Below are 870,958 nucleotides of genomic sequence, written 5' to 3' on the forward strand. Positions count from 1 at the left end.
ATTTATAGGTTATGAATATGGCCAAAAACTAAAAACCAATTGGTTGGCTATGGTATGGCTACGGTATCTATATTTTAGTATATATAATTTTAGATATTATAGAGACTAAATTGATGAGTGACCATTTATCTGCTGTGCAGAATAAATTAAGTGTAGATAAAAAGTAAATGAAACAAGAAAGCAAGCCATACATACGACCACTTGTACACAGGTTTTCACTAAAAAATAATCTCAACACAAAAAACTATAGATATATATTGACTTCAGTGCATAAAATGTAATCCTATAAAAGCTGTTCAATAAGTTCTGCATATGAGTCCTGTCGACACACGACATCCGTTTCTGCAATTGTTGGTTATCGATTTTGGAATATTTAAATCCACAACGAAAATGCATCATTGAACGCATTCAGCAAACAAAACTTTTGATCCACCGTTGAGTGAGATATTTCTGAATGCTCCGCTGACTATTCTTGACCGGTTTGGGTTTTATATAAAACTAGCAGACCCGGCAGACGTTGTTCTGCCCTAAATTTGGCCTATCTGCCCTACCCCTCTACACTTTTTCCTAATCTTTTTATTCACTCCTCCCTCCGTCATTTCCATCTTCGTCTCATTCTATCTCTTTTTCAGTCTCCTTCTCTCTTTTCTCTTCTCTCAAGGTTTTCTCCTTCTTCTTCATCTCTTATTTCCAGTCCCAGAGGGTGGTATGTATTTTGTTCCAGTCCCATTCCGAGTCTCAGTCCCAGTCCCACCCCGAGTCTCAGTCTCAGTTCCAGTCCTAGTCCTAATCCCAGTCCCAGTCCGCCTCTGGTATACTTCCCGGAAAAAAGCATCGTAAATACTAATATCGGCAAATTTATATATGAAATTTCAGGCAAATCGAATAGGACGTATGTAAATAGGTATGTGGCTATTATTAATTCTTGTTTTTATTTCGGCTTCGCATGCATATTTATCATGCCTTGTTGATGCGACTAAATCGAATATCACAATGAACTTCAGAGCTCTCAGCAACAGCTTTCATTTGATATCCATAATACACACACATTCTAGCGGTATGCGGGTCCATGTTTTGGCCTATATTTCGAGACCCTAGTCACTCAGCGGTGTAAAACTTACTCTGTATTATAGCACACATCAACAGCATCAATTTGATACCCATAATATAAAAAAACATTCTAGGTGTATCCGGGTCCATGTTTTGGCCTATATCTCGAGACCCTAGTCACCCAGCGGTGTAAAACTTACTCTGTATTATAGCACACATCAACAGCATCAATTTGATACCCATAATATAAAAACACATTCTAGGTGTATCCGGGTCCACGTTTTGGGCTATATCTCGAGACCCTAGCCTCCCAGTTGTATGAAAATTATCCTGTACTATAGCACTCACCAACAGCTTTCATTAGATATCCATATTGTATAAACACATTCTAGGGGTAACCGGGTCCACGATTTGGGCTATATCTCGAGACCCTAGCTTCCCAGTTGTATGAAAATTATCCTGTACTATATCACTCATCAACAGCTTTCATTTGATATCCATATTGTATAAACACATTCTAGGGGTATCCGGGTCCACGTTTTGGCCTATATCTCGAGACCCTAGCTTCCCAGTTGTATGAAAATTATCCTGTACTATAGCACTCATCAACAGCTTTCATTTGATATCCATATTGTATAAACACATTCTAGGGGTAACCGGGTCCACGTTTTGGGCTATATCTCGAGACCCTAGCTTCCCAGATGTATGAAAATTATCCTGTACTATAGCACTCATCAACAGCTTTCATTTGATATCCATATTGTATAAACACATTCTAGGGGTAACCGGGTCCACGTTTTGGGCTATATCTCGAGACCCTAGCTTCCCAGTTGTATGAAAATTATCCTGTACTATAGCACTAATCAACAGCTTTCATTTGATATCCATATTGTATAAACACATTCTAGGGGTAACCGGGTCCACGTTTTGGGCTATATCTCGAGACACTAGCTTCCCAGTTGTATGGAAATTATCCTGTACTATAGCACTCATCAACAGCTTTCATTTGATGTCCATATTGTATAAACACATTCTAGGGGAACCCGGGTCCACGTTTTGATCTCAAGACCCTAGGCACGTAGCGAAAAAAAGTTAGACGTTGGCCGATTCTCAGACCTACCCAATATGCTCACAAAATTTCATGAGAATCGGTTCAGCCGTTTCGGAGGAGTTCAGCCTCTAAAACCGTGACAGAAGAATTTTATATATTAATTATACACCATACATTTTTTTCGCTTTTCATCTTATGACGATGGTAAACCGTCAAAGCGAAGCAACGCTTTATATAAATCCGGCTGAAGAATTAGTAAAGCGAACGGGAAATTGGTTTGTAAATATGTATATTGGTATATCTAGTAGTAGAGTCTACTAAGTAGAAAAATGGAAGCATTAAAATACTTTGTACGTATGTAGATATTAACAAATTGGAATGTTTTGTAACGACTTATTTCATTTTATCAGCAACTTTATCTTAGTCTGATCTTGACTTTTGAGCAGCACGCATAATATAAAACAGTAAGCTCAAACTTGTTAAGTAAGTTGTTCGTTAGAAACTGTGTGAAGAAGTTCTACTTCAGATTTCTTTCCAAAAATTTTCTTTACACTTGACATTCTTCTGCACGGCGAATTGGGTTTAATTCGCTTTGCCATCACCTTGTATAGACTCGCCTTATCTAAATGAAGTGTTCCTTTTTAAAAATCTTGCATAAAAGATTGGACGAGGTCCTCTGCCAATTTCGATTTCATTTTCAGGCACATTTTTTGTTATACGAATAATCTGGTTGCCGAATTTTGTGATAATAACTTAAACGGCTCTTGATTTATGACCAATATTTGTGAAATTGATTTTTTATATGTAGCCGGTATCACGCCCTTCCCAAATTTGTATATGAAATTAGTAGGTGCCAAGGCGAATCTATACCAGGTGGTGGCAAAGCGAATTCAACCAATTCGCCGTGCAGAAGAATGTCAAGTCAAAAGAAAATTTTCATTGATTTCGATTAACTGACATATTATTGTACACTGCGTTCAAGGCGAATCCATACCAGGTGCTGGCAAAGCGAATTCAACCAATTCGCCGTGCAGAAGAACGTCAATTCAAAACAAACTTTTCATAGATTTTGATTAACTGGCATATGGTTGTACAAGGCGTTGTATGGAAAGTTATCAGGGTCTACCACGTTATACCCAAAATCAAAATCCCAAAATCAAAATCCACAAAACAAAATCTCCAAATCAAAATCCCCAAAATCAAAATCCCCAAACTCATAATCCCCTACACAAAATCCCCATTTTATGTGCGAAATAAATTCAAATTAGTTTTAAAATCGCCGCGACCAAAAAAGGCTAATAATCCATACCAACTTTTTGCATAAGCGGCCTTCGGCCGCGCTTATAACAAATAACCCTGGGCTACGCCATGCCAAGTCCGGGTGTGTGGTATAACCGTGGCTGCCGCCACGGTGATGTCCTTCTGCATAGTACACGCTTCTGTTAGCTTGTTCGAATTAGAGGGACTAGCAGTCCTATATATGGATAAGTAAAAATATGTATTGCCAAACGTGAATATATAGTTATACAAACCTAAATATGAATGAAAGAGGAAAGACATATTGCTATTTTTTACACGGTCATGATTTATCATAGCACTGGGATTTTGTGTTTGGGGATTTTTATTTTGGGGATTTTGGTTTTGGGGATTTTGAATTTGGGGATTATGTGTTTGGGTATTTTTTTCTTAGGGGATTTTGTGTTTGAGTATTTTTTTTTTTTTGGGGGATTTCGTGGCACTCCCAAATTGTCAAGAAGAAGCAATCAGTTGTTGGGATAACAACACCTGGTACTGAATTCGCCTTGGTAGGTGCATTATTTATGTACAAGGCGAATTCATTACAGGTGGTGTTATCCCATCAGCTGATTGCTTCTTCTTGATAATTTTCCATACAGCGCCTTGTACTACAACATGTCAGTTAATCGAAATCAATGAAAATTTTCTTTTGACTTGACATTCTTCCGTACGGCGAATTGTTTGAATTCGCTTTGCCACCACCTAGTATAGATTCGCCTTGATTTATGTATATAAAAAGCAAGGCGAATCTATACCAAGGCGAATTCATTAAATGTGTTGTTATCCCAACAGCTGATTGCTTCTTCTTGATAATTTTCCATACAAAGCCTTGTACAGCAATATGTCAGTTATCCGATAACATCACCTGGTACTGAATTCGCCTTAATAAAAAGTGTACGTGGTTAGCCTCCGATTTTGCTAATTTTAAATAGCGATAGGAGAAGAGTGGCAAAGAACCTACATACGAAATTCCATTAAGATACCTTAAAACTTACTCAAGATATCGTTTTTATGGACAGAAATAGCTTAGTGAATGAAGTTGGCGCTTAACCGCGTAAGCGATTTTGACCGTTTCGTTACAAGTCACGCCAGCTATCCCTGTTTCGCAATAACTGACGCCAAATGACAGCACCAAAGGAGGTTGTTGTTGTTTTAGCAGTGCTTCGCCCCATCCAATAGGTGTGTCCGATCACAAATTGTTATTCAAGGAGGTCGAGTCTTCCTCTACCTGCCTCTACCAACTCAGTGGAGGTCATCTGCTTCCAAACTGCGGTGTCGACTAAGCACTTTCTTGGCCGGGGCGTCTTCGTAAATTCGCATAACATGACCAAGCCAGCGAAGCCTTTGGGTATACATACATACGTGCATGGAATTTTTCTTCAACATTAAAAAATTATATTTTTGTTGATAACTAAAATGCAGATGAATACCTCAATCGACGTTTCCGCTGCGAAAGCGGACCATGCTGGTCGCTAGACACGTCTGATCCAAATACCAAATAATTAGTTTGCAAAAGTCCGCCTATAAAATGTAAAGCTTATGTGAAGAGGATCACAGAAAATATTTTTATTTTTTATCCATGCAAATATAGCCGAAATTCTTTTAAAATGTAATTTAGTTATTTGAAATCCGATTTTTCAAATGTACATATGTATTTTTATTTTAATGTTGAGAAGCTAGAGTTCCTTCTAATGTCCTTTTCAGCTCTGCAGTTGTTTTAATATAACCGTAGCACGATATCTCTCTCAGGCGAAACAATGCAATAAAGCGCTCTATGTAAATCCGGCATAAGCAAACTACTGTTTTTTCCAGAACCCCTCAACATATGTAGTTAGCTTCAAGTTTAGAGGCAGACTTTGCGCCTTTTTTGCGTTCTAGTCTAGTGGCCACTCGTAAAAAATAGTATGCGAATTGTTCTAAATTATGAGGTATTTAAAAGCGACATCTGTGACTGAAAATTTATTGAATTGTGTATTGAATTTAATTTGCGACCAACGGTAATACGAACTAATTGCACTTTACTGGAAACCACCTTGACATCTGTTCAAACCAATATACGAACCCAACCATTGCCACTTTTCAAATGATTTTTTCAACAAGCAGTTTCTTTAAGCGTGAGTTTGTAAATTTATTAACAAAAATTAAAAAAAAAATCTATTGTAATATTTAAAAGCAGCAATAAATTGGTAAAGCTATTTACAAAATTATACAGTTACAATTAGGTAGATATGCATTAGGGTGGAGTGATACCCTATGGATTTTTTTTTTTGTAATGGCCTAGCAATGAAAAGTTGTCTTTATAAGAGTTAACCAAAACCACCAAATATTATTTTCGTAGGATGGCGTTTTGAGGTGCCCCCAGCCACAAGAAGTTGAGCAAAATAATCGCGATTTTACAAAGCTCATTATTTACATATTTATTTTATTTCTTTTTTAATATAATAGAATAACTTTAGTAAAATTATATATTATAACTAAAAACGACAAATCTTAAATGGTGTTTTACAGTTTTATGATAATAGTATGTTTCTAATCAAGTGTATAAGTAAGAGTTTTACAGGCACACAGTAGGCCATGCAAATCAGTAGACTTTGAAATCAATGAGCACAATAACAACAAGCGAAAGTAAATCAAAGACAAAAAAAAAATTGTACCTACCGTCTTTTTCAAAGCTTAGTTGCGTTGGGGCACCTCTAAACATACGATAAGTGAAATAAAAATTTTCAACCTTATTTCTGGTATAGAAAGGCAACTTTCTGGAGGTCAGCCAAAAGCGATTTCGAAAAAAAAAATCACTCCACCCTAATATGCATATCGTGGAATTATTGTCAAATACTTGTAAAATATTTATTAAATATTAACGATTCATGAAAAAGTGAATACACGATCAAAATTATAAATATATTACGAATCATTAATAAAGTTACATATGCATATGTATGTGTGCATGACCATACTTATGTATGTAAGCCAAGATATACAACAAACAACGTAATTTACAAGAGACGAACTTTAAGAAATTTAAAAATAAAAATTATATTATAAAAAAGAGCTAAATGATAGTAGTTATTGATTTAAATGGCATTATTACCATATTATTATGAAAATAAAAATAAAATAATATAAGCAGAAGTGAATAAAATGAAATTACTTTAAGTAGAAATTAAAACAAATAACAGAAAGTACTTTGAAACAGCACAAGAATATATGTTGACCTTATAGAAAGGTCGTTACTTTTTGTTAAAAAGACATATCTCAACGAAGTCGTTCATAAAGTTTCATCTCGGGAGGCTGTGTTAAAAAGTTGTAATTGAAATTAAAAAAATTTTAACAGAAAAAAGAGATATGAATTAAACTTAGTATAATTTTTTTCCCACAATTCGTTAACGACTTAAAATGCTAAACTGAATCTATATTGTGGTTTACCAATTTATGTCTTTTGAGAACAGGAAATAAATTAAGTTAAATTCGAAGCTGTTTTAATAAAAAAAAAAATATTTTTTTCGTTTACAACATTTTTAACAAATAGGTCTCCTGAGAAACGACTGTATCAGATAAGGCCTTATTAACAAAACTTTTAAGTTATAACCCTTCTATTAAGATAGACCGACGTATATAGATAAATAATAACCTACAGATGATTGACGACGTAAATAGTTAAAAATGAAGCCGTTACTTTCTACAGACAATGTTACCAAGCAAATCCAATTCATAAAAAAAATAGTATCTAAAATTTAAAAAATTATACAATTTCGAAATAATCAACACAAATTACACAATTCTAAAATTTTGAAAACATACAAACACCGAAATGTTGAAAACTATGCAAATTGTAGGAAATAAATAAATAAAAAGAATCATGTAATAAAAAGCAGTTGACACATTTATTTGAGATTTTCCGAAAATACGGGAATAAAAATTTATCGAAAAAAAAACTAAATAATTAGGAGGAAAGTTGAAACAACGCGACACCAAGACGTACAATGCAACAGTTATTTCGATTATGCCTTGTAAAACCTTCAAAGCCTTTTCTCACGGTAGTGTCATTCGAACTCGCACTCCTGCGATGATCGATCTGTTCACAAATACTACGCTTAGCTCGGCTGATGCGGGAAAAATTTTCGGATCTGTGGAGTTCATTGGGACAGGCATTTTTCACAGTCACCCTTATCGCGAAGTTCAGGCGGAAAAGTGTTCGCCTTCACTTCTTTTGTTCGGGTGAACTTTTTCCGCCTATCGGCAATTTCGGGCGAACAAAAGTTCACTTCGAAACAGCCGTTGTTGTTGTTGTTGTTGTTGTAGCGATTAGGTTACTCCCCGAAGGCTTTGGGGAGTGTTATCGATGTGATGGTCCTTTGTCGGATACAGATCCGATACGCTCCGGTAACACAGTACCATTAAGGTGCTGGCCCGACCATCTCGGGAACGATTTATATGGCCACATTGAACCTTCAGGCCATCCCTCCCTCTCTACCCCCAAGTTCCCTGAGGAGCTTGGGGTCGCCAGAGCCTCGTCTGTTAGTGAAACGGGATTCGCCGCTCGAAGGTGAGGTTGACAATTGGGTTGGAGAAACTAAATATTGCGCTACACAACCCCTTGAATCCCCTTCGAAACAGCTGATGCTCTATTGTGAATTAGCAGTGAACAAATAATTTACTTACAATTGTGTAAATTTTGTAACAAAGTATATATTTCCTTAAAATACAACAAAAAAAGAAATAAAAAATTTATAAAATAATGTTTAGTATTGCAATTAGGTTGGTATTGATTGACCGCGAGGAGAATATAAATGTGAAAGCGATTCGGAACAATAAAGGGACGGTTCTAACCCTTTGGAGCTAATTGATTCACTGTAAGCTAAAAATTACTATTGTCAGCACTTTTGAATAACAAGTTAATTTTTATTCAATTAGCTTTCGCCAATATTACAGGCTAAACAAGCCGGCATTCTAATATTGGCTAGATATTCTTACCAACTCCTTGCCACCATTGAAGCAAAAATTTGGAGTTCCACCAATTGTAAAGTTGAGTACATGTGTTCGTTTTTTCGCATAGGGAAAAGGCGTTGGAAAGGACGAAATGTGTATTAGTCAATCTTGTTCCAGTGAGGTGTTAAACATTTTAAAACCGTCGCTTTGTCCACAATGTATAACTTGGCCGACTGACACGTGGTCATAAAAAATAGAATTTACATACTTAGGAATACAGGAATTACAGCTTCCGATTGTGCATTATTTATTGATGTATTTCTAATAACAAAAGTACATATAATCATAAGAGTATCAAATTTCAAAACTAAAAATTACTTAACGTTTTTTTTCCTCTCGTTCGCCTGTAAAATATAAGTGAACAAATTTGGGCTTCCCCGCTGTTCATTTCGCCCGAACAAAGAGTTGCCAATAAGGTGAAATCTTTTTCGAACACGAAAAATTTTTTCGCAATCCTCTGCGATAGGGTGAACAAAAACTGTGAACATTTTCGGGTGAAAACAAAACTCGCGATAAGGGTTAGTATATTCTTAGCCCCTAAGCCCTATTCGTCAACGGCTCGACTATAGCTGTACCAATTAGCACGCCTTCTCAGTTAGAACATTCCAATTATTTATCAGAAAAAATCGTATATGTATGTGCATTCATATGTAAGTATGTATTTTAAAGCAATATAAAAAACAACTCAAAGTGCAACAATGGTGACTTAAAGCGATATAAATGCCAGAAAAAACGTCTGGTTGTGAATCTATAGTTGCGTATAAATAGTTAAAATTTAGTAGTTAGTTAAGTTTCAACGGTAGTTCCTACTTAATTTTGACTATGAACACGCCCCATAATCTTTGGATGCAAAACAATCATTTTAAAAATTATCAATAATTTAGGTTGTAAAATAAATGTATTACATAGATAACTATGTAAATGAAGTAATCATTTACTGAAGTCGTATCCCTCTTGATTTTTGTGGAACACTGTCTTCATAAAATGCTGACCTATCTCACGTGTTGATCGTCTCAAACTGCTACGTAATGTAGGCTTGTTGCGTTCGCCATCTGTGCGCGGCAATAATTCCGCCTTTAATTTCATTGTACGTTCACTGGTATCAATTATGGAAACTTCAGTTTTGGACAACGGTGGTTGTAGTGACGTCGGTCGCACTGTTTTAGTTGGCCCTTTGCGACGTAAGCTATTACGTATTATTTTGTATGCGCTATTTAGTTGTTTTTCCTTTTCCTCGATACCCTCTTTTTCTGTCAAAAGGTTCTCATTTGTGTCAACATCTTGTTTAACTGCATCATTTCCATCATGTTTGTTAAGATGTATGAGTTTGCGTATGGATTTACGTATAATACTTCGTACATTAAGCAACTTTTTATGTTGGTTTGACTCGGATTCGACGGAAGCAGTTGAGTTTAGCGATTCCTTACTTCCTGTTGATTTTGGCGCCTGCGCTACAGAACGCTGATATCCACGCACGAAAGGTGCTGGCACGTTGAAATTCAACTCATCTTCATCAGAGTCAGAAGCATAAACCACATCTTCGTTTGCGGAATCGGGAAGTACTTCAAGTTGCTTACAGGCAGATGATATATTTGCTTTTCCTTCCGATTTAAAATGTTGCGCTGTGGCAGTACATGTCGGCGTTGTAGTTATTTGCCGTACTTCTTCAGTACTTTCATTTTCCTTTTCTTCATCTTCTTCAGCTATTTCCTCTAAACGTTGTGTAAAAGTAACTCTTTGCTCTACATCTACTTGCACCGTCAACTCAGCTGTTTTTACTTCCAATGCGTCTGCACCATGGTTCTTGCGCATTTTTGCTTCATTGATGCTGTTTTCCAATTCCAATTGATAGCGATCTAATTCTCTCCCTATGTCCATGCTGCTTTCTTCGCTAGCTGAATCTAATGAGCGTTTGGCTACAGCTAGCACGGGCGAAAAAACTAGTTTATCTGCTAAAAGCTTGCTTGGGGTCAATTGCTCAAGTTGTATATTTGAAAAATCTATGCGACAGCCCAAAGTTGGTTTAAAAGGCAACGCAATTCGCAAAGCAGTGTGATTCGCGCTCGACTCTTCATCTAAAGCAGGGTTTGCAAGACCCGCGCTTGGCGCAGTTACAGGTATACTAGCGCAACGTTGTATCTCAAAAGGATTAAGAGTGGCGCTACCATCTTGTGTACGCAGATTCAAAGCTGCATTTACGAAACAGTTTCTTTGAGGTGAATTCATTTGCTTAACAGGTAGCGCACGCACAACCTAAAAAGGAAAGGCCTTATTAAATAACTTAAGATAATAGCACATCTCCATCACCTCATAGGGATTAAATTGCTTTTCCGGTAACTCCAAATTCAGCGCTGGATTTTCAAAGCATGCCTCATTCAGTTCTGTTTCACGTTTCTTTTTCTTTGGTGGCTTACGCACCACCTCATATGGATTCTTGTTTGGTGTGTTTTTATTGTTAGCTTTTTCAATTGGTTCTTCTTGTGTAACTCCTGCATTTCTAACTATATCCGCAATTGATTTAACTTCCAGACATGGATTTTGTACATAATTATTAGTTATCGTTGCAGATATACGTCTGCGCGCTGTAGCTTTTTTGGGTGTTGAGCTAAAGGCAGCATTTGTAAAACCAGTTTTCGTCTCCGAGTTATGATCTACTTCGGTCTGCTCAAGATATCCTTCAGATTTTCTCTTCCGCTTCAGCGTAGGCACTGCTTCGCCAATCGCGGCTATCTCATTAACTTTGCTTGATTGGGGCATGTTTTTGTAGCTTATATTCGTAACAGGAATTAGAATTGTTAATAAAAATGAACTTCACTTAATTTAGCCATTTTGAATACAAAGCAGCTGCCGCCAAACAATGGGAATGTTCTTTCGCCTTTTCTGATTTGCCATACAAAACACACCAGTTAGAGCGACCTCGGGCTATTACTCGAGACAGGTTTTACATTTTCGGTCGTACTGTACCAGTCATTGTGAATAAATGTTGGGAACCATGGCGGAACCATACGAACGGAAATCAGCTGATTAGTACTATTTTACGATTTGACACTACAACTTCCGGCGCAGAACCATTTTGACATTAGCAGAAACGAGAAAATATAGACATTGCATAGACGAAAAATAGTGAGGCAAGCTTCACAAAATTCTAGTAGGTCACATTCACCACTTACCACAGCAGAATTTGTTAAACTACCACTGTCTGTATTTGTTATTTAACAATTATTTGTACACTTTTTATACAGCTAATGTGTTCAGAATTCACATTTTTACTCTCTAAAACTCCAATCAGTGTATTTCTGTGCTTAAATTATGCTAAAAATCGTGTTAAAATTTGTGGTGTGGTGGAAGTGACCTACTAGAATTTTGTTACGCTCCGCTGCTTTCCACCGAAGTTCGCGCATGCAATATCTTTATATTCCAAAATTTTTGACATTAGTCAGGGCTGTCATGGAATCCAATTGTTGTCGGAATCGGATTTAAAAACGATAAAATAATTACTTTGGTGTCATGAAATCCAATGTTATCGGTTTAATGTTCGAATTGGAATTAGTGTCGGTTTTAGGTCACAGAATCCGATAATATCGGTTTTGCTATCGGAAACAATCCAATCAGTTAAATGCTGTTGGATTTAGACTTTTCATAGTTGTATTTCTCTTGCAGTTGACTATTTTCTAAAAATGTAAGTAAATAAAAGTTTATTTTATAAAAATAAATGTAAATTTACATATATTTTCATTTTTAATAGGGGAAAACATAAAAATTCAATGCAAAACAGTATTTTGTCTGAATCTGTGGAGAAACATCCAGATATTCCGAAGGGCTTCACGAAGCCCATCATCTAAAATCGTTGACACCGTGCTTCTACCTACACTCATGCTAGAATCCTTGCTAACTGATCTTTGATATGGTCCTTCAACTAAAAATCGTAACGTAGCTGCTAGTTGCAGCACTGGCAGAACTTTCGAGCGAGTTACGCATCCTTCAATGGTGCACAATACCATTCGGAAAGCCTCTTTGCTTATGCGATAGTATGCAGTGTAACTGCAAATACACTATACATATCTAGAAACCCACATTAAGAAACAGTTTTAATTATTCTGTCTCTGGAAACTCAAATGGATTGCTGCGATCTCTCCAAAATTTTCCTTTTGACCTTCTAGCAACTTTGTTCTTCCAATAATATAAATGCTACAACTGCTGATGCCATTTTGATGTCAATCAATTTGTTTATTGCTGTTTAAATGCACAAAACTACTATTTTTTTAAATTTTGCCAAAAAAATTAACATCAAAATTGCCGGTGCACCGCAAAACAGCTGATTCGAACATCGGTTTTATTTACATTCGAAAAGAGCAAAACCAATACGGTTTTATGACACCAATTTAAAGCTGGAGACATTGGTGCTTTATCGGTAACCGTATCGGTAACCTTTTAACAGCTGATTCGACCAACCTTATGAGAATCAATGCAATCAATTATTGGTGCCGCTAAGGTCGTAACCGTATCGTAGCCAACCAATTGGGTTTTGGTTTACCGTCGTAACGATAAACAGCTGATTACGTTAGGGATACGGATACAGCGATACGACATACGGCACCAATGACTCCGGCTTAAATCAATATTTTTTTGTAATTCCGACAAAACGCAAAACCGACTTGGATTCCATGACAGCCCTGAGTGCATCGAATTACAAGAACAAAATACTTAAAGTTTTTGTGCTTGGATGTCATTTCCGCCTTGATTCCGTCCACGATAAAAACACCTGTAATGGACACTATGAATTCCTATAAATTCAAAAAGGTCATGGATATCAGGATCACAACTATAGTAAACAATGATCACAACGTTATTGTTTCTTTTGCATGTTAAATTTTTACTGTGATGTGGATCAGTATTCATTCAAACTCATATATATTTAAAAAATTTAACTTCCAACATTTGATAGGAAATTTATACAAAAAATTATGAATCCATTTTACTTGAAACAAAAATGAACATTTATTGTAATATACTCGAACTAATAGGTACTATATGCGAAAACATATGTATGTATGTATAAAAGTATTGAAAATATTCAACTTACAAACTATCGAACCACCAAGTAATAAGTAACGAAATAACAAGTAAGAACTTACCGGAAACCCCAAAAATTTTGAACATTTACGAACACCGAACACTGGGATTTCGGAAGAGGATGATGTCCCGGTAGTAATGGGGTGCCCGATAGTACATTAATAGCTTAATTGGCACACAATGTTTTTCCACATTTTTAGGCAATACATTTCACATTTGTTTATCACTTTTAATCAGTGCTTTTGGCAACGTAAAACAATAATAATGGCCAGCCATTGGTATTGGATTCTTGCCAATCCATTTATTTTGACCCTCATTGTATACTGAAACACAATTTGTGCAGTCGTTTGTATAGCCACCAATAGCCCATAATTGGTTGTCGATAGAAATGCAACCAAACCCCCAACGCCCAATTTTCAATGAGCGTCTCTGAAAAATAAATTGTATTAAAATATTAGTTAAACCTTTTTAAATTACAAAAATTAAGTATTTCACCAAACCTTTATCCATTTATTATTTCGTGGATCAGAACAACGTTCCAGTGTTGGGGAGATTTCCATTTGATTACAACCACCTATAACATATATTTGTTCATTGTGTACAGTTGCCTAAAATGGAATTAGTGCATTGATGAATTGGCCGAGAAAAAAGATATATTGTTAAAAAATTGTTATCTGCACTTACACTAGGAGAGCTATGTACTTCATTCATATCTATGCATTGAGTCCAGCAATTCATTGAAGGATCATAACATTCAACAGAATTTAAATCACGTTCATTGCATCCGCCCATTACAAAAATTTTCCCATTGAGTACAACAGCACATGCGTTGTAACGCGCCGTGATCATGCCTTTCATTTGTCGCCATCCTTTGGAAGCGGAATACCTTAAAGCAGGAGTTTTGAGAATGATTAGAGCCGCAATTTTTTTTATCATTTGGAGGGTAAGTAAGACAGATACTGACGGAGGTAGATTGATAAAGGACGACGGAGTGCGAGAGGTGAAATTAGAGGGACGGGAAACAGGAGAAAAATAGAGATGGAGAGTGATGAAGGCGGGAATGGCAGTAAGGGAGGGATATTAACATATATACTTACACTTCCACTGATTGCAAAATTTGGTTCTGTGTTCCTCCCCATCCACCAATTACATAAATTTTGTCATTTAATGTTACAACACAATGCAAATATCGAGAATGTTTCAATGAAGGTAATTCTTTAAATCTTTTAGTTTCAAAATTCCAACAGCTAACTTCGTTAATTGTTTTATTATTTCGAAGACCGCCAATGAAAATTAAGTTGTTGTTATTATAAACTACACGAAATTCTGAGACATCATTATCTAATGGTACATCCACACATGTCAGCCATAAATCTTCAGTTTTGTTGTATTGAAAGATGGTTTTTGACTCTCCGCCCTGTAATTTTTGAGACATAATAAATCAGTTTTGGACTTCTGACAAAGTCATTCTGAACGATATTAGTTCGCTGATATGACAGCCTTTGAAAGAAAAAAACTGAATCTATTCAAAGAATTCACAATTCAAGAATTCACCCTAACTCAGCAAACAATATAAAAAGCCTTTTTTCTCAAGATCCTCAGCTCGGCCGTCGATAAGGAAAGTATTAAATTAAGATTCAAGAATGTACATTTACCTTTATACTTAAAGCAAGAAATGAATTTTCTTCCGAATTCACGCTATTATTGTTAGTGTCATTATAACAAGAATGTATCCTCGTTCCTCCGTTGATTAGACCCGAATGTTGTACCGATCTAGAAATCACATCCGGTCCCCTACGTGGCGTTATGTATTTTATTGATAGACTAGAACGAGCCCATGGGTGATTGATCCATGTTAACGCTTCCATTGCCAAAATTTGACAACCCGGTAAACGTTGGATGTACCCCAATATGAAATTGGTATCAAATTGCGTTAGTCGCAGACACGAGATTAAGTTGGGTAGTTGTTGCTCACGCGCACAAGCATCGTGCTCATACCAACGCTTAACAGCATCAAAAACATCTTGCTCAGTTGGCGCATTCAAAACATCACTCTTTAAAAACTTTCGCAGTTTGATAGCTTCAAAATTTAAAAAAACCTCGTTTTGGGTTATCTAAAAAGTTAATGAATATTTATATTGTTGTGAATCTTATCTAGTTTACTATATGTACTTTTTACTATTCTACAAAAAGAAAAAAAGAACAAAAACTTACCCACATAAAATTGCAAACTTCATATTCCAAAATTTTCTCCCTTATTATCTCACATTGAATCTCGCTTTCCAGAGCATGTACTTGCCGTAGCGGCTGCTCTTTTATATGGTCCATTAAGAAGTCAACGCAATTAGTTACAACGTCCTCCAGTTGCAGGAACCATGCTGCCTTCAACATTCGGTCTACGTTGTTCATGGTTATGTGCGTTTTTCCGGTATAGCAAAAGGTGATTAACCGTCCAAAAGTATGGCCATCGATGTCGAAAATTTCTATGAGGGGACAGGTGTTTACGTTGCTTCTAAACACTTCCTTGAAATTTGGACTTGCCGCTGATAAAATCAAGCGATGCGCCGTAACCCTGCGTAAATTGACAATCAAGTGTATGTTAATCTACAGGATCGTGGTAACAACTTACGAAACTGTTGGATTTGTTAACTTAAAAGTAACATCTATTAAATGCTGCTGGTCGAAGTGTTCGTATATTTGTAACAAGAGCTTGGTCATATAATAATTCACTTCAGGATTTCCATTGGCTGAATGTAGATATAAATTACATATTGCCGCCATTGTCTCTTAGGTGCAGAAAATGTGATGGAGTCAACTAGTTTTAATACGGCACAAATTACCAATCTGATTGTTTATTTATTAACTGCAACACTGAACTTGCACAATTTGATAGAAGTTTTAATTCCACCGGTTTTGTATATTTGTCTTATCGTAAATGTATTGTTATTGCCGTTGTAACGGCAAAATTGGTGAGCAACAGGCGCGACATACAATGATGACATGATACGAAACATTCATTCTCTCTCTATTCGTTTCCAGGAATGGGTCTTAAAGTTCATTCAATTGTAAACATTGGTTCATTCGATTGTAAACAAAATTCATTCGTTTCCAAGAATGGGTCTTGAAGATCAGAGTTGCGTAAACCGCGCAAAAAAAAAATCCAAGAAAATCGGTGCGTTTTCATTATTTTTCATTTCAAGTGTATTCAACTACATAAGCGGATCAAAAATTTGTAAAAAAGGTACAAGAAATAACAAAATTAAATGAGCTATTATATTAACGCACGAAAAGAGATAAGTACATTTTATCTTAAAAAAATAAAATAAATGTAAGGCGCGATAACCTCCGAAGAGATCTAAGGCCGAGCTTCTCTTCCAATTTGCGTCGTGCTCCTCTTGATTTTTCCCTACAAATTGGCCGGACGGGACCTACATGTTTTATGCCGACTCCGAACGGCATCTGCAAGGCAGATGAGTTTTCACTGAGAGCTTTTCATGGCAGAAATACAATCGGAGCGCTTGCCAGACACTGCCGAGGGGCGACCCCGCTTAGAAAAATTTTCTTCTAATTGAAAAATCTTATTTCTAAAATTTTGATGTTGCTTTGCCCGGGAGTTGAACCCAGGGCATACGGTGTGATAGGCGGAGCACGCTACCATCACACCACGGTGGCCTTAGCTATCAAAAAATTAAATTTCACGTGTTGTCACGGAAAAATTTTTAACGGGTAAAATAAGCTTTTTTTTGTATTTGTGATCCTGAAAAAAATCCGAGTTTTTTGATATCCCATTTGACAATCTTGAGTAAGTTTTCGGTGAAAATCATAAATTAAACCTTTACCATGTAAAATACCTCAAAGTTATTCCGAAATGCCCAAATTTGATTTTGAGGATGATGGCATCTATGGTCAATGTTATAAAAAATGCACATTTTCGCGCGCTCTCAGAGAGCGAGAAGTTTCATATCATGTCATCATTGGCGACATATCTACCAAAATAATCAATGATGACATGATACGAAACATTCATTCTCTCTCAATTCGTTTCCAGGAATGGGTCTTAAAGTTCATTCAATTGTAAACATTGGTTCATTCGATTGTAAACAAACTTCATTCGTTTCCAAGAATGGGTCTTGAAGATCAGAGTTGCGTAAACCGCGCAAAAAAAATTCCAAGAAAATCGGTGAGTCTTCATTATTTTTCATTTCAAGTGTATTCAACTACATAAGCGGATCAAAAATTTGTAAAAAAGGTACAAGAAATAACAAAATTAAATGAGCTGTTATATTAACGCACGAAAAGAGATAAGTACATTTTATCTTAGCTATGAAAAAATTAAATTTCACGTGTTGTCACGGAAAAATTTTTAACGGGTAAAATAAGCTTTTTTTGTATTTGTGATCCTGAAAAAATTCGAGTTTTTTGATATCCCATTTGACAATCTTGAGTAAGTTTTCGGTGAAAATCATAAATTAAGCCTTTACCATGTAAAATACCCCAAAGTTATTCCGAAATACCCAAATTTGATTTTGAGGATGATGGCATCTATGGTCAATGTTATAAAAAATGCACATTTTCACGCGCTCTCAGAGAGCGAGAAGTTTCATATCATGTCATCATTGAAAATAATGTAAATTTAAAAGCTCGAACACATGCGATCACTGATGACATGATACGAAACTTTTATTCTCTCTCAATTCGTTACCAGGAATGGGTCTTGAAGTTCATTCGATTGTAAACAAAAGTTCGTTCGTTTCCAAGAATGGGTCTTGAACATCAGATGGCTATAGAGTTGCCGAAACTACCCAAAAAAAAACTCCAAGAAATCCGTTCGGTTTCATTATTTTCAAAAAATCAGCAAGTAAGGTGATAAAAACTTATTAAAATTTATAAAAAAGGCAAAGTTTTGTAGAAATATTTTATGATAGATAAGTGAAAAAATATGAAATAATATATTTCGATTGCGTTGCTTTGCTTTGTTGCGCTTGCACCGCCATAAGATAACAATGAAGGGCTAGCCCCTTTTTCACTTTGATGCGACCAAAATATTTATTTACATACATATGTATATCCACATACAATAAAAAACGCAAAAAATTTATAAGAAATTACGAAATTAGATCACTTGGTGAAGTATCTGCGTTGTCGTCCGCAAAAGGCTGTTAATTATACATGTTGCGTTAACCTATACGTATACCTACAATTTATCTCAGCTGTCAAAAGTGGAATGTTGCAACGCTCCACAAAAACCTGGCCTTTATGCATCCATTTACATCAATGCGAAGACTAAGAAGCTGACTTTTTCTCCAATCGAAAGCTGTTATCAAAACCCGTTTCGTGTGCAGCCCTTCGATGAAAGGTGTTGTCACTGATAAATTTTCCACGGGTGAAAAATAGTTATTTTTTCTTCGGATTTGTAATCCTGACAAAAATTTTAGTTTTTTGATATCCCATTTGACAATCTTGAGTAAGTTTTCAGTGAAAATTATAAATTAAACCTTTACCATGTAAAATACCCCAAAGTTATTCTGAAATGCCCAAATTTAATTTTGAGTATGATGGTATCTATGGCCAATATTATAAAAAATGCACATTTTCACGTGCTCTCAGAGAGCGAGAAGTTTCATATCATGTCATCTGTGCATACGATGTTTGATGACGCATCGACCATTGTACAGGTCATAGCGGAATGATACAAGGTGGCAGCATGGTGACATACCTACAAACATAAATAAAAATTCCATGTACTTTGTTTTTGTAAATTCGATGGACAAATGTCAAAATCGTACTGCACCGGAAGTTGATGTAATGGTTGATGTCTCAAATCAAATAAAAAAAGTTTATAATCAGCTGTTCCATGCTGCCACCTTGTATCGTTGCGCCATGGTACAGGTTTACAAGTATGATATGTATGAGAGGGAAACAATTTCTTTCCCTTTCTAACACACGGCAGTTTGACACTTCGGTCAGTGTCAAACTAGCGTGAAACCCAGTGGAACCTGCGTGGAACATGAGTTTTGACACTGAACGAAGTGTCAAAATTACCGGGGTTGCTTCGTCGAAAGCGACACAGGGAAGCAAGAAAGGGATCGGAATATCAGATATGGGTTGCTGTGATGGTAAATTTTTTTGAACGAATTTAGTAGGAAATTTTAAGTGCACCCATATGGGTCCTTTAGAAAATTATAAAAGGGTCTTCAATTGGGGTATCTGAGGACGCGTAGTTATTTCAGAATTAAGAATACAAACACGTGAGTTAAGTTTTTCTACCCGTTCAAAAGTTCTCCGCGAAAAACAGTTTGAAACCGAGGTCGACTGCAATAATCCGTCCAAAAAAGCGGAAAGAAAAATGAATAGACACGTTTTGTCCTGTTGTCAATAGTCCGAAGAGAAAAAGTATTCGAATTATTGGAAACGAGGCCAAAACGGGTCAATTAATAACTCCCCCGACGGTTTTGGTCGTGTTTTAGCAATCGTACCCGGTAATAAAGTATCACAATTTGTTAATTAAAATTGTCCAAAATATATGGTTATTAAAGAGAGATGTAATTAAGTGCTCGTTTGAAAGTAAATAAGTATATTTCTTTGTAATATAAGAAAAAAAATTTTAAGCAGTTTTCGATAGCAGCTACTAAACTTTTTTTTGCCCTAAGAAGTACAACAGTGCCAAATAGCATCAACAAAAAAAAAAAACCAACAAGAACAAGCATTTTATCAGGTGAGCGTGGCTGTGTATGTGCGTGCTGCTACATATCCTACTTGTAGACCTGTACAATGGCATCGACCACTCAAACAAAATAAAGTAATCAAAATGAAATAGGATTTTTATTTAGTTGCAGCTTTTTTGACAGATAGCTCATGGAAAATTATGTCAAAAAGCTGCAACTAATTTTAAAACCTATTTTATTTTGACTACGACTATGCGGCCATGTGTTTGTTTGCAAGCGCATCCCATAGATTAGATTGATACGAACATTGTGAATGATGACAAAGTGTGTTATCTTATCTGTCAACTGCCTGACAGGCTGTTCAATATGGCTACTTTTCATCCATGCTTTATTTTCCGGCTGCAATACTTGAATTAAATTTCGGAATTTTTGTAAATTACAACCATGACGGAACGATACAAGGTGGCAGCATGGTGACATACCTACAAACATAAATAAAAATGCCATGTATTTTGTTTTTGTAAATTCGATGGACAAATGTCAAAATCGTACTACGCCGAAAGTTGATGTATCAAACCAAATAAAAAAAGGGTATGATCAGCTGTCCCATGCTGCCACCTCCAGCAGTTTTTCGATCAGCTGTTTTTCTGTTTGTAAATTGCTGTTGGCAAAAATTTTACCAACATGAAATTGCAGCTCTCAGCAAAATGAAATGTCACTTTACTGTTGTTGTTGTTGTTGTAGCGATTAGGTTACTCCCCGAAGGCTTTGGGAAGTGTTATCGATGTGATGGTCCTTTGTCGGATACAGATCCGATACGCTCCGTTAACACAGCACCATTAAGGTGCTGGCCCGACCATCTCGGGAACGATTTATATGGCCACATTGAACCTTCAGGCCATCCCTCCCTCCCCACCCCCAAGTTCCATGAGGAGCTTGGGGTCGCCAGAGCCTCGTCTGTTAGTGAGACGGGATTCGCCGCTCGAAGGTGAGGTTGACAATTGGGTTGGAGAAGCTATATATTGCGCTACACAACCCCTTGAATCCCATGTCACTTTACTCTCTCTATTTCTTAATTTTTTGTTGGATTGGCGGGTGCGCGAACAGAAAAACCTGCAAAATTTGCAAAGTAGCAGAAAACTTGAGTAGCCCAACGAAGCTATTATTAGGGGAAAAAGTCGATTAGTCAAATCATATCCATAGTGTTCCTATACAAGTGTGTCAACTAAGTGATAAACGTCAAAACTACAAACATCCTCGCTCACCTGATGCAAATCTCAGGTCTAGAGTTGCATTTTTGGACATAAGAGTAGTTCAAGCTGAGTTGCATTTGATAGTTTAATAAATCTTTGTAGTATTTACAGATGAAATAGTTGCATATATTTCCGCAGAAATAAGAATACTAGAAGACTTATAGACTGCAACAATGCGGAAAGATACGGAAAGCAAAATTTATTTAAATTAGAGTCAAAAAATAAAGCGTCACACGTGTAACATGGAAAAATTTCACTTCTAAGGCTGTTTACACAAATGCATAAGGGCAAATATATATAAACGCTTTGGTCGCTACAAAGCAAAGATATCGTAGGGCGTTTCATTGTTTTTCGTATGCCGTTTTCAAAGCGTAGGCACTCAACCAAAGCATTTATGTAAATTTTTCGATACTTCGCCCTACAGATTAATTAATGAATGCAACACAACCAAAGCGGCTGTGTAAATCCGCCTTACAAGCCAACCTAATAAAACCGCACTGCGTTTTTTTAACGCACGCAAACAACCGGCGTTTTTTGCCCTAACCCAAATAAGCATGCGTTGCGACAATGTAAGACATGTGTGCAAACGTCAAATCTAAATGTCACACAGAACAAAAATTGGAAATCGAGTTAGGTTTTCACGCAGCAACTTCAATTTTCGTTGCTCTCATATAAGTTGTATGTGCATGAGACATTTTTGACAGAAAATGACTTGCGTGCGTTTATATTAGGTTCGCTTGTTAATTTTTATAGCTGTGAAAGTCTCCTGCAAATAAAATTGTGCTGTGAGTGCAAACAAATCAAACTTCTATATGACACTACTTTATTCTCTATGTATTTTTCTTGTATTTTCTCTTATCTTTTTTGTCGAGGGAGCCAATAAGGTTTATTGGTAATGGTGTAAGTGTGTGAACTATATTCAAAAAACCAACGAAATACAAGAAAAATGCAACGTAGTTCATTAAAAACAAACAAGACAGTTTGTATTTCGATAGAGTTTTTTGACATTAGGCCGTTTTTTCTTTATTTTTTCTGACAAATGAAAAGTTTGTTTTTAGTTTCAAAATTTTGTGCATAAAAACACAACTAAATTCAAAGTGTAAATTGTGTGTGCAAATGAGTTTTCAATAAGTGTACATTTTTCAGTTTTTCAAAGTTAAGGAATTGACCTCCAGAATCTTCTGTTACACAAATATAGTGAACTTGGGTACAGAAATTCAAATTAAAAAGTTTTTCACAATAATTTGAAAAACCCTACGTTTTCTCTGCTTTTTACACTTAAAGGAGTAACCCTCCGTAATAAATTGAACTTTTAATGAAATTCAATAACTCTGAACTGAACACTTTTCGCCATGATATAAAATTAAAATGCTGTGGAAGAGGAGCAACACTTTTGTGACTACATAAACCCTGTTTCAATCTTTTAGGTCTCTGCACAGAACCCTAATTGACCGTTTTCAACCGAAACAACAATGGCAACCCAGATTTTCCCGTTATGCTCACTTAAGCGAGTGCCTGTCAGAAAGAAGTCAACACACTTGTGCTTGTACACTATGATCATATCAATCAAACTGTCAAATCATATTAAAGAAGTATCAATGAGCTGATTTCCAGCCGTCACCTGTCCTGGTTCCGGCATGCCACTGTGAACACAACCTTGTGCCAGAAAATAGTTTAAAGGGCTCAATACTGATACTTAGCATAGACTTGACTTGAGAACTGTCACTTACAGTTCTGTTAAATGAACATTCCATGTTAAGGCTTGGTTTCCTCTGAAAGCGGTGCCGCTTTATTACGACCGCTAAAGAACGCCCGGTATACTCACCGTTTTCAGCGGCGACGCTTTGTTGGAAACTATGAACACTTAATGAACACTTACGACAGAGGACCACAAAATTTTATTATAAATTTTGCCCTTTTTTCAGTTTATCCTTTTACTTTTTAACTGCACATACAAAAATAAAACATGTCCAAAAAAATTTAAATTCAAAAATATTGTTTATTTTATAAATATTTGACAAAATGTTTACCGCTTTGACAATAGCGGTGGCAAAAAAAGGTGATGAACTAGTTTCTACCGTCATGAAAGCCGTAATATTTTATGCCCTGCCGCTATATTACGTTACGGCCAACTTCACCGTCTTCTTAGTTTACACATAATTACTTTTACACTGCAACATTTTTCACAGCATACTCTACCGCTATGTAACGGCCGCTTAATAGCGGCACCGCTTTCGAGGAAACCAAGCCTTTACTGATTACTCAAAACTTAGCAACACTTGACTTAGAAGTCTGTTGAATTTTGATTTCCTATGTAAGTTCTAAGTGCCGTTTACATTTTGAGGTGCCATTTATTTGTTTCCCTTTCATTTTGACATTTTCTCATACAAATTGACATATATTGATTATGATGCCAGATTGTATGCGCTAAGTGGAGTATAATCGTGGCTAAGTTGCCAAGTTTACGCCAAGTCAAGTCAAGCCTATGCTAAGTATCAGTAATGGGCCCTTAAGATTTCAAAGCTGTCAAAGTCAGCTGTTTTTGGTTTTCTTCTTGTGTTTCATAACTTAACAGGACTTGAGCTCTTTTCACTGAATTTATTACATTTTTACAAGAAAAGCCATGGCTTTACATAAATTCCTGCAACCTACATCATTATTATCGCAAATTGTGCGTTCCTATGGTAAGCACAATAAAAAGTATTTATACAAGGAAGGCAAGAAATATGGCAAGATCATATACTACCCAATGTAAGTAGCTGATATATCCAACTTGTGCTTAACATTTACAATTCATTTTTTTTTTTGTTTTTATAAGGACCCCTGATCATGAAGATCCTCCATTTGAACCAGCTAAACTCTTTCGTGTACAGCGTATTAAACCAGTCAAAGGTAATCCATATTGGGAGAAACGTATACTAAAAGATCTCGGACTTGATGGTAAACAAAGCGATTTCACCGTGGTAAAAAATATACCCGACGTGAACGCATTGCTGTGGAAAGTAAAACATCTTATTAAAGTTACCCCCGTTACATTCCCATATGGTGAGCCTACAGCAAATGATGTTAAGCACACAATACTCAAGGAGAATGGTGAATGCATTGTGACTAAAGAAATAGGACCTGTCGAGCAGCGTTTGGAAGCGACTGAGGCATTTGAGACAGATCCAAAACGTTTGGATACCGAATTGTTAAAACGTGATTCACGTAAGAAATGGTTGAATCCGTGGTAGTCAAAGACTGTTGTATAGTAAATGCAGACATTTTCGCATACATTTATTATAAAAAAACAACATTAAATATGACTTTTTAATTCGCTTTGAACCTATGCGGAAATCGCGGTATGCACAGAAAATCTGCTCCAAACATATTTAACCTTCTGATATCGAGTTCGAGTTATTCCAAACCTCTGTCGCCACTTTCTTTTCGATCGTTTTACAGCCGGATGTGGCGAAAAGTCCATGTGTGCGATCAAACGTAATCACATCTTGCAGCAGTGACCTAAGTTAAACAATGTCATAAAATAATTACCGAACAAATATTAAAAAAAAAAATAACATACTCTATCGCATTTTTTTGTGGTCTGCGATCCCATTTTGCGTACTCTGTCTCTATGCACTTATGCACATGTGCCTTCTCAAGCGGCAAGAATGGTATATAATGATCGATTACATGTTGTTCTATCAAACTAGCTTTCTTTAAACCACCATCCAGATTGTATGACGCCTTTTCCAAAATCTGCTCAAATGCACTTAATTTAATGTTTTCGCGCAATTCACCACTTTTTAGCATTTTAGCCAATTGATCTGATATTTGCACACCTGCCGTATTTGAAATAAAAATAAATATCGCTTTTGTACCATCCAAGTTATTAGGCAGCGAATTATAATCTACTAAGGATGCTAACGATTCAAAAACACCCTGCGGCATTTTGTCCACTTCATCGAATATAAATAACGAACGTGCACAATCGGTTATGCCATTCACAACATCATCACGTATAAATCTCTAAATAAAGTTATTTATAACTGGTTTTTGCGTTTTATAATTATTTATATTCGCTTACATTATATTCTGCTACATTTTGGCTCAATGAAAAATGCAATCTTCCCATATATTTATGTACAAATCGACTTTTAACACCCTTTTCATATAATGATTCGGCAATCATATCAGCAACATAGTTTTTGCCGGTACCCGGAGTCCCATGAAAGCTCATCACCAATGGTTTGCGCGATTTACTATGCCTGTGGAAATGGGCCTCCAAAGCAGATATTAACTGCTGTATGACAATATGTTGTCCATAAAGATTTTTCTGTAATAGTCCTTTCAACTCTGAATAAGAATAGAAAAAATTAAAGTAAGTTGGATGTACACGGCGGTTGCATTTATTAACTTGCTTGTAATATCTGCTGGAATAGAGCGATCATTGCAGCATTCTGTCATACGACAGTAAGTTTGTTCCTTAAAAAAACCGAAACCCGTATATGCGCCGGCAAGTGCACCGGCACCAACAGCCAATGATATTGGATCAATCAAACAATTGACTGTTTGTAAATTGAACAACGAAATACAGACCGCCCCAAAAATTGTCCATGAGTTTAACATAGTTATTAGTATTTTTACTACGTGTAATTCCCGTAAATAGCAAGGAATTAAAAGAATAGCCGAATGTCAGTTAAGCGAAATGTACATTCCTAACCGGAAATTCACCACTTTTTACCATGAGCAAACACCCAATAGAGATCGCGTCTTATTGAACACGGCCCACCCTTTTGATGGGAATTTCGCATCGGAAGATTGTTGTGGTAGGCAATTGCAAATGCCTGCTTTACGTTGCGTTGCTACCATGGTATAATTATAGAGGGTTTTCCACTTTTGACGTTTGTAAAGGGGAATTTGAGTGGACTGCATACAGAACAAAGAAGGGGAAAATACAGTTTTCAAAATAATTGAATAAAAAAATTAAAAGATATTAACGAAAAACCGAAAAATTATCCTGAGTTCCTGCGAAACTGAGGGGGGTATAGTATTTTTGCCCGCAAAACCTTTCCGCGTTGGCGACCTTCGGCCGACACCTGTTCTAGACTTTTACCTCCGCATTCAAAATAGAAACAAGGTCTGTGTCAAACGGAAGGCATTGTGAATGATGACTTAAGCTGGAGACATTGGTGCTTTATCGGTAACCGTATCGGTAACCTTTTAACAGCTGATTCGACCAACCTTATGAGAATCAATGCAATCGATTATTGGTGCCGCTAAGGTCGTAACCGTATCGTAGCCACCCATTTGGTTTTTGGTTTACCGTCGTAACGATAAACAGCTGATTACGTTAGGGAGACGACTACAGCGATACGACATACGGCACCAATGACTCCCGCTTAATACGCCAATTACAAGGCTCAAGTATCCTTCTGCCAATTACCAATTTGCACAAGGATTTGCCCGGTGTGTGCAATGGTTGCGCTATTTGCGCAGAGAACTGTGCTAAAATCAAAACGATTTTGATATTTACGCATGTCTGCAAATATTGCACATGCATTTTTCTTCGTGTGTGGTGAATCTTACACAGTTTACCTGTGGTTTCCTGATAATATAACATCAGTAATTATTGCTTAAAAATTGTTACGGTCTGCTGCTACGGTCTACGGCCATGATCCCCTTGGGAGCGTGTTCACGCGAACACACCTAGCGATGTGGTGAAAGTGGCGATAAAAAAATATCGAAAACCGGAAAAAGACAGACCGGCCATCACTACGAAAAATTTTTTCTCTTTTAGCACGAGGTTCCAGCAGCGTAAAGCTCGAGTAAGTCATCCTGATAAGAATTTAAACCCAATGGGTAGAACTTGAACATTTTCCAAAGTTCTATGAAATAATTCCTTACTGGTGCAAGGAAGATTGGAAGAGCAAAAGAAAATATACACAAATACATACTGCGAAGGCTGATGCACAATAAAAGCGGGAACTATTTTGTGGAATTGCTGCTATGTATTGAAAGGTTTAATTAATTCAACTACGCCAATAATTACTTATAAAAGTTATGGTGATCAACGCCAATCAACTAAACCTTAAAACTGCATGTGTTACATATGCACATATTTGTTGAACGTAGAATTAGTCATAAACCAACAATACGGAATCGCGTTAACCCATTAAACGCGAAAGCTAAATAGCAAAGTTAGAACAACCAAATTTTTTGTGGTTACTACAAGGACTGATATGTACCCAAAACTGCAACTAAAAGTTTCAACCTCTATCCTGATGAGTCTGAACGACCCGTGACATATATGTAACACTCGCGTGTTTCTATTATGTAATAAAATTTTTCATGCTAACATGAAAATTAACATTTTTGAGATTCCGGACGTCTAAATCCCCATGGACCTCGGACTTCTCCGTAAGTGCGACAAAAGTGATTAGCAATACTTCTTCTAAACTGTAGTTGGGTTAACCCTTGTCCGCCTCTTCTATGTAGGAGCCAAGCATTTTGAATGGATACATCAACCAACCATGTAAAAATTGAAAACCACCACTTTTTTCCTCTAGCTCCGATCCGGTAAGCGTTGACGTTTTGGTCCATGCGGTCCGTGCCACCCATATTCTTATTGTACATTACAACAGCATTTGGAATTTGAACCTGAACCTTTGAATGTTCAGCTCTAGAGTAGCTTATAGCTTTCCCGACTGGCTCCTTTCCAAATAAAGTTGATGCGATGGAAACTGCTGCATTGTCTACCCATTTTGTGACTATAATACCACACTCAGAAATCCGAGAACTAGCAATATAACCGCGTTCCATTTTCTTCAACTTATCCTTCAGTGGCAAAGGACAAGAGTTTGGTATATAATTTTGACGAATGGTTCCAGTTCCTTCATATCCATATTTTTTTAGTCCAAGTAAAACAGGTATTGAAGTGAAGAGATTATCAAAAAAGAATCGAAAGGGAAGTGGCTTCCACGTTTCATCAAATTCATCAATCATTGAAAATAAAGGAGCAGCGTTCTTTCCATAGCCTGCAGCGTATTCCTCGTTTGTTCTAGGGTTTTTCCCCTGATACATCTCAAAGTTTAGCAGATAGCCGGAAGGCGTATTTAGGCACCACATTTTATATCCAAATCTCAATGGTTTGCCTCTAATAAATTGTTTACAACCATGCCTGCCGTAGTATTCCACTATTGATTCATCGTAGGACAAATTCTGTTCTGGATGAAAGTTTTTTGCGAACTTCACCTTCAGAGCATCCGTTATGGGTCTCAATTTCCATATTTTGTCTGATAAATCTATCTTTTCTGGGTCAATAAAGTGCAAGTTTATGAAAATCACTCGAAAACGATCACGTCTCATCGAGTCGATAATAACACCATTTTGAATATCTTTGTCAACGCTCCAATATGCTTCTTTGTTTGGAGAATAGGTATATCCACTTATTATCATAATTCTCAAAAAGACCTTCATTTCTCTCACTGTAATATTTGGGTTCCCATTATTATTTAGGACTGAATACCTGTTTGACTCGTCACATAGCATTTGCAATAAATCGTCATCAAAAAACTTTTGGAACTGCTCGCATGGCTCTAAGTTGGGGCAGTCACTGTAATTACCGTTAGGAAAAATTGGAACTCTATGTTGGGTGTTATCGTCGACCCATGAAAAGGATGGCTTAGTTCTCTTCGCCTTACTATGTGGTTGCGTTGAAGCTGCCTTGCGACGACGATTATTGGCTTTTGAGCTGACAGCGATGTACTCGGCTTTTCGGGTGCTTTCTCAGAAGAAAATGATTCTTCCAAAAGGTTTACTTCTAAATCCGACAGAGAATGATTCAAGTAGTCTAAAATTTCAGTATCTATATTGAAGTCGGGGTTCTCTTCGACGTCGGTCTTTTTTCTTATTACTACTTCACTCTCCTCTACAAGCTGTGTATGCGGCAAGTTTTCTAAACTTCCCCCGTCTTCATCACTTGAATCTTCACCTGAAAGAGCGCCCGCATCAGGTGCCTCGATATAAATAGCTTTCACTTCATCTTCTTCATTGTTATTGAATTCCTCCAAAACGGCGCAAATATCCTCGACAGATAGTTTTTCCCTGGTAACCAACAAATATTATACTTTTACATTGACCGCACAAATCTTTATATAAATGTTTATACATAAAGCGAACCCGCGAGCGTGTCATATATGTCACGCTTACAAGAAACGAAAAAAAAACTTATAAGTACAGTTATTTTCATATCTTTTTTTATACGAACACATGCATTCATAAAATTATTAAAATATGTAGAACAAAGCTTTCACATAATGTCTTGCACTTTGCTAAAATTACTACTTACCGATAGCGTGTTCCCATTTGGATAGTTTTTTTACGTATGTGAAATTTGCATCGTCTTCAACGCCCTATTGCTTTTGTTATACTCTTCTGTTTAGCTAAACTGTAGTGCACTCTCACTCTTTGCTATATTTACTGCGATTCTTATTTAAAAGTTTGAAACATTTAAAATTGCAATTTTGAAAAATCGTATATAAATATAGTGCTTTAAACGTTACATATATGTAACACTAGCGTTTAATGAGTTAAACAATTGTCGCGGCGCCCTGCTGTTCTAGCAAGTTGGGTGGATCATCATCAATAATATATCAATTGCAACCAAGTGGCGTAGCACGGGCATAAACAAGAAATAACAGCAGCGTCTTGTTCCTCGTCCTCCCAACGCTTGCGACGACGTGTACGAGATTCAACGCCCTGCCACCATCGTACTTGTATACGCAAAGTGGCTAAAATTCCAAATCCCAGCGCTAAAAATCTTATAATAATCACAAAATTTGGTACTTGCATGATTGGATTAGTACCAAAATTACAACCAAGACTCCAACATCTGAAACATCAGCTGGAGGCGCAGCAAAAGAAGCAAACATCAAGGTATAAATTTAGATGTAATTACCCTACAAAAAATTCTGGTCACGAAACTTACCCACGCCCATGCAAACATGACTAAGAACATAACATATGATGTATAGTACCTAGTCCAACGGCGTGGAATGACTAGAGCATTTTTTGCAGGGTAGTTAAAGGAACTTCCAAGTGGTACTTGGAGGGTTTTATATAGCCCGGTGAACCATTCGACAGGGATCGATGTTTTTGTCCAAATTACGACATTTTTACTTTCGAATTAGCAACCTAAAAGATAAAAAGGTAGATTAACGTTTTATAGAAGAAAAGTCACACATAAATGACTGCCCGGTGAACCATTCGACAGGGATCGATGTTTTTGTCCAAATTACGACATTTTTACTTTCGAATTAGCAACCTAAAAGATAAAAAGGTAGATTAACGTTTTATAGAAGAAAAGTCACACATAAATGACTGCCACTATGTAACTTTAGCTTGTAATATCTATCTAAGCAAAAGAATTACCACATGAACACTCATGTTTGCAACTTAACAAGATATTAAAGAATGTAACCACAGTTTAATATATTTACACATTTTAAAGGTTTGTGCACAAATAAACAGGCAGTTTGTCTCAACCAGGTCAAGCAGCACCTACCTGTTAGAACGCTAACCCTAATTTCAACATACGCCGTTTATTTGTGAATGCATCTTAGACACATTATTTTGAACAAAACTCTTTAGATGTAATTAAAATTGTATTCAGCAATTCCCGAGCATAATTCCATATATCTAATACCTACCTAAGCACTAGATTTAAAAAAAAAAAAAAAAAAAAAATTTTAAAAAGGCATACCCTTTTCTTTATCATTTTAAGAATACATTTTGGCGCTTTAAAACGTTTGAAGTTAGCTCACGCAATCACGTGAAACGTTTTAGCGATTCATTTTGGAGCTCACCCATGAAATGTTAAAAAAAAAAGGAAATTTTATGCACGAATCGGCTAGAAGATTTAAACTTTCTTTTCTTATATCATTCAAGTACAATATATATATATATATATATATATATATCTACACATATGAATTGCTATTGCTAGCAATATTGTTCGAACCACCAGAAGAAGGTAATATAGGTGCATATAATGCATAGCGCTACATAAAATTTATCTTTATTGCTTTTGTAACAAATTTTCTCAGTACATATTACATATTGTTATTATCATTATAATATGCGCGTTATACCAAATTGATATTTAGTTACACTCAAAAAATTAAGTTTTACCACAAAGCATATCATAAGTGATTATTGTAACAACGTACTAATGTAAGGGCAAAATGAGTTAGGGCCTAAACCATGTAACACTAAAATAGTATGTGCATAGATCAAGTATGTATGTATGTACCTTATATACACTCGCAACCAACAACACCAACACAATCACCAACCGCCCACGTTAATAACCAAAACTAGCTAGAACTTTATAGATATTTTCTTTATAATGAATTGTGAATAAATATTGTAATTAAAATGGGAATGTTGACTACCCTATTCTTTTAGAAGGCACTTAGGGCATACAGGTAAGGGGCCACCGAATTATAGGTGCGTCGGTGGCCATGGTTTTTTTTTTTTTTTTTATAAATGCACCGGGCGTCGCAACAACACCCGCGGCGCCCCCAAGTTATATTCGGCCTTTTGTTTATTTTCCTTTTGGGTCTTTTATTTTCAGCAGTTTTTTTTGAATTTGATTTTCAGCGTTAGTAACCGGCCATGTCCGGTTCGGTAGTTTTTTTAGCGTCAATTTCTTTTTTTGCGGTTATTTTTTTTTGAATTTTTAAATCTTTGAATGTTTAACGGTCTGTCCGTGGCATCCGGTTCTACCGGATGCTGTTTTAAATTGAATTTATAAGCGTTTTGAGTCGGGGTCTGCGCTTTTTGGACAGCTAGTTTTGATAGGCATGATAGGAATTTTTTTCTGTTTATGGCGCAGGAACAGTAAGGTTGGCAAGGACCCGCCCCAGCCGACAATGACTAGCCACTGTGCACCAACACATCATGCCGACCGCCTTCCTTACTGCTTCCATAGTAAATGCGTTACCATAACAGATGGCGCCCAACGTGGTTCCTGAGGCGCTGGGTGCGAGGGTCACTCCAGGTCAACTTGTGAAGTTGACCATCCCACCAGTCCGGGGTGAGCAGCCGCAGGAGCAGCCACCTGCGTTGCGGTGGGATGGTTCGACGGATCAGGGTGTCCGGAGTGATCATCGTCTCCGGTAGCTGAGGGATCCACGCGACTTAACGTCAGTTATCGGGATTTTTGTATTCACCCGTTGAGGCAGTGCTGCACGCACTTTATTTTTTTGTAAGTGGGTTTTTTTTTATTTTTCCCGGAATGTTGTCCGTTAGTCGGCTTAGCTAATATATATGTCCGCTAATTGGGTTTCAATTTTTTTTTTGTAATGTTAAATTTTTTTTTGCCGAATTTGTTTTGTTTTGTGTTGTCTGGAGTGTGTGTAGGTCTTGATAGGACCCCAGCTCATCCCACGTCTCAGGTGGCAACACATAGTGCCACCTGGATTGTGACGGGTTGAGCTGGGATTCAGAGTGGCACTCCTTCCTGTCCCACCAGACTGGGGGAGCGGTTCCGAAACCGCTCCACCCATTGCGGCGGAGGCAGGAGGGGTGTCCAGCGAGAATGGACGGAAGGCCTCAACACCCCCAACCAGTCCCAGGGGCAAGCCCCTGGAGACTGCACCTGCGTTGCGGCTGGGCGTGTTGAGACCAACCCGTGTGTGCCTGGAGTGACCCTAATGGCCCCAACCAGTCTCGGAGGGGGCCTTAAGACCCCCTCGCACTGCGGTTGGGAGCACTAGGGACAAGTATGAATGAGCTTATGTAATTTTTTTTTGTTTTTTTTGCCTGTAGCCCGAGTGCCTTCGGGAAGGGAATGTCAGCATTCCCATTGATTGCACGACACATTTAAATTGCTTAATCGCTTCTGTTTTTTTCAGCTTTTGAAAGTTTTATTTATTTTTTTTGCGTATAAATTTATATACAAAACCTTTTTGTTTGAATTCCTAACTGCCTTACGTGGCAAAAGTTTTTTTTGACCTATCAGTGACCATTTTTTTTTAATATGTCGCGCGACCAGTCGTTCGAACCGGGCCGGAATACCCCGTTTGGGAGTGCAGGGAATTACCGGGGAAACCAGAAACGGGGTAATAAAAATAGAGGGGCTTTCTCTCAGGCCAGGCGTCCCTTGGTGGTGCACACCCCAGTAGGCGGACAATATGGAGACCCCGCGTTAATAAACATGGGCTCGGACCTGAATGACCCTCTCGAGAAACTGGACGGACCTATAAGCACCAGTCACGTGAACGCGCACGATCTCTCGGGGCTAGTGGCCAATGTGGCGACCTACGCACCCGAAGGAGCTGGTGCTTTACCACCAAATCAGGAAATGGGAAATTTTGGAGACGCTACAAGTGATCGGACGAATACCTTAGGAATGCAGGACGAAGCCATTCGTGGAGGCTCGTGGGTGGACGTGCTACACCAACTGTTCCAGGCTTCGCAGGAGGAAATGCGGAGAGAGATGGGCTCAATTAGAGCCAATATGGCCCAGCTCAACGCCGCTCTCAAATCCACGCAGCAAGCGAATCAGCAAAATAGGAACGCAAGTAGGATGGACCGTAACCCATTTCCAACGGGAGTACCACCAATGTACCCGACTCCAAGCAGCATAGCAGTAAAACCGCAGGAGTGGAAAATCGCATTCGATGGCACTGGGAGCGTAGCCGATTTCCTTTTCAAACTGAACACCTTGTGTGAGCGCACACAATGCCCTGACGAACAGATAATGGCTAGTTTCCACTTGTTCCTTTCCGGGCGGGCCGAAGAATGGTACTGGCTGTTCACAAAACAAAACCCTAATGCGACATATGCCTTTTTGTGCTACTCATTGAAAAGAGAGTTTGGCACTTTGAAGACTGACCACGAGATCATGATGGAGATCTCCATGCGGAAGCAAAAAGCAAGTGAGTGTTATGACGTGTTTCACGCTGACATAATCTCCTTGAACGCGCGCTTAAGGGAGCCAATGTCGGAGCTTTTACTGATTGACATAATAAAAAGAAACGTCAACAGTAGCCTTAAGCTGATGCTTTTCAACGCAGATGTAAGGAACCTTCATGATTTACGGGATGTAGCACGCAGAGGTGAACAAGTGCTGAAAGAAAGCAAGCTGTTGGGAGCTACTTACCCAGGACGGCATGTAAGCGAAGCACGCGTGACAACCCCGGACATGAGGACGGAAAACGAGGACGGCGAGATGGATCCGCAGATAGAGGCGCTGGAATATCGACGCAGCAGAAGACCGGACTACTCGGGAATCCAATGCTGGAATTGCCAGGGAATGGGGCACTCCTATATATATTGTGAGGAACCCATAAAAAATCCTTTTTGTTTTAAATGTTGGTACAAGGGTGTATTCACTCCTAAATGCCCTAAGGACCATCGCAGGCAGGGAAACCAGTACCCGAGCGAGAAGGCGGGGGAACCTCGTTCGGCTTCATAGCTCCCACATCAGCCAGTGCTCGAGGCGTCGTCCCGTGCGCTGAACCAGAGGGTGAATCTCTGCATGGAGGTGGTGAGCTTCCGAGGTGCAGTAGTACCCTGGCAGAAGAGCCCTCAAACGTGATAATAACCTTCCCTGACAGTACTGACAATTCGAATAGTTCTGAATCCGAGAGTCAAACGTCCTCATCCGCGATGAGCGAGCCCATTAGAATTCTGCGACACCAGCATAGGGATGTCGCTTGCCAAACGCAACTTTCGCCAAACCTAGAAGAAAGGGAACATAGGTATAAACAAATAAGACATACCATTTTTGAACAATATCCGGTATCGGACAATATTTTGAAGTGTAGGAAGAGATACCACAGGAGAGTACAGGAGCGTAGACTGCACAAGCCACCACGTTAACGCTTACCGAGGATGAAAGGCCTTTAGTAAAGGCTAGAATTAAGGATAGTTTCCTTGTAGGGCTGTTGGACTCGGGAGCCAACGTCTCCATCTTAGGGAAAAACGGAGTAGAATTCCTAGAGGATAACGGCTTTGAATATCAGCCCTTACATGCGTTCGTATATACCGCGGGCGGCAACAAGCAAAAAATTTTTGGCTCAGTATCTCTACCGGTCACCTTTAAAAATATCGCAAAGGTTATTCGTTTTTACCTTGTCCCCTCACTTCTCCAAGAAGCATACTTCGGGGTAGATTTTTGGAGAGCATTTGCGTTAGCTCCCGAAATATCCCCAAGCGTAGAGTGTTTAGAGGTTAGACTTGAGAAGGAAGAAGAACTTAACCTGCACGAATTGTCACCAGAACGAAAATCAGAGTTGCAAAAGGTCATCGAGACGTTCCCTTCGTACGAGAAGTTAGGCCTAGGACAAACCAAATTAGTGGAGCATCACATCGACACCGGTGATGCTGTACCTATAAAAAGCAAACATTTCCCTCTTTCGCCACCGAGGCAAGCCGAAGCTTTTAGAGAACTAGACAGGTTACTCGAATTAGGAGGTATAGAAGAATCCAACTCCCCGTGGTGCAGTCCTGTAGTACTGGTCCGGAAACCAGGTAAAGTTAGGCTGTGCATAGATTCCAGGAAGGTCAACGCGGTTACTAAGAAAGACTCGTACCCCCTGCCTCATATCAACGGCTTATTGAGCAGACTGAAGGATACGCATTTTATTAGTGGCATTGATCTGAAGGACGCGTTCTTCCAGATCAAATTGACAGAGTCCTCTAAGGAAAAAACAGCATTCGCAGTTCCGGGGAGGCCTCTGTACGACTTCAAAGTAATGCCATTTGGTCTGTGCAATGGACCGCAGACTATGAGTAGGCTGATGGACAAGGCAATCCCTTCGCGCCTGCGAGAGAACGTCTTTGTCTACCTGGACGATCTGATGGTATGTAGCACTAATTTTGAGGATCACCTGAAATTGCTAGCGGAAGTGGCCCAATGTTTGAGAAACGCAGGGCTGACAATAAACGTGGATAAAAGTAAATTTTGTCAGAAGGAAATACGCTACTTAGGATACTTGATAGGCAGCGGGTGTCTGAAAGTGGATCCGGGAAAAGTAGAAGCAATGCAAAACTTCCCGATCCCTAAATCCCCTCGGCAAGTGCGTAGGTTTGTGGGCATGGCAAATTGGTACCGAGCGTTTATTACCAATATTGCTGACTTGGCAGGTCCCTTGACCGACTGTCTTCGTAAGTCAGCAGGCCCGTTCAAGCTTACCTCTGAAGCTATAGAGGCCTTCGAAAAGCTAAAAGTAGCTTTGAGTTCCGCCCCTGTTTTGGCCTAACCAGACTTTTCAAGGGAATTCGTAATACAATGTGACGCTTCCAAAGTAGGTGTTGGCGGAGTGTTGTTCCAGGTCGATGATGAGGGCGCTGAGCATCCAATCGCATTCGTGTCGAAAAAGCTGAATAATGCTCAACGCAATTATACAGTAACCGAGCTGGAATGTCTTGCAGCCATAATCAGCGTGAAGCGTTTCCGACCCTATGTCGAAGGATTACCTTTTCGGATTATTACGGACCACTCCAGTCTCAAGTGGTTGATGACACAGAAAGACTTAAGCGGGAGGTTAGCGAGATGGTCACTCTTATTGCAAAGATACGACTTTAGAATGGAACATCGTAAGGGCACCCTGAATGTAGTACCAGACGCACTGTCGCGTTTTGATGCTGACGAGTTAACTTTCACTAACACACCCGGAGAAATAGATTTAGTCTCTCCCGAATTTAGCAGCAACGAGTATTTAGACTTAATTCGGACCGTCACCGAAAACGAGGAATCACTTCCGGATTTACGAGTTGTGGACGGTGTAATTTTCAAAAGAGTTAAGTTTCGTAAGGGGATGGAAGGGGAAGAAGACTCGTTGTGGCGTTTATGGTTGCCAAAAGGGTTGACTGAGGAAGCAGTGAGATTAGCACATGACGCCGGAGTTACCATGGCGGATGGCAGAAAACCTTAGAACGTGTTAGGCAGAAGTACTTCTGGCCGCAGCAGGCTAAGGACGTCAGGGACTACGTTCAGCGTTGTGACACCTGCAAAACGGTAAAACCCACCAATCAGCAGTCGAGACCACCTATAGGGAGTACCTTTGAATCCGAAAGGCCATTTCAGCGGTTATATTGCGACTTTCTAGGGCCGTATCCGAGATCTAAGCGGCGAAATCAATTTCTGTTCATAGTACTAGACCATTTTTCAAAATACGTTTGGCTAAAGCCCATGCAGAGAGCCACCACTGTTAACGTTATAAATTACTTCGCTTCAGAAATTTTTCCAGCTGTAGGGGTCCCTGAGTTTATTCACAGTGACAATGGTAAACAGTTTATCTCGAAGGAAATGAACCAATTTTTAGTAAATTACGGGGTGACGCACGTGAGGACGGGGCTATATTCTCCCCAAGCGAACGAATCCGAACGCGTCAACAGAGAAATTGTTTCTAAGATTAGGATTTTCCTGAAAGATAAACCTGACCATACCGATTGGGATAAGCATATACCCGAGATTTTATCAGTTTTGAGAAGTGATTTTCATCGGCGATTCAGTGTTCTCCATACTTTGCATTATATGGCCAAAACATGGTCCAGCATGCCTCAACGTACAACATTTTAGGGAAACTCGGCAGCCTTCGGGAAGACCAAGTTACGGTAGTAAGCCGAGCTGACAAGTTGACTAATATTCTCGAGCAGATCCGTAGAAATTTAGATCAGGCCAAGGATAGGGGAGTAACCACCTATAACAAGCGCTCTAGACAGGTCAACTACAAGGAAGGTCAGGAAGTTTTCCGAAAAAACTTTGCCTCAAGTAACTTCAAACAGGGCATTAACGCCAAATTCCTACCCAAATACCTGAAATGTCGCGTGCTTCGAAAGATAGGCAATGCATTGTATGATCTGGAGGACCTAAACGGGAAATTGATAGGTCGCTTCCATGCTTCGGATATTCGTCCGCAATGAACCAACAAGGGCGTTTCTTTTGCCAATTTACAATTTGATTTTTTTTATATACCCACCAATTGGACTTTTTTTGTCTGGGCGTTTTGGCGGTCGGGGACATCTCGCCCAGTATTCTCCCCGAGCAATGACCTCATAGGTTGTTCACACGCGTACTCACCGAGGACCGTGAACACCCTGGCAGTCCACACTTAGGTCGGACTAGCCTTTCGGAGTTTTGATGAGTTCTCCAGATCAAAATGTCTACACTTTTTTTGTTTTGCATTCCTGTGGGGGCGATAGCCACTAGAAATCATCTTTCGGAGTTTTGACGAGTTCTCCATAACAAATGTCTAATTGCCGCAAAGCCCTTATAACTAGGAAACAGAAATTATTCCCAACTTGACTTAATTTTTTTTTGATAGAATTATGTTGCCCGGCTAGCTTCGTAGTAGGACTTTGAGACTCTTATCTCAGGGGTGAGTCGTGCCCCACGTTGCTTGTCGTCGAAGATTCCTGGCAGTAGCTTCCCACAGATGATCCGGTTTCCTGTTCGCTTCATCGTCAGGTCTTCAAAGCGAAGCAGGTTTGTTACGGTCTGCTGCTACGGTCTACGGCCATGATCCCCTTGGGAGCGTGTTCACGCGAACACACCTAGCGATGTGGTGAAAGTGGCGATGAAAAAATATCGAAAACCGGAAAAAGACACACCGGCCATCACTACGAAAAATTTTTTCTCTTTTAGCACGAGGTTCCAGCAGCGTAAAGCTCGAGTAAGTCATCCTGATAAGAATTTAAACCCAATGGGTAGAACTTGAACATTTTCCAAAGTTCTATGAAATAATCCCTTACTGGTGCAAGGAAGATTGGAAGAGCAAAAGAAAATATACACAAATACATACTGCGAAGGCTGATGCACAATAAAAGCGGGAACTATTTTGTGGAATTGCTGCTATGTATTGAAAGGTTTAATTAATTCAACTACGCCAATAATTACTTATAAAAGTTATGGTGATCAACGCCAATCAACTAAACCTTAAAACTGCATGTGTTACATATGCACATATTTGTTGAACGTAGAATTAGTCATAAACCAACAATACGGAATCGCGTTAAACAATTGTCGCGGCGCCCTGCTGTTCTAGCAAGTTGGGTGGATCATCATCAATAATATATCAATTGCAACCAAGTGGCGTAGCACGGGCATAAACAAGAAATAACAGCAGCGTCTTGTTCCTCGTCCTCCCAACGCTTGCGACGACGTGTACGAGATTCAACGCCCTGCCACCATCGTACTTGTATACGCAAAGTGGCTAAAATTCCAAATCCCAGCGCTAAAAATCTTATAATAATCACAAAATTTGGTACTTGCATGATTGGATTAGTACCACAATTACAACCAAGACTCCAACATCTGAAACATCAGCTGGAGGCGCAGCAAAAGAAGCAAACATCAAGGTATAAATTTAGATGTAATTACCCTACAAAAAATTCTGGTCACGAAACTTACCCACGCCCATGCAAACATGACTAAGAACATAACATATGATGTATAGTAACTAGTCCAACGGCGTGGAATGACTAGAGCATTTTTTGCAGGGTAGTTAAAGGAACTTCCAAGTGGTACTTGCCCGGTGAACCATTCGACAGGGATCGATGTTTTTGTCCAAATTACGACATTTTTACTTTCGAATTAATAAAAAAAAAAAAAAAAAAAAAAGATAAAAAGGTAGATTAACGTTTTATAGAAGAAAAGTCACACATAAATGACTGCCACTATGTAACTTTAGCTTGTAATATCTATCTAACCAAAAGAATTACCACATGAACACTCATGTTTGCAACTTAACAAGATATTAAAGAATGTAACCACAGTTTAATATATTTACACATTTTAAAGGTTTGTGCACAAATAAACAGGCAGTTTGTCTCAGCCAGGTCAAGCAGCACCTACCTGTTAGAACGCTAACCCTAATTCCAACATACGCCGTTTATTTGTGAATGCATCTTAGACACATTATTTTGAACAAAACTCTTTAGATGTAACTAAAATAGAAAAAAAAAAGGAAATTTTATGCACGAATCGGCTAGAAGATTTAAACTTTCTTTTCTTATATCATTCAAGTACAATATATATATATATATATATATATATATATATATATATATATATATATATATCTACACATATGAATTACTATTGCTAGCAATATTGTTCGAACCACCAGAAGAAGGTAATATAGGTGCATATAATGCATAGCGCTACATAAAATTTATCTTTATTGCTTTTGTAACAAATTTTCTCAGTACATATTACATATTATTATTATCATTATAATATGCGCGTTATACCAAATTGATATTTAGTTACACTCAAAAAATTAAGTTTTACCACAAAGCATATCATAAGTGATTATTGTAACAACGTACTAATGTGAGGGCAAAATGAGTCGGTTGCCATGGTTATTTGAGGGTGGGATAAATGCACCGGGCGTCGCAACAACACCCGCGGCGCCCCCAAGTTATATTCGGCCTTTTGTTTATTTTCCTTTTGGTTCTTTTATTTTCAGCAGTTTTTTTTGAATTTGATTTTCAGCGTTAGTAACCGGCCATGTCCGGTTCGGTAGTTTTTTTAGCGTCAATTTCTTTTTTTGCGGTTATTTTTTTTTGAATTTTTAAATCTTTGAATGTTTAACGGTCTGTCCGTGGCATCCGGTTCGACCGGATGCTGTTTTAAATTGAATTTATAAACGTTTTGAGTCGGGGTCTGCGCTTTTTGGACAGCTAGTTTTGATCGGCATGATAGGAATTTTTTTCTGTTTATGGCGCAGGAACAGTAAGGTTGGCAAGGACCCGCCCCAGCCGACAATGACTAGCCACTGTGCACCAACACATCATGCCGACCGCCTTCCTTACTGCTTCCATAGTAAATGCGTTACCATAACAAAATGTTAATATCGAAGGCGTAAGGACCATATCTAGCTTGTGACAGGAATTCACACAAATTCAATAATACATAATAATTTTTTGTACAATTAGAAGACATGTTTCATTTGTTGCGCTAGTTGAAAAATGAATATTGCGCAGTGCTGCAATGAGTTGAGCTGTTCTTGCAACTAAAATATAAAAATTATAAATACAATGGAAAATAAACGCTTCTGGTGCGAGTTTTTCGACTTATACTGTGAATTACCAGCACTGTGGGAAATAAATAGTGTTTTTTTTATACAATTAGTGCCTTTTTTATACAATTAAAACACATGTTTCATTTGTTGCGCTACAATAAAAATGAATATTGCGCAGTGTTTTTGAGCCGTGTATGTCAAAAATTTTATTTGCACAAATTCCGTCGTTTTATATTTGCGCATGGCTTTTGTGTCATGTATGGGCCGTCTAAGCTGGATACATTGGTGCTTTATCGGTAACCGTATCGGTAACCTTAGCTGATTCGACCAACCTTATGAGAATCAATGCAATCGATTATTGGTGCCGCTAAGGTCGTAACCGTATCGTAGCCAACCAATTGGGTTTTGGTTTACCGTCGTAACGATAAACAGCTGATTACGTTAGGGATACGGATACAGCGATACGACATACGGCACCAATGACTCCAGCTTTAAGTGTGATATCTTATCTGTCAACTGCCTGACAGGATGTTCAATATGGCTACTTTTTAGCGTTTTGACAGGGTGTTCAATATGGCGGCGCCTATCTTCAAAGGGTGATAGAAAGGGATACAGAGTGAGACAGCGATAGGCAATTACAAATCAGGTGATCCAATCACTTTGGAATTTTTACGTCTATGCAGAAGATATCACACTTAGTTATCATTCACAATGACGGAAGGAACGAACAATGGTGAGAACTTTATAATTCTACTTTAAAGGGAATTATAATAACATCATGTAGACAACCTTAAAGAGCCAATTAAGCTTCCTTAACCCTAACGCCATAGTCGTAACCTTACCCATATCCATAACCATCTCCAATGTGATCGATTTATGGTGCCTTAACCTAAAAATCCTGAAAATTTCATAAAAATGAAGAAAACGTAAAAAAATACAAACATATTTCACAAAAAATAAGTCTCTTAGTCATAACCATGGCGGAACGATACAAGGTGGCAGCATGGGACAGCTGATTATAAACTTTTTTATTTGATTTGATACATCAACTTCCGGCGCAGTGCGATTTTGACATTTGTCCATCGAATTTACAAAAACAAGAGACATGGCATTTTTATTTATGTTTGTAGGCATGTCACCATGCTGCTACCTTGTATCGTTCCGCAATGGTCATAACGTATCCAAAACAATGAATAAAATCTACAAAAAGTTATTAAATTCACCAACTCCAATATTTTTAAGTTATGGATATGGGGAGAAACAAAAAACCAATTGGTTGGCTATGGTATGGTTATGGCTTTAGCGTTATGGTATGGCACCATTAAGCTGGAGACATTGGTGCTTTATCGGTAACCGTATCGGTAACCTTTTAACAGCTGATTCGACCAACCTTATGAGAATCAATGCAATCGATTATTGGTGCCGCTAAGGTCGTAACCGTATCGTAGCCAACCAATTGGGTTTTGGTTTACCGTCGTAACCATAAACAGCTGATTACGTTAGGGATACGACTACAGCGATACGACAAACGTCACCAATGACTCCAGCTTTAATCGATTACATTGATTTCCATAAGGTAGGTTCGATCAGCTGTTTTATCTGGTTATGGATAAGTCACCATTAATTGACCCTTTAATCGATTACATTGATAGATAGATAGATAGATAGATTGATATTTATTATTAATATGTTTACATATTTTTTGATTTCACAATAAATTTTAAATATCACAAATTCATTTTCAATTCACAGACGTGTATGATATATATATATATATTAAGTAATAAAAAGTAAAAAGTAATAAAAAGTATTTTAGCCTTGAATAAGATCTATACATAGCCGTTTAAAATTCATAACATTATTCTCTCCTTTGATATAATCAGGTAACGAGTTAAATATGTTAAGGTCCTTATATAATAATGTGTTTTAGGCTGCAGTAGTCCGCTGTAATCCTAGTCGAAAGTCATTCGCATTCCGCACAGCATATTGGTGTGTATCTCTAACATACTGAATGCAACTTGTTAAATACATCGGCGCACTGTTCTGTTTAATTTTAAAAATCATTATTAGTGTATTAAGCATCAGTTTTTGCTCAATATTTAGCCATTTCAATGTTTCAAGCATGTGACTTATTGGGCTGTATTTGTGGCATTTTATTATTGATCTCATACATTTGTTTTGTAATTTCTGTATTCTTCCTATTTGTGATTGGTTACAAGATGTGTACAGAATTGTGGAACAGTATTCAAAATGTGGCTTTATGATTGTATTGTATATTTTCATTGCTGTTAAAGTGTCTAATTTATTTCGTATTCTTCTAAAGAAGTAAATCTTTTTTGCAGCTTTTTTACACAAATAGTCCACGTGATTGTTAAATTTGAGCTCATTGTCTATTATTACACCTAAGTATTTCATATTGGTTACTTGCTCAATACTAGTATTATTTATCACTAAATTTATTTCGCTATTTGTATTCATCACCATTACTTTTGTTTTCTGTTCATTCAATTTGAGCCTATTCATTTTAAGCCATTTCCTAATTTCATCTATATCACATTCTAACTTTCGTTTACATTCTTCCACTGTTTCTGCTTCTGTATATACCAATGTATCGTCTGCATACATTACCAATTTGGATTTTGATATCACTTTTTCTATATCATTTATGTAAATTATAAACAGAATTGCTCCCAGAGATCCTTGGGGCACCCCTGTATTCACATATGAAAAACTTGATTTTGTGGATTTTATTTTTGTTTGCTGTCTACGATTTGTAAGGTAGTCCCTAAACCAAAGTAGCTCTTTTCCTCTTATTCCATACATATACAGCTTTTTTATTAGAATACCTCTGTCTATTGTTTCAAATGCTCTTTTAAAATCAAGAAATAGAGCTGCTATTATTGTTTTTCGTGGACGCTTCTTCCGCTCACTTACGACGAAGTTTATTGCACTTTCACATGAATGATTCTTACGAAATCCGGACTGGTTTAGAGACAGTATATTATTAGTTTCTAGGTACGTTTGTAGTTGATTTTTCACAACACTTTCCATTATTTTTTCAAATATCTTAAGAGTATTTATTGGACGAAACTCTTCACATTTTTTTTTTGTTTTAGCGTTTTTTTCAACTGGCACTACCAATGAGTCCTTCCATTCATTTGGGAATACTCCGCTCATTAATGAATGATTTATTAACTTTGTTAAGAAAGGCCCAAGTACATTCCAGTTGTCCAAAATGATCTTTGGGCTCACATTATTCCAATCCTTTTTGTTCTTAAGTTTTTTACAAATTGCCTTTAGTTCGCAAATTTGTATTTCTTTAAAATGAAAGGTTTCAGGACAATGATCAATATTGTTAATATATATTTCTTTATCAATTGAATTATCTATTAATTCTATGCTCTCAATGAAGTATTTATTGAGCTTATCAGCTATTTCATTTTCATCACTTATTTCTTCGTTTTTATAAAATATAAGGCTTATTTCGTTTAAATCTTTGCTAAGTATTAAATTTTTAAGTATTCTCCACATTTCTTTTTGATTTGTTGCGCTATTGATTTTTAGCTTAAAGTATTTATTTTTTGCCTTTATTATCTCTTGTTTGTATTGATTTCCATAAGGTAGGTTCGATCAGCTGTTTTATCTGGTTATGGTTTTATGGGTATTTCCCCATTAACTGGCCCTTAAGGTAAGGTTATCCAAAACTGTCTATAATCTGAATTTATCATTTATTTTGTTATGTAATGCAACCCTGGGTATAATAGAATTTTTTAAATAACTCACCACTTCTCTGACATTACAATTGACAATCGGTATAAAATATAAATATTCACAGGCTTCTCGCAAATTTATAGTTTTTTGTATTAAAAACCAAAGAATTTAATTCAACTGCTAAGCATGGCACATGAGGTAAAGTTAGAAGCTCTGTACGACGACTCTATAGTCAAAATTCTGAAGGGTACTAAGAATGGCGATTCTGAGACAACCAAGGGCGCTATCACAAAAATCTTGTCACAAATAAAGCGATACCAAGAACGTATTCGCAAACACATAGATGATAATTATGTTGATTTCATGCCCAATCAAACAACCGCCGATTCCTATCTCGACGAAGGTGAACAGTTGGTACGTGAAGCTGAGAACTTATTACAAACGGTAGCGAGTGATGCAGCAGCCGCATTACGCCAAGCCAATTCAGAACTAGTAGCATGCATAGATGAACTTAACGAAATGTCGCTGGGATTGCGTGTATCCTATCGTATACTCAAAATCGATGACCTTTTTCAGTGTGTCGAAGAAGCAAATTCCAATAAGGAATATTTAGTTGTGCTCGATCATTTGAGTAAGTTGAAAACGTTGATTTCCTGTGACGCAGGAACGGATTCGGATCGTGTGTTTCAAAAATGTGATTGTTATGATGCAATTAAAGTAAAATATCATATACAAGCTAATATATTACAACAAAATTTACAACAACGTTTCGAGTTACTTGTGCAATTTACAGAGAAACCATTCTCGCATTCAAAATGTGTCACGTTGCAAGTATCCAAGGATGTTAATCAGCTGCAAGACACTGTAATGGCGCTATTTCAGGTAAGTGTATTATTTGTATATATTTAGGTTTAAAATAAATTTTAAGACCAACAAAAAAAGAGCACTAGCTGCTATGGCTATCAGCTTGTTCAGGTAAGTGTAATTTTTCTTCTGCAAAGGTTTTTTTGTATCAAGGGAACTTGTTAAAATTTGAGTTTTTTTAGGCACGCTACAATCCCATTAAGTTGTGTAGCTTCCTATTGGGAAACTGTTTTGAACCTATTATTTTGAAACCTGTTTCACTCGATTACAATGAGGATAATCCGGATCATGTGCAGCTTACGCTTTCCTACTCCTTAAAAGAAATGAGTAAAAGTCTACGTCCTTCATATAAACAAGTTTTCGAAAATATTAAGTTGCTTTTGCATTGTTTGGCCAACATAAACGTTTCAGTATCGAATGAGCAACAAGTCTTCTCCATTATAGGCGATCATATAAAACAGCGTCTGCTGTATTTACTTGTGGAGGAGTGTCTTATGCATTCAATACCTAAAAACATGAATGAATATGAGGAATCCACGTTGGTAGAAGATGTAATACAATTCGAGCATTTTTTAGCCGATGTCTTTTTGATTAATACCGACACTGATCATGCCTTAAGCGACTTTGCAGAGAAATTCGAAACATATTTTCGAGAACAGTTTAGCAATAAGCTTTTGGAGAGTGCAACAGATATAATGCATAAAGATTTGCAAGATATGACATTGATAGCTGAAAAGAACTCTGCGGAGGATGTGGCGAAAAATCCGTTTCTTTTTCCCTGTTGCATGGTGTCGAAAAGCACATTGGTAATTACATATTTTTGCAATAAACACATGTACCTTTTTAAAGTTGGTGTGTGTTTAGGAACTGATAAAGCTTATGGAACGCATATTACGCCAGGTAGATGAAGCAGAGGACGCTAGCCTGTTAAATGTGATTAGCGTTATTATCAATTCATATGTGGGTGAAGTGCCGAAATTGCATGAAAAATTATTGGAGAATATACCACAGCAGTCAGCGCTATTCTATAATAACTGTCAATTCCTAGCTCATTGGGTCACCACCAATTCGGAAAAGAACATACCCACATATCCTGCGCTGGTGAAGATTTTGCATATGACTGGCAGCAAACATTTAAATGTACAAATTACTTATCAGCAAAAGATTATAATGGGCATTCTTAATGATTTTGGTAATATTCCACATGTATTATGAAAGGATATTGCATTTTTCATGTTTTAAATTGGTTCTCCTTCTTTCCTAGATATTTCCGATGCACATACTGTTGGTACAGCGCCTTTGAAGCTGTTGCGGCAATGTCTGCGTCAATTCGATTTGTTAAAGAATGTGTGGCATAACGTATTACCTGAAGGCGTATATAATAAAATATTCTACGATATTTTAAATGACTTTTGTAAAGAAATTATAAGGCGTATACAAGCAATGGAAGATATTTCAGCTACTGTGGCAAATGAGTTGAGCGAATTGATTGGCGTTATATTGGAGAAAGTACCGGCGTTATTTAAGGTACATACATAATTGCTAATAATTCAGAACCATATATTTAAATTCTTTCTTTTCTACACACTTACAGACCAAACATGAAGTAATACACATAAAATCTTGGTTGAAACTTGAGCAATTGAAAATGATATTAAACGCTTCACTGCAAGAAATTACCGAGCAGTGGTGTGAGGGTGCTGGTATATTAACTGCCAATTATAAGGCTGAAGAAATCAAGCACCTGATACGTGCACTTTTCCAAAACACAGATCGGCGTGCTAAGGCATTAGCTAAAATTGTTTAAGGTCTTCATTCTCTACGGCGAACGATATTCCAGGCGAACGAATCGCCTACCAGAGATTTTGAGTAGCAATGGTATTCTGTATAATTTTTCGTTCGGCCCTTCATTTCTTACGTTATGTTAAACTGGAAGGTGAAATCAAATGTCAGATGATATGTTGCTATTGTTTAACATAATGTAAATATACTAGCCACTTGTCTCTAAGGCGAAACGAATGACCGTTTCATAATGGAGAATGAGGATCTAAAATTCGTTTTTATTTTTAGTATTTCTACATGCGTGAATAGATTATGGCGAGAACTTGTATGCTCTATTAATAACCTACAATGAACTAATAATGAATGAGTTTACCTACTACATACAAGCCTTTAAGTCACCACTACTGATACTTAGCATAGACTTGACTTGACTTGGCGTTAACTTGGCAGCTTAGCCACGATTATACTCCACTTGGCGCATACAACCTGGCATCATAATCAGCGTTGAAATTTATTTTTAAATAAATGTCAATTTGTATTACAAAATGTCAAAATGAAATGGAAACGAACAAATGGCATCTCAAAATGTAAACGTCACATAGAAAATCAAAATTCAACATACTTCTAAAGGCTCCATTACTGATACTTAGCATAGACTTGACTTGACTTGGCGTAAACTTGGCAACTTAGACACGATTATACTCCACTTGGCGCATAAAATCTGGCATCATAATCAGCGTTGAAATTTATTTTTAAATGTCAATTTGTATGACAAAATGTCAAAATGAAATGGAAGCAAACAAATGGCATCTCAAAATGTAAACGTCACTTAGAACTTACATAGAAAATCAAAATCCAACAGACTTCTAAGTCAAGTTAAGTTTTGAGTAATCAGTAACATGCAATGTTCATTTAACAGAACTGTAAGTGACAGTTCGCAAGCCAAGTCAAGTCTATGCTAAGTATCAGTAATGGAGCCTTAAGTCAAGTTAAGTGTTGCTATGTTTTGAGTAATCAGTAACATTCAATGTTCATTTAACAGAACTGTAAGTGACAGTTCTCAAGCCAAGTCAAGTCTATGCTAAAGCCGTGGTTACTCACGAACGTACGTAGAAAAAACGTGTCAGCTGACACGACCTATCTTATGAGTGTGCAATGTAAACGAAAACTCACCGACATGCAACGCCCGTACGTACGTAGCCCGGAACGTAGAAATCAAAACAATTTTGATTTTTTTCCGTAAGAACGTGTCAGCTGATCGCTCTCTCACTAGACAGAGTTGCCCAGTAAACTTTTGTGCGCTAATTTTTGACCGTTTGCAGTCTTATACAAAAACACCTAATTAAAGTTTGAAAAATTGTGAAAATAATTCGAAATAATTATGTAAAAGTGCAGATTAGAAATATGTAATCTATTTATATATAATTAATATTAATTCCAGCCTTTTACAACATCAAAAATTAAATTGGAAAAAGTTGATGTTTCCATAAACATGCATGCAAAATTGTCAATGGCAATAGTGCTTATCTGTAAACAATACACACACAAATATGTTATGTACATGTACACAGACGCACACAATGATTCCTACGTGCTTGAGAGTTCGGTCAAACGTGCTTCATACGACAAACGGCCGTACGTACGGCACACGTCGGTGGGTAATTGCCGGATAAGTATCAGTAATGGGCCCTTTAGCACCTACATGTTACCAATTATAAATTTACGCATTCCGTTCTAGTCGTTCAGTCAGAGTGGTCGTGCGGGTCATCCTCGGCTCAACTGTAATTTGTCGGGCTTTTTTAGTTGAGCCGAAAATTTTAATGGCCTCAAGGTAGGCTTTGTGCTTCCTTCTGGCTTTTCGGCAGAGTTGGGAGATGCAGTGCTTCACTGATCTGGTGTCAGATAGTGGTGGAAAGTGAAAGCATATTGAAAAATTGGAAATGACAACCTGGCGTGGGCCACATAATACCAACTCGATTTACGTATAACTGTCGTAACGGGAAAATGCTTAACACATGGCAACAGGCCATATACTGGAAATTAAGGAAATTCTCGGAATTATAACGGAACAAATTACGGATTAATAATTTTATGCTGAATAAGCAGCTCGTTTTAAAAGCTATGCAATACTGTGCATATCTATGAACATTAAATTGCATTTTTGATTGCAAAAATTTTAAAATCACTTTCTGTGAACATTAATAAATTAATTGACAAATTGAATATAACCTGGCGTAGTGCCATCTAAATACCAATCTCAATTGAATTTGAAAACAATTACAAAAATTGCCATCCATTCGCAAGCTGCTACACGTGGTTCTGGCCTCTTTGAAATTACATCTCAAAAAAAAAAAAAATATATATATATAACACTAAATACGAAGACTATTTGAATATAACCTGGCGTGGTGCCATTTAAATACCATTTTACAAATCACGGATAGTCAAATACTAATAGCAAGCTGCTACACATGGTTCTGGCCGAATTGGTATTACCATTGTGTACTGGTGGAGCTCAACGTGCGTCTATACAACATTGGAAATTTAATCCATTAATTAAACAACATATAATATTGATAATAACCTGGAATATGGGACTTTTAATATAGTCCCCTCCATTAAACCAAATTTCAAAAAAAAAAAAAAATTATAAATTTATCACTTTTATTAGGCGCTGCATTCGACAATAGCTTGTCCCAACATGGGCTGTAATTGCTCGCGTAAAAGACTGTGATCACGGCCATGCGTAACTATTAGTATCTTTTGTGCCTCTTTCAAGCTGCGCACAGCTTCGCTTGATTGACGTTTGTACAATTGAATTTTACCAATTTTGAAATAGAGTAAACCCAACAATGGATGCCATTCGCCATAGTATTTCCTATGAATTTTATAGTTTACTTAAAAATATAAGATTTAGTAGTTTCGACATTTTGTAAACGTACCTAAATCCTGGCACTAATTCCTTGCCATACTCTAATGCTTCTTCCCATTTAGATACATCGATAGCTGCATCAAATGCGGCATCTAAAGTTTTTATACGCCAAATATTTAGAGGATGTATAAAACCATTTTGTTTGGACAGGCAGATTTTGCACACATCTAAATCTAAAAATATAATTAAAAGTAAAAATATTGTTTTTTTATTTATTTCATAATTCCTTACAAGCCACTTCCTTCATATTCTCCAAATGCGTTTTTGTTATTGTCATTGCCTCATTATAACCATTACGTTGCTTCGGACTAATTCCAACATCACAACGTGGACAATTAATGAGATTTATATCTAAAAATTCATGACATTTTTCATTGCTACAAGCTGCGGCAAGCATTTCATGCGTCTCTTGCACATCTGTGCATTTCGGACATATGCAAAGGAAATAGTAATTTGATTGAAGTTCGGCGCGTCGTTGTGCGGGTGTATTTAGCAACTCTATGTAGCTAATAAATATCTAATAGGGAGAAAGTGCATGAATTAGAAAAAATAAATAAATAAAATAAAAACAGACATGAATGCAATGTAAGGATATTTCTTTAACTTACCTTAGACCAATCCAAGTACTCGATATCTTCAATCGCATGTATGTGAAGTGTAGTACCTTCGAAGGTAGCAACCGCATTTGGTTTGCAGCTATGATCTGTTACTGAGACACCCAAGTAAATGGCAGTGGCTATAGAATTCATTTCTGGGTCGAGTATGCTGAAGCCGTTTGTGATTAACTGAAAGGGGAAAAAGCAATGTAATTCAAACTTTTTGGCAAAAATACAACCATTTCTTTTAAGTGTTATTGAAAGATTTTGTACAATGTTTGTACAGTTTATTAGTGGATGAATACCCCTTTATTATTTAAAACATTTATATTTGAAACGGTAAACAGGAAAGCATGAGGAAATTTGAAAATCTTGACGTTTTTACGTTAAATATTTTTTTTTTTAAAATTAAAAAACAAAAAAAAAAAAAAAATAAGCGAAAGCATCAGGCGCCGTTATCGGCGCAAATTTTATCTATAAATAAGATTGCAAGCACGCAAGCAATGTTGATGGCTGCTTCTACCGGTAAATAAAGTTTAAGTTTAGTTCAAAGTGGATGCCATCTAGAATTGTTTGGCCAAACGCCAGGAAATTGCGAATTCATTGAGGCAGTCACTTCTCATATATAGCTATGTAAAACAGGTGGCGCACTGCTACAACAACAACAACAACAAAAACAAGTGGCACGTGCTGGCTATCATCGGCCATAAATAAAACTAGAAACTAATTATAGGCACCTAAGCTATTTTAAAACAAATAGTTTCTTACCCTACCATAGATGCTTGTCAACTCGGTGAAATTTGGCACAATAACGCTATCCCCCATCATATCCTTCAATACCACGTATAAAGACTCCAAGTGTTCCAAGCGGCGCACGTCATTTTTAATCTCTGCATAATCTGTTGGCGAAAAAGAAAAGTATTTGTTATACTCAAAAAAAAAAAAGATAGCATTAAAGACAACCCTACTCACGCGACATGAGATCACGAAAGCGTCGCGAACATGTCTGTGTATAATAGCCACGCACCAAATCACCGCCCTTATCTAAGTGAATGATTACTTTACATAGCATTCGTGCAGCATCTGGCACAATACGTGGATAAATTCGCTTTAGGAATGGGCATTCAGTTTTATGAACGTTCCAGCTTTTCATTTGGCAATCACGACTACAATAGTACACATACTGACAATTGGAACATTTTAGCACTTTTCCCCTGCAATGCAAAAATAAAATACATTTAGTGTTTGTTTTTGCTGGTTCTTTACTTCAGCATTTCATCACTCACTTTTGCAGACAGTTGTCGCAACGTTCCTTACGGTACTTGGATTGTAATACAAATGCGAATGGTTCTTCTGTTAGTATGCGATCGCCCCTTTTTATAGCTTTGTCACTACGTGTTGTTTTTGCCGATTTCATTTGGTGTTAGTCGACTGATTATCGCACTTCTTATCACAACGGATAAGCGTTGTTATCGCTGGCGGTTGCCCCAACAGTCGTGCGCTACGGAAAGCTGCCAAGAGCTCCTCAAATTCTCTTATGCGTAGAAATGTATAGTTCTTAGCATACAGCAAGTCCTTGAACGTCTGAGGAAAATGTTTATGAAATAAATATTTTTTTGGTAATAGTCTAGTTGAGGGGTCGACTGCTAATACACTACCATAAATATCGAGAGAGGTGTCAAACGACGCGTCTTGATATCAGTATTAATAATCCGAAGGTGGCTACCGCCACGGTGATGCACAAATTTTTTTGTGGGTACTAACATAACAACAACCACATTGAAATCGCCAACTTCAACTGCAAATATCTCCGGACAGATAAAATTTTTCTTTTCCGCCTTCGGATTTTCGAGATTAATACGCGTCTTTTGACACCTCACTCGATATTTTTGATAGCGTATTAGCAGTCGACCCCTCAACTAGACTATTACCATTTTTTTTTATATTAAATACCATTTTACGCACCGATCATTGCGAGTGACTCGTATGTTTGTTCTTTTTTATACTGCTCTAACTTGGTGAGAATTGAATTGGATGTCGGGTATATAATTTCACTCTATGGTAATAGTAATCCCAAAACTCCTGCGGCCTGATGATAAAACCACTAATTTTTAATGGGCTCGTCTGCAGTGAATATTCGTTTGCTTATTCTTCCAACGCACCAGCCTATTACATAGTACAGGTTAAACTTTACAATGACCTATTATTCTATTTTTGTATTTACCAGTCAAATTTAATATGAAATATATGTAAATAAAAATTAAAAATATAAACGGTGCTATTTTGGTGACACCTAATAAAGTTCGTGGCAAACTTGCCATAGCCATAACGCCTTAATCAGAACCATAGGGCGCTTAATAATAATATTTACATGAGGACCTATATCAGTTTCAAATTTGCATGTGGTCGAATCTATTATAAAAGAAAACCTCTAGTCGTTTGATTTATAATTTTTCTATGCACACACCAACATCTGTGCAAAAAGGTGCTCCGCGCAGAAATTATTTCGGTTAAAGGGTCTGGCAAAGTTGACATAGTCATAACCATATTTTTACTTGTCCATATCAATTGGCATCAGTTATTGGTGCCTTAACCAAAAAATCGTAAAATTTCCATAAAAATTACTGAAAACGTATCCAAAACAATAAATAAAATCTTCAAAAAGTTAATAAATTCTCCAACTCAAATATTTTTAGGTTATGCATATGGTGAAAACCCAAAAACCAATTGGTTGGCTATGGTATGGTTATGGCTAGCACGTTATGGTATGGCACCATTGAATAATTACATTGATTTCCATAAGGTTTGTGGGTAAGACAAGAGTGATAACTTCTGCATAAACGTCAACGGCGGCCACCGTGGTGTGATGGAAGCGTGCTCCGCCAACCACACCGTATGCCCTGGGTTCAACCCCCCGGCAAAGCAACATCAAAATTTTAGAAATAAGGTTTTTCAATTAGAAGAACATTTTTCTAAGCGGGGTCACCCTCGGCAGTGTCTGGCAAGCGCTCCGAGTGTATTTCTGCCATGAAAACCTCTCAGTAAAAACTCATCTACCTTGCAGATGCCGTTCGGAGTCGGCATAAAACATGTAGGTCCCGTCCGGCCAATTTGTAGGGAAAATCAAGAGCAAGACGCAAATTGGAAGAGAAGCTCGGCCTTAGATTTCCTCGGAGGTTATCGCGCCTTACATTTAATTTTTTAAACGTCAAAATCACAAATAGAATGGATCACCTGACTTTTTATTGACTATCACTATCTCATTCTCGCTCTATCAACCACTGAAGAAGCCGGTCCTATGTGCCGCCATATTGAACACGTTGTCGAAACGCTTAAAAGTAGCCATATTGAACATCCTGTTCTGTCCAGTTGACGGATAACATATTACACTTGTTTTAACCACAATGACGCTAAGTTTAAAAGGCCCTTGAGTACTTGCCATATCCATATAGAGAAGCTGATGCAACCAACCTTATGGAAATCAATGTAATTGGTGAATTGAGCCATACCATAGCGCCCTGGCTCAACCATACCATAGCCATATCCATATATGTCTGAGTTAGCGAATTTATTAGCTTCTTTGAATATTTTTGTTTTGTTTTGGACAAGTTTTGACTAAATTTTGCCTTTCCTTTTTTTATGTAAAATCATAAAATAAGAAAAAATGTGGTTAAGAATAGAGAAATATGACTATGTCAATTTGACACAATTTGATTGCATGATCCATTCAGTTTTTTTGCGGAGAAGTACGCGACCGCGTCTCTGATTTTTGATCGGTTAAATCATTGTACAGGTTTACAAGTATGATATGTATGAGAGGGAAACAATTTCTTTCCCTTTCTAACACACGGCAGTTTGACACTTCGGTCAGTGTCAAACTAGCGTGGAACCCAGTGGAACCTGCGTGGAACATGAGTTTTGACACTGAACGAAGTGTCAAAATTACCGGGGTTGCTTCGTCGAAAGCGACACAGGGAAGCAAAAAAGGGATTGGAATATCAGATATGGGTTGCTGTGATGGTAAATTTTTTGAACGAATTTAGTAGAAAATTCTAAGCGCACCCATATGGGTCCTTCAGAAAATTATAAAAAAGTCTTCAATTGGGGTATCTGAAGACGCGTAGTTATTTCAGTATTAAGAATACAAACACGTGAGTTAAGTTTTTCTACCCGTTCAAAAGTTCTCCGCGAAAAACAGTTTGAAACCGAGGTCGACTGCAATAACCCGTCCAAAAAAGCGGAAAGAAAAATGAATAGACGCATTTTGTCCTGTTGTCAATAGTCCGAAGAGAAAAAGTATTCGAATTATTGGAAGCGAGGCCAAAACGCGTCTATTAATACCTCCCCCGACGGTTTTGGTCGTGTTTTAGCATTCGTCCCCGGTAATAAAGTATCACAATTTGTTAATTAAAATTGTCCAAAATATATGGTTATTAAAGAGAGATGTAATTAAGAGCTCGTTTGAAAGTAAATAAGTATATTTCTTTGTAATATAAGAAAAAAAATTTTAAGCAGTTTTCGATAGCAGCTACTAAACTTTTTTTGGTCCTAAGAAGTACAACAGTGCCAAATAGCATCCACAAAAAAAACGAACAAGAACAAGCATTTTATCAGGTGAGCGTGGCTGTGTATGTGCGTGCTGCTACATATCCTACTTGTAGACCTGTACAATGGGTTAAATGTCGTTTTTCAGTTTCTGTGTAAATATATTGTGATAGAAGAATTTTCGAATTGCGGCATTAACGTTTACGCGCTTGGACGCTTTACCGTGCCACAAATAAAAGCGAAGAACGGCACATGGCTTTCAATTGTTATGTTATAGTGGTGTGAAAGCGTCATAGCCAGAGGTGGACGTGAGCTTAGCACCTTCTAAGCGATCATATTTGTATACGATGAGCGAAAGCACAATGGCTACTTCGTCAAAATCGACGACAGCTGTTTTAGTTTGATTTTGATGGTCGTACAAAAAGGAGTGTCGCACGCGCGCTTAAAGCTGGAGACATTGGTGCTTTATCGGTAACCGTATCGGTAACCTTATAACAGCTGATTCGACCAACATTATGAGAATCAATGCAATCGATTATTGGTGCCGCTAAGGTCGTAACCGTATCGTAGCCAACCAATTGGGGTTTGGTTTACTGTCGTAACGATAAACAGCTGATTACGATAGGGATACGGATACAGCGATACGCCATACGGCACCAGTAACTGCAGCTTTAAACAGAGTACCAAAGAATTCGTGTGGCACGTGCTCACTGTTTAAGCATTGAAATCAAACTCAAAAAATATTTGATGGTGCCATGCAGTGTTGCCAGGTTAGCCTTTTCGAGGCTAGATTTAGCCTTTTTTTGCTTTTAGCCTCGAAATTTTGGGTTCAGCTTCGTGACTTTTTTCTAGCCTTTTTTACTCCGAATGTATTTTTAAAAATTTCTAAAATAAAATAATTTCAATAGTTCCTGTGAACACCTAATACCTAATAATATGAGTTCTCTACAAAAGATTAATTCTTTTTCTGCTGAAAATTCGTTGAAAATTTCAAAGCCAGATGTATTTTCTTACTTTGAAAAAGAGAAGTATAGTTATTCTTCAAGTCAAAAAGCATTAATAGACCTGCAGTGGCGAAAACTTATAACTATACAATGGAAAAATGTACACTACACCATGGAATTTTGGTCGGAAGTCCGAGAACATAAAAATGCACTAAACGAACCTCCTTTTTTAGAACTTGTGGAATTAGTATTTAGTTTTCTAGTATTACCACTCAGTAACGCGGAAGTTGAAAGAATTTTTAGTGGCATGAAAAGTCTGAAAACTAAATTAAGGAACAAACTAAAAATTAAAATGCTTAATGCGCTGCTTAATATTAGATGCTCGTTGAAACGCTTATCTAAATGTTGTAGTGACTTTGAAATTACCTATGATCTCATATCTATGGTAAATAGCCAAACTTTATACCCAGACTTAAGCTCTTCTGATTCTTCAGACGGGGAATATTTTATATAAATAATTAGTTTGTAATATATTTTTTATGTATATACACATATGCAGTCATTTAAAGTAATTCCATGTGCTAGTCAAGGAAAATGTGCCTGATATGTTTTGAAACAGGAAGTTATGCTTAAGTTTTTATTTACAAATGTGTAAACTAAAATATAAAAAAAATTTTATGAATTAACCAAAAAATTTCTGGCCTTTTTTTAGCTTCCTTTTTTACTAAATTTAGCCTTTTCTAACCTTTTTTTTTTGCCAATCTAGCTTCTTTTTTTGCATCACCTGGCAACACTGGTGCCATGGTGGAACGACGCAAGGTGGCAGCATGGAACAGCTGATTATAAACTTTTTTTATTTGATTTGATACATCAACTTCCGTCGCAGTACAATTTGACACATTGTGAATGATGACAAAGTGTGATCTCTTCTGCATAAACGTCAAAATTCCAAAGTGATTGGATCACCTGATTCGTATTTGACTATCGCTGTCTCATTCTGTATCTCTTTCTATCACCCGCTGAAGATAGGCGCCGCCATATTGAACAGCCTGTCAAAACGCTGAAAAGTAGCCACAGCCTGTCAGGCAGTTGACAGATAAGAGATCACACTTTGTCATCATTCACAATGTTTTGACATTTGTCCATCGAATTTACAAAAATAAAGTACATGGGATTTTTGTTTATGTTTGTAGGTATGTCACCATGCTGCCACCTTATTTCGTTCTGCCATGGATGGTGCTTTTGTGCTCGCTACGCATTCAAGTTTACTAACACACTCATAATTTGGTAACCGTAGTAGTGGTATCATAACACAAATCACACCACAAGATTGCGCATTGCGCATGTAAACAAGAGATCAGCTGTTTTTTGTGGGCAATTTCTACGCCTTTTTCTTTAGCTCTTGTTTTTCTCTCTCTTTCTTTCATACGTTCAAGCAGTCAAGTGTGTCGTAGATGCGCAGAACGAAGCAATTTTGAACTCGTGAATGCGCAATCTTCTGCGTGTGATTTGTAGTATTAGCTGTGTTTTTTTCAAGTCTATATACGTTTACGCTTAAACTTTATATGGACTGCTAAGCGACAAACTTTAAATACACCTCTGAAATTGCTACGAATAAAATTAGTACTACAAAATTTCAATACGCATTATACTCAAATGTAACTGAAATATGTGTCCATTGTCACGTACACCTATTAGAAGGTGAATCCGCCCCTTTGCGCAATCAAGGTGGAATGTCCCCCAGCTAGCTCAGGGCGAGAGGTCGGGGCCCTTAACCCTTGTCCACCTTGATGCGGGGCGGATATCACAATCATCATCATACTTACGTCCGTGCACAACCCTATTGTAAGGTTCGCGTCTCTTAAGCAGATGACGACTTCTTGCAACATCCGAAGATGTGAGTCAAAGTCAGGGGCGATGATCAGTAAGTCATCCAAATAGATAAAAACATTTGACATTAGTATTTGTGGAATGAAACGGTCTATTATGTAGCGGCATGTAGTGCCAGCCAACTAAAAACTAAAAATAAAACTAAAAACTAAAATAGCTGGCATCACCCCCACATGCAACCATGCATGTATGCACTTGGTGTTACTGGGTGAGAGAGTCGAATGACGGAGAGAATTCTGATTGGCTGAATCTTCCGTTACTCGACTCTATCACGCCACTGCATCATGCGATTTTACCGCTATGCACTTTTGGCATAGCGGCAGGGCCGCTTTGAAGCGTCAGCATTTTTTCTACAGTTTTGAGTTTGAATTGAGCCGGCCGCCGCGCTACACGCGCAATCGGAAAATATTAAAACAAAAACTGGAAAAATTGTAACCAAAGTTAAAGACTAGAAAAAGGACTAAGTTTAAATCAAAAAAAGTGTAAAACATTTTTATTGTACAAATATAAACTAAAAATAATTCAATATGTGAACTAAAACATATACAAAAGTTTATAGTACAAACAGGAAACCGAAAAATGAAATTTAAAATAAAAACTAATAAAATCAAAAAGGGAAAAATAGTTTCTTCCAGTAAGTGCGTGTGTGAGCGTGGGGTTGTATGCGAAAACAAGTGGCAGCAAAGCGCCACTTTACATGGCGACCGTGACACTTTTCGTTCGTGCGCTAAAAATTATAAAAAGTTAGTGCAAGTTCTTCTTTATTAGAAATACAGTGTAAGCAAGTCTAGAGCAGCAGTGGTGACTGCAAATTATTCCATCGCACCGGAAAATGCACTAGAAGAATTGGAACAATTAGTCGGTGTGCCACGTGCTAATTTCTTACTTACGATTAAAACATTTTCATACATTTTGCGGCTTACAACAACATTTGTTATAAAGCCGACGCTTTCGCATTATGAATTGCGTGAAAAACTAAAATTACAAATGGTGCAAAAATCGACCCTATTGTTAAATTATGGGCCCATCAAACTACGCCCATTACAAATAAATTAGCCTGCGAACAATAAGAACCAAAAAAAATACATCATGTGAAATGCAAATTAAATGTTGAAATATCATCGCACTGTGAACAGCGTGAACACCAGCGTTAGCTATGTTAGAATTAGAAACAAGTACGGGTGAAGATAAGAAGTGGGAGATGAGCCACGAGGAAGTCGAGACCAAACCTATCAACGACCAAATTTATACCAACACAACGGGCGACGTGAAGTCAATTTAAAATATATCTTATCGTAAGCGGAAATCTTGCTAAAACAAAGATTTTTATAAAAATATTTTTTCTATGCTTTTAAAACTATAAATCTTTTATTTCCAATCAATTAATAACACTCTTTTCCACACAAACGCTTATGAAAATAATTTAAAGTTGATAAATAGTCAATTAATATTAATATAATAGTAATACAATATTTATCGTTTATCTCTGCAAGTTTTCTTGAAGTCGTTTGAAGAGTTTGTGATAAATAGAAACTTTTTATAAAAGAAAATGTTTATATTTTCAATAATATTATGTATTGTAATATATTTACATTTGAAGTAATTCAGAATTTCATGCACACATTAAACGAAGAAGGCTTAATAAAATAAAATTGTTTACATACAGCCATTCCCTCTCATAAATAAACGTTTATGAAATAATTTGGAATTTTTTTTTGGAACTTTCCAAGTTGTAAAATATGGACAAATATTTTCGTGTTTTTGTCCGCAAGCGTACATAATGCGTTTGGATGAAAAATTTCAAATATTACAAATTTGAAATATAAAACTTATCGCTTCTTAAATCTTAATAAATCGTTTTAAGCATCTTTTAAACATTTTTGAAGTAATGCCTTGTTGCAAATACACCTAACAAAAAAATGTATACACATTAGGGCAGTTCAGAGTTTTGTGCATTAGATATTGAGGAAAAAATGTTTCTTCGTCATTTGAAAATATTGTTTTTTTTGATTTTGTTATGCATTGACAATGAGGAAAAAATTAACTTCGGGTTTTAATGTCGCGTATTAGCCTTGACGTATCAAATGCATAGCAGTATACATTTTTCGCGTTTTGGTGTAAACGTACTACACCAGTTTGTAAACACTATGACCACTTCCACAAAATCCTGAGCTCCCCTATTTTTTTTAAATATGAATGCCATAAAATGAAATTTTTGCCTTCGTATATGTACATAAACCACATGAATTTAATATGGAAAAAATTAAAATATTTTCATCAACCACAACTTAAACAAAGCGTTTCGTTTGCTGTAGATATTATATATATACATGTTCTCGTGAAACGGTTTGGAAGCTTTATTAATAGCGGTGCGTCCGCAATATAATAGAAGATTTTTTTTTGATAGAAAGCGGTGAGTCCGTGATACAATATACGTCATACTTTCAATATAAAGCGATGTGGTCGTAAACATCGCCGTATATTCGAACAAAAAAAATAAAATTTTGGTTAGGCTTGTGGAAACAAGTACGGTTTTTCTATATTTTTTTTCCAATAGTCCGAAAAAAAAATATACTAGCCTGTTTCGGTTTTTCACAAAATAAATAAAACCGGAACACGCTTGCCTATTTCCTTTTGCAAAGCCCATTCTGGGGGGCGAGAAACCACAGACCAAGTGTCCTTTTTAGGACAGCCTGTCCATTGGTTAGCTAGCGGGGCTAACCTAGTGGGGGACAGTCGGTAAGTCCGACTAAGTTCGGCACGGAAGGGGGGTAGGCATTTCTCTAGCCTATAATTTAGAGAAAATCCGCAGACCGGATGTTCCTTTGTTTTCAAAAAAAAAACAAATTATATAATTTTCTTAACCAGACTTACCATTTTATAAAACTCATACCAAACGCGACAAATATTAACCGGATTTTCAAATAATATTTACAAAATATTTACCTGATTTACAAAATTTTTTCTCTTAAAATAATTTTCAATAAAATTACCCTGTTTCAAACACATGTCCGATTCTGAGGGCAATTCCAGCGATAAATCAAGCCCTAAAGGAAGGTGTTCACTAGCTCGTCAAGAAGATTTTTTAGGATTTAATGACTCAGATATCGCAGAAAATAATACTTCAAATTTTCAGTCAGTAACTAATATTATAAACACTCAGCCTTCAGCAAATTCGTCTAATAATTCAGACAACCTACTAACTAGCACTTCCAATTTTCAGTCAGGAACTGACTTTTCCAATTCTCACTCTACTTCAAATTCTTCTAATTTGCCTTCAACAAATAATTCTTCAGATTTACAATCGAATAACAATATTTCAATCATGGCAACCTCAGAACAGAAAAAGGTGTTCATTACCAGTTGCGCCTCAATTATTAGGGACAACTACAGCGGCGATCCACTGGCATTAGAATCTTTTATCGACAAAATAAAATTAATTGAAATCTTCTCAGATGAAAATTTAAATAGTAATTTTATTGCATTTTTGAAATCCAAACTTGAGGGAAAAGCACGCGAAGCATTACCAACCGTAATAAATTCAGTCGATGACATAAAGACTGCCTTGAGAAATAGAATAAAACCCGACAACTCGAAAGTTGTTTCTGGTAAAATCGCGTCTTTACATGTCATCAATAATAATTACTCAGACTTTGCTAAGCGCGTTGAAGAACTATCCGACGCATTGGAACGTTCTTTGATTATTGAAGGTATGACACAAGCCAAGGCACATGAAATGGCCGTAGAGCAAACAGTGAATGTGTGCAGGTTGAACACTCGTTCAGAATTGGTCAAATCCATCCTGGCTTCAACTACCTTCAGTGATTCAAAAGACGTAGTTGCAAAAATGATAGTCGAACGTAATAATGAGGTAAAAGAAAGACAAGTACTAGCATTCCGTACTCGTGGTAATTGGCAAAATAGTTTTCGAGGAAATTATAGAGGTAATAATTTCAATAATAGGTACAACAATCCAAACGCAAGATTCAACAATAACAATAGAAATAATTACAACAATAATAATTACGGGTACACTAATTCTAATAGAGGTAATAATGACAGATATAGCACTAATAGAAACAATCAGCCTGGTTGTAGTAACAATAATGCTAATAATAATAGACGTTCAAATTCGCGAAGTAATGCCAATGTACGCGCTTTAAACGTGAACGACCCTCAGGAGCGAACACTGGGGGATCGGGATCACGATTTAGACAATTAAACGAATCTTCTTCAAAAATATTAAAATCCATCTACTGCTTGAACCTTAATTATTCAGATTTTATTGAACTTCAATGTAGCGATTCCTACAAACCATGTACTTTTCTAATAGATTCACAAGCAGATATTTCTTTAATCAAAATTTCAAGTTTATATCAAAATTGTAACTTTAATACTAACGAAATAACAAACATAACAGGCGTAACGCCTGAAACAATTTCAACTTTAGGAACCTTAAAAACCAAATTAATTGCATATAAGTTTTTAATACCGCATACTTTACATGTAGTTAACGACGATTTCAATATACCTTCAGACGGAATACTCGGCAAAGACTTTTTAAAATTGAATAAATGCATTATTAATTACGCGAGCGATAGCATAACTATTAATACCGGATTAGATAACGCAAATATACCAATTTTACACGGCACAAGTACCGATTCTTTAGTTATTCCTCCGAGATGTGAAGTTTATCGGTTATTTAAATTACCAAAATGCGATAATCCTGTTTTTGTAGACTCGCAAGAAATCTGTAATGGTGTTTTTACGGCAAAGTGCATTGTTGACACAAATAATCCAGTTATAAAAATTTTAAATATTACTGACGAAGTAAAACATGTCAACAATTGCAATATCGTAACGGAAGATATCACCAACTACAATGTCTGCAAAATCAATGAAACTTCAAAAGATCAAAAACGCTTAGAGGAATTAACGAAAATTTTGAAAAATCAAATGCCGGGTTATGCTCAAAAACAATTACTAGATTTATGCTTAAAATATGCCGATGTATTCGCTTTAAAAACGGATCGTATGACTTTAAATAACTTTTACGAACAAAAGCTACGTTTAACTGATAAAAATCCAGTCTATATAAAAAATTATCGTTTACCATATACACAACGTGAAGAAATTAATAAACAAGTCGAAAATTTAATGCGAAATGATTTAATAGAACCCAGCTTTTCTAATTATAACAGCCCTTTAATTTTGGTGCCGAAAAAGGATCCTACAGGCCAAAAGTCTTACCGTATGTGCGTTGATTTCAGAGCAGTCAACAAAAAGCTTATCGCAGACAAATTTCCGTTGGCACGCGTAGACGACATACTCGACAATCTTGGCAGAGCCAAATATTTTTCGACTTTAGATCTTTTTTCTGGTTTTCACCGCATTGCACAATCCAAATGGCATTGTAACAAATTGGTAGAGTGGACGTCCAGGCACGGTAAACGCGGTATAAGGTTTACTAGCTTCGTCTAGCTCGATTTGCCAATTTCTTGTGACAAAGATGCATACTATATGAAATATATTTTGCTTCACATTAAGATTTTACACATTCTCTACGACCCCTCCTTGGTCATCAAAATTCATCCAAACGTTTATATGCTCAATCGGAGCCGTCTTCAAACTTAAGAAAAAACAAACACCCTAATGCCTACCTATAAGTTTGTTGCAGGGCTTATTGGCCACTGCACGATACAACAACAAAAAACGTATTTTCCTGCAATTACCTGTTTGGACTAATTTCTGAGTGCCCTTTCGGTGCCGCTTAGATTTGGGACGGTTCAACTTGACATAAAAATTGAATTCATACATACATACAAATACATATAAAAATACAAAAGTCGCCTATTCTGTATAAAAAGAATGTTATGCTTCCGCTATTCCCGCTCTCCAAATTATTCGTGCGCACTGCGGTACCTTTTTTTTTTTGGAGGCAAAATATTTAAACAAGAAAATCAGCTCTTTGCTCACTTTTCGCGCACAGAGACAAGTTGCAGTGCGCGGTCTGCTGTGTAAATATAAAGTAATATGTCAAACCGTAGCCCCTGTGCGCGAAAAGTGAGCAAAGAGCTGATTTTCTTGTTTAAATATTTTGCCTCCAAAAAATATAATTGAAAGGCCAAAGGCCACACAAAAAAAAACACAATTCGGTCGTCAAATTAACAGGAAAAAGCTGCATATGGATGTGGAATAACATTTTTATTTGCGACATGGTCACCTTTGATGACCGAAAGCTTCTTCAGCGCCAGGGAACCTATTTGTACCAGCCTCGTATACCGGTTTTATTATACCAGTCACGTTATAGCAGACACCTCATATAATTTCCTTCCCATAACCTATGATCCGAGTCCAACAGAAGAGACCTCAACCACCAAAAAAAAAAAAAGGTACCGCAGTGCGCACGAATAATTTGGAGAGCGGGAAGAGCGGAAGCATAACATTCTTTTTATACAGAATAGGCGATTACTTTTGTATTTTTATATGTATTTGTATGTATGTATGAATTCAATTTTTATGTCAAGTTGAGCCGTCCCAAATCTAAGCGGCACCGAAAGGGCACTCAGAAATTAGTCCAAATGGGTAATTGCAGGAAAATACGTTTTTTGTTGTTGTATCGTGCAGTGGCCAATAAGCCCTGCAACAAACCCGTGAATATCCTTGAGAGCGCTCTTATAGGTAGGCATTAGGTTGTTTGTTTTTTCTTAAGTTTGAAGGCGGCTCCGATTGAGCATATAAACGTTTGGATGAATTTTGATGATCAAGGAGGGGTCGTAGAGAATGTGTAAAATCTTAATGTGACGCAAAATATATTTCATATAGTATGCATCTTTGTCACACCATGTTTCACCCTCTGCACTAATTCGATGTATTCTATGCGCGTCTACTATTTATCACAACTGACTCAGTTATATGTTATACACAGAAATACAACAGAGGGTTGTGTCTCCGCTTTTCGGTACACCCTGTGCTGTAGCTAGTTGGCGCTGGATGGGTCTCCTAAGCATTATCTAAGCGAGGATAGGCGTTTTTTTCACGCGCAAACGAAACGTATACGGTAAAAAACAACACGGCTAATAATAGCTTAGATAATGCTTATACCTATATGACACTACTTTATCTTTTTGTATTTTTTCCTGTATTTTGTGCGAAAGAAATGGAACATAAAATTTTGGTGTAGGTGGAAACGGGCAAGCTATGTAAGAAAAAACTATCGAAATACAAAGAAAATACAATCTAGGCTGTTAAAAACAAACTAACCAGTTTGTATTTCGATAGGTTTTTTCAGGGATGCACCTTAACGTTAAGCTAATCGTTTATTAAAAAATTTCCATCGTTTCCGTTGAAACACTTCGAAATATTATCGATAAAGAAATTATCAAGATAAATTGTATCTCGTTTTTAACCGAAACGAAAATCTTTCGTTAGCGTTAAAAACATTAACAAAAACGTAATACTTTGTGTTTGAATTGTGCTGGCAATGCTATAGCCATGGTGAAGCCGTAAGGTGGTAACAGCGAGCGGACATACACACACAAACTCCATGTACCTAATTTGTTTGTGTAATTCGTTGGTGGTAATGTCAAAAATACTCTGAGAAATGTTCGTACTGTCAAAATTCATGAGAAAAGTGGCAATCAGCTTGGCTTATGCTTTCACCTTTAATGACTCCGCCATCAATCAGCTTTGCCAGCATAGTTTGAAATTAAAAATCAACATAAACGATTTGATTTCGTTTTGATATGGCAGAAAACGAAGCAAAATCATTTCGTTAATTTGACGTTCTTAACGTTAATAAACGAAACGAAATGACTTTGTTTCGTTTATTAACGTTAATTATCGTAACGAAATGATATCGGTTCGTTGGTTAAGCATGCCTGGGTTTTTTTAACATTCGGCCGTTTTTTCTTTATATTTTGTGACACTTGGATATTTTTGTTCATTTTTTTTCTGACAGTACATTTTATTTTGATAATTTAAAACTAAATAAATAAAAAATAATGGAGTTGGAAATTTTAAATATTGCAACAAATTGTTTGTTGCAGGCTTCCGCTCTTACCATAAGAGGGAAACAGAAACTAAAGAAAAAGAAATACGCCGCACAATGGCTTTTAAAAAGAGAAACAGAGGGTAAGCCCTAAACTTATTAATTAATAACGTAGTTTGCAAGAATACAAAGAAGAAATATACAATATACATGGATGTGGTAGCCTCTGTGGTGGTGACGGTAATGGGCGTGCTTTTGTTTATGTGTCCGTCTATTTGTAGGACTTATAGCCTTGTCTATTGAATGATGCACTATGAATTACCGGCAGAAAGCGCTAGCGCATTTCATCGAGAGTTTGATCGCCAAATGCGATGGAAATTTCAGCATTGTATTTTTTCCAGCTAGGCAAAGATTTGACGGTTGACCAGAATTAACCGACACCAGCAAAGAGGCTACAGTTCTTAATATGGGTAGTAGTGCAGTTTACGGTACCCACCCTAAAGTTGGGCCAAGATTTTCGAGTGAGGTATCAAAAGACGCGTATTCACGTCTCTTTTGGCCCAAATTTCGATGGGCACCGTAAACTGCACTACTACCCATATTAAGAACTGTAGCCTCTTTGCTGGTGTCGGTTAATTCTGGTCAACCGTCAAATCTTTGCCTAGCTGGAAAAAATACAATGCTGAAATTTCCATCGCATTTGGCGATCAAACTCTCGACGAAATGCGCTAGCGCTTTCTGCCGGTAATTCATAGTGCATCATTCAATAGACAAGGCTATAAGTCCTACAAATAGACGGACACATAAACAAAAGCACGCCCATTACCGTCACCACCACAGAGGCTACCACATCCATGTATATTGTATATTTCTTCTTTGTATTCTTGCAAACTACGTTATTAATTAATAAGTTTAGGGCTTACCCTCTGTTTCTCTTTTTAAAAGCCATTGTGCGGCGTATTTCTTTTTCTTTAGTTTCTGTTTCCCTCTTATGGTAAGAGCGGAAGCCTGCAACAAACAATTTGTTGCAATATTTAAAATTTCCAACTCCATTATTTTTTATTTATTTAGTTTTAAATTATCAAAATAAAATGTACTGTCAGAAAAAAAATGAACGAAAATATCCAAGTGTCACAAAATATAAATTTCGATGGGCACCGTAAACTGCACTATTACCTTAATATGTTCTTCCCATTTGGCAAGTTTGTGTTCATTTACCACTCGCGTAATATCCAACTCAAGATTCCTGACATGAGGGATTCTAGGGTTGAGTTGCCTCGCCAAGTCACGTTCTTTTTACTAGGGTTGCAGTTTCGCGCGCTCACCTTGCCGGACATCCATCGGAATGGGGAGAGCAGCAAAGAATTGTAAACTACAATACCCTAAATAGGAATTTACTTGCATTATATTTATACTTTATTTTCGTCGTAGGATTTAGCTGTAAGCTATTTAGGGAAATTCAGTGCGAAGACAGCAAGCTATATCGAAACATCTTACGAATTACTCCTGCTCAGTTCGAGATGCTGCTGGAAAAAGTGCGTCCCTACATCACGAAAAAGATACAAAAATGAGAAGCTGTATTGGGCCAGGAGAACGATTACAATTGACCCTGCGCTATTTGGCCACTGGTAACTAACAGACATAGCATAAAAACTACTAAAAACCAGCACTTCATTTGGGTTTTTATGATGATAATGTGGACTACTTGGGGTCTTTGGCGACGGATTGAGGTTTTACTGGGGGAAGCAAGTCTTATATTTCTGGAATTAACAAATATTATTTCGGGATCAATCTGCGACCACTTTTGCGGATCACTTCGAAATAACGACTTTTTGGGTGTAGTTTTTGGGATAAAATCTTAACTAATTTGGTATTTGTTTTGAGATCTTTTCCGAATATAACCAATTTTGATAGAAATAATTGATCGGTTTCGATGTAAGCCGCCGTGGTGTTGGTGTGATGGTAGCGTGCTCTGCCTATGTATGTAGGATAAAACCCCAAACGAAATGGCGCTTTCAGTTTAAGGTGTCATTTTTACGCAACCAATTGTTCGTTCAGAAGCAGTGTGTGTGATTTCCCCTTGAAATGTTGTACAACTTTTTACCATCGTAGGTGAAAGCCAAATGTCTCTTCAATTGCCATTCCGCATTCAGCAATCGACAATTTCAAAAATTTTAAAGGAATCTATTCCTGCCCTATATTTAGCTTTAAACGAGGAGTATTTAAAATTTCCAGCAACGGAAGAGGACTGGCTGAATATTGCGAAGGATTTTTATGAAATGTGGGGATTTCCGAATTGCATCGGTGCTTTAGGTGGTAAATTAAAATATATTTATTATTAAAGAGTTCAATTACAAGCTATAATGACACTTTTCAGGGAAGCATTGTAAGATACTGCCGATGAGGAAAAGTGGATCTACATATTTTAATTATAAAGGATATCATTCATTTGTGTTGATGGCAGTCGCAGATGCCAATTACCGTTTTATTTATGCAGATGTAGGTGTTAACGGAAGAGTAGGAGACGCCGGAATTTGGCTAAAATCGGAATTGAAATACGCTATAGAAAGAAATGAAGTTAAAATACCTCCTCCAAGTTTTCTTCCGTTATCATAAACTTTATCACCGTATGTACTATTAGCCGATGACGTATTTGCTCTCAAGGAGTATTTGATGAAGCCTTACTCTCATCTGAGACTTACAGATTCCGAAATTAAATATAATTACATGGTTTCGAGAAACAGGCGTGTTGTCGAAAACACTTTTGGAATTCTGACAAATCGTTTCCGTGCTCCAGCTGCAGCCGTTCAAGTAGTGCTCGCTTGCATATGTGTGCATAATCTTTTACGAACCCAAAATATGCACACAAAAAGTAGTTTTGACGTGATTTCGGATGCTGAAATTGACCAAATAATAGGAAGCAATTATACGTCAACTTCAAGCGAAAGAAATATGCCAAAGAGGGGTGCAGATGAAATGAGGCGAAATTTTGAAAACTATTTCGCAGCGTTAAATTAATTATGGTCCCACCCATGCAAGCTTGTTGCACGGGTGCATAAAGGGACAACGTTCTACTATAATACTTCTATATTGATACATCTTGTATAGAAAGAAATAAAAATAAAGATAAATAATCTAATCTAATCTAATATCTAATATATATTATAAATGGGAAAGTTTGGATGTTAAGATGTTTGGATGTTTAGATGTTTGGATATTTGGATGTTTGTCCAGACGTTTGTCTTTGTGACTCAATAACGCAAGAACGGCTGGACCGATTTGGATGAAATTTTGCACACATATAGCCAATAGTCTAGAAGGATCTACTAGCTATATATTTTTTAAAAGGGGCGTGGTCCCCGCCCCCTAGGAACAGTTATAATTTAATTATTATATTTTTTCGTCTTTGCGACTGAATCACGCCAGAATGGCTACACGGATTTTGATGAAATTTGGGACACAGACAGTAGTCTACTAGCAAAATTTTTTTCGAACATGTAAAGAGGGGTAGGGGTCCCACGACCCTTCGAGAAATTATTTTTCATAATTTTTACACATTATAACTTTACGTATACTGGCCTTCACCAATATCACAGACTCAAGGGGTCAAATAAGTCGAGGGCTTACAAAGTAAGCAGTGACACCCTCCGCCCGCCCCCCTTTATCTCCCCCTCTGGTGTAAAATCCATAAATTGTTATAACTCAATCTAAATTTTCTCCTAAATCAAGAGTTTTTGGTATCTGGTACATACAGAACGAGATCTAGACAATTTTGGAGGAACGATCAGTGGTCCTCTCCTCTACTCCCGCCATCCGCCCTCCATCAATTGTTTTTATTAGCACGCTTTTATTAGCTTTACCTGTATGTTTCTATCTAACTTTTTATTCGCTCCAATGCGCCTGCTGCCTTATTAACATGGTTTTATAATTAGCTTCACCTTAGTTGTAATCCCGTAAGGGTCATATCGAGACCCTTCCGGGATCATTTCTGGATGGTTTTCGGGATCGGTCCGGGATTACGCCGGGGTAATTTCGGGACTTTTTCGGGACTATTTCGGGATCATTTTGGGACCCTTCCGGGATCATTTCTGTATAGTTTACGGGATCCGTTCGGGATCCCGTCGGGGTTATTTTGGAACATTTTCGGGACTATTCCGGAATCATTTCGGGACTATTTCGCGATCATTTGGGGACCCTTCCGGCATCATTTCTGGATGGTTTTCGGGATCCGTGCGGGATCTCGTCGGGGTCATATGGGGACTGTTTCGGGATCATTTGAGGGCTCTTCCGGCATCATTTCTGGATGGTTTTCGGGATCCGTCCGGGATATCGTCGGGGTCATTTGGGGACTTTTTCGGGATCATTTGGGGGCTCTTCCGGCATCATTTCTGGATGGTTTTCGGGATCCGTCCGGGATCTCGTCGGGGTCATTTGGGGACTTTTTCGGGATCATTTTGGGGCTCATCCGGCATCATTTCTGGATGGTTTTCGGGATCCGTCCGGGATCCCGTCGGGGTCATTTCGGGACTTTTTCGCGACTAATACGGGATCATTTGGGAACCCTTTCGGCATCATTTCTGGATGGTTTTGGGATCCGTCCGGGATCCCGCCGGGTCATTTCGGGACTTTTTCGCGACTAATACGGGATCATTTGGGAACCCTTTCGGCATCATTTCTGGATGGTTTTCGGTATCCGTCCGGGATCCCATTAGGGTAATTTCGGGACTATTAGGGGATCATTTGGGAACCTTTCCGGCATCATTTCTGGATAATTTTCGAGATCTGTCCGGGATGCCGACGAGGTCATTTCGGGACTATTTCGGGATCATTTGGGATACCTACCGGCATCATTTCTGGATGGTTTTTGGGATTCGTCCGGGATCCCGTCGTGGTCCTTTCGGGCCTTTTTTCGACTAATACGGGATCATTTGCGGACCCTTTCGGCATCATTTCTGGATAGTTGTCGGGATCCCATCACGGTCATTTCGGGACTATTAGGGGATCATTTGAGGACCTTTCCGGCATCATTTCTGTATTGTTTTCGGAATCCTTTCGGGATCCCGTCAGGGTCATTTTGGGACTTTTTTGGGGCTAATACGGGATCATTTGGGGATCCTCTAGGGGTCGTTTCGTGACTTTTTCTGTTTTATTTCGGGATCATTTGGGGACCCTTCCGGCATAATTTCTTGATGGTTTGCCGGATCCATCAGGGTCATTTCGGGACCATTTTGGGATCATTTGGGGACCCTTCCGAGATCATTTCTGGATCCGTCCGGGATGCCGTAGGAGCCATTTCGGGATTTTTTGTTACTTTTCCGGGATAGTTTTTGGACCCTTCCGGGATCATTTCTGGATCTGTGCGGGATCCCATCTGGGTCATTTCCGGACTATTTCGGGATCATTTTGGGATCCTTCCGGAATCATTTCTGTATGGTTTTCGCGATCCGTCGTTGATTCCCTCGGAGCCATTTCGGAACCTTTTCTGGAGTATGTCGGGGTCATTTGGGGACTTTTTCGGGATCATTTGGGGCTATTCCGGCATCATTTCTGGATGGTTTTCGGGATCCGTGCGGGATCTCGTCGGGGTCATTTGGGGACTTTTTCGGGATCATTTGGGGGCTCTTCCGGCATCATTTCTGGATGGTTTTCGGGATCCGTCCGGGATATCGTCGGGGTCATTTGGGGACTTTTTCGGGATCATTTGGGGGCTCTTCCGGCATCATTTCTGGATGGTTTTCGGGATCCGTCCGGGATCCCATCAGGGTAATTTCGGGACTATTAGGGGATCATTTGTGGACCTTTCCGGCATCATTTCTGGATAATTTTCGGTATCCGTCCGGGATGCCGACGAGGTCATTTCGGGATTATTTCGGGATCATTTGGGATACCTACCGGCATCATTTCTGGATGGTTTTTGGGATTCGTCCGGGATCCCGTCGGGGTCATTTCGGGATCTGTCCGGGATGCCGTCAGGGTCATTTTGGGACTATTAGGTGATCATTTGAGGACCTTTTCGGCATCACTTCTGGATGGTTTTCGGTATCCGCTCAGGATACCGTCGGAATTATTGCGGGACTTTTTCGGGATCATTTGGTGTCCCTTCCGGCATCATTTCTGGCTGGTTTTTGGGATTCGTCCGGCATCCCGTCGGGTTCATTTCGGGACTTTTTCTCGACTAATACGGGATCATTTGCGGGCCCTTTCGGCATCATTTCTAGATAGTTGTCGGGATCCGTTCGGGATCCCGTCAGGGTTTTTCGGAACTATTAGGTGATCATTTGAGGACATTTCCGGCATCATTTCTGGATAGTTTTCGGGATCCTTTCGGGGTCCAGTCAGGGTCATTTCGGGACTTTTTCGGGATCATTTAGAGATGGCTTTCAGGATTCGTCCGGGAACCCGTCAGGGTAATTTCTGAACTTTTCCGAGACTATTTCGGGATAATTTTGGGACCTTCCCAAGATCATTTCTGGATGGATTTTGGGATCAGTCCGGGATGCCGTCAGGGTCATTTTGGTATTAGGTGATCATTTGAGGACCTTTCCGGCATCACTTCTGGATGGTTATCGGTATCCGATCAGGATCCCCTCGGAATCATTGCGGGACTTTTTCGGGATCATTTGGGGTCCCTCCCGAGATCATTTCTGGATGGATTTCGGGATCTGTCCGGGATCCCGTCAGGGTCATTTAGGGGTGCGTTCGAGATCCCGTCAGGGTCATTTCGGGACTGCTTCGAGAATATATCGGGATCATTTCTGGATGGTTTATGGGATCCGTCCATGACCCCTTAAGGGTCATTTCGGGACTATTAGGTGATCATTTGAGGACCTTTCCGGCGTCACTTCTGGATGATTTTCGGTATCCGTTCGGGATCCCGTCGGAATCAATGCGGGACTTTTACGGAATCATTTGGGATTCCTTCCGGCATCATTTCTGGATGGTTTTCGGGATTTGTCCGGGATCCCGTCGGGGTTATTTCGGGACCTTTTCGGGGCTAATACGGGATCATTTGGGGATCCTCTAGGGGTCGTTTCGTGACTTTTTCTGTATTATTTCGGGATCATTTTGGGACCCTTCCGGCATAATTTCTTGATGGTTTGCCGGATCCATCAGGGTCATTTCGGGACCATTTTGGGATCATTTGGGGACCCTTCCGAGATCATTTCTGGATCCGTCCGGCATGCCGTAGGAGCCATTTTGGGATTTTTTGTTACTTTTCCGGGATAGTTTTTGCACCCTTCCGGGATCATTTCTGGATCTGTGCGGGATCCCATCTGGGTCAATTCCGGACAATTTCGGGATCATTTTGGAATCCTTCCGGAATCATTTCTGTATGGTTTTCGCGATCCATTGTGGATCCCCTCGGAGCCATTTCGGAACTTTTTCTGGAGTTAGTCGGGATTATATAGGGACCCTTCCTGGATATTTTCTGGATGGTTTTTGAGATCCGCCCGGGAGCCCGTCAGGGTCATTTCGGAACCTTTTCGGGATCATTTTGGAATACCTTCAGGGATCATTTCTGTGTGGTTCTCTACATACGTCTAGAATCGTGTCGCTCTCATTTCGGGTTTTTTTGGGACTATTCGGGGAACTTTTGGAGACTCTTTCGGGGCATTTCTGGATGGTTTTCGGGATCCGTCCGCGATAGCGTTGGGGTCATTTCGTAGCTTTTTCTGGATAATTTCGGGATCATTTGGGATCCTATCAGGTTATCAGCTCATTTAGTTCTTTTTTTTACTCAATTACAAAAATAAAATGCATTAGACAGAAAACAAAATTTTAAACAGATAATAAGCAGGCTAACGCGAATAGCCCATATATTTAAAATTTTCCTTGCGGACGGGGCCGCGGGTAAAGGCTAGTATATATTATAAACGGGAAAGTTTGGATGTTAAGATGTTTGGATGTTTGGATGTTTGTCCAGACGTTTGTCTTTGTGACTCAATAACGCAAGAACGGCTGGACCGATTTGGATGAAATTTTGCACACATATAGCCAATAGTCTAGAAGGATCTACTAGCTATATTTTTTTGAAAAGGGGGGAGGTCCCCGCCCCCTAGGAACAGTTAAAATTTAACTATTGTATTTTTTCGTCTTTGTGACTGAATCACGCCAGAACGGCTACACGGATTTTGATGAAATTTGGTACACAGACAACAGTCTACAAGCGAAATTTTTTTCGAGCATGGAAAGGGGGGTGGGGATGCCACGACCCCTTCAAACAATTACTTTTTAATAATTTTTACACATTATAATTTTACCTTTACTGACCTTCACCAATATTACAACTCAATAGGTCAAATAAGTCGGGGGCTTACAAAATGAGCAGTGACACCCTCCGTGCCCCCCTCCCCCCTTCTCCCAACCCCTGGTGTAAAATCTATAATTTGTTATAACTCAATATAAATTTTCTCCAAAATCAATAGTTTTTGGTATCTGGCGCATACAGATCGAGATCTAAACAATTTTGGAAAAACGATCAGTGGTCCTCTCCTTCTCCTCCCGCCATCCGCCCTCCTTCAATTGTTTTTATTAGCACGCTTTTATTAGCCTCTATGTTTCTATGTAACTCTTCATTCGCTCCAACACACCTGCTTCCTTATTAACATGGTTTTATAATTAGCTTCACCTTATTTGTAATCCCGTTAGGGTCATATCGAAAGCCTTCCGGGATCATTTCTGGATGGTTTTCGGGATCCGTCCGGGATCCCGCCGCGGTAATTTCGGGACTTTTTCGGGGTCATTTTGGGTCCCTTAAGTAATCATTTACGAGATCATTTGGGGACCCTTTCGGCATCATTTCTGGATGGTTTTCTGGATCCGTCCGGGATCCCGACGGGATCATTTCGGGATTATTTCGGGATCGTTTGGGGTCCCTTCCACCATCATTTCTGGATGGTTTTCGAGATCCGTCCGGGATCCCTTCGGGGTCATTTCGGGACTTTTTCTCGACTAATACGAGATCATTTGGGGACCCTTTCGGCATCATTTCTGGATGGTTTTCTGGATCCGTCCGGGATGCCGACGGGATCATTTCGGTATTATTTCGGGATCGTTTGGGGTCCCTTCCACCATCATTTCTGGATGGTTTTCGAGATCCGTCCGGGATCCCTTCGGGGTCATTTCGGGACTTTTTCTCGACTAATACGGGATCATTTGGGGACCCTTTCGGCATCATTTCTGAATGGTTTTCGGGATCCGTCCGGGATCCCGTCGGGGCCATTTCGGGATCATTTGGGGTCCCTTCCACCATCATTTCTGGATGGTTTTCGGGATCCGTCCGGGATCCCTTCGGGGTCATTTCGGGACTTTTTCTCGACTAATACGGGATCATTTGAGGACATTTCCGGCATCATTTCTGGATAGTTTTCTGGATCCGTCCGGGATCCCGCCGGGGTCATTTCGGGACTTTTTCGGGATCATTTGGGGTCCCTTCCACCATCATTTCTGGATGGTTTTCGAGATCCGTCCGGGATCCCTTCGGGGTCATTTCGGGACTTTTTCTCGACTAATACGGGATCATTTGGGGCCCTTTCGGCATCATTTCTGGATGGTTTTCGGGATCCGTCCGGGATCCCGTCAGGGTCATTTCGGTAATATTAGGAGATCATTTGAGGGCATTTCCGGCATCATTTCTGGGTAGTTTTCTGGATCCGTCCGGGATCCCGACGGGGTCATTTCGGGATTATTTCGGGATCGTTTGGGGTACCTTCCGGCATCATTTCTGGATTGTTTTCGGTATCCGTCGGGGATCCCGTCGGGGTCATTTCGGGACTTTTTCGGGATCATTTGGGGTCCCTTCCACCATCATTCTTTTGGGATCCTTTCAGCATCATTTCTGGATGGTTTTCGGGATCCGTCCGAGATCCCGTCGGGGTCATTTCAGGACTTTTTCGGACTCATTTGGAGTACCTTTCTTCATCATTTCTATATGGTTTTGGGGATCCGTGGGATAATTTCCGGCATCATTTCTGGACATTCTCGGGATCCGTCCGGGATATCGTCGGTGTCATTTCGGGACTATTCCGGGATCATTTTGGGTACCTTCCGGCATCATTTCTAGATGGTTTTCGGGATTGTTTCGGGTTCATTTGGGGTACCTTCCGGTATTATTTCTGGATGGTTTTCGGAATCCGTCCGGGATCCCGTGGGGGTAATTTCGGGACTTTCTCGACTAATACGGGATCATTTGGGGACCTTTCCGACATCATTTCTGGATAGTTTTCTGGATCCGTCCGGGATCCCGACGGGGTCATTTCTGGACTTTTTCGGGATCGTTTGGGGTACATACCGTCATCATTTCTGGATGGTTTTCGGTATCCGTCCGGGATCCCGTCGGGATCATTTCGGGACTTTTTTGGGATCATTTGGGATCCTTTCAACATCATTTCTGGATGGTTTTCGGGATCCGTCCGGGATCCCGTCAGGGTAATTTCGGGAATATTAGGGGATCATTTGAGCACCTTTCCGGCATCATTTCTGGCTGGTTTTCGGGATGCGTCGGGGATCCCGTCAGGGTCATTTCGGGACTATTAGGTGATCATTTGAGGACCTTTCCGACATCATTTCTGGATGGTTTTCTGTATCCGTTCGTCATCCCGACGGGGTCATTTCGGGATCATTTGGGGTGCCTTCCGGCATCATATCTTGATGTCAGGGTCATTTCGGGACTATTAGGCGGATCATTTGGGGACCTTTCCGGCATCATTTCTGGATAGTTTTCGGGATCTGTACGGGAACCCATAGGGGTAATTTCGGGATCATTTTGGGTATTTTCCGGCATCAATTCTAGATGGTTTTCGGGATCCGTCCGGGATTCCGTCGGGGTCATTTCGGGACTTTTTCGGGGCTATTTTGGGATCATTTGTGGACCTTTCCGACATCATTTTTTGATAGTTTTCGGGATCCCTCCGGGATCACGACGGGGTAATTTCGGGACTTTTTCGGGGCTATTTCTGGATCATCTGGGGTATTTTCCGGCATCATTCCTAGATGGTTTTCGGGATCCGTCCGGGATTCCGTCGGGGTCATTTCGGGAGTTTTTCTCGACTTATACGGGATCATTTGGGGACCCTTTCGGCATCATTTCTGAATGATTTCGGGATCCGCCCGGGATCTCGTCAGGGACGTTCCGGGACTATTAGGGGATCGTTTAGGGACCTTTCCGGCATCATTTCTGAATAGTTTTCGGGATCCCGTCGGGGACATTTCACGACTTTTTCGGGATCATTTGGGGTACCTTCTGGCATCATTTCTGGGTTGTTTTCGGGATTCCTCCGGGATCCCGTCGGGGTCATTTCGGGACTATTAGGCGATCATTTGGGGACCTTTCTGGCATCATTTCTGGATAGTTTTTGGGATCCCGTCGGGGTCATTTCGGGACTATTTCGGATCATTTCGGGACCCTTTCGGCATCATTTCTGGATGGTTTTCGGGATCCGTCCGGGATCCCATCAGGGTAATTTCGGGACTATTAGGGGATAATTTGGGGACCTTTCTGGAATCATTTCTGGATAGTTTTTGGGATCCCGTCGGGGTCATTTCGGGACTATTTCGGATCATTTGGGGACCCTTTCGGCATCATTTCTGGATGGTTTTCGGGATCCGTACGGGATCCCGTCAGGGTCATTTCGGGATTGTTAGGGGGATTATTTGAGGACCTTTCCGGCATCATTTCTGGATAGTTTTCGGGATCTATACGGGAACCCATTGGAGCAATTTCGGAACTTTTTCGGGACTATTTCGGGATCATTTGGGAACCTTTTAGGGGCCATTTCATGACTTTTTCTGTATTATTTCGGGATCATTTGGGGACCCTTCCGGCATCATTTCTTGATGGTTTGCCGGGTCCATCAGGGTCATTTCGGGACCATTTTGGGATCATTTGGGGACCCTTCCGAGGTCATTTCTGTAGGAGTCAGTTCGAGATATTTTTGTAACTTTTTCGGGATAGTTTTGGGACCCCTCCGGGATCATTTGTGTATGGTTTTCGCGATCCGTCGTGGATCCCCTCGGGGTCATTTCGGAAATTTTTCTGGACTATGTCAAGATAATTTGGGAACCCTTCCTGGATATTTTCTGGATGGTTTTTGAGATCCGTACGGGAGCCCGTCAGGGTCATTTCGGAACTTTTCCGGGACTATTTCGGGACCATTTTTGTACCCTTCAGGGATCATTTCTGTGTGGTTCTCTGGATAAGCCTAGAATTGTATCATCGTCATTCCGGGGTTTTTGGGACTATTCCGGGAACTTTTGGAGACCCTTCCGGGGCATTTCTGGACGGTTTTCGGGATCCGTCCGCGATATCGTCGAGGTCATTTCGTGGCTTTTTCTGGATAACTTCGGGATCATTCGGGGATCCTATCAGGTTATCAGCACATTATTTTATTTGCAAATAAAATGCATTAGACAGACAAATTTTTTTAAACAGATAACTTGATAAGCAGGCTAACGTGAATAGCCCATATATTTCATTTTCTCCTTGCGGACGGGTAAAGGCTAGTATATATTATAAATGGCAAAGTTTGGATGTTTAGATGTTTAGATGTTTGGATGTTTGTATGTCCAGACGTTTGTCTTTGTGCCTCAATCACGTAAGAACGGCTGGACGGATTTGGCTGAAATTTGGCACAAATATAGCCAATAGTCTAGAAGTATCTACTAGCTATATATTTTTAAAAAGAGGGGGGTCCCCGCCCCCTAGGTACAGTTAAATTTTAACTATTATATTTTTTCATCTTTGTGACTGAATTACGCCAGAACGACTACACGGATTTTGATGAAATTTGGGACACAGACAACAGTCTACTAGTGAAATTTTTTTCGAACATGGAAATTGGGTGGGGGTCCCACGACCCCTTCGAAAAATTACTTTTTAATAATTTTTACACATTATGACTTCACCTTTACTGACCACCAATATTACAAACTCAATAGGTCAAATAAGTCGAGGGCTTACAAAGTGAGCAGTGACACCCTCCATCTTCGCACCCCCTTTCCCCTCACCCCCTCTGGAGCAAAATCTATAAATTGTTATAACTCAATATAAATGTTCTAAATCAATAGTTTTTGGTATCTGGCTCATACAGATCAGAACTAAACAATTTTGGAAAAACGATCGGTGGTGCTCTCCGTCTCCTCCCGCCATCCACCCTCCTTCAATTGTTTTTATTAGCACGCTTTTATAAGCTTTACCTGTATGTTTCTTTGTAACTTTTCATCGCTCCAATGCGCCTGCTGCCTTATTAACATGGTTTTATAATTAGCTTCACCTTATTTGTAATCCCGTTAGGGTCATACCGAGACCATTCCGGGATCATTTCTGGATGGTTTTCGGAATCCGTGCGGGATCCCGTCAAGGTCATTTTGGGACTATTACGGGATCATTTGAGGACCTATCCGGTATCATTTCTGGATAGTTTTCGGGATCCGTCCGGGATCATTTCGGGACTATTTCGCGATCATTTGGGGACCCTTCCAGCATCATTTCTGGATGGTTTTCGGAATCCGTGCGGGATCCCGTCAAGGCCATTTTGGGACTATTACGGGATCATTTGAGGACCTATCCGGCATCATTTCTGGAGGGTTTTCCGGATTCGAAAAAAAACAACTTAAATTGTATTTATTGACATGGTATATTTATATATTACAACTAAATTTGAATTATTGTACACTGTGCCAAACCATGCTTCAAGTACAGTAAAGCAGAATAATCAATTTAGATGCACACTACTAAAAAAAGAAGAATATATATATATTGCGGTTTGAAAGAGCTTTTGCTATCGTGGAAGCATCCAAAAACTACTCTAATTATATTTTCAGTAGCAAACTAATATGAAAAATTGTATATGTACATAGTTAAAGTTCATACTGTGCTAAATAAAAAGGTAAACGCGCAAATAGTATATACTAGTCGCATTGGCCGTTCCGATTAAGCTGCTCCATTTGCAAATTTATCAAAATATTATGATTATCTTTTCTAGCTGATAGCTGAAGATTAACATCGAGTTTAGATATTTTGTCAGCAATGTAGGTGGCAAAACTGTTCGCTTTTTCATTTTTGGATGCAGCACAATAAGCATTAGTTAAATTTTGGGATGCTGTGATTAAAGCAGAAGCGTTGTCATTTGCATCATTTTCTTTTTTAGTACGTAGTTTTTTTAAAACATGGCCCAACTTATTTGATTATTTTTCTACAAATTGAACACTATCTTCATTGGTACATAATGGTGAAAGGACTACATCGGAAACTATTTTAGAACTATTTGCATCGGTAGCGCCGATGGCTTCTAATGGCTGGCTAGCAGAGTTGAACTGTTCCGCGTCGATATCTTCATCTAAGAATTCAATGCAGTCGTCGAGATCATCTTTGTTTTCTTGTCTGAGAACCTAAAAAATATTTAAAATTATTTATATGCAAGACGCGATATGATAGTTAAAGTTATAAATCATCATCTGCTCTATTGTTGTTGTAGCAGAGCTTCGCCCCACCCAATAGGTGCGACCAATCACAAATTGTCATCAATGTCCTCTAACGGGGGTCGAAAAAAACATGCTGTGTTAACAGAGGACCATAATGAGAGGGGGTTTAAAGGCGTTGGTTTCTCATTGTAATTGAAAAGAAGGTTGGTGTGATGTGTCGCCTTACTGTGTGGATGATGTTACAGTAATATAAGATATCCCATGACAGTTCTGAGAGCGGCGTTTCGACAGACCTGCAGTTTCCTCTGGTGTATTTTTCTTCTAAGCTCGGTAACCATATCGGAGACGCGAAGCAAACAAGAAGGGGGTTAGAGGGCTAAGAATATAGGCGCGGCAGGTATGCCTGTTGTAAGAGGCGACTAAACACCCAAATGGCGACATTATATGATTCCCGAGAACATTTTTGTTCATTTCACGGCCGAGCTCATCACGATAAGGGCCAGGACCCTCATATATGGAATCTCAACCGAGGTTAAGGAAGGCATTAAAAAGGCCAAGCCACCAAGTCAATAATCCCAGATGGTATAGCCATGACGACACCTTGGCGATGAGGGAGTAAACTACACGTTTTCAATTTGTCACTGAAGTCCTACCCCATTCCAATAGGCAACGATAATTCCGCTACCAAAGTGCGCAAAACCAGCTAGCGAAGGTGGTTTCGACCGATATCACTCCGGAAACCGGAGCGAATATTTGGTTAGCCAACCATCAGCATCGCCCTGGGTTCAGGCATCGGGCAAAAGAACATCAAAATGTAAGAAACAAGTTCTTCCAGATCGAAGAAAGTTTTTCTAAGAGGGGTCGTACCGGTAGTGATTTAGGCGCAGACTACGGGACGCCCTTGGGCGTGAACAGTAAGGAGCCACAAAAGATTTATAAAAGTTACAAGGACGTCTGGTTTTGGGGTCCAGCCCAGAACAACATTTCCGATGCAACCATCCCTTGCACGTGACACACTGACAAGAGTGTGACCGTCCTAAAAAGATTATTTTCCCGCAACAAATTAAATGGGGTTACACTAAAATGACAGCCCCTGGTCGGGAAAAATCCCGAGCCGCTCCGGTGCATAGAACCGGCTGCCTTGGGAAGCTCCGCTCTGAAATATGGCTCTGGTGGATTTGAAGATATGGGCGATTGTAGATTTACCAGAAGACATTACTATTATTTTGTATGCTCCATTGTGCTTTTTGAATGCCTTCATGAGGATATCAAAAAGCCGAACAGCGGTTACTTACTCCCATGTACGAGATTTAGTCGTCTCTTGTGACAGGCTCTACCGCGGGGAGGAAACTCATATGGATCGGATCTACATTGGGCTCTACTCTACTCTACTCAAACTTCTATACAACAATAGAGAAAAGAAAAATGCATTACCTCCAAAATTCTTTTATTGAAATTATTCACCGACGGTGTATGCTAGCTTACGACGACCAGGAATTTCAAGGAACCATAAAATTTCCAGGGACTCCTCTCATCAACGCTTGCTCCACTTCGTCTTGCATTCTCTATCCGCTGCTTCTCTGTACTAAAGTACGATTTTAAATTGCACCACTTATGCGTAAATTCATCTGAATATCGGGGAAGTAAATACATTATACAGTGGACTAAACCATATCTTATCAAATATTAATCTTATGTATTCCTCGATATTAAAATTGATCTTGAAACCTAACCGTATTTCCTTCACCAGCTCAATCCAAAATTGTTGCTTTTTGTATTTCAGTTTATATGCAGGAAGCGTGTGGTTCCAAATAAATTCCGCGTTTTGAACTTTATTAATAATATGGTAGACGTAATTGTCTTCCCATCTTAATTTCATTTTTCCTGTTTTTAAATTGTATTTCAAATTATTTTTCCTCTTTGTAATAATTATTTTTTCAATTTGAGTTTCGTTCAGTTTACAATTAAACGTCAACCCAGTTAATTTTGAGCGCATATTTGTCGCTCTTCAGCTTACTGCCGAATTGTTATTGTATTTTGACTTTCGATAGGTTAAAGTTAGTTTTTCAAACAAAAAATACAAGAAAACAAAGTAGTGTCATATATGCTTTAGGAGACCCATCTAGCGGTAGTGGTTAAATAACTAACATAAAAGCACAGGGTGTACCGAAAAGCGGAGACACAACCCTCTGATGGCCATAGGGTATAACATATAGCTGAATCAGTTGCGATGAATTGTGGACACACATAGAATGCATAGAATTAGTGTAGAGGGTGAGACATAAACACATATTTCAGTTACATCTGAGTATAATGCGTATTGAAATTTAGTAGGACAAATTTTATGTGCAGCATTTTCGGAGGTGTATTTAAAGCATTGTAAATTTTACCAAGTAGCGCAACTAACAGCTGATCGCTCAAAATTTGCACACACACACAAACATCACTAATGGCCATATTACGGAAATCTTAGGGAAATTGAAGTTAAATTTTTAAACAGACATAAAATGTTATAATTTTGGACTATATAGCATCCAGGACACCTTAATTGCAGTAATTGAAAGAAAATGTTTGCTTATACTCAAGTATTTAATTATTTTTTCTAAATTTATCTTTAATATTGATGCAATGATTGATCCAATGCAACTCTGGTCTTCCTACTGTTCTTCATTCCACTCCATTCGAGTGCCTATTTTCACGGCCTGCGAGTGCCTTCCACTCTATTCGCAACATAACCTCGAATTAAGCTGCCAAACTATATAGTAAACAATGATTTAAAGTTTGTCGCTTAGCAGTCCATATAAAGTTTAAGCGTAAACGTATATAGAAGTAAAAAAAGCACGGCTATTATGTACTGGTGCCCACCGCTTACCAGCGCGACGAAAGTGTTTGTGTAAATCTGCTTTAAGAAGCGTTGCTTGACAAGGCTATTAGAAATGCACTCCTGGGTTTGCTGTCCGTCAGGTTCATTCGTGTTGAAAGGTTCATTTTGCTTTGTGGTGTAATTTTGACAACATTTCGTTGCACTGCAAGCAAGTAAACTTTTTCGTAATTTTTTTAATTACTTTTAGGATAATTAATTGCATTACAAAATTAAATGCCTTGGAACTGAAACAAACGATTCAGTAACTGCAACAATTCTTTAACGTTCCACGCGGCCACTGCAAAGTGCGTTCAACAATTTTAAATAGTACCAGGCTGTGGGTCAAGAAAGAACAAGCAGACTGGAATAAGTTTGCACAAATTGTGATACAGGCAACGTGTTCAAACATGAATAATACCCAGAAAGCTTCATGTTCACATAACCGAACTTCCGCTCAAGGCGCCAGTAATAATGTATCTACAGCGGACCCGCCAATACTGAACCCGGAAGAGGCGGAAGCCGATCGCAAACATATGCAAAAAATTGTAGCAGCCTTACGCTATTATCAGTGAGTAGTTTTTGTATGGTTCTTTTAGTTTATAAGCTGTTTTGGCAAATGGATTGTTTGTTTATGAAGGCAACAATGGATATCTTATGTTATAGGATAGTTAGATTTAACATAATGGGGGTATTTGAAGCAAGAACATCCATTTAATTTTGAGGTTATATACATGTGTAATGGAAGCTTGCATCGCAAACTTTATTTTTTTGATAATATCATGGACAACTCATATCTCATATAAAAATGAACTGAAAGCCCGGAGGAAAATATAGCCTTTATCAATAACAATCAATTCATATTTTTATGCACTGTTCTAAAGGCGGCGCGATTGTTTTGCAGAAAAAAGCATGTGGGCGAAAAAACAGCGTAAGCACTAGTTTGGACAGTATTCACACTCTGACCATTATGTACATTATTCGCAATGACTGACAAATGCTGATAAGCTTTTGTTTACTATGCAGGTTTTTTTTTATTGATTTCATTAAATACTGTAGTCGGTCTATAGTAGATTAACACTTTAATTTTTTCGTATGAAATACAACATATTTTCGTTATTCGCGTGGAAAACTATCGCCCTCGTAATTTGTAAGGAAGACTGGCGCAGGTCGTTATGTTGCTAGTTTTCCGCACCAACAAGCGAAATTTCCTGGTCTTTAACATGTGTGGGAGTCTAACATGTGCTAGTTTTTATGGGAGCGACGGTATATTGGTTCATTTACCTATTATACATATGTACTCATAATATGACTTAATTCCTTTTTTTTTAGAAAATATTGTTTTGCGCGCGTTAATCAAACTGAAATCTACCTCAATAGTCTTCCTAAACGTCATCAGGACATGTTGGTTGAATATCGTAATCATTTACGTGTTATTAGAGACTGCATTCATGAGAATCAAGCCGTTATCAAAAAAATGTTGCGGGACAATGTTGGATTTATGGATATTGGTGGATCTGAGCAGAAAGATAAAGATGGTTATAATACAAAAATAGACCAACAAGACTTGGAGCATGTAAGATAAAATTTTTGTATATGCTCTTGTTATGTATTAAAATTGTATGCTTAAAATTATGGGTTTTATCTCGGTAGTTTTAAACTATTAATTTTCTATATGTATGTACATATATGCAAAAATTAATGTATTGCTAAAACATTAACAGCAATTTAAAAAATTGCAACAATAGAAAATTATACAACAAACACTTACTTGCCACAGGCAACAGAGCAAGCTGATGTTGAACCTTTTAAAATTTTAAAGGCCCAATCGACATTAAAATTAATAGCTCGTGATTGGAGTACATCATGCGCAGAGGAGCGTGAGCAGTCATACAAACCGATCATCGACGCAGTTGAAGAATTTTTCAAGCCTGATGATTAGTAAGCCGATAAGCCATCTAAAATTTTAATACTTGAAGAAGGCAGTTGTATTTTCTTTATTTTTAGTGCCCTCAATGAGGTGAAAATACTTGTACCGGGCGCTGGGCTTGGCCGTCTGACCTATGAACTTGCTTGCCGTGGCTATGAATGTGAAGGAAATGAATTTTCATATTTTATGCTAATTGCATCACATTTTGTTTTAAATTTGTAAGCTAAAAGTCATTTTCTTACAATGAGCTCATATTACATAGTATGTTTCTAGATGCACTGAAGAAAACAAGTATACGCTTTATCCATGGGTTCATCAAAATGTAAATAATTTACGTATGTCACACCAGGTGGCACCCATACGATTTCCAGATATTTGTCCAGCGAAAAATCCACCTAAAGGCAATATAATGATAGCAGCTGGTGACTTTTTGGAGGTAAAGTAAAGTAAACTTAAAAACATTAACTAATAAATTAATTACAACAAATAAGGATCCATACGATGTGTACTAACAAAAGTGCATATTGTCGCGGGCTCTTAAAAGAAAAAATCAAAAATCCGTTTCACTAACAGACGAGGCTCTGGCGACCCCAAGCTCCTCATGGAACTTGAGGGTGGGGAGGAGGGATGGCCTGAAGGTTTAATGTGGCCATATAAATCGTTCCCGAGATGGTCGGGCCAGCACCTTAATGGTGCTGTGTTACCGGAGCGTATCGGATCTGTATCCGACAAAGGACCATCACATCGATAACACTCCCGAAAGCCTTCGGGGAGTAACCTAATCGCTACAACAACAACAACAACAGTGATTGTTTAAAAGGGCAATTCAATAATATTTGGCCATGGGTCAGCCGCATTCCCATCACCAACAAAAAACGAAAACACGTTCTTCTCTATTCTTAGGTTTGCGGCGTAAATTAAAGTAATTTGAAATCATAGAAGCAAATGTCGTTTTTCGTTATGCTATGGTTTTTGTTTAATTGTACTAAACCATTAATTGAGCTAAGGTTTGTTAGTCCTTTTGTAAGCATTCATGTTTTTTGTTGTTTTACAATTCTATTATGTTTTTAATGAGTATTTTTCGCATTTACATATATTTTACTTCTAGGTCTATACAGCACCAAATGTATACGACTGTGTCGCGACAAGCTTCTTTATCGACTGCGCTAATAATATTGTGGACTTTATTGAAACTATTTATAGGTATGTCCGGTTTACATACATATGTATAAGAAATTCATATTTTAAAAGAAAGCTTTTATAAAATTATCCCTTTGTTAATTTGCTTACACGAGGAATTTCGAAAGTGCTTTTAATATATAAAAATATTTCTATTTTAGAATACTGAAACCAGGCGGTATTTGGGTGAATTTGGGTCCACTGCTATATCACTTTAGTGATATACATGGTGAGAATAGTATCGAGCCAACTTATGAAAATTTAGAGCTTATTATCAGAATGGTGGGGTTCGAAGTGTTGCGCAGTCAAACAGGCATACGAACAAAGTACGCACAGAATCCACAATCCATGCTGAAAAGTGAATACGAAAGTTTGTTTTGGATTTGTCGTAAACCAACAAATGCTGTAGATGGTATTGCAGATTCTTCGCAATACGATGATGATAATGTGGAAGACGTTCAAAACACTGGTGCTAATGGTGTCGGCATCAGCAATAATCACTGTGCGGGACGTTATAACAACGGTTATAGAAATGCCTACCAGCATCAATAGTAACGGTGGTGGTAATGCAGCGAAATAGGTTAAGATGACGACATAGAAATATACACGGCAGTATATTCACTTGCTTAACAATAAGTTATTAGTGTTATTTTGCTATTATATGTAGGTTTTGAATATACAAACAACCATAATACATTTTCATTAAGTCATATTTTACTTCTAAGTTTTTAATTTAATTTTTTTGTTAATAAGCAAATACTGAATATCTGCATAATAGCTACATACAAAATTTATAGACAAACAAATGTTCTCTTACTAGACGTAGGAGTTGTATGAATTTTTAAATGTAAGGTACTTGAAACCACAGTATCCGTGAAACTGAATTCTCGAAAAAAATATTTATTTTAAACAAATTAATAGTAATAAAAAACCTTCACACTAATGCACTTCATAGTTACAGATATGTATCCATAGGGTTTCTGAGATATCGATAGGACGGTATATAATTCGATGCTAAATTGAATAAAAAGCATGCTGAACCTAAGACTTTATGTCAAATAATGAAATGCAAATGTTAGCTGTGCAGAGTGGAAGGACTGCCATTTCTGGGTGAATTTTAAGTTCCGAAATACTATTTCCAAAATACTATTTATGTGTGTTTATGATAAATTTGACTGGATAATGTTTTATTTTACTTTAGTTTTTTATTTCTTTTGCATATAACAACCATTAATAGTGTGTTAGAAATAATATAGGTGTAGTGCAGTTAAAATACAAAGCAAACTGTTTTTTAATTTAAAACAAAAATGAATTAATTGTTGAACATATTCGACCTAATAAATGATGAAGTTCAAAATCAAAAGTGCTTGCTTCGATTTAATTTCCTATTCTATTTATGCGTTACAATTCGAATTCAAGAACTGCACAAACAATTGTGGCACCTTATCCAAGCTACTGGTGGTCGCATGATGTAATTTGCTATAATTTAAGAACTGTCTACGTAAACGATTTAATTGAATGGCATTTATAGCTGCAGGAACTTCCACTTTAACTTGACTACCCTTCACCGGCACCGGTCCTGTATTACCAATTTTGCGTGCAGCTAAAACATCCGCTGTAATGTCTTGCGTTAGTTTGTCCAAATCAAAAAGGTAATTTGCTGAGCTCAATGGTGGCTAAAATTAAGTTGCGGAGAACAATCTATTACTTCTCTGATTTGTATCGCATGTCAAACTTACATTTTGTGTGCTTTGATTTGGAGGCAATGGTTTCGATTCATACAACGCGCTATAGATTGCCCCAAAATCAAGAGTATCATCAGGGAATACAACAAAAAGGGGGCTATCCCAACGACAATTACCATGTGGCTCTTCGAAGCGCATACATAGGGCATCAAAGATTTCGCGTGAGTATGGTACATTTGAATTATCTACAAATTGATCATCAGCGCTATCACCACATTTCACTAGATCATCATCGGTGCGTTGCTGATTGAAGTCCCAGGCGCGCGTTGGCTGTATACCGCAGAAAAGTGTGCATTGCGTGCTGCGAGCAGCTTTTGTTGCACAAAATAATTCATACCGATAACCTGTAATTCGAGAGATGTTTAAGCGATTCGTTAACATCGAAATTATTTGTTACCTTTAATATAATTACCCGCATCCACAATGACTACATCCTCTTTGTTAAGCAATCGCAATGCTTCGGATTTGATATCGCTACGCACTTGTTTTTCCTTTTGTGAGTCTGCAAAGTATTCATTTTTCGCAAAACCTGCATTGGCTGTTGATAAATTTTCCGAGATCACATGTACCTTCTTTCCTTTCTCGATAAAGTGGTGTTGCAGGGATTTAGCGCGTGTTGTTTTACCGCTTGCTGGCAAACCCGAGATTACTATCATTGGCATTTTTTGTAAGTTCTTATTGTTGGCTATGTTTGGTAAATGAATTCCACTAGATTTTACTCGTATTTACTCAATTTAAATCTACTAAATATTAAATACAAGGGTTCCTAGAGCTGGATTTCACCATAGAAATGTTGAATGACAACATGGGCATCATAGCGGAACGATACAAGGTGGCAGCATGGTGACATACCTACAAACATAAATAAAAATTCCATGTACTTTGTTTTTGTAAATTCGATGGACAAATGTCAAAATCGTACTGCGCCGGAAGTTGATACATCAAATCAAATAAAAAAGTTTATAATCAGCTGTTCCATGCTGCCACCTTGTATCGTTGCGCCATGATGGGCATGGTGAAAATGGTAAACAGCTGTTAACTAAGCAGAGGTTTTTTGTAGGAAGGGTCTCTCATCTGCTAAAAGACCCGAACATAAGATTTTAGATTCAGAATCCCTCGTTGACAGCTGAGTACATGCATCCTTTTCCAAAGAGCCTATTTGTCGCCGCCCTTACAAACACATGCAATTTACTTATCCGTTGGCGCACGATGCTGCATCTAACATATTATGTGTTCGGGATTAAAGCGAAACCCTTTATTTTTTCGGCATTTTGGTGGGTCCCTTTTATATATTTTAGACGAACGCCTCTGAATGACAATTCGTTTAATTGCTGTGATATTAGAACTGCAAATTTGCGATTTTTTGATATTACCTAAAACACAACCAATTTCCGACCATGTCCGATGGGAAGCGTCGACGTTTTCGGAAACCTAAGGTAAGTATTATTGAAATATACCAATGTTTCAACTAAAGTTCTGTATATATCCAGCAACCCGAAGACAAACGACCCATAATACTTGCGAAACGCAACGTGGAAGAGGATGTTCCTGCTCAACGTCGTTATGCGGATGCTGAAGTGCAACCTAAAATATTACTAAAATCACGCGCCGACCACAACAGAGATGATGCCGAGGTGGCGGAGGCGTCTGCAGGTGCTGCTGCAATGCCCCTAAAAACCATAATTGTAACACGCAGTGAACCGACACAAAGTCCATCATTAAGTGTTGTTAGTCCTAGTACGATAAAAGAGCAGCCGCAGCAGCTATCGAATAACGTATTGAATGATGCCGCAACAAACGTACACATAATTGAACCTTTGATACAAATGACACGTCCTGCAACAGTTATCTCATCGACCGGCGTAATAAATGCTGGCACACGCAAATTACTTTTAAAAGGTAATAGTGATTTCTTGGTAGTTGGCGTAATTGGTATGCAGGGTGTAGGTAAATCAACCATTATGAATCTACTTGCCAATGATGATATAGCCTATGATTATTACGCAAAGCTATTTGTAGAAGAAGATAGTTTTTTTCCAACAAAATTGAAACCCCATAAATGTTCGGCGCGTTCACGCACGGAATCCACGCACATGTTCATTACAAGTGATCGTTTGATATTGCTAGATAGTCCTCCGGTTATGTGCAATTCTTATCGCAAAGACATGACCACAAATGAACTGGACGATTTACGTCAAATCATTAGTTTCCTTACGGTCTGTCACCTGCTGATTGTGGTGCAGGATGATTACTTCAATATGAATTTCATACGTTTGCTACAATTCGCCGAACTTATGAAGCCCTCCCATGAAAATAAACCATTCGTTAGTGATTACTTTCCCAATGTGCTGTTTGTAAAGAATCGCGCTAAGCGTCAGGACTTTGTGCCAAGTCAAAAGGAGCGCATGTGTCGTATGATGCGTGCGCTCTTCAAAGATTCGCAGCTACGAATTTTTGTAGGGCAAACAGCGGAGCATCAAAAGCAAAAGAGAACACGCGTCCCTGAAACGGAGCGACAAGTTAATACATTCTTGCTTCCAGAAGTTGATGGTATGTAAATACTTATATAAAACAAAAGTACCTTTATTCCAATTCCCTTCCTTATTCTAGCTAATCACGAAACCTCCACCTTTCACAAACCACTGCACGAAATCATTGAAGATTTTCGTTCACTTGTTTTCATGACACCACGGAATGAAATGTATGCGGGGACAAGCGAATTGACTGAAGCAATATGGTTTGAATTGCTCACTAAGGTGACGCAGGATACACAACAATTCTTCAGTACATACGAGGAAATACAACGCAAACATTTAGAAGTGGGAAATATGCAGATAAGTTGTCAAAGTGGTAATACGAAAGATACGGTTGAGAACTGGCGTGAATAAAAATTATAGCCATGCAAGAGGTAGCTGGAGCTACGAGGCTTATTTGAAATATATATGTAAATTAAAAAAATATATATCTAAATAAATTTAGAAATTAAACCAACTTTTTTATTGCCTTTATTTTTTAAAAAGTTCTTAGAAGATCTTTCTGCAGCAGGGCTGTTTTTCATCCTTCCACTTTGGGAGGTAGTGAGAACCTTGTTTTTCCCTATCTTATAATCCGCGATTTGCGGGGTCTTCTTTCTTGTGGATAAGTTAGAGAACACTTCAATCTCGAAGCATGGGTCCGCCCGACCACATTTTGCCTAGGATTTGGTGCATAATCCTGACCAACTCTTCGCCTTGTTTGTTTTAGCCGATATATTGCCGTTTTCACGTAACCATAGTTGGGAACGTTTATTCCGTAATCAGGGATTTGGGTATCAGTTTCGTTGTTGTTGTATTCCCCAGCGGGTTAGGGGGTTAGAATATACCCGCGGTAGGTATGCCTGTCGTAAGAGGCGACTAAAATACTAGATTCAAGGAGCTGTGTAGCGCAACCCTTCAGGTTGCCAGCGCAATATATAGCTTCTCGAAACCCAATTGTCAACTTCACCTATCCGCGGTGAATCCTGTTTCACTAACAGACGAGGCTCTGGCGACCCCAAGCTCCTCATGGAACTTGGGGGTGGGGAGGGAGGGATGGCCTGAATGTTTAATGTGGCCATATAAATCGTTCCCGAAATGGTCGGGCTAGCATCTTAATGGTGCTGTGTTACCGGAGCGTACCGGATATGTATACAGCAAAGGACCATCACATCGATAACACTCCCCAAAGCCTTCGGGGAGTAACCTTATCGCTACAACAACAACAGTTTCGTCATCTTGTTATCTATCAAACAGTTAACCCTAAGTATTTTAAGCACACCCTGAACATCGATTACAGGTCGGTGTTATCATTCCTGGAATTATTTGTTATTGTTGTAGCGATAAGAACGGGTACGTTGCTGTAACAAGCCGCATTAAAGTACTAACCCGATCATCTCGGGAACGATTTGGTATGACCACATGAAACCTTCTAGGCCATCCCGCCCTCCTAACCCCTAGATCCATGAGGTCGCAAGAGCCTCGGCTGTTAAAAAAACAGGATTCGCCACGGGTGGGTGAGGTTGACAATTGGGTTGGAGAAGCTATATATTGCGCTGGCAACTCCTTGAGGTGGTCGCGCTACATAGCCCCTTGAATTAATTCGGTATTTTAGTCGCCTCTTACGACAGGCATACCTACCGTGGGTATACTCTTAAGCCCCCTAACACGCTGGGGCGCTTCCCAAGGCCGTCGGTTCTATGTACCGGTGCGACTCGGGATTTTTCCCGACCAAGGACTGCCATGTCAGTGTAATCCCATTTAATTTTTTGCGTCCCTCCCACACATTGTCATCCTCCCAGCAGCTCCTTGCAGCGGGACTGCTCCATATTCTCTTGCTCCGGGAAGGTATCGAACCCAATCCGGGTCCGTCTCCTGACCCCGGTCCTGAGAAATGGGTTTGCTGCATCTGCCGGAAAATAATCTTTTTAGGACGGTCATACTCTTGTCAGTGTGTCTCGTGTAAGGGATGGTTACATCGGACAGGTTGTTCTGGGCTAGACCCCAAAACCAGGCGTCCACGTAACTTCTATAAATCTTTTGTGGCTCCTTGCTGTTCACGTCCTAGGACATCCCGTAGTCTGCACCTTAGCGCCCCCACACTACCCTCAAGCAGTCCCGCTGCTCAGCAAGCCAGAACAAGTACCCGCTGCTGCTCGTGCCCCACGGCGCCACCAACTCCCACGACCGCTCCCACTCATACCTACAATCTTCGTAGTAAAGTCGGTAGAAATACCGAGCATCAGCCCCTGCCCCGTCTTCTCCTCCCCTCTTTTTCGGCCTCCTTTTGCACCGTTTGCCAGCACAGAATATATATCTTTGCGACATCCGCCAAATGCAGCTCCTGCCTTGGACGGTGCCACTTTCCTAGATGTTCTGGTTTCCGCGACGGCAACCCCCCGGCGGGTTTCATTGCGCCATGTTGCCAGGCCGCAAACCCAAATACACCGGGTACCTCAATGCTTACCCAAGGACGTCCAGTCCCAGGGCCACAACAGCAATTGCGTCATAGCCTCTCACAACTCAGACGTAGTCACCCGTCACTTACTCATAGAGTGACGACGTCTCCCCCGGTGCACTTCAGAATTCTGCAGTTAAACTGTAATGGATTAACTGGGAATATCACGAAGATAGTCGATGCGGCACAACATCCGCATCGCTGAGATTCAAGAGACTAAACTCACAGCAAGATCTGCTCTGTAGACCTGTTCTGGGTATAATGTCCACAGAAAAGATCGCGAGAGCGGAAAAGGAGGCGGCCTCGCGTTTATCATACACCACCCTTTGCAATATCATATATTTCGTCCCGACATCGGCCGCAGGGACAGTGTCTTAGAACGTCAAAGCTTATCTGTCCGGTAAGGCTATGCAAACCTAGAAATCATCAATATCTACATTCCTCTTGCCACCTGTTGCCCCAGTGGATACCGCCCTAATATCAGCGCCTTACTCACTGGCAATAATCGCATTATCTTAGGCGATTTCAATGCCCATCACCGATCTATGGCATTCAGACTTGCAGGCAGAAAGTAGAGGTGAGATGTTGGCGGATCAAATAGAAGAAACGACGTTCTGCACAATAAACGGAGACGTCCCCACACGTATGGTAGGAAGCTGTCACAGTTGGCCGGATATATCAATCGTGAGGCAGCCGATATTAACATTGGCATTTGACCACCTGCCTATACTTATTTCGCTCGAGCGTACCGCCGACTTCATTGTCACAGAAAAACCCACTTTCATAAACTTTAAAAAAGGAAAGTGGGACGAATACAAATCCTTTACAGACAACCACTTTGCCGCCCTCCCTATCCCGACTGATGCTCACCAAGGGGAGCGTGCTTTCCGCAAGGTCATTGAATCCGCCTCGGCGCGCTTCATTCCCGCCGGTAGAATTCCCGAAATTCGGCCTCACTTTCCGGCGGAGGACGCAAATTTAGCGAGAGAACGTGACCTTATAAGACAGCTCGATCCCGCGACCCCCAAATAAGGGATATAAACGGGCGAAATGGGAGGAGCACCTAAGCGGTTGTAACCGAATCCGCCTAAGCACAATGACAAAATCTCTATCGCCTTTGGGGATAAAGTGCTGTCGGCTGCGATAAAATACGCGAGCGCTTTCTGCCGACAATATATAATACATTCTACGGTCGACAAAGATAGACGGAGGGCCAACAGACACGCACATAAACATAAATTCAGCGCGTCTCCAATTACCATCACCGCCAAAGAGGTTGAGGATGCCATCGGTCATGCTAAACCATCCAAAGCCGTGGGCCCAGACGGCATAGCCATGCCGATGCTTAAAACCCTAGGGAAAGAGGGTTTCAAATATTTAGCACCTGTCTCCACCTTTGTCATTCCCGAAAAATGGAAAATGGCCAAACCAGCTAACATAGGAGCGTCATATCGCCCGATATCTCTCCTATCGCCAGTAGCCAAGACGCTTGAAGCCATTTTGCTCCCCTACTTCAAAGCAAATTTGCAACTACCCTCTCATCAGCATGGCTTTAGAAAATGCCATTAGCGGTTTAAATCAAAATCAAATCAAAACCCCCACCATAGAACAGTACTCGTTGCGCTAGACCTATCAAAAGGCTTTGATACCTACAACCATGGCACGTTACTGCAAGACTTGGAAGGGTCTACCCTTCCCCCATGTCTTAAAAGATGGACCGCAAATTATCTGGGTGGTCGGCAGGCATCGGTACAATTTAGAAAAGCAACATAAAAACCAAGAAGAATTAAACAATGGGTGCCACAGGGTGGTGTCCTATCCCCACTTTTGTTTAACTTCTACATATCAAAGCAACCTTGACCACCAGAAGGAGTTACTATCGTTGCCTACGCCGATGACTGCACAATAATGCCCACAGGCCCAGGCCCACAGATCGATGAGCTTTGCAACAGAATAAACGGCTACCTTACTGATCTCTCTAGTTTTTTCGCCTCGCGAAACCATTTTGAACATCCACGTTGTTGTTGTTGTTGTAGCGATAAGGTTGCTCTCCGAAGGCTTTGGGGAGTGTTATCGATGTAATGGTCCTTTGCCGGATACAGATCCGGTACGCTCCGGTACCACAGCACCATTAAGGTGCTAGCCCGACCATCTCGGGAACGATTTATGTGGCCACATTAAACCTTCAGGCCATCCCTCCCTCCCCGCCCGCAAGTTCCATGAGGAGCTTGGGGTCGCCAGACCCTCATCTGTTAGTGAAACAGGATTCGCCGCGGATAGGTGAGGTTGACAATTGGGTTTGGAGAAGCTATATATTGCGCTGGCAACCTGAAGGGTGGCGCTACACAGCCCCTTGAATCTGATATTTTAGTCGCATCTTACGACAGGCATACCTACCGCGGCTATATTCTGACCACCTAACCCGCTGGGGTGAACATCCACGTCGTGCACTACGCTACCGACTGTCCTACACCCCAAAATCTTGGGTGTGACGTTTGATCAGGATCTACATTTTGGCGAGCATTCAACCGCAATTGTACCGAAAATCAAGAGCCGTAATAAAATCCTCAAATCTCTTGCTGGCAGTACTTGGGGAAAAGACAAAGGAACGGTCATTACCACTTACAAAGCAATTGGCCAGCCGATTCCATGCTACGCGTCCCCTATATGGTTGCCAAGCCTAAAAACTACTCACTGGAAGAAGCTACAGGCCTGCCAAAATACTGCTCTCAGAACCGCTACAGGCTGTCTTCTTATGTCTCCAGAACACCATCTACATAATGAGGCGAGAATACTCCCCATCAGGGAGAGAAATGAGAGGCTTACCAAACAGTTCCTGTTGAATACCCAGAAACCTGGGCATTCCAACAGCCATCTGATTGATGAGCCGACACCGCCGAGGGGATTAAGGAGTCTACTCCGTAAGCATTATGAGGAAATACGGCCCCTCAGAACTCAGCCGTATGAAGCCAAAAAACACAAGCAGGTCCTCAGTGAACTCCACAAACAGGCGTCGGACCTTTATGCCAGGAATTGTCTGGTGAATCCAGTACTCAAAGAACAGTACCCAAAACTTGCGGAAGAGGAGCGCACACTCCCCAGGGCAACGCTAGTCACTCTAGCTCAACTTCGATCTGGATACTGTAACAGGTTAAACTCTTACCTATCCAGAATCAACCCCGACATAGAAAATGTATGCCCTGCTTGCAATGTGTCCCCACATGACACCAACCATCGCTTTAATTGTAATGTGGAACCAACGCCTCTAACACCCCTCTCATCAATGTCCACCCCTGTTGAAACAGCAAGTTTCTTTGGACTCACGTTAGAGGATATTGATGACAATTTGTGATTGGTCACACCTATTGGATGGGGCGAAGCACTGCTACAACAACAACAACAACACAGGATATGCATTGCGTATGGCGGAGTTGGTTCTGGATAAGTAAGAGTTTAACCTACTACAGTAGGTACCCTCCTCAAGGGTGTTTTTTCCGCATCCATATTGGAGACGTGTAGCACACGCACGGCTAGCCAATATTGCCAACATTTGCCACCTCCACGTCGTAAATAAGGTTGCCGAAGAAGTTACGCGAGTGTGTTATGAATGGCGGTAATGTAAGCCTTACCTTCACGATAACATCAACCTGCTGGGCAGATGCCTTCTCCTGAAAGAGTCCGAATTTCTAAGTTTGCTCGTAAGCAGAAAAAAAATCTCATCCGAAGGTTGTTATTTAGCTTCCTTATTTAGTACCTGCTGGATAAAACCAGAATACGTACGTTTGTATTTTAGTCGAATGTGACATTTTGTGAACTGCAATAATTAACTTGACTGTTCCCAGTTCCCAGCTCTGAACTGAACAAAAGTTTGTTAATCTCAAAATAAAGCATTTCGACCACCGGACAAAATCGGTAGGTTCTAGTACTGAAATCTCGAACAAATTTGCTTTGTTCTGAAATATCTGTTATACAAACATAGGTTTACAAGTTTTTTGGAAAACTTGGCAAAAGTCCGAGAATCTTTCATCAAACCCATGGACCTAGTATGTACTTTTGTTACTGCGACGATAGGGTTTGGTAACCCCTATATAACTCGCTGTTATTAAGAAAAATTCTCCGATTGAAAAAGCAGAAATCGATGCTAACCGCTCTCACCTAAGCTAAACTTTATTCGGGCTCCCAGTCAAAGCCTTATACAACTGGTAGGTCGTCGGCCGAAAACTTAGAACTTATTTGAAGCTTTGAACAAAATTTATGCACTATCTCGTATGTATCTATGTATGTCAGTGCTACTTCGGAAAAGTGACCGTTTGTTGGGTGAGACCTGCAACCTGATAATTTCCCCATACCCTTTAATCAGTGTTAAATTTTAGAATACACTTCAACTTTCATGTCAACTATTTTATTCGATTTGTAAATCGTTAAACAAATATTGTTAAATGCATTCCCAACTTTTACTTATAAACTGTCTGCAGAAGTGGTCGTCGTCGCAGTTCGATTGGTTTGTAGGCATGTTGATACACGCTCGCCAAACGCCAATGCTCTGGATAACCGCCCTCCCCAGCGCCACCACCAAAACTTCGAAAAGGCGGCACCAACGTGTCGATGTCGTAACTTCGTTTAGCATAAGGATCGCGCTGTCGTGGTACGACTAAAACTCGACTAGCATTGTGACCCTCCAAGCTACAGCCGCTATCCGTACTAATAAAATGGCCAGCTGCATCATATTTTGGTATACCTACACGAAATGGTGGCGGTCTGCAGACAGCGCGCGGTGGTGCAGCATGAAAGCAATCCGGCACCGGTGGCTCTGGCGCAACTTTTTGACATAAGCGCGAACGAGCGCGCCTAAAGAAATTAGCCGCACCGCCATGCGCTTTAGATCGTCGACAGCCACGTTCGGGTACGAGTGCTTCACATGAGCCAGTTATCCCAACGCCACCACTACCGCCTAGATATTTCTGCCTTAAAGCGCGGTAGCCTTCATCAGCCAATATGTTCGGCGACGATTGATATTGTTTACATAAACGATTTGAAGGCATTCCACAATCGCGCGTCATGCTGCGTGCACGTGTCGGCGCAACGCAATCATCTGTGCTGCACAGACAGTCAGTATCACGACCAATTTGTTGGCCACCAAAATCTGTTTTTCGCCGCATTATATCCTTGTCGAAGAAGTCCGTTTCGCCAAGCGTGTTATTAAATACGCCTGTTGAGCGGCCAAGATCTTTGGGCGCCTCGTCGCGTGGCGATTTCACGTAGTTAAAAACAGCTGGGCCGGCAGTATCATCTGAGCCATCAATGTGAGGGGGCGGTTGAGGCTCCTCTGCTGGATTTGAGGGCCTATAATCCCAGCATATTGCTAAATCCATTGCTGTCATTGGTTTTTGTGGCTGTGCGGAGGTGATGGCGCGCGATAAATCACCGTTATAAGGTTTAGGCACGACGCCGCATGTGCGCGGTCTGAAGACCTTCATTTTTGTGCAATGCGTAGGACCAGCGTTGTGTGTTTTGATGCCAACACCTGTAGCGAAAGGTGCGATGTCAAGTGCGAGTCCGGGGTGCTCGCCTATTATTTGACGCTTACGAAACGCAGCGTCCACCACACAATCGGGCAAGGGTTGATGATCAAGATTGTCATGGTGCATGCGTTTAGCCAATTCGAAGTTTGCATAAGCTGGTATAATGGGTGAAGGAGAGCGTTCATTTGGTTTCGCAGTGATGGACCGCAGCGGCATATTTTGTTCTGGCTTCTGTGGTGTAGGCGAGTCGGGATTTTGATATCCAAATTTCTGTTTAAAATATTCCAAACTTGGTCCAACAGAATCGGTAAGCGCAGCTGTTTGTGGTAGTAAAGATGTTTCTGTTTGCACTGGTGGCATTGAAGTAGTTTGAGATATGGATGGCCCAGTTGGTAGTTCTATACGCGTCTCTGGTGACGTGCGAGGCGATGAGACGCGCTCCAAAGGCAGTGGTATAGGACGCGTGAGCGTAATGTCCGGCTTATCGGACTTGTTAAGTTTGCAGAGATGATCGCCTAGATAAAGTTTGTCTAACGGGAGTTCGGGCTCAATGTTATTATCGCGTTCGTGTTTTTGTTGCAGCAACTGTGCGCGTGACGAATGTTGCGTTTCGTAGGGTGTGAAATCTCCGGGGACATACTCTAAATCGAAATACTTAAAAGAAAAAAAAAAACAAGAAAAATTAAAATGAGTTTTTATTACAATTTAAGTGCATTTCAGAAAAAATGTATATACTATAAAAAATATTAAAAAAAAACAACGAAAATATTGTGGTGCAGTTATGGTTATGCTGGTATGGCTACGATTTCTGACGGTGCTGTAGTAGGATTTTTTCCAACGGTTTTCTTCTTGTTCTTATTCTTTTTATCGGTTTTTTGCTAATCGGAAAATAATAAATGGTTAAATAAAAAGGAAGGAACAAACTCAAAAAAGCAAAACAAAAAGAAACAAGAATTAAGCTCACCTTTTTATCGAGGCCCTTGGCACACTGTCCAGTATCTTGTTCACCTGGTAAGAATATGCGTCTAACCGTTTCGCATTTGTCATCACATTTCGGTGGCTCATCCTTTTTTCCACAAACACTCTTTTTATGGAGAAAGTTGCGCCATTTATATTTTCGTATTAGACACTCATTGTACTCGTCGGCGAATTTGCGAGTTATTTTACGGGGCAGTTCATAGGTACTGCGAAAGTAACCCCAAGGGTTTTTATCTTTTCTGAAAAGTATAGGAAAAATTATTGAAAATTGGAAATAAAGCAATTTTTCTTGGATAAAACTGCTTAAGTGAAGATCTTTAGGATGAATAGGATGGATCAATGACTATGTAATATGAAAAATGTGTGTCAGGCCATTGGCTGAAGTCATTTCGCATCCGAAAAATTTAATTTAGCCACGACAACTTGATCGAAGAAAGCGATAATTTCTAAATGATACGCCCCGATATTTGAAAAACATCAACACCTCCGAAGACATTACTTTTTGACAAAGGAATAAGTAGCAAGTGTTACTTAAATATTCCATCTCGTATAGTTAATAGTCCGAATTTTTCGAACTCTCAAAAGTAGCCCTCAAGGTAGCGCAAAGGGTAGCGATGGGCATACAACGTCTCACACTTCTCACTTTAAATGTCCCCCTGCGCGTTAGGGTGCATAGAATATACCCGCGGCAGGTATGCCTGTCGTAAGAGGCAAGCAATTTATAGCTTCTTCAACCCAATTGTCCACCTCACTTACCATGGCGAATCCTGCTTCTTTAAGAGCCGGGGCTCTGGCGACCCCATCCCAGATCCATTCCTCATGGATCTAGGGGGTTGGAGGGCGGTATGGGCTAGAAGGTTTCATGTGATCATACTAAATCGTTACCGAGTTGGTCGGACTAGTACCTTAAAGGTGTTTTTACCAGAAAGTACCGGATCTGCATCCGGCAAAAGACCATTAACATCGATAACATTCCCCAAAACCTTATTATCACAACAATAACAACTATAAATGGCCGACTAAAACTTCGTTGGGAAGCCAACAAAAACTAGCATATTTCTAATTCCATACGCGAAATATATTACTTTTCGACGCAAGCAAGCATTTCAAACGTGTTAGTCTTCCTGCAAATCTCTCCTCGAGATAATCTGAGAACAGGAGGATATCCAATCTGGCATGGGTACTTTTAGGGAATCGATTAGATTTTTAGAGCCTAGAAACATTATTCGAAGACATATTGAATCCGGTCCTACAAAATTCCAGAAACTAGACTAAATATTAAATCGCATACTTTTTATTCGAAATGACGGCAGTTCTAGGTGTCTTAAACTTACCGTTCAACACTATCCAGCAAATGTCCTTTATTGTTAGCAATTATCTTAGAAGGCTCTTTGTGACTACGTGGATGTGGTGGATACCACTTTGGCAGCTCCCAATTACATAACCGTTTTGCGCTGTACGCTTTTTCGAACTGGAAAAACAACAAAAATGTCGTGAATTTCTATGAGTTAACACACAGGTCGACGTTCAGAAAACCAAAGTTTTTCAATCAATTATACTACAACAGAGATAACTTTACCGGAAAGAAAAAAATTTTGTTTTTTTGTTCATCAGATTTTTATCGGTAGCACGATGCCGACAAGTTATTATTTTATTGTCGGCCTTTTATCGATAGCGAATTATTACCGTCGTTTTATTGGGGTTTCATCTGCTTGTTATCGTCAGTTTACAGATTTATTATCGATTTTCTAGTGAAGTTTTATCGGTATCTGTTCATATCCTATGAGTCGTCTTTAATAAATCGATTATACGCCGATAAGACATCGAAAACATTTCGATATCAAATCTATACATTTTTGATAAAAAATAAGTAACTTTCCCAAAAAATTTGAAAAAAGTCGCTTAAATGCGGAAAACAAAAAAAAGTCGATAATACGCCGATAACAAATTGGTAACACCCCGACAAAGAGTGGATAAATATTCGATAGCTTATCGAAAATAAATCGATATGGAACGGATAACTCATCGATTAAAAGTCAGTACCTTATTGATAACCTTTCCTTCCCTTTCCTCTCTTTTCCATCACTTTCCTTATCTTTCCTTTCCATTCCTTTTCTTTCTCTTGCTTGCCTTTGCCTTGCCTTGATCTGTTGTCCGATTTCACCTCTTACACTTTTCGTTTACATTTGGGATTGCTCCAAATATGTTTATAAATAAAAACCACTAGGAAGGTTAGGTTAGGTTGAACTGGCCGGTCCATGAGGACCTCACATAGACTGATTGAGTCCGTAGTGTTACCAGAAGTTTGTTTTAATGACCAAACTGAAAAACCCTATCAAAAACCAGGACCTATGTTATAAAATAACTCCGTTCTCTTGGCAAATACTAGAAGCTTCCTAGGACTTAAGCCACTTGATGCTTCTAGATCTGACAGCTGTATCACTCCTAATAGCTGGAGTCTTAGTCTGGCAAGTACATGGCACGAGCACAGAACGTGCTCGATCGTTTCATCCTCCAGCCCGCACTTCCTACATCGACTATCACTGACCAATCCTAATTTAAAGGCATGTGACGCCAGAAGGCAGTGTCCAGTCAGAATACCCGCCATGAGTCTACAATCCTCTCTTTTTAATGATAGAAGCAACTTTGTTAGTCTAAGGTTGTAAGACCTACACATAAACTTCGACACTTTACAGCACCGCGCTTGAACCCACGTCTTTCCCGCTTGGTCGATCATGTGCACCACTAGGAAATAAATCATACAAATTTTTCACCATACTGATATTAATCCTAAACAACCTGTTTTTTTCAACTTAAATATTTCATATCTAACATTAATTCGTTAATTTATATATTTTTAAGCCTTTAAATACCTACGCACACAAAATATGTACAAATAAAATTATTCGTGTTTACTATACCGACAAACATACATACATTTGGGCGTTTTGTTACATTTTTCCAAACATTTGATGCCAACCCCCAACACTAAAAAACCATTTTAATCTTATGTATGTATGTATGTGCAAAAAAGGCGATTGAAAAAGTTAATGCATATGTTTCATGAAGACCGTATGCTGAAACAGCAGACAATACCCAGCAAAATTAGAACCTTATATAAGACTTTTGTCATATGGTCAAAAGGCTTATGGCAGCAGGCTTTAATTCTATAACGAATATAAGTTGTATGGCGTATTCCTTGTAATACTTCTTATTTTTCTGCACTTATGCCATCAGGCATAAGGTTTATCTAAAAGATAACGCTATGTATAAGGCTTATAACCCACATAAAATAAGGATTACACAAGGAACTATTGCAAGCCATTAGGTAGAATATAACAACCTTGTTATAAGGCTTATGAACCAAATAAAATAAGGCTTTATATAAGGATAAATGAGGCTCACTTCGGGTGTTATAATAAGATAATACATTGCGTACAATAACGATTATAAGGCTTGTGAACCAGGTAGAATAGGGAATAGTATGCTATTATTCAACCTAATTATATGTAGGTATTATTGCACATATAAAACCAAGACTGCATAGGACTTATAATAAGACAGCATCTAACTTTGAATTCCTTTTTTCATCTTTATAATCACCTATTTCAACATATTATTTAAGTATAAATTGGTAATATATCATCGAAAATTCATTTTCAGTTCCTACGTTGAAGTTACGAGACAAGTAACATTAAAACCCCATTTCCTGCATTCCAGAAGTCATTTGGAGTCGGTATTAAATACCTAGCTCCCGCCAGTGTGTATATATAAAAACCGGAAATGGATTGCCTCAGACAACGAGAAATAAAAAATCGTTTCAAACGATAAAAAGTAGACTAGAAACTAATTTTATCGGCGTTCCAATTTTTCAATTAAAAAGAAAATCCAGTTTCCTTGAAAATATTACGAAAATTGATCGACTAGAGTTAGGTTTTATGTAGTATGTATCCCGTTTAAGCTTAGGCAATGTTTAATTTTTATTATAGTCATCTGAGTAGAGCTCAAAGAGTATAACGGTACCCCGTAACGGCAAAAACTAATCGAGATAGATATAGACTTCTATATACATATCAAAATTATCTGGACGAAAAAAGAAATTCATCTAGCCATGTCCGTCCATCCGTTTGTCCGTAAACTCGATAACTTGAGTAAATTTTGAGGTATCTTAATGAAATTTGGTATGTAAGTTCCTGGGCACTCATCTCAGATCGTTATTTAAAATGAACGAAATCGAACTATAACCACGCCCACTTTTTCGATACCGAAAATTTCGAAAAACCGAAAAAGTGCTATAATTCATTACCAAAGACGGATAAAGCGATGAAACTTGGTAGGTGGGTTGACCTTATGATGCAGAATAGAAAATTAATAAAATTTTGGACAATGGCCGTGGCACCGCCCACTTTTAAAAGAATGTAATTTAAAAGTTTTGCAAGCTATAATTTGACAGCTGAGTATGTAATGTTCGGTTCGGTTACACCCGAACTTAGCCTTCCTTACTTGTTTGTATTTACTATATTCTAAGGCTTAGCTGTCAGAAGTGAAACCAATGTTCCTTATTGCTTACAAGGTGCTTATGCCAGTTTTTGCTGGGTACACTTTACGACTTTCGCCTTTATAAAAATGATAGCGGTGATGATCAGCGTTACAGTAATATAGGGTTGATGGGCGTGAGTTGCAATTACATGGTGTAATTTTTATATGACATATGTATACAACGATTAAGGAGTTTTGTTTCTAATACCGTTATAATCCTTGTTTACTTTTCTAAAAAACCTGAGGAGCTTAAACATTTATAAACATATTTTAGCAAGTGAAAAGGGAAAATCTAAAGCAAAATACAGTTAATCGGATGTCATTTATTATTGGTTGAGTCCAATTTTGTTTAGCCACCGTCGCGGTATCGCGTTCTGATAAAACTGTAAATGCTGTAGCACCTATATACGCTACATATTTTCTAGTCTCACCTCTTCAGACGGTAATAAATGGTAATCCTGATTGGAGAAGTTCAAGGGGTATCGCTCGGAAGTAAGGATGGCTCTACGGAGACTCCAAAAATTCAAATTGATTTATTTTTACTTTTAATACCCAAAACCGCATATAAATAAGGCGCAGGTCAAAGCTCCAAGCTCAGACCGAAATGTATATATGTATATATGGTATCACCAAGTGTAGTATTATCGATTTTCGAATTTCCGAATTTGACATTTATTTTCATGTATTTTATTTGTGAGAGCCGCTATTCGGATTGGGATATACAATTTTCTAACAAAATTAGGGAGGCTCGAAATTAATTTTAGACCTATGGTCCCATGGACAATATTACTCAGTATGACCAATAGATTCAGAAACTAGATGTGCCTTTTCAACAATAAATTATGGTGCGATTTGCTTGAAATTCGGTGCAGGGTACTTCTTTGACCAAGCAAATATTAAGAGGAAAGAAAGTGGTAGTAGACAATGGAGAAAAAGTGGAGGAAGTGCGAGGGCATAAATGAAAGTAGAGGAAGCAAGAGAAGGAAAGACGACGAAGAAAAATAAAGGGAGGTTGAGGCAAGGACATGGGAGTATAAGTAAGAGTAAGTTTATCCGCAAGCCGTAATGGATCCTTTCCTACACATAAGCTTGGACAGCCACCTGTAAAATTCACTGAGCAATTTCTAACGAGAAGAACCACCCTACCATGATAGGGAAACTCCTCCATAAAACGGTACGCATCTAGGGACACTCCTCAAGGAGGTGTGTTATACCCTATGCTGTGGAACCTTTCAGTGAACAGCTTATTATATAAGTTAGAAAGCACTGATTGCCAAATTATCACTTACGCCACTGGCATAGCTCTAACTCCAACAGGAAATCATCTTCAGATTCTAGGTGAACCATCCCTGATCGCGTCAATGCTCGTAGGAGACTTGTCCCCCGTGCAAGAAGCCGCAAAGTAATTCCTACTAGAACTGAAAGGTTATATTCACCAAGCACTAAAAAAGAACTATCTTTCAAGCCACTGCAATTAAATGGGATAAGGCTCGAACTTTCACCGCAAGTTAAATCCTTCGAAAATATTTTATACAGTAAATTGAACTAGCGCAAACACGCCGAGGACAGATGCACAAAGACCATAACTGCACTCTACTCCTCTAAAACAGTCATGGGCAAAATATACGGTTTAAACCCATACTCGCTCGAACAGAAATCAAAAGAGACGAGGCAAGGGACAGACTGCGCAATAAAAAAATTTGTTGATAAGGGTATTAGGGATGGATCAACTGAAAACATCCCTGCAACCTCTGTGCTCCGATATAGTGGGTTAACGAGACTATACTTTGTGAAACACATCAATTCTTCATTAGTCCTGGAATATGTAAAGAAATGCATCAACGGGAAAGTTCGCGTTTCCATCCTGCCATCGGGTAACAAAGTAGTTGGAAGCTTGTAAGCAAGGTGGATACTGCTCGTTATTCGAGGGTGACATAATGACCACAGGCTTACTATCAAAAATGCACTCAGGCAAATTTACTGTTCAATAATTATTTCCTGTTGATACTTTCCATTACTGACCGCTAAAGCCGTGAGAAAATATTATAGTTTCGCTAAAACATTTTCATATTAAATATGCAAATGTAGGCAAGTTGACGAATTGTTAATATGCTACTACTGATAACTAATATGAAAATATACGCATTGGGAATTATCGGCAGTCGTCGTACCATGGACGGCACTTGGCACTTGTCAGCACCAGCAATGATTGAGCACTAACGCAACACGCGTATAGGCGGCCGAGTAGCTTGAGACAAGCGGTGAATGCCATGAAACCACAAGCAACGCCACGTGTAGGCCAAAGTTTAGATACCTCTCAAAATAATTTGAAAGTAACGATACTTGCACATTTCACACAGTGTTATTATAATTAAATTTTACACGGTAATTACATCGGCTTAGCCAGCAACAACAAAAACAGTTAAAGCATAGAGCACGTGCAGAGGCAAAGTGTAAAGATTGCTAAATTTGCGTGGTAGATTATTGTGTTGCGCTAATCTGCGTAAAATTGTTAAAAGAAGATTTTTGTCATAGTGCTTATAGGACAATTTATTTGATATCTAATTTTTATTTGGCACATTTTAACTTTCCGCATTCTTTTAGAAGTGTTATTGGTTCAAGTGTGAAATACAAATTGATTTTAAACTCAATTAGCAAATGCAACAAAAGAAAGGACATGTTATAGCGGGAAATAATTCTTGTAGTGGAAGAGGAGCACTATAGCAACAGTAACTTACTTACGTGAATAGATCATATGTATGCAAGCACAGTGGTGAAAAGCGATGAAAGTTACGAAAGTTCAGAAGTGGGATATGATAAATATTAGAAAATTCAGACGAGTGATATTAGGGCTAAGTCATAGTCACAATATAAGGTTAAAAGTAGTGTGTAATAGGTTACGTTGAATGTGTTCATAGTGTTACCAGAATTTGTTTGACGACCAAACGTAAGAACCCCAATAAGATGTCACGACTTATGTTATAGAATAACTCCATCCACTTGAAGTTTTTTAGGACCTAGCTTAATTCCTATTTCGATATCTGGCAACTCCGCCGCCCCTTATAGCTGGACTCTTAACCTAGCGAGCGCAGGACACTAACACAGAATGTGGTCGTGTGTAATACAATGTTGTGAAAATGAATTTACGATTTGCAGCACTTTTCAAGCACAATTTTTTTTTACTTTTAGACTTCCACAAAAAAGTTTAAACTTTTGAGGTTTGTTTTAAACCCAGAAGTGTATAAAAGTTTCTGTTTTTAGATTTATTGTTCCATTAAGTATACATTTAAACCAAATAAAATCAGGGTAGTTAATTGAGAGGTTTTAAATGTAGGTTAACAAAATTGAGATAAAGTGACAAATATTTTTCCTATTGGGAACCAAATTTCAAGATTTTCGGGAATAAGTAACTTACTAAGTTTTAAGGGTAGTGGTGTCGAAAACATTACTGAAAATAAAAAAATTTAATAAGAGAACTAATAGCTTAAGCGTAATTTTCTTAACCTATCTAACCATTTCTGTATCAATACTGGAAATTCTTTTACCACTATATGCAGAAATCTTTTCCCTTTCTATCAGCATGAAAAAGTAGTTTTATGGAAAGTGGAGTTAGCAGCTTTTACCGCACCGTCGACGATAAATGTGTAGAGCTCATTACATTTGGCAAAATTTCTTTTGTACAGAAGGCGCTATACTTAATCGGTTTTCTTTAATTTGAAAGATGTTGAATAAAATACACTAAAAAACTAAGCAAGGAGATGTCGCACCCGTTACATTACATTACAACTCTTCAATAAATGCAAGCCCCATTTTGCATAATAAAACGGCTATGCCACGAAACAGAGCTGCTAACCCCTAAACACTTAAATCACTTTTGTTTTTGTTTTGCCCTGCAAAATAGGCGCAAATACAAATTCACACTTTGAATATAAAAAAAAATTATAGCACTCCCATATGCCCTCACATATAAATTCGATTCATATGAAAGTGTCTGAATTTCATATGAATGTGCAAAGAAAAAGCACTTCATATGAAGCCAAGGCACTTCGGTATGATATTGAAATTTACACTAACAAATTGACACCAAGAAATTTTTCGAAAAATATTGTAGCACTGAGAAAAGTTTTAATTTAAAATCTATTCATCAAAATTCTTTAAAGATTTGAAATAAATTTTTTTTTTATTTAAAAAAATATAATTTTTTATACAAATTTTTTAACAGCTCTGCTACGAAAGGATGTTTAATTTGTAAATAGCATATTTGATGGTATAGCAAATTTTATAGTTTCAGATTTGGTTTTAAGCCATGGTGCAATGTGCAGAGAGGGTAAGCGTTCGGTGATGATTTTTTTACACATACCCGAGGGTGTCATTTATCACGTTTTATGCGTGGATTATGTAGTCAAGAAGCTACAAGCTGGCTGGTGGCATTGTAACTTGAAAACGTTGACAAAATACGGTAGGGTGCCACACCCCTCAATAGCATCATCACACGTCAAACAAGAATTGAAAAAAAAAGTTCAATATACAATAGTGAAATATAAAGGAACAATGTGTGCAAACATAAGTAGACAGATAGAAACCGGATGAGCATGTAGTTTTGAACAAGTGGACAAGCACACACTATCAATGGGTCAAATTTTAAGGAAGAATCGAATGTTTTATCAATAAATGCAGATATTCGCTGCTATACTGCAAAGAGCAAAGCAATTTCATATCAATCTGTTCTATAATAGGTATGCCCTTTTTTGTTTTATTATTACGTTTTTTCATTTATTTTTTTATTTTTGTTATAACTCACAACTCAGAGGCACGCAGCCACACCGTTTATACTTACTAAAATACCCAACAATCTGAATTGATAAAAACAAACAGATGTCCAATCAATTGTAAGTAAATTAGTGTAATGTTCAATCAATTAAATGACACCGCCACTGTAGATATCGGTATCGCAGCCCCAGTACTTTCTTTTAAGTAACGTTCATCCGTGGTAAATCGTTATCGCTAGAACGTTTGAATTAGCACTGAATTTCTGCACATCCATTCTATAGCAGATTCATAAATTAACTTACTTAAAGAGGGGAAAAGGGAAAGTTGTGTATTAAAATATTTGATGAGTCCAATTAATGTGTAAATGTTTATGTTCAGCAGTTATTTCAGATCCCTACATATGCAAACGTACAGCGTTGTTAAGCAAATTCGTTACTATGTACGGATATATTTTGTTATTATTTTTTATGCTAAAGTAAATCAGAGAAGACAAAAATGCTAAACAGGGGCCATATACCGTAAATTAAAAATCATAATGCAAATCAGATGAATTTTCACTGAGCTTTTCATGGCAGAAATAAACTCGGAGTAATTGCCAAACCATTACCAAGGGCTATCCCGCTTAGAAAACCTTTTTTCTTACTGAAAAAACTTGTTTCTAAAATTTTGATGGTGCTTTGCCATAGACTTGAACTCAGGACCTTCGGTGTGATAGGCCAAGCAAGCTACCACCACACCAAGGCGGCAGCCATTATAAGTACATAAATGTCTTTGAATCTGATTTTTACAATTAAGTTCTAGAAAAACCAACATTAACCCTGTATTCTTTTAAGCTATTTATAGAACTGTCAGTTAGCCTACTTTTGTCAACATATCAGTTATATGATTATGTTGATCAAAAAGTGGTGAAGCAGGCGATTTTGGCATAGCAAATTTCAAAAGAAAAATATGTACTCAATTAAATGCATCTAAATATTAGTTGATTGTAAACAAATTTTAACTTAAACTTAGATTTTCAGTAAACATTTATGTAAACGGACAAACCGAGTCTATTAAATACATCAGAGAGAGTAAAGAGCTCTTATACAAAAGCTTGTGATAGTTTAAAAAGAAAAATATCGCTACAAATTTGTATAAGGTTGAGCACTTAAACTGAATCGTCCAAAGCATCACGTTTCTGGGCCGAAGCGTTTTCATCTATTCGCATAAAAGCTAAGCCAACGAAACTGCTGGATTTAAAATAGCTGAGCTACAGCACAATGCTAAATATTTTTTCAAACTTCTCGGTGGCATAAATCTTTTGGAAATGTTTTTTTTAGACGACTGCCAGGTTTAAATCTAAGATTCCGCGCCGTATACCGGTCTCTCTTTTGACCTGAAGATATTGGTAAAAAAAAGCGTGCAAGTAAGTTTCATTCAAAAAATCATATCGCGGAAACTAACAACGCAAGGGTGTCACTCTAATATGTATTCGTAAAAATTTTCTTCGATCTTTTGATTCATTCGATGGATTTAAATTCCCTTAGTGTGACCAATTGGCGCCAGTTAGCAGAGCAAAGAAGCGACTAGCGCGCCTTGTTGGACGGCCATAACCGTTCAAACGGTTCAGGGCCAATTAAGTAGGTAAGGTGGTTTTAAATGTAATCCAATGTGCTATATAATCCAAAGTTGCCTGTGTGGCACGTGAGAAAAGTAGGGACTTTCTCATTTCCGTAGCTGTGGATATTCGCGATGACCACAAAAGGCTTAAAAATTGTTACCCTCTTTTAACATTTTTACCAAAACTTGTAAAATTTTTGGAAATTCCGCTTATTTGCAACCTTCTACTAACATTCGAATCACTTAACTGTTGGATAAATAACTCCACTATTCAATAATGGAAAATGGCCTTTATTAAAGTGCTTCACAATAACACTTCTACTTCTCAACAGATAGCGTGCTTAAATCAAACTGATTCGCCGTGGCTCAGCTGGCGCTGCTTTTATACTCTTTGGTTTCCTCGTTGAAATATTTTTAGGCGTTTCTATTTCTAGAATTTGTTACTTGTTTACCAGCTATAAAATTACTAGCTATAACTACAGGTGCACGTTATTATAGCTTCTCGCATAGCCCATGCGCGTGTATATGTGAGTGATACTTCCACAGATGTTTGCCTACTTTTGGGAGCATCTCAGATAAGATATATGCATGTGTTTGTGAGTCTCTCTCCGCTGCGTGTACGTACATATGTGTAGACATAATGATTGATTCGTTTATGTAGATATAAGTGACTGCCTGCTTTATTGTTGTTCATTTACTTAGCATCAGACTAGTGATGTGAGTATCACTTAGTATTTTACTAGAAGACACCACTTTTCAGACATGCCATTCATATATTTCAATATCTGGTAGGCGATCAAAGTAACAACGATTCAACAAAGAGGAGTTATGTAGTTCATACATGGCGTATACGTAATAAATAAAAATCGAATGTTTGATTTTGATAAGGTATTCGTATATTCGTCGATCAACGATTATTCGAATAACTATTCGATTAGTGATTCTATTTTACTTACAAAAATCTTAAGTCGAATAATCGAACACTCGTTTGATCGATACATTAATAATAATCACATATTAGAAGGGTCTATAGTTTACTGCGAAATCCTACCGGTAAAACAACAAAGCAGCTCGAGTTTTGCCCGCTTTTTCAGTAATATGCTAAGCATTATTACTGCACTAGTTGTAGAATATTTCCCTATTTCGGAAAATTTTTGGCTATCGCCCTATTTGTGTATTTTTTTCAGAGGCGCCCTATCTCAGAATTAGGTTCAAGAACGCCCCTTCTCAAAATTTGTTCCATAAACACTCCAACTCCACTGTCGGCATTTTGTATCCGGATATTGCCTTGCCGTGATTGTAATTGACCGAGATTTGGTCGCTTTTTGATTATGGGACTATGTAATACGCTCTATAAATGACACTTTTTCCTATATCCGGATTTTCAGTACGGGTCATTTGCAGTTTAAGCCGAATTCAGTTTAGCCTTTGACTCATGCGCTACTTTTTACTGTTCCTCATAGTTTAAGCGACCAAAGTTGCATATTTCAACTATATTCAAAGTTAACAGTAGTTTAAACTCGCACTGAAACCTCGGGTCATAATGACCAGTTTTGTACGTGCATTAGGTAGCTACAAAATACAATTTCTGTATAGGTTCTACCCGGCCATGACTCTTGAAAATCTATATTTGTACCGTTCCAAACAGCGTACATCCTTTGTACTCTTCTATTTACTTCTCCTGGTGATTTCATCATGGGTATCGGGCTAAATAACCTTTTTTAATATCATTCACATACACACAAGCAACATTACTCTTTCATCCTCCTAAAAACCTTAACTCCTATTTGTATACCTTCCCTTGTCCTTGCTTTATTCAATAACTCCAAATTAACGGCGACCAAAATACCAGTATTTCACTTAAATTATAATTTTACCTAATTTCAGCACTTTATCTAAAAATACCTGATTAGCACTAAAATGATACGCCATTACAAGAGTCGTGCACACCGCAAAAGGTGGTTAACGAAATTTTTTACTAAAACTTTGATTTGCTACTGCTTTTTTTTTTATTAAATATCAAATTTTTATGACAAAAAGATCTTTCGCTATCATTTTTTAGATTATTTATTTGTAGGGTTGCTAAAAAATGTCTTTACACTAACCCAAATTTTTGTTGCTTATAAGTCTTTAGTTTTTTAGCGACTAAATATGTATGTATGTATTTAATGAAAAAACAACTAGGAATACCAGGACAACGTTAAGTGAGAAGGATGAGCAGAAACTTGTAAGTTGTCATGGCTCAATGGGCAAACGCGGTTTAAACTTATTTGCTGGAATATGTAAAGGAGGTCGTTCATAGTTGGCTGAAAAGTCGGAATTACATTGCAAGCAAAGTCAGCACAGTTTTAAACTTCGTGCAGTTGCTACGACAATTGAAAGCATAGTTAAAGGGTGCATGCCGTAGTGTACGATGTTCTTGGGTGCGATGTTTTGCAGCACGGTGCTGTGACCTTCATAGAGTACAGTTGTTGAGTCCAGAACATCTACAGAGACAGGGGTCGTCCGAGACAGGAACTTAATTGAGCAGTTGTCGCAAACGTAATTATTATGTACTGGCAAGCGGTGCACAGGGTGACAGAGGCTAGGAGTGTTTTCCCCAGACCTACAGGCGTGCTTGTGCCGAAAAGCGGTCGGGAAGACGGGGGCAGGGGCTGGTGCTCGACGCTGCTCCGAGATAAACTTTGTACATAGTAGCGATGAGGCGCGGCAGTATGAGCTGGAGACAGGGTTGGGCGCGAGCAACAGCGGGTTCTAGTTGTGGCTTGCTAAGCATAAGTGCTGCTAGAAAGTAGTGCGGGGGAAGGGAGGACGATAAGGCGCAAACTAAGGGAACCCTTAGCGCTGGAATAACAAGGTGCTACAAAAGTTTTATAGAAATTACCGTGTCGACGAATGCTTAGCATAACATCCTTTACATTTGACACACTAACAGGAGTGTGACTGTCCTAATACATTTATTTTCGGTTGAATTGTTTTAACGAATCATATTCACATTAGAGAAGAAAATAAACAATAATTTTAGAGTTGCACTCTACGCGAGTAGAATCCTGTTACAAATATGAATGTATCATACTAATATTTAGCAGGCGAGGCTCTGGCGACCCCAAGTTCCTCATGGAACTACGAGTGGGGTAGGATGGGCTGAATGGTTTAATGTGATCATATAAATCGTTCCCGAGATGGTAGGGCTAGAACCTTAATGGTGCTTTGTTATCGGAACATACCGGTATCCGGCAAAGGACCATCAACATCGATAACACTCCTCAAAACCTTCGGGAGTGTCTTTGTCGTTAATACAACAACATGTGCCTAACAAAACACCTTGTATACGCAATTCAAAATAGGCATACAAGGAAATAAATAAAATGTATATACGTACAATGTAATACTAAAATTATCCGTTTATATAACTTAGATATGCTCCAAAAAGAATTCCGCTCTTCCCCAACGAACGCTAACCGATGTGTGATTTCTTTTATGTCCTAAGTTGCCTGAATAATTGTTTGTATCAATGTACCTAGTTGTATATTCAATTGGTATGTTTTTGGATTCGTGGTAGACAAGTCGCAGGTGGCCAATGGTTGCAAATGTACGAGATAAATACAATTTTGTGAAGCAGCAGATGAGACTGTTGGCGCAAAACATCATAGTGTGTTTATCCTACATTAGAACGTATCATTCCGCGTTATAGAATACATATTTTTTGAAGATTTCAAAAGTGGAAAAACAAATTTAAAATATCATAATTTCGTATTTTTTTGTTGCAAAGTTATGGACCTAGCTGATCAGCTTCAGTTTTTACGCAAGCTTTTCTTAACCCGACATTCACATTAACAACAACAGTAGAGCTACGATTTCCGAATTCGTTTAAGAAAACATGTCTCGCGAGATTTTCGAAACACTCGTAAGACCCGCGAGCTTCTCCACATTCAATTTAATCTAGCAGTATTATACAAAACCTACAATCTCTTTTGGAACACAAATGAAAGTTTCCACAAGTAAAACACAACGGAGTGCATAAATACTGCCAATACAGCGAAAAAATCCAATGTCGAGAAACTGGCGAGATGGATATGGCGTAAAACCAATTGGTTGGCTAGGGCGTTATGGTATTGCACCATTGACCTGTTACTTTGATTTCCATAAGGTAGATATTACCGTCTGAAGGGGTGAGACTGGAAAAATCAGTTATTTGATTTCTGAGAACCACCCTAATTGTACTGCTGTTGCGTGGTAGTAGCGTGTCTCGCCTACCACAACGAAGGCCGTAGGTTGAAGTTCCGGCAACATCAAAAATTAAACAAAAAAAGTGTTTTCAATTAAAAACAAATCGCGCCAAGTTTTATTTTTATTTTTTTTTTATATGTATGACTTAAGTTAAAAATTAAAAATAAAGTATGTAGTATCACATTGCAGCTTAAATTATTGTAATAATATGTAAGGATTCCCATAAAGCACAAATGCTCAGCTAAAACCACAAAATTTACTATGGGGTTTCCAGCACATGATTCAAATATGCTATATAACATATGGCTAGCTTGAGTATTTCGATTTTCGACAATTTCTTATCCGGTGGCAAAGTGGGCAAAAGCTTACGCAACTCAGCGAAACTCACGTTGAATGCCTCGACACGTATACGTTCGCGTGTAGCATGAGCTGTACGATACTTTAGTGTTGCACGTCGACGGCGACGACGTTCTTCACGCGACAAACCCACCAATTCGGAAGGATCTAAGTGCGCTATAGGTGTGGTACGACGTCGTGGAGCTGGTGTGGGTGGTGGTGGCGGTGACGTCTGAGGCATGGTCTCACAGGCCATGCGTGCTTGAAAACGTCGATCAATATCCAATACGTAATCATGATTCTCTGCGCTGCCATTGAGGTCGTGCAGATAATAGCGTCCCAAGGAGATGCTCTGTGCCGGTACCATATGTGTCATATCGTAAACCATGGCGATGAATATGGTATATATGTGTATGGTTGCTGAAAGAAAACAAAAGAAAAATAAATATTAAAAAATATGTTTTCACAAAATCGTCCCACAAATTTTTAAAGTTTTTTAAACCAAATTGTCACGCCCCTTTAATTTGTGGTTAAGCAACATGTGCCAGGACGCCCATTACAAGGACGTATATTTTATTATACGTGAACGCATGCCGTTAGCGACGAATGCATTATTTATGCGGCTGTGAATTTGCTTCTCTACAAGTATTTTGGCTTAAGGGGTTACTCCTTACCCCCTTTACTATTTACAATATTTTATTTGTTTGTTTCATATTTGTACGCCTTGGCGTGCGTCAATACGCCACCCCTTTCATTTGTGCTCGCTGGTTAAGTACTCTCTAACTAACCACATTATATTTGTTATTGTTATTATTTTCACAAATTTTATTATTATCAGCACATATTTTAACACCTAGTCAAATAGTAGAGCAAAATCATAGGGTGATGGTGTTTGTGTGATGGGGCTTAAAGCAATTGTTAGTATTTTTTTGCGAAACACGTTTCTCAATTTGCAATAAAAATTTAATATTTATTAAATCCCTAAGAAGGCACAATTCAGAAGTGGAATACGAAAGGCATATGAGTTGCAACATATCGGAAGTCGTGGAAGCCCATCATAAGCAAATGTTGGGCAGTTCAAGTTTGCTGTTCACTTGATATACGTCGTGGAAAACTGTGAAGATATGTGCCAGGTACATTGCAACAAAAAAAAAAATATAGTAAGGACGGGGCTGTCTTCGAATAATAGGCTCTTTATGAAGTGCAATTTATATAGAAATTTTCGATAAATATCAAACAAATCACACAAAGTTTCACGTTTCTTGTTGTCTTCATGAGATAGCTATACCATTGATCTCTTATCTGAACAATAATTTGTATGGGATGCATACTATGTATAAGCATTTGGTGAAATTTGAAACTTCTAGCTGTTGAAATCTGGTAGAAATTACATAAAAATCTCGGTTGTATGGGGGGTATATATATGCTATAGTGGTCCGATACGGTCGGTTCCGACAAATTTCTAACCGTAGACAAAAATATACTCGATGACCAAATTTCATAAAGATATCTCAAAAAATTGAGGGACTAGTTTGCGTTCAAACGGACCGGCAAATATACGGACATGGCTAAATCATTTCAGACCGTCATCCGGATCTTTCGGTATATTTATTGTTGGGTCTATCTCTTCTCCTTTAAAGACTTACGATTTTGAGACTCGCGATAAACTTAAAATACAATTTCATTTCATTACGAAAGGTATAGAAAATATGAAAAGTTGAACATTTGCAATTATGTTGCATTAATGTTCGAAACAAATTTTTTAAATCACAATAACTCTACAACGGTCGATCGAGTTAATAACATATTCGACTCGGTGGAATTCAATTATTTAGATAAATTTTATTTATTTTAACCTAAAAACCTGATCTATTGGCATATAAAATCAGAAAAAATGTCATTCGCGGACTTGGGCACCTTTGATATGGATCGACAAATATGGTATCTTAAGGCCCGAGGAAATTAATCCTGCACAATCGATATGATAGAATGCAGAACGGTTTGTTCAATATGCATTGAACGACTCGCTGTAAGATGATGAAGGCGGTATCTTCATATTATGCAATTCGGAGCGTATGATAATTATCATTATCGTGTTGCTTAATGTATGGAAACAATTTTTTAGCACTTTTTATTTATTCTTATTTACTAGAGGAAAAGAAACGACAATGCCTTCTTTACCTACATAGAATATGGAGCACAAGTAAAAGCACCTTCGGTTTGCTATATTTTAATTTGAATTCATTGAACAATTTTGTGAAACAGCGACGGCTGTTCTGCTTACACCTTGTAAACCTCTTCAGCTTCTTGGCAACTTCCAGTGGTGTATGCGAGAAAAAAGTAGAAATAAAATGAGGTCCCTATTACATTTTGGCTACGAGTACTTTCCTCATAGTTTAAAATGTCACTAAAAGTTCTCTCAATGTTTTCCACTTTGACTTTTAACCCTTTTACTACCGTACTACAAGGGGGTGTAAGGGTAAGTGGGTAAACTTGGCAAAAATAAAAATAAAATCCTTAGAAAACAAATTGTATCTTGGGATTATATCTACTACTGGCTTTCTTACTAGCCGTTGCTTGGCACTTATTGGATCATCAGTATCATTTATTCAAATATAAAAACTGTTGTCACATTTTTGCACACCGACGGTATAATATGCTCTATTTTTTTAGCGTAAACCATGCCGATGGGATCAATTATCCCGATTAAAAAAAAAAAACTCACATATAACATATTTGCTGCTTACTCACTTGCGGCCGCCGAGATGTGATAGTAGCGTGCTCCACCTACCACACCGAAGATTCTGGGTTCACGCCCCAGGCAAAGCAACATCAAAATTTTAGGTTTTTCAAATAGAGAAAATTTTTTTTTTAACCGAGGTCTCCCCTTGGCATGTTTGGCAAGCAATCCGAGTGTATTTCTGCTATAAAAAGATTTCAGTGAAAATTCATCTGCCTTGCGGATGCCGTTCAGAGTCGGCATAGGTCCCGTCTCGCCAATTTATAGGAAAAATTAAAAGGAGCACGAACGCAAATTGGAAGAGAAGCTCGGCTTAAAATCTCTTCGGACGTTATCGCGCCTCACATTTATTTATTTATCACTCGAATCTTAACTAAGACTCTTACATATATGTATGTATGTTTACACAAAAGAGCTTTTAGGTCTACAAAAGTCTATTTTCACGCATAAATGAAGGCCATTTTCAATAACACGGCCACAATACATAATAGTAGTTGCAAAAAAATAACTGTAAAAATGTTTAGATTCGTTGGACAAACCTCAAAGAGTTGATAGTGAACATTATATATCTATAATTACCAATAGGACACTTGGTTATTTAAATAGGACATACATATATTGCATTTTTGCCAATTTTTTTAAATTCCTATTGGTATGCATGGTCCCCATGGTAGTGAACGGGTTAAAATATAATTTCACCAGCTTTCTTAGCTTAAACGATCAAATTGTCAATATTAATATTTTACTTTTACTTTAAAATATGTCTAAATGCGGACAAGAAATTGGGATTTTTTTTAAGTTGATTTTACTGCCGAAGTCATGGAGTTGCCCACAACGGACAAATCGGCAGAACTAAACTCAGCCTTTAATAATTTTTTTTTAGTTTGGGATTATTATTTGCGCTAATATAAAAAACTATTTGCACTCTTTGTTATTACCTTTAATACTTTAATTGAATTATTTGTATTACGTTTTATATGTATGTATGTATTTAAGTATATATATTTTATTCACTGCACGCGCGTCCTCACTTTTCCATCTGTGTTAGCCGTTATCGTGTCTGAGTCAAAATTTAATCATCCATGACAGTGCAGCATCCTTTTATAGAATACTGCGAACTGCCCTCCTTAAACGGAGTTGGCTGTTGTTGGTGAATTGAAAGGAAAATGGGGTGTATTTTGTTTATGTACCTTTTTCAAACAACCAATAGGAAAAGCGCTATGTACTATACAACAACAATTGCAAAGAGATTCTGAGGTTTAGAAAGGAATTAAATTACATTGGAAAGAGAGATATTATAAAATGGCGGAAATAGTATTACCCAAATAAATATATTATAATTTATTGATTTTTCATTTTGAAGTATAACATACCTATTTATATGAAAATATAATACGTACTTAGTTCATTGGCGCGCCGGCCTCCGTGGTGTGGAAGTAGCGAGCCTACTACATAAAATGTTCTGGGTTCAAGTTCCCAAAAAAGCAACTGAAAAAACGTTAGAAGAGTTTTTTTTTTAAACGGGGTCGCAGTTGTTCGGCAATCACTCCGAGTGTATTTCTGCCATGAAAAGCTTCGAAAGCGAAAATTCATCTGCGTTGCAGACGCCATTCGGGATCGGCATAAAACATGCACATAAGCCCCGTCCCGCATATTTGTAGGAAAAATTAAAAAGCAGCACAACGCAAATTGGGAAAGAAGTTCGAACCGGGCCTATTAGATGAATTGCAGACAGAGGATGATATATTCGGCTGTTTTTCAACGGAGTCTTCCCCATACCGGACTGCCTCGGGAAGTAAAAATGGCCCTACCACGGTAAGAGGTGCTGATGTGGCGGACGGTTTCTTCACCATATTTAATATTAGACCGATGAGCCCGCTTTTTCGCGAAGGTTGCAGTACGACCAAGTTGAACAACGCAAGATAATAATAAGGAGGCGAAAGGGAGAACTGCGTCGCAAGCCAAAGAAGACTAAAGCGATATAAGCGATGCTGCGTGCTTGGGTACCGAAGGTAGTGAAGAAGCTCTATGAAGAAGGGGGAGAAGAGGGAGTAAGAAAGCTCTCTCGCAGCACCGTGCTAAGCGTATTTGAACGGTTGGGAGCAGTGTTCGACCCAACAGACCCGGAGAGTGAGTACTTGGAATGGGCCCGTGGGGCGGTAGAAGTAGATCGAAGGCAGTTCAAGAGTTTAGCTGCGAGAAACCCTCGGCACTGCAACCGGTACGAGGAGGAGTAAGCTTCGAGCGGCAGAATTAAAAAGTAACGTTCGTCTGAAGACCACAAGCCTGTTTTCAAGCGGCACAAAGAAGCCAGCGCTGCGGGGTAGGCCAGCCACGTAGACAAGACAAGTGGGTCTTAAACAGATGAACCCAAATAGCGAGGTACCAACTACCTCGAAAGCTGCACGTCAAAGAGAGAATGTGCAAGAAGGAGGCAAGGCAAATTGAGGTAACACTTAGACTTTGACTGTTTCCGAGAGGATGATTTGCTATTGTATTAACGATAAAGACACTCGCCGAAGCTCTTGGGGAGTGTTGATGATTTTTTGCTGGATATAAATCCGGTACGTTCAGGTAACACGCACCATTAAGGTATATCAACATTCAAGTTGATATTTTAAAAAACTTTTAGTTTTGTTTGTAATATAAAATTTATTTTTGTATTTTTGAGTTTAGATATTTTCAAACTAATTAGAATTTTCTTTTTTTTGAAGTTATTCAAAATTTTAAGTTAACACGAAAACTCAATTAAAATTATTTTAAAAATTAAAGTAAAGAGTACAAAGTAGTTAACACTATATTTACTCCCCCTCCAAGAAAATTTGAAACAAACAAATTATTAATTAATATTAAATGTAACCTTTTTTTGTTGCTTAATGTATTTGTATTTAAATTAGTGTTAATAAGTATGTTTGCTGGTTTAAGTAAATCAATTGAAATATTTTTAATAGTATTATTGTATTGAATTGTAAATGTTTTATGTTTCTTAGATATAACTTTAAAAGGTCCTTCATAAGGTGATTCTAAATTAGATTTACGAAGAACTTTAACAAAAACATACTCACAATTTTCTAATTGTTTAGGAACGAAAACATTTTCTTTGTTATGATGAAAAACTTTAGAACGAACAAGTGAAAAATATTCTCTTATTTTATGAAGAGCGTCATTAGAAAAATCATGTTCTTTATTACTATTTGAAATAATTAATTCACCAGGTATTCTAAGTGTTTGGCCATAAACAAGTTCAGCAGATGAACATTTTAAATCTTCTTTAATAGAAGTTCGTAAACCAAGTAGAATGAATGGTAAAATGTCAGACCAATGAACCGAGTCGTTTGATGCTATAATTGCTGCTTTTAAAGTTCGATGAAATCTCTCTATCATGCCATTTGCTTGGGGATGGTAAGGAGATGTATGAATTTTATGAGAACCTAAAAGTTTAGTTAATTCTGTAAAAAACTTTGAGGTGAATTGTGAACCTTGATCTACTGTAATATTTAATGGTATACCAAATCGTGGTATATAATTTTGAATAAAAGTTTTTACTATAGTATTTGTTGAAATATCTTTAAGCGGATAAGCTTCAGGCCAACGTGAAAATCTGTCAATAATTGTTAAAATATAACAATTTCCATTTGAAACTGGAAGAGGTCCAACAATATCCATATGAATATGTTCAAAACGGCCTGATGGTATTTGAATTTTTTGGATAGGAGATTTAGTATGTCTTGAAATTTTGGATTTTTGACAATTGATGCAAGATGAAGTCCAATCGTTAATCTCTTTACGCATGTTAGGCCAATAATATTTATTTTGAATTAATTTTCTAGTTGTTCTTATACTTGGATGAGATAATGAGTGAATTTTGTCAAATATAATTCTTCTCATAGAATGTGGAACATAAGGTCGAAAAGGTTGTAGAGAAACATCACACCATATGTTTAAATTAATAATTGGAATATGAATTTCTTTTAAATTATTTTTAGAATTTGGATCAGAAATGGTTTTTTGTAAAAATGTATCAGTTTGCTGTTCTTTATATAAAGTTTCTAAATTTATATCTTGAGTAGAAATTGCATTTATTTCTGGAATACGGGAAAGTGTGTCGGCAACTATGTTGTCTTTTCCGCGTATATATTGAATATCATTTGTAAATTGAGCAATATATTCAAGATGACGTAGTTGACGAGGAGATCTATCTACTTTAGAATTTAGAACATGAATTAAAGGTTTATGATCAGTATAAATAGTAAAAGTTCTACCTTCAAGAAAATGTTTAAAATGTTTAATTGAATTATAAATTGCCAAAAGTTCACGATCAAATGTTGAATATTTAGTTTCTGTTGTAGTTAATTTTCTTGAAAAATAAGCTAAGGGTTCTAGTATATTATTGCTAGTTTGTTGAAGAACTGCTCCAATAGCAACATTTGATGCATCTACTGCTAATGATAAAGTACCATTTTTGTCGAAATGTGTAAGTAAAGTATTTTTAGCAAAAAGTTTTTTAACATTTTCGAAAGCTGTTGTGGTTTCATTTGTCCAATTTAATTGTTTGAGTTTGTTTTTAATTGCATGTGTTAACATTTCATGCAGAGGACTAAGTTCTGTTGCTAAAATTTTAATATATCTGTGATAGTAATTTATCATACCTAAAAATTTTTGTAATTTATTTATAGAAATTGGTTTTTCAAAATTTGTTATGATTTCAATTCTATCTAAAGATGGTTTAATACCTTCGCCTGAAATTTCGTAACTTAAAAAATTTAATTTATTTACACCGAGAGTACATTTTGAAGGTTTGATATTTAAATTATATTCTTCAAATCTTTTGAAAACTGATTTTAAATGATTTATATGTTGATCTTCATTATCACTGGCAATAAGAATGTCATCAATGTATGTAAATACAAAATCGAAATCAGAAAATACTTCATTAATAAAGCGTTGGAAAGTTTGAGCACTGTTTCGTAAACCGAAAGGCATTCTTACGAATTCAAACATTCCAAAAGGGGTAGTTATTGCAGTTTTATGAATGTCTTCTTCTGCCATTGGAATTTGGTGGTAGGCACGCACAAGATCAATTTTGGAAAAAAATTGTTTGTTTTTTAAATCAATTGTTAAATCGTGAATATGTGGTAAAGGATACCGATCTGGTGTAGTAATAAAATTAAGTCTTCGATAGTCTCCGCAAGGTCTCCAATCATTTGGTTCTTTTTTAGGAACGAGATGAAGTGGAGATGCAATAGGAGAATTTGAGGGTCTGCATATACCAGTTTTAACTAAAAATTCAAATTCAGTTTTAGCAATTTTAAGTTTGATTGGATCAAGACGTCTGGGTTTCGAAAATGGTAAAATACCTTTTGTTTCTATCCTGTGAACCGTATGGTGTTTAACTTTTTTAGTATAATCTGGTTCACAGGTAATAGACGGAAATTCATTAAGTAATTTTGAAAACTTATTTTCGACAATAGGAATTTTGAGTGAGAAAATATCAGAAAATCCAGAAGATCCAGCAACTTTAATTTTTGTAGTAGAATCCATTATTTCTTTATTTTTAATATTGACAATAATTCCGAATTTTTCTAAAAAGTTTGCTCCTAAAATTGGTGTATCAATGTTCGCAATAATGAATGGAAATTCAAAATCTCTTCTTAAACCTAAATCAATTTTAAGTAGTTTTGTACCAAAAGTTTCAATTGAAGAACCGTTTGCTGCGGTCAAAGTAAGATCCGAATTTCTTTTATAAATTTTAAATTTAGAAAAAGGAATAACTGATACAACTGCGCCGGTATCGATAAGAAAATTAAGTTTATTGAATTTATCAAATATGAATAGGCGACGAGTAGGTTTAATAATAGTTCCATTATCCGTCACCGTCATAATGGATCGTTTCAGTTTAAATTTTGTTCGGAATTTGAATTGTGATTTTGATTAAAATTGCATGGGGGTATACATTTAAGAGCGTTATTCTTAAATTTTTTGTGATACCAACAAATATTTGTTTGTGAAGTAAAATTACGATTGTTTGAAAAATTTCTTGATTTTGAAAAATTTCGAGATTTAAATCTATTTCTATCTTTAGATCTTGAACGGATTTGTAATTGATTAATATCATTAGAAATTTTATTTAAATTTTGAAAAATAGCCGTGGTTAATTCAGTTAAATTTTTAACGCATTGTTCTAAAATATTATTATTTATACTTGAGACTACAGGAGATTTGGAAGAATGACGTTTGTTGATTAAATCAAAAAGTTTGTCAGCTAAAATAATTACTTCATTTTTTTTTTAATTGTTACTAGAAGTTAAATGGATTTGTATTTCTTGTGGCAATTTACGAATCCATAATTTGAAAAGTAATTCTTGACTTACAATGGAGTCAGTACCTATAAGTGATTTCATAAATCTGAATAATTCAGATGGTGAACGATCACCAAGTTCAGTTTTTGAAAATAATTGTTCTAATCGTTTTTCTTCGCTAAGAGAAAATCTTTCACATATAATTTTTTTGATTGTATCATATTTATTAAAAAGAGGAGGAGGGTTAATAACATCTAAAATTTTAGATATAGTATCTCGTTGAAGAGTAATTAGAACATTTTGAAATTTTAAATTGTCATCATTGATATTGTTAATTTCAAATTGTCCTTCAACAAGCAAAAACCAGGCATCAGGACAATCTTGCCAAAATTGTGGTAATTTAATAGATTTAGTAGAAGGAAAATTTGTAAAGTTATCTTGTGTTGAAGTATTTTGTGTTGTATTAGAGATGTTGTTTTGTGTTGTATTAATGTTAGAATTTTGAGTTGTATTGTGAGTCATGATGTTATTTGTATGGTTGATATTTTGATTTTCTGCATTTGTAAATTTACGAGTTCGTATTGGTGAACGTAGAACCATATGAAAAGAAATTTAAATGAAAAATTTGAAAATAAGAAAATATTTAAGAATTTTTTGGAAAGGGAGTTAACAATTTAAATACAATATTTAATTTTATATAAAAAATAAATAAATTTAAATAACTTATATTAAAATTTTTAAGATATAAAAATAATCTTAAAATAAATTTGAAATTTAAAAGGTTTAAAATTTTAATTTAAATTATAATTGAAAAATTTTAAATTTAATATTAGAATAAAAATTGTACTTACATAAAATTAAATTTAATAAAAAAATATTAAAATTAATAAGTAGTTGATTGATGATTGGCAATGGCATTTACGTTATTCGAGAAATTTTGATTGTTGATAAATATTTTCGTTTTGATTGTAGTTGGAAGTCTGGCCAGTCTGGTGATTAGAAGGTCTATTGAGTTATGTATATCGATTTCTCTGATGAGCAAATAGCTTTCATACATGTAGAATGCACAAATTGTAAAAAATTTCATTACTTTAACATTTTTTTGCTTTCGCAAATCGCAGATCAGTTCGTGCACTTAAAAATGTTGTATGTACATAAATAACTGGTTGTTTGGTTACAAAGCAATTTTGTGTATTGCATAAAATGTTCTAGTTTACGAGTTACACTGGATTGTTTTCATTTTTCTTCATATATTTTTAAGTTGCGTTAAACAATTCATGATAACTTGAACCACACGATATCAACATTCAAGTTGATATTTTAAAAAACTTTTAGTTTTGTTTGTAATATAAAATTTATTTTTGTATTTTTGAGTTTAGATATTTTCAAACTAATTAGAATTTTCTTTTTTTGAAGTTATTCAAAATTTTAAGTTAACACGAAAACTCAATTAAAATTATTTTAAAAATTAAAGTAAAGAGTACAAAGTAGTTAACACTATATAAGGTACTAGCCCCACCATCTGGGGAACAATTTATATGACCACATTAAACCTTCTACGCCATCCCAACCTTTGATTCGGCGGGGTTGTTAAATGGTTTAAAGATGATAGCGTGCGACAACTTCGCGAGCTGGCGGTGGCTATAAAAGTTGTGCCAAAACTCCAAAGGCACGAACACGCGAATTTAGGTGGTGGATAGAGCGCAGATCCCCACGAGGTCCTGACGGACCCATCAGTTCAACATAACCTAACATAGAAAAAATCTCTAGAATAAAAACAAATCTCTAAAATTAGTTTTTCTGTTGTTGTTGTAGCGATAAGGTTGCTTCCCGAAGGCTTTGGGGAGTGTTATCGATGTGATGGTCCTTTGCCGGATACAAATCCGGTACGCTCCGGTACCATAGCACCATTAAGGTGCTAGCCCGACCATCTCGGGAACGATTTATGTGGCCACATTAAACCTTCAGGCCATTCCCTCCCTCCCTACCCCCAAGTTCCATGAGGAGCTTGGGGTCGCCAGAGCCTAGTCTGTTAGTGAAACAGGATTCGCCGCGGGTAGGTGAGGTTGACAATTGGGTTTGGAGAAGCTATATATTGCGCTGGCAACCTGAAAGGTTGCGCTACACAGCCCCTTGAATCTGGTATTTTAGTCGCCTCTTACGACAGGCATACCTACCGCGGGTATATTCTGATCCCCTAACCCGCTGGGGAGTTTTTCTCAGGATCTTCGGTATGATTGAAGCAACTCCGTAGCACCATCATCATAAAGAGAAATACGATTATCGTTAGTTATTAGAGCATTTGCGCCTTGGCAACCACGCTACTGTTGGCAGCCATAATTTCGAAATAGTAAAAGATTTCGTTTATTTGGGAACCAGCATTAACACAAACAACAACATCAGCTCTGAAATCCAGCGAAGAATCACTCTTGCCAATAAATGCTCCTTTAAGCAAGGTAGGCAATTGAAAAGTAAAGTCTTCTCTCGGTAAACGAAAATCAAGTCACTTATCGTACCCGTCCTGCTTTATGGTGGAGCATGGACCATGACAACATCAGATGAAGCGGCTCTGGGAGTGTTCGAGAGAAAAGTTCATTGTGGATAAGTACAGTATGGAAAATTCTTCGAAAATTTTACGAACCTTTACGCGACGGCGGGTAACGAAGAAGATTTAATGATGAGCTGTACGAACTTTACGCAGACAGCAACGTAGTCCAGCGAATTAAAACACAGCGGCTACGCTATGGTATGCAAATGAAATATGACGCTCCGGCTAAGAATGTATTTTTATCGGAACCCGCCTACGGAAGCAGAAGAAGGAGGGAGACACCCACTCCGCTGACAGGACCAGGTGCGACTCGATTTCAATTCTCTTGCTGTGACCAGTTGGTGCTAGTTAGCAGAATGAAAAAGCGACTGGCACGTGTTGCGTTTGTTGTTGTAGCAGTGCTTCGCCCCATCGAAAAGGTGGAACCGATCACAAATTGTCATCAATATCCTCTAACGGGAATGCAAGGAAATTTTCTGTTCCAACAGGGTGGACCATAATGAGAGGGGTTAGAGGCGTTGGTTCCACAATAAAATTGAAGAGATGGTTGGTGTCATGTGGGGACACATTGCAAGCGGGGCATACATTTTGTATGTGGGGGTTGATTCTGGATATGTAAGAGTTTAACCTGTTACAGTATCCAGAACGAAGTTGAGCCAGAGTGACTCGCGTTTCCCTGGGGAATATGCGTTCCTCTTCCGCAAGTTTTGGGTACTGTTCCCTAAGTACTGGATTCACCGGGAAATTCCCGGCATAAAGATCCGACGCCTGTTTGTGGAGTTCACCAAGGACTTGCTTGTGTTTGTTTGCTTCATACGGCTGAGTTCTCAGGTGCCGTATTTCCTCAAAATGCTTACGGAGATGACTCCTTAAATCCCTAGGCGGTGTTGGCTCATCAATCAGATGTCTGTTGGGATGCCCAGGTTTCTGGGTATTCAACAGAAACTGTTTGGTTAGCATCTCATTTCTCTCCCTGATGGGGAGTATTCTCGCCTCATTATGTAGATGGTGTTCTGGGGACATAAGAAGACAGTCCGTGGCGGTTCTGAGCGCAGTATTTTGGCAGCCCTGTAGCTTCTTCCAGTGGGAAGCTGTTAGGCTTGGTGACCATATAGGGGACGCGTAGCACGCAAACGGCTGTCCAATTGCTTTGTATGTGGTAATGAGCGTTTCTTTTTCTTTTCCCCAAGTACTGCCAGCAAGGGATTTGGAGATTTTATTACGGCTCTGGATTTTTGGAATAATTGCGGCTACGTGCTCACCAAAATGTAGATCCTGATCAAACGTCACACCCAAGATTTTGGGGTGTAGGACAGTCGGTAGCGTAGTGCCATCGACGTGGATGTTCAAAATGGTCGACATTTGGGACGTCCATGTTGTAAATAAGGTCGCGGAGGATTTAGTCGGTGATAATGCCAGGTTTCGCAAGGCGAAAAAACTGGAGAGATCATGGAGGTAGCCGTTTATTCTGTTGCAAAGCTCATCGATCCCTGTGCCTGGGCCTGTGGCCATTATTGTGCAGTCATCGGCGTAGGAAACGATAGTAACTCCTTCTGGTGGCGAAGGTAGCTTTGATATGTAGAAGTTAAACCAAAGTGGGAATAGGACACCACGCTGTGGCATCCCTTGTTTAATTCTTCTTGGTTTTGATGTTGCGTTTCTAAATTGCACCGATGCCTGCAGACCACCCAGGTAATTTGCGGTCCACCTTTTAAGACTTGGGGGTAAGGGTAGACCCTTCCAGGTCTTGCAGTAACGTGCTATGGTTGACCGTATCAAAAGCTTTTGATAGGTCTAGCGCAACGAGTACTGTTCTATGGTGGGGCTTCTGATGTAAACCACATTTTATCTGGGTGCTAATGGCATTTAGCGCGCTGGTGGTGCTATGGAGTTTTCTGAAGCCATGCTGATGACAGGCTAGCTGCAAATTTGCTTTGAAGTAGGGGAGCAAAATGGCTTCAAGCGTCTTGGCTGCTGGCGATAGGAGAGATATCGGGCGATATGACCCTCCTATGTTAGCTGGTTTCCCAGGTTTTAGTAGCGGGACCACTTTGGCCATTTTCCATTTTTCGGGAATGACAAAGGTGGAAAGAGACAGGTTGAAGACATGCGCTAAATATTTGAAACCCTCTTTCCCTAAGCTTTTAAGCATCGGCATGCCAATGCCGTCTGGGCCCACTGCTTTGGATGGTTTAGCATGACCGATGGCATCCTCAACCTCTTTGGCGGTGATGGTAATTGGCGACGCGCTGAATTTATGTTTATGTGCGTCTATCTTTGTCGACCGTAGAATGCATTATATATTGTCGGCAAAAAGCGCATTTTTTCCAATCCGACAGCACTTTATCGCCAAAGGCGATCGAAACTTTGTCATTGTGCCTAGACGAATTCGATAGGGACTTTACGGTGGACCAAAGCTTACCCATACCCACAACTACTTAGATGCTCCTCCAATTTCGCCCGCTTGTGTTCATCCACAAGCAATCTGATGCGTTGGTTTATATCCCTTATTTGGGGGTCGCCGGGATCGAGCTGTTGTTGTTCTTGTTGTTGTAGCGATAAGGAGACTCCCCGAAGGCCTTGAGGAGTGTTATCGAGTTGATGGTCCTTTCCCGGGTGCATATCCGGTACGTTCCGGTACCAAGCCCGACTATATCGGGAACGATTTGTTATGACCACATGCGACCTTCTAGGCCACCCCCCCCCCTCCCACTCCCTAGATCCGTGAGGAGTTCGGGGTCGCCAGAGCCTCGGCTGTTAACGAATTTCGGGAATTCTTCCGGCGGGAATAAAGCGAGCCGAGACGGATTCAAGGACCTTGCGGAAAGCACGCTCCTCTTGGCGAGCATCAGTCGGGATAGGGAGGGCAGCAAAGCAGCTGTCTGTAAAGGGTTTGTACTCCTCCCACTTTCCTTTTTTAAAGTTTATGAAAGTGCGTTTTTCGGTGACGATGAAGTCGGCTACGCTCGGTACGCTCGAGCGAAATAAGTATTGGCAGGTGGGCGGATGCCAGTGTTACCATCGGCTGCCAGTTGACGCAGTTTACGAGTCCTGCGCTGATGATTGAATTATCTGGCGAACTGTGACAGCTTCCCAACATACGAGTGGGGATGTCTCCGTTTATTGTGCAGAACGTCGTTTCTTCTATTTGGTCCGCTAACATCTCGCACCTGCTATCCGCCTGCAAGTTTGAATGCCATAGATCGTGATGGGCATTGAAATTACCTAAGATAATGCTGTTATCGCCAGTAAGGCGCTGATATTAGGGTGGTATCCACTGGGGCAACAGGTGGCAGGACAGATAAGCCGTGATGTTCTAAGACACTGTCCCTGCGGCCGATGTCGGGATCAAATATATATTGCACTGAGTAGTGTATGATAAACACGAGACCGCCTCCATTTCCGCTCTCGTGATCTTTTCTGTGGACATTATAGCTCAGAACAGGCAGATATCTTGCTGTGAGTTTAGTCTCTTGAATTGCAGCGATGCGGATGTTGTGCCGCTTCATAAAATCGACTATCTTCGTGATCTTCCCAGTTAATCCATTACAGTTTAACTGCAGAATTCTGAAGTGCAGCGAGGGTGAGTTGTGAGAGGCTAGCACGCAAAAGCTGTTGTGGCCCTGGGACTGGACGCCCCTGGGTAAGCATTGGGGTCCCCGGTGTATTTGGGTTTGCGGCCTAGCAACATGGCGCAATGAAGCCCTTAAGGGGGTTGCCGTCGCGGAGACCAGAACCTCTAGGAAAGTGGCACCGTGCAAGGCAGGAGCTGCATTGGGCGGATGACGCAAACATATATATTCTGTGCTGGCAAATGGCGGTAGGGACTAAGAGTCTGTTTCCCTTACCTACACGATTGCTGCCGGAAAAGAGGGGGAAGAAGTCTACTACGGATATAGTAGTTGAGTGGGAGCGGCCTCAGGCGCTAGCCTGAGGCGTAGACTACAGGACGCCCTTGGGCGTGAACAGCAAGGAGCTACAGAAGATTTATAAAAATTACGAGGACATCTGGTTTTGGGATCTAGCCCAGAGCAACTTGTCCGGTGCAACCATCCCTTGAATGTGACACACTGACAAAAGTATGACCGTCCTAAAGATTCTTTCCGGCAAACGCAGCAAAACAATTTCTAAAGACCGGGGTCAGGAGACGGAGGGAGGATGACAATTTGTGGGAGGGACGCAACAAATTAAATGAGGGTACAGCGAAATGACAGTCCTTGGTCGGGAAAAACCCCCGAGTCGCTCCTGGGAAGCGGCGACTGGCACGTCTTTTTGAACGGCCATAACCGTTTAAACGGTTAAGCTCCCTTTAAGTAAGTAATTAGAGCTACCGGAATCAACAAACATATGCAATCTACTTAAATGTGGAACGAGGAAGTAGTCTCTACAGATTATATATGTAATAGTTATTATACAGAATTTTTATTTATACTCTGGCCATTTTTTTAATAAATAAGCGAACTTCTGTTAGTCCCTTCGTATATCCGCTTGCTCTAAGTTAAAAAAAAAACGTTTTTTGTGGCCACTGTTGATCGGCTCACTCCCATCAAAAACGAATTTAATTAAGTTTGTTCGTTGCAAGCGATTTCCACTTAATAGAGATAGGTAATACTAGGAATGCAGTCTTTTGGAGCATATAGTAGACGTTAGTCAAAATTATTTCGCTACGTATACACATAGCACGTATTCAGTTTTATAAATTCTGGTTAATACATATTTTTGGATTATTTAATTATTCATTATCCCTTTTCAAATTTGCTTTACATGTAATTCAGACACGAAAATTTAAATATATATGTAGGGAAACGTGTTTTTCTTCTTTTTTCTTGTAAAATATAAAATTACATTAATATTAATGCTGTTGTTGCTCTCTTGTTACTTTTCCATCTCTTGACACTAAAGATCAGTTTTGCTGCGGCTTAGACCATTCCACATTCAAAATCAAGTGATCGTAACCGTGTCCGTTCAGAATTTCTATAGCAGCAGCGGCATCCTTACGTTGTTTAAAGTGTACATACGCGAACCCTTTGCAGAGTCCAGTATTCTTATCACGCGCCAAGTACATTTTGCTATGCTGACCTATTTTCTTTACCAATTCATCCAGATCCGCCTCTGTCATAGATTCAGACAAATTCGATATACGTATGGCAGCTGTATCATCACGTCCACGCATACCCATACCACCTTTTTGGCTGTCCTTCAGGAATGGTGGCACATACTTGCCCGATTTGGGTGCTTCAACAACCGCTGTAGCTGCTGCAGCTGCCTTCTTCTCCATTAAATTTGTATCCATAGCTGTGCCCTTATAAGGGCAATTAACCGACCAATGCTCACCATTACAAATACGACATTTGGCGATATTCTTTGAGGGATCGAGTAATGGATCGTTAGCTTTCTCCTCTTCTTTGGAATTAAGGAATTGCATAAATATTTCTTCTGATACCATAGTTGTCTGTGAATTTGGACCAGGCTTGTCGTTCTTTGAATCGCCAAATTTGGCCCATGTGCGGCGTTTGGCCACGGTTTTGGGCACTACTTGCTTACTGATTTTGTAGGTGCGCACAACTTTTACTTTTTTATCGTCTTTATTATATTTATATTCCGTAACATACTTATAGCCATTATCTATAGTCTCAGTAGTTGGTGGCAAACCACCATAATCGAGTTCCACTTCATCGGCCCATGAAGACTTTATTGTGTCAACACCAGGCATCTGGAAAATAATAGTTTGAACTAGTGATTCATGCGTTAAACACAATATAAGCAATAATAATACCTTTAAGCTTATATTTTAGCAGAAAATCGAAAGAATACACACGCCACGAGTTGATATAGCAAATTTTGTGAAATGTCAACAGGGAATGTCAAAAGTTGGGAAGCGTACGGAAATGAAAGAGGTATTAAAATTTCACCATACAGTGAATCAGAGAAAACTACATTGAATTAAGGCCAATTAATGGTGTCTTATATCCATATAAACATAACCAGATAAAAGCTGATCGAACCTACCTTATGGAAATCAATGTAATCGATTAAAGGGCGAATTAATGGTGACTTATAATCATTTTTCATTTCATTTCATTTATTTATTACGGCAAAAAAGCCTAATTCATAAATTAAATTATATTACAATTTACTATCTTATTGCTAAGGTTTTACAATATTCATAAAGTTTTGCTTTAAAAGCTACGATTTCATTACAACTTTTTATATCTATAGGCAGTTCATTGAAAATTTTTAGACCTTTATAAAAAATATTTTGCTGATCTATTTCAGTTCTGAATAAAGGCAGTTTGAAATTGTGTTTATTCCTTGTATTAATGTTATGTGTTTGCTTAACTAATACTACGTTTTTACTTAGATATTCAGGTACATTTTCACTTTTAATATTAAATAAAAACTTCATAGCGTGAAAAAAAATCTTTTGCTTGACACTTAACCAGTTCAAACTTCTCAGCATATCAGCCGTACGAGTATCTCTAGGTTTTTTAAGAATAAATCTCATACATCTGTTTTGCATCTTTTGAAGTTTATCTATTTCTTTGTCTGACACAATGAATAGAATAGATGGGCAGTTTACAAAGTGCGGTCCTATAATGGACTTATATATAATTAATTTGTACTTTTTTTGAATATATTTGGATGTTCTCTGCATAACCCCAATTTTTTTTCGCAACTTTCTGGACTGTGTAGTTTATATGTTCTTCAAACTTGAGTTTGTTATCAATTATAATTCCCAAATATTTTATACTGTCAACTTTTTGTATGCTTTCATCATTTATTTTTAAACCAATTATATCCTCATTAACGTTCCTCCTTGTTATTATCATAAATTTCGTTTTATTTATATTAAGTTTCAGTCTATTTCCGCACAACCATTTATACAGGTTATTCAGTTCATGTTGTATTTTAGAAAGTGCAGAATTAATATTATTCTCACTAATCATTATTAATGCATCATCAGCGAATAGTTTAATTTCACAACCTTCAATAGCGTTAACTATATCATTAATATAAATTAAGAACAGTATCGGTGCCAAAACTGAGCCTTGTGGTAACCCTATGGGTACTTCCAATTCATCAGACATCACGGTATTTATAGCCGTTTTCTGTCTCCTCTGCTTCAAATAGCTGCTAAACCAGTCAAGTTCTATACCAGTTATACCAATACGTTGCATTTTTTTTTTATTAAGATCTCCCTATCCACTGTTTCAAAAGCTCGTTTGAGGTCTAGGAAGACTGAAACAACCACTTTTTTATTATTTAACTCTTCTTTCCAGTCATGTATCACCAAATTAAGAGCTGTCTCACATGAATGTTTCTTTCTAAAGCTTGACTGTTGGTGGGCTAGTATATTATTATCTTCAAGGTATTTCGTTAACTGGTTCTATAAAGCCATAACCAGATAACACAGCTGATCGAACCTACCTTAAGCTGCAGACATTGGTGCTTTATCGGTAACCGTATCGGTAACCTTATAACAGCTGATTCGACCAACCTTATGAGAATCAATGCAATCGATTATTGGTGCCGCTAAGGTCGTAACCGTATCGTAGCCAACCAATTGGTTTTTGGTTTACCGTCGTAACGATAAACAGCTGATTACGTTAGGGATACGACTACAGCGATACGACAAACGGCACCAATGACTACAGCTTTAAGGAAATTAATGTAAGCGAGTTAGCGTTATGGTATGGCATCATTAATCGATTACATTGATTTCCATAAGGTAGGTTCGATCAGCTGTTTTATCTGGTTATGGCTGTAGGGTTATATTTATATTCAACTTTAAATGTACCTACTTTAAATAAATTGAATTTTTGGGTCTTGTTAATTTTTTATATTTAAATTTTGAAGTGATTGTTTCAAAAATTTTCATTCTGATAATTGCTAGCATACATTTAGGAGTGATTATAATAAAGGTATTTTATAAAAATAAAACCGTGTGTGGATAATTTAATAGTGGTATATTTATCGGCTACCACATTGGCGATCCAGCCAGTCACAACAGTCGTGAATCGTGGAAATAACTTAATTTATTCGAAGAAAATGCGTGATTGAAAAATTATATAATCTACTAATTATTTAAATAATTAGATAATAGTTAAATAAACAAGAAAGTTGTTTGGTGTGTGTGTGCTAAATTATCATATGGAGTAGCACTGCAGTTGAGCAACAAATCACAAGATAATAAGATACCATCAGTATCCATTGATTCACCAGCTGGATTAGATAGTTTACTTAACATTCTAAAGCCGTATACGTAACCGATCGAATGTGATTTGAATCAACTACTACATTGAGAATTTGGAGCGTCAAAATTCGTTCCATCCAGTATTTTTGAATTATTTCAAAACAACATTATATCATCGTACCTTGAATACTATATTAAGTGCAAAACAAAATAATGGTTTAAATGAAGTATTGCAAATTATTGAGGAATTAAAGTCAGAGAATAAGACGGAGTTGGCAGATTTATTTGACAGTTAGTTCGATCCAAGAAAAACGACTATTAAACTAAAACGTGACATCAACAAATTCCACTGCGCGATTATCAACAACCAACACAATAAAAAGTACTCAAGTGGCGCCAACACGTTATCATCGCACCAACTTCAAACAATTGCTACCGTACATCATCATCGTTCAGAGGCAGAGATTTCAAACGTTAAAATACAACAAAAGCAATATCGAATAACTTAAAGGAGCAGCAGCAGCAACTACAACAACTACAATAGAAAGCCGGAACACACAACAACAACAAATGTAATAGAAACAACAGCTTGCCCGTGAGTACAGAGAACGTGTGGGAAGGCTCTTAGGAAATTTGTTACGAAGTTTTGGGTCTTCTGGACAAACACCTTATTTCAAAATCAGTAAAAATATACAATTGCGACAACTATCAACAACAAATAAAGGAATTTGGTGAGTTGTATCTAACATTTAGTTTATTTAAATTTATATTATTTATATGTATATGTATATGTATATGTATCAAAATAGATTAAACATTTTTGTTTTGTAAACGCTCCTTTCCGGACATTTTTTATTTCTTCCTATAATATAATTTTTGTAATTATTTTTATTAACAATGTTTCATTTACAATTCTTGATTTTATTCAAAATCTTCCTGAAGATGACAAATTTTCTGCATTAAAGAAAATTTTAATTGAACGGCATTCATTAAGTGAGAATGCCAAGTTAGATCGAGTGTTATCCGATTCAGAAACGGGAGATCGTAAACCTTCTGAATTTTATCGGTCTCTAGTGCTACTCTCTGGAAACAATTTTAGCAAGGAAATTCTTAAAAAGCTTTGGATAAGGAAGTTGCCAAAAAATTTAAGTATTATCCTTGCTAGTTCGAATTCGACTGAAATAAGTGAATTAGTTAAATTAGCCGATAATATTTTGGAAGCTTATAATAAAAATGAAATAGCTTCAGTTAGTAATTTTACAAATTCTAAAAGCGAAAATACAATTATTTCAAATTTAGTTCAAACAACTAACATTATTTGCAAAAATTTTGAAAAATTATCATTAGGGATTAGTGAAATTAAAAATCGATGAGTCAAAATTATTCAAGGTCCCGATCTTTTAGTAGGAATCGCTTTAGAAGTCCCTCTAGATATAGATCAAAGTCTCGTGACAACCCAAATTGGCTCTGTAGGTATCATTATAAGTTTGGCAATCAGGCTTTGAAGTGCGAACAACCATGTGCTTTTAAAAATAAGTCATCCGTTGTTGCGGCGGCAAACAACGGAAATTTAGACACCTTTACACGTCGCTTATTTATTTTTGATAAAACAAACAAATTGAATTTTTTAATAGATAGTGGAGCAGAGATTTCAGTGCTTCCGGTTTCAAAATCTTCATGTTCCAAAAAGTCATCAGATATTATTTTAACGGCAGCTAACGGTTCAACGATTTCGACATACGGTAAAAAACTTTTAAATATAAATTTAGGACTGCGTCGCGAATTTCCGTTCACGTTTTTAATAGCAGATATAGCTAAACGAATTATCGGTGCTGATTTTCTGTGTAAATATGGTCTCTTAATTGATGTTAAACGCAAGTGCTTAGTAGATCCGGTAACAAGTCTTTCAGTTAACACAATTTCATGTGTTTGTAATGTTTCGCTACCAAAAGTTTTCGCTGTTGATAACAAATTTACAAAGTTATTGAAAGAATTTCCTTCTTTATTTTCTGAACCAGATTATTCACAACCATTTAGACATACAACAGTTCACAGACTTGTCACTGAAGGAAATTTGCCATTTTCTAAACCAAGGCGTTTAGACCCTATTAAATTCAAAGTAGCTAAAACTGAATTCGATTTTTTAGTAAAGACAGGGATATGTAGGCCTTCTAATTCAGCGGTAGCATCTCCTTTGCATCTTGTACCCAAGAAGGAGTTAAATGACTGGGGTCCTTGTGGAGATTTTAGAAGATTAAACGTTGTAACAGTCCCTGATCTTTTTCCTTTGCCCCATGTTCATGACTTCAACATGAATCTCAGAAATAAGAAAGTATTTTCGAAGCTAGATTTGGTAAGAGCTTACCACCAAATTTCAATGGCAGAAGAGGATATCTATAAAACTGCAATTACTACGCCTTTTGGCATGTTTGAATTTGTACGAATGCCTTTCGGGCTTAGAAACTCCGCACAAACTTTTCAACGGTTTATTAATGAAGTAGTTAATGATTTAGACTTTGTTTTTACATATATTGATGATCTCTTAGTGGCAAGCGAAAATGAGGAACAACATTTCAAAGATTTTCGCGTACTATTTCAGCGCCTCACGGAGTACGGTTTAAATATAAAACCAAGTAAATGTACTTTTGGCGTAACAAATGTTGACTTTTTAGGACATAATATTTCTGAAACGGGAATTAGGCCCTCGGAAGAAAAAGTTTTAGCCATTCGAAATTTTGATCGTCCAAAATCTATTAAGCAGGCACAAAAATTTATTGGTATGGTTAATTATTACCATCGATATATACCAAAATTAGCAGAGTTTACGACAGTTATCTATGATTTAATTAATAGAACAAATAAGAAACGAGACAAGATTTTAATTTGGGACGATACATCTAATAAAGCTTTCGAATGCATTAAAGAAAAGTTTGCATCTGCGATATTGTTAAATCATTTTAACAAAGATGCAAAACTTTCTTTAAATGTAGATGCATCCAATACGGCAATAGGTGGTGTCATACATCAAACGTTTAATAATAAATCAGAACCACTTGCATTCTTTTCAAAGAAATTGTCTCCATCCGAAATTAAATATAGTGCATTTGATAGGGAACTGTTAGCTATTTATTTGAACATTAAACATTCTCGTTACCTTCTAGAAGGACGTCAATTTACAGTTTTCACAGATCACAAGCCTCTAGTATTTGCTTTAAATTCAAAAACAGAACGCAATCCAAGACAAACTAGGCATATGGAATTCATTGCACAGTTTGCGAATGACATTAGGTATATTAAAGGACAGGAAAATGTTGTAGCTGATACATTATCTCGTGCGTTTGAAGAAGAAGCGATTAATAATTCGGACATTAATTTAAAAATTTTACAAAGTGAACAACAACAAGATAGTGAATTAGGCAAACTTACCTCAGAACAAACATTTTTAAATTTGAAACTAATAAAAATTCCTGTTCTTAACTTTAATATATGGTGCGAAGTGTCAGGAGAAAATCCTAGACCATTCATTCCAAACAATTTAAGAAAAATAATATTTGATATGTTAAATGGGATTTCATATCCTGGTAGTAGGGCTACACGTCGTTTGATAGTTAAGAAATATTTTTGGCCAAAAATGAATAAAGACATCAATACTTGGTCCAAAGAATGTATAAGTTGTCAAAAATCGAAAGTACATCGTCATACAAAATCTCCAGTTGTGAAAATTCCAATTCCAAAAGCTAGATTTGAACACATTCACTTAGATATTGTCGGACCCTTGCCTGTTTCAAAGGGATATAGTTACATATTAACTATAATTGTTAGATTTACACGTTGGCCAGAGGCATTCGCGCTAAGAGATATTTCTGCAGTTACGGTTGTAAATAAATTTTTTAAGGAATATATTTCACGTTTTGGGGTTCCATTGAAAATAACAACGGATCAGGGATCTGAGTTTACTTCAAACTTGTTTTCAGAATTAATGAAACTTCTTGGAAGTCATCAAATAACGACTTCTTCCTATCATCCCCAAGCTAATGGAATGATAGAACGTTTCCATAGACAGCTTAAATCTTCAATAATGGCTAGAAATGGGTCCAGAGATTGGTATGAAGAGTTACCAATAGTGCTTATGGGTTTGCGATCGATTTTTAAGGAAGATATTCCGGCAACACCAGCTGAAATGGTTTATGACCAAAATTTAAGATTACCTGGTGAATTATTTGTTTCAACTACAGAGAATGTTACTTCAGCGGATGTTTTAAGTAGTTTGCGTGAACATTTTAAAAAATTTTAAATCAAATTTGGAACATCATCAAAATTCTAACGGTATTTTTGTTCCAAAAGATTTAAAAGATTGTCATTTTGTTTTTGTACGTGTAATAAACAAACATTCCTTGCAGCATCCGTATGAAGGTCCTTATAGAGTTGTTGAAAAAGATATTAAAAACTTTAAAATTGAGATAAATAATGAAATTAAATCTATTCCTATTGATCGTTTAAAACCAGCAATGATTGATAAAATACAGATCCCTAACACAAAAACAAAAAAGAAAGTTACTTTTAATTTATTTAACGTTAAATCTCCGGAAGGGGGAGTATTGTAGGGTTACATTTATATTCAACTTTAAATGTACCTACTTTAAATAAATTGAATTTTTGGCTCTTGTTAATTTTTTATATTTCAATTTTGAAGTGATTGTTTCAAAAATTTTCATTCTGATATAAATTTTTAAAACGAATTGTTAGCATACATTTAGGAGTGATTATAATAAAGGTATTTTATAAAAATAAAACAGTGTGTGTATAATTTAATAGTGGTATATTTATCGGCTACCACAATGGCTTTATGGTTATAAGTCACCATTAATTCGCCCTTAATGGTGCCATACCATAACGCTAACGCCATAACCATACCATAGACAACCAATTGGTTTTTGGTTTCTCGCCATATGCATAACCTAAAAATATTTAAGTTGGTGAATTTAATAACTTTTTGTAGATTTTATTCATTGTTTTGGATACGTTATGACTAAGAGCCTTATTTTTTGGTTAAGGCACCATTAATCGATCACATTGGGGATGGTTATGGATATGGGTATGGTTACGACTATGGCGTTAGGGTTAGGGAAGTTTAATCAGCCCTTTAAGAGTCAAATAATTGTTGTTGTTGTAGCGATAAGGCCTTTGCCGGATACAATCCGGTACGCTCCGCTAACACAGCTCCATTAAGGTGCTAGCCCGACCATCTCGGGACCGATTTATATGGCCACATTAAACCTTCAGGCCATCCCTCCCTCCCCATCCCCAAGTTCCATGAGGAGCTTGGGGTCGCCAGAGCCTCGTCTGTTAGTGAAACGGGATTCGCCGCTCGAAGGTGAGGTTGACAATTGGGTTTGGAGAAGCTATATATTGCACTGGCACCGTGAAAGGGTTGCGCTACACAACCCCTTTAATCTAGTATTTTAGTCGCCCCTTACGACAGGCATACCTACCGCAGGTATATTCTAACCCCCTAACCCGCTGGGGTGGTGACTTTTAACCATAAAACCATAACCAGAAAAAACAGCTGATCGAACCTACCTTATGGAAATCAATGTCATCGCTTAATGGTGCCATACCATAACGCTAAAGCCATAACCATAACATAGCCAACCAATTGGTTTTTGGTTTTCTCGCCATATCCATTACCTAAAAATATTTGAGTTGGTGAATGTAACAATTTTTTGCAGATTTTATTCATTGTTTTGGATACGGTATGACTAAGAGTCTTATTTTTTGTGGAATATGTCTGTAATTTTTTGCGTTTCCTTCATTATTTTTATGAAGTTTTCACGATTTTTAGGTTAAGGCACCATTTATCGATCACATTGGATAATGTTATGGATATGGGTATGGTTACGACTATGGCGTTAGGGTTAAGGAAGTTTAATTGGACCATTAGGCAGGATCTATATAAAGCACTTGCCTAGTCGCTTCGCTTTGGTTGCGCCGTAAGTTAACATCTCAACTTTAAGCCTCGCTTTAGATTCCATAAACTTTGAGCAGCAAAAAAAATCTGCGGCCATACATTAAACCAAGTTGAATTGATGACGGAATTTAATATCGGTGAGTGAATGACGACGTTGCCATTATGGTCGAGGTGTCATATAATTAACAAGGAGACCGAGTACCTTTTCAAATTCTCCAAAAATTCGAAATCAAATGTACGTTACCCAACAATTAAAATACCTTTCCCAACAAACGTTTAAAACTTCCCTCCATTGTGGGGAAAACCCACAATGGACTTTTTTTAAATGTTCCCTCGCCGAAGAAACAACCTAATTGTGAACAAAAGAAGAAGAAGCAGCGGTCAACTAAATTTAGTGTAATCAATGTTTCCAAAATAAATTTAACTATTAAAAAATAAACAAACATTGTAAATCTTATAGTAAACCATGGAACCAAGTCTGCCACAAAATGTCTGCCAATAACAATACGCCCACATCATCCAACAGTGCGTCATCCATCTCACCAAACGCCACATCAGCCGGCTTAGAGGATATACAATACCTACTCTACCTGGAGTCTTTGCGCCGCTTCCGTGACGATGAAACAAACATCAAACGCCAAGTAGAGGAAAAATATCGCCAATATTTAGAAGCCAAAGAAGATTATATACAATTGTATGGAAAATATGTAAAACTAACCACCTTAGCTGCAACGCGTATAGCCTTATTAACAACAAGTCACTTGCCCAACAGCGAACTGGTGGCTGCAGCCGATAAAGAAATCAGCGCTATTTCAAATAAACTATCTAGCGGCGTTATAATAGAAAATGTAACTCAAACAGCGGTTGATGATTGCAAAACGAAAGTGGCAGCGTGTGAGGCGCATGAAAAGCTAAAACAGTTGCGACACGAGTTGACAGAAAGCAAATCTACTGTGCGCGCAGTGCAAGCAGCTACCGAAACTATAGAAAGTACTATTGAGTCTGCAACTTTGCAGAGCTTAGATTTCTTTGTAGATGAAGTTGGTCAACGAGATTAAAATAAAACACATACTTGTTCAATGTTTTAAAGACCAGTAAACGCATTACTAGCTGTGCTTTATTAGTTGCATGCTGAGGTGATTGATTGGCTTGATTGTTGGAAAAGATGGTATATTTAACCGACACATATTCAATCATGAACTCTAGCATTTTCAGCAATGAAACGGAAAAGAGAATAAATAATGGAAAATCATCATCATATACATATATACGTTTGGTACATATTAAGGCTATTAAAGCTCAAGGTTGGGCGTTTGATATTTCTAGGTACTGTTTTGTTTCGTATAATGTATGTTAGTGTGTGTCTTAATTTATGTCTCTAAAAATATTATTAATTAAATTGTAACTTAAAAATGTAATAAGCTTAAGATTTACCACTTGGAGCGCTTAGACCAATCTTTAGGCGTCCAATGTAGACATTTAGAATCAATACGTATTTTACGTTTATCCATTGCCTTCTTATGTTGATCTATAATATCGCGACTGATACAAACTATATATTGTCCTTTGTAATAGTTAATAAGATTGAGATTTTGTAATGTGGATATAACATCTTCTTTTTTGATAGAAGTGCATTCGCAAATATCGCTATAAAAAAGAAGATATATAAAATAAGATTCTTACCAACAGAGAGCATTTCAAATTATTTAATTACTTGATAGTTATCGTCGGCTTTTCACCATCACTAGTTGGTTTTTGGCTTATAAAAATTTCCAAAATCGTTTGCGCCCAATAAGATCGATACGAGAGTAGACCCAAATCGGACAAAGGTTTCTCTGGCGAACCAGTTTTACCTTCAAATTTCGATAGTTCGTAACTAAATTCAATTAGTAGCTTTCCGTAACCTTTACGTTGATAAGGTGGCATCGTTAGAATACAAGCAACATTGTAATCTTCAGTGCTTTCTTTTTCCTTTGAAAAATATCCAACTATATGAAAACCGCGGGAATCAAATTCTGTCATAACATAGAATAGAAAAGGATCTGTGTCATAATAGAGTGTTTTATGATCCAAAAACAGTTTAGCCAACAGACATAAGTTTTGCGCATAAACTTTATTTTTGCGTCCATCAATTTCGAAAAACGAAATTGTGTGCTTACGATAGATCTCATTGCCGGGCGGATGACGCAAATTACATTTTGCTAAATGGCGCTCAAGACATTTGCGACTTTTGCGATATTTAAGGCAGAATTCGCAGATATAAATGCAGGGCATTTGACAGAGTTCCTGTCGTAGGAAAACGTGTTAGTATAATTTTCAAAAACACAAAAAATAATAAACTACATGTGGATATGGTGAGAAATACCACGGTTTAATGCGATGCTTGCCCAACTCTATCATTTCTACATTTTTCATGCGTGTCACTACATCATCCTGATGTATAACCATGCTGCCGGATTGACGTGGTGTTGCATTTTTACCATCTTGTGATGCCTCTTCAACTACAGTCACTGACGCTGGCGTTATGGGTAGTATGACTGGTGTGGGCATTGGTGTTGGTGTTATCAAAGGTGGTAGTATTTCTGGTATTAAAACAACAGGTGGCGCAGGTACGCTAGTTAGCTAGAGTTTAAAATAAAAATTTGTTTTCAAAGACATGTAATATTTGTAAAAATAAAATGAGCAGACCTTTCGCTTGCGATTAATCTTCTTTTGCAGCGCTGCCGCCAACACCGCATTACCATTAACCATTTCACTAGCAACAGTCGGTTGTGGTGACGTAGGTCTAGATACGCTACCGGGCAGTGATGAATGATGTTTCTTGGGTGTGGTTACACCTGTGCTGGCGCCTGTTTGTGTGGCATCGCGGCGCGGAAATTGTACTTTGCGGGTGTCCAAGTCCTCCTCGGTGACCCATTCGTCCAAGCGTTTGTTAACTGCAAAAATATGTTCTGCTGTACTGTTTTCATATACAAATAATAGCTATATATAATTACAATCCACATAGTGCACATAAAACTGCCTTTTCCCTTCAAGGTCCTTAATGCTAACAACTTCAGCGAGCGGCCAATCTTCGGTTTTATGCATACGCACCGGTAATCGGCAACCTTCGGTAAGTGAACCCTAAAAATAAAATAAAAATTATTTGAAAATGTTTTAAAAACATTCTAAAAATTTGCATTTATATCTTTTTTCAGATTAATTTGATTACAAATGGCCACTTTGCGAACGCACCCACAATCTATGCATTGCAAAAGTATTGTTTGTTCTTCATGTTTCCCACTTACCGTTGATTCGCATATCGATGAAACATCTTCATCGAATTCTAATTTTTGCGTTATTTTCATATTTATGGCATAAAAATTGAAGTTTTCAAAATTATTTGGCACAAATTGTATACAAATCTTGAGATTGATTGCTTCTTCTTTTGACAGCATTCACAATAGTGAAAACAGCTGTGAGTTTGTTTCACCTCAACACACCCAATTTCCAGAGAATCTGTCAAAACTTACCTATGTAGCTTTTACTTAAGAAGTCATGGGGATTCAAGGGCCTATTAAACATAACTCTTCAAGTGGTTACCAGTGCAATTCACGGATTCTTCTTCGTCTTTTATCGACAAAGAGAACCCACGAAGGTTTTGGAAAGTGCTATTGATGTTAAAGGTTCTTGGCAGAATACAGATCCGAAGTAGAAATTTTCTCACCAATGTAAACTGGTAAAAGTCTAGAAACTACGCGTCTTGACATCAGCATTAAGGGCAAATTAATGGTGACATAACCGTAAAACCATAACCAGATAAAACCGCTGATCGAATTTACCTTATGGAAATCAATGTAATCGATTAAAGGTGCCATACCATAACGCTAACGCCATAACCATACCATAGCCAACCAATTGGTTTTTAGTTTCTCGCCATATCAATAACCTAAAAATTATTGAGTTGGTGAATTTAATAACTTTTTGTAGATTTTCTTCATTGTTTTTGATACGCTATGACTAAGAGACTTATTGTTTGTGGAATATGTTTGTAATTTTTTGCGTTTTCTTCATTTTTATAAAATTTTCACGATTTTTAGGTTAAGGCACCAATAACTGATGCCAATTTGATATGCATAAGTAAAAATTTGGTTACGACTATGGCGTTAGGGTTAAGGAAGTTTAATTGGCCCTTTAATCCGAAGACGGAAAATAAAAATTTCAGCCCATTTAAATGGATAAATACTCAAGATTGACAAAGGCCATTATGAAAAGCGCTGAATTCATCATCTTTTTATAAACCATCTGGTATTACAGAACAAAACAGATGATCACGTCAATTCCAACACGTGTTTACATTTTTCATTCAACGGCAGCAATTTTTGGTGTTCGCGATTTTCCGAAAAATAAACTTTGTTTTTGCTCAAAAAATGGGACGCAACAGAAAATCGAATCCATTCGCTGCCAAAAAGCGTCAAAAGCGGGAGAATGTAAGTATATGCAGTTAACTTTTTCACCAATTTCAATTCTAACAACGTCAAATAGCAAGGCATCGATACACGACCTGTGCGCCAGCAGCCGTACGAAGATATAAAGCGAGAAAATGAAGCGTTTATCAAATACTACCAACTCCAAAATATTTGCCCTAATGAAGGTGAATGGGAACAATTTCTGGCGAAACTACGCGAAAACTTACCTGTTACATTCCGTGTAACCGGCTTTCGTGGCGAAGCAAATGCGTTGCTCGACATAATGAAACGGGAATTATTTACGGATTATGTTGATAGTGTCGCTGAATTGCATGGCGTGTCGAAAGATGTGGTCGAACGCCCACAACAACTTCCTTGGTATCCCGATGGTTTGGCTTATCAATTACAACTAACCCGTAAAGACATACGACGTTCGGAGCCACTATTCCGTTTGCACAATTTCCTTATAACTGAAACTAATGCGGGTAGTATAAGTCGCCAGGAGGCTGTATCGATGATACCGCCACTCGTATTGGATGTAAAACCTACTGACAAAGTGTTGGATATGTGTGCAGCGCCGGGTTCGAAAACAGCACAATTGATTGAAGCGCTGCACAGTTCGCCAGATAAGCATAAAATACCGCCAGGATTTGTTGTGGCCAATGATGTGGATAATAATCGTTGTTATATGTTGGTGCACCAAGCGAAAAGGCTAAATTCGCCATGCTTTGTGGTGACCAATCATGATAGTAGCTTCTTTCCGAATTTGTTGGTGAGTGTGGTATTGATTAGTATTGTAAAAGCTATTATAATGTCACTTATGTTGCAGCAAACGGAAGCAGATGGTAGCAAATCTATACTGAAGTTTGATAAAATACTATGCGATGTTCCCTGCTCCGGCGATGGTACATTGCGTAAGAATCCAGATATATGGATGAAATGGAATTTGGCACAAGCCTATGGTCTTCATGGGTGAATAGTTTAAAATGTATATTTACTTGTCTTGACATTAATAATCGTGTTTTACTTTAAAGCATTCAGTATCGCATTACACGTCGTGGTGCTGAAATGTTAAGCGTCGGCGGTCGCTTAGTCTATTCCACTTGCTCGCTCAATCCAATCGAGAATGAGGCTGTGCTACAACGTATAATTGCTGATGCCGATGGTGCTTTGGAAATTGTAGATGCTAAGCATTTAGTACCAGGTTTAAAATTCAATCCTGGTATGACCAGTTGGAAGTTAGCTACAAAAGAAGTTGATCAAATATTCACCAGCTTCGAAGATGTGCCTGAAAAATATCATACACTTATAAGACCCAGTATGTTTCCCTTGCCTAAGGAGCAAATTGCAACAATTGGTTTGGAAAAATGGTACTCAATCCACTAATTTCTTTAATCTTCAATTACTATATAAATTATATCCTCACAGTATGCGCGTACTACCACATTTACAAGATTCAGGTGCCTTTTTTGTCGCTGTCCTAGAAAAGCGTCGTCAGCTGCCATTTGAGAAGAACGATCCGTCAGCGCTACTCGAAAAACCCAAACCTGAAGTAAAATTAGATGAAAACGGTCAACCAGTAGAAGAAAAAAATGTGCCATGGGGACCACAACGTAAACGCCGTCGTCTTCATGGCTACAAAGAGGACCCTTATGTGTTCTTTGAAGAAGAAGACGCAGATTGGGACGAAATAAAATCATTCTTAGCTCTCGATGACACACTCAATAAGCGCTGTTTGCTCACACGTTGCATCACAGATAAGAAAAAGAATATATATTACTGTTCTGAGCCCATACGCGATATGGTGATGCTCAATGAGGATAACATTAAGATTATAAATACAGGTGTGAAAACATTTGTGCGTTGTGAAAATCGCCATACAACGCATCCATTTCGTTTGGCACAGGAAGGCTTGCAGACAACAAATGCTTTTATGGGTGCTACAAGGCGTATTGAAATCTCTAAAGAAGATCTAATTTTATTGCTCAATTGCACAGATCCAACAAAGCCGCCGTCCACGTTACAGCTGGCAGCGGAAACACAAGAGCGCTGCAAAGAATTGGGTATGTATAACGAAGTTATTAATAGTAATTTTATAAAAATATTTTGCATAAATTTAAAGGTGTTGGTAGCTGCATTTTAAAATATCAAGATACTTCTCTCACACTGTTTCTGGTTGGGTGGCGTGGTTCATCAAGTCTCCGCGCATATGTGGATTCAAATGAAACCGTGCACGTTTTAAGACTGCTGGGCGCGGATATAAGCAAGTTTGGTATGCCGAGGCCTTTCCTTGCTATGAATATTATTGTACTGAAATATTACTAATCTTGTTTACTATCTATAGAAGTCAACAAATATGAAAAGGCTAAGGAAGCTGCGGCTGCAGCTGCAGCTGCGGTGGAAGCGGCTACTGCAGTCGCTAAAGAGAAGGCTGCGAACGAGAATCCTGATGAAATTGCTGCGGAAGGGCAGATTGAGAAAGTAAACCAGGACGAGGTGGCTGTGGATGAGCAGAGCGAGAAAGTAAACAATGACCAGGTAGCCCCCGTTGCCGAGTAACTTAGTTAGCTAGTGTATTAACTCAATTTTTATTGTATTATTGTTAAGTTTTAGTTCTAATACATTTCTATTGAAATTCAATATACTTTCATACGTGTATGAATCAGTTAAAATTCTCCAAGATCTCTCTGATAAGCCAACATGCCCTTAAGAAATTTATTTGCTAGTTTTATCAGTGCTGCAATTATACAATGAAATAGTCGTAAATAAAAAATTTTGACGATAAGATGCTATATGCAAACAGCCTACAGAAGAGCAGAAAAGTGTAAAGGGAAGGAACAAAGGAAGCTAATGACCGGAGATTTTCCACTGCACTCATTCACCCACTAATGATGTGATAAGTGTCAGATAACAACAATGGCAATGTGGCTGCAAAATTTTTTATTTTATTCAATTTGTTGCAACTTCCTAATAGGTGAGACTTCTGGAGAGGTAATCAACTTGTATTGCAAGTACAACCGCAACTAGTATATATTTTGTTCTTTCCATCCATCGACGCAGCCCACACCGCCTAGTGCTGACTACTAATTTGGCGCGGTCGTCGAATTCCCAGCGCGAACAACAGCCTCATCCTCGTCTTCAATAGAAGATCGCATACGAAAATTTTGACAACTACTAGATGATGCCGTCATACGACCAGATATTGTCGTATTCCCCGAAGAAGTACTCAACGACCGTCAACAGCCAATTGTTCTACCTTCGCCGTATACGGCTGTAGTTCTGTACGGTGTCGATAGCGATCGACATGATTTCATTATTAGTGATATATCTTGTTATGCACGCTCCCTCAGCGTGTATGCACTAATCAATGTAATGGGGGTGCAGAACTGCACACAATATCATGGTATTGTGGAAATACGTGCCAAATGTGCAGTTTACAATACGAATGTGGTGTTTGATCGTGGCGGTGTATTGATCTCACGTTATCGTAAATACAATTTAATTGGAGATGAATGGTTGTATCTGAATTATACTGCGCAACCGGAGGAGAAGGCTGTTTTTCGAACAGATTTCAATGTTACTTTCGGACATTTCACACTCATGGATTTGTTGTATGCATGCCCGGGTGAGTTCTAAAAATGGTGTTGATGGTAGAGACCACTAAGAGGTCTGTAATGTGTCCCATCCTTTCCTTTCCTTCCATCTTCCTTTCCTTCCATCTTCCTTTCCTTCCATCTTCCTTTCCTTTGTTGTTGTTGTTGTTGTAGCAATGCTTCGCCCCACCTAATAGCTGCGACCGATCACAAATTGTCATCAATATCCTCTGACGGGAGTCTAAGGAAACTTGCTGTTTCAGCAGGGGTGGACCATAATGAAAGGGGTGTTAGAGGCGTTGGTTCCACATTACAATTAAAGAGATGGTTGGTGTCATGTGGGGACACATTGCAAGCGGGGCATACATTTTGTATGTCGGGGTTGAGTCTGGATATGTAAGAGTTTAACCTGTTACAGTATCCAGAACGAAGTTGAGCCAGAGTGACTCGCGTTTCCCTGGGGAGTATGCGTTCCTCTTCCGCAAGTTTTGGGTGCTGTTCCCTGAGTACTGGATTCACCGGGCAATTCCTGGTATAAAGGTCCGACGCCTGTTTGTGGAGTTCACCAAGGACCTGCTTGTGTTTTTTTGCTTCATACGGCTGAGTTCTCAGGTGCCGCATTTCCTCAAAATGCTTACGGAGATGGCTCCTTAAGTCCCTAGGCGGTGCTGGCTCATGTTGTTGTTGTTGTTGTAGCGATAAGGTTGCTCCCCGAAGGCTTTGGGGAGTGTTATCGATGTGATGGTCCTTTGCCGGATAAAGATCCGGTACGCTCCGGTACCACAGCACCATTAGGGTGCTAGCCCGACCATCTCGGGAACGATTTATGTGGCCACATTAAACCTTCAGGCCATTCCCCCCTCCCCACCCTCAAGTTCCATGAGGAGCTTGTGGTCGTCAGAGCCTCGTCTGTTAGTGAAACAGGATTCGCCGCGGATAGGTGAGGTTGACAATTGGGTTCGAAGAAGCTATATATTTCGCTGGCAACCTGAAGGGTTGCGTTACACAACCCCTTGAATCTGGTATTTTAGTCGCCTCTTACGACAGGCATACCTACCGCGGGTATATTCTGATCCCCTAACCCGCTGGGGGAACCTAATGTGTATATTCGTGTAAAATTGTCATATTTGCTCGATTATCATCACACTTCAATATACATATATAACTCTTTTGCTCATATTCGTTTTAATTGATGAAACGTTGCAATAAATTCTTATTGCATTGTGCGAGCTTCTTTGATATCTCTTATGCTCTTCGGAATGAACGAAATAGACAACAAGCGAAAAGTATAGTCAGTAGTTGAATGCCCGCCACGCCGAGTACCACGCTTGCTAGGCGAACTGTTTTGGAATCAATCAGTGTGAGTAGTTTATTTAGACAGCCTTCTGCAACCCCAGCGGGTTAGGGGATCAGAATATACCCGCGGTAGGTATGCCTGTCGTAAGAGGCGACTAAAATACCAGCTCCTCATGGAACTTGGAGGTAGGGAGGGAGGGAATGGCCTGAAGGTTTAATGTGGCCACATAAATCGTTCCCGAGATGGTCGGGCTAGCACCTTAATGGTGCTATGGCACCGGAGCGTACCGGATTTGTATCCGGCAAAGGACCATCACATCGATAACACTCCCCAAAGCCTTCGGGGAGCAACCTTATCGCTACAACAACAACAACAACAACAGCCTTCTGCGTGGGAATGAATAACAGTACATTCCTGAGCCTCATTTAAATTGATCACAGCGCAGCATGCAGGTGGTAAGGTGGCATTATGAAATACTGTTTCCCAGTCTTTTGGTCCAAACGTACCGCAACAATCCATCTCACTGGCTCTTCAATCAGATGTCTGTTGGGATACCCAGGTTTCTGGGTATTCAACAGGAACTGTTTGGTTAGCATCTCATTTCTCTCTCTGATGGGGAGTATTCTCGCCTCATTATGTAGATGGTGTTCTGGGGACATAAGAAGACAGCCCGTGGCGGTTCTGAGCGCAGTATTTTGGCAGGCCTGTAGCTTCTTCCAGTGGATAGTTTTTAGGCTTGGCGACCATATAGGGGACGCGTAGCACGCAAACGGCTGGCCAATTGCTTTGTATGTGGTAATGAGCGTTTCTTTGCCTTTTCCCCAAATACTGCCAGCAAGGGATTTGAGGATTTTATTACGGCTCTGGATTTTCGGAACAATTGCGGCTGCGTGCTCACCAAAATGTAGATCCTGATCAAACGTCACACCCAAGATTTTGGGGTGTAGGACAGTCGGTAGCGTAGTGCCATCGACGTGGATGTTCAAAATGGTCTACATTTGGGACGTTCAGGTTGTAAATAGGGTCGCGGATGATTTAGTCGCTGATAATGCCAGGTTTCGCGTGGCGAAAAAACTGGAGAGATCAGGGAGGTAGCCGTTTATTTTGTTGCAAAGCTCATCGATCTTTGGGCCCGGGCCTGTGGCCATTATTGTGCAGTCATCGGCGTAAGAAACGATAGTAACTCCTTCTGGTGGCGAAGGAAGTTTTGATATGTAAAAAATAAACAAAAGTGGGGATAGGACACCGCCAGAGCCTCGGCTGTTAACGAATTTCGGGAATTCTTCCGGCGGGAATAAAACGAGCCGAGGCGGATTCAATGACCTTGCGGAAAGCACGCTCCCCTTGGCGGGCATCAGTTGGGATAGGGAGGGCAGCAAAGCGGCTGTCTGTGAAGGATTTGTATTCGTCCCACTTTCCTTTTTTAAAGTTAATGAAAGTGCGTTTTTCTGCTACGATGAAGTCGGCGGGACGCTCGAGCGAAATAAGTATAGGCAGGTGGCCGGATGCCAATGTTACCATCGGCTGCCAGTTGACGCAGTTTACGAGTTCTGCGCTCCCAATTGAAATATCCGGCGAACTGTGACAGTTTCCTACCATTCGTGTGAGGGCGTCTCCGTTTATAGTGCAGAACGTCGTTTCTTCTATTTGATCCGCTAACGTCTCACCCCTACTGTCCACCCGCAAGTTTGAATTCCATAGATCGTGATGGGCATTGAAATCGCCTAAGATAATGCGATTGTTTCCAGTGATTACGACGCTGATATCAGGGCGGTATCCACTGGGGCAACAGGTGACAGGAGGGATGTAGATGTTGATGATTTCTAGATTTGCATCGCCTGACCCGACAGATAATCCTTGACGTTCTAAGACACAGTCCCTGCGGTCGATGTCGGGATCAAATATTGCACAGTGTGGTGTATGATAAACGCGAGGCCGCCTCCGTTTCCGCTCTCGCGACCTTTTCTGTGGACATTATACCCAGAACAGGTCTGCAATGCAGATCTTGCTGTGGGTTTAGTCTCTTGAATCGCAGCAATGCGAATGTTGTGCCGCTTCATGAAGTCGACTATCTCCGTGATCTTCCCAGTTAATCAATTACAGTTTAACTGCAGAATTCTGAAGTGCATAGGGGAGACGTCGTCACTCTGGGAGTAAGTGATGGGTGACAACGCCTGGGTTGTGGAAGGCCAGAACGCGATTGCTGTTGAGGCCCTTGGACTAGACGTCCTTGGGTAGGCATTGGGGTACCCGGTGTATTTGGGTATGCGGCCTGGCAACATGGCGCAATGAAACCCGTCGGGGAATTGCCGTCGCGGAGACCAGAACATCTAGGAAAGTGGCACTGTCAGGCAGGAGCTGCATTGGGCGGATGTCGCAACCGTATATATTCTGTGCTGGCGAACGGTGCAAAGGGAGGTAGGGACTAAGTCTGTTTCCCTGACCTACACAATTGCTGCCGGAAAAGAGGGGGGAAGAAGACGGTGGCAGGGGCTGATGCTCGGCATTGCTCCCGACTCTACTACGGAGATTATAGGTATGAGTGGGAGCAGCCGTGTGAGTTGGTGGCGCCGTGGGGCGCGTGCAACAGCGGGTACTTGTTGTGGCTTGCTGAGCAGCGGGGCTGCTGGAAGATAGCGGGGGGGGGGGGGGGGGGCGCTGAGGCGCAGACTACGGGACGTCCTAGGACGTGAACAGCAAAGAGCCACAAAAGATTTATAAAAGTTACGTGGACGTCTGGTTTTGGGGTCTAACCCAGAACAACCTGTCCGATGCAACCATCCCTTACACGAGACACACTGACAAGAGTATGACCGTCCTAAAAAGATTCTTTTCCGGCAGATGCAGGAAAACCATTGCTCAGGACCGGGGTCAGGAGACGGACCCGGATTGGGTTCGATACCTTCCCGGAGCAAGAGAATATGGAGCAGTCCCGCTGCAAGGAGCTGCTGGGAGGATTACAATTTATGGGAGGGACGCAACAAATTAAATGGGGTTAAACTGAAATGGCAGACCTTGGTCGGGAAAAATCCCGAGTCGCTCCGGTACATAGAACCGACGGCCTTGGGAAGTGAAAGACTTACTTTGGTTTAGTATCCTTGAAACCTTTCCCCAGAACATTCAAGTCCCAAAACGTGGTAAGGAGGGTTATATCTTTTTAATGACAACATAGCTCCTAATTCTTCCAAAAGGACAAACTTTCATAGCTTTGGATGGAATCCCGAAAAATATTAGGCGTAATTTTCTCCAATGTATATCTTATTTCTTCTCCTAACAGCAACACAATTACATCAATCCTGGGCTTATGCCAACAATGTCAACCTGGTAGTGGCGGGCACGAATGATCCACGGAATGGACGCAGTGGCACTGGCATTTATGCTGGTATGTATGGTATGCTCGTGGGCTCAGTGACCAGCAACGAACGACAAAGTAAATTACATTTTAGTGTGGTACCCAAACATGCCGTAAGCAATAAAAAAGCGCTGAAAACCTTTAAGCTAAGTGAAACCAGTCGCACAGATCTGGGAAAGCTCTACCAAAGATAGCCAAAATCAGCACCTTACTCGATCGCTTCACCGGTGTTCATCTTACGCGTGAAAATGACATTGACTTATATGTGACAGTACTCTTGTGTAACAATGTCCGTACAAGTCACACACTACAGCAACAACTTTGTCACGAAGATTTATGCTGCGATTTTTATATTGAACGTAGCTGCTTTTCGTGGTCTAGGCGCTTTTCTCAATACAGAACCTGAAGCGATTGGTGTTTGTGCAATCTTCGCTTGTATTGGCGATCATCTTTATACCTGCGGCAGGATATATGAAGAATCCGTGAAGGTGGTGCCGCGTTATAGCTTCGATTTTGTGAGTATAAGCGGAAATTTTACGAATCGTAATGCCAGTTTGAATAGCAGGCGAAGGAGTATAGGTGAGTGATGCAAGGTCGGAGGATGTTATTGGCCTCTTGTATTTAACCTCATTATTTTTTGCAGCAACTTCGTCTTGGCTAAACTCAGTTTGGTTCAACCCCACGCGGATCTCCTAACCTTTGGGATTTATAGCAATTATTTCTTGCAGGACACTGTTTATGATCATCACAAAGACTCAGCTGGATGCTTACGCCTCACGCTTAGGTTAGTTTTAATTCCTTTTCTATTTAACTTCTTAGAAACGCATGCTACATATATTAGATAAAGTTATATCAGATCTGTTTAGAACATTTTCAAATTGATGCTGGGAATAACTGAGTGATATCTGTTGACTCCGTTTTCAAAAGAATTTCAGAACATCCCCTCGATACTTCTACCGAGATAATCCCGTTCAAAGATTTCAGAAACTTTGTTGGGGGATTTGCCTAGTTTGTGTCGTGTAGTTTTAGGTAGCCTCTGAAAACCTGTAGGTGTTGCATCGGATTGTGCACCATGCTTATTGGTGCATTGTTAAGCCGCACCCCATGGATATCCGATAAACAGTGCCTTCGTTCAATCGCCTTAGTAAACCCTGAAGGCTCCTCTGAACGCTTGGCGCCAACTACTGACCAGAAAACCTTCGACACCTGGAGCAAAGTGCTCGCTTAGTTTCCCGAGGGCCATCTGTCCTGAAACAGATAGCAAGAGAGTGCTAGCTGATAGCCGCGTCCAGTTCGCAAGTGCTCACTCGGGCCGAAAATTTGCCAACGTTTATTTTTTAATCAAAAAATGCAACCGCGAGGGAGATAAAAAGATTTCTGGCAGCCGTCGACCTGACTCTTGCTGCGCATTAATTGTCGCTTGGCTATTTGAGTAAATATGAAATTTTGTAACTATTGAAACCCTGTCTAACATCCCCCAATTATAGCAACCTTAACGTCTCGTAGAGACTTTGCCTCTTTTGAGAAAGCCTGAGTTATTTTGTAAACTTGTCTCCTATTATCATGAAGCTCGAAGTTTACACAGACTCCCCATTGATTACATTTTTCAATAATCGTATCATTTTCTGCCAATGGAAATCTTAGGCAGCTTGCTTTTTTATGTCTACGCATTAATTTCCTGGAGAATAACTTTTCATTTTAATTCCTACCCAAATAAATATTGCACGTGTTGTGGAAAATATTCCTATCCCTACTTTCCAATAAATCCCTCAGTTTAAAATATCATTCAGCGAATCTCAGTGCACTCGTGAATCTACTACAAACCTTCTTGATGTTTGTAGTTGATACTCTAAGAGATAGCGCGATGAAACCCGTCGGGGGGTTGCCGTCGCGGAGACCAGAACATCTAGGAAAGTGGCACCACCCAAGGCAGGAGCTGCATTGGGCGGATGTCGCAAACATATATATTCTGTGCTGGCAGACGGTGCAAACGGAGCTAGGGACTAAGAGTCTGTTTTCCTGACCTACACGATTGCTGCCGGAAAAGAGGGGGGGAGAAGACGGGGCAGGGGCTGATGCTCAGCATTGCTATCGACTCTACTACGAAGGTAGTAGTTATGAGTGGTAGCAGCTGTTTGAGTTGTTGGCGCCGTGGGGCGCGATCAGCAGCGGGTACTTATTGTGGCTTGCTGAGCAGCGCGGCTGCTGGAAGGTAGTGGGGGGCGCTTAGGCGTAGACTACGGGACGCCCTTGGGCGTGAACAGCAAGGAGCCACAAAATATTTATAAAAGTTACGTGGACGTCGGGTTTTGGGATCAAGCCCAGAACAACCTGTCCGATGCAACTATCCCTTACACGAGACATACTGAACAGAGTATGACCGTCCTAAAAAGATTCTTTTCCGGCAGATGCAGCAAAACCATTTCTCAGGACCGGGGTTAGGAGACGGACCCGGATTGGATTCAATGCCTTCCCGGAGTAAGAGAATATGGAGCAATCCTGCTGCAAGGAGCTGCTGGGAGGATGACAATTTGTGGGAGGGACGCAACAAATTAAATGGGGTTACACTGAAATGACAGTCCTTGGTCGGGGAAAATCCCGAGTCGCTCCGGTAGATAGAACCGACTGCCTTGGGAAGAGATAGCTCCTATGTCATTATGTGAAGCTAGACTATAGTCACCTTTTCTAGCACGGGTCTACCGAAAGGCTAAAGAATCACCTCAAAATTTAGAATGGGAGGTTTTTCAGCATACATCGGGCGACCCTATTTTAACAGATCCGACTTTTAAGCGACTAGAGTGGAGAACGAATATTTCCAAGTATGTTGGTTTTACGAGTAACTCGGGTTTTACTCAAGCAATGGTTCTCATGCCTGATTTTAAAATTTTTATCCGGAGCTTCTCGTATTGAACCTAATCTCCGTACTATCTGTTGTATCTTTTGTTCGAAGAACTTGGTGACAGATGAATAGGAATGGGGAGAAGACGTTGCAGATAGTCCCCTTTGCCCAGATGAGTACACGTGTAGAAATTCAAATATTTGACCTTATCATCCATAAACCCAATATCTTTCAGATTTTAAGTATCATTCGAGCTTTGTTATGCACATCAGAGACCTATTTTCTCGGTACGCAAAGATGTCATCCCAACTCAAGCCATTTCTGGTATACATATTAGACTGGGTCGATTTATTAACCGATATCGCGCCATCGATTTTTCGATAGGATTTGGGCTCAGGAAAAAAAAGTTCCACTACGAATACACAAAAAAATAATTTTCGAGCCTGCGAAATTTCATTTTTTTTTACTTTTTTCGACTTTGATTTTTAAGGTTTTTTTCATGAGCTACTAAAAAAAAATTTCATTTGATTGTAAAATTTTCATGTATACCCTGTTCAATTAGAAGAAAATTTTTCTAAGCGGGGTCGCCCCTCGGCAGTGTTTGGCAAGCGCTCCGGGTGTATTTCTGCCATGAAAAGCTCTCAGTGAAAACTCATCTGCCTTGCAGATGCCGTTCGGAGTCGGCATAAAACATGTAGGTCCCGTCCGGCCAATTTGTAGGGAAAAATCAAGAGGAGCACGACGCAAATTGGAAGAGAAGCTCGGCCTTAGATCTCTTCGGAGGTTATCGCGCCTTACATTTATTTTTATTTTTTTTTTTTTTATACCCTGTCCGACCCAAAAATGTCCGCTAAAAACGTTTGCGATAACAGTTTTTTGAAAAAATATTTTTGGATCGGACAGGGTATACATATGAAATTTTTTTTAGTAGGTCATGAAAAAAACCTTAAAAATCAAATTCGAAAAAAAGTAAAAAAAAAAAAATTCGCAGGCTCGAAAAATATTTTTTTGGGTATGCGTAGTAGAACTTTTTTTCCTGAGCCCAAATCCTATCGAAAAATAGATGGCGCGATATCGGTTAACTTTCGTCCATACAAATCGACCCACCCTAATACATATGCCTACGAACCGAACAAGCGAACGCAATATGGTAGGTCCGGCTATGTCAAGAATCTGCCTCCATTCTGCCCTCCTTAATATTCCCTGATTATATTTAATACCAAGGGCTTGGTGTGGTGTAATTTTTTCCTCTGTCAATGCCATTCAGATTTGCAAAAAAATTAAAATAATTGAATGCAAAAATCTTGATTGCAAAATAATATTGGATCTCCCATTTCCAGTTCAATTAGAAAATATTCTAGGCAATTTGAAATTGTTATTCAATTCCAAATCGGGTTTTTACGCAATTACAAAATTGCTTCCCTTTTCATATCAATAAATATCCAGCTCATAACTTTTTTAATTGCCAAAACTTTGGCCTTGAAATGATATCGAGCTGTGAAACTAAACAAAATATTAGTTAGTTAAGGCTAACTACTCAAATCTCTACAAATAGACATACATACAAACATAATCGTACATACTATTCGCAGCGGCTGTGTTTTGCAATTTCCGTTTAGGAATCAGTAGAGAAAAAGAATGAAAAATAAATTTAGAAGCATATTCAGAAAAAATAGCCCACTCAGAAAGTATTCTCTGTGGAGAGAAAATTAACACTAGTCCCATAAAAGCGCGGAAGTAATGGGTAGAGTTCGGATTTAATGAATGATTAAAACAAGACTTTCAAGGTTTCATAGTGGATAAGTGGTAGACTGATACAAAAATCCAACAATTCTTGGACTCAGGTTGGTGTGGTCTGAAAGAAGCTCTATCTGGCTGAACCGACATCTGTAACTTATTTCAAAGACCTTTTAAGTGGTATTAAAAATTAATACATGGCGCGATTTATCTCCTAGGAGATTTAGGACGATCTTCTCTTTCAATTTATATAGTGCTGTGCGGTGAGTCGGTCCCTATATGTTTTAAGCCGACTCCGAACGATAGTTGCAAGCACTGTTTAGTGCTTTGTTGATGTTGCTTTGCATTAGAGTTGAGGACAGGACTTTCAGTAAGGTAGGCTGAGCCCGCTATCACTACACATATAGCTTATACTTGATCCAGAATTTAAGAAAACATGAAACTTTTCCAGAGAAGTTTTTTGTGATCAAGTGAAAAGTCATGTAAGGATAGCATAGTGGATAAGGTGCGGCCCAGAATTAGCATGGACCACATCCAAATTTCTCAGTGAAACACTTAATCCCATATTAGACTGTTATTGAAATAAATCCACTTAAATCCAGGACAAGGGAAAAATCCCCCCCAGGAGGTTAGGGGGCTTAGAATATACCCGCGGCAAGTATGCCTGTCGTAAGAGGCGACTAAAATACCAAATTGATTCAAGGGGTTGTGTAGCACCTTTTCAAGGTGTTGCCAGCGCGAAATATGACTTCTCCAACCCGATTTTCAACCTCACCTACCAAAGATCCGGTAACTTTAACAGCCGAGGCTCTGGCGACCGCAAGTTCCTCATGGATCTAGGGGGTGGGAGGGCGGTATGGCATTGAAGGTTTCACTTGTTCATACTAAATCGTTCCCGAGATGGACTGGTGCCTTAATGGTGCTTGTTACCGTAACGTACCGGATCAGCAAAGGACCATCAACATCGATAACACTCCCCAAAAAGTGCAAAGTGGTCCCTTTCACATGGTAGGTATCACTATCAAATATTAAACTCAAAGGAGTTTCATAATAGACACTGGCTGGTGCAAATCTTTAGCTTAAGCTAAGCTTGTCGTACCTTCTGAAGATTTATACAAGGTCTGAATTTCGGTAAATCTGCTTATTTTATCTTTACTATATAGTTAATCCGTTCTTTGAGCGTGACGTCATCTAACCTTACACAAACTCTTTGTTCAGTTTTCTCTCTATCTCTCTCGGTACCGTTATTCATAAATAGTGTACCTATGTGCGTTTCATTATCTCGACCTATGACATTCATCAGTTCTCTCTTGCGATTATATTTAAATACTCAAAATTTGATAATGTGGTGTAGTTATATGGAAAGATCTTAAAAAGTATGTACGCTGTCAGCTGTCAGATCTTTGTATTTTCCTACCAGAAACTTCAGTTTTGACCGACTTTGGTAAATAACTTTTTTAAGTGTCAGAAAAATAACATTAATGGCGTTTTCTTTTGTGGGAATAATCTCACCCTGTATGTTCTTTCCAGGTCTCGCGTAAGTTTGTGTGTTCCTTTTATAAAATATTTTCCACTATATAAGACACGAGGTAGAATTTCCTACAAATTCAACCATTTTTCAAAGCGCCAGGTGACCTAGTTCAAAAGTTAGAATTTGAAAGTGCAACGTGAGGCTAACATATATTCCAGAAAATATAACGCGTTAATATTTAAATGTGCTAAGCTTCATTTCAAAAAAGATCTTGGCATCTTATGAGAATTCGAAAAATAATCACCATCTTAAAGTTTTATTAGAAAAAAATTGAATAGGGTTTGAAAAAAAGATACCGTAACGAATTTTAAGAATTCCTGATTATTCTGCACCGTCTGTTATAGTTCGAATCGTTGAACTGTCGAATAAATATTTCACAATTTAATTACTCACGTGCTAAAAGAGTGTTAAAATCAAACTGGCTCATGATTCCTCAGCTTGCGCTGCTTTTATACTCTCCGTTGCCTCGTTCGCCCATTTCTCCTAAGGTCTAGACTTTTCACGAGCGGCCTTCTCGAACAGCTGTTTATTTATTTCTCATTTCTGTATCTAATATTCACGTTTGTCTTCTAGTTACATGCGTGTATATGTGTGAGTAATAACTTCTGCTCTTAGCTGCTGACTACATGTATGTACGTGAAATTTTCTCTTCGCTGCTAACATGTTTGTGTGGCTGCTTGCTTTGTTGTTTACATGTACATATGTGCGGCTGGTTGCTTTACTGTGCTTTTATTGAGTATCAGCATTGTGGTGTTTTGAAATGCTAGTATTCGCCACAATACCATTTGGTATTGAGACCTTAGTTCTATAGGCTATAGGAGAAGTGTCGCTTTGATGGGACAACCCTTATATTAGTTTTTAGAAGGATCTCTCAACATTGTTTTTTTTAGCTCTCTGAGCCTATCGCTAAAGACTTTCATAGCTGCTTCTAGGAAAAAAAGTTAAAAGGGCCAAGAAATGCAATTATACCTCAATTTCACTAAAAGCGCAGCACATATAGCACAGTAATAACTAGTGCACTTTCCTGCCGGGTAGCCATATTTTGAATTGTTTCTGGGAGTTATAGAGGAAGAAAGTGCATGGCACAATTTCCGTCTGTGTGCGTTGTAGGTGAAAGAAGTGTAAAAAAAGTATTTAATTGCCTAATATGGACATTTTTTTTGCAATATTATTAATACAGAGATGGTTCGTTAAAGGAACCTAGGTCAGTTACGATAATTGGGTAAACTGAAAAAATGTTTGGTATCAAGATGTATTTGTATATTTGTCAATTTAATGAAATATTTAACTAACTAATTTTGTATAAAACCAACCAATAATATTGTGGTGAGTAGTTAGATAGCAGCGTATGAGTAACTTCGTCGTTGCGTAACACCAAAACCCGTAGTAAAAATGGGCAGGTCGGACTATGGTAGCGTGTTTACGCCATTTCATTCATATTATTAGGTCCGGTCTTCAGTGCGAGTTTAAACTCCAGTTAAAGTTGACTAGAGTTTAAGCCTGCCAATTCGACCGCTTAAGATGGGAAGAGCATTAATATTTTATGTTAGCGAACAAAGTGGCAAGGCTAAACTCTAGTCAAGTACAAGTAACAAAGGCGATTTTTGGTGTTTTAAATATTATTAGTTTTCCTGAAGTTTCACCTGACACAATGTTAACACAAAATCCGGTGAATGTTGGCTGTCCCGTACAAACGCTTGGTTCGCCTTTTGTTTGAACATTTAGGTTAGGTTGGGTTAAAGTTCAGTATACTTTCCCCATAAAATAAAAAAAAAATAACTGTTAATATGAAAGGGATTTCTATTCATTTGAAATAACCAACGTAAACTGTTAAATTAACGGTGTTTATTGTCGAAATGACACTGACAGTGAAATCTACTGAAATAACAGATATTTCTGTTTTTTCTAGATTAATAGCGTAAACTTTTACATCAACAGAATTTTCTGTTCATACCTATGACATTAATACCTGTGGAAAAAATGAAAGCCGGATAAATATATTTTTAAACTCACGTAGTTTTTTTATTTGTATGAATTACACATAAGTACATTTCATTTCTAATGATATTATTGCTATATTTAGTAATATTAATTAAAATAATAATAAATTAAATCTGAATTCAAATAAACAAAACTTGTTCCGAATCACCATCGAAAATATGTTGCCATATATATACGTAAATATGTGAATACATAAATACGCATGCTTGCTACATATATATGTGTATATATGCTACATACATATTCACACACGCGTTAGTACATGCTCTAGCGAAAATGAGAGCATGTACCCCTTGTTAAACCACATTGGCGTCGGTTTCAAGAACTTTATTTCAACTTTACTATTAAACAGTATACACTTTATTACTTTGTTGTATTAAACACACTTTCACCAAATTTTATTTTTTATAATTTCTTTAATTTATAGTTTTGAACTTCGCCGCGCGTCACTTTACTGCTTATTCTCAATTTCTTCTCTCGCATGTAGAGTTGCCACACGTGATTTTTTCGAACAAAACTTGTAGTATAAATGTTTGACATAACATTTTAAATAGAGAACTTGTAAGCTATCGAAAAGTAAAGAATGAAATCGCTGGAAGGTAATTCACCACTGGAGTAACTTTACATGTAATTCGGGAAGTTTAATTCCCGTAACACTTTATTTTGAAACGATTCCAAAATAACTCAAACTTTTATGCTGTCGGAAACATGAACATTAAAAAAGGATGTTTTTTATTATCTTATTAGATTCGTTCGCGTGAGTGAAAATTCGTAAAAACTTGAACAAAATGTTACTAATTTTGGAAAAATCCTGTTCGTTCAAACAAAACTTTTACAACAAGAGGGCGAAATTTTGCATTTCGCTTGGGGGAGAAGTTGCAAAATTCTACCCGATAAATAGGTGTCCCGGTATCGCACAATTTTTTGCAGTGTTATGCACATTAAATTCAAAAAAGGGTTTTTTTGTTTTGTATTGATAACTGAAAAACTAGTTTTTTGTTGTTTTCCCGATTTGTGTGTTTTTTCGACTTGGTGGTGTTCTTATTTTGGTGTTTTTTTTTTAACAAGTGGCACCATCGTCATAAGTACAAAGTAGAGATCAGAGTGAGCGTAAAATTCTCTTTGAAATTTGCTCATGCATTGACTGTTGTTCGCTGTTGAAATGACTGATCAGTTGTGTTAACAGAAAAATCAGTTAGATTGATTAGGAATCTGTAAATTTTACAGAATTTTGGTAACTTAAGAGCGACAATTTCTCTTCTGTTGAAATGACTAAACTAATTTGTTCGCTTGACAAAGAACTCGGTCGAATTAACCATAATTCGATCAATTTCACCGAATCGCCGTTAAGTCAACAACAGAACATATTTGTTGATTTTACTAGCACCATTTCTTTCAGTGTATTTGCGGATTCTAGCTCTGCAATGTGCCCAAGGAAGTGTGTGTGGAGAAATTGGTACCTCGTTTTCGAAAGGGCGGGACAATGGCATAGATAATACCCTACGCTTTCTATCTCTTCCTCGTCCCTGCTGCTGCGGCAGAAGTCATTTACTTGCACATTTACTATACAATATTAATGTACTAAATACTTTGCTTTATAAAGGTTTGGATTGTCTTTAGTTTAAAAATCTATACGATTTGTTCCGTCTAAGCCGTGGAATGCTCCTTATGGGTATAGCAGACATGGGCAAACTAATATAAGGGGGGGGGGGGGGGGGGCTAATGAGAGTAGTTATATCGTTGATGATTTGTTATTTATATAACCAATCGCTTCTAAAGCAATCCAACTAGTATCAGAGAAGACAGTACTGGGGCTTACCGGATTTTTGCCCGTCAAAATTCGACGCTGCCTGGTAATACCCGCCCCAATCTTTGAGCCTAAAAAACTGGCAGGCCAACAGAAGACCGCTTAAGAGGCGTAGTAGTTCGGATAAAGCTGAAAGAAAGGACATAGAGAGATGAGTGTACTCACAGACGGTAACCGACGGTATAGGCACAGACAACATACCGACGATTGATTGGTTGAGCCAAAAGCGGTTGAACGGTAAGAAATAAGCGATTGATTTATCGGTGCAACCTTTTAGCCAGCAGTTCGTGTTTTTTCGTAGCATTACCAACAAATCGGGTCGAGAAGGCTTGCACTAAAATGACGAAGACTTAATAACGAGCTGAGTAGACCCTTTAAGTGTGATTGCTTAACGCTGCCCGCCACTGCCCACGTAGTTGAATGCTATCACTGTAGCTGCCAAAATGTGAGGCTGTGGCATAGATATCTGCATAGTTCCATCAGGGGGGAAAGAGAGTTAGGTAATTCGAAAATTTACCAATAGCCCTATCCGAGCTAAGCGTAGTATCGTTGTTGTTGTTGGTGTTGTTGTTGTAGCGATAAGGACACTCGCCAAAGGCCTTGAGGAGTGTTATCGATGTCGATTATCGGATGCAGATCCGGTACGTTTCGGTAACAAGCACCATTAAGGTACTAGCCCGACCATCTCTGGAACGATTTGGTATGACCACATGAAACCTTCTAGGCCATAACTCTCTCCCACCCCCTAGATCCATGAGGAACTTGGCGTCGCCAGTGCCTCGGTTGTTAAAGAAACAGGATTCGCCACGGGTAGTTGAGGCTGACAATTGGGTTGGAGAAGCTATATTTTGCGCTGGCAACACCTTTAAAGGGTTGCGCTACACAACCCCCTGAATCAATTTGGTATTTTAGTCGCCTCTTACGACAGGCATACCTGCCGCGTATCAATGCAATGAGTCTTCTGCTATTTTCTACTGACACCAGTCCTTGTCGATATGAATTCACCTTTTGCAAACACCATGGATACACATTACTGAACCTCAGGTTCCACGTGACTTAGCTCTGCTATTTTCTATATTGGGCCGAAAATATTGTTTTTTATCCATGCTGGTGGAAGAACATTTTTTAAAAAAGTTCGTAAGAGAACTTTGGTTTTTATTCAGGAATACAAGGAGGGCTCTGTAATTTTTTCTTGCAGAAGAAGTAATGTAAATTAGATATTTTTCGGCCTTTATTATATAGTATTCTGACCAATACTTTTCCATTATATTTTTTGTGAATTTGTGAAACAATCTTAAAATATTAAAAATTTATTAGAGCTCCCAACAAAAATATTGCTATTATATTTACGCCAGCGTATAATGATGCCCCTGAATTTGTTTGATCGTCTTTTGGTGCGGACTGATCTGTTTGTGTGGACTGATCTGTCTGCGATCGTTGCCAAACTGGATCAAAATTATGTTTACTCACTCGCTCTGTATAGTAATTACCCCATATGGCAAATGTCAACAAATCCTCTTTCGGAGATGTTAGGTTAATGGTGATACTGGTGGCGTCGGAGCTACAAAAAAAACATGTTTGTCAGTACTTTTGTAATTTAAAAAAAAATATCTTTATTACCTCTCCACCTCCTGCCAATCAAGCATATGCAGCGGCAATGGCATAAGTGCACCATCTACGGTCAACGGCATAATAAGACGACGTGGCGCGTGCGCAAATGAGCCACTCACCTTCAACGAACTGAAGTAGAATTTATTGCCAACGGCGTCATTTTCCGGAAATATATAGCCACAACTGTATAATTCTTCATTGGTACATGCAAACACAGCGCACACCTTCAAATCAGCAAAATCAACACGTTGGTGTGTAGCATGTGAGCCACTAAAAGCGCCAAGTCGATAGCGATAGTCCATGAAATTTGACGAGCCTGCGATCGGAACGCGTGTAGCCTCAAACTGACAACAGAACTCATTATCGTAACAAACTGTTTCTTTAACGTTTTTAAAATCAGCGGGCAACAGCTGCGTCTTAAATATATCCACATTGTAGTCACGCAACAAATCGAATTTGGTTAGACGTGGCGTGCGAATTTGTGGCTTAAATGCGGGTGCGTCTACTGGTGGCACACGATATTTATCACGCTGAGAGCGTTTAGGCACTGTAGCGGTGAGCACTCTTGTAGTTGGTTCCTCATACATAGCCGCTGTTAAACGTCCCATACGACCAGCATAGATGCCAGAACCACCATTTTGTCCACTAGGTTTACTAGCGTCGGCGCCAAGCAAGTTGACATCATTAGCAAATGCCCAACCCTCTTGAAGTGGTACAGCCATGAGGAATGGTAACTCAGAAAACCAATAAGTTGGAAATATAATTTCGGTAACACCGTGTTCTTTAACTAAAACCTGTGCTGGATCCCAGTACAGCATATCAAAACATATAAAATGTCCGAAAGTAACACCAAAGTCAGTGGTGAATATGGCCTTTTCTGGCTGTGGCATAACTTTCTCAGAATACCATTCATACTTGTAGAGATGTGACTTGCGATAACGTGATATCACACGTCCTTGGCGATCGAACACCACATTTGTGTTGTATGAATTCAAACCGCTGGGATCACAAGTTCCCACTTTTGAAGTGTCGTTAGCGCAAAATACTTTCTCCATTAAATTCATAACTACATAAACTTGACGCGAACGCACAGCGCAAGATATCTCTGTAAGAAATAAATCATAATCGGGTATTTCGCAAGGTGAGATCTTCAGCGACGGATCAGGCACAAAAGTACGCGCCTCTACGTTATTCAAAACATATTCGGGAAAAACGAGTATGTCTAGATCGCGTGTAGCATTCGACTCGATGATTGCCTTCATGCGCGGTAGAGCATCTTCGACTCTGGCATAACCTTGGCCCTCGCCTGGTATAAACTCAACAACGCCTGCTTTATATGTGGGATCGCTTGGCAGAGAGAGCTGTGTACGAAATGGGCAATAAATATTAAATTATAAGTTTGATAACGCCAAACAGCAGTGAATTTAAAAATTTTGTTTTCCATACCTGCCAAGCTAGCTGTGGTCCCACTGTGACAACAAAGAAAATCAATTTACTCCAGATGTTCTGCATCGCTCACGTGTAACTTGCCTTCTCCTTGAATGGCAAGTGGTCTTTTGAATTTAAATAGAAGTTCTGGAAATTGTACGATTTCCATAATCTTATCATATAGACCATTTCGTGATTATTGCCAAATTATTTTATCACCTCTTTTAGTTAAGTATACGAGTATTTAATGGCAATTATACGAGCACGCACTGAGTAAATCTAATTGTATGTTCTAACTGATTGACTACATACGTAATCGATTTCGATAAGACTCGTTAATATCTTTGTTATTGACATAATAAGGTTTCGGAGATATCGATCCAAATTTGCGCGCGTGTTACCTTAGATGAGGAGCACAGCGAGACATTCCTCCTACTCGAAAATATACTACAAGCAGGTGACCTTCATTTAGGTTCGCAGCAAGTCGGGAAAAACAATTGATACGATGGGCAAGGTGTAGTCACTTCGAAGAAGAAGAATGTGCTAAACAGGGTGAGGCTGTTTACGATCGCGCGATATTAGTTACGAAGAGCAGTTACTGTCAACATTACATGTGGGTTTACACAAATAATGTTTTATTCTTCACAATTTTGTCAATTTTGTAACCCATTACATTTATATATTTATTTTAAAACTAATTATTATTTATTTGAATGTTGTAAAAAGCATATCACATTTTTAATATTTCATATTTTTAAATTCTCAAATTTTAAATTTACGACGGCTGTTTTTAGAAACTACTACGTTAATTTAATAGTTTTTTCCTGAGCGTGTTGCTTTTATATCTAAATGCACAGTGTTTCTATGCTCAGTGTTATCCGTTCCTACATTCGGCCGTCCTGACGTTTCATTCGTCCCGAACGATGGTCCCCATGGCTTCATAAATTCTGCCACCGTCGATGTACACCCTGGACCCTCATTCTCACCTATTTTTTCTACTTCATAACGGTCGTGAGGAAGTTTTTTTTATTATTTTGTATGGACCTAAATACTTCACCTTAAGTTTGAGGCCACTGCCAAATTGAGTGCGTTTAATAGCAACTAAGTCATCTATTTTATAATTTAACGCTGATTTACGTTTCGTATTAAAGCATTTGCGGGTTTCTTGCTGAATTTTCAGTATGTTTTCTTAACCTTTATTTCGAATTTCGTTACGTTCAGAATCTATATCTTTCATACTTGCGTCTTGCATAAACTCGTTAAGGTCAGGTAGGTCCTTTAAACGCATATCACATCCCGTTAAAATTTTAAAAGGCGAGTACTTGGTACTTCTTGCCGGAATACTATTTATAAATTGCTGGACTTGATCTACATGCCTGTACCACTGTCCCGGATGTTCCTGACTTAGTTTTGCCAACATAGGCACAACTACACGGTGCATCCTCTCGACTTGCCCATTTCCTCGGGGCATACCTGTAGTTATAGTATAATGTTGTATACCCTCTTCTTCGCAATAATCCTTGAACAAATTAGATGTGAAAGCAGAACCCTTATCCGAAACTATTCTTTTCGGATTTCCAAAAATACTAGCCCCTTTTTCATTTTTTCTACCACCGCAGAAGCTCCGGTATCTTTCGTTGGATATAACCAAACGAACTTTGTGAACCCGTCTACTACAACAAAAATATAATTGTATTGCTTATTCGTGGTTGTCATGGGACCTACGTGATCGACATGTAAGGTAGACAACGGTTCAGTGTCTTTGTCGATTGGTGACAAAAGACCTTCCTTTTTACCCGCCTTTGCATTAACCACGATGCATTCAATACAACTGGATTCACCTCTCGCTACTTTTGAGGACACTTTCGGTATGAAATATGACTTTTCAATAATCTCTTGTGTCCTACGTGCTGAAAAATGGCCCTGCCTATGAGCTAATTTCATAATTTCTTCCTCCATTTGCTCCGGTACAACAATAAGTTCTCTTGTTGGATCCTTGTAAAGGACACCGCGAAATGTGTAAAAGTCATCATACGTATCCTTTCTAAAATCTTTAAAACCGCCTTCGTCCAACTGTCCTCTTCTTGCGCTTTTATCAACCTATGATGCAATGTATCTTCAACAAGCAAACAATGAACCCGACTGAGCGCATCTACGTGCCTCATTTGAGACCCTGATCGATGCTCGATTTGATGATCAAACTCTTGTAGGAACATCGCCCACCTTGCTACTCTAGAAGCAATATCGTCTTTACGCATAGTCATTGCGAATGCGTTACAATCAGTCACGATTTTGAATTTACAACCTAGCAAATACACTCTCCACTTTTTTAGTGCCTCAACTATAGCTAAAACCTCGAGCTCATACGAACAATGCTTTTGTTCTGCAGGACTTGTCTTTCCACTTTAGTACTGGACTGGGTGAAAGTTTTGGTCCTCAGACCACTTTTGCAGCATCACTGCTCTGTAGCTAAATTTTGACGCGTCCGTATGTACCTCTGTTTCTGCATTCGGATTGAATAGTCTAAGTACAGGCTTTTTTGTTAATGCCTCCTTAAGTTGCTGAAAGGCTGCTAGTTGCTCATCACCGATTTTAAAAACTGCATCTTTTCTTAGTAAATCTGACAACGGTTTTGCCAATAACGCATAATTTTGAACGAATCGCCTAAAATAAGACGTTAACCCTAAGAACCGCTGAATCGCTTTTCTGTCCCTTGGCATTGGATATTTTTTTATTGCTTTTGTCTTCTCTTCCGATGGTTGAATTGTGCCATTTTTTATGACATATCCTAAAAAATCGACACTCCTTTGCAAAAACTTACATTTTTTCCATTTAAACTGTATGCCATGTTTCTCACCAACGTTCAAAACTCTTTTCAATTTTTCTATCCCTTCCTCTTCACTATTCGAAGGAATAACTAAGTCATCCATATAAATTGCCACTGTACCGTCTCTGATAAGGTCCCTGAAAATCACTGCAATGAACCTACAAAATGCAGCAGGGGAGTTCTTTATGCCGAAAGGCGCGTACAAAATTCATACTGACCAGCATGTGTAACAAAAGCCGTGAACTTTATTGAATCCTTATGCATCGGCACATGAAAGAAGCCGTCCTTCAGATCTAAAGCCGAAAATAACTTTGCCCCTGCAATCTATCGATAACATCATCCATTAACGTCATTGGGAAGTTGTCTTTAACAATTTTTAGATTAAGCTTACGGTAATCGCAACACAAGCGCTTGCTTCCATCCTTCTTGCTTACTAAAACTATGGGAGACGCATAACATGATGAACTTGGTTGTATAATGCCTTCGTCTAACCATTCTGAAACTTGGGAACAAGTGCAGTATACGGACAATGCTGATATAAAAAAACGAAAAATTGAGATCGATAGGTATTAATAAAAGAAACATAACGGTATATTTTTTTTTGTTGGGCAAACAACAACAACAAAAGCTATTAAAAGTCAAAGTTCATAATAAGCTTTTTTTTTAATCTAAATTACTTCTAAAGTATTGAACCGATTTTCAAAGTTTTTACATCGTTGGATATGTATTTCCAATACCTTTCATTTGATGTATATCTTAAGTATATAACTGCAAAGAATTTCCTGAAATAATATAATTTTTTAAAAAACATATCAAAATTTTTAAAAACTTAATTTTTTTTTAAATTTAATTGCTGTATTAAATATATGAAAATATAGTTTGGTAGATGGGAAATAGTTTAAGTTTTCATTTAAAATTATATATAATATCCTTAGTCCCATCAATGCAATACCAACTGTCCTGTTCCTGGTATACCAAAACTTAATTTTGGGCAAATTAACAGTAATTCTGCGCAGAACACCTGGTATTTGTTTCCTTTATGTGCAGAATACCTGTCTGAGTTGGCGGCCTTCGGCCGCGCTTATTTAAATAACCCTGGGCTGCGCCATGCCAAGTCGGGTGGTTGCCTGAACCGTGGCAACATGCCACGGTACGCCCTCTTTTGCGCGTTTTTAGGTACAGCCTAACAAAATTACAACAACCATGTTTTGAAAATGGCAATAAGGCCATACTGGCTTTATTTCAATATACATACACATACAGACATATGTACAAATATATATGCGTAATTTACTTAGTAAATATAACACTTTTAAACATCGAATTTTTTAAGTATTTTACGGGATAGGAATACAAACAGCATATCAAATGTAAGGTAATTTTACTACCTATACAATGAAAAAAAATTTTGAAAATCGCTTCTATACTTAAAGAGAAATTTATATTTAAAAAAATTCTTCATATGAACTTTGACCCTTAATAACTCCTGTTATTGTCATTTGCCCACAAACAAAATTGTGTAGTTATACTCACCTTGACCATGTCTATCAATCCTCATACTTCATTTTTTGATTTTGGAATTGTCCGTATACTGCACTTAAGCCGAAACTTGTTTATCAACTATGCGTTGGCTATCATAAGAAATTCTTCTAGGTCGATGATAAACTGGTATGTCATCACTTACAATAATTTTCGTTTCAATTGGGCTTTTTATATTTTGCTGTGGGTTGTATTTATCAATTAAATCTTTAACGACGCACGAATGATTTTCCTTCAAATGACTTAGATTTACAGACTCATGCGCTAAGTCCTCCATTTGAACTTGAGAACAAACACATTCAAATTCACTAAACAAATCATGGTATATATATTTTTCATTCGCCAGGATTCCGTCGGTGGTGACTTCCTTGCACTGTTTTCCCCTAAATTAACATTCGCATCGCTTTTTAAAAACAATTCTACTCCCTTCTGGCTTACTTTCATATCTACGTGCTCTAGTATTGTGTTGCCTAGGATAACCTTATAGTCGATTGTACCTTCATTCACGATGTAAAATTTCATAGGTAGCTCCATCTTATCAATCCTAACTTTCACCATTACAAACCCTATTGTTGTTACTTCGCTATAACATAAACCACGGAGAATAATTTTTTCTTCTTGCACACTTTCTTTGAAATTTATCTTTTTTAAAACATCATCCCTCAATAAGCACAAACTAGATCCCGTATCTACTAAACTGTTAAACTCAAAATTTTTAATAAATATCTTCTTAAATTTAAGGACGCTACTTCCGCTCATCATGTTACTCTGCTCCTGCTTTGACTTTACTTCCTTCTTGCATTCAAATAATCGATGACCCATCGCATTGTATTTAAAACACTTATACTGCCGACTTGTACATTCTTTGGCTAAATGAGTATTCAACCCACACTTAAAACAATTTCTTACGTTTTTATTTGAAACGAATCGCTCGTCTTCTTCTTGTTTTCCACCCACTTGATTATTTTGTTTGTTGGAACTGCCCGTGAAACCGGGTGTTCCCCTTATTTTCTCATACACTTTAATTTGATTTTTAAGCTCACCAATAGATTTCGACTGATAAAGCGCAACTTTATTTAATTTCGAGTCTGGTATGCCCTCGATAAAGTAATCGATGATACTTTCGTCATCAAGACTTATTGGTTTAGCAATTTCCATCAATATATATAAGTACTCTCGCAAAGTTTCGGCAAATTTCTTTTTCCTATTCCTCAACTTTTTGTGAACATCTGATGCACAAACTTGCACTCCAAACTCATCAAAGATTCCCAATCTACCAAACCTCTTTCACTCCTTATAAATAATTTTGCAGCACCTTTTAGCAACTGCTTGCACAACGGCGGAAGCATTTTCCTCAAATTCTTGTATCCACTGTCTAATATCAACTGTATCTGTGCCACTGAATCTGGATAAACTTTCCTCAATGTCTTTAAAAGTGAATACCGATCTTCTTGGGTTGGGGCGACCGCCGACAGGGACATCATACATATATGGATCCGTTTGAGACTATATCATAATCATTGTCATCATTATTATTAATACGGTAATGTAGCATTAGTCTGTCTTGCAAAGCCCTTTTAACTCCTGTCGTTTCTAAGTTAAGCTCCCTAAGTGCATTTCTTAGTGACTCGCAATTCATAGCTAATATGGTATCTTGGTCCATTTTAGATATGTATTATTAAAGCAAAAACTGAATTGAATATATATAACTATCTTATACGTAATAATGTGTTAGTAGTACGTATATAATAAAATAATGTTTTCATTTACTTTTATTTTCAATTAATTTGTACGTTTCCTGCATACATACATATGCTTAAATGTCAAAATTTCAATGTCTCCTTTCCAAAATCTTTCACAAATTGTTATTTCAAAAATTATTTCGCATTTATATTTGTATAATCATTTGAACATATGTACATATGCACAAATTTAGATACATAGATTTTCTCTTTCAATCGTTCTTTTACAAATTTCTCAAAAATTTTTTTTTTGTGCTTTAATTTTTGACAGATTCTAAATGTCACGAAAAAGAAAAAAATTATGGAAACTTTGAACATATTTTAAATTTAAAATTTGACATTCAGCAAATTTTATGATAAATTTAAATTTTCCTTTCTATGAAATTTTGACAAATATTTTGTTTGCTTATTTACCTAACTTCTTTCACAAATCTTTTTAATTTGGTTTTTTTTATATATTTTAAAGATACGTAACTGGCATTTGTTTCGCTTCAAATTTCAATTCGTATTCCCTTCAGCTTTGCAGATGCTTATGGTTTGTTCTCTTTATCACGCTTGACGGCGGTTTTTTCTTCTTTATTTATTAGCTCTTGACTCCTTTGATGTTTAGCAATTTTTATTTTAACTAGTTTTCTTCTTACCTCCGTTGTTGCTTCTTAGGTTATCTTTTGATTTTGTTTGAACTTCTTCTTTACATCTTTTATTTTGTTATACTTTCATTTTGACATCATTCTTCTTTTTCTTCTCGTTTCTGTTCTTTCTTTTTGCTACTAGCTTTTCCTACATACATGGAACGTACATGCCACTCGCTTTCGTTTAACGACGAAAATTATAAGTGCAGATGACTTCGTGCTCACGATGTAGCTTCGTTTCGTTTTCAACATACATACATGGAACAAATTACGTTGATGCGTATATGCATATGTACACATGTATTTTCGCTTTGTCGAGTCTACTTAGTTTGCATGGACACTTTGAACACTTACAAAGCCTGCTTTGGTACACCAAAAAAATTGTGGTACCACTAAAAGTACATACATTTTTTTTTTTTTTTGCAGTTTTTACAACTTTTCAGAAGTTTTGAAAATTTTTCACATAAACTTTTTCACCACTCTTTATTTGTTTTCAACACATGCAAATTTTACTAATTTTTTAGTTCTTCCTTTGGGAATATTTGCTTGACGGCAGTCTAATCCCGGTTGAGCCCTCAATTTATTTGTGGGTTTACACAAATAATGTTTTATTCTTCACAACTTTGTCAATTTTGTAACACATTGCATTTATATACATATTTATTTTAAAACTAATTATTATTTATTTGAATGCTGTAAAAAGCATATTATATTTTTAATATTTAATATTTTTAAATTCTCATATTTTAAATTTACATTTTCAAGTTCACGAGAAGACGACGACTGTTTTTAGAAACTACTACGTTAATTTAATAGTTTTTTCCTGAGCGTGTTGCTTTTCTATCTAAATGCACAGTGTTTCTATCTCAGTGTTAACCGTTCCTACATATGTACATAGTGAGGAATGTGGAAAAACGTGCTACCATCTGACTATGACGAAGTAGGAAGAAATAGCATCGTGCTGAATTGGCCGCTGCGTTGAAAGATACCCTCATCATCCTTTCTTAGTGAAAGCAAACACCAATTGGGAGCCTGAAGGAAGACCAAGTCGTCCCCTACAAACTTTTGGCAACTCAGTGCAGGTACCACCTTCCATTGCTGCCATACCGTGCTGTAGATAGGCATACGTTTTTGGGCAGAGCGTCGTTATCCACTCATATAACATGAGCTAGACAACCAATCCTTTGGGCCTTTATGTTCTAAACGATGATCATATCTGCGTAAAACTTACAAAGAGGGGTCCTTACACATTTCGGAAAATTTTCCTCTTTTTATTTATTTGAAAGGCCATATCGTCGTCTTTCCACACCATTAATAAAACTGAGAGGAGTTTTGGTTCGTCTAGGGTGGTATTGAAATGTTAATTGCCTGCAAATTTGGAAGTAGGTTTTGTTGGCGTTGATGAGTCAGTCTCTGATTATCAAAAGAAGGCGTACGTTACGAGTTACAACAAAAATTAGGAGATTAGGTGAGGGAGAAAAATCGGTTAGAGAGGAAAAAAGAAGGGAAGAGGTGAGGGGGAAAATACGTGGAGTCTTGGGCGGGGAGGGAAAGAAAAGAGAGCAGGTGAGCGAAGAGAATCGAATGGATTTCGCTAAAGTATCTCAAACTCTATGTCATAAACCCATACTCTATATTGGAGAGGTCAAAGAACAAGTTTTTTATTGAATCCCAGTCCATATACAACATTGAAGTAACTTAGCTGTTTAAATACCATTCTATAAAGACTTGCAAGAAATGATGTTGAAGTCATTTTTTAGCGAGTATAATGAAAAATAAAAAAAAATACGTAAGCAAGATGGCCGGAAAACGCAGTTTTCAAAATTATGTCAACGGGAATTGATAAACGAATGTATTTTTATATGAAGATGTCCATATGTATATTAGGGTAGTCACTACTGATAGTTCCCATACGGAAACATTTTTTTTTTGTTATCACCAGTGTTCCTTGTTTTGTTCCACTCTTTATTCCGGACTGTTTACAATTTAGGACGTAAAAGAACACACCTTTTTGTTAAGCTTTTGTAAAATATTCTGTTCACTTAGGAAAATCATTGTTCGCCCGTTCTCTTAAATACTTTGTTATGATTTTCATGCAATCAAAAAGCATTTACATAATCAGCTGAGACTTAATGAATGTAACCAGCAACAAAATGGCGCACACTTTATTCCCACCAGCTGTAAATGCAGCAGCGGAACTCATTACTTTTTTAGGTGGCACAGGTTTGGGTGGTTGCCAGACTGGATCAAAATTATGTTTGCTCACTTTCTCAGTATAATAGTTGCCCCAAATGCCAAAGGTCAACAAGTCCTCTTTCGGATGCGTGAGGGTGATGGTTATGCTAGTAGAGTTTTTGCTAAGAAAAAAAAAAAAAACTGTGTGATTACGTTTTTTGAATAAAATAAATATAGTTTTAATACCTCTCCACCTCTTGCCAATCATACATATGCACCGGCACCGGCATTAGCGCACCATCTACGCTAGATGGCATAATGAGACGACGTGGCGCTTGAACAAACGAGCCGCTCACCTTTAACGAGCTAAAATAGTATTTATTGCCGACGGACACATTCTGCGGAAAGATGTGCCCACAACTATAGAGCTGATCATTGGTGCATGCAAAGAGAGCGCACACTTTTAAATCGGCATAGTCAACGCGCTGATGTGTGGCATGAGAGCCACTAAAAGCACTAATCCTATAACGATAGGCCGTATAAGCCGAAGACCACCATGCAATTGGAGTGCGTGCAGCCTCAAACTGACAACAGAATTGACTATCATAACAAACTGTTTCTTTAACGCTGGTGAAATCAGCTGGCAACAGCTGTGTCTTGAATATGTCCACATTGTAGTCACGTAGTAGATCGAATTTAGTAAAACGTGGTGTGCTAATTTGCGGTACAAATGCCGGCATGATAACGTTTGGCATCTGCTGAATGTTATGTTGCGCGCGTTTAGGCACTTTAGCGGTGAGCACTTTTGTAGTTGGTTCCTCATAGATAGCTGCTGTCAAACGTCCCATACGACCAGCATAGATGCCAGAACCACCATTACGTCCACTAGGCTTACTAGCGTCGGCGGCAAGCAAGTTTACATCGTTTGCAAATGCCCAACCTTCTTGCAGCTGCACGGACACAAGGAATGGCAACTCGGAAAACCAATAAGTTGGATATATAATATCGGTTAAACCGCGTTTTTTAATCAAAACCTCTGCTGGGTTCCAATAAAGCATATCGAAGCAAATAAAATGGCCGAAAGTAACACCAAAATCGGTGGTAAATATAGCAAGTTCAGACTCTGGTAGCACTGTTGTGCTATACCATTCATACTTGTAGAGATGTGACTTGCGATAACGTGATATCACACGTCCCTGCCGATCAAATACCACATTTGTGTTGTACGTATTTAAACCACTAGGATCACAGCGTCCCACAATCGTAGTATCGTTAGCACAAAAGACTTTCTCATTTAAATTTATAACGACATAAACTTTACGCGAACGCACTGCACAGGATAACTTGGTAAGAAATAAATCATAATCGGGTACTTCACAAGGTGCGATCTTCAGTGCTGGATCAGGCACAAAGGTGCGAAATTCTTCGTCAGTCAAAACATATTCAGGAAAGACGAGTATGTCTAGATTGCGCGTGACATCCGACTCGATGATTTCTATCATGCGTGGTAAAGCGTGACTTGTTTTGCGTTTGCCTTTGCCTTCACCTGGTATAAACTCAACAACGCCTGCATTGTAGGTGGGATCACTTGGTAGAGATATCTGTGAAAATAAAGAACAAATTTCAAACTTTAGGCCACGTTAGCGCTAGATTTTTTGATACCTGCCAAGTACGCTGTGCCTCCACCACAAGCGCCAAAAAAATCAAAATCTTCTGTAAGTTCGACATGGCACGCGACGTAATTGCGAATCCGCCGAGTTTTAAATAACTTCTGTACAAGGGCTCCAAAGTGGGCTATCTTTTAAGCGAAAGCATAATAACTTTATCAGATAATTAGATTGTGTAAGCTTTATTAGCTATCTATTTTATCATCTTTTTATCTAACTAGTTTTACAGATTACCCTATAACCTTGTCAATTATGGTTATAGGGTAATCTGATGTTCATTGTTTGTGCTGAATAGATATTTTAAGTGCCTGATAGTAATACGTGTATGTATACAGGGTGCGCCGGTAGTAAAGAGAACCATGATACTCAACTCAAATAACTTGAGTGTTATATTTAGCACTTCAGAGTTCTGAAATTTTATGCAGCCGTAGATTGCATAGGTCTTAGACATCAATTGAAATTATCTCCCAAACTCTCAAGAAGATGATCTTAGGTTTTTAAACTCAAATGTTGAATTTTAGGCACCTGTTGTGAGAAGCTTTTGTTAAATTGCTTTTTCTATGTATATACGATTTTCATCTGTTGTGCTGAACAGATATTGGTTTTAGGAAGGTGCTAGCATTTAAATCACTGTCAATTAAGCAGCAAATCATTCTCAGTCCTACCAGACATATTTCAGAACGTGCTACAGGAGCTACAGAGGTGTGGGTCCAAACAAATTACTATAGAGCAGGGATAGGCGGACAGCAGATGAAGCGGCTTTGGGAGTGTTCGAGAGAAAAATTCTTCGAAAGATTTATGGACCTCTACGCGTTGGCGATGGCGAGTACCGAAGAAGATTTAATGATGAGCTGTACGAGCTATACGCAGACATCAACATAGTCCAGCGAATTAAAACGCAGCGGCTGCGCTGGCTAGGCCATGTTATGCGAATGAAAGATGATGCTCCGGCCAAGAAAGTGTTTCTATCGGAACCCGCCTATGGAAGCAGAGGTAGAGGGCGGCCCCCACTCCGTTGGAAGGACCAGGTGGAAAACGATTTAAACTCCCTTGGTGTGACCAATTGGCGCCGGTTGGCGGAGCGAAGGAGCGACTGGCGCGCCTTGTTGGACGGCCATAACCGTTCAGACGGTTAAGCGCCAATTAAGTAAGTAAGTAAGGGCTAGGCGGAGTCGCGTGTATGGGCCATTTCGCGACTTTTTTGCACTCGCACTATCACATTCCCGCCCGAAGCTGCTCAGCCCTGCTCTTAAGATATATGAAATAAATTAAGAATACGATAATCGATAATCGGAGTGCAAACAGAGTAAAGAGATTTAAGATATAGAGAAACTCATCAAACGAGTGAAGGATAGACTGAGTTGCAAAGGAGCAGAGTGAGAAATAAATGGAAAGAGAGGCCTAAGGATGGAGACAGAGTTAGATAGAAACTCAGTGACAGACATAGAGAGAGAGTAAGTTAGAGTAGAAAAAGTGAACGTGAGCAAGAGTGAGACATACAGAGTGCTAGTCTTGAAAGCATACAGTTTTGGATATGTATTATTGCGCCAAACAGTATTGACTAGAGTCTAGCCACTAGAGTATTTAACTCCCTTATCATAGGAAAGGGGTCGGGCAGCAATATCATTGAGAGGGCTTAAGTAATAAAGAAGAGCAGACACCGTTATTCAGATCTAGACAAAGACATTTAAAACGCATTGTTAAAATATCACTGCTACGCACTTGTGAGAATCCTAACATTTGTCAGATTAAATAAGGGTATCGATTGCGGGTCAAGTGATCACAACAAAGGAAGAGCATGCACAGTTATGACACAGTTGTATCCTTCTATACTGGGATGTGGCCATGAAAGAGCTTAATAGAGAATTCTAACTAGTAGCTGCCGAGTGGTTCTTCACGCAGATGACCGCCAATCCCAGATGTTTTCAAGCCCTGCCGCTTGCCTCAGGCTGCTGTCGATCGGAGAACTACCTTAAAACCGCTGTATTGTAAGGGCGGTGTTGTTAGGACACCGTACATCTTCGTATAATAAAGGAATGCATGTAGATACTGTGTTGAGCTTACCAGATGCAGTAAGGCTTAGTTAAGTCTGGTGATGGGTGTTATAATGGAAAATTTTTCAGTGACAGTCTATTGCGAGCATCTCAATATACTCGAAAATCCATTATGGTTGAAGTGCATGGAACATGACGAGGTAGCATCATCGAATCCCTTACTGCATAAGTGTTCAGTTTATTTAAGCAAGAAGCGAACGTGTTCGGATTTATTAATGCAAGTTTTTGTATGTGGCATATGAATATGCACTTTCATGGTGTCCAAGGGATCTTCTCCTAGGCGGGGTAGCTGTTATTTTACATTTACTAAAATATCCTACTTGGCGGTCTGCCGTCCTTGTACATATGTCTGCCGTTATTATCCCGATTCCAGCGGTTGCTACGCTCCTACTTGAAAGAAATTTCGTAATCGAGCAATTTTTATGATTAGCTAGAGGGTGTTTAAGGTTGTGTTAATATTTCATATTTAGTCAAACTCCACTCTTCACTTCATTGTTTGACCTATGCGTGTGCTCTCCTTGTATTTGATTGCACATGCCAACATATATACATATTTAAATAAATAATAGCAAACGTAACATTCAAACAGACATTACCGCTAAAAATTCAATTCATTAGCTCACCTTGCCTTATATCAATGACAAGCAACAGGGCCAACAAAAAAGTAATGAAAAGGTTTCCAGAGCACAAATTTCCCACAGTACCGTTATATATATTTGCGTTTTTTGTAGAGTATGAGAGAAAATTTATAAAGGAAGAAACAGCAGTTCACATAAAAACAGGGTTTAAGGGGAACGACATGAAAAGTGCCTAAAAGTATATCCTGATTTAAAATAAATTTACATACCTATTTTGTTTAATCAACCCTGTCATTCCCATCTAGTAGGGATATTTGCTCTGCGCTCTTTCGAAGCTCCACTTATTCCCGCTCTCTCATTGCTGCTTTTGTAGACTTTCCAATGGCTAGCAGTGGCAGTATGAGTAGCTTTGTGAACGTAGTAAGCAGTTTGTTTGGTTGGTGAGTAACTTAGCCGTTTTAACGGGCGTCAGCGTCACTTGATGACTGCTTGTTGCGCTGACCAGGTCGTATTACAGTTATTATGGCTGGTGTATTTCGAAAGCCAACAATACTTATTTAATTTTTTTGTATTCCCAGTTCTGGTTGTTAGAATGTAGGTTAAATAAGTAAGATATTTCCAACAGGCTACTTACAGTAAACTCACATACAAATGTAATCCTGTAAATGGCTGTCTCACATAGACTAAGGCATTTATATATCCTCATATTTGTTTGCTTGCATGTCATTCGATTTTATGCATTATCACATCCTGCTACAAATATTTTCGTTGTCAATTTTCTGCCTGTTTGTGCTTTGTACGTTTTTGCTACTTATTTACATGGCATATTTTCAGGCGTAATTGTTGCATTTGCTATGTTTCCTTCATCGGCTCCTGTTTGAGTTGGCTCGTTTAGGCTACCAAGCATTTATGCTTATTTATTGCTGTAGTTTCTTGGTTATTGGTTTGCTTTTTGCTTCAGCAGCAAGGTGTTGCTTTGTTGTCATAGCTAGCCACCGGCGTCGCATCCATCGCACCAGGTTTACAGTGCCTTGTACTAACTAGGCTATTATTAGTAGTACGCCTTCTTAGGCACGTGCTTTTTATTAAAGCTTTGAATTGTAAATAATAATACTCGATAAATAGCGTGGAAATTTATTACTTAAATATTATTATTATTTAGTATTATATAAGGCAGCAAATGTAGAGGCGCTGGAATTCCGTTTGAGTTGAGCTATCAAGCAGTTATTGATTAAGCACGCAATCTGGCGGGCAATAGTAGAGTTTCATTTGAGCTATCAATGAGTTTGGTTGTTAAGCAAGTTAGTTGCAAAGTATAAGTGTTATTGTGAAGTACATTAATAAAGGCCATTTTTCCATCCTTCTTCTTTACAAGTACTACCGGTGAGCTCCAGGGACTAGCTGATGGTTCGATGACGCCGCTGTCGCCCATTTCTTGTATAATTTGACTCACAACTTCCCGCTTCGCCAGTGGAACACTACGTGGAGCTTGACGTATCGGTCTCGCGTCTCCAATGTCAATTTGATGTTTCACAACTTTGGTGCGGCCTGGTTTGGAACCATCCTGGTCAAATATGTTTGCGTACTTTAGGAGCAGTTGCTTTGCCTTACTCTGATAATCTTCCTCTAGCCCCTTCGTCCATACCTTGATGTCATTTGAAAGATCAGTATTACTAGATGAAACGTGTTCCTGGAGCTGTTCACAGTTAATAATTACTTCAGCCTCTTGGCATCTTCCCAAAATAGCTCCTTTGGTCAATTTGAGTGTTGACTTGAACTCATTGAGTACTCTTACCGGAATATGTCCATCTTGTTTTGTCATAGCCAGGGTTTTTCCTACAAGTATGTTCAGTGCTGATTTATTTGTTGCTTCGACAACCCACAATTTGTTTGTTCCACAATCTCCATCAACCTTTGCCCAGATGACTGCTTCTGATTTTGGTGGTATTTGCTGACTTTCTTCCACCAGCACTCGTTTACTGCTGTAGCCTCTCTCGTAGCCGAAATTAAGTGGCACATCCATGTTCTTATATCGCACCGTCTTGCTTTGCATATCGATTTTGATGCATTGGTTGATTAAGAAGTCCACTCCAATTATGATTTCATCAACAATACCCGCCACTATAAAATTGTGTAGTACCGTGACGTTCCCAATTGCTACTTCACATTCTACTTCCCCAATTACCTGGGTGTGCTCTCCCGTGGCTGTACGTAATCTTGCTCCAAGCAATGGTCTTATCTTCTTGTTGACTAAATCTGATCGAATGATGGAATGGGATGCACCCGTATCTACAGTCAGTAACCGTTCCTTTCCATCCACATGTCCTCCGACAGTAAGATTGCTTGACCTTCTTCCAATTTCCGAGATAGAGATTATGGAGCATTCAATTGAGGAAGCCAGCTGTCGCCCCTTGCGGCTGACTCTCTTTAGTTTAACGATTGAGTGGACTTGGAGATTTGCTCATCTCCTTCAGCTCTGCGTTTACGACCACCCACATTGTTGGAACTGTTAGGGTTGGTGTTGCAATGTCGTGCAATATGACCTGGGTTTCCGCTCTTGATACATTTAATAACTCCGGCATTTTTCTGTTGTGATCCTTTCAGTGCTTCAAAAATTGTGTCTACCCAATCTGGTCTTTCCACTTCCACACGATGAGCTTTGTATGCTGGTTTACTCAATAGTGAGGCAGTTTCATGGGTCAGTGCATGTGATACCGTCTCTGCAAATGTTGCCTTTGGGTTTGCGTATGTGGCTCGCTTCGTTTCGACGTCCCGTATGCCATTTATAAAGCTCTGAATTTTTACTCTTTCGGTGTATTCCACGGGTGCATCGGCATTCGCCAAATGTGCAAGCCTTTCGACATCTGATGCGAACTCCTGCAAATTCTCATTTGCTTTTTGGTAGCGGTTTTGCAACTCAATTTGGAATATCTGTTTTCTATGCTCGCTTCCATAATGTCGTTCTACAGCAGCCATCAATGCTTCATAACTGTTCCGTTCGTACTCTGGAATCGTCTGTAAGATTTCGGCAGCTGGTCCTTTCAATGCTACGAAGAATGCAGCAACTTTATCTTCAGCATTCCAGTTGTTCACTGTTGCGGTCTTCTCAAATTGTAGCTTAAAGACCTGGAAAGGAACAGAACCGTCAAAGGATGGTGTTTTTACCTTGGGATTACTCGCTGAAACTGCTGGACGATTTAGTTGTAACTGCTCGATACGTCCTCTCAAAGCATCCACCTCGGCCTCGATTTTATCCTGTCGACCACTGAAGCCTTCATGAAACTGGGTTAGTTTTTCTTCCATATGCGCTTCCAGTTTAGATGATATACGGACTACCTGCTCTTCTAGTTGTGTGGAGATCTGAGATGATATCTGTGCTAAAATTTGTGCCGACATTTCTGAAATACGCGTTTCTTGTGCTTCAATCTTCGATGTTGTTTCTGACGACATTTCTGCAATATGTGTCTTCTGTTCTTCCAATTGTGATGACATGTTGGTAGATATTTGTGATGACATTTCGGACATTTGTGCCGATATTGCAGCCAATATCATGTTCAGGTCTGTGTTCGCCATTGTCTGCGGTGTTTCATTTTTATCTTCAATTTTTGTTGTTGTCTCGTCCTCATCAGGATAAAAGACATACTCGTCCACATCAATTCCTTCTGCTTCCATTGCCTCTCGTAGCTGTGCCTGAAGTTCGAGTTTAACGCCGCTTGTATTCAATCCACGGCTCTCCAACTCCTTCTTTAGTTGCTGGATCTTCAATTCACTGAACTTTGCCATGTTCTTGTTGTCCTCTGGAATTTATTCAACAATCCCACTTCTGACACCAATTGTAACGAATTTACTTGCAAATCCTCTTATTTGCCCTTCTTCTAAGTTCGAATCACTAAACTGTTGAATAAATAACTCCAATATTGAATAATGGAAAAGTGGTCTTTATTAAAGTACTTCACAATAACACTTATACTTTGCAACTAGCTTGCTTAACAACCAAACTCATTGATAGCTCAAATGAAACTCTACTATTGCCCGCCAGATTGCGTGCTTAAACTGCTTGATAGCTCAACTCAAACTGAATTCTAGCGCCTCTACATTTGCTGCCTTTTATACTCTCTGATTTCAACGTTCGCATCTTCTAGGCGCTTCCAGAATCTACTAGTTGCCACCAGCTCTCAAACTTCTTAGCTGTAACTACAATTGCACGATTTTATAGCTTTTTTCATTGCATACTTTCAGGAGTATCTCAGATATATGCATGTGTTTGTGCATTGACTCTCCGCTGCTCGTATACGTACATGGTACATATATGTAGACGCAATTATTGTTTCGTTTATGTAGATACATAATGATTGATCTATGGATGTGCATGATATCACTGTTTAGCATCGGCTTAGAGATAGCAGCACCCCTTAGTTTTGCTAATATTCGTAACAATATATTTTTTATCTTAAGATTTTAAGTACTAAAATTTAGTACACAACTGTTCACTATTTTAGGTGAACCATACTGTATACAATATGGAACTTTTAGTGAGTTGTACTAAGAAATTAAGGTTTATTACTAAACTTAGATACTGTTTAAAATTGGAGTTTTAGTACTAAAATTTAACTTTGCATCAAAGTTGGTGTGCCTATGTTTCAGCAAAATGTTAATAAAAATTTGCAACACTTTTGTACCAAACAAAATAGCTTATGCAATCACCACATTTTAGTACTAAACTCAGACTCAATAAATTAGAGTCTTGTTTTACCGTTATTGAATCGTATATTTTAAGTAAAATTTTAGATAACTATAAAATCAGCTTTTGTTTTTGAAATTTAAAGCAAAATAAGTTTTCCATTGCTTTTGAAAACCGGTGATAAAATTTAGGACTAATTTCTGGCCACCGTGGTGTGATGGTAGCGTGCTCCGCCTACCACGCCGCATGCCCTGGGTTCACACCCCAGGCAAAGCAACATCAAAATTTTAGAAATAAGGTTTTTCAATTAGAAGAAAATTTTTCTAAGCGGGGTCGCCCCTCGGCAGTGTTTGGCAAGCGCTCCGGGTGTATTTCTGCCATGAAAAGGTCTCAGTGAAAACTCATCTGCCTTACAGATGCCGTTCGGAGTAGGCATAAAACATGTAGGTCCCGTCCGGCCAATTTGTAGGGAAAATCAAGAGGAGCACGACGCAAATTGGAAGAGAAGCTCGGCCTTAGATCTCTTCGGAGGTTATCGCGCCTTACATTTATTTTTTTTTTTTAATTTCTGAAGGTTTTCAAATTTGTTTAAATGTTAAAGAAATACTTGACTTTTATTATTGAACTATTTTAGTTCAAACAGAAATTGAAACTAAAAATCAAAAGAAAATTTGGAGGTTTTTTGCCTCTTCTACTAAATTTAGTACTAAAATGTGAACTTTATAGAACATATTATGAAACCATCAATTTTTTTGACGAAACTTAGTACAGTCATTAATTTTTCTTATATTTGGCATATTGAATTGTATCTTGTAAGTATATAAGTCTGTGATATGTGTACTAAGATTTACTATCAGAGTAGTACGTAGTCAATGATTGGTACTAAACCTTAGTTCAAAGAATTTAAGATCATTTTAGCTTTTAGTATAATGCACTAAAGTGTAGGTCTAAAATTTAGTACTTAATTTTTCACCAAGTAAGATTTTTTGGAATTTGTTATGATTGATTGAGCAAGCTGACCAAATTCAATCTATCTTTATTGACAGGTTCAAATACTAAGCAAACTCCAGCCCACTGTACATAAATATGCACTTTTATAACACGATATCCTTTTTATCGAACTTGTAACCATTTTTTCTTATACTCTTTGTGCTAATTTTGCTGCGTTTGTTTTACGCTTGTTCCTCATACGCTGGCTTCGCACAAGTTGCTTGCTACGTGTCACATCCGAAATGATGCTTTGATCTCCGGCTGTTGTGGCATGGCCTCTTTACGTGTGTATTTAGTATCGAATGTTAGACTCTTCAGTTGATCAACAACCAGTTAAACAGTCAAGTGTTTGAGGTCAATTTGTGGGGGCGAATGTTTGTGTAGTAGGGACTAAAAATGTCGTTCTTTTTTAGTAGCATAGAGTCGCAGACTGACTTACATGTGCTCTTATGCATCTTTTCAACTGAAAATACGATACTTCAGCACCTGCTTATTGGCCATTATGAAAGTAATATTGCGCAATGAAAGTCAGATTGTGTAGCAATCATCATTATGTAGACCTCTTTCCCAGTGCAGTGATACATAACGTTCATAGAGCCGTTTTGGCAGACTTTCATTTTTATTTAAGCACACACTTTTCTCTTTTTTTCCACTTTTCAAATCTACCCACCCTCTCTAGTGGTTCCACCTCATCGCTTCATCAGTGCTACATAAACATCATTGTTTATTACCCCACTTAACACCTGAGCTTGATTTCATTTCAAATTTGCTATCTTCGTTGTATTGTTATCTTTTTATTATTGGTACAACATTTTATTTTAGTATTGTTTGTTGCTAACAAATTCACTGTCGAATACTTTCCATGCGATTAAACACAATTTTGCTTATCAGCATAGAGTGAGTGCTTTATAAGTAACTATGATGCGATTGCTTGAAGTGGAAAAATCAGTTGGATGCCTACTACTTAAAGCGAAAGTGAATAGCCATGTTTAGCAAAGGTTAATTTATTGCCATAGACTCTTCCATTCGCGAGACAATTACAATCAAATTTTTTTTTCTGGCCACCCTGTAAGAAGCGTCTTGGCATTTGGAATGGAGGAGTATTAAAGTCCTACTTTGCCTATTCAAAAAAAAAAGTATTGGTGAATCACACTAAAGGTGGGACTAAAAATGCTAAAGATAGGACTAACAAGTAAGGAAGGCTAAGTTCGGGTGTAACCGAACATCAATCACATCATCTCAGCTGAGAGCTTTGGAGACAAAATAAGGGAAATACACCATGTAAGAAAATGAACCTAGGGTAACCCTGGAATGTGTTTTAATGACATGGGTATCAAATGGAAGGTGGTTATTGAGTATTTTAAAACGGAGTGATCCTTAGTTCTATAGGTGGACGCCTTTTCGAGATAACGCCATAAAGGTGGACCAGGGGTGACTCTATAATGTGTTTGTACGATATTGGTATCAAATTAAAGGTATTAATGAGGGTTTTAAAAGGGAGTGGCCCTGAGTTGTATATGTGAAGGCGTTTTCGAGATATCGACCAAAATGTGGACCAGGGTCACCCAGAACATCATCTGTCGGGTACCGCTAATTTATTTATATATGTAATACCACGAACAGTATTCCTACCAATATTCCAAGGGCTTTTGATTTCGCCCTGCAGAACTTTTTCATTTTCTTCTACTTAATATGGAAGGTGTCACACCCGTTTTAGAAATTTTTTTTCTAAAGTTATCTTTTGCGTCAGTGAACCAATCCAATTACCATGTTTCATCCCTTTTTTCGTATATGGTATAGAATGATGGCATTTTTTTAATTTTTCGTAATTTTCGATATCGAAAAAGTGGTCACAGTCTGATTTCGGCCATTTTTTATACCAAGATAAAGTGAGTTCAGGTAAGTACGTGAACTAAGTTTAGTAAAGGTATATGGATTTTTGTTCAAGTTATCCTGTTAACGGCCGAGCGGAAGGACAGACGGTCGAATGTGGCTTTAACCGATTTCGCCTCTTTTCACAGAAATCAGTTATCGTCATAGAAGCGACAAGGATTGGTAAATTTTTGTTCGACTTATGGCATTAAAAGTATTCTAGACAAGTTAAATGAAAAAGGGCGGAGCCACGCCCATTTTTAAATTTTCTTTTATTTTTGTATTTTTTTTGCACCATATCATTACTGGAGTTGAATGTTGACATAATTTACTTATATACTGTAAAGATATTCAATTTTTTGTTAAAATTTGACTAAAAAAATTTTTTTTTTAAAGTGGGCGTGTTCTTTTCCGATTTTGCTAATTTTTATTTGGCACATATACAGTAATAGTAGTAACGTTTCTGCGAAATTTCATTATGATATCTTCAACGACTGCCGAATTACAGCTAGCAAAACTTTTAAATTACCTTCTTTTAAAAGTGGGCGGTGCCACGCCCATTGTCCAAAATTTTACTAATTTTCTATTCTGCGTCCTAAGGTTAACCCAACTACCAAGTTGCATCGCTTTATCCGTCTCTGGTAATGAATTATCGAATTTTTTCCGTTTTTCGAAATTTCCGATATCGTTCATTTTAAATAGCGATCTGAGATGAGTGCCCAGGAACCTGCATACATAATTTCATCAAGATACCTCAAAATTCACTCAAGTTATCGTGTTAACGGACAGACGGACGGACGGACATGGCGTAATCAAATTTTTTTTCGATACTGATTATTTTGATATACGGAAGTCTATATCTATCTCGATTCCTTTATGTACAACCAACCGTTATCCAATCAAAGTTAATATCATCTGTGTTCAAAGCACGCTGAGTATAAAAATGTGTAAAGCTCTACTTGTAAGTTCCCCGAAAAGGAATTTAGAGCTAACTCTCTTACATTTTTTTACTCACTAAAATTTGTGCCTAAGTTTTAGATAGAAAAAAGTTAGTTAAAAAGAAAGGACTGCAAGCTCATGATGAGTGTTTTGACTGGACATTGCTTTCTGTCGCATGCTTTTAAATTATACCTCGTCTGTGATAGCAAGTGTAGGAAGTGCAGGTTAGGGAAGGAAACGATCGAGCTACAGCTAAGACTCCAGCTATTAGGAGTGGCACATCTATATGATCAAGACGCAGCAAGTCGCTTATAAGATTTGCCAAGAGAATGAAGTTATTTTATAGCATAGGTCCTGGTTTCAGGACTCATTCAGTCTATGTGAGCTTCTCACAGACCGGCCAGTTCAAGCTAACCTAATATATGCAACTAAATTAGATAAAACAAAGCAATTTATTTTACAAAGGTTTAAATTAGATATTTTTAGTACCAACTTTTCAACCACTTTCGCCTCGTCCAAAACCATTGCAAAGTTGAATTTTTCATTACTTTTTTTCAAGCCCTGAAGTCTTTCAGTAAACATTTTTACAAAGATTTTTAGTACTAAAATCGTGGAAATCATATAACTGAAAACTATATTTTCCACACTTTGGAGCAAAAAATGCCCTAAATTTATTTCTGTACACATTTTCGGAAAAATATTTAGTACTAAAAATTTTCTAACTTCTTAAAAGCAAGTTTCCCTTGAATTTTTTTCTTTTTTTAAATTGTTCTAAGCTTTTTGTAACCAATTCGGTAGTAACTTGTTAATATGTAAAGTAAAAATTGTGATACGACTGGTATGAACGAATCTTTTTTAGTATAAACTTTTTTAAAATATGTACTTAAACAGTTATCACGTTCGCCAAAACTATGTTTTACATATTTGCATCGCAAATATTGTCAAAGTGAAATTTGTAATTATAGATTCACCTGTTTAAGTAGAAAACTGTCGATAACTTGTTGCTACCAAAACCAACGAAAACTCGTTAAGGGCTTATCACGTGGTCCAAAACTTAATATTATTTAGTTTTAACAGCGAAATTGTTCAATATCATTATCAGTTGAATTTAGTGAGCTCTTTTGTACTAAACTTTGGAATAGCATTAAAAGTATAAATTTTCATGATTTCATAATAAAACTCTCCGTAAATTTTTAGTACTAAAAGCCCCAAAAATTCGAAAACCTGTCCATAATTTTTATAAGTTTTTGCTACAAACTTAAAAAAATCAAAGGTGTACTTATATCAAGTTCCTTTGTTTGTTTGCATGTTTGAGGATCTGTTGAAACAATTAGCAGGAACAATTTTTTAAAATGTACTAAAACTGTCTCACATACAAAAAAAGTGTGCACATTACATTTGATATCAAATAGTTTTTCCAGTTTCGAAAATAGTTTTGCCAAACTTATTACACACTTAAAATGCTAGTACTAAAAAGTGTACTAAAAAATTTGGGGAAAAATTAAATACTGGTAATTTTAGTTTTGCCATGAGTCAATTCATCAGACACTTTAAATTTTAGTACTACAAAGTGCATTAAAAATGTGTAAGAAAATGCTATGCTGCAAGTGTTACTAAAATGGGATAATACTTTACTGAAAATAGCAGCGCAATGCAAAAATAGTACTACACATACTGCGCTCTAGAATTTCTTGCACAATTCACTTTAGAAACATAATGAAAGAACTGGTGAGCAAATTCTGCTCACTACTAAATAATATGTATTAAATATTTAAAATTTTTTTCTACACATTCAATTTTATTGTTTTTAAGGTTGTACTAAAAAGAGAAACAATTCGTATTGTATTTCTGATTCTTACAATCATTAATTAATCATTTGGGATATTCACCTGACCCGCTGCTTATCTGCTTATTTAAGACAGTTTACTAAAAAAAAACGGAGTGAAGACAAATAATCTTTGATTAAAAAGTTGATAACAAGCTGACGTGAGTAGCCCAATTGTTTCATATATTTCATATAAAAAGTGTGCAAACAAAAAAATTGACTAAAAATGCATTAATTAAAATTTGAGTTTCATTCATACAAATTAATTTTTTTTTGTATTATAAAATTTACAATATTCCCAACTAGTTAGCAAAAGCAACAAATTTTTCATTTGGCTGCAATTCTTCTAAAAATGAAGAAAAAGTATAAATGCCATTCATTCATTTCGCATTCAAAACATTTCCATTTATAACGTGTAAATATTTGCTAGCAATTCAAAATGTGTTTTTATCACACAATTAATTGCCAAAAAGTCATTTTTCAAATTGCTAATCTCAATGTAAATACAATTTCTAGCCGACGGCAAATTTGCTTTTTTTGTACTTGCAATCTTTGTTTGCATAATTTGATTGCGCGTAAGACCCACAGCTAATGGCCATAAAATCCAATATTTCGTTAAATTGTGCGTTTCGTATTTAAACGTACTATATTTTTTGTTATCTGCAAGTATTGTTAACACATATAAGTGTAGGCTTGATATCTGAATGTAGGCATGTATTTACATTGTACATATGTCTATATAAACTTTATGTGGCATAACTCACTCATATCACCAGGCGACAGTTTTATGATCCAGAAACAAGTGTCATTGTTTTATTGCTGGCGGTCTTAATGGTATAGGTTAATTCTTTATGCATGTAACATGTATATGGGGTATTCCATCCCATTTCGACCAATTTTGAACCCGACCCCTTTAGAATTGGCTGAAAGTTTTTCTTCTTTTTCTAGCTTACGAAAGACGTTTTTCAGTATTTTTTAAAATTTTTTCAACCAACTCAAAAAAAGTTATGAATTTTAAAAAAAACACCGTTTTTTGTTTTCAAAATGCTATAACTTTTTCAAAAATTGACCGTTTGGGATCTTTTTTTTTTTAAATTTGTTTTTAAATGATGATTGCAGAATTGATTGAAGTTTTTTATGAGAAAAAAAATGGCGAAATTCGAAAAATCTCGAAAAACTGAAAAATTAAAAAAAAAGAACTTTCAAAATGTTTTTGTATTTTTTCCGAAAAGTAAATTTAAAAACAAATTAAAAAAAAAAAAGATTCCAAACGGTCAATTTTTGAAAAAAGTTATAGCATTTTGAAAACAAAAACGGTGTTGTTTTAAAAATACATAACTTTTTTTGAATTGGATGAAAAAATTTGAAAAAATTCTGAAAAACGTCTTTCGTAAGCTAGAAAAAGAAGAAAAACTTTCCGCCAATTCCAAAGGGGTCGGGTTCAAAATTTGTCGAAATGGGATGGAATACCCCATATATAAATATATTCATGTATTAGTAAATATATCTATGTAGGGTTTTATGGTGACATATGATGCGCTGTTTTAGATATGTACATACATTTGTAACAATTTTATTTTTAGTGTTTGATTTGTTTAGATTTTCGGTGTATATTTGTGTTATCTCCAAAAAATTGAAAGAGATTGATGGCAGCCTAAAGCTCTCCATTTTGGTTTAGTTTAGGACAACATACAGTTTTGGCTAAAAGTGATTCCTTCGAAAGCAAGCATGTATTGCTTTCAACAGCAGATTATCATATTGGAATAGTTATTTATATGTATACGAAAGGCCGGTAATAAAAAGTTTATTTTTTTATGAGCGAACTTATAAAAATATTGCGGTAAAAAAATAAAACGGCAGTAAAAGCTGAACTTATCATTTTTCCCTTAAAACATGACGTAATCGTTTTTTTCCATAACAGACATACCGCGGATCATTCAAATCGAAATAAATTCAGAATCAATCGGTACTATTTTAGGTAACGTTTCGGTAAAAGCATCAAACCATTTCGAGACAGTTTCGCAACAATTTTGTGTTAGTTAAAGCATCCTTTCGGCTACACTTCGGCAATATTTTTGGAATCATTTCGAAACTGTTTCAAGATCATAAAATTGTCCAAAAACTATCTTGAAATGATTTCCAATTGGTCCCAAAATAGTCCCGAAATTATGCTGAAGTGATGTTGCAACTATGCCGAAATTGTTTCGAAATACTCTTGAAATGGTCTAAATTTTAGGCAGAAAAAAATGAGTCATAAATTTAGTTGTTGAAAGTTTTAGTGAACTTTTAGTACAAATTAAAATTTCAGCATGCCTGCATCTGTATTAGCATAGCTTTGTGGTAACCTTTTAGCTTTAAAAAGGTTGAGTACTAAAATTAACTAAAGTATAAAATATTTTAAAATCATCATTTGATACTTGGATTAGCATAAAAGGTTGAGTACTAAAATTAACTTAAGTACAAAATATTTTAAAATCCTCATTTGATACTTGGATTAGCATAAATGATGATGATATATTATCAACTTTGTGCTAAAATTTTGTACTCAAATATCAATCGACCTCATATTAAACTGCTACAAATTTTAAAACACAGTAGTACTAAAAAAAGTTATTTTCCTAGTTCTAATCCGTTTGTTATTGATTACTAACATTAAAAGCATACCGATACAACAACTCACAAACCCAATTTGGCTTGTTTGATTTTTAGGGTTTTGATTTTCTCAAGCGATTTGCTTTTTTGATTTATTTCCATAGCATTCTTTAGTTTTGCTATGCAATGCTTTTTGCTCTACTATTATACAATGGCTTTATTATTGTCGATTTATTGTACGTAAAATTGTGTATGATTCTTAAAACGCCCGGCCAAGTAGTTGGCTTTTGATTTATTTCGGATTATTTGTATGTCGTTATAAAAAAAGGGCGAAAGGAGGCAGGAATGAGAGAATAAGAAAAAGAAGAACGAACAAGAAGAAAGCAAACAAGAACAAGTAGGAATGCTTGTGAAAATGAAGAAAAATGATTGGTAGGCGCAAATGGAATGGCATGGCTAGAAGCACGGATGGGAAAAAGGAGTGCAGGGATAAGAAAACCAACCAGTTGTAAAATATGAGGCTGCTAAGTAAACTTGCGGTTATAGTATGCTATTATCGTATGTGTAAAAATATGAGTTCATACCCTGTAAAAAATGCGATTAGTCTAGGAAGAATCCGGGATTAGTCGCAAATGAGTATGCGACCAATGCCAGGTTTGATCTCTTTGTATGAGTTCAACTGTTCCGTTTTGTTTCAACATGTCCTATGAAGAGACTAATTGTACCCATTTATACCCGAAAAGGATCGATAGGACCAATCTTCTATGTACCCATATGGAAACATATGAATACTAGTACCTTTTCGGTTCAAGAAGGGCTCAAAGACACCAAATCTACTTGATGTAAGTTGTTCGCCGGCTTTTCAAAAGGGAATAAAAAATATTCTTAGAAAATTAAACCCTAATTCCGGCGTAGTCGTTAAGTCCTAGTAATTTAGGTTTGGTATAGGGCTCCGCATTTTCTTAAATAATTCGACTCAATCACCTGTAATCTTTTTTATTTTACGCACTTCGTTGCCGTTTTTTACTTCCTTTATATTAGGTCGGTTGAATGTTTGTCCGCTTTTCATACAAATCCTGCAATCAATTTTTAAGTAACTTCTCATTGACCTACAAACGTGAAACTTTACACATACGTTAGAACACCGTGACAATGCAACAAAAGGAAAAAAATCTGTTAGGTGGTGCACGGATCGAAATAATTAGAGGAGAATTTGAAAATTTTCAAACCAATTTTTAAGTAACTCCTCGATGAGCTAGAGACTTGAAATGTCAAATTCAGAGGTCGATAACAGCCGATGACATGGAACAAAAAGATGCTCTAGGGGGTGCACGGGTTGAGATATTTAGAAAAATCGTACGAAACGGAGAGAATTTTGGGATTGATTGTTATGTAAGTTCTCATTGAGCTACAACTGTAAAACTTTACATATAGGATAAGACGCGGAGAAAATTTAAGAGAAGAAGAAAAAAATTCCGTTAAGTGGCGCACGGATCGAAATATTTAGATAAGAATTTGGAAATCTGGTGTTTTGAGATAGATTTTAAAGTAACTTCTCATTGAGCTACAAACATGAAACCTCAGAGACAGGTTAAGACACCGTGACAAAGGAACAAAAGCAGAAAATAAAGTTCGTTAGGTGGCGCACGGATCGAAAAAATTAGATAATAATTTGGAAATTTGAAACCGGGTTTTAAGTAACTTCTCGATGAGCTAGAGGCTAAAAATTTAGAGCTTAATTCAGAGGTCGATGACAGCTGATGACACAATACAAAAAGTTTCGTTAGGAGGGCGCACGGACTGAGATATTTAGAAAAATCAAACGGAACGGAGGGAATTTTGGGATTGAATTTTATGTAAGTTCTCATTGAGCTACAACTGTAAAACTTCACTGAGGGGTTAAGACACCGAGAAAATGTAACAAATGTGTGACAAAAATCAGCTTTTCGACATATATATATATATATGCCTCCCCACAAATCGACCCGGCCTAATATATATTCAGAATTCGTTTTAGAGGTATGGTTCCTTCGGCAAAGTTTCTTATTTTGATCCCTAGAATATGATTTTCACAGAGCAATGTGCGATTTTCTTGCCTCCCCACAAATCGACCCGGCCTAATATATATATATATATATATAATACTAAGTTAAATTCATTTTTTCATTTACATATGTTCTGACTAAATAAATTTCTAAAGAGAAAAATAAAGTCCAAAAAGAAAGAACATGGGATTTTTCAAAATTTGCCCCTACGACCCAAAGGGGGGGACATCAGAATTCGTTTTAGAGGTATGGTTCCTTCGGTAAAGTTTCTTATTTTGATCCCTAGAATATGATTTTCACAGAGCAATGTGCGATTTTCTTGCCTCCCCACAAAATATATATATATATATATTAGGCCGGGTCGATTTGTGGGGAGGCAAGAAAATCGCACATTGCTCTGTGAAAATCATATTCTAGGGATCAAAATAAGAAACTTTACCGAAGGAACCATACCTCTAAAACGAATTCTGATGTCCCCCCTTTGGGTCGTAGGGGCAAATTTTGAAAAATCCCATGTTCTTTCTTTTTGGACTTTATTTTTCTCTTTAGAAATTTATTTAGTCAGAACATATGTAAATGAAAAAATGAATTTAACTTGGTAATAGAAAAGAAATTAAAAAAAATTATTAGAAATTAGCGTTTTTACAACCGCCTTTTAAAACCAAGGCATCACTGTGATGCATTTGCATGTCGTAAACATAGTTGTGTGGGTTTTTTAATCAACCGTTTTAAAAAATGAAGGTATCACTGTGGCACAATTGCAGATCGTAAAATTGCTTGTGTTGTTTTTTTTAAGCCACCACAAGACACAGCAGGTAGAATTTAAATTGCCCCGACCCAAAAGTTCGACCCAAAGGAGGGGGGGGGGGACATCAGAATTCGTTTTAGAGGTATGGTTCCTTCGACAAAGTTTCTTATTTTGATCCTTAGAATACGATTTTCACAGAGCAATGAGCGATTTTTAAATCGACCCGCCCTAATATATATATAAAAATATTTACGAGAAGTAAAAATATAAAGGTGTAGTGCAATTGATTGACTAATAATATCTCCTTTCCTACCAACTTTCCAATCCAAGTAATGTGCGCTCCACTTTTATATTTTTACTCGTCATAAATATTTTTGCAATTTCTATGTCAAAATTTAAAAATCAAAGTTTAGCAAGAATATGTCTTTATATAAGGAGACATTTTGATTTTTGTCCATTTATATAAAGGAAGCGTTTAAATTTTTTTATTTTATTTTAATTTTAATATTTGTTAAAATGGGCGACATAGATTTCAAACTGACTAATCCCAACTGTACCCGAAAGGGGAGCAATTATGCCCAAATGTAGACAAAAGAGATCAATCGGAGACCAATCTCTTTAGGGATTAATCGCACGATTTTTTGCAGGGTATAGTTTCATGGGTATGTGCGTGTGTGTGAGAATTTTTGTGGCAATGTAAACGTACAACAAATTTAATCCCGCTAAGCTGCTTTTTCGTGTTTTGTTATATTTTATATCTTTTTTTCCACACCATATTCAAGCGGGACCGACGTTTTGTAGCTTAAGGTAAAAACCAGTTTACTTCATAGACTTAGGTACGTGGGTATGTTCATTAAGGCGGAGCGAATTAGATTCATTTTTAGCACTTTCAAGCGGACTTATTGGACCAATATAGAAACTGTTTTAGAAGTTATATAGGTAGGAACTTTCATAGAGGTAAGAAAGTATAATTTTTTAATAGTTTGGAAACTTTTCTAATAGACTTGATAATAAGTAAAAACTTGCATATCAATAAAAGCCTACATTGAAAAACTCTCATTCAAATAAAAGCTTTCATAAGCACAAACTTTCATTTCATTGGAAACTTTCATATAAATAGAAACTTTCAGATTAGTAAAAATTCCATTTAAGTACTGCTTTAGTACTGACTTTTAATATAATGAGGAGCTTCCAAGAAAGTTTCATATAAATATGAGCTTTCATATAAATATGAACTTTTTTATATAAAGCAACAACGTTCATAAAAGGAGAAGCTTTCATATTACAAAAAGAGTTGATTTTCAATCAAGCGTCTCAAGTTTTTTTGGTTTGGTTTGGTTTTGAAAGGAGCAAATGTCTTATATACTCTTCGAGGTTTATTAAATTTCACTACGAGGCCTTCCGAGTATAGGACTCCTTTTCTCTTTTGAAGGGCTACCTACTTGAATCTTATTTTCCACGGCCCGCACAATTCTTCGTACCTTGGAACTCATTTAGTATTACCTCGGCTACGGTTGCTCGCTACGTGAGAAAGAGTCCTCGCGCTCATGATAATATGATAGACAAACATTTTGCTTGTTTGGTGTGAAGTATATGGCTCACATATCTGCTGGCCGTTTCCCATCTGCCACTTCGGCAGGTCATGTGCCGCCAAATGTCTTCTTCGCTTTGGTCCAGAAAAAGGTGTGGCGCGTATTCGTTTATATGCTCGCAATATTAGCGGTTTGGGTTTCCTTCCTTCTATAAAGATATTTCGTAAATAACTGTGTGCGGTAAAAAATTGGTTGTGGTAGAAGTGTTTGGTTGCTTCAACCATTGGATGAGGTTGGAAATTATTTCCATTATCCACTTTTCTGCAATACTGCTACTCCACTCTTGGCTCCAGCGTCGATCACTTCTCGCGTCTGCTCCGATGCTGTTTATTCTTTTTGTTTTTTTTTTAGCCAAAAGATATTATGGTATGGATCGCGCAATAGCTAGAACAGCTTTCGCGAAGACCGTGTGGTAAATTGAAGCGGCTCACAGTTCGCATTTGAGTTAGACTAAGATGAACTCTGCGCTGTGGCGGTGTTTCATTGAATCCGACCAATCCGCGGCTGAGACATAAGCAACTAAGTTGCGTATGTCTTTGTACCGCCTGCTTTTGCCATTTACTTACTGGGATTCGCTATAGGGTGGGCAGCCTTTCACGAACTCCTCGAATGTGCGTTGTGAAAGGTGAGCTTATTGTCTAGCTTATGAGGTGGGTTTGGTCAAAGGCTGAGGTATGCTCAAGTCAATCCAGAGTCGGATGGAGGTCCCACTTCCCCCACCTAAATAAATACACAGTAAATTAGTGTTTTTATTTCGAACACATACACACACGCGGCTCTCAGGCTAAAATATCCACAACCTTGAATCCAGGAGAGAGAGAGAGAGAGATGTTCACTAGGTAGTGTCGCTGACAATATAGTGTAACCCAAGGACGACGGCTCTCCACAGATAGAGGGAGATAGAGTGCTAGCTAAGCGGTGGCTGAGATGGTGAAGACGACGGTGGCTCTCGCTAAGGGGTGCTAACGGCGGTAGTAATGACGGCGGTAGTTAGGATCACGCCCGAAGAGAGATTACTGGGTGACGGGTGCTCTCACCAAATAGCTATGATGACGGTGGTGGCTAGACTTCGGGATGGGATGTCCAAGGATCGGGATGGCGATGATGTTGTACCTACGGCGAAGTGTGTCTATATTAGTATGAGGCTAACTAACTACAATATATTGGCTCAGGTATTCGGCTAGGGTAGTAGGGGAGTTTGTCCCGCCGCAGGCGTTGGGAAGTGTTCCCCTCTTACCTGAGCCGTATATCCGTGCATTACCCTTCCTCTGAGTAATAGGGGGGGGGGGGGGGGGTGAGTCCCGTCTTACTCAAAGGAGATGATAGCAAAATATTAGGGTTGCCCAATAGGCCGGGGGGGAAGTACCATCGGCAGAACCGACCTTGTAACTTTACCCCCCTCGACCCAAAGGGAGTCCCTACAATGTATTTATATTGGCTCGAGCAGTCTACTAGAGTAGTGGGGAAATCCGCCCCGCCAATGGCGTTGGGACGGGTTTCCTTCCTACCCGAGAAGGCTGCTCGTGCATTACCTTTCCGATGAGTAATAAGGGGTGTGAATCCCGTCTTACTCACCGGAAATGTGGGTAAACCTGCGGGGTGTCCGATAAGCAGGGGGGGCGTACCATCGGTGGAACCGACCTTGTAACGCACCCTTCTAACCCAAAGGGCACCCCTTGTCGACCGCCAGTGGCGGCCGACACGCACTTCACTTACCTACGGCGAAGTGTGCCTGGTGTATTCCGGCCAATCATCTTATTCATAGGTAACTATGAACACGTTGGGAATTATGCTCGCATTGTCGCGCACAGCGCGCCACGAATGAAAATTCCCAAGCATTGTGCGTTCACCATCGCTGGCTTGCTTTGTGCTTGCGCGATGGTTGCTGGGCCGGTATGTATGTATATATGTATGTCGGTACATACACTACTAGGGGTGGGCAGTAACTGGAAAATATGATGTTAGGGGTGGGCGCTAAATAGAAAATAGATATTGTGGCGTAGCATTTGCTACGTTACAGTCCCCCTCCTACTTCGGCGGACGAAAGGTTGTGGTATTCTAGGGTTTTTGCGCGGAGGCCTGAACTACCATGGGCAGAGCCCAGGTTTGTTTTATCATCGGTTGAATCCGATGGCTCGGCCGACATGTGTGTATATGTGTTCGTTGATGTTTTTTATTATTATGATTGATTTTTTTTTTTTTTTCTTCTTTTTTTTCAACAATAATGTGTACATTTCATTTGTGTTTAAATTTACATTGCAAGTACGAAATTAATTTTAAATTTACATTTCAAGATTAAGGTATATACATATGTACATTTTTGTATTACATTTTAAATTTACATTTCAAAATTAAGGTATTTACATATGTACATTTTTATATTACATTTTAAATTTACATTTCAAAATTAAGGTATTTACATTTCATGTATAGAAAACTTATCAAACTAGGTCGGATCTTGCTTCTCCTCAGCCAGCGAATCGTACCATCTTGGAGTGTTCTTTCAGCTTGATTATGGCGTGATCTTCGTCCACCCTACGCGCCGTGTTACACCCTTTTGCGATTTAGCCATAGTCCGGGCAAAGAAGTCTGGGCGTGGTTTCTATTAATAGTATCGTGTGACTCTCGGTTTGATGCATACGGTATAGTGTCACCAGCGGTTGGTTTGTCGCATACGATGGCGTTTAGATGGCCGGCTATTAATGGCGGGTTCCAGAATATCTTAGCGTCCAGTATTCGTGGCTTATTTGCGGGCCACGGTACTGCGTCGAATGGAGGCGGTTCTTCGGGCATGGCATATTTTGATCGTGCTTCTCTCGGCCCAACGAAGTTGCGGTTAAAATTTATTTCGGCGGTTGATTTGTGTTGGGTCGTATTTATGGCGAACGCTTTTTCTGGTAATTCCCGTTGCCAGTTCCGATGGTCTTGTTTCGTACGTTGTGCCACCCTTGTTTTGATAACGCGATTAACGCGTTCAGTAGGATTTTTGTGGGGGGCACACGGTTTGGTAAATCGGTGGGTGATGTTATGATCCTTCAGGATCATTGCCGGAGCGTTCGTGACGAGTTGCTCACCATTGTTGCTGAGGAGGATGGCCGGGTAATAACTTTGTTTTAGTGTTGTGTTGTGTATGTGTTCTGCGGCAGTGTTTGGCCCTTTTAGGTGTGTGGGTGCTTTTTGATGAGTTTCTATGAGCTCTAGGTGGTCTCTCTTTCGCTCTTCGTCGAGGTGTTCCGCTTCTCTTATGTAATGCAGGGTTACGGGTGCGTTTGCTTTGGTTGCACCGGCTGTGGTAAGGGGCTTTCCATCCAGTGAGACGGTAACGTTGCGCTTTGCCAAAAAGTCCATACCCAGGATAACACTCTCGGCCAAATTAGGGATAACAGACACCAACGTACTGGCTGTTTGATCATTGTATTTGACCTTGACCGGGTAGCAGTGGGTGCTCGCAATGCACGATTGGTCGGCGAGTTGCACGTTGCGACGATTGGATAACGGTGGAATCTTTCGTCGTTCCAGATGCCTTCTTACGGCTTCGTTGATGTATGTCACGGTGGCCCCCGTGTCGATCAGGGCGCGGCACATCAATCCTTCGATGGACACCTGTATGTAAAAACGTCCGTCGTTCCCCTTCCCTTTGGCTACGGATGATAATAGCGCGGGTGTTATCGGATTATTTCGGTTCATTCCGTAGCATGCACAATCCCTGGAGAGCGTTCCGTCTCTGCCGCATCTAGAACAAAAAAGTCGTCTTTTGTTGTTGCAATGGGAGCGGCGGTGGCCGCGTTTCTTGCATCGCCAGCAGGTGTTTCTTGCATCGTAACTGTCAGTGAGTGTCGATAGGGAGTTTGTTATTTGATCATTCTGCTCCTCCAGCTCCTCGATTATTACTGTGCTTAAGCTATGTGCTAACAGTCGGCTCTGTTTGGCTTCTTCGCTTCGCAGCAGTTCGTACTCGTCGGTGAGCTCCATAAGCTGCTCTATCGTTTGGAACTCGCCCCGCTTCACAAAAAGTCGATACTCCACCCGTAGTCCGTCATATATGCGTTCTAGATGATCTTCTTTGCACAAAGTCGGGTGGCGGCGAATCATCGTCTGGAGGGCGAGGATATAGTCCTTGGCATTTTCTCTGCTCGTCTGTTTTCTTTGGCGGATAGTGTCCTCTAGCTGGCTAATGTGTCGCATCGGCAGAAAGAATTTTCCGGCTTCGGAGCGGAAGTCCGCCCATGTGTGTAGTTGTTGTTTTCGCAGGCGGAACCATTGAAGGGCTTTGCCACGCAGTATCTCTGGAAGGGTTGGGAGGAGTTGATCTGGCTTAATCAGATAGCATTCTGCCAGTTCCTCAATCCTTTCCAGGAAGTCGTATAATGTGTCGCCTCCAGCGTAATGTACATCCCAGCGGCGGACTGTATTCATGACCTCCGTGTTACTTATGCCGCTCTGCTCGCGCTGGGGGGATATTGTTTTGATTGTGACGGCCGGCGTGGTGTTTTGCGTAGATGTGACTGGCCGGGCCTCTTCGGCGGCGATCTCCATCTCTACCTCTTTCAAAAGATTTTCTGTTGACTTACGCTTTCGTTGGTCTCGGACGTATGCGCTGAGTGTGCTGCGCAATTCGGCGACGGTATGTCCTTCGGCGTAGATTCGGTAGCGTTTGCATTCTTCGATTAGCCTCTCCTTCTTCAGCAGGTAAATCCAGCTTAGAGAGTCGACGTTGAGCGTAGTGGTGGTGGTTTCGCTTATTTTTGTGTCAATTGTTGGTTGTGTGTTCGGTGAACCCGTTCCTACAGTGTTGGTGTTCTCGTTGGTTTTGGCACAGTCGCCTGAGGAGACGGGTCCCTGCTCGGGCGCCATTTATGAGGTGGGTTTGGTCAAAGGCTGAGGTATGCTCAAGTCAATCCAGAGTCGGATGGAGGTCCCACTTCCCCCACCTAAATAAATACACAGTAAATTAGTGTTTTTATTTCGAACACATACACACACGCGGCTCTCAGGCTAAAATATCCACAACCTTGAATCCAGGAGAGAGAGAGAGAGAGATGTTCACTAGGTAGTGTCGCTGACAATATAGTGTAACCCAAGGACGACGGCTCTCCACAGATAGAGGGAGATAGAGTGCTAGCTAAGCGGTGGCTGAGATGGTGAAGACGACGGTGGCTCTCGCTAAGGGGTGCTAACGGCGGTAGTAATGACGGCGGTAGTTAGGATCACGCCCGAAGAGAGATTACTGGGTGACGGTGGCTCTCACCAAATAGCTATGATGACGGTGGTGGCTAGACTTCGGGATGGGATGTCCAAGGATCGGGATGGCGATGATGTTGTACCTACGGCGAAGTGTGTCTATATTAGTATGAGGCTAACTAACTACAATATATTGGCTCGGGTATTCGGCTAGGGTAGTAGGGGAGTTTGTCCCGCCGCAGGCGTTGGGAAGTGTTCCCCTCTTACCTGAGCCGTATATCCGTGCATTACCCTTCCTCTGAGTAATAGGGGGGGTGAGCCCCGTCTTACTCAAAGGAGATGATAGCAAAATATTAGGGTTGCCCAATAGGCCGGGGGGAAGTACCATCGGCAGAACCGACCTTGTAACTTTACCCCCCTCGACCCAAAGGGAGTCCCTACAATGTATTTATATTGGCTCGAGCAGTCTACTAGAGTAGTGGGGAAATCCGCCCCGCCAATGGCGTTGGGACGGGTTTCCTTCCTACCCGAGAAGGCTGCTCGTGCATTACCTTTCCGATGAGTAATAAGGGGTGTGAATCCCGTCTTACTCACCGGAAATGTGGGTAAACCTGCGGGGTGTCCGATAAGCAGGGGGGGCGTACCATCGGTGGAACCGACCTTGTAACGCACCCTTCTAACCCAAAGGGCACCCCTTGTCGACCGCCAGTGGCGGCCGACACGCACTTCACTTACCTACGGCGAAGTGTGCCTGGTGTATTCCGGCCAATCATCTTATTCATAGGTAACTATGAACACGTTGGGAATTATGCTCGCATTGTCGCGCACAGCGCGCCACGAATGAAAATTCCCAAGCATTGTGCGTTCACCATCGCTGGCTTGCTTTGTGCTTGCGCGATGGTTGCTGGGCCGGTATGTATGTATATATGTATGTCGGTACATACACTACTAGGGGTGGGCAGTAACTGGAAAATATGATGTTAGGGGTGAGCGCTAAATAGAAAATAGATATTGTGGCGTAGCATTTGCTACGTTACAAGCTTCAATGTAGATATTTCGTTCATGTCCATGTTTCTAGTTGCTTGTGACCCACCATTATATTGGCGAGCCGCAACTTCGTGAGAAAACGACCAATCCATTTTTTCCGTTGCCAGCTGAAGATCGTTCTTTGTCAGTTAAATATTTGCACTGCGCATGACCTGCATTGCTGTCAGCTCATGGCTTTGTGGCTTTGTCCAACTCATTTGGCCCAGTCATTGGTGAAACCGACGAGAAGCTTTCTGACATAACAAACTGCAGAAGACTAACGTTAGTTATATTCTAGAGATTGAGTCTAACACCGAACCGTCGGCTAGTCCGCCCGTATGTTGACCTCCAAATGGCAGTGTCGATTGAAATACTTATGTGACTAAGGCGTCTTCGTCCATTTGTATAACATGAACTAGCCACCAAGTAGCGCCAGCCTTTGATCTTTAACTCGCTGCACTTGCATCATCGCTTCGGAAAGCTTATGCAGCTTATCTTTATATCTTCTTCGATACTTGCCGTCGACATCAAGGACAGGGCCATGAATCTTGCGGATAACTTTTTTCTCTCGAACACTACAAGAGCAATCTCATTCTCTCCTTCCATCGTCCATGGCTCAGAGCCAAGCATAAGGACAGCCATAGTGAGCGACTTGTAATGTGGAATTTTTTGTGCGTCGAAAGATAATCTGTCGAAGTGAAAAGATTCGCCAAGCTATGAAGATTTCTTACTCGGCCCATCCTAATGCCACTATCATATGATTGTATACCTACGTGAGAAATCGCGTATGTATGAGTCAAGGAAACAAGTCTGATGTAGAAGATCCATGCAAGGTTTGGGGAAGGTATGTATGTAAACATACGCGATTATTGATAAATGCTTACTAATGTGTAAACATATACCAAAATTCATATCTACACATTTTTTGATTTATTTCAGTTTTTTTTGGTTTCAGCTTTTCTAGGTTTAAAATTTACTTCATGGAACTTTTCTTTTCCAACCGTGGTTTTGCTTTTGTGGTTACATAAGATCCTTGAAGTTTTTGTGAAGTATTTGTTTTTTTTTTTTTTGCAATAAGTTATTTACCATATTATTATGCGTTTATTATATATGCGCTTACATACTTACACAAACGTATATTTCGTTATTTAACAGACATTGAATGAGCTTCTCCAAATTTATTTTACGGTAGAAGCAGATGAAAAGCAAGAAAATGTAGAAACATAATTCAACTCATTTTCAAGCTTTTCTATCTTGCGTTTATGTTACTACATTCGTACAAGGTTACATATACATGTGTATACATGTGTGTATGTATGTACGCCTGCTAGCAAAAAAAAAATAATTCCCATCGTAGTCAATAACTCACAGTCAAGGTCGTTTGAAGTTCCTGTTCCTTACTCTTCGCTGTTGTTGTTGTTGTTGTTTGCTTCAACGATCTTTCTCATTTTAAGCTCAAATTGAAAATAACAATATTTTTCATCTTTGACTGATGAAGCAGTAATACGCATTAGTTAAATATAAATATTTTACAGCACTAATATAATGGTTTCAATACTGAGCTTAAAAGACGAGGCTGGGGCGTATACGTAATATTTAGGTACATATATGAATATGTAAGCTGCTTGTGTTTTGAGCAATAAATTGTTAAAGGTGATTAATATGTGAAGAGGAAATAAATATTGTAACGAAATTTAGGGAATTACTGATTACTATGCACCTGCTAACGTTCGTATCGCTGAACTGCTGAATAAATAACTCAAATATTCAGTATTGCAAAATGATCTTTACTTAGACTACTTTGGGAGTAGTACTTCACAATTACACTTCACTAATAGCGTGTTTTAATCAATCTGATTAGTTTTTCCTCAGCTTGCGCTACTCTTATACTCTCTGTTGCCTCGTTCGCATATTTCTTTTAAGCTTTACACTTTTCACGAACATGCCTTCTGGAACAGTTGTATCTCATACTTGATTATTTAGCTATATGCGTGTGTATGTGTCAGTACAACTTCTGCTCTTAGCTGATAACTACATATGTGTTTGTGAAATAATTTCTTTGCTTCAAGCTGCTGCTGATGTGTGTGGAATATTCTTCGTTGCCTTGTACATAAGTGTGGCTCCTTGCTATAATATGTACATGTACACAAGTGTGGCTGCTTGCTTTTTTGTTGTTGTTGTGATCATTTACTAACAGCATAGTGATGCTAATATTCGCCACAATATAGTTGGTTCTGTGTATAAGAAATATTACAGTTTTCCCGACACTAAAAGTAATCGCTTTTTAATTAGAAAAAGAAAGAAAAAAAAAACAGCAAACAATAAACGAAAAACATAGCACACTACAACAAAATTAGAACTTTCTCTTGCAGCATAGTAATCATGGTATTTTCCAGAAAACCTATTTCGTGCAGATCATTTTTGCTGAACATACTTATAGTACATCGCGCCTGAGTTTTTTTATTTGCATCTAATGATCAAGGGATCAGAAGGGGCCTTTGGTACAAAATCTGGAAGAGTTAAGACTTTGGTGTTCTAGAAAATATTGCTTGCCGCATAAAGCTTAACAGATCATACTAACACTTCAATTCTCCGCCATTAGTGCTTCATAGTTTTTTTTTTACCACAGAAGTGAAAACGCCGAGTGAGCTTTTAGCAACATGTTGCGTCAACACGTAGCAAATTTCTTGATGGGTTTGTTGGTGTTATTATTTCTGTTAACTATAGTGAGGACAGCACTTTCGATCAAATTCGAGGGAAAACAGATAAAACTCCCACTCCCAGTTACCAGACCTAAATTACATCGTATCTAATCTGATGTAAGCTTAAGGTCTTCAGGTACGCTATAGGAGGGTATTTCGCATCACACAATAGTGGATGGGAAATCAAATCAGCTGCTAGACTATGATAACTGAATAGCATACCCCATTTATAGGTGATTGGATATTTGGGGTATACGGTAAACGTTTGAAAATTTGTTGGAATTAAAAACCTTCTTTCAATATTCCTTGATCTGGCCAGAGTAAACGTGAAATGTATGCACAAGTACTTCTGCGACTGATAGCTCATTCTGAGGCTTCAAATGAGCCTAAGGATGACTCGCTGCCTTGAAATAAGTTGTCCCAAAATCAAACCGGAAACTGATTACCGAACTGAACCAATTGAAGCGAACACACGGAAAAGTCCACTTTAGCATTTATCAATTTCATGAAGTTCCAACAGTGAATAACTGCCCATAGTTAGAAAGCTGGTGTGTATGCAAGGGTTGAGAGCATTTCCCCTAATAGTGAGTGACTGCGTCTTTCCCGCCCTCCTCGCCGCAGCTGCTGCAAATACTCTTAAAAGGGCAAACGACCCGTTTCTCCTACCATCGAAATTCAGCCACGTTTGCTTGATTATCTTGCAGTGTCCGAGCAGTACCAGTTTGAGAGCGCTGTCTCCTGGAATTTGTGTGTATAATGTATCTCCTGGAATTTGTGTGTATAAAACGCAGGAAATTTCGTCCTTTCTGTGCACCCCGTCAACCCTCCAATCCCCTCTAGAAGGGAACTTTACTTTATGACTCTTGTAAAAACTTCGGGATGGCGTGTGATAGTCTCATGACAGAGCCTCACCGCAAATTTGCCTTTCTTCTACTGCGACTACACTGCCTCCAGTTCCAACATTCACACACACGAAATCTTACTGCCGAACAAGTTGCAGTTGTAATCGTCCAGTGATAGCTCTTTTAAGAATACATATGTGACCCCGTTTATGAAAAGGTGGCGTATGACTCAAACCATTTTTTCCACTTTTTTTCTGGTTTCGATAGTTTTTGAGACCCTCTTTCACATGGTGAAAACTAGAAAGTTCTAACTTGCTTAGAAGTGTACTAAACATGTAGAGAAAGAAGAGCACAAATGAAAGACGATGAAGTCTTTGGTGATATTTGATGCCACTTTGATGGCTGGTGAAGCATCCTCAGATTTTGTTGATAGCATTTTTTTCGATGGCAATGGAGCCAAAATATCGGTCAGAAACTGGTTTGTGCTTTGCCTTTTGGGCATGACTGTTCATAATGCCAAAGAAGAACTACTAAGAAACTGCAGAAATGCAGTGTTTATATTTAACAGCTGTTTCTCGCAATTTCTTTTTTGAGTCATAAGCCACCTTTTCACAGACCAGGTCACACATAGTGCGTCAGTTGGAAACCAACTTAGTGCTGCTGTTACCACTCCAGAGACTGCTCGCTGTATTAAATTCATATTTTTAATATTATACTGTTTGTCCAGGGCCGGTCACCATACCACAACGCCATATGTTAGTATGGGTCTGACGACGGCCGTATATAGCCGCATGATGAGTTTTGGTCTTTAACCACAGCTTCTGCTGGCGATTTTTTTTCACGTGTAGAGGGCTATGTAATCCTCAGCATTTTTGCTCTACGGATGAGTTCAGTATATTTCCAATAGAAACAATTACATAGACTATATTTCTTTATATATTGTTAATGCTCAGCAGATCTTCCAACTGCCTTCTGGAGTTTCCGAGCAAATATATAAAAACAATACAGATATGAGTATTTTTTAGTATAGCAAAAACAAGAAATAATGATGCATGCATACCGAAATTTGTTTTGAATTTAATCTAATTCTAATTCCATTCTATTTTGTAGTTTCGTAATTCGCCTACGTTTCAAGTCAGCGCCACATAACCCACTTTCTTCAAAGATAACTTGCAAATGCTTTTTCCAGATGAGAGAATTCACAATTTAACAAAAATATGTAAGTACGAATAACAACAAAGCTATCTACTCAGCACTTTTGTTTTTTTTTACCAGAAGTAAGCCAAATAATATGCTTTTATTTTATCTTATCGTTATCCCCCACATGTACATATGTACAAACATATGTAGACTGATTTTAATATTTCCATGTCCCTTATTTGCCGATTATGCGGATTATCTTATTTCAGCAACTTCTTAGCCTTTTATGCTTAACAAATGCAATATTAACATACATACATACATATTTATACATAAGTGCGTCTACATACAACAAAATTTTTCAGGAAAGTACCTCAAATTAAGTACATATATGTACATATTTATATACATAAATAAATTTACACGCTCATTCATAAATATTTTTGTGGGTTCGTCCTTTATCTGTGAATATATCAACTTTGAGCTAATTTGTCATAAGCAATATCCTTTTGTACGCATTGTGTATGTATCAGACGCTGTGAAAAAGTATATACATACATTAGACTGGGTCGTTTTATTAACCGATATCGCGCCATCGATTTTTCGATAGGATTTGGGCTTAGAAAAAAAAGTTCCACTACGCAACCCAAAAAAATAATTTTCGAGCCTGCGAACTTTCATTTTTTTTACTTTTTTCGACTTTGATTTTTAAGGGTTTTTTCATGACCTACTAAGAAAATTTTCATTTGATTGTAAAATGTTCATGTATAGCCTGTCCGACCAAAAAATGTCTGCTAAAACCCTTGTTGGTAACAGGTTTTTGAAAAAAAAAAAAAAAAAAAAAAATTTTTATATTGTGACAAATATTAGGAACACTAAAGGGTACTATCATCTCAAAGCACCCCAGCGGGTTAGGGGATCAGAATATACCCGCGGTAGGTATGCCTGTCGTAAGAGGCGACTAAAATACCAGATTCAAGGGGCTGTGTAGCGCAACCTTTCAGGTTGCCAGCGCAATATATAGCTTCTCCAAACCCAATTTTCAACCTCACCTATCCGCGGCGAATCCTGTTTCACTAACAGACGAGGCTCTGGCGACCCCAAGCTCCTCATGGAACTTGGGGGTAGGGAGGGAGGGCCTGAAGGTTTAATGTGGCCACATAAATCGTTCCCGAGATGGTCGGGCTAGCACCTTAATGGTGCTATGGTACCGGAGCGTACCGGATTTGTATCCGGCAAAGGACCATCACATCGATAACACTCCCCAAAGCCTTCGGGGAGCAACCCTATCGCTACAACAACAACAACAACAACAACATCATCTCTAAGCCGATATTGAGCAGTGAATTGTATGCACATAACCAAATTAATCATTATGTCTACACATATGTCCATACAAGCAGCGGTGAGCAACGCACAAACACATGCATATATCTGAGATACTCCCAAAAGTATGCATTCATTTGTGCAAGTATCGCTCACATATACACGCGCATGTGGTGGATGTGAGAGAAGCTATAAAATCGTGAATCTGTAGTTATAGCTGACAAATTTATAGCTGATAACTAACTAGTAAATTCTGGAAATAGAAGCGCCTAGAAATGTGTCGGCGAGGAAACCGGACAGTATAAAAGCGGCAACAGTTGAGGCACGACAAGTCAGTTTGATTTAAGCACGCTATCTATCGAGCAATAGAAGTGTTATTTTGAAAGTAGTCTAATAAAGACCATATTGCATTATCGAATATTGGAAATATTTATTCAACAGTTTAGTGATTCGAACGTTAGCAGAAGGTTGCAAATAAGCGGAATTGCAGTAAATTCGTTACAATATGTATACTCTGTCCGACCCAAAAATGTCCGCTAAAAACATTGTCTATAACAGTTTTTTGAAAGAAAAAAATATATATTTTCGGACACGGTTATATATGAAATTTTTTTTAATAGGTCATGAACAAAATCTTAAAAATCAAAGTCTAAAAAATGAAATTTCGCAGGCTCGAAAATTATTTGTTTGGGTATGCCTAGTGGAACTTTGTTTTCCTGAGCGCAAATCCTATCGAAAAATCGATGGCGCGATATCGGTTAACTTTCGTCAATACAAATCGACCCACCCTAACATACATACTTATAATAACAGTAAATAACATACCTCTATACGTATGTATAAGTACACATATGTGCGCTTGTGTGTGTGGGCGCTTTGCATGTTTTTAGGCTTATTAAAAGTATAAAATTTTTTACCGTAATTTGCGGTTCACTGACTTTCTCTTATGTATGTATATAATTTTTGTATGAAATTTCAAAAGTTGACAAATTTATATTCAACCACGCATTTTACCATTAAATTTTATGTTGCGTATACGACATGGCATACTACAGGGGAACTTTGTTAGAGAACATGATGCCATACAATTTACCGGTGGATGTTATTTTTTTTTTTTTTTCCAAATTTTGTTTTATCACAGGCAGACGATGTCGATATGCTTGTGTGAGCATCCTTTTTCAGCGCTCACAGAACCTGGTGAAAATTCCAGGCTGGAAAAAAATACAAATACTTTTGAAGCAGATATTCTACCACGTTAAATATATGTACCTCGGAAATCTTTAGTTTTAGAAAAAAAAAAAAAAAAATTTGGCGGCTACTCGCTCGTATAAAACGATTTTATAGCGGCTTTTCATATTTTAAATTATTAAAATAAAAAAAAAAAATAAAAAAAGTTTAATTAATATAGTAATTAATTATCAAAATATTTTTAAAACATAAGTTTTCATAACGTTTTAAACATGTTAACTGTTCAATTTTATTAGTTACGAGATTATGCCCGTGGGTTTTACCCCACGTTTCTACAAAAATATGCAGGCTACGCGTTATTGGCCATGGGTGAAACATGAGTTGGTAAGATTGACTTCTGCTACAGCTAATGACTTTTGTTGTATGATACCTTCATATTTGTAACAGGACTTCCCTCGCGTAGGTTAGGTTGACAATTGGGTGGCAGAAGCTCTGAAGCTCTACAGGTTTGTATTGCACTTATCAATCCCTTAAATCCCAGCTAATGACCGTCCTTGAGCTTCATTGATAGGGATAGGAAATTTGAGGCATTTAAAATTTAAAACACATATCTATCGATATCAATGGAATCCTTGGTTTTAATCTTTTTTTTTTCGAAATTTTCCGATAAAATGAATTGCTTCGATGACATTCGTAAAAGTTTTGTGATGAAAAGCCTTGTCCCACTACATTAGCGTGGATAACCCAAATAACGAATAATATATGTATATGTATAATAAATATTATGGGCATTTTTTTAAGGATCAGTCGATGAGGAGGAATTCCTGATGGATCAAAAGAGTTAAGAAACTCAACCGGATATGCACAGCTTGGGATTCTTCCAAGACTGTAGAGTGTGATAAGTTGTCTCGGTTCTAGTGATATTAACATACTCATTTTAAGATACCAAAAATGCTCTTTCTCGAAGCCATTTATAGTTTGTAAAGATAGATTCAATATTTGGAAAAAACATTAGCTATTAACGGCGGCCACCGTGGTGTGATGGTAGCGTGCTCCGCCTATCACACCGTATGCCCTGGGTTCGCACCCCGGGCAAAGCAACATCAAAATTTTGGAAATAAGGCTTTTCAATTAGAAGAACATTTTTCTAAGCGGGGTCGCCCCTCGGCAGTGTTTGGCAAGCGCTCCGGGTGTATTTCTGCCATGAAAAGCTCTCAGTGAAAACTCATCTGCCTTGCAGATGCCGTTCGGAGTCGGCATAAAACATGTAGGAAAATCAAGAGGAGCACGACGCAAATTGGAAGAGAAGCGCGGCCTTAGATCTCTTCGGAGGTTATCGCGTCTTACATAAATTTTTTTTTTTATTAAAGCTTCAGGTGATGTCATAATTTCGCAAAAACTTGCCGGAAAATAAATCAAATCTGATAGTAAAGAAATAGGAATTTTGCCATAATCAATTTCAAGCAGTTGTTTAGCAAAAGCTGCTGCTGAAGTGTTTCCGCCAAAATGCGCTCTCATATTTCTAAAGAGAGTAAATCTTTGTACGTCGCTGCATGAAAAAGCACGCATTAACTTCATCTGCGGCTGTTCCAGCAAGTAAAAGGAAAGCATCACCCTTTTGATGATCATTACACCTCAAATCCTTAAGGGTTCGCCCTAAAAATTGCAGCGACTGTTTATGAGTCATGGTGCACACATCCCGCACACTCACCGTCTGCTTGTGTTGCACATCGGCCTATCAGATGTTTGCGGACAGTGGTAATTTAAATGCGGAGTGAGCAGTACGTCCACCACCCAAAGGATACCCGCGTTATCTGAGGAAGCAACTGCCATAGTGATTTCTCTTTTTTGTTCTTACATCAATTAATATCAAATTTAGCAGAAATGTTTTTTTCCGGTTCCTCCAGGCGTATCCAACAATACCAACCCTAAAGGTAACAAACCCCAAAAGAATACTAACTCTGCAATAAAATTTTACACGTTGAAATAACCAAAGTTTTTACGGCAGCCATAGTTCTGAAAAATCCCATTTGCTTTGTTTTTTTTTTTCAATTCCATATATTAATGGTGCTGTTAGGACTTAACATCATATAATTCCTTACCAATTTTCATTATTCTACCGCTACTAAATCCAGAGATATGCAGTATGAAATGGGAGGTGCCACGCCCCTTCTTACTCACATCTTACTTTCTTGGTGGTGTTAGGGATTGATCTCATATAACTCTTTACTGAATTTCAATGTTCTTGCATGTATACTTCCAGAGTTATGCTGCATCAAATATTCCATTTGTATGGTAGGTGCCACGCCCTTTTTTATATTGAAGTTATGTTTAGCCTATGACCATCCTTGGAAGGTTTCTAGTGGGTGATTCCCGATTTATACCTACGTAAAAACATACATTATTTTGAATTTTATATATATATAGAGAGAAGATGTAGACAGACCGAAGTTAACAAACAACTTTAACGACGGCATATTACTAAACGTACAAAAGGAATAAGAGCCAAACTCTACTCTGTAGTCAAACTTTAGCTGTTAAAATAACCTATGTTTGTACGGCAGCCATAGTTATGAAAAATCCCATTTGTAGGGAAGGTGCCACGCCCCCTTTTCCCCAATTCCACATTTTACTGGAGGTGTTAGAACTTAACGTCATATAGCTCCTTACCAATTTTCATTATCCTACCATTACTACATCTAGAGATATGCAGTATGATATATTCCATTTGTATGGGAGGTGCCACGCCCCCTTATCCCTCACCGCACATTTTCTTGGAGGTGTTAAGGATTGACTTCATATAACTCCTTACTGAATTTCAATGTTCTGGCATGAATACCTTCAGAGTTATGCAGTATCAAAGAATCTATTTGTATGGCAGGTGGCACGCCCCTTTTATAAATCGACATTATTTTTAGCCTATGACCATCCCTGGAAGGTTTCAAGTGGGTTTTTCAAATTTGGTTGTGATTGGTCTATCCGTTTAGGACGCAACCCGATCTATACCTACATACATAATTTGAATTTTATATATGTATATAGATTAAAGCTTTTAGTACTAAACTGTCGAAATATTTTTAGTACTAAAATTTTCGGCTTTTTTCTTTTTTAGATACAGTCAAAGGCGATGTGCCATGAGCGTAACCGTTTTCAGTGCTCAAATTTCATGTCGAAAATCCAGTGTGAAAACGCACTCTGGAAAAAAATAGAAATATTTTTGCAGCAAAAGTACTACCACGCCAAATATCGCCACGTATCTCGATAGCTTTATAGTACTTACAGTTTAAATTTATAGCACTAAACTATCAAAATATTTTTAGTACAAACATTTTAATATTTTTTTCGGCCAAAACTTTTCGTGAGCACTTTTAACTGTTTTCCATTTTATTGTTGTATTAAATCTTTTAACACTAAACTTTCGAAAGATATTAAGTACTATAATTTTCAAAGTCTTTTAAGTCTAAAGTGTGAGCTCCTTAATTTTCCCTTCAAAGGTTATCGCGCCTTACATTTATTTTATTTCTTAATTTTCACCATTAAATTTATAGTACTAAGTTATAAAAAAAATTTTATCAAAATTTTCATAACTTCTTAGACCACAAACAATCTGAGCCCTTTGATCTGTTTTCCATTTTACTATATTTAAACTTAAACTTATACTTAAGTTTTAATATATGGATATATTTATTTGAATGCTTATAACTTTTGTATTTGTTCATCGATTTTGTTGAATGAAAGCTTGTTTTTTTTTTTTTTAATACAACAGAGCTTTTTTACAAAAAAAAATTTAAAAAATCCGTAATGATTGTTCGTTATCTTTGAATCTGCAGGGTCTCGCAAAAAGTGTTGTATGCACAGTTTCTGGCAAATTTTATTACCTTTTAAAAGCTTAAACCCGTTTTGGAATTGCTCAATTCGTTCTTGAGATATATATGATTAAGTGGACCCAATTATTTTTTTTTGTTAAAACGTTTGATTTTACATAGGAATTTCATAATGGCGTCTCTGGTGCATTTTGGCTGTAAACCAGTGTAGTCTGTGTTACAAACGAAATTTTCCAATATTTTTTTGGCAAATCAGTTTCATTGGACTCTTTGGTTCTCAACTTACTAAAAATGTTTAGCATTGGCATTTTCAAGAAACTCCTAGTGAGTGCCCTTTCGTGTAAAACGATATCGTAGCGGCTTTTTAAAATTTAATTTATTTAAATGTATAAGTACTAAAATATAAAATTTTGTTTAGTACTAAAATTTTCATAAATTTTTAAGCCAACGATTTTCGTTAATCTTTTCACCGACTCATGCAACAATTTAATTTAATTCAATTAGTAGTACTAAATTAAAAAAAATTTTTAGTACACCATTTTTCATAACTCTGGGGGCCAAAACTTTGTGTGAACTCTTCAACTGTTTTTCATTTTATTAGCTATTGAATATTTAAGTACTAAACTTTCTGAAGATTTTTAGTACAAAAATTTGCATTTATTTTATTCTTAAATGTATGCAACTAATTTATGTAACTGTAAAGTCATCCCTTCGAAAATAATTTGAACGAAAAAATGTCAAAGTACTAAGTATTAGAAAAAAGTTAAACACAACTAGTTACAAGCATATAAGCGGATTTCACGCAATAAGAACTCATATTTAGTTCTACCAACGTTGATTTCTTTGAACCTCTAAGTACTAAATCAAAATTTTAGCACTAAAATTATCCTACCTTTTTTAAGTTTTTTTTACGTAAATTACTGACACTGTAATTTTAAAGTTTCATAAATATCCACAGTCTTTATACATTTTTAGTACTACCTTGATATTCTTACATTGAGTTGTCGTACTCCATGGCAGCGTTGTGCTAGTTAAGAGTAAGGCGCGTTTAATGTTTCAGTTCAAAAGAGATTTTTGGGTATTATACTTAAAAGTTTTTTGAATATGTACTAAAAATTATGTACTTCATATTTCCGATTTAAGCAGATCTCCTTTATGAAAGAGTTATTTTTGCTAGAAAGTTTGAGTACTAAAAGTTCAATAGAACATAACTCCGTACTAAATATTTTATTACCTTCTTACAAACTTCAACTACTACTATGTGTGGGAAGAATTGTATACTAAAATGTAGTAAAAATTATGTACTAAATCCTTTTTACCAAATCATCATTGTTAATTTTTGAAAAATCTAGAAAGGATATCTTGTAAAGAAAATCAAAATATTCTTGAGTTTTTTCTAAAGTTTTGGGTAGTTGTAACATATATGTATAAGCAGGTGAAGGGAAGTTTTATGTCACACAAGAATTTTTTATTTATGTGGGCGACTTGGATAGCAGCCATTCTTCCTACCTGTCTAACTCTTTTATCACAAATCGAAAATATTGAAAATATTTTCTAAATAACGCAGCCACTCACCGCTTACAACCTCACATACTTACATTTTACGTTTTCACTCACATCTTCATTGTTTTATCTAAGGAGAACGACCGTCCACACTATGACTCTTACAATTGCTACCGACCTTTGCGTTTGTAGCTAAGACCTCGCTTGACTGGCGCACAAAAGCTAAACCTTTCACACAAACTGACAGCTCGGTTAGTACAAAACCTACATAATTTCAAGAACACATATTCCAACCTTGCTGTTGTACCTTCATAACGCAGCCGCCGATATTTTGTTAGAGCCTTCAAAAATTGCGACTATCAAATTTGCTGGCATACGCCGCTGACCTTGAGCTGTCGCTCTTTGAACAAACGTGAACACGTGAAGCACAATTTACAAATAAATACTTTCCACCTGTATTGAGGTATTGTTGCATTGAAATATTTTTATATTGATGCTTTGCTTTTGTTATTGTTGTTGTTATGTGGCTTTCAAAATGAGTGCTTGCGGTAGCGACATGAAGAAGAAGAAGGGCTTTTTGTGTGCATTGAAAGGGAATACAATCTGAGTTAGCATAAAGTGAAAGTTGAAAAGCGATATTTTTTTTCAAAAGCTTGTGGGAATAATAAATTTTAGATTGTGGGAAATTCTGCGCTGAAGTAAAACAAATAAAAAAGTATTCAACATTCTTTAAGTTAACAATAGTTAATGGCTTGGATAAGGAATATTTCAGACACAGCTGCCAATGTTTTAAAAAAGATTTTTTTTTTCAAACGGAGTTGTGGTCGCTGGCAAACCCCCCACATATTTCTGCAATAAAAAGCTGCTTTTCGCAAATATATCTGCCCAAGTAGATGCCATTCGGAGTCGGTATGAAAGTTGTTGGTTACCCAAATTTAAGGAAATTGATTGTACAAAGACCCCAAAGCTTAGCTGTTGCTTCTGATATAGTTCTCCCCTCAACTTGCAAATCGGTGAGCGAAGTGAAACTGGACGCGAATTTTACAATGTAGCGTGTTAGTATGGAGGCGGTGGTGTCCAGCGAAAAGGACAGTGACAAACGGAAAGTCCTCTTGGATAAGGCAGCAGAGTTAGTAGCATTTAGGCTAACCTGATGTCTAGTTAAGGGATGTTGCATGTGTATTTCGCCTATTATGGAATGTACGCTGCAGAAAAAATGGGAGACAGCCACGCAAAGCCCACGTTTCGCACAATAGGTTATCGACTACCTCCGACCTGGTGCTAATCGGATGCAGAGTAGCACATTTGGTAGCCACTCTTGTATCAACAGCATTTATGTCCGAGCTATATGTTTTTTAAATTAAGCAATCAAAAGCAAGGAATGTTTAAGAACTACCTACGATTGAACCAGTTAAGATCGGGTTAAAGAAGAGGTTAAAAGCATTCCCAATAATGAATGTGTCAGTAGAAAGCACGCGAGTGCCGTCTCTTAATGCGATAGTGCTGTGCAAGTTTGGAGCGAGGACGATTCGCTCTAGGATAGGTAAAACATCGCAAACCCTACTACATAGTGTCCGATTATGGAAGCATAGAAGTTCAGCGTGAGGGCCAGACCAGTTTCTTAAAGGGTGGTGGTATTGGCAAGAAGCATCTCCTGCAGTCCCCTGCAAAACCAGAGGTAATTAGCAATTTTTGTATCACCCGCTGGGATTACAGGGCCCAGCTCTACTGATGCCGCTATGCTGCTAGTACGCTCTCCGTCGCTTCACGCATAATAGTGTTGTGAGTCCGACCACTGCTACGTAGCTGCACTGTACCCACGGCACCATAGGGATGGTGCACGATGGACCTCTCACCTGTTTCTGAAATGCCTCATAAAGCGCAGTGACAAATTGGTGACTGATTTGCCGATATGATACTCTCAATGATATTTTCAACTTTGATCGATGTGATTCGATCCATACGTTAAAGGAATCAATCAAATCGGTCCTGTCGGGTTACTGTCCGAAGTTGTTAGTACTGGAGGGACTCGTATTCATTTCTGGAAAGAGCTCAAACTCTTAGATAATGCATCCGTCTGTAGGGTTTACCATTGCGTTACAATAACAAAAAAAAAAAAAAAAAAAACAAAAACCACTGTTAGCTCCTATTAAGTTGCTCTCATTTTCCGCCGTAATCAACTACCGTTCAATTCCTTCGGATGAAACTGTTACAGCCCTATCGAACGTGTCGCACATTCTCATCAGATTTTTTCTCGGGCACAGCGAGTTTCGATAATGTTCATCGCTGGACCGGGTACTGAAACCGGAATTGAATATGGATCCAATCAGGGGCTGAAACTGTTATTCCTTTTATAATATAATTCCTTGCAAAACTATTAATTTTGAACTTTAAAAACATTTTTACCTAGGACAATTTTTTGACCAGGACTTTTATGACTCCGAAAAAAAAAATAATTATTTTCCGTCCCTGGATCCGATACTAAAAACAAAAACGAAGCTGACGTTAAAGCCGAAATTGTACGAGAAAATTTGAACTGACATTTTATCGGATCGTACATCGGAACTGAAGCCGAAGTTAAAACAAGAACTGTGAACCGACTGTGTAACCGTAGCCAATATTCGCAACTGTAAGCGAAAGCGGAACTGAAAACTGAACGTTGAATAGGAACTGGAAAACGGAAACGGAAAACAAAAATAAAATCGTCATGCGACCATAGCCGAAACTAAAAGTTCGAACTGACATTTAACGCGAAACCAAGATCGCAGCTAGAACAGGAAGCGGAACCAGAACCGAAGCCTCAGCTGACGTAGAACCCCTAACCAAAACATAATCTGGCACAAACCGTAATCGAACCGAAACCAGAACTGATAATAAATCGTTACCTTAACTGGACCCGGAATCGGCAACCGAAATCGTAACGGGACCGGAGCTTAATACTAAAACTAAACTAAAATTGAAACAAGAAATGAAGTTCATGTTCAAACTCGAACCGGAGCAGCAATCAGATCTGGAAACTAAGCCGAAGGTGAAACTGAAATAGAATCTAAAACCAAAATTAATTAAAACTGCAATCGATATGTACGTCATATCATTATTATAATACCAAATGACCACATGATGAAATCTCATTTAAATAATTCGACTAAAATTCTGAAATCTCACCAACATTTGAACATTATTTACAAATTCAGCTAATATAAATCACAGAAAAACAATTCGTCGTGCAGCGTTGATTTTCTGCTACATTTACGCTTCTCTTGCATCTTTGATGAAATAATTCGTCTTTGTGCCTCAGGAAATTTCCACCACACAAATACTTATTCACCACCCAATTTGCGTGCTTTTAGTAATATCCAAACTTTTTACTGCTTTGTTATTTCTTTCCGCAAGTGTTTGATTTTCGGAAACATTTACCTTTTTTCTTCTCTCTCGCTCATACTGCTTTTCTTGTAAGCGATGTGTAATCTCCCTCTTACCTTGTGGCAGGCCCACCTATGACCGACAGACCATCAATTGCTAATGGCATTTATTTGTTTTCAAGTCGCTGCTTTTGTTATTATACTCAGTTGAGCAGAGCTCACAGAGTATATTAAGTTTGATTGGATAACGGTTGGTTGTACATATATAAAGGAATCGAGATAGATATATACTTCCATATATCAAAATAATCAGGATCGAAAAAAAATTTGATTGAGCCATGTCCGTCCGTCCGTCCGTCCGTCCGTCCGTTAACACGATAACTTGAGTAAATTTTGAGGTATCTTGATGAAATTTGGTATGTTGGTTCCTGAGCACTCATCTCAGATCGCTATTTAAAATGAACGATATCGGACCATAACCACGCCCACTTTTTCGATATCGAAAATTTCGAAAAACCGAAAAAGTGCGATAATTCATTACAAAAGACAGATAAAGCGACGAAACTTGGTAGATGAGTTGAACTTATGACGCAAAATAGAAAATTAGTAAAATTTTGGACAATGGGCGTGGCACCTCCCACTTTTAAAAGAAGGTAATTTAAAATTTTGCAAGCTGTAATTTGGCAGTCGTTGAAGATATCATGATGAAATTTGGCAGGAACGTTACTCCTATTACTATATGTCCGCTTAATAAAAATTAGCAAAATCGGAGAAGAACCACGCCCACATTTAAAAAAAAAAATTTTTTAAAGTAAAATTTTAACAAAAAATTTAATATCTTTACAGTATATAAGTAAATTATGTCAACATTCAACTCCAGTAATGATGTGGTGCAACAAAATACAAAAATAAAAGAAAATTTCAAAATGGGCGTGGCTCCGCCCTTTTTCATTTAAAATAAATAAAAATAAAAAACCCCTAAAATCTTGGCAGGTATTACATATATAAATAAATTAGCGGTATCCAACAGATGATGTTCTGGGTCACGCTGGTCCACATTTTGGTCGATATCTGGCAAACGCCTTCACATATACAACTACCACCACTCCCTTTTAAAACTCTCATTAATGCCTTTAATTTGATACCCATATCGTACAAACAAAGTCTAGAGTCACCCCTGGTCCACCTTTATGGCGATATCTCGAAAAGGCGAACACCTATAGAACGAAGGCCCACTCCCTTTTAAAAATACTCATTAACACCTTTAATTTGATACCCATATCGCACAAACAAAGTCTAGAGTCACCCCTGGTCCACCTTTATTGCGATACCTCGAAAAGGCGTCCACCTATAGAACTAAGGCCCACTTCCTTTTAAAATACTCATTAACTCCTTTCGCTTGATACCCATATTGCACAAACGAATTCTAGAGTCACCCCTGGCCCACCTTTATGGCGATATCTCGAAACGGCGTCCACCTATGGAACTAAGGATTACTCCCTTTTAAAAAACTCATTAACAACTTTCTTTTGATACCCATATTGTACAAACAAATTCTAGGGTCACCCCTGCTCCACCTTTATGGCGATATCTCGAAACGGCGTCCACCTATGGAACTAAGGATTACTTCCTTTTAAAATACTCACTAACACCTTTCTTTTGATACCCATATTGTACAAACAAATTTTAGGGTCACCCCTGGTCCACCTTTATGGCGATATCTCGAAAATGCGACCACCTATACAACAAACACCACTCCCTTTTAAAACCCTCATTAATACCTTTTATTTGATACCCATATCGTACAAACACATTCTAGACTCACCCCTGGTCCACCTTTGTGGCGATATTTCGAAACGGCGTCCACCTATAGAACTAAGGCCCACTCCCTTTTAAAATACTCATTAACACCTTTCCTTTGATACCCATATTGTACAAACAAATTCTAGGGTCACCCCTGGTCCACCTTTATGGCGATATCTCGAAACGGCGTCCACCTATGGAACTAAGGATTACTCCCTTTTAAAATACTCATTAACACCTTTCATTTGATACCCATATCGTACAAACGCAATCTAGAGTCACCCCTGGTCCACCTTTATGGCGATATCTCGAAAAGGCGACCACCTATACAACAACCACCACTCCCTTTTAAAACCCTCATTAATACCTTTAATTTGATACCCATATCGTACAAACACATTCTAGAGTCACCCCTGGTCCACGCGATATTTCGAAGCAGCATCCACCTATAGAACTAAGGCCCACTCCCTTTTAAAATACTCATTAACACCATTCGTTTGATGCCCATATTGTACAAACAAATTCTAGGGTCACCCCTGGTCCACCTTTATGGCGATATCTCGAAACGGCGTCCATCTATGGAACTAAGTATTACTCCCTTTTAAAATACTCATTAACACCTTTCATTTGATACCCATATCGTACAAACGCAATCTAGAGTCACCCCTGGTCCACCTTTATGGCGATATCTCGAAAAGGCGACCACCTATACAACAACCACCACTCCCTTTTAAAACCCTCATTAATACCTTTAATTTGATACCCATATCGTACAAACACATTCTAGAGTCACCCCTGGTCCACGCGATATTTCGAAGCAGCATCCACCTATAGAACTAAGGCCCACTCCCTTTTAAAATACTCATTAACACCTTTCCTTTGATACCCATATTGTACAAACAAATTCTAGGGTCACCCCTGGTCCACCTTTATGGCGATATCTCGAAACGGCGTCCACCTATGGAACTAAGGATTACTCCCTTTTAAAATACTCATTAACACCTTTCATTTGATACCCATATCGTACAAACGCAATCTAGAGTCACCCCTGGTCCACCTTTATGGCGATATCTCGAAAAGGCGACCACCTATACAACAACCACCACTCCCTTTTAAAACCCTCATTAATACCTTTAATTTGATACCCATATCGTACAAACACATTCTAGAGTCACCCCTGGTCCACGCGATATTTCGAAGCAGCATCCACCTATAGAACTAAGGCCCACTCCCTTTTAAAATACTCATTAACACCATTCGTTTGATGCCCATATTGTACAAACAAATTCTAGGGTCACCCCTGGTCCACCTTTATGGCGATATCTCGAAACGGCGTCCATCTATGGAACTAAGTATTACTCCCTTTTAAAATACTCATTAACACCTTTCATTTGATACCCATATCGTACAAACGCAATCTAGAGTCACCCCTGGTCCACCTTTATGGCGATATCTCGAAAAGGCGACCACCTATACAACAACCACCACTCCCTTTTAAAACCCTCATTAATACCTTTAATTTGATACCCATATCGTACAAACACATTCTAGAGTCACCCCTGGTCCACGCGATATTTCGAAGCAGCATCCACCTATAGAACTAAGGCCCACTCCCTTTTAAAATACTCATTAACACCTTTCCTTTGATACCCATATTGTACAAACAAATTCTAGGGTCACCCCTGGTCCACCTTTATGGCGATATCTCGAAACGGCGTCCACCTATGGAACTAAGGATTACTCCCTTTTAAAATACTCATTAACACCTTTCATTTGATACCCATATCGTACAAACGCAATCTAGAGTCACCCCTGGTCCACCTTTATGGCGATATCTCGAAAAGGCGACCACCTATACAACAACCACCACTCCCTTTTAAAACCCTCATTAATACCTTTAATTTGATACCCATATCGTACAAACACATTCTAGAGTCACCCCTGGTCCACGCGATATTTCGAAGCAGCATCCACCTATAGAACTAAGGCCCACTCCCTTTTAAAATACTCATTAACACCATTCGTTTGATGCCCATATTGTACAAACAAATTCTAGGGTCACCCCTGGTCCACCTTTATGGCGATATCTCGAAGCGGCGTCCATCTATGGAACTAAGTATTACTCCCTTTTAAAATACTCATTAACACCTTTCATTTGATACCCATATCGTACAAACGCAATCTAGAGTCACCCCTGGTCCACCTTTATGGCGATATCTCGAAAAGGCGACCACCTATACAACAACCACCACTCCCTTTTAAAACCCTCATTAATACCTTTAATTTGATACCCATATCGTACAAACACATTCTAGAGTCACCCCTGGTCCACGCGATATTTCGAAGCAGCATCCACCTATAGAACTAAGGCCCACTCCCTTTTAAAATACTCATTAACACCTTTCCTTTGATACCCATATTGTACAAACAAATTCTAGGGTCACCCCTGGTCCACCTTTATGGCGATATCTCGAAACGGCGTCCACCTATGGAACTAAGGATTACTCCCTTTTAAAATACTCATTAACACCTTTCATTTGATACCCATATCGTACAAACGCAATCTAGAGTCACCCCTGGTCCACCTTTATGGCGATATCTCGAAAAGGCGACCACCTATACAACAACCACCACTCCCTTTTAAAACCCTCATTAATACCTTTAATTTGATACCCATATCGTACAAACACATTCTAGAGTCACCCCTGGTCCACGCGATATTTCGAAGCAGCATCCACCTATAGAACTAAGGCCCACTCCCTTTTAAAATACTCATTAACACCTTTCCTTTGATACCCATATTGTACAAACAAATTCTAGGGTCACCCCTGGTCCACCTTTATGGCGATATCTCGAAACGGCGTCCACCTATGGAACTAAGGATTACTCCCTTTTAAAATACTCATTAACACCTTTCATTTGATACCCATATCGTACAAACGCAATCTAGAGTCACCCCTGGTCCACCTTTATGGCGATATCTCGAAAAGGCGACCACCTATACAACAACCACCACTCCCTTTTAAAACCCTCATTAATACCTTTAATTTGATACCCATATCGTACCAACACATTCTAGAGTCACCCCTGGTCCACTTTTATGGCGATATTTCGAAGCAGCATCCACCTATAGAACTAAGGCCCACTCCCTTTTAAAATACTCATTAACACCATTCGTTTGATGCCCATATTGTACAAACAAATTCTAGGGTCACCCCTGGTCCACCTTTATGGCGATATCTCGAAACGGCGTCCATCTATGGAACTAAGTATTACTCCCTTTTAAAATACTCATTAACACCTTTCATTTGATACCCATATCGTACAAACGCAATCTAGAGTCACCCCTGGTCCACCTTTATGGCGATATCTCGAAAAGGCGACCACCTATGGAACTAAGGATTACTCCCTTTTAAAATACTCATTAACTCCTTTCGTTTGATACCCATATTGCACAAACGAATTCTAGAGTCACCCCTGGCCCACCTTTATGGCGATATCTCGAAACGGCGACCACCTATAAAACGAAGGCCCACTCCCTTTTAAAAATACTCATTAACACCTTTCATTTGATACCCATATCGTACAAACAAAGTCTATAGTCACCCCTGGTCCATCTTTGCGGCGATATCTCGAAAAGGCGTCCATATATAGTACTTAGGTCCACGCCCTTTTAAAATACTCATTAATACCTTTCATTTGATACCCATATCGTACAAACGCATTCTAGAGTCAACCCTGATCCACCTTTATGGCTATATCCCTAAATGGCGTCCACCTATAGAACTATGGCCCACTCCCTCATAAAATACTCTTTAATGCCTTTCATTTGATACACATGTCATACAAACACATTCCAGGGTTTCCCTCGGTTCATTTTCCTACATGGTTATTTTCCCTTATGTTGTCACCATAGCTCTCAACTGAGTATATAATGTTCGGTTACACCCGAACTTAACCTTCCTTACTTGTTTTTCTTGTAGCTTTGGCTGTTGTTTTTATTGTAATCCTAACGTATTGTTTTCCTCTTCAAAGTTGTACGAATTCCGCTAATTAATGACTCTTTGGTGAAAATGGTGTACAAACCCAAAACCGGTGGATGGAGTGAAGAACCAGTGGAAGTAAATTTTAATTTGAACGCTTGCATGTTTGAACGAATTTGCACAAAAGTCTCTTTGAACTTTGTCCCAACGGAAGTTGATAGAAGATAAAGGATTGATTTTGACTAAATGGGCTTGTTTGGTTTAAATGGATTCCAGATTAGATAGGAGTGCATACGCAAGTCTTAATATTTCACGGTTTTCAGCATCCGGGGTAGGGGTAATAGAAAAACAGTCAAGCGTAGCTTGAGTATATATTACAGAGGCGGCAAAGCTTTGGGCAAGTAGGTGAGTAGAGTTTCCTGACAAGGCGAGCGAAATTTACCTTCAAAGCGATCATACCATACAAATGGTATTAATCTATATATCTAGAGCCTTTCGGTATCTGTTGGTCTGTAAATCGCCTTAAAAGCAAAAACAGTAATCACTGTTTCCTCAAGGTATCGCCAATAAACGCTGAGATCACTGAGAAAGGGTATCTAGTGATTTTCTTTTCAACGTTAATGAGACCCGGAGAAATTTTAGGAGAGAGAGGAATATAGAAGTTTGCCTATCACTGCCAGGAGATGACGCCATTTTGAAACCAGATTTCTGTCACTCGGAGTGTTTGCCAAATCACTGTCGAGGGGCGACACCGTTGAGAAAAACTTTTTTTGTTTTGATGTTGCTTTCTCCGGGACTTGAACCCAGAATTTTTGTTGTGGGTGTGCTACCACCACACCAATCGAGAGAGAACTAGCGATGCTATTTCATTTAGTTATGAATGAGATGAGCGGGAAATGACTACTTTTCAGATTAAAGGCAAGAGAAGAATCCATTAATGTCGGTGCAAAGCTACAGTTGGTTGGTATCCAGAAATACTGGTAGAGTTGTGTGTTGGTGAATAAGATGATGGGTCGCGAATGACGAACAGTTGTTTGGCAGGTGCTGAAAGTTGAATGCTGGATGGTCAGCCGGCGAATGGTTGAACAATGAGTGTAGAATCGGTGCTACGGTGACTAATAGATTTAGAACGGCTAAACTGTTGAACGATGAACCGGTCGCTGCTTGTTGATTACTAGTTTAGTATGAAAGGTAAATGGCAACCCATGCTTTTTGAAATTGCGAGCAGTTGTTAAATGCCTGATGAGTCAATGTCCAAATAACCGGTGAGTCAGTGACCAATGAGTTGATATTCAATAAGCGATGTATAGAATAAGAACCGCGGCCCTGAATACACCCAAAGCAGTTTATATCCGAAGACAAAAATCTACCTCTATTCGGTACACAATTTTCGATATTTTTGTTGAGTGCAGATATTTATACTTAAATACAAATTGAAATAAACTTATTGAGAAGTTGACGCATTCGCGGTTGGCGATTGTGCACGAATGCAAAGCTTGCAAAAAATGATTCCGTTGTCCCTGTGTCTTTCATTTCCTAGCTGATTTCTCTCACAGTGGCAGCGTGTGTATTGAGGAAGTGTAGCCCGAGGGTTGTGGATATTTGTGATGCGCCTGAAAGCCGAATTGCATAATTTAATGGAGGAGTGTCATTAAACTATATAATGGGAACGAGCCTTTCCACCAGCATCTTTCAAAATACATAGTTCCATAGAACAAAAAGGAAGCGGACAAGGTCACTGTTGTAACGAAAAAAATGCTCCTCAGACGATTTTAGGAGCACTGTTTAAGTGCTAGTTTTTGTGAAAAGGAGTATCCTCAGTTGACTGAAAATCACAACAAGCTCTTATATGCTGCTTTTACTTCGAAAATCGTCAAGAGTATCGTATTTTAGACGGTAAACCCAAGCCTACCTTTAGAAAAAGAGAGAACAACACAACTTAAATAAAGGCGCTAGGTCAGCGTATTTAGTCTTTCCAGCGGCAAATCGGAAAAGTTGGGTTTGATGGTGCATGAGGACAAAACGAAGTATATGCTGTGATCGAGAAAAGAGTTCTGCGCATTTGCGCCTTGGCAACCCCGCTACTGTTGGCAGCCATAATTTCGAAATAGTGAAAGATTTAATTTATTTGGGCACCAGCATTAACACAAACAACAACGTCAGCTTTGACATCCAGCGAAGAATCACTCTTGCCAATATATGCTACTTTGAACTATAGGCAATTAAATATCAAAGTCCTCTCTAGGAAAACGAAAATCATGCTCTACATGTGACTTATCGTATCCGCTCTACTATAGTGCAGAAGCATGGCCCATGACAACATCAAATGAAGCGGCTTTGGGTGTGTTCGAGAGAAAAGTTCTTCGAACGATTTACGGATCTCTACGCGTTGGCCATGGTGAGTACCGAAGAAGATTTAATGATGAGCTGTACGAGCTTCACGTAGAAAACAACATAGTCCAGCGAATTAAAACGCAGCGGCTACGCTGGCTAGGCTATGTTATGCGAATAAAGGATGACGTTCCGGTTAGGAAAATACTTTTATCGGAACCCGCCTATAGCAGCAGAGGAAGCCACTCCGCTGGAAGGACCAGGTGGAAAACGATTTAAACTCCCTTGGTGTGACTAATTGGCGCTGGTTGGCAGAGCGAAGAAGCGACTGGTACGCCTCGTTGGACGGCCATAACCGTTTAAACGGCTAAGCGCCAATTAAGTAAGTGAAGAAGATAACTTACTAACAGTACTGAAAATAAAACTCGTGGATGTGTTGCCAAGTCCATGCCACACACCAACTGCTTTATCTGTTATTACTTAGTTATAAATAAATAAAACGAACCGAAATTAATTAAATGAGTCAAAAACAATTAGTCATCAAATAAATTATGAATATACATGAAATTGAAGTGGCAAACTATTGGCGAATAATTAAACAGTGACTGATTGGGACTTGAAGATGTAATTGTGAATGAAATACAGTTAGAATTGAAGAGCAAAGCAAATAACAGTTAAGAGCTGCATTCAGGTAGCTACCAAACATTTATTTTCGCATTGGATGAGCTTGAAGGATACCAGAAAATGTTTGATAAAAAGCGTTGTTGTTGGTAAAATATTGAAATTATATGGAATTCAATTAAGTTAAAATTCATTTGAGAAAGCATATTCAATTCAGCGGAAGTTGAGCTGTCTAACTTTAAGCTTAATTTTGTCTAGAAAAGGCATTTAATACTTCAGACGCGTAGGGTTTGAGTTTAACCATTTAAGTTCATGAATTTCCACAATGTAAAGATACCCTGCGTTTCCAGCCATATGAGCCATGAATGAAACATCTCAAACACAAATAAGTTTTTTGCCTTTTTCGAAATCCCTCAGCTTCGACTTCCTCGGTTTTATATAACAATTTTATTGGTCTGCATCTGCTTCACAACAAATTGATGAATCGTAGACAAATCGATAAAATGCCGGCAACATATTGCTGATTGGAAATCGATAGCTTTTGGATAACAAATCGATAATTTTTTGGAGTACAAATAACTTACTTTTCGATGGAAAATTTTTAACACTCCGTTAAAAGTATGATAACTTCTCGACACACCCGTATGAAAAACACTACGATATCAAATCGATAATTTATTGATTGCAAATCGATAAATTTCATGTCGATTATTTTTTAAAAAGAAATTGCAACATTTCTAATAACAAATCGATAACTTTTCGATACAAATTGGTGACATATTTTGTTTTGTTTTTTACGATTGGGTAAGAGCTGGAACTATTTCGGAACGATTTTCTGTCATTTCTTGTCAATTTTGGTTTGAATACAAATCGGTTTCGGTTTTGTGCGATTTCAGTGTAAAATTTTGATAGCAAATCGAAATATACTTGATAAAAAATTTATGAGTTTATGATACATTTTCGATAAGAGATCGCTTAGCTTTCTATTGCAGATACATAATTTTATGACACCATATTGAAAACTTTTCGATGACAAATCGAGAACATTTTTATCACAAAATGGTAACATTCCAAGAAAATCTATTGCTTTTTGATAACAAATATGTGATAACAAATTGATAAATACATTATACATGATACATTTTTGTTAAAAAATCGATAACTTTCAATCACACGCCGGTCATATATAGATAATTTTCCGATACTAACTTTTCGAAAAGAAATCATAATCGAAAACTTATCGATAGTAAATCGATATCTTTTCGATAACTCGACTATAAAAAATATATAACTCAACGCAAATTTTTGTTATTGAAAGCAAATTTATAACACTTCGATAACAAGTCGATAACTCGTCGTTAACAGATCATTAACTTACCACTCCTTGCTCCGCCTTGCCTTAGTTTGCTTATAAGAACACTACCATGTACATTGTTTTCAAATTATGCTACAGTGTATGGACTACACTTACGCTTACATTCTTTTTTCCCCCGTGGTTTGATTTGCCTAAAATTCGGTATATACAAGGTAGCCCTTTGCCTAGATTACTATTTACGACCTTTTTCGATGAAACGGACCAGCGACCGACTGGGAATGGGACTGGGACTGATACTGGGACTGGGATTGGAATTAGGACTGGGCCTGGGACTAGGACTGGGATTAGTACTGGAACTGGGACTGAGTAAGAGGTAAAAACTTCTTAAAACTTATGCAGATAGACCAAAATTAGGACAATAGCAAACGCCTGCCGGGTCTGCTAGTATGAATATAAGACTACAAACTAGTTGAACTATACGAAAAACTGTTACAGAGCTAAATAGTTTACACCTTGCTGGTTTGCTTGTGTGGCATGTAGATAATTTATTGAGGATTGCACTGCGACCATTGGTCTGTTGTGCCCTCATCTCCTTCACACAGACCTCATCCAAGCCGATTTCCTTGGTGAACCCTAGCAGTTCTTTTGGCTTGAGGCATTTTATGTATGCTCTGACCATGGTGAGCCCATAAATTTAGACCTGTGTCTTGAGATTGCGCCGCATTCCAAGCGCATGCGGTCCGCTGTCTCCGCTGATCGACCACAAAATCGGCATGTGTTATTCGATAGTATGTCCAGTTTCTTCATTTTGCTGTTCAGTCTACAATGTCTTGTAAGAATAGTTGTTAGGATTCTTAGGTTATCTTTCGAAAGGCCTATTATTGCTCTATAGCGATTTGTGCTATATCCTCCTAAAAGTAACTTGGATTGTTTCAAACCTGGCGTATTGCACCAGTGTTCTCTTCTCATTTGCCTCTCTTCTACTAATAATTAGGGGGCAAATTTCCTGTGGGCCAACTGGCTGGAACGGCTCGGGACCGATGGGTCGTGCAGTTGCAGCTGCCTCTCTGGCCAGGTTGTCTGCCTGCCCATTACCCTCTACTTCACTGAGACCTGGGCCCCAGGCCAACAAATCTACGTTGTGTGCTCCTATTTGATTCAGTTTTTCTTGAGTGCGACTTGACTGTCACTGAGTATGGAAATTGTTTCACTGGAGTATCCGTGTGGCATGTATGAATGTATGGAAATTTATTAAACACAACAAACACATTGTTTGTTACTTTCATTGACTTACATAGTGTAGTAAATTAATTTGATTTATTTTCTCGTTTATTATTTAACAGTATCTGTTGTTTTACAGATGAATTGGTACAACAAAGTTTGCTCGATAATAAATTAATTTAATGAAGATTCCGAAAATTAAACATGTGCTGACATACATACATACAAGTTTATTTACATGATTACATTCATAGATTAATAAATGTTCATGAATAGATAGGGGGTGGGGGGGAGTATTGCTTATATAGTTCTGATCATTAAAGAGTATTGACGGTTTACGGATTTTCTCTGTACTAAACTGTTCCTGACCAATTTAAGTAAAAGTTTGCCTACTATCAAAAGACATCTTCGTTGTAAGATTGTATGTATAGCAAGTACAGCATTCTAAAAAAAATTCAATAATTTTATCTAACTTATTTCCTTTACCCTTGGAAGTGTGAAGAATTGTTTGGATTCTAACTGAAAATTGTTCACATAATTGCAATTCCATAAAAATGATTCTCAAGCATTGATTTTAATAGCAACCACAATCACTGCTGCAATTCAAATCTGCTATACTTGAAACTGTAGAAACAACAAAAAAAAAAACTCTTCAAGATTAAAGCGTCCTTGCAAAGCTTTTAAGGGCAAAAAAAAAAAGTTTAATTATAAGCAGTAGTTCCGTGTAATGCTGCTTGGCGTTATGTCATTGCGCTGATACTGAGGGGGACCCCTGTTTATGGTACTTAGTGTATCGCAAAACAGAGGTTAGGTTAGGTTAAAGCGGCAACCCCCAGCAATGTGAGGGACGCACTTAGGCCGGCTGGTCCATTGTGATAGCACTGTGTGGGCTATAGCCCTTCCTCCTTTAGATGTGTAAGAATTTGAACCAATTTTTCCTTCTGATGTAGTGTAGAATACTTTCGATTTCCGCAGACCAAGTTCTGCTAAGCAGTCGATGAAATACTTATTCAGACATTCGATACGTATTCTGACCAGAGCAGGGCACCTACAAAGGAAGTGCTCGACACCTTCTATCTCCACTTCATCCCTGCAGCTCCAACAAAAATCGTGGGTTGGAATTTCCATGCGTTCGCCGTGTATTCCCATCAGGCAGTGGCCCGTTAGTATCCCGATCAGTGGACCCAAGGAGAGACGGTTGAGGTTAATGAGGAACCTAATTCGATTCTCATTTCCGCTAGACCAGGTTTATTTGGACACCACCCATGTGGGTTTCAGCGTCCATATGGAATTTTCCTTCTCCGTGAAAAATGATCTGAGCCAGTATTTGTACGTAGCAAGAGGGAGAGCAATGTCCTTCAGCTGGCTGAGTTCTGCCTGTTCAGTAGCCTTCCTCGCTAGTTCATCGGCAGCACAGTTCCCGCTATGACCTGGGACCCATACAACAGCTGTCCCGCACCACGATACAAGTTTGTTTAGGGTTTTTCTGCATTATATTGCTAATTTTGACGAAGTGTTCTTGCCTTGGAGGGTTTTTACTGTCGCAAAACAGAACAAAAGAAATAGCATGTACTTACGTATATTTTTTTCTTGATAGCTAATCACGATAGAGGAATGTACAATTGTAGATGGAATGGGTCAAGCTATTAGTGGTATAACCAAATTAGCACCAAGTCGGGACCTTTTTACCCATTCAATAGTTATACGTAAAACCCTGTGCTTCTGTATCGGCAACTAAGTATTACCAGACGGGTGAAAGAGGAAGGCTTCGAGTTTGGATTTTTAAGTCTGGCATGAATATGCGCCTTCGAATACCCCGCACATCCATTGAATTGCATTAGAAAGAATTCTAAATACGCAAACGCATTACTCAGCTTAGACGGACGATCCCTAATGCACTTTCGTTCACCCATTGCTTTTACACCGACCACGATATAAGCGCAACACAGCTCGCGCTAGTATCGCAACAACAGCAGAAGCAGACTTAGACGCAGATATAATTCTATGAGTGAAATCACCGTGAAAGCAACGCCCCGACATCGCTGCTCATAAGTAAATCACCAATGCAAAAATATTTATGAAAAATTTAGTTTAAGCTAAAAGCGTTAGTGCATGGGGATAGACAAAAAATGTATAGAATAAAATGAGAAGATGTGCAAAAACTAATCCCAAAAATATACTTACATACCACTGAAATATTATAAACGATCAGATTCTGGTTTCCGTTAGCGGCGCCGTTGGAAACACGACCGATGAACTTAAACGCAGAATATATGCTAGGAACAAGATAAATTCAACTTGCGTGGGCTGGTAGCTTGAGATGGTAGCCTCCTGGAAAAACGCTTGCAAATTGTAACAAAAAACTCGATGACAGACATAAAGGCTTAAGAACGGGGCAAGCAAGTGTAAAAACGAAAACAGCGACCAGATAACCCATGTCCATAGGGTGCTTAGATTATGGATGGAACACTTTTCTGAGCTCCTAAATGTAGAAATCAAGGAAAGATGTTGGACTCGAGCCCGCAATCGATGATGAGGGAATAAATGTTTCCCAACCAACTATGAGAAATAAGAACAGCAATAACCCGACTAAGAAATAAAAAGACCGCACGTGCTGATGGATTGCCTGCTATTTAAATACATCGGCGAGGATTTGGTAAGGCGCATGCATAAGCTTTTTTGCAAAATATGGTTGAATGAGTGCATACTCGGCTGATTGGATCTTATCAGCGCTGTTTTAGACCAAGTAAATCTACAATTTTAACTATGCGCCAAAACTTGAAAAAAAAAACGCCCTTAAAAAGAATTGACACATATCACCTCTTCGTCAATTTTAAAGCTGCCTTCCACAGTACGTGTCGGCAGGCATCGGTGCAATTTAGAAACGAAACATCAAAACCAAGGAGAATTAAACAAGGGGTGCCACAGGGTGGTGTCTTATCCCAACTTTTGTTTAATTTCTACATATCTAAGCTACCTTCACCACCGGAAGGAGTCACAATCGTTTCCTACGCCGATGACTGCACAATAATGGCCACAGGCCCAGGCCCAGGCCCAAAGATCGATGCGCTATGCAATAAAATAAACGGCTACCTCCCTGATATCTCCAGTTTTTTCGACTCGCGAAACCTGGCATTATCACCGACTAAATCTTCCGCGACCTTATTTACAACATGGACGTCCCAAATGTCGACCATATTGAACATCCACGTCGATGGCACTACGCTACCGACTGTCCTACACCCTAAAATCTTGGGTGTGACGTTTGATCAGGATCTACATTTTGGTGAGCACGTAGCCGCAATCGTTCCGAGAATTCAGAGCCGTAACAAAATCCTCAAATCCCTCGCTGGCAGTACCTGGGGAAAATATAGAGAAACGCTCATGACTACACACAAAGCAATTAGCCAGCCGATTACGTGCTACGCGTCACCCATATGGTCGCCAAGCCTAAAAATTACCCACTGGAAGAAACTACCGGCCTGCCAAAATACTGCTCTCAGAATCGCCACGGTCTGTCTTCTTATGTCCCCAGAACACCATCTGCATAATGAGGCGAGAATACTCCCCATCAGGGAGAGAAATGAGATGCTGACCAAACAGTTCCTGTTGAATACCCAGAAACCTGGGCATCCCAACAGACATCTTATTGATGAACCAGCACCGCCTAGGGGCTTAAGGAGTCATCTCCGTAAGCATTTTGAGGAAATACGGCACCTGAGAACCCAGCCATATGAAGCGAAAAAACACAAGCAGGTCCTTGGTGAACTCCACAAACAGGCGTCGGACCTTTATGCCGGGAATTGCCCGGTGAATCCAGTACTTAAAGAAAATTATCCAAAACTCGCGGAAGAGGAACGCATACTCCCTAGGGAAACGCGTGTCACTGTTGCTCAACTTCGTTCTGGATACTGTAACAGGTTAAACTCTTACCTATCCAGAATCAACCCCCGACATACAAAATGTATGCCCCGCTTGCAATGTGTACCCACATGACACCAACCATCTCTTTAATTGTAATGTGGAACCAACGCCTCTAACACCCCTTTCCTTATGGTCCACCCCTGTTGAAACGGCAAGTTTCCTTGGACTCCCGTTAGAGGATATTGATGACAATTTGTGATCGGTCGCGGCTATTATGTGGGGCGAGCATTGCTACAACAACAACAACAGTACGAAAAGGAGCTGCCTATAAATGCTATGCTCAGATTTGGTTTTCCCGCAAAATGACGTTAAGCAACACCATTCGCTTCCCACGCCAGCCGGTTATACGCTTCCCACGGCAGTCGCTTCTATGTACGGCAGTGACTCGGAATTTTTTTCCCGACCAAGGGCTGTCATTTCAGTGTAACACTGTTAACACAACAACATCAACTCACTCAGAATTGGGAAGGACTTATCCAAGCCATTTGAAACTAAACCAGGTTTCAGACAGCGTGACCTCCTATCGTGCGATTACTGCAATTGATGCTGGAGAAAATTATACTAGCTGCAGAACTTTACTACTCTGGAACAGTATTTTATAAGAGCATGCAACTACTGTCGCATGCTGACGAATCTCATATACTCGGCCTGAACAACCGCGTGCCGTAAGTACTCCTAACTGGAAAAGAAGGGGAAAAGATGTTGCTGAATGAGGGCAAAACAAAGTATCTGCTGTCATCAATCAAAGAGTCAGTGCATTTGCGTCGTGGCAACCCCATCACTGGTGGCAGTCATAATTTCGAAATAGTAAAGGATTTCGTTTGGGAACCACCATTAACACAAACAACCACGTCGGTCTAAAAATTCAGCGAAGAATCACTCTTGCCAAAAAATTGCTGCTTTGCACTGAGTAGGCAATTGACTAGTGAGGCTCTCCCGCGGCAAACGAAGATCATGCCCTCTACAAGTCACTTATCGTACCCGGTGCAGACGCATGGACCATGACAACATCAGATGAGGCGGCTCTAGATTCGATTCATATTTATGGACCTCTTCGTGCCGGCGAGGGCGAATAGCGAAGAAGATTGAATGATAAGTGCTACTGGCTGGCTAGGTCATGTTATACGAAAGATTATACTCCGGCCAAAAAAGTGTTCTTGTCGGAACCCACACACGGAATCAAAAGGTAGATGGCGCCCCACTCTTTTAGAAGGACAAGGTTGAAAACGATTTAAGTTCCCTTAGTGTAGCCTATTGCCGCCAGTTTGCGAAACGAAGAAGCGATAGACGCGTATTGTTGGACGACCATAACCGTTTAAACGGTAAAAGGCCAATTAAGTAAGTAAGTAATTGATACGGACATTAATCGATATTTATCGACTATTATCGATTAACATATTTGTACTACTTGACCTGGCCAACTACGCGCAATACATATTCTACGTCAAAGTAATACAAAAAAGTAATGCAAAACTTTTAAATTACCTTCTTTTAAAAGTGGGCGGTGCCAAGCCCATTGGCCAAAATTTTACTAATTTTTTAAAGTCGTATAGGTTATAGTCCGATTTCGTTCATTTTAAGTAGCGATCTGAGATGAGTGCCCAGGAACTTACATACCAAATTTCATTAAGATACCTCAAAGTTTACTGAAGTTATCGTGTTTACGGACAGACGGACGGACATGGCTGAATGAATTTTCGCCCAGATCATTTTGATATATCGAAGTCTATATCTGTCTCGATTAGTTTATGCCGTTACGGATTACCGTTATGCGAACAAAGTTAATATACTCTGTGAGCTCTGCTCAGCTGAGTATAAAAAGTGCACGCAAATTTATAGATGGACACTTAACATAAACATACATACGCCCAGATATACATATGTATGTAAATATGTAAGTGTATACACTAACATTTTTATAGCACACAACGGCATGCAATTAAAAACTTCAACTCAAGGGCGCCACCAATAACCAACAAGCACTGCACTGTACATCGTCAATGGCGGCAGATAGTGCAGTAGTTAACGTGTATATGAATGTGTGTGTGGGTATATAGTATAGGGATGAACAGGAATGTTAGCGTTAGCGGCGCCACACAATGTCAGCGCTCCGTCAATGCCAATGCTGCCCAAAAGGCAGCGAGCATGAATGCCAAAATTGATGAAGCGTTCATTCGGTAGCTGACTGCGATTTTTTTTCCTATCTGCGAGTTTGTGGTGCTTACGCGGCACAGTGGTCGGTCTTATATGGAGTTGGTGGCCAAAAATACTTCCAATAGAGATAACAACGTGAAACTTTGGTCACGGTTTTACAAATATGTGATAATTATTTTTTCATAAAATGAGTGCGGGTGATATCTTCATATCGACCCAAACCAACCACTTTCACCGCATGCATACAAAAAGTAAGTAGATGTGGGGGAAAAGTGGTAAGATGTGTCCATCGCAAATACAATGTTTAATAGGATTAAAAAAAGATATTAAAGGTATTAAAAGATCTTGCATACATAGCAATGACAAAACAACAAACACACACAAAAGTTTACATTTGCATATCGTCGACTGGATAAAATAATGTCGTATGTTACATGTGAGCACATATAACATACGACAATAATTTATCAGGGTGACGCTATCAGAAACTGTCGCAAAACATAGTTAGTGGCAGAAAGTGGCAGCTGATATTAACACTTTAGCATCTTAAACTTTGACTAATAATAAGAGATAAGTCCCAACGTGAGGATCGGCGAGGAACCCAACTAAACCTTTAGCTGAAATTTTAATATTTGTGCAAATAAACACTAATAAAGGCAGTGGTGGAATTTTAAATAACAAAAAAAAAAAAACACAACTAGGTAAAGACCCTAGAATTATTTCAAAATGAATTAACTACCTTTGTCTTCAAAATTCCAGTTTACTTATTTCAATACAATCTTGTTTTATGTATTTTTAAAAAGCTTAAACTTGCACTTTATTTTTAACTTGGTCACACTGCAAAAACCAACTAATACCATAACCTCACTTTTGAAGCTATTCTTAAAGAGTACAATTCAAATACAACAAAAAGAAATATACCTTTTAAAGGGCTGTTCTAATAAGAGATACTAACGACACATTTGGTGACAAACTTTTCACTTTGTTTTTTTGTTTTTGGGCTATGAAACCGACCACTGTGCACGGGGGCGTATACGTAACCGAGCGACGTGCTTTGATGTTAATGGTGAAAGTGAAAAAAAAAAAATAATAAAAAATAGCACAAAAACACAGGTTGACTTAGTGCGGTGTGATAGAGTAAATAAAAGAGTAAGGAGATAATAGGTAAATGAAAGGCGCAGAAGCGTGAAGATGCAGTAGTGAAACTTTGTGTAGCGTAAAGATAAAGTGACGAATAAAAAAATTTTAAAATTACTTAAAAACTAAAAGGTCAAGAAATGAAATTTTAAGCAGTATAATATTTAGCTGGTTTACTAAATACCTGCGAAGTATATGTCAGAAGTTGTCAGAAGTTCGTGGGTCGGTCTGTCCTTCAGATGTACATATACTTGTATGATAATCAGTCTGTTAAATAACTCTGGATTGTATATAAGACCTTTATTTGCGGATTGGGATAAAAAATTATTTTCGCGTTAGGCTGCAAGGATTACAAAAAAATCCGTCTGCATATTTGTACACTATCATCATCTCTCATATAGCTTCGGATATGTTGTCGTATATGGCTGTCAGCATCTTAATCCATTTGAAAACGTTTGATGGGTTCAATGCTTCGAGAGGAAAATTTGCTGGGATATTGTACACCCCTTTTTTCGCGCTACAATTCCCGATGATTGAGAGCTACAATTCACGATGTGCGAACAGTAGCAATACCGACCACCAGTCGCTACCACGCCTCCTGACCCACACACCTTATATGTATTTTCGCGACGTCATTTTCCTAGAAGCTCTAGGTGTAGCTCCGAAGACTTTCTAACGGATGTTTCTGTCGCGCTATGCTGCCGAGCTACACCAAAGAAACACCTTGAAACGTTAGGGAGTGACAATTCGGCCAAAGATGCCAACCTCGAAATCATAAGCAGTCTATGTGGATTTCATTGCGTAACTCATGGTTGAAAATCATACAATCCTCGGCGCATCCACATAATTAAAATTTTACAAGGACCCTGGATAAAATTTTTAAAATGTAGATTAAATTTTAGCAGACGTTTGTGTTCACAACATTGATTTCAATAGTCTTCGTTAAATCAAAATGATATTTTAGAATGAATGTCGACAGATTTTAAGTTGAAAGATGTTAACTGCTGTTTTCCGTCCTTATGATATAAGAGTTCATTATGGATGACCGCGTAGCTTCAGACTAGTTCGACTGTCCATTACATTAGGGTAGTAGCACACACGGTCATTAGTTCGACTGTCTTGGGAAAGCTTTTGATTCACCACTTTGAGTGTTCTTGCGTAGGACAAAGCCTCACCTGATAAATATATGTGCCTACGTACTCACATTTGTTAAAGGAGCCGTAACGTGTAGGTGATATTTAAACTTAGTTGATAGGCTCTAATCAATGTGATTCACTCCAAGGGACTAGTTTTGGATAGGGCCGTCAACCTTAGGAAATGTTAAACCGGGAGATTTGGGTGATGAAGTGTGAAAATTAAAATGAACATTTCAGACGCTTTGCATAGTTTCGCAAATAAACAACAGATGTTTGAATGTAAGCCCAAGTGATTTTTCAAACCCTTCTCATACGTACATATATCCTCAACTTAAGTATGAGGTAAGAATTATTTCAAAGGAGTGTTTATGCCCCTAGAACCTACTAAAGGATTTTGCATCACTGATCTCGCTCATTCTTTCAGCCAATCGCAATATACAATTTTTTTTTAAATCGGCACATTTTTTGGGTAATTTGCTTTATTGTAACAACTTGAGGACAATTTGAAAACATGTTCACCGTGGTCATTTTATTTGAATTCATTGTTTATTATTAATTTTATGAAAAAAAAATATGCAAAGTGAGCATATAAATTTATTATATAACTTTTCTTTTGGGGTTTTGTTTTAATAACTTGGTAAATTGGGCGATGCAAAGTCCGTGTTAAGCTGACATCGAAAACGCCTGTTTTTTTAAATAACTTTCATAAGTTAGAAAGTTAGAAAGAGTTAAATTTCGCAATTAGTTTCTTATAACTGGCAGTGATGCGCATCCGTTGATACCACTTTCGACCATATCCGACCAATTTTCGACATGAATAATAAATGGCCTAAACAGCCTTAAACGAGAAAATATAGTAACGCGCTGGACGCCGTCGGCGGCGTATATCTCTACTTCAGATGTACACATACTTGTATGATAATCAGTCTGTTAAATAATTCTGAATTGTATATGAAACCTTTATTTGCGGATTGAGATGAAAAATAATTTTCACTTTAGGCTGCAAGGATTACAAAAAAGGCCATCTGCATATTTGTACACCATCATCATCTCATATAGTTTCGAATATGCTGTCGTCTAAGGTGGTCAGCATCTTAATCCTTTTGAGGACTTTTGATGGGATCAATGCTGTGAGAGGAAAATTTGCTTGGATGTGGCACAAGTTCTCTTTACTAATTCTACGCTTAAAAGGTCTCCCTCAGATGAGTTTGGATGATGAGAACTTCACCTTTCTTTACCATATGGTTGTTGCTCCTTTTAATGTAACCAAAAACTAAATTAATTGAATCCGTATAATGTAGCGAAAATTCCATATGATGACCTAGCTGTTTTTGTTGTTGTATTAACGATAAAGACACTTCCCGAAGGTTTGGGGAGCGTTATCGATGTTGATGTTCCTTTGACGGATATATATCCGGTACGTTTCGGCAACAAGCATCATTAAGGTACAAGCCCGATCATCTTGAGAACGATATAATATGACCACGTTAAACCTGCTAGGCCATCCCGCTCCCGATTAGGGCTCATACTGCAGCTGCAATCCCAGCTGTAAATATTCTAAAGAGAAAACCCGTATATCAATCATATTGGAGCTACGATACCAGCTTGGATTGTCGCGAGAGAAATGAGAGCATAGAACAAGCATAGGCGTGAGAGGTAATGGCTCAGCAGCTTTGACATTTGGTTTGACGCTTCATTATGGTGTAACCACAATGCTGATTTTGTGACGGCTAATATTTTCATATCTTCACAATATGTCATAAACCTGTTGAGAATCAAGAGTGTATGCCGTGGGGAATGAAATAAGCTATAGAAAAATGTTCAAGAATAATATTGCATGTGTATTTTCTACTTGAAATAGTTAACTATTCAAAGCATAATTTCAGGCATTTGATGACAGTTTGACAGCAAGTGGCCATTCATCACCTTTAAAGCTACCCATAAGACTTATCTCTTAAATTAAAGCATAAAACCTGACTTAAATTTCAACCATACATTTGCAGCCGCATAATACATCTTCTTTTTCGACTTTAGTCGCACTGTGTGTCATATTCCGGTGTTGTAAATGCCCTCAATTTACTCTTTAATATAAAGCACGTGCTCAGCTGCGGTAGAGACTTGAAGTGGCGTCGTCTGTTTGTAGCGGCAAAATTAAATTTATTATGGCTAAGAAATTGAATTAATAGCACACTGGAAGGCAATAAAGCCAATGCAATGGATAGCGGTTGGTCATTGTTGAGATGGCTATGGCAGTGATGGCTATTGTAAAGCTTGCTGCTGAAAATTAAGGTGAATAAACTATACAAAAATATATATAGGAGATGGGTTTATGGAGGATGGAAAAAATTAGATACGCTGTGAGATATCAAAGCCTTAGCTTTGAAGTTTTGACAGAACGCTTTTGGTAGGGTAAACCATGACCCATTCAAGCACTTCAAACCAGCTATCGTGAGAACACCTTAAGCCTCTAATGATGCCTGCTTGATTTCGAGAATGCCAGGTCTAATGACATAAGAATACAACTATTAGTCTGAGATTAAGTGAAGAATGTGTTCCGACAGGCAGTGATAATGGAACCGGTAAGGCCTATAACTATTGAGCTCTATTGTATTGCATAATTTTAACCTTGTTTGCTGCTTTAGGGTTAAGTAAGTATGTACATTAAGCTGGGTCGATTTATTAACCTATTTCGGCCCATCGATTTTTCGATAGGTTTTGGGCTCAGGAAAAAAAAGTTCCACTAAGCATACACAAAAAAATAATTTTCGAGCCTGCAAAATTTGAGTTTTTTGACTTTTTTTGTCTTTGATTTTTAAGGTTTTTTTCATGACCTACTTAAAAAATTTTCATTTGATTTAAAAATTTTCATGCATACCCCGTCCAACTCAAAATTGTCCGCTAAAAACTTTGGCGATAACAGTTTTTTGAAAAAAAAAATATTTTTTGGGTTTTGAGGAGTGTTTTGGTGAAAAAATTTATTTTTCGCCATTTTTTTTAAGGGTTTCTTCAGAAACGTGCAAAAGTGTTGTCGATGAAAACAAATTTGTCTCATAGTTCCTATCCCACTTAAAATTGTGCGATAAAAACGTTGGCATTAACAGTTTAAAAAAAATTTTTTTTTCGGTTTGTGGGACTTGTTTTGGTCGAAATCGATTTTTTTCATTTTCAATGCTCCAAATGGGACGAGCTGAGTTGATTTAGCCCTGTCCGTCTGTCCGTTTGTTTGAACGCAAATTAGTCCCTCAATTTTTGAGATATCTTGATGAAATTTGCTAAGCAGGCATATTTTGAGAAGGTTTTGACATTTGTCGGAATCGACCAGATCGGACCACTATAGCATATACCTCCCATACAACCGATTGTTCAGTAAGAGGGTTTTCGCCATTTCTGCCCCATTTCTGCCTCATTTTAACAGCTAGCGACATCAAATTTTACCACAAGCTTACGTATTGGGCATAGATGGTTGTCTTAAAAAATCGTCTAAATCGGACTAAAAATCGATTTCGACAAAAATGATGAAAATCCTCTTACCTGAACAGTCGGTTGTATGGGATATATATTATAAATATGTCCGATCTTAAAAAAAAAAATGGCGGCAAAATATATTTTTTCACCAAAACACTCCTCAAAACCCAAAAAATATTTTTTTTTTTTCAAAAAACTGTTATCGCCAAAGTTTTTAGCGGACAATTTTGAGTGGGACAGGGTATACATGAAAATTTTAAAATCAAATGAAAATTGTTTAAGTACGTCATGAAAAAAACCTTGAAAATCAAAAAAAAGTCAAAAAACTCAAATTTTGCAGGCTCGAAAATTATTTTTTTGGGTATGCTTAGTGGAACTTTTTTTCCTGAGCCCAAAACCTATCGAAACATCGATGGCGCGATATGGGTTAACTTTCGTCCATGCAAATCAACACAGCTTAATGTACATACATATATATTTGCTCGTATGCAAGTATATATCTATGTACTTAGTTCTCATCTAATAAATTTTATTGTGTCGCATGCTAGTTTTGTTGTTGTTGGCTTCAAAACACAGCTGCCATTTGTCACACTGTTGGGTTTAACAAGCTGTTAAGATAAATTGCATATTAAAAGTGTACAACAAGTGCTAAACTAATATCTGCAAATAGATGAGTGTATGTGTGACACATTACTAATGCATATACACACATTTATATGGTCACATAAATATTCATATTAGTACTAAATCAAATGTCATGTTGTGGGCGAGCGACTTGTATTAGTAATTTAACCCATGTCACCTGTTCGTGTGAGTATTTGTATGTCTTCTATGTGTGTGTGTGTGTGTGTGTGTGCGTGCGTGTGCAAAACAGGCTAACTTACCAAGCAGCGTAATTTCAAGTACTTCGCGTTTCATAACTTATTTATCTAATTGCATGGTTAAGGTTTCATTTAATTTAAAATAAGTGTTAATGTGAAAAGTTTTACTTTTTTCATAGCATAGAATGCTTTTAGGCGCTCGTTGGTTTCAGATTTTTGAGTTGTTGGGTAGTTATTCAATTTTCATCACTAAATATATACCATCTTTCACATCTTCAGCGCCTTTACATTGAGTACCTACCGTTCGCTTTTCTACATCAATTTGGATTATTTCGTGAGGTTAAGCTTTGGAAGAGACTTATCGTTAAAAGGTGGTTCTTCAACATTCATCTCTGTATTCAACGGAGGATCAGCTCTAGAGTCCTGAATACGCGCAATCAACGAGATCACAACATTGCATCCGACCATCATCTTATGGCGGTCGATAAGTATCCGTACATGCTGTCTGAAATCCAAACAGTGATTGTCGAACTGACTTAGGTTAGGTTAGTTTGAAAGGTACTGAAAAGTTGAATCCAGCCCGTGATTTAGGCTTAAGTTGATGCCCGAGCATCGAACCACTTTTGTAGAGTCAATAAATTTAGCTATCGCCCTTATTTCGAACTTGGAAACATCCGCAGTATCCATGAAAAATGGTTGACCGATAGCAATACTCTACTTAGTACCAGACAGTGGAACAGAAAATGCTGCACGCTTTCATCTTACTCAATATTCGTTGCCCGTCCGTTCTAACCGTTACCAGGTACGAAAGCCCTGATCTATTCAGGGTCAACAGACAAACAGTGCGTCCCTTATCATAGCATGGCCAAACCAACCTTGATAACTCGCATGTAGGAAGCACTGATCAGAGCATAGTTGCTCTACTTTAAAGAGGCCATAGCTATACTTATCGAATCATTTTCGGAAAGGATGTGGGCGGTCGTATCCCTTCTAGGCAGCTCATCAGTTTTACAGTTGCATTCAAATTCCCCGTATCAGAGTAATTATATAAGGCTGATTATAAAGTTCTGGGCCATCTAATTAAGATATTTGTGGCGTTCAGTGATCGACTTTGTGTTTTCGACACATAAGTCCAAGACCTTTAGCGCAGCCTGACTGTTCGAGACCCTTTTCCTGTATCTTAATGCAGGTGCCAAATGACTTACAGCACCGAATACTGGCTACCAAATAAAAAGTGGTGTAGGTTGAGTGTAGTGTTGAGTTCCTCCGTAGGAGTAGAGACAAGAGCGCCGTGAGTGCAGAGCTCCGAGCTCCTCTGCACTTTATATAAGCGTTTAAAGTTCGTGGCTTTTGATGGCAGACCGGTAAATGGTTTAGCGATCGAATACTTAAGAAATGTGAGATTACCTTCGCATAAACCAACTTCCTAACGTGCAGTGAAAGAATAATTTGTCCGAAGCGCATGCGAAACAAAGAATCTCTCAATTAAGCTCTGAAATCAGGGCGGAAGTATAGATTGAGACACAACTACAGAGCATCGAGTACTTGATGCTTTCAAAAATCACCGTGTCTAGCAATTAAAGTGGCTATTAAAAGAATTCTTATGCGCCTTTAAAGCCTAAATTCCAACAGTGACCGTCAAACTGTTAATAAATATCGTAAAATGGCAGATGTGGCTCTCGGCCTCTGTATACTTAAAATTATCTAAAAATATGTAACTCAATGAATGCACCGATAGACGGGCAAGCGATCGATTGGTAGTTAAACGAATAATCTGATATTTAAACACTGGCTGTCAAATTGTGTTGAATGTGTAAAAAATATACATAACAATTGACTGGAGCACATACGAAGATACGCTGGTGGCAAGACTATGACTCAGGTGGGCATTAGAACAAATAAATTTTGAATGAGGATTGATATATGAACGAAAGGACAGAGTTTGAGAAGGTTGGACGTGCTGTCGATTAGACAGAGGGTTAAGGATCTATGTAGGGGTTAGACGCACGACAAAATTATAGACGCAATATCGAGTGCTACATCATTACAAGCCACACTCTATCACAGGTGCACTGGCTATTAAAAGTTTTCCGACTCACCGCGCCAACAGAACTTCAAACATTGACTATAAAACTGTCTATGAATATCTCACAATAAATGTTTTAGATATCAGTCTATAGATTAATGGTTGTTTAAAAAAATATATACGTGCACTTCAATTAAATGATATTTTAGATTAGATATTACGATAACTTGATAAGATTGAACAGCAAACAACTGGCGTGCAAATTAGGTTTCCTAGATTTTCTAATCACGATAAAAGCGAGTCGCACACGCTGAGTAGCGGTCGTTTGGCTTTGGCGTGCATTCCGAGTGTTTGAAAGGGGTGACAAGATCTTGAAGGGGACCACGTATGGTACGCTGTACGTGTGATAAGGACGATCTTTGGCACGCACGGTTTTAACTTGCAAAGCGCGAAAGGAGTTGAGATTCTTCAATACAGCAGGCCTACGATAGCAGAAGAACCAATGTTTATAAAAAAAAAAAAAAAAACCCGGCCATACTTTCTATAAAAAAAAAAACTTCTATATTTGCAAGAAGAACAAAACCTACAAAAATGCTGCAAATTTTACCTAAAAACTCAAAGGTGCTGAGCTACTTTCTTTTATCTTTTTTGCTATTTTTGGATTCGACAAATCACGTAAGTCGCTTATCGCTCAGATTTCCGCGTACCTTATCGTATTCAAGCAGCTAACGATCTTGCCGAGTCATAAGGTAATAAATATTTTTTTTATCATTGTTTAGAGTGCTCTAGAATTGCGATCGATTGCTAATACTGCCACCTCTTACTATACCGCCGGTGTTGTAGAGTTCCGTCCAGCTACGAATGTCTCTAACCTTTTAGAGGAAAACTTAGCCGCTTACCTAGACATAATAGCGTCCGTAGAGGCTGCAAATACAGACATAATCGTATTTCCCGAGAGTACTTTAAACAGTAAGCCCACGTCAACATTTGTGCCTAATCCAAGTACGTCTGATAGTGATCCTGAATTGGTACCCTGTTTGCTTGGTAATACCAGCATTTATGCAGAGTTTCTAGTACAAATTTCATGCAGTGCACGTCAATCACGTAAATATTTGGTAATCAATTTAACGGAGCGTGAGCATTGTACTGAAACTTCGGAAGACCCTCGCCCATGCGCTAGTGATGGCCTGAACATCTACAACACCAATGTCGTGTTTGATCGTGAGGGTCGCGTGATATCGCGTTATCGTAAATGGAATTTGTTTAGTGAACCTAAGAATACTACAAACTCTGTGGAGTTGGCATTTTTCGATACAGATTTTGGTGTGCGTTTTGGACATTTCATATGCTTTGATATACTCTTTTATGAGCCCGGACAGCTGTTGGTTAATTTGGGCATTACGGATTTCGTGTTTCCCACAATGTGGTTTTCACAGCTGCCCTTCCTGACAAGTGAGTAAAATGAAGGTGGGGTGATATTGAAGGAATATGAGACGTGTGGTATTATGAGCCTCAGTTTATTAGCTCCTAGATCTTTAGGTGAAATTTATATAGGAACTTAGATCCGCTTCAACTATAACATCAGTATCTTTCCTTTGGCGAGATTTCTGCTTCGAAGAAGCTGACACCGTAGTCTGCAAGCTTGAATCAGCAGATCACATTTGAGGTTCGCGCGTTTTTTTTTAAAAGATTAGGCATTTTCCTATATTCCAACTCGCGAAAAATAAAAATGAAACTCAGCAAGGATCGCGGCGTCTTTAGTAGGTTAGATATCGCTCTCGCGGTAGTGCGCCAGTACCAGAAGATGCTCGTATCGGAGCTAAGTGGATTCATGACCGGCAAAGGACTATACATATCCGCAATACTCCACCAAAACTTCTGGAATTTTTTTGCGGTTACAACAACAACAACCAGATAACTCAGTGGCTCTGCGCTCAATTATGTCCTCGGAGAAAATTTTCGTCAGTGGCTAGTGAGTGCTTCAGCGGTTTTCATCTTGACAAAACGGAAATGTGCATGTGCATATAAAAAGCCCTTTCCTTCTGTCTGGAATACTAGGAGCTGAAAAGTTTAGCTGAATTCCTACTTCGTGCAATATAGAGCTCTGAAGCAAAAGAGACGAGGACGCTGATCCTCTTAATTGTCTGACTAGGAGGGTTCTTCACAGATTAGCTTACCAATTTAAAAATCCATACAAATGATAATGCTGGTACTTTTTCTCGTTTGGTCCCTCATTCACCATCTAGAGCCTTCTGAATAAGAACATCCGTGCGCCAAGTAGATCTAGGTACGGAAAAGCTTCTGAGATATGCTTCGAAACGCAAACATCTACCGATCATCCATGGCATCGTCGGTCGCGAAATGTCTAAGGACACATTCATATAAGAGCTTTCCGCCTTCTTACTGAACTTGAGTCGAGTTCGATATTAGAAGTTTAGGAGATTGACCGTTCTTCAAGGGAGAAGTTCGCAAGCGGAACTAATGAGTTACGACATAGTGGAAGGAATTACTTTGAGATCATGGACCTCCGTTGATTGGAATGTTAAGGGAACATTTGTATAAATTAAGTTTTCTTGAGCCATCACGAGCAACTTTTTTCAGGTGTCCAATTTCAGCAGTCTTGGTCATACGCAAATGATGTAAATTTTCTTGCCGCTGGCGCTAGTCAACCAGCTGTTGGTTCAACAGGTACTGCCATATTCGCCGGCCGCAAAGGTGCGCTGATCTCAGTAATGAATAAAGGTGAAGGCGAGAGACGTCTCTATGTAGCAAAAGTGCTTAAAAAGAAGCAAAGACAACAGAGTGTACAAGCGTTACAACTTCAGCGATCAAGCTTCGCTGCCACATCAAGACAATCACGCATAAGTGAAGAAGACATTCGTCTAAAACGTGACTATTTGGAGCTGTATGAGAGCGAAGTACTAGATCTGTCCAATGCGCCTGTCCCACTAAAGCGTGACCTCTGCTATAAGACATTCTGTTGCCACTTTGAACTGCAATGGCATCCGTTGTTCAACTCGAGTACGATGAGTGATTATTATGCATACCGTTTGGGTGCTTATGAGGGCATTCGCAAGGAGGAGGGTGCTGATGGCACAAATGCATTGCGTAATTGTGCTGTCTTTGCATGTGTTGGTGCTGATATAGCAGATTGTGGTAAGACCCTTCCGGCAGTGATAGTACAACAGCAATACGCTTTTGACCGCATTATGATTGAGGCCGACTTCGAGATGAACTCTCCAGCGCTTGTCATGCCAAATAGTTTGCGCGATGATCTTCTACCTCTGAATGTGAATGAGTTTGTATGGGAGGAGTCCAAAAGCGCTGAGTGAGTATATGCGTGTAGCAGCTACTTCCATCGAATATAACTTTTTTCTATCTCCTTCAAGCGGCGCACTTCACGTTCGTTATACTTTAGATACTGCAACGCCGAACCTCTTGACTTTCGCTATCTATGGTAACTATTTTGATGGCACTGCTTTTATTGGAAACACTACGAGTGACTTGCATAAAGGAAATGGTGGAACAACTTTACTGCAGCCGATTTTGTTGGCTTGGGGATTGGTTGGATTACTTATGTTAATATGCAAACAGCTAAACGAAATAAAGATCATATTACAGTTAATATAGGTGAAAGTAGGCCCATTGAGTTTTAGTTCAAAATTGATGTGATCGAATGCCAGCTCTTGAAGATCATTTTGTCAAGCCACGCGACTAAGTTCAACTGTGTGAACCGCGCTTGTGGTTGTCTTGAACTTCTTTAATATTAATAAGTACCATCTGGGTGCCTGGACATCTGTATATAGATAGCTGTAGGGAATACGGAGTACCCCTGGCCATCTATGGTCTGTGCGTCTACAGATGGGTATCGAGTCAACTAAGCAAACGATGGGCGGACACTACCTTTTGCAGGACGGCGAGATTCGGAAGTGGATAGTAAGCGATATGCTGGGTTATGCTGATTAGGATTTTTTACTGTTCAACAGGAGTTAACGGGGTACGTCTCAACAATACCGGCAAGCCCCGCTTGCTGCGGCTGCATGGTGGTATAACCAAGGCACTTCATGCTATACTTTCCAGCTTCTTACAGTGCAAGGCGAAATTATTTCAGTATTGGCACGCTAGGATCACCGAAAGACTTGGTATGTACGTTCCTGGGCACTCATATCAGATCGCTATTTAAAATGAACGAAATCGCACTATAACCACGCCCACTTTTTCGATATCGAAATTTTCGAAAAACCGAAAAATTCATTACCAAAGACGGATAAAGCGATGAAACTTGGTAGGTGACGCAGAATAGAAAATTAGTAAAATTTTGGACAATGGGCGTGGCACCGCCCACTTTTAAAAGAAGGTAATTTAAAATTTTTGCAAGCTGTAATTTGGCAGTCGAGTATGTAATGTTCGGTTACACCCGAACTTAGCCTTCCTTAATTGTTTCCTCTACGTGTCTCACAAAACTTCTATATTTGAACAATTGATTCACATTCAGGCTGAAACCAAGCGAAATGGCTACAAAGTTGTATATTCTCAAGAAAATAAGTTTAAGCAAAAAAATGGAAAAACTTCAAAGGACATAAACAATTGCTCATGCCCTCCTCTTCTTCTTCTTTGTCCTTATTCTCGTGTGTAGGTACGCAAAAGCATATAAGCGAATGGTGTCAAGCGGAAAATAAGCAAACGTACATTTATTCAACTTTTAACAATGTCACAATGATAAGAGAAATTTAAAACTACATACATAGGTATGTAAATATGTTTGTAGATATCCGACTAAGATAAGTCAACATAAAAAAATAGGTAACTAAATGTCGTCAACCCGCGCACGTTGCTCTCCCGACATCGCTTAGTAAGAGTGATGAATGCAGTTCAATGAAAAGTTTTTTATGTATTTGCTCTACATATTTTGACATATCTAACATTATTGTATATGCATGCCAGTGTGCGTGTGTGTGTTTGTTGGTAAATGTTTATATGTGTTTGTATGATGTGTACGCGCAAACTGTTGCTCCACTTGTTGTCTCTATTGTGCCAAAACACAACTGCACACTAATACATATATGCCAGGTAGATTTGATTGTGTGTTTGCGTACAGTTCAAGGAAATACTTTTTGGAGCTAGAAGTGAGAGAGAGAGAGAAAGAGAACGTATAGGAAAAGCGCCAGGAATGAGAGCATTAAAGTGCGTTACTTCCAGTGGTGCTCTAAAGGTGTATGGCGAAAAGAGTGTGAGAGAGCAAATCGCATGAGGAAGAGCGCATTAATTTTAGATGCCTCAAATAATTGTAGAGTTCGTATGTTATAACTGAAACAACAACACGTAAAAACATTGAAATTAATATTTAATTTAAAAAACACGGAGAAATTGTTAAGCACCCTTAAGCCCCCATTACTGATACTTAGCATAGACTTGACTTGGCGTAAACTTGACAACTTAGCCACGATTATACTCCACTTGGCGCATAAAATCTGGCATCATATCCACGTTGAAATTTATTTTTAAATAAATGTCAATTCGTATGACAAAATGTCAAAATGAAATGGAAACAAACAAATGGCATCTCAAAATGTAAACGTCACTTAGAACTTACATAGAAAATCAAAATTCAACAGACTTCTAAGTCAAGTTAAGTTTTGAGTAATCAGTAACATGCAATGTTCATTTAACAGAACTGTAAGTGACAGTTCGCAAGCCAAGTCAAGTCTATGCTAAGTATCAGTAATGGAGCCTTTAGAATTCCAAAGCAGCGGAGTCTGTGTATTGAAGTTATGTCATAAAATATTAAAGCGCGTAAAGGAAATTAAAGAAACGCTTTAAGAAAATTTATGGAATTTGAGAATAGATCGCATGGGCTCTTTAAATCCTTCATAGCACAACAAGCTATAGCAGTATGAATTTAGAAAAAGCTCGTTACGTGAAAGCGTCCTTTAGAACCAGCCTGTTGCTGTTTTTGCAGCGATAAGCACACTCTCCGAAGGTTTTGAGGAATATTATCGATGTTGATAGGCCTTTGTCGGATGCATATCTGGTACGTTCCGGTAACAAGCACCATTAAGGTACTAGTCCGACCAACTCGGAAACGATTTAGTATGATAACATGAAACCTTCCGCGCCATACCGCTTTCCCATTCATATATGATGAGCTTGGGGTCGACAAAGCTTCTGTTAAAAAAAAACAGGATGCGCTACGCGTAGATGAGGTTGGCAATTGGCTTGGAAAAGCTATAAATTGCGCTGGCAACCCCTTAAAAGTGTTGCAATACACCACCCCTTGAATCAATTTGGTATTTTAGTCGCCTCTTAAAACATGCATACCTGTCGCGGGTATATTCTAAGCCCCCTAACTAGCTGGGGGAGTAGAATCTACTTCGCATAGTAAACTAAACCGGAGAAGACATGCCAAGAGCAGGCCTCAAAAGTCTATAGCTGCTAAATATTTTGGGGTTTCGTTAGATCCATCCTATTTCACGGTATTAAGATATGGTACTTTCTGTAGAATGTGTAGAGTACAGCGGTCTGCTACAATACCAACAACGCACAGACACTTCCCCTTTAACCAAACACTAAATTAATTGGGTCTGTTTTGTTGATATCCCCTAAATTTAAAGTTAGTGTATATTGCAAAAATTGTCTGTCACACCTTGCAAAATATAGTTAGGGGCAAACTGGATTCAGCGGGTGCCATCTTCAAGGTAATTTTTGCTCAGATCAGCTTATGTCCATAGCTTTGCATTTACTGGTGCATAACAGGATCTGATATGTACATACGTATCTAACGTGAGGGTAACTGCTTTGGGATTATTTTTGTGTGTTCGGAGGCTTGTGTGGTAGGCTTAGGTATGCTCAACTTTCCATATGTATTTTTAATCCCAAATTGTAGGGAATATTTTTAGGCTTGTTCAACAGAACTTGATCAGTTGCACTGGATTTTATAAAACTGCGTTATTAGCGATGCTTCCGCTGTTCGCTATTATATCAATTTTATTTACATGTATTTGACTAGCATGCCAGGTTCATATTGCTTTACACAACTTTTCTTTTTGTTGTTAATATTAGAGAAAAACTACAAAATTTTATTCTCTTCAAGAATTTTCGAGAAAATTTTTTTAAGAAACAAGCTGAATGTTTTTTAAAAATATTTCTGCTTCAATTGTTTTTGAACATGTTTTTAACTTAACACTACCAAATTTATTTAAATTTACTGAAACATTTTGACAGAATATTGTAAATACAAATGTAAAAAATTCATACTGAAATTTTTTTTATGAAAATTTTAATGAACAACTTTCTTTGCAATTTTATTCCCTTAAAATTAGTTCTCAACTGAACTCTTCCGAATTTGTGAAAATATTGTAATAAAATTTATTGATAAGTATAAATGTTGAAAATTCTTCGTGAATTTTTTTCTAAAACAATTTCTATTTCGTTAACTTTGAAATGTATAAAAATCTTAACATAATTTGAAATGACAAACTAAAATTTTTTTCTAATTAATTGTAAGAAAAAGTAATTTTGTTAAAGAAAAAATTTTAAGATCGCAGGTTCGAATCGAGCTCAAGGCCTAACAATAATTTTTTATCATTATTATTGTTATGATACATTTTTTCTTAATTGAAAAAATTTTTAAATTGGAACAGAGGAAAGAAAAAATTTAGACAACTGCCAAAGCTCATTGTATAGATCCATTTCGGGAACTGCTGAATTCCTTCATCGGCAACGTTTAGGCGCCGCTGCTATAACCATTCAGCCATCACAGCGGTTTTTTGTTTGTCTTCATTAATCCTACTTCTATTCTGGTTCGTGCCAATTGATATTCACAACACTGCGACAGCTGTTGCAGAATGGATGTGAAAATTGGACTTGTTTGATGGCAATGCTGCCAGCTTTGGCAGTTGTCTAAATTTTTTCTTTCTTCTATTCAAATTTAAAAATTTTTTCAATTAAGCAAAAATTTATCATAACAATAATAATGATACAAAATTATTGTTAGGCCTTGAGCTCGATTCGAACCCGCGATCTTACAAATCAGTAGGCCGATATAACAACAAAAATTGAAAAAATTTAAAAAAATATTGCCTACCTTGTTTATACCCTTCGCACTTGTTCCACCAGACATTTTTTAGAAGCACTTTAACACTTTAGCAGGTTGTGGGTTATGGTAATTTTGTATTTCAATTGTTTGATAATATTTGGTACTTTTTCAATTTCCTTCAGGTAGATATTATCTGTTTATCTTTTTTCTTTCTTCTATTCAAATTTAAAAATTTTTTCAATTAAGCAAAAATTTATCATAACAATAATAATGATACAAAATTATTGTTAGGCCTTGAGCTCGATTCGAACCCGCGATCTTACAAATCAGTAGGCCGATATAACAACAAAAATTGAAAAAATTTAAAAAAATATTGCCTACCTTGTTTATACCCTTCGCACTTGTTCCACCTGACATTTTTTAGAAGCACTTTAACACTTTAGCAGGTTGTGGGTTATGGTAATTTTGTATTTCAATTGTTTGATAATATTTGGTACTTTTTCAATTTCCTTCAGGTAGATATTATCTGTTTATCTTTTTTCTTTCTAATATATTAACCACTATCACTTGCATAATTTTTATTTCAGTGCTTTAAAAATTTTGTGCTTAAGATTTTTTTTTTTTGCATTTTCATATGTTTATGTATTGAAAATTACTATTAGTAATATTTGCTTAAATTTTTTTAACATAAACATTTCTTATTATTTATTAACTTTGTTTTTTCAGAAAACCTTGTCGAAATTACAAATTCGCCACTTAGTTCGCGTAAATTTTTCACTCAGAAAAATTAAATATTTTTTTTTCGCAAAAATTTTGTTTCTTTGCTTGGCTATTCATACACCTTCAATTTATTGCAATTGAAAATATTTATTTTATTTAATAATTTGGGAAAAATTTAAACAACGTGACATCAGGACGGACAAGGCGACAGCTGTTTCGATTATACCTTGTAAATCTCTTCAAAGCCTTTTCTCCCGGGAGTGGGAGTCGAACCCGCACCCCTACGATAGTTGAAATGGTTATAAACGCATTCAGCTATGTCATGCCTTAGTTGTTGTAAAGTTTTTCCCAATTGCCTTCTTTTTGCATATTTTAATCTTTTACGCATTGCATACTTCGTATGCAATTATGTGTTAAAGCTATGCTTGGTACGGCGGTTTTTCAAAGAAACTTTGGTTTTGTTGCTGTTTCCCGGGAGAAAAGGCTTTGAAGAGATTTACAAGGTATAATCGAGACAGCTGTTGCCTTGTCCGTCCTGATGTCACGTTGTTTAAATTTTTCCCAAATTATTAAAGAAAATATTTATTGTTTTTGAATTTTTGTATTTTTTTTAAAATAAATTTTTGGATATATTTTCAGCAAATACACACTCATATAATTATGCACCGCTTTTTCTCACACTTTCACACACTTGTCCATAAATCTATAACGCCTGGCCTCTACCTGCTCATGACCAGTAGAACTCTACCAAAACTTAGGGGTTGTCGTAAGATCAGCTTATTTACCCGCATTCGATCTTGGTACTATGAAGACGTCTTCTCGATATAATGGATCATCTCAGGGTAATTTCGATTTCTAAACTCGCCCATTTGGGGCCGCTTGTCTAATGTGATCTCTTGAAGCAGCCTATGTAGTAATAAAAAAGTAAAATATATTATATACGAGAACACGCTAATGGGACTTCAGAAAGTGATAGTTCGATAGGATTAGGAATACATGCCTACCTTTAGCTCAGGACTAAGTAGTGAAAATTCCCGGAGACAGATTCGTCTAGAGACTTTACTCCCAGCAATTCTCATGCTAGAACAAAAATTTAAAATCTTTGCAGGAGAATTTAAAGTTTACTCTTTACTGTGGCAAAAATTTAGGCTCCCTAAAATATCAAAGCAAAGTCAACAGTTTTACCTTATACGGATCTTTTCCACAGAGAGTGGTGCTAAGTACGATGGATCATACATCTCCATTCCCTCCTGATGGTTAATTAAAATACTCGTTCCTTGAAGCACTTATTGAGATTCAAAGTAGTCTGATTAAAGATACAAGATTTTGTACAAAAGCTATGACTGAGGAGAAAACGGCTGGAAAAAGAAAAACCAAATTTTCATTAAAAAAAAATATCAGACTCCTTTTCTGCTTTCTGATTTAAATAATTAAAACTCCCATCCAAAAACGGAGAGTTCGTTCACGATTCTCAGCACAAATTTACACACATCCACACATACACACTCATCTTAAGATCCCGCCAATGGTATAACAGATAATCATTCTACCGAAAAAGTGCATGAATGAAATTTTCGTACGTGGAGACTTTTCATACGAGCGGCCACCTGCAATTGGAGACTTTCAGGTGCAAAAAATACAATATAAAGGAACAACAAAAAATTTCCCTTCAATGAATAAGCGCAACAGAGCACACACCATGGCGGAACGATACAAGGTGGCAGCTTTTTTTATTTGATTCAATACATCAAATTCCGGCGCAGTACCATTTTGACAGTTGTCCATCGAATTTACAAAAACAAAGTACATTCAATTTTTATTTATGTTTGTATGTATGTCACGATGCTGCCACCTTGTATCGTTCCGCCATGGCACACACGCAACCTTTTCCAGTTTGACACACTGATGGCCGATTCAAAACAATGTGTTTCTGGCACGATACGAGTCACCAGCTGCTTTATTATGCCGAGTTAAACGGACAGTCGACAATTAGACGGCGGGCAATAAGACGCCAAAGTATGCGTGCTTCGGTTTGTGTACGAATCGGAAGAGTATGCCAGTTCGTTACAAATTGACTGGCTGGCTGTTTGAATGTATAGCTGTGTGTTTTAACAGGGAAATTTTTTGGAATTTTCCCTAGCATTTTGGCAAATGCCATTGAGCAAGAGCTCTCCAACTGACTGAATTGCTAAGACTAGTAGGCTTTCAGCCTCCGAGCGGACAGCAACACGAATTTCCTCCCTACGTAGGGATGCGCGCGTGCGGTGAACTTTTTTTTCTTAAGTGGTGTTTAAATATATATGTATTTGTGTGTGTGTAAATGTATACATATATACAAAGGTATAGGCACTTATATACTAAATAAATATGTATGTGATGTTAATGTGTAAAAAGGCGTTAAAAGGTTTATGGACAAGTGTGTGAAAGCGTGAGAAAAAGAGCGGTGGATAATTATATGAGTGTGTGTATTTTGCTGAAAAAATATACAAAAATTAATTTAAAAAAAAAATACAAAAATTCAAAAACAATAAATATTTTAAAGTGCAATAAATTGCAAGTGCACGAATAGCCAAGCAAATAAACAAACATTTTGCAAAAAAAAAAAATATTTAATTTTTGCTGAGTGAAAAATTTACGTGAATTAAATGGAGAGTTTGTAATTCTGACAAGGTTTTCTGAAAAAAAAGTTAATAAATAATAAAAAATGTTTATGTTAAAAAAATTAAAGCAAAAATTGCTAATAGTAATTTTAATACATAAACAAATGAAAATGCAAAAAAAATCTTAAGCACAAAATTTTTAACGCACTGAAATAAAAATTATGCAAGTGATAGTGGTTAATAAATTAGAAAGAAAAAAGATAAACAGATAATATTTACCTTAATGAAATTGAGAAAGTACCAAGTATTATCAAAGAATTTAAATGCAATTGAAAAATATGATAACTTACCATAACCCAGCAACCTGCTAAAGTGTTAAAGTGCTTCTAAAAAATTTCAGGTGGAACAAGTGCGAAGGATATAAAAAAGGTAGGCAATATTTTTTATAACTTTTTCTTTAACAAAATTTCTTTTTCTAATAATTAACTAAAACACATTTTAAAGTAAACGAAATAGAAATTGTTTTTGAAAAAAATTAAAGAAGAATTTTCAAAATTTATGCTTCAATAAATTTTATTACAATCTTTCCATGAAATTAATACAAATTTGGAAGAGTTCAGTTGAGATCTTATTTTAAGGGAATAAAATGACAAAAAAAAGTTTTTCTTTAAAATTTTCATGAAACAAAATTTCTATAATTTTTTTTTTCGTTTTATATGTATTTGGAAAAATTTTGTCACAATTTTTCAGAAAATTATTATACATTCGGACGTGTTAAGTTGCAAACTTGCTTTAAGGGAATAAAATTACAAAGCAAGTTTTTCAATAAAATTTTCACAAAAAAAATTCTGTATACATTTCTCTTTATTTCTGTCGAAATCTTTCACAAAATTGTAATAAATTTGGTAGTGTTAAGTTGAAAACATATTTTAAGGGATTAAAATTGCAAAGAAAGTTGTTCAATCAAATTTTCACAATCAAAAATTCTCTATAAATTTCTGATTATTTCTGTCAAAATGTTTCAGAAAATTATAATAAATTTTGAAGTGTTAAGTTGAAAACTTGTTTTAAGGGAATAAAATTGCAAAGAAAGTTTTTTCAATAAATTTTTATAGAAAAAAAATCAGTATACATTTGTTACATTTGTATTTACAATAGTTCTATCAAAATGTTTAAGCAAATTTAAGTAAATTTGGAAGCGTTAAGTTAGAAACATGTTGGAAAAAAATTGAAGTAGAAATATTTTTTAAAAACATTCAGCTTGTTTTGTTAAAAAAATTTTCTCAAAAATTCTTGAAGAGAATAAAATTTTGTTGTTTTTCTCTAATATCAGCAACAAAAAGAAAAATTGTGTAAAGCAATATGAACGTGGTCCGCTAGTCAAATACATGTAAATAATTTTGATATAATAGTGAACAGCGGAAGCATCGCTAATAACGCAGTGCTATGAAATCCAATGTCACTGATGAAGTTCTGTTGAACAAGCCTAAAAATATTCCCCACCGATCAACTCAAAAATTGTAATGTTCAGAAAATGCTGCCTCTTCCTAATGCGTTTTTTATTTTTTTTTACGAAATATTTTCTCGCTGATAAGTGAAAGTCTTCGGTAGGGATTGAATTGGGAAGTCCGGAAGTACTCATAACTTCAAAATTTGATATTCTCGAGTTCACTGCCTATTGATTTAGCTGTGAGATATAGTATATATATAAGACATTGTGTTTAAAAGGAATAGAGAAAAACTACGAGGTATGCAGCGTTGCATTCGAACGGCTGAGTGGATAAAGATATCTGCCATAATACCAGTAAGGAATGCAGTTGAACTCGCATTCAAAACTCAGCACCCGAAAAGCGAGCTAATGAAGAAGTAAAATTCAGAAACACGTCCTTGTAAGCATCGCCGTGTGAATATTTTCTAATTTTTCTAATTTTTTCTATAATATCAATAACAAGAAAAAACGAATAGAAAAAAAAAAATAAAAACAAGTAAGAACGGGAGACTTCATACCTTTCATGAATGGGGCTGAACAATAATCTTATCCCGTTCGTAATCTCCGAATAATCGGATGTATAATATAAGAAATATATAGTGAACAGATCTATATACCTAAACGATTTTTAAGATAAATATAAAATAAAAAACAGGTACGTACTTTGTGTGAGGATGCAATGCTTCACGTTTTTTGTGGTCTGCATGTAAAAACTATGACTACGAATCACGTATTTCAAAAATATATGACGTAAACGTAACTATTTGATGAAATTTGATGAATATTGAAGCTTCTAGCCGTAAAAAGGGGCTGTTAAAATGGGGCCGAAATCGCAAAAATATATATATATATATACACAGCCCTATTCTTGAATCCATCGTAGAAAATCTACGAATACAACCCTCCGCTACGAATACGAAGAATTTGCTATCACTGAACTCATGTGAAACCGAAAAAAGTGCTGCCAACATATAATGTCAAATTTTGGTTATTCGAAGTCAGCTGAGCGATTGTAAATAAAAAATTTCGATTTCAATTTTAGTTTAAAATTGCATTATATCATTTAAAAAAAATTTTAGTGCTTAAAATGGATTCTATATCATTTGCAGCTTTGTTAGAAGAAAATGAGCAAGAAAGGCGTGATTTAAAAATTGCGAGGAGTCTTGAAATTAGAAGAGGCTATGTATGTGAAAGGATCCGTGTTTTAATGAACTTATAAAGGTTTTAAAAAATTGTGTTTTATAAAAACTTTCCGCGTAAACAAGGCTGCGTTTACCTACGTGCTCGGTGTTATAAATGAAGGAAGTACACCGTTCGGTGGGTCATGTTCAATGAGTCCTATAATTCGCTTAGCATCGGTAAAACTTTTTTTTTTGCGGAAGGTAGCTATCAGCACGGAGCTGGAAAAGATTTTGACTTTCCGATGTGTCAGACCACATTTTCCAAAGTTTTGAAAGATGCCTTACTAATTTTCCAAACGCGGCTATGTCCACAATTGATATACTTAGATATGACCAACGAAGAGAAACGTAGCGTAAAAAGGGAGTTCTACGAAAAATATAGGTTTCAGGGTGTAATCATGTTTTATAGTTTTTGCAATAATTGTCATTATTATAAGACCCTTAAAAATTAAAATAAATATTTTAGTAATTTAATTTTAATTTAATTCTTTTAAGCCTTCTTCCAAATCTGTGAAGCTAAGTTGCCGATATGCATACGTATTACAAAAGCATTACTTTTTTCAAGATAGTTGCATCTTTTGTTGGTGGCGCAATACTATTTCCAATGTTTTCCCAAAATTTGTTAACCTCCTCCGTTGGGCACTTTGTAAAGCCTAGCGCCATTTCAGGGTGCTGCTGCAATAGGTCAAGTAAGCAGGAACATTGTTGGCGAGTTGTGACAATTTTTGACCTATTATAACAATAGATTGTAACTAAATTAGTATACATATCACTTTTAATAATATACTTATATTTTATTTGTTTAATATCCCTTTTTATTCTGAATTTTTAATGATTTTACTTTTTCCCGCAAACTGATACGCGTCGTAGAAAATTTGTACGAAACTCTACGATTTCACAGTTTGAGTGTGTTCAGTGAAGGCTTTCTACGAATTTCGAAATTACGATGGATTCAGTAAACGTACTTTCGTAGAATTTACGAAAATCGAGTATACGATGGATTCAAGAATAGGGCTGACTATATATATACTATATATACCATCATATATATATTATATATATCACCGATCTCTATGATTTTTTGACACAACAATATATACTATATACGTAAGCAATCGGTGAAATTTGAAGCTTATAGCTGTTAGAATGGGGTAGAAATTGCGAAAAGTTTCTTATCTGAACAATCGGTTGTATGAGATATATACTATATATAAAACCGATCGCTATGATTTTTTCGGACAACAATATATGCTTTATACGTAAGCATTCGGTGAAATTTGATCCTTCTAGCTGTTAAAATGGGGCTAAAATTGCGAATATATATATATACTATATATTATACTATACATACCACCATATATATACTATATATACCACCGATCTTTATGATTTTTTCAGACAACAATGTATGCTATATGCGTAAGCATTCGTTGAAATTTGAAGCTTCTAGCTCTTAAAATAGGGCAGTAATTACGAAAAGTTTTTTATCTGAACAATCGGTTGTGGGGGATATATACTATATATACGACCGATCTCATCAATTTTTTCAGGCAACAATATGTACAATATACGAAATTATATGGTGAAGTTTGAAGCTTCAATCTGTTAAATTGAGTAAGGTATGACAAAAATCCTCTTTTTTCTGAAAAATCGGTTGTATGCAGGATATATGATATAGTGGTCCGAGCCGGCCGGTTCCGACAAATGTCCAATCGGACACCCAAATACACCCGCTCACCAAATTTTATCAAGATATCTCAAAAATTGAGGGACTAGTTTGCATACAAACAGACAGACGGACATGGCTAAATCAACTCAGCTCTTCATCCTGATTATTTCGGTATACTTAATTGTGGGTCTATCTATTTTCCTTTAAGGACTTACAATTTTGGGTTTCGTGACGAAATTAATATACCATTTCATTTTCATGAAAGGTATAAAAAAAAAGAAAAATTGGAAAAAAATTGTTTGGTGCGGAACTGGAAATAGTTTTTGGTAGACAACATTTAACATTATTCCTGACGAACACGCAATTCCTCTACTTAGAATAGCGAAGTACAAAATATATTTTTTGTATTCTTTTTATATTAAAAAATTTAGGTTTGGATGTGCAAAAAAATACATATCGATATTTTTTCATGAAATTATGATAAGTTTGGAAGCGCAAAAATAAAATCAAATAAAAAGTTTATATAAAGAAAATTAAAAAAAAAAATTTGATAAAGAAATTCAAAATCGTTTTTCGAGAATTCTCGACAGAGAAATGAATTGAAGAAGAATATTGAAAGCATTAAATGGAGTTCTTTTTTAGTTTTTGAAGTTGGTACTTCCAAACCAATCCAAGGAATTATGTTAAAATTCAAAAATTTTTAAACCATTTTGCTAGTAATAAACAGCTTTTTTATAAAAAATTTGAAAACAACTTGAATTTGCTGTTTTTCGAAAATGAAAAAAAAGTCAAAGAAACAAGAAAAAGTTGAAAGGAAATAATCCAGGCACGAAATTTTATTTTTACAGAAAATTTTGAAACACACTCATATTAGCTTCACTTGAATATTTGTATGTGTTTATACCAAAAAAAAAAAAAAATAATTACGTATACACACCGGTGTTGCAAATATATTTGCGTGTAATGTAAGATAAACAATTAAAAGAAATGTAATGCGCGATAGCCTTCGAAGAAATTTTAGGCCGATTTTCTCTTCTGACTTGCGTCGTGCTCCTTTTAATTCTTCGGGAGCACATGTTTTATACTGCCTCCGAACGGCTTTTTAAGTGCAGTTCATTCTTATAAAAATTCATAAAAAAAATTACAATTCTATGTTAAAAGCAGGGCTATTCAAAATTTTTTATATTGAAGTGCAAATCACAATGCACATAATTTTATGTACACTGAATTAAAAAAAAATTTATTTTAAAAGTTTAAAGAATTTTGATGGTCCCCTTAATAAATAAATTTTGAATTAAAATTTTTCTCAGTGCTACAATATTTTTGAAAAATTTGTGTTGTCAATTTGTTAGTGTAAATTTGAATATCATACTGAAGTGCCTTGGCTTCATATGGACGTGTTTTTCACTTTGCACTTTCATATGAAATTCAGGCACTTTCATGTGAACCGAATTTATATGTGAGGGGATATGGGAGTGCTATGAAATTTGTTTTTTTATATTCAAAGTGTGAATTTGTAACTATGCCTATTATTCAGTGCAAAACAAAAGTGCTATAGCTGTATAGGGGTTGAGCAGCTCTGATTAAAGGCTTAGTGCCTTCTGTTTAAAACTTTTGATCTTGAAGATAAAACTTGAATATTTATACAAATTTTAAAACAGAAAGTTTTTTTTTTTTTCAAATCAAGGAAGCCTTTGTTCCAAAACTGCCGGCCTAAGTCAATTAAAACAAAAACTGTATAAAACATTTGACCCAAAACCGTACTACACACAAAAAAATAAAGTGCAGTGTTAACAATTTTCGAAGTAATATCAAAACTAATTTAACGTACTTTCAAATTTAGCACCAAAATAGTGCAATGTGAAAAAGTTTTTGTACAGTATTACACTATTCGGAGTGACACAAACACTAGTTTTCGAGTCAAAGCTGTTGCCGTTGTATTAAGTAATGGCAGATGTGAGCAGCAAGCCGCAGTGATGTGGTGGCAGCGTAACCCGGCTTTCACACCGAGCGTACTGGATTCAAGTCCCAGCAACATGCAACTTTTTTTATTATTATTATAATTTCAATTCTCTTTTAGAATATATTTTTCGACACTTTTGGTGGATGAAATTCACGTTATTTTGGTTTTAATATAGAACAATACCACAAAAATCGGCTTTGACAATAAAATTTTGCTGTGTGAATACTTTTTAGATCAATGAGTAAAATAGATGGAAAAAATAATTCCAGGAGATAGAGGCTTCAAGCTTGTTACGTTGAAGTAGAACCGTAGATAAAGCAAGAATGGGTTGAGAATTCCACTTTAAATTTTATCAGATATTGTTAGTTTCGTTGAAATTTCCCCAGACTCACCGTAACTATTTGGTAAAGTTCTTGTTTGTCCTTAATAAAGGACGATAACTCTAAAAATTCGTACAATTCTCCGATATCAATCATGAAATGCTCCATATTTTACTCAATTTAGTAGCACTACTCTTGAGAGGGACGGGACGTACATGTATTATGGCGACTCCGAATGGCAGACGCAAGGCAGCTGAATTTTCACTGAGAAGCCTGTCATGGCAGACAATTTTTTACATTGAAGTGTAAAACACAATACATATACAAAATTATATATACACTGAAACTTTTTTAAAAAATATTTTAAATATTAAAAGAATGTTGATGGTCCACTTAATGAATAAATTTTGAATTTAATTATTTCTCAGTGCTACAATATTTTTGAAAAAATTTTTGTTGTCAATTTGATAGTGTAAATTTGAATATCATACCGAAGTCCTTCATATGAAAGTGTTTTTTCTTTGCACTTTCATATGAAATTCAGGCACTTTCATATGAATCGAATTTATATGTGAGGGCATATGGGAGTGCTATGAAAATTTATTTTTATTTGCAAAGTGTGAATTTGCATTTATGCCTATTCTTCAGTGCAAAACAAAAACATAAGTGCTATAAGTGTATAGAGGTTTAGCAGCTGTACTCAAAATACACACGACAGTTCTGTCATAGAGCAGGTTTTTTTCGTCTAGTAAAACACCACTGGGCATGCACATTCGCAAATACATATCCTCAAATATGCTTATATATGTATGTCCATAGAACCCTTTTCAAACCAATTACATTTTATGCCAGCAGCTGATATTAAATAACATTCATTTCCGCAGCTGAGAATCTCAAGTGTGTGACGCGCCCTCATTTGCCTTTAGACACTCTAATTACAGTGAAATTGCTATGAGTGAAGAAAGGAATAGCAAAGTACATACGCAGAAGTGAAATAAGCTTGAAAAGCAGTCGGACTTTATTAAGGTCGTGAACCTAGAATGGAAAAAAAGCAAGATGTGAAACTTGAGATAGAAAAATGGTGATAAAATGCAAGGAATTAAAGCAGCATTGAAATTTAAATGAAATTTAGTGAACACAGATGTGCTGGAAATTGCTTAACGATATATGAACATGAAAGAACGCTGTTAAAATATTAGAAAAAAAATTATAAAACGTTGTTATTAGAAAAGTTGCTAGGACTACGTTTATGAAAAGAGTTCACGAGTCAGTGAACAATTTTTTTCTTAAACAGCATTACTCAATCTTGAGATATTAATTTAAATTTTTAGTATTATTTCAAGCATTACTCGATTTTATTTTTTTGCTATTTTTTCGTGAATATGTAGAATATGTAGTCACCTTGCTGATTTTTTAAAATATTGTGACGAATATTAGCAACGCTAAGGGATACTATCATCTCTAAGCCAATACTAAGCAGTGATTTATATGCACATCAAAAAATAAATCATTATGTCTATACAAGCAGCGGAGAGCTCAAACACCTGCATATATCTGAGATACTCCCAAAAGTAGGCAATCATCGGTGGAAGTATCACTCACATATACACGCGCATATGAGAAGCTATAACGTGTATCTGTAGTTATGTTATAGCTGGTAAACAAGTAGCAAATTCTAGAAATAGAAACGCCTAGAAATATGTCAACGAGGAAACCAAAAAGTATAAAAGCAGCACCAGCTGAGGCACGACGAATCAGTTTGATTTAAGCACGCTATCTGTTGACCAATAGAAGTGTTATTGTGAAGTACTTTAATAAAGGCCATTTTGCATTATTGAATAGTGAAGTTATTTATTCAACAGTTTAGTGATTCGACCGTTAGTAGAAGGTTGCAAATAAACGGAATTGCACTAAATTCGTTACAATATTAAGGTCCCAGTGTTACTTATCGTTAAAGTTGCTCCGTAGATTATCTTTTTGTAAATAGCTTATGCGTACCTCAAATATATGTGCGAAATCGGAGTCCAAAGAAAAGTGTTTTAAAAAATATCAATCTTAGTGCCACCTATCGGCAATATTTTTTATATGAATACGCATTAAAGCGAGCATATGCTCAGATTCGAGTTTCTAAATTGCTGTGCTTGTTTTTTCTACACAAACAAAATACCCACATTTTACTCAGAAACTCGAGTCTAAGCTAGTGATAAAACTTATAAAAAAAGTATCCATATCAGTACTCATTAAAAATCCTCGGATGAAAGTATCGATGCTGGTACTCAAACTTCATATAAAATATCGAGTATACTCGATCCAAGTGGTACTTTGGAATTTGTACCAAAAGTGAAGACACTTTTTTTTTAATATATGTTCACCTAAGCTTGGTAATTGCGCTTATGATTGTCACGTAACTTGAACCGGGGTTTTGGTTTCTAGAGTCAGCACACTACACTCTACACCATGTACATCTTGGTCTCATTGAGTCTTAAGTAAAATTTGGAAATAAAGGATACCCTTATATACATACATATGCATATATATATATATATATATATGCAACAGATTTTTTAAGGAATACATTCCATATTGCATAATTATTGCTTTGATTGCAGCCCCAGCAGATTGCAATACTTTTTTGTTAGTCCAGAATAATGAATACAATATTGTAGTCATTATTCTCTTTTGCATTCCGAACTAATTCATTGGACTTCAATACCCGCAGGAATGCATTCCGCAATCCTTTGTATTCCTTTTGCTTGTCACTATTTACTTGCGGTATGGCTTTGAATTTTGTTATTCCATAAGAGGAATGCTTTAAATTGCTATTATTCCACATGAGGATTGCAAAAAAGAATAATTAGTGTGGACTAACAAAAAGCAATAATAAATAAAAAAATGTATACATTATTACCAAAAGACGAATAAAGGCTGCATCCCAAAGTGTTAGTCCAAGAATGGGAATGCATGGATTGCATTCCGAGGTCATTGCATTCCTTACAACTCTATATCAAAAATTGTTTCTAAAAATGAGAAAAATAGTATTTAAATAAGGAAAAATGGTAGATTATATTTCGCCATAGAAATCCTTCCTTGAAAATCAAAACTATTTTTTCCTTGGTTATAGAAATAATCTTCTTTAAAATGGAAAAAATTGTAAACAAAATTTTATTTATTAAATTGTGTAACTATCCCGGCCGTGGATTTCTGCACCTTTTTCAGTCTTAGTTTAGCAGATGAACTCGGGAAAGTTACAATCGAAGTTCAGAATTTTCAATTTAAGTTTAGAAAATTGCAATTGAAGTTCAGAAATTTCAATTGAAATTCAGAAAAATACAAGTTAGGTTCAGAAAATTACGATGGACGTTTAGAAAATTACAAGTGAAACTCAAAAAATTATAATTTAAAATCTACTGAACATTCTAAACTTGTAATTTTCTGAGCTTCAATTGAACTTTATGAACTAAAACTGAAAAAGGTGTAGTCGAGATCCTCAAATTCACAGTCAAGTAAACTCATACATGTAAATATTGTGTGAAATATTTAATCAAATATTCTTGATTGAAAAAGTTTTAGAAAAAATTTCCTTCAAATGAATGAAATGTTTTATACAAAAATAAGAAATTCTAACTAATTAAACTCAAATTCTGCTCAATTCAAAGACAATGTTTTAGGATATGTTTTCGTCATTTTGGTAAGTGTTTTTTTCTGAATATATGGGCAAATCCCAAAAACTTTTATTTTTTGGATACTCGGGCTTTACACACGGGCAAAACACTTAAGGCCAGAAAAAAGTACAAGGACATTAAGTTTGACCTTTTGGCTCTCCGATCTGATGATTTTAAAAATCAAGAAAGTTGATAGTAAGTTTTTGCAGAACACCGAAACGTAAAAAAACGTAGACTTTTACACTTTTTCAAGCGATACCCTTGATTTTTTTTTGAAAAAATATATAATTTAATAAAATTTTGAGGCATCGCTGAAACGCTATGGAATTTAAACTCAATGTTGTTTTTGAGACGGAGATTCTAAAAGTATGACCAAAATTAATGTGCCCCTCCAATACTCAAAACTATCATCAATCAAAGTAGCGATACTTTTTTTTTGTCATTTTCAATATTGACAGTTTTTTTGCTTATAGCTTTTTGAGGCAACAGTGTATTGAAATTTAGATTATACACGATAATAGCCTATCAGGGACTAAAAATACTTGGGGCTTCAAATTCGATGTGCCCCTTTCAGTTTTGAAGGTAGAGGCAGAAAAGTGGAAGCACTTGGTTGCGTACGTTTTTTTCAGGAGCATGTTTTTTGTGGGCACAGCTACAATTTTACTTTCATCACTTCATACCCGTTTGTTAATTTTTTCTCTACACCACAGTGGTATACCATCAATTGCCTCATCTTGGAATATTCACGCAAGGACAGTTATTGATGTTTGTACATGGGGCAAATATACGAAATTTCCGACAAAAATTGGCAATCGTGAAAAAATGTAGAAAAAATGTTTAATTTTTTTAAACCAGGTTTTATTTAAAAGTAAATGAAAAGAAACACAAATTTGGTACAAAAATTTAACAAAAAAAATTTTTTTTCTATACTTTTTGACGATTGCCAATTTCTGGCGAAAATTTGGTATATTTGCCCCATGTACAAACATCAATAGCTTTCCTTGCGTGAATATTCCAAGATGAGACAATTAATGGGATACCACTGTGGTGTAGAGAAAAAATTAACAAACGGGTATGAAATATTTGTCGGTTACCCGGTTTCATATTTATGCCGATATCTCTAAAACCGGGTTTAGTGTATCAACAAAATTTTACCTAAATATAACCCACATAGCTATGTACATCCTGATAAAATTCAACACAATCGGTTAAGAAGTGTTTAAATAAGTAAACAACTTTAAGATTTTCTGGGTTTATATTTTTATCAATATCTCCAAACGCGGATCCCGGGTGTTAAAACTTTTTTACCTAAACATACTTCGTTCATATATCTATATGTTTTTAAAGTTTCAAAAGAATCGGTAGAAAGGTGTTAAAATAAATGTGTTGCAAAGTTTGCAGTAAAAAATATTTGGCGGTTATTCGGTTTCATATTTTAACCGATATGTACAAAACCGGGTCTCGTGTATCAAAAAAATGTTACATTCTAACAGCTGCATGTATCTCCGTATTTTGTTAAAATTTCGATATAATCGGTACAGAAGTGTTGAAAAAAATTTAACATTGCGACCTCAATTTATATATATTTTGCTCGATCTTTTGACTATATCTTTTTGCGGCATTATGTAAGACGAGTAACGGCGATGCACTATAGCTCCAATTTACCCCTCAATGTTCCTAACAAAAAGATATTTGCGTGATACCATATTTCAAAAAAAAATGTTTTTCTCCAAAAAAACTAAAGTTTGGCGGATTTCCCCATATATGCAAATATAAATAAAACAACCATGCCATTTTCGTGTTCCAATGTATTTCAATACGCATGGATTTTACTATAATTCGATGAACTTTGTTTACTTTTGCATTTTCAATAAATAAAACTGACTTTCGGCATTGCTAAGAAATCAACACAAAAAGTAGACAACACAAGTTTGGCTTCATATGTATGTATATAGCACCTATCATTGCGAGTTCATGATCTTTAAATACAAGTATATGAGTGTGCGTGTGTAGATATTATTTCGTGGTTGAGTTTATAGTAAAACAGTGCCATTATTTGTAATTACATGTATTTGACTATATTTACACGTATATATGAATGTGTATACCACTGACTTTTGTTTAGTTATTCACCATATAGACTAGGGAAATTTTTTGAATTTATTTATACAAAATACTATTGGAATTTATATGCAGTCGGTGAGCGAATCCAAAGGAATATAAAATAGCGAACTAGACTGACTGATATTGCGGGAGGTACCTGGAACCCGAGGTTGGGTTGGAGTGGCAGATCATAAGAGAGCCTTCTTTGACGTCCAAACGAATAAAGACATTTAAGTATAAGTATATTATATGGGATTGCCCCCACTTTCACTTTGGGACTTTGCTATTGTAACTGCTTTCAGTAAATTTTTCGGCGAGAGCAAACCATATTTATTTTCTTCTTAGTCCTTGTACTTTTTCCATATGAACTTGGTTTTTGTAAAGCATCTGACGCGTATTCCATAACTAACTCAAGGCAAAGCTTTTAAAAATCCAGAAGCAAAAAATCTTACACCAAGGCAATAAAAGATTACAACTAAAATTTTATAGTTGTTGTTGCTGTTGATGGGTTCCCAAAACTCTTTAAACCCTTTATAAATCTCAGGGCCATCAGATTATACTTTTTGTCCGATAAACAAAATATGATACACAGATTAAAAATGAATTAACACCAAGCGGGGATTACCTTATCTCCAGAGCTGGCTGGTAATTGCTTTTCTGGCAAATCTACGCCAAGTTGTGGAGTTTTAACATCAAGGACTTAGTGGCCTTTATAAGGTCTTCAAAATGATTCAAGGAGGGGTAATGGTACCTTTCCATGGTATCCCAAAGGGCCTCCTGACACGGTCTTATATGTGCCTAAGCAGCCACTTAAACCTAACATAACCTACTTTTAGTAAGAGTGTAATGTGTGAATGTGATGAGATTCTTTTTAAGTCTTGGCTGAAATATTTTTTCATGGAGTCAACCGGCACTGCGATATAGTGCGAGAACCGCACGGTCTATTGGCTTAGAAATCTTTTAGGCACTGATCTGCACAAAAAAACGTACTTATGACTCCGTTTGCTGGAAATTTAATAAGCAGGTAGCTGCTTATTTGTTCTGAGGGAGAACACAGAGAAAAGGTGACGTGGGAGGTCAAATTTTCTTTATAGTTTCTTCGGAAGGTCAACATCTGCTGCGACTTTCAGTGTGTACTTAAGAATGAATCGATTAGTCAGAAAATGAAATTTGCAAGAATTGCTTTAATATATTGAAAATGAAATTCAATATGTTTTTACTTCTTCTTTCATATCAAATATTATTAATAAATAGCAGAAACATCCAATACATAGGTCTATATATTTATTTATGACCATACGCGTGTATATCTTGCAAATAGATATATGTTAACGAACTGTTTATGTTTAAGACAATAACAACAAGAACAACAGCAGCAAATATACAATGCAATATATATCAATGGGCAAACAGCTACCTGAAAGAAAAAAAATAATAATAGAACAAAATAATATCCCAAAAACCATGCGAAAGCAAAAACAATCAACTACAAAAACGCATAAATGAAAAATAAAACAAAAAATAAATAAACAAAAGAAGTAAATCAAAGAGAAAGCAGGAAGAACTACTGTACAAAAGAAAAAGCAAAAAAAAAGAAAAAGAAAAAAAATACAACCTGAGTATCTCCAGCTAGCTGGCAGGTGCCAGAGTAGTTTATAGTTTCAGGCAGACGCTGAAAATTTTATAAGGAAACACGCTTTTGCATAAACAAATATTTCTACGCCAGTGTGTGTGAGTTTAGGTATGTAAAAATTTACTTGAAGCACGGACAATTGCTCACGGGCTGAATATGGTAAATTGTTAAATTCATGAGTTGAAGAACGTAAACACAAAAAACATATTTAGTTACATATGTTTATGAAGTAAACTTGCTGTTAGTTACATAGTCTTTTATGCAGCTGTAGGCTTAGAGGTTGGTGATTTATGAAAAATAAAATGTTTGACTAAGTACTTCTTGAAAGCTCTGAGAGAAATTGTTTAAAATTCTTAAGAAACTCATGCATTTTTTTATATGCATATTTATGGATTTTTCGAACAGTTATAAGCGTTCCATTTATGGTAAAAATAAGTTTCTATATGCAGTCTGCTAGTTCACTAATTATAGCAGTTTCATTTAAGTCTAATGGTTTCGCGTTCTTGTCAACCATACAAAAACCACTTTTAAATAAAAAAAAAAAAATTATTCCATTTTTATACAAATACATTGATTATATATAATATTTCAATCACGCTAAAATGTTTGCTAAAAAATGCTTTTTTATACAGTATTTAGGCCAATTTTGTTAGCTTTCATACAATTGTTTTTCTTAACAAGAGCCTCTAGTCAAATTCATGCTACATTCGGCAAATAAATTTGCGTTTTACCAGTTTATACCAGATTTTCCCAACGTGTTTACCATATAAACATTATTCCTAAATAAACATTTCTAGGCGTGACTAGTTTTGTTTTGGCTTTAAGAAGGTTTCAACATTATTTAAATTGTTGTTACATTTTAATATTTTTTATACCAGATTAGGCCAGTTTTTCAACTAACCAGAACAACTATATATCTTCTTAATATATAAAAAACACGTGTCACAAGTTTGAGGCCAATGGACTCCTAAACTACTGAACCGAATTTGATTTGCACCTCGTGTGTAGTTTGATCTAACTTGAAATATAGGATAGGTTATATCTCAGTTTATAGTCCCAATATTATTTTATTGCAATTTTTTTAATTTTTTTATACGTAATATTAAAATGTTACGTATACGCAGTGGCACTCATATTTTCAGGTGGTGCGGATATACTTCCGTGTAATTCCTTGGTGTTTAATTAAACAACCTGCTTATCAATAAAAAATATTATAGCGAATAATATCAAGTATAGCACATCACCAGGCCCGTCGAGAGGGGGGGGGGTTTCTGAGGGGCGCCGCGATTTAGAGGTACTATGAAATTTTTTGTTAATACAGGAGAGTCTTTAGTTGTTCCATGTGCAGTTTGCCGAATTTCAAAAGCAACGAAAACCTGCATTTCGTTTTAATATTATCGTGAAGTGTGAAAAATAAAAATATATATATATAAAAAGAAAGACTAAAATGTGTGTTAGTTGGTCGCCGGTGTTTGAAGAGATGCGTCGGTCGATTTTGTTCAAACTTTCACACAAGTTACGTAAACCTCACGCGGTGGTTACTACAGGTACAGGGTCTCGAGATATAGGCCAAAACGTGGGCCAGTGAATGCCTAGACAGTGTTTATGCAATATGGATATCAAATGAAAGCTGTTGATGAGTGCTTTGGTACAGAGTAATATATTATCCAGAGACGGACTGGGACTGGGATTAGGACTAGGACTGGGACTGAGACTCGGAGTGGGACTGGGACTGGGACTGGAATAAAATACATACCACCCTCTGGGATAGGCAATAATGGATGCAGAAGAATGAGAAGGAATTGAGAGAAGAGAAAAGAGAGAAGGAGATTGAGAAAGAGATGAGACGAAGATGGAGATAGATGAAGCGAAAAAGACGGAGGGAGGATTGAATAAAAGAATTAGAAAAAAGTGAAGAGGGGGGGAGGGCAGAGTCAGACGGAAAAAGCTTATTAAAATGTATGCAGATAGGCCAAATTTAGGGCAGGACAACGTCTGCCGGGTCTTCTAGTTTAACTATAAATATTTAATAATTTGGGAAAAATTTAAACAACGTGACATCAGGACGGACAAGGCGACAGCTGTTTCGATTATAAATCTCTTCAAAGCCTTTCTCCCGGAAGTGGGAGTCGAACCCGCACTCCTACGATAGTTGAAATGGTTATAAACGCATTCAGCTACGTCATGCCTTAGTTGTTGTAAAGTTTTTCCCAATTGCCTTCTTTTTGCATATTTTAATCTTTTACACATTGCATACTTCGTATGCAATTATGTCTTAAAGCTATGCTTGGTACGGCGGTTTTCAAAGAAACTTTGGTTTTGTTGCTGTTTTTGTTCTATTTATAGAACTACAACGAATTAACCAATTTTGTCTGTTTGTATGATTTAATCGGGGATTGCCCGTATTGCTTTTTTTAAATGTATGAAAACATTTATTTGAAGCAATTTTTTAATTTTATAATTTATTTTATAATTTGGGAAAAATAAAATAGTTTTTTGCCGTTTCCAAAAATTGTATATTTTTATATAAGTCTTTAGACCAGTTTTTATAACACCCAAAAAAGTTATATTTCAATTAAAACTAAGACCAGTTTTTATGCTACCGCAAAATGCTGTATTTTAAACATAACTTTGACCTAAGGCCAGTTTCATATTGCCCAAGAATATATATTTCAATTATAAGTAATAAATTAGACCAGTTTTCCAACTACCCAACATAATTTCATTAAATTATTTACAATTATTTGTAATTTAGAACAGTTTTCAATTTCTTAAAAATATGTGCCCTAACTAAAATTTAGACTTTAGACCAGTTTTCAATTTATCAAAAAAGGGCTTTAACTAAAATTTAGACTTTATACCAGTTTTCCAACTACCCCGAAACATATGTTTTACTAACAATTTAAGAATAATTTCTCGGCTTTATCCCATTTCATTCTATTAAAATACTCTACTTAGCGCAAATACCTTTTTACAAGATTTGTATCCCTCGCTGCAAGCACTCTAACACTCCAAATAAATGTTTGATGCAAACAATTCATATCAAATAAAGAATTTCATTGAGTTGAGTGCTTTCTTAGTGTCATTTGCAGAATTGCATTGTGTGTGTGCGAGCTGGTATTGCTTCTAAATAAAGATAACGAAATCCATCAACAACTAAATTTGTTGTCATATGCTGTAAAGTTTTGTTGGCATTGTTACTAGATGAAAAAAAAAAAAAATAAAATTGATAACAATATTTATATATATATATTTATATTTATATATATTTTCAAAAAGTTTTAAAGGGAGCTTTTTTGAATAAAGAATAAAATAAAAGCAATAAAATAAATAAAAAATAAATGTAAGGCGCGATAACCTCCGAAGAGATCTAAGGCCGAGCTTCTCTTCCAATTTGCGTCGTGTTGCTTTTAATTTTTCCTACAAATTGGCGGGACGGCACCTACTTGTTTTATGCCGACTCCGAACGGCATCTGCAAGGCAGATGAGTTTTCACTGAGAGCTTTTCATGGCAGAAATACACCCGGAGCGCTTGCCAAATACTGCCGGGGGCGATCCCGCTCAAAAAAATTTTCTTCTAATTGAAAAACCTTATTTCTAAAATTTTTTAATGTTGCTTTGCCCGGGGTGTGAACCCAGGGCATACGGTGTGGTAGGCGGAGCACGCCACTATCACACCACGGTGACCGCCACCAATATATAAAATGAATTAATCGAACGTAAACAACGGCTCTACCCCGTCGATAATATTGTATGCAGCACCATTATGGCACGGATCTAAAACGGTCCATCAAAAAGATATACTAGCAGCCTACCGTATTACTGCTATACGAATAGCATGTGCTTATCGAACGGTGTCCGACAACGCGATCCATGTTTTATCCAGGAAAATCCCAGTAGATCTACTCGCAGGTGAAATGGCCGATCTGTATGGTAATGGAATCAGCCGACCTTCTGAAGATGCTAAGAAAGGCGCAAGGTCGCGAACAATAGTTAGGTGGCAAAAACGGTGGGAAGAATCGAGAAAAGGGCGCTGGACCTTCATGCTAGTTACAAATATAACGGAATGGTACGAGCGAAAACATGGCGAACTAAATTACCATTTCACACAGTTACTGAGCGGACACGGCGGTTTCACGGAATATCTACATAAGCGTGGCATAGAGTAGGATCCTTTCTGTCCACATTGACCCGCCGAATTGGAAAGTAGTGGCGACTAAATCGCCTTCCCCCTCCCCCCGTGGCGTTATGACTAATGGCGGTTCCACGGGGTGTGGACACATGAACAGGATTAGCCTAGTTTCATTGGGCCACTTGAGTGAAGTGCGCTACCCCAACGTCCAATAAAAATATGGTTAGGGCTAATGTTATGGTTATAGTAAAGGTTATGGCAATAGTTAAAAATATAATAATGGTTAAAAATATGGTTATGATTTTGGTTGGTTAATGGTTATAGTGAAAGTTATGGTTATGAATATGGTTAAGGTTATGGTAATGTTTATGGTTAAAGTTATGGTTATAGTAATGGTTATGGTCATGGTCGTGGTTCAGGAATAGGGCGTTTATGAGACAACTTTTCAGAAAGGTCGTTTTTCAAAAAAAAATTGATATAGCGCATTTACGAACTGCCAACCGAGATAAGTTGATATTCCACTCACCGATTCTGGGTTCCAGCAACATATAAATTTTTTTTTTACTTTGCTTTTCGCTTTAGCTTTTTCAGTCTACCCCATGTTACAATTGTTTTTGCTTTATAGCAGAGCAAAACTATGGTAAATCGAATTTTTTGCAATGTGTGAACTGTGAGCAGCATGCCGTTAGCCGTGGTAACATATTCACATATATACACATGGAAACAAATCATAGTTGGGCATAATGCAATGATCTTTGATTTGAATGAAACTAAAAAGTTTTTAGAACATCAAAAGAGATTGACGCGAATTATATTTAAAAACTAAACGTGTCACTTCACGTTTAGCATTGCTTGTAACTAGTATTTCCTTGTTCGCCTTTAACCATATATGAGCATAAGGCACTAAAGTTTAGAATAAAGCGCACTCTCTCACCCCTAATTTTTCATTGATTTTTTATTCGTCCAGATTAAAGTACGATGAAGAAAAATAGGGAAAAAAGTAACAAAAAATAACTCGTGTACTGAATTTTCTGGACGAAAAGTTTCAGCAAAAAAAAGAAAAACAAATTATATTCCCCAGAATATGGAAAATAGAATTGATTTTTTGCAATTTAAACTTTTTTAAAGATAAATTTCGCTGTTTTCTGTAAAATTTTGAACGCTTTGAAAAGAAAAAAAAAAAAAAAATGCTGTTGCTGTAAATCTTTAAACTTTTGTAGGCTGCCTGTATCACTACTATGGGAAATGTTGAGTGTTTGTGAAATGTCTATGGCACAAACATTTTTATGCAGTATGCCCAACTAAGACACAAATAAGCATTGTCTAAATCTTGGCAACATTTCAATATGCAATATAAATTTTTATTTCATTTTTATTTACAAAACCAATAAAGGCAGATATTCAAATTTTTTATACACAATTTTTTTTGGATGTTTATTTTTTTTTATTTTCGGCATTACTTTTACTTTTTGCTATGGAACGCGTTTCCAGCAAGTTCAATACACATCGATTACATTAGGAGACGGTGGCATACAACAATTGCTAACAATGCACGCACACAGACATACACATACATATATATACATACATATAAAAAAGAACATGGATATATGTTATCGTACGCGCTGACAGCATTTTTGTTGCCACTTGTTGTTGCCTTTATGTTGTTCTTATTGCTCATACCATCATGTCAGCGCGTTCGCTCGTATTTTTTCCGGCGGCAGTCAAATGGAAACAACTCAATCGCGCACAAACGACTTGATGAAATTAAAGTGAGCGTACATACATACATACAGCTTTTCTTGTATATACATACATAGATGTTTACTGTTTGCTGGAACTTTGTTTTACCGTTGTTTTTTTTTTTTTTTTTTTTTTGAACAAGCAGTCTACAATGTGGTAGCGGAGCGCAAAATAAATAAATGATATAAACAAGAAATGAGTTGAAAGTATAAAAAAACATTAAAATCTTCAAAAGTAGACATACAAAAAATAAAATTTAAAGAAAGGAAATCCTTGCGAAAAGCAGTAAATATGCTGCTGTTGTTGACTGGAGTTGCCTGCCAGCCACATTGTTGCTTTCATTTTATATATTTGGTTATTCGTTTTCTTCATTTACGGATTTTTTTTTTAGTGCGCTTGACAGTTCAACAAACAGTATCATTGAAGCGCATCAGCAAATATTCCTAAGGCTATTTTATCCTCAACTTTGCAATGGTAAGAATTTTCATGTGAGGAGTTAATTCGATTTTATTTTTTTGCTTTTATAAAGTATTATGCTGTGATGTGGTAGCGTGAAAACGCTTAAAAAAGGAAAACAGTATGAGGAAATTAATGTCTTATTAATATGTTTAATATTAGCAACTGCTATATACCTAAGGGACTGATACAAATTGTAAACATCAGAATTGCAATCAAAACTTATGGCGATCATTTATTAATTAAAAAGAAATTTTAATACACATGAGTTTGAGTTACTAGATAACTGATCTAAAATGTGGTATAAACTTATTTCAAGACCTTTCGCTCTAATAGTTAATGAATTTTTATGTTTAGGACTTACGAATTCTATGACAAAGTAATCATGTACATTTTTGTAAGCATAAAACTGGCATAATGAATGAAAATTGTGTAAAAATGTAAACACTATCGTAGAAGTGTGTCTTTATCAAAACAATGTTTAAAATTAGTATGCCATTCCATTTTGGAGCTTCTTTAAACCGGTTGAAAATTGTTTTCTGCCGTAAATGGGGTTTTTATGATAGAGCCTTTGTAAAGATGGTATAATAAACCTTATCTATACACAAATCAAAAAAACTTAGAAATTAATATAAATTAATAAAATTTTTGTTAAAACTATGAAACTGTATTAAAAGTGCATGTAAATCATACCAGCGCGTAACTGTAAAATGTGTTTAAACTTAAAGTACTTATTTCACGTAGTAATAAAAAATCGGTCTAAATAATAAATTGATCAAGTATGATCTTGTTTCAAAGCTTTATGGAGACTAGGAAAGGTAATTTAACATGTCAGCAATAATATAACACACAAATCCTAAAAATATACACCACGAAACTGGTATAAAATGGTAAAACTTTCATCAAAGCGTTGATGATGTCAGCCAATTGTGTATTTTATACCACTACGTTAAAATGTATACACACCACTCAATTTTTGAGGATTTTCAGAACTTGTGTAAGATTTGAGTATACTGGTATCAAAAATTAAGTCACAAAGTATCGTTAAAGGTAAATAAAGAATGTGCGAGAAAAGTTTCCAATGTATTAAAATACCAAATGGCTTTCCAAAGACTGGTCGAAAAGTGATATAGTAGTATAAATTGGAAAATAGACAATACCCATATAAGGGTTGTGACAGATTTCACTTACTTTAAAGAAGCACGTTCCAAAACTTGGTTAAACTTTATTTAATGGAATTAATTTAGCTCATTAATGCCAAAACACAGATTTCTTAACATAAAAGCTTTCAAAAAACTAGCGTGTAGTCTGAATTTACAAATTTTAAAAATTTGACACAAAAATGGCAAAAATATCAGGAAAATGCTTTTAAAATATTTGACAAAATTTGGTTGAGAATAGGTACAGCTTTAGTACTTGGAGAAAAATGCATAGATCTGAAAAAAAAATTTAGTAAAAAACGCAAAAAAGATTTTTAATGAATTTTGAGTGCAAGTAAGCTTTTGGTTGAAATGTTCCCCCACATTATTTATTTAGTAAAAATGTTAAAAAAAAACATATTCAAAAAGATTCCAATGTTAAATCATTTTGATTAAACTGGTCGAAAAAAAGTATAAAACTATTTAATGGAAAAAGCTATCGAACCTGTGGGAAGTAAATATAAAAGCAAATTTCGAATGATTCGAAGTCAAAACAAAAAAAAAAAAAAAACTTGTAAAAAAATTGATATTATTTGAGGGAAAAATAATATTACGAAAACCTCGCCATATATTTAATTAATGGTTGTAGAAATTGTAATAATAGTATTAAAAATATATGGCTTGAAACTTATTTCAGCCACTGATTGAAGGCTGGTATGAAAAACTAAAAACTAAAAAATGTTCAAGAACTTAAAAAAAAACAAGCGACAAAAGGATTCATATGGACTTTAAAATACAAAATAGCTCTCAAAAAAATAGTAGAAAATTGGTATAAAACTATTTATCGGAAAATGCACGAAAAATACATGAAAACAAATTTCGAATGATTTTAAGTCCAAATAACTTTTATCATTCGGGTAAAAAACTGATATAATTAAAAAAATTATAACATTCTAGAAACCTTACAAAATATTAATGCATAGTTGAAGAATTTGTAATTATAATACCTTAAAGACATGGTTTGAATTTTATTTAGTTTATGCCCCTATTACGGTATACAACTCAATTTAGTTTGGTTGTAATTAAAACAACTCAACTTTCAGACAACTCAACTCCTGTTTGGAATTACGAACTACAACTTATTTCAGTTGAAGTTGAATTGGTGTTGCCAACCTCAGAAAGTGATGATTTGACAGATTAATGAACAGCTGATCAATTTGTGGCGGAAATTTAAGCATTTGCAAAAGCGATTTTGTTATTACAAGATATTATATGATATGAAATCTATTTTATAATGGCAAAAATGTTGGTGATTGACATGTCGAGAATACGGAAAACATTCTCGTGATCATTCCAATCCCTTGGAACTACCTAGCACCAAGTAAGAAAATGTTTAAGTGACAAATGATGAGTTTCAAATGAAGTTATTTTGCAGACTTGAAAGGAAGCATTTTGGTCATTACTAAACAAAATTAAGGACCATTTCCGCAAACGCTTTCGATGGAAGGCTGTACCCCTATTTTGAAATTATGCGCCACACTCAGATTCCTTGTTGATGGCAGCTATCAAAAATGCTGTCGAAATGATTTTGGTGTTGGACTGGTTTTAGATATTATTGAGGAGCATATTTGTGCGAAGTGAATTAAAACCCAAACAGCAAAAGTTGTATTTTACTCTAAAACAGGATTCCCAGTAGTGATTAGTATCAATGGGACTGACGTTCGCACAATTTCACCTATTTTGTTTGCATCTGCGGCCAGCCTCGTCCAACTTCGGAATATCGCTCCATAAAGTCAAAAAGTTATTCAATGTTATCCTTCGTTTAAACGTTTTTTTTTTTCTATATATGTGTACAAAATTGTTGATTATTGTTTGATTAAAAAAGGTTTAACTACCGGGTTTAAATGTTTTTCTTTTTTTGTAACGTTTTATTAGCCCGTGTACCATCTAACTCTTATCAAAAGTGGTATCAAAAGACGCGTTTCGATCTCCGTTTTTAGGATTCGAAAGCGGAAATAAAAAATTTACAATTTTTGTTGTTATATCGGCCTACTGATTTTAAGATCGCGGGTTCGAATCGAGCTCAAGGCCTAACAATAATTTTTTATCATTATTATTGTTATGATAATTTTTTTCTTAATTGAAAAAAATTTTAAATTAGAATAGAAGACAAACAAAAAACCGTTGTGATGGCTGAATGGTTATAGCAGCGGCGCCTAAACGTTGCCGATGAAGGAATTCAGCAGTTCCCGAAATGGATCTATACAACGAGCTTTGGCAGTTGTCTAAATTTTTTCTTTCTTCTATTCTAATTTAAAAAAATTTTTTCAATTAAGAAAAAAATTATCATAACAATAATAATGATAAAAAATTATTGTTAGGCCTTGAGCTCGATTCGAACCCGCGATCTTAAAATCAGTAGGCCGATATAACAACAAAAATTGTTAATACATCCCAGAGCACGGGGAAAAAGTGTCAATAAAATATGACACTATGGCGGCATTGCCATAAAACAAGTCCAATTTTCACATCTATTCTGCAACAGATGTCGCAGTGTTGTGAATATCAATTGGCACGAACCAGAATAGAAGTAGGATTAATGAAGACAAACAAAAAACCGCTGTGATGGCTGAATGGTTATAGCAGCGGCGCCTAAACGTTGCCGATGAAGGAATTCAGCAGTTCCCGAAATGGATCTATACAACGAGCTTTGGCAGTTGTCTAAATTTTTTCTTTCTTCTATTCTAATTTAAAAAAATTTTTTCAATTAAGAAAAAAATTATCATAACAATAATAATGATAAAAAATTATTGTTAGGCCTTGAGCTCGATTCGAACCCGCGATCTTAAAATCAGTAGGCCGATATAACAACAAAAATTGTTAATACATCCCAGAGCACGGGGAAAAAGTGTCAATAAAATATGACACTATGGCGGCATTGCCATAAAACAAGTCCAATTTTCACATCTATTCTGCAACAGATGTCGCAGTGTTGTGAATATCAATTGGCACGAACCAGAATAGAAGTAGGATTAATGAAGACAAACAAAAAACCGCTGTGATGGCTGAATGGTTATAGCAGCGGCGCCTAAACGTTGCCGATGAAGGAATTCAGCAGTTCCCGAAATGGATCTATACAACGAGCTTTGGCAGTTGTCTAAATTTTTTCTTTCTTCTATTCTAATTTAAAAAAATTTTTTCAATTAAGAAAAAAATTATCATAACAATAATAATGATAAAAAATTATTGTTAGGCCTTGAGCTCGATTCGAACCCGCGTTCTTAAAATCAGTAGGCCGATATAACAACAAAAATTGTTAATACATCCCAGAGCACGGGGAAAAAGTGTCAATAAAATATGACACTATGGCGGCATTGCCATAAAACAAGTTCAATTTTCACATCTATTCTGCAACAGATGTCGCAGTGTTGTGAATATCAATTGGCACGAACCAGAATAGAAGTAGGATTAATGAAGACAAACAAAAAACCGCTGTGATGGCTGAATGGTTATAGCAGCGGCGCCTAAACGTTGCCGATGAAGGAATTCAGCAGTTCCCGAAATGGATCTATACAACGAGCTTTGGCAGTTGTCTAAAATTTTTTCTTTCTTCTATTCTAATTTAAAAATTTTTTCAATTAAGAAAAAAATTATCATAACAATAATAATGATAAAAAATTATTGTTAGGCCTTGAGCTCGATTCGAACCCGCGATCTAAAAAATTTACAAATACCCATAAAATGGCCAAAGAGGGTCCGAAATATGAGGCTCCATCCATAGTTTTTTTTGCACAGAACATCTTTCTGCGTTGGAGGCCTTTGGCCGCGATTTGTAAAAATAACCCTGGGTGGGTCCAACGCCTTTCTGCATTAGTGTGTACAAAAAGTCTGGCAAAATACAACCACGTGAAAATTTGAACCGAGATGATATGACGCAAATAAAATTTTTAATTTTTGTTTTCGGATTTTTAAATCGGAGGTCGAAACGTGTCTTTTGATACCAACTTTGAAAATTTTTGTTAAAAATTAGGTGGTGAACCGTCTTCGAAAACGTAAAATTTTTTCAAAACAACTGAAAAATTGTATGAGACTAGTAATCAGTTGTAAGATTTTGACGTCTTTGACAACTACACCAACACAAGGTTGTAGACGGTAATGCCACAAAAAGTTGTTAGACTAGACAACTCAACCGACATTTTTTTTGACAAGTTGAGTCGTAATCTGTAATACCAAATTGCGAAATTTCAACCCAACCAGAGTTGAGTTGTAAACGGTAATAGGGGCATTATTGATTGAATGTGGTATAAAGACTGGTATAAACTTTCTTTTATACCCAAATGGGTTTCAAGAAATTGGTAAAAAATAGTGGTACAAAATTAATTATTTAAAATTGCGTATAATGTTAAGTCTAAATAACTTTTAACATACTGGTATAGTAACAGGTAAAATTTTATGGAAAAAATAATAGTTTTCATACTCGTACAACGCAAATTATTAAATCCACAGTTAAAGAAATTGTAGTTATATTACTTTAAATACATCGTTAAAAACCTTTTTGAGTCACTAATTAATTAGTAATTATAATTAAAGGCTGGCGTACAAAAAATGGTATAAACTTGCTTTTATACTTGAAAAACCTAACAAGAAAGCTGAGCGGGAACTTACATTTTGTTGGCTTTAAAAAAAATTTTATTAGCTGGAAAATATTTTTTATATCATAGGTTGAGTGCTTTTGCGGTAACAACAACAACAGCAACAGCCGAGGTCAACAGTTCTTAAAATCATTCGAAAATCGCTTTTCTTAAAATGTGGCATATTTACTTTTATTATATTTTCGTATAATTTTTCCAAGAAAATCCATGCATATCCGACCTACTACTGTCAACACATTCTACTTATTTAATTGACAGCTGCATATAAACTGTGCGGACGAGCGCATTATTTACCCGTCGATATTTAACAAAAACCAAATGTACTTTACTTAAATATTTATGTACACACATTAATACATTCATATATTTGCGTACTGATTTTTAACAACATAAATATTTAAGGCACACAGATCACTTATATAAATGTTCAGTGTTAAATAAGCAAGCGGTATTAAATAGGTTACATTGAAAAAAAAAATATAAATAAATAATTGATAGCATGCCATTGCGTATACGCAACCAACGTTGGCCAAAGGGCAATATTGTGTATGCCATTTCTATGAATTTCATTTCCTGCTGCCTTATTATCTTAATTAATGTACACAATTTTAATTACTATGTATTTTGCATACAAGTTTTAACAATAATCATAATGTTGAGTTGACAGCAACAACAACAAAAGCAATAACAAGCAGCTTTGACTCTGCAATCATTGCAATACAAATACAATAAAAATATATTTATTATATGTCAGCACATGCTCATAATAATTATGTATTTATATAAATTAAATTTCAATTTACGCTCTTTGCTGCTATAAGCTGTGCTGTTGATGTGTGTGTGCAGAAGTTTTTTAAAATGCCATTTCATTTAGCTACCATAAATTATACTCAATACATATTTGTATTCACAGTTATTGTAAGCAAATATTGCTGTGTTTTATTATGCTTTCCATGTGTATTTTACAAGAGCCATAATTATGAGCTCATTTGTTGCATTCGTCATTATTTAAAATATTTTGGTTTTCATGACTTTATGCGTATTTAAATTTATGTGTTTTTACGTGTACTTGGTGAAGTCATTAAAATTTTAAATACATAAATATTAAAATTAGATTTTAATATCTAATGAGTAGAGAAAGTACTTACGTGAAAATAGCAGTCTTGCCTTTTAATTTTTTGCCTTAAATAAATTTATACCAGTTTTTATACGAGTGTGAAATCGAGCCCGAAGTGCAAAATTGCTAATTTTGTTAAAAATTCGTGGAAATTACGCTTTTTAACCATTTGTAAAAGGCTAATACAGCTTGACAAATTTAGACCAGTTTGAAAAAATGCTTTAAAATGGTTTTACTGCCACTTAAATTGATTTCAAGTAAAAATGTGCATATAAAAATGCATGTATGTTAATAGTGATAATTGCGCACTCATTTGTTAAATTCCTCATTATTTAAAACATTTGGATTTTAAAATTGTATGTTTATTTAAATATGTGGGCTTCCAAGTGCACTTGCTACAGTCGTTAAAATTTGAAATGCATAATATTCAACAGATATTTAGTTATTTTTCAATATTTCATGAGCAATGAAAGTATTATGACTAAAAATGGCTTTCGAATTTTTCATCTGATTGCTTGAATAATTTTATACAAATTTTAAGACAGCGCGCAAACGTCCTCAAAATATAAAAGTTGAATACAATTTTGTTATTTCTATTGAGTTGTAATGGAAATCAGGCACTTGAGCTAGTTTTGAAATTGTTTTCATAGCTTTTCTATTTTAGACCAGTTTGATACCAAATTTTAGATTGCATAACGCCAACCCTGGTTTGTCTCCCAATCAAATTTGATACGAGATGCCGGAAAATCATTCCAATATACATGAATTATCCACCCGGTTAGAAAAACAAGACAAAAAGTAGTACATACAAAGTTTTACTACTTAGAAAATTTATAGTGCGCCATTTAAAAAAGACCTCTTTGAATTCCAAAATAGTGTGCAAAACTTAAAAATTTCAAAACTTGTACAAATTTTGTGGATTTGTCGTACAAAGGTATAGGAGTGAGTATAAAATATTGGCTTGGAGAGTATTATCCTTTCTTAAACTTCTAAAGTAAAAAAAAAAATGGTATAAAAATTGGTGGAAAATATGTATGGAATTTAATTGCTGTTTGTTTTGCGTCCATCAAATAAATAACAGCTTATTCTAACTGTTGAGCTGTTTTATACAAACTGGTATAAAACCTGGTGTGATAATTTTTCTTATTTAAACTAATTGTGCAAGTGCTAATTTGAATTGCGCCTTATAAACAGTATAAACCAATAAGAATATGCTTAGTTTTTTATTTAAATTGTATAAATTACAAAATACTGGTATAAATTTGCTATGCATTATTTGTAAGAAATACATACATATCTCTTTAATTAAAACGTAAATTGCTCCCGTATAAGCAATTGACAGCTTAAAATATATGGTATAAAAACTGGTATCAATGTTTTAAAAATACGTTGCTGCGATCATTACTAAATATTTAAAAGAAATTCATATCTGTACAACTAAAAAGGGAATTGGTCATATACAAACAAAAAATGGTACAAAAAGTAGTGTACACTTTTTTGGAAAAAAATTTGCAGCAACCTGATCGATTCAAATATTAAAACGAAAATTGGTACAAAACTGTTTTGTAAGTGTACAGCTGTCTGTTTTGTGCCCACAAAAAACGGCCTTTTCTAGCTTTTGCGTTCTTTGATAAAAGCTGGTATAAAACCTGGTAACGTAGTTTTTCTTACCTAGAGTAAATTAGCAATTACTGATTTGTAATTGGTTCTTTCATCTCAATAAGAACTTTAACCGTTTTATTAAAATTGTAAAATTTTCAACAGAAACTGGTATAAATTAGTTTTAAAATATGTTTTAGAAATCGATATCTATGGAAGTAAAAAATAAGTTGCTTTTAAGTTGCTTCCAAAAATTTGGCATAAGAAGTGGTATAAAATTGTTGTAAAAACATATTACTGCAAATTCAAAGACTAAAGAGAAATTACGTAATTTCCAACTTTTTCCCGCTGCAAAAATTTGCTGTAAAGTTTTTTATAATTAGAAGTTTGAAAACAGACATAAAGCTAGTTTCGATATTCATTTAAAATGGATATTGGTATAATTTATACACAGCTTAAAAGTTGCATGAAAGCTTAAAATCATGAAAAAACTTGGAATAAAAGCGGATTACACTTTTTTTTTTAACACAGTTGGTATTAAACTAATTGTCCCTTTACTTTAAGCTCCACTTTAATTTGAAAAATTTGTTATAAAACTGGTATGCACAAAATTAATTTGAAAACAAATCGCTGCCAATTTGCAGTCAAAGTTATAAGCTTCGAAAAAATTGGTATAAACACCAGTATAAAATAAACTTAAAAAATTTGGCACAAGAACTGGTATCTTCAAAATAAATATGAAAATAGCTCACTGTCAATTCACAGCCAAGGTAATTAGCTGCGAAAAAATCTGGTATAAAGTAACTTGATGTAAAACTGGTATAAAATAAACTCGAAAAATTTTGTATAAGAACTGGTAACTACATAATTAATATGAAAACAAATATGTTATTAGCTTCGGAAAAATTTGGTATAAAAATTGGTATAAAAGTTAAATAAAATAGCAAAAGTATTTTACTTCGCGGTATTTAACGCGGGCTTTTAAATACTAACAAACATCTATAATACGTACGTATGTACTTATGAATGTATGTGGAAATATTTTAAGAGCAATTTCAGTTTACATTTCACTGTCAAAAACAAAAAAGAATTTACTAAAAAATGTTGAAGTAATTAAATCACTTCCTCTACAGCAGCATATGGTTTCCGAAATAAGTACCATATGCAAATTTTTCAATGGTAGAAGCCAAAAGATTGGCATATAAAATAATCAAATTCCTAGCACACAAGAAATATAAAACTATCAGTTGAATTAAAAAAAATTTTTTTATTTAAAACCGTAATGGAGAAGAAAACCAAAATGAAATTTAAAGTAGACAACTAATTGAAAGCAGCAAATTTAAATTGATTTGATTTCTTTATACAAACTTTCGTCTTTGGCTCTTTCCAAATTGGTAAAACGTATCAATTGGTATAATTTAAACAATAACAACGAACGTTGTAATAAAAACAACAATAATACATGCAAAAATTGTGAAATTGAATTTGAAAGTAGACCAATGTGCGGGAAGCTGATGGGGATGTAAGAAAATTGCATGCAAACACCAAACAATATACAATATGTAAACATTGGGTAAAGAGAGGGAGAGAGAGTGCGGCATCTGGGAGGGTATGTGAGGAATATGGCACACAAAACCAATTGTTTGCCAATTCCAAAATATTTTGTATGCTTTTAATTTTTCTTCGCCATGCATCGACCCGCAGTCACATTCCATCGACTCCAAGTGAATGCAGACAGACGTACTACTTTCATATTGTAAGGGAAGTTAGTGGGGGTGAGTGCTATTACTCTATACTGGCATACCGTTGAAATGAATGAATTGTAACTTCGTTTGCAAATTCAATTTCCGAATTATTTCATTTGAATAATTTTTATTTGGGATTTTTTTGTATTTGGTTACTAACAAATTTTGGAAAATTTGCAACAAATTGTATCAAGGCAATTTCGTTGTTACTATTGGCTGTTGTTGTCTGTCTTTATTCAAAATAAACTGTGGTATCACCTCGAAATGGATAAGTTAAAGATAGGAAATAGAAAAAATAAATAATGCAACTGATGTAATACCTTTTCGGTGCCCTTCAAGTGCTAAGAAAAGTTGGTAGTACAGTGATTTGTAGGATTTGGGTTAAGAAAAACCAGTACAGGGACACTTGCTTTCCCCTCATGATCTCAACTTGGCGAGATCTGAAGCGAGTCGTCATTTTAAGTTTAAGACCTATCTTACTGGGTTTGGTAGACTAAGGTTTGTTTCTTAGTTTATGTGGATCTAGATCAAGGATCTGCATTCCATAACACAATTGCGGTGCCATTGCGTGTGCAAAAGGGCAATCACTTTCAATTTTTAAAGATCCATGATCTAGATATTCTCGGAACTTTTTTGTTCTTTCAAACATAAGCGATCACTCCTAATTTTTACAATCGATCTGTGAGATGAGAACCACGACTTTATTAAAGGCTGTAAAACCTCTTTTTTCATATTCCGAATATAATTAGCTAATCTGGCATAAGTCAACCAAAATATGTTCAAGAAATTCTTAGGAGTATGTTAGTGAGTTTGGATGGGAGCAATGCATTACAGCCATGTTGTCATGGGCATCTTTAGCAACTAAGCTAGTGAGGACTGAAACGTCTTCATCAGAAAACTTAGGATTGATGTAGGCCGTGCCTAGAAGTATGCAACCTTTTTTTTATTAATTTCTTGTCCAAGTCCAACACTAAGCAACTTAAATCACGCTAGGGAGTACGGGCTTAGACGTATTCTTTAAGAATGAGTAGGCGTGCCTAAAAGAATGCTATTTTTTTTAAATAAAGTTTTTATCCAAGTCCATAGCTCATCACCAAAAAACTGTAGAATGATGAAAGTTGTGCCTAAAACTATGCAGCCTTTTGTTAAATATCTATCATAGAGTATGCCAGACTCTGGAGGGACGTTATTATTTTTCTAGGTCGTAATGCACTCTTACCTGCAATGAGCCCCAATTTAATTGGATCTCTTGCTATGAGCTGCTTGTGGAGGTTTTCATAAGGTCAGTATCTTTTAGGGAATTTTTTTCAGATCGTCATGGTTAAGAAATTTTCGGGAAAGCGAAGAAAATCAACCGAACAAACTGCTTATTGCATAAAAAAATAGAGATATGTGACAAATGAAGGAGCTTAAAACAAAGAAGGTAAATTACTTTGACAAACTGGGTATCACCTCGGTTTTATCGATGTCTTATGAGTATCTGCACAAAAAAAAACGATTTCCCCAAAAACGAATAAATGTGACACTATGTCGAAAGAACTATGGATTACACCACCACGCCTCACAAGAACGGAAACCAGGTCCAAAAAAAAAAAAAAAAATTACGTGTCTTCTTAGCTGCTGAGGGCTTTAAGGCATTTATTTATTATTTAGCTATTTTCGATGTAATTTTGTAACACTGCAGTAAGTAACTACCTAGTTTTCTGTCTGCACGACATAATTAAGATTCATTTTGAGATAATCCTTGTTGTTGGATAAGGTTTCTCCTCGAAGGCTTTGGGAGTGTTATCGATGTGATTATCCTTTGCCGGATACAGATCCGGTACGCTCCGGTAACACAGCACCATTAAGGTGCTAGCCCGACCATCTCGGGAACGATTTATTTGGCCACATTAAACCTTCAGGCCATCCCTCCCTCCCCATCCCCTAGTTACATGTGGAGCTTGGGGTCGCCAGAGCCTCGTCTGTTAGTGAAACAGGATTCGCCACGGATAGGTGAGGTTGACAATTGGGTTTGGAGAAGCTATATATTGCGCTGGAAACTTGAAAGGGTTGCGCTGCACAGCCCCTTGAAGCTGGTATTATAGTCGCCTCTTACGACAGGCATACCTACCATGGGTATATTCTGACCCCTTAACCCGCTGGGGGAATGAGATAATCCTCTTCTAAGTCCTTCTCTTTCAGAAACATCTAGTACATAGATCCTATCCGTTAATTATTGACATAGGTTTCCCATAATATCATGATCTAATTAGGATCCGTTCGCATATCATAAATTTGTATCAATTAAGGAGCAACGGGTGTGTTACTACCCTGCAGCTGAATATAGCATGTTTTTAGGCACAAGCGAAATTAGTTTTGAAATTTTTTGAGTACAGCTTTGAAATAGATAATTCAAAATTCTATCTCAGATCCAAGCCTACATTTTTTAATAACTCTTTATAAGATGAAAAAGAAGGCGATTATTATCATGAATTTACACATCACGACTGGGGCGTATAAGTAACATTTTTTTGTGACAAAGTATTGGATATGGGACCGTTTTTGTTGCATACTTTCGGGCAGAAGCATGTTTGTTGGTATCAAAATTTTAAAACTTGAGCATTATTTGATTTTGACAATATAATTGAATGACGCGACATTTCAAAGCAAACTTTTAGGCGCCAGCAAAACCTATATTAGCTTATATAACGCTTAGGAGACCCATCTAGCGGCAGTGGTTAAACAACTAGCTACAGCACAGGGTGTACCGAAAAGCGGAGACACAACCCTCTGTTCTATTTCTATGTATAACATATAGCTGAATCAGTTGTGATAAATAGTGGACGCGCATAGAATACATAGAATTAGTGCATAGGGTGAAACATAGACACATAGACACATATTTCTGTTACATCTGACTATAATGCGTATTGAAATTTAGTAGTACTAATTTTATGCGTAGCAATTTCAGAGGTGTATTTAAAGTTTGTCGCTTAGCAGTCCATATAAAGTTTAAGCGTAAACGTATATAGATGTGAAAAAAAACAGCTAATAACAAGCTTTATCGGCCTACTTAGCGTCACAACGAGGTTTTAGTTAATCAAATATTTTCTTTGGCAAATTTTATTACTTCACCAATGAATTGCCTAGAATGTTGGTATCACCACTTTTTTGCTCAGCTAATCTCGCGTGTTTGGAAATTTTAATTTCCTTTCAGACTAGCGCTTATTAAATTTTTGCGAAAAAGATTTCTTCTTTTTGTGATAAAAAGGTCAAACAACAAAATTTCAAACATCAAACTAAAATTTTGCAAAGTTAATAAATTATTCAAACTCGCGCGATATGCCAAAAAAATAAACAAATGTATAACATGAACCCGCACAAGGTCGATTAACGCGCGCAGCTTAGGTTAAGGAGGAGCCTAAGACAAGGTCAGGCTGAAAGAAGACATAAATACATATTTAAATAGCTATAGATTTGAGCATGGGAAATGAGAAAATTGAGAGCGACAGGCAGGTGCCAAATGCTCGTAAAGAATAATGCGAAGCCAAAGCGAAGTGGCGGTGGCAAATTCAATGGCACACGGCGGTGAAAGTTTTACTACAAAACCAAGATAAAAATATTAACAAAAAAGTTCAAGAAATATTTTGTGTAGCTAAATTTAATACAAACATTCACCCACAACTCACCTTCAACTGCGCGCCCCAAAGGTCAGCAAGTAAAATAGACAAAAAAAGGATTGCAAGAAACAGTCTTGACCTCAAGCAAAGTAAACTTAATAAATGCGAAATCATAAATTCGTAGCCAAAAATTGATTTGACCGACGACAAAATTATGTGTCAGTATTGTTTTGTGTACTTTTATTGAAATTCATTTGATATTTTGTATGATCCAAATGCAATAAAGAATTTATTAAGCACTAAATATCAACGAACGGATGATGTCTGGGAGTCTGTAGGATAATAAAGCTTTTTATAATTGCTTTTACTTAGTTCGGCAATGTCAAGGGTTCATAGACACTGTGTCTGCAATAAATGATGCTGAGTGGCAGCTACTTATAAGGGTTTGCTAAATGATTGACGAGTTATATTAGTTTGAACTGAATTTTTCCAAAGTGATAGCAGTTTGTATAGTAAAGTTGAAATGGACGAAGCTTGCGCAGTTTTCTTCCAGTAACTTTAGTGCTTTATACAAGAAATGCTTCCACTTTCAACAGAAAGACACTCTTTTCTATGACTGTACATCAAACAGTTTCACAAGCGCTGTTAAAATTCAAAAAAGAGAAAGACCGATAAGAATTACTTGCACCTCAGTAGTATAATGTACCTCTTCCTCTCACATTGAGCCCCCACGGCAACTTGCACTGTAGAATTACTCCTAAACTTTCTAGTGAACAGGACCAAATCTATCTTCTCCTCCATGGCGGTCAACCGAACGTCAGTTGCCCAGCAATGTACATATAATTTTTGGCAGGTATTTGCCGCACAGAAACATTATCCGTGTTTGCCGTTAGACTAATGAGTTCCGCGTTGAATAGACTGAGCAGTTGATTGATGACCAGCATCCACAGTAAGCTTTGCAGCTAAATCTATTCGCTGTTTTCGTGGCCGATCTAACTCGTCAAGGTGGGTTGTGCTTCAATTGAATTAAGATCATGGTGTTTTGGTTGTTGTTGTAGCGATGAGTATACTCTTCGAAGATTTTGGGGAGTGTTATCAATATTTATGGGAACGATTTAAAATTAGTACCTTGCAAATTTTAGTTCCATTAGTAATTTGGGTCACCAAAGCCTTGCCTGCTAAATATGTGTATGAAATTTGATTGCAAAATGTCAAGTGCCCTCTTAGTATATGGGGCGAACCTGCTATGCTTCCAACTTTAAAAAACTCCGCAATTTGTTGTGCTTCCTTGGGGTCGGTTCCAAAGTTCTACATGGCAATAGCAGCAACTAAAGCGAGGGTGAAAGCGTTAAAAAGTTCGTAGCCACTGTAGCTCCTAATGAGTGGGAGGAGAAGAGAATCAAATACATATATAAGGCTACAGGCCATCTATAGTGACGGAAGTTTAAAGCACGCGCAGCTTTTCTAAAACTCCATGCATAAGTTTTTGGACCTGTATACTTCCTATCTGATTTTCACATTTACATGCAACAGGGGGGTTTATTGTGGTCATATTAATCGTTCTGGAGATGGTCGGTCATTGTTGCTTGTTATCGGAGCGGATCTATATCCGGCAAAGGACCATCAACATCGATAACACTTCTAGAGCAGCCTTCGGTGAGCTTTTTATCGTTAATACAGCAACAACAACAACATTGCAAAAAGTTTGAAAGTCTTGCATGCCAAAACTGAGTTATAAAACTCAAAAATCTTTCTCGCATACTTTTTGTTACTACATTTTAATCACTTTTCATTTCTTTTTACTAATTAAAATGCAACTCTGTGACATTTTGACTTGCCGCATTTCCACTTGATTTGCATATTACAACTAACTTTTAAGTTGCATTTGCTCTACTTAAGTTTCATTAAGTACTCATATGTGTAAAACGGATGGATACAATGTCTATGTGTGAGTTGAGTTAGATGTACAATGACGACTTTGGCTCAGGCACAGAAGATGAATTTTCAATAAGTCGGTTTTTATTTTTGTATGACAGTGAAAAATTTAAGGTGAAAAAATTCGCTTTGAAAGTACAATCTAGTTCCTAGGTTCCTTTAGTGTAGAGTGGAAATGAAATGAGATGAAGTTCTTGCTAAGTCCATGGAAGTGAAGGTCGGCTTAGAATAACAAAAAATCCTGCATTCAAAAAAATTGCCAACAAGAATTCTGGATGGACCTCCAATACGTTTACTGAGTACCATTCAAAGAGCATTGCAATGCTTCGTTCTCTTAAGCCTTTCATAGCTTTAAAATGTATTGAGGATATTCTCTTTCATATTAACTGTATCTGGTTAACCAAGCATACCTCAGTGTGATTCAACTTTTTATATTGCCAATCCAGCACCAATCAAGACAAAAAACTCACACAGCAGAAAATCTAAAATTGGGTTAGAGTACAACCAATCCCTGGAAATAATCGGGATAGAGCGTAGTACACATTTATACTGGGTACCAGAACATACAGGAATGAAAAATTTAATGTGCTCGCTAAAAGGGCGCAATCTTCGTAGAAGGCGAGAGTTGCACTTGATCAAGCAAGAAGGTCACGGCCCTACACGCTAGGCTAAGACTTCAGCTACCAGGAGTGATACAGTATCACATCTTGAAGCCACAAATGGCATAGGTTCTAGAATGTTTCTAGTACTTGCCAAGAAGACGAAGCTATTTATAACATAGTTCCTGGTTTTTGATTTTGTTTTTCAGTTTGGTTGTTGAACAAACTTTTGTGTAAGACTTTGGACCTTTCCAGTCTATGTAAAGTTCCCACAGACTGCCGAATCTTCCAAATTTTTTAAAAGTTTCACACAGACTTCCTGTGACCCCTTCCTCTTTAACTACAAACAAAATATAGCCCAGGCTAGCTAGCCTATGAACTGTACAGAGTCCAATTTATGAAAAATATTATGGTTACTCTCTTATGAGAAAAAGTTCTGCTTTGTTGTACTTTGATATTAACGAGCTTGGTTTACTATCGGTTCGCAGTTCAAATGTCCGTAATCGGGCGCTTTGTGCAAGTCCTGTTTTTTCGAGGAATCTTTTTCCTGATTTTATTTGGCGAGCAACACCGTCGTATTACTAATAGGATTGATAAGCGCAACTCACAGCTTCCGCAATGAAAATGTCAACCTCAAGGCTCTGGCGACCACAATTTCCTTATTGAACTAGGGGTGGGGGAGAGAGGGCGATATGGCCTGGCAGGTCCAATGCGGTCATAATAAATGGTTCCCGAGAAGGTCGGGCTTGTACCTTGATGGTGCTTGTTACCGGAACGTAAGTCCCTTACCGCTACAACAACAACAACGATAACACTAATATGATAACAACAGGACAACGCCTCCGTCCATCCGATACTTTACACCTTGACCTTGAGCTTATAAATAAAACAAGAAAGGCGTAAGTTGCTTCCATATAACAAAGGGAAACTTACCAAGCTACAAACTTGTAGCAAATAATTTTTATTTCCACATATATACACACAATTAGCTATCGATTTTCGATATAAATGATTCATTTGAATCAGCTGTCATCGCCTGCCATAAGATGTGCGCTTTCATTGTTTCCTGGGTTAAATTCGTTAAAGCAAATATTTTCACATAATTTATCTTAATCAATCAAAGTCATGCGCTTATCTTATAGATTAGATAAACAAACGAAAGAAATTAATTTTTCAGCGCAAAATGTTGCGAGCGTGTGAAGAGTGAATTGGCGCATAAAATATGAAAATTGTTGAGCAAAATAATTATAGGCCAAAAGTAAATTAATATTGTTTAAGGGGAATAAAATGATGAATGGAAAATCCAGTGCTTCAATAATGTAAACAGATTAGCATGGTTTTTATAAATCAATTAAAGGATTTTTCTGGTCTCACGCCTTCAAATGGCAATATCTAGACCAAAAATATTATATATCAATTTTGGACCAAATTGAAGACGATTAAGGGTTGTCAAACAGCAGTGAAAGTTAGAATTGCTCTCTAGAGACCCAAATGATTAAAATAAAATTTATCATTTCATAATTTTTGATATCCAAATTTTGGTACCGTTTGGAAACGGTTAAGGCGTGTTGTGCAGCGGTCTAAGTAAAGATATCCCTATGAACACTCAATTTATTAAATTTTGAGCTTTAACTACTGGGACTAAAGGTACATATATGCCAGGGGCGTAGCCAGAAAATTGCCTTGGGGGGGGGGGGGGGGGGGGGGGTTAAAATTTTTTTTTTCAGTTAAATAAATAAAAAAAAATATGTTGTCTTTAGCTTTAACATTAAAGTACGCGTATTTAGAATATGATATGAAAAAGGTTACATTCAGGTCATTCTCCCGGTAGCTAAAAATAGAAGTGCTAGTAGTCCATCTGATTTTCGTCCCATAAGCATCCTTCCCGCTCTATCGAAGACCCTTGAGTCCCTGTTATCTGAACAAATCCACTCGCATATAACTGTATACAAATTGCTTTCACCGATGCAGTCGGGTTTTAGATCTAAGCACAGCTGCGCCACAGCTGTTATAAAAATTCTGGATGACATACGTCTATCCTATGACAAAAATCAATTAACATTGTTGTGTATGCTCGATTTTTCAAAGGCATTTGAATCAGTTAGCCATAGTTTGCTATGTATGAAGCTGAAAGCCTACTTCGGATTTAGTGACTCTGCGGTAAAATTAATGATGAGCTACTTGGGGGGGTAGAGCGCAGCGTGTTAAGGTTGGATCGGAAATATCTGACACTCGCTGGTGTACCCCAATGTTCTATATTGGGACCGCTATTATTTTGTCTATTTATAAATGACATCTTCAGCTCCAGCCAGCATGCGCAGATACATGCCTACGCAGATGATATTCAGATCTATATGTCAGCGATGCAGGGGCAAGCCTCTGAACTTTGTGCCAAGTTTAACAGTGACCTGTCATCCTTATCCCATTGAGCATCTACGAATCTCCTTGCCCTTAACAGTGCCAAATCGTATGTACTTCCCATTTCAAAAAAGCATATTAACTTTCAGGATCTACCAAATCTTTACATTAATGTTAACTGTCTGAAATATGTTTCTAAAGCGACGAATCTGAGCTTCGTCATAAATTCTAATCTGTCCTGTGTTGATCACGTTAATTCTATCACCAGTAAAGTTTACTATACCCTACGAAACTTAAGAGTATCGGCGGCCTTTACCCCGCTAGAAATAAGGAGAGAGCTGGCTATACAATTAATATTGCCAAGTATTTGTTATGCGGAATGTGTATACAGCAAACCAGATTCCAATTCTGCACACAAAATTGATGTAGCCTTCAATCATGTAACGCGATATGTTTTTGGCTTAGCAAGATTTGACCATGTATCTGAATGGAGGACTCGTTTGTTGGGTTGTGAGGTCTCTGATTACCTTAGAGCGAGGAACTGCATTTTCGTTTATCGTATTATGGCAGATAGAGTGCCCAGTTACTTATATAACAAGTTGACTCTCTCGCAGTCTGCTCGCATATGTGACATAATTTTACCAAACTACAACTATTTGAACTCTGCAAGGCTATTCTTTGTCAATGCTATCCGCATATGTAACTCCATCCCGAACTCAATACGCAATAGCTTAAGTAAAGGCAACTTTAAGAATGTTATATATTCGTTCTTTCGTCAATGAATGTCTTGATTTGAAACTGAGTTTACCTACATATCTTCTAGTCAATTATTATTATTATTATCTTAAGTATTCTGGTACCCAACTAGCAATTCTGTTTCCGAAAATGGCTTACTGTATATTTAGATATAACCGATTTTAATACTGAGTTCGTTTTTATTTTCCTAATTGTTTTTCGTAAGCGTTCGTAAGCGTTGGGAGCGAATATTTGCTAACGTTAAACTTTTCTAATTTATTTAATAATTTGGGAAAAATTTAAACAACGTGACATCAGGACGGACAAGGCGACAGCAAATTATTAAATAAATTATAAAATTAAAAAAATTGCTTCAAATAAATGTTTTCGTACATTTAAAAAAGCAATATGGGCAATCCCCGATTATTAAAATCGTTAAACTTTTTTTTTTTCTTTCTTTATGAATTGTAGTGAGCATATTCTGTTATGAATCTGTTTTGGTTTCCATCATATTTTATTTTATATACCTTAAATATGTTAGGTTAATGTGTTAAATTTAAAACTTGAATGTTTTATTATTATCCTGTTATTTAATGTCTGTTGTACTATAAAAGATCATACATGATCTTGTACTAATATATATTCCTTTTAATAAATGAAATGAAATGAAAACCTCAAGCGCATGCGTCGGCTTTTCTTTGCCATTTCATCTAAAACTTCATCAACGGTAACAATTTGATCACGGTGGATGCTTAGTGATGCACAGCCATTCAATCGATTTTCACTCATCGTGTTTCTTAAATAGTTTTTAATCAGCCTAAGAGTTGAAAAAGATCTCTCGTTGTTGTTGTTGTTGTAGCGATAAGGTTGCTCCCCGAAGGCTTTGGGGAGTGTTATCGATGCGATGGTCCTTTGCCGGATACAGATCCGGTACGCTCCGGTACCACATCACCATTAAGGTGCTAGCCCGACCATCTCGGGAACGATTTATGTGGCCACATTAAACCTTCAGGCCATCCCCTCCCTCCCCACCCCCAACTTCCATGAGGAGATTGGGGTCGCCAGAGCCTCGTCTGTTAGTGAAACAGGATTCGCCGCGGATAGGTGAGGTTGACAATTGGGTTTGGAGAAGCTATATATTGCGCTGGCAACCTGAAGGGTGGCGCTACACACCCCTTGAATCTGGTATTTTAGTCGCCTCTTACGACAGGCATACCTACCGCGGGTATATTCTTACCCCCTTACCCGCTGGGGGTAAAATCTCATATTCGTTGCCGTTTTTACTGGAAGCGTACACAAGATTTTCAACAACATGTGAACATTGGGAAAAGCCACAGAATCGCATTCCTGTAATATTACTCACAAATAAATTGATGAAAAAAACCGAAGTACCTCCTTCACGAATAAGTAGTATTCATGCTTTTTGAGCCTATGCATGAGATCTAACGTATACGTATATGAAATTCAAAAGAAAGAAACTGATTGAATAGAAAAAAATGGACCCAAAGAATAACACGGCAATAAGCCGAATAAGAAAAATTATGATTTTAAGTGATCAGGAGTTCAGGAATGAAAACAAGTTGAAAATAAAAAATATTCTATACAAAAACGGGTACCCTAATGCAGTCACTGAGAAGCTAATAACTACAACAATTAACAATACTGAACATTCAAATATTAACACACAAAACAATAATGTACGGGATAACATAATATACACAGGAATTACATATATATCAGGCTTAACGGACAACAAAAGTTTGAGAAATATCATAAACAACAACAACGTAAGATTTGCGCACAGACCACACTGCACTCTAAATAAAATTTTTACACGAACAAAAGACACAATCGAAAAGGAGCAACAACATAATGTGATATACGAAATCAAATGCAAGGGGAAAGCTGGCGAAGACTGCAACAAAATTTATATAGGGACAACAAAAAGATCATTAGGAATACGAATAAGCGAACACAAAGCAGACGCAAGAAACAAAAAGACTTCTACGGCACTTTCGCAACACCTATCAATAAACAATCACTGAGAAAGAAGAACAAAAACAAGGCTAACACTAAAGGGCTTGCGAATACAACAAAGAATAAAAGACTGTGCGAACTTCAAAGAGGACGTAGACAATATCAACTGTGCTTACTTCACAGCAATCAAAAAGCACACAGTGTGATGAGATATGAGCAACGAAAATGATGCAGCGCGAATATATGTACATATATAGTTTTGAAAAATTTTTTTTAATTTAATTGAATGTAATGTAAGTGAAATTCTCAATGTTGTGTAAAATGTTTCTTTTGCAAATAATTGTTTTAGGTTATTAATAAAAACAGATCTCCCTGAGGAAGGTACAAAATGTACCGAAACGCGTAGGAGGATAAAGGAAAACTCAGTTTTTCGCTTAAAAACCACCGGCCTAATAGTTCTTATATAAAATAACCCAAACATAATAAACATTGGCCCATCAAACAACTGAATAAGAAAAAGATTTTATTTAAAAAAGTCATATCTACACGGAAAAAACACTAATGTGTTTTTTACATTTTAAAATGTGAAAAACACATTATTTTTTCATTTATCAAATAATTTGAATTTCACATTTTTGAAATGTGTTTTTGACATGAAAAAAAAATGTAGATATTACATTATAATAATGTGTTTTCCACATGGAAAATAATGTAAAATTTGCATTATATTTCAAAATAGGAAAAGTGTACTTCAAAAAAATGCTGTAAATTTAACATTATTTAAATGTTAAAAATATTTGCCTTTTCATGCCGATGAATGTAATCGCTGTTGATGCAAACGAGCAAACGCCTGAATTGATAATATACACGCATGCAATAAGTTGGTTGATTTTAAATCAATGTCGATTATGTTCGTTTATGCAAGTTGGATCATTGAACACGATCATGTTGCCGAATGTAATCGAACGCTGTTGTGTTCGATTTATGCTGTTCTTTGATATGTATGTAGATGGTTGTTAGGCAAATTTACAAGGAAACTTCTTTATGAAATTATAGTTAAAAGTTAACATGTACATTTGTATATTTATTAAATTGCAGAATTATTATGAAACAGAATATGATTAAAATATACAAGTGTTCACTTCGTACATACATATGCTTGCATACTAAAAATATAATATCACCAACAAAGTAAATGCGTAGCAGACTTATAAAGAAATGTATTAACATAGACATAAAAACATCAAATATTTGAATTGTATCGACCTAAAAAATCAAATGATCCTGTGGCAGGGGGGGTTAAACCCCCAAAACCCCCCGTCGCTACGCCCCTGATATATGCAATACCGCCATCTGTAGTGCTACTTATTTTGGGTATTAGAAATTGTTTTAATTTTTCGAGTTTCCATAGAAAAATCTTAGCTTTGATTCTTGCGCGAGAGACGCTCTAACCTTTGCCAATCGAGACTAGTGATAGAACTTTTAAAAAATGTATCCATATCGGCACTCTTTTAAAACACTCGAATCAAAGTATCGCTGCTAGTACTCATATTCAATAAAAGGTATAGAGTATACGCGTTACAAGTGAGTACTTCGGACCTTTTATAGCAAAAGTGAAGAAAATTTGTATTTTTTTTAAATGAGATCGTATATTTTAAATAGAGTAGTAAACAAGTGAGGCAGTTTAAGTTTGTGCGAAACCAAACATTATATACCCAGCTGTGAGCCTGTACATAGAGTGCTCCAGGCGAAAAACCTCCAAAACTAATCAAAGTTATTGAAAATGTGGCCATTTTAAGGTGCATCAACAAAAAAAGGCTTACATGATACTTTTAACATTTTTTTTTCAAACTTGTGATTTGTGCTTTAACTTGTACCCCATCAACACTTGGTTAAGTATCGATACTTTACTCAGTACTTGGTAAATCAAAGCGTACAAATGCATCCTCATCATTGTCCTTAATTGGCGCTTAACCGCCTAAGCGATCTCAGCCGTTTGTAAAAAGTAACGCCGGCTATACATGTGTTTCGATAATTGATTGCATCTCTCAACTCAGTGGCGGTCTTCCTCCCCTTTCTCTGCTTCCAAACTACGGTGTCGACTGAAATACTTTCTTGGCCAGAGCGTCTTAGTTCATTCACATAACATGACCCAGCCAACGAAGCCTCTGATTCTTATGAGCTTTACTATCTTTATATTTGCGTACAGCTCATCAGTATAACTCCCGCGATACTCGCCGTTGGCATCACGGACATGACCATAAATCTTCCAAATAACTTTTCTCTCAAACAAGAAACCATTTAATTTTTTCTCGACACCTTCCATGATTCCCAGCTCTACATCAAGAAAGGTTTGATGAGCGACTTGTAAAGCGTGATTTTTGTTCATCAACAGGGGACTTTACTTTTAAATTGCCTGCTCAGTCCAAAGAAGCACTTATTAGTAAGAGTGCTTCCGCGTGTGATTTCTAAGCTGACATTGTTTTTTCTGTTAATGCAGATTCCCAAATAGACGAAATCGCTCACAGTATCGAATTTATATCCGACAGTATCGAATTTAACGACATGCCTGGCAAGGTGCGAATGTCTTGAATCTCTTTTCTATGACAGCATTTTCATCGAATACAGAGAAGGCAGAGCTCACAATACGTTTGGTAAGGCCAACAACATAAAAACCATCGTGGTACGCCAGTAATTGTATGCTCTTATAATAGACTGCGCCATCACGGTTTAGTTCTGCGGCTAGAATTATCTTCTCTAGCATTACGTGAAAGAAATCGCATGAAATGGAGTCGCCTTGCCTGAAGCTTCTATCTACTATCGAGCCTCTTTTGGTTTCGAATAGCTCGGAGGGTTTCAAGGGGTTGATCAGCGCAATACAAAGCTTTATAGCTTAAAAGCTTCCGCAACCCAATTGTCAACCTCACCTACGCGAGGGCAATCCTGTTACAAACATGAATGTATCATACACATATTTAGCAGGCGAGGCTTCCAAGATGGTCGGACTAGTACTTTAATAGTGCTTTGTTACCGGAACGTACCGGATCTATATCCGGAAAAGGACCATCAACATCGATAACACTCCCCAAAACCTGTGGGGAGTGTCTTTGGCGTTAATACAACAACAACAGGTTCTTCCCAATCCTTACGGAGCTGATGGTGTTGCTCAACGTTATTTGGCAGAGAAGTTCAGACTTAGCAGCATACAAACAAGATGGTGAGTGTCGATTCTCTAACGTCAGTCTTTTCCAGAATCTGGCGCATCGTTAAAGATCTAGTCGATAGTAGATTTAGCAGGCCTGAAGGCGCTTTGATAAGGTCCAAACAGTTTGTTGATTAAAGGCTTCAATGTTTGGCACAGCACACTAGATAGAACCTTATACGCGATATTAGTCGCCTTTCATGTAGCTTGGGCAGAACACACTTAAATTCCAGTCTGAAGGCATGCGCTTATCCGACCAAATTTTGCATAAGAGTTGATGCACGCTGTTGCAGTTGTAGCGATAAGGACACCCCCCGAGGGCCTTGGGGAGTGTTATCGATGGTCATTTGCCGTACGCAGATCCGGTACATTCCGGTAAGTAGCACCATTAAGGCATCAGCCCGACCATCTCGGGAACAATTGTGTATGATGAAATTAAACCTTCAAGGCCATACCGCCCTCCCACCCCTAGATTCGTGAGGAACTTGGGGTCGCCAGAGCCTCGGCTGTTAAAGTAACAGAATTCGCCACGGGTAAGTGAGGTTGACAGTTGGGTTAGAAAAGCTATATATTGCGCCAGTAACACCTTGAAAGGATTGCGCTACACAACCTCTTGAATCAATTTGGTATTTTAGTCGCCTCTTACGACAGGCATACCTACCGCGGATATATTCTAAGGCTCGGTGAAGGGCGGGGGAGGGGGGGGGGGGGGTGATGAACGCTCTCTACCAACTCTTCGCCTCCGTGTTTGAACAGCTCGGCGAGTATTCTGTCATTACCTGGCGCCTTGTTATATTTTAGCCAATATCCTGGCTATCCCATTTTCACTTCGTCTTAGTTGCGTGCCGGAACGCGTTTTCCATCATCACAGATTAGAGTATCGGGTTCGTCTTCTCCCTCGCTTGCTAGCAATTTGTAAAAGTGCTCTCTCCACAACTTAAGTAGACCTTGTACATCAGTTGCTATGTCACCATTATCATTCCTGCAGCAATCTGTACCGCTCTTGAAGCCTTCCGTCATCCGCCAAATTTTCTGGTAGAATATACTTGTGTATTTTTGGGAAAAATTATCGATACTATTCACTCAGTACTTATATCGTTCTATCACTAATCGGGACCAAAATTTGTAAGTGATATGTTTGGCCCTAATATTACCGCTTGAAGAGTTGAAGACCGGCATAAATCGTTTGTTTGATTTATAAGGACCACCCTAATATAGTTGCTTGCTTTAAAAAGTGGTACTTCCGACAAGTTTTCATACATTTTTTTGCATACTGCATAAAAATTAATTATTCCTACATAAATAATATTTTTTTTTTTACTTTTTTATTAACAAATTCTTCTCATACATCAAAGTGAAAAACATGCGGCATGGCGTGTCCACAATTTTTATGTAAACTTATGTAAAAATTTAATTAAAATGCAAATCATTTGGTACTCATCAAATTAAGTATCGTGACAATTACGCTATTAAATCAAAAATTCATATGAAAAATGTTTTTTTTTGTTTGAGTGTTGACAAAATAGTTCACAAAATTGCTGGCTTGTGGCAAGTAATGGTGAATTCCTAGGAGGGCGTTGTCCGTAGGCATGACGCATAAAAAACTTTAAATTGACAAAATTTAGTCGCATGTCAACATCTGGCGGGCGGCGCTTTACTAAGTCATTTATTTGAGCGACCGCTTGCTATTCACGCTATTCACGCCATAAACTTTTGTGGGCATAATATGCATTTGGTTGGCTTCTTATTTGGTTTTTTTTTTTTGTTTTTTTTTTTTTTTTTACTTATTTTTACTTGGCACGATTTTATTTTTGAAGCGAAAGTTTTGCATGTTTAGCGCTCATTTGGAAAACTGTCAAAAAGAACGTGATATTTTAATTTGCACGATTATGATTGACGGCATAAAGTGACTACAAAAGATTGCGCACGATTAAAAATTAAGTTGAATTTAATGAAAATTAATTGAATTTAATGACAAATATATCTTTCGCGTGTGAGATTTCAATTCTTCTTAAAAGCCTTGGCATAGTTGACGTCCTCCATATCCATTTAAACAGCTGATCCAACCAAGCTTATGGAAATCAATGTAATTGGTCAATGGTGCCATACTATAACACCCTAGCCATAACCATACCATAGCAAACCAATTGGTTTTTGGGTTTTCGCCATATCCATAACCTAACAAGTAAGGAAGGTTAAGTTCGGGTGTAACCGAACATTACATACTCAGTTGAGAGCTATGGTGACAACATAAGGGAAAATAACCATGTAGGAAAATGAACCGAGGGAAACCCTGGAATGTGTTTGTATGACATGTGTATCAAATGAAAGGCATTAAAGAGTATTTTATGAGGGAGTGGGCCATAGTTCTATAGGTGGACGCCATTTAGGGATATAGCCATAAAGGTGGATCAGGGTTGACTCTAGAATGCGTTTGTACGATATGGGTATCAAATGAAAGGTATTAATGAGTATTTTAAAAGGGCGTGGACCTAAGTTCGAGATATCGCCGCAAAGATGGACCAGGGGTGACTATAGACTTTGTTTGTACGATATGGGTATCAAATGAAAGGTGTTAATGAGTATTTTTAAAAGGGAGTGGGCCTTCGTTTTATAGGTGGTCGCCGTTTCGAGATATCGCCATAAAGGTGGGCCAGGGGTGACTCTAGAATTCGTTTGTGCAATATGGGTATCAAACGAAAGGAGTTAATGAGTATTTTAAGAGGGAGTGGGCCTTAGTTCTATAGGTGGACGCATTTTCGAGGTATCGCAATAAAGGTGGACCAGGGGTGACTCTAGACTTTGTTTGTACGATATGGGTATCAAATGAAAGGTGTTAATTATTATTTTAAAAGGGCGTGGGGCTTAGTTCTATAGGTGGACCCCTTTTCGAGATATCGCCATAAAGGCGGACCAGGGGTGACTCTAGAATTCGTTTGTGCAATATGGGTATCAAACGAAAGGAGTTAATGAGTATTTTTAAAAGGGAGTGGGCCTTCGTTCTATAGGTGTTCGCCTTTTCGAAATATCGCCATAAAGGTGGACCAGGGGTGACTCTAGAATGAGTTTGTACGATATGGGTATCAAATTAAAGGTATTAATGAGAGTTTTAAAAGGGAGTGGTGGTAGTTGTATATGTGAAGGCGTTTTCCAGATATCGACCAAAATGTGGACCAGGGTGACCCAGAACATCATCTGTTGGATACCGCTAATTTATTTATATATGTAATACCTGCCAAGATTTTAAGGGTTTTTTATTTCGCCCTGCAGAACTTTTTCGTTTTATTCTACTTAATATGGTAGGTGTCACAACCATTTTACAAAGTTTTTTCTAAAGTTATATTTCGCGTCAATAAAACAATCCAATTACCTTATCATATTTCATCCCTTTTTTCGTATTTGGTATAGAATTATGGCATTTTTTTCATTTTTCGTAATTTTCGATATGGAAAAAGTGGGCGTGGTCATAGTCGGATTTCGTTCATTTTTCATACCAAGATAAAGTGAGTTCAAGTAAGCACGTGAACTAAGTTCATTAAAGATATGTCGATTTTTGCTCAAGTTATCGTGTTAAAGGCCAAGTGGAAGGACAGACGGACGACTGTGTATAAAAACTGGGCGTGGCATCAACCGATTTTGCCCATTTTCACAGAAAACAGTTAACGTCATAAAATCTATGCCCCTACCAAATTTCAAAAGGATTGGTTAATTTTTGTTCGACTTATGGCGTTAAAAGTAACCTAGATAAATTAAATGAAAAAGGGCGGAGCCACGCCCATTTTTAAATTTTCTTTTATTTTTGTATTTTGTTGCACCATATCATTACTGGAGTTGAATCTTGACATAATTTACTTATATACTGTAAAGATATAAAATTTTTTGTTAAAATTTTACTTTTAAAAAGTTTTTTTTTTAAAGTGGGCGTGGTCCTTCTCCGATTTTGCTACTTTTTATTAAGCGTACATATAGTAATAAGAGTAACGTTCCTGCCAAATTTCATCATGATATCTTCAACGACTGCCAAATTACAGCTTGCAAAATTTTTAAATTACCTTCTTTTAAAAGTGGGCGGTGCCACGCCCATTGTCCAAAATTTTACTAATTTTCTATTTTGCGTCATAAGTTTAACTCATCTACCAAGTTTCGTCGCTTTATTGGTCTTTTGTAATGAATTATCGCACTTTTTCGGTTTTTCAAAATTTTCGATATCGAAAAAGTGGGCGTGGTTATAGTCCGATATCGTTAATTTTAAATAGCGATCTGAGATGAGTGCTCAGGAACCTACATACCAAATTTCATCAAGATACCTCAAAATTTACTCAAGTTATCGTGTTAACGGACGGACGGACGGACGGACGGACGGACATGGCTCAATCAAATTTTTTTTCGATCCTGATTATTTTGATATATGGAAGTCTATATCTATCTCGATTCCTTTATATATGTACAACCAACCGTTATCCAATCAAACTTAATATACTCTGTGAGCTCTGCTCAACTGAGTATAAAAATATTTGAGTTGGTGAATCTATTAATTTTTGTATATATTTTTTTTATTGTTTTGAATACGTTTTGACTAAGAGACTTATTATTTGTGGAATATGTTTGTAATTTTTGGCGTTTTCATCATTTTTATGAGAATTTCACGATTTTTAGGTTAAGGCGCCAATAACTGATGCCAATTGATATGGATCAATAAAAATATGGTTATGACTATGTCAACTTTGCCAGGCCCTTAAGTTATGGTGGAATAACCAGGGGCCAAATGGTAACATCCGTGATCGTATTACACGTCACGTAAAAACATGATTTTCGGATTATAACATACGTGACGAGTGACTGAACGTACACGTTACGTTCCACTTTCATTGGAACACAAACTGGCAATTGTATACACACAAATTTCATTGAAAAAAAAAAAAAAAAAATTGTTAAAATAGCTCTAGGCCACACATATATATATGTGACCCGGTCTATGAAAAGGTGGCTTATGACTCAAAAAAGAAATTGCGAGAAACAGCTGTTAAAGATAAACAAAACATTTCTTCAGTTTCTTAGTAGTTTTTCTTTTGCATTATGAACAGTGATATTTTGGCTCCATTGCCATCGAAAAAAATGCTATCAAAAAAATCTGAGGATGCATCACCAGCCACCAAAGTGGCATCGAAGGAACCAAAGACTTCATCGTCTTTCATTTGTGCTCTTCTTTCTCTACATTTTTAGTACACTTCTAAGCAAGTTAGGACTTTCTAGTTTTCACCACGTGAAAGAGCGTCTCAAAAACTATCGAAACCAGAAAAAAAGTGGAAAATTTTTTTTTAGTCATAAGCCACCTTTTCATAGACCGGGTCACATATATCATAATTTCAAAAACCGATCAAAATCATTTGCATATACAATATTTATTGTTGTCGATATTTCGACCTCAGTTTGAAGTAATCTTCAGGAACATATGATTGTTGCTTATGACTTCAAACTGAGATCGAAATATCGACAACAATAAATATTGTATGTATATGCAAACTCGGTTTTTGAAATTTTGATATATATGTATATCCGGTAATAACTACAAAATAAATAATTCTTAAAATAGATGCATAAATAAAATATAATAAACAAATTTCAAACTCTTTTATAATTAACAAAGGTCGAATTCAAACAAGCTTAATCCAAGCCAAAAGGAAATATTGGCGGAATTCATGGTGAGACACCCGCTTTGGTATCGGCTTGCTTCAAATTTAACTTCTCTAGAAAATAACTAAAATACTCTTAAGTTGTTAAGCGTAATCTCCTCAAGAAACTGCAATAATTTTTTTGTTACAACGAAATAATACATAAATGATATGCTTGCGCTTTGTTCGATGATTCCAAATAAAAATAAAATTTCAAATAAAATATTTTTATTACAAAACAAGGAAAAAAGGGTAAGTAATGTTTTCAGAAAATGAAAGCAGCAACCCTCATCATGCGCTCTCAGTAATCATAGGAAACAGGCTTCTGTCATTAACGGTTTAAGCGCTACTTGGGTTAGTGGGTTTATCGATATCTACTTTCAATATGGTGTATATCTCTTGAACCAAGCTAAATCACAACGCTTTTGGTTTTGGAATATATAGGTACTCGCTTGTAGTTTAATTTACAATTAGATATAAACTTTCACCATTAACTCTTCAAGGCGAAAATGGAATTTATCGGCACACAAATGACCGAGCACCTAAAACTCTTGAACCAACCAAGATTTAAAATTTGTTTTCCTATTTTACAGCTAACTAGTTGTAGATTTAGACACAATTTGATTTAAGGTTGCATCGTTAATGACTCGAGAGATGGGCAGTAATAATCGAAATCCGATTAATGTACTTGGCGCCTTAACCGTTAACGATAGAACCTTGAATAATATTTTTTCTCAAACTGCAAGTGAGTAGCTATATAATGCAACAAAAAACATTTTGAAATGTTACTCTGTTCAAGAGATATGCACAATAATCGGCCTGTCGACAACTACTAACGACCAAACCGATTATTGTGTATATCTCTTGAACCAAGCCAAATAACAAAAGTTTTTGTTTTTGCAGTATGTAGGTATAGCCCTGCAGTTTAATTTACTATTTGATAAAAAGCTCCATCATTAACCCTTCAAGGCGAAAAATAGAATTTATCGGTACACAACTGTCCCAGCACCTAAATCGGCCCATATCTCTTGAACCAAGCAAGATTTAACATTATTTTTTGCCTTACATAGGTACATATTCGTAGATTTATCTTCGACTTGAAATAAAGTTCCATCGTTAACCCTTCAAGGCGAAAATTGGAATTTATTGGTACACAAATGACCCAAAACCTACATCGGCCTATGTCTCTTGAACCAAGGCAGATTTTCTAAATTCTCGTTTTGCATTATATAGCCACTTACTGGTGGATTAATTCAGAATTTGATTCGAGGTTCTATCATTACCGGTTCAAATTTTATTACCGATTGATCGGTCAGTGCTGACTACCAACAGCTTTGTGTGTATATCTCCGGAACCAAGTAAAAATTCAAAAATTTTTTTTTTATTCATTATATAGCTCCTCATTTGTAGGTTAAGAAAAAATATGACTCATGGCTCCATCATTAACGTTAAAGGCACTAAGTGCATTAATCGGGTAGTTCTGCGCGCCTGGTATTTTTTACTATTTGTGAACGCGGTAGATGCAAAAAACGAGAATGGAAAAAAATGAGCCACCAGGGATGAGTTGTGTGATGATTTTTGACGCCGCTATGGTAGAGTTGGTAAATATACTTACCAGAGATTCTTAGTTCGATTTCCAGGTACGGAGGATTTAAAAAACCACAGAGTTGGAAAAAACTAGACATTATGAAGGATACTCTCTTCCAGTAGTGCAATATATTTATCGTGATCACCTATAGGTTTTAAGCCAACGGATATGATGGCTTAACTGGAGTGTGTCTGGATACTGCTTGGGGCTACGGATATGTACTCACGCCCATGCCTTACGATTCCATAACACCATTGCATTTACTGAGAAGTTTTTTAAGGTTATGGGGGGGCATTTGTTGCAGACAATAGAAATGAACTTGCAGAAAAGTTGAACGATTTTCTCTTGGAGAGTATGTGACAGTCTACCTCCCTCAGGCATTTTTAATTCTCAAGACCAAGAACTACTTATGTTGTATTTCATTGGAGTTTACACAGAAGCTTAAAGGGCACAATCCTAAAAACATACTCACCACATTTCTTGATCTTTTCATGAAAAATACAAGGCCATTTCATATTTAATTAATTCAAAGGAATAGCTTTTAATTTTTCAATCTACAGTATTTATGTATTGTTTTAATGTTAAATTTACAAGATCATAATAGATTCTAAAATTTGTTCAAAATAAATGATTTCAAGCACATTTTATTTGCCTTCTTTTATCAATGTAATTTTTATGTTCGGTTGACGTGATTGAGGTACAAAAACAATGTCGAGCTGCGACTTTAACTTGAATGCACCATTGTTGTCTCTCAGTACCAAAATTCCTGTTCTGCGCCGCATGTGACTTTCATGATATGCAAACCCTTTGAAGTTTGATATATAAGGATGCGATCACTGAGGTAGCTTCTAATGACGGGCTGTGCGTAGCATAGTATTTGAAATCGCTGCTCTAAAGCGACCAGCATGTCTGCCCATCTCGCTCTGTTGGAAGCATTTCTAACGTCTTAGGTTGAAAGGAGCCCAAATCGTTTGGATTTGGTATTACTAGGCTGTGCTATTTCCACGCTTCTAAGGCGGCCTTCAATTGCGCCTCAATTGCATTTTTCGGTCCTGAAGTCATGCTGCCTGGATGACAGTCCTCATGCTGTTCTATAGTATTTGCGATAAGTGGTTTTAGGAGCCTTTCAAAAAGTCTTTCGGCCGTGTTAAGCGTGTATTACGGCCGGTATTCTGATTGCGAGCTTGGATCTCATTTGCCTTTACCAATAAATACAAGCTGCTGCCTTTTCCATGTTTCGGGGAGCAATAAAGACATGCATTAAACATATTTACCAGCATAGCTTCTGGGCGCATTCTTGCGATTACTTCATTGGCTTCTATTAGAATGCCATCTGGTACTGGGATCTTGTTATTTTTCAAGCTTCTTACTGCAAAGTGGTAGCTCCGTTGATGTAAATGGCGGAGGCTCTTCTCCTATTTTGTGGAAGGGAAAACGTTCGTTTACGTTTTTTGTACATTTCAGCTGTATTCAGCTCTATCGATGCATTTTTCTATCTTTTTGCTGAGCATTTAGGATGTCCTTACTAAGATCAGTACAGCTGGTTTTAGATGAGTTGTTCGATCGGGCATGGATTCATATTCTTTCTAATGCACGGATGTATGTGTTTTGGTTTAATTGATTGTTAACGCAGAATGTAACTTGAAACGCGCCTCTTCCAAATAAGTGAGCATTGGTCTTATCTGAAATAAAAATTGGAGATGTTGAGTAATACTTCGAACCAATTAATAATAAAGAAAATAAGTTGAAACTACTATGATATTTACGAGAAATAAGTGAAAACTTAATATTAATAAAATGAAGCTACCAAATTATGATTATTCTCACAAAAACGTATGAGCTAACATATGGATTTAAGGGGTTGTGTAGCGCAATTCAAAGATTTTCTAACCTAGCTGTCAACCTAACCTAGCCGTGGTGAATTCTGTTAAATTTCGGAGACGAGGCTCTGTCGACCCCAAGTGCTTAAAGGAAGGAGGTGGATGATCATATTTTGGCGAACATTAGCATCACTATGCTGTTAGTAAATAATCACAACAACAAGAACAGCAAGCAGCACCACTTATGAACATGTACACATTAAAGAAAGCAGCCACACTTATGTACAAGGCAACGAAGAATATTCCACACACAAAACCAGCAGCTTGAAGCAAAGAGATTATTTCACATGCACATAATAGTCATCAGCTAAGAGCAGAAATTGTTGCTCACACATATGTATACATGCATATAGCTACATAATTAACCAAGTATGAAATACAACTTTTCTAGAAGGCATGTGCGTGAAACATCTAGACCTAAGTAGAAATAGGCGAATGAGGTAACCGCGAGCATAAAAGCAGCGCAAGCTGAGGAATCAGTTTGATGTAAACACGGCATTAGTTGTGTAGAGAAGTATAATTGTAATACAAATAAAGACCAATTTGCAATACTGAATATTGAAGTTATTTATTTGATAGTTCAGCGATTCGAACGTAAGCAAAAGGTGCATAATATCAGGAATTTCCCAAAACTCGTTACAATATCAAATCGTTCCTACGCCATATTGGTGATATTTCAAGGAAAACCTCGGACAAGTGTTCGACAAAGGATCAGCAACATCGACAAAATTCTGCAACATCGACAAATTTCAGCAAAACCTTCGGGCACTCACCTTGTCGCTACAAGCATTATATAGCATTTTGTCAGCTTACTTATTTCCCAATTGCCTGCCAAAGAATACTGCATCTATAAAACACAAACATCTCTATAGCTCTGTGTATGTATACAAATATTTATCTTTCAACATTTTATTTGTAACTTTTTGTTTATTGAGTGCGATTAAAACGGATTTATTGACTCATTCTGTTCCATTTGGGCTTCACAATTAGTCGCATTTGGTCAGTATCATATTTATAAACATACACACACAAATACATATGCAAATAAAGTTTACTTATACAAAAAAAGTGTAAATATTTCGCTTTAGTTTAGTGTAATATGTGTATTTTTGGAAATTGCAATTGTTTATAATTCGATTGTCGAAAATTCCATTGTTCAGCCCACACAATTTCAATGCCAGTCAATGAAATGAAATGAGTGGAGGAAATAGTTGTGTTCATCTACAGGCAAATTTCTTGAGTGCTGCTTTTAGTGATAGATGTTGAGAGAGAAAGAGCAAGCGCTTTTTAGTACAGACCTTTGTTTCTTTCAATAAAGTATTAATTTTAATTCAAGCTTATTATTGTCATTAATTCTGGTATTTATTTCACAGCTTCCATATATGTGCTTAATAAATCTATAGTCCATGAGCTGTCAGCATACGGTAGCGTGTGTATATTTGGTATGACTTATGAGTCATATGCTCAAAAATCATAGGCTAAGATAGTCACGTCTCAGGAAGGTCAGACTATAATGTCTTGAGCGTCAAGAGAAGATAATACTGTGATTCAAAGAGCCCACCCGTACTTACAGCACAAGATAATAATAATATATATTTTATTATTGTTTTTGTTATTATTGTGTACGTTGTATCATTTACTTAAAGCTCTCGTGCTTATCTGTCGCATTATATCTCAAGCGCTCCTTAAATCGTGTCAGCTAAGAAGGCAAGAAAAATGCTGCTTGCCTATGAAGTAAACCAATAAGAAGAGGAAGATAATGTATAACAAGAAAGAGGAAATGCGAAAATTTCTAAATGTGCCATGGTTGCCGTTTACCAATTATTTGATTCCTCAAATTTCTTCAATTTATGCGGTCACAATATATATAAAGATATACAGCGCTCATATCACCATATCACGTGCTATTTATATTCTCAAACTAGCTTAGCAGCTCTTATACAAAAGGAAAATGGATGAAATCAGAAAAAAAGAATTGTTCAGAAGAGTTCGCTGCATTGATAAATATATGATATGCGAAGTAATATCATGTCATATGTTAAATAATATCATATCATATGATAATTACTGAGTGATATTAATAATTTTGATAAAACGATTTCATTCAGATTAATATGGTACGAAATATAAATGTATATTGATAAAGTTTACCTTATCCTTCGTTTTATGGTTGAAATCAATATAAATGAGATCATTGTTATCAAAGTTATTCGGTGTATATTTCTTATCATATGATGTGATATTACTTAAACTAGAAACGATATTATTTAGCATATCATATGATATTAGTCAATGCACCGAACTCTACTGAGCAGTTTTATTCTGATTTCATCTATTTAAACTTTAATTGCTAAGCTGGTTTGAGTTTATAAATATCATATCACATGAGCAGTGAATGACAAACATAACATCATTCGCGCTGTATAGCTATATATAATAGCACCGCATTAATTGGAGGAATTTGAGCAATGAACTTTCTTAGAAAATGAGCAAATCACTTTCATGTTCCAATATGGAATGATGCGCTCTTAGGACCAGACTTTTATACATATTAATTAACGCATACATTTCATCACCTCTCCATTTGCGTGTATGAAAGCGGTCTGCCGGCAGTGGACCAATTTTTGGTGCATTTTCACTGTCCAGAATTTAGGTATCGGGTTCACCACGTTCCTCAGTATTTAGAGAGAACGTGAACTAGTATCACATTAACGCATAAATATTGCTGTTGGAACTCGCCCTCTCTTGAAATTTTCCGCTGTCCTCAAAGTTATATGATGACATCATCGTTAATGATTACTATCAAAAAATCTTTCAACGGGATATGATGTAATCTGAAGTGATCATATTTTAAGGATACTTTTTGTAATACGTGATCATCAAATATCAAGTGAATTTTGAGTAAAGTATTATTTATAATACGGGATCTTATATGCTGCGATTGAAATTTTTTGTTTGACTTTGTCAAATATAGGGTATAAATTGAGATACTTAGACATAATAGAGTTTAATTTGACTTATTTTGTTTTGTTGATTTTCCGGTGGGGTGGATAAATGATGTATATTGGAACGGCTTTCCGTCGTCCCTTGTCAAATTTTTTTTAGAGACAAACCGATTTCGATTTTGTGCCATCATCAGTGTCGATGTCGTTTTAATTTGAAACCTTTCACCATATGGCGATTTAACCGTATATGTCGTACAATCATTTAATGTAATCAAAGTTTTAGTAAAATACTTTTAAGAATAGAAGTGGCTATTCGTCCGGAAAATAAATTGAAGAAAACACAGCAAAAAAAAAAAGATTAAAAAAGTTGCGGAAAATTTTTGTACGGGCTTTTTCGGACGAATGTAATACACAGTCATCACATGATGTTATATGTTCTGATATGATTTTATTTGGTATGATGTGATTTATAGTTTATAAAATGATCTGGTATTTATCAATACGGGCTGCGATTTTTGTTCCAGACTTTAGCTGACTTGGTATGTTTTGATGCGATCTGTGGTCACATTGAATACGTGATATCATTACAAAGACTTTATTTCATGTGATACCATTGATACTTGGGATGTGATATCTTACATGAAACTTTGGTTAGTTTAAAATTGTCTTTTAACAGCGAGATGAAAGGAAATGCACAACCAACCGATCATTTTATATCGCAAAATGTAGTTTATATTGCAAAATGTCATACCACATCGTATTTATGTTGCACAATGTGATATCACATCGTACATGATCTAATGTGATATCACATCATACATGATTCAATTTTATGAAGTTTTTGATTTAGTAATATGATTTGTGTCTTGTTTTAATAAAATCTTATTAAATATGGCGGCCACCGCGGTGTGATGGTAGCGTGCTCCCCCTACCACACCGAATGCACTGGGTTCACACCCCAGGCAAAGCAACATCAAAATTTTAGAAATAATGTTTTTCAATTAGAACAACATTTTTCTAAGCGTGGTCGCCCCTCGGCAGTGTTTGGCAGGCACTCCGAGTGTATTTTTGCCATGAAAAGCTCTCAGTGAAAAGTCATCCGCCTCGCAGATGCCGTTCTGAGTAGGCATAAAACAAGTAAGCCCCGTCCCGCCAATTTATTTATTTATTTATTTATTTATTTATTCAGTCTATGAAGATACAGGTCTTACAGACTGCCAATAATGGTAGATACAAAAAATATTAACACAAAGATAACAAAATATACATGTAAATATATAGTTTACAATAAATAATAAGTTCTTATAACAAACAATTTAAAAACAATTAAATAGCTGACTTTAAAATATTTATAAAAGCGTCCCTACACATAGAAAAATCAAGCTCAATAGAAGATGAAATCTTATTGAATTCGTTCAGGGCACGTGCAATTGGCGCATTCCTTCCATAATTGGTTCTAATATTGATACCATAAAACGGGCAAACATTACGAAGATCCCTCCTTGGAACATTAAAATTAATTTCCACAAGAAGGTCAGCGCAGTCTACATCTCCGTGGATAATGCCAAACAAGAAAGTCAAGGAGAGAATAGATCTCCTGGCTTCCAGGGATTTAAGATTCAAAAGAAGTAAACGAGCAGTATATGGAGGAAGAGGGTATGTAAACCTTAATGACCGTAACGCATACTTAAGAAAAACTTTCTGAACTCGCTCAAGCCTGTTGATTGAGAATTCTTGGAAAGGTCTCCAAATGATGGTAGCATACTCAAGATGAGAACGCACGAATGAGGAGTAGAGTACTTTTAAAGTATACGGGTCAGAAAACTCCGAACTATTACGCCGAATGAAGCCTAGCATAGCATAGGCCTTGGCAACGATGCAATCAATATGGTTCACGAACATAAATTTTGTATCAAATACAACCCCAAGATCTTTGATTTTTTCAACAGTCTGCAACGTACTGTTAGCGATACTAAACGAACTGTTGAGATTTGAACGAGATTTTGAGTAGGTTACGTGGAAGCATTTATTTATATTTAATGAAAGATGAGATCTAATGCACCATGAGTAAAGTTTATCAATATCAGCTTGAAGATTAATCATATCGTTTGCGGAATTTACAACAGAGTAAACTTTGAGATCATCGGCGTACAACAGAAATCTAGCATAGGAGAAGCATGAGCTAATGTCATTGATGAATAAGATAAAAAGCAATGGTCCCAAAATACTACCCTGCGGGACGCCCGATGTCGCCAAAAAGGGATCTGATGATACCCCATCAATAGAGACGGCACACCATCTATTACTTAGATATGATTTTAGCCACTGCAAAAAGGTTGAATGAAAGCCAAGGCAGTACAGTTTGTGAATTAGAACATCATGCGATACCTTATCAAAAGCTTTGGAAAAGTCGGTATAAATACAGTCGACCTGAAGACCAGATGAAAAGGCAGAGATACAATATTCACTGAACTCCACAAGATTGGAAACGGTAGAGCGACCAGAAACAAACCCATGCTGTCTCGGACAGATCAAGTGCTTCACTGAAAAATAAATCTTTTCCTTGACAACGCACTCAAATAGCTTAGAAACGGTGGAAAGCTTTGAAATTGGCCTGTAATTGCAGACATCAGTCTTACTGCCAGATTTATAAATAGGAGTTATCGAGGCGAATTTCCAAGCATCAATAAACTCACCAAAGCTAAGTGATAAATTGAACATGATCTCTAACGGGACAACTAGGGAAGTGCATCCTTTTAGCAAGGCAGCCGAGAGACCATCAATGTCAGCTTTAGTAGAGTTGCTCAGTTTCGAGATGCCACTGAAGATATCTTCAGATGAAATTGACATTGAACCAAAATTTAGGGATGAATAAATTTCAGACGAGAAGTCAGACGAGGGACTAGCATCATTATCAACAAAATTAGAACTAAAAAAATCAGCAAACGCGTTAGCCACATTGTGGGGAGTGTTAGCAGGTCTGTCATTGTAGAAGACGGTGGCAGGCACCGAGGAGCGAGATTTCTTCGACTTAACGTAATTCCAGAATGCTTTCGGGTTAGACTTTATATTCGTCTCAAAGCTTGTAATGTAGTTTCTGTAAAGAAACTTCTCTAGACAGTTGAAATCCTTCACATAATGTTTATATTTGGTAAGAAATAACGGGGTTTTGGTTCTTTTAAACTTTTTGAAGAACTTGTTTCTTAAATTCTTCAACTTTTTTAACCTTGTTGTGTACCATGGTAACCTATATGGTTTCCTTTTCGCAACTGGTACATGCCTCGTACACAGATCAAAGAGAGTCAACTTAAATATTTCAAAGCAATGACCAACATCAGAGATGGAAAGCAAATTGGCCCAGTCTATTTCAGCTAGATCCTGATCGAGTCTAGAAAAATCACACTTCGAAAAGTTAAATGAAAAATCATTAATTAAAGAGCGAGCTCCAAACTCATAAAATTCGAGTTTAAGAATTAGAGCAGAATGGTGCATATCCGTCGGAGCGAATGGCACATGGCACTCAGAAAGATTAGAATTTATGTCATTACTAATAAAAATTAGATCTAATATTCTATCGAGCCTGTTTTTGAAACTATTGATTTGATGCAAATTTAGACTTAAGATATTATCTATAACGTATGACTCAAAAGACTTAGTAATATTATTAGGTAATAGGCCTGACGCAGAGTAACTATGAGACCAAGAAATATCACAAAGGTTAAAATCCCCTAAAACACATAAGTGATTATCTCCTAATTTACTTAAAACTAGGGACGATATATTGTTAACATGAGCTTTGTAAATTTCTTCCAAGCTGTTCGGCGGTATGTATGATGCAACCAGATATAGAGATCCAGACTGTGGAGAACCACGGACATTGACGCAGATCTGGTCAAGGATGGTATCAGAATTATCTAACATAATAAGGGAGGCATTATACTTGCGTTGGACAGCAATTAGTACGCCACCCCCTCTTGAACGCCCAGTTTTAGTACAATCCCTGTCCTTACGAAAAACGACGAATAGCTTGGGATCGAAGAACTCAGCGTCGAAGAAATCCGAAGTAAGCCAGGATTCAACAATGACAAAAATATCGTACTCCAATTGGCAACTAAATGCTCTCAAAATGTGCGATTTAGTCCTGATACCAGAAGCATTTTGGAAATACACTTTAAGCTGTTTGTTAATTATGTTCTCATTGCTGCTGGAAGCTAGGTGAACTGGAGTTGCTTTTCCACTTGAGGAAAAAAACGGAAAGGGCGAACATTCACACCAGCAGGCCACAAGTCTGGCGATACAATTTTCTCATAAACAGCATTAGTAACGCCAAGCTTAAAGTTGACTTTGGTTATTGAGTCAACAGGTGTATCTTTCTTAACGAGCCCTTTGCATGAAAAATTAGATCGATCAGCCTTCAGATGCCTTACCAGGTAGCTAATAATATCATTAGAAGAAACTGACGGCTGAAATGACGATAGGTGAAGCCAAATCATTCCAACGACTCCCAACTCATTATTAGCATTAGAGCCAACGAAATTTGGCATACGACGCTTGAAAACTTCAGTGCTATCTTTCAGCGCAGAAGGGGATAAAGATGCAGGCGTGGAAATAGATGTAGGTGCAGAAGTTGTAATCGAACCGACAGTGCTAGGCTGCTTACGACGTTTGTATGTTTGTTTGGTATTAACATTGATTTTATTACCAGCGCCATCCATACAGATAACATTAGAGTTATTAGCCTGTGATTTAAGAACCGAAGCAAACGATCTACCACTATTAGCAGAATTATTAACAGAGTTATTCTCATACGTTTGAGACACAGCTGTGGTGGTAGCATTGTTAATAGCTATTGGTACTGAAGAATTATTTTTGTTGTTTTCAATGTTCATAGCACTATTTTTAACAGTAGAACAAGCATCAACATTGGTAGCCATAGCACACGTATTAGCAACTGCTGTATGTTTAGAAGCAGCAGGCAAAGCAGAAAGAATAACTACTTTTTCACTTGTCGTGTGTGACGATGAGGAAGTACCATTAGAATGTGCAGCACCAATTATACCCACATTCGAACGAACATTGGAAACAGCAGCAATGCATGACTCAGAGGAAGAGCGAGAGCGACAGGTAGCCAGCGGCAAGTTACAGAGCGCATTCTGCATAGAGCTTAACTTTACTTGCAGGTCGCTGACTTGTCGACGTAAACGATTACCTTCGTCTATTGATGTATTAAGCAGACGTAAAATCTTCTCCTCATTGCCTTTTAGCACAGCAATATCACACACTAACGACTTCAATGTTTTTTCTATATTGCACAAATTATCGCGATTGTTTTTGTTTTGCATATCTTCATTGAGCGAACCAGCAGGCAGCAAGGGCAGGTCATTTACAATACACGATGACGCTTTGTTAGATGATGATTTAAGAGAGGCGGGCGGCGATCGAATCGACCCACGACGCTCACACGCACAAGCTTTACAGTAAAAAGCACTATTAGACTCTCTTAAAAAGTCTAAGTCAGTCTCCAAAACACCCACACAGGGAAGATGAAAAAGTACCGAACACTTAGCACATTGAACCTTAGGTTGAGTGCGCTCAACTCTAAGACCACAAATACAAGGCATTGGAGTAAAACAAGCAACAAAAGCGATTAACTATGCCACAGTACATATAACAACAAATGCAATTAATTATGTCACGGTACATATAGCAATACAAAATCGTTGCAGAGCGATTAAAAAACACGTCCGGTCAGTACGACTGTTCGTATTAGACAAAAATGTAGGAAAAATTAAAAAGGAGCACGCCGCAAATTGGAAGAGAAGCTCGGCCTAAAATCTCTTCGGAGGTTATCGCGACTTACATTTATTTACTTATTAAATGTGATATTTATTATGGTTATAAACATACTTTTGAGTGCTGGCCCATTAAAGAAAAAATAATAAAAAAAAATTTGTTTGTGTGTAATTCAATCTCGTACCATATTTTTGAGGTGTGACCTTCGTCAAGTTATTTTGAACAATTGCCTAATAAGTAAGCTTATCGCGGTACTTATTGAAGAAATTTTTTTTTTTACTTTTCCCTTTTAAAACTTCATATTTCAAACTATTCCACCTTTAAGAAATGTTTTATTCCGTAGAAAACAAAAAAATGTACCATATTTGGTAAAAGTGTACCGATGCGGCAGCAGTGACCTTCACAGCGATATGCTACGATATTGACTGTCCGGACGATGTTCTTGCGTCTGCTTGTTTGTTTGCTTGTAGTTATTGTTGTTTGTGGTTAACTATTACCAGGGCAACTTACAAGCTCACGAGCTCTTCACTACAGCTTGTCTAGCAGATAAATCGCCTGATTATTTCCAACGGAAATCGACTAACAAATAAACGCGGAATATATACATAATAAACCTTTGCACATACATACTTACTTATATTTATAAACGCCACTATCGTCTACCAACAGGTTTTAACTTTGTTTTTAGCTTCTGAATTTATTCGTTGACAAGAGCTCAGTGTCTTAACTCGAATTGTGTACGACGACTTCATGTTAAGTTATCTTGTCTGTTGTGTCTGTTTCCATTTAATGAGACAATAATGTGCAACGAATAGAAAGAAAAAACAAAAATAACAAAAAAAAAAAAGGACGTCAGTTGAGAGCAATGAAAACAAAAAGAGCAACAGTGACATTTCTGTAGACATTGATGTCGACTAAATTGTGGCCAATGCCCAAAAAGCAAATGTCATCACGGAAATGGGGTAATGCGCTAATGAAAATAAATTCGTTAAGTGAACTGTGCCGGGCGACATTGAAATATGTTGTATAGTGAATAAGGCGACAGATATAAGGAAAATAAACCACGTGAAATGAAGGAAGGACATTTATTAGGTGCTCGACCGTAATTTTTCAACTCAATTTGAACAAACTATAAGTTGCAGTTATTTTTGAGATCACAGCAGGATGGAGATATTAAGGAGAATTTTTTCTGGTTCAACTAGAAAGTTTTAAGGAGACGTGCCAAAGTGCAAGTTCTTAGCTGGACGTTAAACCGGCTTCTTTCGGCACTAAGACCTTACACTGGAGCGAAGCATAGCTTTTTCTTCCCAATAGCAACGCCGTCTTCTTATTTCAAATAATTTTGCTGAAATACCGACATAAATTCATTCACACTAGCGCTTAAGGCACGAACACATAAGGTTTTAGATACAGCATCGTGCGTACAAACACATGCAATCGACTGCACGAAAGTGCATTAAAAATTTAATGTATTCGGGCTTTTATGCACAAACTATCAATGTCGCCCAAAAAAAAATTGCTACCTACGATAAATCCACCTTAGCACGCTTAGTAGCTATAAGTAGATTCACAATCGAAATGAATGAGCATTTAAACTTAAAAGTATTCACAATAGTATTTTAGTGCAAACGGTTTACGGAGAGATAAATAAAATGAAGTCATTTCATACTTGCAGATCTAGTTACTTAAGAATTGTGCAAAATTTAGTAGACTGTTCACCATTTTGATGCAATAAGCAATTATTCACAATAAAATCCCAAAGGATATTATTGTTTTCTTTGCGCCAAATATTTGCTTCACCTAACAGAATTTAATCTACGTGCTTGAAAAGGATATTGTGAATCACTTAAACACAACTTTAGGTAACAAATTTAAATCAGAAAAATATTCACAATAACACACCAGCATGAAACATCACTGGTATTTCAAACAATGACGCCCTTTTCTGAAGCAGCAAACAGTTTTTTGAAAGCTGATATTTTTTTACAAATTTATTCCAAATACAAGAAAAATATAAAACAAAATTAAGGCATAGTTCATAATAGTTCAAATGCCGAATTCATTCGGCTTAAGAATTTCATTCACAATAATAGTAATTCATCTTATGTGTTGCTTTATAATCATAAGAAAATATGAATTAGTTTAAAATAGTACTTTTTTAATAGTAATTTTCGGTATTTAATTAATTAAAAGCAAAAAAGTGTTTGGGAATTTATTCAATGAGTTAGACTTAAGAATTTCATTCACAATGGTAATTTTACTTAAGGTGTTGTTTTAGAATAATAAACCAGTATGTATTAATTCACAATAGTACTTTTCTAATACATATTTTCGGTATTTAAATAAGAATTTCATTCAAAATAGTTACTTAATTTATTTATTTATTTATATTATTTATTGCTTCAAATTAACTTTCGTGATTAAAAAAAGATGATTTTGTTTATACATAAGCCCAATTTACTAAACAAACCAAAGTCATAAACTCATTCACAATAGTAGCTGTAAAATAAAAATTAGTTCAATATTGTAAAATAAGAGTGATGCGTTCTGAAAAATTTATATTAAAGGACCATTTGGAACTAAAAATATATTCACAATGAACTTGTTGTTTTTTTAATAATTTTAAATCAGTTCACAGTAAAAGATTAAGAAATTATTTTTTTCTTGCAGGAGCCTAATCAAAATAATCAACTGATTCAATTATAAGGTAAGTTCAAAATTAAGGCACATTTTTTTACTAACTTTATGTTTATATTAAATTTAATTTTTGTATTTTTTTAAGAAAATACAAGTTTTGATGCATTTACTGATAAGAGCACCGTAAATATATGCTTAAAAAACATTTAACACAAAAATGAATTAAAGAAAAAGATAACAGGTTTTTTCATAGTAGATTTGATTCTAAAGCTTAAAGAGTTTATAGGTAAAGCGAAACAATATGTCAGATGAACAGCAACAGGCGTTAAGGAGCAGTAAAAAATTTGAACGCACGCGGCGATGGAACAGATAGTCTGAGCACAGCGTTTCCAGAGGAAGTAGTCTTAAGAAAAATTTTCTTTGTTCTCATAAATCTAAACTTTTTTCTAAAAAATATGTTTATTGACGACGATCATGCAGTACCACCTTTTGTTGTTGATACCTAATAAGTTGAATCCTTTTTCGAACCCCTAATGAATATAGCGCCCAACTTGGGGCGCACAATAATAGTCACCATAGAAACTCACCTTGTAGTTCACCACTCAAGTTGAAAATGCAATAGGGAGATTGTGAGGAATACAAAGAAAATTCACTGAATTTGAGGAACGAAGATAATAAAGTGGTTCTTGTGGCATACATTTCACTGAAGTGAGTGGAAAGCCACTTTGCAATGATGGTGTATGTACCTTCAGTGATTTGTATATAAAATAGCATCAAATTAGAATCCTTAAAAACAACAAGTCGCCTTGGTAGTGGAGAGTAAGGAGAAGAAAAACTATGGAGTTTAGGACTGGACATGACGGTGGTGACACGGTATGATTCAAAAACCGAATGGCGAATTTTTGAAAATTGAAGAGATCTTCATTTAAAGATTCGTTATGATAAGCAGGCAAAAAAATCTACATTTCAAAGATAAATGTTTTTTATGGCAACGCTAAGTAATACAGAAGAAAAAACCGAATGGCAGTGAGCAATATGCACCACTGCTCTCTCCTCCTGCAACATTTGCTCTTGCTGCCAATTTACGCCACAAATCCCGGGCACATTTTTGTCGAGTGGTAAATTACTAAAATTTTTCAGTAAAGCAGCATATCGAGCAAAAAATAAAGATTTAAACAGCAGTGGAGTGGCAAGTAAAAATATTTGAAAATGAGGTGAACGAAAGAAAGCATGGCGTTGGTGGTTGGGGTTGTGTAGAGTGCGTAAGCAAAATGAGAGACGTATTGAGTGGAGTAAAATGGCACGGCTACAACATGATGAATCGTCGGTTACAAAAGATATATAGCAAATATATTTATTATGTAGCTAAAGGCTAAAAGGAGAATGGGTGGAAGTGAAAGCAAAATTACAGTATGAAGTGATGAAGTGAGCAGTGAGGGTGAAAAGCGCAGAGAAGTGAAAAATCAGAAATAAAAATGATAGTTCAAGGTAAAAGGGAATAAACAAAAATAGCTGAGTCAAAGTGTAAAAGTGTATGAAAAATAAAAGGGAAACGTTCGTACGCATACAAAAAAATGGTAAACTCATTTTTTGTGGTTTAAATTGGATACAAATAATGCTGCTGGAGTTGTTGCAGCTGCTTCAAATTGGAGTCATAAAATTCGAACTGGTTTAAAGCATAACGAGAGCAGAACTTATACGAAGCGTCTTTATGATTCATAAAAAAGTTTTAAGTTTATTACTTGGCAAGCAAACGCTGAGTTTTTAATGTGAGAGCTTAAATGAATTCCATGAATTTGATTTTCGCTGTGAGGTTTTATGGTAACGAGATAAGTCATTAGTTAATATGCGATGAAAATGAACACATAGTCTTGGAATAGATGAGTACCGAATCTGCATTTCCGTAGCAACATACTTGGCAAGGGCTAGAAGTATATCATTTAAGCGCTGACTTCAAAATAGTTAATATTTTTTGGGAATCTATACTTGAGATTAGAAAATTCGCCCCCGCGGGTTAGGAGGATTAGAATATACCCGCGGCAGGTATGCCAGTCGCTAGAGGCGTTTAAAATACCAAATTGATTCAAGGAGTTGTGTAGCGCAACCCTTTCAAGGGATTGACAGCGCACTGTATAGCTTCTCCAACCCAACTGTACCTCACCTACCCGTGGCCAATCCTTTCTTTAACAGCCGAGGCTCTGGCGACCCCAAATTCCTCATGGATCTTGGGGTGGGCGGGCGTTATGGCCTAGAAGGTTTCATGTGGTCATACCAAATTGTTCCCGAGATGGTCGGGCTAGCACCTTAATGATGCTTGTTACCGGAACGTACCGGATCTGCATCGGGCAAAGTACCTTAAACATCGATAACACTCCCAAGGCCCTTGGGGGGGGCAAAGTTTTTGTTGTTTTCATGTTATGTATAATAAAAACTTTTGGACAATTTCCATCCTTGGATTCAGATCTGTGGGTCCTACAAAAAGTATTTTAATGCTTTGCTGTGACAGGATATAACCCCGAAGCCCTTGGTGGTGTAGTAAGCCAGCACACTACCTCCCTATTCCTATAGGAGATGAACAAAGAGGGTGGACTTTTAACAGATCTGTTTCGAAAAGTATAAGCTCACCTGCAGATGCCAACACAGTTACATAGGACAAAGAGGACAGCAAATAAGAACAAGGTTCAGATAACACATAAGAGATTACAACAAAAAAAAAAACAGGGAATCCAAAAACTATCCCAGAATCCAACTTTGCGAATCAAATCGACGAAAATGAATGTTCCCCAGCAAACATCAATAAAACATTCACGGTCCTTCACATACAAGCAAAAGGCCGACGTCTCGAAAACATGGAAGTCTACAAACAGAAAACATTACGGTAGTACAATAAACGAACAGGTAAACACAATTTCTGACACAATATTTCAGCCTATAAAACTTGTTAACAAGAAACAAAGTAATCACACAGGTACAACAGACAAACACACAACAACAAATAAATGCACCAAAGCAACAAAACCACAAAGAAGGTCAAACGACTAGAATTACTGACTTTTACCTACCTCAGTCAGTTACAAAAATCGATCAATAAAAACAACCCTCCGTTCTATATCCATCAAAGGTATATTTGCTTAACTAGAAAAAAGTTCTCTAGAGAAACCTATTCGGTCTTTACTTGCATATCATGTAAGTGCAGGTACTGTTATTCAGCAAAGCCAGCAGCGAATTTTTACCATTCTCCTTATACACACACACTAGGCAAAAAAATGTATCTTTTGCTTACGAAGCTCTTCTGGCGTTGTGCATTACTATTCTCGAAGAATAATTTAGCAATCTTTGAGTTCCATCTTTCAGCAGGAAATATAACGGCAGTTATCCCTCACTTACATTTGTGTCTACGAGGGCCAAATCTGGTCCAAAATTGTGGGAAATGCTGGTTTAAACTAGAATTTTTTCATGTAAACAGATTAATAATTGGAAATTTCTCTAATAATGTCTTTTGGGTAAGTCGAAAGAGTCCCTACTCTGAGATTTAATTATGACATGTGGCCCTGTGATGTTTAGTTCGAGTTCATATCTTAACTATTATCCATCTATTGAGAAAAAAATCCCAAATGTGGAAATTTACAAATTTTTAAATTCGGTGTATGTTTTTCTTTAAATTGTAACTCAGGCTAACATGGCTGCTTCTTAAGTTTCTATGGACTTGTTTGCCAATTTCCCAAAATCAAGGAAATTTTTAAGTTAAAAAGAAGTTTTATTTAAATTTTTCCGCAACTTTTCGATAAGAAATTGATATTTTTTTAATCACCCCTATTCTGCATTTCGATTACGTTCCCGTTCTACGCTCCGCTTTAATCGAAGTTGGGTATTCTGCATTACGACGGAAACGTAACGAGAAGAGGAAGAGCAAATGATTTTTCGAAATCAGCTGTTTGTACGGAATGTGTGAACATTGGAACAAAATAAATTAAAGACAATTTGTAAAAAACACTGAAAAACTATATTTTATTATCCACGCCCTTTTGTACAAAAAAAGCAATAGAATATATTGCCGCAGTGTTATACTTTTTTGAGTGAAGTGCTTTCATAATTATAAGTGTGTTTTGTCGTTCTTTTGGCCAGTTCCCTGCCGTGGCCACCAAGTTTTGTTAAAACGGATTCCTGCACGAATATAGTTGACATTTTCTGAATTTTATGGATGCTAATTTCATTGCGCTGGCCTAAAATACTTTATCAAGATTTATTTATTCTTTCCGAAAGGATTGTTTACGTTTTCGCTTCACTTTCCTCTACTCCGGCAGCTTGCTTTAGCATATAACTGAACCCAACGAACATGCACAAATTATAGCTGTCTATTATAATGAAATCAATAGCCGCGGCATTATTTGTGGAGTTGGAGAGCAACGCATACGAAAATGGCCAGGCGAGAATGGAAAGGCAAATATAGCAAGATTTGTGTAATCCATTTGAGATGAGTGACGAATTGTAAGAAATTGAACTTATTTTCTTATTTAGGTTCAAAAAAAACTTTCGACTTAATAAGGATGCTTTCAAGTATGTGTTAGATACTTTTGCGGGGCAAATACGTCTAAGGACTTCGACATCGACATGTTGTTTTTGACCTGGAAACATATAAAAAACAATCATCATGAACCCTTCTACGTTTCTTAACAAGTTTTACTTACATTTTTGTTAAATTCTGTTATGAATTAATAAAAAAATAAAAATTTAATATTTTTCCGCAAACTAATTTGCAACTTAGAAAAACGGAACTACGATCGAAATGCAGAATACACAAAATCGAAAATTCGAAGTTGAATCGAAAGAGATTGCAACACAGAATACCAAAATTGCCAAATTGAAAAAATTCCAATCCAAGTCGAAATGCAGAATAAGGCTGAATAAGGCTTGATATTTTTTCGACACCAAATCGATAACTTTTCGGCAGTAAACCGATAACAAATCGATATTTTTTCGATAACAAATATATAGTTTTTCGAAATTAACAAATCTATTACTAGATAATTTTTCAACGAGAGTTGTTATCGACAAAAATTCGATATCACGTCGAAAATATGCCGACGAAAATCTGATAAAAATAACAGCCACATATTTTTTCGTTATCGTAAATGAATTTTTTTGAACCCTGCCTAAATCATTCCAAAATATTCCCGAAATAGTTGCTAACTTAGTCCTAATACTATCTCAAAATGGTTCAAAATGATCCCAACATGATTCTATAACGATCTCAAAATAGTCTGGCCAATATCCCAAAATAGTCCGAAAATGTTTCCAAAGGCCTTCTAAAAGTCATCTCGAAATAGTACCTAAAATTCCGAAAAAATAATTCCGAAATTACATCAAAATACTCCCAGAATGATCTCCACGTTACTACAAAAAATGTCTCGAAATAATTCCAAAATTATACCCGAACAGTTAAGAAATAATCGAAATAGGTTCTGGGGATTATGTATGACCCCAAAAATATACGTTCGGGGCGTAGCCGCTTCCCGCGGCAGACTGTTCTATGTACCGGAGCGACTCGGGATTTTTTTCCCGCCCAGGGGCTGTCATTCAGTGTAACCCTATTTAATTTGTTGCGTCCCTTCCACAAATTGTCATCCTCGGAGCAGCTCCTTGCAGCTGGACTGCTCCGTACGCTCCTGCTCCGGAAAGGTATTGAACCTAACCCCGGTCCCAGGCTGTGGTTCTGCTGCATATGTGGGAAAAGGATTTATCTCAGACCCCATCGGGAGGTAGCAACGTGTTTCTGGTTTAAATTTACAATTATTTGTAGACCGTTGTAATAACCTAATGTTAAGCTTACATTATGTAAATTCTAACAGAGCAGATGAGATATTTACCATTCCCGAAATCTATTTCGGTAGCAAGTAACAGTTTTAAAAAAACCTTAGACACCAAATCACACAACACGATCTCAATAAATGTAAGAAAACCTTTGAAAATAAAAATAAATCATTTAGACCGAAGACCGAAAAAATTCAAAACTTAGCATATCTCACAGGGAAAGCCGTTTTTGGTTTTTTGTTGTTTTTGAATATTGGTTGTTATCCGTGATAAACACAATTGCTTTTTCTTTTTCTAAATGCAATCTCTGCATTTAGCACACTATAGCGCTATTTCCCCTCGGAGTATGCTCACCTTGAACAGTCCGCATGAGTTACTCGCGAGTTATTTTGCAATTTTTAAGTAAATAAATAAATCAAATTTTTTGAAAGCAACGTTTATTTTTTAATCAGAAGTACATATGTACAATGTATTGATATGTATATTTTTCTATACTTATTTCTCATATGTATGCATTTTAAGACCAATATTTGGATATATATTAATGCTTATAAAATTTATTTTCAAACACATTAACTTTACAACTCGTGCAGAGTGAAGACAACATACTCACACTACTCATTAATGAATTCATTCAATGCGAATAAATAAACAAATCAAAAATACTTATGCGTAACACTAGTGGAATATAAAATGATTCAACGTGAGTGTCTTTGCTGGAATGGCGGTGGATAGTAGTGGGGAGGTTCCCATTGAAACGCTCTTAAGTATTTATGCTATCTTTTTACAAAGGATAAAAGAAATGAAGTAAAAAAATATGGAAAATGATACTTAAAAAAAAAAATAAATGTAAGGCGCGATAACCTCCGAAGAGATCTAAGGCCGAGCTTCTCTTCCAATTTGCGTCGTGCTCCTCTTGATTTTCCCTACAAATTGGCCGGACGGGACCTACATATTTTATGCCGACTCCGAACGGCATCTGCAAGGCAGATGAGTTTTCACTGAGAGCTTTTCATGGCAGAAATACACTCGGAGCGCTTGCCAAACACTGCCGAGGGGCGACCCCGCTTAGAAAAATTTTCTTCTAATTTAAAAACTTTATTTCTAAAATTTTGATGTTGCTTTTTCCGGGGTGCGAACCCAGGGCATACGGTGTGGTAGGCGGCACGCTACCATCACACCACGGTGGCTGTGAGAAAGCAGCTGTAAGAAAGCACAATGATTTACCTCTTGAGTTGATATATATACGGACAACTTTAGGGACTAATAGTCGCACTTACATATAGTAAAATCCCTCTCAAACCTTTTCACATAACAAAGTACTTTCAATTTTAACTTTAGATACCATTAGCTTAAAACAAAGAAATTATATCACATACACATATGTAGTCATCAGCTAAGAGACGAAGTTCTTACTCACACACGCATATAGCTAAATAACCAAGTATGCGATACAACTGTTTCATTTTCGTGAAAAGTCTACACCTTTGGATAAATATGCGTACGAAGCAACAGAGAGTATAAAAGCAGCGCAAGCTGAGGAATAACTAATCAGTTTGATTTAAACACGCTTTTATGAAGTATAATTGTACTACTCCCAAAGTAGTCCAAATAAAGACCATTTTATAAAAAATAAAAATAAATGTAAGGCGCGATAACCTCCGAAGAGATTTTAGGTCGAGCTTCTTTTCCAATTTGCGTCGTGCTCCTTTTTTATTTTTCCTACAAATTGGCGGGACGGGACCTACTTGTTTTATGCCGACTCTTTGAGCCGGAACTTTGAGCCACAATGGAGGTGGAAGGTTGGTACAAGAGCGTTTAAAAGGCGAACAAAGTCGTGCACGTGTACACCGATGGTTCCACACAAGCGGGAGGGGTAGGATCTGTCATATACTATGCTAATTCGGAAACAACGTATTCTACAAGCTGCCATATCACTGTAGTGTTTCTTAGGGGAAAATAGTAGATGTGTAGCGGTAGAAATAATGGAGGACAGTGTGACATCCAAGCATCAGTTAAGGCAATGATCTCGCATAACTTAATGTCAATCAATCCCTAGACATAGTCTGAACAAAGAAAAATATACATCTATATTGGCTTTCCGGGCATATGGGAAAAGTTGAAAACAAAAAGACGGATAAGCTATCTAAAAAGGGCAGATACCTCGAAGCTTGTACCGTCAAGGTCCCAATATGATTGGTAAAAAGGACGCAAGAGATGCACCTGGTCGACGAAGCTATAAAGGCTGGCACCATGCACGGATATGAAAAGTATCGAAGTTCATGTGCAGGTCTTACGTCCTTAGACTACTAACACTCGTAACACTTAAAAGAGGGAACTGTAGGATCATGATTGAGGATTCGCATTGGACATTGCCTTCTGGCAGCACATGCTTTTAATTAGGCCCCGTCGGTGATAGCAGCTAAAGGGAGTGTGGTGTGGAGGAGGAAACGATCTAGCATGTTTCGTGCTCGTTTCCGGAGTTCGTCAGATCAAGACTCCAGTTATTAGGAGTAACACAGCTATCAGATACAAAATCAGCAAATAGGATAGGTCCTTCTGCTTGCCAAGAGGATGAAGTTATTTTATAACATAGGTCATGGTTTTTGATAGGGTTTTTCAGTTTGGCCGTTGAGTAACTGAAGGTAACGCATTCAGTCTATGTGAGGCTTTCACAGAATGGCCAGATCAACCTAACCTAATCGTATGGGAAAGAGAGGTAGAAGTAGTTCAGGGCATTTATATGGCTAAAAGATGTAAATAGTAGTTTTCAATAAGAAATCCCGGACATTTAATTGCTAGTGCCTATGTAAAAGTGTAACTCGACCATTTACTTTGAAGTAAATGACTTCCCTTAATTGATGACGACTATGACAAACGTATATAGCACTATGATTTGAGGGCATATCCCTGGAGTGCCCGTTACCTAAATGGGATTGGTGCAGATGTCCGGCTGGTTGATGTCCTCGTCAAAGCAAAATCCGACATCATCGGCATCCAAGAAACGACTTCTTGATGGTAAAAAAGGGGCGAGCCTGACTTTGAAAATCTGTAGGCGACATGTATGGTGCCCTCTTGATTTAAGAAGTTTGAATATTGGAGAAGGGAAGGGGATTCTTAAACTATTTTGCTGAAAATGTGTTTGAAGTAGAAAAGTCTGTAGCACTATTTATATTTCAGACATTCCTAATAGAGTATGGTTTATGCACTGGACCGACTCTGTATTGTTTTTAATTAAGCCTAGACACTCCGGCAACGGAGCTCACAGTTAACTTTCACAACGGATGAGTCATATAAAAAAAAAATATAAAAAGTCGACACAACACTGGGTAAACGTTTATTGGGATAGCTGCAATTTGTTTTGGATTTACCTTTGAATTCGATATGGTAAATGAGTCGTTGGCACACATGAAGTAGTTGCCAATACAAGCAAATACCTAAGCCTAATGGACTGAAAGTTTTCAAGCTCCTTTGCAGTCCAGTTCCCTGCAAAAATCCCGAGTACTCCATGCATGCATGTATGGAGTACTCGCTATGGACCAACCGAGTGCTCCAAAATTAACCACAATTCATACAAAAACAAGTAAGAACGGGACTGTCTTCGGCTGTGCCGAAGACTTCATACCTTTCATGAATGGGGCTGAACAATAATCTTATCCCGTTCGTAATCTCCGAATAATCGGATGTATAAGATAAGAAATATATAGTGAACAGATCTGCATACCTTAACGATTTTTAAGATAAATATAAAATAAAAAACAGGTAGGTACTTTGTGTGAGGATGCAAAGTTTCTGGTTTTTTGTGGTCTGCGTGTAAAAACTATGACTGCGAATCACGTATTTCAACAATATATGACGTAAACGTAACTATTTGATGAAATTTGATGAATTTTGAAGCTTCTAGCCGTAAAAAGGGGGCAAAAATTGAGTTTATATGGGGTATATAATATATATACCACCGATCTCTATGATTTTTTCAGACAACAATATATGCTATATACGTAAGCAATCGGTGAAATTTGAAGCTAATAGCTGTTAAAATGGGGTAGAAATTGCGAAAAGTTTCTTATCTGAAAATCGGTTGTATGAGATATATACTATATATACAACCGATCTCTATGATTTTTTCAGACAATAATATATGCTATATACGTAAGTATTCGGTGAAATTTGAAGCTTCTAGCTGGTAAAATGGGGCTAAAATTTGCGAAAATATATGTATATACTATATATACCACCGATCTTTATGATTTTCTCAGACAACAATATATGCTATATACCTAAGCATTCGTTGAAACTTGAAGCCTCTAGCTCTTAAAATGGGGCAGTAATTCCGAAAAGTTCCTTATCTGAACAATCGGTTGTGGGGGATATATACTATATATACGACCGATCTCAGCAATTTTTTCAGGCAACAATATGTGCAATATACGAAAGTATATGGTGAAGTTTGAAGCTTCAATCTGTTAAATTAGGTAAGATATTACGAAAATCCTCTTTTTCTGAAAAATCGGTTGTATGGAGGATATATGCTATAGTGGTCCGATCCGGTCGGTTCCGACAAATGTCTAATCGGACACCCAAATACACCCGCTCACCAAATTTTATCAAGATATCTCAAAAATTGAGGGACTAGTTTGCATACAAACAGACAGACGGACAGACGGACAGACGGACATGGCTAAATCAACTCAGCTCTTCAACCTGATTATTTCGGTATACTTAATGGTGGGTCTATGTATTTTCCTTTAAGGACTTACAATTTTCGGTTTCGTGACGAAATTAATATACCATTTCATTTTCATGAAAGGTATAAATATGGTCCAATTAACATTGTGATGTCCTAGGACTGGACCACATACTCCAGCTCCGCATTACATCAGAGTAATCCATGGAGTACCCACAGTCCAATAAACATCGTGTATTGATTACAATCATTACAAACGAGCAAGGATCGGGTTACAATATGTTCGTGTAGAAACATGAATTGGTCCTTTGCCGCATTACAGTAGAGTATAATGGTAAGTACTCCAGTGGACCACATGATCCACCGATTTTTGCAGGGTTTACTTCATGAAAGAGAGACTCTTTTTCGTTTCGATTATGCACACAGATTCCGCCTTCCAACGTCACATACTCGATAGCAGATAAAGAAGATTGTTGAATGACGCAAAAGTTTCATGCAGCCTCCAAAGACGACCAAAGAAAATGCTTGGCATATAAGGCTACCTACTCTAAGCCTGCGCTTGTAATTCTCCATCAGCTTACAAACTGAGTTTCATGCCATATTTATATACCAGAAATAGTCACTTAGGTCATTACATAAATAATCGCAATAAAAGTTGAATAAATACGAAAACCGGAAACAAAATTTTTTACATACAAAAGTGGCGCCTCGAACTGACCCAAACAAAACTATAAACAAATATAAAAATAGCAAATGAAATGAATATTTTTATATATACTTTAGATATGTGGTTATGTACATACATATACTCACGTATATACATATGCAGTCAGTGCAGTTTGTAGGGAAGTTAACTCTAGCACAGTGGCGGAGAACGGATAGCGAAAGCAGCAAGCATGCTATAAAGTCGCGAAATTTTGTAGTTTAACACCCACGCCACGTACAGTGGCATGAACATGCACGAAACACCCATTGAAACTTGTGTACCTTTTCAATTATTCATGAGACAAGCAAGTGACTCAGTAACGTGAGACGCGCGCAGTCTAAGGGCGCTTGAAGTGCGCAACTATGGGGGAAGTACTCAAGAAATGGATTATGAACGTGTGGGAATGGGAGAAGCAACACGTACTTCCGGTGTAACAAGCAGGTGGACACTTTAGCTTTGTTTGTGGGTGGACGGATAATCAAACATGCCACATAAAGGAAACACTAAAAGCACTTGTGCGCGGTGGAACATTTTGTGTCCGAATGACAAAACGAAATTCGAAATGCAAAAATTTCAAACTAAAACACAAAAAACAAAGCCGACTAACAACAGGCGTTTGTAAGCTCAGAGTAAACCAGGAAGATGAAGGAGAAGAAGCAGTAGTGTAGTTGAACCGTTACACTTGACGACACAAACTCAATAGAACTCAACTTTGCTACGAACATTGTGACATTGATGATGACGTTGAGAAGCAAACCATGTCCAATAGAATGATGAAATGCAAACAAATACGAAAATGGCATGCGGTTGAGTGGATAAGTGGCATACGAATCTGTAGTGGTGTGTGTGAGCGTGTGAATGGCAGCTTATCGCATTGTTTAACTGTATTACAAACTTTCAAGTTTGAGTGGAATATATACGGTATGATGGCAGATAATGTTAGACGGAAGCTTAGATATTTATAGATTGAGATAAACTTGTACTAGACATCTAAGTATATTCAAATTGATAGCTGATTCCGTTGACACTGTCGAACTTTTATGAAAGTTTGTAGATTGAATTAAGAAAAAACATCCATGCGACAAGGAAATGGGTAAATTTAATAGGCAATAATGAGAATGTATTTGAGTATGATGTATGCCATTCAGTACAGGAGGAAACGGCGCGCAATCAGCTTAAATTGAGGAGCTCAATAGTAACCTTACCCCCACGTTGGAGCGCTATGGGCAACAAAGGCAGTTTAGTTGATAGATGTTTACAATAAAGAAAAAGCAAAATCAATGACTAAAGTCTTTGATCGCGTAGATTTCAGGATGCAGGCTTTGCATGTTTGGCTCGACTGTTTCTTGTATTCGCCTGTGTATAGGCGACAGAAGAGTCAATGCATGAAATCAGTAGACTTGCGACGTCTAGTACGCTGGCCATGTAAAGAATAGTTACACTAGCGTCTTGTGACAATCTACATCAGAGTGAGGTAATTCACCATTACGTTTAAAGAATACCTCTATGACGTCAAGATATTAAAATCCTGCTTTTAAACCATGATGGGCACAGAAGGAAGGAACAATATCAAGCATATTTCGAGATCTTAAATACATAAAATATTTCTGCGAAACTGGCACGCCAATTGACGAGAATATGCCTTTCTAGGATATGTCGGCCTCGAATCAACTATGTAAGTGTGAGATAAATGCCATCTCTTTCAAGGTAGAGAGATTTTTCGGGTTTCAAATTGACGTCAAGTCCTTGACCTAGCGGATGGTTGGAGTTTTTTTATAAGTACAAACTCTAACGGAAGTTAAAGCGCTGTATCTCACTATTCTGTCATGAGCTCGGTATCAATCGGAGATTTACGCTGCCCGGTAGCAGCAGCGTGTTCCAGACGGACAACGCCGTTATGAAGGAAGCGGTAGATGAGATACTCTCCGCCGCGGTTACTATTAGAGAACTTTACGTTTACTCAAATAGTCAGTCGGCTATCAAAGTGCTTAGCTCTATAGCCATGCGGTCCAAGGCTTTGACGGATTGCTAGACCTCACTTGCGATTGCAACCTTTTGATATAAATAATCTGCATAAAAGGAAACTGCCTGTCTGATTTCTAAGCCCGAGCTGGCACGGGCGTACTGTTAGTGAATACTTTGGGATTCCGCTGATCTTTGCTCACTCTGCTTTTTGTGTGTCAAAGTCCTTCTCACCAAGCGTTCAGCAGAGTTACAAAGGTTTAGAAAAGCTCGATGCGGTCCGCCTATCTCGGTTGCATTCTCCGGAGAAATTATGCAAGATCTATTTTGTGCTTATTCGAGGCTTTATTGGTGCCATCGAATCGGCTGCCGTGGGGTGGTAATAGCCTGCTCCGCCTACCACACCTACGGTCCCGGGTTCAAGTACCAAAGAAACATCGAAATTTTGCAAAAAAAAGTTTTTTCTATCAGAAAAAAGTCTTTCAAAGGGGCGTCGTCCCTCGGCAGTGTATGAGCAAACTCTCGAAATGTATTTCTGCTATGAAAGGCTTCTCAGTGGGAATTCATCTGCCATGCAGGCGCCGTTCGGGGTCGATCTAAAACAAGGTCACGCTCCGTCAGTTTCTAGAAAGAATTAAAAGAGGCAAAATGGAAGAGCAGCTGGGCCCAAATCTTCTTGGACTTAAGTCACCAAGTGTTTATTTTTCACTAAATAACTGGACTCCAATATCTTTGTTAGAGTATTGGTAACACAACGTACCAAAAACAAGTTCAATTGAGATGTTCTTTGTCTGCTGCTGCTAGCCATCCTATAATAACCTAACCTCAATATACTTAACTTTTGCAAAAATAAGGCGTTAGTATCTAGCACGTGGTTTTTTACAGTCATCAGAGGGATTTTAAATCTCTGGTGCTTCGGGAAGACTTGAGTATTCAGTACACAATCACTAAAGACATTAAGTTCTCAATGATAAGTTCTTTCTTTCAATTTTTAGAAAAATGTTTACTACAAAACAAAAGTTATCATTCGGACTCACTTACGTTATGTCTGTGAGTCTTTTGACTGAAACATAAAAACGAAATCTATCCACCAGAGTGGCCCATTACCCAGTCTTGATACCAACATTTCAAACGTCTTGTGTGAAGGAGGCGAGTCGTAGTTAAAATCGTGTTTTGAAGACAGCTGTAGGAGCTCATTTATCACTACAAATTAAAGACGTGTATGAGACGAAATGAAAATGTGATAACCCTTATCACTTTACTCGGGATAAATGCATGTTCCGGTCAGTTACAAAAACCATTTGTTTCAATTAAAAATGCGATAAACAGCATTTAATTTTCTTGCCGCGGCAAACGGAAGAGATCCCTTTTCTAAAAATTTATTTAATTATCTCAGTGAGACTAAGCCCGAGGGAGTTTAACTCGTCAGGGTCTACCATGAATTAAAAATAAAATAAAATGGTAAGCCACAAAATTAAATGTGCGTTCATAAATAATTTGAGGCTTTAGAAATTTTTTTTTAGAAAAATGTACGCTAACAACAATGCACAGTCGCCGGTCTTTGTGAGAACATTTTAGATAAGCAAGGCCGGCCATAACAACAATCAGCAAAGACAAATTAATCTTGCTGACAAATAAATCAACTACGGGACTACGGGAAATTACAAATGGCATGAACATTGGTACAGCAGCAAACAATTACTGTAAGCGCTTGCCGCCTAAAAGTAGGCAACAAGGTTACAAAGCTGAAACGCATCTCTCTAGAGAGATGTAAAGCAAACCACCAAAGCATATTAAGAAATTAATCAATGCATTGTGACTATAATTTTAGCGCACACGAAATCTACACGTAAAGCATTGAGCACTGATTTGATGTTGTAATTTAGACCTTGATATTCTACTAGTAAACTGTACACAGACTAACTAAGTTAGCTGGTGGGGTCATAATTAAAACCAAATATCATATAGCCTGAATACATTTTAATATGCATACATAACTTATCATTAATAATTACATACACGCAAAGCTCTGAACATGCAACCACATATTGAAATTTGTAGCATACACTTAGGCGCTAGAGCGTAAGTCTCTTAATGATGCTAATACATACAACAGTTTATTGCCTAAGAAATAGAAAAAATTCTGAAAACAAAGAGATTCTTAACTGTAGTAGCATGGCTTTAGGCAGGCATAATTTCCGGCTAATTTATATATATTTTTAGGCGCTGATTAGCTATGCCAAGCACAAAAGTTGATTTGATTAATCAGTTTTCACTAGTGAGTAATTTATAAAAGATTTGACTAATTTTTGCTATAAAGGTGAATAATGAGACATACATAAATGTCTGGCAACAAAGTTATGAGCCCAGATGCGTGTATAATAACAAATAACGAAGAAACTAATTAGGATATCTTTGCTGCAATCAACTTGTTATAGAACTAAAATAAAAGGAAACATTTTCGAAAGGAAAAATATTATTACTTATGTAGAGAAAAGCTGGATATGTTCTCCAATGGCAGAAATCTTTAGCACGATTTTTTTAAGTCACGAAATTATAGTCTGGCGTGCCTTAGAATATGACGACTGTGTAGTAAATGGCGACCAAAATCAGGTCGGGAGGGGTAAAAAAATGTTCTTGAGATAGTCGCACTAGTACCAGCGGCGTACTGAACTAAACCCGAGCTCCATTTTAAGTTTTTTTTTAATCGAAAAAGACTGGGTCAATAAATTGTCCTTGCTGAAGGTTTATGGGATGCCTGGGATAACCAGAGCATTTGCATGACGAATGTATGCAACTTTTTTTATTTTGCGAACATTTACAAAAAATCCATTTTCTATTCCATTTCTATTTTTTAGGGACAGGATAAAAGTCGACCTTATAACTGGGGAACGCCTTATCCAAATGAAATTAATTTTTTACGAATCGATTATTATAAATATCTGAATTTGAAACCTGTTGGGACATCTTAATTTTTTAGTTGCTAATACTACAAATTTGACATCAAAAAATTATAACCAACTCCAGTAGTACTACGTCCATAGCGAAAAGGCAGTAAAGTGCAAAAACTGAAATCGAAGACTATTTTACCCCAGCGGATTAGGGGACTAAGAATATACCCGCGGTAGGTCTGCCTGTCGTAAGAGGCGACTAAAATACCAAATTGATTCAAGGGGTTGTGTTGCGCAGCCCTCTCAAGGGGTTGCCAGCGCAATACATAGCTTCTGCAACCCAAATGTCGACCTCACCTGCCCGTGGCGAATCCTGTTTCATTAACAGCAGAGGCTCTGGCGACTCTGAACTCCTGATGGATCTAAGGGGGTGGGAGGGCGCGATGGCCTAGAAAGTTGCATGTGGTCATACCAAATCGTTCCCGAGATGGTCGGGCTAGTACCTTTATGGTGCTTGTTACCGATACAACAACAACTATTGAATTTTAAGTTGCGACATTTAAGACTTTTTAAGTAAAGTTCAAATTTAAAACCTTGGTTTATCTTTCAATGTGACTTTTAAATGAGTCTTTGCTTGGCTAATGAGTTAATGGGAGTCGGATAAATCAATTGACATTAAAATTCTTAAAATGCAGTATTTGAATTTTACTGCCTTTTTATTGTGGACGGCAGTATACTTACATATAGTTTTCGCTAGTAAATTTGAACCTGTTTTTCCATAAAGTTTGAGGTATGAAAATCGTTTCATGTGGATAACTCGTTCCATAGCTACAGGCCCGGACTTTTATTCTGTCCTTAAAAAATAAAAGTGCGGTTTTAACTTTTATTTTCGGACTCATGAAATAAAAGCTCTAGACGTCCGGAAATAATTTTTTTGAAGGACTTCTTATAAAAAAGTATAAGACGTTGGATCCCTGAATTAAACATTGAAAGCTACAACAACCACATAGAGAACCTTTTTGCGTTTATATAATACTTCAATTTACCTGGGAGCGATATCCGTAAACTCCTCTAGTGTCGAAACTCTTTACAGCACTCCAAATCTGATAGTTATTGCTATTTGATGCAAAGGATGAAAGCCCAATTAAGGCGTATTTGTTCCAAATAATGCGATTATCTGAAATGGAAAAATTAATTTCTCTAATGAGTACCTGCAGCCGGCCTTTGATTTATAAAATAATGACATGGTTATCTCAGGATAGCCCCTACTTTTTCGCTAGCCGACCCTTGGAAAGAAAATTATCGTGAAACAAATTTTAAATTGACAAAAAAAGTAGAATAATTCTTTTGATCAATTAAATTTCTCTTTTAGTTCTTCATTTCCCTCTATATTCCATTTACTGCAGGGTATTTCCGCTTCAAAACAACCAGCTGGCCTAGAACATGTATTTAGATTCCAATGAAATTGAAATATGTTGTTCCTTGGACTCTTTCATAACCCCTAAAAAAATTTTGTAGTTGAGATAAATTTCACAATAGGAAAGTTTAAGCATCCCACACAAGATGGGGTAGCCGAAAAAAGGCTGGGCTATCCTGCGCTAAACTTGGGCAAAGTCGCATTTCGATGGGCTAGCTTCACATAGTGTGCGCTTTGAAAAAATATCACACTTAGTATGCGACTTTATTTAAGTATGCACATAAAAGGACATACACATGTGAGATAATATCTATGAGTAAGGATTTTACCAATGTATAAATCCAAATTATTCACAGAAAATGAAAAGCGTTGTGTGTAATTCGTCTATTGAAAATCGTCTGACTTCTTTACAAGGAAAATTTTGAAATATCATTCTTTACATTTCATATGCTAACTCAATTATAATCAATAAAGTAATTAATATTAAAGTATATAGGAATCGTCATTTGCATAAACCCACATTCGGCCATCCTGATCAAGTACTCGACCCGAGTGCATCTCCGTCTTCTTCTAATTGCTCATCATCACTTCGGAAAACGTCCTCATCGTCATCAAATCTCCATCTTTTCATAGAATCAGCTGCGATAGATGTTTGTTTGGGACCATCGGTCTCAGCAATTCTATGTACAACATATCTATCGTTTCGTAAACACTTCACTATTTGATAAGGGCCAAGAAACTTGTGCGCCAAATTAGATCCTGGTGTTTGCTGCGTTTTTCGAATAGCAACCAAGTCTCCTTCACGATAAATATATGCCTTTTTTCTGCCTCTATTAGAATGTCGCCTATTTTCGTCCTGCATAAGTTGAATGCTCTTATGTGCCTCCTGTCGGAGATAACTTTCTTCCTCAAACGCATTAATAGACTCCTGATCCAAGATCTCTAACAACTTCAGATCATCTTTGGTGTTTGCTTCTACTCCAAACATCAATTTAAATGGAGTGGCACCCGTACTTCGATGCACTTCTGAACATTGCTAAGATGGCAATATCATTCCCCTGGACTTAGAGCAGAGAGTTTCGCTAGCATAGGAATTATTATTCGATTAACTCTTTCAATTTGACCATTTGCCCTGGGAATACCTGTTGTTATTAAGACATGTTGCATTCCTTCTTCGCTACAATACATTGCAAAATCTTTTGATGTGAAAGCAGTTCCCCTGCCACTTACAATTCGTTTCGTATTAGCGAAGTTAATTGATTGCAGTCGAAGCTTTTCAATTACTTCTGCAGAGGTTGTTGATTTGGTAGCATAGAGCCACACAAATTTTGTAAATGAATCAATTACCGCAAAAACATGGCAGTAGGATTTTTTTGTTGACGGCAGTGGTCCTAAGTGGTCAATATGGTATGTGTGAAAGGGACAACTTCCTTTGTCAATTGGATGCAAAAATCCTTCTGGTTTCCCCATCTTTCTCTCAGCTAAAATGCATGGTACACAACTTTCGGTTACCTTCTCTACTTTTTTCCGCAAGTCAGGGATCCAATAAGAATTTTCAAGCAATGCCAAAGTTTTCCCAACTGAAAAATGTCCTCGTTCATGTGCGCCTCGAATAATCTGCATCTGCATTACTTTTGGAACTACGATACGTGATTCGTCCTCTACGTCTTTGCACAACAGCTCCCTCCAAATACTATAACCTCTACACGTTCCCTCTTCTATTTCTTTTGTTTTTTATTTAAATCAGCATCCTATTGCTGAAGTTTCTTTATTCTTGCAGATTGACTGTCATCAGTCTCAGTAATTATTAAACATGACGAAATCGGGTATCTACTTAATGCGTCCACATGCTTAAGACTTCGACCCGGCCTGTGTTCTATTGTATACTGAAATTCTTCTAAGAGTAATACCCAGCGTGATACCCTTATACACAGATCTTTTTTCTGCATGGTCATAGTAAAAGCTTGACAATCCGTGACAACCTTAAATTGTATTTCTAATAGGTATACGCCAAATCGACGTAGGGTTCTAACTATAGCCAAAACTTCTAACTCATAGCTAGGATATTTCTCTTCAGCCTCAGTAGTCTTTCCACTTGCAAAATATATAGGGTGCATCAATCCATCCTCAGCATCCTTTTGCAATAAAATTGCCCCATACCCATCTTTAGAAGCATCTGTGTGAAGTTCAGTTTCAGCACCAACCCTATAAATACTAGGAACTGGCTGACTAGTAAGATAGGTTTTCAATGATTCAACAGCTTGTCTTTCTGTACAAATAAATTTAAATTTGACATTGGCTCTCAAAAGATTCGATAAAGGTCGAGCGATTCTTGAGTAGTCTGGAATAAATTTTCTGAAATATCCTGTTAATCCCAGAAAAGCTTGAACTTGTCTTATATTCGTTGGCTCAGGAAAGCATTTCACAGCTTTGATTTTGATTTCTGAGGGTCTTACGATGCCATTTTCAATAATATGACCCAAAAACTCTACGCGGCTTGTCAGAAAATTACACTTTTTGAAATTAATGATAAAACCCGCGTTTGATGCTATATCAAAAATCTTTCTCAGCCTTTGCAAACCCTCATTTACATCTTTTGAAATAACTACCAAGTCGTCCATATAAATCAATACAATGCCTTCGCGTATTGCTTCTCTAAAAATGGCATTAATGTACCTCTGAAATACTGATGGTGAGTTACAGAGTCCAAAAGGAACTCTTAAGAACTCGAAATGCCCATCTGGAACAATGAACGCCGTATATTTCACACTTTCCTCGTCTACTTTAACATGAAAAAATCCATTCTTCAAGTCTAGTGTGCTAAATATTCTTGCACCTTGAAGTCCATCCAGTTGATCCTCAATTAAAGGCAAGGGATATCGATCCCTAACAATTTTCCTATTGAGCAATCTATAATCTATACAAAGTCGATGGGAACCATCTTTTTTCTTAGCCAAAACTATCGGACTAGCATAATCAGATGCTGAAGGTCTTACAATGCCTTGGCTCTGCCACTATTCAATTTGTTTGTTCACGATGTCCCTCTCAGCTGGAGATAATCTTCTCGCTTTCTGATACACAGGCTCATTATCTTTAAGTACTAATCTCATACTCACCGTCGTGTTGACATTTTGTTTCGGCTTATGATTAGTAACTATTCTCTCCACTTCAGATTTAACTTCATGTTCATCTATATGAGAAAGGTTAATCTCTCCATTATCCTCCTCATCATAAGCTTGGATTTGAAAAATTTCAGAAACATCGTTATCCTTGTCAATATAAATCACACCCTGTTTGGCATGGAAATTTCTTCGTACAAGAAAATCATTTCCAATCAAAAGACGATGCCTTGCAATAACATTGGAAATCACTCTGATTTCGATTGGAAAAATATGCCCATCTATGACTATTTCTGTGTCAAATTCTCCCATTACATCGTGCGCCGGTGATCCCAACCCAGAAAAACGGACTTCTGAAGATTCCAACATCGGTGACCCAATCTTTTCTTATTCATTTTCACACATTAATGTTAAGTCACTACCCGTATCAATAAGTGCTTCAATTTCGTGGTCATGTATCAAAACAACTTTCATGTAACGTGTACAGGGTTTCCAGGTTATTATATTTGATTGTTTTGTTTGTTTGGCTTTTTCAAAACATTTTAATGCAATGTGTTCATGCTCTCCACAGTTAAAACATTTTGGACCTTTTCCTTTCTTTGGGCATTCACCGCTTTCGTACCCTAACTCTCCGCAGTTATAACAATTTTTCCTCTTCATTGTCCACTTCTGCAAGACACTAGCATTAGAACCATCTTTATAACCTTCACCAGTTTTATTTTTCATCAACTTAACACTATAATGCGTGGAAATTGTTGATTATTTTAAGAAAATTCTGTCAAACTCTTCTATTAGAGATTCTAATGTAATGAATTGCTGCATACGTGCTTGATTATAAAGAGTGCGATCAGGTATTACCTCTATAAGGTACTCCAACATGTCCTCATCTGCAATAGGAATGCGATTTCCGATCACGATCTTATCATGAGCGTATTCTCTGAATGGTTCTTCTTTTATCCATACTCGACTTTCAAATTGTTTTCTTTGCTCGATTTTGCTTGTTTTTGGCTTATACATTCGCTCAATTTCAGACAATAAATCAGTAAATGTCATTTCTAAATGCTCAGCTTTTGAATGAAGCCACTCAAATGCTTTTCCCTTGAGTTTCAGACTAATCAAAATTTTTATTTCGTTCTCACTGAGATCATGTGCAGATTTCAGAAAAACTAATTGCTTCTTCCAAACGTTGAATTGATCAGGTGATCCATCAAAATCATTAATGAGTTCACCTAATGTCTTAATACTCATCTTGGATGTTGACCGCAATCTTTGTGATGATATACGTTACTCCTCTAGCAAGTCTTCTCCAATAACTGCTGAGGGATGCGAATCCTCTAGTCTGGTTGCATTTCTACTAGCGCGTAGGCACTCAACCTCACGACGAGATAGTTCAAGCTCCCGTTTAAGAAGCTCTCTCTCACGCCTTCTCAAGTCAATTTCCTGCTGACTCTTTATGAGTTCTAACTCGAAGCCACGTCTTTCGTCTTCATTGCTTGCAGATGCAAGTTCAAAAGCTGCAGCACCTTCTTCCCCTTCATCGTCGCAATGCAACCAATTCCCGCTCAGATCATATTCCATTAGGCGTGCAATAATTTCAGCTTTAGTACCGCCCATAGCCAATCCCACTACCTTTGCCTTTTCTTTTAGCTGATGCTAGGTCCATTCACACACATTCGGTATTTTTGCTGACTGCATGCTTTTTGCCATCATTTAAAATGTTTCCAGCTTTAAGATTCACCTTTTTTCGTCTTTATCCAAATTTCGTCTTTATACTCCTTTAGAAGATTTTTGCAGTTGATTCCTCTTTCGTCTTTATACGTCTTTAGTAAAACACACAACGTTGGACGAGCCCCCAAATGTGAGATAATATTTATGAGTAAGGATTTTACCAATGTATAAATCCAAATTATTCACAGAAAATGAAAAGCGTTGTGTGTAATTCGTCTATTGAAAATCGTCTGACTTCTTTACAAGGAAAATTTTGAAATATCATTCTTTACATTTCATATGCTAACTCAATTATAATCAATAAAGTAATTAATATTAAAGTATATAGGAATCGTCATTTGCATAAACCCACATACATATACATACATATATGTACATATATATCCGCACATATTTATTATAAATATGATAAGATGTATTTGTAGACATTCATCTTGGGAAAATTGTAAGGCAAATTTTGCGTCATAAAACATTTTTTGGGATATAAAAGCAAAGCATAATGCTCCCGCGCACACACACGTTTGCATTCAAAATAAAAAATTTGTTTAGTGACCACCTTAGTTCCTACTAATCTTCTTATTTACTTGCTTATAAATTACGACTGGCAAGGCGATTACATACTTGCTTGCGGAAAGTTATCTGCTGTGATTAAAAAAGTCATGTCTTGGCGAATATGAGCCAACACGTCAGCACGACTCAACTCATATATATTTGCTTACATGTCTAAAGATGGACAAGTCTTAGATTCAGCCGATTAGATTTGTACATATGCTGGAAAGGTGGTTTATTATAAAAAAAGAAATCTTAAGCACATAAATATACAAAAAATTGTAAGTGATGTATGTGATGTATGATTTCAAAAGAAAACAAATCTAGTCGTACAGAAACAAATATGTGAGTAACGCCAATTAATCTAAGTATTCGGAATAATACAAGAGGCAGAGTCAGGCATGAGTCTTTAATCGGAGTATTTATGATCAATGTGAGCTTTTAAGAAACTTGAGTCCGAAATTAATACATTTCTCTTCTTGCCATAGTAGTCTGATAAAAGCGTTGTTTCATACATCATATGAGCCTGAATACGAGTTCGATACTACTCCTATTGGGCTTACAAGGAGATCATACTTTGATTAAATAAATATGACTCTTTTATTTGCCATTTATGATGCTTATTGGTCTCCTCTTTAGCTGGTTACGAAACATATTTGAAGAATTCGGAATGTTTCTTTTTCATGAGACCTTTTCTCATAAGAAGCAAAAGGAGATCTCTATATGATCCTTAAAATAACAGCTTTTCTGCGTTTACCTAAACTTAAAATTTTATTTCTAAGTTGCTTCGTTAAATATACTCTCTTGTTATTCGGTTCCGATTTTCTACCATAACGGTAAGAGAATTAGAGCCACAAAGAGGAGACATAAAAGAGTACAATAAGTTTTTGAATAACAAATGCACAAAGAAAAATAAATGGTTCAAACAATGTAATTCTACCCAATATGTTCGTCGAGGCTCAAAGAAACACACTGGAAGAAACTGAAAGCGTGTTCAAACACCACGCTCAGAATTTCCATGGGATGTCTTCCCTTGGTTGAAAAGGCTCCGACCCCGGGAATTTAAGAAGTCAATTCCGTAAGCATAAGGAAATAATCCGGCGTTTAAAAATTCAGCCGTATGAAAAAAGGAGCATGAAAGGGCCCTCAGACATAGCCATAAAAATGCATCCGACTGCTATGCTAGAGATTATCCGATGAATCCTGTTCTTAAAGACAAATACACGAAACTCGCAGTTGAGGAAAGCACTATATCTTAACTTCTTTCTGGGTACGGTAAATGGTTTAACTCTTACTTATCCAGAATCAACCCATATATACTCAATGTATGTTCTGCTTGTAACGTGTCCCCACTTAACACCAACCATCATTTCAACTACAATGTGGAACCTTATAGCAAGTCTCCTCGGATTCCTCTTGGAGGATATTGATGACAATCTGTAAGTGGCCACACCCATTGGATGGGTCGAAGCACTGCTACAATAACAACAAAAACAACTAAAGCTGACATGAGTCACATGCTCCTTTGAGCCGCATTCCAGATTTATCCAAAGCTATTCCGTTTAAATATAAGTTTTTGTAAAGATGCGTTGATAATTGAACTCTTCCGAAACATTTATACGATATAAAAATTATTTCATATGGAGATGCCGGAAAATTTTACCAAGAGTTCTCCCGGACGAAATTCATGTTCACAGAATATGAAAAGACAAGGAGAGCAAATAAATTTACGCCTACAGATAGACAACACATTTTTTTTGTTGGGTATGAATGATCAAATATGCACTAAACTCACTAAAACAAATTCATTAAAGCATATTTCAAGGCGAAAAATGTATTTTTTCTTGTCTGTGGTCGTCTGCGAAAATGTGCCACAACCTAAAATGGTATAAAATTCCTATTCCGCAACCACTAAAAATTCATTATTTTAACTTGTGACAAAAAAAAAAAAGGAAAAACAATGTTTAAAAGTTGCTAAAACACTTTGCATACTTTTGAGCGAAAATAAATACAGCTGCTTTAAGCTACGTCTCAAGCGCATACCATAATGACTGTTTAGCTTAATTGGGAGTTGAATCTGTGTATTGTTGTTGTATGGTGTAAATCATGCAAAACTCAAATAAAAGAAAAAGGTGATAAATACAAGCAAAAACTAAAGCAGTAAAATAACTTAAAACATATCTAGACAAACTGTTAAGTGAAAATTGGTTAAGTGACCGACCGTTTCTATTCCTGAGGCCTAAATGCAAATAAGTAGGTGTTGTTGTTGTTGTGCTATTAAATATGCGTTAAGGGGACGTGTGGTTGCGTAAAAAGTTCTTAATGTTATTAATATGTATAAAAGCGTTTATAGAATTAAGTTTCCCATTTATTGTTTTTTTTTTTTTTAAATTGGGGGAAAAAATTGTATGAAGTTTAGCACAAACCTCTCAGACTAACAATGTCCTAAGGCAAGTTATCCAATAAAAATAAGAAAGTTTAAAAAGTTGTTCTTGGTATAGAATAAAGGCGTTGAACAATTTAAGAACGTGTGTATTTCGGTACAGCTGTAAAAAAATTTTGGGTTCAAACTTAAAATTTAAGGTATCGACTTTGTCAAATTTTTTAAGTAAAAAGTTAAACTGAAAAAAAAAAAATGTTTAAATATAAGATGAATAAAAAAAATTTTAAAAATTTGAAATAAAATTAAAAAACACTTTTTTAAATTAACATTTAAAAAATTTTACTTTGTTACTAAAAATGTTGAAGATTAAATTAAATTTTTAAATCTAGAAATTGTATGATACGCGAAAACGCAGAACTAAACTAAAAAAGTTTAAAGTTTTACTAAAAATTTAAAAAATTTGCAGTTTATTCTACAAAATTCTCAATTGTTTGCATTGTATTGATTTTATAAAAATCTCATTTTCTTTTGCATTATTTATTACTAAATATTTAAAAACATAAAATTTTGTATTTAAAATTTTGGTAAAGTTTTTTCATTTTTTCTAAAGCCTTAAAAATGTTGATTTTGTATTTAATGTATTTGGTGCTTAATATTTGAAAAATGGGATTCTGTGCGATAGTTTTGAGAAATTGAAATTTAATGTTTTTTAGCATTATTTTCACAGAAAATATGAAAAATGTTTGCATTTAAAAAGTATTTTTGGCGGCAAAAGTTCCAAAATATAAATTTTATGAAAACTTAAAAAATAATCATTTTTGTATGAAATATTTGAATATTTTTAGAATTATTTTCATTCAAGTTTTTTTTTTGTACTTAATGTGAAAAACGAAATATTTGTCGCAAAAGTTTTTAAGTTTTAAAGATTTTTTTTGATCCTGACCAAAAAATCTCAAAAACATTAAATTGTTGATTAAAAATTAATAGAATTTAGTGTTTGTAGTATTCATGTATACGAAAATTAATAACAAATTTTCAAAAAAACTGTAATGTGTACAAAAATTTAAAAATACAAATTTTTTTACTTATAATTTAGAGTTTAATTATTTATTGTTAATTTTCCAAACTGTCATTTCTTTAAAAACAAATTAAATATTTTACTGGAATGAATGTTCAATTATTATGTTTTTCTGAGAGAAACTTAAAAGAGAAACATTTACTGGCATTTATCTTTCTTTCTTTTCAGTTTTTCTCAGAAAAACATAATAATTGAACATTAAATTATTATAAGCCGGCATTAAGCTCATTAAAATTCTTAATAATAAGTATAAATTGAACACACCATTAAAATAAACAAACATTTGTATAATATGAAAAATTGAGATTTTCTGTAAACACCAGAATAACTCCAACTCTCAAGCGAAAATTTTTAAACTTTTTCTTTTTGAATTTAAAAAATTTAAGCTTCATACACTCATACTGGATTTTTGGTCGAGGTGCTTAACTTCAAAGTCGAGTGCTCTTATTTACCAACTCGTACATGTAAATATTAGTAGAAATTATTCTTGATTAAAAAAACTGAGTATTCTTGATTTTAAAAAAATGAAGAAAAATTTCAACTCAAATTAATGACGATTTTATACAAACATTAGAAATTCTTACTCATTAAAATGAAAATTTCCTCAATTAAAAGAATTTTTTTGTATATTTTTTCATTTTAGGTAAACGTTTTTTCTGAGTGCAAATACAAAACTTTGAAAAGTGAATGTTTTTAAACAAAACTTTAAAAATTAAAACCTCACACTAAAATTGAAATTGTGGAAAAATTGTAACTTTGTGCTGGAAAATAAATTTTCAAACATTTAATTGTATATAATCAAGTGATTAATATTTAGTTAATACCGAAAAAACAGCTTTTATTTGCAATCAAACAAATTTCTATACAAAAACATTACTTGCGTTTGATTCAGCATTCATCCGTAGTATTATGTATGTATGAATGCATGTGGTAGGGATCACCAGCGGAAATTAAACCTCTAAAATGCCAACGAATATCCAACTAAAAGTGCAATAAATCAAATGTTGTCACATACTTTTATACACACACACACTAACAGCTAAACAGAACGCACGTCGCTCATCACATTGAAATGACCAGCGAGAATATAAGCTAGATTTGTGTGTATGCATGTGTATATTTAGTACTCGTTACAGAGGTCACATCAATAGCCAATCGTGCATTAATAAACCTTAAAATTCAGCGCTTAGTTTTTGATGTTATCCCTTTTCACTCGCTGCACATGTCGACACTTCCGCTTCCGTTCGAATATTTTGTTGATGATTGATAAAAGGTCGCCTTTCATGATTTTTTTTTTTAAATCATAAAGTGAAATAAAAGGTGTGCAATATCGAGAAAAGATAGTATTTGAGCAAAAGCCAAAACAATCAAATTTATTTTAACTGCCAAAAGTATCCGTTTTCTCTTACCAATCGATGTTTCAAACACGCCTCACGTTCACACAATTCCTACTCTCTGATTTGAAATTTGCTTTTAGCATTCAATTCATCACTCTTGTCATCAATTATTTTAAGACTAAAACTTAAACGAGAAAAAAAAATTTAACATAAAAAAAAAAAAAATGCAAAATACAACGAAAAATTGAAATAAAACTCACAAACCGTGTTCTAATAGTGTGCCAGTGTTGCATGTGAAATAAAGTAAAAAGTAGCTTTAGAATGTCAAAGTAGAAATTGATGGTTTTTGCGTCATTTCTATTGACGGTTGACATTTGTTTTATCCAGTTGAACATTAGTTATGTTGGTGTTAGTGATTAGTCTTGCCAATGTTAGACCTTTTTACTGTATTGATTGAGTGTGGCGTGATTTACGCATGATCGATCAAAGGAAAATAAAGGAAGAGTTTTTTAGGTCTAAAATGTAAATGATATTGATGAAAATAATGCATTTTGAATGAAAAGAACGTACAAAAAGATATTTTATTAAAGAGATAGCTGGCCTATGTAGTGAATGAATACGAAATAAGTGGATGTGAAAACACTTTAAAGAAATTAAGTTGTGTTCTAAATTATTTTATATGTAGTAGTACTACAAATTGCAAGTATTTTCAATTGGTATCCAAATTTCAATGAAGAATGTACTAAAAATTCGGAATAGTGGGACTTGGTTCTGAAAATTTGAAAAGTTGTAGGTTTTAGAAATTATTAGCAATGTGTACTAAATATTTAAGGAAATTATATTTGGGTTTGTGCTAAAAATTAAAACAATGCTGTAGCTATGTGAACATTTGTGGTATTGAAAATTTCAGAGCAAAGCAAAATCAAAAAACGATGGTTTGGTTAGGTTGAAGTAGCTGCGCGAGTGCCCATTTAGGTCCGTTGTTATACCATAAAAATATCATTCCTTTCTTCTTCGAACCATTTTGAGGACCTTGATGTCATACTCCACAATCTGGCCTAGATTATCCCGAAAAGGAGCTCCCTGAAATCGATGCTTTGCGCCACTTAGCGAAGGGTATTTGCAGATAAGGTGAACGTACGTTTTCTCCACTTCAACTCCTGCAGCAACGGCGATAAGGTGTTCCTAAACTTTCTGACAGTCCCCAGTTAGTACTCCTACAAGTGGCGAAATTTTATCTCTACTTAGGATGTAAACATGACGGGATCTTTTAGGATCCCATTTTGGCCAAGTTTCCTTCGATGTCCGACAGCCCGGAAATTTATTTTTTATGTTGTACTAGAAATTTAAACGTTAAGATTGTGTACTAAAAAATGTATTTGACTTGACTCTGTGCACTAATTTGAAAAATAGGAAAATTGAAAAAAGGAAGATAGTGTTCTAAACATTTATATCTAAAATAAATATTAATGAGTTAATTGCTTTACCCCAACATTTGAAGTAAAAAGCAAATTTTGCCGCGTTGTACTTAATACTTGAAAAATCGTGACTTGGAACTTATTCTTTCTATTGAAAATTCACTTATTTTTTATGTTATAATGAAAATTTTAAAGATTTAAAAATTAAAAAAAAAAATTAAATAAAAATGTTTGTACAAAGATTAAAAATTATGAGATTTGAATTTAATCGCTGTGTACCTAAAACTTGAAAAATAGAGATTTTCTACTAAAAATTTAAAGCTGTACTAAAAAGTTGATTGCTTATCTTAAACCTTGAAATAAGAGAAATAAAGTAAACTCAAATTTTATCGCGTTGTATAAAAAATTTGAAAATCGGAGATTTTGTACTAATTCTTTATATTAGAAATTGGCATATATTTTGAGGTAGTAATAGCTTTTAAACTAAAATTTGTAAAGTGAATCGAGATTAATCGCTTTGTACTAATAATTTGAATAAAACCATTTTATCGCTTGGTATGAAATGTCTGAAATACAGAGATTTTGTACTAAATATTTTTTTTTAATTTACTTATTTAGTAATAATTTTGGAACTTCTCTTTGGAACTAAATATTAAGTGAGTTGAACGTAAAATTTATTATATTAAGATATGAAATAATAATATGTATTACGAAATTCTTCACTGGTTTGAAGATTTAGATCTATGCAAATAAGTCAACTGGGGAAAGTTGCACAACAACAAGATATGCCTTTGGCTGAATGTGCTTTTCAATAGATCAATCATCACATGACTAGGGGAACAATCGAAATAACTGCAGCCTTGTCCGTCTGGACGCCACGTTGTTTATGTTTTTCCAAAAATATTAAATAAATAAAAAATAAAAAAAATGCTTAGAAAAAAAAACAAGAACAATTTTTTTTAATACATTGAAAGCAATAAAGGGCACTCCCCCTTAATAATAAAAATAGACATCCTTGGTTAATTCTTTATATTTATGTAAATAGAACAAATGAAACGAGCGCTTAAAACATGGGTCTTCAAAAATTCAAAGTCATTGCCCTTTCGCATACGCAATGAGAGCACAATTGTACTTTAGTACTTAAAAAACATACATACAAGGATGTACTAAAAATTAAAAAAATTATATAATTGGTGTATAAGAGAATTTTTAAGTATTACTAACGACAAAAAAATTAAAATTTTGTTGCTGCTTAAAATCGGCAGAATTTCGGTTTTGGCATTGAAATTGGCAAAATCAAGATTTAGGGAGTATACTTTTAAAACCAGTTTAAGAAAATGAACTTTGAGCTCAAAATTTGAGAAATCAATATTTTTGTACTAAAAATAGGTATTTTGAACAAAAGTTTGGTGAAATATGGATGTTATACTAAATGTTTTTAAATTTTTTGTTGAAAGTTGTAAAAAATTATATTTTGTACAAAATTATTTTTAGATGCTTTAAGTCTGAAAAAGAGAAAGCTTTACTAAAACTTAGAACAATGTATAGAAAATATTTTCACCCTAATATTTTTTATATGTACTAGTACTAAAAATTGCAAGTATTTTCAATTGGTATCCAAAATGTCAATGAAGAATGTACTAAAAATTCAGAATAGTAGGCCTTTGTTCGGGTAATTTAAAAATTTATGGAAGTAAGTTTTAGATATTATTAGCAATGTGTACTAAAATTTAAAGAAATTATGTTTAGTTGTATTTTTGCGATCAGTTCGATTATGTACTTGTATTTTTTGAGTAGGCTAGTCTGATCTAATATTTCCTGGTACAAATAAAGATTTATTTTACCTTTCGCGTAATGACAAGACTACCACGCAGGGTGGTACCGATTTTTTACATTTATATGTATGTTCATATTGTCCTATATTGTTGTAAGTGTAATTTAATGTTTTCATGTTAACTTCTATGTGTTGTGACATTTTATTTCTTTATTTATTTGAAAATAAAAATAGTGTAGCCCCTGAAGAGGCTGAAATATTCAGCGAAACGTCAGGGCGAAAGGTAAAATAAATCTTTATTTGTACCAGGAAATATTAGATCAGACTAGCCTACTCAAAACTTAAAGAAATTATATTTGGGTTTGTGCTAAAAATTAAAACATTAGTGTAGCTATGTAAACTTTGTGGTATTGAAAATTTCAATTGGTATACAAAATTTCCATGAACAATGTACTAAAAATTCGGAATAGTAGGACTTTGTTCTGAAAATTTTAAGTTATGGAAATATTTGAACTTTTTACTAATGTATATATGCATACATACGTTTTTCGAAAAATTGGAATTTTAAAAACTTATTTCCTCTTACTTAGAATAAAAAAACAAATAAAAAAATCCACATGAGAAAGTTAAATCTAAAAACATATATATTAGAATGGGTTGATCTATTAACCGATATCGCGCCATCAATTTTTCGAAGGATTTGGGCTCAGGAAAAAAAAGTTCCACTACACATACCCAAAAAAATAATTTTCGAGCCTGCGAAAAAAAAAATTGCGAAAGGGTAAATTTTTCGACCAAAACACTCCCCAAAACCCAAAAAAAATTGTTTTTTTTTCAAAAAACTGTTGTAAAAACGTTGCCGATAACAGTTCTTTGAAATGATTTGGTCGAAAAATTTACCCTTTCGCCATTTTTTTTTTTGCGGGCTCGAAAATTATTTTTTTAGGTATGCGTAGTGGAAATTTTTTTCCTGAGCCCAAATCCTATCGAAAAATTGATACCGCTTTATCGGTTAACTTTCGTCCATACAAATCGACACAGGTTAATATATATGCTGTATAATCCTTTCCATTTTTATTATTTGCATACAAATTCCCGTAATTTCCTTAATATCTTACTAAATTACTTTCTTTAATACGCAATATTTTCTGAGTGCAAATAAATAACTTTGCCCATGAAATCAATTCATTTTGTTGAATAAATAAATAAAGCAACTTAATTTTGCATAACAATTCATTATTGTTTCCACTATTAAACAGATATGTACGTAAGTATGAATGTAGTATACAAATGTTAAATAAACTTATCTCAACAATTCAAAAGGCATATCTTCTTCTTCACTTGAGAAAACAATAAACATTAATAACGAAAGGCTTTTATAATTTCACATTAAAAATGAAAATACGAAATCGATTTATTTATTTAAATTTTATTGAAGAGCGCTTTTCATTGCGTATGATGAAAAATATTTTGAAAAGCTTAAAATATCGAAAAAAATGAACTTCCATTAATGAGAAATCATTTTTAAGAAGCAACGTTGATCTATGTATGTGTGTATATACCTTGTTACGGATATCAGCGGGTAAGTAAAATATAGATGCAAATTAAGATCAGTCCAGCGGTGTAGAACCGACTTTTATGTGATAGCACTGGCTTGCGAAGGACTGATACAAATTGAACTTTTTGTAGTGCTTCCCCTACTAGATTCAATATCTCAAGAAATTTAGATTTTTTGCTCGTGAACTCCGCCAATATTCCTTTTAGCTAGCATATTTTCAAGTTTAATTTAATATCAAAATAAGTGGAGGATTAGATTTCAATCTTTTCAGAACTGATGTAGTCCTATGGGCTCAGTTATCCACTTAAGCTTTTGAGCGCACCCTCTCATAAACACTAGGTCAAACAAAAAAGCTTTATGGACCTCAACATGAGCGCTATGTTTGTTGAAGTTCTAACACAAAAATCGGAAAGGTTCGTGCATATCAAAATTGGATCGACAATGTCAAGACGAGCTGAAAGGGACATTGAACATAAGCTCACTAAGCAAAACTAGACTGTCTACCATTCCTATAGTTAATTTCGGAATGATTGATACAACGATTTCTCTAAAGAAACTTGTTAGGAATGATTGCAGAATTTTCCACACAGGCAGATCTTTTATACCAAACAGATATTGGCGAGGTGGGACGTGGAACGAGCGAATGAGCTGGCTAAAAAGTGCGATTAGACTGGCCGAGATTAAAAGAAGGCGAGAGTTACATACGGTCGATGAAGCAGGAAAGACGTGGAGCCGAGAGCGGGCTGCAAAGTGTCGAAGAGAATGTGCAGGCCTTACGACCTTAGCCAAACAAAGCTACTCTTTTCACTAAATAGAAAGGAATGTAGGCTTTTGATGGGTTTTTAGACTGAGCACTGCCTTCTGGCGTCACATGCATTTAAGTAAGGCCTCCCCTGTGATAGAGCGAGCGCTGCCTGTGCTTATGTCCTGCGCTGTCAGGGCTAAGGCTCTAGCTATTAGTAGTAATATATTTATCAGGTCTAGAAGCAGCAAGTGGCATAAATCCTAGAAAGTTGCTTGTACTGGCCATGAAGATTATTAAATTATATGGGACTTGGTTTTCCTAGGTTTTGCAGTTTGGAAATTGGGGAAACATTTGGTAACACTACGGATTAATTCAGTCTATTTGAGTTCATCAGGGGCCGGTTAGTTCAAACTAACCTGACTTAGAGAAGTTGAAAAAAAAAAACGATGGTGCACTTCATTTGTAATCATCAAGCCCTTAGATAGCTTAAGTCAGCTTGCAAACTCATATATGTATCTAGCAAAGAGGCCTCTTTTTATTACCCTGTAATAAAGGTCTACTTTTAGGGGCTCAAACTAAATTTTGAATAGAAATACAACAGATTCCATCTATGAATTAGAAAAATAAAATAAGAGAAAATATACCGATTTTGCAGTACCACAATAATCCTTTTTCGCTGGACCTAACACTTGCTAATTTTATTTCTGCATTTTAAATATAGTCTAATTTTAGGCGCATAAAATAAATATATGTACATAAGTATATGAATATGTTTTACCACCAAATGCATAATCTAAATGACATAAAACATACATTTTTAATAGAATTATAATGCTGTCAAATAGTGTTTTTTTTTTGTTTTACCCATTCTGTGCGCGTTTAATAATTCTTTTTAATAACCAACCGCAAAACACCAATCAAAACTAAAGTGTAGTCATAAATTTTTTACGTTATAACCCACACAAATAAAAAAGCATGAAATAACAAAAGAGAACGTATGGAGCGTAAAAAAAATATGAAAAAAGAAACAAATTTTGTGAACCGTCAAAAAATCGCAAAAAATATTGGATACCCAAATATTCCGAAAAGAGAAAAAAGAATCCCTTAAAACAAATTTGTGCACACAATTACAAATATGGCTGTGTGTGTGTGTGCAACAAGCAAGAGCACGTAACCACACATACATGTCCATACCAACCAAACATCACGATTCATAGTTTTTCCTTAATTTTTTTTGCTGCTTTGCTACACCTTTTAACGGCAAACCACCACAACCCCAAAACCAAAAACGATCGAAGAAAATAAATCAAAGTGGCATTTTTGGCGTTAACCCATGCCTCCTGCGCTGTGACGCTCATCCGCTTTTTCTATCAAGCAAGCAAAGCAAAAGAAGTAGAGAAATTAAAGCGTAACTTAAGTAAGTGGGTGTGCATGTGTGCGTATGTGCTGTGAATATTATATGTGAAAGTTTCATAAAAACAAAAAAAAAAACTTGAAGGAAGCGTAACTGAAACGGACACTGAAAAATTAGTCTGCGAGTCTCTGTATATCACGATTTCAAGGTGATTACCCCATAAAAAAAGTTAAGCAAAGCAAATATGTTTTCAATAAGTTAAATGCGTTTGTGGTGATGGCAACACAATTTTCAAAGAGCAACCAAACTTGTTTGCGGTGATTTTTTTAAATTTGATAGGCGTGCATGTTGAGCTATTCAAATGTATGTACGTATGTACATGAGAGTATGGGGATTTGGGCAGAGCGAATTTTAATTTTGTTTGACTTAAATTTTTTTCTCTTCTTTAGCAGCAACTTGGTCTAGACAAAATTCGTTATTCAAGTGTTTTTAGTATAAGATATTTGCAAACAAGCCTTTAGTACTAAATATTATATAATCACATTTGGTTCTATGAAATGAGGGTTGGAAGGGTTGCAAGTTTTGTTAGATAGTTTTTAAACGTGGAACTTTCTGACATAAAAAAATTAGTGCTAGAAACATTGTACTAAAAATTATAAAACTTAAAAATGTGTGGTTATACTTTGAAAATGTAGCCTATTCTTTATCTAAACTTAGAAACCGTGGCATTAAAACCCCAAAAATTTAGTTTTTAATGCGATGTGTATAAGTACTAAAAATTCTGTACTACAAATGCGAAACATTTAAGAAATTTTTCACGTTTTGACACATTTGTTAATTAGAATTAGAGAGCAAGAATGTTAGCAATAAGTCGAAAAAGTTACCCTACATATTATTCCAGATATTATTTATATCAAATTGAGATATTTTTATTTGTAGTTTAATGCACGAATTTGTACTTAAAAATGTTTGTATTTAAATTTTCTCATACACATTCTATGTACATATTTGTAATTTCTACAAGAAAAAAAAGCTTGAAAGATTATCTTGAAATTCCAATTTTTGGTACTTAGCTTAAATATGAAAAATTTGCTTGGTTTAGTACTAAAATTTCGTGGCCAAATTTTTACCAACTTTTGCGTTTAGCAACGAAATCAAGATACAAATGCGTGCGCACTTACAATATTTCTATAAAGCTGGTAAAATTTTGTACCAAATTTGCTGCGCATAATTTAGTACCACGTTTTTAGCGGCCGATTAAGTTTCCTTAATTTTGCTGTAAGCTATTTGGACTTCGCACTCAGCTTTTGCTAAACAATTTTGTCCTAGAATTGTATTATAGCGCTTTCTAGTACACAACTTTTTAGTACTACCAACGGAGTATACAAGCTTTTTGTACTAAAAGTATCAAAAATTTCAGAAATTGATATCAGTGCTTACTTACAAACTTTAGATAAAAGTAGGCAAAATTTAGTACTAAAAATTCGTGTTAAGAATTTAGTACTAATATTTTGGCAGCCGATTTTCAGAACAAAAAGGGTAGTATTCAAATTAAAAATGTCTTCAATTTTGCTGTCAATAATAAAACTAAGACCACTAAAATTAATGAAACGATTTTGTTATTTCAGTTTAGTGCTACAACTTCGTGTCTATAGCCCTTTACAATTGTTGCATTCTGTGCCTAACCTCAACACTTCAAGTCAGTAACTTAGGGCATACCACAAAAATTTTAAGATTACAGTTTTTAAATAAGTACTAAAAATTAGAATGCAGCTTCTTAATAATAAAACTTTAGCAGCCAACTTTTACAATGAAAATTGTGATACTCGAATCAGGATGCTTAAATTTGGCGCATTAATTCAGTTTCAAAAAAAGTTTCTATAGTACATGATTTTTCGCGCTTTCGTCCTTAAAATGTTGAAAATAAATTAGTACTAAAATTTTAGTACAACCAAATTTATAGTGAAAAGGTCGCGTATCAATTTTTTCACACTTTAATTTACTATAGCAAAGCTTGAATCGAACCTTGAAGCAAAGCATTTGGTAGTAATTTCCAAATTGCTTACTAGATACTTATAATTCTCTGCAAACATAAGTCATGCCCATATTATTGAGAGCTCTCTGTTATGTACGAAATCTTTAAATTTATATGTAGTATAGCAATAAAACATTCGTTTTAACAGCTCTAACAGACGAGCTTACAAAAAGCATGCGGTATTACTTTCCTAAGCTCTTTAAAGCAGCTACAGGTCACGCCGTCTAAGGCGTAAAATATGTAGCATGCTTCCAGGCGTTTATTGCGTTATGTACACGTACAACGCGTACTATTACTACTTTGAAACATTAAAATTTGAGACACGTATAAGCATTTTTAAATTTTAATATCTCAAAGAGCGATGGCATGACACTGGCAAGAAAGTATATATGGTGTATTCATCCCATTTCGACCAATTTTGAACCCGACCCCTTTAGAATTGGCTGAAAGTTTTTCTTCTTTTTCTAGCTTACGAAAGACGTTTTTCAGAAGTTTTTAAAATTTTTTCATCCAACTCAGAAAAAGTTATGAATTTAAAAAAAAACACCGTTTTTGTTTTCTTGCTGTTGTAGTTTTTTAATTCTATATATGTGGTATTCCATCCCATTTCGCCCAATTTTGAACCGACCCTTTTAGAATTGGCTGAAAGTTTTTCTTCTTTTTCTAGCTTACGAAAGACGTTTTTCAGCAGTTTTTCAAATTTTTTCATCCAACTCAAAAAAAGTTATGAATTAAAAAAAACACCGTTTTTGTTTTCAAAATGCTATAACTTTTTCAAAAATTGACCGTTTGGGATCTTTTTTTTTAAATTTGTTTTTAAATGTACTTTTCGGAAAAACTTCAAAAAAATTTTTAAAGTTTTTTTTTTTTGGAATTTTTCAGTTTTTCTAGATTTTTCGAATTTCGCCCTTTTTTTCTTATAAAAAACTTCAATCAATTCTGCAATCATCCACACTTATCCCGGAGTGGGCCGAGAATTTTTTTTTTTTATATATATTTTCCGAAAAGTACATTTAAAATCATATCTAAAAAAAAAATATGATCCCAAACGGTCAATTTTTGAAAAAGTTATAGCATTTTGAAAAAAACACCGTTTTCCAACTCAAAATAAGTTTTAAATATTTTGAAAAAAAAACGGTGTTTTTTTCAAAATGCTATAACTTTTTCAAAAATTTACCGTTTGGGATCATTTTTTTTTTTTAAATATGTTTTTAAATGTACTTTTCGGAACAAATACAAAAAAAAAATTTTAAAGTTTTTTTTTTCAATTAAATACCGGGATTAGTGGGGATGATTGCAGAATTGATTGAAGTTTTCTATAAGAAAAAAAGGGCGAAATTCGAAAAATCTTGAAAAACTGAAAAATTACAAAAAAAAAAAAAAAACTTAAAAATTTTTTTGAATTTCTCCCGAAAAGTACATTTAAAAACAAATTAAAAAAAAAAAAGATCCCAAACTGTCAATTTTTGAAAAAGTTATAGCATTTTGAAAACAAAAACGGTGTTTTTTTTAAATTCATAACTTTTTTTGAGTTGGATGAAAAAATTTGAAAAACTTCTGAAAAACGTTTTTCGTAAGCTAGAAAAAGAAGAAAAACTTTAAGCCAATTCTAAAAGGGTCGGTTCAAAATTGGGCGAAATGGGATGGAATACCCCATATATAGAATTAAAAAACTACAACAGCAAGAAGAACAAGATAATAAAAACCAATATGCTGTCGCTGTCATCATGCAAAAAAAAAACTACAAGGACACACATAAACTCATTTACATAAATGTATTTATCGAGCGAGGTAGGAGAAGTCAAATAAAAATTGCGTGCAAGCAAGAATCTTTGTAAAAATTTCAAAGTGATTGCCGACGGCAAACATGGCATATACTTAACTGAGATATGTCTACTTAGTTTCCGTAGTTGCAAGACATTAGACTATTTATGGCGGAAGAAATAAACAAAGCTATTTGTTAGTGAGTATGCATGTCTTCAGTTGTAGGCGTTGTACATTTATGGTGTATATATAAAAGTGTTAACACACCAAAGGTGTTACTGCAGCTGTAAGATATGTGTAGAAAGATCAAAAACTTTTCTCACTGAATATTGGCCTAATAGTCAGGGTTGTGACGAAGATGTAACAATAGGTTAAACGCTTAAGTACTACTTAGAAGCCTGAAGAAGGCATGGAACATATAAAACAAAACATATGAAACTAACTTGCGAGAAAATCAATATTTTAGTACTTAGGTTTGTTCAAAATTTTGTATGCATAAAATTGTGCAGTACTCATTTGGAAATCTGTCTGAAACAAGTTCAATAAACAGCCCAAAAATTTCAGCTTTCGCTACGCTGAAGCTCCGTCAAGTCAAGTAAGCACAAGTATCAAAGTGCAACATTTAGTACCATGTGTTCATAAGCAATAATCGCCTTAGTACAAAGTAAAAGTATAGGAGTTAGGCTCTTATTGCTTTTGTCCATATGTTACTAAATCTTGCATACTAATATGCGTACATTGTTTTTGAAATTTTACGCGATGGAGTGTTAGCCTAGTTATAGCTGGAGTTTGGGAGCAGAGCAGTCCTGAAGTACTAAATTTTTTAAATTTTCCTATTTGGTATGGTGGGGAGCAGTGCTGTATCCTTCCTGTCATGATATTAATAAGCTCTCCTTTTACTGATCTCCGCCTTTCGGTAAACATCTGCCCATTGGGGTTGGTGCAATCTTTTAGTACTTCGTAACTTCGATCATTTTTTTCTCGGTAAAAGCCGAAACTTCAGCGTTAGCTCCCTTTAGTATCACCGAGTACGCTGCAGTGTGGTCGTTCCCCCCTTTAGCTCTACTCGTCTCTACTTTTTGTGCCACTTATGCCCTCCACTTTCTGCATTGCACCTTTGGAGTTACATTGCTTGGCAGTACTTGGACTTCCCTCCTCGTTCGGCTTTGCGAATTTATAGATGTGGTTACTATCATTCCAGCTAGTTCTCCTCCTGTTTCTGTGACTAGGGCGTTTGCCCTAACGCTTCTGCCTCTTAAAAGCAGGCTTGTCGGGTTCAGCCGATCGCTGCCCCTTTCCTCTCGGAGCTTCTTCATCCTCGATGCGGTTGCAAAATTGAGCATTGCAAAGACTTTGCCAATGAGCTGCCTTCGACATGCTTCCAAGCGCCGCATAATTTTTAATGCTGGCCGGTATTGTGCGAAGGTTCTGCTGAACGTGTCTTCTGCCCGTCCCAAGGTTAGTTTTTTATTTAGGTTGGCAGACCGCTCCTTTACCGAGCGCACATGCTTCACACTGTCATCGTTATCCGCATCCTAATCATCGCTGATAGTGATTCCCTCTACCCCGGCTTGCGGCGCCATCGCTTCTCCTTCTCATTCTTCCTTTTTGTTGAAGTTTTTGAGTTCATCTTGAACGAACGACACTCTGCCAGACAAGGGAGACTCAGCGGTTTAATGTTAAATGTGGAGACAAAAAAACAGCCCCACACCAGAAGGGACACTTACTGTCGCAAGGCCATCATTACTTCCCGAGGCGGCCCGGTATTGAAATTACTCCTCTGCAAATAGCCCCTGGCTGCAAATCGTTCAAGAGGCACGGTCCGCATATCATCCTGGATTTCGGGGTTGGGACCTCTTGGTCACCGGTTAACGAAACCGCTCAGCGCCATGGAGTCCGGCTAAGCTCTCACACCAACGGCAAGGCGCCTGCTATAGGAAAGGATCTTTGTTGGTAACTTTCATTGAAAAAAATTTGTACTAATTTCATTATACTAACTATATTTATTACTAGCTTTCAGTTAAAAAAATACAATCCTTTTAGTAATTAACATTTAGAACTCAAGTTTAGTACATTACATTTAAGCTTAGCTTTTAACTGTTTTGGCAATGCAATTTTTTAACTTAAATTAAGTACCAAGTTTTTGTGCTAAATCTTGGTTTTTTAGTACTGTCTTTAAATACGATCTATTTATATAATTGTTTATTTTTTGGGTAATATATAATTTAATAAAGTTATTTTGATGATTTTAATTAAATGTAGACTTTAGTACTAAATTTAAGTAGTTCATAGTAGAACTTTATTTGTAATTTTAATCGAATGGAGAGAAAGTTTAAGTACTAATATTTTGGTCTAAACCTTACCCATCTTCTTCGAACCATTTTAAGGATCTAATGTCATACTCTATTACTAGCATAGATTATACAGAAAGGTAACTCCTAAACAGCGCTGTCTGGGGACACTTAACGGTGGGCAGTTTTGGTAGTGATGGTTGAGCTTTAGCACTAATACATTTTCTAAGTAATGATTTAGATTGAAATATCTAAACTTGTAATTCACGAAAAAGCTTTGCCTGCTACATTAGTTTAAAAAAATTTACAAATCAAATCAAAAACTGGACTCATTCAGCTGTTACAGTAAATTTAAAAATGTCTGTATTATTCGCAGTTTTGCTGCCCCCTCTTGCTTTAAATATTTTACCACAAATTCTCGAAAACCTTCACAAACAAATTCGTTGACGCATTTTAATGCCGTCATTCAATTGTTCTTTTAACTTTGATTTCTCTTGTGAATTCCATACATTCAAAGACAAACAAAAGGTATTTCACGAATTTGCTTGCGCTACTGCCAACATTTCCTTCCGTTTTCGTTTCGCTGCCGGTTTTGGAGGCTGTCATGTAATGTCTGTTATTTTTACATATCACTTACCTGTCTCTTTGTGGCGCACAATTTTCGGTTCATTTGCTGGCTTATGCATTGGCGCAAGTGATTTATCAAAACTGGCACAAATGGGTATGATACTACGAGTTTACGCCAGCGGCACGAGTTGTCATTATGACAATGATTTTTGAGTGCATTTCTTTGTCAAACTAGCAGGCAAGATGCTTTGGGGAAGCTTACGCAGTTCCCTGCAGCAACTGAAAGTGCAAATACAAGTTTTAGCCTGTTAGTGGTTTTCGGAGAAAAATACTATAAAATTCTTGGAAAATTATTAATATTGTACTAAAAGTATATTATTTCAATGTCCTGAGCAATAAAGACTTAAGTATGCAAAAATTTATTTGGCTTTACAAACAATTTAGTACTAGAGTATTGGGGTTTAAATTCAAATTTAACAACCAGATAAGGTATGTAAAATGTAAGTTTTTCACACTTTATATTCGTTTGCAATAAAAAAGCATTTAATACTAATAACATTTTAGTACTTGATTTTAGTACTAAATTTTTGAGACTCAATGGGTTGTGTTGTCCAGCGCGATTTATGGTTTCGACAACCAATTGTCAAGCTCACATGCCCGTGGCGAGCAGGTGAGGTTACTCCAAGCTCCTCCCGGAATTAGGGAGATGCATTACTAAGAAGTTTCAAAGTGGTCCAATCAAATGGTTGCTGCGATGGTCAGGCGATGGAAGCTTAAGTATTTACTTGTATTTTATGTGAAAATTTGAAACCTGAAGCTTCTCTTTAAGCATTTTCCAATTTGAGCAACGTGGGAGCATCATTAGTTTGAACGCCTAGAAGTATGCAAAGTTTCGCTGTCAGTCTAAGCAAGGTCAATTTTTTTTGTAAACATTTTCTATCGATTAACTATTCATTCAACACTCACAAAAGAAATCCGACACAGCTATTTTATGCAAAACCAAAAAAACTTGCACATGCTGCGCCTAAAAATATGCAACATACTGTAATAGACTGCATGAAAACGCCTATTTAGGCGTTAACACTGTTGAAGGCATGTACGCATGCGTCCTGCTTCCGGAGGGGAGTAAGAGGATGCGTGACTGGATGTAAAAAAAACTAAAAAAAAAAAATTATAAAAATTCTAAAGAGTAAAAATAGAAAAGGGAGGTAAAGGCGAGAAATTCGAAAAAATAGAGGAGTAGTACGGGTCTTTGGAAATTGAGGGTTGTTGGAAATTGAGGCAAAAATGTCACTGAAGAGTGAATAAACGAAAAAATGCAGCAAGCAGCAAAAACGAGTAATACAATAAATAGAATATATGTAATATGAGGGATTCAGGGAAAATGTGAAAAAAATCTGTAAAACTGCATAGAAAATTCAGCGGATTTTTTAGAAATCAAATTTTAAACTCTTACTGCGCAAGCGAAGAAAATATACAATATCGCAGTTAAATGTGTGTGTCACAGCGAATGCAAACACATACGCACTTCGCAAAAAAGTATGCCTACATAAAAAGCTTTCTACATTTTTCGCTTCCTCATAAAAAAACGATGTCATCAGTGTAGACTGAATTAAAAATAAAAGGAATATGCTCTACAAACATATGCGTGCATTCAAGCGAAAGCCCCTCTCAACGGTAGCAATGAATGGGGATTAAAACTATGTTGAAATCAAAATAGGAGAAAGTATAAAAAATAGTAAAACTTAGTGCGAAATATACGGTGTTGTTAATTGCTACAAGAGGGAGAGGACTCTAGTGCGCTGGTTTGTTGTTGCCATAAAACAAAAGATAAAATTATGACAGCTGCCAAGCATGTCATGACTGTCTAGAAATAGCGCAAATATGCAGCAGACATTGAAGATATGCTTGTTGTAGCAGAAAAAAAGTCGGTACTGGTCACCCCATTGCATAAGAAGCTAGTTACAGTTGATGTACATCATACGCCATGTCGCACCACTATAGCATTTTTTTTTCAGTGAACAAGCTGGCTATGTGATACGCAAATACGCAGGCAGTAGTTAAAAAAAAGATTATCGCAGTGAAAACTTTTACTTGTAACTGTAGTAGTGACTTTGTGTAGTATGTGTGTATGGGTTCATTATAATGACTTATGCAAGTGACAAAATATGGGAGTGTGTCGATAGGACATCGCACTTGATAAGAAGTATGGCTTCCTTTGGCTATTTTTAAAAGCTTTTGAGCGATACTATGAGACAAGTGATAGACGCAGTCAAGAAATACAAGAAAGTGTGCCACAGAGCGAGATTGATAGTCTTGCTGGTTACGCTAGACGTCAGAAACGCTTCTAGCCCGGTCGGGTGGGGCGACATGGCACTGGAGAGCACTTTCAATGTACCGCAATATCAGGTCGGCGCAACCTATAGGGGTTGCTTTCCTGGTCGTTGCAGCAAACATACAGATAAATCGCCTTGCTAAGGAAAAAAGTAGTTTACAGCAACGGATCGGAAGCGAGTAGAAATGCGGTTTCCATAAAGGCCCAGAAAGAATCGATCCGGCGCCGACAACAACAGTGGAGTAGCAGCACCGCAGAAAGTTAGCCAGGGAGCTAGTTCCCGAACTGGACCCATGGTTAAAGCAACCACATACAGAGGTTGACTTTCATCTAACCCAATTCCTAACCGGACACGGTTACTTTCGCAAATTTAGGCGATGAACGCCGCTCCTTCTTCGAAGCGAACACTTTGCTCAACAAGAAGTTTGCAAAAACAAAGCTTCATTGCCATCATTGCTTTTCAGCAACCTAGGTGCTATAATTTCAGAACTAAAAAATATTTATCTTGAATTTTCTAAGTAGGTACTAAAATCTTAGAACTAATACTTATTACTGAGTTTTTAGGCCATACTCTCAAGGAAAAAACTTAAGTATAATAAATAACCAATACTAAAATCTTAGTACTAAAATTTTAGTACTTAGTACTATAAAATTGTTGTATTAAATTTATGGTACGCAACGACGAAGTATATATAAATGTTTGAGAAAACGTTTAAAAGCCATTGAGTACTAAAACTTTAGAATAAAAATTTAATAATAAACTGTTATGGTTTCCTATAAAAAACTCGTACTTTTTTTATAAACTTGGAAAGACCAAACTTTGAGCATACAGCCTTTTAGTAATATCTTTTTAGTACACATTTAAAATTTCACTTGCAAATACACTTGAGCGCAAAAATTTAAGAGACCGATTTTTTTACTATACTTTTTGAATTAAGACTTCAGCAAACAATTTTGATAAGCCTACTTTTCAGTACTTTTTTTTTTGAGTAAAATTCGCTAAAAACTTTTTTGCTTTTAAGTCAGACTCTTAAGGAAAAAATCTTGTGTATACTAAATAACCAAATTTAGAATTTTAGTACTAAATTTTAAGTACACCTTTACTACTAAATTTTTAGAACGTTATTCTTTTTCGGCAATTCAAATGTCTTTTTGAATTTTAACATTCGTGGTGGCGTTTAAAAACAATTGAGTACTTACAACTTAAAAATAAAAATTTCATAGAAAACTTTAGAAACAACTGCTTTTTATAGTTTCTCATGAACGATTCATGTTTTTATAAAGGTAAACTTGCAAAGGCCAAACTTTAAGCATATAACTTTTAAGTACTATATTTTCCGTACACTATTAAAATTTTACTTACAAATACACTTGAGTGTAAAAGCTTTTTTTACTAAAAAGTAAAAGTGAAAATTAAACTCTTACTCTCAGATCGATTAAAGTTTAAACTATTCCAATCTTTGTTTGTTAGCCATCGTCATTAGAAAAGCAAAACTTTAGATGTCCACGGCACATAGAATTCCAAATGTTCAACAAACCTTGAAATAATTTTGGACGTTAAAAAGGCATTCATTGCGCATTCAGACGCACTTTCACAGATGCATCTGCTTGCAGAAATCAACTCCAGTTTGTATTTTTTTTAATGAATACATAGGCGCACTGACATACATACATACATACATATACAATATTACACATGATTTAAACATTTGACTCCGTTGCTCATTGGCACAGTCGGACAAGCGCTCAAAGTGTTAGAAAAAGAGTGCAAAGCAAAAAAATGATAAAAAATAGAAGAAAAACACAAGAGCAACAACAACAACAACCGGAGTACTCACAACCACCACTTTCATTTCCACAGCCTAAATACACACGCTTTTTGACCTTTTCATTGCCAGCGTAACGAAATGACTGACAATGGGTAACAGAAATGTGTAAAATGCAAGAAACAAAAACATTGGAATGTGTGTGTGAATCAGTGTTCGTGTGCGTGTATGTGACACTAGGAAGCATAAAACAAAAGCAACAAGAATATTTAGAACTGCCTAGCAAAGTTTCGAAATGTCTATTTGCGTTTAGAGCACACCACTATGCAACCAAATATCGCAGCAAAGTAAAAAAAAAAAAAAACAACAAAAAAACAATAACGATTGCTACAAATTACTAACGAGAAACTAGAAAGCTTATGTTAACCAATGCAGCCATTTGTTGTCACAATAATCTTTCACAATGACCAACGAATGTGTGACTATTGTATAAAGATGTTTTTGTTTGTGTTTGAATGTACGTATTGGTGTATGCATATGTGCTTACCAATATATATGTATGTTAGTGTTAAGTTCTGTATTTGATTGTCAACTCAAATTAAACCAGCATCTGTGAACAGGTCAGTTTTGTGGCAAGCTGCTTTTGTACTTAACTCTAGACTTGTTTGCGTTTTAAGTACAAAATGACCTACTGAGGTTGAGAAAAAAACATCTGTAGTCATTGGTAACTGTTCGTATGCTTAATTAAGCAGCTGACCGCAATGAAAAGATTCTAGGTATGTTGGCATAAGCAATAGATATACTTTAGTATGAACTTTACTATACATTTGCTGAAGCAAACATTTTATGAACCCATTCGCAAAATAGGCACGGTTTAAGTTATTCCAATATCATTTGAAGATACATTACACATACAAATCAATGGAGATCTCACGTAGACTGAATGTGCCCATAGTGTGGTACTAATTTTTAAAAAACAATTTTTTAATACACATTTTGGCGCCTAGTTTTAGTGCAAAATTTCAGCGCTGCAAACTTCAGGCACTGATTTGTTGCAGTAGACGTTTAGTGCTTTATTGGTACTAATTTGTTTTATAATTCCTTTCAATTTAAGATTTTTAGTACTAAAATTTTTACTAATTTCTCATACGAAGCTATACTATTAATAACATTATGTACGCATAAAACATGTTCTCTCTTGGCTTCTTAGTACAAGACATTTTGTTTCCTTGAAGCTTGTTTTGTGTTAATACCACTTTGTTACAAACAAATTTCATACTAAATTTTTTTGTAAAGAATGTTTCTCTTAGTTTTTTAGTTAAAAGACTTTGTTTCCTTGAAGCTTGTTTTGTGTTAGTACCACTTTCTTAGAAAAAAATTTGGTGTTAATTTTTTTTCTAGAAAAATTGTATTAAGATTTGGAATAAATTTCTTGGTACTCAAAATTTTACATTCAATCTTTTTTAGATTGAAAAATTTTAAATCAAACCATCAAAAAATTAGTACCTTTTTTAAGAAAACAGGGACTATTTACTTACTATGCCTTTGGCATTTAAAGATAATAGCACTTTCACATGAACAGCATTCAACTTTAGTGCTAGTTGGTTTAGTAAACATTTATATGTACTAAACATTTTAGTACTCAAAGCCCTATGGAGATGTGTAGTAAGTCGTATATCTTTTTTTAGATTTTAGTACTGCCATACAGAACTATAAAATTTAGTGCTAATATGTCCTAAAAAATGTTTTAGTGGAAAAACTTTTTATGTTGGTACTATACTTTTTGGGTTGTATTTTCGGTACTAAAAAATTATAGTAAAATGATAGATATTACAGATTTAGTACAAAATTTTTGAACTATCCATATTTACTAAAACATTTTAATATCAGTGGAAATAAAAAAGGGCTACAGACAACCTATTCTAGAAATTATATTAAATAAATATGATGTTGATATAATAAATTAAGTACTAAATTACGTGCTAAAAGTTTTCTCCTCGTCGATATTTTATAAATGTAAAAATGGCTCATGTTAAGCATTTAGTACCACATGGCTAGATTTCTAAAATGTTAAAACTAAAAATGCGGAAAGAAAATCATAAGACATCCGCACCGTTTTCCGTTTAGGCATCCGCGGCGGCCTTATAGGCCGTTAGGGAGGAATGAAGCAAGGGTTCGGATAGTCGGAGGGAGGTCACATACTTAACGAACGATTCAAAAATTCAAAATTCATATAGAACTGTACGTGACATTTTGTATGTCAGGTAGTCGAATCGACTAAAAAAACGTACCCCCAGCGGGTCAGGGGGTTAGAATATACCCGCGGTAGGTATGCCTGTCGTAAGATGCGACTAAAATACCAAATAGATTCAAGGGGTTGTGTAACGCAACCCTCTCAGGTTGTCAGCGCAATATATAGCTTCTCCAAACCCAGTTGTCAACCTCATCTATCCGTAGCGAATCCTGTTACATTAACAACCGAGGCTCTGTCGACCCCGAACTCCTCATGGATCTAGGGGTGGGAGGGCGGTATGGCCTAGAAGGTCGTATGTGGTCATAACAAATCGTTCCCGAGATGGTCGAGCTTGGTACCGGAACGTACCGGATCTGCATCCGGCGAAAGACCATCAACATCGATAACACTCCCCAAGACCTTCATGTTTCATTGAGCACGCCTGTCTTAAATTTTTTGCAAAACTTAAAACTTAATCTTAAATACTCTCAGCTGCAGCAAAGCTATCTTTCTGCAATTCATTTAATATATCGCGATCTACTTCACACTTTTTGTCTGTGATTTTTGCCGCTTCAACATATAATTGAATTTCATTCCTCCACATTTGATTTTTCCATCTTTTAATCTCGCTGCCACATTTTCTTCTTAGCTGCAAACTTCGTTTACTTTTTTATATTGGTTTTTGAATTCCACTTGCTTTTTTTAATTATTATTTTTTTTAATTATTTGTTCTTACATCAATCCTTTGCTTTATTTTAATTTCATGTATTTTTTCGCAATTTTTTTGTAACAACACCCTTTATATATTGCGCTCCACTTTTCACCTTTCTGTTTATAAAGAACAGTTTTTAATATTCTCAACTTTCAGCGACGTTTGCATTCGAGTTGTGGATTATTTGCAAGCAAGGCTGTGCGAATTTGGGTTGCATCTACCGCATCATATGAAGGATAAAGCAAACGCATCTGCGCGCCTTCACATAAATTTGCATTGTGATATCACTTATCTGCTGGTGATAAAAATTATTACTCACAGCTGGATTATTCGTGATTATTTATAATATGCAATGCTGAAATATTTAGTACGTTGCTAGTAAGTTTTAACTATTAAGGACTTAATGTGGAATGATTTTCGTAACACTTCAAACTTTTTTATTACTCGATAGTATATGAACTACATGTAAGCACAAAATGTACTAAAACGTGTACATTGTTTTTAAACAGCTTGCAATAATACTCTAATAAAAATTGTGTACTAAATTTTGTACCTGATGTGTTGACCTCAAAATGACATACTAAAACTATATTAATAACTAATTTACCTGACAGACTTTGCCCTGCCCAAAAATTGGGTTTACGACGTTCAGCAAGTGAGCCTCGCATCCCCTCATATCTATACCATTACCGTATACTTTGTCTTTAATTTTTCTTCTTATTCTTGAGCATCCCTTATTCCATTTATCTTCCTCTCGCTCCTACCGAAACTCCAACTCTCACTTCCACTACGCTGTCACTATCATTCGCAATCCAACCCTACTTCTACTCCAAATTTCACTCCCACCCCCGCTCTCACTTCTACTTTCACTTACACTGCAACTCTGGCTCTTTCTCCAACTTCCAGTCCCACTCGCACTCCAACTCTCACTCTCAATCCCACAGCCACTGCACCCCACTCACACATGGAATCCCAGTACCCCCAGCGGATTAGGGGGGTCAGAATATACCCGCGGTAGGTATGCCTGTCGTAAGAGGCGACTAAAATACCAGATTCAAGGGGCTGTGTAACGCAACCCTGCAGGTTGCCAGCGCAACATATAGCTTCTCCAAACCCAATTGTCAACCTCACCTATCCGCGGCGAATCCTGTTTCACTAACAGACGAAGCTCTGGCGACCCTAAACTCCTTATGGAACTTGGGGTTGGGGAGGGAGGGGATGGCCTGAAGGTTTAATGTGGCCACATAAATCGTTCCCGAGATGGTCGGGCCAGCACCTTAATGGTGCTGTGGTACCGGAGCGTACCGGATCTGTATCCGGCAAAGGACCATCACATCGATAACACTCCCCAAAGCCTTCGGGGAGCAACCTTATCGCTACAACAACAACAACAACAACATGGAATTCCAGTTATAAATTTTGGTTACCTTCGTCAATAAATTGTGTGAATGAAACGAATTTAAATATTTCCTTATAGGGCAAAAGCGCTTTTAGATTCAAGGAAACTAATGCACATCAGTTTATTATTACATATATACAAATATAGATTTTTGTACTAGAAATTGTGTTAAAAGTTTTGAACTCAAGTTTGTGTACCAATTTTCCTCTATACAAAGTTACACATTTAAAGTTTTCTAGTACACAAATTTCTACATAGTTTTAGTACAACTATTTTAAAAAAAATGTGCCTAGTAAAATTTTTATTGTAACATTAGGAAAAAACAAGTAAAGGTGTCTAAGTTCGGGTATAACCGACCATTATATACTCAGCGTGAGCTTCAATTGTACATTTCATTTCAGATAAATTACTTTTCTACATAACACGTGGCGCCGCCCGTTAAAAAAAAATGTCTCCCCATTTCCTCTTACAGTAAAACTTGATAAGTGAAATATCATTGATTCAAAACTATTTTTTGCTAAGTTATAGCTTATTATTCTAGCTACGACCCTTTTAAACTTGCTTTATATCTAAGTTGCCTTGGTCTTTAACCGATCCCGTCCATTTTTACTAGAAATATTTTCTGCTATAAGGATAATATGTGTACACAATTTCATTCATCATCATCATCTTTCCCAACTCCTATTGGAGCATAGGGCATCGACCACCGACTTAAATCGTATTCTGTTAGGTGCGGTTCTTGTAATGTCATTCCACGTGTATCCTGCGTCTTCGAGCTCTTTATCCACAGTTCTGCGCCAAGTGTTCGCAGGTGCACCAGGTCGTCGGCTTCCTAGTGGATTCCATCGCAATGCTTGTCTGGCTATATTTACTGGAGGTCTTCTGAGAGTGTGACCAATCTACGACCATTTACGCTTGGTTATTTCTGTCGCAGTCTTAGGTTGATTTGTTCTAAACCATAAGTCGTCATTTGAAATTCTTTCCGGCCATCGAATTTTCAGGACTCGGCGCAGACATTTATTAATAAAAACTTGTAGACGTTTCTGAATTAAAGTTGAGCTTTTCCACGTCTCGCAAGCATAAAGCAGTACTGATTTATCATTCGAATTAAACAGTCAAAGCTTCGTTTTTAAAGGTATTTGCCTGGACCTCCACACGTTTGTCAGTTGCCCAAAAGCCATTCTTGCTTTGTTTATGCAAGACTGAACGTCCTCATCTGCACCGCTTTTATTTGAGACAATACTACCAAGATAAAAAATGGACTCTACACCTTCGATTTCATTTTCTTCAACCGTAAGCATTAATAGCCTTGATGAAATACTATAGCCACATCTTATAATTTTCGTTTTCGCTGTATTGATGCTTAGTCCGGCCTCTTTGCACATGTGTTGACAGCTTCTAAATTGTGTTGAAGGTCAGTACTTCTGTGACTTAGCAGACAGACATCGTCTGCATATTCTAAGTCCCCTAGCTGAGTAAAAGGCGTCCACTGTACACCGTGTCCACCATTTTCTGTGTTCCTTATAATCTCGTCTAATGCCAAGATGAACAAGAGCGGCGAGAGTATGCATCCCTGCCGTACCCCGCTTTTAACTTCGAAGGGTTCTGATAGGCACCCATCGTGACTGACCCGGCACTTAAATTCGGCATACATTGCCTTTATAATGTTAATTATTTTATTAGGCATTCCTCGTTTTCGTAGTATTTCCCAAATGTATTTCCTGTCGAGGCTATCAAAAGCTTTTTTAAAGTCAATAAAAAAATAAATAAGCTGATGTTCTGTATTCACAGCATTGTTCAACAATGATTCGGATGGTATTTATTAGATCAACCCAGGATCGGTTTTGTCTAAATCCAAACTTATTTTCTCTTAGAGTTCCGTGCACCGCCTTTTGAATTCGGGACAGTAAGATCGTGGAAAACACTTTGCTAGGAATCGAGAGTAAGGTGATACATCTGTAATTGTTACAATCAGAGGTATCTCCCTTTTTTGCGACTTTTACAAGTATGCCTTCATTCCACTGATGACCATTTCATTACGATATGTAAATTTTTCTTCGAGTTATGGCTCCCGAAACATAGAAAATTGCTTAGTCATCAGTATCGAAAAAAAATTTGATTGAACCATGTCCGTCCGTCTGTCCGTTAACACGATAACTTGAGTAAATATTGAGATATCTTCACCAAATTTGGTACATGAGTTTATCTGGACCCAGAATAGATTGGTATTGAAAATGATCGAAATCGGATGATAACCACGCCCACTTTTTATATATATAACATTTTCGAAAACACAAAAAACCTGATTATTTAGTAAATAATACACCTAGAATGTTGAATTTTGACGTGTGGGCTGATATTGAGACTCTTGATAAAAATTTGAAAAAAATTTTTAAAATGGGCTTGGCACCGCCTACTTGTGATAAAATCAATTTTACAAATATTATTAATCGTTAAATCTATCGTAATAAAATTCGGCAGAGAGGTTGCCTTTACTATAAGGAATTGAACAAAAATTAACGAAATCGGTTAAGGACCACGCCAACTTTTATATAAAAGATTTTTAAAAGGGGCGCGGACGAATGAAATAAGCAACATCTTTGCAAAAAAAACTTTATTTCAATGGTATTTCATTTCCGAAGTAGATTTATAACCAGATATGGGAAAATTTTCAAATTTTAAAAACTAGGTGTGGCACCGCCCCTTTTATGACCAAGCAATTTTCTATGTTTCGCGAGCCATAACTCGAAGAAAAATTAACCGATCGTAATAAAATTGGGTACACATATTTTACTTATAGCAGCACTTTTATATAAATTACTTTAAAAAGGGCCATAGGCAAAAATAATAAGTTAAATCTTAGCGAAAAATAGTTTTGTACCAATCGTATTTTTATTGTTCTGTTATATCTTTATTTTAAAATAAACAGTAGGGAAATCCCCATATCTTTTTCGAAAACACCTTTCCCCAGAATTTGTTAGAATTATGCTTTTCCTCATAATTTTCGGTTGAAGGTGTCTTACCACAGCGCAAAATGTATCGAATTTATGCTAAAATCAAGCGTTTTTTAAGCTATGTACAAAATGTTTAACTGAAAATGTGTACTTAAATTTGAAACTTAACTTTTTAATAAAAATTTTAAGTGTTTTCAATGGAAAAATTCCTCTGCAAGTACGAAAACTCCATGTTTCAAAGTATTTTTGACCAAAACTAGATCCCAAATTTGTTTTCGAAAACATCATCCCTCAGAATCTGTAAGAATAATGCTCTCCTTTAGAGTTTTTGGTTGAAGGTGGTCAACCTCAGCTCAAAATATATCGCATTTATGCTGATATAATGTGTCTTAGAAAATATGTAAAAAAAACTGTTTACTAAAAATAAGTACTAAATTTTTGTACTGCAGTTTGTTGTAAATTGTTGAAATACGATTTATATTTAGCTTTTAAATTGAAATGTTTATTTAATTTTTTAGTACAAAACTCATTGGCTAGTTCGAAAGCTCCCTATTTGAAAATTTGTTTTCGAAAACACTTTCTCTTAGAATTTTTTAGAAATTATGTATGTATGTATGATATATGTAGATTTTTTTGAAAATTTATGGTACGTTTTTTTTACTGAAAATTTGTAAAAAAAAAATTCGTTTCCTAAAGTTTGTACTAAAAATGTGCACTAAATTTTTGTACTAAAATTCTGACTCAGACTTTAATTAAATTTTAAAAATTTTGATCTTACTTTTTAAGTTTTGTAATGAATTGTTGTACTAAAATATTTAATTTCAATTTTTGAATATATTTTTGTACATAGTTCATACAAAATTGTTTGAATTATTGATCTCAAAATCACTTTCCCCCTTACTTAAACTTCTAAACTATTTCCTCCCAGACTTGGACTTATTACTTTTTTCTTAAGCACTTTCAAATTGACATCTGAGCTATTAATTATGTTAATATTTGTTCATGTTCAAACAATTAACTAACAAAATTGACTTTCAAGTATTTTGTACTAAATGCAAATGCTTATGTGTATATAGAGAATTGGGCATACTGGTTAAATTTATAAGTGCTGCTACCTTTACATATGTATATATACACCTCTGGTCAAAAAATAGCACCAAAATTCACTAAATATTTTCTTGGATTTTTATTTTTATCAAAAAAAGTTTTTTGAAAACAACCAGAAATTTTTTGAAGTGTCTAAGTATTGTAAACTTAAGTTTTTAGGAGTAAATAAATAACCATAATTGGAATACAATCTCCTTTTTAATTTTGCTGCTAATATTTTATGCGTGACTGTATATACACTTGGAATATCTGTACAAAATTGTAAACTTTTCGACAGACCTTTTGTTGCCTGCAACAAAATCCAATTTACACTTGCAACACATTACCGTTACATGCAATGTGTGCATAAAATAAGTTAGCCTACAAACCACTCTGTTTAGCTTCAATTAAAACTTGTGGTACATGTCGACAGCGAACAGTTAACTGGATGGCGGTATGTTGTTTTAAGAAGATATGCTCTTTATACAAAATAAACAACTAGAAAATTTAGTTAGCACAATTTGCAGGCAATTTATATAGTAACAGCGGTTGTGAGTGTGTTCAATTCTTTGAAGAAAAATATACGAATTTGAGTTTATTTGGATACTCTTTGATGCGTTAGAATTTTTTCTATTATCTAAAGTACCGTCGAAAACAAAATGTAGGTGTGTTTTCGCTAGGCTGACAAGAACAATTTACAAAAAAAGTTGATCTTTCACACTCTTGATGTATGCAGAGGCGTCGTCTTTGTACTGTTATAAGGTACATATGTAAAAGTAGCATGGGGTTAAAACGGGCTTAAAGTGCTATGACATTACAAAATAAGGTCTGTGGTGACGGTATGCATTCGCAATGGTACTTAAATTAATGTATAATGGAACGATTTTACGTCAACCCATGTCAAGTTATGTTTGTGGACAAATCGGTTTCGGTGTTGTACAATCTTTACCATAAGTTTTTGTATGTGGTAAATATAAATCAGTTATCTAGCATGCGTAAAGCCCAACAAAACAAAATAAAACATTTCAATCGATTTTTTTTTTTATTTTAATTTCTTTCCACATGCAACTTTTAAGGCTTCTTTGATTAAAAGATATATGAGCCTGCGATTATATTATCTGTTAGAAAAATTTGTTTTTGTATTGCCGCATACATGACTGATGCACTGAAGTGACCGGCTTATCTTGCCACTATTTTCGTTCTTATTTAATGATGGTAGGTCAGAACTGTTTCTAGAAAGATTTCAGGATTGGCGAAACTGAACTAAATAATTTCGAAATTGTTTGAAATAATATCGAAATAAAAATTATAAATAATGCCAAATATGTCTGGTATTTAATGCTCCAAAATGTAATCTCTTAAGATGTATTACGGAAAAAAAGCGAAAAAAATTCGTAAAAATCGCTTGATTTGTTTAATAGCAACAATTGCTTTAAATTTAATGCAATTTTCTACACATAGATAAATTCACAATAGCATTAAAATACCTTTGCTGACGTATTCCTAGAGCCTAGACGAATAAAAATATAAGATATACTTTTTTAAGTTTAGTACAACTTTTTCGAGAAAGCGGTGCTCAAAGCTCTATGTTTTGTTGTAGCAATAAAAACGATCCCCGAAATTTTTTGAGCAGTGTTATCGATGTTGATGGTCAGTTGCCGGATGTAGATCCGGTAACAAGCACCATTAAGTTATAAGCCCAACTATTTCGGAAACAATTTAATATGACCATATTGAGCCTACCGCCCCACCTTAGTTCGATGTAGAAACTTGGGATCGCCGAAGCCACGGCTGCTAAAGAAACAGTATTCACCACGGTTAGGTAAGGTTGACAATTGTGTTGGAGAAGCTATAAATTGCGCTGGCATGCCCTTGTTAGGGTTGCGCTACACAAACCCTTAATTCATTTGGGCATTTTAGTCGCCTCTTACGACAGGCATACTTGCCAGGGAGTATATTCTAAGGCCGCTGAGCGTTTCAAAGCTCACATGTCAGCCAATTGTCACTCATCCCATCCCGGTCGATTTTGGGCGTACTTTTCAGCAAAGAAAGATTAGACATGACACGGTGGATACGTGCGGACCTCCGCCTTATTTCTACAGCTAAAGATATTTGCGATGACCCTAAATAGGTTACCAAAATTGTAAAAAAATTTGGACTTTTCGATTTTTTACCATTTTTGGCATCTAACCAAAATATTAATTTTTCCGGAAAGTTGTGTAGGCTAACTTAGGGTTTTCTCGCCGGAATCGACAAGTTCGGAAAATTTCCCTTGGGCGCATCATTTTTGAGACATATGATTCCAAGATTTCAATATCAAGTAATCGATCCATTTAACAAAATTGAGTTGCGATTATTCGAATTATCTTACTAAATCAACTATTCGAATAGTGAAATTCGATTAATAACCATACGAAAACCTCAAATCTTTAGCACCATTGTCGGAATAAACGAATACCTGATTAATCGAATTAATAGAACTATTCGAACACTACTCAAAGGTGTTCTGTGAATTCATATATTAAATTTATTAAATTATTAAATTTTGGAACCATATTTCACATCCAAAACATATTTTTAAATAAAATTTTAAGTTTTCAAAAGTCTTCTTCAGTTCTCTGTGTAAATTTTCATGATAAAAATAAATTTTTTTTTTTTTGTAATATTTTTTTTGTATATTAAGGCTGTGTGCGAGTTGACCTAAATTTCTACCTAAATAGAGAAAAAACCTAAATCACTGGAAACTGTCGGTAAGGCAGTGCAAAATAAAAATTTAGAATTTTTATGAGCACACTCTTCAACTAAATTCAAATGTCAAATTTCAAAAACAAAAATATTGATTTTTCAATATTGTATATGCAAATAAATATTGTTGTTGTTGCTGTTGTAGCGATAAGGTTTCTCCCCGAAGGTTGTTGTTGTAGCAATGCTCGCCCCACCTAATAGCCGCGACCGATCACAAATTGTCATCAATATCCTCTAACGGGAGTCCAAGGAAACTTGCCGTTTCAACAGGGGTGGACCATAAGGAAAGGGGTGTTAGAGGCGTAGGTTCCACATTACAATTAAAGAGATGGTTGGTGTCATGTGGGGACACATTGCAAGCGGGGCATACATTTTGTATGTCGGGGTTGATTCTGGATAGGTAAGAGTTTAACCTGTTACAGTATCCAGAACGAAGTTGAGCAAGAGTGACACGCGTTTCCCTGGGGAGTATGCGTTCCTCTTCCGCGAGTTCTGGATATTTTTCTTCAAGTACTGGATTCACCGGGCAATTCCCGACATAAAGGTCCGACGCCTGTATATGGAGTTCACCAAGGACCTGCTTGTGTTTTTTCGCTTCATACGGCTGGGTTCTCAGGTGCCGTATTTCCTCAAAATGCTTACGGAGATGACTCCTTAGGCCCCTAGGCGGTGCTGGTTCGTCAATCAGATGTCTGTTGGGATGGCCAGGTTTCTGGGTATTCAACAGAAACTGTTTGGTCAGCATCTCATTTCTCTCCCTGATGGGGAGTATTCTCGCCTCATTATGCAGATGGTGTTCTGGGGACATAAGAAGACAGCCCGTGGCGATTCTGAGAGCAGTATTTTGGCAGGCCTGTAGTTTCTTCCAGTGGGTAGTTTTTAGGCTTGGCGACCATATGGGTGACGCGTAGCACGTAATCGGCTGGCTAATTGCTTTGTATGTGGTCATGAGCGTTTCTTTATCTTTTCCCCAGGTACTGCCAGCAAGGGATTTGAGGATTTTATTACAGCTCTGAATTCTGGGAACAATTGCGGTTGCGTGCGCACCAAAATGTAGATCCTGATCAAACGTCACACCCAAGATTTTGGGGTGTAGGAAAGTCGGTAGCGTAGTGCCATCGACGTGGATGTTCAATATGGTCGACATTTGGGGCGTCCATGTTGTAAATAAGGTCGCGGAAGATTTTGTCGGTGACAATGCCAGGTTTCGCGAGGCGAAAAAACTGGAGAGATCAGGAAGCGTTCCCCGAAGGCTTTGGGGAGTGTTATCGATGTGATGGTCCTTTGCCGGATACAGATCCGCTACACTCTGGTAACACAGCACCATTAAGGTGCTAGCCCGATCATCTCGGGAACGATTTATATAGCCACATTACACCTTCAGGTCATACCTCCCTGCCCACCCCCAAGTTCCGTGAGGAGCAATGCAAATAAACGGCTCTTGTCCATTCAATTTAAGTAAATCATAGGTTATAAAGCGATGATCCCTGCTGCGATTAAGGTCCGATCTATTGTACGTAATGGTGAGCTCAATTTTGTTGAAGCTGATGTAGGCGACACAAGAATTGGATCCTTCTCAAATATGGACCGCAATCTGAACATATTTGGCAGCCAAGTGCACTACTTCTCCTACCAACATCACAGTATTGAATTCGAGATTGTGGAAAAAGTCACTGTGCACGTGCTCTACTATGTCCGAAAAAAGCCTTATAAAACGGAGCCAGTGCTATAGAATAGGTACTTACCATGGACCCTAATTGACCTCTGTTCTTTTTAAGCGTGAAAACGCATCAAAAATACCAAATCTCCCCTATTGTTATTATTTTCTTAGCAGAAATCAACGATTTAGGTTTTCCAATCAACTCGTACAGTTTTGACAGCTTTTTCCTAAATTATTGCAGTGCTAGAAAGTTCCAGTGGAATATTAGTTCAGGTACCTAAAATTTAAGTGAACACGCACCCAGGCTAAGTTTGTTACGAATCTCAAAAGTCGGGTCAGTTCTTGAAAGAGAAGAGATAGACCCACCAATTTTGAGAAAATAGAGGTTTTTCGGTCATGTATTCCTCCATTTATCAGATAGAAGATTCAAGTTTTATCAAATGCTTTCGTATATGGAACATATTATTGTTTAAAGAAGTCGTTGAGATTGGTATGCAGCATGTTTCCATGCAACCGATTGTTCAGATAAGAAGCTTTTGGTAATTTCTACCCCACTTTAATAGCTAGAAGCTTCATATTTCACCAAATGCTTACGTATAGGGCATATATTGTTATTTGAAAAAGCTGTAGAGATCGATCGTATGCGTAGCATACACCCCATACAACCGATACATCAGATCACCGATCTATTTTTTATTTTATATTTATAGCAAATGTCGATTATTTACATCTCTTAAACAGCCAAATACAATCTCGTCCTACTTGTTTTTTTTTTTTTTTTTTTTTTTTTAATTTTATCAAGTTTTGTAATTTACATACTAGAGTTTGAGTTTGGCTAATTTTAAGGATTTTCAAAATAAATTTTGTTCAAGACAAATACGTACACAACTCAATGTACACATCACCAAGTGAAATCTCAAAAAACAAGCTGGCACATTTTTAGCGCGTTTGGTTGCATACCACACGATTTGTGGTCGTTGCACTAATAGGCACTTCCGCATGCTACTCGTTTATCCGCCCCTTTTATCCTTCCTGTTGGCGCTTCCTTTCACGTTTCCTTCTATACTTCCTTAACGCCTATTTAAATACCGCACTTCCTATGTTGTTGTAGTAGTTAGTTTTTGTTTTTGCTTAGCTTAGTGGAGACGATGTTTTTTGTGTATGTGTGTGTTGGTATTTCTCGCCAATTTATTGTAGTTAAATTATTTTCTACGTTGCGGCAACTTGTTCTTAGGTGTGCGGTTGCTAGTTGCTTTGGTGATCTTATTTGTTGCTTTGGTAGTGAGAAAAGTTGATTGGTTGTTGTTGTTTTGTATTGCAATTTAGCATGTAGCTAGTGATTTAGTAATTGTAATCACAGCTGTTGCGTGCAGACTTTACCGACATTTTACTCCGTTGGCATTTGAAGTTTCAGCAAAGTCATATTGATAGCCTAATTAAGGCTGAGAATGGTGTTGAGGTTAGGTTAGGTTGACATAATGACGGTGGGTTTGGGTTGAAGTAATTGTTATGTGACACGAAAATAATTTATAAGAGATTGTGTGCACTGGGATGTTGTTAATAAAGACGACAGTGGTTTTCTCTATTTAAGTTCTAGAGGCGCGGCTGGGATAGATACTAAAACCCGCAGATCTTTTACCCACGAAATGGATTCCACAGAGATATAAATACTGGGAGATGGTTTAAACTGACTTCGTAAAAAACGTCTTTCACGACAACTTCATAAGGTTCCTCGCGAATTCATAATCCCGGATTTTGTTAGTTATTTTAAATCAGTCGAAGACCTGAACCCAAGAAAAATGCTGTCATTGGTATTTTACATACCATGAACATTCAATTACTCTGGTCTCGGAGGTTAAGTGAGTACTATCGAAAGGACGTACCTATTATTACAATATTCCCAGAACGTTGCTTCTGACCAAAGCCCTAAGTGCTTAATATAATTTCTAAGGCTATGCATGCCTCATATATCGCCAATGATTGGTGTCTTAACTGTGAACAGTCCAATGGGAATCTCATTTTGTATTGCACCAGTTGTATGCAAAATGGGGAGATGGAAAAATTTGCACACACTTCACGCTAATTTGCCCTTTTTTCCTAGGACGCCTTCGGATCTCCCTGTTACTCAACCAAAACTAACCCGATCTAATTTTTAATGTTGCATTAGGACGTATCCAGCTTTAGAAGCTTGCTTAGCATTGGCAAGTTAACCTTTGCTGTACGTTAGAGCTCTTTATCCAAACAGAGGGGAAGATGGTATCGTAATCCCAGCAATTGAACTCTACTCTCGCGACCTGCAAAATCGTAGTTATAGGTTCAGACCAAAGAAAGCCTGCCAATTCAGAACCCATTCAACCTTATAATTCAGTTTGGTGCTTACATTTGAACGGTTATCTGTTTGATGGGTTGGGATGCCTAACTTGACTTTAATAAACCTGCTTTTATCACTTAAAATGACGGAAATCAATTGGGAGCGATCGATTTCAGCTCTCTTAGTCTCATAAAAAGATATTTTACAATGAACTTCATGCTTCCTTGGCCTGTGATCTGTGTAATTGCAAAGTGTCTGCGCCACTTTCACTGCTACATAAACGAGATTTCCCACATGTGAGGGTTAATAAATTGAGTAGATGAAGTTATAAATTGCGCTGGCTACCCTTTCAAAGGGAAACGCTACACAAACGCTTGAACCCCCACCTCCCGCATTGTTCACATGACCTTTTCTTTCAGTACTACGGTACTTAGGCCACAGAATTAAAAAAAAGGAACAGCACCTTCGATGAGAGTGCTATTGATCCGAAGAAAAAACTGGATGTTTTTTGATTCTAGTAGCCAGCGATATCTTGTAAGCTCACTAGATTTTAATAACTGTGTGCCAATTTCTTCGCCCACAGAAAGACTGGTGAACAAGAAAGCCCCGACTACACTTAAATAGTGGCGATCAGTTTGGAAAAGATAAAGTCTAACTTATTCTGTACACACATTTTCAGTGACATAGAGAAGTGCAGCAATGATTTATATGCAGAAAGACTTTTTATCCTCCAAATATGAGAACGTGAGCTTCCAGGGCTTTCGTAACCCCACTGACTACCTGGAGTCCACTTGTGCATAGTAAAACCTGTCAGTCCGCAAAAAGAATACTACCGAAAGCCAGATCTCATGCTTCGCACTAGTCTTGTCGAAACCCGTATCGATCACTTTATGAAAGAAATCGTTTTATTACAAAGCTTAAAAATATGCGGTCGGTTATGAATACCACAGTATTCCCCTAAAGTTTTGAAAATTAATACTCTGATGGCAGCTCTTGGTCGTATACGCACGCAGGTCGTTTTAAAAGACCAGTTCCGATTGCCTTACGAACGAACTTTGAACGAACGTGATACTGCATTTTGCTGTCGGACGCCTGCCTATACTACACATTCACACAAATGAAGTCCTTGACTGCTTACTATGCGACTTAGTCAAAATCAAAGCATTCCATTTACCTCCCCCTGCTTAAATTTTTTTCAAGATGCAGCATTTTTATGCTTACGAAAACTGCTAAAAAGTGCTTTCAAAACGCTCATAAATAATTTCCGTTTCCTTGCTTTGTTGCCTTCAAGCTGTTTTGTATAATTTGTTCGTTCGAATTGCACAAGTAGTAATGCTTAAAGTGAGTGGGAGTGGAAGAGCTAGGAAGCAAACGCTTGTGGAATTGTAAACTATTAGCAGTTACATTGTTGGTATGCTTGCATTTTGGCTTCTTTCTACTTAAATCTTATAGCCATGCTCAGTTGCTCATCTCATTTTACGTTCATCCTTTGAGGCTAACTTCTCGTCTACCCTTGTATTGTAAACCTTGGCCAATTGCCACTTTATGCGTTAGAATGTGTTTAATGCAATTAAAATACAAAGGTCAGCTGTAATTATATTGCAATAAACAAGGTTGCAGGGATTTTGTTTAGGCGTGCTGTTCATGCTGTTGCATACTTTTAGGCGCTTTTGCTTATTTGGTAAGAATGGATAAGACAGCAGAAAGGTATACATTGAAGTTGTTTTGGGTTAGATCTTTTTTCGATTTTTACAGCTTTTGCTTGAAAAAAAAAACATTTTAAATTCAGTTTCTTTTCAAATGAATACTTAATGAAAATTGCATAGGTGCCACACAGTTTTTTTACTCTTTTCATATTTTTGCTTTAAATAAGACTGAACGTTTTACCGCAGCTTATTTTCTTGTTTTTATAGTTTCATCACAAATCTGCCGAAACCCTTCAGAAAATTTGTAGTGTTAATATCACGCCTTAACGTATGCTGATTGCTGATAAGAAGCAATAATAAGTAAATTACGTGCGGATTGTTATAATCAGTAACCACGTTTTCAATACAGAAATATACATTTTTTCTGCAGATATTTATACATTAAAACATACCAATCTGGCTGTCTGTGCAGATAAAGAAGTATTCGTTTGTATATTAGGGTGAGCCAAATTGTATGGTTGAACTTTTTTCGACATCGTTCCTAAAAGATTCAGAATTAAATTCTTCTTCATGAAAATTTAAAAAAAGTGTACTTTGGGTCTGTGCAGTGCTGAAAGATGATAACTACCTGGGTTTTTTAATATTAGATAACTTAGTCTTTTTTGGTTCGAAGTTTGTGTTCTCTCCTTAGGCTTTTGCGTATAAAATGTTTTTATTGGAGTAATTTGCCGGCACATTTGCAGCATGCATGTATCACCTATTTCATTTCCAGTGGTTTTGTTTCGGCGCCCCATGTTGGGCGCCATGTTTATGTCTTTAGTGGTTTCGGTAATAAGCAGTGTTGGAAAGGAAGTATGTTTGCCGCTCCAAGCAAAAGTGCGGTATTTTTTACGGTACAAAGGCGAAGCTCGCAACAGGAGTTGTTTGAGTCCGAACCCCATGTTGGGCGCCATTTTTTGTCGGTGGTGTTTAGGTAATGAGGAGTGGTGGAAAGCAGGTATGCTTGCACGGCGATTTTTATATCATGGATACCCGCAACCAGACAATAAACCTTAAGGCGCACAATATCAAAATAAAGAAAGGACTCCCAATACGGCGTCAGTAAGAGTATTTCGAGATCTATAAAGACCTTGTTAAGACCTGGTGAATTTTCTCCGAAAATTGTTCGTAATAAAAGTAACTGGACATGGCACATTTCCAGCGCCCTCACTACTCGCAGATATGAAACCATTTTAGTTTAACAGTAGATTTGCGCCCCCCGTTGGGTACCTTTAAATGTAGCTCACTTACTGGCTGAAGAAGAGAGCCACCAAACAGGTTTTTCTGAAGCTCTTAACATGCAGCTGTTACGTAACTTATCTTTGACACAAGTGTGGCGGACGCTTCAGGGTCGCAAGCATTAAGTAGTCCCACGGAAATTAAGAAACTATACCCAACATATATGTAGTCTAAAAATTCTCGTTTCAACAACATTTACAATTCATTCAAAAAGTCCGAAAAGTATTTTAAAACGCCCACAGAGGTATTTTATGGAAAATACTGTAAGTTTTTTCTCGAAGAAAATCTTTCTATTATTCAAACAAACATTTAACAATAGCCTTGGGTTTAAAAAGCTGACACTTTCTTAATGCAAGTAAATTAATATCAAAAGAGTAGATTGCTTGAAAGTATAAAGTAAAAGCTCGCATAAACATATGTATAATTAATTTTCTCTTTTGTGCGCAATATAAAATAAGTACAACCAAAAATGAATTCCAATTCGCACATATAACTAACTGAAATACCAAAAGACACATAATAAAATATTCATTCATATGTTGAATGATGTGTATGGAATCACTGAATTTCATGCATGCCTTGTTCCAATTTTCCTTTTTTTTATAAATTTTTTATTTCATATTATTTTTATGTTTCCTTTCATGCTATTCATCAATGTTTTCCCCATAGAATTGATATTTTTTACATATAATTTCGATGTATGAGTGCAGAGTGCAGAACGTAGCCCAAAAGTGGTTTTTTTAATCTTTTTTTATTTCTCATACACATGTAGCTGCTTTGTTTTTCTTCCTGCTACTGTATCTTTCTTATTTTCAATGATATATAAAGGGTACAAAAAAAAAGGTAAGCAGACAAATTACTAGAAATACTTTATTGAAATCGTAGTAGTACCAAGAGACCAAATTTTCTTACAACAAATCCAAACTTACAGGCAGTGCGGTTGAATTCACAATATCGGTATTGGTTAAAGCCTAAACTAGGATGAGTGGTATGAAAACCAAAAATACAGGGAAAATAAAGTGAGAACCAACTCATGGTGAAGTTCGATACATAAAGATACAGGTGCAAGTCTGTCTCATAACATATCGATGAGTCGTCGGTAACAAATCGATAGCGAGCCAATAACAAATAGGTAACAATCCGATAAGAAATGAAATCGGCAATCTTATGTCAACTTATCGATAACCTTGAAATAAATGCTCGATAAATTTCCATATCAAAATAAATCCATAACATATCGATAACTTTTTAATAAGAATTTAATAACTTGTTTGCTAATAAATCGATAACTTTACGATATCATATTGATAAGTAATCGATCAACAGAGATCAGATCAACTGTTCGATAACAAATAGATAACAATCCGATAAGAAATCGAAATTGACAATCTTGTGTTAACTTATCGATAACTTTGAGATACATACTAGATAAATTTCGATACCAAAATATATCGATAACTTTTCGATAACAAGTCGATACCATCGTTACATCCCTTATTCCCCCACACAATGCCTACACTTAAATTCTTTATTCCCCAATAAAGCATACCACTTCCAAAAATACTACGCTTATGCTTACACGAATAGATAACAATCCGATAAGAAATCGAAATCGACAAACTTGTGTTAACTAATCGATAACTTTGAAATAAATACTCGATAAATTTCGATATCAAAATAAATCAATAACTTTTCGATAACAAATCGATAACATCGTTACATCCCTTATTCCTCCTCACAACGCCTACACTTACATACTTTATTCCTCAATATAGCATACCACTTCCAAAAAGACTACGCTTATGCTTACACTTACCTTACGCTTTCATTCGGGATTCCGCCATACCATGAGCAAAGATGTTAACACATCAAAAATGTTTGATTGATTTGTGTATGGAAAATAATGCTACACCTGGAGTTTATCGGCTTGTCTCATTGGATTTTCACTGCGATTAGGGTCACAGATATATTTAGGGATGCAGTAGTGTACAATCTAAAATAAAAAGACATAAGTATATGAAAATTTTAAAGATAAATATATATAAATAAATGCAAGGCGCGATAACGTCCGAGCTTCTCTTCCAATTTGCGTTGTGCTCCTCTTGAGTTTCCCTACAAATTGGCCAGACGGGACCTACATGTTTTATGCCGACTCCGAACGGCATCTACAAGGCAGACGAGTTTTCACTGAGAGTTTTTCATGGCAGAAATGCACGCGGAGCGCTTGCCAAACACTGCCGAGGGGCGACCCCGCTTAGAAAAAATTTCTTCTAATTGAAAAACCTTATTTCTAAAATTTTGGTGTTGCTTTGCACACCACGGTGGCCGCAACGATTTTAAAGATAGTGTACGAGTTACCTATGATTAGCATAACAGTTGCGTTAGGCAACACACACACTAGTTTATACGCCATTCTCTACATCGAGCCCTAAGGGCAACTTAAGTATAACATGAGAGGTTCTAAAAGTGCCACCCCATGTTTCCAAGAGACGAAATGCCACGAAAAAAACAAACGAGATGATCTAACCCCTTATATAATAACACAATGTCAACTGATTTACTTGAAATTATGCCTCTTGGAACTACGTCGTGGTACTTTAAACAACTCCTGTGCACGTTTTTTTGTTGGTAACACTAAAATTACTGTAACGGCTCGATATGCTGACTGTTGACCTAGTGGCGAAGAACTTGCAATTAACAATTGTGACAAGTTATGCCAAGAGTCAGCTTGAGTGTAAAAGTTATGATCAAATTAATTTAGCTCGATCTTTAATAAGACGAATAAACTAAATAGTCTCATGCCTGCACTTCAAAGTTGCGATGATGAGTTAGTCCTAGCGATCAAGGGTTTAAATAATTCTAAACACTGTACCTACATACACTTATACAGTTGGTAGCAAATACCACAAATCGTGGGAGCTTACATATAAAGGACCCCCACGGCATGCTTAGTACAGATCACATAATACATGTTTATATGACCCTTCCCCTGCAAGTGGTCATTATAGACGTAAAATTTTTCATATGAACCAAATCTTGAATCATAACATCATATACAAATAACCGAATAATATTTATATTTCAGTAAATCTCACCATATTTAAAGCATACGTGTGTATGTATATGTACAACATAGTCAAGATATGCCAGTATTTGCTTGGGTTTAGATTGTAAGATTAAATATCTTTGCACATAAACATGTACTACTAAAAATGCATACATACATTCATTTAAGTAATTATATTTGACCAATGTTGTAAGGTTCATATGCATTATATATGTGTGTATTAGGGAGGACCAATTTGTGTGGCACCTCTTTTTCAACATAGTTCCCAGCAGATTTTGTGTATTCATGGAATCCTAACGAAAAAGGCCCACTATGTATTAAAGTCAGTATCGAGTTTGTACAGTTTAAAAAAAATTGGTGTTTATAATAATTAGTAGCTTACACTCTTTGGAGATATAATTAAATAGGTAAATAAATAAATAAAAAACTTCTGATGCGTCGTGTGTTTGTTTCTGAGCTTTCTAGCTTTTGCGTCACCTGGATTAAGATTACTATATCCAAATAATACTAACTCAGTGATCCAAACAGTCTTCCAGAATTTCAAAGAGTCAAAATTTGAACCTAAGATCCAGTGGCCTTACCTTCTTAAAATTTATTTTAAAATCAAAGGCAAGGTTTGCAGTTTACAAGTTTAATCCATCCTAATGTCTATGCTAAATCAAATACGATTATCAGCCATGATTCAATTTTTACTACAAAAACACGTCCTCATTGACAAGCTATTATTTAAGGCTATCAATTTTGCTCTTAAACTGTACAATAACAATAACAAGAATATGCATTTTATTACTCAAGAGAGTTGCGCACAAGTAAGTTCTGCCTTCCTTGGCTCGAATGAAGAGGCCAAAGAAGTGGGTAATGCAGTGAACGAGGACAAAGCGAAGTACTAGATTTCAGCAAAGGAAGAATCAGCAGTTTGGTAGCAAAGTAAGTCTCCTTCGAACGCTATAAACTCGAAACTGTGAAAAACCTAGATTATATCGGAAAAATCGTTAACAGTGAGAACTATACCAGTTTTGAAATCAACGAATAAATTATCACTCTTGCCAGCAAGTGCTACTTTGGACAGTATGCAAGTAAATCAGTCATCATACCTGCCATGATATATAGCATGAAAACATCTACAGTCATCTAAACAAAAAATGTTAAGTAGAAAAGTGACGCTGAAGATGCCACAACGCCGAAACAGATTTGTTTTTAAACCAAATTTGGCAAGGGATGCCGGCAAATGGTTCCAATATACATCAAGATGGGAATACTCTTACAGCAACCCGGCGAACAATTCTCCGAAGGATTTATGGTCCTTACCGTACTGTCAACGGTATGTATCGAAGGCAATTCAATGAAGAGCGCTATACGATTCACGCAAACATAAACAGTTTTTAAAAGCTCCGAGGCCTCTTTGGCAAGCTTACAATCAAATCTTAATATATATTTTTTTCTTCTATACTTGTGTTTGAGACCGAACTCCTTCCAAACGACTGCGCCGATTTTGATGAAATCTTATAAGTGTGTTCAAGCGGATTTGAGGATGCTTTAGACTCACAATTTGGTCCGTTTTCTTCCTTGTCTTTATGGGAAGTGGACCAATGGTATATTTGTGATTTTCTTCAGATTTTACAAAGAGTTACTTTCTTGATTAGTTAATCATTTGAGTAACATTTTTTCCGGGAAGTGGACCAGGTAGTGACCTCTCCCAAAAAATCTAACTTGTGGTACGATTTACTTGAAATTCGGTACAGGTAATATTTTAGAAACGTTTCATTTCGAGGAGTGGACCAGAGGCCGAGCTATTTTAAGAAATCATATTTATAATATGATTTGATTGAAATTTGGCCTATTATTTGAGAATCTGCTTTTTCTGGAAAACAGACCAATTACCTACCTATTCCAAAAAATCTTATTTGCGGTACGATTTGCTTGAAATTCGCTACAGGGATATCTCTTTGGCCAAGTTTATATTTAAGTAACTTTTCCTTCTGGAAAGAGTATCAGGGACTGAGCTATTTCGAAAAACTTAATTTATAGTGTGATTAATATTTGAGAAACTTTTGTTTTTAGAAAGAGAACCAGTGGCCCTTTCTTGCCGGAAAGTGGACAAGGATAACGTACTATCCTTTTGTTTGAAATTTATTATTTAGTCGAATAATAACCAATGTTAGTTTGATTGTTTGCAAGTGGGTTTTAGTTCCATATCTGGACCCAGTTCTGAGATGTACGCCGAAATGTGGTCCAGGGTTATCTCAGAATGTGTTTTCACAATATTCATGTGTTAATGTGGGTTGTAACAGGGAGTGGGAAGGCAGAGTTATACAAAACCCCATAGGCTGAAAAGAGAGAAAATAAAATAAGCGGTAGGAGTGGGAATTGAGAAAGAGGGAGAGAGAAAGGAGAGACGGAGAGCAATAGAGAAAGGGAGAGGAAAGAAAGTGGGAGTAAGAAAGGGAGATAAAAATAGCGTAAGTGCGAAGGGAACAAAAGGAGAGGAACCCAGAGAAGGAAGGGAGAAAAACAAATATAGAAGAAGGTTAATAGAGAGGAATTAAGTAGGATTAGAAGAGAGAAAATCGAGAACTGAAAGGGGAAAGATACGGAGTAGAGACAGGGATCAAATACTCTAATGAGGAGGGCGAGGCAAGAAGAAACAAATTTTGTTATGCAGAAGCTACAATATGACAAATGCCTCTGTTTACTATGAAAGTAGAAACATCGCAGAGAAGAATATTATCAGTGGGAGTGGGAATGTTAGTGGGAGTAGGAGTGGGTATGTGATATGAATTGAGTGGAATTGGAAGTAGGAGTTAGAGTGCTAGTTGGAGTCGGTATGGATTTGCGAGTGGCAGGAAGATAAATGAAATAAAGAATGGACAAGAATGAGAAGAAAAATAGAAGATAAAGTAGAAGAGAATGGGAAAGAGAGTGAAGAGAGCTTTTTTAAATGTTGGCAAGCCAGTCTTCGAGCAGATACTGTAGTCAATGAAGAAAGCAATCCAATCAATAACTGAATATGTGGCAAAAGAAAGGCGAGCAGAGCTCACAGAGTATATTAACTTTGATTGGATAACGGTTGGTTGTACAGGTATAAAGGAATTGAGATAGATATAGACTTCCATATATCAAAATCATCAGTATCGAAAAAAAAATTCGATTGAGCCATGTCCGTCCGTCCGTCCGTCCGTCTGTCCGTTAACAAGATAACTTGAGTAAATTTTGAGGTATCTTGATGAAATTTGGTATGTAGGTTTCTGGGCACTCATCTCAGATCGCTATTTAAAATGAACGATATCGGACAATAACCACGCCTACTTTTTCGATATCGAAAATTGCGAAAAATCGAAAAAGTGCGATAATTCATTACCAAATACGGATTAAGCGATGAAACTTGGTAGGTGAGTTGAACTTATGACGCAGAATAGAAAACTAGTAAAATTTTGTGCAATGGGCGTGGCACCGCCCACTTTTAAAAGAAGGTAGTTTAGAAGTTTTGCAAGCTGTAATTTGGCAGTAGTTGAAGATATCATGATGAAATTTGGCAGGAACGTTACTCTTATTACTATATATCTGCTTAATAAAAATTAGCAAAATCGGAGAACGACCACGCCCACTTTTTAAAAAAAAAAATTTTTTATTCAAATTTTAAAAGAAAATTTAATATCTTTACAGTATATACGTAAATTATGTCAACATTCAACTCCAGTAATGATATGTTGCAACCAAATACAAAAATAAAAGAAAATTTCAAAATGGGCGTGGCTCCGCCCTTTTTCATTTAATTTGGCTAGGATAATTTTAATGCCATAAGTCGAACAAAAATTTACCAATCCTTGTTATTAACTGTAACTGTTTTCTGTGAAAAAGGGCGAAATCGGTTGAAGCCACGCCCAGTTTTTATACACAGTCGACCGTCTGTCCTTCCGCTCGGCCGTTAACACGATAACTTGAGCAAAAATCGATATATCTTTACTAAACTCAGTTCACGTACTTATCTGAACTCACTTTGTATTGGTGTAAAAATGGCCGAAATCCGACTATGACCACGCCCACTTTTTCGATATCGAAAATTACGAAAAATGAAAAAAATGCCATAATTATATACCAAATACGAAAAAAGGGATGAAACATTGTAATTGTATTGGTCTATTGACGCAAAATATAACTTTAGAAAAAAACTTGGTAAAATGGGTGTGACACCTACCATATGGCGATATCTCGAAAAGGCGTCCACATATAGAACTAAGGCCCACTCATTTTTAAAATACTCATTAACACCTTTCATTTGATACCCATATCGTAAAAAAAATTCTAGAGTCACCCCTGGCCCACCTTTATGGCGATATCTCGAAAAGGCATCCACCTATAGAACTAAGGCCCACTCCCTTTTAAAATACTCATTAACACCTTTCATTTGATACCCATATCGTACAAGTAAATTCTAGAGTCACCCCTGGTCCACCTTTATGGCGATATCTTGAAAAGGCGTCCACCTATAGAACTAAAGCCCACTCCCTTTTAAAACACTTATTAACACCTTTCATTTGATACCCATATAGTACAAACACCTTTATGGCGATATCTCGAAAAGGTGTCCACATATAGACCTAAGGCCCACGCCCTCTTAAAATACTCATTAACACCGTTCATTTGATACTCATATCGTACAAACAAATTCTAGAGTCACCCCTGGTCCATCTTTATGGCGATATCTGGAAAAGGCGTCCATCTATAGAGCTTAGGCCCACGCCCTTTTAAAATACTCATTAATACCTTTCATTTGATACTCATATCGTACAAAATAAATTCTAGAGTCACCCCTGGTCCACCTTTATAGGCGATATCCCTAAATGGCGTCCATCTATAGAACTAAGGCCCACTTCCTCTTAAAATACTCTTTAATACCTTCCATTTGATACACATGTCATACAAACACATTCCAGAGTTACCCTAGGTTCTTTTTACAACATGTCATTTGTCTCCACAGCTCTCAACTGAGTATGTAATGTTCGGTTACACCCGAACTTAGCCTTCCTTACTTGTTTAAATTAAAGTTTCACTATTTAAGCCTTGTTTTTAATAAACGCCTAAAGTTTTAGAATTGTTTCCCGTTATTGCTGCTTTAACTTTGAGTACTGATGTTGGTTTTCAAAAATTTAGTACATTTTTAGCAATCATCTGAGTTCATTATTTGGTACTTTGCTATCAGATCTAAGTTGCTGTCTACATTTACAGATACATATGTATGTAATTCGGAACTAAATATATATGTATGTATTTATCCATACCACAAATGTCAATTCTTATTCAGCTTTGCTGAAATTGTTTTCTGCCGCTCGACATTTTCAATTTTTTGATTATTGCTCTTGGCCTCATAAAATTTAAAACACTTACATATGACCCTCACCTTTTTTCTCTCCGTCTCAATAAATTGAATGTCCTTGCATTTATATTGAAAATCATAGTCACGCACAATACATTGCAATATCCCTTTAATGCCAATTGTTTTTATTGTTTTTGTTTGGCATGTAAAATTGATAGGAAATCGGCTATCAACGAATTGTAATCTACTTTTGTTTTGACAAAACAGTTTTGTGTCAATAAAATGTTTATAAATGCAAACTCATTGCCTACCTTTAGGCGCGCTATATATAAAAATGTTTTTGTTTTAGATAAAATAAAACGTTTTATTGAGATCCGTTCCGTTACTTGAGACTGAGAAAGAAAAGGGTGAAAAGGTGTGTTATCTTTAGTAATTTTCGCTTTTAATGAAAATAAATTTTTATTTTGAATAAAAATTTTGTATGCATATTTTCACATGAAAAATCAAAGGATACGTCATACAAAGAAATTACATAAAACCCTACCTTTCACCAATTTGCATTTATATCACATATTTTCATAGTAAATAATATCAAGGATATTTTCAATGATTTGCATAATTTGTATAATTTCGCTGTATAAACATGCAGATGTCTAGAAAAAAAATGTATTATTTTTTAGATGTGTGTGGGAATCAATGTTAGTTGCAAATAAAGTTTTTATGAATGAGTCCGGATATGCGTGCTTTGCCCTTTTGTAACGATAACACTGTAGGGTTTTCATTGAACTCAAGGCCGTTTAAATGGAAACAAAGTTTCCACGTACGAGTTATTTATAAATACATGGAGACCACAGCTGAAGCCTTACCTTTTCATGTCGAATATTGAAACAAATTTTGGGCTGTCAATCAGATAAAAAGATACTGGGGGTTAAAGACCAAAACCCAAAGGAATTGAGTACAATAAAAAGGGGAAATTAGTGAATATAACTTGGAGATATATGTACTACTATTTTTAAAGTATTTATTGATTTATTCTACGGATTGATAAAATTTTAACATATCCTTAAGGCTAGCAGCTAAATGTTTTGTTCATACAAAAATATTGGCGATAATGTTGAAATGTACAGAATTCCGAGCACCATAGTGGTTTGTTGATAGGTTGAAAAGGCCTAGAAGAATTTCAGTCGAACATTTCCTTCTTTTTATTGAAAATCTTCACCATTGGTGATATTAGATGGCATGACAAGGGCACGATTAATGTTATCACAACAGACCTAACGTCCGACAACGAGCATATCTTGGCGGTTTTTGACTTCCAGGCGAAGAACATAAGATATCATTCAAGAATGAGGGGAAGGCCTAGACAGTTGTAGGGGCATTACAATATACACAAACGACTTGAAAATGGAAATGGAAATTGGTGCTGAAATGTATTAAAAACATCTACCGGCAGATCAATTATATCGACCTCCTGACTCATGCAGTGTCTTCTGTATAAGCGATAGAAAGAGCATCCAAACTGTGTCAGGATGGTACAGTCCCAGACATCGATATAACTAGCTTTGTCGACAGTCAGGCCGCATCAGAGGCATTAGAGTACAACGTGATAGTGTCGAGCGTAGGTGTCGAGAATCGCTGGCGTGCATAAGGCACCGAAATGTCTCCTTTTACTGGATATGGATTTTTCACTTCTAATTAAGTTTATCAGAGAATGCAGTACTGAAATTTGTATCATAGAGTTAAATTTGTTTCTTAGAAACACTCGTATATTTTATACTAAATAATCTTAACTAAAATTCTTCCAGTCTCTCTACAACAAAATGTTGTCATATCTGTACTTATACTCAAATTGTCAGCCACATTTTGTACGGAAATACAATAACAAGATTTTTCATTAAAAAATTTTACAAGCAATTGCTTGCAAATTGCCTGACAAATAGGCAATTGACAACTTTGGCAAAGGGTATCAATTGTGCCAAAATTGAGTGTGATATAAAACGCTTGCCTTCGTTTGCTGATCGAAATTTGAAGATAGGTTAGTGCCAAATGATACATAGCACTTATATGATGTTTGTAAGAATGGTGTGTTTTTATACATTACGGGAGACATTAGTACGTCAAAGCTTGCCGGGTCGTATCTCTCAGCAAGGCTTAACGAGGCTAATAACAATACACAAGTGGAAACGACGGCAGTCCTGATTTATCCAGCGGGTTAGGGGGTCAGAATATACCCGCGGTAGGTATGCCTGTCGTAAGAGGCGACTAAAATACCAGATTCAAGGGGCTGTGTAGCGCAACCCTTCAGGTAGCCAGCGCAATATTAGCTTCTCCAAACCCAATTGTCAACCTCACCTATCCGCGGCGAATCCTGTTTCACTAACAGACGAGGCTCTGGCGACCCCAAGCTCCTCATGGAACTTGGGGGTGGGGAGGGAGCGGATGGCCTTAAGGTTTAATGTGGCCACATAAGTCGTTCCCGAGATGGTCGGGCTAGCACCTTAATGGTGTTGTGTTACCGGAGCGTACCGGATCTGTATCCAGCACAGGACCATCACATCGATAACACTCCCCAAAGCCTTCGGGGAGCAACCTTATCGCTACAACAACAACAACAACAACAACGGTTTTTTTTAGAAATTCCTTTCGAGATTCTATCTATAAAAGCATAAGCTCACTTATGTAAATAAGATGTAGTGGGCATAACTGTAAGTGGCTCCTTAACAAACTTCAAAACAAACAAAAGCACATAAAATATTTAGTGCAGAAAAAATTGCATCTCCAACAATTATCAAAAATAAGTGGAGCAATAAAAAAAAGTCACACAAACGTGCATAGGATTTGTCGATGCATGATACTTTCGCCAGCAATTTTGCATACAAAAAGGCATATGAATATGTTATTTGAAGCAAGGAGCTACTCATAGATACTACTGAAAACTTGGCAAGTAGTCACATAACATTTTATGCACGCCCACACATACTGACATACACAACTACAAATGGCAATGCAGACAAGCCAAGCATGCTTTAGCTAGACAGTCAACAAATGATGCGACGTGATGTCACATGCAAATCATAACATACATATAAACCTGCATACAACATAAGAGTACATATTGAATAATTGATAGCTGTCAAGAACAAAAAAAAAACATATTTATATTGCCTAGACTTCCGTTTTATGAACACATACATATTTACATATCGACATCTTTTGGTGCGCTTTATTGGCACTTGTGGGTTGGCATGCATATTACGACTAGGGTTGTCAGATTTTTATTTCGGGTTCCCGGGACAAACCTCAAATTTGAGCCAAATTCCCGGGATTTTTAAAAATTTCCCGGGACATTTGAAAAATAAGAAACACCTATGTATTTGTATGGGTTGCTCATTCGGCGAAATAATTTTTAGATAGAATTAAACTTTTTAAACTCATTTATTTATAACAAATATTTTTATGAAACAGGCAAAGATTTAATACGTTTACTGTGTTTAATGCGAATTCAATATTCTATGGATTCATTTTCCAAACGTTATTTTAAAACACAACACTTCCCCATGCAAAATGAATATTTAGGGTGCGAAATGTCAAACATGGACAATACTAAGAACCACAGTACCCTGCAAAAATGCTCCATGTCATCTGACTAGTAATTTACGGTCATTGTGCCCGGTTATTGTAGTAGTCATATTCATAGTCACATTTGCATGGGTGAGAGTAGATTTTTGACCAACTTTTCTGTTTCGTTCCTATTAATGTGATCGTACCGTGTGGCTGTGTGAGTTTTTGGTCACACGATTTTTGCAGGGTAGGGATGAATTTTTCTTCTTTACATAGTTGCATGCAATATGCTAGCTGAATACAATCGAAGCCGCAAATATGGCCATGTTTCGTAGCAGATTAAAATTTTTTAATTTTGATATTATGAAAATGCCAGGACATAGTAGTTCCCGGCGGGACACTTCAAAATTTGTGAAGAATACGGGATGTCCCGGCCAATAAGAGACATTTGGCAACGCTAATTACGACTGAAAATATGTGGAAATATCAAAACTTGATATTTTGCTGTTGGAAAGACAGTTTCAGTCCAATTCTAGTGCAGTCAAGCGCATTTAAACTTGAATAAATTTGTTTGTGTGCAAATATATACATACATGTTGAGGTAAAGATTTAGCTGAGTTGATTTATCTTAATAATCACATGTCATATTATTTAATTAGTTTAACATGCAACATCAGTGTTAGAAGCAACCGACTGTGACTTGGAAATTATAAATTGAAATCTTGAATTAAAAAATTTTTTTTTTCAATTTTGTCTGCTCTTGTTAGCTAATTTCGAGTATTTTCCTTTTTCTCCTCTACAAGACATGTGTTGGCGATATGGCACAGCACGACTCTCTACATACATACATACACACATATCTTCTAAACCAGCCGTACTTATGCTATATCCGACTCATGCTTCCGGCGATGCTATTGAGTATGTTTTGATTAGAATTCATTGATGCAGCAATTTAAGTAGCAAAGGCAATTTACTTTATAACTGTTTGAATGGTAGTTGTGTAGATTTGTAGAGGAAAATATGCAGTGAGTAAATATGTACATGCAGATGTAAAGACAAAGTCACCCATATACATATATAACGTGTAAATAAAAAAATTTTAATTACTACCTTAACACAGAATTTAAGGCGAAGAGCCAATGCATTAGAAATAAATTTATTTGTACGCGAAGTTGTGTGCCATTTTTTTAGTATTTAATTACAAATGATTTATTAGTACTGGCTTAAATTTTTAACTTTTTTACATTTTACAAAAACCCAAATTTTAGTACATATGCTTAGTACTAGATTAGGTTAGGTTAGTACTAAGTAAGGTTATAAAAATTTTAGTATTTGTTTTAGTACTAAAATCAATCTTCGTACTAAAGTTTGACTAGGTTAATACTAATTATTGTTCACATTTTTTTATTACAAATATTTACGAAAGCTTTACTTAGAAATTTAGTACTAAAACTCTTTTTAAGTTTTGAATTTTCGCACACTTTTTTAACAAACTTTCAAAATTTGTTGAATTAAAATGCAATTATGAACTTCATTTCAAATGCTCTTTAAAGTTTTACCGAAAATTTCAGCTCAAATGCTGGGTGACTAATTTTTAAATAGCTTAAGTAATACAATTTTTGTATAAATTTAAGTTTTATTTGTATTGAAAACTTCAGTACATATTTTGGTAATAAAAATTTTACATTTTACAAAAAAACCCAAGTTTTAATACACATGCTTAGTACTATAAATTAGAACATATTTTAGTAGCCTACTTTGATATCAATTGTATTTTTGTAGTGAATCAGTGATTTTTAGTACTAAGTAAGGTTATAAAAAAATTAGTACTAAAATTTGAGTATTTGTTTCAGTACTAAAATTAATTTTACTACTAAATTTTTAAATATTCTTACTAGTATAATACTAAATTAGTACAAAAGATTTTATTACATATTGTTACAAAAGCTGTAACTAGACATTTAGTAATAAATTTTCGAGCAGTTTTTTAATAAACTTTCAACTTTCTTCGTATTAAAATGCAATTATGAATATCATTTCAAATGCTCTTTAAAGTTTTAGCAAAGTTTTCAGCTTAAATTCTGGGTTTCTAGTTTTATAAATAGCTTATGTAATAGAATTTTTGTATAAATTAAAGTTGTAGTTTTATTGAAAACCTCATTACATATTTTTAGTACTAAAAGTTTTACATTTTACAAAAAACCCAAGTTTTAGTACACATGCTTAGTACTATAAATTAGAACATAGTTTAGTAGTCTACTTTGATATCATATGTATTTTTGTAGTGAATTATTGATTTTTAGCACTAAATAAGGTTTTAAAAAAATTAGTACTAAAATTTTAATATTTGTTTTAGTACTAAAATCAATCTTAGTACAAAAGTTTTACATATTCTGATTAGTTTAATAATAATTAAGTAAAAAAGTGTTATTACATTTTGGTACAAAAGTTTTATTTAAAGGCTTAAGCTCTGAATTTGTGCACACTTTTTTAATAAGCTTTCAACTTTCTTTGTATTAAAATGCAATTATGAATTTCATTTCAAATGCTCTTTAAAGTTTTACCGAAAATTTCAGCTCAAATGCTGGGTTGTCTAATTTTATAAATAGCTTAAGTAATACAATTTTAAATGTAAGTTTTATTTGTAACTATTGAAAACTACAGTACATATTTTTAGTACTAAAATTTGATCATGAATTATTATACAAATTGTTTTAAAATCTTATATACCAGCACTTTGGTACACTTCCCATCACTGCCAAGGCATAATTGAAAAAGCATGTGAGGCCAGATGACAGAGTCCAGTCAAAATACAGATTACAAGCGTGCGTATCCTCTTTTCAATAATACGAGTAACCCTGTTATTCTTAAGTTTGTAAGGCCTACACTTGATCTTTGACACTTTTTGCTTACTTACTTAATTAATTGATGATCAACCGCTTAAACGGTTTGGTGCTAACTGACGCTAATTGGTAATACCAATGGAATTTAAATCGTGTTCTATCTGGTTCCTCCAGTGGAGTGGGACCGCCCTCGTTCTCTGCTTTATTAGGGGGTCCCGATAAGAATAAGATTAGTACTAAAATTTCCACATACATTCTCGAAAGAGTTGAGAGAAATTTTCAAAGGTCAATTTTTTTCGAGTATTTAATTTTTTCAAGAAGCCTTGCAAGTTCACTACAACACTAAACGAAGTTTTTTAAAAACAAAACGCTAAATTTATCTGAGACTCTGCCAACTAAACTGAACAATTAATTATCCTTTACGAGCATTGACTTTTACGCAATGCCACTATACAAAATTTTTTTAAATAAATGTATTTTTTTATATTAATACTTTAAAAAAATTTGTTGTACTAAAGTCTTAGAACATTTAACTAAAACATTTTCTTAAGAATTAAGTTCTGATAAATATCAGATCAGCAAAATTTTAGTACTAAATTTTTAATACATCTCAAGTACTAAAGTTCTTGTACAAATTCTAGTAAAAACTGTGTAAGGCTATTTACTTCTAAAATTGAATGCATATATTTCATTCAGAGTATTTTTACTTAAATTTGTAATTTAATTATTAAAACAGTTTACTTCAGTTTTAATGCAAATTTTAATTAAAAAATATAACGAAATCTTTGGTTAAAAATTTAAAAAATTCTGTGCTTATTATTTCTGTACTAAAGTTTTACTGCATATTTCGTTAAAAAAAGTTTTTACAATTCCAATTTATTTTCTTCGTAAATTTTAGTTTTAAAGTTTCGTGAACTGAACTAAATTTTTTATAATTGCGTTTAAGATTTTTGTACTAAAATTTTTTGTATGCCTATTTCGTTCAAACACTTTGAGTCAATTCAGTAGAATTTTTATTGCAAACTTTAGTGCACAATTATTTATTTTTATTCTAAAATTTTCCTACTTGTTTCGTTTATTTTGAACAGTTCTAATAAACAGTAATTATAGCAAATTTCAGTACTGAATTTTCTAATAAGCTTTACAAAATTTGTTTGTAATGTTGGTTAAGATTTTAGCATTAAAAATATTTGTTTACCCATTTCGTTCAAAAACTTTGGACTCAGTTCAGTAAAGCTTTTAACGTAAATTTTATTACAAAATTTTCACACAAAATTTTAGTACTAAATTTGTTTGTTTTTTTTTTTTTTGCAAAGACTGGTACTTTTAAAACAAAATTTGTAGTACTAAAATTTTAGTACACACATTTTTCCTTAAAAGCTTTGTGACTTACACTCGCAAATTTTTTAAAAATTTCAGTCCATATTTTTTGAACTAAAATTTTTGTAAAACTTTTATCACTAAAATAAAAATGGACACTTTCAGTCTATGTGAGGTCTTTATTAACCGGCCATTTCAACCTAGAGTTCTGCTTAAAAGATATACATATTTTGACAAGCACTGAATTCAAATTTTAATAAGAAAAAATGTTGAAATATTAAAAGAAAACTCAATAAATGGACGAATAATATCAGTTCTAATGTAAATGTATTATGAACGCTATATATCAAGCCAATGCTACGTAGGAGGCTTTGATTGACCGTTTTTTAATTAAACTTTTTCTTCAATAATGAAAATGCGTTTGCTGTTATATTTGTCGCTAGTGTCGTTACTGCTATTATGGCCCGAAATGTTGGTTTCAAAAAATTTATTAATAAATGTTACCCATACGACATGGTGCCTTATAGTGACACTGTACGAATATTGAGTTGATATGTTCTGCTTCTAAGCGCCGTTTAGGGGAGTCAAATACTAGAAGCCCTAGTTAGCCTTATTTCCATATATTCATACATATTTATGTATATATGAGTCATGTTTACATTTCATTTTCTAACGCGCGGGGTTTGCATATCAAAATTCCCTTCCATGTTGTATAAACTAGAGATGCCACGAATAGTGAATTGGCCGAATACCGAATATTCGGCAACGCTGTCGGCCGAATATTCGGCACGAAATACATGCTTGTCTGGGCGCGTTAGCTGGATTAAGACAAGTGGACACCTGTTTTCCTGCTTGTACATAACAGATCATGAAACTTTAATAAATCTGACAATGGGAACTATTGGAACAATGTATCAAACTCCTCAAACCATTCGAAGAGATTACAAAAATAACGAGCTCAGGTATCTGTTGCATCTCTGAAGTGATTCCACATGCAATAAATTTATTAAAATATCTGGGAAAAGCAGAGACAGCTGAGAAAGTACCAAATTTAGTAACAATGAGATCTTCACTGCAAGGCGAGTTTGAAAAGCGATTCAGCTTCGATGAAAAAAACAAATATCTGGTTGCTGCTTTTCTGGATCCTCGCTTCAAACCGTGTTTCCTAAGATTGGTTCAAGCAGAAAGAGCAAGACAAAAAATTCTTCTAGAAGCCCTGAAAATAGTACCGATGACGATTCTTCTCCAATTCGTAAGAAAAGAAGCCTGAATGAAAATGATAGGAGTACTGAAATACACGACAGTTTCTGGAACAGCTTTGAGGAAGTCGCTACAGATAATATGCGAAATGCTAATGATGAGGAGAACGTGGAGAAGAATGCTGTGGCTAAGTTTAAAAGTTTGCTAAAGTTTATCTTTCTTCTCCTGGAAGTAGCGTGTATAGTGAGACCTTATTTTCTGATGCTGGTAACATTTACGATGAAAAGCATAATCGTTTACTACCCAAAAATGATGAAAAGCTTATTTTTGTCTAACATAACTTACCACTGATCAATTTTAAATGCTAAAGTGTTGTAATTTGGAAATAAGTACATAATTTTGAGTAATATAGCGTGTCTTTTTTACATGATATAGTAAGTATTATTCGGCCGAATACCGAATAGCAAAAAAGTGGCCGAATAGGCCGAATACCGAATAGTTGCCGAATATTCGTGGCAACTCTAGTATAAACACGTCTATCTTTCAGCTCATCAATTCAATAATGCTACGAAAATTGAAAAATTGCCATAGGCTGATTAAAACAAGAGCAACAACAGCAAAAATAACAACAACTAAAGCTGTTATTAGCTGTGTGAACGTTAGTAGCTTAACGATTTCATTGGATTGTTTTAATTAATAAAATATTTGCCTTCGATTTATGGTTGTGCGGCTGATGTGGTTAATGGAGAATGACTTGGTTGTGATGATGTGTTTACAAATATAGCAGCAATTTATGTATATGTAATATAAATGTATACACATGTATAGGACAGTATGGTGCTTTATACAAATATTAATTTGTATATATTATTCGACATAAGCATATATATTTTTATTATTGAATTTAAGGAATTTTAGCTGAAATGTAAATATGTTTTCTATTTAAATGCTCTTCTATGGCTCACCCCTGAATTTGTCCTAGTGATGGATAAGTTTTGGATGAACTTTCATTAACGTTTCGAATGTGTACAAATGTGTATATGCCTACATATATATTCGTTATTTAAATGAGCAAAGTATTTGTTGTTTAACGTAATTAATTAACTTTATTAGCTGTGGAAGGCATGAAATCTAATACGAGTTTTATTGATTTAGTTGGCTATAGTTTAGTATTCTAATAAAATTATTATGCATGTTTCGGTTTTGTCTAAAAAAATTAATTAGTCTATGTAAACATTTAGTTATACATGGATAGGTTAAGCTTATAAATTATGCCATTAACTCTTTTTTTAGCTACTATCTTCTTAGTTAGTTCTTAGTCACATAATGTTGTAGACAAGTTTCACAAGAATGTGAACTTCCTATGCCACTGTGCCATATTAACCAACAGAAGGCTTCCATTTCCTAAAACTGATTTTGTGCACTGCAGGACTTTCGAACTATAGCGTATTGGACCGAATTGATTTTTTTTCGTACGTCTGCAGTTAATTGAAAAGTCAACTGAAATTAGTTTATTTATATTTAGTTATCAAGTAATGCAGAAATAACCACCTTGCTACTTGCCGGCTATTGTTTCGGCAAAAAAAAAAAAAAAAAAAACTGCCCACTAGTTGACTAATTTACGAGATTCCAAAAGTAACTCACTATAAGTTAACTACAAAAATGCTGGTATTAACTGGCTGGAAAATCATACAACGTTGCCATGATAACCACCGTAACAGGGAAATCAAAAAACTCAAACCGAAATAATTTCCAAATTCATTTGCCCGCTTATCGAGTACATTTGGCTCTTCTCAAATTCATTTTCACATTTCTCGAATACATTTGCCTTTTCTCAAGTTCATTTGCCCATTTCTGAAATACATTTGCCTTTTCTCAAACTTCTTTGCCCATTCCTCTAAGACATTTGCCTATTCCCCATTTCTCTAATACGTTTTTCTTTTCTCAAACTCATTTGCCCATTTCCCAAATACATTTGCCTTTTCTCAAATTCATTTACCCATTTCTCAAATACATTTGCCTTTTCTCAAATTCGTTTGCCAATTTCTCGAATACATTTGCTCTTTTCTCAAATTCATTTGCACGTTTCTCAAATCCATTTGCTTTTTTTCTCAAATTCATTTGCCAATTTCTCGAATACTTTTGCTCTTTTCTCAAATTCATTTGTTTATTTCCCAAACACTTTTGCCGTTTTCTCAAATTCATTTGCAAATTTCTCGAATATATATGCTCTTTTCTCAAATTCATTAGCCCATTTCTCAAATACTTTTGCCTTTTCTCAAATTCATTTGCCCATTTCTCAAATACATTTGCCTTTTCTAAAACTCTTTTGCCAATTTCTCGAACACATTTTGCCTTTTTTTAAATTCATTTGGCCATTTCTTATATACATTTGCCCTTTTCTCGAATACAGTTGGAAAAGGCGTAGTCTTACACTTTTCCGGCTGGGTTGTTTGAGGCCCTCAAAATGTTACTCATACGCCATGTACAACAGTAATACTCTTCGATTTACGACAGCTTTTATTAGTGCTTGTAATTATTTATATGGACAATTTACGATTTGAGCCCATTTATAAGCCTAAAAGAATACTATTTACATGTGGTCTTATACACACACTCATATAGATTTACACATAAATATTTTCAACATAAAGTTCCAATTGCATTTAATACGCATTGGCCTTGCACTCATTTTAAACGCTTGACAGGCTGTGTCCTTCTCCTTGATGCAAGCGAACTGACTACAACAACGTCGCAGCTGCGGCCACTTTAGGCCACTTTGGGACTCGTAGACATAGTCGATGTGGTAAATAGTATGACAAATGCATACCTAGCTACATATATAGATATTTACTTTTTTGATATTCCTAAGCGACTTTATTGTTTAGCAGCTTATTTTCATTGCCATTGTTTAGAAGATTTTTTTATTTTTTATTTTTTTGCGGTGCTTTGCGTCGAGTTTTTGTAAGCTTTATGATTTTCAAAAATTTTGTGGTTGTGTTTGTGAATAGATATTTTACCTTTACCTTGAAAAGTTACTCGACCTAAAACGCATAGCAGCCTACGGGAGGTCGAATTGCGTAAAAAAATAAAAAAAAAAATTAGAGAGCTGATGCAAAAAAACCTGCAGTTGATATGACGACTGTCAACTGAGTGTCAGTTGCAATGGACACGCCTACATTATGTGAGTGTCATAAGCGCATATTTAGGCTGTGTTTATAGCCATGTACAACTTTCACAGCCAGACAGTTGCAAGCATTCACAGAACATTTGTTTAACATTTTTAGTGACCTGATGCATACCCCGCACACGCACACACACACACCCTTTGCTGTGAGTGTATGTGTAAGTACATGGTTGTGTTTTTTCCCAACATTGTCAATGTTATTTTTTTAAATGCTCTTCTCTGGTATTTTGATGTGAAAAAAGAAAATATATTTACTTTTGTCAGCGCACTCTTTCTCCTTTTCTCTCTCTTTCACGCTCTTACATTGTCATTTGTATTGCATAGAAACGCTTGTTCAGCATTTGTATGTGTTTGTGTGCATATTTGCTACGAAACCTTAAACGATTGTAAATAAAATTTAATTAAAAATTTAAAGGCATGCGGTGACAGAAACTGGGTAATAAAAAGGCCGCATGTAAATTGTGTGTGTGTTTAGTGTGAAAGGATGCTACATAAATTTAATTACAAAAGTTTAGAAAGTAAAATAGCTGAACACGAACGCAGAGGTGTTATAAAAGAATACCTTTTGTTGACCAATCAAAATTTAATGACTTTCTCTCAGCCCATGAGAAAAGGTTATGGCATTGGGCAGCATAGAAAAGGAGCTCTCCAGAGTATGAAGTAAACACTTTTTTTCATAGTAGAATTTAAAAAGAATGACGAAAAGAAGTATGATGCCACTGAGAATTATTTAATAAAAGCAGGTTACGTTGAACTGGCCGGTCCATGAGGACCTCACATAGACTGAAAAGTCCGTAGTGTTACTAGAAGTTTGTTTTAACGACCAAACTGAAAAAAACCCTCACAAAAACCAGGATCTATGTTATAAAATAACTCCGTCCTCTTGGCAAATACTAGAAGCTTCCTAGGATTTAAGCCACTTGCTGCTTCTAGATCTGACAGCTGTATCACTCCTAATAGCTGGAGTCTTAGCCTGGCAAGCGCAGGGTAAGAGCACAGAACGTGCTCGATCGTTTCCTCCTCCAGCCCGCACTTCCTACATCTGCTATCACTGACCAAGCCTAATTTAAAGGCATGTGACGCCAGAAGGCAGTGTCCAGTCAGAATACCCGTCATGAGTCTACAGTCCTCTCTTTTTAATGATAGAAGCAACTTTGTTAGTCTAAGGTTGTAAGACCTGCACATAATCTTCGACACTTTACAGCACCGCGCTTGAACCCGCGCTTTCCTGCTTGGTCGATCATGTGCACCTCTCGCCTTCGCTTAATTTGGCCCAGTCTAATTGGGATGTCTACGGAGCAAGCTTCAAGGGATGCGCCCTTTTTAGGTAATTCATCCGCTTTTTCATTCCCATCTATTCCCATATGCCCTGGGACCCAATATAGATGTATGCTTCTACCTGTCCCGATTCTCTCCAGGGACTGCTTACACTCGTAACACGCATTCAGATGCTGTGGTATGCCTTAATTGCTGCTTGACTGTCAATATAAAAGTTAACACGATTGCAGCTTGGGCTATTTTCTTCCAGGGTTTCTACTGCTTTGGTCACGGCTACTATTTCCGCTTGGAAAACGCTACAGTAATCCGGCAGCCCGTAGGATCTGCTTTTTTCCGGATCAGCACAGTATACCGTAGACTCTACTCCTTTTACTACTTTGGAACCATCTGTGTACAGATATATCGCCTCATATCATCGCCTCTTCCGCCACTTGAGCACCCTTGCGCCAACCGTCCACCTCTATTGTGTAAAAGCAGTAAAGAGAAAAAACCTCGGGGCTATTCGAATAATGAGTTGTATTAATATTATTAGTAAGCCTGCATTGATCCCTTACCCTTATTTAGATCTATTGTGCTTGACCTTTCAGCCTATTACTATAATGTGTATACGTACCTCTCAGGCTTTTTACTCCATATAACGAAGGGATTAAGAGTCATATCACCTAGATCGGAAAATCTCTGCCTTGTCAGAGCGACGGAGTCCCAGAGACGACAGATTTGTGTGGATTGGATAGATTTAGCTTATTTAGGTGATATCGTAGGTAACGTTGCCCCATATAGCTTAGATTAATGAGTTTGGCTGATACTCTCGTTACTAGGAGTATAAACAATTCATCCTGTCTTTGCCCTGAGCATTCAATCCAGTGTTGCCTGAACTGCTTGTTTCCCTGTTACTTATGATTTCTCTACTGAATGCCTTTGTGAGTCCACAGAAGGGCTCTGGAGTAGTGTTAGGAACTACTTCGCTACAGCTGAGGAGTGTTATGGCAGAGTTTAAAGACATGACGAAGGTGACAAGCTAAAAAGTTTACTTTTACTCAAAAATGTATTAGCGAAGTGGCGAAGGTAAGTTATGAGAGTCAGGATGTCTAATTTTTCTGGAAAATCTTCCAAGAACATTTTTGTCACACTAGAGTCTATAGAGAAAATGTTTCTGCTGAGAAACAGTTACGACGAAAGAAAGGACTATGCAGCAACGAAGTAAATATTTCATAACTACTTTTGAATTGATGTTCGTGTTATGCTCTTTTCTGTCACTATGTGTTTTAGTAGAAACCTAGAGCTTTGCGACAAAGTAATCTTATTCAGTTGAGCAAGTCACAGTTTTGAATGGAAATATGCAGCTCCCGAAGTAATAAAGAACACGTTTAGTCACTATTATACTTGTACTGGAACTATTTGCAGTGAGAAGTAAGTTTTTGTACATCCTGCACGATGTTTTGCAGAGTTGTCTGGTCTCGGTGACTAGGTAGGCTGAGTCATAAGGACTGCCGATCAATCATGGAAAACCGAAATTGGTCAACTCCGTGAGCCGCAAGTTTAAGGCGCCTGATCACTGCATGGTGGTCCAAACGGAGGTTGCCGTAATTAAGGATGCGGTGGATGGAATGATGTACAGTGCTACTACGGAAAATTTAACAATCAGCCCGGCAGCCAAGCGGCTAAGCCCTAAGTTCAAGTCTGGTGCGATCGCGGGTGGCATGGGAATGCCTGACCTCCTTTGCGGTTGCGTCGAACTATTTTAATATAAATTAATATAAATATTGCCTGGGAGCCGCGATATAGCAAAATATCTGGCAACTGTCAGGCGGGCTTCCTAGCGTGCAGGCGAACAACTGAAACGAATATGGATGGGTTTAGGGAATGCGGAGTAACACTGGGCACCAACGATTTTTTAATTATTTAAATTTTTTTATTTTATTAATACGCTTCGCAAAGCAACGCTGGATGGAGACTACATCTTGCAGGGTAGCGAGACTTTTTGTCCGGAAGTGGTGCTATCCAACGGTCTGCTGAAACTTTTGGTCTCACCAAGGCTCATCTATCAATGGTTATTGGGGCTTTAGGCAGTCACTATCGAATGGGAATCCATGCGGAGCGTCTCAACATACTCGGAGCCCCCTTGCTCTTGCTGTAGCTGCATGGATGGTTACGCGGAAGAATCTTCGATACACTTGTTGTTGTTGTTATAGCAGAGACACAACAAATTAAATCGGGTTACACTGAGATGACAGTCCTTGGTCGGGAAAAATTCCAAGTCGCTCCGGTACATATAACCGACTGCCTTGGGATGCGTATTCTAAATCTAAATTGCTTCTATACACTTCATGCTTGGCTGTGCAGCTTTTGCCAGAATTGGACGAAAGGGTTTCGGTCTCGACTCACGTTTCACAGTCATAAAATCAGTCGTATTTGAAACTACATCGGTGCCACGCAGCGGTTCCCTAAATAACTATAGCCTACGTCAACATTATCTTTTGTGGTATAAAAACGGGTCTGCATGTTGTCCAAGTGAGCTTTCCGTGCCGGGTTGCTTCCACTGCTATACAAAAGATGTCTGCTTCTGATAGAAAATATTAATTCAGTGAAGAGAAGAATTTTGTCACAATAGTATTTAGAAAAACTCTTGGAGCTTTCCGACAAGAAGTTTAATGGTTTAGTTTGAGAAGGGTCATATATAACTCGGAACTTTAAGAAAAAATAGTAACAAATCTCCCCCATTACCTCTTCTCGTCCATCTTCGTCCCTCCTTACACCACTCTTCTTCTCACCCTTGCTTTCCTTTTCACTACTTCGCTCTCTTTAACTCTGTTTCTGTCTCCCTCTCCAGATCTTTTTATCTTTGCCTCCCCGAATTGATCATTTTGTAAAGGCCGTGATTCCTTTTGAAAGTCCGCTTTTACATTATTTTTTAAAATCTTCGATTTCAAGTCTGCATTGACATAAGCGAAATGGTGAGAAGAGAGTAGAAAAGTCCAACTGCGTACGTTTCGTCAAGACAATCTAATTTTGTCTTGCTAGTTTTTTTTCTTTCTTCTTATGTAGGTTTTGTTGCATTGAACTGACAACATTATGTGGCGGAGAAATCAAAATGAAATGTGATTTAATGCTCCACGTTTGAATGTTTGGTTCACAGCGAACAAACACAAAAACTGTTTTTTGGAAAAAATGTAATTTTCGTTTCGACAAGTTTGTACTTATCAGAAAGGAATTAATTTTGTTTTGATCAATCGAATCCTTCCTTTCGTAAATTCTATTACATTATGTTGAAAAAAGCCATACCACACAGCTAAGCATAAAAACGTTTTCAGATCGAATTTTTCTCTGCGTTATTGCATTAAATACGTACTTAGCCGTTTTACTTTATCAGATCGCTTGAACTAACAAATATTTTCTTTTTTCTTTACAGCTACTCAACTCGCTTTCAAAGAAAACTGACTTCTTCATTAAGGCACTGCATAACAAAAATGGAGAAGAAAACATGGAAATTAATTTCGGTGTGAGAAAGCAGATGGAAGACTCACGCACATTAAATAATATTTAAACTTCTCAAGCCAGAGAAAAAAATATTGAGCTGACACTCATAGGTTCAAGCAAACAATGTTTTACTGCTCCCCGCAGGAGACGAGACCTTATAGTGTGTTTAATAACGAAGTAAATGCAAATATATCAACTGAAACAACAACAATCACATCAACAACGCGAACGCATGTCAAAAACGCAAACGTCGAAAGGAACGCTTATCAAACGATCGATATACGAAAATTGGCAGCCACAGCGACGCAATTAGAAGCAGCGACGGCAACGAGTAATGGGCAGCATAACGCAGAAGAAGAATCAGCAGCGACGTCTCGGGGAGAGTAGAACAGAGCGAATCGCACTGGAAACATTGGTAATAACATACAACACAAAAACAGCAACAGCAGTGGCGGCTATGCAGCAGCAACACGATCAAGGTTAAAAGCAGAAATTGTATTAGCAACAAATGACTTAACAACAGCAGCAACATTAACAAATGAAAAACTAAAACGAACACCAATTGAACTAGCAAGCACAACAATAATAAACGATACAAAAACGGCAACGACAGGGGCAGCAGCAGCGGCGGCGGCAACGCTGCATATAATGCATTCCAAAACGGCTGTGGCCGCGTCGGATAATGGCATGAGCGGTAGCGGTAACAGCGCTAGTGCTACTGGCGCGGTTGTGCTCAATATCGGTAACGTAAGTGAGGGGCAAGGTGCGCTACAGCGCCATGGTAGCACGCGCAGTCATAGCAGCGCCGGCGGCGGCACTCAGCAGCGTTCAGCGCGCGGCAGTGTGAGCGCACGCAGTCGAAATAAGCAAAGAAAAATAAGTTCCTCAAGTGCCAAGAGTGCTGTTGATGATAGTACAGCAAAAACTAAAACAACAACAACAAATAGCTCGAAAACTCCAACTACAACACAAACAATTAATAATCCTACTAGCAATAAGTTAAGCGAGGCGCCGCCCTCAACAACGCCACAGCCCACACGAGCAGGCAGCAGCGTACAACGTTCGAATAGCAATCGCAGCTCAAACAAATCAAACACCAATCAGCGTCAGCAAAATGGCAGCGCTGCCTCAACGCAAAACCTCTCGCCACAACAAAACGGCGACGCGCTTCAATCGCAGTCATCGTCATCACATTCGCGCTCACGTTCGCGTTCACAGCAGCGTAGCGATGACGAGCGCGGCAGCCCGCGTCATGAAACACGTGATGCCACGGCGGTGAGTAGCACACGAAAGCGACGCCAACATGGCAGTCGTCAGTCATTATCAAGCATCGAACGCGGCCGCAATGTCGAGCGGCCTAAAAGGCGTGCAGTCGATGATAATGATGCAGATTCCTATACATCTTCTACGGGTTCGAGTTGTAATGGCTCGTGCAGTTCGGATGATGGCGATTCGAATAGCTCGACATCGAGTGGTGAGCCGAATTTGCCCTATCCTGGTTTTCCGGAGATTTCGTTTTGGATTTTCACGCAAGACTCGAAGTTGCGCAACTTTTGTTTGCGTCTTATCACTAATCCATATCCTTTTCAAAGAGATGATTATAAATTTAAATTTTTTATTTTTATTTGAAGGCTGAACGAGAGGAGTAAGTAATTTATAATTAATGCCTAAAAGTACGCAATACAATTTTAAGTAGAGCTCTTATGGAACTATTTTTATTTATTTTGTGAAAATGAATTGCAACATTTCAGGTAGCACCGCAATCAAGCAAGATGACGTCAAGTTTAAGCCATGCTTTTTTTTTCTAAAATGAGCTCTGGATTTTTCAAATAATAGGTGGCGCTAGTATCAGGTTTGTGAAACTTCAGAAACAGAAAGCCAATACCTCAGCAAGGGATAAATATATAGTAGTGGAAGGGCAAGAGCATTTTGACGATGAGGCAGAAAAATCTCAGTCGCTGAAAGTCCCACTGTTGCCAGTTGTATTGTAGATGCTTGTCGTTGATATTGCGTGGCATACATATTATGTATTGCTTCAAGGTAGTGTAGTTTTAGGCGCAAAATTACGATTGGAAGGTGAAGATTTTACTATAGTGGGATGTAAATAGAATGAATATACTTGTTTTTTTGGTTGCTATACGTAGAAACATAAATATTTTTTATGCGAAACTATATTATTGGCCAACTATCTCAAGCCAAATGTAATAAAGAATTAAACTAATGCGGCATAACCCTAAAGTAAGCCCAGTGTCTTTACTTCCGCAAACGTTTTCGACTTCATCGTTCGCGAAGCGTGGTGGCTAGAAGAAAAAAAGCACTCAAGCTTATTGCTTTCCTCCCAGAACTCACGCCAAACCAGCCTCCTCCCACGCAAACCCGAAATATATTGCAATTACTTAAGCGCCTGAAAGAGTGCAGTAAACAAAACGTATATTTTTTTGCTGATTTTCAATGCAAAAAATTTTATACTACAAGTTGTTGTTTCCGTATTCAAATTTTTTTCCAACTTTAAGACGCTCAAACTAAACAAAAGCCATTGCTAAGCGCACAATAGAAAATCAAAGAAAATTTTAAAAAAAGAACACGTACTTTAATTTGGTTGCAAAGCCAAAACAAACATGCTGAATGTGCCTGTATTTAGTGGAATTTTCTTCTTTTTTTGTATGAATCTGTGTGTTGTCGGACTTTCGAAAGCAGAGTTCCCCCAATAAATCAAACAAATTAAAAGTTAATCAAAAACAATTTAAGCCAAATGGTTGAGATAAAGCGAAGATATTTTAAAAGTGTGGAAGAGCAAAGAAAGAGATATTTGATGAAAATGAAAGCCTTTGAAGAAGTGCAGACAAATATGTAAGAATTCGACATATCCGCTTAATTGATACGACTTAAATTGATGCTGTTTTTGTCCAAAAAATAACGACAGTTCAAAAAAACTAGAGAAGAGGTAGCCTTATCGAACAGTTTTATATGCAGATAGGTCACCCTGTAGTTTAATCGTATACGAGCTCGAGATATCAATGCATACTGTAACGAATTTATGGAAATGCCGCTTATATGAAACGTTCTGCTAACGTTCGACTGTTGCCAACGCCAAACTGTTGAATAAATCACTCCAATGTTCAGTATTGCAAACTGGTATTTATTTAGATTACTTTGGGAGTAGTACTTCACAATTATACTTCACAATCAATAGCGTGTTTAAATCAGAACTGGTCACTCAGCATGCGCTGCTTTTATACTCTTCGTTGCTTCGTTCGCATATTTCTCCTAAGGTCTAGATGTTTCACCTTCCAGAACTTTTGTATCTCCTAGCTTGGTTACCATCTATATACATGTACATTTGTAGTTTATGTTTATCTTATAGCCATATGCGGGTGCATGTGTGAGTAACTACTTCGGCTGACATGTGTTTGTGAGTATCGCTTCGTTGCATCATTTGTATGTGTGTTTCGTGTCAGAAAACCCTCTACACCTGGAAACAGGCGGTGTTAGGAAAGTCGCTTAGTTGCCCCGAGGGCCATCTGTCCTGAAACAGACAGCAAGATATCAAAGGAATTCCAAAGTACTAGCTGGCAGCCACGTTGTGGTTGTTGTATTAGCGATAAAGACACTCCCCGAAGGCTTTGGGGAGTGTTATATTGATGGTCCTTTGCCGGATATAGATCCGATACGTTCCGGTAACAAAGCACCATTAAGGTACTAGCCCGACCATCTCGGGAACGATTTATATGACCACTTGAAACCTTCTAGGCCATACCGCCCTCCCACCCCCTAGATCCATCAGGAGTTCGGGACCGCCAGAGCCTCGGCTGTTAATGTAACAGGATTCGCGACGGGTAGGTGAGGTTGACAATTGGGTTGGAGAAGCTATAAATTACGCTGGCAACCCTTTGAAAGGGTTGCGCTACACAGCCCCTTGATTCAATTTGGTAGTTTAATCGCCTCTTACGACAGGCATACATGCCGCAGGTATATTCTAAGCCCCATACCCCGGTAGGGTAAACAATCTGCATCCCAAAGTGGGCAGTGGTATATTCTCTATAAATCTCTCGTACTCATTAATTTTTCAGACCGTACCAACCTTTATAAAGGAGGCCCCGTCTACATTAGGATATTAAATTTTTAAGTTCCAATTAGTGTTTAACCCAAAATAAGGTATAAACAAGAGTCTGTCTGAAATGAGTACACGAGAGAAAATATCGTCAGATAAACTGCTGTTTTTTACCAGACCAGTTTTACTTAAATCAAAAAATCAAAACTTATTTTTAAGGTCATAAAAACTTTGAGGCCAAATTTTTATTTGAAATATATTTTTCTCTTTTAAATTCCAACTTTGTTGCATTACACGCTTGACATATTTAATTGGTTAATATAGCTGACGCAACGTTCGTTAGCAAAAAAAGCTTAAAAAGCAAAAAATGCAAAATACTTGCAGAAAAACGAAACGAATAAAAATTTAAAAAAAATTTAAATCGTGAAAATGGCGGCTCACAATTTTTTTTTTTTTTTGATTTTGTGAACAGTGTTCTTAAACTAGGGTGCGATATGAACCAGTTGCATTATTTATATGAATAGCTGTATGTATGTATATACATACATATATGTGAGGGTATGAACCTCAAGAAAAAAGTGCTGGCTTAAATGCAAAAAAGCTCAGCAACGTAAAACTATTTTTGGTTGCATTTCAATAACGTGTAAAATGCTTGCAATTGCATTACCAGGGAAACGATGGATAACATCAGCATATATATATACCCACAGACACACACACCAACATGTGAACACTTTTAGCACCTGCTTGCATACATATAGGTCTCTTAAGCTAGCCCAACCTTTTCAGCCCAATCAAAAAACGAGACCGTACTAAATTGCACAACATTGAATACTAATTTAGTACCGGTTAATTAAATTTATTACACTTATATTTAAAAAAAAAAATCGAGGGTTGGGCTAGCTTAAGTTGAAGCTAGCCCAACTCATATCCACAATCAAAAAACGATACCGTACAATACTAATTTAGTACCAGTTAATTAAATTTATTAAATTTGTATTTTAAAAAATATCGAAGGTTGGGCTAGCTTAAGTTTAAGATAGCCCAACCCATATGCACAATCAAACAAAAAGAGACCGTACTAAATTGCACAACATTTAATACTAATTTAGTACCGGTTAATTAAATTTACTACCCTTGTATTTTAAAAAATATCGGGGGTTGGGTCAGCTTAAGTTTAAGATACCCTAACCCATATGCACAATCAAAAAACGAGACCGTACTAAATTGCACAACATTTAATACTAATTTAGTACCGATTAATTAAATTTATTACACTTATATTTAAAAAAAAAATCGAGGGTTGGGCTAGCTTAAGTTGAAGCTAGCCCAACTCATATCCACAATCAAAAAACGATACCGTACAATACTAATTTAGTACCAGTTAATTAAATTTATTAAATTTGTATTTTAAAAAATATCGAAGGTTGGTCTAGCTTAAGTTTAAGATAGCCCAACCCATATGCACAATCAAAAAAAAAGAGACCGTACTAAATTGCACAACATTTAATACTAATTTAGTACCGGTTAATTAAATTTACTACCCTTGTATTTTAAAAAATATCGGGGGTTGGGTTAGCTTAAGTTTAAGATACCCTAACCCATATGCACAATCAAAAAACGAGACCGTACTAAATTGCACAACATTTAATACTAATTTAGTACGGGTCAATTAAATTTATTACACTTGTACTTTAAAAAATATCGAGGGTTGGGGATCACGTTTAATGCTAATTAAATACCGACCGGACAGTAATAAGGTTATAAACAAGACTTCTGTATATGATTCGATCTATGAAAAAGGGGGTTTAGCCCCTTGCTTCAAATTTTGGGAATGTGCACTTTTTGTATACTCGACCAGACCTACAACTTGAAGTATAGGTCACAAGAAGCATACTTAAACTTTTTTTTTATTTTGTCACAGTTTCATTTCAAGTTCTTTTATATCAGTCATAAAAAAATACAATGAATGGTTTTTTGTATTTGTTTTCAAAGTTTTATATCGAATTATCTTGGTGTACACTGTATATGTATATCCAATTTTTCTATAAAATGAAATTTCTAGCCTTTGTTTTAATGGAATATACATATATAACATTCGTAAAAGCTAAAAAAAAACTCATATAAAATTATTTAAGTAGGTACCATGATGTAATAATAAACGTGATGTCAATAACATAACCGCACTTTTTCGGCAGCTCTAAATGCAAGTATTTACGTGTATTTCAAAAGTAGTAAATTTGGATTGCTTAATTTTTTGTACTGTTAGGGAATACAAAGCTACGTTAATCTCTTTGGCTAAACAATTCTATTAACGGCTTATATTATAGCTATATATTTCTAAACGTATAGTAAAATCTACTACGATCGTAGTAGAACTCAAAGGCAGTTCTGTATGATAGACAACCCTCTAAATTATGCATGCCGAATATGTCAGAATAAGGGAAAACGTCAACGTGATGAGAACACCTAAATATTCATGTTAGGTACGTTGTTCGTAATAAATTGTAAATGCTTCGAATATTTTTAAATGTCCGGGAGCCGTGAAATGGTGAAATTTGCGGGGCAGATAATTTCTTTAGGTTCCCATTTTTAATTTGGACACACACCTAAGTTCTAATTTTTAGTTCGGACACACCTTCATTGAGCCAGATAATTTGTGCGAGATAATTTGAGCCAGATAATTTGCTTCGTTCGGGCACTACCAATGATAAGGCTTTTTCAAAGATAGATGGCGCTGCTTAATCATGTAGCTATTTAGTTCCAAATTGTGTAAACCGCGGGAAAAGGACTCAATTTGTCTCTTCTAAATCAAAGTTCGTATTTTATCACAGCGTTCACACCCGCAGTAAATCAGAGTAGCGACAAAATTCTGTCAGAAAAAATCGTCCTTGTCAAATACATTAAACAGGCCTTTGGCCACCGCCCACCATTTTTTGTTTTTTTTGTGATAGCTGCATGTGTTATGCGCACTCTTTTTCGCGAAGACTTGTACAATCTAAATTTTGAACAAAAATTGATTTAGTAATATATGCAGTACACACAAAATTTCATTTTTAGGCTTGAACCTATTCACACATATTAAATAATTGATATAATATTTTAAGGAGTACATCTTTAATTGGATTGATTCACCCTGTACAAATAGCAGTTAATCATTGTTCTTTGGCAAGACATAGTATTCCAGTAGTTTATCTTATTTTCTGCACGAAAAAGGTGAATGAGTCAATATTTAGGCAGGAAAAAATAATAATAGAAACAAACGAAAATTGTTTGTGATATTGTTGCATGCAATACGTCATTGCAAACTAACCCTGTTTTGATCTCTGGAAAACTGAAAACGGAACTATATTCAAATGTGACAAGCCAAACAATATCAAAACGAGAACTACAGACAACTTCAACAAGCAGGTATAGTTTCTATAATTTTTCAAACCAGCGTTGCAGTTTTGATACACTTTTTTGTGAAATTTCGTACTTTGATACTTTTTTGTTATGGAATACCCCATTTTTAACCATTTTCCTAATTGCTATAAATTGCTTGTAAAGTCCGGTAGTCGCAGGGACTTATTTTAATAGTTAGTTTCCTTGTGACCCGAAAAGGTCCGTGTCGAAAAATAGTCCTAGGTGAAAGTTTACCCTGGATCCCCATAGCGTTTTCATGACGAATCATGCATCCTTTTTTTTTTCCGGGATTTTTTTTTAAAGTCTCAAAATAAAAGTAAAATCTGGACTTTTGTTTTATAAGTCCGAAAACAAAAGTTGAATCCGAACTTTTATTTTTTACAACTGTAGAACGGCTCATCAAAAAAATTGGTTACCACTCGATTCTATCTAATATCTGGAATTCAAACCTGTAGAGATACTTCAAAATTTTTGTTAATTATTGTTACGTGAGAGCTTAATACTCGCCTTAAAACTTTAATACCTCTCGTCACCATCAAATTTGTTTCTTTACTCGCGAACGCAGTCTGACTGCGTTTACAAATCGATTGTTGCAGGTGAACGCAATTTAAGTGCGTTCGCTATTTGACTGTCTTGGGCACTGTCTTAAAAATCGCAGCCAATACTGCGTTGCTCCCATTTCCGCCTTTTCAATCACAACCGCCGGCAGAAGCAGCACAAAAATCTCAGTCCAAAAGTATTTCAGAACAGGTGTCGAGGCGGAGGAGTCGGCGTGGAAAGTATGGGTGCCGGAAGGTCTACGGAGGGCATTGCTAGAGCGATCGCATAACAGTGTGTCGGCTGGACACGGGGGCATAGCCAAGACAGTAAACCGCTTGAGAGCGAGATACTTCTGGCCAGGCATGGTTGCTTCGGTCAGAACTTTCGTGGGTGATTGTGACGTGTGTAAGCGCAGTAAGGCGACCAATGAGATAAGCAGACCTCTTATGGGTAAACAAACGGTGACCGAAAGACCTTTCCAAAGACTCTACGTGGACTTCTGCGGACCATATCCCCGATCTCGAGACGGAAACAGCTATGTATTTGTCGTGTTAGATCATTATTCGAAATTTCTGTTCGTCAAGCCAATGAGGAATGCTACGGCAAAGGAGGTGATTCGATACATGGAAAGAGATATTTTTCATATTTTCGGAGTGCCCGAGATAGTCCATTCGGACAATGGACGACAATTTGTGTCGGAGGCATTCAGCGATTTCCTGAAAGGTTATGGGGTTAAGCATGTTAGAACTGCCGTCTATTCCCCGCAAGCTAACGCCTTAGAAAGGATCAACAGATCATTACTAGTCATCGTCAGATCTTATATTGCGGAAAATGACCAGAAATCTTGGGACACGCACTTGTCGAGAGCTGCATTCGCACTACGTAGTGCGGTGCATGAAGCCATACAAACCGAACCGTATCGGGTCATTTTCGGGCAGACCATGGTGCAGCACGGAGAGACTTATTCGCTTTTACGCACGCTGGGAGAAATGAACGATTCGAATATGGAGATAGCCCCGAAGGATATTCGGCTTAGACTGTTACGCGACAAAATACAAAAGAACCTGAGGTCCGCGTATGAGAAGGGTCGCAAGGTATATAACACGCGCGCTAGGCCAAAAGTTTTTGCAGTAGAGCAACTTGTATACCGGAGGAGTTTTAGACAGAGCGACGCAGCAAGGGAATTCAGTGCTAAGCTAGGCCCCAAATATCTTAGAGCGGTTGTTCTTCGACGAGTGGGTCATTGTTTGTACGAACTAGCGGACATGGGAGGAAGGCTGCTCGGAGTCTTCCACGCCAAGGACCTTAAGGTATGAGCCAGGGCCATGGGTTCGAGTTCGGGTAAGCCAGCACGCACGGAAAAAGCTCACCGTTTCTCGAGCTCATCGGATCAAGCGAGGCCGATTAGCTCGCCCTGTTACGTGAGAGCTTAATACTCGCCTTAAAACTTTAATACGTCTCGTCACCATCAGTCTGACTGCGTTTACAAATCGATTGTTGCAGGTGAACGCAATTTAAGTGCGTTCGCTGTTTGACTGTCTTGGGCACTGTCTTAAAAATCGCAGCCAATACTGCGTTGCTCCCATTTCCGCCTTTTCAATCACAACCGCCGGCAGAAGCAGCACAAAAATCTCAGTCCAAAAGTATTTTTCCAAACAGCGTCTAATTGACAGTAAACGCGTCAACGTGGCAGTCACCTTTAAGCAGCGCATACACATGCCCAACGAGCCACTGCATTAGCATCCACATTAGCGCCAAGTGAGGAAAACAGCAAAAGACCAGAGCAACATCGCAAAATAGCAATGAGTGAAATCGCTGCAGGAAACAAACGTTCACAACCCTATGCTAGTTGCTACAACCGATAAGTAATATTTTAGTTATAGTAAGTAGTTATTGTATGATATTTGCCATAGCGCAAAAAGTGCGCTAAGAAGAGCAGTGTCCAGTGAAACGCTGGTGTAGATTATGTCAGCCGAGCAAGTCTCTCATTAATCGCCAAGAGCATTATAGAAAGCTCGCTGAATTCGTTCCATCAGCGCGAAACACCGACGTGAAAGCGAACGCGTTAGATGCTTGGATGCGCTTAAGTGGTTGAGGTTGAACTACTCAGTTTCGCTCAAAAAACGAGTATTGCTGGTGGCGCGCTAACGCTCAACGTAAAATTGCATGATCGGGTAGTCGGAGTTGGCAGAGAGCGTCGAAGCAAATAAGCAGAGTAGCTAGAACGATTGACTGTGTAGCAGACAATTGCATGAGTGATTTAGCTTGAGCTTAGTTGGTACAAAACATGCGTGTCTACGCGCCGTGCTATCATTCAGCTGGCAAAAGAGTTTAGGCAAATTCATGCAATTTTCTGGCACATACTCAATCTCAAATATTTATAAGTTTTAAGAAAGAGGAAATGCTCGAACCTGTGAGCGCAAAGTATCACTAAAGTGGTGGTTTTAGTTTGTTTAAACAAATATAGTGCTCATGCTGACATTAGCATAACAGTTGCAGGAGCTCATCCTGGGGGGATGTATGACTGTGGTGCACTAGTTTAGGGGTTATGGCTTTAGAGTTTTGTTAAGCAATAAAAAGCGGGTACGAGTTGCATTTGGTAGACTTCCGCTATCGACAAGCGAGACGGAGTTTGATTTTAAATATTAGCGATATTTCGGTTTTGTTGAAAAGAAGAGTAACGCGCCTTCAAGTGCTCGTGTACTAAAACTATATACATTTTTTTGTTTTCGTTTTTATATTTTACTATACTCTAATTATTGGGTATATCAATTTGACTGTTGGTCTAGAGACTAATAGACATTAGAGTAATTACTTGGTCGAGACTTGCGGGTTAATCCACAGACAATTGGATACAGTTTTTTTTTTACGGTGCCATACCGCACTAGTTTTCCTTTTATTTCTTCCGCGAAGCGAAAGAAATTGCCATTCTAGCGCACTAACCCACGTAAGGTCAGACAGCAGAGGTTGTGGAATCGCGATGGTCAGAAAGGGAGGCAAAAGGTGCAGGCAAGCTTCTCCGAAGTCAGTGGTAGGCCAAGGAGATGCCACGCACGCAGAGCAGCTATCCACGGGGGAAGTGGAACGCGAGGCGACAGATTCACCATCGGGACGTAGGTTAACCTCGTTAGGGAATGTCACTTCACCGGGAGCGAGCGCAATAGAAAAGGTAGGGGGAGAATTGCTAGCCAAATTTGAAATGATGTTTATACAATATCAGATGGATGTCAATCGTGCCACCACAGAGGCAATACAAGATGCCATGAACACGGTGCGGAAGGACGTTAAGGGTTTAGGAGAGCATGTTTTCAAGGTGGAAAGTAGTCGTGAGCGTGAGCAGGCAACTGCGAAGGATCAGAGAGGGGTTATCGACGCCGCTGCTACAGCCGCTGATAACGAGAAAGATGAAACAGAAGAGGAACAAACAGTCTTTGACCAACCCGCATTCGGGGGTCGAAAGAGTGCTTCTTCTCTACAACTAAAACCAATCAATTCAGATAAGGACAAATACAAGTTTAAAATTATTAGGGACTGGGGACTCAAATTCGATGGTAGTTCCAAGTCCATACCAATTGAACAATTTTTGTTTAGAGTGGAAACCCTGCAGAGGAGACATGGAATCTCACCAGGAGACCTATACTCTAATTTTCACTTGCTGTTGAGCGGAGCTGCCCAGGAGTGGTTCTGGATGTATATGGAAGAGAAGTCAGGAGAGGAAGGAGATGGTTTCGACAACCTCAGGGAGGCACTGCTGGATCATTTCCGCAAAGCGGATTGTGATGAAGAGATTCTGCAGGCCATGAACGAAAGAAAGCAAGAGGTACGAGAGTCCTTCGATGATTTCTATACGGTCGTGAGAAGAATGGCGCTGACCATGAAGACGAAGTTGCCGGAACTGAGCCTGGTGAACTTGATGCGTAGGAAACTGAAGCCGAGGATAAAGAATCTAGTGTTCGGATGCAACATCACTACACTCAGCGAACTGAAGTCAGAATGCAGGCGCGCCGAAAAACACTTCGCCGAGTACGATCAGAAGTTCACAAAAAGGAGGGATGTCGATGAATTAGACCTGAAACGCACAGACGAGTGCAGAAACGCCAGCGAAGGAACCGCGGTGGAGGCATTTGAAAGGAAAGGGCATGCAATTAATCGAAACAAAGGCCCCGGGAAGTCATCGGACACGACGACTAAACCCAGAGCTGTCGACCATGGTTGCGACTCTCAGTTCCACGGACTGGTATGCTACAAATGCAATAAGGCAGGAGCCAAGTTTGTGGTATGCGAGAAGTGCGGACAGGAAAACTGTTCTCCTGGCGGAAACACCGGGTCATCTTGCCAGGACAGGAGAGCCCCGGAAAACAAACAATAATCCAAAGCATTCTGAAAAGAGTGAACTCCGGACGTGAGCCCACATCGGTACGGACGCCGCTCAAGACGCTACAGGAAAGGGAAAGGCAATACCGGGAGGTTCGCAGAAGGATATTCGGAATCGTAGACAAAGTGGAAGACGAATTTAGCACGGAAAGTAGCAGAAGGAAAAGAAAGAAGATCAAGAGACTGCGAGAGAGGACGAAGAAAGGAAAACCATGAAACGGGCGATAACAGCACGATAGTAAGAAGTGACGGAGACCGGAGACCATACGCTGAAGTTCTGGTCGGAGACATACTCATGATGGGATTATTGGACAGCGGAGCCTCAGTAAGCTGTTTAGAGGGTCCTGCTATAGGACGTTTGAAGAGGGAGAGTTTCAAATCGGTTGACGAAGAGATAAAGACAGCCGATGGGAAAGGACAAGCCATAGTAGGGAAAGTGAGGACGAAGCTGAAGTGGCGTGACAAGACAGCATACCTCGACTTGTTTCTGGTACCGAGCCTGAAACAAGAGTTGTATTTGGGTATCGATTTTTGGGAAGCGTTTGGGCTTTTGTCGGCCGTAGTGTCGGAGTTAAGTGTGGATAAAGCGGGAATGGTGGAGCTGACTCATGAGCAGGTTCAGAAGCTGGGGCGCGTGAAGTCATTGTTTCCATCATCCGCCGAGCTGGGCCTAGGGAAAACCAGCCTAATGGAGCATGTCATAGAGGTGTATGATGAGACCATTCCGGTTAAACAGCGCTATTACCCGCTGTCACCCGTGATCTCGGAGTAATCGAAGAGAGCGACAGCGCATGGAGTTCGCCAATCGTTTTGGTCCAAAAGCCAGGAAAGAACAGGCTATGTGTAGACATGCGAAAGCTGAATGAGCGCACTAAAAAGGACGCGTATCCTACTCAGCACGTCGAGGGTATCTTGAGTCGGTTGAAAGACACGTTTTATATAACCGGAATTGATTTGAAGGATGCGTTTTGGCAAATCCCTTTGGCCAAGGAGGCGCGGGAAAAGACGGCATTCACAGTCCCGGGGCGGCCGCTTTATCACTTCAAGGTGATGCCGTTCGGGCTGTGCAATGCCAGTCAGCGACTGTGCCGGTTGATGGACCGAGTCATTCCCTCGAGGCTAAGAGAGAACGTGTTCGTCTACATTGACGATCTTCTTGTATGTTCTCCAGGTTATGGGGTTAAGCATGTTAGAACTGCCGTCTATTCCCCGCAAGCTAACGTCTCAGAAAGGATCAACAGATCATTACTAGCCATCGTCAGATTATAATAAAAGTTTGTCATTGATAAAACATAACTGACTCTCATAGTCCTATTCTTATCCTTTCCAGAGTAAGCTTGCACCTGTTTTTTGGCCATAAAGTTTGGTTCAATTGAGATATTGCATTGAAATTTGATACACCGCTTTCTGGTGAAATAGAAGGATTCTGTATGCAAACAAATTTTTGTATTTGGATGAGCCGATCCACAATTATAGAGCTTTTTATAAACTTTTATTGGACTAAAAAATTAAAAGTCTGGAAATGAGTTTTCTTTTATGGTAAAAGCAATAACAGTTTGGGTGGGTACCTGGTTACAAGTTAATATTATTATTTTTTTCTTTTATGTTGGATCACAAAAATTTATGAAAAAGTCTCGTTTTTTGATTGTGCATATGGGTTGGGCTAGATTAAACTTAAGCTAGCCCAAACCTCGATATTTTTTAAAATACAAGTGTAATAAATTTAATTAACCGGTACTAAATTAGTATTAAATGTTGTGCAATTTAGTACGGTCTCGTTTTTTGACTGGGCTGAAAAGGTTGGGCTAGCTTAAGAGATCTCAAACATATCCACTTATATACATTTATCTAAATGCATCCGCTCACAATTTGTACGAGCAAACCTAGTTAAGCTGACAAACTGACAGTTGGTGAAGATAAGCGTTTGTATTGGTATACATTCATCGAAGTGCGTAAGTATGTGTACTAGGGCGGGCCGATTTAAAAATCGCTCATTGCTCTGTGAAAATCGTATTCCAGGGATCAAAATAAGAAACTTTGCCGAAGGAACCATACCTCTAAAACGAATTCTGATGCCCCCCCCTTTGGGTTGAACTTTTGGGTAGGGGCAATTTCAATTCTACCTGCTGTGTCTTGTGGTGGCTTAAAAAAAAACAACACAAGCAATTTTACGATCTGCAATTGTGTCACAGTGATACCTTCATTTTTTAAAACGGTTGAATAAAAAACCCACACAACTATGTTTACGACATGCAACTGCATCACAGTGATGCCTTGGTTTTAAAAGGGGGTTGTAAAAACGCTAATTTATAATAATTTTTTTTTATTTCTTTTCTATTACTAAGTTAAATTCATTTTTTCATTTACATATGTTCTGACTAAATTAATTTCTAAAGAGAAAATAAACTCCAAAAAGAAGTGGGATTTTTCAAAATTTGCCCCTACAACCCAAAGGGGGGACATCAGAATTCGTTTTAGAGGTATGGTTCCTTCGGCAAAGTTTCTTATTTTGATCCCTAGAATATGATTTTCACAAAGCAATGGACGATTTTTTTGCCTCCCCACAAATCGACCCGGCCTAATGTATACTACTGTACGTGCAAGTATGTAGGTGCATCTGTGTAAAATTTTGCAATGAATGCAAAACTATAAATAAAGTTATGGTTATAAAGATGGGGATTCGTGCTATTCGCGAGCTTTGAGCATTATTAGTCGTAGTGCTTTTGTTTAGCTTTATTTTATTAAAATAATTTGTTAATAATAAACGATTGTGAGCACAAAAAGAAATCTATTTGTACTATGGCACTATTGTGAATATTTGATTAGAATTAACACTGCATTACCGGCAGTTGCTACCATTCGCCAGATGGCAGCGCAACGCATGTAAGTTTATGGATGTGTGATTGACAGAACAGCTGATTTCTGTTGATATTTGATATGAGACTCTTATATTTGTTGCGCAAGATACGCACGGGTCCGGCTCGTAGATAAATATTACGAAAGAAACGAGCACAGAACGTACTCAATCGTTTCCCCCTGAAACGCCCGCTTCCTTCAGCTGTTATCACTAACGTCAGTAACTTAGTTAGTCTAATGATCTTCGACCCTGTGTGCCCCTTGCTTGACTCCACGACTTTCCTACTTGGTTGATCATGTGCAACTCTTGTCTCCTTTATATCTCGCCTAATCAATTGTTTCGTTATTTCTGTTGTTGTTGTTGTAGCAATAAATATATTCCCCGAAGGCTTTGGGGAGTGTTATCAATGTTAATGGTCCTTTGCCGCATATAGATCCGTAACAAGCACCGTTAAGGTACAAGCTTGACTCGTGAACGATTAATTATGACCACATTGAACCTTCTATACCATTCCGCCCCGGCCTCTTAGTTCCATGAGGAACTTGAGGTCACCAGAGCCCTACCTGCCAAAGAAGCAGGATTCGCTACGGCTAGATGAGGTTGACAATTGGGTTGCGCTACACAACCCCTTGAATCATTTCGGTATTTTAATCGCCTCATGCGCCCCGGGTGCATTCTAAGCCCCAACCCGGTGGGGGACCTTGCAGTGGTTTGACAAACACTCTCCTCACGTAGTCAAATCTCGTCAATTTGTAGGAAAAGTTAAAAAAGTAGCTCGAAACAAATTGGTAAGTTGGCAGACAAGCTCGTTCTAAATCTCCTCGTAGGTATATGAATTGTGTGAATCTAATTGGGACATTTACGGTGTAAGCTTTGACGATTGTGCCCTCCTTATCCAGCTCATACGCTTTTTTCATCACCTTTTATTCCCATTTATTCGGGAAACCAATTTAGATGTATGGGAAAGATTGCTTATAATTACTGTTTACCCGGTAATCTGGCAGCTTGTATGATATGCTTACTTGCAGATCAATATAGTCTCATGCGCTCCACTTTTATAACCATCCAACTGTATTTAATCTTTTAGCGCGCTATAAAAGCGCAGGTACGGGATCAGGTGGTATGTTCGTCTAGCATTTGATGACGATGTGCTACTATGACGGTGCGGTCTTGTATCGATGGAGGTTTAATTAAGCATAAGCTTTAGGCATATAAGAACATGGGCATCCGTTAAGGCCATATGATGACGATGATAAGTTGATAGAACTTATCTATCCCACTGCTGTCTGACACCTATTACTGTAAGAGTCTTTAACTCGATATGTGTGATGCGCGATAACTTCGGGTATAGCACAGCTTAATTTCCCGTTTTCGCCTTTTGGCCATTAGTATTGTATGTAAACTTCCTAACAATGCCTAAGAAATTCTCTCACACTTCTCTCAACGGCAACTCTATATTCTGTATCTTAAAGATTTTGAAACTGACTCTATATAGGGCGAGCGGAAAACAGAGGAAGTTAAGATTCCGTTCATTAGTCCCCTTAGCAACTCAGCTGTTGATATGTTTGAGCATTTCTACTAGACTCAAAATATTTACTATTTAACATTGGAGCTCTCAATTTTGGTTCCTAAAAAAATGCAGCTCATCAAAGGCAATTTTTATGAGTGCTTGCGACTTTCCGCGCGGTTTTGTCCATTAGATGACAACAAAATCAAAATCTACTTTAGGTTTCACGTGGCACCCAGAAGTACCATTCGTAGTGCCCCCTATACTGGGTCCAAAAAAAAGTTACAAAAGACCGCCGCTAAGTTTTAAACAGGTTTCGAGAGTATTGGAAAAATGTCGTTTTCCGAAATTGTTTTTCTGGGAACTCGAACAATGGACAAACGATCTTTAAAATTTATATGCCAAAGTTTTGGACTTTAACTCTCTATTTCTTTCTGATTTCGTTTGAGCGCTGCGATCTTTTTCTCATAGCAGCTTTTTGATGTTTTGGCAAACTGAGAAGCATACCTTAAGGGGGAAAGCTCCGCCAGACCAAACTATTTTTATTTCACTTCGGAACCGACCTTGTCTCTAACCCTCTTTTAGGCGATTCTTTGAAAGCTTTCATCAAAATGAAAATATATTAAAAGATACTAACCAAATACGCGCAAATATATCCGTAGCACCAGAAAAAACGGGTACCGGTGCGTATACGTAACATTTATGTTTTTTTTTTTCGTAAAAGAGTTACATACCTAGGTTTCATGAATCAAATATAAGCGTGTTAAAAAGCGCTGTACTGCGTTTTTGTAGTCATTTTTATGCAACGGATCGTAGCTTTGGGAGCAGTGCATCCAGCTGAAACTTTTATTAGCATCGCCTGTTGGTTTGAATTTCAGTTTTGTCACAGGTAACTGCTCATGGTTTTTTATATAGCGGAAGCGGAAATAAAAATCAAGCCAAAACAAAACATATTTTCATTTCTTATTGTTTGTTCGTTCTGTGTTTTTGTTTGTTTTTGTTTCGGGCGCAAGTTAACTGTAGCGTATATTTGTACATATTTCCTACTGGCGAGTACACAAATTCATTTTAAAGCAAGCACACATAAACATAAATACACTATCCTGCAAAAAATCGTGCGATTAATCCCTAAGGGATTGGTGCCCGATTGATCCCCTTTAGTGACTTTCGGGTGCAGTTGGCATTAGTCAGTTTGAAATCTATGTGCCCATTTTAAGAAGTATAAAAAAAAACAACCCTAAATTACAAGGACTTAACGACTACGCCGGAGTTGGGGTTACATTTTAAGATAATAGTTTTTAAAATTAATTAAAAAAATGGGCTTTATTTGACCAATATGTGCTTTACTGCAAGCTGAAAGACTCCACTAGTACAACCCGACGTTTCGCTAATCATCTTAGCATCCTCAGGGGTGAACTGCATTTATTTCAATTATCTTTCCCATACTATTCATTTTTTCAAAAGCGGGCAAACAATTTTCTTCGAAAAGATTTGGTGTCTTGGCAAACCCTTCGATTGTGGTTCTGCATTGAAAAATGCGACTGCTCCCTATTTGAGTCCTTATTGAACAGAAAAGGGACTAGTCTTTATATGTTCCCATATGGGTACAAAACGGATTGCTCCTATCGATTCCTTTCGGTTATTAATGGGTACAATTATTCTCTTCATAGGACATGTTTAAACAAAAGGGAACAGTTCAACTCACACAAAGAGATCAAAACTGGCATTGGTCGCATACTCCTTTGCGACTAATCCCGGATTCATCCTAGACTAATCGCTTTTTTTGCAGGGTAGTAACAAACTTGAACACATACATATGTATGTGGGTATCAGTGTAGCTTGGCAGCCAGCAACACTTTTACATGTGAACCAGCGCTCGAAATTTGTCGTTGCATACAATTTGTATAAGAAATTCATATTTTGCTCTACATTTTTATTTTGCTTCTCTTTTTTCTGGCATTTCATTAATTTTTTTTTTTATTGAAGAAAACATATTCACTTCTCCCATTTCCACATTTCCCCCTTTTTAATACTTTTTTATTTATAGTTTAAATTTCGTTTTTACACTTTTCTCAGTTTTTTTTTTTTGCTTTAACCATTTCATGGCAAGGCCACTGCGTTAAGTGGAGAAACTGTTGGGAAATATTTGTTTACTCTTCCACTTCTTTTAATTTAATTTATTATTTTGCACATTTCTTTTCAATTAATTTTTATCTGTGACTGCATTGCGATTTATATATAAAAATTTAATATTTTGTAAAATGTGGTATGCTCACAGATAGAGTGAGAAGAAATAGCAATGCACTTTTTGTATATAAATAATAAATAAAAATAAATGTAAGGCGCGATAACCTCCATTCATTACCCTTTCCCCTTGAATTTCTCCTTCTCCACCACTTCTTTTTCAACCGTCTTATTTTGGACGCTCATCTGCATATCCATTTCCATCTCATTCTCTTCTTTCTTTCACTTTCATTTCTTTTAAGTTGTTCACTGTCTTCCGACGCCTTTTCTTTTAACTTCGTCTTCTTTTTGTAGCGATAAGGAGGTTTTGTGGAGTATTGCCGATGTTGATGGTTCTTTGCCGGATATTCACTGCTATCCAGTCGTAATGATCGGGAGCCAGCTAAACCAATTTCCACGTAAAAAAATGACTTGAGCCAGATACATACAGATAGCTGTCTGTTTCAATTTGTGAGCTAGATAATTTGTTTAGTTTACATTCTTTAGTTCGGACACGCTACCTTTAATGAGCCGACATTTTCAAGCGTAGTTGCCGCTGTTTGGCCATAAGCCTTATGCATAAAATGAAACACAACTGCGGAATCAGAATTCGTATGCCCAAAATATCATGAGCCCTGCGTCTGAATCTCTCATCCGATCCAAAACGTTCCCCTGAACATTAAGCGTGAAACCGAGCTGGAAAACACACCGGACGGTGGCTATTGTTTCGGTACGTTTACGCGGGAACGGTGTGATATGCGCTGTTTAGACCATCCAATCGCTTTTATCGTGAGGATTTTGGGGTAGCCATAGCGGTGCTTGCTTTATAAGTAAGATTTACCAAGAGTGGGTGAGGTTAACAATTGGGTTGGACAGGCTTGTTTAGATTGCTCTGACAAGCCCTTAAATCTCTATAATATTCCTGTTGAATTCCAGATTATATTTTTTAATTCTATCAGTACTTTGTCCTGTCTAATCACCAACAAGGATGGAGATATCCAAGGGAAATTGACTGCTTGTTTTCTTCCGTTTTCTTCTCCACACACATCTACATCCCTCTCTATATCTATATCTTTCCTTATCCCTATCTCCTTATCCATCTTCATCTCTGACTCTTTTACTCTATTTCTACCTCTATATCTATACCTATCCATTTTTTTCTATACTTATATCTGTCTCTGTCTCTCTATCTCTATCTTCATCTTCATCTCCATCCCTATCTTCATCTCCATCTCAATCTTCTTGCCCATTTCCATCTCAATCTTCACGTCCATTTCCATCTCAATCTTCAAGTCCATTTCCATCAACCTCACCACCTCTTCATCCTCATCGCTACTTATCTACCGTATCTATCTAATATGTAAATATGCACAAGTATAGAGGTATCCGTAGTAGATCGGGGCCCCCCAATAATCAATAAATGAGATTTATGATCAGTATATTAAATTTTGGTCTAGTAAGCGGATATATTACGGCAGGCTTTATGAAAATGCTTATCTATACAGACCAAACTTCTTGAGAGAGAGTTTGGTAGACAATGCATTGGAAGGGGTTGTTCTCAAAAAGCATACCAACCTTCCGTGTCTTGCAGTTTTATACACCTACTTCGATATTTTTTATGAATCCATTCTAGTACTTCAAAAATTGCAATCCTTAACATCGGACTGGAGTGAGTTAATATCTATATCCATACATATATTTTAACAATGTACATATATATCCAACTCTAAAGCTAGATAGATGATCAACAATATAATTTTTCTTATACCAACAATAAAGTGACAATAAGCAACTAAATGAGATTGAATTCATACACAAACAACAATGAAAGCATAAGGAATGAGCGAAAATTCTGTAAATTGCTAGAAAATAACAAAGCAGTTTATGATAATAAATAAAATACCCAGCATGTACTATATGAGATAATTTCGAAAATAAGCATCGCTATGGTGTTAGTAAATAATCACAACAATAATAGCAAGCAGCCGCACTTATGTACATGTACACATTAAAGCAAGCAGACACACTTATGTATAAGGCAATGAAATATTCCATACACATAAACAGCAGCTTCAAGCAGAGAGATTATTTCACATACATATATGTAGCCCCCAGCTAAGAGCAGACGTTGTTACTCACACATACAATCGCATATGGCTAGAAGAAAAGCACAAACTACAGATATTCATATATATAGCCAAATAACCAAGCATGAGATACAACTGTTCTAGAAGGCATGTTGGTGAAAAGTCTAGACCTTAGGAGAAATATGCGAACGAGGTAAAAGAAAATATAAAAGCAGCGCAAGCTGAGGAATAACTAATCAGTTTGATTTGAACACGCTATTAGTGAAGTATAATTATACTACTCCCAAAGTAGGCTAAATAAAGACCATTTTACAATACTGAATATTGAAGTTATTTATTCGATAGTTCAACGATTTGAACGTGAGCAGAAGGTGTATAATTATCAGGAACTCCCCAAAATTCGTTACAATAGGTATGTACACACATACGCCATAAATTTTTTGGTGTATTCCAAATTTTTTGAATATGAAAAAAAAAAAAAAATTTATGAAGCGGGTTAAATTTTTTTGTTTTTCATTTCACGCAAGAATGCCTATAAAAAGAAAAAACTGTCAAGTTTACTATCTTTGTTTATATACTTGGTTTTGACTAATGCTTAGTAAATGAGCTGTTATTGAGCAAACCACTTAAGAGGTTTCACGCTCATTTCACTATTAGGAGCACCGTAAGCACTCTGCATAGGCGTGGTCGTGATGCTGAGCTCTGCCTTGCACTTTTGAAGCACTTCTGCGTTACTTTGTTAAGGCATGAAATTGATAGTTTTTCTATTGGGTATGTATGTATTTTTTACAAAATAGGATTTCTTTAAGCCAGAGGAAAACAACCAACAACAACAACTATAATTTGTTGCACTTCATTTGGTTCATTTGTGTGATTGTTTGTGGCACAAGTGGCACGCTAGATATGCACCTGCTGCATTGTTATTATTGCTATTGTTGCCGCAGATTGCTGTATGTTGCAAATTTGTTTTGAAAATTTTGTTTAGAAATTGATTTTAATATTGTTATTATTGATAGCAAAACAATTTATCTGTGAACGACAATGTTACACTAACAATAACTTCTACAAAACAAAGTTGTTGTGCTACGTTGTGTGCGCTGAATTGTTTTCTTGTTTATGTATTTGTGTATGTACACACATGCGTATTAGATCGTACTAAAGTCATTCTATTGCCAACAAATGCAGCTTATCAAAAATAATGGTGCAAGTCCATATTCGCGTGCTTAAGCTGCAGTCGCATTAATATATATTGTGGCGAATATTAGCATCGCTATGCTGTTAGTAAATAATCACAACAACAAAAGCAGCAAGCAAACACACTTATATACATGTACACATTAAAAAAGCAGCCACACTTACATAGAAGGTGACGAAGAATATTTCACACACATAACCAGCAGTTTAAAGCACTCCTTGCTTTATCTCACATACACATATGTAGTCATCACATAAGAGCAGAAGTTGTTACTCACACATATACACGCATATAGCTAAATAACCAAGTGTGCGATGCAACTGTTCCATGTTCGTGAAAAGTCTAGACCTTAGGATAAATATACGACCAAGGCAACAGAGAATATAAAAGTAGCGCAAGTTGAGGAATAACTAATCAGTTTGAGTTAAACACGCTATTAGTTGTGAAGCATAATTGTGAAGTACTACTTCCTAATAAAGACCATTTTGCAATACTGAATATTGGAGTTATTTATTCGACAGTTTAGCTATTCGAATGTTAGCAGAAGGTGCAAAACAATTGGCATTGATAGTCAATCGGCGATTAAGGCAAAACTTTGGGAAAACTTTGCTCATTCCGGACCATTCATATGTACTGGGTGCACGGTTATAAATGGATAGAAGGTAACGAAAAGGCCGATGAGTTGGCAAAGGAGAGCGCAGCACTCGCTAAATCGATGGTCAACGTGCCAATTGGTTTGGGAGAAACTAAAAGGATCCATCAAGCAGGAAAGGCGTCGACAGAAGCGCGGTGCTGCAAAATTTCTAAGATTATGTGCAATTTCGACAATATGAGACTCACAAAGTGGCTCATATTCCTGAAGAAAGAAGACGTAAGGCTCGCGATGCGCATACTAACTGGACACTGACTTCTGGCGTCACATAGTTCTAAGTTAGGCCTCGTCAGTAAAGCACAAATTAAGCTAGGCCTTAGAAAACTTCTAGTATTTTCCAATAGGAAGGAGTTATTCTATAAAATAAGTCCTGGCAACTGATTGCCGTTCTTACCTTTGGTTGTGAAACAATTTCTGGTAACACTATAGACACATTCAGTCTATGTGAGGTCTTATTTTACGGCCAGTTCAATCTAAGCTAACCATGTTCGTTAGTTTAGCAGGATGCTATGCACCCAACCTCAAGTCTTAAAAATATGATGAGAATTTCAATTTTTTTTTTTTTTTTTTTTTTTTTTTTTTTTTTTTTTGTGAAAATCTTTACAAAGTTATTGTGTGTTAGAGGACATGCCATGCACTTTCTTATTTTTAATACGGTCTTATGCATAAGCAATGTATCAATCACATTGTTGTTGGTATTATTTTGCTGCTTATAACCACATGCCTAGCAACTTATACATATACATAAGCACAAACACAAACTTATACGACCACTTTTCCTACACTTTTGTTCATGCATAAATATTTTCCCGTTCTTGATAATTTCTGTTGCATGCACACTTAAATAAGTTGTTGCTGTTGCTAACGATTAGCGTTAATATGTATGTTAGAGTATGCTTGCTTGCTACATGTTGCATGTGGCACAGCTGGTGTAGCGAAATTGAAATTTTGTACAAAACATGAGCAACAGCAGCAGCAAACAAGGCAAGCACACACACAACTGCCGTTCATGTATGGATTGTGTGTTCGTATGTGTTAGTGTTATATTCAAGTGCATTAAATTCGATTGTATTTACATACAATTCCGGCAAGGCTCCAACAATTCATTGCAATAATGCTGCAATATAATGCTTACTTAATAATGTCAAAATGACAACTTTATAACTTTGTCTCACATACTTCCTTTATGTTTGTTTTTCATCCTTTAATTTGAGTAATCATATACGATAGCTATGCCTACAGCTTCTTCAATGCAATTTTCCACCCCCGATAAGCCAGGCAACTCAATGTAATAAACAGGCGATACTTTGACGACCCTTTTTTGCTTACAGTAGGAGGAGGTGGGATAACCTAGTCGGACGAGTTCCTTAAGCCGATAGCGATTTGAAGAAAGAAGCGCATTTCAAAAAACCAATAAATTTGTGTAAGAGATAGATTGACCTTACCTAATGCTCGTTTACTGAGAAATATATACATTACATATCTGCAAACCGTAGCCTAGCGTTCTCTTCGGCAGGTCATGCTATTGCTGACGCTGCACAGAAATATGTTGCAAAGTACCATACGTCCGCGATATTACCTCAGTATAAGCAGTTCAGATTTCCAACCTTCCCTACTCTGTGAAGATATTTACGGAAGTAACCTTTAAAAATTCTGTCAGGTAGAAGCGAACTCTTCGTGTGATCACTTCATCCATGTGTTCAGTGCAGTAATTAACTCTCTAGTCCATTATTCTTGCCAGCTTTGATCAATTCTTTTCGCGCCTATGCCTTTCACCAGAGGGTGGTTATGATGGTAATGGTCTAGACTCTAAACTCAGGTATAGTTTGATATAGAGCCGCCTTCTCTAAAGCCTTCTTTAAATCGTTACAGAGCTGGCTGTGAAAATCCGTTTTTATCCGTCAATTAAAACATGTGTGTTACTTTTCTTCCGCTCACGTTCTTCCACGAATTTCGAGAGATTTTGGCTGCCACAAGTGCGGATGTGAGCACTAGGGGACGATTGAGCACATTTTGTGCTCGTGCCTGCGCTTGGCATGCTAACACTCCAGCTATAAGCAACACGGCTGCCAGATCTTGATCAGCAAATGGCATAGGTCCTAGGAAGCTTCTAGTATTTGCCAAGAGGACGGAGATATTTTATAGCATAGGCCCTGTGTTTTGATAAAGTTTTTTAGTTTGGTCGTTAAACAAACTTCTGGTAACACTACGGACTCATTCATTTTATGTGAGGTGCTCATGGACCAACCAGTTCAACCTAACCTAACGTTGGTACTGATATGTACTACAAGCCTACAAGACTTTAACCGTTAAACGCCGCTGTTCCAACACATTTCCAAATACCCGTCCTGCTATATGTTGCAGAAGTATGAACCAAGACAACATCAGGTGAGGCGGCTCAGGGAGAATTCGAGATAAAAGTTCTTCGAAATATTTAAGAGCCTCTACGCGTCGGCGACGGCATGTTATGCGAATCAATGATGATGCTCCGGCCAAAAAGGCATTCTAATCGGCACCCGCCTATGGAAGCAGAGGAAAAGGCCAGGCTTGACTCCGCTGCAAACGATTTAGATTCTCTTGGTGTGACTAATTGCGCCAGTTAGCCCAACGAAGAAGCAAATGGCGAGCTTTGTTGCACGGCCATAACCGTTTAAACAGTTAAGTAGCTAAGAAATAAGCAACATAAAATTTCAGTAAAATATGCCCTCATTTCTTTAACTTTGACGCAATTTTCGTAATGGTTTTCCACAATTTAGTAAGCCATATATAGCAAAGAATAGCGTTTAATTTGTTACATTTTTTCAAATTTTTTCTAGCTAAATCTTTTTTTTTTTGTCCCAGTAATAAAACGCGCATCAATAAACAATGATTTGACCACAAATTGCTTTTCACATTGACCAGAAATTGGCTTAAGTGCTTAATTGTTGATGCGCGTTAAACCACATTAGAGCCGCATGCATACATACGCACAAATGGGAGAAGAAGAATTGCAGAGCATATGAATATGAATATGGAAAAGAGGAAGAGTTGAAAACAAGTAGACTTTACTTTAATAACTTGGCATATGCATACAAACATACATACAAACATACATATATACAAAGTTATAAACAAATAAACTTAGGGATTTAAGGCAAATCGAAATTGATGACTCACATTGAACTGGACTATCTATGTGTGTGTATATGTTAATATGTAGAAGCACGATATACAAAAGAAGATCAAATTACTGCAGAAAGCTCATCAAAGCTATATATGTATGTATATAAGTAAATGTAAATGTATATAGGTGAAATGAAATATCAATTTGTAAGCGCATATACGAAAAGGGTTCATGTTGCATATGAAATAATTAATACACACACGGTCAAATATGTATGCAAAGTAAAACATAATCACTCATATGTACATATATATATGTATATACTTACATATGGATATTAAGTTTATATTGGATATAAAAACCAAGAATTCCTGCAATTCAAATGAACGCTGTATCAGCAGTGCATTGCTTTTGACGAATATTTTACAAATTCGCTCACGTGTACATAGCGCCAATAGCGTTCTAAGATGTCACTGTGACGGGGCAAATATTTAACGGACTGGACAAGAATAATAAAAGTCATGGTTATAAGCATGTGGGGTTTTTTGAAATGTGTGGAGATGAATATATTACATTGTATTTTAAAGACTATATATATGATAGAGGCGAGTCCTTTTTTTAAACGGTTTTACTTAGCTTGACTTGAGTGGGCGCCCGAACAGAATTTTGTTCCCGAAATTTAAGTAACTTCCCGATAAGCTACAAACTTGAAACTGGAATAAAGTTCAGAACACGATGACAATGCAATAATTAAAAAAAATCTCCGATAGGTGGCGCATGGATCAAAATATTTCAAAAAATCGTATTTTTGGTCCGATTTGGCTCATATTTGGAACACATAATACATAAATGAATAGAAAGCGACCTAAAAAAAATCGCCGCTAGGTGGCGCAAGGATCGAGATATTCAAAAAAATCGTATTTGGAGTCCGATTTGGCCCATATTTGGAAAACATATATGACATACAGAAATAGAAACTGCTTTAGTAAAGAAATTCACGCTAGGTGGCGCAAGAATTGAGATATTCAAAACTCGTACTTGTCTGTCGGATTTGGCTCATATTTGGAACAAGTATTACAAGCATACGTGGCGCCGAGTCGAGTAAAGTCTTTGGAAGGATTATGTATTGAGGACTTAGACTGTAAAAAATTGTCAGGAAAGATTCCTTGCAATAATGTAATGAGTCACTAAATGAACTAAATAGAATAGGCAATTAAATAAAGACGAAAAACTTGAAAATGAAATAATTTTAAACAAATTTTAAGTTAAACGGTTTTATTGAAAACAGTACTTACATTAAGTAATAATAACACTAAAAGCTAGAAAATAATTAGGTAGGTACTAGGTACTAGTCATCACACTCCTCACCAATCTAGAGCGGTGATCAGACAATTAAATAAAAGCGTTGGACGTGTCAAATTTCTATTGATATTCATAAGTAAGACCAACTGCACCCTAATCAGTTTACGCTATGCCTCACATTTTTAAAAATTTCACGCGCACATCGCTTTTATTTAATTGTCTGATCAACGCTCTAGATTGATGAGGAGTGTGATGACTAGTACCTAGGACCTACCTAATTATTTTCTACCTTTTAGTGTTATTATTACTTAATGTAAGTATTGTTTTCAATAAAGCCCTTTAGCTAAAAATTTAATTACTTTATTTTTATATACTATAGAGTAGTCTAAAGGTAGCTAACAAGGACAACGTTTCTTCAAGTAGGGTGCTGATATCACATTGAGCTCTGAGCATGATATGTATATATGTAGATGTGTTTGGCAAGCACTCCGAGGTATTTCTGCCATGAAAAGCTTCTCAGTGAAAACTCATATGCCATGCAGAAGCCGTTCGGAGTCGACATAAAAACAAGTAGGTCCCATACCGCCAATTTGTAGGAAAAATTGGAAGAGAAGCTCGGCCTAAAATCTCTTCGGAGGTTATCGCGCCTTACATTTCTTTATTTATTCATTGATATGACTGCAACAAAAGCTAACGTTCTACATCTTCGAGTTCAAAAGGAAAAGTTGAATAACTTCAGTAATGTGAGTTGAAAAAGAAAAAATCAATTCAGAGAACAGATTTCTGCTGCTTTTGTGAGCTACACTCAAATTCTTTCAACGGGTCAACCATCTACATAGCTACCTTCAACATCTTTAGAAAGCCAACCCCCTGTTTTAAGTGTTGTTGGATGAAGGTTTTAAGTTCCTCGGACCATCATAATGCTAGATGAAAATTCCCAACAATAACGAACTAGTATTTTCAAGTTAGAGGGTTACCTCAAAAAGGAAATGAATCATACCTACTGCTAGCATAAGCTTTTGAATCTGTTTCTACTCACTGCAATGCGCTAGCTCACCACCTCTATGCGTACTTTATTCCAACCTATGCTTAAGTATCTACAACATTGCAATTTTTAAATAATTATCGTTTATCATAATTAAAAAACCATTCAACTGCATTCCTGGAAAGTATATTTATGCATGTGGCAACGATGCGATTGGTGTTCTTGCTATCGATATCATAAAAAAAAAATAAAAGTCACCGTCTAATCGATTTGTTTGTATACATTTTTATAGAGCTATAAAATAATGAGCGGCCACCGTGGTGTGATGGTAGCGTGCTCCGCCTATCACGCCGTATGCCCCGGGTTCAACTCCCGGGCAAAGCAACATCAAAATTTTAGAAATAAGATTTTTCAATTAGAAGAAAATTTTTCTAAGCGGGGTCGCCCCTCGGCAGTGTCTGGCAAGCGCTCCGATTGTATTTCTGCCATGAAAAGCTCTCAGTGAAAACTCATCTGCCTTGCAGATGCCGTTCGGAGTCGGCATAAAACATGTAGGTCCCGTCCGGCCAATTTGTAGGGAAAAATCAAGAGGAGCACGACGCAAATTGGAAGAGAAGCTCGGCCTTAGATCTCTTCGGAGGTTATCGCGCCTTACATTTATTTATTTTTTTTTTTTTTATAAAATAATGACTAGATAAACAAACGGCAAACTATGAAACTCAGAAACTTATGTACTTACATATAGAGCAAGTAAATATATAACATACATACAAAGTGACTCAGGTTATCGCACACACATATATGCGCATTTGCTGTATTTTCATATGCCACGTCATCACTTCTATGCCATATACTTTTACGTATTGTGAAATGGGAAAAAGGCATTTGTAGCAAGTAATCAATGTGTGTAATTATTGGTTGAGCAAGCACTAAGTGAAGGCGCAAAAAAACAAATATGTATGTAAATATATATGTATGTGATTTGAATGTGTGCAAATTCATATTTGAATAGACCTTGGTATGCGTAGACTCACTCACCATGACGTGCATAAAATAGCCTTTGAGGGGAAAAAGTGCAAGCAAAAAGGACATATGCCATCTAACGATAATAAGTATGGGAGGATGAAGCTCAGGAGAGAGATAGAGTGAGATAGAAAATGGGGAAAGATAAGTGGAAAAAGTAATGTGTGTGCTCAGCTATAATGACATGCAAATTACATATGAATACATACTAGATATGTACATATGATGTAGATAATGACGTTTGATATACATTAAAGATACATATATTTTGATTACAGCAAGAACAAATTTAGCAACAACACACGTAATTTTATTCCTGAGTATTAACAAAATATCAAAAATTAGTGCCTAAACATCGAGAATTAAGTCAGAAATTGATGAAGTTTTCGTTGAAAAGGCAATTTAGTGCTCACATGGGAGCCCCAAACACAAACCAAATAAAAGCTAATGCAGTACGTGAGTGTGTATATGTTAAAAGTTTCAAATGTGTCCATCAATGTTTGGCAAATTGCGTTAGTAAATTGATCGTTAGACTACTGAAAGCCAAACAAGTAAAGTGCACGCATTAGCTTTGAGCACAGCAAATTTGCCATTGAATTGGTAATTGAGTCCCACTAGGCGTATACGTAATGGTAACTTAATTTTTATGCATACGAGGGAATTAGCAGAAAAATGTGTGCCGTAAGTAAGGTAGCAAATCATAAGAGATGTTTGGAAGGTGCAGTTAAGTTGTATGTGTATAATGAAGAGAAGGAAATTGAAAAACAGAAAGGAAGAAAGCAAAATAAAAATATTTATTCCAAGCCGCTTCAGTTTGGCAATATTAATGTGAAAGACTTAGTAATTTAGTACTAAAACTTATGAAAAGGAGCGAAAAGTACTAAAAGCGATACTAAATTGTTTTGCCTATGCTATGTACATCACTTAGGCACTCCGAGTGTGATACATTGTGTACTTAGTATTGAAAATAGCAAAGAGTACTAAAAATAGTACTAAAAAATTTAGAGTATTTTACAATTTTTTTTTTTATTTTTTGTAGGAAAAAAGATGGGAAAAGTGAGTGCTAAAATGAACTGCATCAGACAAATTGAAATGTTGTGCTTTCTTACCAAAACTCATAAAAGTAATAAAACAGATCAATGTTTCAATGTTGGAAGATATACTGATATCTAGATTTCAAAATTAAGTTCCTTGGGAAAAAGTACAAAAACTCTTAAACATCTTTGCTAAGAAGTAGTAGTTTTATTGCTAAAATATTTATTTTTATTTTAATATATTAGTTTTACCAGCAGTTTAAGCAAATAAATTAAGAAAAATCTGAGGACTAAAAATGTACTAAACCCCAATTTTTAATTTAAGAACCCTCTAGCTTTTGATTTCGGAACCTTTAAGTATTTTTATCCATATTTTTAAGCAAAAAATGTGGGATACGTATTAAAATGTACTAAAACCTGCATCAGGCAAACTGAAATACTGTGATTTGTACTAAAACTCATAAAACTAATCGAAAAGCGCATTGTTGGCAGATATACTGAAGTCTAGATTTCAAAAATTGAGTTAACTTGAGAAAGAGTACTAACACTTTACTAGAGTATCTGCTAAGTAGTAGATTTTCTACTAAAATATGTCTCTTATTTTAATATATTACTTTTACAGGCAGATTAAGCAAATAAAGCAAGCGAAATTTGAGTACTAAAAAATGTACTAAAACCCAATTTTCAAATTATGACCCCTTTTTTGGTTTACGAATTCGAAAAATTTCAAAGCTTTTCTGATTCGAAATTATAAAGGATTTCTGATTAATCTGGCTTCAATTTGAAAAAATAAGTTGCATATAATTAAAATAATTTCAGTAAGATTGCTGGAAGAGAAATGTGGGTTCAAAATCGATTGGAAATATTTCGTGAAAACCGGGACATGTATAGTTTTTTAAATGAGTTAACGATCTTTTACTTTTCTATTTTATTTAGATCATTTGAAAAGAATTGAAACTTTACCACAACTCCACCAGAATTATTTGTTTTTATATGTTCTAACAATAATGGGGCTAAAAACAATGATTCTTATAATTCTTAGAGAAGAAATTTCATGAGAGTTTAACACTTCGAACTAAGATTAGTACTAATATTTGATGAACCGAAATTTGTTTAAAGAAAATTCTTTAACTAAAAGTTTTTTTGCAAGGAAAGTTCTCAAAAAGGTCGAAAAAATTTTAGTGCTCCTCTAATAAGTTGTTGCGAATGAGCATTTTCGGCATGATAAAGTTCTCGGTCATGGTCCTGGGTTCAACTCCCAGGCAAAGTAGCATCAAAAATTTAGAAAAAGTATTTTCATTAAGAAACACATTTTTCTAAACGGGGTCGCCCCTCGTCAGTGATTTGGCAAACACTCCGAGTGTATTTCTGCTATTAAAAGCTTTTCAGTAAAAATTCATTCAGATGCCGTTCGGAATCGACGTAAAACATGTAGGTCCCGTCCCACTAATTTGTGGACAAAATTAAAAGGAGCACGATGCATATTGGAAGAAAAGCGCGGATTGAATCTCCTCGGAGGTAAATTGCGCCAAATATAACATTTTTTCGTAAGTTCTTGGACTTCAAAACTTGTACTAAAATTATGTATCGGTGGAAAATTATTTACTAAAAATTTAAAAATGATAATTGGTGTATTAAAAATTTAGTGCTAAGAAAGCAAGTACACACTAGAAATATAGTACTCTATATATAATTTGAAAAACTATACATGTCTCTTAAATTTTGCAGAAAACGATTTTGCACTTTAAAATATTGTATAACCATATGTATATTATGTATTACTATATTTCTGAGAACTTATGTGCTAAAAATGTTGTTACTAAATTTCTTTACCTAATATTTTCAAAGCTACATCCATTTTCTGAAATTTCCATTCTTAAAATTTCCGACTAAAAATTTATTACCACAAAAATAGTACTAAAAACTTGATATAAACGCAAATATTTTTCTAAACATATAAAAAGAAATTAGTACAAAAATGTCAATACTAAAATTAGTACTAAAAACAACGTAGTAGAAAAAATAAAAATTTGCGAATTAAAATTTAGTACCAAAAATAGTACTAAAAACTTGATATAAACACAAATCATTTTTTAAACATGCAAAGGAAATTAGTAAAAAAAAGTTATTACTAAAGTTAGTACTAAAAACAACGTACTAGAAATACCAAAACTAACACAAGGAAAAAATACAAATTTCCGACTTAAAATTTAGTACCACAAAAATAGTACTAAAAACTTGATATAAACGCAAATCTTTTTCTAAACATATAACAAGAAATTAGTACAAAATGTAAATACTAAAACTAGTACTAAAACAATGTACTAGAAATACCAAAACTAAAATGAGGAAAACAATTTGCGACTTAAAATTTAGTACCACAAAAATAGTACTAAAAACCTTATATAAACGCAAATCTTTTTCTAAATATATAACAAAAATGTAAATACTAAAATTAGTACTAAAAACAACGTACTAGAAATACCAAAACTAACATAAGGAAAAAATACTTCTTAGTATATTTTAGTAGTTAAAAAAGAAATAAAATAACGCACGCGAGTTTGACGTACATACTGAAAATGCATAATTATAACGAATCACCAGCTATGCAATTTTTCCACTTGCGCGCACCTTTTTAATACACTTTCGCATTGGCGACACTTTAGCTTAATGCATACAATCATTTAACTTAACAAAATTTGAATTTGCATTTACATAGCAATTGTAATGTTAATAACAATGACAATGTGACTCTTTTAACAAACACAACTTTAACAACCAACGTCACTCATACGCCATGGCTGATCGCCTGCATGCCGAGCGCCACATGGCTGTTTGCTTTAGCACTTAACATTGGTCGCTCGATTCTTATGTGCGGTGAAGCAAAAATAACAACATACGCGCATATATATGTATGTATGCATGTATGTAAACATTAAATCGCTGCAGTTAAGTACTATGGTTGAGTTACGAGCGAACGTCCTACACATATTTGCATGCAGAGTGTGAAGAAAGAGAGGGCTGGCGGGTGGTTGAAATGAAGAAAACTATTAAATAGAGAAAATTTGGTTTGTGCAACAGCTGTAGCAAATTACAACTTTATTGCTTGAATACATATGAGATTTGTGATATACACACATATGTATATGTATGTATATTTGATGCCAAGGCGCACATACATATTCATATGTACGGCATGCATTGTGCATGTACGTCTGCGTGTGTTTAAGCGTTTATAAAAATGCGCAAAGTCCAAACGATAAAATGATTTGTTGTTAGTGTAGCAGCAGCAATTGTGTGGTGTGGTTAATGAACAAGCAGAAAACACGATTGATGGGCGTTTGTGTTGTATGCTTATACAGTACAGTATGCCAAAGTATTAGAACAAGATAAAAAAAGATGTTGATGTTGAAATAGCCTCAGAATTGTATTTTCCAGATTTATAATATTCAAGGAAATGTCCGTCGAAATACGAGCCCAAATCATTATTTTGTAAAAAACAGAGAAAAACTCTCGAGAAATAGCAAAACTTTTGAAAATATCTCTATGTTCAGTTCATAAGGCTATTAGAAGATATCGGGAAACTGAAGAAAATACTAACAGAAAACGATCTGATGGACCAAGAAAGACAAATCAAAGAATCGGCAACAAAATATATGCAATAAATAAGGCCAATCGACGGAAATGAGCATCATAAATTCGTGCTGAAATCAATGAAGACTTGGATTCAGCAATATCGCTCACGACAGTCAAAGGCCGGCTTAAAGAAAAAGGTATGATTGGACGCATTGCTGTCCGAAAGCCATTTATACACCAGTAATAAACAAAAAAAAAGACTGAAGTTCGCTCAATAACATATTGACAAGATTGATCAGTGGAAATCAGTTTTATGGTCAGACGAATCAAAATTCAAACTTTTCGGTAGCCGTAGGCGGCGGTATGTTCCCAGAAACGTCAATGAAATATTGAAAGCAGACTGTGAAACATGGCGGTGGCTCAGCCATGGTTTGGGGCTGTTTCAGCTACGCTAGCGTTGGTGAACTAAAAAAATTTAATTATGAAAAAGAGCAGTATCACAGTATACTCCAACGTCATGCAATAACATCTGGCATTAATTTTATTGGTCGTGGATTCAACAAGACAACGATCCGAAACATACATTAAAACTTTGTACTTCTTCTTTAGAACGCAAAAGGTCGCAGGTGACTTTGATACAATGGAGTGGCCACCACAATCCCCTGATTCAAAACCCAACGAGCTATTGTGGGAAGAATTGGATCGATGTGCGAGAGATCTTAAGCCAACAAGCCTTCCTGACCTCTGGGATTGTTTGAACGAAGCGTGGAATAATATTCCACATCAAACACTTCAAAACTCATCGAAGGAATGCCGAAATTGTGCGCTGCAGTCATCATAGCAAAAGGTGGCCGTTTTCAAGAAAATCGCTTAAAGTAACATACTCACTCTTTTCTTATACATTTTGATGGAACTTTCAGTAAAATTCATTAGAAATGTCTTCGGATCATAGAACTAAGTTGAATGTACAAAACTACTGCGAATATGTGAATAATATTTTAATAAATGATACGATAAACTGACAAAAACTACTTTTTATACCTTTCATGACCATGAAATGGTATATTAACTTTGGTCCGATGTTTGTAACGTTGAGAAATATAGAAGATAGACTCACCATTATGTATGCCGAATTGATCAGGGCGACGAACTGAGTTGATATAGCCATGTCCGTCTGTCCGTCCGTCCGTCTGTCTGTTTGAACGCAAACTAGTCCCTCAAATTTTGAGATATCTCAATGAAATTTGGCACAAGGATGTATTTTTGTATTATATTAGACATTTGTCGGATCCGGTAGGATCGGACCACCAAAACATAAATCTCCCATACAACTGATCCTTCAGATAAGACGATTTTGGTCATTCCTGCCGCAATTTAAAAAGTATAAACGTGAAACTCGGTAATATATATTCTAATATATCATAGAAGATATCCTGAAAAAATCACTTTGATCGGAGTTATATATAGTTATATCCCATACAACCGATCGTTCAGATAGAAAGATTTTTGGCCATTCCTCCCGTAATTTAGAAAGTATAAACGTGAAACTCGGTGATATATATTTTAATATATCATAAAAGATTTTCTGAAAAAATCACTTTGATCGGAGATATATATAGTATATATCCCATACAACCGATCGTTCAGATAGAAAGATTTTTGGCAATTTATCCCTTAATTTCCAATATAAAAACGTTAAACTTGGATATATTTATTCTAATATATCATAGAAGATTTCCTGAAAAAATTACTTTGATCGGAGCTATATATAATATATATCCCATACAACCAATCGTTCACATAAGGGGGTTTTTGAAATTTTTTATTTTATATTTATCTTAAAAGTCGTTTAGGTATGTACATCTGTTCACTATATATTTCTTATCTTATACATGCGATTATTTGGAGATTACGAACGGGATAAGATTATTGTTGAGCCCCATTAATGATGGGTATGAAGTCTTCGGTACAGCCGAAGACAGTCCCGTTCTTACTTGCTTCATCTTGTTCTAATACTTTCCGATTGTACTGTATATGTATGCATGGAACATATATATGTACATATAAGTACTTAGCAGAAATAAGACCTACACAATCGTTCTCTCATTTCTCACAAAATCAATATAAACGTATATTACATGCAGATAGAGTATATGAGAAATCGTTGACATATCCAGACATGAGTGTATATATATTAATGCATCGCTTTTTGTTTGCCCGCCACTTGTTAGCCGCTATTTAATGTTATGGCAGGGCTCATGTACAGCTGTTACAATGAACTGACAGTAATTTGTATTGCATTTGCATATTAGTTATTGTTTTTGTTGTGGCGTATGCAGCCGGGTCAAAGTGTGCTATAAAGCAGTTTATAACAAAAACAGAAATTTAAAGCTTTAAATGTACTTAATATTCTCAGAGCTAAAAGCTCGGCTCCCGAACCGCATGAAGGCTGCTGTGATCATCGAAATCAGTTAGGGAATACTTAAAAAGCTGAACGAATGGTCAGAGTTAAAGCTTTCTGGTAGGGCTAACTATGAAGGAACTTTTCTGACACCTGAAGTGAACTTGAGGATAAATTCGAAGCATGGAGCTAAATTAGCCTACGTTCCACTATATCCTGTGAAGAAGTTTTAGGCTATAAGGTTATATGAACGAAAGATCCCAAACTACAAATCACTGTTGTAGTAAAAGGCAATCGAAGTGCGATTAAATCAAGCCATACAGAGGCTCCGAACGTGATATACAACATGCAAAAAAATGGATTCCCTATCTAGTTATAAAGAATTGGTGGCAGCTCATTCAGGGACTCGAGAAGTCGTAACGGATTTATAATGTTAAGTGAAATTGAAGTAATAATCCTTATGCAAAACCCACATGAAGCATGCAGGGTAGAAATAGTAAAATTATTATATAATTGGATCTAGATGTAGCAATAGGTGTTATATGTACAGGAACTTATCAAGGCTACGATTACTCAGACTGGTATAACAGCACTTAGAATATTTGAAGGCAACTACAGCGGGGTAAAGTTATGGCCATCCTACAACGATATACGATCTTGAGCTATGTTAGGTAAGGTTGAATAGGCCTGTCCATGAGAACCTGAAGTATACTGAATTGGTCCATTGTATTAAAATAAGTTTGCTCAACGTTAACTCTTGACAGTTCCTCTGTCATAATATAGACTCCAAGATGAACATATCCTCCATAAATGTTCAACTGCCCCGAGTCAAATACAAAGGGCCGACGCTCACCTCTAGCCGTCAAATTTTAAAAGTTCTAGTGGGCACGTGCTTTCAGGCCGCATTGAGGAAGCACTCCCAGCTGTCAACCCAACAGCAATTGAAATACGCACTGTGGCATCTAACCAGATTCTTTTTCATTTTTTTTTACCACGGATATGAGAAGTTCTTTTCAGAATATAAGCTCTGGTACTACCACCTTCCGGTACAAGTCTGACCCTTGGACATATGACTTTTTTTGGTATTTGCGCCTCCAAATCACTTTAACTTGTTTTTAATTTAAACTGCCAACTAATGTGAAGGAAATCAGGAGACTAATAGTGAATAATCTGCGACGTCAGTCCAAGGTGAATAGCAGTTTCAACTGAATTGAGCGATAAAGAGATTTTTGAAAGAAGGTTGATTCCATTGTACAATTGTTGGAGGAGGCGCTTTCTATGCTGAATACTCATGGGGTATATCACGTTAGTATAGACAAAAGTTTAACCTGTTAAGCCAGAGTAACCCTGTATATTTGGTATTTTTCTACCGCTAGGAGTTTTACTCTGATGTTCGCCTTCTGCGGACATGGACTGAAAATGCAGCCAATTAATTTTGTATGAATGATAATGTGGGACTAGTGTAGTGCTTTTGAATATAAATTTCTTTCTTTCATCTTCTTACTAAAGGCCTTTCGAACGTTGAAATCAGTATAATCAATACATCGAGCTGTTCTTTTCTCAGCTTTTTCTCCAGATTTAGCACGCAGGAATACTATAATGCAAGTGTAAGGCGCGTTTGAAGTTAGATGGCGTGGACTGTGCTACTGTTAACATATTGTAACGAATTTGCTAGAATTCCTCTTATTTGCAACCTTCTGCTAACGTTCGAATCACTAAACTGTTTAATAAATAACTCCAATATTCGATAGTGCAAAATGGTCTTTTTATTAGACTACTTTCAAAATAACACCTCTATTGCTCGACAGATAGCGTGCTTAATCAAAACTGATTGACGTGCCTCTACTGTTGCTGCCTTTTACACTGTCCGGTTTCCTCGTTGCATATTTCTAGGCTTTTCTATTCTAGAGTATACTAGTTAGTTATCAGCTACGACGTTTATAGCTTCTCATATGCGCGTGTATATGTGAGTAATACTTGCACAAATTTTTGCCTTCTTTTGTGAGCATCTCAGATAAGATATATATGCATGCGTTTGTGCGTCTCTTCTCCGCTGCTCGTATGGACATATGGGAAGACATAATGATTGATTTAATGATGTGCATACAACTCACTGCTTAGCATCGGCTTAGAGATGATAGTATCCCTTAGTGTTGCTAATATTCGTCACAATATTCATGAACAGCACTCAGTTCGCCTTTCATGGACATATTTTCAATTCCATTTTTTAAGCATAGTTGGCGACATCATCTGCAAAATTGAGAGACTTAGGCTAAATTGCGCCAAGTGTTTACATATAAGCATGGTATAAGGCAACCCTTTCGACTTGAGCTCACCCAACAAGTGCTTCGTGTAGCGTTTCTTGCATCTTCACTTTTTTTCCTCTTCATTTATAAACTTTTTTCACTTAAATTGAAGCAAAAAACATTCAATTTAATTCACTAGCACCATCACCATGTTCCACTCAGTTAAGCTTTGCTCAAGCAAATTGCTACTAAAAAAAATCTTCCAAAATAAATTTCACGTATGAACTACCATCATCTTCATTAAAATACATACTTTGGATAATCGTTTATAGAACAACAAAAAAATGTATCATGCAGAGAAAATAGCTACTTAGATAACAACCCGCACTGCTGCCACTTGCCTGTGGTTAACCTACGACATGGTTACATAAACATTAAATTCTTTGTGAGTGAATTTTCTTGTTGTGATGTCGTAGTTAAGTTAAAGCAAAGCCAACTTTTGTATGAGGTGAAGAGCAGATGTCGCTTTCATTTCAGTTGAACAAACGAGCAAAGAGAAGAGAGACTAATTTAAGTTAGATTAACTGTTGCTAAATGCGTTGACGGGTCAAATTTCTGATTATCCATTTTCGGTCGTATGCTGCTGTGGCATGCTGCTGGAAACGGGCAAGAAAGAAAAGCAGTTTGCTTTAAAATCAATTTCAGTAATGCTGGTTGCCTGATGTGGACATATTTTCACCTTTTTAAAGATGTTTTTTATTTTAAGTAGTGTTGAAGCTTACTTACTTACTTAATTGGCGCTTAACCGTCTAAACGGTTATGGCCGTCCAACAAGACGCGCCAGTCGCTCCTTCGCTCCGCCAACCGGCGCCAATTGGTCAAACCAAGGGAGTTTAAATCGTTTTCCACCTGGTCCTTCCACCGGAGTGGGGGCCGCCCTCTACCTCTGCTTCCATAGGCGGGTTCCGATAGAAACACTTTCTTGGCCGGAGCATCATCTTTCATTCGCATAACATGGCCTAGCCAGCGCAGCCGCTGCGTTTTAATTCGCTGGACTATGTTGATGTCTGCGTATAGCTCGTACAGCTCATCATTAAATCTTCTTCGGTACTCGCCATCGCCAACGCGTAGAGGTCCATAAATCTTTGGAAGAACTTTTCTCTCGAACACTCCCAAAGCCGCTTCATCTGCTGTTGTCATGGTCCATGCTTCTGCCCCATATAGCAGGACGGGTACGATAAGTGACTTGTAGAGTATGATTTTCGTTCGCCGAGAGAGGACTTTACTTTTCAATTGCCTACCTAGTCCAAAGTAGCATTTATTGGCAAGACTGATTCTTCGCTGGATTTCAGTGTTGATGTTGTTGCTAGTGTTGATGCTGGTTCCCAAATAAACGAAGTCTTTTACTATTTCGAAATTATGGCTGCCAACAGTAGCGTGGTTGCCAAGGCGCATATGCGCTGACTCTTTGCTCGATGACAGCAGGTACTTCGTTTTGTCCTCATTTACCATCAAACCCATCTTTACCGCTTCTTTTTCCAGTTTGGAGTAGGCAGAACTAACAGCGCGGGTGTTTAGGCCGATGATATCAATGTCATCAGCATATGCCAGTAATTGCACGCTTTTATAGTATATTGTTCCAGTGCGGTTAAGTTCTGCAGCTAGTATAATTTTCTCCAGCATCAAATTACAGAAATCGCACGATAGGGGGTCACCCTGTCTGAAACCTCGTTTAGTTTCGAACGGCTCGGAGAGGTCCTTCCCAATTCTGACTGAGCTGATGGTGTTGCTCAACGTCATTTTGCACAGCCGTATAAGTTTTGCGGGGAAACCAAATTCAGACATAGCGGCATATAGGCAGCTCCTTTTCGTGCTGTAGAAGGCGGCTTTAAAGTCGACGAAGAGGTGATGTGTGTCGATTCTCTTTTCACGGGTTTTTTCCAGGTCTGAAGCCGCACTGATAAGGTCCAATCAGCCGGTTTACGGTGGGCTTCAATCTTTCGCACAATACACTTGAAAGGACCTTATATGCGATATTAAGAAGGCTGATTCCACGATAGTTGGTGCATTTTGCAGTATCCCCCTTCTTGTGGACTGGGCAAAGAACACTTAGATTCCAACCGTCGGGCATGCTTTCGTCCGCCCATATTTTGCTAAGAAGCTGCTGCATGCGCCTTACCAACTCCTCGCCGCCGAACTTGAATAGCTCCGCAGGCAATCCATCAGCGCCCACGGCCTTGTTGTTTTTCAATCTGGTTATTGCTATTCTAACTTCGTCATAATCGGGCGGGGGGACATATATTCCATCATCATCGATTGCGGGATCGGGTTCTTCATCTCTGCGCGGTGAATTGCTGCCTCCATTTAGGAGAGCAGGGAAGTATTCCCTCCATAATCTAAGTACTCTCTGGACATCAGTTACAAGGTCGCCGTTTTCATTCCTACAGGAGTTTGCCCCGATCTTAAAACCTTCCGTCTGTCGCCGTATTTTTTGGTAGAATTTTCGGGCGTTATTCCTGGTGGCTAGCAGCTCAAGCTCCTCGCACTCACGCCTTTCTGCTCACGAAGCGTTCACACACTCCTCTTGTCGCGCTCGCTTTTAACGTAGCCCTGTAGGCAGCGTCTTTTCTTTCGGTTGCAACGCGGCATTCTTCATCATACCAGTTGTTTTTTCGTGGCCGCCGGTAACCAATCTTTTTCTCGGCGGCAGTATGAAGTGCTTTGGAGATATGCTCCCACTGCTCCTGTATTCCTTCAGGTTGAGTTGTGCTCTCAGAGAGCAGGTGTGAGAGTCGAGTTGCGAAATCATTGGCAGTCTGTTGTGATTGAAGCTTTTCGACATCTAGCTTTCCTTGTGTTTTTTGTTCCTTGGTTTTAGCCGCGTTGAGGCGGGTGCGTATTTTGGCTGCAACGAGATAATGGTCCGAGTCGATGTTAGGTCCTCGGATCGTGCGCACATCCAAAACACTGGAGGCATGCCGTCCGTCTATCACAACGTGATCGATCTGATTGCGAGTATTTCGATCAGGAGACAGCCATGTAGCTTGGTGTATCCTTTTATGCATCTTAAAGAAAATCACGATAATAGTGACCGTTTCCTTAATCGTTAAGGTAACCAATATCTGACACCGTAACGGTCATCGCCCTAGCCTTCCGACAGTTGTAACCGAATTTAAATCCGACCTGTTTCAGCATTTTTCGTTTCTTATGAAAGATAAATGTCCCGCTGGCCAGATGAAGAAAAATTAGCGAATGGGCCATGGCAGAAACGTACCTATAAACAAGAGGATGCGTGGGCAGGCCGATCAGAAGAAATAAAGAATTTAAATAATTTGGGAAACAGACAACGCTTCGTTAGGACAGACAGACAAGACATCAGCTGTTGTTATACTTTGTAAATCTCTACTAAGTTTTTTCTCCAGGGGATTTGGACCCACACTCCTGCGATGATTGAACTGTTGACAAACACATTCAGGCAAAGTCATCCTATTGTTGTTTTGCATTTTCTCCCAATTGTATGTTTGCTTGTACCCAATAAGTGTATGGATGGATGTATTGACGTGCAGATTTTGAATGGAACAACGGGTAATCGAGATAGTTGGGTACGTAAGGACTGAATTTACTAGGTGAGCAAGTAGAGGAATAATGAGTCGTAAGGCGACGTTTTCGATGGAACATTAAATGATGCAACGAAAGAAGGGAGCATGAGAACTGAGAAAATGATGATGTAAGGAATATGAGGTTAAAAGGGTTGACAGTGGACGATTTGGTAGGTGATTTCGAATATGTGAATGCACAAAGAATCGAATGAATGCATTGTTAGTTTGCGAAACAACAAGAAAGAGATATAGATCGATCGACAGGTGAATATATAAAAATACTAGCAGACGCGGCAGACGTTGTTCTGCGCCCACGTTGGTATATCTATATGAATTTCAAGTAGTTTTTATTTCTTACACTCCCTCCCTCTCTCTCCTCCTCTCCCATCCCAACAAACATTTAGGTTAGAAAACTATTAGAAGACAAATCGAGTTCTAATGTGTTTCTCTAAGGTAGAAGGTTAGAGGTCGATTTGCGAAACTGTCGCAAATTATAGCATTCTCAACAAAAAGGGGACTTCGTTTTCGATATCGAGAAAAGGGTTAGAATTCTAATTGAATTCTAACGTCAAATTCTAATGAGTTTCTAATGAGAATTTTGAAGTGATGCGCAATTAAGTTCAATTATTTAAAATCAGCGAAACTTTCATTGTTTCATTATATCAAATACGTTTATTTGGATAAAATCTTATGTATTAAGAATGAATATATTTAAAAGGCTTTTTCTATTATAATAAATTAAAACCGTACTTAAAGATTGAGCTCAGTGTTGGTTTGAGATACGGATGAGGAAGCGTTTTCTTACTGCCATTCAAATAGCACTTCAATAATCTGCTCGCTTTCCTTTTTTTTACTTTTTTTGATTAATTTTCTCTTACTAGTATTTATTATTATAAATTAAAACAAAACTTATTGCGCAACTTGTAATATTTCCACTATTTTTATTTTGTTTGTATAACAGTAAGAATGAGTGATCATGTCGTGCAAACAATCGATAACTGTGACAATAATCATAAAATCGCATTTCTAGTGTTATTCGAATCGTTTCACAGTGGAATTCTAACCCAGTTCTCTAACATAGTTTTTGATTCGAAATGCATTAGAGAACTATACTAGAATTCTAATGTAAAATTACAATATTTCTCTAACGTTAGAAACTGTGTTTGCTGGGATTTTACCTTCCTTTTATTCGCTCCAAGCTCTCCCTTCTTATCTCTCTCTCCATACGTCTCGTTCACCCTCTCTTTCTCTTCTCTCTCTCTCTCTCTCTTTCTCTCTCTGTCTCCGCCCCTCTCTTACCTCCCACTCCATCTTTCTCCCCCTGTTCCTATATCTCTATCTTCGCCTCACAATATCTCTTTCTCAGTCTCCTTCTCCCACTCTTATTTTTCCTTATACAAATTTCTAGTAAATCCACTTCCAACGGAAAAGTATTCGAAATGTTTATGTAGGCGAATTACAAAAACTGCCACCATAAATTAGAAGATTTCACATAGATCAGTTCCTAGTCCACTACCCGGAAAAGTATTGTCCCTAGTACATCATAATCTGGGAGAGAATATATCAAAGTCGCAACCTCAGTGTGATTGAATTGATCGTTCTCGGGTGCAGTTCCCGAAAAAACTCAACAGGAATACTCTCTGCGTGTCTATGCAGCGCTCTTAATAAAATCAAGTGAGTGTAGTGGAAGGACATATATTTAATTTAGTAATTGTCAATCATTTAAAAATTTTAGCATAGAAGTATGTCTCAAAAGATGTATGCGGCTTGAATAGGTTTTGTTGCATAAACGTGTATGTGATGCCCAAAATTAAAACGATACAAAAAGAAAATGAATATTATGTTACGAATATTAGCAAAACTAAGGGGTGCTGATATCTCTAAGCCGATGCTAAACAGTGATATCATGCACATCCATAGATCAATCATTATGTATCTACATAAACGAAACAATAATTGCGTCTACACATATGTACCATGTACGTATACGAGCAGCGGAGAATCAATGCACAAACACATGCAATGAGAGAGGCTATAAAATCGTGCAATTGTAGTTACAGCTGAGAAGTTTGAGAGCTGATGGCAACTAGTAGATTCCGGAAATGGAAGCGCCTAGAAGATGCGAACGTTGAAATCAGAGAGTATAAAAGGCAGCAAATGTAGAGGCGCTGGAATTCAGTTTGATTTGAGCTATCAAGCAGTTATTGATTAAGCACGCAATCTGTCGGGCAATAGTAGAGTTTCATTTGAGCTATCAATCAGTTTGGTTATTAAGCCAGCTAGTTGCAAAGTATAAGTGTTATTGTGAAGTACTTTAATAAAGGCCATTTTTCCATTATTCAATATTGGAGTTATTTATTCAACAGTTTAGTGATTCGAACTTAGCAAAAGGGCAAATAAGAGGATTTGCAAGTAAATTCGTTACAATATACTTACATACATGCATAGGTAGATATGCTTTCGCCAGCTAACTTTTCAACATTTGATTTAGTTCAACATCTTTGGTGAAATCCTCTCGCTGGACGCATGTTTGAACGAATGGTTGGCAGCGAACACACACACAAACTGAAAAAAAAAAAACATGAAAATTTGTCAATTTTGTTTAATAATCTAAAAGCTAGAAAATAATTAGGTAGGTCTTCTAGTCATCACACTCCTCATCAATCTAGGGCGTTGATCAGACAATTAAATAAAAGCGTTGGACGCGTCAAATTTCTATAAGACCAACTGAGCCTTAATAAGGTTATGCTATGTATCATATTTTCAGAAATTCCACTTAATGTAAGTATTATTTTCAATAAAACCGTTTACCTTAAGATTTTTTTTTATTATTTCATTTTCAAATTTTTCGTCTATATTTAATTCACTATTAGTTCTCATTCTGTTTAATTCATTTAGTGACTCAATACATAATCCTTTCAGACTTTACTCGACTCAGCGCCACGTACGCTTGAACCTCCTCGAACTCCAAAGTATTTTGATGTCACTTCTACCGGGCTGTATGTAATTTTTGTTCCAAATATGAGCCTAATCGGAGCACAAATACGATTTTTTGAAATATTTCGATCCATGCGCCACCCCACCTGTCGGAGTTTTTTTTTCTTCTTATTATTGCATTGTCATCGGTTTCTGAACTATATTCCAAGTTTCAAGCTTGTAGCTTATCGGAAGTTACTTAACTTTGAATTACAAAATTCGTAATAAACGGCCGGCCGGCCGCTACACAGAGTCAAGCTAAATAAAACCGTTTAAGAAGGGCGCGTCTATAAGAAGACAACACAAAATGAAGTTCGAGATGTAATTTAAATTTATTTTCTCAATGACCAAGTGAACAGTTTTCAGGTCATTATGCAAATGGAAAGCGCAACAAATTTGTCAGAAAATAAATGTAATTTTTTACGCATATATATAGAATGTAGTGACCACAGCACCATAAAAGAGCTACACGAAAGGTCAGTAATGAAACTCAACTTGTGTTATGTTTTCTACAACTTTTTCTTTTTTCTTTAAACGAATTTTATGATACATACTTTTTTTCTTCTTTTTCTATTTAGTGTTATTTACTTAATTACTTTTTTGCTAATTGTTATTTTATTATTGTATTTCATTATTACGCACTTTTAGTGTTAATGAGTTAATTAGAGCCTAAACAAGCTTAGCATTATACGCATTTTTATACTCAGCGTGCTTTGCACACAGAGTATATTAACTTTGATTGGATAACGGTTGGTTTTACAGGTATAAAGGAATCGAGATAGATATAGACTTCCATATATCAAAATCATCAGTATCGAAAAAAAATTCGATTGAGCCATGTCCGTCCGTACGTCGATCTGTCCGTTAGCACGATAACTTGAGTAAATATTGAGAAATCTTCACCAAATTTGGTCCACTAGCTTATCTGGACCCAGAATAGAATGGTATTGAAAATGAGCGAAATCGGATGATAACCACGTCCACTTTTTATATATATAAAATTTTGGAAAACACAAAAAACCTGATAATTTAGTAAATAATACACCTAGAATGTTTAAATTTGACATGTGGACTGATATTGGGACTCTTGATAAAAATTTGGAAAAATTGTTTAAAATGGGCGTGGCACCGCCCACTTGTGATAAATTCAATTTCACAAATATGATTAATCATAAATCAAAAATCGTTAAACCTATCGTAACAAAATTCGGCAGAGGTTGCCTTTACTATAAGGAATGCTTTGAAGAAAAATTAACGAAATCGGTTAAGGACCACAGGTTAAGGGTCGCGGACGAATAAAATAAGCTATATCTTTGCAAAAAAGAGCTTTATATCAATGGTATTTCATTTCCCAAGTGGATTTATAACAATAAATAGGAAAAACTTGAAATTAAAAAAAATGGGCGTGGCACCGCCCCTTTTATGACTAAGCAATTTTCTATGTTTCGGGACCCAAAACTCGAAGAAAAATTAACACATCGTAATTAAATTGGGTACTAGTAAAAATGGATGGGATCGGTTAAAGACCACGGCAACTTAGATATAAAACAAGTTTAAAAGGGTCGTAGACTAGAATAATAAGCTATAACTTAGCAAAAAATAGTTTTGAATCAATGATATTTCACTTATCAAGTTTTACTGTAAGAGGAAATGGGGAGACATTTTTTTTTTAAACAGGCGGTGCCACGTGTTATGTAGAAAAGTAATTTATCTGAAATGAAATGCACAATTCAAGCTCACGCTGAGTATATAATGTTCGGTTACACCCGAACTTAGACACCTTTACTTGTTATTTTGAATTTTGGCACAATCACCATGGCGTATACGCAACTAATTAACTTTTAGATAGACAAAGCGGTTTAGAGTGCTGTGGTTAGCATGGAGGTAGTATGGAGGGTTGAATAAGCAATTTCTTTTTATATTGTTTAGCTGAATGATGTGTTTTGTGGGGGAAGTAAAAAGTGTAAGGATTTTTTTGTGCTCATTTTCATTGAAGCTTAATAAAAATTCCATATAAGGAGTTCAAAATGGCGCTCCTTGGGCTCCGGCCGTTTAAAAACAGCCTTTTTCATTTTAAAGAAATTTCTATTTTGTAAAAAATGTATAAAAAAAAATAAAATGATTTTTTTCCTAAATTTTGGGGAATACCTGTAGGAAATAAAAGGTGTAAGTTCCCAGCAAAACATGCCTTCAGTCTAGGATGAATCCGGAATGAGTCGCTACAGCAATATGTGACTATAGCCAGTTTTCATATCTTTATATGGGTTGGAGTAATCCCGTTTGTTTAAGTATGTCTTATGAAAAAGCCAATTGTACCTGTTTATATCAATTGGAAAGGGTGGATATAAGTGGGGCGCTCTCCACTAGTCGGACTATTGACTTGTTCAATAGGTATGCTTTGGCGGTGTTTAGTCGGAGGGGACGGCGGATCACCATTGGTGATCATGGGGGGTAATTGTGTGTGTTCGCGAATGGTGGGGGGTTCTAACCTCACCTTACCCCTAGGTGGCTGAATGTGGAGTTGCATTGCAACCGGGTACCATGACCCTTGGAATGGAAGAGGTGTTATGTAGGCCTCGGTCCCCACTAAAGTGATGGTGTGTCAACTCACATTATCTATTGGGACCAAAGAAAGCGATCCTTGGGGGCTGGTCAAACCTGCTGCTTTGACTCGTGTACTATGGTTTTTCCGTGAGGCTAGGCTGACGTCGGCAGGTACTCACGGAAAACCTACACTCGCTGTACCTCAACAAGAATTTAAATTCAAAAGAAAAGTTGAGGAATGTTTGGTGAGGTTATGTTGTACTGGCCAGTCAATAAGGGCTTCACAAAGTCTGAATACGTCGCTAGTGTTATCAGAATTTGTTTGGCGACCAAACGAACACCCCAATTAGGTACCAGGGCTTATGTTATAGAATAACTTCGTCCTCTTGGATAATACTAGACGTTTCCAAGGGCCTAACTTAATTGGTGCCTCGAGATCTGGCAAATATTGCGCCCTTAGTAGCTGGAGTCTTGACCTTCCATACGAAGAACACGAGCATAGAGAGTGCTCAACCGTTTTTTCCTGCTGTTCACACTTCCTACATCTGCTGTTACTGACGAGGCCTAACTTAGAAGCATGTGACGCCAATGTTCAGATAATATGTCCACCGTGAGCCTTAAGTATTCTCTCTTGAAAGATTTTAGCAACTTTGTGATTGTAACGGTGTTGCATTAGGCTTTGACCTCGAATTCGAACCAAAAACACAAAAAATTAATGCTCAAAACTGTTAATTTAATTCTACTCTCAAAGTAATTACAAGTTTTAACAAAAGTTTGTACTAAAGCTAAGTTCTAAAAAGTATTAAAAACATAAAAGTTAAATGAAAACAAAACGTATTATATGAATTCAATATGAATGAAATAAATAGCAAATCATTTGTGATAACTTTGTCTAGACGAATTTTAAATTCACTTGTTTGATAATAAATCGATCTACTTCTAGTCGCTTACGTTTTTTTTGTAAATTTTTTGGTGTTTCATCACATGTTGCTCGTCATTTTGAATCAATGAATTTGACATGGACATTTATATCAACGGTTACAATAAAATTGCCAACCTTCATGGCAATTATTTACGAATAATCAATTAATTCAATGGATTTACTTACATATGTAGGTGTGCAGCTGCGTATGTATGTTAGTACAAGGAAATATACATATAGTTACATATATGTACACATGTGCCCTCCGCACACGAAATGATTTTTTTATCGCCAGTAAATGCCCACAACAACATGCTGCAAGTGTTTGAGCAATAAATTTGATTTTATCGCCTTTAATTTTTTTGTATACCCAGCAGGCAGAAAGGTCAAACAAATATTTTTTTTCTGTTCAGGACCATCAAATCGTGATATCGGCACGCATGCTGCACTTATTAAGGGGGATGTGGATGAGATTAAACAGAAAATACTCATGTTTATTACCTCAAATTTGTTGTGGAGCTTAGTGGGCGCAATTTTTGCTTTTACAGCTAATAAAATGTCACTCGTACGCCATGTAGGCCTGTTTTTGTATACGACAAACTCAGTGTAATTCACTAGCAGCATATTTCTTTCTTTCTTGTGCAACATATAATTGAATTCTCTAGTACTTACTTTAACATAAGTACTTATTTTCAATTTATTCTTTTCTCAAATTCACTTCGCTTGAGTACCAATCTCTTTTGCTATCACATTACTTTCACTTTTCTACTTAAACTTTCTTTGTTTCAAATTCACTAAATTACAAAGTACTTCGAAAAGAATGCTACAAGTAGCAAACTTTCTTAGGTTGTTGTTGTTATTCGCCTCTTAGTTTTGTTATTGCTGTTGTTACCTCACTATTTGTTTAGTGCAACAAGTAAATTGTATTCTCCCCTAGACACCTGTACGAAAAAAAGTGTTTCACTATTTTATACGCACTGCTACTTAGTGCTAGAGTGGCGGAGGAGAAAAAAGTAGTAGAAAAAGAAGAAAATTGGCTGCAACTACTTACAAAGTGTGAGCGCTGAAATCTGTTTGTTGAATTTAAAACTTTTCTAAATTCGTAACTTGCTTTTCTGTGTACTTTTTTACATTTTTTTGCTACTTCGCTGTTTTGTGCGGTAAATCCTTTGTTTGTGTTGTTGGCTAAAACAAAGCGTAAGCGAAGTTTGTAACAAAGGCAATTCGCAAGAACTTGGGTAGGCAATGTTTTCGAGAAAGTACTTAGTATAGCCAAAATATTGGGAATTCCTTCAATTAAAACAAAAAAAAAAAACAAAAAACTTTATTGTGTCTGAGAGACTTTTGAAGGGTTCCAGTTAGAAACTTGATAAAGAGGAAGTTAGCCCTATTTTTCAATTTTATAAAAAAATTTTTTTGAATAAATTTAACATTTATATTGCATATGCATACAATATTTCACACGGGAATCAGTTAAAAATATCAAACACAATCAAACGTTTAAGATAAGCTTTTTACTAAAAAAAATAATTTAGTACATTTTTGTAAACTTTGGCTATGTTTTTGGCACAATTTACAGACACTTTTTAGACTTGCTTGCTATAGGCGAAATGAGTCTTCGCAAATTTTTAAATAATTTATTAGTACACTTTTTTAGTACAGTTTTCGATTCAAGGAATAAAATCAAGCATAGATCATGGATCATCGGTATAATTTCACCAAAACAAAAAGTTTAAAAATCTTTTAATTAAAGCACACAAAAAATCTTAAATTTTTTAGTACACATTTAATGCAGAAAGAATATAATATTCCGGAAACCCGGATAAAATTTTGTTAAATGTATATAAACAAATTTTTCTGAGCACTTAATACAGCTTTAGCACTTTTAGTACATTTTAAGCTAGTTTGAACATATTTTGAACTCTTAATATATTCGCGAAAAACACTTTTTTGATCATTTAAGTACACGTTTAGTACAGAAAGAACAGATTCTTAATTAAAAACTACTTGAATACTTTTCTAGTCGTATATACTTGCATTCTTTGCATATCTAAAATATATAAAATGTATGCAAATTTTCAGCTTTCAATATACATATATTTAGTACATATAATAATAAAATTGATGGACGATATCTTGCCGAATACTTTTTAAATAACTTTTTTGTACATACTTTTTAGAACAGTTAAAGATAAAAAAAGACACCAAGCATTAATCATGACACGCAGAAAACATTGAAACATTTTTGAAAAATTATGCATTTTAATATGCTTTTTTGAAATTTAGTACATTCTTAGCATATTTTCGATCCTCTTCATACATTTGTGGAGTTCCTTTTAACAATTTCAATTATGTACTCGCTGCCGGGGAGTTAATTTTTTCATTTCGCAAAACATGTCAGGGGGAAAACTTGTAAAATTGTCTTAAAAAATTACTTATTTGGTATACTTTTCTAAAACTTGAGATATTTTTAGTACTTTGCATAGAAATATCAATTTGCATGCGAAAAGAATTTTCCAATTTAACTGATTTGATGATTAGGATTTTTCAAGGAATGCCCACACGTGGTTCTCTTTTTTTGTACTTATTTTAGTACTAAATTCACCAAAAGTTCATGCGTGAAGGAGCGTTTCTTAGATTATGCTTAGTAGACTTTTAAGATCATTTTCGTGCTAAATTCACCAAAAGTTCATGCGTGAAGAAGCGTGTCTTATATTATGGTTAGTACACTTTTAAGATCATTTAGTACTAAATTCATCAAAAGTTCATGCGTGAAAAACAGTTTCTTGATTATGGTTAATACACTTTTAAGGTAGTTTTAGTGCTAAATTCACCAAAAGTTTTTACAATAGTTGAGTTTTAATTTAAGATTTTTTTTATTTTTAGACACTTTAGCGATGTGTTCTATAATTATTTAAAGTACTTAATATTCGATGTGTAAAAATTTGGGAATATTTTTCAGTCAGTTTTCAACAGCGATATGTACTAAACTTGGGCGTAAATACACACGGACTAATAAAAAGGACAAAAAACAGCTAATAAGCTTGGTTAAAAACTTTGTACTATAGATTAAGGTCTAATAAATGTACTAAAATATATATACTAAAACTAAATTGACTAAAAATTGTGTACTAAATAACACTGATATTATGTACTAAAACTTCTTCTTCATAGTGGGAAGAAGAAATCGAAGGGGAATAAGTGTATCAGTTTATAATGTTAAGGGCTTAGTTCCGCAAGTTTAGTACTTAGTACAAAAAAATTTCTACTAAATGTTCTAGTCCGTCAGCCGAGAACAATGTTGCGTCTAAAAGAACTGTACCTAAAAATGTCTTCTACAATACAAGCACATTTTTCAATTAAGCAAACAAAAATCTATTCTAAGACAGTAAGTGGGGACAATTTTATGAGTCTGTTAAATATTTTGGTAAGTGATGATTTTTACTACGACTCATCTACTAAATCCCCAAGAAATTATGTACTAAAATTACAAAAGCATAACCTGTTTGTGGTCAGAATAAAATCAATTAGGAACAAATATGTCATTATAATTTTGAAAGTTTAGTACATAAAAGTTTAGAGCTTAAAAGTTTAGTACCAAAAAGTTTATTACATAAAAGTTTAGTACTTAGTACGAAAAATATTCACAAAATGTTTCAGTCCATCAATCGAAATCAATTTAAGGTATTAAAAAAGCTCTATTTGAAAAGCTTTCTAAAATTAAGGCTGATTTTTCTGCTTTTTTTGTACAAAGACTGATTTGCAGATGAATGGGCTAAAAATGATGTACGGAAAAAAGTAAAACATTTCAAGTGAAAATTATCAGCTGAGAATCAGTTTATTAGTATCTTGCATATTTTAGTTGGCGTTGATTTTAACTAAAATTTGTGTACTAAAATCACCAGAAATTATGTATTAAAACTTTAAAAGTATAACTTTTGTAATCAGAAGAAAATTAACTAGAAATAAGTCTAACATGGTACTAAATGTTGTACTAATAAATGTTGTACTCAAAAATAGTATCTAGTAGTAGTCTACTTTTCTATTTTGTTGCCGCCAGCTTATCGCTCATTTAATTCTGTTAAAAAGCAGTCATAGCTTCGCGTTCAATGAAATGTTAACAGCCAATTCCAAAAGTTTTACAAACATAATTTTTTTTACATAAATACTTTGCGCCACACGAAACGACACACGCACAAGCTAACATTCATTTTGTTTGTATGTGACATAATTTGACATTTTATTTATTTGCTGCACAACAACTTTATGATTCATAAATTTAAAAAAAATCAGATAATAATAAAAATATATCAAATACTCGTCAATAAATAAATCGCAATCGTGATATGAATAAATGTATGTACATCCGCGAAAGTATGTGTGTGTGCGTTTACCTATGTTTTGGCGAGGAAAGGCATAAAGATATGAAAAAGTAGAATAAGCAGTAAATTATACACACATACATAGGTTAAATATACATAAATACCGTTATTAATATGCGATTTCACGTGCACGCAGACATTTACGCTGAACTTTTATTTCTTTAAATCGTCTGCGTTAGTCAAATAAACAAAAACAAAATCATTCACAGCTTGAAAAGAGTGGCACGATGGCGCATGGGCTAATGTGAAGTGTATGGTGGAAAGGTGGAGGGGGGCTGTTTGGTCGTTAACAAGCACTATGGTATGGTATGTAATGTGAAATTAATGACATTGCGTAGCTCAGATTTTTTTCGACAACGGTTTGTCATTAGTTTGCTTAATGACTCGTTTGTGAATTCTTTAGGCTTCAATGTACTGATTTTTTTCAGTCGTGTAGTCCGATGGGAGTATTTCCCCAGAGTTTAAGGTTTATGCATTTAGTTTTTTTTTTTCACTAAAAGACATCGTTCAAAATTTTTATTATCAAATGGTTAAGTGCTAAAATTGTTAAGTTCTGAATTAGGCCCAAAAATACGATAGTGGTTCTCAAACATTTTTTTTTGTACTTATCTCGAATATTTAATTTTGGCGTCTTAAATTTTTGTACATACAAATTTTAGTCACATGTTTAGTTACACTTTTTGTATGTTTTAGTACACACATACACAGAAAGTACAGGTTTTACAGTACATAAATGTTTTTTTAAATTTGATTCCTACGTTTGTAATAAAATTTTAGTACTAAATTGTTAGTACTAAATTGTTTGTACTAGATTTTTAGTACTACATTTCTTTTACTGTGTTCTACCGAAAATTTTAATTATGCTTGAAATTCTGTTTTATTATTGATAATCCACCTGGGTTTGTTAATTCGTAAGTCGTTAGTTTCTAAGGAGCGCTTTGTTTTTGTATCATGGGTTCCGTTTCTTTTGTTGCGAATAACTTGATGAAAAAATTTCCGAGCGAAGCGAAAAAATACACACACATCTCCTCCTCGAAATTTGTTGTGTATTAATTTGAGTCAAAAGCTTTTCCAACATTTTTTTTTTTCACATTTCGTTATAATTTTTTAAGTACTAATTTTTTAGTGCCACCGTGTGAGGCATTAGTTTTTATTTTAAAATTTTAGCTACTTAATTCCTTAGTACTGATAGTATGCATCTTGTCTTCCGTTTGACGTTTCCAACTGGTATCAGGTAGTGAAACGAAAAAATCACTTTGCGCGTTTTGGAGTCCCAAAGCCGTTTATGAAGACTATAAAATGAAGAGAACTTTTAAGATCTAATTAAGTCACAAATATTTTTGTTTGAAGATTTTTTAGTACACCCAATTTTTTTTTTTATTTTTTTCAGCTAAATCTCTAGAAGGTAACGAAAAAGCCAATGAATTGGCATAAGAGAGCGCTACACTCGATGAATCGGTAAAAGTAAAGGAGTTGTTTATGATCCATCAAGGAAAGTGTAGGCTGCAAGATTTTCTAAGGTCATGTGCATATCCTACGAAGTAAGAGTCACAAAGTTGCTCATATCTCTAAAGAGAGAAAACTTAAGGCACTTGATGATCATGATCTCCCGTCACATGCATATAAATTAGTCCTCAATAGTAACAGCAGATGTAGAAAGATGTACAAAGACACGGTTGAGTACTTGTTGTGTTCATATCCTGCGCTCACAAGGCCAAAGCTCCAGAATCTTCTTAGAATTAAAATACACATATTCTGGTACCTAAACCAATTTTATGGACACAATTGTGGCTCCTCCTAGTAGCGAGACGAAGTTGGACGGCTGAAGAACAAGCACGAATTAATAAGAAGAAACTTTGAAGTATTATTTAATTTCAGTCAATAAAAGAACGAAAAATTCTGCAATAATATGTTTCGTGAGCAACTTGTCGTCAGAATTCGCTACCACAAATACTAATACTTCTCTTGCAAAATCGGGCACGCTAAATTTATATAACGGTTTTCACTTCTCACTACAAAACGCTCGGTTTTCTTCAAGTAAGGCGACACTCTCAAATCCAAAGATTGTTTTGAAGAGCAGAAGAGATATCCTGAAGTTAAAAGATTAATTTCCTAAGGTACCAGAACCAGAGCGTACTGGATTTATATCTGGCTTATCGGATTCATGGACGGCAAAAGACCACCAATGTTATATATAGCCAAAGCCGCATTGTTTGCACACGCTTTTTTTTCTTCGTTTATCAAAGAAGTAGTAAAAATACCCGTCTTTTCCTAGCTCTGTCTGCGCCTGTGCGTTCATGATCCCAATCATGACGAGATGTTTGTTCCTATTCGTAAATGACAGTACCTAGTGGCGCAAAGGCTTTAGAACCAAAAATTTAGAATCAATACAATGATAATTTTTTTTACTGACTTCGTTTCTTTTTCGACCACTTAGTTTTCTGTAGAACAGTGCTACCATATTTCAAACTCTCGCCTTTTTGCAGCCATATATCTTGGCGGATAGACGTTATAAGCTTTTACGCCATATACGTAAGAGTGATCCCACTGAAGCTCCTCTCCTTTTCTTGTCTGAAAACTGCTTTATATGAATCTCAAAAATTGTAACTCAAACCTTGTACCAAAAAACAACGCATTTTTCGTTAAAACACAATTTGTTAGTTTACGTCTGAAAGTATGCCGCGCATTTTTCTCTTTCAATACATCCCATCGATTTTGTATACCTCAGTCAAAAACTAAAAGCTTTAAAATACATGCTTATATATAAAAATATAATGAACATATGCCCGCCCACTTCCCAAAAGCACTTGATTACAATAGCAACAGCATTGGCTGTAATTATCGTCTTGAGCCATAACTAAAGCATTGTGCGCCTAAAAGCATACCCAGCATGAGCAGCAAATGTAATGCTTGAGCACAGCTTACAAGTATTTGTTGCTCAGCTTACAAGTGCATACATATCTACAAATCTACATGTAGCTCAACTGTGTGTATTGCTATGCTATTTTTGTATACCTAAGTAGTATGTGTGTACGCAAATAATCGAGCATTAAAAGCCTACGAGTTTTTTTTTTTTTTTTGTTGTGTTGTGTCGTTGTACACTCGACCGACCGCTAATGGCAACAACGGATGGCAGTCAACATAACCGCAAAACAAGCAGCAGCAAAAACAACAAGAATTTTTCAGCAGCAGCAAAAAAGCAACATACGATATTGTGTTAGGTGGTGGTAAAGTGATTCGTGTATGAAGGGCGTGAAGGGGTGTATGCAGAATGGAGTATAAACGCTTGAAGTGCTGTTGCTGCGCTACTGCAAACACAACCTTCAATATGTTTCCTTCCGTCGTGGTTAATGCATTTTCGAAATCTACAATTCAATCGGTTGAAAATCAGTAAAAACATGCTATAACATGCACTCTTGTAAGTTACAACAAAAACGACAGCAGTAACAAATTGCCAACAACACAATCGGTTTTCCTCTTTTCTTCTTTTTTGTTTTTTATTAAATTTCCATTTTTCCTATTTGCGGCAAATATTGCCACATTTGCACAATGTTTCCCGACACCACCTGCGTTTCTCTTCCTGCAGCTCAATCTACAGTTCGATTCTCTTCCTTCATTGTACATAATTTTTCCTTTTACGCTCATCATGATTGGGCTTTACCTACGGCGTATTCAATGTGTTGCATGCTTGGCTTTGTTGAGTGTAGCAGATTTTTTTCGCTTAACAAATTTTTCACTTTGGTTACGTTGATTCCTTTTTATACTATGTTCAAACAGAAAAATAAATTGAGGAAATTTCGATTTGAATTGAGTGCTGTTCATACAACTCGATATAGCTTACACAATAGTAATTTGATAGCTGGTTGGCCCATCTCTACAGCAAGAACATACCTTTGTTCAGACTGTCAAAATAAACACGCACATTATTAGGCGAATGAAATGGAATGAAAACATAAAACTTTGAAATTGTTGTGTGTTGTAAGAAAATGTGTTCAATGTTTTGGTTTCATTTTGAGTTTGCCATCTTCTTTTGAAAATCCCTACTCCAGTGAAATGAAAGACATAAAATCAGCTGATGAGATGAGCCAACCATATAGTTCAGCCATGCGTAACTGACGTTTAAATATACTCAATAAACACACTTTACAATGTTGCATTTGCAGTTTGAAACAATTTATTACGCAATTTTTTTTTAAATTGGCAATTTATTATTACAATTTATTATATGACAAATTGCGTAATAAATTGCCCAAATAGTATAAATTGCCAATTTGGTGTGTGTTTGAACCTAGTATTACAGCTTCCCGTTAATGCGTTTGCTGCCTGAGGTTGTTTCGGCTGGGTTTTTGAGTGGCTCAAGGCGGTTTTCATTTGCTCCAATGTCGAGCATGTTTTATTTGTTGCCATAATTATTATTTTTTTTTTGAGGTTGGGTTGTGAAAATTTAAGTAGCATTTTTTTAAAGAATTTGCTGTGGTTTTTTGCGTAAAAATTGTTTTATGGATGCCTGAAGAATTTGTTTATGATTGTAGCTATAAAGACACTCTCCGAAGTTGTCAGGGAATTTTAGCGAATGTGTTGACGTTGCTTTGCAGGATATATATCCGGTACGTTCCGGTACAAACACGACCATCTCGGGAACGATTCAAAATGACCACACTGCACCTTCTAGTCCATCACGCCTCCCACCACCTAGCTCCATACACCAGAGCCTTGCCTGCTGAAAATAGGCATGGTACGTTCATATTTAGTACTATAATTAGTACTAAAAACAGCGTAGTGGGGTGGTAGAGTGCTCTGCCTACCACACCGAAGATCCTGGGATCACGCCCGGGGCAAAGCAACATCAAAATTGTAGACACAAGTTTTTTCAATTAAAAGAAAGTTTTTCTAAGCGGTATCGCCCCCCGGCAATGATTTGGCATACACTTCGTGTGTATTTCTCCCATGAATAGCTTGTCAAATAAAACTCACCTCCTTAAAGTCACGACCTCTTAAAGTTAATGAACACAAAAAATATTTATGAATGTAGCAATAATAATAATTTATCTTCTGAGGACGAAGTCATAGATTTTGAGGTCTAAGGCCCTTCAAATATATCTCGTCCCAATATAAACCTGAATATCGCATACGTCTATTTTAATGGTGATGAGACCACCCGTACGACGTTAAAAATTTAATAAAAAATTGGAAAAAATTTTAATTAATTTTCATCGGCCAACATTTTGGCAAGTCGTATTTTTGTCGAACCTATAGTCGTGCCGTCATTGTAGTAGTGTGAAAAATACTTCTTACTTTTTAATGATACCTTACCGCCAAATGGCAAAACAAAAGTTAAAAAATAAAACGTATTTTTGTTGTTATAAAGTATAAAATGAACTATAAAAACAGTATTATTTATGTACCTCTATTGCACCATATTTTTTTATTTTTTTCGTGAGTGTACTGTACCTTTTTTATAACTTTGTTTAAGTTTGATTTGAAATAAATGTGAAATCTTACTTTGAGAAATATACATATACTTTTAGCTCTTTTTGTAACGGTTTTTGGATTTTCTTGAAGAAATTTAGCTCTTTCTAGCCCTTTTTTTCTAGATTCTAGCCCCAAAGAAAATTTTTTCCTGGCAACACTGCTATTCAAGGTCATAGGTACTATGTGCAAAATTTTTTTATACTCGTATCTATTCTCTTTTAAATATTTTTATTATCAAAATATCTCAGGCAATGTGTTTTCCTTAACTCAGCCAATATTACAATTTCATTTATCGGTCAATCATTATTAAATTTCAATTTATTCCAAAATTTTCTTGGACAATAATTGCTTTGGCGCCACAACAAATGGTTCGAGCGTATCTCAATACTTGTGATTCTCTTCAATTGCGTGACATTGGGCATGTATCAGCCGTGTGAGGATGAGGAGTGTAAACTTCTGCGCTGTCGTATATTGCAGGTAAGTGGGGGGCGAAGAGAAAACGAATATAATGAATAAACCTAAATCATGTCGTTTATTTAAATTTTACAATATAATATGCATATGAATTTGTGCCATTTTAATTATAAATAAAATATTGGCATTCAATCAAAAAATTATTTAAACAATTTCGTGCACAGCGCTTTGTTTAAAATTAATTGAAAATGTCTATAAAGTATATATGTGGTATTCCATCCCATTTCGACCAATTTTGAACCCGACCCCTTTAGAATTGGCTGAAAGTTTTTCTTCTTTTTCTAGCTTACGAAAGACGTTTTTCAGAATTTTTTCAAATTTTTTCATCCAACTCAAAAAAAGTTATGAATTTTTAAAAAAACACCGTTTTTGTTTTCAAAATGCTATAACTTTTCAAAAATTGACCGTTTGGGATCTTTTTCTTTTAATTTGTTTTTAAATTTACTTTTCGGAAAAAATAAAAAAAATTTTTAAAGTTTTTATTTTGTAATTTCTCAGTTTTTCGAGAGTTTTCGAATTTCGCCATTTTTTTTCTCATAAAAAACTTCAATCAATTCTGCAATCATCCGCACTAATCCCGGAGTGGGCCGATTTTTTTTTTTTTTTTAATTGAAAAAAAAAACTTTAAAAATTTTTTTGTATTTTTTCCGAAAAGTACATTTAAAAACAAATTTAAAAAAAAAAAGAATCCAAACGGTCAATTTTTGAAAAAGTTATAGCATTTTGAAAACAAAAACGGTGTTTTTTTTTAAATTCAAACCTTTTTTTGAGTTGGATGAAAAAATTTGAAAAAATTCTGAAAAACGTCTTTCGTAAGCTAGAAAAAGAAGAAAAACTTTCAGCCAATTCTAAAGGGGTCGGGTTCAAAATTGGTCGAAATGGGATGGAATACCCCATATGTATGCGTGTATGCATCAATTAAATGCAGAACATTTCATACATTATCGTGCGTCAAGTATTGCTTGCATATTGCCATAATCAATGGTCGATTTAATTGAAATATTTACACAAATCAGCTATGCATATATTGTAACATAACGATATCTGCATATATTTGTATTATAATTCAATTGCACTAATGCAATAACAAGTGAACTTTCAACTTATTTGCTATATCTGAGTTCTATCAAATTCAATGCAAATTCAAATGCGGCTGCCATTGATGAAATGAGGCTAAAATACTTTTGAAAACTATTCAGATACATGCTTTGCTATGAATGTTTGTTTAATTTCATAAATATGTATCTACGCATGTATATATACAGCTGCTTTTGTGTATTGTTTGCCTTTGATGCCATATTAAATATTACTTATACGCCATGTGGTCCTCTATTTGAATATTATTTATTGAACTTGTTGCGTATCGTTCAAAATTACTTAATTAAAAAAGGAAGGAAAAATGGGAAGGGGAAATGGCAATATTTAGACAGTTTGATTGGCAAACGCCAGCCGAAGTCCATGTGTCGCACTCTGCCATTCGTAACATAAATGCTTGAACAAAATTGGTGTGGAAAGAAAGATATTTCTGGAATAAACTATTGCAAAATAGTATGGATAGGTTGAACTGGCTGGTCAATAAAGACCTCATGTAGACTGAATGTGTCAATAGTGTTACCAGAATTTGTTAGACGAATCAGGTGCCAGGACTTATGCTATAGAATAACACTGTTCTCTTGACAAATACTAGACGTTTTCTGGGACCTACCTTAATTGCTGCTTCAAACCTGGTAATTCTGCCGCCCCTAATAGCTGGAGCCTTAACTTAACAAGCGCAAGACACGAACACAGAACGTGCTCAGCCGTTTCTTCCTGCAACTGCTGTTACTGACGAGACCTAACTTATAAGCATGTGACGCCAGAAGGCAGTATCCAATTAATATGCCCATGGTGAGCCCTGAGTCTTCTCTATTCATGGATACGAGACACTTTGAGAGTCTAATATCGTATGATTTCCACATGATCTTAGAAATTTTGCAGCTCCGCCCTTCTGTCCATGCCTTTTCTGCTTGGTGGACCATATGCAACTTCTGTCTCCTTTCGATTTCTCTCAAACGGATTGGGACGTTTACCGTCGATTCAGCGAGTGCTGCATCCTCCTTTGCCAACTCAACAGCCTTTTTGTTACCTTCTATCCTTTTATGACCGGGAACCCAGTACAGATGTATGGAGCGGACTTAGCGTAGCTTTTCCAATGCTTCTTTGCATTTCAGGAAACTTATTGATGAAGTACTGTGTGAACTTATTGCCTTAATCGCCGCTTTATTTCCAATACATTGACGCGACTGTAGCTTAAGCACGATTCCTCAAGAATTTCTGCTGCTTTCTTCACGGCTATAATTTCCGCCTGCAGTAATCTGGAAACCTATAGGATATACTTATTTCTGGATCGACACAGTAAACAGCAAACCTGACCTGTTCCGCAAATTTGGAATCGGTATACACGTATACGCATGTTCTGCCATTTCTGCACCCTGGTCCCAACCCTAGGGCTCAATTGTGGCCCCCAGAACTCTTTCGGAGCTCAGACAGGGAACCATATATTCCGTTTGCCCGACATTAGATGGCGCTATACAGCTATGGCCATACGGAATGCACTCAAGCTGCCCCGAGGCTTAAACCTTTTTACAGTGGCTGCTGTTGGGGTAGTTGTTAGGGCTCCTGTTATGCGTATGAGTTTTCTGGAAAAATTCGCTCGGAATTTCCCAACTATTTCGAACTTTTGAAACTTAATTTAATGAAGCAGATGTGCTAAAAAGCAAATATCATTTCGACTAAATATAAATATAAATAAAATGTAAGGCGCGTTTTCACTGAGAAACTTTTCATGGCAGAAATACACTTCGAGTGTTTGCCAAATCACTACCGAAAGGCGACCCCTCTATTTCAAAAACTTGTTTCTAAAATCTTGATGTCGCTTTGCCCAGGTAAGCCCAGGTTATTCGGTGTGGTAGGCGGAGCAAGATACCACCACGCCACGGCGACCGCCTCTCGACTGCCCAGTAAAATTACACCCTACCTCAGCTTACAGTTCGAAAGCGCCCTAGTTTAGGTTAGGTTGAACTGGCTGGTACGTGAGGACCTCACATAGACTGTAAGAGTTAATAAAGTTAAAGAAATTTGCTCAACAACCAAACTAAAAAACCTCTATCATATCCTCCTAATGTCATATTCCGATATAATTTTTCAAAAAAACTCCCTTATTTCAGGACTTGTCTCAAAGACGTATTACCTCAAAATTTGGTTGAAGAACGTTCTATCACAAATTTTTTTACAAAAACGCTCTTTCCCGGGCCAAAATGTGTTGAGTTCTTAAAAAAATCTTAAATAGGACTTTTGCCAATATTATCTGAACGTTTTCGAAACAGCAATTGGCGTAAAAGTATCCTATCCCAGCTGCATATTTGTAAAACTGTCGTATTTGGCTGCATTAATCACTAAAACTGACACATAAGCCATGGAAAAAATTTGGCATATCTTTAGGCGAGTTTGGTATCGTTTAATATATTTTTTTGGAAATTTTGATGATGGCACAATGGTCGTGATTTAAAAATCATAGCTACATCGGCGCTGAAACATAGCAAAGAAAATGTTTTTTTAAAACATTACATACAAGTTTTGATCAAATATTTTTTTCGAAATTGTATTTGTAATTGAATTACGTCTCTTATCCACATTAGACTTCTTTGCAGATGGAAATACGCATCTTTTGAAAATTCACACCCATCCTAATGTATGTTCATAGTAAGCTCGAACTCAAGCATTTTGCCCCTATATAATTTTCCACAAGCACCTCAAAAGCATGTTTTAGTTACTATGAGTGTGAGTCTAGAACTACTAAAAATAGCTTGAATCGACTAGATAAATGAGCAGCGACGGCGATTGGTGTGAAGACTGTCAGAAACAGGCGAGCAAATCACAAATATAATAAAATGTCATTGTTTGAAGTATAATCAAGAGTTTCACACTAAATTACTGAAATGTGCAAAAGACAACAATGTGTTATGAGGCAAATAAATGGCCTTCGAATTGTTATGATTATAAAGTTCTTAAAGTTAAAAAAAAATTGCTGAAAGAGCATTAAATTTAGGAAAAGATTTTTAAAGTACACTAAAAAAAGTATCATTATCATTTTAATACACGATGTGCAAAAATGAAACTATAAACGGTATCATTTTCGCGGTATCAATGCAACGATAAATATTATAAAAAGTATAATTAAAAGTATCAATTTTGTATATTGACTATTGATTTGCCCATGGAAAATATTTGTTTCGCCCTTAAAATGTATCAAAATGATAACTGTATAAATTTCCTAGTTTCATTATAATAACATTTAATACTAGATTGATTATAAAACGCATTACATTTGTATGTAGTCTATTAACTTGACAAATACAAGTATCAAACTAATATTTCGAAAATGTCAATAACATAAGATCATTGATGACGAAAAAAAGATAAGCAAATATTGCACATTGATGCCTAGATGGCATCGCCTTGATGATAATTTTTTTTTGAGTGTAGTAGCAACTACTCTACTTTTTGCCGCATTCAAGGTACTAAATAAGAAAGCGTATTACATTTACCTTCGGTTTTTTCATATACCTACTCAATGTCACCGGAAAATTAATTGACGCTATCAACGCTTAATTGCAATTTAAATTACAAAAACAAGCATAAAAACACCAACTACCGCATATTTAGTAGCAATTTGCTAAAGCAAGTCACCTGAGTTGACTAACCTTGATTTCCCCTCTGTATGAACATAACTAAGCTAAATATAACATTATGGAGCATATGTGACTATTATTATATATAATATAAATTACTATTTAAGTAAGTCGAGCTGTGCTAAGTAATTAGTGAAGCAGTAATAGCTTAGTATAATGTTGTTAAGACTGATATAACTAAGAAACGTGCAGGTGAAAGAAAAGTGTGAAAACTTGTCTACGGCAGTCAGCCGACGACAAACTTTTGTGGCTTGGATTAACAATATGGGGATTTTGTAGGTAGCTATTTTTTGTTAGCTCTGAGCATATACGTACATGTGCAAATACACGCATATATATATAGAAGCTGTCTATAGCTATCGTTCACTAGCTTTACAGGTGTATATGCATGTGTGTTGCCTACTTTAAGGCGCTACGACATTGCTTGAATAGAGGAGCATAAAATGAACTCATATGACTTATGCACTGATGCTACTTAGTAGTAAAGCTGACAAACACTGAATTAGACACTCATTTATGCACGTATCCCCGCTCTTGTCAATTGATGGCGCTCATTAAATTGAAATGGTCTGCACATTCATACAACAGTTGCCTACCCTTAGGCGCACTGATTTTGCTAAAAATGAAGTGAATGTAATAAAAAGATGATTTTTACGCTGACACTTTTTTGGATACAACGAAAATACGTACGTTAACTGAAATGAGTAAAGAAATATATTTTGTACATGTACGTACAAATTATTTAAAGAAAACAGATTAAGAAAAAAAAACTAGTTTACTGTTAGTGGAACCCATTTCACATATAGTTGGTTATGACCTCAACGCAAGTATTTAAGTGCAGTTTGCAATACAGACTGCGTATTATCCAATAATTTGGAAGCAATAACTGATTGCATTGTCACAGCAAAACACATTAGACGCCTAAAAGCATGCAACATCAGCATTACATAGACAGTAAATCAGCCACCTGGTGTCTAATAGCGGAAAGTAACAGTTCTGTCATCATCCGACCAATAGCGCAATAATTTGTGCATACACGATAGAATTGTTGCATACGAGAAAAAAGTGCTGTAATTCACTGTCTCTTCATAATTTTAAGGGTATAAGGCAGCTGTCTTCTATATAATTAAATCAGATTTTTTGCAGTCGCAACCACGATGCTGTTAGAAATTTTGTCTTACCGTCCATCAAAGCTAGAAAATGCAGTTCTCAGACAAAGGCTAATAGTGTGTAAACATGGAGTAGGTTTATCACTGGCCTCTTTCCGTCAAAAAACCTATTACACTATATCACTGTCTATTCTTCACAGAATAAGCGCTGCTTTTCCAACTGTTGGCTTCCTGTTTTTATGTTTTCTTCTCAGCTCTAATACTCGTGCGCAACTGTACTGACTCTGATATGTCTTAAGTCGATTTGCAGCTGATGTCTATAGCGCTGCTAAGCTGTTACCTTTTAATCGTTGTAATCCAGATTCGCAGCACCACTCTGATGTCGCTACTTAACCTAAATCCATGCCACTCAGCGGTGGTTTAACTATTACTGTCTTTTATTTCTGTGACAGTCAGTTTCACATTTTCTTTCTCATTTTCACCATCTCGTTTACCGCTGTTTGCTGGTCACATCCCTACAGTGGCCTACAGTGGGGATTCTTTTATACGAAGGAAAAAAGTTAATTTCTTTCTTTTCTCATAGTTGACGGGCGCTCTGCTTCACTGAGGACTGACAGACAAAGCTCTGGCAACCCTCGTCCCTCATTGAAATTTTGCATATTTGAGACGACAAAAATTATGAATCTCCATGATCGTAAAGATGTTGAGTTTTAAGAATTCAGAGAATTCAATTAACAAAGTTTACTTCAGATGCTGGCTGATGCGCTGGGGATAGCCAAGGGCGAAATTCGGAACATTTTGCGTGAACAAAGCTCAACAAAAGTGGAAGCGCACCACACAGACTGTGCAATTTAAAGAGCTACATGGCCAGACTACAAAGAAAAGTGGACACAAAGTCCACTTGGTTGATCTAGGACCCACACTCTAAAAACTTATAGCGGTCTGCACGGGTTATTTGGCTTTAGGCATGCATGCGAAAGATGGACAGCACGCACGCAGAAGTTGTAAAGACATTACTGCAAAAGGGACTGCCGAGTTTTTTTTCCGTGTAAATGCGCGGCTCTAGCTAGAACACGTGCTACTTCGGAAGCACCTTTTTAGGGCTTTTCATAAGCTACTGGGTCACAGCCATTATACCTATCTACTTACTTGACACCAGAAACGCTGGCGGAAAGCAATACCACTCTGTATTGGCCTCGAGCCCCAACATGAACTGCCTATAATAGGGTTTCTTACCTCCTTTATTTCCTTGAGCAAAGCAACCATCTGCTATTTCTCGAACTTTTCAACCGAAACGGTATTAGAGTCACTTTCATATCTCATTGCTTGCCTCTTAAAATTTTTCGCCTAAAAATATGCAAGATTTTTAGTGGCCGTGAAAATTAAGCGGTCAACCGATCACTCTTTACATTATATTGAACTTTCTGAAATGTTTACCATAATATATATTTACTAATATTTAATTTTGAGAGTAGTAAAACAATAGCACATTATAAATATTAGGGCGGGTCGATTTAAAAACCGCTCATTACTCTGTGAAAATCGTATCCTAGGGATCAAAATAAGAAACTTTGCCGAAGGAACCTAACCTCTAAAACGAATTCTGATGTCCCCCCCCATTTGGGTCGAACTTTTGGGTAGAGGCAATTTCAATTCTACCTGCTGTGTCTTGTGCTGGATTAAAAAAAAACAACACAAGCAATTTTACGATCTGCAATTGTGTCACAGTGATACCTTCATTTTTTAAAACGGTTGAACAAAAAACCCACACAACTATGTTTACGACATGCAAATGCATCACAGTGATGCCTTGGTTTTAAAAGGGGATTGTAAAAACGCTTATTTCTAATAATTTCTTTTCTATTACTAAGTTAAATTCATTTTTTCATTTACATATGTTCTGACTAAATAAATTTCTAAAGAGAAAAATAAACTCCAAAAAGAAACAAGTAAGGAAGGTTAAGTTCGGGTGTAACCGAACATTACATACTCAGTTGAGAGCTATGGTGACAAAATAAGGAAAATCACCATGTAGGAAAATGAACCTAGGGTAACCCTGGAATGTGTTTGTATGACATGCGTATCAAATGAAAGGTATTAAAGAGTATTTTATGAGGGAGTGGGCCATAGTTCTATAGGTGGACGCCATTTAGGGATATCGCCATAAAGGTGGATCAGGGTTGACTCTAGAATTTTTTTGTACGATATGGGTATCAAATGAAAGGTGTTAATGAGTATTTTAAAAGGGAGTGATCCTTAGTTCCATAGGTGGACGCCGTTTCGAGATATCGCCATAAAGGTGGGCCAGGGGGGACCCTAGAATTTCTTTGTACGATATAGGTATCAAATTAAAGGTATTAATGAGGGTTTTAAAAGGGAGTGGTGGTAGTTGTATAGGTGGTCGCCTTTTCGAGATATCGCCATAAAGGTGGACCAGGGGTGACTCTAGAATACGCTTGTACAATATGGGTATCAAACGAAAGGTGTTAATTAAAGTTTTAAAAGGAAGTGGTGGTAGTTGTATATGTGAAGGCGTTTTCCAGATATCGACCAAAATGTGGACAAGGGTGACCCAGAACATCGTCTGTTGGATACCGCTAATTTATTTATATATGTAATACCTGCCAAGATTTGGTTTTTTTATTTCGCCCTGCAGAACTTTTTCATTTTGTTCTACTTAATATGGTAGGTGTCACAATCATTTTATAAAGTTTTTTCTAAAGTTATATTTCGCGTCAATAAAATAATCCAATTACCTTACCATATTTCATCCCTTTTTTCGTATTTGGTATAGAATTATGGCATTTTTTTCATTTTTCGTAATTTTCGATATCGAAAAAGTGGACGTGGTCATAGTCGGATTTCGTTCATTTTTTATACCAAAATAAAGTGAGTTCAGATAAGTAAGTGAACTAAGTTCAGTAAAGATATGCCGATTTTTGCTCAAGTTATCGTGTTAACGGCCATGCGGAAAGACACACGGACGACTGTGTATAAAAACTGGGCGTGGCTTCAACCGATTTCGCCCATTTTCACAGAAAACAGTTAACGTCATAAAGTCTATGCCCGTACCAAATTTCAAAAGGATTGGTAAATGTTTGTTCGACTTATGGCATTAAAAGTATCCTAGACAAATTAAATGAAAATGGGCAGAGCCACGCCCATTTTGAAATTTTCTTTTATTTTTGTATTTTGTTGCACCATATCATTACTGGAGTTGAATGTTGACATAATTTACTTATATGCTGTAAAGATATTAAATTTTTTGTTAAAATGTTACTTTAAAAAAAAAAAAAATTGTTTAAAGTGGGCGTGGTCCTTCTCCGATTTTGCTAATTTTTATTAAGCGTACATGTAGTAATAGGAGTAACGTTCCTGCCAAATTTTATCACGATATCTTGAACGACTACCAAATTACAGCTTGCAAAAGTTTTAAATTACCTTCTTTTAAAAGTGGGCGGTGCCACGCCCGTTGTCCAATATTTTACTAATTTTCTATTCTGCGTCATAAGTTCAACTCACCTACCGAGTTTCATCTCTTTATCTGTCATTGATAATGAATTATTGCACTTTTTCGGTTTTTCGAAATTTTCGATATCGAAAAAGTGGGCGTGGTTATTTTAAATAGCGATCTGAGATGAGTGCTCAGGAACATACATACGAAATTTCATCAAGATACCTCAAAATTTATTCAAGTTATCGTGTTAACGGACGGACAGACGGACGTGCGGACGGACATGGCTCAATCAAATTTTTTTTCGATCCTGATGATTTTGATGTATACCTATACAACCAACCGTTATCCAATCAAAGTTAATATACTCTGTGAGCTCTGCTCAACTGAGTATAAAAACATAGGCATTTCAAAGTGGAATTTTTCAAAATTTGCCCCTACGACCCAAAGGGGGGGACATCAGAATTCGTTTTAGAGGTATGGTTCCTTCGGCAAAGTTTCTTATTTTGATCCCTAGCCCTGCCTCCCCACAAATCGACCCGGCCTAATAAATATGGTATAAAAAATACGGCACAGTTGGATATTCCAAGGTAACATAAAGTACAATTGAAATGAAAAAGCATTTTCAAACTTCAAAAACAATAATACATCATAAAATGCAAACAAAACTAAAACCAACAGCAATAAAAACGGTAACAACAATGCACCTTGCATAGCAACAACAAAAACAATGCACAACGAAAAAACCAAGTCAAGTAGAGAAACAATTGAAAAACCACAAATGACTATTAGAAGAAGCACTTCAAATTCTACAAACAAACCAACATAAGATACAATTGCTGTTAACGGTAGTACTCAAATATAGCAAAAAGTTGAGACTAAAGCTTGAAAATGTTTCTAACGAAGACAAGACGCTGGCCAAGTTAGCAGAGGAAGGAGTGAGTAGTATGTGAGTCAGTAAAATAGCTATTGCACTTTTGTAGAAGAACAACGCTACTATACAGCATTAAGTGGCAGCAGGGGAAAGCTACAATAATCACATTAAAGATAAAAACCGAAAATAAGTGCACCAAACAATAACAATGACAAGGACAAGGAAAATTCAATTGTAATTTCAATGAGTGTGTCACGCAACAAAAACACGGAGAAGCAACGTTAAAAAATAGAACACAAACAATTGTCAGGATGTGTGTGTTTGAGTCTATGGATATGTATGTGTGAATGCAAAATAAATATGAAAAAATGTGTCTAAGTGAAGTGTTAAAAAACGGAAGCAAATTTATGGAAACTTAACATAAGAAAGCAAATTTGTAGTTTGTGTGGCACTCTGTAGACATAGTGAGTATGATAAGAACCTCTGAGTTTCAAGCTGTGTCGTTCATAAAATATTAGCTATAAAACAAAATCAATGCGAATTTTGACCCTACAGCCCTAACAACCTTCACCCCGGTCATTCCCCCGAGAGAGGAGTGGGGAAGAGGGCTATCCAGTGCTACTACGGTTAGGGAAGTTAACATCTACTCTGATAGCCAAGCGGCTAACAAGGCCTTGAGTTCAACTACAGTGCGTTCAAGGGTGGTCTGGGAGTGCCTGACCTCGCTTGCGATTGCATCGAGCTATTTGAAAATTAAATTATCTGGGTCCCGGGCCATAGTGATATCCCGGGTAACTGTCAAACGGATCCCTTAGCACGCATCGGTACAACTGAACCGGATAAAGATGGCTGTAGGGATTTCGGGATTCCGCTGGCCACCTTTGGTTTGCTCCTTCGTAGCTGGGCCTCGAGTCAGCTCAGCAAACATTGGGCGGACACCACCTCTTGCAGCGTAGCAAGATCTTTCTGGCCGAAAATGGATGGCAGAAGGTCTGCCGAAATAATTGGGTTCACTAAGGCTCACCTATCAATGGTAATTGGGTATCCATGCGCTACGTCTCAATATACTGGAAACTACGTCCTGCTGCAGCTGTATGCAGGATGATGAGGTGGAATCACCAAATCACTTTATGATTGATTGCCCAGCCTTTGCCAGAACTAGGCGAAAGTACTTCGGTCGCGACTCACTTAGATCTCCCGAGGATTTATCCAGGGTCATTCGGAACTTTATCGTTGCTACCCAATGATTCTCTAAGTAGCTGTGTCTACGTCACCGTTATTTTGTTTTATGTGGTATCACAACGGACCTTCATGTTGTCGAACGGAGCTTCCCTTATCAGGGCAGCTACCACCTAACCTAACCTATATACTCTGCTATCCTAAAATTTAATGTGCTACAAAACTATATACTAAAAATATAATGAAAACTCTATATAAAAAATTTGATCGAAAATTGGTGCGCCACCTAGCGTAATTTTTCCCCCAACATATTTCGTCGGTTTTTACCGAGTTTTCCAAACGTCCAACCTACCGTAATTTTAACTTCCAAACTTGCACTAACATTTTACTATGGTACAAGTTTCAAGTATATACTCATAGCGAAGGTACTTAACTCTTTCGATACGAACGGCACCTATGTGTCTCACCATATTATTGAGCATGTCTAGGCTGGTTAGTTGGCAAGTTAGAATTATCTTGGAATGATTGTCCGTCACGCCTTACCTTTTTTGTTTGAAAGCAAATCGATTTTGGTTTTGTTCCATCTTCAGTGTTCAATTTCGTTATGTTGGGGTTGTGTTTAGAAGTAAGCTTATGTAGCCTTTCATCGTACTTACCCTCTTCGTTTAGGTACGTCATATGTAATAGTCAGTTTGCGTGTATTCGTAAATCTCGCTCGTTAAATGAGTGTTTGGTTCATGGCTGTATGCAATTCGTTGGCAGGTAGAAGTCGGTTATTCTAATTTGTTGCTCCTCCGTGATTTTTTTTACTATAGCGACTTTTGTTATCGAAAGGGTTAAAAATCAATCCTAAGTATTTCGATCAGTGCACCGCCCATCGGGGTTTGATTCGCTTACTTTGGATTGCCTAAATTTTTTGACTGTAAACTCAATGAGCGCTTAACAACGTGAAAAGAATTTCCTAACTCTAGTTGGTATGTGTGGAACAACAGATAGGAGCGAACTGTAAAAAGTCTAAAGAAGGCATGATTACCAAGTACTGTTGAAGTTGGAAGTGTATAGTAAACTAATATTCTTACATAACTCGCCCAGTGGTTGGAGTTTGACCACGTACGAGCCAACTTTACCAGAAATATATATGTGTACGTTGTTAACTATAAAAACCGATAGCTTGCCGCTAACACACAGACTACAATTCGATAACAAACCAGACAGCGAGAACACGCCAAGAGCTCGTAGATAACAAATCGATTAATTTTCGATATATTCTCGACAACTCGCGCCTAGCTCTTGGATAACATACCGATAGTATAACAGACCGATAACTCGTAAAAAATAAGTAGATAACACGCCCATAACCCGCCGAAAACGATCCCATAACACGTCTATAATGGTTGTTGACGCTTCGATAACAAATCAATACATGATCTAAACTTCCGTTCTGGATAACCCCCATACAGAATCTTATTCCAACACATTACGCCTATACTAACCTAGATTTATATTCCGTATTCCCCAAATAGCATACTACCTCCAATCCTCATGCAAACATACCGTGTGAAAAGATGTTTACTCACAAAAAAGTGACCTTTGCTCACAGCTTTGTCAACTGAAAGCGTCCACCGAACTTCCGTCTAACAAAACCTACTGCGTGAAGAAGTTAATCAATTGGCAGCCATACGCATGGGAGCAGCCCTTCCTTCCTTAACGTAAGTGGGGAATGAGCCGAAAGCCCCACTGCCTTTGCCATGCCTTCTAGGTGTTTGGTATAACTTTATATGTCCCACTTAAGCCTTTTTAAATAATATCAGCCTGGTCGCGATTCCAGCTGTAAACTTTTCTAAGAGCACACAAAATGTCTCAATAGACTCCAGAAACTGAACAAGGTACCGAAGTTTCCTAAGCTATAGCACCAAACATCTCGCAATCCAAAAATGTTTACCTTGGATTAAAAAATCGTGTAACTCTTCTTCAGAACTGTTCTTGAGAAATTCCTCAATATAATTTTAAAGTGTAAAGTCAAACCGGGCCGAAACAGAAACTTGCTCGACACGAAAAAACTGAAGCGCAGCTGAATCTTATTTTAAGAAGCAAACAAAATCAGAGCAAAGCCGAAAACGAAACAAATTTTGTAAGGGGAAGTCAAACTCCCTGGCGGCCGCGGTGTTTTGGTAGTATCCATCTCCGCCAACCAAACCGAAGGTCTTGGGTTGAATGCCGTAAAAAACTTCTCAGTCGAAATTCATCTGCCCTGCAGTTGCTGTTAGGCGTCGGCCTTAGCCCGCCAATTTGTAGGAAAATTTCAAAAGTAACGAGATTAAAATGGGAAAAGATACTCGGCCTAAATCTCTTCGGAGGTGAATCGCGCCAATTATTTATCTTTAAGTCAAACCGGAGCTACACAGTAACTGAAGCTTATTTATTGTTGAACTGTTACAAAAATGAAAGCCGCGCTAAACTTGTTTTGAACAACGAAACAAAGTCCGAAACGCAATTATTTTGGGGCTGTAATTATTGGGCTTTAAATACTTCCCAAAGTATATAATCGAGCGCGTTTTGATTTACAAATTTTTGCGTAGCTGACATTTCGTGAATCGCGAGCGAAAAGTAGTTCCTGGATTGCGCCGCAGGTGTTTTTGCCCTAGAGCCCTAAAAAGTTTACTATATGCCGCAGCGATCTGATCGGCATCGTAGCTGGCATTGAATTTCAAATAGTTGCTGTAAGCTTTCCAGTAGACATTGTAAGGAGAACAACTCGCTTGTATATTTAACTTATTTGAGTTGTGAGTAGAGATTTCAATACATTTACAAAATTTCATACTTATCCTTCATTGTGGAACCTCTTCTTTATTCATTTAACTGCATGCATATTTCACATTTTTGTTTATTCGCTTACTTTTATGCAGACACATGCACACATACAAACAAAGCGATATTTGTTTTCTTTTGTGTGAGTTTACTAAAACATTTACGGTATATAAAATGTATTTCATGTAAAAGTGTAAGCGTTGGTGCATGGTTACATTTGCGGTTAAACTAAACAACAGTTGCAGAACAAAAGAAACAGACACACACACACACATGAATACACCAATACATGCATACACAAAGATACAAACTTAAGTGTTTTCTCATTCATACGATTATAAGTTGATTTTTATTTAAGAATCTTATTTTAAGATTGTGTGCATGTGTGTGTGGTGTGAAAGTGTAGCTGCGTGTCTTTCACTGCATCTTTTGCTGCAATTGAGTTTTTATGTATTTAGACAATTTTATTATTTTCCATTTAGTTTATACTACAAATGCACAATTGAATTGTAATAAAGAATTGTTATTTACAAAGCAATTGACAATGTGGCGTCGCTGGTAAAAGGGTTTGTGAAGGACCTTTTCCTTGGTCAAGTAGAAACATTTATAAAACTTTTGAGACATTGTATTATTGTTGAGAAAATTGAATTGCTCTTATATAATTATGGAATACTCAGCTTTTATTTAATAAATGTTTTAATTGCTTTTTGAAATTAGTACCAAAGTGTTTTGCTAAGTAAATTTGAATGTTTGGAATACGAATGAAGGATATGCCCCCTGAATTCATGTGACATAGCAGAACTATAAGGAATGATGCCAACATCGAAATGAAAGCTAAAGCCACAGGAACTAAATCGAATCAGTTATGTTTTTACCCAAATGCCTAGCTATCGGTTTTCTGATTTCGATTATCGGTTAGACTTTCGAGAGCTGAATTGCTTTCGTCATGCTGTTTTCAGAAGCAACAAAAACTTGCTCGAATTACAAGAGGTCCAAAAACAGACTGCTAACGTTTTCTAAATTATAGCGCCCTCTGCTTCTAACTATGTACTGGTCGCGTAGACCAAGCTCTTTACAACATTTAGGTTAGGTTGAACTGGTCAATAAAGACCTCACATAGACTAAATGTGTCCAAAGTGTTACCAGAATTTGCTTGAAAATTAAACGGAAACCCCCAATTATATACCAGGAGATATGTTATAGAATAGCGCCGTCCTCTTGGCAAATACTAGCAGGACTCAGCTTAATTGCCGTATCGACATTAGGTGACTCTACCGCTCCTAATGGCTAGAGGTTTAACCTTGCGAGCGCACGAAACGAACACAGAACGTGCCCAGCCGTTTCTTTCTGCAACTCGCACTTCCTACATCTGCAGTTACTAACGAAGCGTAACTTATAAGCATGTGACGCCAAAAGGCAGTGTCCAATTAGTATGCCCATAGTGAGCCTTAAGTCTTCTCTCTTTACAGATTTAAGCAACTTTGTGAATCTAACTTCGTACAATTTGCACATGATCTTAGAAATTTTGCAGCCACGTGCTTCTGTCCCTTTCCTACTTAATGGATCATATGAAACTCATTACTCCTTTTGATTTATCTTCTTTACGGCAGTAAGTTGCTGATAAAATAAGGCCAAAATTCCATCCTGGAAACCCACCTTTTTATAACCTCCAGTCACACCAAATCATGTTGAAACTCTTAATAAGAGTTCCCAGCAATTAACACATTTTACTCGGCAGCAGAACGAGGGACCCGTTCGAGAGAAAATATCTTCGAAAGCTTTATCGACCTCTACGCGTTGGCGATGGCGAGTACCGAAGAAGATTTAAAGATGAGCTGTACGAACTATACGCAGCCATCAACATAGTCCAGCGAATTAAAACGCAGCGGCTGCGCTGGCTAGGCGCTGTTATGCGAATGAAAGATGACGCTCCGGCCAATAAAGTGTTTCCATCGGAACCCGCCTATGGAACCAGATGTAGAGGGCGGCCCCACTCCGTTGGAAGTACCAGGTGGGAAACGATTTAAACTCCCTTGGTGTGACCAATTGGCGCCGGTTGGCAGAGAGAAGGAGCGACTGGCGCGCCTTGCTGGTCGGCCATAACCATTTAAACGATTAAGCGCTAATTTAGTAAGTGAGTAAGATCGAGGGGCCCGACTCTTTCTCATATTTCAAATCTACATCGAGGTTCCAGAGCAGCTTTCTATTTTGTGTTACCTCGATAGATAAGCACTGAGTTCACTAAATTATAATCTTCTGCCAAATAGAACAAGCGCGATTTCAACAAAATATGTCATTTAGTCATGGGCAGAAAGTAATTTTACTTAATTTCATACTTAAATTTTAAACAGACCACGAAAGGTAACCGAAAGGAAATTTATTTTGAAGAATGAATGTTTTGGGGATTGTTATCGATGTTGATGGTCCTTTGACGGATATAGATTCGGTACGTTCCGGTAACAAATCGCCATTAAGGTACTAGCCCAACCATCTCGGAAACGATTAATATATCACATTAAACCTTCTAGGCCATCGCGCCCCACCCCCTAGTTCCATGAGAAACTTGGGGTCGCCAGAGCATATATGTGTATGATACATTCATATTTGTAACAGGATTCACCTCGCGTAGGTGAGGTTGACAAGCTTGTGGGTTGCGGAAGCTATAAAGCGTTGTATTGCGCTTATGAACCCCTTGAACCCCCATCCCCATGGATGACTGCCATCAAAATCTTTCTCAATATTTCTTATTTTTTCTTACAGATTTTTGACGACATCATTTTCGTATTCTTCGCCATTGAAATGCTCATCAAAATGATAGCGATGGGCTTGTATGGCAAAAATACATATATGGCTGATTCGTGGAATCGACTCGATTTTTTCATAGTTGTTGCTGGTTTGTTGGAATATGTTATGAATGTGGATAATTTGAATTTAACAGCGATACGAACGATAAGAGTGTTGCGTCCATTACGTGCGATAAATCGTATACCAAGTAAGTAAAAAATATGATATTTTTTTGAAGGGATGATTGGTAGTGAATACTTGCCTTTCACTCTGATCTTAACCGAACTGCAATCAATTGCGTCTAAAAAAGCTAAAGCATGCTTTTTAGAATTAAACAGTCTGACGAAAAACTGTTGGCAATCAATTTTTTTCTGCAGCTCACTTTTTTTCGCGTCCAAAACCGAAGCAAACTTTTCTGATTGACAACGGCGGCAGCAAACCAAAAAAACATTTTCGAGCATTAAATATTTCCTTAATATTTAAGTAAGTCCAATAACAATTATTACAGTAGAAAAATATCAAAGACTAGAGTTCTGCCCTGTCCACCTGTGCGTATTCGCAACTTTTTGCAGCCCAGCACCAGTGGTGACCAAACCAACAAGTAATCGTACTCCTTATATTATAAAATCGAAAGGTTGTAATTATCTTTGCAAGGGCACTACGCTGGAAATACTGCACAAAACTTACCGAAATTGTGTATATTTATTTTTTTAAGCCCCGACAAGGACATGCTGTCCGTGTTCCCACTAAGAATATCTTTATGACGTTGCCACCTGTTTCAAATGTCTTAAAACTACACGGTATTTGCTCAAACGAAGGGTTTTTTTACTTTCTATTGCAATAGAAATATTCTTTTGAGTAGGGTTGCCACCTGGGGTTGCCACCTAACCTTATAATGAATAAAAATAAATAAATGTAAGGCGTGATAACCTCCGAAGAGATTTTGGGCCGAGCTTCTCTTCCAATTTGCGTTGTGCTCATTTTAATTTTTCCTATAAATTGGCGGGACGGGACCTACTTGTATTATGCCGAATCCGAACGGCAGCTGCAAGGCAGATGAGTTTTCACTGAGAGTTTTTCACGCCACAAATACACTCGGAGTGTGCTTGCCAAATACTGCCGAGGGGCGACCCCGCATAGAAAAGTTTCTTCTAATTGAAAAACCTTGTTTCTAAAATTTTTATGTTGCTTTGCCCGGGGTATGAACCCTTCAGTGTGGTAGGCGGAGCACACTACCGTCACACCACGGCGGCCGCCTTATTATATATTATAATAAACTAGCCTATACCCGCGACCTAGTCCGCACGAAGAAAACACAAGGTAAAACTATTGCGATATACCCCGAAATGATCATGAAAACAGTTTCGAGACAGTTCAGAAAATATTTCTGAAAATAGTCCCACAATGATCCCGACATTATAATGCACACAATCGCGAAATATTTCCGAGATAAGCCCACAATGATAAATTGGAAAATTTTATATAAGATTTCTAAAAAATGTGGGGTTCAATATTCCCCTGAAATACTTTTTTACGAAGTGATCCTAAATGGTCTTGAAATAGTTCCGAAAAATATCTCGAAATAATACTGCGATAGGTAAAAAATATTCCGAAGCAAATCTTACAATCTCGAAGAGCCCTCAAATCATTTTGAAAATATACCCGAAAAAGGCCAAAATAGGCTTGAAATACTCTCGAAAACAATCTTGAAAGTATATGGAGATAATCCCGAAATTGTCGGGAAGTGTCGATATTACTAGGAAATGGCAATATTGTTACAAAAAATGCTAAGAAACTGATCTAAAACAGTACCGAGAAAATCTCAAACAAACAGTCCTGAAATATTCCTAAAATAGTCCCGAAAAGTTTTCTAAAATTATCCCTAAGTAGTGTTCAAGTAGTCCGAAAATGATCCCGAAACAATTTCGAACAAAATCCCAAAATAATTATGAAGATATGAGAAATTCGATCCATAGGTAATATACCATTGATACCCCAAAAATTATTGGTCAGGGACAAATATGCGAAGAGTTTTAGCAATTTAAAGATACTGTTCCAGAGAGCTGGAGTGGGGAGGCAAAATCTGTAAACCCACCATGTAATACCTCTATTAATATAGCCCGTAGACTTAAAAAACTGTTCAAAGTCAAAATACTTGAAAATATAGGGCTAGAAGGAATTAAAAAGCAACTGTTTCCAAGGGGTAAAGGATCCACCCTCACTTTTTCAAGGAAATATAGCCAGTAGATGGTTCCACACTATTTTTTATCTCCGTGTCCAATTTCAGGCAAATCTTTTCAGCCGTTCTGGAGTGACTGAGTCAAAAAATTATTAAAAAATTAATGGAAAGTAACTGTTACCAAGGCGGGGCAGGACCTCCGTTTTCCAAAAAAAAATTTGCCAGTACATCCATGAAAGTTTTTTTTGATCGGCATTTTAAGAGGAACATTTGTAAGTAAGGTTGCCACTTGGGGCTGCCATCTAACCTTATTATTTATAAATATTTTTCTATCGCCGAAACGGCTCAACCGATATTATTTTCAAGGGTCAATATCTCTAAAAAATACTATGTGGGATTTTGAAGATATGGACAGAAATTTGACCAAGTTGGAGCTGCGGTTAAAACCTAGCCTTTTATGTTAGTGTAAGCGGGTGCTGTTTTTGTCTCCCGTCCGTCAAAAAAAAAAAAAAAAACAAACGGCCACATAACCAATACCAAACAAATTTTAAAACCTTAACATTTCTGCTAACACACCACTCCCCTTCCACCCACAGGTATGCGCATTTTGGTCATGTTGCTGCTGGACACGCTGCCTATGCTCGGCAATGTGCTGTTGCTCTGCTTCTTTGTATTCTTTATATTCGGCATTATTGGCGTGCAATTGTGGCAAGGCATTCTACGTCAACGTTGTTGGATGGCCGATATGCCAGTCGATAATTTTCCGTAAGTAAACATTTAATAAACTTTTATACGCATATTTTTTAAAATTCGTGCAGTTTACTATTTTTTCTAAAATATTAAATGAATTTAAGCAATAATGACTTCTCTCTTTCCGCATTGCCACTATTCTGCAAAGTTCGATTTATCCATTTTACTAATTTTCACTTCCAATACTAACAAAATGCTGTAAATATTGTTTTACCCTGTTTTGTTTTCTTAAATAAAATTTTTTATAATTTTTTTTTTTGCGTCATTTCCAAAATTGCTTCTAACTATTTAGTTGATTTTTTGAAAGCACTAATTATTATTAATTATAATTTATTTAATTTTTCTTTTTGCAATTTCCCTGCCGTTTTTTACAGGGGTGAAGTAGTTAAAAATATTCATATTCGTATTAATTGTATATATCAGTTGTAGAAAGAGAGAGACCGCTGCACTCGGGTCATCCTGTTTACTCTGCAGTTTCTTTCGAGCCTTAGAATAAGAAGGGCCTAAAGACCGCGGCGTACAATAAATGCATAATGTGTGTTCTTAAACCCGTAATCTTGACAACGGCTGCTTTAGCGGAGGTTTTGTGGAGGTTTGTAGCGCCTCGTGAAAGGAACCATTTCAGTCTTCGCAGAATTCACTTTGAGGCTGCTTTCACGGAACCAGTCTGCACTAGCTCGCATAGAGTATAAAGACGTTCACCGGTTGCGTTTAGAGCTATTCTATCGGCGTAAGTGATAACTTGGCAACCAGTTCCCTCTTATTTGAATAACAAGGTGTTCACCGTTAGGTTACACAGTAGAGAAAGTGCCCTTGAACGCGTACCGTATTATAAAGGAGTCTTCCATATAAGACAGCATAGTTTTTCTCGTTAGAAGATGCTAAACGAACTTCACAAGAGGCTAATCCGACCAAATGTGCAATAACTAAGCGACTATGGCTTGTGAAAAGATGTTGTTAAACGCTCCCGTCAATAAAGATACCTAAAGTGAAGTTCTTGAAGGCAATCATTTTCTCTATCTAAGTGGTGGTAGTGTGTAGAGTTGTCTTGACGTATATACCTTTTTTAGTGCACGTGCCGAGAATTTGGAAGTTTTTCTATGTGCGTCTTATTCCTAATGTGCACATCCAGCAGCCTTTCCATGGTTTTGAAAAGAAAGGGTACCCTGCAATCATTACGTTTTATTTCATAGCTCTCCCTCACTTGGGTATAGACTGTATTTGCTTCGGTCCGTCTTCTTGGGATATGGAAGAGCCTTAGAAAAGCATAATAGCTTTCTGAGAGCATAGGACGTATAATTTCATTCGGAACTTGTAGTTCGGATACATGGAATTTGAAGAATTTAACGGCCCAATCTGTGAGGGATGAATAATGATGTGGTTATAGCCTGGAGGATTGTCGGCTATGAGTGGTTCTTTGGTACAGCCAGGAAAGTGCTTCCAACATTACGACGCTGGTTGCTGTCCATCCGCCCTTTTGCTTCTTTATATAGGTCTATGCAATTGGTTTTTCTTAAAGGACCTCACGCAGCCTGTTGAAATCCGAGTTTCCCGCTTTACTGTCTCAAAAGCTTTTTGAGGAGTCCCTTTTGACCTTCTTGACTGTCTTCTTGAAGATTTGTTTGGTATATACCAAATATTGCCAAGATCTGCAAGGAAATCTCGGAGCTTTACCATGGTGCTTTCCGTTTTTTTCTTGACCGGGAAGCGGGACAGGATGCGCTTAAGACTCTGTGAACACGTCTACTGTTTCATCCATTTAATATTTGTAATAGGATTCCACTCGGGTAGGTGAAGTTGACTATTGGCTTGCGGAAGCTGTGAAGATAAAAAGCTTTGTATTGACCTTCTCAACCCCTGAATATCCTTCTGAGTAGGCAGTAAGCAGAAACTGGCTTAAGGCTGAAGCATTGGATATATTTATTCAAACTAGATACAAACCAAGTTATATAAAACTTTTCCATTTCCTACTAAATAACTTCAAAAAGTCCCACTACAGATGCTTCCAAATATTAGCTTATCTACCAAACCAGCACTACTTAGTCAGCATAAAAGTCTACTACCAACTTTCACATCCACACCAGCACAACTTTCATAGCTTGTGGGTATGATGCCTACACGTCTTACTTTGTAATATGATGAGTACTAAATACTCATATGCCATGTATGACAGTCTTAAATATATCGCCACTTTGGCGCCTTGAATCTGCAACTGCTTGGACAGTCAGTGTTTACCGAAGAATATGTGAGCATGTGAGTATGGTGGCATAATGTTTTAATATAAACAGACATTTACATATACATACATACATACTATGTATGTATTACATAGTCATCTGATAGCTTTTGTTTCACATTTTCTGCTTTCAAACAGACAGCGCTCGACAGTAACCATTGAAGGCAAGTCATTGTTTTCGTCTGTCGTTGTGGAAGCAAAAAAGTATTCGAAGGTATTGCTATCAATAGAAATTCCCGACATTCATACAGGTATACGTACGTATGTATGTACATAAATAATCATAGCAAATCAAAATTCCCAAGAGCGTAGAAAACCATCGATTTTAAACACGTCTGCTAAATGGCTCAGAAAGCAATGAAAGCTCATACATCGCTCTCTGCTATGTATGAGGAAGCAAACATGCAACATGCAACAATCAACAATTTCTATAGCTAAGAGTCAATAAAAGTTAGAGAGCTAACGATTCTGTAGGGACTAGTAGTCAAAGAATTTCACAACTACTTAAGTCAATACTATACTTATGAGATAAATGCGTGAGTAAAAGTGTACGTGTAATGGAATGAACAAAATTTGAATACAAAGTACCTTTTTTTGGTGGAGCTCTTAGGACAGAAGGGGTTTCTTAGGAGGGCGCACCGCTTCTGCCAGGACGGACTAGAGTTGAAAATAGGATGCGATTTTTTTACAGTTTTTTTAAGCGACCTCATTCTAAGGATCCTGTGTTGAGCTCATACGGCAGAAAGCTTTCTTTTCAGACGTAAAAGCTTTAAAATCAGTAAGATGTGCAGCTGTTGTAATAGTTGGATAAAGAAGACACCGTCTCTTAGCAAGATGCAGAAAAAGACGTTGAGCCGAGAACCGGTAAGCCGCCCATTCTTTAATTTTAACGGCTTCCTAAGCAATGCCAAAGGTCCTTTAAGACACTTCCAGTTAGACTAAATCAATCTGGGAAGTTTGGCGTAAATTTTCGAATTTTTTTTTTTTTTTGCTTACTTTTAACGTGATTTTTTAATAAAAAGTTGTGTCTATTTAAATGTTTCGTTAATTTTTTTCATTTTAGTAATTTGTTTGCTTATTTTTGGTCTTTAGTTTGTTAATATATTTTTTACCCTTCTTTTTATTTATTTATTTATTTTTTTTTTTTTTAATTTTGTATTTAATTTTTGTTATATTGTTTTTTTATTTTATAATTTTGTTTTTAATTTTTGTTATACTATTTTTTTTTTTATTTTATAATTTTGTTACTTTTTTATTTTATATATTTTTGTTATTTCATATATTTTTTTATTTTCTATATTTTTATTTTTTTTTACTTTAGATATTTTTTATTTTATTTATGTATATTTTTATTTTATATATTTTTTATTTTAAATCATTTTTTAGTTTATATTTTTTCTACAAAAATATAGTATTTTAAATATTTTTTTATTATATATATTTTTTATTTTAAGTATTTTTTTTATTTCATATTTTTTATTTTATATATATTTTTTTTATTTTATATATATTTTTTTTTATTTTATATTTTGTTTTTTTTTATTTTATATATTTTTTTATTTTAAATATTTTTTATTTTGTTTTTTTACTTTGAATAATTTTTAAGTTTATATATTGTTTATTTTATATATTTTTTTATTTTAAATATTTTTTTATTATATATATTTTTTATTTTAAGTATTTTTTTATTTCATATTTTTTATTTTATATACATTTTTTTTATTTTATATTTTAATTTTTTTTATTTTATATTTTTAGTTTTCTTATTTATATATTTTTTTATTTTAAATATTTTTTATTTTATGTTTTTTTTTACTTTGAATAATTTTTTAGTTTATATATTTTTTATTTTATATATATTTTTATTTTTTATATTATTATTTTTTTCTTTTTTCGGTCTTCAAAATATATCAATTAAAATTTTTAACTTTGATAAAAAGATTTAGATTTTTTAGAATTAAAAATAAAGTTTAAGGTTTTTAGTACAAAGTGTTCCTAGCTTAGCATACTCTTATATATACTCGAAACGTTTTAGTGATTTAATTTTTTTTTTTAACTTTTTGAAATGTTTTGCTTAATTTTCTCCAAGTTTTTGTTTTTTGTTTTCGTAGAGGCTGAAGCATATAAAAGACTTTTCTTAACAAAATTTTGAGCTTTAATAGAAAAATGTTTCGTTTATAGAATAAAAAATGTAAAAGTTTAAGTGTTTTAGTACATAATTTTATTAGCTAAGCATTTTCTTAATTTTTAGAAACTGTTTTAAATTAAAAAAGTGTATTAATTTTTTTTTATTTTTCTTTGTTGAGATTTTTTTTGTTTAATTTTCTCAGTTTTTTTTTTTCGTAGAGGATAAAATTTATATATGAAACTTATTTTTTTTAAATAAAATTTTAAACAACAAAAAAATTCTCGTTTATAGAAAAAAAATTTTAAATCTTAAAAACTCGGTTTACTAGCTTGGTATTATCTTAATTATTGAAAAACTTATATTCAATAGTTTTATTAATTAAACATTTTCTTCACTTTTAAAAAAGATTTTAAACATTTTTTTTGTTTAACTTTTTGAATTTTTTTTTCCAGTTTCTCTTTTTTATGGTCTTAAATGAAAAGAAATTTATTCTTGTGAACTTGTTTTCGCTTAAAAATATATAAATTTTTTTTATTGTAAAGTTTTTGTTTTTAATATCTGCTCACTAAACTTCGCCGCTTTTTCATTTCTGTGGCAAAATCATGCCACATTAAGCATTAATGCAAATTTATCAAAAAAAATGTAAATACACATGTGCTGGTAAAATATTGTAGATTCAAACATTTTCACAAAAAAACAAAAAAAAGTATTTCTAAAATATCTGTAAATCAAAAACCTTTACCATACATTTTATGAAATTTCCATGCACAGCATATATATCACACAAATTATTTTTCAAATATAAAGAAAATTTCAACACTGTATATAAACGTCACAAAGTTGCCATTTAAATATTAACATTTTAAAAATCTTGTGAAATTTGTAAAATAGTAGGCAGTAAGAAATTTTTAAATTGCTATAGTTATTAAATTAAAAAATTTTTTTAATTGCCCAAAAAATATTTCGGGGTTGGTTCCTTAGTGTTACTAAAAATAAGTACTGTTTCTAATTTCTTTAAAATTTTTATTTAGATTTTTTTAATTTTTCTTTCAGTTTACAAAAAACATTTTTTTTTTTAATTTTTAACAATCCTTCAAAAATTACAGCAAAAATCAAATACTTCGCAATTTGCTCTGTATATATGTATGTATAGCAATAACTCGGCTGTATATATGTATAATATGATTTTTCAAAAACTGTTTCCCTGTTGCATTGCCGTTGCAATACCCACTACCATTATTGCAATGTATGCTCCTTTTAACCTTCTTTAATACTCTATGAAATCGTAACCGCCACTTTTCCCCATTTTTGCGCATAGTACTGGCCTGCTCGCCAACAGCGTTATTTATATGCTACTACGCAAACCTTCCATATATGTACCTCTTTTTCCCATCAGAGCATCTCAATTACTTGTTTCACACATTCCCATAACAACAACTCGGTTATATTTGCCTTTGTTGCGCTCTCGTTAGCATAGAGTACCACGCTCTTTCCGTCTCGTTTTATCTCACTCACTCTTTAACGCATAAAATATTTTAAAAATTTACTTTTCTCGAGCGAAAAGATCAATGTTTCCTTCCCTCACTTTCTCCCTTCTTTTTCTTACACATTCTCCTTTACTTATCTCTCTCTCTCTCATAATTTTTGCCTCAAAATTATACCCCAGCTACATTATATACCTAGTAATCACATTTTTTCGAAGAAAATATATCAAAATTATTACTCATCCCCCTCACTCTTTCTCCGCAAAAAAAAAAAAAAAAAAAAACAACCTTCAAATACAATTACAACTACAATAGCATAACAAATTAGAATCAGCAAAATATAAAAACATTGAATTACAAAAAAAATTCAAAAATCATACGGGTTTTTTTGTTTACAGGGCCCTACCCAAAGAGTACAGAGTTCGAGTCCGTGTCAACTCGTAAGATAAAATTCATTTCTTTCTTTACTTGTATTTATGTTAAACAACAAAAAAACATTAAAATTATCCAAATAAACAAAAACAAAACAAAAACAAATATAACAACAAAAAATGCTAAGGACATGAAAACAAAAAATATTTTCTAAGCATCAACGTGTTTTCTCTATATAGTACAATTTTGCCATTACTACTATTGCTACTACCATCACTAATAATATTACTACCATTTATGCTCATAATACTACTTATAGTCTAGCCGCGCCTACTTCTTGTACTCATTCTTAGATAGTACTATATGAGCACCACTGTACTCTACTACATACTACTAAATAACATTTTATTCACTTTTACAGTACTACTTTTCTAGAAAATTGGTAAAAATCTATAAATGGTTAATGGGCTCACTAAAAACTAAATATCAAACCACATACACCTACTTAATACTATTTTATAACTCACTACTTTTACCACTATATACAGTACTAATTAGACACGCTCTCGTAATTTAGCTACTGTTAAATGTCGTTTTGTTAAAAAATTATGAAGTACTCGAACTCCCGTTCCTATAAATGTGTGTAGTGGTTTTACTATCTACTACTATTTTTATAATTTTTTATTTGCGTAGGACCACAGTCCCCATAGTTGCCACCCTTTATTTTCTTACCTTTGGTCTAACGCCTGATTCAACACTACCTACTGTGAATTCTATAACTTTTTTTATTTTCACAAAAATTAGGAGCTTTTCAAAGTCTTAGACATCATGCATAAAATTTAGTTTCGGTGTTTTCATGCATTTGCAACCTTTTAGAAAAAAGGTATAGAAGATAAAAACCCTTCTACGTACGAAGATTGCCAAAATATCATATCCACAAGAGAGCGTCAGGCCACCACAGCTGGATGCCTGGTAGTAGATTAACTCCCACAAAGGCTCTCAGAGAATGGAATCCGCTGTCAGAAGTACGCGGACGATATCGTCATAATTGTAAGAGATCGATTTGCGAACACCAGTTGTGACATAATGCAATGGGCATTGAGGTTGACAAAGGTGTACAGAGGTAGGGCTATGCATCAACCCTGACAATATGACTATTGTAACTTTTATCATGAGAAGAACACTGGGAACGTTGAGAAAAATCGTGATAGATGAAGTACGGTAGGAGCATGCCATCGAGGTGAAGTACTCGAAAGTTTCGTTCCACTCTAAGCTACTGTGGAGGAAGCAAATTGACAACACCATATCAAAGGCAATAATAATCTGGGATATGCAGCCCCAAAATCGTAAGATTGATGGACACTATAAGCTCCAACACTTGGCGTGTGTTTGAATTACGGGAGGCATGGGAACGTGCCCGCATGACGGCAAAGGAACTGCTTGAATTAATGCCGCTAGACAAAGTAGTTGAGCAGGCAGCCGGGAGCACAATTTCCAATCCGAAGTGGCGTCGTGCAGATTTATATCTGCATCGATACAAAAATGAGAGGATTGTTATATTCAGCGACAGTGAGGCTGATAATAAATCATCAACAGTCCTTGAGTGCGTGGAGACATTAAATCGTTTGGGGCTAATAACACCATTCTTTTGGCTTGAGTAGCTGGCCACATCGGGGTTTATGGAAACGAGTAAGCGGATGGGCCGGCAAGGAAGGCAGCGGTCGAAAAGCCAATCACACTTGAGTCCATCATAGCGATAGGATCACACACTATTAGGGAAGAGCTCAAGCAAAAGGAGTCATGATGCCTCAGAGAACAACACTGGCGCGAAAGTCTAGGACTGCGGCAGGCAAAATCCAAATAGGATTATACAACTCAAAACGTTATACAATCAAAAAGCAGGCTTAGAATTTTTACAGGCATACTTACAGGTCACTGCAAACTAAAAAGCAGCATGCACAAACTGGGCATATGGTCTAATATCTCCTGTCGGTTCTGTGATACTGAAGATGAGATTGAGCAACCCATCCTGCGGAATGCGAAGCAGTCGCGAGTAGTAGCACAAATCTGGATTTTCTCAGTGAACTTCGTTTGGCGGGGTACTGGAAAAATTGATTTTATTGCACAACCTTACAACAATCTATCTCTCACTAAAGCTCGGAAACTTATATAGAAAGTAGTTACAATTGAGAGGTTTCCATGGTTATGAGACAATTGTGAGTTTGAACGAGTATGTTTGATCTTTTTGCTTTTCTTTCTTTAAGTTTTTTTTCGATTTTTCCCTTGACTTTTATATTTTTCGTTACTTTTCTTTTTTATTGATTTTTTTTTCTTCATTTTCCCTTTTGCCCAAATACTTTTTTCTGGTTTTTATGTATATACTTCACAACGCATTTAAACTTTTTTCTCTTCTCTTAACTAATCTTCTTTTTTTATAACTGTTCTCTTCCATCATTTTTTCTCACGCTCTTCACTTTTTCGTCATCTCTATCATTATATCTCTATTCATCAGTACTTTTTAAAAATCTTTTTCCAGCGGTGGGCACCTCTATATACATATACATACACGGTTACCAAATTGAAAATATATTAGCATACACCAGACGTCGGCAAAATGAAAATCCAGATGTGTTAGTGAGGACGCGATGATCGCGCACATGATTTGATGCATCGTTTTTGATTCGGTTAGTAGCAAGCAACAAGTTTGCCAATTCTATTCAGTAAAATAATGGTTTATCCTAAGATACATTTGTTTAATACATATTTTTGTTTCCAAAATATGTACTTCTAATATACATATGGACAACATTCGTCAACATTGCGAGCGACGCACACAATCGATGTTACTGCGCCAAATGCTCAGCGACTACTAAACTAAAGAGAATAAGAATACGTGTGAATTTACTGCGAACAATTAGTTCACTATTTGCCGACGTCTGGTATACACAAACGCGTAGCTAGCACGAAAGGAAAATCAATTATTTATTTAGTTTGATTTCAGCGCTTGTACAGTGAGCTCGTGTCACACGCATTCTTTGGTATTCTGTTTTAAGCACGCATGCGACACTTCTTTAATGTACGAGCATCAAAATAAAACTAAATGAGCCCTCGTTTATTTTGACGAAGTAGTCGTTGTGCTCTCGCGCATCGTATACGCAGCAGGTACTAAGCTTACGCCCACCTCTGTCTTATTCTTTCTTCTGCTTCAAACAAGAATTGAAGTACTTGAGCTGTCTTTTTATTTCATGTTAAATTTTTTCTTCTTCTTTATTTCTATGATTGTTGACATATGTTTAAGGTCATGTGACTAAACGTACTTATTAAATCCGCTCTTCTTTAACTTTATAACTTCTTTGATTGTGGCACTTTTTTAAGGGTTTGATCTCCTAACTTATGTGATGATCTGCCCTCTGAACTTTTTCAGCGCTGTTATCCCATTTTTAGTTGCCCTCCGCCAGGCCCAATATCTTCCTTGAAATCTAACATGTTTTCTTTTATTTTAAGAGTATATAACATATCTTCAACAGTACAAAAGTATTGCATCAAAATAATAAAACTAAAATTCATTCACTTAATCTAAATGTGTACGTTTAGTAATTGTTATGAGCGTTAATTACTCAGTGTCTGTATTCATCTAGATTCAGGTACGAACTTTCACCTAAACCCCCATCTAAGCGTTATGTTTTTATACTCCTTATATACATATAAGGTTTTTGTGTATGCTCTCCCCAAAACTTATTATGTCCCGTAGCGCCGTTCTCTTAAAAATATCCGAAAAAAGCACTCAAATGAAAGCGATTGTTCTTTTTGCAGGAAAAATCATCAATTCTTCTTGGGAAGGTATTTAAAGCTACCTTTAATATGAGAATACATACAGTAGTGTGTTATTGCACAAAATATATTTATATTTAAAAAATTTTAAACCAGAAAGTATATGCAAAATAAAAAAATAAAAAAATAAAAATGTATGTAAAGGTAGCAAATACTAAAAACCTAAGATAAATAGATTTTATAATTTTAGCAATTGAGCACTAAATATTTAAGAATAAACACCTTAATTTATGAGTTATTGGTATAAATGAAAGATTTTGAATGTTGAGTAACGTTAGCCCTATTTGAACATGACTATTATGATCTACGTACATATCTACTAATATTTATTTAAAAAAAAATGTAAAAAAGTATATATGAATTCTCATACATTTAGTCACTAATAACAACTTTTCTTTTTTTGTTAAAACTATAGTTACGTAATCATAAAATATGCATTCGTATTTGCGTCTCGTGTCCCTCAAATTATATTACTAGTTATCCAATACATAAGAGTAATCGAAATTCCAGGAAGCCCGTACAAAAATCCAAGCATAAACGTTTCAATAAGCTTTCTTAACAATAAGCAAGAATTTCTGAAAATATAACACTAGAACAGGCATTGGCAGAGATCAAACACCCTATAGGGAAGTGGGTAACTAGGGATTACAATGTCTGGTACACAACTAGATCTGAAGTACAAAACAAGAACTAGTTCGATAATACCTTGATTCTCCCTACTTCGGAACTATAGAAAGATAATTCAGGGGGAATAACTTCTAGGACAACGTCATGTAAGAGATTAAGAGCGAATTAGTAATGGTCTCGAACGCACTAGAAGTGCACCAATTCAGAATTAACCATTTTCCCCGCGAGCAAGTAACGTAAGCTACTTCCCTGCAAAAATTAGTTAACCAATATGGATTTTCTACTCCAGCTCTCGCTTTGCTTGTGAGTAACCCATGTTTTATACAACAAATGTGGTTTTTAGGGTACCTTATTCAGCTCGGAGTACACCATGAAACAATCCTTTCCGAACATATTGTGGCGAATATTAGCATCACTATGCTGTTAATAAATAATCCCAACAAAAAAGCAAGTCACACTTATGTACATGTACACATAGAAGGCGGCGAAGAATATCTCATATACACATATGCAGTCATCAGCTAAGAGCAGAAGTTGATACTCACACACATATACACACGAATATGGCTAGTAGAAAAGGATAAATTACAAATAGACATGTATATATCTGGTAACCAAGCATGAGATAGGTACAATTTTTCTCGAACACATTTTCGCGAAATGACTAGACCTTAGGAGAAATGGGTGAACGAGAAACCCGAGAGTATAAAAGCAGCGCAAGCTGAGGAATCAGTAATCAGTTTGATTAAAACACGCTTTTGTGAAGAATGTGATATTGAAGTATTATTGTACTACTCCCAAAGTAGTATAAATAAATCCCATTTTTCAATACTGAATATTGGAGTTATTTATTCAGTTATACAGTTCAGCGATTAGAGCGTTCGCAGAAGGTGTATAATTATCAGATATCCTCAGAATTGGTTACAATATCATACTATACTCTCCGAAAATTCTAAAAAAAAAACACATCCTGCATGGAGTACTCAAAAACAAAGCGAGGGCTGAAGTAGATAATTCAGATTGGAGTAAGATTTGCAGTCGGATCCACCTGCTTCACATATGTATTTGACATATGTATGACGCGTATCGCGTCATACGATCCGTGATCGAATGCCATTTTTTGAGTCACAATAGCTCCGAAATGGTGAATTGGATCAATTAAATATGTGAGCTAGGGACAACTCGTACTCACTAGATTCATAATATATTATTATTTTTTAAATAGTTTGATAGCCTAATTCTCATCGCTTGAGTGAAAACAGTTTTCGATCCGTGATCGTAAGTGACGATACGGCCCAGAGTACTATTTTTTATTAATTTAAAGAAAAATGCTAAAAACATAGTAGACAGTTTTGTAAACCCAATCACATAACTGCGTTCAAATCAATACAGTTGCATTTCATGGTGGTATTGGTGCGTCGCTTTTATATGGGAGTATTCTCCTAGTACATACCTAATATAATGCAATTTCCTCTCCACTTTATTTCTGTCCCCTAATCTACCATTTAATTCATTTGCGTTAATATAGATTCTCAATGTTTTTAAAATCCGTACTGTCAATTTTCTCTCCTTAAGACTTTCTATCCAATTCTCTAAATCTTAACTTTAAATCGATTTTATATAAAATGTTAAATGTTTTTATCTTTTCAATTTAATCTTGTATGATTTTCTAAGTAGAGTACAATTATATCTAAGGTACTATTTCACTTAAGAACTTTTCTCTTCATGCTCTCTATTATATTTAAGCGTACAAGCAAGCAAGGAAACTTTCACTTCTTTCAATTCTACTTGCGTTATTTCCGCTCTGTATTAGATTATCATTTCGTATATCTTCCCATACTTTGATCTAAATGTTGTATGTATAATTAAGCGTTTAATGTCACATTGAATATCAATTATATTTAATTTTTTTACCCTCAAATATTGTTTTTGTATTCATTTTTATTTTTGTATTTTTAGTTTTATTCTAATCATAAAATCTTATTAATACTACTTTCAATTATTTTTTGCTCCATACTTTCGGTTTTTAGCCATTTTTTATTTGTGATTTTTTAATTACACCTTTCAGCAGTTCAACTAAATATTGTTATAATTTTGAATATTTCTTCATTCGAGAAAGTATTTTTTTCTAAATATCAACTTTTTATGCCACTTGTCAATTTTTTTTTTTTTTTTTTTGATTTCCAATAGGTATATATGTACATATATATATTTTTAGACAATTCTAGAACTAAATATCACACACTCAATTACGCGCACAATTAGTAAGATGATAAAAAAGACCATTTTCAAATACATTCTCGAGATTTCAAAATATAATTGGCCTTTTTATTAATTGGCACATTTTTCTATAAAAGCATTCAGTTATAAAACCCCATGTTTTAATATAGCTGATTTATATAGATATAAAAAAGACTATCATACACGACAAATTTTGTCCTGCCCGAAAATTGGTTTGACTACATTGAAAATCTCCATCCCTTATTTTGTTTATCTGCCTTCCACTGTCAAACCCATTCCCAGTCCCGTTCCACTCCCACTCCTACTCTCTCTAGCTCTCCCATTCCTAGAACCACTCACATCCCCAACCCCATTCTCACTTTACCACCTCTGTTTCCTCATGGCATCTCCTTTCAAATATCTGCTTGAGATAATTTCCTAGATAAAGCGTATCTAAATTTTTCTTAGTATGGCTTGTGGCACGGCCCCATTTTCCACAATTCGATACAGAATAACATACAAAGTACATATATATATTCAAATATAAATAGTTTGAGCCAAACGCACTTGAATTTTTGGCAAAATGGAAATTTATTTTCCCACTTTTCCATATTTTTTCTAAACTATCCTTGAACCATAGAGTTTTAGCGAGACTAACGCACAACAATACAAATGCTACCTTTAAACTCAAGCCTTTTTACTTACACTAACATTTACGCAACTACGGCGGCGGCCGTGGTGTGATGGTAGCGTGCTCCGCCTACCACACCGAAGATCCTGGGTTCACGCCCCGGGCATAGCAACATCAAAATTTTAGAAATAAGGTTTTTCAATTAGAAGAAAATTTGTCTAAGCGGGATCGCCCCTCGGCAGTGTTTGGCAAGCACTCCGAGTGTATTTCTGCCATGAAGAGCTCTCAGCGAAAACTCATCTGCTTGCAGATGCCGTTCGGAGTCGACATAAAACGAGTAGGTCCGGTCGCGCCAATTTGTAGGAAAAATTAAAAGGAGCACGACGCAAATTGGAAGAGAAGCTCGGCCTAAGATCTCTTCGGAGGTTATCGAGCCTTACATTTATTATACTTGCAACTACTCTTTTAAAAATGGTTTATAATTTTTTCATTCGTTTATGGCAATTAGTTTATTTTTTAAGCAATATGAGCTTGTTAGCGTAAAAGTACTGACAAAAAATTCAATATAAATAATCAGGTTCTGTTGAGCGAGCATAAAAATATACCTCAAACACGGGGGTTAATAACAAATGGTATATATGTATATACATTAATTTGTATAAAAGAAATAGCAACAAAAACAACTAAGAGACAAATTACAAAACCTGCCGCGGAGCATTGGGTTGGATGGATAGAATCTGCCTTTACAACAGTATGAATTATAACTATTTATATGCTTTTAGCATGAGTAACTGCGGCCCCACTATCGGCTCCATGTTCCCTGACCAAAACACTTCGTAGCCAAATCAATGGTACCACATATGCTTGTTATCGGGTTTACAATCACAAGGTTTTACCTTGGAAGATACAGCGTCTATCAAAATCCCTTATCACTTTAAGGATAATGGCGTCCGGTTTGCAACCTTGAGTTTCTAATGCAAGCATAAATAATACGCTGTATCAGCTCTAACGCTTGGGACCACCACCATATACAGCATTACAATTAAGGGATGCGATTTTAACCTTTTCGTCACATCGAAGAGCATACGGACATTTCCAAGGTACTTATCACATTTACTCCAGATCCGACGGGAGTATTCAGCATAGCCTAAAGCAGTTCCAAAACATTTCAAAAAGAAGAGTGAGCACAAACCCTATCTTACAATTATCAAGTGTTATCCACAAACGATAGACAACTGCTTTGTCACCATTTACTTCCAGGATACACCGCCCCATTAAGGCATGCGTTCAACCTTTTCTTTCACTTTCCGCAGAAGAGTTTTTGAGAAATGTATGCTTAGGTTAAAATAGGTAAAGAGGCTATTTTACGCTTGTGGGCGCACCAAGGGAAAACTTTATTGCCACTATTCCAACGAAGAATACCTCATTATTCCGAAGAGAATATTTTATTGGCTACTTCGAAAGCTGAAAAACGCATTACTTCGAAGATAATGCTTTTTTACCAACTGCAGCGGAGAACCGACTGCATTGCTTCGCATGTAAGGAGAAAACCCACTCATGCGAGATTCCATGACAGGAGATCACACCTGTATGTAAGCATCGAGCGATACATTATATACAGTTCAAAACTGGCTTTTTCAGCCATCCGCAGCTCAGTTTTTTTATCGACCGTGATAGGGTCGCGCAAGTTATACACGTGTTCCCATTGCTCCCTTTCGAGTTAGCACTACCCAGTATTGGTAATTTGTTCTACTTTTACGACCGGTATACCTACCGGAGGCATATTCTAAATCACTCACCTACAGGGGGACACCAATATGAATGTAGGAGATTTCATGTACGAATCATGTGCTAGTAACCATCGCTATGTGCAAACTTTGTAATTTTTCTCTAATATAAAACCAAAAAGTAAAAAAAATCTGAAAATATAAACCTTTGTTTTAAAAACAAAACCGAGAAGTTTATAAAATTGAAGAATAAAAATTTGTAGACACATCTGGTTTCATAACAAAGCCAAAAGGTTTAACAAATCTAAAAATAAAAACTTGCAGACATTCTGGTTTTAAAACAAAACAAAAAAATTAAATCAACAAAATTTTAGATCAGATAGCTCAGTATGCAAAGCAAACGACCCTAATTTTTTAAATGCGAATAAAATGACTTTTCTAGTTTAAAATTTAAACAAAGTGGTTTAGTCATATACTTAGTACCAAAAATTTATCAGATTTAGGTTTACACTTTTAACCGTGTAATATTATAACACCTATTTTATTTTAATTTCAAGCACTTATATAAAATCAACAAAATTTGTTCACTCAATTTTCGTGGTTTTCTTTCCGAACATTTTTTTATAAATTTAAACATAACCGTTTTTATAAAAGAATAAACGTTTTTGAACGACGTTGTTAGTTTTTTAATGGGCTTCCTTGTTATGTCACTTTACATATCCTCGTTCTCTTTTTATTTACGATTCATTCTATAAAAATTGACAAAATTTAGAAAAAAAATATTTATTTACTTTTATGTTTTTTTTTATTTTTTTTTTTAATGCAATATGCCAGTAAATGTTGTTTTCAGTTTTCCCCAATAAAACCAAAATAATAATTAAATAACAAAAAATAAAAAATAAAGATTTAAAACATAGAAGATAAAAAAAAAAAGATTTACAACTTTTTTTAGTTAAAAAAGTTAGAAGAAAATAGATTAACATTTTTTTTTTAATTAATAAAAATTATAAAATAGATAATTTTTTTTTTTTTAATTAAAAAAAAATAAAAAATAGATAAATTTTTTTTTTAATTAAAAAAAACTTTTTTTAATTTTGCCAATTTTTATAGAATGAATCGTAAATAAAAATTACTATTTACCGGTATTAAGCTCATTAATTCTTAAAAATATTTTTTTTTATAATTTCTTTTTTATAAATTTAATTTTTAGTTTTTATTTTAATAAGTTTGAAAATGTTTTGTTTTTTAAATTTCCGTTACAAATTTGTTCAAAAGTCGTTTTTATTTTTTCGCTTAATCTTTCTCATCCTTATAATCTATACTAAATCCCTCGCTCGATATTTTACTTTCCCACTGTCTCGTAATATCATAAAGAATAATTTTATTCATCAAAAAATTTCAAATTCAACAAAATCTGTTCACTTAATTTTCGTAGATTTCTTTCCCAATATTTTTTTGTTTTTATAAATTTAAACAAAACCATTTTATAAAAGAATAAACATTTTTGAAAGACGTTGTTAAGTTGTTTTTAATGGGATTCTCTTGTTATGCCACTTTACGTTTCCTCGTCCTCTTTTTATTTACGATTCATTCTATAACACTTGGCAGAATTAAAATTTTTATTTTTTTTAATTAAAAATTTAAAAAAAATTGTAAACCTTTTTTTAAAGATTAAAATTTTTTTTTTATTAAAAAAAAGTAAAAAAAAAGGATTAATATTTTTTTATTAAAAAAAACATTTTTTTTTAATTTTGCCAATTTTTATAGAATGAATCGTAAATAACAATTATTATTTACCTGTGTTAAGCTCATTAATTCTTAAGACTTTTTTATAATTTCTTTTTTATAATTTTTTTTTAACTTTTTCTTAAATTTTTTTTATTTTTTTATTTTAATGAATTTAAAAATGTTTTATTTTTTAAATTTGCTTTACATATTTCTTCAAAAGTCTTTTTTATTTTTTCGCTTAATCTTTCTCATCCTTATAATCTATACTAAATCCCTCGCTCGATATTTTACTTTCCCACTGTCTCGTAATATCATAAAGAATAATTTTATTCATCAAAAAATTTCAATTTCAACAAAATCTGTTCACTTAATTTTCGTAGGTTTCTTTCCCAATATTTTTTTGTTTTTATAAATTTAAACAAAACCATTTTATAAAAGAATAAACATTTTTGAAAGACGTTGTTAAGTTGTTTTTAATGGGATTCTCTTGTTATGCCACTTTACGTTTCCTCGTCCTCTTTTTATTTACGATTCATTCTATAACACTTGGCAGAATTAAAATTTTTATTTTTTTTAATTAAAAATTTAAAAAAATTTTTAAACCTTTTTTTAAAGATTAAAATTTTTTTTTTTTATTAAAAAAAAGCAAAAAAAAAGATTAATATTTTTTTATTAAAAAAACATTTTTTTTTAATTTTGCCAATTTTTATAGAATGAATCGTAAATAACCATTATTATTTACCTGTGTTAAGCTCATTAATTCTTAAGACTTTTTTATAATTTCTTTTTTATAATTTTTTTAACTTTTTCTTAAATTTTTTATTTTAATGAATTTAAAAATGTCTAATTTTTTAAATTTGCTTTACATATTTCTTCAAAAGTCTTTTTTATTTTTTCGCTTAATCTTTCTCATCCTTATAATCTTTACTAAATCCCTCGCTCGATATTTTACTTTCCCACTGTCTCGTAATATTAAAGAGAATAATTTTATTCATTAAAAAATTTCAATTTCCACTGCTCGGCTTTTCTACTCATTCATTCTACGTGTGTCTGAATAAATGTTAACAAATGTCTAGAATATGATTATTATATATGAGTATATACAAATTTATATATATATATATAAATATATATCATGATTGATTTAATGTCTACTTTTTTTGTATGCGTTCTTTCTTTTCTCTCATTCTATTCTTCACAATAAACATAAACACACATGCATATCAAAAATATTCAAATAAATGCAAAATCGTTAATGCCACACTGCAAACAATATTTTTCAAAAATTATTACACTTTTCGTTTTTCACAAAACTATATGCATATAACACTTCTAAAAAAAAATTATCTTAACATAAATATTACATTATACTCACTAACATAAAAAATATCGAACTTCTCTAACAAATCGTAAACAATTATGTTTTTATTTTTATTCAAAATTCTACAAATTCGCAAAAACTCTACAACAACTTGACTCCACCTCCCAAAAAAAAAAAATAAATGTACAAATTTAATACAACCATGTGGAACAAACAAAACAAACAAACAAAAATGCAAAAAAAAATAAATTTATTAAAAAAACATTAGCGTCTCCAACTACTACGAATTCTCCAAGGAGCAGGACTACATTTGTTCGAAGCCCGAAGACTCTGGTATGCATTTGTGTAAGGATTTGCCGCCTTATCGCGTTGGCGACATGATCTGTACGGGTAAGTACCAACTAAATACAAGTCAATTAAATATACAACAACAATAATTAAAATGCTAAGCACTATTATGCGCTAATTATGCAACTGCGCTATAAAAAGAGAATTGAAAAAATTTTATTAAAATTGCTAAGCATTTAGTTGAACGCCATTGGTACAAACATAGCCCGACCGCGCACAACGATAGCAATAATTCAATTTTCGCGCAACTCAATTTCAAGTATTTATGCCTAACGGTAAAGCGCCAGGCACTCAATGCTAACTCAAGCTAGCGCCGCCACCTCTTGCCCAGTCAACTGTAAGTGGCTGCTGCATAAGTTTTCGTTATTGTTGTTGTAGCTCATTAAAAATTCCCGTTATTCGAGTGTTTCCCGTGCGTAAAGTTAGTAATATAATGTAGGCGGCTATTATGTGAGAGGGGGTGTGGCGTTGGGCTGATAAAATGCAACAAAGTTTAATTGCCACTTGAGTGATTTTTCATGCTTACAATTTGTGTTGGCATATTGTTGCTATAATAATTTGTGTTGTTGTTGTTGTTGTTATGTTGATGAGGTCGATTGGTTGGTCGACGGGTCGTTTGGATGATTGGTGTAAGCATGATGCTTTTTGTTATTGTAAGTTTGTAACATTTTTATTGTTGTTGTGGTTGTTCCTTATTCAAACGCAAATTTTCATTATTATTGCAAAATTATGCCAATGAATTGGATAGGTTCACTAATAACTGTTATTGCGGAGCTCCAATTCAGAATGTCCAAAGACACGTTTGATTTGGGACTCCTATTTCGATATCAGTTATGACTTCTTGAAATCGGAGTTATAACAGTATAGCCGAAGGGTAGGTGCAAGGATGTGGAAATGGCAGAATATGCTATGCACGTATGTATATGCCGATGATTCCAAATCAACGGAAGGGATCGGGTATGCAGCTTCTGTGTCGATCCAGATATAAGTTGATTCTACAGGCTACCAGATTATTGCAGTGTATTTCAAGCGGAAACTTTAACTGTGAAGAAAGCAGCGCAAATACATCACAGCATCACTCGATGAATCGACGGTAGACACAATCCGTTTGGAAGAATTCAAAAGGAAATGGGAGTTGCATATGATCCATGAGGCAGAAAGGCATGCAGAGGCAGCGCGGGGCTGCAAAATTCTACGACGTTAGACTCACAAAGTTCCTCGTATCTTTGAAGAAAGGAAACTTAAACTTATTAGAAGACATCGTCGCGCAGCATCTTCTATTTAAAACTGTCATCGGCCACAGAGGCAATCCCTTGGATTTCAAGTTAAAAATGTGATGCCAGGTAATTTCTATGACACCTTTTATCCGAGAAACTATTGCATCGATGTTCAGCCATTTCATAAGAGTAAGAGCCAAATACTTATCGGCGACCGGTATTAGGTAATAGCAGGCTGAGTAAACGATGATATATTCCATACTTGGAACAGAGTCAACCTGCCAGAGTGGTAGGCGTCTTTCACAGCTCGCTTCATATCTCCATAATTAGGGCATGACTAATCAACTGCATTGACATGCGACAGATGCTTACTCTTATGAGTCAATTTATCCGTCGACTTTGGCAAGATCGTCAAGTCTCCTTTGACCAGCTTTAGTGCGGCAGGTAAAGTACCAGAAAATCATATGAATATCCCGACCGATGCAGCAGTCTTAGCAAAAAAACAAAGTGATGAAATGCGTCAGTGAAAACCAGCGCGTATCGATATGGACTATGTGGATCTACAATTTCTCTGCTGGTTTGGGAAAGTAATATTTACAACACAACAAGGTACATATAATACAAAGAGAGTGTCGGAGGAAATTACAGTCCCAACAGAACACAGTACCCTGAGTTGTAACAACCGAGACACCGCAGCAGACAGCTGACTGCTCTGCCCCCTCCTTGTAGGCGCATAAGGAGACACTTCCGTACACAGCATGATGAGATTTGACATTTACCAACACAACCGTTCAATTTAGAAAAGCATAAGGAGGCCCTAAATCCTATGCAACTCTTGCAGTAGAGGTGAGCAGAATACCCAGGGCGTCACTCGTCACTTTGGATAATTTTCGATTCGGTATGGTCAAATTCTGTTGAATCTACACGTTTCCTTGGACTTCCATTAAAGGTCTTTGATGATAATTTTTAATTGGTTGTGTTCTGAACTGATACATAAGAAGACCGCGCCGCAATGTTCAACAGTCAATTTCTCATGGGATGTTACTTTTTTTGTCTCCACAGTAGGGAAACTAAATTCCTTATAGAAGGTTCCTCCCCAAAAACTCTGTGGACAGAAAATCTTTCGGATAAAATGAGGGCAATGCAACATTACGTGTTCTCCGTTTACCAATTGGGTGAGACAGTGTGGCCAAAAAGGACCCTCATCTATTCTACCCTTATGTAAATACTCCTTGAAACCGCCGTACCCAGTCAATATCTGCGCGAGGTGGTGGTTTAATTCGTCGTCCTTCATCTCATAGCCCTCATAGTCCCTCATCCTAGTATTATTTTATATTACACCCTAGACGTGGTAGTACTTAAGAGATTATTGTATACATAGACGAATGAAAATGAGAGAAATAAAATGGGAAGGGATGTAAGATGATGGGTATAAAATTGTAGAGGTTTAAAAAGAAGGAAAAAGTTGACATATTTTGGGCAGATCCATTCCTTTCTTTTTGATTTCATTCAAATTAAATAAATATCACTAAAAACTCGTTCCCATTTTCAGAACCGGCATCCATTTACGGCGACAATCTACCAACAAACACTTCCTGCGTGAATTGGAATCAATATTATACGGAATGTAGAGAAGTTGGCAATAATCCATTTCAAGGCACAATATCATTTGATAATATTGGAATGGCATGGGTGGCAATATTTTTGGTAAGTAGAAGAGCAAAATCTTACATCAACAACCGAAATATGAAATCACGTGTTAGTAGCCTTAATGCCCTAATTGAGGATAAAAAAAACGGTATAAAGAAAATTTATAAAAAAAATTCTAGAATATACGCGCACAAAATATTTAGTTGCCGTGCAAAATATATAACAGAAAATGAAAAAACAGATGTGCTTATCCCTGCTTATCAAAAACAACGCCTTAAAGTAGGCTACACACTGCTTCTACAAGTTCAGCGCCCCCAAGTATGCAATATTTAACAACGCACTGACGGAATTCGATAAGCATTTGATGTAATAAGATTACTTTGACAGAAATTTTATAAACAATAAGCTCAAATAGCGCTGTAAGGTGTGTCATATCACCAAATCATTTTAACAGGTTCTGGCGATATTTATTTGACGCCTAAAAGTATGCAATGCTCAGATAGCCGCAAACGTTATTTAGGTAGATGTTTAGGTTGAATGGACAGATATTATAATAACCAATACTTGCAGCTATTTTTAGTTTTTAAGGTACCCAAAAGTATGCAGTACTTAACATAAATTTAATAAAAATGATTCATAATAACAAGTTGCAGATTTACATTGAGGCAGGTTTTTGCTTTTTACAGCACATTTTTTGCTTTTAAATGCATATAAGTTAACTTGAATTTAATAGGTACTAACTGAGCCTAAAAATATACAACATTATTGCTATATGTGGGGTAGATAACTGATAAAACTGGTGAAATTTAACTTCAGTGTAGATGATAAAAAAAATATTGGATAAAAATAAATGTGTCCGGATCTTGTTCACATTTACTCATTTGGGGTAGTTAAAGAGGTTATTTTATCCGAAGCAGCTCATTCTGAGCTTAGCTGTTTTGAGTTCCCCAACCTAAGACTAGGCTTATAGATTAGTATCCCAGAGCTTTCAACTAATGTATTGCTGCTTTACCAACTGTAGTATTTTGAAAGCAACAATACGAGTAGAGGCCGGTGAATACACTCTTCAGTTGCCCGTTATTTCTTCGCGACTTAGGATGATAGCGCTTGAGAAACTTTTATTATTTATATAGCCGAACAGCCATATTCCTCATGAATTCATAATTATCATATAGAAAAACTTTACACAGACTCTTTTTAAACATGACCAAGAAAAAACGCCCGAAGCATTCAACTAGCACCTTTTACCCTGAGCTTGGCGGAAAATATTCTCTCAAAGCCTCGAGTTGCAGAGTTTTCGGATGTTTAATAGTCAACACCGTATTCTTAACACAAATTCGAAAAAAAAGACTGTAACAAGTTGTTCATATATTAGCTGGTACATACTTTAGGCTTACGTTTAGCTTGTAATCCGCAGTGCACTAGTAAGGTAGGGAAAAATTATAGAGATAAGCCTTTCAAAACCTTCGGTAGGTACTGCAACACTGCATACTATTTTTTTATTTTTAATCTCTATTCAGCATGTTTACCAAATAAATGTTCAATCAACCTACACAAAGTAACGAGCAACATACAAAACAGACTCAGCTGCTCTTTCACTATCAATTTCATATCTTGATAATTGCAGGTATTCGAATTTCCGCATATTTGCTACGTGTCACTATGAGCCATTCCACACACTCCACACACTTCCAAACCTTTACTAGTTTTAATCCCTGCTGTGTTAAACACGCACAAGCTCACGCCTCAACATAGAGCATTCACGTTATTTTTGTGCATATTTGTTCTGACACACTTATTTGCATAATTTGCACCAATCAACAAATGCTCGTATACCCTTTTAAACACTTTTACATACAAACAACACCATGGAATGATGCGCGCTGGTATTTTAGTGCTGCACGAACTTTAATTTCCCATTTCTCAGACGTATTCGCATTTGCATTTACGCCTAAAAGCACACACCAAATGAATGAAGAGTTTTGCGAGGAAAATGCAAAAAGTACTCGCAGATGCTCCCAGTGTGGGGCGGCTTAAAGTAAATAACAAATGTATATGTATTATATGAAAAGGTTAGGCAGCAAAAACAAAAAGTAATTAGGAATTCATTATTTAGGTAACCGTATAACAAAACAAACGCGATTGTTATGAAAATAAAGGACGCGAAATCGAAAAATATAAACCATGCAACTTGTGTGAAGAGGGGAAGCGTAAACATTTGTAGTTGTTTTTATTGGGATATTTACTTTGTAGCTGATTGTACCAATGCAAATTAATTTTAACAGCAACCGACTAAATGTATTTTGGACATATTTCAATGGAAGCGTCTGCTTTTCTCTTTAAATTCATCGCCTCAACGTTATGGGGAGGAAGGTGTACTAAATAAATAAAAACCGCGTTAGGATTCCAATATAAGCACGATATTGAAACTAGATATGGATACTATACAACATGGGATGCTTATTTTTTTAATAGAATTACAATTTTAAAAATCATTTGAATCTTATAATATATTTTTTATTTTCTTTCTGCGAATTTTTCGTTTCTTTTCAACTGCACTCAACAAAATATTGCATTGCACACTTGAAGGCGCTTTGTTTCATGTTTAGGTATACACATTTTTGTAACAGGCAAACTTAAGGCCATTATGCTCTGACATATCTAACTGCAGTTTCTCATCTCTGATCTAGCTTTTAATTTCTCATTTCCCAGAAAGCGAAATCAGCAAAAGAAAATGCATTGCACAATTTTAGGCCCATGAGCTTAAGTACTATCGAAAAATGCGACTGCCGATATTTGCCCAGGTTAGCTCAAGTACAAAACGCGGTATTCATGGGGGTGGCATTTTCAGTAGCGGTTGAAAAATAGGGAGCTTCAGTGAAGCCAATCTGGAATATTCGGTTTAAGGGGTTAGAGGCCACGCTCCTTTCAAGAAGCCCTTTAATCTTAGAATACATACTTTATCTTCTTTCTACTGATGTTGCGCATCTTTTCAACTGGACACAACAAAATATTGCATTGCATACTTGAAGGCGCTTTATTTTATTTTTAGGTATACAAATTCTGTATCAGCCAAACTTAAGGCCATTCTCGTGTTACATTACTGACTGCGGTTTCTTACCTTTGATTTAACTTTAAAAATTAAACTTAAAGCGAAAGCTGTAAAAGTAAGTAGATTGCATAATTTTAGGCGCATTGAGCTTAAGAAGAATCGAAAAATGATCTGCTAATATATGTCCAGCGTAACCTGACAAGTTCAGGTACAAAATGCGGTAATCAAATCGGGTAGAGTTTTGGGTAGCAACTGATAAAGTGGGAGCTGCAGTGAAGTCACTCTAGTATATTCGGATTAAGAAGCTCATGGTCACTCCCTTCCTTGCACTGCAGCAGTGGGTACCGACAAGAATAGCATTGCCCATAGCAACCAAAGCCGCTGCATTTTGATAAGCAGGACTCAATTTACTGTGACCTTTAGTTAGATGTATCTTTACTTCATATCTCGAAGGGATTTGGAGTCACGCCGCTCTGCCATGCCATAGCGACGCATTCGCAGAGAATGTGAACAGGCGTTTCATCCTCCAACTCACAAAAGAAACAGATTTGCATATCGGATAGATTTAACTTACTAAGGAGATATCGTAGACTATAGTGTTCCGTGTAGTACTCAGTAAGAGTTCGTGGTCCTCTATGTTAATGAGTTTGGCTGATACTCTCGTTGCTGGAAGTATACACTATATTCGTAGCCTATGACTAATCAATTGAAACACATATAACACTTTTTCTGCAGGGTAGTTACACAAGACCTCCAAAGTGTTCTTTTTCCCGTTCTTTATCACACCAATTGTTGGTTCTGCATGGTTGAAATACAATATATGACTTCATCGGTGGAGGTACAGAAAACTTCAGATGTACATATGTTCCCAATGCACATATATTCCATTGAGTTGACTTGTATTTTCAAAGTGTGGGTACATTAGCCAAAATACAAATGATTGACGATCTGTAGAGATTTCAAGTTTCAATATCACGTTATCTTTGTGAATTTTTCACGCGCTAGAGATCTTGGTTGCAAGGAGGTATTGATTCTATTCGATATCACGGGTCTACCCTAACTGGGGTAAAAATATATTATTGGGGACGTAGTAGGAATATCATGAAGATCTGAGGAGATGTACCAATTGGTTTATTACTACGGATTTTTAAGTGTTAAATACACTTTAAAAAAAATAATGTTATTACTAATTAAGGCTGTCGGAGCGCAGGAGTTTCTGAACAGCACAGAAATTGGCAGTTCCGGATGAGTCTTGAAGTCAACTTATTGGGAGGTTGGAAAGAGCGTGTTTCCACACCTGCCCTTCGCTAAGGCTTAAGTATCATAGTCTTGATATATAAGCTGTCGTCATTGATACATAATGTTTCAGGGAGGTTGGAAAGGATGTTTTCAATCCCCTAACTCCAGCTTCTATAGAGACAAAATTACTTTAAGCATCAGCCAATGTTTTTGGAAGCTTGAAAAGGACATGTATCTAATCCCAAGCTCTTATAGGGGCACAATTATTTTAGTATATAAGTGTCCTAATATTGTTGTCTGAAAGGACTTCATTCCGATCAACATGGCGACTGTCAGTACCAGGCGGCCCATTTCAAGACTAATCCTAACAGAAGATGGGAATGCTTCAGATTCTTGCACTAATGATATTGACGGCGAGGCCAGATTAGATGGCCTATCATATACCAACTAATGCGGATAGTTGAGCAGTTGATAGTTGAGTAGTGTACTCTTATCTGCACAAGCAGGAGGATTTGATGAGAATTTTCTCTTGGTGTTAGCAACTGAAGTGCTTTGGAACGAAATAGAAATACAAGCACGCCTTTTTTTCACTTTAAAGTACAATTGTAGAAATTCAACATCTCTGGCCAAATTGCGCCTAAAAGTATGCACTTCAAACAAATGAACACTTGAATTACCAATAAAAGCTCAAAAAACTTTTTGTTCAAACTAGCAAACCGTGTTTCTACAAATCAGCGAGTTAAATTCCTGGAACCGCATAGTTTCAAAACAACGCGCTTCATTAAGTATGCAAAAATTTGTTGTCTTTTTTTAAATTCTGGTGAAAATAATTCAAAATTCACGCTGGTAGTTTAACCATAAAAATATCTTCAAATCTTTATAAACACTTACTGCGTGAAAACAAAAGCTTAACTACATTTAATTTAAATCACACAAAACAGATTTTCGCGCATTCACGCCAACCAACGCTAAGTCGATAAAAATTTATTTCACGCACACAAACAATCAAAGAATATAGCCAATACCCAACAAGCAAAGTAAACGTAATGTAAATTTATAAAAAGTTTTCTCAAACAAACACTAAGTTAACAAAACATTGATTTTTTGTTTACCAATTATTTAGAATTAAGCGTGAAATAATCGAAAAAGCTCGTTGCTTGTAAGCTTATAAATGTAAACTTATAAAAAATTTCTAAAACAAAGCTTGTTATAAATGGTTTCCCAAAACTTTTTATAAATGATTTCAAGAATATTGTAACGAATTTACTGCAATTCCTCTTATTTGCAACCTTCTGCTAACGTTCGAATCACTAAACTGTTGAATAAATAACTCCATCAATAATATAAAACGGCCTTTATTTAAGTACTTCACAATAACACTGATACGTCACAACTAATAGCTTGCTTAAATCAAACTGATTGTCGCGCCTCCACTGTCGCTGCTTTCATACTGTGCGGTTTCCTCGTTGACATACTTCTTGGCGCTTCTATTTCCAGAACTTACTAGTTAGTTATCAGCTATAAAATTACTCAGATGCACGATTTTATAGCTTCTCTCATTGCATACTTTCGGAAGTATCTCAGATATATGCATGTTGTTGTGCGCTGCGTGTATGTACATATGTGTAGACATAATGATTGATTTGTTTATGTAGATACAAGTGACTGTCTGCTTTATTGTTGTTGTGACTTCATTTACTTAGCATCAGACTAGTGATGTGAGTATCACTTAGTGTCACTAAGGTTCGTCACAATATTAACAAATACACATTTGCTGTAAATATACATATGAACTAATTCTGAATTTCATGCATACATTAAATGAAGAATGGCTACAATTCTAATGGTTTGTAGGAGAATTCAGGAAACGGTTTAAATGCAGCCATTCCCTCTCATGAATAAACGTTTATGAAAATAATTTGAAATTTTCCATATTGACAAATAGTTTTCTCGTATTTTTTTGTAAACATTTACAATTTACTTTCACAGCTAAATTTTTTATTAACATTTCCTCTCAAAGCTTATAAAATATTTTCTGAAAATAATTAAAATATATTTAATACTGTGACGAATACTAGCAACACTAAGGGCTACTATCATCTCTAAGCCGATACTAAGCAGTGACTTGTACGCACATAACCAAATTAATCATTATGTCTACACATATGTACGTACACGCAGCGGAGAAGCAACGCACAACCACATACATATATCTGAGATACTCCCGAAAGTATGCAATGAGTGAGGCTATAAAAACGTGCATCTGTAGTTACAGCTGATAACTAACTAGTAAGTTCTGGAAATAGAAGCGCCTAGAATATGTCAACGAGGAAACCGCACAGTATAAAAGCAGCGACAGTGGAGGCGCGACAATCAGTTTGATTTAAGCAAGCTATTAGTTGCGAAGATAAGTGTTATTGTGAAGTACTTTAATAAAGGCCATTTTGCAATATTGAATATTAGAGTTATTTATTCGACAGTTTAGCGATACGAACGTTAGCAGAAGGTTGCAAATAGGAGGAATTTCAGTAAATTCGTTATAATAGTGAAAACGTTTATATAACGTTTAACACAACAAGTTTACTTTAAGTTACTTTTCAAAACATTTACAGAAATGCCTGTTGGGTATGAGTATATTTTGTTTCATTTAATTGCGGCACGTCGACGCCTAAAACTATGCAACCGCATCACAAGCGCTTACAGTTAACCACAATACCACTGAAACGTTGCTGTTGTTATTGTTGTTTACATGCATACAATTTTCAACGACGTCAATGATGACAGCGACCTTATCGATGCGCTATTATACGCTCACAAATTCAATTAAAGCCAAGGTGTACTCAGGGAGTAAGGGAATCGAAATGATAGATAGATAGAGATAAATAGAGAAAACGGCTTTGGGCAAAAGCGATTGTAGCATGCGCTGATATGTGTGTGTGCCAACGCGTGGAGAGTGAGTGATTATTTTAATACGCGTATTGTTTGTAAGGACGTGCGCTTATTGTGGCGCTTGTTGCTGCTTCACTGCTGCCCCTCATATTTCATTGTAAGCATTCACTGTCAATATAAACGTGTCACTGCGACAAGGTGAACATTGCCAAATGCAAACACCTAAGCAGTTTGTAGTTCGAGGCCCTTTCGCATCACCCGTCACAGCCCGAAAACTCATTTATCTCGCTCACTTGCTAATGTATGCAAATTGACAGCAACAAAACCGGCAGCCAGACAGATGGTTGGTTAGAGCGCACTGTATATACGCTTGTGAGTGATCTCCTATACACTACGCACTCATCATGGCCATGGAGCGAATGTTTTGGTGCCATCGCACTAATCCCATTTGAGTTCATAGTTACCTGCAATGCTTTGCTCAATTTTATTTGCCTAGTAGCGGAAATATACTTTCATAGTTTCTTTAGCGTCCACACCTCTCCTTGTCACATTACCTCCTTCCATTCTGTGCTATTTCTGCAATATCATTCTTTTGAGTAACGTACTCGTCTAGTCATGTACATACATATTTGTATCACACCGTCTACCAGTACTCTAGCCAATAACGCAATGTAATGCGCAACAACTGACGAGAAACACTTAATTGGCAACGACGATGAACCGAAGGTCAAACGCATTGGTTGTGGCAGAAGTTGTCTGTCGTTTTGCGAATATGACACCTAATAAGTCGGTACATTTATTCGTTAGTTATAGTAACTTCATGTCAGCGTGTGTCTGTGTGGCGCCAGTCTACTTTCTTTCTTTCATACACCACCGGCAGCCCGGAATTTTATTTTCTCGTCTATTTCGCTGACTCATTTTCACATTTTCAAATATGCTAAGTTCCTTATGTAATAAACATTTTAATGCATACCTTCTGGCGTAGATTTGATGGCGCCATTTAAATTGAGCTGACGTTTTGTATAGTTTGTTAGGTTTTTATTACTTTGATGTTGAGTTTATACCTATTTTGTAAAACTTGTAACAGACGTTGTTAGCTTGATAAAATAAGTAGTGCGCCTAAAAGTATACTAGGAACTATTAAGGAATTATTTTTTATATTTTAATTTACGATCAGTCAACAAATACTATAAAAACTTAGTACCGAAATTACAGACATTCTGTGAAACAAACTTTTTCGCCTAAAAGTATATTTACGCTCACGTAGTTTAGTAAAGAAATCTAAGTAATGCGCCCAAAAGTATACTAGGAATTCTTAAGTACTTACTTTTTAAGTTTTAATTTACGATCAGTCAACAAATATTATAAAAACTTAGTACCGAAATTACAGGCTTTCTGCGAAACAAAATTTTGCGCCTAAAAGTATATATACGCCCATGTTGTTTAGTAAAGAAATATATTACGTTAATCAATTCATTTCATATATTTTGTAGTCAACTTCATTTTTTATTTTAACAAATCAATTCAACCATACTTGAAAACTGAAAACTCTTTTCAACTGCGCCTAAATGTATACCGCAACTGGCAAGCATTTTAGATATTTAATGAATTCCGCAGTTGTTTGTTTCACTTAAGTAGCAGTCACGAGGTCCTTATGGTCATGTTTGGATATGAAAGAAGCTAGCTTCCTTCTCAATCTAAACAAATCTGCAGTGAGAGTATTCATGGGTGTCATCACAGGTCATTACACTATTGCACCCATGCTCCGATCGTGGAGGATATCAATAAGCTTCCTCTGCAAAAGCTGTCAGTATAAGGAGGAAGAGGAGTCCATTTATTACTTTCTCTGTCGATGACCTGCACTGCAAAAAAGACAACTCATATTTCTGGGCACACAGTTTTTTGACAAACTGGCAGTGTTAGGGAAGTTGAAGCTTTTACTTCTACTTAAGCTCAGCGGAGAAAGCGAGTGGTTTGTTGAGCGCCACTAGGAAGTTATCTTTCCCCCACCCGGCACTCACTAAAGGCACTATCAATGGACAAAAATTAGTTCGAGTAGAAGTCTAGAAAACTCCCCACGACCTCTTAACTTAACCTCAGTCTGGGACAACAACAAAATAACGCAGAGACACATCGAAGAAAATAAAAAATAAAAATAACGACGCGATTTCGTTCGAAATTTTCCAAAAACTCCCAGTCACTTTGCAACCACTTGAATATAAACAAGTGCGTCCACTTTTTGTAAATTATCTGGATTCCGTTTTACAGTACAAATCTTATGCATCCAAAATACTTTAGAAATGTTTTTCTAAACAAGATAACCGTTCGGTCCTCCCCAAACAAATATGAATTTAGCAACAGATTAGTGTCCGGTAAATGGTTGGTTTGTAGGTTTAAATAGCTGTTGTTGTAATTTGGTAACAGCATATCCGGTCACTGGTGGCCGATGTGGTGTGGTGGTGGCGTGCTCTGTCTACCACACCGTAGGTCGAGGATCAAGTTCGGGGCAAAGCAATATCAAAAGTTTAGAAAAAATGGTGTTTTCGTTAGAAAAAAGTTTGTAAGCGGGTCATCCCACGGCAGTGATTTGGCAAACACTAAGAGTGTATTTCTGCCGTGAAAAGCTTCTCAGTGAAAATGCAAATGCCTTGCAGCTGCAGATAGAAGTGTGCGCATAGAACGTGTAGGTCCCGTCTCGCCAATTCGTAGGTAAAACCTAAAATAAGCACGACTCGAATTGGAAAATAAGCTCGGTTTTTGTGATATCACCAAAATTTTCCATTGAAAATAAAGGACACTTTTACTTGCTCTAGCATAAACTTTTACTGATAAGACAAGGAATTAAGAAATTTCCTTTGGGTAAGAAGAAGAATGTCGAATTTTAGCTAAGGTTATACATATGTATTTCACTTGCGCCAAAAAGTATGCAACGGAAATGCGTTTGCAATAAGTAAGTGTTTCTTTTTAATAAGGCACACGTGTTTTCCTAATTATAAACAGCCAAAAAGTATGCAAAGTAATTTATAGAGAAATTTTACCTGAAGGAAGTATATAATTCAATTAAAACTTTTACTTTGCAATGGTGTAAAGCATTTTCCTCACAATACACGTAACATATGGCTTTCCCTTTTTGAAAACATAAGCGCGAAACTAATTATGTGGTGTGCGTGAAGTGCCTAAAAGTGTGCTACGTAAAACTTAAAGCAACGAGAAATAGTACATTTGCAGCCAAAAATAATTTTATTATATTTTAAGAGTTTTGTTTGATTTATTCTGTGAAGCAGTTAAAACTATCACCAAATTTCCGTTTATATACTTGATTAATTTTTCACTTGCATAGGTTGTTTACCAATGCTCCTTTTAACAGTTCTCTTTTGAACGCCTATAGATGTGCTTCATATTTTGGGTGTTTTTATTAAGTTTTCTTAAAAAGACTGCGAAAACTTTGAATCTTTTGAAAATTTTGCTTTGCAGTAGTTAAGACTTTTGTTTCCGTTGCTCAAAAGTATGCAAACGTTATTATTTATTTAATTTGATTTTATTAGCACAAAATTGCCAACACAAAAATATTTTAGGTGCTTTAGGTATGAAAGTGATTTGGTATACGTAAGTACCTGCCGTCGTCGGGCTAACCTCCCGATGAGCCAATGCTCACGGGTGAAAGCAGTCTTTGACCAGCGCGCAAGACTCGCTTACATTCGTCCCAGTTGATCATGCAAGTGGACACACCTTCAACTTTGTGGGGTTGGAAGCCTACATAAACGTCTTCCAATCTATGGGTCACGGCACCCGGTTGCAATGCAACTCCGGATTGGGGTTAAAAACCATTCTTCCGCTACTTCCAGTTGAGTATCCACGTACTACGCACAGGCGGTCGAGAAAAATAAAAATGAAAATAGAAAGCAAAATGAGATGGGGTTAAAATCCAGACACACCCTAACCACTTCGACATCCAATTGCCATCCTCCGCCTTCTCCGTCTAAAAACATGCACAGCAAATTTGCTTAATGTGGCCACCGACAAACCAGTGGGGAAACCCCCACTCAAGACAAACCCATTTATCCCACACGCTTTCAGTCGCATAACATGGTCTAGCCAGCGCAGCCGCTATTTTAATTCGCTGGACTATGTTGATGTCTGCGTAGAGCTTGCACAGCTCATCTTTAAATCTTCTTCGGTACTCGCCATCGCCAACGCGTAGAAGTCCATAAATCGTTCGAAGAACTTTTCTCTCGAACACTCCCAGGGCCGCTTTATCTGATGTTGTTGGAACGATAAGTGGATTGTAGAATATGATTTTCGTTTGCCGAGAGAGGACTTTACTTTTCAATTGCCTACCTAGTCCAAAGTAGCTTTTATTGGAAAGAGTGATCCTTCGCAGGATTTCAGAGCCGATGTTGTTGTTAGTATTGATGCTGGTTCCCAAATAAACGAAGTCTATTACTATTTCAAAAGTATGGCTGCCAACGGTAGCGTGGTTGCCAAAGCGCATATAAAACCCAGCCTCAGACTAAATCTAAAATCCGGATTTTTTTTACTTAAACGCGATCTCCCAACGCATTTGCCAAAGACTACAATCACCTGTTGTTAATCAAGGTATAATATGGGTTTTCTGTAACCAAAATACTCTACATCACCATTGGTATAAGCACGGACCATAATAGGAAATGCATACCGAGTTGGTCGCCTTCGTATCGAGATAGTGTAACTACTGATCTACCTAACCAAAAATTCTCAACTAATCTCAAAGTACTTCAGAAAATTTTTCTTTACCAGGGTCGGTAATCGGCAGTGATTTGGCAAACCCTCCTAGTGTATTTCTGCCATGGAAAGCTTCGCAGCAAAAATTCGTCAGTCTTGCAGATGCCGTTCGAAATCGGCATAAAACATTTTGGGTCCGCTACTTTCAATACACAAAGAAGCTAGGCCTTAATATCCTCAGTATCAAGTTATTGCTATCATTGTATCATGGCACCTAAAAGCATACATTGCAATGTAAACCTTGGGTTCCTACTTCCCCTAATGCTGATTGAACATTTGTAGAATATGATATTGATGGAACTCCATAAAGAAATTTAAATTTTTTTTAAATTATATCAAAGATCACTGTCGAAAATATTCTGTGGTAATCAAATCTCATAACTTTTGAACTTTTTCTACTTTCACGCCAAAAAGTATGCAATACGAATATACTTGTATGTATAGTCACAACTCGTTTTAAGACTGTCCGTCGCACACACCTGCTTACAGACTCGCAAGTGCTTACTAACTAAGCCGTACAACAAAAGCCACCTAAAAGTATGCAACCAAAATTTACTAAACACCAAAATACCTCAAGATATGGGTAATTGTTACCGACAGTGCACGCTCAGTGGCCATGCAACAGCATAAAATCCAGTTTAGATTGCAAAAAAGTTTTGACTACATCTTAATGTACGCATAGTGTGTGTGTGTGTGTGTTATTCTGAAAAGTGTAACAAAAGCAAACATTCCTGAAAGTATGCTATGCGCTTACAACTTTAGCCATCTTGCCATTGGGAAGCTGAGTAAAATTTAATTTTCCATGGCGGTATTTTTGAGAAGTAGGGGCACTTTATGGGGGAAATGTGGTGGAGGGGGCATGCTGCGCAGTTTAGCCATTATACGTAGGTGAGAAACCAATTTAAGCATTTGTGTGATTGTTTGTTTATATATTTCTTTGAGAAAAGCCGTCGAAAATATGTTGCGTATTGAAAAGTTTAGCGCAAAACAAGCTCGGAACCTGAGCGGTGTAGAGAGGAAGATAAACGAAAATGAGACGGAAAATAAGAAAAGAACAACGCAAGATAACGGTGCTAGTAGGTGAAGTTATAATAATATAAGTGAAAATGGGCAGGAGGCGATGTCGTGAAAGAGAGGTTGAAGTGCCCTTATGGTCGAATATAAAGTGAAAGTAATGAAAGAAATATCAACAAAATATTGTGAGGGCTTAAATATTTTAGAAACAAAGCGCACCAGTCACGCAACAAGTGTTAGTGTGCATGTTGTGTTTGCGATGATGAAGGTGAAAAGGACGCAAAAAGTTTTAGAAAATTAAATTTTATTTCTTTAACAAATATTTTCGCGACCGCCACATTAAAATAACTGTAACGTTATAGTCGTCATTTTATGTTATTTAATTTTCTCTACAAATTTGTATGGCAACATTGCGCCACCGCAATGTAAATGACAAGTATTGCATACTTTCAGGGGCAATAAAGTTGTTAACAGAAATTTGAAACTTTTCTTGTTTTCATGTAGAGTGCTGGAGGGAAATCACTTTTGAGAAATTTTGGTATAAAGCGATGCTGTCGAACATGTTTGTGTATGTGTAGTAGAGCGGGTCGATTTTTTAAGTTAAAAAAAATCCGAATTGTTAGCGACTTGAAACTTTTTGCACTTGCTATGCTAAATTTCATGACGCACGTATAACTAAAAAAAAATATTTTAGCCGGCTTGTAAATTTCCAATAAAAAATCGAGGGTTCTAAGTAAGTTTTAGAGCCTTAGTTTCTTCACCAAAGTTCCGGAAGACCCGCTCTAATGTGTTTCAGTATTTTAGCGAATCACTTTAGCTCGCTGCCGGTGACAGGCACATGTAACACATTCAAACAACTCAATTACCGGGTGTAAGCTATCATAAAACAACAAAGTTGTAACAACAACCATAATAATAACAACAACAAATGGTAATCAATTAAGTTTCATTCTACCAAAAACAGTTAGTTTAAAATGTGCGCTAATCAACGCATTTCTCTTAATCAACCGATACTACAAAACCAAATACACTGTGCAACTTATTTCATGAATTGAGCTGCTTCGCAAGCCAAAACGAGTTTCGCCGGTAAGATGAAATGGAAAGGGACTTAAGTGCTGCTTGACATTCGCCAAGAAGATAGTATTCACGTAGTAGGCTCCAATTACTATCTTTCTGAAACCCTATTTGTCATTCCTCGAGAGTTGAAGAATCTTTATCTTCTTCTTGTAGCGATAAGTGACGCCAAGGACGTTTTGGAAAGTTTGATCGATTTTGATGGTCCTTTCCCGAATATTGATTCAGTACGCTCGGGAAAATATCATCATTAAGGTACTAGCCCGACCAACTCTGGAACGTTCTGATGTGACCACTTTGAACCTTCTAGGTGATCTAACACCATGCTCCCGTATGGAACTTGGGGTCGCCAGAGCATCGCCTTCTAAATAAATAAAGCTCACCACGGGTAAGTGAGCTTAGCAATTGTGTTGGAGAAGCTATAAATTGCGCTGGCAACCTCTTGAAGGGCTTAGGCTATACAAGCCTTGTATCCCAGTTTAGAGATCCGTATGCTCTCCTTTCCTTAATATTTCTTGCGGCATGAGTGGCCAGGCATATCTTTATCAGTTCTGAAATAGTTATAAAGCATATGAAATATTATACTTGGCTTTTCATACCGAAATTATCATGTTTCATTGTGTAATATTCGCTTGCGTGTACAGAAAAAAAAATAATAAAAACAACAACTTAATTATATACATAGTTATTGAAATTAGCAAGCTGGTGCCCAAAGAGTATCAACCTAAAACGCAAACCGCTAATTTTCCAACCGCAACCACCACTTTCATCATCGATCTGCTCAACAAACATCAATAAATTTTGAATTGAACAGCATAATTACCGTTATAGCAGTTCGTCGCAGGAACAGCTGCATAGATTTCTCACTAACCCGTCTCTTTTGTGTTGGAGGTCAACCTTAATCAGCTTTACGCGCAAATAAATGAATTTACGCAACCTGCTGCTATTATCAACGAAAATCGTTGCATATTTTTGGGCTTACATAATACACATGTAATTTTATACCTATTTATTACATACTATACAATTAAAAATGCTTACATTTGTAAGCTTTTAATGGCGAAAGAACTAACAAATTCATTACCATCATTTTAATAATAAAATAATGATATTAGATTAATTTGTAGCGATATAATTTTAGGCGCCTCACTGAACACATCGTAACCTTGTGATAAAATGTAATTAACACAAATATGCAAATTTTGGTAAAGGGATAATATTAAAACGGGTTCTACTATGTAGGCGCTATAATTTGTTTTCATTAGCAAAAAGTGTTGCATATTTTAAGGCGAAATCGCTGGAAAGTTACTAATTAGAATGAAATATGATATACCTTATCAAAAGCGTTAATTAACTCAAAAACTGTGGACTTATAATTATGGTGAGCTATTTCATAGCACTTTTATCTAAAGTATTAATATTTATGGCCTAAAGGTATGCAAATTAAAATTGAACTGTGCTTAGTTCCCGCCTAAAATTTTTGTGGAACCTTAAATGAGTAAATCGTAAATATTTTTTTTTTTTTTTGTAATTTTATCACTTTTATTCAAAAAACAAACTGTTTAACGAACTAAATACATAAGTTTATTCGAAAGGTTCCACAAACTTTTGAGGCGCAAAATAATCGCAGTTCAATTTTCTTTGCATACTTTTAGGCACAAAATATTAAACAGCGTCTTAAAAAGCTGATTTGCAGCAGACTGTCACTACACAAATATAGCACAATGAGAACGTCGACGCCTAAAAGAATAGCGCGGGAACTTACTAAAACAAAATTTAAAAAAAAATTACGTATTCGGAAGTTAGTTTAGGTTGGAATGAACGGTCCATGAGAACATCACACAAACCGAATGAGTCCATAGTGTTAACAGAAGTCTGCTCAACGATGAAACTGAAAACCCTATTCGCAGAGTGCTTATAAACAAACGTATCAGCCTCAGAACCTTTCTCCTCTAAAATTTGGAAGTCTCAGCTCATCTACTCTTAATAATATTAATATACTCTTAATATATACATAGGTATTGCTTTTCACACTAAAATCTATAAAATGGAAGAAGAATTTGCTTTTAAATAATTCTTGCTTGTAACTTTTGTTGATTGAGAAGAAGCGTTTAAAAACTATACTGAGGTCATTAGTTGTCAGTATGGAGGCCGAGGTAAAAGTGTAATAAGTACTTTTGACGACTTCCGCGAAGCTAGAAATGCCTGCAAAATAATATAAGCAACAATGGCAGGTTCAAGCTCAGACTCAGGCTCATTATAACTGAGGTTAAGGTCAATCTTCAAGTGAAGGGAAATGCATGCCCCAGATTTATTTGGCAACAAGCTAAACTGAAACATAAAAGACGAATATTACTACAGCAAGACCGGTACGGTCCCGTAGCCTAGTGAAAAGAGTCCTCTATGAAGATGAAGAATAACAACACACGCAATGAATTGGGTAGCACTCTTTGTTGGATGGGAAAATGACCAACAAATATCTTTATCAGAGACAGCTTTTCAAGCTTCGATAGACGCGTACAGTTACGATTGACAACTTGGCCTAGATATATTTCTCTTTTCATACGAACTGTATTTTTTGTAAATTTGTCCTTACAAAAAATTTGCTGGAATGAAGTTCCAAGGTCGCAGAGATTCTGAATAGCTGTCAGTCATAAACTACCTGTTTTTTAGTTCACTGAATGTAATCGAATTAAAATTGCGTAATCTTTTAACATTACAGGTCATATCGCTGGAAGGCTGGACTGATATTATGTATTACGTACAAGATGCGCACAGCTTTTGGGATTGGATATACTTCGTGCTATTGATTGTGGTAAGTAAGAGACTAGAAAATGAAGGATACTAGAATACAAGTAACAATACGGTAAATAAATATTTCAAAAAAGATGCGCAAAGCCGGTCGACTAACGCAAAGTTGATTTCGCTTTAAAAAACACTGAGAGTTTAAACTACAGCTTGCAGTTTATCCTAGTTAAATTTGCAAACTTTAGCTGACGCTGGAATTCTAGGACATTTGGGAACTGTGGGTCTGCAAACACAGAGTAGCCAATAAAATTCTAAATTTAAGTCTTAGTCAACATATTTATGGCGCTCCTTTTAGCCGAAATAAATTAAAGGGGCAAGGTAGGTTTTAAAGCTTGACTAAACTAAGTGGAATGTTATTAACTACTATTTAAGTAGACATTTTTTAGCCCAAATACCCATAGATATCTTATTTATTATTCTTTTCGCAATCCGTGACCAAAAATATACTAGTGAACCCCATGTTGGGCGCCGTTATTATTTCGTATGTTAGTTTCCGAGTTTACAAATTCAAGCATAGTTCAATCAGTTTATTGAACAGTGAGCCCCATGTTGGGCACAATTTTTACATTTCCGTGGTCAAAGCCATATTAGTGAGCCCCATGTTGGGCGCCATTTTTGCTACGTACGTACATTTTCGAATTAACTAAGTGAGACCCATTGATATAAGTTAATTTGTTAGTGAGCCCCATGTTGGGCGCTTTCTAAACATTTCAGTAAGTTGATGAAATTTATTTATTTTTTAACCTAAGATGTTCAATATCGAAACAAAATATCCCAATAAGTTAAAAATTTCAGGTAAAAATTAGCTTTTTGATGTCTACATCTTCAACTTAGGACTTTTCCTTTTAAAGCTAAAAATTTACAGCCATTACACTTTTGGCAATCTGATGATGCCACCAAAAATTTAAATTTATTTCCAATCAGTAGAATTTCTTTTATATAAATATGATGTGCCCCATTAAAAGGTAATAAATTCGTTGCGGGTGAACGGAAACATAAAAGGTAGCAAAAAGAGATGTGAAAAAAATCTATTTGTACACAGCGCAGCTGTGGGATTTCAATTACTCCCAGGACGATATCGAAGCAAAGAACGCAACGCTAAATGCCATATTCGTATGGAAAAGTTAACATGCGTAGACATGAGTGTGGCAAGCACGCTTACTAAGAAAGCTAATATAAATATGTTTTCTGATATTATCTTTGCTTATTAAGGAAGCCAATCAAGTTTTCGAAGGTAATAAAAAAAAGATAAAACAAAAGGCAAAGAAGAAAAAACAGTCGTAAAAATATAAGCTTTTATTTATATTCATAAAAATGAAATTTAATAAAGATTTTTAATTTAAAAACGCTTCAAAACTGAAGCCTTTATTTCTTCAATCTGTCTGCACCCTACTTAAAATATCACTAAATTTACGACACTTTACCCTTGCAGCGCCTGATGGTATGTGTATGTCAATGCCCTCATTTAAGGTCGCTTCAGACATTTACGGCACACTACAACACAACTCTCATACCAATTGAAGCCATCAATCAATCATCTAATCCGCCCACAGGGACGATTTATTAGCAAGCAAACATAACGCCTAAATGTATACTAAGTTAAACGCCGCCTACACACTTTTGCTAGCAGAGAATTAAATTTGAGTGCTGAAAAAAGGTCGGCGAACAAATGAGGCATACAAAATTAATATTTCATACATAGCGGAACAAGACTGTGAAGGAAAATTATTTAATTTTGCTTTTGTGGCATTCCGCCTTACCTTCTTTGAGGAATTTGTTTGGCCTTTGAATCGGTTTTCTACATTTTCTGCTTTATCTGACTTTGTCCGGTCAACAGATTTATCCTTTACATACATGCTATTCATTATCAGCTGCTTACTCGCTATCTCTTTGCTGCTCGTCGAGGTTCTTGGCGGAAGTGCCACATTTTCCACTAACTGATTTATTGATACTTCCAACTTCCGTTAAGATTTCAGTTGATGATTGATTGTTAATATTTCACTTGCCTATTTTAAGGCGTTAAATAAATAAAAAAAATAAGTTGGTACATGCGTTGCATACTATTTGGCTTATGATTTCAATAGCGCTTCCCCCTACGCATGGGCATAAAAAATATTTACAGGAAATGAAAAGCGAAAGAAAGTTTATTTAAGCCGACTGCAAACAACGAAACTTATCAGACAATTAGGCTCTGCAATCATTTGTGTATAATACTCAAAAGTAAGGCAGATTGATTCTAAAATAACAAAGGTACGGAAAGAAATCGCGAGCCAAGTGAGGAACTGAGCTTCAATACATAAGAAATGTATGCGCCCTAAAGCATGCCAATTTGTTTAAGACCTCATTCGTTTCAGATATTTTTTGCATCAAATCATGCTAATTTATCATCAATGTAACGCGACTCTCGAAATTTTTGAGTGAGCTTACTAGAATTTAAACAATTCAACTGAAATGTATTAACTCACTGGCATATAGGCCCAAAAGTATGCTACATGTTTGGTATGTAAAAGCAGATATTTAAATACATATTTAAACATGTTTCAGGTGCATTGTTCACACATGGTTTTATATATAAGCTTAGCTTCCGAATTTTTGTAAACCTATTTTTAGGTGCTTAGGCACACATTTCTACGGCTCTTCAAAATCACAAGCTGCTGTACTCTAATAATTGTACAGAAGCTCACACACGCATGTGTGTTAAATAGCAAGCTTAGTGTATTTATAATACTGCCTCGTATATGCTATAATATTTTTGCCTACAAGTATGCAAATTTATGTGACAACCATTTACGCATTTGCGGTAAATTAAATAAAGATTTATATGAGACTTAATTTTTTTGCTGTTGCTACAAATCTTTATACATTGGAAAGATATTTTGTTAACTACCTACATAAAGGTAAGCTTTGGCAGGTAATTAATTTTCTAACATGTTTACAAAAGTGTATGACACATATGTAACATTCTTTTAGGCGCACACAGCAAATTCAGTCGGAAAATTTAAAGTATAAAGCACATGCACTTGTTGTACTTTATAGAAGTATATGCAAAGAAATTCATTTAAAAAAAATTGCGTGAATATCTGCCTCAGCTTCTAAGTGTCTAAGCTTTGGTGATTCGAAGGGCGAATAGATTTTTTTTTTTTTTTTTTGTTATAATTATAATATTTTGTTATTTAAGTTGGCTGTGTGTTAGGTATTGGCTGCGGGTTGAGCCACCTTATTTTGCATTGAAAAACCCCCGCTTTGGGATAAAAAATTTAAACTATGTCCTTAGAATATTTCACTAACCAGTTGAGAATTACAAGCACACTCAGTGGCTAATGAAACAAACGAACGAAAAATGTGCATACTTTAAGTCCCTTAAACACTAAGAGGGTGTGATATTTACAGTGAGTCAAGTATTCAAGATGTGTTCGCCAATTTGATATGAATTCGATTTTATTAAAACTTACAAAGGCCTAAAATTATGCAATGTTTAAAAGCAAACACAAACTTGAGTTATCAGCTTTTACTTCATGAGAATAATTGGATCTTGATAAAAGTAAGTCTAAAATGAGCTCTGAAAACTAGAAACAGTTCATCAACAACAGAGTTATGCTTTGAAGCATTTCTCACACCTACTACATAAGACCCAAGCATCGAGCCGTTTATCGAACAGTCAGTTCTGCATAGAAACTTTTAAAACAAATTTAGAGTTCATAAGTGAACGCAAAAACTATATAAACCTGTTCTTAGGGAGATCTGCTTCTTCTTCTTATAGCAGTGCTTCGCCTCATCAAGTGTAATCACTTATAATTTGTCATCGATATCCAGGCGACCAAGGAAACTTACAGTTGCAACGGGGCCTAAGAGACATGGGTATTAGAGTCGTAGTTTCTACATTGCAATTAAACATTAGGTTGGTGTCACATCACATGCAGGACATACATTGGCTATACCAGGGTGCAGCGCATCTTTGTGCTGAAGTTTATCTTCCTCAAATGTGAGTTCCGGGTATTTAACATTGAGAACAGGGTTCGCCGGCCATTTATCGGCATAGGAATTTGCCGACTCTTTTTTGATGACTCTGAGGTCCTTTTTATGCCCTTTCATTTCAAGCGGCTGAATTCTTGTATGCCAAATTTCTTTATAATGCTAGCGGATTCGTGACTGCTTGTCTATGGAGGCGGAGCCTCTTCAATCAGACGTTTGTTAATATGCCATGTTTCTGAGTATTTAAAATAAACTGCTTTTTTCGGCATTTCGTTTCTCTCCTCGATGGGGATTACTCTCGCCTCACTGTGTAGATGATGTTCAGGCGATATTAGAAGACATCCAGTTCTGATATCACCTGTACTTCTTTTTCTTCTGGTAGCCATAAGGACACTTCCCTAAGGTTTTGTGTGCTATTATCGATGTGGATGGTCCTTTCAGGGATGCGGTACGTAACAAGCAACATTAAGGCAGGTGCTCGACCATATCGGGAACGATTTCATCTGACAAAGTTGAATCCTCTAAGTCATCCCGCTCAACTCCCTTCTAGTTTCATGAGGAACTTGAAGTCGCCAGAGCCTCCCCCCTGCTAAATATGTGTGTAATACAGTTTGTTGAGAAGAGGGTGGGTTTATCTATATCTAGGGCGGTAGAAATACAAGTATATGAAAGATGACTGCGAAGCAGAACAAAATTTCAAGCATAGGAAAGAAAAGGCGAAGAAGTCCAGAGCATAGAAAAAGGGAAATGTGCATATATACAACAAGGAAAAAGAAGAGGAAGAAGTAGAAGAAACAAGATGAAGCTGACGATATTTAAAATGCAAAGGAAAGCAGAAAATGTGTAATGTACATTCCGAAAAAAATTAGGAAAATATACAGAGGTAAAAGAATAAAAAAAAATGGCGGCCACCGTGGTGTGATGGTAGCGTGCTCCGCCTATCACACCGTATGCCCTGGGATCAACTCCCGGGCAAAGCAACATCAAAATTTTAGAAATAAGATTTTTCAATTAGAAGAAAATTTTTCTAAGCGGGGTCGCCCCTCGGCAGTGTCTGGCAAGCGCTCCGATTGTATTTCTGCCATGAAAATCTCTCAGTGAAAACTCATCTGCCTTGCAGATGCCGTTCGGAGTCGGCATAAAACATGTAGGTCCCGTCCGGCCAATTTGTAGGGAAAAATCAAGAGGAGCACGACGCAAATTGGAAGAGAAGCTCGGCCTTAGATCTCTTCGGAGGTTATCGCGCCTTACATTTATTTTTTTTTTATTTATTTTTTAAAAGAATAAAAAGCAATCACAACAAAATTACGAGGAGACGAGAAAAACGATTTTATAAAACTTTCAAACTCATTCCTCAAAAGGTTGGAAAAAAGGTGCGCCTAAAACTATAAAAAAAAAAAAAAAAAAACTAACCTAAACCTAAAACTATGCTACACTTAAAATCATAATCGCTTACCACAACTGGGAGAAAACTTCCTTTCACACATACATGCACACAGAGGTGTTTATTTTTATACGAATTTTGCTTCACTTGAGCTTATGGAGGCTGAATGTTCAGTAAAAATAATAAAAGTCGTACTTCGCTTACTTACACCCACCTTTCTTCCCACTTGCACTTTTAGCTTTTTTCCATCCTTTATAACCTCAAACTGTCAAAAACTGGCATAAATACTCGAATCTAAACAAAGCATTGTCAGAAAAATGAAAGACTTACTGATTTTCTTTTGCTTTCTTACTCAAACTCACAAACAACAAATGCCTTAAAGTTTATACTCTTGACTACCTCAACACACCGGCGGCGGGTAAGAACAATGTGTCAGCAGCAGACAATGTAAAGTTTTTTTCACAAGTTTTTTTGTTTTTTGCTTATATTTTTCACTACTTCACTTTTTTGCATGTCATTTCCTTGTTTCGCTTTCGGTGTGCATTTGTTGCTTCTTGACGGCAGCGTCCGCTGTTCTGCACTACATTTTCAGCTCAAACTTTCTCACAAAAGCCTCGGAATAGGCCATATGCTTGCGTTGTTGTTGTTATTGTTGCTGCTATTACTTTTAAAAATTTATGTGATTCATTTTATGTTTGCTGTACTTGTTGTTATTATCTTTGCCAATTTGCATTCAACAAGCTGCTTGTGCTTGGTTTTTAATGTTTTTAAGCTCAGGTAACCAGCTCAGACGTTGTCTCGTTGTGTTCCCTTGGGCTTGAGATATAACTTTAAGGTTTGCATTCAAAAGCTCTAAAAGTGTTTTGAAACAAAGTACCCGTTTTATATTATTTTTTTCATTTTTGTGGCATACCTTGGTCTCTGTTAATCGAAAAGTCAATAGGTTGAAAAGCAAGTAAGTGGAGATTTCAGAAACTTCGGTTTAGAATTGCGTTTTTTCTTGAAACTCGATTTCGCACTATTTTCATTTTTAAATATTAAGTTCAGGGGTTGCCCGGGGATTGCTAGTTTTATGAAGTAAAATTGAAATGAATCTGCACCCGGTGTCAGAATTTTTAAATTGGTTCTGATTATAGAGATATTTGTATCCAACAGTGGCGTAGTGAGGTTTTCTTGCCCCCGGGGCGAAATATTTTTAAGCTATTGCATAGATTTTATCGCGGGCTTGGCGACTAAATCAAAAAAAAACCGTAATGGATATTTGTCAAAAAAATCCGAAAAGGCTCGAAAAGGTTCGAAAAGATTCGAAAACGTTCGTAAAGGTTCGGTGTTAGCAACAGGCCAAATACATAATATTGGATCTCTATCATAATCGGCAGGTTACCAAATTGAGAATGTGTTAGTAAACACGAACGCGTAGCGAGCACGAAAGCAAAATCAATTATTTATTTAGTTTGATTTCAATGCTTGAACGGTGAACATGTGTCACACGCACTCTTTGGTACTCTCTTTTAAACGCGCGTGCGGGACTTCCTCACCGTACGACCATCGAAATCAAACTAAAAGAGCTGTCGTTGATTTTCACGAAGTAGCCATTGTGGTATCGCTTATCATAAACATATGTGGTCACTTACAAGCCAACCGCACTGCGTTTTTTTAGCGCACGCAAACAACCGGCGTTTTTTGCCCTAACTCAAATAAGCATGCGTTGCGACAATGTAAAGCATGTGTGCAAACGTCAAATCTAAATGTCACGCAGAACAAAAATTGGAAATCGAGTTAGGTTTTCACGCAGCAAATTCAATTTGAGTTGCTCTCATACAAGTTGTATGTGCATGAGACATTTTTGACAGAAAATGACTTGCGTGCGTTTATATTAGGTTGACTTGCTAGCAGGTGCTAAGCTCACGCCCACCCCGGATCAAAAAGTTAAAGTTAAAGTGAATATTAAAGTTAAAGCGAAAGTTAAAGTTAAAAATAAAGTTAAAGTTAAAGTTAAAGTTAAAGTTAAAGTGAAAGTGAAAGTTAAAGTTAAGGTTAAAGTTTAAGTTTAATTTAAAGTTAAAGTTAAGGTTAAGGTTAAAGTTAAAGTTAAAGTTAAAAATAAAGTTAAAGTTAAAGTGAAAGTTAAAATTAAAGTTAAAGTTAAAGTTAAGGTTAAAGTTAAAGTTAAAGTTAAAGTCAAAGTTAAATTTAAAGTTAAAGTTAAAAATAAAGTTAAAGTTAAAGTGAAAGTTAAAATTAAAGTTAAAGTTAAAAATAAAGTTAAAGTTAAAGTGAAAGTTAAAATTAAAGTTAAAGTTAAAGTTAAGGTTAAAGTTAAAGTTAAAGTTAAGGTTAAAGTTAAAGTTAAAGTCAAAGTTAAATTTAAAGTTAAAGTTAAAAATAAAGTTAAAGTTAAAGTGAAAGTTAAAATTAAAGTTAAAATTAAAGTGAATGTTAAAGTTAAAGTGAAAGTTAAAGTTAAAGTTAAGGTTAAAGTTTAAGTTTAATTTAAAGTTAAAGTTAAGGTTAAAGTTAAAGTTAAAGTTAAAAATAAAGTTAAAGTTAAAGTGAAAGTTAAAATTAAAGTTAAAGTTAAAGTTAAGGTTAAAGTTAAAGTTAAAGTTAAAGTTAAAGTCAAAGTTAAATTTAAAGTTAAAGTTAAAAATAAAGTTAAAGTTAAAGTGAAAGTTAAAATTAAAGTTAAAGTTAAAGTGAATGTTAAAGTTAAAGCGAAAGTTAAAGTTAAAAATAAAGTTAAAGTTAAAGTGAAAGTTAAAGTTAAAATTAAAGTTAAAGTTAAAGTTTAATTTAAAGTTAAGGTTAAAGTTAAAGTTAAAGTTAAAAATAAAGTTAAAGTTAAAGTGAAAGTTAAAATAAAAATTAAAGTTAAAGTGAATGTTAAAGTTAAAGCGAAAGTTAAAGTTAAAGTTAAAAATAAAGTTAAAGTTAAAGTGAAAGTTAAAGTTTAATTTAAAGTTAAAGTTAAAGTTAAAGTTAAGGTAAAAGTTAAAGTTAAAGTTAAAGTTAAAGTTAAGTTAAAGTGAATGTTAAAGTTAAAGCTAAAGTTAAAGTTAAAGTTAAAAATAAAGTTAAAGTTAAAGTTAAAGTTAAAATTAAAGTTAAAATTAAAGTTAAAGTTAAAGTTAAGGTTAAAGTTAAAGTTAAAGTAAAAGTCAAAGTTAAATTTAAAGTTAATGTTAAAGTGAATGTTAAAGTTAAAGCGAAAGTTAAAGTTAAAGTTAAAAATAAAGTTAAAGTTAAAGTGAAAGTTAAAGTTAAAGTGAATGTTAAAGTTAAAGTTAAAGTTAAAGTGAATGTTAAAGTTAAAGTTAAAGTTAAAGTGAATGTTAAAGTTAAAGCGGAAGTTAAAGTTAAAAATAAAGTTAAAGTTAAAGTTAAAGTTAAAGTGAATGTTAAAGTTAAAGCGGAAGTTAAAGTTAAAAATAAAGTTAAAGTTAAAGTTAAAGTGAAAGTTAAAGTTAAAGTTAAAGTTAAAGCTAAAGTGAATGTTAAAGTTAAAGCGGAAGTTAAAGTTAAAAATAAAGTAAAAGTTAAAGTTAAAGTTAAAGTGAATGTTAAAGTTAAAGCGCAAGTTAAAGTTAAAAATAAAGTTAAAGTTAAAGTTAAAGTGAATGTTAAAGTTAAAGCGGAAGTTAAAGTTAAAAATAAAGTTAAAGTTAAAGTTAAAGTTAAAGTTAAAGTTAAAGTTAAAGTTAAAGTGAATGTTAAAGTTAAAGCGGAAGTTAAAGTTAAAAATAAAGTTAAAGTTAAAGTTAAAGTTAAAGTGAAAGTTAAAGTTAAAGTTAAAGTTAAAGTTAAAGCTAAAGTGAATGTTAAAGTTAAAGCGGAAGTTAAAGTTAAAAATAAAGTTAAAGTTAAAGTTAAAGTTAAAGTGAATGTTAAAGTTAAAGCGGAAGTTAAAGTTAAAAATAAAGTTAAAGTTAAAGTTAAAGTGAATGTTAAAGTTAAAGCGGAAGTTAAAGTTAAAAATAAAGTTAAAGTTAAAGTTAAAGTGAAAGTTAAAGTTAAAGTTAAAGCTAAAGTGAATGTTAAAGTTAAAGCGGAAGTTAAAGTTAAAAATAAAGTAAAAGTTAAAGTTAAAGTTAAAGTGAATGTTAAAGTTAAAGCGGAAGTTAAAGTTAAAAATAAAGTTAAAGTTAAAGTTAAAGTGAATGTTAAAGTTAAAGCGGAAGTTAAAGTTAAAAATAAAGTTAAAGTTAAAGTTAAAGTTAAAGTGAATGTTAAAGTTAAAGCGGAAGTTAAAGTTAAAAATAAAGTTAAAGTTAAAGTTAAAGTTAAAGTGAAAGTTAAAGTTAAAGTTAAAGTTAAAGCTAAAGTGAATGTTAAAATTAAAGCGGAAGTTAAAGTTAAAAATAAAGTAAAAGTTAAAGTTAAAGTTAAAGTGAATGTTAAAGTTAAAGCGCAAGTTAAAGTTAAAAATAAAGTTAAAGTTAAAGTTAAAGTGAATGTTAAAGTTAAAGCGGAAGTTAAAGTTAAAAATAAAGTAAAATTAAAAGTTAAAGTTAAAGTTAAAGTGAATGTTAAAGTTAAAGCGCAAGTTAAAGTTAAAATTAAAAATAAAGTTAAAGTTAAAGTGAATGTTAAAGTTAAAGAGAAAGCTAAAGTTAAAGTTAAAAATAAAGTTAAAGTTAAAGTTAAAATGAAAGTTAAAGTTAAAGTCAAAGTCAAAGTTAAAGTTAAGGCTAAAGTTAAAGTTAAAGTTAAAGTTAAACTTAAAGTTAAAGTTAAAGTCAAAGTTAAAATTAAAGTTAAGGTTAAAGTTAAAGTTAAAGTTAAAGTGAATGTTAAAGTTAAAGCGGAAGTTAAAGTTAAAAATAAAGTTAAAGTTAAAGTTAAAGTTAAAGTGAAAGTTAAAGTTAAAGTGAATGTTAAAGTTAAAGTTAAAGTGAATGTTAAAGTTAAAGCGGAAGTTAAAGTTAAAAATAAAGTTAAAGTTAAAGTTAAAGTGAATGTTAAAGTTAAAGCGGAAGTTAAAGTTAAAAATAAAGTTAAAGTTAAAGTTAAAGGTAAAGTTAAAGTTAAAGTTAAAGTTAAAGTTAAAGTTAAAGTTAAAGTTAAAGTTAAAGTTAAAGTGAATGTTGAAGTTAAAGTTAAAGTTAAAAATAAAGTTAAAGTTAAAGTGAATGTTAAAGTTAAAGTGAAAGTTAAAGTTAAAGTTAAATTTAAAGTTAAAGTTAAAAATAAAGTTAAAGTTAAAGTTAAAGTTAAAGTGAAAGTTAAAATTAAAGTTAAAGTTAAAAATAAAGTTAAAATTAAAGTGAAAGTTAAAATTAAAGTTAAAGTTAATGTTAAAGTTAAAGTTAAGGTTAAAGTTAAAGTTAAAGTTAAAGTCAAAGTTAAATTTAAAGTTAAAGTTAAAAATAAAGTGAAAGTTAAAATTAAAGTTAAAGTTAAAGTGAATGTTAAAGTTAAAGTAAAAGTTAAAGTTACGGTTAAAGTTTAAGTTTAATTTAAAGTTAAAGTTAAGGTTAAAGTTAAAGTTAAAGTTAAAGTTAAAAATAAAGTTAAAGTTAAAGTGAAAGTTTAAATTAAAGTTAAAGTTAAGGTTAAAGTTAAAGTTAAAGTCAAAGTTAAAAATAAAGTTAAAGTTAAAGTGAAAGTTAAAATTAAAGTTAAAGTTAAAGTGAATGTTAAAGTTAAAGCGAAAGTTAAAGTTAAAAATAAAGTTAAAGTGAAAGTTAAAGTTAAAATTAAAATTAAAGTTAAAGTTTAATTTAGAGTTAAAGTTAAGGTTAAAGTTAAAGTTAAAGTTAAAAATAAAGTTAAAGTGAAAGTGATAGTTAAAATTAAAGTTAAAGTTAAAGTGAATGTTAAAGTTAAAGCGAAAGTTAAAGTTAAAAATAAAGTTAAAGTTAAAATGAAAGTTAAAGTTTAATTTAAAGTTAAAGTTAAAGTTAAGGTAAAAGTTAAAGTTAAAGTTAAAGTGAATGTTAAAGTTAAAGCTAAAGTTAAAGTTAAAAATAAAGTTAAAGTTAAAGTGAAAGTTAAAGTTAAAATTAAAGTTAAAGTTAAAGTTAAGGTTAAAGTTAAAGTTAAAGTTAAAGTTAAAGTTAAAGTCAAAGTTAAATTTAAAGTTAAAGTTAAAGTGAATGTTAAAGTTAAAGCGAAAGTTAAAGTTAAAGTTCAAGTTAAAAATAAAGTTAAAGTTAAAGTGAAAGTTAAAGTTAAAGTGAATGTTAAAGTTAAAGCGGAAGTTAAAGTTAAAAATAAAGTTAAAGTTAAAGTGAAAGTTAAAGTTAAGGTTAAAGTTAAAGTTAAAGTTAAAGTTAAAGTTAAAGTTAAAGTTAAAGTGAATGTTAAAGTTAAAGTTAAAGTTAAAGTGAATGTTAAAGTTAAAGCGGAAGTTAAAGTTAAAAATAAAGTTAAAGTTAAAGTTAAAGTGAATGTTAAAGTTAAAGCGGAAGTTAAAGTTAAAAATAAAGTTAAAGTTAAAGTGAAAGTGAAAGTTAAAGTTAAAGTTAAAGTTAAAGGTAAAGTTAAAGTGAATGTTAAAGTTAAAGCGCAAGTTAAAGTTAAAGTTAAAAATAAAGTTAAAGTTAAAGTGAATGTTAAAGTTAAAGAGAAAGCTAAAGTTAAAGTTAAGAATAAAGTTAAAGTTAAAGTTAAAATGAAAGTTAAAGTTAAAGTCAAAGTAAAAGTTAAAGTTAAGGCTAAAGTTAAAGTTAAAGTTAAACTTAAAGTTAAAGTCAAAGTTAAAATTAACGTTAAGGTTAAAGTTAAAGTTAAATTTAAAGTTAAAGTTACAGTTAATGTTAAAGTTAAAGTTAAAGGTAAAGTTAAAGTTAAATTGAATGTTGAAGTTAAAGTTAAAAATAAACTTAAAGTTAAAGTTAAAGTGAATGTTAAAGTTAAAGTGAAAGTTAAAGTTAAAGTTAAAAATAAAGTTAAAGTTAAAGTGAAAGTTAAATATTAACTTCTCATTTATTCAATAAAAGTAAAAAATTTGTTTTCTTATCGGTCACCACGCTTAAAAAGGTTAACTTGAATGTGTATCAAAGAAAACAAAATGTTGCATAAATATTATAATTGGATAAGTTGATAATATGCAATAGCTTTACCGCGGCAGTCCCCGAGTGCCACACGTCCTTTTTTATAATAAACTAATAAAACAAAACATTTGAGTTAAAAATATATCGACTATTCAATCTGCTACACAACTTTAAACTTAATATAAGTCTGCCCGAAAGTATGCTACTCCTACTAGGTCAACTATCTTCGTAGTGATCAAGGCAGAGCATCTCCTAGACTTTTCAGTTTTTCTTTGCTTGTATTACCTCCATCGCGACTTGTAGTGATTTTTCATATAGTAAGCACCTACATTAGTCACTTTGTCACTCTGGCGGCCTTCTCCATGCCCTTAAAACTTCCCACTAGTACCGAACTAGCGCAGAGCTGTCGCTTTAGGAGTTGGTATCAGTTCTATTTAATTTTATCCCCTCACAGTACTTTCAATTGAAAACTTTACCATTGTGACAATCTACGAAGCATTAATTTGCGTGAAATTTTGTGAATAAATAGTTCACTGCTCCCAACTATGGTTTTGTGGCAGTAGAGAATAGAACATACTAAGCAGTTTGGAAACAGATAAAACTAATTAAGTGTTTACATTGTTTTTTTTTTGTATTTACTCATTAAAAATAAAGTTGTAGGTACACGTTTCAAATTAATAACACAATTCAACTCTGCGAATAAATTAATAAACGAACAATTATTAGGAAATTTTCTGTAGCAAAAGTAAAGCAAAATATTTGGTTAAGGCTGAGCTCATTTCATTTCGCAGGAATATGCATAAATACCTTGAATTTTGTGAATACATAGTTCACTGCTCCCAACTATGGTTTTGTGGCAGTAGAGAATAGAGCATACTAAGCAGTTTGGAAACAGATAAAACTAATTAAGTATACACATTGTTTTTTTGTATTTACTCAATAAAAATAAAGTTGTAGGTACACGTTTCAAATTAATAACACAATTCAACTCTGCGAATACAATAATAAAGAAACAATTATTAGGGAATTTTATGTGGCAAAAGTAAAGCAAAATATTTGGTTAAGGCTGAGCTCATTTCATTTCGCAGGAATATGCATAAATACCTTGAATTTTGTGAATAAATAGTTCACTGCTCCCAACTATGGTTTTGTGGCAGTAGAGAATAGAACATACTAAGCAGTTTGGAAACAGATAAAACTAGTTAAGTGTACCCATTGTTTTTTTGTATTTACTCATTCAAAATAAAGTTGTAGGTACACGTCTCAAATTAATAACACAATTCAACTCTGCGAATACAATAATAAACAAACAATTATTTGGAAATGTTCTGTGGCAAAAGTAAGGAAAAATATTTGGTTAAGGCTGAGCTCATTTCATTTCGCGGGAATATGCATAAATACCTTGAATTTTGTGAATAAATAGTTCACTGCTCCCAACTATGGTTTTTTGGCAGTAGAGAATAGAGCATACTAAGCAGTTTGGAAACAGATAAAACTAATTAAGTATACACATTGTTTTTTTGTATTTACTCATTAAAAATAAAGTTGTAGGTACACGTTTCAAATTAATAACACAATTCAACTCTGCGAATACAATAATAAACAAACAATTATTAGGGAAATTTATGTGGCAAAAGTAAAGCAAAATATTTGGTTAAGGCTGAGCTCATTTCATTTCGCAGGAATATGCATAAATACCTTGAATTTTGTGAATAAATAGTTCACTGCTCCCAACTATGGTTTTGTGGCAGTAGAGAATAGAACATACTAAGCAGTTTGGAATCAGATAAAACTAGTTAAGTGTACCCATTGTTTTTTTGTATTTACTCATTCAAAATAAAGTTGTAGGTACACGTCTCAAATTAATAACACAATTCAACTCTGCGAATACAATAATAAACAAACAATTATTTGGAAATGTTCTGTGGCAAAAGTAAAGAAAAATATTTGGTTAAGGCTGAGCTCATTTCATTTCGCGGGAATATGCATAAATACCTTGAATTTTGTGAATAAATAGTTCACTGCTCCCAACTATGGTTTTTTGGCAGTAGAGAATAGAGCATACTAAGCAGTTTGGAAACAGATAAAACTAATTAAGTATACACATTGTTTTTTTGTATTTACTCATTAAAAATAAAGTTGTAGGTACACGTTTCAAATTAATAACACAATTCAACTCTGCGAATACAATAATAAACAAACAATTATTAGGGAATTTTATGTGGCAAAAGTAAAGCAAAATATTTGGTTAAGGCTGAGCTCATTTCATTTCGCAGGAATATGCATAAATACCTTGAATTTTGTGAATAAATAGTTCACTGCTCCCAACTATGGTTTTGTGGCAGTAGAGAATAGAACATACTAAGCAGTTTGGAAACAGATAAAACTAGTTAAGTGTACCCATTGTTTTTTTGTATTTACTCATTCAAAATAAAGTTGTAGGTACACGTCTCAAATTAATAACACAATTCAACTCTGCGAATACAATAATAAACAAACAATTATTTGGAAATGTTCTGTGGCAAAAGTAAAGAAAAATATTTGGTTAAGGCTGAGCTCATTTCATTTCGCGGGAATATGCATAAATACCTTGAATTTTGTGAATAAATAGTTCACTGCTCCCAACTATGGTTTTTTGGCAGTAGAGAATAGAGCATACTAAGCAGTTTGGAAACAGATAAAACTAATTAAGTATACACATTGTTTTTTTGTATTTACTCATTAAAAATAAAGTTGTAGGTACACGTTTCAAATTAATAACACAATTCAACTCTGCGAATACAATAATAAACAAACAATTATTAGGGAATTTTATGTGGCAAAAGTAAAGCAAAATATTTGGTTAAGGCTGAGCTCATTTCATTTCGCAGGAATATGCATAAATACCTTGAATTTTGTGAATAAATAGTTCACTGCTCCCAACTATGGTTTTTTGGCAGTAGAGAATAGAGCATACTAAGCAGTTTGGAAACAGATAAAACTAATTAAGTATACACATTGTTTTTTTGTATTTACTCATTAAAAATAAAGTTGTAGGTACACGTTTCAAATTAATAACACAATTCAACTCTGCGAATACAATAATAAAGAAACAATTATTAGGGAATTTTATGTGGCAAAAGTAAAGCAAAATATTTGGTTAAGGCTGAGCTCATTTCATTTCGCAGGAATATGCATAAATACCTTGAATTTTGTGAATAAATAGTTCACTGCTCCCAACTATGGTTTTGTGGCAGTAGAGAATAGAACATACTAAGCAGTTTGGAAACAGATAAAACTAGTTAAGTGTACCCATTGTTTTTTTGTATTTACTCATTCAAAATAAAGTTGTAGGTACACGTCTCAAATTAATAACACAATTCAACTCTGCGAATACAATAATAAACAAACAATTATTTGGAAATGTTCTGTGGCAAAAGTAAAGAAAAATATTTGGTTAAGGCTGAGCTCATTTCATTTCGCGGGAATATGCATAAATACCTTGAATTTTGTGAATAAATAGTTCACTGCTCCCAACTATGGTTTTTTGGCAGTAGAGAATAGAGCATACTAAGCAGTTTGGAAACAGATAAAACTAATTAAGTATACACATTGTTTTTTTGTATTTACTCATTAAAAATAAAGTTGTAGGTACACGTTTCAAATTAATAACACAATTCAACTCTGCGAATACAATAATAAACAAACAATTATTAGGGAATTTTATGTGGCAAAAGTAAAGCAAAATATTTGGTTAAGGCTGAGCTCATTTCATTTCGCAGGAATATGCATAAATACCTTGAATTTTGTGAATAAATAGTTCACTGCTCCCAACTATGGTTTTTTGGCAGTAGAGAATAGAGCATACTAAGCAGTTTGGAAACAGATAAAACTAATTAAGTATACACATTGTTTTTTTGTATTTACTCATTAAAAATAAAGTTGTAGGTACACGTTTCAAATTAACAACACAATTCAACTCTGCGAATACAATAATAAACAAACAATTATTAGGGAATTTTTTGTGGCAAAAGTAAAGCAAAATATTTGGTTAAGGCTGAGCTCATTTCACTTCGCAGGAATATGCATATATACCTTGAATTTTGTGAATAAATAGTACACTGCTCCCAACTATGGTTTTTTGGCAGTAGAGAATAGAGCATACTAAGCAGTTTGGAAACAGATAAAACTAATTAAGTATACACATTGTTTCTTTGTATTTACTCATTAAAAATAAAGTTGTAGGTACACGTTTCAAATTAATAATACAACTCAACTCTGCGAATACAATAATAAACAAACAATTATTAGGGAATTTTATGTAGCAAAAGTAAAGCAAAATATTTGGTTAAGGCTGAGCTCATTTCATTTCGCAGGAATATGCATAAATACCTTGAATTTTGTGAATAAATAGTTCACTGCTCCCAACTATGGTTTTGTGGCAGTAGAGAATAGAGCATACTAAGCAGTTTGGAAACAGATAAAACTAATTAAGTATACACATTGTTTCTTTGTATTTACTCATTAAAAATAAAGTTGTAGGTACACGTTTCAAATTAATAACACAACTCAACTCTGCGAATACAATAATAAACAAACAATTATTAGGGAAATTTATGTGGCAAAAGTAAAGCAAAATATTTGGTTAAGGCTGAGCTCATTTCATTTCGCAGGAATATGCATAAATACCTTGAATTTTGTGAATAAATAGTTCACTGCTCCCAACTTTGGTTTTGTGGCAGTAGAGAATAGAGCATACTAAGCAGTTTGGAAACAGATAAAACTAATTAAGTATACACATTGTTTTTTTGTATTTACTCATTAAAAATAAAGTTGTATGTACACGTTTCAAATTAATAACACAATTCAACTCTGCGAATACAATAATAAACAAACAATTATTAGGGAAATTTATGTGGCAAAAGTAAAGCAAAATATTTGGTTAAGGCTGAGCTCATTTCATTTCGCAGGAATATGCATAAATACCTTGAATTTTGTGAATAAATAGTTCACTGCTCCCAACTATGGTTTTGTGGCAGTAGAGAATAGAGCATACTAAGCAGTTTGGAAACAGATAAAACTAATTAAGTATACACATTGTTTTTTTGTATTTACTAATTAAAAATAAAGTTGTAGGTACACGTTTCAAATTAATAACACAATTCAACTCTGCGAATACAATAATAAACAAACAATTATTAGGGAAATTTATGTGGCAAAAGTAAAGCAAAATATTTGGTTAAGGCTGAGCTCATTTCATTTCGCAGGAATATGCATAAATACCTTGAATTTTGTGAATAAATAGTTCACTGCTCCCAACTATGGTTTTGTGGCAGTAGAGAATAGAGCATACTAAGGAGTTTGGAAACAGATAAAACTAATTAAGTATACACATTATTTTTTTGTATTTACTCATTTTAAATAAAATTGTAGGTACACGTTTCAAATTAATAACACAATTCAACTCTGCGAATAAATTAATAAACGAACAATTATTAGGAAATTTTCTGTAGCAAAAGTAAAGCAAAATATTTGGTTAAGGCTGAGCTCATTTCATTTCGCAGGAATATGCATAAATACCTTGAATTTTGTGAATAAATAGTTCACTGCTCCCAACTAAGGTTTTGTGGCAGTAGAGAATAGAGCATACTAAGCAGTTTGGAAACAGATAAAACTAATTAAGTATACACATTGTTTTTTTGTATTTACTCATTAAAAATAAAGTTGTAGGTACACGTTTCAAATTAATAACACAATTCAACTCTGCGAATAAATTAATAAACGAACAATTATTAGGAAATTTTCTGTAGCAAGAGTAAAGCAAAATATTTGGTTAAGGCTGAGCTCATTTCATTTCGCAGGAATATGCATAAATACCTTGAATTTTGTGAATAAATAGTTCACTGGTCCCAACTATGGTTTTGTGGCAGTAGAGAATAGAGCATACTAAGCAGTTTGGAAACAGATAAAACTAATTAAGTATACACATTATTTTTTTGTATTTACTCATTTTAAATAAAATTGTAGGTACACGTTTCAAATTAATAACACAATTCAACTCTGCGAACAAATTAATAAACGAACAACTATTAGGAAATTTTCTGTAGCAAAAGTAAAGCAAAATATTTGGTTAAGGCTGAGCTCATTTCATTTCGCAGGAATATGCATAAATACCTTGAATTTTGTGAATAAATAGTTCACTGCTCCCAACTATGGTTTTGTGGCAGTAGAGAATAGAGCATACTAAGCAGTTTGGAAACAGATAAAACTAATTTAGTATACACATTGTTTTTTTGTATTTACTCATTAAAAATAAAGTTGTAGGTACACGTTTCAAATTAATAACACAATTCAACTCTGCGAATAAATTAATAAACGAACAATTATTAGGAAATTTTCTGTAGCAAGAGTAAAGCAAAATATTTGGTTAAGGCTGAGCTCATTTCATTTCGCAGGAGTATGCATAAATACCTTGAATTTTGTGAATAAATAGTTCACTGCTCCCAACTATGGTTTTGTGGCAGTAGAGAATAGAGCATACTAAGCAGTTTGGAAACAGATAAAACTAATTAAGTATACACATTGTTTTTTTGTATTTACTCATTAAAAATAAAGTTTTAGGTACACGTTTCAAATTAATAACACAATTCAACTCTGCGAATAAATTAATAAACGAACAATTATTAGGAAATTTTCTGTAGCAAAAGTAAAGCAAAATATTTGGTTAAGGCTGAGCTCATTTCATTTCGCAGGAATATGCATAAATCCCTTGAATTTTGTGAATAAATAGTTCACTGCTCCCAACTATGGTTTTGTGGCAGTAGAGAATAGAGCATACTAAGCAGTTTGGAAACAGATAAAACTAATTAAGTATACACATTGTTTTTTTGTATTTACTCATTAAAAATAAAGTTGTAGGTACACGTTTCAAATTAATAACACAATTCAACTCTGCGAATACAATAATAAACAAACAATTATTAGGGAATTTTATGTGGCAAAAGTAAAGCAAAATATTTGGTTAAGGCTGAACTCATTTCATTTCGCTAGAATATGCATGTATAAAAAGAGCATAATCTGTTTGTTCAACTAATTTAAAAAAAATATGTGCTTTGTATAGCTTTAACTTAATTTGTTTTCGTTATGTCGAATTCTTAGAATCTAGAAGAAAAAGCGTTTGCTTATTTTTTATGCACACTGCTCAATTTGGTATAAACAGCGCCCACAAAATTTATCACGTAGTACTCTATAAAAAGTAGTGCAAAAAGTCTTAAAGTAAAAAGGATTCAGGCATTTTTTTTTCGCGATCCTGTCTCTCGTTCTTAGTTGGCATACCCATACGAATGCGCAATAAAAGGGTGACACATGTAAATGCATTTTGCTGTGAGACCAAACTTTGTTCACGACTGTAAGGTTGAATCATCTATGCTTAGGTTGTAGGATATGCACTTTTTATTTGTTGCTGAATGCCCTTAGCAATACTTATTACATCTTGAGCAGTTGTTTAATCGCCTTCAGTCATACGGTTGAAATTCCTTAGTGTACATTTGTCATTATCTCGTTCCGCAAGTGTCTAATATCTTCGGCGAAGTGTTGCTGTTGAAAATTCCATATTAGTTTACTTAATTGGCGTTTAACCGTTTAAGCGATTATGACAAGGCGCGCCAGTCGCTTCTTCGCTCTGCTAACCGCCGTCAATTGGTCACACCAATGGAGTTTAAATCGTTTTCCACCTGGTCCTTCCAATGGAGTGGGGGCCGCCTCTTCCTTTACTTCCATAGGCGGGTTCCGGTAGAAACACTTTTTTAGCCGTAGCATCATATTTCATTCGCATAACAGCACCTAGCCAGTGCAGCCGCTGCGTTTTAATTCGCTGGACTATGTTGATGTCTGCGTAAAGCTCGTACAGCTCATCCTTAAATCTTCTTCGGTACTCGCCATCGCCAACACGTACAGGTCCACAAATCTTTCGAAGAACTGTTCTCTCGAACACTCCCAGAACCGCTTCATCTGCTTTTGTCATGGTCCATGCTTCTGCACCATATACAAGGACGCGCACGATAGGTAACTTGTAGAGTAAGATTTTCCTTTGACGAGATAGGACTTTACCTTTCAATTTTCTACCTAGTAGCATTTATTGGCATGAGTTATTCTTCGCTGGATTTCAGAGCTGATGTTGTTGTAAGTGTTATGCTGGTTCCCAAATAAACGAAGTCTTTTACTATTTCGAAATTATGGCTGCCAAGTAGCGTGGTTGTAAAGGCGCATATGTGCTGACTCTTTGCTCGATGACAGCAGGTACTTCGTTTTGTCCTCATTCACCATCAAACCCATCTTTACCGCTTTATTATTTTGGCGTATGCATCATCAACATATGCCAGTAATTGCACGCTTTCATAGAATATTGTTCCAGAGCGGTTAAGTTCTGCAGCTAGTGTAATTTTCTCCAACATCAAATTAAAGAAATCGCACTATAGGGGGCTGAAGCCTCGTCTAGTTTCGAACGGCTCGGAGAGGTCCTTCCAAATTCTGACTGAGCTGATGGTGTTGCTCAACGTCATTTTGCACAGCCGTATAAGTTTTCCGGGAAGCCAAATTCAGACATAGCGTCATATAGGCACCTACTTTTCGCGCTGACGAAGGCGGATTTAAAATCGACGAAGAGGCGATGTGTGTCGATTTTTTTTCGCGGGTTTTTTCCAAGATTTGGGGCATTGTGAAAATCTGATCGATGGTAGATTTACCAGATCTGAAGCCACACTGATAAGGTCCAATCAGCCGATTCATCTTTAATGCAATATTAAGAAGACAGATTCCGCCATAGTTGGCGCAGTTTGCAGCATCCCCTTTCTTGTGGACTGGGCAAAGAATACTTAGATTCCACTCCTCGCCGCTATATTTGAATAGCTCCCCAGGCAATCCATCAGCGCCCGCGGCCTTGTTGTTTTTCAATCTGGTTATTGATATTCTGACTTAGTCATAATCGGGTGGGGGGACATTTATTCCATCATCATCGGTTGCGGGATCGGGCTCGTCATCCCTGTGCGGTAAATTGCTGTCTCCATTTAGGAGAGCAGAGAAGTGTACCGTCCATAATCTAAGTACTCCCTGGACATCAGTTCCATACAATGCTTAGCAATGCGCGGTGTAGTTCCTCGGAAGTGAGAGGTTCACTAGTAATATTTGTAACCGGTTTCTTAAGTTTTGTGATAAAACGAAACATCCATACCACGATCCGAATTTCTTTAGTATGGGAACTGTACCTATCGAGAGTGTCAAGGATGTAGTTGCTGGTTAAAGTTATCTTAAATACCGATATCCGCAACTCCGCATTTACAATTCCCATATCGATATCTTTATGTTGTTTATGTTTTCAGTAAGAAATGCAGGACCTGTGAACCAAATTCAGCTTGCAAGTTCAACCGGTGTGCTTCCTCTGGACACAATGTCAGCTGGATTGCTTTTCATTCGTACATTTCTCCAATGAGCATCCAATGTTGATGGCGCCAGTGTCGCTCAATCTACCGTTCTCCATAAAAATACGTGCTATCTACTCATAACGCATAAGATTGAGTAAAACGCATCTATATGAAAATCCGCTTATGTGTCGGGGCTTTCAGCAGCCATATCTCTTGAAGAAGAATTTTAGCCTTGACCACAATTGGTGCCCGAGAGGGTTGAAGAACGACGATGCAATGGACAGTATATTCCTTTTTGTAACACAACTATTTATTGGCTTCTTTGGAAGAAAAGAAAATAAAAAATTATCCTGAATTTTATCCCATTCAGGACCAAGAGTGGTAGTGAAAGACGTATCGAAATTTAGGTCCTTGTCAGAGTGTTCGTCTCCGAAAAGCTCATGATTAGAGTGCCATTTTGCCAACTGAAATCCACCTGATTTTAATAATTCGGTTACCTCTTGTTGCATCCGCGATAGCGCAGCAATCGAGTCAGCACCACATAGTAAGTCGTCAATGTAGAACGATGACTTCACAACATTTGAACCAACGACTTTACGCGAGGTAGTGCAAGCTGCGCACAGCGAGATATGGTGCAGATGTCTTTCCGTATATTGAGTTGGAATGTTTGGATATCATCATCTGGCGAACAAGATATGTATATTGAAAATTGCTATGGTCATCAATGACTAGTACGTGCCTGAACATTTTGACTATGTCAGCTGTAAGCGCAAAGCAATGTAAACGAAAACGAAGTAAGAGAATGACGAGCTCGCTTTGGATGGTAGGTCCAACATTTGGATATCATTAATCGATTTCTGAGAAGAAGTTCGACAAGATGCATCGAGAACTACTCTTAATTTACTGTGACTCATTTAGTTTCGGGTTTGGCACTGTTACTATGTGACCCAGGCCTTTATACTCATCCACAAATGCGACATATTGTGATCTTAGAGCAGGGGATTGTTGTAAGCGACGTTCTAATGCGTTAAACCTTCGTAAAGCTGTTGTGTATGATTCACCTAAGGAGGAAGAATTGTCCTTGAATGGAATTTTAGCTACCACCCGACCATCAGAGTTAATGTTGGCCGATCCCGTGATTTTTGAAGAACAATGTTATCTCTGACCTCTCAGTCACAGCAGTTTTTACCCGTGAGTGTGACTGCAACGAAACAAATACCACGCCAACAGGAATCACGGATTGTGTTGCGAATAATAAACTCTGCGTAACTTTTTGGGACGTCTACTGTTATTCATTCGCAGTTAAGTAAATTGCTCATTGTATTGGTTCATAGCATAGAAACGTTTTATTTCTGTGATGAGAGCTATGTTCGAGTCTGTGATTGGTAACGGGAAATAAATGATGTCACAGGCAATCAGTCACATTCCTTGTAAGCTACCGCTGAAATGTACTGTGATATTTCAGTAGCTGTGAAAAAATCACAGGCACACGGATATTTGCCAACTCCAATCAGAGTTTCGAGCAACGGTTTCATTATATAATTTTTCGCAACTAAGTTTTTCAGGGGTCCAAACGTCCACATTTGTTGTAACTTCTTCAATATGCCATGGTTTTTCCAACTTTGAATCTATGGAGTCCTCACAAGCAAGTAAGCAGCTCGGTTTGAGCGTATTAGAGCTAGTACGATAGCGCCCAAAAACGACCCAACCCAGTAGAGTTCTTTGTAAAATAGGAAGATTGTTACAAGTTTTATTTGCCCTGCAGAAAATAAGCTGAAAAAGCTGTCTGTCCCTGAAAGCAAATCGATTTTTTTGGATTTATGAAATTGATCATCAGCGAGCACAACATTTTATGGGATATGCCAAGAAGATGTGTCTATCTCCGGTTCTGGCTGATAGGCGATGTGCGACGTGATACAAAACGTGAGTGGTAGTTCAAACCCTGTGGCTTGAGACTTAATATTCGTATGTGCTTTATATATTTAATATTGGTGGGGGACTCAGCTATGCTCTTGATCTCAATGTTATGTTTGTTGCGTGGGAGCATCAGTTTTTGCGAAAGTTCATCCGTGGTAAAGTTTACCTGTGAGCAGAAATCAAGCAAGGCTCGGTCAAGACGATAATTTCCGAAAGCGTCGCGAGGTTAATGTAGTCCGACAAAGTGTTGTTCATGTTTGTGTGAACGGCGGATGGCAAAGAAGTATTTGATCACTCCGAAGTAGTCCCTCGACGCAACAAACTATGGTGTTGACGGGAGCAAACTCTGCACTTGAGCATTGATGTGCGGTCTGACAATTGATGTTCCTTCGGAAGGCAATTAATGCAAAGACCCATTTTCTTCGCATGGTCAAAGCGTTGCGACACACTAAGAGCCTTGAACCGGTCGCAGGTTTGTATTTTGCGGGTGTTACTAGAACATACCGAACACGATGTATTTGAGCAAGCAAATGAATAACCCTTGTTTTGATTCTTTACCTTTGAAGCCTTGATGGGGCTATGACGTACAGGTCCAACGGCGTGAGCGTTTTCAATTGAGTCGAGGTATTGGCAACGTCTATCTAAAACTTTGCCGCAATATGTCCTACTCGGTAGTGTTTTGAAATCCAACGACTCCTTCCATTTACGATTGCTTTCTTCATCTGCTTTCTGCAAAACTAAATAAATTAGCATGGCTTTTGCAATTTGGCTTTCACTTCCAATGATAGTAACGAACCGTAAATTGCAGACGCCTTGTCGATCAGGCTGATCATAACTGACCACAATTTTGTGTCCTAATAGGCGAAAGCTCGAATAGGGAAGAAATATTTTCTAAAAATATAAGGGTTGTATTATCATACAGAGATTTAAGTCTTTCCAAAGCCCTTGAATAATTTTCATTGGAAACTGGTAACGCGGGACCCTGGAGACAGTTACGCAAGTGATTGAAGTTTTCTATGTTAGATAGGCTAAACTCTCTATCAGTGATTTGTTTGAAAGAAGTAATGAAATTTTGATATTCCGAATACTTGCCGCTGAATGACGGAAGTTTTTGCTTAGGTAATTTTGAACCTGACTGCATAACACAAGTGGTATCTGACAGTGAAGCTTTTGAATCCTTAAAAAGCTGCGACTGAAACATTAGTTTCGCTGATTTTTTATGTCCGTTTGTGTAGACAACACATTTTTGAAATGCGACTCAATAATACCAAGTCGACAATTTTATTCGACAGGTGGAACAACTTTACCCTGGCCTCAACAATATTTTTCTTTATTTAGCTCGCTGTTGCTTAAGTTCCTCGAGAGTCTACGGCTTTATTTAAAATGTGCGAAAGCTTAGTACGTGCAAATAAAATGTTTGACGTTTGAGTAATTAGTATGTGGCTGGACGCACTTGGTATGTGCCAGCGCGCAATAAATAAACTACTTTATCTAACCAATATGGAAAGTTTGAAGGTTTTACCTTATTTTTGGCGATGGAAAAATAGAGTACAACGACAAATGGCAGGAAACATCGTTCAATTATTCGTTGGGAGCGACAAATATTTAGATACAAAGAAGTTCCAAATGAACAGCTGATTAAACGCAGTTTTGGCAGAGAAATTAAATATCAGCGAAGCTAGCGATAGCGTAATGGGCAGCGAGGAAATAACATCAGCCAACAATCTAGAGGGAAAAGCAAAAATTTGCCTCGGACCCCCTAAAATGAGTTCCAAAGTTTATAAGGAATTATTGGACGAAGCTCTCGTTTGATTTTCAAATGATAAAATGGATGAAGATAACATTTTTCAACAACAAAATACTGCCATACATGTTTTTAAAGAGTCTATGACATGGTTCGCAGAACACAACATTTCACGTGGCCTGCATACAGTCCGGATTCGACCCCGGTAGAAAATCTTTGTAAGGCAAAATTTATGGACAAAAAGTCCAGGGACACCTCTATAGGACTCCAATAGAATTGAAGTTGGATATTAAAGAAGCTTGGAAAGAATTAAGTAGTATGCTCCTGCAAAATTTAGACAAGTCGTTACCCAATCGAATATATGATAACGCATTTACTGAAGTTCTTCTTATTTGCAACTTTCTACTAATCTTCGAATCACTAAACTGTCGAATAAATAACTCCACTATTAAATAATGCAAAATGGACTTTATTTAAGTACTTCACAATAACATTTATACTTCGCAACTGATAGCTTGCTTAAATCAAACTGACTTTCGTGCCTCAAGTGTTGCTGCAAAGAGTATAAGGTTTCCTCGTTGGCATATCTCTAGGCGCTTCTATTTCTAGAATTTACTAGTTAGTCGCCAGCTATAACTACGTTTATTGCTTCTCATATGCGCGTGTATATGTGAGTGATACATGCACAAATTATTGCCTACTTTTGGGAGTATCTCAGACATATGCATGTGTTTGTGCGTTGCTCTCCGCTGCTTGTATGGACACATGGGTAGACATAATGATTGATTTATTGATGTGCATACAAGTCACTGCTTATTATTGGCTTAGAGATGATAGTATCCCTTAGTGTTGCTCATATTCGTCACAATATGAAGCAATTAATAAAAATGGAGGACCAATTAATTGGTAAAAATTTAATAAACGAATAAATATTTAAAAGAGTACAACAACAACAACGAAAACAGATTTTTTGAGGCATTTCAAATTTCCGTTAGAACAACAAAGAATATGGGTAAGAATTTGTTGTTAGTAATGCACAGCCAAAAGAAAGCGGAAGTGGTAGAGTTAAAATTAAGAGTGCGTTTAAACGAGTATGTATCACTGTACATATGTAGGTATACATGCGTTTGTGTATATTAATTATGTGGGTACATACATGTCTGTTTGTATCATGAGTTCATGCTCTAATATTGTGTTAACATTACAAATGTTAACTTTCTCATAAGTACTTACTAAGCAGTCAGCAACAATAAGTTAAGTACAACGGAAATTCCCCTTAAGTGACACAATATTTCTGACACCCAAAGCCAGACGCAAAGTCAGCAGTCATTACAATAAGCGACGGAAGTTGATTACACCGTCAGCAAAAAGGTTACTTTTGGTGAGACCGGAAGTCTTCACACACGCAGCCCAAATTGGCAAATTCGGGGAATTAGCCAAAAAACAGCAATAAAGCATATTCAGTTGTAATTTTTAGTCTTAGTTCTGAACTCATAAATAAAGGTCGTTTGGCCATTCCTTAAATAGGAATGCGTTACCTGGCGCCAAACAAAGGGGCCTGCGCGGATGTCGTGTCGCGAGTGTATAGTAGTAAAAACCAATCGTATACCGCGAAACAAAATTTATTCAAATCGCCGATAATAACGATCGTATTAAGTCCGAGTAACGCGTAGTAATAAAAATATATAAACCGCGGAGAAATAAAATACTCGAAGACAACCATTATCAACAGGACGTCAACCAATCGGAATCGAACTCAAAATTTTTTAAGCAAACAAGGTTTTAAAAGAATTGGAAGAAAAGAATTGTTTGAAATTATTATTATTAGCATTTTTTGAAATTATTAATCATATTAGAGTCTTTTTCGAGTCTCCAACATGATCAAAATAAGCATATATGCGCTCATTTTCTGATCAGAAAAGACTCCCTCGTCGGGAGAAAATGGTACCCTACGCGCGACTACACTACAAAGAGGCTCACTTTTAACCTATATTTCTAATCAGTATTTAGTCTTTTTCGAGTCATATTTACCATCATTTATGAGTCTTGTGGGAATAATTTTTAAGTGTGTTTTAAAACTTTTGTGATTCTTTCTCGAGACATTTAAGAGTCTATTTGGAATCTTATTTTAATCATTTTTTGTTATCGCTTTACATTTTGTTGTTGCTTTTTCAATAAATCATATTTCACTCATAAGAGGGAGTCGATTTCGAGTCTTCTTTTGATCGCAGAATTGATTAAACAGTTTTCAGTCGTCAAAAGGAGTCTAAAATGTCTCATTGTGGTGATTTATACTTTAATCAATCTTCCATATGCTATGTAGGGAACAATATTTAATTTTTAGACAGAAAAAAAATCGAAATCGAGAAAAAAATTTTTTCGAATTAATTAATAAATTTGCATTAATTTGGCAAATTTGCAATGTAAGAGGAAACTGATAGTTGTTCCCAGGAAAAGGATTCCTGATGTTCTCAACGAGCTACATAATGGTTCAAGTGGAGGTCATCGGGGAATCAGGAAGACGCTCGAGAAAATTATGCAGAGATTCTATTGGGTTGGCCGTCTGACGGTAGGTCACTGAGTGGATTGCCAACTGCGAGATTTGCAGCAGAGCGAAAGGGCCCACAACCCGAAGTCATGGCCAGATGAAGCAATATAACTCAGGTGCACCATTTGAAAGGATCGCTTTGGATGTCGCAGGTCCATTTCCTACTAGCAACCGCGGAAACTAATATGTACTGGTGGTTAAGGATTATTTCAGCAAATGGCCAGAGATATACTCAATCCCAAATCAAGAAGCAGAAACAGTAGCAGAAGTGTTTACAAACAATTGGGTTGCAAGGTATGGTGTACCAATGGAGTTACATTCTGAACAAGGCAGGAATTTTGAATCATCTGTGTTCCAAGAAATGTGTAAGACATTGGGCATTCTAAAAACACACACAACTGCATTGCGTCCGATGGTATGGTGGAAAGATTCAATATAACCTTGGAGGAGCACTTAAGGAAAGTAGTGGACAAGTTCCATAGAGAGAGGGATACACGTATATCATCAAAACCTCCGCAAAGGTAATTTTTGGCAATGAGCTTCGACTGCCAGCTGATTTGATGTTTGGGATAAATGCCGATGCGGAAGGAAATGCCAAGAAATCCACTGGTTGTCTTGGAGGAAGAGATGAGGGAAATACAGGATCTTGTAAGACAACGAACGAAGATTATGAGCGACAAGATGAAAGCCAGATACGATAAAGCAATTAATTCGGAAGTTTCTCGAGAAGCAGGTTTGGTGCTGTTATACAACCCACAACGAAAAAAAGGTTTGTCCCCGAAATTGCAGTGTAATTGAGAAGGCCCATACAAAGCTGTAAAACGGATCAACGATGTAGTTTATCGCATACAAACCATTGGCAAACCACGAAACAAACGATCAACACAATCAGACAACTTGTCTGATCGGGACAATCCGATTTAGGTGGAGGGCAGTGTGGCGAATATTAGCATCACTATGCTGTTAGTAAATAATCACAACAACAAAAACGGAAACACTTATATACAAGGCAACGAAGAGCTATCTCGCGCACACGCATATGGCTATAAGAAAAGCATAAACTACAAATATACATGTATATAGCTGGTAACCAAGCATAAGATACAACAGTTCTAGAAGGTGAAACGTCTAGATCATGAGAGATATACGGACGAGGCAACAGAGGGTATAAAAGCAGAGCAAACTGAGGAATGACTAATCATTTTGATTTAAACGCGCTATTAGTTGTGAAGTGAAGTATAATTGTGTAGTACTCCCGAAGTAATTTAAATAAAGACCAGTTTGCAATACTGAATATTGGAGTTATTTATTCGACAGTTCAGCGATTCCAACGTTAGCAGAAGGTGTATAATAACCACGATTTCCCTAAGTTCGTTACATTTGCATATGTGAGTTTAGTAAATATGAGTATACATATGTTGGGCTTACCTGTATTTTGTCAGTGAGCTCAGTTCAGTTGGCGAGCCATTTTGCATATTCCCACAATTTTATTTGTTATTCGTTGTGCCTGGCTCGAATCGTAACACACGATCACGGAACGGCAGCCGCCCGTAAGAAAATTACTTTATACGTCAAACGTATAAACAAAATGGGATTATAACATACGATAGCAAACGGAACGTAATATATTTTCTATTCACAATGAATTTTACTATCCACATTAGGTTGGTTTGTGTTTTTAGTTCACAATAGATTTTGAACTGTCAAATTGGTTACCAAAAATATAAAAAATAAAGTAAATAACTGCGATGGATCCAATTTTATTGTTTTGCTTGAGTAATGAAAATGGCAAAAACGGTTAGAACCGCTGAACCGAGACGGTTGCACTTTTCATACAATATGGGTCCCTGTTTTTTTCTCATATCTTTACAGAGTATATAGGATTTAATATAAAAATTATTATCTGTATTTAATTAGCGAGACATGCTCATATTGCTCTATGCAATTGTTTTTATACTCAGTTGAGCAGAGCTCACAGAGTATATTAACTTTGATTGGATAACGGTTGGTTGTACAGGTATAAAAGAATCGAGATAGATATAGACTTCCATATATCAAAATCATCAGGATCGAAAAAAAATTTGATTGAGCCATGTACGTCTGTCTGTCCGTTAACACGATAACTTGAGTAAATTTTGAGGTATCTTGATGAAATTTGGTATGTAGGTTCCTGAGCACTCATCTCAGATCGCTATTTAAAAAGAAAAATATCGGCCTATAACCACGCCCACGTTTTCGATATCGAAAATTTCGAAAAACCGAAAAAGTCCGATAATTCATTACCAAAGACGGATAAAGCGATGAAACTTGATAGGTGAGTTGAACTGATGACGCAGAATAGAAAATTAGTAAAACTTTGGACAATGAGCGTGGCACCGCATACTTTCAAAAGTAAGCTGTAATTTGGCAGTCGTTGAAGATATCATGATGAAATTTGGCAGGGACGTTACTCCTATTACTATATGTATGCTTAATAAAAATTAGCAAAATCGGAGAACAACCACGCCCACTTTAAAAAAAAAAATTTTTTTAAGTAAAATTTTAACAAAAAATTTAATATCTTTACAGTGTATAAGTAAATTATGTCAACATTCAACTCCAGTAATGATATGGTGCAACAAAATGAAAAATAAAAGAAAATTTCAAAATGGGCGTGGCTCCGCCCTTTTTCATTTAATTTGTCTAGGATACTTTTAATGCCATAAGTCGAACAAAAATTTACCATTCCTTGTGAAATTTGGAAGGGGCTTAGATTCTGGGACAATAACTTATTTCCGTGAAAAAGGGCAAAATCGGTTGAAGCCACACCCAGTTTTTATACACAGTCGACCGTCTGTCCTACCGCCCGGCCGTTAACACGATAACTTGAGCAAAAATCGATATATCTTTACTAAACTCAGTTCACGTACTTATCTGAACTCACTTTGCATTGGTATTAAAAATGGCTGAAATCCGACTATGACCACGCCCACTTTTTCGATATCGAAAATTACCAAATACGAAAAAAGGGATGATACATGGTATTTTTTGGCAGGGCGAAATAAAAAACCCTTGAAATCTTGGCAGGAATACTGTTCGTGGTATTATATATATAAATAAATTAGCGGTATCCAACAGATGATGTTCTGGGTCACCCTGGTCCACATTTTGGTCGATATATCGAAAAGGCGTCCACCTATAGAACTAAGCCCCATGCCCTTTTAAAATACTCATTAACACCTTTCATTTGATACCCATATCGTACAAACATATTCTAGAGTCACCCCTGGTCCACCTTTATTGCGATATCTCGAAAAGGCGACCACCTATAGAACTAAGGCCCACTCCCTTTTAAAAATACTCATTACCACCTTTCATTTGATACCCATATCGTACAAACAAAGTCTAGAGTCACCCCTGGTCCACCTTTATGTCGATATCTGGAAAGGCGACCACCTATACAACTACCACCACTCCCTTTTAAAACCCTCATTAATACCTTTAATTTGATACCGATATCGTACAAACACATTCTAGAGTCACCCCTGGTCCACCTTTATGGCGATATCTCGAAACGGCGTCCACCTATGGAACTAAGGATCACTCCCTTTTAAAATACTCATTAACACCTTTCATTTGATACCCATATCGTACAAACAAATTCCAGAGTCAAGCCTGATCCACCTTTATGGCGTTATCCCTAAATGGCGTTCACCTATAGAACTATGGCCCACTCCCTCATAAAATACTCTTTCATACCTTTCATTTGATACACATGTTATACAAACACATTCCAGGATTACCCTCGGTTCATTTTCCTACATGGTTATTTTCCCTTATGTTGTCACCATAGCTCTCAACTGAGTATGTAATGTTCGGTTACACCCGAACTTAACCTTCCTTACTTGTTATTATAGATATTAGAGAAAATTGCAAAATTCATTTTTTCATGAAAGCAAGGTTATGATATACATACGAGTGTATGTAAACGCGCCTGAAAGTAGGCAAAGCATACGTAGCTTATGGTTCGTTCGTGCTGTTATTATCCTTCTAAGGGTGAATATAAGTAAAGCAGTTACAGGAATCTGTCGAAGTTCATAAATATGTATTACTTACAAAAGCAACATATATAATGAAGGGGGGTTATAATTTCAAAAAGGGAAAATTTTATAAACTTTCTTAAGCCGATTTACAAAAAAATTACGGAATCAAGCACACATATTTCCTTATAAAATTTGTTGTTATAAACGCCTTTGAATTGCATGGTTAACAATATTCTCAAACAGGCTTAACGAAAACTCCAAAAGAACAAAGAACTCAATCTACTTTCTTACCACATTCAACTTAATACTATACGGATATGCAAATCCCTAAAATTTATCCAAAAGAGTGTTCGATATGGTAACCAAAAAAACTAAGCATCAAAACTTTTGCTAAGCACCAAACTCAAGTCTTTCCGTATGTACAGAGTACATGCAAATTAGTGCCGGATCCATTTCACTACGCTTTGCTTATCTGGCATTGCGCACTTTTTTGTGCTTAATTTCCGTATGTTAAGTGACTTTTGATATCTTCGTTTGAAGTTTAAAAGAAAAACTGGGGGGAAATTGTAAACTTCTTTGCGGTTTATAAGGTTTAAAGTTGTAAGCTTTGTAAATGATTGCAATGCTTGTGAGTACATTTGTATGAAATCTTGGGGAAAAGTTTGTGAGTATCTACCTTTGTTATCAGCTTTGTTTTCTTGCATTAATAAATAAATAAATAAATGTAAGGCGCGATAACCTCCGAAGAGATCTAAGGCCGAGCTTCTCTTCCAATTTGCATCGTGCTCCTCTTGATTTTCCCTACAAATTGGCCGGACGGGACCTACATGTTTTATGCCGACTCCGAACGGCATCTGCAAGGCAGATGAGTTTTCACTGAGAGCTTTTCATGGTAGAAATACACCCGGAGCGCTTGCCAAACACTGCCGAGGAGCGACCCCGCTTAGAAAAATTTTCTTCTAATTGAAAAACCTTATTTCTAAAATTTTGATGTTGCTTTGTCCGGGGTGTGAACCCAGGATCTTCGGTGTGGTAGGCGGAGCACGCTACCATCACACCACTGTGGCCGTTCTTGCATTAGTCAATTAAAATTTGTTATATTCATTTTATCTTATAAAGCTTTACTATATTAACACTGTGGGTTAGGGTTAGAATATCCCCGGGTTAGAGAGGCTATTCAATCCAGAGTGGTGTATTACTCAAAAGGGAGCAATGTGTATGCTTTGTATCACTTTGCCGTGGGGAGCAGAAAGAGGCAGTTGTGATCTTTATATATTGTATCATTGTATACTTGTATACACGTCTCATCTCTTATCTTTGGTTCCGCCCCCCTGTAGCATAATCACGGGGGCTGTGGTTTCACCTCAAATGGTAAGGGAGTTCACTTTTGGGAGGTCGACAATAAAAAAAGCATACATATTGGAGCTATGCAGTTTCGTCTCCGCTGAAGTAATGTGTTCTCTTCGTTAAAGAGTTGGCAAGAAAGTTTACGCTTGGATGCTCCGTCATCAGTGGCTAAGTAGCTTCCTTGCCTCTTTTAAGCTATACATACACTTTCAAACAATTCTTCTGTGGAAGGTCAAAAAAAGGTTGCTCGCCTCCTTTAATTGTGCAGAGATAGCTCAAATTTAAGCTAGCCCAACCACTAATTCAAATCAAAACACGAAAGGTTTAAGCTAAACATAAACTAGCCTAACTCAACATATTTTTTTTTAAAACAAGTGAAATAAATTTAATTAAAAGGTATAAAATCAGCATTAATTAATTAATATTGGGCGATTTAGTACGCTCAAATTTTTGTGTGTACTAGAAAGGTTGGGCTAGCTTAAGAGAGCTTTTTCCTGGCTCCGTTGGGCCGCTGATCACGTAGTTAGATCCGTTGTGTGTTTGACACTGTGAGGTTGAGCCATATGATGGAGATACACTAAGTGTCGGCATCACAGAAAGGAGCATAAACATACGGTAGAACTCTTCTCTTGAATACTTGTCGTCTCTCGACACTGTCCATGATTCCGAGCTTAACATCAGTACTGGTATGATGAGCGACTTATAGAGCATGATTTTCACTTAACATTTCAATTTCCTACTCAGTTCAACGTATCACTTGTACTCTAGCATTATTTTTGCTTTAAATTCTGGTTCCTAGATAGACGAAGTCCTTCACAGTCTCGTATTTATAACCGTCAACATTGACGTGACTGCCAAAGTGCGAATGCACTGATTCTTTTACTGATCACAGCTCACTCTTTATCCAGTACAGAGCAGGCAGAATTTACGGTGCCTTTGTTAAGGCTCATCAAATCAATAACATCGGCATACGCAAGCAATTGTATCTTTTTTATAAAATTTTGTACTTTCGCGAGAGCCGCGTTGTTTTGGAGTCGTCTCGTTTGTTTTCGATTGGCTCGGAGAGGTTATTTCCAATCCTTATAGAGCTGGAGCTTCTTAACGCCATTTGGCAAATCCTTATAATCCTTATAAGGGACGGATGGTGCACCATTGAAGAAAAGTTCCCTCTCCGAAACTTAAGAAAGCTTAAAATCTTTCTTCATCGGTTGAATTTTTCGGTGGAGTTTTCGGTTATTATTCCTATTCTCTAACACCTTCAGAAAAATGGGAAAATAGTCATCAATCCGCGACGGCGTGTTATCAATTCGTTATAGAAACATTATAAATTTGATATCGAATACGAAAGTTTTCCATGAGCTATCGATTTTTTCTCGCCAGTTTTTTATGAAAATGTATTGATTCACTTTCGAAAAGATATAAATATGGTATCAAACACTTGTCGATTTGCTATCAGAAGGTTATCGCTTTGTTATCTGAGTTTTACGAATTTGTTATCGATTAATTTTTTATCGATAAGTTAATATCTCAAAGTTATCGATTTGCTATAAAAAAAAATATCGACACATCGAAAAATTATCGACTTCTAATTCTAGAGGTATAGATTTGTTATCGATTTTTTTTTCGAAATTATTAAATATATAATATTTATGTATATTTTTATTTTGGCGAGTCGTTGATGGGCAACGGTTTGTCAAGCGGCGAGATCTAAAACCACTCAGCTACAGAATCGACGTTATCATCTGAGTGTAATACTTTAATAAATAGAAAAGAAACATCAGAAACATACAAATACTAAATTAATTATTAAATCAGGTAAGAACAGTATTTTTTATGGAAAAAACAGAGTCCGAGCTATCATATGCGTTTGAGTGAGAGTTATTATCCTTGCATAAACAGCGAAAAGGTTCATTTACTTCGAAGTCCATTCTACATTGTATTGAGAAGTTATCGAATTCTTATCAGAGTGCTACAAACTTTTTTACCGACGTGTTATCGAGTTCTTTTCGATGGCTCATCGTTTTGTTATGAAATGCATATCGATATTACTGCACGGTAAAATCGATGAAACATCTCAAGCCAGCTGATTACAAGCCAATAAGATACCATCAAAAAGCCGATGGCATGAAGATAGCAAACTGATAATCATTTGTTTTTTGATAATAAATAATGAAATAATAACTTGTTGGTATGCGTTGTTACCGATTAAAAGCCGATGAAGCCCTGCTCAAAAAGGCCGAAACTATGTATTTGTTTCCAGTAAATGTATCTCTGTTTTGGTTTAACTTCACACTTGCCAAGTTTTCATTTAGGACCAAAATTCATCAAAAAAAGGGACCAAATCTCAAGAAAATGGACCAAACTTTTGTATTCTTTAATTGGTTTACAAATAATGCGGCAATTCACAAATGTGTCGAATTAGTTGTTAAATCTTAAATTTCGGGTTGTTTAAACGGTTTTCTACAAAAAATGTTGATTAACGAATAGAAGACTTTGTGAATTGCCTAAATATGTAAATTTATATATGGTATATAAAATAAAGTGTATTTTTAGGTATTACGCTTCTACGTTTCTAGGATTACTCTGCTTTGGTAAAGTACAATGTTACACATACTTTTGTTTTAACAAAAAGCTTTATATAAATATATATTTAAACAAAAACCTTAGAGCAAAACACGTGCGGCAAACCAAACTAGTTCAGTTTTATTTACATAAAAATCTTATTTTTAAATCAGATTTCTCCAGAGCTCGGTTGTATCAATTTTATTATAAAATCAGTTCTAAAAGTTAAAAAAAAATGTTTTCCAATAGCTGGGCGTTCCAATTTTGTTTAATGATACGCAAATTTAATTCTTTACTATTCCGTTTACCTATCCTCCCGTACGCTTCAATTCTCCCATCTATGGCCTAGATTCAGTATTTGTGAGTTTGGATAGGTCCACTTTTTTTCCATATAATTTGTTTTAGAGAAAAAAAAAGGACATTTCAAAACTCACATTTATTGAATCTGGCGACAGTTCTCAGACTAACCATCGAAAAGTATCAAGTCACATTTTACTAGGTGCGAAAAATTAGTTAACAATGTTATTGTTAAAGTTTGCGGGGTTTGCTCTCAAACGGGAATAATTTGACACAAAGCGTTTATATCAGTGCTACGTTGAGCATATGTAAAGCTAAAGCTTTCAAAAAATATTGCACATTATATAAAAGGGTAAATGAAGTTGTGGAAGATTTTGTGGGCAGTGTTGTACATTTTTACCTCAGTGAAAAAGACACAAAAGTACCAAAATCTTGGTTACAGCCTAAAAAGGCCAAAATTAAAAAAAAAAATGGACCAACAGACCAAATGGGACCAGAAATGACCATTTTTGGTCCAAATGGGCCAAAGTGGCAGCCGTGTTTAACTTCCAAACCTGGGCGAGCTCTAGTTAACTTAATAACATTCGGTTTTTAGACGTACATACATAGGTGTATCTTAACACATCGAACATAATGAGTACAAGGTACTCACGCCTTTTTTTCAACTTCAGTTGTCACCAGCACGATTGCTCTCACAAATTGAAATAAGTTAAGCTAAGTTGTAATAATAATCAACCCAGTTAAGCACCAATCTATTTCACCAAATGCACTCACAACGCAAAACAAAATGTTACGTATACGACATGTCCTACCCAAGTACATACGTAAATCGGACAAATTGTTGCATACACGTACGTAAACAAACCGAGTTGCTGACAAACAATGCTTAACCAAAAAGTTTCCGATCTGGTGTAATGCATGCAAATAACATACGCACACACAAACATACGCAATTAACGAAATTCATAGACCATTTTAGACGTACTAACTAAATGTTTGACTGTTGCCTTGTAAATTAAAAAGTTTTTGCGGAAGGAAAGTTTTCATTGCCAACAACTTGGCTCACACACAACAATTGTATATTATTACTTAGCATGTCAACTTGTGTGTGTGTGTGTGTGTTACATACCTCTACATGCGTGCATCCAACACACCCAACTTGTATGCATATCTACGATAAAATGTAAATTTAATAACTAAGTGTATGGAATTAGTAAATTTGTTGTAATTTTTATGTTAAAATCTGTTGAAGGACAAAGTTTTCATATTATAAATTCGTTATGCAATGAATTTGCATACGTCAATGTTGCATACATATATGCATATGTTATGTATGTTTATACAAAGTTTGACAATACAAAATCCCAAGTCTTTAAAAATCCATACTGAGTATGGCAGTCATATTACAGCCTTACAGCCACTTCTTCTTCTCACATGCAATTCCCCATGAGAAGGTATGCGTATGTATTTTGGTTCTTACTGACCTTTAGCCCGAGAAAGATTTATTATTGCCAACTTAAGCCATACACGAGAACAAGATTGTTGAAACAATCGACTTTTACTTGGCAAACATACCAATTGCAGATTGTTGCTATTAAAAGTTTTCGGCTTGCAACAACAATGTGAACAGTTACTTAGCAAATATGCCAACTTATGACAAAAAAGTGAAGAATTTGGGTAGTAAGTATGTATATGACAAATAAATATATAAACTGAAAAGTTGAGCAGGACTTTGATTTGGAAGTATGCCAGGGTTAGGTTCAAGTGGCTGGCGTCCACATCGGAGCGGCACACTTAGGCCTTTATAGGCCCATTGTGAAACCACACTGATTTGTTCCTACTCTCCTAATCAAACCACTTCGTTGAGTTTGGGAAGCTAACTAAGCGTCGTGTACTGACCTCAGCTATATCAGTCAGATCTACAAGAAACATCTTGCCCATGAAACGTTGTCTTTTTCTACCGAGCGCTAGACATTCGCACAGTAGATGCCTAATAGTTTCAGGCTCTTCTTCGTTGCCGCAGCTTCTGCAATAATCATTAAATGGAGCGCCAATCATTTCCGCATGAGGTCCAATACAAACGTAACCATTGAGGAGACCCACAACTAAGGAAATATCCCTCTTACGGAGAGTAAGAAGCTCTCGCGATTTCTTCTCATGCCATTCCGGCCATGTGAGTTTTGCCGGGTGGCATCTATCATGACGCTTCCACCTGGCTCCGGCTTCCATCAGTACAGCCTCCTTTATCTTGAGCTTTCAGGTGGAGAGCGGCATGCCAAACCTCTTCCAGGACGGCGAAAGTGGATGGTAGGTACCCTTTCTTGCAAGCTCATCCGCCATCTCATTATTATAAGTATGCAAAAGTAGGTGAAACTTTACCAAGACAACATTTTGTGACATATAAAATATTTAAAAATTAGAAAAGGAAAAGGGGACAAATGTAACTGACACTAAATATACTTAAATGCCTAAAAGTATGCAACACTGAGTACACAAAAAATTCTGAATTAACAAAATTACACTTAAAGCGCAATTACTAAGAGCATGCTACTTAAATAGCGTTCTCAAATCCAGTATGTCAATTGCCCACTGGAACCCAAAAAGTACACTTCCTTAAAACGACGACGCCGTGCTTGAGCTGTTGAGGGAAATACGTTCTAACAACCGCCCGGGTCGCCTGGCCTCTAAAAAAAACCCAAGTTGGAAAAGGCTGCAAGCCTACCAAAATACTGCACTCAGAACAGCCACTAGATGTCTTCTTATGATGACACCTGAACATGATGTTTATAGGGCGCAAAAGAGCTCAACATAAAATAACACAATGAAATACTGAACAGATAGTTTTTCTGAATTGTCACAAACCAGGACATTCTAGCAAACGACTGCAATAGGGAAATAAGCATAAAGAGGACCTATGCTAGACGGTGTCCCCCAGGGATTTGAGATATACGCCGCCGATTTTGGTCGTTTTTCGCACGCCGCCGCCGAATGTCGAAAATATCGGCGCGGTGGCGGCGGCGTCCGGCGCGTTAATATATTTTCTACCCCTTTAAGACTGATTAGGCCATTTATTGTTCATGTCGAAAATTGGTCGGATATGGTCGAAAGTGGTATCAACGGATGCGCATCACTGCCAGTTATAAGAAACTAATTGCGAAAATTAACTCTTTCTAACTGTCCAAAAGTTATTTAAAAAAAAAACAGGCGTCTTCGATGTCAGCATAACATGGACTTTGCATCATCCAATTCACAAAGTTATTAAAACAAAACACTAAAAGAAAAGTTATATAATAAATTTATATGCTCACTTTGTACATTTTTTCAAAAAATTAATAATGAACAATGAATTCAAATAAAATGACCCAAGGCGAACATGTTTTAAAATTGTCCTCAAGTTGCTAAAAAAGCAAATTACCTAAAAAATGTGCCGATTTTTTTAAAAATTTTATATTGATTGGCTGAAAGAAAGGAAGCGAAGTCAGTTATGCAAGATTCTTTAGTAGGTTCTAGGGGCATAAACACTCCTTTGAAATGATTCTTTCCTCATACTTAAGTTGAGGATATATGTACGTATAAGAAGGGTTTGAAAAATGACTTGGGCTTACATTCAAACATCTGTCGTTTATTTGCGAAACTATACAATAGCATCTGAAATGTAAATTTTGATTTTCACACTTCATCCTTCAACACCCAAGACTCCCGGTTTGACATTTCTTAAAGTTGGCGGCCCTATCCAAAACTAGTCCCTTGGAGTGAATCACATTGATTATAGCCTACCAACCAAGTTTAAATATCACTTACACGTTTCGGCTCCTTTTAAAAATGTGAATATGTAGGCATTTACCAGGTGAGGCTTTGTCCTTCGCAAGAACACTCAAAGTGGTGAAGCAAAAACTTTCTCAAGACAGTCGAACTAATGACCGTGTGTGCTACTACCCTAACGTAGTGGACAGTCGAACTGATCTGAAAACTGAAGCTACGCGGTCATCCATAATGAGCTCTTATATCACAAGGCCGGAAAACAACAGTTAACATCTTTCAGCTTAAAATCGGTCGACTTTCATTCTAAAATATCGTGATTTAACGAAGACTATTTAAATCAATGTTGTGAACACAAACGTCTGCAAACTTTGGTCTACATTTTAAAAATTTTATCCAGGCTCCTTGTAAAATTTTAATTATGTAGATGCGCCGAGGATTATACGATTTTCACCCATAAGTTACGCAATGGCATCCACTTAGACTGCTTATGATTTCGACGACGGCATGCTTGGCCGAATAGTCACTCCCTAACGTTTCAAGATGTTTCTCTGGTGTAGCTCGGCAGCATAACGCGACAAAAACATCCGTTAGAAAGTCTTCGGAGCTACACCTAGAGCTTCTAGGAAAGTGACGTCGACATGGTCGGGATTGCTACTGTTCGCACATCGGGAATTGTAGCTCTTAAAAACATCCGAAAAAATTGGAGGCGCCCTGTGCCACGACAGTCATAAGTATTAATAGACCATTAATAGCAACCGTAAGTCGCCTTTGTGTCCGCGACGATTACACAAGTATACACGGTTTTGGATCTGGGCAACTAAAAGTGGTTTTTAAGTCAATTTATGACGCTGAATCCGAATCTGCATTCCGTTTTTTAAGATTGATTCTAGTTTTTAATATAGTCAATAAATTCATTTTTTAAGATTTTTGTCAAATAATATTCATTTTATTAACTTAAAAGTAACAAATCAGAAATGAAGATTGGTGGAACTTTGCCTTTTGTATTGTTTAGTATCTGTTTCGCGTATTAGAGTCCAACAATAGTCGCTCGTCATGCCTTCATCCCAAAATCCTTGGTATCGTCTTTCAATGTTGGCTAGATCTTGGTGTAACCGCTCTCCCTGTTCGTCGCTCGTATCACCCAAGTTTTCGGGAAAAAAATCGAGATGGGAATGCAGAAAATGCATCTTTAGAGACATCCGAGCTCCAATCTTGCGATAATTTTCCAACATATCGCCAATAATTTCCTCAAAATTAGGGGATGTGTGATTACCAAGAAAGTGGTGAACGATATTTTGAAAAGATGCCCACGCGGCTGCTTCGTCGGGCGTTAAACATTTTGTAAATTCTTTATCAGCCATTAGTTTTCTATCAGGTCCGACAAATATTCCTTCTTTGATTTTTGCATATGACAATTTAGGAAACAACTTGACTAAGTACTGAAAAGCCGGTCCTTCACGGTTTAATGCTTTGACGAAGTTCTTTATAAGACCAAGTTTAATGTGAAGAGGTGGCAGGAAAATGTCTTGTGGATTTACAAGTGGTTCAGCGGAGACGTTTTGCTGTCCAGGCTCATATTGAGTACGACTTTGCCATTCTTTCCTCACATAATGATGTTCAGTTGCGCGGCTATCCCACAAGCATAAGAAACAACAAAATTTGGTGAATCCAGATTGCATCCCAGTTAAGATGCCAATAACCTGTTGAAATAATATAAAAAATAAGTGTTTTCGATTTAATTGGAATTAATGTTTATACCTTTAGATCAGCACATATTTTCCAATTATGATCATTGTATTTGATGAAGCACAGGATCTTCCGCATTGTTTCGTAGCATTACTTCGTTTGTACCGCATGAGCAATCGGAATAGATGGTTTGTTATTCCCGTTGTGGAGAAGAGCAGCTTTTAGGCTGTATTTGGAACCACCAATGAATAAACGCCATTCGTTTCGATCGTAGGGTGCATTCATTTCATTAAATAAACCATTAATATCGTTACAGAAACTTATGTTGTCTTCTTTTTTGAAGAACGGTCGAAGTGCCTCATTTCTGTTTCTGTATACAGTAACTTTTGTTCGAGAGTCTAGATTTTTCCATTGCTGCAGCCGTGATCCTAGCAACTCTGCTTTTTGTTTGGACAAATTCAAATCACGAGTCAAATCGCTTAGTTCATCTTGCAAAATTAAATGTGGCCCTTCCATGACAAAGTCGCTTTCACTGCTCGGGGGTGATGGAGTTAAAGTTTCCAGGACGTTTGCACTTATACTTCGATAAACTGGCAATGGATCATTAGCAGTACGTGGAACTGGCTTGGATACTGATGATACATCAGGATAATTATATTTTGCTAATATTTTTGCATTTATACCCGTAACTTTCATCAAACAAAAGTAGCAATCATCTTTATGGTTTTTAGGTTCTCTCCAGAGCGTTGGCATTGAAAAGGAAAAGTACTCACGTTCTCCCGATGACCACTTATACAGCTTTGTTTTGTATGCGTTACAAATAAATTTCGGTCTCCATGACTTACGAGTGTCTGCTACGCTGCAACCAAAGTAGTGCAGATACGCATCTTTGAGCGCATTTGTTATTAGTTTGCCACTTTTTTTAATCATATAACCACCACAAACGTAACAAAAACACTTTGGATCAACTTTGCAACACTGTCTCTGCATTTTTATTTTTATATAATGGTGTTGATGGTTTAGAATATATTTTAATTCTGAGTCTTAAACTATTTTACATTTGCTTATATACTAAATCTTAAAACTATGTTCCTAAACGTAACTATACTTGTAAGTGCGTTTGTGTATCTAATGTTAGACAAAGGACTAATTTTAATGTCTTCTTAGTTTATTCTATTGTTTGCTTCTATTGTTCTATTGATTCTATTGTTTGTTTGTTCAAGGGCATTGCTTGAATATTAAGAAACCATCTGTTTTGTATGAGGGTTGTTTATACTTATCTTTCCTCAAGGGACTGTATGTGTGTACATATGTGTGTGTATGTGTGATAGGTTTAGGTACCTTATCCTGTTTGTTTTGTAAGTATGTATGTATGACAATATTATCTTAAATTCTAGTGGACTGTATAAATTTACTTATTTTAGAGCGGCGTAGTTATATGTTCATACTTTTATGAACATTCTGCCATTTTTACTTACTTATCAAGCAGTGCCACGATTTAAAAGCTGCTATAACAGCACAATGGTGCTATCATGCGAGATCTCGGAAACTAGAATCAATCTTGAAAAACTGAATGCAGATTCGAATTCAGCATATCAAATATAGTTAAGAATTGCTCTTATCTGCTCAGATCCAAAAGTTGACCTGAATTTGTAAACTTGTGTTATTAGGAGTTAACGCCAGGTGAAACTACGCATTGCACGAGATATACAGACAAAAGTGTGACCATTTTATGTATCTCAATTTCTTTTCAGCAGACGCAGCAGTACCAATTCCAAAGACCGGGGTTAGGTTCGAAGCCTCTCTGGAGTAAGTGAACGAGGGATAATTCCTCCGCAAGGAGATACTCCTGAAAATGTTTGAACGTTGATTTCCTTAAATACATACAAAAAAACTTTTCCTAAATATTATTTTTTTGAATTGAAAAATCAAGATTTTTAAAGTAAGAACATCGGCGTAAACCTCTACCAGGGATCTGTTCTAGGCCCAACTCTTTGGAATGTGATGTATGACGGTGTGCTACAAATCGACCTTCCCGGAGGCACGGAAATTGTCGGCTATGCACATGATATTGTCGTAGTAGCAGCGGCCAAGAAACTTGATCTGCTCCAAGCATGATGGGAAGAATAAAGGAATGGCTGACGAACATGGGGCTGAATATGGCTGGCAATAAGTCGGAAGTGGTTTTGGGGAGCTCAAAGCGGACTGTGGATGAGTTAGTCCTAACCATAGGAGATTATCAAATAAATTCAAAGCCTTCCTTGAAATATCTAGGAGTAAACAGTGACTCAAAACTAACTTTTAAGGACCACTTCAGGACGGTGGGGGAGTAAGTTAAGAAAAGACCTTGCGGTCACGAACAATACTTGGATGGCAAGAACGGTGGGAAAAATCGAGAAAAGGGCGCTTGACCTTCATGCTAGTTCAGCGGCTTCAAGGAATATCTACATAAGTGTGGGATAGAGGAATTTAGTTCCCCGAATGTGCGGACAAAAAGATTGTTGGACTGCTGTGAGCTAGATGGCCTTTATAGTTATGACGAAATTGATGCATGCTGAAAGGGAGCGCAGAGAAATGCGCATACGAAGTAGTGGCGACTAAATCGCCTTTCCCCGCCGTGGCGTTGCGTCTAACGGCGGTCCCACGGGATGCGGACACATGAACAGGATTAGCCTAGTTTCATTGGGCCACTTGAGTGTAGTGCGCTACCCCAACGTCCAATAAAAAAAGAGGCCCTAAGCCTAGTCTACACCTTTGCTAGATCGTGCCCGATAAGCCCCGTTAGCAATATACAGTGACCAATCCTTGCAGAAGAATTAAACCTAATCTATGTCCTGATTGCGATGTGTCCCTACGCCTCTAGCAGCAACATGCCTATAATCCAACACAGTTGAAACTGCTACTTCCCTTGTACTCCCGTTAGAGAACATTGGTGAAAATTTGTGAGTGGTTGCATCTATTGAATGGGGCGAAGCACTTTTAACACAACATCGCAATTTATGCATACTGGTTGGTCTGGTTGGGTCATCACCGAAAAGATTTTTACAATACGTTAATAATATCTGGCGGGTGCCAGGGATAAACGAAACGGCATCTTTGACGACTGCAGAGTGCTTTTGAGAACGTAAAAAATAGTCCGCTAATTACTGCTATGCCTGGGTTGAAGTGGGCTTCCGAGTAACACCTTTTCAGAAGAGATATATGGCCCAACAGTGGGTTTACAAGGAAACTTGATAACGAGCCACACGAGCTCTGTGCAGATATGGGCAGAATGTTTAAGACCAACAGCTTCGATTGGTGCTAGACCGCTTAAACTGTTAAGCAATCCCGCAAGTCGTCTATTCGTCGCGCAAACTTCGGCACTAGCCATCGGTAACGCGAAGAACCTCCTCATCTGATGTTGTCAGCACTCAAGCTACGCAACTACCGCTCTTGCCTGAAAGTATGCAATAAATTTTGTATGACATACTTTTCGTTAGAAAAAACACATGAACCGATTGAGAATTTTGAGTTATGAATTTTTAAAGCATTTCTGACCGAAATTGAACAGTAGTAAATTTTTTATCATATTCATTTTTTTTTTATAAAAATTAATTATTTTACTCTATTTATGTTTTGTTTGTTCTCTTTACTTCACAGATCGGTTCATTTTTCATGATCAACCTCTGTCTCGTCGTTATCGCCACCCAGTTTTCGGAAACGAAAAAACGTGAAATGGAACGCATGCGTCAAGAGCGTGCACGCTACACTTCCACCTCAACGTTAGCTTCAAGCACCAACAATTCAGAGCCGGCAACATGCTATGCGGAGATTGTCAAATATATTGCACATCTTTGGCGACGTTTCAAGCGGCGCATGTTAAAGAAGTACAGATTATATAAGTATGATTATTATTGTTTTATTTTTTATTATGTTTTTTTTCGAATACTTTCAGTTACTGTTACTCTCAAAATACAAAAAAAAAATACGAATTTATTGAGTGAAAAAAAAATGTATATAAAGTAGCGTTCGAATAATTTCGTTAGTGCGTGCGCCACGCGATAAATAACTCTCACGAACTAACTCCATCCCTTAGAGCAATCAACAAATTCAATTAGCTGCTTTCATTGTAAATTTCATAACTCTAGTGTTAATAATATCAGAGTTGAGTAGAATATTTAAACAGTAAGCAGATATTTCGAAATAGAACAGTATCAAGTTTTGAGATTAACAAATAATACAAAGATTTTAGCCAATTCGAAATATTGAGCTCCAGGAAATTCAAAGTACGATCTCTTCATTCCACTGCATATTGACAATTACTGACCACATATTTTTGTAGAAAAATCCAAAAATAGTTTTCTTCCCCAGTTCAACTAGAAGTATTAGTCTACTTCCAAAGTTTTAAATACAACTTGACACTAATGGTTAAGCCTTAAAGTATGCAAACTATTTTAAGTATTTTAACACCTTTTGCCGAGTAAAGTTTATATTCAGATTCGTCAGTTTTTAACGTCAGTTTCATGCCTAATAATATGCTACGTATAGGAATTGGCGGCCACCGTGGTGCGATGGTAGCGTGCTCCGCCTATCACACCGTATGCCCTGGGTTCGCACCCCGGGCAAAGCAACATCAAAATTTTAGAAATAAGGTTTTTCAATTAGAAGACAATTTTTCTAAGCGGGGTCGCCCCTCGGCAGTGTTTGGCAAGCGCTCCGAGTGTACTTCTGCCATGAAAAGCTCTCAGTGAAAACTCAACTGCCTTGCAGATGCCGTTCGGCATAAAACATGTAGGTCCCCTCCCGGCCAATTTGTAGGGAAAATCAAGAGGAGCACGACGCAAGTTGGAAGAGAAGCTCGGCCTTAGATCTCTTCGGAGATTATAGCGCCTTACATTTTTTTTTTTATAGGAATTGAACAGGCACACATCAACGATTTATCATATATTACCTGCATTGCCCACAGTTTCCGCCATGTAAAAAGTAGAGTACTTCGCCTAAATTGTTCCTCAATATTTATCACATATATTCTTAGCCCTTTTCGCTTATTTCAGAGATTAATATGTATACATTCTGAAGCTCCACGCATAAAGCTATATCACACAATAGAAAAACACTTATTATTTAAGAACTCATGAGCTTAACAGCGGCTTATAATAATTGAATATTCAATTATTATGTTTTGCTACGAGAAACTGAAAAGAAAGGAAGAAACATTTACTGGCATATTCATCACAGAACTTATCTCAGTAAACGTTTAAGAAGTGCTTGTTCAGTTTTTTCAAACAAGCATTGGCCTAAGCAGCGCATCCGCACAGTGTTAACACTTTCTAATATCACTTTCTAGCCCTTTACACTCCGTATATACGACAAAGTCCAGAAGATAATTCCTCGACTATCTCGGGAAAGGTTTGAAATGATCGCTTTCAACGTTCCAGGTTATCCCCTTACAGGTTACCTCGCGCAGGTGGGTTAGAGAATCTGTGGAGGTATTTATTCAGTCTAACAAACCCTTGAATCCCATTGGTTCACAGCCGTTTGCGCTAAGTCGTTGGCAGCGAAGTTCCTAGGCATATCACAGCACGCATAGCTAAGCCAGTTCATTTCACAGATCGCGGCATACTATTCCTTCCTTTAGGTCATCTCCTTCTAGGTTTCTTCGCGTAGTTGGGACTTACATATGGTTTGGATAATCTGTGAAGTTATGTGTTCGTTCTAACAACCCCCTTGAGCTCCAATGGTTCACTGCCCACTGGCGGTTCCCGCTATGTCGTCCGCAACGAAGTTCACAGGTATACAGGAGCCCACATCACAGCATGCTGAGAGAAGCCAGTTAGTTTAGCTCATCTCTACATTTAATTTTTTCCTTGTCTGAAGTATTTCTGTAATAAAGATAGATGTGGAATTCAAGGATAGAAGCCATCGAAATGCCTTCTTTACGGCTGTTAGCTCAGACTGAAATACGCGTAGCCGCTTTATTTAAATTCGCTAGACTATGATGATATCCGCTTGAGGTTCATAGAGCTAATGATTAAATCTTCTTCCCTACTCGCTATCGCCAACGCTTACTTACTTACTTAACTGACGCTTAGCAGTTCAAAACCTGGTCCTTCCAGCGGAGTAGGCGCCATCCTCTTGCTCTGCTTCTATAATACTACTTGTTTGGTCAAAGCATCATCTTTCATTCATATAACAAGATCTAGTGACCAAGTGACTTGTGGAACATGATCTTAGTTTGCCGGGAGACGACTTCACTTCTCAATTGCCTTCCCAGCCCAAAGTAGCATTTGTTGACAAGAGTGATTCTTCGCTAGATTTCTAGACTTTGTTGTTTTCGTTAATGCTGGTTAATGGTAAACGAAGTCCTTTACTATTTTGAAACTATGGCTGCCTACACTGACGTTGTTGCAAAGGCGTAAAAGCGCTGATTCTTTGCTCAATGGCAGCTGATACTTCGTGTTGTCCTTATTCACCAACAAAGCCATCTTTTTTTTTTCTTCCAGTTTGTAGTAAGCAGAACTTAGAGCGCGGGGTTTAGGCCGATGATACCAATGTTGTCAGCGTACGTCAGTAACTGCACGCTTTCATAGAATACTCTTCCAGAGCGGTTAGAGTTTAGGTTTAAATCTGCGTACACATAAAAAATTCCCTGCAAAAATCGTTGGATCATGTGGTCCACTTGTGTCTTACTGGAGTACTCCATGGATTACTCTGATGTAATGCTGAGCTGGAGTATATGGTCCAGTCCTAGGGCATCGCAATGTTAATTGGACTATATTTTTTGTATGGTATTGTGATTAATTTTGGAGCACTCGCTTGGTCCATAGCGAGTACTCCATACATGCATGCATGGAGTACTCCCGATTTTTGCAGGGTCATTATAGCCGCCTAAAGACGCGCTACACTCTTACAACCCAAAGCAAGCGTACGTCTTGAATACGTCGACTAAATCTGAATTGTTGAGAGAGCTTTACTATTCACAAACATATTTTTTTTAGTTATAGGTTGAAATTACTGGTCAATAGAGAATTTAACCACAAGCCAAAATTAAAAAAAAATCTTAAGGTGCCTAAAAGTATACTTCTCTGCAGCTAAAATTGCTCTAAAGGCAAAAAACCGACTTAAAAATGGCTTTTGACAAAGAACAAGTTTTTTTGAGCCTTCAAACCCCTCGATCACGAAATAACCACAAATTCTTCATCCCTTCATTGACTGTATGAAAAGATATTTATTCAAGAATGTGCGCGCAACAGGTTTTAAAGCCTCATCATTCATCTTCTGAATCACTTATGTCCATAGTATCATCTTGCTGGTCAAATTGAATTTCTATACTGTTGTCCTCAATGAAAACATTTTGATCCATTTGGAGAAAACCTTCCAAATCATTTGCCAAATCTAGTCCTTCCTGAAGCCTATCATAGATTGCCAGTGGAATGTCATCTTCGGGATCAAAATCTGGAAGATCCTTATACGTTTCCAAAAATCCTGCTTTACGGAAGCAATTTCGGACGGTTGTGGCTTCCACTTTATTCCAAGATGCTTTGATGAAATACACAGCTTCTAGTACATTAATCGATTTTGAGAGGTCTGAGGCTGAACTTGTTTTGTCAATTTTAGATAGCAGGTGTTTTAAAACTAAGCTTCCATACAAAGTTTTAAAATTTTGGATTATACCCTGATCAAAGGGTTGGCTAACTGCCGTTGTATTTGGTGGCAAGAAAATAATTTTTATGTTGGTTAAGTTTAATTCCTTTGGGTGAGAAGCTGCGTTATCTAAACACAAGATAATTTTTCGATTCTGGGCTTTCATTCTTCGATTGAACTGCTGCAGCCATTCACTCATTATTTCTCGAGTCGTCCATGCTTTTTATTAGACTTCCAATCCACTGGCAGTTTGGAACATGCTTAAAAGATCGAGGACGGGCTGCTTTACCTATAACCAAAAGCAGCTCCTTATCTCCAGCCATGTTAGAACAGAACAAAATTGTGAGTCTTTCCTTTGACAGTAAGCTGTCATGGAAGCTCAACGTGGAGGAGAGGGTCAAGAAGGCCTCAACGGCACTCTATGCATGTAAAAGAATGCTGGGGTGTACGCGGGGCCTATCGCCCTCTCTTTCTCATTGGGTTTTTACAGCGATTGTAAGCCCTATTCTATACTATGGAGTTCTTGTTTGGTGGAAAGCCACACAAAAAACAACATACCTCAAAAAATTAGAGGGGGTATGCAGACTATCGATGCTTTGCATTACGGGAGCCCTGAAAACAACCCCGACGGCTGCACTGTATGCCATTCTGCACATTCCACCTGTAGACCTGGTAGCAAAGAACAAAGCATTAACGACCGCAACCAGGCTCGGTGCTTCGGGGCAGCTTGAGCGCCGACCATATGGCCATAGTAGTATAGCGTCCTCAGTCACAAGACGAACAGACTACATGATTCCCTACCTGGACTTTAAGGGAGATCTTAAGGCCACAATAGAGGTGGACGGTTGGCGCAAGGGTGCGCAAATGGCGGACGAGGCGATACATGTGTACACCGATGGTTCCAAAATAGTGGAAAGAGTAGGGTCTGCGGTATACTGCGCTGATCCGGAATTAAGCAGATCCTACAGGCTGCCGGATTACTGTAGCGTTTTCCAAGCGGAAATATTAGCCGTAACCAAAGCAGTAGAAACCCTGGAAGAGAATAGCTTAAGCTGCAACCGTGTTAACTTTTATATTGACAGTCAAGCAGCAATTAAGGCAATAATCTCGCATAGCACAGCATCTGAATGCGTGTTAGAGTGTAAGCAGTCTCTGGAGAGAATCGGGACAGGGAGAAGCATACATCTATATTGGGTCCCAGGGCATATGGGAATAGATGGGAATGAAAAAGCGGACGAATTAGCTAAAAAGGGCGCATCCCTTGAAGCTTGCTCCGTAGACGTCCCAATTAGATTGGGCGAGATTAAGCGAAGGCGAGAGGTGCACATGATCGACCAAGCAGAAAAGGCGTGGGTTCAAGCGCGGGGCTGTAAAGTGTCGAAGATTATGTGTAGGTCTTACAACCTTAGACTAACACAGTTGCTTCTATCATTAAAAAGAGAGGACTGTAGACTCATGACGGGTATTCTGACTGGACACTGCCTTCTGGCGTCACATGCCTTTAAATTAGGCTTGGTCAGTGATAGCAGGTGTAGGAAGTGCGGGTTGGAGGAGGAAACGATCGAGCACGTTCTGTGCTCGTGCCCTGCACTTGCCAGGCTAAGACTCCAGCTATTAGAAGTGATACAGCTGTCAGATCTAGAAGCAGCAAGTGGCTTAAGTCCTAGGAAGCTTCTAGTATTTGCCAAGAGGACGGAGTTATTTTATAACATAGGTCCTGGTTTTTGATAGGGTTTTTCAGTTTGGTCGTTAAAACAAACTTCTGGTAACACTACGGACTCAATCAGTCTATGTGAGGTCCTCATGGACCGGCCAGTTCAACCTACCTACCTTCCTTTGATAGTTTACCGCCCACGCATTTTTCGGATTAAAAGCGAGGGTTTTGTCAGGTAAGGCGCGAAAGAAAAGCCCACTTTCGTCTGCGTTGTAAATGTCTAGAGGCTTTTAACCGGTCAACAGAGATGGCAGTTTTGTCCTAAACTGTTCGACACCATCCTGGCTTACATCTGCAGCTTCACCATATACGCATTTGAAAGCAGCATTATTCCTTATTCGCCATTTGTTTAACCATCCATCTGAAGCATTAAAATTAGGTACACACAGTTTGCCGGCAATTTCCATTGCCTTTGCTTTCAAAATGGGACCAGAAATCGGAATGTTTTGACTTCTAGCCTTAGCGAACCAATTAAAACACATCTCGTCTCTCTCAGAACCGCCTCTTTTAAGAAAACTTCGCTTTTGATGATTATTAACTCCAGACTCCCATTTAGAAAGATTTTTTCTTTATTTTTATTGACTTCAGTAGCTTGTGTTTGCCAATATTGAACCTTTCAAAGCAAAATAAACGTGTACCTACTACCATTAAATTTTTGGGCTCACTATACTTTACCTTTTACAAAGCTTGCTTGTGATATTTTTGAATTTTGTCCGTTTATGAGAAATTTTTTTAAGGAAATAGTTTGAAATACTTTGTCCGCGTCCGGTTATTAAAGTGTCCGTTTATTAGGATGATATTTGTATGAAAAAATGAATGAAAAACCTGTGTGCCCATAAATTTGTCCGGTTATTGGAGCTGCCCGGTTATAAGGACTGTCCGTAATGGGGAATTTTACTGTATTGCTTTAACAAGGCTTCAATGCAAAAAAATTTAAACAATTACTGCAACGCTAAAAAATGTTTACTGCCAGCTAATCGCAGCAATTTTTTAGTTCTTTCAATTTTGAATTATTTACATTTTTTTTGTTATTTAAGCTAATTGTATTTACTTGGCAATTTTTACCTTTTTTTATGAACAAATTTCATTTTTTTTTTTTTGCTTTGCTTAACATTATTTCGTTTTATATATTTTTAATACTTTTTTTTACTTACATACTTAGGTATGTATGTATATAATATATATTTACATATAAATATTTAAACAAGCGCATGTAGTAATTTGCATTAATATATTTACATATTTGTGGTCCTTAGTTAGCGAGTTTGTTATAAAATATTGATCGTGTGCAAAATTTTTAAAGCAAAAAAATTTTTGAATAGGACACATAAACCAATACACAAACACGCACACATTCATTAACCTACACTTTCATATGCATTTATTGTTATTGTGTGTGTGTCACTATATGGAGTTTTAAGCAAAAAAAATTGTTAAAAATTCCGATAAATCTTTTTTTAGTGATTTTTTAAAAAAAAGCTTAACAAATATTTCATTATGTCTTTAGTCGCGTGCACAGTTTACAATAAATTTAGTATCAATAGTATGCATTAAAAAGGTACCAAAAACACGTTGGTGTGACATAAGGTCCACGGCCATAACGTAAATTGACCTTATGACCACTTCAAATGGCCACAGCGTCAATAACTTATGACACCATATTAAATGGCAACAACGTCAAATTTCAAATGAATACAATCCCAACGATATTGATATTATGTCCATTATGCTTTCCAATATAGACATTAAGTCAACTTATATTCTCACGTAGCCATATGCTCAGTTATTTTATTTGTTATTAACTGTTTAATGTGCAGTTCAATCCCAGTTTTCGCCTTTACCACTTCTTTTCCTATATTCTAGTTTTATATCAGTGAAAAATTTGATAAAAAATAGGTTCACCGAGTATTTCTTTGAAATAGGTAGCATTTATTCAACGAAAAGCCTATAAAAATTTAGAATGAAAAATCACGCAATTTTTTGTATCTAAGTTTTCACCTGCGGCGCTGCTTTCCCCACATTCTAGTTTCATTACAATTCGGGTTCAAAACTGGTGCGCCGAGGATTTCTTTGAAATAACAACTAATTCAACGAAATGTTTTTTTTTTTATCCGCCATAATTTTTTTTTTTTCTTTGTGTTCGTCTCAGTTCAGTAAAAATAACGTCAAATGGAAATTTCCTAAATAGACTTAAGTCAAATTTGAAAAAGTCTATTTACATGGGTCATAGGGCCAATGGACCTTATGGCCATTTGAAGTGGTCATAATTTATCGAAATGTCTTAAACAGACATTAAGCCAAATTCAAAAAAGTCTACTGATCTTATGTCTATTTACATGGGTTATAATGCCAATGGACTTTATGGCCATTTTAAGTGGTCATAATTTATTGAAATGTCTTAAACAGACATCAAGTCAAATTAGATAAGGTCAAAAAATTGAGTGACCCTATGTCTACTTACATGGGTCAAATGGCAATTGATCTTATGACCATTTGAAGTGGTCATAAGGCCACTTGACACTATGGCCATTGACTTTGTACCACCTTAGCAAAAATTTATTCAAATGTCACAGTTGCATCTTATCCTGCATATTATATAAATGGCTCAAATTTTCACTTGCATTAGATCAGATGAAAACCAAGACAATTTTAGTTCTATTTACCTTTTTTGTGGGATGACTTTTTCACCTTATGCTCTGTTACCTTGAGCACACAAAGTAAGTATCGAATCGACTGCTCTTTCGTCTTAGCCAGACAGCTTTTATCGAGAGGACTTTTTGATTAGGGTATATAAAATATTCTTATAAGGGCATTATCAGCCAAACTCATTAACCTAAGCAGAGGGGACCTACGAACTCTAACTGAGAACTGTAAGGGGCCCTGTAGTCTACGATATTACCTAGGTTAGGCTAGGTTAAAGTAGCCGCCTCCGCTCCCAAGTGGAGACTCACGTAGGGCATTTTAACCCATTTTGATTCCACGAAGGAGTCCTTGTTTCCCTTCTGTAGAACGTGGTTCATACACCCAAGAAGCTAAAACCAGTGCGTTTGTCAATTTGGGGATTATGGCTCCGCAATACACCCAAAGAGGTGTCTGTAGACATCCATACCTGGTCTTTGACAGGGCAGGACAATGGCATACATAGATAGTGCTCTACGCGTTCTATCTCTTTCCCGTCCCTGCAGCTACGGCAGGGGTCATTTGCATGTCATTTGCCCATATGAGCCTAACGAGCGCTCATAAGATAGCGACCTGGTAGAATACCCACTAATGGGTTAATAGAGAGGCGATTCAGACGTATGACCAATTGCGATCTATTTTCGTCCAGCTTGGGCCAGATTCCCCTGGACACCCTACATGTTGGTTCCATGACACCTCGCGTTGCATGAACTGACATTGCAGCCAGTGCTTGCAAGTATTCAGAGGAGGACTCACCCAGCAGCGCAGTTTCCCGAAATGTAACTGTGACCTGGGACCCATATTACATTTGCTCAAGGTACACTTATCACCTAGCTTGTTTAGAGCTTCCCTACACTCTAACGCCACTAGTGAAGATGTATCACTACTATGTAGGGATTTTATGGCAACTTGGCTGTCGGAAAAAATGGAAACAGAGTAAGTCACCGGCAGCTAAATTAGATAGAGAGAGCTTCCCAAAAAGCTTTAATATCAGCTTCAAAAACACTGCAGTGGTCTGGTAAGCGTAGGCTCTTATTTATGTTCAGCTTCCTTGAGAATATTCCACAGCCAACTCTGTTTTTTCAGTTTAACACCGTCCGTAAAGACGAACGGCTTCTGGTTCCATGCAATTTGCACACCCGATCTTCTCTGGGATCTTTGTGGAAAATTGTCTGGTATGTTGCGTCTGCGGGTGAAGAGCGCCATCTCAGTTTTTTCACTGCAGATGCTGAGTCCAGATTCCTTAAAACAAGTTTTTGTTAGATTTAGTGCATTTTCCAAGAGTTCGCTAAGAACCGGAAGATGTTTGCCAGTAGCCGTCAGGGCTATGTCATCAGCATATGCAGTGACCTGGCAGACGGGGAACTGTAGCCTCTATCATCTAGGAGGCGTGACTCTTAAACCCTTCGTGATATGAAGTAAAAAGCCTAAAGAGTTTTTAAATACGTTTAAAGCCTCCACATATAGTTATGGCGACGACGTTAAGCTAACCTTTGCCTCACAGTATATAAATCTTCAACGTTAAGGCTGACTTTCATATAGACTTATATGTGTTTTGTACGTGTGTGTCTATGTAATAATGTTGTGTTATCACATCTCAACTTCACCACTCATCACATACAAACAGACACTCAACACCGCATAGTCAAATAGTTAGTCAGTTAGCTAATCAGGCAGTCAATTAGTCAGGCATGACTAGTTATTGATATGAACAGAATAGACAAAAAATTTTATTTTAAGATTAACAACTTGTCTCTAATATATTTACATTTTACTTTCTGTTTATGTTTCTTTCAAAACGAAAAAAATTAAAATGAAATAAAATGGCAAACACAAAATAAAACATGTATTTGACACTTCATGACTACTACGCCACACGTACGCGTCAAAAAACAATACAACAATGGACTGGCAAAACAAATTACTTGAATATGCGAAACATGTCAAATGTCAAAAACAACAAAATGTTATACTTGACATACTGACTCGTCAACGATGATGGACCCAAATGCCTGCATTCGCACATACGCCGTCACTCGACGCACTGTCACTTGTCATCACTTGTCGCTTGTCATCAACTAACAACTGTCAACTCAATTACTCATACACTAGATATCAAAAGCAACAACGCAAAGAAGGCCTCCTCCCTAATGCTGACAATTTAACATTCTCACCATCACGCATTAAATGTCATCACCCGAAGTGTCCTAAATATGGTAATCGAAAACCATCGAGCATACAGGATCAAATGATCACTGTTATGGTGCCCTTGAATTCAAATAACAATAATGTAAGCAATAGCAGTAATAACAATAACAATGGCACTTGCGCTGCAACAAATGGCGTGCGAAATCATCAAATGGCAACAACAGCGGCGACAACGACCATTGCACCATCAACGACTACAACAACAACAATAGCACCAACAACAATAGCAGCAACAACACTGACTTTGCCACTTACTACTACAACAAACCCAACAAATGCAGCAACAACTGCAACAACGCCACTGCTAAATGGCACAATGACAAACACTGGATATCCGAATAATAACGGTCAACAGCAACAACAATCATCCTCAGAAAATTCAGTACAATCAATAGAGCAAGTGACGCGCAATTCGAATTTAAAAAAATCAGCAAATCATTTAACACCCGATGCTGTGAAACAGCAAGTGCAGTCGTCGCCTGGTCAAATACAGCAAGCTGGGCAGCAGAAAACAATTTTATTGAAATTCCCTGCAAATTTGGATTCAGAACAACTAATTGTGAGTATATATTGTGGTTTATATTTTTTTTGTTTTTTTTATTTGAATTATTGTACACGCAATAAGACACGATAGCCCAATGATTTGTGTTATAAAAAAAAAAAGTCGGTGCGAAAATTGCGTCGGAATGGGAGGTGTAAGGATTAGTTCTCTTAGTCCTCTATGTTATGGCCGAAGTCCATATATAGAACTTTATCACCGAAGTCAGTGTGCTATTTCTTTGCTTGGCGAAGACGATGAAGGTGTAAGAGAAAATTTACAAAAGTCGCACACGGCAATGGTTTGAGACATGTTTCTGAATTTCAGTTCTTCCGCAGCTAGCTTTCAGGAACTAAGTTCTAAGGCAGTTGCCTCTATCAACTCAGCCATTTGAATGCCCAGCTGCAAGCTTTGTAATATGTATCTAACTTTTTCCTTTTCGTTGCTATTCGTTTTATACACACTTTGGTACATATATACTCTGTTTACAAATCGTGTGGAATATTGTTAGACTCGCTCAACGGAACTTTTTCAATGACATTCTTTTTTATAGCAATCAGTTATTAGTACCTTTCAACTACCTTGCATCTATCTTACCTTCTCTCTCCCTGTCGCTATCGCATTCCCTTTCCTCCCTCTTTATCTGCCTCTGTTACTGTCCCTCTATTGGTTTCTGCGCACACGCCTCTCCGATTCCTGTACATTATCCTTACCATCTACCCAAACGGCGCTTTGTCCCGGTCCCGCTCCCTCGAACTCACTCTCTGTTCCTCTTCACCTCCCCCTCGCTCGCCAATCGAACTATGAGTACACTTCCGAAAAAAAGTATAGCAAATATCAAGCTAGACAAAGCTATAGCATACCAAATTCCAAGCAAATTGCGCCACAAATATAATTTTTAAGAATAGGTCTGGTTCTGGTCTACTTTTAGGGAAGAAAATTTTCTCAAATATTATGCTTGCAAAATATGCATCCCTGCACCAAATTTAAAGCAAATCGTACCTTAAGTAAATTTTTTTTAGAATGGTGGCCCCTGGTTCACTTTCCGGAAAGAAGTTTCTCAAATATGTATCCTGTATGTGTATCCGATATGTCGACTAAATCTTTTTGCAAACCGATTAATAGTTTGACCATCTACGAAACTCGTGCAAACAAAAAATAACATACATTTTTATATATTAAATATATACATTAGGGCGGATCGATTTAAAAATCGCTCATTGCTCTGTGAAAATCGTATTCTAGAGATCAAAATAAGAAACTTTGCCGAAGGAACCATACCACTAAAACGATAATTTTTTTTTAATTTCTTTTCTATTAATAAGTTAAATTCATTTTTTCATTTACATATGTTCTGACTAAATAAATTTCTAAAGAGAAAAATAAACTCCACTCAGCAAACTTCCTTATTTTGATCCCTAGAATATGATTTTCACAGAGCAATGGGCGATTTTTTTGCCTCCCCACAAATCGACCCTGCCTAATATACATACATATTGAGAATATATGTTAGCGAAGAACTCACATCTTATCTTACTTATTACAGCCTATCAGAGCCTCTTATCTCGACTTTATCGTATGATATGATATTGTAACCACATCAAATTTAATCGCATCATAGCAAATTATGTTCATTATGTGTTCACCTCATCACATCAATTTATATATAACTCATCTTACTACATCTCAACTCATTTTATCATATCATATTCTATCGCATTATCACTATCCTTCATTCCATAATATCACATCGCCAACCATCTTATCAAATCCAAGCTGTTTACTATAGAATTTAACCAATTTCGGCGCATCATTTCTCATTTAATAAAATATGAGCTCTACATTTCACATGCTACATGTTTATATCATATTACTTCAGACAGCTACCTATATCGTGGAAAGATGTCAAAATATGACATGATAGTCACATCAACTCTCGTTTGATCACATCATAATATCATACAACTACTACTCTTATCAAAACCAAAATGTTCGCTACAGATGTCAATCAATGTCATCGCATTTGTTCAAATATTAGGTCAAACCTTCAGATCCTATCTGTTTATGTCATATCTAACTAATTTCAGATAGCTATCCATATGGTGGCACGATGTCAAATATTGCATATCAATGAGTGATTTTAAACTCTCATTTGATCACATCATCTCCCATTTGACTACATCACATACACAACTTCTCTCATTTAATCACATTATCATACACAACTTCTTTCCATTTGATCACATCATCATACACAACTGAACTCATTTAATCACATTATTCATACACAACTTCTCTCATTTCATCACATCGTATGACAACATCATTCATATACAGCATATCTCGCTATGTCATACAAATTACATCACAACCTATTTATTTATGCATTATTACTGGTCACATCGCAATGCTGTATTAAGACATTACAATCACGTCATCATATACAGCGTATCTCATTTTATTAAACCATCACACACAATTTCTCTCATTTGATCACATCATTATAGACAGCTTATCTCATTTGACCACATCATAAACAACTTTTCATATGTGATCACACCATCATATGCAGCTTATCACATCATACTAAATCGCATCACAACCTATCTCATCGTAACAAATCAAAACATATCACACCGATTATTACTGGTCACAACTCAATGCTGTAGTTAGAAATTACAACATACATTTCCCCGCACAGTTTAATTACAGTGTGTTCTTGGAATCATCGTGTCTTGTTGCTCAAAATTTGTATCACACATATTCAATTATCATATGAAGTAAAATTCCTCGTATATAAACTATCTTACGCATATCAACAAAAAAATATTTATTTAAGGGACACACGCCCAATTTATATACAAACGAGCAATGAAAAACCAAACTCCTTTCAACACAAACTCAAAATACTTTTTTCATATGACATGATTTAGATTAATCTACTAAATCTTTTCTATAAACTACTTGTATTAAAAATATTTTACTGTAGCTGCAGTTGGCAAACTTGGGCAAGGTACAGATACTTTGAGTGATTATTGCATAATTTTAAATTTTTTTCATTTAAACCTATTTAATTTTACCTATATAATAGTTTTGACTCACAGCTCAATACCAATGTACATAAGGCATTAATTTTCTAAATCAAAATATTCAATTTTCCAATTTTTTATTATTCCAAGTCTTTGGAAGTTACCTGTATTATGAAACTGTATAAGACCGCTTAGTTGCTATATATAATTTAATGCGCCTTCAGTTGCAAATCACGCTAGAAAATTATTTCACAAAAAAACCTTGTACCTTGTACCTTTAAAGATTTTGTACCTAAATTCACTTAAATTACTAATAATTTTTTTCTTCTCTTTATCTATATTCGTTTTTTTCTCTTCTTATGCTACGATTTGGATTTATTATTATTTTTTCTTTTCTTTATCATTTTTCTTCTACGCAGAGTAATCCCTGTACCTCAGGTTTTTTGAGTCCACCCACATCGGCTAGCCGCCGCCCATCGGTTATGTTCAACGAATATGTGCTACTTCATACACCGCCTGCTATAAGTGATCCGTTAGCTAATGCCAATACAACAACAACTGCTGGAGAGAAAAATGCTGTATGTTCATCGGAAAAAATGACACAGGCTGGTGATGGCAGTATATGGCAAGTGAGTGTTAAGGCAGCACAAATCATATCTACACATCACATCATGACAATTTTAAGCTTTACTATGCAAGTTGCAAGTCATAGCACAACTCATATCATAATATAAAATATTCTGACATTAAATGCCAGGCAAAACCTAGCGGCGGTACACTGTGCTACATTTTTACCTATTTGATTAATATTATCGCGGCGAGTGGTGATGTTGCCGCTAGGTATGGATAGATCCATAAGAATGCTTACAAAGGATATTTAGGCATTTATTGTAGAGCTGTTAGGTGTGGTCTGGCCTTAAAATCAAAACACTACTACTCTCACAACACAATTACTCTCACAACATACATGTCTCAACTTTCAAAACACGAATAAAACACATTTCTGGTATTCACGCCATGTCTTTATCAACTTATCCTATGCCTTTATTAAATACAATCACATAAGCGTATAAGTTGATAGCTTAGGTCACTTGAGTACCCCAATGATATCATCTAATTTGTAGATTTCACTCTTATTCGACTCAAATCATCGAATAACATCATAACACACTTGGTACCATAATACCTCGTGATATCATAGCTACTAAAATCACATCATACTTAAAATCATATCACATCATATTGCATCGCATAACAACTTAACTCATATCAACGCATCATAACTGCTTTATTGTATTAGTTCATATAATAATTCCTTCTTCTCAATTCTTTGACATCATATCACATCGCATAGTAACTTAATTCATATCACTGCATCATATCTACTTTAATATGTAGGCTCCATTGAATACCTTCGTCGCACCTTTTTCTCAAAACTTTAGAAAAAAATAAATAACAATAAATGTAAGAACCGATAACCTCCGAAGAGATTTTAGACCAAGCTTCTCTTGCAATTTGTGTCGTGCTCCTTTTAATTTTTCCTACAAATTGGCGGGATGTGAATACCCAAATTGCAACATATAATAAAAGATTTCTCTTACTTTCGACACAAATCATCTAATCACATTGGTGTCATCATTACTATTAAAAATCACATCATATCATACCGCACAACTATTGACACAAGATACTTGCCCCAGCTTTCAAAGTTTTAGAAAAACACATTTGGGATATTCATGTGATCTGATAGTCAGCTTATCTGCTTTTGCGGTTATTTTTTTTTAACTAAGTTTATAAAAACAAATACACTGTAGACAAATAGTTTTGGGACAAATAAGTTGATAATAGTCAAATTGCTTAACGGAATTGTGGATTTCTCTTATTTTCGACGCAAATAATCTAATCACATCACGTCATTTGGTACCACCATACCTCGTGACATCACAACTACTAAAATAATATCGAATTATAATTTTTAAACAAATAATTTGACAAAGCGCCGACGTGTATGCCTAAACTACATCATGTAGTTGAGGATATCACTCATTTTCCACACAAATCATCTAACCACATCACGTCATACCTCATGACATCACAGCTTTTAAAATCACATCACACCACATACTAACACAACTCATCATAAGTGCTTTATTATTTAAGTTCCCATTGAGTACCTTTTTCTCAATTTCTTTTCTTCTTCTTTTACTGCGTCCTAGGTCAATCTTCCCCAACCAATCAACAGCAGTGGCAACACCATAGCCAATCCATACACTGATTGCTCTGAACTTGGTATACATGACGCGATGACATGTCAAGAGCTTTTAGCATTTTCTGTGGCCTTTTCAGCGGCTCTACCAACCGGTCAAAGCACATTGGAATCATTTTATACTTCGTTAGCGCGCTGTGATCCGCATACTGCCGAAGCTCTTAAAAACCAACACAATCGTCAACAGAGTCAACTTATTAAACAACAACAACCAAATTCTTTGCTTATAAGCGAGCGTCAATGCAAACGTTTAGATAATAGCAATACAGTTTTAGCTATCACAAGCAATGCTGGCAACAACACCGCCATTACAACAACAGGCAATTATATTGAAGATTATTCTTGTTGTTATGATTTGTATCAGAATGCTTTATCGCCTTTGGGTGAGAAAAAGCAACGTTCAAAAGCTATGCGACTTTTGATAAATGTCTATCGCTTTGTGATGCGTATTTGTGGTATCATGCGACGCCATATAAAGCTGTTGGTGGAACATAAATACTTTCAACAGGGCATCCTTTTGGCTATACTAATTAATACGTTGTCAATGGGTATCGAATATCATGACCAACCACCAGAACTGACTGCGATTGTGGAAAAAAGTAATATTGTATTCTCGGCGATATTCGCTGTGGAAATGTTGTTGAAAGTTGTTGCCGAAGGACCTTTTCGTTATATTGCGAATGGTTTCAATGTTTTTGATGGGGTCATTGTTATATTGAGGTGAGTTTATATTTGGTTTTGTTTGGCTGAAGTGGTGCAATGGTGTTTAAGTGTGTTAGTGATTCACAATTTTCGTATCGCGGGAGTGAACATTGATGGAATATGTCCGCGATACCCCGGCATTGCTTTCACATTACTTCAGGGCGGCGTTACCTTTCTCGTTCGTTCTCGTTTCTCAAGAGCCTTCTGTTGATCCTGCGTTCAGGTAACGCTTTTTTGCTCGAGCGTAGTTTCTACGACGTAGCTGATTTGTACTCTTCTTTGCCGCTCTGCATTTTTGCTATAAAATTATCGCAAGTGATTTTGCCGACTCCAGCATTTGTCGATTCTGGATGCATTGCGAGCATTTGAAGAAAGTGTGTTCAGCAGCGTTCTCGTCTACATCGCTGTAAACGCACAGAGGGTATTTGGTCTTTTTATCCTGTGCACCTATTTTTGAAGTGCGATAAGCGGAGGCTACTCTCAGAGCTCCTCTTCGTTGTACAACTTGTTGGAAGCTTTAGAACGACTCTTCTTACTAAATGTGTTCGCCCACAGTTCGGGACCGTACAGTAACTTGGTTAGGGTCCAGCTTCCTTTTGCATTCTGTTCCGATGTTTGCCAACAACCTGGTTAGCAGCCGTACCAAATTTTTTAGTAGGGAGTCTAATCCTAGTCCTAAATAACTACCTCTTTTGAAGTTATAATTTATTAGAAGGTTTCAAAGCGAACTTCTATACGTGTCATCGGCAGATTGAGCTATATGCGCCCTTCTTTTGTGTGTTTAGGTTGTACAGACTGCGGCAATGTCATCTGCATATACAACTAAGAATGAATCAGCAGACATTTCAAGATAGGAAGTTTCCTCGCATGTGACTTTCATGGTATAAACACTCTCTGAAGTTTGATTTATAAAGAAGCAATCACTGAGAAAGATCTTCTGATGATGCGACGCAGGTAGGAGGGTATTTGGAATTGCTGCTCGAAGGCGGCCAATATGTCTGCCTATCTCGGACTGTCGGACTGTTGAAAGACACATTGCAAATACAGATTCTCTGAAGGGATTATAGAACTGATGAGCACCGTGCTTTTAATCCTTTGGGACTCTTGTTGTACACCTAAAAGACCACTATCGTTGCTCTGTTAATTACGTTCCATCTGCAGTTCCCTTTACCATTTTCGAGCGGTCTGTGTAGATTGTAATGCCCTTATCACTGCCTGCGGTGGATAAAATGCTATCCAGTGCTACTACGGTTAGAGAATTAAACATATACTCTGATAGCCAAGCGGCCAGCAAAGCATTGAGCTCAACTACAGTGCGATCGAAGGTGCTCTGGGAGTGCTTGACGTCGCTTGCGATTGCATCGAACTATTAAGATTATCTGGGTCCCGGGCCATAGTGATATCCCGGCTAACTGTCAAGCGGATCTCTTAGCTCGCATCAGTACAACTGAACCGGATGAAGATGGCTGTAGGGATTTCGGTATTCCGCTGGCCACCTGTGGTTTGCTACTCCATAGCTGGGCCTCGAGTCAGCTCAGCAAACGTTGGGCGGACACTACCTCTTGCAGGAAAGCAAGATCTTTCTGGCCGAAAATGGATGACAGGAGATCTGTCGAAATATTGGGTTCACTAAGGCTCACCTATCAATGGCCATTGGGGTTTTGACAGGGCACTGTCCCATGGGTATCCATGCAGTACATCTCAATATACTGGAAACTCCATTCTGCTGCAGCTGTATGGGGGATGATGAGGTGGAATCACCAAATCACTATATGCTTGATTGCCCAGCTTTTGCCAAAACTAGGCGAAAGTATTTCGGTCGCGACTCGCTTGGATTCCCGAGGATTTATGCAAAGTTGAGATCGGTATGATTCGGAGCTTTATTGTTGCTACCCAACGATTATCTAAGTAGCTAGATCTACGTCACCGTTATTTTATTGTAGTATCACAACGGACCTTCATGTTGTCCAATTCAATTCCCCTTATCAGGGCATTTACCATCTAACCTAACCTAACCGAAGATTCTAGGTTGAAGTGCCGCGAAAAAGGCCTCAAAATACTTTGGAGAACACTCAAAAAAAAAGTCGCCCCGGCAGTTATTTAGCAAAACACTCGCGAATTTATTACGCCCACGGAAAGCTTGCAAGGTATCAGCACATGAAACTGTGTGCCATTATTCAGCCCTATTTATGGTACATCTAACAGTTGTCATAGGAAATGTTACTCATACGCCATGTATGGCTAACACCAACCAACTAACTTGAAAGTCAACTTATGTAATATTATGCATGCAATTTGCGCAAAGTTAATTTCAAAATGTGTAAAATGCAAACAATTTAGAGCTACAACACACATACACACAAAAATACCCACACATGTATGAGCGAAATACCCGAAAATTAAAAATATCGTGTAGATATCCACCTAAAAGGGACAACTTATGCTTAACATTAAAAGCCACATAGTACAAATAAAAGGATTTCCTTGGTCACATGAATTTGAACGCATACATGCTTTAGGCATGCAGTAAACCTACTGAGCTTGTGCGCTGCCTCGTGTCTCTGCCTCTGTTGGGCAGTAGCTGCAGCGCTTTCAGTATGCAGCAATTTATTGCCGCCGACATTAACATATGCACAACTTGTTGACTATCATGATAATAGTTTCACATACAAAAAGGTGCACAAACACTCAAACAAAACAGACAGCACTAATTTGCGCTAACTTATATACACATATGTACATACACAGATTCACTCTGCTACATGCCATTGCAATTTCCACATTTACCAACGCTTCAATGCCTTTACTTTCTATTATTTGACTTTTTTATATCTGATTTTTACTGCATACTTTTTCGGCTTTAGACTAAATTTCGCTTGTTGCACACACACGCACACACATATGCGTACACACAGCCACATACCACAATGATAATCCCGCCAACATTTGACAGCGCTAGACTTTCTAGTTGGTTACACTCTATTACATATGGCAGATGTGTGTACGTTCGACGTTTCCCCCCACAGCACCGCAAATCCTTGCTCACCACAGCGTTCTAAATCTTCGGCAATCGTGTGTCAACAGTGAAATTATCACTGCTTCAACACGCTAAAGTAACAAGGATTTGTATTAGTTGAATGCATTGTTAGTGTTGAGGAAAAATGGTGAACTTCTATGATTGTGTTTGTGTGTTTGCGCCATGGCAATGTTAGTTCCAGTTTGGCGCTAAGGCGTGAATTGTAAGCAAATATTCATTCAGTTTTGCTTTGTATGGGTGTTAGTGTGTTTCTATAGTTGTGCAATTTTAGAAATTTGCATAGCCATGAAATTTATTGTTGAGCATAGCAAGTAGAATATAGAAATGAGTATTCCCAACAATCATTCAAAGCTTACTATAAGCTTAAGAGATGTTAGCACAAGGCTTAGAAAACGGTGTAAAAGCCGGTGTCTGTTAGTTTTCAATCAGACAATCTTTCGATTTCAAGCAGAGGACGTATTCATCAACTGCCAGGCTTCTTTTGACTTGTAAACATCTTTGCCCATGGTATGGGAGAGTTTCGAATGTACTAAGTAAGTGCAGGGTAGGTTGTTAGCAATGGCAGGAAAGGACAGAGATGGAGGAGGAGGAGGGAACAAAACGAGGGGCATACATAATGAACTAAGTAAGTGTAGGCCTAGTAAACGGTAACAGGGAAGGAGAAGTGAGGCAGTAAAACGAGAATTAAGCCGAAAACGGAACCGAAACCTAACTGTATGTTAACGACTTGTTATCGGCGGGTTAATGCTTTGTTATCGATAAAAAAAACCCCGTTATCGACATTTAAGGTCGTATCCATTTCATTTTGATGAGTTAGCGGTTTGTTATCCATTTGATATCGGTGGATATAAACGAGTCATTGAGGTGTTATCCAAATGCTATAAATTTGTTATCGATAATATATGTAAGCGGGTTTTTAAAATCTGCAATGTTATCGAAAAGTTATCGATTTGTTATTGGAGTGTACGGGTTTTTTTATCGAACAGTTATCGGTTTTTAGTCCAGCGAATTAAAACGCAGCGCTTGCACTGGCTAGGCCATGTTATGCGAATGTAAGATGATGCTCCGGCCAAGAAATTGTTTCTATCGGAACCCACCTATGGAAGCAGAGGGAAGGATCACTCCGCTGGAAGGATCAGGTGGAAAACGACTTAAATTCCCTTGCTGTGACCAATTGGGGCCGGTTGGCAGAGGGAAGAAGCGACAGGCGCGCCTTTTTGGACGGTCAGAACCGTTTAAACGGTTAACCGCGAATTAAGAAAATATCGGATTTTACCGATATATCATCAGTTTGTTATCGTTAAGTTAGCAGCTTGTTATCAAACCTCAGTTTGTAAACTGGCTACCAGAGGCACCTCTCAGGATGGTGTGCAACCGTATCTTCTTCGGATGCTGATAGTGAATAAAATTCTAGAAATCTTTTGGGCAGAAAAAACATACATACATACGTCGCGAACTAAATTCTTGACACCGATTAGCGAGCTCATGGATACAACAGTTTGCGGGATTTTGCGATGGCCAGAGCCAAATGGACTGGGCGTAAGTCCAACCGAAACGGAACTTGTCCTGTTCACAAGAAAAACAGAAATCCCCTACTTTAACTTACCGAGGTTATACGGCACAACGGTAAATCCTTCTTCTGTCATGCCATGATAATCGACAGCAGATTAAGCTGAAAAAGCAACGTTGAGGAGAGATCAAAAAAAAAAACTCTGGCAGCATACTACACCTGCATAGGACTTTCGATAGAAACTGGAGACTGACACCACATATCATCTAAGGCATGTATAAAGTCATTCGACCGATACCCACGTATGAAGGTCTTGTTTGGTGGAAGGCGCTAGACAAGAAGAGCAATCAACAGAGGATGATTGGGAAGGTGCAAAGGTTAGCATAACTAGAAATGTTAGGCGCAGTGAGCAGCGTAACTTAGGAAGGATTAAACGTCAAACGGGCACGCTACGATATTAGATGACAGGAAGAGGGGACGATGGAAGAAAATCATAACGACAACGGCCATATCACGGTGGTTTTTGACTTCCAGGCGCGGAACATAGGATATCCTTCAAGAGATGAATGGGAGGAAGGCCTAGACAGTGTTAGGGGCATTGCACTCTACACCAACGGCTTGAAACTGGAAAATGAAACTACAGCTAGAAGGAGGCCTATGACACATGTAGATCAGGCAGACTATTTCAAGATATTAAAGTCCCAGACACTAATGTAACGATCTTTGTTGTCTTAAGGCATTATAATCGAGCCTCGCAGGCGTTCATGAGACATATCAATCTCTTCCTTTGCTGTGGATTCCTTTGGCACAGCGATAGCGGATCTTTCAACGAGTATTTTGTACTCTCGCCTTTTTTCCAAAACATTTGCAAAACAATTTATGGTAAGCTGGCTTTTAACAAGGTTTACTGGGTAAATAAGTATTTCCATATATTCATTTCCACGTAAAATCCATTCACAACTTTGTTGATTTATGCGAAAAGCTGTGTAAATAGCAAAACTACGATTTCAATTTGTATGCTATTAGTAATGAGTAGTGCTGATATGTGCAAGCATTGAATATTATATGCGAAAAAAATTATATGGAAAAATAATAGTGGACTCGATTTTCTTTTGCCACGATATGAGCTACGCGTAACTTCAAGATTGGAGAGACACCACGAGAAAAACTCAAAGAGCGGGCATCATCTTTATCCACCTGTTTCTCCCAACACAGTTAAGGTCTCCTCTGCTTCCAAATAGAAATATCTTGCTGACGCACACAGCTCATCGTTATACCTCCATCGATACACATCATCGGCATCACCAGCAAGTCATTAAATCTTGCGAAGAACTTTCGCATCCAACACTTTAAAAGCTGTTCCATCATCTCTCCACACCGTCTATAATACAGGGAAAGGGAGTGTATATGTAAACAAAGCATGGGACAAGAAGGATGTCGAATATGAGCATACCTCTTCGAGAGCGATTTTCGGCATCTCGGCACGCCCATTATAAGGCAAGGTCTACGGAAACAGCTGTTCATTCCGTTATCAAAGCGATAGAGAGGTTCCTCGAGAACACTTTAAGTCGAATTGGCATTGGAAAAATTCATCAGCAGTTTGTTGAGTGGCAGCACTATTGCGGCGAAGGTGGGATAGCAACGGACCAGAGAAAGCTAAGAAGGGACACGCTACAGGGAGGTCTACTTTCTTCCCTGTGTTGGCTCGTGGTAATGAACGACCTACTTCAGGATCTTCAGAGCATGGGCTGTCAAATGGTGATCTGTCAATTCTTGTCAGTGATAAGTATCTAACTACACTGAGGAATGATTTACATGGTTGCCTGGTTGTCATCACCAGGTGATCCGAATTATGGGTATTTGTCATCAATACTGCAATACTAGCAAACGGGCGGCCACCGTGGTGAGATGGTAGCGTGCTCCGCCTACCACACCGGATGCCCTGTGTTAAAACCCCGGGCAAAGCAACATCGAAAATTTTAGAAATAAGGTTTTTCAATTAGAAGAAAATTTTTGTAAGCGGGGTCTCCCCTCGGCAGTGTTTGGCAAGCGCTCCGGGTGTATTTCTGCCATGAAAAGCTCTCAGTGAAAACTCATCTGCCTTGCAGATGCCGTTCGGAGTCGGTATAAAATCATGTAGGTCCCGCCCGGCCTATTTGTAGGGAAAATCAAGAGGAGCACGACGCAAATTGGAAGAGGAGCTCGGCCTTAGATCTCTTCGGAGGTTATCGCGCCTTACATTTATTTTTTTACTAGCAAAACGGATGAAGAGCTAGGAGGGCTGCAGTTACCTTAAACAGCTGTCGAGGGGCAATTGGCACACGCTGGGGGCTGTCGCCAAGGATGGGACATTGACCGTAGTCTTCTTTGGTAATCTGGTTTGGTGGGTAGCACTAGACACTCCCTCTACAGGCAAAATGTGAGAAGTAGTGAAGCTATTGCCGATGGTTGAAATAAGCCCTCCGCTTCTTACAACACTCACTCAATGACACTAAAAGCAATGCCGAATCGGTAACCGGTTGACATTGTGGGCAATGCGGCTTCGTGAATTACGGGCACTCCAACATGCTGACCGACTTAGAATTTAGCGTCTACACAGATAGTCGCTCTGACACTGTGAGGTCGAGGGCTTTCAGTATATGCTTGACCTCACTTGTGATGGCATCTTACTACGTTTTGATAGAAATTATCTGGGTGTCTGGGCATGAGGATATCGATGGCAACAGTGGGGCTCTTTTGGCACGGGCAGCTACGACCGAATTGAGATAGTGTGTCAGTGGATACTTTTGAGCTTCTGTTGGCTACTTGCTTTCTGCTTCTGCTGAGTTGCTTTAGCTATATTTATTTTACTCATATTACACATATTTTAACTTTAGCTAAAAATGTATACAAAAGCTCTCCTCAGCCTTCTTTTTTCGCAATTAAATCCTCACTGTACTTCACTTTCAGTGTCGTTGAAATTTTCCATCAACTTCGCCACGGTAATGGTGGCGGTGGTTCCGGTGGTTCTGGTCTATCAGTATTGCGCACGTTCCGATTGTTGCGCATACTCAAACTCGTACGCTTCATGCCCAATTTGCGGCGTCAACTCTTCGTTATGCTGCGCACGATGGACAATGTGGCTGTGTTCTTTTCGCTGCTTGTACTCTTCATATTCATATTCAGGTGAGTTATTTGTTTTTTAGTGCATTTGAGTTACAATACTAAGGTTATAATTATAAAAAAATATTAAAAAGTAGTAACTGAAAAAAGTGTAGTTCAAAAAAGTTATTGAACAGCTTATTTTAAGTATCTTATGAAGTAAAAAGTATGTATGAAATTTATGTTTATGTACAATATTGCTTACGTATAACGAATTTGAGATCACACAACTAACACACTACTACACGCACACTTACTTAAAAATTATTAAATAATAAATTATTTTTGAACGTAAAACTAATTAAAGCTAACTTAAATTTAAGTTAGATTTCATATTACCCAAATATTTTCTTAGCCAAAATATCATAAAACTTAAATTCATTGCAAATAACATTTTAAATAAAAAAATAAAAAAAAATCTACAAATTTCTTTTTTTAATTTCTTACTAATGTACACGAAAAAAAATATTTTTTCATAAAAAATATTTCTCTAATCCCATTTGCCACTCTATTATAGTATTTTAGTGCCTTCTATTTACCCCAAAACTTTAACTTTAATTTGTTTTTGCTTCCAAATATACTCTTCTTCTAATTTTCTATTTAAGTATAAACAAAAATCTAAAAAGTCATAAAATCTTACATTTCTAAAATCTAGACAATATTTTCCATCCTCGGTAACTATATGGCCTATAGAGATGTAGTCCCAATTCTACTCAGTTTAGCACTTTATTTGCGCTAAAACGTCTTTTTTGTGCGCTCCTTTCAAATCTTAGCACTCTCTTACTGTTAGCACAGTTATTTTTTTTTTTTTTTAGAAAAATTTCATCCACAAGCATTCTTTTATTTATTATTACCATTCAGCTTGTATTTTAGTAACGAACATTTATCTTTGTTATAATATACACTTAGTTGAATACAAAACTACACGGTAAAAAATTTAACTTGAAACTCTTTTGTGCTACTTATATAAGCAAACCAAATTTGGTTGAATGCCACGTATATGGTTTTTAGAAAACAAGTACGTAGAACTAATACCAAATACAGATACAGTAATATTGATATAATAGTGAACAGCGGAAGTACTGCTTATAAAAGCAATGCTATAAACCCAATGTTACTTAGAGCGCGCCTATAATTATTCCACATAATAACGTTTGAAAAGCGAGCAGCGGGGCATTCATATGGCTGAGTAGATGAAGGCATCTTCCTTTACAATAGTATTAAGTATGAATGTTAGAGGTTTCGAGTTCAATACTGAGCTGCCAAGAAGCTAGCTGGTGAAGAAGTGAAATTCAGAAAAGTGAAGTTCAGAAACATGTCCTAGTAAGCAAAGCCGTTTGTAAACTTTGTAATTTTTCTCTAATATCGATAACAAAAACAATTGTATAAAACAAATTGAGCGTGTCTCGCTAAATAAATACTGATAATAATATTTATATAACAGTTAACAGCGGAAGTAATGCTTATAAAAGCAATGCTATAAACCCAATGTTACTAAGCTCTTAGAGCGCGCCTATAATTATTCAACACAATTAGGATTAAAAAGCATATAGAATTGTGTGTACCTAAATGCCGAATAAAGGAATAGCAACAAAAAGGCAACAAAAGCGAGCAGCTGGGCATTCATATGGCTGAGTGGATAAATGCATCTGCCTTAACACTAGTATAAAGTATGAATGTTGGAGATTTCGACTTCAATATTCAGCTCCCGCGAAGCTAGTTGATGAAGAAGTGAAATTTAGAAATATGTCCTAGTAACCATCACCGTTTGTAAACTTTGTCATATTGCTCTAATATCAATAACAAAAACAATTGTATACAGCAATTTGAGCATGTCTCGCTAATTAAATACAAACAATTTTTAATTTAGAAAAAAAACATAAATAGAAAGTGAAAATGGAAATAATCACAAACAAGTCTGCTAAAAATTACCCAAATCGGCTGACGATATCACAACTTATAAGGACAAGTTTAACTCGTTCAGTAAAACCAAAAGTACTATAACTACGAAAAAAATTCGAGTTTCGAAAAATTGTCCAATAAGTATTTGTTTGATATACAACAAAAATATAAGAAATTGCTTGAACCAATGAATGGTTTAAAATTTATACACAAATTTTTAACCGCGTAGTTAAATACACTTTAGAAAAACAAACCTTAGCACAAAACCACATCCTAAAATAAAAATTACTTCAAATTACTTACTTACTTACTTAATTGGCGCTTAACCGTCTAAACGGTTATGGCCGTCCAACAAGGCGCGCCAGTCGCTCCTTCGCTCCGCCAACCGGCGCCAATTGGTCACACCAAGGGAGATTAAATCGTTTTCCACCTGGTCCTTCCAACGGAGTGGGGGCCGCCCTCTACCTCTGCTTCCATAGGCGGGTTCCGATAGAAACACTTTCTTGGCCGGAGCATCATCTTTCATTCGCATAACATGGCCTAGCCAGCGCAGCCGCTGCGTTTTAATTCGCTGGACTATGTTGATGTCTGCGTATAGCTCGTACAGCTCATCATTAAATCTTCTTCGGTACTCGCCATCGCCAACGCGTAGAGGTCCATAAATCTTTCGAAGAACTTTTCTCTCGAACACTCCCAAAGCCGCTTCATCTGCTGTTGTCATGGTCCATACTTCTGCCCCATATAGCAGGACGGGTACGATAAGTGACTTGTAGAGTATGATTTTCGTTCGCCGAGAGAGGACTTTACTTTTCAATTGCCTACCTAGTCCAAAGTAGCATTTATTGGCAAGATTGATTCTTCGCTGGATTTCAGTGCTGATGTTGTTGCTAGTGTTGATGCTGGTTCCCAAATAAACGAAGTCTTTTACTATTTCGAAATTATGGCTGCCAACAGTAGCGTGGTTGCCAAGGCGCATATGCGCTGCCTCTTTGCTCGATGACAGCAGGTACTTCGTTTTGTCCTCATTCACCATCAAACCCATCTTTACCGCTTCTTTTTCCAGCTTGGAGTAAGCAGAACTAACAGCGCGGGTGTTTAGGCCGATGATATCAATGTCATCAGCATATGCCAGTAATTGCACGCTTTTATAGTATATTGTTCCAGTGCGGTTAAGTTCTGCAGCTAGTATAATTTTCTCCAGCATCAAATTAAAGAAATCGCACGATAGGGGGTCACCCTGTCTGAAACCTCGTTTAGTTTCGAACGGCTCGGAGAGGTCCTTCCCAATTCTGACTGAGCTGATGGTGTTGCTCAACGTCATTTTGCACAGCCGTATAAGTTTTGCGGGGAAACCAAATTCAGACATAGCGGCATATAGGCAGCTCCTATTCGTGCTGTCGAAGGCGGCTTTAAAGTCGACGAAGAGGTGATGTGTGTCGATTCTCTTTTCACGGATTTTTTCCAAGATTTGGCGCATTGTGAAAATCTGGTCGACGGTAGATTTACCAGGTCTGAAGCCGCACTGATAAGGTCCAATCAGCCGGTTCACGGTGGGCTTCAATCTTTCGCACAATACACTTGAAAGGACCTTATATGCGATATTAAGAAGGCTGATTCCACGATAGTTGGTGCATTTTGCAGTATCCCCCTTCTTGTGGACTGGGCAAAGAACACTTAGATTCCAACCGTCGGGCATGCTTTCGTCCGCCCATATTTTGCTAAGAAGCTGCTGCATGCGCCTTACCAACTCCTCGCCGCCGAACTTGAATAGCTCCGCAGGCAATCCATCAGCGCCCACGGCCTTGTTGTTTTTCAATCTGGTTATTGCTATTCTAACTTCGTCATAATCGGGCGGGGGGACATATATTCCATCATCATCGATTGCGGGATCGGGTTCTTCATCTCTACGCGGTGAATTGCTGCCTCCATTTAGGAGAGCAGAGAAGTGTTCCCTCCATAATCTAAGCACTCTCTGGACATCAGTTACAAGGTCGCCGTTTTCATTCCTACAGGAGTTTGCCCCGGTCTTAAAACCTTCCGTCTGTCGCCGTATTTTTTGGTAGAATTTTCGGGCGTTATTCCTGGTGGCTAGCAGCTCAAGCTCCTCGCACTCACGCCTTTCTGCTTCTGCTTTTTTCTTCCTGAAAAGGTGTCTCGCTTCCCTTTTCAACTCACGATAGCGTTCACACACTCCTCTTGTCGCGCTCGCTTTTAACGTAGCCCTGTAGGCAGCGTCTTTTCTTTCGGTTGCAACGCGGCATTCTTCATCATACCAGTTGTTTTTTCGTGGCCGCCGGTAACCAATTTCTTCCTCGGCGGAAGTATGAAGTGCTTTGGAGATATGCTCCCACTGCTCCTGTATTCCTTCAGGATGAGTTGTGCCCTCAGAGAGCAGGTGTGAGAGTCGAGTTGCGAAATCATTAGCAGTCTGTTGTGATTGAAGCTTTTCGACGTCTAGCTTTCCTTGTGTTTTTTGTTCCTTGTTTTTAGCCGCGTTGAGGCGGGTGCGTATTTTGGCTGCAACGAGATAATGGTCCGAATCGATGTTAGGTCCTCGGATCGTTCGCACATCTAAAACACTGGAGGCATGCCGTCCGTCTATCACAACGTGATCGATCTGATTGCGAGTATTTCGATCAGGAGACAGCCATGTAGCTTGATATATCTTTTTATGCATGAACCTCGTGCTTGATATGACCAAGTTTCGAACACCGGCAAAGTCAATCAGCCTCAGTCTTACTTCAAATTAGTTTGGCTCAAATTAGACTGAATAATGAGCACTCCCACTTTTTCTTCCTTCATACTTAACAATAATTTTGTTGCTTATCTATATAGGTGTAAATGTGTACAAATTATTGATATTTGGGCCCGAATTTTCAGTACGAGTTTCGCACACCATACACTAACTCAAAGCTAGTAGGGACATTCAAGCAACTACTAGCTGCGCTAGCCGACACTTCAGAAAATATATTATCTGGGTTCCGGATCATAGGGGAATCGAAGGAAATGAGATAGCTGACGAGCTAGCACGTAGGGGTTTAACCGAATGAAATGGGAAATAACAAACGTGAAGCCACTTTTCGGAAAATCTATGTAGATTATCGGCAATAGAGATTCCAAATATTTCAGCGACCTTAGTCGCAGCCATAAAACTATAAGGGTCATCGGACCACTCATGGTCCCTAGCCTGCGTTGTTGTTGTTACTACCGCAGAAGAACTTCTTATTTATTTTATAGGAGTAAAAAAGCCAATGCAAACGCCGTGTCGAAGTCTAGCTCTTCTACCCCTAGACCAGTGGGAAAAAGTGTCAATAAATATGACGCTATTGCATTATTGCCATAAAAACAAGCCCAATATTGACATTGTTTCTTCGACAGCTACGAAGGCAAACAGAAGCTAGAGCAGCGGCGCCTAAACGTTGCAGCTTCCGAAATACATCTATACAATATCTATACGAACTATGACAGTTTTTCTAAAATTGTGTCTTGCTTCTATTCCCATTTACAAAATTTTTCCATTAAAAAAATATATCATAACAATAATGGTGGCAAAAAATTATTGTTAAGGATGATTCGAAGCAACGATCTATAACTGAATAAATTAAAAAAATTTCAAAGAAACACTCATTCATTAGAAGTTCTCCCTCTATTTTTATCTGGATCAAATTTCGAGTTTAAAAATTTGCAGAATAAAGGGAGTTGTAGCACAGTTAGGGCTAAGGCTTTATCCTTAGCAAACAAATAGTTAAAAAATGCATAATCACAAATTTTCCAACTGACACACCCCCACACTATCTTCCTGTCACACACCTGCAATACCGATTTTGTTTGAAAAAAATATAAATTTTTGCAAAGCAACCAATTTTTGTTTCCGGTTATTTGAAATAAACACATTTAAATAAAAAGCACACAATATTTTTGCTTTTTGTTATGTGTTAAATAAAAAATGCGATGCTTACAAATTCTATGTAAGAAATAAACGCAATAAAATATTTTCTACAACATTTGCACTGGTGCAAATTTTTTCAATAGATTTTTTAAAATAATTTTTTTTTCTTTTACTTTTTGGAATCTACGCTTAAGCAGTACATCACTCTTCACTTGTCAAGCGTACAAGAGTGCTTTTGATTAACTCACAACTACAAAAGGCAAACACAAACTGCTTCTTTTCTCAATATCTTTACAATAATTCACTTAAAAAACCGCTATCAACAAACAAATATTTTAGTTAAAATTTAGTACTACACTCTCATGTTATAAATTAGCTAGTTGGTCATTATTCATGTGTGTAGTTTAGTAAAAATTAGAGTTTAGTGTAACTATTCGTATTATTTCGCCAATTGAGTCAACCAATGAAGCGTTTAAAAAATTTCAAAAAAAAAAAAAACAAATTCTCAAAATTTTCTAAACTACTCTACAACTTTACATACTACATAAACGTAAACTCGACTACATATTTAGTAAATTTAATAGATTTGAGTATTGTGTATGTATGTACGTATATATTTTCGCTTATTTGTGTAGTTAGTTAATGGATAAAAATTCTTGAATCTCGCTCAGTTAGTTAGTTTCATTGTTGCCTATAGTAGTTAGCGTATAAAAATACAAGATTTTTTTTTTTTTCTTTCAAATAAGAATTTTTTGGTATTAATATTTTTAATATTTATTTTTTACAAAATCGCTTTTAAATTATAAAAGTCCAACGCTAAAATAAAACAATAAAAAATTAAAAACATGCAAATATTCTAATATAAATTTTAAAATTATACAAATCTACGTACACCATCCTGCAAACATTCACATACACAAAATACCACCTCAAGCACCACACATTTTCAGCACAAGTTTACTTAATTTATTTAAACATACGTATATAGTAATTCAATTTACAGTTGCACAACTATTTATCTACTAAAATATATACATAAAACATACTACTTAATACAGGTGGTGCACTCGAACGCTCGTAGTGCTTCGGAAACCTATTCGGCGTTCACCTGCTTACAAGTCGTTTGAGTGCAGCAACGGCGATTCAGTAAAGCAGACGTCGGCAAAATGAAAATGCAGATGTGTTAGTGAGAGCGCGATTATCGCGCACATCATTTAATGCATCGTTTTGCGTTGTTCATTCGCTTCTTAGCAGCAACAAAACAAAATCGTTTATTATTATTTTTTTTTTTTCAATTTTACTAATTCTACTCAGTAAAATAATGGTTTATCCTAAGATAAATTTTTTTCCAGAATATACACCTCCTAATGCATATTTTTGTTTAAAAAATATGTACTCCTAATATACATATGGACAACATTCGTCAACATTGCGAGCGACGCACACAATCGATGTTACTGCTCCAAATGCTCAGCGACTACTAAACTAAAGATAATAAGAATACGTGTGAATTGAGTGCGAACAATTGTTTCACTATTTGCCGACGTCTGCAGTAAAGCAAGCAGTCAATCAGTTTAAGCTTGTACTTCAAGCAGTAAACATCTCATGCGTGAATTCTATGCTCAAAAATTCTCTATGCAAAAACATACTAGTACAAACAAAAGTTGCGTTTGTATTCGTAGCTCTGCGCCATCTTGTGCACCACTGACTTAATCACATAGTACACATCACTTATTCACATGCTCACATATTTCAAAAAAAAGTGGCTTGGATTTCCATACAAAAAAATCAATATACACAAGTTTTAATTTTTTCAATAATAATTTTAAGCTAAAAATATAAATAAATTATGAAAACTAAACGATTTATTAGCTTTAAGCTTTTCGTACCCCTTTTTACATATTCTACATTCCTTCCGCCCACAGTATTTATTTTTTTTTTTTTTTTGTTATTTTCTAAGCAATATGTTTCCGTTAAAACTAGAGTGACATTAACTCACATACAATATCTTGGAGTCGGCTACAAGGTCACTTTTTCGTAGGTTTTAGTGGTCTGCACCCCTTATATGTAAGACAAACCAAATGGAACAAAGTCGTGGAGTCAATATATTCAGCTAGCGCTTTTATTTTGACCTTGGTGCCTCGAACTTCTAAATAGTCCACTCAAAATGGGCAGTAAGCGTCAATAAGGTGGAACAAAATCGCAGATTCTCATAACTGACGTCAATTGACAGCATCCAGGTATATCAGGTTTCGCCCGTCTGTTATTCTCAACTCCTGTCCAATTCGGGCGGCGACATTACTTAATAAGCCCCCTTAAGTTTAATTATCATTAGGTCCGTATGACTGATATCAAGAACTGTCTTTCCGCTGGTCAGTTGGGGTCAAAACCGTTTCCATTCTGTCACATTACTGACTCGAAGTCGGTAAAGCAGTGAGTGGTCGAAACCTAACCTCAAAATTTTGTTTTCACTTATTTCAAAACTCTTCTTATTACTTCTCTTTGTTTCACATGCTAATAAATTGAGGGGCCACAAGTTGGCAAACGAAAAAAGTTGTCATTATGTTGGCAAATGAAGTTTTAATGTCAAATTTTTCATAACGGTGGGCAATTGCTGTTTTCGCTTATTTGTCACTTCGTAGTTAAAACAGGCCGCAAACGCAAACGACTTCCAATTACGAGCCATTTTTATTGATTTGACGAACTTTGGGGTCAAATTTGACCTAGTGAAAACCAAGCAGAAGTCACTTTAGGTTAGACGATTTTGAACTGACCGGTCCATGAGGACCTCACATAGACTGATTGAGTCCGTAGTGTTACCAGAAGTTTGCTTTAACGACCAAACTGAAAAACCCTATCAAAAACCAGTACCTATGTTATAAAATAACTCCGTCCTCTTGGCAAATACTAGAAGCTTCCTAGGACTTAAGCCACTTGCTGCTTCTAGATCTGCCAGCTGTATCACTCCTAACAGCTGGAGTCTTAGCCTGGCAAGTGCAACGCACGAGCACAGAACGTGCTCGATCGTTTCCTCCTCCAACCCGCACTTCCTACATATGCTATCACTGACCAAGCCTAATTTAAAGGCATGTGACGCCAGAAGGCAGTGTCCAGTCAGAATACCCGTCATGAGTCTACAGTCCTCTCTTTTTAATGATAGAAGCAACTTTGTTAGTCAAAGGTTGTAAGACCAACACATTGAAGTCACTTTAAGAATCATTTTTTTTTTTCTTGAGCCGCAGTATTATTTTCTCTTGACCGTTTTTTTGTGGTTTGTTTAAAAATTCTAAATCTTAAATTTTCAAGAAAGGCTTTTGAAGTATCTTTCGATTTCAATTAAAATTGTATTCTATACTAAACTTGCGATCTTAAGTGTAAATTTCTCTTATTTATATACGCTGTAGGGAAGTTAGTAACTAATAATACAAATGACTGGTTCAGAATTAGACCTAAAGTACCAAATAAGAACTAGTTCGAGAGTTTCTAGTTCGAAAATATAGAAAATGTATTGAAGCGGGGGACAATTTCTATCGCCTAGGACATCGCAATGTTAAATTCACCAGTTGAAAGCATGTATAAGAGATCAAGGGCGAACTAGTAATTGTTTCGAATGCCCGAGAAATGCACCATTTTCCACCGCCTAGGACAGCGCCATTTTAAATTAACCAGTTGTAAACATATTTAAGAAACTAAGTTCGAGGTAGTAATTATTTGGAATGCCTTAGAAGTACACCAGTTCAGAACTAGACATTTTCCCTACAGGGAATGTATAGAAAACGCATAAAAAATATGTGTATGCCAAACAACAACGATGCATTTAAATTTCATTAATACATTGTTATTTTTCTCTCACTCGCTCTTTCCGCTCTATATGACTGAGCTGTATAGCTATAACCGCCCCTTAATTATACTCCTATCGACATCACCTTTTACGAACATCTAAATTAATTTTTTATACCTTTCATGAACATGAAATGGTATATTAACTTTGGTCCGATGTTTGTAACGTTGAGAATTATAGAAGATAGACTCACCATTAAGTATACCGAATTGATCAGGGCGACGAACTGAGTTGATACAGCCATGTCCGTCTGTCCGTCCGTCTGTCTGTTTGAACGCAAACTAGTCCCTCAAATTTTTAGATATCTCAATGAAATTTGGCACAAGGATGTATTTTTGTATTATATTAGACATTTGTCGGATCCGGTAGGATCGGACCACTATAACATATATCTCCCATACAATCTGAACGATCAGATAATACGATTTTTGTCATTTCTGCCGCAATTTAGAAATTATAAACGTGAAACTCGGTGATATATATTCTAATATATCATAGAAGATATCCTGAAAAAAGCGCTTTGATCGGAGCTATATATAGCATATATCCCATACAACCGATCGTTCAGATAGAAAGATTTTTGGCAATTTCTCCCTTAATTTCCAATATAAAAACGTTAAACTTGGTGATATTTATTCTAATATATCATGAAAGATTTCCTAAAAAAATCAGTTTGATCGGAGCTATATGTATATAGTATATACCTATCCCATACAACCGATCGTTCAGATAGAACGATGTTTGGCCATTTTTCCCTTAGTTTCCAATATAAAAACGTGAAACTTGGTGATATATATTCTAATATATCATGGAGGAATTCCTGTAAAAATCATTTCGATCGGAGCTATATATAATATATATCTCATACAACCGATCGGTCAGATAAGGGGGTTTTTGCCATTTTTTATTTTATATTTATCTTAAAAACGTTTAGGTATGTACATCTGTTCACTATATATTTCTTGTCTTATACATCCGATTATTTGGAGATTACGAATGGGAAAGATTATTGTTCAGCCCCATTCATGAAAGGTATACAGTCTTCGGCACAGCCGAAGACAGTCCCGTCCTTACTTGTTTTTTTTTTCATTAATCAAATATTACACTCTCGTTTAAATTTATGCTCTTTTGGCATTCTGTGCATATCATACTCACCACCTCTAAACTTTGTGCAATATAACTTTCTTGCTCTTAATCTCTTTTTCTCTTTCTCTCTTTTCAAATTACTCTTGCTCTAATCTTTTTTTGCGCGTGCGGTCTTTCATTACATTTTTATACTACAATTTTAATTACGTATTTTCAAATAATAAAAAAAAAACTTTTTATAAAAACTTATACAATTAAAATTAAATAAAAATTTAAAAAAAATATTTTAAATAAAATAAATATATTGTTTATTATATAAAAATTTATGTCTGCTTTATTTATACCTACATATTACTTAATAATAAATGAAATCGTTACAAATCAACTTGTCAATTTAAATATACATATATATATATGCAAAATATATGTATTAAAATAAAATCAAACAAACCAATCGTACATCAATCAATCAATCAATCAATTTAGTATACTCGGCATGAATCTATTTGGATGTAAATTCTGCGAAAACATTAACGATGAAAGAGTATGCGATCGTAAGAATTTCGACAGCCTGCTGTGGGCGCTCGTCACTGTATTTCAGGTAGAATTGCTCAAAATAAAATGGCATTAAGAAATACTACTAAACAATTTTTGTATATACTACTAATTAAAGTTCTACTATTCTACTACTATAACTACTACTATTTTTTGTTTGTCTATGTTTTTTTTTAATATGTGTATAGAAAAGAATAAAAACAAATATTTGTTTGCAAATTTATCTATCCAACTATTTTTAGTCGTAACTTTATAGCCAATAGTTTAAAAATGTTCTTATAACTGTAGCTGTTTTTGTTTTTTAATTTTTCTTTACGATTTTATATTATTTAAGCGCTGTTTTCTGCCTTTTAGCTAGAGATGATTTGACTTTACTGTTTTTTTTTTTAAGTAAAAATCTTTTGGGTGTTAAGCGTTTGTTGCTAGAAATTTTTAACCATACAAAAAAAAAATTTTTTTTTTATTTTAATGCAATTTTTAATATTTTTATTTTTGTTATATTCCCACTGATTGGCTGAAAATAAGTTGACTTACAAACACTTTTTTACATATTTTATGTTAATTTTTGATCTTAGTTGCTATTGCTTATTTTTTGCTTGCGCTGTGATAATTTGTTTTTTTTTTGTCAAAAAAAATGTTTGTGGTGTTTTGTCGCATAAAGTTTATAAACAAAGTTATATATATTTATATATGCGATTTAAATTAATACAAATACATGAAGAGATTATTAGGATCTATTTGTATGTACCCATATTGACTAAGTGAAAACCACTTTAAGCTACATGATTAGATGTTATTGAAAAAAAAGTCTATAGACCTGTGAAAAGTGCATATCCAGCAGTGCACAAACTGAAAATGATTAGTGCAATAAAACAGTAAAATATCTAAATATCTATACATGTACATAAGCCTTAATATTACCCTGCGCATGCCTTAGCTAATGAGTGTAATTACTTTGAGGCATACGAAAACAGTGTTGTGCTATAAGTAAAAAAGGCGCAAGTTCATATCTACAATCAACAGGTAAGCCTTTTTGTATATGTATTTTTACATTTAAAAATTTTTTTTTTCATCTGTTTTGATACTGTAGCATGTTTTGCATGCGCTCGAAAAAATTGTTTGTCAAAAACAAACTCAAACTATCATTCAGTCAATTTATTTATCACTCAATTTTTCACTCACTCAACTTGACACTCTCAATTATTTAATACTTAAATTTAAAAAAAATCTGTCAAAAACACACTCAAACTATCACTCAGTCAACTTATTTATCACTCAATTTTTCATTCACACAACTTGACACACTCAATTAATTAATACTTAAATTTTTAATTTACTTCAGTTTCAGGTGCTCAATTTTTTTACTTAATATATGTTCACTCAATGTTTTTAGTTCAGTATATATTTCACTTAGCTGTAATGTTATTACTCGAACTGGCATGCTCTTAAGTTTCTTTTCACTCATGCAAAGCATCATATTTACTCAAATACAAACAGACAATCTTCCCATTACTATTTTTGCTCATATTTTAAAAGTTAAAGTCATCTTTCAATAAACTCCTCCGAACCGGGTCCGTACGATATTATAGCATTACGGATGAAAAATAAATTTCACTCAAATGATAAATATGAATCTATCGATACTCTTGAAGTGGTTGTTGTTAGCGAAAATGCATCTGCGCAGGAGTGATTTATTTTTCGATGCTGGTAGTCCTATTCTATATCAAGATCTGACAGCCTCATGAACTATAACCTTAAGCTACTAACCACCGCAACTAGGGAAATATTTTATTAACTAATTTGAACCTTCTGGATCACACAACCTTCTATTTGTCCCAGACCAATCATATTTGGTATACGGGGCATGTAGATAGACGTCAAAATAATATAGAGATATAGCGTCCCAAGGGGTAGGTAAGGCAAAGAGTCTCATCTATGCGTACACCTGTCAAGGGACAATCTAGTTTTGTGAAACGTTATTTGGAAGTACCGTCCCCAAGACTTGATTCCTAGGGTAGGCAAATACTCATTACAACAAGGTGCCATGTACTCACACTCATTACCAAACAATCGCTATAAGTATATTCCTCCTTATCCACTCATTCTTTAACGCATTCATGATTTTCACCTACAAAACTACTCACTCATACACACTTTATTACAAAATTGTTTTTGGTTTCAGGTTTACAGTCCAATAAATCAGAAGAACGCCGTTTTTTGTTTGTATATGTAATTATTATTAACCATCTATTGTAATGCAAGGCCTTATATGCTAAGTTTTATGTTTTTTGTCATTAGGCCCTGAAAAAGACCAAAATAAAAGGTCGAAACGTTGGCGAAAAATAAAAAAGGCGTTTTTCTGATTTATTGGACTGTAAACCTAAAACCAAAAACAAATTTGCAATAAAGAAAACAGTCGGTAGTACAAAAAAAAATATGAACACTTTATTACGTTCACGTTATCTGAAGTAGATTTTCGTACAAGGCTTTCGCATGACGCATGATTTTTAAGCTCAGCTAAAGTTTGTTGCTATACTTCATATTGATCTCTCATACTTCTTCATATCTACTACAAATCAACTGTGCTCTAACACCGACGCCACTAAATACGAAATTTCTAATATCCTTACAACTAAAATCCGCTCCTATAAAAAAAAATCAACAGATCGGTATTGCTCGTTTTGTATTTTTTTATTTTTTCCTCTCATTGTTGCCTTTTACTATTTCTACTTTACTCTTTCTTACGCTCTCGTGAAATTTTAAGTCATTTATCATAATTTTTGCTACATATTAGTCTTTAATCAATGTAATACTTTTAAGCTCGTCTACACGCTCTTATTCACTCGTGTTCTCTCTCTCTCTCTTTTAAGCTCTCATTTTCACTACAAATAATACGTTACACGAGACACTCTCTTTCCGCAATCTTATTTCACCACACTTTCGATCAAATGCTCTGTGTTTTTACACCCCACTCTTTGGGATCTACACTACTACGCTTTCTCTCTGTCACACCTTTACTCTTCCTCACGGCTACTCCCCTCTAAATTGCTTTCAGAAATAAAACGTTTATTTCATTCGCCTTTTCGATCTTTTGAATTATTGGGTTTCAATACACAAAAATAAATAAATAAAAACAAATTTTATATAAAATGTGAAAAAATTGTTTTTTTTTTTTTAATTCTTTAGTTAAAAATAAATTTTTATTTTTTTTTTTTTTTGGAAAAAAATTCAGAAATTCAAGAACTTGATTCATTTTGCATACATTTGTAAATTAAACGCAAAAGGACTATAGCTTTATGTAAATAATTCGCTAAATAATAGGCAGATCATTAAAATTCAAATTTTCGCTTAATTTAATGTTTTTAAAATTATAAAATTTAATATGTAAAAAAAGATAAGCTTTAAAGTGACACATAACAGTACAGCTAGGGAGATACAGATATAAATTAGAGACACACGAAATTACCGACAGCGATCACAAAGCAAAATATAGAACATTATTAGAATTCCAAAACAATAACACAAAAACAACAATGAGTGCAAAGTTCTTCTGTTCTGCAAATTTTTTTTTTTTTTTTCAAAATAAAGACCACACCATCCAAATTTGTTTAGTCGAATCATTGTTTATAAACTGTAAAATTATCCAAAATATGCGCATAAAACAATGCTACACTAGAGGCTATTTATCAGCGTTGTATGTAAAACATACCTATTTTTATTCTAATTTATATAGCATATATTAAGGCGCAACATTCAAATTTAAAGCAAAACAGCCTCAAGTTAATTCTTTCTCCAAATTCTCATAAAAATGTATCTTGCTTTAGACCAAGTTTCCACATGGACTTTTTTTAAACTTGAGTTTTCCTTTTTCCATAGAGGGCTACCCTCTAAAACCTAACTGCCACGCATCTTCTCGCTTGCTGAGAATTATATGCCTCTCATACGTACCGACCATATCCAATCTGTGTCTTCGGCGCGCCATGTCATTGAAGACACTCCCTGGGGTAAGATCGCCAAGTATGGCCTTGCCTATTCTGTGGCGATATTTTCGGAAGAACCCGTTCCGATTAGAACTGGATTCTGAACTCGTCCCAGCCATGAGTTCAGTTAAGGAATAAGTTTCCTGATCCACTTTTTCCCAGCGCTGTTGCTCCACTGCTCTTGCCAGCATCGAATCGTTTTCACGCCTGTACGGCAACAGCAGTTCTACTCGCTTCAGATCCACTGCCTCATATTACGAGAAGATATATCGGTTTGGTTCCCGCAATGACCACAACAGCTTCAACCGAGAACGCGCGGTAAGCCGAAGCCATTCGCAGCGCCCCTCTGCGTTGCACCGGGGTGACGGCGATTCGCTCCTTCCGGTATTTCTGCTGATGCAAGCAGCTTCATTGTACATGGCTTTGGAACGCCTGTGTTTACCATTTATCTACTCAGATTCGCTAATGTGTGCGCAGCTCTTTCGCATGCTCCGAGAAGGTGAGCTAACTTTTTAGCTTTACCACCAACTATTTCGTTGAAGTACGTATTTTTATTTGCATGCTCCCCAACCGTCATGTTAATAACAGTGGAAATACGCCTCTTCGTAACGATGGCCATCTCCGTTTTTCTGTTGGCAGCTTAAGACCGTATTCGGTCAACCATCTGTTTGCAATGCGCATGACTTGGTTTAGTTTAAGCTGTTCCAACTCGCAGCTTCGCGCTGTTATGGCAGCTGCCACGTCGTCCGCGAAACCAACTAGGAATATAGTTTTTAGCATGTCCAATCAAAGAACACTGCTGTAATTAATATTCCACAGATCGGGACCTATTACCGAACCCTGAGCTGCTCCGCCTGATATTTTAACTTTTCTTTAACCATGCGTGGCTTCATACGTTAGATGCCGGTCTTTCAAGTATCCCCTCAGAATTCCTAGCAAGTATCGAGGTTCCCTGGTATGGCGTTCTAATTCATCAGGAATGTCGTTCCACCTGGCTGAGTTAAAAACATTCTTGACGTTTGGCTTGACAAGCAAAGCTAGTCCTCTTGCTCGGTGCGACGCAGTCTCGGCTATTTTTACTGCGTTTATCACTTCTGCAATGGAGTGTATTGTAAAGTGCCCGCTCCGGAAGCCATCCTGTCGATGAGACAGTGCTCACCCATACTCTATTGCTCTATTGCGTGAGGCGTTGCTTGAGGAGGCGGTGCACCAGCTTTCCTGCGGTGTCTAATATACATCGTGTGCGGAATTACGACGCGAGTTGGGGTCTCTTTTGCCATTTGGAATACGAACTAGTAGGGAAAACTCTTGCTTCGAGACATTTGTTGCACATGTGCCACAAAAGTTTTGGGCAGATATTTGCAGCTAACCTAATTGCCACCGAGGTTATTCCGTCAGGACCTGGGGCTTTTTAAGTTTCATGCTGTAGAGAACCGTTTTGGGCTCTTCTTGCTGAATTGGTTCCATGTTTCGGTCTTCTTCGGTGACGTGACCATTTTAATGCACTAATCTTAAATTAATTCGCAAAAGTTTATCCGCACGTTCATATATATCCCACTTTTGAAAGCTAGAATATTAGCTGTTACATCTGTCGGTCTTGTATACGTCTTTTTACGCATCTCTTTGATTTAATGATTATATTTAGTTATAAAGCACGACAGCCTCTTTAGTAGTAGAATAAAGCAACGCCATCTCTAGAATTTGTTAATAATTACCGATTATCGAAGGGAAGATAATCCCTTCTATATGTAAACTTGGTATAAATTACTGAATAGAATTATTAAATTTTTGGCAGAACAAAGTGCAAACACACACACACAAGCCAAATAAACAAATATATATATTGAAATATGTATACAGAAAGGCAAACATTACTTTATGTAATACATACATATATAAATATATACAATATATATATATAGAAATAGCTATGTTTACAAGCAGATCTACTAACTACGCTTTCTCGTATATAATATATACTACAAACACAAACATAATTACATACATAAATACTTTCCAAAAAACTTATATACATACATATATACTTAGATATATAAAAAAATATATATAAAATATCTACTATATATATATATACATATATATGCATATACTCGTGTGTATAAACCTACAGCATATTGGGCATGTATCTATTTGGCGGTAAGTTTTGTAAATTTGTGGACGATACCACCGGACTCGAACGTGAATGTACGTGTCCCGAAATAATCAGCAAACATCCACAATGTGAATGTGATCGCAAACACTTCAACAACATTTTATGGGCCACTGTTACAGTCTTTCAAGTAAGAGTCATTACACACACTAAAGTAAATAAAGTTGCCTCTATTTACTTGAGTGCTTTAATACGTTATTTACTTAACTAACTGTAAACTTGATTACTTCATTATTTATACAAACAGAGCCCTTTTGATAATCCTTAAAGTACATATACATTAGGGCGGGTCGATTTAAAAATCGCTCATTGCTCTGTGAAAATCGTATTCTAGGGATCAAAATAAGAAATTTTGCCGAAGGAACCATACCTCTAAAACGAATTCTGATGTCCCCCCCTTTGGGTCGAACTTTTGGGTAGGGGCAATTTCAATTCTACCTGCTGTGTCTTGTGGTGTATTAAAAAAACAACACAAGCAATTTTACGATCTGCAATTGTGTCACAGTGATACCTTCATTTTTTAAAACGGTTGAATAAAAAACCCACACAACTATGTTTACGACATGCAAATGCATCACAGTGATGCCTTGGTTTTAAAAGGGGGTTGTAAAAACGATATTTCTAATAATTTTTTTTAATTTCTTTTCTATTACTAAGTTAAATTCATTTTTTCATTTACATATGTTCTGACTAAATAAATTTCTAAAGAGAAAAAATAAACTCCAAAAAGAAAAAACATAGGCATTTCAAAGTGGGATTTTTAAAAATTTGCCCCTACGACCCAAGGGGGGGGGGGGACATCAGAATTTGTTTTAGAGGTATGGTTCCTTCGGCAAAGTTTCTTATTTTGATCCCTAGAATATGATTTTCACAGAGGAATGGGCGATTTTTTTGCCTCCCCACAAATCGACCCGGCCTAATATACATATATATACAGAAACTCTAATTAATGTAAATTTTTAAAATTTTTATTTCAAAACTTAATTATTACTGTAGAGTTTTGATTACTTTTTTAATTCAAGTATTTTTATATTCCACTTCAAAATTATCTTTAAGAAATATTCTGTTTTGATATTGGGCGTATTTATTTCATTTTAAAGCCCACTCAGCTTTTTTACTTGTTGTTTTTATGGCTTAATTATGTTTAGAAAGTTTTTGAGGATTGGTTTTGTTTTTTTTCAACTCGAGATAGCAGCATCTTTTTTTCACTATCCAGCGCCAATTGGAAATACCAAGTGAACTGAAATTGGTTTTCAATTGATTCTTCCAATAGAGCATGCACTTCTTCTTATTCTACTTGCATAGGTAGTTGTCGATAAGTAGACCTTCTGGACCGAAGTAGCTCCCATTCCCACTTCAACACCCACTTCACCACCAGCTCCCACCCCCGCTATCACCCGCACTCTAACAGCCACTCCCACTCCGTTTCCAACACTTACTACTACTCCCACTCTCATTCCCGCTGCCACTCTCACTCCCACTGATATACATATGTAATCTCTTTAATAAATTTTGGAATTTCAAGGCCATTCTTGAACTATAACGAGCAAGTCGTTTTTTAGTTTAGACTGACTATCGTATACTTCTGGAGCCATTTCATCTGATGCTGGCAACGTTAAAGCCTCTATATCGCAGGTACAGATTACATCTAAAGCTTGATTTTCATTAGCCGTAGGCCTTACTTAGGAATTATTTCTTGTCAGACAGCTTCTTTGCTGTGTTAACTGGCACCAATCGGTTCCTTGCACCAGTAGGTTCCGATAAGAATACCTTCACGTTCGGCGTATCCTCTTATATTTATTTATATTATTATTATACGAATGTCTGCATACATTGTTAAATATTTCGGCCGTTGCCAACGCACAGAAGTCCGTAAATCTGTCGAAGAACTTTTTACTGGGAAGCTTTCATGACGGAAAAGCATTCTTAAGTCTTGCCAAACCACTGCCTAAAAGCGATAGAATGGAAAAACTTTCTTAAGTATTTTGATGTTAGCTATACCGTCACTTGAGTCGAGGTCCTTCGGCCAACTACCTCTACATCAAGGCAGCTATCGAAATGCCTCACATTGTCTAGGCCAAATTATTGATTTAAAATAAAGTAAAGTAGTTATAAATTGACAGAAGTATAAAAAGAATTGCAAATAGTTTGATTTTCTTCTATTAAACAAAAATTTTACTTCCTTCCCTGCTCCACTCTGTACAATTTTCCCTTTACTCTTATTTTTTACGATTAGTTATTGGAAAAAAATCATAACAAACAAACCTTAATCGAACGAAAACAAATTTTTTTGTAATTCTAAATTTGTTGAATTTATTTTTATTTTTTTTCAGTTAGTATATAAATGTAGTTAAAGTGATCACATCTACTTTAAATTTAAATAAAGCACATGCATTTTTTTTATTTATATAAAGACGTTACAACTAAAGTATAAGAACGTTTGAGCAATACTTTTTCCCAAGTTCCAAAAAATACAACGCAATAACAACACTATGCCCTAAAATATAGTTAAAATTTGAGGTCTCTTAAGCTAGGCCAACCTTTCCAGCCCAATCAAAACACGAGACCATACTAAATTGAACAATATTTAATGCTAATTTAAAACGGGTTAATTAAATTTATTACACTTGTATTTTAAAAAATAAAAACATTAAAAAACTTAAGCTAGCCCAACCCATATGCCCAATCGAAAAACGAAAACGTATTTAATTACTCCATAGTTAAATTTATTACACTTGTTTTTTTTTTAAATATCGAGGGTTGGGTTAGCTTAAATTTAATTAACCCGTATTAAATGGGTTGGGCTAGCTTAGACTTACGCTCACTCCAGGTATAGGAATAGAGCAAATGTCCAAGGGAGCTACACTAAAAAAGTCGAAGCGGCATTATTACGGTCACTACAGTTACGTAACGAAACTTTTAACTACTTTTGGTAAACATTGCTAACTGCCTTAGCTCATTGTGCTCCCTCCAGCTAAGCTAGTAACATGAAAAAGGAAATTTTTGAAGGCACGGCTGGGGACTAGTCATTATCTGTGATGAGTGCAAAATATGTACATTCAATTAAGATTCGCTATGCGTAGTGAGCTCCAGAAACCAGGAAGATTGGGTAGCAAATGCGCTCAGATACCTTTGAAGGCTTCCAGGGAACCAGGGAGTTGGTAACATTTTGTTAGTTGCAGGTCACTCTAACTCCACCGCCTACATTAGCGCATTACAGGCAGCATTTCATAAAGTATGAGGGACATTGGTCTGGTGGACGAGCTTAGATACTAAATCAAATCTACAGGTATTTCATAATATACAAAGAAGTGTTCTAGTCTGTGTGAGGGGTGCTCTGCGCACAACCCCTGCGCAGGCGCTGGACACTCTTTTTAATGTGTTTCCAATAGATTTAATGGCCAAGAAATGTGCGGCCTTTTCTGCCCTGCGGCTGCGAGAGTTATCCGGCTGGAGAGACAATGTGCAAATGTAGCCTTCCTTAAGAACCCGGATTCGCCTTCGTCGGACTATTGCGCTCCGACTGTCTTTTTCGATATGAAGTACGAGTTTGCTATTGGTTGAAGGAGCCGCCGGACCTGAGCGATAGGCTGCAGATATATACTGACGGCTCCAAACTGTATAATAAGGTGGGTAGCGGTGTCTTTGCATCTCAACTAGGGTGGAATCTATCTTTAGCCTACCTGGTCATTGCAGCGTCTTTCAGGCGGAGGTGGCTGCTGAGCACCCTTCATCCTGAAAGTGATTTAGCATGCCGCTCGCTACCTGTAAGCTCACTTTGAAAGGAATTTTGCTTAGGCAAGCGGGTGTGAGATGAAGTAATATTGAATCCTGCTACCACACTAAGCTCGTGTGGCCTGAATGGGACGCGAGACGCACGAGTAGTCTCCTTCTTCTCGGAAGGGGGGACATATATCTCGTGGTTGGACTTATAACCGGCCACATAGTAATCGGGAGGCATGCACATTGGCTGCAAGGAGCTGCAAAGACAAAGAGGAGATAGAAACAGTCAAGCATTTCTGTACGATTGTCCTGCGCTTTGCTCCAAGAGGAAGAAATCTCTGGGATCTCCCTTTTTTGACGATGTTTGTGATCTGGCTAATTTGGAACCTTAGAAATTCCTGACGTTTGCTAAAAGGGCCTATTGGTTTGAGTAGGGGAGAGATCGACGTGGTATCACAACGGGACCTTTATGGGCCTAAGTGCACTGGTGCTCGCACCGGTGGCCACTCTAACCTACCCTAGGGGGCTAAACGAGCACAGTAATCTCAACGTCATTCATAGAAGAAAATATCGAAAATAAAAAGAAGGAAAAGTTTAATCGACGAAATTTATTAAAAATTCCCACTGCTATTTTCGTGTTCTCTTGTGTAGTTCGCTGTAAACGCTTATCCCAACTTAGATTATAGTTATCACTTTAAATTTAAAGCCATGATTTCTTTGTTTCGGTCTAGCAGTTTTTTTTTTTCTTTCTTTCTTGGAATGAGCTTTAAACAAATCTTGGTTATGTGGCATCGAGTACACGGCTACGACACAATTTCTTTGTTAAGAAAGGTGTTACACATTTTAGTAATTTATTGATGATTTTATTATTGTAAGGTAATTTTTTGTCTAGACTTAACATATCAGTTAGGTGTATCTTTCATGTAACACTACAGAATGAAAACTACTTTTTAAAACCCATCAGTACAAAAACCAATTGCCCATACCATAGAATAGTAGTCGGCATCAACGGTACTTCGCTCAATACCATTACATTGCAATTACGCATGATATTAAAAGTGAAATAATCATTACCGCTAATCGTTACATCTATCAGTACCAGTCTCATGACATCTGTTATGTAACAATATCGTACCATTGCACAGTTTCTTACGTTTTTCTTCCAGTTTTTATTAAAACCATTAGCATTAAAATTATTACGTTAGCATGACCTTTATTAATATCGATAATGATTGTCAGTACCTTTATAATTTCTTCAAGTATTTGCACCATTACTTGAGGTGTTATACCGACATTTTAATTGTCAGTGTTACTACCTTAGCTATTAACCTTATCGATTCCTTAATTTTTGCAATATAATCGCCTTTATAATTACCATTATAATTACCACCAATTTTTATATATTCATTGCTCATGATTACCTTAACTCTGTTGCTACTCTCAGCATTATTTAACCATTATCCACAAACTTACTGCTAATTACTATGAAAGATACCATTTACATTTACATTCCCATTACCATTAGTGTTACTCTCATTATGATTATTATTGGAGTTACAATTACTATTTTTCGTTAACAGTACAAGCACTGTTTCGCCCTTAGATAAGAAAAATAGTTCGTCAGCGTTCGTCTAGAATTTATTTTTACGGTTCAATACATCCTTATATTTACCGTTAATCAAGTTCAAATTTACTACATTAGAGTTCAAAATTTTACGTTTAAATAATTATACAAGTTTCATTGTCTTCTAGTGCTATGCTCACAATTTACTCAAGATAAGTAAATGACAGTGAAGTGAGCTTTTTGAGTTGCAAAAGCTCGAAGGTAGGAGAAACCATTTTGTCGCTTTGTTAAAGAATTCAATTACATGTTTACAACTAAAACTAAAAAGCCAAACTTTCAAACTAGACACAAAAACTTTAATAGCTTATTTAAAAAGCTCCCTTTCTTTTGGGTGGTATGTAAAGTGACTCAGATGTGTTATCCCATATTTCTAGCTACAAGAATACCTTTTCAATCAGCAGAGTTATAAATTAAACACATAAATACCATTTTCCAGCTTTTTAATAATAGCTTTACTTCAAATCCCAAAATTTTTTTACACGATTAAAATAATAGGACAAACAAAAAATTTAAAAATTGTACATAGTCTTGTTTAACTAATATTGGTTCTGTTGAGCGTGCCTAAAAAGATTCCCAACCTTTTGGCAAAAAGAAAGAATGAAAAATCATTTGCCGGTTTTTATTTAAATTTAAACGCTTATACACTGTGTGGGTGTATAAACCAGAGCTGGGCAGTAATGATTACTTTAGGAATTAATTTAATCCCATCTTCCATTAAAAGTACTTGGGGAAAATACTTTTCTCTACAGCAGAGGAATTAATTGCATTTGAGGTTCGAGTATAACATTTTTTTATTTGTAATTTAAAAAAAAAAAATACTTTGCTCAAATGTAATTTTTGCCCCAATACTTTCGAAAGTAATTGAAAATGTAATTGAAATATTTCCAATTACATTACAAGAAATTCCCAAAATAATTAGGAATTTCTCATTCCATAAAATAATGGCAAAAGTAATTGAAAATCTCTTATTGTAAAAAATATTTTTGGTGTTATATTTGAGATAATTAGCAACAAAAAGGAGCGCGAAGTTGGGTGTTATCTTTTGTGTTCGTTTCACCATTACACCTCCTTGGTCCCAAAGCAAATTTTTAATAATACGAGCACATTATTCCAACATTGACAACATTTATGTCTTCTCGCCATATATCAGGACCGGTAAGATAAGATTATACCAACGCCGTTTGAGTTTGCTGCTTTAAGATATCTTCTCCAGAATCAGGTTAATAAAATGGCACGAGAGGATGAGAAAGATCCTTTCCAATCTTTGTAGGGATGCAATGAGCTCTAATTCTTTTTCGCCCTTGCCAAAAGCTGCTTTTTTGATGGTTTTCACCAGCATTTGACATATCATAAAAATCTGATCGTCAATAATTTACCAGGTGTTAGTTTATTTGAAAACCGTCGTGACCTGGCAGCAAAGGCGTTGATATTCCTTGGTGTTTCAAAATCACTATAGTTAACACTCACTAGAAAATAACGAAAAGTGTGACCCGAAAAGTCGCCCACATTAACCGGAGTAAGGTTTTATGCACGAATTAACTTGCAGTTTTTCAATTACTTGCACAATTGTTTTGAGGAATGGGAAGTTAAAAAAATTTGAATTACATTTCCAGTTCCCTTCGAAAGTACTGGTACAGAGATTACATTTTTACAAAGTAGTTTTTTGCAATTACAAAAAAAATACCATGTAATCGAGCCTCAAAAATAAAATAAATAAATCACTTATGGTGTTTTTCTTTGAGGAATTGAAATGTAATTTTCTACACAGCAAAGGAATTGATTACTTTTTCCAATTACTGAGGAATGTAATTGGTAATGTAATGGAATTGCATTTCCCCAGCGCTTGCATTAACGAAGAAATGCTTACACGTTTCCTCTTAAAGCCTCTTGTATATATTTCCAGTTTGACACCACGAAACTAAGAAGTTTTTAGTACTACAGCGACGTACGTTGGACAAGTTATCAAGTTCCTTTTTTAAATTTTTTTTTTTTTGCTAGCCATTGCTTAATTTTTTCACAGTGCATTGTGCCTTGTTAAATTTTTTTGAGCTTTTTTTCATATTTTTAAGAAAAGTAGCGTTTGGTATTGCCGCTTTCAACGAGTTTTACTTTCTAGCGCCCAACAATGAATTCTTTGAGACAAACTTCAACTTCGACAGATCAGCGCGGCATACATATGTTTAAAGCGGATGTATTCGAATTGCCTAATAATAACAGCAGTAATGCTGTAGTTCTACTTTATTGAGGGAACATTGCTGATACTCAAGCTGATAATGTGCTTCAATAGCGTTGTGACAACGTTCATGTTGCGTTTAATTTGCTAGTGATGATCAATAGATTGTAAACATTTCATTCAATGAACGTCTGACGTTGCCACAGCTACTCAAACTTTGCCGAAGAACGTGATGCTCTGTCATTAAAAGTAACACTGCTGCAACAATTTCAGCTCGAACACTTTCAACTTTTTACTCAATTTTACTTTTCGCAAAACATTGTGTAACAAGACCGCATCTAAGGCCGGATTAACATAGAACTCTTGCCGCGTTGCCTTGCTTTGACGCTTTGACAGCGCCTTAAGTTAAGACTATCTTAACTTTTTGTGCCTCGCTTTACCTTGCAGAAATTGCGTCAGTCGAAGCTATGCAACAAAGCTCTATGTAAATCTGGCATAAACCGTACATACGCAGCTGTCAAAGTCAAGTGATTGGCAAAGGATTCTATGTAAAGCAGCCTTCAATCTCTTTTGCAAAAAGCTTTGTTTCTTGTTATTAATTTAATGAGCTTTATTATTATTAATTTATTGCGACGTCTTTTTATTTTTGAATTAACTGTTTTTATATATACACTGCCCACACACACAATATTTTTTTATATTTAACTCCATTCTTTGAGTTTTAGTTTTTCATAAAGACTTGGGCAAAACATTGGATAATTTGGGCATTTTGGGAAATCTTTCCGGGTTTATACGGCACTTTTGGCAGGGTTTGTTTTGTTTAAAATCCACATCGTAAAGAAACGCGTAAGAAAAATTTCGAATAAATTTCTCGTGTGAAAAATAGTAACAGCCAAGTAATTTTGGCATTTCCCTTTCCACCCTATTCTCTATGAAGCGGCGTCACTACCCTGCAAGACACGAAAGTTGGATTCAGCAATGTATTAGAAGACAATTTGTTAAAAAGAAAATATTCGAATGAAAATGCACTTAAGCTTAAGAGAGAAAAAGAACATTTGTACTCAAATAGAATTGCAAATGCCATTCAAAATACTCATAAATACAGTCACTGTTATCCCTGGTATTTAACCGACTGTGTTTTACTGGGTCGTTGCGCAAGGAATAATGAGAGGCACATATATTCATTTGCGAATCCATTGCTCCCCTATGCATGTTTGCTAAAAAATCTTTAAGAAAAGGCAGCTGAAAGTGACTCCCATTGGATTAGGGAGCTTAGAATAGACTCGCGACAGGTATGCCTGTCGTAAAAGGTGATTAAAATGTCCAAATTATTCAAGGGGTTGTGGAGCGTAACCCTTTCAATGGGATGCCAGCACAATATATACCTACCCAAACACAATTGTCAACTACACCTACACGTGGCGAATCCTGTTTCTGTAGTAACTGAGGCTCTTCCGACCACAAGTTACTTACCTAAAAAGGCTGTTTGGTGCGGGATGACCTAGAAAATTCAATATGGTCATATTAAATCGTTCACGAGATGGTCGGGCGTATACCTTAATGGCGCTTGTTACTGGAACTTACCGGTTCTACATATATCTGGCAAAGGGCCATCAACATCGATTACACACCCTAAAGCTTTCGGGAAATGTCTTTATTGCTACTACAACAACAAAAACAACAACTAAAATGGTATGCGTTTTCTTGAGGGATGGATACCACTTAACAAAAGAAATTTTTCTTAAGCATTTCTATGGAATTTTTGATTTCTTGCGATTTTAATACCGCGGTTTATGCAAATCTAGGAGAGAGCGAAATATATTAATTTCTCAATCGCTTCATTTCGAAAAAATTTGTTCCTTTAAATTAAAATTGGTTTGCAACGCCTTATTCAACTCTTTATGAAAGCTTAAGCATATTTTTTTTTAATTTTGTATTTATATTATTTTAGCATGAATTAATTTACATATTTACAAATACCCCTTTTTAAATATTGATTTTAAACATTAAAGATCTACTGAACTTCCAATAATATTTTTGATAGTAGTTTTTTCTGCTTCTTATTTTTTAGTTTTTTTTTAATAAATTTTTTACTGTCATACTTTTATTGTTTCCATTTTTTTTAATAGTTATTAAAAATTTTTTTATTTTCATATTTTTTAATTTTTTTAATTTTAAATATTTTTTTATTTTTTAATTTTTTATTTCTATATTTTTTTTTCTTTTTTTTTTCTTTCTATATTTTTTTATTTTATATTTTTTTTATTTTTCTTTTTATATATTTTTTCTTTTTATATATTTTTTTTTTATTTTTTGTTTTTTTTATTTTAATATTTTTTTATTTTTTTTCTTATTTTTTCCCTTTTTTATTGTTAAAAATTTTTTTTTTATTATCTCAAAAATTGTTTGCTTCGTTTCTCATTTCCTAGTCGTGTCTGTTAGTTTTGTTATTTATGTATGAAACATATACTTAAGACAATTTCTAATCAAAATTTATCTTCTTTATATTTTCTCTACGAATATAACCACATGTGCTACTCTAGATTCTAACGCAGGAGGATTGGAATGTCGTACTATTCAATGGCATGGAGAAGACCAGTCATTGGGCCGCATTATATTTTGTGGCGCTAATGACGTTTGGCAACTATGTGCTATTTAATTTATTGGTGGCCATTTTAGTTGAGGGATTCAGTTCAGAGGTAGAGTTTTACAAACAAGAAGTTATGAAATTAATTTTAAAAATATTAAGATTTTTGAGGCATGAAGAAAACTCAACAATTTAAAAAAAAAATATTGCGAAGGAGCTCGTTTACTAAAGCAATAGAAAAATAGCTTAAGTAAAAAAAAAAACAAAAAAAAAGTTTTAATATGAGGTTTTTCTAATTCAAAAGAAGTGGTTTCTGATATGCAAAAAAAATTGAATACAAAAATGAAATTCGAAAATTAAAGGAACTCGACGCTATAAATAATTTTCCACTCTGTTTTTTTTTTTGTTTTATTTTTTTTTTTTTTGAATATGCATGGCTTTAGCAAATGTTTGCTTTGTAATTTATAATAAAAAAGTAATTATGCACTCAACGAAATGTAATATAGACAATAATTAATGTAAATACTTTTATGAAGCTTAATACCACATAAGAAAGTTACCTACCCTAATACACTTTTGTCTTTTATCCTTAACGCACCCTAATGGCACGGCGCCAAAAAGAAAGCCTAGTGGAAAATTATTTATCCCAGTCAATGTTAAGAATTTTAATTTACTATTACCCAACCCACCCAACCGCCGCCGCGGTTTTGCGCCTTTGTGCCTAAGCCACGCCCACACAAAACGCGCACACGCTCATGCTTTAGCTTTTTATTAATCATATAAAAATAGTTTTGTAAATATTTTAAAATATGTATTTTTTTTGTAATGTGCCTGAGTATACAAAAAATGTAAACGCAACAAACTAACCACACTTCCTACCACCTTTTTTAAACGAAAAATAACCTAACAAATACGTCCACTGCGTGTGTGCGTTCCTTTGGCTACCATTTTTACGGCGCGTCGGGTTTGCGTGCGGCTGACGAAAATTCTAATTCTTTGAATTCTCTGATTCCCTCAGCGAAATGAACGTCGCGAACGTGAGCAACGCGAATTGGTTAAAAAGTTACGCGAAGAAACATTGGCCGAGAATTTTAGTGATGCTATGTACGATGAATCGCATAGCAGTGAAGCGGATTCATCAACGACAAATGAAAGTTTATATGAGGTACGAAATCGTTGGCATAGCGCCGAGGATATGCGGAAAGTAAGTAGAATTTCAAATAAGAAATAAGTATATATAACAAAAAGAGACGAAGTTGTGAGTGATAAAGAGTGTGAGCGAGAGTGAGAAAAAGAGTGACGAAGAGCTCGAGAAAGAAAAACTCAAATACATACATAAAAGTATTTATGTACAAATGCAGAACACACACCTAGGGCCGCTTTCTCATACACACGAAGGGTGTATACCAGGGGTCGGCATTTAGTGGCACAATTGTGCACACTCAATTCACACGTATTCTTATTATCTTTAGTTTAGTAGTCACTGAGCATTTGGCGCCAATGATGACATGATACGAAACATTCATTCTCTCTCAATTCGTTTCCAGGAATGGGTCTTAAAGTTCATTCAATTGTAAACATTGGTTCATTCGATTGTAAACAAACTTCATTCGTTTCCAAGAATGGGTCTTGAAGATCAGAGTTGCGTAAACCGCGCAAAAAGAATTCCAAGAAAATCGGTGCGTATTCATTATTTTTCATTTCAAGTGTATTCAACTACATAAGCGGATCAAAAATTTGTAAAAAAGGTACAAGAAATAACAAAATTAAATGAGCTGTTATATTTTTTTTTTTTTTTTGTGGCTTTGAATACTCGTTTTGTGAGTATTGATAATGGCACGGATCTTTATGTGTCCGTATAGCGCCAGGTTGTACTTGGGTAGTGATGTATTTCCTTGGTATAAGCTGTTATATTAACGCACGAAAAGAGATAAGTACATTTTATCTTAGCTATCAAAAAATTAAATTTCACGTGTTGTCACGGAAAAATTTTTAACAGATAAAATAAGCTTTTTTTTGTATTTGTGATCCTGAAAAAATTCGAGTTTTTTGATATCCCATTTGACAATCTTGAGTAAGTTTTCGGTGAAAATCATATATTAAACCTTTACCATGTAAAATACCCCAAAGTTCTTCCGAAATGCCCAAATTTGATTTTGAGGATGATGGCATCTATGGTCAATGTTATAAAAAATGCACATTTTCACGCGCTCTCAGAGAGCGAGAAGTTTCATATCATGTCATCATTGTTTGGCGCAGTAACATCGATTGTGTGTAACATCGATTGTGTGCGTCTCGCAATGTTGACGAATGTTATTAGCAAGCAAAGATCGTTTGTTAATTTTTTCAATGCGCACAAGCGAAAAATATTTAATGTTGACCAATCCTTTTGCGCAAATAGAATGTATTTAATTGTATAAACCTTTTCCTTCCCATTGTGCGCATTAAAAATATAATAACAAACAATCTTGTCTTGTTGCTTGCTAATAAGCGAATGAACTAAGCAAACCGATGCATCAAGTGATGTGCGCGATTATCGCGCTCTTACTAACACATCTTCATTTCCAATTTGCCGATGCCTGGTGTATACATAGTTGGTTTTGTTGAAAATATAGCGCGAGAGTTAGCAAATATGAGTAAATGTGCAATATCTTTGCTGATATTGCAAGTGTTTACAATAACAAACGGGAATATTCAAGTTGGAGTATTTATTTTTGTTGGTTGAACAGTTTTGTGTACTACTTTGATAGGTAATAAAATAAAATCAAATAAAATGAAAAAAGATAAAAACTAATAAAAAAATACAAAATTAAATAAAAAAGATAATTTTAGATTAAAAAAATAATAAAGATGAAAGAAATAAAATTTAATTAAAAAAATTTAATTAAATTGAATAAGGTAAAATCAAGGAAAGGGAAGGAATGAAGTTGTAGAAAAGGAAGGGAAAGGGAAGAATGGAAAGGAAATGAAATGGAAGGGACAGAAAGGAAAGGAAACGAGAGTGAAGAAGGATAGGAAACAACAACAACAAATCCAAGGAGATGAAAGCACAGCAGAGGAGGTGAAAGGAAAAGAAGGGAATGAAAGTAAAGGAAAGCAAAGGTATAGTGCCCTTTCAGTGGTTGAACTTCAAACACTGGGCAAACTCTAGTCTAGAAAGATTTGTTTACAGAATAGTGTACTCTCAAATATAACTTCACCCCCGCATACTATAGATAACGTGTTCCTGTATTGAATTATTCATGTAACCCAGTTAATTATGGTTTTAAACCCAAACTTGTGATGTGGCTACATACGGCCATCTTCATAGCCATACTAACATACGGAGCTATAGCATGCTGGCGGGCCATGCACAAACAGTACAAAATTAAAAATAATAATAGAATACAGCGGGCAGCCTTCGAAGGGGGTAACACGTGCACGAAGGTCGTATCCAACTGTTGCACTAAATTTGCTCCTAAATCAGCTACTCCTGGACCTTCATATACGTTTAACTACAACTTGTTCGGCTGTAAGATTTCGTGAGTCTGACTGTTGGAACTTTAGGCAGTTTGGTTATATTAGTATATCCTCAAAAGGCTTCCCGGTGTGCCGCCGATGTGGGAGCGTATGTCTTCTGTGGGCATCTTAAGGTGTCGCTGTCAGTCCGTCTTCCCAACTTTGATAGTATTTTTCAACCGCAGGTTCTATGTATAGAGAGGGTGAGCACGCTCCTGTCGTAAGACTCGGTGAGAGGGCATGAGGTAGCTGCAAGAGGTGGCATCAAGAAGCAGCTAACTTAAGCAAACATAACCCTTGTATACCTCTATCTTGTAACACAAACAATGAGGGCAACGAGAAGGCAGTCGTGCTTGCAAAGGCAGAGGTCCTGCTGGAAGCTGCAGAGGCGATCGAGTTGCTTCGTCCACATATATCTTACTTACTTACTTAATTGGTGCTTAACCGTCCAAACGGTTATGACCGTCCAACAAGGCGCGCCAGTCGCTCCTTCGCTCCGCCAACCGGCGCCAATTGGTCACACCAAGGGAGTTTAAATCGTTTTCCACCTGGTCCTTCCAACGGAGTGGGGGCCGCCCTCTACCTCTGCTTCCATAGGCGGGTTCCGATAGAAACACTTTCTTGGCCGGAGCATCATCTTTCATTCGCATAACATGGCCTAGCCAGCGCAGCCGCTGCGTTTTAATTCGCTGGACTATGTTGATGTCTGCGTATAGCTCGTACAGCTCATCATTAAATCTTCTTCGGTACTCGCCATCGCGAACGCGTAGAGGTCCACAAATCTTTCGAAGAACTTTTCTCTCGAACACTCCCAAAGCCGCTTCATCTGCTGTTGTCATGGTCCATGCTTCTGCCCCATATAGCAGGACGGGTACGATAAGTGACTTGTAGAGTATGATTTTCGTTCGCCGAGAGAGGACTTTACTTTTCAATTGCCTACCTAGTCCAAAGTAGCATTTATTGGCAAGATTGATTCTTCGCTGGATTTCAGTGCTGATGTTGTTGCTAGTGTTGATGCTGGCTCCCAAATAAACGAAGTCTTTTACTATTTCGAAATTATGGCTGCCAACAGTAGCGTGGTTACCAAGGCGCATATGCGCTGACTCTTTGCTCGATGACAGCAGGTACTTCGTTTTGTCCTCATTCACCATCAAACCCATCTTTACCGCTCCACATATATCAAGCAAAAGAAATATACATGGCAGTTTCGTGGAGTTAGCGATCTCCGACTGGTACTCCTCGGACACCTGCAGGATAAACTAGCAAACCTGTACTAAATAGGTAAAGCCGGACATCGGGCGATCGGCCTGCGCGCTGAGATAATGGGGATCCCTTTCAACAGCATTAGTAGGAGCTGCGGCGAGAAAGGCATCAAAGAAACAGTCGCACACTACCTTTGTGAATGCCCAGCCTTAGCTGATACTAGGTTTATAGCTATATGCAGTTATATACTTCCGGAACTTCCATTATTATCCGCAACAATTGGCTTGAACGGAACACAGACCAGCGATACTAAATCAGCAGCAATTGGTTCCAGCAGACTGTGCATCAAAATGGCGTCCCCTGCGCTACTTGGGCTCGGGTCTTTGGTATCGGGGCGGCACATCCATCAACCAAACAATATTAAATTATCTTATTCGATTCATATACTTCTAGCACACTTCATTCATCAGACACCGATTTTTTAATTAATAAATACTCAATTCAATCTGTTACGATTGCCAATTGTTCGCACTCTTCCCATTCTCACTCACTCTCCAGGAGCGTATTGAAACACTAAATATTGACAGACTCCAAAATGTAACTACAATAAAATAATATTTCACTCAAAACCATTTAGAAACAAATTACTACACTCCTCAACTTATAAAACAAAAATAACATATTTTTAATTTTGATTTGCTCGAACTTATTTTCTAAAAAAAGAACGAGTACCACAGCATAGTCAAACTCCACACATATTTACATAGAAATAACTTAGTTCTACTCTCAAATTTATGAAATCATCACACTTTGCCTTCAAAACCCGATAAAAGGCATCACTAACCCGTATACTTGACCTAAATGGGTAATATTAAAACTTACTTTTCACTCAAACAAATCGCTCATTCATACTTAACCGTATCTTCACTGAACTCATTTCCACTTACTGTTGAAAAACAGCAACTACAAAGAGCAAATAAATAAATTGTTGGTGTAGCACATATACTCTTCTCATTCAACATTTACACACCTTCGTTCGCTTAATCTCTCACATTCCACAGCTACAAGATTCAACTGAGCTTATTATGGAAACAAAGAGCAATATGCAAAAGCAACAACATCAACGTATGTTGTTGCAGCCTACACAAGACTATCAGATCAATGAGAGTTATTTGAGTGGTGTCGGTGTTGTTGGTGGAAGCAGTGGTTCGGGTAGCGGCAGTGGGCGTAAGTCCAGCGATAAAGATGCGACAAGCAGAATATCCATGGAAGATGATAAGAAAAAGAATTTGAAAAAGGCAAGTAAAGAAAAATGTGTAGTGAAATTTTATTTTATACTTCGTTTATATAAAATCAATCAAAGGGTAAAAAATATAGGCCTTCAGTTTTCTTACTTTTTCCAATCTAACATTTCACAATTTGTGTCGCGACCATTTCCAGAAGTCTTACACCCATGTTTTGTCTCACAGTGACGGACAGGAAATATTGATGATATAATAGCTTCAACCGTCAGTCTTCAAGGGTTAAATAAAACCCTAAGATGAAAGCAACTCCGCTATAAATTATCATGCGTTATCGCCCTGTTTATTGCGCCACTAATAATACCAGGTTCCTCATTTGATTTGGGAACATATTTGTACATATAAGTTTTAATGAGACGTTGACTCTCGGTCATGTCATTATTATTTGGCCTCGGTGCACTGCGCCCTTTATTTGGATCCATTGTGCTTCAACCTTCAGCCTATTACTTTATGTGGAGGCTTTTATTGCATTTAAGTACCTCTTCAGGCTTTTCACTCCATATCACAAAAGGATTAAGAGCCACGACATCTACATAGGAAAGTCTCTTCCTTGCGAGTGCGACGCATACGCAGAGAACGTGAGTCGGCGTTTTTTACTCCAGCTCACAAAAGCGACAGATTCGTTTGTCGAATGGATTTAGCTTAATTAAGTGATATCGTAGACTATATTGTCTTGTATAGTACTCAGTGACAGTTCGTAGGTTCCCTACTCATATTAATGGGTCTGGCTGATACTCTCCTTGCTGGGAGTATAAGCAATTCGGCCTGTCTTTGCTATGGGAATTCAATCCAGTGTTGTCTGAACTTGTTTGCTTCTCAGTTACTTATTATTTTCCTAGTGTTCGGCTTGTTGGTGCACAGAAGGGCTCTGGGCCGCGGAAGGCTGCCAAGGCACCATGCTTGGCTAGATAGTGCATTACCTTCATGCCCCTGAAGCCCCGGAAACTATCTTAATGAAACCTTGCTTTTGACTTTAATATCATTAAGGACTCCAATGCATTCATCCACTATCTTAGAAGTAATTGTATAAGACTGCAAGGTACGTAAGGCTGTCTGAAAAATTGAGGATACTCCTCGAAGATAGGCCTCTTCGTAATCATTATCCACCGCAAACTTTTGTTTCCTGAATTTATGCCTGAAAAATAGTGGGGTAGCAAACCACTGGTATAGATTTCTTGAAGATGCCAGCTTCTGTCGCTCCGTCATCAAATTTTGATGCATCCGCGAACCAGACATCTGAGTCAGGGTTAGTAGATGGATTTCCTGTTTCCCACAGAGTTCTGAGGAATTTCCTATTAATTTTCTTATTACTTTCATATGTCCTGTCATGGAGGGTTCTATCCAGTGTAACCCCTAAGGTATTTGGTTTCTATCGGATTTTGGTGTCACACAGCAATGGTTCAGAAGGCACTAGGACTGTATTGTAAGGATTGATAAACAATATTTTTGCTTCACACCAGGGCTTGTTACATGTGCAGGGCTTGTTGTATGGGATTGGATGTTATTTCCGCGTGCATTATTGTGGTGCAGATTACTAAGTCATTTCCATAACCTTGGGTGTCAAATGCATTGAATTTCAGTAACTTAAGCAGGTCATATATGACTAGGGCCCACAAGAGAGATGAGAGTACACCACTTTGACGCTATCCTCTAGTGGCCAAAATTAACTCAGTTATCCCTCTCAGCTCAAGATTGATTTCTCTTCTCTTCGTTCGATAACTTGATGTGACGTGTTATCAAAAGCCCAATAAAAACGTTGAGCGCTATTTTTTAGACCTCAAAGCCTTTACATTTTGTCGTGAGACTACGACTAGTTTGCTCTGTGGATTTTCCTGACTGTGACTAGCAAATTGAGTCAGAGGGAGTTTGTTTAGGTCGACCTTTGAGAGAAACGAGCTGAGGCTAATTGGTCGATACGACGAAGGAAGTTGCTCGGGTTTCCTTGACTATGATGGTATGAATACTACCGTCAAGCTATCACTTCTTTTATAAACAATTCAATGAAGTCACCTCACATGATTATTTCTTCTAAGGTGTGAGGCTACTCATACTATTTATCTTAATTTTGTAAACCAATTCATTGATGTTCTATTACTTTGTTTTCTGCGCTTTATCAATTCTGTTTTGATGTTTATTAATATAAATGTAAGCCTCAAGATTTTGTATTTCAGTTTAGCTTTATTTACGCTAATTCCTAAATTTTTTCTCTCTTCACAGACATATTCAATAAGAGAGCGACGCGGTGATGCGCCACGCCTATCGCGTATACGCCCATTGCGTGAACCGCCCATAATTACTACGACCGCCGCAACGCCACAAGACTCGCCTAACACCACACTCGAAGGCGGCATGAGTTTTCGCAGTTGGAATGCACAAGAATTGGAAATGACTGACGGTGGGGCTGGGAATCAGGTAAGAAACAAAGACGTGAGCAAAAGGTACAAAGTTACATATTAGCTCCCAACAAAACCGATAAATTATTATTATTTCGTTTGATGAAATGAACAAAGAACTAAAGAGGTAAAGTAAGCAAGAAGAACAACTCATAAAATGCTTTTGTGCACAAACGCTCTTGAGTCTTGACTAACAACTTGGTGCAATTTTTTACTATGCTATTTCCATAAGCTCGTTTGCGTCCATATTATTATAAGATTTTTTTTTTTTTGTAATATTTTTGTTTTATCCTCTTTGCTTATTGCTGAAGTTTTTTACACGAATTAATATATTTCTTCGCTGTTTTATTGCATCTCTCCACAGTGTCCTGGTTCACCGTCACTTCTCAAACCACCGACACTCTTTAGCGGCCAACGTTCACTCGACGAGGGCATACCGTCGATTGATCTCATACCACCATCACCGGTGCTTACGCACAAACCACTAAATATATTAAATGCCAGCCAGCTAAAAGGAAGCAATACTAACCCAAGCAGTTGTAATAATTTAGTACCTAAAAGTAGTAGTTTACTCCCTAGTGCCATAAGTAGTAGTAATAGTAGTGTGCATAGTGTTGTCATAGATGATATCTCAAAGAATTCTGATGCTGGCCCTTCGGGGCCGATCTTTGTGCCAACAACAATCTCAGCAGTATCCACACCGCGCACTCCACTACCAAACGACCCAAATACCGGTGGTGGTATGAGCACTCGCAGCATCAATGGTTTTGGTAGTTGTGGTAGCGTCAGCGCTATAAGCAGCATCGGAATATCGCCACTAACCGCTGGCGTCACCATAGGTTCCACAACTGCAACAGCAGTCCCACCCCCAGCCTACAGTACGCCTGCAACTAGCAACAATGAAGCTATACACACACGGCCGTCTACAAACGCTTCAGCGACATCAACAATCAGCCCGTCGTCCGGCATGCAGCGGATATCCAGTCTGAAACGTTTTCGACGCAGTAGCTCGAAGCGCAAAAAGAAACCCACCACAGATGCTGGTAGTGGTGCCGAAGATGACGATCAGCAGCAGCTAAACAATGGCAGTGACAATTCTTGTTTATTAACCCCGCATAGTAATGGCGGTAGCAGCTCAATGCGCTCTGATACCTTTCTGAGCTCAACTACGGGCTCAGCGCCGCTTACAGCCAACAATCAGACGACGCAACAACAAAAGACGAAAGATACAAATCGTTTGAGTCCTCAAAATTCAATACGACGCCTTTCCACAACGCTCAGCATTGGCAGTATACCGCCGTTGGGTAGCCGTCGTGCATCTGCATGCATCTTCAATTCACAACTCTATCAAAATCTTAATCAACCGCCCAAATTGTATGCACCCACAGCTGCCCATCGGCGTATGTCTTCATTTGAATTGGCTTTTAGCAAAAATTCACATTTGAATTTGCATAATTTGGAAGCGAATCGCAAATCAATGTCGTACACAAATTCCAAGCTCGATTTGGATAAATGGCAAAAATCTTATACGAATATGCAAGAGCCAGATATGTTACAACAATATATACAGGAGCGTGAAAAGCGTAAGAGTTCCATTAGCCAATACACACGTCAGCAGCACCAGCAACAAAAACCACAGCAAAAGCTGCAAGAATTCGACACTACCGAACAGCTGAGAACAACGGAACATGCAATGAGGCAGAGTTCGGGTCACATGACCAAGTTAAAAATGCTGATCGAACGACTGAAACCAACCGACCTCACAGAGAAGAGGGAAACGTACTCGCTGTATATATTCGCAGAGGATAATAGGTAAGTAATTTAAAGCTATACACAATGAAATCGAACCTACACGATGGTTTGCTGTTGACATATTGAATGAGTATATCAGAGACTTGCGAGAAGTAGAAGATTTATATAGCATAAAGTATTAGTATCACATACCTAACTTTCATGGTATCCCCAACATTGCATGGGAGGTCGTGCTACCTTTCGTTGCGAATAATCATTACTTGGATGGAACTGTTGAACTGTCGTCCTAATGTCATACCCCATTTAGTACCCACGTAGATAAATGCACTATATATGTTTTAAATGTTTTTTTTTTTCTTCCTGAGAACCTGTCTGGTAAATATATTTTTATTGCAGAAAATTTTTCTGGATTGTGTGCCAAATTCTTTAGGTAGTGTTATCGATGTTGATGGTCCTTTGCCGGATGTATGTAGATCCGGTACGTTCCAGTAACAAAGCACAATTAAGGTACGAGCCCGACCATCTCGGGAACGATTTATATGACCACATTAAAGCTTCTAGGTCATCCCGCTCTCCCCACCCCCGAGTTCCATGAGGAACCTGGGGTTGCCAGAGCCTCGGCTGTTAATTAAACAGGATTCGCCACGGGTAGGTGAGGTTGACGCTATATATTGCGCTGGCAACCCCTTGAGAGGGTTGCGCACACAACACCTTGAATCAATTTGGTATTTTAGTCGCCTCTTACGACAGGCATACCTCCCGCGGGTATATTCTAAGCCCCCTAACTAGCTGGGGGTCTGCATATTGGTCTGGCTAGATTGTGTCTTGACGGGATGATGGGAGGCACCCCTTATGTCTCATCTGCTGTATTCAAAAGTCTACTGAGCTGAATTTGGAAGGGTGCAGGGGTCTTAAGCCAGTGAAAACCTGCTGTGAATGTTTAGTGCCTGATATGAACTTGAGTAAACCTCCTTAATGACATTTTGTGTTAATTTTCAAATCTTAAGACTAGGTAGGTTGATAGCTATAATGGCTGCGACCCAGGTAGCTCAAAAAAGTGATGAAATGCCGTTTTGATGCCATAAAACTTCTTTTAACCTACTGAGTGCTACATCGGAAATGTACTACAACCAGGCCGAGTTGTTTATAAAATCAAGAATATTTGGAGTACCTGTACCCAGATTTGCCAAAAGGGGTTTCCGAAGGATCTTAAATGTGTTCTAGCTAGAGGCGGGCATTTACACAGAAAGTGCTCAACAGTATCTTTTACAGTTACGTCGTTACAACTTCTGCAGAGGTCAGTATGTGAAATACCCATGTTGTTGTTGTATTAACAGTGATTCGGTCCATTCAATGGATGCGACCACTCACAAATTGTCATTAAAGTCCAACGGAAGTCCGAGGAAACTGGTAGTTTCAACAGGGGGTGGACCATAGGGAGGTTGGGTGTTGGAGGAGTAGGTTTCACATTGCAACTGAAAAGATGGTTGGTGTCATGTGGGGACACATCGCATGCAGGACATACTTTACGTATATCCGAATACCCAAATTTTCCGCATACATGCCTACAGCCCAATAACCAGTGCAGACCGCTGTAAGTTTATGGGTGTCGGCTCTAAACCTATTCAGTAGCCTCTTTTTCCTTCTTTGATTTTAGTCGCGCCATATAGCTCTTGAAATTGCCCAGCCCGTGATGGTCGTCCAATTTTGCTGGGCTTTGTTCACGTAAAAATTAAGGATTTCCGCCTTGGCTACCTCCAGGGATATGCCTACTTCAACGCTGATTATTCTCTCACTTTCTTCCGTTGACCCCTTAGGTTCCAGCTCATCAGCCTTCTTATTTCTTTTGATAATGGATATTTCCAGAGTGTCGGTTAACGCACCACCTTCCACATCAACAAACGCAGCCAGAGTAAGTTGTTTAGGCATTAGAGATTTCTTTACTGTTCGCACCACCGCATATAGCGCTGTCTGCGGATTTCCCCCTCCGGTAAGGTGAGTATCTATAAGGAAGTGCAGGGTTTCCGCTGCTGATGCAGCCCATGTTTGATCAGCGCGCTGGACAAAGGTCTTATTTCAATGTTCTTTGGACATAATCTTTCCAAGGCTTGCTGAGTCCTCCGTGAATTTGATGGACTTACTATGTTCTCGCCAGGATTTGGTTCTTGCTTTTCGTATGGCTTTCTTCCCTCATGAGGTCCTTTACTCCTGAAATTAAGACTAAGTGACTCAAAAATAATGGTTCCCAATTCTTCACCAGGTTGGTAGAGTTCTCGGATATCAAGTTTTCGAGGACTTAGGTTAGTCTAAGAAACCCTGGTCTCTCCAGCAGAGCTGTGTCGAATAAAAGGGTAGGAAGTTTTGTCTCATCCGCGTGCTCCGAACATTAGTGTAACCATGAATGTAATTGTGAGCTAAGGTGACTGTGTGACCAGTCAAGCATTTAAATATGTAACTTGTTTGTAATGGTTCGTTACTATTGTCACAATTGCAATAACGACATACGTGAAACAACATTAAGGCAAAATTAACAGTGATACAATTTTCGAAGGAAGCTTTAGCACGTTGTAGGCGGAAGAGTTACATTATATGAGTTTGTACGTTTGACGCACGACATGATTATTTACTGACATAAACCAAGAAATATCCAGTGGTGCATACAAGTGCTCAGCAGTCGATAGACCACCAACTGTGCTCACTAACCAATGGTACTCTTTAAAAACGAGCAACAAGCTTATCTATATATTCCTTCACATAAATTAAGAATATTGTAGGATGAATGGCAATCCTACATGTGAGCACATCACTAGTGGCGGAACTAGTTTGCCTGTAGAAAATTTTCGTACAACTAAGACAGCGAGAGATACTATGGACTCATTCAGTCTTTACGAGGTCATCACGGACCGGAAGGTGTAACCTAAGAAAGCGAGGGGATGTTATGCCTCATGACTCCTGATTTTATTTGTAACTTAAGGAGAAAACTCGATACTTTCTCTTAGTTATTTCTTTACCCTTTGATACATCTACGGCTAAGTCTGACTGTTTCTAGTTGCGACTATGTATTGTGGCGAATATTAGCATCACTATAATGTTAGTAAATAATGACAACAACAAAAAAGCAAGCAGCCACACTTATGTACAAGGCAACGAAAAATATTCCACACACATAACCAGCAGCTCGAAGTGAAGAGTTTACCTCACTTACACATATGTAGTCATCAGCTAAGAGCAGAAATTGTTACTCACACATACACACGTATATAGCTAAATAACCGAGTATGAGATATGTTCCAGATGTTCATGAAAAGTCTAGACCTTAGGAGAAATAGGTGAACGAGTCTAACTGAGAGTATAAAATCAGCGCGATAGTCAATCAGTTTGATTTTAAACACGCTAGTAGTGAAGTATAGTTGTGAAGTACAACTCCCAAAGTAGTCTAAATAAAGACCATTTTGCAATACTGAATATTGGAGTTATTTATTCGACAGTTCAGCGATTCGAACCTTAGCAGAGGGTGTAATTATCAGGAATTTCCCAGAATTCGTTACAGTATTTTTGCGCATGAAATCCATGGATTCATTTAGATTTCTTTACGTCTTACACTGGTCATATATGAACGCGTAGATTAGGTTAGGTGCCCTAACCCAGTTAAATAAGCTAAATTAATCTGTTTTATTAGCAACGCATTTTCCGCCTGCCTCAGTTTCTCATTCAGCTTGTTTTCACATACATTGCTACATTTAAAATTATTCTTGTTTCTTTTTTTTTCGTTTTTTCTCAACAGATTCCGTATAATGTGTTCATGGTTTGTTAATCAGAAATGGTTCGATAATGTTGTCCTGCTGTTTATTGCACTCAATTGTATTACATTGGCTATGGAGCGACCAAATATACCGCCAACGAGCACGGAACGTTTATTCCTTGCCACAGCCAATTACGTGTTCACAGCCGTTTTCACAGTGGAAATGCTCATTAAGGTAAGTCCGAATGACTTAAAATAAATTTAAACAACAATAACAACGGCAACATGGGAAATAACAGTTAAAAACAAGTAAGGAAGGCTAAGTTCGGGTGTAACCGAACATTACATACTCAGTTGAGAGCTATGGAGACAAAATAAGGAAAATCACCATGTAGGAAAATGAACCTAGGGTAACCCTGGAATGTGGTTGTATGGCATGTGTATCAAATGGAAGGTATTAAAGAGTATTTTAAGAGAGAGTAGGCCATAGTTCTATGGATGGACGCCATTTAGGGATATCGCCATAAAGGTGGACCAGGGCTGACTCTAGAATGTGTTTGTACGATATGGGTATCAAATGAAAGGTGATAATGAGTATTTTAAAAGGGAATGGGCTTTAGTTCTATAGGTGAACGCCTTTTCGAGAAATCGCCATAAAGGTGGACCAGGGGTGACCCTAGAATGTTTGTACGATATGGGTATCAAATGAAAGCTGTTAATGAGTATTTTGAAAAGGAGTGATCCTTAGTTCCATAGGTGGACGCCGTTTCGAGATATCGCCATAAAGGTGGACCAGGGGTGTCTCTAGTTGTACGATATGGGAATCAAATGAAAGGTGTTACTGAGCATTTTAAGAGGGAGTGGGCATTAGGTCTATAGGTGGACGCCTTTTCGAGATATCGCCATTAGGGTGGGCCAGGGGTGACTCTAGAATGTTTTTGTACGATATGGGTATCAAATGAAAGGTGGTAATGAGTATTTTAAAAGGGAGTAATCCTTAGTTCTATAGGTGGACGCCTTTTCGAAATGTCGCCATTAGGGTGGGCCAGGGGTGACTCTAGAATGTGTTTGTATGATATGGGTATCAAATGAAAGGTGGTAATGAGTATTTTAAAAGGGAGTAATCCTTAGTTCTATAGGTGGACGCCTTTTCGAGATATCGCCATAAAGGTGGACCAAGGGTGACCCTAGAATGTTTGTACGATATGGGTATCAAACGAAAGGTGCTTATGAGCATTTTAAGAGGGAGTGGGCATGAGGTCTATAGGTGGACGCCTTTTCGAGATATCGTCATTAGGGTGGGCCAGGGGTGACTCTAGAATGTGCTTGTACGATATGGGTATCAAACGAAAGGTGTTACTGAGCATTTTAAGGGGAGTGGGCATTAGGTCTATAGGTGGACGCCTTTTCGAGATATCGCCATTAGGGTGGGCCAGGGGTGACTCTAGAATGTTTGTACGATATGGGTATCAAACGAAAGGTGTTACTGAGCATTTTAAGAGGGAGTGGGCATTAGGTCTATAGGTGGACGCCTTTTCGAGATATCGCCATTAGGGCGGGCCAGGGGTGACTCTAGAATGTTTTTGTACGATATGGGTATCAAATGAAAGGTGGTAATGAGTATTTTAAAAGGGAGTAATCCTTAGTTCTATAGGTGGACGCCTTTTCGAGATATCGCCATAAAGGTGGACCAAGGGTGACTCTAGAATGTTTGTACGATATGGGTATCAAACCAAAGGTGTTACTGAGCATTTTAAGAGGGAGTGGGCATTAGGTCTATAGGTGGACGCCTTTTCGAGATATCGCCATTAGGGTGGGCCAGGGGTGACTCTAGAATGTTTGTACGATATGGGTATCAAACGAAAGGTGTTACTGAGCATTTTAAGAGGGAGTGGGCATTAGGTCTATAGGTGGACGCCTTTTCGAGATATCGCCATTAGGGTGGGCCAGGGTGACTCTAGAATGTGTTTGTACGATATGGGTATCAAATGAAAGGTGGTAATGAGTATTTTAAAAGGGAGTAATCCTTAGTTCTATAGGTGGACGCCTTTTCGAGATATCGCCATAAAGGTGGACCAAGGGTGACTCTAGAATGTTTGTACGATATGGGTATCAAACGAAAGGTGTTACTGAGCATTTTAAGAGGGAGTGGGCATTAGGTCTATAGGTGGACGCCTTTTCGCGATATCGCCATTAGGGTGGGCCAGGGGTGACTCTAGAATGTTTGTACGATATGGGTATCAAACGAAAGGTGTTACTGAGCATTTTAAGAGGGAGTGGACATTAGGTATATAGGTGGACGTCTTTCCGAGATATCGCCATTAGGGAGGGCCAGGGGTGACTGTAGAATGTTTGTACGATATGGGTATCAAACGAAAAGTGTTACTGAGCATTTTAAGAGGGAGTGGGCATTAGGTCTATAGGTGGACGCCTTTTCGAGATATCGCCATTAGGGTGGGCCAGGGTGACTCTAGAATGTGTTTGTACGATATGGATATCAAATTAAAAGTATTAATGAGGGTTTTAAAAGCGAGTGGCCCTTAGATGTATATGTGAAGGCGTTCTCGCGATATCGACCAAAATGTGGACCAGGTGATCCAGAAAATCATCTGTCGGGTACTGCTAATTTATTTATATATGCAATACCACTAACAGTATTCCTGCCAAGATTCCAAGGGCTGTTGATTTCGCCTTGTAGAACTTTTTCATTTTCTTCTACTTAATATGGTAGGTGTCACACCCATTTTACAAAGTTTTTTCCAAAGTTATATTTTGCGTCAATAAACCAATCCAGTTACCATGTTTCATCCCTTTTTTCGTAGTTGGTATAGAATTATGGCATTTTTTCATTTTTCGTAATTTTCGATATCGATAAAGTGGGCGTGGTTATGGTCGGATTTCGGCCATTTTTTATACCAAGATAAAGTGAGTTCAGATAAGTACGTGGGCTAAGTTTAGTAAAGATATATCGGTTTTTGCTCAAGTTATTGTGTTAACGGCCGAGCGGAAGGACAGACGGTGGACTGTGTATAAAAACTGGGCGTGGCTTCCACCGATTTCGCCCATTTTCACAGAGAACAGTTACCGTCACAGAATCTAGGCTCCTACCAAATTTGAGAAGGATTGGTAAATTTTTGTTCGACTTATGGCATTAAAAATATTCTAGACAAACTAAATGAAAATGGGCGGAGCCACGCCCATTTTGAAATTTTCTTTTATTTTTGTATTTTGTTGCATCATATCATTACTGGAGTTGAATTTTGACTTAATTTACTTATATATAGTAAAGATATTAAATTTTTTGTTAAAATTTGAATTTAAAAAAAAATTTTTTTAAAAAGTGGGCGTGTTCTTCATCCAATTTTGCTAATTTTTATTTAGCACATATATAGTAATAGTAGTAACGCTCCTGCCAAATTTCATCATGATATCTTCAACGACTGCCAAATTACAGCTTGCAAAACTTTTAAATTACCTTCTTGTAAAAGTGGGCGGTGCCACGCCCATTGTCCAAAATCTTACTAATTTTCTATTCTGCGTCATAACGTCAACCCATCTACCAAGTTTCATCGCTTTAACCGCCTTTGGCAATGAATTATCGAATTTTTTCGGTTTTTCGAAATTTTCGATATCGAAAAAGTGGGCGTGGTTATAGTCCGATATCGTTCATTTTAAATAGCGATCTGAGACGAGTGCTCAGGAACCTACATACCAAATTTCATCAAGATACCTCAAAATTTACTCAAGTTATCGTGTTAACGGACGGACGGACGGACGGACGGACGGACATGGCTCAATCAAATTTTTTTTCGATCCTGATTATTTTGATATATGGAAGTCTATATCTATCTCGATTCCTTTATATATGTACAACCAACCGTTATCCAATCAAACTTAATATACTCTGTGAGCTCTGCTCAACTGAGTATAAATACACATACAAACACAAAAGTAATTAAACCACATAAGCATACAACCACGCGAGAAATGAAACTAACAATTCATTATTGTCTTTTGTGATGACTTTAAAAGAGCTGATGTATGTATATTGGCTCAATTTTCCGTCATCCCATGTCATATTTGTTTTGGAAACAAACCGATTTCGGCATTGTACCATATTCAGTGTAATTTTTCGTTGTGATCAATTGTCGTTTGTCTTGTATTTAGTTCGTAGATATATAGGCAGCTATGCAAACGACAATAGATCAGAACGAAAAATGACACTAAGATGACACAACGCCGAAATCGGTTTGTCTCCAAACCCAATTTTTCAATGGATAACGGAAAATCTATCAGTAAAAGAGCTCGTTATAATACAAAGAAGTCATAACCTGCGGTGCATGGCAATTAAATAAAAGCCTACCACTTGTTGGTTCTCAACGTAAGAATAGGTTAGGTTTAACTGGTGGTCAATAAAGACCTAACTGTGGACACAGTGTTACCAGAATTTGTTTGACGACCAAACGGAAGAACCGCAATCAGGTGCCAGGACTTATGTCATGGAATAACTCTCTACTCTTGGCCAGAAGGCAGTGTCCAGTTAGTATGCGCATCGTGGACCTTAAGTCTTCTCTCTCCAGAGATATGAGGATTTACAAATGATCTTAAAAAATGTTGCAGCCCCGCGCTTTTGCCCACGCCTTTCCTGCTTGACGGATCATATGCAGCTCCTGTCTCCTTTTGATTTCTCCCAAATAGATTAGTACGTTTACCGTCGTCATCGAGTGCCGTAGCCTCGCTAGGAAACTCACCGGCCTCATTACCTTCTATACCTTTATGCCTGGGAACCCAATATAGGTACGGCCTCTTCTTCTTTGCATTCCAAGACACTTCTTGATGAAGGCCTGTGGTAGGTTAGTGCCTTGGTTGCCGCCTGATTATCAATATTTGTATATATTGACGTGAGTGCAGCTTAAACACGATTCCTCTAGAATTGCTGCTCCTTTCTTCACGGCTACAATTACCGCCTGAAATACACTGCAGTGCTGCACCCTCTAGGATCTGCTTATTTCTGGATTGACACAGTAAACAGCAGGCCCGACCCTTCCGTTAATTTGGAACCATGGTTACACACGTGTATATTTAGTATGTTCTGCCATTTCAGCACCCTTGCGCCAACTTTCGACTCTATTGTGGTCACAAGATCTTGGGGATTTTCAACTTAAATTTGTTTGTATTACAAAAGTGGTTGGCAATCTTGTGTTAACCCTCGGCAAACGAACTACAGTGTGAAAACAATCTTTTTATATTTTTTTTTTATTTTGGTGGTTTTTCAACAAAACATTTTTTTACGATATTTTTTCGCAAGCGTGAGCTAATGCAAAAAAGGGTGGGCTATCCTGAGCTGACGAAAAAAAAGAGTGGGCTAACATTGGGCAAATGACCCACATAGTTTTTAGTAAGTAGTTCGCAGTTCTAGATGCCAGCTTTACACAGCCATCAGTAGATGCTCTGGGAACGATGCGAGGGGGTGTACGGTAATGATCTATAACAATCACTATTTGAAACACTGAGCTTATACGAGCTAATGCGATGTTGCGGCAAATTTGCGTCAAACGTGATACTTTGGAAAATCATATGATTGATGATCGAAAAATTCCACTGGAAGCACTGCATTTGATTAATTAGTTGACCTTGGGCAATAAAACTTTTCTGATGCACATGATTAACGTTCCATTGAAAAAATACGTTTCAAAACGGTAGATCTTTGCAATGTTACGATAATCATAGCTTTGAAATCTCTGCTTACCATGCAATTGCAGTTCACCCATCATAATACATTACAGCATTTCAATGTTATTCATAAGTTTTCCTGCAGGGATGCCTTCTGACGTCTACGTATGCCACAAGAAGAAACGGAATCAAAGACAACAGCATGAATATGTATCCCTACAACAGAACAATTCATTGTTATATCCTGCACTCCATTCAATAATCTGTCTATGTTTTGTATCCTCAATACAGCATGTGGCTACGGCGATCAATGAAGATACATAAGCTTCATACTTTCCAAGTGAAAAACAACCGGCATCATTGACCCTTCGCTTTATGCTTTGATTATTATGGCGGTAACATCTTCGTTCTCTGTTTTTGTAACTGTAACATGCATATTCATTCATTAGTGCACAGCATGCGAGTAAGAAACTCGAGAATGTTTGTGATTTATTCGTATTTAGGGTATTTTTCGACAACAGCGCTTTGTTGCATAAATGAAAATACACTCTCGTCTTTATGGCCCTTGGATTGAAAATCTTTTGATAGTTGTATCTATGGTTTTCGTATGTGGGACTGTGGCCCTGAGTCAAAGTTACTTTTGAAGCGCAGATGAGGTTAATTAACGCAATTGGTTATGGCACTTGGACTGGACGGATTTTTGCGCATTTGTGTTGTGGTTTAAATGTGCAGTATAGACTTTCTGATAACAGTATGTGTTGCATTCTATTATGGCGAATATTAACATCACTATGCTGTTAGTAAATAATGACAACAACAAAAACAGCAAGCAGCCACACTTGTGTACAAGGTAAAGAAGGATACTACACACATAACCAGCAGCTCGAAGTGAGAGATATCTCACTTACACACATGTAGTCATCAGCTAAGAGTAGAAGTTGTTACTCACACATACGCCCGCATATAGCTAAATAACCAAATATGCGATACAACTGTTCCATGTTTTTGAAAAGTCTAGACCTTAGGAGAAATATGCGAACGAGGCAACAGAGCGTATAAAAACATCACAAGCTGAGGAATAACTAATCAGTTTGATTTAAATACCCTATTAGTTGTGAAGTTAAGTATAATTGTGAAGTACTACTCCCAATGTAGTCTAATAAAGACCATTTTGCAGTACTGAATGTTGGAGTTATTTATTCGACAGTTCAGCGATTCGAACGTTAGCAGAAGGTGTATGATTATCAGGAATTTCTCAAAAATCGTTACAATGTGGAAATCGTTAAAACGGGAAAGCAAATAAAATTTGAGAAAATCTAAAAACCGATAAACTTTCTTGATATAATTAGGTAAAGTTGAAGGGTTCGTTGTATTCTCAGAAAACTATCGATAGTCAATGCTGAAACCGGTCAGAACACCACTCTCAGAAAAACGAGAGATTCTTCTTCTAGCCAGAGAGGCTGCGGAGGCAGACTCAACAACCTATTTTTTTACCTTAGCGGAACACGCATAATCAACATTCCTAGGCAGACCGATGAAATCGGGAAACATATAAATCACGAGTATTTTCCTATGGTTTATCGCATGTGCCTCCAAAAAATTGAAAAGAATTGCCCTTTCGCATGCGTAATGAGAGCACAACATTGCATTAAATGCAGACCTCTAGTTTATCGACAGGCTCGGTGTGGAATTCAAGCACTTATCTCTTATCGCAGATAAAGAACGCTGCATGCTCCAAGAGGCCCTGGCACAGTGTGGATCTCATGTATCTATCTAAACGTTGATATCTATGATGTCAGCGGCAATAGTTGTTAGGTAATCAGAATGCTCCTTGTTTTCTCAAACATAAACCGCCTTGTCGGTCCTTTTGTCGCGTTGTTTCAATTTTTCTCAAGTATTTAAAAATAAATTGCTCTGCGTAAGTCTCGCTAAAGCTCAAAAACGGCTTGCTCGATTTTTATAATTTTTTTTGTTTCCTATTGGAAAGTGGACGGAACCATGCTCCAGGCAATATAAATTTCTACTTGCCTATAGTTCGAGTCTGTTTGCATAAAACTCTTGATATTTAAGTGCTTTTTATATTAATCTGTACAGAATTTGGGAAAAGTTGGCGGTGACACGCCCTCTATTAAGAAAAATTTAAATTCGCTTTATCTCCGCAACCATTTGAAGCAGGTATTCAATATTTAGCATAGAAATTCCATTTAGGAGAAAATTGGGGTGGGAGTTGTTGTACTACAACTAAGAATTTGAGAAGGGAGTGGGAGTCTGAATGGGAGTGAAAGTTGGAGTGGCTGTGCAGTGGAAGTGGGAATGTGAGTTGAAGTGCGAGTGGAAATGGAAATGGAAGTGTGAGTGGGTGTGGGAGAGAGAGTGCAAGTGGACGTGAATAAGAATGAAAGGAAAAATGGAGTATAAAGCAGAAGGGAGTGGGAGAGATAGTGAAGAGGGAAGCGAGGCTCACTTTTAAAATGTGGGCAAACCTATTTCCGGGCAAAACAAAGTGTGTCTACTCCAACTATAATTACTGACTTTTACCTGCCTCAGTCAGCCACACAAATCGATCAGTAAAAACCACCCTCGGTTCTGAATCAAAACACAGCATATACATATAAATATACACAAGCATCAATTTTGACAATACCTGGTCATGTACCTATGAACTATGTATAAATAAAAGACAAACGACAATAAGAGATCTGAACGAAAATCGACATTGATGATGGCACAGCGCCGAAAGCGCTTTGTCTCGAAACCAAATTTGACAAGGGATGACGGAAAATCGTTGCAATATACATCATTTATCCACCCTGTCGTAAAATCAACAAAATAAGTCAGTCTACTCCCCTAGTTATTTAATATTTAAAAAACGCTTTCAAAATGTTTTCATACATTGAGCAATACGACTGCACCCCGCTTAACAACAACAAGCAGCTTCATTTGCTGATTCTTATGGAAAAAAAAGTATTTTTAACGTGAAAATCAAGAACATAACACACTTTCACTCTACAATCATTAAGATGTCATTGCGGTACAATTTTCTGCAAGCGGCTTTATCTCTCCTACTTCGGACATAAACTTGCACAGGCACCCAACCATCAACTTGCATACATTCCAACATTTTTCAACTCATCAATTTAATGATTTGCATATTTATCTTTATTATTGCACTTTGACTTATCATTGACTAGGTGGTGTCGACTGGCATGTTTTATGGCCCAGATGCCTACTTCACATCAGGCTGGAATATAATGGATGGCTCATTAGTTATAATATCGATCATTGATTTATTAATGTCATTGTTTAGCCAATCAAGTCCGAAGATATTTGGGATTTTAAGGGTAAGTAAAATGGCAAGAAATGTTGGCTGGTGGTTGGCGGCTATACATACTCGTATTTACAATAAATACATGCGTATTTTGCAAATTGTAGCACAATTTGAGGGCGATTAAGTTAAGTACAGGAATATTTCACTTAATTTATTACAAAGACAGGGTGACACTGATGAAAGCGTTTGTTAATATTTCTCGTTAAAATCATTTAATTTTAATTTAATGATGCAGCAAAGCTATTTTATCTTAAAAGAACAATTGGGGTATTCATATGTCCCTGGTTATCAGCTTATTTGCTAATGCAGTTATATTTTTAAAACAGTTTACAAAAACAAAATTCACTGTAGACCAAGCAAATAAGTTGACAACCAGCTGACGTGAATACCCAAAATGTTAAAATTTTATATATTTGAGCCATTGTGGATAAGACAAGTGTGTTAACTTCTGCATAGACGTTAAAATTACAAATAAAACCGATCACCTGATTTTTAATTGAATATTGTGGTCTCATTCTCTATCGTTTTTATCACCCGCTGAAGATAGCCGGCCGTATGCGCCGCCATATTGAACATCCTGTCAAACGCTGCCAAAACGCTAAAAATTAGCCATCTTGAACACCCTATCAGGCAGTTGACGGATAGGATATCACACTTGTTTTATCTACAATGGTAAGAGCTTTGAATGATTTCGATTATATGATCTTGATCATGAAAAGAGGTAATTTAACGTTGACGTATTTGACATAAGCTGTGTTGGTTGTCAGAGATACAATTTGTCAAATGCTAAAAAAGCATCGTCACCTCAACAAAAATGTTTTGGAAATTTAAAATTTTTTTTGGGGTATTTTTATGCAGCTATCCATATTTAAGGTTTAAATATTTACATACAGTTGAAAAGTTCGAACAAAATCTGTATACTCTTTTAACGAGAATAGCGCTTCTTAAACCCTGACTCTAAAGTGGCGAAAACCACACTGCAAACCATTGCTGAGCAGTTCATTGTCCTTCTACAACATTTCAGATATTGCGACTACGTCGTCTTTTTGCTCTGGATACAAAATATATTCCGTCTCTCAGTTTGTTAAGAGGACGTATATATGCGGAGTACCTTTCAATTCCGTGTCGATATATTAGTAATCTGATTATGCGACTGGTTCGGCGCGTCCTTAGACTACATCACACATGGGATTTATGCCCTGCCTTAGGAAAAACACAATTGAAATAAATTTATTTATCGCAAATATTGCTCACCCCTAACAGCTTAACTCCGTTGTATCTAATGAACCGAGTAGTGATAAAAGTTTATTTTGTGCGTCCCGCATTATTCTGAGCATGACTTTAAGCCGCTTCATTCCTTCAGATCTTTAAGTTTTCATACACATTCGCTCATAGGGATTCCTGCTGTCTATTAGCATCACAGTCAGAAACTGCTTCAGGGTTCAGTTCATGTTCTTATAAACAACAGAAATCGCAGCGTTTTGCGGCTTTAAAATCTTAGTGTAAAACCGAAGTCTCTGTGAAAGCTCACTTTGGCTAATCAACCGCTTCGTAGCAGCGGCCCAGTGAAAAGAATGTTCCGTTCAAATACAGCGCAAGCACCTAAGCCACTCAGATATATAGTCGCGCAAAGCACTCACACCAGTGAAAAGCCGCCTTGAAACCTTCTAGGCCATACCGCTCTCCCACCCCCTACATCCATCAGGAGTTCGGGGTCGCCAGACCCTCGGCTCTTAATGAAACATGATTCGCCACGGGTAGGTGAGGTTGACAATTGGGTTGTAGAAGCTATATTTTGCGCTGGCAACCCTTTGATATAGTTGCGCTACACAACCCCTTGAATAAATTTGGTATTTTAGTCGCGTCTTAAGACAGGCGGCACTATTACTATTATGTCCGTTTGCGGTGGTGTCAAGTCCGGAAAGCAGTAGATGTATGTTCATGGAACACCGATTGGGTTCAATACCTGCCTGCAACAGCGGTTTAAACGTCAAAAACATACCAAAAAATTTACTCGTGTAAAGAGACCTTAGGTTCTACGTATGTAGTAACTTTTCCTGTGCTTCAGACAATCAATACATATTTCAGATGTTTTCCGCTTCGTATCAAATAAGATAAAGACAAGTAGAATTGTAAGAAAAATTATAATTTTCAAAAAAAATCTTTTTTTCTTTTTTGTAAATATGGTAGCTCTGTTTCAAAAAGGCATGCAAAAAAAGCAATGTTTATGTCAAATGGGGGCAATGACGGAGAACAAGAAGTGGAACTACCGCTCTGTATTTGTATCATTATCTTCTGTCTGAGATCTGTCAATCAAGCCATCAAGCATTTTCCAATTCTAAATCATAAATTAAAATTTTTTTTTAAATTTGTTTCAAGAATTTGCTTGACAAATTGATAACTAAGTATTGAATTTTTTAATTTCTCAAATAAAACAATTGGCGTGTAAGAGACCATTTCTCCATCTCCGGTTTAAGCTAACCCGTATAATTTGACAGGTAACTGTGAATTAAGGCACCGGTTAGCGTTAACCGGATATGGTGAAAACGGTTATTGGTATCTTGTTCATGATAGGAAATAAAAAAACAACTATTGTTGATAATTATTATAAACAAAAAAAGATTTTTTAATTAAAATAATTATCGAATAATTTTTAAAACCTGTGTTTTTTTGTTTTTTGCACGTTTCTGTGTTTAAAATTTGAAATTTTTGTGTGTTAAAATATAACCGGATCCGCTTCTTTTAATATTCAATAAACATACATCCATTTTCCATATCAAAATAATGGACCATATTTTAAATGAAAAACCCCACTATTACTATATCCTCTTCAACTACAGCATTTCGATATACTACTATGCCTCTAGTAAACAGCCACACGTACAAGTAAACAGCAGCAAGAGCACAGACGACATTACGCACACATTTACGCAGTACCAAAGAGTACAACAATGAATAGCGCATATGAACTTACATTAACTGCAGATATACATACATGTATAAATGAGATACAGAAACGAGAAAGCTGTACGCGAAAAATCAAGACCCATGGAGAATGACGAGCCAATTAATAGTTTAAAAGCAGCGCAATCAAAAGTATAGTCAATCAGTTTGATTTGATAACAGGTTATAAGTAAAGTACACGAATACATTGTGATTTTTTTTTTACCACAGCAGTGCTGTAAATAAAGAACATTTCATATATAGAACATTTGAGTTTATTTATTCGAAATTGCAGTGATTCGAAGCTTAACAGAAGGCGCAGAATTATCGAGAACTTCTTAAGTTTCGAAGGAACTATTGTCAGACGAGAAATTGTTCAATCAATTCCATTCTTTCAGAGGACAACAAGGCCAATTTAAGTGAATTGAAAATCCAGCAACTGGAAAATGAGTTGGAGAACCGTGAATTGAATATAACCGGCAATAAGACCGAAATTCAATTCATATTTTATCATGATGCTGAAGAGGCAGGTACTTAAATAGAGACTCAGAAGCCGGTGGCAATTGTGAACATAAACGCGATATTAGTACTAAAGCAAATGTCGCCTGCGCTCTTTGGTACTGTTTAGATGTATGCGTAATGTCATTGGCGCTCTTAGCTGCCGTTTACATGTATGTGTGGCTGTCTTCTTTTTCATCTGCTTCGCTGCCTTTGCTGTGCAGCATTTATTTACTAGGGGCATATTGATGTGTCGAAATTGCTTATATTCACCAAAATATTTAGGTGGACGTTGCTTTTTGTTTTAACTTTTTTGTGATGCTTTAGGGAATGACAATTTAAATTTCGATAATTGTGAAAAACGTTATTATATACTTGTACACTTTAAAAAATGAAGTTAAAAAACGACTGAAATATTATTTTCTTAACAAATTGTTTTTAATTATGTCAAGTTTAAAATTTAAAAAGAGAAACAAAATATTTGTCAAAAATTATTACCTTTTTTTGTATTTTACTAAAGTATGCTTTCTTAAATATTAAAAATAAGCTTATGTTGCTTTTTAAAATGTGCAAGTACATTTAAACATAATTTTTTGAAAATATCTATGTAACCACAATTGACCCTCTTTCTCATAAGAACTCCTTACTCCCAGTGCTTGAAAGTTCATTGCATATTTATATTGAATAAAAAATATTTAAAAATAAAAAAAAATAAAGCAATCGTATTAACAAAATATACTGACATTTCTATTTTTCTTCACATTTTTCATGGCTATGCAATAATTGGTTGAAACGTTTCCCATCCCATCCCATCCTATACGCCCAACTAACCAATTCATATTTTGCTTATCATTACCCGAATTTCCCATTTAATGTTTTACCTTTGTCCTTGGCTTTAATAAACTTATCTGTCTATCTTTAAAAATTCCTGTTCCTTACATTTATTTTTTTTTTTACATTTTTCTACTTTGCTTAAACTATTTAATCCTCGAATGCATTCTCAACATAATACATCACACACTCACTCACTCATTTTCACCTGCTCTCCCTCATACCTTAAAAATGTGCCTACTTGTTACTTATAATCTCGTCCTGCCCTATATTCCTCTCCACCAACCAATGACTTGTCCATCAATTTTTCCATTATCTCATTTCAGGTGTTTCGACTACTTCGTTCCCTACGGCCGTTGCGTGTGATAAACCGCGCCCCGGGTCTGAAATTAGTCGTGCAAACGCTCTTATCGTCCCTACGTCCTATCGGCAATATCGTGCTGATCTGCTGCACTTTCTTCATCATATTCGGCATCTTAGGCGTGCAACTCTTTAAGGGCACCTTTTACTTTTGTGAAGGAGAGAATATTAAACAAGTGCGCACTAAAGCGGATTGCTATGCTCTTGGATATGAATGGAAGAATCGCAAGTATAATTTCGATGATTTAGGCAAAGCGTTGATGTCGTTGTTCGTATTGAGTTCACGTGATGGTTGGGTGAACATTATGTATACAGGGCTGGATGCGGTGGGCGAAGATATGCAGCCGATTGTCAATTACAATGAATGGCGTTTGCTTTATTTCATTTCGTTCATTCTACTCGTTGGTTTCTTCGTACTTAACATGTTCGTCGGTGTGGTCGTGGAAAATTTTCATCGTTGCCGCGAGGAGCAGGAAAAGGAGGAAAAAATACGTCGTGCTGCCAAGCGTGCATTACAAATGGAGAAGAAACGCAGGCGTATGCACGATCCACCTTACTATATCAATTATTCACCCTCACGAATGTTCATACACAATGTGGTTACATCGAAATATTTCGATCTAGCGATTGCCGCTGTAATCGGTCTGAATGTCGTCACAATGGCTATGGAGTATTATGGCATGAAGGATGCACTGACGTATACGCTGAAAGTCTTCAATTACTTCTTTACTGCTGTTTTTATATTGGAGGCGAACATGAAAGTGCTGGCATTGGGATGGCCACTTTACCTAAAAGATCGATGGAATCAGCTGGATGTTGGCATTGTTTTGCTCTCCGTCATTGGTATCGTACTTGAGGAATGGGAAGAGAAGAAATTTTCAATTAATCCAACTATAATTCGTGTAATGCGTGTGCTGCGCATTGCGCGAGTATTAAAATTACTAAAAATGGCCAAGGGTATGCGTGCGCTACTCGACACCGTGATGCAGGCTTTGCCTCAGGTCGGTAATTTAGGTCTGCTTTTCTTCTTGCTCTTCTTTATATTCGCTGCCCTGGGTGTGGAATTATTCGGTAGACTTGAATGCTCCGAAAAGAATCCGTGTCAGGGCTTAGGTGAACATGCACATTTCGCCAATTTCGGCATGGCTTTCCTCACATTGTTTCGCGTAGCGACTGGCGACAACTGGAACGGGATCATGAAGGATACACTGAGAGACGAATGTGATAATGCAAACGATTGTGTACGCGATTGCTGCGTTAGCCCGGTCATAGCTCCAATATTCTTTGTGATATTCGTTCTAATGGCGCAGTTCGTATTGGTGAATGTCGTCGTGGCTGTACTGATGAAACACCTCGAGGAGAGCCACAAACAGATGGAAGACGAAATGGACATGGAAGTAGAGCTAGAGCGTGAACTTGTACGTGAGCAGGAGTTCGAGCGTGAGCAGAAGTTGTGTCAGCAGCTGGAACAGCAGACGCCAGCACCGCCACCAGTACGCCAGCTGAATAAAATTAAATCATTGCCAAAAAATTTTACCTACAGCACGCCGTCGCTGGATAAAAAATTCCCAAGCGTGCTGAGCGGAATTGAAGGTATTGTTGGTGGTGGTGGTAGTGAAAATATCACTGGCATTAGTGGCCGCCGTCAAACCATACAATATTTCAATCAACCAAACGGTATCAGTTTAGCTGAACTGGGACGTGGCATTGAGGCAAGTGTCGGTGCTGCTGGTGGCAGTAGTGGCACTTCTGGTGGTGGCGGTGGTGGTGCTAGTGAAGCTGGTATTAGTGCACTATCACCAAAAGCGCTTAGCTCGCGTCTGTGTGTTACAGCTGCGGAGAATAGCTTCGATACAAAACTCCAACTTCAATCGGCAGCAGGCGCATTGGGACGCCGTGGCCGTCGCAGTTCTACTGCGTTCCGTAGTAAACGCGGCCTGCTTGCAAAAGAACGCTCACTTGATGAGCAGGCCACACGCCGGCGCACGCTGGAATCGAAGCGCATGAGTTGTGACTCGCTACCTTGGGGTGGTGATGGCATCGATTTTCGGCGTGGCACGATCTTTGAAAGTTTAGAGTCGGATGGCGCTGGTAGCCCTTCGTCCACATATGATGTGCGCAGCATATGCAGCGAGGATGTTGCAGCGACAGCAGCGGCGGTCAATGCAACAGCTCGTAATAATATCGCTTCTGATGCATTAAGCATTGCAAGCGCTAGTTTAATCAGCGAAAAGACGACAATGTCAATTAGCGGTGCAAATACGACGACAGCTGCAACAGGGCAGTCATCAAGTGGTGCAGCATCAACGTCTCGTCGCATATACGGGCGTTCACAATCAACCGATCAGTCTTGTATAGGCGGCAATGGACGTGGTGGATTGCTCTCAGTACCACGTAGCATGCCGCCGCGTAGCCGTAGTGGCAGCACTAAACAACTATTCAAACAACAAGCGCTCGACGAAGATCCCGATATGGATGAGAATACACTACTTTTGCCGATTGTTGTCGAGAGCAGTTGTGATGTTATTGCACGCAAGAATGGCGGCAGCACGCATGCTAGTAATGGCAACGGCAGTGGTCACAACAACGACAAAGTGAAAAGTAATAACGTCACCATGCTAAGTGATAATAGCGCAAGTAGCTCTGGAAATGCTAGTATCCCAATGGCAGGGGATCAGCTCGGATTAAGCAAATCAGATTCAGCTGAAATAATGCGCATCATTTCGGAGCGCAGACTTATGGATCAGCGTGATAATAGTGGTAATGAAGATTCAGACTACAATGATTTGTTGTTGGTGAAGTCACCATACTCCTCTACGGATTGCTAAGCAAGGAATTCAAATAGTATAGCAGGTAATATAGAAGTAAGGACCTATAAGTTAAATATACTCTGTAAGTATATATATGTAGATGTAAATAGGAACTATATTTAAGTACAACGTTTGCAGAACTATATAAATGTTAACTTAATAATGAATACAGAGAAGTTTAGTGTTACGATTCTAGGCACCCAAAATGTTGGGAGTTATTTTAAAATTTCTAGTTTCACTACAAAATGTTTCAATGAAAAATTTCAATTCATTTTATTTTCCTGGTTTTTCTACTGATGCATATTCCTTGTTAATATTGGTTTGGAGATGAACTGGTCTATGTGTTTTTTTTCCCCCAACCCTATGCTGATTGCTCTTTTAGTCTAGCGCCTTCCACCAGACAAGAGCTCCATACGTTGGTATCGATCGAATAACTGCGTTGTACATGCCGTGGATGTTATTCGATGACAGTTCCCTGTTCCTACCTTCTTAAATCGTACTATTATAAAAAATGTCAGGGCAGTGTTACAGCACGTTTACTAAATAATCTTTAGAAAAAGGTAACAGAAAGAATATACGTTTTTTTGAGAGGCGGATACTACTTGACAAAGGATATTTTTCTTGCGCATTTTTTTTGTTGTATGCAAGTTTTCGTTTCTTGCGCTGTGGATACCGCGCTTTATGCGAGAAAATTGGTTTTTGCAAAATCGAGACGACTGTAGACTCATGACGGATATTCTAACTGGACACTGCCTTCTGGCGTCACATGCCTTTAAATTAGGCTTGGTCAGTGATTGAATGATTTAGGAAGTGCGGGTTGGAGGAGGAAACGATCGAGCACGTTTTGTGCTCGTGCCCTGCGCTTGCCAGGCTAAGACTCCAGCTGTTAGGATGGATACAGCTGTCTGATCTATAAGCCGCGAGTGGCTTAAGTCCTAGAAAGCTTATAGTATTTGCCAAGAGGGCAGAGTTATTTTATAACATAGGTCCTAGTTTTTGATAGAGGATTTCAGTTTAGTCGTTAAAATAAACTTCTGGTAACACTGCGGATTCATTCAATCTATGTGAGGTCCTCATGGACCGGCCAGTTCAACCCAACCTAACCTTGCAAAATCGCAGGTTCGTATGCATGCGATATTATATTTATTTTTATGTTCTGCCTGCCTGTGTGAGTTTAGATTATATACTAGAACTTAACAAATAGCTCTAAGAAAACTGTTCAACATTTTTTTATATATGCATATTATATTGTTTATATGATATTTATAAAAACAAACAATTTTAAAAAAATACATACTATAACTACAAAGAAACTATAAAAATGCAACACTGAAAGAAAAACTTGTCTATGTATAAAATCATCAACTCTGTGATTAGCTGTAAAATAAAAAAAAACTGAGTAAACATGTTAAATCAAAAAGTTAAGAGAAACTAATTTTAAATAATTTAAATTTAAATATATTTGTGAATTATTTCACAACTGCATGTAATGAAAGTATGTATGAAAACTTAATTATTAAGAGAAAAAAAAAGAAATAAATAAAAATTATATAAAATGAGTAAGACATTTTTGACGGTTATTAAAACTAGTTTTAAAGGCGATTTAATTTATATAGTGATATGTGAGTGTGTAGAGCCTAGCAATAGAAAAAATATGCAATATTGAGAGCTGAAACTTCCTATAAACAAACAGCGCTAAAGCTTAAAACAAAATAAAACAGGAACTATGTATGAATATAGGGCTATGTTTAGCTAGTTTTCAAAATGAATTAGTGTCAAATAGTCTAAGCATTGCTAATTTAAAAAATAAATAAAGTGGAAAAGCAGGAAGACAGAGAGAACAACATATACTAAATTTTAATTAAATTGAACGTAATAATTTGTGTATATAAATAAAAACAAAACGCAATATTAGTCATAAGCGATCAACGATTACAGACACAAGAACAACATTGGCCCCAAAAAATATTTGAATAAAAAAAAAACTGTTAAGCGTGTAAGAAAAATTGTATGCATTGAAATAAGAAATAAAAGTGTGAATACCAAGCAATATATGAAAATAAATACAAAAATAAAAAATAGTAAAAAAAAAATCTGGAACACATTATTAGCGCATTTCTTTTCCCTGAAACGTCTTCCTGATCTTTACAAAGAAACAAAGAATAAGAAAAGAAGTAGCAAAACATTACATATAATATTCAAAACTATAAACACGCAGCAATTACTAAACAACAAAAAAAAAATAAATAAATGAAAAAGTTGTAAAAAATGTGTTTTAAATTAGCGTGAAATTTAAGCGTAAATTGATTAAAGTTGTAAAATAGGAAAAAAAAAATTGTTATGCGCCAATGAAAGTTACGTAACCAAATTTATATTCGTACTTTAAAAAAACGACTACAAAAGCCAAACGAAATTAGAAAAAATGTATGTATAAATATTATTGAAAATGTGAGAATATATATAAAAATTACAAGCACCCAACATATACATTATAGCACACAAAAAACTGTTAATAAATACAAAAAGTTGACAATCTGACAATCTCCTCATACAGTTTTTTATTTTTTAATATTGGTTTAAGCACTTTTGGTTAGAAAAATTTTGTTTTTTTTATTTTAAGCGCTGAAACATTTTTTTTTATTTAGACCTCTTTTCGAAAGCTGCAGCACCAACTAATGATGACAATCCCGGGCAGTCAGTCTTTTTTAAGGCACAAAATTCCCGGAATTATTGAACTTTAAACCCGGGATTTTCAAAAATAGTATTTCAATATCGATTTAAATAATTGAAAACTTGTGCCACATACAGACCCGTCCTTTTAAGTGCAAAACAAGCAATCCACGGGGGGGGGAGGTTATTGTTATTGTTTTCTAAAGATTTTTATTGCATAGAACCTCAATCTCAAGACAGATTTTCCAAATTGGTTCAGGTTTTCGAGATATTCGTGTCTCAAAATCCAAATAAATTTTGTAACCAGAAACAGAACTATACCTTCTCGAAGATTTCGGCATGGTGTACCTGAATCTGCGTCAAAACAGTCGCGGCACTTTAACACCTTTCAGATAGTTAGGCAAGTCACTGCTGGATTTTTTTTAGACCATTATTTCTCCTAAAGTACCACTGCACTACAAAATCGAGCTTTTAGAAAACCTTTTTTTGCTTCTGAGAAATCGCCTATTGAATTAGCTGTTGTCAATATGTTGTAATTTTTGTCAAAAACCATAAAGAAATCTATAAAAGCTGAATTTCGGTACAATCCCAGGATCCCGGAATTGAACTCTCAGATCCCGAAAATGCAGGGAGGCAAAAAATCTAGAAAACCGTCATTCCTAGCATCATCACTGAACACTACGATTGAATTACATTTTTCTCATATGTCAAAACTAGCAAAGAGTGTTATTAAAACAAAGTCGTAAAGGGGTCTAATCCTGTTTTTCAAACGTTCGTCTGCGCAACATTTGTTATATTAACTTCTTGTACTCAAAGTACTGATTAACGGAATATGTATTGAAATGTATCGTGAAATGCAGCATACATAATTTCAAAATTTAAACAGCTTTTATGGAATTTTCACACTTCTCAATACTAGTGAGTAAATATTGTCTATTATTTTTTTTTTTTGCAATTTTTAAGATCTTTTATCTTTCATGGGTAAGTCGGCAGAACATCAATACTCATGGTAACATAGATAAGCAATCAATATAAGTTTAGCAATGAGTTCTACAATGGCAGCCGTTTTTATTCCAATTGTTGGGAATACTTTTCGGCGCGTTCAACAGAACTTGATCAGTGACAGCCCACTAAAATATGCATGCCGATCTTGTCAGAATAAAGCGGTGTATCCACATCAGCAGAAAACACTCAAGAAAAATTGTCTAGATATATATTGTGTGAAAAATAGTAGTATTTCCTTTATCTCTCTGTTCTCTATGAAACGGCGTCACTTCTCTACAAGATACGAAACTCAGATTCAGCAATGTTTTGGCAGAAAATTTGTTAAGATATTCGAATCGAAAATGCACTTAAGTTAAAGAGAAAACAATAAAAAAAAAGAGAAAAGGAACACTTGCTCACAAAAATAATTGCGAATTACATTAAAAAAAAACCCATACATACAGTGACTGTTATTTGTGGTATTTAACCGACTGTGTTGTTACAGGGACGCTGCTCAAGAAAAAATGAGACGCACTTATATTTCCTGGCAAAACCAGGGCTCGCCTGAGCACGTTTGCTGAAAAATGTTTAGAAAAAGGTAGCAGGAAGCGTATGAGTTTTCCGAAGAGGTGAATACTACTTGACAAACGAAATTTTTCTTGAGAGCTTTTTGTATGGGTTTTTTCATTTCTTGCAATGCGGATGCAGCGCTTTACATGGTAATAAGACATTACCACCAATTTTGCTGCAAGTAAAATTGGGAATGGGGAATTTTGCGATAGGCCTTTGCATGTCATTTTCGTAACCGTTTGTTACCAGGCTAAAGGAGATAAGGGCTTAATGAATATTTTGAGCGAACTCAGTCGTCACAGGTTTGAGTGCAATTTAATACTATTAACTCAAAATTTTACTTATTCTACTAACATTTGTTATCGCGCAAACAGGCTTAAAACTATTAATTTTTAAGTTTTTGTTGTTGCACTTACCCACTGCTGCTTTAGTCGATATTTGCCCTTTTAATTTGTTTTTTTTTTTTATTTTATAGAAGAAATTCATCTTTCGTTTTCACTTTATTATACATCACTAACAATTAGCCATTGACCAACACTGCTATTACATTTCATCACTTTTGATTTCATTTGCCGGTCTTTTCACTTTACACTGTTAATTTTTTTCTTTTTATGTCATTTCATTTTGATATACGTTATCTATTCCAAGCTTTCATAACCTGGCCTATCCACACATCATATAATTAACAATTTCCCACTATTTAACACTCCTTCTGAAAAGATACAAGTTTAAAGAAAAAATCACATTAGTATCATTTTAACTACATTGTTATATAATTGTATTTACAACTAGAGTCATAAGCAACTAATTCCTGTATCATAACTTCACAAGAAGCAATGAGAAAAAAGAGGTCAGTAGAAGTCCATGTCAGTACAGGTGGACTTGTACTGTTCTTTCTTCTAATCGTTTCTTGCACATACCTTTATGGCATTTTAGTTAAGCTAACTTTAAGTAGTTAAGCTAGTTACTAATCTAACAAAAAACATATGTATTAATATTTTAGAAACATACAAAGAGTTTCGTGTTACTGTAAATATGTATAATCTGTAGTTATACAAACTGTATCTATCTAAGCGGTAAGTAAAATAATGAATAGCGAATTTTCTGCATATATTAGAATAATGTATGTATGTATGCATAGAATTTATATACAAACTTACTATTGCCTTTTCTGAGAACTTTTTAAAACATATAACATAGAACGTGTTAAACACGCTAGAATATTAAAAAAGGAAAAACTAACAAAGCATAACTAAAGTACTTTTTACAAGAGAATTTGTAAATTAAAAAAAAAAACAAAAACAGCTCATTATAATCAGAAGTACATAAGTACATGCATATAGTAGATGATTAGAAAACCGTATTTCAAAATTATATACAACCATATGCCCAATATACCTATAACCACTTAAAGAGTAATTAGCATGCTATTCAACGAATTAGGAATTGTAAATTGTAAAAAGGAAATTAAAAAAGTAGTACGATAAGCCCAATTTAGTAAACGGATATACAGTTTAATTCTAAGAAAACAACTGTCAATTTTATGAATTTATGTTTTTCTCTCAAAACACAAACCGATTCTCAGTTACTGAAGCCTGACGCAATGCTGTTTTGCGTTCGAGCCAATTATTACAGAAATAGAAATCTTTATATAAGCGGTTTTGCGAGGCTTTTAACAAACAAATTTACATTTTAAATAATTGAATTGCAAAAGCTGGAATATGACGCAAAACTTCATCACTAGCCTCTCGGGCGTTTCCGCCGTTGTAAAATTGTGTCGCGGTATCCACATCATAAGAAAACGTTTAATAAAAAATTTCGTATATATTTCTTGTGTGAAAAACAGTAGCAGCCGGGTAATTTTGATAGTGCTTTCATCTCTCATTTATGAAGCAGTGTCACCTTCCTGCAAGATATGAAAGTCATATTCAGCAATGATAAGGAATTTGTTAAAATTAACATAATCGAATAATAATTAAGTTAACCCTTTGATGTCATAATTAAAGTGGGCGCGATTAAAAATATGTTTAATATATAGGGTTATTAGTTGAGCTTTGAATATGAACTGATATCTATTTCAAGTATCTATCCCTTTTGGAATTACCGGTATAAGATGTTGCTTATAAGCAACATTGCGCCATGGTGGTAAATTTTAGAATAAAACCGAATTTTGAACTTTATATCATTTTTATTAATTTTTATTACATTTTATGTGTGGTATGAAACAAAACAATTTTTTGTGGGTTACAACACAAAGGTACCTAACATTTTGAACATTTTGACATTATAATGCCGGTTTGGCATAATCGGCACCTTCCTTTTGCTCCCCATTCCAGCCAATGGCGGTCTCCATCTAGACGCACTGATTTTGGAGATTTCGATACGTATGATTGTGTTGCTGAAGATGATGGACTTGGTGATCCAGTATTCGAAACATTAGATGGTATTGGAGAAGCTGATGGCGGTGAATCTGATTCCATACTTGAAAGGGTTGTCGACGGACGCCCTGTTGTTGTTGTTGTTGTTGTAGCAGTGCTTTGCCCCATCCAATAGGTCTGACCAATCACAAATTGTTATCAATATCCTCTAACGGGGGTCCGAGGAAACTTGCTGTTTCAACAGGGGGGACCATAATGAGAGAGGTGTTAGAGGAGTTGGTTCCACATTACAATTGAAGAGATGGTTGGCGTCATGTGGGGACACATTGCAAGCAGGGCATACATTTTGTATGTCGAGGTTGATTTTGGATAGTTAAGAGTTTAACCTGTTACAGTATCCTGATCGAAGTGGGGCTAGAGTGACTCGCGCTTCCATAGAGAGTGTGCGTTCTTCTTCCGCAAATTTAGGGTATTGCTCTTTGAGTACTGGATTCACCGAGCAATTCTTGACATAGAGGTCCGACGCCTGTTTATGGAGTCCTGCTAATGGTTTTTGGCTTCATACGGCTGTGTTCTCAGGTGCCGTATTTCCTCATAGTGCTTACGGAGGTGTGCTCAAACGAACGTCACACCCAAGATTTTGGGGTGTAAGACAGTCGGTAGCGTAGTGCCATTGACGTGGACGTTCAAAATGGTTCAAAGGTCGAAATTGATTATTTGTTTTATTTCAGATTCTGTGAGACCTTCTCTCTAATCTCCATCTCTAAAAAAAATCTAATTGTTGATAATAGTTTCTTCCTGAGCTACTACAGACAAATGTTGCCTATAAGCAACATTGTGTTCATAAAATTCCTCACAAAACAATACACAATTTTTTAAAGTATTGCAAACGTTATTTAATTTACTAACCTTTTATTTATAATATTATTCAGTTTTTAAGAAAAAATTTCCAGTCTTGACTTTTTTATATGAACTTTTGTAAAACCTTTTTTTTCACTTTCTTTTGCACACGCTTGAGACTTATTTCAACTACCTCGCAATTAAACACTTGTAAAGCTCTTCAAAATATAACTTCGTAAATAAATGCTTATACACACAAATTTCATCGAAAAAAACCGTTAGCAAAAATAACATACCCTGTAGGAAATATAACCGAAAACAGACAATGTTGCCTATAAGCAACATTTGACATCAAAGGGTTAAAGAGAATACACTAAAAAAGAAAAAAGGAAGACTTGCGCTCAAAATAGATTTGCAAACTCCATTCAAAAAACTCATAAACATAGTCACTGTTGTCGCTGGTATTTAACCAACTGTGTTCTTACAGGTACGTTGCTCACGGAATAATGAGCCGCAGTTGGCTACTTTCTCATGTCAGATGGCGCCAGTGTCGCTGAATATACCGTTCATAATAGCCATCATCCGGTGGCAAAATCCTGAGCCATATAAAAAATTTTGCATGTAAATACAACAACAACGATTTGAGCCAGATAAATCCAGATAGAAGTCTGGTTCAATTTGTGAGCCAGATAATTTGTTAATTACTTCTTTTTAGTTTGGCTACGCTGCCTTTAATAAACCTACTTTTTCAAAAATAGATGTCGCTGCTTAGCCTTTCGCCGTATGAGTTAAATGAAAAACACCGGCGACATCTGCCTATCACATTTCACGTGTGCGAAAATTTCACGACATCTGCTTCTCAAGTCTCTCAATGATCCAGAGCATTCCCGTGAGAATTGAGCGTGAGCCGGAGCTGTAAAACTCACTGGATGACGGCAAAAGATCTTATGCATTTTTTCAAAGCAAAGCATAAGAATTTGACATTCGATTTGGATAACGGTGTTTTCACACTTTGCAAGTGATATTATTTTTCCCACTCGTTGGTAACTTTTCTAATATTTTTCGCAATTAAAAACTGCAATTTAAAAAGTGAAATGCATCTATATGAAAAACTGCTTATGTGACGGGGCTTTAAAAAATCTTAAGAAAAAAAAGTAGCAGATTACGTTTGAGTTTTCTTGAGAGGTGGATAATACTTGACAAACGAAATTTTTTTTTCACCATTTTTTGAGCGTTTTAGTATGGAATTTTTCGTTTCTTGCAATGTGGATACCGCGTTTATTTCATTTACACCACCGACAAACTAGATGAAAGTCGGCTATGCTGCAAGATCTAAAGAATGGCTCTGAATGATTCGTCTGCCTTGACGTTTTGCAATTTGCATTACGCATGTGGTTTTGATATCTACAGGTTTGACATTAAATTTAACTGAACCTCTTAATTTAAGATTAGATTACTTCAGCAAGCTTCCTACACTCTTAAGATGTATAATCTTAAACAGGTATACAGTTTTAGAGACGTTGTGGTTAATATTGTGGCGAATATTAGCAGTTTTATACATGACTGTGCTGCTACTAAATACAACTGTTCTAGAAGGCATGTTCGTGAAACGTCTAGACCTTAAGCAGAACTGGGCGAACGAGATAACCGAGAGTATAAAAGCAGCGCAAGCTGAGGAATCAGTTTGATTTAAACACGCTATTAGTGAAGTATAATTCTGATTGTGAAGTACTACTCCCAAAGTTGTCTATATAAAGACCATTTTGCAATACCGAATATTGGAGTTATTTATTCGACAGTTCAGCGATTAGAAAATTAGCAGAAGAAGTATAATTATCAGGAATTTCCCCAAATTCGTTACAATATGTACAGCAAACTTAACTTCAACCTTCATATTACTGCAATTGTCAATAGGGCTATGGGTGTTATGACGTTTGTAAACCAGTGGTCTGAAGAATTCAGCGACCCCCACGTTACTAAAGCACTTTTTACAACATTAAGCTGGAGACATTGGTGCTTTATCGGTAACCGTATCGGTAACCTTATAACAGCTGATTCGACCAATCTTATGAGAATCAATGCAATCGATTATTGGTGCCGCTAAGGTCGTAACCGTATCGTAGCCAACCAATTGGGTTTTGGTTTACCGTCGTAACGATAAACAGCTGATTACGTTAGGGATACGGATACAGCGATACGACATACGGCACTAATGACTCCGGCTTTAGTCAGGACAATATTAGAATATTGTTCAATAATTTGGAACCCGAGCTCGATATGAACCTGTGATGGGATTCAATGTATAATCTGCAACCTTGTAATAATCGTCTGAAACTGATTAATCTTCCCACACTTGATAGTCGTAGTCAAATGCTTGGAATTGTTTTTATAATTAATTTACCAAATGGTATGGTCTATAGCTTCTTTCAGTTCAATGAAGTGAACTTTAACGTCATTTTGCGGCCTTCATTTATTTGAAACATTGTAGCATCAATTCGCTTCCGCTGTTTGTGTCAAAATTACAACTCTCACTCTAGCACAGCTGATGAGTTTTCCTCTGTAGCTGAGCAGTTTTAGATCACGGCGATTAACAAATACGTACCTTACAACGACTCGTCATGAATAGGATTAGCCTGGTTTCATTGGACCACTTGAGTACAGTGCGCTGTCACGCAACGTCCATGAAAAAAATCGGCAGATGCAAACTTTTATTAACTTAAAAAACCGCGCCTTAGTGAATTCAATTTGTACCACGTCTTATAAACAACAATCAAAGCCTTTGTGTCCTTCAACTTCTTTTCGCATGGAAAAAGAGTACTATCCAATAATTCCTGCACAACAATCAAGAACCGTTGATTATTTACTTTAGCTCTCAATAAAAATGGTTGTCTCTATAGGGTGCTCTAAATTTACGCTTTGAATTAAGAAACTCACATAAATCTTTCTACACCATCTTCGCTCTGTAACTCTAACAACCAATTTTGCATACTCGCTACGCTCATTGAGCTCATCCTTAAGTTGCAAATTATAATAACAAAAAAAAAAAAATAATAGCTGAAAATGAGAAAAACATAATTTCTTCTGTGCCTTTCTATTCAAACACACAAAATATATACTCTACTATATACACTGTAAAAATAACTCTTTCAGAACTCAGCAAAAACAAAATACCTTAAGTGACTTTCACACCCTATATTCACATACATAGGTAAGCGATTTAAATTTGGAAAAATAATGAAAATTGTAATCTTTGAAAAAACAAAAAAGCATGCCAACATAAAAAAATTTTAATTTAGTTTAAAGAAAGGTTGGGTACCTACACTTAAAAATTAATTGACTTTTAGGTAGTGAAAATAGGCGAAATCAGACGATTGAGTAAATAAATTTAAAAGTTTATACATTTTTTTTAATTATAAATTAGCGCAAGTATGATTATCTAAAGAATTAGCTAGATTTTAAATAATTTTGAGGAATTTTTTTTATTTACAAGTTATTTACTTGAATGGGTTTTTAGGGCAGTGATGAGCACACATATACATTTACAAAATGCGAATGTGGTAAAAGCTTCGCTACACCCGAAAAAGTTATGGGTTTGAAAATAACGACTTTAGGTTAGACTAAACAGTAGGTTGGTAACAAAACTCCCCTACACGCACACATATAAAACTTTTCAGCGATTAAGCCACCAACCTTCTGGCTCAGACGCTGAACGTCGACTGAAGTATTATTTGAGAAAGCGAAATTTGTTTTTGCGCAAAGAAGTTGTAATGTATGTGTGAGGCTGTGTGCCAGAAAGCTCAATAAAGCCTTGACACGCGTGGAATGGTTTGCTCAATTTGTCTGGTTTGAGGGGTATATTTCGCGTTGTGAGTATGGTGGTGATGTTTGAAGCTGGGATTTTCAAGCTAATCAAAACAATGTTCGCTGTGTAATAACTTTTTATATAAAGAAAATAATAGCCAAAGCCTTTATTAGCTTAAAGGGTGAAGTAATAGCCTGAAAGGTCAAACCAGAAAATGAAAAATAACGTGGGAGCTGATACAAGTTATATTTAAAGAATAGGTATAGTTTTCAACCTAGGGAAAACAATGTTCGCTGTGTAATAATATCCGAATAATACCGGAATGGTTTTGCGATTTGTGTGGCTTTAAATGTAGCAGTTACCCCCTAAAAGCTCATAAGGAAAAGAGCTCATTTACCAAAAAAAATTTAAACCATCTTTGAAATTTTCGCGAATTATATTTGGAGCTTACATGTGGTTTTAAATCCTATTGAAACAAGGCTCATAATGTAAAAATTTTTAAGATTCAGGAAAGCAACGACACTTTCTTTGGAACTTTCACACGCGTTAGAGAAATGTTAAGCGGTCATGGTTTTAAAAGTTATTCGCACCATTCAATAGGCAGCGCCACACAAAATCATCAGCATCCGCTTCAGACAGTTCAAGGAAACTAACATTTTCAACAGATTTGGCCAAGAAAAAGATTGCTGTAAAGTGGCATTGGTTCCACATTGCAATTGAAAAGGCAGTTTATGGCAAGGGGAGACACTTCACAACCACTACATATGAACATGTTGTTTTAACAGTGCTTCTTCCTTTAGAATAGATGTGAACACTAACGACTTAAATCAAAATCCTCTAAGGAGAGTCGAAGTAAAGTAGCATTATTAGCAGGAATCACCCATAGAGAATTTCCAGTTAAGAGCGTAGAACAATTTTACAAATGCAGGGTTACGTCGTGATAAATAGTAGCTTAACTTGATAGAGCGTCCAGAGCAAAGTTTGGGTATTGTCCCTCATAACCGCGTTAACTGGATGTGACTCGGCAAAGAAGATCACGCACCCTGTGTGGATTAGGTTGAGGGCTTGTCATTTCTCTTCAGACAAAAAGGCTATGTTGTAACACATCAAGCATGTAAAGCTTGCGAAGAAGTTCCCAGAATGGCGCCAAGCAGTTGTCTGCTTTGATGTCCAGGTTGGTTACAACTCAGCATGTTCTATCTGTTGCATTTCTTTCGGCTTAGAACTTCTCAATCTCAATATGCAAATTGCCAAACCAAACTCGAGAGATAAACTATCCGAAAGATTTATCCTTCCCGTGATGCCAGCTGCTAGCTAGGTCATCTTACGTGAATGAATAAAACAATTTCGACCCTGATTCTGATTTATACTAGAATTTGACAGCATAGGTTGTAATGAGTTTGGAAAAAAAGTAAACTAAGGCTTGCCCTTAACAGTGTTCCCCAGTTGTGTTCGCTAAGCATGAATGACAAGCGTACATTGCTTGGGGTCGAAGTCAGCAGAACCATTAAGTGGAAATTAATGATAATGCACGGTTTTAATTGCAGATCTTAAGTGCAAAATTTCGCATCACATAACAACGTAATCCAGGAGGATCTGAGTGAACTAATTTTAATTGCTTTCTGACTAGACAGTTCTATGTTTAAGATATAATTTCATTTTGTGTATTAAATGATGAAGCTGGCTGCTGTTTTGGAATTTTTTCTACTATGGCAGGGATAGCCCGTTGCCTATTGCAATGTGGAACCAATGCCTCTAACATCCTTATCTCACTGGTCCAACCCTGTTGCAACTGCAAGTTTCCTCCCTTTAAAGGACATTGATGACAATTCGTGAGTGGTCGCACCTATTGGATACGACAACAAAACAAAAGAGAAAGGGGGACGAGATTAAACTTGTGTTTATACAAATTCGTTATATTCAGAAGGATTTATATAGCTTTATGATTGCTCATCACGGCAACCGTATTTCCCCAAGTCACTTAATCTCGAAATACCATATATTTTTTAAGGTCACATTAGAATAGAGTTTTCTATTGGTGCTTTCAAGAAAATATTCCCATCGTGCCATAAACTGGAAAATTTCACTGGGAATAAACTTTTAAAAATTACTTTTTACAACAACTAAGACATGACGTGGCTGAATGCGTTTGTTACATTTTCAACTATCGTAGGAGTGCGGGTTCAAATCCCACTCGCGGGAGAGAAGGCTTTGAAGAGATTATTTTTCCCAAATTAGTAAATAAATTACTTTTTTGTTTGCAATTTAAGAGTTTTTCACTTTTAAGGACTAATTAGGACACACTATTTTAATTAATTTAAACTGTGTTTTTTACAATTAATTTTAATTTAGAAACTATAACAAAGGAATATTGATAAAGTGCGCCTAAGATTTTAATTCAACGCTCATTTACAAAATTGGTCGTTAAAAAAATGTATACCCAAAATAGAAGACGCAAAAAAAAAATAATAATTGCTTAAATCAATTTGGTAGGAATATAATAAAAATTTAGGTTCAAAATTACGTAGCAAAGGAACAACAACAAAACAGCGTAACGATTACTTGAATTATTTCGCTACAGTCAGAGTCCAATTAATTTAACAAATATAATCAAAGTTGAAACAGTAAGGAAATTCAAAACTTAAGTATAGTGTATAACTTATATGTAAGTTGCAAATTTAGCGAATCATAGTTTTAAATTGCGTTGCAACTAAGCTTGAGCTAAGAGTGAAAAATATTTTAAGCTTAAAAACAATAAATTGACAAAAAAACAATATAATGAATTGAATACCATTAAAACATATATACACATATACTAACAAGTACTTCAAATGCATTTAAGCAGCAACAAATATTTAAAGAGTTGCCAACTTTTGCGTAAATGTGTAATAACAGTATAACGTTAAATGAAATATTAAAATTACTAACAAACGTGTAAACAATACTAAAAACAGTTAGATGACAGCTAAAATTTGAAAACGCACACTCAAGCCAGAGCTAACTAAAAATGCTACATTAAGTAAAAGTTAAAAATGTATATGAAAAATAACTTGAATTCGTGTTTTCAACTATTGCCTGTCATTTTACCATTACTTGAACAGAAACAAAAACTGAAAGACCAAACACTTGCAATAGTAACTAACAATTAAAACTGCTTAACATGCAAACGAAAACGCTATAAACAAATAATTACAATTATTAATAAACACAATTGTTAAATATATAATCAGCAGTTATAAAAATTATAAGTTTTTATAAACATAAGTTATGTATATTTGAAAACATAAAAAATTATTTAAAATATATCAAACAGAAAACGTTACAAAATGCAGTGAATATTGGTAAACAAAATTTAAGAAAAAATACAAAAAGCATAATTTACATTTAAAAATAATAATAAATGCATACAAAAACTTTTAAAGAGTTAAACAAAAATTTAATACTGCAGAATGTAACCGTAAAATTATTTAAAAAAAATATTTGTTTAGTTTTCATTGCGAAAAATAGTGATTAATAATTATAAATGAGAGTGAATTATGAATAAAAATTTAAGATAAAATTACAAATCGTTGTTTAATTTTTTTTTTTTTTTATTTAACTTTTAAAGATTTTAACAATATTCAGCCTATACATTTCAAACGTATTTCTTATTTTAACAACGAATAATAAATGAATTAAAAATTAAGCTCAGATTATATCATAAAATAGAAAACAAGTACCACCACTCATTCTCCTTGCGCAGTTGTCCGTAAGCCTTGTAGCACTCTTTTGCTCAAACATCATCTAAACTTATTTAATTTTCATGGATCATTTCTACAAATAATTGATATACGTCGATCCTTTTGAATATGTTGTCCTTGAAAATGTGACTTTTCGTTAGCCAGAATTTCATGCGTAAAATTATAGCGCGAACTGTGGCTGCGGAGTGAGAAAAAAAAAAAACGAAAAATAAGTAAAATTCAAAAAATTTTCTTTCCTGACAGAATGAACTTTGTTTAGTATTGTTTAAATTTTTATAGATTGCTATTACAATGTATGGTGACGAAATATTAAAGGATCCCGCCATAGATTGCCATCAAAACTCTCCCAAACCTTCGCGAATTCTGGATAAGGCTTTGCTGAAATCTCGTTTCTTCTCGTACAATTAGAGGAGGCACCCCCAATTTTGATGGTGCTTTAGGTATTTCTCACAGTTATTTCAATAAATCGTAGCACTGATGCAGAGAAACGAAGAGGAGTGGCCATTTTCATCCATTTCAGTTCTTAAGTTAAAGCTGCTTCGGTATTTGTTTGTAGTCTCATAAGGTTTTTCAGTTCTGAAAATATTAAACCATCATTTAAACTCGGCGGCCACCGTGGTGTGATGGTAGCGTGCTCCGCTTACCACACCGTATGCCCTGGGTTCACACCCCGGGCAAAGCAACATCAAAATTTTAGAAATAAGGTTTTTCAATTAGAAGAAAATTTTTCTAAGCGGGGTCGCCCCTCGGCAGCGTTTGGCAAGCGCTCCGAGTGTATTTCTGCCATGAAAAGCTATCAGTGAAAACTCATATGCCTTGCAGATGGCGTTCGGTGTCGGCATAAAACATGTAGGTCCCGTACGGCCAATTTGTAGGGAAAATCAAAAGGAGCACGACGCAAATTGGAAGAGAAGCTCGGCCTAAAATCTCTTCTGAGGTTATCGTGCCTTACATTTATTTTATTTTATTTTTTCATTTAAACTCTGGTACTCACCTCATTATATACAACGAACGACGACGAAGCAGCACATCTACATAGAAATTATTTTCTAATGTTGTAACAGGACGATTACGATAAACATCATCTGGCTCTGTTGGCATATTTTGTGTCTGCTGATTTTCATTTTTCCCAGCATTTTCGGCTGGCCCCGCTATCGCCTTACCTTGCTGATATTTTCGCTCATCAACACGTACCAATCGCATAACGCAATCACTTAACAAACTAATGCCAGCTATTGTATTACCGCAGTACTAAAAACGATATACTTAAGTTGAATTTCATTTAGGTAAGTATAAATCAAAGTCCAGCTCTTGAGCTCTACCCTTGTACTATCCACATGTGGCTTGATTACGCCCTCCGCCGCCAAATCTAATATATGCACATATGGCATAATCTCACCATCGAAGGCAAGCTGCCGCACACGATCAAGTACTGTGCGATTATGTGGATACCACTTCTTGCGCTCTGTCTCACGAAAACCATGAATCGCCTGTGTGCACGAATTTTAGTTTAGAAATTTACACTTTTTGTTTAATTGTTGTCTTACATCATCCCAGTGGTCATACTCATAGTGTAGTCGCTTCATGTAAGGTTCAATCTCTTCGAGCAGTTTTTCTTCCTCTTCAGTGGTTATGAAATTTGTGTGCAGCCGCAAATCTTTGAGAAAATGCTGCTGTTCTACGGAGGGCCAAAGTCCATGGAATTCAAAGTGGGTGGCTGCATCTTAATGATGTGAAGTGAATGTTTAAGTTAATTTTAAATTTGGTTAATTGAAATTTAATTAGAGGAAACTATACTTACTAGCTAAGGCAGTTTTGTTCTGTTCCAATGCTGTTTCTAGCGAACTAAGAACGGTTCTGGATCGGCTTATATATCTAATTTGTGTACGTAGCTTCGTCTTTAAACACGAAAGAAACAGCTTTTTGTAACTGGATAGTTGATTTAACGGCATTTCTTCAATCCATTCCTTTTTAAAAATTTACGACAAAATTTATAAAATTGCACACAAGTTTTAGAGGCACTGTACAGAACCATAGTGTACAAGTACAAGTGTGTTGACTTATCTGTCAAGCATTCTGACAGGCACTCGCTGGATTCGGAATGACAGCGAATTCAAAATGGATACCATTACCGAGTGCGCCGAATGATTGAAAAATTGAAAAAGTCGATACGATTGGTAGTCAAAAATGTTGTCGTTGAGACCAAAAATGCGACTCTAGACCTGAGATTTCCATCAGGTGAGCGAGGCTGTTTGTAGTTTTGACGTTTATCGCTTAGTGAACACACTTGGTATAGGTACACTATGTACAGAACGGCTGGTGAAAATCAGCGGCACAAAGCAGTGCTGCCAGAACAAGGGAATTTCAGTGTAGTCTACCTCCAAGAACCGTCTTGGATAGGTAGCATGTGATTTAGCTACATATCTACCCCAGCCTTCAATGGCCGTTTCTAAGAGTATCTCAAAAGGCGAATTAACAATCCTACCAAAATCCGGCAGCCGTTACTGTTGCTCACCCATTTATTCCAATGCATTTGCGATGCGTTTGGACCCTGGCGTGCTTGATTATGGATATGGCAAGTATGTCAAGGTCTTAAAGCCAAATTAAACTTCCTTAACCCTAACGCCATAGTCGTAACCATACCCATATCCATAACAATCTCAATGTGATCGATTAATGGTGCCTTAACCTAAAAATCGTGAAAATTTCATAAAAATGATGAAAACGAAAAAAATTACAAACATATTCCACAAAAAATAAGTCTCTTAGTCATAACGTATCCAAAACAATGAAGAAAATCTAAAAAAAGTTATTAGATTCACCAACTCAAATATTTTTAGGTTATGGATATGGCGAGAAACCAAAAACCAATTGATTGGCTATGGCGTTAGCGTTATGGTATGGCACCATTAATCGATTACATTCCTTTCCATAAAGTAGGTTCGATCAGCTGATTTATCTGGTTATGGCTTTATGGTTATAAGTCACCATTAATTCGCCCTTTAAAGCCAAATTAAACTTCCTTAACCCTAACGCCATAGTTGTAACCATACCCATATCCATAACCATCTCAATGTGATCGATTAATGGTGCCTTAACCTAAAAATCGTGAAAATTTCATAAAAATGATGAAAACGCAAAAAATTACAAACATATTCCACAAAAAATAAGTATCTTAGTCATAACGTATCCAAAACAATGAAGAAAATTAAAAAAAGTTGTTAAATTCACCAACTCAAATATTTTTAGGTTATGGATATGGCGAGAAACCAAAAACCAATTGATTGGCTATGGCGTTAGCGTTATGGTATGGCACCATTAATCGATTACATTCCTTTCCATAAGGTAGGTTCGATCAGCTGATTTATCTGGTTATGGCTTTATGGTTATAAGTCACCATTAATTCGCCCTTTATGTTTGCGTTATCCAGGGTTGTTATTTTTTCACTGTGATGGCTTTGACGCAGCGCACATTGAAAGTACGATAGCTCAAATAGAAGCAATAACGTTGATTCCTTGTGACGATTCCATTTCTCTGTCATTACCTTTTTTAGATCGAAATCATCAGCATTTTTTAAACTGAATACGTAAATGGAAAAGAAAACTGAAAAATTCTTTAATGATTTTTAAACATCACAGCAACGGAAGCAACATTTTTTATATTCGAATTTCTTTCGTATGAGGCGTGAATATCAAAACAAAATTTATTAGAAAGTCGACTCAATACACAAACTTTGTGCACAAGATAAAGGTGCGGTCATACATTATAACCTCACCTTACATAGAAGGTTATGTGGTTTTGCTTCATCTGCATGGCCGCAAAGCGAGGGAAAAAGTCAAAATACCGTTAGCTTCTGGCGCTGTCAAAAAGTAAAAAAAGCAACGCGCAAAAGTTGTATGTAAATTGAGGACTTCACCGATGTCAGGTTGTCAAAGCGAAGCAACGCGAGCGCAATGCTTATGTAAATAAGAATCGTTATTCTCCTCCATCTGAACTTAGTCTCGCAGCACCAGTTGCCGGTGACCATTTCTTTACGGCTGCCAAATATTTTTGTTCACGAGCAAGTTTATTATGAATAAACACCAAAGCTATGAAAATAAGGACCAAAGAAGAATGATTAGCACAGCATTTCAGAAACTTACTTTTCTACCAATACATTTAGAATTGTTAAAGGAAGAAGGTGAACTCAAGCAACCTGCAGCAATGATTTTTAAGATGTTGTTATAGGATACAGTATTTGTTATGAATATTATTATTAGCTGTATTTTTTTTTACATCTATAGACGTTTACGCTTAAACTTTATATGGACTGCTAAGCGTCAAACGTCTATGTATCACCTCTTAAAATAGTGCGTGTCCACTATTCATCGCAACTGATTCAGCTATGTGTTATACATTATGGCCACCAGAGGTTTGTGTCTCCGATTTTAGGTACACCCTGTTCTGTAGCTAGTTAATCAACCACTGCCACTGAATGAGTCTCCTAAGCATTATCTAAGCGAGGATAAGCATTTTCTTTTACGCGCAAACGTAAACGTATACGCGTTAAAAAAAAAAAACACGGCTATTATGTTGATTAATTAATATTTCAATTTAATGTACTTTATCATTTATTGTTAAGGTAATTGAGTTAACTTTAATTTTTGAAAATTTATGTTTTGACAAATTAGAAATATTATAAGACATTTGTTTAATGTTTTGTAGTTAATCAAAAAAAAAAATGTTCTATATTTACGGCCGCCGTGGTATGGTGGTAACGTACTCCTCCTACCGACAGAAGATCCTGGGTTCACGCCCGGGGCAAAGCAACATCAAAATTTTAAAACCAAGTTTTTTCAGTTTGAGCAGGGATGCACCTTAACGTTAAGCTAATCGTTTATCAAAAAATTTCCACCGTTTCCGTTGAAACACTTCGTTAAAAAAAACGTGATACATTTGAATTGTGCTGGCAATGCTACAGCTATGGCGAAGCCGTAAGGTGGTAACAGCGAGCGGACATACACACTCAAACTCCATGTAATTTGTTTGTGTAATTCGTTGGTGGTAATGTCAAAAATACTCTGAGAAATGTTCGTACTGTCAAAATTCATGAGAAAAGTTGCGATCAGCTGGGCTAATGCTTTCACCTTTAATGACTCCGCCATGAATCAGCTTTGCCAGCATAGTTTGAAATTAATAATCAACATAAACGATTTGATTTCGTTTTGATATGGCAGAAAACGAAACAAAATCAATTCGTTAATTTGACGTTCTTAACGTTAATAAACGAAACGAAATGACTTTTTTTCGTTTATTAACGTTAATTTTCGTAACGAAATGATATCGGTTCGTTGGTTAACCATGCCTGGGTTGAAGAAAGTTTTATAAGCGGTGATTTGGCAACCACCCCGAGTGTATTTCTGCCATGAAAAGTTTCTCAGTGGAAACTCATAGTAACATGTAGGTCCCGTCCCGCCAATTTGTACAAGAAATTATAAGGAACAGGATGCGATTTAGAAGAGAAGTTCGGCCTAAAAGTTTTTCGGAGATTAGGTCCTTAGTCGGATATGATACTGGAACGGTCTGGTACTAGCACCTTCCCGAACCTTTGGGTGTATGAATTTTTTTGGTAGTAGAAATATTGCAATCCCTTTAATCCGCTGGGGCCTTGAAAATCTGTACAAATCCGACAGTTTTCGACCTTTTGTCTGTTATGTTATTATCTAGTTTATTCGGTAAAAGTCTAAAACCGCTATCGACTGCTAATACATGTCCAAATTATCGTGAGAGGTATCAAAAGACGCATTTTGATCTCCGTATCGATAATCCCACGGCGAAAAACAAAATATTGCGTCGTTCAAAAGATATCCCCCTTAAAACCATTTTTTCCTGTGTACAACAACCTTATGAAAATTGCCACATTCAACTGCAAATATCTCCGGACAGAGATAAAATGTTTCTTTTCCACCACCTTGTTGCCAATGCGCAATACGCGCCGTTTGTCACATCTCTCGATATTTTCGACGCGTTTTAGCAGCCTGTTCTACTGTTATCATTTATTTATTAGACAACCCTCATAATCACAAACACTTTCATAACTAGGACCAAAATTAACATTCGACAACGGGACGACCTATACAAAAACGGACCAATTTTGGTCCAGTTAAATTGAATTAGTAACAATGCTTTGCTCTCAAGATGCGCTCTCTGTGTTGTTTTTGTGCCGCTGTCAAAACGTCATCAGTGGTCAAAACAAATCCAATTTTACCAAACATCTGTTGAAAATTTTCTTTTGTGTTTATAGCAAAAAATTATCAAGTTTTCCATAAAATTTGTATACCTCCTAATCAAGTAAAAACCCAACAATAAAATTAGTGTAAAAGGCACCCTTTTATAGAACAGTAACTGTGTCGTATCCAAGCGTATTTCATTCTACAAAAGAGGCAACCAATGAGCATCTCATAATTTGCGTTGTTCAAATAACTTGCAGCATAAAATATAATTATATAGGCACCTGGACCACCGCGCGTCATGCTGCATTTGCGCAACGCACCTAGCGTTGCAACCAGAGCCACAGATGTGTGGCGCCTGCAGCAATTGTTAACTACACGAGCGCCGATCTCCACTAGCGCCTACACACTGCAACAACAAACAGGTACCACCGAGCCAAAACAATCAAATGTTCTACGAAAACGTAAATTCAAACCACAAGAACCGGATAGCTCCGCCTCCGTTAGCAAGTTGCCCGAGCAGGCGCGTGTTGTTATCTGTGGCGGTGGTACTATGGGAGCATCGGTAGCATATCACCTGGCGTTACATGGCTGGGGCAAAGACACCATATTGATTGAGCAAGATAAGATTGCAGGTGGCAATAAATGGGCGGCTAGCGGTTTGGCTGGACGCTTTGAGCCAAGCTACTCGGAATTACGCTTAGCTGAGTATTCAATTGATTTGATTAAATCATTGACAGCGCAAGGGCTGGCTACTGGGTGGCAACCAGTTGGGAGTTTGAATTTAGCACGCACATTTGATCGCATGACTGCCTACCATCGTATGCGCTCACAAGGAAAAGCTTGGGGTGTGAAGTGTGAAATACTAACTCCCGAGCAATGTAAGGAATATTGTCCATTGATTGAAACAAGCGATCTAGCTGGCGCTCTGTGGATACCCGAGGATGGTGTATGCGATCCGCATCAAGTTTGTCGCTCCTTCGTCAGTGAGGCACAGCGTATGGGTGTGCAAGTTGTAGAGCACTGTGCAGTGTTAAAGATTAACAGCGCGCATGGTAGAGTGAGCCGCATTGAGACTTCAGCGGGTGATATACTTTGTGATTTCTTTGTCAATTGTACGGGTTTTTGGGCGCGTGATGTAGGAACGCTGTCAACGCCGCAAGTGAAGGTGCCGCTCAAAGCAGTGGAACATCATTATTTGCATACCAAACCAATTGAACAGCTAGATCCGTTGACACCATTCGTACGCGACTATGATGGTGGCGTGTACTTGCGCGAACGCAATGGCTGCATATTAGCAGGTGAGTTTACGGCCGTCCAACAAGGCGCGCCAGGCGCTCGTTCTCTCTACAAACCGACGCCAATTGGACACACCAAGGGTGTTTAAATCGTTTTCCACCTGGTCCTTCCAGCGGAGTGGGGGCCGCCCTCTACTTCAATCATGACTTATTATAACAAGAAAAATAATTCTTATTTTTTGTAGGCGGCTTCGAGCGTGAAGCTAAAATGCTTTATGAAGACGGCGGCATACCGCTGTCGCAGAAGGAACGCGAACTACCACCTGACTGGGATCACTTTCATCCTTTACTAGATGAGCTACTCCACCGTGTGCCCATTCTCAAGACGTCGTTACTGGATCGTTTAACTAATTCGTTGGAAGCTTTTTCGCCCGATTGTAAATGGATTTTGGGTGAAGCACCCGAAATACAAAATTACTACGTCTCAGCTGGCATGAAAACAATCGGCGTTTCCGCTGCAGGCGGCATAGGACGCGCCTTGTCTGATATGATTGTGAAGGGCTCAACTTTTGTAGATTTGCATATATTGGATATAAGCCGCTTCCTGGGTTTACATAATAATCGTAAATTTTTGCGTGACCGTTGTAAGGAGGTACCCGGAAAAGTTTTCGAAATCAATTATCCATTTCAGGAGTTTCAAACGGGGCGCAATTTGCGCATGTCACCCATTTATCCAGCACTCAAGGAAGCTGGTGCTGTCTTTGGTCAAACAATGGGTTATGAGCGTCCAAATTATTTTGATGCGAATGATAAGAAAGGTTAGCCGCAGAATCACAATATTTTATTAATAAACTATTTGCAATAAACTTTCTTAATACTTTCAGACGAATTTGGCATAACACGTTTTCGCATAGCAGAAACGAAAACTTTCGGCAAGCCGCCATGGTTCGAACATGTTGCCAACGAGTACAATGCTTGTCGTGAGCGTATCGGCATCGCTGACTATAGTTCGTTCAGTAAATACGATCTCTGGTCGAAGGGACGTGAAGTTGTCGATTTATTGCAATATCTTTGTTCAAATGATGTCGATGTGCCGGTAGGTTCAATTATACACACGGGCATGCAGAACCATTTTGGCGGCTATGAGAATGATTGTTCGTTAGCAAGACTCTCCGAGAAACAGTGAGTGGATGTATGCTTATTCGGAATGCATTTGAACCACGTCTACGTTTTTCATATCTTTCCAGCTACATGATGATTGCACCGACTGTACAGCAAACACGCGCCATCACTTGGATCCGTAGACATATACCAAATCATTTGCGTACAGGTGTGAATGTTGCCGACGTAACATCAATGTATACCGCAATTTGTATTTTGGGTCCTTATACGCGTATTTTGCTGTCTGAATTAACGGATACAGTTTTGACGCCAAAGAATTTTCCATTTTTTACTTATAAAGTGAGTTTTTGAAAAAAAAATTTGGGAAAGGTGTGGAAAAGAAGGCGTAACGCTATAAAATTGTATATAAATATACGCCCCTCAATTGCATGCTCATATTCGCTGGCAGAAACATGGGATACTAGCTCTAATTCAGCTCAAAGCTCTATAACCAACTTATTGACTTGTCTTATATTCTAATAGGTTGATACTACATGTATTTATTTATTTCAAATATTTTTTCTTACCTTCAGGAACTCGATGTTGGTTTAGCGAATGGCATACGCGTACTAAACATCACACACACCGGGGAATTGGGCTACGTTTTATATATACCAAATGAATTCGCTTTACATGTCTATACACGTCTATATCAGGCTGGACAAAAATTTGGTATACACCATGCAGGTTGGAGGGCACTAATCCTTTATTTTAAGAGAAATAAGAAAATATTTATCTAAAAAATCTCATATTATCCCTTTACAGGCTACTACGCTACACGCACTTTACGTATCGAAAAATTCTATGCCTTCTGGGGACAAGACCTGAACACTTTCACCACGCCACTAGAATGTGGACGCGGCTGGCGTGTAAAATTAAATGTGCGTACGAACATTTTCAAGCTTTTAACAACTAACATACGGCTTAATTTTCTTCATTCCACAGAAACCTATTAATTTTATTGGACGCGATGCTTTACTCAAACAACGTGAGGAGGGCGTAAAGCGCATGTACGTTCAACTTTTGCTTAACAACCACGATCATGAAGTGGATTTGTGGTGCTGGGGTGGTGAACCCATTTATCGTGATGGTAAATATGTTGGTATGACTACCACAACCGGCTACGGTTTTACATTCAAGAAACAAGTTTGCCTCGGTTTTGTGCGTAATTTCGATGAAGATGGCAAAGAGCTGCCAGTTACAAATGAGTTTATACTTTCTGGTCATTATGAAGTGGAGGTAGCGGGCATACGTTTCGAAGCAAAAGTAAATTTACATTCACCCAATTTACCAACGAAATTCCCAGATAAGGAACGTGAGGCATATCATGCTACGCGCGACAAGCCGGGTCAAGCGGATTTACTGTCCTTTGAGAAAAAGAACTGAGCAAAAAAAGTCTGATTGAGTAGAAAGGGCAGCAGAAGCGAAAGCACAAAATGCAGTTGAGTAGGGTTGCAGTGCCCTTTTATGAGCGGTTATTGAATTACATACAATATGTTTTTTGTTTTGTTCGTTACTGTTTTTGATTTCTTAGTTTTGTTGTTAAATTTCTTATTGTTAATTACTTAAGACATTATAAATTAATTTAGTTTGGATAGTATGTTCCTTAAAGAACTATTATTATGTACAAATATGTATATTTTGATTTTTATTGTGAACATTTTATTATAAATTATTATCGATTTATATTAGTTATACTTAGTTATATACATAATTTGCACATGCGTAAAAACTTATTTGGAATCATTTAAATTACAAACCAAATGCCAAAAAAAAGTATGTATTAAAAAATTGGAATTAAAAAAGTCTGTTAAAATCATGGCATTTATCAGCAATTGCCAAATTTAAAAATTATTTAGAAATTAAATGGAAAAGCTGTAGCTCAATTATTCTAAAAAAAAAAAAACACAATTACTAAAAAAAGATAATTGGTTAGTTCGCGTTAGCCTATTATCAAGTTATCCAATTGAAACTAATTTCTCTGCTCAGTTTTCTAAAATGTCTAAAATGTAATGGCTCATTACCAATTCCAACTGATAGTCAGGCCCACGTGAATATCCCAAATACAAAATCAAAAGTGTCCTTTAGTGAAATTTCATACAAAAAAGGCCAAAACGTGGTAAACCTAAAAATATGCGAGAAATCTGCAAATTGTGTACTAAATACGTACATATATAAAGCATCGAATAACTGACATAAGTCAAAAAGCATAAATTTTATAAAAAAAAAAAAAAAATTAAAACAAATACATTAGAAGAAAAAATATTTTGTTTACACCTTAACTTTTATCAAATCCTTAAGTGTTGTAATTGTAAAAAGAAAGCAAGCGAAATATATACTATTAGATAATTAGTTCATAAGAAATTTGCTCAGATGTAATATTGGAAAAGAATTCGTAATAAAATGTATAGCAAAAAAATCACCAAAATGCTGTTTGAAATAAACTTGTAGGGCACTCAGGACAAAAAAGAAAAAAAATTTTAAAGTAATTGTACAAATTTCAATATGTTCGAATTTTCGAAAATCAATAAATGTTGAATTAAACCAAAACAAAAATATGTATTTATTTATTATTATTATATTATGATGATTATTATTCATGTAGAAGTGATTTTTCGAATGTACGAATTCACGAAAATGATCGAAATTATTTTTCAAATGTTCGAATTTTAGAACATTAACTAGTTTAAAGTTGAATTTGTCCTTAGCAAAAGAAAGCAAATAAAGCATATTGGTTATGCATAAGCCTAAAATGACAAATAAATTAATTAGTTGTGAGTTCCATATTTTAACAATAAAAATAAATAAAACAGCCTATAAATATGCAAAGTTCAAAATTTTCGTAGGGAAACTTTGCAATTACAAGCCGTTTTTTACTTTGAGATAAGCGAAGTTTTCTACAGATATTTATATAATGTTTTAGAGCTGTCAGTAGCTTTGCTTAGATACACAGTTTAGCTTTTATTATTTTCGAATATTTCATATTTTCGAAAGAAATTTTACTTCAAGTTTTAAGGAGTTTTTGTTATCGTTTAAGCTTCATGGTAAAATCTTAGCTATTATTTTACTTATTTAAGAGTATAAAACCCTCTCAGTAGCAAAATCGAGTTTTCGAACATTGGAAAAATTCATGTAAATTAACTAATTAAATTAATAAATGTAGTAATAGCAACGAGTATTTAAACATTTCACTATCGAAAAAGTTAAAGTTTTCTTCTCTTGGCTGAAATCTATTTTTCCTACAGAGTTAACGCAGACAGAGAAGCGCAGTGTTCGAAAATTTTTAAACCTATTGGAAAGAAAAACTGCGCCAAAGCTTTTAAGTATAGTTTATGCAAGATTGTTAAACTTGTTTTGATAGTTAACTATGTCAACTTCACCTAAGAGAGCAGGCGAGGCTCTGCTGACCTCAAATTCCTCATGGAACTAGGGGGTGGGTGGCGGGATGGCCTAAAAGGTTTAATATGATGATATTAATTGTTCCCCAGATGGTCGGGCTAGTAACTTACCTTAATGGTGCTTTGTTAACGGAACGTACCGGATCTATATCCGGCAAAGGACCATCAACATCGATGGTAGTCCCCAAAACCTTCGTGGAGGGTCTTTATCGTTAAAACAACAAAAACAACAACAATGCTTAAAACTACAAAATTGCGAGACTACTTATTTACATAAAATTTTCGAAGTTTCCATAAAATTCTCAAATTCAGGTGCATGGTCAAAACCACATGGAATTTTCGAATATACATACATTAGCAATATCCAAATAAACGCATTAGTGTGAGAGGAAAACATTCAAAAAAAATCAAAACTTTCAGAAATCGATAAACGAACGCTTGTGTAACCAATAAACTCTTTTTACGTGTACGAGAACTTTCGAAAATGTAGTAGTGACCCTTGATATTGTAACGAATTTTGGGAAATTCCTGATTAACTATTATGCAACTTCTCTTAGCGTTCGAATCGCTGAACTATCGTATAAATAACGCCAATATTCAGTATAACAAAATGATATTTATTTACAACTTTACTGTGGCAGCAGTACTTCGAAATTACAATTATCGCGTACTTCACTAATAGCGTGTTTAAATCAAACTGATTCATTATTCCTCAGCTCGCGCTGCTTTTATAATTTCTATTGCCTCGTTCGCATATCTCCTGAAGGGTCTAGACTTTTCACGAACAGCCTTCTAGAACTACTGCTTATTTATTCCTCTTTTATGTATCTGTTATTTACATTTGTGTTCTAATTATATGCGTGTGCATGTGTGAGTAATAACTTCTGCTCTTAGGTGATGAAGTGTATGTGTGTGAAATAATATCTTCGCTGTATGCATGCATGTGTGGTTCCTTACTTTGCTGTTGTTGTGCATTTATTTACTAGTAGCACAATGACGCATCGAAATTGCTTAAATTCGCCAAAATATTTATTTAAGCCTGCGAGCTTGCTGTCTACTTTCTCTAATACAAATTTTCGAACATTGAAGTTTTGGTATAATAAATATATTTGTTTCATTATAGTATGACTTCGAAGTTGTATAGTTTACACGTGGAAAATCTTGTTATTTGAAATTTCGAATTTTCGAAGATGTCGATGTTATCAATTAATTGAATTAAGAATGACTTTAGCCCTGAAAATCTTTGCTAAAATATCTTCGCCTGCAACTTTTAGTAACGGTATTCGTAATACGTACAAGCAAGGTTTATCGTTACATAAAAGCAAAATACATACAGACATTTTGCACTAATATCCTTGTGCCACAACAAGTGCCCCTGTCCTATTTCGACGCGTCACTACAACAACAGAAAAGCTTTGAATGCACCAAATAAATACAACAAACAACAATGTACTACCATTAACGACATATATATAACTATATACATACATATATATGCTTTGAAATACATACACGAACTATTTTGCACGCAGCCTATGTCAGACCCGGAAAAATTCTCTATACTAACAAAGAAAAATAAGGCGCTGTCCCCCACCCCCACTATATGACAATTTGGTATAGATACTCAGACTCAGGTCATCCAGTTCGTTTAACGCAGCGACCTGATATTTATATATGTATACGAGTAAATAGTAAAATTGTAAATAAACATTTAGCTATTTGTTTACATTATGTAAAATTCAAAGCAATGAAAACGCGCCAAAAAGTTTAGGGTGCATGTGTTCATATAGTAGATATGTATGTACATATGTATGTCTATGTAGATACATTATAAAAAAAAATCCAATAAATTACGTGGAATACATAAAAGCAGTTCTCTCAAAGAAAAAGTCTTAGAGGTTGTAAAGTTCGTTCTTCGGAAGCGTACTGGTTGAGGGGGAAGTGGAGAAGGTCGACAATATGAACACGCGAATGCCTGCCTATAAATAGAGTTTGATTTAAGGGAAGACACGTAATCCACGTAAAAATCTCACAATTCTAGCAGGACACACGCGAGCCATACCTTCTGAAACTTATATACACGTTCCATACATACCAATCTAAACATATATGTACATATATATGTACTATGTATGTATACCTTGATTTCCACAAATCATTTATATTTTAAGCACAATTTCCGTACGCGCACTTGAAACAAATTAGGGTGAACTTATTCATTTGTTTCTTCTTTTCCTCTACACTTAAACTTCCATTTTCTTCGGCAGATTGTGCCAATGAAAAAAAATAAACCTGATTTACATCGGTTGGCCTAGAGCTTGACATTGGCAGATGATTTTAATGCGAAATCCTTACGATATCTATCTTCTGCATTGGTTTAGGAACGGTCTTACTACAGAGAGTTTGTGGAACGTAAAATGAAGGAAAGGGCGCTTAGCTGTCGAGATCAAATTCTAATCCCAAGGCTTCATCGTAAACAGGCTCTTTTTCTCTCTATACAGCTTGCGCATAGCAGACTGCTTTAGTTCAGCTCGAAAGAAACAGCAGTCAGCAGGTTGGTTAGAGTGCAGCGATCAGCCGCAATGCTTATATCAAAGAAACTACCCTCCACACCCACAATGGCTCTAGAGGTTATGCTCAATCTTCTTCCCAGGCGAATTGTAAGGCGGTAAGACTGAATATAGTACTGTCCGTACAATTGGTTCATCTTTTTACATATATGTATAAAGAAGGAAGGGCATTACAATGGACCAGCTGGCCTAAGTGTGCCCCACAGCCTTGCTGAGGGCAGCCACTATAACCTAACCCAACCTAGTTGAGATTTCAATCATATCTACGGTGAGTCAAAGTTTCAACGAAAGACGGGTCTAAGCATCTAGACGAACTGGATTCATATCTTGCAACTTGACATCACGGCCCAAAAACTTCGTTGATTGTTTTCTTTTACAAAAAAACAAAACAAAAACCCTGACTTCGATACTGGTTTTCTAGTTGGGGCGGCGCTAGCGATATCTTCCTAAATAATAAAGAATTTCTCTCAAATAAAGTCTTAGAGGTTGTAAAGTTCGTTCTATGGAAGTGTACTGGGTGAGGGGCAAGTGGAGAGGGTCGACGATATGAACACGCGAATGGTGCTTCACGTTTTTCTGCGATGGAAAGCTTTTCATTGAAAACTCATCTTCCTTCATGATGCCATTCGGAGTCGACGTAAAACAAGTAGGACCCGTACCGTCAATTTGTAGGAAAATTTAAAACGGAGAACGACGCAAACTGGAAGAGAAGCTTGGACTAAAATCTCTCCGGAGATTATCGCGCCTTGTATTTATTTATTTATTTAAAAGCAATAACGTTCCTCTCAGGTTTCAGATATAGGGACTCCACAGAGGATGTCATGATGGCATCCAAGTTAATTTTAGCATGTTATAAGTGGGGCCTAACCCCGGGACCTCAGGCCCTGCCACTAACATGTAAATCTAACACAATTAATGTTGGTTTCTCAAAATTCAAACTCATCCACATTGTTTGTACTTGGATCTCGTTTATAACCTCAAGATTTTGTACAACCCCCAAAATAAAGTCATTTACTCTACGAGGATATGCTCACTTAATGTATATCCCTATGTACAAATACAACTCTCTGTGACCACACATTTTACGCGACATTTTTATATGCATTTAAACTCATAAGCTGTCCCAGACCATGGCCAACTTTTTACGCTAAAGATAAAAACAAAAACAGAAAAAGGGCAATGGATCGATATTTCCAGCGCAACCGAACGCAAAGAAAGCTAAAGGACTACAATAGCAACAAAATAAAGGCAAGCATGCAAAAAATTCTCTACTTGAACAACCATTACCGCCATATCCCATGCAACCCCCTTTTTGGTCCACGCATGCGCTCTCTGTATGTACATATATAAAGGACATTTCCGGTGTTAGAATGGGGTTAATTTTTAATTTCTTTTTTGGCGGAAGATGCAGGGGCTAGCAGTTTTAGCTGTATACAGAATTTTGCACGTTCCGTCCACTTGCAAAAACAAAATTATTGAACAAACTAAAAAAAAGCGCAAAAGCTATTACGGAAGAGATTGTAGCTATGGAGAAAGAAAAACGGATTCGCACATAAAGGTGTGTACATGACAGGTAAGTATGAGGTTTGCAAGGCTATTACCAGGACGAAAGCTTGCAAAAGGTGCAAACAAAAAAGTTTGAAGCACGAGTCTGCAATGCAATATGAACGGAAAAATAGTAAAGAGGGCTGTACGGTCTGTTGAGTAGCCTCCATATAACCGATATTGACGACTACTTTGTTATTTTTCTTCGACTCACGGTCCACTTAAATACCCTTTCAACGTTTATTCGGAGTAAACATAAAGTTAAAAGATGGAAAACAGTCAGCACAGTCAAATTTTAAACCGCGTTTAACCTATGAGATATTTAGGTAGCTAGTCAGAAAAAATTATTTAGGTAAAAAAAGTCTTTCATTTCAAAGTCATAAGCATTTTCAAATCGAATAACCGACCAATCAAACAACGGCTGAGTCGTCTCAGATAACGGTTATACTCCGAAGATTATACCTACCAAGAGCTAAACTTATCCTACACTCATACTCCGTTTGTATTTGCAATGATTGTGCTTTGTGAATGTGGAGGTGGATTTTGAAATTTCTCAAAGACAAAATATTCCGTTTGAATTCCTCACGTTCAAGTTCGCAAAGAAGAGCTTTACCGTTAAGTCAAACACGTTAAGTGAAGCCATCAAAGAGAAGTTATCGATTACGGCGGTAACAAAGCTACAACAACAAAAGCAGAGTCATATCAAATGCAACTCTACCTAAAAAAGCCTACAATCATTGTAAATTTTACCAAGTAGCGCAACTAACAGCTGATCGGTGAAAATTCGCACATTCACACGCACAGTTCTCGACTCAGTTTCAAAACAAAACTTTAGATTATTTAATTCAAATTTTAAAGTGAGATAATCCTTACAAATTTATGTATACAGAATATATATGGCGTTTTTGTTGTTATTAAAACAATAGTTTTATTTATATTAAAGCTTTTATCATTTTTTTTTTTAACTTTGAAAAATCTCCGAACACCATTCCTTCATTATATGACATTCGACTGCCTAGTCCACTGCCTTCCACTCTATTCGCAACATAACCTCTACTTAAGCTGCCAAACTATATAGTAAACAATGCCTACAATCTCCCAGACTATGAGTTGAGCGGTCGAGTTTGTGGTGACAGAATGACCCTTTAACTACATACATACTAACCATACAGTATGCTGTAGAAAAATACAAAGGCATGCACTGAAGAGTGGGAGAACGAGACGGAGCGCCAGAGAACGCATGACCGCACATAAACAATCCAGCAATGAATTGTAAAGCATTCAAATGTTGTGTTGTTGTTAAAATTGTTAACCGCAAGGAAAAATATTTGCGAGCATAGTTGTTGCTGTTGCTACTACATAAACATACATACATATACCAACTATTTATTGCAAGTACAAGTTCATCTACCCTAGAATGTCAGCAGCAGTTCCAACAACAATGCAACCCAAGCAGCTGGAACAGCACAAAAGTGACAAAGGCTCATATACAAAGAAAATAAAGACTGCAATTTTTCTGTTTTGCTGCAAATTTTCTTTGCATAGGCACGAATGCTGCAACAACTATAACGACCAGCAATAACTTATAACAACAACATTTATTAAATAGTTGCTGCATCGCTTCGTCACTTGAGTTAATGTTGTTTGTGTTATTGGCATTGCTAGGGCATTGCATATTTGTTTGTATGCAAGTATGCGCTGTGCCTGGTCAATCTAGTTTTGGTTGCTGGTAATGTGCCATCACACTTGTTATAAACGCATGTGTTACTTGTAGCTTTTCTGCTGGCACTTGGACAACTTTTTTGGATTTTCTACTTCCTTATCCTTGTTGGTTTGTTATACGAAAAAACTTTCAGCCATCGGCCGCATGATCTACTCCATCCAATCTTTTCCAAATTGTATGAGGAAATAAGGAAGGAAAGGAAGGTTTGCCGAAGGACGCTGAATATTGAGTGATATGAGATTTATGAACGAATTTAAATAAGTCAGTTAAGGTTTGGATTGTGTCAAGATAGTACGACCTAAGTAGTTGTATGGTCATAATAGGACTTAGTATCAGATAGATAGCAAAACACCCCATCTTCGTAAAAGGAATATCGTATACGTTTGACATTTGAGTGGATTTTTCCCTAAGAGAACTATGCGAAAGTTGACTAATAATGAGACAGTTCTTGGATGGTCCTGGCAGACAAAGTGTAAGCCAGTAAGTTGCAAGTTTTATCTATGTGAGGCTGCCAGGGCCGAGTCTTTCGAGTATATTTAAGAATAAGGATATCTTTATCCTGCACAGCTTTGGCCTTTATAGTATCGTCGAACTGGAGCACCGTTTTTCCTTAGAGATAAGTCTCGCAGTAACAACGGAAAAGTTTTCGAAACATAGATAATATTTCTAGCGTAAACCTTTCCACAGATGTTCGTTAAACAGTATAATAATGATGAAGTTATACACGAAATATGAAACGTTGATTGCTTATTTTTGTTGGATATAGATTTCTCAGTTTAAATCCTGGGAACTTCATACCTCCCTGCCTACGAATGAGGAGTGATACGTAAGTCAACTGAGAGGTAAATTTAAACAATAAGTGGTGCCTTCACAGTATTTCAGGTTTGTAAATTAGGCTGCGAATTTTGTAAGCACAAATTTTATTTGCATTTCACAAAACACGCAAAGCTTTCGTATAAACATGTATCATGCTAGATATAAGTCAAACCATTCATTCACTAGACTTTTCATCCAGATATACAAACGTAATAATCAATATCTAAACAGCACTGTCAGTGGCGATGTGACGTCACATAGCCGTTTTCGGATCGTGTCACTTTTACGTATATGTACGTTTTTGTGCGATAACTAACCTCTGAAAAGGCATGTAAAGCATGATACATAAATATATTTGTAACTGAGTAATAAGCTCTACTTACTCACTAACTGACTGTTAGTCTAGCCATACGAGTTCGAAGCGTGTTAAGCGGGCATTCAAGCCGTTATATGTTCAAGGTCTACAAGTATGCGGGTAATCGAGTTTGTATATTTTTTTTTGTTCAATTAGATATGTATGTATGTTTATATGAACAGGTGTACAATTCACCCTCACATTCATAAATGGACGAACGAATATACATGTATGAACGAGTGTGGCTTGAAAACGAATATTGAAACCATAGGTACAACGACCAGAAATGTGCACGCGAAGCGCCGCCTGCAGTTGACGAGTTTGATATTTCTGCAAGGCTCATCCAATCTATTTGAAGTATTTATAGTCGCTTTTAACATATTAATAAGCTGACTTTAGCTCCTTCAAACGGTTCAGAGCTTAATTTTTGATGTATTCAGTTATATTACGCTTTAGAGCTCGTAAGGTCTATTTTCCAAATACATATATTTTTTGGTACAGCGAACGTGAAGGAAATGCAGGATGTTTATCAAATCCTGTTCCGGTTACTTTCGAATGCACAATACGCTCTTAAATCAGAAAATATTTTGATTTTTGAAACACAATAAACTTTAAAACTGTCACATGTAACAAACATGCTGTCAAGATGTGTGGCAATAGCGGCTCCGAAGGCTTGTTTTATTTAAAATATTGATAATGATTATCTTTCCAGTTAATTGTTGATGCTCTTTGAAGATGACAATTGAAGAGCCGAATGAAAAATTTGGGTTTCTTTATTTCGAAGTTGGGTTTTCATGATTCATTTTTTATACTTTATACGCATAATGACCGTTTTTAAGTGCGAAATATTTTCTATCTTTCTTTCTCTGTACTATTTGCATACAATGTGCGAAATTGTAATAGTACTTTCAAATTAAATTCCAGTTCCATGCCCTCAAAGTGGAATTATTTTACTTTTACCGTTGTCTTTGACTTTTACAGCTGGAGATATCCATTATGTTTGAGACAAATTGAAACAATACTGAGACTCCTTCGTCACTTTTATATTAAGCTCTATGTAATTAGACATGTTACGTAATTCTTATTAGCATTAGCTAGCAACAACTGTTTTTTTACTTTTCTACTTAGAAAATCGCATCTTGGAAGTGTCACCAGATCCGTAAGTTCGCTCTGAAGCAAACGAACTTAGCTAACTTCTTAATTTTCAAATGCCGCAGCCAACCTCATTGCGAATTCTTCACATTCCCATCCCCCAATTTACAACAATACAAGGTTTTTCGCTGAATCAGATCAGAAAGATTTTCACACATTTCAGCGCTTTTCATATTTAGAGTAATCTCAATGCAAAGAGAACTTTTTGCGATCTCTCATTTAAATATTTTCTCTCAATTGCGATAGGAATTTGTTCAACTTTTTTTTATTTTTCTTCATTTCAATATCTACACATATTTTATCGATTTCTATACCTCATACACGTTCATGTCCAGTAAATCGTTCAATGCCTCGATATATAAACAAACATGCACACACGCACACCCCCCAGTGGCGCACACATGCAAACGATTATCGAAAACACTGCTCAAGCAATTATGACGCGCCGCGCCTCATAGTATACTAGATGGATACACACTAGCTGGTTGTGGTATACACACCGTACGACAAGACAAACAACCAAACACCTTTAAGCAATATACAAATATGCGCGCGCATTTGGTGGCCACTCCTCTGCACAGCATCTTTTGCATCTATGCAACTATGAGTATTTGGCATCGTCATCCCCAAAAAAAAAAACTGAAATGAATTCATTCCAAATACGAATACCTGTCCACCACCAGTTTTGCCAGCTCGCCTGCACGCCGGCAACCAACCTTCCTGCCAAACAGGGGCCGAAACTCTTATTCTAATTCCTTACAAAACTATTAATTTTGGACTTTTAATAGATTTGGATCCAGATAAAAATTATTTTCGGATTTTTATTTTTTGAGTCCGATAGAACTATTTAAACTCGGACTTTTAAAAATAAAAGTCCGGAAATAAAAGTTAAATCCGAAATTTAATTTTTTTAAGGCCAAAATAAAATAAAAGTCGCACTTGATAACAAAGGAACGGCTTATCCGAAACAAACATTTTTTTTTAATTCGGATAAGCCGTTTCTTTGTTATCATGCCGGACTTTTATTTTGGCCTTAAAAAATAAAAGTCCGGATTTAACTTTTATTTTTAAAGGTCCGAATTTAACTAGTTCTATCGGACTAAAAAAATAAAAATACAGATTTTACTTTTATATGTGGACTTTTATGGAAATAGTTCGAAAAATAAAAAGGATGCATGATTCGACATGATATTGCTTTAGGGATACCTGGGAACTCAAACATTTTCACCGAGGACAATTTTTTGACCAGGACTTTTTCGACTCCGAAAAAAAAAAAAAATATTATTTTCCGTCCCTGCTGCCAACAGCTCACCCACAAAACCGCTCCGATTGTATACAATTAGCAGGCACTGCCATCGCTCTACTTTGCACACTGACGTCACAATACCCGTTGATAAAACTGGTTTCTCAACGATTGCCAAATGCGCCTTGGAATTGTGTTATGTGCGGCTTAACTCTCGCAATATTCTCATCAAAAATTGTTGATATTTAAGCTGAACTTCGATGGCTACGTACATATTTGGTTGTCGGTTACATTACGTTTGAGAAACCAGTTTTCCCGTCCGGTTTCCAAAGCAGCACGAATCATGTTCGTGACGTCACTGAGCGGAATACGCAGCTTACAAATTTAAGCGCTTCAGAAGTAGTAGCGGTGGTGCAATTGGAGATAAATATGTATGCACAGTGAGATGAATTACCTTTGCTTTAAGGTTTTAATACTCTACTCATATCTTTGGCTGATGAACAGTCAGTATGTTTAGACGACTTTTTTTAGCATCAACACAGCAATTGCTGCTTGTGAGTATCGGGCCGCATCGGTTATACCTTCCTACCCAAAAATATTTGGTAGGCCCTCTGCATGGCGGAGTCAAAAAGGTGATATCCGGAAATCAGCTGATTGGTACTTTTTTATTGCACTTATCGGACAAACGGAATATATGGTCCCGTGCCGGAGCTTCGAAAAAGATGTTGGGGCCACAATTGAGCCGTAGGGTTGGTGCCGGGGTGCAGAAATGGCAGAACATGCTATACACGTGTATACGGATGGTTCCAAATTAATGGAAGATGTTGGGTCTGCTGTTTACTGTATCGACCCAGAAATAAGTAGATCCTACAGGCTGCCAAATTAGTGCACCGTTTTCCAAGCGGAAATTATAGCAGTGACGACAGCAGCAGAAATTCTGGAGGAAGCGTGCTTAAGCTGCAGTCGCTGTAGATAGTCAGGCTGCAATTAAGGCAATAATCTCTTACAGTACTTCATCAAGAAGTTTTCTGGAATGCAAAGAAGCATTGAAAAAACTTCACTCACACCGGACCATATATCTTTACTGGGTTCCCGGTCATAACGGGGTGGAAGGTAACGAAAAGGTCGATGAGTTGGCAAAGAAGGGTGCAACACTCGCTGAGTCGACGATAGACGTTTGGGAGAAATCAAAAGGAGACAGGAGTTACATATGATCCATCAAGGAGGAAAGACGTGGACAAAAGCGCGGGGCTACAAAATGTCTAAGATCATGCACAAAGCCTACGATGTTAGACTAACAAAGTGGCTCATATCTCTGAAGAGAGAAGACATAAGGCTCACGATGGGCATACTGACTGGACACTGCCTTCTGGCGTCACATGCCTATAAGTTAGGCATCGTCAGTAACAGCAAGTGTAGGGAGTGTGAGCTGCAGGAAGAAACGGTTGAGCACATTCTGTGATCATGTCCTGCGATCGCCAGGTCAAGGCTCCAGCTATTAAGGGCGGCAGTGTTGTCAGATCTTGAGACAGCAATTAAGCTGTGTGCTAGAAAAATGCTAGTATTTGCCAAGAGGACGGAGTTATTCTGTAACATATGTCCTGGCACCTGATTGGGGTTCTTCCGTTTGGTCGTTAAACAAGTTCTGGTAACACTATGGACACATTCAGTCTATGTGAGGTTTTTATTGACCGGCCAGATCAACCTAACTTAACCACCATCGAACTACAAAAATAAACAACGCGTTTGTATGTGTCTTTTTAACTCGCCTATAAATAGTGACTTGTACAATCGCCATTTTCACTCACAGCCTCAAGGGCTATACTATGATATTGATCTTACTAGTTCAATAGGCTTGCTTTTTTGATAAATTCATGTCGTTGAACTCGGTATGAACGAGCTTTTGATTAATAAATAGTGACTTCGACGTCACTGTGCAGTGAGAACTGTGCCTGATCTCTGAAAACAAACCCGACCATGCGCAAATTGCCCCAGTACGGTTACACTAAGAACATACAACCATAGAGCGGCACAGCTGCAGAAGTTAGACATGATGTGTACATTATATCCCCCCTACACACAAAAACAATAAAAACTAAAGTATTCACACTGAATAGTTATCTGCTACGAAAAGCATGCAAACAAAAACAGCACTGTATCAGCATTTTTAAAGCAAAAGGCTGTATGAGCAAGAGGGATAAGAGTTCGAATGGGGTATGGCAAGGTAAATATGTATACATACGTTTATAAATATACATATATACATAGAACGTAGCCAAAAGTAATTGCTATCCACGCGAGTGATTCACAAAAATGTTGCGACGCAACTACGTCGCCGACACCCCAAACACAATTCAAGCGGATGGGTCGGTCAGGCGTTGTATTGCTGCAATAGCTCAAACGATTATAGTTCTAAAATGCGCGGAAGGGGCGAGGATGAAGTGGAATATAGATGTATGCATAAGTAAACAAGAAACACGACGGAGAGAGAGAATGTAATGGGAGATAACGTGAAATGCGATAAAGCAGCTGCTGAGGACAGTGGAGTTTGAGGATGATAAAAAAAGCCAAGAGTAGACCGTGGCGTCCTAAGATTATTTGAATACATATATTTATTTGTATGTATACCTTTATGTACAATTACGTTGTCGAGCGACGACTGACAACAGTGTTATTATCGTTCTTACATATTTTCCCCCATCCACCACCTTTGCGCCTACCAACATTTGCGGCCGTTGTATTGCCCTCTCATTCTGTTTTTCAAGCTTCTTTGCTTTTAATTCCTACGTTTTTATAGCTTTCGTTCTAATTGTTTTTGTTTTATTTTGAGGGCAAAACAGTCTTCGGATCCCAGTAGTAAATAACAGAGTATATTACTTAAAAAATCGGAGTAAAAGTTTTCATGGTATATAGTTTTTTAAGGCTTCAGCACTATCCTCCCCGCGGTACCTACATATGTATGAATATCTATAGCTACGACAAGAATCGTAATAGCTGGTTTTCATTCTAACGGCATGTGTGCTTTTAATGCAGCTTTCTCTAGGAAACATACTTTCCACGGATAAATCCGACTTATTCAAGGTCAGAAAGATATTTGTGTGTTCTCTAGTATAGTAAGGCCAAGTGCGCCTGAAAGTCACACTCTTGGCAAATTTCAGTCTCGCCCGAAATTCAAAAGACGTTATGGGCATACACTCGTCGAGAAGAACGTTGGCAGTCGTACCTCTTCTGGCCAACACATCTGCTCTATAGTTACCATATACCCAAAGTCCCTTCTTGGGCTCGTACTGAAGTACTCTTTTTTTAAACTGAATAGATTTTGACTTATTGGTAAAAGGGCGCAAATCTCCTGCGATGGGATTAGTCTGAATCCTATTGCGGATTGTTGAGTTTGCTCCTTGATTTATCTTTTTTGTTATTCTTTGGTATGTATACTTTGAATTTTATTTACTAAGTACACATTTCTGTCTACATACATAGATATGTAATTACTTAGAATGCACATCTTCAACACTACATCTTAAGAACACGTCGCACAACGTGAATAATGCCAACAAAACTCGCTCACATGTGAAACTTTTATAACAGGAGTTGGGTTGGCGCAGTGGGGAGTGCGAGTTGTTTGTTATGTATGTATGTAGCAATGATAGCAAACACTGAAACGAGCACATTGAAAAACGAGTACGAGTACAGTAGGTAAGAGTGGATAGTTTCTTATGGAAAAAAAGGCAACACGAGAAATGCCTTTACCATGGACGTAATATGATAGCGAGACCATTGGGAAGTTTTAATAGCGAGCCTAAACCGACCGTAAAGTCTAAGTACTCTAACAATCGGGATTCCTACCTTGCTAAAAGCATTCAAATCTTCACAAATCATACAGCTTTATAAGAGTACTTCTAAAAAAACCCCAAGCGTCTCATGTAACTGAGGGGTGGGGAGGGAGGGATGGCCTGAAGGTTTAATGTGGCCATATAAATCGTTCCCGAGATGGTCGGGCTAGTACCTTAATGGTGCTGTGTTACCGGAACGTACCGGATCTGTATCCCGCAAAGGACCATCACATCGATAACACTCCCCAAAGCCTTCGGGGAGTAACCTTATTGCTACAACAACAACAGTACTTCTAAAACAACAGTACTAGCAAGTAGGTCACGTAAGATGACAATCCTATTACGAAACTAAACGGGGAGGTTTGTCAAGCTAGACTTTGATCGATTGTCCTCAATAAGATAGTCGCATGACTTTTAACTTTTTTCCTGTACTAAAGGCTAATCGTCTAGCATCTAAATAATTGATAGATATATGTATTTATATCCCTACATTATAATGCGGTATATGTAATTTCAAATGGTTTGGAATTAGTGGTGACGTGGTTAACGAGTTATTTGGTACGTGTTGGTAATCCGAAACAAATGTATCCTTTGCAATCGGTGTATGACACTTTGATCATAACAATCCATTACTTGGCTTAACATACAGCAGGGTCCCCAGTATTGTTGAAACCCTAACGAACCTAAGTCCAAGTTAGTTTCTTTAATGTTAAAATTTGTGAAAGATACAAGATTCGTGTAGGTACAAAGGCTGTTCTACAGCGGAACTCCCCAAAGCCTTAGGAGGAAACCATTGCATTTTACGATGGTAGCCTCTGCAGCCTTTTATCTCCAAAAATGTTTTTTTTTTGTGTGGAAAATATCAACAAACCATACTACTGATTTAGATCGTAGGAGAAAAATAAAGCCAAAAAGTTGCCGCCTGGGATTATTCAAAACTAAAAATGATTTCTTGGGGTGATGCTTCAGAGAAGTTTTGTAATGTGGTTTCACTGACTCCCATTAGATCTCTACCATGACGTTATTTAACCTCTTGCGTCTAATTTTAAACAGTTATTTCGTCAACCTTACTCTACTGTACCACATACCTACCCAATTGCTCGAGAGCGATATGTACAACAAATCAGCCATCTAGTCAGCCAGAGCGAATCAACCATGCAGTCAAATAGTGCAAACACGTCAGTTCGCTAACAGCCAACAGATATACATTTTTTCGACATTCAATTGGAATAATTTGTTATTTCGCAGGCGGCATTCGAGGAAGGCGCTTCTAAGCGAGCATAGAAACCGGACGAACGCAGAAAAACCCAGTACCGTATAGTGAACGCGTGTGAATACCATTAAAGAAATATGAAAAACAAAAGTTTTTTAATGGGGTGAATTAAAAAAAGTGTATGTATGTATAATTGCTTAAGAATAGGAAGAAGAAGAAATAAAATTATAAGATGAGAGATATGCGTGTACAATGGATTAAGATGGTGTGAAGTTCAAAATTTGTTAAAAAGACAAAAAAAAATCCAGAGAAAGGAAGTTATTGAAATTTTATACAATTAATTAAAATTGTTTTATTAAATAATCTGAACTATTAAAAATAAGTGAACAAAACAATAGGTAATCGAACAACTTAATATATATACATATATATATATATATATAAATTTTGCGTGTGTGTATACGGTAAAGAATATTTTTGTGTCGTCGTGCGTGTGCATGTGCGGACATGCAGAGATCTGCATCTGTTCAAGACGAGTTATTTGCAGCGCTTTCTAGCGTCTGTATATATTTTTATATATATCTAAGTTTTAATATCAATATTTATAGACGATTTCATATGCATCCATGAATATATTTATGCGATATTTTTAATGTACACATTGCGCCATTTAGAACACGTATTGACTGCTTTAGTGCTGGTTGAAAGTGCTGCTGAACTAAAGCGTTTCTACTCTACGGTTAGAGGCGGTCCCTAACTTATGGCCGCGTCACAATGAACTTTTTCATATACATAGGTGCGTTCAACGCGATATTATGCATGACAGTAACATCGCCACAATCACGCAAGATGTCGCGTTTGTAAATATAAACAGCACTACAGACATTAGATAAAACTTATTGCGACTTACCCATTTGCATGCAAAATATCGCGAAGCATTGTCATAAACATTCTTACTATACAAGAAAAACTTACTAACATATTTTGGTCTCCTATTCTTTAGTCAAAATGCAGTTTTTAATTATGAAAAACGTTGGGAAAAGTTCCAAAGAGTCGAACAAGTAATTTCACTTGCAAATGTGAAAGCACTCAACGAAATCCAAATATCAATTTCTTCTTATGCTTTACATGTAGCAAAACTTGTAGATTGCTAACATTTGTGTGTCTGATGGCGCTAGTGTCACTCGATCTGCCGTTATCTATAAAAATACGTACAATGTAGTCATCATGCCTAATATTGCCTTGAAATCATCTTTGATGAAAAAAATTATTGTGACGCGACCATTAGCTGTTTTTTTTTTACATCTACCCTGCAAAAATTGTTGGATTACGTGCTCCATTTTCTTCATGTTGGAGTACTCTAACAATACTCCTTTGCAATGCGTTTGCGGACCACCATCAGCCGATCATTGCTCGTTTTTTAACGACACGATGACGATCGAACAGAGTTGCCAAAAGTGAAATATTGCATGCAAATAACTAGTAATAAAATTTTACTTTGGCAACTCTGATAAAATGTAACAGCGCACTGGTTTTATGTATACATACTATTGCATGTATAGAGAAATATTAGTTTATTCACGCAAATGCTAAATAACATAAGAATATTCGTAGTATAAAATATAAAAGTTGTATTGCCCCTCTTCATTTACTTTCATTTTAAATTAAATTCACTTCGATAATTCTTTCCGACACAATTCCTCTTTAGTACTTTGACATCTGATCCTTTGTGGGTGCTCCATGGAGTACTACCTAGGACATCGCAATGTTAATTGGAGCACACTTTCTGTATGAATATAGATTAGATTTGGAGCAGTCCTATACTCCCAAAGGAGTATTCCTTACATTATTTATAGAGTACTCGCGTTTTTGAAGGGATATCACACTTAGTTATCATTCACAATGGTATCACCTCTTAAAATGGTGCGTGTCCACAATTCATCGCAACTGATTCAGCTATATGTTATACAGTACGGCCATCAGAGGGTTGTGTCTCCGCTTTTCGGTACACCCTGTGCTGTAGCTATGTAGTTATTTAACCACTGCCGCTAAAGTCTCCTAAGCATTATCTAAGCGAAGATAAGCATTTTTTTTACGAGCAGACGTATACTCGTGTAAAACCCGCTAACACCGCTATTATCATTTCTTTCTATATGTACTACATATGTATATAGATAACTTAAAATGTAAATACCATGGCGGAACGATACAAGGTGGCAGCATGGTGACATACCTACATACATAAATAAGAATTCCATGCACTTTGTTTTTGTAAATTCGAGGGACAAATGTCAAAATCGTACTGCGCTGGAAGTTGATGTATCAAATCAAATAAAAAAAGGTTATAATCAGCTGTTCGATGCGGCCACCTGGTATCGTTCCGCCATGGTAAATACGTGCTCGCATAGTTTTATGTGATTTAATAAGCTTTCACGCAAAAAGTTATACACGCAGCAGATCGATCTAATTAGCGAAAAAAGTGTGCGTGTTCATAAAGCTGGAGACATTGGTGCTTTATCGGTAACCGTATCGGTAACCTTTTAACAGCTGATTCGACCAACCTTATGAGAATCAATGCAATCGATTATTGGTGCCGCTAAGATCGTAACCGTATCGTAGCCAACCAATTGGGTTTTGGGTTACCGTCGTAACGATAAACGGCTGATTACGTTAGGGATACGGATACAGCAATACGACATACGGCACCAATGACTCCCGCTTAAAGCTGCAGACATTGGTGCGTTATCGGTAACCTTATAACAGCTGAGTCGACCAACCTTATGGGAATCACTGTAATCGATTATTGGTGCCATATCGTAACGCCAAGGTCGTAACCGTATCGTACCAACCAACTGTTTTTGGTTTTTCGCCATATCCATAACCTAAAAATATTTGAGTTGGTGAATTTAATAACTTTTTGTAGATTTTATTCTTTGTTTTGGATACTTTATGACTAGGAGACTTATTTTTTGTGGGATATGTTTGTAATTTTTTCCGTTTTCTTCTTTTTAATGAAATTTTCACGATTTTTAGGTTAAGGCACCATTAATCGATAACAATGTATCGTATAGGGTTACGTTAGGGATACGACTACAGCGATACGACAAACGGCACCAATGACTCCGCTTTAAGGCAGCAAATCAATAATTAATAAGTATAGCCCTTGTCCTGCAAGATAACGACGATGAACGTTTGTAAATCGATAGATTTTTAATTTTCATTGGATTTGTACAGATACTATTAGGTATAAAGCTGCGTTTACATGCATGTGAATTGAGTCACAAATTTAATTAGAAACAATAATTCATTGGCATATTTTGAAAAGGAATGAAAAGCGAAGTAAATAACAGTAATATGAATGAACTTTGAGTCTTAGTCGTGCTCGCTACGTAACTTTTGTTAACAAGAAAAAAAGTAGTTATAACAATATACCTATGTATTATCTGGACCGAGAAACTAATGAAATCGTACGTATAAACGAATGGGCGTTTTCTAACAGTCTCATACAGTCCTATGGATTTACATGCCGATCACCTCTAGATATGTAAACGCCTAAAGCAGTTACTGCATAATGAAACAGAGCCTGAAACCATATAACCAACGCATACTTAGTTTCCAAACTTTTTCTGCCTTCTGCAGCACCATATCCTTACAGCACTCACAAGTTGTCATCGATATTTTCTAGCGGGAGGTCTCAAGGTCCACATTGCCAAGATCTCTGATTACAGTTACATATATCAACTTGATGCACAGAAGATGTCACTACTTCTTCAGTCAATACCCAGACAGGCAAAAGAACTTGAGCTGTGTAAACCTACAAAAGACGATGTACGTTCTATTTTACATAAATTACCACTGAAAAATGGTTAAGGCAAGGTATTAATGACTTCTGAGTACATATCGCACCACCATTATCACAATTCTCTGTTCTCTTCAAAGGCCACATGCATTATTGGAATTTGCTTTAGAAATCGTTTCTAGTTTGAATGTAAGAAATTTGAAAACTTCGAACGGCCTTTCATTTATTATTTTCGAACATTATATGTACATATGCTTCCATTATAGAAAGAGAATATGTAAGGAAGTGTACAAAGATAAAAGTACAGTGTCGAATCCTAGATTTAATCCGATAGGTTTGTCAGGGAAACTATACCATGCAAAACTAACCTTACTTATAAGGTTGTAAAATCTCTTGTGCGTTCAGTTGCACCTATTTAAACATTTAGTTCACCAAGTAATTGTATTCAATATTTATGTAACTTATACTTTTATTTCTTCATTTCTTTAGAAAATTAAACAAAATGTTTTTGTGTAAACAAGTATTCAACGGACATAGTAAAAGTCGCTGTTAAAAAACCAAAAAAAAAATCGAAAAACTCACGCCAGTCAGCAAAAATAAATAAAGCGTCGAATATATCGACACAAAAACAAACAATCTAAATAAATAAATAAAAAAATTATAAATAAACAGAACGTGAACAAAAAAAAACGAAAATGAAAAATCTTCAATTGCCGCATACGTTGCGGCCAACAATGTTGTCAAGCAGCAACATTCAGCCATTGAAGTGAATTAGTGCCGAGTGCCAAGTGTCCGGCAACACGCTCACTCACCGTCACACAGAGCAAGTGAACGCAAGTGTGTTAATAAAACTTAATTGAAAATATTTGTAAGCAATTTAATAGTCGCCATTGAGTTTAGTTCGTGAAAGAGTGTGTTTAATCAAAATCAAAGACAACAAAACGCTAACCAGCTTGCGCGTGAAAAACAGGTTGAATAACGTACGATAAAACACGAATTGCAGTAGTAAAAGCAGACAAATCATAAAACAAGATTTGTATTTTCTAACGTCTTAATTAAACAACAATACAGTGCGGTGCAGAAAGTGCGCGTAAAAACATCACCATTCAACGAGCAACAAGTAACCACCAAACCCACCACATATTTCCCATCACCACCACAAGCACCCCTTTTCCCATAATGTCACTACAAACTAAACGCCAGCATTGCTACCTTTGCGATCTACCCCGCATGCCATGGGCCATGATCAATGATTTCTCTGAAGCGGTATGTCGCGGTTGTGTCAACTATGAAGGTGCCGATCGTATAGAACTCGTCTTAGATGCTGCGCGTCAAATGAAACGTCTGCACCAGGCAGCCAAACGTAGTCACGAGAATGGTGAAGTAGTCGCACAACAGCAACAGCAAGCCCAGCAGCAACAACAAGCCGCTGTAGCGGCTGCACAAGCGCAACATCGGAGCGCTAGCGGTGCACCGATCAGTGTCGGTGTCGGTGTAGGCGTTGTGGGGCCACAGCAACAGCAACAACATCATCATGGCTATGCGACACAACGTATTGGACCACCACCACCCCAAGCTACCAGTCTTATGGATTTCCCAGTAAAAATGGAAGCACATGATGCCAGCGTAAGACCAGTACGTATATCTCACATGGCACCGCATCATATGTCAATGACAAATCGTGCTGTAGCTGCAGCAGCAGCAGCTGCTGTTGCTTCAAATGTTGGCGTTGTTGGGCCAGTACCTCCAGCGTTATCGGTGAATATGAAACGTCCACCTTCCGAGGATGATGATCATACACATGTTGGTGATGGTGGTGGTGGCGGTGGTAGTGGTGCCGGTGGTGGTCCAAGTGCCATGAAACGTAACGCCATTGATGATCCGAATGTCCCCCGTCCACCGCTTACACGTGGCGAGTCATTACCAGCAGCCGTTTCATTTGTACCCGATAGACAAGGTGGTTTGCGTGACAAACATCAGCCAGTGCGTGCGCCCTCATTTGATGCATCCAATTTCAAGCCGGGAGGTAAGTTTAAAAAAAATTAACAGTCAATTTAAAAGTGTGATGTGTAACATAAGACAGTTTTATAAACGTTTGCTCTAAACACTATTTTCTAGTACATTAGCATCCATACGTTTGTTGTTGTTGGATATGGGTCACTTACACATTAAAACTGAAAATGTCCATGGACAAGGAAACAAAATGGGCTTGTAGGGCTTTTTGTATCATTTTGTCAATCATGTTTCTCTTGAATTAAAGAAATTATTAGTGAATTTGCAAATTTCTTATTGAAAATGCTTAAAGTTAAAGCTATCGGGCTCAAATATCTTTTAAAGGTACACGAACACATTTCTAAGTAATTCAAACTAATGAGTATAACTGATTTGTTGCAAGTTTAGAGCTCCCCAGAGAATTCGTTTATCTTTTTCCTAATAATTCTTGCTATCAATCTCAAAGCAAGAGAATACATGTTTCCCGCTCTGGCGACCCCAAGCTCCTCATGGAACTAGGGGGTGGGGAGGGAGGGATGGCCTTGAAGGTTTAATGTGGCCATATAAATCGTTCCCGAATTGGTCGGGCTTTGTTACCGGAACGTACCGGATCTATATCCGGCAAAGGACTATCAACATCGATAACACTCCCCAAAGCCTTCGGGGAGTGTCTTTATCGTTAATACAACAACAACCTTAAGTCACTTGCTCCATGATTACACCCGGTCATTTATTGTATTTTTAATTATTGTTCTGTGAAATAAAAGCAACAGCAATAAATTCATTTTCTCGAAGACTAGCAGCCTTTCCACGTCTACTGCAAAGATTTGAAGCTTTTGCTCAAATATTTGTTTATCTCTATACGACTAGTTGTATACGTATACAACTTTAGTTTTCTATTCTTTGAATATTTGTATAACACGTTGTTGGTACTTTAGGTGATAAGCGAATCGTGTGATTGATAACAGAAAGGGTCGTTTGAATAAAGCGATGATAAGGTAATTACTGTAGATTAGATAGTAAATGCTGATATGAAAGAAAAGCCAATTAAAGTACGTTCGAGTAATAAAATTAAAATCTTTATTGCACCCTTCACAGAGCCCTATTAAGCTATGCGGCTTTGATGTTTCTCTCTTAAGTTTAATCCCATTAAAAATTTTTATTTCGCGAAGCTCGATTACTTAATCGCTTTCTAATATGACCTCTTCAAAAGTGGCTTTACTGATTATATTACTGAAGGCTTTTTTGTTGAAACAGAAACGTATTTTGATATGGACTTTAATGTTATACGAAACACTTACTTACACTTAAGTTTGAATGTATTTCAGTCTTATGAACCATTTTAAACAGTGGAAACATTGCAAGGTATACTGCACTAAGAACCGTTTGCTATCATCTTCAGTTAGCGCTGGCACTATCTGACAGATCACAGAATGATCTATAAGCGATAACTGAAGACGGTTGTTTAAGAAGGAGTTGTCAACAGCGCTTTAAAAAACTCGGCATATAAGATTTTAAAACAGTGCCGAAATAAATGAACGAGAAAGTTAATTTACACGTTTAAAGCCCGTACCTTACCATACTTCCCATGGCTTCCGGGATTCAAACCATGTCAATTCTCCTTGATATAATATCTAGGCCCGTATCGTGCTTTATGATCAGTAGTCGAAAACCATGTTTTAAATCACAATAGCTCGGGAATGGTAAATCGGATAAACGAAATATGTAAACTTGTGACAAGCTGTACTTATTAGATCCATTGTTGACTAAAATTTTTATAAACCAGTTTGTATAAATCGTTTCAGCGGAAATGGTTTCCAAAACAGTCATTTTGACAGTGTTTAATACAAAAATTTATATGATGAATTCCACTTCTGAATGGGTAATACGAGAATAAAGTTCTGGCGAGAGTGTGAAGACAAATCCAAATAATACGAAAATTAAGTTATATAATTAATTCCACTTCTGGGATATGTCGTAAAACTAAATTAACGTTGCCTGCATACACAAACAACGAAATTTAACCTGCAGCGTATGCACTAGTTCAACCCTCGTTCGCCACCCACTATTGGGTTGGCTGCTCTTTACTATGTAAACATACTGCTGCGTGAGTTTTATGTATCTACCACTGACGATTATTGTTGTTGTTGCACTTGTTTGTGTACATTTTCATGACATTCTGACTTTACTTCTTTATCCATACGACGTGCGTACATACGTTTGTACGCACAAGCGCGAGTGCTCATGATGAAACTACTACTTGTGCAACAATTCAGATGTGTATAACAGTACTTTGTTATTGTTGCTCATTTTTTATATACATAACAACGAAGTGGGCTTGCATTCGTTTGTACTAAGTTGTAAGAGGGTGGTAGGACACAGTACGGCAGTTGTTGTTGGTGTCATGAGTAAAGTGATGTAGGAGAACTTTGCCTTATTCCCACACACAAGTATATTGAGGTTATCCTCTCTGTAAATCGGGTCGTCGTTTTTGTTGTTGTCGTCACCGATTCGAATGTGTATCTACACTAGTGAGCATGAATTTAGTATTGCGGCTGCGTTATCAACAATGCATACCAGAATTGGTTGCCAAGCGAGCGAGTTAACCTGCAACGTTCATTTGGCAAATGGCCCAGGGAAATTAGGCATACACAAGATATACATATATGCATCGTGTATGTTATATGCAGCATATAGTCTGTATACATGCAAGCATATGCCTGCATGCATGCTAGAACGATTTCAACCTCCGTCCACTTCTCAAACGGTTTTAGAGCATTCCCTTTTTCACGTTTCTTTACTTATCTGTTTTTGACGAAAGTGTCAGCGACGAAGTGGCAGCGAAGTGTTTCACAATGCACTGCCTTAGTTATGAAAACAACATCAACATAATCATGAACGTAAATGATACACAAAAGCAATATATGTATGTATGTCCGAGCAGCTTCCTCAAAAACTTCGTCATTTCTTCCTACACATGTATGTGCTTGCTCATCATCGCATGCCTTAAGCGTTATCATCACAAGCATTATTATTTTGAAAAGTCATATTATTGTCAGAGTGGCACGCGAAGTCAACATTGTTTGATAATAATTAAGTATGTATTTGCTTTAGCCTTTCCCCTCTCATCCCCATCTGTAATTTCTTTACGTTTTCTTCTACTTTTGCATGCACCTGTATTGAATTATATTCGGTTTGTTGGAAAATCGCCAGCTTTGCCGAATCGTGCAAAATTCGATTCGTCTACTTAGTTGGTGTATATCCAGCGAAATGTAACTAAATTTATATATTTGCTCGAGACCCTAATACAAGCGAGCCTGCTGGTCTTTACCTCCGAAACGAGTTACACAATTTTGTTTTTATTTTTTCTTTCTTCAATGAACATTCTGTATTTGCTACACATTCTGCTTTGGTTAAACAACTTTTTCTCTCTGTTTCCTTTTTTGCACGTTTTATTTATTCATCTGTAAAATACATATATACTCAGAACATTGTCGTCGTCGTCATCTTTAAACCTGTTTTCAATCGAGAAAGGCAACGATAAACGCGACGAAAATAATTGCAACAAGTATGGCATAAACAAACGTATGTAATGTTGTCGATATGAATGACAACAATAATCAGACATTAACAAAAACGACAAAAAACAAGCACAACGTCATAGTTGACGCTAAATATATCGACCACATATAAACGTAACATGATTCTCCTTTGCCCATATATGTATATACTAGGTAAAATGCGTAGAATGTTTACATAGGTGTACACTTGTCTCTGTTTCTTTATCTCTAGCTTCTAAGGCCTCAGTCTCATTTGAATGCAGTGCCTAGCAACCCGTTGTAGCAAGTACGTTATGTATATTTTGTCGTATACATACATAAATCCAACAACAAACTATTCTAAATCCGTGTTTAGTTTTAATTTTGATTATGACGTGCTTAATAATATTTTATATCAGAACCTGCACTGCGGTAGATTGGTGGGTAGCGGGACAGAAATGAGGGTCGCCTATTTGGTGGCATAAATAAGTACAAAGTGGCTATTCAAACTAGTTGCTGATCACCTTGCCAAGTTAATATGTATGCACATGGTGTAACCTAGATGGCACGCTGTATAACTGGTTAACTGGCTGTCAAAGGAACTTATAGTTATATGTGATGCGCTGGCTTTTATTTTCAAATTACTTAAGTAACTTGACAAGTTCGCACTCTATCTTAGTTCAGTTGAACTGCCAAACTGCCACGTTCACGTTTGTCAAGCAAAACAAAGACGTCCACTAACTTGTAAGCCGTGTAAATGGGATTGAATGGGTCGGTCGGGAAAAATGAATAAAAACCAGCGTCCCAATTCGCTTTACAAACGGATCAGGATATAAAATGCTTTATATCTGCAAAGGAATGAAGAACGTCCTAATTAAATAAATTCTTTGTTTAAACGACATATCCCAGAATATCATGCAAAAAACGGTCCGGTGCAATTGAAATTGTATTGAGTATATATGTATGTAAAGCTAATTCGGCTAAGTACGAATTCTGAATATCACTCATGGCGCAATGCTAGGAACATATTCTAAGCTTATCGAATAATATTTTTGCTATTGATTATCATTCATGACAAGTATTAAAGAAACTCAAATTTTCATAATTCCCATTGAACAGTTTTTACTTTACGATCACTTTATTCCGAGTATACATCAACTTCATTTTATTAATAAGCTTACCAAACAATTAAATACATTGAATTCAACGTAGAATAATATTTGAAAATAAATATATTTATAATATGTGACCTGGTCTATGAAAAGGTGGCTTATGACTCAAAAAAGAAATTGCGAGAAACAGCTGTTAACAGCTGTTTTTTTAGTCATAAGCCACCTTTTCATAGACCGGGTCACATATATTATTGCTAAGTTTGTTTTGTCTGTAAATATTTAAGCGAAAAGGAATCAAAATGATTATTAAAGCAACAAACTTTGAATTTACTGCGAATAGTTAATAGGCTGCCACCGTGGTGTGATGGTAGCGTGCTCCGCCTATCACACCGTATACCCTGGGTTCAACTCCCGGGCAAAGCAACATCAAAATTTTAGAAATAAGGTTTTTCAATTAGAAGAAAATTTTTCTAAGCGGGGTCGCCCCTCGGCAGTGTTTGGCAAGCGCTCCGGGTGTATCGGCATAAAACATGTAGGTCCCGTCCGGCCAATCGGAGGTTATCGCGCCTTACATTTATTTTTTTTTTTTTTAGTTAATAGGCTGTTAGTGATCTCAATCATTAGTCTTACTATTCCGTCTATAGGATCCTAGATATGTCCAAGACCAAGTTGACTTTTAATAAATGTTTTCTTAATTTTCAACTAAACTCCTAATCGGTTATTAAATGAGAAGATTTCCCTTATAAAGCTTCCTCGTCGATATGAACAATCGGATTCTTCACCAGAAGGAAGAGCAAAATAAAGTAAAAATGTCAAAAATAATATTGTTACGAATACTAACAACACTAAGGGGTACTGCCATCTCTAAGACTATGCCAAGCAGCGCCTTGTATGCACATCCATAAATCAATCATTATGTCTACACATATGTACGTACACGCAGCGGAGAAGAGATGCACAAACACATGCAGATATCTTATCTGAGATGCTCCCGAAAGTGTGCAATTGTAATTGCGGAAGTGTCGATCACAAATACGCGCGCATATGAGAAGCTGTACACGTGCATCTGTAGTTATAATTATATGGCAATAACTAAGTCAATTCTGGAAGCGCCTAGAAGATGCAACGAGGAAATCACAGAGTATAAAAGCACCAAAGGTAGAGGCGCTACGAGCAGTTTTGATTAAGCACGCAATCTGTCGGGCAATAGTAGAGTTATTTATTGTGAAGTACTTTAATAAAGGCCATTTTGCATTATTAAATATTGGAGTTATTTATTCAACAGTTTAGTGATTCGAACTTAGCAGAAGGTTGCAAATAAGAGGATTTGCAAGTAAATTTGTTACAATATAATCAACGGACAGATTTGACATCTATGTAACTTCTAGGGATGGGACATAGTGAAGGTGTACAGTAAACTTATGTGATTTTGAAGTATAGTGCAAGAGTAACAATTGGATAAGAACCATTTGTTTATGAGTGTTCATCGGATAGAACTTTTATAAAAAGAAGGACTAAGCGAAAATCCTCAAACTCTTGGCAACCTAAAAGTATAAGTCGATGCGGAATTGTAGACATATAGGTAATTTAGCGTCGCAATGATAAGTAGTACAAATACATCCATCTTTAACAAAAAACAATACTAAGGTTAATTAATTTCGAAATTGCATATGTTTCACAAAATTGGGATAGTTGATGTCAGTTTTGACATTAACACGCGTGATTTATAACGCAGTAACACAGTTATTAATGTTTGACACAAATTACTCAACACAAATTCTATTTAAGAATAGTACCGTTCGTTAAGTTATGAAATTTTTTCAATTTTTAAATTGCACGTAATTGTCAACGTCAACAAAGACGTGACGATGCCTTAAGGCTCCATTACTGATACTTAGCATAGACTTGACTTGAGAATTGTCACTTACAGTTCTGTTAAATGAACATTGCATGTTACTGATTACTCAAAACTTGGCAACACTTAACTTCACTTAGAAGTCTGTTGAATTTTGATTTTCTATGTAAGTTCTAAGTGACGTTTACATTTTGAGATGCCATTTGTTTCTTTCCATTTCATTTTGACATTTTGTCATACAAATTGACATTTATTTAAAAATAAATTTCAACGCTGATTATGATGCCAGCTATGTTGCCAAGTTTACGCCAAGTCAACTCAAGTCTATGCTAAGTATCAGTAATGGGCCCGTAACTATAGCTAACGATAACATGAGAATAAAGCTTTCATTACTCATACATGGCATAGACTTTGCTTGACAACTTAGCCTTGATAATACAGTTAGCGCATAAAATCTGCATTGTACTTACTTTTACCAGAAATTACAAAAAAAGCATATAAATTTATTTGTTCTCAAATAAATGTCAACATGTTCAAAGAAATGTCAAAATAAAGAGCAAAAGCATAAATTGCATTCAAAAATGCACACGTTTCTTAGAACTTACATAGAAAATCAAAAGTCCACAGAGTTCCAAGAGCCGTTTTACCATCTCCGGGAAACGATCTGTCAAATATAGTGTCAGCGTTGATGGGAGATGGTGGAAACTGCCCTAACTCAAGTCAAGTATTTCTAAGTTCTGGGTAATCAGTTATGAAAGCTCATTAAACAGAACTATAAGCGACAGTTCTCAAGTCAAGTCAAGCCTATACAAATCCAGACTTACGAGCGCTTAATTAAGGTTCACAAAGAACAATGACTATCAAAAACACGAAAAAACAAAGCTCTTATCTGTTATTGATTCCTCTATCTGAAATATACTACATATATGAATAAACATATATGTATATGTACGAGACCGTATGAAGGATGCGTTCATATCAATTGTCAACAATTATTTTTGTTTGATATGACATAAGCCTTTTGGAGATATACGTTATCAAAGTTTGAAAAGAAACAGACGACTTCGACAAAAAAACAAATATAGGTACAATAGAAGTAATACGGTTGATTCGAAACTCTGCTATCTGGATGTGAAGATTGGCGCGAGTTACATCCGTTAGCCGCGTAAGACTATGCGTGTGGTTTTGAATACAGAGAGTAAATTACTGAATATCATTGCTTGTCATACGACCATTTGACCAAATTAGGTCAGCTATAATGTCAGGGCACGTAAAAAGATAGGACTTGGTCCAGTCTCTGCGTTGGAGCGCGTCAAAAGCAGTTTATAAGACATGTTTCGTTTATCTGCGTATATTTTTTCAGAAACGTGACTGTCCGCGGATATAAATTCGAAACCGTGAAGGACCACGGCTATGTGGGAACAAGCATCAAAAAAATATTGTCAGATAAGAATTCTCTATAAGTCGCTTAACATAACTCTACTGATGTAAGGCTTGAAATCATAAACGATATTGGGAGATGAGATGATGCCGACGGCGAGTATCGAAAGTGGTATAATGCTGAGCCGTATGAACTTTACGCAGATATAAAGATAGCGCAAGGAATAAAAGTCCAACGGCTTCGCTAGGTCATGTTATGCGAATGGACGAAGAGGCTCCGGTCAAGAAATTAATTCAATTGCCCCCTCCAATGAATTGGGAGAGGCAGAAGACTTGATATCCATTGGTGCTCTCAATTGGTGTCAGTTAGCGCGAAACAGAAACATCTGGCGTGACTTGTTACGAGCCAAAATCTCTTAGGCGGTTAAGCGCCAATTAACGATGAACACGTAATAAATACGGCAAGAATCATAATTGACCTGACAAGCATAGCCAGATGTGATGGACACCACTGTAAAAGGTGTAAAACTGACATTCAACTTCGACGTAAACGAAATGAAAGAAATCAATTTAGTCAACTAATCATCGCGCAGACATTTCCACAGTTGAACAATTGTCTCATATGCAGTCTAGTGATCAATGAGCAAATTGTGAAATCAATACAGTACCTGCCTTTGTGTACTGCAATTTACATATTTCTCAAATCTGACGTTCACTGATAAAACGATGTTCAAGTGAACCTAAATATTTGCGATAAGCGCGGGCTTTTAAAAAAATTACAACAATCAAATACTGACTAAATCTGGTCTATATTTGACAAGCCAATTGCATATGCTAGTCTATTTCTTATATGTAGCTGATGCTGCTTCCGACTAACTTTAACGTTGTGTCCTTGTTTAATAAATGAAACAAGTTTTCTTATTTCGCTTATCTTATCAATTCACGGGTCTGTTATTGAAAGAGAAGACATTGCCTAGTGAATAAAATATATTGATAAGTTACTTGAATTTCGTCTTGAGATCGCAGTAGAACGCAGATAAGGCGTGCAACCGAGCAATTAACCTTATGCATATCTGTATATTACTGGCGAGTACTCTGGGGAACTTACTCGAAATGTGTAATATTGGTTTATTTTTGGGTCTCTTATGTACACTTCACGCTGATAAGCGGCATAAGTCATTCGGATTTTCGGAATATATTTGAGTATGCTTATCTTATCAGCAATGGCATATAGTATAGAGTAGAGTTAATTTTTCCATTAAATAAAACAAACATGTATAATTCGTTTGCATGAGATAATTAAATTTAGAAAAAATTTATTTTGCTTATCACAACTTTCCTCTCTGTATGAACATTTCATTGTTCTGAACGCAAAGAGCTTTTTTATTGTAGTGCAATAATTTTGTTAACGATTTTAAAGCTTAATCATTGAGTTTTGTTTGCATAATTATGACTGCGCTATTCACAAGAGTGTTGTATTCATGTAAAATTTTAAGACTTGAATTGTTTCCATGGTTTCCAATATAAAATTTTATTATATATGCTTCTAAAAAAAAAACACGGCTATTGTGAAAATGCCGGGACATAGTATTTCCCGGCGGGACATTTTAAAATTCGTGAAAAATACGGCATGTCCCGGCAAATACGGGACATTTGGAAACGCTATTCATGGGAGACCATGTGAATTGCCGAATAGTATTTTATTTAATAATATTTAGCCTTTTTAGCCGTCTTTTCTCAATATTTTCTGTCACTTTGGATAAGAAAACAATGGTATCTTCATCCACATATATGGATACGATCACCTGTTAATATCTTTTTATCATCCGCTGAAGATAGACCGGCGATGTTCAATATGCCGGTCAAAAAGATGTCAAATCCTTTGTAAATGCTTAAAAGCAAGATGTGTATCAGCTGTTTGTTCACAGCTACGCTCTCCTGATCAACCTGCCTTTCTATTTAGGCTGTTCGGCAGCGTTGTACTTCTTGGGTACAAAATAGAGTAGTAGCTGTTGTGTAGTACTGTTATTCTCAGATAACTTTTGGACGGGTGGAAAAACTGTACTTCCTTGTTTAGATTCTTAATATTGTTAGGTCCCATATAATACATTGTACATTTTCATACTAAATTTGTCCAAAAGAATTTACCATCACAGCAACCCATATTTGACGTTCCACTAATTTTTTCGTTAATTTTTGCATCTCTATGCATCTCGGTGATTTTTACTCTTCGTTCAGTGCATGGTTCAATTATACAGGTTGGCTCATCTCATCAGCTGATTTTATTTATGTCATTGCAAGGTCGAAGGGATTGTCAAAAGGAGATGGCAAACTCAAAATTAAACCAACACATTGGCAACATTTTACTCACACATACAAAAACTGCTAAGTTTTATGTTTCCATTCCATACCATTCACACCAATACGAATACACAGATTTTGACAATTTGAACAGACATATTTTGTTGCTTTACAGATGAGCAAACCATGTATAGTTGAACCATGGTTCAGTGCCAAACGCTCGTTCAACACTTGTTTAATACTTCGGTCAGTGTCAAACGGTAGTGTGTTAGAAATGGAAGGAAACAAACATATCTTACTTGTAAACCCATACAATGCTCAAAACACTAGAAAATAGCTATCTGAGCATCCTGCCAGGCTGTTGACAGATAATATATCACATTTGTTCCTGATAGGGATTGTCAATTGTCAACGAAGTTTAAGTTTTTGGTGATAGCGCAGTGGCTTGTTAAAATTAATATATTGCTTAAACCCAACTTAGGTGCAAAACAAAATTCTAGTTGGTATCTAATTTGAATTTCGTCTTAATCAGTAATTAAATAACTAGACTTTCCATATAAAAGTTTCCCTTCGATAATCGGTAACTATGAGCAAATTTTAGAGATGCCGATTGTTCTTCCTAGATCTAGAACCATCTACAGGGTGCCACCTCTAAATAAAAGCACGAAATAAAAAAGAAACGTGAAAATTTAAAAGCTAGTAATCTAGTGCCTAGGAATGGGACATATGTGAATGCGTAGATTAACTATTGTGGATTTGTTGTAGATGAGTGCATATTTAAACATGGTTTAACCTGATAGAAGTTTGCCCCAATCAATGAATGCTAAAAATTAACGTTTTTGCTTGATGAAACAAATTTTTTCAAGCAAATATATTAAATTGTGGCTCGCTGTAGTTCCTGGCAATCAAATAATTTAAAGTGAACCGATTTCTAGCGGGAATTCAATCAAATTTTAATTTGCTCTTATCAGTTTAAGATCCAGCTTAAGCTTGTACTTCTATTGGAGCTGCGAAATCGTATTATGTAATATAAATGTTTTTCTCTTTATTCAGAGTTGTCGCTACTTTCTATCTGTAAAATTTGGTTTTAGACGGCAGCTAAGATTAAAAAGGCACACTGTTGTTATATTGACGCCTCCTTTCAGTGGAGTTTTTAAACCAAGGGCCATTTTCTCAATGTCCTAACCGCAAGTTTATTTGGTAGTTCGCTGAACGATTTCTATCAAATTAAATGCCGGTCAGAGTTAACCGCAAAATTGAGAAAATGGCCGTGAGTACATAATGCTCTATTTATTATACATATCTTCACATTATCAATCAGATAGTCAGTGACCCGTATCACAACAAATCTTATCTTATTAGGAATTTGTGGGTACGTATTTGAATATTGTTTGCGTAACTTCAACAAAAATGTTATCTAATCTCAAAAAACAAAATACTCATACATAAATGCGCCAATGGCTTATCTTATCAACTATCGAATTTAACTTAAAAAGTACTTATCAAAACATAAGTGCTAAGCGCAAAAGTAAATATTTCTTTTATAGCACACGTTGCGTTGATTTTTATTATAGACTTGTGCTGGTATTTTACAATTAGAATTGTGCGATGCATAGGTATCTATGAATTGGAGAACCTTGAGTTTATCATTGTTTTTCAATCGTATTATCCAATTTGTGAGCGTAATTTTATTTTTATCCTTTTTTGTATAAAACTTTAGTTATGCATAGTTTCGGTGAAGAGTTTTTTGTTAATTCAGTATTAGCTGTTTAAATATGTTGTAAATTAATACACAATCGTGTTGTGTTCATATTAGCGTTAAGCGGTCATTAGCCTTCGCTGCGTGTGAAGTGGGACATAGCAAGCGTGTTGGCTGCCTGCACCATATTTATCGATGTTAGCCGAAATCGATTAGTACATTACAGTAGGTTTAGAGATGGCAACACAAATTTTTTAAAATTGTTAATGATTGGTTTTTTTTGGAAACATTAACTTCTTACTTTTTCATTTTGGAATCAGTATAGAAATAATAGAAAACTCAACAGTTTATATGAAAAGCAAACACAGAGTAACTTGCGGAATAAACTTTTCGCCAATTAGCTGTTTTTTCTTGTTTTGAAAGCAGCACAAAGGCAGGCAAGCGTTCATGTATTCCAAAAATGGGTTTACACAGACCGAATCCATGATTACTTAAAGGCCAGTTAATGGTGACTTATCCATAACTAGATAAAACAGCTGATCGAACCAACCTGGAAATCAATGTAATCAATGAATGGTGTCATACCATAACGCTAAAGCCATAACCATACCATAGCCAGCCAATTGGTTTTTGGGTTTTCGCCATATCCATAACCTAAAAATATTTGAGTTTTTAAAAACAAAAAGTTAATAAATTTTATTTATTGTTTTGGATACGTTTTGACTAGGAGACTTATTCACCCCTATTCTGCATTTCGATTACGTTCCCGTTCTACGCTCCGCTTTAATCGAAGTTTGGTATTCTGCATTACGACGGAATCGTAAAGAGAAGAGGAAGAGCAAATGGTTTTTCGAAATCAGCTGTTAGTACGGAATGTGTGAACATTGGAACAAAATAAATTAAAGAAAATTTGTAAAAAAACACTGAAAAACGTTTATATTTTATTATCCACGCCATTTTGTACAAAAAAAAGCAATAAAATATATTGCCGCAGTGTTATATTTTTTTGAGTGAAGTGCTTTCATAATTGTAAGTGTGTTTTTGCCGTTCTTTTGGCCAATTCCCTGCCGTGGCCACCAAGTTTTGTTAAAACGGTTTCCTGCACGAATATAGTTGATATTTTTTGAATTTTAAGGATGCTAATTTCATTGCACTGGCCTAAAATACTTTATAAAGGTTTATTTATTCTTTCCGCAAGGATTGTTTACGTTTTCGATTCACCTTCCTCTACGCCGGCAGCTTGCTTTAGCATATAACTGGACCCAACGAGCAGACACAAATTGTAGTTGTCTATTATAATGGAATCAATAGCCGCGGCATTATTTATTGAGTTGGAAAGCAACGCATACGAAAATTGCCAGGCGAGAATGGAAAGGCAAATATTGCGAGATTTGTGTAATCCATTTGAGATATGTGGCGAAATGCAAGAAATTGAACTTAAAAGTGGTAAAGTTTAATGACTTATTTTCTTATTTATGTAGGTTCAAAAAAAACTTTCGACTTAACAAGGATGCTTTCAGGTATGTGTTAGATACTTTTGCGGGGCAAATACGTCCAAGGACTTCGACATCGACATGTTGTTTTTGACCTGGAAACATATAAAAAACAATCATCATCAAGCCTTCTACGTTTCTTAGCAAGTTTTACTTACATTTTTGTTAAAATTTTGTTATAAATTAATAAAAAAATAAAAAGAAAATATTTTTCCGCCAACTAATTTGCAACTTAGAAAAACGGAACTACGATCGAAATGCAGAATACAAAAAATCGAACGATTCGAAGTTGGATCGAAAGAGATTGGAACACAGAATACCAAAATTGCCAAATCGAAAAAATTCCAATCCAAGTCGAAATGCAGAATAGGGCTGATTGTTTGTGGAATGTGTTTGTAATTTTTTTGCATTTTCCTCATTTCTATGAAAATGTCAGCATGTTATGGACCATTAATCGATCACAATGGAGATGGTTATGGATATGCGTATGGTTACGACTATGGCGTTGGGGTTAAAGAAGTTAAAGAAGGCCATTTAAACAGAAAAGGGCATTTCGAAGTTTCAGAATGAATAAGTTACTGCACCGTTGAGTTATTTTAATCTGATTTCTTTATTTTAATATTTTTAAAAGTCTTTGCACACCTCGGCTAGCTATCTTGGAGTTTACTAGTACTGTAAAATTCTAAAATGTAACATAAACTCGAGTTAATAGCGCAATGTGATTGTAATTTTATTTAATAGAACTAGTCAGGTAGCATTTCTTATTCCAAAATAAGTTCTTCAATTGTGCTAATGGCCCTGACCTCCATTAATTTCGCGCAGTTTCACTCAATTTTTTTTTTTTTGCTCTACCTACACAAGTTTTTTTGCGATCTGACGCAAATGGCTTTATTTATATTTACTTTTATATATTTCTTTGCACAGATTGTGACTAGCAAATGCCTATTGTTAACTGAAAATAGAGTGTTATATAGAAAGTTTTGGCCTTGAAATATTCATAACATACGTGTTTCATGCTAGAATTTCCACGTATATGATCTGTCATATGGCATGTATACAGAACAAATAAAAAAATAAGATAAAATTTTTCAAAAACAAAGCGTCATTAAAATTCAGGGTTGCGTTTGCACGGTACCATAATAGTACGACCCTGTACTCACGATCCGTAATCGAAAACCATCTTTGAAATTAAAATATCTCTGAAATTGTAGATCGGATTAACAGTATATGTGAACCAGCAACAAGTAGTACTCGTTACATCCATAACTTACCAAAGTTTTTAGAAATAGCTTGATAGTTGCATAGTTAGCGTTTGAGTGAAAATGGGCTTTATACTGTTTTCACACAGAAACTTATTGATCTCATTTCACCTGCTAATGAAATCGTAAATTTTTTGCTTTCACACAGAAGTAACTGCTCGATTGTATGAAGGATGAGACAGACAATCATGGCGGAACGATACGAGGTGGGAGCATGGTGACATACCTACAAACAAAAAAAATTCCATGTACTTGTAAATTCGATGGACAAATGTCAAAATCGTACTGCGCCGGTAGTTGATGTATCAAATCAAATAAAAAAGGTTATAATCAGCTGTTCGATGCGGCCACCTTGTATCGTTCCGCCATGTAGACAATGACATTTGCTTTGAAAACTAAGAAACGGAAGCGGAACGCTGCCAACAGAGTTGCATTGTGCTTTTGACTTCATTAGGCATTCGATTAGCTACTAATGAAATAATAATAGACTCGAATTTTGTAGGGAAGATTGAGCTCAATAAGCGTCTTAATGTAGAAAACTGCCTTTATTATTCAATAAGCCGTCTGTGTGAAATTAGTATTAGTCACTAATCGTAAAACGTAGTACGGGACCTTGTCACTAAAGAAATGCAGTTTAAATCCAATTTATTTACATTTGTAACGTATTTTTGGCCGAATTCATGCATTACCCTGCAAAAATCGTTGGATCATGTGGTCCACTGGAGTACTTACCATTATACTCCACTGTAATGCAGCAATGGACCAAGTCATGTTTCTACACGAACATATTGTAAGCCGATCATTGCTCGTTTTTAACGATTGTAAACACTACACGATGTTTATTGGACTGTGGGTACTCCATGAATTACTCTGATGTAATGCGGAGCTGGAGTATATGGTCCAGTCCTAGGACATCGCAATGTTAATTGGACCATATTTTTTGTATGGATTGTGGTTAATTTTGGAGCACTCGGTTGGTCCCTAGCTAGTACTCCATACATGCATGCATGGAGTAGTCGCGATTTTTGCAGGGTAATAATAAAATTTCATTGATTTTATGCATGCTAGTCGCGTTACCGTCATCGACGCCGTTGGCAAGCTGCGCGTGTATATATCGTGACCACGTCAGTTTGTTTAGCTGTGCAATTAGTGTGTGACTTGAATTTTTCCTATGCCATCACGCCAAGTGTATACCTTTAATTTTTATAGTATTGTTTTTTTTTTTGCTTCATTCAAAGCAGCAACTAACACGCCAAGTTCTTTAAAACAGAAAACAGGCCTACACATATGAAACGAAAAATACCCAATATAGCTTTAGAAAATATGTAAAATTCATACGTTGAACTATAAAAAGGACACATATGTAAGAACGTGCACATACTTTTAGTTGCTACTGTTTGTATGCGTGTATGTTAGTATGTCTTTTTTTGCTTTTTGTACGTGAGTACGTTCGGCAATTAATAACAGAAAATTATGCTGAAAACACGCCGCTCGCATACACAATCGCAATTAGTAGTATAAACAAACAACTTCTATAAATATCACGAAATGAGCATCGATGTGCTATACTGTGCGCGTGTTGAATTTTAAATTGAGGCACAAACAATTTTGGTTCGCTATTCACTCACTCGCTTGATTACTATAATATGCACTAGACTGGGTCGAAAAAAAAAGTTGCTAATGTCCGCCCCTAAATTTGTAGATTATGTTGAGAGGGTTTCGGAAAATTTTTTTTGAATTTTTTTGATCTTTGGAAATACAGCCAAAAAGGTTTTTTCGTTGTAACTTGGTTATTTGACGACGATTTTTAAAATTGATATGTCATTATTTTGGCCTTGAGAAGCTCCACATTTCTGTTTAATATCCTTTTAAGCTATGAAGTCGTTTTCACATGATTAGGTCAGCTAACAAAATTTTACCCCCTAATGTATGTTTTTTTCCTTACCAAACGAAAGTACTTGAAAATTCAAGAAAATGTTGCTTTGAAACCATATTACTAAAGTAATAAACAATGAAGTTATAGCACTTTCAATATTTATTGCAACTGTTATTTTACCTGATTCTTATTATACTTAGACCTGAAACTCATGATGTTTTTGGAGGAAAAATTGCAGGGTTTGCATTGAAAAGTTAATAAAGATATGCCAAATATCAGGAATAGGGGGAAGTCAATGAAAATAAGTGAGTCAAACCTGTAGTTTCGTATTTATAATAATAACGCTATGCGACAAAATCAACATTTTTTCTGGGTATTGGACAAAACCCATTTTTTCGTAGAGATTGAGGCTTAAGTAAACAAAGTACTATCTACGTTTTTCGAACCGAAATTTTATTTTTTTGTTAACGCGTTCGCAAATTTTCACCTCGTATAACAGCTGTTATACTAAATTTCTCAAAAAAAGAAACCAGCCCTTCTAATAAGGGAAAAGGGCGGACCACGCCCACATTTTTACTTGTTCAATTTGCTGAACGCGTTAACAAAAAAATAAAATAAAATTTCGAAATGTAGAATTTCGAACTTCATACTTCGTAAGCCGATATCTATTTTTTGGAGGCTAACTTCGAAAAACGGAGATAGTACTTTGTTTACTTAAGCCTCAGAAAATAAGTTGATTTTGTCGCATAGCGTTATTATTATAAATACGAAACTACAGGTTTGACTCACTTATTTACTTTGACTTCCCCCTATTCCTGATATTTGGCATATCTTTATTAACTTTTCAATGCAAACCCTGCAATTTTTCCTCCAAAAACATCATGAGTTTCAGGTCTCAGTATAAAAGAATCAGGTAAAATAACAGTTGCAATAAATATTGAAAGTGCTATAACTTCTTTGTTTATTATTTTAGTAATATGGTTTCAAAGCAACATTTTCTTGAATTTTCAAGTACTTTCGTTTGGTAAGGAAAAAAAAAACATACATTAGGGGGGGGGGGGGGGGGGGGTAAAATTTTGTTAGCTGGCCTAATCATGTGAAAACGACTTCATAGCTTAAAAGGACATTAAATGGAAATGTGGAGCTTCTGAAGTCCAAAATAATGACATATCAATTTTAAAAATCGGTCGTCAAATAACCAAGTTACAACGAAAAAACCTTTTTGGCTGTATTTCGAAGGATCAAAAAAATTAAAAAAAATTTTTCCGAAACCCTTTCAACATAATCTTCAAATTTAGGGGCGGACATTAGCAACTTTTTTTTTTTGTATGGGCACCAACCCAGTCTAATATGCACGCCCCATACTACACATTTTGCCAATTGCTAATCTAAACATTTCCATTTTGATTCATTTTGTCAAACAGTTAGTTTTTGTCTTTGTTTTAATTTTTTTGACGACTCGTTCGATATTCATTAATATGCAATGTGAGCATGAAATGCCATTCAAAAACTTTGAGAAAACTACGCTATACATGCAAACTTTTTTTTTAAGGTATATACATATGTATATTCTTATTTCTCGTGTACACCCTGTGGTAAAGCAAATGTATAAGGCAATTCAACATTATTGCACACAAGGTGACAAAGTTATGCATTTGCATGAAAATGCACTAGATCTAGAGCAATCTTAGTAAATCACCATTGCAAATACCGTGCAACCATCAAACAACAACCCCGCAAGACGCCTCAAATAACGACGTTAATGTTGTTGTTGTATTAACGATAAAGACACTCCGCGAAGGCTTTGGGGAGTCTTATCGATGTTGATGTTCCTTTGCCGGTTATAGAACTGGTACGTTCCGGTAACAAAGCACTATTAAGGTACTGGCCCGACGATCTTGGGAACGATTAATATCACCACATTAAACCTTCTAGGTCATGCCGCCCTCCCCATAGTTCCATGATATACTTTTTTTTCAAATTAAGGGCAACTGTCAAGCGGATCTCTTAGCCCGCATCGGTACAACTGAACCGGATGAAGATGTGTGTAGGCAATTCGGGATTCCGCAAGCCAGCTGTGGTTTGCTCCGGCACAGATGGGGCTCAAGTTAGCTCAGCAAGCGTTGGCCAGACACCACCTCCTACAGGGCAACAAGATCTTGCTGGCCGGAAATGGATGGCAGGAGGTCCGCCGAAAGAACTTAACATCTACTCTGAAGCCAAGCGGCTATCAAGGCATTGAGTTCAACTATAGTGCAATGGAGGATAGTCTGGGAGAGCCGGACGTCCTTGCGATTGCATCGAACTATTTATTCTTAAAATTATCTGGGTTCTGGGCCACAGTGATATCCCGGGCAACTGTCAAGCGGATCTCTTAGCCCGTATCGGTACAACTGAAGCGGATGAAGATGTGTGTAGGCATTTCGGGATTCCGCAGGCCAGCTTTGGTTTGCTCCGGCACAGATGGGGCTCGAGTTAGCTCAGCAAGCGTTGGCCAGATACCACCTCTTACAGGGCAGCAAGATCTTTCTGGCCGTCCACGGCAGGAGGTCTGCCGAAATAATTGTGTTCACTAAGGCTCATCTATCAATGGTCGTTGAGACTTTGAACAGACACTGTCCAAAGGAAATCTATGGGATATGTCTCAATATACTGGAAGCCCCATCGTGCTGTAGCTGTGTGGAGGATGATGAGGTGGAATCATCGAATCACTGCCCAACAAACATTTAGGTTAGAAAACGATTAGAAGACGAATCGAATTCTTATGTATTTCTCTAAGGTAGAAGGTTAGATGACGATTTGCGAAACTGTCGCGAATTATAGCATTCTCGACAAAAAGGGGACTTCGTTCTCGATATCGAGAAAAGGGTTAGAATTCTAATCGAATTCTAACGTCAATTGCTAATGGGTTTCTAATGAGAATTTTTAAGTGATGCGCAATTTAGTTCAGTTATTTAAAATCAGCGAAATTTGCATTGTTTCATTATATCAGATACTTTTATTTGGTTATAAACTTATAAATTATAATAAAATAAAAATAATTCAAAATCCTATCGTATGTTTCACAGTTTTCAGTACTAGTTAATGTGTTGGGATTTTCGCTTCCACGTATTTCCTCAGGTTTGAGGTACGGATGAGGAAGCGTTTTCTTCATGCCATTCAAATAGCCCTTGAATAATCGGCTCGCCTTCCTTTTTTAACTTTCTTGGATTCATTTTCACTTACTAGTATTTATTATTATAAATAAAAAACTTATTTCTCAGCTTACAATATTTCCACACAACTTTTTACTATTTTTATTTTTTTTTGTATAACACTATGACTGATCATGTCGTGCGAATAATCGATAACAGTGACAATAATCATAACATCGCATTTCTAGTGTTATTCGAATCGTTTCACAGTCGAATTCTAATCGAGTTTTCTAACCTAGTTTTCGATTCGAAATGCATTAGAGAACTACATTAGAATTCTAATGTAAAACTACAATATTTCTCTAACGTTAGAAACTGTGCTTACTGGGTGTATGCATGATTAAGCAGTTTTGCGAGAACTAGGCGAAAGTACTTCGGTCGCGACTCACTTGGATCTCCGGAGGATTTATGCAAGGTTGAGATCATTCGTTTCACAGTCGAATTCTAATCAAGTTCTCTAACCTAGTTTTCGATTCGAAATGCATTAGAGAACTACATTAGAATTCTAATGTAAAACTACAATATTTCTCTAACGTTAGAAACTGTGCTTGCTGGGTGTATGCATGATTAAGCAGTTTTGCGAGAACTAGGCGAAAGTACTTCGGTCGCGACTCACTTGGATCTCCGGAGGATTTATGCAAGGTTGAGATCATTCGAAACTGTATCGTTGCTACGCAACGATTCTCTATGTAGCTATGCCTACGTCAAATTTTATTGTAAGTGGTATCAAAACAGACCTTCACGTTGTCCAAATGAGCTTCCCATATCAGGGCAGCTACCACCTAACCTAACCTATATCGATACATTTTCTTGAATGCTTACTATTGGAAAATCGATACAGTTTTCCACAGTAAAATACTGTGTAACCAATAAATCACAATCGAGAAAACTCATCCATACTTTGTAGTTGATGCGCTTAAAAAATTTGATAAATTGTTTGCTTTTTGATCATTTTTTTCTAAGCTCGCGGCAACCCTACCACTGTGTAATACGGCTGATACACTAATACTAAAAATTTATGCAAACAAGAATTTTGACGTTCTTCGTGCGACGGAAAGGCCGTACGACTATTCAAATAATACTCTGTACCTTAAAAGGACGCTAACCTTCACCCACATTTACATATTCTTAGTGATTAGATACTTAGGGCCAGTCACCACAAAAAACGTTTAATAATGACATTCAATAGCTAAGTCAATTAGATTCGAAACCAATAATTATTTCCGACATGGGTTGTGAAATTTGTGCTTTGTTGTTCAAGTAGATCTATTAATCCAATAGGAAATCTGGTACAAATTATCAAACCAACAACAGACACTTGATTCAAAAAGCAACGATAAGAAACCCATAAAATACCCTCTGTATGAGGATCTTGGATAATATATGTAGATTAGTCTTTAAAAATCAATTTCCGTCCAGCGGTCCCAGTAAAATAAAAAGTATATGTACTAAAAGTCTGTTACAACTTTTTAACACAATTTCTTATTGGCTATTTGTCAAGAAAGCTGCAACTAACTTTAAGTACCCACTAAATTCCGACTTTGAATATGCTACAGTGTACGCCATCGTATGTTGCGTATACATATCACGTCCCAACACTCAAATCCCCCTTAATAATTTAGATAGAGTCCAGAAGCCACACGCGAGTGCTATTATCAACACCGCCATCATCACTGTGAATGCATACGTTAAGCTCTGGCAATTTGCCCGCATAGCGGCAAGTAAGCGTAACGTGATCGTTAATGTACGCTACACATTCGTGACTTTCAATTTTATTACATTTACGTGTCGAAGCGTATATAAGTTTTGGTTAAAATTTGTGTGAGTGAATTGAGCCTCTTAATACTGCTACCTAGCTTGAAGTTAAGGATATTTACTTTACTATGGTATTACCTATTGAATCCTTTTGAATATCCTTCATACCAATCATATTCATATTACTTATATACATATATAATATCTTTCACTTTTTATGGGCTTTTACCTGAGCGACGGCCACCGTGGTGTGGTGATACATGATCCGCCTCATCTGCCTTGCAGATGCTGTTCTGAGTCGGCGTAAAACATGTAGGTCCCGTCCCGCCAATTTGTAGCAAAAATTAAAGGAGCAAGATGCGAATGGGAAGAGAAGCTTAGCCTGAAATCTTATTTTTTTTTTTACCCGAACAAATTCAATAAAGGACGTTGGTGGTCTTTACCATTATTCGAATACCTTCGAAAGTACTTTGTCCAGGTTTGTACATATTCTGAGCTTTTACGGCATTGGATTGGCTGGTATGGGAGTGTCATTGAATTCTACTTTAAATTCAGTAGCATATGAGGAATACGAGTTCGAAAAACCCTTCAGCTGAAATAAAAATGTTTCAGCTTTTTGGGCACCATTTGAGCACAATTACAATTCCCAATTCCACATGCGGGACACAAACCGAGACAACGAGCCATTCAACCTTCAAGGTTTTCTTAAGGAGATATAATAAATTCTACAAATTTTGTGCAGCACATTCACAAAATTACAAACTTATGAACATGTGCTATGCTTATAGCTAAATTTCTCAATGCTTCTATGGTATGCTAAACGCGTTTTAACTTTGTATTTTTCACTTTTATGCTGGTCATGTATGCGCGTCCATCAACAATAAGCTCAAGAACATTTTCTTATGTCATATTATATTTATCCTCACATTACATTTAGTACTTCCACAGCATTTAAAATCAGTTCCGGTGCTCAGATGTTGTTGGTGCATCATTGTAACTGCTATGTACATACTTAAACTTCGAAAAATAATGTTTTAATTTATAGTTCAGAATGATTCTAACTGTAGTAGGTTAAAACGAAAGTTGAAGACGCATCGCATGTTGATGGATAGTTTGTCCTAATGGGTAGGCCCATTTGTTCACTAAAATTAAATGTATGTTCATGTTTCTGAATACTCTTCACTCATCTGGACACTTTTTGTGCGTGTTAGGCAAGTGCCACTTAGTAGCTTCGTCAAATCTCAAACTCGGTATAGAAGATCCGACTGGCGTATTAAAACGCCGTTTTTTTTTACAAAACTGAGTGAGGAGACCAACATCCGCCACCTTAGAACACAGCCGTATGAAGCGAAAAAGCACAAGTAGGTCCTCAGTGATATCCACAGGCGGGCGTCGCACCTCTATGCCAGAAATTGACCGGCGAATCCAGTACTTAAAGAAAAATACCCAGAACTAGCAGAGGAGGAACGCACTCTACCTAGGGAAACGCGCGTCACTCTAGCTCAACTTGGAACTGGGTACTTTAACAGGTTAAACTCTTACCTATCCAGAATCAACCCCGACATACAAAATGTATGTCCTGCTTGCAATGTGTCCCCATATGACACCAACCATCTCTTCAACTGTATTGTGGAACCAACACCTCTAACAACCCTCTCATTATGGTCAAGCCCTGTTGAAACAGCAAGTTTCCTTGGACTCCGGTTAGAGGATATTGATGACAATTTGTGATTGGTCGCACCAATTAGATGGGGCGAAGCACTGCTACAACAACAACAGGATACCTACCCTGCAAAAATCGTTGGATCATGTGGTCCACTGGAGTACTTACCATTATACTCCACTGTAATGCAGCAATGGACCAACTCATGTTTCTACACGAACTTATTGTAAACCGATCATTGCTCGTTTTTAACGATTGTAATCTCTACACGATGTTTATTGGACTGTGGGTACTCCATGGATTACTCTGATGTAATGCGGACCTGGAGTATATGGTCCAGTCCTAGGACATCGCAATGTTAATTGCGCCATATTTTCTGCATGAATTGTGGTTAATTTGGAGCACTCGGTTGCATGCATGGAGTACTCGCGGTTTATTCCGACACCGAACGGCGGCTGTGAGGCAGATGAGTTTTCAATGACAAGCATGACATGGCAGAAACACACTCGAAAGTGTTTGCCAAACCAATTTCGAAGAGAAAAACAATTTTTTTAATTTTTGGATCTTTCTTTATCCGGGACTTGCACTCAGGATCTACGGTGTAGTAAGCTGAGCACGCTACCACCACACTAGGGCGACTTTCAACAAATAGTGACAGTATATACATACATTAACCAAAACAAAGAATTATTTTAAGCTGCATATGTCTCATTAATTACTATTGTCATTAAGTTGCTAGCAAAAAAACAAAAAAATTAAATCTATTTTATTTGCAAAATATAGGTTTACCCAAATATCCAAAGCTGTTTTAGCAGGTGGGAACTAAAGTAAAGTATTACAGAGCTGATGAAATACTTATTTCTAATTCGAACATAGCATTACTTTAGTTTACCATTCTTTTTTTCTCACCATGACGTGTTTGTTCCTGTAGGCAGCTAATCGTAGCGTTATTTTTAACACACCTTTTACACTACCCCCTTATTCATAATAATAATTTAAATTTTGTAGGTTTATTAAGATCTTGTGATTGCAAATGCATTTTTTATGAATAAAGGGCGTTTTTTTTTTTTTTTTTAATTTTCACATCTTTCCACTTATTTATTTGTGCACTTCACTTCATATTTCTAAACTAGCAACCATTGTTTACTATAAGATTTACAGGTAATAGTCTAGTTGAGGGGTCGCTTGCTAAAACGCTACCAAAAATATCGAGAGAGGTGTCAAACGACGCGTCTTGACATCAGTATTAATAATCCGAAGGCGGAAAATAAAAATATTAACGCATTCAAAAGATATTTACGAAAACCCGAAAAATGACCCGCGGGTACCTCCGAAACCAGGGGTGGGATCCATAGTATTTTTGCCCAGAACACCTTTTTGAGTTGGCGGCCTTCGGCCGCGCTTATAAAAAATAACTCTAGGCTACGCCATGCCAAGTCCGGGTGTGTGGTATAACCGTGGCTACCGCCACGGTGATGCACAATTTTTTTTTGTGGGTACAACAACAACCACATGAAAATCGCCAACTTCAACTGCAGATCTGCGTTTGTTTAACTGGCACCACCTCGCGAGGTTCTCTGTACGTTATGGCATCATATGTACCACCTTCGAGCGCACTTGAGTTATACAAGGCTCACACAGACAATATTGTTTCTTTAGCTTTAAGTGATTTAAGTGATAACCATCTCTGTGTGCTAGGTGATTTTAACCTATGTAATGTCTATTGGTCACTCAGTTTATCTAATAACGGCCTTACGCCTTCTAATCTTTCTGGAAATCATGAATTGTACCTCATTGATAATTTATTGAGCCTAAATTTATTTCAAATTAACAATAATGTTAATTCTCTAAACAGACTTTTAGATCTTGTATTTATTAGTGATAATATTAATTGTGAAGTAAGGGAGTGCATGAACCCTATTACGCCTAGTGACAGGCATCATTTGCCTCTGATTACTACAGTTAATTTTTATTGTTTTGCTTCGGAGAATTTTGAAAGCAGTGTTTCTTTCAATTTTAATTCATGTGATTTCTCCGGTTTTAATGATTGCTTATTTATAATAAACTGGGAGGAGCTACTTGAGGGACTTGATACCGCTAATAGCTTCCGCACTTTCAAAACTATTTTATACAACCACTGCTTGGATTGGATCCCGGTTAAAAGAAAAAGATCCTATAAATTGCTATGGTATTCAAGGGACTTAAAGAAATTGAAGAATCTTAGGAACAAATACTTTAAAAAATTCAAAAACTCGAAGAATCATTTGTTTTTTACTAAATACAAGTTTTATCTTAGGAGTTTCAAGTTGGATAAGTATCTATACGCCAATTACATTCGTAACATTGAGCATTAAATCGAATCCGAAATCCTTCTGGAATTACATAAAGTCAAAAAAATGCTGCGCCAGTGTCCCAACAGGTGTTTTTCTCGATGACAATTCTGCGAATTCTCCAACTGAAACAGCCAATTTGCGGAGTTTTTCAAATCGAATTTTGACCCAGAAGATAACAATCATCAAATACTTGAATTTCCGGAGAGTCAGGACTGTGCTGTTACCTTTGGAACGCTATGTCTCTCTTCTGAGGATATTAGTAAAGCCATTAATAAATTAAAATCCTCCTATCGGTCTGATGCTGATGGCTTGTGCCCTATAGTGCTAAAGTGCTGTCCAGCTTTAATATATCCGTTAAGACTGATCTTCAATAAATCCTTGTCTTGTAGGACGTTCATTAATGATTGGAAAATAACTTCCATTACCCCAGTCTTTAAAAGTGGTAACAAGAACGATGTCCGCAACTACAGGCCCATATCCAAGCTGTCTACTATTTCCAAGATTTTTGAGCATGCCGTCAATGCAAAGCTAAGTTTTGCTGTTAAATCTCTCATTTCTCCCTATTAACATGGATTTGTCGATGGCAGGTCAACTGTTTCTAATCTTGCTGTCTTTAGTGAATATTGTGTAGAGTCATTTTCTGCTAGGTTTCAAGTGGATTGCATCTACACAGATTTCTCTAAAGCTCTTGATAGAGTTTCTCATAGAGTTTTACTAGGAAAATTAGCTTCTCTTGGCTTTCATTCCTCGTTTCTGCTATGGATTGCCTCTTACTTATTTAACAGGCAATGTGTTGTTAATATTGATGGTGTATCCTCCAGGCGATTTGTTGCCACTTCTGGTGTAACTCAGGGTAGTATATTGGGACCGTTATTATACTCAGTTGAGCAGAGCTCAAAGAGTATATTAAGTTTGATTGGATAACGGTTGGTTGTACATATATAAAGGAATCGAGATAGATATAGACTTCCATATATAAAAATAATCAGGATCGAAAAAAAATTTGATTGAGCCATGTCCGTCCGTCCGTCCGTTAACACGATAACTTGAGTAAATTTTGAGGTATCTTGATGAAATTTGGTATGTAGGTTCCTGAGCACTCATCTCAGATCGCTATTTAAAATGAACGATATTGGACTATAACCACGCCCACTTTTTCGATATCGAAAATTTCGAAAAACCGAAAAAGTGCGATAATTCATTACAAAAGACCGATAAAGCGACGAAACTTGGTAGATGAGTTGAACTTATGACGCAGAATAGAAAATTAGTAAAATTTTGGACAATGGGCGTGGCACCGCCAACTTTTAAAAGAAGGTAATTTAAAACTTTTGCAAGCTGTAATTTGGCAGTCGTTGAAGATATCATGATGAAATTTGGCAGGAACGTTACTACTATTACTATATGTACGCTTAATAAAAATTTGCAAAATCGGAGAAGGACCACGCCCACTTTAAAAAAAAAATTTTTTTAAGTAAAATTTTAACAAAAAATTTAATATCTTTACAGTATATAAGTAAATTATGTCAACATTGAACTCCAGTAATGATGAGGTGCAACAAAATACAAAAATAAAAGAAAATTTCAAAATGGGCGTGGCTCCGCCCTTTTTCATTTAATTTGTCTAGGATACTTTTAACGCCATAAGTCGAACAAAACTTAACCAATCCTTGTGAAATTTGGTAGGTGCATAGATTATATATACGATAACTGTTTTCTGTGGAAACGGGCGAAATCGGTTGATGCCACGCCCAGTTTTTATACACAGTTGTTCGTATGTCCTTCCGCGTGGCCGTTAACACGATAACTTGAGCAAAAATCGACATATCTTTAATGAACTTAGTTCACGTACTTACTTGAACTCACTTTATCTTGGTATGAAAAATGAACGAAATCCGACAATGACCACGCCCACTTTTTCGATATCGAAAATTACGAAAAATGAAAAAAATGCCATAATTCTATACCAAATACGAAAAAAGGGATGAAACATGGTAAGGTAATTGGATTGTTTTATTGACGCGAAATATAACTTTAGAAAAAACTTTATAAAATGGTTGTGACACCTACCATATTATGTAGAAGAAAATGAAAAAGTTCTGCAGGGCGAAATAAAAAACCCTTAAAATCTCGGCAGGTATTACATATATAAATAAATTAGCGGTATCCAACAGATAATGTTCTGGGTCACCCTGGTCCACATTTTGGTCGATATCTGGAAAACGCCTTCACATATACACCTACCACCACTCCATTTTAAAACTCTCATTAATGCCTTTAATTTGATACCCATATCGTACAAACTCATTCTAGTGTCACCCCTGGTCCACCTTTATGGCGATATCTCGAAAAGGCGTCCACCTATGGAACTAAGGATTACTCCCTTTTAAAACACATTCTAGAGTCACCCCTGGTCCACCTTTGTGGCAATATTTCGAAACGGCGTCCACCTATAGAACTAAGGCCCACTCCCTTTTAAAATACTCATTAACACCTTTCGTTTGATGCCCATATTGTACAAACTCATTCTAGTGTCACCCCTGGTCCACCTTTATGGCGATATCTCGAAAAGGCGTCCACCTATGGAACTAAGGATTACTCCCTTTTAAAAAACTCATTAACACCTTTCTTTTGATACCCATATTGTACAAACAAATTCTAGGGTCACCCCTGGTCCACCTTTATGGCGATATCTCGAAACGGCGTCCACCTATGGAACTAAGGATTACTCCCTTTTAAAACCCTCATTAATACCTTTAATTTGATACCCATATCGTACAAACGCATTCTAGAGTCAACCCTGATCCACCTTTATGGCTATATCGCTAAATGGCGTCCACCTATAGAACTATGGCCCACTTCCTCATAAAATACTCTTTAATGCCTTTCATTTGATACGCATGTCATACAAACACATTCCAGGGTTTCCCTCGGTTCATTTTCCTACATGTTTATTTTCCCTTATGTTGTCACCATAGCTCTCAACTGAGTATGTAATGTTCGGTTACGCCCGAACTTAACCTTCCTTACTTGTTTTTTATTCTTTTTATCAACGACATTAGTAGTTGCTTCTCGTTCGCCAAGTGTTTACTTTACGCTGATGACCTGAAGCTATTCTCAGCAATTAAGGGGCCAGATGATGCCTCAAGATTACAAAATGACATTATCAAACTTTACCGCTGGTGCGAGGAATCTCATCTTTCCTTGAACCCCGCTAATGTTTCCACATAACTTATGCGAAAACAACTAGTACACTACATAAGATTTACAGAATTTCAAATTGTGAGCTTCAGTGTGTTAATGAGATTAAAGATCTTGGTATTATCTTTGATAGTAAGTTCTCGTTTAACAATCACGTAAACTATATAACTGCTAAATCATATTCTATGCTTGGTTTCGTTAGGCGTAATACTATAAAATTCTCAGATCCGTATACGATCAAGTTATTATTCACGGCCTTTGTTAGGTCGCGTTTGGAATATGCAGTTTTTATTTGGAGGCCAAGCCAGCAGACAGCTGTAAATAGAATAGAGCGTATACAGAAGATCTTTCTTAAATATGCTCTTCGACCTTTAAACTTCTCTGAACCGATGCCTCCTTATTCGGCTCGTCTCCTGCTATTAAACCTTAAGACCTTGTTGGATCGTAGATCTATTATCTGCTTAAGTTTCGCTTATAACATTATTAATGGGTTTATTGACTGCCCGTACTTGCTGGAGCGGTTTCGATTTAATGTCCCTCAACGTTCTCTCCGAAATTTCTATCCCTTTTATGGTGATAATCTTAGAACTAATTATGCCTGTAATGCTCCTATTGCCCGTGCTATACGTGAGTTTAACTCACTGAGCGTTACGGTTTCATTGGATTTTTCACTACCAAGGTTTAAATTTTTAATTATTTTAAACTCTGCCTTTTAAGTTCTCCGGTCCATATATGTATATAAGTTTCATACTTTTAGCTCTACATTGTATTTAAGAACTATTTAATATATTTAGTCTGTAAGGATTTATTCCATTGACTGCAAATAAATGAAATGAAATGAAATATCTCCGGACATAGATAATATTTGGTAGTAGTGCAGTTTACGGTACCCACCCTAAAGTTGGGCCAAGATTGAGTAAGGTATCGAGATGAGATCGAGTGAGGTATCAAAAGACGCGTATTAATCTCGAGAACAATAATCCGGAAAAGAAAAATGTTATCTCCGTTCGGAGATATTTGCAGTTGAAGTTGGCGATTTTCATGTGGTTGTTGTTGTGTTTGTACCCACAAAAAAATTGTGCATCACCGCCACGGTTATACCACACACCCGGACTTGGCATGGCGTAGGCCAGAGTTATTTTTTATAAGCGCGGCCGAAGGCCGCCAACCCAGAAAGGTGTTCTGCGCAAAAATACTATCGATCCCACCCCCGGTTTCGGAGGGACCCGCGGGTCTTTTTTCGGTTTTTCGTTAATATCTCTTGAACGGGTAAAAAAAGTTTCGCTTTCGGATTCTTGATCTAGACGTGAATACGCGTCTTTTGATACCTCACTCGATAGAGAAATAATAGTTTCTTTATTCACGCAAATGCTAAATAACATAAGAATATTCGTAGTAAAAAATATAAAAGTTATATTGCCCCTCTTCATTTACTTTCATTTTAAATTAAATTCACTCCGATAATTCTTTCCGACACAATTCCTCTTTAGTACTTTGGATTATGATCCTCTGTGGGTGCTCCATGGAGTACTACAGTGAAAGTACTTTGGAAAGTACTTTCACGTATGTACTCTATGGAATACTCACAAACAAAGCGAGAGTGGGATCACCTACTCCTCTCCTAGGACATCGCAATGTTAATTGGAGCACATTTTTTGTATGAATACAGATTAGTTTTGGAACACTCCTATACTCCCAAAGGAGTATTCCTTACATTATTTATGGAGTACTCGCGTTTTTTGAAGGGATGTATACATAAAACCAGTGCGCGGTTGCATTTTATCAGAGTTGCCATAGTAAAATTTTATTATCAGTTATTTGTATGCAATATTTTACTTTTGGCAACTCTGTTCGATCGTCATCGTGTCGTGATCAGGGTCCTTAAAAAACGAGCAATGATCGGCTGATGGTGGTCCGCAAACGCATTGCAAAGGAGTATTGTTAGAGTACTCCAACATGAAGAAAATGGAACTCGTAATCCAACAATTTTTGCAGGGGTTGTGATCCTGATATTTATCTGTTTCAATTTCTGATCCGTATAGCAGTTCTGTTCGTTTCGTTTTCTGTAGTAGATTTTTTGACAGCTAACCACTTTTGAGTTGGTAGCACTCATAGCTCAACTATATGGTTGGCTCATCTCTACAGCAATAACATACCTTTGTTCACATTGTCAAAATTAGCGTGTTGGTGTTAGACGAATGGAATGGAATAAAAACATAGAACTTAGCAGCATTTGTAAGTAGTAAGAAAATATTGTAAATTCGTTGGTTTCTTTTTAAGTTTGCCATCTCCTTCTAACAATCCCTACTCCAGTGAAATGAAAAAAATAAAATCAGCTGGTTGAGCATTGTAGCACTGAACTAAATACGTGTACATTTGTGTATACATAAAAGATCTCGCCATATTTAAAAGCTAAAACACTGAAAGAGTAAACAACTTGAAGATGATGTAAGGAAAATAGTTTGCTTACGTGCGAAATAATTCTATCAGTATCTTAAAATTTTGTGTACGTTTCTTCTTATTTTCTACAAAACAGATGTTTTATATTATTGCTGCCAGCTTTCATAAAGTTGATCCAGATCGTTCCAATGAGATTTGAGCCAGAGCTCGATAAACCAATGGAACGGCGCTAATGTTTACTATAAGATTTACAATGCTAGCAACTTCGATTTATTCAGCCCTATTCTGCATTTCGACTTGGATTGGAATTTTTTCGATTTGACAATTTTGGTATTCTGTGTTCCAATCGTTCGATTTTTTGTATTCTGCATTTCGATCGTAGTTCCGTTTTTCTAAGTTGCAGATTAGTTGGCGGAAAAATATTTTATTTTTATTTTTTTATTAATTTATAACAAAATTTTAACAAAAATGTAAGTAAAACTTGTTAAGAAACGTAGAAGGCTTGATGACGATTGTTTTTTATATGTTTCCAGGTCAAAATCAACATGTCGATGTCGAAGTCCTTGAACGTATTTGCCCCGTAAAAGTATCTAACACATACTTGAAAGCATCCTTGTTAAGTCGAAAGTTTTTTTTGAACCTAAATAAGAAAATAAGTCATTAAACTTTACCACTTTACCACTTACAATTCGTCACTCATCTCAAATAGATTACACAAATCTCGCAATATTTGCCTTTCCATTCTCGCCTGGCAATTTTCGTATGCGTTGCTTTCCAACTCCTTACATAATGCAGCGGCTATTGATTCCATTATAATAGACAGCTATAATTTGTGTCTGTTCGTTGGGTCCCGTTATATGCCAAAGCAAGCTGCCGGCGTAGAGGAAGGTGAAGCGAAAACGTAAATAATCCTTGCGGAAAGAATAAATAAACCTTTATAAAGTATTTTAGGCCAGTGCAATGAAATTAGCATCCTTAAAATTCAGAAAATGTCAACTATATTCGTGCAGGAATCCGTTTTAACAAAACTTGGTGGCCACGGCAGGGAATTGGCCAAAAGAACGACAAAACACACTTACAATTACGAAAGCACTCACTGAAAAAAATATAACACTGCGGGAATATATTCTATTGCCTTTTTTTGTACAAAATGGCGTGGATAATAAAATATAAACGTTTTTCAGTGTTTTTTACAAATTTTCTTTAATTTATTTTGTTCCAATGTTCACACATTCCGTACCAACAGCTGATTTCGAAAAATCATTTGCTCTTCCTCTTCTCTTTACGATTCCGTCGTAATGCAGAATACCAAACTTCGATTAAAGCGGAGCGTAGAACGGGAACGTAATCGAAATGCAGAATAGGGGTGATTATCTTCGGTGGTGGACTGAATAAAATGTATCGATAATCGATTGCCCCAAATGTGGTTATCAGAAATAAGGCCGAATATACATAAAGCGCTACCACCTCGTCTCGCTTTAGTTCCCCTATGAGGCCAGATTTAAAAAGTAGCCTTTTTTACGTAGCCTGGCAGATGAGTTCAATGTTATAGCCGCATTTATATCGTTTGTGGAATGTAAAACAACGTGCAAAGTTAGAAAATTTTTAACGTACCCTGTAAAAATCGCGAGTACTCCATGCATGCATGTATGGAGTACTCGCTATGGACCAAGCGAGTGCTCCAAAATTAACCACAATTCATACAAAAAATATGGTACAATTAACATTGCGATGTCCTAGGACTGCACCATATACTCCAGCTCCGCATTACATCAGAATAATCCATGGAGAACCCACAGTCGAATAAACATCGTGTAGTGATTACAATCGTTAAAAACGAGCAATGATCGGCTAACAATAGCCGTGTTTTTTTATACACGCGTATACGTTTACGTTTGCGCGTTAAAAAAACTCCTATCGCTTAGATAATGCTTAGGAGACCATCTAGCGGCAGTGGTTAAATAACTAGCTACAGCCACAGGGTGTACCGAAAAGCGGAGACACAACCCTCTGATGGCCATAGGGTATAACATATAGCTAAATCAGTTGCGATGAATTGTGGACACACATAGAATACATAGAATTAGTGTAGAGGATGAAACAAAGACACATATTTCAGTTACATCTGAGTATAATGCGTTTTGAAATTTAGTAGGACAAATTTTATGCGCAGCAATTCAGAGGTGTATTTAAAGTTTGTCGCTTAGCAGTCCATATAAAGTTTAAGCGTGTAGTCGTTTACGTGTAAAAAAACATGGCTAATATGTTCGTGTAGAAACATGAGTTGGTCCATTGCTGCATTACAGTGGAGTATAATGGTAAGTACTCCAGTGGACCACATGATCCAACGATTTTTGCAGGGTAAGGCGCTGTCAAAGCGAAAGACCGCGTGAAGATAAGAAAATAAACGCTTATCATCCTCGCAAAACAGGTTGTACTGAATAGCGGAGACACGCACCGCTGTTGGCTACAGTGTATAACCTATATGGCTGAATCGTTTGCGATGAAAAATATATATATACACATTCACCAATATATCGAAAAAAAAAGATTCTAGTGTGGCATATCGTTAACAAGACATTACTTTCTACAGACTATCTTTATGGAGCAAATTGTTGTCATATCTTTTGGTTTACTAGCCCAAGACATTTTTTTAGAAGCACTCTACACTACGACAGCTGTCAAATAAATGTGCACCTCAGCAGTACGTGCTTCATCAATTTGTCAACAACTTCCATTTCAATTGCTTTTGCCTTAGTCGTTTAATTTATTAAATGTATGATTATATGAGAGCATTATGTTGGCTATAAAATTATACACATTCCAACTGACATATCTTCTCTCAATTAGGTAACCGAATCAAAAGTTTCCTAACCGACATGGGTATTTTTCGTGGCCTCCACAATGACTGCATAACTTTTTTTATTAAACTTCTTCCACAGGGGCTACTTGGCACTATTGCTTTGTACGTGTCCAAATATGTTTATATATCCAAATGCATGTTCTATACATAGTATCACTTGACAGTCATCGTTGTCTCTCAGTTACGTTTTTCTAGTTGTTTCTTATTTGTTGTCATACGTTGCTTCTTCTGCCTCATTGTCTGCTTCTTGTATAGCTTGAAATTTTTCTTTTTATTATTATTATTATTTTTTTTTTTTTTTACATTTTCGTGATACCTAAGCATAAAAGTTGATTAACTTTTGCACGAACCCAAACTGTTTGGTATGCAGTACAATACGCCGGTTGACTGAGTGTAGAGCTCATGTTGTTGGTTGGGTAGCTAACTTTAGCCGGTTCCATGCCATGAGCCATGACGTTTAAATTCAAGTCACTACTCGTATATGTGGATATATTATGCTTTTCAAAAAGTCGTAATCTGAACAAGTTGCTGAGGAAAGAAGAGTATGAGGCGTGGTGCGGCAAAGTGGTATGGACGGGTTGCTCTATTATGTTTACAATGAGCATTTGTACGGCGTATCGAACCGGTTGTTGCGTACGCGTCACTAATGTTTTAGTACATACGTGAGCGCTCCGAAATAACAGTCCGGCGGTGCGGCGAAACGTGCTTTTGTCGTCTTGTATGACTGCTTTTTCCCTTTTTTATTTTATTCATTTTTTGTTGCACACATTTTACATAAAGCAGGTCTGAACTTGGCGACGCTGACAACGACATAAGCGATGATAGCATCCGCTGGTCGATAGCAAACGCCAGTTGCCAGCAAAATAATGGTTCTATATTTCTTGTATTTTTATTTGCTTCAACTGCAGTTCAACCATGGTTTTTGTTCTTCGATTTTCTTTAGTCATATTCCACTGTTATGCTAGCAGGTTTATTTATGCTGTCATTGTAATGTTTTCGGTGTCGCAGGTCGCATGCAAATGCAGAGCAAACCAGTATTTGCATTACTGGTTTTCAATGGCAACAGAATTGGAACGACGTTTGGCGCCATTATTTTTTTCTGCAAGTAGTTAACGGGTTTGTGAGCTCAAGCGAAGCGTTAGCTCGCGTTGACGTTGAGTGAAATATATGTTTTGTATAAATACATAATTTAGCATAATTTCATATTTTTCAACGAATTGTCACCATTTGCTCATTTTTTTGGCGTCTGATAGCACTCCGTACATACGCAGGCTACTCCTAGGTCTAGCACGACAGCCCTTTTCGCAGTAAAATTGAGGCTATGGGTTGGTTATTCCTAAATCGTTCGTTGCATTTTCTTTGGAAATTCTGCTGAATAAATGTTTTGCATACTGATGAAGGACTAACACCCCCTATTTCTCATTGCACCTACAAAAGCCACTCTAAGAATAACCAGTGGCCCAATTCTATGACCACTTAGCGACAATTGTATCACAAGTATATTTTTAACAAACAAAAATTTTCATATTCGCTTGTCGCAAGATCGTTAGTTTAATTTTTGAGGACTTTTTCGGTGTCTGATAGCAGTGACGACTATCCATAGAAATTATTTTTTCCATCAATATGCATAATGTGTTCCATCCCTAGAAACTAGATTTCTAGCCATCAAACTTTCACGTTTCTCTTTTATTTTGTGCTTCTATAAGTTAATGTCAAGTGGCACTTAAGGGCCAATTAATGGTTACTTCTCCATAACCAGATGAAACAGCTGATCAAACCAACCTTATGGAAATCAATGTAATCGATTAATGGTGTCATATCATAACGCTAAAGCCATAACCATACCATAGCCAAACTATTGGTTTTTGGTTTTTTCGCCATATCCATAACCTAAAAATATTTGAGTTGGTGAATTTATTAACTTTTTGTATATTTTATTTATTGTTTTGGATACGTTTTGACTAAGAGACTTATTTTTTGTGGAATGTTTGTAATTTTTTGCGTTTTCCTCATTTTTATGAAAATGTCAGCTGTTTAAGGTTATGGCACCATTAATCGATCACAATGGAGATGTTTATGGATATGGGTATAGTTACGACTATGGCGTTAGGGTTAAGGAAGTTTAATTTACATACTTTATAAGGTGCCAGTGAGCGTTAACCGAAGATCCTGAAAATGGTTCTTAGTCACCCCACCATTCAAAAGTAAAGTTGAAAAGCAAACGGCTTGCAACATTTGGCAGCGTTACGTTGTAAAAATGTCATTAAAAATACGTATACACAGCAACAAATAAAAAAAGGGGAGAACATCCTCGCAAAAACACACTTGTACATACAATGGCACATAATAAACTAAATATAAATATTCATGTAGATATGTACTTCGAATATATAGCCTACAAAAGCCTGTTTTCAAAGCAACCAGTTCAGGTTGGGTATGTCGGTCGGTTTTGGGAGGCTTGGGCCGCAATTGGAATTCATTACCACTACAATAATAACAACAACAAATATACTAAAAATGACGTATGCGCACACGTTTTTCTACGAGCGGTTGTACTCTTTGTTGTGCTTAAACTGAATGGAAATAAACTACATATACATTTAAACTAATACAGTTGCATAGAAATACGTTCTTTACATACATATAAGTAAATGTAGATACCTATGCAATACACAGTTGTATAAACTTAATTTGCATTTACATATATATATGGATATATATATATATATGTACATGCCTATCGACTGCTGAAAGAAATATCACCCTATTTCGACTGCCGTTTCAAAAACGCCCTATATCAAAAACATTTTCGAAACGACCTGTGTCAAAATTTATTTCAAATAGGGGGCATTTCAAAATACGGTTGAAGAGCACCCTATCTGAGATTTTTCAAAAACCCCTTATCTGCGCATAAATACATTTTGATGTTTATGAACGTTTATGAAAAAAATTCTAATATAGGATGTTCCTCAACGGAACTATGATATAGGAGGTTTTTGAAACAAATTCTGAATTAGGGCGTTCTTGAAAAAACATTTTGAGGGAGGGCGTTTTCGAACCGGCAGCCGAGACAGGGTGATATTCTACTCAACAGTCGATATGCATTCACTATTATAGTTTGCTTGATATACCAGCAGATTCCTTGTGCTTTTGGGACGAAAAGTTGGAAGGCTTCATAGTCTTTTTCTTTCCACGAGGTCGAAGTAAAATCCGAAGTGTGCTACTTGTGTCGTTAAGAGGAATTTTTACAAAATATGATGACGGGAAACCTTTTATAATAGGGCATAGTGTAAAAGACTCGTATCACTTGGGGCCTGGTTTTTAAGTGGGAGTTGAAACTCTAGTTAAAGTTGACTAGAGTTTAACCTTGCCACTTTGCCGATAACGTAAAATTTTACTGCTCATCTCAGCTTAAGCGGCCGAAGTGGCAGGGTTAAACTCTAGTCAACTTTAATTTAAGTTTAAACTCTCACTGAAAAACCCCGCCTAAGTGATACGAACTCTTTTAAGGTGTAAAGGCAGATTTATGTAAACGCAATCGTATTCTCTTTTCATCGTGAAGTATTTTCCGTTGTTTTTGTTTGAAAACGTATAGTGAACATGGAAAAAATAAATTCTTATTGAAATTATCATAAAATTTTATATTTAGGAAACTTATGAGCATATGTTTCTTAAAATCAGTTCAGGGCTCCCCCACTCATACATACATGTATATACCCTATTTATAAATATACTTCTTTTTCTTTTGTAAAAATCTATTTTTGTAGCTCACTGAGTACGAAATTGAAACTAAAGTCAATTATTCTTCCCTCAGGCAAAATGTTTATGCCTACAAAAATAAATTTATATACTACACTGACGTTCTTGTGTAGTTCTGTTTACATCGATCTACAATAAAAAATAAAGGACTCCGTATACAAACATGTAACATGTGCATGAGGGTATTGATCAGCACGAATGCTTTTGCGCTCATTCATTCAAAGCACTGTGGTAGATTCCATACATCGCGTACATTGTACATTAAAAATAATAAAAAATATAGTTTGAAAAAAACTAAAAAACTCGCAAATATGGTGCCGTTTTAGTATCTACAATGCACTTAGATATTTGAATGTCGATAGCACCGTAGCACAGAGGTTCGTGGCTGCGCTGCCACGAGTCTTAAACAATTGCCGCTAGATGGATCTAACTCTTCTTTGCGCCCCTAACCTAGAGAGTTACAAACAAGCATATATACAAGTAAAGATAGTATAAGCGTGTGAAAAAAAATAATACTTGGCGTGATTTACCTCCGTCGAGATTAAGGAAAACATTCTTAGCGCTCCTTTTTAATTTTTCCTACAAATTGGCGGCATGGGACCAACATGTTTTATGCCGATTCTGAATTTTCACGAGAAGCGTGTAATGACAGAAAAACACTCGGACTGTTTTGCTAAATCCCTGCCTAGGGGAACCAGCTTAGAAAAGCTGTTTTCTAGTTGAAACATTTGTTTTCTAAATTTTCGATGTTGCTTTGCCCGGACCTTAAATGTCATTTTCCATTTTACGCCACAATGTAAAAATTCTATGCCTTTCAGACGCTAATACATAGTTTAAAAACAAACATAATAAAGAAAGGCAATAGAATTTATAAAGTTCTGTTCGCTTTATTAACACCTACAACTAAAAATAAGGAGGCTCGTTTACTCTCTGCTGGCGAATAAAGCAATGTGTGGGCATGTGCTTTGCATTTTTTTTAATGAAATGGTAGAGATTTTTTGTTTTTTATTTACATTACGATTGCGGATTATGTACCATAAGCGAAAGATTCTATTACCTCATTCAGAAATTAAGAATTGCACCAATTCCTTGAGTAGTGAGCTCAACTTAACCTCAAAAACTTGAAGAAACTGCATGTTATCCCTTAGATTATGTATAAAATGTATTAAGCACACGCTAATTTTCACATCACGAATGTAAGTCGAACGATTGTTGTCTACTGTTGTGAAGCACCGCAAAGCTTGTGACTCCATGTGGCTGGTATTTTTTTTATTATAAACATTCCTTCTGCATCAAGGCATATGCCAGTTTTTGTAAATATTTATTTTACGGTTAAAAAAAATTTTAAGTAGTATCTGTTTTGGTGCCACTGTGTATGTTTGTATTCTGTGTATGTATGGATATTTCATATATGTAATAGTCGGTATCTGATATCTGTACGATAGCTAATTTTCATAACATTTTCAAAAATAACTGTTATTAAAATCGAAGTCAAATTATCGTGCTACTATCATATCCACCGACTCCTACATTCAAAATACATCATCTTCTTTCTTAACTTTAATCGTTACTTCATTTAATGCTGTTACTAGTTTTATTTATTAATATAAACTTTGTTTTATTTATTCATTTATTTACTATGATTTTAAAGTTTACTTTTTCATTTTCGCCATACATTTTGACTAACACCTCACACACATGTTTTTTCATTATTTACATACGCTTTTCTAGGAAAACTTTCCTTTGAAATTATTTGGCACGTTTGCCTGTGTGTGTTTGTACGTTAGTCAAATATGTGTGCGCAGAATATGAATTTTTTTTAATCAAATACTAGCGCAAAGTCAAACAATTTTGTCTGATTCGATTCGAATTTTATAGTTTATGTGCCGCCCATGCCACATCCGGTTATGCCGTTAGGCAATTCGACGTCACCAGCTTTGTCGTCATCACAACACCAACACCAACATCAACATCAACATGCTCAGCAATTAGCATTACAACAACAACTGCCACCTCAATCTCTAGCACACCAGTCAATAGCACCACCACATATGCCACAATTACCAACAACCGCCTGTTCAGTCACACAATTAGCACAAAGTCCGATGGCTAATCTAATGTCTATTACAGAGACATTACCATCGGGTAGTCCACGGAACGGACCCAGCCCACCGGGACCACCGCCACCGCGCACAGCATCACGCGGTAGTCAACATTCACCGAATAGTTCGGGTGAGTAGTGTCCCAGTGCTAAATGCGAAACTAAACAAACTAAAGAAAGAAAAGTACACTACATATTAGAATAAGTAGACATTGAAAAAATTCAGTAAATTATTAAAGTGCATTTGGCATATTGATATAGCGTCTTAAAATCCATTAGCTAAATAGACCGTGCGAAATATCGACTTCTGTATGAACTGTCTGTAGACAGCTATTTATATATACAAGTAGTCGACCATTCGATCGATCTGTTCTATCCATTTATTCAGTATACAGCATTTTCACTACTATAGTATTTAGCCATTTTAGTCTAGCGTCTGTTTGGAGGCGTCAGGTCTCAACTCACTGTCCATTCATCATGTCTACTTAGATTCTCACATTCACACTCGCAGAATTACACAATTTCACATACTGATGCTCGTATCTTTTCATTCCTACTTTCACTTACTACATATTACTTATAACTTATGGCTGATGTATATACTTAATGTAATATTTTTTTCTCTTTTATCATTTTATTTCAGCTGGTTCATCATCTGGACGTCGCTCATCGGGATCACGTCATGTATCCAGCACTACAGTCACCAGTTCAGAAGTGCAGTCGAGTCCAGCGAATACGGCACAAGTGGGCCCGGGTAGTGGCAACAATGGTGGCGGAGCTGGAGGCAATGTTAACAACAGCGGTGCAGTCAATGTAAGTAGTGGTAGTGGCGGAAATACTGGTGGCAATAATGGACCATTACCACCTGGTGGCAATGGTAACGACGCGAATGGCGGTAGCAATAATGGTGGTGGTCCTGGCGCAAATAACAGCAATGGCCAAACAGTAGGTGGCATGAATTCAGCAAATACTGCGGCACCTGGTAATGCATCAGCAACTAATCCTGCAGCAACGGCACAAAATGCTACACTGAAATGTACATTGTGCCAAGAACGACTGGAGGATACACACTTTGTGCAGTGCCCGTCAGTAAATCATCATAAGTTTTGTTTCCCGTGCAGTAGAGAAAGTATCAAACGGCAAAATGTAAGTGGAGCTAAACATATTCGAAGAATGAACATGAGAAATTTAATTGAATTTTTTTAACTTATTTCTTGCAGGGCCTCGGAAATGAGGTATATTGTCCCAGTGGTGATCGTTGTCCACTAGCGAATTCGACAATTCCATGGGCATTTATGCAAGGCGAAATTACCACTATACTGGGTGAAGAGGTAAAGGTGAAGAAAGAGCGTGAATCTTAATGTCCATTTTATTGTAAAAAGCTACGGCGAGCTTTGGAAAATTTTTAAACAAAAACTCAACTAACTGGAAGGCAAACACATTTTTTGGTTAAAAAGTATTGTAATGGAAATTGTATGAGTAGTTTGAAATAAGCACTCGAAAAATTTAAAAAGCAAGCAAGGATTTTCATTATTGATAATCAGTGTTTTGACAAATCACCAGTTTAAAAACTAGTAACTGTGGTCATTAAAAAAAAAAAGAGTTTGAAAATTAGGAAAGCGCAAACAAGTAGTATGAATTTAACGTTAAGCAATGGGTAGCCAAGAATTTTATAGCAACATAAAATATTTTGGATGTTGATGATTTGGAAATTTCGTGTGAATGTGCACAGAAGTTGTTAACTGGTATGGGAAATTTGTGACTACTTGGCATTTTGAGAATCCCATTGTTTTGTGCGGTAAATAAGAGAGTTTTAGGTACTGAATGTTTTTAAAAGAGGGATGAACACTATTTGAGCACCCTACTTTGTGCTGGTGGTCAATCAATGGATCCTCCACACCGATGAACAGATTGTGAACTTTTTTGAAGGTTGCTGTGATGAAAAATAGCGCAACAGCAGCATAAACAATATAAAAAATTAAAAAGTTTAATTTTTACAAGTACTGAATGAGGGAAACTTTGGAACGAAAAAAAGTAACAATGCAGTAAAATTATACAACTTTTTAAAAACTCAAAATTTTATAGGCTGCAATGCAGCCAACTTGAAGCATTTTAGCGCTGTTCACCAAAAAGTGCAGACAATTTTAAACAAAACTAAGTAAAGCTGGAGCTTATTTCCTTTAATAAAGAATTTACAGTTTTTTTTTTTTGCAAGCAAAAGCAAGTTATTTCTTTACAATACGATTTTCAAATGTATTTGTATGTATTAAATGCGTTTTTTTTTCTTTTAATGTATTAGAACGAAAAAGTTAAATTCGAGAGGAAATCCGAAAGTAATTGTTTTATTTTTTGTTTTTAAGAGTTGAAAAATAAATTATTTTTATTAGGTCTGTTTACGTAGCTGTTATTATCAGTTTATCTGTTTAAAAACTATTTCTGTTATAGATTAAAAATATAAATACAGAAACTGATAACCTGATAAGCACGGTCACGTGATAGCCTGAATATGAAATGTTTAATTTTAAAAATTAAATGTAAATAATGCCTAATTTGTAAGATATGAAACACTTTGTATTTGTAGTAACTACAAAAAAGTTTAATGCAATTATATTTGATTTATGTTTTTATGTGTTTTAGTTATAGTAATGTTTTATATAATATAAACAAAAAATTATTTACGGTTTATCTTTATACTACATATATTATATTGAAATTTACATTTAACTTTAAACTATAAACTAATACTAAGTTCAGTTATATTTTTAAATTAAGGAATTTATTTTCTTAGCAAGCGTGTTTGCCAGCTACTTTGGCATTTACTGTATATTGCATTGGTGTACTTGTATTTTCTAGCGATTGTATGTAGTTTGGCAAAAATTAAAAAAAAAAATTAAAAAACTTAAAAAATAACTAAAAATTAAAAAACTCCACAAAAAAAAAAAAGTTTGACGAGTCAGACAAATTATTAGCATTAATTGCATAGCATTTATAAGGGTGGAGCGAAATATAAAAAAAGGTCGTAGTATGGCATGGAATCCGCAGTTCGTAAAAACCAAAACCGTCAAACATGGAAAAATATATACAATATAAGGTAAAGTAATATGCAATTCAAAGCATGTCCAGTTTTTTTCAAACTTGAACGTTTATATTTCAATACCCTTCATTAAATTGGACGAACTCAATAATTCGTATTGTGTCGAATTGGAATACTTCTCGACCACTTGTTTATCGGGTTCGAGTCGGTCACTAATAACTTACTTGATTCAATACTAGCAATTTTAGTACAAATTTACACTTTAGTTCAACTTCACTTTAAGTTTACTGTAGAAATATTTTAATTAAAATGATTGTTATCCTTTGATTGTACGCTGTTTTTTGTAGTCTAAGGCAAGAAATTCCCCCCCTTAGTTGCCAGATGCTTCTTAATTATTCATTCTTCTAGAAGGATCGCATAGTTATCAGTGTTTTCTCTTAATCATGGCTGTTGTGGTTGTAACAGCAGCTGTTATTAGGAAGGGAGTTAGAATTGCATTAGCACGATTACGTAATAACATTCGCCACAACTTTTTAACAATGGTTACTTAGGAAACTTGATTTTTTACAAATTCCTGTGTCCCAGAAAGTTTATTTTTTGTTTTGGAACTTAAAGCATCAATCAAGGCGAATCCATACCAGGTGGTGGCAAAGCGAATTCAACAAATTCGCTGCGCAGAAGAATGTCAAGTCAAATGAAAATTTTCATTGATTGCGATTAACTGACATGTTGTAGTACAAGGCGTTGTATGGAAAATAATCAAGAAGAAGCAATCAGCTGTTAGGATAACAACACCTGGCACTGAATTCGCCTTGGCATCAATGCATCATTTTTGGCATTTTGAAATTTTTTTCTTTTTATGGACTACAAATTCCACCTCCGAACTATGAAAAAATTACTTTTGTTATTATGCTCCAGCCTGGCATTCACAACGCCATAAAATGCTATGTGCATACCTACCAATACATACATACGTATATAAATACAAAATAATGCACAAAATTAAACAAATTTTTATTGCAGTCAGTGATTTTGTGGCGTTTAAAATGTAGTCAAACGTGTAAACAAATATTATGATGCAAAATTCAAAAAAAAAAAATTACAAACAGATACAGAAATTCGAAACAAAAATTCCAATTCTAAAAAAGAAAAGTAAATATTTTTTTTTTTTTAAACCGATATAACATAAATTAATTTATTTAAAAATTAGTTACTGGTAAATTTTTAAACGCTAACAAAGTTGCAGCGTGCTGAAACAAAATATCGTAGTTTGTAGTCAAAAAAACAGTAAATAATTGCTTAAATACAATTGTCAACAACAAGAACTAAACAGTCCTAACTAATTTACATACATAAATACATACAATAAACGTAATACACATAAGATTAACATACAATACGCATTAATATAAATTGAAATACACTTAAATGTATAACATAAAAATTAATGGCATTGATATAAACAAAAATTGCATAAAACAAATACTTTGTAAACTTACCATGTAAGAATACAGTTAAATACTTCAACGTGAATAATAATAAATATTGGAAAATATTTCAAATAATGTAGTGGATATGTGAAAAAAGACCACATAAATTTGTATTTATTTATCTTTGAAAATTGAGATAAGTTCGAAAAGATAAGGTGAGTCATAAGATTTAGCTGAGTCTGCTTTGGAAGCACATCAGTGTTTGGAAGCATTCGTGCCAACAAGGAAAAATTTACTAAAAAATTTTAGATGGCTGGATATTGGAAGTCACTGCATAGAGCTACCAGGTAAACAACTGCACGTGTGTTTACAAAACAGCAGCAGCAAAACTAGCAGCGCTGCAGACAAAACTGCTGCACATGTAATTTGGGCATAACAAATCCAATATTTAGTGCGTTGAAAAAATATTGGTGAACATTACGTCGCTGCATAGAGCTGTCAAAAAAAAAAAAAATACTGCACGTGTGTCTACAAAGCAATTTTTCCCCTCGGTAATATGTAATTACGAACAAGTAAGGAGGGCTTAGTTCGGGTGTAACCGAACATTACATAGTCAGTTGAGAGCTATGGATACAAAATAAGGGAAAATCACCATGTAGGAAAATGAACCTAGGGTAACCCTGGAATGTGTTTGTATGACATGTGTATCAAATGGAAGGTATTAAAGAGTATTTAAAGAGGGAATGGGCCATAGTTCTATAGGTGGACGCCATTTAGGGATATCGCCATAAAGGTGAACCAGGGCTGACTCTAGAATTTTTTTGTACGATATGAATATCAAATGAAAGGTGTTAATGAGTATTTTAAAAGGGAGTGGGCCTTAGTTCTATAGGTGGACGCCTTTTCGAGATATCGCCATAAAGGTGGACCAGGGGTGATTCTAGAATGCGTTTGTACAATATGGGTATCAAACGAAAGGTGTTAATGAGTATTTTAAAAAGGAGTGGGCCTTAGTTCTATAGGTGGACGCCTTTTCGAGATATCGCCATAAAGGTGGACCAGGGGTGACTCTAGAATGTGTTTGTACGATATGGGTATAAAATTAAAGGAATAAAGTGTTTTAAAAGTGGTGGTAGTTGTATATGTGAAGGCGTTTTCGAGATATCGACCAAAATGTGGACCAGGGTGACCCAGAACATCATCTGTCGGGTACCGCTAATTTATTTATATATATAATACTAATATATATAAATATATTGATACTCCAAAGTGCGGATGTCGCGTTTATCCGCGTAATGGAGTGATAGGCACTCCTTAATGGCACTCCAGTTGGTGTCGAATATATTATACGATATTAGGGCAGTGTCAGCTGCTCTCCGTACCTTTTGGCGAATGTGCTGTAAAATAGCGCGGTATATCGGTTTGTTTCTTACCACCTTGAAGTCAGGCAGGATGCTCTCAACAGAGGGCACCCATGAAATGTATTGAACGGGATTGCCGTCAAAGGTTTGCAATTCTTTCACACAATCTGGTAACCTGGAGATGTCCTTAAGATCCGCCTCCGTTGCAGGAGCTCGCGGTTCTGCTTCCGGTACGGATGATTGGCTAGCTACTTCTAAAACGTCGAGCCGGGATCGCAGATTGTCCAAGGCAGATACCCGCCTATCTACGCTGTTCACCTTTTCCAAGAGTGCGTTAACCGCACCTGTCAAATTTGTAACGGTGGTCTGTAGCGCTTCCATTATCCTGTAAGAAAATATTAAGATTTATTTTTAGATATTCTACTTACGCTCCTATCATTTATATGTTTAGCATTAGCACACTGTTTTGTTTTTTTTTAATAATTTTTTGGGCTACCAGCCTCTTTTCACTTTACACTGCAGGGCTTTTCCCTTTTTTGCAATTTCTTCGGCTATCAGCCTCTTTTCACTTTATTGTGCAGGGTTTTTCCCCTCTTTGCAATTTCTTGAGCTATCAGCCTCTTTTAACTTCTTATAACGAACGGTTTATAATACTGTTTTCACACAGAAACTTAATGATCTCATTTCACCTGCTAATGAAATCGTAAATTTTTTGCTTTCACACAGAAGTAACTGCTCGATTAGTATGAAGGATGAGACAGACAATCATGGCGGAACGATACACGGTGGGAGCATGGTGACATACCTACAAACAAAAAAAATTCCATGTACTTGTAAATTCGATGGACAAATGTCAAAATCGTACTGCGCCGGTAGTTGATGTATCAAATCAAATAAAAAAGGTTATAATCAGCTGTTCGATGCGGCCACCTTGTATCGTTCCGCCATGCAGACAATGACATTTGCTTTGAAAACTAAGAAGCGGAAACGGAAGCGGAAAGCTGCCAACAGAGTTGCATTGTGCTTTTGACTTCATTAGGCATTCGATTAGCTACTAATGAAATAATAATAGATTCGAATTTTGTCGGGAAGATTGAGCTCAATAAGCATCTTAATGTAGAAAACTGCCTTTATTATTCAATAAGCCGTCTGTGTGAAAACAGTATAATTTTTGGCCTATCCTTTTTACTTTATACACTAGCTTCACGGTCCCTGCTCGGGCGCCACTTACAAGGATCTGTGATCCTTACACTAAAAAAAATTAAAGGGCCAACTCGCCCTGGTTACTAAATAAGAAAAGAAGTTCTTTAGATTTAAGATTTAACACTTTATTCAGTATTCTAAAATTAAGTATGATAGCGGTTAGTATGGAAACCCCGACGCAACTGCCCTCTGCGTGGACTGCTGCTTCCTTTTATAACATTTAGTGCAGCTACATTCTGTAGCTAGACATATGCGACGTCTGGGTGTGAGTGTTGCCTTGACTTCCCGCAGGTGTCTTACTTGGCTGGTATGTGCAATGCAAAAGTCTCACAACATTGTGAAATAGAAATATGCTGACTCCGCTGCAATGTGCATAGGTACTGACTTGGTTCCCATAGATTTGATAACGTTGCGCAATATTGTCATTGCGTGATATTATGAAAGGCACTTGCCCTTGAAGCGGGTGTTGGGTTGCAATTATGCTGCTTACAATAATTATGCTAGCGCAGCTGCAGGTGGCCCATCAAACGTGGAAAGAATAATTATGCTGACAAAGCTGAAGTTGGCCAATGGGACTGTGGGAAGAATGATTATGCTGACACAGCGGCAGGTGGCTATGAGATTGTGGGAAGAATGATTATGCCGACACAGCTGTAAGTGTAAACTTCAGCTTGTGGGAATCCAACATGTTGGGGGCCGCCAGCGTGTTAACTCCTCCCCCTTTAAAGATATGCGTCCCGCGGATTAGTTGGCGAAGAAGGATTTTCGCCTCTTCGACTTAGCCGATTTGCAATGTTTATTTCAGGTAAGATTATCCTTGCTGTGATCTTCCTCCAAATGCACCAAATGAATAGCATAAGTAGCAATAACCCTGATCCTTCAGAAAGTGCGAACCAATTGGTCTTGTCCCTTAGGTATTTCAGAAGTTTGATGTTTTCCATTGTTATTCCGTGTACCAGGTTGAGGTTTAGTGCCATGCTGTGGTTTGTAATGCTGGTCAAAACTGGTGGAAGAACCTGTGCTCCAGAAGTACTAGTGCTTGAGTATGTTACGTTGTTAATGACAATGGTCTCGTTGTCCATCTGAAGAATATAAGAACCGTTTAGATAAATTAAAGTTTTACCTGATCCTACTGTGCCCATAAAGTTATCAAGGAATATCGGGTCCTCTTTGATAACTTCTACCGTGGATTCGTTGTATGTAGAGTAGGTACAACTTGTGTGCCCACCTTTGAGAAGGCGTGCCAGACAACCAGTTTCCGGTAATAAGTCAAGAGATTTCCGGTCGCAGACCTTAGCAGAAGATAATTGCAACCAATTTTCTCTTATCCCATAAGTCTCGAGTTTGTTGGTCAGGATTGACCTGTATCGCAAATGTATACGGTGACCTCCTTGGATGTTTGCCCTTGTGATAAAGTGATTAAATCTGGCATCAGTGACCTTAGGCAAGGACAGCACATACAGGAGCGTGCTGTTGGTGTAAATCGATGGCTTGCCATACTCAATGGCTTCGATAGCGTTGCTGTATGGGACGACGTCGATTTCACTAACAAGTTGCTTGACTTCTTCTTTGCTCAAAAGGTTGCTGTTAATAATGCCAGCTTTAGCCATCTGGCAGGCGCGGATTAGCTCGTTAACGTCCTCCTTTAAAATGGTTATTCCGTGCTAGATTTCTTGCTCTAATTTTTCCAGGTGCCTTCGATCACGGACTTTGCTCGTGATGGTCACTATTGCATTTAGCTTCTGCAATAATTCATTTGTCTTTTTGAAAATGGCATTGTTTACCTTGTATTGCTGTTCAGTATTTTCTTTGAGGACATTTTCGTTTCGAAGGACTTCGTCCCAGTCGGTGGCATCAGGTGAGCCAGCGATCCACTTCCAAGCAGACCCAATCCAGTTAATTGATCGTCTTGCTCTTTCGGATTTATGTCCTCTTAGTTCGCTCAGGTGTGTGCGGAGTCTGTTTAATTGGAATGATAGTACCTCTGTCGATGATGTTGTTTCATTAAGCGTTTCTAGTGTTTGCTCTAGTCTCGTTGTTGCGAAGTCATATCGCTGCAGGTCAATGGTATGAATAAGTTTGAAGTGCCCATCAATGATCCATGCGTATCCATCTCGTATGGTAGCTAGTGGTGAGTCTATCTCGAATATATCGCACGAGTGTACAGTTGCGCAGAGGCAGATGCTATTAATAAAATAAAGACATTAATCTAATTTTATTGAATTAATTTCCCATAATTTTACCCCATACGTATATTTTAATTCTAATATTAATTTTCTAATCTAGGATTTTACACATTCATTCATTCATACAGTGAATCGATTAAAGCTATGTAAAATTATAACTATCATTATTCTAGGATTTTTATACTAGTTGAGTTGCGTGCGTTGGAAAGGAAAGTAAGTATTAGTAATTCGAAAGAACACTTAGATTTTGTTTTTATTTTTAAGGGTTGTTGTTTTTTTTTTTGGGAGCAGTGAAGCAAATGACTTCGCTCTTTGTTTGGTGTTAGTTATTAGTATGTTAGTTGTCTAGTGCTAGGTTAGTTGTTTCTCTTTTATTTTTTCTTTTTTTCTTTTTCCTTTAGTAGTGAGGATGCCATTCCCCCTTTTTTTATATTTATTCTTTTATTTTAAGGAACGCTTTTATGCGTTTTACGTATTGCCGCTTTATGCGGGTTTATTTACCAGCCCAATGACTGTAAGATTGTGTATTATTATTATTATTTTTTTTTTCGTTTTTATTTTGAGCAGTGCGTGCATTGTATTAAAAAAAATTATTTTGCATCGGAATATAGGCGATTTCTCAGCTGAGGAAAGGGTCGTGGTGATCCTTTTTAACCATAAGTGTTGATGATTGCAAATGGCCTCCTCGGGGCACGAGTAACGTGGAGTTGAACCACACCGATCGTCATCATTCGAACCAACGAGTTATTTGGAATTGAACCAACCTCTGACTGGATCGGCTACAAAATAATTTGCACCCAAAGCCCTGGTACTAAAGGATCTAAACATGAGATTTGCCTTGTGACCAATGTTATCTCAGACGTTTTTTACGTCGGTCTTGTGGCATTTTTTTCCACTTTCAGTAACAATAGTTACGTTTGTGTTTCCAGCAACAGTTTCTTCTTTGTACAGTGGCTTTTGTTTAGCCTTTATCTGTTTATTTGCAATAAATAATTTGTCTTCTGCACTGAAGGTGCGTGGGGTAGAACGTTTATTTTTCAACCTAGCGTTCCTGACCTCCTGCTCCCCTTCCAATAATGCTTTAACGTCTTCATACGTTTTCTCTCTGAAGTCCACCAATCCCTGGTAATTGATTCTAGAAGTCCTGTTAAGGAATACGTCTGCTGGCTTTCGTTTAATAACAGAGTGAACGGTATTGTTGTACCGGTCCACTGTTATTGAGACGCGTTCCTTCGGAGTTAATCTATTAAATTCAACAGAAATGCAGCGGTATATTTCAATCAACCTGACCGTTGCTTTCACTTCGTTGTGTGGGGGTTTGGTAGACTTCTATACCTAGTGAGCGGACATAGTTTAAGACAAGTGGAGTTAGAAAACCTCTTTCGTTGTCCATGACCAATATTTTTGGTACTGAGAAGTAGTGCAGGAGATCAGTCAGCTTTTTTCGAATGTGTATTGAAGGCTTGTTCTTTATCGAAAATAGCTTAGCGAATTTTGAAAATGTATCTATTGCGCTAAGGTATTTTTGTTTTTCAATCTCGAAGATGTCTATATGCAGAATCTCACAGGGATAGCTCGGGATCGGTGTGGGCTGAAGGAAGGGTTTCGACGGATGTCTATCGTATTTATTTAGTTTGCAGGTGTCGCATTGTTTGGAATATTCCATGATTTGTCTGGCCATTGCCGGGAAGTAATGTTGTTCGAGAGTCTGCACCCTATTTTTGCGCGGGTTTCTATGGGCTCGCTTGTGTTCCCTCTCAATTATCTCAAAAATCCTATCAGGTACCGTAACATCTTCTACGATTCTTTGTGTTATCCTGATTCGGTACCTTTGGAAGTGATTTACATAAACATCCTGTAAAGAGGCAAGGAATCTTTCAGGAATTTTTATTCCGTTTATCACATTAGGATTGAGACATTCTCTCAAAATAGAAACCAATGAGGCGTTGTCGGATTCGGGAAATGAAACGTAATGTCTATTATAGCCTGGATGGGGATGTTGTAGACATTGAGGGCGATCCCCGTCCCTGAAAATTATTTGATTTCTAAACACATTAATTGGGGCCTCTACATGTGGAATTAGATCCGAACTGTCCTGATCAGCGGAATGCATTGTCGCTGAGTCAACTTCAGGCCCTACATTATCCTCAGCATTTGCATGAGTATCTTGTCCTAAGACAGAAGGAGGCTGAACAATAACAAAATCAGTCAATGTGTTACACTCAGTTTTGAGTCGAGAAAGGGCGTCAGCGACTAAATTTGATTTACCCGGTTTGTATACGATTTCGCAATTATATTCCTCAATGCGAGCTTTCCAGCGCTTTAGCTTGGCGTTGTAGTTTCGACAACTCAATGAAAAGGTTAAAGGCTGGTGGTCAGTGTATATTCTGATTTTTTTCGCCCCATACAAATATGTTGTTAGGTTATCGAGAGCCCACACGATCGCAAGCATTTCTTTTTCATTTGTCCCGTAATTCTCCTCCGTCTTGTTTAACGAGCGAGAAATAAATGCTATTGGCTTGTCTTTGCCTATGTCCTCCTGGGACAGGACAGCGCCAATTGCATAATTCGAAGCATCAGTTGTAAGATTGAAAGGCTTCTCAAAGTCTGGGAAAGCGAGGACATCAGCAGAAGTAAGCATCCTCTTCAAATCCTTGAAGGCTTGCAAAGCTGAAGAGTTGAGTGTTATTGGTACCTTTTTCGATGCATTAGCCCTAATCTGTGCATTTTCTCCACGGGTTAAATTCGTCAGTGGCTTGGCTATTTTCGCATAGTCGTGAATGAATTTCCGATAGTAGGATGTCATTCCTAGGAAAATTTTTAAATCCTTCAAATTACATGGGGGTAAAATTGAGTTCATGGCCTCAAACTTTTTTGGGTCAGGGCGAACACCTTCGGGTGTAATAATATATCCGAGGAACTCGACTTCAGTTTCGAGGAAACACGTCTTCTCCAAGTTAACCTTCAGGTTAACCTCGCGCAATCTTGAAAATATTTTTTCTATGTTTTGTAGATGGTTTTCCATGTCCTTTCCAAAAACAATGATGTCGTCGATGTACAGATAGCAAATTTTACCAATATATTGCTTGAGCACATCGTAGATCATTCGTTGGAAGATTGCCGGGGCGTTTTTCAACCCAAAAGGAAGCCGCAAAAATTCGTATTTCCCGTTCATCGTCGAGAACGCAGTTTTGGGAATGTCTGGTTCTTTCATAGGTATCTGGAGGAAACCAGATGTCAGATCAATAGTAGTATAGTATTTGGATTTGCCTAAACTGCACAAGGTTGCGTTTATATCAGGAATTGGGTAGGTATCTGAGATCGTGACGGCATTCAATCTTTTGTAATCGATGACCATGCGGTAATGTTTCTCGCAGCTTTAGGTTTTTTTAGGAACCATCCATTTTGGGGAATTGTACGGACTTTTTGATGGCCGGATAACACCTTCCGCAAGTAATTCGCTCACCTGCCTATCGACCTCTTCTCTCATACATGCGGGATAAGGATAACTTTTGCTGTAAATTGGGTCGGATGTCGATGTCCTTATCTCCGCATGCACACTAGTGTCTACCAATTCGTTTCCATTAATCGGTTGAAATAATTCGCGATATTTTTCAATTATTTCGCCTACCCTTCTTTTCGCTTCTAAGCGAAGGTTCTTGGACATTGTATAATTTACTTCACTGGATATTCGTGCCTTAAGGGGTATTTTATATTCCTCAATTTTTAAAACATTATTCTTCCTGTCTACCACTGCTCCGATATCCTTAAGGGTATCGTCGCCAATAATTCCATCGAATGTTTTAAGACCGGGAAGGATAAAGGTTATCTCAGAATTAATGCCTATGTCTGTAAAAAATTTCGAAGTTATCTTTTCGTTTATATCTACACAGCCCCCCGCTGATCGAACGCTAAATGATTTCTGCACAGGACAACCCTGTTTGGCCACAGTTGGTCTAAACAAATTTTTATTCGCACCCGTATCAACCAGAAAGTCTACCGTGCGGCCGTTGGTACGCTAGATGGCCGTTCGGTAAAAAATCCTCTTCCTGGACAGGTTATTTCTCCACATCGTCTGTGGTCACGTGATAAAGCCGTTGTTGCTTACGCGGAAAGTTTTCGGATCTAGCCCCACGTTTGAAAGGGTTTGGCCGGTTCATGTAGTTTATGCGCCTATTCTGGATGGACTGGTCTACGTCCATCTTTTCAACGAGTGGTTGCGAAGAAGTTGGTAGGCCTGGCTTTGCAGATTTCTGTTGATTTGGTTTTCGCTTTTCGAAAGGGAATTTGCGCTCCTGGGGACGCCACGTTGTCCTTGGAGGTATTGGTGGTGCCCTGGTGGCACCTAAACCATGCATGTGATCTAGTATCGCGTTCATTGGCGCAGCAACGCGATTGTCGTGGCGTGCGCTGTGAATAGTGTAGTTTCGGAAATTAGTGTTTTGAATTTCGAGGCATGCAGAATATGCCTCAGGTAGGGTTTTGGGACGTTGTATTGTATGAGGAGCATTTTAGCCAGTTCCCCGTTCAGGCCGCGCATGAAAACATCCAGGGCGAGATTCTTGTAAGTGTCTATGAGGACTATTGTCGTCTCCTCAGAGTACGTCTCTGTTTTGATCTTGTTTATAATTAAGGAGAATTGGTGATTCACGGCAGCGTAAAATTCATCAAGCCGCGAATTTTTTTGGGACAATTGATGGAGTTGATACTCCAAAGTGCGGATGTCGCGTTTATCCTTAATGGCACTCCAGTTGGTGTCGAATATATTGTATTAGGGCAGTGTCAGCTGCTCCCCGCACCTTTTGGCGAATGTGCTCTAAAATAGCACGGTATATCGGTTTGTTTCTTACCACCTTGAAGTCAGACAGGATGCTCTCAACAGAGTGCACCCATGAAATGTATTGAACGGGATTGCCGTCAAAGGTTTGCAATTCTTTCACACAGTCGGGTAACCTGGAGATGTCCTTAAGACCCGCCTCCGTTGCAGGAGCTCGCGGTTCTGCTTCCGGTACGGATTATTGGCTAGTTCCTTCTAAAACGTCGAGCCTGGATTGCAGATTGTCCAAGGCAGATACCCGCCTATCTACGCTGTTCACCGTTTCCTAGAGTGCGTTAATCGCACCTGTCAAATTTGTAACGGTGGTCTGCAGCGCTTGCATTATTCTACAAGAAAATATTAAAAAATATTTTTAGATATTCTACTTACGCTCCTATTACGTATAGGTTTAGCATTAGCACACCGTTTTTTTTTAAATAATTTTTTGGGCTACCAGCCTCTTTTCACTTTACACTGCAGGGTTTTTCCCTATTTTGCAATTTCTTGGGCTATCAGCCTCTTTTCACTTTATTGTGCAGGGTTTTTCCCCTGTTTGCAATTTCTTGGGCTATCAGCCTTTTTTAACTTCTTATAATGAACGGTTTATTTCTTTCATAATTTTTTGGCCTATCCTTTTTACTTTATACACTAGCTTCACGGTCCCTGCTCGGGCGCCACTGAAAGGATATGTGATCCTTACACTAAACAAAAATTAAAGGGCCAACTCGCCCTGGATACTAAATAAGAAAAGAAGCTTTTTAGATTTAAGATTTAACTGTTTATTCAGTATTCCAAAATTAAGTATGATAGCTGTTAGTATGAAAGCCCCGACGCAACTGCCCTCTGCGTGGACTGCTGCTTCCTTTTATAACATTTCGTGCAGCTACATTCTGTAGCTAGACATATGCGACGTCTGGGTGTGAGTGACGCCTTGACTTCCCGCAGGTGTCTTACTTGGCTGGCATGTGCAATGCAAAAGTCTGACAACATTGTGAAATAGAAATATGCTGACTCCGCTGCAATGTACATAGGTACTGACTTGGTTCCCATAGATTTGATAACGTTGCGCAATATTGCCATTGCGCGATATGATGAAATGCACTTGCCCTTGAAGCGGGTGTTGGGTTGCAATTATGCTGCTTACAATAATTATGCTAGCGCAGCTGCAGGGGGCCTATGGGACTGTGGGAAGAATGATTATGCTGACACAGCTGCACGTGTAAACTTCAGCTTGTGGGAATCCAACATGTTGGGGGCCGCCAGCGTGTTAACTTGTATATTTGATTTTTTTTTTCATTTCAAAAATATGAATTCTTCGCCTTGTTTTTTTTTTACTATTTATGTAAATAATGTACTTTGTATGGCTGCAGCCCATGTTTAAATAATAACTACATCAAGCCTTATATTGTATTTGTTGGCCTTTTCATTGTTTAATCGACTAAACTGATATAACAATTAGTATGCAGAAGTTGGGTAAAGGGGATAGCGACCCGTTGTAACCCGTTTAATACTTTTTTAGACACGCTATAGTTCACTAACACTAACAAAGCCCGCGCATGCGCAGAACATACATTTGCACAGTTTCAGCAAATAATTGCCGTCATCCGAAATTTAATTTTTCTGAATTTTTTTTTCGCACAAACGCATTTAAAAAAATAATAAACTAAGAAACATTAGTTCAGCTGTTTTTTATGGGCAATTATTACGTCATTTTCCCTAGCTCTTTTTTTTTTTTTTTCATTCGCTTAAGTAGGCAACTGTGATGTAGATGCGCGGAACGAAGCAATTTTGAACTCGTGAATGCGCAATCTGGGTAGGTTATTTGTGGTGAAACATCATCGAATTATAAATAAACATTAGTTCAGCTGTTTTTTATGAGCAATTTTTACGTCAATTTCCTTTAGCTCTTGTTTTTTTCTCTCTTTTTTTTATTCGCTGAAGCAGTTAAGTGGGACGTAAATGCGCAGAACGAAGCAACTTTGAACTCGTGAATTTTTTTTTTTCGAGATTTGATTGCATGGAGGAGGCCCTTCTTATCCTTGAAAGTCCCAGTTCCAGGTTATTGTCCAATGCATAAAATGATAAATTTCTGGATTAACTTTCCAAAGTATGTAAGTAATTTTGGCTCCACTAGTACATAATGGTAATACCAACTGGCCAGAACCATGTGTAGCAGCTTGCTATTTGTATTTAATTATCCGTGCTTTGTAAGCTGGTATTTAAAATGGCATTACGCCAAGTTATTTTCAATTTATTTTCAATTTGGTTCGGTTTTTTCATGGCACCACGCCAGGTTATGTTCAATTTGTCTTAAGTTGTTAATTATCCATTAAATTATTGTAATTATTTTTTAAATATTTAACGAGCTCCAGGCCTCGGCCGAAATAATATAATATATAATAAGGCCGAAAATAATCAGAAGATAATTATTGTAATTATTTTTCATATTCACTCTAGTCATGTGTACATGACTGTACATTAAAATATGAGGATATTTTCTGTCCCGTTATATGTCCTCGGTGCAGTTATATGTATGTTTGTTATTTATTAACTTTGTATTTATGTCCAATTTAATTTGGTAAAGGTCTTTAATTTGTTGATATTTTTGCAAATCTTCAAAATCACAATAGTTTCAATTTTTGTTTATTTTCAATTTAAGTTGATGTTTTTGTCCAATTTCTTTTGTTTAAATATTTTTCCTCCAAAATCACTTTATGGTTGTATGATTCAGTATTATATATATGTACATTTATGTAGAAGTCCCGTTTTTTGTTCCGTTGATCCACGGTGGCGTTATGTATAATCCGGTAATTTGTCTTATGCAAGAATTATGGTCAAATTTGGTATATATAATTATTTAAATTTGATTTAAAACATATGTATGTCCTTGCAAATAGTCCAATCCTTTTAGCTCACACCTTTACTTTTTATGTTGTTTTATTTTAGTATAGATAGTTGATTTTATACTGTAGCCAGTTTAAGTGAAATATGATTATATGTACATGACTGTACATTTATGTATTTGGTTAAATTTTTTAATATTCCGTTTGTCCTCGGGGACATTATGTATTCTATTTTCCACAACGGTATGCATGTATATACATAAATCGATAGATTTATGTATGTTTTATTTTACACATTTTTGTAAATTTATTTTTTTTTTTAAACATTATAGTAATCTTTGAAATTAATTTTTTCGGTGTTAGCCCGATAGCACTTGTATGATTTTGCAACTGAAATTGCGTATAAAACGAAGGTTTTATACATATATTTTAACACTTCCCGTGAGTGGTTTACATGTTATTTGTTGAAAATGTTTCACTTTTTTAGTTATTTAACGCGAAACAAGCTTTACTTACGCGTAACGCTGTGAAATTGCTTGCGGTCTGGATTTGTACTCAACCACATGTTATAAAGTCCAATTTTTCATATGGTTGAGCTGCAAGGAATTTCAGCGAACCGCATGGTGTACCTATACCAAGTGTGTTCACTAAGCGATAAACGTCAAAACTACAAACAGCCTCGCTCACCTGATGGAAATCTCAGGTCTAGAGTCGCATTTTTGGTCTCAACGACAACATTTTTGACTACCAATCGTATCGACTTTTTCAATTTTTCAATCATTCGGCGCACTCGGTAATGGTATCCATTTTGAATTCGCTGTCATTCCGAATCCAGCGAGTGCCTGTCAGAATGCTTGACAGATAAGTCAACACACTTGTACTTGTACACTATGGCGAACCGTTCACGACGAGATTGAAAACGCGAATGAACTGAACTCGTGAATGCACAATCTTCTGTGTGTGATTTATGGTGAAACGTAAACATTTGTTGTAGCGATAACACTCCCCGAAGGAGTGTTATCGATGTTGATGGCCCTTCACCACAAATGACACACAGAAGATTTTGCATTCACGAGTTCAAAATTGCTTCGTTCTGTCACACTTGACTGCTTCAGCGAATGAAAGAGAAAAAACAAGAGCTAAAGGAAAATGACGTAAAAATTGCCTATAAAAAAACAGCTGAACTAATGTTTGCATGCGCAATGCGCCACCTTCTATAATTCCATCATGATGGTCCTTTGCCGGATGCAGATCCGGTAAGTTCCGGTAACAAGCATCATTAAGGCACCAGCCCGACCATCTCGGGAACAATTTAGTGTGACCACATGAAACCTTCAAGACCATACCGCCTCCCACCCCCTAGATCCATGAGGAACTTCTGGTCGCCAGGGCCTGTTAAAGTAACCGAATTTGCCACGGGTAGGTGAGGTTGACAATTGGGTTGGAAAAGCTATATTTTTCGCTGGTAAAACGGCGGCCGCCGTGGTGTGATGGTAGCGTGCTCCGCCTACCACACCGATGATCCTGGGTTCACGCCCGGAAAAAACAACATCAAAAACTTTAGAAATAAGTTTTTCAATTAGAAGAATCTATTTCTAAGCGGGGTCGCCCCTCGGCAGTTTGGCAAGCACTCCGAGTGTATTTCTGCCATGAAAATCTCTTAGTGAAAACTCATCTGCCTCGGAGTCGGCATTAAACATGTAGGCCCCTTCCGCCAATTTGTGGGAAAAAATAGGAGCCCACCGCAAATTGGAAGAGAAGCTCGGCCTTAGATCTCTTCGGAGCTATAGAAATCCTGAAAGGGTTGCGCTACACAACCCCTTCAATCAATTTAGTATTTTAGTCACCTCTTACGACAGTCATACCTGCCGCGGATATATTCTAACCCGTTCATCTAGTTCCTAGGAATGGAGCACGGCCCATCTCTACAGCAACAAAATAGCTGTGTTCAGATTGTCAAAATCTGCGTGTTGGAGTTAAGCAAATGGCATGAAAACATAAAACTTTGCAATTTTTGTGTGGTGTAAAAAAATTGGCAATGTGTTGGTTGCATTTTGAGTTTGCCATCTCCTGTTGGCAACCCCGACGCCAGTGAAATGAAAAAAATAAAATCAGTTCATGAGATGAGCCAACCATGTAGTTGAGCCATGGAATGGAGAATATGTAAACGCGTCGATTATCTTACGAAGAAAAAACCGCAATAGGAAATCTTCTGAAAACGTTGCACATTAGGGGGACTCATGTAACCGTATAAATGCCTTATAAAGTGTGTAAACATATAAATTTATCTAGTTTACGCACGAGCTGTCAAATTTTGTATGAAAAATCATTTACACAATTTGTATAAATTTACGCGCACATTTCATTGTGTAAACGCGGTAAACTCAAAGGAATGCAACCTTGCAAACATTACAGACGGCATTTTCATCAAAAATCTCCAACATCAGCAAGTAAAGGCGTTTTAGTTTTGATTTTTCACTTAATCTTGGTATTTTTTAATTTGTATAACAATCAAAAAATTTTTTTTGGAAATAATACAGCTGAAAAACAATCAAGTTTATCAAGAGTATTACTAGGTGCGTTCATATAACCGTGTGTGTAAATGGATATAATTTTACACCTTATAAGTTTATATGCTATCATGAGTCCCCCTATTATCTAAAGTTTGACAGCCACTCTACTAAATATTGCCATCCTCCATTTCAAACTTGCCACTATACGTCAACCTCGATCTACCACATCAATCATTCCAGTCTACCTCGTCAATTTTCTTCAGACTACCGATTCCTAACCATTTATCGCTCATTTAGCATCCTTAGCAACTTTAGAAATTTTGTTTTTCGTCCATTCTTTGCGACGAAAAGAGCTACAAAACATATAAGCGAGAATAATGTAGCTTCACAGCAGAAAATGGCTAAAAATTTAGTTTTTGGTAAGAAGTTTGTATAATTCTACTGTTCAAAAAGTTAAGAAACTATTGGCTTCTAAATAAAGTTAGTTTTTGGTGTCCAAGAAGGCGAAATCAACTCTAAAAATGAAAGAAAACTAGATGCGTGGGTGTACCACCAAGAATTGTGTACTGGGGAATCTGTTTTTGCAAAAAACATAGTTAAAAAGTATTACAGTTTTATTGAAAATGTGATTAAACGTGCCTTAGGTTAATTATTTATTGCTTTATAATGTGTTTTATTATATTTAATTACACACTTGGGGCGTCTGCGGACCTCCTAGCGTGTGTTCAATTTAACTTTTGTTTGTGTGTGTGTGGGCATAAATTAATTAAACTGGACTCAAGGTGATTCATATGCGATAGAGGCTTAATCGTGTGCTTAGTAATGCCATTATTGTTTTAGCGGTGTGAATACTATGTTTTTGTACCAGCCGCTTGCTGTTTTTGTAGCAGAAGCTAACGCACTGGCTGGCGCCACATAAATTTTTCAGGGTCAGGGTTAATAAAGACAATTGTAATAGCACAAAAGCTTTGTTACTGCTTTTGGCATGCGTCCCATTGAAGATGTTTCCTTTTTCAATACCTAACTTTACTATTCAGTCTTTTTAACTTGGGCTCTTTTCCAGATACCACAAACATTCCTAGGGCAACTGAGTCTTCACTCACAACTAGCGCCGTCAGTTCAAAAACCATCCACCAAAAGCATGTAAAAGAGCAAAATTCACCGCCACCAAGAACCGGCACTCTTTCCGCACCTACTCTTAATACATCATGTGCCGGTTGTTTGAATACATTACATTTGAGTCGTGAAGAATTTGTCATTGCATTGGGTCAAGAATGGCATAACGATTGCTTTCGTTGCTCTGTATGTGATACACACTTACATAATTGGTATTTCGAAAAAGACGGCCTACTTTTCTGTCGTGATGATTACTACCAACGTTTCGGTGAATGTTGTCAACAATGCAGCGCAATTATTACTGGTCCGGTAATGGTAGCTGGTGATCATAAATTTCATCCAGAATGTTTTTGTTGTAGCGCATGTGCTGTATTCATTGGCGAAGGTGAAGCGTATGCATTGGTGGAACGTTCCAAACTCTATTGTGGCAGCTGTTATAAACAACAAGAGGCAAAAATAATAGCAGCTGAGTTAAGCACTTGTAGTACTGGTTTAACGGATGGTGTTGGTGGATGCAATGAAAGCACTGGTTCAATTGGCGGCAAAACAAAATCTATACATTCCATACGTTTAGTTGAAATTCCAAAAGATGCAACTCCGGGACTACGCCTATCAGTTGATAATGTAAGCGCACAGCGTCATTATTTGAGTGGTGGTAGTGGCAGTGGAAGTGGTGGGGCCGCCGCTTTCAACTCTGGTGAATTTCGTGCCAACTCACCTGCACATGCAAAACGTTTAGATGGTCCTCTTGATGTTTGTCCAGCTGTGCGCATATCTGAGTGAGTATGGTATTTGTTAAGAGGTACTAATGCATCGCTGCTTACTACCTTCAGTAAAACTAATATTTAACCAAAGGCACTAACTATGAAAACTAGTACTGCTAAGTTTAACTATTGTATATCATAACTAAACTATTTTAAAGCAACCTATAAAAAAGTATAAGATACACGCTCTCTGTAAATATAATCTAATCAGCATCGGAATGATGCAATCCATAATCGGCCAATGTCCGTCACTTGAACAAAATTTCCTCCCAACTTTGGAGAGTGATTTTTGGTGTTACAACAGCTTAGTTTCGAACCGTTTGCTTGGCTGCACTTTTCTCTTATATATTCAAATATTGACAAAGCAATTACTACAACAGTTAATGCCTTTCCAAATACCTTTCCTTTGCTTCTTCAACTAACAGCGGTCATGAGTAAAGCTTGATATCAAATTCTCCCAACTGCTATTGATACACTTAACTATTAAAAAATGTACTCTAGAGTTATATGTATATGTAGAATACACGCGCGTAATTCCATTAACTCATTTAAGGAAAGTGACAAATATGTTGCTTATTTATTTACTTATTTACATTGAAAATAACTTGCATACCTGCACGCTTATCAGCGCCTGTTGCGCTCGTCTATGCGCCGCGCGCCGCTTATCATCCAGTGTCGATGTATATGTATGTATTAGACGTTTTGTTGTCTGACCGATTTATCAGCTTACCGCCGCTCAATCGGTTAGGGACGCCAAATCAGCAGCAGCTTAAGAATTTTATTTTGAAATTCTTGCCGCAACTTAAATAAAATAAGAAATGCATTAGTCATCACATAAAATGCTACTGCTGCAATGTGTGGCTGTGTGTGTTGTGCGTTGATAAGCGTTGTTGGTGGTCAAGCTTTTCCATGCAAGCGGCTGTTGCTCACTTAACCGGTTTCAATTGTGGGCAGCAGTGTTGCAATGCTGGTCAGCTGGGTAGTCGAATTTTTAAAGCAAAACGTGTAGTAAGCAGTCAGGAGCAGGCTACTTAAAATAATTATAATGTAAATAATTTGTTATATTTAGACGATTATGTTTTAGGTAAGAGTTAAATATTTGATAAATACCTTAACCATCTATATTGTAATTTACTAATTCATTACTATAAATTTTTTTCTCCCTCTTTTTACACACAATGCTCTCACGCCCACTCACTGTCGCTTAAATAAATATCCAATATTAACGTTTTGCTGCCGCACTTCATTATCCTCTCACAAATTAACTATTCCAAAAACGCTTAATTGAAAAAACTGTAACCGAAAAACATAAATCGCATTTTGAAACAAAAACGCAATAAAACAACAAAAAGCAGATTGATTTGTAGAATTTATGGTCGCGTTGGGAAATATGTGTTCTCGTTTATAACATCCATTATCGATCAGTGTTGTGGTAGCGATTATAGGTAAATTTTGCTTACCAATTTGATAAGAACTTAATGCCTAAATTTCTTATTTTTTTCAAGGTACATATTCTTGGATATTTGAATTTCGTTTGGGTTGAAAGCGCATCAACCGTATTGCGCTTTACAATTGATTATGGGATTATTGCTCCTTTGTTTCTTTTCAAAATGCGTTCCAATTTACTTTTATTCAAAATTTATTTAACTTTGGCTGTTTGATTTCAAAATTACACTCGTAGTTCGTATACCCTTGAACCAAGCTTGCGGTGAAATTCTTATCACTTCAACAAGTAGATCAAGTATGACTTATTTATGAAGCCAATTAGTCATTAGTCATGGTCACACACCAAACAGGAATGTAACAACATGGATTGATGTGAAAAAAGAGAAAATGCTGTTGTTGTAGCGATAATGTCACTCCCAGAAGGCTTTAGGGAGTGTTATCGATGTGATGGTCCTTTGTCGGATACAGATCCGGTACGCTCCGGTAACACAACACCATTAAGGTGCCAGCCCGACCATCTCGGGAACGATTTATACGGCCACATTAAACCTTCAGGCCATACCTCCCTTCCCACCCCCAAGTTCCATGTGGAGCTTGGTGTCGCCAGAGCCTCATCTGTTAGTGAAACGGGATTCGCCGCTCGAAGCTGAGGTTGACAATTGTGTTGGAGAAGCCAATAGACACGCACATAAACACAAATTCAGCGCGTCAACAATCACCATCACCGCTAAAGAGGTTGAGAACGCCATTGGTCGCGCTAAACCATCCAAAGCAGTGGGACCAGACGGCATAGCCATGCCGATGCTTAAAAGCCTAGGGAGAGGGCTTCAAATATTTAGCGCATGTCTTCAACCTGTCTCTTTCCAACTTTGTCATACCCGAGAAATGGAAAATGGCCAAGGTGGTCCCGCTACTAAAGCCTGGGAAACCAGCTAACATAGGTGAGTCGTATCGCCCGATATCTCTCCTATCGCCAGTGGCAAAGACGCTTGAAGCCATTTTGCTCCCTTATTTCGAAGCAAATTTGCAGCTAGCCCCTCATCAGCATGGCTTCAGAAAACTCCATAGCACTTCCACCGCGCTAAATGCCATTAGCACCCAGATAAATTGCGGTTTAAATAAATACCCCCACCATAGAACAGTACTCGTAGCGCTAGACCTATCAAAAGCTTTTGATACGGTCAACCATGGTTCGTTACTGCAAGACCTGGAAGGGTCTACCCTTCCCCCATGTCTTAAAAGGTGGACCGCAAATTATCTAGGTGGTCGGCAGGCATCGGTGCAATTTAGAAACGAAACATCAAAACCAAGGAGAATTAAACAAGGAGTGCCACAGGGTGGTGTCCTATCCCCACTTTTGTTTAATTTCTACATATCTAAGCTACCTTTACCACCGGAAGGAGTCACAATCGTTTCCTACGCCGATGACTGCACAATAATGGCCACAGGCCCAGGCCCAAAGATCGATGCGCTATGCTATAAAATAAACGGCTACCTCCCTGATCTCCCCAGTTTTTTCGCTTCGCGAAACCTGGCATTATCACCGACTATATCTTCCGCGACCTTGTTTACAACATGGACGTCCCAAATGTCGACCATTTTGAACATCCACGTCGATGGCACTACGCTACCGACTGTCCTACACCCCAAAATCTTGGGTGTGACGTTTGATTAGGATCTACATTTTGGTGAGCACGCAGCCGCAACCGTTCCGAGAATTCATAGCCGTAACAAAATCCTCAAAACCCTTGATGGCAGTACTTGGGGAAAAGACAAAGAAACGCTCATTACTACATACAAAGCAATTGGCCAGCCGTTTACGTGCTACACTCAAAAAAAAGTTATCATCAAGGCGATGCCATCTAGGCATCAATGTGCAATTTTTGCTTACTCTTTTCCGTCATCAATGATCTTATGTTATTGAGATTTTCGAAATATTAGTTTGATACTTGTGTTTGTCAAGTTAATAGACTACATACAAATGTAATGCGTTTTATAATCAATCTAGTATTAAATGTTATCATAATGAAACTAGGAAATTTATACAGTTATCATTTTGATACATTTTAAGGGCGAAACGAATATTTTCCATGGGCAAATCAATAGTCAAGATACAAAATTTATACTTTTAATTATACTTTTTATAATATTTGTTGTTGCATTGATACCAGGAAATGATACCGTTTATAGTTTCATTTTTGCACATCGTGTATTAAATTAATAGTGATACTTTTTTTTTTGAGTGTACGCGTCACCCATATGATCGCCAAGCCTAAAAATTACCCACTGAAAGAAGCTACAGGCCTGCCAAAATACTGCTCTCAGAATCGCCACGGGCTGTCTTCTTATGTCCCCAGAACACCATCTACATAATGAGGCGAGAATACTCCCCATCAGGGAGAGAAATGAGATGCTAACCAAACAGTTCCTGTTGAACACCCAGAAACCTGGGCATCCAAACAGACATCTGATTGATGAGCCAACACCGCCTAGGGGCTTAAAGAGTCATCTCCGTAAGCATTTTGAGGAAATACGGCACCTGAGAACCCAGCCGTATGAAGCGAAAAAACACAAGCAGGTCCTTGGTGAACTCCATAAACAGGCGTCGGACCTTTATGCCAGGAATTACAATTACCCGGTGAATCCAGTACTTAAAGAAAAGTATCCAAAACTCGCGGAAGAGGAACGCATACTCCCCAGGGAAACGCGTGTCACTCTTGCTCAACTTCGTTCTGGATACTGTAACAGGTTAAACTCTTACCTATCCAGAATCAACCCCGACATACAAAATATATGCCCCGCTTGCAATGTGTCTCCACATGACACCAACCATCTCTTTGATTGTAATGTGGAGCCAACGCCTCTAACACCAATTTCCTTATGGTCCACCCCTGTTGAAACGGCAAGTTTCCTTGGACTCCCGTTAGAGGATATTGATGACAATTTGTGATCGGTCGCGGCTATTAGGTGGGGCGAGCATTGCTACAACAACAACAACAAAACATAAAAACGATATGCCAGCATATACACTTATGCCTGGAATTTTGTATTTATCTATTAGAGGCCTTCAAAGCAATATTTACAACGTGCAGGCGAAATTTTAAAATAAGGTAGCATTCAAGGCGTTGATGGGGGTTCATTGTCAACATCACCTACGTGAGGCGAATCCTGTTACATATATGTATGTATCAACACATATATAGCAAGCTAGGCTCTCGCAACCCCGAGTTTTTCATGGAGCTAGGGTGTGAGGACGTTATGGCCTAGAAGGTTCAATGTAGTCATATTAAATTGTTGCCGAGATGGTCGGGCTAGGCATCAATGGTGCTTGTTACCGGAACGTACCACCCCAGTGGGTTAGGGGGTTAGAATATACCCGCGGTAGGTATACCTGTCGTAAGAGGCGACTAAAATACCAGATTCAAGGGGTTGTGTAGCGCAACTTTTTCAGGTTGCCAGCGCAATATATATCTTCTCCAAACCCAATTGTCAACCTCACCTATCCGTGGCGAATCCTGTTTCATTAACACCCGAGCTCTAGCGACCCCGAACTCCTCATGGATCTAGGGGGTGGGAGGGCGGTATGGCCTAGAAGGTGGCATGTGGTCATAACAAATCGTTCCCGAGATGGTCGGGCTTGGTACCGGAACGTACCGGATCTGCATCCGGCAAAGGACCATCAACTCGATAACACTTCCCAAGGTCGTCGGGGAGTGTCCTTATCGCTACAACAACAACAACAACCGGAACGTACCGGATCTATATCCGACAAAGGACCAGCAACATCGATAACACTGCCCAAAATCGTAGCGGAGTGTCCTTATTGCTACAACAGCAACAACAATAACGTAACATACTTGCAACTGTTATCTGGATTGGATCTAATGAATAACAGAGCTCCTCCATAACTTGAATGAAAATACAGAAGGTTTTACATTTTACTGACCAAATAAGTTCACAAAGTCGTCTTCTGATCTTATCTGTAAAAAGCGCGGTTTTACACAGATTTTCGAATTACGCATTAATCTTATTAATTTTCAAAGTAGGATCATAAATCTGATGACATGATTATTATACCCCATTCACAAATGTAAAATAATTTCTAGAAGATGCCAGTACAATTAATAAATTTCTGAGCTCTTTGACAACCTTGTGCGTAGCTCAGATTCATAAAGTCAAGTTGTAGTTTATACATTTTGTACATCTTTCTTGTTCCAGCATTAAGCTACCACCATTACCAACCGATATCGAATGATAATTTAAAAAATTTGAGTCCATTCAGCCCATTGTAACTTAACTATTCACTTTGTTCCCATAACAAGCGGACCTACGGTACCAGACGGTTATTTTATATTCCTCCTAACGAAATCCAAATACCATACCTAAATGCCGTATGAAGCTTAATTCAATAACAATAATATTTTAATTTTTTTCATTCATTTAACCATCTTTCCACCCCGGCGGTGGTCCACCCCTGTTGAAACGGCAAGTTTCCTTGGACTCCCGTTAGAGGATATTGATGACAATTTGTGATCGGTCGCGGCTATTAGGTGGGGCGAGCATTGCTACAACAACAACAACAAAACATAAAAACGATATGCCAGCATATACACTTATGCCTGGAATTTTGTATTTATCTATTAGAGGCCTTCAAAGCAATATTTACAACGTGCAGGCGAAATTTTAAAATAAGGTAGCATTCAAGGCGTTGATGGGGGTTCATTGTCAACATCACCTACGTGAGGCGAATCCTGTTACATATATGTATGTATCAACACATATATAGCAAGCTAGGCTCTCGCAACCCCGAGTTTTTCATGGAGCTAGGGTGTGAGGACGTTATGGCCTAGAAGGTTCAATGTAGTCATATTAAATTGTTGCCGAGATGGTCGGGCTAGGCATCAATGGTGCTTGTTACCGGAACGTACCACCCCAGAGGGTTAGGGGGTTAGAATATACCCGCGGTAGGTATACCTGTCGTAAGAGGCGACTAAAATACCAGATTCAAGGGGTTGTGTAGCGCAACTTTTTCAGGTTGCCAGCGCAATATATATCTTCTCCAAACCCAATTGTCAACCTCACCTATCCGTGGCGAATCCTGTTTCATTAACACCCGAGGCTCTAGCGACCCCGAACTCCTCATGGATCTAGGGGGTGGGAGGGCGGTATGGCCTAGAAGGTGGCATGTGGTCATAACAAATCGTTCCCGAGATGGTCGGGCTTGGTACCGGAACGTACCGGATCTGCATCCGGCAAAGGACCATCAACTCGATAACACTTCCCAAGGTCGTCGGGGAGTGTCCTTATCGCTACAACAACAACAACAACCGGAACGTACCGGATCTATATCCGACAAAGGACCAGCAACATCGATAACACTGCCCAAAATCGTAGCGGAGTGTCCTTATTGCTACAACAGCAACAACAATAACGTAACATACTTGCAACTGTTATCTGGATTGGATCTAATGAATAACAGAGCTCCTCCATAACTTGAATGAAAATACAGAAGGTTTTACATTTTACTGACCAAATAAGTTCACAAAGTCGTCTTCTGATCTTATCTGTAAAAAGCGCGGTTTTACACAGATTTTCGAATTACGCATTAATCTTATTAATTTTCAAAGTAGGATCATAAATCTGATGACATGATTATTATACCCCATTCACAAATGTAAAATAATTTCTAGAAGATGCCAGTACAATTAATAAATTTCTGAGCTCTTTGACAACCTTGTGCGTAGCTCAGATTCATAAAGTCAAGTTGTAGTTTATACATTTTGTACATCTTTCTTGTTCCAGCATTAAGCTACCACCATTACCAACCGATATCGAATGATAATTTAAAAAATTTGAGTCCATTCAGCCCATTGTAACTTAACTATTCACTTTGTTCCCATAACAAGCGGACCTACGGTACCAGACGGTTATTTTATATTCCTCCTAACGAAATCCAAATACCATACCTAAATGCCGTATGAAGCTTAATTCAATAACAATAATATTTTAATTTTTTTCATTCATTTAACCATCTTTCCACCCCGGCGGTTATCCAGAATCGATGTCAACTTGGCCAACCTTCATATTGGCGATCGTATACTGGAGGTGAATGGTACACCAGTAAACGATTCATCCATCGAACACATTGATAAATTAATACGTAGCACAGAAAAAATATTACAACTCACAGTCGAACACGATCCTGTGCAAGTGTGTCGCAGCTGCAGTCAAGCAGATATACTACGACGACCCACATCCTACAGTGATCTACCACCACTCGCCACATCCGCATCAAGCATCGAAGTTTACGGACGACGCATCGTCAAAGACTCACTAAACGGTAGCACAAGCACTAGCACTATCGCGCCTCAAAGCAACAGCAGCGATTGCGGCAGTGGCGGAAGCTCACCCACGCGCCTAACAAAACAGGATAAAGAGCGCATATATAAGCGCAAAGATGAGGGCTACATAAGCGGCACGAAGACACGCCAATTGCGTAAATGCAAAAATTTGAATATGATTGGTAGCAACCAGATGCCATTAACGCATACAGGTTCGACACATTCCATTGGACCCATAAATACTACTGCAACAATAAACGCCAACACTACTGGCAACGCTTCAATGACTGTTACCGATTCTACACAATTGGGCATGCGTTTGCGAGAGACGGAACGCTGTTCAAGTATGTCGAAGTTGTTGGATGAGCAACATGCGCCCGCTGAGCAAATTTATGATTTGTCGCGCACCAAATCATTTCGAGTCGAACCCAAGCCGCAGCGTATCTTTCGCTCATCTGATCTTGTGTTGGGTGAATTGCTTGGTAAAGGTTTCTTCGGTCAAGTTTATAAGGTGACGCATCGTTTGACGAAGGAGGTGATGGTGCTTAAGGAGCTCTATCGTGTTGATGAGGAAGCACAGCGGAATTTTCTCAAAGAGGTCGCAGTGTTGCGTTCACTTCATCATAAAAACGTCTTGCGTTTCATTGGTGTGCTCTATAAGGATAAAAAACTACATTTGGTCACCGAATATATAGCGGGCGGTTCGCTTAAGGAACTCATACATGACTCAGGCTTGCCGCTGGTATGGCCACAGCGCGTTTCATTCGCTAAAGATATTGCTTGTGGCATGAGCTATTTGCATCGCATGAATATTATACACCGCGATTTGAATTCATTGAATTGTCTTGTGCGCGAGGATAGATCGGTTATCGTAGCAGACTTTGGATTGGCGCGTATCATTACAGCACCCCTCTACAACGCGTCTAGCGGCACCTTTGGCTCGTCATGTAGTGGCACGCTAGGCAGCAATAGCAGTAATGAACGTTGGTCCGGTGGCGCGTGTTTGAGTCCGAATAGCACACTGGGACGAAGCAAGAGTCGTCAGCGCAGGCAGCGTTACACTGTTGTTGGCAATCCTTACTGGATGGCGCCCGAGATGATGAAGGGTCTGAAGTACGATGAAAAAGTTGACGTGTTCTCATTTGGAATCGTACTTTGTGAGGTGAGTTGGCGCGCATGTGTGCAACTCTTTGAATATGAATTTAAATTTTTATTTGTGTTTGCAGATAATTGGACGCGTTCAAGCCGATCCCGACTTTTTGCCGCGCACCTCCGACTTCGGTTTAAATCAGAAAGTATTCCGTGACAAATTTTGCCAACAGTGCCCTGAAGCCTTTTTTAAAATCGCCTTTCTTTGCTGTGACCTCAATCCCGATAAAAGGTACGACCTTCATATTTTGTAAAAAAATTAAAAGATCGTTATTACCAAATTTTCTCCTTAGACCGTCCTTTGAAATACTCGACATTTGGTTGGAAACCCTTATGACCTCAGTTGCCGCCAACCAACCGCTACCTGCCGAATTGCTTTACGATATCGAAAACTTTAAAGGTACGATTAGCCTTAGCAGCACACCGGAAGGCATGCTGACACCTAAATCCAATCGCAGTCGTGATGATCTAGACGAAATATGCACGCAGCGCAAGGAAACGCCACCAAAACCCGAAATGCCTGCTGTCGCCGTAACACAACCAAGTACTAGCGCGCACAACTTCAAGGGAGATGATGATTTCAATGACTTGCTGAAAATGGAAGGCAAAGAGAACGCGGTCATACTGCGTAGTGACATGCCAAAATCGCCGCACTTGGGTAAAGATTTTTCACCTAGCGGCGAGCGCATACGTGATAGCATGCGCGCGCGACGTCGTCAACGCCTTATGCAAGCGGCGCAACAGCGCGGTGCAACGCCCGACAACAAGTGTACAGAACGCGTGCTGGAAGCGGTCAAGCAAACATTACAGACTGGAGCGCCTATAAATAGCTCCATTGGAAACGGTGGCTACGGGATTGCGAAAAAGAACCGCCCTTATGGCGAGAAGGGCTTCCTATTGGACATCAATCGCGATGGCGACTTACATTTGAATAATGTTAGGGACTTAAATTATTGCTCAGATTTTGACTCTAGCTGTGACACGAGTTTAAATTATCATGAAGCGAATGCGATTGAAGATTTAAAGGCGACGGAGATTGAAGCGCCTGCAGCATATACAACACATCGACCAGCGGTTTTACGTGAAGAGCACGCCGAAGACGAAGTTCAAAGTGTTAAGGACGAAGTGGGAAAACAAGAAGCGAATAAAGATGCGCTCAAAGTTTCAGATGCAGAAATGGATGTAGCGCCCGCGGTAGAGAACTTATCGCAATCGCCAACTGCCGACGCCGTATATGCTGCCACCGCTGTCGTCAATGAGGAGGTAGACGCGGCTACGATTAATACCATGCAGCATATACAAAAAAAGATAGCTGCGAAATCTTATAGAACAGCGCTCAATGATATACGCACAAAACTGAATTTATGTCGTAATAAATTTGAAAATATCGACGCGGCGAATCGACGTAATTTTACCAATTCGCAAAATTCAATGAAAACATTTTTCAAGTCGCGCGCTGCGCGTTCGCAAGTGACAAGTCCAACAGAGCCTACAAGCATCAGCGAAAGTGTATACAAAACGCCACCTGAAGCATTGAAAATGTTTCAACGTCTCGAAGCGGCCAGCGCAACGTCCTCCTCAGTCAACACGCCGTCCAGTGAACATGCGTGCCTATCTGGAAAAGGCATTAGTGGCGTCAGTAGTAGCACATATCGCATAAATCAAACACCAATTTTTGGGCGCAAGCAGCTACCAAAGCAAGTTGAGCTGTATACACCGCATTCTGAGTCTTTAGAGAGTTTGCATAGCGTATTGCCGCCCATAGCAAAACCGTCACCGGTTTTCACGCGCAAGGAAAAGAGTAATGCAGGTGGTAGCGGTAGGCGCACAAAATCCCCCAAACGTCCTGTTAGCACATTCCGTAGCTATTTAAATGAGGTGTCAGTGGCTGATGTGGATACTACGACCATGCGACAGCCTACAACGACAGCAACTGCGGTGGAAACGACGCCGAAGAAGAATCGCCGTCTTAACAGCGGTAAAGAGAGTACAAATGGGCAGCGTTGGGAGTCAGAAAAGGGGGAGAAGATACCGACGTCGAGCAGCAGTACTGCTACGCGTCTCTTTGGTTTGCGTAGCTCAACGAAACCAGGGAATGATACAGCGGCCTGCGCAGCGGCAACGTCACGTGATTCGACGCAAGCTGCACAACGGCGTACACTATCGCCAACTAAAGCCAGCGATACGCGTCGACTGGCGAGCAGGCCAGAAGTGCAAACCACAGGTGCGTTACGTTAAAACAGTTTAAATGTATTTCTTTTTTTTATATATAAAAAAAAGCTTTTCTCAAATTTTGTACTAAAAATATGCTTTTTTTTATATATTTAAGCACCAATAACACAACAACAGCAGCGCTTGCGTCAGAGTCCTGCCAATCCCATCCCTCAATCAGCGCATGCCCACACTATTAAAAGCACAAACAAGCTTGCCATACTCAGTCCAGAAAAAGTGCATCGCCTAAATGCAAAATTTGCCGATCAAAAAGCTAAAAAATCCAGTGAAATAAGAACTACAGTGGCGAGTAATTCACTAACAGCGACGGCAAATAGTAATGTCGATCAAGCACTACAACTAGAAAGAAGAAAGCGTAAACAGTTATCGACGCGTTATTGAATTGAAATACGAAAGGAAAGAACATACATTTTGAGAGAGCAGACTCATGAGGAAAACGAGAGTTCAGCGAAAGCAATGAAGAAATTATATACATATCGCTCATTTGCTGCAACGTCGTCATAACTCAAAAAACATGACTTTTGAGTTAATAACATATAAACGTACCCAATATCATGATCTATGTTGTATAAAAAAATCTTCCCCTGGAAAATTGTGTTTTTTGAGTTATGACGACGTTGCAGCAAATGAGCGATATATAGGATTAAAACGAATACGAATACAATATGCATAATGAGCGAAGAAAATGAAAAGTTAAGAAAGCAATTCTTGTTATACGTTCGAAATTATTGCATACTGAAAATTTAAAAAAAAAAACCGAATGAATCGAATAGTGCTTCTACGGACGTATTGAATATTGACTACTATTAAGAATTTAGTTAAAGCGCTAAAAGACAAGCGTATATTAATGGAAGTAAAATTGTTGCATGTACATACAAATGTGTAAAAATAAAGACAGAGAACGTGTGCTAAGGTTAAAACAGAAGCACATACATAAACGATAATACGAGACAGCAATACGAGAACAAAAAATAGTATTTAAGCGGTAAAAGTTAGTTCAATAATTGCAATTATGAGTAAAAAGGGATTACTAAGCATAAGTTTAAGAAAAAATACAAAATATACATACATATAAATAATATTAAATTGCAAGTGGGAAAAAAGTGCCTATAAATATGTATATTATAAATTATGCAAAGCTTACGCAGCAAAATTAAAGGCTTGTTATTTAAGTAAATAATGTACTAAAAAGAATATAAAAATTACGAAAATAATTAACGTAATATACTAAAAACTCGATTATGTATTTGTTGCTCTCCAAGATTTTTAACGCAATCGCTAAGAAAAGTACTAAAAAAATAACTTATTAACGCATATTCACTACCTCACAAAAATATATACTAAAAATTACTACTATTCGACTTGATAAATGTATGCATGAATGTACATAAATAATATACCAAAATATTGTATAAAAACAAGAGCTTTGCATTTTAGCGTTTATCTTCTTATTCTTTTGCTTCCAACTAAAAACACAATTCGCTTTGAGCTTTTTAATGTAGCTGAATAAAAAAATAATTATAGTAAATTAATTTTCCTTAATTATACCGCCAACCACCTACACTGTAGTGCCATTGAAAACAAAAAAGAAAAGAAAATTAGTTTTATAAAAAATATATATAGCGCAAAAAAGCAAATCTGAATGCAATTTGGAAGCGCACTCACTAAAGTCTATTAGAAAAGGAATTAAAAAATAATATATATTTGAAAATAAGTATTTTTGAATAAAAAAGACTAACATATATTAATAAAAAACTTGAATTATACATGTGCTGAAAAGTAACAATATATTGTCTGCTCAATTTTGGAAACTGAATACAAACTCAATAACAAAAAAAAACAAGCATAACCTTTCTGTTAGTGCAAATAAATTTTTTTTATAATTTAATTTCAATACAAGTCTTACAATTAAAAACAATTTTATTATATCTTTAATTTACACTAATTTATTGTTCGCATATTTAAACAAAGTTTTAACTTATTTAGTTTTTTTTTTTTCAAAACTCAAATATAATTCGTTTAGATTTTATTTCAATTTCAACTTTGTTAGCTTTGTTAACTCAACACTATATTTTCAAAAGTACTAGTAAGTCTAAAGAACATAATAAAGTTCTTGCTCAAACATACTTTCGAATATTCAAAATAACTTTTAGCTGCATTACGCAAGTTATGTGTAGAATTTGCAAGCAACTTTTTGATACCATTTTCGAATGTGTATACGAAATACGCGAAAATTGTAAAATTGTTTCAAATGTTGTTATTTTTTCAAAAATTATTATTTCCAATCAGCACTCAACATAGCCTTCCATAGAGTTTCGAACATCAAGACAAAATTTTCGATAACAGTATTTTTGGGATTATTCGATTTTGCGAAGTTATATTTTATTTTTATCGAACTCGATTTTTTGAAAATAAATTTGAAAAATTTGCTCGTGTTTCCAAAGAAATTTTTCAAGTTTTCAAAAAAACTTTTCCCAAAAGATATCGTAACTAATCGTTTCTGAAATACTTGAAAATTTTTACTATAGATTTTTTTTGGATTTTCAGTGAAGAAGTTTAAGGATGTCGTGATTACGCAAATTTTGAAATGATACGCTTTTGCAAGCTTTGAAAAATAGCTCTTTTCATCCAATAATTTCAAAAATACTTTTTTCATATATTTTGGAACAGTTTGGATTTTATAAAATTTTTATAGCAAGAAATTTAAGAATGGTCCGACTTCGCTAGTTTCCAATAATAGTATTTTTAAAGAACTATTCAAACCAAAAATCTCCAAAACTCGAGGTTTCAGCACAAAGATTTTAAGAATTGTGCAAGGCAAATCTATACAAGGTGATGGTAAAGCGAATTCAATCCAATTGATCATGCAGCAGAATGTCAAGCCAAAAGAAAATTATCATTGATTTTGATTACCTGACATCTTGGTCTGCCAAATTTTGGCAGCAAAAACGCAAAAACAAACAGTGTACTGAATTCGCCTTGAGAATTAACAAAATTAAAAAGGTTTTCCTGCTCCGATTCAGTGTTCTTGACAAATTCTCAATACTAATAAATTTTAAAGAAAAATATATTTGTATCAAAACAAGGCGAATCTATACAAGGCAAATCGAATATATATATACAAGGTGATAGCAAAGCGAATTCAACCAATTCGCCGTGCAGAAGAATGTCGAGTCAAAAGAAAATTAACATTGATTTCGATAACTGACAGCTTGCTGTGCCAAGGCGTTGCGAGGAAATCATCAAGAAGAAGCAATCACCTGATGGGGTAACAGCACCTAATACTGAATTCGTCTTAGCCAAAAATGAAATACGTTTTCCAGTTTTTGACACCGAATCCAAAAAAAAAACTTGATTAAATTGTTTTTTTCTTCACTATTTATAAGTATTGACAATTAGCGGTAAATTTCTTTCGAAACATCAAATAACGTTATATTGAAAAAAAAAATAAAATTATAATAATAAATACAAACAATTTAAAAAAAAAAAAATAATAATAAATCGAAATAATTGTTTTCATATTTTTAACAATATTTTAAATTTTTTTAAATTTACTCAGGAGAGTTATAAATTTCAATATTTCTCAAACATTACAAAAAAAGATGTATTTTCGTTTACGAAACTTTTTAGATTTTTTGAGATTTTTTTTTAAATCTTTATGAACTTTGTAATAATTTTTCTCAAATTTTTTGGCACTTTTTTTATATATTCAATTTCGCTGATATTCAAAAAATATTTTATTGTGTTCTTAAAGCCCATGCATATAAAGTGCGACTTTTTCTAGTCTATAAGCTTATTTGAACTATTTAAAAAAAATATTTTCTACATAGTACAGGATTTTTTTTTTATTTTTAGGCTACTTTTTACTTATAGGTTATGCATACAAAGTGGTTTAATTTTAGAGTGCATATTTTTTTTTTCTAATTCCCGTCCCATTTTTAATTTTATTTTTAATTTTTTTTATTCAAAAATAAATTAAAATTTTTTTGAAAACAAGTTTAAGACATTTACTTTACCTTCTTTTTTTTAATAAAAGTTATTTTTTTTAACAAATTTGCTGATCTATATAATAAAGTATTAATTAATAAAAACTAACTTTTAAAAAGCACTAACAGTATTTAAAATAGTTGAAAAAAAAATTAAGTTAATGTAAACAAAATTAAGTTTAGGTTTTTTAACATTTATTAAGGAACAAATTTGTTAGCATTTTTATTAATTTACTTTTTACTAAGAATATCGTTAAGATTGTAAAAGGGACCTTTCAAATTTTCCAAAAAAGTAAACAAGCATTCCCAAAATTTTGAGTTTGAAAAGTACTTTGTTATACGACTAATGGCGTTTTCTTCTCTGGAAAAAATGTTACCCTTATGTTGCACTCTTAAATGCTATGTTTTGAACTAGGTCACCTAACCCTTTGAAAATTGGCTAAATTTGAAGGTAAAGGAACCCCTTTTCTCAGTCAAAGGGAAATATTTTGTGAAAAGAACACACATACTTACGAGAGAGCAAAAAAGAACCAACAGGGTGACATTCTTTTCAGAGAAGAAAATGCCATAAATAATATTCCACTAAAATAAGTTTTTTTTTATCGAAAGTATTGATTATATACACATAAACGAGTTAAAAACATTTCTTTGCCATTTTTGCAAAATTTTTTTACTATTAATTTAATAATTCTAATTTAGGATAACAAAAGAAAACATTACGTTAAATCGAATTCATTACCGATTAGATTTTATGTAAACGAGAATATGTTTGATTGGCTAAAAAAACTCAATAAAAGACATTTTGATTTTTTGCAAAAACTAATTTTTTTGCATTATTAAATTCTTGATTTTTTCTTAAAAACAAACTTAGTCTTTCGATTTTTGTGCTATTTTCTCTATGCACCAGTTGAAAAAGAGTTAAAATTGATTTTCTGCTTCAATAGTTTTTAGTGGTCGGAAAGACACTGACTTTCAATTATTGTCGTTCACTAGTGGACGAACTTCATCAGTTCCTACTTCTCGGCATATTAGCATGGCGATCCGATGAAATATTTGAAAACTAAGATATGTAAGTAGATCGAAATATATAAAACTGCAGTACCACCCTCTAGCAAAAACGATCCACCAACCTAGTAAGATAAGCATCTCCTGATCGAAAAACGCGAAACCAAATATATACAATTGGGATATCGGCAAGGAGTACGCCCTTTCAAGTGGCAGCCAAGATCATAATCTTCATTAATTGGTGCCTAACTGCCTAAGCGATTTTGGGCGTTTCATAACAAGTCACGACAGCTATACTTGTTTCGCGATTCCCGATTGGGAACAACAAGGGAGGACAAGTCTTTCTCCACTTGCTCCTCTCCCAACTCAGTGGAGGTCTTCCCCTTTGTCTGCTGTCGTCTGAAATACTTTCTTGGCCGGAGCGTAGAAGTTTTCTCTCGAATACTCCAAGACCCATATCATCTTCTACCCTACACCACGACAGGTATGATGAGCGACTTGTTCGTCGTCGACTTTTCAATTGCAGTTGTAGGTTTCTGTTGAATACCCAGAAACCTGTGCATTCGAACAGACATCTGATTGAAGACGCCTCCCATGGGTTTAAGAGGTCATCTCCGCAAACATTATGAGGAAAATACGGCACCTTAGAACACAGCCGTTTGTAGAAGAAACACAAATAGGTCCTCAGTGATATCCACAAAAAGGAAGGAATTGCCCGCGAACCCCGTTCTTAAAGATAAATACCCTGAACTCGCAGAAGAGGAAAGCAATATCGCTAGGGAGACGCGTGTTACTCTAGGTCAACTTCGATCTGGATACTGTACCAGGTTAGACTCTTACCTATTAGAATCAATGCCGCCATACATAATATATGTCCTGCTTGCAACGTGTCGCCACCTTTTTAATTGCAATGTGGTCGCACCTGTTGTGTAGTGAAACATTGGCGCGCAGGATTATTACTTCTCTACAGTGCTCTTATTACTCTTTCCTGAAAGCATTTGCTGTGGAACTAAATGTTGGGATAGAAAGAAAATGGCGCGGGTCATTTCGGTAAGCTCGGCTAGATCAGTCGGTAGAGTTGAACCCTACCACTTTGAGTCCTTAAACTGAGGTGAGCATTAAAATTATATGTAAGTTCCCAAATTGAGAACCGAGATTTATATAACACACAGATTAAACATGGAATTAAGCATTAAAAATGTCAGCGCTAACTGTAGTCAGCTTTAAATGTGGCTAAAATTTGCATTGAGATAACGGCCCAAAAGCTGATGGTCTCGTGTTGGGGCCCCACGTTGGGCGCCTTTGTTGTGTTGGAACAGGGTGAAGGAAGTGTGTGGTGTTGTGGTGCAACTAGCTAGCTTTGTGTGTAGAGCATGACACTATTAGTCTGACGTATAGAAAGAGTTGTTACGCGCAGTACATAGAGCCATTCTCTAACCCGATTGTCAACCTGCCGTGCGTGTGGCGAATCCTGTGACATATTTAGCAGGTTTGGCTGTGTGATGGGCAGGAGAGATGTGATAACCTAGAAGGCTTAACATGGCCATATAAAATCGTTCCCGAAAAGCTCGAGCTAGTACCTTAAGTTTAAAGCTTTGGAGCAATTCGAATCTACATCTTCCAAACGTCGATAACATTACGCAAAGTTTTCACAGAGTGCCTTTACCGCTGTTTAAACAACACCTCTTTATCTTTGTACTGTATTTCAACCCCACGTTGGGCGCAATTTTTGTGTAGATTTACTTACAGTTATTTACAAAAAACTTATTTTTGAGTTCATAAAGCAGCGTCGTTTTGCTCATATTATGATTAGCAATGCTTCCTTGACTCGATACCCTTCCGTCCCTTGTTTCAGACCTGTTCAGTCCGTTATCATAAACTCAGATGAACGTCCCCGTTGAATAAGGATGTGACAAGGCAGCCGATATCGGTGGATTTTCTATTCAGCCGATAATAGAGGTACAAATATTCCTTGAGAAATAATTAAATGGGCGTAGTACTTTAAGGTGTCTGAAGATACAGCTTGTAGGACTTTAACTGAGACTTTTTACTGATTATTTATTGTCATTATATTTTTTTAACAATTATTTTTTAAATTTTTTTTATAATATTGTAGCATGTGTTAAAAAAAGTTAAATGAAAAAAATAAATAAATAAATAAATAACAAAACTGTATGCTTCATAAATATGCTGTGATTAATACAGAATACAGAATTGTAATAACAATCATGTCTTTTTTATTTAGAAAAAAATAATTAAAGTATTGAGAATTTACAATAATAAAATAACTATTTCGCGAATTAAAAAAATAAAAAAATTTATTATAATTTCTTTAAAAAACCTCCCTTTGCGATCTGAGACATTGTTCTTTAAACTGTATTAGGTATGCGATAGTTTCGCCATACAAGATTTGTTCACCAATTCGAAGTCTACTTTTAAGCACTTAAGTCATTTAATAACCGCATAAAGACTGGTTCAGCAAACCATGCATGTTCGAAATAAATTAAAATTAAAGTAATAAAAAAGGAACTATATCGATTACTCCATCTGCTACACAACTGCAAAGCCAACAGAAGGTAGCATGCCTGAAAATATGCTAAACATTTTGCTTTTGTTTGCTACGATCAAGGGCGTAGAGAACAAAAACGTATACATCCAACGTATAACAAGCAAATATCGAGAAAAATTAAAAAAAAATGTGTGACGAAAATGATTGAACTTTCCAATGGTATATGCATATCTTTTTACCATCTAAGCAAACGAACCAACTCTTTCAAATAAATCCCAACTTTTCTACAAAAATAGCTGCCAGCTTAACTGACTTCTTTTAAAACCACCTCATTAAGTAAACCAAAAACCAAAATTTTGAACATCAAAGCAACTTAGACAATGTAATCAAACAATAAAAACTTTGACCATAACAGCTGTTGCTCAGCGTACCCAGTAAACCATGAGCTGAAAAGGAGCTTATTAGGTGTGAGGTTATGTTAATACATATGGCGGTTGAGAATTACAGCCTCCGTAGTTAATATGTACGAATGAAATCAACATACTTAATTGGCGCTTAAGTCGCTTCTTCTCTCTGCCAACCAGCGCCAATTGGTCACACCAATGGAGTTTAAATCGTTTTCTACCTGGTCCTTCCAGCAGAGTGGGGGCCGCCCTCTATCTCTGCTTGCATAGGCGGGTTCCGATAGAAACACTTCCTTGGCCGGAGCGTCATCTTTCATTCACATATCATAAAACAGAGCGGCTGTGCTGGCTGGACGAAGTATTTTTATCGGAACTCTCCTTTGGAAGCAGAGGAAGAGGGGAGCCCTAATCCGCTGGAGCGAGATTTGGTACTGTTATACAACCCTCATCCGCAGAAAGGTTACCGAAGTTAAGTGAGTTTTAAACAAAAGCTTGGTACATAAAGATATCGTGAAAGGAGGGACAGTAGTTGACTGAAATATGTCGTAGGGTTACAAGAATATTTGGAATCGACAGCATTGAAACGATAGAAAAGCAAGCCGTAATGTGATGAATTAATATTACGGATTTGGAGTAAACAAGACTTTTGCTGCTCCTTGGCCAGTTTAAGAGCAATGCACTCAATATGTCCATAAGCAGCAATGGTTGAAAGTTGCATAGCTGAACATCACCCCATCTAGGCTGCCAGTTCGAAAATTTATCTCAGAATTTGTTTCAAAAACACTCTATCTCAGAATTTCTGTAATGGAGAAAACCACTCCTCATACAAATTCTGATATAGGGCGTTTTTCGAAAGTTTTCGAAGCGGCAGCCAAGATAGGGGGATCTTGTTACAAAAACTTCTCTGGAGACCCCAAGTTCCTCATAGAACTAAGGGGTGGAGGCGGAATGGCCTAGAAGGTTCAATGTGCTCATATTAAATCGTCTCCGAGAAGGGCGTGTTCCTTAATGGCTGTTGTTATCAGAACGTAGCAGATCTATAACAGGCACAACATCATCTACATCGACAACACTCTCTAAAACCTCTGGGCAGTGTATTTATTGCTACAACAACTACATAAGGGTATCTCCCAACTAGGCGTTGATTTGTAAGATAGTCAGATTGCATATATGAATAACTGGGTTGTACGGAACGAGCTGACAAAAAAATTATATCTCAGCCAAAAGCTAGCAAATTTCATCTACTTACACTTACATATGTAAATACATCTACATATCTGAAAATTTTATCAAATTTGTTGTTGTTTTTATGAATTTTCAGAAATTCTAAAACATTTGCTGCTCCTTTTTTGTTTTGGCAACGTGTGGCTATTAGGTCCTGCCTCGCACAATCATAAACTTTATAAGCTTCTCATGTAACAAAAACAAAAACAATGTGCCAAATAATAACAATATATAACCATTTGCCACAACTTAATAAACTCATTAGCAGTTGCTGCTGTGTTTTGGGGCGATTTGGTTTTTTGGGCTGACGGTGGTTGGCGGTTTCTTGACTCACTGAACTGAGTAAGACCGGTGGGCGGCTGTGGTTGTATTTGTTATTTTTTGGTTTGTGGTTCTTGGGTGTTTTTTGAGTGCGCTTAAAATAATAAGAAATTTGAAGAAAATATATTTTTGGGCAAAAAAATATTCTGCATAAAAAGCGCTTGTAAGAAAAGCTGACGATGTTGGGACTAACAAGCGGGTTCGAAAGTTTCAAAGATTGAGCTTTTTAAGCATATTTTCCTATGTAAATTTCTTACTCATGATTTTAAGCAGAAAAACGCACATAAAGTGATGGGAAACTGAGAAATAATTTGGATGTGAAAATTTCAGCTGAACATTCGCTATTCACTTCCGGCCAAAAGGATATCGCTAGCCTGCAAGAGATAGTATTCATTCAGCGTTTGCTTAGCTGACTCAAGGCCCATATATAGAGGAACAAACCACATGTGGCCAGGGGTACCCCGTGTTCTCCACTGTCATCTACATTCGGTCCAGTTGTACACATGCGCGCTACGAGGACAGCGTTACAATTTCCAGCTATATTGCCATGTCCCGGGACACAGCTGACATTAGTTCAAATAGTGAAATAGATTTTAAATTCTCTAACCATAGAAGCACTAGACAGCATCTCATCTATCGCATTTTTAATTGCAGCAACCTCGGCTCGAAAGACACCGCAGTGATCAGGCAACTTAAATTTGCAGCTTACTTCGAGCTCCTGACAGAAAACCTATCCTCCAAGCTTCCCGCCCAACTTCGACTCATATAAACAGTGCACTGCCCCCATATTAATTCCTCTCGCGGGGCAATGACTGCTCTTAAGCTTTCACAGGGGCCAGATGTTGACACATAAAAGTCTGTCTTGTTTGGGATGAAGTGATAGGTGAGACAGCTTAAATGCCATATCACGAAGTCTGATCAGTGACCCGATTTACTCGCAACATCTATTGGATATATACTTAACATGAAATTCAATTCCAAGATAGGCCGCTATAACCAACTAGCGCTGTACGTTATACTGACACTTCAATTTTGGCAATACTCTACCACATAGAGAAAGATCTGCTTGAGTTTCATTTCATAAAGCCAGTGCACTACATTTGGCAAGAGCCCCCAGCTCTGGCCCACCTGCAGCAGTACAACGCAACAGAGGCCTTCCTAGCCCTATCCTCCACATTTGCTCCCCAGAACCATTTCTTGTCCAATATAATACCAATATACTTAACTCCGTAACAAAGTACCAACGGTATTCCCATAATCGAGGGTATTCTTATAGCGGGTATCTTGTATCTACTCGTTAAAAAGGACGAGTTTCGTTTTTCCAGGCACAATTGCCAGTCCACGTAAATCAGCCTACCTATGCATTGAGTCCGATAACCTTGGAAGTGTGATAACACTGAGTGTCCCGAAATGTACCTCCGAACATAATTGCCAGATTTTTCGCATAGGGCACCACTGGGAAGCCACTGACTTCCAGAAGCTCGTTTAACACTACAAAACAATGTACAGGAACTAGAACATCCCCCTCCTGGGGCGTGCCTCTACATGCAATTCTCTCGATTGTGTGCCTTCCCCACTCTGATACGACAGTTCTGTTGTTGCATAGAAGTTTATTAATGAATTCAACCAGCGCCCCCTCGGCTACTGAGCTAAGCAGCGCATCACTAGGCTAAACAGGCAGGATACTGTTCCACGCTAAATGTCAAGAAAGGCACCAAGAGCAAATTCCGGGTGCTTCAGGGAACGCACTATTTAATTTACAATCGAATGGAACGCCGTTTTCGTGGATCTGCCTTACAAACGGTATGCTGCGATGCTGATAGTAACCCCCGATTAACACTGTCCCCTATGTACAGATCAATACAGCCCTGTTGTTGTTGTTGTTGTATTAACGATAAAGACACTCTCGTAGGCCTTGGGAAGTGTTATCGATGTTGACGGTCCTTTGCCGGATATAGATCCAGTAAGCTCCGGTAACAAAGCATCATTAAGGTACTAGCACGACCATACCGGGAACGATTTACATGAACACATTATCGCGAGAAGCTGAGTTCTCAATTTCTCCATTTCTCGAGTGTCGAAATTCTCGCCGTTGTTCGAATAGAAATTGTTAGCTTTGGTTAATTTTTCAAAGCAAAAAAGTTGCATAAAAGACATAACTTTGCAGAAATGTAGACGAACTTGTTTGACGGCAGATGAGTTTAAGCTTCCGAAGTCTTTAAGAATTTTAGCCGCTGTGGAAGAAAATTTATTTTGCGAAATTTTTTAAAGCCCAATCCCAAACTTGACTTCGTTACGCTAATCGCTGTTTGCTGAGTATTATTTGATCTCCACACCCTTTCTACTCACCCCCAACTAACAAAAATCTATCGTAATCTGTATGCAATCAACAAACGGTAAATATTGTAATGAATACCACCGTTGGACATATGTTTGATCTGATTTTTGAGCCGTCGCGCACACAAAAACTTTACGGAAAAATTAGGTGTGTAAATATGTACTTGAGGCAAAGATTAAGTCGGGAGCTCATCAATAAAACTTTACGGACTAGAGCATTGAGCTAAAATGATTTCAATATGCATAACACGTAGTGAGTGTAATCCACTTTGTGGAACTAAATTGCGGTGATTTGTGTGTGCAGGAAGAGAGTGTGAGAGACAACGCACACAAGAAGGTGGCTGGATGACCTATGAGCATTTGAGGGATGATTTTGTGATAAACAAAACTTGCGACTATTTTCAAAAGACATCAAGCCGATGAGCACGCTAAATGTGTTGGAGCATTTCTATGGAATGAATGGTAGGATGTTTTCTCAATAAAATAAACAACACGGAGCAACAATTTGGCTATCTCAATCAAGGAAATCCTTCGAAAAACATTTGTTGTAAATTAAGCAGAGTCTCGGTCGAAAAAACTAATACAGTTACAATTAACTGAACGAAACTGCTGCGGGTGGCACGGTACGTTTTTCCGTCATTCAATTCGACACACAGACGTCCAACCACCCACTACATCAAATCAGTGCAATTCAAATGTGTGACGAATCGCCTAAAGCACAGTTTTGGCTGATGTTCTATTATCATGTCGGGTAAGACTCACAGTCGAAGGCTGACAGTAAATGGACGCGTTGTACTTTTGAATTAGTATTGCTTGCTTAATATGCATTGCATGCGTAACACGTAAATTGTTGTTGTTTGTCTTTTCGGTTTGTTGTTTTACCACAATTGCTAAAAAAAAAAACAATTTTAGTTCAAGAATGTAAAACAAAACTCGAAAAGCTAATAAGTAAATATTGGTTGTTAGGTAGTTTGTTTATTGGTTGTATGACCTGCTGCCGTTGTTGTTGTAGCTATAAGGACTCTGCCCGAAGGCCTTGGGGAGTGTTATCGATGTTGATGCTCCTTTGCCGGATGCAGATCCGGTACGTTCCGGTAACACGCAGCATTAAGGTACTAGCCCCACCATCTCGGGAACGATTTGGTATGATCACATGAAACCTTCTAGGCCATCCCGCCTTCCCACTGCCTACATCCATCAGGAGTTCGGGGTCGCCCGAACCTCGTCTGTTAATGAAACAGGATTCGCCGCGGGTAGGTGAGGTTGACAATTGGGTTGGAGAAGCTTTATATTGCGCTGGCAACTTCTAGAGTTTTGCGATACACAACCACTTGAATCAGTTTGGTATTTTAGTCGCCTCTTACGACAGGCATACCTACCGCGGGTATATTCTAATCCCCCTAACCAGCTGGGGGCGTTGTTTGACCTCTGGCTGCCTAGTACTGAGCGTATAATGACGTGAGCTACTTCATTGAGTTGTGTCATTTCTACTATATTTGACCACACTCTCCGAGACGATTAGTCGGATTTTTAGGATTTCGCTAGCCATTCGCTCACTGCTTCTGGAGAGGTAGGCTCCAACTCAGCTGGGCAATCGCAGGTCTGATACCACTTATTGATCAACTGAACTCGCAGAACTGATCAAAGTTCATATATCAATTGTTGTAGAAGTTATTACAGGTCACCATCCAATGGGAGTTCATGATGTGTGTGAAGTCAAATCATCTGGTGAGTGGTCCAACTTTTAAGAGCGAGAATGGTAAATATGTCCGTCGGCGTGTATTTAATATTCCGGATGCTATTCAAGATCGATGTGTTACAAATCATGCCATCACACAGACAATATGAATAGCTACTTAGAAAATCGTTGCGTATCACGATTTGGATAAGCACTTTGGCGATCCTAGTAAGCCGCGACCGAATAAAGATACGTACGTATCGTGTGGGTTTGGTATGGAAAGCTGAGAATGTAACATATGACTGGACTGTCAAGATTGAATTAGTGTGACTCGGGCCTTGATAGGCAAGACGAATTTTTCAACTGGTATCGGTTGCATTTAAGCTGTAAATCCATGATTCACAGTGGGACTTTACGATGAAATTTACCGTTTTTTTGAGAATGCCAGTAATGAACTTTACGATCGAAGTTAATGGTCCTTTGTTGGATATTGATCCCGTACGCTCCGGAAAATAGCACCACCACCACTGCATGGCTAATCGCGGTATTACGTTTCACTACTGGAAGGCCTATAAATCTGCCGGTGGAACTTTACACTCAATACCTCAAGGACTGTCCCAATTTAATTCAAAACCTTCGACGACTCCGTTCACGAGTCAAGGGAGCTCTTTACTTCGCAATTCATCACTTAGTCCAAAGTTGTACTTGTTGTAACAACTGATGCTCTGCACGACCACCCTATGTTGTGAAAGTTCTATTTGATGTATGTGTGCTTTAAAGCTCTCCAAGCTCTTTCCCCTCCTTAAAGAACTATGAGTTCTAGTTCGCTCGGACAACTCAATCTATGATCTTCATTTAAGAATATGAAGACATTACATTTAATGTTTAATCTATTTTACTTTCATCAGAAAAAAAAACCAGAGCACCAACAAAAAAGGCAACATTTCAATACGCATATCTGGAGCTAGAAAAACATCACTTGCACATTTTTTCTACTAAACTTCTTTCCAATGTAGGTATCCAACCGTACATACATTCTTTAATCTCTATTTTAGTATGTAATGCAGAGGCAGAAAACATTGTACGCAAACCTACATGCAAGAAACCACCAAAGACGACGAATGAAGGAGTCTAATATCGTCGAATACCCAGTGGAATTATTACCAATCTTGTAGTTTGTGTTGTTGTTGTTGGTGGCTGGTGTTGTTATTATGACTCGTTTTCAAAGATTGTTGTTGTAATTGTTACTTTAGTTTCGTTGGCTGGATGATGGCTTGGCTGATCAACTGGTGCGCTTGCTTGCTTGTTGTTGTATTTGGTCGCTTGTATTTGTATGGCTTGTTGCTAAATAGCTGGGCGGGAACTCGATGATGAGTTGATGGGGCAATTATCTGCGGGAGGTCTGAATATTGGACGCCTGTGGCTGCAGCAGCACGTCTTTTGTCCGTCCAGTCATAATGTAGCAACAAGCGTCGGCGTCTCCTAGTAGTAGTTTTAAGACCACAAGCGCGCAAGCTCTACCACGTCGAAATGCCACCGATGTTGTTAAGAGTTAAGTACAAAAAGAAAAAAAAACCAAAAACAATTACAACAACAACTAGTTCATAAAAAAAAGCTGCAAAAAGGAAAGTACAAAGCACAGAACCAAAGGGTTTTATTGTTTTTACGACTAAAGCTCTAATGTGTAGTTTACGGCAAGCATCATTTGGTGGTCAGCACGATTTTGCGGTTCCACCAACCAATTCACTAACAATTTTTTAGTGCCGCTCATGGTGCCGTTGATGGCGTTGACGATGGTGCTGCTGTTGTGTGGCGGCGATGATCATATTGACGGCGCTGACGTGCTTGTTATAGTTGGCGCCGTTGCAGCGATAGCTTGGCAGCTGCAAATATGCCTGAGTGGGTTTTTTTTGGGTTTTTGGTGCCAATGTTGGCGTCATGAACGGCGTCGCTGGTGGCGCGTAAGCTTCTCACCCAAAACCTTTCATATGATTACACGCGGCAGCTGCGATTTGCAGCCAGCCATCAACCTCAAGGTGCAAACAAATACGTAAGTAAGGACAATGCGTAGACACCAATGGCGCCCAGTGTATGGCGTGTGGTGTATGGTGATGGTGCTGCTACGCGTGTTTGTGTCTGCAGCTATTTATGCTAGTATGCGTGTGGTAGGCGCAATCAACTCAAGGGCATGAAAGTTGGAGGCAAATGAAAAAAAGAAATTAGCGCACATTTTGCATTGGTCAGCTCTATGGCGCCGTTGACGGTGGGAGTTGAAGAGGCGGCGAGGGGTGCCATTGCCAACGCTAACTGTGAGAATTGAAGAGGAGGCTAGGTAGAGGCGATAGCTTTATGGTTGGAAGCAAAGGAAGCAAAGTTGGATCAACTCTAAATTAAGTCATGGGATCTAAGCTCTACTTGGGAAGGATATCTATTGAGCATATGGACACAGGGCCGGCTCTACCATATACGCGAACTACGCGACCGCCTAGTGCACCAAGTTCTAAGGGGCACCAAATTCGATAAACACTTTTGTACTAAAAATCCTTTTTGCAACAAAAAAAAAATTTTGTAGGGGCCATATATTTAGTTTCATTAAAAAAAATTTTATTTTCACCTTAGTTATATTTTACAACACAACTTGTCTGGTCTCATGCCCAATTTAGTATTTTGTTGACGATACCAATGTCGGTTGCGAGTGGCGAGCGTAGCTTTTCGAAAATGAAATTAATCAAAACGTACTTGCGTTCGGCCGGCCAAGACTCAAGAAAGGCTTGTCGGTTAAGCATTGCTATCAATACAGCACGAAATTGCGCAAAAATTAGATTTAAGTAAAATTATATCAACTTTCTCTGAGTTGAAGGCGCGGAAAATGAAGTTTTAGTAAACTTTAAGATATCTAAAAATACTTTTGTGTTATATTTTCGTTCTTTTGTTGAAAAAAAAAAAATATATTTAATATGCAATAGAAATATTTTTTTGTTTTATTGGCACTAAGTTTGAATTTAATATTTGAAGGGCTCAGAACCAAAAGGATCTAAGTGACATTTTTTTTTTTAAATTGAGTTATACCCATATTTGTATATTTAATATAGTGTCTATTTGTTGACAATGCGATCCAAGCCATTTTGGACATTTTAGTGCCATATATTTGCCAGGCCAAAAACGTACTAAATTTTATTGCATTAATGATTGGAGCCAAAAGGATCTAAGTGCACTGCTCCAAGCAATAAAATTTAATTGCTCGGCCAAAAGAACATGCAGAAAAATGCTCAGCGCTTAAAGTCGGAAGACCATCTTTCCTGCTAAACGAAGATGTGTTTAAGCCGTTACACCCAATTCCGTTGAAGATTCCATACCTAAAATGGGAAAACTTGACCCAGCTTCTTCCGTACATTCCACCTGTCCACCACGATTTTTATATGAATATTCCCCATTAGACAAACATCAAAAATTTACAAAAAAAAAAGTCAAATTAAGAAGGAAGATGAAATTACAGAAATTGATGAAGCTCACGACAGTCTTTTATCTGATTACGATAATTAGACACACGGTGGTTCACAGCCCAAATCGTCCACCATGAAAAATGCAAATTTCAACAAGAACTACTTCTTTTGACAAGATAGAATGGTTTATAAACAAAATATTATGATAGTGATTAAAGTTTTGCAAAATAACACGATTTTGTTGCTGAAAATCGCCACAAAAAGTTTTTGGTGTCCTGTAAAAAAGGACGACCTATAAACCCGATTTAAATTATCCTTTTTTAAGTTTCTTTCCGGATTTGCTCTAATATATATTTAAGTACCGTAATTAAAGAAAAATTTAAAGATTTCTTGTATTAATAAGTCTTTAGGCATATCTGGGTTAAAAATAGCGAAATTTTTGCTGAACTGCAACTGTGCGTTGTATATTTTCTGTAAATACTTAATATAATGTCACAATGTCTAATGTATGCCAAATTCGCGAAAATTTGCCGAATTTTCAACTTTTTTCTCAAGATTTTTAGAACTCCTTTGAGTAAGCAGTTTTGAAGCCAGTAAGTAAGTTAATCTTAGTTTTGTAAAAAAATTCCCTAATTTTTGGCAATTTTTTCTGATTTTTTTTATATGGAAAAAAGTCCTTATCCTCGTAAGAAAAAAAAATTGCCAAAACTCAGCGAGACTTCCTACGAACTTAAGTTTAGCACTTTATTGTACTAAATTAAACGGGCTACAAGACTGCATACTCGAAAAAATTCTATATGCTCTTTTGGCCGAGCAATCAACGTTCGAAATTTTTGCAATAATTTTTGGAAATTTACAGTTATTTTCCACCTGCAGTAAACATCCTTTGAATTAGTTGACTAACCTGCATTCATTTAGACAGGAATCATTTCAAACGCATTTACCCAGAATTTACAATAAGTAATTTACATTAACCTTAATTATCTCAATTCAACGTCGATGTTACTTAGATCCTTTTGGTTCTAAGCCCTTCATTTCTGACCTCTAATTTTTTGATCTCCAATTTCTTTCTATAAAAACGGGAGAAAGGGGTCGCAAATAATAACTCGCCTAGGGCCCCAAAATCTCTTGAGCCGGCCCTGTATGGACAGATGCGTACGGTTTCAAAGGAGTCGACCAATGGACTTTAAAATACAGGAAGGAAAGGAAATTTTTTACTTGAAAAAAAAAAAAAACCATGAGCTTAGAGAGTAAAAGTGGTCGCAGAGCAAACATGAAGCGACCTGGTGCATGAAGTAAAAGGCATCTGAAAAACTTTGGTTATATCAGCTTGGTCTGTGTATTTGGTTCTAAAATTTTTAGTAGGATGGCCTTTAAGCGATCTCAAAATTGGGAGGCAGAACGTACAAAATAAATTTTGAAAGGGTCGTATATAGGACAATGCGGATATATATTTTCTTCAACTATTAAACAGTCAGATTGGTATCAAGAAAATGTTTAGAAATCAGAAGACAGTGTATTGACAGTTCGACCGTCTGGGAAATAAATGACTATTACTATCTGGCGATATACCGCGCATAAACAATAAATCTCTTTTACATACGTTTAATAGCTAGTCTCTTTTTTTTAATTACTTGGTACTTGTCTCTAATGGCAATAGAGTTCGGTATCGAACGAGCAACATTATAGTGCTGTGATGCCTTTTTATTTTACTGTCGTGTGACCTACAGACTAGCATGCTGTTATAAAATGTTTAAAAAGTCTTGAATTATATTGGAGTTTAAAAGAATTGCATTACCCTATTGGGTTTTATTGAAAAGTTAGATTCGAGTCTCGAAAGCGCTATATTACAAAAAGTTTGAAACATTACTAGAATAGCCTTATATAGCCTTATCGAGTCTACAAATTGCTGGCACAAAGACTCGCGTCTCGATAGTTTTTATCTGAACGATCCCTTCGGTGAATTTTTAACACAACATAAGATCAACATATTTCATTCCACAAACTAAGTTCGTGTGGCAAAAGAAGTGTTAAGGGTTTCGAGTCTTAATAATGTTTGTTTAAAAAGGGGTTTATCATTCTCAGATACTCTTGAGGTGAAATGCTTCACTTGACAAAGGATTAGTATTGGCAGCGAAGTGTAAGGAAGTTTACAAAAAATTTTTCTAGACCTCGGTGAACTTACAATCTCTTACGCGTTAATAGAGCACCATGCCATGGAAGCCTGTTGATCTAAAACCAAAAATTTTTATGAAAGAAAGTAAACGAGTAGTATGGGGTTCGAGTCTCGAAAGATATATTAGAATGTTAAAAAGAAAACCTTTTATCAACAATGTAGTCCCTTTGGGCTCCATATCTGCTCTTTCGGTGTTCCATCGTTATCGTTATTAGGCCTCGATGCACTGATACTTCTATTTGGATTTACTTTGCTTGATATTTCAGTATTTTACTGTATGTTTTACGTCACCTTTATAGGAGAGCATCTGCCTTGCCAGAGCGACGCATGCGCAGAGAATGTGAACCGGCATTTCATCCTCCAGATCACAAAGGCGACATATTTGTCCATCGGATAGATTTGAATTACTAAGGTGATATTGTAGACTGAAGTGTCTCGTATAGTGTCCAGTAAGTGTTCGTAGGGCTTCTTTGCTTAGATTAATGATACTCTCGTTGCTGGTAGTGTAAACAGTTTGGCCTGCCTTTAACTGGGCATTAAATCCAGTATCGTCTATCGTTATGTGCCTTGTGAGTCCACAGAAGGGCTTTGAAACATAGAATACTGCTAAAGCACCCTGCTTGGCTGGGTAGTCTGCCTGTTCAGTTCATTACCTCGATGTCCCTGATGCCTGGGAACCAACCCCAAAAAACCCTGTAGTAATTGCGTAAGACTGCAAGGCACGTAAGGCTGCACACTTCTATTGCATGTATGGAACATCATGCTCTGACGGCTTATTTATTTATTCTAAGGCCCGGTTTTTTCAGTAGTTGGTTAAGTTAAGCTTAAACTAAGTTTGCTTAAACTCTAGTCAAATTTAAACTCCATTTAAACTACTGAGCAGTTTTTCAGTCACAGTTTACGGCCGCCTTTGGGATAGGCTTTTTTGTGCGGCACCATTGGTTTTTTATTATCTAGATAATTTGTAGATACGGCAACAGTTGGATTTTGTTTACCCAACAAACATGAAAAAAATTTTTCTCCAGCGAAATATATCTAGTTCCGGAGGTGATATCCAACATTATTATTTAATTATTCTTAAATCAGATAGTTCTCTAGTTGATATGCTTCTCTAATCACTATCCAACCTTTGAAAAATTTTGTAAAATGTATAGTTCTCGAAGCTCCAATGCCGAAACCTTCCTTAAGACGTCATTCTTAAATTATTTTCCGACCTTTGAGTGATTTTGATAAATTTACAGTTGTGAAATGAATATTCAACACATTTTTCCAGTTGATATCCTACATTGGATATCGACTTGAGGTGGAGTTGGAAACAAAATCTCCAAGCAAAATCCAAAACCAACAGCTGTTTATTGTGAGAAATAAACACTTGACTGATAGCAGTAATGAAGCGTAGTTAATTAAAAATAAATTATATATCTTTTATTTTCGTGAAAATACTGTGGTATGGAATCTTACATTGGAGTCCAGTTAGAGAACCACAAGTTGGGAATTAAATTTTTTCTTTTCCTCTTTCCTCTTTTATTTTATATTTATTTTATAAAAAATTCCCTCTTTTGCTGAGTACGCTATTATTCTCGAGTCGAGCCACTGTTTCGAAACAACTCTTGAGATTTTAGAGGTATGCTAGTTATCAACATGAGCTCTAATGGTACTCAAGCCCAAATGCTTGTTGGGTATATTCGACGCCATTTCGAACGAACGCAAATAACTGATAAGTTAACTAGAGTTTAACCCTGCTAGATCGGCCGCTCAGCTTAAACTTCGGTTAAAGTAGACTGCAAAACTGCAGAATAAGGTTATGCGTAGTTTAATTGACAACTGAGTTGAACTTGTACTGAAAAACCGGGCCTAAAAATCAATGGCGTTATGGCATTTGAAGGCGAGCTGCGCCTGAAGATATGCTTCATTCATTTTTGCTAACATCAAATGCCGGAAAACTAAGCGTTAAATTTAATTATCACCTTTTTTCGCTTGCTTTTTTGCATTTCATTCCAGCTTTCGTGTTTGGTGTTGCTTTTGTAGTTTTTTCTAACATTTCTTCTATACATTTAAGCAAATTAGTTCTCAAATTTTTTGTTGTTCGCACGATTTTTTTTTAGAGTTTGTACAACAAACAAGCGTCTTAAATTAGTGATCCCATCATGCTTTCTGCACCTTCCTACCTCACTTCCAAGCAAAAAATACACAACCAAAAAGTAATAAAACTTCTGTACTAAAACTTGTTTGCATACGGAACATCCCTTGAACTTGCATTCCTCCTACTTCTCGTACGAGCAGCGCTTGCTTGCTCATACCCCCGCAGCAACAAGCGGTATGCCACAAATTAACGCAAAGCACATTTAAATTTGTCAACAATTTTAAAACAACAACCGCAGCTAAAACAACAATAGCAATGCAAAGGAAATGAGATACCAACACGTGGGCGGGGGAGGGTTAAGCAAATAAATAAGAGATTTGTTTCTAAATTCAATTTTATTGAGTACAAAAACAAATAAACAAGCATGTGAAAAAAGAGAATAAAAAAAACAACAAAAATCTATCACAAATTGTCTTTTGGGATCTGCACTTTGCGGTCCGTTGTCGCTCATTTGCTGATTTGGCTTTTCGAGTCGCGTGTGCGTTGATTTGTCTTTGCCATAAAATGTGGCAAATGCGACATTAGAATTCACGTACTTTAATGAGTTGGTGTATGAAAGTGGTGGGGGGAAGAAGAAACAGAAAAGCATGAGGAAGAGAATTACGAAAAGAACGAAGCTGGCCTGGGTGTTGGCTTTGCATATTCAAATGACATAAAATAAGGCAACCCTCTCGCATACATAAATCACAGCGTACTAAAGACAAATTTGTATGGGTAATAAAGTCGACAACAACAACAATAAAAGCAACAACAACAAACAGCCTTAGCGCATTACAACAACCACTTCCACAGCGCAGAGATTAAAAACTTTGCATGCGCCAACTCGGCATGCAGTGGCTTGGTATTTGGGCTGTGGGTGTTGACAACCAGCAAAAGCAACAATAACAAAAGCGTAGTAACGCAGTTAGTCGCATTTATATATTCACGCGTAGCGCATCAAATTGTAAATTATGCCACTTGCCACAAAGTGAAAACGCAGCTAGCGGTTTGACGGCTATAAAATCGTTTGGGTTGGGCAGCAGTCAAATTTATGTGTTGCCGCTTTTTAATGCGCTCAGCGGGTTAAAGGGGGTTAACAGCGTAGGTTATTTTTAAGTGAATCTCATTGCGATAGAAGCGGAAAACCAGACCAATAAAGGCTTATATACCCATTATACTCAAGGATGATGAAAGGATCAAAGACTTGAACAAAAAGTGGTATGATCCGCTGTCGTTGGCCGCTGTTGTTGTAATATAGAGTACTCGCTAAGCCGCGCTTTGTAATAGGCTACGATCGCAAACTTAATCAACCAATTAAGATGAGTTCATAGCCGAGCTTCCTCAACTTTTTTACATCAATTAGATGGAACTTATATTTTTACGACGACTATAACCTGCTCTATCTAGGAGTAAGTTTTCCTTAAAATATCTGAAAAGAAAGTGATCCAAAAACTTGCTTACCCTGTTTGACTAGGAAAGGTAGCAGTGCTGCCTGAACCCAGAATGTGTTGTATGTGGATCAAGCATCTGTACTATTGTACCAACGCTGTCGTCAAGACACATCAAACAACGCCATTTTATTAAAACACATTCCAGAGATTATCTGCAGTGCGAGGGGTGTCTTATTGCCATATATGCAGCGCATCCTCCGCCTTATCGCCCATTGGGTATGTACCTTGACCTTTGTGAACGTTGAAATATGATCTCTATTCACAACCTCAAGCGGTTTACTCGGTTCGACCCTCACCATCTGGATCCTGAAGCCAAGCCAGTCAGGGACGGCTCTCTCATATCTTGGGGAACAGCCAGAATGTTATCGTTATCGCCAGTTGGCTTTTCAGGAAAGCCGGAATATTTAAGTTACTTTGCTTTGGTGTATCAACCATTTCCACATCCGCTCTTGCAGCTATCGCGGTTGTTGTTACCTTGCTATTGGGTTCTCTCTAACCTACAGTTTCAGAGCCACTCGTCTTGTCAATACGTTTAGCCCTCCTCGCGGCCCTGGTACTACTAAGTCTTTTCGGTCCAAACCAAAATTGTCTGTTCATTATGACGCTTGAAACTTCTTCCTCCTCTCTTACCGGTTGCAGAACCGAAGGTTTCTCGCTACTCCTACCACCTAACGGGCCCATTCTTAACGCGCAGTCTCTCTCCACGTCTTTTGTTTCTACCACTGTTCCTTAGCGTTGAACAATCTTCAATGTTGTACTGTACTGTGCGAGGGCTTACTAACTTTATGCTCCGAACCCTGTTGTTGTTGTTGTAGCGATGAAGACATCCCCAAGTTTTGGGCAGTGTTTTCGATGTTGATGGTCCTTTGTGTGATATGAATCCGGTACGTTGTTTTAACAAGCACCACTCTGATGGAGATATGCTGAAGGAGAAAATAATCTTCATGAGGTTGCGAAATATTACGAACTTTAGACCTAGCTTCTCTTCCAATTGGAGTCGTGCTCTTTTCTAATTTTTCCTACAAATTGGCTTGACGGGACCTACTTGGTTTATGCCGACTCCGAACGGCATCTGCAAGACAGACGAGTTTTCACTAAGAGCTTTTCATGGCTGTAATACACTCGGAGAACTTGCCAAACATTGTCGAGGGCCGACCCCGCTTATAAAAATGTTCTTTTAATTGAAAAACCTTCTTTCTAAAAGTTTGATGTCGCTTTAGCCGGGGCGTGAACCTAGGATCTTCGGCGTGGTAGGCGGAGCACGCTACCATTACACCATGGCGGCTGCCTTGCTGTACCATTAAACATAATATGTCATCCCGTAATACTTGCAACAACATGTTCTCTGGAACTGGAACCCCTATTGGCAGAAAATAAGATGATGTCGCGTACATCTACCTGGTAATTCATCCAGAACTATTTGCAAACGTAGTTGAGCTCAAACTGAAAACAATTGAAAGATCTTCTAAAGCAACGACTATTACGAACTAGGAGTTAGAACTGCAGCGTTTGTCAAAGCTTTAGATAATTCATTTGTTTATAAAATAATAACAATAAATAATAGTTCAAAACCCCAACCCAGCAATCAATCTCAAATGTGCAGGATGTTGATCCAGTGGTTGTCGTTGTTGTTGTTGTAGCGATAAGGACACTCCCCGTAGGCTTTGAGGAGTGTTACTGATGTTGATTTGTTTACTGGATGCTGGTCCGGTACGTTCCGGTAACAGGCACCTTAAAGGTACTAGCCCGACCATCTCGGGAATGATTTAGTATGACCACATGCAACCTTATAGGCCATCCCTCCCTCACAACCCCTAGATCCATCAGGAATTAGGGGTCGCCAGAGCCTAGGCTGTAAATGAAACAGGATTCGCCACGGGTAGGTGAAGTTGACAATTGGGTTGGAGAAGCTATATATTGCGCTGGCAAACTCTTGGGAGGGTTGCGCTACACAACGCCTTGAATCGATTTGGTATTTTAGTCGCCTCTTACGACAGGCATACCTACCCCGGGTATATTCTAAGCTCCCTAACACACTGGGTGGTTGATCCAGTGGTCTTAACTAAAACTAATCATACTACTGTATTTACAGTAAGCTATAGAACGGCGGCCACCGTGGTGTGATGGTAGCGTGCTCCGCCTACCACACCGGATGCCCTGGGTTTAAACCCCGGGCAAAGCAACATCAAAAATTTTAGAAATAAGGTTTTTCAATTAGAAGAAAATTTTTCTAAGCGGGGTCGCCCCTCGGCAGTGTTTGGCAAGCGCTCCGGGTGTATTTCTGCCATGAAAAGCTCTCAGTGAAAACTCATCTGCCTTGCAGATGCCGTTCGGAGTCGGCATAAAATCATGTAGGTCCCGTCCGGCCAATTTGTAGGGAAAATCAAGAGGAGCACGACGCAAATTGGAAGAGAAGCTCGGCCTTAGATCTCTTCGGAGGTTATCGCGCCTTACATTTATTTTATTTATTTATAGAACTTTTTCCCAATCGACTTTTTTCCTCTTATTCTATCTACCTCTCTCTCTCTGTCGCCTTTACCATTACATATTCAGCGTCTAAGTTCTCACAATGATTTTTTTTATATTTTCTCTTTCCGCTTTAAAAATTATAATAACGCAACCCATTACGAGTTTTTAAGTATATATCACTCAGCCACGCCCCCACACGCCAACCGCACAGTGGGATGTAACATAAAAATACCGTTACTGCTTGAGTTAATTTGTGCCTCCTCGACGATAACGAAAATTATCATCTGCCACAAAATTTACTTACATGAATTTTTAATGAGCTACATGCAAATGTATGTGTTCGGCCAATAACACAACAAAAAAATACATTGAAAAAAATCAGCAATAATTTTGCTATCGGTAGCTCAATTAGCAGCAACAAAAAACACCAATTACAACAATAACAACATCAACCATAAAACGATTGAAGTTCCAATAAACATTCGATCGCTTCGTTGGTGGCAATATTCAGGATTCAAATCAAGCTTTATGGACGAATCAAAGAGCCCTCGGCCCACCAGCTCACCAACGGTGGCACACCAACTTATTACATGCACATCCGAAGCCCCCACACCCGCCCCGAGTAGCATCAAAGCGCACGATTTTCGCCGACAAAAGCATCATTGTGGCGACGGCTAAACATTTATGAGCGCATAAAATCTAGAATGGCTTTGTGTGAAGTGGCAATAAATAAAAGAGGAACAACAACAATAAAAGTACCCGATTGAAAAACGGAAGGTAGAAATCTGACGAGAGCGCTGTTGCGGGGTAGCGAGATTGAAAGCAATGAAGTGGCATTTAATGTGGGGTGTTACAACAGCAAAGCGATAAAAATTGCAAATCATGTTGGGAAAATATTTGTGAGAGAATTTTGAGGAGGGATGGGGTAGAAATAAAAAATTGTAGATTTGAAAAAGTTCATGAGAAAAGATGAAAAAAAGAAAATCAATTTTATTTTATTTGAGCTATCAAAGTTCGGGCTTAGTACCGGAAAGTTGATAGCAGCGATTGCATGGGGAGTGTTGGAGCATCTTACTGGCTGTGATGATAACTACTCCACCTTCCACGTCACCACAACGTGCAAGCATTGGAATGAGGTTGTATGTCATAAAGAAGTCAGTGCAACAGTCTCAACTGCCTTTACAAAAAGCTCGGACAGAGTTAAGCAATCAACGCGCCACATAAGAAACTCAATCGAGGCGCATCTTACATTGATGAGTCCAGGTTGTCCGGCATGGTGTTTATTAGTCAACAGAACAATCAGGAAATATTTGGTAGTTGAGGATGCCGCAAAACTAAGGTGCTGGGCGAATCTACGGATATGACGACTCTCATTCATAAATATTCGGCTTTTATAAACGTTAAGTTGCATTCTAAACCCCAAACATCTTTTGGGAAACAGATAAGCAAGTTGAATAGTCCTGCAGACCAAAGGGATGAAACATAGAAGTCGTACTAGTATTGGAAGGTGCTGGTGTCAGAGCGTGCCGGGTTAATATTTGAAAAGATACTGCACATAACGATAAAGCTTCCCTGAATTTGCAGTGTGTTTTTGCCCCTTCAACAACTACAAAAACAAGATAAGTATACCGCCAGCGGGTTAGGGGTTTAGAATATACCCGCGGCAGGCAGGTTCCTGAGACAGTCGGGCTGGTGTTTGTTACCGGAGCTTACCGGATCTGCATCCGGTAGAGGACCATCAACATCGATAACACTCCTCAAGGCCTTCGGGGAGTGTCCTTATCGCTACAACAACAACAAAATAAACGTTGGGCTGAACATTGATCTATTTAGTATTCATGCAGCTGCGATCTAAAGAAACCCTTTTTTTCCCTAGAATTGATAATATGCTAACCCATTTCAAAGCCTTTTAAAGTACTCTCAGTATATAACTACTTCCGAGGTTTTTGTGTTCAAACTCCCACTTTTCTACTGAGGGAGGATAGTTCCTTGGTCAAGAGTTAAATATTTCGCAGCTATATGGGTGTGAACTATGTTGTTATGAATATCAGAATGTGTCGGATTTTCAACCCCATGTAATTTTAATTTATTTATTATTACGGCTGTTTAGGCCTAAAACTTAAACTACTAAGTACAATTCATTATTATATCATTTATTTCTATTGAATATGCTGTTGGAATGCCATGTGATTCCGATCAGCATATTTACTGGCGTAACAAACGGACGAGTCTGGGAGCCAGTCATTTAAGGAAGGTTGGAAAGGACGCGTTTCCAATCCTCCAGGGCTCCCAGCTTAACGCAACAAAATTTGGAACTTATATTTTTCAATTATATTTGTATTTTAAGCTGTCGGAATGTATTGGTCTCCGATCAACACAGCTAAACATGTCTTTGGATGTTGGAAATTGAAGTGTACCCAATCACCCCTCAACTTTGTTTAGTAAAGACGCTGTCGGAACGCATGAAGATTCCGATCAGCACATCTCAAAATATATTGGGAGGTTGAAAAGGACGTGTTTCCAATCCCCCATGCTCCAACTTTTGTTTGACCTTATTTTGGTTACACATCATATAATTTTATTGTTATATTAATGCTGTCGGAATGCGAGTGATCCCGATCAGCAACAGTAAATATAGGCTGAAAATACCGAATTCCAGCGAAATTTGTTGTTGGAACTGTCTGGAGTTACAGGTGGCGACTGATTTTCTTTTCCTTAGGGCCGGGTGCATTGTATTTTGCTGCTACCAGTATTACCATTCCCTTTTCGCACTCCAGTATCGGATGTCATGTAAAAAATAAAAGAAAAAAAAAAAAAACTTTATCTTATTGGAAGGGTTTTACAATGCTCCAATAAACTTTTTTTAAAGGTATTGAAGTTATTACTACTTTTTATGTGATTAGGAAGTTCATTGAAATATTTCAGGCCCTTATAAAATATATTTTGCTTGTCCACTTCTGTTTTGAAAAGAGGTAATTTAAAATTATTGTTTTCTCTGATTACGTATGAATGTGCATCATTTACATATCTAAGCTTTTCACTGAGGTATGTTGGTAATTTACCGTGCTTAATATTAAATACAAATTTCATACTGTGGTAGAATATGAGCTGTTTTATACTCAACCAGTTTAGTGCTTCTATCATGTTATTAATGGGAGTATCATACCTCATGTTTAATATAAATCTCATAGCTTTATTTTGCATAACTTGTAGCTTATCTACCTGAGTTACATTGGCCATAAAGAATATTGTGGGACAATATATGAAATGCGGCTCTATGATGGATTTATACACTTTCAGTTTGTATTTTCTACTGATAAATTTGCATGACCTTTTCCAAAAACCAATTTTCTTGCCTATTTTGGCAACTATATAATCAATATGATCATTAAATTTTAATTTATTATCAATCTGAACCCCTAAGTACTTGAAAGTTTTAACTTCGTTAATGTTTGAGTTCATTATTTTTAGCTCGATATTACAAGATTCCTTATTCATCGCTCTAGATATGACCATAAAATGGGTTTTATTAACAATAAGTTTAAGCTTATTGTTACAAAGCCACCTGTATAGGGTGTTCAAGTCTTCCTGCATTTTGCTCCTAGCTAACATGATATCAAGTTCACTTACTTCGAGCAGTGCGTCATCCGCAAACAGCCTTATTTTACTATGTTTTAGCGCCGAAGATATATCATTTATATATATGTTAAATATGAAACTCGCTTGATCATTCTCGCAATCACTTGGATCTTACGACATTGAAACTCGCTTGATCATTCTCGCAATCACTTGGATCTTACGACAGTGGCTATCTGATGTATTTCACAACGATTTTTCGTCATCTTTTGTCAAATTGTGTTTGAAGACTACCGATTTCGGCGATTTGCCATCTTCAGTGCAATTTTAGTTCTAACAAAATCAAAATGGAAATGACAGTGAAGATGGCAGAATAACGAAACCAATTTGTCACTGAACTACATTTGACAAAGGATGATGGAAAATCCTACATCAAAGTTTTCTTTTCGTCAACCCACTATATTTGTTAATACTTCCAGTTCGCTTGTGTTCAGTGCACTGAGCTTATTTCCTCAAAGGAGCTGGCCTGCACTATCCGGTCTATTATTCAGAGCTTTATTTTTTGTTACTGAACTTTTTCTCAGATAAATGCTGTATGGCAGGTGGCTCCCAAATCCTAATACATTTATCATATATGCTGAAGATTATTAATATATTTTCCAGTCATGACGAATTTACACCAACCCAAACAGTAATTCGATAGCACCAACCAACACGACGCGTGCATTTCAAATCCCGTTAGTTACGGTTGGTGGTCAAATTAAATATTTACATTCAACCACCCACAAAATGAGCAAACATCAGCTTTGAACTCTCACATTCCGCGTAACCCATATCCAACAAACGGCTGCAGCTGCAAGAAACAATCGCTACTTATTTACCAGTCGTGCCCTTGCCGCTTGAGTTTGGCTTCTATTCCCTTCCCTCTAGTCCTTTATCACTGCCTTTTAACAACATACATCCATCTGCTTTTGTCTTGTGACAATTGTGTTCTCGTTACGCTTTAAACCGTAACCAAATGATAGAGATCAAAATATTTGTTACAATTTTTATTAGCTTTTGTGATTTGATTTTATTTCATTTTGATTTCATTTGATTCGTTTTTACATGTTGGGTTACGCCAAATCTTGGCAAAAATTTTTGTGCGCTTACATATTCGCTATCATCCTGGCCGGTTGGTGGTTCTCCAGGACCATAAACATGAGTTTGTGTGTGTTATTCCTATGTGCTCTCGAAACCATGCGTCAGACGGCGATTATTTTTGGACACGGTTTATGGTTGACATGAATTTTTGGTTGGTGTCCTTAAAATGAGTTCTGCTCTCCACGAGTGCCACCCTCAAAGAAGCTCGAGTCTTGTTTATTGACTATGTCTTGCAAACTTGCTTGAGCAAATATGTAAGTGTGAATATAGGTCCTCGCATTGCGTCTTTCTCTTCCTTAATATTGCTACGTTGTGGTTTGCTAGGCGAAATTTATGATTGTCCCATTTTTATTATCATAATTTTTCTTTTCGTCTTATTACTATTTGAAAGCAGTATTATTCTCTTAGATATAACTAAAACTATTTGGCTTACTTTTTCATTTCGAGTGAATTGTTTTCGTTTGTGTCCAAACCGACACCACACGGCGGAAGGGGATTCGGTTATTGGCTGCGGCCGACTGTTACGAACGGTCATATACGCCACAGAGAAAATGCTACGACATCTTAGGCTTCTTAAGGCAGGGAGCGCAGTAAAGCCAGATGTTACATTACTGCCCCAAAGGCCTTCTTCTACTTCTTTTTGTAGCGATAAGGAGACTCCCCGAAGGTTTTGAGGAGTTTTATCGATGTTTCGAGTTCTTTGCCGAATATTTACCTGGTACGTTCCGTGAGGAGCTTGAGCTCGCCATAGCTTTACCTGCTAAACAGAGAGGCTTCGCAACCGGTGGGTGAGGTTGACAATTGCGCTGGAGATGCTATGAATTGCACTGCTATCCGGTCAGGAAGGGCAGTGACGAGACATAACTTACTGCCAACTGACGGAGCTCTTTACTAGGTTATCGGTCTTTTAGCCTCCTTTACATATTCTTAACAATAACTGAGTTCGGCATTTAATAAAATAATTTCGTATTTGAGGGTTGGGGGCAGCGTAAGTTTATCTGGCATACATTGTGGCGCTGCTGCGATTGTTTTTGTTACAGAAAAGCAAATATTCTTAGTGCGTTTTTAGGCGCAATTTAGCCTATATTAGGTTAGGTTGAACTGGCCGGTTGTTGTTGTTGTTGTTGTAGCGATTAGGTTACTCCCCGAAGGCTTTGGGGAGTGTTATCGATGTGATGGTCCTTTGTCGGATACAGATCCGATACGCTCCGGTAACACAGCACCATTAAGGTGCTGGCCCGACCATCTCGGGAACGATTTATATGGCCACATTAAACCTTCAGGCCATCCCTCCCTCCCCACCCCCAAGTTCCATGAGGAGCTTGGGGTCGCCAGAGCCTCGTCTGTTAGTGAAACGGGATTCGCCGCTCGAAGGTGAGGTTGACAATTGGGTTGGAGAAGCTATATATTGCGCTACACAACCCCTTGAACCCCCCTGGCCGGTCCATGAGGACCTCACATAGACTGAATGAGTCCGTAGTGTTACCAGAAGTTTGTTTAACGAGCAAACTGAAAAACCATACTAAAAACCAGGACCTCTGTTATAAAATAAGCCACTTGCTGCTTCTAGATCTGACGGCTGTATCACTCCTAATAGCTGGAGTCTTAGCTTGACAAGCGCAGGGCACGAGCGCAAAACGGGCTCGATCGTTTCCTCCTCCAGACCGCACTTCCTACATCTGCTATCACTGACGAAACCTAATTTAAAGGCATGTGACGACAGAAGGCAGTGTCCAGTCAGAATACCTGTCATGAGTCTACAGTCCTCTCTTTTTAATAATAGTTTGTCTCAGGTTGTAAGACCTACACATAATCTTCGACACTCTACAGCCCCACGCTTGAATCCACGCCTTTCCCTGCGCTTGGTCTATCATGTGCACCTCTCGCCGTCTTTTAATCTCGCCCAGTCTAATTGGGACGTCTACGGAGCATGCTTCAAGGGATGCATCCTTTTTAGCTAGTTCATCTGCTTTTTCATTCCCATCAATTCCCATATGCCCATATGCCTATGTTGATGGAGAAAGCTATGCGTTTAGTAATTCTAATATTTTAATCAGTCTGTCATTTAAACGCCAGACATAAGAAGACATTGGAAACCCTTTAGAATATGTATTCGTTCGTAAATAATCCGACATAAGTCATAGGAGGACCATCCATCATGCAAAGCTTAAGGGCTTTAAATCGATTCGTATTTTGTTTTAAAAAGATTTGAAAGTCCACCAGCTCAACGTGCACTTCGCACTGGTCACTCAAACGAAATCAAGCTAAGCGAAGTTATCCAATTGGAGGGTAGGAAGCTCTTATGAGAAAAAAGTGTATTCTAGCTACGAGATCGAGTGAAAAGCATACAAGACTCTAGACAAGACCCAGAGGGGGGCTCTTCTTCCGAAGAACTTTTCTCTCGAATACTACAAGAACCAACTTATTTTTCCCGACACCGTTCACAATACCGAGCCAAACATTAGGACAGTTATCATGAGGGACTTACAGAGCATGATTTTGTTGTTCCTCTTGCTATAATTTACTCCTCTTATTATAATTTCCGTTAATTTGCCTTGTATGACGCCATTTCTTCGAGTTACATGACTTCATATACAAACTCCTCTTCAAGTTCATTTTGCAGGATGCATGCCACAAATTGTTGAATTACCATACGACACTAATAAGTCAAGCGTTGAGTGCTACGAACTTGTAGTCATGATTACAAGCAATATTACCAAAAAAAGAACCAGAAAAACAAACCAGGCAACAGCAACCATTTGTAGGGATCACCTAAATGCCGATTGGTCAGAGTAAGAGCTAAGGCAGCCGCCACCGCCACCAACACCGACACCACCACCACCTCGCAAGACATTAATGGCGTTGGATAAACGCCAAGCCATCGAGACGAAGCCATTGGCGTTTTTGAAGGAAGCAAATCGAGTGACGTTCAATACGGGCAGGGCAGGGCAAGGCAAGCCAGTCAGGGTAGCTGACCCAACGACCAAGCTTTAGAGCTAAACATAAATGCAACGTATGCAGTCACGTAAATCTGAAAAAAAAAATGCAACTAATAATAAACAATAAATATATACATCAGTACGTGAGTGACTATGCAGCACCGTAGGTGTGCGTGTTTGATGCATGTGTTGCATGCAACATGACGATGAAGACGGTGTTGGCGACGATGGACAGACGTAGAGACCAGCCCAAAATACGACCTGGCTTAGTTGGCACCACGAAGCCTTACAAAATGCACAAAACTTATATGGCTCATAGTGTCGCATATACATGCAAAGCTATGCGAACAACAATAACAACAATTGCGCACACAAAAATAACAATTCTGCATCATGGTATCTGATATGCGAAAATTGGTCAGAAGTAGTTACGATTGGTGGTGCAACGCCCATTCATGCTTCACGTCTCGAAATCGTTCCAGTCAACTAGCAATTGGCTAAGGCTAAAGATGTGGCTTAAAACAAAAACAAAAGAAACAAGGAAACGAGGCCAAAAGGTGGAACAATGATTGAGGAGCCATTTTATGCAGGGATGCACCTTAACGTTAAGCTAATCGTTTATCAAAAAATTTCCACCGTTTCCGTTGAAACACTTCGAAATATTATCGATAAAGAAATTATCAAGATAAATTGTATCTCGTTTTTAACCGAAACGAAAAGCTTTCGTTAACGTTAAAAACGTTAACGAAAACGTGATACTTTATGTTTGAATTATGCTGGCAATGCTATAGCCATGGTGAAGCCGTAAGGTGGCAACAACGAGCGCACATACACACACAAACTCTATGTAATTTGTTTGTGTAATTCGTTGGTGGTAATGTCAAAAATACTCTGAGAAATGTTCGTACTGTCAAAATTCATGAGAAAAGTTGCAATCAGCTTGGATAATGCTTTCACCTTTAATGACTCCGCCATCAATCAGCTTTGCCAGCATAGTTTGAAATTAATAATTAGCATAAACGATTTGATTTCGTTTTGATATGGCAGAAAACGAAACGAAATCATTTCGTTAATTTGACGATCTTAACGTTAATAAACGAAACGAAATGACTTCGTTTCGTTTATTAACGTTGATTATCGTAACGAAATGATATCGTTTCGTTGGTTAAGCATGCCTGATTTTATGTTTATTCTAATTTTTCATCCTTCATTTTGTTATTGTTGGAATTTGTGCGTTTCATGAAGGCAAAGCAAATATTGTTGAACACCTTCACAAATCGCTTGGGATCATCGTCACACCAGCAGCTCTAGACGGAAACTAAGATTCCTATTCCCCGAGCGTAGACCTAAGAGCTGTTTTTCAGAAGATAGACAAATCGGTATTACGCACCAACTAAAGAGATACCCATAGTCTACTATACCTGATTTAGATACGATACTGCCATAACAGCAGCACACGATCCTTGCGCTGAGGGGTCAAGATTAGTAAGCTCGTTAAGAACCAAATATGCCAATGCACACCGTGTTCCTGGACAAAAGTTCTAATGCAAAGAACTGAGCTGCTCTGCATCCGACTCCTTTTATTTGAAACTTTATTTCCTAGTATAATGTTCTTCTTCTTATTCTTGTAGCGATAAAATTACTTCTCGAAGATTTTGGGGAGTTTTATCGATGGTGATGGTCCTTTACTGGATACAGAGCTGATACCGGAAAATAGCATCATTAAAACACTAGCCCGTCATCCAAGCGCCTCCTTCCGCGAGGATCTTGAGGCAGCCCCTTGAAAGCTTTATGCTACATTTCATTATATAAAGCTTCTTAACGGAATATTATGAAGTGAACAGCCATGTTTCCAATTTCTGTCTCCAGGAAAGATTTCAGCAGCGGAATGGCGAACGATTTATTTAAGGTAACATGGAGGCTTTTATTCAGTGGAGGAACGTATCTTTTGTTTTCATTCGCATAGCATGACTTAGCAACCGTATCCCTTGGACGTAGTTCGTTACAATATCTAAAGCTCATAAAGATCATTAAACTTATAGCTCATCATTAAACTTAGTTTTAAACACGTCATTGGCATTACGGGAAGGGTCACTGATCTTCCGAAAATGAAACAAAGAATGTTATAAACAAGTAAGGAAGGCTAAGTTCGGGCGTAAGCGAACATTACATACTCGGCTGCCAAATTACAGCTTGCAGAACTTTTAAATTACCTTCTTTTAAAAGTAGGCGGTGCCACGCCCATTGTCTAAAATTTTACCAATTTTCTGTTCTGCGTCATAAGGTCAACCCATCTACCAAGTTTCATCGCTTTATCAGTCTTTGGTAATGAATTATCGCACTTTTTCGAAATTTTCGATATCGAAAAAGTGGGCGTGGTTATAGTCCGATTTCGTTCCTTTTAAATAGCGATCTGAGATGAGTGCCCAGGAACTTACACACCAAATTTCATTAAGATACCTCAAAATTTACTCAAGTTATCGTGTTTACGTACAGACGGACGGACGGGCATGGCTAAATGAATTTCTTTTTTCGCCCAGATCATTTTGATATATAGAAGTCTATATCTATCTCGATTAGTTTATGCCGTTACGGCGAACAAAATTAAAATACTCTGTGAGCTCTGCTCAGCTGAATATAAAAATGTGAGGTTAGGATGAATTAGCCGATCCGTGAAGACCTTACATAGACTTAGTGAGTCCATAGTGCTACCAGAAGTTTGCTCAACGAACAAACGAGAAATTTCTTTTAATGAATACTATGAGGGGACATCTCTGTAAACAATTGAAGAGACAGAAACAAGAATTCAGCCGTTTGAACAAAAAGAACATAAAGAGGACCACAGGCTCACCCACACAGGGACAGTCGTTCTCACAGTCCAATAATCCATTACTCGCAGTGCAGCAGTGGAGGAAAGGGAACTTCCCACGGAAACATGCGTAACTCTGGTGCAACTTTGATCGCACTGATTGGATGGGGCGAAGCACGGCTACAAGAAGAAGAAGACGAAGATATAGAGGATCATCCTGCTTTATGAAACGAAGGCCTGAGATGCTCTATATAAAAAGTTTCTGAGCAAACCATAATCAAGGCACTGGACAACCTCTCCAGCAAGAATATGCCGCTAAATTACTCATTGTTTTTTAATCACAAATGCGCCTAAGGAGTCCGCATAGTCCAAGGCACCGTTAGTGTCGCAACTAATGAGAATATATTCCTTCTATTCATATCAAGAAAGGGTGAATGACGGCCACATACACTTTGAAACTCTGTAGAATTTCAATCGCTTAAACTAATAAGCCTTGTGAAGCCAATGCTGAGAGATACCATTCTTTATAAGCCCCAGGCTGGCAAGGTACGCCTTGCTTGAATGTTATGATGGTCCGGCCCCCAAATTAAGAAACACTTTGTCGCCTGGCTAAGTTTTTGATCCTCTCTCTACATTGAACATCCAGACTTGCGCTGTCATCGTTGTTAATATGAGCACCCGAAGAGCTACAAGGCTATCAAAAATGATGGCTGCCCGCTTATGGGTACTAGCGGGACACAATAATGTCTTGATGCCTACTGCAGGCTGAATAACTCGGTATAAAACACGCTCACTTAGCTCGCGAGGCATATGCGTAGATATGGGAGTGGCCGGAAAAGTTGTAAAGATTTGCGCTTCCACTTCACAGGTCATTTCGGATGCGTCCGTGAAAACTGAGTGAGTTACTAATTCATCCTTGCAGAAAAGTGCATGCAATAGCTTGAACTGAAGAACATTTGTGTCTTGAGTTCTGTCCTCAGATGCCACTTTTTGCCAGCGATTCATTTGCAGGCTATAAATGACCCTATGGCTCATTTGAGCCATGTCTTGTAATTAGCTGCCAGTTCAACTAGATCGAAAAAAATGCGAATTGCACCGTTTTAAAAGTTCTACTCGGTATTATGAAATATCATAAAGGCTAAGGTTTTCATCATTAGGCGAAGTTGAGTTTTAGTGGTGAAAAGCAGTAGTACTGTCTTTGAATGATTCACGCTGAGACCCAAGGTCTCCACCCATATAATCAGCTTCTGCATCAACATTGTGAAGTACCTCATGTAGCGCAGCCTCAGTTGATTTGGCCTTGAGTTACGCATGTTGGGCTCCTGACGCTAGGCAGGTATCAACAAATTCTATGCAGATATGAAACATCCAAGCTTAAGCAAATATCCAAAGAAACGTCCACCAGTGGTTGGTAAAAAAAAAGTCTGTCGATCTTATACTCGATTCGGGCTGTTATCGCTGAGTAGCGTAACATCCTCCCGTTGCATGTAGCACGAGCCAATTACGATATTGACTTCGTCAGCTGCCTCTAGCAAAACTGTGGCCAGAAATGGAGAGCAGGTACTATGTGCCATGGCCCGTGAGTTTGATACTGAATACTAGTGGCAGTAGACACAAGTCTTCTTTTTATTATTCACCCTATTGAATGTTAAAACCTTGGTTAGGAATATGGGCTCATATTATTCCAGGGAAAACGTCAAGTACTTAGCTACTTGCCAGTTTGAGGATGCGATAATGAAATTACCTAGCGACTCACTCTGTATTCTTGCAATTGAGTTAGTAGTTTGACATGAGTGCAAATCAGCGTCTTCTTGCTTCACACTGTCTTGTGTCTTATTTTGGTTAAAACGCATGCAGAAAAACTGTCACAATGACAAGCAAAAATCGATATTGACTTATTCATGGGTTCCCTTTTTCAGTGAAGTTCATGAATTTTTATAAATAAATTTTATTAAGTAGCTCACTTAATTAAATGTATGCCTTTTATTGAACTACATACATATTTATTTATTCATGACTTTATTGCAGCTACCTTTCCAAATTCTGGTACGTTATGGTCGTGATGGAGTGCGTAAATGAAGAGAATTCAAGGAACGTCTGCAATGTCACACAATTCACACCTGCGGAAAAAACGTCCGAATTATAAATGCCACCAAATATGGGTGGGGAAGACAGATCAAACATATGAACAACAAAAAAGGGTGTACAGTGTTGCCACATCTGAATTTTTGTGGTGCAAGACAGTTTTTGATTTCTTCTTTAATTGAAGGCTGATTATTGAAAAAAGAAGGAATTTGGAGCCAAAGATTGGGGGATCTGTTCAATGAAGCTAGTTCAAGATCACAATGTTAAGAATAAGAAGCATGAACCTAAATATTCCAGGAAAACGTGAGGTAAAAAAATAATTATATGAATAAGTTTTATAAAAGTGCCCTGGAATAAAAAAAACATTTGAGAGGCTCAAGCAGGAAAGGCGTGGACAGAAGCGCGGCGTTGCAAAATTTCTAAGATCATGTGCAAATCCTACGTCGTTAGAGTCACAAAAGTTGTCTCTTAAGAAAGTAGACTGAGGACCCACGATGAGCATACTATCTGGCACACTGCCAGGTCCTGGAAAACTTCTAGTATTTGCGGACGGAGTTATTATATAACATAAGTCCAGATGGCGGGTTTTCCGCAAACACGTCCTGCACCCGAATTCCAACAATCGCTAACGCTAAAACTACATCGCCAAAAATTTCTAAAACAGTATCATTGCAAGGAATAACAGCCTAACTTCTAAACTTTTATATAAGACTTAGGTGGTTATTCCTTATGACCATATGGTTCTAAATATTGCATACTTCTCTGCGCCCTTGATACTGTTTTAGAATGTTTGGCGATGTTTAGCGTTAGCGATTGTGGAATTAGGGGACACATTCAGTCTATATGAAGTCTTTATTAATCTGCCTTTTGATAATAAAACACTACTCCTCATTGCTAGATAGCGAGAAATATAAATAACAAAGCGCCGGGAAACGTCGGACTACTGGGTTCCAAGATATGGTCGCACAAACGGATATTCCCACGAGAAACACGATCCCAGCAACCATGCCAGTTACCAAGGAGTTAGACTGCTTAGTATCGCATACAACGTTCTATCTATCATATTGTGCGATAGACCGAAGCCCAATGTCAACGCACTAACCGGACCCTATTAGTGTGGGTTTAGACGAGATTTTTACAATACGCTGTATCGAGGAGAAAACACAGGATAAGATAATTGACACGCGAAGATGACTGGGCCTCTTTGTTGCTATGTCTGGAATTCAATTTCCTCGCATGAGAAAACATATTCAGGCTAGACATCCAGCGGAGTACAACTGTTGACAGCAAGTGCTACTTTGGACTAAGTAGTCAGCTCAAAAGTAACGCTATCTCTGGACGAATAAAAACGCTCTATAAGTATTTTATTTCGCCAGTCTTTGTGTATGGCTTGGCATAGTAGGTGTTGAAGATGATGGAATGGGTCTTGCAGTGGTGGCGATAAAGTTTTATACATCAAATAGAAGTCTAAGGGCTTCGCTGTCTAGCTCATGCTATGCGAATAAAAGAAGAAGACGCTGTAGCTCAGAACGTTTTCTTATCGACCAGTACAACTTCAAGTGGTGTATTAGATTCCAAGCAAGCGCTAGATAGGATTGGTATAGGACGAAACTAAGTTATATGCTGAGGTTTCCGGGCATATGGCTATGTAGGGTAACGAAAAGGCGGATGATCAGACAAAGGAAGGGACAAAGATTGAAGCACCTGCGGTATACGTCCCAATAATATTGCGTCAGAAGATTTGCATATGCTCAACTAAGAAGAGGAGACGTAAAACCAGGCTCATGATGGGTATTTTTACAAGGAGCTGCCTGTAGGCATCAAAAGCATATAAATTAGCTCCGGTCATTGATAATAGATTTAGGGAGTACGCGTCACAGGAATAAACGCTCATGGGCCAGTTTTTAGATCTCGAAGCAGCATGTACGGTAGACAGCTTCAAGTATTAAGAGAACATTCTTATCAGAGTTTTTCAGTTTGGAGGTCGAATTAGTTACCGGTTAGGTTATTATAGGCGGCCGCCGTGGTGTGATGGTAGCGTGCTCCGCCATCCACACCGAATATCCTGTGTTCACGCCCCGGGAAAGGAACATCAAGATTTTAGAAACAAGTTTTTTCAATTAGAACAACATTTTTCTAAGCGGGGTCGCCCCTCGGCAGTGTTTGGCAAGCACTCCGAGTGTATTTCTGCTATGAAAAGCTCTCAGTGAAAACTCATCTGCCTTGCAGATGCCGTTCGGAGTCGGCATAAAACAAGTAGGTCCTGTCCTGTAGGTTTGTAGGCAAAATTAAAAGGAGCACGACGCAAATTGGAAGAGAAGCTCCGCCTAAAATCTCTTCGGAGGTTATCGCGCCTTACATTTATTTATTTATATAGGTTAGGTTAAACTGGCCGCGCCATGAGGACCTCACATAGACTTAATGAGTACGTAGTGTTACCAGAAGTTTGTTTTAGCGACCAAACTGAAAGTCCCTGACAAAAACCAGGACCTATGTATAACTCCGGCCTCTTGGAAAATACTAGAAGCTTTCTAGGACTACTTGCTGCTTCTAGATCTGACAGCTGCGTCACTCCTAATAGCTTGAGTCTTAGCCTGGCAATCGCAGGGCACGAGCACGAAACGTGCTCGATCGTTTCCTCCTCCAACTCGCACTTTCTACATCTGCTATCACTGACCAAGCCTAATTTAAAGGCATGTAACGCTAAAAGGCAGTGTCCATCCAGAATACCCGTCATTAGTCTACAGTCCTCTCTTTTTAATGATAGAAGCAACTTTGTTAGTCTAAGGTTGTAGGACCTACACATAATCTTCGACACTTTACAGCCCCGCGCTTGAACCCACGCCTTTCCCGCTTGGTCGATCATGTGCACCTCTCGCCTTCTCTTAATCTCGCCCAGTCTAATTGGGACGTCTTCGTCCTTTTTAGCTTGTTCATCTGCTTTCACATTTCCATCTATTCCCATATGCCCTGGGACCCAATGTATGCTTCTCCCAGTCCTGATTCTTGCCAGAGACTGCTTACACTCTAACACGCATTTAGATGCTTGTAGGATCTGTTTATTTCCGGATCAGCACAGTATACCGCAGACCCTACCTCTTCCACTACTTTGGAACCATCTGTACACATGTATCGCCTCGTCCGCTATTTGAGCACCCTTGCGCAACCATCCACCTTAAGATCTCCCCCGAAGCGCAGATAGGGTATCACGTAGTCTGTAGCGGTTGCGTTATGGACATATCCAGTCCATATCAGTGGCTTATGGACCAGCCTTTCAAAACTTACTTTTATTTTCCAAACGCAGTTGAAATCCTCTTCGCTTGTGAGATTTTCTTGTATTTTAATTTACGAGCCCAACACACATTTCACCTGCAATTTCAGCAGCTGTCACATTTCACTCAAAGTGTTTGGCTTGCCAAGTATGGCTAAGTGCTCTGCGCTTACGAAAGTTCATGAAGAAGAAAAAGTTCGCTACATTTGCTAATATTGACAATTGTTACAACAAAGGCGCTGTTGGTGCTTCCAAGAAAAAAAGTGAAGAACAAATAAGAATTAGAAAACACATTAGACCCATAACGTACAAGAAATGAATGCAGGATTACGAATATTTAGATTTTTCTTTTGCACACAACTAGTTACAACAACAACAAGCTTTTGTGTAACAATAGTTGTTGTTCTAATTGCTGCATGCATTGTTGTTGTGCTAATTGCTTGTTGACTTTATTGAAGAAGTTGGTTGTTAGTTCAGGTGTTTTTGTTGTTTTTGCTGGCTGCTACATTTTTAGTCAACATTGTTGTATCCCCCTGAAGGATATGTATTAAGTAAAAGAGACGCAGCAAAGGAAACAATTTTAAATGGCCTGCATTTTACAAAATTTAGTTTGCCATTTATTCATTCATGCATTTTCGTCATAGAAATGTATCTCTTTGCTGGTTTTTTGGATTCTTTTTAGTGTAAAAAGCGGATTATGCTATATGGGAAAGCCCCCAATTGGAAATCGTGACTATGAAGTTAGATGTACGAAGCGAAATATTCTTTCCTTCTGGTTGAGAATGAATAAAGAACCTCATTCAAAACAAGTAAGGAAGGCTAAGTTAGGGTGTAACCGAACATTACATACTCAGCTGCCAAATTACAGCTTGCAAAACTTTTAAATTACCTTCTTTGAAATTTTATTAATTTTAAATTCGATTTTTCGAAATTTTCGATATCGAAAAAGTGGGCGATAGCGATTTGAGATGAGTGCCCAGGAACTTACATACCAAATTTCATTAAGATACCTCAAAATTTACTCAAGTTATCGTGTTTACGGACAGACAGACGGACGGACGGACATGGCTAAATGAATTTCTTTTTTCGCTCAGATCATTTTGATATATAGAAGTCTATATCTATCTCGATTAGTTTATGCCGTTACGGGGTACCGTTATGCGAACAAAATTAAGATACTCTGTGAGCTCTACTCAGCTGAGTATAAACATCAACGAAAACTCAGCCCTTCTCTGGTCGTATTATCCTTCATAGTGTGGACCTCCCGTTCACTTTGCCGTTGACTGCGGATGTCAGTAGGGACACTTCATCAGCATGACCTAGCTCGCCGATTCCTACATCCTTCCATATGCAGCGATGGCCTCGCGTAGAGTTTTACATCACGTTTTCAGACAAATGAAAGATACTGACAAAACACAATGAAATTCGCGAGACCATCACTTAAATATCTCAAATAGTATTTGCACTTAACAAATTAGGTCGAAAACGCGGTTTCTACAAGAAGAGATTTCTTTTTAGCGAATGTAACCTACGGTTTGTGCCTCCCGCATCTGTTGCGTTCGAAGGTCTACCGATCCAGCGATTATTTGGGCATCGGCTCATCGCAATTTTTCGTATACATCAGCTTCACTGGTTAGATTTGGCATCAGCCACCCTTTCACCGTTCTCCGCTTCTATGTGCAGCTTTGTCACCAACTTTAAGCGACGGTTCTCATTTTACCTTAAGCCAGACTTAATTATCTATCGCTCATCTCCCTGCCATGGCGACTAGTTACTCCGCCGCGGTGTGTGTGTGACTCAGGCCCACCAACAAATAAGTGAAAGAAGTGGTAACTCTAGCGGTATTTATATTCGTCGAAACCCAACTTACAGATAGTTGTTATCTTGTGGGAACATTTAACATACAGGGCATACATACTCGCGGTCCATTACAGTGTCCAGATCGAAGTTGTGTCAGAATGACGCTGTCCCTCTGTAAAGTCTGCTTTACTCTACTGCCCGTTTCGGGTATTGGTTTATGATAACTGGGATCGTCGGGCATTTATCGGCATACAACTTTACCGACTCCTTGTGGATGAAGCTGAGGGCTTCTTTATGCTTATTTGGTTATAGCGGCGGACCGAATCTGTTCGTAAGGCTTTTCTCTTAAATTCCTTTGAGATGGGGCTTTACATTCAGTTGTCTTTTTGGAATTTTTAACAGAAACTATTTGCTCAGCATTTTGTTTGTTTATTTTATGGGGATTAGCAGGTGAAGTTATGACGACTTAAGGAGATATCCCGTAAAAGTTATGAGTTTTCGGCGACCGTATTGAGGAACCGTGGCACACAAGCGACTGGCCAATTGGTTTGTAAGTAGCTGTGAGCGTTTTTTAGTCTTTGCCTCAAGCGCTGCCAGCTATGGAATTGAGAATTTTGTTACGGCTCTGAGGTTTAGGTGTAATTGCGGCTGCATGTTAGCCGATATGCAGGTCATTATCGAAGGTCTAATATTTTTGGGTGCCGGACAGTCGGTAACAAGATCGCCTACGACTTTGTCGATGATAGTGCCATGTAACGTGAGGCGAAAAAATACGAATGACTAGGGATATAGTTGTAGCATAGTTCATCAGTGGAAGGGCCGTGACCTGTTGCCATCAAAGTGCAGTATAGAACGGTAAGTGCTTCTGGTGAGGAAGGGAGCTTGGATTTGTAAACATTTTACCAAAATTTATAACTGAGGCACCCCTTGCTTCATTCTTCTTAGTTTAGATGTTAAGTTCCTGAACTGGATCGATGCCTGCCGACCACTCAAATAGTGTCCGATCCAAATTTAGATGCTAGGTGAAAGCGTAGACCATTACAAGTCTTGCAGTAAATTGCCGTGATTAACTGTTATTTGATTTTATTTCAGTACGTATTTTATTTGAGTGTTAATGGCTTTCAGTGCGGATTCACTGTAATTTTCGGAACCCATGCTGGTGCTTGGCAAGCTGCAGGTTTGCGGTAAAATTAGTGAGTATTACGGCATCAAATGTTTTCGCTAGTGGCGAGAGAAGAAATATATGACTATAATAGTCTCCTTGGTTAGATGCTTTCTCATGCTTTAATAGCGGTGCCACCCATGCCTGTATTGCTAAGCCTTTGGTAGGGCAAGGCGAAAATATCCGGTCCAAATATCTGCATTACCGTAACTTTATCCTTGTCACGGGATTCGCAAAATAATTGTAGGTCAATTAAAGTGAGGAAGTGAACTGTTTTTATACAGGGCAGCTAACAGCCAACCTAACCTAATCTAACGTCTGCTTCTAAGCTGTCAGAATCTTTTTATTTTCGGCCACGCTCAAGTCCAAACTTATCTCTGGCTATTTGTGCTTGTCAGCCTTGCAGCACCTTACAGGCACTTTGCAAATATGGTTGGTGTGCGCCTTTTAATTGTGTCCAAATAGTTAAAAACAAAGCACCCCTTAGGGATGTTGTATGTGAATGAGTACAATCGCTTACATGCACAACAGTTATGCCACGTTTGGTCTGAAAAATTTCAATTTTTCTGCTACACTAATCTCCTGAGTCCTTCGTCATATCCTCGCTCCATAGCTCTAAGCTCGTTTGTTTAGCGCACTTTTGTTTACATTTTTAAGTTTGTTTGTTGTCTAAATACTTCCCATGCCCTGCTAAGTTCCTCTGTTACGCTTTTCATCGTCCTTTTTTTTACTTTTTGTCACATATGCTTGTCTGTGATCCAAATTTCACATAGTTTTTGTTTAAAACTATTTTGTTTACCAAAACCCTGCATTTTTTCTTTTTATTTTATTTCTGCTCGTCCTTTCAATGATACTTTTCTTGACGTTGTTTACAATGTTTCCGCTCATCTTCAAATCGTTACGAGTTTGCTCTGCTGCGCCTTGTCGTTTGACCTGTATGCTTCAGCACATATTTGTATAGCGCCCTCAATTGTCTTGGCCTAATGATAATATCCTTAATTTGTATCCTTTGGCTGTAGCAATTGTTCAAGCATTCTATCCGTTTGCTTGCTGAGCTTCTTCTATGCTTCTTCTTAAATAATTTTGTATTCACTTTTTCATTCGATTGTTTTGTCCAATCAACTTTGTTCTCGCATGCAACATTTTTTGCACAATTTCATTAGTTGCCGAGCATTGCCGGAATTCCAAACGATTCGTGAGATAACTAATCAAGGATTTGAAATTAGTTTATTTGCTGGGTTTCTTTGCTTTAATCTCAAATCGGCAATCAGAATGGAATTGCATTACCAAATCTTCTGGGAAGGAAATTAACAGTTGACATATCACTCTTTTTGTAGCAAACTTATTAAGGACTATGAAGAGAGTATATGTTTTTGGAAGCTTGTTATTCTCTGCTTCTTAATTCACGCATACCGGTTCAGAAGGTTGTGGTCGTTCAAAACTGTCAAAGTAAACTTAGGTTGTTTTCGACCTTCTCTTTACAACGCCATCATCCCTAGCTACTTTAGGTGGGTTCGGATAGGACTACTTTCTGGGTCGGTGCCTTATTACCATTTGTATTACACGTCCTAGTCAGCGTAGCCTGGGCTATATTGATGTCTGCGCAGATTGCGTTCAACTCATCATTGAATATCCTTCGTTACTCGCCATCGCAAAAACATAGAGGATCATAAATCTTTCGTCTTATCTGATGTTGTCAGCGCCCATGCTTCCGCACCACATATCAAGACGAGTACGATAAGTTGCTTGTGGAGTATATATTGTCCCCTAAAATTATTGCATTGGACAAGGTAGGGTGTGTTGGGCCTCGTGACGTCTATTCTTGCATATCAAAAATTTAGAAAAAAGTTTTTCCTAACCGGTCGGTGTAGAAGAGATTGCTTCCTTCTGGCACACTTTGTCTTCGCCCATTCCCTTCTTAAGAGGAACCTCACCTAAAAAGTTAGTGTCGAAATTAAGCGGAAGCGTATGGTCAAAGTCACAACGAAGATCATGCCTGCGATATCACTTCGACCACCTTGAAACGAGTGCCAACAGTAAAACTCACGATGTCTTATTGCGATATAAGTTGCGATTTTGTTTTTGTTTAGGTCCGGAGATAACTGGTGTAAATAAAGCGCGGCTGTTGGATACTTCCTTAGTGATCTGGTCAGTTATCCGCCAGCTGCCCGCTGTACCTTCCTTATAGTTTACCGCCCAATAAGTTAGCACGATTCTGCCACGACTCGGATTTAATAGGAATTTTGGACTACCCAATCGGCGCTATCAAGTATTAGGTGAGTAGAAAGGAAATTCGCCCTTTTACCTACTAGGGAGTTTAATCTTTGCTCAGATAGCTATGCGATTATCAAAACACTGTGTTCCGCCCCTATGAGTTCGAGGGCTGTTAGGGATTTCTTGACCTCGCAGTGGGAACGAACTACTTGTTGATAAAAATTATCCGGTCGCGAGGGCGTAAGAACATCTCCGGCTTCTGAGCTGAAACAAGCTTGCATCAAATGTGGAGATAATTTTGGCCAGTTGTTAACTCCAGCTATTGGGGTTTGCCCAAGTGTATCTATTCATGTCCCACTACAATTAGTGTTAACTGGTCACTGCCATCTGGGTGTCCTTGTAGTGCTTCTTAATGATCTGAACAACCGTAGTAATTTGATCAGTATGTAGGATGGCGAAATGGAATCTTCTGGTAACTTTATGCTGAGCTGTAAGCATCTGATACTTCTTCTTGGTTATTGATCCGGCACGTTCCGAAAAATATCACCAATAAGGTCCTAAGCAACTATCTTTGGAACGATTTGATATGACAACGATGTAGCCTACCACGCTGAAGGTTCTGAGTTCGCAAAGCAACATCAAAAATTTAGAAATAAGTTTTTAAGAAAAAAATCTGTCTAAGCGGGGTCGCCCCTCGGCAATGATTTCGCAAACACTCCGAGTGTATTTCTGCCATCAAAAGCTTCGCAGTGAAAACTCATATGCCCTGCAGATGCCGTTCGGAGTCGGGGTAGAACATGTAGGCCTCGTCCCGCAAATTTGTAGGAAAAATTAAAAGGAGCACTACGAAAATTGGAAGAGAAGCTCGACCAAAAATCTCTTCAAAGGCTATCGCTCCTTGCATTTATTTATTTTAAGTTGAATCTTCTGTGTCATCCAAAACCCTCCTCCTCCCGTGAGGAACTTTGTGTCGCCAGAGCTTTACCTGCTAAATATACAGGATTCATCACGGGTAGGTGAGGTGGGTTAGAGAAGCTATCAATATTATTAAACCGCAACAATTCCGTTTTGCTTGAACTCCCGTTAAGTGACCTTTGACGGCCAGACATGTACCTTGCGAAGAGATCCCTCTCTAACCTTACATAAGCGGCAAAGACCAAATACCAGGGTGGAAGGCATGTAACAAATTAAATGAGGTTACACTAAATTGACAGCCCTTGGTCGTGAAAAATCACGAGACGCTCCGGTACATAGAACCGGCTGCTTTGGGAAGCTTATACTAGCTGCACTCCATTTTTTCGAGCTCATCTAGGATCCTCCAATGCGTAGGTTCAACAAATATGTTTGAAACCGTTCAGGTAAGTCTTTTGCACCACCTTCTACATGCAACACTCGCCGGAAGCCGAGCTATGGAATCAATGAGGGCGTTTAATGTGTATAGCCTTAGCTCAAGTGTTTGGCAAATTGAATTTGCGAAATCCTCAATGCTAATATTGTACTTCAGATGCTAATCACAGTGGCGGCGGCATTTTTAAAGACAGCTTACTTTTCCTTTGTTCCGACGAAAGGCTCAAGTACCTATCCAAAAAAAGGTAAGTAAATGAAATATTGCGGAGTTTGAAAATGAGAGCGGATTTGAGTTTTTTTGTTCTTCCTCGACTAACCTTTATTTAGTTTTAATTGTTTGTAACTTTTTGTATTCTAAAAATGTTTATATGGCTCTATTACTTTGATGAGTATTATCCTCTTTGTTACAGCTACTCAAATAGTAGTAAAATAGTATTGTGTTGTTGTTGTTGTACTAATTGTTTGACGCATATTCTCTCTTTATACAGCGACGGCTATTGTCTTTTGGGTTTCAGGTACTTAATTTTGTTGCAGCCTCAAATAGCCGCCTCTGTGCACTACAACAAACAAAAATGAAACCGAAAAAGAGGAGTAGGATTAGTATAATTACTTTTGCCACAATTATAGGATTAGTTTATAGACCAATAATTTCGAAAAACGCTACCGGTTCGTGGATTTATTTTTTACCGTCGCTTCACTCATAAGTGCATAGCGGCTTTTAACCCATACATAGACAATGTATTACATATGCCAACTTAAGTACAGGTAAGTATTTATGAATATAATAGTTTTGTTTCATTATTCATACTTTTATATGGGTTTTCCTGTATTTTTTGTGTCGTTCTTTTGTTTTCTTTTTAATTCCTTTCTTTTTAATTCCTTCTCATCTCTTATTTTGCTCAATTCTTTGGCTAGAGCAAACAACTTAATTGGTTTGGTTATAAATGCCAAAAATGTCCTTTTGACAAAAGTTCAGAACGGTTTGCACTAGTTTTCTTGGATTGAGACAATGTGACAAAGAGTGACAAAGATTGGCGTTGCAGGCATAAACACAAAATGCTGGCGCGGAAGTACTTAGATGTGCATAGCTTAAGACTTCAAACAAGGTAAGTTTATATTAAAAAAAAAAACAAATTGGCCCGATATAAAATAAATTTAGGCCGAGCTTTAATTCCTACTTGCGGTGTGCTACTTTTTAACTTTTCGTCCATAATGTTGGGACGGGATCTATATGATCTATGCCGACTTTCATCGGCATTCGCTGAGAAGATTTTCATTGCAGAAATACACTCCGAAGAGATTTAAGGCCGGGCTTCTCTTCCAGTTTCCGTCGTGCTCCTGACCCACTTGTTTATGCCGACTCCGAACGGCATCTGCAAGGCAGATGAGTTTTCATTGCGAGCATTTCATGGCAGAAATACACTCGGAGTGCTTGTCAAACATCGCCGAGGGGCGACCCCACTTAGAAAAATTGTCTTCTAATTGAAAAAAATTGTTTCTAAAATTTTAATGTTGCTTTGCCCGGGGCGTGAACTCAGGATCTTCGGTGTGGAAGGCGGAGCACGCTACCATCACACCACGGCGGCCGCGCAATACAAAGCTTTATAGCTTCAAAGCGTCCGCGATACAATTGTCAACCCCACCTACGCGAGGGGAATCCTGTTACAAATATGAATGTATCACGCGCGAATTTAGCAGCTGAGGCTCTGGCGAGCCCAAGTTTCTCATAGAACTAGGAGGTGGGAAGGGCGGGATGGATCGTTCCCGAGATGGTCGGGCTAATACCTTAATGATGCTTCGTTCCCGGAATGTACCGGCTCTATATCCGGCAAAGGACCATCAACATCGACAAACTCTCCAAAGCCTTCGGGGAGCGTCTTTATCGTTAATACAAGAACAACAACAACCCCGCTCAGAAAAGCTTTGTCCAAGGCATTTTGATGTGGAATTTATCGGAACATGAACCTAGAACCTTTGCTTCGTGCGGTTTCAGAACTTTACAATTATTGTAATGCAACTCCTTAATTTGAGGAAGGATTTCAAAACTAAGCAAAACATATGAATACGAAACACCGGTTGAGCACGCACAAATTATTCAAAACAAAACTGTAATCTTAGATTTTAAAATCTGCGTAAAAATTCAAAACCTAAACCATTTCAGTTTTCGAAACTGAAATCGAGACACCAGTGCTGAGAACGCAAGCGTTTGAAATTATGCAATTTTTCAAAACCGAAACTATCAATTTTTTTTAAATTGGAAGCATGGCTCAATTATATGGTTGGCTCATCTCATCAGCTGATTTTATTTTTATCATTGCATTGTCGATGGGATTGTCAAAAGGAGATTGTAAACTCAAAATGAAACCAACACATCGACAAAATTTTCTTGCCACACACAAAAACTGCTATGTTTTATGTTTTAATTTCATTCCATTCGCCTAATACCAATACACATATTTTGACAATTTGAACAGACATAATTTGTTGCTGTACAGATGAGCCAACCATATAGTTGAACCATGATTGGAAGCGAGCAACCAAAGCATTTAATTTTTCAAAAACAAAACCATTTCTATAACGTTTAAAATTGCTTCAATTCTCTAAAGCGAAACGATTTCATTTTTCAAAACCAATGCAGAAACCGTGACCGCTTGAAATTATGAAACATTTTAAAATGAAACGGTTAGTTTTTCAAAACTGAAACCGCGACACAAAGCGCTTCGTGTTTTTCAACATTTGTGCAGTATTCCAGCATTAAACCCGTAAACGTAACCGTTTAAAGTTGCTGCAGAAAGTTTTTCAAAACGGGTCGGTTGATTTCTCAAAACTGAAACCGCAAAGCCAGAGCGTTCGAAAGCGCAAAATGTTTCAAAACTAAAACCGTAACGGTGACCCTTTAAACTAGCTTAGTTTTTCAACATTGAAACCGTTATATTTTTTCTGAGCTGAAAGCGCGAAACCAATGCCGAAAGGGCAACCCTTTGAAATTATGAATCTAATATATAAAATTCTTCTGTCACGGTTTTAGAGGCTTAACTCCTCCGAAACGGCTGAACCGATTCTCATGAAATTTTGTGAGCATATTGGGTAGGTCTGAGAATCGGCCAACGTCTACCTTTTTTTCGCTACGTGCCTAGGGTCTTGAGATCAAAACGTGGAACCGGGTACGCCTAGAATTTTTATACAATATGGATATCAAATGAAAGCTGTTGATTAGTGCTATAGTACAGGATCATTTTCATACAACTGGGAGGCTAGGGTCTCGAGATATAGCCCAAAACGTGGACCCGGGTACCCCTAGAATGTGTTTATACAATATGGATATCAAATGAAAGCTGTTGACGAGTGCTATAGTACAGGATAATTTTCATACAATTGGGGGGTAGGGTCTCGAGATATAGCCCAAAACGTGGACCCGGATACACCTAGAATGTGATTTTACATTATGGGTATCAAATTGAAGCTGTTGATGTATGCTTTAGTAAATAAAAAAAAAAAATGTAAGGCGCGATAACCTCCGAAGAGATCTAAGGCCGAGCTTCTCTTCCAATTTGCGTCGTGCTCCTCTTGATTTTTCCCTACAAATTGGCCGGACGGGACCTACATGTTTTATGCTGACTCCGAACGGCATCTGCAAGGCAGATGAGTTTTCACTGAGAGCTTTTCATGGCAGAAATACAATCGGAGCGCTTGCCAGACACTGCCGAGGGGCGACCCCGCTTAGAAAAATTTAGTTCTAATTGAAAAATCTTATTTCCAAAATTTTGATGTTGCTTTGCCCGGGAGTTGAACCCAGGGCACACGGTGTGATAGGCGGAGCACGCTACCATCACACCACGGTGGCCGCTTTAGTAGAGAGTAAGTTTTACACCGCTGGGTGACTACGGTCTCGAGATATAAGCCAAAACATGGACCCGGATACACCTAGAATGTGTGTGTATTATGGATATCAAATGAAAGCTGTTGCTGAGAGCTCTATAGTTCATTTTGATATTCGATTTAGTCGCATCAACCTGGCAAAACTGATAAATATGCATGCGAAGCCGAAATAAAGACAAGAATTAATAATACCCACATACCTATTTACGTACGTCCTATTCGATTTGCCTGAAATTTCGTATGTAAATTTGCCCATATTAGTATTTACGATGCTTTTTTCCGGGAAGTATACCAGAGACGGACTGGGACTGAGATTAGGACTCGGAGTGGGACTGGGACTGAGTCTCGAAATGGAACTGGAACAAGATACATACCACCCTCTGGGACTGGCAATAAGAGACGAAGAAGGAGAAAAACTTGAGAGAAGAGAAAAGAGAGAAGGAGACTGAGAAAAGGATAGAATGAGACGAAGATGGAGATGAAGCGAAAAAGGCGGAGGGAGGAGTGAATAAAAAGATTAGGATAAAGTGTAGAGGGGTAGGGCAGAGTTAGACGGAAAAAGCTTATTAAAATGTATGCAGATAGGCCAAATTTAGGGCAGAACAACGTCTGTCGGGCCTGCTAGTTTTTTTATTAAAATAAAAAAAAAACCTAAACGGTTCATTGAAACTATTTAAAATCGCACAGAACTGAAATTGTAACCGCAAGCCGCTGTCAAGGTCAAGTCAAGGATGAAATCGTTAATTTCTGAAAACCGATGCGATTTAAAACCCATTAGCGTTTTAAATTAAACCATAACCATAACCTCTTGAAACCGTTTCATATAAAAGCACAAACGTTTGAAGCGTCTTACATTAGAAAATTGAAACCGCAAACATAACCGTTTGAAACCATTTCATGTTTCAAAACTGAAACTCAGGCCATAAATATTGGAAGCCGTTTACTTTTTCAAAACGAAAACCGTTTTCAATCATGTCATTTTTCAAAACTGAAACCATAATCCTAGGTTAGGTTGAAGTGGCTGCCGTTCGCGTCGGAGCGGCACACCTAGAGGCCTTTATAGGCCCATTGTGAAACCACACGAAAATCCTAATCATAAATCCTAACTGATTGAAAACTTTATATTTTTGACACTGGAATCATAACCATTCGAAACCGAAAGTTGCATCCATATAGTTTCAATGTCTATTCAGTTCCCTCTGATCAAAACGGCATAGAAGAGGAACAGCTTGGCCAATTTTTTATACCCTTTATAACAACTCCAAATTCCGACGTTTCCCTAGCTTCAGCCTCAGCAAGAAGTTAGCGAGAGACCAGCGGGACAGTGAGTTATAGGACTCAGAATAAACCAGCGGCAAGTCATGCCTGTAAGAGGCTAAAATTAATATTCAAAAAATCGTTCCCTTGGCAGCCAAGCTGTTGTTGTTGTTGTTGTAGCAATGCTGGCCCCACCTAATAGCCGCGACCGATCACAAATTGTCATCAATATCCTCTAACGGGAGTCCAAGGAAACTTGCCGTTTCAACAGGGGTGGACCATAAGGAAAGGGGTGTTAGAGGCGTTGGTTCCACATTACAATACACATTACAATACAAAGAGATGGTTGGTGTCATGTGGGGACACATTGCAAGCGGGGCATACATTTTGTATGTCGGTGTTGATTCTGGATAGGTAAGAGTTTAACCTGTTACAGTATCCAGAACGAAGTTGAGCAAGAGTGACACGCGTTTCCCTGGGGAGTATGCGTTCCTCTTCCGCGAGTTCTGGATATTTTTCTTCAAGTACTGGATTCACCGGGCAATTCCCGACATAAAAGTCCGACGCCTGTCTATGGAGTTCACCAAGGACCTGCTTGTGTTTTTCCGCTTCATACGGCTGGGTTCTCAGGTGCCGTATTTCCTCAAAATGCTTACGGAGATGACTCCTTAGGCCCATAGGCGGTGCTGCTTCGTCAATCAGATGTCTGTTGGGATGCCCAGGTTTCTGGGTATTCAACAGAAACTGTTTGGTCAGCATCTCATTTCTCTCCCTGATGGGGAGTATTCTCACTTCATTATGCAGATGATGTTCTGGGGACATAAGAAGACAGCCCGTGGGTGACGCGTAGCACGTAATCGGCTGGCTAATTGCTTTGTATGTGGTCAAGAGCGTTTCTTTATCTTTTCCCCAGGTACTGCCAGCAAGGGATTTGAGGATTTTATTACGGCTCTGAATTCTTGGAACAATTGCGGTTGCGTGCGCACCAAAATGTAGATCCTAATCAAACGTCACACCCAAGATTTTGGGGTGTAGGACAGTCGGTAGCGTAGTGCCATCGACGTGGATGTTCAATATGGTCGACATTTGGGGCGTCCATGTTGTAAATAAGGTCGCGGAAGATTTAGTCGGTGACAATGCCAGGTTTCGCGAGGCGAAAAAACTGGAGAGATCAGGGAGATAGCCGTTTATTTTATTGCATAGCTCGTCGATCTCTGGGCCTTGGCCTGTGGCAATTATTGTAGTCATCGGCGTAGGAAACGATTGTGACTCCTTCCGGTGGTGAAGGTAGCTTAGATATGTATAAATTAAACAGAAGTGGGGATAGGACACCCCTGTGGCACCCCTTGTTTAATTCTCCTTTGTTTTGATGTTTCGTTTCTGAATTGCACCGATGCCTGCCGACCACCCAGATAATTTGCGGTCCACCTTTTAAGACATGGGGGAAGGGTATACCCTTCCAGGTCTTGCAGTAACGAGCCATGGTTGACCGTATCAAAAGCTTTTGATAGGTCTAGCGCTACGAGTACTGTTCTATGGTGGGGGTATTGATTCAAACCGCAATTTATCTGGGTGCTAATGACATTTAGCGCGGAGGTAGTGCTATGGAGTTTTCTGAAGCCATGCTGATGAGGGGCTAGCTGCAAATGTGCTTGGAAATAAGGGAGCAAAATGGCTTCAAGCGTCTTTGCCACTGGCGATAGGAGAGATATCGGACGATATGACTCACCTACGTTAGCTGGTTTCCCTTTAGTAGCGGGACCACCTTGGCCATTTTCCATTTCTCGGGTATGACAAAGGTGGAAAGAGACAGGTTGAAGACATGCGCTAAATATTTGAAACCCTCTTTCCCTAGGTTTTTAAGCATCGGCATGGCTATGCCGTCTGGGCCCACTGCTTTGGATGGTTTAGCGCGACCAATGGCGTCCTCAACCTCTCTAGCGGTGATGGTGATTGGTGACGCGCTGAATTTGTGTTTATGTGCGTGTCTATTGGCTCTCCGTCTATCTTTTTCGACCGTAGGATGCATTATATATTGTCGGCAGAAAGCGCTCGCGCATTTTTTCGCATCCGACAGCACCTTATCGCCAAAGGCGATGGAAACTTTGTCTTTGTGCTTAGTCGGATTCGATAGGGACTTTACGGTGGACCAAAGTTTACCTACACCGGTAGAGAGGTTACAACCTCTTAGGTGCTCTTCCCATTTCGCCCGCTTGTGTTCGTCCACAAGCAATCTGATGCGTTGGTTTATATCCCTTATTTGGGGGTCGCCTGGATCAAGCTGTCTTATAAGGTCGCGTTCCCTCGCTAAGCTCGCGGCCTCCGCCGGGAAGTGGGGCCGGATTTCGGGAATTCTCCCGGCGGGAATGAAATGTGCCGAGGCGGATTCAATGACCTTACGGAAGGCACGCTCCCCTTGGCGGGCATCAGTCGGGATAGGGAGGGCAGCAAAGCTGCTGTCTGTTGCAGATTTATATTCTTCCCACTTTCCTTTTTTGAAGTTTATGGAAGTGTGTTTTTCGGTGACGATGAAGTCGGCGGTACGCTCGAACGAAATAAGTATGGGCAGGTGGTCGGATGCCAATGTTACCATCGGCTGCCAGTTGACGCAGTTTACGAGTTCTGCGCTCACGATTGAGATATCTGGCGAGCTATGACAGCTTCCTACCATACGTGTGGGGGCGTCTCCGTTTATTGTGCAGAACGTCGTTTCGTCTATTTGATCCGCCAACATCTCACCCCTACTGTCCGCCCGCAAGTTTGAATGCCATAGGTCGTGATGGGCATTGAAATCGCCTAAGATAATGCGATTGTTGCCAGTGAGTAAGGCCTCGATATTAGGGCGGTATCCACTGGGGCAACAGGTGACACGAGGGATGTAGATGTTGATGATTTCTAGATTTGCATCGCCTGACCGGACAGATAGGCCTTGACGTTCTAAGACATTGTCCCTGCGGTCGATGCCAGGATCAAATATATGATATTGCACAGAGTGGTGTATAATAAACGCGAGGCCGCCTCCATTTCCGCTCTCGCGGTCCTTCCTGTGGACATTATACCCAGAGCAGGTCTGCAATGCAGATCTCGCTGTGAGTTTCGTCTCTTGAATCGCAGCAATGCGGATGTTGTGCCGCTTCATGAAATCGACTATCTCCGTAATCTTCCCAGTTAGTCCATTACAGTTTAACTGCAGAATTCTGAAGTGCATTAGGGGTGACGCCGCAACTCTAGGGGTAAGTGACGGGTGACTACGCCTAGGTTGTGGAAGGCCAGGACGCAATTGCTGTTGTGGTATTGGGACTGGGCGCCCTTGGGCAAGCATTGGGGTACCCGGATGATTTGGGTTTGCGACCTGGCAACATGGCGCGATGAAACCCGTCGAGGGGTTGCCGTCGCGGAGACCAGAACATCTAGGAAAGTGGCACCACCCAAGGCAGGAGCTTCATTGAGCAGATGTCGCAAACCTATATATTCTGTGCTGGCAGACGGTGCAAACGGAGGCAGGGACTAAGAGTCTGTTTCCCTGACCTGCACGATTGCTGCCAGAAAAGAGGGGGGGGGGGGGGGGGGGGAGGAGAAGAAGACGGGGGCAGGGGCTGATGCTCAGCATTGCTACCAGCTCTACTACGAAGGTAGTAGTTATGAGTGGTATCAGCTGTTTGAGTTGTTGGCGCCGTGGGGCGCGAGCAGCAGCGGGTACTTGTTGTGGCTTGCTGAGCAGCGAGGCTGCTGGAAGGTAATGGGGATACGCTTAGGCGTATACTACGGGACGCTCTTGGGCGTGAGCAGCAAGGAGCCACAAAAGATTTATAAAAGTTACGTGGACGTCGGGTTTTGGGATCAAGCCCAGAACAACCTGTCCGATGCAACCATCCCTTGCACGAGACACACTGAACAGAGTATGACCGTCCTAAAAAGATTCTTTTCTGGCAAATGCAGCAAAACCATTTCTCAGGACCGGGGTCAGGAGACGGACCCGGATTGGGTTCGATACCTTCCCGGAGTAAGAGAATATGTAGCAGTCCTGCTGCAAGGAGCTGCTGGGAGGATGACAATTTGTGGGAGGGACGAAACAAATTAAAATGTGTGTGTGTGTGTGTGTGGCAGCCAAGCTCATAGCAGAAGGTGCTAGTACTGGTTTCTTTTCCGGAAAAGGTGTACAGATATCTTTAACAATACCGTAAACTTTGAGATGAGTTTTTTCCGTTTAAAGAACAACAAAAATAGTGCTGGAGGTATGGTAGAATAAGTCGGCGCTCTGCTTGAAATATTGGGCTCAATGCTGAGACATAGAATCTTTCCTATGACTTTTATTTTTTTGGATCTTACTTACCAAAAGACCTCCCTCACTAAAGCAGGCACTTGTCGTTGGTGTGAGGGCTTAGCTGAACTCAATAGCGCCCGACTATGAGGCTGGGCGTTTTTAACATTAGACCGCTGAGCCACCTTGTGGGAAGGTGGTCTTACGACCAAGATGAACTCCAAAATTTTAAAAGAAAGTAAGGAGAAGGAAAAGGCGATGGTGTCGCGATGACTCGGACGCGGATAGCGATGATAGTGTGCAGTCAGTGCACTCGGTAAAGGAGCAGCATACTAGCCCGGACAAAGAACTAATGTTAGAACGGGAACAACGAGACAGGGAGATTAAGAGAACTCTATCAAAATATCGGGCTGCTTTAAGAATTATCCAGCGCTTGGGCCCAGTGGTTCATCGAACCAACGATTAGAGCGATCGCTTCGCATGGGCCCGCGAGACAGTGGAAGAATGTCGAAGACAGTTCACTGACGAAAATTTTGCTGCGAGCAACCCGCAATTTTGCATACTTTGGATTATTCGAAAGATTAGGTTCTATAAGCCATTTGTGATAGACGCTATCAGAAGCAGATTATATGGATCAAGACGTTTCGACCTAGAAGGTGGGAAAAATCTTGAAGACTGCAATCATTGTTTCTTTGACTATGAGCCTTAAATAATTTTAATTCCTAAAAACTCAGAGGGATAAAGAGGATAGTTAAATCTTCTAATTTCGTGAAGGGCATATGTCGTTCTGAAAGCTAAAGTAATCAAATGTCGTTAAGGGTTGAGAGCACTTCATCCTATTCCTCATACCATTGTATTATTCTTGTGATTGTCTTGACATTGGTTCTTGTCAACCTTTGACAAGAATCAGCAGAAAAACAATACCAAGCTTCTGCTACACGCTGACATCTTTACAATCTACGACGAGTAGCTCAAAAAATCACCAAAAACTGTCCACACACACCACAAGCACGCAAAAAAAAGCAACCGATAAAGCTGTGGCGCCGGACGCGTTTGTCAGGATTGCTAACGCTTAAGCGCCAGTTACTTTCCGCTGACCGTTTGCTGATTCCCTCTTGCAGCAATCTTTTGTTCTCTTACTTTTGCGGTCAATCATTGTATGTGCGCGCAAGCTTTTTTCGTTTGGGTCATCAAAAGATGCCGCTCTGCGCCAAGCGGCGCCTGTGCACATGCGCGCCAACAAAGCCGCGCCAACAGGCGCCATCTACACTGAACTGAATTGAATACTAGCGCCACATTTCACATTGTCCCCTATAGCTACCACATCCCCTTGTACGTTGAGACTTGATAGTGAATTTGCGGCGCATACAAGCTCAGCTCGATGCACAAATCGATTAGGTCGACGCGTCGCAAAAACTCATCTGCGTGGTACAATGCAATCGACGATTTGCAAATGGACGGACCGTACTACAGAAAAACAGAAAAAAAGACAAATGGTGAGATGAATGGATGAAGGGACATATGCGCGTGAGGATGGGGGCGCTAAGATAGAACGATGAATGCCGAACTGCGGACGACGAAATTGTGTTAACAAGATGGAAGTGGAGCAACCTGGCGCGCCGGTGGCACTATTGCCGCATTGTTTATGGCGCTCTTACGCCAATACACATTCTTCCGGCCGTTGGGGTGTATGTTTTTTGTTATTGTTGTGTTGCCGTGGTATTCATCAATGGCGCCATGGCGCGATATTTTGTTCAACGTTTGTCTAAACCGCGGTGGCATGAAAATATTTCACGATAGCGCTATGGCGTTGCCGAATTTTTCATTCGTGTTTTTGATTTTTTTCCACGTTGCTGGCTATTGTGTGGATAGGAGTGTGGTTTAGTTGACTCTTAGACGAGAGAATTTCATTTGATCGCCGAAATGATCAGCATTTTTTAGATTGTCAGTTAAGGAAGCTCTGGAATGCATGTTAGCATTACCTATAGAAATTTCAGGGATATACGAACCAAATTTCGAAAAAGAGAAGTGCAGCTGCAATTAAGCTACGCTGGTGTCGAGTTATCGGACACGATAAGGCCTTAAGGTATAACTCCAAAGGCTGGCTTAATCAGCCGTGATCTCTCTTTTCACAGCGAATGTATCGACAGTCTTTCAAATCTACATTTTTGGGGTTTGCTTAATTAAGAATAGAACCACGGTACGGGAATCACGCTTTTAGAGATCTCCTGCGTTTATCTAACCGAGCCCGAAATAAGCGATTTCCATAAACTATTATTCTGCGATGAGGATGTGATGAGCGGCTCTTACTGATCATAGCTTCAACTTGGCTGGACTACCAAAAGTGAAAGGTTAGGTGCTAGACGAATCCTGCTGTGTGACTCTTCGCATTGCTGCCCCATTCGCACTCTGTTAGATTCCATCGGAAGCAAAAGGAATTTGCCTTTGGCAGGCACTCAAGAAAGAGGTTATTGCTGCTGTTTGGTAGACACTCAAAACTTTCCGAGTGCAGATCAATGACCATTTGGCTAACCCAACCTAGAATCACTTTTTGTCCTTTCCAAATCAAAAAATGCTTGAAACCTTGATCAGACTATCTTAAGTGAAAGTTTAGATGCTAGACGAGTCCTGCTAGTATAACTCACCGTAGCCAAATACAAATCTATGTTGCTCTCCTTTCGTAGTAGTATACTTTAAATACTGAACGGGATTAAAGCTCGAAGGTAAAGCTTCTTGATAATTCATCTCCTTTCTTTTCAAACCGAGAGCTGCGCTGATTAGGTCATGTTATGCGAGCGTATGAGAGTGCCATTTGGAATTAGAGGAATGGTGAGACCTACACTGAGTTGGGAGAGGCAGGTGGAGGAAGACTTCCTTGGTGCAGGACAAGTCACTTGAACAATTTTTTGAGCTCCAACTGTGATACTGGCTAATAGGGCAGACATCTCCCTTGGTTATTTCCGTCGTTGAGTCGAAGACATCCCGATCGTGATATTTTCGCCACGTTTTAGCAAAGCCGGGGCATCTGAACTTAAAGTGAATGGATAACTTTACTTCGTGGCTCTCGATACAGCTAGCACAACTTTGGCTATCAGCATATTAAGGCGCAGCGCATGAGCTCCCATCGGAAGTGTTTTTTTTAGCACTCCACTCAACATGGACAGATGAACTCTATAGCTCCGTCGAGCTCTGCCTGTCAAAAACTGGTCCTAAATTAATCATCTAGTCATTGGGGGACCTTGAGCGCCGCTTCTTTCAGACTATATAAAGAAATGTATGTTTTCTGTGGTTCTAAAATTGTCAATGATTACCATGTCTAATGAAACCAGCTCCAATTACTCCACTGAGCCTCACTTAACCCGAGATAGAAGGAAAGTCTACTTTCCGGGTACTCGTAGAACAAACAGAGATCTTTAATTGGATATCGCATTTTCTCTCTACTTAAATCTTCTCTAAATTTCCTTGCACAAGGTAATTCAACATCAGAGTTTAATTTAGCGCCCTACTTAGCAGATAGCTCATACTAACCATGGATTAAGCTGTGACAAGTTAAAGAACTTAACAACTTTTACTACTCATTACCTTTGAAGAGTCTTCTGAAGCGCCTGAAAATCAGCGTGGAGTAAAAATACGCAGATCAATCTGCTGGCGCCACATTTGTAAGCGCAAAAAAGCACCGCAACTCAAAACCCTCACCTTATCTATGAGCCTTCACTGGCCCGCCTCGACGTGCACCACTCCATCTCCAAATCGTCTGTTCAACTACAGTCAATATTGAGTACGTTGAAAAGTTTTTGATCGATGGCGCGGCAATTGGCGCATCGTGACGGCTAGTTGGCGCGCATGCTCACCACACAATCAACAGTGGCAGTCGCAATGGATCATTCAGTTTGGGAGGTGGGCAGCAAAAAAAGAAACAAATCGAAGCAAAACAAGCTCGATAGCCCTCTAAATCCTCTTGCCTGCCGCAGTTGCATACGGAGAGAAGTAAAGAGAAACAGGCAAAAAAAACCGTTCCAGCCCAGCGTAATATTCCTCTCTTCCTCTGCCTTCGCCTCCTCCTCCTCCCCCTGTGCGCATTGCTCATTCGCAGCGACTTGTTGGTTTTGTTGTTAATGGCGGCGCCTTTAATTGGCATTTTGTAGCACAACGCAGACAAAACACGACAAGACAGGCGGCTGGCTGAATTTTTCGGACATTACGGCTGATATATTTTGGCTGTGCGACGATTGGTTTGTTGGCTGCTTCACTGTGACTGTCGGCTGTTCGTACTGCTAAGTGGCTGAAAGGCTGAATGAGTGGCGCTATCAAGCTCAACTAGTTTGTTTTTCGAGCGCTGAACCCTTCCTTTTGCCACTGCGTCCTTTTGTTTTATTGTTTTAAGCAACGATGTTATGCTGCCACATCGAACGAACGTTTGTTTGATCCACGACGAGGCTCAGCGCCACTAACAACCGAACCGAACGCCGTTGACAGTCACCGCTTTTTAAAACAAAACTGCGTTTGCTTTCGCGGTGGCGTCTACAGGCGCTTTTGATCAATTTGAGCTGCACATCATGCGCTTGGTTGGTTGCTTGCTTGTTGTACTTGTATGTATTTGTTGTTTGTTTGTAAGCATTGTTTTATTTGTACTCATTGCTACTTATGCTGCTCGCCGTTTATCAGTCTTGTCGATCACATCGTTGGGCGCGCTTATCTGATGTTAATTTCTCGGATAATCGCATCATTATTGCGCACAGGCGCGCGCACACAGGAGGCATTTGCCTCCGCGGTTGCCGGCTGCCATTGTTGGCCAGCCAGTAAGCCAAAAAACGACTCGTAAGCCGCATCCTCTAACGTCACCGCACGTTTTTGCGCCTTCATATGCTCGTTCGCTCCTTCGCTTTGTTTTTTGTCTCAACTTCCTTTTTTTTAATCGATCCACGCAAAGGGTTCAGGTTCATGCTGTGTGACATTTGTTCAATGCGCCACATTTATTTATAGTCGGCATTTATTTGCTTCAACGATTTGTTTATTGGCGTGTTCGGTATTTTGGCGCTGCTTTTCGGCAAATGCTTCTTAGTTTTGTTCTACGTCGATCTCGCAACCAACGAAGCGGCTTACTGATCTGCCCCGTGTGCTGCAACATCTGCGCACCGCACGAACGTAGCCACACACCGGTGGGGCAGTTGAACTGCTTCATTGACTGTGTTTTAAATTGTTGTTTGCTTTATTAGTTGGCTCGTTGAGCCCAACTTAACTGGTTGATGATTACGTATCTGGCATTCACAATCGCTGTTAATTAATTCCTTTGTTGTTTGAGGGCAAGTGGTACAGGTAGGACAAGCCGTAGCGTTGGCACCTCTCGACTATGTACAGTCGTACGTCAAAGGTGAAACATAAAAGTAAAACGACAAGTGTGCTTGATAAGACCAAGCCTCAAAGGAATGTGGGTAAGTGAGAGTTTTGAGTTTTTAGCAAAACGTTGAGATAAGTTTAATGTCTTCTACTTTCAATTGACTTCAGTACTACAGCTGCATAGATGTAGTGGACTTTTTCTTGTAATCTCATACATTCCCACGCCCGACAAGTGTATGCGCCTGGGTGGAGCTCTCACCAGCTCCCCTGTTGCCAATTTCAGTTGAGTTACGGTGCAAAAGTACTTAGAAATGGGATGGTCATCTTTCTTCACTACAAGAAATTATGGTGGCCGTTAAAAAGGTCTTTAACAAAAGATTAAGTTGTGTTAACTCTGCTTGTTCTCTCCGCGCTTGATGTTATTGCACTTTGTCAAAGTTCCGTTCTCAAAATGTTCTTCTAAAAGGCAGTCTGTAGTTTAGTAAGTTGTGTATGATACTAGTAAGAGCTGTATTCAGCTCTCTGGTTGCTATTTTCAGTTTAGTCGCAGTATTGTGGGACGTAGGGTAGGTAGGTAACGTTACCTTTTTCTTTTCAACATCAGATGAGCGCGCTTCAAAGATCTTCAACAACAGAGCATGTCCCATTATTAACTACTTCCAACAGTGTCACTGTTGTTTTTGTAACAGAATTTTGTCGTATCTAAGAGCTGGGATCACTCAGATGAGTTGGCATTAAAATACTATAACGAAATTCCTTGGCAGTTTCTGTTTGACAATAGAAGAGAAGTCGTTAGAAGGATTGGCTCCACAGCACAATGGAATGAGTACTTTGTATGATGCAGGACTTATACATGTCACGATTTAGTTTGATTAAGTAGGCCGGAGGTGAGGCACGGTTCTTTGAAATCCCTTAAACAGCACGCTCTACCCACCGAAGGGACTCGGGTTCACCTGTCAAAGAGCTGTTATTTAACTCTACTTTCGAAGCAGCTCCATACAGCAAAACTCCTCTTTAGTCTGCTGATCCGCTTGATTTTTCCCGCATGAGCTCGCGTGTGACCTAAAACCCGTCAGCGATTTAGCAGCATAGACTATGTAGGGCTGTTACATCGAATAAAGAAAACTCATGACATGGTCTATGCCCACTTCACTAAATCTGCTCAACTTAGTATCGAAAACCCTCTGACGGACTCGGTCGTTGTACCAAGCTTTTAAAGAAGAAGCTCCTTCGAAGCTACTCTACTATATTGGAGGTTTTCTGAAAAGCCATCGGCATTTCAATGATGTGTTGTCCTATTTCGCCTTACCGATAATATGCTAGAACGATACCTTTCGACTTCGCCGTCTTCCCAATGTATTGTGGTTTTTTCATTTGAAGATTAGCAACCTGAGAGTCAGCAAAACGCTTGCTCTATGCTCCTGTGGTACTAGCGGTAAATAATGTTTTTCGTTTTTATAGTTGAAAGATAGCACTAAAACTCGTTCATTGCATTGACTACGTTACCTCGTGGCGTGTATTGAAACCCCTGAACCAGTCTCACTTCAATCGGTCGATTATCCACAACTTTCCACAGGAGTTCTTACCGGGCGATTTCTCTCTTTATTTTCTTTTGAGCACTACATTTATCCTATTTCTATCCTATTCACCGTCATGTGTATATGGTCTTTCCTAGCCCACATCGATATCGTTGCGCCTTGGCTAAATAATGAAGACCGCACATCCACTGACGACATTCATTCTTTATTCATACTTAATCTTTCGGCTTTTCCGAAATAAAATCTTTATGCAACTCTTTAAAGTGTGCATTAGCCTCATCCACTGCTCTGGGCCAAACATATATTGTGTCTGGATCACTCTTCCCCATGCAAGGAGGGTAAAAAGTACCTTCAATCTCTGACGATGTCCATCCGTAGGCTCCGCTGGTGTTATGTGGGACCTCCCTTCTTTGCTCCCTTTTGTTGCTGTTACATCAAAAACAGTCTGCCTAGACCTTGGGCGTATATTAACCCCGAGTGTTCTAGAGCGTAAATCAAATTGTCTCGATAACGTATTTGCAAATATTGTGAGAATGAATCGGTATCCTCCAACCTATTTAGTGCGTATTTTCATTGGTTCAAAACTGATCCCTGGATTTTCCTCTTTCCCAAGCAAATATCACTAATGCAAGCTGCTGCCAGCCTTCTTCTTCATCTTACAGACTTTGTTGAATCGTAGCCTCTCCTCAGTCTTTCCAACCAGCCCAACCAACCCAACCCAAATTCACTATTAATCCGCATTCAACGCCACAAAGTGAACCAAAAATAAATATACAATGAAGCTGAATTTATAACGGGTGTTCAAGTAAACGTACACGCGAGCGGGTGCTAATTGTCAACAAAGTAAGCTGCGGAGCAAAAAACAAACGCTATTAGCCTCGTTTCCTAAACTTTGTCCTAGTACTTTAGCGGAAATTGATACGCGCGTGCGGAAGTTGGTGACGCTGTCTATCAGATCTCGCACATCATTGTTCTGGGTGTATTTTGCACGCGCCATGGGCAGCGGATATACAACTTGCGAATTTGCGACTTCCGGTGGTGAAACGAACTATTAAGAAAAGGGAAGGGGGAAACTCTTGTGAAGATGGGAAATGAAGTGTAAATTAACTTTTGTGATGGGACGGAATATTAAGTACTAAAGCACTTTTAGAATGCGTTCTATTTTAAAGTGTAATTATCATTAACTATTTTTCAAAAACGGTAAAGGCTGCAAACAAAGTTCGGTAAAATTCTCTCACGGAAGCTTTTTCTCCTTCTTGTAGCAGTAGTTGGCCTTTAGAGGAAATCTTGCGCGTCAACGTTAATTGAGGAATGTGCAGTTTCTTATGGAAATCTGGGCATCTGTATAGACATCAAAAGGGTATTTGCGCGTATCCTGTCTGTGGCTATCGAACAAACTCTGGTTGGGTGGGAGGCTATGGTTGAGTTCGTATGCTACGCTGCCTTCATTCGGGGTTTCGGAACTGAACGAGCTTCTGGTCTACCTCGAGTGTCTGCCGTGTGGTTGCTTAGTGGTTTCTTCAGAAATGGTGAATGTTTTATTGCAAACTTGGAAATTTTATGTGGAGGACAGTCCTGAGTGTGTTGCTACTAATATATGGTCCGATCGGCAAGAGACGGGGCCTCTCGGTAAGTGTCAAAGACCGGCTTTTTGAAATGCCAAGAAATGGTACTTCGAATCAGTTATGCGAATGAAAGATGCTCCGGCCAGAAGGTATTTTTTCGGTAAATTGGAAGGACTAGGCGGAAAGCGATCTGAGTTCTCTTAGTTTTTCCTACTGGCGCCAAGTAGCACAACAAAGAAGCGACTGGCGAGTTTTATTGGACGAACAAAGCATTTAGACGGCTAAGCGTCAATTTAGTAAGGAAGTCAATTGCATGGCTTACTCGTCTGGTGGAGCGCAATGAATCTGGCTAGAAGAGTCTAGAGCGGCGCTCTAAAAACAACTCCCAGCTCTCATGTTGCATATGCATATTACGAGCAAGGCAACTGCGGCTCATGTGTTAACTAGGCTAAATGGTATAAGCTATTGGCCCTTTACTAGCTTCAACAACCTATTTTTCTCGAGGGATAGGAATAAGAATAAACTCCGTTTATCGCGCTGCAGCATGACCACGCCCACCTATTTGCGCTGAAAAGGCGGTTATGGGAAGCAAAAGCGGGGAAGAAACGCTAAGGATGTGGCAAGAACGATGGAAAAATGACAATGAGGCGAAAGAACAGCACAACTAATCACAGATGTTGAAAGTATGGAGTACCAGACGCTTAGGCGAGATAAATCGAGCTGTAGAAAATTATGTCTGCTCCTTTGCCTTATTTTCATGTTCATTTTGGCGGGAACGGGATTGATGCCGAGATGAGAACTAATACGGTTTGCTAAAGCTATTTTACCCTTGGTGGTTGCCGTTATCACTGTTATGTCTATTGGAGTCCATATGCTGCATCTCAACTTACAGAAACACTGTGCAAATTTCTTCAGCCTAAGCTTAATCGGATCTTTAACAGAGCTATTCATGGTCGAGATCAGCCTTAACCTAACAAAACTCATTTTTCTGTCTTTTAATGCATCTTCGACTCCAATGCACCTCAAAATCTTTCACTAACACTTTGCTAATCTCTCCTTTCTAAACTCTTCCTCCCTTTTAATGCTGCCTCCCTTAACCCAGTTTATACGATATATCTCGTACAAAAAATATATCGAATTACACCGACAACACTGTCGCTCTTCTGTTCTGCCCCTGATGCGACGATCACTTGCCCTTAAACTCAAAAAACCCTACAATAACAAAATGCTTCAATGCGCATTGCTGCTTAAGCTCTTCATTTACTTGAATAAAAATGATTTGAGTACGAGCACTTAATGAAGATTCGATTTTTTTGCATTCATTCAAGCGATCGTTGTGATCAAAGTGAAAAGCCGCCACATAGACGATGACGACGATTAGGACAACGAATACGACGGACATTATGAGTGCACGAGAGGAACAGGGAAACATGTATATACATACGTTGGCAGATACATCCTGCCAATGACGCTGGCTCAATACTTGGGCAGCAACACGTATCTGCGCTGAGAAGCTGAAGGAATATTTAAGGAAGTTCCTGTTGCCTAAAAAACTGTTATCTCATTCTCGTTCTGTGATTTTTTTCATAATTTTTCAGCAATTTTACGCTTTTTCGCTATCCTCCAAGTTCCGTCAATTTGCCGCCAGTTTGTCGCTTTAACTTTTTTTGTGCGTCATCACTTCAAATCGCTCGGCTTCTTAAAAGCCTTTAACACAGCTCATTGCCGCCTGCTGAGCATAAACATTTTATTCTGTGCATTCAAGTTGAAGCACTCGTGTCACCCGCGTCAAGTCGACATCCTCATCAGCTCGGATGGAAATGAAATCTTCTAATTCATTTTTAAATATTTTTTTCTGTGCGGGAGGATGCTCAACTCTTTTTTTGTCTTCTTTGTTCAAAATCCTTTCAGCAGCCACTTAATTAGGCGGCTGCTTTGTCGCGGCAACGGCTGCCTTTGTCATCTTAGTGTTAGACGTTTTAAGTTTCTTTTCTTATACAATTTTCTTTTATAGATCTAATTATGCAAATAAGTAATTTGACAGCTTAATGGCAGGCTAATTCAGCTCTGTGTATGTCTATTAATGTCTATTAAGGATGTGGAATGAGCTCAACAGATGCTCGCTTTGAGTTGGGTACGGAGACCCGTGTGCTTATATCTTAACTGTGGGTTGTTATTGCTTCTTCTTAGGGATGAACGCTTTTTGAAGATCGCTGCTGGAGTAAGCATCCTAAGACGGCTGTGTATCCAGGATGAATTGGTAGCGCGTCACTGCCTACCGGTCACAGGTGTGAAAGTTATTTTAAGAGTTCCCAATGGAACTTATTTTCAAACTTAAAAAACAAAGAAAAAATGGCATCAAATAAAGCCAAGAGGAATGAGCGGAACTAGGGGTGGGGGCGGTATGGCCTTGAAAGTTTGATGTGGTCATATTAATTGTTCCCGAGACGGTCGAGCTGGTACCTCAATGGTGCTAGTTACCGGAACGTACCGGTTCTATATCCGGAAAAGGACGAGCATCCCCAAAACCTTAGAGGAGTGACTTTGTCGGTAATACAACAGCAACAACAATAACAGGAAGTAATAGAGCTGCGAGCGTATGCGGGTTAACCGATAAGTGAATTCGTTGGATTCAAGCTGAAAAGCTCCAACCGGAGGCTGGTCTCATCTTTATAAAATGTGATAACACAAAGCACATTCAGTCTCGGACTGAGCTTCGCCTTATCAGGAGCATTTGTTGTCACTCAATTTTACTTAACTATCAGACGTCAGCGGGTTAGGGGTTAGAACCCGAGGTGAGGCATGCCTACTGGGATATGCTACTAAAATCTATAATAGCACTGGTCTGAGTAATTCCTGCTTATACACCTCCTTCATAGAGATCAGTTACGTTGTTTTGGTTGGGCTATATTGCTCTTTCTGCCGTGCGAAGATCTATAATAGCACGTGCGAAGATCAGATATGAGCCTTTGGGCCAGCAGTGTAATATCTGTGTTTGCTGCCCTGGGAAGTAAACTGTTTGACTTTTCTGAGGAGGCGAAGCTTATGCCGCCGCACAAAAACGTAATAAGCAAGTCGACTAGAAATGCTCTTTCCATATTCATATTCGTTTGAACTATTCTGCGAGTCTTTATACGACGTTTACAAAGGATCATTTGTCCATCCAGATATTTCGAAAGATCGTCCTCCCTAACCTTATCTCCGAACGACTATCAAAAAGACGTAAGCGCATAAATCTGAGTTGTTCTATCGACAGTTCTAGACTTCGGTATAGAAAGTGATGAATCAATTGCACTTTTTCCTTATCCGGACAGCTTCTGCTATCCGCCACAGACAAAATGTCGTTGCGACAGCATAAGGATGACGTCTGTAACTACGCCCACTGCAAATTCGTTTAATTTCAGAGAATTGTGGTTCTTTTCCTATGCAAACATGGCTGCCAGCTCTCTAGGCAGCAATCAAGCTAGTTCCTAGCAAACTTTTATTATTTGTAAGGACAGATTTATTTTATAACAAATCCTGGTGCTTGTTTGGATTTTTCGTTTGACCCTCAAGCAAATTTTGGAAACACTATGGACACATTGAGTCAGTCAGGTCTTCATTAACCGACAAGCTCAACCTTAATTCGTTATAACTGAGCTCAATGACCTAGAATAAAGATACCATATGGATGTCAAAAGGGCAAAACCTACGTAAATCTCCGAACTTTTCAAATTAGATTTAAATGACTTTAAGGCAGCTTGTGAGCCAAGAAAGAACGTTATGTTGGTTGCTGGAATAGTGCTATCTTGAAGCCCTCTTTCTATAGCATATACCTACACTTGGAAGACACTGCAATAGTCAGTAAGTTTGTTGGATTGAATGAAGTACTTAGCCAAAGTTGGCTCTTCATTCCGGAGCCGAGTTCGTGTGGACTGTAATTTCAATGCCAATGTCTAAGACCTCCTCCCATTCCCACTTCAAATGATACTCTATACCTCAAAAACTAGTCTTGCCATTTGATATCATTGCACGTCTGTAATTCACTGATTTCCACATGTTCCATACTCTCACTCTAAGCCCAACACACTACGAGGTCATTTGCTGTTAGAGGCGTAGGTTCCACATCACTGTTGAAAAAATTAACCACGTCGTAAACAGAGAGGCCGCGGACTTGGGCGTTGATAGTGTCAGGTCGCGCGAGGCGAAGAAACTAGAAAGACTGGGGAGATAGCCATTTATTTTGGAAACTAATTCGTTTAGTCCACCTCCTGAGAAAGGCAGCTTTGATATGTAGAAATTTAACATTAATGTGGGAGGTTTTGAAGTTTCGTTTCTAATTTGAACCGACGCTCCCGGTCCATTTAGAAAATTTGCGTTCCATCTTTTTAGACAAGGAATAGATGAAACCTCTATGTGGTTGTTGTTGTTGTTGTTGTTGTAGCAGTGCTTCGCCCCATCCAATAGGTGTAACCGATCACAAATTGTCATCAATGTCCTCTAACGGGAGTCCAAGGAAACTTGCTGTTGAAACCTCTATGTCTTAGAGTAGTGTGCCGTGGTTGACTGTGTCAAGAGCTTTTGACAGGTCAAGTTACACGATTCCACGGTTTTTTGGCTGGTGCAGTCCGTAATTCATCCGAATGGCGCTTAGCGCGGTGGTAGTGCTGTTCTGGAAGCCATGCTGATGGGTGTATAGGGCACATTCGCAGTAAAATTAGGGACCAGGGCGGTTTCTTACTTGTTCGCTAATGGCGAAAGGAGTGATATCGGTTTCAATTGATAGCTCCTTTTTAACCGTCTTGTTTACAGTGCTGAACTCTCTAGCATCCACAAAACCTTGTTACATTTTTTGTGTGAATGTTGGCCCTGACTTTGGAAACCTCCTCTGCATCCTTTGTAACACAACGAGCATGCCCAAGAGCTAACGCCATCTCCAAGAGCTACGCTAAAGGAAGCCAAGTGCTACTAATATGAGATAAGTGCAATAAATCAATATCAAAATTACATATCACCACCCCTCTAACATAATAATCACATTTCACTCTCTTTCCCAACTTTCTCCGTCAATCTTTGGGTTCGAATCAATTTATTTGAGACAATTTTAGTGAGCAGTTAATATTTTAAAATGCTGTCAAAATATTTTCATTCAATTTGGAAGCACTTAATCTGAACTTTAACAACAGCACTGCCACCCCCTCACCCTACATTTGAACCAGCTGGTTGAACAATTTATTTATTGAGCAACAACAATAGCATACGCTTCGCGCCTCACCACTTTTCCTACACTTCACCCTTCGAACACTGCGCGCTGTCGTACTCGAAAACGGACAACAATTTTCGACAATTTTCAGTGATTGTCTAATTTCAGTAGTGATTTATGACCACAGAAGCGAATGGCAATGCATGCGACATGAGCGTACAAGGATGGATGGATGGATGGGCTCAAAGCGTAGTGTGGAATGTTTTTATGTAACCCTTAAACATGAAGCTGAGTAGTGCTGCATTATGCTCGTGAAGAAGGCCATATCAACCACTTCACGGCGAAAGTTTTATATCTTTTAGTTTGCTATAAATTCGCGTGTTTTTTGGTACCATTTGTTATTGTTGTTGTTGTTAATGATATGTGCGATTCAACGCATTGTTTGGACACACTTTGATGCGTGGCGTCGCAGCGTCTCACTTTAATTGTTGGCTATAAAATTTATGACCTACAAATAATAGGACTTTTACAACAGCGACCAAGTGTAGGTAGTGCTTACATATGTATGTATTTGTGTACATACACACACACACAAAGATGGAAAGAGTGGGAAGTAGAATAAAAAGTAGGAGGAGGTGCAGAGAAAGGCACTAGATTCATGATTTTGTTTGTATTACGAGGGCTGTGGGCTTGGGATAGTCAAGCCATCGAAGACAACCGCTAGTTGAGAGAACTTAATTCCAACAGCTAAGAGCCGCATCTCAGACACACACTTCCTAAACCTGAACTCATGAAGGAAGTGAGCTTCTTAAACTAACAGAAGTAGTTACACTTTATTCTAAATATTTGTTTTGATTTTTTCACATCCTGTAATATTCCACTGAACTTAGAGAAAGCGAGCTGCAGACTAGAGCGTGACCTTTGGATAGCCTTTAATTAGCAGCATCTTCGGGGAAACATGAAAACAGCAAAAAGAGCTGCAGAAGTCGAACTAAGGATCTTAGAGGCGTACATGTTGCAGCCTCGCTGCTTGCTAGCATATATGCTTTGAAGAGCTATAAGCCAAGCTGCGTATCAAGAGAAGAGTGAATGTTGGAGCCACGATAAGCACTTGACATGACACTCAATACTATTATCACTGCCTTATCATGTTTAGTATGTGTGGTTTTCTTTTAGAATTTCCGAAATTTTACTCACAGCTGGCATCTTGGCTATGTACATCTATGCAACTACAATGAGGTGCTAATAGAAAAATCTATTCCAAAAAGAGACATTCTAATCGTGAGACCAACACAGATTCATGTTCGCCCGAGACAGTCGGTCAAGTCCTCGCAATTTTAAGGAGTGTTTAAGTCGTTCACCAACAATAAGAAGCAGGATCTTATCCATAGAGATGATGTAATGATCGATTGCGCTACGGAAGCTCTGGAAGACATATACTAAGTATATGCCGCTGGCTATCTTTTTTATCAGGGTAATGGCATTCCAGAGTTTCCTCTTTAAAGTTGAGTCTTGGAAGATGACGTAGAGAAGATAACAACTGCTCGATGGAAACAAAATTGTACTACTTTTGTACTACAATCTGCTTTGATTCAAATTTTAAGACTTACTTTCTCAAACAGTAAGAATGTTGAGATGAGGCATGCATCTAAAAGGGTGGTGGGTTTTGCACCGCTCCACAATCAGTAGCCATCTTTTAATCCTAAGTTTTTACGCCGAGGATAGAATAACACTATTAAAGAGGACCAGTTAGTTCATCGGGCTTCGCAAAAAAAGGGACTTCATTGATGGTTCCATTTCGAAGTATTATGAATAAGATAGTGTGACTTATCTGGCTGAACGAAAATCGAGATAGGCTTACCGGCGATCGAAAAGTACAGAGTCACCGACGGCTCCTTCATTATCAAAGCGCTGTAAGTTGAAAAGAGCGAATTGAACTTCCGTTTACTATAGCATCATATAGTATCTGGACGAAGAATTGCTTGAAAAAACTCATGCATAAATATCCTTCCAAGAGCTTAAAAATTCCGACTCATAAATTTAAGCAGCTAGAAGAACTTACAAAAATCCCTAAAGGCAAATAATGAAATAGTCACAGCATGATCCCGAAGCTATCCTGTAAAAATCCTAAAAACATACCGAAATTATTCTGAAAACTATTCCGAAATGATACAGGAATATTCATGCAGATCCCGAAAAAGTGCTTGGAAATTATCCCCAAAACAGTCTTGAAATTATTTCAAAATGATCCCGAAACGCTGGCCAATTCAATTTCGAAATGATCCTCTAACAGTACCGTATTTATCCCTAACAATCTTGAAATAAATAAAAACCCAAAGCAATGTTTGAATGTTTGAAATGTACCTAAAAGAGTTCCCGAAATTTTTCCGAGTATATCTCGACACAGTCCGGAATAATTACTCAATCATGTACAAAGTCTTACAATGTTCCCAAAGTTCACAAGTTATTGTGTGGATTCCCTCTAACCGTAACGTATCCCATGTCCGCACCCTGATCTTGTAAGGACCGGTTCTGTCGGCCTATCACAGACCCACTAACAAAGTCTCTATAACGTGATAATCGATCACGCCATTAACAACTACGTATTAAAGTTGCCACTCTTTTCCATATCACAGATTCGGAACTGTAATGGCCACCCTCTATTGTTGATTGGTATGGAACTTATCAATTACCAGTCCATTTGCTAGCTGGGATATGACTTTGATATGGGGTGAACCAAAACATCAAAAGAGAAGTAATGACGCTAACAGGAACATTTAACATCAAATTATGAAATTGAAGAAGTTGCAATGGATAGAACATGTGAGACTTCGAATGGTAAAGAAAATGCGACATTTCTTATTAGTTAGTCGATGGTAGAGTTATCTGGCTTGAATTAGAAACAATGCTTTCTTGTGTTCAGTGTAGAGATAAAACGGTTTTTGTTTTCATTTAACAGCATTAAGAACTCCAGGAAATTTTACGGAGGGGTTTGGAATATCTACATACGTATAAAACAAACCGTTATCCATGAGTTTTTTCAAAGTCATACTAATTTGGGAGATTCGACCGCGGACGTATCTCAACGGAGGTGTCCTCAATAATTTCCCGAAAAACCTCTTGCATGTGAGACTACTACAAAACCCACTAAGCTACGATGTTAAAGAAGGAGCTGTAAATCAGTACATGGATGCTCGCCAGAAGGACTGAGGTTCCATATATCCGCACTTCAGAGCGATGGGAAAGAAAATTACCAAAGTTAATGGAGCACTTATGAGAATAATGCCTAACATTGGTGGTCCGAGCGAAGCTACCCGTCAGCTATTGTCCACAGTAACCAGCTCGATAATACTATACGCAGCACCAGTGTGGTACGGATCTAAACAGATCAATCAAAAAGATATATTAGCAGCATACCGGCTTGCAGCTATAGGAATAGCAAGTACTTATCAGACGGTGGCCGACGACGCGATCCTGGTCCTAAACCGGAAAATCCCAGTGGACTTACTCGCAAGCGAAATGGCCGATCTGTATAACACTAATATCGAGCGACCATCTGGAGACGCCAAGAAAAGAGCGAAGACACTAACAATAGCTGAGTGGCAAGAACGGTGGGAGGACTCGAGTAAAGGGCGTTGGACCTTCACGTTAGTTTGGGACGTAGCTCAATGGAATAAGCAGAAGCACGGCGAACTGAACTACCATCTCACGCAAATACTGAGTGGGCATGGCGGTTTCAAAGAGTATTTATGGAAGCGTAGGATAGATGAAGATCATATTTGCCCAATGTGTACCACGGAGTTAGAAAACGCAGAACACGTCATGTTCCACTGCCCCCGTTTTTACGAGGAAAGACTCACCTTCATAGAATTTTTGGGGAGGAACCTACCACGAGAAATTTAGTATCACAAATGTGCAACAGGAAGGAATGCTGGACTGCAGTGAGCAAAATGGCATTTATAGTCATGGCACGCCTAATGGATGCTGAGGGGGAGAAGCAGTGGCGATTAAATCGACTCTCAGAGCAAATCGCAGGAACCTGGACACTGGGACAACAGTAGGCTCTTAAAAAATGAGAAATATGGAACGCCACCCCGAAGTTTTGCGATACCGCGGTGGGCGACGGTTCCAAACTGGGGCTGTTTTTTAGTCTACGGACACACGGTTGTTGCGATGGCAGCAATTATGGTACATGAGGCATTTTTCAGCCCTCCCGCAAAAAAAAAAGGTTCCATATATCCGCTAAATTCAATTTCTAACCATTGTAGAAATCACACATATCCACATATCTTTGTACATATGTATGTATGTAGAAATCATCGCATGATATTCAATCACGTCATTAAGATGTCAATTGTCAATGGGCGGCGCAGATGTATGCCCTTGAAACCATGAAATAAGAAAAACAAAAGCATTAAAATCCCTAACTGATACCAATTGCACCCACATAAAGGTGCACAAGTTCAGATATATACATACACACACACATATACACACACTGAGATGTAACGTACAAACAAACAAATGAAATAATTGCATACAAAGGATAGAGTACATACTTAGTAATAGATCCAAACAAAGCCGGATTATCAGCGCATAAAATGGCTTGAATGACATACACACACTCACAAACATACGCACACATATATATCTATACACAAATCGACGTCAATGGAAATGAATATAAAATTGGCACAATTGCAGTAGCGCAAATCACCAGCGCAGGGATCGTTACGACAAACACAAAACAACAACAATAGCATTCACAGCGGTGAAATTACTTTTGCATACACAAATACAACAATTATATTACTGCTGCATTTTACAAACAATGAGACGAATAAATATCGATTTCATGCAATTAATGTTTTGCTAAGGCGGGCGCATTTCACAAAATGTATAAGTTTTATGTAGAGAAAATTTCCTTTTGTCCAATTGATGCGTTTCGATGATTTCTCTTGTTTTATGTTTTCAAGTGGGATCAATCAATAAATTGCCGTTGGATGAAATAAGGCTATAGAGAGGCGTGATATTGATATGGTGTGGACATTAGGGTGTAGCGCCATTTTGGCAATATTTTTGATGTGCAAATATCTTTGCTCTGCTAATGTGTGTGAGTCTCAAGCGGGGTACGGGATACTACATAGTTGAGTTGATATAATCGCAATCAGATACTAAGAGAAAGATTCAAGGAGTATATATAAGCCAAAACAGGACAGCAAAATCGAAGAAATAGGAAGATAGTTAATTAGGAGGTATATTGGCTCCGTCAGAGTTTTAATACCAAAAATTCTCTTCTTAACCTACTCAATGCTAGATCGGATATATACTACAACCAGCCAGAGTTAATAAAATCAAGGATATTTTCTTAACAGAGGCTTCCTTCCTTTGAGAACTCTGGCAGAAAATGATCAAAAGACTTACTACAGTGGTTATATTGCGGATTGCAATTTCGTTTCGCTGTTTCGACCAACTCATCTTCTCCCAAAAATCTCCATGATTTCGAGTCATATAATAGTAGGATATGATGAGAAACTTGTGGGAAGTAATTTTGTTCGAATGGACTTTTTACCAGCCACATACCTGAGTCCATCTTGCCGCTATGTTGTTGTTGTTGTTGTAGCGATAAGGTTGCTCCCCGAAGGCTTTGGGGAGTGTTATCGATGTGATGGTCTTTTGGCGGATACAGATCCGGTACGCCCCGGAACCACAGCACCATAAAGGTGCTAGTCCGACCATCTCGGGAACGATTTATGTGGCCACATTAAACCTTCAGGCCATCTCCTCCCTCCCCACCCCCTAGTTCCATGAGGAGATTGGGGTCGCCAGAGCCTCGTCTGTTAGTAAAACAGGATTCGCCGCGGATAGGTCAGGTCGACAATAGGGTTTGGAGAAGCTATATATTGCGCTGGCAACCTGAAGGGTTCCGCTACACAGCCCCTTGAATCTGGTATTTTAGTCGCCTCTTACGACAGGCATACCTACCGCGGGTATATTCTGACCCCCTAACCCGCTGGGGTATCTTTCCGCTATCACTTGCGGTCATGGAAAGTGTAAACTTTGCATTTTAACTTCAGATTGCGGAGATAACAATATTTTTCGTGACTATTTGTGCTCGTCGGAAGTAGATTAAGGATAATGCTATGCCATCGCTTAGTATTCTTCCAACACCCGGATCCTCGGGTCTCAAGACATTTTGTGTCGATGCACAAAATATATGCAAGTCGATCGGAAGCAAGTATAAAATGTGTTCAAAGTCCCCAAGAAATCTGTTTTGTTTTTTTGTTTGTTGCCATAAAGGCACTCCCCGAAGGTTTTGGGGAGTGTTAACGTTGTTGATGTTCCGGATCCGGTACGTTACTATAACAAGCACCATTAAGGTACTAGCCCGACCATCTCGGGAACTATTTAATATGACTACATTGGACCTCCGAGGCCATAACGCCCGTACCTCCTAGTTCAATGAGGATATTGGGGTCGCCAGAGCATTCATATTTGTAACAGGATTCCCCTCGCATGCGTGAGGTTGACAATTGGGTTGCAGAAGCTATAAAGCTTGGAATTGCGCTTACCAACCCCTTTAACTCCAGAAATCTGAGTCGTCTTGTTTGCAGTCCTGGACATTGGCAGAGAAAGTAATGAATTTACTCATCTTCCTCCTCATCCTCACAACTTCTGCAGATGGAGCTCATTTGTAATAGCCACCGTTGAAGCATCGGTGCAACAGCGCAATGATCTGTAATGTCAATCGTAAGTACTTTCACTGCAAATTTATTTAGCTTGCGAAGGAAGTTAGTTCCGTTATGTTCAGTTATGGCCATAAAGGCCTCGAAACCTCATAATCATCCCGATTGATCCCCAGCCAAGCCGTTGCCTTTGCAGGTTGGTAAGATTCTTTTTCTTTCAATTGCTTCCACCACACCATTGAGCCATATGGCAGTAACGTTGGCACCTCTGGCCTATACAGCCGTAGTATCACCTTCGTATTGAGGCCAGATTTCATATCGATCATAGATTTTCGAGAGTATAAATACTTGATACTAGGTGAAAACGTTTGTTGATCGCCGTTTAGTCTTCGTAGTTCAAATGTGACTTCTGGGGCCACGTTCCTATGTTGAACTACTTAGTTTTGTCAACGCTCTCGCCATTGCGAAAGAGAAGGGCCCCAAAATCAGCGTATGCCACAATCATCACACCATTTGTATTGAATGTTGCCTGAATATAATGTATAGTAATGAACCAAAGAGAGGTGAGCATATCCCACCTGGTGGAGTGCTTCCTCTACATGTCAGCTTTCTAACTATTACTTCCCCTATCTCGGTTGCTATATCGCGGAAGAAAGGACGAGATATTAGTTATCGCTTATTAATTCCTTCACCAATGCCCTACCGAGCGCGAAGAATAAGGAGATCACGGATAAGTGGAAGTGTAAAAGAAAATAATGGTGGAAAGATAATTATGGTTACCATAACTTCATCCCATATCAGCCCTTTATATAACAGCTACTGTCGCGAAAACTGCCCAATCCATTTGTATTAAATTTTTTCACTGTGGGATGAGCTTTCTTTTTTAAGTATTTTCCCTAAGAATTGAGATATACAATTATGGATATCGAACGAGAGGTATTTTACATCGCATTATTATTAAGAAAGTTTTCGCTAGGGTTACCATCTAATTATACTCCGCTGAGCAAAGCTCACAGAATGAATGTAAGTTCCTGGGTACTCATCTCAGATCGCTATTTAAAATGAACGAAAGCGGACTATAACCACGCCCACTTTTTCGATATCGAAAATTTCGAAAAACCGAAAGTGCGATAATTCATTATCAAAGACGGATAAAGCGATGGAACTTGGTAGGTGGGTTGACGTTATGACGCAGAATAGAAAATAAGTAAAATTTTGGACAATGGGCGTGGCACCGCACGCTTTTAAAAGAAGGTAATTTAAAAATTTTGCAAGCTGTAATTTGGCAGCTGAGTATGTAATGTTCGGTTACACCCGAACTTAGCCTTCCTTACTTGTTTTAATATAAAATTTACAACACGTTTAATTTTTCTATATAGTTGCACTAGAAAAAAAAAATACCATCTAAAAGTGACACACTTTAATACTTGTAAACACATATTGAAGGAAATATGTAGTCAACATTCCAAGGACCAATAGCTTATTGCAATTTTTGTTGTTCTTGTGGTAAAGAAAATGCAGCTGTATCCAATGGAAAGCAAGTAGTTTTTGAGATTTAGTCCGTTTTTTCATAATTCTTTGGTAATAAAATACTTTTTAACTCTATTATTTTCTAAATTTATTGCAGATAATGGAAATATTCGCTGAAAATGATAATTGATACTCATAATTTTTCCGTTTTATGAAAACTTCTTGGTTTTATATTTAAACTTCGGCTAACGTTGTTGGTTATTCATAGTGGATGTTAATACAGAAATGGACATAAATAAGGCGAAGCGTGCTGAACGATCACCATTGGGTTATAATCTGATAACTTAAGAGCAACAACATCCATTACAAGCCCAATTGCTAGGACCCCTAGGACCATATTTGGAGAGGCAAAGAACGAGATTCCTTCTCAAACTAAATAAATCTGTAGTGAGAGTAGTTAAGGTCATCAGCACATTGTGTTGTTGTTGTTGTTGTAGCGAGAAGGACACTCCCCGAAGGCGTTGGGGGAGTGGGGAGTGTTATCGATGTTGATGGACATTTTCCGGATGCAGATCCGGTACGCTCCGGTAACAAGCACCATTAAGGTACTAGCCCGACCATTTCAGGAGCGATTTGGTATGACCACATGAAACCTTCTAGGTCATCCCGCCCTCCCACCCCCTACATCCATAAGGAACTTGGGGTCGCCAGAGCCTCGGCTGTCAAAGAGACAGGATTCGCCACGTGTAGGTGAGGTTGACAATTGAGTTGGAGAAGCTATATTTTGCGCTTGAAAGCGTTGCGCTACATAACCCCTTGAATCAATTTGTTATTTTAGTTGCCTCTTACGACAGGCATACCTACCGCGGGTATATTCTAAGCCATCTAACCCGCTGGGGGTTAGTCAGTCTCTTTTTCAAACTAAATAAATCTGCAGTGAGAGGAGTTAACATCATCAGCACATTGTGCTATCACACTTATACTTCGAGAATTTCGTATTCCATTAATACCATATCTTGACCTTATCTGGATGTGGAATAAGGGGTTGTTTCATTTCTTCCTCTTGTGATATTTGGCACATATTTGTTTTTTCGATATTCCAGCGGAGGTACGGGAGGTGGATAGCTAGCTCCTACTTAAGTTTGTAATGGAAAGTAAGTAGTTTAAAAGTGATTAATGAGGTGATTACTGATTTCAATCACAACGGAAAACACGCCGTGGCCACTATGGAAATTGACTGAACCGAAGGTTATTAAAGAAAATATCTGTTAAAGGAAATTAAGCAGAAAACGAGAATATTTTGACCCAACGGCATATGGGGCTTAGAATCTTTCCGCGGCATACATGCCGAAGATCCAAGACGTAAAAAAATTATTCCAGACGCAGTTGGGTTGGCACTACAGGGCGTGCCGGACTCATTTTCGACAAAAGACTGCACACATTCGCAACACTACCACAAATCTTCTGCGGATGTTTTGTGGTTACAGCAACACCAACAACAAGAACAGCGAGAGTACTTGCTCTCACGCTTTTTCAATGTTAGTTGAGTATAAGCATTGGAAAGATATGGCCATGGTCTATCCTAAAGTTTATATGCTACAACGTCAGGTGCAGGAACCACGTTGATACGAACCGAGATTTCCGGTGCCGTATTGTTGTTACTATTGTTGTATATTTGCCATTGCTACAGATGTTTTACGTTTATTTAGAAACCAAATTATTTACAAAGCAGTACCGGCTAAGAAATTGTTTCGCTCCCTCTAGTGGTACATGAATTCCTGAAACAACTCCCAGCCGGGGCATGGCAATTCAAGAATATATTTTTTGCAGCTCACGAGCTTATTTGTTTCACTTTTAGTACAAAACCAGAGCGCGTCATTCAAAAGCCACCAGTGATCGATACGTATGGCTTTCGTTTAATCGAAAAGCCTTTAAAGAGGTTCCACCAAGCTCGTGACAAATTGTGGGAGGGACGCAACAAGTTAAATGGGGTTACACTGAAATCCCGAATCGCTCCGGTACATAGAACCGCCTACCTTGGTAGTTCAGTTTTTAAGGAAAAATACGCAGAGCTCGCAGCAGAGCAACGCACTCTCCCTAGGGAAACGCGCGTCAATCTAGCTCAACTTCGATCTGGGTGCTGTAACAGGTTAAACTCTTACCTATCCAGAATCAACCCCAACATACAAAATATATGTCCTGCTTGCAATGTGTCCCCACATGACACCAACCATCTCTTCAATTGTAATGTGGAACCAACGCCTCTAACACCCCCCTCACTATGGTCCCTCCTGTTGAAACTGCAAGTTTCCTTGGACTCCCGTTAGAGGGTATTGATGACAATTTGTGATCGGTCGCACTTCTACAACAACAACTACGAAACTCGTGCTATAATGGGGGTCTAAGTCAATCTGTTGATTAAATCATGTTTGAGGTGGTAGGGTTAGCAGTAGCACGTTGTACATAGTTCAAGTTCCATGAAGAGAGTAGAGTCATTGCACTTCACCCAAATGAATGACTTTCAAAAGTCATATATCCCAATTAGACATTGTCACACCCTTCACGTTTTTTTGCACTCTTTTTGCCTCCTCTATTTGAGGTGATTAATAAAAGCGTTAATAAATAGGTTTAAGTTTAAATGCTTTCATCAAATTTCGAAACTGAAAAATCATTCATTCAGTCGTTCATTTATTTCAAACTTAACGAGATACCATTTGTAGCGACCACAGAGGATACGGACCACCGGACGGCAACGGTAGCATTTAGAAAAGCAAACAAACATATATCAGATGAATTATCATCCTTATACACACATGCATATTAGATATCGAAGACAAAGGTATGCCTGGACTTAAGTTTATACGCCAAAGAGTGCCGTATGAGGATCTGACGATCTCAAAGATTGCTTTGGCTCATACTGTTCACCAACAAGAAGAATAAAATAACGCGTATGATCAAATTGCTTTGGGTCATTTATTTTGACTACAACAACAACGCCTGCAATATATGAATCAAAAAGCGAGTTCTATTGTAAGCGAGTGGCAAAAGTAAGCTTTCAGTCGGATGCAATGACTGCGTAGAAACAAAAAACGCTCCGAAGGTTTAGGAAAGTGTTGCGGGTGTGATCAGATCTTTCCCTATATGAATTCGACATCAACAGATTCTAGAGTGCCTCGGGCCGATTTTTTTTGATGCCCCCTAGTATCTGTGGGTGTGTGGATTTAAGTCGCCTCTTACGATAGGCAACGCTCTCGATAAGTCTCTTAACCCGATGGGGTACTATTTATGAACTGAAAGTCTGCTTTTCTCTCCTAAGACTCAGTATTGAAGATGCATGTGGGGTCTACGTTACCAAAAAAATGTTTGGAATCACTCACTATGCTATAGGTTCACAGCTACTCCTACAAGATTGTCAGCATGGTTTACGCGGTTCAAATTCTATTACAAATATGAGTCTACGCATACATATATTTAGTATAGGAGGCTTACGGAAGGTGGTTTGGGATAGTAGGCTGATCATAGCAATTCATTCCCGATGTGGTCGTTCAAGTATAGGATGGTGATAGCTCCTGTACGTTCGGAGCTATGTACATATATCCTGAAAAGGATCATGCTCATGGACAGTTTTCTCAAAAACTTTCCGAGTAGTGTTTTATTTGTTCATGGGTTAGCCGCTTTTCTGTATCCTACCACTAGTTCTTTTGCAAATCGGTTACAAAAGATTGATGCAAAATAATAAAAAACAAGTAAGAAAGGCTAAGTTCGGGTGTAACCGAACCTTACATACTCAGCTGCCAAATTACAGCTTGCAAAACTTTTAAATTACCTTCTTTTAAAAGTGGGCGGTGTCACGCCAATTGTCCAACATTTTACTACTTTTCTACTCTGCGTCATAAGGTCAGCCCACCTACCAAGTATCATCGCTTTATCCGTCTTTGGTAATGAATTGTCGCACTTTTTCGGTTTTTCGAATTTTTCGATATCGAAAAAGTGGGCGTGGTTATGGTCCGATTGCGTTCATTTTAAATAGCGATCTGAGATGAGTGCCCAAGAACTAACATACCAAATTTCATTAAGATACCTCAACATTTACTCAAGTTATCGTGTTTATGGATAGACGGACGAACGGACGGACATAGCGAAATGAATTTATTTTTTCGCCCAGATCATTTTGATATATAGAAGTCTATATCTATCTCGATTAGTTTATGCCGTTACGGGGTACCGTTAGGCGAACAAAATTAATATACTCTGTGAGCTCTGCTCAGCTGAGTATAAAAAGTTGCAATAAAGACTGCAAAGCGTTAACGAGCCCAACAACAACAAATATGTAACAGTTAAATTGCCTCACCTGAAATTCGTCGTTATTGTTGTTGTTGTTGTTTTCAATAATAGCCCTTGTTTGCCGTTCGCTGTATGTTGTTAGCAACATTTGTTTCTCTTTTGCTTCGACTCCTTTCGTTTTTTGTTGTTAAACATCTACAAAATTTATTAGTATTGCTGTCTTTGTTGTTATTATTGTGATGATTTTTATGTATTGTTCTTATTGTTGTTATAGCAAGTGTGGCGCCAAGGCCCCACACGTTATTATTAATTTGTAAATGGCCTCTTGTGGCTGAAATTGTTGAGCTGTCCCTCCGCTTACCCTTTACTAAAGCGTAGCCTCACTCGCTCTGTCTTCCTTTTCCTCTTCATCCTCGTCTCTCTTTCTCAACAGCGGGGAGTATGTGTAGCATATAAATATATTGTAGAAGATGTAGATAAAGATGTGGACATTGAGTTGAAGCGTAGACAATTCGCTGATTATTTGAATGCACCTGATTGAGTTCGAAGATCAGTAGACGGATAAGTTAATAGGCTATTAAGCAAAAGATGCTTGGACAATTAGAAAAGATCGAAAATTCACCTAATTACTAACGTACTTACATACATATTTGCTGTTTTAAGTACTCGTGAAGTTAATAGTCCATTCATCGAATGCGAGCGGGAGTCCGTATTGCCATGGGGACCTTGTCATATAAATGCGCGCTTTTGTTGTTGTAACAGTGCTTTACCCCATTCAATAGGCCCTATAACCCAAGAACTCAAACAGGAAAATTGAACTAAAATCGACACTGATGATGGCACAACGCCGAAACCGGTTTGTCTCAAACCAAATTTGACAAGGGTTGACGGAAAATCGTTCTAATATACATCAACTCAAACAGTGTTGAACCGTAGAGAATTGGCTGTCAAAATATGGTTTGTGCTCCACACCTGTCTGTGAGAAGTTACCGTTACAAGCGAATTCCAACGTAGGCATAAACAACCTGATAGAAGGATTAAAGCAAAACCTAATTTCAAAGAAAAATTACTTAAAGGCTAAGGTGATAATCACAAAAATTTTGCCTGTCATAAGACGCGACTAAAATACCAAATTGATTCACGAGGTTGTGTAGCGCAACCGTCTCAAGGGGTTGCCAGCGCAATATATAGCTTATCCAACCCAATTGTCAACCTCACCTACCCGTGGCGAATCCTGTTTCATTAACAGCTCTGACGACCCCAAGTTCCTCATGGAACTAGGGGAGGGGTGGGCGGATGGCCTAGAAGGTTTAATGTGGTCATATAAATCTTTCCCAAGATGGTCGGGCTAGTACCTTAATGGTGCTTTGTTACCGGAACGTACCGGATCTATATCCCGCAAAGGACCATCAACATCTATAACACTCCCCAAAGCCTTCGGGGAGTGTCTTTATCGTTAATACAACAACAACGACATCCACTGCTTTTTTGAAAAAGTTTGTTCCGCTTATTTTATAGATTTTTGCTGTGAGGACAAATGCTCACATGTGCCCATGATGCTACGGAATATAAACCGCTTCTTGATTTCTTCCTGTTTCAATGACAGCCGAGGCTCTGACGACCCCAAGTTCCTCATTGATATAGGGGATGGGGCGCGATGCCCTAGAAGGTTCAATGTGGTCATATTAAATCGCTACAGAGATGGTCGGACCAGTACACTAATGGTGCTTGTTACCGGAACGTACCGGATCTATGTACATATGTATATCCGACAAAGAATCATCAACATCGATAACACTCCCAAAACCTTTGGGTTCATCCCAGGCAAACGACCGAACACATCGAGGGTTTTTGCGGTTACAGCAATAATAAAACATAACAATGTCTTTAGTATCAAGAGTGAAGATCGTGTATATATCGTCTTATGGAAGGTGGAGATCAAGAAATTACACTAATAGTAAGTAAGTTGGAACATGATCCGACGAATGCTTATTTGCGAAGAAAGATTTATTTAATTTTCCTATTAAAAAGTGAATCCTAGTAACTGCCAAGAAATTAGGCTCCATGTTGTCAGCTATAGAGCTCACCTCTGTGACTTGTGTAATCGTAGAAAAACTTCATCAACAACCTGAGCCTTATCAATGTGGCCTATTCCGTCCATACTTGAGGAACGTCTACGGCCATTGACAGCTTACGGTAGGTTCTTTGCAACTGTAGCAATAATATTTAAAGCCGTTAACAGCATCGCTAGATTTCACTCCCACGGCAGCAATAGAGAAAATAATAATAAAGAACAAAACACCGAAACAACTGAAACGAATGCGAAAAGCAGAACGACAGTATTTCATTCGACAAAAAATTACGATGATATAAGTCTCAGACAGTTCGTGGCTTATATATAAGGTTATTTGTTTATGCCGGGTCTGATTATTAAAACCATGGTCCCGTCTTAGTAATTGCTTACAAATCATATTTGCATAAAACTGAAACATTCCAGTCATCGCGGTAGCTTTGACGACCATTTTTTGGTGTCACAATTGTTTGACGGAAAGCTGCAGTATTCTTGATATAAAAGATTCTTCGTTTTGTTGTTGTTGTCGTTGTTGTAGCCATAAGGTTGCTCCCCGAAGGCTTTGGGGAGTGTTATCGATGTGATGGTCCTTTGCCGGATACAGATCCGGTACGCTCCGGTACCACAGCACCATTAAGGTGCTAGCCCGACCATCTCGGGAACGATTAATGTGGCCACATTAAACCTTCAGGTCATCCCCTCCCTCCCCACCCTCAAATTCCATGAGGAGCTTAGGGTCTCACTACACAGCCCCTTGAATCCGGTATTTTAGTCGCCTCTTACGACAGGTATACCTACCGCGGGTATATTCTGACCCCCTAACCCGCTGGGGTGACTCTTCGTTTCGTGGTATGTGGTGGGTCCTCCGCCGACTGCTATTCTTAAGACTGGTTAGCCCGTTCAACTTATTCGATTTCGAAGAGGTATCGTATTTTCGTCTGCCCTTAACACCCGACTTCAGTTACGATCATTCCAACTAGCTCCCGAATCGATATCTGTTAAAGATCAGTAATTGTAGCTCCACCACCGATTATGGAGCTGTCAACAGCTAACTCTGTTCCCGTCGATCCCCGCCGAATAGGCAGCCCCCGCTTACAAATTAACTTGACTTTGTTGGTGGATAAAGAGGAACCTATACTTCTCTGGATTCACAGAGTACTGCATTAATGAAATCTACTTCAAATGGTAGTCGTAGTAGAAAATGCTCGTCATCTGGTCCGAAATGGCCATTAGCTGAAATAAATGTTTCCAAAAAACCTGAAACGAAACTAACGATCGCCATTCTTCTGTCGATTTCTATCGAGGGAAGGGAACTCATCAGAGGCAAGGGACCAGTTAACTTGTTCACGTATGGTTCGAAGCTGGACGGAAAGGTTGGTGGGGAGTCTTTTGTCAAGAGCTAAATGTAAGCCGCAAGTTTAAGTTGGCTGCTCACTGCAGCGTCTTCCAAGTTGCTGCGATTAAGGATGCGGTGGATGGAAGGCTATCCAGTGATACTACGGTTCGGGAATTTAACTTCTACTTTGATAGCCAAGCCGCTATCAAAGCCTTGCGTTTAACTATAGTGCGATCGAGGGAGGTCTAGGATTGCCTGGTCTCGACTGTGATTGCATCGAACTATTTTATGATTAAATTTTTTGGGTCCCGGACTATAGTGATATCCTGGGCAACTTTTAAGCGGATCTCTTAGCCCGAATCGGTTCAATTGGTTCGAGATTATGCTTGCCACCCGTGGGCTGCTCCTGCATAAATGGGTCTCGAGTCAGCTCAGCAAGCGTTGGGCCGACACCACCTCTTGCATGGTAGCAAGAACCTTCTGGCCGGAAGTGGATGGCAGGAGGCCTGCCGAAATGATTGGGTTCACTAAGGCTTATCTATCAATGGTCATTGTGGTTTTGACATGCGGCACGCCTCAATATAAAGGAAACCCCATTCTGCTGCAGCTATATGTAAAATGATGTGGTGGAGTTATCAAGCTTTATTGCCCAGCTTTTGCCAGAACTAGGCGACTCACTGGGATTTCCGGAGGATCTATCCAAGGTTAAGGTCGGTCTAATTAGAAACTATATCGTTGCTACGTAAAGATTCTCTAAGTAGCCATAGCTACGTCACCATTATTTTATGTGCCATCACAACGTACCTTCATGCTGCCCAAGTGAGCTTCCCCTACCAGGGCAGCTACCACCAAACCTAACGTACCCTATCGAGTCTTCGGGGAAGATAAAAGGAAATAGTGGATGACTCAGTACTCTTTTAGCTGTCTTTGAGAGCAGAAGCTTTCAGAGTCTAAAATATCATAGGTTTTGCGTATTTTGGAATTCGCTTTACATAAAAATTGGGCTCGGTTACTGCCCGATCTCGCTAATTTTCAGTGAGAGGCTTTCTTAGTACAACAGAAACCAAAGGAATAAAAGAGTTTATTACAAAATATAAATGGCATACATACCGCGGGTATGTTCTGAGCCCCCAAAGCTCGCAGAGGATATTCATACTTTTTATTCGATGGAAGCTACCCACACTTAAATTTTGTCACATGGCCTCTTCAAGTAATTGTCGCACCCTTTGCTTCATTGAGTTTTGACGATCGAGATGAAAAACGGCACGACATGCTGAGTTTCGTGGGAACAATTTGCCACGGAAATTAATAAAAAACACATATAAAAATTACGTCAAACTATCTTTACTGAATAAAGTAGAAACTCAAATCGCTGCAGAGAATTTATTCAGAAAAATTAGCGCTGATTGACCCCACCCCCGTAAAACACGAAAAGTTTAACTGATAGACGGAACGCGCGTGTGGTCCCACACAACAAGAAATACCAAAAGCGCCTGGACTGCTGCTGGGCAAACGCGATGCTAACAAGCTAAATAATCAATGGTAAATGAGGAGTCAAGAATAAGCAAAATAATTAAATAATAAAAAAAGAAAGGAAATATGAGAGGAACAAGATAAATTAAATTAATAAAACCAAAAACAAAGTAAAAAAAAATAATTTCAAAGAAATCTCTCTATTAAAATTGACGGTGGCTGGCTCGAGTTCAAGCAATTGCAGCACAAAGTATGTGGCGACCAAACCGCCAGACCACACCAAATTTAATTGCTGCGCATGCGCGCTGCTGCCGTAAACGGCATATAGTGAACGCTTGTGCTACTTGTTAATTTTGTGATTAAATTTTTGTTGTTGCTTTTTCAATACTCTTATGCGTGCTGCTCCCTGCATGCACGTCGTGCCCGCTAACAAGCCAACGTTATAGCGAATTGGTCAGCCCCACACACATCAAAAACTTAATAACTTCTTCAAGTTGGGCGAGAAAGCCCAAAAAATTGCATATAAATAAAAATAAATCATGCGCGCATGCGCAGGAAAACCTGATGGCGTTGTTTGCTGCTACGACCAATATCTGAACACACAGCCGAACGAGCTATACTTACAACCAAACCGTAGAACGCACGCAAACCAATCAATCGCTTGTTAGCCAGTTTTAGGCCAGTAACAATTTGGTTTCATGTTGACGCTCTTGTTTGTTTTTGTTGTGTGCTCTTAAGGTTGGTGGTGAAGCAATAAAATAAGAGCCAAGAGATGACTGCTGTAGTTCGTTTGCCCTGCGTCCAGCAATTTCTATGTGGAAAATACACAACGACAACTTAAGTATTACAAATTATATTAATAATGAGTTCATTATGACCCAATGGCATCCGGCAGCTCGTTAAAATCAAAGCAAAAAAATTTAAATCACAAAATTTATAAAATGCGTGAGACCACACGCGTCCGAGCTCTGTTTGTGAAATGTCTTCATTACACAACAAAATGTATCCGGAAGCACATTACCGGCAGGTAGAGCAAATGACTAAGTCAGCGGAAGGAAGCCCGTAAAGACAGCAGCACGGCGGAGACAGATCGCTTTCATATTGATTTTTGTCTTGACTTACGTAGAGTTTTATGGAAGACTTTCTTTGTTTCAAGGAGTATTTGAAAAGTTGAATGGATATGTGCCAGGGTGTCCCAAAAGCTGAGGAACTAGGTTCTTGAAGGTTTATTTCCCTTAGTTTGATAAGTCTTCTTGTCCTCTATTTGGCTATTTAGTCGACTCCAAATTTTAAAGGTCTATATATAGCTCATCCGTATGCCTCTTGAGGCTTTTCTAGTTGCGTCCCTTTGAAAATTTTCTACGAGATCAAGTGTTAGGGCGCTCTGCCAAAATTGATAGGTTGTTGACTTTTGTTTGGTGCGAAAGAATTAAAAGTCCTGACCTTAGATCCTTACTCAAAAACTAGAACAATGAACCTTAGAGACTTTGAAAGGGACGGTCCTGTTGTCCTATGTCCTTTGTTATCCGTCCAATGTCTTAAAAGTTTGTACAACTCATCTCATTTTAGGTCCATACATGAGGATGAGCGGGCTCTGTAATGTATTTCCCTTTCTTCCTAATGTGAAAATCTCAATCTCCTATAATAACCATTTCGTGAACAGCTCTTGCAGTATTTGGGAGAAATAACTACTCTGCAGGAAATTGTCACACATGAATTGGTTAGAAAAAACTTCAATTTTTGTAGCTTAGGTATCCCAAAACGGTGACTTTTCTTAGGACAACAACTACAGGAAATCTGTGAAGATTGTGAGTCATGGAAATTATGCCCCTATTTTAAGAAAGATTTCAAAATCATCAACTGTTTAAAAAAGTGGAAATACTAGATTAGACAGGAGAAAATTCGTTGAGGTTAAGTTATTACATTTTAGGACATTTTCGGTGTCCTTCTGATGAGAAAGATTTCAGTCTTAAGAACTTTATCCACAAACACGGCGTGTGATTCTTCGAGTATTCCAAATGAAGATTGAAGAGTTTTGGACAATTTTTAGAGTTCCTCTTTTGATGCAAAAAAACTTAAACAGATATAACTCCTCTATAGAGCTCCTTTTCCCCAAACCGCACTAAGACTTGAAAAAATGATCTTGCAGGAGATTACGCGCACATCCAGCCAGTATAGGTTTAAAAATTGCAAACTGCTCGGTATCCTTTTTTCCAAAATAGAATACTGGACATAAAGTATTGTTGTGAAGCCAATATTCACCTGTGCTTCCTTAGTTTGGCGGCCCAAGACCACGCAAAGAACAACAATAACAAAATTAAGCAAATTGCATCGACCAGTTTGAATTGGAAAGACGAGTGCGACGAGAACGTCCCCTGCTGATGCACTTAGTGCTTTGTGAGAATACCTCCCTTCCCTATTCTAATAGAAAAAGAGGCAACACTTTCTTTGGGAAAAGGGAAATACATACATATATTGAGCCTGACTCAGGGGCCAGGTTTGCGGATCAATCAAAATTTTATGACGGAAAAACAGGATAACAGCATCTATGGGCCAAACTTCAAGAAATAGATACTTCACTATATTTTGGGCGGAAAAAATAAGTTTGCGCAACAGCGACAAAGAGGTAATGAACAGGCAGCCTACCTAGCCAAGCAGCATACTATAGCAGCTTTTTATTGTCCAAGTCGCTTCGGTAGACTCACAAAGGCTTACACTATGGAAATACGTAAATAATGCTGACAACACTGAATTTAATGTCCAGCGCAAATACAGGCCTCAGCGGGTTGGGGGGCTTACAATGTACCCTTGGCAGTTATGCCTGTCGTAAGCGGGGACTAAAATACCAAATAGATTCAAGGGGTTGCGTAGCGCAGCCCTTTCAAAGTGTTGCCAGTGCAATATATAGCTTCTCCAACCCAATTTTCAACATCACCTACCCGTGGCAAATCCTGTTTCTTGAATTAGCGGGTGGGGAGGGATGGCCTAGAAGATTCAATGTGGTCATATTAAATCGTTCCCGAGATAGTCGGGCTTGTACCTTAATTGTGATTCTTACCGGAACGTACCGTATCTACACATTTCCGGACACAAAGGACCATCAACATCGATAACTCCCTCCAAACCCTTCGACAACAACAACAACAACAATTTTTCACCCAAAATTATTCAAATAAAACGCTCTTGCTTTAGCCGCCGCTATGCAACAACTGTAAATTAGAAAGAATTTCATTTTTGGCGCGTAATTGGTGCATGAAATTGTTGTGGTTTTTTTTTCAGTTATATTTTGATGTACATACATACATATTATTTTAAAATTTTTTGAAAATTTCATTACCTCAATTTTTTGCTACAACATTAATTTTAATAATATACATATAATGTATGTACATATGTACAAGTTTATACACCTAAATAATGGAAATTAGGTAGCCTAATAGTTGTTGGTGCAGCAGCTGGCAAATGAGGTCTATTGCGTGCATACAGTGCGTGCCACTTGTCACTCGGCCAACGACGGCAAATTTCGACGTGCCTACATACGGCATACCGCATATGTATGTACATATGTATTTACTGCCGGAGCAGGACACTGTTGTTGTTTTTCTGCTGGTATTTGAAATTAAAAAAAAAAAGATTCTAATGTCTAAGCTTCTTTAGTTTTTTATTGTCGTTTTTGCCATTTATTCCGCTTGGTGTTGTATGCCGTTTATGTTGTCGATGGTTGCCGTCTGTTTGTCTGCCGCTAGTCAAGCATGAAGTCAGGCGATATTTGTTGTCATTCAATTTGCTCTGAAAAATAACCGCAAACAACTAACGTCTTTTATCGTTATCATTTTTGTTGCTGTTTTTGCTAACAACTGTTGCCTATCATACGTATATACATATGTACTTCCTGCTGCTTTAACTAAAAACACTTACCGTAACTGCTACCGTTGCTACTTACAACTTTTGTCTTAGACTCTGTGGGTCTTACGCCGTCCATCCGTCACCAAATCGCATGGTTGAGCTCATCGTTTGCTCGATTGAATTTGTTGAGCTCAGCATGCAACATAATCAGCAGCACGTAGCACGTGGATAAAGATAGCAAACTAGACTGTAACAGCAACAATAACAACAAAGATCATAACAACATTGAATATAAGAAAAAGTAGAGCAAATATTGTGAAATGAATGCGATCAGGCGATCGTACGATCCAATCACAGCTGTCCGTTCATCTTCCGAGGAGGAGGTGGCGACACAACTCTGAGAGACAAATTCGTGACATAAATTACAACAGCAGCAGTGGCGACAGTAGCAACAACAACAGAAACAATGTTAACCTCAGCACTCACTTTGTAATAACTAGCAATCTTTCTAATTGCAAGGATGTATTGCCAAACACTAAGACGCGAGACAGCTTACAGAATGGCAAATTGTCTCAAAAGTGATTTTCACCCCAAATAGTCTCTAATAGTGACTAGAGACGGCTTACTGAATTCACCTGTAAAACTCGCTTTGGTTTAGCAAGATGTCTGCAATTTGTTTAAGACAGCTTTTGAGGCCTCGTAAGAGTTAGTGCGTGACGGGATTGAGATGTTTTAGCAGAACTATATTTTAATATTTCCCAAGATCTTACTAACCTACCTTAGACAACGATTTCCGTTTGCCTTGATATTATAAGAACTCCATTACTAGTTGATATCGAATTTTTATGGGTGATTTCTACATGGCTTGTCCCTTCCACCCTACTCCCTCCTTCCGTGAAGAACTTGGAATCGTCATAAAACCTCGCCTGCTAAATATATGTAAGTATATGCACATTCTCATCCACAAGAGGAACTGTCTAGTAGTAAAGGTATATATTAAACCTGTTTTTCTTTGCAATCAATAGTTTCCGAGGATAGCTAAGAGAGCAGATAAGATCCCATTCAGATATATCATTCCAACAATTCAGCAAGTTGTTTAGAAGATTGCGAAAAATGTAAAAGGATATATCCCTCAAACTCAGGTACTTACAAAATGGATAGCTTCGTAACTTACTTACTTAATTGGCGCTTAACCGTTTAAACGGTTTCGTAACACACATATGTATATGTATGGGGTATTCCATGCCATTTCGACCAATTTTGAACCAAACCCCTTTAGAATTTGCTGAAAGTTTTTCTTCTTTTTCTAGCTTACGAAAGACGTTTTTCAGAATTTTTTCAAATTTTTTCATCCAACTCAAAAAAAGTTCTGAATTTTAAAAAAAACACCGTTTTTGTTTTCAAAATGCTATAACTTTTTCAAAAATTGACCGTTTGGGATCTTTTTTTTTTAAATTTGTTTTTAAATGTACTTTTCGGAAAAAATACAAAAAAATTTTTAAAGTTTTTTTTTTCATTTTTCAGTTTTTCGAGATTTTTCGAATTTCGCCATTTTTTTTTTCTCATAAAAAACTTCAATCAATTCTGCAATCATCCCCACTAATCCCGGAGTGGGCCGAGAATTTTTTTTTATTTTTTTTATTTAATCGAAAAAAAAAAACTTTAAAATTTTTTTGTATTTTTTCCGAAAAGTACATTTAAAAACATATTTAAAAAAAAATGATCCCAAACGGTCAATTTTTTAAAAAGTTATAGCAAAAAAAACGGTGTTTTTTTCAAAATATTTAAAACTTATTTTGAGTTGGAAAACGGTGTTTTTATCAATATGCTATAACTTTTTCAAAAATTGACCGTTTGGGATCATTTTTTTTAAATATGTTTTTAAATGTACTTTTCGGAAAAAAGTTTTTTTTCAATTAAATAGAAAAAAAAATTCTCGCCCCACTCCGGGATTAGTGGGGATGATTGCAGAATTGATTGAAGTTTAAAAAAAAGGGCGAAATTCGAAAAATCTCGAAAAACTGAAAAATTACAAAAAAAAAACTTTAAAAAATTTTTTGAATATTTTCCGAAAAGTACATTTAAAAACCAATTTAAAAAAAAAGATCCCAAACGGTCAATTTTTGAAAAAGTTATACCATTTTGAAAACAAAAACGGTGTTTTTTTTTAAATTCATAACTTTTTTTGAGTTGGATGAAAAAATTTGAAAAACTTCTGAAAAACGGCTTTCGTAAGCTAGAAAAAGAAGAAAAACTTTCAGCCAATTCTAAAGGGGTCTGGTCCAAAATTGGTCGAAATGGGATGGAATACCCCATATATATATACATTCTTGCCAATAAATGCTCATTATAAATATTACAGATAACACGTAAGGAAGGCTAAGTTCGGGTGTAACCGAAAATTACATACTCAGCTGTCAAATTACAGCTTGCAAAACTTTTAAATTACCTTCTTTTACAAGTGGGCAGTAAAAAATTTTACTAAATTTCTATTCTGCGTCATAAGGTCAACCCACATACCAAGTTTCATCGCTTTATCCGTCTTTGGTAATGAATTATCGCACTTTTTGGGTTTATCGAAATTTTCGATATCGAAAAAGTGGGCGTGGTTATAGTCCGATTTCGTTCATTTTAAATAGCGATCTGAGATGAGTGCCCAGGAACTTACATACCAAATTTCATTACGATATCTCAAAATTTACTCAAGTTATCGTGTTTACGGGCAGACGGACGGACGGACATGGCTAAATGAATTTCTTTTTTCGCCCAGATCATTTTGATATATAGAGGTCTTCTTTGAGACCACCCAATGGTCGGTGATAGAGATAAGTAAGATAATTTGAGTTTGGCTGTCTAAGGTCATAATCTCATATTTTTCATTCCCATCTAGGGCTTGCAATTTTTTGAGACCTAGACAGGTTGGAATCGTGCTCAATCTCCTGCTTTTCGTGTTGAAAGTAAGCAGGCGAGTTTTTCCAGTTTGAGAAACTTCTCTTCTGGCTTGGAGTATTTGTATATTATCTTCAAATAAAAGTATTTTTGAAGACACACATGCAGATCGGGGTGCTACCGCAATAAACATTTTTGTTAATTCTCAGTTTGAGATATATTTGAGAATCAGTCCATTTCTCACATTTCAAACGTTAGTTTTCAAATGCATTTCAAATAACCGCTGATAGCATTCTCAAGCTAAAAGGCACATTTTTTATATGGAATTTTTCTTTATTTTCAAATTGAGAATTTTTGGATTCTCAACTTTTTCTCAAACGAGAATAAAGCGGAACGAAATGGAATCCACTGTTGTGCCACTTTCGGTAAGCAAATTTATTATTTGCCTCACTTCACTTTTAACTCGTTTAGATTTATGCATAATGTAGTACAATATCACTTAATATTATTAAAATGTATAAATACTTCCTTAGTTTTTCACTTTATGTCCAACTTCACCCAATAAAATCGCTTGTTTACATTTCCAGCTAAAGTATTCAAATTAGAGATCGCCGAATTATTAACGGCACTATGGACGACATTATCGATATCATTGATGTAAAATAAGCATGTTGTAATATGTTTTATTTTATTTTTTGGGTTTCATGAACACTTATTATGTACTTTAAAATTTAGACACATTGGCGCAAAAAGTATTCACTTTATTATTAACGAAAATATTCCATGA

General features: G+C 37.1%; 23 protein-coding genes, 2 long non-coding RNA genes and 1 pseudogene across 44 annotated transcripts; 13 read left to right on the plus strand and 13 right to left on the minus strand.

Moving 5' to 3' along the window:
- Positions 1-8,170: 8,170 nt before the first annotated feature.
- On the minus strand, positions 8,171-11,302 carry pon (partner of numb). Its single transcript, XM_067780267.1, has 2 exons — positions 10,694-11,302; positions 8,171-10,639 (listed from the first exon to the last, which is right to left on the minus strand). Exons 1-2 carry the CDS (start codon positions 11,141-11,143, stop codon positions 9,317-9,319), a joined length of 1,773 nt encoding a protein of 590 aa, XP_067636368.1. The 5' UTR covers positions 11,144-11,302; the 3' UTR covers positions 8,171-9,316.
- Positions 11,303-13,241: 1,939 nt separating this feature from the next.
- Positions 13,242-16,443, minus strand: LOC137247651 (kelch-like protein 28). The gene is made up of 7 exons (XM_067778625.1): positions 16,089-16,443; positions 15,674-16,031; positions 15,115-15,573; positions 14,557-14,876; positions 14,144-14,345; positions 13,960-14,067; positions 13,242-13,888 (listed from the first exon to the last, which is right to left on the minus strand). The coding sequence occupies exons 1-7, from the start codon at positions 16,238-16,240 to the stop codon at positions 13,670-13,672; spliced, it is 1,818 nt and encodes a 605-aa protein (XP_067634726.1). The 5' UTR covers positions 16,241-16,443; the 3' UTR covers positions 13,242-13,669.
- A 7,483-nt stretch (positions 16,444-23,926) lies between these two features.
- mRpL30 (mitochondrial ribosomal protein L30) lies at positions 23,927-24,938 on the plus strand. The gene is made up of 2 exons (XM_067780271.1): positions 23,927-24,128; positions 24,196-24,938. The coding sequence occupies exons 1-2, from the start codon at positions 24,001-24,003 to the stop codon at positions 24,608-24,610; spliced, it is 543 nt and encodes a 180-aa protein (XP_067636372.1). The 5' UTR covers positions 23,927-24,000; the 3' UTR covers positions 24,611-24,938.
- On the minus strand, positions 24,619-26,109 carry Torsin (torsin family member). Of its 2 annotated transcripts, none has more exons than XM_067780269.1 (4): positions 25,778-26,109; positions 25,444-25,712; positions 24,940-25,385; positions 24,619-24,878 (listed from the first exon to the last, which is right to left on the minus strand). In XM_067780269.1, the coding sequence occupies exons 1-4, from the start codon at positions 25,983-25,985 to the stop codon at positions 24,749-24,751; spliced, it is 1,053 nt and encodes a 350-aa protein (XP_067636370.1). In that variant the 5' UTR covers positions 25,986-26,109; the 3' UTR covers positions 24,619-24,748. The 2 variants fall into 2 exon arrangements, with proteins under 2 accessions (XP_067636370.1, XP_067636371.1); XM_067780270.1 differs by having other exon boundaries at positions 25,774-25,943.
- A 19,074-nt stretch (positions 26,110-45,183) lies between these two features.
- Zw10 (Zeste-white 10) lies at positions 45,184-48,023 on the plus strand. Its single transcript, XM_067780272.1, has 5 exons — positions 45,184-45,988; positions 46,153-46,776; positions 46,835-47,162; positions 47,235-47,497; positions 47,565-48,023. The coding sequence occupies exons 1-5, from the start codon at positions 45,293-45,295 to the stop codon at positions 47,775-47,777; spliced, it is 2,124 nt and encodes a 707-aa protein (XP_067636373.1). The 5' UTR covers positions 45,184-45,292; the 3' UTR covers positions 47,778-48,023.
- On the minus strand, positions 47,510-48,390 carry LOC137249100 (uncharacterized). The gene is made up of 2 exons (XR_010952250.1): positions 47,966-48,390; positions 47,510-47,899 (listed from the first exon to the last, which is right to left on the minus strand). It is a non-coding gene; the product is annotated as an uncharacterized lncRNA (long non-coding RNA).
- A 1,883-nt stretch (positions 48,391-50,273) lies between these two features.
- Positions 50,274-53,672, minus strand: Smyd3 (SET and MYND domain containing, class 3). The gene is given in 10 exon segments (XM_067780273.1): positions 50,274-50,630; positions 50,695-50,857; positions 50,916-51,201; positions 51,293-51,469; positions 52,049-52,179; positions 52,253-52,494; positions 52,567-52,699; positions 52,702-52,864; positions 53,234-53,446; positions 53,652-53,672. Coding segments are annotated over 9 exon segments (1,509 nt in total). The 5' UTR covers positions 53,237-53,446; positions 53,652-53,672; the 3' UTR covers positions 50,274-50,419.
- A 5,117-nt stretch (positions 53,673-58,789) lies between these two features.
- On the plus strand, positions 58,790-88,405 carry LOC137249104 (carnosine N-methyltransferase). Of its 4 annotated transcripts, XM_067780279.1 has the most exons (8): positions 83,906-84,055; positions 84,145-84,504; positions 85,266-85,509; positions 85,714-85,874; positions 85,941-86,081; positions 86,137-86,299; positions 86,972-87,066; positions 87,204-88,405. In XM_067780279.1, the coding sequence occupies exons 2-8, from the start codon at positions 84,344-84,346 to the stop codon at positions 87,592-87,594; spliced, it is 1,356 nt and encodes a 451-aa protein (XP_067636380.1). In that variant the 5' UTR covers positions 83,906-84,055; positions 84,145-84,343; the 3' UTR covers positions 87,595-88,405. The 4 variants fall into 4 exon arrangements, with proteins under 4 accessions (XP_067636382.1, XP_067636380.1, XP_067636381.1 ...); XM_067780281.1 differs by lacking the exons at positions 83,906-84,055; positions 84,145-84,504 and adding an exon at positions 58,790-59,954; XM_067780280.1 differs by lacking the exon at positions 83,906-84,055 and having other exon boundaries at positions 84,081-84,504; positions 85,756-85,874.
- Positions 88,192-89,599, minus strand: LOC137249105 (protein KTI12 homolog). Of its 2 annotated transcripts, none has more exons than XM_067780285.1 (3): positions 89,200-89,599; positions 88,782-89,131; positions 88,192-88,718 (listed from the first exon to the last, which is right to left on the minus strand). In XM_067780285.1, exons 1-3 carry the CDS (start codon positions 89,447-89,449, stop codon positions 88,437-88,439), a joined length of 882 nt encoding a protein of 293 aa, XP_067636386.1. In that variant the 5' UTR covers positions 89,450-89,599; the 3' UTR covers positions 88,192-88,436. The 2 variants fall into 2 exon arrangements, with proteins under 2 accessions (XP_067636386.1, XP_067636385.1); XM_067780284.1 differs by having other exon boundaries at positions 89,185-89,599.
- A 445-nt stretch (positions 89,600-90,044) lies between these two features.
- LOC137247653 (protein SMG9) lies at positions 90,045-91,763 on the plus strand. The gene is made up of 3 exons (XM_067778626.1): positions 90,045-90,223; positions 90,278-91,337; positions 91,398-91,763. Exons 1-3 carry the CDS (start codon positions 90,185-90,187, stop codon positions 91,673-91,675), a joined length of 1,377 nt encoding a protein of 458 aa, XP_067634727.1. The 5' UTR covers positions 90,045-90,184; the 3' UTR covers positions 91,676-91,763.
- A 6,449-nt stretch (positions 91,764-98,212) lies between these two features.
- Positions 98,213-113,204, minus strand: LOC137248411 (uncharacterized). Its single transcript, XM_067779351.1, has 4 exons — positions 113,072-113,204; positions 101,593-101,729; positions 100,245-100,497; positions 98,213-99,934 (listed from the first exon to the last, which is right to left on the minus strand). The coding sequence occupies exons 1-4, from the start codon at positions 113,096-113,098 to the stop codon at positions 98,213-98,215; spliced, it is 2,139 nt and encodes a 712-aa protein (XP_067635452.1). The 5' UTR covers positions 113,099-113,204.
- Positions 113,205-115,552: 2,348 nt separating this feature from the next.
- On the minus strand, positions 115,553-119,516 carry HLH4C (Helix loop helix protein 4C). Its single transcript, XM_067778627.1, has 2 exons — positions 119,411-119,516; positions 115,553-116,152 (listed from the first exon to the last, which is right to left on the minus strand). The coding sequence occupies exon 2, from the start codon at positions 116,118-116,120 to the stop codon at positions 115,656-115,658; it is 465 nt and encodes a 154-aa protein (XP_067634728.1). The 5' UTR covers positions 116,121-116,152; positions 119,411-119,516; the 3' UTR covers positions 115,553-115,655.
- A 12,194-nt stretch (positions 119,517-131,710) lies between these two features.
- Positions 131,711-133,207, minus strand: eIF3g1 (eukaryotic translation initiation factor 3 subunit g1). Its single transcript, XM_067778628.1, has 2 exons — positions 133,096-133,207; positions 131,711-133,032 (listed from the first exon to the last, which is right to left on the minus strand). Exon 2 carries the CDS (start codon positions 133,030-133,032, stop codon positions 132,223-132,225), a length of 810 nt encoding a protein of 269 aa, XP_067634729.1. The 5' UTR covers positions 133,096-133,207; the 3' UTR covers positions 131,711-132,222.
- An 8,567-nt stretch (positions 133,208-141,774) lies between these two features.
- dgt4 (dim gamma-tubulin 4) lies at positions 141,775-143,169 on the plus strand. Its single transcript, XM_067778632.1, has 2 exons — positions 141,775-141,877; positions 141,942-143,169. The coding sequence occupies exons 1-2, from the start codon at positions 141,807-141,809 to the stop codon at positions 142,537-142,539; spliced, it is 669 nt and encodes a 222-aa protein (XP_067634733.1). The 5' UTR covers positions 141,775-141,806; the 3' UTR covers positions 142,540-143,169.
- Positions 142,554-144,903, minus strand: Tip60 (Histone acetyltransferase Tip60). Of its 2 annotated transcripts, XM_067778631.1 has the most exons (7): positions 144,769-144,903; positions 144,478-144,604; positions 144,170-144,417; positions 143,825-144,103; positions 143,196-143,767; positions 142,916-143,128; positions 142,554-142,683 (listed from the first exon to the last, which is right to left on the minus strand). In XM_067778631.1, coding segments are annotated over exons 1-7 (1,500 nt in total). In that variant the 5' UTR covers positions 144,829-144,903; the 3' UTR covers positions 142,554-142,682. The 2 variants fall into 2 exon arrangements, with proteins under 2 accessions (XP_067634732.1, XP_067634731.1); XM_067778630.1 differs by having other exon boundaries at positions 142,554-143,128.
- Positions 144,904-145,727: 824 nt separating this feature from the next.
- Nsun2 (tRNA (cytosine(34)-C(5))-methyltransferase Nsun2) lies at positions 145,728-148,601 on the plus strand. Its single transcript, XM_067778633.1, has 7 exons — positions 145,728-145,950; positions 146,006-146,701; positions 146,759-146,901; positions 146,964-147,299; positions 147,358-147,992; positions 148,052-148,201; positions 148,274-148,601. The coding sequence occupies exons 1-7, from the start codon at positions 145,891-145,893 to the stop codon at positions 148,486-148,488; spliced, it is 2,235 nt and encodes a 744-aa protein (XP_067634734.1). The 5' UTR covers positions 145,728-145,890; the 3' UTR covers positions 148,489-148,601.
- A 244-nt stretch (positions 148,602-148,845) lies between these two features.
- On the plus strand, positions 148,846-154,930 carry LOC137248412 (vanin-like protein 1; annotated as a pseudogene).
- Positions 154,931-165,299: 10,369 nt separating this feature from the next.
- Positions 165,300-167,277, minus strand: LOC137247660 (vanin-like protein 1). The gene is made up of 3 exons (XM_067778634.1): positions 167,144-167,277; positions 165,707-167,058; positions 165,300-165,647 (listed from the first exon to the last, which is right to left on the minus strand). Exons 1-3 carry the CDS (start codon positions 167,207-167,209, stop codon positions 165,389-165,391), a joined length of 1,677 nt encoding a protein of 558 aa, XP_067634735.1. The 5' UTR covers positions 167,210-167,277; the 3' UTR covers positions 165,300-165,388.
- Positions 167,278-175,497: 8,220 nt separating this feature from the next.
- LOC137249106 (vanin-like protein 1) lies at positions 175,498-177,855 on the minus strand. Its single transcript, XM_067780286.1, has 3 exons — positions 177,703-177,855; positions 176,287-177,641; positions 175,498-176,222 (listed from the first exon to the last, which is right to left on the minus strand). Exons 1-3 carry the CDS (start codon positions 177,766-177,768, stop codon positions 175,976-175,978), a joined length of 1,668 nt encoding a protein of 555 aa, XP_067636387.1. The 5' UTR covers positions 177,769-177,855; the 3' UTR covers positions 175,498-175,975.
- Positions 177,856-245,980: 68,125 nt separating this feature from the next.
- On the plus strand, positions 245,981-249,257 carry LOC137249112 (vanin-like protein 1). The gene is made up of 4 exons (XM_067780305.1): positions 245,981-246,329; positions 246,434-247,106; positions 248,256-248,982; positions 249,073-249,257. The coding sequence occupies exons 1-4, from the start codon at positions 246,246-246,248 to the stop codon at positions 249,113-249,115; spliced, it is 1,527 nt and encodes a 508-aa protein (XP_067636406.1). The 5' UTR covers positions 245,981-246,245; the 3' UTR covers positions 249,116-249,257.
- A 7,082-nt stretch (positions 249,258-256,339) lies between these two features.
- On the plus strand, positions 256,340-411,201 carry LOC137249114 (uncharacterized). Its single transcript, XR_010952251.1, has 3 exons — positions 256,340-257,438; positions 322,569-322,605; positions 411,014-411,201. It is a non-coding gene; the product is annotated as an uncharacterized lncRNA (long non-coding RNA).
- A 269-nt stretch (positions 411,202-411,470) lies between these two features.
- Ca-alpha1T (Ca[2+]-channel protein alpha[[1]] subunit T) lies at positions 411,471-670,773 on the plus strand. Of its 5 annotated transcripts, XM_067780304.1 has the most exons (23): positions 411,471-412,658; positions 469,903-470,014; positions 486,926-487,157; positions 489,725-489,893; positions 496,125-496,166; positions 508,452-508,573; positions 511,301-511,455; positions 528,150-528,242; positions 573,509-573,750; positions 583,998-584,652; positions 587,621-587,644; positions 588,080-588,289; positions 589,877-590,646; positions 598,125-598,340; positions 615,701-615,869; positions 625,803-625,958; positions 626,865-627,050; positions 631,609-631,845; positions 634,066-634,260; positions 634,606-636,053; positions 639,778-639,970; positions 648,600-648,749; positions 653,335-670,773. In XM_067780304.1, the coding sequence occupies exons 1-23, from the start codon at positions 411,730-411,732 to the stop codon at positions 656,194-656,196; spliced, it is 9,567 nt and encodes a 3,188-aa protein (XP_067636405.1). In that variant the 5' UTR covers positions 411,471-411,729; the 3' UTR covers positions 656,197-670,773. The 5 variants fall into 5 exon arrangements, with proteins under 5 accessions (XP_067636405.1, XP_067636404.1, XP_067636401.1 ...); XM_067780303.1 differs by lacking the exons at positions 411,471-412,658; positions 615,701-615,869 and adding an exon at positions 609,521-609,635 and having other exon boundaries at positions 469,909-470,014; XM_067780300.1 differs by lacking the exon at positions 411,471-412,658 and having other exon boundaries at positions 469,909-470,014; positions 573,509-573,735.
- Positions 670,774-670,994: 221 nt separating this feature from the next.
- Positions 670,995-673,194, minus strand: LOC137249113 (alpha-ketoglutarate-dependent dioxygenase alkB homolog 7, mitochondrial). Its single transcript, XM_067780307.1, has 5 exons — positions 672,964-673,194; positions 672,710-672,885; positions 672,485-672,652; positions 672,157-672,413; positions 670,995-671,340 (listed from the first exon to the last, which is right to left on the minus strand). The coding sequence occupies exons 1-5, from the start codon at positions 673,112-673,114 to the stop codon at positions 671,223-671,225; spliced, it is 870 nt and encodes a 289-aa protein (XP_067636408.1). The 5' UTR covers positions 673,115-673,194; the 3' UTR covers positions 670,995-671,222.
- Positions 673,195-677,393: 4,199 nt separating this feature from the next.
- Positions 677,394-682,198, plus strand: LOC137249107 (pyruvate dehydrogenase phosphatase regulatory subunit, mitochondrial). The gene is made up of 7 exons (XM_067780287.1): positions 677,394-678,672; positions 678,855-679,427; positions 679,494-679,791; positions 679,857-680,070; positions 680,304-680,457; positions 680,536-680,651; positions 680,716-682,198. The coding sequence occupies exons 1-7, from the start codon at positions 677,673-677,675 to the stop codon at positions 681,154-681,156; spliced, it is 2,796 nt and encodes a 931-aa protein (XP_067636388.1). The 5' UTR covers positions 677,394-677,672; the 3' UTR covers positions 681,157-682,198.
- Positions 682,199-697,522: 15,324 nt separating this feature from the next.
- On the plus strand, positions 697,523-746,282 carry Pits (Protein interacting with Ttk69 and Sin3A). Of its 8 annotated transcripts, none has more exons than XM_067780288.1 (5): positions 697,523-698,016; positions 701,907-703,443; positions 742,970-743,323; positions 743,836-744,338; positions 744,413-746,282. In XM_067780288.1, the coding sequence occupies exons 2-5, from the start codon at positions 702,597-702,599 to the stop codon at positions 744,551-744,553; spliced, it is 1,845 nt and encodes a 614-aa protein (XP_067636389.1). In that variant the 5' UTR covers positions 697,523-698,016; positions 701,907-702,596; the 3' UTR covers positions 744,554-746,282. The 8 variants fall into 8 exon arrangements, with proteins under 8 accessions (XP_067636389.1, XP_067636391.1, XP_067636392.1 ...); XM_067780290.1 differs by having other exon boundaries at positions 701,939-703,443; XM_067780291.1 differs by having other exon boundaries at positions 697,523-697,801.
- Positions 746,283-762,877: 16,595 nt separating this feature from the next.
- Positions 762,878-780,453, plus strand: LIMK1 (LIM domain kinase 1). 3 transcript variants are annotated; one of them, XM_067780297.1, is made up of 7 exons: positions 762,878-762,997; positions 763,642-764,473; positions 765,811-765,903; positions 771,961-773,407; positions 773,472-773,626; positions 773,688-775,618; positions 775,724-780,453. In XM_067780297.1, the coding sequence occupies exons 1-7, from the start codon at positions 762,976-762,978 to the stop codon at positions 776,005-776,007; spliced, it is 4,764 nt and encodes a 1,587-aa protein (XP_067636398.1). In that variant the 5' UTR covers positions 762,878-762,975; the 3' UTR covers positions 776,008-780,453. The 3 variants fall into 3 exon arrangements, with proteins under 3 accessions (XP_067636398.1, XP_067636399.1, XP_067636400.1); XM_067780298.1 differs by having other exon boundaries at positions 765,814-765,903; XM_067780299.1 differs by lacking the exon at positions 765,811-765,903.
- Positions 780,454-870,958: the final 90,505 nt, after the last annotated feature.

The sequence above is a fragment of the Eurosta solidaginis genome, chromosome 4, assembly GCF_040869045.1.
Source record: "Eurosta solidaginis isolate ZX-2024a chromosome 4, ASM4086904v1, whole genome shotgun sequence".
Taxonomy (NCBI): domain Eukaryota; kingdom Metazoa; phylum Arthropoda; class Insecta; order Diptera; family Tephritidae; genus Eurosta; species Eurosta solidaginis.

Bases quoted from the DNA above. Each gene is read 5' to 3' on its own strand.
- pon (XM_067780267.1), bottom strand. From the start codon at position 11,143: ATGCCCCAATCAAGCAAAGTTAATGAGATAGCCGCGATTGGCGAAGCA. The intron at 10,640-10,693 runs GTGATGGAGATG...TTTCCTTTTTAG, and splicing joins AGCAATTTAATCCCTATGAG to GTTGTGCGTGCGCTACCTGT.
- LOC137247651 (XM_067778625.1), bottom strand. From the start codon at position 16,240: ATGGCGGCAATATGTAATTTATATCTACATTCAGCCAATGGAAATCCT. The intron at 15,574-15,673 runs GTAAGTTTTTGT...TTAACTTTTTAG, and splicing joins AAGTTTGCAATTTTATGTGG to ATAACCCAAAACGAGGTTTT. The intron at 14,877-15,114 runs GTAAATGTACAT...CAAAAATTACAG, and splicing joins TTCTTGCTTTAAGTATAAAG to GGCGGAGAGTCAAAAACCAT.
- mRpL30 (XM_067780271.1), top strand. From the start codon at position 24,001: ATGGCTTTACATAAATTCCTGCAACCTACATCATTATTATCGCAAATT. The intron at 24,129-24,195 runs GTAAGTAGCTGA...TGTTTTTATAAG, and splicing joins AAGATCATATACTACCCAAT to GACCCCTGATCATGAAGATC.
- Torsin (XM_067780269.1), bottom strand. From the start codon at position 25,985: ATGTTAAACTCATGGACAATTTTTGGGGCGGTCTGTATTTCGTTGTTC. The intron at 25,386-25,443 runs GTAAGCGAATAT...AACTTTATTTAG, and splicing joins AAAATGTAGCAGAATATAAT to AGATTTATACGTGATGATGT. The intron at 24,879-24,939 runs GTATGTTATTTT...TGTTTAACTTAG, and splicing joins CCACAAAAAAATGCGATAGA to GTCACTGCTGCAAGATGTGA.
- Zw10 (XM_067780272.1), top strand. From the start codon at position 45,293: ATGGCACATGAGGTAAAGTTAGAAGCTCTGTACGACGACTCTATAGTC. The intron at 45,989-46,152 runs GTAAGTGTATTA...GAGTTTTTTTAG, and splicing joins CTGTAATGGCGCTATTTCAG to GCACGCTACAATCCCATTAA. The intron at 46,777-46,834 runs GTAATTACATAT...GTGTGTGTTTAG, and splicing joins TGGTGTCGAAAAGCACATTG to GAACTGATAAAGCTTATGGA.
- LOC137249104 (XM_067780279.1), top strand. From the start codon at position 84,344: ATGAATAATACCCAGAAAGCTTCATGTTCACATAACCGAACTTCCGCT. The intron at 86,082-86,136 runs GTAAGCTAAAAG...GTATGTTTCTAG, and splicing joins TCACATTTTGTTTTAAATTT to ATGCACTGAAGAAAACAAGT. The intron at 86,300-86,971 runs GTAAAGTAAAGT...TTTTACTTCTAG, and splicing joins CAGCTGGTGACTTTTTGGAG to GTCTATACAGCACCAAATGT.
- LOC137249105 (XM_067780284.1), bottom strand. From the start codon at position 89,449: ATGCCAATGATAGTAATCTCGGGTTTGCCAGCAAGCGGTAAAACAACA. The intron at 89,132-89,184 runs GTAACAAATAAT...CTCGAATTACAG, and splicing joins TGCGGGTAATTATATTAAAG to GTTATCGGTATGAATTATTT. The intron at 88,719-88,781 runs GTAAGTTTGACA...ACTTAATTTTAG, and splicing joins CAAATCAAAGCACACAAAAT to CCACCATTGAGCTCAGCAAA.
- LOC137247653 (XM_067778626.1), top strand. From the start codon at position 90,185: ATGTCCGATGGGAAGCGTCGACGTTTTCGGAAACCTAAG. The intron at 90,224-90,277 runs GTAAGTATTATT...GTATATATCCAG, and splicing joins GACGTTTTCGGAAACCTAAG to CAACCCGAAGACAAACGACC. The intron at 91,338-91,397 runs GTATGTAAATAC...TCCTTATTCTAG, and splicing joins CTTGCTTCCAGAAGTTGATG to CTAATCACGAAACCTCCACC.
- LOC137248411 (XM_067779351.1), bottom strand. From the start codon at position 113,098: ATGGCGTATCATTTTAGTGCTAATCAG. The intron at 101,730-113,071 runs GTATTTTTAGAT...TTGTTTTTCCAG, and splicing joins ATCATTTTAGTGCTAATCAG to TTCGAAAAAGCGTACAGCGC. The intron at 99,935-100,244 runs GTGAGCTTAATT...TTTTCTTTTAAG, and splicing joins CCAAGGGCCTCGATAAAAAG to TATTTCGATTTAGAGTATGT.
- HLH4C (XM_067778627.1), bottom strand. From the start codon at position 116,120: ATGGTTTACGATATGACACATATGGTACCGGCACAGAGCATCTCCTTG.
- eIF3g1 (XM_067778628.1), bottom strand. From the start codon at position 133,032: ATGCCTGGTGTTGACACAATAAAGTCTTCATGGGCCGATGAAGTGGAA.
- dgt4 (XM_067778632.1), top strand. From the start codon at position 141,807: ATGTTCCCTCGCCGAAGAAACAACCTAATTGTGAACAAAAGAAGAAGA. The intron at 141,878-141,941 runs GTAATCAATGTT...TAAATCTTATAG, and splicing joins AGCGGTCAACTAAATTTAGT to TAAACCATGGAACCAAGTCT.
- Tip60 (XM_067778630.1), bottom strand. From the start codon at position 144,828: ATGAAAATAACGCAAAAATTAGAATTCGATGAAGATGTTTCATCGATA. The intron at 143,768-143,824 runs GTAGTTTATTAT...TTCCTACGACAG, and splicing joins ATTTCTCACCATATCCACAT to GAACTCTGTCAAATGCCCTG. The intron at 143,129-143,195 runs GTAATTAAATAA...TCTTTTTTATAG, and splicing joins AAGCCGACGATAACTATCAA to CGATATTTGCGAATGCACTT.
- Nsun2 (XM_067778633.1), top strand. From the start codon at position 145,891: ATGGGACGCAACAGAAAATCGAATCCATTCGCTGCCAAAAAGCGTCAA. The intron at 145,951-146,005 runs GTAAGTATATGC...AACGTCAAATAG, and splicing joins AGCGTCAAAAGCGGGAGAAT to CAAGGCATCGATACACGACC. The intron at 146,902-146,963 runs GTGAATAGTTTA...TTTACTTTAAAG, and splicing joins CAAGCCTATGGTCTTCATGG to CATTCAGTATCGCATTACAC.
- LOC137247660 (XM_067778634.1), bottom strand. From the start codon at position 167,209: ATGCAGAACATCTGGAGTAAATTGATTTTCTTTGTTGTCACAGTGGGA. The intron at 167,059-167,143 runs GTATGGAAAACA...TTTCGTACACAG, and splicing joins GACCACAGCTAGCTTGGCAG to CTCTCTCTGCCAAGCGATCC. The intron at 165,648-165,706 runs GTAATAAAGATA...TTTTTTTTGTAG, and splicing joins GATTGGCAGGAGGTGGAGAG to CTCCGACGCCACCAGTATCA.
- LOC137249106 (XM_067780286.1), bottom strand. From the start codon at position 177,768: ATGTCGAACTTACAGAAGATTTTGATTTTTTTGGCGCTTGTGGTGGAG. The intron at 177,642-177,702 runs GTATCAAAAAAT...TTATTTTCACAG, and splicing joins AGGCACAGCGTACTTGGCAG to ATATCTCTACCAAGTGATCC. The intron at 176,223-176,286 runs GTATTAAAACTA...TTTTTTTCTTAG, and splicing joins GATTGGCAAGAGGTGGAGAG to CAAAAACTCTACTAGCATAA.
- LOC137249112 (XM_067780305.1), top strand. From the start codon at position 246,246: ATGCTGCAAATTTTACCTAAAAACTCAAAGGTGCTGAGCTACTTTCTT. The intron at 247,107-248,255 runs GTGAGTAAAATG...AACTTTTTTCAG, and splicing joins ACAGCTGCCCTTCCTGACAA to GTGTCCAATTTCAGCAGTCT. The intron at 248,983-249,072 runs GTGAGTATATGC...GTTATACTTTAG, and splicing joins GAGGAGTCCAAAAGCGCTGA to ATACTGCAACGCCGAACCTC.
- Ca-alpha1T (XM_067780304.1), top strand. From the start codon at position 411,730: ATGCATTCCAAAACGGCTGTGGCCGCGTCGGATAATGGCATGAGCGGT. The intron at 470,015-486,925 runs GTAAGTGGGGGG...TTTTTCTTACAG, and splicing joins TGCGCTGTCGTATATTGCAG to ATTTTTGACGACATCATTTT. The intron at 489,894-496,124 runs GTAAGTAAACAT...TTTTGTTTACAG, and splicing joins ATGCCAGTCGATAATTTTCC to GGCCCTACCCAAAGAGTACA.
- LOC137249113 (XM_067780307.1), bottom strand. From the start codon at position 673,114: ATGCCGTTAAATCAACTATCCAGTTACAAAAAGCTGTTTCTTTCGTGT. The intron at 672,886-672,963 runs GTAAGTATAGTT...CACATCATTAAG, and splicing joins GAACAAAACTGCCTTAGCTA to ATGCAGCCACCCACTTTGAA. The intron at 672,414-672,484 runs GTAGAGCTCAAG...TATCGTTTTTAG, and splicing joins CACATGTGGATAGTACAAGG to TACTGCGGTAATACAATAGC.
- LOC137249107 (XM_067780287.1), top strand. From the start codon at position 677,673: ATGCTGCATTTGCGCAACGCACCTAGCGTTGCAACCAGAGCCACAGAT. The intron at 678,673-678,854 runs GTGAGTTTACGG...TATTTTTTGTAG, and splicing joins CAATGGCTGCATATTAGCAG to GCGGCTTCGAGCGTGAAGCT. The intron at 680,458-680,535 runs GTTGGAGGGCAC...ATCCCTTTACAG, and splicing joins ATTTGGTATACACCATGCAG to GCTACTACGCTACACGCACT.
- Pits (XM_067780288.1), top strand. From the start codon at position 702,597: ATGTCACTACAAACTAAACGCCAGCATTGCTACCTTTGCGATCTACCC. The intron at 703,444-742,969 runs GTAAGTTTAAAA...CGAATTTTATAG, and splicing joins ATCCAATTTCAAGCCGGGAG to TTTATGTGCCGCCCATGCCA. The intron at 743,324-743,835 runs GTGAGTAGTGTC...ATTTTATTTCAG, and splicing joins ACATTCACCGAATAGTTCGG to CTGGTTCATCATCTGGACGT.
- LIMK1 (XM_067780297.1), top strand. From the start codon at position 762,976: ATGGCTAAAAATTTAGTTTTTG. The intron at 762,998-763,641 runs GTAAGAAGTTTG...GCTCTTTTCCAG, and splicing joins GGCTAAAAATTTAGTTTTTG to ATACCACAAACATTCCTAGG. The intron at 773,408-773,471 runs GTGAGTTGGCGC...TTGTGTTTGCAG, and splicing joins TTGGAATCGTACTTTGTGAG to ATAATTGGACGCGTTCAAGC.